The sequence below is a fragment of the Dendropsophus ebraccatus genome, chromosome 15 (assembly GCF_027789765.1).
Source record: "Dendropsophus ebraccatus isolate aDenEbr1 chromosome 15, aDenEbr1.pat, whole genome shotgun sequence".
In the NCBI taxonomy this organism is placed as follows: Eukaryota; Metazoa; Chordata; class Amphibia; order Anura; family Hylidae; genus Dendropsophus; species Dendropsophus ebraccatus.
In genome coordinates, this window is record NC_091468.1 from 17,343,598 (window position 1) to 18,497,030 (window position 1,153,433).

A 1,153,433-nucleotide genomic window follows, 5' to 3' on the forward strand; every position below is an offset into this window, starting at 1 on the left:
TATTAATGGGAAACTAACAGCAGTCTGTAAGTTATTCAGTTTGGTGCACAGGAGGCAGTACTACAGCCCTCAGTGCACCAATCCACCCACTCTAATTATTAATATTTATCTAGTGCTTTACAGTGATGAGCATTGGAGGGACTTCACTGCTGAGCGCTGCCTCAGTGTTCATAAGGAGGTAGCAGGAGAGCAGGGGGAATTGTTGCTATAGTAAGAGCTATAGTACAGACACAAGTGCACCAAACCATAGCCTCAAGTGCACATAAAAAAATTTCACCCAAAAAAATCTCAAGTCTTCCAGTACTTATCATATGCTATATGTCCTGAAGGAAGTGATGTATTCTCTTCAGTCTAAAACAGTGTGAACTACTGCTTTAATAAAATTATGGATTTAATGAAAACTGAGGTGCTGAGGATGAAGATAAGAATTTCACCTTTCTCAGCGTCTCTAGCCCTATAGGGATAAAACAGTAGGTTAGAGTCTTTTAACCTGCTGTTAGTAAGGATAAAGCCAGTCAGTCTCCCCAAGTGGAGAGCAGCTACAAAGAGTGTTTCTCACTCCTGAGGACTTGCCCTGTCTTGCACTACATGGACAATTCATTTATGTGAATGGGAACTGCGCAATGCTTCATTTCCCCAGCGGTGGCGCTGCATCAAAATTAAACACTTGCTGTAATCCAGCAGTAATAGTCATAGATTAGGATTGTGCATGTTATATTTCAACTACACAATCCATTTGTTCCCAGTGCAATAACCTTCCATACCAAATAAAAGAATGCTCAGTCTATTAGAGTGTTCATAAGTATGGGAATATAGCTAAATGAGTGTATGGCTACCTTAAAGGGACACTCTATCCTGGGAGATTTATAAAATAACAATAAGGCATGCTGTATATGTTCCATTAATGTAGGTTTCACCACTGGGATCTGCACCTATCTCTAGAACAAGCGGTCCCTCCAGTTCTCACCAGTCTCCACCAAATCTCCTATTGACATTAAAGGAAGTAGTGTAAACAGAGTAGCTTCTGGTAGACAAGGCCGAGGCACCAAGGAGAACTTGTCCTAGAGATAAGTGTGGGCCCCATAGGTGGGGACATTTATGGCATCCTGTGGTCATGCCATATATGTCTCAGATGAAAATACCCCCTTAAAGGGGTTATCCAGCTCTACAAAAACATGACCACTTTTCCCCCTCCCTTGTCTCCAGATTGGGTGGGGTTTCAAACCCGTGCCCTACGGGCGTGGCCTAGATTGTGTATGCATTAGGCTGGCACAACCTCTCCGTCCCTCCTCATCATTAGAAATGCTCGAGGCATATTGACTACTATTCGTCAGCTGTGTCAGCCCGGCACATGGGCTGGATGGTTAAGGCACCTGTGCAATGTTCAGCATGCAGAAAATGTTCCAATGGCATTCCTAATGATTAAGAGGATGGGGAGGAGGTACGGTGGTGCAAGGTTAGGGCACAGATATTCTAAGCCACACCCGTAGGGCACAGGGCTGCAAGTTTAAAATTAGTTTTTTAGGACAATAGCTGCATCACCTGCCAAAAGGACCCCAGGAGAGATTTTGGATTAAAAGCAGCTATCCGAAGGCACAAGTGGTTTGGGAGGGAAGATTGTGGGTAAAGAGTCACTTTAATTGAAAACCCCACCTGAACTGGAGACAAGTGTCAGGATCGGGCGATACAGACACGACAAGACAGTGGGCCCTAGGTCTGAACCCACCCACTGTCACCTCCCTACTTGCCTCAATCGGCCCTAGGCGGCTGTGGACAACCACAAAGACGTTCCCTACGCTGATAAAGTGCACACAGAATATCCCAGGTACAGAAAGGCAGAGAAACCCGTCAATCACAGCAACAAAACAGGTGTAAAATCAAGTCTAGAAGCTTCTCCGCTTAAATCCTGCATAGCCAGAAGCTGAGAAGCAATCGGGTGTGGCACACAAAAGCAAAACACCCGGTCCAGTTCACACAGGCTACTGCAGATTCCTGACAACAAGAGAGGGGGAAAAGTGGCCATGTTTTTGTAGCGCTGGATAACCCCTTTAACCCTTTTCCGCACAAGGACGTAACTGTACGTCCTCGCGCGGGTGGGGGCGTTCGGAGCGGGGCCGCGTGGCGACCCCATTCTGAACCGCCGCGGTCCCGGGTGCCACATGTAGCCCGGGGCCGCGGCTATTAGCGGGCATGGTCCGATCACCGTGCCCGCTAATTAAGTCTTCAGATGCAGCTGTCAAAGTTGACAGCTGCATCTGAAGACTTCAGAACAACTCTTCCCTGGTGTCTAGTGGGGAGACCGCTCCCCCGTGACATTGTCACGGAGGAGCGATCTCTGTGACTGGTGCAGGCCGGGGTCTGCGCCATAATGGCGCTGATCCCGGCTCGGCACTCGATTACTTCTGGCTGCAGCATAGATCTGAATGAGAGATCAGTGCACTTATACTAGAAGTCCCCCAGGGGGGCTTATAGTATAGGTGTAAAAGTTAAAAATAAAGTGTCCTTATTAATAAAAATCCCCCTCCCCTAATAAAAGTCAGAATCACCCCCCTTTTCCCATTTTATAAATAAAAATAAATAAATAAACATGTTTGGTATCGCCGCATGTGTAATCGCCCAAAATATTAATTTATCACATTCTTGATCTCGTACGGTAAACGGCGTCAGCGCAAAAAAATCCCAAAGTGCAAAATTGCGCAATTTTTGGTTGCATCAAATCCAGAAAAATTGTAATAAAAAGCGATCAAAAAGTCGCACATGTGCAATCAAGGTACCGATAGAAAGAACACATCATGGCGCAAAAAATGACACCTCACACAGCCCCATAGACCAAAGGATAAAAGCGCTATAAGCCTGGGAATAGAGCGATTTTAAGGAACATATATTTGTTAACAATGGTTTGAATTTTATACAGGCCATCAGATACAATAAAAGTTATACATGTTACATATCGTTGTAAATGTAACGACTTGAGGAACATATATAACATGTCAGTTTTTCCATAGGACACACGGCGTAAAAACGAAGCCCCCCCCCCCCCAAAGAAAAAGAATTGTGGGGTTTTTTTTTCACTTTCACTGCGCATATAATTTTTTTCTGATTTCGCAGCATATTTTATGCAAAAATTCAGCCTGTCATTGCAAAGTACAATTAGTGACGCAAAAAATAAGGGCTCATGTGGGTCTGTAGGTGTAAAAATGCAACTGCTATGGCCTTTTAAGCACAAGGAGGAAAAAACGAAAACGCAAAAACGAAAATTAGCCTGGTCCTGAAGGGGTTAAGTAAGGTGAGTTAGGTTTTCATAAAATTCATTGGTGCTGTATTACAAATCGATATCATACAGATCTATAATATAAACAAGTATCTAAGTTATTAGGCATTTTCTGGTTATTAGACATTCACCGTGTTCTGCACTCATCTATAACTTCTCAGCCCTGGTCCTTTTCCAAAAATGTCTTCAGAGCTCGTAAAGTAGGGAGACGTGGCTTTACTTCCCAGTATTTTTAATAACATATGTTGACTCTATGTGTGATAATATCTGAGCATCCCACGTGATGGTTTTGCAAACAAAAATTATATTCCCTTAGACTCAGTCTTGGTCCAACAATGACTTGAATCCCGGTAAGGTTGAGGTTACTGAGAACATGTTAATGTTGACTATGATCACATACCATACCTTGCAAACAGTTTAGGCAAATAGATAGCGTCACCTCATATGAGCTCATTGGCATGGGATCGCTATTGTCAACACATATCATATGGTGACATTTCTGCAACTTTATTTAACCTCTCATATACACATTGTGCCATCAGCTGGAGTCATATTTAAAAGGAGTTGAACAAGATTTGAGAATGATGGCTGCTTACTTCCAGAAACACTACCATATCTGTCCATAAGTCCTGCCTGGTATTCCATCGCAACACTATGGAAGAGAATACCTGGAACACCATTGGCCAATCTCTTCTCTTCTCTACTTTCTGGTGCCAGTTTCTTGTTCCTTTTCATCTCCATGCTGCTTCCCATTCTACTGCTGGTCCCTCTATGACTCTTAGGGTCTACTTGCGAACGCTCTTGAAGCCACTTAAATGGTCTGTACTGTATGTGCACTCAAAATCTGTTCTCTAGCAAAGATGTTCTGTGAATCTATTCTAGTTCTGACAATCTGTGTTTGGCCCAAGACTGACCTTTTGTCTCTGCCTCTGCCTGATCCTCCTGTATTGTATCAATTCTCCTTTGTATAACCCAGAGCACTGACCATATACCTCTGCCATAGGCTGCTCTTTCAGTACCTTGTTTTCTGGTTGACTGGCAGCCTTAACACCTAAAGGCCCTATTACGCAAATTGATAATCGCTTTGTGTAATAGAAGACAATGATCAGCCGACATGCACGATGTCTGCTGATTGTCGTCTTTCAACAGGCTGAAGTGCCAACGATCAGTCTAGCAGGGATCTGCTGCCGTTGCTCCGTGTAATAGGAGCAGCAGCAGACCGCTGCTACCTCCTATGCGCTGCCCAGCTCCGTGCACCCCAAACACACACATACACACTTACCTGCTTGTTGTTGGCGCTCGCCTTAAAGAAACTCTTTACCCACAATCTGCCCCCTCCCCAAAAAAACAAACAAAAAAAAACACTTGTACCTTCGGATAGCTGCTTTTAATCCAATATCTGTCCTGGGGTCCATTCGACAGGTGATGCAGTTAATGTCCTAAAAAACAACTTTTAAACTTGCAGCCCTTTGCCAAATTGCCGTGGCCTAGAGTATCTGTGCCCTAACCTTGCACCATCCCTCTGTCCCTCCTCCCCACCCTCTTCATCATTAGGAATGCCACTGGCTGGATTTTTCCTATTCCTCTGCAGTAAACACTGCACAGGTGCCTGTATTCACACAGCTGATGAATTGGAAAATACCTGCTTGGGGCATTCCTAAAGATGAAGAGGGCGGGGAGGAGGGACAGAGAGGGTGTGCCAGCCTAATGCATACACAATCTTGGCCACGCCAGTTTGACAAAGGGCTTCAACAGACCCCGAACAGACCCCAGGACAGATCTTGGATTAAAAGCAGCTATCCGAAGGTACAAGTGGTTTGGGGGGTCAGATTGTGGGTACAAAATCGCTTTATCCCTTAGGGGACACAGCCAGTTTTCATTTTTGCGCTTTCGTTTTTCCCTCCTCGTGTATAAGGCCATAGCGCCTGCATTTTTCCACCTAGAGACCCAAATCAGCCCTTATTTTTTGCGCAACTAATTGTACTTTGCTATGGCAGATGTAATTTTTGCCTAAAATGTTCCGGGAAACCAGAAAAAAATTTATATGTGTGGTGAAATTGGGGGGGTTGTTTTTACTTCGTTCGCCCTAGGGTAAAACTGACTTGTTATATATGTTCCTTAAGTTGTTACGATTACAACGATATGTAACATGTATAACTTTTATTTGATTTGATGGCATGTAAAAAATTAAAACCTTAAAAATATATGTTCCTTAAAATCGCTCCCTTCCCAGGCTTATAGCGCTTTTATCCTTTGGTCTATGGGGCTGTGTAAGGTGTCATTTTTTGCGCCATGATGTGTTCTTTCTATCGGTACCTTGATTGCGCATATGCGACTTTTTGATCACTTTTTTTTACAATTATTCTGGATTTGATGTGACCAAAAATGCACAATTTTGCACTTTGGGATTTTTTTGCGCTGACGCCGTTTACCGTGTGAGATCAGGAATGTGATTAATTAATAGTTCGGGCAATTACGCAAGAGGCGATAGCAAAGATGTTTGTTTATTTATTTATTTATTTTTATTTATAAAATGGGGAAAGGGGGGTGATTCACACTTTTATTAGGGGAGGGGATTTTGTGTTATTAAAAATACATTTTTCTTTTACTTTACACATATACTAGAAGCCCCCCTGGGGTTAGGGTTATTTCCCCTGGGGTTAGGGTTATTCCCCCTGGGGGACTTCTAGTATATGCACTCTGATCTCTCATAGAGATTCATGCAGTATAGTTATACTGCATGAATCCATGAGATTGGTGTTCTATTGCTTTCGGTTGCTGCAGCCGAAAGCAATAGAATGCCGAGCCGGGATCAGCGCCATTACGGAGCAGACCCCGGCCCGGGGTGGATGCGGGGATCGCCCCCCCCCCCCGCAATCGCGCCACAGGGGGGCGATCCCCCCACTAGACCACCAGGGATAGAGATGAGCAAGTATTTAGAAGCAGCTGTCAACTTTGACAGCTGCTTCTAAGTACTTAATTAGTGGGCACAGCGATCGGACCGTGCCCGCTAATAGCCACGATCCCGGGCTACATGCGGCACCCGGGAGCGCGGCAGTTCAGAGGGGGGTTGCCGCGCAACCCCCCTCTGAACTCCCATAGCAGCACGAGGACGTTCAGTAACGTCCTGGTGTAGCTATGGAGCATCCTCACAGTTGAGAGGAATAAAGGGTGAAACCCTAGGGGCTGCTTACATTTCACTCTCTAATTTGGCCAAAAACAAACTGGGTGGCACAGTGAGTCCACGTCCACTGCCCTGGACAGATGGAGCACTGCTTTGTAACCTAAAACCTAAAACCACCAAAGGCTGATTTAAAAACATGTTAAAAGTATCTCAATGTGCTGTTTATAACAACTGGTTGGTTTCGAATGCAATCATTTATTCGGCCGTCCAAGAGTCCTAGAGGCATGGCCCAACTGATGTACTCCCTCTACTTTCCTAGCAGCATCACTGTCCAACCCCGCCCTTTTTATCATAATTGATAGCTCTGCCATTGGTTACATCACATCGCCGGATCTGTCAGCCATAATAAAAGAGGAGAAGCTAAGTCTGATCTAGGTTCCTGGACAGCAATCTGGCACTCTATGAATCAGGAGGCCAAAATGTCATGACAGACTCACTTTAATGAAAGAAAACTCATTGGAAATCTTTTTGAACGTCTTCTCAAATGAATAAGTGAAGACTTCCACATAAAATATGCCAAATGCTTCTACTAGTTTTCCAAAACACATAATTAGCCATTCAGAGTAGAACATATCTGAGATAATAAATATAAAGGAGGAAAAATTATCAACCAAAAAAATATGAGAGAAAAACATAGTTGAGATAAGGCAATGCTTTGTTTGGACTCATTTCATCGAGGCACAATATATTTCCTGTGCTGTAGAGAAATCCATAAAAAATAAAATCACAAGATCAAGCACGAAGAATGACCACGGGGCGACAAAGTCCATGACTTCATTCAGTAGATATTATCCTTACAGATGTCAGACAGTGCAAGATGAAATATGGGTTCCTAAGAATCAGATCCCAAACTCAACAACATACTTACCAATGTAATCGGGACATCAAAGTCTCAATGCAAAAAAAGACCCCCCCAAATTTTTTTAAGCGCAGTTCATGGGATTGTCCTACATAACTATGAATGGGTATAGATGTTTATTTTTTGGGAAAATTAAAGGGGTACACTTCAAGCCCACTCAGCTATTCAGCGGCTGAATAGTTGAGTGGCCCTAAAACGTCAAGTCTCAAGCCCTGTCTCAGAACACAAAGTGGCCGGGGACCTGGAGACCAGGGCAGCGTGATGCTGGCCCTAGAGCTGAGGAGGTATATGGACATTGTTGCTTTCATCCACCCCCCTCCCTGGCCATAGTGAAAAAAGCCACCCGTCCAGAGTACCCCTTTAAGGTTGACTAAGTGACGCAACATTCAAACATGGGCCATGGGATTTTTCCATATCAAACATGTCTCATAGGTGGAGGTCCAACCTGTAGAATCCCAATATGTTTGGCACACCCATGCCCCATGTAACGCTTGGCCGGCTGTTCCGACCTAGGACACCCGGCAGCTGTTCTTGTACTCACTGTCACTGGGATGCTGTAGCAACGGACGGCGGTCCCGGTCGACATCTGCTCACCCTCTTAGACCATTCTTTCTTTAGTCTATTGGATGGAAATTTCTAAGACAACCAATTTCAGTCGGCTTCCATTGGTCAGCTAAATGATTTTCTAATAAATCAAATTAAATTTCAACCAATGAATGTTCCTTGGTGGAAATGGTGGAAATGAAGTGAAATTTAGTGGGCACCTCATGTGCAAAGTACCCCTATATATTAGGCACCCAGTCAATATCTTTCCATTGTTTGTGACTGATATAGAGGATTTGGACCATTTGGAGTATTATAGTCATAAAGCAGTTCTATATTTAAGACCAATATATTATTATAGAGACTATTACAATATTAACTGAAACCGAAAAATAAAAAATTTCCTCCATCGATGGACTTCTTCAGTCAATTTTCACTACTAATGCTATTCATATTTGTAGATCTGAAGACCCTTAGTGACAACTTGGTTAATCGCTGAGAGCATGAGTGATGTTGGTTGTCACAAAGCTTCAGATATAGAACTTGAAATAAAGGAGTCATCTATCCACATAATGGTTCATGATAGGTCAACTGGAGAGGACAGTGAACATGATAGGTCAATCAAAGTGACGAGGATAGTGAACAGAACTATTAAGAAGAGTATCGGCCTTCGTGTTGACTTCATAGGTTTAGATCCTCGCATTGATATAGTCATCTGTTCTAATGAATACAAACACATTACAGTAATTGAAACAACTATTGATCTATAAAATCTTCTCACAGGAAATTGAGGTCACAGATCCTGTCTGCTCAGATGTGAACTCTACAAGGAAAGTCTGTGAAGAGTACAGTACATACAGTAAATAGGAAACGCTGTGTTCTACCCCAGAGAACTACTCCACTGGTCTAGTTAGTGGTAGGAGGATGAACTTTATAGTTACTGGAAACACATTATGCAATGAGTCAAAATATAATGTCTATTGTGGTGAGACGAACTACTGTAAGTGACGCGAGGAGGAAAGAACAATGCCTCCAGCATAGAGCCGTTGGGTGTTTGATAAGTTTTCCCATACAACCAGTCTCACTGATAGAGATTCTGGGTTGCTGGGTTCATCTCCCACCAAGTTGACATCTACAAAGAGTTTATACTGTATATTCCCTCTGTTTTTGTGTTGAGTTCTTTTGGTTTCCTCCCACACCATGAAAAATTCCGATAGGTTAAAGGTGTTGTCCAGTTGTAGAAAAAACACTGCTACTTTCTTGCAAAAACAGCCCCACCTCTGTTCTCAGGTTGTGTGTGGTATTACAATTCACTTTAATGGAATTGAGCCACAAAACCGACACCCAAACTTAGGACAGGGGTGGCACTGTTTCTGGAAGAAGGCGGGCATTTTTTTCACTTATGGCAATGTGAAATATATTGGCACTACACAAATAAAGCAACTATCATTAGTCTACATTTCCCCAACAGGGGAAAAAGAGCAACCCTTTAGCCTCTGTTAGAACAATCACTAAAGATGCCCCGACACCTTCAATAACCGATGGCCGAATGATTGGCAGTCAGTTATCTCCCCTAACCAGCCCCTGTCCTCGCCATACACAGGAACGTTCGGCATAGCTGAGTGTTCCTGCATTCTCCATAGGGAGAGGCAGGGTAAGCCGCAGCCAGAGATCTCTGGTGGTTGCTTATCTCTGCCAGAATAAAGGGACTGAGCAGTGATTTTCATCACCGACATCATCCTTCAGTAAATGGTTCAGAGAGCCCCATACACCTTATATCAGCATCCAAACTCACCATGAGTGGCCGGTGTGGCCAACAAAAGTATATGGTGTATAGACAAGCATATGCAAAGGAAGTACAAACATATTCATTGAATGCAATGTGTAGATAGCCTTACAAAGTCTGTTAACCCTTATAGACATGGGGGATTGACCAATACAGAGGACGGGGATGGTTGCCTAGAGGGAAGCTAAAGTTGGAAGTGTTGCGGGGGGGGGGGGGGTTATCAGGATTCTCATTAAATTGTTACAAAAAAAATTGGAAGATTGCACAACTTATTATCATACAAATAATATTCTCCATTTGCTAAAACTGAAACCCTCCTTCGAGATCAGCTTAAAGACTGGCCCATAGCAACTACATCAGCCGAAGCTGTGATCTATCGTGCTAGAAAAATTAAAGGAGCCATCTGAGAGCTTGCTAAGTACGGCACAATTGGTTTCCTCTGCCCTAGTTTTATACAAGTGTCTCATTGTCATTCCATATTCTATTTACTTGCCAAAACTGCAGCTAAAATGTATTCTGCAGGGTTTCCATTTGTGGAAACAGTAATCCTCCCCACTTCCCCTATGACACAACATTTACTCTGGTCTTAAAAGCTAAACCTTGTTTCCACTCCGATGCCAAAGAAACCATTGCCGGAATGAATTTCAAATAATTATATTAATTGTAATAAAGCAACCATATGAACCGAATGTGGAACAAATATTCCTACAATGGGAAACACATTGGTTGTATTACAGTACTGCAATATATTTCAAGGCGTTCTCCATTTAAAGGGGACCCCAATTCTAGTGGGGAGTGGCTACAAAGAGTGTTTTTGGAGGACCTAGAAGGTCTATATGCTACAGCCCTGTTTTAGAGAAAATGTAATTTTGAGGGTAAACGGCCGTTAGTTCGTAAATAAATAACACTATAAAAGAACAGATGTTATTTGGGCTCTAAGTGTCAAACGGCCAAAATAAAGAGTGCGGGAACAAAGATTAAGGATGGAGTATTTCTAACCCAATTAATAGATCATTGAATAGTTAGCATTGCCATCCATTACTATATCAAACCTTATTTGATGATTTGGTGGTTTAGTGGTTTAGCTGTCAATTGGGAAGCCTCCCACCAGTAGACTTCCAGTACTCCCACCAATCAACTTCCAGTACCCCCACCAATAAAACTCCAGTACACCCACCAATACATTTCCAGTAACCTCACCAATACACTTCCAGTGCTCCCACCAATATACTACCAGTATTCATTCTAATATACTTTCAGTACCCTCACCAATACACTTCCAATACCCCCACCAATATACTACCACTACTCCTTCCTATACACTTTCAGTACCCCCACCAATAGACTTCCATACACTTCCAGTACCCCCACCAGTAGACTTCCAGTCCCCCCAATACACTTCCAGTACCCCCACCAATATACTTCCAGTGCTCCCACAATACAGTTCCAGTGTTCCCGCCATTACACTTCCAGTGCTTCCACCAATACACTTCCAGTACACCTACCAATACACTTCCAGTACTCCTAATAATACACTTCCAGTATTCCTACCAATACACTTCCAGTGCTCCCACCAATGCACTTCCAGTGCACCCACCAATACACCAATACACTTCCAGTACTCCTAATAATACACTTCCAGTATTCCTTCCAACACATTTCCAGTACCCCCACCAATACACTTCCATACACTTCCAGTAACCCCACCAGTAGACTTGCAGTCCCCCCAACACACTTCCAGTACCCCCACCAATACACTTCCAGTGCTCCTGCCAATACACTTCCAGTACTCCTAATAATACACTCCAATAGACTGACATACACTTCCAGTACCCCCACCAATAGACTTTCAGTACCCCCACCAATACATTTCCAGTCCCCACATCGATAGACTTCCATACACTTCTATTACCCCCATCGATAGACTTCCAGTACCCCCACCAATTATCTGTTTAGAGTGGCAGCTTCTTTAAGCTTGTACAGATGCTTTTGCTCATGCTTGCATTGCCATACTGTGGTGAAACACACACTCCTTATCCGCACTAGATTTCAATTCATGGGTTTCAGTCTCCCAAATATAGCCATTTTCTTTGAGAAGACCATCCCCATCAAAAGACTATATTATTTTGGACAGTCTTTTCAAATAAGCACTATACTAGTTGCAGAGCTACGCGGTATTGCAGCAATGTTCACTTGAATGGCACAACGCTGCTATACTGTGCACCTCTACTAAATACTAAAAGTACACCAATACAGGTACGAACAATGAAGAGGCTGTGTAAGCACTGCAAAACCTTTGAAACAGCTGACTAGTAGGTGTCCCAGGACTCAGACCGCTGCTGTTCTAATATTCCTGAGAGTAGGCTCGGTTATCTTACCATGTATTCACTGGGATATCATACATCATGTGTTTTAGAGTGTAATGTAATTTTTTTTTGTATACCAGGAGTGTATTAAAATAGGGCTGTGGATTTATACTACAGTATTGGTATCTGAAGAAGAGGTCAGAACAACCTGGAAACATGTTGTGCTGAATAAGTTTTATTGTTTTAATACATTCATGTCACGTCCCATCTTCGACCTGGCATGGCTTAAAGCAAATGTACCATCAGGTACATTCGCTTTCACACGACCCACGGATAGAATGGCGCTGGTGCAGGTAAGCGCCGGGCAGCGGTTCAAAAAAGACACTGCGGCACCGGCTTGCCTGCACCAGCGCCGTTCTATCTGTGGGTCATGTTAAAGCGGATTTACCTGATGGTACATTCGCTTTAACGCCCAGTGAACACATCATAATGACAGACCACGCCACTGCTATGGGGCCCGTGCACTAAAGGGGCCCTCTGGTCCATGGCCCTTTAACGCTTACAGGTAAATGCTACAGTGCTCTGACTGAGAGAGCAAGAAGCCATTGCTAGTCTCTCTTGTGGCCAGAAGCGGCTTTGCACCTCCAGCCACAAGAGGATACCCCCCCATACAGAAACTCACGTGGCCTTGCGCAGTTCCCCGGCATTCAAACACTGTTTCATGGCACACGAAAGACGTCACTCATGTGCCAGGGTTTTAGGAGAACGAAAGAGAACAAAGGAGCACCAGGGGAGTACGCCAGGCAAGGTGAGTATGGGGGGAGGAGGGGGCCATACAGGATTTATGGAGCTACCTACGCCCCTGAGTGACCTTATCAATTCCTATAAATTTTATGAGGCTGGATAACCAATTAAGTAGAATATAGAATGGCTCATATTGTAAAAAACAAAAAAAAAACTATTTGTAATTTATTCAAAATGAAAGCTTAAGCCAAAAAAATTAAATCAAAAAAATTAAGCCTCCGCCATTATTCCTCTTGGATGATGATAGTGGAGCGAATATCAGCGCGGGGACGTTAAGACCGAAGCACAGAGCTTCACATATTGTTACAATATCAGCCTTAAGTAAGAAGACTCAACGCCAAATTATGAGCCGAACTGTCATATGCCCTGCCAGATCCTCCATGATTAATCTCTCATATGTTCCTTCTCTTCCTCTCAGCTGTAACGGATGGGTTTCTTTTTCTCACAAATCTGCTAAATATGTCTTTTTTTTCGACTCTCCTGTGGTCTACATCGCCTCCTTTCCCAAATCCTCAGTCTCATATGGTTTCATAAAGAAGGCTAGAGGATACAATTACTTGATTACAACCCTGAGAGAAGAAGACTCAGGCCAAGTGTCTCTAACAAAAGCCAAATCTCTTTTTTGGCCTATAGCAAAGACCTCGTATACAGTGGAGGGTTTCTTTTTTTTTTTTTTTTTTGCTATGTTCCTGAACGCTGTTTGGAACATTTTTATTCAGTTCATTTATCAATCTGATTGCCTAAAATAAAATCAAAAACTGCATGCCTCGACAATCCAATCAGTTACCGGCCAATGTGTCTCTTATTATGACTAATAAAAAGATCTCGGCTTCCTGGAAGGATTATGTAACAGCCGCAAGACCTCTGGGCAATACATTGGGCCCTTATGAAAAGCTTTTAAGACTCTTCTTTATGTTCTCTTTATGGGTTCGGTAAGATTGAAAAGTTCTGTTTGAGGTGGTCTGAAATTTATTGTAGGATTTATTTCCACCAGAGGTCATGTAGGCCTCATTCACACATAGATGATAGACTCAACTTCTGACCAGAAACTACCCCACAGTAACATTAGATATTGGCAGATTTGTTTTTGGTTTTTGTTTTTTGCTGAAATCATAGACAGGGTTTACTTCTTTTTTTTTTACTATACTTTTTTTTTTTACAGTAATTGTTAAGTAATTGTTCTAGAACAAAACTTTTTGTGACTTTTTCCCCTATTGACAGTTTATGTATAAACTGCATATGTTTCGATACTGAAAAGCTAACATGTCAAGCTTAAAGGGATTGTCTATTTCAGTAAACATATTTGCATATACCTTCCAGTGAAGATCCTCCTCTCTTTGGGAGCAGTTAAGGCCCTATTATGTAAAGCGATTATCGTCCATGATTGTTGTTTTTGAGCATGTTCAAAAAGAACGACCATAGCGGGTCTGTGGGCCATCGCTTTGTGTAAAAGGAACAGCGGCAGCAGACTGGCGCTATCTTCTATGGGTCACCCAGATAATCAAAAGATCGTCCAGACATCCTCTCCTGTAGCTCCCCGCGGCCCCCCTGCATGCTCATGGTGCATGCAATAGCACCGACAGCAAGAAAGGAATGAGGAGCAAGCGAGCACTGACCTGACAAGTTGGCGCTCACTTGCTCCTTAATATCGGGCCACGTAATAGGGCCCTTACAAAAAGTGTCTCTTACTCTGGAGGACCAGTCCTGTCCTGCATTACATAGAAAACTCATTGATTTAAATGGGCACCATGTAATGCTTGATTTCTCCTGTGGTGGCGCTGCAGGGAAATAAAACACTTTAGTCTTAGCACAGACATAGAGCAAGGAGGAGCAGGGGGCTGCAAGGAGCTGCCGGAGGGGCTGCCCGAACAATCTTTTCATCGTCTGGTTGGCTGTTGCTCCTATTGCATAGAGAGATGGCCGGCAGACGTTGTTACTATCGTTGTCTTTTTAATAGAATATTTTTTATGACAATGATCAGCCAACATATTACACCTATTACACCAAACAATTATCATCCGGCCAAGTACTTCTGATTGTTTGGTGTTATAGGGCCCTTACTGCCAGGTTTCCACAAAAATGAAACTTAGGGTGCCTTCACACCTACCGACTCGCAGCGTTAATAACGCTGCACGTCGGCTAGGTCCTGGCAGATCACTGTCAGTACATACACGCAGCGGTCTGAACGACCGCTGCGTGTATGTAAATCTGCCGGCTGCTTAACCTCTTCTGATGCCGGCCGCCTCCCGCCTCCCGCTCAGCTCTGTATACATTACCTCCTCGCTCCACGGGGTCCCGGCGTCCTGCTCTCCAGCCCGGCCAATCAGTGTTTTGCCCTGCCGCAGCCACTGATTGGCCGGGTGGGAGAGCAGGATGCCGGGACCCCGTGGAGCGAGGAGATAATGTATACAGAGGTGAGCGGGAGGCGGCCGGCCGGCATCAGAAGGGGTTAAGCAGCCGGCAGATTTACATACACGCAGCGGTCGTTCAGACCGCTGCGTGTATGTACTGACAGTGATCTGCCAGGACCTAGCCGACTTGCAGCGTTATTAACGCTGCGAGTCGGTAGGTGTGAAGGCACCCTTAAAGGAGTTGCCTGGGATAAATAAATTGAAATTTAACTGTGCTTCAGGGGCTGCAGGGGACATGTCAGTGATATATACTTACCTGTCCTGCTCTGCTAGGTTCCAGGCCAGCAAAGGAACCTGGCAGTGGAGGCGGAGCAGGACAGGTAAGTAAATGTCACTAACTGACATAGGGTCCTATTACACTGAGCGTTTTTTAACGATTAATGACTACCGATTAAGGATTGCAAACGAGATTGTTTATCGTTAACCTGAAATCGTTCACCATATTACACAGAACAATAATCGTTAGTTACGATCGTTATTGCGATCGTTACTATGATCGTTTACTCCTTCTGATCCCAGAAAAACAATGAACAATGTGCAATTACACTGAACAATTAGTGAAAAAATGCGCAACTTGAGCAAACGAACGTGGAATTACAGCGAACGATTAACGATAATTTTAGGTTTATATCTAAATCGACGATCAACAACATACGAACGATTTTTTGATTGTTGCCTGCAATTACACAGAACGATCGTCCCGTGTAATAGGGCCCATACTATGTCATCCCCTTATTGCCAAGAGGACCCATATACCACGATCATGTGTAGCAGACCCTAGAAAACACAGTCATTGTTTCCCATTGCTGACATACGGTATATTTCACAGGACTGTACACATTATCACACATCAGCCCCCGTCTCCAGTAGGGTTTAAAACCTGGTCTCTGTATCTCATAAACACATGTTAGGGCTGGTTTTATAAGAAGCCAATAATTCTGTCACTAAGTTTTTTGAGAAACTTGAGGAACCTGGAGGAAAACCACATACAACCCTCAGAAAGAACATACAACCCCTACACATACACTGTACAAAGGTTTTAGGCAGGTGTGGGAACAAACACTGCCCAGTCAGATGACTCCGATCAGGATAGCATCTCGTTTCCTATATAATTTGTACTCTGCAGAAGAACAACAACCCCAAACATCCGGTCAATGGGGGAGATTAATCAAACATGGTGTAAAGTGAAACTGGCTCAGTTGCCCCTAGCAACCAATCAGATTCCACCTTTCATTTTCCAAAGAGTCTGTGAGGAATGAAAGGTGGAATCTGATTGGTTGCTAGGGGCAACTGAGCCAGTTTCACTTTACACCATGTTTGATAAATCTCCCCCAACGTCTTTAAGAACCATCTTGAGTGTGAAGGAGAAGAAGGAGTCCTAAAAGTGATGGGGTGGCCTCCACAAAGCCCTGATCTCACATCATCCAGTCTGTCTGGGGTTACTACTAGTAAGCTTTCTGAAGGGGCCCCCCTTTATCAAAGGGGGACAAACGGAATTGCGCCCCCTATCCCCTGATGGTAGGGTCAGGTATTGTTATAAGTGTCAGGTTTGTGCTTTCTTTCCCCCCCCCCCCCCTTTCTTTATCTTTCAGGTGTCTGTGGAAGCTCCTGGTTTCTGGCCAGCAACAGACCCCGCTGTGATTGGCTGGATGAAATGTGCGGGAAAAGGGAGCGCTAAAAATAACTGCGTGTCCGCGCTTTTGATTGGCTCTCTGATTTGTGCGGGAGAATTCAAGCAGTACTTATATGGGAGCCTGCGCTGCGCTGCTCAGTCGGCGTGGATTGAGAGAAGAAGATTGCTGCTCTTGCCCTCCCTCCCTTATTTATTAAAGTCAAGTTTGTCGTGGCACTTTGCTAGTGGGGGTATTGTCACCCTGCCTTATTTACTACTTATTTATTTATTTATTGGGCTTAACATTGTTATTGTGTTAACCCATAATAAAGTGCCACGGCCTTTTTATTCCAAGTGTTGTCCATCATTATTTTGGGGGGGTGGGGGCTGCATTTCCGTGTCTCTTTCTTTCTAGTAACTTACTAGAAAGAAAGAGACGGAAAGATCTGAGCAGCCACAGTCATTGAAGATCTGGGCTTAGTTCTCCAAAATGATGGAACAGCCTCCCTGCCAAGTTCCTTCATACCCTGGGTGTAAGTATCAGGAAGAACTGATGCAGAAGGGATAAGGAGGTCACGCATAGTACTGATCTTATTCAACTGAGAAAAATTTGTTTTCAGTGGAAGACTTGACATTTTTAATAGAAGAAAATTATTATAAGTTGATTTGAAAAAAAAATAAAATGCTGGAATACCCCTTTAAAGGAACACTAAAAGTAGAAGAAGAAAAGTAACCAGCAAATAATCTTTGCCACCATTATTTAACATTCTGCAAAACTTTCTGCACATTCCTGAAACAGTCCAAAGGGCTGGGCTTAAAGGGGTTTCACCACAAAGTTAAAGGGACTCTGTACCCACAATCTGACACCCCCCCCCCCCCCCCCCCTTAAACCACTTGTACCTTCGGATAGCGGCTTTTAATCCAAGATCTGTCCTGGGGTCCGTTTGGCAGGTGATGCAGTTATTGTCCTAAAAAAAACAACTTTTAAACTTGCAGCCCCGTGCCCAACGGCCGTGGCCTAGGTTGTGCATGCATTAGGCTGGCACAACCTCTCTGTCCCTCCTCCCCGCCCTCCTCATCATTGTGAATGCTCCAGGCAGATTGTCTACTATTCCTTAGCTGTGTAAGCACAGCACATAAGCTGAATCGTTAAAGCAACTCTGTACCCACAATCTGACCCCCACAAACCACTTTTACCTTCGGATAGCTGCTTTTAATCCAAGATCTGTTCTGCAGTCCGTTTGGCAGGTGATGCAGTTATTGTCCTAAAAAACAACTTTTAAACCTACAGCCCCGTGCCCTACGGGCGTGGCTTAGAATTTTTGTGCCCTAACTTTGCACCACCCCTCTGTCCTTCCCCCCCACCCTCTTCATCATTAGGAATGCCACTGGAACATTTTCTCCATGCTGAACATTTGCACAGGTGTCTTAACGATCCAGCCCATGTGCCGGGCTGACACAGCTGACGAATAGGAGGCAATCTGCCTGTAGCATTCCTAATGATGAGGAGGGTGGGGAGGAGGGACAGAGAGGTTGTGCCAGCCTAATGCATACACAATCTAAGCCACTACCATAGGGCACGGGGCTGCAAGTTTAAAAGGTGTTTTTTTATAACAATAACTGCATTACCTGCCAAACGGACCCCAGGACAGATCTTGGATTAAAAGCAGCTATCTGAAGGTACAAGCGGTTTGGGGGGGGGGGTCAGATTGTGGGTACAAAGTCACTATAAGGCACCTGTGTAATGTTAAGACAGGAAAAAAGGCCTAGGGGCATTCCTAATGATGAACGGGGTGGGGAGGAGGGACGGAGGGGTGTGCCAGCTTAATGCATCCCAATCTAGGCCACGGCTGTTGGGCACGGGGCTGCCAGTTTAAAAGTTTTTTTTTAAGGACATTAACTGCATCACCTGCCGAATGGACCCCAGGACAGATCTTGGATTAAAAGCAGCTATCCAAAGGTACAAGTGGTTGGGGGGGGGGCAGATTGTGGGTACAGAGTGACTTTAAATAGGTCTGTGTGTCAGATGTGTCAGACTGGAAAGAATACATCCTGCAGGACATACAGTAGCTGATAAATACTGGAAGACTTTAATTTTTTTCAGTAGAAGTAATTTACAAATCTGTATAACTTTCTGACACCAATTCAATGGCAGAGGTTCAGTGCAAGTCTTCCCCAATATCTCCTGAGCTTGATGGTCATGTTCATAGGGCCATAAAGGGAGATTTAACAATTCACCTGAGCTTGATGGTCATGTCCATAGGGCCATAAAGGGAGATTTATCAAACATGGTGTAATGTGAAACTGGCTCAGTTGCCCCTAGCAACCAATCAGATTCCACTTTTCATTCCTCACAGACTCTTTGGAAAATGAAAGGTGGAATCTGATTGGTTGCTAGGGGCAACTGGGCCAGTTTCACTTTACACCATGTTTGATAAATTTCCCCCACCACTACTTAGTGCACCATTACTTAGATGGTACCTAAAAATGCTTATAGGGCCACCATAAATACACGCTACACTATACACAGTCTAGTTGTAATAAATCAAGTTGCTTGCCCGTAATGACACTAACATCTGCTATCCATTGCTCGGCACCTCGGCCGTTGTTTTAGAACAATAGTAATCAAATAGTGTGAAATAATGGATGAAGTTCAGCTCGTATCCACTTTACCGAATTTCACTCCGAAAATGAAAAACACAGATTAATGACTCATGAGATCCCGGCGCAGAAGAGCATGCAATCCTTCAGACCCCGGCCACCATTTGCACCTTCTCTCTCTATTATATATATTATAGGGGGAGGGAAAAAATAAAGCGGGGAATCCCGGCCGTTCAGAATAGCCACATGTGATTCATGGCTGGGATTTGACAGCAATGTGCACGCTGTTCTTTAGACATAGATTACAAATGACTCCCTTGTATCAGGTTTTTAAATACAGCAGCTGGGTGGATATATTTCCAGCTTCTATTTAGCTTCAGCATTTTTTTCCCCCCCTTGATGTTTCCCATGCAGCGGCTATGAAATACATCCCGGGATGTGGTGCGCAGCTATGACTCACGTCCTTCAGAGTTGAGAAAATCAACACTGTTTGCCCGGTCCGTTAAGGTGTCGGCCACTTAACACTATTTTATTACTTTTCAAGTAGCGTCGGCCATCTTGTTTGTTACTAGGATTACAAAAAATAAGCCAGGCCACTGAGTCCATTATTAGACAAAGCTAGAAGAAAAGATGGAGAAGATCCAAGAAAAAGACGGATTCTGTGACGTATAAGGAGGATAATAATTGCTGTTATATAGGGGGCCCCAGCTGTCTATTAGCATCTGCCCTGGGCATGATGCCATTCCATATATATATTTGGTAATTTCCCTTTAAAGAAATCAGTCAAAGTGTCAAGGAGGTGTTGCTAAGCTGAATCAGCAAGCCTCCTCCCTCCCCCACCCTTCTTTGCATTGACTGATTGATGTACAGAGCTCAGTGATGGAAGCCAAGCACTGTACAGGTAGTGTCCCGGAACCCACGTGCCACTGGTGTTTTAGTATGTATATGTAGGTTGGCACTTAAAGTCTATATTGTTGGGTATTCTGTGGATGGAGTCTTGTAGCCCAGCTATTTGTAGGACCGGGTGAGCCGGATGACCCCTCGGATCATAGATAGCTAGGGGGAAGCCGGCCCAACTGCTACCCCCAAACCTCACTCAACAGCGGTAAGGGTGGGGGAGGGAGTGAGGAGGCATGCATGCTGTCCTCAGCACTACCTCTTTGACACTTGACAGACTCACTTTCTTGGGAATCTGTCAGCCATTTTGAAGACAGGAAGAATAGTTGAAAATAAAGTTTTGGTCCTGGAAAAAGCAGTATAGTGGCCAGAAAAAGTCTTTACTTCCACAGAACCTCCTCTTGGTTCTAAATGACAGCTCTAATGTCCAATCAGGAGACCACTAGAGCTTTACTCAGAGCTGAGAGGAGGGGCCAGGTCAGTATTATGAAGCGTTGGCCTTCTGGGTACCGGCAATTCTGGTACTTGGGATGCTACAGGACCCTACAGGACAACATGCATGACTAGAACTTTAAGTATGTTTTAGCTCCTCTATATGGATCTTTTAGTAGTTTTGAGGGCTTTTAGAGCTTTCTACTTTGGGGCATCAGTCCCAGGGCAACCCAGGCCACAAAAGGCTAAAAACAGATAAAACACTGTAATCATTTGGATACAACTTTTATAGTATAATTTTGAAAAAAGAAATGCAGAAGATGAATCCATCACTGTATGATATTAATAAAGCAAAAAGTTCTAATATAGCAAAAAAAAAAAAAAAAAAAAAAAAATTGGTCAGTTTGGAAGTTCGGTATGTCATTTCCTGGTGGTGAAAAAAAAAGTCTGCACAACCATATAAACATTTTGGGCTGGTTCCTGTCTAATGGTTTTTCAGTATCTTTCCATCCATTTTCTCTAGTAGATAATTGGCACCAGATGTTTTGGCAGCCATTCATCCCCAATGCTTACTGGATAGAGCCAAGATAGTTATGTCTATTCTATGGTTGGCTTTTAGGCGCCATTTACAATAGTTTAACGGCTAAAGCTGGCCATAAACATAGGATGGCTCCTCTATGAACATGTTCAGAGCAGCCAAGGTTACATCTTTATTTCAATAGGAAAAGAGGAAAAAGCTGCTGCCAGACACCTCAGGGTTGCTTCTCCCGAGAAGCAAAGGATTATTGTTTCCAATGGAAATACCAAGATCTGACGTCTTACATAATAAACTGCCTCCAGATTCCACCAAAATTGACAATATAAGTAAAAATGTATTGAAATTTTATGGATAGCTTAAAGAGGTATTCCGAGAAAGCAACTTTTTCCCTATCCACAGGATAGGGGAAAAGTAGGAGATTGCAGGGGGTCTGACCCCCCTGCACTTCCGATCTTTATATCAGGCTCCCGGCTTCTGTATTATGAATAGAGCCACGGGTACAGCATGCGACCCGCGGCTCTGTCTGTTTCTATGGAGCGATAGAAAGAGACAAGTATGCGGGAAGAGCTCGGTTCCACAGGAATGGGTAGAGCCGCAGGTCACGTGATGCACCCATGGCTCTATTCATAATACAGAAGCCGGTCGGACCCCCCACAATCTCCTACACAATAGTAAAAACGCTATTACAGGGAGCGATTATCTGCCAAATCAGGGCGAATCGGGCTGGTATTGTTCTGTGTAATAAAGACAATGATTAGCTGAGGAATAAGTTATTATTCACTCGTCGGCTAATCGATGTCTTTCAGCAAGTTTAAAAATCATCAGCCATTTCTCCATGTAATAGGTGATGTGCGGCCAATGGCTGATTAAATGGGTTCTCGGCATCAGTATATAAAAAATGTAGCCAATTAGAAGAGAACAATCCCGGCACCACCACCATAGGTCTGCAGACAGAGCTATAATTACAACAGCCGACAGGAGACTCCTTAACGTTAGCAAAAGGTGTTGCTCAATAATAAAAGTCCAGTATATAGAAAATAATGAAGAAGCTATACTTACCTCTCCACATTTTCCCGATGTCCTCCTGTCGTGTCTTTGGGATCCCCTACTGATCGCAGCCACCGACATCACTTATGAACCAACCTCTGCAGTGACAGCCCACTCAGCCAATTACTGACTGAGACATGGCCAGTGATTGGCTGAGCAGGCTGTCACTGCAAATATGGATCCGAAAGTGTTGTGGTAGCTGAAGTCAGTGGTGGGGGGTTCCCAGAGATACAGCAGAGGTAAGCATAGCTTCTTTAATATTTTCTATATATTGACACCGAGTACCCCTTTAAAGCAAGGGCTGCACAGACATTGCTAACAATGCAGCCCTTGCCGCACAATCATCAAGCCGTCAAATAGGCTCCAAAAGCAGAACGGTACTTGCTAACCCCGCACATCAGGACGTGCAATACGGCCCTTAGATTTAGAGCTGTGCAACTGTGGATGAACGATCATCTAATGAAAGCTCATTTTGCATACACAGACATACACACTTTAGCCCATATTGGCAATTACATTTATTCAGACTGGCCATATGTGATTCGGGACACTGAGTAGAGGATAAACGATCTTAGAATGAAAATATTCTGATAACATTCGGAATGGAAGATCTTTCATACTACTATAAGGGTATGTCCACACTACGGAATCCAGGCAGATCGCCCGCCACGGATTCCACTGCTCGCCCCTGCTCGCAGCCACACGCATCTCTGCTGGTCCAACAGGCTTTATTCTATGGCTCATTCTTCAGGCGGACGGCGGAATCTGCCGAACCATAGAATGAAGCCTGTGGGACCAGCGGAGATGAACGTGGTCGTGAGTGTGGCGAGCTGTGGAATCCGCAGAGGGTGATCCTTAGCCAGAAATTTCATACATGCGTAAGTCCTATCTATATGATTATGATCTGACATCTGTCAGCTAAAGATATTGAGGAATGGTCATTTTGTTATGTATCTGCCTTTTGCCTCTAACTGGGCTTGGTTCCTGGCTAGTATTTTACATTTTTGGGCAACAAACAGATGAAAAAATCACTGAACCCTTCAAACTTGGGAATAGTCATTCCTGTTCAACAACTAGCATCTGAAACCAAATAGACACCCATACCCCTATCCACCGATATCTGGAGAACTCACCCTGATAAGATGGGACAATAACCCAATAGGGAAGAAGAATGGCTCACTAGTCCGTCAATACTACCTGGAGAGTAAGGGCCGGATGATTATCGTTCGCATAATCGTTAACGATTAATTATCTCAAACGACCGCTATTGCGAAAGACCTGAAAACGTTCACTCATATCCATGGAACGATAATCGTTACTTATGATCGTATTTGCGATCGTTTTTTCTTCGCTAATTCTTCGCTATTGTGTTCGTATCTACTGCGAACAACGTCTTATTCAATGCGAACAATTTGCGAACGTTTTGCGAACGAGCAACGATAAAAATAGGTCCAGGTCTTATAATGCGATCAACGATTTCTCGTTCGGTCGTTAATCGTTAACTGCATTTCAACCGAACGATTATCGTCTAGATTCAAACGATTTAACGATAATCTGAACGATAATCGTCCGGTGGAATAGGGCCCTAAGCAGTAGCAGAATCATCAGATTAGGTTACAGAGCAAGGGTTCAACACCAGAAGGTCACGTAGTGGCCAGGCAAGGGTTATCAGAGTACAGTCCAAAGGTCCAGATGCCAGGAGGTGATGCCAGGGTCCAAAAGGTAGAGAGGTAAACAAGGTACCAAGAAGAGGGTCAGGTTAACAGCAGATCCACAGGAACATTAGTAATGACAGAAACTAAAGTTCACAGGCACCTGCAGTATGGTACGCAAGGACTGAATTTGATTGACCTGGCATCCCTGCTTACTGATTGGCAGTGAGGCTTGATGTTCTCAGTGGAGACTTGAGGGTCATACTAAAGACCTTGGGCGTCTCACATTCTGAAACCTCATGCCCTATCCTGAAGAAAGGAAATAACTTGTTTTTGTGGGAAAACCATGAATGATATAGATATAGGATGGGGAACATTCATTATGCCTGGACAGCCTTTGGCCAAAGGTTCCCCATCTCTGATATCGAAAAACAATAAAAAAAAAATTGATGGAAGGAAAATCAACATGGAGATCCTCCAATATCTATTAGTTTAGATGAAAATAATAAGTAAAAAAAAAAGTGCTGAACCTGAAAAAAATTGCAAGCTAAAATTATGGGTTGGATCTTATAGAATTGAATAAAAATGTAGTCCTTCTGATGTTGGACTCAAAAAGTGAGAATGTTACATCACGGCCCCTAACTAAAGGACAAACAAGTAAAGTACTGTGGTTAGGGTGGGCGGTTATGGGACCCTCAAGTGTTTGCCTGTTACCCACCAACACCTCAGATCTTCACTAGAACCAATTAAGAACTCTGAAGATGAGAGATGATGTCATGATGGAAGGATTGAGTAATGTCATACCTTCAGCAGTCCTGTTCTACCCTGTTCGGCTGAGGCTGGATCTTATTTCGACATTATTTTTTAATATTTCTCCTTTGAGGTATCTGGCAAGGAAGTGGATGTTCTTTGTAGTAATTTACCATACAGCTTTGCAACATGGGTTTACTGCAACACACAGACACTTTAACACTCCCCTCCTAGAGGTTAGGAACACCGTGTACTCCAACAAACATATCATCTATTGGCTCCCGCCCAGTGGACAGAATCTTTTACTTGAACCCAGGTCAAAGGGATCGCTTACTTGTATAGACATCAATTATATCAAACATCAGGTTTTCACATCAACACAAATGGTTTTATGTTTGTTTGTTTTCCCCTGTTTACATTTCTCTTCATATTTTTTCCTTGAAGTTCCTAAATTATGTTATGACACCCCTCTAATGAAATACAGATATATAATTTATTAAAGCACAGGATTGCAAGGTAGTAGTCTGAGGGATTGTTCAGTTTGCAGCTGTTTATTATTTTATTAGCTGTGCCGTTCACTTTATACCCACAAGGGACATGGTTTATGCTTTTTAGCTGCTTTTGTCTCCCACCAATATCTAATAGGCTACAATAAGATGAGTGGTCCCTAGAGATGAGTGACTCCCGAGCGCGCTCGGTGGCTGAACAAGTGGGTTGCAGTCCTAAGGCTGCCTAAAAAACATGGATACAGCCATAGGCCTCTTTCTCATTCCCCGCTCGCTACCTGTGCTCTTACACGCACAGACAGCGAGCATGGGAGCTGCCGGAGGGGCTGCCCGGACAATGCTTCAATAGTCCAGGCTGACCATTAAAGTTGGCGGTCTGCTGCTGCTGCCCCTATTGCACAGAGCGACATTCAGCAGATCGCTGTCGTTATCGTAATTTTTTTAAATGCCGGCTGATTGTGGTCTTTTAACATGTGCTATTACACCAAACGATTATTGTCCAGAACGGCCGGTAATCGGACAAGTACATCCGATAATCATTTAGTGTAATAGGGCCCTTACCATATAGTGGGCTGCACATTCCCTCTATGTAGAAAAAGCTACAGGTATAAAATGTTATGCCTTACGACAAGGATGGGAAACCTTCGACCCTCCAGCTGTTAAAAAACTACGATTCCCATCATGCCTGGAAAGTCAAAGCCGAAGCTGTAGCTGTAAGGCCAAAGGCTCGCCATCCCAACCTTACGACAACTACTCTATGAGCACAGGATCATTGTAACCTTGTATATTATAACCCTAGACACATAATAACCCAACAATAAAAAACTAAGCACACTGAATGGACATGACGTACAGGACACAGGTAGCGATCTACGTGTACGGTTATGGACCAGTTTTTCTCACTTCTGCTTGCCGGTGTCTAAAATGTGCTTAGCTGGAAAGTAGGATAAGCCGCTCTTTAGTCTTTGGGGGTTAGAGATTATCAAAACAGAGCAGAACCATTGTACTTGTCTTACCGAAGCCCAGTGGCTATGAGCAAGGTGCTTTGTAGGAAGTGGCTAAGAATGATCAGATTGAGCCATGCAGAGCTGTTTATTCCAGATCGGTTTATCAAAAGTAGCCTTGGACTAAAAGAGGGAAAAGATCTATTTATGGAAAAGGTGTTATAACAATAGTGGTTACAACTGTACTGCAATTCACGGTTAACTGTGAATGTCACCTTTGTATCTTACAGATGTTCCTGCTTTGCATATAGGTGGATGATGTGCAAAGTTACATTTTATAATTTATAAGCACCTCACCTTATCCGGGGGATATGCCAGGGGATAGGCTTCTATTACAAAGCCCTTCTAAACTGACAACCATGGTCTCTACTTTATGCAAGCACACCCTATAAAATCTACAAAAGGTCAAATAAAGTAAAGAAATTAGTTGACATGACTCCCTTAGACTGACCATACACTTCAGATTCTTGCACATTTATCAGAGAAGAGTATGCATTTGTTCTGAATGGGGAAAAGGTTACTGCCAGATACCTCTAGCAAAAATGTATCTTCCCTGAGAACAAAAAGATTGCACATGTTGATATGTAGTTTTCAACTACTTCTTCTCCCAGGCATCTGCCATTGAACGAGACTTGGAAGCAGGGGTGTTACTACCACTGTAGCAGCCATAGCAGCTGCTATGGGGCCCACCGCATCAGGGGGCCCTGTCTCCTATACCTGCAATGCACTGGTCCCCCTGAGCTGTCATCATTTTCAGCATCAGGTGGCCAAGTGGGCCTCCCAGGTTCTGCAAGTGTCCCTTTTAACTGCAAGCACCCCTGACAAGCCCTTGCAGTTATGACTAAAATGGCCGGTTGAGTTGGGAAGGGGGCCCCAATCAAAAGTTTGCTATGGGGCCCACCCATTTCTAGTTACGCCCCTGGTTGGAAGCCACCATGTATATTAGGTGGTCTGCTGGTCCTTCAGTAATTGGTTGGTTTGTCTGACAGTAATCTAATGTGTGTGAGCAGTTTTAGATTAAATAGGATACCTTCTTGGTTATAAGCAGTTAAAGGAGAAGTCCGTCCAGGAGGTTTAATATCTTTAGAGGAAGGTGGTGGGGGGAAATTTTAAAAAAATTATAGTCACCTTTCTCTACTCCTTGACCCCTCTGGCTGTTTTTCGAGCTCCCAGCCGGCTACATCACAACCCGGCTGACGGATGTTCCGCTCAGCCAGCCAGGGACTGGGGCGGGACATCGATGTAGTCACTGATTGGCTGAGTGGGATAAATCCCGCTCTTCAGTGATCTCCTGGGTCATGACGTATCCAGAACCAGAGAGAAGATGACAGATCCAGGAGCTCTGTGATGTGGCCGCAGCACGGGCTCGGGGAGCAGTAACCTTTTAAATTCTCGCCCCTGGTGGTTTTTTTCATCAAGCAGTAGCAGGTTTAGCCGATATGAGTAAAAAGTGGTTGGCTTCTTTCGGTAGGCATAACTTTCACCTGTCTTTCCCGATCCCTTCATACATATGGATATATCCTTCTTATCTTCTAGACAACAAAAGATCATGTTGAAATTTAGCTGCCCCATCCTTCTCTCCACTCCTACATCTGACATCAACTGCAAGGTGGAGCTACCATAGGGGTTAGGTGGTCAGCAGGTATTCTAAAAAAATACCAAAATGTCAACCTTCCCATTGGCACCAAAAACGGAATCTTTGTAGTCATGCACCACCCCACCTGGCCCTACAATGGTCATAGTACAGGACATCAATGTTGCCTGGACTGGTCCAAATAAGCGTGAGTGTCTATCATTTATCATACTATAATGTTGTATACTGAAGCAAAGTAAAGGTAAATCTGGCTATAGTTGTAACTATCATTTAGCAGACAGCTGTCTTAACCAATCGCCCCATATACATGTTTATGTTATAATAGGCAAACGAGGAGAAAACTGTTGCAAAACACCTCTTGTGGCGGCTTATTTACTAAAGGACAAAAGGATTGGGAGCTGAAATACAAAATGTCTGACCATTCTTCCCCCCAACTGGGGAGGATCGGGAGGGCACCATACACATTAGAAGGTGGGCGAGTCCCACTGAAATTGGCGGATTTGGCCAATACGTAGTTAGGGGCAGTACTGTATATTTTCTTGACAGATTCTTGAGACGGGGTGGGTTTTCTTGAGTGCAGTAGAAATAGATATTCGAGCGTAAGCGTATCCAATACTTCTTGCCAACAAGTAAAAGTAAAACAATGTTTAGCAATCACAAGAAAAGGAAACCTGATCAACGATCTTTCTGCATTAACTGTGGTCGCAAATGGAAAATGGATCAGTGCGTCCAGACAATGTTTTTTTTTTTCCGCGCTGACAGAGTTCTCTGAAGGCTTCTGCACCAGAATGAATTTAATGGGTACAGCGAAAGTGAACATAACTCCTTCTAACGTCTCCCACAGAGTTGTTCTGACAGTCTCATACCACCACCATAACCACAAGCATGAAAATAAACAGTCTTCCATTCTAGCGTAATCACGGTCAGGAACTCGAAGGCTTTCAGATTCAGACTTCAGATAATTGTCTGAAGAAACGACTTTAGTGTTAACATTACATGTCTACAATGGAGCCCTCTACCCCTCTCGAATCATCCTGCGTCTGCCGGGTAATGGAACGACACCCTGGCACTGATTGCCCCATCACCTTGACATTGTACCATCAGCGCTCGTGGATAGAAGTAATGTTCTATACTGCAAACGACGGAGTTAAAAACAGCTTGCCTGGCAAATTGTAATGTACAGCAAAATAAACGGCACCATCAGTAAGGAATTCAGTCACAGCTGGAAAAATAACTCCTCGGCCAAGTATACCCATATGTGAGAGCGTTGGGACTCGAAAGTGAAATACTAGAGGAAAACATTCCGAATTAATGCTACAGTAACATTTAATTATCGGAGGGAGAACTTTTCTCCTGTCTGAAGGAACAAATCCTTCTTCTAAGTTTTTCGAGTGGAGGGCAAGACTATGTAGTTTATGACCATGCCCCCTACTGGATACTCAAATATGAGTATGGTGCAGTTGTATATGTATAATGTGCATTGATTTAGCTGTCAGGTTCTTTTTAAGTATAGTATACATAATCCTTTGGAAAGGATGCAAGGGATCCAGCAATCATCTCTAGGATAATAGACTTGATTAAATGCTTTATCCTGTTTTCACAACAACACAACTCAGGAGACACTAAACCTGTCAGCAGAAGTCTAAGGGCCCTATCACATGGAGCAATAATCAGCCAAATCGAGCCGACTCAGCTGATTATCATTCCGTGTAATAGAGACAGCGATCAGCCCATGACAACGATCATCCCAAACATCTCACACCTTCCCCGCTCCCGGTTTTCTCTCCTGTGCTCCACAGCTTCCCGGTCCTGGCGGCTGCAGCGGCTGAGTGGCCTGTCAGCTGACAGCTCTCAGACGATGCTGACGCTAGGACCAGGAAGCTGCGAAGCACAGGAGAGAAGACTGGGAGCGGGGAGAGGTAAGGTAGCAGGTGTTTGGGCAAGGGCTGCATGGACATCGGTAATGATGTCCATGCAGCCCTTACTGCCCAATTGTTGGGCCGTCTAATAGGTCCAGTAAACGAGTGATGACCTAGCAGATCAGTGCTCGTTTACTAAAATTATTGGGCTGTAGTCGGTCCGTGTATTAGGACCCTAAAACATATAACAGTACCAGCAAAGTGTACTGTACACCTCTATATAATAGTCTCAGTCAGGGCTCCATTACATCCCACAAAGGTTTCCAGGTCATGTGGTCTATGGAACCAACAGTAGAGAATGGGAGTATATAAGAGGTTAGACAGTATAATTTATGGTCACTACATGGTCACTACATGGAACAACCCCCAGAAACTCTGCAATCTGCCGCGTGAGGCAAGATACTCATATCACCTCATAGAAGATACAGCCCTGACCACTGTAGACATACATCCTAAATCGGGGTATCTTATGGGAAGAAAATTAATGCCTATACACCCACATGCAAGAGCAAAGACTAGGGAAAAAAATACATGATGTTCCCCCAACCCCATTGTGGTTTATGGTAACTGAGTAGCCTGCTTTTATTGTAGTGCTTTCATGGGCATGCTCCTGGCAGATAGCCACTATGCTTTGTAGGTCTTTGATTCTGTATAGTAACGCAGCTTTCTATGGTACGTGTGATAAGAAGGTCGCTTTCTCATTGGTGTTGTGGTTTCTTTTCTTAATATTCGCAGAATTCATACTCTAACTGTACATCAAGTAACAGAATGCATTGTCAAAACCACATGTGTTGGCTGAGGATCTACAGATCTCCCACAAACTGGTTTACAGAATTGTGATATTGGAACAATATTTCTTTAGATATGGTTCAGATTTGCAAATCTTTTGTTTGTATTTCAGAAAAAAAAAGTTTGGAGAGACAAGGATAAATGTATTCTGTATGAATGGTAGGGTAGAGATGATAGGTGAACCACCTAGAGTACCCCTTGTTAATGGGGGCACTTCTTAATGTCTTCTCATGCACAACCCTGCGACTGACATCATTAGGTGGGAATTTATTGGTAGTAATGTGGTCCATGAGAAGGACCTTTATAGGGACTAATAGGTGTCATTTTTGACTATGGCTTGTTAGAAGTTGGCTTCCTTGACTGGAGACCCCCTTGGCTTGGTTGTTCCTTCCCGATACAAGTTACTAGCTCACTGTTGTTGAGAAACATGTGATGGTGTCTCCACAGTATTTTGGTTAATCTCCCTGAGTTCAACCATCATTCTCTTGAATGCACTTACTATGCTTTGCTCCCATTAGCCAGAATTCTACTCCACACTGATGAGGGGCAAATACCCCAAAACAGCTGTCTGTGAATGGATACCTTGCTTGGGTATTCCCCAAGTCCTGTCATTTTTCACTGTGGCTTGTTGGAAGGTGGTTTCCTTGACTGGAGATATTCCTTGGTTTGGTTGTTCCTTCCCAGTAGAAGGTCTAGCTAGCTCATGGACGTTAAGAAACACCTGATGGTGTCTTGGCAGTATTTTTACATATTTAATTTCTCAGGGGGCAATGTTCCTAGATTCACTGACATTGAAAAACACATGATGGTGTCTCTGCAGTGTTTTGGTTGATCACCCTGAGGTCAACCATCATTCTCTTGATAACATCTATTAGGGGCACAATGGCCAGCAATGATTTGGGGCATCATGACAGGTACTGTTATGGGGAAATAGGATTAATATTCCTAAGCATATACTGAAGTGGATTTACTGATCAGCCTATCTTGTATTTTCTGGCTCCACTGAGAATTTTAAACTGTTTGTAGGCACGGTATGTTTGAGTAGCATCAACCATCCATCTGATACCCACCTCAAATCTTACGTCTACGGGCAGTTTACGGATCCTCGCATCAACATACTCCAATTGATCTAAACAAGGATGAAGTAAGAACGTGTTAAAGTAACATTCTCACTTCCCATTTTTGGACTGGCCTGGAATGTGCTGGATGTTTACAGAACACCGATGAGCGCTAAACTACTTTTAGTACACTGTGATCCCTGCAAGATGTGCTTCTTAGAAACAAATCTCTCCCTCTGCATAAAGTATATACATGATAGGTTTGGGCTAAATTTTACAAGATATGGCATTCTCAAACTGACAAATTTTTGCAATGGTTGCAGACCTCATGTAGTTTTACTAACCTTGGAAGATCCCATTGACCATCCACTTGATAACTGTTGGATGAAAGTTTATTTGGCCAATAGTTATTTTTTTCCATCCTCCCGATACTCAAATGAAGACATTTTTTCTCATTTTCCATTTTTCTATCTAATATAAAATAATCCTCATATCTTGCAGTTTTTATTCTCATCATTGGAGCTAAACCTAAGCTGAGACTTCCTGTTTTGTCTGTGGTGATAAGAGGAGGCTGCTGTAAAGTGATCTGTACTGCAGTGCAGCATCATGTGACACCAGAAGGTAGATATCATCAATGGAAGGCAATAACAGCTCCCTGTGGTCACAGAGTACGCTCAATGATGTTTTACAGTACATACTTCTCAAGGGGACAGAGTCTGGCTATTGTTGTCTTTGTCTATGAGGCTTGCTGTAAATCATGTCACTAAATGCTGTTAAAACAGCCCAGGCAATATGGCTGCCCCCATAACAATGTACAAATAGAGAATTTTTAAAACATGAAAGTCAGAAAATTAAAACCGATTAGAATAAAAGAACAAGTTTTAGTATGTGATTCTAATCAGTAAAAGAAAATTTAGGTGACACATTCCCTTCAAAGTCATATTACACGGCATGATTTCCTGTCAGGTCAGTGCTCGCTTTCCCCTCATTCCTCAGTCGCTACCTGTGGTATTACATGCACAGACAGCGAGCGGGGAGGAGTGGGAGGGGCCGCCTTAGATCGTTCGGGCTGCCCATTGAAGTCAACGGTGCTCTGCTGCTGTTGCTTCTTTTACACGGACCTACGCACAGCAGATCATCAATGACATAATCATGATCTTTCAGCATGTTTAAAGAGGATGTACCATCAGGTACATCCTCTTTAATATGACCTACGGATAGAACGGTGCCGTCACAGGGAAGCCGGTGCCGCTGTCCGTTAGTTGAACCGCGGCCCGGTTCCCGTGTACGGTGCTGTTCTATCCATGGGTACCGGGCCGGGGCTGAAGCACAGGAGGCAAGCCGGCCTACCCCTAGTGGGAGGGAATTCCCTCCCATCTATCAGGTGGCTCCATTAGAATCAATGGAGCCGCGTCATGGAGGGGCGAGGGATTCCGTCCACTGAGGGCAGGCCAGCCCGCCTCCTGTGCTTCAGCCCCGGCCCGGTATCCGGGCATAGAACAGCGCAGTACATGGGAATGCGGCTGCGGTTCAAAAACGGACTGCGGCACCAGCTTCTCCGTAATGGGGCTGTTCTATCCGTGGGTCATATTAAAGAGGATGTACCTGGTGGTACATCCTCTTTAAAGACCACAATCACATTGTGCATTGCAGCTGATCGCTGCCTTTCAACTATTACTAAACGACTAGCTGCCTGAATGGTTGGTAATCGGCCAAGTAAGGCCAATAATCGATCAGTGTAAGAGGGCCTTTAGAGAGTACACCTTTATGATGCAGTAAGAGGAGATAGCTGCGGAAGTGTATGTAATAAGTATGGCAACCCAATACTTTATTGTGCGCCCCATGAAGTCATTAAAGGGCAAACACCATCTGCGATGAGCTCAGATATTAAGTACTCAGTTTTCTAATATCGTTTGAAGTAAAGTGCTTTGATATATAGAATCATTTGTTCACTGGATGGTTGATCCCTTTAGAAAGGAAAAGTGTTATTTCCACCGCCAACTCTATCACCATAGACCTGGGTATGTTGTACCGGCCAAAAAAACAGGCCGACACCCACTGCCTGTTGCTGGCTGAGTTAAATAAATCTATAACTTCTTCCAGAGGTTAAAAAAAAAACAAAAAAAAAAACAAGAAAGAAAAATAATATAAAGTTCCTAGTAATATGTTTTTGGCCGTAAACATCAAAGCTTTCATTAAAGCAATATGAAGGATGAATGAAGCAAATGTAAGGTTCTGTGAGCTGGTATTAATAGTCGTACAAGTGTCGGCCAAAAGCAAAAGAAATCCTCCCCAGACCTTCCCCATGAATAATAACCCCCGGACTTTAAGGTTCCGACCTAATTACCGCTGTTAATCTCCTAGGTAAAGAGACACCAAATGGTCAAAGTAGCAAATAAAACCCAATACAACGAAGATGTTCTTCAACTTGTTCTAATCAGAGAGAATATTATTTTTATTACATATAGGAGGAAATATGCCTCCAGAGACAGCTAAACCACTAAATCATGGACATCCGAGCGCGGGCAGACGGAACAGCTGCACAGTCACAGACGCACAAAGTGTACAGTAATTTACAGCTGAACACATCCTGTTGGCCTGACAGCCGAGACTCGACGTTTTACTATAATATATGTCCACGTCTATGTTCCATTCATTTGATGTCGGAAAGGTTGAAAAATTCTGTTTTGTCTTCTACCCCCCGAAATCTTACTAGGGGAAAGGTGGAAACCATAAAATGGACTTACAGGTAACTTTTCATGACTGTTTTTAGTGCACATAAAGAGTAACACAATCTCTACGTATTATATAACTTGTGTATCTTGGTTTTCCCTTCGGAAGGCTTCCATGAGCTAATGGGTGTAGACTAGTGATGAGCGAATACTGTTCAATCGAATAAATATTCGATTGAATAGTAAGGTATTTGATCTATCAAATATTATCGAATAGTTCGCCGAATATTCAATAAATATTCGATAAGCGTTCAAATCCCCCAACTTCCGTTTTTTACCGGTCGAATAGATGTTTTTCAAAAATTGAATGCTTGTTCCCATAGACTTTAATGGGATCGAATATTCAATTGAATATTCGAATATTCGGGAGATATTCGTACAAATATCGAATATTCGAATATTTCACTATTCGCTCATCACTAGTGTAGACTTAGGGCCCTATCACACGGGACGATTATCATGCGAAAAATCGTTATATCATTCGAATTTAATTGATATTAGTTCTGTGTAATTTCAGCCAACGATCGAAAAATCGTTCAAATGTTGTTGATTTAAGGCCCTATTCCACTGAACTTTTTCGAACGATTATCGTTCATAAAATCGTTCAAACGACCGTTCGTTAACGATATTCGTTCTGTGGAATAGCTGTAAATGAGCGAACGATAACAGCGAAATCGTCGTTGAGTCGTTCACTATTTTTTTTCAACATGTCGAAAAAAAATCGTTGGTCTTTCAACAATAATTCGCTAATCTTTTCGTTTAATAAAAAATCTTTCAATGGTTCTTGAAATGTCTACCTACATTTCCCCACGTTTTAAACGACCATGTAACGATGTAACGACCGCCAAAAAATTGTTACACTACAGATATCGTTCACATTCCCACACGTATTATGTGTTATCGTTCGCTTAAAAAAATCGTTAAGTGCTCGTTAACGAGCAGTCGTTGGAGCGAGTCTATGAATGATAATCGTTCCGTGAAATAGGGCTATAACTGTTATGAGGTTTCCCTCAAATTGTTCGCATACAGAGGAGGGGATCATGCTCCCTTGTATCTCTACAGCACACCCTTTAGAAGCAGCATAGACAACATTATAGAACAGTACTGAGAAATTTAAGACATAAATTCATCACTGGGATAAAATATATTACTACAGGCTGTAGCTTCAACTCCTCCCCCTTCTATAGACTTCTATGGGCAGCTAAAACCTGATCTCTTAGCGATGTGATCATCTCTAGATGAATTTTAACAGTTTTTTTTTTTAAGTAAATGATGAGCTTCAGAAGAAGAGCAGGAAAGTAGCCTAGGTGGAGAAGGAAGCATTTTTGTCTGATAAGATATATTACAAAGTTTCTTATATCCACTTGTGATGGATATGTTTATTTCTTATATCCACTTGTGATGGATATGTTTATTAAAGCGTTGCTGAGACCCCCTGTGATACTGAGACACAGTTGGGGGTCTGCTTGGTGTGCTGGCCCCAGCCAGCTGAAGATCAAACTTTTTCAAGAATTTGAATCCTATAATACAATCACTAAACTTTATTTACATCAAATGACCAAAAAACTCCTTTGCCAAAAAACTCATCTGCCGTTCTCTTAGTGCACCAATCACTTTGCATAACGCTGCACCATAGTGATCACTGCAGCCGGGCAGCAGGTGGATTGATAGAAATAGATAAGGGACGCTACGCTGTCATGGTTATTTATGTGCGGGATTTCCCATTGCGCAATAAGAACATTTACAACATGAGTACAATGAACAAAGCTTCATCTACTACTGTATATATAATTATCGCTTATATTACTGTAATACAAAAAAGCCCGGGGGTGCGGGGTGGAGTCCTCTACGACCTCTCCACTACTACCCCCATCATCTGTATGACTGCCTAAAACAGATACCAAGGAACTCACAGTTGCTCAGTAGTAGAGCTTAGATCTATCCTAAGATAATAAGGAAGAAAATACTAAAAGGGCGGACTAGATGGACCCAGTGGTCTTTTTCTGCCGACAATCTTCTATGTTTCTATGTTTCTATGAAAGTGTCTTAACAGAAGCCTGGAGATCCACTATTGGCATCTGCTGGATTTGGCTTTGGTTGCTAAGCAACAGCCGGACAGATTTTGGTGTTGGTTATGGTGGTTATGGTGGTCCATATGGAATTAATGCTTTTATGTTGTATTACACTTCCGGGTCAAGCGTCGGGGGGAGGAAACATGAAGAAGGGGGCCATTCACATAAATAACACACATTACAATGTATTATAATTTTGTAATGTGTGTTATTTAGTGAAAAAAAAATTCACCGCACTGCCCCTTATCGGATCAGCATGAGGAAGCCGTTTGGGTGGTCCTTTTTTTGAACCGTCGCCCAGTTCCCGTTCTATTCCCAAGCACCCACCCGGCATTAAGCACTGAGGGTGGCCCCCACCAGCTCCCAGTGTGACGATCTCCCCTCTGTGACGCTGCTATATCTGAATTATTGGAGCCGTGTCACAGAGAGTAGGGATTTCCATCACACTGGGGCCGGCGGACCTGCCCCCAAAGCCCTGTGTCCGTGTTTGGAAATAGACTGGCACCGTGCTTGGAACCGGGTGGTGGTTCAAAGAAAGGACCAGGCCACTGGCATCCCTGCACCGATCCGTTAATGTAAAAAAAAACAAAGGAATGTACCTGATAGTACATTCGCTTTAAAGTGATACTGTCACCCCTCTTACTCTATGTGCAGTTCTCTGTACCATCCACAAGCTTAGATGTTGCACATTTGACATATACTGTACTTGTATAAAACTTGTCTGTGTCTTTCTGCTCTATACTCCCTTCATTTAATCTGTGGACAGTGTCAACTAGGCGGGGCTTCATGACAGTTGGGCCCTCTCCCCAGCCAAGAGATAGGGACAAACTGCCATGAAGCCCCACCTAGTTGACACTGTTAACCGCTGAATCAAGGAAAAGAGGGTGACAGTATTACTTCGAAGAGTGTACAGTACAGCCCATGAATTTCATATTACGGATCTATACAATGGCAGTGTGCATAAGGCTATAGCAAGGCTGTTTCAATTCAGAAAAAAAATTGTATGCATGATATTAGAGCCCTATTAACTCCATATGAATAAGTTCATGGATATTATCTCGTCCTCTGAAATTCATTTCTCTATAGCCATGAAAGCAATAAAACCTCTTTTGTTACATTATATCATAGCAGGTTTAGACCAGACCTAGGCGCTAGATCAATATTTGCGTTGAGTTTTTTGTGCCGAGCCCTTATCAACAACAAACAAAGACCAGTCCTAGTAATCAAAAAGAGCAAAAAGTTAACAATTCACCAATTCAGCCTTTTCCAGTGGGAAAAGCCGAGGGTTTTTCCTTAATTACAGATGTGCATGGAAGTTTAGTTTTTCAAGTAAATAAAGGGAAAACTTGATTTTGACCGAAACAAAGTTAGGCAAACAAATAAAAGTTTTTGTCTATTTTCCCATATTAGTTTTATAGGTGACTGCCATACATAGTATAATCATGTATCCTGGATGAAGATGGCCGAATCGTCCTATAACAAGAGATCCGTGAGGCCAGACTCCTTACTGGAGCCTGAAGGAAAATTGTTTCATGATGTCTACAATTAGATTGGACAGAAGACTAAACATAGTGAAGCGCTCATACGTCCACATGTCATCTATTTACTACCAGGGGCATTCATTTATTTTAGTGCCACAAACAGTGATGTCAATAGTTTTTGCTAATAATCTACTAGGCACAGGGCCGGCCTTAGGGGTGTGCGACCTGTGCAACCGCACAGGGCGCATCCCTCCAGCAAACAGAAGGGGGGCGCCAGCCGGCTGTTGTGCCGACCCTGTGATCAGTGTTTCAAAGCTGTCAGCTCCTCTCACAGGGAGCCGACAGTGCAGAGTGTGGTGATGTAATGGGCTCTGTGAGGAAACACTGCAGCTGCACATCACACTGTCTGCTAAACTTTCAGTAGTACCTCCTGGGCTCTTCCTCCCTGCTGTTTCCTGTTCCGGCCCCCACCTGAAGCAGAGCAGGATACTTTCATTTTGTGCCTCCTGTGCAGCTTCATTTAGCTTCCTCCTCCTCCTGCTGTCGGGACTTGGTGGAGGAGGGAGGATGATGACAGCACCACAGCCTGCACAGCACAGACAGCACATGGGGGCCTGGAAGCTGTCTGCAGGGATGCCTGTGCTCTGCCTGCCATCCTGATGACCATTATTCCTGAGGCAAGAAGTCCTGACCCTCTTCTAAGGATAGAGAAGGTGAGGGGACTGCACCATACAAGATTAGACAAGTGTGTCTGAAGTCAGTGTATATCAGTGCATGGGTGTCTGTAGTCAGTGTATATCAGTGCATGGGTGTCTGTAGTCAGTGTATATCAGTGCATGGGTGTCTGTAGTCAGTGTATATCAGTGCATGGGTGTCTGTAGTCAGTGCATGGGTGCATAGTCAGTGCATGGGTGCCTAGTCAGTGCATGGGTGTCTGTAGTCAGTGCATGGCAGTGAAAGAGTGTCTGTAGTCAGTTGGCAGTGAAAGGGTGTCTGTAGTAAATGCATGGCAGTGAAAGGGTGTCTGTAATCAGTGCATGGCATTGAGAGTGTGTCTGTAGTCAGGTGACAGTTAGAGGGTGTCTGTAGACAGTGTATGGCAGTGAGAGGGTGTCTGTAGTCAGTGTATGGCAGTGAGAGGGTGTCTGTAGTCAGTGTATGGCAGTGAGAGGGTGTCTGTAGTCAGTGTATGGCGAGTAAAAGGGATAGAATTCTGTGCGAAGCCCCTGCTATGGACTCTGCTCAGAATCCTGCCTGCCTTAGTGTGTCAGTGCGATGCCTCGAGTGCCTCCACTCTCTGCTCTAAGGGCGGGTTCACACTACGGAATTCTCGCGGACAATGTCCGCGGAATTCCGCTGTCTGTCCGCCCGCACGGGCACGCGCTTTTCCGCCGGCTCCATAGACACCATTCTATGAGCTGGCGTATTCCGTGATCCGCTGAAAGAAGTGACATGACACTTCTTTCGGCGGATAGCGGAATACGCCGGCCCATAGAATGGTGTCTATGGAACCGGCGGAAAAGCGCCCAGATGTGCGGGGGCGGACAGCTGACGGAATTCCGCGGACATTGTCTGCGAGAATTCCGTAGTGTGAACCCACCCTAAAAATGTAAATTATAAGGATGTCTGACATGCTTATAATTAAATTGTGCGCCCTGACTGACAGCGGGACAAGCCATTGGCTCGTCACACTGTCAATCACTCTTGATATAGCAGACACGCCTGCACGCATCACGTCTGTTATATCACCTGTCCGGAGGAAGGAAGACCCTGATGCTTGGCGGGGGGGGGGGGTTTGGGGGGGGCGCCGAAAACAAATTTCGCACAGGGCGCCATCTGCCCTAAGGCCGGCCCTGACTAGGCACACGATTCTACGATTTATATTGATAATAGATGATGGGCAGATCACTAGGTCTAGAGATGAGCTTATCACTCATCTCATTGGCAAAATTTGAGAATACTTATGCGAATTTGCGAATATTCGCAAATTGTATACAAACAATTTTTTTAATAAAACAGGCAACCTATAGTAGCATCAGTAGAGGGACTATTACAGAGTAGTGTTTTTCTCAACAGTTGTTATTGTGACAGTGTCAAAATTGGAAAATGTAATTTAAAAAAAATTTCCGCCATGGACAGTAGTGGTCGTTGGTGGATCAGTGGCGTAATATCATTGTTCTCCCAGGACAGCAGTGGACATTGGTAAATGAGCAGCCAGTGAGGTATTAAAATGGTCACCATGGTCACTGCCTGTAATGCACACCCAGCACCCAGTGACTTCCTATAATGCACACCCAGCACCCAGTGACTTCCTATAATGCACACCCAGCACCCAGTGACTTCCTATAATGCACATCCAGCACCCAGTGACTTCCTATAATACACACCCAGCACCCAGTGACTTCCTATAATACACACCCAGCACCCAGTGACTTCCTATAATGCACACCCAGCACCCAGTGACTTCCTATAATACACACCCAGCACCCAGTGACTTCCTATAATGCACATCCAACACCCAGTGACTTCCTATAATGCACACCCAGCACCCAGTGACTTCTTATAATGCACACCCAGCACCCAGTGACTTCTTATAATGCACACCCGGCACCCAGTGACTTCCTATAATGCACACCCAGCACCCAGTGACTTCCTATAATGCACACCCAGCACCCAGTGACTTCCTATAATGCACACCCAGCACCCAGTGACTTCCTATAATGCACACCCAGCACCCAGTGACTTCCTATAATGCACACCCGGCACCCAGTGACTTGGTATAATACACACCCAGCACCCAGTGACTTGGTATAATGAACAGCAGTCACCCAGTTACTTGGTATACTGGACGATGGCTTCCCTGCTCCTACAGAAAACCACCCACATTTTCCCCTCCTCTCCTCTCTGCCCCTATCTCTCTGTATTTCTCTCCCTCCTCTCCTCTCTGTCCCTATCTCTCTGTATTTCTCTCCCTCCTCTCCTCTCTGTCTATATCTCTCTGTATTTCTCCCTCCTCTCCTCTCTGTCCCTATCTCTCTGTATTTCTCTCCCTCCTCTCCTCTCTGTCTATATCTCTCTGTATTTCTCTCTCCTCTCCTCTCTGTCCCTATCTCTCTGTATTTCTCTCCCTCCTCTCCTCTCTGTCCCTATCTCTCTGTATTTCTCTCCCTCCTCTCCTCTCTGTCCCCATCTCTCTGTATTTCTCTCCCTCCTCTCCTCTCTGTCTATATCTCTCTGTATTTCTCTCTCTCCTCTCCTCTCCTCTCTGTCCCTATCTCTCTGTATTTCTCTCCCTCCTCTCCTCTCTGTCCCTATCTCTCTGTATTTCTCTCCCTCCTCTCCTCTCTGTCTATATCTCTGTATTTCTCTCTCTCCTCTCCTCTCTGTCCCTATCTCTCTGTATTTCTCTCCCTCCTCTCCTCTCTGTCCCTATCTCTCTGTATTTCTCTCCCTCCTCTCCTCTCTGTCCCCATCTCTCTGTATTTCTCTCCCTCCTCTCCTCTCTGTCTATATCTCTCTGTATTTCTCTCTCTCCTCTCCTCTCTGTCCCTATCTCTCTGTATTTCTCTCTCTCCTCTCCTCTCTGTCCCTATCTCTCTGTATTTCTCTCCCTCCTCTCCTCTCTTTCCGTATCTCTCTGTATATCTCTCACTGCTCTAACTTCCTGCTGCAACCCGCTATACACAGCCGACTGGCCGCCTCCAGGAAGCCAATAACCTTATATAGAGGGGTAGGAGCTGACATCACAGTGAGGTTTGCAGTTGATTGGATGGGAGCAAGGCATTATGGATAATCCTTTGCTCCTGCCAAAAGACAGTTCTGTAAGCTAACATGTGCGGCTGCCATGTTTTGCAAATTTGCAAAGCGAATCTGTCGAATTTGCGAATCGCTACAAAGCGACCCGATCCGCTGCAAATCGGAATTGGTCAGATTCGCTTCGCTCATCTCTAACTAGGACCATAGCAGAAAATTCTGCTCGAGATGAGCTACGATGCTGATTCCCACTAAGAACCAACTGGTAGCAGATCTCACATCTTACCAATTCTATCCAGTCTCTTATACTTGGTGGTGCCCAAATGGTGTTCATACTAGAACTTAGAACAACTGTGTAAGGGAAAGCACGTACGTGTGACCTTGCAACCTCATTTCTGACATCCATAAAGCTATTCTATACATATGACGTCCCTGGCTTTGGGATGGGGCTTTACACCGTGCCTCTGGTGAAGTGCTGCGAATGCTTCTGCTCAGATCTATCCGTCTTCCGGAGTTCTGGAACTTAAGCATCGATCATCGAGAGGAACAGAAACCATTAATCATTGAGCCTGTGTATTACAGCCTGAATAAACAAGCCTGTTTGTAGTCTTAGGATCTGTATAACAAGACTTAGTTCCAAACGCTCTTCCAGGCCCAGATCGTGACATGTGAAACTGAGTTTGTGTTGTTTACTCAATACCCCATCACTTATTGGGTTGTTTTACTAGTAACCTCTAGGCCCAAGGGTCGGTGTGTGCTACATTTACAGGAACAAAGAAGCTCGTATATAGCAGGGGGTGAGATCTAAGAGAAGCTCCTTTGGCAGGTACGATATGTATGGGGCATAGAAAGCAATGGCTCCTGTGGTGGATACAACCAATGGCAGCCAAGATTTCCAGGAGCCCTCATCTACTCATTCTCATTTCATTGTGGGCCGAGATTAAAGGAATAGAAGGAAATCACAAATACGTATACATAGTTGTTTTCTTCAGGACATATTTCCGTTCTTGTCCATGAGCTTTGGCTGGTATCACACACAGTATAAGGCCATGTTCACATGGCGTAAGAGGCCGGCTGTTGCGTGACCCGGCCGGGTCACGGAATGGCCGGTCTCTGAAAAGATCATCCCAGCCAGTACTGCTGTACCAGCCGGATGATCTTTCGAACTGCAGTGTTTTGATCAGGGCGCATCCGTGCGTGCCCGCATCAGAACACTCCACTGCACGCTATCGAGCATGCGGCCGTATCCGCTCGCTCCATAGTGTGCACTGACAGGGTTCTGCGGCCGCTATTCACTGAAAACTGACATGTCAGTTGTTTGCGGCGCTGCGAGAGATCCTGGCCGGAGCGTATACTATGTGTATACGCTCCGGCCGGGATCCCATAGAGGAATAGGCAACGTATGTTTTCGTGAAAAGTACGGCTGTTGTTGCCAATTAGCGCTACAATTTTAGATGCATGAAAAATTTAAGTCCACAATAAGGGTATGTTCACATATGGGGATAAGCTGCAGATTTGTTGCAATCTTTTTTTTTTTTGGTCCAAAACTGCAGCATATCCACAACAAATCAGCAATTCTGGCTTTTAAATCCATTAAAGGGGTACTCCGTAGGAAAAACATTTTTTAATTAAACTGGTGTCAGGATAGTTCCTGACATGGACAGAGGTGGCAGCAGAGAACACTTTTGTCAGACTGGAAAGAATACATCTTTTCCCGCAGAACATACAACAGTACTGAAAGGAGTGTTTTTTTAAAATAAAAGTAACTTACAAATCTATATAACTTTTGAAATAATCCACACCAAATCTACATGGTGTATTTTTTTTTTAATGCGAAAAATGCATCTTGCATTGTGTGAACACACCTCAAACATGATCTTTTTAGATCCACTCCCTTGTGGACAGATATCCCTGTGTTGCTTTTGATACAGTCACAGATGAGACGACCTCTTGTATGAGCACACGTAAAAAAGAGTTAACCTCGTACAATATTTCATTGGAATTTCCTGAACACACAGCTTCCCTCCCTTGTTTTACTTCTTCATAACATGAATGGAATTTCATCTTTCCTCTCCTGGACGTAAAGGCGGATTTACTTTAACCCAGTAAAAATTTCAACCAAACTACAGTAGGAGAATTACAAGTGTCACTATATATATGGATTAATTTTGGGATGAATTCCCTGAATATAAGAGCACATGGGGAGCATTGCAGGCACCATGTTATACAGCAGGATTTGCTGAGTAGATTCAGAAGAAAATCCCGGGCACTCACCACTTTCTTCATCATGCAATTTTATTCGGTTTCATAAACCACATCAGTGTGAACAGCAGAACGCGTTTCGGCCATTTGCCTTCGTCAACTTCAAATCGGCAAATGGCAGAAACGCGTTCTGCTGCTCACACTGATGTGGTTTATTGAACCAAATAAAATTGCATGATGAAGAAAGTGGTGAGTGCCAGGATTTTCTTCTGAATTACTGTACTGGGACTATGTTCTGTTCCTCGGGCACCACCTGCATACACGGAGTGCCGCTCTAATCCTTTTCCTTGCTGAGTAGATTGACATATATCTTTATGGTAGGGACATCACCAGAATCTTGGATTTTTAGAATTGTTACTACACAGGGGGGCAATATTAAAATATAAGGGGCACAAGGGGAATTGTTATTGTATGGGGACATTATTACTACATTGGGAGTATAGATGAGCGAATTTACAGTACTACCGAAGCAAAGGGCTTTGCTAGGCTCGGCGGTCGGCCTGTCATCCTGCTGCCTATGAACTCTGCGCATTGCCCCCTGGGAAATATAAATGTGCAAAAAGAGTCCGTGGAGACTCGTTCAAGAGTCTTGAAAAACGGGACTAGCCATAGATCTCTCCAGGGAAGGACCTAGTAAAGAAATGGCTCCTGTAATGAGACCACCAAAACCACCATATTAAGTGGCCCTTGATATGTATGTCTATGGGGCTGTCTCACTGCAAGTCTATGGGGCTGTCCCACTGCATTCCGTGCTCCCAGGACTGAATCCAGCAATTTCTAGGCATGGCATAGAGTTCAAAGGAAGACGATTGACAGGCATGACCCTGAAACAGCTGTCTGTGGATGGATACCTGGCTTTGGTATTTCCCTTGTCATTTGCTTAGACTTGTAAATTGAGTTGGATATTGACTATAGTGGTTTTGGTGGTCTCCTTACAGGTCTAGGTCCTTCCCTGGGGGGGTTATCTGACTAGTCCGTGCTCTTTTTGCATATAGATTTACATTATGTGGCGGTCACATGACACAGAACTGGGAGAGAATGCATTACGGACAGACTTCACCCTGCTCCTTCTCTTCATCAGTCAGATCTGAACACTCGGATTCTAATACATATCAAAAGGCTTCTTTGATTAGCAAACCTCAAGCACACTCGGGTTCGTCCAAACATTTGAGTACCGATGATTGAAGAAGTTGGATGGAACTCTAGTGGGTCATGGAAAACAAAGATCCAGCCATAGGCTTATAAATGTATCCATGTTTTTTAGGCAGCCTTGGGGCCCTATTACACCGAGCGATAATCAGCCAAATCGGCCTATTATTGTTCAGTGTAATAGAGACAACGATTAGCCGATGAAACGATCATCAGCTGATCGTTTCTTTAGGCCCAAACCTAAAATCATTGGGCGCCGACCGTGCATTGTTACATGTAATAGCGATGCATGGCCAGCGGCTGATGATTCTACAAACAGTATACATTATCCATCCATGCTCAAGGGCTCTTTCTGTGCTCTGCATGCCTCCTCCCTGGTCCTGCACTCTGCAGCTTCAGAGTGGCCCACCTGAGCTGACAGGCCGATCTCAATCTGCAGCGCGCGGGACTGGGGAGGAGGCATGCAAAGCACAGGAGGAGCCCTGGAGTGTTGATGGGTAATGTATGCTGTTTGGGCAAGGGCTGCAAGGACATCGGTAACGATGTCCATGCAGCCCTTGCTAAACTAGTATCAGGCTGTGTAACAGGCCCAGTAAACAAGCACCGATCTAGCAGATCGGCGCTCATTTACATTATTGATTGGGCCCCCATCGGCCCGTGTACAAGGTCCTTTAGGGCTGCATACAACTCTTCAGCCACCGTTACTCATATGCCACACACTTGGGTTTGAATGAACCTGAGCTTAAGGTTTGCACATTTGCAGAAATTAAAAAATTACATCACCAAAAATTCTTAAAAATATGTATAACATAAAAACTTGATTTAAAGAATAAGTCATTATCTAATGACACATTCCCTTTAAGGTGGCCCATAGACCCATGTTCATTTAGAGCAGGGGGAAAAAAGGAGACGGCATCCTGAAATCCTAGTTGTCAGAATTTTCTTTTCCTGAACATCTGCCATTGAGGGATTGTCAGGAGAACTCTATAATAGAGATGCGTGATATTACAATAAGTTTAGGTTCGCGAAACTCTAAAGGATTGCCATTTGACTCCCAATGGCTGAGAGGATAGATGCAATCCTAGTGTCTTTGTGTGTATCCATGTTTTCCTGGCAGCTCTAGTACTGCATCCATCTTCTCCAACCACCAGGAGTCAAGTGTTCAAGTGCATTCGAGGGTTTTGCATACCCAAACCTACTGTAGTTTCACTCAACTCTACTCTATACACTCTAGATATTCTGTCAATCCCACTGATCTCTTACGGGTTGCGAAATGTACACGTTTCCAAGAACAGACGCCCAGCCTCCTGGTGACTATGGTCCTGGCGTAGCAAAGATACTTTTGTGCCATGTTTAACGCTGACACTAATGGTCCCACCTTAGGTCCCCTATACAGATATATGGAGTCCTTTGCCCCTGGAAATGTTGCAAGATTTTTTCTAAGTTTAAAGAGTCTTGACAAGCCTCACAGTTCCCAATACGACTGTAAGAGCTTCCAGTCAATGGGCGCATGTTAAAGCTATCATCGTTTTTAGAAGAGTCCAAAGAATTTTTGGGAAAGTGGTTTTTCAGCTGAAACCTGATGATGGTGAGAGAATGAACTTGCGAGAACTGAGAGGAAACACTTGGACTGAGACTTTCTTATTAAATGCAAAATATTTTCCTCTGGTGAATATAACCCAGGGGTGAACTTCTTATTTTTACCGTATTGTTAAAGTTATAGGATTATTGGAATAAGGTTTAATGTGAATGTGCAATTATGTACTTATGTAGCCGACATTATCCAATCTCATCTACGGCTAGATTCTGGTTACATTACATTGTTTTTTAGGTTTTTTCTATTTGCAATAGTTATACTTGCTAAAGTGTAAAATATGATATTTTGTTAAAATAACCACAGTTTTATAAATTTAACAGTAAATTTCAATAAAATTCCCAGAATTACAAGTCCCTGGGTTGTGTTCTTGGGTTAAGTCATTTAATACTTTCTTCAGAGGTTTCTGAGTTAGCTTGGTATGATGGGAACAGAGGTCGTCTCACAACAACAACAACCAATACAACTAAAACAACTACAACTTAAATATTCATTAACTCTACAGTGTGTACAGACGTCTATATGAGAATCTTTCTGTACATTTACCCACTGAGCACTAGTAAGTCTTCTAGTCTTCTGATCAGTGTAAATTTGGAGCTGACTTTACCCTTTTTGTTGGCTGACGACACCAATGCTGGTGACGAGTGACTATTGACTATTGCCAGTAGGGCTCTTGCTTGTGGCCATACACATTTAATATTTCTGTCTGACTCCTCTTGTGGCCTTTCCATACACTTTACCATTTGGCACTGTCCATGTTTCCTCTATAGGAAGAGAAGGGGTTGGCCAGAACCAGACTGCTTTGGCAGTGGCTTGATTTTCCTGCAGCAATAAGGTCAACCCACCCGAACTTTCTCTCCACCAATACCATTTGTAAGTGGAGTTTCAGGAGGCCCCTATATACCTTAGCTAGCTAGCCAAACCCACAGAAGTTAGTGAGTTGAGAGAGTTGAGAGGACTTTAAGATGTATGGTTGAGCGCAACTGGAGCATCCTTGAGTCTAATTGTTCGGCATATGAATACCGGTGGATAAAGAAGTTGGATGCGGCCCTAGGGAGTCCATAGGTCATAGGCTGTATCCATGTTTTCCAGGACTCCCAAGGGCTACATCCAACTTCTTCAGTCACCGTTACTTAAATGCCAAATGATCAGACTTGAACATGCTCCTGTTGCGCTCATCTTTAATGGACACCTCATGAGTCAACCAAAATGATTTTTTATTGCAAAAATTGATAGTGGACATTTCAGTTAGCTGAAGTTGACCGTTTCTGAAATATTCATGCAAATAGCTGCTAGTCTGTGAACGATTTGTTCAATGTCAATGTTCCTAGAATTTTTTGTAGAAAATTTCCAAAATATAGTTAATCCTTAGATGTCATTGATCATGTATAACCCATTGGATAACTGGCCACCATTCACATTAGAAAGTCAGCCTAACCTGCCAATTGTGGCAGAACTGGCTGACTGTTTACCATAGATGAGGCCTCCCAACTCTGGAAACATCCACATTATCAGGTATGTTGAATTTGTCTCAGATAGAGATGAGTGCAACTCGAGCATGCTTGAGTCCGATCATTGGAATACCGGTGGCTTAAGAGGTTGAATGCAACCCTAGAGAGTACTGGAAACCATGGATATAGCCTATGGCCTATGGCTGCATCCATGTTTTCGTAGACATCCTAGTTCTGCATCCACCTTCTTCAGCCACCGGTATTCAAATGCCAAATGATTGGACTCAAGCATGCTCAAATTGCGCTCATCTCTAGTCTCAGAGAGATAAGCCACCACCAAAGAAATCTTACAGTGGCTTACTCCTCCTGTCCCTATTCCGACCATATGATGGCTCAGCTGAACCAAATATTTTTGTGTATAGAGATTCTCCCTTTAACAACCAATCTAAAGTAAAATGTATACAGCTATGTCTATGAATCAATCTGTCACCAGGCGATTAATAATTTTATGTAATATGGAAGGCCACCTTCAATGCTTTAATCAAATCAGTCAAAGTTAGGATGGCTATATTAGTTACCTGTAGCCCTAATATTTGTTCAGATGACAGCTATCCCTCCCAATTCTGCAATTCACACGCTTAATGGGTTCAGTTGAATATACATGTGTTTTCAATGAGGAAAGGGGCACAAGCTGCTGTCAGACACCCTTGGCAGTGGCTTACCTTCTTTAAGAACCAAAGAATTTGGCTTGTTGAAGTCCAATATGTCCAACTCTTCAGGCATCATTGAGGAAGAGTCAGGAAGTCCAATCCCTTACTGGTTACATTCGGTCAGCTATTCCTGTTGATAGGTTCAGCTAACATAAATATAATGTGTATGGCTGCACTAATAAGTGATTCTGGTAAGAACATGGCCCCCTTTAGACTCTTGTCAAGTGCGTGCTGGGAGTTGTAGGTTCACAACAGCTTTAGAGCTACAATAAGAGTCAGATAATTTGGCCCGAGCCGCGCTGTAGACAAGCACCGATCGCCTACACTGACACTTGTTTACACAGTAAATTACATGGCTCCATCATCATAATAGGGCTTTAAAGTGAATGTATAATCAGGTACATCGCTTTGAGTTTTTTACATGAATAGATCGGCGCCGGTATATAGGGATACCAATGCCAGGGTCCTTTTTTTCAACAACCACCCAGTTCCCACACATTGCGCCGGTCTATTCCTGAGCACCGGCCTGTCATGAAGCATGAAGCCCGCCGACCTCCAGTGTGACAATCTCCTCTCCCCTCAGTGATGCGGCTCCATTAGAATCAATGTCACAAAGGAGAGGGGATTACAACACACTGGGGGCCGGTGGGTTTCATGCTTCATGACAGGCCGGTGCTCAGGAATAGACTGGCGCAATGTGTGGGAACTGGGTGGTTGTTGAAAAAAAACACCATGGCATCGGAATCCCTATACCAGTGCCAATCCATTCATATTAAAAAGTGATGTACCTGATGGTATATTGACTTTAAGGAGATGTACATGATATCTATCTCTATAGATTCTATGGAAGATGACCATCTCCTATATGAATTATCATGTATTATTCAGTATGAGGCCAATTACCAGCCATCAGATGACAGCTCTGTCAGAAACCTATTGTTTCCTATTTTTAAGGAAATTGCATTCCTATCTGGTAGATTTTCTGACGTCTGTCCTACTTCAAAGAGCGCAGCAAGTGGACAGCAAGCAGGGCCAGGCCTTGTCTAAATGATCCCAGATGTCACCCAATTTGGTGCAGACAAGCTCCTCAGCTTTAGTATTAAAACTGCTGGCTCAACAATTGTCACCAAGGCAAGGCCTCCCCGCTCCCCCATGGAACCGGCTTTGCACATGTCTTGAGTCAATTACATCACCAGATCTCGAGAGATCAAACACTCTGGAAGGAAGTTTAGCTGTTCCAAGAGGTTTTTGATTAGGTGTAACTTAGACTGCTCAGATCTTTCAGCAGCAGGAACCCGGTGTGAAGGAGACAGCCTTATCAGGGCTGAAGTGTGACCGTGGACATAGGTAGTTACAGACAGGCTTTCTTCTTTATCTATACTGCAGAGACATGACTATTCTTGGTTTACTTAGGATTTTCAGTATATCTTTATCGTAGTACTGTATCTATCATTTATACGCCAACCCAAGACACTGGGAAGTTGCTAATTAAACATAGCTGTTCCTTAAGGAAGTAGAACGATCTTTTATTCTTCTACATTTTTACAACGGGTTTCGGGAACAATTAGCAACAACATACAGTATGCAAGTGAGCGATTTACTGCTTCATACAACAAGTTGTTTTGAGCCAGTCCAGGACACCCATAGAAATTTATAGAACTCTACTGGGACCCAGTATAACTATGACTTTATATGTATATAAGAATATGGGACCCTGTTGTATATAATGTTGTTTGGCAGTGCTAGATCGGAGCAGGGGATGGGGCTTAGTTAGCCCTGCAGTTCCCAACAGGCTGGTGGCAGCAGAAGGGGCTGTGTTACCCCTTACTACGTTAACAAACCTGAAGTATATATGATCGTTGATATAGGTTTGAACCTATAATTGTCAGCCGCCGACCGTGCATCGCTACATGTAATAGCAGTGCGCGGGCAGCGGCTGACGATATAGATTACCTATCCTTCTGCAGGGCTCCTATTGCGGTCTTCTCCCCGGGTCTCGCATGCTCCAGCTTCAGAGTGGCCTGTCTGAGCTGACAGGCCGCTCAGCCAATCACAGGGCGGGACCACCGCGGCCAGTGATTGGCTAAGCGGCCTGTCAGCTGAGACAGGCCATTCTGAAGCTGGAGCGCGCAGACCTGGGGAGAAGCGGACCGCAAGAGGAGCCCTGGACCATGGATAGGTAATGTATACAATTAAAGGATAATCAGGCCATGTAATAGCATCTAGCAGATTGGCGCTCATTTACAGTTATTATCGGGCCCCCATTGGCCCATGTAATGGTACCCTTACTTGTAGTGCGGCTGGGACATGTAAGACATTGCAAGCATGCACCTACAGCCTCCGAAACCTCATAGCGATAACACCTGTTATATGACAGGTGCCAGTTGAGATCATAACTTTTTGGCAAAATCACAAAATGTCAAAAGTAACTCGATGTCGTGGCAACATCATGCAGCTATTTGGTCATCACATTCAGGCACTCGCTCCTTCACATCTCAGAAGGTATCAACCAAGATGTGCCAGGAGCAGAACAGGTAAGGCTTTTTCTGCTCCCCAAACAACCCCTTTAAAGTATTGATCCAGTATGAACAACCCTGGTTTTATTTTTACCATGGAACCATACTGAACTCATCTTTCAGGTTCAAAAATATGCACCCATTAAGACATGTAATGGTGGGTTGTTTCAAGAAGACTTTCCTAAGGGATTGCCTGAGAATAATGGAAGAATTTCCTCTTCTCCCCCAAAAAAGCATCCCTCCTGTCCTTGGGTTTCCGATGGTATTGTGGTTAAGGGCCCTATTCCACGAAGCGATAATCGGCTCAATCGGCCCGATTCGGCTGATTATTGCTCCGTGGAATAGAGACAACGATCAGCCGATGATCGTTGTCATCGGCTGATCGTTGATATAGGTTAAGACCTATATTTATCGGGCACCAACCCGGCGACTGACGATATACATTACCTATGCAGGGTGCAGGGCTCCTCTTCTTCTGCTCCTCCCAGGTCCAGCGCGCACATCCAGCGTCAGGGTGGCCTGTCTCAGCTCAGGCCGCTCAGCCAATCACTCAGGACGCTCAGCCAATCACTGTCCGCGGAGGTCCCGGCCATTGATTGGCTGAGTGGCCTGTCAGCTGAGACAGTCCGCCCTGATGCTGGAGGAGCGTGCGGGACCCGGGAGAAGCAGGAGAAGAGGAGCCCTGCACCATGCATAGGTAATGTATACTAGTTAAGCTAGGGCTGCAAGGGCATCGGTAACGATGTCCCTGCAGCCCTTGTTTAACGATAATCGGGCCGTGAAATAGGCCCAGTAAACGAGCGCCGATCTAGCAGATCGGCGCTCGTTTATCGGGCCCCATCGGCCCATGGAATACCACCCTTAGCCTCATTTACTTGTGACTAAATGCCCTATTACACTCAATAAATCGTTAGGAAAATTGTTAATGGGCAATCGTCAGTCGTCGGCTGCGCATTGCTATAACACGAAGCGATTGTGTGGTTGGCACACAACAATTTTAGGTCCAAACCTAAACTAACAATCAGCCAATGATAGTTTCATCAGCTGATCGTTGTCTCTATTACACGGAGCAATAATTGGCCCGATTCTGCCGATTATCGCTCCGTGTAATAGGGCCCTTAGATTCTCAGGTGAGAGCAGGGGCGTAACTACCACTATAGCAGCCATAGCGGCTGCTATGGGGCCCGCTGCATCAGGGGGCCCCATGGCCTGCTCCCACTGGGCCCCCTGAGCCGTCATCATTTGCTGCACCAGGTGGCCCTGCTGGTCTCCTGGGTTTTGCAAATGTCCCTTTAACTGCAAGCACTCCTGACCAGAGCTAGCAGTTATGTAGTTATGACTTCACTTGACCGTTTAGTGGTCAGTCGGGGGGGGGGGGGGGGCAAAAAAAAGTTTGCTATGGGGCCCAGCCATTTCTAGTTACGCCCCTGGGTGAGAGATATCTAGTAGAAGTTTACTCTATTAGAGGAAGCTTAGAGGATACCGACAAACACATGGACAGAATCACAAAATTTCATAAAGATGTTCGGCTGGGTGGGAAAGGGACTAGAGATGAGCACAATGCGAACATGCTGGAGTCTGATCATTCAGCATTTGAATACCGGTGGCTAAAGAGGTTGGATGCAGCCCTAGGGAGTCATGGAAAACATGGATACAGCCTATGGCCTGTGACTGTATCCATGTTTTCCAGGACTCCCTAGGGCTGCATCCAACTTCTTCAGCAACCGGTATATAAATTGCTGAATGATCAGACTTGAGCATGCTCGAGTTGCGGTCATCTCTAAAAGGGACCAATTGCTCCAGTGGTGCAACCCAAGAGTACTAGCCAGTACAGTACAGTGGATATGTTGAGAGTGAACCTATAGTTTAACAAATTTTTTGAGTCAGAGACAAAGGTTTTGGTCAATGGGGGCCTAATCTTAATTTTAAATTAAAATTACTTTTAAATTACTTTGTAGTATAATACGCTAGTCACTCGCCTCATTGTGTCTGGTCCATCTGCTTTGGCTCATGAGGATATTTACCATTTACCATTATATCAACTTTTTTACTACTTTTAAAGCCCCTTTCTAGATAACATGAAAAGGTCTTGCTGACAAGGACATGACAGGGACACTGGAATGGATATTGATAACAGTTAAGTGCAGCACTTGGCGACTAGAATAGCTCACAATGACGTCTATCAGTTCTGCAGAAATGAGGTCCACCCTACCGGGAGCCGTCAGGGATGATCAAACACTTCTTACAACCTGGTTTCTGATGGGGTTGGCGTTGTCTGGTATGACCCATATTTTGTACAATAAACTCTTTTGCAGAGTCCATAGCATGATGGGAAGTATAATGAGACAAAGTGCATCAGAGGGATGGTCAATTCCCTAGCACTGATTCTGGTGGCAGCCCATACAAAGTGCATTACTAAACAGAGAGAAACAAAGAGCAGAGGAGCTCTATTGCTTCAAGGTAAGAAAACTGGTTAAAAGTGGATACCAACCTGTCTTGGTCATTAGAGATGAGCGAACCGATACTCACCAACTGAAATTCGTAACAATCTTCGCATAAAGTTTGGTTTGGTACTGCGAGGGCAGCAGGGACATTGTTACCAATGTCATTGCAGCCCTTGTTTCATACATTACCTGTCCGGGCTGCCGCAACGCAGCAGCTTCGGAGCGGCCTGTCTGAACTGACAGACCGCTCAGCCAATCACTGGCCGCAGCTGTTCCGGCCAGTGATTGGCTGATCGGTCTGTCAGTTCAGACAGCCCCGCTCCGAAGCTGCTGCGGCACGGGACTGGGAGGAAGAAGGAGAAGACCTGCAGCCCGGACAGGTAATGTATGATGCTGCTGAAATCGTTGGTCGCCGCTGCGCACAGCTATTCCACCGTAGCTGGTGGGGAACGATGATTTTAGGTCTGAACCTAAATGAACGATCAGCCGATGACTCAATCATCGGCTGATCGTTCTCTCTATTCCACGGAGCTAGAATCGGCCGAATCGGCCCCTAAGTCAGGAAGTGGAGGTGACAATCAGTGGGGGTCACTGGGGGAGCACAGACAGGTAAGTATTAATGAGCGAAATTGCTATACCGCACATTAAACAGTTGAACACCTGCAATTGTTTACTGTTTTAGTGTGGTTCATTTAAGATTTGGTTGGATGAAACTTTTCTTCAAAGTTTGTCGAAACCTGCCGAACCAAACTTTTAAAAGTTTGATCACCTCTCCTGGTCAAGTGATGGAAAAACAAAGCATGGGCTCTCTAAGGCTACGTTCACATCAGCGTTTGACCATCTGGCACCATTCCGTCTACCTTTTCCATTTTGGAGTAAGCAAAACGGAAACTGTTAAAATCCCCATAGATTCCCATGATATATTAGTGTGCTCCGTTTGCCCTAATTGTGCTCCGCTTGCATGCAATCCGTTCAAGATCCGTTTTTTTGAACGGAGAAAAAAATAGTGTTTGCAGTATTTTTCTTTCCGTTTAAAAAAACAGATCACGAATGGAAAGTGCACTTCCGTTTTTTTTTTTACATTGTAGTCAATGAGGACGGATCTAAACGGAAGGTATTTCCGTTCACATCCGTTTGTTGTCATCCGTTTTTGCACTGAGCATGCGCAAAAGCAGCAAGAAACCAAAGAAGAAAAATAAACGGATAGAAAAACGGATGCTGACTGATGCAAACGGATGTACAAAAGTCAGTTTTTTTAAGCCAAAATACAAACGGACCATTAAAAAAAGATGAACATTTTGCAATCAGTTTTCAGCAGTCTGCTCATGAGTTTATGCTCATCCATTAAATTAATATGGACGGATCCGTTAGAAAAAAAGAAAAACGCTAGTGTGGCCGAGCCCTTAGACACAGGTTTGCTGGCTGTATTTTAACATCTGTGTGACTATCATTTAATCAGGAATTTTATCTTGCAGATAAAGGGAACCTGTTACACTAAATAAACAGCCCAATATACTATCCTCATGTTATAGAGCAGGAGGAGTTGAGCAGATAGATATATAGTTTTTTAAGAAAAGATTCAAAATTAATGATTCATATTAATCTGAGCCTCTTCTTATTCTGGGTTTAGGAGTCCAGTGGGTGTTTCTGAACACACTCATATAGGGAATAATTAGGACGGCCCAGTGGACTCCTCAGCATTAAATACGCTGTAATACACCTTGGCCAAATGTTCATTCCACCAACAAGTATCTCTCCTGATCTCCCCATACGCAAGTGTTTGGCATTGCCAAATGTTTATGGGTCCCCAATGAAGAAATTAGGATTAAGCCGCTGCCAGAAAGCTCTGATGGTAGCTTATGCCTCTGAGACCAAATAATTGTTGAACTCCAACCCGCCCAAACCCTTCTGCCACCCAACATAATTGAGAACCCCCCCCCCCCCCCTAACCTTTACACCCAGTCCCACCAAAGTTAGAGAGTTTGGCTGACTTTTGTCTACAGTATATAGGCACCTTTAGTCTCCAGTCTTTCTATACACCTGACTATAACATGGTTCCATAACTAAGGGCCGAAGTTTATCTTTAGTATTTTTTGTTTCTTTTATATGTTGTTGAAACACAGACCTGCTGAATATTCCCCTTGAGAATTTTACATTCTTAATTTCCTTAAGATTGTACACACCCAAAAGACAGAGGGCCATCCGTGCTAAGATCAATTTGCATTCAGCTGCAGCACAATAGGAAAATGTAGGTTGATATATAATAGTTATGCACGGGAAAACGAATGACTTTTCCCTACCGAACAAACGATCCCTTTAACCTGGTACAGCATATATGAAATCGGATAAATGGTATGCTTCCATTGGGAAATGAAATGTAATACGTTGCCCTAAGTGTAGGTGCACACAATGAGGCTCCATTCCCCCTTGTATACGCTAGTGCATATCGCTTTGCATGTTGTTTTTAGACGGGAGCAGAAGAGTCAGTGTTGCGGTGGGTTTGTTACAGCATTTGAGTTTTAGATATATATGACAAAGAGTCCATGATGGGGGGGATCAAATTCTCTTTATTTGTTGTATTTTCTCGCATGAAAAGTGAGCAACTGTGCCCCAGTGTCATGTAACTATAAACCAACCATTTGCATGAGTGACATAAGGGATGGTCTACTAGGATGGCCGTCAAAAGGTCTTGAGATCTTATCTCCATCTGGGCAACAAGACTCCACACAACTGATTCTCTTCTAGACATATGTCATGAAATTCTGTATAAAACATAGTTTCAACTAAAGGTCAGAGTATAATCCACCAAAGTATACATCGTCATTGGCATACTGTTTTAACCGAAGGAAAATGGGAATAACGCTTGGGTTTTAAACCAACAATGACGAATAGGTCGACAGCTCAAACTCTTTGTCCTCTGGTCTTATCTAAACTAATTTTGATATTTCTCTGGGGTGGAACCTGCACACCAGGATACATGGGGATCCTCTGCCTGGTCCAGGCTCTGGAACAGTAACAGGTCTCGAAGGTCCAGCTGTGGACAACTCCATTTAAATTCTTATTGTTATAGGGTTATTCACACATAGGGCCCTATTACATTGGGCGATTATCAGACATACAGTAATAGGGTTGTGATCAGATGACAAACAAGCAAAGTGGAATCATAGGGTCACTCTGACCTGCCGAAAAATTAACGCCCATTGGGGCCACATCTCCCCATATAATAGGAGATATGGGGAAAATGGCTGATAGAATGGGAGGGCCACATGAATATTCCAGCGATAACAGAGCTGGGGGTCATTTAGAGATGGGTCAGCCAACTAATAGAGCCCCTAATCCCTCTTATGCTTACAAAGATTACAATAAAGTTAAAAGTAAAAGTGTACATGGTCTGTATAGCGGGATAGGAGACAGATTTCATAGATAGATAGATAGATAGATAGATAGATAGATAGATAGATAGATAGATAGAGCTATATATTAATTTTACTGGCTTAAAGATTAAATAGAAATAACACTTCAGCACCTATATAATTATAACTTGTGTTGGAGGACGAGGAGGAGGATGTGAGAGAGAACAAAAAAATACCACACCACCACACTGTGAATTTATGACTTTTGTAAGTTTCCTGCCCGATTCTGTGGGTGGTGTTATTAATATAAGAATCACATAAAGTGGAATGGAACATTCAAAAATAATTCTGCTAATAAACATTTCTGTCATCCTCTCAAAATAAAAAAAAAAGCATACGCACAAAAAATGGTAGCACATCACGAAAATCTTTATTATAACACTGAAATAGATACAAAAATACCACATAAATATATGAATAAACAGGAGTAGTACTACTTCTGTACAATTATATATTTATGTGGTATTTTTGTATCTATTTCAGTGTTATAATAAAGATTTTCGTGATGTGCTACCATTTTTTGTGCGTATGCTTTTTTTCTTTGAGAGGATGATGTACTACTTATATGCATTGGTTTAGCACTCCATGATTATTAGTGGTGCCCACTAGCTTTATATATATAACAATAAACATTTCTGGTCTCTTCTTCTACTATACAAATAGAGACATTTCTCTCAAACCATTGACTCTCCCACACATGCCTATCACGTATCCTCAGTTTTCTTCTGTAAGGCTATGTTCACACTACAGAAAAGTACGGCCGTTGTTGCCATCAGTCAGTGTTTCTGCAGGTTCTAAAGCTGGGGGCCCACCGAAGGATCCTCCTGTCCTCCAGTGGGCCAGTCCTATGACCTATGGCTGTATCTATGTTCTGCAGGACTCCCTCCCTAGGGCTGCATGCAACTTTTTCAGCCACCGGTAATCAAATGCCGAGAGTTCGAGTTTGGATGAACCTGAACACACTCAACTCTAACGACCACAACTAGTCTACAGAAGTGGCTTAGATGTCTACAACTGGTCTACAGGTCTGGCTTAGATGTCTACAACTGGTCTACAGGTCTGGCTTAGATGTCTACTTCCCACCATGTCCAGTGCAAGGATACAGTGAAGTCCTGGTGCCTGGACTGCCACCATAGACACATTAGCAACTAGAAGCTAATAGAGCAATAACCACCATTTCAGTACATGTAGTTACATATATAGAAGCCATCACAGGAAATCCTACACAGTACACTGTCGTGACAACCCGTACACACTTGTTAGGTGCCTAAGGGTTTTATTACAAGTAGCAATAATCTGCCAAATCAGGTCTTATCGGTAAATGACCGTTTAAGGGGTTGGCCAATTTATAGTAATATTGTTCAGTGTACAGTATTAGTAAGTGTACTCACTGTATATACTGACAGCAGCTCCCTGTGTACCTCATAGACCTAAAATCAGACTCCCCTCCTCCAGGCTGTGCTGTCCTACTCTGTGGTGATTCTGTCTATAAGATGGCTGACATGCAGGAACATGTGACCATGCCTCGCCCCCAGTGTCCTCCATAGACAGGCTCAGTGGTGGACACTGGGGGCGGGTTACATGCTCCTCCATGTCAGCCATCTTATGGACAGATTCACCACAGAGCAGGACATCACATTCTGAAGGAAAGGAGTCTGATTTTAGTTCTATGAGGTACACAGGGAGCTGCAGTGAGTACACTGAACAATTTTAGGCTATGTTCACACTACGTAAAACTACGGCCGTTGTTCTCGTCGCAGAACTACGGCTGTAGTTTTGCGGGGTGGAACACAACCTTACTTTCAATGGGATCCTGGACAGAGCGTACACACATCGTATATGCTCAGGTGAATTCAGTGAATTCCGGTCGCAGAAAGACCTGTCAGTTCACACAGTGAATCGAGCGGCTCCGGCCGCTCGCTTCACTGTGGGCTATGTAAGCTCTGATGCGGGCGCGAGCTGATGCGCCCGCATCAGAGCTCTGTGGCCGGAAAGATCATCCAGCCGGTACTTAAGTATCGGCCGAGATGACAAAACGGCCGATCTCATACGTAGTGTGAACATAGCCTTACTATAAAATTGTTAACATTATACAAAGAAATTTGTCAATCATTGATAGCACCACCCACTGGACTCCTAAACTGAGAAACAGCAAGACTTATAATAAAAATAAATAAATTTTTCCTCATCAATCTTTTCAGCTTCCCCAGCTCCATCACACGCTGCCAACAGATTGGACTGCGTTTTTAAAGTGACAGGCTCCCTTTAACAAATATATATCAGAATATCAGATGCTTTTGGAGGATCTGCGTTTTTGTGGTGAATCTGATCAATTTACATTGTAAATGAAGTCATCGCCTGCCAGCCGACCCACTACTTAAGAAATAACAACTAACACCGTGTATCTGACTCATAGAAAAGTGAATGGTTTGTTATCTATACCAGAGGAAGGGAGTCACGTGATCAGGCCCCATTACTCATGCAGACTAGAATTGAAGCAAGTACACAGCTATTAAGTATATTTCCCTTTCCTGTTTGGCTCAATCAATAGCATAGTGTCTTATGCTGCTTCTCCTGCTGTGTTTATAACACCAGACGGAGCGGTAATTTGGCCCCAGGTTACCTGAACAGGTCCAGTCTGTCCATGTTCTACATTACAGCCTAAAAGGTTAAGGCCGACAGATGTTTTCATTTAAAATAAATTACTATTCCCAGTATGGTCCCGGCCAATGCGGACTTTAACATCTTCAAATTTCAATAAATGCTCGGCCCTGTGTACATATTTCTGGAGGCCCCCGCAGAGTTTACACCAAATAATTGGCCAAAATGTATTCTGATTCCGACGAGATAACTAGACGGGAAATGCTTCAATGTGATATCTGTTTTCATACGGACAAAATCAATGATGGAAAGCGGCAAGAAAACAACAAAAACAGTCTAAACAGAAACCACATACATCACAACATTGTGGCATTGAAGGATTAGCCTGAAAGAGGTCAAATATGTGTGTATGTGTGTGTGTGTGTGTGTGTGTGTATAGATAGATAGATAGATATAGAATAGATAGATAGATATAGAATAGATAGATAGATATAGAATAGATATATAGATGTGTGTGTGTGTGTATATATAGATAGATAGATATAGAATAGATGAATAGATATATAGGTGTGTGTGTGTGTGTGTGTGTGTGTGTGTGTGTGTGTGTGTGTAGATTAGTGATGAGCGAACAGTAAGATATTCGAATATTCGATATTCGTACGACTATCCCGTGAATATTCGAATATTCGATCGAATATTCGATCCCATTAAAGTCTATGGGAACAAGTATTCGATTAGTGAAAAACATCTATTTGACCATTTGGAGGGTAAAGCCGGAAGCTGGGGGATTTGAACGCTTTTCGAATATTTATTGAATATTCGCTGGATATCCGTACGAATATCCAAATATCTCACTATTCGATCGAATATCTATTTGATCAAACAGTATTCGCTCATCACTAGTGTAGATAGATAGATAGATAGATAGATAGATAGATAGATAGATAGATAGATAGATAGATAGATAATGTGTGTGTGTGTGTGTGTGTTACTACTGCAGTATATATATATATATATATATATATATATATATATATATACACCCGTACTCACAAGCATATTATGGATATATTTTTGCTTTTTTGGCCATATATTTTTGTTTTATGGCCATAAGTCTTTGCCTGACCACATATCTAATAACCCAAACTGAAAACATTATAGAACACTGGATCTGTAATCTTTTTTCTTTTTCCTCATCCAACAACTTAAAGGGGTACTCCGGCTAAAGTTTTTTTTTCTTTCAAATTAAATGGTGGCAGAAAGTTATAAATTCGTAAATTACTTCTATTTTAAAATCTCAAGTCTTGCAGTACTTATTAGCTGCTGCATGTCCTGCAGGAAGAGGTGTATTCAGTCTATTCCAGTCTGACACAGACTCTCTGTTGCCACTTCTGTCTGTGATAGGAATTGTCCAGAGCAGGAGAGATATTCTATTGGGAATTACTACTGCTGGACAGTTCCTGACATGGGCAGAGGTGGCAGCAGAGAGCACTGTGTCAGACTGGAAAGAATACACCACTTCTTGCAGGACATACAGCAGCTGATAAGCACTGGAAGACTTAATATGTTTAAATAATAGTAAATTACAAATCTATATAATTTTCTGATATCAGTTGATTTGAAAGAAAGGAGAGTTCCCCTTTAAATCTCAACTATTTAAGGTGTTTATCCCAAAATTAAAAGTTACTCCCTATTTGAAGCATATGGGGTTACTAATTAATAAGTGAGGTGGTCCTATTTATAATTTAAACCATGGGATTTTTAGACTTGATTCATAAGTTTAACCCAATGCCAAATCCCCATCAATGCAGAGAATTGACTAGTAGATATACAATATGTCATGTGTTATTCTGTGATATCATAATGCACTGGCTACAGCTTTGTAGTATGGATCCATAAGTGACTATGAAAGTTCTATGAGGCCAATGTACAGAACAATTCCTTTAATCGGGACCTGCTCGTACAATCCTATAATTGTATATTATTATTATTATTATTATTATTATTATTATTATTATTTATTTATTAATTTGTTTATAAAGTGCCCTTAATTCCAGAGCGCTAATAGTACTATATTTGATTCTTGAAAAACTTTTTTTTGACAGAAGACATATCTTTTATTTATTTATTTTTTATCTGGAAATTTGCTTATGGCTGAGTAGTTACCATTGAGCTTGGTGGTTAACAATAAGCCCCATCCCCATATGTGAAATGCCAGTGTAGGTTACAGCTCAGCACTATTGTGCAGACACACAAGTTAAAGCCCTGGGTCTGCAGTCATGCAAATGAAAGGAACTGCCCTTAGACGTCTGCAATAAATGGGATGAGACAGTCTAGACAGAAGAGCCACACAGCTGTGCAGATGGGTCGGCGAAGCTATAGATAACATTCAGGGACACTATCAGCAGTGACTTGTGAACTCACTCATGCAGGGCACCATAAGTCACGTCTATTGACACTACAATATGTTCTTCAGGGTGCCAGTTAAACAGAAGGTTCTCCGCACAACCATTTGGTCATGACCCTGCAGACTTTCCTCTAAGGTCCATGGCTGACCATACACTTGTGAGTAATTTGGGGTCGACGAAGTTTGTTGTTCTGGACAAAACAATAATTCATAATAAAATTGATTGAAAAGTAGAGATGAGCAAACTGACCCCCCCCCCCCCCCCCCAACCCAGGTTTGTTATGAATTTTGCAAAAATTTTGGTTCATACCAGAACCAAACTTTTTGCAAAGTGAATTAGATGGCGGACGCACATTCTATCTGGCCAATTGGCTGCAAGCCACCCTCCTGCAACATCACACCCTCTTCTCCAATATACATTAAAGCGTGCCAGCTCTTGTTCAGGGAACTGAACATATACAATTACACTAGCTAGAGAGAGATAGGTAGAGGCAGGGTTAGAGAGAGTTATAGAAGGTTCATTAAGTATCAGGGACAGTTAGATGGAGGCATAGTAAGAGAAGGTTATAGAAGGTTGATATCAGGGAGAGATAGAAGAATAATGTAAAGGTAGTAGTGTAAGCTGTGTAGCTGTAAAATCGCTCCTGTCCTGTCACTTTGTGTCATGTAGCCCACAGCTCTCCTGGGTGAAGTTAAAGGGGTTATCCAGTGCTACAAAAACATGGCCACTTTCTTTTAGAGACAACACGACTCTTGTCTCTAGTTCAGTTGTAGTTTGCAATTAAGCTCCATTCACTTCAATGGAACTGAGTAGCAAAACCCCACCCAAGCTGGAGACAAGAGTGGGGCTGTCTCTGGAAGAAAGTGGCCATGTTTTTGTTTTTGAAGCTCTGGAAAACCCCTTTAATACTGTGAGACACCTGTCCAGTTACCTATCAGGTGGCCTGTCCTAAAACCGTGTCTGACAGCAGAAAAACTGTTATTGTAAATGGCACCTATTCTGCTGCCAGACACGATTCCGGGTTTTCCAATTCTCTGATGTCTGCCTCCTGCTCCCTTTGTTTTGAGATGGCAACTGCTCTTCTCAGAGGCATTTCTCATCTCCAAACAGCCAGACCAGAATGATAGGCTGATCCGGGCCTGGCAGCCTTACTATCATGGTGCGCAGCCTCTCTGAGGGGGATATATTTCACTCCGTTTTGGTCTATTTCCCCCTCAGTTGTCTCTTGATAGGTGGGTAGTGCCTCAGGCGTATGCATTATGTTACCCTAACGCATTAAACAAGCAGCAGCATGATCGGAAGAAGCAAATGGTTACAGTAACTACTGAGGGGCCTATAGTAATGATGGAGAGATTACACTGTAACACAGTGGACATGCAGCTGCTCTGAGCTTTATGGGTGGTCAGAGATGAGAGAGAAGCCTTGGTTTACCTTTGAGGGCTGACGATTTCACAAGCTCCACGATGTCAGCTGAGACAGGCCACACCAGAGCTGCTGCGCGCGGGAATGGGAGAAAGAAGGAGCGCAGGAGAAGACCTGCAACATGTGTAGGTAATGTATGGTGTTTAAACAAGGGCTGCACGGACATCGGTAACTATGTCCCTGCAGCCCTCGCTAAACGATTATCGGGCCGTGTAATAGGCCCAGTAAACAAGCCCTGATCTAGCAAATCGGCGTTAGTTTACATTATTGATCGGGCCCCAATCGGCCTGTGGAATAGGACCCTTAGGCTATAAGCTTATTTGGCTTCACACTATACTGTACATGTTTTAGATTGTAAGCTTACTTGGTTAAGGCTCTATTCTTCATGTGTGTTTAGCTCCTGCCTATATTCGTACCCCTCTATCATGTATATACTTTTATTAAAATCCCTAATTCTAAATGTCTATGAACCACCCGGTAACATTTCCATGAGATTTGTGCAGCATTTGTGCATCAGTAAAGGGGGAAACCTGGAAAGGGCCCAGCTATTCAAGTGAGATAAAAACCGACGTCCACTCACAACTCATCCGATTACAGAGATGAAAGACTGCGTCTTTAACACTTGGTTCTGATTACATTCCGTTTTGCAGAGAGAAGAGGACAAGCACACCCCTTGCTTACAATGCAACATTTTGTTTTAAAGCAGAAAGCGGTTGGGGGGGATATCAGTTTCGGTATCATGTCACTGTTCCTTTCCTGTTGTACTGGGTGGATTCCACTTGGCCTGCCAGAATGTAAAGCCAAGTCCATGTATTATCACGGCTATGTTCTATAAACAGTCCCGTCTCACACGCCACACAAAAATTAAACACAGGGGAAACAAATTACTGACTATTTCAGCAGATTGTTTAAAGAGGAATGACCCGCAATGGCGCTGCAGCCAAGATGTACTATATAAGAGGAGAGAGAGAGAAAGAAAAGAGAGAAAGGAAGAAAGAAAGAAAAGAGAAAAAGAAAGAAAGAAAGAAAGAAAAAGAAAGAAAGAAAGAAAGAAAGAAAGAAAGAAAGAAAGAAAGAAAGAAAGGAAGGAAGGAAGAGAAAGAAAGGAAGAAATAAAGAAAGGAGAAAGAGAAAAGAAAGAGAAAGAAAGAACAAAAAGAAAGAAAGAAAAGAGAGAAAGGAAGAGAGAGAGAGAAAGATAAAGAAAGAAAGAAAGAAAAAGAAAGGAGAGAAAGAGAGAAAGAAAGAAAGAAAGAAAGAAAGAAAGAAAGAAAGAAAGAAAGAAAGAAAGAAAGAAAGAAAGAAAGAAAGAAAGAAAGAAAGATGGCTGCAGGCTTGGATTGGCCCACAGGGGAGCAGGGGAATCCCCCGGTGGGCCCTACCCCTTAGTGGGCCCCTGAGCAAGAGGTGGGCCTCCCTGTTTAGTAGCTCCAAGATGACATATAATTTCCCAGCACTGCTGCACATGCCTGTGAGTTATGTGCACTCATTTGTAACTCCCCCTCTTATACGTTAAACTATTGGCAAGTTACTAGCGGTGAGCTAGCATCGCTGGTCACATACAAAGTTCTGTGCAAAGTCGCTATAGTAATTTGAAAGATTTGGTGCTGGTTGTAACTGGTGTATGTAGGGTGGGCCCTGGTGGGCCCAAGGTACCCCAGTCCAACACTGCATGGCTCCATTATAGGAGGCATTTCATGGCCGGAGACCCTTCGCAGGTAGATGAACATTAACTGTATAAACAAATATATGAACCTGAAACATGGCAGCTCTTCTGCATTGGGCCACCAGGGGTATATAAAGTAGACAGAGACATCATGGCCATGTGTTATTGTTGCTCCACAATTTTCAGGAATGGATATACAGGTACCTGTAAAATGGAAAAGATTGTATTCTGAATGAAGGAAGGCTAAGCCGTTTCTAGACTCCTCTGGTAAAGGCTTATCTCTCCAAGTGCAAAAGGATCTGGTAGTTAAAATTCAACATGACTTATGAATCTCTCTCCGGACATCATCTGTTCGGGTACAGTTGGGAGACCCCTATAAACATAGCAGACCGACACTCCACCTCTTCAGCTGAATTATTATTTTGCACCAGGACACAGGAAGCCCAGGGTGAAATTATTTCTCACTCAAACACATACAAAGTGTTTCTGGGCCAGTCTCGCCCCTTTGTCAGGTACAAGTCAAGGACTTCCTGTTTGGAGGAGGGATTCAGGGTATTGGATGTGGCTATGGATTCAGCATTGTGATTTTCATACCTGATGAAGGGGTCAGACTGTTAATCTATCTACATCCATTTGTGGGTGTGATCAGGGGAGATCAAAGCTGATGCGCACTATGTGGCAAGGACCATGACTCCTACATCAATATCATGGAAGGCCCCTCTAAGGTTGGGTTCATACATAGGGCCAGATCTATCTGATTTGCCCATAGCAGCCAATCACAGCTTAGCTTTTATTTTACCAGAGCAGTTTGAGAAGCGAGCTCTGATTGGTTGATATATGTTTTTGTCTCTGACGTTTTTCATATATCTGGGCTGTAGTGTTTTGGTCAGTATTTTCACCCCAAATCAGAAATGGGTCAAAAACACAGAAAAAGGTGCAAATCTTTCCAGTCTAGTTTTTCTCTTTGTTCTTTGGCTAAAATTACCTAACAAAATACTATGGCCCATAATTGTGTAAAATAGAAACTGGTATAAATTGCCCACAGCAACCAATTACAGCTACAGGTATTCCTTATTTGTCCCTCTTAACTCTTCTCTATAGCACCGAGGGAATAGTATATATAGTAAGGTATTAAAAATGATCGCTGGTTTTCTTATCCTGCAACACCCTGTAGATAAAGGCCTACTTTAAGACTTCATAGAGGACAAACTCTCAGAAAGGATCACAAGGACTCTGGGTACATTTATGATAAAATCGCCAGATGGTGTGATCCAAATTTACAGCCTGACATGTTAAAACAAGTACCTGTGTTCAGCAAAGGCTGTAAAAATAAGTTTTCCAGGGAAAGGTTGAAGGTCACGTCGGAGATGGTGAATAGATCTTTGAGGATTGTGCCGTGTTCTTAAGCTTTTATATTAACAAAAATGTTTAGACTTTAAAAATAAAAAAAAGTCAAAAAAGCAAAAAGTTTATATTAGCACAGACTTCGATACAGTCACATGACAGAGATAATCCGGCCTAGACTGGTTCTACATACATTAAAGGAATAGCAGGCCAGTTAAAACAGGCGAGTGTGTTTTTAATTATATTCTGTGTCTGGAACTGCATCAAAACAAGGCCTGATGGAAAAGTTGTGTTCAAGAAGCCAAAAGTCAGTGATGTTATCCATCAGCCTCTTCATGGGGTCAGAGAGCATTTCTGGAAGAAGAAAATCAAAAACAGATTTACTGTAGGCTGTTTCCTTACAAAACTTGTATCTCACTTTAGCTTTGGCTCTCTAAGCACCTTTAAAGCGGTTTGAAAAAAAAAAATCTGCATTTCAATTTGAACACATTTGAAAAGAAGGAAAAAAAAAGAAAGAAAATTTACTATCGTTCAGACCACCTACAGGAAAAAGATAAAATGAGTAGAAAATGTATTAACGTTGCAGCCCCACTTTAGAGAAGGATTGAGGATTTACACTATGAAATATAGTCCCGCAATGACGTCCATCATGGTTTCCGTTCCTTGGCTAGACTGAGATGGTTGCATTGATACGGAAGAAATGTCACCATAATATTTGGCCATGTATTAGTGAAATTTATGGAGAATGGGTTGGTTTTACTTTTTTTTTAAAGAAAATTTGATAACTTACAGTTTGGGTGGTAAAATACTTATTTTAGTCAAACGTAAATTTTAGCTAAAATTAAGAATTTTGTAAAATAAAAAGGATCTATGAATAATTGTGAGCTCAAATTATAAAAAGGGGTAAGGTCTCAGAGGGTCCAAAGACAAAAAGACATCTTGGTAAAAATTTTGACTTTTGTTAACATGAAACTAATATTAAAGGGGTTATTTAGCTTTAGAAAAATATGGCTACTTTCTTCTAGAGACGGCACCACTCTTGTCTTCGGTTTGGGTGGGGTTTGCAACTCAGTTCCATCAAATTGAATGGAGATTAATTGAAAAACACACCTAAACTAGAGACAAGAGTGGTGCTGTCTCTGAAAGAAAGTGGCCATGTTTATCTAACACTGGATAATTCCTTTAAAAGGTCCCAGGCTGGCTTTAGCACAAGGCAAACCTGGGCACATCAGGCATCCGGACTTGATGGGTCCATAATGGTCTGGATAATCATTCTGTAAATTTGTCTCTAGGATATTCACACACCTTTAGATCACAGCTGAAAAAAGTGCAATTTCAACCAAATTTAATCAATTATTTTAGAAGACTGAAGATAGACTGTTACAGTCTGAAAAGAAGTCGGCCATGTTGGAACTAAAGATATTTAATTAAAGAATATTCTTTGAATATTCCAAAAAAAGATTGATCATCTATCACCTAATATTATTCTTCAAGTTTAACAACCAATATGGATTCAAATATTTATGGCTATGTCTGCAAAATGATTGCTCAGGAGATAATCATTTATTCAATGGTTGTTCAACTGTCAACCTTCTTCTAGCTAATGTGTATGGACACCTTTCAATAGATTGACACTGTGACGGGAGAACTTATGCTGCTACCTGAGTACCTTATACTTATGAAATGGCTCAAATGGAAAGACTATTATAAGACTATGTGACATTTTGGTGGAATTCAATGGAACCCAAATCTATGAGGTTCATTCTTCGTGGCTGTGTCTATCGTGAAACAGATCCAACAATCAGCCTTTTGTAACAACATAGAGATGAACAGAGCCTTAAGGAGGTATTCCAGGAAAAATTTACTTTTACCCTATCCACAGGAAAGGGGAAAAGTAGGAGATTGTGAGGGTCCAACCTCTGTACCCCCCGCTAATCTCCATATCAGGCCCCGTCTTCTGTATTATGAATAGAGCCACAGGTACGGCACATGACCCGCGGCTCTATTCATTCCTATGGAGCCGACGCAAAGAGACAAGTACATTGTTTTTCCAGGACACTGGGCTCTTTCTGTCGATCCATAGCGGGCCCAATACGGAGATCGGGGGGGAATACAGAGGTCAGACCCCCACAATATCTACTTTTTCCCATTCCTGTGGACAGAAAAAAAAGTTCATTTTTCCTGGAATAAACCTTTAATTATTATCAATATGGATATCTTGCTTAAAAAAATGCTTAAAAATTGCTCAAAGCCTTTTCTGAATTTCGTTTAATATGAAAGAAATTTCCACTCAGTCGCTGAGCAAAATGTTTGGTTTCTCTCCGGGTGACAATGAAACGTTAACTCGGTGACCGATCCGGTTCAGATGTGAGTCATAGTAAGATTATATCATCAATCAATGAGTCATGTTAATATGACGCAGTTTTATTATGAAATACAGATGTATGTAATATGCAGTGATGGAATTTTTTTGTTGATTCAGCAAATATCATCAACTTAAAGTTTTTTTGCATTTATTGTTTGTCATTTAAAGGTTGTGATTTACAGATAATTGCAGACCGGACGTGAACTTTTAAAACCGGCAAGTCCAGGTCCCTCCTGCAACTTGTACAACTTTTTGCCCAAATTAGACTTGTACAAAAATTGTACAAAAACTTGGTGCACCAGCTTTCCCGTATGTCTATATTTAAAAAACAACAACACTATAACATTAAGAAATCAATGGGTGCAGAATTTGGACCTGACCAACATAAAAAAGTGGATCTGTTTCTTTCTTTGCGATTCCCATGACAGCCAGACAACAACAAAAAAAATCAGCTTCATAGAAATGAACAATGATTAAATTGTTTCCATAACAATCTTACAATACTCTCTCAAAAGTTATAGGGAAGGGGGAGGGGTGGGGAGTCTGGCCTGGCCATAATAATGCTTGAAACCAGGTCTATTTTTCATTGTGACTCTGATAAACATACGTAAACACACACATCTGACCCTCCTTATCCACACCACGACCTATGACCTCGCCCAGGGTCTGCTGGACAGTATCACTGACTTTTGACTTCTCAGAAAACAGCTTTCCCGTCAAAGCCGGCTCTGATGCTGCTCCAGGCACCGTCAATAATCAAAGCCATACTTTGATGCTATTTTCAGACCTCTGCAGAGCTGTGCGTAGGGGGTGGGGTGGGGGGGGGCGATGGGGGGGTTGCCTCCCTAACTTCCACTTATTAGTATCAGCTGGGTTCTCGCTACTTACCAATTGGATTTTAAATACCTATAAAATAGAAGATTTTGACATGTCATTTATAAAGAAAATAGTTGTTAAAGCCGCGCAATAAACAACGCCTGGTTTCTTCTTTCCTTCTGTGAAGTTTGGGATTTGTGGCAGTATTTGGAAGGAGATTAATAGAAAAGAGCTGAAGGCATTCACTTGGCTTCCTTCAATAACATGACTCATGAAGAACTAGCTGCTCGGATCCTTTATTACTCCACATTTTGGGATTTTTCTTTTTTCCAAAAAGATTTTTCATTTCTTGGACTTTAGATTGGTTTTTGCTGCTCCTCATTATTCTGATTGCCTGAGGGGGGTGTTGGGTTGTCACAATATAAGGGTTAACATAGGACACAATGGTATATGGAGGTATAAAGATGTCTTTATTGGTTAACGTTATGGACTTCACTGTCTTGCACTGTCTGGATCAAGAAAATATGGAAACCAGGAGTGGAAAATCTTGCGGGAGGGGAGGAGTTGGCAGAGTGTATTGTTTCAGCCTCATAGAAATTTATTCAAATGGCGTTGTGTGAACAAAAGGACCAAAATCTACGACGACCAATGAAATGTCAGCTTATTCAAGGCTGCAAAACAAAAATTTGTTATATTCACAGTATTGGCCGATAAATACCACCCCTGCTTCAGAGACCCCAGTCAGCAGCAGCTGTCGCTGGGGAAGCTGTGGTCAGCCAAAGTCTAGAATGAATGGAGAACATGGGAATACATGGACAGGTTTTCCAAAGCAAAAGTCACATGGACAGGTCCCCCAAAGCAAGAGTCACATGGACAGGTCCCCCAAAGCAAGAGTCACATGGACAGGTCCCCCAAAGCAAGAGTCACATGGACAGGTTCCCCAAAGCAAGAGTCACATGGACAGGTTCCCCAAAGCAAGAGTCACCTGGACTGTATCCTCTGTGACATTCATATCTTCTAACAGGTCATATGGAGAGGCTCTGTCTTCCAGATACAGATTTGCAATATAAGGCCCTTTTACATGGGCAGATTATCGTCCTAGGAAGGCTCATTCAGCTGGCTGATAATTGGCCGTGTAAAAGCGCCAGAAATCAGGCTATTTGGATCTTTTGTGTGGCTGTAAAATTCCGCCATTATCGGCCACACATCTCTCTATGGAAGGAGGAGACGTGCGGCCGATAGCAATGAATGTTACTGGCCACATAAGCTATGCTGCGATTGCTTATGCAACCCAGCCGTCCAATTTGCAGCCGTGGATGCCCGAACATGGTTTCATGTAAAAGAACCTTTACTTCTATTTAAAATCTCCAGTCTTCCAGTATTTATCAGCGGCTGTATGTCCTGCAGGAAGGGGAGTATTCTTTCCTGGACATTGATTGGCTGAGCGACCTCTCAACTCAGATAGGCTGCTCTTAAAGGGGTTATTCAGTGCTTCAAAAACTCTTGTCTCCAGTTCAGGTGCGGTTTGCAATTAGGCTCCATTCACTTCAATGGAATTGAGCAGCAAAAACCCGCTCAAGCTGGAGACAAGAGTGGAGCTGTCTCTGGAAGAAAGTATCCATGTTTTTGTAACGCTGGATAACCCCTTTAAAGTGACACTGTCACCCCCTTTTGTGCATTCTGACATCTCTAATCAGGTGTTAAGGGTAAATTTAGCGTTTTTCATACCTTATTTTACATCATACGTCATGGTGCTTGTTCAAGCAGATTGTGTTAAGTGGGTGGGGCCTCGCGGCATTAGCACCACTTAGCCCCCCCATAACGGCACTGATGGCCCCGCCCCCTTGGCAGCCATTGGTGGGCCGACCTAGAGGGGGTGGGACCTAGACCTTTAATGGCTGGTGAGGGGCGGGGCCAACAGTGGCGTTGTAGGCGGTGCTAAGTGGCGCTAATGCAGCGCGGCTCCGCCCACTTATCACAATCTGCAGTTCATAAAAGATCACTTTTTACTTGAACAAGCACCATGACGTATGATACAAAATAAGGTATGAAAACCGCTAAATTTACCCTTTACACCTGTGTAGAGATGTCAGAATGCACAAAAGGGGGTGACAGTGTCACTTTAAGCTACAGCCACAGCGCCAGGGAGGAAGCAGAGAACGGGAGAAGACCTGGAGCGTAGAGAGATATGTATAACAGTTTAGGGCAAGGGCTGCACGGACATCGCTAACGATGTCTGTGCAGTCCTTGCTAAATGATAATGGAGCCGTGAATAAGCTCAGTAAACTAGCGCCGATTTGGAAGATCAGTGCTCATTTACATTATTAATCGGGCCACCATCAGCCCATCTAATAGAACCCTAAGCCAGCACCAGGATTGAGCTTGGTCCTGGTGGGAAGCCATGTCTCCAAAAGAGAAATCCTATAAACAAAGCCACATACAACATATAACAAAAAATTAGCAGCAAAGGGAATACAAATATGATACAATATTAGGTTTCAGAGTAGTAAGATGTGTGTAAGGCATGGCAAACATCTGCCAGCTTCTACAGTCTTCACTTTCTACGTCCTGATCTCCCTGAACAGCTAATCTGCATGAAAACACAATCTACTTACTTTCAGTTAGTGAAACCAATTTCTTGTCATGTTGTATCATCAACATATTCTGTTGCTCCACACACAGCATGTAGAGGTTATCATCTATCATTATCAGGTATCCAAGCCTGGACAGGTTTCCATGAACGATCAGCGCGTTTTTGAAATGGAGGAATGGAGGTATGGAGGAAACCCACACGTCCAAACCAAGAATGTACAAACTTCAAGAACTTTTTGGAATAGATCCCATTCAACTGTAAAATTTTACTATGCAAAAGTCAAGTGGAGATTCTACAGGGGTCAATCTACAGTTATAGTTGCAGGGGGAATATGTATGCCGGGGGGGGGGGGGGGCATGTCCTGGTGCAGCTGTTTTCTATGAGATGAAAGTTATGAGAGTAGGTAAGAATACTTTCCTAAGGCAAGAATCAGGTGGGCAGCTTAGCCAGACAAGAAACCCAAGACACTCGAAAATGTGGTGGAGACTACTTTTTTAAAATAATGTTAAAGTTCAAAAACATCTAGTAATTGGGTATCCCAACACCTCACGTGGTCTCCCATGGTTTCCCAACCACTAGATGTTTTTGAACTTCAACGTTATTTAAAAAAATAGTCTCCACCACATTTTCAAGTGTCTTGGGTTTCTTGTTATTTCATAGTAAGGCCTCATTCACACATACGCAAGATTTCTCCAAATATGAACAAATTTAGATCCCATAGTTTTCTCTATGCCTATTCACACGTCAGCAATTTTTGCCAATCCGCAAAAAAGTGACATGGACCGTAATTGCGCCACAGAACAACAATAGAGGCCTATTGGATTTTTTTGTGGACATTACGAACATTACTTCAGTAAGGCTACATTTACATGTTAGTTTATTTTCAAGGATGAAATTTGTGATCAGCATTTTTTTCTCCGCAATCCGCAAAATAACATTTGTTGTGCTCCTTAGTTTGAGGATCCGTAAAGAGAAAAAAATTGTTGTCACTAGCTGTCCCAACCAGCCAGGAGGAGCTTAAATAGTGATGTCACAGAATTGCAGGATGCAAATGCGAATGGTTTTGCTTAGTGCTTAGGTTTTCTCTGCAAAATGCATTACAGCATTACAAAATGCGAACCGCATTACAACCAGTCCTCGCCTTATATATTGCGGACTGCAGATCCTCAAAAATAGAGACTGTGTGAATTGTACCATAGAAATTAACGAAGTTACAAAGTACTCGGCCAAAAAAAAATAAGGATCCGCAAAAATATACTGATGTGTGAATGAAGCCTACAGCCCTGTGGTTGGGCCTTTATAAATATCCCAAATAAAAAAATTTCCAGTGTATAAATCAGTGACGCTCCGAGGATAAGACACATGGGAGCTTTAAATACATCTCTCTAGTCTCCTATCATAGTTTCACTAATCTGATTGGCATATTGTGCCAGCAGCTGCCCTGGATCTGGGTAATGTCCGGTCTTGAAATAGACAATTCTTCTGAAGTATATTTCTCTTCTTCTTCTGGTTCTTTCATCATTACCACAATCGGCCCAAAGGTTTTATTACAGATTCTATTTCTATTTTTACCGTTGCTTTTGTAAAATAAACCATTCACTACTAGCTAAATACTGACCAGGGGGTTCAACCTCTGCCGAGAACATACAGTACAGAACATAGATTTATTGCTATGCGTACTTTGGAGGTATGAGTGGCTGTAAAACCAATGGGCCCTTTAAGGTGAGGGTCCCACAGTGAAACAGCTTTGCCCACAAGGTGCTTTAGAAACTTGGAATTATCAGGATTGGAACGTCAATGTATCCCCATGTGGAACTAAGTAACCATGCAGCCGTAATCTATTCATTTGGGTAGGTCAACAAGGACTTTGTCACATATTTGTGGTAATCCTAGAATCCACTAATCGGCTGTAACCACAATGACAGACTGCCAAACTATAGAACCAGACTTCATCTTTGACAGTTGCCTTTCCTGGGCCCTAACAATGGTTTTTAGTATTCAGATACTCCCAGGACTTATGGTAGAGCAAAACAGTGGGACTGATTATTAAACCACCCAACCTTGAACCAAATGTCAGAAGCAAAAACAAATCCCCATTAGGATCCAGGATTCCATCCGAACCCGAACGTTCGGCATTTGATTAGCGGGGGCTGCTGAACTTGGATAAAGCTCTAAGGTTGTCTGGAAAACATGGATACAGCCAATGACTATATCCATGTTTTCCACATAGCCTTAGGGCTTTATTCAAGGTCAGCAGCCCCCGCTAATCAAATGCCGATAGTTTGGGTTCGGATGGCCTCGAACCCGAACCCTGTTTGCTCATTTCTACCTAATAGCTCTACCCATAAATGAGGCATCACTGTACACTACAAAAATCCGTCTGCTGGCCGTCACTCCTATGGCAAAAAGATATATCCCCTATAGCTTCCCGGATGATCTAAAGATCGTCCTGGAAGCTCCTCCTACAGCTCCTTACGCCACCTCACCCCCACCCCCCGGCTGTCGGCACCGGCAGCTAGTGGCAACGAGGAGCAAGAGATTGCTGACCTGACGGGTCAGCGCTCGCATGCTTCTTCAGATTGGGCCGTGTAATAGGGCCCAAAGACAATATTGAAAGTCTGTTGGGTCAGATTCAGATTAGAAAAAACCTAGACATCAATCTCTCACTAGAAAGATCAGTCACAAAAACAAATAATTCAGACCTAAGATGTGACCATAGATGTGAAAGTTGGGCTAGTTGGGTTTTCGAACCTTTATCTGCTTGTTCCAAAGGGCAGATTCTAATATTCTTATTTGTGGAGTCACCTGGACAAAGTTGGCCAAACATGCCCACTTTCTTCCAGAACAGTCACATCTGTCCATGGATCCTGTGTAGGTAAAGTGACACTGTCACCCTCTTTGTGCATTCTGACATCTCTACACAGGTGTAAAGGGTAAATTTAGCAGTTTTCACACCTTATTTTATATCATACGTCATGGTGCTTGTTCAAGTAAAAAGTCATCTTTTATCAACTGCAGATTATGTTAAGTGGGCGGGGCCTCGTGGCAGAAGTGTCACTTAGCCCCACCCACAATGCCACCGTTGGTCCCGCCCCCTCACCAGCCATTGGAACAGGCTGGTCTAAAGGTCTAGGCCCCATCCCCTCTATGTCGGTCCACCAATGGCCGCCAAGGGGGTGGGGCCAACGGTGGTGGTGTGGACGGGGCTAAGTGGCGTTAATGCCGCAAGGCCCCGCCCACTTAACATAATCTGAAGTTGATAAAAGATGACTTTATACTTGAACAAGCACCATGACGTATGATATAAAATAAGGTGTGAAAACTGTTAAATTTACCCTTTACACCTGTGTAGAGATGTCAGAATGCACAAAGGTTTATTCCCCTTTTACAAACTGGGGGCAAGGGTGGCCCTATTTCTTGAAGAAAGCAGACATAAATATAACAAATATTAATCAAGGCAATGTCCAAGCTTGAAACCAAAATTTAAGAAAAATTAAGGAAGTAAACTGATTTTAAAAAATCTATGGATTTGTATCTACAGCTCCTATGTGTATCCATGGTTACAGACTACACACAAGCCTCATGTAGTCTGATCCTGCCATTGTACTTCCCTCCGCTGTTCTAACCTATAAAATGTTTTCTAGGATAAAGTATACACATATGAATGGTCACAATATAGTCTATGGAAATGAATAAAGTGGAGCACAGTGGCAATAATGGGAAATAAAAAAAAAGAGAGAGATGACATCACTCTGGACTATATTTAAACATGTGCTAACCATTCAGTTTAATGTTAGTGGAAATTATGACTCTACAGCATAACTACATTTTGGCCAGGATGGCGACGACTAATGCCCTGTCATGACACACTGTCAACAAACCAACAATTTATTCCAGAAGACCAACTCTGTCTTAATGTTTCAACAATGATGCATCATTCTGGTCAACTCAGCATACCACTCTTAAGTAATAAAACATGATGTAATCTGCTGCCACATATACATTTAGCTGGTGAAGAAAAGAAAACATTCACATCATCCCGATCAGAGGCCATGTGCAGTATGGAGTAAGAAATTCCATAAAAACAGCCGTTTAATGTACAGAATGTTATAATAAAATCTTACAAAAATTTTTAATATTTAAAAAATATATATCTATTGTGTCACCAACATCTAAATTCTTGAATTGTCCTTCTATGTTCTTGAACTTTAAATATGGCAGCAATATCTAAAGTAATGTCTCTTCCCTTGTTCCGTTGAAGGAATTCCTTAAAGGGGATATTTTTTACTAATAAGATAATATTTTTTTCCTAACCTGTTTCTATTTCTTGGTTGTACTTTGTTTAATTTTATTCTTTTGTACATTGCTATTGGGGCAGCCATCTTGCCTGGGCTGATTATAACAGCTTTACAACAAGCCCCATAGATATAGACAACTACAGATATAAGCTAGCCCATTGACACGAATGGTAAACAATACTGGGCATACTCTTTGACCTTTGTCCTCTTTATTTATTGGTGTCACCTAAATAAACATATAAAACAGGTTCATGACAAAGAGCAAATGTCAAATAAGAAAAATAGGGAAAAGGGATAAGGTATGCATTGGGGTCCAAGGAGTTGTATCACATAAATCTGTACCAACCACTTGCGAATTTCCAACTTATTTTTATATTTAGGAAATTAACCTCACACCCTGCCTCACACTTTTTATCTCTAATTGGATTACATTAATAATTCAGGCTGTTTTTTGTGTTTTAAGAGTTGGCCATGTGACACAGTGACGTCACTTGTACAGAGGTTAAAAAAAAAAGCCCTGTACACAGAACATCATACTGAAGAGAGAAGCCCTGTATATGGAACTAAATGATCCTGTTCAGGGTTTCTCTGAAGTTAAAAAGGACAGGGCAGGCCGCAGCCAAGGATGGTGACAGCACGTACGTACCTGCTGTTATCCGATGCCGACCAGCCGTCCCTGTACTTACTTTGTTATCAAGGTGATTGAGGAGCCTGGAAGGTGGTTGAAGCTCGGTAAGAGGGAAGGGTGAGGTATCGGGCTGTATATGTATTGCTGATGTTGCTCTCTATGGTGAGACGTACATATGTGAACAGCTGGGCGGCATTAGATAACAGCAGGTACATATAGTCAGCCGGCTGTCATCTTACTTCACATAGCAGCATCCACAGGATAGGGGACAAGTAAGAGATCACTGAGGGTCCAACCTCCGTGTATCCCGGCGATCTCTAGATTAGCCTCCAGCTCCTTTGTTTAGAATACAGCCAAGGGTTGCACATGACCTGCCACTGTATTTACTTCCTATGAAGCCGGTGGAAAAAGCAGAATGCTGTACTCGCCCCAATAATAATATTTATTTGTATAGCACCAACAGATTTTGAAGCATTTTGTCTCCAGGTCCACTTGACCCCACCATCCTCCCAGGACCATTCCCAGTGGTAGTGACCTACCAGTCTTTTGCAGATAAGTCTAGCTTCTTCATCTGGAGATGGATAAAGGGTGAATTCCAAGGGGCTACTTAGCCAATGCCATCAGGAGTGACCCGAAGAAGAACCAATTGGGACACCAGGACACCAACACCCCACGGTCTCATAGCTTGCCGTGTACATCAAAATGTCATACAGAATAAATTGACACCTGCACACAGAAATACCAGCAGACGTGTCAACACAATGGCAGTCAGGCAGCTACAATGTAGAATTTCTGATGACATCAACTAAACTAATATTTACCCATTCGAGATATAGTTAGAATCTCGTGTTTCCTATTATTTCCCAGGAATGCACATGTTCCACTATTTGCCATAGTACAGGCACCTAGTAGCCCCAACACCGCCATGTGAATTATTTATAGACCTCACGGAGGCAAACGATGTTCAAACAAATGGCGCGTCACAGATTTCTTAGCTACATAAGGCATGGGCCCATGTATGACTACTAAATTATCACAGGGTGACTACTACATTATCACAGGGCGACTACTACATTATCACAGGGCGACTACTACATTATCACAGGGCAACTACTACATTATCACAGGGTGACTACTACATTATCACAGGGCGACTACTACATTATCACAGGGTGACTAGGCTTTAGTAACTAAGCATTATTTCTTATCAAATAAAGCATAAGGGATCAAGAACACGGGAAAGCTAGGAGTACTGTACTTGTGTTGTATAGCATTAAAAATAGCCCCTGTGGGTCCAAAACATGCACCCATAGGCACACTATGTCTCACTGTATGGTTCCCCTATAGTGTTTTTTTATATTATTTTTTTATTTCAGTCCTTTAAGAAGCTGCATTATAAAGCCAAAGTATTTCAAGTATTATTCCGCTATACGTACATGTCTGCTGTTTAAATGAATAGATGAGCAAGTAGCACATGGACCAGTCCGGTCTGGTGAGTATCGGCCAAGTTTCTACACAGTTTTTTCCCACTCGAAATCAGTCTCTTTAAAAAAAAAATTGTCATTGAGGCCGGGCTGAGCTGCAGTATGCACACTTCCTCCTCCCACCACCTCTTCCTGCCCTGCATAACTGATGTACAGGGTTTAGCTTCCAGCTCTGAGCCTTGTACGAAGACCATACAGAGCAGGGAGGGTGGGGGAGAAAGGAGGCATGCATGCTGCAGCTCAGTCCAGCCTCTCTGACTTAAGCTTGGGAAAAAAATTTGATTTTATTACTTTGGGAAAAGCTTTCAGCTAAGAGACCAGTATCATTTGTTTTATCTACCTATCGGCTACCTGCCTGTGGTTGCTTCTCTGAACAACATATAGGGGGAGATTTATCAAACATGGTGTAAAGTAGAATTGGCTCAGTTGCCCCTAGCAACCAATCAGATCCCACCTTTTATTCCTCACAGATTGTTTGGAAAATGAAAGGTGGAATCTGATTGGTTGCTAGGAGCAACTGAGCCAATTCTACTTTACACCATGTTTGATAAATCTTCCCCATAGAGTTGACATCCATTTGCAAAACAAAACTGAGTTTTGTTCATTTCAAGAAACCCCCTTTTCAACACCCATATATCCTAATATAGAATACGGACAGGGGTTCTCTGGATGAAACGGGTTCTCTTGATGAAGGCTGGCAATGGTCCACCCAATATCAAATCTTTATTGATACAAAATAATTAATCATATCAAAATACACATATATGATCCCAAATCCCCCTAAAAACAATCAAAACATCTCACACACAGGGCCTGTCGGAGGTATAGGCAAAGTCCAACCCTGTCATAACACAATGGATAATACCCTGCACAATAAAAAGTCAATGCATGGATGAATGTAGAGTCTGGTATAATACTCCTCCTATGTGGTCAAATGTGAGTAAAATGTTAGGCCATGTTCACATGGCGTATGAGACTGGCCGTTCCGTGACCCAGCCGGGATCCCATAAAAGAACATGCAAGGTGTTTTTGCGTACAAAGTACGGCCGTTGTTGCCAACTTTTACGTTGTGTGAACATTGCCTTAGGGTACAAACCCACACACCGTATACACAGCAGATACGCAACAAATACGCAGCAGATTTGTTGGTACAGATTTGATGCTGTGTTCAGTTATTTAGATCTAATCTGCTGCGTTTTTGCTGCGTGTTTGCTGCGTATTTGCTGCGTATCGCAGCAGTAAATACGCTGCATATACGGTGTGTGGGTTTATACCCTTAAGGAGAAAACATTAACAAAGTCAACAGAAAAACAACACTGTGCTGTGGTAACAAAAGAAAAAAACACAAAGGGACACAAATGATGATAGACCAAAGAGGGAAAGGCAATAAGTAAACATAAATATCACCCAGACATGTAGCAGACCATATAATAGGATAGGGTATATGTAACGGAGCCCGACGAGTTTCTTCCACCTCCTGGACTTCCTCAGGGGTCCCCTGAACGCTTCACTTTTGATTAAAAAATATATAAATATATAACTTGCACCGAACTGCCCTTATGAAGTCCTGGTGGCTTTAGCCTATGGCCTATGGCTGTCTTCATGCAGTGGAGGAACTACCACCATAGCATGTTTTCCAGGACTCCATAGGGCTACAACCAACTTCTTCAGCCATTGGTATTCAAATGCCAAACCATCAGATTCGAGCATGCTCCAGCAGTACTGATATAGTAGTATAAAAATATATGGACTTGGTGAACCCCAATTCAAAAATGTCCTTTCGAAGGGTGGCAGGGGATATGGTAGTTCGTTATTAGTATTATTATTGTTATTATTTCGACTAATAATAATGATTAAAATAGTGTCAAAGGAAAAGCCACATAGGAAAATGAGTCATCGTGTGTCCATTGGCTGCTGGGTGAATCACTGGCATGTTGTGTTTGGAGAGGAGCGTGGTTATTACCAGCTATATGTCTCTAAGCTCAGATTAATCAGAATGCGGGTAAGAAATACATCTACGTTTCTAAGGCTTTTATTTCCTATAACAAATAAAGAAAGTTGCATCAAATGGCATCATGTGGTCCCGTAATTCCCTTTGTGGGTGACTTATTATGCAGAATTTGCAGCGCCCTCCCATGGAAATATATGGGAAATGGCTAAACGCCTCTGTATAGCACCAGAGTTTTTTTGCCTCACTATATTTCAACTTATTTTGTTTTTGTACAAGCTTCAAGAATGGGGAACCTTCGGTCGTCCAGCTGTTGCAAAACTGCAACTCCCATCAGGCATTATGGAAGTTGTAGTTTTGCAACAGCTGGACGGCCAAAGGTTCCCCATCCCTGTGTTAGGTGTTTCAGGGCTTGTCTAAGATCCTTGGGGATTAACGGCAAGAATCCACCCCTGAAGCTTCTGAGACCATCTCCAAAGTGACAGGCCGCTCAGCCAATCACTGGCCACAGCGCTGTCCAATATCAGCCAGTGATTGGCTAAGAGGCCTGTCACTGCAGAGATTTGTCAGCACAGCAAAGGGCTGCACGGACATCGCTAACGATTAATAGAAGATGGAGAGTCAACAGCACACCAGCTCTGATAGTACAAAGGTGTATTTTATTACAAAAGATGGTGAACAAACAGATGCAACGTTTCGACAACCTCTCGTTGTCTTTCTCAAAATATACATATATATATATATATCGTGTTATACATATACAGTATATAGCCCTTTGCTGCACAATCATCCAGCCATGTAATAGGCTTAGTAAGCGAGTGCCAAGCTAGTTGATCTAGCAGCTAATGTCAGGCAATACTTAACTACAATGGTCCTCTGCCAGTCTTGCTGCCGATCCTGTTCAGCTCTTTCGTGCTCCTGTCTTCTTCTTGCATTCAAGACATGAGATTAGAGCAGGACCTGTCACTGGCCCCGAGACAGGACACCACAGAGGCCAATGATTGGTTTAACAGGCAGTTCCCGCTCCAAGCACCCATCGCAGAGGCATGCAGAAGACAGGATCGATAACATGGCAATTTACTTGAAAAAGTCAACCCTAAAGGGTTCACTAACTTTCTCTTGCAACCATAAGCTAAGTTCACTTTAAGCCCATTACCCTTTTAAATTTCCCACTGCTGTAAGTAACTAAATCAGTTTCCACTCACATTTGGATGAATAACTGAAGATTTCCTGGTCAGCTGGAAAATCTATATGGGACATGAACTCCAGGAATCTAAAGCCTAAAGGACCCGAAAAGTCTTATTCAATTATGGCCCATGCCGAAAAAAAATTCCTTAATTTCCTGCTGTTTTCCATCTCTATGGATCAAACCATTTGTGATTATAATGTCTCTCTCAATATCAGGTCAGCTGGAAGGGGACCTTCTCTCTACAATACAGCGATGTCCTGATTTATAGGAATGTAGAACGTGACCTTGGCGAAAATCCTTATTCATTTTCTTTCTTTTGACTCCTTTGGGAACGCCTTCCTTTCAGCCATTTGGTTGTGTCAGGGATTTGTTACATGGTATTAATATGCAGAAGTTGCCAATACACTATACATGTCTTATTACAAAGAAATGGCATAATTTGGGGGCCTCTCAGTAGCCGGACAACACACATGAGGGGGCTTTACCTATAACATGGCCTAAATATTGCCGACTCATTGTACACATTCATTGGCATACCTGCCATAGTGATTTGCCATGCCATGCCAGTAAAAGTTGAGGTTCCATTACTGTAATGCACCTGCCTCATTTTCATTAAAAAAAAATGGTGATTTTTGGCATCATTCCCTTCTTCCTCCCCTTACGAATGTCAATGGTATCTTAGACATATCTATGGGATAGCTGTTGGCCATTTAGTTACATTAGAGAGTAGCTTGTAGATGTTTATGCAGTGTATCAATGGTCTACCTCAGTAGAGCGCAAGAGACTACATAGAAGTGAGCAGACCCCTCAGCCAAGTATAAAATGGCCCCCTTTCTAGTGCGGGGTAAAGGTGTTCATGCACCTTCAATAGATGTTTGCCAAATGTTCTATCTCTCCTTATACCACAAGAACATTAGACTAATGGCCGTATTACACAGGACCATTATCGTGCGGAAGATCTTTAGATTGTTCAGAATTAAGTGATTATTCCTTTGCGTAATAGCAGGCAATGATTTAACGACCAACGAGAAATCGTTAATCGTTTGACAGAATCTGGACCTATTTTGATCGTTAATCGTTCACAAATTGTTTGAACACTGGTCGGTGTAATAACGCATCGTTCGGTTGTTCCCTGGTCTATCAGAAAGGATGAGCGCAAGAACGACCATAAGTAACGATCATCGTCCTGTGTAATAGGGTGACCAATTAAGATCATTCCTCATAGCGGTCGTTTGAGATTGTTTATCGTAAATCGCTGAGTAATACCACCAAGTGTTCTGAAAGGAGAGAGAGGAGGCGAGTCACTGCTTTGGCTTATTTGCCCAAAAGGAATCCAACATGCCTGAACCTGCTCTTCTCTGACATCAACTGTCGGGGGAGAAAACCAGGAGGCCGCCATACACACTACAAAGTTGGCCACTCCAATCCCGATAAAATTGGAAGGGTTAGGAAAATTTTCACTAAAATGTATTGAGTCCATTGCAACATTGCACCATACCCCTAATTTTTTCCTCCTATTTTCAGTCCAAATTTTGGTTGATTCCCCGTTTGCTTGTTTGCACATAGGACTTTGGTGAGGATCTCACCTGGCCTAGGCTCCCACTCCCTAGCTGCCTTATTGAAGACCAATGGGTTTTTCTCTTCCAAGCATACAACATTGGAGAGAAGTAATTATAAGAATGCTTGAAGCAAATAGCATTCCTAAAATGGAATTTCTAAGGTTTTCTCAATGGGGTAATATTGTGCATTTTTCAATAACTTATTAAAAATCTTTCGCCAAATTTCACAACTATTTGATATGTCAATAAGCCATAGCATCACACTAAATGGTCTATGTGGTCTCCCCAGAGGGATAAGTATGTATTCTCCATCCAGGAGAAGTTTCCCATTGGCAGGACAATGCAGTGTTCTTGGAAATGTCATTTCCCAATAAACTTGCTGAGCATCTGCACAAATGAAAAGGGCGTGATGGGAATCCTTATTGATAAACATTTCCTGCTAACACATGAAGTCATTACACTAGGATAGAAGGTTATTACGGATCACTTCTCCTCTCTACTGCCACAAACTGATTTTAGGCAAAATAGGAAAATACAGGATGGGCTAATGAGTGAGTTTCCAAAAAAACTTTGCTAAAATATATGACAATGTCTTTTCATAGGTTGTTTCCTTGTGTCTTTTGTCATTAGAAAATATCTAGTGCAGAGTCCGAGCATGCCACAGGATTCAGAAAATTCGTGGATTCGTGCTCCACCCCCTTAGGCCTTGAACTTGCTAGAGTGTCCCCTTAAAGGGAATGTGTCATCGGAAATTGACTTATTGTTTAAATAATCTTTTTATGTTAAACATATTTTTTAAGAATTTTTGGTGACATTTTCCTAATTTTCCATTTTTCTAATCAGTGTCTGCGGCGGGACAACACACTTATTGGCTGAGCGGGACATCAAAGAGCCAGGAGCCACAGAGGCAGGCTGGAGGGCGGGAGGGTAAAGTATTCACCGGGCTGAGGTAGGTTAAGGGGGACAGGGCATACTTGCAGCAGAATGAAAATTCTGCTGTGAATATGTAAACCTATACAAAATTAAAGTACCGGTAACCGCAGCAGATTTCACTGCGAACTCGCAGCGCCAAATCTGCTACGATCTGGTACATGTGAACCCAACCCTTAAAGTAAATCTGTCAGCTGCAATTCACATTCCATAACACAGACAAATGCTTTTATTCTTTATTGCAAAGAGTCAAAGATTTAAATGAGAGCAACTGGAGCGTACTTAAGAGCAATTGTTTGAAATCTGGATGCCGGTGGCTGAAGAAGCTGAATGCAGCTTCTGGGAATAAAATTCAGCCCTGGCATTGGAGAGCGTAGAGGCCCACTTGCTGTCTGGTTTATGTTAAATATGTTTAAAGGGGTTTTTAGACTTAACCTTACTTGTCCCCTATCCACAGGATCTCTAGATCTGTGCCCTGTTCTCTATGGAGCCGCCAGAAAGAGTTGACTGCTGAGCTTGGCTCTCTCCGGCTACTCCACAAAGAATGAGCCGACCTGCAGCTCCATTCATAACAAAGAAATCAGGGCACCAATCTAGAGATCCCCGGAGAGCACAGACCTCGGAATCTCATACTTGCTCCCTATACTGTGGATAGAGGAAAAGTGGGTTTAAACCGGAAAACCCCTTCAGGCTATGTTCACACTACGTAAATCTACGGCCATAGTTCTCACCGCAGAGCTACAGCCGTAGATTTGCGGGGTAGAACATAGCATTATTTGCTATGGGATCCCGGCCGGAGCGTACACACATCGTATACGCTCCAGCCGGTTCCCATACGGCGCCGCAAACAACTGACAGATTCATTATTTGCGGAGGGAATTTGATGAATTCAGCCCGCAGAAGGACCTGTCAGTTCACACAGTGAAGCGAGCGGCTCTGGCTCTGGGAAGCTCTGATGCGGGCGCGCGCTGATGCGCCCGCATCAGAGCTCCACGGAGGAAAGATCATCCGGCCGGTACTTAAGTGATGATCCGGGCTGAGACCGGCCGTTCCGTGACACGGCAACAACAATGTTTATGCTAAACATACGTTGTGTGAACATGGCCTATGGCTGTGTGATATGATAAGCTATGACATTTAGTAATAGATTTGCTGGGTCCATGGTGTTTTTTTTCAAAATGCAGCATGCTGTAGGTATATGGTGTATTGTGGGTGTTTATTAGCTATTTATAAGCCTATGGGGGGAAATGCATGCTCAGTATGTAAGTGGCACAGGCATGCTGCATTGAAATACCATCAGGTACTTTTTTTTTTTTTTACATTAGTCCTTTTTTTTTTGTCGTTCTTTTGTCGTCCTTGTTCTTTTGCCGTGCATCAGCACAGCTCTATGCACTGGAGACGTTCCTGTGTTTAGGCAGCGACTAAAGATGAGCGTGACTGGAGCGTGCTGGAGTGCCTCCTTTACCTGATGTTACTAGGCCGCTGCTGATTGTTTTTTTTACCTGGCCGGTTATGTAAAAGTTGGGGGACCCCTCACGGAGACCTAGCTCTCTTACATACAATAAATCACACCCCTCATTGTCAAAGCGATAAAAAAAATAAATCTTGGTAACTATATGACATTGTATAACAGTGTAGCAGCACCTGTGTTATATGGGATCTATGGGATATGTATGGTAATTTATTGTGTGCTGCTTCTTAACTGGAGCTGCTGCACAGTACATTGTATGTGTGATAAAGATAACTGGTTGCTAATAAAGCTACTTCAGTAACGAAAAAAAAAGTCATTGTCCAATCATGCAATGTATGATTTGAATTGGCTGGAGATGTAAACAAGTCTGGTGGCGGCTTGTGGTTGCTGAGGGGCCATTTTCTGCCCATTTTTCCTGTCACAGACGCCTGATAGATGGCACAGCATCCCAGTACAGAACATCTACTGGTAAGTGTTACTGGTAGACACGGCACACAGGACAGTGGGGAGGGGCACTGGGGGGGAGACTGGTCATGTTATGGGGCCATGTATCAGACTAATCTGTACAGGACATAGAGGTCATTAGTAATGGCAGCCATGGGGATCGATAAGAAAAAAAACTGTCATCTCCAGGACAGGGCCATAAAACACTACAGGTTACAGGCTGCTGCCATTCACATCATACATATGGTCCGAATTAGGATGCTGGGAAGGGCACTGGGAGGGTCTGAATTAGGGGGCTGGGGCGGGCCTGGGCTGGGAAGAAGAGGAGAAGAAGAAGAGGAGGAGAAAAAGAGGAGGAAGAGGAAGACTGGGACGGGTCTGGGCTGGGAAGGGCGCCAGGAGGCTCCGCGTTAGTGGGCTGGGATGGGCCTGGCCTGGGAAGGGCGTTGGGAGGGTCCATGTTAGAGGGCTGGGGCGGGCCTGGGCTGGGAGGGGTGCTGAGAGAGTCCACATTAGGGGGCTGAGGAGGGCCTGGGCTGGGAAGGGCGCCGGAGGGGTCCGCATTAAGGCTGGGGCAGGCCTGGGCTGGGAAGGGCGCTAGGAGGGTCCGTGTTAGGAGGTCGGGCAGGCTTTGGCTGGGAAGGGTGCGTGTTAGGGGGCTGGGGCGAGCTTGGGCTGAAAGGAGAGGAGAAGAAGAAGAAGAGAAGTAGAAGAAGAGGAGGAAGAAAAAGACTGGGGCTGACCTGGGCTGGGAAGGGCACCGGGAGGGTCTGCTTTAGAGGGCTGAGGCAGGCCTGGGCTGGAAAGGGCGCCAGGAGGGTCTGCGTTAGGGGGCTGGGGTGGGCCTGAGCTGGGAAGGGCGCTGGGAGGGTCCGCGTTAGGGGGCTGGGGTGGGCCTGGGCTAGGAAGAAGAACAGAAGAAGTAGAAGAGGAGGAAGAGGAAGAAGAAGACTGGGACGGGCCTGGGCTTGGAAGGGCGTGGAAAAACTTGGAAGGGTGTTAGGGGGCTGGGGCGGGCCTGGGCTGGGAAAAGTGCCGTGAGGGTCCGCGTTAGCAAAGGACAGGTAAATTAAGGGTTGGGATGGTAATCGGGCTAGGGTGGAGGAGCTCCCTCATGGTGCCTTCACCTTAACGTGGTGAGGGAGCTTGTGTGCTTTGGTGATCCATTGAGCTAAGTGGGAGTAATACTCCTGGTGGGGTCACCCGTGCCAGACAGGTCAATGGGGAGAGGCCAGACTAAGTAAGGCACCTGAAAGAAAGGCCTGGTATTAAAAATTGTAAAACATTTTAACCTCTTAAGGACATAGGACGTACCGGTACGTCCTATGTCCTCACTTGCACTTCAAAGCGGGGCCGCGCAGCGGCCCTGCTTTGAAGTGCCGCGATCCCGGGTGCCGCGTGTAGCCCGGGACCGCCGCTATTAGCGGGCACGGTCTGATCGCCGTGCCCGCTAATTAGCTAATCGGAGGCAGCTGTCAAAGTTGACAGCTGCCTCCGATTACCGGAGGCAACGTTTCCCTGGTGTCTAGTGGGGGAGATCGCTCCTCCGGGACCTTGTCCCGGAGGAGCGATCTCCGTTACTGATGCCGGACGGGGACGCGTCCAAGATGGCGCCGTCCTCGGCTCGGCACTCGTTTACTTCCGGCTGCAGCAGCCGAAAGCAAACGAGTGCCGATCTCATGGATCTCTGCAGCATATCTATGCTGCAGAGATCTCAATGAGAGATCACAGTGTATATACTAGAAGTCCCCTAGGGGGGCTTCTAGTATATGTGTAAAAAAAAAAAATAAAGTGTTGTTTATAGTAAAAAGCCCCCTCCCCTAATAAAAGTCTGAATCACCCCCCTTTTCCCAGGTTTTAAATAAAAGTAAACAAATAAATAAATAAATAAACATGTTTGGTATCGCCGCGTGCGTAATCGCCCGAACTATTAATTAATCACATTCCTGATCTCGTACGGTAAACGGCGTCAGCGCAAAAAAATCCCAAAGTGCAAAATTGCGCATTTTTGGTCGCATCAAATCCAGAAAAAATGTAATAAAAAGCGATCAAAAAGACGTATATGGGCAATCAAGGTACCGATAGAAAGATCACATCATGGCGCAAAAAATGACACCTCGCACAGCCCCATAGACCAAAGGATAAAAGCGCTATAAGCCTGGGAATGGAGCGATTTTAAGGAACGTATATTGGTTAACAACGGTTTGAATTTTTTACAGGCCATCAGATACAATATAAGTTATACATGTTATATATCGTTTTAATCGTAACAACTTGAGGAACGTGCATAACAAGTCAGTTTTACCCCAGGGCGAATGGCGTAAAAACACATTTCCCCCAAATAAAAGAAATGCGTTTTTTTTTTCAATTTCACCACACTTTGAATTTTTTTCTGGTTTCGCAGTGTACTTTATGCAAAAATTCAGCCTGTAATTGCAAAGTACAATTAGTGACGCAAAAAATAAGGGCTCATGTGGGTTTCTAGGTGGAAAAATGCAAGTGCTATGACCTTTTATGCACAAGGAGGAAAAACCGAAAACGTAAAAACGAAAATGGGCCATGTCCTTAAAGGGTTAAATACAATGCACATATACTATTGACAATACATCTAGTACTCTCACTACACATAGGCAATCTTCTAGTTTTTTTTACATGTGCCGCAGATCCTGACTGTCTGTATGTTTAGTCAAATCTCAAGTTACCATGGTCCAAAAAAAACATTGTACGTTGAATTTATCAAACATGGTGTAAAGTGAAACTAGCTCAGTTGCCCCTAGCAACCAATCAGATTCCATCTTTCATTCCTCACAGACTCTTTGGAAAATGAAAGGTGGAATCTGATTGGTTGCTAGGGGCAGACCACGGGCTGGCAATCATGGCAGCCCAATGGGCATGAGCCCCTAAAGAGTCCAGGAAAACATGGATACAGCCATACATTCCTGATTGATTGATTAATTGACAGTCAGCTAGAAGCTGAACTCAAGCAGGATCAGGTATGGGAGGAGGAGTGAGGAGACGTTACAGACATTAGAAGTTTGGGAATTTGGGAATACTGCAAAACAGAAGCTTTTTTCTATGTTCTGGAAGCACGGACAGAAATATGAAAGGTACCATGTGTCTCCTTGTTCTAACACCTGCCTAACAGTGCCAGAAGCTCATTCTGGCTCATAGAGGGGACCCATGCCTTCCATAACACAACACATAGACACTGAATACTGAAGTGATGACCCCTTTAAACAGGTAGTTTAGCAAAACATTTTTTTTCTTTCAAATCAACTGGTGTCAGAAAGTGCCAGAGATTTGTAATTTACTTCTATTAAAAAATCTAAAGTCTTCATGTCCTGCAAGGAGTGGTGTATTCTCTCCAGTCTGACACAGCACTCTCTGCTGCCACCTCTGTCTATGTCAGGAACTGTCCAGAGCAGGAGTAAATCCACATAAAAAAACCCTCTCCTGCTTTCCACACTGGAAAGAATACACCACTTCTGCAGGACATACAGCAACTGATAAGTACTGGTAGACTTGAGATTTTTTAATAGAAGTAAATTATAAATCTCAGGCACTTTTTGGCACCAGTTGATTTGAAAGAAAAAAAAGTTAGGTTCCACTGCAGAGTAATTGCAATGGGGGAGAACTGCAATTATTCCTGCCTACATCTAGACTTCTCAGCTGCACTTGGCCTCTATATACCCAGTTGCACAAAATCTTCATTGATAATAAAAGTGGAAGCTATTGTTGTGAATACAGCGGCATGCTGAAAACAATAGGCAAAAATTGTCCGAAGAATTTCTGGAAATATTCTGACTCCAGGACAGATGAATGGTGTCTGGTATTTTTAGGAGTAAAGTCCTTTATAACAAGTACAGTACAGTGACTTTTCCCCTCTCTTTCTCGGTGTCAGCGTGTCAGTCATTTGACCTCTATGACTGCGAGTGCTTTTGATGTGAGGCCTAATTGTCACTTAATGCTGTGTCACGCCATTTAGTGCCATGGCTTTCCAGCCTCCTCAAGAGCACCCTCCTCAGCCAGATAGATTACACCCTCTAAGAGGATCTGCTAACATCTCTGGTCTCAGTGCAAATAACATGAAGGGCGATCGGCTTCAGACAGGAAGGTATATATAAGAAGGACCGCATTCACACCGACTAATCATTAACAATACTTGCAGATTTTTTAGCTCTGAATGGCGATATACAAGCTCAGGTTTATGGTGAGCCTGGACAGTAGCGTATACCTGCACCTCCATGTTTCTCTGCACAAAAACCACCCAAATAAAGAGATGATCACATCACCTTTGCCTTTTTTAAAGGGATCAAAAAATTTTTTATCAACTTCTTTTAGAAAGTTATATAGATTCGTACATGACTTCTCTTAAAAAAAAAAAAAAGTGTACCAGTACATATCAGCTGCTTTATGCTCTGCGGGAAGTGGTGTATTCTTTCCGGTCTGACACAGTGCTCTCTGCTGCCACCTTTGTCCATGTCAGGAACTGTCCAGAGCAGTAGCAAATGCCCATAGAAAACTTCTCCTGCTCTGGGCAGTTCCAGTTCCGTTCCTGGACAGAGGTGGCAGCAGAGAGCACTGTGTCAGAGTAGAAAGAATACACCACTTTCTGCAGGACATGCAGCAGCTGATAAGTACCGATACCAGTTGATCTGAAAAATCAACATTTTCTTCAGAGTACCCTTTTAAGGAATCCAAAGGGCGTATCTTAGAAAAAAAAATACTTTTTTGGACATCATAAGGAGGTCTACTGCTAGAGTAAGATGAGCTCTTGTGGACCCAGAACCATTCATGTATGAAACGATCCAATTATATCAAACATGGAAACCAGTGGTGGGGAACCTGCGGCCCTCCACCAGTTTCAAAACTACAATTTCCATCATGCCTGGACAGCCAAAGCTAAAGCTTCATGTAGCAAAACATACTGTATGGGTGGATTGACTGCAGAACTTCCTTTAGCAGTCACCTTTCCTGGGTCCAAACAATGGTTCCCAGTACTCAAATATCTCCACAAGTTATGGTCGGACGTAAAAGTGGGCTAAATCAGCAGTAGAGCAGGAAAATCCTACAAGCTTGTAACAGTGTGATAAGCAACAGCAAATGGCATTTTACTATTAGATGTACATGTCCGATATGGCTAACCAGCACCACACATGGTGTCTGGAGCGTCACTAGGCGGGAGAAAGGGATTAACCTTGATTCCTAGCACCCATCCAATCAGCTGCAGGCCCCTCTGTGATGTCAGCACCTCCCCCTCTATATAAGGCGGTGCTGTAACGGAGGTGGCCAGTTAGCTGTGTGTGGAGAGGAGAGCAGGATGGCAGCAGGCAGTTAGAGCAGAGCAGGGAGAGACTAACAGCGATATAAGGACAGAGAGGAGAGGAATGGCGAAAATTGGCTGACTGACTGACATTTTTTTAAATTGTGATTTTCTGATTTTTGACACTTTTACAACAACGTGCTTTAACTATTTCGCCTTCTGTAATAGTCCCAGTACTGTAGCTACTATAGTATTTATGTTTTAATAAAAAATTTTAAGATTCAATTCCCTAATATTAACAAATTTGACCCAAAATGTGTGAAGCTCGCAAAACGAATTTTGGCCTGATTCGCTCATGTCTACCTAAAACCAGGCGCAACAAAAACTCGGCATGGAAGCTAATCCTTCTGCAGTCTTGTAATACTACCTTCCATATACAGCACCTATTGCGGGAAAATGTATGGTTGGCGCAATGTCCCACAGCTGTCATCTGGGAGTTTCACAAGATGGTCCCATGATAGATTCCCAACAAGACGGTTACGGATACCCTGCATGTGGAATGTGGTGGAAAGAGCCAAAAACTGGGCTCCCCATTTAAATTTTTACTATGTTTTTATATATGTGCCCACTCCTCCCTCCAGATATAGACATGTACCACTAGTATTATACAAATAGCAAATTATGCAGTCTAGTCGTATACCCCTGTTCAATGTAACATTGTATCACAATTATAGACATACTTGAGCATTTTTCCCCTTCAAGGAGACCCTGCATAACACAAATTCTGTTATTCTTTGTTTGCGGAGACCACAATGTATGCCTTGTGTGTGGGGAGATGGTGCTATATGGCCAGTGGCTGCCCAGTCCATCTGTCAGAGTTCATAGGGACAATTTTGGGTTTGCAAATGAACCGGAGAATACTGGACTGGAAATGATCCCAGAGAGGAGACATTCGTTTCTGAAAGAAATATTCATCTTCAATGCAAATAGGCTAGACGAGGATGAATTGTAATAAACTCACAAGCGTAAGGTGTCCTTTGGTCGGAAAGACCAATGTTCTGCTGGTTTTGGAAGGATGGACATATTGCAATGACGAAGCAACAGAGTTGGCAAATACAGGAATAACCAAAGTTCATTCCAACCATGGGCTGTAAATAGGAACTATTCCAATCCTGATTCTGGTGTCGCAACAGTATATCCCTATACAGTGGCCCATGATGAACAAAAAGCACATGTACAATGCAGTATACATTAGTTGTAAATGGAACCCTGCACACACTGGCAACCTGACAAATTGAGGTACTAACTAGAGCATGAGGCATTTGATTAATGGTAGCTGAAGAAGTTGGATGCAGCCCTAAGACCGTGAAAAAATAGGACATGTCCTAGAGCGGAGGAGGATCACGGCATGGATCCCCCAATAAAAGTGCAGCAAACACACCCCACCTCCCGGCAGAGGAGATGACAGGAGTAAATAATCTGACAACTACTTCCCCTGTACTGGCCAGCTACACATATTCACCAAAAGTGGCGTGGTCCCTTATTGCCTTCTTCTCCTGGTGCCAGCACGAACCAGCGTAGCTCACCTGACTTCCGGTTAACGTGTGTAAGCCGGTTGGCACAGGAGAAGTAGTCGAGTTTTTAGATTATGTGCTCCTGTCATCTATGCTGCCGGACGGGGGCTGCACTTCTATTGGGGGATCCATGCCGTGATCCTCCTACGGGCATGACCTATTTTTTGGAGGCGCGGTTTGTGGAGGGGGTTATGGCACGGATTGTGTGAATGAGGCCTAAGGCTGCCTGGAAAACGTAGATACAACCATCAATAATCAATTATCAAATGCCACATGCTCAGGTTGAGTCATCTCTACTGCTAACGTGAATATGTCTGAGAGCAGTCATGAACTCCTTTGACTTTAATTACCAAAACACAGTTGACTAGTGACTGCATTCAGGCCATTAAATTCAATGGAACCCATGCCATTATGCACAAAAATAAGTCAGCATCTCAATTTTACAGAACATATATTGCAGAATTGTAACCAACCAACCCAATATATGCACAGAAACAATAACTATTTGTTTTAGTCAATCTATTCTATACTGAGGTGGAAGGCATTGTATCTAAATTAAAGGGGGTTGGGGGTTCTCACAATCTCTCTATATTAACCACAGTGTAGATTCTCCTCTAAACAGTATTTCTTGCTCTTGAAGTGTTCCATCCTAAGTATAACATGGAAAGTCGCTGTGAATAGGATGTGAATATCCTGTAATACAACATTTCCCCAATTGGCCATGGAAAATTTGACTTGGGGTCTCGGGAGTCAGATTGGCAGTGATCACAGGGTTCAGACCATGGAAGTGACATAATAAGTTTATAAGTACCATATTGGTCGTAAGGAAATGGCTGACTTAGCTGTTTTTGGCTTCAATCTGCCATTGACTCTTCTCTTCCAAACTCTGAAATATTAGCAAGTAAGAAAAAAGGAAGGGTCTCTCCATTTGTGACAGAGACGGGGTAAACCAGCATCATACCATTGCGTCCTTCTTTCTATGTACATGCTGACTGGCTCCTACAAACTACTATATGATGCAAGGTTTTTCATTCACAAAGCCAAAATGTCCTAATATCCATTGCCTTTTCTTTCATTGCTACTCCATAACCTTTTCCATAACATTACCGGGCTCATTTCCTTAATGTGGTCCCATTGTGAACACAGAGAGGTCACTGGGTCACCAAATGACCTCCATGATTCTCAACACAACTCATTGACCTCTATATTTAACTGTGGACATGCTCTCAATCATGAAATCTCACCCCCAGAAGTATTAGCGGACTGAGCAGAAGGAGAAAGGGGAGGGGGGTGACAGGAAACAGAGACATGACCTTTGTCAAAATAGTACAAGAGCCACTGTGTTGGGCAACCTCGCCACATATAAGGCTACTTGTGTGTGCTCAAAACAGACATATCGAACAATGGGCGCAATAGAAAAATCTTATTATGCGGAAAAATCTAAATTTTCAACACCTCGGTGGCCAGAGTGTGTTGGTGGGTAATGTAAAGAGAATCCCTGGTCCTAAATTGTGTCGAGGACAAAAGGACCTTAAAGTTTTAAACTAAGAAGACATTTTGAAAATTACATAAGTTTTGATGACGTCCATTCTATGTAAAGTCTTACAAAACAATGTCTGGCATTGATAATATGTTCTCTGTACGGGGTAAGAAAGAGGTCCTTTCATTCCTAAATATCATCAACACAAAGGAAACCGATACAGTACAGTAAACCGACCCAGATATGGTATAATAGACACTATTTATGGTAATTATGCTACAAAGAGTAGGCTCTAGAATCGTAGAGAAAGCTACTTCATATAGGAGAAATTAAGATAGATAGATTTCCACTACCTATGAGATACAATAAGAAACCCGATCAGCTCATCCGGCTCTTCTTCTGACACGGAAAACCACATGGAAGACAAGCACTTAACGTACCCACGCCTAATAAAAATTATGGAAATCAATGTTTTTACCAAAAGCCACAGCAACTATTGTTTTAAACCAACCAATGGCAGACCATCATCATCAGCCGTGTTTAACACTTTTGTCCAATAGTCCCTATTTCTCAAACGTTATTCAGTAAAAAAAATGTTCTCAAGATGTTCTCAGTAAGCTCATTTATCCATTGCCTTAAGTAATTGATCACACTGTATATGGCCATTTGCAAGAGCCAGTATGGATGTGTCGGAGAAATCATTGTTCACTCCATAGTAGTCATCCATCCACCAGCCTCCACCTAATGTATATGGCCAATTTGAGGACCTCTGGTCTACTGAACTTGTTGTTGAGTCCTAAAAGGAGTTTTTCCACCAGAGACACATATCTGCTGTCTATATAATAGGAGATAGATGTCTGATCGCGTGGGATCTGACTGATGGGACCTTCTCAGTCTCGAGAAAGGGCCTCCCAAACAGAACTCTGAATAGAGCAGCAGTGCCTGTGCTTGACTGTCTATGGTGCTACCTTAGACAATGAATTGTGCTTTGATCAAGTCTATAAACTCTGGTCCCTTTTGAGATGCCCATTCTTCATATGATGGATAGGAGTCCCCAGCAGTCAGGCCTTCTCATTATCTGACAACTATCCCTTATCCAGTACATAGGGAATAAGTAAGATAGGGGATAAGACTCAAAAATAGGTCCATCTCTAGCAAGGGAACTGATCTATTACAATTACTAGATCAGGTTATGTACAGTATGTAAAGTATAAAGGTCTTGGGTCCCAAGGTATTTTGAATATTCCTTCACTTATTTAACAACTGGAAAGGGGAACAAGAACATCTAGGGATCTAGAGGAGAGTTTTCCATTGAAGTCATGTTACCTAGTGGAGATGGTCAGATGTTTCATCCACAACTAGTGTTGAGTAGACTTGAGGAAACTGTCCGGGTTCAGCAACGTCTCTGAACCCGAAAACTCAGCATTTGACCTCTGAGGTCTCGAGAAGTTGGATGCCGCCTATGGGCTGCCAGTAAAAACATGGATACAGCCAAAAAACTATACACTGCAAATCTCCTAATCCACTATATGGCCATTATTGGTATAAGGCTGTCTGTGTGGCTAAATGATTATCGGGCCTGTAATAGGCCCAGTAAACGAGCACTGATCTGCCCGTTTGTTTACAGTACTGATCGGAACACCATCGGCCCGTGTAATAGCCTCCTTGGTGGAATATCCAAGTAAAAATTAGCCGTTCTCAATGTTGGACAGAGAACAAGCTGCCTTTATTGCCTTTATATAACACATCTCATAATCTACATCTAGAATATATGCAATAAATGTAACGATTCTCATGACTTTAAAAGATAAACTTACTTCTTACCATCTATTGTTTCCATCCTTTCTTCGGCTGATGAAATACATCAGATATCCTCACAATTGATGCTTTGTTGGTTCCCCGTAAAACCCTGTAATCCAGTATATTTCAATGTGAACTTTCACTGGATCCTTTAGTAAACAAGACCCTGACTGTTTGCAAAGAGATCACAAGACGACTACACGCTTACAGTAAAGGGCATGATTTTACTTCTTCAAAATCAGTAAGAAGAGAGTTGGATGGAGACAGACTAGACCTTGCATGGCCTTAAAGGGATTATCCAGCGCAATAAAAAACATGGCCACTTTTTTCCAGAGACAGCACCACTCTTGTCTCCAGTTTGGGTCGGTTTTTGTAACTCAGTTCCATTGAAGTGAATGGAGTTTAATTGCAAACCAGACCTGAACTGGAGACAAGAGTGGCGCTGTCTTTGGAAGTGGCCATGTTTTTGTAGCACTGGATAATCCCTTTAACCTCTTAACGACGCATGACGGGTATACCCGTCATGCGGCCGTTAAGAGTAAACAGAGAGGGCTCTCGGCGTGAGCCCTCTCTGCAGCGCGCGGTCCCCGTTTGCTAAGTGCAGCCAGGGACCGCGTTTATTAGCCGGCGCGGCCGATCGCCGCGGCCGGCTAATTAACCATTCAAATGCCGCTGTCAAAGCTGACAGCTGCATTTGAATAGTGAATGTGGCCCCTCTCCCTGGTGTCTATTGGGGGATCTCCCCCCCGCGATGCGATCGCGGCAGGGAGATCCGTTGTACTGAGCCGGCCGGGGCTCAGCGTCGCTCCGACGCTGTTCCCTGCTCGGCAATCTATTTAGATGGTCTGCAGCAGACCATTATAATAGAGCCATGATCTGATGGATCATTGCTCTATTATATACACAGGATTGATCTCAATGGGAGATCAGTTCTGTGTATATAGAAGTCCCCCAGGGGGCTTCATATTACTGTAAGTGAAAGTAAAAAAAAGTGTTTTTATTAATAAAAAATCCCCTCCCCTAATAAAAGTCTGAATCACCCCCCTTTTCCCATTTTACAAATAAAAATAAATAAATAAATAAATAAATAAACATGTTTGGTATCGCCGCGTGCGTAATCGCCCGAACTATTAATTAATCACATTACTGATCTCGCACGGTAAATGGCGTAAGCGCAAAAAAATACCAAAGTGCAAAATTGCGCATTTTCGGTCGCATCAAATCCAGAAAAATTGTAATACAAAGCGATCAAAAAGTCGCATATGCGCAATCAAGGTACCGATAGAAAGAACACATCATGGCGCAAAAAATGACACCTCACTCAGCCCCATAGGCCAAAGGATAAAAGCGTTATAAGCCTGGGAATAGAGCGATTTTAAGGAACGTATATTTGTTAACAATGGTTTTAATTTTTTACAGGCCATCAGATACAATAAAAGTTTCACATGTTATATATTGTTTTAATCGTAATGACTTGAGGAACATATATAACAACTAAGTTTTTCCATAGGACACACGGCGTAAAAATGAAGCCCCCCCCAAAGAAAAATAATTGCGTTTTTTTTCAATTTCACTGCGCATATAATTTTTTTCTGGTTTCGCAGCATATTTTATAGAAAAATTCAGCCTGTCATTGCGAAGTACAATTAGTGATGCAAAAAATAAGGGCTCATGTGGGTCTGTAGGTGTAAAATGCAACTGCTATGGCCTTTTAAGCACATGGAGGAAAAAACGAAAACGCAAAAACGAAAGTTAGCACGGTCCTTAAAGGGTTAATGGCTTAAAGGGGTAGTGCGGCGCTAAAAAATTATTCACAGAATAACACACATTACAAAGTTATACAACTTTCTATGTCCCCCCTCCGCCACGTCACAACTGTGCTCAGCCGCGATTGGCTGAGCACAGTTATGTTCAGCCAATTGCGGCTGAGCAGCAATTGATCCCATCAATTTCAGAAACAGAACCACTCTTGTTGTTTTACAACAGGGATTGGGAACCTTCGGCCCTCCAGCTGTTGCAAAACTACAATTGTTATCATGCCTGGGCAGCCGAAGCATTAGCTTTGGCTGCCCAGGCATAATGGGATTTGTAGTTTTGCAACAGCTGGAGGGCCAAAGGTTCCCCACCCCTGTTTTACAGCTTCATTCCATTGAAATAAATGAGCTGAACTGTAATACCATACACAACCTGAGCATAGAGGTAACGCTGTTTTTGCAAGAAAGTAGCTGTGCTTTTTTCAAATTCCTGGCTAGCCCCTTTATTACAGCTCTGGCAAGACTTGCAAGGACAACTACATTACAGACGAACATATGGAAAGTTTAAATCCATGTGCACTCATTTCTGTACAGCAATGCTGGTATATGAAAATGTGATAGAATCCCATAACCTTGGAGCAATCGCTCAATGTGCTTACGTGCACGAATCTGATTGTGAAATCCCCATGACCGGCCGAGATAAGTCATTGCTCTACTTTGCATCATAAATACAAAGGGGATTGCTCAATATTCTGACTTTCTATAGTCAGCACAAATGTTACTCTGCAAGACATGTAAGTTAAAAAAAGTAGTTTTTCAATATTATTATTATTATTATTATTATTATTATTATTATTAAAAAGTGATCTGCATAGATAGGCAACAAAAAATGCAACCTTTAATTTTTTCTACAGAACATCCAACCCATATATCACAAGGTTTCATTACCGAGAAATCTCTGATACAACGTAATAAATTGGCCGAACGTATCAGATTGATATCAACTATTTCCACCAGGATGAACATGCATGTTTACCTAGATTGGTCAAGGATGCATGTCTATCTTATAGGGCATAGGGGAATACACTACTGCCTAATAGCTAGAGGGCCGATTATCGTGCGAAAAATCTTTATATTGTTCGAATTTAAACGACAATCGTTCTGTGTAATTGCAGGCAACAATCGAAAAATCCTTCATATGCCGTTGATCATTGATTTAGATCTAAACCTAAAATCAAAATGAAACTACTCAACCAGTAGCACATGGTGGGGGGGGGGCGGGGGGGAATAGCATACCCACAAAACAAATAGATTTTGGGTTCACAACTAGGGCAGAGAGGTAAGCAATGCTATCGGCTTCTGTAGCATGATTATTTATTTATTTTTACCTGATATCAGCGTATCCCTTTAAAATCAAAAAGATGACCAATGCAATTTTTTTTGCACACAACCAAACATCAATTTCTTATTGGAACAAAAGACTAAGATCAATAATGTAAACAAACACTGATCTGCCAGATCAACACTTACTGAGCCTATTACACAGCTCAATAATCTTTCAGCAATATATATATATATATATATATATATATATATATATATATATATATATATATCTATGCAGCCCATGCTGTATAAGGTAAATAATAAAGTATATACATTACTTGTGTACGCTCCTGGTGTTCTTCTCGCCTCTGTCCTCTGACCGCAGCAGGAACTTCAGAGACAGTCTCTGAATTGACAGGTGCTCAGCCAATCACTGCCTGATACGGGGCAGTGCTGCAGCCATTGATTGGCTGAGCAACCTGTCACTTCAAATACCAGTATAGCCGGTATAGCTTCAGCAGTGGCGACCGGGAGCGGGCAAAAGCGAGGACACCAGGGAGCGTGCAGAGGTATCTATAAAGTTCATTAGATTTTTTACACAGTCGTCACCTGTGCATCGCTACGGCCCGACAGCCAATGATTTTAGATCAGGGCCAAAAGACACGATCAGCTGATGATTGCTATTATTGGCTTTATTAGTCCGATCGATAATTTGCTGAATGGGCCCGATTCCCACATGATCTCTCTGTGTAAGGCTATGTTCACACTGCGTTTTTGCAATCCCTTTAACGTATACGTTTTATGGAAAAAAACGGGTGCAAAAAAGGATGCAATTGTGTGTCTTCTGTTTGGATCCGTTTTTTTAAAAGAGGGATCAAAACGGATGCTTTTTTAATGGACACAAAAGTAGTGTTGACTAAGTTTTTCTGTCTGTTAAAAGTAACCAATTAAAAACGGATACATTGAACGGACTGCAAAAAATGTGTGAACCAAGCCTAAAAGGTGCCCCCCACCACTCTTTTTTCAGCATAGACTACCCCTCAAAAGACTATGGGGGAGATTTATCACACATTGTGTAAAGTGAGACTGGCTCAGTTGCCCCTAGCAACCAATCAGATTCCACCTTTCATTTTCCAAAGAGTCTGTGAGGAATGAAAGGTGGAATCTGATTGGTTGCTAGGGGCAACTGAGCCAGTTTCACTTTACACCATGTTTGATAAATATCCCCCTATAATCTTACTTAAAGCAATAGTCACATGATATATTCTGTAATGTTTGAGTAAGCAATCATATAAGTAGTAATTGAAAGTGACTGAAGCTGTAGTCAGTGCTAGGCAAGGGAGGAGCGCTAGCAGAAAAAATACCAGGATAAAAATAAGTCGAAACCATACAAGTATGTAAAGGTCTTAGATTCCTATCGAAACAACCGAATCTACTTGTGATAAAGTTGTGATTGCAGGGAGAGATGTTATCGTGCTCACACAGAGCAGACTTCCTGTTATATAAACCCACTGAAATGGCTGATAATGTGATGCTAGAATATTCTTTCAGCTACACAGCAAATGCTCATTCTCCAGTCAGGGCCGTATTTACCACTAGGCACCCGTGGTCCGGTGCCTAGGGCAGCACCTTGCAGGGGGCAGCACCAGGGAGCAGGGGGACAGAAAAAACTAATTTTTTTGTTTTTATTTTTTTCGTTTCCCTCCTCCCGTTCAGACTTGCCAGTAAATCTGGTGTCTTTTCCAGGGGGTGGGGGGTATGGGGGTATTGGTCAGGTCTGGTTTCGCCAATAGGTGTGTGTAGATGGGGCGTCTTCAGGTTTAGTGCCTAGGGCAGCAGCAGCTGTTAATACAGCCCTGCCTCTAGTGCAAAAATACAGAGGAAGCCGAACTGCACTAATCACACTGCAATATGATAAAATTGAAGGGGTGCGGATGATGTGGGGAGGATCCCCATTGACCAGACTAAAGAAAAGTCTTTCCATCTCTCCATTACAGAGATAGGCCATGGATTTGAATAGAAACTATGTAATACTTAAATTCCCCTGCGGAGGTGCTGCAGTGGAACTGACATCCCTTTGCGTCCCTATATAAATTACAGCCAACTTTTAAAGGTATAAAGGCTACGCACTGCTCTACTGTAATTCTGTCTCACTCATAGGATTCTGCTATTTAATGGGACAGAGTATGCACCCAAAACGTGTCCCCTTCCTATCACACAATAATCACGGAACTCAAGGAGATAAGAGAAAAAATTACAATGAAGTATTCAATCAAGAGTCTCCACTGATGTCCCCCAAAATTTAAATATGCAAAACAAGAGTCCGTGGAGCCTCAGTTGCGAGTCTCAAAACACGGGAATAGCCAAATATCTCTAGCCTGTTGCCACAGGGTGCCTCCATGATGGGAAGAGCATCACACCACCCTTATAGGTAGTTGATATGTCATTGCCCCAACTAGCCAGAATCCTGCTCCACACTGACGAGGGGCAAATACCCCAAAACAGCTGTCTGTGGATGGATGCCTGTCTGGCAAGCCCTTGTCGTGTCCCAATACTCGCATCTTGAGTTAGACTTTGACAAAAAGGGGCCACCCTGTTGTTTCCCTATTTATGTTCCAATACTCGCAACTGAGTGGGACTTAAGGGGCTACCTATCTAGGTGTTGTGGTGCTCTCCCCATCATGGAGGCACCCCGTGGCAACAGGCTAGAGATATCTGGCTATTCCCGTGTTTTGAGACTTGCAACCGAGGCTCCACGGACTCTTGTTTTGCACCCTTCCTATCACAGTAACACCTATTTAAAGAGGTTATCCACATTTAGAGAAAGTACAGCTACTTTCTTGAAAAACAGTACCACCCTGTCCTAAAGTTGTTTGCGATACTCCAATTCAACAGAAATGAGCTGCAAAACCCCAGCTAAACTGAGGACAAGAGAGGTGCTATTTCTGGAAGTAGGCAACCATTTTCTAAGCCTGAACAATCCCTTTAAAGAAGCCCCACCTGCTCCTTGGCGCCTGAGGAATATTGTGATTCACTAGTGTCTGTGGAGAAGGTAGTCTCCTCCAGATCCTGATATGTATGTGTGACCTGTACCTACTACTCGTGACTCTCATGACTTCTCAGGACCTGCCACAAATGTTCTACCAGTACCTGACTACACTGTCTTGCCACCTACCCACGACCTTGCCTTCTCTGATCCCTTGGTGCCTTCTTTCTTCTTTTCTTCTGATCTTCTAACCCAGCCTATACCCACACTAGAACCATATTTAGGAAGCAACGTGGTCCCCTCTAACTTCTGCATCCTGGAATGGGATAAATGCAATTTAGATTGCACTCCTTAGTGTGGCCCAAAGTCAACTGGTTGGCTAGCCCAGAAGGTCCGCACCAGTCGCTTTGTCCCTCCTTGTGCCACTTGCTGCACGATTATCAAGCCATGTAATGGGTTCAGTAAGTGCTCCAGCAGATTGGTGCTTGCTTGCACTGCTCATCCGGTCGTGTAACACAGCCTTAAGTGTATCAATATCAAGACTATATAAGAGGTAGTGAGACCAGACAGCAATGGGGTTGCCAGACTACCACTGCCCCATGGATGCTAGACCGGAGTCGTATCGGTGTGGGTTGCCATTCAGTGGTGGTTGCCACTAGGTTTATTAGGTCAGGGACGGACTTGAAAGAAGTTGCCATGAAGTTAGCTGTGGTCCTTTGCTGAACCCATTTGAGGTTGGGCTTTCCTTTACCTGATAAGAAATCTTGATTTACCGTTTTAGCCCAGCAAAGCGGCTTGTTGGCACTACAATAGGGCAGACAATTGTTCTTGGTTGGATGCCACCAATAATGAATCCAGATTATCATAACCGGTCCACCATCTGACAGCAAGATATACACCAAAGAGCCATGGCTTGACAATCACAGAACTACGTGTATCTCCTATGTACCATACATTCAGTTGTACCATACATCCGAGTTGTACCATCCAGTCATGATTTTGTTTAAGGAATTATTTACTTCTTGTAAACGGTCTTGTGAAGTTGTGAAGCAAGTAGAGCATATAAAACACAGTGACTTCAGCCAGGTTCTTAAGTACAGTACTGCATGGTACGGCGAGCAGAGACGGCACGTGACCCAGGGCGTAGCAAGCCGCATCATGAGACTCTCTTTATTCATGTCATTTACATTATGGGTCATCTGTTTGGGAAATTGTTGCAGGCTCCGTGAGAATGATTGTGCTTCTCTTAATTAGACAGGGAGTGCTGCTCTATTTTCCAGGTCGGCCCTGCCCAGCTAACATGTCTGCCAAACTATTGCCATCAATTCAGAAAAGAGAAAGGGAAATTGTGTCAAACTCCAGGGCTGCAAATGCATTGCAAATCTAACACTTAAAAGTTACAGGGAACACTGGAAAAGGTGCTTAGAAATAGTATTGGTTCACGGGAATCCTTAGTCAATAAAAGAGTGCCAGCAGGAGGCTAAAGTAGCCAACCTGTAGCTTAGATTTGTCAGCACAGGCAACCTAATATAAGTCTACTTGCGGTTTTCCCACCGTAGTAAGTTGTGGAACATAAATCTGACCCCTGGGACCCCCATTGTTCATTGAAATAAAGGAGTCAACGAGGTACTATGCAGAGAACTGCAATGGGTGAATGTGGTGGGATGGAACTTCCTACACAAAATCTAAAGGGGCCGCCATGCTTTATTAGGTCTTCGTTATAGTGAATTGTAGGGATCACAGAGGATGGATGTAGCCATACACCATTTTATGATGAGATAACCCTTTTAAATCTGACTAGTTGCTATGGCAATATTTAGTCAGCGATCACAATGAGACCACATATGTTATTTTTCATAAAAATTTTATTCAACATTAAAATGTGGTCAAAATGGCCATTCGGGATCATATTTGGCCTGAGATCTAGGAGCCTATTACACAGGCCGATTATTGGCCAAACAGCTCGTAAACACTCTGTCTTATTGGGACAGTGTTAAGCCAACGAAGAAGCAAATGCTTGGTTGTTGCTTGATTTTTATACGCTCAAAAATAATTGATCGTTGATCAGCAATCTTTCCAATTTTTTATCCAGCCCTGGCAACATGATTACCAAGACAGGTAACAGGCTTAGTAGACCAGCGCTGATCAATGATATTGGATCCCGGTTTCTAGGCTGCTCAGCCCACGTAAACAGCTTGAGCTTACCCTTCCATCCTCTCCTCATTGGTATTCTGTAGCAACTACACTTAAAGAGAATGTACCAGAATGTACCATGAGGTACACTCTCTTTAAAATCGCACCTGAGTCAAAAGGCGCCGGCACGAGGAAGAATTCATGGTTACCGGGACGGGGGTGAAGCACTAGAGGTGGGCCGGCCCGCCCCCAGTGGGAGGAAACTCCTGCCCCTCCATGACACGGCTCTATTGATTCTAAAGGAGCGGCGTCATGGAGGGGCGGGGGTTTCCTCCCACTTGGGGCGAGCCAGCCCGCCTCCAGTGCTTCACCTCCGTCCCGGTAACCATGAATTATGGCGTGTGCCGTATGGGGGAACCGGGACACGATTCAAAAAAAGGACCGTGGCAACGGCTTCCCCGATTTTAAAGAGGGTGTACCTGATGGTACATTCTCTTTAATCTGAGAAATGGGAGGATTCTGGTTTGGAAAAATTATGCATTTTAAAGTTGGAGTCTTCAGTTAGGATTTGATTTCCTGTTTTTGGATGGAAATTGACTTTAAAAGGTATCCAGCGCTACAAAAATATGGCCACTTTCTTCCAGGCACCACGAACGATACAGAATGATTATTGTATCATTTGTGTGGCCTGGCAGCTAGATTAGTTGTGCTATCTAAAGGCCCAGCAAACGTATTACTCAGCCCAATGTTTCAGGAAGTAAGCACCGACTTGTCAGGTCAGTGCTCGCTTCCCCCTCATTCCCCGCTCTAGGCCTGTGCTGTTACACACAGACGGCGAGCAGGCAGCAGCAGGAAGGGCTGCCCGAAGGATTCTTGTCCGATAATCGTCCAGTGTAATAGGGCCTTTAGTCTTGGTCACATGATACTGAGTCAGAATATACAGGATATAATGAGCTTAGTGTGGACCTCTGTTAGCTCATACAAGTAACACGTCAAAGGTTTTGATCAGTCAGGGTCTGAATGTTCACACCCCAACTGATCACTAGAGCAAATAGGGAGAGAGGGGTATTCTGAGGTTGTCCTGAAACTTGTCCAACTTTACATAATTCAAGAGCATTCCAGTAAGAAAATAGATAGATAGATAGATAGATAGATAGATAGATAGATAGATAGATAGATAGATAATGGTTGTTTTATTCCCACAACAGCTCTGCCCATGAGTTTTCAGCCACATTTACTTGACTGGAACTGAGCTGCAATATCAGACAAGACCTGCAGACAAGTGTGGCACTGTTTATGGAAAAAAAAAGTAACCATTTTTATCTTTACAGAAACACAGGCTTATATGACTTAGAATCCACAGCAATACTATATTTTTATTTTATTTTTTTCGTTTTGTGTTTCATTACTTTGATGTAGCAAAAGCAAAAACTTGCTCAATACCCAAAAACCATTAGCTTAAAAAAAAGTGACAAAAACATATGGAACAAATACAAGAAACAAACCGCTATAGTAACACCTATGCACCTATGTAGTTGGCCAGTCCCACCGCTTACTGCAGATTCGGCCGTCAATCTAAGGTATATAGGGGGCTCTCCCAACTGTTCAGGGCAGATGGTGTCGATGGATATAGGGATCAAGAGTGATGGAAAATCACTGCTCGTCCCCTTTGTTTTGCGACAGATAAGCCACAGCCAGGGCTTTCTGGGTGCGTCTTACCTCTCCCCATAGAGAACACAGGAACAATCATTGTTTCTATGTATGGGGAGGACAGGTGGCGGGCAGAAGACATAACTGATGCCTGGACAATCAGTTACTGAAAGTATATGAAGATCATTACAGTAACATACAGACTACAGCTACTAAATAAGAAAAACACACACATATATTCAGTATATTGGGCCGGCAGCCAGATGGTAAATATATAAATATATAATAACTAGACATATAATTACAGTAATCAAAACTTAGAGGCCATAAAAAAAACTGTGCATACGATTTCCCAACTATTATAACCTCTAAGCACTAAAAACCCCAGTATGTCTCCTCCTTACAGATAGAAATGTCCAGCTATCCTTTAGCTGACGCCGAGTTTGGGCCTTTTATGCCTTGTTTCTTTATGTGTCATGGCAGCAATATGAGATTTTATGCTTATTGATACTCCCTCGACTGGACAAAATTTAGATATAGATAACATTGAGGCTTTATCACATGTGGAGGCCTCATTGCTTCAAGCTAATATATGGAGGAGGGTTTTGAAGGTTTCGCTTTAAATCAGATGTTCTTGTCAGCTGATTAGATATTGTTGGATCTCTGCCTTTACTTCAGCCATCCGCCACAGTCCCAGCCTTTCAATTAATAGCCAGACCAAGCTCCACAAACCATTACCATGGCTATTGACCACCTCTCTGCTTTCCTACTTTTTACTTATTTTAGTGATTGGCTGAGTGGTTTATGAGTGTGAGACGGTCCTGCAGCGGCTTTAGGAAACATAGAAAGAAGCTGGAAGGACACCGGGGAGCGTGGAGAGGTAAGCTATAGATTTTTTATTTTCTATATACACATATATAAGTGATCGGTGCTTGCTTATACTGTGCATCTGCCCATGTAATTTGGCCCTAAAAAGTCCACTCAAACACTCAAAACTTTACCAATCACAAGTAATTTACTCAACCTATGAAAAATGTCACCAAACCCACATGAAACCACTCAGCGTCTTGAATTCCACCAATCCAAAATGAAGCCACTGAGCTATTGAAACTACACCAAACCCAAATCAGTTTACTCGACCTCTGGGACCACACAAATCCCAAGTAAGGGCCCTATTACACAGACCGATAATCGGTCAAATTGGCCCGATTCGTCTGATTATCGATCCATGTAATAGAGACAACGATCAGCCGTTGAAACAATCATCGTCTGATCGTTTTTTTAGGGCCAGACCTAAAATCATCAGCTGCCAACCACGCATCGCTACGTGTAATAGTGATGCATGGCCGACGGCTGACGATTGCCCAAACAGTTAATACTTTACCTGTCCACGCTCTCCTCCTGCTCTCTGTATGCATCCCGACACCGCATACTACAGCTTCAGAGCGGCCAGTGATTGGCTGAACCTCCTGTCAGCTCAGGTCACAGTGATGGGACGCAGAGAACATGAGAAGACCACGAACGTGGACAGGTAAAGTATTAACTGTTTGGGCAAGGGCTACAGGTACATTGCTAACAACGTCCGTGTAGTCCTTGCTAAATAATTATCCAGCCTTGTAATAGACTCAGTAAACGAGCGCCGTTTACAATACTGATTGGGCCTTGTGATAGAACCCTAAAGGTCCTAATCCACCGAGCGATAATCGGCCGAATTGGCCGATTATCGCTCCATGGAATAGAGACAACGATCAGCCGATGATCATCTCATCGACTGATCGTTAACTTAGGTTCAAACCTAAAATCATTGGGCACCGACCACGCATCGCTACATGGAATAGCGAAGCGCGGCAGGCCACCGACAATTTCACAAGCACCATGCTTTACCTAAGCATGTTTCAGGTCTTCTCCTGCGCTCCTTCTTCCTCCTGGTCTTGCGTGCAGCAGCAGGTTCGGTGCGGCCAGTCTTAGCTGACAGACCACTCAGCCAATCACTGGCCAGGACCGCCACGGCCAGTGATTGGCTGAGTGGTCTGTCAGCTCAGACAGGCCGCACCGAAGCTGCTGCTGCACGTGGGACCGGGAGGAAGAAGGAGTGCAGGAGAAGACCTGCAACATGCTTAGGTAATGTATGGTGTTTAAACAAGGGCTGTAAGGACATCAGTAACGATGTCCCTGCAGCCCTCTCTAAACAATTATCGGGCCATGTATAAGGCCCAATACATTATTGATCGGGCCCCCATCAGCCCCTGGAATGGGACCCTAAGTCCACTCGACCTTTGGGACCACACAAATCGCAAGTAACTCCAGTCAACCTCTTGGCCCTCATCAGTCACAATGAAGCCTACGACTAGAAGTCCAAGTGAGTCTCCTTCTCTCTTCCTATAAATATCCTATTACTTTGGGAATGGGCACTGGTATTTCTCTTTTTTTTTTATATTGATGGAGTTTCCCAGAAGCTGGACACATCGCCAATCCGGACCTTTTAGGAGTAAAGCACAAATCCTAGAATGACAAGAGGATTCACGGCCCGGCTTGTTCTGAAATCATCTTAGCTATGCTAAGTGAGGTTATGCTCAGCACCTGCTCTATTATACTGACGCCATCTCCGGATTAATACACATACTGTACCATTTACTATAAATACTGTAGATTATAATGTAATCTCTGGTCATGGCAATGACATACACAATGCTTGTTAAAAAAGCCTAACATTACCTAAACCCCACAGAGAGTTCTACACCAAACTCTCTAGGCATGACATCATCGAATTACATCACCGCACATGTTGACATAGAAACAGATTTATTCTGTAAACATTCGATATAGTTAACAAACCATGAAATGTTCCTCTCTGTCCTAATTTGTGATCAAACGACGAAACGCTCAATTGGAAACAATAAAGTGGACGTATCTGTGAATAAAGTAATTATTGTAATGAAACCCAGGGGAGCAGGCGACCCGGCAGGATTCGTAATGGAGAAATCACTGCAGTATTACACGTTCTCTTAATGAAATGATTCATGTCGAGTAGCCACCCAACAACGTAACCTCCTGATCATCCTGACACTCCCAGAATGCACTGGAGAAATGACAGCACATTTATCTGTCTGGCCGCTCACATAATGATGTGCAATGTATCACATGTATATTAATCCTCATTGGCAGAAATCAGTGATAGGAAAACACAGGATGTGATTAAGGCCGGGAAGAGAAGACAGTGGCCTCGAAAGCGTAGGAGGTCAGGCTTATGGACGTTCCAGATCTCCTTCTGCAAAGACAACAAGTGTAAGCTAATGCAACTCAGACCTCGAATATTATAACCGGGGACGGTGTGTAAAGTGGAAATACAAGCACAATGCAATGTTTTATTCACAATAACAAAACATAGAATAGAACAGACACATCACGGGGGATGAAAGTGAGACATTTACCGTGTCGTGAAAATATGTGTTTAGAACTAAGGATGGTCCGAAACTGCCGAGGTTCGGGTTTGTATGAACCCGAACGCTCAGCATCAGATTCACGCTGTCTGGCCGCTCCGTGCAGCGGGCGGATACAGCGGGAGGACCGCCTGGAAAACTGGGATACAGCCTATGGCTATGGAGCGGGCAGACAGCGGGAATCATTGCCGAGAGTTTGGGTTCGTACGAACCCGAACCTCGGCAGGTTCGAACCATCCCTATTTAGAACCTGATGGCAGCAACGTATCTAAAAAAAAAAAAAATGTTGTGACAGAGGCAGCAAAAGTCCAGAAGAGTAAAGGCCCTATTATACTGAATGACTGATTATACAGCTGACTTTAATGGACTGCCTGTACAATATAAGGATCATTCAGGTGGCCCCTCCCGCTGCTCCCCGCTTGCTGTCTGTGTGTGTAATAGCACAGACAGTGAGTGGGGAATGAGGGGGAAGCGAGTGCTGGGATTTTGGCACTTGCTTCCCTTGAACATCAGGCCATGTAAAGGACAACTCTGGGCAGGGCAATTTTTTGTAAAAGTGGTGGGAAGGGGGAGCACTGATGCCGCGTACTGCCGCTCTGGTCCTCCGGGTCCCCAGCTACTTACTGGTCAGAGAGGGACCTGGTCCTGACCTGTCAGGGCCACTCAGCCAGTCAGCGGCAGTAATGGGGTCCCGCCTCGGTGGCTGACTGGCTGAGCAGGCCTGACATGTCACGGTCCCCTCTCTAACCAGGAATTGGCCAGGGGTCTGAGGGACCAGAGTGGTGGTATGCAGCATCAGCATTGGAGCCGGGGAGGTGACAGCATGTTATTTCTTTCAGCCTTCCCCTCTCCACCACTTTTACAAAAAAATAGCAGTGCAATGTCCAACTAAGTCACATTGCTGGGTGTAAATAGTGTTTGTTAGAGAGTCTCTCAGAAACAAAGATGGTCAATTTGTGAAATGCTACTTCTAAAAATTGAGGAACATTTAAGAAAAATGTTCCCCAACGTAAAACTGAGTATCCTAACAGCGAAAAAAACATAGTATCATCAAAAGATTCAAGAAATCTGAGGAAATCCATGTACACGAGGGACAAGGCCTTTGGTCAATATGGAATTGCATGGTCATGATCTGTAGTCAGTAGAGATGAGCATGACTCAAGCATGTTTGAGTCCAAGTGTTCTGCATTTGAATACCGGTGGCTGAAGAAGTTGGATGCAGCCCTAGGGAGTCTTGGAAAACATGGATACAGCCTGAAACCAATTCCTTTAGCCACCAGTAATCAAATGCCGAACAATCAGACTGCAGCAGGCTCGAGTTGCGCTCATCTTTAGTCTTTACCAGGTCCTTTTTATACAGTATATAACATTATGATCTGTAATTATATATATATATATATATATATATATATATATATATATATACACACACAGTATATATGATTTTTTTTTTTTTTTTTACAAATCACACAGCTGTCTTAGCTGGAGAGGATGAGTACAGGTTTTTGGACTCTGACTGACTGTAGAAGATAAAAGAATTGAACCACAAAGTATAACAGAAAGTAAATGACTATACCATTTCTTTGAAATCAGAAAACCCCTTAAATGTCTAGGTCAGATTAAGTCGCCACTTTTGCTAGCACTGCGAAATAAGGTTGAAAGATTAGGAAGTCAGCAGTAATGATAGATGGGTAGAGAGATACAACAGATCAGGAACAGGGCAGAATTAGAGAAGAGTTCGGGACACTGGGTAGGGAAAGGCCATTATTAACCGACGCATTTCATCTCAGGAGTCTCAGCCGACATAGCTGCTGTTCTGACACCGAAAGAAACACTTAGCCTCAGGTCCTTCACACCTTGACTGCCTGAACAATTGGATAATTAGGGAGATAATTAAAGTGCCTGTTCAGGTGCAGATCTGGCCTCTTGACCCAAGAACCCAGTGGCCGGATCCTTGACCAATTTGGTCAGAGGCTTATGAGGCCAAATTACACAGATCCAGCTGTTCAGGCCCCAAAAATATGAGTCTAGAGGACACTATTAGTGCAGATTAAGATAGTGACACCAATAGTACAAAAACTTTGACAGCTCTTGCACACCTGCCGAGTGCAATGTATAATATTGGGGTTTTCTAATGTGCAGGGCCCCATTATGTAATATGCAATCCAATACAGTGTTTCCTTTTGCATATTTAACATTGATGATTGATTAGGATGGATGATCCCTTAGGTCTAATGCCCCTATTACACGGGACGATGCTGCCGGAGCTATTACAAGCGTCTTCACTGAGGCTGGGTTCACACTACGTATATTTGAGGCTGTATGTTTGAGGCTGTATAGCAACCAAAACCAGGAGTGGATTAAAAACACAGAAAGGCTATGTTCACATAATGTTGTAATTGAGTGGATGGCCGTCATTTAATGGCAAATATTTGCTGTTATTTTAAAACAACGGCTGTTATATTGAAATAATGGAAGTTATTTACCGTTATATGGCGGCCATCCACTCAATTTCAACATTGTGTGAACAGATCCTTTCTGGGTTTTCAATCCACTCCTGGTTTTGGTTGCTATGAGGACCTGACATGAGGACCAAATACAGCCTGAAATATACATAGTGTGAACCCAGCCCCCGTGAGCGGGTGAGAGCAGGAAGCGGGGTAGGCGCGGAGAGGAGCGGGGGCTGTGGGGAGCTGTGGGGGAGCTGCCAGGGTGATCGCTAGATGGCATGATGGGAATTGTAGTCTTGCAACACATGGAGGGACAAACTTTGCCCATCCATGGTCTAAGGTAACATAGTAGAGTGAATGAATTCCAGAATATAAAGGAAATGTGTTTGCTGTGGGCATTGCATACTATAGTCCCACTATGTCTACTGGCCTGATCACCCAGCCTATATCAACATATAGGACAGGTTCTGTGGTGACCTCCTGCGGTGGTATGGAGGAGGTACGGCCGGTCACTTGCCAGATGGTAAAGCGTCATGCCACTTCTGTGGTGGTTGGCCGCGATACAGCCGGGCCCAGTGATGTTATGTTGTGACACCAGTGCCTGTTGGGCACACAGGTATGGTCGCAAAGGGCCGTTTGTACCTTGTTCCCCTGTGGACAGTGTTCTTGCGGCTAATTTCACGGTGGTCCAGAGTGGAATAGTGACCCACCTGGACTATTGGCACTGCCACCCACAGAAAGGGGAGATGATCCAAGGAATGTAGGTGTACTGTGTTGGTGCCTGAATTACAGATTCTCTTTATCATAAATAAAATCTGCTTTACTCCAAGAATACTTTTGTGCAGCAGGTCATACAGCTTTATATTGACAAAAGACGTTTCACTCGATAAAACACTTGATCAGGATCCAGATCTGTAGTGAGAGTATAGAGGGTGGTACAGTCGTGGTGACTGGGCTGAGTGCTGAGAGGTATAGAGAAGAATCAGAAGAGTAGAAAGGAGGCTGTTGTGAGAGTCCCAACCCAGGTAGTATTGTGCTCTGCAGAATAGGTTGGAGGTAGAAATAGAAGAACCGGGTCCAATATCAGGCTTAGCCTTTATTCGTCCAATCGGACATACACGCTGGGAAGGCGATGGTGCAGGGTGCAGGACGCGTCTCCTTTGCTACGGCCGTTACGGGGCTCCGCTCCTTCTTCCGGCTGAGGAGTCTACGTCCTGCAGAGAGGAGGTGTCTAAAATACATTGTGATTAGGTGCACATGATCAGTGAAGTGTAACAATAAAAACAATAAACAAAGCACATTAGATAAATACATTGATAGATAAATAGAAGAATACTTGAGAAGAGAGAGAGAATACTTGTGCCCGTGTTTTGACTCCTTTGGTCTTCGCACCACCTATTGCCCTACCAGTGTCGGGGGATCCATCCTAGTGGGTGACACAGGCCCCAGACCTTGTTACCTGGGATGAGCAGAATGCTGAGGGTTCCCTGCTTACACCCGCGCTGCGAGATAGAGTTCATAGGCTTTTAGCAACTTTGCTCTATCCAGATCAGTTCCTAGCCTTCTGCTTTGTGGATATTGTCCTGCACTGTTACTCTCCTTGTCCATAGCGTGGGTTGAGATGATCTCTGACTTGTCCTCTCTAGTGAAGAGCTTAACACTGCATAGTGTTGGGTTGAGTTACTTGAGAGGAAAAGGTTAGCTTCATGTGCCTAGGTCTGCTTTTAGGCTGCACAATGAGACTGGGGACCTGGCAGAGGGCCAGGGCCCAACTGGACTGCTGTAGAGAGCGTTCTGGCTTGTGTCCTTCCTCAACAGAGTCTAGCGACAAAAGACCTCTACACTTCCTCTACCCATGTGACTTCCTATCTACAGCCCCTGTAAGGTGTGCTGTGAATGGATGAAGAGTGCATATAGAAGAAGTAAAGAGAGAAATGATAGGTTAGAAGAAGAGTGTACTCTCATTGGTCTACAGATCCATGTGCCAAACAAACAACAATTTTCACTACTACAGCTGTGCAATAACAAAGTACATATACTTACAACAGTGACATATTGTGGTGAAACTTTAACACTACTATATCACCACTTACACACAAAAAGTACAGGCTTTTGCGAAGGGTGTAATTACTAGCAACACCCTTGGTGGTACACCACAGATATATTCTGGATAAAACCCCTCATTATCTCATTGGATGGGTCAATTATCGCCCTTTGTAAAAGACCCAATGATCAGCCAGTGAACGGGTAATCTGCTTATATCTGGCCGTGTAAAGAAATTTTGTCTGTGAGGTCCTATATACATATCAACAATTAAAGGCGTAGTGCGTCAATTTACTTTTTCTGCTAAATTAACACACTTTACAAAGTTATATATCTTTGTAATGTTTGTTAATAAGCTGTTTGCCCCCCTGATTGTGTAACGCCTGGAGTAGTGGATCCACTGGGCCGTCACCAGCGATGGCACTAACCTCACCAGGGAGCGGAGTCTAAGGGGCCGCTGGTTTTCACCAGAGCCCGCCGCAAGGCGGGACGGACTTGCTGCGGCAGGCGACCCCCAGGTCGCTACCCCTGGCTTGGTTGCTAGTGACGGCAGGCGAGGCAGGAGCAGTAGGCAGGAGATAGTGCAGGCAGAGGATAGTAGACGTGCTTGCAGGTGGCGGACAGGACTCAGGAACAATGGGAAGGCAGCGGGCAAGGACTAGGGACAAGGACTGAAGACAGGAACAACAGGGAGCTGGGCCAAACGCTATGGGAAGCATATAGAGGCTTCAACACCTGTAGTGGGACAGGGTAGGAATTTATAGGGAGTGGGAGTGCAACACCAATTAGGGGCGGACTGGCCCTTTAAATCTGAGACAGCCGGCGCGCGCGCGCCCTGGGAGGCGGGGACGCGCGCGCCGGCCGGCACAGACGGAGACAGGAGCGGAGACAGGTAAGGCGCCCCCCGGGGCCGAACATGTAGCAGCGCCGGGTCCCTGCACAAGGACCCCGGCAGCTGCATGGGACAGAGGGAGGTCGCGGCGGCGGCCCGGAGCACGGGACGCCGCCGCGGCCGTGACAGATTGGCTGAGCAAGTTGGAAGCCATGTGATGCACTCCAGCCAATGAAATGGCTGCTGGTGCTAGCAGCCTTTTCCTCTCTCATTCACTGGTCCACAATCCCATTGTCATGCAAGTTGTTTACTTTTAAAGTTGTATCATAAAGAGATGAGTGAACATCGATCAAGCTTGGGGTTCATCTGAACTTCAGTGTGCAGCATTTGAGTCTGGGAAAATATGGATACAGTCAGGGCCGCCGATAGGGCAGTACAACTGGTACTGCCGTGTGGGGCCCGGACCCTAAGAGACATGGGGGGGGGCCCCGCCGGCCACCGCCCCCCGTCCGCTACGCTAGGGGGGCCCGCACAGCCCCCCTTGCCACCTGTTTTTGAGCATCCCGAGAAGCTGCGGCTACGCAGCTTCTCGGGATGCACTGATCGCTTTGATGTTCCGCCCGCACATTGAGCGGGCGGAACATTAAAGCGATCAGAATACAGGAGAAGGACCTGTCAGCGTCCTCCTCCTGTATTCTCTCCCATAGGCTGCCAGCACTTCATTCCAGCAGCCTATGGGAGGCCGGGCCGTGACCTCTCCGGCAGGCGTGATCATGTGACGTCATCACGTCTGCCGGAAGTCCCGTCCCTGCGGCTCGCAAGATGGAGCCCGAAGAGGAGGAAGAGCTGCTGCCTGCAGCCACACAGTGTGGATTAGGTGAGTAGGATGTTTGTTTTTTTAGGGGCACCTCTGGGGGCATTATTAGCTCATGGGGGGGCACCTCTGGGGGCATTATTAGTATATGGGGGCACCTCTGGGGGCATTATTAGTTAATGGGGGCACCTCTGGGGGCATTATTAGCTCATGGAGGGCACCTCTGGGGGCATTATTAGTATATGGGGCACCTCTAGGGGCATTATTAGTGTATGGGGGCACCATTAGTGTATGGGGGCACCTCTGGGGGCATTATTAGTGTATGGGGGCACCTCTGGGGGCATTATTAGTATATGGGGGCACCTCTGGGGGCATTATTAGTATATGGGGGCACCTCTGGGGGCATTATTAGTTCATGGGGGCACCTCTGGGGGCATTATTAGTTCATGGGGGCACCTCTGGGGGCATTATTAGTTCATGGGGGGGCACCTCTGGGGGCATTATTAGTATATGGGGGCACCTCTGGGGGCATTATTAGCTCATGGGGGCACCTTTGGGGGCATTATTAGCTCATGGAGGGCACCTCTGGGGGCATTATTAACTCATGGGGGCATCTCTGGGGGCATTATTAGTGTATGGGGGTACCTCTAGGGGCATTATTAGTTCATGGGGGCCACCTCTAGGGGCATTATTAGCTCATGGGGGCACAGCAGGGAATCCTACATACAGGGGGCACAGCAGGGAATCCTACATACAGGGGGCACAGCAGGGGATCCTACATACAGGGGGCACAGCAGGGGATCCTACATACAGGGGGCATCCCACATTCCTACTCGCTTTACTGCACATAACACCACACAGTGCAGTTACTATGGGAGCCGACAGGGGGGAGAAAGGGAAGAAAGCTGATAGAAATGTGCGGAGCTTAAATTGTTTGTCTCGCAGGTTCTGAAAAGATGAAACATATCTGGAAGGAATCATCATGGAGGTCTGGGCCGGATGGAGAGGAAAAGGGAAAGTGACGCCTCAGATCAAAGAAGACGTCACCTGTGAGTCCCTGTACGACACTTTTCTTTTTTTTAGTAGGGGCGCCCCGAGGTGACAGCTACTACATTATCTGTACTCAGAGATATCACTGCTTTATCTGTGCTGTTACATAGGACTGCAGGTGACATCTACATTATCTGTACTCAGAGATATCACTGTGTTATCTGTTGTGTTACATAGGACTGCAGGTGACTACTACATTATCTGTACTCAGAGATATCGCTGTGTTATCTGTGGTGTTACATAGGACTGCAGGTGACAGCTACTACATTATCTGTACTCAGAGATATCACTGTGTTATCTGTGGTGTTACATAGGACTGCAGTTGAAATCTACATTATCTGTACTCAGAGATATCACTGTGTTATCTGTGCTGTTACATAGGACTGCAGGTGAAATCTACTACATTATCTGTACTCAGAGGGATATTACTGTGTTATCTGTGCTGTTACATAGGACTGCAGGTGACATCCACTACATGATCTATACTCAGAGATATCACTGTGTTATCTGTGCTGTTACATAGGACTGCAGATGAAATCTACTACATTATCTGTACTCAGAGATACCACTGTGTTATGTGGTGTTACATAGGACTGCAGGTGATATCAGGTGATTTCTCCAGGTTGCAGAAGTTCAAACTTCATCGTGCCCTGGTGTGCTGGTGTCTGTATACATGTGTTCTGGTGTCTGTATGTGTGTATACATGTGCGCTGGTGTCTGTATACATGTGTGCTGGTGTCTGTATACATGTGTGCTGGTGTCTGTGTGTGAGATCAATTCTAGGGAACTGGCTCATATATCCCATTTTCCCCAGTGGCTTAAAATGTAACCTCTGTTATACAGTTATAAAATTGTAGAACCTAAATGTGAACAAGGTGCAATTCAAATAGACACTTACTTGTATAGCTGCCTCTTGTGCTCTGTATGCAGTGCATTATATTCACCCTTGCAACGTACAATTTATAGCGTGTCTACAAGCCCAGCGGGGCTCATTATGATGGAGACTAAAACTTATTCAAGAGTGGGGTAGGGGTTCCCCTGTATTCAGAATGCTGTTGAGTGCTAGGCAATGCCCCGTCTGGGATTATTGAATTTCGAGGATCTCCTAGATATTGAATTTCGAGGATCTCAAGCGCTTGAGAATGATGGCGGAGGCCATCGAAACGTTACGTCTTGCCATATGTCATTTTGTATTTTTGCACTAATGATGGAATAAACGTTCAAGATTTTTTCACTTCAACAAGTGTGCTGCGGAGTATTTTTCAGTGGACTAGATAGATAGATAGTAGCCAGAATCCTGCTCCACACTGACGAGGGGCAAATACCCCGAAACTGCAGTCTGTGGATGGATGCCTGCCTTGGTAACCCTTGTCTTATGTCGTTATACTCGCCACAGAGTTATACTTTGACTCACAGGGGCCACCCTGGTGTTTCCCTATTAAGGTCCTAAAGCTCGTAACAGAGTGAGGACCTGAGGGACTACGTATCAGGGTGGTTTGGTGCTCTCCCCACTAGGAGGCACCCCTTGGCAATGGGCTTCCTTCTCTGGAGAGAGGGATATCTGGCTATTCCCCTGTTTTGAGACTCGTAACTGAGGCTCCACGGACCCCTTTTTTGCATAGATAGATAGATAGATAGATAGATAGATAATAGATAGATATGAGACAGATAGATAGATAGATAGATAGATAGATAGATAGATAGATAGATAGATAGATATGAGAGATAGATAGATAGATAATAGATACATAATAGATAGATAGATAGATAGATAGATAGATAGATAGATAGATAGATAATAGATAGATATGAGACAGATAGATAGATAGATAGATAGATAGATAGATAGATAGATAGATAGATAGATAGATAGATAGATATGAGAGATAGATAGATACATAATAGATAGATACATAATAGATAGATAGATAATAGATAGATATGAGACAGATAGATAGATAGATAGATAGATAGGAGATAGATAGATAGATAATAGATAGATAGATAGATAGATAGATAGATAGATAGATAATAGATAGATAGGAGATAGATAGATAGATAGATAGATAGATAGATAGATAGATAGATAGGAGATAGATAGATAGATAGATAGATAGATGTAACAGGGAGTCTAGATAGAAGTCTACACATAGATAATGTTCTGCTCATGAACATTCAGGTCTCTATCCTCTATTTCTGGCATAGACTTAAAGGCTCTTTTGTTCGGGATATGAGAGGCTTTATACAATAATGTCCATCATTGATGTGAAGGCCGCTCTGAGGACACTGGGTGAAGAAGCCACTTGTGAGGGAGCTGTAGACGTCCTCATTCATTTATGACATTAATATAACATTTTATATACTAAACCGGACTTTGTTTCCTTATCAATGGACTTCCTGAGCAGTGAAGAGCGCTCTCGGGGAGACAGAAGGGCGCTCTATTGGTGCCAGTCTTGAACCGCTTCAGGGTAAAGTATGGAGTTACGCTTCAATATTCAGGGCAAATTATCTAAAACATTTTCGTCTAACTTTACGGGCATTAAATGAATTTTATATGCAGGAATTGAGATTTTCTAAATTCACAGTTGTTCTTCTCCATATGTCATAACCTAAAAAGCCAGCGGCGTCCCCATTAGTTCTGGTAACGCATTGCAGGCATATTTGTACACTGATCGCATTACTCCCAATGCCGCTATGTCTGAAAGGCGGAACCCCCATGGAAAGTATGACATCATACTGGAGTGCAAGCTCTGCGGTGGCTTTCTTATATGATTTAAAAGGTTTGCCTTACGTAAGATCAGACTGTCACAGAGAGGAGGATGTCTCTTTCTTGCAAGGATTGCTGCCTCTTCATAAACAGGACCAGAAAGGAAAAGCTTGTTCTAATATTGTGATAGATGCCAAATGTGGTCCCCCCAGTCTGGTCCTTTCCAAATCAATGAGATCAGAGACAGCTATGTGTTGGATCTCTTCTGTCCTACCCCATATGGTGTAAGGTCATATTATACTATACACAGCCAGGCAAGCACCATAATGTACTGTGCCCATATACCACTGCCATAGATTGCTCAAATAAAACTTCTATACAGTCAACAAAATAAAAATGCTATACAATACCACCACGCATAAAGACAACAAAATTAGTTTGTTGTACAATCCCTGAATAATGGTGCTATACCGTGCCCAAGTCTATGATACCATACTGTGCTTTAAGGGGAACTATCTGTAGGTGAGATGAATCTGACCTGCTGAGACATCCCTTTTGTGCATGGATTGCTAAGGATGAAGGTATGTCTCTTACCTTCTTTATTGGCACCTTTGCACAAAGTTAGTAGTTAGCTCCTTATGCTAATTGTGTGGTTTAACGCACTGGGTCAGAGCTCTGAGGGTGGAAGCCCCACCCCCAGTGCTCCAATCCGCCTGATTAGCCGAAGGATCTAACTACTAACTGGGCTGAAAGGTGCCGATATGTTTCTTATATACAATCGTATGGGCTCCTTATATACAACTGTATAGGCTCCTTATATACAACTTGTGCGTAAGGCCTTAAAAGGGTTTTGCCACCAGATACATCTATTCCCTATCCATGGATAAGTGTCTGATATTGGGGGGCCTGAGCAGTGAGATCTCCGAAGGGACTCCTGATGCTTTTGACCAATAGAGGGGCTTCACACATAATCGACCACCACTCTATTCCCTGTCTACATTAGTGTCAAAAATAGTAGAGCTCTTTAGGCCCAATGTACAGGGGCCACTTATCAATAGATAAGGACCGACACTGCTGATGTAAAAAGGCCAACGATCAGCCGAGAAACGAGAAATCCCTAATTTGTAGGCTGATCACACCTTTCATGCAGGCATTCTCTTGCTTTGTCTTTTAAGGCCCAGGTATCCCCTTGGTCTGTCTCTTGGGGCCTAGGCATCCCATTGGTCTGTTTCTTGAGGTCCAGGTATCCCCTTGCTCTTTCTCTTGAGGCCAGGCATCCCCTTGGTCTGTGTTTTAAGGCCTAGACATCCCATAGGTCTGTCTCTTGAGGCCCTGGCTTCCCATTGGTCTGTCTTCTGAGGCCCAGACATCCCATTGGTCTGTCTCTTGAGACCCAGGCATCACTTTGGTCTGCCTCTTGAGGCCTAGGTGTCCATTTGGTCTGGTATCTTTTTGGTCTGTCTCCTGAGGCCCAGACATCCGATTGGTCTGTCTCTTGAGGTCCAGGTATCCCCTTGGTCTGTCTCTTGAGGCCCAGGTATCCTTTTGGTCTGGTATCCTTTTGGTCTTTCTCTTGAGGTCCAGGTATCCCCTTGGTCTGTCTCTTGAGGTCCAGGTATCCCCTTGGTCTGTCTCTTGAGGCCCAGGTATCCCCTTGGTCTGTCTCTTGAGGCCTATACATCCCATAGGTCTGTCTCTTGAGGCCCAGGCTTCCCATTGTTCCTTCTCTTGAGGCCCAGACATCCCATTGGTCTGTCTCTGGAGGCCCAGGCACCCGCTTGGTCTGTCTCTTGAGGCCCAGGCATCCCATTGGTCTGTCTCGTGAAGCCTAGGCATCCCATTGATCAGTCTCTTGAGGCCCGAGCATCCCATTGGTCCCTTGAAGCCCAAGATCTTGAGGCCCTGATCTAGACCTATATTTGCAACTCAAATCTTCAGTATCCCCCAACAAGCCATAGATGGAGGCTATCCCATAGAGGGCAAAAGAGTTGTTATGTTCTCTCCGTGTTTGCATGGGTTTTCTTCGGGTACTCCGGTTTCCTCCCACACCCAAAACTGGCAGAAGCTAGAAGAACACCAGGGAGCATGGCCAGGTATCTATAAAGTTTTCTAGGCAAGTGCTGCACAGCAGTTGCAGTCCTTGCCGCACAATAATCAAGCCATGTAATGGGCTCTGTAAGTAAGTGCTCATCTGGCTTTTTCGGCAAGTCGAGCCATGCAATAGGGCCCTTAGGAAACAAGTTTGTAACTTCTAGCAGAAAAGGCCTGGCTTTAGCATTTGAAGCGAAACATAGGATGAAAACCTAAATAGTACTTAGACTACATTTATGGTTTGGAAGCAAACCTTGGTCTAGAGCCAGTGTCAGACTGGGGTATCTGGGGCCCACCAGAGGAAATGATCCTGGGATCCCACCAATGAAGAACCAGTGAGAAACAACATGTCAGTCAGTGTTAGTGAAGTTTCAAAAGCTGGGGGCCTACTGGAGGATATTCCGGTCCTCTTGTGGTCCAGTCTGACACTCTCTAGAACCATTGGCCCTCCAGCTGTTGTAAAACTTTGCTTTGGCTGTCCAGGCATGATGGAAAATGTAGTTTTGCAACAGCTGGAGGGCCAAAGATTCCCCATGCCTGGTCTAGACAAAGTTCACTTCTTATATTGAATGCAATAAATCACTGAAAAATAAACTGGTTCGTCAAGTCTACACACCCTTTATCCTCTATCCAGGCTATCCATTTTTCGCTAGTAGGTGGAAAAAGAAACAGAAACCAGTATGGAGATGGATGACACAACATGGACACATTTACCATCCTAATGAATCTCCCATGTCGTCCTCTACTTCATACCAATGATCTCAATGCAGGAATCTGTCTCCCGTCCATTGCTCTGTCAAACACATAATGGAGGGGTGATGGATCTGAAGATGTCCGTGCGCTCATAACCTATCAGTGATGAATCATTACCACTTGAAACATCCAACAAATCTTTCCTTGGTTGTAATTTGGAGACGAGACAGCTGGATACAATCTGTATGGATTGCTTCGGCCCCTATAACCTACAGGGATGGAGACATAAATACTCGCTTTGCTCCATTTACTGTCAGCAGACTTGTTGCAGCAACTTAGTCGCTGGTGTAGCCTTGGAATTACTCCTCAGACAGTTTTTCTTGGCATTTCTCCATTTTTGCACTTACAAGATAGGGCACTATCATATCCCAATGATGTGAAAATATTTGCTTACTTTAAAAAGTTCAAGTAGAGGGAGAATTTTTTTTTTCTTTTTCGGTTGAAGAAGCATAAAATCACGAACGTGTCCATGAAACGAAGCCTTTTTTGGGGAGTAATTTGTGTTTTATTGGAATTGGCCTTAACAGACATTTTTTATCCATGTAGTAGACATTTAAGCCATTAAAACCAGTCTATAATAAATCAATGGTGGCAGCTCAAGCTAACATAACGCGGCATAATAAATAGAAAAGAGGCCTTTCTGTCCAACGTGCCTGCGAGGGCATGTCAGCGTATGTCAGTGAGCTGGACATTCTGAGCATTGGATCTCTAGGTTCTTCATAGAAAATGTTCCTTCCCCCTTTTGCTTGTTAAAAGTCTTTTGAAAAAGATCTTTTATATGGCTTTTAAATGGCTGACGGGAGAATAATAATTGTGGACGTTTATTGCTGTGCCAGACACACAGTGACATTCAGCGCAAAGACATTGCAAATTTAATGTGAACCTCGAGCCGAGCTTTAGAATCGGTGGCTATTCCACTATCGCAATAATGAACATGCAAATGGACTCCGAAGTCTATTGTCCTTACCATTATTTAGGCAGTTTTTTTTGTGATTTTCCCCAAAATCCATGTGAAAGGATCAGTTTCTGATTTGGACAGACACATGTATAGTCCGGTCTGGACAGATCCAAAGGTTGGATGTGAATTTTTTTAGGTGGGAAATCGCGCAAGTAATTGCTAGTGGAGATAGCTACACTAATGTAAGTCAATACCAGTCATTGAGGTCCCATGGCATGCTATCCCGTACCAGTGTATATTGATAGACAAAGAAAGTAACATATTACAACACATTTCTCATGCTTTTAGCCCATCTTATCTATATAATATGTATGTTCGGTTTTATTTTCATTGTATCCTTTGTAGTTATCATTGTAAACATAGGACAGGTCATCAATAACTAACAGTGTTCTGTAATCATTTCACAAGACATCGTCCCTGGTCACTGTTTCCAAAGTTAAATCCAAATGGACTTCTCCTCTCCTGGACGTTTGGGGCCTATTATAGTGTCAAAGCTTAGAAGACCCTTTGGTATTCTGATGGGACAGTATGGCTGATGTTACTGGAACTAAATGCCATGTAGATGCTTTCTCAGGGCACCAATAACATTGACAGTGCAAGATCTGACCTACATATTGCCTCATCTGATCATCATACTACTACAGGCCTCCTTGCACAATGTTCTCCCTGCCACCAGGGTCCTCTTGCTTTCATCTCTGTTGTCACCTCTTGTCCACAATCACTGACTCCAGACCTCTTATGGGTCAACTCATACCAAAGTTCTTCCTTCTAAGCCAATGTCAAGGCACTCCAGGATCCAACTCCCATTGCTCCTTGCCTGATCAAAAAGGTTCTGGGATCTCCGGAGCTGACACGTCACGACCCAGCTGATGGACTGGCCGCCAAATCGGTGACTGGAGAGGGACGTTGCTCCAGTCACTGATTGGCTCAGCGGCTAGTCCACAGGCCTTTTCCCCCCAAGTTGTGACATTACCACAACTTGGCGAAAATTACTTCCAGCAGGGGTCCCGCGGCTGGTCCCGCCGATCACTGTGGACACGCGATAATCTCTCCTCTTATACTGCGCATATGGATTCATACCATCTTCATTACGCAAAATAATTTACCATTCCAGCAAAAAATTATTGAATCCTATGAACAAGGTACTAGTACTTTTAGGGCAATGCTCATCTACTCTGTAGCATCTGCCCACGAAACAACATGGAAGATAAAGTCCTAATATGTAATGCGTTACAGTGTCAACATTGTTAAGTCAACGCTCAAAGGAAAAGTGTCAATGCACCGGAGTATATTAAATAATAATGATGTGTTGGTTCATTAAAATTTCACAATCGACAAAGTAACAAGCTTTGACTGTGAGCAATATGCCTACAAACATTGTGTAACACGCCATTTAGATTAAATATGTATTTCTCACTCCTCACGTCAGCCGGCCTTGTAGAAGGCAGTATAAATGTCTCAGGCTCCGAGCAGATGATTCAATTAGATGTAACAAAAAGCAGATCCCAATTAAAACAAAAAGAAGAAAAGCTAGGGGGGGGAGCCCTTCATTACACAGTTAATAAATTAGAGGAGCAAATCTAGTGGATTATGAGCTAGGCAACCATCTCCTGGTGGGTCTACTGCAGGTCAAAGGCCTCCAGAAGAGTGTTTAATAGGAGATGCCTTCAGCTAAGCAATGCCTAATACACAACAGATCCCAGGCCTGGATGTGCACACTATTGTATTTACTCGAGACTGGACACAATATGTGTGCACAGATGCGTACCGAAATGCGTGGACTGTACTAAGGAACCCTAGTGTAGACTGTGCGGTGCCTCCAACAGCTCATATTGTTCCCTAGGAGGAATTCATCAAGCTTTTGATTGGAGAGATTTATATTCAAGGTAATGGGTGGGAATAAATAAACTTTTTAAGGACTTTGTACACAATGTGGTCCTTAAGCAGCTTTAAGGTAACCATACACTTTTAATAAATGTTGGACAACATGTATGTCTCCCCCGCCTTCCCATTCAGATGAACGTTAAACGCGTCTGTTCTCTATGAGGGGGGGTAAGCAGCCTCCAGACAGCTCTGCCAGTGGTTTATCCCTCCAAAATCAAGAGGGTCAGATGGCAAAAACTCAGCACGTATTCAGTATTTCTCTACACTTCTCTACCAATACTAATATTATCTGTCAGTGATGAGTCTGGAGGCCTCTATATATCCTATACTGTTTGCCAAAGCCACCAGTGGCAGCAGGCTTTACTGACTTTAGCAAGAGGTGTAAGACGCCTTTAGTTCATCCTCCCAATGAAAGCCTAAGGTTCCATGACCCTTGCATCTATAAAGAACATGTGAAAATCCAATTTTAATTTCATAATTTTTAGAGATAAGCAAACCTCGTGAAATTTGCCTAAAGAGAATTTGCTACATATCAGTTGTTGACAGTGGCGTAGCTACCATGTAGGAAGACCATGCGGCTGCTACGGGGCCTGGGCGGTAAGAGGGCCTGTGCCCTGCCACTCCCCCCCCCCCCCTGCGAAGCATAGCCTGCCTAAATCATACGCTACTGACAGCAACCCGAACCCCCAACCTCCGCAAACCCTCACCTGGTCTGGCACAGCATTTCTTCATTCTCCCAGCTCCCCGACGCACGAGTGATGTCAGGTAGTTGGGTACAGGATTCATGGGGCCCTGAACAGTTTTTTTTCTGTGGGGTCCTATAAATCCTAGCTACGCCCCTGGTTGTCGATTTTATTCAAAATCAATCCTACACTTTCTAGTACAGGGAGCAATTCGCAGCTAGTGTAAGAAGTGCACGTGGTAATGCATAGCATTACTGATTGTTTCCTTTTGATTAGCGACAGTGGACCAATTGTGGGCCAACTTTAAGCTGTTATGCTGTTGGTTGTGTCGGGTTTTTGTGCGAAGGAGACTGCACTTCCAGGGATATTTCCCTTTTTAATCACACCAATGCAACATTTTGGCTCTATGTGTAGCCTTTCTCAAGCACAAGGCTACACATAGAGCCGAAATGTTGCACTGGTGTGATTAATAAGTGAAATTTCCTTGGAAGTGTGGTCTCCTTAGTTTATTCTGGTATTCCATACGACCCTGGGTCCAGTTTGTTGAGGTGTGCACCCACATACTACTGTTTTCTTGTGCCACTATGACTTTGTGGATTAATTCATTAATGTGGACATTCCCTGGAACGTTTTTGACAAGGACAAGGCTAAAACCTAACTATCCTGCACACTAGAAATGGCTGTTTTTTTAGGTTAGAAAACTGACAATTTTCTTAGTAAATCTGTCAGTTTCGGCGGGGTTTAAAGGACACACCCATGACACACCCACTTGGTGGGTTTTGGACAAAAATGACAGGTTTGTCAGCTTTTTGGAAAAATTGTGTCTTCCTTTTAGTAAATATATCGGAAAACTTAACCAACAGTGAAAATGGACAAAAACCTGATAATTTTTTTGTCGGGAACACATTGGTAAATCGGCTCCAGTAAGTGGCAATGCACAGAGTTACTGCTTACTGTACAGGAGCAGGGACTCTTGTCTTAGACAGGGATCCCAGCTCCTCTGTAATAAGGTGGCAGGGAAACTAGGTACTGACCAGCAAGGAGTACATGTATACCTTGCTGCTTTGTGAACATTCATTGGGCATAAAACCTAGTCAGTAAATGCATACAGCATTGCCATTTGACCCACTGGATCAATATCATCATAAAGGCCTGCAGTGTATGGCTATTTGCTTAGTAAGTAAACAAGCAGGGACTTCTGCCTTTGACATCAGGCCCTGTTTCTGTTCTTATTCTCCAAAAGCGTATCGCTAAAAGATAACAAAAAAATATTTGTAACATGTAAAACAAATTTATTTCCAGTAATAGTAGATTGCCATAATTATAGATAGATAGATAGATAGATAGATAGATAGATAGATAGATAGATAGATAATAGATAGATAGATAGATAGATAGATAGATAGATAGATAGGAGATAGATAGATAGATAGATAGATAGATAGATAGATAGATAGATAGATAGGAGATAGATAGATAGATAGATAGGAGATAGATAGATAGATAGGAGATAGATAGATAGGAGATAGATAGATAGATAGATAGATAGATAGATAGATAGATAGATAGATGGATAGATAGATAGATAGATAGATAGATAGATAGATAGATAGATAGATAGATAGATAATAGATAGATAGATAGATAGATAGATAGATAGATAGATAGATAGATAGATAGATAGGAGATAGATAGATAGATAGATAGATAGATAGATAGATAGTATTGCAGTATACTTTTTTATCTGGCATGGTAAGTCAAATTGTCAGATATGCCGCTTGCTCTATTGAAGTCAGTGGAGAAATTTTTGTCTACTCTTGGTCAATCTGGAATATGTGTTGCACATAGAGATGAGCTAACCGGGTTCGGGTTCGAGTCGATCCGAACCCAAACGTTCGGTATTTGATTAGCGGGGGCTGCTGAACTTGGATAAAGCTCTAAGGTTGTCTGGAAAACATGGATACAGCCAATGACTATATCCATGATTTCCACATAGCCTTATGGCTTTATCCAAGTTCAGCAGCCACCGCTAATCAAATGCCGAACGTTCGGGTTCGGATCGACTCGAGCATGCACCAGGTTCGCTCATCTCTAGTTACACACCATATCACACTCTGACTCATAATAATACAGATCTAGGTCACTATCATTAAGTATACGCTGCTTATTAATGACAAGCCCCTTTTCGGGGAATACGTTTAGTGAGGCAATATAAAACATGGCTATAATGAATGGCTTCCAAGTTATGACTAGGCCGTAATTACTGATATGGTGCAAAGGCTTTCGATGAAGTACTAGGCCCCATGCCGGAATGAGCTGTGTCAGCAATATGGCAGCTGAACAGTTTTCATCTTTCACAAGGGACTGCTTGAAGGCAAAGCCAGGACGGAATGGTACTATTTTAATAATTATATACTGGAACAATCGCATTCTGATATGTCACATGTAATTATGAGGAGAGAGATTCCTCCACATGATGGGACATACGCTGGCACTGACGGTGATTTGTGGATAGATGAAAGATTGTTCAATCTGGGGATGAGAGGAGGCAAGTTACCAAATAGCTGAGCGTGTAACACCTGAACATCCTAGCACTTCCCCTGTGGCCTGGATATTAAAAGTTTTGATTTTAGCTGCCCTGGCATGATGGGAATTGTAGTTTTGCAACAGCCAGAGTTTAAAGGGGTTGTTCACCATTTTTTTTTTTAAATCAACTGGTTCCAGAAAGTGCCAGAGATTTGTAATTTACTTCTATTAAAAAATCTAAAGTCTTCCAGTACTTATCAGCTTCTGTATGTCCTGCAGGAAGTGGTGTATTCTTTCCAGGCTGACACAATGCTCTCTGCTGCCACCTCTGTCCATGTCAGGAACTGTCCAGAGCATAAGAAAATCCCAATAGAAAATCTCTCCTGCTCTCCAGACTGGAAACAATACACCACTTCCTACAGGACACACATCAGCTGATATGTACTGTAAGACTTGAGATTATTTAATAGAAGTAAATTACAAATCTCTGGCACTTCCTGATACCAGTTGATTTGAAAGAAAAAGAATCTTGGTGAACAACCCCTTTAATAGCTGTGGTTCAGAGAAAGGAATCGGGCAAGATGGCTGCCCAATGTCAGTCCTTTTGTAACCCTGTGGTGTAGCAGGGGCTGTAAGAACAAAATCATTCGGTCGTTATAGCGACTTTTTAAACGTTAATTGCTCTATGTAATAGGGCCTTAAGAGTTATGGAAATGTCTGTCAATTCAGGGTAACTAAAAATGGTGAATTATATTCTTGGTAGAGAACACGGCAAATCGACACGCGTGCTTTACTTTTATAACCATCTAGTTTAGATGTTGTTTACCTGGAGATACCAATATTCATGCCAATTACACATCCTGTTTTTAGAGATGTTGTTGCCTTTACGTATAAGCACATCCCGCAGTGACCTCCTAGAGATGGGGAACAGGAAGCCAAAGGCCATCACCTGTGATACACTGACAGCACTTCCTTCCTGCATGAGCTCTATGTGTGATGGATACGTCACCATTACAGTATCTCAATATCACTATCTGCAGTACAAATCTCAGAAATGTCATTTTTTAACTATGTTTTCTAGCACTTTTTTAGTCGCTTATCACTTTTGTGCCTCGGCACTGCTGCATTGCAAACATAAGACTATAGTAATGTTGCATACATTGATTTAGCCATGAACGCCCCCCATCCACCATAATGCTTTGGACCCCTGAGTATTGTGAGTCCATGATCTGTTACTATATGTCATAACCCATCAGAAGCCTCAGTGCACTACTAAATACCCCATAGGAAACATACTGAACCCATATGGCCTTATCACTAATCATGTGGTTTTCAGGGGGGGCAGCTGCCTCGGGCGCAGAGACCAGGGGGGGCACCATCACGGAGCAGAGAGAGAAGGATCACAGTGGATGAGGCAGCCTGGAAGCGTCCTGCCCTCTGTCAGTGTGGGGAGACAGGAGACGATTTTAACTTGATCAGCAGAGGTATTTCTCATACTGTACTGTGTCCTGGCTGCTGTTTAGCTATAATTTGCACAAAATCGCAGCGTTTTTACCGAGATTTTGCGCAAACAGCAGCCAGGAGACAGTACAGCAAAGTTACTGTGTAGATGGTGAAGGGCCTTGACTATGATGTCACCGCAGGTCCTGTATGTACACTGCAATATGGAGGAGGAAGAAAGAAAATACAGGTGTGTGGAAAGGGGAGGACAATCAGGGGTGCACAGTCTGGGGAGGGGGGTGAAGGGTGCCCAGTGTGGGGAGGGGGGTGAAGGGTGCCCAGTCTGGAGTGGGGAGGGGGGCATGGGTATACAGGGTCACACCAGTCTGGGATGGGGAAAACACACAAGAGAGTTGGGGTCCAGTGTTTATTTAGGGGTCTGGTCTGGTTATACATTATTCTATACTTAACCCCTTATTAACTGCCCTCTCCAAATATATATCACATTTATATAAACCTCAGCTACTATCTGCAAGGGTAGGGAACCTTGACTCTCCAGTTATTGCAGAACTACAACTCCCATCATGTCTGGACAGCTAAAGTTTTAGATTTGACTATCCATGTATGATGGGAGTTGTAGTTTTGCAACAGCTGGAGAGCCAAAGTTCCCTAAGCCAATCTATAAAGCACCTGTATTTGTATATACAGCAACCATGATACAAGAGTCATTTTTCTAAATTATTTCTATTTTGAATTAGGTGATTGAAAACCTTACTGGAGGTGTTACTGCTGTTGTATCCGCTGCTGAGTGGAGTTGATCGAACCTCTGGAAATCCTAGGTAATAGGCTGAATCCCGGATTTCCAGGAGGTATTTGGGCACTCTCCTCCTTCCCCATGGACCAGGCAGGCATCAGCAATCAAATGCGGAAGGTTTGTGAATGTTCGAGTTCGATCAAACCTAGGATTTCCCGAGGTTCGATCAAATCTACTGCTGAGCATACCTGTGCATTAGGAGACGGCACCATAAAATCACATTACACTGGGTGTCACACTGGAGATAGGTCAGGAAGCTTCGCCTCCTAATTCACAGGTACAGAAAGCAGGGAGCAGAGACAATGGCGCCACCTCAGGTACAGAAAGCAGGGAGCGGAGACAACGGCACCTCCTCAGGTACAGACAGCAGGGAGCGGAGACAGCGGCGCCTCCTCAGGTACAGACAGCAGGGAGCGGAGACAACGGAGCCTCCTCAGGTACAGACAGCAGGGAGCAGAGACAGCGGCGCCTCCTCAGGTACAGACAGCGGGGAGCAGAGACAACGGCGCCTCCTCAGGTACAGACAGCAGGGAGCGAAGACAGCTGCGCCTCCATTAAGGTACTTAGGGACCAAATTTTGAATGGGAAAAATGGAAGTACTTTAAAAAATGCTGATTGAGCCCAGAGCTGCCTGATAATCATTCTTCATAGAAACATTCCAGGTACACAGTAAATATGACATTATGTATGCCATATTGTGAACACCACACTAGTGCTGCCAGTAGAGATGAGCAAATCGCTCATCTGAACAAGCGCTTATCTAAACTTCATTTGAAAAAAAAAATAAATATATATATATATATATATATATATATATATATATATATATATATATATATATGTTATATACCAGCAGTGAAGGGACAACATGGCCCCCTGTGCTTACTGCTCACACAAGGGGGGCGCCAAATTTAATCCTTGCCCCAGGTGCAGGAGAGCCTAGCTACACCTCTGTGATAACCGGTTTTAAGGATTCAGGTACAGCTGAAACATCTGCAAAAGATCAACTCCTTATCCAGACCTGATTTTGTGTAGCAAATTTTCAGTCTACCACACTCGGTGGCCATTTTCCTTGAGATGAGCACCCCCACAGGAGAGCAATTTCCAATGTAAATTTGGTTAGTCTTTTTAAGTGTTTTTTCCTGTATATGAGAAATTCGCACATGTGAGCATGTGAGAACCCCCCCGAGATCCCAGGGCAACACCTCAAACACTAGATGACGGAAGAATCCCCAAAACCATATATAACATTTCCAAAGCGGTATTTCATATCTTCTTAAAAAGTCATAACCAACGCATTTCGGACATTTCTTTAGTGCTTATTCATGGGTATATTATTTCATCTATTTACAAAGAATAATTTAGCATAGAATTAGTGGGCTCATGCACTGTCTATACATGGAAACCCCTCCATGTATATGTAGATCCTGCAAAGATGCATTGAACACTATAATTGAATATATTCAAGGACTCCAGGACCTGGTTTCAATATATGTCTCTAAGCTAAGAAATAAGCATAACATAGTACATCAAGTTCTTTTCTGAGTATAAGTTTCCTATTGGGTCTGTGACTAATGGCACATAATACTAAGGAAAACAGCGTGCTGCAATCCATCAACAACTAAGACGCATTGTGCTCTCCACCAAGAACTCTTCACCAAAATTATTTTTGCAACTTAAAAGTTTTGGTTGCAATTTGTGACCCGATTCCCACACCGGTCATTCGAGGTAATGCAAATTTCCTGTGAATATTTTAATGAGTTAGAATGCCAAATTACAGCTGATGCAGAATCTACTGTACGTCCAGGACATCAAAAGGCGCAGACAGCAAGTGTATCCTCATTACCGAGCCGGGAACACTGACATCACAGATGCATAGAGTCCGACAAAGACTGCGGGTACATCTGCACAATGTCCGAGTACTGTATACTTGACAGTAACTATATACACTAGAGCCGGAGAAGTGTCAGGAAACTGCAGCGACAATGTAAACCTATAATGTAAACCTGAGAATTAATATTACGTTTTGTCGGTCCAGACATAGTGCTTTAAGGACCAGAGCGAATTTTTGAAATCTGACCTGTCTCACTTTATGCAGTTATAGCGCAGTGATGCTATAACTTATCCATGCAACTGAGACTGTTTTCTCGTGACATGTTGTACTTTAGGTTAGTGGTAAATTTTAGCAGATCTGCATTGCATTGTAATCAGCCTGTCATTGGCAAAGGCTGAGCCTGATCAGCCACCGTAGCTATGAAACAGGAGGCCTCAGGGAGGCCTCCAGTTGTCATAGCAACCATGGGGCTGTGCGATTGCTTTGCATAGCCATGATGTGAACAGAGGCAGAATTCTCCCTCTGATCTGCAGCGATCACAGTGATTGCAGCACATATATATAGTGTTAACTTCGGCAATCCGGGCTCGGCCCGGGTCTCAGCTGGTGCGGCAGGTGCCCAGCAGGTACCGATCGTGATTTAATCCTAGGACGTAAGTGTACATCCCGGGGCAGCAACGCACTGCAAAAAAGGGGTGTACAGTTACGTCCATGGTCCTGAACGGAACTTTATGAAATATGCATGGGAAAGGTGTGCAGATGAGTATACGCTATAGGCAATTACAAATAGTAATTGATCCAGCACTTGGGTAATAGTCCAATATTTATTCAAGTTGCTAGTAAAATCCAGACATGACACTTCAGTGCAAACACCACAATGGTTCAAGTGACGCTATTCGAGTTCATGCATGCTCTTGATCACAGTCCATTTTTATGATCTCCCTGCTGACATGGCTTGTCTACAGAAAATCTGGTCATTGCCGATCATGATGTCTATATGGCCTATTAAACTATAGGGTAAGTACCCAGAAACTGATAATCTACTAATATCCAGACACTTGGTATAAAACATCTTGGGTTTAAGGTATAGGTCTTGATGTATTTACAATCTTTTACATACCTGGGACAATTTAAAGTTCTCGAAGGACTTTCTTGCCTGTGGTCTCCATTATATGATACTATAATATTTTGGATGCTGAATAATGCAGATGGAGAATATATTTAGTGTCCCAATTACAAGCTTTGCCTAACTTTGTAATTTAGCCAGTGTTCTTTCCATGTGATATTGCAAAGAGCCATAAATAAGAGGCAATGCTGACACTCAATGAGTATGTTAAGGTTGTATGGAGGTACATATATTTCCTGTAGCTCCATACTACAAAGCTGCATTCACTTCATGCGCCACCATGCATTGCTTGCTATAGCCCCATAGAAGTTTATGGGTGCCATGTACTGTATATGTACATGCATGAACATACTCAAAAGTCAGCCAAGTGTACTGACTTCAGTGGGACCAGTTGCCTGACTAATGTGTATAGAGGCCTTGTGTTTCTCCCTCAACATTGTGTCTCTTCCTCGGCCTCTGCTTGCATTCAACAACGTATATGCATATTGGAGCCGCACAGCGCCAACAATCTCCAAGGATTGCATCAGTTAACACTATATATAGGTGCTGTGATCGCTGCAATCGCACAGCCCCCATGGTTGCTATGACAACTGGAGGCCTCCCTGTTTCATAGCTACAGTGGCTGATCAGGCTCAGCCCTAAGGCAGAGCCTGATCAGCTTTTTTGGTCAAGGATTCTTCTCCTTCTCCTGGACACCTCTACAGCACTGAACAAACCTTCGGCCTACAAGTATTGAAAGTGTATGGGCAACTTTAGTCTACTGCAGTGTTATACACATGTGGATGGCCATTGGTGCAGTGGTGGCTTAGGGAACATAAAGGACGAATCAATACATCTCTCGCACAGACAAGCCGGCATGGCAATGACTTTCAACCTGTGTGCTGCCATGAAGGTTTAATCACCTGTCCAGATCCATAGCCCGAGAATGTTCTCACCTCTATACATACAGTACAAGATCTGATAGAGAGGCCCCATGTAGCTTTTCGGCTACCTTACCATACAAGTTATAGTCATAAAACTACAGTGGGCATGAACCGAGGGGTTTATCCAAAGGGGAAGCAGAGGTAGCAGTTGAACCCAGGCCATAGTTTATGGTGCTGTTGGTTCGGGCCCTATCATAGATATATTGCATTGTGGCCCAGGAGATTTAAGTCCCACCTCTGCATAGACTTACATAGTTGCAATTATTATGGGCACACTATTATAAAAAAAATACAAGTAAAATTTTATTTACATGCAGTCATTTCTATAGGGAAGATTTCCATAGAAAAATTCTGCAACGATCATGTAAAACTACATAACACATCCTCTCCTACAGGGTACAGGGTCAAGTTCACAACATTTCAGAGACTAGAGATACTACTAGTATTCTTGGTTTAAATGCATAGCATGCACCAGAGTTCACGAGAGCAGTGAGTGGAACATATAACGTGAACCGTCTCACGTCAGTCTTTTTATCAGTGTTGACCACAGTGCGCAGCCCTCTGAGGCCGGCCGGGAGATATATTTACACTCAGGAGTCTCTTATCTTAGACGGTTTGCTGTTAAAGGAGCTCGCTAAGGCTTTACACCAACAAAATGTGTACGAGGCAGCAAAATGCTAAATGTACCATAGCCGGCTATTCCTATGCAATACATTTTAAACTTAAATATCACTATATCTTCCTTCTTCTTCTTCCGCTTTCTAAAGGTCAACATGGACAAACCAGAACTAATCAGCTTTCCCCCATCTCGCTCCACCTCTCCATCTAATCTCTCAATCACAATCAGCCGCTGCATTTTGCATTTACCGCTCCTCGTGCCCGAGCTACACCGCATCCCGCTCCAGGGCACCCGTCGGCATTCCCCAGCTCTCAGCTCTTCAACGTCATGACACAGTTGATGGATGCCCCACTTTACCAGTCAGTTACAGGGGCAGGACACCACTGCAGTCACTGATTGGCTGATGGGGCCTCCATCAGCTGGGTCAGGCATTTTTTTTCCTGATTCGTGACATCATCAGGGGAAAATGGCTTCTGGCAGTGGTCCCAGACCTTATGGCACAGCAATTCATGGCTACGGAACTTCTCCTTTAAAGACATTTTAAAGTGAAACACAGTTTGGAGGTACTTTAAGTGGTGAATAATTTTCCCTTTTATCTATCTCCCACAAACACAGATATGATTCAGCGTTTTCTCAAGCAATGCCTCAAATTACACCACCACCTCCAGGCAGATTTACTGTACGTCCATATAACATAGAGCTTAGAGATAAGAGGAGCCAGAGATAAAATATATATATGATAGATAAGCAAAAGTTTAACAGACTGTCTACCCGAGACCAAGACCCGTATTACTCATTCCTATAGCCTACTTGCAGGAAGTTGAAGAAGATCATGACTGAATAATGTGCAGATGATAGATGGTGAAAGAACATTGTGGTTGAGGCAAAATCCTGTTGAATGTGTGATTTGGCAATGAAGTTCTCCGATGCACAGTGGACCCAAGATCCAGCATAGGCATGTAAAGCTATCCAAGCAATATAGGTGTTGCTGAAAAGATATAAACTATTTTAGGTACAATACACAGTATATGCTATGGTAACAAAGTTTAAGAATGCTTTTTACCCAGATACCTTCTATAGCTGTTGTCCAAAATCTCATGCCACCATGTTTTCCTCCTGTAAATGTGTTTTCAATGATAAGAGGTAAGTAAGCCGCAGACATCTCTGGTGGCGGATAATCCCCAGGAAGAACAAAGGGATTGAACATTGACATTCAACATGTCTGACCCTCTTTCCTTCTCAGTAGGGTGGAGGATTTAGGGGAAGTCCCATGATTTAAAAGGGGCAGGGGAGGAACATAATAACCAAGCACTACTTACGTCTCCCCATGCCCGTGAAGCGCCACTGGAAGGCATTTTTCCCCCGGTTGTTATGATGTCATAACTCGGGAGAAAATGCCTGACCCGGCTGATGGACTGGCCGCTCAGCCAATCAGTGACTGGGGTGGCATCCCACTCCAGTAACTGAATGGCTAAGCAGGCAGTCAATCAGTCAGGTTGTGACGTCAACTGAGAAGAAGATCCCAGAGTGGCGATCTGGTGCTGGACAGGCATGGGGATAAGTGAATAGTGGTTATTATGTCCCCCCTCCCGCCCCATCTCACATGCAAGATGTAGGTGGCGATCGCAGTGGTATCATTTTCAGGATATTATTTTACAGGATTGAAAATGTTGAGGAAGACATACTAGGCCACACAGAAACCCCATTTACTAAATACCTCAGGGTCAATCTGGTCTGAAACCTGGCTGCCTGGCTTTGGTGTTTCCCTCGTCATCTAGCTATACTTGCAATAGAGTTAGACTTTGATGCAAAAGGGGCCACGCTGGTATTTCCCTATTTGTCTCCTAATACTCACAACCGAGTGGGACCTAAGGGGCTGCGTATCAGAATGGTTTGGTGATCTCCTCACTAAGAGGCTGCCCTCAGCAATGGCTGTCCTTCCCAGGAGGGGTATCTAGCTATTCCTGTGTTTTATGACTTGTGACCGAGGCTCCACAGACCCTTTTATTACATATTCAATTTTTTTAGGGGGCAATGTATCAATGAAGACTCTTGAATGAGTACACCATTATTTTTTTTGCTTTTCTCCCGGAGTTCAGTGTATTGCTGGTCAACCAGGTCAAGGTTTTTATTTTTTTTCTAAAAACTTCAAATTCAGGACAGAACTAATTATTTTTTGTGAAATATATTTTTTACATTTTAGGTCCCAGCTCCTATGAAAAGCTTTGTCCTTGCTGACTAGAAAGCCATGAACTCAGTAATTACTATGTGAAATGGCAGCCGGCCACTTATAATTACTGCTTGTTACCTCGAGTGCTGTGCCCGACAAAGTCTCAAGTATCACATCACTGGAAAGAAAACCCAAAGTGAAATAAAAACTGAGAAAATGTAAACAAAAAATTATATCAATCCATTTTAACTATATGTAGCGTCTTGATCTATTTAGTTGACAACGGGGAAGGGGGGAAGGAGACCTGCACAGAGTCTTCTGAATAGAGACATGCCATTTTAACAACTGTTATGGACATTTTTGCTAAACATGCCCAGAGACTTTTTACTACAGTATAAAGACGAGACGATAAAGACGTTGGTCAGCTGACTGCACAATAAAATCGTGTTAAAGGGTTTGTAAACAAACACTGATCACAGGGTCAATCACATGGGCCAATCTGGAGCCCATTGGGCCATGTAAAAGCAAGATGGGCTCCAGCTAATGAGCATTGATTTGTGTAATTGGGGCACTTGTTTAAGAGCCTTTAGGTGACTTAACCAATAAAGTGGCCGGGCCACACGTACAATAACTTGATCATTCATACAGCCTTTTCAATGAATCATTAGCATGTACACAGAGCAATGTGTGACTAACAACAATGGGTCGCCGGTCCTTTTACATGGGCCGATTGTTGGGAGCGAATTTTCAATAAAAACCATTGTGGAATCTTTTTCTAAAAATGATAAGCGTGAAAACACCCTCTTTCTACCATGTTTCTCTGAAAATAAGACATCCCTCTAAAATACCCCCACCCTAAACTAAGGCACCCGCCGAAAGTAAGGTACCCCCAAAAGTAAGGCCGCTTACCACCCCTACCCCCCCTTGACCCAGTCCCCCTTACCCCTGCTCACCTAATCCCCACGTGGACCTTGACTGGCGCTGCAGGCACACTGTTCCATGGCCCCCACGTCCGTCCGCACATCCAGACGTCCCGCCGCATGTCCCAGCACCCCGCCACACGTCCTGATGTCCCATCACAAGTCCCGATGTCCTACAGTATGTTGGGGAGTATGCTGGGGGGGTGCTGGGGAGAGAGAGCCGAGGGGGGAGGCTGGGGGGAGAGAGCCAAAGGAGGGAAGCTGGGGGAAGAGAGCCGAGTGGGGAGGTCGGGGGGAGAGAGCCGAAGGCGGAGGGCGGGGGGACAGAAATAGGCCATCCCCCGAAAATAAGACATAGCGCCTCTTTGGGAGTTAAAAATTTATTTATATAAAGCACTGTCTTATTTTCAGAGAAACTCAAAAAAATTGTTGTATTTTTGAGATCGTCTTTGCTAGTAAATACTGTTACAAAGATGCAACATAGTTGCAAAAAAAGACAATATGAATGCACCCTAGTAACCCTAGTTACATAAAAAATATACATTAGTAGCAATATGACAAAAAATGATTACCCTGATTTTACAACTACTGTGTTGCTCCAAAAATTAGACGTACCTTGGAAATGGAGTAGGCTTGAAATATAAGCCCTACTTCCAAAATAAGCCCTAGTTACAGTCAGCTGACTAGATCCCTGACACATATATATATATTATTATACTATATATAAAAATATTTTAAATATCCAGGTCCTCCAGGGAAAAAGGGGGGGCAGTTACTTTTCAGGATATAAATAAGAAATAATGCAGATTGTGAGAGATTGTGCCATAGGATTATTCTAGTTCCCTTTGTCTGATAATATATTTTGTTGTCAGAATAGAATTATTCATTATTCATTGTAATTTTCAGAAGTAAAGGATATTAGTTAAGGGGCGGTTGTCTTCCAGGCCCGGCACTCGCTCGGCACTTCTTCTCTTATTGAGACCAGACACAATGCAGCCTTTTTTTATGAAATGGAGTCAGCAGTCAAGGTGCCTATAGATACAATGAGTCTGTAGTGCACTTAAAGACAGGAGAGGCTGGGGTCACGGCGGGGTCACACTAAAAAATGGAAGGAACAGACGGACCCAGGAACTAGACATAGGGTAACATACAGACCTTTTTATCGTCATTTAGTCCCTCAGTTCATATGGAGAATAGGGAATTGTCATTCGGTTTCAATGGCTTCAGTTTCTGAATTCCAGATGCCTTTTGTCTGATATTACTAATAGGGTAGAATTTCTGTGATAGATCAGTGGTGATATACATGGTGGATACTGACCATGTTATACAGCCTACACTAAGTGCTAGCGAGCCCCCAAACCTCTGCTTATCACACACAGATGACTCTACGTCCTGAATGGTACTCATGATGGCTACTTTCAGGCCTGTCATGCGGTGACAAAATCAGGGAGGCGGCTGGTGGCCTAATTTACCGGGGCCTTCCTGCTTGCTCCTTTGTGAGGCTAAGGGTCCTTTTACATGACCCCAGATTGTCGTTTTTGTGCAAAACTTTTACACAGCACAATAAATTGAGGCCGCACCAATGATCCTTGTAATGTTGGTGCGGCCATTGAAACTGACAGCATAGATATGCATATATCCGTACTGTCAGTTTGCAGATCACGCAAGCAATGCATACTTACCTTCAGGACTAGTGTGTGATTCAGCACCCTTCTCTCCGGCTCTCCCGTCCTGATCTCTCTGTCCCCCCCTGCTAAAAATACAGGGGCAGCCGGAGAGCTGGAGAGAAGAGTCAGAGAGCCAGACAGGAGAGCTGGATGCCATCAGCACAGAAGGTAAGTATGCATTGCCTGTGTGATCTGAAAACTAACAGCACAGATATATGCATATCCTTGCTGTTAGTTTCCCTTTACTATTGGCCGCACATACCCTGTTTACACAGTGAGATGTGCCGCCAATAGCTATAACTTTTGCCGGAGTCCAAAAGATGGGATCAGTTGAGAATCAGGTATTTCCCTTGTACTCAGCCGATTGCTGACACCTTTACATGGGCCGATTACAGGCCAAAGGAGCGTTTCTAGCAACCCTCCTGGACGATTATCGTCCCGTATAAAAGGCACTTAAGAGGAATAGGTGAATATTTAGACAAATATTATATAGATTCAGACTTCTTACTGGATTTCAAAAAGTGCAGGAACATGTCAAAAGTTTTGGTCAGTCAGGGTCCACTACTGAGACACCCACTGACCAGGAGAACAAACTGAGAGACGCGTGCGGTAGAGCATTTCTCTTCCCAGCTCGTAGCGTCCTACGTCCAGGCAGTTCCATTATATGTCTATGGGGCAACCAAATGGAGATGACTGACAGCAGGCAAGTGAATGGCATTTCTTGATTGGTCAGACCCCACCAGTAGCCAGAGCCAAATGGTCCTTTTCCTGCTTTCTGTGTCTGTGATTACATCTCGGTCCTGTGGTACAGGGAAGAGAACACACTTAGCATGCACTTTTTTTTAACATTGTAGAGATCAGTCGGGATCAGAACACAAACCCCAACCGATCCAAACTATTAAATGGCAAAAGTTTTTTTTAAGTGACAGATGAAAAAATAGATTGCTCATACACTTTCCAGCTCATATTTTGGCATGGTGGTTACCACCCAAAAGTTACATAAGCAGCTATTTACAAAAAAAAAAAAAAAAAAAAATCCAAAAATAGAACTTGATTTAAGTTGATTTAAAATTTTCATTATAAGGGGAAAATGTTTCCTTTTTTTTTCACTGTAATAAGTAACTGAAGTAACAATGATTTTGCAGCATAGGCAATTCTGGCTTATGTATATACATTACTCGTATTGCTTAACATGAATTTATCCACTTTTTCGCAATCATACAGCATAATTGTAGGGTGCGGCTCAACTTGAAATAGTAATTGGGAACATCCAGGGCCTGCGAGCTTCTCCCTACACTGACTCCATACATTTAATACTCCATTCGCAAATCATACGAACGCGGAGACATCTGTTTTAAGCATCAGAACGGCCACATTATGGCTGCACAAGAAACTCAAGAGCTACAAGAAGGTGGTTTTTGTGTCTGGAAAGTGAAGATCTGTACAAGACATTAATATCGCTCATGTGAATACCATCAGCTCGGCAGGTTAATGGGGGCTGCCGGGCGCTTTGTTTCAGGTTTTCTCTCGGTAAATGTAACTATCGTTTATTTTTTTTTGTTTGCTCCTGTTGAGGTTTGTAAACAGATGGTTATGTACTTAACCTCCAAAACAATGGCGGGCGGGGTGTTGTTCATTTTGCTCTTTTTACTGGAGCTTGTCAATAGCTTTAGTGGGCTTCTAGAATGGCAAAATAATCTGTTTAAGAGCAGAGCGACGCTAGTAAGGGGATTTATTCCTAGACCACCATTATTGTTTGACCACTTACAACATGTCTACACTTGGGGAAGAGACAGTGGAGATGTCATTCAGTGAGAATTATGGTCTTAGGTAGAGCACGGAGCACTCTATGGGTAGATCCAGCCTTGGTCATAGGGAGTGCTCACACTCTACCTAAGACCATAAGACCATCTTAGAAGAGATCTGACTGTGCCAGGTTTTGTCCCCCTTATTAGGAACTTTATGCTTTTACCTCCATCATCTTAAAGCGAATGGACCATCAGGTAGATTAAAAAAAAAATTCACTGACCAGCACTGGTGCAGGGATCCTAGTGGCACAGTCCTTTTTCAAAATGGCGCCTGGTTCCTGCGCTTTGCCCCATTTCTGCCCTGTGCACCAGCCCTGCTCTAAGCTCTGGGCCCGGCACCCCCCAGTTGGATGATATCCCCTCCCCTTTAATGGAGCCGCATTATAGAGGGGAGGGGAAATTGTCACACTGGGGGGCGCTGGGCCCACCTACAGTGCATAGAGCAGGGCTGGTAAACAGGGCAGAAATGGCGCCAAGCATGGGAACCAGATGCTAATTTAAAAAAACAGAAGTGCACCACTGGGATCCCAGTGTCTGCGCCATCTGCCTGATGGTACATTGGCTGGGTGACTTTGACCACAATATGGATCATGTAGCCTAATGTTTGTAAATGCGGTCACATTGGGACCCGACCATTGCAAGAAATCCATCTCATATTTGCAACATGTCCCTGTCAAAATTGCCATTTAGTCCTAGCCTAGGTAATAGGCTGAAACACGGAATTCCAGGCGGTACCCGGGCAGTCTCCTCCTTCCCCACAGACCGGGAAGGCATCAGCAATCAAATGCAGAAGGTTCGTGAATGTTCGAGTTCGATCGAACCTAGGATTTTCCGAAGTTCGATCAACTCTAGTGGTGACCTGTAGCCACACAATGTGGCCAATGTTTGGTTACAACCATCTTAGGTCATCAACTGAGATGGTTGAGCATGCTCAGTTTAATTGCATATTGCTTGTTAGTCTCTAATGTGTACACCACTAGAGGTGGATTGTGGGAAAGTGTGTGTTCAGGAGCATAGCAGCAGCATGGTCACAGATTAGAAAGGAAACCAGGAAGTGATTAGATCCATGGGATCCATGTATAGTGATGTAAGTCATTTTACAAAAAAATAAAATAAAATCGGATTTTAACAACTTTGTTTTTCCTATAACTATGTAACTTTCATGTCAATGATCCCTAACCTGTGGCTCTCCAGATGTTACAAAACTACAACTCCCAGCATGCACCGACAGCCTTCCTTGCCTCAAAGAGTTCAAAAAGTCACTAGTACAAACCCTAAAAATACACAGGTCAGGAACAGTTTGTGTGCACAGTATAATGGCGCCCATGTGTATTTGTTTTCAGAGACATTAAATGATTGGGTGCTATCACCATTCGGACTGTTTAGAAGGGTCCATGGCTCAACTTGTAAACCCCAAATCATTCATCAGCCGGGTGGAGCTTGTCACATGGATTAATGAGGTGTAAATTAAAATCCAGAGCGATCTACGCTTGGACTGAGCCAAGGACCTGGACGTCATGTATTGACCTTCTCCTGGAGACCCACAAGGGTTAACACCTGTGTAAGCACCCGTCCAATCGTAGCTCTATCAGCAAAGTTGAAAAAAAAAAAAATTTCTTGAGATAAGAAAGGTGATTTGTCCTGCCTAAAAAATGGAGCAAGGGCCTTCACTGCAGACCTTTGTTTAAGGGCTTGCCCTTCTCTTTCAACACTCTATTTACCAGACTGATGTTTGGATAATGGTCGGTGGGGGAGAGGGTCATTTGCAGAGGTCTCCTATGTAATAAGCAGGTCACATTCAGCCTTTAAAAGAGACTTTCTGTCTATTGTTCTGGGGCCGGTCGCATACATTAGCATGCTACTTTTAGAATAATATGGACAAATTTATGTAATTTTTCAACTTTGCGAGTTGACGTTCCACCTTCGGGGCCACTTTAAGGTCACGTTCACACAGCAATAGATTGGTCCTGATTTTGTAGCTGTATTTATAAGCCAAAAGTAGTAGCAGAAACCTACAAGAAGAAAAACTAATATAGAAAGATTTACATCAGACCAGAACCCCCTCGTAATATGGATGGTTAATGCATCAGCATCCTGTGAAATTGGCTAAATACTGATGCAAAATACTTGGTCTAGGCATGATAATAAAAATTGTGTTCTGATTAATAAGGTACGATTACACAGCATGAAAAAGAGGTGGGAAAATGCATTTGTGTATTTTTTTTATTTTTTAGAGTTTTTACATTTTTTTTATATTTTACTATGTATTTGAAGTGTATTTAATTTTGTATATTTATTCATTTTTGTTGCATTTTTAGAATTTCCTTTTATAATGCAACTCAATACAATAGGCCCAGGACACACATGGAAGGACTGACAGGTCACTTCTTTTTATGCCGGTAAAAATTACACCATCGTGGGCGCGAAATTTAAATTACATGGAACTCAATGGAGGTGAACAAAGCGTGATTTGGTTAGCCGAACAATCGTCATTTGAATCCCACTGTTTGCCCACTCCATGGAAAAGGTGGAAACAGCTGGAGGATTGGCTGGAAAACATGGATACAACCCTGGAAAACATGGATACAGCCTATGGCTTATGGGTGGGTTCATACTGAGGAATTCTCACGGATAATGTCTGTAGAATTCCGCTGTCTGTCCGCAAATGTCACTTTTTTCGGTGGATAGCAGAATACGCCGGCGCATAGGTGTCTATGAAGCCGGCGGAAAGGCGCGCAGCCGTGCACGCGGACAGGCAGCGGAATTCCGCTGACATTATCCGCGAGAATTCCTCAGTATGAACCCACCCTATGGCTATATCCATGTCTCCTAGCCAGTCCTTAGGCTGTTTCCACCTTCTCTACAGAGCGGGCAGACAGCAGGATTCAAATGACGATTCTTCGGCTTTATAAGAAGCTAAACGAATCACGCTTCGCTCATCTCTAACTGTAACTTCTGTAATTGGCAGAAGCCAATTTGCAATGATGGATCTTTAGCCCACTGGACTTATAAATAGATCCTTTGGGTTCTGTCCATTTGACGGGAAGAATATCGTTATTGCATGTTATTCTAGACAGCTCGAATAAGAACATAGCCTAACATATTCCAACATATTACTCACCCTCTCCCCTGTTGGACTCACAATCTAAAACTGGCCATACTCATCACATAGCTATTTGCCCATCATATCCCCATCCCCGTATACACATGCATGCTCAGCTTGGCCAACCATGCAGGCAATTTCTATGGGGAAAGGAGGGTTGTGGCCGGGTATCTATTCAAGAACGGAAGGATTAGGCGTCCTGAAATCCAACCTGCTCAATCCTTATCAGGGAGGCTCATACAAGTAAGATGGCCGGTGTGACCCCTAAAATTGTCCCTGTATCAGAAACAAACACTAAAGTCAATATCAAAGGACACCAGGGAGTATCTGACTGCAGCCCATTTAGTCATAGGGAGAACATACAAATTTCATGCAGATATTGCACCAGGTTACCTTCATAATCAGGACCCCAGTGCTACAAGGAAACAATGCTGACTAGAGATAAGCGCAACTGGAGCATGCTCAAGACCGATCGTTCTGCATTTCAATATCGGTGGCTGAAGAAGTTGGATGCAGCCCTAGGGAGACCTGGAAAACATGTATCCAGCCTATGGCCTATGGCTGTATTTACGTTTTCCCAGACTCCTTAGAGGCTGCATCCGACTTCTTCAGCCACTGGTAATAATGTTGGACTGGCCATAAACCATATAAATGAAAATGGGTCTCATGCATGGGCCTCATTTTACATGCAAAAACTTGGGAAATTTTTTGTCTGTAGCAGCAGCTGCACAGTATATTGTACATAACACTATAGCAGCAGCTGTACAGTATATTGTACATAACACTACAGCAGCTGCACAGTATATTGTACATAACACTATAGAAGCAGCTGCACAGTATATTGTACATAACACTACAGCAGCTGCACAGTATATTGTACATAACACTATAGAAGCAGCTGCACAGTATATGGTGCACAACTCTATAGCAGTGGCTGCACAGTATATGATGCACAACACTATAGCAGCAGCTGCACAGGATATTGTACATAACACTATAGCAGCAGCTGCACAGTATATTGTACATAACACTACAGCAGCAGCTGCACAGTTTATGGTGCACAACACTATAGCAGCGGCTGCACAGTATATAGTGCACAACACTATAACAGCAGCTGCACAGTATATGGTTCACAACACTATAGCAGCGGTTGCACAGTATATGGTGCACAACACTGGCAGCGGCTGCACAGTATATGGTGCACAACAGTATAGCAGCAGCTGCACAGTATATTGTACATAACACTACAGCAGCTGCACAGTATATGGTGCACAACACTATAGCAGCTGCACAGTATATTGTACATAACACAATAGAAGCAGCTGCACAGTATATGGTGCACAACACTATAGCAGCAGCTGCACAGTATATTGTACATAACATTATAGCAGCAGATGCACAGTATATGGTGCATAACACTATAGCAGCAGCTGCACAGTATACTGTACATAACACTATAGCAGCAGCTGCACAGTATATTGTGCATAACACTATAGCAGCAGCTGCACAGTATATGATGCAAACACTATAGCAGCGGCTGCACAGTATATGGTGCATAACACTATAGCAGCGGCTGCACAGTATATGGTTCATAACACTATAGCCTGCATTTCAGTCAATGTCATGTTGCACACTGTGACTCAAAGTGTTCTTTCTCACAGATCATGTCTGTACGTGCTTGTGTGAAATACGCATACCAAGCAATATAATGACATGTAGCTCACCTATCGCTTAGCAACATAACCCTTTATTTATATTACAGCAAACTTACACATTTTTAAGACGCCTATACATGTATCCTGGGCCTCCATAGTGGGCGCTAGCCATATGGGACGAAAATTAGATCCTGGTATGCTGGGAATACAGTGGAGCCTGTAGTGACAGCCAGTGTACTGCCAACCCCCATAATATATATACCCCTCTTATATATATGGTCTGGGTGTTGATGCTGTTAAGCTGCTACCTGCCAGTGCCAGAGAATGGTCATAGGCGTAGTTAGTTCCATGAAGGCAGGCAGCGCTTTGCCGGGGGGGGCTCTGGACCCATAGCAGTTGCGTGGTCTGCCTCCATGATAGTTACACCACTGGCCGAGCAGTTGTCGTAAACTCCTGTGAACATTTAAACACTTTCAGCTTTATGTGGAGGAAGGACCCATACAGTTTTTTGCTATGGGTCTCCATAATTCCTAGCTATGCCCCTGACAGTCAGCTCACGCTTCAGCTGCGGTCTAGCACTGGACACCAGAACTTCACATGAACTTCGCCATACAGATAAATGAAATTCTGGAGACAAGAAGAGCTCTGTGGTTTTATGGTTAATTTAGAGATTTTGATTGAAGTTTATCTCTACAGCACAAGCCCCACGCCATAGGAACAATTCATAAGTGCAGGAGTTTTTTCCTCGCATACGCCAAACTTGTGAGCATCGCCTAAGGTCTCATTTTTATAGCAGCTATGAGAGATGAAAGAAAACACTAAACATAGAAAATGCACTAAAAAAAAAGAAAGAAAATCTCATGCTCTTGATCTCTTAAAGGGGTATTCCGGTATCAGAAAAATGTATTTAAAGGAGAAGTCCAGGCTCCAGCACAGGGGTCCATTGTCCTCCACGCTGGTTCCCGGTTCCCTGGCCACTATTTTGGTCTGATCAGGGACCTGGCCTGCTCAGTCAGTCAGCGACCGTGGCGGGGTCCCATTCAGCCACCTCCTCCCTGGCTGTTGTCTAAAAAGAGTCTGATCCCGGCTTCTCCTTTAAAGAAAAACTCCATTAAGTAAAACTTTTGACATGTCACAGAGTGAGAGAGAGGAAGGGCTCAGAGCTCACTCCTCCAATCTCTAGAAAGCTCCCTGTATAAGTGTATGGGGATACAGCGCATAGGTAATCTCAGCCAAAACTTAGTACAGCACATCAAAAATGTAAAAAGGCAATATAAAAGCATAAAACTGTTGTAAACCAAGGTACAACTAACCAACACGCAAACAACAGGGTCTGCAGAGATCCCAGTGGGCCACTGCATTACTATAGACACACATACGTCTGTAGCTAGGATCAAGACTACTAGCAAAATTGTTTTACTTTATATTTTAAATATTTATAATGCTCTCTGCTGCCACCTCTGTCTGTGTCAGGAACAGTCCAGAGCAGGAGAAGTTTTCTTTGGACATTTGCTCCTGTTCGGACAGTTCCTGACATGGACAGAGGTGGCAGCAGTGGGCACTGTGTTAGACTGGAAAGAATATACCACTTCCTGCAGGACATACAGCAGCTGGAAGACTTCAGTAATTATATAGAAGTAATTTACAAATCTTTATAGCTTTCAGGTACAGTAATTTTTTGCCTTTTAATGTTATCCTGCCTCGTATTGCAGGCCTAGCTGTGTGAAATTTATATGTCCTAGTTCAGACAAGGCTGAAAAAACTCATTCTGATGTATTACTTCAACTTTATATATCATGCAAGGAAACATCTGCCCCAGGAAAATATCTGTATAAAATTGCAGGGAGGCACAGTATGGGCTGATAGCAATCTATAGGTTCACCGTGATAGGAGCGTGAGGCCTCATACTTCACCATGATAGAAGAGTTAGGCCTTATACTTCACCATGATAGGAGCGTGAGACCTTATACTTCACCATGATAGGAGTGTGAGGCCTTATACTTCACCATGATAGGAGTGTGAGGCCTCATACTTCATCATGATAGAAGAGTTAGGCCTTATACTTCACCATGATAGGAGTGTGAGGCCTTATACTTCACCATCATAAAGGCGTGAGGCCTTATACTTCACCATGATAGGAGCATGATGCCTTATACTTCATCATAATAAAGGCGTAAGGCATTATACTTCACCATGATAGGAGCGTGAGGCCTTATACTTCACCATGTAGGAGCATGAGGCCTTATACTTCACCATGATAGGAGCGTGAGGCCTTATACTTCATCATGATAAAGGCGTGAGGCCTTATACTTCATCATGATAAAGGCGTGAGGCCTTATACTTCACCATGATAAAGGCGTGAGGCCTTATACTTCACCATGATAGGAGCGTGAGGCCTTATACTTCATAATGATTAAGGCGTGAGGCCTTATACTTCACCATGATAGGGGCTTAAGTCCTTATACTTCATAATGATAGGAGCGTGAGGCATTATACTTCACCATGATAGGAGCGTGAGGCAGGGCCGGACTGGGACTAAAAATCAGCCCTGGCATTTCCGAGCACACAGGCCCACTCACCGTGCGGTGATAAGTTATGAGACGATGTTGTGAGTGCAGCACGGCTACATGTATCATCACGGCCATGACTGGAATTACAGATAATAACACAGTAAATGGGGTCAGAAGCTTCTGTCTCTGTACTATGTAGCTGAGCTGCAGTTACAGGTCATCACCACTACACAGTGTACAGAGACAGACTGCTTCTGGCCCGGTCACTGTGCTCAGTTTAACACCACCACCACATACTGACTAATACCACCACACACTGACTAATACCACCACATACTGATTAATACCACCGCATACTGACTAATGCAACCGCATACTGACTAATACAACCACATACTAACTAATACCACCACATACTGACTAATACCACTGCATACTGACTAATACCACCGCATACTGACTAATGTCACCGCATACTAACTAATACCACCACATACTAACTAATATCACAGCATACTGACTGACACCTCCACATACTAATACCACCACACACTGACTAATACCACCGCATACTGACTAATACCACCGCATACTGACTAATCCCACCGCATACTGACTAATGTCACCGCAGACAGACATATTAGGCTCCTCACTCTGACACCATCCTCATCTCTATACTAACTGCACATCTGTACTGTCCCCTTTACACCCTCATTTAGTGGGTAGGCTGACTTTATGTGACCCCCTTATTGTATATGCATCCCTCTATGTAGCCCCCTTATAGATGGCCCCCTCTCTTATAGATGGCCCCCTCTGTTATAGATGCCCCCTCTCTCTTCTCCCCCCTCCTTTATAGATGGCCCCCTCTCTCTTCTCCCCCCTCCTTTATAGATGGCCCCCTCTCTCTTCTCCCCCCTCCTTTATAGATGGCCCCCTCTCTCTTCTCCCCCTCCCTTATAGATGCCCCCCTCTGTTATAGATGCCCCCCTCTCTCTTCTCCCCCCTCCTTTATAGATGGCCCCCTCTCTCTTCTCCCCCCTCCTTTATAGATGGCCCCCTCTCTCTTCTCCCCCCTACTTTATAGATGGCCCCCTCTCTCTTCTCCCCCCTACTTTATAGATGGCCCCCTCTCTTTTCTCCCCCCTCCTTTATAGATGGCCCCCCCTCTCTCTTCTCCCCCCTACTTTATAGATGGCCCCCTCTCTCTTCTCCCCCCTCCTTTATAGATGGCCCCCTCTCTCTTCTCCCCCTCCCTTATAGATGCCCCCCTCTGTTATAGATGCCCCCCTCTCTCTTCTCCCCCCTCCTTTATAGATGGCCCCCTCTCTCTTCTCCCCCCTCCTTTATAGATAGCCCCCTCTCTTCTCCCCCCTCCTTTATAGATGGCCCCCTCTCTCTTCTCCCCCCTACTTTATAGACGGCCCCCTCTCTCTTCTCCCCCTCCTTTATAGATGGCCCCCCTCTCTCTTCTCCCCCCTACTTTATAGATGGCCCCCTCTCTCTTCTCCCCCCTCCTTTATAGATGGCCCCCCTCTCTCTTCTCCCCCCTACTTTATAGATGGCCCCCTCTCTCTTCTCCCCCCTCCTTTATAGATGGCCCCCCTCTCTCTTCTCCCCCCTACTTTATAGATGGCCCCCTCTCTCTTCTCCCCCCTCCTTTATAGATGGCCCCCCTCTCTCTTCTCCCCCCTACTTTATAGATGGCCCCCTCTCTCTTCTCCCCCCTCCTTTATAGATGGCCCCCTCTCTCTTCTCCCCACTACTTTATAGATGGCCCCCTCTCTTCTCCCCCCTCCTTTATAGATGGCCCCCTCTCTCTTCTCCCCCCTCCTTTATAGATGGCCCCCCTCTCTCTTCTCCCCCTACTTTATAGATGGCCCCCTCTCTCTTCTCCCCCCTCCTTTATAGATGGCCCCCTCTCTCTTCTCCCCACTACTTTATAGATGGCCCCCTCTCTTCTCCCCCCTCCTTTATAGATGGCCCCCTCTCTCTTCTCCCCACTACTTTATAGATGGCCCCCTCTCTTCTCCCCCCTCCTTTATAGATGGCCCCCCTCTATCTTCTCCCCCCTACTTTATAGATGGCCCCCTCTCTCTTCTCCCCCCTCCTTTATAGATGGCCCCCCTCTCTCTTCTCCCCCCTACTTTATAGATGGCCCCCTCTCTCTTCTCCCCCCTCCTTTATAGATGGCCCCCCTCTCTCTTCTCCCCCCTACTTTATAGATGGCCCCCTCTCTCTTCTCCCCCCTCCTTTATAGATGGCCCCCTCTCTCTTCTCCCCACTACTTTATAGATGGCCCCCTCTCTTCTCCCCCCTCCTTTATAGATGGCCCCCTCTCTCTTCTCCCCCCTCCTTTATAGATGGCCCCCCTCTCTCTTCTCCCCCTACTTTATAGATGGCCCCCTCTCTCTTCTCCCCCCTCCTTTATAGATGGCCCCCTCTCTCTTCTCCCCCCTCCTTTATAGATGGCCCCCTCTCTCTTCTCCCCACTACTTTATAGATGGCCCCCTCTCTTCTCCCCCCTCCTTTATAGATGGCCCCCCTCTCTCTTCTCCCCCCTACTTTATAGATGGCCCCCTCTCTCTTCTCCCCCCTCCTTTATAGATGGCCCCCCTCTCTCTTCTCCCCCCTACTTTATAGATGGCCCCCTCTCTCTTCTCCCCCCTCCTTTATAGATGGCCCCCCTCTCTCTTCTCCCCCCTACTTTATAGATGGCCCCCTCTCTCTTCTCCCCCCTCCTTTATAGATGGCCCCCTCTCTCTTCTCCCCACTACTTTATAGATGGCCCCCTCTCTTCTCCCCCCTCCTTTATAGATGGCCCCCTCTCTCTTCTCCCCCCTCCTTTATAGATGGCCCCCCTCTCTCTTCTCCCCCTACTTTATAGATGGCCCCCTCTCTCTTCTCCCCCCTCCTTTATAGATGGCCCCCTCTCTCTTCTCCCCCCTCCTTTATAGATGGCCCCCTCTCTCTTCTCCCCACTACTTTATAGATGGCCCCCTCTCTTCTCCCCCCTCCTTTATAGATGGCCCCCTCTCTCTCCCCTCCCTTATAGATGGCCCCCTCTCTTCTCCCCCCTCCTTTATAGATGGCCCCCTCTCTCTTCTCCCCCCTCCTTTATAGATGGCCCCCTCTCTCTTCTCCCCCCTCCTTTATAGATGGCCCCCTCTCTCTTCTCCCCCCTCCTTTATAGATGGCCCCCTCTCTCTTCTCCCCCCTCCTTTATAGATGACCCCCTCTCTTCTCCCCCCTCCTTTATAGATGACCCCCTCTCTTCTCCCCACTCCCTTATAGATGACCCCCTCTCTTCTCCCCCCTCCTTTATAGATGGCCCCCGGTCTCTGCAGCCCGCTCCTGTTACCTCCTATCACCACAGCCCGCTCGGTCCGCCTCCTGTCACCGGAGCCCGCCTCGGTCACCGCAGCCCGCTCGGCCCGCCTCCTGTCACCGGATCACAGCCTCTGCCCGCTACAGTCACCGCAGCCCGCTCGGCCCGCCCCTGACGTGCCCCGCTAATCCAATCAACGTAGAGCAGCGTGGGCGCGCTGCGGTGCACGTAACACGCGTTCCACGGCCGGCCGCAGCGGCCCCACGTTGATTGGATTAGCGGCGCACGTCAGGGGCGGGCCGAGCGGGCTGCAGTGACCGGAGGGGGCAGAGGCTGTGATCCGGTGACAGGAGGCGGACCGTGCGGACTGCGGTGACCGGAGCGGACAGAAGCGGACGGGGAAGAGAAACGGGCCGCGGCGGTGATTTTTTTTTTTTGATGTAGCCCGGGCGGCCCACAGACTGGTAATCTGGCCAGCCCAGCGGGCATTTGCCCGGCTTGCCAGATTACCAGTCCGGGCCTGGCATGAGGCCTTATACTTCACCATGATAGGAGCGTGAGGCCTTATACTTCACCATGATAGGAGCGTGAGGCCTTATACTTCACCATGATAGGAGTGTCAGGCCTTATACTTCATCATGATAAGGCCTGAGGCAAACCTCAGGCTGCCGCCCCCCTCACTGGCACTCGAACCACCCCCATTCCGCCTCATGGCAGAAGCGGGCCTGGCGTGAGGCCTTACACTTCACCATGATAGGAGCGTGAGGCCTTATACTTCATCATGATAAAGGCGTGAGGCCTTATACTTCATAATGATAGGAGCGTGAGGCCCTATACTTCACCATGATAGGAGCGTGAGGCCTTATACTTCATCATGATAGGGGCTTAAGTCCTTATACTTCATAATGATAGGAGCGTGAGGCCCTATACTTCACCATGATAGGAGCGTCAGGCCTTATACTTCACCATGATAGGAGCATGAGGCCTTATACTTCACTATGATAGGACCATGAGGCCTTATACTGCACTATGATAGGAGCATGAGGCCTTATACTGCACTATGATAGGAGCATGAGGCATTATACTTCACTATGATAGGAGCATGAGGCCTTATACTTCACCATGATAGGAGCGTGAGGCATTATACTTCACCATGATAGGAGCGTGAGGCATTATACTTCAACATGATAGGAGTGTGAGGCCCTATACTTCATCATGATAAAGGAGTGAGGCCTTATACTTCACCATGATAGGAGCGAGAGGCCTTATACTTCACCATGATAGGAGCGTGAGGCCCTATACTTCAACATGATAGGAGCGTGAGGCCTTATACTTCACCATGATAGGAGCGTGAGGCCTTATACTTCACCATGATAGGAGCGTGAGGCCTTATACGTCACCATGATAGGAGCGTGAGGCCTTATACTTCACCATGATAGGAGCGTGAGGCCTTATACTTCATCATGATAGGAGCGTGAGGCCCTATACTTCAACATGATAGGAGCGTGAGGCCTTATACTTCACCATGATAGGAGCGTGAGGCCTTATACTTCACCATGATAGGAGCGTGAGGCCTTATACTTCATCATGATAGGAGCGTGAGGCCCTATACTTCAACATGATAGGAGCGTGAGGCCTTATACTTCACCATGATAGGAGCGTGAGGCCTTATACTTCACCATGATAGGAGTGTGAGGCCCTATACTTCATCATGATAAAGGAGTGAGGCCTTATACTTCACCATGATAGGAGCGAGAGGCCTTATACTTCTCCATGATAGGAGCGTGAGGCCCTATACTTCAACATGATAGGAGCGTGAGGCCTTATACTTCACCATGATAGGAGCGTGAGGCCTTATACTTCACCATGATAGGAGCGTGAGGCCTTATACGTCACCATGATAGGAGCGTGAGGCCTTATACTTCACCATGATAGGAGCGTGAGGCCTTATACGTCACCATGATAGGAGCGTGAGGCCCTATACTTCACCATGATAGGAGCCTTATAGCTGCAGCTGAGCCGGCCTGGAAAGAAAACATAAAAGCCATATAAAAGCACGGTGACTCTTTGAGGAAATGTCAATGGATGATAAAGGCTTTCCTGCTGCTTGTGCATTGTAACGTCACTATATCCTCAGAGGAAACATGATTTATGCCCACGTTCCCAGTTATAAGCGAAACACTTATCACGCGTTAACACCTTTTCACGGCGAGGTCAGCGAGTGGTTGTCACTGCCACCCGGTGAACTTTCCCAGTAGTCCGGCTCGCTCATTGTTACATGAACATTGTATGTGAATGTGCTGTGACTCACATCTGAATTCTTTTGTCAGAATGAAACATCATCACTCAAAAGCCTCTGGGGTAAAAATCATTTAGGAGGAGCAATGGCCCATCCCATGGCCTGGAGTTATTTGTCTGTAGCATACTTATGCGTATGATGGCATGTCCCAGCATGAGCCAGACTTCATACAGAATGGCTCACATGTGCGTACGGCTGCAGGAGATATCAACCCCGGTGCTTGTGAAGCCATGCACACTATTATGGGATACCTACATTGTCATTTATAATCCATGCATTGTCCCGTCCTGTCAGGCTGTTATAGAGGCTGTAAAATCTTTTTATATGGTTTATATTTCTGAGAAAGCTGGATGGGAAACAATATGGCTGCGGTTACAGCTCCTTGGAGTTCTGCGCTTTGCTCTGATAGTAGGAAGGCCTCGCACTGATATATACCATATATCTGTATATATAACCCATAGGCTGTCACTGCACAAAAATATGAGTAGACTTTATCAGACACCAGGATAAAGCTTTCTATACAGAACAAAAAGTTCTATAGACTTTCTAGAAGGAATCGAGTAAGGCTTTGTATGTGATGTAATGATGGCATATGTAAGTGATTGTAATAATGGAGTGAAAGGATGAGTACAACTGAAAGGAGTCTTTAGTACAAGATGAGATGCGGTTAAGCATGGAGAATGCAGATTCTATATGGCATCCTTCAGCACATTTGGCCATAGCTCAGCCTGTAGATCCTGCACACTTGTAGGTTGATGAATTGGCGATTAATCTGGTGTCCGGGCAGCCAAGGAAATGTTACAATCTAGTGGAGACGTTCCTGTCGGGGCCCACAGCACCTTTGGGGGCCCAGGGAAGCAGAGGGGCCTGATTCTCTAACGATCAGCCTGCTCAATGTAGTGCAGGGTGAACGGGCTGAACAGAGGAAAAGACAGAGGAGACGGAGTAGGACCTGCACAGAGAAAGAGGTGACGGACCTGATCACATGACCCGCGGGTACTCAACCTTATGGTGTGGAGATCAGCCTCACAGAGAGGAAGAGGGAGACAACTGAGCTGTAAGTGCTGTGTGTGTATGTGTGTGTGTGTTTCACTGTCTGTGTCAGTCACTTGTGTGTATGTGTGTCAGTCAGTCAGTGTCAGTAATGTGTGTTTGTGTATGTTAGTGGTGTCTCAAGTGATTGTGCCTAGTGGATGGATGAGGGGCCAGCTGAGGCTCTGTCGCCCAAGGGCCCGCAAAAACCTGGAGCCGGCCCCGATTCCTGCTGTGTGTGGGCGATTATTATCCTGCAGCTGGAAACCATGGCAGGCAACATGTGGCTGCAGGATGTCCTGTACATATGACTGAGCTGTTACTGAAGCTCATATCACTACTAGGAGTGACCGACTGTCATTTGTGATAGCCCCCTGATCACCACACCAGCAGGGAACAGTGTGTCCTTCCCACATCATCACACCAGCAGGGGGCAGTGTGTCTCTCCCACTTCATCACACCAGTAGGGGGCAGTGTGTCCTCCCCACATCATAACACCAGCAAGGGGCAGTACCTCCTCCCCACATCATCACACCAGCAGGGGGCAGTGTGTGCTCCACATCATCACACCAGCAGGGGGCAGTGTGTCCTCCACATCATCACACCAGCAGGGGGCAGTGTGTCCTTCCCACATCATCACACCAGCAGGGGGCAGTGTGTTGCTCCACAGCTAAGGCAGTATTGAAGCGCTCATCATGTGGTACTCATGTGTCCCAACAAAACCTGGATCCATCACTAAAGACTATCAGACTCCAGTCTATAGCAGTTCAGGTTTCTTGTTATGACACCACTGCAAAGCAAGGCTAAGGTGGCTGATGTCAATGGCAGCCAGGTCAGGAAATGGTGCCGTATTACCAAATTTCCTTTTGCTAAGCCTCTGAAAATGTTCCGGGCAGAGACAGAGGGGTGTAAAAAGGTGCCGCCTGTGTCTGGATGGTGGACAAGGACACTATGGTTGCTGCTCGGATTGTTGATGGATAAAGCAATCTTACCTACTGGTGATCTGTCTGGGCCACCTGGCTCCCGCTCATCATGTGTGTCCTCACTTCTTCACTGTTCCCATCACTTCCTAACAGCCTGGTCAGAACGGCCTAGATGTCAGACAATTTATTGGAAAAACCATCCTTCTCACAGGAAGTCTGACAACTGAGCAGAATGCAATAACGTGTGTTGTAGAGTAATGTCTAGCAGTCAACGACCATCCACCAGGAGCTACACCACCTGGATTTTTGGAAGTCCGCTCCGAATTATTTTTTTTCTTTTTGCTTTCTAAAATGGCAGCCGCCATTTTAGAAAGCAGGAAGTGTTCCGGGCAGGAAAAGCGCTTTCCCATGATGCCCGGAATACATCCAATCAGCAGGGATGTTGCACTAGCCCACCCCCTGTGTCACGTCGGTATAGCTTTAAGAGGAGCGGCCTCCATGTTCACTACTGCTGCTCCTGTACTAGCCTCCAATGACTATTGCTGGTCCTCCACTGGCCTCCAATGACTACTGCTGCTCCTTCACTGCATTTGTGACCTTTTTCCTGCATAGACCCTGTAATGGTGAATATTGAAGTCTAAAAAAAATTGACTTTGAGATATTGAAAAGATAATGATATTACTGACATCTAGGGCATTAAATTCAACCAAATACACTACCCCCGTATCATATAGATGAATCCGAACCGAAGTCGAACCGGAATCCGGAATCCGGAAGTCCGGTTCAGAACGAAGTTTGCTCATTTCTAGACATCAGGCCCCAAAAGTGGTAAAGGACTTGCTAAGTTTATGATATTGGCACATAAGCTGTACACACCCAACGCAATGTGAACACGACCCTTCAGCTTGCCATACACATTAAATACATGGAGGCCAACCATCTGATGTGTGTGGGGTCTCCCCAAAGACACATGACTGTCCATGCATGATGGAAACAATATATAGCAGTGCACAGATCGTGTATTCACAGCAATCCACAGTCTGCAGAGAGCCTGTATATATAGCAGTGCACAGGGTGTGTATGTACAGCTATGCAGAGTCTGCAGAAAGCCTGTATATACAGTGGTGCACAGAGTGGATATACAGCAATGCACATACCCTGTATATACAGTGGTGCACAGAGTGGATATACAGCAGTACAGAATGTTTATGTGCAGCAACGCATAGAGACTAGGTTCACACTATGTAAAAATGATGTCCATCTTTCTTAATAATGGCCATTATCGTGCAAATAACGTCCGATATTTGTACAATGATAGCCTTTATTATGCAAGATGGACGTCATTTTTACATAGTGTGAACCTATCCAGAGCCCTGTATATACTGTATGTATATATATGTATATATATACTATATATGTATGTATAGTGCATGTATATACAGAGGTGCAAAGAGCCTGTACATACAGGATGGAGCTTGTATGGCTTCTCAGTATGGAACTATACAGCCCCTGTACCCTGCTGTACACACTCCACTGCGCTCTCTGTGTACAGATATATATATTTCTTAGAATATTTATACAGGAGATCACCTTGCTACATGATCATGCTTGTGTTACCTTTATACATACAATGGATAGACGTACTATACCGCGGCAATGCATCTTACTGCAGCCCATGAACCTTAAAGAAAAGACTGGATCCATACAACTACAGAACTATGATATAGCAATATTTCCTGTATATACTTTATGTGAATAAAACTTTTAACTCTTTGTAAATTTTTAACTAAAAAGTCAATGCAAAAACAATCCCTAAAATGTACCGTTGAACATGAGAATTATCTTTACTACATAAAATAAGAATTTCACCCCCCCCCCCCTTCCCATTCACCAAAGATGCAGCCACTTGTTTAGTGCATTGAAAATGAATTAAACTTTCCTCCTTTTCACGCGGATGGATGTACATGTGCCCTTTTTTTAAATCCCGCAGAATAATTCTTTTTAATCTCTCACTGTATCGGCCCTTTTGAAATGCGTTGTGACACCCCAGCCCAGTGGAAGAGGTTGTGAAAGCCGAGCATTCAGATTTGCTGTTCTCATCCAAGTCCCTGCATTGCCGCTACAGAAATGCTCTTTCTTGGCTTCTTTCATTCCGCTTTTTTTAATGGTCCATGTTGTACAGAACAGGGGGAGAGAAAAAAAAAGTGTTTGGAACAAAAGAGAAATGAGAACTTTGAGTTAGAGTGGGTCACACAGTAGAACGGCATCTCATCTCCACTCTCTTCCAGTAAGCGCGCTCTCCCACGCCTCCCTGTCACACAATTGTTATTGTCCCCTTCTGTCTATCAAAAGAAAAAGCCTTGAGTGGAAAAGACTGGGAAGAGGTCACAAAACAGTGGAAGGATTTCTTTAGAGCATTCACCCATCGTCATGGAAACGGCTGAAGCAGGAACGGAGCCGACATTCTAAAGCATTAACTACGCAATTAACTAACCCCCCAAAAAGTGCGTGTTATAAAATGTCACCGTATAGTTATACGCCGCCGGTGCCGAGCAGAAATGAGCTTCTCTGGTGTTCAAGGCAAAGTAATTGATTAGATAGCAGGATAATACAGCCATTCTGGGTTTTGTTATCGACACAATACCTTCTGGTTGTGTAATCATCCGCAGGAGAAAAAACTACAATAAAAGGACATAATTGATGTTGATCGACGGCATAATTGTTGTAATTTGGCTCGAGCTTCGTTTTTGTTTTTTACTTACATTTTTAGTATATTTAGTTTGTTGTGTGAGATCGGGATACCAGTTGCATCTAGGCATCTACTGTCATTGGCAGCAACTTTTGATATGATCAGACATGTGAAACGTTACCGATCACATGAGGTCTTACTGCTGGTCCACTGCGATCCCGAGATACAGCTGGGGGGAGTGCGGTCCATTTCCTGGCCAGTAAACACATCCAACCTGTTCACTCCATAGACCAGGGATGGGGAACCTTCGGTCCTCCAGATGTTACTAAACTACAATTCCTATCATGCCTGGACAGTCAAAGCTTTAACTTTGGCCGTCCAGTCATGATCGGAATTGTAGTTTCGCAACAGCTGGAGGGCCAAAGGTTCCCCATCCTTGCCACAGACTCTACTGAAGCAAACAAGTTTGATATGAGAGCCAAGGAGGTGTGCACCACCCCCCAGGATCAGTGAGACCCACTGTGATCAGTAAGTTTAGACATGTCTAATGAAACGCCAAAAGTTACTGCACATGACGGTAACACGTAAAGGGAACCTTTCATCAGTTTCATGCCGAGTCACCCTGTATTCCTTGGTGGTTTCTCTTTGTCCCACCAGCCCCATTTGGTTATAGGAAGAAATCTATCAAACAAGGCTGGCAGAGCAAGTCATTGGAATGATTTGTGGTTCAGGCACCCTGAATAGGTTCCTTTAAAGCACCTTGGCTTCCCAGCTGTTGCAAAACTACTCCTTTAGCTTTGGCTGTCCTGTCCATGCATGAGAGCCAAGGTTCCCTATTTTAAAGAAATATATGGTGGCCCTATACAGATTTTTTTCACTGATCTCCCCGAGCTCAGTGATTGTTGTGTTTTGTTGGTCTAGTTTTCATTGCCCCTGATAGCCAGAATCCTGCTCCAAACTGATGAGGGGCAAATATCCCGAAACAGCTGTCTGTGGATGGATGCCTAGCCTTGGTAACCCTTGTGTTATGTTGTTACACTCGCAACAGAGTTAGACTTTGACTCACAGGGGCCACCCTGGTGTTTCCCTATTTAGGTCCTAATGCTCGCAACAGAGTGAGGACCTTAGGGGCTATTTATCAGGGGGGTTTGGTGTTCTCCCCACTGGGAGGCACCCCTTGGCAACAGACTTCCTTCTCTGGAGAGAGGGATATCTGGCCCACAACTGAGGCTCCACGGACCCCTTCTTTGCATATATAAGTACCTGCACTGAATGGACCAGCATGCAGTTTTGGATCATCTTTGGCCTTCAGAACTACCGAAATTTGTCAAAAGTTCCTCTAGGTGATAAAATACTTTTAAATGAATATTGCCCCATGGAAACAGGATTGCTTTTTTCTAGGGCTACTGTCCAAACATTCACCCACTAATATCAAGAGGGTGCAGGGTCTGCCAAGAAAACATTCCCCTCTCCATTAAATCTCCTTCACCAGCCTGAGTTATTACATCCGACAGTAACTGTGTCTTGATTCCTGTGTCTGAATCCCGTTTACACAGAGCAATAAGCGATCATCGATCCGTGTAACAAAGGCAACGATCAGCTGATGACAAGGATCATCGGCTGATCGTGTCTTTTGGTCCTGACCTAATATCATTGGCCGCCAACTGTGCATCGCTATGTGTAATAGCAATGTGTGTCCCACAGCTTATGAATGTGCAAAAAAAATAATAATAATAAACTTATACATACTTGTGCACGCTCCCTGATGTCCTGCTAGCTTCGGCTCGCTCCCCGCAGTGTCTGAAGTGACAGGCTGCTTAGACAATCACTGGCCGCGGCATTGTCCTGGTGATTGGCTGAGCAGCCTGTGGCAGCAGACACTGCGGGGAGTGGGCAAAGTGCGGAGAAATATGAAAACGTTTTTTATTTTACAAGGGTCGCACAGACATCGCTAACGATGTCCGTGCAGCCCTCACTGCAAGATTATCGGGCCTTACATAGACTCAGTAAGCGAACACCGATCGTCACTCCCTTACATCATGTCATTGGGCTGTGTGATACTACCCTAAGTTTACACCAACTATAAGTTGGCTTTAAATATGCCGCAGTATTTGACTCTCTTTTTGGCACCTAACGCAGCGGCCCTTTTTACCGTGGTCATGTGCCTTTTTGTACATGTAGGAAAAGTATTAACAAAACTGTCAAAAAAGACCAAATTTTGGTGCTTTTGCTATAGTAAATCTGGGCCAGTGCGTTGTGGGTTTGGACACATTAGTTAGACATAAATATTGTATATGGCTGCAGTTTCCTGACTGTGCTCCACCCGTTCATTAGATGGATTCCTGTCGGTCAAGAAGCCTCAAGTAGATTGTGGCGGTGTGCGGTTACCTGCCTGTCTAGTATTATGTAACATACATCTGTCATCAGGTGTTTTCGATAGTGTATTGCAAAAGGTGAGTGGTTTATGTTTTTATTACTTTACAATCTCTTTGACACTCTTCTGTGGTTATAGTGCGATTGTGTGAAGTCTTATACTTCCTGTTTATGTTCTAGGCTTTGTCATTGAACAGGACATCGCATGTCGTCATGTATGGACTTTGATCAGGAACTGGTTAATGTTTTTGGCCATCTAAGGAGTTCTCCGATTTGGACAATCCCTTCTTGTTAAAAGTGGCAGTGATTGTAAAACAAGGCCGAATGTTCATGTGTTCTATGGAGAGGGGAAGGGTAAGTTGCAGCCAGACAGCACTGATGCCAACACCCGTCCTTTCTCTCCACCAACATTATTGGTTGATGGACAGTCATGAGGCCCCCATACACCTTTTAAGAATTGGCTGAACCAGCTGATGGCAATGGGTTAATGTCAATACAAGCCATGTTGATGTATGTTAACTCTTCCTAAGCATTAGATAAGTTATATCCTTTGGCTGAGCCAAGCTTGCCTCTTTTCATGGGTCTTATTGCGGCCGATGGAGCTAACTCTATAGTATGTATACCCCTGCGAATGAAAGGAGATGTAAATGTCATGGAGTCACCATAACTGAGCCAACCCTACAAACATCGGAAACATGAAGCCAGTGACATCATCCAACTCCAACAATGGCAGAAAGCGAATGAATTTATTTAAATCCCATCTCAGATAGATCATTTTGGGAAGGGGGCATTTATTGGGTGCAAATGGACCCACCAGTGTTGCATTGATCTGTTGATAAATTCTCTTCAATTTGCCACAATTTTTATGACGCTCCCTGATGTGATCAACACAATCAGTGCAGCAGTCTGAATACACAATCACCATAATCTGAACACACAATCACTGCAACAGTCTGAACACACAATCACCGCAGTAGTCTGAACACACAATCACCTTAGGGTAGTATTACACGGGCCTATGGGGGTTTGATAATAACTGTAAACGAGCGCCGATCTGCTAGATCGGCGCTCATTTACTGGGCTTATTACACAGCCCGATAATCATTTAACAAGGGCTGCATGGACATCGTTACCGATGTCCTTGCAGCCCTTGCTTAAACTCTATACATTACCTATCCATGCTGCAGGGCTCCTCTTGCACTCCGCTTCTCACCAGGTCCCGTGCGCTGCAGCTCCAGAGCGGCCTGTCTGAGCTGACAGGCCGCTTAGCCAATCACTGGCCGCGGAGGTCCCAGCCAGTGATTGACTGAGCGGCCTGTCAGCTTAGACAGGCCGCTCTGGAGCTGCAGCGCGCAGGACCCAGGGAGAAGCAGAGCGCAAGAGGAGCCCTGCAGCATGGATAGGTAATGTATAGAGTTTGGAAATTGTCAACCACCGGCCGCACACCACTATTACATGTAGCGATGCGCGGTCGGCGCCCAACAATCATAGGTCCAAACCTATATCAACGATCAGCCGATGATCCTTGTCATTGGCTGATCGCTGTGTTTATTACACAGAGCGATAATCGGACGGATAGGGCTGATTCAGCCAATTATCGTTCTGTGTAATAGGGCCCATAGTCTGAACACACAATCACCACCGCAGTTTGAACACACAATCACCATAGCAGTCTGAACACACAATCACCGCAGCAGTCTGACCACACAATCACTGCAGCAGTCTGACCACACAATCACTGCAGCAGTCTGAACACACAATCAACGCAGCAGTCTGAACACACAATCACCATAGCAGTCTGAACACACAATCACCGCAGCAGTCTGACCACACAATCACTGCAGCAGTCTGAACACACAATCACCGCAGCAGTCTGAACACACAATCACCACCGCAGTCTGAACACACAATCACCATAGCAGTCTGAACACACAATCACCACCGCAGTCTGAACACACAATCACCATAGCAGTCTGAACACACAATCACCGCAGCAGTCTGACCACACAATCAATGCAGCAGTCTGACCACACAATCACTGCAGCAGTCTGAACACACAATCACCGCAGCAGTCTGAACACACAATCACCGCAGCAGTCTGAACACACAATTACCATAGTCTGAACACACAATTACCATAGTCTGAACACACAATCCACCATAGTGTGAACGCACAATCACCATAGTCTGAACACACATGCAATGATTCCAGTTCATCCCAATCTATAATAAGAAGAAGCTTTTGAGTGTCCTGTTTACATGAAGGTATTTACATGACTTCCAGCAGATGGATGCATTCTGAGATGATGCATTTATCACGACGTCATGGAATTACACTGTTTAACCCAAAACAGATGTTTTGTAACTTTCCTGCCTTCAGTGGTATTAGTATAGATCATTTTAATCTTTGCCATATTATCCGCACAGCAAATATTCATATGACATACATTCTTACTATGCACCATCCGCCCCAGACCAATTTGTAGGGATTTCACTTTATGTAAGACCTCATGCACGCGACAAAACCGGCATGAAACATACAGAGAAGCTATGGGTCCATATTGCGGTGACGTGTGACACTGTCTGGTGTCTCCATCCATGTGGGTCTGTAATCTTTCAAGAAAAAAAAAATTTATACAGCGTTCAATGAAATCCTCCATATGGCGTATGTGGGTATAGTATGGGCCCATACAGTTGTATGTGTGCGGTATATTAGATCTGGCCATGTATATAGGACCTATAGGGCAATTGGTTTTCTTCAGTGTTTCTTCCTCTGCCCATGGTACAGTATTGTTATTAAACACCGTTGTGTTTTCGACATGGGGGTCAATGCATGAAGGAAGCCATTAGACGTGTAACAGGAAGCCAGTATAAAAGCTGTCAGCTACAGTATAATGCTTCATTTAAAGTACTGGCCTCCTCAGGTGGGAAAGAGAGACCGGGTGCAACTGCACCCTCTGCATCCCCTATAGCCATTGACTTCTAATAGATTTCGGTAATAAGGGACATTATTTAAAAAAAAAATGGCCCCCTTTTCTGACTTTCTTACACAGTGTCAACATAGCCTACTAATGGTGTTTGTACTAGATAGTATTTGTGAAGTAATAGCACCAGGATACCATAGCATTGGTAATATCATATCAACTTGTGTGGGAGCTACAGTTGCCATCACGGGTGAAACTGTCTGAATAGAAGACATAGGGGGAGATTTATCAAACATGGTGTAAAGTAAAACTGGCCCAGTTGCCCCTAGCAACCAATCAGATTCCATTTTTCATTCCTGATAGACTCTTTGGAAAATGAAAGGTGGAATCTGATTGGTTGCTAGGGGCAACTAAGCCAGTTTCACTTTACACCATGTTTGATAAATCTCCCCCATAGCGACTGCTGTGGGGTCAACAACTGTTAGGGCCCATCTTTACTCAAATATATGGTTCAGTTAGAGATTAGAGATGAGCGAACCTCAAGCACGCTTGGGTTCAGAACCTGCGCGTGCAACATTCAATAAACAGTGGCTGAAGAAGTTGGATGCAGCCCTAGGGAGTCCTAACATACATGGATACAGCCGATGGCCTATGTCTGTATCCATGTTTTCCAGACAGCCTTAGAGCTGCTTCTATCTTCTGGAGCCACAACATAAAGGGGAGGGAATATGGTCCCACCGGGGAGGCGGCGGGCCCACCGCCAGTGCAAAAAAAGTGATGTACCTAACTGTCCATTGGCTTTAAGGTTATGACATCTGCGTTGCGGTTTCCATGTATAATGGCAGCCGCAGAGCTCTTCCAGATCTGTCATACAATGGACACCAACAGCACCTTAAGGATTCCTTTGACCTACAATAGCGCGCCTTGAGTTCTGCTGAAATATCAGGTGTTTCAATGGGAACAATGCTGTAAAATCTGCATCGGTGGCACCAATAAAGATGTTACCAAAACCCGACAAAGGAGACAGGTCAACACTTCAGGCTGAAGTTCATAGTCCAGGTCAACAAAACTGAGGTTTCCGCTCACAATGTAATGTATACTGAAATAAATATCCTATACGCACAGTGCACCGAGGAAACCTCAGCCATGACACCACAGGAGGTTCTATTGATGATAATCTAGAGCCACAGAGTAAGTGATATATAATAGTACAAGCAATGTGTATATTTAATACACGATTTATACTAGTTACTATATACTGGAAATAAAATATAACATCCCAGTATAGTACAGGGCCCAATGGAGATATAGGCCCTTATGCTCCATAAAACTTAAGGGCTCATGATACTTGGTGCATATAGTTTACTGTGCCTCTGTGTGTTATCCAGAAGGACAAGGAGTCTCAGTCTCTGTGACATATTTGCCATATGAATATTGTACAGGTGACAGGCAGTTACTAGAGGTCACTACTTTTCTTCTCCATCCAGCCCAGACTGCCATGATAGTTCCTATGAGCCACAATTCATCACTGCCTAGTTTATTGGCCCTTTGAGTGCACAACATGACATTAGCGCCCCCTTAGTGCCCCTAACGAAAACAGTGGTTAAGTTATATTCCAGTATAACTTATAGTAGTAGTGCTTTCCTTTGTGTCCTATATGGTACAAGTGCCCCCTTTGTACCCCACAGTAGTAGTGCACCCCCACACAAAGAAAAATCACCTCTCTATTAGGTCCATCAGGTGCATTTGCTTTAAAGAGGACCTGTCAACCCCCCCCCCCATGCCGGGGTGACAGGCTCCCGACCCCCCGCTAGAGCCCCCTATACTTACCTGATTGCGCGGGGTCCCGCTTCTTGATCCGGTCCGGTGAAGGAGACTTCAGCGCCCGAAGCCCAGCACGCGCGCCACTGAGATGAGTCCGATGCCCATAGAGAATGAATGGTAAGTCCGACGCTCCATTCATTCTCTATGAGCGTCGGACCATCTCAGGGGCGCGCACGCCGGGCTTCGGGCGCTGAAATCTGCATCTCCGGACCGGATCAAGAAGCGGGACCCGGCGAGATCAGGTAAGTATAGGGGACTTTAGCGGGGGGTCGGGAGCCTGTGAAAGTTTCGCTTTAGGTTTTGCACATGAATAGAACGGCGCAAGAAAGCCGGTGCAGCGGTCCTTTTTTTGAACCACAGCCCAGTTCCCGTACACGGTGCCGGTCTATTACTGAGCATCGGTCCACACTGAACCACTGGTACTTACAGTACTTACAGTACTCACTTCCGATATAAAGAAGGAAAATCGGTGCTCCGATTTTCCTTCTTTATATCGGAAGTGTATGCTGTTACTGTTCTCCATTGTTGTCGAGCACCTTGAGCAGCGTGGATCCTAAGTGGCAGCGCAAGGGTGAACTAACAGTAGGCGGAGAGAGTGCGGTGCGGGGGCCTCTATCTTGATTGTACTTACAGTACTTCTTAATCAAAAATGGTGCCTTTGTTGTTTCCCCACTTAGTAATAGTGCCAAGTTAGTATCTCTACTCAGTAATGATACAGCTTAGTTTCCCAGCTCAGTAATAGTTCCCCCACTTAATATTAGTAACTCCTTAATGATTTCCCCTCTGTATTGGTGTTCCCCTTGTTATATTCTTAAAATTTAAGTCATTGGCAATCGTTTGCTGATCGTTTGCAAATCTTTCGGTGTATGTACACATCATTCATTCATAATTACAATCATTCGTATACTAGAGAACGATCATTATCAACGCCTATCATTCCGTGTATTATAGTGAATGATTTCAAGTCGTTTGCAAAAAGTGATCGTTTATCGGTAATCAGAGAAAGCAAAAAGTCGCTTTGTCTAATAGGACCCTTAGTAATCATTCTCCTTAGTGCCTCCCACTCCGTATTAGTGCCATTTAAAACCTCCCACCTACTTTTGGTGCCTCCCTTAGCGGCCCCACTTAGTACAGATGTGGCCACAGTGCCTATCACTCAGTACTGGTGCTTTCCTGGAGTCCCCACCTAGTAGTGATGCCCCTTAGTGACCCCAATCTAAGTATTAATGTCCCCACAGTGCCGACCTCTCAGCATTGGTGTGTCCACTAGTATTTGCCCACACTATATCGATTCCTCCACAGGGCACCCAAAATGAATACTTAGGCATGAACAGAGCTGTTGTGTCTTCAGGCCTATTGGGCTAGGATCCCATGCAGGGAGACACAATGATGTCACTCGAAGCGGCTTGTAGTCTGAGTGTGAGTGCAGGGAGCTGTGAGTATCCTGCCCTGCCATAGTATTCAACTGTGTCTGTATTCAGAGGATGCAGATGTATGTAAAAGTCATGGTTGCCCAGAGATTCAAATTACTGAGCCAAAAATCCCAGAGCCAGCAACACCCATGGACTGTAGTGCGTTATATAACTGCAGGTTACAGGTTCATGTCCCCTAATGGGTCTAAAAAGATGTTTACTGAAAGAAGAATAAAAAAAAGCCTCTTATCAAAGTAAAAATAAATAAATAAAAGGGAAACTCTAAAAAATTTTTTTCAATTTTAAGTCTACCAGTACTTACCAGCTGCTGTATATCCTACATATCTATGTCTATGTCATCACATACAGCAGCTGATAAGTACTGGAATATTTTTTAATAGAAGTAAATAACAAATCCATATAACTTTCTGAAACCAGTTGATTTGAAAGTTAAAGATTTTTGCCAGAGTACCCTTTAATATTAAAGTCTCAGAAAGTTAATGGGTGTATACCCTAGCCAGAAGAAAAACATATAGTATCCCCTTTTTTCCTGCCACTGACACTTTCTAGCACCAGTTGATCTAAAAGAAAACATTTTTTGCTGGAGTTGCCCTTTAATTAAACCTATATTGGAAGGCAACATAGCCTTAGGGGTTTACAAATACATAGATTATAACCCATAGACACGTAATAGAGACACAGTAGCTGGGGAGATTCCAGCTACTGGTTATAACACTGATAGTTTCAATACTCTTTGGGGGAGATTTATCAAACATGATGTAAAGTGAAACTGGCTCAGTTGCCCCTAGCAACCAATCAGATTCCACCTTTCATTTTCCAAAGAGTCTGTGAGGAATGAAAGGTGGAATCTGATTGGTTGCTAGGGGCAACTGAGCCAGTTTCACTTTACACCATGCTTGATAAATCTCCCCCTTTGTGTGTTTTTTTTTTTTTTATTCTATGGAAAATCCTAAAAATGGTTTCATTAGTAACAAACTTCTTATAGACCTCAAGCAAATCCGTATTCTGCAGGACACTCTCATTTCCGTAGACCCCATGGCAATAAGCCATTCAGCTCTCCTCTGTAACAAGGCCTTTTGTCATGTGACAGGTCAATGCCATACGAACCGCAGGACAGGCATTATTTTCAATTACCTCTGAGAAACTCACAGGGGTGGCTCCAAATGAATGAAAAACAGGTTTTCGAGCTCCTGTTCCACATGCATGCATCATAAAAGAAATCCAGTGTAAGCAACGTGTTGCATTTAGAAAACCAGTATGTACTGGATGGAATTCAAACAAGATGTGCTGCTTTCTTCAAGGCGGTAATGGAAAGATTCACTATTGGCTGGAAAGAAAACATGCAATCCTGACGGCAGAGTCAATGCATGAAGCGGCGCCCCCCACAGGCTATGCGAGGCATGAGGAACTGATGGAAAATCAGCAGTAAAGTCTTTGCGTCACTAAAATACACAAATCATATTTGGTCATTTCTTACTTTATGTGACAACCCAAGGCATAGCATTACAGATGCCACCTACAGTGGTTGTCACCACATTCTCCCATTGATTAAAACAGCATGGAAGCTATAATAACACCCAGACTGGTTGTCACCCAGTTTTACCTAGAAAATTTGAACCTAACAACGTATGTTAGAATCTGCTATGGGTGCCCGTAGGGTTTGCACTTCCTTCCCCCATGCATAATGGAATGACCCTATATATGTGCTTGAAAATGGCCGCGAGAGGTGGTTGAAATGTTGCACTTTTTGCATGGAATAAACTCACTTTTTTGGATTTTCACTATATTAGAATGCTTCGCGATTATCCTTATATAGCTGTGGGCTAATGATCATCGGTCTTACCTGATGGCACCAGACAACTATGCAAGCATGCTGCCCTTGTCCGTTCGTATATATATATATATATATATATATATATATATATATATATATATTTTTATATATATATATATATATATATATATATATATACTTTATCTATTACTTTAATAATTTTATAGATAGATAAATAGATAGATATACTTTATCTATTACTTTAATAATATTATATATTTATTTATTTATGAATTATTAATATTGCTACTTTATTAGTGGTTACCTGTAGTGACACACATAGAAATAAAGGGGCCACATGGCAAGGAATACAATGGCCAAGATTATTGTGCCTTGGTTGTTCAACCTTTAAGGCCTTGAAGTAGATTTCTTCATCTTTTCAAGACATTTGGACTCTTTGCAAAAAAATAATTCTGCTCTTTATGTAAATGTCATTGGCTTGTAGGGGTCCCTCCTGGCACCCATGCCTTGCCCGCACTCCCGTTTCCTACTTTGCCCTTAGGTTATCTGTCTCTACTAGAAATATATGGAATACTCTCGCACCAGTCTTAAGGGTCCACGGGCTGATGGGGGCCCGATCAATTATGTAAATGAGCGCCGATCTGCTAGATCGGCGCTCGTTTACTGTGCCTATTCCACGGCCCTGATGATCGTTAAGCAAGGGCTGCAGAGACATCGTTACCGATAAGCCTCTCCACCCTGCTGCACCTTCTTAATCTCAGCTCTGATCTGCTACCCCCTTGTGCTCTCCCCTCTAATGTCCTAAGGTTATCATGCTCCCTCATTACCATCTCTCCCCTCCCTCCCCAGGATCCTCCCTTGCTGCTGCACCCATTCTCTGGAATACTACTCCCCAGGCCATGACATTCATTTCTAACCTTCACACGGTGAAAACGTATTTTTTTAAGGTGGCGTATGACTTTTAGCAGCTATCACAGCCTGATCTGGTCACTTATCCCTCTTCATTCCTGTCTGCTGTCCTTACACTTTATTGTCCTTTATGTTGCTTTTTATACTCTATTTTATTGATTTGTTTTATTCAATTAGAACTTGGCAATTAACAACATCATGTTTTTATGTTTTACTGCTACCCTGAGCACTTCTATATGTAGAAAACTTTCTCCAGACCTTTCTACCATCAGTTCTAAGAAGTCCAGATCATCTGCCTGGCCTTAAAAGGGATATTCCCATCTGAGATTGCTATCCTTATCAATAACGAGCCTACTACTGGGGGTCTAACTGCTGGGACCCCCACTGATCCCTAGAATGAAATCGTCCTGCAATTAACAGAGAACTCGACACGTTTTCACCAACACCATTGTCTGCACTCCAATCATTCTCTATAGGGCCACCGAACGCTTCAGTGGGGGTCCCATCAGTAAGACCCCCAGCAATCAGCTTGCTATCCCCTATCCTATGAATAGTATATATCAGGTAGAATCTAGCATGGCTACAATGGGTTCTTTATAAATATGTCAATCCTGCTGTAATACCTTTAATTCAAATCCTTTAAGAGACTGGTTGATCTCGCGATTTTTACATCTATTTTTTTTTTCTGGAAATGACCGGAGAATCGTCTGATCGAACGCTGTTAATTAATAAATAGATGGTGTCTTTAGGATAAATATAAGACGTGTAGAGAGACAAGACAAGGCCAATATGTGGAATAGGCATGATAGGCCTGGGCTGAAGGGCCACAGAGGTGTAACATGTCTTTATTCAGTAAGCTTGTCTTTTATACGTAAACTTTGTAAGGAGGGAACAAGGAAATTTGCTTATCTTGCTGTTGAGACCCCCAGTGTCTGTGGAGCATCTTGCGGCAGCAGGCTCTCAACTGCCCTGCAACACCCCTAGTGGGGAAATAAAGCAGCGCATGCTACCCATTTTATTTAATGGGTTGACAGTGTTGTGTGTGGACGTGCTGGGTCCTGAAAAACATGGATACAGCCTATGGTTTCCAACTTCTCCGGATGCAAGGGGTCAAATGTCAGGCGTTTGGGTTCAGAGAAGATGCCAAAACCTAGACAGTTTCCCCAATCCGCTCAACACTAGTAAGCAGTGATGCACACAGTACTGTATATACCAGCAGAGGTGAGCATTGACGGACACAGTATATACCAGCAGTGATGCATACAGTACTGTATATACCAGCAGTGATGCAAACAGTACTGTATATACCAGCAGTGATGCATACAGTACTGTATATACCAGCAGTGATGCATACAGTACTGTATATACCAGCAGTGATGCATACAGTACTGTATATACCAGCAGTGATGCACACAGTACTGTATATACCAGCAGTGATGCATACAGTACTGTATACCACCAGCAGTGATGGACACAGTACTGTATATACCAGCAGTGATGCACAAAGTACTGTGTATACCAGCAGTGATGCACAAAGTACTGTATATACCAGCAGAGGTGAGCAGTGATGCACACAGTACTGAATATACCAGCAGTGATGCATACAGTACTGTATATACCAGCAGTGATGCACACAGTACTGTATATACCAGCAGAGAAGAGTAGTGATGCACACAGTACTGTATATACCAGCAGTGATGCACACAGTACTGTATATACCAGCAGTGATGCACAAAGTACTGTATATACCAGCAGAGGTGAGCAGTCATACACACACTATTGTATACTAAAGATCCTGAAACAAACAGATAGCCAAGAGAGATGACATTTGTTAATTTCCTCCTGATTCTTTCAGTTTTTGGCTGCTGAGTGTGGATGAAAGAAGAGGAGGATGATGGGAGGATTTGTTAGGATGTTTTTCTCTTTAGTTGTAACTATGGTTGGTGTTCCTTTAACACGTCCTTCGGTGGTTATCAGTGATAATTTCTTCCCAGTCATTGAATTAAATAGAGAGTAATTCAGTTTTTGTTATAATTACTTTAATGATGAGTAATCAGATAATTACCGTTATTATTCTTTATTTATATGTGCTGGAATATAATGCAGGTCTGTACAAAGAACCTTCTCCTTGGTCACCGGCCCATCAGAACATACAGCCTAATCTCACTAGCACAGTTAAAGGGGTATTCCCTTCTTGTAATCCTTCCTTCAAGACCAACCATGTTTGCCACAGGTGGTCAGGAAGATGAAGGCAGCCAAAGCGGGGCAGTTACCCAATTTGTAAAGATCCCATTGACTTCAGTATAGCCCGGCAAGCTACATTGTTTACGTAGATCTCCAAGACTAAAGGTGCCATTACATGTTGGTGGATCCTGTTAATTTTGTCCGACTGTCTGAAGTGTATGGCGGCCTACTGACAGATGATGTCAAAGCAGAAGAGAGTTGGACGTGCTGGATTTCAGCTGCCCAACCCCATTGTCCTGGGTGAAATAAGCCACTGCCATAACTTAGAGATGAGCATGCTGGAGTCCGATCGTTCAGCATTTGAATAACGGTGACTGAAGAAGTTGGATTCAGACCTAGGGAGTCCTGGAAAACATGGATACAGCCATAGGCCTATGGCTGTATCCATGTTTTCCAGGACTCCCTAGGGCTGAATCCAACTTCTTCAGTCACTGGTATTCAAATGCTGAACAATCGGACAGTAACATGCTTGAGTTACGCTCATCTCTGGTCTGACTGCAGCTTATTCCTCCCCTCTTTGAAGAGGAAACTTGAACGTTCAACCACATGGTGGGGCAGAGTATATGTCCTGAATGGGGAGAGGTATAGCTGGGGACGGCTTATGTTCACGAGTGAAAAAGGATCAGGCACCCACCTGATTCAGAACATTTCCTTACACAATAGAAAATGGCCTGATTTTATAAAGTCATCATTACTCACCTGCTAATAACTTCCACAAGTGTCTGCGGCTATCTCCAGACAATCTGTATTCATGCGTTAAAGGTACTCAATCATTATACTTGTGTCTCAGGTAGAGCCTGATGACAGAACAGGTCGCTCAAGATGTGAGAAGACGTTCCCATGGTGCTGGAGTAACGGGGGTATTTCCAAGATTGCACTGATATCTCTGCAGATTGTATTGTTTTTATGGTTTTCTATGAGGTTCTGTTCTACAGTGATGTCACCTGCGCCCAAAACTTGCCTGCAGCGTGGCCCTTATTTTCCTGTTTTGTATAATGCAGCCCAAGGCAGAGAAGCTTTGTAGGGTGTATTGTCCTCCTCTGGGTAATCTGTGGAGTACTTGGTTTTTGCAACATAAAACATAGAAAACAGAGACCTTAAAGGAGAAGTCAGACAATTTTTCAAATCTGTCAGCCGGCTGGGACAAGTGGAATTTGATTAGGAGTATGAACTTACCTCTCCCTGTGCCTGCGGTGAGTGGCGGGACTGGCCTCAGGTCCCCCGCTAAAAAAGGCTTCATGGTGCAGGGGAAAATGCCTGTCCCAGCTGGTGGATGACGATGATCAGTGACTGGAAGGGCGTTAGTGCCAGAGATCCCAGCAGGGGTCCCGAGACCAGTCCCACCGCTCACCACGGGCACGGGGAGAGGTGAGTTCCTACTCCTGATCAAATTCCCCCATGCCCCAGCCGGCTGCAGGATTTTAAAAATGGCCGGACTTCACCTTTAACCCCTTAAGGACGGGGCCCATTTTCGTTTTTGCGTTTTCGGTTTTTCCTCCTTGTGTTTAAAAGGCCATAGCACTTGCATTTTTCCACCTAGAAACCCATATGAGCCCTTATTTTTTGCGTCACTAATTGTACTTTGCAACTGCAGACTGAATTTTTGCATAAAGTACACTACGAAACCAGAAAAAAATTCAAAGTGTGGTGAAATTGAAAAAAAAACGCATTTCTTTTATTTGGGGGAACTGTGTTTTTACGCCATTCGCCCTGGGGTAAAACTGACTTGTTATGCAAGTTCCTCAAGTCGTTACGATTAAAACGATATGTAACATGTATAACTTTTCTTGTATCTGATGGCCTATAAAAAATTCAAACCATTGTTAACAAATATACATTCCTTAAAATCGCACCATTCCCAGGCTTATAGCGCTTTTATCCTTTGGTCTATGGGGCTGTGTCAGGTGTCATTTTTTGCGCCATGATGTGTTCTTTCTATCGGTACCTTGATTGCGCATATACGACTTTTTGATCGCTTTTTATTACATTTTTTCTGGATTTGATGCGACCAAAAATGCGCAATTTTGCTCTTTGGGATTTTTTTGCGCTGACGCCGTTTACCGTGCGGGATCAGGAATGTGATTAATTAATAGTTCGGGCGATTACGCACGCGGCGATACCAAACATGTTTGTTTATTTATTTATTTGTTTACTTTTATTTAAAACCTGGGAAAAGGGGGGTGATTCAGACTTTTATTGGGGGAGGGGGCTTTTTACTATAAACAACACTTTTTTTTTTTTTTTACACATATACTAGAAGCCCCCCTGGGGTTAGGGTTATTCCCCCTGGGGTTAGAGTTATTCCCCCTGGGGGACTTCTAGTATATACACTTTGATCTCTCATTGAGATCTCTGCAGCATAGATATGCTGCAGAGATCAATGAGATAGGCACTCGTTTACTTCCGGCTGCTGCAGCCGGAAGTAAACAAGTGCCGAGCCGGGGACGGCGCCATCTTGGACGAGTCCCTGGCCGGCATCAGTAACAGAGATCGCTCCTCCGGGACAACGTCCCGGAGGAGCGATCTCCCCCACTAGACACCAGGGAAAGGTTGCCTCCGGTAATCTGAGGCAGCTGTCAACTTTGACAGCTGCCTCCGATTAGCTAATTAGCGGGCACGGCGATCAGACCGTGCCCGCTAATAGCGGCGGTCCCGGGCTACACGCGGCGCTTCAAAGCGGGGCCGCCGCGCGGCCTCGCTTTGAAGTGCTAATGAGGACATATGACGTACCGGTACTCCTACAGGACTCCTACAGGGCAGCAATTCTATTCTGATTAAAGGAATATAGCATAGATGTAAAACTGTGGCCCTCCAGCTGGTTCAAAACTACAGTTCCCATCATATCTAAACAGCCAAAGCTTCGTCGGTCCAGGTATTAATGGGAATTTTGTGTAACAGCTGGAGGGCCGTGAGCTTGACACCAGTGGAATAGATCAAAAATATCTGCCACACATCATCGGAATCTAGAAGAGACCCGTTGGCATGGAAAAAATCTTTAAAAAAAAAAAGAAAAGGAGTTACACTCACCTAACTATTTCCCTGCTTTCCTGTGTCAAGGCTTCTCTCGCCCCCACCCCGCTCCAGTGATGTGTGACTATGGCAGTCAACCATGAAGCACAGTGGTGACCTCGGTGGAGTCAATCATGAAACACTAGAACCGGGTGAGCAGAGATTGGTCCAGTATCGAGGAAGAGACAGCACAGCAGTGGAAGGTGATTGGTAAGGTGAGTGTAAGGCCACATTCACACACCCGTAGTACAGTCCGAGGCCGCGCTTCACGGAGCACTACGTTCACACATCATTACCCCAGCGATCCGTGCCGAAAAAAAACGGTCTGCATTACAACATGTCCGTTTTTTTTGCGGCACGGATCGTGGCCCCATATACAAGTACGGACGTGTGAACAGGGCCATAGGATAACATTGGTTTGCCTGCAATTGCAGACAGAACAACGTATATGTGAATTAGGCCTTACTCTAAAAGAATTAGACATAAAAATTGCAGAAACACATGAATAATGTACTGTCTAAACTCAGCCTCAGAGGTTTTTACTTATACATAGTCCAAGTCCTCTAAGACTATAACATGTCCCTCAATCTAGATGACACCTTCAATGTGGATGAATTTCTGAATTTTAACTAGAAGAATTTTGCCAATTTTTTAATTCTTGCAGACGTTTGCTCATGACCAACAGATGCGGTTAAATCTTTCATATTTTACACGGTATCAATTGTTTTCAGAACTGAAACGGGAAGTATTGTGTTCTAACTTCTAGGGTTACTATGGTGATCACCATCTGATGAATTACTAACGTCTATGATTTTTCCTCCTGATGACTCATATTTTGACTAATAAATGCACAGAGGATGCAAAACCATCAGACGGTTTACTATTAACGACAATTAAACAAAACCTATAATCCACTGGTCATAAACGGGATCTATAAATGCTCCCTACCTCCTCTGTGTATGTCTACAGTAAGATGGGTTGTCTCATGACATGTTTCCTCCATATAGGAGTCTAGAAAATGAACCCGGTCCTGTTCCAGAGTGGAGTAGCCCAGAGGCCTCTTTACTTTTATTAAACAGCACCACTACGGTGCACAGGCAGAGTCTGGTATTACAGCTCAGTGTAGTTAAGGTGAATGTGGGCAAGCTGCAATACCAAACATAGCCTCTTGATGAAAGTGGCACTGTTTCTGAAAAAAGGGGAAATTTTGGCAGCAGATCTATGACTCTGTTCACACTGCAGGTTGCTTGCTGCTTGTGGCTTAAGTACAGACAAAAAAACAAAAGGTGCAACAGCAACCCACAGGGGAGTATATGCGGTAAGCCCTTGCACCTGTGGGTTGCTGTTGCACCTTTTGTTTTTTGACTGTTTCTGAAAAATCTCACACAACCTGACGCAATCTCACGCAAGTGACCTAAACCCACTTGCAAAATCTTTACAGAGTTTTATAATCACAGATATATCAATAATGACAAACTAATGGGTATCTACAGGGGCATATTTAATTTACCCTGGGCCCTGGGCTGTCCATCTATCCACCCTGCCCCCCCCCAATGTATAGGCACCAAACACTAGAGTGACATGCTTGCTCGCATCAGTGTGCCCCCCTATAGTAGATGACTCCCTGTGTAATTCCCCTATAGTAGCAGACCCCTATGTAGTTCCCCTTTAGTAGAGGTCCTTTGTGTAGTCCCCCTATAGTAAATGGCCCCTGTAAAGTCTCACCTTTGGTACATGGCCCTCTGTGCAGTCCCCTATTTAGTGGATAGCCCCCTGTGTAGTCACCCCCTTAGTCCATGTGCAGCTCCTCCACAGTAGATAAATAGAAGATAAATAGAAAGACACACTCACTTTACAGGCACTGCCAGTGCCCGAAGTCCTGGCCTGTCACCTGTTGGCGTCCCATCAATTAAGCATGCGCCTGTGCATGCACATCTGAATAGAGCACTCACCCAGGAAATCGGGGGGGGGGGGTGGCCCAGCAGCTGCACATCCCTTGAGGGCCCACCAGAGGATGCTCCGGGGGATCCCAGAGTGATCTGCAGTTGTAGTGAGATGGATCAGATGTGGACGGTTCAGATAGCCATGGGCCCCCAGGAGCCTCAACCCCCGAGCAGCCGCCCAAACCGCCCACATTATAATCCGCGACTGGGCATCTAAAAAACCTCCATAATCCTTAGGGTGGGTTCATACTGAGGAATTCTCGCGGATAATGTCCGCGGAATTCCGCAGTATGTCCGAGCGCACAGCCGGGTGCCTTTCCGCCGGCTCCATAGACACCATTTTATGGGCCGGCGTATTCCACTATCCACCGAAAGAAGTGACATGTCACTTCTTTCGGCGGATAGCGGAATACGCCGGCCCATAGAATGGTGTCTATGGAGTCGGCGGAAAGGCGCGCGGCCGTGCGCGTGGACATACTGCGGAATTCCGCGGACATTATCCGCGAGAATTCCTCAGTATGAACCCACCCTTAGAGTGTTTGATCCTATAGGAAAGATAGCCTGCTCCCTTGGCTGTTTTATCTCCTAATGATGTAGAGCACAGGGATAACATTTTTAGCCTTCCAACTTTTGCAAAACTACAATTCTCATCATGCATGGATAACTAAAGTTTTGGTTGCCAAAGCATGATGGGAATTGTAGTTTTGCAACAGTGGAGGGTGACGAGTTTGACACCCCTGATGGAAGGTGACCATGCGTTCATGCTGGCTCTCTGTTGGATATTTGGCATTTTGACAGACTTTGGTGAGTGTAGCAGTCAGAGTGCCACCAGTCCCACATTGTGTCATAGAAAATGGATGGAAAACTGTTCTTAAAGGGCCGGTACACAGGCTGTCAGTCAATCGGCAATCCACATTCATTTGGCTGTCAACTATTGAAAGTGTATGGCTGTCTTTACAGCAAGTGTATGCATGCTTGGTTAAAGGAGAAGTCCTGGCACTGACTTTTTTCAAAACTGCTGGAGAGGAGGTGGCTGCACATAACAACATGCACCCACGTCACAGGCTCCAGCACTGGGGTCCACTGTCCTCCGCTCCTTTTACCGGTCCTCCTGGCCACTTCTTCGAGTAGGGACCCGGGACTCCGCTACGGCCTCTGACTGGCTGAGTGAGCCTGACATGTCACAACCCATGTTTCCGCTTAGACCTGGAAGCCGCCTGAGGACTGGGAAGTACAGTGGCCCTAGCTTGAGCCAGCGAGGTAGATGCATGTTGTTATGTTTAGCCACCTCCTCCTCGGCATTTTTTTTTTTAAGTCTGAGCCTAGAATTCTCCTTTAGGGTCTGTTCACACGTACAGACTCGCTGCGTATTTATCGCTGCTAGTTTCTCACACATAAATCCACAGTGATACTGATTGCTATCAAGTCAATGTATGTGTATTCTCGCTGCGTGTTTGGTGCGATTTTTACATGCGAGTTTTGATTTTCACATGATTTTCACAGGCAAGTTCAACACCACAAAAAACACAGCTACTTTCGTGCGAGTTTGATGCGAGTTCTGTGCGAGTTTTACGCAGCGAGTCTGTGCGTGTGAACAGACCCTAAAGCTGACTGTGCATGTGTAAGGCCAAAGGGCCACATTACACAGGCCGACATTTAATTTAAGCATGCGCCGATCTGCTAAATCGCTTACCGAGCCTATTAGATGGTTCTATGATTGTGAAGCAAGATATATATATATATATATATATATTGTTAGCGATGTCCATTCAGCCCTTGCTGTATATGATATATAATAAAGTATATACTTACCTTTCCAGGCTACCCGGTGTCCTTTTAGCTTCTCCCCACTTACCGCAGCTGCCACTGGCACTGCTGAAGCCATTTCTGAAGTGACAGGCTGAGATGGGACAGCACCACGACCAGTGATTGGCTAAGTAACCTGTTACTGCGCAGACGGCTTCAGACATGTCAGCGATGGCTGTGGTGAGCGGGAAAAAGCGAGAAGAACATTTGGGAGCCTGGACAGGTAAGTATAAAATGTATTATTTTGTTTCACACATTCCTTAGCCGTCGGCCGCGTATCAGTATTACATGTAGCAATGTGTGGTCAGCAGCCAATGATTTTTAAAGATGTTAAAAGACAATGATCAGCCGGTGATTGTTTCTTCGGCTGATCGTTGTCTTTATTACACGGAGCAACAGTCTGCTGAATCGGCCTGATTGTGCAGATTATCGCTCCATGTTATAGGGCCCAAGCAGAGACACAGCCAAATGAGCATTCAGCACACAGCTATGTAATGCGTATGGCCAGCTTAATAGATTGTCCTGACTCCTCTCAGGACTTCCATAATCCCTACTACTTTGTGTCTGTGGATAGATAACGCCACTAGTATGGATCATGTACCTTCTGCTTACAACAGGATTTTTATTTTAATGCTCTGAAATCCTTATTTGCTGACAAGAAAGATCACTGGGAAACATTTATATGTAAAAATGTCCTCGCCTTGTCAGAAAATTAGCTGTTCTGCTGGCTTTTTAATATGGTAATGTCTGGATGTCCCGAGGGAGGTCTTTTGTGTTGCGAGCCCATTAGCCAGGAGGTGACATGTCTTAGAGGGAGTGTCAGCCCTTTGAATGATAATCCCTATGGTTGGAGGCACTTTCCTTAAATTGGCAACAACTATATGTTAGAGCAGTGTTCCCCATCCCGACACTCTCTGGCTTTTGCACAAGTACAACTCCTATCATGCCCTGACAGCGAATACTTGTAGCAAAACTAAAAACCCCATCATGCCCCAACTCAAAAAACTGTGGCCCTGCAGCTGTTGCAAAATGACAAGTCCGATTATACTCGGACACAACAATCGGTGGCACTCTGGCTTTAGCAAAACTACAACTCCCATCATGGCCTAACACCAAAAACCTCTGACTCTTGCAAGCGCCTTGACAGAAACCAAAAGTGTGTCTCTGACTGTTGCAGCACTACAACTCCCATCAGGTCCTAACACCAAAACCTGTAGCTCCCCATTTGTTGCAAAGTGACAACCCCCATCATACCCTGACCCAAATACCTTTCACTTCTTTGGCTATTTCAAAACTACAACTCCCATCATGCACTGACACTGTAAACCAGTGGCTCTCTGGCTGATGCAACACTATAACTCCCATCGGGTACTGACACCAAAACCTGTTGTTCCCCATCTATTGCAAAGTGACAACTCCCATCATGCCCTGTGACTTTCTGGCTATTCCAAAACTACAGCTCTCATCATGGCCCAACACCTAAGACCTGTGGGTCTCTTGGCTGTTTCAGGACTACAATCCCCATCATACTTGTCATCAGGGCCGGCTGTGTTTGCTGCACTGGGGGGGGGGGGGGCGGGGCTGAGAACGGGAGAGGATGCAGGTGGATGAAGGACCTGTGATCATTGTCATGTGACATGAGGGGGCTCACTTATACCTTCCCTCTGTATGCTGTGAGTTTTAGTCCTTCTCTTATATCTCCTATTTTAATGTCCTCTGATCTCCCATAATAACAAGCTGTCCATGCTGGGAGTTGAAGTTCTCTTATATCTCCTCCTGTAATGTCCTCTGATCTCCAATAATAACAGGCTAGATATGCTGGGGGTTGTAGTACTCCTCTTAAATCTCCTCCTGTAATGTCCTTTGATCTCCCATAATAACAGGCTGGACATGCTGGGAGTTGTAGTCCTATTATATCTCCTCCTGTAATGTCCTCTGATCTCCTATAATAACAGACTGGACACGCTGGGAGTTGTAGTCCTATTATATCTCCTCCTGTAATGTCCTCTGATCTCCCATAATAACAGGCTGGACATGCTGGGAGTTGTAGTCCTAATATATCTCCTCCTGTAATGTCCTCTGATCTCCCATAATAACAGGCTGGACACGCTGGGAGTTGTAGTCCCCCCTGGTATACCTCATGTAATGCCTCCTGATTGTAACTCCATTCTAGCCTGCTCTATGGTGAAGGAGCTAGAATACAGACTCCAGGGGGACGACCTCCTTCTAGCACCTCCATTCTAGTCCATTCTAGCATGGATGCGCTCTCACCAACAGGCGCAGAGCGATGACGTCATCACGCCTGCTGGTGGATCCACAAGGCGCACACAAGGGAGAAGAGGACCCGTCCCCCTCCCGGATTAGTGAGTATGATTTTATTTTTTTATTTTCTTGTGCTGAGGGAGATCAGGGGGCATTTCTATGGGGGCAGGGGACATTACTATGGGGCAGAGCAGGGGGCATTACTATGGGGCAGAGCAGGGGGCATTACTATGGGGACAGAGGGCATTAGTACTATATGGAGGGCACAGCATGGGGACATTATTACTATATGGGGGGCACAGCACGGGACCTACAAACCTCCTTACTTTACTGCACATGACACCAAACAGTGGAGTTACTACTGTATAGGAGTCTATGGGTGGGAAAAAGGGAAGGAAGTGGCTGGAAATATGCGGAGCCTCAGATGTTTGTCTGACAGGTCCTGAAGAGATGAATTGTAGCTGGAAGAAATCATCATGGTGGTCTGGGCCAGATGGAGAGGAAACGGAGAGTGGTCGCCTCAGATCAAAGAAGACGTCACCTGTGAGTTACTGAATTACGTTTTTTTTTCATTATTTTGTCAAACTTTATTTGGTAGGTGTGCCGCGAGGTGTGCTAGCTGTGCCCCGAGGTGGGCTATACAAAGGGGCAAGCTGAGGCTCTCTCGCCCAAGGGCCCACAAAAACCTGGAGCCGGCCCTGCTTGTCATGATGGGTGTTGTCCTTGTGCAGCAGATTGAGAGCTTTGTGGTAGAAGTATGCACCTTAATGTAAATCCAGCAAGTCTGAAAAACATTAGTGTTGAGTGAGCACTAAAATGCTGGAGTATTTTTCAATGCTCAAGTGTTCACATGAACCCCAATGAAATCATTAGGAGTGCCCCCTGCTCGTCAGATCGGAGGGTGTCTGGTTAACCTATTACAATTTTTTATTAAAATTTTTGTATATTTTGTTCCATGAAGGGATGTGTAAACGAAATACATAAAAAATTAGAATTATTATTTAAAGGGAAAAGACTAATCTAACCTGCTGATGTGTCCCTATAAAGCACAGGGCGCTGAGGATATGTCTCTTACCTTCATCCTCAGCTCCGTTCCTGTGCTCTGTCCGGTAAGGTCGTTTGGAGCACTGCCAGCCACCAGAGGCTTATTAGAAGGGACGGCCCGCCAGGGGGCAGATCAGAGCTCTGGGGCGGGGCAATGCTCCAAACTACTTTACTGGACAGAGCACGGAAATGGAGCCGAGGATGAAGGTAAGAGGCATACCTTTATCATCAGCGCCCCTGCACTATAGAGACATGTCATAAGGTTAGATTTGTCTAAACTGTGGATAGTTCCCCTTTAAACAGTTGTTATAATAATATACAGGGTGGTCCAAAAGTAGGTGGACAGTATGTGTAATAAGGTTATGAAGGGGGAGATTTTTCAAACATGGTGTAAAGTGAAACTGGCTCAGTCGCCCCTAGCAGCCAATCAGATTCCACCTTTCATTCCTCACAGACTCTTTGGAAAATGAAAGGTGGAATCTGATTGGTTGCTAGGGGCAACTGAGCCAGTTTCACTTTACACCATGTTTGATAAATCTCCCCCATGGTGTAAAGTGAAACTGGCTCAGTTGCCCCTAGCAACCAATCAGATTCCACCTTTCATTCCTCACAGACTCTTTGGAAAATGAAAGGTGGAATCTGATTGGTTGCTAGGGGCAACTGAGCCAGTTTCACTTTACACCATGTTTGATAAATCTCCCCCATGGTGTAAAGTGAAAATGGCTCAGTTGCCCCTAGCAACCAATCAGATTCCACCTTTCATTCCTCACAAGAAAATGAAAGGTGGAATCTGACTGGTTACTAGGGGCAACTGAGCCAGTGTTATTTCATTACACATATTGTCCACCTACTTTTGGACCACCCTGTATATTTGTATAGTGCCAACAGATTTCGCAACGCTTGATGATGATGCTGGGAGCTCTGAAACTGTTTAAGTATTTGCACTACTGTACTGATATACTGACACAGCATGTCAGTATAGTAGCGCAAATACCTAAACAGTTTCAGAGTTCCCAACATCATCATCAAGTGTTGCGGAATCTGTTGGCGCTATACAAATATACAGGGTGGTAGCGCGAATATTTAAACTGCACCACGAGCACCCCGATGCTGGATCGAGTACTATGGTGGACTAAGCATACTCACTCAACACTAACAAGCATCCATGATCATATATCAGTCAGATGACGCTCAGTCCCACCTCCTGGATCCACTGGAGCTTCCCGGTACTGTATATGGGTGCGCTCGCCGCTTCTTCTCGCCGCCATCACTTCTGTGATCTGCCGGTTTATAACGTTCTCTCTCTTATCTTCATTTTGATGCACAAGAAGGAACAAGATATATTTTTATTAGTAGAAACAAATATGTAACTAAGCAACTATAATAGAGACTGGGCCAGATTTATTGCTGCAATTACTATCGGATTATTTATGTAGAAATAATAATATTCCTTTTTATTCGCATGTATCAAAGTCAGATAAAACCGTTTTAAAGGGGATGACCTTCCCGTCAGACATGCCCAGACCGATTTATTTAAGTTTTCCACTACTTATTAGAGGAGCATGTATTTACTTTATTTATTTTTTTATGGGACTATGGGGTAATGTTTCTCCTTGAGGAGAGCATCAAACAGACATGTGATGACTTACAGGCCATTCATGCTCCACTGGGAATTCTGGGAAGAAGGATATGCAAAGCAGCTCTTTAATACTTCTTAACGGAGGTGGCTCTCTCTTCAAGTCAGTGTTTGACTCTGGTAAGCAGAATTCTCAGGCAATACTCTGCAGAAGGAGAGGTTACCCACCTGAAGACAGCTGTTTCATGGTTATTGTACTTTGCCTGTACAAGGCAATTTGCTTACTGGAGTACTAATGAGAAACAATATTCCTTATTGGCTTAAAGGGGTAGTTTGGAAAAAAAAATAATTTTAAATCAAATGGTGCCAGAAAGTACCAGAGATTTCTATTTTACTTCTATTAAAAAATCTCAAGTTTTTCAGTCACAATAATGACCCGCCTCCATCAGTGACTGGCTGAGCAGGTATTTCCTATGTATAGGGATGGACAACAGGTGTCACTACAGGGAGTTAGACAAAGACACAGTTCCATCTGCAGTTAAGCCAGAGCCTGGTACTGACCCCAGCAGGACAAAGCTGCCACTTGCCTACGTATCCTGCTGTAACACATGGCTCTTCTGAAAGGTTTTAAGTCTGCTTCATCTAGAGCAGGGACCTGGGGCCTCGTACTACCCTTACAGGACGGGTATCCCGACACTGTAGGACTTTAGGCGGTCAGATAGTTTTCTTCTTCTCTCAACTACGCTATCCCGGCAAAGTACAGCCGCTAGCCACTTAACATGTACAATATGGAGATAGGCCAGAGTTACATGGTGACCCCCCTATCTCCATAATGTCTGACAGATTCTTCATTCCCTCCCCTGCAGACATGGGGGACACATGGGTACCCCGACACATAGTAGGTAACCAATCCTTCTGAAATAGTCCTTATCAGGTTCCATTGCATTGATACTGCATTACATAACCGCTGATTGAAGTCACGGAAGCCAGGAGTATACCTTTAAGAGAGGTGGAAAGTTCAGCCAGTTGATTTGTTCATTGTATTGGAAACACATAAGACCTCTTTGTATTTACTGGAATTTTTCTCCTTTTACTATGACCAGTGCATTAAAAGCCTGCGGTTTTACACTCAGAAGAAGCTGTATTTTATTGCAAGAAGCCGAATGACTCAACAGTGAAAGAATACTCTGTGCTCCCTTCTACCTCGTGTTTGTCAGACAACCCCGTAGCGTTCGAACAAGCCCCCGCATTACGTAACAATGGCCTCCTTTGCTTGGGGTGTTGTGTCTCTTGGCAGGTAATACTGGGGTAACACGGAATTCCGACTAATAGCAGGAAACTTTTAGCTTCCGGGCCTGAAATGTATGTTTAATATGTAATCCACCAACAAAAATGAGCTTGGATTCTACCCAGAGAGACACAGGTTATGTAAGGTTTATGGCAGCTGTAGGTTGGGAGGATGGTTTAACAAACATAGGAGGAGTAAAGATGTCAGGAAGACAAGTGTTACGACGTAAGGTGCCGCCTCCACACATTGGCTCACAAAAGCTGATTGGAGTCAAGATACTAAAAATTGTTCTTTTGTTACATTGTTACATTGTTATGGGGGCGGCCATCTTGCTGGAGCTGTTTTTAACAGCATTTGGTGACATGCTCTACAGGAAAACTCATGGACATAGACAACAATAGACAGACTGACTCTGTCCACTTGAGATGAATGTGAAACATTACTAAGCGCTCTCTGTGACCTGTGAAGAGGTCATTCCAAAGGGAGCTGTTACTGTCTCCTCTATCTACTGGTGGCAATGCTGTACAGATCTGACTTTACAGCAGCCTCTTCTTATCACCACAGACACAACAGGAAGTCTCAGCTTAGTTTTAGCCGCAGTGGTGAGAATGAAAACTTCAAGATTTCTGGATTATATTATAATATAGATAGAAAAATGGAAAATTAGAAACAATGGGGGAAATTTATCAAACATGGTGTAAAGTGAAACTGGCTCAGTTGCCCCTAGCAACCAATCAGATTCCATTTTTCATTCCTCTCAGACTCTTTGGAAAATGAAAGGGGGAATCTGATTGGTTGCTAGGGGCAACTGAGCCAGTTTCACTTTACACCATGTTTGATGAATCTCCCCAGGGCCGCTTTAACCAGAGGGCACATGGTGCACGTGCATCGGGCCCACTGGTTAAAGGGCCCCCCGAGCAGGCCGGTCGTTGCTATGTGCGACCAGTGCGGTCGCACAGGGCTCCGGCCACCAGCCTGTCAGGGGGGAGCGCAATGGATGGGTAATCTACTTACCCATCCATGGCGCCCCCTGCAGGCCCCCCCCACCCCCCCGCCCGCCGCTGCGCTTTAGCAGCAGCAGCGGTACGGACAGAGAGAGAGCTCCATTGGCTCCCTCCCTGTCAGTCACAAGCATTCTCCCTCTGGCGCCCGACGTCACTAGACTGTCGGCGCAGGGGTAAGGGGAGTGCAGCCTCTTGTGACCGCTGCAGTGCGGCCACAAGAGGGAAGAGAAGAGGAACACGTGGACCCAGGTGAGTATAATTGTTTTTTTTTAATGTTATATGGGAGGGGGAGCGCACAGGGGAGGGTGGAGTCTACGGGGGAGGGGGAGCACACCAGGGAGGGCGGGAGTGCACAGCAAGGGGGCTATATACTATTGGGGAGAGCACAGGGGGTCTATATACTATGGGGGAGCACACGGGGGGCTATATACTATTGGGGAGAGCACAGGGGGTCTATATACAATGGGGGAGAGCACGAGGGGCTATATCCTATTGGGGGAGAGCACAGGGGGTATATGTACTATTGGGGACAGCACAGGGGGTCTATATCCTATTGGAGCAATAAGAGAAACAGATTGCTGAACTCAGGGAGAACAGCCAAATGACAACACTGCCGGCTGCTAATGAAAGCGCTTAATGCAGTGAAGTCCTAGGTGCATTGCCCCCTGGGAAACATGAGTATGCAAAAGAGGAGTCCGTGGAGCCTCATTGAAGAGTCTCAAAACACAGGACTAGCCAGATATCCCTCCGGGAAGGACCCAGCCAAGTGGCAGCTCCTATTAGGAAACCACCAAATCCACCATATTAAGTGGCCCTATAAGTCAGTGTAATGACAAGGGATAAACCAAGGCTAGGTAACCATCCACAGACAGCTGTTTCGGGGTGTTGCCCCTCATCAGTGTGGAGCAGGATTCTGGCTAGGTGGGAGCAATGCCTAGTAGAGCAATAAGAGAAACAGATTGCTGAACTCAGGGAGAACAGCCAAATGACAACACTGCCGGCTGCTAATGAAAGCGCTCAATGCAGTGAAGTCCTAGGTGCATTGCCCCCTGGGAAACATGAGTATGCAAAAGAGGAGTCCGTGGAGCCTCATTGAAGAGTCTCAAAACACAGGACTAGCCAGATATCCCTCCGGGAAGGACCCAGCCAAGTGGCAGCTCCTATTAGGAAACCACCAAATCCACCATATTAAGTGGCCCTATAAGTCAGTGTAATGACAAGGGATAAACCAAGGCTAGGTAACCATCCACAGACAGCTGTTTCAGGGTGTTGCCCCTCATCAGTGTGGAGCAGGATTCTGGCTAGGTGGGAGCAATGCCTAGTAGAGCAATAAGAGAAACAGATTGCTGAACTCAGGGAGAACAGCCAAATGACAACACTGCCGGCTGCTAATGAAAGCGCTCAATGCAGTGAAGTCCTAAGTGCATTGCCCCCTGGGAAACATGAGTATGCAAAAGAGGAGTCCGTGGAGCCTCATTGAAGAGTCTCAAAACACAGGACTAGCCAGATATCCCTCCGGGAAGGACCCACGGGGGGCTATATACTATTGGGGAGAGCACACGGGGTCTATATACTATTGGGGGGAGCACAGGGGGTCTATATACTATTGGGGGAGAGCACAGGGGCACTATATACTATTGGGGGAGAACACAGGGGGGCTATATACTATTGGGGGAGAACACAGGGGATATATATACTATTGGGGTGAGCACAGGGGGTGTATATACTATTGGGGGAGAGCACAGCAAGGGGGCTATATACTATTGGGGAGATCACAGGGGGTCTATATACTATTGGGGAGATCAGAGGGGGGCTATATACTATTGGGGAGATCACAGGGGGGGCTATATACTTGTAAGGAGAGCACAGGGGGGCTATATACTATTGGGGGAGAGCACAGGGGGTATATATACTATTGGGGGAGATCACAGGGGGTCTATATACTATTGGGGAGATCACAGGGGGCTATATACTATTGGGGAGATCACAGGGGGGCTATATACTATTGGGGATATCACAGGGGGGGCTATATACTATTGGGGAGATCACAGGGGTATATGTACTATTGGGGAGAGTACAGGGGTCTATATCTTATTGGGGGAGAGCACAGGGGGTATATGTACTATTGGGGAGAGCACAGGGGGTCTATATCCTATTGGGGAAGAGCACACAGGGGGTCTATATACTATTGGGGGGAGCACAGGGGGTCTATATACTATTGGGGGAGAGCACAGGGGCACTATATACTATTGGGGGAGAACACAGGGGGGCTATATACTATTGGGGGAGAGCACAGGGGGTATATATACTATTGGGGAGAGCACAGGGGGTCTATATACTATTGGGGGAGAGCACAGCAAGGGGGCTATATACTATTGGGGAGATCACAGGGGGTCTATATACTATTGGGGAGATCACAGGGGGGCTATATACTATTGGGGAGATCACAGGGGGGGCTATATACTTGTAAGGAGAGCACAGGGGGGCTATATACTATTGGGGGAGAGCACAGGGGGTATATATACTATTGGGGGAGATCACAGGGGGTCTATATACTATTGGGGAGATCACAGGGGGCTATATACTATTGGGGAGATCACAGGGGGGCTATATACTATTAGGGAGATCACAGGGGGGGCTATATACTATTGGGGAGATCACAGGGGTATATGTACTATTGGGGAGAGTACAGGGGTCTATATCTTATTGGGGGAGAGCACAGGGGGTATATGTACTATTGGGGAGAGCACAGGGGGTCTATATCCTATTGGGGAAGAGCACACAGGGGGTCTATATACTATTGGGGGGAGCACAGGGGGTCTATATACTATTGGGGGAGAGCACAGAGGGGGGCTATATACTATTGGGGGAGAACACAGGGGGGGCTATATACTATTGGGGGAGAGCACAGGGGGTATATATACTATTGGGGAGAGCACAGGGGGTCTATATACTATTGGGGGAGAGCACAGCAAGGGGGCTATATACTATTGGGCAGATCACAGGGGGTCTATATACTATTGGGGAGATCACAGGGGGGCTATATACTATTGGGGAGATTACAGGGGGCTATATACTTGTAAGGAGAGCACAGGGGGGCTATATACTATTGGGGGAGAGCACCGGGGGTATATATACTATTGGGGGGGATCACAGGGGGTCTATATACTATTGGGGAGATCACAGGGGGCTATATACTATTGGGGAGATCACAGGGGGGCTATATACTATTGGGGGAGAGCACCGGGGGTATATATACTATTGGGGGGGATCACAGGGGGTCTATATACTATTGGGGAGATCACAGGGGGCTATATACTATTGGGGAGATCACAGGGGGGCTATATACTATTGGGGTGATTACAGGGGGTCTATATATTATTGGGGAAGACTACAGCAAGGGGGCTATATACTATTGGGGGAGACCACAGCAAGGGGGCTATATACTATTGGGGAGAGCACAATGGGGCTATATACTATTGGGGGAGAGCACAGGGGGGCTATATACTAATGGGGGAGGGCACGAGGGGCTATATACTATTGGGGGAGTGCACAGCAAGGGGGCTATATACGATTGGGGAGATCACAGGGGGGCCTATATACTATTGGGGGAGAGCACAGGGGGCTATATACTATTGGGGGAGTGCACAGCAAGGGGGCTATATATTATTGGGGGAGCGCACAGGGGGGCTATATACTACTGGGGATAGCGCACAGGGGGGCTATATACTACTGGGGAGAGCGCACAGGGGGGCTATATACTTCTGGGGGAGGACACGGGGGGTCTATATACTAATGGAGGAGTGCACAGGAGGGCTGTATATAACTGGAGGACCACACGAGGGTCTATATACTACAGGGACACCTTAAAACTATGGAGGTTATAGGGGCTGTAGGGAAGGGGTCATGATGTGGCAGTATTATGTAATGGTATCATCGGTAATAGCTTTGTTTTGTTTACTGCAGTTTTCATGTAATATGTAATCACTGTATGGTGGAAATAGTGTTATAAGGTAACTACTGTATGTATTGGGGCTCTTAATACAGTGTGGGGGCAAATTCAGTACATTATACCATGTGCCAAAAGAGAAGGGGGGGCCCACTCTTGAGGGCTGTGCACAGGGCCCAGCAATGTATTAAAACTTCCCTGAATCTCCCCCATAGTCACCAATAGTTCTTTAAAATATGTTTAATATAAAAACATTATTTAAACAATAAGTCATTTTCTGATTAAACATTCCCTTTAGGGACTTCATACACAAAAAAGATTAGCCAGATGACTGTATCATGTTTATTGGACCTACCAATAAAAGGAGAATGAGGCATGTTAAATTGCGCTGTCCAATTTTGTTGTCCTCCCACCAGCGGTGTCTGGCTGTGGCTAAGGGTCCTATTTGACGGGCCGATGGGGGCCCGATCAACAATGTAAATGAGCTCCGATCTGCTAGATCGGCGCTCATTTACTGTGCCTATTCCACGGCCCGATGATCGTTAAGCGAGGGCTGCAGGGACATCGTTACCCATGTCCTTGCAGCCCTTGCAGCATACATTACCTGGCAGGACTTCTCATCTGCTCCGTCTTCCTCCCCGGGTCCCGCGGCGCAGCATCAACTCCGGAGCGGCCTGACTGAGCTGTCAGACCGCTCAGCCAATCACTGGCTGCGGCGGTCCTGGCCTGTGATTGGCTGAGCGGTCTGACTGCTCAGTCAGGCCGCTCCGGAGCTGCTGATGCTGTGCTGCGGGACCGGGAGGAAGACGGAGCCGTGGAGAAGTCCTGCCAGGTATGCTGCTGCTTTTCAAATCGTTGGTCGCCCTCTGCAAACCGCTTTTCCACCGTAGCGATGCGCGGTGGGGGACCGATAATTTTAGGTCTGGCCCTAAATAAACGATCAGCCGATGACACGATCACGTTTTCTCTATTCCACCGAGCGATAATCGGCCGACACGGGCCGAATGGGGCCGATTATCTCTCCCGTGGAATAGGCCCCTTACTCCCAGTCTGCCTCTCTGTTTTGCCTAAACAGCTATTGAGGGTCTATGGGTGATTCGGCATTGCTACCACAAGGCAACTTCAATGTTGTTTAAGAAAGAACATGGGCAACCTTACAAACCCTGACCTCTTGTAATAGGGATTATTTAGGCTGGCAATAGTCTGTTTCCTTTAGGAAAACACTCATTCTCGTGCATGTTTTCTTCTGCATGACCAAATGTCTCTATATAGATTTTGCCCTAGAGTACAAGGATTATTTATTTAAAAACATGTCGTTGTCGCAGGCTGCACGGCAGCTTTATACAGTGATGCACGGAACCAAATTAGCCCAATTGGGTTAAAATCAGAGGCCCAAGGTATATGGCATCTTCTTACTCTCCCCTAACATATAATGTCAGGGAAGGATCATGCATGTTGGATTTTAATTGCCCAATCCTATTGGTACCAGAGAAATAAGGTGGCACTATAGCTGCCTTTGACTTAAAGAGGTTGTCTGGGAAAAAATTTTTCCCTATCCACAAGATAGTAAGAGATAGTGGGGGGTCCGACCTATTCATAACAAAGTCAGGGGGTGGCCCAATACGGGGATCGGTGGGGGTTACAGAGGTTGGACTCCCCCATGATCTCTTACTTTTCCGATAGGGAAAAAGTTAATTTTCCCCAGGCAACCTCTTTATGCCTCTTTCACCCGTCAATATTGTTTTTTTTTTCTCCCTGAGTCTGCATCCATGTTCTGTAAAAAGTAATCCGCAATGCCTTCATATTGTATCCGTACTTCATGGAATTCAGTTACCCGACAAATGGGGAAAGGCAGGCAATGGACACCAATCCGTAAGCCATCATGGCTGCCATCTACCATCACGGCTCCGTATTTGCAGGCAGTATTATACCGATACGTGAAAGGGTCTTCATCCCGTCGCTGCAACAGTTAATATTCTCGGCTGGCAGCCGGCAGGTCATATGCATATCCAGCGCACCAGGAAATCACAGAGATATTTGTTCTTCCATACCATTTTATAGTCTGACAATATTTCATATTTCCAGCCATTTGGCACAGCTGTCAGCTCCAGCAAGCATAGACTGGCAGCCCAGAAACTGGAACACATTCTTTTGCTTTTCCAAGAGATTAGCAGCTGTCTACATCCCACTACCTGGGACGTGCCTATCAGCGATGAAGAAGAAAGTTTAGCACCGTCTTACGAGGAGCTCGGAGCCGGCCCTCTCCAGTCTTCAGTAAAGGAAGTTATGCAATATCTCGGCCTGATAAAAATAACAAATTCAGTTCATATGAGTCACTGGAAGGAGTGGAGATGCTGAGACTAGCAGGAAGGGAGAGGAATGTTTCAGCTGTCCCATCTGATTTTAGAGCTTTATATTTTTCTTGGCGTGGAAAAAAGACTTGAGCATTATCTCCAGTTAAAAAAGAAAAACTAACAACAGCCCGTATCTTCTTGAATAACGTCTTTTCCTCACATGTTTTCCTCTGTGACCGGGCCAGAAAAAATAATCCGCTGCAACCTCCAGTTTCCAGCGGTTAAAGAAAGAGATCTCATTAAAACACAAGCGCCGGAGGATTTCGTGTAATATTCATAGATGGAAATGGGACGCCATTGGACATGACTTAAGTATCCGCAAAGGAAGTTTTCTTTTTTTTCTTTTGCCCTCTCAAATTCCTTAGTTTCCTGTAAAGATTGTTGTTTAAAACAATGTTCTCCGGCGCATATTTCCCCTATGGGACTGGGTATAGCGTAGACAATCTGAGATATCTCAGCGGAAGTCTATAGCCACATGCAAAAATGTATACCGTGAGCTAAAGGAGTAAGATGAAAAAAAAACAAAACATACAGGCTAAAATATATTGTCTGTAAAAAGAGACTATTGACCATCGAAAAGTGGGAGAGTGAACATACAACTATCCAATATTGGACCTTATATAACTAAAGTTGGATATATACATATAATAGTCATTGGCCAAGCATGGATCTGACTGCTTTCTCTCCCAATGGTTCCATACAACACTTGGCTCGGCCAACAGCTATCTTTCCCAATCCCGATGGAGGGATCGACCACTTCTGAAGATGTATGACCACTAGAGATGAGCAAAACTTAAAGGGGTTATCAAGCGCTACAAAAACATGGCCACTTTTCCCCCTCTCTTGTCTCCAGTTCAGGTGTGGTTTGCAATTAAGCTCCATTTACTTCAATGAAACTGAGTTCCAAACCCCACCCAATCTGGAGACAAGAGAGGGGGAAAAGTTGTCATGTTTTCGTGGCGCTGGACAACCCTTTTAAGTATGATTGAGTCCGATCGTTCAGCATTTGATTACCGGTGGCTAAAGAAGTTGGAGGCAGCCCTATAGAGGCCTGGAAAACCTAGATACATTCTATGGCCTATGTCTGTATCCATGTTTTCCAGGACTCTCTAGGGCTGCCTCCAACTTCTTTAACCACCAGACTCTTCCAGTGGTACTCTGGACAAAAGGATGGGGCATGCTGAAATCCGACATCCCAAATCCTTCTCATCATCATCATTAGGGTAAAGTCAAGATGGCCAAACAATCCCACTGACATTAAAGGCTTTAGTTTACATAAGTATAACGCGCATGAGCTTCTTAAAGGGAATCTGTCAGCTGCAATTCACAATATAAACTGTTGACACTGTTAGATAGATGTTAGGACAAGGAGACACATGATACCTTATATATATCTGTCTGTGCTTCCAGAATGTAGAAAAATACTTTTTATTATATAGTATGAAGAGTCAAAGAGGCTTTCCTGAGCTCCTGAAGTGCACCAAGCTGTAACACCTCCAGGAGGCATTCTAGCTTAGAGGAGATCGGGAATTTGGAAAAGCCTCTTTATACCACAAAAGAAAAGCATGTCTCCACATCCGGGAAGCACAGCTGTATATATTAAAAGTACCATGTGTCTCCTTGTCCTAACAGCATCTAACAGAGTCAGCAGCTTAGAAAATGAATTACAGCTGACAGATTTCCTTTAATGTGTGCTAGAATTCTCTTTCAGAGCACATGCTGCTCATCCAGAGCCGAACAGGCGAGACAGCAACCGGCCTATAGCTATTGAGGGTCTATGGCCACCTTGAGGTCCAAGGTTCTATGTTGGAGCTCCATTTTTTTCTTGCACAGAGCCCATAATTCATAGTCAGGGGATCGAGACCAACCAGACAGTTGCCTTTAGCTGTTCACTGTGACTCCAGAGACTCCTCATAGAGGTAGCGCTTAAAGTGCTTGTGACTAGAGAGAAGCGCAACACAAGCATGCTCCAGTCTGATTGTTTGACATTTGAATACCTGTGGCTGAAGAAGTTGGATGCAGCCCTAGGGAGTCCTGGAAAACATGGATACGGCCATACGTTGTATCCATATTTCCCAGTCCCAGGACTCCCTAGGGCTGCATCCAACTTCTTCAGACACCAAACAAGCGGACTTGCACATGCTCACATTGCGCTCATCTCTACTAATGACCACTATGTGTAGGATAAAGGTCTACTTTAGAAGATTCACTGTAAAGTTTTTTTTTTATTATTCCAAGATATTTTATGTGAATAATAGTAATATAACATTAAAATGAGAACAAAGGTAACATGGAAGACACCTTGGTATCTTATCTCAGCTTATATGTCTAACCAATGTCAACTAGCTATAAAGTCTTCTCATGACCCTATACTGACCCCTTGATGATTGTTTTTTTTTTTGTCCGTTAAAAGGAGATGAGGTTCCATAGATGTGTCGAAAACTGAAGGATCAGCTGACCATCTACAGGCCAGTGATCAGCCAACGAATATTTGGCCATGTATAACTGTATACGGTGGGTACCTTTCTTCCAGAAACAGCGCCACTCTTCCCCTCAGGTTGTCTGTGGTATTGCAGCTAATCTTCAATTAAAGGACAACTCCCACGAAAAAATTTTTTAGCTTATTTAACACACATAACTTTGTAATGTGGTTAAATACCCGGTCTGGCCCCCCTCCCCCACTTTCGGACCCCCGACCCCCCCCGGAAGTTAAAGAATGCATACATTACCTATTACGATCGTCACGGTCCTCTTCTCCCGGGCGGCATCTGGTGACGACGACGTCAGAGCCGGGGGGCGGTCCAGGTCTTCTTCCTCCTCGGCGTCTTCATAGAGAGTGAATGGGACGGAAAAGGCTGCTGGTGTACATGCGCACCAGCAGCCTTTTCATTGGCTGGAGCACATCACATGGCTTCCAGCTTGCTCAGCCCTGATTGGCTGAGGTTGCTGGAAGCCATGTGATGCGCTCCAGCCAATGAAAAGGCTGCCGGTGCGCAAGCGCACTGGCAGCCTTTTCCATCCCCAGGACCCGGAAGTAAGAGACATCGCTGGACGGCAGACGGTGGTGACGGTGAGGCGGACGGCGGGCGAATGGAGTGGCGATCGTCACCGGAGGGATGGTGAGTATGGTGTCTGTGTGTATGTGTTTTTCTTTTTTGGGGGGGTCCCGACGGAGTTGTCCTTTAAGTGAATAGAGCCAAGTTGTAATACCATACACAACCAGAGGACAAGAGTGGCGCTGTTTTTAAAATAAAGTAGCTCTAATTTTTTAGGCTTTTTTTGCATCCTGGATGCTTCCTTTAATATCCTGCTCTTTCTCTGTTATTCCATGCAATTTAATGTACTGAAAGGGCATTTTATGGATTAATTATACTTTCTGCCCGATGGCATAGATATAGGGTATGTAAATGTAGTTGTTTCAGCTTGGCCTTGGAGCTTGATGGGGACACATCTTTGGCACTGAAGAAGATGGCAGTATTATTATTGGCACATGGTAGGTGGGGGCCCTTTTACAGAATACTTATTGGGACCTTTTCTTAAAAAAAAAAAAAAAAAAAAAAAAAAGATCCACTATGCAAACAGTATATATAGTGTAGTATAAGTTCAGAGAGACAACGACTCCACCGATACATCCAGGTCATGTGACCACGCACAGATATAATCCCATACAAACAAATGCCGAAATCTAGGAACGATTCCTGAATAGTCGCAATACAAACATCCACTTCATAAATATTCAATAAAAAAGAATAGAACGGGGAGGTATAGGAGACCATTCCCACGTGAACATCCCGCTCCGAGCGCATGGGATTCACATTTGCATAGAATTCATTAGAAATTCTAAACCCGACACGTAGAGGATGAATACGTCCCTGTTATTCCTATCATAATGATGTCCCGCATAAATGCATAAAATGTACATTAAATTAATACCAACAGAATATATTACACCGTAACTTGATAATAATCCGATAGTCCCCATAGTCACAGTTAGTTGATAAATGGCTCGGCATTGGGATGGACATCCTGCCATTGTCCGACACTTCCCAGGGTTACGGCTCCTCTCACCCAAACCGTCATCTTAAGAGACTCGGATCAACACAATTGTTATTATTCTTCTCCTGGATGACGTAGATTCAGAGGAAAACTTGCTCCCACCATGAGGTCTCCTCATCCTTAAGAAGTGCAGAGATCAGCCTTAATCGGCCAGTAGTGTTAGTGCACTCCAAGAATCTGCCAGCGGGATTTGTTCCCGGACAGATAAATAATGGACGTCCAGGAGAACTGCGGACCCAGACAATAAATGATCGAGGGGGAGCAATTGCAATGCTAAGATTTCCCTTGTGTTTCGGAGTTTCGGGTAGCCAGTATGTGGGATGACCATGAATGGGTGATTAATAGTCCTAAAAGTCTCTTCTGTCCCATTAAAAGGCCACAGTGTTACAGTAGCGGTAGGGGGGCTCGCTGGGACGTCAGTGATGAATTTGTGGACCCAGCCCACCAACCCCCAGCTAACTTTCACTCTTCGTAGAATGACCTGGGATCACCGATCAGAGATGGTACTTACATTTTATAGCTACAAGTGATTGCTCTATTTGTTTAAAGTCATTGGTTGTGATAAGGATACTGTTATATGACAGCTCTAAACGGCGTCCTTAGACGTTATTTTTTAAGGTATATGGAAAGGACATGACAGACATTGATGTACAGAATCCAGTCCCTAAAAATCATTCAGTAGGGTAACACTAATCAAAATGTACCAGATTCTTGCATTTCCCTTACATTGCCCCTGTGTATTTATTGATGTATTATTAGAGGGATGGCAACCATTTTTGAATAGGTAGTATTTAATGCCATGTTTCCCTTATAGTAGTACATTAAGAAAACTTTACTGTAACGTTTGTCCACAAGGCTTAAAATAGCCGTGGACCCCCCCCCCAAAAAAAACAAACAAACAAACGTGGGCTTATGTTGTAGATGGGGCAAAACTGACAGCAGGCAGGGCCAATGCACGTAGGTGAGGTCAGTAAACAGCCATTACTTTTCATAGCTGCCACTGATGCCATCATGCCAACCAATATACACTCGTTGCTTGCTGATCACCCACTCATAAGCCTCCAGGGGTTTGCCATCTTCCTATGGGCATACTGGTGGTGTCAGAGCACTATTGCTGTATGTATTTAGCGAAAAAAAGGTACAGTGTTGGTTAGGTGGCATGCCATGTAAACACAGGAGAGATGTGGCAGCACCACAACCAATCTCATTAATACAGTACCAGAACTAAGATCATAACATACAGTACCAGAACTAAGCTCATTATATATACAGAACTAAGATCATAACATACAGTACTAGAATTAAGCTCATTATATATACAGTACCAGAACTAAGCTCATTATATATACAGTACCAGAACTAAGATCATAACATACAGTACCAAAACTAAGCTCGTTAAATAAATAAAGCATCTGAACCAGGCTCATAACCTACATACAGTACCAGAACTAAGATCACAATCTAAATACAATACCAAAACTAAGATCACTACATAGACAACCATACCAGAAGCAATTTCATTAAATAAATACAGCACTGGAACCAAACTAAATACAGTACCAGAACTAAGAGCATAAGATAAACACAGTACCAGAACTAAGAGCACCATAACTAAGTTCATCACATAAACACATTATCAGAACTGTGAGCAGAATGTAAATACAGTACCAAAACTAAACAAATAACAAATAAAACACCAGACATAGGCTCATTACATAAATACAAAACCAGAACTAAGTACATAACATAGATACAGTGCCAGAACTAAACTTATAACAAATACAACACCAGAAGCAAGCTCATAAAAAAAACATAGAAGAACCAAGCTTATGCATAAATACAGAATCAGAACTAACCTCATACAAAAAGCAGTATCGGAACCAACCTCATAACATACAGTATCAGAACCAACCTCATACATAAATAGGGATCAAACTCGGTACACATAATAATTGCAAAGTTAGGGCCCTATTCCACCGGACGATTATCGTTTGCATAATCGTTAATAATTAACGATCTCAAACGACCGCTATTGTGAAAGACCTTGAAAACGTTCACTCATTTCCATGGAACAACAATCGTTACTTATGATCGTAATTGCGATCGTTTTTCTTCGCTATTTATTCGCTATTGCGTTCGTATCTATTGCGAACGACCGAAAGATTTCTTATTCAATGCGAACGTTTTGCGAACGAGCAACGATAAAAATAGGTCCTGGTCTTATAAAGCGATCAACGATTTCTCGTTCGGTCGTTAATCGTTAACTGCATTTCAACTGAACGATTATCGTTTAGATTCGAACAATTTAATCTGTTCCACGGGTCGTTTAAAGGAGCAATATCGTTCGTATTCGGCCGATATCGGCCGCTACGAACGATATTCGTCCCGTGGAATAGAGTGCAACGATCAGCCGACATCGTTCATGTCGGCTGATCGTTGCAGTCGCTTGTTTTTCAACATGTTGAAAAACAAGCGACTGATATAGCAGCGATCTGCTGCCGTCGCTCCGTTGAATAGGAGCATCGGCAGCAGATGCTGCTATATCCTGTGGGCTGCCCGGACGATCAGCGATCCTCCGAGCAGCCCCTCCCGCACTCACCCGCTCGCTGCAGCCGCGGGGAACGAGGAGCAAACGAGCGCTAATAGCGCTCGTTTTGCTCCTCCAAACGACTCGTGGTATAGGGGCATTAGGTTAGCTCATTGTTAAGTTTGTAGCGTGAGAACCTACACCTCCCATTCCGACCTTAACAATGGTAAGGGTAGGCTGGGAGTTGATTCACAAACAAGAATGTTACCACCATCATCACTTTGTAGAAAATACATGTGACTCCAGGACTGATCAGACGCAGGATAAACATTTACATCCAGTGACTCACAGGCTTCTCTGATTGAAATCATTCACTTTCCCTTTTCTTCTCCATCTGCTCCAGACCTTCACCATATCTTCTCTGCAGGGTTTGCTGCCCAGATGTTTTCTGCTTCTTGTTTTTGCAGTATTTCTTTCCCTAAAAATAACCCTGTCCCCATATATCTCTCCCTGAACTACAATGCTCCATAATGTTCTCATCTGAACCACAGAGCAGCAGTGCAATCACAGTAATAATGCCGCCAACACTCTAACAGTGCCCCATTGAGCCTCCAACATTAATAGTGCCCTACACAGTGATAGTAATACTGCCCCACTAGTGCCCCTAAAACAGTAATGATATTCCTACCCCCACAGCACTGATACCTTCCCAGTACTCCTACACAATATTAATGTTCCCTCATGACATTAGTGCCTCCTTAGTTTTGATTGCTACTTAGTTTTCCTCCCCTCCCCCCCCCCCCCAACCATGTATCCTAAAACGTAGAAATTACGATAATTTGGCATTTGAAATTTGAATACCGTTGGCTGATGAAGTTGGATGCAGCTCTAGGGAGTCCTGGAAAATAGATTCACACGTCGTCTTTTTTTGGCCGTTCGACGGACGTCTTTTTGGATGTCCGTCATTTTGAGGTCAAGCAAAGTCGGTTATTTCGAAATCAGACATAATTCCAAAATAACAGACGTTATTTGACATTAAAATGAGGGACGTTCAAAACGACGGTTGTTGAAGGGCCAAAAACAGACGTTGTGCATATATATTTATATCGTGTTTTGATTCTACATTTTTTATTTTCTTTTTGTCCAGGATTTTTTGATCAGTGAACAGCGGCTGTAGAAAATAGGTTGTTTTCTGTTCTCACAGTGCAAAGTATGGCTCCCGGCCATACTTTCCACTGTGGTCAATGGTAAATTGGAGTGAGGGTACACCCGAATGTGCCTACATTCCCATTAAAACCAAGTGATGTTCATCTGGCCGATACTGCATAAGATGTTGGTTGCTGTTTCACACATGTCAAACAACGGCCGATGTTCTCACATTGTGTGAACATGGCCTATGAGGGTATTATTCTGACAAGATAGGGGATATATAGTGGATTGGTGGAGGTCCAAACAATGGAACCTCCACTGATGCAGAGAAAGGCAAAAAAATTTGGGCCCCACAATGCACATCACCAGATTCCCTGTGAGTTAGAAGTCCCATAAAGACTAAATGGAGGGTTGGGGCCACACATATATTCATTTGGGAACCAAAGAGGATTCTAGCAGGGTGACCCCCAGCCATGTGCTTATCATTGGACAGGGAATACCTTTTTGAAATTAGAATAACACCTGAGGAAAAGGTTCCGCACCATGACTGAAATCCAATGGACCCTATTATAGTCAGTGGGGTTTGTTGGGGGCCATTGGTGGCTGCGATATGCAGGTTTTTGCCACTGCCATTATGTTTGTTTTCCTCTTTCTATAACACAAGTGCAGATGTGAACAGAGCCGTACACAAGCGCCGTCCTGTTTCTGTGCCTCGCAGCTACAGCCGTGTCCTCATATGTGATGCAGCTTTCAAAACAAGCGGAGATGTATTATCTGTCACTTGTGAATAAATAAATGATGCCGCCCTATTCCCAGCCGTCTAAAGAGATCAATAAGGTTACCCTACAAAACAAGGACCCGCCCTGCTCGGATACAAAGTGCATTAGATACAGACTTACAAGAAAACGTATCGAAGACGTTATGTACACCACCGACATAATATTTTTTTAACATTTGGAAAGTTGGAACAACGGATGAGAGTTTTAATGTCGCCAGTATTTACCCAATGGCACAAGCGCCTCCTGAATTCACTTCAAACATTCTAAAAATGGACATCTGCTAAATAGGTCGGGATGTTTTTGCGACTCTGCTGTGTGCTACTACTACACGGGAGCCAGTCCCCAGCCATCAGTCTTGGTTTATAGAAATTTTGTTTGCTTTTACAGAACTAAGAAATATCTGTGGTGGCAAATGTTTATTCTAAAAATTAATAAGCAAAAAAAAAAAAAAAAGACAAAAAAAAGACTATATATATATATATATATATATATATATATATATATATATATATATATAGCAGAATAGGTTAAACAGACAGATTGATGATAGATACATAGGTTTGGATGAGAGCAGCACTACTCAAATCTTCCAGTGGTGCAAGGAGATAGGACCGATGATCATGGGTCCACAGTAGGGATGGTCCGAACCTGCCGAGGTTCGGGTTCGTACGAACCCGAAAGCTCGGCAGCAGATTCCCACTGTCTGCCCGCTCCGTGGAGCGGGCGGATACAGCGGGAGTAACGCCTGGAAAACTGGGATACAGCCTATGGCTATGGCTGTATCCCAGTTTTCCAGGCGGTCCTCCCGCTGGATCCGCCTACTCCACGGAGCGGGCAGACAGCGGGAATCATTACCGAGGGTTCGGGTTCGTACGAACCTGAACCGAACTCGGTTCGGACCATCCCTAGTCCATAGCTATGTAAGGATAAATTTCGCAGCACTCCAATATAGGTGAATAGAAAAGTGAATTTATTTAATCAAACTCATGCTACGTTTCGGTCGCCTCACGCGGCCATTTTCAAGCTTAAAAAAGGCCACTTGAGGCAACCGAAACGTTGCATGAGTCTGATGGAATAAATTCACTTTTCTATTTTTCACTTATTTGGAGTGCTGCGGATTTATCCTTACATAGATGGATGAATAGTTAGATAGATAGATAGATAGATAGATAGAAGATAGATAGATAGATAGATAGATAGATAGATAATAGATAGATAAATAATAGATAGATAGATAGATAGATAGATAGGAGATAGATAGATAGATAGATAGATAGATAATAGATAGATAAATAATAGATAGATAGATAGATAGGAGATAGATAGATAGATAGATAGATAGATAGATAGATAGATAGATAGATAGCACTTACCAGTATTCCAAAATCAGAACACTGAGTATTTTTTGCCCTACGAATTAAAAAAAAGTTTAACCCTTGGATCCTTTAGGAATATGACATATGAGAATAAGTGGCCACACAATGTGTAATAAGCAGCTCAGGCTTGGTGAGACAGGCGCTGAACTCATCCGCACACACCCATTAGGAGCCGTGTCCTCGGTCACCCAAGGGAAACCATTGCTGTGAAATAATCTCATGATTGTTCTGCTGTGACTCAAACATCATCATCATCTAGATAAGTGTTCTTCTCATAGGCCTGAAGTGAACCACCCATCACTGTTTACAGCCAGCACATCCCAATATTGTCTTCACTGAGCTGTGACCTATAAAACTTTATGGCCTTATGGTTGTCCAGCAGGAGTGTAACAATAACAACCTGACATCAAAGGCCTAGGAGGAGAGGACGGTGGAGGAGAAAGTGATCTACAATGCTGGATGGGGAAGGATAGATAGATAGATAGATAGATAGATAGATAGATAGATAGATAGATAGATAGATAGATAGATAGATAGGAGATAGATAGGAGATAGATAGATAGATAGATAGATAGATAGATAGATAGAGAGATAGATAGATAGGAGATAGATAGATAGATGGATGGATAGATAGATAGATAGATAGGAGATAGATAGATAGATAGATAGATAGATAGATAGATAGGAGATAGATAGATAGATAGATAGGAGATAGATAGATAGATAGATAGATAGATAGATAGGAGATAGATAATAGATAGATAGATAGATAGATAGATAGATAGATAGGAGATAGATAGATAGATAGATAGATAGATAGATAGATAGATAGATAGATAGATAGGAGATAAATAATAGATAGATAGATAACAGATAGATAGATAGGAGATAGATAGATAATAGATAGATAGATAATAGATAGGAGATAGATAGATAGATAGATAGATAGATAGATAGATAGATAGATAGGAGATAGATAGATAGATAATAGATAGATAATAGATAGATAAATAATAGATAGATAGATAGATAGATAGATAGATAACAGATAGATAGATAGATAGATAGATAGATAGATAGATAGATAGGAGATAGATAGATAGATAGATAGATAGATAGATAAATAGATAGATAGATACATCACTTAGATTTTCTTTTACTGATTAGAGTCAGATACTAAAAATTGCACATTTATTTTAATCTGTTTGTATTTTCTGACTATTTTTTATTTCACTTTTTGTCTCCTCTATCTACTGGTGTCACATGTCGCTGCAATGCTGTACAGATCACTTTACAGCAGCCTCCTCCTTATCATCATAGACACAACAGGAAGTCTCAGCTTAGTTTTAGCCCTAGTGGTGAGAATGGAAACTGCAAGATTTTAATATTTTATAATATAGATAGAAATATAGACTGACATTACGTGCATTGCTCACATGAGAGTGCGGCCAATCATTATCTTAAGCAGTAACAGCAGAGAGTGCGGAGGCCTGTGATTGGCTGCAGTGTCTTGTGATCAATGTACGCGACATCACCTCAGCAGGTCCGACGGGAAATCCCGGCAGTTTTTCTTTCTTTTTTTAGCTGTGTGACATCATCATCAGGGTCTGCCTCCCCCCCCCCCCCCCCCACCCCCCACACACACACTTGTGTATTCAGGTGGTACTGTCCTTTAACTTCGCATTGCTAATTCCCACAGTGGGTGTGTCGATGCTAATATACAGGTGATAAGCGAAGATTAACCTTTCGTTATCCTCCTAACACGTTCATTCACTATAAATCCCGTTGTGCCCTTGTTGCCGGAGGGAGAATGTGACAGTGTGACTCAGCTGACTGTAACCCTTTCACTAAGAGCATTGTTGGATTTAGAGCACAATAGGTCTATCATTACAGCAGTGTCACATCAGAACAAACAGGCTTCTTAGGATAAATCACAGTATACAGCCGCGGCTCCTGACAATGGACGGACTTGTTTGGTTTTCAGCACTCAATGCATTTGATCCTGGGCAAGTGCCCATATGTGTATACCTGATGGATTTGCTGAGAAAATAGAGCGGGTGATGACTGTACCGCCGCTCACATTTCAACAATATTCACGCTGATCCCGTAAGACATGTTTAACCATTAAAAATGCATTAAGAGCAGACAGGGCACAATGTGATTTCTTTTCTTTTCTTTTTTTCTTCCCGGACTTAAATACATACACTGTTTATTTTCAGCCATTTTACCCAGAGAGCTGTCCACCATGGAACAACCGGCCCCTTTATGGTGCGGGGAATCAACACTTGGACACGTTTCGTATGTGACCCTTGTGACTTAATACTACATAAGTTGTTTTATTGTTTCGGTCTGTTTAGTTTTAAAGGAAGGTCTTTATTTCATTATTTGGCTGTTGGGTATGACATAGACTGTGTCCAAGGCAGAAAGCGTGATATGTATCGCTTACAGGGGGATAGGGAACAGAACGGTTTTGCTCAGACCAGGCCTCATGGGAAAATAAAAGTAAGTCTGACTTTAGTCCCCAATGCGTCATCACTCTGTATAAATCTTGTTGGGTACTGTTTCTCGTTGAGGAGACTACTAGCTAGTGTAGTGTGCAATGTTCCCTGGGAAAAAATGGTATGCAAATTAGCTTAAAGGGAAATTATCAGCAGTTTTTTTGTAAACAGCCCTCTGCAGCCGCTTACCTCATCTTTCCGGTGCCGGTCTTCTTTCCTTAGTTGGTCCTGCAGCTTTTGAGTACTTTAGTGAAACAGAAATATGTAAATTAGCATGTTAGGAGTACTGGAGGCGTTCCTCGGCCCCCCAGAGCAACGTTCAGCCTGCCCGTCTCCTTCCTTGGTCATGCCTAACTAGAGGTTTGCTTATGCATAATTGAATATGCATAGGTAGGTGTGATTGAAGGAGGAGGTGGGGGGGCCAAACTGTGCTCTGGGGGGCAGAGGAACACCCCCAGTGCTCCTGTTTGCTGCTAAGGGTCCTTGTACATGAATCAATCTTCGCCCGTCTGCAGCCACAAACAAGTGCATCAGTGAGATCAGTTCTCATTTGCAGTGCCTTTAGACAGCATGACTAATCAAGTGGCCGGGCTGCATGAACAATCACTATCGTTCGTGCGGCCATCGAAATATACTACTATCGGTTTACACAGGGAGATGTGCGGCCGATAGCAATAGATTTTTAAAGCCCACAAAAAAAGATGCGATCGGCCAAAGATCAGGTGTTTTCCCACTTCTCAGCTGATCACTGTCACTTTTACATGGGCCAATTATCAGCCACAGGAGAGTTTCTAGCAACCCGGCCTGTGTAAAAGGGGCTTCAGAGTTGCAGACACTATTGTAAAGCTGTTACGGTAATAGCAAACTGTAGCTTTCCTGGAAATGATGGTGGTAGCCAAACTTACAAAATCACCTTCTTGTTTTCCAGCCAAGTGTCAAGAAGGCAGGGTCAAGATGCTCAAGTGCCACACCCTGGATTAGCCAATTGCTCGCCCTCCACTCCCAACAACATGTCAGAGAAAAATATAAAAGCCAAGCTGTGGCACCTGTAAAGTGTCTGGGAGGCGGTATACCCAGTTCCTGCACACCTAGTTAGGCTTGATTGACAGCCAGAATGGGGAGAAGCATGGGGACCGCCTCCCAGACACTTCCCCCAATGCCATGACACCATACAGTGTTTCATGGTACAACAAAGATGCTAGTAACATGGGAGCCTGTTGGCATTTTATGCTCCATACAGTTCAGGTAGCATAAATCTCCTGCCCATTTCTCTTTAATGTAGTTGGGGAGAGGTGACAGGTCTTTACTGAAACAAACACCAGGAAAACAAGACACACAGACCATGCCATACACACAGGCTGGAGCCAGAGCCTCCCCCGCTGTCCATGGACATGCATTACCATGGAGGTCACATCACCACTGGCACATGGCGTATACTTGAGAATGCCCATTGCACAATATACTTGAAGACCACGGCCAGGTGTTCTCCACTCTGCTGGATAGTGAACATCTCCTGAAAACCCATAAAGAATGGCAGGCATTTGCCTCAGTCCGTCAGAGCTGATGTTTTCCTCACGGATTCAAGGACTTCCAGCATTTGCTGAGCTCCGGCCTTCGGCTGAATCTCAATGAAAATAGCCGATTTCGGTCCTGAACTTTGAAACCTGAACTTCTGTACTTGGGGGATTAAAGCTGTTTGTGTAACCTTGGGCCTGTACTGTAACAGCACATCTATGTACCAAGCGGATTGTAAATCGCATTTTAGCATTTCACCTTGTACGCCTTATTTTTATACTTTCTCAAAAACATCTTGGTTGTGTTAGTTTGAGGCTGTGATCAGACATAGTGGAAAAACCTGGGGTGAAAAAGGGTGAAATATACAGTAACATTCTGCATACCCCCACCCCAAAACACATTGGATAAAACTTGGTCAAACCTGACGATTCCTCTATGTATATGGAGGCCTCGCCACAGATGATGTAGGGAAAGAGAAGCATCAGGCATGATGGATTTTAACTGCCTTTTGTCCTTAAAGAGATAAGCGTTACCAAAAGAGTCTGGCAGCGGCTTACCCCTCCTTTCTCCACAAATGAACACATTCAAGTGTGTGGAGGGATCTGGACAGACAGCTGTTGGCAGAATGATCCATCTTTGCCAGGTGTATAGATACCTCTAAGCCCTATCTATGATTGGCTGTAGTACAGGAGATTTTGGTGGGGTGGTATAGCCTAGACTAAAATGCCTATACTGTACATATACCTAGCCTACTAATTTAGGTCGGTCTAACCAATATCTGAGTATTGGGGGTGGAGGTGGGGAATTCTTAAAACATCACTTAAGGGCTGGAGGAGGCCACACCTCCTGCCCATCTTGCAACCCCACCTGCCCATCGGGTGAGCAGGGCTTACCCTTGGCTTACGCTACTAAAAAGGCAAAAATCTGGTTTGTAGTTTGCAATAGAGGGAAATTGCCAAAAGTTCAGGTTCAGCAACGTTTGCCCAAACCCAAACATTCAGCATTTGACTCCTGGCATCTGGAAAAGTTGGTTGCCACCTTAGGGAGTCCTGGAAAACATGGATACAGCCAGAGTGATTGGCTGAGCAGTCTGGCAGCTCAGACAGGCCGCACCGAAGCTGCTGCTGTGCGCCGGACCGGGAGGAAGGAGCGCAGGGGAAGCCCTGCAACATGTGTAGGTAATGTATGGTGTTTAAACAAGGGCTGCAAGGACATCGGTAACGATGTCCCTGCACCCCCGCTAAACGATTATCGGGCCGTGTAATAGGCCCAGTAAACAAGCGCCGATCTAGCAGATCGGCACTTGTTTACATTATTGATCGGGACCTAATCGGCCCGTGTAATACTACCCTAAGAGAGTACAGCTGAGAGCTGTGCAGGAAAGCAAGGGGGCAGGTTCTGGTGTGTCATGTGTATTTTCTCCATTTGTTCATGGCAGTTAGCCCGACCAGAGGGGAGGTTAATGTGATAAGATTGGGGGGCGGGGGGCACTTGCAAAAGTATAGGAGCAGGATGGCTTCGGATTTGGCTGGGAAGACGGGAGCGGTCACAAATTTATGAAAGTTGGTTCCCGGGTTGGGGTGTGTTTGTGTGTGTGTGTGGGGGTGGTGCTGGCCCAGTTCACAGCCCTGCCCAGGGGCCCATTATGCTGTTAAGATGGTCCTGGCTGTATCCATGTCCCCCTGGCAGCCCTAGGGCTTCACCAAACTTCTCCAGAACTCTGGAAACAGGGAGTCAAATGCAAAGTGTTCCGGTTTTTAACGTATGTTGCCGAACCGGAACACTTAGCAAAGTCGCTCATTACTAGTCTGTTACAAGAGAAACTTCTAGATCCTCACGGAAGCTGTATACAGAAAATGGGAGGATGTTCCTTATCATTTACAAAGTTTCCTCTCTGTCTCATAAATAAGTTATTATAGCACTGACAACAAATCTGGTGGCAGAGTGTAACTACCCTTTCATTTACTATTTGCCCCAGGTATACATTTATACTTCTTTATCTGTTTAATAGGTTTATTCTTCTTTATATAGATTCTAGCCTCTTTCTATATAGTTTGTATCTGTTTACCGTTCTGTTTACATGAGATCCTAACTACAAGATTGCTAAAGTGGTCAAAAAAACCTCCACGGGGGCTGGAGGGCTATCACATGTCCTGTCCGGTCTGATTAAGCCTTTAGTAAATAGGGCTTGGAGTAAATACTCTCAGAAGTCCATCTGATACAGGACTGTGCAATCTCCCCATCTCCTATCATCAGTCCTGTAAGTCCATTAGATAGGAGGCAAGCCGCCCCCCTCCTGCCTGCTATATAAACACCATTCAATGATGCATTAGCCAAAACATTCCACGTGACGGGGCCGTATGTTTACATGATCCTGACAGCGGCCATCTATAATCCTTCACTTCTCTTATTTACTCACTTAAAACAATGACATGGCCAGTGGCCATTTCTACTTCTGTCTTACTGTTACCAGTGTAGAGTGTAAATACAATGTAACACCAGAAATGTTGCATGTAACCCCCCCCCCACCCCCCTTGCCATGTTACCCCCATCTGTAAGTGGCAGCCATAGTGCCAGTGTAATGGCCACCACTGTAGTAGTCCAATACTGCAGACAGCAGTCCATCTCAATGGGCTTCCCAGTTTTGTAGACTGGTCGATACCATAGGATCAAGGATGAAATGTTTTGCCACTTTGGAACAGCATGGCTGCCATTGCTATAAGGCCACCATGACTGGATCCATAGATTTTTTTACTTCTTTCTTGTAAATGCATTTTTGCAGATCCTGGATGGTTCAATGCTGTCACTGTCTCGACTGTATCTTTAGGTCCATGCCCTGGCAATAATGGTGCACTGTGTTGTATTCCATGGGCACTGCATGTCTATAGGCACATTGTATGGTGCAATGGGGTATATGTGGTTTCAATAGGTTTGGGCATGTTTGGCCCTTTTTATCTGGTTGCTGTACGACACCAGTACAAGTAGCATATTACACACATGTTGATTTTAGCCACTGACAAACATGATGTCTGTATAAGACCTGAGCTGGCACCCATAAGGACTGTGACCGGACACCCACTGTAGGTTTTGGGGACTGCACAGATTACAGGATCTTACATAATTGGTCATTGTGCGCTATTCCTTGCACAGAAGATGATAATTCCTTGAGTCACATAGGAGGAAGCCTACCTGTAAGAGCTCACATGAAGTAATGACGGAGCGCTGAGAGCTGACCCCTATTGACACCTATGATGACAGAATGGTAGATAGCAAAACCAGCAGAACATGGGTAACCCATTATTTCTATCCCCTGGGATGCTGGGTCAAATGGTCAGGCGGCATAGTAATAAAAACACATAAGCATACATACACACACACAAGGCCTAGGTCATTCTCTTCCATAAAGTAAAGTAATTTTGCAAACATCATTGTCTGAATAGAATTTAAATAGGATTTAAAGTTTTTTCAGATAAACTCTTAAGGACGGATTTTAACATACATAATACAGCCTTATATTTGCATCCATATTACAATCGCAAGTCCTGGCCTGAGCGTGGGTCCGATGGCCTAACAGCTATCAGTTTGGGATATCAAACTCACAGTCTTTTTGGGACTTGCAATTGTAACATGGGTACAAACATGTCTGTATTACTTGATTAGGGGTATGGCATACCTGGGGTCATTATAACCTTTTACCCACCACTCTCCCTTTTCCCATTACCCCAATAATGACACGACACCTGCTTGATGTTGGAAAAATAACGGCCACAGCAGCCTTTTATTGAACAATAATAAACATACAAATATAATAACATTACTTCTCCATAAATAACTCCCCCAAAACCTAACCAGCATATAAACCATTGCACATAATCAGAGGAGGTCATGGATGGCCCATCAGCAGTATGAGAAACCTTATATCCCCAGTCGCACCGCGCCAACTCGGAGCTGGCAAATATGCCCACACTGCTTTCCCGGTTCTTAAAGCGTAATTATAATTTCAGTAGCCAAAAAATGAAATTCCTCAAATAAAAAGCCCATATGTTACCCTTTAAAAAGAGCCCTAAACTGCGTTGATAGCGTGTACGCTCGCTGAGATATCCCCAGTTGTTTGGCTCAGAAGAATAAATTAATTTTTCTCCTGACTGAGAGAAAGTGGGCGTGGCCTATTCCTCATCTCCCTGGCTGCGTCCCTCCATTCACTGAGCAGCACCTTAGCAGATGCATCACACATAGCAGGATCAGATAGAGCCCCAGCATACAGTATCACAATGTAAGATTAGATACAGAGCCCCAGCAGATGGTATCACACACAGTGGGATTAGATACAGTCATCTGCTCTCATTACACTGTAGGATAATGTCAGCCATGGAGGTGGGGGCACCTGCTACAGACATCTGATAGTGAATTCTATATGTACTATGGAAGGACTACAGCTGTGTTGTGCTGGGACTTGTAGTCCTCCCCTCAGTGACTCACCCACTCTCCCTCATGCAGTACATTGGAGTGATGGTAGCACTGGATACACTTGTCTCTCCATCCATCTTCTCCCCTGCGCTGCTCCCCACACACAACACCCTCAGCTCTATGTGATCTCTGTGAGGGGAGGGGGGAGAACGTGCTGCTAGGAGGGGGGGATGAGGTTTTGTTTATGTGTGTGTCAGGGCTGTTATTTGATCCTCCTGTCAGAGTCTGTACACTAAGTACGGATCTCCAGGGAGGGGGCGTGTCCAGCAGGAATGCAGAAATAACTCAAAGGCAAAGAGAGCTCAGAGGGGACTTTCCGCTTTATGTATTTAAAAAACTGTTCATTTTAGGTTATTAATGTATATTGCAAAAAGTCTTATCATGACCTAAGCTAACTAAAACTGAATGGTCAAAATATTTTATAGTTGCGCTTTAAGGAACCTCACAACACACCGTTTAAACGGTAAACCACCAACCATAGCCCCGACCTCCTTGTGATATCAAGGAGAGGGGGTTGCCATCTTTCACTAAACCTCCTCAAACGGTGCCATCCACGACTACCCCTCCGCCAGCTGCCCCGACGCATTGTAAAGACGTATTGCTAACCACCCACCGGCCAACACAAGTAGGGCAGGCGCTTCCCTGTCCAGGCACGGAGCAAGTGAGTAAACCCCTCCCCCCTTCCTATATATCTGGCCCCTCCAAACACACCCCCTATGCCTCAGCCGAACCCCTCATTGGCCCATCCTGGCTTCCCCAGTCCCCAGCTAACTGTCCCGTGTTCACCACATGCATCTGCCCTGCTCCAGTTAACCCCTTGCTGCCCACCCCTTCATGTACGGGCTGCTGCTATGCTGCGCCCGCTTTCGCCCTCCCTCATGTGAAAAAAGACACCCAGCATCCCCATCGAAAAGCTATCTGCCTGAACTGCAGTGTACAGAGAGAACAGAGTTGGATACAGACAGCTCCTTACATTGTGTAGTGGCCATGCCCGGTTACTGCAGCTCAGCGTCCACTCATCCTGATCTGATATTGATGAGCTATCCTGGTCTTCAATAAATTTAGTCTAGACAACTCCTTTACTGATTTTGACAGGTGTGGTAGGCTACTAAAAGTGGCTGCTGAATTCATTGTCCAGGCCACAGGGACTGAGTTGTCAGATGACAATATGGGCGGCCTATGGGGAATCTGCCTTGTCTTGAACATTGTCAGTCTGGTCCTGTCAGATGCCCATAACATGGGTGCAGCACAGTTGCCGCTAGTTTTCTGCCGAATTCACATATATCCAGGAACCTAAAGATAAATTAATTTTTAACAGAAGAAAAAAGAAAAAAAAACCAGTGTGTATATGAATGAATGATATGTGCTTTCCACTGTGGGTTGTACAATGAGTGGGATTAGGGCATGAATAGAGATATGTAACCTATACCTGCTGTAAAAAAACACACAACCAATTCACTGGAACATTTTACAGTAATTAAGAAAAGTGTGTGTGGGAAATGTATACGTAGGAACAATCATAGAGATGTGCGAGCACAAGGAAGTGCATGGAAGGCAAATATAGACGATTATACAACAATGGAGATCAGCTGCTGGGAGACCGACTGCAATCCAGCATAGCCTACCTACAGTCTTATTGCAACACCGATTTTTTAAGATGAAGCCACAGGTGGTTTCACAAAAACATTGTACAGATTCATTTTTGCATTGGTATTATGGCCACAAGTCCCGGCCTGAGTATGGATCTCATGACCTAAACTGACTGCCACCAATTCAGATCACTAAATCAATGGGATGCCATTGTTGAGACCTCTATCGATCAGGAGATTGAGCAGGAAGAAACTTCGTTCAGAGGCCCCCATAGACTTATAATGGAGCCACCTGGATGGAAAAAGCTTGGAGCCAATGAGTGAAATGCTCTACTGTGCTCTTCTTCTGGCTCATTCTCCTGATCGGTGGGGGTCTCAGCAGTGATACCCCTAACAATCAAAACTTTTAGCAAGTTAAAATAGTTTTTTCAATGACAGCACCCCTTTAATCTGTCCTGATAAGGGGAAGGTGCGGGGCAAATGTTCTTCTTGATAAGTGTACAGAGCTCACCTATTTTAACCAATGATTGACAGCTCTAGCGCCCAATCAGAAGATCACTAGAGATGTCAACCATAATGGAGAAGGAGGTTCAGAAAAGAGAGTTTAGGATACTTAGGCAGAAAGCTTCCCTCCTTTTTCTTGGATATTTGAGATGTCAACTATCATCGTGGTTTTATTTTCCTTCAAATATCAAAATAATGAAGCTGTTCTAAAATCTGAATAATAATAGAAAATCATCCAGGAGAAATTCCAAGGCGGCAGAAGAACGAACCAGTCCAGTACTGCCCTTAAAAGAATACAAACGTCAAATGGACATATACCTACATATTAAACTTTACAGAGAGGACGTGTTTTGAAGATGAACAGATGTCTTCATCAGGTCAGATATGATGCAGGGGAAGACATCATTATTATAATGTTACCAATTCATTTATGAAGGGATAAATTATTCATCCCCAGCCTTGAAGGCTGATTCATTTTAGATGCTAGCTTTACTCAGTATTTAACTTTTAATAAGCTGATCTAACTATATCCACATTTCCTAATTGTCTTTAGGTCGGAAAAACCCAATGAGAGTCATAAGACAATGTGAACGACCCAGTCGCGTCGAGCAGATAGAACTCGTGCTCACTTCTAATGCCGGATTCATACTGCTCTATCCTTTGTATGAAAAAAAAATTCTCCTTCTATATTCAAAGAAAGTACTTATTTATATAGAGGGGAGGTGGATATTTTCCTGATGTGAAGGAGGCAGGCCAATAAAGGCATCCATATTAGATTTATGTTGGTTGAATCTGTAGATTTTGGTGGGTCCAGTCAACCATCTAAGTATGGAGGTTCCATGACGTTCTACCAATGGCAGATCTCAGAGACAAAAATGATGGAGCATGGTGGACTTCAACATGTTTGATCTTAACAGGAAGTAGGCCAGGGACAGAGGTGTCTCCTCTTCCCCATTGAGAACAAATACTCATGGCTGAGCTGAGTGCACATGTTTATGGGAGTACCATGAGGATTAGCTGTCAACTAGGACCTCACATTTCTGGAATCACTTGTTCCCGATAATTGTCCCATGTAGAAGTGCGAGCGATCGGCTGAGGACTGAGCATATTACTGAGATCGACACTGGTTATCTGAAACCAATTGGCCCATTTACAGGGGCCTTAAGGCTACAATGTTTGTGGTATACATCGACATACCAACAGAAAGGTACCCGGGCCAGGTCTTTTGATGGACTAAACGTACTCTAGAAGTATTTTTTACACATGAATATAGCTAAAGCTTTTGGGATGGGGAATTTAACCCTTACAGTAAGATGACATGACATAATGGTAGTACCGGTTTCGATAGATGCTCAACAACATTTCGGTAAAGTATTCTGAAACGGCTGCTCATTCCATGGCATCATTTAGTCAATCAGTAAGACAGGTTTCAGTCACGATTAGCTGTCGTGTGTCACCTTTTTGAACCAAGTGTCACTTTATAGCGTCACCCGAGACAGCAACAAACCTTGAGTCACCACCATATCTAAGATCTTTTGAGATTTTCCAAAGCATAATTCTGTAGATACCAATACTTGTTACAGTTAAGAGAAAAACATGACTTGTTTTGAAGCTTTGTTTCATATTACAGTACCACACATGGGCGGCCCCAAAATTCCCAATCAAGCTCTATGCATTGACGTATCATCAAGGTTTCATGGCTCAGATAACTAAGTAATAAGAACGTCCAGAGCCAACATTGTTTACATGGAGGTTGACCCCCTTTGGACGGATCCTTTATGTTAGAAGTAGAGATGATCAAGTTTACAGTATGAACATAGTGTGAACCTAGCCTAAATGTAGTGAAACGCTTTGTTAGCTCAGTAGTCGGCTTATCCGCTTTCTTATCTGCTTTTGAACTCCAAGCCGCTCCACTCCGAGTGTCTGGAAAAGCTGGATACAGTCCTGGGAAACTTCTCCCATTTTTCCAGAACTGGATCCAGCTTTTCCCAACACTCAAAGCGGATCGGCACGGAGTTCAAAGGCAGCCGGCTGATAAGCCAAGTACCGAGCTAACAAAGCATTTAGCTTCATTTAGGCTAGGTTCACACTATGTTTTTGCAAACTTTTTTCATCTGTTTTATGAAAAAACAAATGAATATAAAAATGAAAGCATTTGTGTGCATCTGTTTTTCAATTGACTTCCATTTAAAAAAAAAAAAAAAAACGGATCAAAAATGGATTAAAACGCATCCTTTTTTTAGCGTACTCAAAAATGTGCTTTTTTTTTTTACCCCTTTTTGATGCATTTTTCTTATAATGGAAGTTAACTAAAAAATGGATGCACACAAATGCATCCTTTTTTTCATCTGTTTCGTGCATAAAACGGATGAGAAAAAAATGGGGAATATGTGCTTTTGATGGGACAAATAGCCCTGCACATTTTTTACCATCCAATGTAAGGAAACCTCTGAAGGTAATGTGAACACACCCTTAGTTGGTTATACAGCAGCTTCCCCCTTTCCATCAAAACTTCTGAAACATTGCAAATACTTTGCATTACTTAATGTATACCAAATGGACTGGATACAGGAATTTGGGACCTTTCCTATAAGACTTTTACAACAAAGGGAGATCGTACACCTTATCTCAAAGCCAACTCCTGCCAGTGGGTTTGGTCAACTGTACAAAGTGCATGGTAGATCCCGACTCTTGGTAGAACCCGATAGACGATGTTCCCATAGAGAACATGTGGACGTTCATCCATGCAGAATGTTTATGTGTATATGGAGCATGGTAGAGATAATTGTTGGCTGAAGAAATGTTCAGCCTCAAGTTATTAAAGCCTTATGTTCACAGGGCCCTATTCCACAGGAAGATTATTATTCGCATAATCGTTAACGATAAACAATTTCAAACAACCGCTATTGCGAACGGCCTGAAATTGTTCAACCATTTACATGGAACGATAATCGTTACTTATGATCGTTCTTGCGGTCGTCTTGTCGTCGCTATTGCGTTCGTTGCTACTGTGAATGACCGAACGACGTCTTATTCAATGCAAACGATTTGCGAACGAGCCACGATAAAAAGTTGGTCGAGGTCTTATTAAGTGATCAACGATTTCTCGTTTGTTGTTCAATCGTTAACTGCTATTCAACCGAACGATTATCGTTTAGATCCAAACGATGTAACGATAATTCGAACGATAATCGGCCCGTGGAATAGCGCCCTTAGGGTGGTATTACACGGGCCGATGGGGGGCCGATGATACCTGTAAACGAGCAGCGATCTGCTAGATCGTCGCTCGTTTACTGGGCCTATTACATGGCCCGATAATCGTTTAACAAGGGCTGCAAGGACATCGGTAACGATGTCCTTGCAGCCCTTGTTTAAACTACATTCATTACCTATCCACGCTCCAGGGCTGCTTCTGCGTTCCCCTTCTCCCTGGGTCCCGCGCGTTCTAGCTTCAGAGGGGCCTGTCAGCTGACAGGCCGCTTAGCCAATCACAGGCCAGGGCCACCGCGGCCTGTGATTGGCCGGGCAGCCTGTCAGCTGACAGCCCGTTCTGAAGCTAGAGCGAGCGGGACCCGGAAAGAAGACCGCAGGAGCAGCCCTGGAACGTGGATAGGTAATGTATATCGTCAGTCGCCGGCCGTGCACCGCTATTACACATAGAGGTGCGCGGTCCGCGCCCGACGAAAATAGGTCAGAACCTATATCAACGATCAGCTGATGATCGTTGTCATCACCTGATCGTTGTATTTATTACATGGAGCAATAATCGGCCGAATTGGGCCGCCTCAGCCGATTATCGTTTCGTGTAATAGTACCCTTGGACTGCATTCACACAATCTGTGCTTGCTCCGTGAAGCACGGACGATACAGATGTGGAATCCCTGTCCTGGAGTGTTTCCCTGCCTAGCATGATGTATCAATATCAAGCCGGGATATATCATGTCGGGTGGGGAAACACTCCAGGACAGGGATTCCACGTCCGTGCTTCATGGAGTGAACATGGAACGTGTGAATCAGCTTTATGATAGAGGTGATCAAGTTGATGTTGAGGTTCTGACCATTGTACACAATGTCAGAGGTGAGAAGAACCCCAACAAAAGTTTTGGAGGTTTGTACTCCACTGTAGTATAAAATTAGGTAATGGAAAATCCCCTTTAACTGCCTTTAGTTTATATCACTCAAACCACAGCTACTGTATTATTGCATTTAATATTAGAGCTCAGTCAGTCCTTACCATGGGAAAGTCGCTGAACAGCTTGGCCAATGTAACTCCAGTGTTGCAAAGAGATGCAAATAGGGGAGTTTTGCATGCGATTTCCCTTCCTTTTATCCTGAGTAATGTAACAGTTTCACAACCACTAGTTTTTACAAGGTTGTATTCATTAGGATCAACTACCAAGAAAGGTTCCTAAATCTGTGCAAATGAAACAAACAAGCTCTGTCTAATGTGCCGCTCCATCACCTTCAGGTAATATTAATAGAAAGCCAAGACAATGGTTCCTCAGCTCGCTGTGCCTGGCTCTGGATATACAGGTTCCCATAACAGGTCAAACAACAACAATGTCACTCAGCACACCGAGGTGTCATCTTACTGATCTGGAGTCAGTGTCACTGATAGAACACAATCCTCCGTGTACCTACTAATCTGCTTCTTCTTCCATGCACTCACTTTAAAGTGGATGTTCACCTTTCATGGAAAATGCAAATACAAAAAATTTCCAATATAGAATTTTGTTATTGGCATTCTTTCAGTATACGGTAATATATAATTCTGTATGCAGTGTCCTAATAATGCTACACATTTCAGTGTTGAAGGGGTTGTTCACACAAAAAAAGTTTTCTTTCAAATCAACTGGTCCCAGCAAGTGCCAGAGATTTGTAATTTACTTCTATTTAAAAATCTCAAGTCTTTCAGTACTTCTCAGCTGCTATATGTCCTGCAGGAAGTGATGTATTCTTTCCAATATGGAACAGTGCTCTCTGCTGCCACCTCTGTCCATGTCAGGAACTGTCCAGAGCAGCAGCAAAATCCCCATAGAAAATCTCTCCTGCTCTCCAGACTGGAAAGAATACACCATTGGCTTATTGCCGCATATTGGCCATTTGAGGAGATCAGTATCCACAAAGTTATGGTCCTTTCACACGGAGTGATTATTGTACAAATTTCCGCGATAACGATTGCATTTCAGCAATAATCGGATTGTGTAAACACAGTGAACGATCGAGCAACGAGCGAGAAATCATTCATTTTGGTCTTTCAACATGTTTTCAAATCATTGTTGGTCGTTCGCTGATAATTTGCAGATCGCTTTGTCTAAACAGTCTTTCGCAGATTCATCCTAGTGTGTGAGATGGCCTTTAGCAATTGTAAAACAAACGTAATAACGGATTTACCTCTCCATCTACACGCTGATCGGCATAAAAAAGGAAAATCGTTAGGTTGAAATTGTTAAACGATCGATTGTGCGAATTATCGCTCCATGTAAAAGGACCATTACACCGAAGACAAGGGGAAGGTAGCTGCCACTCAATTCAGTAAAGGAGAAGTCTGGAAGATTACAAAATCTGTCAGCCGGCAGGAGGGGGAATTGATTACAAGTACCAACTTACCTCTCCCCGTGCCCACAGTGATCGACAGGACGGGCCTCGGGACCCTCGCTGGAAGACACTTTTCCCAGAATTCTTATGACTGAGGGGAAAAGGCCTGTCCCGGCTGATGGACTGGCCACTCAGCCAATCAGTGACTGGAGTGGCGTCCTGCCTAAGGGCCCTATTCCACCGGACGATTATCGTTCGCATAATCGTTAACGATTAACGATCTCAAGCGATCGCTATTGCGAAAGACCTGAAAACGTTCACTCATTTCCATGGAACGATAATCGTTACTTATGATTGTATTTGCGGTCGTTTTTTCTTTGCTATTTCTTCGCAATTGCGTTCGTATCTACTGCGAACAACCGAACGACGTCTTATTCAATGCGAACGTTTTGCGAACGAGCAATGATAAAAATAGGTCCAGGTCTTATAAAGTGATCAACGATTTCTCGTTTGGTCGTTAATCGTTAACTGCATTTTAACCGAACGATTATCGTTTGGATTCGGACGATTTAACGATAATCTGAACGATAATCGTCCGGTGGAATAGCGCCCTTAGTCACTGACTGGCTAAGTGGTCAGTCCATCAGCCGGGTTGTGACGTGTTAGCTTCAGAGATCCAGGAGCCCGGCGGGGGTCCTGCGGCCGGTCCTGCCACTCACTACTGGCACGGGGAGAGGTAAGTTAGTACTTGTAATCATTTTCCCCCCTGCCAGCTACTGAATTTTATGATTTTAAGGCGACCTGCATGGACTTGTTACCTAGTTCTTGCATGACCAGCTAAATTGAGTAACTGCCTTATCCATCCATATTCACAACTAACAGCACAGTACGAGGAACTCCGGCTTGTGTCTACCCCCCTTGCCTCATTCTTTTTGGAGTTACTTGTTGGTGAAGACTTACAGATCCATGTCCAATGTGGTGACAACAGCACTATGGGTGGGTCAAAGAAAAGCTCCGCACACTATAGACCTCCCCCCCATGTATGTTTAGCTATATTGACACAAAGAAAACCAATTACCTTATCAGTCTGTTTTGAGAGCACACAAAGATGAAGGAGGACATCTTTACTCCACGGTGGTGACGCACAGTCCTGGACACATTTCACCAATCATCATGAACAATGAACACTCAACCCTCAGTACGAAAGTGGTCAAACTGGACTCCGACCCTTTTGCTCATCCCCGGCAGGATTAGAGTCCAGCCATCTTAAAACAAACACAGGTGACTTGGTTCTCCGGTGTGGAGAAGGTTAATGGTCTTTGCATTAGTGACCAATTCAATTAGTTACCAGGAGACGTCTACCCCCGATGAATATTCTGCTCTGTGCCATATTGCAGATATGCGGAGCTTGCATTAGTCGGCCTCAGAATTTACGGCAAAAGCAAGATTCAATTACCCAAACATACATGTATGGATGATGAAATCTCCGTCCCCGTTCATTAGCTATTGCTATGGAAATGAATGAAGATGAAACAACATTTGTACATTCATTGTTTATCGGGAGTAGGATGAGAGATATATCATCCTCCATTGGAGCAGCCTGTGGAGCATATGCTGAATGTGGCAAGCTACTTAGTGGATTAAATAGCCCACCCATGGCGTATAAGCTTTTATGTTTTTCAATTTAAAGATTTTATCCCTTGCCATGTTCAAGTGCATGTCTGAAGGATCCACCGGTTCTGCTGCCCTCCCGGACTTAATCCCGCTTCAAACCCCTTAACCTATTCACTGCTTCTATTCCTGTCCCTTGTTTCATGTGTCGGCAAACAGAAGAGCCCCTCACAATGGAAACTTCTGCCATTCTACATGGGCAAAAAAAAGTCTGTGAGAGTCGGGTTAAATAATACAAGCGAGCGGTGTATTCTGCCGTGCAGGAATGGCATCCGTTGTAAATGGTTGCCTGTCGCTTTAAATGTAAACTTTTACTCATATATTTATTCTGCTTTTGCACCTATGTCTATGTGACTGTATACAGATAGATCGGGCTGACAACGTGATGGGTGATGTGCTACTGTTTCTGTTGTATGCTATGCTATCCGTGTAGCATGCCACCCAATGTGCATATGGGAGAAAAGACTCTGTATACGGCACTGCTCACTTGACGTTTGCCATGCCGGGTGAGATAATATATAATACAGTCACTTAGTAGTGTCAATGCACATAGTACTGTATATAGCAGAGCTCCCCGTACATTCACAGGCCTGGGGCTGAGAGACGTTGGCCTAGCAAATGAGTGAGCAGCAATGAATACAGAATCTCACAGCTGACCACCAGAAGGTGTGCAGGGTGGGCATGCTCAACATCTCCATGGAGTATGCACTGTACGTAGCTGCAAGCAACCTCATGGAGGCCCAACGATGCCAATATGTTGGATTGATGTGGCATTGGCTTTTTAAAGGTGTCTGGGGCAGTGGTTCCCAAAGGTGGTTTACAGGGGAAGGCTGTAGTCTGCTCCTATCTAGGAGCTATGGAGGATCCCTTGCTTTGGGGGACTCGTAGATTTGATTACCTTGCAGGCCTGGAGAGTGACCTGATATATAAGGCCTATTTAGTATGGGAGGAAGGAGAACTGAGATTACCCCTCTGTCCATACTGAGAAGAGATCTAAAGACAGGCCTTAAAGGAGAAGTCCAGTGACATTTTTTTTAAAGGGGTTGTCCGGCGAAAAAAAATTATCCACAGAATAACACACATTACAAAGTTATACAACTTTGTAATGTATGTTATGTCTGTGAATGGCCCCCTTCCCCGTGTCCCACCACCCCCACCCGTGTACCCGGAAGTGTGGTGCGCTATACATTACCTGTCGCGTGCCGACCACGGTCTCCGATCGTCAGCAGTGACGTCTTCTTCGGGAGCCCAGCGGATCTTCCCGAGTGCCGGCCGCCCTCTGCAGCGTCATCCGAAGCTCAGCCGCGATTGGCTGAGCATAACTGTGCTCAGCCAATCGCGGCTGAGCAGCTGATGACGTGGCCGCGTCATCAGCCGCTCAGCCGCGATTGGCTGAGCACAGTTATGCTCAGCCAATCGCGGCTGAGCTTCGGATGACGCTGCAGAGGGTGGCCGGCACTCGGGAAGATCCGCCAAGCTCCCGAAGAAGACGTCACTGCTGACGATCGGAGACCGTGGACGACACGACATGCGGTGAGTATAATGCACCACACTTCCGGGTCTAGCGTGGGTGGGGGGAAACACGGGGAAGGGGGCCATTCACAGACATAACATACATTACAAAGTTGTATAACTTTGTAATGTGTGTTATTCTGTGAATAATTTTTTTTCGCCGGACAACCCCTTTAAGTATTGTATTGCCCCCCAAAAGTTATACAAATCACCAATATACACTTACCCATTTACCCATACACATAATGGGGGAGATTTATCAAACATGGTGTATAGTGAAACTGGCTCAGTTGCCGCTAGCAACCAATCAGATTCCACCTTTCATTCCTCACAGACTCTTTGGAAAATGAGAGGTGGAATCTGATTGGTTGCTAGGGGCAACTGGGCCAGTTTCACTTTACAACATGTTTGATAAATCTTTCCCAAAGTGCTTTTTTCCCCTGCACTAACTACTGTATGAAGGCCTCACTTTCTGTGCCCCCCTGCCATCATCCTCTCCAGCAGCCACAGCCCGCACAGCTCTAGGAGTCAGATCGTGACATCACCATGTTATCCAGGAAGTGACATCACCATGTTATCCAGGAAGTGACATCACCGTCTTATCCAGGAAGTGACATCACCATGTTATCCAGGAAGTTACATCACCGTGTTATCCAGGAAGTGATATCACCATGTTATCCAGGAAGTGAAACCTTGATGCAGTAGTAAGTGCAGGGAAAAAGCTCTTTATAAGCATTTCCCGTAATAACTGTGTATTGGTGATTTGTATAACTTTTGGGGGGGCTACAATACTTTAATAAAAATTGTTGCCGGACTTTAAGGGTTATCCATGGCCGCCAACAAGTGCCAATCAGCGAACCCAAACATCCTCGAGTAATAGCTTAAAGGATCTATAGGCTTGGTTGATAGGAGGCAGGGGTGGAGACCACAGCCAGATTTTAAGGGCCTCTAGGCTTTGTCTCAGCTGATAAAACCAGATGGTGACACTACACTATAAGCGTGGTACAGTGTGGGACCATGATGAGTTATAGGCTCATATAGGGGAGATTTATCAAACATGGTGTAAAGTGAAACTGGCTCAGTTGCCCCTAGCAACCAATCAGATTCCACCTTTCATTTTCCACAGACTCTTTGGAAAATGAAAGGTGAAATCTGATTGGTTGCTAGGGGCAACTGAGCCAGTTTCACTTTACACCATGTTTGATAAATCTCCCCCATAGGACACAATCCACAAAGACACAAAGGCAGGTTGGAGGGCTGACATCCCCGACACAAGGTTGGAACCTGGGATAAGTTAGGTTCCCCATACTGATTCCTTAAAAATGTTAAATAAAGCATATCACAACCAAAAGCTTTTAAAGGTGTTTACCTGGATTAGAAAGAAAACACAGCTACTTCCTTGCAAAAACAGCGCCACCCCTGTCCTCAGGTTGTGTGAAGTAAGACAATTCAGCTCCATTAACTTGAATGGAACTGAGCTGCAAAACCCCACACCCAAACTAAGGAGCAGAGTAGTGCTGTTTCTGTAGCTGTGCTCTAGTTGTACAATAAATATCCAGATTGGAAAACCCTGTTAGGTGGTGTTGGATGGGGAAGGCTGGGCAGTTCCTAGGCCCATGGCATGTTCACGTCCACGTCCTCACTATAAAGGAGAAAGCACTTTCCAATCCAAGCTCAGGACCAATGCTCAAACCTGACAAATCAAACAAATGTGCTATATACTTTATAACGGGTAGGGTGCAATAATAGTGTGACTAAGGCCGGGTACAATATATAATGTGGTACTATCATGCTGTTACTCCTGAATGTGGGAATCATAGTAAGAAAGAAACTAACTTTTGAAACTGGGACTTCCCCACAAACCGAAGCTCTTGTTTGAGTCACCGCACCACAGATGTGCCTGCCGAGTATTCACAAGCCTGTAGTTTATGGTTTGGGCTTTTAATTTACATTTTATGTCTATTTTAAAGTCTAGCAGATTCTATAATTGAAAAAGGAAAGAGAAAATTATTCTAGGGGAATCAACAAGAGTCAAAACAGTACAAAACCTCAGAATTACTGGACTATACATAACCTAATCTCATTGCCTCACCTGCCATAGCATTCTACAGTGGTTTAGGAGGAGACTTAAAGGGGTAGTTCACCAAAAAAAGTTTTTTCTTTCAAATTAACTGGTGCCAGAAAGTGCCAGAGATTTGTAATTTACTTCTATCAAAAAATCTCCAGTCTTCCAGTACTTATCAGCTGCTGTAGGTCTGGAGAGCTGGAGAGATTTTCTTTGGGGATTTGATATTACTCTGGACAGTTCCTGAGTGGCAGCAGAGAGCACTGTGTCAGACTGGAAATCATACAAAACTTCCTACAGGACATACAGCAGCTGATAAGTACTGGAAGACAGGATTTTTTTTTTAATAGAAGTAAATTACACATCTTTGGTACCTTCTGGTATCAGTTGATCTGAAAGAATCCCTCCTTACCGCCTGCATGTTTTACTGACCAGAATTCCATCTCCTAGTTCACGCACGTGTTCCTCTAACCTAGACTGGAATCTTCCATACCTGCTGCTGGCCTTATAGGCCCCCCTGCCCTGTTCTCTCTCAGGCCCCTATGTGAATGAATGATTGTCTGTGACCACAAGGTTATGTTAGGAGACTGAGACTCCATGGTCACGTACACAAGTGATGTCATCTGATTGACAGATGTAGATAGGATGACATCATTTGAAGCTGTTACATGGCATATTGTATCTGGTATTTAAGGCACAAATTGAACAGAACAAAATACCAGTATCCACTATAGTACCCCCACACACAGCAGTATGCCCCTATAGTATACCCCACAAACAGCAGTATGCCCCTATAGTACCCCCCACAAACAGCAGTATGCCCCTATAGTATACCCCACAAACAGCAGTATGCCCCTATAGTACCCCCACACACAGCAGTATGCCCCTATAGTACCCCCACACACAGCAGTATGCCCCTATAGTACCCCCACACACAGCAGTATGCCCCTATAGTACCCCCACACACAGCAGTATGCCACTATAGTACCCACACAATAGTATGCCCCTATAGGGCCCCACATACAGCAGTATGCCCCTATAGTACCCCCACACACAGCAGTATGCCCCTATAGTACCCCCACACACAGCAGTATGCCACTATAGTACCCCCACACACAGCAGTATGCCACTATAGTACCCCCACACACAGCAGTATGCCCCTATAGTACCCCCCACACACAGCAGTATGCCCCTATAGTACCCCCCACAAACAGCAGTATGCCCCTATTCCTATAGTACCCCCACACACAGCAGTATGCCCCTATAGTACCCACACAATAGTATGCCCCTATAGGGCCCCACATACAGCAGTATGCCCCTATAGTACCCCCACACACAGCAGTATGCCCCTATAGTACCCACACAATAGTATGCCCCTATAGGGCCCCACACACAGCAGTATGCCACTATAGTACCCCCACACACAGCAGTATGCCCCTATAGTACCCCCCACACACAGCAGTATGCCCCTATAGTACCCCCCACAAACAGCAGTATGCCCCTATTCCTATAGTACCCCCACACACAGCAGTATGCCCCTATAGTACCCCCACACACAGCAGTATGCCCCTATAGTACCCCCCACACACAGCAGTACCCCCCACACACAGCAGTATGCCCCTATAGTACCCCCACACAGAGCAGTATGTCCCTATAGTACCCCCACACACAGCAGTATGCCCCTATAGTACCCTCCCCACACAGCAGTATGCCCCTATAGTACCCCCACACAATAGTATAACCCTATAGTACCCACACACACAGCAGTATGCCCCTAAAGTACCCACACACACAGCAGTATGCCCCTATAGTACCCCCACATAAAGCAGTATGCCCCTATAGTACCCCCACATAAAGCAGTATGCCTCTTGTGTGCTCCACACAGTATAATGACCATCTAAGAATTTGTGCCATGTAAATAAAAATAATAGTACTCCCATAGTCCTGTCCCTATGAAGCTCTCCCACTTCTCTCACTGGACACAGCAGGCAGGATGATGTTATAGTGTCTGCCTGCACGGCCTGAATGGTAAGCATTAGACATGAGCGCAACTTCAGCGCCCGATTGTTTGCCATTTGATTACCGGTAGATGTCTGGAAAGCATGGATACAGCATTAGGCCTATGGGTATATCCATATTTTCCTGCACTCTCTAGGGCAGCATCCAACTTCTTCAGCCACTGGTAATCAAATGTCAAACGATCGGATCTTCAAGTTGCTTTCATCTCTAGTAGGAAGCTGCTGCCAGACATCTGTAGTGGTGGCTTATCTCCCTGAGAACTGCTGGGTATACCTCTGTTGTTTTGGAAGCGTACCTTTAACTTAATATTGATGGGATGGATGGATGGATGGATAGATAGATAGATAGATAGATAGATAGATAGATAGATAGATAGATAGATAGATAGATAGATAGATAGATAGGAGATAGATAGATAGATAGATAGATAGAAGATGGATAGATAGATAGATAGATAGATAATAGATAGGAGATAGATAGATAGATAGATAGATAGATAGATAGATAGATAGATAGATAGATAGATAGATAGATAGGAGATAGATAGATAGATAAATAGATGGATGGATTGATAGATAGATAGATAGATGATAGATTTATCCATCTATCTTTACTTAGTATATGAGCTTCCTCCAAGCACCCAGCTTCTCGCTGTAAAGCAACAAAACACATGCAAATCATCTACCTATGCAAAGTATCCTTGGCCTGTATTTTTCGGCACATTTGACTGTAATCTCCACTGTGGGACAGACCAATGTGAATTATACCATTCTACGCACACAACTCCACTATGGGCTCCATACAGCATTATCTAATTTTCCTTAATTAAAAGGCGACTGATTCCAATACACTGAGAAGCAGCGTGACTCATGAAGAAGACAGTATGGAGGACTGTGCAGAGTGTCTGGCATGACTGCAGCTTAACTCCTTCCACGCCTACACAACCTGGACAGCTGCCAGACAAACTCTGACACCCAGCACAGTTCTGCTCATACCAAGACCCCATCTGAAAATCTAACATTCCAGCAGCCCTATGTAATTAACTAGGCCCGAGGCTTCAACTTCCAACACTTAACCGATTGTGCGCCGGCCACAACATACGCCACGGCCTCTTTTGTTTCAGGGCTCAGGCATCATTGTTTCATTACTGTCTGTATCTTAATCAGTTGGTCTCAGCTATTAGCTAAGATTTACCTTGCCCTCTGGCTACATTTTGTAAAGCAACCCCTTCCTGTAAGAAGAAGCACAAAAAAACACAAAAAAACAACAACATGCTGCTGCAAACGCCAATACACCCTGAAGTGCATCAACTAATAGGAAGCAGATTTACACTATGAGGTAGCCCATTAAAGAAATATTAAATAGAGCTATATAAATGCTAATTTAAAGCTATGCCATACAAACCCTGAATGTGGACAGCTGCATAGGTCCGATATATATATATATATATATATATATATATATATATATTTTATTTTTTTTATTTTTTTTATGGGGTTGTTTAAAGGGGTTCTCAGTTGTAAAATATTTTTCTTTCAAATCAACTGGTTTCAGAAAGTTATACAGATTTGTGATTTACTTCTATTTAAAAAATCTCAAGTTTTCCCATACTTATCAAGTGCTGTATGCGCTACAGGAAGTGGTGTATTCTTTCCAGTCTAATACAATGCTCTCTGCTGCCACCTCTGTCCATGTCAGGAAATGTCCACTGAAGGAGAGGTTTTTTTATGGGAATCTGCTACTGCTCTGGACAGTTCCTGACATGGACAGAAGTGGCAGCAAAGAGCACTATGTCCTGCTGGAGAGAATACACCACTTTCTGTAGGACATACAGCAGCTGATAAGTATGGGAAAACTTGAGATCTTTAAATAGAAGTAAATTACAAATCAATATAACTTTCTGAAACCAGTTGATTTGAAAGAAAGAAAATGCCCCTTTAAGGAAAATAATTTTATCGCTAAAATCAGTGTATCAGTAGTGTTACATGTTCACACACCGGCAATGGTGTGGGCTGGTCAGAAATATTTAAAGGATGTTTTCAGGCAAAAGTTATTAAAGACTGATCCTCAAGCTAGGTCATCGATATCAGATTGGTGGGGTTCCAACAGTCCGAATATACAAAAAAAGAGGAGTCATTTCGCTTTGAAGTGGATAGGAACTGAGCTGCAGTAACCTATCATGGCCACTACACTACATGTATGGCGCTGTCTGCTTCCTGCTGTGCCAGGTACCAATCTGATACTGATAACTTATACTAAGGATAGGTCATCATAACTTTTGCCTGGAAAGCCCCTTTCAAAGATCTAAAAACTTTGCATCAAAAAGAGTCCAGGACCTTCAGAGTAATAAGCAGATGGGTTTTTATAAGCCATCAATGGGTCATCTATCTTTTTAGGTACATTTTGTTTTTGATTTATTGATGGCCAATTCTCAGGACACCTGATCAGTATTAACAGCGCCATTCATTATATAGTGGCCACACTGGGTTACTGCAGCTCAGCTCCCACTGACGATAAAAGAAGCTGAGGTGCAGTAACCCAGCATAGACACTACAGATTGTATGGCGCTGTCTTTCTCTGGGTCGCAGTGTACGCAGTCTCAGCTGCTGTGTCTCAGATATTGATGGCCTATCCAGAAGTACGAGAAAACCCCTTCAAATCAGATGTAAGGTTATTACCATATGCATCTGGGTGGAAACGACAGGACTTCATAAAGGGGTGGAGCTTAGAATGGGGGAAGGGTTCCTGCTGCACCTAGTTGCCTTACAGGAAGAAAGAGGTTTGCTCTGGGCCGGAGTATAAAAATGCTCCCCTGGGATGTATATTACAGATTTTATTTTAGCTATAGCTCACGTGTGTGTATGACATGTAATACAGGATAGTCCCAAAGGAAGAGACAACAATAAGGCAGGAAACTGGCCATTTAAGTAAAGGGTATGTTAATATAAACTGATAGGAAACCGACTAATTCCTCTTATATAGCTCAAGCTCTTCTATTTCCTCTTTCAGTCTGACTAAACCTAAGAGTGAAAAGCTAATTGTGGGCCCCTGTCTATTTTAAGCACAGAAGGTAGATCACATACGCGGTACTTTAAGGCATGAGAGGTTCACGGCCATTGGTGACATTTGATGGTTACATTCTGAATTACAGTCTTAAAGAGTCCCCAGGTGTCTCCAATGTTATTATCTTTTTGTAGCAGCAACTTATTCCATGGTGCTGTACAAAAAGTGCAGGGGCACGAACAACTGAGCTCTCCTCCTGAAGTCTCTAGTGCCAGCTATTAAAGAGATTTAAAGGGGTTATCCAGCACTACATTGCCACTTTCTTTCAGAGACAGCACTGCTCTTATCTCCAACTCAGGTGTGGTTTGCAATTAAAGGGATTGTTCACCAAAAATGTTTTCCTTTCAAATCAACTGGTGCCAGAAAGTGCCAGAGATTTGTGATGTACTACTATAAAAAAAAAAAAAAAAAAAAAAATCAAGTCTTCCAGTACTTATCAGCTGCTGTATATCCTACAGGAAGTGCTGTATTCTCTCCATTCTGACACAGTGCCACCTCTGTCAAGAACTGTCCAGAGCAGTAGCAAATCCCCATAGAAAACTCCTGCTCTCCAGAATGGAGAGAATACACCACTTCCTACAGTACATACAGGAGCTACTAAGTACTGGAAGACTTGAGATTTTTTTTAATAGAAGTAAATTACAAATCTCACTTTCTGGCGTCAGTTGATTTGAAAGAACTACCCCTTTCATTTGAATGTATTACCTACATCCAGAATCATGTTTTTTGCTAGTCTCTTTCTTTCTTACGATTTGTACATTATTATGAGAGCTGCCATCTTGCCTGAGCTGTTTCAACAGCATTTAGAGATATGCTTTACAGCAAGCCCTATAAACATAGACACAATAGTCACTAGAATGGGGTCACCATGCGCTGTCACCACATAGTACAATGCGGAATGCTATGGAGCATACGGCCATGTTTGATGCATGCGGGGTTGGTATGGGTCATGCAGTAATACAGGTCCTGTGTATAATATAGTATCACAGCTGGTGGAAGGTGACTTTTAAACATGTTGAAAGACAACGATCAGCTGGCGAGCAAATGATAGCATGCTCCTTGGCTGATCGCTGTCTTTATTACATGGGTGATATCAGCCTAATTCGGCAGATAATCATTCTGTGTAATAGAGCCTTAAAGGGGTTATCTAGAGTTAGAAAAACATGGCCACTTTCTTCCAGTGAAAGCACCACTCTTGTCTCCAGTTTGGGTGCAAGTTTTTCAACTCATTTCCATTGAAGTAAAAAGAGCTTAATTGCGAACCACACCTGAACTGGAGACAAGAGTAGTGCTGTCTCTGGAAGAAAGTGGCCATGTTTTTTTCTAACGCTGGATAACCCCTTTAAGGGAGTCCTCAAAACAGGGACTGTTGTTGGTCCTTGTGGATTGGAGTTGGGGGACACTGAACTGGAGCACAAACACGTCCATTTCCAGTAACAAGGCTGTTAACAGGTAAGAAAAAACAACAAAAACAACCTAAAATCTAATGTGTGAACATATCCCTATACTGGAATAAGCTCATAAATCGTCAAACTTAAAGGAGCTGCCAAGTAACTTTAAATTGAAGGGAATGAGCAACGGGTAGTATGGAGCCAGTGATAAAAAAAAAATAAAAAAGGAAGGAATCCTGTTGTTTTCAGGAGCGGCAAGGTTTTAAATTACTGGTCTGAGGACCACTCAACAATAAATCACACGGAAATTAAGGTGTTCTTGACAGCTTGAACACAATATGGAAGCATCAGGTAACATCAGTAGTTAGTCCTCCCAGATCTGACAACTAAATTACTAGGAAGGTCCATCAGTATTTGTGCAGGGAAGGCCTCGGGCACATGGTAGAGCCATGTGTAGCTTGGAAGACGGCGCCTGTCGTCACTTGATGGGCCTCCATGTCATCAGGTACAGCTATGGGTGCCATATTACAGGGTCCTAAAGGGTCTAAAATGGCCTTAAATTCATAACCTTAGGACTAAGAGTGGGGCTGGTACTGTAAAAAGGCAACTCTATTATCCTCACCATTGACAGCACCTTATCACTATGGTTTCCTCAGTCATTCAAACCCTTGTATTTCATGACATAAATCGAAGACTTTGCAATAAAAAAAATCCAGCCTTTTTTCTAGGCCTCGGTCACGTGGGTGACATCCTGCTGCCTGAAGCCTTTCCTTAGGCCGCAGTTTCACATCGGTTTTGCAGCTGCTGTATAGTAACACAGCAGCCAGATGTGAAATGTAACTGAATGGGAATGCAGCTGTGGCTTTATTCTACAGTTTACTTTAATTTATATATATATATACATATATATGTATTTCTTGTCGTACATAGACACTGCATTATACATAATGCAGTTTACCAGAGTCTGCAATATAGGCTGCTATAGCAGCGATAGGAAACTTTGGCTCTTCAGCTGTTGCAAAACTACAACCCCCATCATGCCTGGACAGCCAAAGCAGCTTTGGCTGTCCAGGCATGATGGGGGTTGTAGTTTTGCAACAGCTGAAGAGCCAAGGTTCCCTACCCCTGGTATGGGATTGTTCCTAAAAAGTATCCCCACTAATAAATCCGAGTAAATGAAACTGAAAGAATAGTCAGCTCCTTCCTATGTGGTAGTCTAGGAATAACCCATCTACCACGAAAACCTTAAACATTTCACTACCTTAAAATGTATACCAAAAAATCCCCAGGCCTGAAAAACAGGATACTTGAGCCCTGGCCATTGTTCCCAGCTATCGGCTTAGAGAGGAAAGCTTACTGCGGCGGCCTTGTGTTTACATACAGGAAGTCTGGTATGTATAGAAAAACACTGCCGCTCTTATCTCACATATCTGTCCTCCTTACTGGACGTATGCTAGGAATCTACACAAAAAAAACCTATAGATCAGAATTAATTCAATGCATAAACTTTTTTTTTTTTTTTTTTTTTTTTATTAACTATACTTAAAAGTGCTTGGTAAAAACGGTGTACCATAGAAACTTTTCCAACACAGATACACAGGAGCTATGTTAAATATAATGGAACACTGCCCCCTGTGGCGACATGGCTACATGCATCAAGGGATCAGGAAATTGCAGCCCTGACCACACTCTGCACTACCTGAAGGCAAAATCAGAAACCCTAGTGTTTTGCTGTACTTAATAGTTTTGTTTTTACCCAAGTGTGTGTGTATATGTATTTTTATATCTATCTATCTATCTATATATTTTATTATGCAATATATATATTTTTTTTATTCACATGTTGAACTTTTCCCCACAACCAGGAGTCAGAACACAACACAGAAAAGGTGCAAATCTTCCCATTATAGTTTTAAGTTAATAATACTGCCATATACCCATGGCCTGACCCTTGCAATAATTGTTCATCTAAACAGTACTGTAGCTTATGAGTGCTAAACTATCTAAAAACTTATGTATACCGAGTTGCTAGAGACTGGCCTATAGATTTCTATAGTCTTCCTGTATTGAGTAATGTAGGTAAAAAGCCAGCAAACCTTGTTTGATAAAGCAATAACAGTGAAAGGGCAACATGAACTTGTGTGGTTTTCCCCTTTTAATATAAAAAGTGCAGGAAGTTCAGATGGTGAATGATCAGCCCCGACCATGTGATAAGCAGCCTATTGTGTAAGCAGTAGGGTTTAAGAATACTGCAAATACCTCCTGAACTAGCACTTTGGAACAGTCTACAATACTTAGTATTTGTTTTGGCCAAAAGCCATATTTAAAAAAAAAAAAAAAAAAGTTTTGCAAGAGCAGCCACCCCCCCCCCAACTCCATAACTTAAGTCTGTAGCCAAATAGACCCCCCAAACCCCAACACCTTAGAGACAAAAAGAAAAGCCATTCATGGTATGTGCTTTTTTTTTTCTTTTTATTTCCAAAAATTTATTGGGAGAACTACAAAACATTTACAGTACAAATTTTACAGTCTCACAATTCTTAGTGAACCGACTAATTATATATACATATAATTATAGTCAACTCATCCTTTTCGTTACATTCAGGAACAAAAAAAAATAAAAATATTGGTTAAAGTAGTTCAGAAATAAAGAAAAAAAAAAAAAGTACATAGTGCTCAGTCGGTACCTACTATGTACAAATGGGGAGAGAAGGGGAAGGGGGGAAAAAAAATTACAAAAAAAAAAAAAAGGAGGGGGAAACAAAAAACAAATAAATAAAAGCTACGTTTCTGCCATTTACCATCTAGGCAAACAAATGTAAAAACGTTTGGCTTTAGGATTTAGAAAAATTTAAGACACTTGCATGTACTGCATGAAGTTTCAGATGCAAAAAAATATATATATGTGGCCTTTCACTTTAAATTAAAGAGTGGTAAGAAACAAAATCCCATCCCTACATTCAATTCATCATCGTCATCATCATCATCACACCTTTACACAATACTTTTTTGGTTGAGAAACATTTAAGGCAAGTGTGAACTCTTCAAAAGGCACTGTGAAATATAATACTGGGACCCAAATTATTGCTACATACCATCACAGTGATAGCGGTGGAAATGGAAAAATAGGAGGAACCAAAAAAAAAAAAAAAAATTTAATTAAAAAAAATAAAATGGAAATTCTGAGTGAGTCACTCAAGTCAAATTATAATGCTTTTTCTTAGCTCTTTTGGACGGGCTAACAAGATTATATGAAAATGGGGGGGAAGGGGGGGGGTAAAAATAATAAAGTGGGGAGCAGAAAAAAAAATCCATACAAAAATTCCTCAAACTTCTTCCACAGCACTTGAGATTTCTTTAACAGAAACCATTCAAATCTTTTTTTTTTTTTTTAGAAATTTTTTCCGTTTTTTTTTTTTTTTATTAACGTAAACAAGGAAAAAAAAAAAAGGAATTAATGAAATAAATATTACATACAATCTCTTAAATTAAGATTTTACTCATTTACAATAAAATAAAACAAGGTGAAGTTACAAAAAAAAGGCATATATTACTGTGAAAAGAACATACACTCAACATTTTTTTGCAGATTAATAATGGCAATCATAATTTAAACGTAATAAAAGAATATATATCTATTGCTTTTCATCATACCCGATAAATACAGTATGAACAAATTATTCCATGTATATTTTTCACAAGATAATAAATAAGTTAAATAGTTTCATATTGAGTTGTGTGCAGTGACAGGCAAGCAACTCAGACAGCTAATATAATAATAATAAAAAAAAAAAAATCAAAAAAAAAAAATCAGCAGTTATTCAACAATTATAAACTAACTGAGTGCTTCCAAATAAGAGGAACAAAACTTGTTCTAAGCTAACAGCCCACTAAGCGATGGAAATGGAACTGATGTTAAACTTTGGAATGAAAAGTTTTTTTTTGTTTTTTTTTAGTACATGTTAAGCTAAAGAAATAGACATCTTAGAGGGTTGCTTGTTGTTAAGGCATATTCTCGGCAGGATGGTGAATTCTTAAAAAAGCTTATTAAGTTTTTAAATTTTTTTTTTAATTTTCCAACTGGACTGTTGTGTTTTATTATTAAACCCTTGGGATAGAAAAAAAAAAAAAAAAGGTAAAAAGTGTCCTTTTCCCCAAGTTTGCTGTGCTAATGCTTCAAGAGATGGAATGCCTGCTGGTGCATAAAACTATCCCCCGCCCCCCTGGGAAAAAAAAAAAAAAAAAAAAAAAAAAAGACACATCCCACCCGCTAACCCCCACAGTTCTATAAAAATAGTTTTGTTCTATTTGTTAAGTTTGCCCTTTTGCGAGTAAGGTTTTCTTTTCTTTTTTTTCTCTTTTTTTTGTTCAGCTTTCAGGATTTTTTTTTTCCACAAGTCTTTTTTTTCCGACTCTGCTTTTCATTAAATAAAAATTGGCAGAGGCACAAAAGGCAAAAAAACAAAAATTAACAATAATAATAATAATAACAATAATAATAATAATACAGGGAACATCATGAGTGCCAGCTTCGAATAGTTCAAGTGTTTAGTCCTTGCTGTAATTACAATGTTGTAGAGTTGGGTCATCCTCCTCCTCCTCCTTTCACCCTCCTGAGTCTCTATAGCACATACTGAAGGGAGGTGTGGGGACAGACTGGCAGCTTTCGTGACAAAATACGGAGGGGCAAAACCGGCCCGACACTTCCGCTGTACTTAAAGGCAGGGTGGGCAATAAACCCCTCTATAGTCCATTCGCCAGGGCAGTTTGTGGAGCCCAAAGACCCCCAGCTGCCACATAACCTCTAGTGCAGCAGAGACTTTACACCGCTCTGCCATTTTAAGAAACGTGACAATCAACGTGACCAAGAGCCGGGCAGCACTTGCCCTTTAATTCTTTCTTTAAAACAAGAGGTTCTGCAGCAGCTGTGGGCTTTACAGCACCGCCCTCTGTTATTAGATAGGTGGCTATGAAGCCCACATCAATAAAACAAAGGAAAAAAGAAATAACTCATACCAGCCGGGGGGTTGGGGGGGTAGCGTTTGCCTCCCCAGTCCAGAGTTCCCCCTACAGACAGGGGGCGGTGGTGGCTCAGTCATCGGAGATGGACAGCCTGCTGAAGATTGGCAGGCGCCGGTTCGAGTCCAGGGTGGGGGAATCGGATCCACTCAGGCTGCCAGAGCTCAGGGAGCCGCTCAAGTAGCTCTCCCGGTCGGAGAGAGAGTCGGGTGGGCTTGGGGGGGCGTCAAACACCGGAGACTCGGAAAGACGCCTCAAGGGTTGGAAGTTGAGGCTCGGTGGGGGAGAGTTGGAGGAGGCTGGTGGCTGCTGACGGCAGTAGGCTGCGGGGTTGTTGTAGCTGGAAAGGTTGTGGGTCTGGATGGCCAGTGGGGTGATGAGGCTCAGCTCCTGGCCAGAGAAGGTGAAGGCATTGTTGGCACAGGGCACAGCCTCCTCACAGTACAGGGAGTTGGAGGGCTGTGGCGGAGGGGTGCGGGAGGTCGGGCTCTCCAGCAGAGGGGAGTCCAGGCTGTGGTTGGGGAAGCCAGAGAAGCTAAGGCTATGATGCAGCTTGGGGCGCTGGCCATTGAAGCAATCAGTAGGAGAGCCCCCTCCACCAGGTGCTTGCCTCCTTTCTTCTGCATTGTGTATGAAGTGGCAGCGGGGACCATAAGGACAGAAACCAATGGTGTGGAAGGTACGGCACAGCTCAGTCTTGTACTTGGGGTGCCGGGTCAGGCTGCGCAGCTCATGGAAGCCGTGGGCAAACTGGCACTTCTCTCCATACTTGCAGGTGCCACTCTCCTCAAAGGGCCGGCACAGCTCAGTCTTGTAGCGGGTGGAGTTGATTTGCGCCCCGGACTTCTGCTGCTGTTGCTGCTGCTGGAGGTGCATGAGATGCTGGCTCCGCTCCCCATTCTCACTGAATGAACGGTCCCGAAACTTGTTCTCTTTGTTCAGCAGGGCGGTGGTGCTCACGACCGACGACTCCTTGAGGTTGTTGTTGCAGAACTTGGGGGACGAATTATTGTTGTTGGCCAGGGACTGTAAGTTGCTGGCCGAGTGTCTGCGGAGGAAGCCTGGGATCAGGCTGGAGTTCGGCGAAGTCACAGGGCTGCCCACCGCCTTCTTGTCCAGCATGCTGCTCAAGTTCAGATTGTTCAGGACTTTCTCGTTCTAAACAAGAGAGAGAGAAACAAGAGGGACTGTCAGACTTCACCAGTTCAAGTTGCTGCTCTTACTCGCCCACTCCCTTACACCACTAGCGCTGCCTCCATACCAGCTAAACTAGTTCCTGAAAGTAACACTTACACAGTAGTCACACAACTTTACAAAAGAAAATGCACAAGTCTACAGGATCACAAGCGGCTGCTGCTGCAAACAGTATATTAGTGCAAGGAAATCGCACTAGAGTGCGAGCCATCTGGCACACTACACTCAGAACTTGCCTGAGAACACACAAACTTCTCAGGATCTTGCAGGCACACAGTATGCACACTCACAATGCTCACCAACACTTTGCACACTTCCCTGACACTACCATGAATGCATGCAACTGCTGAAGCTGAAAAATCACATAGGCTTGGTGCAAATTGCAAATCACGTGATCACCCCAGCCCTGCTCAGTCACAAAGTGAGTGTGCACTCACACACACACAGTACCACGTTTGCACACTCAATCCAAGCAATGCACGCTCCCCTGCCCCCCCTGCACCCAGGGCTCCGGCCATACACACCTTACAGAACAAGTCAATGTCGTAGAAGGCGGATAAAAGGGTTGCAGACATTTCGAGATCCAGTTTGTAGCGAGTCCGAGAGGACCGAGAAGATCCTGCGTTACTAAAGGGGGTTTGGAATAGCCACGACTAAGGCTCCGAGGGGGGAGGGGAAGGGCTGCCAGGTCCGAATTCACTTGGGTTGATTGGAGTTGAAATAAGTGCAACGAGCTGACTCCCCAGCCCGCGTCCAGGCTCCACTATATAAATGCTAGTAAGGGCGCGCGGTGGGAGGGATAGAACGCTGACCCAGCCGGGGTCTCCGGGCAACGCCTCCCGGCCGCGTGACGTCAGCCTGCTCGCTTCCCATTGGTCGCCGCCAATTTCCTCGGGTAGAAGCTTGTAGACTTTCACCCGGGGAGAACAGTCCCAGCTCGGGCAGCGGCACGTCGTCACTGAGCCGGGGGGACAGCACACGTCCTCACAGCTCTGTCACGGCTGCCTCACACAATGGAGTGGGACTACAAGTCTCAGCCCTCCACACAGAGTTGGGGACACAGCACACGTCCTCACAGAGCCCTGTCACGGCTCCCTCCAACAATAAAGTGGTCTGTGAGGGGGGACTACAAGTCTCAGCCCTCCACACAGAGCTGGGGACACAGCACACGTCCTCACAGAGCCCTGTCATGGTTCCCTCCAACAATGGAGGGGGACTACAAGTCTCAGCCTGCCACATTATATCCTGCACTAATCCACGTGCCTCATCCCTCCAAACATGCACTACAAGTCCCACAATGTTCTCAGCCTATAGATTTTCACATGAAATCCTGAATGATTCCTAAAAGACACCACAACTCCATGTGCCTCGTCCTTTCACACAAGGACTACAAGTCCCACAATGCCCTGAGGGGACTACAAGTCTCAGACTAGAGTTCGCAATAAATCCTGAACTATTCTTTGGGAAAAAAAATAAAAAATCACCACAGCTCCCTCCAAACATGGACTACAAGTCCCACAATGTTATATGAGGGGGAATACAAGTCTCTGCCTATAGATTATATAAGAATTTTGCTTCCTAGAAGTCTACACCACAGCTCCATGTGCCTTGTCCTTCCACACAGGGACTACAAGTCTCAGCCAACCCATGCACAAATAGATTTAATAAGTTCACAATTCCCGAAAGAACGTGCCATGTCCCTCCAAACGTGCACTACAAGTCCTCTAATGTTATGAGGGGGGACTACAAGTCCTCCAATGTTATGAGGGGGGACTACAAGTCCTCCAATGTTATGAGGGGGGACTACAAGTCCTCCAATGTTATGAGGGGGGACTACAAGTCCTCCAATGTTATGAGGGGGGACTACAAGTCCTCCAATGTTATGAGGGGGGACTACAAGTCCTCCAATGTGGGGGGACTACAAGTCCTCCAATGTTATGAGGGGGGACTACAAGTCCTCCAATGTTATGAGGGGGGACTACAAGTCCTCCAATGTTATGAGGGGGGACTACAAGTCCCAGTCAACCGATGCAAAACTAGAATGTATACGGTTCGCATCAAATCCTAGACAATTCCTAAAGAAAAAAAATATATATATAAAATGCATAAAAGGGCGACTTGTTTACAACCTGTGCAGTACATAGAAGTGTGCATCTATACACGGGCAGGGTATGGGACAGGCATTTTAAAGGTTTTTTAACGTTGTCACCTGACGGAGCTGCATGCAGCCTTTGTACCACGCCACGGCATATGCTTAGTATGTGAGCCCATCCAGGACTGGTGGGGTGCTTCTCATAGATCACTGGGTACTGGGCCCCTGACAGCAGGGTGTCTCAATGAATCAAGGAGTATGAGGGGAAACCCGAGCAGCCCCCTCCCCTTCTCCGCTCTCTCACATTTCCTTGTTTATTTCCTTCACCCTCCTCCCCTGTCTGCCTCACAAATGGTCGCTGGAAACTTTTTTTTTTTCTTCTCTTCTTCTCCCCTTTTGCCTTCTGCAATCTGAGCCTTTTACATTCAGCCCTGATAAAGTTATGGAGAACGGCCGCTGCAACAAATAGGTGCAAGACTGCAAAGTCCAGAGGGGGGGGGGGGGGTAAATAAAAAAGAAGCGGGCCGAGCACCACCACTGGTAAATAGGGTTGTGTGCTGGGCTTAGGGCTCCTGTGTCAAAGGACAAGTAGTTGGCTAGTTAGTCCTATCACAAGACCTTGAATGTCTGCCAACTCCCTGGGAACGAATGAGCGCGCCGGCATTGTGATAAAACCAAGACAAGAGAGGGCCGTGCACAGTCTGTCAGGGGCGGTGGCAAAGGCTCGTACCTACAAGTCGCAGCTAGGCCCTAAAGCCTTTTTCTCAATAGGGAAAGAAAAAAAAACTCTGCTACTTGATTCTTGTTTTAACCACAAAGTAGCTGGCAGCCCTGGCACAGGTCTATTGGTGGCGCAGCATCCCGCCAGGGATAGGCCGGGGCAGGCAGGTGTGCTTCCCTTCATCCGCCATAGGAAACGTGTGCATTGCACTTACTAACCAGCTGCATTAGTGCTGGTGTTCAAGTAAAAAGTTCAGTCGGCCATTGTTGTTTTTGCACTATGGACTTGACCTCTCCGGGGAGGGGGGGCAGTCACGTTAGAGAAAACACTGGAGAAGATTTGCTTGAGCGCCCCTGATTGTTTCCATCCATGACTCTAGTGCAAGGGATCCTACGTTATGCAAAGACTGTCTAGAACAGGGGTGGGGAACCTTCAGCCCTCCAGCTGTTGCAAAACTACAATTCCCATCATGCCTGGGCAGCTGAAGCTAAAGCTTCGGCTGCCCAGGCATGATGGGAATTGTAGTTTTGCAGCAACAGCTGGAGGGCCGAAGGTTCCCCATCCCTGCTTTAGATCCCTAACCCCTGGAAAACCAGCTATAGACTACAACTCCCATCATGCCTTAATAGTCACAGTGTTCTTAGATTATGCAGAAGCTGCATAGAATCATCTAGACTAGAGCAGGGGTAGGGAACCTTGGCTCTCCAGCTGTTGCAAAACTACAACTCCCATCGTGCCTGGACAGGCATGGTGGGAGTTGTAGTTCTGCAACAGCTGGAGAGCCAAGGTTCCCTACCCTGATCTAGAACACTCTATACATCCTGTCCTATAGCTTATAGCAGCGATCCCTAACACCTGGCAACCCAGCACTTGCAAGACTACAACTCCCATCATAGTCCCAGTGCTTTTATATTAGGCAGAAACTGGTTGACATCATGTATTATGTACTTCTTGCACTGTTTCCTATTCACCAACGCTTACAACTACAACTCCCATCATGCCCTGAGTCTCCTAGATTACATCTTATTTATTCTGTGCTCCTTGTACTGATTCCTCTCTCATATACCAGTGTCTACGACTCAGCAAGCTTAGCAAAACTACAACTCCTATTCTCCCTAATACTCCTACTACATGTATAACAAACCAAATTATTTTCACCCTTGAATTATTCATCTCATCTATGAGCCATCTATTTTCCAGCTGATATTAGCCAACCATTTTAATGACGACCTATAACGGGAGGATGGTCGGTCTCTATCGATAACTGTACCAGTAAAATACTAAAATCTATATATAACTATGAAAAATCTACAGCGAGTTTGATCGGTAGTATAACTCTCATCATCCTGGGATCAATTCTTTGCTAAATGCAAAGGGGTCAGGTATTGGGGTATGGATAGGGCATTAGATGCAGCCAATGGCGCTGTGCACACTGGGGGATATTCAGATTTGCTGCAGTCACCAATGCAATGACTTCCTTTCCTCTTACTGGGGGCTCATGGATTTCGGTAACCCCCATTCACAACAGGGACAACTACAAGAAACCATAATGGTACAAGGATAGCTATTACTGTCAGACTATGCTGCAAAACTACAACTCCCATTGTGCTGTCAGACCATGCTGGAAATTTAACATTGCAAAACTACAACTCCCATCGTGCTGTGAGACTATGCCAGAAGTTTAATATTGAAAACTACAACTCCCATTGTGCTGTTAGAAAATTTAACATTGCAAAACTACAACTCCCATCGTGCTGTGAGACTATGCCAGAAGTTTAATATTGAAAACTACAACTCCCATTGTGCTGTTAGAAAATTTAACATTGCAAAACTACAACTCCCATCGTGCCCGGACAGCCTTCGGCTGTCCGGGCACGATGGGAATTGTAGTTTTACAAGAGCCGGCTGCACGACCGTTCCAGCAAGCGACAGGTTAACGTCAGCCAACTGCTCCAAAGAGTAACATCTGCAGGGATAGGTTATAGCTGTGCATCTGGCTGCCTGCACAGAGCTCTATGTGTGGAGGACACAGCATGTGCAGGCTGACCACGTAGCAGGAAGTAGGAGCCTGAGCATTAACCCTATGCAGTGCCGGAGAGGCCGGGCGCCCACTGATAACACTGCTCTATGTGTCACTTACACATCCCACTTCCTCAGCACTAAAAAAATTAAAAATATTAGGAAGTGAATTTGTAGTTATGTTGTTTTTTTTTTTTTTTTTTTTTAATTTTTTCACATCCCTCAAACTTCTTATAACACCACCTTTAAGGGGGTAGGTGCCCCCCAATTTCTTAGAATTCTTGCATTGGCACCCAGCGTGCGCTCTCTCCCCGAGGCTTCGCTGCACTTCTGTCCTGGTAGAAGAGGAAAAAGCTGTTTGCAAAAAAAAAAAAAAAACTTGCAAGCTTCTTTTCTCTCCCCTCCCCAACACCGCACCCAGTTCAGCATGTCCCATCCTCCACCCCGGCAGTGGCTGGTTAATGAGTGACAAGCCAGATCCCCTCCCCCCAAAACTTCCTATCTCTCCCTCCCTGGAGCTTGTGCAGCTGGTTTGCAGGCTAAATAAACCTAGTCTGTGCTATCTGGACTCAGGGAGCAGATCATTAACTCCTTCAGTAACACAAGGCCCTATGTTGTCTGTGTGAACTGGTGCAATGTTCTCAGCCAGCAGAAACTTTTTTTTTTTTCTATTTACACACTGTAGATTAAAGTTTTACAGACTTTGCCTTGCACATTTATCTCAAGTTTTATTGCAAAAGTCTTTTTTTTTTTTTAAGTTCGCCAAGTCTGCTTTCCATGTGATAGCTCGCGCTGTATGTACGACCTATATCTCGGCAGATAAGAGCTTGAACGTATTGTGGGCTCTTATCGCCCCTTGTTTGCCTAAGCTGCTTTTTGTTTCACAATATACAGTTATGCAAAGTAGAAGTATCATATACTTAACTGCATCCTATGGAATTATGGGGGGGTGGATTTGCCTCTCTGGTTAATCCTTCTTGGAAGAGCCCCCTATTATTAGCTGTGATCACCTGTGATCGCTGAAAGGATCTGAAAAACAACTGTGGATTTTTCCTACAGCACCGCCACTGGACAGATTAGGTATTACACTGCGATCATTAAAGCCAATGGCCTGTTATTGTACATGTACTCTGTGGTAGGGGATCTTGGCTCTCCAGCTGTTTCAAAACTACAACTCCCATCATGCCTGGACAGCCAAAGCTAAAGCTTTGGCTGTCCAGACATGACGGGAGTTGTAGTTTTGAAACAGCTGGAGAGCCAAGATTCCCTACCCCTGCTCTATGGTGTTTTCCTACTACCACTACCCCCGACAGCCAGGGCATGCTGGGAGTAGTAGTTTTGCTCTACTGCTGTAAAGTTACAATTATTGCACAGATTTCCTTAGATGAGCCGTGATCACTGGAAAGATCTAGAAACAAGTGTTCAGTTTCCCTACAGCACCACCCACTATGAAGTATGACACTGGCCTGTCATTGTAATACATAGACATGCCAAGTCCTCCAGAGCAAGATATACTCAGTGTTCCCCAACCTGCAGCTCTCTAGGCATTGCAAAACTACAACCCCCAGCATGCTGGGACTTGTAGTTTTGGAGAGCCACAGGTTGTGAAGCAATGCTGTCAGTACAGTTAGGATTATTCAGGAGGCACTGATAGGAGTTGTAGAGACAGGTTGGGGGAACACCGCTGTATGTACGCCAGAGGGGGCGCTCTTTATTCCATTCATGGGTTATTTAAGGCAGATCTAGACATAAAATCAGCCCCCTCTCCAGTCACACTCATGAGAAAATCTGGAAAAAATAAACTTTTCTTCCATTGTCTGCGTCTGAACGCTTTACAGTTGTCTATTCCTTAATTCCAGCCCCAAATGCAGATCTCCCCATAAAACAAACAACCCTTTCAGCCCTGACAGATTTCACTCCTCACCACAGTCCTTGTGTCTTCAAAGCCCTGGACAAATGGCTCTCACTAAACAGGCACTTCCCCTTTAAGTCTCCCAAATGTGCAATAGGGCCCAGACCCCTGAGACTTTATGGCTGCCAGTGACTAGCACCAGCACAGGACTTATCCTGACTTCATAGTCCTGCTCTGATGGCATGCACAAGTACAGCTGGCCTGAAAACCCCTGGGGTAGAAACCTATACCGGAGCGCAGGCACTTCCCGCAATACAAATTTAATTTTAAATAAAAATCCTGTAAATTCTGGTTAAAATATTAAAATAACGAGAACTTTCCTAATTCCCAGAGCTCTTCCTTGGGGTTAATACTTTTTTTTTTTTTTTTTTGCAAAAAGATTCCATTACACAAAAGCAGGGTTACCTCGTCAAGTAGTGCTGCAGCGAGCGCTTACCACAGAGGCACATCTCCACCAAGTGGCCAAAACTGGTAGTGCATGCTGCAAAACAAAAAAACAGGGCCTGGCTGCCACATGCTGAGATAAGACTCCCTCTAGCTAAAATGACATTCAATACAGCTGGAATAATGGAGGTGGTCACTGGACAGTCATTACCTCCCCTAAGCAAAAGTGCATATGGAACAAAGCAAGAGAGGGGGCGGTTCAGAAGTTTTAAGCACTGACTGCACAATCTGCACTCCTCCATACTCACAGTTCATTGTAGATGTATAGTCGTCACTTTGTCTCCCAGTTTTGCAAAGAAAATGATGTTATAATACAATATTATTACCAGTGATCACATTTTTTTTTATCACCTTGTCTGGTCTGCTGGAGTAGTTAGAGGCCTGTTACGGAGTGCATATGTTATATACTGTGGATTAGGAGTCTGTGTAGTTAAAGGGGTTATCCAGCGCTACAAAAACATGACCACTTTCTTGCAGAGACAGCACTGCTCTTGTCTCCATTTCAGGTGTGGTTTGTTAAGTTCCATTCACTTCAATGGAACTGAATAACAAACCCTGCACCCAAACTGTAGACAAAAGTGGTGCTGTCTCTGGAAAAAAGCGGCCATTTTTTTTTGTAGCGCTGGATAACCCCTTTAGGGTAGCTTCACATGTACCGTATCGCTGTGTATTTAACGCTGTGTTTTTATCGCTGCGTGTTTGGTGCAATTTTTACATGCGAGTTTTGATTTTCACATGATTTTCATGTGAAAATCAAAACTCACATACAAAAATCGCACCAAACACGCAGCGATACGGTACGTGTGAAGCTACCCTTAATGGTTAGAAAAATTTGGGCGCTTTATTTCAGAAACAATTCTCATGTTCAGTTTGGGGGTTTTGCAGCCCATTGAAGTGAATGGAGCTGAATTGTAATACCACATACGACCTGAGGACAAAGGTGGCACTTTTTTTGCATACAAATAACTGTGTTTTTTTTGTTAGTCCTTTAAGTTAGGCAAACATTACTTACAGCTGTCTCTTCCAAACCTGTATACACCTGCATTCGTGAAAGCCGCTGCCAGACACCTCTAGTGATGGCTTATTTCCCCAAGAACAAAAGGATTGGTGTGTTGAAATCCAGCATGGCCGACCCTTCGAGAAGACCTGATGAACGTAAGATCCGGTTCATCGGGTTTGGCCACCATTATTCTCTCGTGTATGGCCAGCTTGCGTATTATGGACCTGTCTAGGCACTCCATGTGGTGTCTCCACTCTTAAAGCTTTGGCTGTCCAGGCATGATGGGAGTTGTAGTTCTGAAACAGCTCGAGTTTGACACCAGTGTAGACTATCCCCATATTACCGCATCCAATGGAATTGTTGCTAATATAAGGGCGGGTTCACACTACGGAAATCTCGCGGACAATGTCCGCGGAATTCCGTCAGCTGTCCGCCCGCATGGGCACGCGCTTTTCTGCCGGCTCCATAGACACCATTCTATGGGCCGGCGTATTCCGCGATCCGCTAAAAGAAGTGACATGACACCTCTTTCAGCGTATAGCGGAATACGCCGGCCCATAGAATGGTGTCTATGGGGCCGGCGGAAATGCGCCCAGATGTGCGGGCGGACAGCTGACGGAATTCCGCGGACATTGTCCGCGAGAATTCCGTAGTGTGAACCCACCCTTAGGGTGCAGTGATAATGCAGGATATAGCTATAACTATTCTTTATTCTTTTTGAACCCACTTCTTGTTTTGGCTTCAAAAACTGCACCGTGTGACTCCAGCCTTAAAGGAGCTATCAAGTATTAAGAAAAACATAGCTGCTTTCTTCCAGAAACAGCGCCCCCTTCTGTCCTCAGGTTGCGTGCGGTATTGCAGATCACTTTCATTGTAGGAAATGGAGCAGAGTTGTAATACCGCACCCAACCTGAGTACAGGGGTGGCGCCATGTTTGCCGATAAAGCAATTCTGACGCCAGGCAGACCTGTGGGACACCTATGATGGCATAAACAAAGAATATATCTTATATTAGCTGTTGTGTGAACATACTTTACTATTACAGACAGATTTTCTGTCATTTTCTATCAAAGTCCAGTAGCCCAGCAGGTCAGACTGGCAATCTTATATAGTGTATATATTGTTGTTATATAGGTTGTTTCCCCATATTACCCACTAATCTACACCCCGCACCCCATATAGACACTGACAGCTTCACGACACAAGGTGTTATTTCCCATATTGACATAAACATTAGAAAGTTCGTATAGTTTTTATAGTTTGAGCAAAGTTCTCCCTTCTGTGTGTTGGTGTAGTATCCCACATTGACCAGCGTGTGGCACTGTTGTTGCCACCTGGAAAGAAGCCTATATGGTAAGTATGTATATAGCTGGGACTCTTGTATATGTGAAGTTACTGCAGGAAATACAATGCTGACAGACTGGTGACCATCTTATGTCGCTCTTAGAGGAATTGTCCTAAAATAATAAGTACAATTCACTAAGTATTAAAGAGGTAGTTCAGCAAATGTTTTTGTCTTTCAAATCAGCTGAACTAGTGCCAGAGATTTGTAATTTACTTATATATAAAAAAAATCTGTAGTCTTCCAGTACGTATCAGCTGCTGTATGTCCTGCATAAAGTGGTGTTTTCTTTTCAGTCTGACACAGTGCTCTCTGCTGCCACCTCTGTCCATGTCAGGAACTTTCCAGAGCAGCAGCAAATCCCCATATAAACCCTCTTCTGCTCTGGACAGTTCCTGACATGGACAGAGGTGGCAGCAGAGAGCACTGTGTCAGACTGGAAAGAATACAGCACTTCCTGCAGGACATACAGCAGCTGATAAGTACTCGAAGACTGGAGATTTTTTAATAGAAGTAAATTACAAATCTTTGGCACTTTGTGGCACCAGTTGATTTGAAATTTTTTTTTTTTAGCTTAACTACCCCTGCTAAAGGGGTTGTCCAGGATCAGTAAAACATAGCAACTTTCTTGTGAAAATAGCGCCACACCTGTTCACAGGTTGTGTGCGATATTGCAGTTCAGTTCTATTGAAGTGAATAGAAAATAGTTGTAGTACCGCACACGACACAGTGCAAGGGCAGTGCTGTTTGTTAGAAGAAAGTTTGTTTTCCTAATCCCTTATGAATTATATAACTTTCTCATATAATTTGTGATTCAATTACTGTTTTTAAAGTCTTTGTTTGCTGTCAGTGAATGAAAACACTCTAATATACATTCTGACCCCGAAAACCTGTCCTGTACACTAATAGCGGTAGAAGCAAGACAAATCCACAGCAGCCTGCACTATGAGACTATAGAAAGCTGCAGAGGGGCATCTGACTTTACTAGACCAACGGTGCGTTTACACAGACAGATTTATCTGACAAATTTGAAGCCAAAGCCAGGAACAGACTATAAGCAGAGAACAGGTCATAAAGGAAAGACTGAGATTTCTCCTCTTTTCCTCTTTCCATTCCTGGCTTGGGATGCCTTCACACACAACATATCCACAGTGGATTTCTTGCTGCGAATTCACAGCGAAATCCGCTGCGGAAACTTGCCCATGCATTGTCATCCCGCTGCGAGTATGTTAAACTTACCGCCATTAACCCCTGCAGCCCCAGAGCATACATTACCACTCCACGCTCCTGCTTGCTTCGGGGCCTCACGGCGTCTCCTGGCGGTCAGCCAATCAGTGCGCTGCCCTGCAGATTTGCAATTTTTTTTAGTTTTTCAAATCAACTGAACTAGTGCCAGAGATTTGTAATTTACTTACTAGTAAAAAATCTCCAGTCTTCCCATACTTATAAGCTGATGGATGTTCTGCCTGAAATGGTGTATTCTTTCCAGTCTGACACAGTGCTCTCTGCTGCTTCCTCTGTCCATGTCAGGAGCTGTCCAGAGCAGCAGCAAATCCCCATAGAAACCCTCTTCTGCTCTGGACAGTTCCTGACATGGACAGAGGTGGCAGCAGAGAGCGCTGTGTCTGAATGTAAATAAAACAACACTTCCTGTCTCAAGTCCTCACATACTATGTCCTATACAGCAGCTTACATGTATGGGAAGACTTGAGATTTTTGAATAGAAGTAAATTACAAATCTATATAACTTTCTGACACCTGTTGATTTGAAAGAATTTTTTTTTTCTTGCTGGACAACCCCTTTAAGCATTGGGTACATGGCAACTTTGACCACTGCAAGGACTATGTGGCCTAAGATTGCAGGGATCGTGCTAATGTATGAGAATAGGGTTGTTGTTAATATTTTTTTTTTAAAAGCACCCTTGGTTCCGGAGCCCTATACAAGTGATAGGGACAGAAAATTACAAAGTTAAAGCACATAACATGAAAGTCAAGGGCAGACTGGTACATAGGGATAGAGGACCCTGTCCACGAGGGCTTACACTCTATGAGGTAAGGCGGCAGATAGTGAAAGTATAATGCAGAATTATTATAGGTTGTAGCCTAGTTTAAAGCGACTCTGTACCCACAATCTGACCCCCCAAACCTCTTGTACCTTCGGATAGCTGCTTATAATCTAAGATCTGTCCTGGGGTCTGTTCGGCAGGTGATGCAGTTAGTGTCCTGAAAAACAACTTTTAAACTTGCAGCCCCGTGCCCAACATTTATAATAATCTGAGGAAGAGGGCCACCCTCCAAACGTATGGTTTTTAGGTCATATTAATAAAGGTGTCTAACAATCTAACACCACGACTCCCATCATCTATCGGACTTTTATCTGTGGCTGATTCGCTCTGCGCCAAGCTTCCAGGGACTCCACGCATCGTACCTCAGATGATTGAAACTTTCTTGGATCTTCTCACCGAATTTACGGACCCCTGGATGGGCAGCGGGCGTTAAGTTGGTTCAGCTAAAGCTTCAGGCGGTGTCGGGTAGCGCGACAAAGCGCAAAGGTGAGCAACACAATATCTGAATTAATTGGACACAATAAGCTATGGTAATACACTATGTGCGCCGGGCGCTGTTTTCTTCTATTTCCAGTTTTAGGTGAAGGTTGCATGCATGCGTTATGTATGTTTTTTTTTCTCCCTCCGGAGTACCTGTTTTAAAGGGAACCTGTCACCCCCCATGCCGGGGCAGAGCCCGGCCGACCCCCCCGGTGGAGACACTTACGCCGTGCACGAATTCCTGCGCCTGAAGCCGCTCCCGCCACCGAGATATCACCGCCTGAAGCCAAGCGCGCGTGCATCAGAGATGAGTCCGACGCTCATAGAGAATGAAAGAAGGCGTCATTCTCTATGAGCGTCGGACTCATCTCTGATGCGCGCGCCGGGCTTTAGACGGTGATATCTCGGTGGCGGGAGCGGCTCCAGGCGTGGGAATTCGTGCACAGCGTAAGTGTCTCCACTGGGGGCTGGCCAGGCTCTGACCCGGCACGGGGGGTGACAGGTTCCCTTTAAGATTTGTAAGTTTTGTCTCTTACCATTTTCCTGGTCCCTGCTTGCTGTCAGTGAATGGACATATACCGTATTTTCCAGCATATAAGGCGACTGGGTGTATAAGACGACCCCTGACTTTTAGGAAGATTGTCAGGGGATCACCTTATACGCCGGAAAATGTTAACCCCTGCCTGACCGGAGACTTGCTGTGTTCAGGCAGGGGTTAACTGCAGCCAAATAATTTAAAAGAAAAAAAAAGTTACCTCACCTGTGACCCGTTCTGGCAGCTGTGCGTCTTCTGTCCCGTTTCTGGAGCAGGCAGTGTGACGTACACTGCCTGTGCAGGAGATCCCCGAAGCAGCCGAGCGCCTCAATGGAGAAGCTCGGCTGCCAGAGAGAGTTGTGAGGATCTCCATGCAGGCAGTGTACGTCACACTGCCTGCGCCAGAAACGGGACAGAAGACACGGAACTGTCGGAACGGGTCACAGGTAAGCTGTTTTTTTTTCTTTTTATAGTGGTTGCCCCACTGTATAGGGCGACCACACACGGCATATAAGACGCACCCGACTTCTAAAAAGATTTTTCGGGGTTACAAAGTCGTCTTATACGCCGGAAAATATGGTACATCCAGAGGCTAAAACCAAGAGCGGATACTGAGCTCAGGTGCATCAGCCGCTCTCCTGTCCATTATACTTTTATATCTCTATGGGCCTATTGGTTCACAGTGGACTGTCCTGACTGGATCTCACTGTAACAAACCCTCAGCTTTGACAAGTATTTCCAGACGCTGGATGTAGGAAACATTGTTCACATTCACAGCTAGCAGAGATTCTGAAACTGAGAAAGCACAAAGTCAATGAAAAAGTTCTGAAACTTTTCATCATGCAAAGACCTGGGCTAAGTTATATATATATATATATATATATATATATATATATATATATATATATATATATATATATGGGGCTGATGCTTTTCTATATACTGTCTATTCTATCTATCTATCTATCTATTAATATATATATATATATATATATATATATATATATATATATATATATATACACTGTCCTCATAGATGTTCCTGTAAGAACTCGGAAAGATCTTATTTGTTTCCAGCTGCTCCATTCTGTATCCAGGATGGGCTCTCCGCCTGTATCCGCGCTGCACGCACCGATGACCGCTGGGGACTGTAGCTTTAATGTGACTTGATTGTTCTGACATATGGAGCCCCCCCGCTGCTTAATCCCCCTCAATATCCCATTTCTTGACTTTTGAAGAGGGGAGGACGGCCACATGTTCTGCTTCATTCCACAACAAACAGATAACATTCACCGGCCGCCATGTCCACCTGGACCTGCAGCTCCACTATAGTCTATGGCCATGGCTTCTTACAGGCACAGTTTTCTGCAGAAATCTATGTGTATGAGTTTACGTTATTTAGCTTAAAAAAGTGAAGAAAACGTCTTTCCCAGATGTTCTCTGCTGGGATGTGCTCCTGTCTGTAGGAATAAGCACTAACATCCAGAGTCTGGTACTTTGGGTGACTGCAGAGAGTTCATTCACATCATCAGGAATGAGAAACCAGAGAACCATCTCCTGGCCGCTCTCATAATACCGCCATATAACGTATAACGCAGGGGTAGGGAACCTTGGCTCTCCAGCTGTTGCAAAACTACAACTCCCATCGTGCATGAAGCTAAAGCTTTGGCTGTCCAGGTATGATGGGAGTTGTAGTATTGCAACAGCTGGAGAGCCAAGGTTCCCTACCCCTGGTTTATCAGTTGCAAATTTATGTCTGTGTGAACTGACCGTGGATCCTTAGGGTGCCCACACACATCCTTTTTGTGTGATGGTTTTTCAGCCCCCCCCCCCCCCCAAAAAAAAAAAAAAAAGTAGTGCTTTTGACTTTGTGTGAATGATCTTTTTTGTGGCCATGGCGTTTTCGTGTACTGAACTTTTTTTCTCTGCCATCATACGACCTAGCTGCGTGATCACAAAAGGTAACAATGACGGCATGCGCACAGCAATGGTGGTTTTGAGAGTACCAGAAAAATCCCATTTAAGTTGATGGGCGAGAAAAATACAACACAGTTTGGCAAAAAAAAACAACAAAAAACACACACACCACACCGTCAGCATGCTGTGTTTTGGAAAAACTGCCACAGAGCCTCAATAACGCCAGAAAGGAGAAAAAAAACTGCATGTATGTAAGGCAGATCATAAACTTCCATTTACCTCCAGCTAACACCTGGCTGAAGGCGTTTTTTCTGAGATTATAATACAGTGTGACGCCGGCCTTATGATGCTTTCAGATTAAAACCACCATTGAGGTGGGACTTATCTAATACTGGCCCCAGGGTATGTTCACATGGGACAGATGTAAGAGACAAATCCAAAACCGAGCGTGCAGCATTTGATTACCGGTGGCTGAAAAAGTTGGATGCAACCCTAGGGAATCCTGGAAAATATGAATACAGCCTATGGCCATGTTCACATGGCGTAAGACACCGGCCGTTCTGTGACCCAGCCAGTGTCATAGAAGATCATCTCTGCCGGTACTGCAGTACCGGCCGGATGACCTTCATTTCTGATTAATTGAGATGCAGACGCACCGGTGTGTGCCCGCATCCCCATTTACCGCTGTACACAATGGAGCGTGTGGTTGGAGTGTGTGTGAACTGACGTGTGTACGCTGCGGCCGGTATTCCATTAATTCAAATAGAACGTATGTTTTGTATAAATCACGGCCGTTGTTGCAAATTGCAACAATGGCTATAATTTATGCAAAACATTCATTGTGTGAACATGACCTATGGCTGTATCCATGGTTTCCAGGCAGCCTTAGGGTTGCATCTAACTTCTTCAGTCACCGGTAATCACATGCTGCACACTCAGGTTCGGACAGACCCGGGCGTGCTTGAGGTTTGCTCATCTCTAATAGATATGATTCAGACTTTTCTTCCAGATTTTAAAGGCTAAAAATTCTGCACTACAGCCGCGGCAAAGGTTATAAGTAGAGATGAGCGAACCTGGAGCATGCTCGAGTCGACCCGAACCCGAACATTCGGCATTTGATTAGCGGTGGCTGCTGAACTTGGATAAAGCCCTTAGGTTGTCTGGAAAACATGGATACAGCCAATGACTATATCCATGTTTTCCACATAGCCTTAGGGCTTTATCCAAGTTCAGCAGCCACCGCTAATCAGATGCCGAATGTTCGGGTTCGGATCGACTCGAGCATGCTCCAGGTTCGCTCATCTCTACTTATAAGGTTTTAGCAAACCTAATTCATACACTCTGGCATCTGCAGCTTATCAATTTGTGTTGCTGCAGACACAGGCAGATAGCTGTCTCTAAGCTGATGGCTGTTTGCAAAGTTATAAAATCATGTTTTCCTTCTAAGCTCAATAGTCGTAGAGGAGGTGCTGAGCTGCAGCATGCAGGCTTCCTCCCTCCCCCACCTCTCCATGTTTGGTTTGGTTATGAGCTCAGAAACATAGTAGAAGTTACATTATGTAACTTACATCCTTAGAAAGAAATGATTGGTTAAAGGGGTAGTTCACCCAAAAATGTTATCTTTTAAACTGATTCCAGCAAGTGCCAGATATTTGTAATTTACTTCTATTAAAAAGTTTTAAATCTTCCATTACTTATCAGCTGCTGTATGTCCTGAAAGAAGTGGTGTATTCTCTCTAGGGATGAGTGAACCGGCTGAGGTTCGAGTTCGTATGAACCTGAACTATTGGCTTCTGATTCCCGCTGTCTGCTCTCTCCGTGGATTGGGTGGATACAGCTTGAGGACTGCCTACAAAACTGGGATACAGCCTATGGCTATGGCTGTATCCCAGTTTTCCAGGCGGAGGTGGGGGAGGGAGGAAGCCTGCATTCTGCAGCTCAGCACCTCCTCTACGACTATTGAGCTTAGAAGGAAAACATGATTTTATAACTTTGCAAACAGCCATCAGCTTAGAGACAGGTGTCATTTGTTTTCTCTTTCTATCAGCCATCTGCCTGTGTCTGCAGCAACATAAATTGAAAAGCTGCAGATGCCAGAGTGTATGAATTAGGTTTACTAATCCCTCTCTAGTCTGGAGAACAGGAAAGGTTTTCTATAGGGATTTGCTACTACTGTGGACAGTTCCTGACATGAACAGAGGTGGCAGCAGAGAGCACTGTGTCAGACTGGAAAGAATACACCACTTCCTGCAGGACATACAGCTGCTGATAAGTACTGGAAGACTTACATTTTTTTAAAAATAGAAGTACATTACAAATATCTGGCAATATCTGGAAATTGTTTTTGTGAACTACCCCTCTAATTTGAATTTATCACCTACATCCAGATACTAAATCATGTTTTTTCCCCCCTAATCTGTTACTTTCTTTTGATTTTGTATTTTTTTGTACATTATTATGAGGGCTGCCATCTTGCCTGAGCTGTTTTAACAGCATTTACAGATATACTTTACAGCAAGCCCTATAGACACAAAGGGGGAGATTTATCAAACATGCTGTAGAGTGAAACTGGCTCAGTTGCCCCTAGCAACCAATCAGATTCCACCTTTCATTCCTCACAGACTCTTTGGAAAATGAAAGGTTGATTGGTTGGTTCGAAAAATCTCCCCCAATAGTCACTAGAATGGGGTCATGCGCTGTCACCACATAGTACAATGCGGAATGCTATGGAGCATACGGCCATGTTTGATGCATGTGGGGTTGGTATGGGTCATGCAGTAATACAGGTCCTGTGTATGATATAGTACACGGGGCCCTAGAATATGAGGAGCCCTGGTGTAAGTACATTACTCTGTTTAGCAATGCAGAACATATTGGTCTTCATAAAAAGATAATAATGTTGATATATAAACAGCTCAGATAGGAGAGCGCCGGCCTCAGCGCCTGCACAGGGACGTTACCTCCTAATACCCTCTAAGAAGAATGTCAGTGACACCAGGAATCCAATAAAACGTGCGCTGTGATCAAGAAACACGTTTGTAAAGATAAATGGGCTCCATAATGTGAACCACCCTTGTTTTCTACCTTCTTCAATGATTCACAGTGACAGGTAGCCTTCAGGACAGCCTCCCAGCAGCAGCGGCAGCAGCCAGGCGCCTGTGTCTGCAGCACAAGACTATGGCTGACGGCAGGTAATGAAGGGATTCAGAGGCTTATGGCTGCCGGGGGATTACACACCGGGCAGCAGGGAGAGGGCAACCCTGTCCACAGCAGCAGCAGATAGCCTATGTGTGGGAAAGACATATATGCTGCGTTTACACGGAAGGATAACTCGCCCAATCGATCGTTTAACGATTGTGAAGCAACGATTTGGTTTTTATAACGATCAGCTGAAGAGGAGCACTGATTGGCTGAAGAGGAGCCGTTTGAAATTCCCGGCTCACCTCTTCAACCAATCAATGCACTAAAGAGGGGAGCCGGGGATTTCGAAGATCTGCTACGCGGAGCAGGTAAGGTATGCTCGCGGCGGGGGCGATTGGATCGGCGGCGGAGGGGGTGGCGATCGAGCCAGCGAAGGGGGCTGCGGATGAGCGGGGGGCCGGGCTGCGAGTGGCGGGTGGACGGACTTTCGCGCGACGACTGCTTACACGGATTGATGGGCGAATTTTTTGCGAACAACGATTTAAAAACAAGATAAAAGATCAAAATGAACGATTTCTCGCTCGCCGTTCGATCGTTCGCTGCGTTTACACGTACGATTATCGTTCGAATTTGATCGTTATTGTGCAAATTCGAACGATAATCGTTCCGTGTAAACCCAGCATTAGACGAATAAATTGTTCAAAAATCTTTTGAAAAATCGTTATTGTGATCGTTTTTAAGATCACTTAAGCCCATCTTTCACATAGGGGGAATCTTTGAAAGGCTGTTTACACTAAGCGATCTGCAAATTTTTAGCGAATGATGACTATTTCAAGATCAAAATGAACGATTTCTCGCTCATCGCTGGATCGTTTGCTGTGTTTTTACACGGAACGATTGTCGTTTGAATTTTCGCAATAACGATCGCATTTGAGCGAAAATCGTCCCGTGTAAAAACACAGCAAACGATCAAGCGACGGGAGAGAAATCGTTCATTTTTTAACATGTTCTCAAATAGTCGTTCGCTAAGTATTCGCGGATCGCTTCGTGTAAACAGTCTTTCAAAGATTCACCCTATGTGAAAGATGGATCTTAAAGACGATCGCAATAACGATTTTTCTTAAGAATTTCGTAACGATCGTTATAAAAACCAAATAGTTGCTTCAAAATTGTTAAACGATCGATTGGGCGAATTATCGCTCTGTGTAAACGCAGCAATAGATGGTGTAATAATAGAATATAAATATCCGGTACTCTGCAGAACTAATAAAGGACTTGTGATGGGGGGTAATGAATGTGAAGTCTAGGTGGGCATTTATGGAGGCTGCACCACTGGTGTACGCCAGCCGTATCCCCTGCTCGCCTGATGGACAGGCAGGTGTGTGTGGCAAGGTGGGGAGGGGGAGTGACCTCCTCCTGCGCCTGATTTACCATGTGTGGTGTAAATCATGGCAGAAATCTACACCTGCTCAGGAGGTCAGGGGTGCGCCTCTTAGTGAATCCAGCGGGGCGATAAGAGGCTGGGCCTAATTTAAGACTGGCGTACATACTAGTGCGACGGTCTTCATAAATGCCCCACTAGGCACATAATCTAGGCCAATTCATTTTCAGTCCTCATTGCCCAACAACTGGTCATGTTTTAAGGATTTCATTAGTATTTCACAGGTGTTCTTTGTATGGGATTTCCTCAAGTCATGACCTGTTGGTGGCCTCCTCTGAAGCTCTGAACCATCCTCCTCATTGTCACATCCTCCTCTGAAGCTCTGAACCATCCTCCTCATTGTCACATCCTCCTCTGAAGCTCTGAACCATCCTCCTCATTGTCACATCCTCCTCATAAGAAACATACCCTTCTCCTCAGTGTCCCGGGCGCTATAGGGGGTTATCAACAGGTTAGATTTGCCTTTAAAAACCCATGTTTCTGTAACATGTAAAATGTAATGTATATTTTCTTCACAATTAGTGCAGACATTTACTTCCTCCCTGCTAGGAAAGGTAGCTTAAAGGGGTTATCCAGCGCTACAAAAACATGGCCACTTTCCCCCTACTGTTGTCTCCAGATTGGGTGGGGTTTTGTAACTCATTTCCATTGAAGTGAATGGAGCTTATTTACAAACCGCACCTGAACTGGAGACAAGAGTCATGCTGTGTCTGGAAGAAAGTGGCCATGTTTTTGTAGCACTGGATAACCCCTTTAAATACCTTGAATATCTTATGCAAACCTGCTGTCTAGGTAAAGGGTTTTTCAGTGACCTTATATTAGTCTCCTATGGGCCGCCACAATACATATACAGATTCCAGCTCCCCTTGACCTCCTATGCCGTGCAGGGATACACATCCAGCCACATGCGATCAACGTGTGAACAATAAAGGAGGAACTGTACATTGTGTAGCGGCAGCCCTGGTTTACCGCTGCTTAGCTCTCATTCATTCCTATGTACTGTCTCCAATCAGCATTTATTTTGGATGCAAACAACTAATGATGGCTGGGCTGGAGGATAGGCCATAAAATAGAAAACCCCTTTAAGAAATTTTAAGCAGACAGTCTCTGATAGGTGACGGGATGTGAGCAAACTGAAAAGTGAGTTAGGAGGCTAATAAGTAGTGACCTGGAAGTGTACGAGGGCAAACAAGGATGACAACTTCCTGTGAAAGAAGATGGCAGCTCACACAGCTGTTCCTACCGATTCCCCGACCCATGCACACTCAGCTCGATAAGATCTTGACATGTAAGCCCTGACACCTTTTTATCCACTGGCAGTAAACGTTGAAGATTTCAACCGAATAATAGCTAGTGAAGATACTGAAGGCCGCCAGGGACTGATACAGCAAGTAAATTGGAGAGTTGTATAACTTTTCATTATACAAAGCATAACCTTTGCTGAACACTAAGAAAGTAACATAAACTGTTTGGTAAGAGTTGTCAGGCGTTCTTGTAAATGTCTCCCCAGGCTGCAAGAGTTATATCTCCGTTATTCACACATAATGTTCAAGCTTATACAGTAATAAAAAGGCAAAAGAGGAAATTGGTTAAAAAAAAAAGAAGTAAGAGTGAGGATCAGCTGAAGACTGTAGGTATTGCCACATCACCGTGGTATTTGTAGACATGGCACAAGTATAGCAACTTCTAAGAAAAGACTGGCCCTTGGATTTATGTGTATATGTGTACAGTGCTGCCAAATGTACTGTTATATAAAAACAGGAAATAAGTAAGCAGGACAGCAATGACAGTAATGGTAAGCCTGTGTTCACATAGTTGCAGTTTATTTGGGTTTCTGTGTTTACATAATTAGAGACTGTTTGATTATGTGGGTTCTGCAGTTTGGTCTAAATTGACTGGACTTTGCCATGTGATCAGCATTACCAGGCTTCATTATGTGATCGCTATTACCAGGCTTCATCGTGTGATCGGCATTATCAGGCTTCATTATGTGATCGGCATTACCAGGCTTCATTATGTGATCGGCATTACCAGGCTTCATCGTGTGATCGGCATTACCAGGCTTCATTATGTGATCGGCATTACCAGGCTTCATCAGATGATCGGCATTACCAGGCTTCATCAGGTGATCAGCATTACCAGGCTTCATCAGGTGATTAGTATTACAAGGCTTCATTATGTGATCGGCATTACCAGGCTTCATCAGGTGATTAGTATTACAAGGCTTCATTATGTGATCGGCATTACCAGGCTTCATCAGGTGATTAGTATTACAAGGCTTCATTATGCGATCGGCATTACCAGGCTTCATCAGGTGATTAGTATTACAAGGCTTCATCATGTGATCGGCATTACCAGGCTTCATCATGTGATCGGCATTACCAGGCTTCATCAGGTGATTAGTATTACAAGGCTTCATTATGTGATCGGCATTACCAGGCTTCATCATGTGATCAGCATTATTACCAGGCTTCATCAGGTGATCAGCATTATTACCAGGCTTCATCAGGTGATCAGCATTATTACCAGGCTTTATCAGATTTATGACAAGAAATACATGCGAGATGAAGCCTGGTCACATGATGAAATTTGGCTTCTATGTACTGTATATTGGGTGTTGCAGAGATCCTAACCTGGATACTGAACTCATCCGCTGGTGTTCTCTTACAAGAAATGAGCGTATTCACAGTAATAATGAAGAGAATGGCTTAGTTATCTCCGCAGTCCACTCATCAGCCAGCGGCCTTTTAACTCTTTTTGCATAAAAAGGAGGAAAAAAATTGACTGTTAAAACGCAGTGTGAACCCATCTTCACTGTGTGTCCATTTTTGTGATGAGTTACCGGAAATGGATGTAGGGTAACACTCGCTGAGCCGCACTTGGATACCTCTAGTTAACCCTTCAGATGCTGCAGTCAGTGTGATTGCAGCATCTATAGTCAGAATAAACAGAGAAATCTCTTACTGTTCACCACTGGGACTGCAAAGCGATTGCACTAAGGCCTCCAGTTTCATAGCTACGGAAGCCGATCAGATTCTGCCCTAAGACCTGAAACAGACATCATACACTGCAATGAAGATCAGCACTGCCATGTGTTATTCTATGTCATCAGACAATCAGGTAGTGAAGTCCCCTAGTGGGACAGTAAAATCAAGTGTAACCCCCCCCCCCCAAAAAAAAATAAATAAATAAATAAATAAAAAATAAATAAAAATAAATAAATAAATAGACACATACTATGGGGGAGATTTATCAAACATGGTGTAAAGTGAAACTGGCTCAGTTGCCCCTAGCAACCAATCAGATTCCTCCTTTTATTCCTCACAGAATCTTTGGAAAATGAAAGGTGGAATCTGATTGGTTGCTAGGGGCAACTGAGCCAGCTTCACTTTACACCATGTTTGAAAAAATCTCCCCCGAAATCCCCATCCCCCCCTATTGCAAATAATAAATGTAGAGGGGGAGTGCACATATTTGTTATCGCCGTGTGCAAGTTCACAACTTTCATTGGGGTTCTCTGAGTGTGTTTAATCCGCAATGACAAATCCCTTTAGCTGTGTAGCAGTCCTTGCTCTATTCTTGTACCACTACATAGGTTAGTATATTCAGAAGTCACACAGGAAGGGTATCAGCAGAGCTAATTCCTCTTAAGAGGGGCATGCTTCCCCCCATGTGGTCAGCTATTGCAGAATTAAGAGGACATAGCTAATCTCCTTAAAGGGATTCTACCCCCACTAATGAAGCTGAGGTGGGTCACCACTGTGGTAAGCTCTACTGAAGTTAAAATTCCCTTTTAAAGTGGTACCCCGGCAAAAAAAACTTCTTTCAATACAGCTGGTGTCAGAAAGTTATATAGATTTGTAAATTACTTCTATTTACAAATCTCCAGTTTTCCCATACATATCAGTTGCTGTATGTCCTGCAGGAAGTGGTGTATTCTTTCCAGTTGAACACAGTGCTCTCTGCTGCCACCTCTGTCCATGGCAGGAACTGTCCAAAGCAGGAGAGGTTTTCTATGGGGATTGGCTACTGCTGCTCTGGACAGTTCCTGACATGGACAGTGGTGGCAGCAGAGAGCGCTGTGCCAAACTGGAAAGAATACACCACTTCATGCAGGACATACAGCAGCTAATAAGTACTAGAAGACTTGAGGTTTTTAAACAGAAATAAATTACCAATCTATATAACTTTCTGAAACCAGTTGATCTAAAAGAAAAATGTTTTTGGCCAGAGTACCCCTTAAGGCCATGTTCACACACTGAGAACAATGGCTGCTGGCTGACATGTTCACACGGCCGATACTGCAGTATCAGGGCTGGATGAACATCACTTGATTTTAATTGGAATGTGGGCACATTCGGGTGTGCCTGCACTCCAATTTACCATGGACCACAGTGTAAAGTACAACCGGGGGCCATACTTTACACTATAAGCACAGCCCATTTTGTTCGGTGAACAGCGGTTTCACATCATAGCCCTGTCAATTACTTTGTGCTGCCGCAGAGAACAACTTTCTCTTTTATTTTCCATGGTTCCATCTAAAACTGATTTCTGAAAAAGTGATGTAAAAATATAAAACGATAAAAAAAAAGACTAAAATCAAAGGTTCTCTGCAAGATGTAACGTTACTCACCGTCATATTTTCACCCTCAGTCCATTGCCCCCACTTAGTTATGTATTTCACAATTTTCCATTGACTCTTTTTTTCTGGTTCTGCTTTAATGCTGCTTCCTCAGAGCTGCGCTCCTGACATGTAAACAATGGTTAAAAGTGAAAAAAAAAAAAAAAGTTAAACTCTCTTCCAAAAGTCTTTGGTTTTTATTAAAACAACGTATGAAAAATGTCAAGTAGACTCGCAGCGGATAAAATGCATGATTCATTCCAGTCATTTAAAACCCATTCCAGTCGGTGAATGTGGATTTGATCCTCAGACTGGTTCCCACCTCATCATTGTGCGGCTTTTTTTTTTTTTTTTTTTTGTATATTTTACTTTGTTGAAATAAAAAGTTGGAGAGAGATTTCATCCCACGCACTGCAATATGTGAGAAGTATAAAGAGGGGGATGTAGCGGCATTTACATTCTGTTTGCTTATTCTTGCCATGTAATCTTTGTCTATGATGCCGCGAAGAACGGTATCAATAGGTGAATGAGATGGAACAGTGCGGACCTGACGGATTTGACTCATAGAACGTTTCAGATACGACCTTGAGAAAAAGAAAATATCAAATACAAAAAAGAGGAAAGTTATCTGGTATCTGCATGTATATCACAGTCTAACTACTGTGTAAGCGAATGACTACAGGCTGATTTAAAGGGGAACTCCGGAGAAGAAAAACTTGTTTTCTATTAAAAGTTGAATATATGTGTCTATACAATGTATTACTGCATCTGTACGGTTCTGCCACACTGGTAGCTAATAGAAATCCAGGAAGTGAAAAAAAAATGGCCCCTGTGCAAATCCACATTGTCTCCTGCTCCCACTGCTCTTCCCCCTTAGGAGACAAATCTTCCATGCCTCTGTCTCACATTGTGTGTGTTTGCTGAGATCAGGCTGATGATGCAGACGGGGCATGCATAATGTCCCAGGAGGCTTGGCTGCATCCCCCAATCCCCTGAGTGATTCACCATCTCTAACCAGCCAAAGCAGGTGTTGCACTGATTTCTCTGAGTGTGCAGGGAAATTAGGGCTGTATCATTGCAGTACTGCAGCGTATTCACAAAAATGATGCAGTAACACAAGTATATGATGCTAAACGGCAGAGAGGATTAGAGCCTTATTGTGGGGCTCAACTTCAAATATAAAAGATGCTTGATCATAATATGTGCATGGAAATGAAAAGAAAAAAAAAATCAAAAAGTTGTTTACTTTATTCCAATATCAGCGTTACAGGTAGAGAATACAGCATGCTGTGTGGTGTTACAGGTAGAGAATACAGCGTGCTGTGTGGTGTTACAGGTAGAGAATACAGAGTGCTGTGTGGTGTTACAGGTAGAGAATACAGAGTGCTGTGTGGTGTTACAGGTAGAGAATACAGCGCTGTGTGGTGTTACAGGTAGAGAATACAGTGTGCTGTGTGGTGTTACAGGTAGAGAATACAGTGTGCTGTGTGGTGTTACAGGTAGAGAATACAGCGTGCTGTGTGGTGTTGCAGGTAGAGAATACAGTGTGCTGTGTGGTGTTACAGGTAGAAAATACAGTGCGCTGTGTGGTGTTACAGGTAGACAATACAGTGTGCTGTGTGGTGTTACAGGTAGAGAATACAGCATGCTGTGTGGTGTTACAGGTAGAGAATACAGCGTGCTGTGTGGTGTTACATGTAGAAAATACAGCGCGCTGTGTGGTGTTACAGGTAGAGAATACAGTGTGCTGTGTGGTGTTACAGGTAGAGAATACAGTGTGCTGTGTGGTGTTACAGGTAGAAAATACAGTGCGCCGTGTGGTGTTACAGGTAGAGAATACAGTGTGCTGTGTGGTGTTACAGGTAGAGAATACAGCATGCTGGGTGGTGTTACATGTAGAAAATACAGCGCGCTGTGTGGTGTTACAGGTAGAGAATACAGTGTGCTGTGTGGTGTTACAGGTAGAGAATACAGTGTGCTGTGTGGTGTTACAGGTAGAAAATACAGTGCGCCGTGTGGTGTTACAGGTAGAGAATACAGTGTGCTGTGTGGTGTTACAGGTAGAGAATACAGCATGCTGGGTGGTGTTACATGTAGAAAATACAGCGCGCTGTGTGGTGTTACAGGTAGAGAATACAGTGTGCTGTGTGTTGCTACAGGTAGAGAATACAGCGTGCTGTGTGGTGTTACAGGTAGAGAATACAGTGTGCTGTGTGGTGTTACAGGTAGAGAATACAGTGTGCTGTGTGGTGTTACAGGTAGAGAATACAGTGTGCTGTGTGGTGTTACAGGTAGAGAATACATCGTGCTGGGTGGTGTTACAGGTAGAGAATACAGTGTGCTGTGTGGTGTTACAGGTAGAGAATACAGCGTGCTGTGTGGTGTTACAGGTAGAGAATACAGAGTGCTGTGTGGTGTTACAGGTAGAGAATACAGCATGCTGTGTGGTGTTACAGGTAGAGAATACAGTGCTGTGTGGTGTTACAGGTAGAGAATACAGCGTGCTGTGTGGTCGTACAGGTAGAGAATACAGTGTGCTGTGTGGTGTTACAGGTAGAGAATACAGCGTGCTGTGTGGTGTTACAGGTAGAGAATACAGTGTGCTGTGTGGTGTTACAGGTAGAGAATACAGCGTGCTGTGTGGTGTTACAGGAAGAGAATACAGCGTGCTGTGTGGTGTTACAGGTAGAGAATACAGCGTGCTGTGTGGTGTTACAGGTAGAGAATACAGTGTGCTGTGTGGTGTTACAGGTAGTGAATACAGCGTGCTGTGTGGTGTTACAGGTAGAGAATACAGTGTGCTGTGTGGTGTTACAGGTAGAGAGTACAGTGTGCTGTGTGGTATTACAGGTAGAGAGTACAGTGTGCTGTGTAGTGTTACAGGTAGAGAATACAGCGTGCTGTGTGGTATTACAGGTAGAGAGTACAGCGTGCTGTGTGGTGTTACAGATCCAGTAGTCCAGAAATGTTACTGATTCAACATCAAGCAAATACAATCTGATTATAGAGCAAACAGTATCATCATAGAACGAAGAGCTTGCTCTCTGGTAGTTTCCCACTCTTGACTCCTGTAAGAGCCTTGAAATGTTACTGAGGATTAAAAGCTGAGCCAGAATCTTCTCCTGGAGGAATAGTTACCCATCTCTAGACAGCTGTTTCAGGGCTTTTGCCCGTCATCAGTACAGAGCAAGGTGATGACTGGCTAAGAGAAGCCTTTGTTGGACTGAGGAGGCAATGTTTCTCCTTGAAGTGTGCAATGCTCCACTGGGGAAAATATGCAAATTAGCTCTCCAAAAAGAAGAGAGCTTACTCCATAGCACCATCTATTGGAAGTACAGTGGTACCTTGGTTTAAGAATAACTTGGTTTAAGAGCGTTTTGGTTTAAGAGCTCACAGTTTTTTTAAAATTGTGACTTGGTTTAAAGGGGTAGTGCGGCGGTAAAGAACTATTCTCAGAATAACACACATTACAAAGTTATACAACTTAGGGCTGGGTTCACACTACGTATATTTCAGTCAGTATTGCAACCAAAACCAGGAGTGGATTGAAAACACAGAAAGGATCTGTTCACACAATGTTGAAATTGAGTGGATGGCCGCCATTTAATGGCAAATATTTGCTTTTATTTTAAACAACGGCTGTTATATTGAAATAATGGCCGTTATTTACTGTTATATGACGGCCATCCACTCAATTTCACCATTGTGTGATCAGAGCCTTTCTGTGTTTTTAATCCACTCCTGGTTTTGGTTGCAATATGAGGACCACAATACTGACTGAAATATATGTAGTGTGAACCCAGCCTTGTAATGTATGTTATGTCTGTGAATGGCCCCCTTCCCCGTGTCTCACCACCCCCACCTGTGTATCCGGAAGTGTGGTGCGCTATACATACCTGTCACGGGCCGACTCGTCTCTGATCTTCAGTCAGTGAAGTCATCTTCGGACGGCCGGGCCGAATCCCTCCGACCATCCTGAGTGCCGGCCGCCCTCTGCTGCGTCATCGGCTGCTCAGCCGTGATTGGCTGAGCATAACTGTGCTCATCCAATCGTAGCTGAGCGGCTGATGATGTCCGAAGATGACGTTGTGGCACAAGATGGCGGACGGGCGCGACACGGATCAGGTAATGTATAATGCACCACACTTCCGGGTACACGTGCGGGGGTGGGGGTACACAGGGAAGGGGACATAACATACATTACAAAGTTGTATAACTTTGTAATGTGTGTTATTTTGTGAATAATTCTTTACCGCCGCACTACCCCTTTAATAGCATTGATTTGGTTTAAGAGCTTCCTGTACTGGGAGGGAGCGCGAGTAGAGGAGGAGCATGGTCTGCATAGCGGGGTCTACAGCACTGTACTCTGACCCAGGAAGTCTCCCTCACCTTCCAAATCATAGCAGATCCACTTCAGGCTGGGGCTTACATCAGGGGACAGGACTGTGGGGGTAATCTCTCCATAGCTGTAACCCCTCTCTCCCCGGACAGAGAGCGCTGCATTATGTGCCCACACCTGTCCTGCTCATTCCTTCCTGCTCCCTGCAGTCTCTGTCAGCCCTTGTGTTTCACATCCTCTCCATTACTGTACAGTAACTTATATTATCACATATTCTGCTGTTTCTGAATGTTTGTTTCATCTGTTTTACATGTTATTCAGAATAATAAATCATTATTTTTGGGGTGTGGAACCAATTGTCTGAATTTCTATGATTTCTTATGGGAAAATTTGCTTTGGTTTAGGACTGGATTTGGATTACAAGTGCCGTCCCAGAACGGATTATACTGGTAATCCAAGGCATCACTGTATAGTATTTGGTACTCTCTTTAAGAAAAAACAGATGAACCAGGAAAATTTTTATTAGCTAGAGGAGGTGCAAGAACATCTACAATCTAGAGATGGTTAACTCTCCTTTTGGCTTGGATATTAATCCTTAGTTACATTTGTAGGTTCTTAAAGGAGTCAGACACTGATTTGAAGGGATTTTACTTCCAATAGGTGGCACCAGAGAGCAAGTTTTTATCCTTCGGAGGAGCAGTGCCTCCTCAGTGGAGTGCCGCATAGCCTATTAAGACTACCCATATCCGTTTGTCATTTTTGTCAATGAGAACAATCACACCCTCAATCGAAAGGTGGAAAGTAAAAGTTTACAAGCAACAGACATCAGATGAGAATTTGAAAAAGCTAAAACCTTCTGACTGCCTGTGACCTGAGTAAAGTTCAGGAATTTCATGGTGAACCATTGGACGATAGTGGTCAAAGGATGATGGACATTTATTGGTTCTGCGTAAAGCCGCTCACATAGCTGGATGACATACTCCTGTGGTGATCAGCAATAATCCTGATTATGCCTCATGGCACAAACACAGTAGTGTGAACAGTGACTTTAGTACCTTTTCAGACATGTGTCCATCAGGTACTATATCATAAAAAGAGCATTAATTTTTAATAGGTGGCGGTCCACAGTGAGAATTATATCTGAGATTTCCGAGCCTAGGAATGATCGAGTTTCCATGTTCTCTGGCCACTGTAGCTGGGTTGTCCAGACAGTGCACCATGCCATAATAGACCAATTGTAAATATAGAAGAACACAGCTGCCACAGTTATTCATAGCACACACTCCATATAATACCAATATACGTAATGTTATTAGCAGAAGACTCAACACCTTCTTCTATCCAAACACACCAAAAACCATTGGGTGCCACCTGCTCCTAGTAAGATCTACGAGATACATAACTAAGCCTCGAAGGATGACCTTGCAACTGTCTTCCAAACATAAGACGAGAGCCTTCACTTACATTGTCTACTCTTCTTTCCTAAACACTACGCTTTCTTGGTATGTTAACCTTCACTTCACTGTTTGATAGACCCCATCCCATCCCCCTCATCCCCGGTATATTTTAGAACATCAGATTGACCACAGGTGTCTGACACCTGGCAGTGCAGAATATACAAAACTATTTCCTCCCTCGTGTAACTCTAGTAGGGCGAACTCACCAATAAGTATGTCTTCATCACGTTTACATTATATGGGCTGAGACAGTGAGAGATGTATGGCCATTAAAGAGTATTTCTGGCGTAGACTTAAGTCTAATTTGAGACCCTGTTAAGACGGTCAATGCGAGACTGGCCAAGACTGCCGAGGCGTTTGCTGGAACTGAACAGAGAGGCTGAATTCCAAATTGTAGTTTGTTCTGTTTGCGTAAATATCCTCCTACAATGTACAATCATTCTATTAGATGGGAAGGTAAATCTTTTGCATCTGCTTCTCGACATCCTGTTTTTCACTACTATGATCATTTCTTTTTTTTTCTTCCAAGGAACAAACTATGTTGCAACTCATATTTCTTGTTCTGGCTCATGGCTCCTCCACAGTGGTCGGTAACACATGTAGCTCCAATTAACTGCATATCACATATACAGGGTCTCTACAAAGTTTGTGGCTATGTTCACACTACGTAAAAGTACGGCCATTGTTGCCGATGGCAACAACGGCCGTACTTTTGGCGCAGTGGAACAATGCCTTACTTTCAATGGGATCCCAGCCGGAGCATATACACATCGTATATGCTCCGGCCGGGATGCCATACACATCGTATATGCTCCGGCCGGGATGCCATACGGCGCCGCAAACAACTGACATGTCTTGCTTCACTGTGTGCTATGGGAAGCTCTGATGCGGCCGAGATGATCCGGCTAGAGACCAGCCGTTACACGACCCGGACGGGTCTCTTACATAGTGTGAACATAGCCTATCACTGCAAATAGAAAGACCTTAAAGTGAATGCACCAGCAGGTATATCGATTTAAGATTTTTACATCAGTAGACTGTTTTTTTGACCCGCACAGTGCTGGTCTATTCCCAGTCACTGGTACAGCCTGAAGCACTGGAGGTGGGGCGGCTTGACCCTAGTGGGAGGAAACCCCTTCCCTTTTATGACCCAGCTCCATTAGAATCAATGAAGCCGCGTCACAGAGGGGAGCACAGAACGTCACACTGGGGGCCTCACACTTCAATGCTTCAGGCTGGGCCCTTGACCGGGAATAGACCAGCGCCATGCACAATTGATGTAAAAATCTTGACCTTGGTTTTGGCTAAAGGGTATAATGAATTGGTTCTTGCGGTTTTATGCTCTGTGCACATGGAGCAAAACTGGCGGAATTCCGCCAGCCTCCGTGTCATAATGACAGTCTATGGGAGGCTCGCGCGCCTCCACTCTCCGGGCTAAAGAATGAACATATCCAGAGAGGAGGCGCGCGAGCCTCCTATCGACTGTCATTATGACATGGAGGCTGGCGGGATTCCACAGCAGAGAATTCCACCAGTTTTGCTCTGTGTGCACAGAGCCTTAATATTGAAAAAATTTAAAGTAGATTTTAAGGTCTTTTTTTTTTTTTTTTTGAAGTGGTAACACGTGTAGCGCCGCAGCAGTAAAGGGGTCACAATAGAAATATCAAACACTTTGAGAATGACAGATAATGAAAAACGAACTGTTTTATTTGCATCGATTGGGTAAAATAAGTTGTGTTGCCGAGATATTAAAAGAACAAATATAAAAAATCTAGGCCGTACTGGACTCCAGTCTGGAAGGCCACTGGTTGTCTATCTCATGATCAAGTCTACTTTTTATTAATAAGTTCCAGCACTTGAAGACAATGTTCAGTCCTTTCTTTATGGATCAGTAATCTGGTGTATTCGCTGGTCTTCAGGAACTCTGGAGCGAGTGGTAAACCATGTAGGGTGCTCTGTACTTTCTCCAATCGTCCATATGCTTTCTGTGAAATGTGGCAGAGCTTTGCGTCATGGGGTTGAAGACAAAGAGGAGTTGAGGCTATCAGGTCCTTGAGATGTTTAGAAAGTAGCCGAACATACACAAGCTTCTCCGCCCAAAAGTTGGCTTCACCTTTCTCAAAGAGATCGTCTTCTACCTGTGAAGACATTTGGTTAGTGGAAGGTCTAGGCTTAACTTCCCAATCTAGAACTTTCCAATTTATGGACTAGATTTTACAGCTATCTATAAAAAACAGATGGACTTAGCCCTGTGACCTCACAGGCCTTCGATAGCAATGTGTAGACAAGCCTGGAGGACAGGATCCCACCTGAAGACATTCCTGGAAGAGCGAGCTGTCATTAGAGTATGCTTCCTATTACAGCTTTATTTATCCAGCCTTGATATACTGTACCTAAGGACAGGTCCAGACTAAACTTTTTTATATTTGCACAAGCAGATCTGTATAAACCGCACAGGCAGACTATTTTCGCTCTGAGGTAACTTTATTTAGACAGCAGCATGGAAATAGGTTTTCAGTTTGTGCACTTATTATCGTTTTCAGGTTTCTGACACCGATACTTCAATTTGCCATCGGCAATAAGGTTTTCATAAAACTTTGAAACTCAAAAGGGTAAATTGAGGTCACAACTGTCAAAAGCATAAAAAATTTATGTACGATAGGGGGTATTCAACAATTACAGCAATATATAATCCAGGGTCTACCTGACAACAATTCTATGATAGAGATGAGCGAATTTATATTACATTACATTTGCTGAGCAGTCGGCTTATACATTGGCTGCCTTTGTGCCAATCCTTACCGCTCCACCCCAAGTGCCTGGAAAAGCGGGATCCAGTCCTCATCTCTATGGATAAACTCTATAATTTTGAAGTTCATGTTACTGTCAGCGAAAGCAGAAACTACACTAAACAAGCCGTCTTTGCATTATGGCATTCCAGTAAGGAAGTGTATTAGGGATGAGAAAAACGAGCCAAGGTTCGGATTCGTACCAACTAGCGGCATTTGAATCCCGATGTTTTCTCGTTCCATGGGGAATATGGAGACAGCCAGAGTCTTGCCTGAAAAACAGGAATATAGCCTAGGTCATAGGCTGTATCCCTGTTTTCCAGAAAACAGCAGGAGTCAAATGCCGATGGTTCGGGTTGGTACGAGCCCGAACTTCGGCCCGGTTCGCTGATCTCTAATGTGTTTGTATGCAAAGAGGAGAGTGGGAAAGTTTGTGCACTGTTGCATGTTCAAAGTTCAGAAATTAAACCAGGGACTAATCAGCTCCATGGGGGAGAAAAACAGTACAGAGCTGTAAGTCATTATTCCTACTAGATGGAGCCTAACTGGACAGTGGCCAATCAGGAGAACAAGCAGAGAGAAGTCTGTCCTTAAAGAGGACCTTTCACCCTGGCTGCTGGGGCAGAGCCCACCCGACCCATATACTTACCCCTTCCACAAAGTCCCGCTCCTGGACCTGGTCCTGCCGCTGAGGAATCGCCGTCAGAAGCCCTGTGCGCGTGTTATGCTAATTACCAGAGATGAGTCAGACATCCATAGAAAATGACTACTCATAACGTGCGCTCAGGGCTTCTGACGGCGATTTCTTAGCGGCGGGACAGGGTCCAGGAGCGGGACTTTGTAGAAGGGGTAAATTTATGGGGTTTCACCGGGGTGGTCTGGCGGGCTCTGCCCCAGCAGCCAGAGTGAAAGGTTCCCTTTAAGAAAATTCTCTTCCAGCCCTGTGTCACATGAGAGCACTGCATAACGCAGGTTTAACTCACTTAGATACAAAGTGGGAAGAAAGCCGTCCTCCTTATCGGTCCTGATCTGAACATTCAGCCCCAAACCGATAAAACCTTTAAAGTTTTTTTGTTCCTTGACAGATACTTAATTGCTTACTGCATACTGGTAATACACTGAACTCAATAATAAAACTGTATACAGTAGGCTCCCCCTAGTGGTGGCTAAAGAAAAATAGAATGTTATTTTTATCCACTATGTGCCAGGGATTTGAAGCTATGTATCTAGGGTGTCTTGACTGAGAAGTAATGGAGTCATATAGTACACCGATTAGATATACAGATCTGGCCTGAGCTATGTGTAAGGCTCGTATTCCATATATCAGAAGACAGGTCTTTGCATATGACTATTATTATTACTATTGTTATTAATCAAACGTCACTTAGAGCCGTGTCGTAAAGAAGTGATACTTTCCTCGGCAGCCTCCCCGCTCTACCAGTAAATTTTTGCAGAATAATAAACTATAAAGCTTTTCCTGTTTTAGCAGACATTGGAGATATTCACTATAATCATTACGGCTCTTAAAACACCTATACTGTTTATGTTCCTTTTTTGCTCATTTGCTTTTATTTTGTCATAGTAAAAAGTCCCGGTGTGGAAGCAGCGCACAGTGTAATTATTGTGTGCCCGCATTCATGGCTGCCATATCCTCTTGTAAAATGACTGCATTGGTATGCACAACACCTGCGCCTCTAATTGGTAATATGAAGAACACAGCATCTCGGGCTTGTGGGTTACGTCAGGCTCGGCACACAACGTCCGGGATAATTGTTCTGTCCCGGCTTTTCACACCTCCAGCCCTGGTCTTTTATGTAATTCTGTGGGCATCGGCCGTCGTAATTACCATTTTTGTGGTTTCTGGAGTGCTGACATCATCCTCGCCCAGCAGCCATTCCAGGAGGACAGTGACACCGTGGGCGACGTGGTTCCACTGCTGAAGAAGATCACACAGGATTCCGAAGGTCAGGTCCAAAGCCATGGGAGGGTTGACTGTACAATACGGGAACCCTGAATAGAGGGAGAACAAGAATAGCAAACAGTTAGATGATCAATTCTGCTTATTGGATAAACTACTTAAAATGCTTCCTTTTATAATGCAGGTATAACACATTGTCCACCAGGGGCGCTATTTCATGCCAATGACACTCCCAATGGTACTATGCAAAACCCACAAACACAGCTACTTTCTTTAAAAAACAGCACCACCCCCATCCTCAGGTTGTGTGTGGCATTACAACCGTTCTAAATTAACTTCAGTGCACGCAATACAAGCATGTTTTTTTATTCTGGAAGAAATTGTCATTTTTTTTAAGCCTGAATTATCCCTTTAAATTCTGCCAGAAAAAAAAAAAAACTTGATTGACACACACATAAAAAACTAATCTAGACCTACACACAGAAAGTCAAAGCTGCCTCTGCTACAGACAGACCCGGTGGGGGTGAAGAGTTATGCAATCCAGTATTTTATGTTTTATCACTGTAACATAGTGCATCAAAAAATCTAAAGGTGCCTGTATACACCTGGATGGGGAGAGGGGAGGTAAGCCGCTGCCAGAAACCAGTGGATACTAGTTACAGTTGAAATCCAACATGTCTGACTCTTCTCCGACATCATCAGGGAAATATTTTTTAGATCAGTAAATACAGAGAAAGATTTATAACAAAGTACTCTGTTGTTCTTTTGGGCAATCGGCTTTTGTTGAAAGGATTCCCATAGATAAACGGACGTGTCCTGCTGCAAGGATCCCCTGTGATCGTCTATCATCTGTGGAGGAAGCTAGCTGCAAGTGTTCAGTGTTCCTGCAGCGCCTCTTCAGGGGAAATATAGTATTACATGGTGAGCACTGAACTCTATGGGCTGTCTGGGTAATGCACAGGTGTGATGAGTCCTCCAAGCACATAACCAGTAGTATTATTCTGCTTGCTGGATGTCATCCATGGGGTGTGGCGGCTATTCACTGAAGTGTGACTAACGTTTAGTGACAGGTTTATAGTGTGGTGATGTTTTTGTTGTGTATGAGTGACATATGAACTGTTTGTGAGCAGCAAATGCCTAATGTGTGTACCATATGTTTTTTGTGCAGTATGTGTAGTGTATCTGCTGTATGTTTTTTACCTGTCTGATGTGTGTAGAATGTGGTTATATCCAATGTGTGTGCTGCACCTCTCTCATGTATAATATGTGTGTATATACAATGTATGTGCTGCACCTCTCTCATGTATGATATGTGTGTATATACAATGTGTGTGCTGCACCTCTCTCATGTATGATATGTGTGTATATACAATGTGTGTGCTGCACCTCTCTCATGTATGATATGTGTGTATATCCAATGTGTGTGCTGCACCTCTCTCATGTATATGTGTGTATATCCAATGTGTGTGCTGCACCTCTCTCATGTATGATATCTGTGTATATACAATGTGTGTGCTGCACCTCTCTCATGTATGATATGTGTGTATATACAATGTGTGTGCTGCACCTGGCTGATGTATATATCCAATGTGTGTGCTGCACCTGCCTGATGTATGATGTGTGTATATACAATGTGTGTGCTGCACCTGTCTGATGTATGATGTGTGTATATACAATGTGTGTGCTGCACCTCTCTCATGTATGATATGTGTGTATATACAATGTGTGTGCTGCACCTCTCTCATGTATGATATGTGTGTATATACAATGTGTGTGCTGCACCTGGCTGATGTATATATCCAATGTGTGTGCTGCACCTGTCTGATGTATGATGTGTGTATATACAATGTGTGTGCTGCACCTCTCTCATGTATGATGTGTGTATATACAATGTGTGTGCTGCACCTCTCTCATGTATGATATGTGTGTATATACAATGTGTGTGCTGCACCTCTCTCATGTATATGTGTGTATATACAATGTGTGTGCTGCACCTCTCTCATGTATGATATGTGTGTATATACAATGTGTGTGCTGCACTTGTCTCATGTATGATATGTGTGTATATACAATGTGTGTGCTGCACCTCTCTCATGTATGATGTGTGTATATACAATGTGTGTGCTGCACCTCTCTCATGTATGATATGTGTGTATATACAATGTGTGTGCTGCACCTCTCTCATGTATGATATGTGTGTATATACAATGTGTGTGCTGCACCTCTCTCATGTATATGTGTGTATATACAATGTGTGTGCTGCACCTCTCTCATGTATATGTGTGTATATACAATGTGTGTGCTGCACCTGTCTGATGTATATATCCAATGTGTGTGCTGCACCTGTCTGATGTATGATATGTGTGTATATACAATGTGTGTGCTGCACCTCTGATGTATGATGTGTGTATATACAATGTGTGTGCTGCACCTGTCTGATGTATATTTATGTATAAACAATGTATGTGCTGCACCTCTTTCATGTTTTATATATATGTATTTACAATGTGTGTGCTGCACCTCTCTCATGTATGATATGTATGTATTGCACAGCTCTCATGTATGATGTGTGTGTATACGTGTGTGTGTGTGCTGCATTTGTCTCATGTATGATATGTGTGTATATACAATGTGTGTGCTGCACCTCTCTCATGTATGATATGTGTGTATATACAATGTGTGTGCTGCACCTCTCTTATGTATGATATGTGTGTATATACAATGTGTGTGCTGCACCTCTCTCATGTATGATATGTGTGTACTGTATATATAATGTGTGTGCTGCACTTGTCTCATGTATGATATGTGTGTATATACAATGTGTGTGCTGCACTTGTCTGATGTGTGATATGTGTGTCTATATAATGTGTGTGCTGCACTTCTCATGTATGATATGTGTGTATATATAACACGTGTGTGCACTTCTCTGACATTTGCAGTGTATATCCATTTGTTATACAGTGCTTCCCATTGGGGGCCCATATACAATCCTTTGTTGTCAGTGTATACCCCGGTGGGAGATGCTCCTTGTTATTCTCCGCTCAGGCCCATGGTAGATTCTGCATTCACAACCTTGTATATTAGCTGAACATTCCCTAAGATATCTGAGAATAAGTTCTCTACTCTGGGAAAACCGGCTCAATGTGACGACTGATGAAAAGTCCCGAAATCCGTCTCCCCCATTATCACCTTTACCTCCAGATCTGATAATCTTCACAAGCGTTTAATTACATAGGTGTGAATGACATTACAAGTGCACCCGATCCCTCCTGTATCCCTCCTCCCTGTGGGGATGTCACATGGCCCTATCAATGCTCTCACTATGAACTCTAGATGGGGGAATCCATTTCCTGTAAAATGTGGCCTCCTCATTGGGCCGGTTTTCTATATTGGTATTGGACTATGAGGACGACTCAGTATTTATGCCTCTTGGGGGGATGAAGCATCACAGGGAGGCAGGAAGTAGCAGTGAGGGGCGGGGTCAGCAGCATCAGCGGAGCATCTGTGGGGGATCAGGGTAGAGGAGTACAGCTTTTATTTTTATACCATTCTATGCTATATACAGTATATGTAAATAAACCAAACCCAAACCTAAACTCTGTATGACCGCCGACTGTCTAATGTGTATCTGGGGCTTTCGCCATGAACAGATGAATTTGGGAAAGGACTTAACAAGATCAATTTCATTGCTTGTTCCTTTAGTTTTTCCTTAAAGGGGTAGTTCGCCCCCACCCCAACCCCCCCCCCCAAAAAAAAAAAAAAAAAAAATTCTTTCAAATCAACTGGTGCCAGAGATTCTATTAAAAAAATCTCCAGTTTTTCAGTACTTATCAGCTGCTGTATGTCCTGCAGGAAGTAGTGTATTCTTTCCAGTCTGACACAGTGCTCTCTGCTGCCACCGCTGTCCATGTCAGGAACTGTCCAGAGCAGTAGCAAATTCCCATAAAACCTCTCCTGCTCTCCAGACTGGAAAGAATGCCACTTCCTGCAGGACATACAGCAGCTGATAAGTACTGGCAGACTGGAGATGGGGATGACTTAACTAGACTTAAGCCCCTATTACATGGACTGGAGATTTTTTTTAATAAAAGTAAATTACAAATCTTTGGCACAAGTTGATTTGAAAGAATATTTTTTGTAAACTACCCCTTTAAGATAAGCCAAAAATAGCCACCAAGTGAGGCAGCTTTCTCTCCTCTTCCAATGCACATTCATCTGACCAGAGTACGCACGTATATGTGGGGATTGGGGGATTCGTATATTTTGTCTCACAACTAGAGATGAGTGAATCTTGAGCATTCTCAGGGTCATCTGAACCCAAGCACATGGCATTTGAATACTGGTGGCTACAGAAGTTGGATGCAGCCCTAGGCCCCGTTCATGCTGAGATTCCATGTGGAAACCACAACGCCGAATCCCGCATTTAATCTGTTTGAATGGGAGGGCTTGGCACGCTTCCACTCTCCACTTAAAGAATTGGCATGTCAGCCCCAATTCTGTAGTGTGAACGGGGCCTAAGGCTGCCTGGAAAACATGGATACAGCCTATCGCTGTATCGGGTGAACCCAAGTGTGCTCTAAGTGCGCTGATCTCTACTCCCAACTACTGAAGGTATACGGCCACCTTTAAAAAAAAATTACTGGCCCATCACCAAGACCAAATCACACACAAGGAGTTAGTCAGCTCACCCTCCAGTATGGCACATATAAACATCATCCACGGAGCACGGATTATATTATCCCACATGCTCATTATTTGTATATATAAATCCAGTCTCTCTCAGTACTGACTTATGACATAACTAAAGGCCCTATTCCACGGAATGATTATCAGCCGATAATTGTCCCGTGGAATAGAAGGCAACGATCAGCCGACATCATTCATGTCAGCTGATCGTTGCGTCGCTTGTTTTTCAAACATGTTGAAAAACAAGCGACTGTAATAGCAGCGATCTTCTGCCGTCGCTCCGTGGAATGGTGGCAGCAGACCGCCACTATCCTCTATAGCATATTATGTTTTTGGAGGGTAAGGGTTAACCCTTGTTTGATCCTCCCCATGATGATGTAAGCAGTGGTGGTTCCACCCTTAATTTTTTTTTTTTTTATATATATATGTGCCTTTGTATTATTATGGTATTAGACACTTGATAAAGAGACCGGACCGGTCTCGAAACGCGTAGTGTCGCTGGTATAATTCTTTTAATAAATTTTATGATATTTTATATCACTATTACCTCTCGGACCTGCGTCTGTTTTACCCGCCTTGGAGTGGAGGAGGATACTGACTATCCTCTATGGGCTGCCCGAGCAATCTAGCGATCACCAGGGCAGCGCCCCCAGTACTCACCCGCTCGCTGCCGACACATGGAATAGCTGCGGCAGCAAGTGGGGAGCAAGAAGCAAACAGCACTCGTTTGACAGCTGACAGCACTCGTTTGCTCCTCTGCATCGCCCCGTGAAATAGGGGCGTTAAGGAGCTATGCTCCGAAACGTGTTGGCGTTTCATATAGATATGCATGTTTTTGTTAACTTTTTGATTTTTTTGTAATAATTTTTGGATATTATCACTGCTGCTGGAGCTGGAAGATACTTTTGTTTTTTTATGGCCCATCACCAAACCAATAGATCCTGGTTAGGATAGATTGACATTTTATTACGGTATCACCCACCACCATATACCTGTCACGGCCGCGGCGGCGTCCCGTGCTCCGGGCCGCCGCCGCGACCTCTCTCTGCCCCATGCAGCCGCCGGGGTCCTTGTGCAGGGACCCGGCGCTGCTACCTGTTCGGCCCCGGGGGGCACCTTACCTCGCCCCGCTCCTGTCTCCGTCTGTGCCGGCCGGCGCGCGCGTCCCCGCCTCTTAGGGCGCACGCGCGCCGGCTGTCTCAGATTTAAAGGGCCAGTCCGCCCCTAATTGGAAGTTGCACTAATCACTCCCTATAAATTCCAGCCCTGCCCCACTACAGGTGTTGGAGCCTCTGCATGCTTCCCATAGCGTTTGGCCCAGCTCCCTGTTGTTCCTGACCTTAGTCCTTGTTCCTGTCCGCAGTCCTTGTCGCTAGTCCCTGCCCGCTGCCTTCCCATTGTTCCTGAGTCCTGTCCGCCACCTGCGATCACGCCTACAGACCTCTGCCTGCACTATCTCCTTCCTACTGCTCCTGCCACGCCTCGCCTGCCGTCACTAGCAACCAAGCCAGGGGTAGCGACCTGGGGGACGCCTGCCGCAGCAAGTCCATCCCGCCTTGCGGCGGGCTCTGGTGAATACCAGCGGCCCCTTAGACTCCGCTCCCTGGTGAGGTTAGTGCCATCGCTAGTGACAGTTCAGTGGATCCACTACTCCAGGCGTTACAGTAGGCTCCAACCATGGATCCCGGCGAGGTGCCTGATCTCCGTGACGTAGCCAGAGTGGTCGCTCAACAAATCCAGCAACAGTCGCAGCAGATCCAGCAACTGACTGCCGCCTTAGAGCAGCATACTACAGCTCAGCGCTCACCACCTCCTGTAGCCTCTTCGAGACTTCGACTGGCTCTACCGAGTAAATATGGAGGCGATCCCAAGTTGTGCAGGGGATTACTGACTCAATGCACCATGCATATTGAACTCTTAAATAGTCAATTTCCCACCGAGCGCTCTAAAGTGGCTTTCATCATCATCAGCCTATTGGAGGGTAGAGCTTTGGCCTGGGCCACGCCGCTGTGGGACCGAGATGATCCTGTTGCTGCCAATCTCCGAACCTTCCTGGCCGAGTTTCGCTCCGTCTTTGAGGAACCTGCCCGTGCTTCTTCAGCTGAGACTGCTCTCCTCAACCCCTCTCAAGGGAGCTCCTCTGTTGGTGACTACGCCATCCAGTTCCGCACCCTGGCAGCTGAATTAGGCTGGAATGAGGCCGCTCTAATAGCCACCTTCAAGAAGGGCCTATCCAGTCGGGTGAAAGACGTGCTCTCCGCCCGCGACCTCCCTACATCTCTGAACGATCTAATCCTACTGGCTACCAGAGTCGACAACCGATTTTCCGAGAGAGAGGAGGAGGTCCGGCAAGAACGGCGACTAAGCCTGCCCCGTCGCCATCACCGGTTTTCCAGAATCCTGTTGCTCCTGTACCCCAGTCGACTCCTGAGGTTCCAATGCAAGTAGAACGAGTTCGCCTGACTCCTCATGAGAGGGCTTGCCGACTAGAGCTGAATCTCTGTCTCTATTGCGGTGGCTCTGATCACTTCCGGCAGAGATGTCCCCAACGTCCTCAGTGTCCGGGAAACGCTCGCACCTAGGTCCGGTAGGAGAGGCCTCCCTAGGTGTGAATGCCACCTCTCCAAGATTGTCTATGCCAGTTTCCATCCAGACACCCTCAGGACAAATTCACCAGACTACTGCCTTCATCGACTCCGGGTCTGCGGGCAGTTTCATTGCAGCTACCTTGGTCCAAAGATGGCGGCTACCCGTCATCCAGCTAGCCCGATCCCTGTCTATCTCCTCGGTCACGGGCGAGACTCTTGATGAAGCTGTGCTCTACCAGACTGCACCCCTAGTCCTCCAGGTGGGCGCTTTACATCAGGAGAAGATCTCCTTCTACGTCTTGCGCCATTCCTCTTCCGACATCCTGCTGGGTCTACCTTGGCTGCAATTACATACCCCTAAGCTAGACTGGAGAACCGGGGAGATTCTCAGTTGGGGTCTGGACTGTCCTAACCGGTGTCTGAAGCTTCCTCAGCCCAAGAGCTCTGTGACGTCACCTGACTCCGTCAAGCCTCTACCCGGCCTACCGGCAGAATACCAAGACTTGGCTGACGTCTTTTCTGCCAAAGAGGCGGACTCTCTACCCCCTCACCGGACATATGATTGTCCCAAAGACCTCCTTCCTGGAACTTCTCCTCCACGAGGTCGGGTGTACCCTCTCTCCGTGCCCGAGACTGAGGCCATGTCCTCCTACATCCGGGAGAACCTGCAGAAGGGTTTCATTCGCAAAACCACGTCCCCTGCTGGCGCAGGATTCTTCTTTGTGCAGAAGAAGGACGGTTCTCTTCGCCCATGCATAGACTACAGGGGCCTAAATAAGGTGACAGTCAAGAACCGTTATCCTCTTCCACTTATTCCTGAACTATTCGACCGTCTCCGTGGAGCCAAGATCTTCTCTAAGCTGGACCTCAGGGGAGCGTACAATTTAATCCGTATTCGTGAAGGAGACGAATGGAAGACCGCTTTTAACACCAGAGATGGGCACTACGAATACCAGGTCATGCCATTCGGCCTATGCAATGCCCCAGCGGTTTTCCAGGAATTCGTTTACGACATCTTCTGAGACCTCCTCTATGTCTGCTTCATTGTCTATCTTGGCGACATTTTGGTATTCTCCCCTGACCAGCAGACTCACGTGACACAAGTACGTCAGGTCCTATGAAGACTACGGGCCAATCATCTGTACGCCAAGCTACAGAAGTGCGTTTTCCATCAGCACAGTCTTCCGTTTCTTGGGTATATCGTCTCCGACCAGGGTCTACAAATGGATCCGGACAAGCTCTCAGCTGTTCTCCAGTGGCCACGTCCTGTGGGACTCAGAGCTATCCAACGCCTCCTAGGATTTGCCAACTACTATCGGCAGTTCATCCCACACTTCTCTACCCTGGTCGCACCCATCGTGGCTCTCACTAAGAAGAAGGCGGATCCCAGGCATTGGCCACCTGAGGCCGAGCAAGCCTTCACTAGCCTAAAGACAGTCTCTGCTTCTGCTCCTGCGCTTGTTCGCCCGGATTCCACCAAGCCGTTTTCACTTGAGGTCGACGCATCTTCAGTAGGCACTGGAGCCATCCTCTCGCAAAGGGACGCATCAGGCAAAACCCGAACCTGTGGGTTCTTCTCAAAGACTTTCTCCCCTGCCGAGAGGAACTATACTATTGGCGACCGAGAACTCTTGGCGATTAAGTTGGCACTGGAGGAGTGGCGTCATCTCCTAGAGGGGGCTAGGCATCCGGTAAATATCTACACGGACCACAAGAATCCAATCGGCCCAACGTCTCAATCCCCGGCAGGCCAGGTGGTCGCTTTTCTTTTCACGTTTCAACTTCGTTATCCATTTCCGTCCGGCTAAGAAGAACGTGAAAGCCGATGCTCTCTCCCGAGCATCTGACGTCATGGGACAAGAGGGCTCTCCTCGCCACATTATACCTCCCGATCGCCTAGTGCCAGTCGCCACATCCACTCTTCAAAGATTGCCTCCCGGTAAGACCTATGTGCGCCCTGCTCTTCGAAGACGGATCTTGAAATGGGGTCATTCCTCTATGGTGGCCGGGCATCCGGGAGTTCTAAAGACCGGGCAACTGATTTCCCGCTACTACTGGTGGCCTAGCCTACTCCAAGATGTCAAGGACTTTGTGGCTTCCTGTACCATCTGTGCCAGAAACAAGTCCTCCCGTCAAAAACCTGCCGGCCTACTTCAGCCCTTGCCAGTTCCAGACCGCCCCTGGTGCCATATAGGCATGGACTTTATCACAGACTTGCCTCCATCTGCGGGTAACACTGTCATTTGGGTTGTCACTGACCGCTTCTCCAAGATGTCCCACTTCGTGGCTCTTCCTGGACTACCATCAGCTCCTCGCCTGGCCCAGCTGTTCTTTCAGCATATCTTCCACCTACATGGTCTTCCTCTTCATATAGTGTCTGACAGAGGCTCACAATTCGTCTCCAGATTCTGGCGTGCTCTCTGCTCTCAACTCCAAGTGAAGTTGGACTTCTCATCGGCCTATCATCCCCAGACCAATGGGCAAGTGGAAAGGGTCAATCAGGTCCTTGGCAATTATCTTCGACACTTCGTCTCCGCTCGCCAGGACAACTGGTCCAGTCTGCTTCCATGGGCGGAGTTCTCCTACAACCATCTGGACTCGAGTTCCACAGGCAAGTCACCCTTCTATGTGGTCTATGGGCATCACCCTCGTCCTACTCTGCCTCTCTCTCCATCCTCTGAGGTACCAGTCGTGGAGGAATTGTTAACTGACCTGCAGTCGATCTGGGAACAGACTCGACAATCTTTGCTCAAGGCATCTGACCGCATGAAGGACCAGGCGGATAAGAGAAGAAGACCTGCCACGAATTTTCTCCCAGGTGACAAAGTCTGGCTCTCGACCAAATATGTCCGACTCAAGATTCCCAGCTACAAGTTGGGTCCTCGATTCCTCGGTCCTAAAACGCATCAACCCTGTCACCTACAAACTCCGCCTACCCCCTACTATGCGGATTCCGAACGCCTTCCATGTTTCCCTCTTAAAGCCAGTGGTCCTCAACCGATTCTCCAATAAGTCTTCGTTCACTGCTCCACAAGTCGTCTCTGACGACATCTACATTGTTAAAGACATTCTGGCCATGAAAACTGTCAGAGGGAGACGGTTCTTCCTAGTGGACTGGAGAGGATTTGGTCCTGAGGAGAGGTCCTGGAGACCCGAGGCTAACATCCTGGACCAAGATCTCATCAAGAGGTTCCTGCAGGCAAGAAAGAGGGGGAGGCCAAAGGGGGGGGGGGGGGTACTGTCACGGCCGCGTCCCGTGCTCTCTCTGCCCCATGCAGCCGCCGGGGTCCTTGTGCAGGGTCCCGGCGCTGCTACCTGTTCGGCCCCGGGGGGCGCCTTACCTCGCCCCGCTCCTGTCTCCGTCTGTGCTGGCCGGCGCGCGCGTCCCCGCCTCCTAGGGCGCGCGCGCTGGCTGTCTCAGATTTAAAGGGCCAGTCCGTCCCTAATTGGAAGTTGCACTAATCACTCCCTATAAATTCCAGCCCTGCCCCACTACAGGTGTTGGAGCCTCTGCATGCTTCCCATAGCGTTTGGCCCAGCTCCCTGTTGTTCCTGACCTTAGCCCTTGTTCCTGTCCGCAGTCCTTGTCCCTAGTCCCTGCCCGCTGCCTTCCCATTGTTCCTGAGTCCTGTCCGCCACCTGCGATCACGCCTACAGACCTCTGCCTGCACTATCTCCTCCCTACTGCTCCTGCCACGCCTCGCCTGCAGTCACTAGCAACCAAGCCAGGGGTAATGACCTGGGGGTCGCCTGCCACAGCAAGTCCATCCCGCCTTGCGGCGGGCTCTGGTGAAAACCAGCGGCCCCTTAGACTCCGCTCCCTGGTGAGGTTAGTGCCACCGCTAGTGACAGTTCAGTGGATCCACTACTCCAGGTGTTACAATACCGCTAACTACAGCTGTATCCAGCATGTTACGTCACTGCCGTCCTCACAACCTCACCTATAGCTTCACTAATACCCTCAGCTAGAGAGAACGAAAGGACAATTATCGCTCCGTGTAATAGAGACAACGATCAGCTGATGACAATGATCATTGGCTGATCGTTGTTTTAGGTTTGGACCTAAAAACGTTGGTTGCCGACCATGCATCGATGTGCGACCGACGGCTGACGATTCTCCAAACACCTGACATCTTACCTCTCCTCGTTCCCAGTCTTCTGTCCTGTGCTCCGCAACTTCCCGGTCCCAGCGGCAGCAGCCTCTGCGACAGGCCACTCAGATGCCTCTGCCACCGCCGGGACCAGGAGGCTATGGAGCACAGGAGAGAAGACCAGGAGCAAGGAGAGGTACGATGTCAGGTGTTTGGGCAAGGGCTGCATGGACATCGCTAACGATGTCCATGCGACCCTTAATGCCCGATTATCAGGCCGTCTAATAGGTCCAGTAAACAAGCGTCGATCTAGCAGAAATTATCAGGCCATAGTCGGCCCATGTAATAGAACCCTTAATCAGGGATGGGGAACCTTCGGCGCTCCAGCTGTTGCAAAACTACCATCCCCATCATGCCTGGACAGCCGGAGGCTGTCCAGGCATGATGGGAATGGTAGTTTTGCAACAGCTGAAGGGCAAGGTCCCCCATCTCTGACCTAAATCACCACTAAAACAGATAAATGAATAGTAGATAAATAAGTCCGGCTGAGCGATATATTCATTGATCAATATCATTACTAGCTGGTTTGCATAGGGCAACCTATACTTTTAATGGAGCCCCAACCAGGATGTTTTTAATTTGCCCCTGGCTAGCTGCTCTGGAAGTGTGCAGGATCCCGGACTACAATAAATCAGACCACACTTTATTAATCTGTCACTTAACATCAACCGCTCATGAACCCCCCCCCCCCTCCCCAATTTGTGGCCGGATACTATTATAGGTCTTACGTTTATTCCGCTCCTGCTTAATGTAGCGATGATTCATATTGTTGGCTCTTTGTTTACCTCCCCGGGCCTGTTTACCCCGTATCTTTCATGCCTACATTCCTGGCTTATGGGAAACTGATTAGCTTTTGACTGGAAGCCAGTATAGGAAGTAAGAGAGTGATGCTTACTTAAGCAAGACTACTACATTAACTCTAATGAGAAGGAAGGAAAACACAAGCATCTCGGAGCAGATGGCGGGGAAAGGCCAAAACCGGCGGCTCCAAAATGACTTTACACTAAATTTCGAAATGTAAATCAAAAGTGAATTGGACATTGTTGCTCCGTCGCGTCATCGCAATTCCTAAGCCGAGTCTTTTGCTAAATATGGACCCGAGCGAGTACGGCCACATGCGGAGACTGGATCATTTCACAATCCCGGCTCTCGCTGCGTCCCGCTATTACAAACAAACCAGTCAGGCAGTCATTAGGGATGTGCTTTCTTATTCCTCCTGTAAACAGTCCTGGCGGCAAACAGAACACACAAACATCGGGGCTCATAGATGATCCCTCCGCCTGACATTGCGGGAATAGATGGTGATGGAAGGCAGGACGTGACTCGGGGCAAGAACAGCATCGGTCACTGCTCCCCAAGTTATCCAGACCAAGTGTAGGCAATGCATGGACGTGTGGGCTACCAGCTGGGCAGGAAAAAGGGGATACTATATGTTTTTCTTCTGGTCAGGGTATACACCCATTAACTTTCTGAGACTTTAATATTAAAGGGGTACTCCGGCAAAAATCTTTAACTTTCAAATCAACTGGTTTCAGAAAGTTATATGGATTTGTAATTTACTTCTATTTAAAAATCTCCAGTCTTCCAGTACTTATCAGCTGCTGTACGTCCTGCAGGAAGTGGTGTATTCTTTCCAGTATGACACAGAGCTCTCTGCTGCCACCTCTGTCCATGTCAGGAACAGTCCAGAGCAGCAACAAATCCCCAAAATTAAGAATGCAATAGGCTACAGGGGGACAACAGGTGTAAACTCTGTGACCCTCCCTCCAAAGCGCTGGTAATGTTACATTCATCCCATGTACAGTCCCAGGGTCTAAACAGGTCCTGGTACCATCAATTTCTTAAAAAACATTGAGGTGGAGCGTCTGTGCCCTAGGCATGCAGCGCCTGTTTCGTCTTCTTGCCAGGGGTATAGCTAATAAGGAGGGCAGGCAGCATGAAGAAAGAGGTGCTGCAGGCCTAGGGCACAGACACACTAGGCCCCGCCTTAATGACACTGCTCCCCCAAATTAAAAGATAATTTTAATGAAATGGATGGCACCAGGAGCTATTTGGTCCCCAGGATTGTACATGGAATGATTGTGGCAATGCAACAGTACCAATGGCTTGGAGGGGAGGAGCCTACAGATTTAAGGATTGTCTGCGACTTCCACATCACATTTCCTAAAGCCAAAGAGGAAGGTAGCTAAGCCTCTATTCCACAGGCCGACGGAGAGGAGCTATCAGCGCTTGTTTGCTCCTTGCTCCCCGCTCGCTGACGTCATTATTCCACATGTCGGCAGCAAGCGGGGGGTCACTGGGAGCTTCTCGGGTGATCGCTAGATCGTCCGGGCAGCCCATAGAGGATAGTGGCGGTCTGCTGCCGCTGTACCTGTTCCACGGAGCGACGGCAGAAGATCGCTGCTATCACAGACGCTTGTTTTTCAACATGTTTGAAAAACGAGCGACGCAACGATCAGCCGACAAAAACGATGTCAGCTGATTGTTGCCGTTTATTCCACGTGACGATTACGAATACGGCTGATAATCCTTCCATGGAATAGGGCCTTTAGTTTATCCTATGAGTGGAAGGCCAAGAAAATTATGAGAGTTTGGAAATTATGGGTTCTGCCTGAAATACTCGTTACCTTTTTCTGCAACTAAAACTTTCTGTACTTGAAGAAAAAGTTATCAGATCTATAGTTGGTTGAAACTAGATTAAAAAAACAATCCACCCCCACAATTCCACAGGGGGGGGGGGGGGGAGACAGAACATAAAATTCCTAAGACATGAAGTTCTGTCAATACATTAAACCTCGTCCACATGTGCAGCGTCTGTCAGTAATATATAGTGGATGGAATTTAGCAATCCTTCTCTTCCTGCGCAATCTCCCTCATGTGTGATATTTATTTTCTTCAGGAACATTGTGTTGTCTTACCCAGTGACTCCGATACGGAACACGGGCAGCGCTGGCCGCTTTGCTTGCTTCTACATGCTAAAATTCTATCTCTGTCTTTTATAGATTTCTAAGAAAAAAAGGAGTGATGCAACATGACTTCCAGGAATGCAGAGATAAGTCGCTTTCATGGCTTCACAAGAATCTCTTGTCCTCTATGAAAACTTGGATTGATTGTTTTTAGAACCAACATTTATTCCTTAGTTACAATAAACCTGCAGGGAAAGTGGCATCCGGCTGTGCGGCGTCCAGTGCGCCATAGATCTAGTTCTATCTGCTTCCAGTTCATCTCATAAATTTCCATTATGACAAATCTAGAATTCCTAAGTTTATTCTAGATGTTCTAGGTCTATTATAAACACAGCTCGACCCAGAAGGCCGTCTCTACAGAAAGCCGCCAAAAAATGGAATCTTTGCTTTAATAAAAAGTAAACCAACAAAACTTAATCACTGAGCTCAGGGAGATCAGCAAAAAAAAAAAAAAAATACAATGGAGTACTCATTCAAGAGTCTCCATTGATACATTGCCCCCCTATAAAATTTGAATATGCAAGAAAGGGGTCGTGGAGCCTCGGTTGTGAGTCTCAAAACAAGGGAATAGCCAGATATTCCTCCAGGGAAGGGGCGCCTCCCAGTAGGGTGATCACCAAACCACCTTGATACATAGCCCCTTAAAGGGGAACTATCAGCAGGTTAGGCAAACCTAACCTGCCGATAGCCCCCTTTAGTGCTGGGGGTTCTAAGGAGAAAGGTACGTGTTTAACCTCCCTGCTCTGTGCCGATCCCACGCTGTTAGTCAGGTAAACTCCACTCCGAAGTACCGATAGGAGCACTGCCACGTCATCCGGCCCGCCCCTTCTAATCATAATCAATGGAAGGGCAGGCAGAATGATGTGGCAGTGCTCTTAGGGTTGTCCAGAGCGGAGTTTAACCTGAGTAACAGAGCGGGACCAGCGCCGAGAAGGAAGGTAACACACGTACCTTCCTCCTCAGTGTTCCGATAACCTGCCGATAACCCGGAAGTTCCCCTTTAAGGGGCAAAACCCCGAAACAGCTGTCTGTGGATGGATGGCTGGCTTTGGCAATTCCTTTATTAAAAAGTAATTGTTAGAGCAGATATTCCCTTTAAAAAATTCCAAGCAGGCAATGGAAAAATTCTACAATCCTGGATTCGATGATGGGAGAGTTTACCTTTTCAAGGCCTAGTAAATGAAGAAAAAACTTCTAAAGTTACCAAGCCTCTCTGTTGGTCCCTGGCTGGGACTAATGCTCATGGCTGGTGCATCACATCTCCATATAGACCTGCATCCTGCGACAGGAAACTGTAGCTCAACCAACTTATTATTATATCCTCACCCATTGGGAGGCAACCAGTGACAGGACCTATAGTACAGTATGCCAGGACTGTTACCCTACTAAAGGCTAGAGGCTTTGGTTCCTAATATCCCCCACACTTCTTCTGCATTACAGCTAGTAAGGGGCACCTCCTCACAAACATTATTGCTGTACAGTGAAAAATCATTTTTTTGCTATGTTTATTCAAGTAAACGACTCTTCCATTGTTTTGCTGAATCTGTTATTGGTTACTGCACATTGAATACCATTGGCATTACATTTAACATCCACTAGACACCTGGGATCACACACTTCAGTGCATTAGTATGGTCATCAGGTAAGTGCCTGAGAGCCTGGGATCCCGATCCCACTTACTACTGCTGTGGCGCTAAACTGGGGGGACACAAATACCACACAAAGTCCTAGCTCACCCCAGTGTTATGATCAGACAGCTGTGCTCCCATAACTAAACTCCATATATAAAGTGGCTGCATAACCTGGATGTAGATTTCATCTTATGGGGCTTTAATAATCTGCCCAGTGCTAAATTGAAAGCAGCAATGTTAAAGGTTTTATCCAGCATTAAAAAAACATGGTCACTTTCTTTCACAGACAGCACCACTCTTGTCTTCAGTTCAGGTGTGGTTTGCCATTAAAGGGGTAGTGCGGCGCTATACAATTATTCACAAAATAACACACATTACAAAGTTATCCAACTCTGTAATGTATGTTATGTACGTGAATAGCCCCCTTCCCCGTGTTTCCCCCACCCACGCCAGACCCAGAAGTGTGATGCACTATACTCACCTGATTAAAACCGTTCAATCCGACCCTCGTGCCGGCCCCCCTCTGCCGCGTCATCAGCTGCTCAGCCGCGATTGGCTGAGCATAACTGCCAAAAAAAGGACAGAAGCTTCGAGTATCCAAAGTCGAGAGAGGACAAGCAGAACACTCAGTGCTTGATGCCCATTAATGACTAGAAACATCATGTGCGTAGATACGTGGATTCACTTTGATGAGGTGTGCTGTGGGCTATGACCAGGGCCGGCCTTAGGGTAAATGACGCCCTGTGCAAAACCTTTTTTCGGCGCCCCCCCCTTAATGTAACATAAAGCTCCTTCAGCCTCCTCCCCCCCCCCGCCATTTACACATCTACCACCCCCAGCCCCCCCAAACAACTAACATAACGGTAACAATAATTATGACACGCCCCTTTTAACAAGCCACACCCTTTTTTGCAAGCCACATCCACTTAGCCATGCCAAAAAGGAACTTACTGTGCATCAACACAAGGCCGTGCTATTTAGTCTATAGCCATTATTATTATTTGTTATTATTAGGGGGTCTCAGCAGAAACCTGGATGAATAAATACACAGGTATACAGGTATACATCCACTACAGGACATGTATACAGGTATACAGCCACTACAGGACATGTATATACAGGTATACAGCCACTACAGGACGTGATACAGTTATGCAGTACATAGCTGTATACCTCTACATACAAGTCCTGTAGTGTGTACATAGCTGTATACGTATATGTACACATCCTGTATTGTACACACTACAAGACGAGTATTTACATGTATACACCCATGTACACACTACAGCTGTAGGAGCAGTGCAGACTAGGAAAGCTGGGTGACTACCTCTGTAGGAGCAGTGCAGCCTAGGAAAGCTGGGTGACTACCTCTGTAAGAGCAGTGCAGACTAGGAAAGCTGAGTGACTACCCCTGTAAGAGCAGTGCAGACTAGGAAAGCTGGGTGACTACCTCTGTAGGAGCAGTGCAGACTAGGAAAGCTGCGTGACAACCCCTGTAAGAGCAGTGCAGACTAGGAAAGCTGTGTGGCTACCTCTGTAAGAGCAGTGCAGACTAGGAAAGCTGGGTGACAACCTCTGTAGGAGCAGTGCAGACTATGAAAGCTGGGTGACTACCCCTGTAGGAGCAGTGCAGACTAGGAAAGCTGAGTGACAACTCCTGTAAGAGCAGTGCAGACTAGAAAAGCTGCGTGACTACCTCTGTAGGAGCAGTGCAGACTACGAAAGCTGGGTGACTACCTCTGTAGGAGCAGTGCAGACTAGGAAAGCTGGGTGACTACCTCTGTAGGAGCAGTGCAGACTAGGAAAGCTGGGTGACTACCTCTGTAGGAGCGGTGCAGACTAGGAAAGCTGGGTGACTACCTCTGTAGGAGCAGTGCAGACTAGGAAAGCTGTGTGACTACCCCTGTAAGAGCAGTGCAGACTAGGAAAGCTGGGTGACTACCATTGTAAGAGCAGTGCAGACTAGGAAAGCTGGGTGACTACCATTGTAAGAGCAGTGCAGACTAGGAAAGCTGAGTGACTACCCCTGTAAGAGCAGTGCAGACTAGGAAAGCTGGGTGACTACCCCTGTAAGAGCAGTGCAGTGCAGCTGGTACAGCGGTTTCATTTAATATATCAGCTCATCTATCCCAGTGTGTGTGTGTGTGTGTGTGTGTGTATATATATATATATATATATATATATATATATATATATATATATAGAGAGAGAGAGAGAGAGAGAGAGAGAGAGAGAGAGAGAGAGAGAGAGAGAGAGAAAGACGCTCATCTCAACAAAGCTAAGTACTTTGCTAGCTCAGCACTCTGCTCATCAAGCCGTTTGCCTGTCAGCGCTGCTCTGCTCCCGGCCACTCCACCCAGGAAAAGCTGGATCCAATCCTGGGAAAATTCTCTTAGTTTTTCAGGATTGGATCCAGCTTTTCCCTGGCACCCAGCGTGAAGCAACAGGGAGTGGAGCAGCGCTGAAAGGCAATTGGCTTGATGAACAGAGCGCTGCGCCAGCGATTCGCTCATCTCTAATAAATATATACACACAGTATATACACATACATACAGTATATACACATACACACAGTATACACACAGTATATACACATACACACAGTATATACACATACACACAGTATATATATGATGTGTGTAGAGGCCAGGCTTGTATATAAGGCCCCAGGCCTCCCCATCCCCCTGTTGCTGGGCCTCTCCCCTCCATCCAGCCAGGCACAGCTCTGCTCCTTTATGAGAGGAAGCTCACATCACACACATCACACACATCATGGCTGCCCTCCATCCCAGTGATGTCCACACACACATCATACATAACACTGTCCCCAGCATCCTCATCAGGGGGTAAGGGGAAAGCACTGCTGCATCACATTCAGGAGGCTGGGAAAGCTGGGTGACAGGTAATGATCAGCCAATATCCTCCTATATACACTCTGTCTGGTTGTTAAGTAAGAAAGGAACAACAGAATCGCCGTACAGAACACTAGGAAAGCTGGGTGACCGTCAGGAGTGGTCAGCAGACCCAAGAGAAAACATAGTATAGTAATTACTAGATGGATTTCATATTTCCTACTCATATCTCAGCATTCCTGCAGCAGCCTGTATCTCCGCTTCCTCAGGCCTGCAGCAGCCTGTATCTCAGCTTCCTCATGCCTGCAGCAGCCTGTATCTCAGCCTCCTCATTCCTGCAGCAGCCTGTATCTCAGCCTCCTCATGCCTGCAGCAGCCTGTATCTCAGCTTCCTCAGGCCTGCAGCAGCCTGTATCTCAGCTTCCTCATGCCTGCAGCAGCCTGTATCTCAGCTTTCCTGCAGCAGCCTGTATCTCAGCATTCCTGCAGCAGCCTGTATCTCAGCTTCCTCATGCCTGCAGCAGCCTGTATCTCAGCTTCCTCATGCCTGCAGCAGCCTGTATCTCAGCCTCCTCATGCCTGCAGCAGCCTGTATCTCAGCTTCCTCAGGCCTGCAGCAGCCTGTATCTCAGCTTCCTCATGCCTGCAGCAGCCTGTATCTCAGCCTCCTCATGCCTGCAGCAGCCTGTATCTCAGCTTCCTCAGGCCTGCAGCAGCCTGTATCTCAGCTTCCTCATGCCTGCAGCAGCCTGTATCTCAGCTTTCCTGCAGCAGCCTGTATCTCAGCATTCCTGCAGCAGCCTGTATCTCAGCTTCCTCATGCCTGCAGCAGCCTGTATCTCAGCTTCCTCATGCCTGCAGCAGCCTGTATCTCAGCTTCCTCATGCCTGCAGCAGCCTGTATCTCAGCTTCCTCATGCCTGCAGCAGCCTGTATCTCAGCCTCCTCATGCCTGCAGCAGCCTGTATCTCAGCTTCCTCATGCCTGCAGCAGCCTGTATCTCAGCTTCCTCAGGCCTGCAGCAGCCTGTATCTCAGCTTCCTCATGCCTGCAGCAGCCTGTATCTCAGCTTCCTCATGCCTGCAGCAGCCTGTATCTCAGCCTCCTCATGCCTGCAGCAGCCTGTATCTCAGCTTCCTCAGGCCTGCAGCAGCCTGTATCTCAGCTTCCTCATGCCTGCAGCAGCCTGTATCTCAGCCTCCTCATGCCTGCAGCAGCCTGTATCTCAGCTTCCTCAGGCCTGCAGCAGCCTGTATCTCAGCTTCCTCATGCCTGCAGCAGCCTGTATCTCAGCTTTCCTGCAGCAGCCTGTATCTCAGCATTCCTGCAGCAGCCTGTATCTCAGCTTCCTCATGCCTGCAGCAGCCTGTATCTCAGCTTCCTCATGCCTGCAGCAGCCTGTATCTCAGCTTCCTCATGCCTGCAGCAGCCTGTATCTCAGCTTCCTCATGCCTGCAGCAGCCTGTATCTCAGCCTCCTCATGCCTGCAGCAGCCTGTATCTCAGCTTCCTCATGCCTGCAGCAGCCTGTATCTCAGCTTCCTCAGGCCTGCAGCAGCCTGTATCTCAGCTTCCTCATGCCTGCAGCAGCCTGTATCTCAGCTTCCTCAGGCCTGCAGCAGCCTGTATCTCAGCTTCCTCATGCCTGCAGCAGCCTGTATCTCAGCTTTCCTGCAGCAGCCTGTATCTCAGCATTCCTGCAGCAGCCTGTATCTCAGCTTCCTCATGCCTGCAGCAGCCTGTATCTCAGCTTCCTCATGCCTGCAGAAGCCTGTATCCAGGGCCGTTTCTGGGCTCTCCGCCGCCTGAGGCAAACCGCAGGCGGCCGCCCCCTCACTAGCCGTCCCCCCCCCCCCAAGAGCACAATGCGTACCCGGCACGCCCCTCCCCCCCCCCCGCGCTCCAGCTCTTCATCCGCTCACCTGTCCTGCCGCAGCACTCCCACCGCCAAAGCTCACCGCTGTCCCCTGCCGTGCTCCCGCGCGGTCAGTCAGCGGCTGTCATCGCCGCCATCCCGCCGCCAACGATAACCGCTGTCCCAGCTCATCGCGGCCCCCGGGCACTCACGACTTGCTGGAGGACCATGAAAGCTGCTGACTTGACAGCGCGGGAGCGCGGCGGGGGACATCGGTGAGCGTTGGTGGCGGGACCGGACGGCTGCCGCAGGACAAGTGAGCGGCTGCAGGGCGGCTATCTGCCGCCCCCTGCATGGCCGCGGAATCTGCCGCCTGAGGCGGAATACTCATTCCGCCTCATGGCAGAAGCGGCCCTGCCTGTATCTCAGCTTCCTCATGCCTGCAGCAGCCTGTATCTCAGCTTCCTCATGCCTGCAGCAGCCTGTATCTCAGCCTCCTCATGCCTGCAGCAGCCTGTATCTCAGCTTCCTCAGGCCTGCAGCAGCCTGTATCTCAGCTTCCTCATGCCGGCAGCAGCCTGTATCTCAGCTTCCTCAGGCCTGCAGCAGCCTGTATCTCAGCTTCCTCATGCCTGCAGCAGCCTGTATCTCAGCTTCCTCAGGCCTGCAGCAGCCTGTATCTCAGCTTCCTCAGGCCTGCAGCAGCCTGTATCTCAGCTTGCTCATGCCTGCAGCAGCCTGTATCTCAGCTTCCTCAGGCCTGCAGCAGCCTGTATCTTAGCTTCCTCATGCCTGCAGCAGCCTGTATCTCAGCTTCCTCATGCCTGCAGCAGCCTGTATCTCAGCTTCCTCAGGCCTGCAGCAGCCTGTATCTCAGCTTCCTCAGGCCTGCAGCAGCCTGTATCTCAGCTTCCTCAGGCCTGCAGCAGCCTGTATCTCAGCTTCCTCAGGCCTGCAGCAGCCTGTATCTCAGCATTCCTGCAACAGCCTGTATCTCAGCTTCCTCATGCCTGCAGCAGCCTGTATCTCAGCTTCCTCATGCTGCAGCCTGTATCTCAGCTTCCTCATGCCTGCAGCAGCCTGTATCTCAGCTTCCTCATGCTGCAGCCCTACCAGGGTGAGCTCCATCTCCTCCCTCCAGAACATGACTGTAAGAGCGCCCCCTGCTGGCCTGAGGCTCCTCCCCCACTGCGGATGGTGTACCTGGTGCTGAGCTGTGCAGTGCTGGGCACAGTGGTCCGTTGTTAGGAGCCCAGGCTGTGAGTATGAAGCGCTGATCCCCTTCTCCTGCCTCCTCACAGGAGGATGAGAGAGACATGGTGCCGCCCCCGGCCTGCTGCCACACACTGCCCCCCTGTGGTGGAGGACACTCACTGCAGCTTCTGACACAGAGACCCGAGGCTGGGAGCTGTGCAGTGCAGCTATCTGCCGGAGCGCCCCCTAGCTGGCCGGGAGTGAGGCGCCCTGTGCAAGCGCACAGGTCGCACACCCCAAAGGCCGGCCCTGGCTATGACTAGGTGTGAGCAGACTGTACACTACAGATATACCATGCTGGGGTGTATACCATGATGCAACCCTAGTTGTCGCACAGTCTACTACATTTCAAACACTGGATGATACAGTACCTAGACATATGTCTGGCAGGCAGTCAGGCTATGTGCACTTCATGTGCTCCCCGTATGTTCTGCGTATATGTTGGCAACCTGTTAAGTTGCTGACGTATAATACGGCATACTGGGTTTAATGGGCTGAACACGGTCAACTAGCGTCAACATTCAGTCCATTCCCTGAACGTATACATTCATTTTGAATATATGCATATTGGACCAATGGGATAATGTTTGTCCTTGAAGAGAACATCGTAAAGACCAGTGTAGATTTACAGGCCGTTCATGCTCCACTGGGAATTCTGGGAAGAAGGATATACAAATAGAGGCAGCTTTCCATTCACGTCAGGGTTTCCATTCACCTAGGGGTCTTAGAACATCCCTGGGATTATATGCGGAGAGATTACCCATCTGTAGACATCTGTCTCAGGGTTATTGCCCCATGTCAGTATAAAGGCCCTATTCCACTGAACTTTTTCGAACGATTATCTTCATAAAATCGTTCAAACGACCGCTCGTTAATGATATTCGTTCTGTGAAATAGGGCTATAAGTTAGGATGCTGGCTGACTGCAGAAGAGAGTTATCCTCATTGCCAGTGGAGCATGTATGGCCTGTTAGGGAGGACTATCTCGTGAATTATCGTTATATTGTTCGAATTTAAACAGTAACTGTTTCGTGTAAATGCAGGCAATGAACGAATAACCAACGAGAAATCCATTGTTCGTTTGGTGCTGACACCAAAATCATCGGTGATGGTTTGCTGTAATTTTGCATTTGTTTACTAATCGTTCGGTGTAATTCCACTTTGCTGGGAGTAAACCATGGTAGTAACGATTCTAACCAATATGGTGAACGACTTCATGTTAACGATAGATGATCTCCTTTGCGATCATTTATTGTTAAAAATCGATTGGTCTAATAGGAGGTTGGACAGTACCCTGAAGATACATCGGCAGCCAGTGAGACAGGATGGGAGAGCCAGGGAGCGGGATGCCGGATCACACAGCAGCAAAGTAGGTCCCTTTGCCATCGGTCACACGTTTAAAGATGCGATTAGCCGAGGATCAGGCGTTTCCCACACCTCGGCTAATCACTGTCACTTTTACCCCTTGCAGATAATCATCCCCTGTAAAAGGCCCTTAAGTCATGTTAGACTTGCCACATCTGCAATTCTTATTATATATATATATATATATATATATATATATACACACACACAAACACATACAGTGGTGCCTTGGATTACGAGCACAATTCGTTCCGGGACCGTGCTTGTAATCCAAATCCACTCTTAAACCAAAGCAAATTTTTCCATAAGAAATCTTAGAAATGCAGACAAATGGTTTCACACCTCAAAAATAATGATTTTTTTTATTCTGAATAAAATGTAAAACAAATGAAACAAACATTCAGAAACAGCAGAATATGTTATATTAGTTACTGTACAGTATAGTATCAGCATGTGGAGTATAATGTATAGTAACTGCATAAATCTGAAAACACAGCAGCAGTTTGTAGATACAGGATGGAACTGCAGATCCCCATAATGCAGTAGTGTAGTACAATAGGCTAGAATAGAGAAGCAGGGCTGCGGGCACATTATATAAGCAGTGTGTATAGCTGAGTGTAAGTGCAGGCACATTATAGCAGCAGTGTGAATGGCTGAGTGTAAGTGAAGGCACATTATAGAAGCAGTGTGTATAGCTGAGTGTAAGTGCAGGCACATTATAGCAGCAGTGTGTATAGCTGAGTAAGTGAAGGCACATTATAGCAGCAGTGTGTATAGCTGAGTGTAAGTGCAGGCACATTATAGCAGCAGCAGTGTGTATAGCTGAGTGTAAGTGCAGGCATATTATAGCAGCAGTGTGTATAGCTGAGTAAGTGAAGGCACATTATAGCAGCAGTGTGTATAGCTGAGTGTAAGTGCAGGCACATTATAGCAGCAGCAGAGTGTATAGCTGAGTGTAAGTGCAGGCACATTATATCAGGAATGGAGAGGATGAGAAACAAAAGGGCTGACAGAGACTGCAGGGAGGAATGAGCAGGGCAGATGTGTGCACATACATGCAGCACTCTCTGTCTGGGGAGAGAAGGGTTACAGCTATGGAGAGATTACCTCCACAGTCCTGTCCCCTGATGTAAGCCCCTGCATGAAGTGGATCGGCCATGATTTGGAAGGTGAGGGAGACTTCCTGGGTCAGAGCACAGAGCTGTAGACCCCGCTATGCAGACCATGCCCCTCCCCCTCCCCCTCCCACCCAGTACAGGAAACTCAAACCAAAGCAATGCTCTTACACCAAGTTACAATTTTGAAAAACTGAGCTCTTCTTGCAAAACACTCTTAATCCAAGTTACTCTTAAACCAAGGTATCACTGTATATATATATATATATATATATATATATATATATATATATGCTCATATTTATACACACACAAATTATATACACAAAAACATATATATATATATATATATATATATATATATATATATATATATATATATATACACACACTCATATACAGTACACACAGACACATACACACTGAGAATAGGAATCATCTTGTTAAGACAGTCACATCTAGCTTCTCCGATGATATAGCGTTGGATACACATCTACGTCTTTTTTATTCGCCCACTACGTCCATATGAGATTTTCGCCAGCCCAGCACGGTATAATGTCTCCATCCCGCCATGTATTTATATGCCTGAACTTTAGACTGCTCCACATTGCTGATCCGGAGGCGATCTCTAATTGAGTTTTAATATATAGGGAACAACAACGTCCTCTGATTATTATGCAACTTTATATCGCAGATCAAGTTTCAGCCTTGAAGAATTGCTGGATGGAAGTGCATTTGCAGGCGTCCACGGGGGGATATAGATCATCTTTATTGGCCTTCGGAGAAAGCTCGTGCAGTGGAGATGAACGCAGCGTAAAGTGTGGGATGACAGATTTAATATATAGAACCATACGCAGCCTATTTAGATGTGACACCATGTAATAATGGTGAGGGATTCGCAGGAGTTCGCTCCATTTATGAAACAGAGAAGACAGGCGAAAGAACAATACGGTAACAAAGTCCAGACAATGTATCCCGGCCCCTGGGGGCCACACATAAGAGGTGATAGACTACAGGGGCATCCACATACATAACACAGGGCTATAAGGGATCAGCATTATCCCCCCCTGGAGAGACCTTAATGGGGGTGGGATCCAGGGCACAGAGAGGGGGAGACAGTGATTGATGGCGATCGATCTACAATAATATCTGACCGCCTCTTAGCTGATTTGCTTAATAGAAGTAAAATGTCATCTGGACACACACACACAGCCCATTGTTATACGGGGCTATCACATACATGTATCCCCATCATATCAGCTTTATATACTGTATATAACAATAGGAGATTGTATGTGGGCCGTCATGTGGACCCATTACTGACTCCTCTACTGTAGGAGTAACATACACAAGACTGTGTACCTCCATGTATGCAGGGGGGATTAGCAGCAATGGCCACAGCTTCCTGTCTTATTATGCAGGAGGAAGCGCAGCTCTGGAGAACACACTGCTGCTCTAACAAGTGAATTACTATGCAGATTTATAGCAGAGCATTAAGCTGTAGGTACTATAAAGTAATGAAAAAGCGACTCCTATAAAAGGGCATTAAAGGGGCCCTCCAGCAGCATTTTTCATTCTTTCAAATCAACTGGTGTCAGAGATTTGTAATTTACTTCTATATATTTATATAAAAAAAAAATCTCAGGTCTTCCAGTACTTCCAGCTGCTGTATGTCCTGCAGGAAGTGGTGTATTCTGTCCAGTCTGACACAGTGTTCTCTGCTGCCACCTCTGTCCATGTCAGGAACTGTCCAGAGAAGCAGCAAATCCCTTTAGAAAACCTCTCCTTCTCTACAGGCTGGAAATACACAACTTCCTGCAGGACATACAGCAGCTGATAAGTACTGGAATACATTTTTTAATAGAAGTAAAATACAAATGTCTGTCACTTTCTGGCACCAGATTTTTTTTTTTATACTGGGGTAAGTTGCTGCTGTCTGGATAGGGCCCTAGTCAGGACACTAACCAAAAGGTTAGCTAACTCTATTAGGTGGCACTAAAAAGCAAGCTTGATCTGTCGGCAAAATAGATAATTTACACTTTTTTCCCCCCAGGGAGCCCAGCCTGAGCGGTCTCACTACACCAGCTGGTGGTCTCCTCAAAGAGAAACAGTGCCTCTCAGAGCTACATTTAAAGGGGTTATCCAGGATTAGAATAACAGCACCACACATGTACTTAGGTTGTGTGTGGTATTACAACTTGGTTCCATTCACTTTTGTGGCGCTGAACTGCAACACACCATATAAACAGAGAACAATAGTGGCGCTGATTCTGGACGTAAGCAGCTATGTTTTTAAACTCCTGAATATTCCCTTTAACACACATACTAAAATAGATAGATAGGAGATAGATAGATAGATAGATAGATAGATAGGAGATAGAGAGTAGCTAGATAGAAAGATAGATAGACAGATAGATAGATAGATAGATAGATAGATAGATAGATAGATAGGGGATAGATAGATAGGAGATAGATAGATAGATAGATAGATAGATAGATAGATAGATAGATAGGAGATAGATAGATAGGAGATAGATAGAAAGATAGATAGATAGATAGATAGATAGATAGATAGATAGATAGATAGGAGATAATAGAAATGAGATAGATAATAGAAAGGAGATAGATAATAGATAGGAGATAGATAGATCGATAGATAGATAGAGATAGATAGATAGATAGGAGATAGACAGATAGATAGACAGATAGATAGGAGATAGATAGATAGGAGATAGATAGATAGATAGATAGATAGATAATAGATAGATAGATAAATAGAAAGGAGATAGATAGATAGATAGATAGATAAATAGATAGATAGAGAGTAGATAGATAGAAAGATAGATAGATAGATAGATAGAGAGTAGATAGATAGAAAGATAGATAGATAGGAGATAGATAATAGATAGATAGATAGATAGATAGATAGACAGAGAGTAGATAGATAAATAGAAAGGAGATAGATAGATAGATAGAGAGTAGATAGATAGAAAGATAGATAGAAAGATAGATAGATAGATAGATAGATAGATAGATAGGAGATAGATAGATAGATAGGAGATAGATAGATAGATAGAGAGTAGATAGATAGAAAGATAGATAGATAGATAGATAGATAGATAGAGTAGATAGATAGATAGATAGATAGATAGATAGATAGATAGATAGATAGATAGATAGATAGATAGAGAGTAGATAGATAGATAGATAGATAGGAGATAGATAGATAGATAGATAGGAGATAGATAATAGATAGATAGATAGTAGATAGATAGATAGATAGAGAGCACAGCTAGAGTTGCCATATAAGCATTGCAGTTAAAATGTTTGTCTGATTGTTCTTCTCACCCATACACAGCGCCACTCTTGTTTATAGGTTGTGTCTGGTACTACAGCTCAGATTCAGTCAAGTGTCTGCAAGAGGCCCAAGTCCACAAGTAGCATTGTATCTGAGGAAGGAACACTCCCCCCCCTTACTTTATAACCCATTCCATCTATAACATTCTCTCTTATCAGAGTATTTGTCATAGGTACAGTATCTCCTACAGGATTCCAGTGGATCCATCTCATATGACGCTATCCCAAATGATATATGTATTGGGGGGAGGTCGCGGCCTTTATATCCAGTACTTATACTTCATGCATCCTGCACTATTTGTACTGGGGGGATTACAGAGCATTAGGTTATTATTGTTGGTTAGAAGTACAATTGTTCCTGTACGGTTATCTCCACACTGTACATTATGTGTATAGCGGAAAAACAGGTCACATATATTTAGGTCAAAGGAAAAGGTAAATGAATGTTGACCTATATGGAACCCATGGTGGTCAAACTTAGAGTCACTGGCGTGGTTCCCCCCCCCCCCCCCCCACGGAAATTGGGTTTATTAGGCAAATCTGCCATTATCTGCATTTAAAAAGACTTTCCCCAGGTCCCTCCCCCTCCTCTCTTATTCACTGCTCATTATCAGGAAATCAGGTCTTGTTTACATCAGTTGAGCCTTGTCTGTTTTATGGAGAGGGGAGGGGGCAGCAGTGAGCAGAGAACAAAGGATTACACAGCGGGACCTGTGTGAAAGCCGGTATTCAGAGATTAGAGAGGTCAGTGCTAATGTCAGAGGAGAGAGCCCGCTGTAAATTAACTCTTTGTTGTCCTGTTTTGGTGCCTCATCTCCCTCCACCCCTCCCCTCTCCATAGAGAACCATGAAGACGGGGAGAGCTTCAAACTGCTTTTTCATGATCAAAAATGCATTTTTCGGCTAATAAACCCAATAACAAAGTTTCTTAAAATCGCCTGTACTATTGATTTCTGGGAAAAAAAAAAAAAAGTGACACTTTAACCTTTCTGGAAAGTAAAGAGGTGACTAGTGGAATAGGTGGTTGCTTGGCAAATTTAGATTTGAATCTTTGCAATGATAAAAAAAAAAGAATAATTGGAAAAAAAAATATCTAGGAAAAAAAAGCAGAAGTCCCTGTAATCTAAAGTGCTGCATTTCCTTGAGGTGACCCAGTATAAAGGTGTCACTATGGCGCCTGATATCCAGAGCAGGACTGTTATGATGTAGCAGAGCCGACCATTATGTAAGAGACAGCGAGCAGAGTACAGCTCCAATAAAACCTGTAATCACTGGGAGGAGGGGGTCTTGGGTTACATGAAGTGGCTGGGAGGTATGCACTTATCTCAGCTGTCAAATAAGAAAAAAGTGCTGCCAATCTGGCGGGTGAAGCTGTCCGTGCCTACTCCTCCCTAACACAGACCCTGATCCAGGCACGGTTCCTGATATTTAGGATATGACCGAAGCCACGAGGGGGAGCAGCGGGGAAATATAAAAGAAATTGGTTTTGGTTTTCATATACGACATCAACCAACCTGAGATTTCCAAGGTGGCAGCGTGGGCACCCGGGAGGGGATGGCACCGGAGAAGATCACATAGCCCTCCCTGCACCTGGAAAGGATAAATCCTAATCTGAAACCTTTCTGATGAGCTCATTTTACCATAAAGCGAGTACACAGGGTAAGGTAATACTCCTGAAGCAATCTGCTTAATCCCCACCCGGAATTTACCAGGCCTTGGTGTCATTTTCCACCCCACACACAGCCAAGACCCCCGGATTTCTGGGAAAAGGTCTTTGCCGTAGAGCGGGTGTACAGTAAGCGTTTGGTGCCTGTGATATCTCATGTGTGTGTAGGTGTGTAGTAGTGCACGGCGGGGGTGGACGCCACATACCTATGTCTACAAGAATGAATATTACACTCTTTAATGTGCATACATCTGTCCCGGCCTGGCTGCTGTGCGTACGAGAACGATATTAATCATCTCCAAGAGAAAGGCTTCTAGCCATGTCATTGTGGTGAGAACGGGGGAGAACAAAGAGAAATGCAAAGAAACAGGTTAGAATTATAACATAGTGAGACCCGGTGCCCCCCATACAGCACACCCCTCTATGAGCTACAGCAAAGAGCTGAATCTGCCCTGTCCAACCTCCCAGTTATCTGAATATCTCTTGTATCTGTCCCCACCTCACCCCTGAAGGTCCCCATACACTTTCAGTAACAATCGTTCGGCTATCAGTTATCTCTTCTGCCTGCCCACCCCATACATACACCCCGAGTGCTCCTGTATTTTCTGTAAGGAGGGGTAAGCTGCTGCCAGAGAGCTCAGTCTGCGGTTTATCTCTCCCAGAACAAAGTGGTCGGCTGTGATTTTCCATCACGCCCCCAACGTCTATCACCACCACCATCATCATCCTCCTCCTCCTCCTCATCATCATCATCAGTCGGTGGAAGGTCAGGAGAGCCTCATACACCTTACATTGACAATACAATCCACCACAAGTGGTGGGTCCAGACTACTTAAAGGAAAAGTCTGGCCAAAATGAAAACTCTGCTGAAGGCAGGGGGGTGCGGGAATATAATATGGAATTTATACTTAACCAACCCCATACCCCCCTGCAGGGCTGCATCACAACTCCAAGACTCCTGCAGCGCCACGTCACCAGCTCCATGACCCAGGGGATAAACCCAGGGGAAAGTAGCCACTCAGCCAATGAGTGACTGCAGCAGTGTCCCGCCTCAGTCACTGACTGGCTGAGCGGGTATTCCTGAGCCTGGGTCATGACGTGGCAGGAGAGCGAGCTGCAGGAGCCCATCTGGGGCCGGAGAGCATTGATACAGCATTATAGGGGAACAGGGATAGGTAAGTATAATCCTATATCATGTTCCCGCACTCCCCTGCCTTTAGCAGATTTTTCATTTTGGCCAGAGTTCTCCTTTAAATCTAAGTTGTATGAGGATCTTAACACGGCTAAAACCTAGCCCAGGCCCTGATAATTCCTCCCCTCTAATACTGTAACTCCCCTGAAAACCTCTCCCTAATGCTGCACCATCACGTCTTTACTCTCCAGCTACCACTTACCAATGACCTACAACTTTCCCTATTATATTCCCTCATGTTACTGTCTACAGGACTTCTCTTGTGCTTCACCCATTCTAACTTCTAGACTTAGTCGTAATACTAGTACCACAATGCTCCTGCCGAAGGCACAGTTACATTGACACCCCATCAGAATAGCATTTGTGCACAGACTAGCACAGACCCCATGCACTCCTATGGCCTGAACATAGTAAGCTAGGGACTAAGCTTGGGTCATTTCCTCCACTCATATGAGATTTTACTCAGGCTCAGAAGTGCGGCATGCTGAGCTTTTCAGTCTGGGTGAAAACTGGTAGACGTGCAGGAAATTATCCTAACATACTTACTTGCTGGACCAAAAGAGTGAATAGGGTCTGTGCCAGTCCAGGCAGAGATAGGTTGGCACCCAATTTTGACAGGGTGCCAATGTATCCGCACATCAGCCGGGAGAATCTTAATGTCTCCTGTAGAGTGTAAGCTCTTATGGGCAAGGACCTCTCTCCTGTAGAGTATAAGCTCTTACTTGCAGGGACCTCTCTCCTGTAGAGTGTAAGCTCTTATGGGCAGGGCCCTCTCTCCTGTAGAGTGTAAGCTCTTATGGGCAGAAACCTCTCTCCGGTAGAGTGTAAGCTCTTATGGGCAGGGACTTCTCTCCTGTAGAGTGTAAGCTCTAATGGGCAGGGACCTCTCTCTCCGGTAGAGTGTAAGCTCTTATGGGCAGGGGCCTCTCTCCTGTAGAGTGTAAGCTCTTATGGGCAGGGGCCTCTCTCCTGTAGAGTGTAAGCTCTTATGGGCAGGGTCCTCTCTCCTGTAGAGTGTAAGCTCTTATGGGCAGGGTTCTCTCACCTGTAGAGTATAAGCTCTTACTTGCAGGGACCTCTCTCTCCTGTAGAGTGTAAGCTCTAATGGGAAGGGACCTCTCTCTCCTGTAGAGTGTAAGCTCTTATGGGCAGGGTCCTCTCTCCTGTAGAGTATAAGCTCTTACTTGCAGGGACCTCTCTCTCCTGTAGAGTGTAAGCTCTTATGGGCAGGGTCCTCTCTCCTGTAGAGTATAAGCTCTTACTTGCAGGGACCTCTCTCTCCTGTAGAGTGTAAGCTCTTATGGGCAGGGTCCTCTCTCCTGTAGAGTGTAAGCTATTATGGGCAGGGACTTCTCTCCTGTAGAGTGTAAGCTCTTATGGGCAGGGTCCTCTCTCCTGTAGAGTGTAAGCTATTATGGGCAGGGACTTCTCTCCTGTAGAGTATAAGCTCTTACTTGCAGGGACCTCTCTCCTGTAGAGTGTAAGCTCTTATGGGCAGGGTCCTCTCTCCTGTAGAGTGTAAGCTCTTATGGGCAGGGTTCTCTCTACTGTAGAGTGTAAGCTCTTATGGGCAGGACCCTCTCTCCTGTAGAGTGTAAGCTGTCATGGGCAGAGACCTCTCTCCGGTAGAGTGTAAGCTCCTATGGGCAAGGAGTTTTTTCTTCTTTTGATTTTCCTGTCTGTTACTTCTCCCTCTGTAAAGGGCTGCAGGATATATCAGTGCTATATAAGAGTTATTAAACGAACAGGAAATGCACGGTTGGCTGTAGTTTATCCCATCACAAAAGCTCCCCAGGGGGTTTCAGAAAATCAGCTGATCACTGGGCTAGATGATAGGAAAATCTGCCTGATCTTGTAATATTCTAGGGTTGGGAAACTCACATGAAACCAGGATGATCTGCCATCAAGCAGCGGAGTCAGCAGATTCTTATTATAGAGCGGCCTTAATAGCATCCAGAGCCTAGAAAAGAGTATTCGAGACTCCGTAAAGGAACTCTTTCATTGTTTAATGAGAAATCTATAATACTTTCAGGACATCACTGCTTACATTTACCGTCATGTTACTATTACTTCTCAGGGATGACCGGGTCATGTGATGATCAAACTAATCCGCTGCTTCAAATTCATGACTGTTTAGTCTGTACAGAAACTGTATCCACGCATCTGCACTATCCGGGGTCTCGATATGGCCCTAGTCAAGATCCAGGTTCATCACTAATATTTCCCAGTAAGGACTACAATAAGATGATGGTGCATGTTTACTGCCATATCCGGGCTGCACAGAAATGTTTGTCAGCAAACCACTGTGTTAAAAGTCCAAAGTGCAGGAACAACAGCTCGGGCCGAGGGTTAAAAGTAGCAGGCATTACATGGGTTAAATACGAGCTGGACATGTGGACTGTTTTACGACTCCATAGGAGCACAAGGAGCTGGATCCTACCCTGGGATGCTAGAATATTTCCTTACACTGAGGCTTGGATGGGAAGAATAGAGAATGGTAGTGGAAAATTCCCTATGACTTTTTTTAAAAATTAAAGGAGTTTTCTGGGACTTTCTTGGAATATTGATGGCTTACCCTTGAGATTGGTAAGATCCAACTCTGGATTCTCCCACTGAGCAGCCGATTGAAGGGCTATCATTGTTTACACAGCTCCATACATTTTGTAGTGGCCGTGCCTGGTACTGCAGAATACTTATCTAAACAAAGCTATGCAAAGTCAGTGCCTGAAGTCTAAGGACTAGAGATGCGCAAACCGGGCTGTATTCCTGTTTTCCAGGCGGGACTTGCGCCAGGCGGGAGTCAAATGCCGATGGTTTGAGCTCGGCCCAGTTCACTCATGTCTACTAAGGACATAACTGGGAATTTAAGCCATGCCAGGCATCTCTCCAGAGGGTAGGTTTACCCACCTGTAGACAGCTGTATCAGGGTTATGGCATATACTGCTTCCCTGAATTTCCAGCAAAACATGAATTGTCTCCACGTGTCTTTGCGACTATCTGTTGAAATGCTTAATCTTGAAGAAAGAGATTTAAGAGAGCAATGTAGTTTGGGGAACCCCTTTATACATTGTTGGCCCCTGGAAAGAAGCTAATGGTGTTTAGGAGGTGGGGTGTATAACTTCTCAGACTCTTGGGTGGAGATTTATCAAACATGGTGTAAAGTGAAACTGGCCCAGTTGCCCCTAGCAACCAATCAGATTCCATTTTTTATTTCTCACAGACTCTGTGGACAATGAAAGGTGGAATCTGATTGGTTTCTAGGGGCAACTGAGCCAGTTTCACTTTACACCATGTTTGATAAATCTCCCCCTTGGAGTTTAAATGATGCCACTAAGAAAAACAAATTCTTAATTTTAGTACTGCAGGGTATCCAATAATTTCCACAGTAAGGGCAGCCATACACATTAAATAAATGGAACGACATTGGCAGGACCAGTCAACCATCTAATATGTATGGGCGGGATCATGACCTGGCCCCAAAGGCAAATGTTTAGTTGCACATACACCTAAGGGTCCTATTAGACAAAGCGATTTTTAACGATTACCATAACGTTCACCATATTACACAGAACGATAGTAGTTAGTTCCGTTCCGTTAGTGATCCCAGCAAAAGGAGGAACGACGTGGAATTACACAAAAAATTACATTGGACGATAAAAATTACAGTGAACGATTAACAATGATTTTAGGGTCAGATCTAAATCAACAATTGACACACGAACGATATTTTGATCATTGCCTGCAATTACACAGGACGATTATCCTTTAAATTTGAATAATATAAAGATTTTCCGCAAGAAATTCGTCCCATGTAATAGGGTCCTTAGACTAATGTCACCTAAACCCAGCCAACTCTCTCTCTCTGTATAAGGGGGTCTCCTGACTCCAGCACATAATGCTGGGAAGAAGTATTGGGTGTACAGGATTTTCACCCTCATCCCCATTAATTTAGGAAATATAGTAAGTTCTCTAGTTGAAGCTAACCTCTACCCATAGAGGAAATGTGAATGCTCTGCCATGCTAAACGTTAATGTGTATGGGCAGGTTGGACTAATAAACGTTCAGCCGACAATTATTGGAAGTGTATGGCCAACTTGAGGATACAGAAGGATAGGGCAGCCGGAATTCAACTTGCCTGATCCTTACGATCTTATGGAAGATCATCCACCACCAGAGGTATGTGGCAGCCATGCCTCTTGTACATGTGCATGGGGATTTCTGCCATGTATTTTACTCTCTATTGCCATGGATTCTGGAAAGCAGATTGTGTTGAACTGGTGAGTTCACAGGCCAAAAAAAGCACGCTGAAATCCACAGAATTGGATGGGAGTCTAAACGGGAGCCAGTCTACTCTATATCACAATAGATGAAGGCGTCTGTTGGCTCAGCATAGACACCTTGACATGAACTATGAGTATAACATAGAGCTTACAGACTCTATATAAAAGGGTTGTCCTCCATGGCTAAGACCCCCAGTGGTCTCCGGTAATTCCCATCGACCGGACATGCCAAACTGTTCGGGTTCGGCAACGTTTTCCGAACCCGAACGCTCTGCATTTGACTCCTGGTGTCTGGAGACGTTGGATGCCATAGGCTCAACACTACCTGTAATCTTTGGTAGAATCCAGAATCAAATGTTCAATTTCCCTGCAGCACCACCACAGGTGAAATAAGGTATTACACAGCCCTCATTGAAATTAATGACCTATATAATGGACATGTTGGGTCCTCCAGAGCAAGAGACGCTCTTTGTATTAGCTTTGTTTGATTATACGTCCTGAAATATTTACTAGTCTAGTTTTAGTGGGCTTCCTATGGTATTCTTATAGTAATTGATGAAACCCTAAAGGATTTGATAACTTTTTAGCACTTACATATTATATTTATATTTAATAGGTGAGAAGGTAAATGCTTACATTACAGCTGGGTTTTATTACCTTCTGGCACTTCAAACTAGTATGGTACTGGCTGAAAGGAATTGGACAAATTTCTTTCTGAGAACAAGCCACTGTTGAGTTTCTGAGCTGGGCGGAAATTAATCCAGACAAGCTTTCTTTCTAATGTCCCTGTTCATGCTAGAAGAAACATATTTTCACAGCATGTGTACATACGCATACACGCACGGCTCCTAAAGTCTCATCTATCACTGGGTGGGAAGCGGTGGATGTTAGAAGGTGTGAAATATTATATTTCACCATTGAAGAGCCCTCCTCATCTTGAGTGCTATAGTTTTCTTAGCGAGAATGATAAAAGAGGTATTCATGTAGGGCCCCGTGCACGACCACACTGATGCCGAAGCGACAACACACCATAGAGTAACACAGCCCGCAGGATATCCATACACCGAGAAATAATATATGGAAGCAATGCAGAGGTTATGTATACTTTGTACACTGCCTCGTATTGGGTTATTGGAGGGGGGGGGGGGTATCACAATGAAGTTAATAACTTTAGACTTTGTCCATAGGAGTCTGTGTCAGGTGTCTTTATAGATAGCTGTCTCTTTATGGGTACGGATTGCCTTTCAAGTGTATCTTGCCATGAATGTATAAGTGAACGCCATATGGTGCTGTAAGCGGAAGCATTCCTTCTAGGAGAGAAGAGCTCTGTTAAAAAAAAAAAAAATCTACTGTATTTTCCTGCGTATAAAACTACTTTTAAATCCAGGAACATCTTCTCAAAAGTCAGGGGTCGTCTTTTATGCCGTGTTTCGTCTTATAGGGTTGGTGCTGAAAAACTTCGGAACCGGACTGGAGAATCTGTGGTCGCCATGTACGTTGGTGGGAGCTCAAAAATGTCCGCATCCCCGCCAAATGTAGTGACCATATAAAGGGCAAAGCAAGCTTCTGTCTGGGGTATGGAAAAAAGAGATACGGTAGAGTGGTGCTGTGCCCAGAAAAACACACCTCAAGGCCGCCCTTGTATCCTACCGGTATTACTGTACCTTCTTCTCTGCCTCTCAGATCTTCCTGTTGTTGATGTTTTTTTTTATAAATTTTTATTTGTGTGCATGGAAGAGGGGTAGTCTTATACCGCGAGTATATCCCAAACTCTATAGTTTAACTCTATAGTTGTGTTATATGGTGGAAAATACAGTATGTCTATATATTGACTCCGCAATATACAGAAGTACGATAGGCAGCAACTAGAAGTCTTATGCCATTCTATTATAGTTCCATTTAACACACAAGTTGTATACAGCCACAGTATAAGTCAAGGTGCATTAGGCTTAAAGTTGGGACTAGATACGATCTTGGACAAAGTATATAGTATTTCTAACACTACAGTTTTAATCCTGCTGCTATATGGTCTGACTGTTAAGACTCTTCTGCACCCTCATCTAAGAACACCACATGACAACAAAGAGCGTCTCCTGCTCTGGAGGACCTGGCATGACCATGCATTACATTGAAAACTCATGGGCTTCAATGAGAACTGTGTAATGCATCATTTCACTTGTAGTGGCAGAGTAGAAGAACTTGTTGGGTTTGTCTAGAGAATACAGACGATCACTGGGATTTCCTTGTGATCAGTGTATCATTGGGAGCCAAGGGCATGGTACATTAATATGGAAAACAAAATGGAAATAACCACTAAGTATGCATATAAAGCCCATTACGGGACTTTGCACCTATAATGTGACCAAATGCTCCCCCATTCCTGTATAATTGCCCTCTGCCATGCTCTTATACTGTAAGTGATTCATTGACTGATCAAAACAGATTCCTACCAAAATTTGTTTCCAATGTGTTCCTGCAGCCTGTATCCATATGGTACTCTCTGTACTGACAGTCTATATAGAAAACAATCCATTCCCATGGAGGCTTGAACTAGAAATAAACTGCACAATCACTCTTTATAGGGATACAGACGGCAGATACCAATCACCACATGTGGTTTCTTCATTATCGTCATCTTGGCCCAGGCTCCCCAATTACATAGTGGACTCCGGCCAAAGACATTCTCCGATGGTAAGAAATGGGGCGACCTCTTCATATAAAAAATATCACAGAAGACAAAGACTGGATAGTTTCGCTATATGACATCCTCTTCATATATTTGCTCTTTGTTTGTTTCCACTTGGGATGTCATGGAAAATTACACAAGACGAGGTTCCTCCTGGGTTTACGGGCCTCTGTTCTATGATACTGCAGTGTCTAAGATTTGTCTGGCCCCCGTCCCGACCCCCTCGCTGTGACCTCCGCTTCTTTCTCAGAGATTTGCAATTTCCTGTAGGATCTTCAGATTTATTTTCGGACACTTCTTCACTGTCCACAATGGCTCCTTCATGTGCGGTGTTCCCTGGGGGGATGATCTGGCTTAATCTATCAGTAGAACTTAATCTGAAGTTTCCATTAATCTTGATAACTGTTGCAGTGGTCATACGTCTAATAATGCCAGCACTACAGACGGATAATCGTTTGACTATGTGAAAATGATGGAGAACAGAGGAGTTTTGGACAAGTTGCTGATAACTGTTTATAGACAGTAGCATATGCTTAGCCTTAGACAATCCATGTTCTTATACCCTCTGAACACCCTTAGTTTATTGTCCCACAATGTGAATGACAGCGCCTAGATGTGGTGGCCAGTGGCTACATGTCATTAATTTGCTGGTAATAAAGTTCAATCTCGGCACTCACGATATATGACCCAATGGGGTCCATTGGGCTTAATTTGCATCTATCATGTGACAGATCCAGCATTACCACTATTAGACACTGATTTTAGCATATTTCCTTAAAGGGCTACTCTGGCCAGAAGGTAGGTGAAAACAATAACATCCACTTACCTCCCTGGTTCCAGCACTATTGCCCACATCCTGCCACTCTCAACCCCCTGGTGTCCAGCCTCTCCTGGGGTTGAGGCACAGGCGAGAGGCCCCTACTGAATAGCTGAGTGGGCCTGCCACATTACGTCCAAAGGTACGTCTCAAGCGAGGAAGTATCCGGGGGAGCGGCAGAATATGTCGGCAGAGCTGGTGTCGGGGAGGTAAGTGGATGTTATTGTTTTCACCCCCCCCCCCCCTCCTCCCAGGTCATTGCAAAGAATGGGGATCCTGCCAGGAGTGCTCATTTATATCTGCCCATATATATTATACTAAAGCTGTCCAAACAAGAAGGGTTGGGTGTGATGGATTTTATTGCCCAAACCTTTTTTTTTTTTTTTGTCAAGAGAGCGGCTGTGGCTTACCTCTCCCCTCCACATAGAGAACAATGGCGCGTTCGTCAAGGCACTTGTATGGGGAGGACAGGAGACATAACTGTTTGCACAATAATTATTTAAAGGGAATCTTTCAGGTCCGTACCAGGTACAGAGCTGCAGACGCAGGCAGATAGGCGATAGGGTGAGAAAGCAGATAAACAGATGATGCCTTTGTCGTTGCTAAAGGCTAATTGCAAAGTCATAAAATTGCATTTTTCCTTCCAAGCTGAAATGCCACAGCTACCTGTCTGTATATGCAGCTCTGTACCTGGTAGGGACCTGACAGATTCCCTTTAAGGTGTATTGGTTGTATGCAATAAACATTGCATACACAATCTAAGATATATCAGGGCAACTTGTCTGTGACGTACAGTGTTGAGGGAAAGAAGAATTGGTCAAGTATGATGTCAGCCGATACAAGTATGGACGTTTATGGGACACAGATCGACCAAAAGGGTTTTCAGCTAACAGCTATTTCATCTTAAAGTGTTAGTTCACCAAAAATGGTTTTCTTTCAGATCAACTGGTGCCAGAGATTTACTTCTATAAAAAAAAATCTCAAGTCTTCCAGTCTTGCCCATTAAAATATCTCCAGTCTTCCAGTACTAATCAGCTGCTTTATGTACTGTAGGAAGTGGTGTACTCTTTCTAGTCTGGAGAGCAGGAGAGGTTTTCTATGGGGATTTGCTACTGCTCTGGACAGTTCCTGACATGGACAGAGGTGGCAGCAGAGAGCATGTCAGGGCCCTATTCCACCGGACGATTATCGTTTGCATAATCGTTAGCGATTACAGTCTCAAACAAACGCTATTGCGAAAGACCTGAAAACGTTCACTCATTTCCATGGAACGATAATCGTTACATATGATCGTAATTGCGATTTTTTTCTTCGCTATTTATTCGCTATTCGTATCTATTGCGAACGACCGAACGATGTCTTATTCAATGCGAACGTTTTGCAAACGAGCAACGATAAAAATAGGTCCAGGTCTTATAAAGCGATCAACGATTTCTCGTTCGGTCATTAACAGTTAACTGCATTTCAACCGAACAATTATCGTTTAGTTTTGAACGATTTAACGATAATCTGAATGATAATCGTCCGGTGGAATAGGGCCCTCAGACTGGAAAGAATACAACACTTCCAGCAGGACATACAGCAGCTGATTAGTACTGGAAGACTGGAGATTTTTTAATAGAAGTAAATTACTAATATCTGGCATCACAGCCAACATACCTACTCATTGAGAACAATTTTGACGAGAAGGTCCATTTAAATAGTCAACTGTGTTCTTCCCAAACCCATGCTTTAGTGCTGTCCTATTGATCTCCCAGCTGGCCTGACTCTTGTATAAGGCGTCTTGCCCATCAGATAATCATAGGTTGCAAGGCAAGACACCAATACACATGAACGCAAGAAAATAAATTGCTGGCAGACATCAAGGAGCGCAATTAATTTTGCTCATTAGAATAAATCTGGCCGTACATGCTGTTTGATCCGCCGCTTGTTGCCGCTTATCTCAGGCTGGCAGCAGAACAAAAAGCAGGTCCAGGCATTATGGATGAGACCTCTGGCGCTGTAAACGCTGACCTCTCCTACTGGCCTTGGTACAATCAGTTACTCAGTGTGTTTTCAATGCTTAATCGGGGACGGAGCTGGCAAGAAATGGCCTGTTGCTGCTTTGCAAGGGGGCGAAGTTTAAAAAAAAAAAAAAAAGTTGGTAAAATATTTACATACCAGACCTTTTATTTATTGGAAGGCCGGGGCTTTGTTCGGAGGATCTGCTCCCCGCACCCTGATGTATGATTATTTACAGCATAATAAACCGCTCATTGTTTAGATAAATACGACTTATAATTTTGCCTGGTTGGCAGAGACCCAACATGCAATTAGGAAACCGGAGCCGCTCGGAGAATTCTTCAGTTTCAGCATTCTTTGATACTGCTCTTTTGCAGAACACTCATCTACATTGTTCTGTCCTGTTTCCCCATGACTCACCCCTGAAGTGTGGTATAATGGGAGTTTCAGATCCTCTGCAAGCTTGTTTAAATTGAGCATATCGGGGTTAAGGAGGAAAAAAAAGGCCATGGTTAAATTAGAGTACAATATCTGGATCACAAATTGCTGCACCAAGGTCGGGTGTAAAATGACCCTTCCACGTTTGTGATTTTGGTGGATAATATACAGTGGTTCAAATGATCGATATGTAAGAGCGTTTAGGGAGTTGCAGGAGATCAGAGATAAAAAAGAAAGGAAATACTACAATAGTGCTACCCTTGTCCACATCGGGTACTGCAGCACAGTGGAGTTAGTCCTTGGTCCATACATTACTATAATATTTGATAGATCATCATTATCCTTAAATTGTAAAGTGCATGTTTGCAGTTAACATTTTTTTTCAATTCTCCTGCTTTATAACAAAGCTATACTTACTTGTATCCAGGTCCAGTCTCATGAAGGCTGCTATATAACAGCTATACTTATTGTATCCAGGTCCAGTCTCCTGAAGGCAGCTATATAACAGCTGTACTTACTGTATCCAGGACCAGTCTCCTGAAGGCAGCTATATAACAGCTATACTTACTTGTATCCAGGTCCAGTCTCCTGAATTCAGCTATATAACAGCTATACTTACTTGTATCCAGGTCCAGTCTCCTAAAGCTTTTTAGTCTTGTGCTGGTTAAAAAAAAAGACCGAACGCAGAAAGTCCTAGTGATCTGCACTCACAGAGAAAGCATGGACGCATTAAGCTGTGACTCTCTGTGCTGGCTGGGACTTTCTGTGTGCACAAAAGTGCAGGAACTGAGTGGCGTTTTGAAAAATGTATGTGCCACTTTATGCTTTAAATATAAGGATGTAAAAAAAGATTGTTTTCGTGTTTATTCTTCATTGAATACAGGAATTGAGCCACTATTGATGTCTATTACTGCATCAGTACAGTTTACACGTTTCTCCATACAGTACAGACACTGAGGCTGTATTCTAGATTGTCACCGTGTGAAACACGTAATGCTTGATGCCTACAGTCACAACATATAAGGGGAAAACCCCAGCCGGCAGCCAGCCGTCACACTGCCATCGTCTTTGATGCTATCTCTTGGGAATGTACAGGCTGAAAGTAAAAAAGCATTTTACTCATTGCTTTATATATCTAGATATCTGTTAATTGACGTTTAACTCCTTCATGTCCAGATATACAATTACTGTGAATTCTACACACCTTTAGGAAGTCCCTGTTTGTTTCTAGCAGGTGGGAACTATGTAAGAAAACAAAATATCCCAGATGATGGGCTCACTATGTGTTGTGGTCATCCAGATGCTATTTATGGGTGGTCAGAGATGAGAGAGAAGCCTTGATTTACCTTTTTGGAACTGTTTTGATCATCTTCAGGCAGACTGGCTAAGCTTGCAGATACAGAGCTCAGTCTCTCTCTTTACAATGCACATGCTAAGCTCCGCCCCCACTTCCAGTCATTTGTCCTAATCAAGCTGGTACAAGAGACAATTTTTCCCTGACGACCAGCAGTACGCGGCAGATTTCAGAAAAAAGAGACAAGTGGCCACAACTTTACAGCTGTTTTTCTGGGATAAAGCAATTTACAAATAAGTTAACAATTGCCTTGGGTCAAATAGTGATGTCTGATGGACGGTGTTAAAGCATTTCCAAAATGGCGGCTCAGTATGTAGTGCACCTATCAAAAATGACCAAAGGAAGAACAATGGGCAAACCACCAATAAGGTCATAGGTGCACAAGGCTCACTGACAAACATGGGTATTTGCCAATGGCAGTTGGCACATATGTTGACTACATAATATGACAATAAAAAAAACAAAAAAAAAGCAAATATAAAAAACTTGCATTTAGGCCCATGTTATATGACAACTTTACACACGTGTGGACCCCAGGAGGTTGTAAAACTGTATTTGCCAGTTGTTTGAATGAGTGCTCGTTCGGCTGATCACATCTTTTGTGCAGCCCATAAAATCATCCGAAGCCGTCCGACATCTTCCCTCGTAAACCAAATTCTATGTCTGACTGATGAAACCGAAGGGCTGCATGAATGATCTGGTGATTGTTGGTGTGAAACGGCTCATGAAGAAAGGACTCTCACTGATCAATGCTGGTTTGTGGCTTCCAGTGAGGTAAAGTGGCTTTCCAATCAAATTAAACTTCCAATATGCTGCTGCCCTTGGGGAGAACATAACCAGCTTATTCTTAGCATTCTGTGCTCCCCTCTGGTGCCCTTTTACATAATCTTCGGTTCCCACCCCTAGACAGACTCATCTTTGGGGTGACCATCCACTCAGCCAATCACTTGCCGCGGCGCTTTCCTGTCTCAGTAAGTGATTGGCTGAGGTGGCTGTCACCAATGAGATGAGTCTGTCTTGGAGGTGGAGGCGGGACCATTTAGGTGGCGGGACCTGAAGATGATGTAGGACGACACTGGGGGAGTGCAGAAAGGTAAGAATAGGCTGTTTGTTATGATCTCCCCAAGGTCAGCAGCATATTGAAAGTTTAATTGAACGGAATACCCCTTTAAGAGGAAAAGTTATACATCTCCCTACTGTAACCCTAAATTGAGAAGGAGATAGATGGACCATGCAGGATATAAAACCTGGGCTCCAATACAAGATCTACAGTACCAGGGCCCAAACCAAATGCAATGTATAATACTGGGGTCTTATTATGTGCAAACCAAAGTTACATACGCTATATGGTAAAAGCTGCACAACAAGCAGCTCCGATACCAAGAACATCATCTACCAGTTCAATGCAGCAGAAACCGTATAAATATACAAAGTATAATCAAATATTTCCTGAATTCTCTTCTCAAAAACAAAGTTACGAGAGAAAAACCTAAGAGTTTGATGTCAGCTCTTTCAGAACTTCACACAAAGTTCCTTGTCTTAAAACGAAAAAATACATTTCTCAATCGCCGTTATTTTTGATGATCTTGTCATTGCGGCAAATGTTGCGTTAAGAAGCTGTGGTTTGTGATTCACCATAGATCAGGATTCAGCCTTTGGTTACAACACAAGACTTTCATCCACTCTAAAAATATTCTGCTCGTTTTCATATGAGCAATACAAGTGAATAATGCCAACATGAGAGAGATCTACTGAGGAGCAACATTTCTGACTCTAAGATCATTCACCAAGGCCGAGTTTGGTTAAAGCCTTAAAGGGGTTGTTCACCAAAAATGGTTCCAGAAAGTGCCAGAGATTTGTAATTTTCTTCTATTAAAAATATCAAGTCTTCCAGTACTTATATGCTGCTGTATGTCCTGCAGGAAGTGGTATTCTTTCCAGTCTGCAGAGCAGGAGAGGTTTTGGACAGTTCCTGACATGGACAGAGGGGGCAGCAGAGAGCACTCTGTTAGATTGGAGAGAATACACCACTTTGTGTAGGACATACAGCAGCTGATAAGTATTGGAAAACTTCTGATTTTTTCATATAGAAAGCCCAAGGGCGATCCCTGGCCTACCTTGAAAAAAAGAAAATGTACTGATCCGAAACTGATTTAAAAAAAAATGTTTTTATATGGATCACTTAAGCACTGCTGTACCATTGTTGCCTGACGAAAGTCCCCTGATGACTCCATACTAGAGATGAGCAAATCTACGCTTTCCACGACTCCCAAGCGCTGCATTCAACTTCCTCAGCCACCGGTAATCAAATGCCACACTCTCGGGTTCGGAAGAACCCAAGTGTGCTGGAGCTTCACTTATGCCAGTCATAGGTACGTGAAGTCACTGCCGGTGGGGGAACAATGGTGATTACATTTTTTTTTTTCCTATGCTGATGCCAGCCAGTAGGGAAGTTTTGTTACCTATTGGGAATCCCCTTTAAGAGACTTCATTGATGCCTTGAATGTTTTGAATGTTAAGCAGAATGGCATAAAGGGCTTTTTGGACAACCTTCAAGATGTGCATTCCTACAGACAAGTTCCCTATGGAGCCCCCCTTACAATATGAGGGTATGTTCACACTACGTAAGTTTTGTAATAATCACGGCCGTTGTTGCTGATTCGCAACTTCGGAACTTACGTAGTGCTGCCATCTATGGAATCCTGTCCGGAGTATTTACACATACAGTAGTATACGCATATGTCAGTTTTCTGTGGCCGCAGAGTACCTGTCAGTTCACACAATGGAGTGTGCAGCTCCGGCCGCACACTCCATTGTGTGCAACGGGGAATAAGGATGTGAGCGCGCACTGATGGGCCCCCATCCGAATTCAGCAACAATGAAGATCATCGGGATGTGATCTTCTCTGACACCGGCCGTGTCACGGAATGGCCGGTGTCTTACGCCTTGTGAACTTGGCCTTAGGGTGCGGGTGGGAAGCACAGAGGCTCATGTAGATGGTAATTGTGTGTTGCCACCCTTTTTTTTCAAAGACTTAGCTGATTCTTTCTTTGACCCCAAAGATTCCCCAGCTGCCGTATTTAAAGGAGTATTGCAGTGTAAAAGTTTTTATCACTAAATAACACAAATGTCAAAGTTATACAACATTATAATGTGTGTTATTTATGCATGAAAGCATAAAGAGGGAACTAGTGCGTATAATCTGAACTTGTCCATAAAGGGCTAAAGGTTCCCATACATTATATACTCCTAACAACTCGTAGCAGGATCAGCCATGAGTATACAGTGTATGTGGCTCTCCCGATGTTCCCCTGACAGACGATGTTGGTGGAGATAGTGGTCGGGGATGATGGAAAATCACTGCCCTAACCCTTTCTTTCCAAAGAGATAAGCCTCCAGCTGTACAGTGTCCCTAATATGGACACTGTACAGCTGGCTACGACTTACTCCTCCCCTTCCCATAAAGAACTTAGGATGATTGGCCGTGACGAACGTTCCTGTGTTTAGTGAAGATGGGAGCAAAAACTGTAATTCAGTGGACAGTTATTGAGGGTGTATGCCCGCCTTTAAAGCCAAGGTACATCTTTTTAAGTTTTTTTATATGAATAGACTGGACCGGCGCGAGAATGCAGGTGCCGCAGTCCTCTTTTTGTACCGCGGTCCTGTTCCTGCGCACAGAGCCATCTATTCCTGGGCACCGGGCCTGAAGCACTGGAGACGGGCCCGTCCCCAGTGTGATGGAACCCCCTTCCCTCTGTGACGCAGCTCCATTACAATCAATGGAATCAATGTCATACTTGAGCGGGCCTGTCTCCAGTGCTTTAGGCCCGGTCCCCGGGAATAGGCCGGCACGGGAACCAGGCTGTGGTTCAAAAAAAGACTTTGGCACCGGCATCCCCGCACAGGCAACAGTCTATTCATATAAAAAAAAAAATCTTAAAGTGTCACTGTCATTGCCCCCCGAAATTAATAGTCCAGGCGATTTTAAGAAACTTTGTAATTGGGTTTATTAGGCAAATATGCCATTATCTGCATTCAAAAAGACTTTCCCCAGGTCCCCCTCCTCTCTCTGATTCACTGCTAATTAGCAGGAAATCTCGACTTTTACATCAGTCGAGCCTGAGAACAAAGGATTACACAGTGGGATCTGTGTGAAAGCCAGTATTCAGAGGTCAGAGAGGTCGGTGCTGACTTCAGAGAAGATAGCCGGGTGATGTAGCTGTAAATTAAGTCTTTGTTGTCCTGTTTTGGTGCCTCATCTCCCTCCACCCTCCCCTCTCCATAGAAAAAAATGAACACAGGGGGGAGAGCTTCAAGCTGCTTTTTCATGATAAAAATGCATTTTTCGGCTTATAAACCCAATTATAAAGTTTCTTAAAATCGCCTGGACTATTGATTTCTGCAAAACAAAATTTAAACGACAGTGACACTTTAAAGCGATATACGTGATGGTGCATTTGCATTAAGAGTCAGCCCATTCTGGCCATGTTAAAATTGTTTCACCTCTTATGTCTATATGTTATGTGAGACTACCCTCTGTACTAATGACCATGCCAAAGGGTAAGGGGTCAAAGGTTACTTATCTGGCTTTTTAACCACTAGCCCTCACATAGCATAAGCCAGATTTTTTGAAGGACCACATCTTGCTGGATTTCCCTGTGGTAAACAATCCTCTCGCAGGCTTTCAGCTGCTTCTACCTATAAACCACATCCTCGGTAATGCACTGCTCTGTTTTTCTTACATCTTGTGTATAAAATGTACAATGTTTTCGGCTGTTTACTCTTCTGCTATCTAAAGTGTTCTTCCAGGACCGTCATTTATGGCGGCTGTAAACCACAATAGCGGTCTTTGATAAATCCCCACACGACAGATGTATGGCACCAGAAGCCTACCACCGCCGCTGCTTGGGGAACTCCGAGCAAGCAGGAAAAAGTCAGAGCACGGCCCACCCTGACCACAGTTTTCACTTTTTCACTATCACTCAGAGATGCAAATATAAAAAGTCTGTTTTCCATGATGGAAACGCTACGGTCTAATGTAGTCTGGTGTACTTAGCCAATGTGGCACCACTGTATTGACTAGTTACAGTGGATACATGACTGGCGTGGGGCCCAATAAGGCCAAATTACAGAGTGGACATGTATAGATTCTTTGAGGTTGGGGCCTGCAGAGATAAGGACAGGGATGGGGGAACCTTCGGCCCTCTAGCTGTTGCAAAACTACAGTTCCCAGCATGCCTGGACAGCCGTAGGCTGTCCAGGCATGCTGGGAACTGTAGTTTTGCAATAGCTGGAGGGCCAAAGGGTCTCCATTCCTGGCCCAAGATCATCACTTATTGTATGAGCGTTGCAGACCAGGGTGGTAGAAGTTAGACCAACACTGATCTAATACTGAAAGCCTATCCTTTTATATGGCTGGTTACCCTCTATTTCAGAAACTGTACTGTGAAAGGTAGCTTTTCTATTGAAACGGGTATTCCACTCAAACATAACTCAAGCAGAAAGCAGCAGCTAAGAACTGGGGGAAGGAGAAGTATTGTTAGTCTCACCATGGGCAGCAACATATGAAAAAGAACATATTTTCTTGTAACTTTGTACTGCATCACTCCCTCCTAGAATAGATAACTTGATGCTACCATTCCCCTCGCCAATGACGTGTATCCTTACAGTCTGTTATCATGGACACGGACACGCTTCATTGACGGGGGGGGACACAACCAATGTATTCATGCATTTCCAGGAGAAATAACAAAGAAGCAGCACAGTGCAGTGTTCTAAGAAAAGATGCTCATGTGTACTGTAAGTATATATAGTAAAGCAAACAGCCAAGAAATGAAATTACTGCCATATAGGCCACTTTATTAAAGAAAAAAAAAAAAAGTAACCCCTTCCCCCCCATGGGTGTTTTTGCAGGTAATGCATGGGGTACATTAGGCTACAATGGCGGCCTAGCACCCGATCAGCACCCAGATATGGAGGCTACATTAGAAGGTGTGTATAATGGTGTCTTGTCCCAATTGAGGATAAACCTCCTTACTGGGACACTGCAGCATCTAGTAAATGGTTTGAGGGAACTATCTGGTCAGGTGTTCCAAAATGATACATACTGTAAGGTTTGTACCTACAGGGGATAGTATACCACCGCCATTTTGCTGCCTTTTTAATTCGGCTCCATTAGGGCAGAGCTGTGATCTGTGACTAAGTACAGTACCGAGGTAGCCAGAGACACGCCTCCTGCCTCAGGATTGGTTCAGGCTGCTCCTCCCCCCTCCCCTGCTGCCCCGCCTTCTCTGATTGACAAGCCCAGCACCAGCTCACCAGGAAGTCAGGGCATGGAGGGCTGATTTATAGTATGCCAAAAATAAAAAGAATCTAAACAGATTACTGAAGTAAGTCAGAAAGTAAGACCTACCCGGAAAATATGACCTAGCTTCATTTTGCAGGCTTTTTGCATTAGGCTTGAAATATAAGCCCCACTCTAACCATAAGCCCTAGCTTAAAGGGGACCTGTCACCCCGGCTGCCTGGGTGAAGCCCTCCCGACCTCCCGGTAGAGCCCCTTATACTTACCCCTTCCTCGAAGTCCCGATCGCGGGCCCTGTCCCGCTGCCGAGAAATCCCAGTCGGAAGCCGTGTGTGCTCACCAGAGATGAATTCCATGGCCATAGAGAATGACTGGGCATCACAGGGGGATAAGTATAAGGGGCTCCACCGGGGGGTCGGGAGGGCTTCACCCCGGCAGCCAAGGTGACAGGTCCCCTTTAAGTCAGCTGAGCAGATCCCAATCAGGGCCAAATTTGTTATGCTCCACCCCCCCCCCCCCCAACTACAGAGGGGGGAGGGACATATACAGTATGGTGACTACCTGCAGAGGGGGGAGGGTGGTATATAGTATTGTAGAACAAATAGAGAGGGGGAGGGAGGTATACAGTATGGGGACTGCCTGCTAGGGGGTGGGAGTGTATACAGTATAGGAGAACAACTACAGAGGGGGAGAGGGAGGTATACAGTATGGGGACTGCCTGCTAGGGGGTGGGAGTGTATACAGTATAGGAGAACAACTACAGAGGGGGAGAGGGAGGTATACAGTATGGGGACTGCCTGCTAGGGGGTGGGAGTGTATACAGTATAGAACAACTACAGAGGGGGAGAGGGAGGTATACAGTATGGGGACTACCTGCTAGGGGGTGGGAGTGTATACAGTACAGGAGAACAACTACAGAGGGGGAGAGGGAGGTATACAGTATGGGGACTGCCTGCTAGGGGGTGGGAGTGTATACAGTATAGGAGAACAACTACAGAGGGGGAGAGGAAGGTATACAGTATGGGGGAACAAATAAAGAGGGGGGTGGTGGGTGAAATAAACAATAAGGAGGGGCTTACTGCAGAGAAATGTATATAGTATAGGGAGAGGGATGTATACAGTATGGGAGAAGAACTACAGGGGGGATGTATACAGTATGGGGACCTAACTATAGGCGAATTTACAGTATATCAGCCTAACAACATACAGTATGGGGGCTAACTACCTTATATAGTGGGGCTATAGTGTGGGGCCATACTGTGTTTCACCGAAAAAAGACCTACCCCCAAAATAAGCCCTTTTTCAGAAAAAAAAAATGATATAACACTTGGCCTTATTTTCTGAGACACACAGTAGCATCAAGGGAAAAAATTACAATTAGATCCCTGAAAGGAGACTGTACATTAGGGTAAGTGAGCTTTTTTAACCACTGATTTACAAACATAAAAAGGTCATTTGTGACTACGGATAAACCTAGACTGGCTGGTAAAGTCTATCAGAGTTTATTCGTATCCCATGTCTACCAGCCATCGGCATTGTCTCTACGATAAGAGCAGCTATTATACAGTTTTATCATGGTCAGACCTCCTCCTGTATATCGTACACTGGTAATACTGTGGAACATTTGGTTTGGGTTAATGCCGTCACCGTTCCAGCACGCTGTTTACTTTATCAGCCAGATTTTATTGACTGGCAGAGCAGTATGGGTTTGTGGAGCGGAGCAGAGAGGTCATCCATTCACTGTGATGGAGAGTGAGGGCTGTGACAGCGGAAGGAATATTACTGGCATGTTGGTTGCTTCCTAATCTCTCTGGGTTTGTTCTGGAATACTTGTAGGATATTGTTGGATTATGGAAGTTATAGGAGGCTCCATAGATGGTTTGCAATTCTCTCTGTTATGCAGTGTCCTGCTATATGACTGCATTGTCCCCATTCGGATACAAGGGCTGGGTTCCACCTCATACATAACCAGTGCAGACGTCTAGCCCCACTAGTATGGCACGATCTGTAGACTGGTACAATTATAGAAGCATGCCATTACCTACACTGCCACACCTTTGGTGCAATATAGTGTAAAAAAGATCGCCTCATATGGCGGATTATTGTAAAAACAAGAAAACAGTAGTTCATCTTTTATGTAGGGCCAAGTCATTGTTATTAGCTTCACATCTCCCGAAGTAAATAAACAATATATAGGTAGAAGAGATGAAAATGATCCAGCCATGTTGCCTGCTGGGGTCCCCTGTCATCTCGAGATCGGGGGCCCTGAAATCGCCATCTCTTCTTTCCATTATATACATGGCGCACAAGGTAGTACGAACATTTCCAGCCGTTTACCATCTGGGTATGTGTTTTCCAACCAGCAGCTGTAGAGGAACGGTGCGATACTGTACTTGTACTATCTGGGCGCATGCGCTATTGTTCTGGAAGCCGAGTGACACCATTTTGGATGTTACCATAAAAAAAGGCCCTTATAGTGTACAAAGAGACAAATCGGCCTGATTCGGCAGATTATCGCTCGGTGTAATAAAGCTCTTACACTTTCATACGGCTTAAGCAAATCGCAAAAAAGGGACGTTGTTGGTTGCCTATGCATGTTAACATGGATTATTAGTGTTGAGTATTATGTCACACCACCCCCACTGCCTGCTCACTCAATAGTGGTACTGTATTATTGTATTTGCACACACGAGAACATTGGTACTGATTGTTTTTGCACACCCAGCTTATAGCCTGGTTTGTGTAGTAATGCTGTAGTTCACTTACTATATGCGTGAAGTTTAATAATATTTGAATAAAATTTAAATATTTTATATGATTTTGGTCCTTTCTATGTGGAACTGCCGAAGATAGATGAATCCAGCTTTCGGCCATCTTCACTGGCTCTGTAGAGAAGGAAAGGAGCACCAGAGCAAATGTGTGGCCCGCTGCTTGGATTTCAGGGTTTGCGGTTGTTGAGGTTGTAGGGGGTCTCAGCGGTTAGACCTCCTACAATCTTTTAGTTATGTCTTAGTAGATAGGGCATAACTTGTTGTGATAGGAATACCCTTTTAAAGGGGGTTGTCCAGGACTACATAGCTTTGGTGCTTTCTTTCACAAATAGCACGACACTGGCCCATGGGATGTGTGTGATATAGATGAGCGCAACTACAGCATGCTAGAGTCCCATCATTTGGCATCTGATTACCGGTGGCTGAAGAATTTGGATTCAGCCCTAGGGAATCCGGGAAAACATGGATACAGACTATAGCCCAGTGCTTCTCAACGTTTAGCATGGCAGAGCATTCACATTTCCTCTATAGCAGTGCTTCTCAATTCCAGTCTTCAGCAACAGTCCTCACCAACAGCTCATGTCATGATTATATGCATCAGGTATTAGCACAGGTGTCCTTTGTATGGGATAGCCTCAAAACATGACCTGTTGGTGAGGCCTGAGGACTGGAATTGAGAAGCACTGCTATAGGCTATACTTATGTTTTCCTGGACTTCCTAGACCTTCTTCCAACTTCTTCCGCCACCGATAGTAGTCAAATGGCAAATGATCGGACTCGAGTTGCACTCATCTCTTAAGTCTGGTATTGCAGCTAAGTTCTTTTGAAGTAAATGAGGCCGAGCTATAATACCTCACACAACCTGTGGACATGAGTGTGGGGTATTATAGGTTTACTATTTATTTATAGGTTTACTATTCCTAATGCCCCTATTCCACGAGTCGTTTGAAGGAGCAAACGAGCGCTATTAGGGGCGGCGGGGAGCTGCGGGGGGGCTGCCCGGGGGATCGCTGATCGTCCGGGCAGCCCATAGGATACAGCAGCACCTGCTGCCGATGCTCCTATTCAACGGAGCGACGGCAGCAGATCGCTGCTATATCAGTCGCTTGTTTTTCAACATGTTGAAAAACAAGCGACTGCAACGATCAGCCGACATGAACGATGTCGGCTGATCGTTGCACTCTATTCCACGGGACGAATATCGTTCGTAGCGGTCGATATCGGCCGAATACGAACAATATTGCTCCTCTAAACGACCCGTGGAATACGGCCTTAATCGTTTAACAAGGGCTGCATGGACATTGTTACAGATGTCTTTGCAGCCCTTGCTTAAACTGCATACATTACCTATCCATGCTGCAGGGCTCCTCTTGCGCTCTGCTTCTCCCCGGGTCCTGAGCGCTGCAGCTTCAGAGCAGCCTGTCAGCAGAGCCCTGGACCATGGATAGGTAATGTATGCACTTTCAAAATCGTCAGCCATGAACCTCTTTTACACATAACAGTGCGCGGTCGGTGCCCGACAATTATAGGTCCGAACCTATATCGATGATCAGCGGATGATCATTGTCATTGGCTGATCGTTTTGTTTATTACACGTAACAATATAATCAGACAGATAGGGACGATTATCGTTCCGTGTAATAGTACCCTAAATGTGCCCACCTAAGTTTTACCCATTAGAATGACCGAAGGGGGCATCTTCTTCCCTCGGTGCTTTGCCCCCTTAGATCCTGCACCTGGCATAGGAGTATTCATTTTTCCTGGTATATTCCTTTAAACATTGTAAAAGATCATAAAAAACTACAAAATCCCAATAAGACTGGACGTCGACGCTCCACTGCACTTCACCCCAGGCTGCTCTTTTTTTTCACATTTCCATTCTGTGGTATTTAGTAGACTCTATATTATACACTCTGCTTTATATAAAGGTCACTTTTCAGTCATTATTTATCTACGGGATTTTTCTAAACAAACCATAAACAAAATGACATTACGTTTGGTGGGTCGAGGAACCTTAAAAGCACAAACAAGGAAGGAAAATAAAACAATATGAAATTATATACTATTACTATTTGCCTCAAACATGGCACTTATTCTGCAACCTCAAGAATCTCTCAAGTTGATTTGGAAACCAGAAAAATATTATTGTTAAAGCCCAAGGCAGACGTGCTTAACGTGGAGATGGTGGGAAAATTATTTCTTGGGATGCGGCTCACAGATCGGAGGTGGCGTGGCACCATCCTGGGCCGAGGATGTAGCCGACTATAATTTAAAGCAGCTTCTCATACTGGGAACCAACCACCTAGGGGATTTCTTATACATGGCTGCATAATGGTTAAAGGTTTTTCTGGTTTAGAAAATCAGCACGTTAATACTTCCAACTGCAATCAGCTGAATTACGGATGCAGCTCTGGAGAATAAAAGAGGCCTTACTACTGGTGCTTTCTGATCATTTACAGCAGACACATTGCAGGCCTTAAAGGGGTTATCCAGTGCTACAAACACATGGCCACTTTTGTCCCACTCTTGTCTCCAGATCAGGTGCAGTTTGCAATTAAGCTCCATTTACTTCAACGGAACGGAGTCTCAAAACTCCACCCAATCTAGATACAAGAGTAGTGCAAAAGTGGCCATGTTTTTGTAGCACTGGATAACCCTTTTAATTGGGCTTATTTGGTTCCCTGCTCTGAGTCCGATTGTTTGCATTTGGGAAAACATGGATACAGCCTATGGCCTATATCCCATCTCTAATGAGAACGCATGACTCCTCTCTCCCCCACCCCCTGCCTTGATTGATTGACATACAGAGCTCGTATTCCAGCACTGAACCATGCACTTCAATCAGTCAAAGCAGGAAGGGGTGGAGGAGGGAGAATGCATGCATGCTGCTCCTCAGCAATATTTCAGACTAAAGTACATAGCGGGGAGGGAGAGCTGGACTGCTGCGTCACAGCGACGTACTGCAACACTGTCACAATGATGCAATGACGCAGCCAGATGAAGTGACGCACCACATTAAAACAGTCCGTCAATAAACACTACTTCGCGTAACAGATACTGGTGAGTGCCACATTTTTTTTCTATTTTATTGGAAGCTATGGTTGGACTGATGATAGTTCTGACACCCTAGTTGTTGCATTTTGCTGTCTGAGAGAGCAGTGCCCTCCCCGATAAGGAGTGTGTTATAGGTGTTAGTGCCAGACCACTCTTTCTATTGGACTAATATCTGTCTATAAACAAGGAAGGTCAGGATGAACACTTTCACAAACCCAACACGAACACCCCCTCCCCCCCAAAGTATATATTCTAAATACGATGGTACTGTAAATGGTAGGAGAGTAAAATCCTCTAAATTCTGACCCGTCCTCTCCGGACATCTCTTCAGTTTGTTCCATCAGTTTGTTCTTAGGAGCTTAAAAAGTGAGAATGTATTCAGGAAGGAACACCGGTGCAAATGAGGCCAGGAATAGTTGTATGTCCAGCCCATAAAAGATTTATTTTGTTGACTTAGTACAAAGCGGAGACCCCGTCAACAAGCTAATAAGGAAATGCAACATCAAAACAAGCGCAGGATCCGCGATATACGGGGGACGCGGCACGGCCTGCAGTCAGATGGAGATAAAGAGCCAATATCATTACCCAATGTACTGCAAACACAAGAGCCAAGGAAAACAGGATGCTTAGAAGTGAAGCCATTGGAATCACAACAAAAGAAGACAAAGTAAAGTCAGGGCTTCCATGAATAAGAATGCAGGCACAGATTGTCTAGACCCAACCTGAGGTGCAGAAAAGCATTTCCTTTACCACTCCTCCATACTCTACCCCCTCAGTATAGGAAAAAAAAAGCGAAGGAGTTTCAAGGCCCTAGTAAAACTACCCTGTTTCCCGCAAAATAAGACATCCCTTGAAAATAAGACCTAGCAAAGTTACAAAACAAAGAACAAAACACTAGGGCATGCATCTGTGATTCTTTTTAGCCCACCAACGTTGTCCCCTATCTTCACAGTCCCTTGCAAAATAGCTGCATGTAGGACACGAAGACAGTCACCTGCCGCCAACTCCGTTGTTCCCTTCTGTGGCCATCACTTGTAAATGTGCAGGCAAGGTATCAAGTGGCCCGTTACCTGCCGCCAGATGTAGAGCTGCACACAGTCTGCCGTTATCCCATTGCCTGCTGCCATACTGCACGCTGTCCCTGCTGTGCTGTGGTGAGCTCCCCCTGGTGACCAGAAGCCGCCATACAGTACGCTGTCCCTGCTGTGCTGCACGCATATGCTGTGACGAGCTCCCCTGGTGGCCAGAAGCCACCATACCGTACACTTTGTCCCTGCTGTGCATATGACATGTGAGTTATTCTTCATGTTATCGGCCGCACATCTCTCTGTGCAAACAATGAATATTAATGAATGTTAATGGCTGCAGGAACAAGACTGATCTCGTCTGTACACAGCCCCATATTGGCCCATGTAAAAAGACCCTTATACCCTGTAGAAATTCAATATATTGCTGGCTGGTAAGTTTATTTATGCAAATCCAGCTATGAATTTATCCTAAAGGTCAGCTGCTGTTCACATTGCAAACTGCTTATATTGTTAGATGCTGTTAACTTTCTAAGTGCAAAATGTCAAAGAGGTGTTCCCATACCTCTCAATTGCTGAGGGCTGTAAACCCTCCTCACACCCCCTTCCATGCCTGTCAGCTGGAAACTATGCTCTGCTTCCATGTCTCCATATAACTATTTTGTACATACAAACTGAACTATAGCCAGATCAGTGCACTCTAACCAGTACTATATCATAGTATAGCAGAGAGGAGTAGATGATATCCCGGCTTGATATGTGAGGGAAAGGAAGTGCCTGTGTGAGTACTGCTGGCAAACAGCCCAGCTCCCAGGTCTGCGTTAACATTTCCTACATGTCATACTGTCTTGTAATAATCTTTTCATTCAATAAATAATAGTCCATAAACTAGTTCTAGCTGCAAGAAAATGCAAAAACAAATATATAAAAACAAATATATAAAGCTATAAGGCATATAGTAGAGAAAAGCGCCAAATTCAAGCATGCTCGAGTCTGTCCAAACCTGGAAGTCATGGCATTCGATTACTGAGGGCTGCATCCAACTTCTTCAGCCACTGGTAATCAAGTGCTGAGACTTCTGGGATTGGAATCTCTGATATATAGTATCACATTCAAGTTTGGCAGCCATTTAGTATAGTGGAGGGGCAATATAAATCTTGCATTGTGGTCTCTCCCCAGTAAGAAACAATTCCGGGAATCCATCTAGTTAAACAATAGTGTGTCTAACTGATAAAGACTAGAGATGAGCCAACCGGGTTCAGGTTAGAGTCGATCCGAACCCGAACTTTCGGCATTTGATTAGCTGGGGCTGCTGAACTTGGATAAAGCTCTGAGATTGTCTGGAAAACATGGATACAGCCAATGACTATATCCATGATTTCCACATAGCCTTAGGGCTTTATCCAAGTTCAGCAGCCACCGCTAATCAAATGCCGAAAGTTCGGGTTCGGATGGACTCTAGCATGCTCGAGGTTCGCTCATCTCTAATAAAGACTTAAAGCGACTCTGCACCCACAATCTGACCCCCCCCAAACCACTTTTACCTTCAGATAGCTGCTTTTAATTCAAGATCTGTCCTGGGGTCCGTTTGGCAGATGATGCAGTTATTGTCCTAAAAAACAACTTTTAAACTGGCAGCCCCGTGCCCTACGGGAGTGGCCTAGATTGTGTATGCATTAGGCTGGCACACCCTCTCTGTCCCTCCTCCCGGCCCTCCTCCTCATCAGGAATTCCTAATGATGAAGAGGGTGGGGAGGAGGGACGGAGGGGTGGTGCAAGGTTAGGGCACAGATACTCCCATTGGGCACGGGGCTGCCAGTTTAAAAGTTGTTTTTTTAGCACAATAACTGCATCACCTGCCGAACGGACATCAGGACACATCTTAGATTAAAAGCAGCTATCCGAAGGTACAAGTGGTTTGGAGGGGGTAAGATTGTGGGTACAGAGTCGCTTTAAGCCCCTATTACACGGGGCGACCGTGAGGAGCAAACGAGCGCCGTCAGCGCTCCTCTTTCCTGTCTCGCTGCCGCCGCTATAACGTGCTGCGGCAGTGAGCAGGTAAGTGCAGGGGAGGGGCGGCGGAGGCAGCCCGGTTGATCGCTAGATCGTCCGGGCAGCCCATGGCACAGGTCTGCTGCTGACGCTTCTATTCTATGTGGTGACAGCAGCAGATCGCTGCTATCATTGTTGTTTGTCTTTCAACATGTTGAATGTTTTCCAGATAACCTTATAGCTTTATCCAAGTTCAGCAGCCCTAGCTAATCAAATGCCGAACGTTCGGGTTCGGATGGACTTGAACCTGATTTGCTCATCTCTATTGCCTTCTATTACACGGGACGATTATCATATAGCCGATAATCGTTCCGTGTAATAGAAGGCCATGGTCAGCCGACATGAACAATGTCGGCTGATCGCTGCTGTCGTTTGTCTTTCAACATGTTAAAAGACAAACGACAATGATAGCAGCGATCTGCTGCTGTCACTCTGTGGACCAGGAGCGGCGGCAGCAGACGGCTGCTACCCACTATAGGCTGCCCGGATGATCTAGCGATCACCCGGGCAGCCTCCTTGCGGCCCCCCCCCTGTACTTACCTGCTGACAGCGCTCATTTGCTCCTCTATGTCGCCCCGTGTAATAGCGGCTTTAGTTACTCTTACACCCAGGTGGATTAGTCTGACTTTGGACAGTAACGTAGCACCAGATGCTATTGATACCACCGACCATGAAATCTGATCTTTTTTAGGGAAAAAATGTTTTTTTTCCTTTTTGGCCCTCAGCTTACATGTTCTGCATACTCTCACAATGGCTAAAGCGTTAGTTCCTGGAATAATATAAATCAGAGATGATGTTTAAATCAAAAACATGACCTCCTCTATCTGGAAGAAGCTTTTAGTGAACATTGGCCAAGTTTTTTTTTTTCTCTTTAGACTGTTTTACATTTACTAGCGTATGTAAATGTAGCGTATGATTTATATTAGGTATTGCTTCACTATAAAATATTCTACACGCCATTGCACTCTAGTGTTGCTTTGGTAGAATGAATGGACAGATGACTTACTGTAGACCCGAGTATTTTACAGACTTCCTGCCACAAGCATCACAAGCTACGAGGCTTGAGAGACTCTATATTAATCCTAACATTACAAGAAGTCAGTATATGCAATATATCCGCTTGATAGATACAGAGATAGATCTATCCTTTGTTCTCATGGAAGATAAACTGCTGACAGAGAAACCTGGCATCTGCCTCTTCTTCTTTACCCATTGAAACGACCCTCATACTACTCCTAGTGTGGTGTGTGTTCACTCAGATACCTTCAGCCACCCATTGCAGTTGAATAGAGAGTAACAGCTAAACATGCATATTGCAGCTCCATTCACTCGGGGAACAAGGCACAAAAATTCTTGTGACCCATGGAAGCCCCAGTGCTGGGACCTCCACCCATCAAATTCTTGTCATCTAGTCTGTGGATATTTGGTAAGTTTTAATGTCAGGATAACCATTTTAAGAGTATGGCCACCTTAAAAGATAGGAAGGACCTTCAGAAGGTCCATATACTGCAGGTAACGTGACCTTAGAAGTCAAATATGGTAAGAAGACCAACAGTATAGAGACTCAGAGGAGGAAAGACACTGAGCGGGTTGTCTGTCAGTAAAGGCAGGACAATGGAGAAAAGAAATGATCCTACATATACAGGAACATTAGTAATATCACTCAAGACATGATGCATGAGTACTGGATACCCGTATAGGCCGCACAGTCTACATTGGCTTTTCTTGTTTATTACTAACTTTCCAGTGTCTTCATCTTACCCAACATTTCGAGTCAGACACCAGAAAACAATTGAGGACCTTTGACTTTTCTCGCTTGGCCGCTGCTCGGGACCCGGAGCTCACGTTACAGCCTGTGTGGTCATGGATGTGGATAAAAGTTCATAGAAACAGTAAGAATTATGTAATTAATGTTTACCAGTTACGGTGGAGCCTGCATTTCTTCACGAGATCAGAGACGTGATTGTTTAACGCAGACAAGTACTGGTTGGTCTCAGAAGATGAAGAAGAATGAATGTCCCTCGAGTCGAAGGAGGAGTAATGAAAGCCATTGACTGAGCTCATCTGGACCTACGTCCTTCATTATAATCTTTTATATTACACTCCACTCACAATGTCAATGGTTGGAAATTAAAAAAAAAATGAAAAAAATCCTCAGCACTGAACTTTTGCATGGGAGGTCTACACAATAGACACAATCAGCCTCGAAGGAGGTTTTCCGGGTTTATAGCTGTAATGGTCTATCTGCAGGTTAGGACATAAATGGCTGGTTAGTGGGATGCTCACACACCTGTACACAGTGAATACCGGTGATTAAAGAAGTTGGATGCAGCCCTAGGGAGTCTGGGAAAACATGGATACAGCCATAGACCATAGGTTGTATCCATGTTTCCCCAGGCTCCCTCAGACTGCATCTAACTTCTTCTGCCACCGATATTCAAATGCCGAATGACCAGACTTGAGCATGCTCCAATTGCACTCATCTTTAGCTAGCATGTACAGGCTGTACCAAGGCAGCGGGAATTACAGTTGAACAACGCACAGGTCAAGGCAGGACACTGTGATGCTAAAGAAGAGTGTCAGCCAGAAGAATGATGCCAAGCTGGCATGCTGTAAGACGTGGGTTCTCTCAAGAAGACAATACATGTCCTGGCTCTTCTATTGTGGGGCATTCACTCAACTGGCCAACATGGAATACTAGATTTCTCCTGAAGCAGCCACAAAGTTAAACTTGGCTTCCCTAAGAGAGAAAAGCTTATTGCAGATGGTTAGCAAAGCCTAAAAAAATTAATCTTCAAAAGTCATCTTCATGAGACCCCCAAACTGGACATTAAGAATAGAAAAGCTAGTCCATCTAGGACAGGAAACACTGGCCATATTCATTAGCATCAGATTTTCCGTAATGAGAGATATAACCAATAACAGACGTTTCTTCCAGCAGAGGTGCCCATAAAGGTAATATATAATCCATATTAGAATATCCTATAATATACAGGTACCTTAGAAACCGTTCATGGTCCCGGAGCAGTCTTGGGTAGAAGTGAATACATTTTGGGCCCTTTCCCCATAAGTTTGGATTGTTATCTCAGTAACCATGTTTGCCAGAAGAAACTTCTATCCTGAATCTGAATCCATCTCCAATGTTCTGTGCACCGTAGAAGAGACAAACCAGGAAAGGTAATAAGGTCCCCTTTAAGGTCTGCATGTACAGAACTCCGCACAGCAGGAGGATAAGTACAAGATAAGTAATGTGTAAGGGCCTACAGATGTGGGCCATTGTACCTAAGCAGTTTGCCTTGGGGCCACTCCTGAGATCATTGTCCCCTAGTTTTCATCTATTATCCTCTCTATGGGGTTTCAGACTTCACTGTTGGAGAAGGTCCTGGTATAGGTGGCAGAGGATGAAGGTAAGGTGGCATGGAAAGGCAGGGTCAGGAAACATACTGTGGTCAAACACAGTGAAAGAACTGCATACAACACCACACCATTACAGGACACGAGCAAGCTAGAACCTTATTGATCAGGCAGAATGTGGTTAATAAAGCCGCTAATATATCAGTCGATTTACTAGGATTGGCTAGGGAAGGATGTGGGTATGTGTGCGGACCCTGATGACCCTGGTCGGATGAACTCAGCAGCACAAGCATGACAGTGGGATAGATCATGGGTCCAGCTTCTTCTGTAAATTCTATCTGTACACATAATAGGCTCCAGTGCTTGCAGAAGCACTTTAAATTGATCATAGGCGGGCATGTTATAGGCCACAGCCTCAATGGGCTTGCACTGATGACCTACCCTAATAGGCTGGATATCCCTTTAAAGGTGTTATCCAGAATTAGGGGGGAAAAAAAAAAGAAAAAAAACTTGTGCCACCCCTGTCCTTAGGTTGTGTGGGCTATTACAATTCAGCTCCATTCTTGTCAATGGAACAGAGCCACAAAACCCACCCCCACCCCGAGGACAGGTATGTTGTTTTTTCTAGAAAAAGCGGCCATGTTTTTGTAAGCCTGGACAACCTAGTTAAAGGGATACTTAGGCAACCCTAAAACTTGGCTGCCACCCTCGCCCTTCTTTGGGCCAATTTCACCTATTTTAATTACATTTTTATTCTGATAGATGAGAAAAGTGGAACTACCACAGATTCATAGAAAAATAAAGGAACTTTCTTGGTAAAATTTCTGGTTGGGAAAAAAAAAGGGGGTAAAAATTCCATGGTACAAATTACAGATGGTGTTCTGCCTGGAACAAGACTTAATTCTCACTCTAGTGCTCATGTAGCGCCCCGCAGGATCCACAAGAAAGTGCCTCATTGCCTTTGATCTCATATTTAGACAGATTGTTGACATACATGGAACAAACTGTTTACAGGAATATTCTAATTACATTGTTAGGAACCATTATGGCTTTTCATTACCTTGTCCCTGTGTGGTCTGTCCATGGTGCACGCCACCATCCCGTGATTCCACCCTGTATGGCCTTATTATAGGGCTCAATGTTTAACGTGTTGTGTCGTTATAGTGTAATTATGGAAAATCATTAAGTTATTACATTGTGTTACATTCTTCCCGGCTTACTGTACCGCCAGGGAGAAAGAACAGCGAGATTCCCATCTACAAGACCATGTCAAGTCTTTCTCCTCAAATCTCAAGTTTGTGTTATATAAAGTTTTTATAACTGTCTGTAAGGTTAAAGGGAATTTGTCACCTAAATTTTCAGAGTCAGATACTAAAAGTTATTCTTTTATTCTAATCTGTTTCTATTTTCTGACTTTAATATTTTATTTCAATATTTGTACATTGTTACGGGGGCTGCCATCTTGTCTGAGCTGTTTGAACAGCATTTAGTGACCTGCTTTACAGCAAGACTCATGGACAGAGATGACAATAAAAATATCGTTAGAGGAATGTGGAACATTACTGAGCGCGCTCTGTGACCTGTGAAAAGGTCATTCCACAGGGAGCTGCTATTGTCTCTTCTATCTACTGGTGTCACATGTCGCTGCAATGCTGCATAGATCACTTTACAGCAGCCTCCTCTTATCACCACAGACACAACAGGAAGTCTCAGCTTAGTTTTTGCCCCAGGGGTGAGAATGAAAACTGCAAGATTTAGAGAGAATAAGAGTTACTCTGGTGATTTTTTTTTTAACTTGTGTCAGAAAGTAATAAAGATTTGTTAATTACTTCTCTTTGAAAATCTCAAGAAATCATCTGCTGTATGTCCTGCAGGAAGTGGTGTATTCTTTCCAGTCTGACACAGTGCTCTCTGCTGCCACCTCTGTCCATGTCAGGAACTGTCCAGAGCAGCAGCAAATCCCCATAGAAAACCTCTCCTGCTCTGGACAGTTCCCGTCAAGGACAGAGGTGGCAGCAGAGAGCACTGTGTCAGACTTGGAAGGAACACACCACATCCTGCAGGACATACAGCAGCACATACAGATCGCAAGCAGTTTTGCAATATATTTTTTTAAAGTTTTTTTTTAAATCAACCCTATAAATATGGCCGCTAGGTGTCTCCCTGTCAAACTGTGGTACGTTCTCCCTCCGTTGCCAATATTTGGTCTTTTCTCTGGTGTCGTCCTCTGTGTCTCCGGTGTCTTCGAGCCGCCATCAGCCCGTTCAGCCAATTACTGGCTGAGATAGGCAGTGCTACAGCCAGTGATTGGCTGAGAGGGCTGTCACTCTCCAGACAAGAGTGGTGTAATTTTTTTTAATTCCACCACTAAGCCAAAAACTAAGCTGAGATTTCCTGTTCTGATGATGAGGAGACACCGGGAAAGTGATCCGCACAGCATGAGGCTATGTTCACACAATGTATGAGACCGGCCGTTCCGTAACACGGCTGGTCTCTGTAAAGACCATCCCAGCCGGTACTGCAGTACCAGCTGGATGATCTTTGCAGCCGCAGAGTTCTGATGCGGGCGCATCCGTGTGCGCCCGCATCAGAACTCTCCATTGCACACAAGGGAGCATGCGGCTGGAGCTGCTCGCTTCATAGTGTGCACTGACAGGGTTTTCTGTAGCCGATATTCAGTGAATAGCGGCAACTGAAAACTGACATGTCAGTTGTTTGTTGCGCCGCTAGGGATCCTGGCCGGAGTGTATACACTCCGGCCGGGATCCCATAGACAGCAAGGTAACGAATATTTTCGTAATAATCATGGTTATACGAAAATATATGTTGTGTGAACATAACCTTACGGTGAAAGGGGACACCAGAAGATAGGGAAAACAATAAGGTCACAGAGCATCCCTAATAACCTTTCTCATTCTGGTCAGTAGGACAGCTTTTGTCTATTGTCATCTATGTCCATGAGGCTTGCTGTAAAGCATGTCACTAACTACTGTTAAAAACAGTTCAGGCAAGATGGCAGCCCAACCATAATAATGCACAAAAACTAAGCTGAGACAATCTAAAATAGAAAATATTCCACTACCTGGCTTTACCCAGTAAGAAAAAAAAAATATCAAGGCAATACATTTCCTTTAAAAGAATATTGCAGTCTCAATAGAATACGCCATAGCACCTATTATTTGGAAAAACCTCTATCATGTCATAGTGATCTGTTTGAAGTATGTACCGGATGGGGTCTGGGTGCGGAGACCCCCTGCTGACTGCTGGAATTAAGGATTTGAAGTGCACGGCTGCCCACGCTGAGCCTCTTAATCTCTGCTCTAAACAGCTTCAGCAAGTGATGTATGGAATCATAATGGGAATCTAGGAGACTTCTGCCATCTCTATATACAGAAAGTCCCATAGACTTCCTTTATAAGTGTATGCTGCTCACTATAGCAGTTTAGAATGGAGATGCGATCTGTGGACTCTCATCCGATACAAGCTTTAGACATATCACTGCGACATGTCAGAGGTTTGTCCAAATGATCTGGGACCATACAGTAAATAGTTTTATATACTGCTGTGGATGCTTTAAAAACAAAAGTATAAGACACTCCCTACTCTGATCCCCCTGTAGCTGTCACTTTGATGATCACAATCCTTACTCATCACCGCCACATCCGGTGACAAGTCACCTCGGCAAGAATTGCCTGTTTAACCAATAACTGGATGAGTTCTAGGCTACACCGGTAGCAATTCTTGCTGTGTTGTCTCATCATGGAAACCAGGAAGTGATGGTGACAAGCATGGACTTGGAGCATCAAAATGACAGCTACAGGGGAGGGGGTTCAGGGAAGGGAGTATGACTTTTTATTATTTAATGTGGAAAATGTCCCTGCACAATTCCTCTATTAAACTAGTAGGAATCTAGATATTAAAGTAGATGGCGATATGCAATACTTGACTTAGGGTGTAATTCCATGGCCCGATAATAACAGTAAACTAGCGCTGATCTGCTAGATTGGTGCTCGTTTACCTGGCCTATTACACGGCCTAATAATCGTTTAACAAGGGCTGCATGGACATCGTTACCAATGTCCTTGCAGCCCTTGCTAAACTGGCATGCATTACCTATCCATGGTCCATGGCTCCTTTTGCGGTCCGCTTCTCCCCGAGTCCCGCGCGCTGCAGTTTCAGAGCGGCCTGTCTTAACTGACAGGCCGATCAGCCAATAACTAGCCGTGGCAGTCCCGGCCTGAGATTGGCTGAGCGGCCTGTGAGCTAAGACAGGCCGCTCTAAAGCTGCAGCGCGCGGGACCCGGGGAGAAGCGGACCGCATAAGGAGCCCTAGACCATGGATAGGTAGTGTATTCACTTTGCAAATAGTCAGCCGCGCACCGCTATTACACATGGCCGACAATTATAGGTCCAAACCTATGACAACGATCATCGGCTGATCGTTGTATTTTTTACACGGAACGATAATCGGCTGGATAGGGCCGATTATCGTTCCGTGTAATAGTACTCTTAGACATAAGGCGTCGCTCATCATAATCAGTCAGTAGTGAAGCCTCAGGTCTGTTACATCAATCACACATCTATCCTAAAGCAGATGCAAAGAAAGACACAAAACTCTAAAAAACACAAAATTAAAAGAGGAAATATAGTTTAAAGTTTATTACGGGTGGAGGTTCCTTACTGGTTTAAGGATCTCCTGCACACCAAACCCTTTGGCGCCAGAACCCTAAGCCGCAATAAATTAGAAAAACAAAGCTCCGATATAGTCTTCTCTTTGTGTGCCCGGATTCCTATATTCACTTGTATGCACATGGACCATCTCCGGGGACTGGGCTAGATCTTCCCCCAGATGTGGACTTCTGGAATTAGGATCATCTATACTACTAAACACTTAGCACATTATATTATGACTCATTACACACAATCTATCTCCACCTTATATAGGAAATTAGAATTGGGGTCTACATGGAAGAGTAAAATTATGCGGTGGAGCCACTTAAAGAGTCACACAGTATAATATTACCGCAAGCGTAACAAAGCACAAAAAAACGAGCCATAAAAAGTGGTTACGCTGCATAGGAACAGTGGATGGGTTTTAAGATCAGATTGCTCTCAGCTCACTTGGGCATCCCATGCGAATACAGTTCTGCTCTCAACTCACCTCCCACTTAGAATATTTTGGTTTGACGGGACCCAGACTGTATTTCAGCCATAGCACATGGTATAAATTATCGCCACAACAATGTACAGCACTGTATCACATGACCAGGGGGACAGATGGTCCCCTTCTCTAGATCCTACCCATGCTCTTCACTTACTTGGAATAACGCAACTCCAATCCAAAAACCTTGCAAAGACTTTTATTAGTATGAATCGGTCTAGACTTTGCACAGCCATGGATCAGTAATTCAATTAGATTTCAAAGGGAAGAATCTAGATTTACTGAAAGCGAATACAATACCTTCCTGTGTCCTCACCTCCCAATAGCAGCAATAAAACAAACCTCCAGAGGTTTACACCTCAATGCATGGGAGAGCAACAACAAAGTAAGGCCCTCCTTCAATAAACCGCAGAGTGGTTACAATGCCAGAGGTCAGCGGGGAAAGAAAACAACAAAAAACTGTATCACTCGGCAGATTTCATCCACCGCAAAACAAAAACAGTTCAAGTGATATTTAATGTTTTCTGCAAAATAAGTGTCAGCCGGTGGTATCTCAATATCGATGACAGCTCTGGCACCGGGCCACGATTAGACAAGGAAGTTACAATGGTGTACGCGAGGTGGTGGATCATTAGGGAGCACGTGGCAACACTTTATAAGGTGCTGGAGGCCAAAGTCCTTGAGAACCAGATACGCGCCAATGAGAGTTACAAATGTCTGAAGCGCATAAAGTCAATGTCATGGCTTACTGGATCATTGGTCGTCGGATGGAAGTATCAATCATCGGCTCAACTGAACGTATAACTGGTTACTCACTGAGGGGGACTAGAGAACCATCTACTTTGTGTACTGACTGTCGCTCATTGACATTGGGGGACAGAAGAGTATCTGGGTTTCAATGGACCAATTCTTTTATACTCGGAGCCCAAAAGTCACCACTAGGGGGTTTTGCCAGGTATCTTTCTCCACTTTTCTTTTTAAAAACATATGCACACTTGGCCAAGCCGACACTAGACATCCTCCCGTCAATCAGCTAATCAGAACCTGCACTACATACACAGTGAATGGGGCCAGAAACAGTTGTCCTCATTCATGGTGTAGTGGAGCTGCTGTTCTCTTGAATGGGAGCTGACCTACAGTTATACATTGCTACCACCACACAATAAACAAAGACAACTGTTTCCAATTCCGTTCACTGTGTAGTGTTAGAGTATGTTCACGTTGAGGAATTGGCGAGAAACTGAAAAGGAAATTTTCCTGAGAAAAATTTCCTCTTCTCGAGCTGGTGCAGAATTTGTGCAGAATTGGTTTGGAAATCGAGAATTGACAAGCCAATTCTTAGGGTAGAAAGCAGATGTGGAACATTCCGTGCGTAAATTCTGCTGTGTGAACAACAGAGCAGAAGTCCCATTGAACCCACTTAGACATTTCTCTGTCCATATTTACAGGCTGAATTTCAAGCAGAATACACATAAAATTAAATGTGGATTCAGCTTGAAATTCCTTGCCTATTCCTCAGTGTGAACATACCCTTAAGCCTCTAATTCACTGGGCGATGTGGAGAGCAAGGAAGCGCCGACCTGTCAGGTCAGCCCTCGCTTGCTCCGCGCTCCCCCACCCGTTGCCGGCACTATTACATGCACCGACAGCGAGCGAGGAGAAGTGGGTAAGAGCTGGGCGTCCACGGGGAGCTGTGTTGTTAGCGTTTTAGTCTGTTGAAAGACACCGATTAGCTGACGTCGGCCATAACGCTTCGTGTAATAGGGCCTTTAGAGTCGTTCAATGACTGATGAGCTTTGCTGTGGATAGGTAATCTATCTGTTGTGCTCAGAAAACCCCTTTAAGAAAGTTGGTTGAAACCAAAGCGGAAAAGAGGGAACCGGTCATTACTTTCATATCGTCATTGGGACAGTCCCTGCCTGTTTGAGTATAGGTCATACATTGATATATACAATTTCAATCACTTAAGTCAGCTTTGATGAAGAAGAAAAGCCCCAATCTGAACAGTGACATTAATTGGGACATGGTTCTTGTTTTCAGGCATCTTTAGTTATATATATATATATATATATATATATATATATATATATATATATATATATATATATATAGTGCTTTTACAAGTTACAATCTTCATCCATCTGTGGCTGCAAACAAGCTCTGATCAGCCTTTACACGGCACAACTAATGGCGCAGCTGGGCCACACAAACTAACTCTTTATTGTTTGTGTGGCCATCTAAATACATTGCTATCAGACGCACATCCCCTGTATACACAGAGAGATGTTAGCCGATAAACAATGATTTATAGGGTTGCACAAAAGGTGTGATCGGTTGTCGCTGTCACTTTTACACAGCTGATTTTTGGCTGAATGAGCGTTTCTAGCAATGCTCCTTGACGGTAATCTACCCTCCTTATAATGAGGAAAGACAATGTATGGACAGTGCTCAAACTGCATAACATGAAATAAATGCTATAAGATTCATTGAAGTACTGAAGAATTTTCTGTATTTAAGGCACCAGATGAGAAGATTACCTGCCCCCCCCCCACACACACACACACACACCTGCTGCTACTCCTCCCCTCTCACAGCATGAGTCTAATGGTGCGTTTACACAGAGAGATTTATCCAACAGATTTTTTAAGCCAAAGCCAGGAACAGACTATAAACAGAGAACAGAGGTCATAGAGGAAAGACTGAGATATCTCCTCTTTCCAAATCCATTCCTGGCTTTGGCTTCCAAAATCTGTCAGATAAATCTCTCTGTGTAAACGCACCATTGGGGCCCTATTACACCAGCAGATTATCTGACAGAATTTTTGAGCCAAAGCCAGGAACGGACTATAAACAGATAAAAGATAACGGAAAGACAGATTTCTCCTCTTTTCAAATCCGTTTCTGGCTTTGGCTTAAAAAAATCTGTCAGATAATCTGCTGGTGTAATAGGGCCCTAAGGGCCCCATTCCACGGGACAATTATCGTTTGGATAATTGTTAACGATAAACGATCTCAAACAACCGCCATTGCGAACAACCTGAAATCATTTACCCAATTACAACGAACAATGATCGTTAATTATGATTGTTCTTGTGGTCCTCTTGTTGTCGCTATTGCGTTCGTCGCCACTGTGAACGACTGAACGACGTCTTATTCCATGCGAACGATTTGCGAATGAGCAACAATAAAAATAGGTCCAAGTCTTATTAAGCGATCAACGATTTCTCGTTCATCGTTTAATCATTAACTGCTATTCAACCGAATGATTATCGCTTAGTTCCGAACGATTTAACGATTATCTGAACAATAATCGTCTCGTGGAATAGGGCCCTAAGAGTCCTATTACACGGAGAGATTTTTAACGACTAACGATAAACGATTGCAAACGAGATTGTTTATAGTTAACCTGAAATCGTTCACCATATTACACAATGCTGGTCGTTAGTTACGATTGTTACTACAATCGTTTATTCCTTCTGATCCCAGCAAAACAATGAACAATGTGCAATTAAACATTAATGAGGTTCAACGGCAATGGCGAAATAAGTATCAAACAGAGCCACCGACACGTTTAACCATCCGTCGCATTCGAAACTAATTTGAAGCCAAAGGCTGTGTTAAAGATGTACACGAATAACGATCTAGACGACCTTTAACGGTAACAAGTCCAGCTAACTCCCGTTGTGTGTTACAACAATTCACTCGCTCACCACAGAAGTCTTTGAGACAGTGTGTCCGTAAAACTGGAGTGTTCGGCGTATTTTGAAGACAGCAAAGTGGAAGTGCTACATCCAACAATTGCTACACGCAATGAACAAGGATGACCCAGATCGTAGAATGGAGTACTGCGAGTGGTTTAACAACATGGTGCGCAATGATGAGGAGTTTGCAGAGATGATTGTGTGGTCTGATGAGGCACAGTTCAAACTCAATGGTACAGTAAATCGCCACAATTGCATCTACTGGGCCGCCGAAAATCCAAACGTCCATGTCGACAAAGCCGTGAATTTGCCAGGAGTAAATGTGTGGTGTGGGTTGTCGTACCGGGGCTTGATTGGGCCATTCTTCTTTGACGGCACAGTTACCGGTGAGGTGTACCTTCATAAGCTTCAGACATCCATTTTACCTACCATCCCAGACCTGTATGGAGACTGAAGATTTTATTTTCAACAAGATGGTGCCCCAGCCCACTACCAACATCGTGTTAGGGCGTATCTCGACGAAAATCTACCAGGAAGATGGATAGGCCGTAGAGGTGCTGTGGAGTATCCACAATGTTCCCCAGACTTAACTCCTCTGGACTTTTACCTGTCGGGAACACTAAAGGACGCCGTATATTGACAAAAGCCACGCACATTGGATGAACTTTGAGAATCCATCGTACATTCATGTGCAAATATCGAACTGAACACGTTGCAGTCAGTAGTTCGTGCTGCAGTTCGGCGGCATTGTTTTTGTGTGGTTATGAATGGTGAACATTTCGAACACCTACAGTGATATCTTGTTGGACTTTAAGTTACACTTTCACCAAATATGAGAAAACTCCGTCAATTAGTTTGCAAGTTATGGACTTTTAAACAGTGGATACATTTTTTTGGACCACTCGGTATACTATCTCTATCTATCTAAAAATGCAGGATGACTACAGCACTCCATAATGCAATCATTCAGCGTTTTCGTATCATGTAGACCCTTGTGACATATGGGTGTCTCCCAGAGCCAGGTGGGTGTCACATAAGGTTGCAGGTCTTCTGCCAGGTTGTATGAGGATTGGAGAGGTATGGATAGCAGCCTCTGTACCGGGGCCGCTTACTCCTTTAGAACTCCAGGCGTATGCAGATTTCCATATGAAAGACTGGGGGGGGGGGGAACTCTGGGTAAACAACTGGAATTAGGAAGGGGGCTTGCTCTTCGAGGTTAGATCCTACAGCCGGATATTAAAGAATGAAAAAGCTGCTTGGGGTGAGCAGTGTGAACTTTCTTGCTGCCATAGAACTGTCACTTTTATTTCCAGCAACTTATTAATTGAGAACGTTGGATTTTTTTTTCAGAGGAGAAACTCTATAAAATCAGCCTGGAATTATAACCTTCCCGTACAGATGTAATGCGTTACTGCGTCCAGGCAACAGGGATCGGCCATACTGTTTGACTAATCACCTCATCGCTCTCACCTCATCACCTAATCACCTCATCGCTCTCAGCGCTCGTTTGCTCCTCATTCCCCGCTCGTTGCCGCCGCTATTCAGTGCGAGAGGGAGGGGCGGCGGGAGGGGCGGTGGAGAGCTGCGTGGGGGGGGGGGGCTGCTCGGAGGATCGCTGATCGTCCGGGCAGCCCATAGGATACAGCAGCGGCTGCTGCCGACGCTCCTGTTCAACGGAGCGACAGCAGCAGATTGTTGCTGTATCAGTCGCTTGTTTTCCAACATGTTGAAAAACAAGCGACTGCAAAGATCAGCCGACATGAACGATGTCGGCTGATCGTTGCACTCTATTCCACGGGACGATTATCGTTCGTAGCGGCCGATATCGTCCGAATACGAACGACATTCGTTCCGTGGAATAGGGCCTTAACTCCCACCGATCACGAGGAGAGTGACAGGTGGATGCTCAGCTCTATTTCCACTCACATTTTACGGGGAGTCTGAAGGTTGATCGCCATGAACAGCCGTGACTCCATTCACCTTGGGCCCTATCTGCCTTGTGAACAAAGACCCCCATTCTCACGGTCGGTTAGGGTCCCACTGGTCGTAGCCCCACAATCCCTTATCCTCTGTTTCGTGTTTTCCAATTCTTCCTTACATCCATTTTTTCCTAGAATCCTACTCTTATTTACTTAAAAGGGTATCCAGACTTAAAACTACATATCCCCTATCCAGGTTAGGCAATAGATGTCAGATAACGGGTGTTCTGATGGCTGGGTCCTCCAAGATCTATGGACCCAACTCTTTTGAAAGGGGTGGACACTCACACATGCATGCCGCCACTCCATCTATTGAGCTGCAGGAGACAGAAGCATGCATATTTGGCTATCTCCGTGGCTCCCATAGAGATGTGGCAGGCATGCTCTAGTCGTCGTTCCATTCAAAACAAAGTTGGGCTCCCATTCTAAAGACTACAGGGGTCCCTGCTGAACTTGGAATACCACTTCAATATGGCTATTTACATGGCCTCCTGAATGCAGTTCTTTTTGTATCCAGGTAACTACTCCTTCAGTCCTGTGTGCCTGCCTTCACATCCATGTTCTTCATCCATTATGTGTAGGGAGCTCTGAAAAGTATATCCCCCTGATGTATCATCAGTCACATGTTATTACTGGCCTGGACCCCTTGAAAAGCTAGGCCCACCGCCCTCACTACACTGCATCTAAAATTAAATAATTGAACAGCTGAAAATACTCTTTGTATCGCTATGGTAACAGACTACAAACAAGCCCTGTGCAGTCAGATCCTGCAGTCATCTGTTACTGCTATAAATCTTTCCTCCACTTCTTGCTAATATAAGATCAGCCACAAAACAGAGGGGGGAATTTTGAAGACCGGTGTACCGGTGTCTTTTATTAGGCCCCCCCCTCCCCTCCCTTCTCCCCGGCAGGATTTGCCTCTTAGTGAATCCGGTCGGCCGTCCATACCTGCGCCCGGCGTACTAAATCTACACCTGCTTCCAGCAGGTGTAGATTTGAAACATGAAAAGCGTAAATAATGATAATTGAGGCACGGGAGGAGGCCCCGCCTTGTCACGCCCCCCCCCCAAGCTCCCCCAGCCCGCCTATCGGACGAGCGGGCCATACGGCAGGCAAACGCCAGGAAGTAGGGGCGAATCTGCACCTTGTCCAGAGTGTCTATTGTCTAATAATGAATAGACTAGAAGATAATTTTTTACTTAAATACATACAAGTCTCTAGAAAAAAAAAATCTATCATCTCTTAAAGCGTTTTTTCAGGACTTATTTTTTGTATCGATGACCTAATATCTTATCGGAGGGGGTCTGGCAAACAACAAGCTCCACTGAGCAGCTGTGTGCCATAGGCATTGCACTCCCATACACAGAAAAAAGTGCAGGAAAAAAAAACAGCTCCATACGTTGTGCAGTGGTCATGCTGGGTTACTGCAACTCAGCTATCAATCACTTCAATGTGAGCTGTAATAACCCAACACGGCCACTACACACAGTGCTAAGCTGTCTACTTCCTTGAGGTTCTGTTACACAAAGTGATTATCGGCCGTATTTGAATGCGAGCACTGATCTGACAGGTCGGCGCTTGCTTGCTCCCTTAGATCACCCCATGTAATTGGGGTTTTACTCTTCTTTGTGTATGCAGAAGCCACAGCTCTAACATACAGCTGATCAGATGGCAGACCCCCACCAATCAGATATTAATAGCCTGTCCCGAGTCCTGGTAAACACTTTTCAACAGAACTAAATGAAACAATTGGAAATCCATTGGAAAACATATTTGAAAGGATCGGGTATACAATGTAACAAACAGGTGGAAAGCAAAACTACTCATCGTAAAAACGAGGAGACTCTTAAAACGTTATATCTCACACACACAATAAGTGAGAAGTTGGAAGAAAATGGCGACAGGAGTATCCGAGTCCAAAACAGGAAGAGCTGGGAGAATTGTCATAACTTGAAATTACATTATGGTCAAAGCCAAGACTGTACAAATAAGTGAAACTCCGAAAGGAAAACAAATAGTGCGGCCGAAAGCCGATACTTCCCCGGCCAAGGCGATCTGCAGCAGTTATTATGCAGAGTGTTATGTATTCATTTGGGTTCAGTAACTTGAACTTGCAAGTGAAAGCTTTGAAGAAGAAAAACACTTAATCAAACACAAGCCAGCCGTCTTAAGATTCCTTGGCTATGCTAGTTTGGCACTTGCCGACACATTATACCGAGCTATGGAGAAGAAAATAGTGGCGCCTCATATCTATAACATTTAGTGATGACAAAGAACAATCACTGATCTACAAAGAACTCATCCATCTACAACTCGATGTAGAAACTATGAAGTCTCTTAAAAAAGAGTGAATGGTAGGGACCCCTATCAGTAGCCTTTCCTCTAATTACAATGGGAATGGCACCTTTGGAAATCACCTTGGGCAACAAAAAGGCTTAAATACAGAAGGGTACTGACACTCTTAGATCAAAAGCTAATGAGGGTGGTCAAACACCAGTATCCCCGCCACATACACAATCAACGGCTACCAGGGTTCGGCAGCCAGCTCCTTTTTTCAATGGAAGCTGCACTGTAGTAACTCAGTGCCACCCCTACACAATGACTGGAGCCATCTGCTTTTCGGCCATCCATTGTTTACTGTATGTGCAGAGTGCGGCTTTGCCTAACAGCAGCCAATGAGACACTAAAGGCCTAAAATTTACTTTAACCATAGAGACTCTCTGAAGCTCTGTAATGTGAAACCATATACTGAATTATATACACCTTCTTCCCTAGAAGCAATGAACTAGGTAGTACTGCAAACCTCAGTTGTTACACAGATCAGCCTTTTCGATCCCTACTTTCAAATCCCTACTTAAGGCAACAATCAGCCAACATCGTTCATGTTGGCTGATCGTTGCGTCGCTTGTCTTTCAAACATGTTGAAAGACAAACGACCAGGATAGCAGAGATCTGCTGTCGTCAATCCGTGGAACAGGAGCAGCGGCAGCAGACCGCCACTATCCCCGATGGGCTGCCCGGACACTCTAGAGATCACCTGGGCAGCCCCCCGCAGCTCTCCAGTATTTACCTGCTCGCTGCTGCTGCGTGTAGTAGCGCCGGCAGCAAGTGCGGAGCGAGGAGCAAACAAGCGCTAATAGCGCTTGTTTGCTCCTCACCGTCGGCCCGTGGAATAGGGCTTTTAGGCCACATGTCTAAAGGCTGTTTCCATTATTGCCGATAACAATCAGATGAACCGTTATCTTTTATTTGTTATATCATCACTGGGTGTTTTGTCTGAGGCTTGTAGGGCCTTCCATCTCTTCACTTGTACCAAGTGGCACCATGCCTTCACTGTATAACATTGGACCTGTGAGAAACCGATAGGAAACCAATGCTTTGTTGTCCCCGGAGTCTCCCATATCCAACATTACATACTTCTTCATTTGAGATGACAATATCCTTCCCGCAAGTGGCACGTAACAAACTGTGTATTCTATAGGTTCTTTGTGGTGTTGATCTTATAGTACGACACATTCAGGTGAGAGCAAATGTCAAACCAAATAAAAGAATATTCTATGTTGAAGAATAATAAAACCATTGTCCCGTTTGCTTTTTTCTTTGGCATCTACTGAACCATGCCGACATTGGACACGTGCTAGCTCAAGGCATAAACCACTATGTGGTGGTAGTGGTGGTGGCTGTAACCTATGATCTCTCAGTCAATAATCAGAAAAGAGTCATCATCTATTCTAATTCGTGATCAACAATTCTTGGACAAATAGAGTGGATGCATGTGACCGAGCAACCAAAACATCCCAACCCCCATAATACTTTTATAGGCTTTCCTAGTCTATGTCGTAATCGAAAGTAGAGATAAGCGAACATCGAGCATGGTCAGGTTCTTATGAACCTGAACGTTCTGCATTTGAATACCAGTGGCTGAAGAAGTTGGATGCAGCACTAAGGCTGTCTGGAAAACCATAGGCTGTATCCATGTTTTCCATAGGCTGTATCCATGTCGGGACTTACTAGGGCTGGATCCAACTTTTTCAGCCACCAGTAATCAAATGCAGAGTGTTGAACTTCTTCTGAACTGGAGCATACTTGAGATCCGCTCATTTCTAATCGGAAGGGTTCTGTATCATAAAGTCGTGTGTACAACCTCCAGGCTAAATGCTTATACTATACCTCCAATTTCATACAGTAATTTTCTCGTAAGAAAATCGTCTGGGTGTCCTTATTCTTACCTGGAAGCATTGCAGGAAAGGTGGGCAACCTCAGTAACATGATGCACCATACAACAGTACATAGTATGAGGCCACCGAGACTCTATGTCCGGCTGCACGGCCTACTGCACATGGCTGTGGAGGGAAGCACAGCCTGTAACCCGTGGCAGCTGTTTCCAGACAATGGCCAAGTGAGCGATTTACAAGGCTATTTTTGCTATGCTTGGATCTGTAGGCATGAAGAGAACAAAACACCGAGACACACCTTCACAAATACTGCCGCTTATTATGAGTGTCACCACGCACACAATGCTCCACAATGCAATGTAGGAATACAAAGAACAATTGCCGAACTCGCTACAAAGCCTCGTTTCATCACCCCGGCCATAGCCAAATAGGAAGATAATGCTCTTAAGTTTAATTTGTGATGTTCATCTCATCGGTGATATATGATGGGAGTGTTGGCATGGGACCCTTACCATCATGAATCACAGTAATTGCTTGGAAAACAATGAGGCATTAATCTGATAATATGGATACGTTCGGTAAATTACGATCCTGGTCGGAATTAAGAGATCTTAAGACTTTGTGTGGGTGCATGGCGAGGACAGGAAGCAGGAATATTAATCAAGTGTAGAGTCTATAACATTGTGTAATGATCACTGCTGCCTTACGTGATATCATGATATCACCCATGTGGTTTACCCTTTAACTTCGGGATGAAACTCTTGTATCTGTAGTCCAGTGACCTAGTCCTGCATCACGTAGACCAAGGCCAGATATGGTGCATTTAGAGGATGTTCTTATAATAATAACCTACCACTTGGTAAGTGTCTGATCGATGGGGGATCAACTACTGTAATCCCGACTGATCCCCGGGGGTCCCACTACTTCTTTTTAAATCGGGTGTATTATACACCCCAATATTTGGGAGCAGGTGAGCGCCAACCTGTCAGGTCAGTGCTCGCTTGCTCCTTGTCTGTGCTATAACATGCACAGACATTTGGCAGGGAACTGCAGGAGGGGCTACACGGAGGATAGAGTGGCAGACTGCTGAGGCTGCTCCTATTATGCAATGTGACGGCCAGCAGACCGTCGCTATCGTTATCTGGATTTTAGGTCATGTTTTAATCAGCCGACATTATGCATGTCAACTGATTGCTAATGTAAAACATAACCTATGACAGAAAACGATTATCTGACAGAATGGATGGTAATTGGTCAAGTATGGCCGATAATCGTTTTGTACCCTAACAGGACTGCCAATCCAATCAAGCAATACAGGACAGCTCCAACACTGGTTTAACCATCCCAGAACAATACGTCCAGGCAGGGACCTCTCCCCTGTAGAGTGTAAGCTCTAATGGACATGATCCTCTCTCCTGTAGAGTGTAAGCTCTAATGGGCAGGGACCTCTCTCCTGTAGAGTGTAAGCTCTTATGGGCAGGGTCCTCTCTCCTGTAGAGTGTAAGCTCTTATGGGCAGGGACCTCTCTCCTGTAGAGTGTAAGCTCTTATGGGCAGGGACCTCTCTCTCCTGTAGAGTGTAAGCTCTTATGGGCAGAGACCTCTCTCCTGTAGAGTGTAAGCTCTTATGGGCAGGGTTCTCTGTCCTGTAGAGTGTAAGCTCTTATGGGCAGGGTCCTCTCTCCTGTAGAGTGTAAGCTCTTATGGGCAGGGATCACTCTCCTGTAGAGTATAAGCTCTTATGGGCAGGGACCTCTCTCCTATAGAGTGTAAGCTCTTATGTGCAGGGTCCTCTCTCCTGTAGAGTGTAAGCTCTTATGGGCAGGGCCTTCTCTCCTGTAGAGTGTAAGCTCTTATGTTCAGGGACCGCTCTCCTGTAGAGTGTAAGCTCTTATGGACAGGGTCCTCTCTCCTGTAGAGTGTAAGCTCTTATGGGCAGGGCCTTCTCTCCTGTAGAGTGTAAGTTCTTATGGGCAGGGCCTTCTCTCCTGTAGAGTGTAAGTTCTTATGGGCAGGGACCTCTCTCCTGTAGAGTGTAAGCTCTTATAAGCAGAGTTCTCTCTCCTGTAGAGTGTAAGCTCTTATGGACAGGGTCCTCTCTCCTGTAGAGTGTAAGCTCTTATGGACAGGGTCCTCTCTCCTGTAGAGTGTAAGGCTCTTACGGGCAGGGACCACTCTCCTGTAGAGTGTAAGCTCTTATGGGCAGGGTTCTCTGTCCTGTAGAGTGTGAGCGCTTATGGGCAGGGACCTCTCTCCTGTAGAGTGTAAGCTCTTATGGGCAGGGTTCTCTGTCCTGTAGAGTGTAAGCTCTTATCGGCAGGGACACCTCTCCTCTAGAGTGACCCAGGGAGAAGCAGATCGCAGGAGGAGCCCTGGACCATGGCTAGGTAATGTATGTTATTACACGTAGTGGTGCGCAGTCGGTGCCCAACAATTATAGGTCCGAACATATATCAACGATCAGGCGATGAACGATGTAATTGGCTAATCGTTGTGTTATTACACGGAACAGTAATCATTCGGATAGGGCTGATTCGGACAATAATCGTTCCGTGTAATAGTACCCTAAGTTCTTAGGAGCAGGGATTGCTCTCTTGTAGATCGACGATCCTTTTTTTGTCTCTTTGTTTGTTTTATTGTTTTGATCGATTTGATTTTATTTATTTGTGACATCCCAATAGTAAAGCTCTGAAGAACCCATTGTCCCTATCTAAGCCAAATTACAACTGATCCTTATACAGTGACTTCCAATAACCAGCACCTTCCCTTGTCTCATGGGTCACATCTGTATTACAAGGTGGCACATTTCGCACAGAGAGTCACAGCAGTTAAGCTGCTATATTTTAATATCATACAATAGGTCACACAACCTCTTTATTATGTCTACTCGATTACACTATTTACACTGATCATCATAAAGAGGGCCGCATGTGCGCTCCACGGTCTGTAGATACCAGCACTGGGATTCTCGGGGATTTCCAGCCTTGTAATACGTTGCACATCTGATCTGGTTAATAAGTGAGAGATTACTTTGGACGTTTTCCTACAATATATGTACAGATCTATACCGGCCAAGTCTAATAGGTTATAATTCCCCATCTGGAGTTGCCACCATTGATGGAAACCTTCCAGCTTCTCCACAATCCCCTCCACTCATTGGATTTCCATATATACGGGAGAGATGCCAGCCTAAAGATACTTGTAAAATACTCGACCAGAACAAAGCAGAAATTCCCGTCTTGGTCCAGTCTTCTCGAGTCTTCGGCTCGCTCATTTTCCCATTCTCTCTGCCACGTCTGGATGGTTTACGACGCCTTAATGAATTTTGGATGTGTAGATGCTTTTCTGAAATGAGTGCACTATTATTCTGGGACAAATGTGACAGGGAATTGAGCTAAAACATCTGGAAAAATAACTGGTTTTATTACTGTTTTAACGTCCACCCACTGCCTCCATGTTCCAGAGGCAGCCAATATGTGAGCCCGTTCCTAGGAACTATTTGCAGCTTTTTTTCCCCTTTTTTTTGGTGAAAATCTCTGGGCATCAAGGATTATAAAGAAAATGGCCGTGTTGTGTAACTTCGAGGCTGCTCATTTGTGTTTCTCACCGGTTTTCTCCTCCTCATGTTGTATACCAGCTGGAAGGTGTTACATCCTTCATGCTGATGGGTTTCACTCACGGAATCCAAAACTGGACGGTGAGAAATGGAAAATGTAGCAATTCCTGTGTTAGTCAAAACTAAGCGAAGCTCCGGCTGTCTGTTTTATGACATGGAATACATGTTATAGCAGTTTAGACTATTCCCTAATTGTTAGATTTTGATAAAGGGATGTTCCCTTCTCATACCAATTTACAATCAGTGGCGGTCCAACCTTTGAAAGTGGACGCAGTGGAAGGTAATTCAGTGCTAAAGCCTATTACAATGTTTACCTGGATGGTGGCCCCTGCCCCTATCCAGCTACATTCATATTGTTCCCTGCACAAGTGATGGCATAACCTAGCAATAATATTGGAATACACCCAGGTGTACATAAATTTACAGAGTTACTGATACAGGCATCATGCACAATATTAAAACCATGTACTGGGCTTCTACCGGCATCATGTTACAGAGAAATACTCCAATATATGAAATATCATACTATGAAACATGCCATGTATGAATCCAAAGAAATATGGCTGCAAACATGCATGCAAGACACATAATAAGGCCCCATACTACCCAGAACACATACACAGAACGTTAATATGTCATGTGCATGGGCCTAAAAGTATCTATACACATAGAATGGATGCCAGCCAAATGTATGGCCAATGGCTCTCTCCAAACCCCGCCCCCCCCCAATACACAAGAAGGTTGGGTGCGTCGAAATCCACCATACGCCTTTCTTCTTTTCATCCACAAAATCAGATATTTGGAGGAAATCGAGAGGCCCTCAATATACAACAGACAACATACAACAGACAGCTGGATGGTCTGTCCAAAATTGGGACAGTTTAGGCAACATTTTTTTTGCCAATGTAATTTGTTGGCTTTGAGAAATTGAAATGAATAGGCAATCCCCTGTTTATTCTCCCCCGCCCAGCTTTGTGATTGACAGGTTGTTCCCTCTACATAGGGTTGTTGTGGACTGTATTACTTTGATGTATCATGTAAGAGAAGGCTCATCCGTGACAATCTCATCCTTGTAGGACTTCACTTCCCTAAATGCCATACCACAGAGCCATGGCCCCTACAAGGACGACCATATCTCCTCACATCTGTCATCAGTATTAATAATGAAACATCTAAACCAGGCGAGGAGAACCTTCAGCCCACCAGCTACTCCAAAACTACAATACCCATCATGCAGTTTTTGCTTTGTCTGTACAGGCATGATGGGAATTGAAGTCTTTCAACAGCTGGAGGATCCATAATCTAAACTATGATTTGCTCCTATTGGACATACCTGTGCCAGTAGGGTCATTCTTCTGAGTGTGATAAACATGGATGATTTCTGCAGCCGTGTCTCTGACCTCTGGATCTTCACACTGAAGGAGCCATAGTACACACATCCATAGCTGTAATGTATCTGACAGACCTAGAAAGACATATGGGAAAATTAATAATAATAACTCCTTTATATATTTGGCGTCAACATATCTTTAGCGCTGTACACAGCATGTCATCACTCATCAGTCCCTGTCTCCATTGGGGCTCACAAGCGGAATTCCATATTAATCTGTAAGTTTGGTTTTGGAGTGTGGATGGAAACCGGAGTACGTGGAGGAACCCAGGCAAACATGGGGAGAACATACAAACTCCATGTAGATGTTTTATGGTAATCTGCAAGGCAACAGTGCTAACTACTGAGCCCCCATGTTGCTTGGATAACCACTGATCCATCATGTATTCAGAACAAGATATCAACAGAAGATAGAAAACCCTGGTGGACATAAGAAGTTGGATGCAGCGCTTGGCAGTCCTGGAAAACATGGGTACAGCCTATGCCATAGGCCATCTCCATGTTTTCCAGGCAGCCTTAGGGCTGCTTACGACTTCTTCAGCCGCCTGAAATCAAATGCTGAGTTTTTGGGTTCGGGTGAAACCGAAAGTGCTCAGAGTTTGCTCATCTCTAGTTCTCACCCAACTATTTGGGTCCTGAACAACAAGGCAACCTACAGTATTAGGCTGGGTTCACACTACGTATATTTCAGTCAGTATTGTGGTCCTCATATTGCAACCAAAACCAGGAGTGGATTAAAAACACAGAAAGGATCTGTTCACATAATGTTGTAATTGAGTGGATGGCCGCCATTTAATGGCAAATATTTGCTGTTATTTTAGAACAACGGCTGTTATATTGAAAAAATGGCAGTTATTTACTGTTATATGGCGGCCATCCACTTAATTTCAACATTGTGTGAACAGATCCTTTCTGTGTTTTTAATCCACACCTGGTTTTGGTTGCAATATGAGGACCACAATACTGACTGAAATATACGTAGTGTGAACCCAGCCTTAAGCAACTTAAATTCAATTCCTGATTTTTGGTTGACAGAAAAAGAAGGAACAAAAGAAAAAAATCTGAAGAATAGAAGAGAAAGTTTGATGTACACCGAATACATCACATCTAAGTTCTTCACGGATTGCACAGATGTCAGATCTGTGCAATCCTTGGTAAAACACAGATCTTCTATGGGGAAATCCATCATCCATCAATCCATCATCTCGTCCGAGTTATGGCATGTCCTATTTTTTTTACGGAACGGATTGTGGGTCCGTGAGAAAAACGGAACATGTGAATAGCTCAATAGAAAAATAGAAAGCAATGGGTTATAATATTGTCCGAGATCATCTCGTCCGAGTTATGACATTTCCTATTTTTTTCACAGAATGGACTGTGGATCTGGGAAAAAACGGACCATGTGAAGAGACCAATAGAAAGCAACGGTCTATAAAAGTGTCCGTGATCAGGGATCCGTGATAACAGACAACTTCAAAGAACGTGTGAATAAGGCCTTAAGCCCCTATTCCACGGCACGCTATAACACGCGGCAGCAGCGAGTGGGTGAGTCCGGGGGGTGAAGGCGGGGAGGCTGCCCGGGTGATCGCTAGATCGTCCGGGCAGCCCATAGAATATAGCGGCGGTCTGCTGCCGCTGCTCCTGTTCCACGGCACGCTATCACACACGGCAGCAGTGAGTGGGTGAGTCCAAGGGGTGAAGGCGGGGAGGCTGTCCGGGTAATCGCTAGATCGTCCGGGCAGTCCATAGCATATAGCGGCGGTCTGCTGCCGCTGCTCCTATTCCACGGGGTGACGGCAGCAGATCACTGCTGTATGAGTCGTTTGACTTTCAACAATGTTGAAAGACAAATAACTACAATGATCAGCCGACATAGTTCATGTCAGCTGATCGTTGCCTTCTATTACACTGAACGATTATCGGCTGAATACAGCCGATAATCATTCCGTGTAATAGGGCTTTACTCTACGTGCATTTCTTCACATATAGTGTCCATCTAGGCCACGTGTCTTGGGTTACAGAGATGTTTATAAGCAGGAATGTTTCTGAGTATTTACTGAAAACCCTAACCCTTGTAGCTGGCGGCCGGTTTAGTGTTGCTCCGAGATGGTAGCCCTGGGAATCAGATGGAGGAGAATGCTTTGATGTCTGGGTTGCCCAGGGGATTCGGAGCTCATGGTGGAGCAATGTCGATCTTTTTGGAAAAAAATCAAGTTTTAAAATAAACTTTGTTTGTGTTTGTTGAGCTCCTTCATCTTTCATCCCTGAAGTGTAATGTTCTCCCCATCCTCCACTAATGCGGCAGGGGTTGTTTCAGAAAAAGAAAGGAATTGTCTAAAAATGTAAATCTCTACAAATACAAAGATCCGAAAAAATTCAAGAGATCAGTACAAACCAATGTAAATACAGGAGCGGTGGCGGCAGGAAGCAGAGCCTACAGCTATCTGTACCATCTGTTTACCCAGGGTCGTCATAGAGGACTCTTCTCACATTGAGGCCCCATGGAAAATTCCTGAATATTTTATATGGATCTATCTAGATTCAGTTTTAGTCTTTCCTCCAGAAATCTGCATAGAGTTTTTAGCTAGAAAATAACATTTTGAAGTAGGAAAAAAACATTTGCATTTGAGTACAATGTATCTTACTAAGTAGGGGAGACCACAGACGCAAGATGCACGTGCTCGGCCTATGTGTCTGACAATGGTTTGTGCTAGACTAAAGATCCGATAACAATGGAAGCCACTGCACCTGACCTCCACAGTGACTATACTATTATTATAGGGGTCTGGGACTGGGGGCCCGAAACTAATTTAGGTATCTTATATGGTATCTGGTCTGGAGTCTGATACTAGTATAGGGGCCTGATCTAGGTCCAATATTAATATAGGGGTCTGAGTTAGAATCTGATATTAACACGGGTCTGATCTGGAGTCTGTATATTTTTAGGGGACTGATGTGAGGTCGGGTATTAAAGGGGTACTCTTTAAAAATCAACTAGTGTCAGAAAGTTCTATAGTAATTTGTAATTTATGTCTATTTAAAAATCTCATCTGCTGTATGTCCTGCAGGAAGTGGTGTATTCTTTCCAGTCTGACACAATGCTCTCTGCTACCACCTCTGTCTGTGTCAGACTGGAAAGAATACACCACTTCTTGCATGACATACAGCAGCTGATGAGTACTGACATGAGATTTTTAAAGAGACTCTGTACCCTCAGTCTGCCCTCCCAAACCACTTGTACCTTCAGACAGCTGCTTTTAATCCAAGATCTGTCCTGGGGTCCGTTCAGCAGGTGATGTAGTTATTGTCCTAAAAACAACTTTTAAACTTGCAGCCCTGTGCCAAACTGGCGTGGCCTAGAGTACCCATGCCCTAGGCCTCCATCCCTCCTCCCCACCCTCTTTACCATTAGCAATGGCCCTGGCAGAATTTCTTCTATTCCTCACTTGTCTGAACACTGCACAGGTGCCTTAACGATCCAGCACATGTGCAGTGTTCTCACAGCTGATGAATAGGAGAATACCTGCCTGGGGCATTCCTAATGATGAGGAGGGTGGGGAGAAGGGACAGAGAGGTTGTGCCAGCCTAATGCATACACAATCTAGGCCACACCAATTTGACACAGGGCTGCAAGTTTAAAAGTTGTTTTTTAGGACAAAAACTGCATCACCTGCCGAACGGACCCCAGGACAGATCTTGGATTAAAAGCAGCTATCTGACGGTACAAGCTTTTTTGGGGGGTCAGATTGTGGGTACAGGGTCACTTTAAATAGAATTTATAAATCTGTATAAATTTCATCAGTTGATTTGAAAAAATTAAAAACTAAATTTTGCCCCAAAAAAACTTTAACAAAGGGGTGTGAAATAAATTTAGAGGTTGCATTTGCGTTCTGTTATGGGGTTGGATTTTGTCTGGTATTACTGTATGGGTAGGATAGTAATATAGGGGTCTGATCTGCATTCTGATGTGGGGTCAAATATAAATATAGGGGTCTGATGTAGGGTCAGGCATTAATAAAGTGATCTAATAACAAAATAGTTTGTCTGACATGCTGGATATATGGTGGGAGATGGTCTAATCTGGAGTCTGAAACTAATACAGGGTCTGACTTTATTTGGCCATGCCCTTTAAACAAGCCACGCCCTTTGAAGAGACCACTCCCATATTTAGGTACATGGAGATGGACTTACCCCAGGCTGTCATCTCTGCAGATATCATGTGGAATAGGACACATGCATGATGTCTGCCGGGTGTCAGATGGTTCTCCCACAGTGCAGCATCTCTCTACCCCGATCAGGCAGTAAAGCGAGGTGCTGTACAATGTCGGACTGGGGTATCTGGGGCCCACTAGAGGAAATGATTCTGGGGGCCCACCAATGAAGAACCAGTGAGAAAAGACATTTCAGTCTGTGTTAGTGCAGGCTCTAAAGGTGGGGGCCCACCGGAGGATCCTCTGGAAGCCAGTCCGACACTGGTGCAGAGATTGCAGTTGTACCCAGCCATTAACCCCTGCTGTCACATAGGACTACACCAGTGAGTGCTATACAGGTGACACTGCAATTTGGGGAACCCTGTTACAGGTTTAGTTTCTGAGCTCTTCTCTTGAGCTTCGGCCTATACCTAAGAGTAGATTTGCAGCACACTGTGTAAACCTCTTAACGGCGACCGGAGGGGGTTATCCTGTATATAGTGAAATGAGGGATAGGATGCTGGGCCGATGCTGACAGACGTTTTACAGCTAAGTGCTGCTGGAGTTAATGCTTTGTGCATTACTGTGATCCGTACAAGGCCGGGATGCAGGAGAGCGGCACATAAACCAGCTGGAACACGGTGTGATGAATTTTCCAGGGCTCTGCACACCACCTCGGGTCACCCGGTTGAAAGCCGATGAGAATTTGCTTAGGTACACAAGGATGATGTTGAGAGAGATTACCTGCTGCATGTGGAGCGCTGCGCTTTCAAGAAATGGCAAATAGAAACAGAGAAGGCACCTGGCAAATTGTGTCAATAAAGTCGACTTCTGCAGCGAACCGAAAAATACAGCTCATCAGGAAACCGATGGCACCTTCTTATAGATGGAAGGACACATACATGTAAGGATCTGCTGATATAGATGATGTAGGGGGCGCTCTGGAGCTATGGAGTCACTGCAGGTTGTTCTAGAATTCCCATAGGGTCTATATAACAGTCCACAGGTAAAAAGTTGCAAAAGTTGCAGTCTTGTGTGCAAAAAGGTGCAAAAAAATATGCATCCTTTCTTTTTGCTAAAGTTCTGGTGTGATGGACTAATCCCTCCCTTAGTAAACGTCTGTTTTCTGTCTCTCTGAGAAAATCCTTGACTCTAATCTCAATGTTGGCCAATGATTCTTCAGCAAATGATGTGACCCAATGATCTAAAAAGAGTCTTTAGTTTAAAGGGGCTCTATTGGATTTGAAAAAATATGGTTGCTTCTTCTGAAAACAGCGCCATACCTGCCCATAGGTTATGTGCGGTATTGCAGGACAACTCTACTCCCATGGGGCTCAGCTGCAATACCACATACAACCTATGGGTAAGTATGGCGCTGTTTTTGGAAGAAAGCAGTTAGGTTCCTGTAATCCTGGACATCTCCTCCTCTCACGAAATGGTTAACGCATTTTTTTCTAATTTTCCATTTTACTATCTATATTTTAAAATAATCCAGCAGTTTTAATTGTCAACTCTAGGTCTAAAACTTTCAGTTGTGTCTGTGATGATAAGGAGGAGGCTGCTTGAAACTGATCTGTGCAGAATTACCACGATAGGTCACCCCAGTAGATGGAGGAGACAAAAGGTAATACAGCTGTTTCCAGCCATCCGTGACTAGGTAGCAGGCTAAGGATCGGCCCCATGCCTACATAGGTAGGATTTACATACAGTGCAGGACATTTACAGTGTGTTTTCTGGCCATATAAGCAACACCCATAGTGATTACTTATATGGCTTGAAACAGTGCTGGGGCTATATACAAACACATTTATAGATGCAGTCAACTTTTTTTTTCTAGTGATTGGTTCACTTTAAAAGGGTAATCCAGGGTTAGAAAAACATGGCCACTTTCTTCCAGAGACAGCACCACTCTTGTCTCCAGTTTGGGTGGGGTTTTGCAACTCAGTTCCATTGATGTGAACGGAGCTTAACTGCAAACCAAAGCTGAACTGGAGACAAAAGTGGTGCTGTCTCTGGAAGAAAGTGGCCATGTTTTTCTAACCCTGGATAACCCCTTTAAGGCTATATTCACACTACGTATATTTGAGGCTGTATAGCAACCAAAACCAGGAGTGGATTGAAAACACAGAAAGGCTCTGTTCACACAATGTTGAAATTGAGTGGATGGCCGTCATTTAATGGCAAATATTTGCTGTTATTTTAAAACAACGGCTGTTATATTGAAATAATGGCCGTTATTTACCGTTATATGACGGCCATCCACTCAATTTCAACATTGTGTGAACAGAGCCTTTCTGTGTTTTCAATCCACTCCTGGTTTTGGTTGCTATGAGGACCTGACTTGCGGACCAAATACTGCCTGAAATGTACGTAGTGTGAACATAGCCTAAAGGTCAGGATTCAGGTGTGGAAATCTGTCAGATTCTGCTGATATTCCAGCATTAATGCAAGTTAAGGGGGTGGTTTATGTACTACATTCTCTAGAGAAAAAAAACTGAGCTGCAAAACCCCACATCCAAACCAAGGACAGCGGTGGCACTGTTTCTGGAAGAAAGCAACCATGTTTTTCTAACCCTGAATAACTACTTGAAGGGGAACAAGCAATTGTTGGCCATATTTGGCCGATTATCGTCCGTTACGGCTGATATTCACTTGGTGTAATAGGTAGGGCCCTATTCCACCGGACGATTATCGTTCAGAATATCGTTAAATGGTTCGAATCTAAACCATAATCGTTCGGTTGAAATGCAGTTAACGATTAACGACCGAACGAGAAATCGTTGATCGCTTTAAAAAGACCTGGACCTATTTTTATCGTTGCTTGTTCGCAAAACGTTCGCAAATCGTTCGCATTGAATAAGACGTCGTTCGGTCGTTCGCAATAGATACGAACGCAATAGCGAATAAATTGTGAAGAAAAAACTATCGCAATTACGATCATAAGTAACGATTATCGTTCCATGGAAATGACTGAATGTTTTCAGGTCTTTCGCAATAGCGGTCGTTTGAGATCGTTAATTATTAACGATTATGCAAACAATAATCGTCCGGTGGAATAGGGCCCTTAAAGGAGAAGTCCAGCGAAAATTTTTATTGAAGTATTGTATCGCCCCCCCAAAAGTTATACAAATCCCCAATATACACTTATTATGGGAAATGCTTATAAAGAGCTTTTTTCCCTGCACTTACTACTGCATCAAGGCTTCACTTCCTGGATAACATGGTGATGTCACTTCCTGGATAACATGGTGATGTCACTTCCTGGATAACATGGTGATGTCACTTCCTGGAAGTTATCCAGGAAGTGAAGCTTTGGTGCAGTAGTAAGTGCAGGGGAAAAAGCACTTTATAAGCATCTCCTGTAATAAATGTATAATGGGGATTTGTATAACTTTTGGGGGTCAATACAATACTTTAATAATACTTCTCCTTTAAAAGGCAACGATCAGCTGACATGCACAATGTCGGCTGATCGTTGTCTTTCAAGCGGCTGAATTAAAACGATAATGATGACCACTCTCTGCTGGCCATACTTTGAGTATGTTCAACCCCAACACTCTGCATTCGATTACTGAAGAAGTTGGATGCAGCACTAAGGCCTGGTGGATACAGCCATAGGCCATATGTTTTTCAGGACTTCCTAGGCTGCATGCAACTTCTTCACACACCGGTAATCAAATGCAGAGCGTTCTGGTTCGGACGAACCTGAATGTACTCTAATTTCACTCATCTATAATCTTTAATCCTCCGTCTTGGCACGCGGTAACTAGGCATTGGGGCGGAGCGGCAGCGCCATGTAGTCACTCTGCCTTTGTTCTCTTACCAGCCACATATTTTGCAACCTGAATGCTGGGAACTTAATGCAAAATCCAGCACTCCAGCTGCCAATCAAGGGTGAGTGGCTGGGATAAGAGCAGAGGCAGCGTGACTACATGCTGCTGCGGCTCCGCACCAATGCCTAGTTACCGCATGCCAAGACGGAGGATTAAAGATGAAGATTTTGAAATTGCCCCCCACCCTGCTGGAGAGTGTCACAGAGCTGTGCCCAGCAGCTGTATGGTAGTGGGGCAAACCCGCAAAACCCCACACCCACACTGAGGACAAGTGTGGCGCTGTTTCTGAAAGTGGCCATGTTTTTCTAATCCTTGACAACCCCTTTAAGTTAGCAATTTATCAGCCACATTGAAATATACTAAAGATTTGGGGATAAATGGATGATGTTTTTTTGTTTTTTTTTGCTTCCTATTAAGTGGAGTATTTTTGGTTATTTTGCTCCCTCTTCTTATCTATTCTATACCTTACAACTATTCCAAACAGAAATTCTGCTGACCCCACGCCGATCTGCCTGAGGATACTGTAACCTGGCAAGAAGCCTGCACTGTTCCATAAACATCTAATCCAAAGTCAAGAACAGGGTGGTCTCCTAGTAATGGGTTTACAGCACCTCTGCCTGCAGACCTGGCTACAGATATCAGAGGTGAAAATGCGGGCAGCCATAACTACTGCCTGTATGACACCATTGTGCAGTGTGTATCTAGAGAGAATCTTCATCAAACAGCTCAGTACAGGGGATTTCTCATCTTTTATTAGCGCTGAGTTACAGCCTGTACCAGAGCTGCATCCTGCTGGAAACAGTCAACAAGTAGCTCCTAAAATGTGGTGGTTTTCCTACATTAGTTTGGTATGTCTTAGTATGCAAAGCACCTCGCATTTTTGCAAATATTTGATGACACCTTTTCATGGGATAACACTGAGGATATGACCCTTTAATACAGGGATGGGGAACCTTCGGCCCTCCAGCTGTTGCAAAACTACAATTCCCATCATGCCTGGGCAGCCAAAGCTTTAGCTTGTAGTTTTGCAATAGCTGGAGGGCCGAAGGTTCCCCATCCCTGCTTTAATACAATGTAGTCAGTGTACAGCTTGTATAGCAGTGTATATCTGGTATGCCCTCAAAATAACTCAACACACAACCATTAAATGGAAACTCATGTTTCCGGGGCCGCTGTTCTTTTGTTGCTCACTCTCCCCGTTCTCAAGTACTTTAATCGGAAAGAATTATTTATATGAGCCTGTTAGGAGCACTGGGGGTGTTCCTTACCCCCCCCCCCCCCCCCCCCCCCCCCCCCGTGCACCGTTTGGCCCGTCTGCCGCCTCCTTCAGTCACCCCTACCCATGCATGTTCAATTACACATAAGCAGGCTGGTCTTTACCCCTGGTAAGGGTCCGTTCACACTATGGAAAACTGGCAGAAATTCTGAGCAGAACCCCCGCCCGCAGACATGTCAGTTCTTTGATTTCGAGGTTCCTTTTGGAATTTCTGCCTGTTTTCTGTAGTGTGAACGGGCCCTAACAAGTGCGTGTACCCCAAGTGGAAATGGTCAAATTGTGCAAATGAGCCCTTTTCTCTTCCCTGACACTTTACTTAAAAAGCGCCAAAATCTGCAGCTGCGCAAGAATGAAAAACACAAGACAATAGCTTTCATGTCCCCAGCTGTAACCGGCAGGACTTCATGCGACGCTGGGATGAAGCGAACACAATTTATTTTATTCCAGGATGAACATTTTGATCCTGACAACAGGAGGCGTCAGGCGGCTCCATCTTCTCTGGTGTCTGACGGGCGGCACCAGTGCTAACAGCCGCTATACGCTGTATATACCGCCATATAAATAAACTGATCATCCGATTAGATCGATGCAATGTTTTCTCCTACAACTTTGTTTCTGTATGTATTAGAAAAAGATGTATGTGTGAGTATACAAACATACATAAAGATCTAGATCTTTCTAAGCAAATAAAGAATATGCTGGTGCCATACGTTCTTATATATGGGGGATGGGGAGGGAAAACATCCAGCAAACAACTATGTGAATGGACGGCTTATCCCGCTTGGTTTAGTTACACAAACCCTTCAAAATTTTGATATGGTGATTCCTTCCTGTTATTATGATGCTGGGTCCCTTTCATGGTGCATAGCTATGTCTGTATGCCAGCACTACACACACAGGAACTTCCTCCCTTACTTCTCCAACCAATCACAGCACTGTTATACCATGACACAGTACTAATAACACTGCACGTTGATGGGGGAGAAGGGGTTAGGCCCCCTTCACACGTCCGGAAAATCTGTCCGGATTTCCTATCAGGAAATCCGGACGGATTTCCGGACTCATAGACTAACATTAGACACGGACACCCTTCCGGATTTTTCCGGAAGGGTGTCCGTTCCGGAAAATAGGACCGGATTTTTTAGATCCTGTCCTATTTTCGTCCGGAAATCCGGCACGGACGCCCCCATAGAAGTCTATGGGAGCGCCGGAATCACGGGCATTTTCCTGATGTATATCAGGAAAGTGCCCGCGATTCCGGACTGGTAGAGAGCCAGTCCCGGCCGCCGTCCGATCACCCGCACACCCCCATCCCCCCCGCACCGCACCGCACACGCTGCCCGGCACTACAGATCCCCCCCCCCCCGCCGCCGCCGCCGCCGCCGCCGCCGCCGCATCTGACCCTCTCAACCCCCCCCCCACCCCCCGGGAACTCACCACCGGGCCGGCCGCCGGATGCTCCAGTACCTCCGCCGCGACCCCGCCGCCGCCCCCGCCGCCGCATCTGACCCTCTCCCCCCCCCCCCCGGGAACTCACCACCAGGCCGCCCGCCGGATGCTCCGCACCTCCGACCGCCGCCGCTGCCCGGACCTCAGCACTGCACTCTGACCCGGGCCCCGACAGAGCAGGATCCGGGACAGGTGAGATTAGGGCTACTACTCCCACCATGCTCTGCTGACAGGCCATGATGGGAGTTGTAGTTCTGCAGCCTGTGGCCATCCAGGTTGCAGAAGTACAACTCCCATCATGGCTCTGCTGGCAGGCCATGATGGGAGTTGTAGTTCTGCAGCCTGTGGACATCCAGGTTGCAGAAGTACAACTCCCATCATGGCTCTGCTGGCAGGCCATGATGGGAGTTGTAGTTCTGCAGCCTGTGGCCATCCAGGTTGCAGAAGTACAACTCCCATCATGGCTCTGCTGGTAGGCCATGATGGGAGTTGTAGTTCTGCAGCCTGTGGCCATCCAGGTACACGGGTACCTGTGATTTATGTTGGCATACTAGACAATATTATCTCATCAGGAAATCCTGAAGGTTTTTCCTGATGGTTTCCTGATGGTAAAAACGGATTACTGTCAGGAAATCCTGATACTATCCTGATGACATTTAAGGTCTCCTGATCAGGATTTCCTGACAGTAAAAACTGACACGGACGTGTGAAGGGGGCCTTAGTGATACATTGGGTTAGCAGGTTGTATTGTCCCTCATGTTAGGGGAGAAGGGGTTACTGATACACTGGATTTGCAGGAGGCTGTGTGAATAGGAACACAAGAAACAGCAGCAGCACTTTTGCAGCAATCTGACATAGTTGCCTTTTTCCTTAGGGTACTCCAAACCTTAACAAGCGATTTTACTGTTCTTATATGGAGAAATAAAGCAGCTACTACTGTTTAAATCAAAATGATGAAATCAAAGTGGTTGAAATGAAATTTTCAACCTACACTAAGCACTCATTTGGTCATACACGTGTATGATAGACTCAACTACGCATCCGTGGATTTATAATTAGAAGAGGGTAATAGGCCGATGCCAGACACCCATAGCAATAGTATATTACCTATGATAAGAAAGGATTGGATGCGAAATCCAACATTTGTGGAAGAGTTGGACACCTTATACACATTACTAGCTCAGTCCTGCCAAACTAACTGGGTTCTTCTTACTTTCCGCAATTTTCAGAATGGCAACAAAAAAAAAGGCCCAGCGCACCATCACAGGTTGAGGAGTTGTAATTGTGCAGCAGGTGGAGGATGCTATAAGGAGTATGGGGGGGGGCTGTCTCTAGCCTCTGTGTGGCAGGACATATACTGAACAATAAGAGGGATTGAACTATAGAAGGAAAGCAGAAAGGTTCTCCAGACGAGCCCTGGCTGCGGCTGAGAGCGAGCGAGACATCCGCATTACACAGCAGCTAATGCCAAGACCAGGAGGTCCAATTCCTGAGTCAGTCGGAGGGCTTACCGTCACTTCTAGGAATCTCACGGGTGACACACTGGAATCAGACAGGATCAATTAGAAGTAATAACTTTGGGGAAAGCGGCACTGGCAGCGTCCCAGCGCTGCAGAAATGACAAGTCAGGACATAATTTGCTGCTCGCTATTTACCTAACACAGTCGGTGACTTAATGAAATATTGGAGCCACCTGCTATACAGTACGTCCCCCCATATGCAGAATTCTATCAGTCCCACTTTTCATGCCTGAACAGAATCCAAGGGAAGGGCTGGCGTTCCCCATGACAACTCTGCCTGGTCATAGAGAAATAACATAGTATGCATCAGTCCACTGCAGTGTAGAAAGCTCTGACAAGTCCTTTTCTTTTAAATCAACTGCTGCCATAAAGTGCCAGATATTTGTAAATTACTTCCATTAAAAAAATCTCAAGTCTTCCAGTACTTATCAGCTGCTGTATGTCCTGCAGGAAGTGGTGTATTCTTTCCAGTCTGACGCAGTACTCTCTGCTGCCACCTCTGTCCATGACAGGAACTGTCCACAGCAGCAGCAAATGCCTATAGAAAACCTCTCCTGCTTTCCAGACTGGAAAGAATACACCACTTCCCGTAGGACATACAGCAGCTGATAAGTACTGTCTTGTGATCCTTGTCTTAAACAAAACAAGACATGCTCCATAGATCAGTGGGGTCTAACACCCCGACCAATCCCACCGGTCAGGAAAGTGACAACTTTTTCCTATGTCATGGAAGTTTTCCAAACCCTCCATGTTGTAGAGTAGATGAGGATGTAGTTTTAGCACAGAATAAAATGAATTTTATTTGCCTACAATACAATGTATGGGGGTCTCCAACCTCTAGGGGCATTAGAGTCTAAACCTGACATGAGAAGACAGTAGGGGGCATTGGAAATAGCTATAACTACCTCACTGCAGAAGACAGGGCTCCTCTTTTTTGGTGATGGGGGCCCAAAGTTTAGGTACATACTACGTGCGGAATACTGAATTCAGTTGTAAGTGATATACTCAATCTCTGTATACCTGCCGACAGCTTCTCTGATAACTAAAATGTGGCAGATAATGTAGACAATGATGGATGGTTCATTCCTCTACCAGCTGTGTATTGGGATTGATGGAGGAGAGGACTGTCATCACTATGGGGAGTCTTACCCAGCACAGGCCGCCCGCCGCTCAGGATATAGGGAGCAGTATCAGTAAGGATCTCAGCTGCAGCCAACTTCACTTCAGTCTGGAGCTCATCTCCGCAGCAATGAACCACAAGTGCAACCCACTCCTTCAACTCTGACTCAATGGCCTGCCAGGGGAAAAAAAAAAAAAAAAAACAGAAATGAGCCTGAAATCCTCCAGATGTTTCTCGCTACAATTCATCACCCCCCTCAAGTGTCCTGTGAATTATCCATGGCAGAAGATAGGGTTTTACTGGGTGATGACAAGAAGATGTCACTTTTAAGATTCCCCGTGATGAATGGCCATAGGGTTTCATTATGTTTATCTTCCCAAAATAATAACATATGGCCGTGTCCCACAGATCTCAGTCTAGCAGGAGGCGGTGTCAGGTCTGTGCAGACACAGGTCATCCTCCATGTAATCAAACGAAGCGATTTATGGGAATGGCCGCCCATAACACCATAGTATTATTTTAGTCTAAGTGGCTTCAAGATTCATTGCGGAATTACAATAATGGGCCTTATGGGGAATCTACAGAAATCTAACCTGCTGATTCTAACAGGGCAGGGGACGGGGAGTGCGGACATTCTTGTGTTTAGAAGGTCTGGTAAAGAGAAATTAAATTTGTCTTAATATGTAAATGAGGCGGTTTGGTGCCCTGGGGGCGGTCCTGTGGCACATGCACGCTGCTAGCTGCTTATATATAAGGAGGCGCGCTGTCGGAGTTGGTGGAGGGCTACAGGACCGCCCCCCAGGTTACCAAACCGTCTAGGGGTTATCCAGCGTTTAGCAACAGGCCAGCAACATATAAAATATTTTTGAACATAAAAATTTATACTTACCTCTCCTCGCTCCCCCGATGCAGCCTGTCCAGTGTCCTCTCATCTCAGGATTGACAGCCAATCACTGGTCACAGGCTGTCACTCCCGAGACAAGTTCATCTCCAAAGTAGCGGAGCTGCAGCAGCGGGGGACACAGGAGAGGCCACATGGGAATATCAGAGGAACCCAGAGAGGTAAGTATAACAAGTATATAAAAAAAAATGATCTGCTGACGAACCCCTTTAATGGAGTAGTAGAGCTTCTAAATAAAGCTTTACCTGCACTCCCAACCCCCTGTGTTATTAGAATCCATCAGCAGGTTGGGTCCATCTAGTCTATGGATAGATTTCCTTTCAAGGGGCTGAATGGTGTTTATTTCTTATTTATTTTTTTATGTGAGTTTTTTTTTTAAAGTTTTTGTATTTATGTTTTTTTATATGAAAAAAAGAAAAGCAAAAAAAAGCAATTGCTTTGTTCTCATTGGAAAATAAGCAACCTGAGATTTTTACAATTCTGGTATATAGTGATCTCTATTATGTGTAGCATTTTTATTTTTTACCTATAAAAATACATTTTATAAGGGAAGAATGGGAGTGGGATTCTCTTAAAAAACTTTATTAAACTTTTTTTTTATTTTTACACAGGCTTTGTTCACCCTATTTTCTGTATGATCGCAGTATATATGTTAACACTACTTAAATATGTTTGGTCCATTGAAGAGGTTTTCTGGGCTATTGTGATAATGGCAAATCCTATGACCCGGCCCATCAGCTGTCCAGCACTTGCACTACACAGCAAACAAGGCCTCAAGCAGATGACACTGTACAGTGGTAGTGCCATACTACTGCATCTCAGCTCCAATTAAAGTGAACGGAATATGATATGCAAGAACCACTATGTAATAAATGGAGCTATCCGCTTCTGGCCTGATCGGTGGAGGTGCCGTGTGTCAGAGATCAGTGACTCAGGCTGAGGGTATTGTAGAATATTATACCTGTTGAGCACAACTCTAGCATGCTTGAGACCTATTCTTCGGTATTGGATTAACGGTGCCTGCAGAAGTTGGATGCAACCCTATGGAGTCCAGAGAGTTTTTCAGGACTCTATAGGGCTGCATTCTACTACTTTAGCCAATGGTAATTAGCCAATGGTAATGCAGAACAATCGGACTTGAGAATGCTCCAGCTGCGTACACCTCTAATTAATATAAGGAAAATGAGCGCACACTGTCATATGGAGATGCTCCGTCACCACCTTACCTCTTGGGCCTCGCTCGCCAGGCGGATGACCAACTTAGATGAGAGCTTTAAGGCTGAGCTCTGGATTTCCACACTGGAAAAGTAAAAAAAAGGAAGTTACAGTATAGTTAAAGGGGGAAAAATGCAAATGTTCCAATGGCGGTAAATAGTGAAGGAGCCTCCTGACTTGTTGAACACATTCGTACATTGTTAATTTCAGCCGACGTGAAACTCTCCCCCAGTGTAATCCACAATGTATGTGCTGCACCTGAATACACACACTTACAGGACAACAGTTGCTTTCCTGTGTCTGGACAGTCCCCATAATATGGTGTCCAGCTCGCTCTCTGCCCGTGATCCGTAGTACGCATTAAGTAAAGATCCCGTTCAACAACAGGATGGAAGGGAAAGCGGCCAAAGTAAAGAATACTGTCATAGTCAATGAACAGCCGTCATCTGACCAGGGCAATGTTCCCTGCAGTAACACACCATTGAACATGGCAGGCTGCAGTCTGCTTCACATGTGTCCTGTTCAGGCTTATACTATGTGTAAGAGATTCCAGTGAGGTCAGAGCAAATAAGAAGGAAAAACATGAACGCCATTGTCATGCCGAGCTACGGCTTTAGATTTCAACAAGGCGGCATTAGGGAAAGCTGGACGTGAAATCCAGGGAGCTGCAGTGTACAAGCCAATTGTCTATATGTATAAAATGCTAGGCAAACAAGGAAAAGAATATGTATCCTTGGTGCTTTGTTTGGGCACATATCCAGTCATTGATATAAACCAGTGATTCCCAATCTGTAACGTCCACATGATGCATGCTGGGAGTTGTAGTTTGGCAAGATCTGGAGAGGCACAGAATGGGGAACACTGATGCAGAGCCTGGATTGTTAGGACTAGGTAGGGGCTGTCAAAATGTTTAAAGTGACTCTGTACCCACAATCTGACCCCCCCCAAACCACTGACCCTCGGATAGCTGCTTTTAATCCAAGATCTGTCCTGGGGTCCGTTCGGCAGGTGATGCAGTTATTGTCCTAAAAAACAACTTTTAAACTTGCAGCCCTGTGTCAAATTGGCTTGGCCTAGTGTGTATGCACCGCCTCTGTGTCCCTCCTCCCCGCCCTCCACATCATTAGTAATGCCCCTGGCAGGATTTTTCCTATTCATCAGCTGTGTGAACACTGCACATGTGTTGGATCGTTACAAGCCTGGGCACACACACTCTAGGCCACGGCCATTTGACACAGGGCTGCAAGTTTAAAAGTAGTTTTTTAGTACAATAACTGCATCACCTGCCAAACGGACCCCAGGACAGATCTTGGGTTAAAAACAGCTATACGAAAGTACAAGTGGTTTGGGGGGCAGGGGTGTCAGATTGTGGGTACAGAGTCGCTTTAAGATCTACCTACAGGCTGATGTCTATAGGGCCCAGAAGATCAAGGGTAGGACAGGATGGATTTTTCCTATATGTGTCCTCAGAAATAAGTGGCATTCTGCATATTGCAGCCTCTTATCACTTCCTCTTCTGTAACATGCATGCTACTAGGGGCATCAGACCATCCCTTGGGTACACAAAGGGACCCATATGCCAAAGATAACCACCAGTGCTGTAATGATGGGAGTATTCCTTTAGACGCTGTGATACATTTTCACACACTGCTTCTTTATCGGTCACAACGGCCAACACTGAAACCTAAAAGCCTCAAACCAAGCTCCTTGGGCACAGGAGTTTACTAACCAGGGGTATCAGGTCTGATACGAACACAATGTGCATCATGAATGTGGCTAATAGTACATAACTTTCTTAAAGGGATTGTACAAGAATAGAAAACATGGCTGCTCTTCATTTGAAAATAGTGCCACCCCTGTCCATGAGTTATATCTGGTATTGTAGCTCAGCTTCATTGAAGAGAATAGGGCTGCAATACCAGTCACACTCTTAGTACCAGTTTGTGGCAGTACAGGGATGTCACCCTGACTTGGATTGGACTGAATCAGGGTTAAGGGGTCTAAGGCTCCGCTGACACGGAGTAAAACTGGCAGAATTCTCTGCCGCGGAATCCCGCTAGCCTCTGTGTCATAATGACAGTCCATGGGAGGCTCGCACGCCTCCGTTCTCCGTGCTGAAGAATGAACATGGCCATTTTCCAGCGTGGAGAGAGGAGGCGCTCAAGCCTCCCATGGACTGTCATTATGACACGGAGGCTGGCAGAGAATTCTGCCATTTTTACTCCGTGTGAACGGAGCCTTAATATGTTTATAGGAGAACTCTGAGCAAAAGTAAAAAATCATGGGAGGGTCGGATATAACAATCAAGGGATACTTACCCATTCTTGTGCCCCCGCAGCACAGCGTTACCGCTCACGGTCCCCCATCTATCTCCTGTAGCTCCTGTGACATCACAACTCAAAAGTGCCTACTCAGTCAGTTACTGAGGTGGGACATAACTGGAATCACCGACCGGCTGAGCAGGTAGTTCTTGCCGGGTCGTGACGACACCGGAACCAGGAGATAGACTGTAGTGCTGCAGGGGGCACAGGGACAGGTAAGTATCCCTTGATTGCTATGTTCCCACCACCCGATGCCCTCTTTGATTTTTTACATTTTCCCAAAGCAAAAAATTCCACATAATGTATCAGTTTAGACCTATCTATCTCCATGGTAAAACTCCTTTAAGGATCTGGTCTGAATCCGGGATCACTCTTATGTTATATTGCCCTTATTCCTGCCTTTATGTTGGGGTTTCCCAGTCTGTCCGGCAGTGCACATATGTCAGCATACATCTGACCAATAATTCCTCATTGACAGACTGTACAATTCACCTTTTTCCCCTAAAAAGTCTTTAAAATGTCATTGAAAGAGGAAGTTCTACAAAACAGAGCGGTCATTGCCCACTGGTACCGTCCCTGCGACAGATGGTTGCCATGACAGGAGGTGCCTACACCGGCAGCAATAAAGAGGATACAGCCTCATAAACCCATCTATAGCCTATACAGTCCACAGACACAGTGTTAGGTGCACGCTCCATGTTGCAGCACGGTTCCTCAATGAGCCAGGGAACATTCCAGCCAATCTTTCATGCCTAAGAAATTGCAATGTGTACTCAGTATGAGCGAGTGTATATGATAATCCGGTCGGGACATGCCAGGCCAGGGAAAAAAGTTTCCTCACCAATTTACACAAATATACATCGATCAGCCATAACATTAAAACCCAAAGAAGTGAATAACATGACTTGACATATGGATGAGATCAGTCTGGCGGCAGCTTAACCCTCCCCATAAAGAATACAGGGAGGTTCGGTTGTGCCAATTGTTCAGTAGCATGGGCCGGGCAGGAGAGAGAACTGACAGTAAGTGAAGGTGTATTCTCCATGCCCCCTGGCTTGTCTCTCTGTTCTCCGCTCACTGCAGCCCCTGCTGACAGTTTTGAGCCAGTCTCTGCAGTGACAGTCCACTCAGCAGGGCCGCAGTGCTGTCCTGTCTAAGTCACTGATTGGCTGAGCAGGCTGTTGCTGCAGAGACGGGTTTGGAAGTATCGGAGGCGGCTGCGGTGAGCGGGGAAGCAGAGAGAAGCCAGAAGGACACCAGCTGCAATGATTTTAAAACATGTTAAAGACAACATGATCGGCACCACAACTGTTGTCTTTTTTACACAAAACAATATCTGCCCCAATCGGCCTGATTCGGCAAATAATATTTTAATATAATAAATAAATACATTTTTAATAACAACTATTAACAAAGTTGCTTAAAGGGAACCAATCTGCTTAATCGGGCTGATATGGTTCCCTGAACCACTGTATACAGCTTCTGCAGCAGCCGCGGCACATACCGGCCACGGCTGCAGCAGTAGCTGTATACCCGAAATAAAGCAGTTTAATCCCCCAGGCACATGACAGGCAGCGGTGGGGAAGCAGTCATCTGGGAGGCTCCATGCTCATATCTAGTCACTGCTCTCTACCTGTCAGTGCGCTCGGAGGGGATGATTGACAGGCAGAGAGGTCAGTAAGGAACCTCTCTGCCAGTTAATCATCCCCTTATAGCACGCTGACAGGCAGAGCGTGGTGACTAGATAAGGGTGGGGAGCCGCCCAGATGACTTCTTCCCTGCCGCTGCCTGTCACACGCCCGGGGAATTAAACTGCTTTTTCTTCCGGGTATACAGCTACTGCTGCAGCAGCGGTCGGTATGTGCCGCGGCTGCTGCAGAAGCTGTATACGGCGGTTCAGGGAACCATATCAGCCCAATTGGGCAGATTGGTTCCCTTTAAAGGGAACCTGTTACCTAGATAATGCTAATTTATCGCCATCATGTTATAAAACATGAAGGACGGAGCAGATTGATATATATATATATATCTCAGATTTAGCATAACTTGTAACCTGTTGAAATTCCTGCTGATTCTGTGATAAGGAGTCCAGTGGGCGGTGTCACTCAATGGATTGGACTCTCTAGTCTGGAAACATCAGAGATGTCAATCAATAAATTATAAGTTATACTGAATCTTTTCCCATAAAGATATATATCAATCTGCTCAGCTCCTCCTGCTCTATAACATGATATCGATAGCTTAGGTAGCATTTTCATGGTGATGGGTTACCTCTAATTTTGTATTCACTAAAAATAAAAAATCTACAATAAAACAATCAGTGCAAAGGTGTCCAAAGTTCAGGGAGCTAAAGATGCACCAATTTTGCATTAGGCATATATGAAAACAAAGTTATTATAACACATCTCTGAGACCTTAGAAGGAAACCACAGTCTGTGCTGTCTAAGGGGTGTACAACCCTCTCCCAATCCTCTGGTCAGGCCTCCTAGCAAAGCTGTCCAGCTCCATTCTCTATTTTCCAAGGCAATTATCTATTATAATCAGAGGAGCAGCGAGGAGGCAGCAACGCCTGTAGAGGATATTTACAGCTCCGGCCCGTCTGGTGTTTCTCTTCCTGCACCAGGGTTGTCTAATAAATTGAATTGTGAGGAGATAAGAGCGGGTTTGTTTAAATTGCAATAGGCTCCAGCAACAGGGAATTAAAATGCAGAGAGGGCATCTGACTTGCCAGGGCTCAGGTCCTGCCAACGTGTCACTGGGCCAGCAAGCGGAGATGCCTGCGTCTGGGTAGGTTCACACTCACATCATTTAACCAGTTGACAGCCGTGTAGCTGGGGGAGTCGGGGGACTTTATTATTACTGTATCTTTGATAGCCACCAGAAGAAATAACATAGGAGGTGCTAACCCTCATTCCCGTTCCTTGTCCAACGGATTTACACTACAATAACAATGCAACCATGCCAAGTGCACACGCCAAGGCACATAAGGTCCCCGGCAACAACTGCTGTGAGCATTGTGCAATTACATCCCCGGCAAGTGATTTACATTTAAAGGGAATGTGTCACCTAAATTTTATTTTACTAATTAGAGTCAGATACTAAAACTTTTATTCTAATTTGTTTCTATTTTCTGACTTTTTTTTAATTTTATTTCCCTTTTTGTACATTGTTATGGGGGCGGCCATTTTGCCTGAGTTGTTTTTAACAACAGTTCGTGACATGCTTTACAGCAAGCCTCATGGACTTGTCCCCTTGAGATGAATGTAAAACATCACTGAGCATGCTCTGTGACCTGTGAAGAGGTCATTCCACAGGAAGCTGCTATTATCTCCTCTATCTATTGGTGTCACATGATGCTGCAATGCTGTACAGATCACTTTACAGCAACCTCCTCTTATCACCACAGACACAACAGGAAGTCTAAGCTTACTTTTGCCCCAGTGGTGAGAATGAAAACTGCAAGATATCAGGTATTGATATTAGATGGTTTGGCCGATAGTGACAGGGCCCTAGAAAAACGTAAATGGTGCTTTTATGACTAGGTTAAAAACTAACATACACATGGGCAATAGTGGTGCATAGGCCATAATGCTGTTTATTAGTAATACAAATATAACACTATAAACCTTCAATAAGTGCAGGCCGAATGATCACCTGGCCGTCAGTTATATCTCCTACCCGCTGCCTGCCCTTACATACACAGGGATGTTCGACACAGCCGAGCGTTCCTGCGTTCTATATGGGGAGGAGTAAGCCGCAGTGAGAGCGCTCTTGTGGCGGCTTATCTTTCTCTTAACAAAAGGGTCAGTGGTTGTTCCCCATACACCTTAGGGCCCTATTCCACCTGACGATTATCGTTTGCATAATCGTGAATGATTAACAATCTTAAACGACCGCTATTGCGAAAGACCTGAAAACGTTCACTCATTTCCATGGAACGTTAATCGTTACTTATGATCGTAATTGCGATAGTTTCATCTTCGCTATTTCTTCGCTATTGCATTCGTATCTATTGCAAACGACGGAACGATGTCTTATTCAATGCGAACGTTTTGCGAACGAGCAACGATAAAAATAGGTCCAGGTCTTATAAAGCGATCAACGATTTCTCGTTCGGACGTTAATCGTTAACTGCATTTCAACCGAACGATTATCGCTTTGATTCGAACGATTTAACGATAATTTGAACGATAATCGTCCGATGGAATAGGGCCCTTACACTAGTGGCCAAAACCACCGCGAGCAGCGATTTGGCCAACATAATTCTAAGGTGTTTGGAGACCTTAACATTCACCTGTAGCTGGATGTAGACACAAGATTTAAAATTCTTCTCAACAAATCCTTCGGCTCCATTTGGAAATGATCTTTCGCAGTGAAAAGTATCCTCTCAATGTTCATATCATACAAGATTCTTAGCACCTGTCCAGAGAGGGAGACAAAATAATAACAAGAGTAAAAAAAATTATATAAAAAAAATACATAAGATATACAAATACACATATACATACAAAGGAAGAGGTCTTGCTCCCTGATGCTACCTATTGGAGGTTGCATCCCAGCAAAAGCAGGTCTCAGCTCTGTAATGGGGTACCCTGGAGTCTAAAAATACATTTTTAATGAATTGCTTTAATAAAGTTATAATACAGTGGTCCCTCTTTAATTGGTTCCAGGACAACCATTGTAGGATGAGAACAAAACGCACATAATATCAACCCCAAGTGGGGAGAAAAATAGAGATTTAAAGAAAAATAAGGCGATAAGTATAGATAAAGCAAGTCCTTAAACTCTAGAGGAGATACTAGACTCACACAGCAGTACAGGACATGTAGTATCACACTATACTGTAGGGAGGAGATACTAGACACACACAGCAGTACAGGACATGTAGTATCACACTATACTTTAGGGAGGAGATACTAGACTCACACAGCAGTACAGGACATGTAGTATCACACTATACTGTAGGGAGGAGATACTAGACACACACAGCAGTACAGGACATGTAGTATCACACTGTACTGTAGAGAGGAAATATAAGACACACACACATAGCAGTACAGGACATGTAGTATCACACTATACTGTAGAGAGGAGATACTAGACATACACAGCAGTACATAACATGTAGTATCACACTGTACTCTACAGAGAAGATACTTGACACACACAGCAATACAGGGCATGTAGTATCACACTGTGCTGTAGAGAGGAGATACTAGACACACAGCAGTACAGGACATGTAGTATCACACTGTACTGTAGAGAGGAGATACTAGACACACAGCAGTACAGGACATGTAGTATCACAAAGCACCGTACAGAAGAGATACTAGATACACACAACATTACATGTACTATCACACTATATTGTAGAGAGGAGATACCAGACACACACAGCAGTACAGGACATGTAGTATCACACTGTACTGTAGAGAGGAGATACTAGACACACAGCAGTACAGGACATGTAGTATCACACTGTACTGTAGAGAGGAGATACTAGACACACAGCAGTACAGGACATGTAGTATCACACTCTATTGTAGAGAGGACATACCAGACACACACAGCAGTACAGGACATGTGCTATCACACTATACTGTAGAGAGGAGATACTAGACACACTGCAGTACAGGACATGTAGTATCACACTGTACTGTAGGGAGGCGCTACTAGACAGCCAATCACTGCATAAAATTTACTAATAATGGGGTACTACCAGTAAGACGAACACTCTTATTGGTCAATATTGTGTTATTTACAGCCGCAGATCCTGACTGTCTGAAGCATTGTAATTGAGTGTGGTCTCAACATCTGATGGTTTGGGAAGGAACACTGTATGTGGAAAATATTGTAACCTCAGGCAATTTCAAGTCGAGGGATAGTTGTACTTTGTAATATAACTTTTACTTAAAAAAAAATGGACATAGATCTACATATTTACTTGACTGGCAGAGGTAAGGGGTGACTTCAACATACTCTCCTCTGATGCCACCAATGTGCAATATGCAGAGCTTAAACCTGCCCCCCGTACTGTATATTCATACTACACTTTCCTACAATGGACAAATTACTTAAAAAAACTGTGCAGCAAAACGGCAGCAGATCTGATATGGGGGATGTAGGTACTGCTCTAGTTACCTGGCACAGGCATTCTATATTATTTTCTTTCATTATCATCTCAAAGAGCGTCTTCTGAACCTCATGAGACACGTAGGCATCCCGGCGGCCTTGCTTCAACCATTGCAACAGAGATTGGAGAGTCAGCAGACGCACTTCATGGAATTCTGACCCCAGCATCCTCTGCACCAAGCGGGATGGGTCCATTTTCATAGCAGAACCACTGACCCCACCAACATTTAGCAAGGATAGAATGAGACTGGTAACGCTTTGCAGATACAGGATAAATCCAGGGACTGCGGCAGTGTGCTCTGCATCCTCTATCAGTTCACAGTCTTCAATGACGCGGTGCAGGTCATCCCAGAAGTCAGAGGTCACAGCTGTACGAGAGGCAAAAACCAAGCAGGATTAAGGCTTTGTTCACACTCGAGTGAAAGGCTTAAAGGGAATATGTCATGAGAAAAAGATTATTGTTTAAATAATAATTTTATGTTAAACATATTTTTTAAGAATTTTTGGTGATTTTCTACCCCCTAAATCTATTTTTTTTTCCAAATTTTCCATTTTTTTTATCTATTCTATTATAATACTGAGATCTTCCAGTTTCCATTCTCACCACTGGGGCTAAAACTAAGCTGAGACTTCCTGTTGTGTCTGTGGTGATAAGAGGAGGTTGCTGTAAAGTGATCTGTACAGCATTGCAGCGTCATGTGACACCAACAGATAGAGGAGACAATAGCAGCTCCCTGTGGAATGACCTCTTCACAGGTCACAGAGCGCGCTCATTAATGTTTCACATTCATCTCAAGGGGACAGAGTCTGTCTATTGTCATCTATGTCCATGAGTCTTGCTTTAACGCATGTCACTAAATGCTGTTAGGAACAGCCCATTCTAGATGGCCACTACCATAACAATGTACTAAAAGTGAAATAAATAAAATTACAGTCAGAAAATAGAAACAGATTAGAGTAAAACAACTTTCAGCATCTGACTCTAATCTGTAAAAGAAAATTTAGGTGACACATTCCCTTTAAACATATATTCCTTTATTTTTCATGGGAAAAACAGCACTATTTTTCATGTTACAACAATGGAAGCTGACAGAGTGAAGAGTGCAAGTCAGCGAAGGCTGTCAGTGCTGCTGGAGTGCATTGTGCAATGTAAAATTATACAAAAGTCAACAAATATAAATAAAACAATAAGGGACCTCACTTTGCTGAACGAAATCAAAATAAATAATCTCCCGGCCAGGATTAGTCTCCCATTGTGAGCTAAAAAAAAAATCTCTCAACTCCTCTTAAAGGGGTGGTCCAGGCTTAGAAGAACATGGCCACTTTCTTTCAGAAACAGCACCATCTTTGTTCTCAGGTTGGATGTGGGTTTTGCAGCTCAGTTCCATTGAAGTAAATGGAGCCAAATTGTAATACCTTACACAACCTGACGGCGGGTATGGTGTTATTTTTACAAGAAAGTAGCTGCATTTTTTCTAATCCTGGATAACCCCTTTAAATTCAGTGTAAGGCATAAAAAAAAAAAAGTACCAACTTTTTTTTTTTACTGCAACTCTTCTTTTACGTTTCTTCTTCTTCTGGTTCTCTTTTCTTTTGTTCATCCCCCAGCTATCAATGGTAATTAGAGCGCAACTTGAGTCCAATCGTTCGGCATTCGAATACGGATGGCTGAAGATATTGGATGTAGCCCTAGAGAGTCCTGAAAAACATGGATACAACCATAGGCCATATCAATGTTTTTAAAGACTCCTTAGGGCTGCATCCATCTTCTTCAGCCACCAGTATTCAAACGCTGAACGATCAGACTTGGGCATCTTCAGTCGCACTCATCTCTAGTGGTAATCTGTGAATGAACTCAACAACAAGTGTATAATTTGCCTACAGCACCACCACAGGAGAAATAGGGTATTACATTCTTTTTTTGTTAAATTAGTCCTCCAGAGAGAAAGAGAGCAAAGTTTTATATCGCTAGTTAATATATAGGGATTCTGAATGGAAGATATGCAAAACAGGAGTCCGTGGAGCCTCGGTTGCGAGTCTCAAAACACGGGATAGCCAGATATCTCTAGCCTGTTGCCACGGGGTGCCTCCATGATAGGGAGAGCACCACACCACCCTGATAAATAACCCCTTAAGTCCCACTCGGATGGAATGGAATGGATGGAAGCCTGCCTTTGTAAGCCATTGTCATGATCGCAATACTCGCACCTTGAGTTAGACATTGACAAAAAGGGGCCACCCTGGTGTTTCCCTGTCTATGTTCCAATACTCGCAACCGAGTGGGACTTAAGGGGCTATTTATCAGGGTGGTGTGGTGCTCTCCCTATCATGGAGGCACCCCGTGGCAACAGGCTAGAGATATCTGGCTATCCCGTGTTTTGAGACTCGCAACTGAGGCTCCACGGACTCCTGTTTTGCATATTTAAATTTTTGGGGGCATCAGTGGAGACTCTTGATTGAGTACTTCATTGGAATTTTTTTCACTGTTCTCCTTGAGTTCAGTGATAACTGTGTTTTGTTGGTCGATTTGCTATTGCCCCAACTAGCCAGAATCCTACTCCACACTGACGAGGGGCAAAAACCCCGAAACGGCTGTCTGTGGATGAAAGCCTGCCCTGGCAAGCCCTTGTCATGATCGCAATATTCGCACCTTGAGTTAGACATTGACAAAAAGGGGCCACCCTGGTGTTTCCCTATTTATGTTCCAATACTCGCAACCGAGTGGGACTTAAGGGGCTATTTATCAGGGTGGTGTGGTGCTCTCCCTATCATGGAGGCACCCCGTGGCAACAGGCTAGAGATATCTGGCTATCCCGTGTTTTGAGACTCGCAACCGAGGCTCCACGGATTCCTGTTTTGCATATTTAAATTTTTGGGGGCATCAGTGGAGACTCTTGATTGAGTACTTCATTGGAATTTTTTTTCACTGTTCTCCTTGAGTTCAGTGATAACTGTGTTTTGTTGGTCGATTCTGAATGGAAGACCCTATTCTAGTAAAAGGTATTAAAGTGTCACTGTTGTTTAAATATTTTTTGCAGAAATCAATAGTGCAGGTGAATTTAAGGGAGATGAGGCACCAAAACAGGACAACAAAGAGTTAATTTACAGCTACATCACCGGGCTATCTCCTCTGAAGTCAGCACCGACCTCTCTGACCTCTGAAAACCAGCTTTCACACAGGTCCCGCTGTGTAATCCTTTGTTCTCTGCTGCCGACTAATCCTCCTCCCACCTCCCCCTCCCCTCTCCGTAGGTTAGACAGGGCTCAACTGGTGTAAAAGAGTCGAGATTTCCTGATAATGAGCAGTGAATGAGAGGGGGGGGGGGCTGAGGAAAGTCTTTCTGAATGCAGCTAACGGCATATTTGCCTAATAAACCTAATTACAAAGTTTCTTAAAAATCGCCTGTACTATTGGTTTCTGCAATTAAAAAAAAACAAAAAAAAAACCCGACAGTGACACTTTAAACATATATACAGTACTTATTTTATTTAGTAGATCTATAATTTATAACTGAACCACACTATCTTGCTGGGGATTAATAGAGACCGTATTGGTCAATAACTACAAGTGCATGCAATGAGAGCAGTCTCGGCACTACCGGCTGTGGCTTTCAGGCAACAGTAATAGTGTAACTAGCTGGGGAAGGCTTTTCTAATGCAATACCTTGGTGGTGCTCAACTCCAATACACAGTCTTTGATGAATTATTCACATAGAAGAATCAGTGGCACTCACCAGGTTAAATTGCAAGTAAAACAGACTTTATTCCATTATTCCAGAGCTGGCAACTGGGATGTGGATCAACAGTCGACGATCGTTTCACGTGCTCACGTGATGCACGCTTCCTCTCGGCCGAGAGCACGCGAAACGATCGGCGCCCGTTGATCCACATCCCAGTTGCCAGCTCTGGAATAATCCCCTGAAGAAATCTCACAATAAGCTAGCATAATTGTTTGGATACCCATTGTACTGATGCCAATACCTGGCATGCAAGCAGACACTCGGAGTAAACAACATACAACCCAATGGTGTGATCAATAAGCAGGTAAATTATTACTGACCCCTATACAGTGCATCGCAACCTAATGGTTCCCGGTTATGGATCTGGGACATTCTATCCTGAAACAAATTCATTATAGCAAGGAGTGACAGGTATAGTATATGCCAGGGGTCCTCACACTGGCGGACCTCAAACTGGAGGCCAGCTGTCCGGACCACTGGTCAGACCTCCCAACCGCCCCGGCTCCCATGTGTCCCTCTCCCCACCGCACTGCCTCCCGCCCCATAGGCGTACTGACATCTACGCAGTGTCGGTCCGGCCCCAGGCTGATTCGCGCTCTATGGGGATGTCCTGGGGATTCCCCAGCAGAGTGCGCACCTGTGAGCTCTGTGTATGCCACCGGCCTGAACTTCCCGGAAGTACAGGCCGGTGGCATTCACTGAGGTCTCTGGTGCGCGCTCTGCTGGGGAATCCCAGGGACATCCCCAGAGAGCACGAATAAGCCGGAGGCCGGACTGACATGAGAAAAGAAGAAGACAGGTGCGGCGGGAGAGCGAGGTGCTAGGTGAGTTGTGATTTGTTTGTTTTTTTGTCTCGGGGCTATATACTACTGGGGGGGTCTATATACTACAGGGGGGAGCTCAAGGGGGTCTATATACTACAGGGGGAGAGCGCACAGGGGGGGGCTATATACTACAGGGGGGAGAGGTCACAGGGGGGCTATATACTACAGGTGGGAGAGGTCACAGGGGGGCTATTTACTACAGGGGGGAGAGGTCACAGGGGGGCTATATACTACAGGGGGGAGAGGTCACAGGGGGGGCTATATACTACAGGGGGGAGGTCACAGGGGGGCTATATACCACAGGGGGAGAGAACACAGGGGGGCTATATACTACTGGGGAGAGCACACAGGTGGGCTATATACTACTGGGGGGAGCTCACAGGGGGCTATATACTACAGGGGAAGAGGTCACAGGGGGGCTATATACTACTGGGGGGAGCTCAGAGGGGGCTATATACTACAGGAGGAGAGGTCACAGGGGGGCTATATACTACTAGGGGGGAGCTCACAGGGGGCTATATACTACAGGGGGAGAGTGCAAGGGGGCTATATATAACTATGGGGAGCTCACAGGGGGCTATATACTACAGGGGGAGAGGTCACAGGGGGGCTATATACTACAGGGGGAGAGGTCACAGGGGGGCTATATACTACAGGGGTGAGCACAGGGGGCTATATACACTACAGGGGGAGAGGTCACAGGGGGCTATATACTACAGGGGTGAGCACAGGGGGCTATATACACTACAGGGGGAGAGGTCACAGGGGGCTATATACCACAGGGGTGAGCACAGGGGGCTATATACTACAGGGGGAGAGGTCACAGGGGGCTATATACCACAGGGGTGAGCACAGGGGGCTATATACTACAGGGGGAGAGGTCACAGGGGGGCTATATACACTACAGGGGGACTATATAACTACAGGGGGATAGCGCACGGGGGCTATATACTACAGGGGGAGAGCTCACAGGGAGACTATATACTACTGGGGGAGCAACAGGGGGGTCGGTTTTCGCAGTAATAAGCATCAATTCTGTATGTAAATAGTTGAACGTTTGTGAAAAGTAACAAAACACGTTTCCTACTGATGTTCAGCTCGGACCTTCACCTGACAATAGACCCCGGTAAGTGGACCTTCACTAAAAGTTGTTGAGTACCCCTGGTATATGCTCTTAGAACCTCCATAAGCCCAATGAAAAAAACATGTTGGATAAATGCAGTTGTGTATTGTACGAGGTTCCTCTCTACGGACCCTGATTTGCATGAGATGTCCATGATCCGGGCACACACCTGCAATGTCCTTTTTAAAATTCATGTAAACATCCTAAAATAGAAGGCAGTAAACTAGCGTAACCTCTGCGGCCCTGGTTACATGCTGATAACCCTCAATGAGGCCGATCAATTCTTAGAAAACACAATCTATTCCGAGCATTGTCATCAGGCCTGTACCATTTGTTTCGGCAGTGTACCAAAAAAACAGAGCAAAGCGGGGCGAATAAGTATTACAGAACAGTCACAAAGCAGATTATAAGAACACATGATGAAGGAACTTGATGCTTATACATTGTCCTTAACCATTTGCAGGTAAAAGTCCAAGACTTAGGGTCTATTCCCTTCATCCTTCATAGTACTGAGGTTTTCAGATGCAATTCGATGACACATGGGAATAGGCTCTTATGGTTGCAGATTACACGCAATAAAAGAGTCTTCATGTTGTGAAGCCAATAGTGATTACAACCGTTAGGCCAGAATCGATGTGATAATGGGAGAATCCTGCAATGTATCAGCCAACCAGCTTAGGCTGGGTTCACACTATGCTTTTGCCATCCGTTTAAAAAAAAAAACAATGATCCGTTTTGATACTTTTTTTTTTTTTTTATAAAACTGATCAAAACAGATGCACACACATGCATCTGTTTTTTTCATCCTTTTTAAAAAAAAAAAAAAACGAATGAAAAAGAAAAATGATTGCAAAAACGTAGTGTGAACTCAGCCTTAATGAATCCAAATTCCCAACATCCCACCAGTCCTGTGGATGCTCAATAGCTAGCATATTACATATCACAAAGCAATTATTTGGCTTGAGGTTACCATCTGGAGTTTCCAGTCTTCTTCCACAACTCTCCTTAGTAGGTGTTAAAGGGGTTATTCAGGTTTAGAAAAACATGGCCACATTTTATTTTTTTTCTTTTTCAAGAAAAAGCACCACTCAGTTGCATTGAAGTGTATGGAGCTGAACTGTAATACCACAAACAACCTGAGGTGGTGCTGTTTTATGTAAGAAAGTAGCTGTGTTAATTACTAATCGTCCACATAGAGCCACTGCTCCATGGATTCAGGTCCCATTCAAAACAATTGATTTCAAATTCAAAGATGCTGCTAAGGATCTAGACTGTTAACTATGTGATCACCACCACTTCGTTCTCAGTACAAAGAATTCTCAGGTTCATGACCCATTGAAAGCAACGGTGACCAGCCACAAAAAAACCACATATGTTAGGGAAATGTCAATTTCAATGAGACCAACCAACGGCCTACTGTGTATGGGGGCCTCCCGACTCTCCTCTGACAGATGTTGTCAAGGGAAAGAAGGATTGGACAGATTGGATTACAACTGCCTGATACTTTTGATCTCAAGGAGGTAAGCGATTGCCAGAAGAGTGTGGCAGTGGCGTACCCCTCCTTTTCCCAATCATATCTTAGTACATGAAAGCTGAGGTGAATGGACATCTGGATGACTGCTACTAAAAATCGAGGATCGTCAAAGGTGTTCGCTGAGATTACAGGCACAGGTAAATGGCTTCTAAATAATATTCTGCAATACGAAGATGCCATACACAGGAATAGATGATGAGAATGGCTGGCCATGTATATGCTCAGCTATCTCCACCGAGGTCAATGGAAGATACAAAAACAGTAAAAAAAAAAAATATCTCCCATAAACTGAACACATCTGCTGGCCAAAAGGGTGATAGAAGACCATAGTTCTCTCAATAAGTAAGAGACCAAGACGTAGAACACCCATCTATAAGGTCAAATATGTATGGCTTTTACCCAGTAACTTTTTGCCAGGGGAATCGACTGGCATGGATCACAAATGGCATACATGGGAATCGGGCTGAAAAGGTAAAAGTTCCAAAAAACACTACAGAACACATTCACCTAGTAGGGATGACTGGTGGAGCAGATTATGGAAGCCCATAGTGGAATATCTATCTCATCGATGAACTTTTGAATCTGCCGAAGACGTCTTGAGATGGCGGACAGGCGGTGGCCCTTATGGTTACACTTACTGCATCATTACTGGATTTAGAAACAAAATGACTATTTTTATAACAGCCAAGCTACAAAAATAACCAAAAACACAGCAATCATCATATCAAAAGAAAGGATGATATATCCATTATTATGGGACACTCCTCTGACCTGGCCACTAATGGAGTATTCTTCAGGTACTTAACAGCCCATCGTCTTAGCTTTCAAAAATGGAGTCTTGTATAAAGAAACAGAAAGCAGAGGAATTTATTGGTGTCCTGTTGTCTTTACCCAAACACCATAAAGCCATAAATGTGTCCAGGCCCTGAGACACCAGCCAGTGCCACATGGTGAACATCAGCTAGGGATACATCAATCTACAAAGACAACATGGCTGATAGGGAAGGTCATCATGTCAGGGCACAAGTCTCACCATTGATCTTCTTGATAAGAGTATTGGGGAGGTTTCTTGGAATTTACAATTTTATGCTTGTTTGTTTTTGCTAGTTGGAGAAGTCAGTGGTATGGAAATTTATTTTCTGGCAATGCTTTTTGGGAGAAAAGCATACAGACCCACTCTCCTAATAAAACTACCTCATACTAATCGCTCCAAAGTCTCCTCTAAAAAGAAGAGTCGCCCATTTGTAGACCGCTGTTTCAGGTTTGTCGTCCCGCCACAGTGCACAATAGGGGGCTACTGGCTACAGAGATGCCTCAGTTACACCTGAGGCCAACTCTCCGGACGTCTACTAAAGAAGGCCAAAAACCCGATGGGCGACTCTTCTTTTTGGAGATTGCTTTGAGAGTATGATATAATTTTCTTTCTTCTGGAGGACAGCAAATTGGTTTTCCTAATTTTTACCAGAAAAGCATCTGACAGGATGTAAAGTGTAAATGTATATGAGATCACATGACATATATTACATTATATACCATCTTGCACTTGTTTAGCTGGATCTGTGACCCTGGTTTGTTAATGAAAGACTGCAGGGTGAGAGTTGGGACCCACTGTCTTCTCTTCTTGGTCAGCTCCCAAAGTTTCCTTGTCCACCATCCAGACATAGACAATCCCTTCAATACACCTCCTGTCTCAGCTTGGTCCATTTCCAGGCAATTAGCGCCCATCAAATGTCCTGCCATGGACAGCGGCCACCATCGCCTATATCTGCAGCGGTATTGTGCTTAAGAAACCTGGAGTGCTTTGGTATTAAACCTTATAGTGTTTAGCAACAAATCCACATTCTTTTTGGGTTTCGGAGAAGGTAAGCTTCCAGTATGAAGGCCTTGTAGTGACTACTTCAATCCTGCATTTGCAGTGGAGCGACACACTTCCCTCTGCTGGTGTCATGATGTAGAGAGGACACACTGTCCCCTGTTGGTGTGATGATGTGGGGACACTGGGGAGGACACACTGCCCCTTGCTGGTACGATGTGGGAGGACACATTTCCCCCTGCTGGTGTGATGAGGTGGAGAAGATACATTGCACCCCGCTGGAGTGATGATATGAAGTGACACACTGCTCCTGCTGGTGTGATTATTAGAGATGAGCGGACCATCAGACTTTTGGTCCGACGGCATCGGCGCTCTCTAGTCATGCCTGTAATCCCGACTGAATAGTTGCGATCTCGCAAATATGCGGTCAGGATATTCCAGGGATCTCAACATTGATTCCCTGGAATATCCTGGCCGCATATTCCCGGGAGCGCAACTATGTGGCCGGGATCACAAGTCCGAACAGTTCGGTCATCTCTAGTGATGATATGGAGTGACACACTGCTCCTGCTGGTGTAATGATATTGAGTGACACACTGCTCCTGCTGGTGTGATGATGCCGGGAGGACACACTGCCCTCTGCTGGTGTGATGATGTGGAGAGGACACATTGCACCCTGCTGGTGTGATGATGGGGAGAGGACACATTTCACCCTGCTGGAGCGATGATATGGAGTGACACACTGCTCCTGCTGGTGTGATGATGTCGGGAGGACACACTGCCCTCTGCTGGTGTGATGATGTGGAGAGGACACATTGCACCCTGCTGGTGTGATGATGTGGAGAGGACACATTGCACCCTGCTGGTGTGATGATGTGGAGAGGACACATTGCACCCTGCTGGTGTGATGATGTGGAGAGGACACATTTCACCCTGCTGGAGCGATGATATGGAGTGACACACTGCTCCTGCTGGTGTGATGATATAGTATAGAGTGACACACTGCTCCTGCTGGTGTGATGATGTGGGCAGGACTCCCTGTTCCTGCTGGTGTGATGATGTGGGGAGGACACACTTTCCCCTGCTGGTGTGATGATATGGAGTGACACACTGCTCCTGCTGGTGTAATCATATTGAGTGACACACTGCTCTTGCTGGTGTGATGATGTGGGGAGGACACACTTTCCCCTGCTGGTGTGATGATATGGAGTGACACACTGCTCCTGCTGGTGTAATCATATTGAGTGACACACTGCTCTTGCTGGTGTGATGATGTGGGGAGGACACACTGCCCCCTGCTGGTGTGATGATGTGAAGAGGACACATTACCCCCTATTAGTGTGATGACGTAGAGGACCCACTGCCCCCTGCTGGTGTAATGATGTGAGGACCATCACATACGACAGTGGTCTCCCCTCGTGATACCAGGGCACTAACAGTTCAGTGATATGTACAGGACATCCTACAGCCATATGTGTTTCCTCCCATGGCTTCCGACTGCAGGATAATGCTCCGAACACACAGCAAGGGTTTCTTAGGTATGTCTCCACCAGACTTTAACATTTCCTTGGCTACACGATTACCAGATTTACCAAACATTTATGGACTTCAGCTTTGACTACCTACAAGTGTGCAGGATCTACACCCCCATCTGTGGGCAATTATGCTTTAGGATGCTATACGGAACCTATATCCTTCATGCCCAACAGTATCTCATCTTGTATCCAGACTAGAGGTGCCAACAAGGTCCTAGAACTTCCACTGTACCGTTTCCCCCAATAAACTTCTCCATTCTCTCATAAATTGTGATCACATATTATTATAACATCACTCAAAGTGTAGTTCATTGTCCCCTCTTCTACAAGACAACCCCATTATAATAAATGGCACATAGTGGGGGGGCCCTATTACAGATCATTCATTAGGGCCCAGGAACCTCTGACACATACTTCTCCTGTGAACCAGACATGAACCGGCATGTCTAGTCCAAACACAATCCAATCTAAAGTTTCGACCATCACTCCCCCGTTCCCCGGCTCACCTGGATTCGCTGCCTCCCATAATTTTGCTTTTAATCATGGAAGGAGAGTTGTGTTCGTCACATGTTTGACATAAATCCCGGCATTACACCCATTGTTCACATGTCAACTTATATTAGTCGATTATTAATACAGATTAGGCCAGTGACTTTGATATATATTTCAGGACCCTTGTCAGGTGGAACAATGAATAAAAGAGACTTGAAAAACAAAATGCCGAGCCGGGTCATTGTTGTCCTGTCAACATGTTTAGGCTTCATCTATTATTGTATGCAAGAGAAAAATGACCGCTGCTCGCTCGCTTCAGTAATTGCGCAGTCAACACTGTGATTTATCACCGCCGGGGAACCTGATAAGTTATTCCTCTGTAACCCTACACAAAACTGTGGAATCATCCATGCAAGTAAAAATAAAGTTGATAGTCCCATTGGATATATTTGTCTTCCTTTTTACAACTTTTTTTAAGAAAAAAAAATATATCACATTTTCTCTTCTCCTTTCAAACGTTCATAAATGTTACCGTCCTCTCGATGCTACACTTGTTGGAGAAGCAGTTTGTTCTTCCTCTTACTGGAAGTTGTAACCATTGACAGACCTTTTGGGTGGTCAAGAACCAATGTTTGTGACTACCTGATCATTTGCATCTGCATTTTGCTGTAAATACGCCCTCTCTTGATTAGAGATGATGGAACAGCGCTGATGTTCAGGTTCGTATGAACTTGAACCATCGGTATTTGACTCCCGCAGTCTTCCCGTTTCATGGGGAAGGTGGAGACAGCCCGAGTCCCACCTGGAAAACAGGAATACAACCTATGGCCCAGGCTGTATTTGGGCTGACTCCCGCTTCCCCACGGGACGGGAAGACTGTGGGAGTCGAATACCGATGGTTCGAGTTCCTATAAAACGGAACATCAGCGCTGTTCCATCATCTCTACTCTTGATGTCTCTTCATGTTGCTTGAGCACTAACCAACCATACTGTACAATATAGCTCTCTAAAATGCGTTTTCCGGGCAAAACATACTGATGAGCTGTACACAGTGAACAGGGTCGGAAGCAGTTGGCTCTGTTGGCTATGGCTAGTGTTGAGCGGAGAGGCCGGACTATTCAAGTTCAGCAACATTCTCCAAGCCTGAACGTTTGGCACTTGTTTGGGTTTGGAGAACGTTCCAAACCCGAACAGTCCAGCCTTTCTGCTCAACACTAGTGGTAATATCCGCTCAGCTCCAATTCAAGATGGCAGTAACCAGGTCTACTATTACACAGTGAACGCAGCCAACTGCCTCCAGTCTTGTTAAATGTTAAGTGCGGGAACCGAACAGCTGATCATCTGGGGTGCCAGGTGTCAGCACCCCACCGATCAGTGACGGATGGGCTATCCTGTGGATAACTCATCAGTATGTTTTGCCTGGAAAACCCACTTAAAGGGATTACATGGTGTTGACACCTTTTTGCTGTTGCAAATTTTGTAGAAACATGAGGAGGTCACGTTCCGGGAAACATGTAAATGCCAAGCGGCATACCAGTCTGTAGACTCTCTCCTGCCAAAAGAAGTGATTGATTGTCAAAGAAAACTTCTGTGCTTATACAGCACCACCATATTCTACTGCGCTGTACAGATACAGGTCTCCATATATCAGCAAGGCTTGCAATCCAAGCTCCTTTTCTCAAACACAAGGGTCAATTAATGTATCATCTTGTTTTCTGGATTGTGAGAGGAAATTTGAGAACCCAGAGTAATTTTAACTCCAGAGCGTAAAAGAAACAGTGCTTAATACTGAGACACAGGATATTGTATGACTTTGCATTGTAGTCTGAGACAGAGACAGCAGAGACATCTCATTATAAGGTAGGGAGAGAATTGAAAACTTCAAAAGGTAAAAGTCATGAAGTGCTCCTTAAAGGGGTAGTGCACAAAAAAAAATCTTTCAAATCAACTGCTGCCATGAAGTACCAGAGATTTCTAATTTACTTCTATTAAAAAATCTCACGCCTTCCAGTACTTATCAGCTGCTGTATGCCCAGCAGGAAGTGGTATTATTTCCAGTCTGGAGAGCAGGAGAGGTTTTCTATGGGGATATGCTCCTTCTCTGGACAGTTCCTGACATGGACAGAGGAGGCAACAGAGAGCACTGTGTCAGACAGGAAAGAAAACACCACTTCCTGCTGGACACACAGCAGCTGATAAGTACTGGAAGGCTCGAGATTTTTCAATAGAAGTAAATTACAAATCTCTGGCACTTCATGGCAGCAGTTGATTTGAAAGAAATTTCTTTTTGGTGCACTACCCCTTTAAGTTCCTATACCAGTGACATAATGAGGAGCCCTGTGTCACACAGCGCCCCCTCAGGCAAACACTATGAATTGCATCATTTATACTTTCCCCTGGAGAAACGTTGTTTTTGTATTCATCATTCAATCCTTTAAGGAAAAAAAAAAGTCCAGATTTTTTTTTTGTTACAGTGCAGCTTGTTGTGTCTGACTTACCTTTCTTACTAATAAACTCCCTGGCGTTATTCTGAAATTTATTGAGTACACTGTATCCCCTACCACAACCTCTAAACCTGCAATGTACTGTACTAGCCTGGAGAATGACATAATGATGGGTCACAATTCTTTGGCCACAGTACAGATACAAAGACAAAATCCGAACACACAATACGTCTGGATAAGGAGGACAGAGGGAGGGGAGAAAAAGAAGGCAGAAAGGAAATTAACTCGAAATAGAAACAACAAGAAATTTAGCCAAGAAAAACTCAAAATGATCTATATTGGAAAATCTCAAGTTCTGCTGCCTGAACACGCTAATAAAGCATTCATGACAGTGGAACACTAAGGAAAAGGAATGAGGCAGAAAACCGCACAAGGGGAAAATCAAATAAACACAATAAATATACGTGAAAGGACTGTGGGAAGGACAAATAGATTTATACATGGAGCCTGGAGAAACGTACAGAATATATGTGCTTACAGGAGCACGGATCACTGCAATGCTATTCAGAATATGGAGAATTCTTGGCACCTTCTTCGCGGCTCCTGGCTTATTTTATGATTGTGGATGCTGATAAATGTCACATCCTATACCAGTAACGTCAGATGTTAGTGTGCGGCTGGCATCCGAACTTACTTCTGCTGCTAGACATGATACTGGTACTCATTGAAGAGACTTCTTTTCAAACAATGCCTCATGGGAAAAAAGTATGCAAATTAGAGGAGACTCTTGTAAGAGATAGATTTCTTCATACTGGTAGTGATGAACCTCATGTTCATATTTGTATGGTGGTCACATGAGGTTCAGTCCCTAAAGTTGTCAAATGAAAAATCTAAAAGTCCACCTCCCTGAGAAGACCACCCCCTTATACCCCCTTAGACCATATTTTGTGTGATGGTCTATCAGTCGAACATACATGTCCATTTTCTGTGAGAAGAACACCCCCACAGAACCACTTTTTAATGCAATTTCAGCTGGTCTTCTCTTAGTTAATAATAATAATGTTTTTATTTGTATAGCGCACACAGATTCCGCAGCGCTTCACCTATCTGTATGTTTTGAGTGTGGGAGGAAACCCAGAGAAAACCCACGCAAACACGGAGAGAACATACAAACTCTTTGCAGATGTTGCCCTTGGTGGGATTTGAACCCAGGACTTTAGCGCTGCAAGGCTGAGCCACCGTGCTGGGTACCATTTGGGTATGTGCACACTACGGAATGCCACCGAATTACCCGCCGGGGATTCTGCAGCTCGCCCCCTCTCGTGGCCGCATGCATCTCTGATGGTCCCATAGGCTTCATTCTATGGTTTGCCAGATTCATTCTTTGGGCGGATGGAGGAAACCATACAATGAAGCCTATTGAAGCAGCAGAGATGCGCACGGTCTCCAGCTCCGGAATCTGTGACAGGTGATCCGCCGGCATTTCATAGGGTGCACATACCCTTACACTATATATTTGGCTGTAAAACTAAAGTTACAAGTCTTAACCATCTCTACCAAGCGCCACCGGACAGAGAAACACATAGTAGCCATGAAGACAGTGGACACCAGTTGTATCTCTCTCTGTGCGGGTATATACAAGGACTGTAATGAGTAATAGCTTGTATATACCTGAACATAGACAAACAGAAAACACTTACGGATGTTACGGACAACACAACTGTCCCCCATTGCTCACATCTAAATACCCTGGCCATGGCAAAATAGCTTGTTGGCACCAGCCTTGAAACATGGCACTTGGGGCACATAGCTTTTCTGTGTTATGATGATGCAAGGCTTGAAGGGGCAGAACATACCCAACACCACCAAACCGAGCAGTCCTGCAGTGCCCTGTATTAGGTATTACATAGTATATCAGGTTTTTCTGAAGTTTTCCTTCAAAGCGACTCTGTACCCACATTCTGACCCCTCCAAACCACTTGTACCTTCGGATAGCTGTTTTTAATCCAAGATCTGTTCCGGGGTCCATTCGGCAGGGGATGCAGTTATTGTCCTAAAAAACAACTTTTAAACTTCAACCCCATGCCCAACATCCAGGGCTTAGATTGTGTATGGATTAGGCTGGCACAATCTTTCTGTCCTTCCTCCCCGCCCTCCTCATCATTAGGAATGCTCCAGGCAGATTGTCTCCTATTCATAAGCTGTGTAAATACTGAACATGGGTTGGATCGTTAAGGCACCTGTGCAATGTTCAGACAGGAGAAAATGTTTCAGTGGCATTCCTAATGATGAAGAGGGTGGTGAGGAGGGACAAAGGGGTGGTGCAAAGTTAGGGCACAGATATTCTAAGCCACGCCTGTTGGGTACGGAGCTGCAAGTTTAAAAAATGTTTTTTAGGACAATAACTGCATCACCTGCCGAACGGACCCCAGGACAGATCTTGGATTAAAAGAAGCTATCTGGAGGTACAAGCGGTTTAAGGGGGTCAAATTGTGGGTACAGAGTCACTTTAATGAGGACCTGAACATGATGTTACATATAACAAAAAGCAAATATTTACTTTCCTATGGCTAAAAAATGTGTCTTTGCTATATCTGTATCTGTCTTGCATGTCATCTAAAAGTCACCCAAACTTGCACAAACATGGGTGTAATATCAACATAACCGCACTCAGGACGTCAGTACCCTCACCTGGGTGCAATGCTCGCACAACAGCCCCACCCATGATTTCCTGTTACCATGTCACTGGAGTGTCATATAATCACAGCATCTGCACACAAACACCAAGTTTGCATGTGTTATTTTACACTTATGTTATCGGCTAAATCATATGTCAAGACAGACTCTAAAATCTGGAAGCTGAGCAAAATAATGGAACCCAAGCAGATCCGGGGATGAAATGGCTCTGGTGGATGCAGAATCTGTGACTGGTAGCAAACACCTATTTTGTGTAAAAAAAAGTTTCTAGTCCACCAATAGTTAATTGTCAATCAACAGAAAGTGCCAGACATTTGTAATTTACTTCTATTAAAAAATCTCAAATCTTCTGGTGCTTATCAGCTGCTGTATGTCCTACAGGAAGTGGAATCCTTTCCAGTCTGGAAAGCAGTAGGAAATCCACATGGAAAACTTATCCTGACATGGACAGAGGTGGCAGCAGAGAGCACTGTGTCAGAGTAGAAAGAATACACCACTTCCTGCAGGACATACAGCAGTTGATAAGCACTGGAAGACTTGAGATTTATTAATAGAAGTTAATTACAAATCTCTGGAACCAGTTGATTTGAGGTTTTTTTTTTTTGTGAACTTCCCCTTTAATGCACTATCCTCTTCTGCTAGTTGAAGTATCTGAATTCTAGAATCCTACTGGTCAATGCCCTAATATCACAGGGTACTTGATAAAAGACTTTCTATTCCAGACATCCCTTTGCATGTGTTACTGTATTACATACATTATTTTGGTGACTGCAACCATTAAGGGAAAATGGCGAGAAGGGAAGTCAACTGGTTGCAAAAACTTACTCAGTAAACCGCATGTCCATTAGATATTGGTGAATCCAACTAAATAAGCCATAATTCACTACTATTCACTATCATTCATCATCATATAGTTACATAGTATGGCTGAGAATCAACTAAAGTCCATCAACCAGGGCAGTGGGGAGAAGTGACTGAAGGGAAAGGGTATGGGTGACTAGTTTCCCCTCTAGTTGTCCCCACCTTGGGCCCTATTACACAGAAAGATTATTGTGCGAAAAAATCGTTATATTGTTTGAATTTAAGTGATAATCTTTCTGTGTGTATGCAGACAACGATCAAACCAAGTCATTGATCGCATCTTTTGAGTTGACCATACATCATTGGTATTCATTTGCTAAGGCTGGGTGCAAACTACGTTTTTGCAATCCGTTTTTTTTTCAGCTGTTTTTGCAAAAAAACACGGATTTGTGTGCATCCGTTTTGATCCCTTTTTCCATTGACTTCCATTATAAAAAAGGATCAAAACGCATCCACTTTTTTTTAAAGTACACAAAAACGTAGCTGACCTTACTTTTATGTACGTTAAAAAAACAGATGCGTTTTGATACTTTTTTTTTTTTTATAACGAAAGTTAATGTAAAACGGATCAAAACGGATGTACACAAATGCATCCGTTTTTTTTTTTTTTTTTCACAAAAACGTATTGCAAAAACGTAGTGTAAACCCAACCTAATGGTTCAAAAATCTTTCGGTAAATGTACACATTGTTTGTTCATAATTGCGATTGTAGCTAACGACTACCGTTGAGTGTATTATGGTGAATGATTTCAAGTCATTCGCAAAAGCTCGTTTGCGAACATTCATCGTTATGCGAAGAAAACGGGAAAAAAAACAATACTAATAGGACCCTTACATGGCCTGACATCGACCCCAATAAATTGCGATCAGCAAAATTAGCGCTCGTTGGCAAGGACTTTAAAAGGCTCTAAGAATTGTGTGAGCAGGCCGCACAGGCAATGACTGGATCATAGGTGCACTCTATTAGCCTTATAATACTTCATTATACTACTGAACGTTTTGTTTACATGTGAAGTTGCGCCGGTTACTACCGAGGATAGTAATGCCTGCACAAAAGATGCGATCAGATGATGAGCAAGAAATGTCTTGTTCCGAGGCCGATTGCTGGCCTTTTACCATGGGCCCATTTATGACAGTAAGGGCCCTAGTAAACAGGACAATTATCGTGCAAAAAATTGGTATATTGTTCGAATTTAAACGATAATCGTTCTATGTAATTGCAGGCAACGATCGAAAAATCGTTCGTATGTTGTTGATCATTGATTTAGATCTGAACCTAAAATTATCGCTTATAGTTCGCTGTAATTCCACATTTGTTCGCTCAAGTTCCACATTTTTTCACTAATCGTTCAGTGTAATTGCACATTGTTGATTGTTTTGCTGGGATCAGAAGGAATAAACAATCATAGTAACAATCGCAATAACCATCGTAGTAACGATCGTAACTGACGACCATCGTTCTGTGTAATATGGTGAATGATTTCAGGTTAACGATAAATAATCTTGTTTGTGATCGTTTATCGTTAGTCGTTAAAAATCGCTCCGTGTAATAGCACCCTAAGCAGTTCTGCCCATGTAAAAGGACACTGGCATAAGTAGCTCTGATCTGAAACTGATTTGCACTGAAAAAAACATTCCTTCCAGATTTCAAGTTGTGATTAAACTAGATCAATGTTCAAAAAGATTAGCTATCATTTGTAAAGAAAAAATTAAAAAAAAATTGATCTGTGGGATGAGCTCCGCCCCTGCCCCTTATTTTCTGACCAGCTACTCCTCAAGGAGACGAGCAGGAAGCACATGAGATCTGATCCATACACTCCATGCCTAGGTAGCCGAGTAAAGCTGTTCAGTAATAATGGGCCCCTACGTTTCTGGCTGACTCTGCTCTGTTATATTTGAATGTAGTATACAGATCTATAGAATGTCTATAAGAGTGTAAATTGCAGGGTCAACAAGAAACGAAGAAGCTCATCTGGGTGTTTTTGTAATCCTGGACAAGACCTTTAAAAAGCCTTATAACATGACTAGAGATTTAATATGTCAAGTAAAACCCCAGTCATGTTTTAAGGCTTAAAAGAGAAGTCTGGCGAAAATTTTTATTAAAGTATTCTATTGCCCCCCAAAAGTTATACAAACCCCCAATATACACTTATTATGGGAAATGCTTATAAAGAGCTTTTTTCCCTGCACTTACTACTGCATCAAGGCTTCACTTCCCGAATAACATGGTGATGTCACTTCCTGGATAACGTGGTGATGTCACTTCCTGGATAACATGGTGATGTCACAACCCAACTCCCAGAGCTGTGCGGGCTGTTGCTGCTGGAGAGGATAATGGCAGGGGGACACTGAGGGACACAGGGCACTGGAGGGACACTGAGCATCCCTCAGCCATCATCCTCTCTGTTAGTAAACAATGGCCGGGGTTGCATCCTCCAACAATGGCCGTTGTTTTACGAAAAAATACAAATATGTGAACATGGTCTAAAAAGTATTTGGCCTGAAAACGAAAGCTACCTTCAAATGATGGTGTCATGGAACTGACGATTTACATATGCTTTGTCCCAGAATTCTCAGCAAAGCATGAGCGGCCTATAGGTCTCCACAAGTGTGTTCCACAAGGAGAAGCATAACCCCTCCGGTCCCTGGACAGCTTTAGAAATATATATTTATATATGCTTTGTTCTCAAAACCGCTACACTCTTACGCACAGAGCAAAAAGAGAAGAGTAGTGCCGTTTCAGGGAGTGAAAAAAAAAATGTCCTGCCACAAGTGGAAATTTCATGTCTTATCCCGACCATCCTAACCATGAAAGGGAAACAAACAAACCGTCTGCTTGCACGACCCCTACTCATACCTTGGTCTCTGTCCTCTCCAAGAGAAGTGACGATTATGCTAAGGATGTCCGTAAATGTCGCTCTGGTTACCAGACAAGGATTCTGCCTAAAACATAACAATTAGGAGAAGAGTTAAACACTAAAGTCCCTCCATTTGCGGCGGCAGAGCCTGTAGGTGCCCGACAACAATTACATCAATTGCGCGTTTTATAGAACAATGGCAGAACCTAATGTAAGACTAAACTGGTTCTCCTTCCCCTGTGGCCATGAGATAAATACATAAATATGCATTGATTGCTTCTCTGCTTTTAGTGACCTAATGTATTATTCAATGTAATTCAATCTAAGCCCAGTGCATACGATTCTGATCAGGACATAAGCCGCAAAACTAAACCAGCAACGGGAAATCATATTATACCCCTAATGAGGAGTGTAGAACGGGCACAAGGCAGCAATATAACACAGACAATGGACCAGGGAAAAAACATAAGCTTTTTCTTATTTCCACATTAAAGGTAATCTGTCAGTTCCTGGGCCCTACCTGAGGTGCTGACAGTGTGCTGTAGCTGGCAGTCCCCTAGTGAGCATGGTGCTTTTGGTAATTTTCCGTGCAGTGGATTATGTACATTATCACGTCTCCTACTGTAATGAAGAGGCAAAGAGGAGTTGTTTGTGCAACACTCTTGCACACCTCTCCACTCCTTCCCCTCCTTCATGAATAATCAATACTGCCTGGTCTCCTGTTCACTCCAGCCAGTGTCTCTGATTGCAGATCAGTCCTCTGTAAGTGGTTTATGTCTGAAAGAAACACTGATATAGTTGAATATGTCAGACCAGATGTGTTGGAGCTGTGGTCTAGGGGTAACTCACCTGTCTAGAGACCTGCCAGCAGTTTATTTTCTGGTTTAAATCCCCTTATGGAAATGAAGTAGAGGTCTTTATTTTCTCTTATTATCCATTATTGTATCATTTTAAAGGCGATGTTCCCACACAGTATTTTGCAACCAAAACCAGGAGTGGATTGAAAACACAGAAAGGCTATGTTCACAGACTGTTGAAATTAAGTGGATGACTGCCATTTAATGGCAAATAATTACTGTTATTTTTAAATAGCAGCCCTTATTTGCAATTAAATGAAGGCCATCCGCTCAATTTCAACAGTGTGAGAACATCACCTTTCTGTGTTCTCAATCCACTCCTGGTTTTGGTTGAAAAATACTAACCAAAATACTGAGCAAAAATACTTTGTGGGAAGGCTATGCCTAAAAAAAAAGACATTTCAATTCCATGAGGGGAATCAAACCAGAGAATGAACTGTTGGCAGGTCTCTAGACAGGTGAGTTACCCCTAGACCACAGCTCCAACACATTTGGGAGAAGAGATTCAATTATATATGACTGTTTCTTTCAAAGATAACCTGCCTACAGAGGACTGATCCGCAATCAGAGACACTGGCTGACAGCTGAGCAAGGAGGAGGCCGGGCAGCATTGATTATTCATAAAAAAGAGGGAGGAGGAAACAGTGGTGAGGTGTGCCAGAGTGTGACACAAACAACTGCTCTTTGCCTTTCCAGTACAGTAGGAGATGTACATAATCCACTGCACAGAAAGTTACCATGCTCAATAGGGGACTGCCAGCTACAGCACACTGTCAGCACCTCAGGTAGGACCCATGAGTTGACAGATTCCCTTTAAGAATGAAGTTTATCCAAGACTTTAAGGGATCCTCCTATCTCAAAAGCTGATGGCTCATCAGTTTATGGTTATAGAGAGGATTCTAACCTCTAAGACCCCCACTGATTATGAGAATAAAGGGGCTGCAGTCTTTCCCTGCTTCATTCAAGTGAATGGGACTGGCTGTAATTTTGTGTGGAAGGGAGAGTGCGAGTGCAGGAAAACCAAAGAAGGGGAGCACAATATCTGCTCACTGGTCAAACATGCATGGAGGTTCATCACTAAGGGTATGTCCACACTGAGTAAATATGGCGGACTTCCATGGCGGAGCTCTCCGTCGCGAAATCCCTCCATGCTCACTGTCCTGTAGTGAGTGAAGGGTGTGCACGCATCTGCTTCCTCCACTCTCCGTTCAAAGAATTGACATGTCACTTCTTTGAGCAGAGAGCCACGGCAGCGGAGGAGTGCACGCTCTCCCATAGACTGGCAATGACACACTGAGACAGGCGGGATTCCGCATCGGGAAGTTCCGCCGCGGAATTCCGTCTGTTTTACTCAGTGTAAACATACCCAACACTTAAAGCGGAACTCCAGCGAAAGCAAAATTCTTTCAAACCAACTGCTGTCAGAAAGTTATATAGATTTGTTATTTAGGTCTATTTAAAGATCTCTGTCTTCCAGTACTTATCAGCTACTGCATGTCCTGCAGCAAGCGGTGTATTCTTTACAGTATGACACAGTGCTCTCTGCTGCCACCTCTGTCCATTTCACGAACTGTCCAGAGCAGGAGAGGTTTTTATGGGGATTTGCTCCTGCTTTGGACAGTTCATGTCTAAGACAGGTGGCAGCAGAGAGCACTGTCACATACAGGAAAGAATACACCACTTCCTGCAGGACATACAGCAGCTGATAAGTACTGGGAGACTGGAGATTTTTAAACAGAAGAAAATTACAAATGTATCTAACTTTCTGACACCAGTTTATATAAAAGAAAAACATATTCGCTAGAGTACCCCTTTAAGGGTGACTCACCCATTGGACTAGTAAGAATAAAATGAGAAAATTGCAAAATTTCTACTAAAACTTCTCCCAGAAAAAAAAACCAACAACCCAAAAACTATATATATATAAATTTGCTTGGCTCCTCCAGCGCGGTAACATGCTGCCTGCAGATTGGATGACATTTTTATGGGGACAGGTTCACTTTAAGGGAATTGAACATAAAGTACAAGGATAATGTTGTTTCTGGAAAAACCTCAGATCTTTTTCAGCAGTAACTCTGGACTGGCAGAAACATGATAGATGAGGATAAGTGAAGGAGTTCTGTTTACAGGTGAACTTTTATTTATTTTACGGTCCATTTACCTCGCTGAGGAATGGGAAGCATTGCTGTGTCCTCCTCTCACTGGGATCCAATCATGTATACAGATATTTACCTCTAAGTGACTGAATAAACACGTATAAGGACTAATCCTTCTCTGTTCTCGGGAACGCTGCTGGAACGTATGACGCTGCGCCCCGACATGGACATAAAGTCTGCTATGTATGGTCACAGTCATAAGGGCAAAGACTACAATCTGCACGTTGTAGGAAGTTAGAGGAAAACCAATGAAAAAACACACCGATCCGCCATAACATTAAAACCAGACAAGTGACGTGAAGAGTATTATATCCTATTATAATGGCTCCCGTATATTAGGAACCAGGTGAACAATCAGTTCTTGACAAGGGATGCAGAAATGACTGGGTGAGAGCATCTCCAAAATGACTGGTTTTGTGGGCTGTCCCAGGTATGTAGTGGTAAGAACCTTCCAGAAGTGGACAACTGGTGAGCCAACAATGGTGTCGTGGTTGACTATATGGCCAATGTATATGGGGAACAAAGGCTAGCCTCTCTGGTCTGTTCCCTCCACCAGTTAAGAGAAAAGTTACTATTGGGCACCTTCAAAGGTCTTATGGGGACAGACCACTGTTATGGCAGCTACCTGCACAATCGTTGGCTTGCAGTTTTAATATTATGGCTAATCAGTGTAAATTTCATTGCTAGTGTCTAGTGTTGAGCGAGCACTAAAATGCCCAAGTGATCAACTTGAATAACATCGATCAACTGGAGACTCGAGCATTTAACCAGGTGCCCCCTGCTCGGCAGAGAGGAGGGTGCTTGGTTCACCTTCAAGTAACCTATTGAATAGTTTCACTCAATTTTTTGTATATTTCGTCCTTTGAAGGGATGTGTAAATGAGATATGAAAAAATTAGAATAAAAAATGCAATACGTTACTGCAATACACATTAGGGCCGGGTTCACACTACGTATGACACTGCCCGCTCTGTGACCCAGCCATGTCACAGAACGGCCGGAGTCAGTGAAGATCATCCTGGCCGGTACTGCAGTACCGGCCGGATGACCTTCATTTCTGTTGAATTGGGATGCGGGCACATCCCTGTGTGCTAACATCTCAATTCACCTTTGCAAACAATGGAGAGTGCAGCTGGAGCTGCGCTCTCCATTGTGTGACCTGTCAGGCATGTGTGGCCGCTATTCAAGGAATAGCGGCCGCACAAAACTGACATGTCAGGTTGGAACCCCGTCCGGAGCATATTCTATATGTATACACTCCGGACGGGATCCCATTCAACTGCAACAGCGACTGTGATTTGCAAAAGATACTTTGCGTGAACATAGCCTAGAACTCTGGCGGTATGCCTGTAAATGCATTTTTTTCCTTCTAATTTTTGTATACATCATTTACACATCCCTTCAAGGGACAAAATATACAAAAAAATGCAATATTCTACTGTGGCGGGCAGAAATATAACTGATGGCCAAAAGATCATTCGACCATCAGTTATTGATGGTGCATGACCCCCTTTCTCCGCGAGCACCATAGGCTATATCCATGGTTTCCCGGACTCACATTCAAAGGCCGAAGGATCGGACCTGAGCATGCTTGAATTGCGCTTATCTCTAATTATAAGTTAACCTTCATCCGCAGCATTGGGGTAAGTAGCTGATCAGTGGGGATAAGACCGTTGGGATCCCAATAGTCATAAAAAATAAGGGTCAAATGTCCTTAAAAGGAAATAAGAGAGACAGCGCACGTCCTTGGATGGAGCTGTGGCCAGCCATGCATGCTGCATCTCCATTTGGGAAATGTGGCCTCCATTCTCAAGAGCAGTGGTGGTCCCAGCAGTCAGACCTCACAATCGGCTAGCCAGCCCATATATTACAAACAATTCCCTGTTTCACCTCTGGAGGCGCTGCTGGGAAACACAGCATTTGTTTCTGGTTCTCTCATGTACTGAAGACGATCACTGGGGATTACGGCATCTGGGAGACCGGGAAACCTACAACCATTTTACTGTCAGGACCCCCTTCTAACAAAACAAAATCTATGTATTTTATAGCTCCTAATCTTCGTTTTTCAGTTTTCTATACCAGGATGTGCTTAGGTTTTTTTTTTATTGTTAATAAATTCCATTTCAGGATCAGCCGAGAAGAAATCTTTTTCTTGCACCTCATCAGTGAACATACCTTTTGGCGAGCCACAGCCTGGCTTTTAAGCTGTCGGTGATGTCACAGATCTCCTGCTGAAGCCGCTGTGAATTAGTTATGTGTTTCGTCTCAAAGTAGGACTGAAGCATGTATAAAACCTAAGTGAAGCAGAAGAAGGAAAAAAAAAATGAGAAAAAAATGCCAGCACTATGAAAACATGTTCTAATCCCGGCTCCTGTGAACCTACCGCTCATCAGAATCCATCCTTTGATGAGTGAATGGACACCTGTAAAGTGAGGGGTGGAAGCCAGGCTTTCAGCTGGAAAGACTGCTCCCACCGGACAGGCTGCATATGGACTAGGCCCGAATCCTTTCCTTGTTTATAAATCACCGCCTGTGAGCTTCTTTCATGGAGAATGAAAAAAGCCAAGTTACCTCACCATGCCATCATGGTTTCCTAATGAAATCACATCCTTCTAATAAAAAACAACCGATGAGGCGTTAGCATGCCAGAATCCAACTACAACAACTACCCCGCACGCTCCGGCCAAAAGTTATATAGGCCCCATATGATGGGCACTTCCTATGAACTAACTTTCCTCTACTGCACTCTACTGTCACCCAACGTGCGGCAAAACTACAACTCCCATCATGCCCTGGTAGCCTTTGTACACTTCCTCACCCTACAGAGAGCTGCTCCATATATGCTTTCCTGCAGTGGCTCTTATATAAATTAGATGGTAGGTGGAGACCAAAATTGTTATTATTTCTGTCTGCATGTAGGCGTTATGATTCCCCTGTTAAATTCACCATGTCCCTACACGGTCGCTGTCAGTACAGACTGGCCAGCGCCAATGTGTGTAGGCACGTATCTTATATACAAGGAGAATGGTAGGACCTGGAAGCATGGAAATACTTCAGACAAAACAAGGCCTGTAGTCTGTTACCATGGAGACGCATTGGCCTGTATGGCAGCTGTGCAATTCAGGTTGCAAATCCTTTGATTTTTAATTAATGTGGTTATTGGTCAAACGACTGTTCACAATGCTACGTTTACACGGAGCGATAATTCGCCCAATCGATCGTTTAGCGATTTTGAAGCAACAATTTGGTTTTTATAATGATTAGCTTTTAGACAGAACGATATATTGTGCGGAAAAATCGTTATTGCGATCGTTTTAAGATCGCTTAAGCCTATCTCACACATAGGGGGAGTCTCTGAAAGACACGAACACCAAGCAATCTGCGAATTTTCAGTGAACGACCAACGATGATTTGAGAACAGGTTGAAAGATCACAATGAACTATTTATCGTTTGTCGCTGTGTTTACACAAGCAGATTATGGTTTAAATGCTATCGTTATCGCGCAATTTCGAGCAGAAATCGTTCTGTGTAAACGCAGCATTAGAATATTTATTTCGGATAAGTGGCCTAGTAATATGATCAGCGATCAGCCACCAAATCAGAAAAATCTTGTTTGTTGGTCCATCTTTGTGCAGCCCTCAAAATCATTGTTATCAGCCACACGTTGTCCCGTGTAAATGGGGGACGTGCAGACGACCATGATAAAAGTAAAGGGCCAGCAACGGTTTGTGTATCCCGGCCTTTATTTCATTGGTTGATCTAATTTACAGATCTCTTGCTATATGCAAGCAGTGAGAGATCTGTCCACTGGGGTCGGAGGACCTCCCGCATGATTTGGAGTCCTGTTCCCAGATGAAGATACGACTATAATTACTACAAAACAGTTCGGCCATTCAGAGTGAATCATGGACAGCTGTGATAAGTGAGTCTGTCAGTGAGGCCTATAGTTCGGGCAGTGTGAATCTAGTGATGCAGAAATGTTGCAGTATACGCTCCTTATAGACTCCTTGTCAGGGAACAATGGTTCTTATGCCATGGACCATAGTTTTAGGTTTTATACAAGTCACAGGGCAGGTGGAGGTCGAGGCTGGAATGCAGCAAACCCACATGAAGCCGCTACTAAAACACATCCCCGCTACCTGCTCCTGACCTCAGCCGAAAATAGCAAACCAGGGCACAAACACGACCTGCCGTAACATCTCTACAGTTACAGCAACAACATATCAGTGTGTGTGTGTGTGTGTGTGTGTGTGTAAAATATGTGTGTGTATATATATATATACACACACACACACACACACACACTACTGTTCAAAAGTTTGGGGTCACATTGAAATGTCCTTATTTTTGAAGGAAAAGCACTGTGTTTTGAAGATAACTTTAAACTAGTCCTAACTTTAAACAAATACACTCTATACATTGCTAATGTGGTAAGTGACTATTCTAGCTGCAAATGTCTGGGTTTTGGTGCAATATCTACATAGGTGTATAGAGGCCCATTTCCAGCAACTATCACTCCAGTGTTCTAATGGTACAATGTGTTTGCTCATTGGCTCAGAAGGCTAATTGATGATTAGTAAACCCTTGTGCAATCATGTTTACACATCTCAAAACAGTCTAGCTCATTACAGAAGCTACAAAACTGACCTTCCTTTGAGCAGATTGTGTTTCTGGAGCATCACATTTGTGGGGTCAATTAAACGCTCAAAATGGCCAGAAAAAGAGAACTTTCATCTGAAACTCGACAGTCTATTCTTGTTCTTAGAAATGAAGGCTATTCCATGCGAGAAATTGCTAAGAAATTGAAGATTTCCTACAACGGTGTGTACTACTCCCTTCAGAGGACAGCATAAACAGGCTCTAACCAGAGTAGAAAAATAAGTGGGAGGCGGCGTTGCACAACTAAGCAAGAAGATAAGCACATTAGAGTCTCTAGTTTGAGAAACAGACGCCTCACAGGTCCCCAACTGGCATCTTCATTAAATAGTACCCGAAAAACACCAGTGTCAACATCTACAGTGAAGAGGCGGCTGCGGGATTTTGGGCTTCAAGGCAGAGTGGCAAAGAAAAAGCCATATCTGAGACTGGCCAATAAAAGAAAAAGATTAAGATGGGCAAAAGAACACAGACATTGGACAGGGGAAGACTGAAAAAAAGTGTTGTGGACGGATGAATCCAAGTTTGAGGCGTTTGGATCACAAAGAAGAACGTTTGTGAGACGCAGAACAAATGAAAAGATGCTGGAAGAATGCCTGACGCCATCTGTTAAGCATGGTGGAGGTCATGTGATGGTCTGGGGTTGCTTTGGTCCTGGTAAGGTGGGAGATTTGTACAGGGTAAAAGGGATTCTGAATAAGGAAGGCTATCACTCTGCACCGCCATGCCATACCCAGTGGGCAGCGCTTAATTGGAGCCAATTTCATCCTACAACAGGACAATGACCCTAAACACCTCCAAATTGTGCAAGAACTATTTCCAGCAGAAGCAGCAGCTGGTATTCTATCATAGGTAATGGAGTGGCCAGCGCAGTCACCAGATCTGAACCCCATTGAGCTGTTGTGGGAGCAGCTGGACCGTATGGTACGCCAGAAGTGCCCATCCAACCAATCCAACTTGTGGGAGCTGCTTCTAGAAGCGTGGGGGGCAATTTCTCCAGCTTACCTCAACAGATTAATAGCTAGAATGCCAAAGGTGTGCAATGCTGGAATTGCTGCAAAAGGAGGATTCTTTGACGAATGCAAAGTGTGATGTAAAAATAATGTTATTTCAAATACAAATCATTATTTCTAACCTTGTCAATGTCTTGACTCTATTTTCTATTCATTTCACAATGTATGGTGGTGAATAAGTGTGACTTTTCATGGAAAACACAAAATTGGGTGACCCCAAACTTTTGAACGTTTCAGATGAAACTTCTCTTTTTCTGGCCATTTTGAGCGTTTAATTGACCCCACAAATGTGATGCTCCAGAAACACAATCTGCTCAAAGGAAGGTCAGTTTTGTCGCTTCTGTAACGAGCTAGACTGTTTTCAGATGTGTGAACATGATTGCACAAGGGTTTTCTAATCATCAATTAGCCTTCTGAGCCAATGAGCAAACACATTGTACCATTAGAACACTGGAGTGATAGTTGCTGGAAATGGGCCTCTATACACCTATGTAGATATTGCACCAAAAACCAGACATTTGCAGCTAGAATAGTCATTTACCACATTAGCAATGTATAGAGTGTATTTGTTTAAAGTTAGGACTAGTTTGAAGTTATCTTCATTGAAAAGTACAGTGCTTTTCCTTCAAAAATAAGGACATTTCAATGGGACCCCAAACTTTTGAACGGTAGTGTGTATACATTATATATATATATATATATATATATATATATATATATATATATATACATATACATATATATATAGTGGTCTTTTGACTGATAGTTTTCTTGTTGCTGCAGTGTAAGGATAATGCAGGGCCTAGGACTGGACACAAATAGTGCAGCGGTTCACCGACTTTCCTGAAAATTTGTGAGGTTTAGGAAATTCTATATTTAACATTAGTACAAGTATAGTCACACATCTTGGCAAAGATAAATCTTTCCTTACAATATCAGAGTAGATCAGTCAGCAGGAAAACAGGGGTGTAAATAAGCCCATGGGTAGATAGTGCTAGTCATCTTAGTCATCAGGGCTCTGGGTGACCTTTCTTTCATCTCCATAGTCCTTTACAATACTGAAAGGTGTCTTTCTTGTAATATGTAAATTAGGCTGTAAAGCCCAGGAGTCGTTCTCCAGCATGACAAGAGCCCAGGTAGGTCCAGCCCATGTTCTTTTTTTTCATCCCCTTTAAACCCACTTGTTCAACTTATCTGGGCTTTTACCATGCTGGAAAACACTCTCTTGACACTTGATCCTCATATACATATTATCAAAAAGGCTTATATATCAGGGGTATTGGGTTTCTATGACCACCTGTGGCATACAAGAAAAAGTATACAGAGAGGAACCAGAGCATGCATGCACCTCTCTTTCCAGTGTTACCATTATTCCCATAAACTACAACAGAGGAATGAAAACTGAACTTCTCATATGCCAGCCAATACGATCATATACAGCAGTGCCAACATGCTGCAAATATCTCAGATGAGAATACGCCTTTATGGTGCGTTCACACCTACAGGATCTGCAGCTGATTTTCTGCAGCAGATTTCAGTTAAATAACTGAACACAGCATCAGATCTGCTGCAGATCCTGTAGGTGTGAACGCACCCTAAGGCTATGTTTACACAACGTATTAGACCGGCCAGGTCACGGAACAGTCGGTCTTTGCACGGATCATCCCAGCCGGTACTGCAGTATTCAGTGAAGTGCGGCCGCAGAAAGACCTGTCAGTTCACACAATGAAGCGAGCGACTCCGGCCGCTTGCTTCATTGTGTGCTGTGTGAAGTTCTGATGCGGGCGCGCGCTGATGCGCCCGCATCAGAACCCTGCGGTACTTAAGTACCGGCCGGGATGATCAGGGCAGAGACCGGCCGTTCCGTGACCTGGCCGGGTCAGGGAACGGCCGGTCTCACACGTTTTGTTAACATAGCCTTAGGTTTTATTGTAGCCCCTGAGAATGGTACAATCTGACTGTGGGGCCCTTTGACCCTTTGAAAAGATTACACAGTCCTAGTTTAAAGAAAGAAATTAGATAAAACTTTTACACTGTGTCTAGTCCAACACAGAGGCGGAGCATAACCTAGCTTGGTGTCCATTAAAGGTCCCTGGAGGACCTTCTCTAAGCCTAACAGAGTATCTGGAGCATGGTCTATCCTTGTTGTTCAGGTACCATGCTCTGCCCCTGCATTACCTATATTACGTGGTACACAATGTAGTCTGAGCACGGTTTATCTTTGCAATTCTATGAATCCATAAATCATGCTTCACTGCTAAGGACCTGCACTAGGCATAACAGAATGGGGCCAATTTATTTAGGTGCTCCCTGCTGTACACCATGGAAAAGGCACAGATTTTTGTGCAATCCACGCCTATTCTGTTGCGTATGGCCCGCTCACCTGATGGGCAGAAGGGGGGTGTCTTGGCAAGGCGGGGAGGAGTCATTGCCTCCTCCCACACCTGATCTATGTACACCGATGCAGGTAAAGATTTCTCTCCAAGCTTTTCGATAGGTGGAGGTGCCGCTTAGTAAATCCAGAAGGGTGAATTCCCCCGGCCCCACAATATATCTAGACATATTGGGGAACATTTATTTACTTGTATGCCGATATAAAATTAGACCCCGCCGCCACTACCTCACCAAATTTACTAATAGGTGCACGCCTCCTAGTGAAATGGGCAAGACCTGTGATTGGTGTAGGAATTGTGCAAAAATTTACACCTGTTTCCAGATGTAAACCTTGATAAATGAGGCTCAGGAAGAGGCCATACATCCTTCCCACGCCACCACTACTGTCCATCAGGCGAGCGAGGGATACAGCTGACGTATGCCAAGGAAAAGGGGTGAATGTCCCCCAGTCTGTTCAACATGGGTCATCTCAGTGGCAATTCCAGGTGACCCCACTCAGTACTTGGACAGCTAGAAGGGCAGGCGCATACTTTTTTCCTGGGATGGGTTCACACAACGTTTTTGCAATCCATTTTTTTGGACACAAAAATTAGATTGACTACGTTTTTGTGTACGATAAAAGAACTGATTCATTTTGATCCTTTTTTTAATAAGGAAGTCAATGGAAAAATGGATCAAAATGGATGCACAGAAATGCATGTTTTTTTCATCCTTTTTTTTTTGTAAAAAAACGGATGAAAAAAACGCATTGCACAAAAGTAGTGTTAACCCAGCGTAACAGTGTATCCAGAGTATAACATATCTTGGTGGTCTTTAACTCAATGTGCCATGCCCCAAGGATCTGAACTATAAATTACATAGTGTGTCCAGAGTGTCATGCTCCACCCTGAGGACAAGCATCAGGCGTAACACTGTATATCTGGAGTATGACCTCTCTGTTCTCCTCTTTGAGTCCTTGTGTAACGCACCACCCCCGAGGACCTTGCCCTAGGCATAACACAGTATATCTGTTTTCCTGTAAGTATTCCTTTAAAGGGACACACCTCATCCAACCCATGCCTTGCATCTTCTAACCCTTATTATTAGCTGACAAATGTAGACATCAGACATGAGCCTAAATACACTTCTTAAACTGGAAATCTGGAGTCAGCCTGAGCTAACATTCCACCTACTCGTGTGTGTGTGTACCGTACCTGCACTAAACCTACGGGAAAAACCACATGAACGGTAAATTATTGGCCTCTGATAACACCATTTTTTAATCTGCTTTCTTGGTTCTGTTACTTCACCCTGGGCAGCTTTTCTTTTTTTTTTTTGTGCCACATTTTTCCAAAGTTCTGTTTGCATAGTGTTTTATTTCGTCGGCCGACACAGCTGTATTTTTTTAAGGACGTTGCCGGGAAAAGTATAGTCCACGGTGATGTCAAGTTGCTTCTCTGCGGAGAAGTCAGAACAGTACAGTCATTGTTTAAAAAAAACGGTCCCTCAGAAACGTGAATATTTATAGTGTACACATAATTTATACAAACAGGACCAAGGGCAAGCAAGCAAACTTTTTATGACTTTGGGTCAGTGTGACAGGAGGTGGTGGAGAGGAGGGAGCTTACTGAACGGAGGAAAAAAAATATGCAATTATGTAAGTGCGACGGAAAGCGGCTCAATCACTGGACGCCTGTGTGTTTTACGCTTTAGGAGAAATCTCAGGTCCCTTTTCTTTTTTTTTTTTCTAAGTAAGTGACAAACATGTCGTAATTATTTTCCGTGCCAGCATTTCCACAACAGCTTCTTTTGTAGACTTCTCAGAAGTGTGAAATTAATCTGACATGAGCTGCAAAACCTGAATGGGTAAAAAAAAAAATTCTGCGTAAAAGTCACTTTTCTTTCTTTTTTTTTTATTCCTACTGCTTGCCATATGGATGTGAGGGATACAGTTCCTAAATGTGCATTATTGGCAGAATTTAATACAGTAACGGTAACGGGTATGTATAGGTTTACCAAAATATAATAACATTTGCTGAACGCTCATGTTTTTTTAATTTGCTGTTATAGACGGTATTGAATTTGCCTTTTAGATGTTAAAAAGATTTTCCCATCATTTTCTTAACGTGGGAGGGTCCTGTCCACTTGAAGTATCAAGCACATTGAGGCATATTTACCTAAAGGGGGTTTCTGTTTTATATAAAATAAGGCTTAAAGTGGAACTATCAGCAGGTTAGACAAATCTAACCTGCCGATAGCGCCCCATTCGCAGTAGAGAGCCGAGGATGAAGGTAAGTCTGTTACCTTAATCCTCTGTGCCATTCCCATGCTGATTGTTGTGAAATCCTCTGCCCAATAAGACTGCTAGGAGCTCTGGGAGCCCGCCATTATCCATCCCCTCTTAAGGTTATCAATGGAGAAGGCCAGCTGGGGGCATACTCAGGGGGATGGTAGCCCCATTTCCAGTGCTTCTAATGGCCTTACTGGGCAGGGGATTTTTACAACAAATAGCACGGGAACAGCGCCGACGTTGAAGGTAGGAGACATACCTTCATCCTCAGCGCCCTGTGCGCACTAGGGAGCTTTTAGCAGGTTATTTCCGTCTAACCTGCTGATAGTTCCCCTTTAAACATTGAGTAAACCAGGGACAGGGAACCTGTGACCCTCCAGCTGTTGCATAACTACAATTCCCATTATGCCTGGACAGTCAAAGCTTTGGGCCAGTGATCGATCAGCTGTTAAACAAGCAAATCCTTGTTCAACTGCCAAATAGGTGCAATAGGGGATGGGTGGCCGACAAATGATGGAAGTGTTGGGCCTCATGAAAAATTCAGTGATCGTATGAGCAGCCATGCACACATAATACACAAGTTGTGTAATAGCCCTCTATAAGTAAACATTGTCTGCACCCAACTATTTCAGTGGGAATGATCTTGCATGGGGCCTTCCCAATGCATGAAGCCTGAAAAAAAAAAAAGGATCAGACACGTTGAATTACAATGTCAAATCCTTTTGTACACCTTGGAGATAAGCCGCTGCCAGAAGTGTCCAAAAGTGGTTCATTCCTCTGCCCCACTGAAGATATATGCATGATCATGCATGTGCATTGGTAGTTCAGAAGGAATAGCTGTCGGCTGACAATTATTGTAGGTATCAGGAAACTTTAGGCTCTGTTCACATGTATGTTGTAGCTTCTGTGTAAAATGGACAATGCAGCTGTTCTGATAGACCATACCTCCCCACAATGGCTCAGCAGGGTTCAGTCAAGACGTTTTCTGTTTTGACTGAAAAAATGGCTTTGTACCAGAATTCTGGCTCACTTACAATAATAGGTCTGCCCCAATGTATCTATCTGGGGTCAAGCTGTTTATCTCAAAGAGCATTGTACAGACTGAATACAATGGTATAGCCCCTTGTTCCACAGTAATTGGTGCTCCTAGTTTTTGGCAATGGAGTAATAGACCATCAACTAGGTCTCCAAAGCTTAGTACACAAAGCTAATGCTGCGTTTACACAGACAGATTTATCTGGCAGATTTTTGAAGCCAAAACCAGGGACAGACTATAAAAAGAGAACAGGCCATGAAACAAAGATTGAGATTTCTCCTCTTTTCAAATCCATTCCTGGCTTTGGCTTCCAAAATTGGTCAGATAAATCTCTCCCTATGCACTGGGCCCATTGACTACTCAATGGTAACTTATTCTCAATGAGAGCTCTCCCCACTACAAATCGTCAAGTTCAGCTGTCTCTCTGGTGGGCTGCAGTATTTTGGACAGGTCACTCGTATGCTCTAAGAACCCTAGAAATCTGAACGGCAGCTCATCCATTTTCTTAGATGAAGCTGAGCTGCAATACTGGGCACAACCATGGAAAAAAAATTTTTATTATATCAGATACACCCGCTTTAAGGACGACCTGTTGCCATCTCCTGTACACTTACTCCAGGTTCTACAGCAATGCAAGTGGTTACTTCTTCTTAAATTAATCTATTGGCGATCTACAAATATTCCCTACTACCAATGCAAAACGATACAGGCAGGAATCAGGGGGAGAGAAGAGTCCATTCTACTTGTCATAGGATTTTTTTCAGCCAAGACTAAAAAAAAAAAATTGCAATGGCTGCATAAAAGATTTTGGGACACAAATAATAACACAAGTTTAGATACGTTTCCTTGTCTCCATGTTATGTTGGACGTTCAGTTGAAAGCAATGGGACTGTAATGCACAGGAAACTCTACAACAGTTGGAAAAATCTAACTATGTCTCTCTTGAAGGGTATGAGCACCACTAAACACCATTTAAAGTGTCACTGTCGTTATAAATGTAAATCAACAGTAGATGTGATATAAAGCAAGTTTGCAATATACACTCAGGGGGAGATTTATCAAACATGGTGAAAAGTGAAACTGGCTGAGTTGCCCCTAGTAACCAATCAGATTCCACCTTTCATTTTCTAAAGAGTCTGTGAGGAATGAAAGGTGGAATCTGATTGGTTGCTAGGGGCAACTGAGCCAGTTTCACTTTACACCAGCGTGTTGGTATCACGCTGTAAAACAAAGCCGAACTTACCAGAAATCCAGGTCCAGTCTCCTGAAGGCAGATTTTCTGACTTGTGCTTATTATAAAAAACAGACTAAACACAGGAATTCCGGGCCAGTACAGAGAGTCATGGCTCAATGTGTCCATCAATCACATGACTGCCTTCTCTCTGTGAGCGCTCAGATGGCCTGGGATACACAAGACTTCCTGTTTTTTGACTCTTTGAGGAAAAAAAAAAAAAAGTCAGAAAACAGGAAGTGCCGTGTTTTCCATGATAACTTAAAAAAAAACAAAAAAAACTATGAACTTATATTGCAAACTTGCTTTATATCACATATACTGTTGATTTAGATTTTCAAAAGTTATAACGACAGGTACACTTTAGCAGTTTACATTTAGAAAGAATCTCAATGAAAATTTGAGTAGCTTCATGAATATATTGTACAACTTCAACTCCCACTGTGCAGTGCCATTTAGTTTTCTGTAGCACACAAATAGGAGGGTCTTCCTAAAGTGAGGAAAAGATGTAGCAGAAGTAGGAAGTCCATTGCCAATCACATACTTATGAGGCTAAGACATAAGTGAATGTTACATCTGTCAAATGCTGGTGTCAAGAAATCATTGTTCTGCATTCATCTCTCCCCCTGCTGCAAGCACGCCTCCTGTCTGATGAATGACAGCTGATGTCATAGTAGGGAGGACTGTCTATCATCAGACACAAGGCATGCTTGCAGCAGGGAGGGAGATAGTTCAATTCAGATACTTCATTTACAGACAACACAGATGGCAAACAAAGTTTAACATCTAAAAACATATCATGGATATTAAATTAGCTGCAGGACACTGCCAGCAGCTTTACAAAAAAACACCATACTGCCCAAAATTAAAATGATGACCCAATGACATTTCTCCCATACATGTTTAGCAGAAGAACAGATAAAAAATATCTCTGGATAATCTGAAAGCAAAGTCCGATAATATTTGCTGACGTCAGTAAGTTCTTCACTTTATAATGGGACAAAGTGGTCAATGGAAAAAAGTGCAGACTTTTTATGTGGCCTAGGAACCTTTAAAGGTTCTCTAAACCCAAGAGTAACCGATATCTCTGCACCTTCTACAGACACGCCTGAAGACATGAAGAGAACCGAATATGCCCCATCTTTCTTTCCGTTTCCTTGCGACATCTTGACCCCATAAACATCAGAAAGATGATAAAATCAGATGCTCTTGTGGGTTTTTCTGACATTAAAGAGGTTGTTAACATGTATCCCTGTCTAAAGTATAGAGTGTAAGTGTATGATCAAGGAGATAGTGGAGTATAGAACTCTATCACCAGCAGCTCCCATAGATAATGAATGGAGCAGCATTGCACATGTGCGACCACCACTCTTATGTAGAGAAATAAAGCATCAGGACATCATTATCAAAAATAGGGGACAAGTAAAAGATCACAGGGGAAGGGGTCCAACCTCTGTACCCCCCGGCGATCTCCTTACCGGCCCGTGGCTCCTTTGTGTTCAATAGGGCCGCAGGCACGGCACATTCATTCCTATGGGGTCCTCGAGGGGTATGGAGGTCAGAACACTCCCCGCCATCGTTCACTTGCCACCTATACGGGATACGTTATTTTATCTTGGAATACCCCCATAAAGGCCTTGTTGCTCAACCTGAAATGTATATGAGATTACAAAAAAAGGGGGTCAACTGTTTTAGAGAACAGCACCACTCCTGGCCATGTCTGGTATTGCAGTTTTTTTACTGCTGTAATATCAAACAGAATCCACGGACAAGAGTGGCTACATACATAATACATTCATCCAACCCTTCTAAGTTGTGTCAAATCTGAATATTCCCCATTATCAGGCCTAGCAGATGGCGGATTTACAAATGTGACAACCACAGAAAGATAGTAGGAGGAAAACAATCTTTTCTTTCACATATAAAAACCTATATAACGAATCGCTGACGTTCTGCATATGGCAGAATGACCAAAAATTTCAAATATTTTAAAACTGACATAAAACTGAAACATAGTTACTCTAAATATTTACTTGCTTGCCTCTACTGAGTTTATTGTACTTTCTTTTTTAAGGACGGACATCTGGTGTTCTTGCGGGGATTTTATGTAATATTTGTCATTTTTGTCTTCGCGTCAGATTTATTTATTTATTTTACGTATATGTTCTCATATTTACTCAGAATAAGTTACTGATTCTTGACCCGCTTCTGCTATGCAAAATATAGAACTAGCAGTTCCCTTTACTGCAGCACAATTTTTACATTTACTAGTGAGGCTCACAAATTTAAAGGGATACTCTGGAGGAAAAAGTCTCTCAGTACTTATCAGCTGCTGTATGTACTGCAGGAAGTTGTATATTCTTTCCAGTCTGGCACTATGCTCTCTGCTGCCACCAATGTCTCTAAAAGGAACTGTTTACGAATCTATGTAACTTTCTGATACTAGTTGATTTATTTCTTTTTCTCCAGAGTGCTCATTTAAAGAGTACCTGGCATTAGACAGCTTTACTTGATCAGTGTGCGGCTGCTCCGGACGTCGGCAAGATTAGGCAACTATGGATCCGACTATGTCAGGTAAGGTCCATGCACTATTCTGATTCAATGGGGCTTGCAAATAGAAAGTCATAGTAATATCCACAGCTTCGATGGAAGTACAAAAAAAAAAAAAAAACTTTCTGTCTTTATTGAAACATCTTCAAAACATGGCACAGGTTAAAAACAAGCTGACGAGTTTCAGGAAGGAACCCTTTAATCATGGCACTTGGAAATGGAACTCATAGGGTGTGGATATATCCTTAAGGCCCTATTACACGAAACGATTATCGGCCATATTTGGAAGATATCGGTCATTGCGGCCGATAATCGTCTTGTGTAATAGAAGGCAACGATCAGCCGACATGAACGATGTCGGCTGATCGTTGCAGTCGTTTGTTTTTCAACATCTTTCAACTAATAAAGCAGCAATCTGCTGCAGTCACTCTGTTGAACAGGAGTGGCGGCTGCAGACCGCTGCTATCTTCATTGGGCAATCTAGCGATCACCCGGGCGGCCCCCCTCCCCTGCACCTCCCCGCGTCCCCCCTGTACTCACCCCCTCGCTGCCGAAGCGTGAAATTGTAGCGGCAGTGAGAGGGGGACAAGGAGCAAACGGGCACTGACCGCGCTCTCCGCCGCCCGTGTAATAGGGGTTTTAGTTACCCAATCTTCTGGGGCAGAAGCGAATGCACGCTGATCGGGTAAAGTTGTCTAATAATAGGTGTTCCATAATTTAATAATGGAGTGACTAAATTATAAAGATGCTGAGTAAGGGAGTCCCATCTATGGACTTAAAATATTAAGAACCACTGGAAAGTATTCAAAAATTAATTGAATTGGTCCTATTATTTTGTGAGTGCTCAATGTGTGTTGCCAAATCTGTCATGTGGTTCCATTTATAATTCACCTAGACAAGCTGGCAGGAATAGGATGACTGTCATACAGTAACCAGTGACACCGGACGCTTTTACGACAAGCATTAAGAAGGTTACTAAGAGCAGTCGGGTCTTATCGCATAGATCACAAAGATCACAAGAGTCCAGGAGTTTTCTTAGTTTGAAAGGGTGGGCAAAGCCACTTTACACCGATAAACCAAGGTCTTACCATATAAACAGTCCAGACAACTTCTCCTTACAACAGTGTTTATTGTTCTAACTTGCACTATTTTTGACCCCTAATAATTTACAATCAGTTCCAGCTTTAAAAAGGGGGTTACCGTCTTTGAACATTCCCTTTCTGTCCCCTGAGGATACATTAAATCTGCAATGATCAGCTGTATACTACAAGCATTGTACACTTTCCCTGCAGCGCCCCTGGAGGAGAAATTAAGTATTACACAGGGCAGGATTTAAATTCAGTGTGATGTTTGTGTGTTGTTACATGTGTTTATTCACAGGTAGACGTTTTGTAGCATTCCTATGCAGCAATAATAGAATAATCAAAACTGCATTTTTCTCCTGCAATTTTGGGGTAAATACCAATAAAATGCAAATAAGCAAAACAACAACAAAAATGATTGAACAACAGTTCACAGTAGTGTTGAGCAAACCTCATGATAGTGTCCGTGTTTGCACCTTCTCCAAACATGAACGCTGGTCATTTAACTCCCTGTGTCTGGAGAAGGTGGAGGCAGCCCGAGTACTGCCTGGAAAGCATGGATACAGCCTATGGTCTATGGCTGTATTCAGCATTTTCAGGACTCTCTAGGGCTGCATCCAACTTCTTTAGACACAGTGAGTTAAATGACCAGCGTTCAGGTTTGGAGAAGTTGCAAACATGGATGCTATCATGAAGTTAGCTCAATACTAGTTGACAGTAATACATGAGCCTGCAACATAACTACTGTAGGTGACTGCTACTCAACACTGTATATATTAAATGGTTCCATTACGGCCATTGCAGGCTGAATATATTGTATCTTGAGAACAAAAATCTATAAAAAGCTGAACACCCAAAATGTTACCCCAAAATAAGAAAAAATGAAGGATTTAAAGAAAAATAAGCAGATAACTAATATGGATAAAGCAAATCCTTAAAAACAGCAGTCAGAAAGAGACACACACAGCAGTACAGGACATGTAGTATCACATTATACTGTAGAGGAGATACTAGACACACAGCAGTACAGGACATGTAGTATCACACAATACTGTAGAGGAGATACTAGACACACAGCAGTACAGGACATGTAGTATCACACAATACTGTAGAGGAGATACTAGACACACAGCAGTACAGGACATGTAGTATTACACTATACAGTAGAGAGGAGATACTAGACCAGTGGCGGGGAACCTCAAGCCTGCGGGCCGCATCCGGCCCCTGAGACCTCCCTATGTGGCCCACGGCTCCCCTGTGATGTGCGCCGCTCTGGTGGGGCAGGAGCCGGCATACACAGCATCTTCCTGTCTCTGTGACAGCTGCCAGACACAGGAGGATGCTGCAAGTGCTGCCCCCTTCCCCACTAGAGCGGCGCACATCTTCCTTCTCCTGCGGGCTGTGCGCGATGACGTCATTTTATCGCGCACCGCCTGCAGGAGAAGTTGGGCACAGGCTAGAGGGGAGAGAAGAGGACCTGGGCAGTGTGGGAGCGGAGGAAAGGTGAGTGGGATGTTTTATTTATTTTTTTTTATCTCGGACAGGTACTGGGGGGGTAACTAGGCTACCAGGGACATGACTGGGGGTGAACTAGGCCTACCAGAGGTTATCACTTGGGGATGACTACAATAGCAGGGGTACTAGGGGAACAATACTTTGCGTTGGCTTCGGTGCTGCAAACCCACGCTACCCGGCCACGCGGCCCTCAAATGATTTTATTAATGCCCGACTGGCCCTCGACATGAAAAAGGTTCCCCACCCCTGTACTAGACACACAGAGCAGTACATGACATGTAGTACCACACTATACTGTAGAGAGGAGATACTAGACACACACAGCAGTACAGGACATGTAGTATCACACTGTACTGTAGAGAGGAAATATAAGACACACACACATAGCAGTACAGGACATGTAGTATCACACTGTACTGTAGAGAGGAGATACTAGACACACAGCAGTACAGGACATGTAGTATCACACTATATACTATAGAGAAGAGATCCTAGACACACACAGCAGTACAGGACATGTAGTATCACACTATATACTGTAGAGAGGAGATACTAGACATCCAGACAATGTAGGCATATCAGTAATATTAGAGTATTACAAGTAAAATGGCCACTTTTATTGGTCGATCATCTAGTTATTTATATGCCTCGTGGATCCTGACTGTCTGTAGGATTGTGTGTTGAGTCTGGTCTCATGTTACAATAGTCCAGAAAGGACAACTGTATGTTAAAAATATTGCAACCTACGACCAAGAAATCAACCACCCATCAACAGGACCTGGTAGTGTTCCCACTATCACATTCTGGACTATAGAAAAGAGAATAAAACTCGCTTTAGTGGAAAAGCCCAAAATCTACCAACCCCCCCCCCCCCCCCCCCCCCAAAAAAAAAAAAAAAACATTACATCTCCCATGTAAATAGGCTCATTCACATGGGAGGAGATGTCTGTTGTCAATGCTTTTCTCTTTTGTTTCCTGTACAGTTGTGCCAGATCCCCACTGGCTTTACTAGGTACATATGACTAGGAAATGGCAGCCATTAGACCAGTGTTCACATTAAGGTTGGTGAATATGGCTTGATGACTATGGCTTTTTGACTCCTGTGAAGAAACAGACAACAAACAAAATGCCTGATATGGACTAACAAAGTAGAATGGATACAATGTAACGGCATACTGGGACTACACCTGGGACAAGATCTACACAGGCAGATGAGAGTATATTTTGGGTACAGCAGCATGGACCATGTTACTATCATACAGAATATAATGCTAGAGGTCCACATTAGCATCATGGGCTCCATTTGGCATCTCCATAGCAAAATCCTTTTAAAGAACTGGACAAAAAAAACCAGTCAACACTGATGTTTTCGTTCAGTTAAAATCCAATAAATAATCACCTGCCAGAAACCCAACAGACCCCCATAAAGTCAATGGGATCCATGGGGCTTTTTTGGTGTTTGTCTTGCTGGCCAACTCTATTTAACACAGCTGAACGGAACTTTGATGGAGGAATTGTGAAGCAGATGTGAATGCAGACTTAGGGCCCTATTCCACCGGACGATTATCGTTCAGATTATCGTTAAATCGTTTGAATCTAAACGATAATCGTTAGGTTGAAATGCAGTTAACGATTAACGACCGAACGAGAAATCGTTGATCGCTTTATAAGACCTGGACCTATTTTTATCGTTGCACGTTTGCAAATCGTTTGCATTGAATAAGACATCGTTCGGACGTTCGCAGTAGATACGAACGCACTAGCGAAGAAATAGCGAAGAATAAACGATCGCAAATACGATCATAAGTAACGATTATCGTTCCATGGAAATAAGTGAACATTTTCAGGTCTTTCGCATTAGCGGTCGTTTGAGATCGTTAATCGTTAACGAGTATCCGAACAATAACCGTCCGGTGGAATAGGGCCCTTATGCCTCTATTCCACAGGTCGTTTAGAGGAGCAAACGAGCGCTCTCAGCGCTCGTTTGCTCCTCGTTCCCCGCTCGCTGCCGCCGCTATTCAATGCGGCTGCAGCGAGCGGGTGAGTGCGGGAGGGGGCGGCGGGGATCTGCGGGGGGGCTGCCCGGAGGATCGCTGATCGTCCGGGCAACCCATAGGATATAGCAGCGTCTGCTGCCGATGCTCCTATTCAACGGAGCGACGGCAGCAGATCGCTGCTATATCAGTCGCTTGGTCAACATGTTGAAAAACAAGCGACTGCAACGATCAGCCGACATGAACGATGTCGGCTGATCGTTGCACTCTATTCCACGGGACGAATATCGTTCGTAGCGGCCGATATCGGCCGAATACGAACGATATTGCTCCTTTAAACGACCCGTGGAATAGGGGATTTAGGCTAGGTTCACACTATGTATATAAGAGAAGAGTCCTATATAATGTTTCCTACCAGAAGTAAAAGGAACTAGACATAAGCGAAATTTTGGGGGGCAGTGGCTCCTGGGCCCACACTGGCAGGGGCCCACTGAGGTCTCAGAGGCTTAATGCTGTCTGCAAAAGCTGTTTCTTTTGCAGACATCCTGCAGAGCGATGAGGAAGGACCTGTGGTGACGCCATAAGGGGGCGGGGCTGAGAAGATGCTGGTGCATGAAGGACATGTGATCATTGTCCTCTTATATCTCCTACTGTAATGTGATAGAGAGATAGATAGATAGATAGGAGATAGATAGATAGATAGATAGGAGATAGATAGATAGATAGATAGATAGATAGAGATGATAGGAGATAGATAGATAGATAGATAGATAGATAGATAGAGATGATAGGAGATAGATAGATAGATAGATAGATAGATAGATAGATAGATAGATAGATAGATAGATAGATGTAGAAACAGGAGGAAGCCGCACATCCAAAGGTTCATGGATCAGGTGCTGTACGGAGTCAGTCCCCTGGCTCGGGGATCCCCAAAAGTATGTAAAGATGTTCCGCAGCACACCAGCATACGTGTAAAAGGTGATTTATTCCAAAATATACAGAGAAGTACAAAAGATGCGACGTTTCAACCTCCTCACGAGATCATTATCAAGCATTGATGCTTGATAATGATCTCGTGAGAAGGTCGAAACGTTGCATCTTTTGTACTTCTCTGTATTTTTTGGAATAAATCACCTTTTACACGTATGCTGGTGTGCTGCGGAACATCTTTACATAGATATAGATAGATAGATAGATAGATAGATAGATAGATAGATAGATAGATATGCAAAAAAGGGGTCCGTGGAGCCTCAGTTACGAGTCTCAAAACACGGGAATAGCCAGATATCCCTCTCTCCAGAGAAGGAAGCCCATTGCCAGGGGTGCCTCCTAGTGGGGAGAGCACCAAACCACCCTGACACGTAGTCCCTCAGGTCCTCACTCTGTTGCGAGCTTAGATTAGATAGAATAGATAGATAGATAGATAGATAGATAGATAGATAGATAGATAGATAGGAGATAGATAGATAGATAGGAGATAGATAGGAAATGGATATCTAGCAGCTCATCACATATCTTGGATTGTACATGTATGATCACAACCAGCTCACCCCTTTGAGGCTATGTTCACACTGCGTATGTTTCTGCACGTAGTTTTGAGGTTGATGCGTTCGCTTGGAAGTATACGATATACGCCCGCACAGTGCACACTACGTATGAGCTTACGGCCGGATCGTATACGGCGCCGTGAAAAATGAACAAGACCATTGTTTGAGGACGGAAATGTTCCAACTCATGGCCGTGGATCTCCATGCGGTCCCGTACAAAGTACTTATTTCAGCCAAATTGAACTTGATTTTTCGATCCAAAAGGTTCTGTGAGGCAGCTATATTTTTCTAATCTTAAGCACTTTAAATTTTTTTGTGGTTCTATATGTAAAATGTACAGAAGCCTCTTACACTGCTCTTTATCCTTATCCACTATGAGTAATGTAGAAGAATATTCCCTTTATTATTCAGAAAGCCTTGTCACCTGCTGAGGTTCCCTATGGGTAACAATGGTTGGGGGCCCACTCAGACTCACTCACCCCCCCCCCCCCTAGGCTGAACCCCTAGCTACGCCCCTGGAACTAGACCAACCAGGGCTGGACCCACACTTTCCAAGTTACCATAGCAGGGTCCCTTTCTATACTATATACGCCCTTAGAACAGACCTAGACACGGTAACAAGACTTAGGAAGTCATTTCGTCCTTCTAGATGACGGTTACTTTGCAAACTTGTTTCCCACGGAACACTGCCTGACAGTAGGGGTGGTATTACATGGGACGATTTTTCGGCGATTAACGATAAACGACTGCTATGACAATCAATCTTAAATCGTTCACCTTATTACACAGGACGATAATTGTTACTTAGGGTCGTTCTTTTGCTCGTCCTTTCCTGGCTGATAGACCAAACCATGTGTTATTACACCGAACGATGTTCGAACGATAAGTGAACCATCAAAACAATTACCATTTAAATCTGAACAATCTATAGATTTTTCGAACAATAACCGTTCGCGAAAGATGGCCCTAAGTCTCCACACACCAACGCAATCTCTTCAGTGAGAAACGATATGGAGAACTCTTTGGACACCAAGTCAACCAACTTGAACTTTATTCTCCCTTCTATGATAGCCCACATGCAAGTCATAGGGGTAGAAATGCTAATTCCTTTTAGGCTTTCTCAAGTAAGCTCAACCATCACATATATATATTTTTTTCTTTTTTTGGGGGGCGATGTTAAGTGAAGAAGAATTATATATATATTTTTTCTTTTTTTAATGGAAATACACATTATGCATTGAATATATGGAAAAGTGCAATCCTATATGAAATTCAATTTGAAAGTCTGAATATGTTTCTTACATCTGGCATCCAACACATCATTCTGTTGAAACCCCAGTACTCTAAACCTCCCAGTAACCGTATACTGGGAGCGTATATTATGACTGTCCAGCCAGACCCAGTTAGACGGGGATATGAGAGGAGCAGAAGTTTTATATTGCATTAAATCATGTATTCACTCTGTATGGTCTATGTCGGGGTAACGGGAGAGGGGGGCCCTGTCTCATTGGCTGTGTACATTGCAAGTTCTTCTCTCCTGATCCTCTACATCTGTTTTTGTAATGTCTGTTTTTAAGTTTTTTTTTTTTTTTGCAGACTGTTAATATAAGCACTTGCTTATGTGTCACACGCATTTCAGTATCTTGGAGCCACTTAGGCCGACCACAATATTTTCTGATTCGGAATAATAGGTATATTAGGTTACAGAAGATGTGGAGGCGTTATCCCTTCTTTCTGAATGGTTACACGCCTCACCCCACGGTCAGTGCATATTGCTTAGGTAAGATGGATTAATTGTGATGACTTAGAATGATAGTAGTTATGTCTAATGCGTTAATGTAACCCGGCAACCTCCAAGCATCTGCTTCTCAGAAGACGAGCGTAATTGGCCATACCATCTCTGCCGAATTGAGAAATATAATACACTTTGAATATACTGAATATTCTTTTTCCTGGTCATGGTAGGTTAAGGGAGTTAACTTTCAACGATAAAGCCTCTCCATATGCTCCATTACGGCCTATGAATGTTATTCGAGGTGACCTTCAAGGAGCTAGATTGAAGAGCCACTATGTAGGAGGTTACAAGGTTAGTCAAGATGAATGGTCACTATGTAATGCAACAATGACTGAGACACAGCTTCTCCAGGGTGATAACATAGCTTAAAGGGAACCTGTCATTACAACCCCCAGCCCACTAGAAAATGTTGGATCTAGTTATAAAAAGACTTTTTCTAGAGTCAATCGGGCTTGACTGATGTACGTCCAGTCATCCTCCCAAGCCAGTTGGAAATCCCATTTTTACTTCTACTACTCTTCTTTTACTGGTGGCTTCCAGCTTAATTTCACCCATAATCAATTCTTGTGAATAGCATCCTTATTAGAGATGATCGCAACTCTAGCATTCAGTTACCAGTGGCTGCAGAAGTTGGTTGCAGCCCTAAGGCTACCTGGAAAACATGGATACAGCCACAGGAGATAGGCTGTATCCATGTTCTGCAGGACTCCCTAGAGCTGCATCCAACTTTTGCAGCCACCGCAAATCAAATGGTGCACACTCGTGTTCATGTGGACCCAAGTATGCACGAGTTGTGCTCATACTAGATTCTGGGCCATTCACTTCTTCTCAGACCACGGAATTTTGGATTCTCAAGGCTATCTTATATGTGACACAACCCCTCCCACACACACACACACTTTACACAAAATACATCTTACGGCCGTATTACATGGCGCTATATGCTCACTGTTTGTGCTATCACACACACAGACAGTGAGTGAGGAGGAGTGCGAGGGGACACGGGGGGCTGGGGGAGGGGCTGCCCGGATGATCCTAAGATTGCCCCGGTGGCCCATTGAAGTTATCGGTGGTCTGCTGCTATCAGACCACTGCTATCATGATCGGGCCATCTCAACACATGATCAGTCAACATTGTGCATGTGGGCTGATCACTATCCTTTAACATACGCTATCACACCAATAATTATCGAACTGAGCAGCCGGTAATTGGCCGAGTATGGCCAATAATTGTTTGGTAGGAAAAAAAAAAAACAGAAATTGGCAGCACCCCATGCCTCAGTTCACACTGCAGGTTGCACACCACATGTGGCTAAAATACAGACAAAAAACAAAAATGTGCAACAGCAACCTACAGGTGCAAGGGCTTACCGTACCATACTCGCTCCCGAGTACATATCGCTGCCTGAGTACATATCCCAGTGCTATGACAAGGGTTATACTATTGACCTGTAGGTTTGGCTTGCTAATGTCCATGAAATTATGCTCAGTAGGGGTCTCACAGATAACCTGTATAATACAGCCGACATTTAAAGGGGTACTCCAGCGGGGGGGGGGGGTGTCACTTTTTTGCTGGGACCCGCAATGTGGGACCTGCCGCTGGAACCGGGGAGGTGAGTGGATGTCTTTTCCCTCAGCCACCTCCTCCCCGGTCCCAGCAAAAAAGTGCCCCTTTAAGAAAACACAGTTCTATTAGACCCAGTTTCTGGCAATGGATGGACAATCCATTGTCTCCTCATGATAGGTTCTCTTTGCTGGCCTGTACTTTATTGGCACTAAAGAATCAGTAGTCCATAAGGTCACCCTGTACATCAGTACAGTCCTCATAACTTTGTGCATGTCAGGATCAGTAGTAAACAAGGTCTCTTGCTGTGTTCAGCTCATAAGATCTGTGCGAAATGTTAAGCAGAACTGATGATGAGAGGGTGAATTAAACAAGTCAAGCGTCATTCACATGTGACCGAATTATGTATTTAATGTCACTGCACAGTGAACTTGTGTTAACCCATAGTAGCACAGCAGCCTATAGCTTCAATAGTAATGGAGTAGGCCACTCAATTAGCCGTAATCTGTGAAGGAATCCAGAATAAGGTGTTTAATTCAATACAGTGCCCCTAAAGGGGAAATAAGGCACTGCACAGTGACCATTAAATGAATGTAATTTAGTGAATTTAAAAGGGGTTACCAGGACTTTTTAACTAATCCATAGGGGGGAAGTTGAAAGGAAGTTATAGGGAGGCGACTCACAGTAACCCAACACTAGACGGTCACTAAACATTACATAAAGTCAAGGCTTTTGGCTCTGTTCACACTGAATATCCAGGTGCAGTGGCACTGCTGAGAAGTTGGCAGGCAAAGATGGTGGGTGTCCTCGGCCACTGTTTAAAAGGTCCTGGGGTTTCTTATGATTACAAGTTATATCTACTTTATCACTGGGTGTCCAACTGCTGGGACCTCCTGCAACCTTGAGAACGAGGATCCGAGTCTCCCATCAGAAGGAATAATGATAAAAATATTATTATTTATTTGTATAACGCCAACAGATTCCGCAGCACTTTTTTTTTTTTTTAATTATACGCAGTAAAAAATTTACACAGTTACAATTACACATGATAAAATTAAAATTAGAATAAATAAAAATACATCATAAATACAAGACCTGCTCGCAAGAGCATACAGGCTACGAACTGGGGGTGACACGAGGCACAAGTGAAATGGTGAAACGCACATGAGTGTTGCCACTCCATTTATTGTCTGTGGGAGCCTTGAAGACAGTACTCTTCTATCTCTTCTAGTTTCTATACAGAATGAATGGAGCAGCAACATGCATGTGTGTCCCACTGCTCCATTCGGACAGGAAACTTGAGCCTCCATTCTTAAAGGGATACTCCAGCCAGAATCTTTTTCTTTCAAATCAACTGGTTTCAGAAAGTTATATAGATTTGTAATTTACTTCTATTTAAAAACATCAAACTTATCAGCTGCTGTATGTCCTGCAGGAAGTAGTGTTTTCATTTCAATCTGACACGGTGCTCTCTGCTGCCACCTCTGTCCGAGGCAGGAACTGTCCAGAGCAGGAAAGGTTTTCTATGGGAATTTACTGCTGCTATGGACAGTTCCTTTCTTGGACAGAGGTGGCAGCAGAGAGCACCGTGTCAGTAGAGGGACAACTTCTATTACTTGAGCGCATAAAAGCAAAATGATTAGCACAGAGCTTAACACGGCACTAAATCACATTCTGATTTATATCAGTTTATGACTTGAAAAGTATTTTACCCCGGGTATCATATAAACATCACGTTGAAAAAACAGAAAAATTACAGAGAGTCCGCCATGTTAGCTGGCACGATCACCTGCGAATGTTGAGGTACGAGCAAAAATAAACAGCCCGGTGTAATAGAGGAAATGATTGAGCTGTGCTATTGGGGCCGGCGTAGCTGAGAGGCTCTGCAGGTCCTCACACTCTGCATATAGATGAGGCTTTTTATAAACTCCGTGTCCCACCACGCTCAGCATGATGTCAGCTTAACACAACAACATTGATGTTTTCCATTAATTTTCAGTGTGCCATTTCACTGCTGGTGCACAGTCCAAGGTAAACGCCAGGGCAAGTTCAGCAGTGACAGCCGATCAACATAACCCAATGCCTCTTGGATTTTTTTCTGCTTCTTTTAAGGAAACCATTTTTTAAACTTCCAGTAAAGCGGATTAAATGCACAAACCATTATGAGAACAGCCTGTGTGCGACTCCCATCATCATAATGAATGGCCGGCTTATAATTACTTCCTGCCTTTTATTGGAAAACTATCAGTCACCATTAACACGGCTCTAATAAGTTAATAACTTCATCCATAGAACGCGGGTTAGTGTTGGATTTTTGCGGATGAAGATGACGATAGACATTTCCTTTGCAGATGTTTTCCATAAAAAAAATAAAAAAAAATGTATTTGCTTGTATGGTCATCGGGCAGCCTCCAAGTGTCGGAACATGATGGAAAGTGTCGTTTTGCAAGAGTTGGAAAGCTATAGGTTAGGAAGCCCTGATAAGGGAGATGCAGGTCGGAGTTGTAACTCTGTTATGGTGCCTGGTGATCCTTCTCAAACAAATTTTAAATGGCACAAGACAGAAAGAAAACCCTGATATTCACCCTGCATTGGGCCCAGGAGATTCTGAGTTATGAATGTGGTGCAAAGCATGTGGTCTCTCATACTGTTAAAGCAAATGTACCACTAGGCTTTGGGCTTTTCATGTGAAAAGACTGGCGCCGGCACAGTTTTTTTTTAACCCTCGTGCGCAGGAACTGGAAGGCGGTTAAAAAACCAAAAAAAAACCCAGTGCTACCAGCATCTCCGTGCCGGCGCCGGTCTTTTCATGTGAAAAGCCCAAAGTGATGTCCCTAGTAGAGATGAGCGAACCTGCTGAGGTTCGGGTTCGTATGAACCTGAACTCTCAGCGTCTGATTCCGGCTGTCTGCCCGCTCCATGAAGAGGGTGGATACAGCCGGAGGACCGCCTGGAAAACTGGGACACAGCCATAGCCATAAGCTGTATCCCAGTTTTCTAGGCGGTCCTCCGGCTGTATCCACCCTCTTCACGGAGGCTGCAGACAGCGGGAATCAGACGCCAAGAGTTCAGGTTCATACGAACCCGAACCTCGGCAGGTTCGCTCATCTCTAGTCCCTAGTAGTACATTTGCTTAAAAAAAAAACATTCCACGCCTTATAAAAATTCTAGGCCCCTACAAATATTATAAAGTGGAGACTGCATATTTTTCAACCTTTTAGAGAACTTTGGTAAGAATTTTAGACAGGATCACATTGATGTAGCTTGCTCTGCAGGACAGCCTTTTAAGCTATTCAGTGGTTCACCAATGACCGTCTAGAACTCAGCTTCTGGAACAGCAAGATAGGTCTCATTGCTGAGGTTCCCATGGGTTCTTGATACAGCAACCATTTTTCCAAAGCTTCCAAGATCAGGGCAGCCTTCATTTCCCAAAGCAGGACTGTCCCAGAAGAAATGATCAGTCATGGATCACTGCATCATCCAGAAGATATCCTCTTAGAACCAAAAACAAAAAGCTACAAGTTAAAGAAGCAGTTCACAAAAAAAATTATTATTGCCCCCTTCCCCTCCCCCCGTAGGTGCTGGCACGTGTACTCATCATAGCTGATCGGTGTCCCACGGCGCAGCTTTGTTCCGGTCCCACTCATTTCCGCTTCTGCTGTGACTCCTCTTCTGTCTCCTGTGATTAAACGCCGGAAGTCAAACGCTTACATAGAGAATGCATGTACAATCACAGGAGACAGAAGAGGAGTCACAGCAGAGGCGGAAGTGAGCGTGTGCCAGATTTGAATGGCGCCGCAGGACAGAAGCGAAGCTGCGCCACAGGACACCGATCAGCTGTGGTGAGTATACGTGCCAGCGCCTACCAGGGGGCCAATAATCATTTTTTGTGAGCTTCTTCTTTAAGTCGCAGAAGAGGCAGGAATGTGCGGCAGCTATAGACTCTGTAGCTGTTATCCAGGGGGGCACAATGATCACTGCTGGGCGCACTTTACATATCCGTTTTTGGCAAGGAAGACGACCAGTAAAGAGAGCCAGATGTATTTAGATTTGGCTGGTGGCTGAGATGCCCTAGGCTACAAAAGTGCTTTCCAGAAAGCATTAGGAATCAAAAGATGTACACTGAAGTTATGTGAAGATCCTTGGCTTTGTTGCAAATTGTATAACAGAGCTCCCCCCCCCCTCAAAAACACCCCCTAAAAAAGATTGCCCCCCCTAAAATGGTCACTTTTCAGCAGAGTTTGCATTAACCTTGCTGAGTTCTTAGGATTGTTGGCACATATAAGTACTATTGGGTTGAGTTACTCCCTCATGAGAGCACAAAAGGTATGTGGTGACATTCACCATTCATGCTCCACTGGGAACTTCAGAGACAAAAAGAGACAAAAATAAAGTACTGGGTATACAAGCAGGAAGGTAGAACCCCATTATTAATGTTACATAAAGTAAAACCATAAAGTAGTCCATCAAAATATAGGCATCTCTATTGTCTATCCAATGTATATCTGTGCACGTTCCATGTGAGAATAAAGTTTGTGGTAGAGTAATGGCAGATCCTGATCATTTTATTACTTTAGGGGTACCTATCATTTAAACAAATTTCTGACATGTCATAGCGGCACGTCAGAGGTTTGTATTGGCCAGGCTCTGGGTGCTGAGACCCCTGATGATTGGTAAAATGAAAGGGCAGATGTGCACAGCAGATAGTACTCTGCCTCTTCGTCTCCGTCTGACAGCTAAAGTAGCAGTGGACGGAATTATAATGGAGCCCTATGGAACTTCCGGTAGTCGATGTGCCGAAAGTTCCATGGGGCTCCATTATAATTCCGTCAACTGCTACTTTAGAAATGAAACAGAAATGAAGAGCTGCTGTGCGTGTCTGCCCCTCCATTCTAACATTCGGTGGGGGTCTCAGCATCCGGACCCCGGCCGATACAAACCTCTGAAATGTCGCTATGACACGTCAGAAGTTTGTTTAAATGATAGGTACCCTTTAACTTCAGTAACACGTCAGTGTAGCTGACCAGCTAAATAGTGCAAAGCATAATAACAAACTAAAATTGTCTAGCGCAGTAAGGGCCATTTAAAAGGGGTAATTATGGTGCGATAAATTGTTATATCATTCAAATTTAAGCGATAATCCTTCCGTGTGTACGCAGGCAATGACCGAATAATCGTTTGTCTGGTGTCTGTCGTTTGTCTGTTGTTGATCGCATCTTTTGAGTTGACCAAAAAATTGCCATTAATCGCTCGCTAATCTTCCAGTGTATGTAGACATCATTATCTCATTTGCTAGGAAGAGAAGGAGTAAATGATTGAACAATGATAATTACAATAGTAACTAACGACTTTCGTTCCGTGTATTATGGAGAACAATTTCAAGTTGTTCCCAAATGCGCTCGTTTATCGTTAATTGGCAAAAATGAAAAATCGCTTCATCTAATGGGACCATTTTAGGAAGCTAACAACCTTTATAGATATAAAGACTCAAAGAGAAGGATGCCCCTGAGTACTCCTTTCACTGCAACACAACTGCATCCCTGTTCTCAGGATCTGCGAGGGTTCCAGACAGTCAGACCCCCATCGATCAGCTTTTTACATAGTGGCCAACCAGCCCAGATGAGAATATGAGAATACCCCTTTAAACCTCTAAGTTTTGACCAACTACAATAATACTCGTTCAACTTTGTCAAATTTACGGCAAACATTCAAACTCTCCGACAAGACCGAACTTTGAGTATTTCTTATCTCAAACATATCAGCCGTATAGAAAAATGAAGCCCTAAAGACGAATTGTTAAAGAAAAATACTGCAGGCCTACAAAGCTAACAGACGTTTAACATGTTAAGTCAACACAAATGTGTATTTTAAAATCAAATAGGAACACTGCAGCCTAGAACGAAAACAAGGCTTGGAAACGTTAGCGGCGGTGAAGGCCCCTCTCTGAACTGTGGCAAGATTTTTGATGATGTGCTTGGCCCGAGTTCAAATGATTTCTTTCCTTTTTAATAGTAAGTCATACATACACTGTTTTTCCAAATGGTCTGTATTAAAACTCACTCTATCCCAGGAGGGCAATAGAACCAAAAGCTGAGCACAAATCAATTCTCGTAATTAGAGCCTGTCAGGACATTTACTAGCGGGGAGAGGGTGCTGTGCTAATATGGGTTTTGCAGATTCCTTGAGAGCATTCGACTAGAAGCAATTGGTAGGATAGACACCTACTGGGTCACCACACCCCAATTATCTACTTCAGTCGCTGGGCACACAGGAATGTATTCTTGCAGCTGTCAATGTTTCACACCGTGTCACAATTTGTGATAATCCCGGGCATATGGGGATCACATTTTTTTTTTTCTTGCTTCAGTTTTTTTTTCCTTTTTTGGTTTTAATGCGAAAACATTTCCCAGAACTGTTCCCACAGAAAATGGTACCACAGGTATTTTTTTTTTATTTTACATACATTTTATTTCAATTTGTGTTTTTCCTCCCACTGGAATTAGTGGAGGAGGTTGAGGAAGGCCATAAAAACATTGAGGGGGAGCTCGATCAAAACCAATGTAAAAGGAAAGTAAATTGGTAAAAAAAAAAATGGCATGAAAAGGGGATGGGGAATAACCATCACCAAGCTACAGATGGATGGTTAGATGGTTTTAAAGTCTATGGGGACACTGATGTATATGCCAACTGTACAGGGGAGTGATGAGTGAACGTAAGGTATAGGTCTCTAAATGTCAAGTATCAACTCTTCTCTTGTCTAGAAAAAGTAGTTTGGCTCTGATTTCCTAAAGGGATCTAGTATAACATCAAGAGGTCTCCTATAGATGTATCCAATTAATTTAGTCCTAAGAGACCTTCATGTGTTATCCAGAACTCCCTGTACCCAATGTATGTAATCCTAGAAGAGCTCCAAGTGTCATACCAGTCCCCCCCATCCCCCCCCCCGGAAAAATGTATACAATCCTAACGGACCTCAGAGTCTTTCAACAGACCTATCTAAATCCAATGTATACAGTCCTAGAAGGCCTCTAAGTGTCAAACCAGACCTTCCCATACCCAATGCATGCAATCCTAGAAGACCTCAGAGTGTTATACTAGACCTTTTTGTACCCAATGAGTACAGTTCTAGAAGACTTCCATGTGTCATACGAGACCTTACTATATTCAATATATACGATCCTAGAAGACCTCCAAGTGTCATACCAAGACTCCCTGTCCCCAATGTATGCAATCCTAGAAGACCGCAAAGTGTTATACTAGACCTACCTGTACCCAATGAGTACAGCTCTAGAAGACCTCCATGTGTCAATACCAGACCTCTTTGTAACTAAAGGATATAGTCCTAGAAGATACATGTCCTGACAAGTTCTGTTGTACCTGAGGGACTTCCACTCTCAAGATGAATCGCATGCTGGAGATGATTTTTGTTGAAAAAAGCCAAAGAGAGGCAAAAACCTTGAAGCGTTTTGGATGACTTTTCTTCCCTTCTCAAGAGTATTTGTCTCTCTTTCAGATTGTCCTTTTATAGGTTACTCAAACCCATGCAAAGCAGTATCTAACGTTCCCATAAGCATTAAAGGCCATATGTAAGCCGTATGACTGCATTATTTGCATACATTTGGTTTCTCTTACTAGCTTAGTCAACTTAGGCCTGTATACATGTTTTACAGTCGGAGACCATGGTAGATGCATGCAGCCCTTGAAATGTAAATGCCACGTGTAGGAGCCACATATTTGTTGGAACAGAATCTTCCAAGATCACTAACTGCAGCACATGGTCCACCGGATGAGCAAGTAGCTGGGATTGGTTAGAACCATGCAATAAAGTAAAACACAAAAGGGTGCCTACAGCCCATGAGCTATTACAACTAGAGATGAGCGAACCTGCCGAGGTTCGGGTTCGTATGTACCTGAACTCTCGGCTTCTGAGTGCCGCTGTATCCCACCTGGAAAACTGGGATACAGCCATAGCCATAGGCTGTATCCCAGTTTTCCAGGCGGTCCTCCGGCTGTATCCACCCTCTCCACGGAGCCGGCAGACAGCGGCAGTCAGAAGCAGAGAGTTCAGGTTCATACGAACCCGAAGCTCGGCAGGTTCGCTCATCTCTAATTACAACCAACCTAATGACGCTAGTTTCCAAAGAATTGTCACCCAAACGCAGCTGCTTGTACACAACTGAGTCATAATTTTATCTTCCAGAGAACGTAGAGAAACAGTACTCCATTACATGGTATATTACTTAATAGATAAATCGAGGCTTTGGTGTCCCAAACTGTGATCTGATACAGGATGAGAAATAGCAATTTGTCCCACAAAGCCCTTTTCACATTGGAAATGTAAACCTAGCCTTGATATCGATACGCCTTGTACCGTAATGCGTGTAGATTTTACACAATGTGTGGTCTCTGTCATAACATGAACAAAACTATTTTTCCATGCAATCCTAATCCATTGATATTGATAACGCATGGAAAATATCCATAACTCTCTATAACTGTTCTTTGCTGTACTGTACAGAAGGAGAGAGAGACCAGGAAGCCCCCGGGGACCGGAGTGGTGGTACACAGCCACCAGCACTGGAGCAGGGGAGGTTAGAACACGTTATTTCTTTTATTCTCCCCCTCCCCAGCACCTGTTAAAAAAATCGACTTGCCCAGACTTTTAAATGATTCAATTGCTGGATGGTGGAAGCTTTATGGCAGGGATTGGACAGCAGTGGCCCTCCAGCTGTTGCAAAACTACAATTCCATCATGCCTGGATGGCCAACACAAGGCTTTAGCTGTGGAGGGCCACAGGTTCTTCTATGGTATTTTTTGGTAAGATTATTTGAATACTTTTTTTTTTTTTACCCTAGAATTGTTTCCAGCTAACCCTGTAGATCAGAGATCCTAAGACATTTCTGACTTTCCCATAATATGTTTAGCCATACTAAGGATAGTAAAGGTAAAGAGGTGTGGATCAAGAGAACTACACAACCCCCTATGAGGTGGAGTCAATTGCCACCATTTAGGCTGAAAAAGTACTTCCCGCCTATAAATATGACAGGGGCAAGAAATAACAGTATCACTGTCTGATCTACTGAAGTACTGACCCTTTAAAGAGCAAATTTAATATTGGACCTTTATGAGCGAATTTGATACTGGCCCTTTAACAGTGACATCCATAGTAGTAAAGAAAATTGCTCAGTTACTGTACCATGACAATCCTGTGGAAATCTGTATTTATGTCAGTAAGGCCAAATCATAAGAACCTGCCATCTTCTATTGTCTATTGGACATTTAACTGGGAGGATTTTGAATAAAGGACCTGCAAGTTTCTATTGGCTGCTACACTTTAGCTACTAGCATATGTGCGGTGATTGGCTGGTTAGTGCTGTACTGTGTCACACCCAGCTAATCAGTGCACTGTTCCACCGCAGCCACTGATTGGCCTTGGAGCCGAAGCAGCAGGCAGGAGCGTGGGTAGGTAAAGTATTAGCCCAGCAGCTGATGGGTTAAGTGGGCAGGCCATGACCGTACAGAGTATTGCAGCGGATTTCACTGCAAAACTGTACACGTGAAGGCTCCCTAAACGTAAATTCCTTAAAAAAGGCAAGTCCAATTGAATTCAAAAATACATAGCACACCTGTCACCATCGAAGGCTTTGAATCGCAGTTTAAACAAAGTCTGTACGCAAAGTGGTTCGGGCTGTATAAATTGCAGAAAATCAGGAGAAGAGAAAAATGAAGAAGAAAGGAAAGGAAAGAAAAGGAAAGAGAAAGAAAGAAAGAAAGAAAGAAAGAAAGAAAGAGAAAGAAAGAAAGAAAGAAAAAGAAAGAAAGAAAGAAAGAAAGAAAGAAAGAGAAAGAAAGAAAAAGAAAGAAAGAAAGAAAGAAAGAAAGAAAGAAAGAAAGAAAGAAAGAAAGAAAGAAAGAAAGAAAGAAAGAAAGAAAGAAAGAAAGAAAGAAAGAAAAAGAAAGAAAAAGAAAGAAAGAAAAAAAGAAAGAAAAGGAAAGGAAAAGAAAATAAAGTAAGAGAAGAAAAAAAAAGAAAGAAAGAAAGAAAAAAAGAAAGAAAAGGAAAGGAAAAGAAAAGAAAGTAAGAGAAGAAAAAAAAAGAAAGAAAGAAAGAAAGAGAAAGAAGGAAGGGAAGAAAGAAATATTACAATCTAGGACTTAGCTATATAGTTAAGTATATCTTACGAAAGCCATCCCTTAAACATACTCAATAGATAAACAATCACAGCACTGTGTGGCACAGAATCCAACAGTCTTACTGCTCTTACAGTAAAGAATTCCTGCCAGTAATGATGGTGAAACTTTCTTTTCTCTAAACATAATGGTTGTGTCTTTTCATCATTCCAGACTGTTAATGGAAGTGAATGGTCAGCTTTAGTTCTACAATTCACCCATTTCCTATAATTTCCTTGGTTGCCTCCTTTGCGCTCTCTCTCCACTTCCATGTCCTTATACACAGGTGCCTAAAATTCTACACAATATTCCATTTGTGGTGTGACTAGTGATTTGTATATTGGCAAAACTATGTTTTTGTCACGTGAATCTATGCCCCTTTTGATGCATCTTAAGATTTTATTTGCCTTGGCAGCAGCTGCCTGGCACTGGTTGCTAAGGTTAAGTTTAGTGTAGTGTAGAATTTGTGTTCTCTGCCCAAGCCCATAACCTTGCATTTATTTATATTGAACTTCATTTGCCATTTCTCCGCCCAAGCCTCCAGCTTCTCCAGATCCCTCTGTAATATTATATTATCCTCCTGTGTTGATTACTTATAGAGCTCAGGATCATCTAAGGAATTAGTGGGGGGACCTGATATTGACCCCTAGGATTTTCAACTGCTAACAGGGACACAATCTGAGGGTGTTATATTAATAACCAAACTGTTAACCAAATTACACAGATTACGGAGCACAAAAAGGGGTCAGTATTACTGTATGGGACCTAAAAGTAATACTTTTATTGTGTTGGTATTATTACTTAATGGCACACAAAGATTACTACACTTGAAGGGGGGGGCATTACGTTAGGGATGGAAGTCACTTTAGTAGTCTGGGCCAGAGAAGATGTCAACTATGAGGGTCTAAGTTAGACTGTACTGTATTTACTGACAAACTCTTTATAGTGCCTGTGTAGATCTGGGTTTTTCCACTATATACTGTAGTCACTGTACATTGTTAATACTAATCTTTGTAATGCTTTTTATTAGGTATCATTAGGGTGCTCTAATTAAACCTTTTGTGGTGGTTTTATATGATTATGGTGTGGCGGTATGAACTGTCCCTTGTAATGTGACAGTTATCCCTCCCGGCCTCCCCATACACGTGAGCAATTGGTTCAGCCAAAAGATGTTGTGTTCACTACAGGAAAGGCACAAACAACTCTGGAACCAGCTTATTGGGCCTTTTACACAGGCCTATGATAGGCAAGAAGCGTTTCTATCATGCCTTCTGAAGGCATTGCAAACAAGCACCGATCTTGCCAATTGGCACCGATTTGCTTCCAAAGGCGGACCCACATCGGGCCGTCTAAAAGGACCTTAAGTGGCCTACACACCTTCAATAACTGTCAGCCAAAGGATCATCCTGACAAATTTCTCTCCCGTCAAACCATACACATAAAAGTTTGCCATGGCCAAACATTCATATGTTTTGATGCAGCTATATCCCTCTGAGTAGTGAAAATCCATTACACGCGACCCTTTTCTCCACTGACATCGTCAGTTGGTAGAACGTCAAGAGGCCCCCATACATCTTACACTGTGGTATGTTTCTGGAGAAAGTTGGCCAAACCCATCTTAGAAAGTTGGCCAAACCCATCAAAGTTGACAAGTTCGGTCAACTTTAGTCTAAGGTGTATGGATAACAAGTCTGAAGAAGGTGACTCAGGTGCCCTGAAATGGGTTAACATAATATTCTTCCCTACAAGTTGCTCTTTAGTGTTTTCCACTGGAGACAACACTTTGGAAGTATCATGGTTTTTTATGGGTCTATATATCTCACATGTAGTCCACTATAAGGATTATGGTTGCCAAGGCTCCAAATCGTGTGTGCCTACAAAACGATGTAAGATAAACCCCACTGACAGTCCCTCACAAGGTAATTTTTTTTCTACTATATGTAGCTTCTTTTATCCACTAATACTATCCTAACAATATGGCACTTCTAATAAGTTGAGGACCCTCGTAAACCTGCGCACACCCAGCAATACGATCTCCGTGTGCACTGTACTCAGAACCTGACAGCTAGGCAATTTTTATTTCTTCTCCAGAGAGAGAAGAAAAATTTGCAGTTGTAGCAAACTTTGTCAAGTCATATCCAATTTACGGCACAGAAATCGTTTCCAGACGCCGATCCTGATGAGGCAGGGTCGGTAACAAGTCTATAACGCACAGCAATTCAGCCAGTTCTTACCGTCCAGTGAAAACAAGATTAATAAGAAATTCCATAACATCGGAGTTAAAAGGACCCAGTCCCCGTGTCTTATATGTCAAGAGGAGGAATTTGCTGGATGGAGGTATTGTATTACAGGAAGCATGGGAGTGCCAAGTTGATCTGTCCCATCGGCCATTAGGACAAGCTCTGCAGATGAAGACTTGTTTTTGCAGTTTGGAGGTTATTCTTCTGTAACGGTAAACTGAGCGGTTACATGTGGAGGCTCCAGCGCTGTGCATTTTAACACTCCCCTATTGTGTGCAGGGGAAAAAAAAAAAGTTTTCTTGCTTGACTTGGATCAGTGCCTCGAAGGTGAAAAATGAACCTTCCAATGTACTAATCTTGTATCCAATCTGGCCATTCAGGAAAATTAGCATTCAATAACCCCAGAATGTCGCAACCTATTCTTGTAAGCTGCAAGAACATCTTTACCCCCCCCCCCCCCATAGTAAAGTGATGCAGCTTGTCTATAGTATAACAATATGGTAATACGGTAACAATGGCAGCGTGCACTTATTGTAAGGCTGAAGGCAATGGTGGGTAGCCCTCAGCTCACATATTGGGACAGATTAAAACTGTTTAACTCCTAATGAGCTTGCATACTTTTCATTTTATTATCTGCAATTCTGGATTGTGAAGGACCCATCGTATTCTATGGGCCAATAAGCGACTGTGGATTCAAAGTTTGTGCATTTGCACAGAGCTCAGGCTCCTAGGCTGCCTTTGGACCCATGAATGGCTATGGGGGCCGTCTGTGCATTATGGAGTTGTGATTTTATGGGTCACGTGCAGGAGGCCTCGGACAGTGCAAACAGAGTCTTTAAAATGTGCTGGATGTATCACGGTGTATCAGGGTGACTGTTTGGTCTAATGGCCTTATTAACCAAACAAGTGAAGACCGAACATTTGTAATAGTGTCAGTGATCATAACTGGTCTTCCGCCTGGTACCTATAGTGCTACTCCCAGTTACAGTTACACCTGACTGTAAGGGCCCTATTCCACCGGACGATTATCGTTCAGATTATCGTTAAATCGTTCGAATCTCAACAATAATCGTTTGTTTGAATAGCAGTTAACGATTAACGACCAAACGAGAAATCGTTGATCGCTTTATAAGACCTGGACCTATTTTTATTGTTGCTCGTTCGCAAAACGTTTGCATTGAATAAGACATCGTTCGGTCGTTTGCAGTAGATACGAACGCAATAGCGAAGAAATAGCAAAGAAAAAACTATCGCAAATTCGATCATAAGTTACGATTATCGTTCCATGGAAACGAGTGAACGTTTTCAGGTATTTCGCAATAGCGGTCGTTTGAGATAGTTAATCGTTAACGATTGTGCGAACGATAATCGTCCAGTGGAATAGGGCCCTAATTTTAGGTGATGATCTTTGGTTCTATTCCTAACCATGCTCTACATGCTGATAATCCCCAACTACTCAAGACCTACAACTACAACCTAGGAATCCTCCTGTGCAAACCTGTTTAAGGGAATTCATTAGACTTCCCACATTGAATAAGCCTATACCAAATGGATTGGGATTTACAGTTTCTACTAAATGGCATGTGACTGTAAGAGCCGTATTACAGAGAGCGATTATCAGCTGAATCAGGCCGATTGGGGCAGATACCATTCAGTGTAATAAAGACAACTATCAGCCGCAAAGCTTGTCTTTCAGCAAATTTAAAAATCAATGGCTGGTGGCTGCAGATCACTACGTGTAATGGTGATGAGAGGCTGACGGTTGATGACAATTTTTTTACACTAAGTTTAGACCTACATGTTTCCCTGGTGTCCTGCAGCATTTTCCCCAGGTTTCCCACTCACCACAGCCACCCCTAACACCTTTGGACTTATCTCTACTGTCACCGGCTGCTCAGTCAATCACTGGCCACGGGGTTGTTCTAACTCGGTCAGCGATTGGCTGAATGGCCTGTCAACAATGAGACAGGGTAAGAAGTGTCAGCGGCGGTTGCAGACAGCAGGGAACATGGGGAAAAGGCTTTGAGACACCACGGGAACATGGTTATGTGTAAACTTTATTATCTATATAAAAAGCAAGGTCTACATGGACATCCCTTAAGATGTCTGTGCACTTCTCGTGTACTATTATCGAGCCATGTATAGGTGCCGTGTTACAGTACAACATTGGGCCGTCTTTTTGGCAAGAGGAACCCTACGCAATTTTGAATTTGGCTTTAGACCGGATTGGATAGACCATTACTTAGAGATCGAATCCCTACATATCGTAGAGACTGTAGCCCCCTGTTCTCTTCATTGTTTAGGAAACACATCCAGTAGAACATTTATGAGTTGTCTTTTAACTTCAGGTAAAGGGCGATTAATTTTAAAATAACCAGTCTACGCATAACAAGTCTGACTCCCCCAGGCTCAGCATCTCCTCTGCATCAATTTATCAACTATTATGCTGTATACCAGAAAGAATGCAGTAATACACCCCCCCTCGCTGCAGACCAAGACCAAAGCGAAGAAGTAAAAAATGAAAAAGACTCCTCCGCACTTGTATAAACCAAAAATAACTGGCAGTTGAAGGTGAAATCAGTGCTCTCATCCGTGCACACGTAGACCCTTTTATTTAAGACAAATAAATACGGCCCCTTCCAGGAAATGGCACATCATATCTTAAGGCTGCTTATTTTTAATAGACAAGACAGAAGACGGGGCTTTTAATTTAAAGATTAGGCGGACTTCATTTGCTTGTTAACATTTTTTTTTTTCTCAAAGAGTGCCAAGTGGGAAATGCTAAATCAGTGCAGAAGAAAGGTCTCTATGGTCATAGCGAGGAGCCTCCAAGACGTTCGCATCCACAAGTGAAGCACATCTGGTTCCTGTTATGCTGAGATCCTTATTAAGCCCTCCGAGGCGCCCGATCCTGCCATACCTGGCATCCCTTGACAAGGTTTCATTTTATTTTAAATTGCATGCTATCACTTGGTATAACCCTGCCCAGATACTCCACATTTTTTCATGGATTATTACAGCTTGTGTTAAACACAGAGTGAAACTATACGGCTTTTTTTTCCCTAATGGACTGAGCTTTTATACAACAGAATCCCAGATGTGCAAAACAACAAGCTGTTTTTTTTAAAGGGGTTGTTCAAGAATAATTAAAAAAAAAAAGAAAAAAAGAAAGAAGATCTGCTTTTTCCCAGGAACCGCACCAATCCGCACCATGAGATGTGCTTGGCAGCTCAGTCCCATTCGCTGGAACTATAGACACGATCTTACAAGATACTGTATACTACGGCCAGGCTGGGTGATAAGTGTATAATGACAGGGGGGGGCAGGGGGTTTGCATAATCTTAAAGGGGTACTCTGGTGCTGATTAAAAAAAAAAAAAAATGAATCAATCAAACCTAGTTTTTACATTTACCATACCTCCAGAGTCCGTCTCCGTTTGAATTTCCCGCTGTTTGCAGGTCCCTGAAGCTCCAGTTGGTGGCTTTATTCTTTCTTTACTTCCTGGTTTGGGCTTTCCCATGATGCACTTTGTCTCCTGCGATGTCTAACTGATGTAAAACTGTTAGATGGCTTACATCTTGCTCAGCCAATCAGAGCTGAGCAACCTGAGTCATCTGACAAAGAGAGGCTGGCCTAACAGGGCTTAGACCTGCCTCCCTCTTGATGATGTCATTGTCACAAAATGGCGTCCACAGAGCAGCCTGGGGTCAACAGTCATTTGGTAAGAATGAGTTTACTTCATTTCCTGGTGGGGGATTAAGGGGTGAAAAGATAGGGAAGGGGGGGAGATAGGTGATTGAAGCATATTACAAAGTTATATAACTTTAGAATGTGTTTCAATTACTGGGAAAAAGCTTTTCGCTGGAGTACCCCTTTTGAGTCTTCTGAAGTTCCTATCTAATTGGATCGACACAAAAGTATGTGAACTTCTGCACTATCCACTGTCTATGGGACTGCTGAAGATAGAGTACAGCGCTGATCCCTTCAGACTTGAGCTTTGGGAGTCCCTTTCTTGAGTCCTTGTATATAAGGGATAAGTCACTAGGCAGACTATGACAGGTGCAGTTTTAAAGAGAATGTACTATCAACAGGTACATCTTTTGTTTTTTTTAAGCTGCTCGGTGCGATCCCCCCCCATGATGTAACTCCGTTAGAATCAATGGAGCCACATGACAGAGGGGATGCAATATGGTCACACTGGGGGGTGGCGGGCATGCCCCCCGTGCTCCAAGCCAGGTCGGTGCTTGGGAAAAGGCTGTTGCCTGTCTGGTGGTCAGTCTTTTTTAATATAATGCTGCTCCATATACAACAATAAACATGTTATCCTTACCTGTCCACCCTCCCTCGGTGTCCCCCACTGACTGCAGAGCCTCCACTTCCAAGACAAACTCATCTCGGGAGTGACAGCCCGCTCAGCCAATCAGTGGCACCAGAGCTGTCCTGTCTCTGGCACTGATTGGCTGAGCGGACTGTCACTCCCGAGACAAGTTCTTCTTAGAAGTAGAGGTTCTGCAGTCAGTGGGGGTCACGGAGGGAGTGTGGACCGGTAAGGATAACATGTTTATTGTTGTATATGGACGGGCAGCAATATATTAAGTATATTAAAGGCACATCATATTATTTTTAGGAATGTAAACCTATGAGCAACAGATATCAGTGTAATCCTTAAGCGTCAGCGATACAGTATACATTGGGAAATAGAGTATACCTATGTCATTTTTATTTTTTTTTAAAGCGTAGATAGGTGAATTTGGAATTAATACTGTGAGCCCCAGTGGGAACAGGGACCAATCTGAGGGATAACAAGTTATGTACAGCGCTTCATAATAAGTTGGAACTGTATAAATAAAGCAATGGTTAATATTATATATCACGTTTTGTACATTTAGAAAATGTCTGATTTTCTGTTGTACCACTGGACAGCTAGAATTACGACAGCTCGCCAATGCTGACTACACTGAAGGGCACGGCTCCTGTATTCATATCCAGCTATTCTGGTCTAAAATAAACACAGGATGTTTTATTGCACTTAATATAAACACCAGATAGTGACAGCTATACCCGCCATGTGTGCAGGACTGCCAGCCGGCTAGAAAAGACTGCAAATCTTTATGGGGTCGCTAAGCAGAACAGTGGTCTGCAACCACAGGCTGGCCTTGCATGAGGTTTACTGAATATACATACCCCCACTAAAAATGTTGCTTCTTACAAGTGGGCAAGACACTGAGTGGGGCTAAGCAAGTCTGGTGTTTTAAATTCCAATTTTGGTAAGTACTTGTGAATAGGCCATCTATTGCTACAGTCCAGAAAACCCCTGTAAAGGGCATATCCAAGATCAGAAAAACAGAGAGCTATGGATAGCTAAGATCTCATTAGGAGTGGAATACTGGTTTAGGCTATGTTCACACACCGGCAAAATGGCGGCCTTTTTTATCGGATGGCCGTCATTTATTGGCCATTATTTTTATTTTTTTTAGTTTCAATATATTTATTGGATTTTTAATAGGGATGGTCCGAACCGAGTTCGGATCGGGTTCGTACGAACCCGAACCCTCGGTAATGATTCCCGCTGTCTGCCCGCTCCGTGCAGCGGGCGGATCCAGCGGGAGGACCGCCTGGAAAAATGGGATACAGCCATAGCCATAGGCTGTATCCCATTTTTCCAGGCGGTCTTCCCGCTGGATCCGCCCGCTGCACGGAGCGGGCAGACAGCGGGAATCCGATGCCGAGCGTTCGGGTTCTTCCGAACCCGAACCCCGGCGGGTTCGGACCATCCCTAATTTTTAACATATTTTTAGAGACAGTTGAACACCATTAAGCAGTACAACATAGATATCCAACAAAGAACAGGAAAATGTTACAATAAACAATAGACACAGTAAAGCAGAGAATATCGCAGGTACACACTACAGAGACTATACAGAGCTATATGTATATAATTGCAAGGTATAAATAGCAGGTTTCAGTAGGAATTATGCTATATAGGTAGCTAATAATAAGCAGGTAGATAACTGACCCTTTATCATAGAAATAACCGTCATTTCCCATTAAATAACGTCCATCCAATACAAACAGCCCTCGTTTTTACCTAGTTAGAACATTACCACCTAGGTTAGAATCAGATACAGAATTTTTTTTATAATCTGGTCATAATATTTGATTGTATTTTTTCTTTAAATTAAATAATTAAATGAATTATTAGTATATTATTATGAGGGCAGACATGTTGCCCGAGCTGTTTTTGACAGCATTTAGAGATCTGCGTTACAGCAAGTATTTTCTAATGACACATCCCCTTTAAGCTTCCGATGAAACTTCCCTTTAGGACCGATTGACATGTTGCTGTCACGATAAGATTTTGGACCCCCTTCTTCATTGTCATGCCTGGGACTGGTTTAGCTATATTCACACTGGGCACAATAGTTACATAACTTTTTAGGGTTTGCCTAAGGGATCTTTCAGTGGTAAGGACACAGGGTTCTGCAGGCCCCATCCGGATGAATAGGAAAGTTGTGGATATTTGTGAATTCCCCCTTGCCATTAGCTGGGAGACTGATGCCATCCAGTGGAGGATCACTTATGATATAACATATCCTCCCGTCTCTGATGAGGCGATGGGAGGGGGTCGGGGAATATTAATGAAGCCGACTGCAGAGATAAATATAGCAACTTACAAATGATTGAGAAACTGATCCCAAATATAACGCAGTCAACAGACAAGCAGATTTCTGCAGACTGGCACCCACATGAAAGAGCATGCCTGTGGTTAATAAGTGTGGAGCTTGTATGAACAAAGTTAAAGGGAGGGGGAAATGTTTCCAGCTTACTCTTCAGGTCATGTCACCTCCACCACAGAATAGAAATGAATTGGAACAAAAACTGAGAATTGCTTTTGCAGCGCCGATGCTTGGAGGCAATATATATATCCATAATTCTTACACTACTTATGACTGTACTACATGACCGGATATGTTGGTGCTATAGGAATAAAGCATATTGCTGTTATATATTGTATTCAATCAGAATTTGTTAAAATCCAATCAGTCATAAAGGGACCGTCTACCGATGCCATTTCATACTCTTGAACCTAAGACTGGCAGTGCAGCGGGTGTTGTGTTATACAAGTCGTGTTCAGATATAGCGGATATATTCTGGATACCAATTTCAGTATTCAGCATTTTATGCTTAAAGGAATTATCTACAGGATAAGGGACAACTAGCTGATTGGTGGTGGTCCAACTGCTGAAACCCCCATTAATCACAAGTGAAACAGCAACAAGCATGATTGGGCGCTGCTCCATTCATTTGCCCCGCCCCTCCCCCGAGTGGGCCCTGTGACCGGAGCCAAACCAATTAGCCAGTTGTCCTCTATGCAGTGAATAAAGGATAACCCCCTTAAGACTTGGCTTGTGCGGCTGCTCTTACACACCACGACAAAACCATCTGCAGTTTTCAATGACACAGTATACACTGCATTTGGCCGATCGTCGCTCCATCTAATAGAGACAATGATCGGCTGATGACAGCGATCATTGGCTGATCGTATCTTAAGGTCCAGATCGAATATCATCGGCCCCTGACCCCGCATCGCTACGTGTAATAGCTAACAATTGATACATAACGTCTCCATGCTCCTGGTCTTCTCCTGCCCTCTGCTTTTACTCCTGGCACTGCGGCTGTGTCACCACCGCCACACCAGCTTCCTCCACACTCTGGTGTTAGCGGTTGTCAGAGCCCACGTGCAGCCTGGCGCCACCATTACGTCGGTCCTGCAGGGCACCTTACATGTCTGCGCTCCTGCCCGGTCTCACTGTGCACGCAGGCAACACCTAACAGTGATTTAAAGGGGCAGTATGTCCCTAATTGTTAGTTGCACCTAAGCACTCCACTATAAATCTGTGCACCTCTCTAACCCATCTGATGGCTGCACAATGGATTATGACTTCCATATTTAGAACACCATTTATTACAGGGGCAATTTTATCCCAGTTCTCGGAATGGGTGGTGGGCCCGTCAGTCGGCTATGAATAGGGAATAACTTGAGTTGCCCCCCCCCCCCCTTTAAATGTCCCTATTTTATTAAATCAAGCTTTGGAACGGCACAGCCATGCCCAGAACCATTGTAGAACCCTTATCAAGTCCATGAATCTGTGACTTCCGCTGGTGGTCAGTGGGCGTATGAATTTGTTGGTGAAACTGCGGCTAATTAAAGCGATGAAACATCCAGATGACTGGTGTCACAGGTGGTCACATCACAGTTGTATTACGGTAAAATAGAAATGGTGGAATCTTCCTGAATTCCAAACAGATGAAATCTTGGTGCTGATTTGTGGGGGACCGGAGACGTAACTTTTCTATTTGCTGTTGCACATTATCTCCGATAAACGCCTGTTTGTGAAGTGATAGGGCCAGAGGTCGGCACCTTGTTTTGACAGAAAGCAGCTTAGTGCTTTGGAGCCTACGCAAGACATTCACTTCTTCTATCTGCGTACACGGCATAGAATGCAGAACGCTGAAGGCAATGTTATCTGCCGCTATGAACTCCTAATCCGTCCCATCTGGCACATCTTTACATTGTTACCAGAATACATATATACATATAAATAGTAGGGTTATAGCCAATTACATAAAAAAAAAAAAAAAACTTTTTAAAATTAAAAGAAAAAAAAAAGAAAGAAAGAAGACACCCATTAGCATTTAGTACCCCCTCCAGTCCTAGAACTTATGAAACAATAGGAGTGCAGTGGGGAAGAGCGTCTTTGCCCCCCTTTCTCTGCCAGTCAAAATGAAGAAGAGGTTAACCAGGCTTGGAAAAACATGGCCACTTTCTTCCAGAAACCGCACCTCTCTCTTGTCCTCCGTTGTGGACGTGATTTTGCAGCTCAGTGAATGGAGATGAATTGTAATACCACACACAACCCCAAGGACAGAGGTGAAGCTCTCTTTGCAAGAAAGTAGCTGTGTTTTTTCTAAGCCTGGATAACAACTTTAAGGCATCGTACCTTTAAAGAAAACTCCATCCCATGATAAAATGGCAGGAACCAGGAGGAGACACTCTCATTTCCACATTTAAAAAAAGAAAAAAAAAAGTTGCTTTTAAATACTGATAAAAAAAAATTCATATAAAAGCATGAGATGATCACTTGGCATCTCACTACTGCAAACCCCAGCAATCAGCTGAAATCTGTAAGAGAACCCAGCAGCAAGTGCTTGATTTCACTGCAGCGCCCCCACAGGGGAAAAAAGGGATTACACAGTTCTCATTGACTTGCATGTTTTAATGGTAAGTAACTAAGGGTGGTATTACACGAAGCGATTATCATTCGAATAATCATTCAATCGGTCGTATTTGAACGATTATCTTTAAGTGTAATAGTAGACAACGATTAAACGACGAACGATTGGTCGTTGGTCGTTTAATAGGTTTTGGATCTATTTTTATGGTTTGTCTTTTACACATCGTTCGCACATCGTTCGTTTGAATAAGATGTCGTTAGCCGTTCCCTGTTCATTCGCAAATTGAAAGGGGAGTGTTCTTGAACTTTGTTGCTCCAATTCAACCGATAATCTTTCCGTGTAGTAAAACGAACGATTATTAGGCAACCGCTATTGCGATCGTTGGAGATCGTTTATCGTTAATTGTTAATTGAAAAAAATCGCTTCGTGTAATACCACCCTAAGTGTTCAGAGACCCCAAGCAACTTCTGGAACGAGCCAGGAGATCTCCATGCTAAGCACATTCTTGTCTGGCCCTGTGACACATGACTGAGACAGCCTCATAATGTAAGGGCCCTATTCTACAGTAACGATAATCGGCCAGATCGGCCCCATTTGGCCCGATTCGGACGATTATCGTTCGGTGAAATAGAGAGAACGATCAGCCGATGATCGTGTCATCGGCTGATCGTTCATTTAAGGCCAGACCTAAAATCATCGTTCCCCCACCGCGCATCGCTACGGTTGAATAGCGGTGCGCGGCGGGCGACCGACGATTTGAGAAGAAGCAGCAGCGGCATCATACATTACCTGGCTGCAGGGCTTCTTCTCCGCGCTGTCTTCATCCCCGGGTCCCGCGCCCTCTATCTTCTGAATGGCCGGTCAGCTGACGGAGCGCTCAGCCAATCACAGGCCGGGACCGCCGCGGCCTGTGATTGGCTGAGTGTGGCCTGTCAGCTGACCGGCCATTCAGAAGATAGAGCGCGGGGGACCCGGGGAGGAGACGGAGCGGAGAAGAAGCCCTGCAGCCAGGTAATGTATGATGCTGCAAGGGCTGCAAGGACATCGGTAACGATGTCCCTGCAGCCCTTGCTCAACGATCATCGGGCCGTGGAATAGGCCCAGTAAACGAGCGGTGATCTAGCAGATCGCCGCTCGTTTACATCGTTGATCGGGCCCTCCTCGGCCCGTGGAATAGGACCCTATGGGTCTATGGGTCCATCTTTTCCCTGCCACTCTAAATTTGAGTGATAGCTCTCCCTTTTCATGTATAGAGCCTCCTTGATTTTATATTTGGATATATTTGGTATTTCCGAATTGTATCGAACCGTAAAATACAGGCATCAAATTATTTATACAAAATGATAAATAAAAATAAACAAAAAAAAAACAAAACGATTTTTGTCTGCATTTAACCTAAAAGTTACGACTATATGACTCTCTCATGTTTCACGTGTTGTGGAATTTTTTGCTTTATTTAGTAGAAAAAAAAAAAAAAAAATATATATATATATATATATATTTTTTTTTTTAAATCTTTTTTTTTTTTAAGACAAAAATACAGCAAAGACTGTTACAAAAAATAATTTATGGTTTATAGGACAGAAGGAAGAATAAGGGGTCCAATATTGAGTAAACCTAGAGGCATAACTCCCAGGCCACAATACAAAATCAGTATTAGGACCCCCGAAACCATCATTTGCGTACAAGGAGTACTAAAGAAGAGCACAACTGGAGCCATAGGCTGTATCTATAATTTCTGGAACTCCCTAGAGTTCTTCAGCAGCCTGTATTTAAATGCTGAACGATCAGACTCGAGCATAATACTACACATAGTGACTACACATAATACATTATTGCACAACAATGAGCCCCAGCACACTTCCATATTGTCCCGTCACAGATCTCTGGTTGTTATACCATAAATAGACCCCTCTGCACCCCTGGTTGCTGCACCATTGCCAATGGACTCGGCATATTAAACATGAATCACTCATGTGAGTACAGTGCTGCCTAATGCCAAAGAAATTTTGTGAGATTCAAAAGTTTATTTATCATGTTTTAGAAATGTCTGAATGTAATCTTATCACTTCTGTTGGTGACTACACTGTGAGTATGCTTAGTGTGTGATTCATAGGACTGCCATATAAATATATTCTCCTGAATGGGAGCAGCTAAGAGACCGAATGACTCACTAGAATGAGAAACAGAAAGGCAACACTACATATTATAGATGCAAAACCTCCAGGAGAACATCAAATACAGCTGAAAGTACGCTTGACTTCTAGACAATTTCCTGATCATAATGTCCACAGTGACCATGGGCATCTTTGTATTCTTATTTTTCATCCTTGCACATAGGCCAGTATATGCACTCTAATACTGCCACCCCACAGTTTGTATCAGTGACTAGAAACTTAAATGCAATGCAAACTATATAAAAAAAAATAATTCAAATATAATACTAATATATGTGGTAAGCACCCAGTCTGTATGTGAGTGCTTCTTGTACAATGAGTGTTGAGCATGAAGGCAGGGGTATTTGCAAGATTTCTTCAACTCTCTTTAAAATTCATACATTTTATTGTAGCAAATCTTTAAAATGACCGACGCGTTTCGAACCAAACTGGTTCTTATTCATGGTATCTGGCATTCATCGTGGAGTCACCATAAAGTAAGTGAACTCTTATGGAACATCTCTGTGGAAGAAGTGTGCAGGTGATGCGGCTGTAGCGGTCAGCTACAGATACCATGAATAAGAACCAGTTTGGTTCAAAACGCGTCAGTTATTTTAAAGATTTGCTACAATAAAATTTATGAATTTTAAAAAGAGCTGAAGGAATCTGGTCTTTTCTCTAATACTAAAATATGTGAGTTACTCCTTTAACAGCCTCCATTCTCTATGTGTATTAGAGAGCTGTAATTAAAAAGGTTATCCAGGATTAGAAAAACACCGCAAGTTTCTTGCAAAAATAGTACCACCCCTGTGTGTGGCATTGTAATTCAGCTTCATTCACTTAATTGAAACTGAGCTACAAGACTACACCTAAACTAAGGACACAAATGGTGCTGTTTCTGGAAGAAAGTAGACAAGTTAGCAGAGACGTAGACATGTAAAAAGAATTAAAAAACAACAACTGTGTAATACCTCATCTGTCCTGCTGGGGCACTGTAGGAAAATTAAACACTTGCTTAAAGTCATAAAATTTCATATTATCTCAGAGGGGCACCTGTTATTTTTTTTAGCAACCCTTCTAACAAAATTGAATTTCCCAAAGTTGAAAATAACTTTCTAAAACAGAATAGAATATCACATCTGCAGACTCCTCAATAAAAAGAGGCACTAAGAAACTTAACGGTTAAATGCAGGACCAAGATTCCGTACCAAAAAGCTAACAATTAAAATGTCAACATTTTGTAGAGTTCCACCTTGCAGAGAGATAAGGGAAGAGTGAAAACCTTTATGGGCACTGAAGTGGCCCCACCCAAGGGCACCAAAGAGGCACTACCCATGGGCAACGAAGAGGCACCACCCATGGGCAACGAAGAGGCACCACCCATGGGCAACGAAGAGGCCCCACCCATGGGCAACGAAGAGACATTACCCATGGGCAACGAAGAGGCCCCATTCATGGGCAAATGAGAGGCCCCATTCATGGGCAACGAAGAGGCCCCACCTATGGTCAACGAAGAGGCATTACCCACGGGCAACAAAGAGGCACCACCCATGGGCAACAAAGAGGCCCCAGCCTTGGGCAACAAAGAGGCATTAACCATGGGCAACGAAGAGGCCCCATTCATGGGCAACGAAGAGGCCCCACCCATGGTAAACGAAGAGGCATTACCCATGGTCAACAAAGAGGCATTACCCATGGTCAACGAAGAGGCATTACCCATGGTCAACGAAGAGGCATTACCCATGGGCAACGAAGAGGCACCACCCATGGGCAATGAAGAGGCACCACCCATGGGCAACGAAGAGGCCCCATCCATTGCTGCCAAAACTTTAGTGAACAACGGGGACATAGGTAAGAACTGGCTTGTAGTTCGACCTAAAATATTAAGCAGTTCTAGAAGCAAACTGAACCAACATTTTGTTCTTAGGCAGAGCACACCTACACAAGAGAACCGCATAAACATCTGTTTATTTTAAAGTTTTATAGCCGTCATTGATTCTCACACGAAGAAAATCTACGAGCGTCGCCAGCTGGATACAAGACGCGCCAATTACAACACAGCAGCTTCTTTTTATCATCAAAACAACCAAATATATTTCTCACAAATTAATTGTGGAAAAGCATGGAAAAGCATGTTTATAGTTATTTGGGAACTGCAGCGGCCGTCATGGAGAGAAGCGCCAAGTCACACAACATCCTGGGTAGGAACACGCACGGAACGCTGACTCATTCCGGACACAACAGTGACCAAGACCGAAATTCCTCTGAAAGACGTGCACCAATGTTTGTATTTTACTTTAATTGGTTTATATTTAACAAAGTAATAAACCGGTCCGTCTTTTTAAAGTGACAGTTTGGGTATTTGGGTATGGCTGGTCCAGCAAAAGCAATAATACAGTACATTGTGGCAGTTAAGACCCTATTAGTCTGAACGATTATCGGCCTTACTTGGATGATTACCGACCATTCAGGCCGATAACTGTTTAGTGTAATAAAACATGGTAAAAGATCACAATGTGTGCAGTGATAATTTGCTGTGTGTCGCTCTGTATAATAGTTGTGGCGGCTGGAGACTGCCACTGACCTCAATGGGCCGCCCGAACAATCTAAGGTTTGTTTGGATGGCCCCTCCCTCCGCTCCTCTTGTGAGTAGCGCTGGCAGTGACCAGGGAAAGGGGGGGTCGAGGGAGCGAGTGTTGGCAGCACACCAAGGAAGGGGTTATATTATACTAAGCTGATGATTATGATGATTAAAAGCCTGGCAGAAAAAAGAGGGGCCGATTACATTCAAGAGGCAGCACTGTGTACATACAGTAGTACCAACACTTGTATTTACACAAGGGACAGGCTTAATGGTGGTCAGAGATAAGAGGGAAGCCATGTTGCCTGTTTCCCACCCAGGCCAAGAAATTGGGACCCTAAAGTGTGGTTCCTTTTGTAGTAATCCTGAATTTGCTTACGACTATAAAAGTTTCTCTCTTACACTGCCCCGACTGCCCCCCCCCCCATCAGACATTAGACCCACTCTGCTGTGACTGCCTTCATATACAGAGCAGGTAATGCTGCAAAAACCATTATTTTCTAGGCTAAGGAAGAGGCAAAGAAGAAATACTACACTATACTCCATATATGCAGCGAGGAAGATTTTTACAATCCTTTCCATGGAAAGCCGGCCTGCTGTTTACACTTATCAACATCTGTAAAAGATCCAAGACGGTTCTGGTCTAGAAAACAAAAGTATCTGTAAACCATAGGGGTATTTAAGGATCAATAGCAGATACACATGGCATGTGTGGGCTGGGATCAGGACGTAATGATAAACAGCACGCTGGCGTCTCATGGAAAACCAATCTGGAAATTTATACTGTTTGGAAGGAACGCTGAATTCTGGAGTAGTCAGGACTTGGAGGGGAGAATTATTTCCCGGGCTGGGAAACTCTGGTATGCCGAGCTGCAATAACGCCACAGCAGTCACGCAACTCCCAGCCTGTCTCAGGCCTCTACAGCGGGTCTCATGCATTAGAGAACACAGGAGAATGTTATCCAAGATTCCTGTACGGATCACTGATAATATGACTGCCGGGAGGGGAAAGTATTAGGCAAGATATTGAAACTAGATATTTCGGTCTATATCTATACTATGTCTAATGAAGAGATCGAAGGTATATCTCAAAGGTTTATTCATCACCAAAGTTATAAGCAGCTATTAAAATATATCAACTACAGAGGACTTTCACTGCTTATCTATCTATCTCCTATCTATTATCTATCTATCTATCTATCTATCTATCTATCTATCTATCTATCTATCTATCTATCTATCTATCTATCTCCTATCTATCTATCTCCTATCTATCTATCTATCTTCTATCTATCTATCTATCTCCTATCTATCTATCTCCTATCTATCTATCTATCTATCTATCTATCTATCACAACGGAGTGCACTCTGCAAGGGTTAAGTTTGGGTGCCAGCGGCTGGAGACCGAATCCACGTCTCCCCACTACATAAACCAAGAAATCCGCAGCACAACCTTCTTGTGAAAAAACTTCCAAGTGTTTTATTCCATATGAAGCAGAAAATACATGCAACGTTTCAATCTCATCGCGAGATGCTTGAGAAAGATCTTGCGATGAGATTGAAACGTTGCATGTATTTTCTGCTTGATATGGAATAAAACACTTGGAAGTTTTTTCACAAGAAGGTTGTGCTGCGGATTTCTTGGTTTATCTATCTAGCTATCTATCTATCCCTCTCTTATCGAAATATCTATCTCCTATCTATCTATAGTATATATCACATATCAATATCATATCTATCCCAGTGCTTATACCCACTATGCATCACAGGGCGCTCTGCATGTGCAGTACTGGACCCAAGCTAATATTGGGCCCCACAAAAGCTGCCTCTATTATAAATACAGTACACCTCATACAAACCTCGCTATTCTTGCTAGACTACACTATGCTTCCAGATAAGTTTTGGATTGTGCACATAACCATTGTATCTGGCAATAAGCTCAATCCAAAAGCTGACCCTTGTTTAAGACTGGCAGTGTCAGTTTTCCCTAGCACAGCTATACGTTCGGTTGTCTGATAAAGAAACTATTTTCAGTTGTTTAATAAATGGACATATATTGGTACAAAACTTAATTTACTGCCTTTTTGTGGTCTTTCATGCTTTTCTTCTGCTTCTGATGCAAACTGCCTCCTCTGTTGTCTTCATTGCCCCATTTCCTTATATACATCCTGCAATGGACTTCCTGTTCCTGCTGTGCACTCTAGCTGGGAATACAGACAGGTCTCCCTCCCCCAGTCATCATCCAATAATATAAAAATGCCAAAAGTCTGCAAACTTCAAACAATTCCATCATAATGAATGCTGCTGTCCTTTTTATTTGAAGACTCTTCAAATGGAATCTATTATGTTTGATCATAATGGATCCAGGATGATAAATGTTTGACCGATTTGACCAAACTTATATATTGTTTAATACCGAATGAAGAGTAAGGGGCCTATTCCATGGAGCAATAATCGCCCGATTCGGCCGATTATCGCTTGATGGAATAGAGAAAACGATCAGCCGATGATATTTAGGCCCAAACCTAAAAGGTTATTTAGACCCAAACCTAAAATCATCAGTGACAGACCGTGAATCGCTGCATGTAATAGCGGTGCGCGGCGGGCAACCGACGATTCAAGCAGCATACAGGCCGGGACCGCCGCGGCCAGTGATTGGCTGAGCTGTCTGACAGCTACTCCGGAGTTGATGCTGCGAGCGGGATCGGGATGAAGACGGAGCAGAGGAGAAGTCCTGCTAGATAATATATGCTGCAAGGACTGCAAGGACATCGGTAACGATGTCCCTGCAGCCCTCGCTAAACGATCATCGGGCCGTGGAATAGGCCCAGTAAACGAGCACCGATCTAGCAGATCGGCGCTCGTTTACATTATTGATCGGCCCGTGGAATAGGGCCCTAAAAGGGGAAAGAACGATTGGCCCCGTACCTGTAGAAGCACGCCATGGATGTGGTTCTGCTGTACTGTACAACTACTGGAATCTGGAAGGCTCCTTAGCAGGTTTGCTGCAGTTTGTGGGATGTCTTGTACCATAAGAAAAGGAACAAGAGCCCGTGCTGCCATCTCCCGTGAGCGGTAGACTGGTGAGTGCCCGCATCTGCAAAATAAAAATAAAAAAATTGTAGAACCGCAATTTTATAAAACACTGAGCAGAAAAGGGAACCTGTCACCGAGACATTGCTATCTAATCTGCTGCCATCATGTTATAGAGCAAGAAGAACTGAGCAGATTGATATATATCTTGGTGGGAAACTATTCAGAATAACTTGTAAAATGTTCATTCTATGTTAAGGAGTCCAGTGGGCGGTGTCACTCAATGGACTGGACTCTTTAGCCTGGAAACATCAGAGATTTCAACCAATAAATTACAAGTTATACTCAATATTTTTCCATAAAGATATATATCAATCTGCTCAGCTCCTTCTGCTCTATAACATGATGCCAATAGCTGAGGTAGCATTTTGATAGTGATGGGTTTCCTTTTAAGATCCCACATGATCTTTAACTGTTTTCCATAAAATAATATAATTTGCCCATGGTCCCTGTGGTTCTCTATCTGCTGCAAAACTACATCTCCAGTAGGCTGTCAGGGCATGATGGGAGTTGTGGCTTTGCAACAGCTTTGAAATATCAACATAGAACATCCATTTATCATATCAATCTATTGATCAGATACCTAGTCATGTAGTATATAAGCCGCATCTGATTTTGACAGAATAATTATAAGCACTACAAGTACCATAGCTACAGCAATGAGAAATATTCAGGATAATTACAAAAAAATCTAAAGAAATGAAAATTATATTGTATTTGCTACCACAAAATAATAACAAAAAAGAAAATAAGAAAAAAAAATGGTCATACATCATTTAGATTGAAGAATCTAAGAACTATTATGGAATGTAATACTTGACTGGCTGTCATCAGGAGTCCAAAGTGTATAACTATAATATGGATAATAACTCACACTGAAAGCTTGAGGAAAACTTATACTCTAACAGTAAAAAAAAAATCATGAGGAGGCAACTTTCCAGTTCTCCCATTATTTCTAAAAATGTACAGTAAATTTACAGTAAAGACCAGTATGGCCAATATCCAATATGGCTGCTGTGACAGTCCACAACGGCAGTGTCACTCAGATTTCTTTCTGGATGTTATAAAGGATTACTCCAACCCTTCTATGGGTTATGTCTGGCATTGCAGTTCGGGTCCTTTGCAGTGAATTGAGCTCAGTTGTAATACCACATGAATCCTTTGGACATTTGTGGCGCTGTTTCTGGAAGAAAGCAATTTTTTTTTTTTTAATGCTGGAACCCCATTGTAACCTGTGTAGCTATAATTCACACAAAGCATCTCTTCTTAAGAAGGAAATGGCTCCGTCCTTTTTAGTGCAACCTGTCTAGGATGAATAAAAACATTTCTTTCAAAAACAGCTTCACTCGTCCTCAGGTTGTGTATGGCATTAAATCTCTGCTCCATTCACTTTAATGGAACGGAGATGAAATACCACACAGAAACTGAAGACAAGAGGGGTGCTGTTTTTTCTAATCCTGAATTAGGAGTCATATACAGTATAGCCTAAGTAATACTACAACCAAAAGGTGTCAGTAATGAGCAAACGCTCTTCCTTCTGGAGGAGGGTTACTCAGCATACTTCTTTCTCATGGGACATTGTATAGTTTAAGAAACGCAATATATTCATTTTACTTTTTTTTTTTTTACTTTCAGGACTCCAAAATGACAATATATTGTTACCTAATATTGGAATTTTTTCCATAAATCACTGCCACTTTTGTGCATGAATTTTATCTGGGTCAAAGGGAAACTAGTTCTTCTTAAGGAGAGTCCGTCATAAAGAGGTATGGAAACTGTTCCATTGGGAATAAAGGATATGCAAATAGCTCTCACACCACTTAGGCAAAGTGGTGTCCCTTCACTCCATTTAAGAACATTGACTGGGGATATATGTCAAGCTTAGGGGTCATTCACATGGCCGTAGAATTCCGCCCGTACACAGACCAGACATGAAAGCTTCCAGCACCGTGATTAATTATGATGTCTGGAGCTCCCAAGCTGTTTAAAAGTTTGCACTAGTGTACTGACTAAAGATGAGCGAACCGGGTTCGGGTTCGAGTCCATCCGAACCCGAACGATCGGCATTTGATTAGTGGCGGCTGCTGAACTTGGATAAAGCTCTAAGGTTGTCTGGAAAACATGGATACAGCCAATGACTATATCCATGATTTCCACATAGCCTTAGGGCTTTATCCAGCGTCAGCAGCCACCGCTATCAGATGCCGAAAGTTCGGGTTCGGATGGACTCGAGCATGCTCCAGGTTCGCTCATCTCTAGTACTGACACATCGACGTGGCTGTGTCAGTACAGTAGTGCAAACTTTTAAACTGCTTAGAAGTTCTCGACCGACATCGGAAATAATCAAGATGTTGGGAACTCCCAGGACCAGTCCATGTACGGACAGAATTCTACGGACGTGTGAATGACCCCTTATACTCCCAGTCAAGTCTTCTTATGGGAGTTAGACACTGACTTGAAGGGAAAGCTGCCTCTAAAAAGTTCTATCAGAGAGCTGCTTTGTATATTCTTCTACCCAGAATTCTATCCCCAAGAAAAAAATAACGCAGCTGCCTCTTATCTGACTTTTTTTTATCATCATGGAAATATCAGCCCCTTCAAGCGTTTTTAGTGGACAATGCCCTTCAGAGAGTATTATCAGAAGGTCTGTAATAAGTGTATAAGGTAATAACACATCAGGTACAGTAGGAGCGGTTCTAATCCCAGCGATTGTGAGATGCAGCTGAGGACACATCCTGAGGTTTATGAGCACCAGCATCTTATATGGCCCGGGCTCCGCTCTGGTGAGTCACCTATTCTGGCCCTTCTTGCCAATGTCAGTGTTGTCTTATTTATAAATTATCAGCTGGAGAGCCATGTGCATTCCTCCAGTGCTGACTCTCGCTGGTTTGCTTCTGATTGCTAATGGTTTAAGCATCCACAGGAAAGAGACATCATTGTGGCAGAGCCGTGACTCATCACCGTAATACTCGGAATTCTCATGGTAACCCAGACACACAACAGCTGTGGAAATAAGAGAATGGAGAGTGGACATGGAAAGCACATACTGTACTGTACTATGAGCGCCACTGACACAGACTCTACATCACAATGTCTATAGAAAGCAAGACATTACAAAATATACAGTGATGCTGGTCTGCATGGTGCCTGCCTTATGGGAATAAACGAGGCATTGTGTGTTAAGTGAGCAGCAGTGCATATAGTCTGTGTATCGCCACTTACTACTGCACCCTGTATGTATGTGCTACAGAGTGTACTATATGTACAGGAACAGGGACTCCTGTCTATCAGCAGACTCCCTGCACATGTACTGAACTGAGCAGTGATGCATACTGGTGAATATACAGTCACTGTAGTGATGCATACTGGTGAATATACAGTCACTGTAGTGATGCATACAGGTGAATGTACAGTTACTGTAGTGATGCATACAGGTGAATGTACAGTTACTGTAGTGAGCAGTGATGCATACAGGTGAATGTACAGTTACTGTAGTGATCCATACAGGTGAATGTACAGTTACTGTAGTGATCCATACAGGTGAACGCACAGTTACTGTAGTGATGCATACAGGTGAATGTACAGTTACTGTAGTGAGCAGTGATGCATACAGGTGAATGTACAGTTACTGTAGTGAGCAGTGATGCATACAGGTGAATGTACAGTTACTGTAGTGAGCAGTGATGCATACAGGTGAATGTACAGGTACTGTAGTGAGCAGTGATGCATACAGGTGAATGTACAGTTACTGTAGTGAGCAGTGATGCATACAGGTGAATGTACAGGTACTGTAGTGAGCAGTGATGCACACAGGTGAATGTACACTTTAGTGATCAGTGATGCATACAGGTAAATGTATTTACTGTAGTAAGCGGCAATGCCTACAGGTGAATGGAAATTTACTGTAGTAAGCGGCAATGCATACAGGTGAATGGACAGTTACTGTAGTGAGCAGTGATGCATACAGGTGAATGGACAGTTACTGTAGTGAGCATTGATGCATACAGGTGTATGTACAGTTACTCTAGTGAGTGGTGATGCATACAGGTGATTGTGCCGTTACTCTAGTGAGCAGTGATGCATACAGGTGAATGTACACCAATTGCAGTGAGCAGCAATGCATACAGGCGATTGTGCCGTTACTGTAGTCAGTGTTGACGCATACACTGTATGCATTGCAGGTTACTTTACTGTTGTCAAAACAGGTTAAGGGGCACAAAATGTGTCAGGTTTTGCCCCTGAGCCACTTGCCCCCTGTGAACTATGGTGTATTTACACAGAGATTTATCTGGCAGATATTTGAAGCCAAAACCAGGAATGGATTTGAGAAGAGAAATCCCATTCTTTCCTTTATGATCTGTTCTCAGTTTATAGTCTTTTCCTGTATGTTTTGTCTTATATTAAAAAACCCTTTGATCCTATTTGGTAACATAAAAAAAAGTTACAAAAAAAAAAAAAATCATCAGTGAACACCTTGCTTTCCCACGTTCAGGCAGCTAAGCTATGACTTGCGTTTTATTATCCCTGCAAACATCCCTGTTTATCTCAGTTTCCTGGACTTCAGTGATTATTTTTAGGTTACATGGACTGTCTAGTTTAGAAAACCCCTTGTCACATACAATTACTATTCATTTTAGGGAATAAGCAAAGCGGCTTTATTCCAGAAGGCAAAGAGCTTGCTCTCTGCTGCCATCTAATGGAAGTTACATTACTATACGTCAATGCTCAACTGGGGATTGTTAGCCACTTTAAAATTATAAGCAGATAGGGGGCAGCAGAGAGCAGGCTCACTTACTTCTACAGGAAATCTACTTATATTTTTATCATAATAGAGCATTGCATGGCCTATAAGACCCAATACACAAATTAGGCCGTCTGCTCAAGGTGTCACATATTAGGGAATATATAATTAACAAAAGGAGCTCCCATGCTCAGAATCCTATCCTTCCTCTGGTGGTGGTCTCCTGTATTACACATACATCCTATTCATTATAATGGCCACTGTATAATGCTCATCTTTCCCTGTAGTGCTGCTGCACCACAACTGTACCCTTGCTGACATACCTTCAAACGGCTAACAGGCGATCACTTGGAACCCGGCAAAAAGACACTTTGTGATCAGCTGACTGACAAGATTGTCTAAGGGTCAGTTCACACTGAGGAATCATTGACGAAATTCAGAGCAGAATACCAGTCGCGGACGTCTGCGCCTCAATGTAAGATACAGGGTGCCTCCACTCTCATGTCAATGTCAAATCTTTAAGTGGAGAGCCGCGGAGAGCGGTGCGCTGCACTGAGGCACTAAAGCAGGCGGAATTCTGAGCGGAGTCCGCGACAGGGATTCCGCTTGGAATTTCGGCATTCCTCAGTTTGAAATGACCCCTTCAATTTCAGTAACATCTCACCGTTCCTATTAGTTTGGGTAGATTTAGGGTGCTATTGGACGGAGCCATTTTTGACGATTAATGATAAATGATCGCAAACGAGATTGTTTATTGTTAACCTGAAACCGTTCAACATATTATACAGAACAATGGTCGTCAGTTACGATCGTTACTGTGATTGTTATTACGATCGTTACTATGATTGTTATTGCGATCGTTACTATGATTGTTATTGCGATCGTTACTATGATTGTTATTGCGATCGTTACTATGATTGTTATTGCGATCGTTACTATGATTGTTATTGCGATCGTTACTATGATCGTTTATTCCTTCTGATCGCAGAAAAACAATGCACAATGTGCTATTTCACTGACTGATTAGTGAACAAATGCGGAACTTGAGCGAACGAATGTGGAATTACAGCGAACGATTAACGATAATTTTAGGTTTAGATCTAAATCAACGATATACAAACGATTTTTCGATTGTTGCCTGGAATTACACAAATCTATTATTGTTTAAATTTGAACGATATAACGATTTTTCGCACCATAATCGCCCCGTGTAATAGGGCCCTTAGGCTTTAAACTTATAGCTCTATATAACCCTTAAAGTTTCAGAAAAACTACCTGTTCGGGTTGGTTCTCCAAAAAGGAAATGACTAGTTGTAACCTACTTAGACACAGAAACTCTGTTGTTGTTCATTGACTGAGAAAAAAAAAAAAAAGAATGTGGCCGGGCTTGATCCAGATTCTTTCCACAAGGGCTGATTATGGCCGTTCTGCAATATATTAAGCCCGGGGACGTGTATGCACATTTTCCTCCTTTGCACATATAAACAACACGTATTGTTGCAGATGTTTAGATTTCTATATTAACAGAACCGGCCCTGCTGAAGAATGTCCTCCTTTCTATTCTGACCTTCGGGGAAATGATTTCCCAAAGGAATTTGGCTCTGGCTCAGTGGGAAGTCTGGAAAATGGGAGCGGAGCCAAGCCGTTCTACTGGCAGCGGCTGCGAGCACAGGGGACTTCTCAAAAAGCCTATGAAATGCAGCTCTTTTATTACCCGCCTGTGCATCTGGTTACATAAGGTGCGGCCCTCGGCGAGTAAACACATAATTACATTTCAGTTTATTATAGAAAAAAAATTATCAGTTGTGTATCATTTCCAATCATTGCGTAAAAAAAGAGGAAATGTAGAAGAAAAAAAAGTATTGGAAAATATAATATAAGTGAGTGACAGCCCGTCATGTATAGGAGCAGGTCGCTCCCTATATACACAGATCAATCATACCATTAAAACCACTGACATGGGAAGTGAATAACAATGATCATATGGGGACAATGGTGGATGTCAAGCGGTGGGATAGGTTATGCTGGATGGATCTAAGTGACAAATTGTGGCGTCTAGAAGACTGGGCCGTAGCATCTCCAGATCTTGCTGAACATTCCTGGCATGCAGTGGTTGGCATGAATCAAAATGCTTTAAAAATTATACAGTTAAAAAGATTTGTAAATTTGAAAAATCTCAAGTCTTCCAGTACTTTTCAGCTACTGTATGTCCTGTAGGAAGTGTAGTATCCTTTCCAGTGCTCTCTGCTGCCACCTCTGTCCATGTCAGGAACTGTCCAGAGCAGTAGAGGTTTTCTATGAGGATTTGCTACGACTCCTGACATGGACAGAGGTGGGAGAGAGCACTCTGGAGAAAACACCATTTCCTACTGGACATACAGCAGCTGGTGAGTACTGGAATATTTGAGGCTTTTAAATAGAAGTAAATTACAAATCTATATAACTTTCTGATATCAGTTGATTTGAAAGAAGATTTTCACCCAAGTACCTCTTAAACCCCAGTTCGTAGTCTGTACGCTTTTGCGAGCTGGTCTCATTATTTATGATGTATTTTTATTTATTCTAATTTAATTTTATAATATGCTATTATAACCTTTTCACTGGGAAAAAAAAGCGATGCGAAATCTGTTACTGCTATACAAATAATTATTATTATTATTATTATCATCATCTATTTAACATTTAGGACATTTGTACGTTTGTTCTTCCGAGGGGTTTATGTGCTTCTTTCATAGACATGCGCTTCTGAGATTGTACAGTGACACGGTGTGATTTATCATGGGACTTTTCTTACTCTGCTATAATTCTAATTACAAGACAAACGGAAAGTAGAACAAAGCAGAGATGGGGAAATCTTATTCCCTGGAGCTTCGCTGTAGTTAGTCAGCTGATACATGGAGACTCGGGTTAAAAAAGGGTCGACAAAAGTTCAAGAAGTTCAGGGAGTACAACAAGTAACTAAGAATTAAAAACTAAAAATAAATAGAAAAAAAAGATATCTGCAACCTCTTAAGGGGTCTTCAGTAACTGCAAATATGGCTGGGTCCTCCGATATGGCCAATACAGCAATACAGCCGGCCTTTTATCCCATATAAATCAATGCAAGTTAGGGTTTGTAAAAGAGAAGTGCCTGCGGTTTTGTGACATACTCCAAAAATGGGACTTTCTGCAAGGGGAACTCTGGAGAAATTATTTATCCTCAGATGAACTGGTGTCAGAAAGTTATATAGATGTGTAAATTACTTCTATTTAAAAATCTCTAGTCTTCCAGTACTTATCAGCTGCTATATGTCCTGCAGAAAGTGATGTATTCTTTGCAGTCAGTCACAGTGCTCTCTGCCCATGTCAGGAACAGTCCAAAGCAGTAGCAAATCCTCATAGAAAACCTCTCCTTCTCTGGACAGTGCCTGACATGGACAGAGGTGGCAGCAGAGAGCACTGTGTCAGACTGGAAATAATACATCACTTCCTGTAGGACATACAGCAGCTGATAAGTACTGGAAGACTGGAGATTTTAAATAGAAGTAATTTACACATCTATATAACCTTCTGACACTAGTTCATCTGAGGATAAATAATTTCTCCAGAGTTCCCCTGGTAGAAAGTCCCAAAACTTTTTTCTCTATTTAATATTTACAATCTATGTATGTTTTCTACATAATAATGTTATATAAAACTTTAGTAAAGAAAATGTATTTTATTTACTTTTTTTTTTTTTTCATTTTTCTCTTTCAATTTTTACATTGACCATAAGCAGTAAGGGACAACATGGCTTCTCTATTGTCACTAAAAGCTGTGTTGTGCAGGCAGTTATATATCAGCAACACTAAGCATCATCTGATGTCTAGTCTAAGGCATGTTAACATTAGAGGACACACTACACTTATGGTGCGTGTACACAAAGAGATTTATCTGACAGATCTTTGAAGCCAAAGCCAGGAACAGACTATAAACAGAGAACAGGTCATAAAAGAAAGACTTTTCAAATCCATTCCTGGTTTTGGCTTAAAAAATCTGTCAGATAAATCTCTGTGTAAATGCACCATTAGGGAAGCTGTCTGTGTCAGGAGCGCTACAACCACAGCACTGGGCAGCAGAGTCAGTTAATGTCGGCTACACTGCACTAGTGACACAGACAGCTTCCCCAAGTGTTATATTTATTGTAATGCTAACATGTATTAGGGCCCTATTACACCAACAGATTATCTGACAGATTTTTTTAAGCCAAAGCCAGGAATGGACTTGAAAAGAGAAGAAATCTCAGTCTTTCCTTTGTTACTAGTTTTCTGTTTATAGTCCAGTCCTGGCTTTGGCTCAAAAAAATCTGTCAGATAATCTGTTGGTGTAATAGGGCCCTTAGAATACACCAGAGGAGGTTTAGTATTGCAAGTACTGCCTGTAATGCCTAGGGATTTGTAACAGCGTTGGGACCAGGGCTTGTGCAAAATGCTATATTTTTATTCATGAAAGATTAAAAAAATATTTGCCACAATAACCCTTTAACAAAGGTTACTCACATACTACAGAAAAATATCTAGTGGCTGTCAGTGAAATTGTGTAGACTGATGCAAGTGGGCAGTGGTGATAAAAGAGGACATGGACTGGGCCTAGTGGGGCTCTAGCGGTGATAGGGAACGCCTTGGGCTTTGTGTGTGTAGATAGATAGATAGATAGGAGATAGATAGATAGATAAATAGATAGATAGGAGATAGATAGATAATGAGATAGATAGATAGATAGATAGATAGATAGGAGATAGATAGAAGATAGATAGATAGATAGATAGATAGATAGATAGATAGATAGATAGGAGATAGATAGATAATGAGATAGATAGATAGATAGGAGATAGATAGATAGATAGAAGATAGATAGATAGGAGATAGATAGATAGATAGATAGATAGATAGGAGATAGATAGATAATGAGATAGATAGATAGATAGATAGATAGATAGATAGGAGATAGATAGATAGATAGATAGATTGATAGATAGGAGATAGATAGATAGATAGATAGATAGATAGATAGATAGATAGATTGATAGATAGATAGATAGATAGATAGATAGGAGATAGATAGATAGGAGATAGATAGATAGATAGATAGATAGATAGATAGATAGATAGACTTAAGTAGATTAAGCAGCACAACAATTAGACATAGTGGGTGCCAGTCGCAGCTTCAACCACAAGCTTCCTTAAATAGCAAAGTAAAGATTATTGGCTGTATTCAGCCGTTACGGACGATAATCGTCCCATGTAATAGAAGGCAACGATCAGCCGACATCGTTCATGACGGCTAATCGTTGCAGTCGTTTTTCTTTTAACCATGTTAAAAAAACGACTGTGATAGCAGTGATCTGCTGCCGTCGCCCTGCGGAATAGGAGTGGCGGCAGCAGACCGCCACTATCCTCTATGGGCCGCCCAGACGATCTAGCGAGCACCCAGGCGCGGCCCCCCTATACTCACCCGAGCGCTGCCGCCGCTGCATGTGATGGCAGCAGCAGCGAGCTGGGAACGAGGAGAAAACGAGCCCTGACAGCGCTTGTTTGCTCCTCACAGTCGCCCCGTGTAATAGGGCCTTAAATCCAACGGCACTCCAGGATAAGATGCAAAAATATTACGTTTTTTTATTCCATGTCTATAATACAGCACAGCAACCAAAGGTTTAGCCTTTGATTGATGTGCTGCATTATGGACACGTAATAAACACATAATATTTTTGCATCTTTTCCTGGAGTGCTGGTGGACTTACTTTGCTAGATAGATAGATAGGAGATAGATAGATAGATAGATAGATAGATAGATAGATAGATAAGAGATAGATAGATAAGAGATAGGATATAGATAGATAGATAGATAGATAGATAGATAGATAGATAGATAGATAGGAGATAGATAGATAGGAGATAGATAGATAGATAGATAGATAGATAGGAGATAGATAGATAGATAGATAGATAGATAGATAGATAGATAGGAGATAGATAGATAGATAGATAGATAGATAGGAGATAGATAGGAGATAGATAGATATAAACACTTATTTTTTCACTATATTTTCGAGTGCCACGGCTTTTTCTGTTTATATATACCTAGCACATGTGGTCGCAAGGGTGCATGCTGGAAGGCACCGAACCTATTTATCCTAAGGAGTGCTGCACTAAAGATTTCATTTGTAGATAGATAGATAGATAGAAGATAGATAGATAGGAGATAGATAGATAGGAGATAGATAGATAGATAGATAGATAGATAGATAGATAGATAGAAGATAGATAGATAGATAGATAGATAGATAGATAGATAGAAGATAGATAGATAGATAGATAGATAGATAGAAGATAGGAGATAGATAGACCGACCTGAAACAATGATATTCGAGATGAGAAGCGATATTTGGCCATGGGCTTATATACAACCGTTTTCCTGCTGTCAGGTCCTAAACGACTGATTTGCATAAATTATAGCCGAGGTCTGGAGCTGCACCATGGCAATGACGTCCGTACAAATTAAAAACACAGTGCATGACAAATACAAAGGACATAATGGCTCTGACTTGGAACAAACACCCCATAGTGTCACCTATTACTGAATTCCCATGAACATTATTGAGTATTGATATTACTTGAAAGTCTCAGCTACATTTTTCTTTTTACCGATATGATTCTTTCTAATCTGCTCCTATTTTCCAATTGTAACTTTTTTTGTGAATTATTTTAGGGATATTCATTTTGCCTAAGCTGCTTTTAACAGCATTTAGAGACATGCTTTACAGCAAGCACAACAGATATAGGAAACAACAGACATACATAGTGGGCCCTAATGCCATCTATAAGGGAGTTTTCTAGGCATGCTCTGTGACCTGTGAGGTCAATGTACACTGAGAAAGGAGGAGGCTAAGCAGTGACCATTAGCTATTGTGAATGACCGGATTCCATTTTATCTACATACTGCTGTGATCTATGACTGCAACCCTGTCTCTAAATAATAGTTAGGACACTAATTAAGTTGGTGTACCCACCTGGAGAATGTGGATAGGTCATAACCAAAGACCCTATTACACAACGCAATTATCTTGTAAAAATTCGCTATAACAACCGAAAACAAGCAATTATTTGCTTGAGTAACAACACCCAACGAAGGAAAAAAACGTTAAGGCTGGGTTCACACTGTGTTTTTGCAATCCGTTTTTTTTTGCAAAAACGGATGCATTTGTGTGCATCCGCTTTGATCCGTTTTTCCTTTGACTTCCATTATAAAAAAAAAAAAACGGACACAAACGTTGCTGACACTTTTTTTTTTTGTCCGTTAAAAAAATGGATTTGGTAAACGTATGCTAAAAACTCAGTGTGAACCCAGCCTAATCGTCTTGTAACGTGTCAAAAAATTATCGCTGGTAGTTCACCGATTGTTCGTCTAATAAGTCGTATCCTAGTTCGGACCAGGATTTTTTTTTACTGATCCTCTCATAGAAATCAATAGGATCCGCAGGACTTTTACAGATTGTAACCTGTTTGGCATCCGTATTTCTGTAATAAAATGCGGATGAGTTATAACTGACATGTTGGGGGGGGTTACAAAAATACGGATGCACTACGGATGGACTATATATGCCCAATCCGTAACTTTTAGCGGATTGTACGGGGGGATAGCAGGAGGAATCTACAGACTTGGAAAAAATACTGAACGAGTGCATAAGAACTTAATTAGGCCCTATCCTGTGACTCCTGAGGATAAAGGCCCTATTCCACGGCCGACTGACAGGAGCAAACGAGCGCTATTAGCGCTCGTTTGCTCCTTGTTCCCAGCTCGCTGCCGCCACTGTTCCACGCGGCAGCAGCGAGCAGGTGAATCCGGGGGGTGCCAAGGGGCTGCCCGGGTTATCGCTAGATCGTCCGGGCAGCCCATAGTATACAACAGCGGTCTGCTGCCGTTGCTCCTATTCCACAGAGCGACGTCAGCAGATCATTGCTGTAGGAGTAATTTGTCTTTCAACATGTTTGAAAGACAAGCGACCCAACGATCAGCCGACATGAACAATGTTGGCTGATCGTTGCCTTCTATTCCACGGGACGATTATCAGCCGAATACACCACTTCCTGCAGGACATAGAGCAGTTGATAAGTACTGGAAGACTTACAGAAGTAATTTACAAATCTATATAACTTTCTGCCACCAGTTGATTAGATTTTTTTTTTCTTTTACCATATTATAGTAATGACTCCCTATCCGCTTACACTACCTGCCAATGAACACCAGATCTGACACAACCTATGGCGCCACCCGCTCCCAGCTACGAGCCGCCCCCTCAGGAAGAGAGGCGCGTTACAATGCAAATAACAGGCGATCGATGTGGCTGTGTAACCTGTATTTCATTTCTATTTTCAGAGGGTTTTTGTGTTTGTACAGATAATATTGGCAGAGGCAGACATTACAAAATAGTGTTTGACAATGACTAACCAAGGACATCTGCAATGGAAAAAAAAGAGGAGCTAATACGCGATAAAGAGACGCAACGGTTTACACATCACACACTTTGTTATGATCCTCGCTTTTCTAGGGCACGGTCATCACTCGCTCTAGAGGACAAGGACGGCTCATAATTGCTATTTTCTGATTAGTCAAAATTTGATAAGATGACAAAATAGATGGAGAATTCAAGGTAATTTTTTTTTTTTTTTTTTTTTTTTTTTTTATTATTATTTGTTCTGGGAATTCTATAAAAGTCCTAAGACATTGCAAAATACGGAGGAGATTTATCACGGCAAAATATTACCGAGTATTCCATTATTTCATGTCTAAACAATTATACCTATAAAACACTAAAAGCAAAAAGAATATTCTGTGATAGCCTGCCCTTCAAGGAACGGTAACGTCTTATAAATACACACATGCATACTGGCTAGGTTCTGCGAGCTGCAATGCCTAAGCATAGAGGAAGCTGACAAGATTGTTTAGATCTCGTAGGGTTTCCAGGGAATCTGTCATCACTTTCATGCTGCCCAAACCATTAGTCATGGAGGCGGTGCCAAGACTTTTGCCCATCCCATATGCCCATCTACCTCTGTTTGGGTATAAGGAGAGATCAAGGACAGAGGGAAAGGCACATGCCATTGGGGCTGCCCGACAATGTGAGGTTCAGGCAGCATGAAAGTTATGGCAGGTTCCGACAGTAAATCTGCCAGCTGTAATCCACCTTCCAAACTGATGACACTGTTAGATTTAAAGAGACACATGGTGTTTTTTATATATTGGTCCGTGTTTTCATGACCCAGAAAACACTTAGGGGGAGATTTATAAAACATGGTGTAAAGTGAAGCTGGCTCAGTTGCCCCTAGCAACCAATCAGATTCCACCTTTCATTCCTCATAGACTCTTTGGAAGAGAAAAGGTGGAATCTGGTTGCTAGGGGCGACTGAGCCAGTTTCACTTTACACCATGTTTGATAAATCTCCCTCATAGTCTCTTTTTCAAGCTCCTGATTAGAGATGAGCGAACTTACCGGATTTCTGGTTCGTATGAACCAGAAATCTCGGCGTCTGACTCCCGCTGTCTGCCAGCTCCGTGCAGTGGGTGGATACATCGTAAGGAACGCCTGGAAAACTGGGATACAGCGATTGGCATTGGCTGTACCCCAGTTTTCCAGGCGTTCCTTACGCTGTATCCACCCGCTGCATGGAGCAGACAGACAGCGGGAACCAGAAATCCGACAAGTTGGCTTATCTCTACTCCTGATCTGCTGTAAGTTGGATTGGTTGGATGGGCACTTCTGGCGTACCATACGGTCAAGCTGCTCCCACAACAGCTCAATGGGGTTCAGATCTGGTGACTGCGCTGGCCACTCCATTACCTATGATAGAATACCAGCTGCTGCTTCTGCTGTAAATAGTTCTTGCACAATTTGGAGGTGTGTTTAGGGTCATTGTCCTGTTGTAGGATGAAATTGGCTCCAATCAAGCGCTGTCCACTGGGTATGGCATGGCGTTGCAGAGTGATAGCCTTCCTTATTCAGAATCCCTTTTACCCTGTACAAATCTCCCACCTTACAAGCACCAAAGCAACCCCAGACCATCACGTTACCTCCACCATGCTTAACAGATGGCGTCAGGCATTCTTCCAGCATCTTTTCATTTGTTCTGCGTCTCACAAACGTTCTTCTTTGTGATCCAAACACCTCAAACTTGGATTCATCCATCCACAACACTTTTTTCCAGTCTTCCTCTGTCCAATGTCTGTGTTCTTTTGCCCATCTTAATCTTTTTCTTTTATTGGCCAGTCTCAGATATGGCTTTTTCTTTGCCACTCTACCCTGAAGCCCAAAATCCCGCAGCCGCCTCTTCACTGTAGATGTTGACACTGGTGTTTTGCGGGTACTATTTAATGAAGATGCCAGTTGGGGACCTGTGAGGAGTCTGTTTCTCAAACTAGAGACTCTAATGTGCTTATCTTCTTGCTTAGTTGTGCAACGTGGCCTCCCACTTCTTTCTACTCTGGTTAGAGCCTGCTTGTGCTGTCCTCTGAAGGCAGTAGTACACACCGTTGTAGGAAATCTTCAATTTCTTAGCAATTTCTCGCATGGAATAGCCTTCATTTCTAAGAACAAGAATAGACTGTCGAGTTTCAGATGAAAGTTCTCTTTTTCTGGCCATTTTGAGCGTTTAATTGACCCCACAAATGTGATGCTCCAGAAACACAATCTGCTCAAAGGAAGGTCAGTTTTGTAGCTTCTGTAACGAGCTAGACTGTTTTGAGATGTGTGAACATGATTGCACAAGGGTTTTCTAATCATCAATTAGCCTTCTGAGCCAATGAGCAAACACATTGTACCATCAGAACACTGGAGTGATAGTTGCTGGAAATGGGCCTCTATACACCTATGTAGATATTGCACCAAAAACCAGACATTAGCAGCTAGAATAGTCATTTACCACATTAGCAATGTATAGAGTGTATTTGTTTAAAGTTAGGACTAGTTTAAAGTTATCTTCATTGAAAAGTACAGTGCTTTTCCTTCAAAGATAAGGACATTTCAATGTGACCCCAAACTTTTGAAAAGTAGTGTATGTGTGTGTGTATATTTATTTTTTATTTTTGTTTACTACCCCTTTATACCAACTTTTGACATGTAATAGCGACATGTCAATGGTTTGTATCATTCGGGGTCTGGGTGCTCAGAATCCCGCCGAGCATTAGAATGAAGGGGCAGATGAGCATGCTACTCCTTCATCTCCGTCTCACTGCTAAAGTAGCAGTGGACGGATTTATAATGGAGCCCCATAAAACTTCCGGTACAGCGATTACCGAGCATGCTTGAGTTCGTTCGGACCCGATCGTTCGGCATTTGATTAGCGGTGGCTGCTGAAGTTGGATAAAGCTCTAAGGCTATGTGGAAAACATGGACATAGTCGTTGGCTGTATCCATGTTTTCTAGACAACCTTAGAGCTTTATCCAACTTCAGCAGCCCCAGCTAATCAAATGCCGAACACTCGGGTTCGAACGAACTCAAGCATGCTTCCATCTCTACTGGAAATTCCATAGGGCTCTATTATATTTCCATCCACCGCTACTTTAGCAGTGAGAGCGAAGATAAAGGGGCAGAGCACGTGCTGCTGTGCGCGTCTGCCCCTTCATTCTAGCAATTTTTGGAGGTCTCAGCACCCGGACCCCAACCAATAAAAACCTCTGAAATGTCGCTATGACATGTCAGAAGTTTGTTTAAATGATAGGTACCCTTTAACCCTTCACAGTGTATACTTAATTGCCACTTTGTATCTCTTATAATAACTTCCTTTGGTCTTTAGAATTGCGGCAATTCAAAGAGGCCCAATTTATGAGAAAGTAATGGCCTTACTTCACAATATATCAGAGATTTCTTAGATGGTAAACCCCTTTAAATATATTGGGTAATACTGGCTCATTAACTTAATGAATCAGATGACTCAACCCAATGATAGAGCAATGAACAGAACAATGTATTCAAATTGATATCAATTGGGAATCATCAGGGCCTGTCTCTACCACCGAATGAGAAAGGAGACCACCCAGGGTGATGGCATTTTTCTTGGTGTTTTTCGTGGCAATTTTTGTCTTTGTTTTTCAGTAACCAGACACAACGCAGCCAGATGTTACATTATAGCCTATAGTGAAATATAAAACATAACATACAATTCAGGTTGGTTTGTGGCATTGGGTCAGAGGCTTTTTTTCAAAACACAGAATTCTCTAGGTTCGGCATTTTTTTATTTTTTAACTAAAGGCTTTTATTAGAACCTGAGAAAGCCACAGCAGAGAGAGTCCGACAAAGACCCTTGAGCAGTGAAGATTAGAGACGAGCGAATGTTGAGCATGCTTGGGTTTGTCCAAACTCGAATGCTCAGCATTAGATGACCGGTGGCTGAAGAAGTTGGAGCCCTAGGGATTCCTAGAAAACATGGATACAGTCTATGGCTGCATGCTACTTCTGCTCCCGGTAATCTAATACCGAGCATTCAGGTAGGCACAAAACCAGTGTGCCTGAGATTCGCTCATCTTTAGTGGCAATACATGTGGGGGTGGCCGTTCATTTTCCATTTATTGGTGATATCACATGAATTGCTGGATTAGCGAATACTGTTATTACTTTTATTGTATGGTACCTTCCACTATTCTTTATGCTTCTTTCAGGATTGCACAGTGTATGGGGAGGTTCTGCACCCAGCACCAGACCTGAGGGTTTGTTGAGCCTTGTTGGAGTATTTTGTTAGGGTATTACACAGGCCGATGGGGGACGGATATTAACTGTAAACGAGCGCCGATCTGCTAGATTGGCACTCGTTTACTGGGCCTATTACACGGCCCGATAATCGTTTAACGGCTGCATGGACATCGTTACCGATGCCCTTGCTAAACGGGCATACATTACCTATCCATGGTCCAGGGCTCCTCTTATTGTCCGCTTCTCTCCGGGTCCCGTGCGCTGCAGCTTCAGAGCATCCTGTCTTAACTGACAGGCCGGTCAGCCAATCACTGGCCGCAGCGGTCCCGGACTGTGATTGGCTGAGCGGCCTTTTAGCTAAAACAGGATGCTCTGAAGCTGCAGCGCGAAGAACACAAGGAGAAGCACAGCGCAGGAGGAGCACTGGACCATGTATAGGTAATGTATTTACTTTTTAAATAGTCAGTCGTCGGTCGGTGCGCGGTCGGTGGCCGACAATTCTAGGTCAAAACCGATGACAATGATCATCGGCTGATCGTTGTGTTTATTACACGGAACAATAACCGGCCAGATAGGGCCAATTTGGCGATTATCGTTCCGTGTAATAGTACGCTTAGTGTTTCTAACCGTTTTTTTGCACATGCTCCTCAATGCTATTTTTCTACGGTATTATCTGTTGGGCTTAGCTTGAATAGTAGATTTTATATATATATATATATATATATATATATATATATATTTTTTTTTATTTTTATTTTTATTTTTTTTTTTACCTTGTTCACATCATATGTTGCACAATGATGTGTCAAAAATGTGTCCATAGTGGTACATACTCATACAGACATCATAACAACTGTTCTTTTGGTCACCCATGATTAGGTGTTTTGGAAAAAAAGAAGCATGAAATAGCATGGTAGACTACACTATTACATATTTTGGGATAGGAATATTACTAAAACCGCAAACTACATTGACCAGATGGTCTCCTTCTGCCTAATTTTTTTAAATGTTTCTATGTTTTTAAAAAATCTTTTTAATGGATACCTTGGTAAGCGTTACTGGTGTTGCTGTCCATTCACAGACAGTATCAATGGTGCTTTCCAAGTCAGAAATTCAGGAACTCCTTTCTTCTTCAAAGCTACCAAAAATGTGTATTGGGTGGCTGTCATCAGTACCACCACTCTGGAGGGAGCTCAGGAGGAAAAAAAAAACAAAGAAAGAAAAAAAAAAAAAAAACGACTGGCTTCCCCAGGGAATCCCTGATGATGTAACATGAATGGAAACCTATCATATATAGACTGTTCCTACATGGTAACTGTCCATATTTGGACAGTTACATCATAACAAAGGTTCCGCAGGGCTCCCTTCTAAAAAAGGACAAGTTATTCCACTGTAATAAGCCTTTAAAGAGTTCACATGCTGCAAAGTGCAATTAAAGTTAGATTTTGGGGGCCTTGCACCATGGGAATAAAATATGTGAATTAGATCTATTAAAAAACAAAGTAATAGTGCCACCTAGCTCTTTAATCAACCTTTCTAAAACATAACTTCTCGTATTGATTCCTTCTAACCAACACAATCCCGACATCTCCCTCTCAGTCTGTGGTACGAGCATCACTCCTGTGAATCAAGCTCGATGTCTGGGGGTTATGCTAGACTCGGATCTATCTTTTACTCCCTATATCTAAGCCCTTACACGCTCCTGTCATCTGCATCTAAAAAACATCTCAAGAATCCGCCCATTCCTCCCCACTGACACCGCTCAGAATCTGACTGTCGCCCTGATCCATTCTCGTCTTGACTACTGTAACTCCCTGTTAATTGGTCTTCCTTTCTCTAAGCTTTCCCCTCTCCAGTCTATCCTAAACGCAGCAGCCAGACTCTTCCTCTCCAGCCATTACATTGATCTCTCTCCTCTGTACCAGTCACTGCACTGGATACCCATTAAGTCCAGAATTCACTTCAAACTCCTCACCCTCACCCATAAAGCTCTCCACAACTCTGCCCCTCCATACATCTCCTCCCTCATCTCCACCCACCATCCTACCCGTGCTCTGCGTTCTAATAATGATCTAACCCTAACATCTTCCATAATCATAATCTCACACTCCTGCCAAAAACTTCTCTCGTGCTGCACCAGTTCTCTGGAACGCCCTACCCAAAGACCTCACATTCATACCAAATACTCACAATTTCAAGCGTGCCCTAAAGACTCATCTCTTCAGGCTTGCTTCTAACATTCCCTTTTATACGTTTTACCTGCAATCAGACATTAGCGTGTGACTGGCTCATCCTGTTCTCTCTGACTTTGAGCTGGACATGGGCGAATAAAGCACTTGTGCAGTTCTAGTCTGCAAACTCCAACAAGAAGGTCTCTTCTACACTTTGTATTTTTATTTATTCTAATTAATACATTTTGTATTATGCAAACGCTATACTGTATGTATTTAAAAAAAAAAAAAAAAAAAAAAGCGCCACAGAATCTGTTGGCGCTATACAAATAAACATTATTATTATTTAAGTGAAAATGTCAGAAAAGACTACTGTGTGCAAGAAAAGTTGTAATAGCTTGTACAGGATGTTCTCTCTTGTTGAAACATTTGTTCTTGTAATGTCTATGCTTACGATCACTTTATAGCGCCATAGAAGATCATGACCTTGTATACAAACCACCCTAAAATCACTGAGCATTTTAATAAACTGTTTGAAAGTGTACCTTCCATAGCCTAAACTATGGGAAAGGGTCTACTATAGATAGTACTTATACAAAATGTTACCATGCATGCACTAAAAAGGTGTTTCATAACCCCTTTATAATAAAAATATAGCATGTAAAATATAGTCAGTTAAGTGTTTTTTGTTTTTTTTTAAAACATTCTTGGCCAGAGTCCATAAGGGTTTGTTTTATTAATAATTCATGAAAGATCAGCCGGTGCGGGGGTAAGGTGGACGCCGCTGTGTGCGCTGCAGCTGTTAGAAGTTACTCAATGACGGCTGTCAGCACGTTTATTTTCATTAGAGTTCTCCCATCTTACCCAGTCAATGAGAACGTTAACTCAAGTAACACACAAGAGCCTAAACATTTATAACACATTCATGATGATGATGGGTGTATATTCCCCCAGGTGAACGCGTGCTAAGATCACATGTGACGCCTGACTCATACATTCCAATAGGAGGTAAGTTCCCAGATGTATTCCAAGAGGAACTCTCAATTCCAAAGAAATTGGCAAAATCATTTGAAAGTGTCAATCACAGAGATCAAGCTAAAACACACAATGTTCGGTTGGAGGCAAAGTCTGGAGCTGGCCCCTCTACTGTCTTGGTAGGAGTCGTAACACAACCAAGGAACCACATTGACTTCCGTCCACATGTTTCCTTCAAGTACTTTTGCAGTCTTCCAAATGAAAAGGGGCTGAGTTGTGACTCCTTGTACATTGGGTGGCCATTACATTCTCAAGATACGTGGCCATCTAAGCAATCAGACTCCAATGATCAGAAAGCGATGGCACAATAAAAATTTACTGCCAATTTGTAAGATGTGAAAACTCTTTTGAATGCACTAAGCTAAATTTATATTTCAGCTATTTTCTTGTAACCAATAATCAAGATCCATCGGTGGATTGTATTTGTATCTATAAGTCTCAAGTTGATGTAAAACCCATCAGAGAGGCAACCTCAACAATTGAAATGACATGTGAAGGGTCACCGATACTATGCACTACCAGGTCTTTGCGGTAGACAGAGCTCACATGAGGGATTGGGTAGCCGAGGGATCCATCCTTTGCCTATGGGTGGGTGTTGGATGGCTATCTTAAAGAATTATTCAATACGATTTCAATTGGTAAGCAGCAAAAGAGTGTCTAACATTGTGTGGGGACGGTGATCTACCTGTGTATTTATTATTTTGGTGAGGGGGGGCGGCACAAAAATGCTCCTAGAACTTGTCACCGCAGTTTAGCTGTCTATTCTTGAGTAGAAACAAATGAATATGAAACTGGACAGCAATTAAAGGTTTAACGGCAACCACAAACTTAGCGGCCAGTCCATCAGCCGGGACGTCATCACAACTTGGGTGAAAATGCCTTCAGGCGGGGGTCCCATAGCTGGTCAGGCTGCTCACCACGGGCACGAGGAGAGGTAAGTGCGTACTTGTAATCAATTTCCCCCGTCAGCTGCAGGATTTTATAATCAACCGGACTTCTCCTTTAAATATGTGTGCAACCTCATGGAACAAACCCTTGCTTAACCTCCTCAAGTCATATTTTTATGGATCTACGCAGTACAATAAAAAGTTTTCCATTAAACAACTACAGTATGTCGGGGGATTAGGCCCCTCAGTTGCAGATTCCAATAACACAGGACAATTATGCTGCATTTACTGTTATTTTGTAGAGTAAAATATCAAATACCATCACATAAATAAAACCAAGCACATTAGTGTCAATGGAGTCCACTGGGCACCATTGGGTGGTCGGCTTGTAAAGGATCCAGCTTGGACGTTATGTATCATTTGTCTGACAAAGAACAATGCAAACAAGGATGCAGGTGTGAACATGGCCTTACATAGCCCTCCCAGTTTCATATCTCATCTAAAATGTAGGCTTTGTCTATTGTTTGTACACATTATACTTTGAGCCAATGTTTAATGTATATGCCGGGAAAAGCTCCAGACGCTAAACCAGGCATTAAAAGCAGACAAGTCTGATTCTGTAAAGAAATATCATGAATTATAACCATTAGCTTTGGCTCCATATTCAGCGAAGTGTTGATGCAAGCCTTATGATGACATAGACCAAGGGCAGAAATATTGGTCCACATACAGATGAGTATGGACCTGTCCCGGTAGATGCAAGTTATGAGTGATCAGAACAAATAAACATATAAACCCCAATACTTGAAGAACCATACTGATTAAGTGTATAATATACATAAAAATCAGGGGGGGGGGGGAACAAAAAACCTAAAAACATACATATATCAGTATAAAATTTCTAGAACATTCTGCCATTTCTGCTTCTTTCCAGCCTGATGCACAAATGTGACATTGTGATATTTTACGCATCGTGACATCTTCAACAAATAGGTTGAATCAAAAATAACATGAGGAACTGAAAATAGGGAACAGGCAAGAATTTTGAAACATATTAGAATTTTAGTAAAGTTTCACATTCCAAATGTGTTAAAGTGTACCCTGATGGGTGCGAAGATTTAAAGGGGCCTTAACATGTTCATCGGATGTGTTTGTCATATGCGGAATTAAAATCGGAAATGTATGTCCTGCTAGTTTCTGCCTTGCTCCCTCTAGTGGCAGCTATAGGCAGCCAAAAAGTTACTGTTTTACTTTATGCAAAGTATATGGGTTGCGGAGCAAAAGTTCTGGAGATTATTTGTCCATGCCTCAAATGTTGTGATGGTGTCTGCTCCTATCCAGTTTGGCTTCTGGTTTCCACTCGGCCCCATCTTTACAGACAGGTATTATCATAGTAACTATTATGGGCCACTACCCATTTGTTTTTTAAATAAAATTTTATTGAATTCTTAATAAATATAGCATTTTTTTAGGGGCTCAATTAGGGCAACTCCCTCTTTGCTAAAGGGGTACTCCAAGCTATTTTTTTTTTTACTTTTTGTACATTGTACAAGGCTATATTACTTTGTAATATATAACTTTATTAATATAAATGTACATTTTTTATATATTTTTTATTATTAACACAACATTATTGTGTGTATGCCCATCAGCCCTGGCACAACTGGGGAGGCAAAGTTGATCTGAAGAAATCTGTTGACTCCCCCCAAAAAATCCTTATTAATATTGTAGAATGAAAGTTTACAAATGGTAATAATTAATAACAAAACTAACAGAACAACAAGCGGTTCCTGAATGTCCATCATCCCAGACATTGCCTATGTAGTTACTACTTTGCCACCAACCCCAGTTCGTGCAGATTGTTCTCGACACTCAGAGTAGTGAGCTTAGATGAGGGCCTCTATGATGAACAATCTGACTGGGGCAATGCTTTTTCTGAGGACAAATTCATAGATTTGGCTTATTTACTTACACATTTATAAAGGGGTTGTCCAGGCTTACAAATACCTGTCCCTTCCAGAAACAGCACCACTCTTGAAGCTCAGTTCCATTAAAGGGGTAGTGCGTCAGTAAGCAATTATTCACTAAATAACACACATTACAAAGTTATACAACTTTGTAATGTATGTTATGTTAGTGAATGGCCCCCTTCCCCGTGTTTCCCCCCACCCACGCCGCTCCCGGAAGTGTAGTGCTCTATACTCACCTGATTCGTGTCGACCCCCGCCCGCCATCTTGTGACAATGATGTCATCTTTGGGCGGCTAAGCATAACTGTGCTCAGCCAATCGTGGCTGAGCAGCTGATGACACTGCAGAGGGCGGCCGGCACTAGGGATGGTAGGAGCAGTTCGGCCGGCCGCCCGAAGATTAAATCATTGTCTCAAGATGGCGGACGGGGGTCGACACGAATCAGGTGAGTATAGAGCACTACACTTCCGGGTCTAGCGTGGGTGGGGGGAAACACGGGGAAGGGGGCCATTCACTAACATAACATACATTACAAAGTTGTATAACTTTGTAATGTGTGGTATTTTGTGAATGATTGCAAATAATTGCTTACCGCCGCACTACCCCTTTAAAGCCAATGGAGCTGAGGATAGGGGTGCTGTTTTTTGTTTTTTTGCAAGAAAGTACCTTACTTCTTTCTAATTCTGGATAACTCCTAAAAGTTGTCCCGGATTATAAAAATGATAGGCCATCAAGGTCTTATTGGCAGGGTGCGGCAGGGCTGGTGTCAGCACAAGGCTTACCCGGCAAGTGTCGGGACCCAGAGAGGGAGTGGGACCCAGTGTTCAGCCCACTCACTGTAGTGCAGGGTGAGCACTGATCATCAGGGGACACAGGAGACAGAGCAGGACCTTTAGAGAGCGAAAAGTGAAGGACCTGATCACATGACCCGCAGGTCCTCAACCTTACAATGTGGAGAGCAGCCCGACAGAGAGGAAGAAGAAGACTGAGCTTTAAGTGGTGTGTGTCAGTGTCATTGTCAGTTAGTCAGTGTCAATGTGTGTTTGTGTATGTTAGTGGTATCTCAAGTGATTGTGCATAGTGTGTGGATGATGGGTACGTAGCGGATGAATGAGGGAGGTAGCCCTAAGGTGCTGCCACCCATCAACCCTACTGATCCGCCTTTTGACGAAGCCACTTCACCAGCTCCGATACACAGAAGTCCTGCGCCATCTACTGTCTAGTGGTGTGTGTGACCTCAGCTCCCAATAAATTTAATGGAAATTGAGCTGCAGTAACCGGCAATGACACTACACAGTAGACGGCGCAAAGCTTCTGGCACCATATACTATAGGTGATGATGAAGCAGCTCCACCTAACAGATGATCTTTGCACAGGTATAAACTAGTAAACTAAGAAAAACCCCTTTAAATTCTTCATCCAGATTTTTTTTTTAATATATATATTCTATTAAATGTCCCTGATTCCTTGTTTAATGGTGAGAAAAAGCCCAATGTTTAAATACAGTAAACTGGAGTCAAAGTTGGAACTTTGTCTGACCGACTCCACCGCAAGGGGATTTTCATAGGTGTGAGGACGTATCAGCATTTTCTTCTTGCTCATCATTAGTCATGCCCATGCTCCATTTTTTTGGTTGCATATGGCTCTGGTCCATCACAGGGTACAAGGACATGTCTGATCTAGGGCAGCCTTATCGTGCTAGTCTGCTAGAACCTGTCAACATCACCCACATTTTATACAATACTGTTGTCACCCCTCCAAATAGCGGGCACTGTACAGCAGCTAAAATTCCCCAGCAGCTCCAGCCCGTTACCATGATGTGTAACAACTTTATCCATCTCATGATTATTCCTAATCTGGTAAATTGACACGTTTATGCTCAATGAAGCAGAGAACAATGTTCTTTCCTCGCCCCCTGCTGCGGCCTATTGTGGGGTAAGCGGTCAGAAATGGTCTGCAGCTGCAATCCCATGCTGCGTAACAATGCCAAGTCCCTGGAGTTCTGCAGACCGGGGCAAACATAACTGTACTGACCACGGCCGGCCGGCTCGCCAAGTGCCGGGTGATGAAATTACTGACCGAGGTCATTACTATCAATATATCACTGCATAGAAAACAACTTGTAAATGTCATCTCAGGAGCAGTAAAAGCCAAGGAGATTTCAAAGGCCAGAAGAAAGGCTTGTGGCAGTCAGAGGCATGAGAGCCGGGGGCATCTAGATAACTGGATCCCACCCTCATCAAAGGCTCATCATATTACACAGACAGCCAGAGACTCCAATTGTCTCCAGTCATTGCCTCTTCCATATGCTTTGTATGAGTTTTTACTTTTGGGACTACTGCCCTAAATATTTTGAAGATCTTCATATTTTATTTATTTTACTTATTTTTTTCCCCCAAAACTTTTGCCAAATGTTGCAAGATTTGATACAGCAGTTTACACTACTCACAAAAAGTTAGGGATTTTTGGAAACTAATAAATGTCCAACTGTTCAATGTTTCAGTACTTTTTTTTTTTTTTAACAACTTGTTGTTCTCTAACAATGAGCTTGATAGGTGGTGCTTGAATTTTGGACAGGTGTGTCTAGTCCATACAGAACCGTCTAGTCCAGGTATAGGGAATAGAGATGAGTGAATCGCATTCGGGTTCGAGTCCACCCGAACGTTCGGTATTTGATTAGCTGGGGCTGCTGAACTTGGATAAAGCTGTAGGGTTGTCTGGAAAACATAGATACAGCCAATGACTATATCTATGATTTCCACATAGCCTTAGGGCTTTATCCAAGTTCAGCAGTCACCGCTAATCAAATGTTGAACGTTAGGGTTCAGATGGACTCGAACCCGAACCTGGTTCACTTAGTAGGGAACCTTGGCTCTCCAGCTGTTGCAAAACTACAACTCCCATTATGCTGGCAGCTTTGGCTGTCCAGGCATGATGTGAGTTGCAGTTTTGCAACAACTGGAGAGCCAAGGTTCCCTACCCCTGGACTAGTCCATACATAGTGTGAATGCTACAGTGGCAAGCCCATATTACCTCCATCCATCTTTATGGACAGGAATGGTGAAATTTATTGAGGTTGCATCATTAGGGATCGGCTGCTGCAGACTGGGGGACCTCACATCTAGTGGCCTGCACTTTCTCCAATCCTGAATCCTTGTGGGATGTGGTAGCGTAACATAGTGTGACCAGGAGCCACTGAAGTTTAAAACGGGTGGTACAATGTGGCAGCTTTTAAAAGAAGGAAGCCATGTTTTTCTATTCATGGAAAACTCCATATAAACCAGCAAAACACAGTAATCACTGAACTCAAGGAGAACAGTGAAAAAAACTTCAATGAAGTACTCAATCAAGAGTCTTCACTGATGCCCCCAAAAATGTAAATATGCAAAACAAGAGTCCGTGGAGCCTAAGTTTGCGAGTCTCCACAGACTCTTGTTTTGCATATTTAAATTTTTGGGGACATCAGTGGAGACTCTTGATTGAGTACTTCATTGAAGTTTTTTTCACTGTTCTCCTTGAGTTCAGTGATTACTGTGTTTTGTTGGTTGATTTGTTATTGAACCAACTAGCCAGAATCCTACTCCACACTGACGAGGGGCAAATACCCTGAAACGGCTGTCTGTGGATGGAGGCCTGCCTTGGCAAGCCCTTGTCATGATCGTAATACTGGTAACTTGAGTTAGACATTGACAAAAAGGGGCCACCCTGGTATTTCCCTATTTATGTTCCAATACTCGCAACCGAGTGAGACTTAAGGGGCTATTTATCAGGGTGGTGTGGTGCTCTCCCCATCATGGAGGCACCCCGTGGCAACAGGATAGAGATATCTGGCTATCCCGTGTTGTGAGACTCGTAACTGAGGCTCCACGGACTCTTGTTTTGCATAAAACTCCATATAAAGCATTGCAGTATAGATGTTTTTATCCGCAACCTCCCCCCATAGAATCCTGTAGTGAAGGGGTTACACTTTGCATTATTGACCGGAGTAAACACACAGCATTGATTGTGCATTTACCTCTCCACCCCATTAATCATTTGGGATTTTCCTCCCTGAGATTAAATAAACAAGTGTGCGGCTGCACAAGCTGATTCATGCCGCGTTGAGAAATAGTTTTGGCATGATGCTGGAATTTTATTTGTCAGATAAGCACTTTTTACATATCAGGCTCAATTCTTCAGCCTTGTACATGTCTCCACGGGAGTCAGCACCATACCAGGCCGACCACCGCAAGGCAACAAATGTCCAGCTCCAAGGGCGATTCTGAGTCAGAACTTTACAGGTTGCAGTACGAGGATGTACTGACCACTAAATAGTGGCAGCAGGTGCGACTCAGCCTTATCAATCCCTATGAAACCACCTACTTGAGCCCTGTGTTCCACAAGACAATAAGAATTTCTTACATTGTAAAAAGAAGATTAGCACTGTCTGCTACTCCTTATACATAGTCAAATCTCCTTAAAGAGGATATACCATCAGGTACACTCTCTCTTTAACCCTTAGAGGACCGGGCCAATTTCAATTTTTACGTTTTCGTTTTTTCCTCCTTGTGCTTAAAAGGCCATAGCACTTGCATTTTTTCACCTAGAGACCCACATGAGCCCTTATTTTTTGCGGCACTAATTGTACTTTTCAATGATAGGCTGAATTTTTACATAAAGTATACTGCGAAACCAGAAAAAAATTCAATGTGTGGTGAAATTGAAAAAACAAACAAACAAAAAAAAATTTCTTTTATTTCTTTTATTTTGAGGGTTTTTGTTTTTACTGTAAAACTGTCTTGTTATATATGTTCCTCAAGGTGTTACGATTACAACGATATGTAACATGTATAACTTTTATTGTATCTGATGGCCGGTAAAAAATTGTTAACAAATATATGTCACTTAAAGTGTCACTGTCGTGAATTTTTTTTTTTGCAGAAATCAATAGTCCAGGCGATTTTAAGAAACTTTGTAATTGGGTTTATTATCCGAAAAATGCATTTTTATCATGAAAAAGCAGTTTGAAGCTCTCCCCCTGTCTTCATTGTTCTCCTATGGAGAGAGCTAAAGAAAAGACCAAAACAGGACAACAAAGAGTTAATCTACAAATCCCTCACGGGATATCTCCTGTGACAGTCACCAGTGACCTCCCTGACCTCGGATTACAGCTGTCACCCAGCTCCGTGCCTGTAATCCTCTTGTTATCTGCTTTCTGCTGCCGGCTAACTCCCTCCTTCCTCCTCCCCCCTCCCCTCTCTATAGGAATAGACAGAGTGTGACTCATGCAACAAGTCACAAATTTTAGATTTTTTGGAGTGGATGAAAAAGAGGAAGGAGGGGGGGACCTGGGAAAAGGCTTTTTACATGCAGATAATGGCAGATTTGGCTAATAAACCCAATTACACAGTTTCTTAAAATCGCCTGGACTATTGATTTCTGCAAAAAAAAAAAAATATGACAGTGACTCTTTAAAATCGCTCCATTCCCAGGCTTATAGCGCTTTTATCCTTTGGTCTATGGGGCTGTGTGAGGTGTAATTTTTTGCGCCATGATGTTTACTTTCTATTGGTACCTTGATTGCGCATATGCGATTTTTTTGATCGTTTTTTATTACAATTTTTCTGGATTTGATGCGACCAAAAATGCGCAATTTTGCAGCTTGGGATTTTTTGCGCTTATGCAGTTTACCGTGCGAGATCAGGAATGTGATTATTTAATATTTTGGGCGATTACGCACGCGGTGATACCAAACATGTTTTATTTATTTTTATTTATAACCTGGGGAAAGGGGGGTGAAGCAATCGAGTGCCGAGCCAGGATCAGCGCCATTACGGTGCAGACCCCGTCCCGAGCCGGATGTGTGGATCGCTCCTCCGGGACAACGTCCTGGGGGGGCGATCCACCCCACTAGACACCAGGGATCAGCTGCAGTAAGTAATCGGATGCAGCTGTCAATTTTGACAGCTGCATCCGATTACTTAATTAGCGGGCACGGTGACCGGTGTCAGAAAGTTATACAAAACTGTAATTCACCTCTATTTAAATCTCCAGCTTTCCAGTACTTATAAGCTGCTGTATGTCCTGCAGGAAGTGGTGTATTCTTTCCAGTCTGACACAGTGCTCTCTGCTGCCACCTCTGTCCATGTCAGGAACTAGAAAAGAAAAAAACTTCGATACTTGCAAATAGCGCTGTCCCAAAAATGTCCAAGGCTACACCAATGTAGTAGGAAAAGAATATTTATTGTGTGTGCTTTCACAATAAATATTAATTCTTTTCCTACTACATTGGTGTAGCCTTGGACATTTTTGGGACAGCGCTATTTGCAAGTATCAAAGTTTTTTTCTTTTTTGTTTACCAATTTACGGGCCCCGGTTCTGGGAGTATCCCGTTTGCGATACACCTGGCTGCAGTCCCTATCTTCCATTGCCACCTTCTCCTCACGGATTTCCAGCTACTCCGGTGGGGTGATATGCATACAGCCCAAGGGGCTCATAGGTGAGTGCAATCATTCACTCTCTTTTCACTGTTTCTGCCACAGTAAGACACGAGGCGCCGGTGCCCTTGTTTTTTCTGTTTTACTTTTTAGCATGTCAGGAACTGTCCAGAGCAGGAGAGGTTCTCTATGGGGATTTGCTACTGCTCTGGACAGTTCCTGACATGGAATAGTGGAGTGTCCTTGGTTCAGGAATCTCTGAAGAGAGTCCTTACTGTAATAAGGATAAGTGGTATAAAGACATAACAAACCACAACTGTCTACAATATATTACAATTATTTTTCCCCCTCACCAGGAACTCCCGAAACACGTGCCAACATTGTGAATAAAAAACATAAACCAGCAGAAGGATAAAAACCCCGGGGTGGCATAGATTAAAATGAATACATTTTCAGTGTTGTGAAAAGCGCTGACGGTAGGTAAAGTAAAGGCATTCTGAAGGCAGCGTTATAAAGAGGTGCTGTATAATTTTACATGTCATTTGTCAATACGCTGTGGTTTTAATGGCATGCGTTCCGCATTTCATGTTTATCATAATAGAGAAAGACAGATTTTTGGATCCTAAAACAAGAGAAAAAAAATAGTCAACTTTATCAAAGATTAAAACATTTAGAGCGGAAAAAAGTTGACTGTTTGACTTGTATTTTTATTATGCATTATCCAAAGTCACATACAAGGATGAATTGTGTCACCCCGACCTGAACTGTGTGAGCACTTATAAAAGTTTAGAGAAAAACACAATTTTTTCTTCTTTTAAAAAATGACATATTTAGTAATTTCACATCATTTTGGCAAAACTGCCAAAACAAAATCAGCCAATCAGCTTCCAGGGTCTAATCTCCTATAAATTTCATGCTGTACCAGGCAAAGGAAGGTTTATGGGCCCAGTATTATAGATAATACAAGAAGGATCCAGTTGGCAGTAGGATATTACTATGTAATCACAGCATTTTATCACAGATTATCTGGGCACTCCCTTATAAAGAACTGGCTTATAAAGTCAACAATTCTGGACAGGTTTTTTTTTATTATTATTACGAAATTCCTAAAATTTTACCATTTTTCCTTTGATGGGATGTGAAGCGCATGGTTGGACTAAATCTAGTATCTAAAGATTTGCAGGAATGATAAATCTAATTCATGGCAGTGCAAGGCTAACCCTGTATAGGCAAAGCCTGCTATGATGGATACAGACCCGCTGAGTTAATGATCAGGCAGAGCGGTCCTGAAGTGCTCTGTTCAATGATATAGAGAACTATGCAGCCATACAGTTCACAAGGATAAATATGCAAAACAAGAGTCCGTGGAGCCTCAGTTACGAGTCTCAAAACACGGGATAGCCAGATATCTCTAGCCTGTTGCCAAAGGGGGGCCTCCATGGTGGGGAGAGTACTTCATTGGAATTTTTTTCGCTGTTCTCCTTGAGTTCAGTGATTACTGTGTTTTGTTGATTGATTTGTCATTGCCCCAACTAGCCAGAATCCTACCCCACACTGACGAGGGGCAAATACCCCGAAACGGCTGTCTGTGGGTGGAAGCCTGCCTTTGTAAGCCCTTGTCATGATCGCAATACTCGCACCTTGAGTTAGACATTGACAAAAGGGGCCACCCTGTTGTTTCCCTGTCTATGTTCCAATACTCGCAACCGAGTGGGACTTAAGGGGCTATTTATCAGGGTGGTGTGGTGCTCTCCCCATCATGGAGGCACCCCGTTGGCAACAGGCTAGAGATATCTGGCTATCCCATGTTTTGAGACTCGTAACTGAGGCTCCACGGACTCTTGTTTTGCATATTTAAATTTTTGGGGGCATCAGTGGAGACTCTTGATTGAGTACTTTATTGGAATTTTTTTCACTGTTCTCCTTGAGTTCAGTGATTACTGTGTTTTGTTGTATGTTTACAAGGAGTAATTTAAGATTCTAGATTCATATTGATTTCAGTGGAAATTCATCGACCATGATATCATAACACGGGATTTTTTTAAACAAAGAATTTCCTAGGTAGATTCCACTTTCCAATAGGTAAGATTAGTGATGAGCACAACCAAGGTATGATTTGCCCTTTAAATACTGGTGGCTGAAAAACATGGATGCAGCCCTAGGGAGTCCAGGAAAACATGGGCCCTGTTCCACGGGAGCGATAATCTGCCCCATTCGGCCCATTATCGCTCGATGGAATAGAGAGAACGATCAGCCGATGATCGTGTCATTGGCTGATCGTTCATTTAGGGCCAGACCTAAAATCATCGGTCCCCCACCGCGCATCAACGCAGTGGAATAGCGGTGCGCGGCGGGCGACCGATGATTTGAGAAGCAGCACCATACTTTACCTGTCCGGGCTTCTCTTGCGCTCCGTCTTCCTCCCCGGGTCCTGCTCGCAGCATCAGCAGCTCCGGAGCGGCCTGACTGAGCAGTCAGACGCTCAGCCAATCACAGGCCGGGACCACTGCGGCCAGTGATTGGCTGAGAGGTCTGACAGCTCAGTAAGGCCGCTCTGGAGCTGCTGATGCGCCGTGGGAGCTGGGGAGGAAGTCGGAGCGCAAGAGAAGCCCGGAAAGGTAAAGTATTGCTGCAAGGACATTGGAAACGATGTCCCTGCAGCCCTCGCTTAACGATCATTGGGCCGTGGAATAGGCCCAGTAAACGAGCGGCGATATAGCAGATTGCAACTCGTTTACATCGTTGCTTGGCCCGTCGAATAGGGCCCTAAGGCTGTAGGCAATGTCTTCAACCTCCGGCATTCAAATGCCGAATGACTGGACTCAAATATGATCAAGGACTCCACGTGGAATCATCCAATTGAACCTGACAAGAATTTTTGATGAGAATATCTTGTCAAACCTGAATAAAGTTAATTTACAATGTGCAAACTTTTCTTTACATCTCCACAGTCCTATTGCCTGCCAGGGATCCCTACATTAACATATTCGCCAACACAGACCACAATAGATACTAGAAATTACCCTATTACTGTACTTCTATTAAAAATTGTCAAGTCTTCCCATAATTATCAGCTGCTGTATGTCATGCCAGAAATGTTTTATTTTCAGTCTGACACAGTGCTCTCTGCTGACATCTCTGGCCAAGACAGGAACTCTGTCTCGGTTTTCTATGAATCCCCATAGAAAACCTCTCCTGCTTTGGGCAGTTCCTGTCTCGGCCAGAGATGTCAGCAGAGAGCACTGTGTCAGAGTGAAAATAAAACATTTCCTGCAGGACATACAGCAGCTAATAAGTATGGGAAGACTTGAGGTTTTTTAATAAAAGTAAATTACAAATCTATATAACTTTCTGACACCTGTTGATTTGAAAGAAAACGTTTTTCGCTGGACAACCCCTTTAAGCTATTCACTGTCCTAGACCACCATGGGTGGTCACAGAAACACTTATTGCTTGAGAACACTCGGCGCACCCACATTTTGAATTGCATACACATTAGGCCCATAGTGCGCATTAGGCCTCACAATCTAAGTTCACCTATCTGTATGTTTTGGGTGTGGGGGAAACAAGAGTACCCACTGAGAGAACATGCAAACCCTTTTGCAGATGTTGCCCTTGGTGCTAACCATTGAGTCACCGAGCTGCCCATGCCCAGGAACTGTCAAGAGCAGGAGAAGTTTTCTATGGGGATTTGCTACTGCTCTGGACAGTTCCTGACATGGACAGAGGTGGCAGCAGAAAGCACTGTGTCGGACTAGAAGTCATTCACCACTTCCTGCAGGACATACACCAGCTGATAAGTACTGGAAGCCTTAAACAGAAATAATTTTAAAATTTGTATAACTTTCTGTCACCAATAAATAAAAAAAATAAAAAAAATTGGGTACCCCTTTTAAAGCATTACTGTCACAGAATCATGAAGACTTGTGAAAAGTTTTGATTGGTCAGAGCCTAGGGGTTCCCCCCCCCCCACTGACCACTGGAATCAGCCAGGAGAGGCACCGAGTTGAGCATTTCACCCACTGGCGTGCCTCTCTATCTCACCAGGGAGAGAAGTGCACAGCCGCACGCTTCCCCAGATTGTTCTAGCAATCAGTCGGAGTCTGAACACCCAGATCCCGAATTATTTAAGCTTTTGCCCTTATTGTAGAACATGTCAAAAGTTCTTTTTTTCTTCAAATAATTGTATTGCTATAAATGTGTGTTGCTTTTTTTCTTTTTTAAAGCACAACCTAGGGCTGGGCGATATAAACGATATGCCAAAATATCGTCATCAATTCGGTTGACAATATAGATTTTTGGCATATCGTCATATCACGATATACCACGGAGCGGTAGTGAATAAGCTTCTCACTTACCGCTCCGTGGTACCGCGCTGCAGGGCCTTCCGTTCACGCATCGTCAGCGCGCTAGCGCGCTGATGCGTCAGGTCTCCCAGTGCATGCTGGGAAGAAGACGCGGCCCGTCTCGCCTCGCGGACTCCATCAGCCAGCCCTGCAGGAAAGGTAAGTAGCAGAGGGGTCGGGGGCGGCAGATGGCTTGGCATGGGGCTGATGATGGCCCTGGCTGGGGGGACATGATGGCTGGCACATGAAATGGCTGGAAAACTGAGAGGGGAGATGACTGGCACTGGGGGGGGGGGGGGGCTGATGACTGGCAACGGGGGGCTGATGACTGGCGCAAGGGGGGCTGATGGCACAGGGGAGGGCTGATCACTGGCACAGGGTGGGCTGATGGCACAGGGGAAGGCTGATGACTGGCAAGGGGGGTGATAACTGGCACAAAGGGGGCTGAAGGCATAGGGGAGGGCTGATCACTGGCACAGGGGAAGGCTGATGACTGGCAAGGGGGGGGGGGTGAGTATACACACAAAAAAAAATTTATATATCATGATATATCGTTATATCGTGCATGCATCAAATTATATCGTGATATAAATTTTAGGCCATATCGCCCAGCCCTAGCACAACCTATAAATAATTTTGATGTAAAAAAAAGTTTTTAAACAAAAATACTGTATATTACATTACTAATCCTCATAATAATAAAAAGAGAACATGTCAGTCATATTTTAGGAAAAATGTCAAGCGCACTGACCGGCTATAAACAGTGACATTTCCGTTCTCAATCAGCTTCAAGGATACGTCCACTCAGACTTGCGGACATAAGTTCACGTCCTGCAATTGTCTTGAACTTAATTTGAAGGGATTTAATGGGTTCTCTGTTCCCTTAAAAATAAGATTGTTCTCCTGATACTCTGATGACTGGGATTAGTTCCTGCATTACGGCAGTACATACACGTCGTTCCTTTTAGCCGCCGTTACCCTCGGTTGACATTGGTCAGATCTTATTTTGATTCCTTTAATATAATGCATCAGAATTGATCTAGTTTTCTTCAGGACCCCGCTCTATAAGGGACTCTCCTACCTTGGGGGTTTATTCTGAGATGGCATGTTTATTATTATGCCAAAAGTGCCCTAAAAAAAGCATTCAAGGAGCTCCCCAACATATAGGGTAAGACCCCAGACACTAATATTGGGAACTCTCCATATGTTTGGATTACTTATATGAAGATTCTAGTTTTTAACCCCTTCAAGACCGAGCCCTTTGATGCCCGGGTGTCCGGGTCAAATTAATGCAATGTTCCTCCCCGCCTTCTAAGAGCCATAGCACTTTTATTTTTCCACCTACAGGGCTGGTCGGGGTGTCATTTTTTGGGCCATTATCTCTAGTTTTTATTACTATCATATTGGTGTAACAGAAAAAATTTAATCGCTTGTCATTAATTTTTTCTGATATATAATTTAATAAAATCATTAATAGTGGTGTTTTTTTTTGTTTACGCCATTCACCGTGCAGAAACAACAATGTTATATTTTAATAGATCGGACAAATCCGCACGCTACAATATGTAATATGTTTATTTTTATTTTTATAATGGGCAAGGGAGTAATTTAAACTTTTATTGGGAGAAGGGTTTAATACTTTTTAAAACTTTTGTTTGTTGCACTTTTTTTTTTTAACACCTGGTTTCACTGTAAAAGATGCAATTATTAGATTGCATGTACTGATCTATGCTATGCCATAGCACACCATAAATCAGTGTTCTCTGCGATCTATGCATAGAGCCTGCCTGAGAGTAGACTCTATACATGGATTGCTGATCCGACAGGACGGAGGTAAGAAGCTTACCTTCCGCCTGTAAGCATAAGCGATCAGGACTCCCGCAGCGGAGTCCCGATGACTCAGTGACAGATGCTTAATCTGTCACTAAGTATCGCAGCGTTAAAGGGGTTAATGAGAACTCCGTCAAGAAAAAATTCAGGCCTTTTCGGGGGGCAGGGACATTGCAGCAGTCACTGATTGGCTGAACAGATATGTTCCCCTTGGTTGGGACGTACCAGGAATCCGGAAGAAAATGATATCCAGTGGGGGTCTGGGAGCCTGTTGACCCCGGCGTTTTGGTGGCACAGGGACTGTTAGGTATAAATCCCCATCGGAATTTTTTGGGGTTTTTTGCCGGAGTTTTCCTTTAATTAACTTTCCAGAAATCAGTCCAACGATACTGGAGATCCATGGAGGTCTCTTTATACAGGCGTCTCTCCTTCACCAAAGTTACAAAGTCAGTTCCTGAGCATTTGTTACTTCTTTACAAGAAATTATTCTATGTGCCCGGTGCTTTCCGCTTTTCCAAATACCAGGCACAACCCACTGACAAGGGTGGTGCTGTTTATGGTAGGAAATAGGCATATTTGTTTTATTCCTGGACAACCCCTTTAAATATCTTTAGAAAGCTCAAAGCCATGTGTTCGTCATCAGAAAGCTCAACCCTTGGCAAAACCAACGACAAGAATTCAGCCAATGTTAAAGTATGCCTACATGAATATTCACATTGGGCGGTAATGCTTCTCACTCAGTAATAATGCTTCAAATGATATGCGCAAGGTTTTATTCTACTGAATTCCATATGACTCCAAAAAAACTTCTGTATAAGCGTAGAAGATCGCAAAGGTATCAGAGGTATAGTACTGGAAGTGGTTAGCATTCTGTTGCCTTACCGCACTGGGGTTCTGGGTTAAAGTCCCAAGGAATCTGCTGTGTGTGTGTGTAATATTATATATATATATATATATATACACACACACACATTTATTTTACAGTGGTGCCTTGGATTACGAGCATAATTCGTTACGGGACAATACATACAGACAATAGTTTTTTTTCATTCTGAACAACATGTAAAAAACAGCTGAATATGTGATATAAGTTACTGTACAGTATAGCAATCAGCATGTGGAGTAATGTATAGTATGGGCATAAATCTGAAAAAACAGCAGCAGTTTGTAGACACAAGAATGGATGGAGCTACAGATCCCCATAATGCAGTAGCGTAGTACAACAGGCTAGAATAGAGAAGCAGGGCTGCTGTCAGAGGTCTGTGTGGTTACATGACAGCAATGGGGAAGGGGTGTGTTCAGCCTGGACCAATCAGGAAGTGAGAATCACAGAGCTGTGCAGGAATACAGTGACAGAAACTTCTCTATACAGCAGTGTGTATAGCTGAGTGTAAGTGCAGGCACATTATAGCAGGAATGGAGAGGATAGGAAACACAAGGGCCTACAGAGACTGCAGGGAGCATGAAGGAATGAGCAGGACATATGTGGGCACAGTATAGCAGCACTCTCTGTCTGGGGAGAGAGGGGTTACAGCTATAAAGAGATTACCTCCACTGACCTGTCCCATAATGTAATCCCCAGCCTGAAGTGGATCTGAAGTGGAAGGTGAGGGAGACTTCCTGGGTCAGACTACAGTACTGTAGACCACACTATGCAGACCATGCCCCTCCCCCACCCCCTCCCACCCAGTACATGGAGCTCTTAAACCAAGTTACAATTTTGAAAAACTGTGAGCTCTTCTTGCAAAGAGCTTTCAATCCAAGTTACTCCTAAACCAAGGTACCACTGTGTATATACAGTATATCCACCCATTGGGACGGGGAGGCTGAACGGTGAGCTTAATCTATTGTCCATATCTACTGGTGTCACCTTTTGCTGTAATTTTGTATTTATCACTTTTAGCAGTCTCCTCCTTATCAACACAGACAAAACAGGAAGCCTCAGCTTATTATTAAAGGGATTATCCAGCATTGGCCACTTTCACCCAGAGAGAGCATTATTAAAGGGATTATCCGGGGGGGCGGAGCGAGCTACCAATGTGAGCAGACGCACATGAGGTGAGCTCCGTCCACACAGCCAGCTAACAGGCCTATAATCTACACACCTGCCAAACAATTATATGGGGAAGACGTCCAGGAGGTGCCCACAACAGCCTGACCCTGCTGCCCACCTGAAATCAGGGAAACGGACGCTGGACTGGTACCTGCTGCCGAGCCCTGCTCTGCCCCGGCGCTCTCCGCCGCATCTCAGGAGGCCGCGTCGTTATCCGGCCTCGGAACATCACCGAACTCCCAGTTCCCTCCGGGTTGCGGCTTGCCCGAGCGCTCCGGACGCTGCCGGTCTCTCCCCGCGGACCTGGACTGCCGCTACTCAAAAATCTGCAGCGGAGCGGGGTGAGGGGACTGTAGGCCGCAAACGACAGGCGCCATCTTGCCCCTGCAGCGCGGCGCCACCTGAAGCCCGGGAGGGAGAGGATCGGCCGCTGCAAGCCTCCAGCCCGACCTCCAGTCTCCGGCTACCTGCACCCAGCTCCGGTATCCCGAGCTCCGCCGGCCTTTCATCACCGGCCCGAACCTTCCTGGGACCGGAGACGGCAGCAGTGAGTACTGTGGGGACCACGTGTGGAGGGGGACAGGCGCCATCTTGCTCCGGCTCCATCACCCCCCTAATCTCTCTGGGGAACAGCGGCTGGCTGCAGCACAAGCCTACTGAGGTGCTTGACGCCTCTATACCCCCCCTGAGCGCCCCCACTCCTCCCCTCACTGCCTTCCCTGAGGGGGACAATTTCATCCCCTGCTCCCATCCTCTGACTGACCCACAGTTGGGGTCTCAAGATCTTTTCAGTGACTCTTACCCGGCCTCATCACCACCTGCAGGCCCTGCACTGTGCATCACCTCCCGTACTCCCACTATGTCCGCTGCTCCCAAGCCACCTAGAGGGGATAAAACCAGGGCCCAGAAACTGTTGCAGACCCCCCATAAACAAAAGGACAGGCATGTACAGGGAGGGACTGAGGCCTTATCATCTGATTCCTGGATACAGCAAAGAGGCTCTGACTCTGACTCCTCTCACCCTGATACTCAGTCCAACAGAGATATGCAGCGTTTGTTGTCCCAATTGCCCACAAAAAATGACTTTAATGCTCTTATTACCAAAGTACAAGATGCCTGCAGGGCTGAAATCTCTGAGCTGCGGAAAGATATCCAGCATATTACTTCCAGAGTTGAGACTTTAGAAGATCAACATGATCACTCTTGCTCCTATGTAGCCCAGCTCCGAGATACAGTTGACCTCCAAACCAACGCTCTAAATGACATGCACCGCCATCTTGAAGACCTAGACAACAGGGGCAGGCGCAACAACATACGTGTGAGAGGCCTTCCTGAAGCCACCCGGGAAGAGGACTTGCAGGAAACGTTGGAGGCTATTTTTAATAGTATACTGGGGGAGCCGTCCTCCCACAAAGTCAAACTGGATAGGGCCCATCGGGCACTGAGACCCAAATCTACTACGGGCTTCCCAAGAGATGTCATCTGCTGTGTCCACGACTACGCTTTGAAAGAACGTATCATGCAAAAATCTCGCCAACTAAAAGACTTTGACTTTGATGGAGCACCCGTCCAACTTTATCCAGACCTCTCCTGGCTCACTCTCCAAAAAAGAAGATGCCTGCGCCCCCTGCTGGCGGTCCTACGAGATCATCAGGCTACCTACAGATGGAATTTCCCCTTCGCCCTGGTGGCACGCAGAGATGGAAGATCAGCGACCCTTCGAGATCTGGGGGATCTTACAGCCTTTTGTACATCTCTGGAGATCCCGATACCGAAATTGATAGATTGGACTCTCTCCCCTCCTCCACCACCCCCTGCAGCTGTTTGGCAGCCAGTTGCACAGAAACGACGCAGATCGAGCTCTCGCACGACTCCTCCTCCCGCTCAGGGTGCCAATGACCATCCCCCATAACTGAATTGAGCTACGAAAAACTGTGTGCTCTGTTGCAGGTTTTCATATGTTTTCCTATCATAGTTGCTACAGGCCTTATCCTTATTCTTGTTTATAGCTATATTGCTGTGTGGACGAGATCCACGACCTCACTGTTACAATATACGTTCTGTTTTTGCTTTTTGCTGGTTTCCTCCTTCCCCCCTTGGGGCTTATTTTTTGTCTTCTCTTAGCCACTATGGATATGAGTAGAGCTATTTGTCTAACATCCCACCGGGGGTGTAGCCCCTACCTATGTGTTTCCGGCATAGGTTTTTGGTCTAGTGCCATCAGTCCATTTGCTGTATTATGTATGCATTTGTCAATTGTCTTATGGTGTCTTTGTTACCCCCTTTCCCTTTTGTTTCCTACCCTTCCCTTACAGGTGCTCTTCGCTGTCTGGCCTGCTTGTTTGTTTCTGGTGTCGGGCGTTGGACATCTGCTGTCCCAAATCGGGTTGTTTTCCTTATCAGACATGCTGGGTGAGTTGGTTCAACAGACACTGATCATCTACCTGCCTCCCAATGATTAAGTTAATATCCTTGAACGTTAAGGGACTTAATTCCAATCCAGAGGCGCTTGCTCCTACAGGAATTGCGCTCCCTTCACGCTGACATAGCGTTCGTCCAAGAAACGCACTTTGATTCCTCTGCCAACTTCAATTTTGCTAGACATCAATATCCTGTGGTATACTCCGCTTCCAAAGGCTGTAAGAGGGCTGGGGTGGCGATCCTTGTTTCACGCACCTGTCCTCTCCAAGTTTCTACCGCATTCTCCGACCCGGGTGGGCGATATATTATCCTAGAGGGTACCATACAGGGAAAACCGGTGATACTATGTAATCTCTATGCCCCTAATAAGTTACAAATTCCCTTCCTCAGGGGGGTGCTCAAGCGCCTGGCTAAATTCCCCCCCACGCCATTGGTAGTTGGGGGCGACTTTAACTTGCCTTTTTCTGAAAAAGCTGATAGGCATTCAGTGCCTGGCCACCCTCCGTCTCCTGATCAGTGCCGCCTCTCCATTGAGTTTCGGAAACTGATCCGCCTTCATGGCCTCTATGATCTCTGGCGCATTGAGCACCCTACTGAGGCTACCTTTTCCTTTTTTTCACACCCTCATAATACTCATACCAGGATTGATTATTTCTTTGGTAATACCCCTGTAGTGCGGCTCCTTAAGGAGGCGGATATAGGCCCTATATCATGGTCGGACCATGGCCCAGTGACCATTACTCTGACATCCCTTCTCACACCTACACGCCAATGTCATTGGCGTCTCAATGAGTCCCTCCTGAAACATCAAATCTCTAGAGATTCCATTAAGAACTGCCTAACGACATACTTCCTAGAAAATGAAGGCTCTGTCTCATCCCAAACTGTCCTGTGGGAGGCCCATAAGGCTGTGATCCGCGGTCATTGTATAGCACTCAGCGCCAAGTATAAAAAGGACCGGCAGGCTCAAATGGTAGACACCAGAAATAAAATTAAGAACTTGGAGTCAGCTTTGGTGGCCTGTCCCTCAGTAACTACCCTGCGCAAATTGGTGGCAGCACGAGCCCTCCTCCGAGACCTAGCTATACGTAAAGTGGAGCGTATGCTACTCTACTCAAAGCAATGGTTCTATGAAAAGGGAAATAGGGCGCACACATTGTTAGCTCGTAAACTCTCTGAGCGTTCTGCTGCCCAATTTCCGCAAGCCCTAAAAGACCGTACTGGTACACTTAAATTCCACCCCGCGGACATCGCCTCCATTTGTACTGATTATTTCTCACAGCTGTACTCTCTCCCATCTTCTCTGCCCATAAACTCTGAGGAATGGGCCCAAAGGATTGGAGACTTTTTAGCTCAGTGTAACTTACCCAGACTCCCCACGGAAGCCTTGACTGACCTCAATACCCCAATTACTTCAGAGGAGTTGGAAGAGGTCCTGAAATCTCTTCCAACGGGCAAATCGCCAGGTCCAGACGGTTTTACCTATCTCTATTACAAGGTCTATGCTGTGGAATTAGTCCCGCGCCTGGTCCATCTCTTTAATTCCTTCCTTGGGGGCGCTGAAATACCATCTAATATGCTTCATTCCCTTATTACTTTGCTCCCTAAGCCAGACAAAGACCCACATGATTGTGCTAGTTATAGGCCTATAGCATTACTAAACGCCGACTTGAAGCTATTTACCAAAATCTTGGCTAATCGCCTCAGCTATTGGCTACCCTCCCTAGTAGATGCAGATCAGGTGGGCTTTGTCTCTGGACGGCAGGGGGCAGATAATACCCGAAGGGCAGCAGACATAGTGGATGCGGTTAATCTGCAGTCGGATCAAGCCTTGATGCTCAGCCTTGATGCTGAAAAGGCATTTGATCGTCTGGGTTGGCCTTTTCTTTTTGAAACCCTTCAACACTTTGGCTTTTCTGGCCCTTTTCTAAAAGCCATCATGGGCCTCTACTCTAGGCCGACTGCATCTATTAAGTCTGCCCACCACCACTCTGGGACGTTCTCTCTCTCCAATGGCACCCGCCAGGGTTGTCCCCTATCCCCGTTGTTATTTGCTCTTTGTATAGAGCCCCTGGCGGCGGCCATTAGGAATAATAGAGATATTGCGGGGGTGAACATTCGGGGTAAGGAATTCAAGATAATGTTATTTGCAGATGACGTACTCCTCACACTGACGAATTTGCATGTCACCCTCCCCGTTCTGAGGAATCTACTGGATGCATTTGGTCTGGTGTCTGGCTATAAAGTGAACACGTCTAAAACTGAAGCAATGCCCCTAAATATACCTGACCCGGTTCTTAAAACTTTGAGCGCTAACTTTAAATACAGGTGGTCTTCCACTTCTATACGATACTTAGGAATTCGGCTGGCGCCATCATATGGCTCGCTATACTCAGTTAACTATCCTAGTTTGTTCAAAGATATTAGAACTTTGCTCACTAAGTGGAAAGATCATTATATCTCCTTCCTGGGTCGAGTTGCGGCAATTAAAATGACTATTTTACCTAAGATACTATATTACTTTGAAACATTACCTGTAAAAGTACCGTTGCGTGAACTTAAGTCTCTCCAAACCGCCATATTTCAGTTTATCTGGGGTGGCAAACGTCACAGAATACCTAAATCGGTTATGATGTCTAGCAAATTACAGGGAGGTTTGGCCGTCCCTAATCTCATTCACTACTACTGGGCTGCTCACCTGAGACATGTGGTCTCTTGGGCCAGATACCACGCCTACAATAAATGGACGGAGATTGAGAAACGGTGGCTGGCACCAACGCACCCTAACACCCTGCTTTGGCATCGGACCCCTCCTATTTCCCCTACGACTCGCCTACTAGGCCCCATCGCCTTTACTAAATCGGTGTGGGCTACTTGCATATCTAAATTTAGTCTTGTATCCTCTGCCCCTCCATTAACCTCTTTTTTGCTTCACCCGGCATTTGCCCCAGGCCTTGAATTTGGGGTTGTTCGGACTTGGGGAGGGAGAAAACTTTTCCAATTTGCTGACGTGGTTAATCCGCTTACCCGCACGCTGTTACCCTTTGAAGAATTGGCTGATAAGTATAACCTACCCTCCTCTGAGCGGTATACTTACTTACAGCTGCAGCACTACATGAGAACGTGCATAGGCACCACTACGGTCTCAAGGCCAACAGCGTTCGAGCAGCGGGTTAGAACGGGCCCATCTGCCAAAGGCTTAATCTCAGATATCTATAAAATACTAGGATCCCCGGGAGATGATAGTCCTGTTCGTCATAAGTACATGGATAGGTGGGAAACAGCTCTAGGGAAGGAGATATCTCCGGAATGCTGGAAAATTATCTGGGATAGAGCAGCCACCTCCTCCATATGTGTAACATATAAAGAGACCCAATACAAGTTGCTTATGACATGGTATCACACCCCAGAGCTTTTGCACAAACTGAATGCGAGCATATCCCCGGTTTGTTGGAGGTGTTTCCAGGCCGTGGGCTCTCTTTACCACCTATTTTGGACATGCCCAGTTGTCAAAGAATATTGGATGGCTTTCTGTAATAACTTTTCGGCGATATTCCCACAGCCTATTCCCTATGACCCAGTAGTATGTCTGTTGAGCCTAACTCCCAAAAACTTTGGAAAAAAACCTACCAAACTTCTGCTGAACTTATTAACCGCGGCTAAGACCCTGATCGCCCGACAATGGAAGCAAAGGACCCTTCCCCCCTTTGTGGACCTAGTATCCCGAATTAAGGAGATACGTTCATTAGAGTATCTTACGGCCTCGATAAATGAAAAGATAGACCTGTTCGAACAGATCTGGTCCCCGTGGGATACCTACTCCTCTACGCAAGGTTTCGTGTGATGGCGATTCACCTGTATCCTATTCTGATCCCCCTTTCCCCCCCCCCCCCCCCCCCCCCCCCCCCCCCCCCCGTTGAATGTCTTTTAGTCTTGTCTGTCTGTCACTGGCATCTGTATTACGAGAACTGGAACCCTCCAGATATCTGCTTTCCTACTGGAACTACCTTGTGACCAGTAGCATAGACCTCCGCATTGGGGGCTTTGAATGCCTTATTTGTGTTTGTACATTACTACAATGTTGATGTAATTTGTGTTGTATAAAAATTTTCAAAAACTTTAATAAAGATACAATTATAAAAAAGGGATTATCCAGCATTGGCCACTTTCACCCAGAGAAAACATTATTAAAGGGATTATCCAGCATTGGCCATTTTCACCCAGAGAGAGCAAGGCTGTTGTCTCCAGTTCAGGTGTGGTTTGCAATTAAGCTCCGTCCACATCAATTGAACAGAGTTGCAAAATCTATACCCAATCTGGAGAAAAGAGTGGTGCTGTCTCTGGAAGAAAGTGGCCATGGTTTTCTAATGCTGGATAACTTCTTTAAGCCTAGTCATGACAATAAAAACCGCAAGATTTATTTTACATTTTATAGTAAAACTGAAAATAAGGGGGGGGGGGGTACATCAAAAATTCATAAAAAGATACATTTAACATAAAAAACGGATTTAAACAATAGAATTTTCTAATGACAGAGTCCCTTTAAGCTGGTGCTGGGCCTTACTGCCGGGAAGGAGCTGCATCTTACTCATCCTGGACACAGTTGTTATATGGCTGTTGTATAGTTCATTTTTCATAGGGCAGAGAATATGGGGGAGCGCTTTTATGGGTGAATTTCTCTGCATAATGTGATTACTCTCTATCAGTCACCACCATTTATGACTTACATTTACATGTTACTTCTTATCCATTCAGCATAATTTTGGCGCCTATATGTGATCATTGCTGGCGAGTAAATAATCTGCTTGGAGCTGATTTTACAGCGTTAATCATACAAGTACGTGGACCGCACCTACGATAACGTGTCCCTTTATTGCACTGCACTTTACATTACGGTAAATACACAGTCTGCAGCTGCCACTCCGTCTAACCTCTAACCCTGTACCATGAATAAATCAGTGTTATGGAGTTACAAGGGTACAAAGTCCTCAGATCTATGAGTAATTCGGACTTTGCAGGATACAATGAACGTGTGGGAATGGAAAGTCTATTTCCAGTTAGAGTTAACCTGTCCCATAGCTTTTCCAGGAAGCAGGGGAGGAATTGAGGGAAAAGCGATTTGCAGATTTAATTGATACATCAAGAAGAAGGGAGAAGAGAATGAGTTCATTCTGCTTATAGAGAATGCCTATGGCGATACCAAGTGCAAGAAAGGAAGAAATTTCTGTTTTGATCTGTTTTCCATTGACTTCCATTATAAAAGAAAAAAAAACGGGTGTTCTTTTTTTGATGGACACAAAAATGAGGTCGACCATGTTATTGTGTCAGTCAAAAAAACAACAACAGATCCCTTTTGAGATTTTTTTTTTTTTTTTTATAATACAAGTCAATGGAAAACGGATCAAAACGGATGCAAACACTTCCGTTCGTTCTTCCTATCAGTTTTTCATCCTTTTATTTTTTTGGGCAAAAAACGGATTGCGAAAACTTAAGTGTGAATCCAGCCTTATTTAAAAAAGAAAAAGAAAATGATGCAATTGTGTGTAATCCGGGTCAGTTTTCGCATTAACTTCAATTTAAAAAAAAAAAAGGATCAAAACGGATGCGGTTTCTTTTTGTTAGCGTACACAAAGACATGGTTGTACAAATTTTTGTGTACATTAAAAGTAACCATTTAAAAACTGATCCATTAAATGGACTGCAAGAACGCAGCAGTGTGACCCCAGTCTTAATTGATGTGTGCACTCACAACATATGTGCAAAGTCTAGCAAAAAATATTATAGCCGCAAGGTTATCTGTGCATTTATTATCTAATATTTATCTAGCAATGACAAATTCTCCGCTGATTCACTGACAGCTGCGACGTAGCTCTGTACTGAGATCATCAGGTCTCCGATGGGTCAACAGTACAGAAAGCTAGTACGCCTATACTGTACATATAACATTTGAAGAGCTGCAGGAAGGACACAAGCTGCATTCACACATTCTGCATGGCCCAGAACTAGGGAAGAACCTTAGTGTAGCTGGCATAAGTCACTAGGCCAATGGCTAATGTTGCCAATATGCCAATTTAAATGTTTTTCAGCACCGTACTGTACTATTATGTCATAGAGTTGCCATGGGTTTAGAAAGTGACACCTGCTGTTATAGCTGGGAACAGAGAACCTAGATTCTGGACGTTTACGCGCTTAGGCCATGTTCAGATGGTGTATGAGACCGGCCATTCCGTGACCAGACTGGGTCACGAAACGACCGGTCTCAGAAAAGATCATCCCGGCCAGTACTGCAGTACCAGCCAGATGATCTTTAGCGCCGCTGAGTCCTGATGCAGGCGCATCTGTGCGCGGCCTCATCAGAACTCTCCATTGCACACAATGGAGAGCGCGACTCCATTGTGTTTTCTGCGGCTGCTGCTAATTGAATAGCAGCCGCAGAAAACTGACATGTAAGTTTCTCGCGGCGCCACTAGGGATCCCGGACGGAGTGTATTCCCTAAGGGCCCTATTACACGGGACGATTATCGTGTGAAAAATTGTTAAATAGTTCGAATTTAAACGATAATCGTTCTGTGTAATTACAGGCAATGATCGAAAAATCGTTCGTATGTCGTTGATCGTTTATTTAGATCTGAACCTAAAGTTATTGTTAATCATTCGCTGTAATTCCACATTCGTTCGCTCAATTTCCGCATTTTTTCACTGATCGTTCAGTGTAATTGCGCATTGTTCATTGTTTTTCTGGGATCAGAAGGAATAAACGATCATAGTAACGATCACAATAACGATCATAGTAACGATCGTAACTAACGATTATCGTTCTGTGTAATGTGGTAAACGATTTCGGGTTAACGATAAACAATCTTGTTTGCGATCGTTTATAGTTAGTCGTTAATCGTTAAAAATCGCTCAGTGTAATAGGACCTTAAGCCTACAGCACAACGTAAGTACTGCAGAAATCACAGCCGATAGTTCCCCCTTAATGATGCCCAATTGCCCATTATAGTATAATCAGGGATCATTTCATTTATATAATTCAGATGCAAAGGAAAAAGAACTCCATATTTCCCGCACCACAATCACCAGAGTGGCCTGTAGGTAATTTCCGCTGTATGCATCTTCGGTTCTTTTATGGTTTGTGATTAATATATATGTAAAGGTCTATGAAAAACAGCAGACATTTATACATTGTTCATGGCACATAACATCAAACAAACCGGTCACAAATCACGGAGGTATTTTATTTATTTGACGGGCCTCTTTGTTGTGGGCCGAGTTTTATAAGAAGGAATGTAGTTCTAGGGTACAAGTCGAGATAAACAAGAATCCACACACTTATATTAAACTACTTCACCCGTTCAGCAAACATTGTACAGTAAATTATTAACTTCCAGTAAGAGAACAGCTCCGCTCACAAACAATGGGCGGCAATTATGGAAGGTAAGATAAATGTAAATAACTGAACTTCAAACCATTGGCACAGAAACTGAAAAAAAGGGACTTTTCTCCTGGGTGTTGACTGTTCTCGACTCGGTATAATACATAATCCTTATAACCGCCAGACCTGATTGAGTTGACATAGCAAAAAAACAAGCTACAGTAGAATCATAAAGGGTGATGTAAAACCCAGGAGTCGTAGAAGTAAATTCCCATTCACTGGTGTGACTCAGATACTGCCATTCAAAAAAGTGCCTGGAAGCAAACCGCAAGGAACGATTTCAGGGGAGCAGATATAGTGGTCATACGGGGACCCAAAGGTTCCTACACTATTATTATTATTATTTATTTAAAGAGCGCCTTTAATTCCAGAGTTCTACACTACTTTTGCACTGGGCCCTAGAAGTTTAACGCAAAGATGATGCGGCACTCATCCAGTACTGCGAAAAGCTGTTTATTTTCCTTACATGCTCGTGGATACAAACAAATCACAGTAGGCTCCGAACGTTTCACCGCGCTTCCTCGGTTGGAGTAAGAGGAAGCGCGTTGAGAGCGCGAAACGATCGTAGCCTACTGTGATTTAATTGTATCCATGAGCATGTAAGGAAAATAAACGCCTTTTCGCAGTACTGGATGAGTGCCGCATCATCTTTGCACTATATGTGTTGTTATCAAGAGACTGCTTACGAAGGCTGAGTGCCATCCAGAAGTGTCTGGTGATAAGGTATAATATCCTCCGTGGTGTGAAAAATCCAGTGACCCCAGCAAAGACTGAGCTGTTCACGGGCAGGTGCAGAGGTACGTCTGATTGGATTGTCCCTAGAAGTTCAAGCTTACACCATACGACTACGTGCTCACAACGCTGATTTTGGACGGTCTACAGACGCCTGTGATACCATAGCCTAATACAATAAATCCTGGTACCTGTTACATAGGTCATATAGCTGGACTGATTTTCATAATATATACAGGTTAAAGACAGCAAAGCAGAAGATGAAATTGAAGTCCTTATGTGTTATTTGTATGGTGCCAAACATTTGTGTCACAGTACTATGAGTAACAATACTAACTAGCTGCCAATTTCCATCTGTAAGTAAGGCTGTGCTCACCCTGTTCATTCAGCACACAGTATGCACAGGAAAAGTTCCAGGCATATATATCTATGTCTATTGACATGATAGACACTATAAAAGAGTATCTTTCTCCTTTAGATGACTCCTGCATCACTTTTTCTTTATGGAGTAGTGTTATTGACTGCATTATTTAGTACAGAATAATCCAGTAAAATGTGTATTGTGTTATATACAAAGCAGCCAATGAGTATACAAAAATAAGAATAACTACTTGCAGCTTTAAAATTGTTGTCCGATGCTGGGGAAACAAAGTTACGGGCCTGGGTTGCCTTAAAAATAAAAAATAATCCCTCGCTGACGCTGTTCCCACAGTGCCTGGTTGCACTGATCGCCACTTCAGGGTGTCCATCTAAACACTCAGGAAATGAAGATCAACCGATCACTGGGTTAGGCAGATCACTGCTGTGGGCAATGATTGTTTATCAGACATTTCTTGTGTGACAACATTGGGCTTAGCAATCGCTGATTACTGGGGACTGGACACTGTCAGAACAGCACCAGCAGGGAACTGGGCAGGGGAGTCTGGCTATTTTTTTTTTTTTTTTTTGTAAGGAGCCTTTAAATGTTTTCCCATTGCCAACAACCACTTTGATTTTGCACAGCATCAAAAACATCATAAAGTGGAAATAATGCTGCTCCTATGTCACCTACAGGCTTGCACCCCATTATTTATTATATAGTCTTCTCTAAAAGATGGAACTACCCTTGGAAATGACTGCAATATTATAGTCACTATAACAGAATGACCTGTCAACCTGAAGTAGCAAACTGCAGAACACACTATCCTGGGGGTAGGGCCATAATGCAAACAGCGAAATAAAGAATCTGCAAAAGTATGTAAAACTATTCATACCTTTTGTATGTGTACTGTACATGAGTATTTAGAGGTTTTACACCTCACCTATTTTTTTTAATGTTTTTTTTTTCTCTATAAGTTTAGGTTCCTTTATTTTTCTTAACCTAAACCTATCCGTCTAAAATCAATCATTGCACAGTTTAAAAGCAACACCTTGTCAATCACTACCCCGCTCCTCCCTGACTTAAAAGAGAAAAGAAAAGAAAAAAGTGGATTTTACAGGAGACACACTAGTAAAACGCAAAACATACAGCAGAGGAATAACAAAGAGAATTTAGTGGATTATAAAAGGACCTTGACAGTACGTATTACATATGAAATAATATCGAGGCTTGTTTGTAATCCTAGCACAAGCATTTTAATCGCAATGCTATTATCTACTGAGTTCTTCCACTGCATGACAATGGCATCTACAATGTAAAGAACACAAGGTCAGTAGTAAATTATCTTTACAATAATATAGTAGTTGCCATGACATTAAAGTACACTGAGCAGGGCTGGTTAAAAGGAATGGCAACTGGAACACTGCCCAAGGACACTAAGTTCGAGACCCCAGGAGTCATCTATGAGTGTGTAATATAAATATTCACTTCTCCGGACCACCAAAGACTTTACCATCTTCACAGCAGACCACTTTGATAGCTTATGTGATCTGTAACACATCTATAACACACCTAATTTATAAAATAAAACACCTTCCCGTACTCCAGAAAAACAGCTATATAGTCTTGCCCACTAGGTGTTTAACTTCTCTGCAATGTGCTGTCCACAGCTCGTTGTTAGGGAAATTCTGTCTCTATTATCAGAGACAGTTACATGGTGGTAAAGGTTAGCATATGCTATGTGCAGCAGAAAGAGAAAGAGGGGGTAGAGAAAGAAAGAGAGCAACCCTGCGCTGAGGATCCACAGAGTCCATGAAAGGTAAATGAATTCCTCCTCCTCAACTGAGCACCATAAGGTCAGTGCTTAGTGTACCCCCTTTCTTGCTTTGCTGCTGCCTATGAAAAATATATTAATGCTACCTTCTCATTTCAGCAGTAGCCCTTCAGTGTACTGCTGTGCTATTGCTGTTTTTGTTCTGTTCTGCTCACACAGCTTCATGCAGAATCATTGTATCAGAAACCCCTTCTCCCTCTATAATACAGTACTGTATAAATAATCCCCCAACCACAGTAACATCTTGTTAAGGCCGTTGCACGTTCACTAGTACTATGTCATGGATTAAGAGAGGAGTAAAAGATATGCTTCGACTGTTCAGAGAAGTAAGAGAGGAAGTAACTGTGTGCGCACTACTGGCTAACAGCCCAGCTCTGGCTCCACCTAACGAAATGGAAACAATGAGAAATAGCAGTGCACCATAGAGTGGACTCTTGGGGGCTCAATAACAGTAGTGAAAGCACAATGATAATTCTAAAGGGGTTAATGTCACAAAACCATGCAAGGTTTTAAAAAAATATAAAATGGCAAGGGTTTGGGGGGAGTGGTAGGCCGGCTTATATTCCTGCCTAACCATAATCCCTTTCAAAATTATTATAATAAAAAAAAATAAAAAAAAAACATTCTGACACTTGTAATAATGGATAGCTGTAATCCACATAACCAGAGTTAAAGGCACTAGCTGCCAAGAATGTTCAGTCTCTGTATATTTGCACTCATTCAAGTGTATACATTGGTAGGAAAGATCCATGATATCAAATCTTGGGTGTGACTACTCTCAAGCAAAAAAAAAAAAAAAAAAAAAAGTTTTATACTTGTTTGGAAGGTTTTGCTCTTATACCAGGGTATGTTTGATCAGTAAGATATTGCTTAAAAGGTAAGTTGTGCCATACTGGTTATGTCCAAAACCAACATTTAGTATACAACCTCCAGATAACGCAAAAGAACACAAAAAACCTTACATCATACTAAAGTCTTGCATCACCAAAATATGGACCCTGAAGGCGTGGACGATTGGGTGGTTCATAGATAAGTCAGCCTAGAAATATTTACCATGTTGAAAATATATGTATACTAAAATGCCTTTGTTCTTCTAAGTCAGCGATAAGGAACCTTTGGCCCTCCAATTGTTGCAAAACTACAATTCCCATCATGCCTTTGGCATTGGCTGTCCAGGCATGATGGGAATTGTAATTTTGCAACAGCTGGAGGGCCAAAGGTTTCTCATCCCTGTTCTACGTCATGTTGGACAAGAAAACCGATGGGTCAATCAGCCAGGATCAAATAATTTTAAAGCCTTTGCAAAAAGAAGAGAGGAGATTAGAGATGAGCGTAACTCGAGCATGCTTAAAGTGACACAAGTCACCCCCCCTTTTTGCATTCTGACTTCTCTAAACAGGTGTAATGGGTAAATTTAGCAGTCTTCATACCTTATTTTATATCATACGTCATGCTGCTTGTTCAAGTTAAAAGTGATCTTTTATCAACTGCAGATTGTGTTAAGTGGGCAGGGCTTCGCAGCATTAGCGCCACTTAGCCCCGCCCACAGCACCACTGTTGGCCCCACCCCTCCATGACGTCAAAGGCACATGCAACCCGCCCCCTCGCTGGCCATTAGAACAGGCTGGCCTGAAGGTCTAGGCCCCACCACCTCTAGGTTGGCCCACCAATGGGCATCGAGGGGGCAGGGCTGGGCAAACGGTGGTGCTGTGGGCAGGGCTAAGTGGTGATAATGCAGTGAGGCCCCACCCACTTAGCACAATCTGCAGTTGATAAAAGATCACTTTTTACTTGAACAAGCACCATGACGTATGATATAAAATGAGGTATGAAAACTGCTAAATTTAGTCATTACACCTGTGTAGAGATGTCAGAATGCAAAAAGGGGGTGACAGTGTGACTTTAAGTCCGATTATTCAGCATCTGAATATCGGGGGTTTAATGCAGCCCTAAGGAGTCCAGAAAAACATGGATACAGCCAAAGGCAGTATCTATGTTTTCCTGGACTCCCTAGGGCTGCATCCAACTTTTTCAGCCACTGGTAATCAACTTTTGCACGCTCTAGTTCAGAAAATTTAAGAGTGCTCCAGGTTCGCTCATACATATCTCCATATAGAACAGGGGTGTCAAACTCAAATACACAGAGGGCCAAAATTAAAAAATTTGACAAAGTTGTGGGCCAACCTAGATAATTATTGAAGTGCGAATGCCGCAGTCCTGGCACTGTCAGTGGTGTGTGTCTCCCAGCGCTGTGTACTATGATAAATGACACGATAAATTGCTATGCCATGATTAAACTTCAAACCATGTAATAGCCAACCCCCCAATATTACACCATGTAGTGGCCAACACAACCAAAATTGCCCCACATATTAGCCAGCCCTCCCAATAGTGCCTAAATAGTAGCCAGCCCCCCCCCCAAGTGTCCCATATAGTAGCCAGCCCTCCCCAATAGTCTCATATAGTAGCCAGTCCTCCCCAATAGTCTCATATAGTAGCCAGTCCTCCCCAATAGCCTCATAGTAGCCAGTCCTCCCCAATAGCCTCATATAGCAGCCAGCCCTCCCCAATAGTCTTTTATAGTAGCCAGCCCTCCCCAATAGTCTCATATAGTAGCCAGCCCTCCCCTTTATAGTCTCTTATATAGTAGCCATCCCTTCCCCATAGCTTCTTATATACTAGTCCGCCCTCCCAAATAGTCTCATATAGTAACCAGCCCTCCCCAGTAATCTCATATAGTAGTCATCCCTCCCCTATAGTCTCTTATAGTAGTCAGCCCTCCCCATAGTCTCTTATATAGTAGTCAGCCCTCCCCATAGTCTTATATAGTAGTCAGCCCTCCCCATAGTCTTATATAGTAGTCAGCCCTTCCCTATATTCTCTTATAGTAGCCAGCCCTCCCCCCATAGTCTCATTTAGTAGCCAGCTCTCCCCCATAGTCTCTTATATAGTACCCAGCCCACCCCCATAGTCTTATATAGTAGCCAGCCCTCCCCAGTAGTCAGTAGTATCATACAGTAGCCAGCCCCCCCCCCATAGTCTCTTATATAGTAGCCAGCCCTCCCATAGCCTCATATAGTAGCCAGCCCTCCCCAGTAGTCTCATATAGTAGCCAGCCCTCCACCATAGTCTCTTACATGGTAGCCATAATGGGCCAGATGTAATTCAAACCCTGAATTGCCTGGCGGGCCAAAAATATTGGCACCATATGCCAGAGTTTGACATGCCTGATATAGAACATATTTTACAACCACAGGGTTTCATCTGTTTAGTGCCACATCTTCGTGGAGCCTATATAACTCTCACTTTTGGCTTCTTTTAGCTATTCTAGTTCCATCCAACATCCTGAAAGACATACTGTTTTTGCAAAAATTTCTGTAATCTGCATGCATTACACTGTGAGCCATACAGTTAATACAATACGCATATTGAAGCTTTATTTTGATTGCAGAGTTCTTAGCATCCTTCCCAGGGATTTAGTGGTTAATGCCTGTACTTTGTTACATCACTTTGGATATGTCAGGACTCTATAAAGCCTGGGGAGCTCGCAGTTTGCCTGGGGCACTTTATAAGGACATAACATTTCCTCTTTAATCATTATGAAACCGTTCTGGGAAACGTGAATGTGGGTAGTCACGATTGGCTCGGTGACATATTTTTATCGGCTTTACTCTACAGCGATTAAACGCGGGGCACTGCGGAGAGAAATACTGTTTTTACAGCCTCCTCTGGCTTCCCTTTGACACAGTCATCTTTGCAGGAGAGATTGCCTTTTGTAAACCATTAGCTTTCAGCTTTTGTTGTGTTGCGGAGAGTAGCCGAGCACTGGGTTTGTTTAGAGTGGGAAGGAAAGTGTTTTGCTTTATCGTTCTCCTAATGTACCCTGGCCGGGAATGTTGATTGGGTTAAGACCATTACACTCCGGCCTGAGTGGAATTTTCCACCGAGTGGGAGCCGTGCTGAGGTTACTCTGACCATGATGCAATCAGGCTAATGATACAAGTAGGATTTAACGCTGCAAGGACACACGTCCATCTGTTCCTCCTACTTTAACCGGGACGTTTGACTTTCTAACAACTTTAACTCAATGATGTAACCTTAGCTAATTTAATTGTTGATTTCTCTGCCCACTCGGCTTCGGCCTACGAGAGTGGTTATAATCATAGAGGAATTTTAAAGAGGCAAAGATGGAGAAAGTTATCTTCGTAAAAACCCACGGTCTCAACCACCTATTGTGCCGGTGCCAAGAATACGTCACTCTCCCGATAGTGTTCTCTTTCCCCCTCTGACGGCAGCTATACATTAAAGTTATAAGCAAGGGTTTACAATTACACAAAAAAATGTAAGCAACAACTTTTCTCAGTTTACATTTACATAAGATGTAGATTATTTTGGACTGACTATAGACATAGGTGCCTTTTCACTATTCATATACATGTACGTTACTTCTTTGAAAATTTTGTTGGTCACCCCTCGGAAAAAGGAAAAAAAAAATCACCTATTTTTTTAGGATGCGTGCTAGTGGTTAATATATATTTTTTTTATTATTATTATTGGTTTATATAGTAAGAAATAAAAGTTTTTTTATATACCTGTCTGTAAACTACTGCTCATTGAGGTCAGTCCTTTAGTGTAATGGAGCTTCTCATGTGTCTAGCCATTGACAGCAGCCACTGTTGTGTATGTTTGCAGGGGTGTCGTAAAGAAGAAGATGCGCTTCTGGCATACGCCATGGGAAAGAGTGCAAATGCTTGCCTTTTCAGTGGTGTACGCCAGCTGTAGGTTTAGTTCACCTGATGGGCGGGCAGTGGAGGGCACAGCAAGGTGCATAACTCCTTTCGTGCATAATTAATATTTTTTTAGGCCTGGAAACAGGCATAATCAATAGCAGAAATCTACACCTGCAACAGGCTCAGGTCAAGCCGGATTTAATACGGCATGAGCCTTTGTAAATCCGGGAGAATAATTGGAAGTGGGACTTTATTTGAGAGCTGCATTCGAGTCTTTATAAATGTCACCTATAGTCTTCAGCACCAAGTATAGGATCTAATGCTCAAATTTCATGGAGGACTTGGTGAGCCATTCAATCCTGCATTGGCTATGATGCAACACACTGGCCCAGCTGCTAAGTGATGGTCTGGTGAGCCATCATATACAACACTCGGTCTACCCTAATGGTGATGCGAGGGTGCTGTTACCTATATATTGAGATTAATGGAAAAATTTTCTAGGTGTGGTCTGTGACCTGAGCAAAAAGGTTACAGTATAGAGAGAGGGAAAAGGGGAGGCTGTGACCATTACCTATTGCGAATGACCTGATCCAACCTTATCTATATACCGATGTTAACTCTTATTGTCACCCTGAAATGCTATTGGAATAGGGATGTCGAGTACACGTCATAAGGGCAAAAAAAAAAAAAAAAAGAAATAGAAATCTGATACAACAGTAATAAATCCTGTAATAGGTAATAGTCATCAAACTATCAATGTACAATTGTATAACATAAAACAATTTAAAATATTAGGATCAAATATCTAACACAGCCTTCCTAACTCTGATTCTAACAGGGGGGTTTCCTTAGCTTCATTATAATCCTTCCGCAAGTCGATAACACTTGGCAGATGGATTGACCACACAAAAGCATCTGGATTTGCCTATCTTCACATATTAAGAAGGCTCTAGAGAGCTGTAGTGCTTATCTCTGTGGTCCCAGCATACACAATTTCCCAAATACTGATCTTTACCATGCTCACACAAAAAGTTCCCTGAAGTTTTGGCACCCTGAAATGTTTCACCCTGTTTCTGTCTCGACTATTGCCAAATGTGTAACCTAAGTCGACTATGACCAAAACACAGCAACACATGTGAGTTTAATTATCCAAAGTTCCTATCGGAGGACAGCTGTCTGTACTCACATCTTTCATCATCCTTTGCTTCCTACTCAATTTACCAAAACTTGATCCAATTTGGCTTGAATTTCTGTAGTCCGCTGCTGGTGATTCCAATTGGTAAGAACAATCTCCTCAAATGGTGACTGTAATTTCAAACAACTTCCCTCCACATGATGTTCCTAGGCGATTCATTTTAATTCATTTACCAAAAAGGACTCCTATTCCCAGAAAAGAACAGCTCCAAAGTCTTGACTAATAGGTGTCTCATTTCTCTACAATCTGCTTTCCTCTACCTGTTGTAAGGGGAAATCTGTCTTGGGTAACAGATGGAGTGGGACAAAGTGTGGATGGGGATTAGCATGTACTATGTGCTGAAGAGGGATAGCGCATGACAAAGCCTGGGTTGTATACCTGCAAGCTGAGCCAGTCTGCCTGCTGAAGATGATCAAGGCTGTTGGTAAAAGGTAAATCAAGGTTTCCTTCTCATCTCTCATCACCTAAAAAAGGTCAAGACAGCTGCCCCTTATATAAAAACAGGGAATGTACTGCTGTATGTGCACAGTGCTGCTGTACCTACTTTTATCACAACAGTAGGTGCTCAATAATAAGGGCAGCCCTTTCCTTGTTTTGATGCTGTGGTCTCCTTCCTTTCTGCTTACACAGTACCTTGCAAACCCTACCCTACCTGCCACCTAGCACTGTATATCATCTCCCAGCACAGTGCCAACCTGTTCAGTTCAGTGCACTACATCATGAAATAGAAGAAAAGAGTGTGTGCTGTGTAGAGATGAGCAAGTACTAAAATGCTTGAATGCTCGTTTCTCAAGTCGAGTATTTTCTGATTGCTCAATTTGAGTAACAAACCCCAAAGTCAATGGGAAACACTAGCATATTTTCAGGGGCCACCTATTCAGCAGAGTCGAGGGTGTCTAGTGCACCTGAAAAACTCCAAAAGTAATGGACACACCACGAAAATGGAACAGAAACAGCAGGGGGTGCATGCATGGATGTATTAAGCAGTAAAAATAACACCTAACTAACTAGCCAATCTAAGCCCGGAACCTGTTCTGTCCCTGCTCCAGCTCTACCCATCAAGTCAGCTAGACCTGAGTCTATATACACCCAGGTCACCTGATGCAGCCGGCCAATCACTGCTATGACAGCAGCCAACATAGCTGCTGAACCTCCCAGTCCCTTGTACAGTATGTTTATTGGCTGGGGGAGGAGACATGCGGGGAGGAGACACTCAATTTCATTCAAGCACCACACGGTATTCATTCAAGTATCAAGTACTTTTGAGTACCAGGTTACTCAAGAGAATAGTGAGTTCGAATGAACATGTTCGCTCATCTTTTGTTGCTGTGCTATTATTGGCCAGGCAATTAACTGAGGAAGAAACTGTATATCTACTACTGGCAAACAGCCCGGCATTGCAAAAGGTCATTAAACTAACAAAAACATGCAAAAATTTAAATAACAGGTTCTCTTTAAGTGACCATTTCTGGGGAAAAAGGGACCAAGAAACTCCCTCCCCTCGATGTTAATGCTTCAGAAAGGGAACTTGTATATTAGAAAGGGGATATCTGTTTTGGACAATCCCTACTTGTTAGATAGGTTTAATTAAACCAATGTTGAACTGTTTAGCAGCAATTCTGAATGTTATTGTCTGAAGAAAAAAAACAAAAACTGCCCATCACCTGCCCACTATGTCCCTACAGTGAAGCCTGGTGGTGGATGCATCATGCTGTAGGGAGGGGTAGACTGGTCATGGTCAGGATATGATGCCGAAAAATGCCTGGGATAAACATATATGCCCACTTAGCCAATCAGTGACGGAGACGGGGCAGCACTGCGGCCAGTGGGCTGGGTGGGTTGTCAATCCCGGATGAGCTTGTCTCGGAAGTAACGGCAGCTACAGACAGCAGGGGACACTGGAGAAACCACATTGGGACACCAGGGAAGTGCATAGAGGTCAGCGTGACATTTATTAAGGCCGTCTTAAATTGAAGCCTGCCCCCTTTCCCCGTCCGAATTCACTAAGACACACAAAGAGCCACGCCTCCTCCCTGCCTTGCTGCCCCCCCCCCCCCTTCCTGCCTATTGGGTGAGAGGGGGATACGGCAGGCGTACCTCAGGGAGAAAAAAGCGAGTCTGCGCCTTCTCCTTGGCGTATGCCCAGGCTGTAACTTTCATAAATGACCCTCATAATTTTTATGTTTTCTTATATGGCAGCAAGATGTAAAAAGTGTGCTAGCACCGGATAATCCCTTTAAGTTCCCTTTAGTGATGAACAATGTAGTGGGTTTGGCCTGTACCTCCACTGTGCATTTTAAGGTCTCCACTGATCATGAGGTGGTGACATACTAAAGCAAAAAAAAAAAAAAAAAACCTTGGGATTCCCCTTTAAAAACATAACATATACTAATCTACCTATATGTTGGATATTACAACATCAATTACTATCTATGTAGGATATTTTAAAGCTCATTTGTAGTTTTCCTTTAACTGAGTGAATTGCTGATCATTACAGTCACTGTAGCTATATGATACAGCCGTATAGGGGAAAGTGTAGTGCAGGGATAACCTTGCCATGATGAGTCATCTGTAGATACTGATTTGCTTGTACAAATTGGTCAATTATTCATAGACGTGATGACTGAAGAGGTGGATGTGTCATGTGATAGCCGATTGCAGACCTAGAGAAGAACAACTCTCTTTATGCTTAAGCTACAATGTGACTTTTTGATCGATCGATTTATTCATTTGATGAGTGACGGCAGCAGTCCACAAGGTTGGATGCAACTCAGCATATGATTTTAGATTGCAGCTAAAAAAAATCAGTAGCACTAAGAAAAGTCTAAGCATTCCCTTAGAGGCAATCCGTCACATTAAAGAAATTCTGTCAGCAGCATATGTACCTTTTATGTACCAGGGAAACCAATACAGGTGCATACATGCTGAGAGTCTGCACTGAGCAGGGGATTTCACTGTATGTGTGGGGCTATGGGGCTCCAGTGCACATGGGCACAAGTATCAGACACGGCTCAGAGCCAAAGCCTGTACATGCAGGGTCGGGACAAGGAGTTTTGGTGCCCTAGGCAGAGAAGGCAAATATCGCCCCCCATGTATAGCCCCAACATACAGTATAGCCTCCTGGTTGTCCCCACATAGTGTATAGCAGGGGTCCCCAAACTTTTACACAGGGGTCAGTTCACTGTCCCTCAGACCTGTGGAGGGCCAGACTATATGCTGCTGTTATATCTGGTCCGCGGGGAGCAGTTGCCGCTGGAGGATGACACTGTGTCTGCCCATGAGGAGGAGGTTCAGTGGCGCATCATACTGCTCATCTGTCTCTGATCCAGGGGAGGAGCATTGGGGGGGCTTAGGATGATGGAGTTGTAGTTCTACCACAGCCACACAGGAGCATGCTGAGAGCTGCAGTTCTACCATAGCCACACAGGAGCATGCTGAGAGCTGTAGTTCTACCACAGCCACACAGGGGCATGCTGGGAGCTGCAGTTCTACCAGAACCACACAGGAGCATGCTGGGAGTTGTAGTTCTACCACAGCCACACAGGAGCATGCTAGGAGCTGTAGTTCTACCACATCCACGCAAGAGCATGTTGGGAGCTGTAGTTCTACCTCAGCCACACAGGAGGATGCTGGGAGCTGTAGTTCTACCTCTGCCACACAGAAGCATGCTGGGAGCTGTAGTTCTACCTCTGTCACACAGGATCAAGCAGGGAGTTGTTGTCCTACCTCAGCCACACATGAGCACTAATACCCCCCCCCATTAGCACACACATTCCACTAACAAACACACACACTTCATGAGCGCACACAAAGATACATACATATACTCACTCACACAGCAGTAGCAGTGGAGGATAACACAATCTCTTAACAGAGGATCACACTCCTTATCTCGCTCTGTCTGGAGGGGGTGGGGGCGGTTGTTGTCTCTGCACTTCTCCCCTCGCCTAATTGGCTCCAGAGGTCATGTGACATTAATCAGCAGCATTTCTTCAGCTCCGGAGCCAAGCAGAAGAGAGGAGGAGGAGAGTAGGGCCTGCCACTGCGGGGCTGAAGCCTTCAGCAGCTGAAAGGCCGAGTGGGGAAGGGATGCTGAGCGGATGAGGTTGGGTGGGGGGATTTTTACTTGAGGCTACATTGCGCCCCCTGTTATCCAGCAGAAGATCACGCCCTAGGCCATCGCCTATCCTGGCCTACCCTTTGCCCCAACCCTGTGTACATGAATCAATCAGAAACAGGGAAGGGAGGGGGAGCGAGGAGGTGTGCCAAGTTTCAGCACTTGGGCAGCTTGGCACCATCTCTTTGACACTTGAATGGGGATGAAAAATACACCTATTAAAGTTTTAGACCCACAAAAAGTTACATCACGGGTCCCCAACAAGGTAGAGCAGAAATAGTAGTGATATGTAGTGTTGTTGGAAACGATTTTGTATAACTTAGGAGTCCAGTGTCCGTCTAACTTAAAGCGAACTATACGGGTCACCAACCACCGGTACCGTTCTGTGTTTTTTACCATGCCATGTCCAGTCCCGGAGTCAGCCTTCCTCCTGAGGCTGGTATTATGGTTAAAAACAAGTTCCAGCATTCTGGAGGGGTGTGGAAGCGATAGGGAGGGGCCTATAACATCCGTGACCTAGGCCTGCAGGGCCTCTCTCCCTGCCTCCATCCAGCCCAGGAGCAAGCCAAAAAGGAGAAATGGGCACATATGCTCTAAGCCTCGTTCAGTTGACTCCCCGCTCAGATGCATAGTCAGAATAAAACTCGTCTTTAGCTATAATATTGGCGCCAGGAGGAAGGCCAACCCCGGGACCAGACATGTCAATCACTGAGTAGGACCGCCTAGTGGACACCTGAGCCCAGAACAAGCTAAATTTCAAACTGGAAATATTCTAACAAAAAATAAATAAAAATGTATATATATATATATATATATATATATTTTTTTTTTATTCCCCCCCCACCCATCTGTTCAACTCCTCCTGCCTTACAACATGATGCTGGCAGATATGGCTGCATTTTAATGTAGGTTTCCTTTAAGGATTTTTACTTATGATATAGTTAAACTTGACATATAACTTTGATAAACTATTTTCTTACTATTATCCCTGGTGCACCATATGGCCAGTACACAGTACCCCCCCCCCCCCCCCCCCCCTCCATTCATACAGGTTGAAAGTGCTCCACATTGCTACTACTTGTATGTGGGTTAAACAGTCATGGTCTAAAGTAACTGATGTAAAGAAAAGCAGCACAAACAAGTTCAAGTACGAGACTAAAACCAAGCAATTACCGTCTACTCAGTGAATGAGACCTTCATGTCAGAGAATCCGTCCAGCCTGGTAAATCCCATTCTAATTCAAAATTAGCATTTGTAAAATAAAAATTCCTCCCTTTGATGTGGCCTAATGGACACCATAGTGATCCCCCGCAGGAGCTTCCTGACAGCACTTTTATTATTTGCCTATACTTTCCTTAGCATCCCCAGCTGGGCATCAGGCTTCCATAGCAGCTGTGTTTCCCTTTCCAAAATGCTGACCAAGTGTCGGCTTCACATAGACGCTGCTAAAGGGTTTAGATAAATAACAGAGCATTTTAGCTTAGAAAAAAAAGGTGGAACTGAAGAAACTATTAATAGTTTATATATAAGGACATCGGCATGTTGGGTTTTTTATAAACTCTCAGTCTGACTTTCATGAATGTAAAGTGAAGCTAAATTCATATAATACAGGTCCTTAAAGGAGCAGTGAGTAATAAAAGTGAGAGTGAAAGGATTTTTGCTTCTGTTGTCACTTTCCCTGGGGGACAAAACTATTGCCCTCTACAGGTGCAAACTAAGGTGTTAAAGGGCACCTGTCACCAAGACAATGCTATGTAATCTATCACCATTATGTTATAGAGCAGGAAGAAGCAGATTGATATATAACTTTGTGGGAAAACATTCAGTATAACTTTTAACATATTGATTGAAATCCCTGCTCATTATGTGATAAGGAGTCCAGTGGGCGGTGTCACTCAATGGACAGGACTCTTTAGCCTGGAAACATCAGATATTTCAATAAATAAATTACAATTTATACTGTATCTTTTCTCATGAAGATAAACCAACAAAACACAGTAATCACTGAACTCAAGGAGAACAGTGAAAAAACTACAATAAAGTACTCAATCAAGAGTCTCCACTGATGCCCCCCAAAAATTTAAATATGCAAGACAAGAGTCCGAGGAGTCTTGGTTGCGAGTCTCAAAACACGGGATAGCCAGATATCTCTAGCCTGTTGCCACGGGGTGCCTCCATGATAGGGAGAGCACCACACCACCCTGATAAATAGCCCCTTAAGTCCCACTCAGTTGCGAGTATTGGGAGGCACCCCGTGGCGACAGGCTAGAGATATCTGGCTATCCTGTGTTTTGAGGCTCCACGGACTCTTGTTTTGCATATTAAAAATTTCTGGGGGCATCAGTGGAGACTCTTGATTGAGTACTTCATTGGAGTTTTTTTCACTGTTCTCCTTGAGTTCACTGATTACTGTGTTTGGTTGGTTGATTTGCTATTGCCCCAACTAGCCAGAATCCTACTCCACACTGACGAGGAGCAAATACCCCGAAACGGCTGTCTGTGGATGGATGCCTGCCCTGGCAAGCCCTTGTCATGATCGCAATACTCGTACCTTGAGTTAGACGTTGACAAAAAGAGGCCACCCTGGTGTTTCCCTATTTATGTTCCAATACTCGCAACCGAGTGGGACTTAAGGGGTTATTTATCAGGGTGGTGTGGTGCTCTCCCCATCATGTAGGCACCCCGTGGCAACAGGCTAGAGATATCTGGCTATCCCGTGTTTTGAGACTCGCAATCTCCACAGACTCTTGTTTTGCATATCTAATGAAGATATATAGCATTTTCATAGAGAACGGCTCCCTTTAATTAAGAAGCTGAAGTCATTTTGTTGAACCTATAGCATGCCAGCACTTCACCTGATACAGACTACAACTATGTGCACAGTTTTGGTTTTTTTGGTTTTTTTGTTTTTTTTTTTGGGGGGGGGGGGGAGGGGGGGGTTGCCTTCTAAAGCTTAAAGCTTGTCCATATATACAGTGCCTCCAGTATACAGTGCCATTAGAAAACATTGACTGGGGCCCCAATAAAGAATAATGCCACTACCCTACCCCAAATAAAAAAAAGCACCAGAAAGGTACCTCATCAAATATAATGAAAGAAACACAGTTTTATATAAATTATAAAAGCTCTCTCGCTATAATATATATATATATATATATATATATATATATATATATATATATATATATATATTGCAGTTTTCATACCTATATTACATCATACCTCATGGTGCTTGTTCCAGTAAAAAGTGATCTTTTATCATCTGCAAATTGTGCTACCTGGGCAGAGCTTCACGGGCGCAGCGCTACTTAGCCCTGCCCACATCGCCACCATAGGCCCTGTCCCTCCGTGACATCATCGGCGCATAGAGCCAACCTAAAGGGGGTGGGGCCTATACTTTTAGGCAGGCCAATTCCAATGGCCATCAAGGGGGCATGCCTAGACGGCTATGACGTCAAAGAAGGGTGGGGTCTATGTCACTATTGTAGGCGGGGCTAAGGGGTGCTTTGGTTAAGAAGCCCTGCCCAGGTGGTACAATCCGCAGATGATAAAAAAATCACTTTTTACTGTAATAAGCACCATGACGTATGATATAAAATAAGGCATGAAAACTGCAAAGTTTTACCTTTACACCTGTGTAGAGACGTCATAATGCAAAAAGTGGGCAACAGTGTCAAAAGGGTTTGTGTCATGAAGCAAAGTTGGTTAAATCAGATGTATACATATATGTAAAGGAGAAAAAATATGCTAGTACAGTATTTTACATCACTGTAATGTTTTTCTTCTCCATTTATATTGATCCCTGGTTTTCTCTCTGAACTGTGACCCTATTGTTGGCATGCAAAAGAGCACACACTTTCCCACAATCCCCCTTGCTTGCTGGCCCAGTGGAGACCAACAGCCAGTACTCTGTGGAGACTGCAGCTCAACTGAGAATGCCTGGCCACCTTGAGTGGGTCATAAACAAGGGCAACAGGTCATCAAAACAAACAGGCACATGGGGGATTATTAAGCCCATCTATCATACAAGACATCAGAAATAAGTGTACATTTAAAATATGTTTATTTTTACCTAATGCATTAGTTTTGGCTTAGTTTTCTTCATTATACAACCCCTTTAAGTTAAGAGGCTCCATAGAGGAGCGGAATGTTTATGCTACTATGTAAGGATCTTTAGTTGCTCTTGGGGTCCGTACTCTGGGCAATTTAAGTTTCCTTCTGGACTGAAAAAGCAATCTCCCAGCCTCGCCCCTCACTTCGGATAAAGCAGGATTTCTGTCTCCATTATGTGGCTATGGAGTGACTGAGCACGGAGGATTTCTGCACAGCACAACACCCTGCAATCTTCTCTCAGTAAGTTCATAGATAAGCACTGACCTTTCTGACACCTGAATTTAGCGTTTTAGGTGCCCAGAGAGTCTACAAACAGCTGACCTTCATGTCACCTCTTCCTGCTCCCTCATCTCCCCCAGCCCCTCCCCCCTTCATAGGCTTACAATGGAGAGAGCAGAACCCGTCTTCACTGGCTTCTCTGTAATGAAGACGTGTTTGCCTGATAATGCACAGATAAGAAGTCAGGGGGGGAGGCTGGGAGATTGCTTCTTGAGTACAGAAGGAGGCTTTTTTGGCTGATGAAACCTATTACAGAGTTTCTTAAAGAGAACCAATCACCAAAAAATCACTGTCCCTATTATCAAAGGTAATCTCTCCCTATGTCTATCTATGAAGATACAGACTGCCTTTGCAGTCTGTATCTTATCCCTTTACCCAATTCTCTTGTTTGATGCACGAAGGCCGGGCGCCGCCATCTTGATTACGTCACTTTGCGTTTCACCGCTGGAACGCAAGTGACGTATTAAAGATGGCGGCGCCCGGCCTTCGTGCACCGAACAAGAGAGGTAAAGTATAAGATACAGACTGCAAAGGCAGTCTGTATCTTCATTTTGTGTATTTATGAAGATACAGACTGCCTTTGCAGTCTGTATCTTATACTTTACCTGATCCTCTTGATCCCTGCAGCAAGGCCGGCGCCGCCATCTTGAATACGTTGCTTGCGTTCCACCGCTGGAACGCAAGTGACGTATTCAAGATGGTGGCGCCCGGCCTTCCAGCACTGAACAAGAGGATCAGGTAAAGTATAAGATACAGACTGCAAAGGCAGTCTGTATCTTCATAAATAGAGTGCTTTTGCAGTATGTTTCTTATACTTTACCTAATCCTCTTGTTTGGTGCAGCAAGTCCGGCGCCGCCATCTTGATTACAGTACTTGCGTTCCAGCGGTGGAACGCAAGTGACGTAATCAAGATGGCGGCGCCCAGCCCTGCTGCCTCTATGCATGACGGGAGCTTCCTGTCTCGAGCCGGCTCTTTTGAAAAGAGCCGGCGCGAGGCAGGAAAGTAAAACGTCTGTAATTAGAAAACGCGGCAATAAAAATGATTGATTATATTTACAAATATTCTTAAAGTTACAATATACATCCAATAAGGAAAAAAAAAAATTTTGATTTTCGGCCGTGATTGGTTCTCTTTAAAATCGCTTATACTACTGATTTCTGCAATAAAAAAAACCATGACAGTTACGCTTTAAGGCGTCTTGGCTTAATGCCCTTTTACACAGAGCGATTATCGTTTAAAAATTCTATATAACAATCGAAAATGAGCAATTATCTGTCCGTGTAATAACAATCAAACGATGAATGAAAAATTGTTCATTTTTGTTTTTCAACATGTTGAAAAATTATCGTTGGTAGTTCACTAATTGTTCGCATATCTGTTCGAGTAATAGGACATTCACCGATAAAACGTGATGTGTGGGCTGTCCTGAGTAACAATTAGCGACTGCTAAAAGACGTAAAAAACGATCATTCATAACAGTAATCTGTGAATGTAATAACCTCGGAATCGTTCTCTACAAAATCGATAGTTTTCACAAGAGATCAATCGTTATAGAGAATTTTTAAACGATAATCGCTATGTGTAATACACACTTAAAGTTACACTGTCCCCCCTTTTTGCATTATGACTTCTTCACACAGGTGTACCTTATTTTATCATATCATATGTCGTGGTGCTTGTTCCAGTAAAAAGTGATCTTTTATCATCTGCGGTTTGTGCTATCTGGGCGGGGATTCACAGGCGACGCACCACTTAGCCCCGCCCACACTACCACTGTGACGTTATCGACGCATAGACCTTTAGGCTGGCCTGTTCCAATGGTCATGGAGGGGCAGGGCCTATGCGCAGATGACTGGGCCAACTGTGGTGTTGTGGGCGGGGCTAAGTGACGCTTTAGGGGTGAAGCCCCACCCAGATAGCACTATCTGCAGATGATAAAAGATCACTTTTCCTGAAACAAGCACCATAGCGTATGATATAAAATAAGGTATGAAAACTGCTAAATTTACCCTTTACACCTGAGTAGAGAAGTCATAATGCAAAAAGGGGGAGACAGTCACTTAAAGGCTGTATTCATTCTGAGATGTGGTCTGGGACCTGCCCTTACCCTAGGGACCTGATCTGAGGTCTGCATTTATTTCGGTTTGGCCCTAGTACAGTCTGGTGATATTCTTGTGTCCGTATATATATATATATATATATATATATATATATATATATATATATATAGTGGCTCTATTTATATTGAGGTCTAGAACTTTACCTAATTTGAGATCTGTGTATATTTTCAGGATTTGTTTTACCATGTTTCTGCAACATTTTTATATAAATTTTTTCAAACATTCAAACCAATTGTTTTCTCTATACAAGACATGTGGGGGGAAAATGATGATAATCACATGAAAATGTGATAATTTGTAGGTTTTGCAGCAGTTTTGCTGTATGGTCACTTGCAGGAACAATAAACTACAGTACTCCTCCTGCCATGTTCTCGCTGTCATGCCGCTGCCACTCCACCACAAACTCTTGATGACCTGGACACTAGAAATAGCGTTGATTTTTCACATTTGTGAACTTTTCTTTTATAATTCATTTTAAGTTTTGAATCTTTTTGGTTTATTTCCAGAACATATTAAACATATTAAAAAAAAAACAACTAAATGTCAATGGTCTCCAACTTTTGTAGATAGGCAGGTAGAGACAGATGGACATATACCATACATACACAGATAGAAAGCAACATACATAGAAGTGATGTGGGTATCTAATGTGTTCAGTGAAAGGTTCTTCCAGGTGACGGGGCCTGTTAGCACTTTCCAGACCTGGTGCTTATTTCCATCACAACAAAATAATTCTTCCTGCAGGCAATGCTTACATTTTCCATCAGGACCGATCACTTACAGTATACATTAACCCCTCCAGCACAGAAAAAGCACTGACAATAGTGGACATATGCGAAGTGACTTAAAGAACGCAAATTCATGAGATAGATAGACACACAGATATGAGAGAGATAGATAGATAGATTCATAGATAATAGTGGATAGATAGATAGATAGATAGATAGATAGATAGATAGATAGATAGATAGATAATTCATACATGATAGATAGATAGATAGATAGATAGATAGATAGATAGATACGTCAAAAATGTAGTGCAGCACACCACAAATGCATTGTCTCACATGGGCAAATAAACCACTTTTTTTCATCGCATTTGTGGTGTGCTGCGGTACATTTTTGACGTATATTGGAGACACCTTGGAATCGGGTGTTTACTGCTGGCACCCCTGCACCCTGTATAGTCTGAGTGCTGCTGAAAATTTTTTTTCTCTAGATAGATAGATAGATAAATAAATAGATAATTCATAGATGATAGACAGACAGATAGATAAATAATAAATGATAGATAGATAGATAGATAGATAGATAGATAGATAGATAGATAGATAGATAGATAGATAGGAGATAGATAGATAGATAATTCATAGATGATAGATAGATAGATAGATAGATAGATAGATAGATAGATAGATAGATAATTCATAGATGATAGATAGATAATAAATGATAGATAGATAGATAATTTATAGATGATAGATAGATAGATAGATAGATAGATAGATAGATAGATAGATAGATAGATAGATAGATAGATAGATAACTGATAGATAGGTGTGCTTGAGAAAGGCTCCATTATGGAGTGGAACACATTTTGATTCACTTTACCTTAGAGTGCTGCAAGAGTTCCTGATAATAGATAGATGACTAGATATTAACTATTTTTGGCTTTATTGTGATTTAGACGTCTTCAAAGACAAATCTGTAAGTATAACAAAGCCCACCTCCATTACTCTTATTTATGAGGGCATTGGTTATAAAGAGGAGTGATCCGGTGTCAACTCCAGATCAAAGGAAATAAAAGGAAAACAAAGAATTTATGCATCCCACTCTTGGTGCTGGGCGGCCAGCAGTCAGGAGGTTAATCCTTTGCTGCCTGCCCTTCAGCTGGAACCCATCACATCTGCATCTTGCCATGTTTATTGGGCTGTGTGTGTGTGTGGGTGTGCTGGGATCTCATTACATCTAAACCTCGCTTCTCCTAATTGCACCCTAAACTGCCCCGAGGCAACAAAGCACAACTGACTCCTGCCTGTTATTGTAAGTTCATGTACTGCACCTGCCCATAGAGGAGAGACAGGAGAGCCGGAAAGAGAGACATAGAGAGAGATAGAAGGAGAAAGAGAAAATTAAATAGAGAGGGAGAAAGAAAGAACGAAAGAAAGAACCAAAGAAAAAACAAAAGAATTTATTGGTTGTGTTTTATTAAATTTAATATGTAAGATCTCTTTTTTTCTTATTGAAAAAATAAATAAATAAAAATAAGGGTTAAATCCTTAAAGCGGTTGGACACTTTATTGTAAAATTGCTCAGTGAACAGTATTAGGCTGGGTTCACACTACGTATATTTCAGTCAGTATTGTGGTCCTCATATTGCAACTAAAACCAGGAGTGGATTGAAAACACAGAAAGGCTCTGTTCACACAATGGTGAAATTGAATGGATGGCCGTCATTTAATGGCAAATATTTGCTGTTATTTTAAAACAACGGCTGTTATATTGAAATAATGGCCGTTATTTACTGTTATATGGCAGCCATCCACTCAATTTCAACAGTGTGTGAACAGAGCCTTTCTGTGTTTTCAATCCACTCCTGGTTTTGGTTGCAATATGAGGACCACAATACTGACTGAAATATACGTAGTGTGAACCCAGCCTTAGTAAGCGTACTCACTGTATATGCTGATAGCAGCTCCCTGTGTACCTCATAGAGCTAACATCAGACTCCCCTCCTCCAGGCTGTGCTGCCCTGCGGTGAGTCTGTACATAAGATGGCTGACATGGAGGAGCATGTGACTATGCCCCGCCCCCAGTGTCCAACACTGAGCTTGTATAAGCCTATGGAGGACGCTGGGGGCGGGGCATAGTCACATGCTCCTCCATGTTGGCCATCTTATGGACAGCCTTGCCCCAGAGCAGGGCAGAACAGCCTTGAAGAGGGGAGTCTATGAGGTACACAGGAAGCTGCTGTCATCAAGTAATCTAAATATACTTACTTATACTATACAAAAAATTATTTTACTATAAAGTGGCAATCCCCTTTAAGGACCATGGGGGAAATTATCATCCCTGTGGCTGGCATACATTGGCAAAAAAGACCACCCCTCACACCACTTTTTCAGCGCTGCACCACAGCTTTACAACACCTGCGGCAAACTGATATAGTCACAGGGATAATCGCTATTGTTTTCCAAACACCACCAACAATTTGACATCTGATAATCTGGAAACTCTCACAATCCAGAACAGAAATGTAGAAGCTGGAGAGTGATCAGTTAATGAATTGGGATTTTTGGAGGCCCACATACTTTAGGCTTAGGGCCCTATTACATGGAGCGTTAACCGGCCAAATCGTCCCAATTCAGCCGCTCCGTGTAATAGAGACAACAATCATCGGTTGATCTTTTTCTAAGGTCCGGACCTTAAATCATCGGCCGCCGACAGCGCATCTCTACGTGTAATAGCGATGCGAGGCCTACGATTGAACAAACCGTTAATACATTACCTGTCCACATTTCCGGTCTTTTCCTGTGCCCCGGACAGAGATCGGCTAACAGCCTGTCAGCTCAGCGTCAGGACGCATGCAGAACGCAGGAAAAGACCGGGAGCGTGGACAGGTAATGCATTAACTGGGCAAGGGCTGCATGGACATCCCTAACGATGTTTGTGCAGCCCTTGCTATTCGATTATCGGGCCATGTAATAAGTTCAGTAAACGAGCCCTGATCGACCAGATCGGTGCTCGTTTACAATATGGATCAGGCCTTCGTCAGCCCGTTTTATAGTACCCTTACTCAATCATGATTAATGTGAAGGAATTACCTCATGATAAAGGGGATGAAGGGAGCCATGCTGAGTGCCGAATAGGTGCCATCCATGGGAGATGGGTAGAGCTTACTCAGGATGAGGAGCAGAAGGTACAGGCTGGGATGGAGCTTCAATTCCCCCGTATGACTGTAAGAAAAAGAAAGAAATGTAATAACTAGATGTATTCTGGGTAAAAAAAAATGTTATGTAGGTCATTTAGTACTTGCTATACAATTAACTCCTGAACCATTGATTTTTTTTTTTTTCTACCTGTCTAATAGCGCCACCACAGGGCAGCCCATGTAATGGAAGGATGTGCCACTGTCCAGTCTGACATATGGGTTCTAAACCCCCTCACTTTATTCAGAATATCCTATTGTCCTGCACCAGAGAGCCCTTTTAACTCTCAGCATTACATAACTCTGACATCAAGAACCACCAGCTGCATTATTATAAAGGCTAAAATAGGTCATTGTTTGAAGGCAAAGAAAAAAAACCCTCTTCATACTGTGTGTCGACCTTGGCTATTGTTAGAGCTCCCATGTATATGCTCTTCAAGTCTACCCTATGATTTAATGCCATTTACCAACTAGGATGTGGACACTTTCCAAATGTCTCAAGGGTTTGCCAAGTGGTGAGTAATCATTTGGAATAACAAGGCCGTGGTATGACTGGAAGGAAGTGTAAAGCGTTAGAGCTAGTTCACACAGAGCTGACTTGTTACAGAAATTTCCACAACTGGAAATGAGTTCCGTTCATCTGAATGGGGATCTTTTAGATAAACAGGACGATGGCAAGAATTTCACCCTTAAAAGGGGTTGTCCAACGGGTAAAATATTTCCTCTGTAAGATCACCCAAAACAGAACATTTTTTTTTAATTGGAATTATTTAAAAAAAATATTTGTGTGTGTGTATGTGTAATATGTATTTTTATTATAAGTAACCATCAATTTTGACATATAAGGTGGACATTCATAGAGGAAATCAGTGGAACACCTGGGGGTGCCATAATACGCACACAATTTTTCTTCAAAGAAATGTTCCAATTAATTTTCTTTGTATGATAATTAATATAGAAACCTCACATTTATTCGTAGGTGAATCCCTTCAAATAAAACAGAAAAAGAAGACTGTCATCAGTGAAACACAGAAAATGTATACTATAGTTCTTCATATGTAAACTCTGAAATTCTAGGCCATGAACTTACTCACCAGTGGCTCCAAATCCTTACAATGCCGTGATCACTTGAGCTGAGTAGGCACGGCAGTCTCTGCTTAAAGTACCGTCTGTCCCATAGACTCAATGATATTCTGAAGCGCATCCCACTGTCCGATCAAAGAATTGACATAGGACATTTGGGCGGACAGCATAATGAGCTTTAGTATATCATTGAGTCTATGGGACAGGCAGAACTTCAAGCAGAGAGCGCCGTGTCGACTCAACTTCCGCCCAATTTCTGTAGTATGCACATACCCTTAGTGAGAAAAAGGGAACAAAGATAGAAGGAAGTGCAACTGAAGGAGCAGACTACACAGGGTTTGTTTGTAGTCTGTAGTCATGGAAATAAACTAGTCTGAGGAATATCTATATACACTAAAAGGTAATTAAAAAAAAAACTTTATTTTAAATACATTGTGCAAAGGTGCATATAGCCTTTGAATGTGAGACTTTTTAAAGGCTATAGGCTTTACAAATTATAGGTTTCCTACCCCCAGTCAGCAAACCATTGGCATATTTGTCCATTTACCAAATCGCATTTACAAAACATATCACAGGACCTTACAACGAATAGAGTAGTTGGTTATGCTGTAAGATTGAACTCTTTGGGCCTAATGCAAAGGTTGAGCCCATTCTGTTGCAGAGAGGGCATGAGCGTCGTGAGAAAATACCCTCAAGAACAACTCTTATTTAAAATTGTAAATTCAATTTCTAAACTAATAAAGTTTTTAATACTTTTGATTCCTTAATTCATAGCTACTGGGGCCAACAGTTGCCTGGACTGTTATTCAAGATTCCTAGTTCTTCCATAGCTGAAATCATAATTACTTGTAGAGACAAGAATCAGGACTAAAGAGGAGTGAAACTACAGTAAGTTCGGATTCGTAAACCCCCAAGAATTAGGCATGGATGCAGATGCAGATGCAGAAGATGGATGTAGCTCTATAGCTGCTTGGAAAACATGGCTGCATCCATCTTCTCAAGCCACCAGGGCGTCAAATGCTGAACGTTGTGGGTTTCGCGAACCTAACCTTACTGTAGTTTTGCTCATCTATAATCTGGATCATGGCACAGACATTTCCAGAAGATGGAAGGAGTCTTAAAGATGTAGTTGGGTGGTGTACCCAAAAATAAGTAAGAGTCGGGTGGATGATATCCAAAAACTGGAAATTTCAGGTTAAAATCCAATGCTGAGCTATTGAAAAATGTCTGAGGAAATTTATATCCGATAAGTTGCTGTGGTCTACCACACATATGTGTCATTTCACCGCACAATTAAAGCTTTTGTATACGTTTTCATCATCCATCCTTGTCGAAAGCCTTGAATGTAAACCAGATGTATCGGGATGGAAGCGGCACAAAGTCATCACAGTCTTGGTTGTGTGCTTGGGTTGTGCTCATTAAAATAACCTTTTTATCCCAAACCAGCCTTGTAGTAACATTTTCCGCACATAAATCCCTAGATTAAAGCTACACTTTGGCATTAACCAAGACTAACTTATTAATACGATATTAGTAATGTAGAGGAAAACAAAATGGCAGATGCTCCGGTTTTCCTGACATTTGCTTAAGAAACCTAAGAGCAGGATATTTGCTTTGCATTGAAGTCGGCTGTTTGCTTTGCCCAGTCCCACATCCAACACTTTTCACACTCAAGAAACTATTTTTACTCTCTGAACTTAAAGACATAAATCAGAGCCTTGCTCCTAGGTTACAAAGGAGCCTGCAAGATTGTTGACCTTCCCGACAGCCCCTGGCTTAATAAAACTGCCCCCCAACCGTCAGGAGGATTGCCTGGCACATAAAATACAGAATGCATGGAAGAGAGCCTGTCTTCTTACAAAGTCCAGAGACCCTGAAAGACATTTGTCATCACAGGACACCATCTGAAACATAAAAACAAAAAAAAAAAAAAGAAAAGCGTCCTGTCAATTTGTGTTGCTTAGAAATTCCTCTATACAGGCGGGCACAACGATGCGGAAAATAAGCATGTTATGACAGGGTGGCCGGCCAGTGCTGCACTCCTTAAAGTGATGGCTTCTTTTACTGCCTGACATGGTTGTTATATGTACACAACAGAGTAAGAGTATCAAATGCCTCCCGTAATGGTGACTGGGAAGTGTGACACCAACGAAGAAGGATGAAAAACAAAGATGGAGACCAATCTGTAGACGTGAATCAAGGATGTCTACCATGGGTAACTCAGCCATATGCTCTACTAGGACAAGTGTCTAGTAAGACACTGGGGTTTAGCTTTTTTAATGTTTTGTTTTTTGTTTTTTTTATTTGTATAGCGTACGTTTTTGGGTGTGGGAGGAAACCGGAGTACCTGGAGGAAACCCACGCAAACACGGAGAGAACATAGAAACTCTTTGCAGATGTTGCTTCCTTAAAGAGTTTCTCAAAATCTCAGTTTTATCACCCAAAGCTTTAGTCATGTTATTGAGTCTGTGAGGTCATTCTGCTAACGATAGTACCAGGAATATGATGATGGCATTACTTAAGGGGCAAATTTTGTATAGACCCATTGAGTGCCATAGATTGTAAGCCCTCGCGGGCAGGGTCCTCTTCCCCCATGTACCAGTCTGCCATTTGCCTTCATGTAATGTGTTTTTATCTTGTATTGTTCCTGTTTGTTACCCCTATTTATTGTATAGCGCTCTGGAATAAAGGGCACTTTATAAACAAATAATATTAATAATTAAGTTTGTTGTAAATAGCTTACAGTGGTTTGAAATGACGAAAAAGGAATACTCACCCTAACAATCCTATGCTGATCGCCAACCTTTCCTGGTCCTCAGCTGATGTGGTGTGTTGATATTCATTTAGGGGAAACCCGACAAAAATCTTTTTCTTTCATATCAACCGGTTTCAGAAGATTATATAGATTTGCAATTTACTTTTAATCCTTTTTTTGCAATTTAAAATAGAAGTATTTCCATACTTATCAGCTGCTGTATGTCTTGCAGAAAGTGGTTTTTATTTTCAGTCTGACACTTTGCTCTCGTCTGACACCTCTGTCTTAGACATGAACTGTCAAGAGCTGTAGCAAATCCCCATAGAAAAACTCTCCTTTTCTGGAAAGTTCCTGACATGGACAGAGGTGGCAGCAGAGAGCACTGTGTCAGACTGGAAAGAATATGCCACTTTCTGCAGGACATACAGCAGCTGAAAAATATGGGAAGATTTTAGATTTTTAAATAGAAGTAAATTAGTTGATTTGAAAGAAAAACAAACATTTTCAATGGAGTATCCCTTTAAAATTTTGCAAGCAGTTATGGGGTTTGATGGCACTAAATGGGCATCTTTTGGGCACTACATATATTATAAACCCCATTCCCAAAAGGAAAAGGATGCAGAATATGTGGCTTTCAATTAGACTTGTACTGTATTCACTGTAGATTTGCCATCGGTCCATAAAAACGTATTCGCTTTAAATCTTTGACCATGACGTACAAGGCCATCCACAACCTGTCCCCTCTAATCTCTGACCTGATATCCCGCTACCATCCCTCACGCAACGCAATCCTCCAGTGACCTCAATCTGCGCTCCCCCCTTGTTCGTACCTCGCCCAACCGCCTCCAAGACTTTGCCCTCGCCTCCCATATACTCTGTAACTCACTACCCCGACACATCCGGCTCTCATCCACCTTAAGACCTGAAAACCCATCTCTTCTAACTAGGCTACAACCTATAATTCTGCATCACACTTGACTGGCTGCACTTTACCTCCTGTTTCTTTCCCCCATGTACCAGCCTGTCTTTTGCCTTCATGTAATGTGTTCTGATCTTGTATTGCTCTGCTTGTTACCCCTATCTTTTGTATAGCGCTCTGGAATTAAGGGCGCTTTATAAATAAATAATAATTATAATAAAAATAACAATAACAACAGGTATATGAACTTAGCCTATCAACCTTTTTTGCAATGATTGGCCTAGCTGGATCAGCTTTTTGGGAATGCCATTCATTTCTTGGCACAATTGTTTTTTTAAACCATTATAGGAATTTGTCAGCTCTATATCAAGCTCAAAGCTCAAGTGCCAGGGAGGTGTTGCCAAGCTGCAGCATGCATGCATCCTTCCTACCCTGCATGAATATACAGCATTGAGCTCTCCACATCAGCAAGAGGAATATCTGGCTAGTCCTGTGTTTTGAGACTCTTAAATGAGGCTCCACAGGCCCTTTTTTTGCACAGTAGGGAGTGGTCGGGGGAAGGAGGAAGCATGCATGCTGTGGCTTGGCAATGCCTAGCTGGCACTTGAGCTCACGAGATTAATTTTTATAGGACACCAATAGATTTTCCACCTCTGCAACACTCACCCAAAGGCAAAGGACTGATTAGACTACATCTGGCCAGTCAGTTTGGCTAGATTATCATCTATAGCTTTTACTGATAACTCTGAATTAATGGCATTATCTTCAGGGTCCATCAGCAGAATAATCACACTATATGAAGACGCTACAATAAAAATGAAGGCAACAACCTAGTAAAGTTTTAGTTTTTTCCGTTTCTGGTCATAGACGCTACAGCAGTTCCAGTAATGTACACAGCATTGCCATGTGAGTTACTGGATGCATTTGGTTAGTCATTCAATAAAAAAAAAAAAAGAAAGAAAAAGAAAACACCATAAGGAAAGACACGTGGGCAGCAAACACAGCGCATAATGTTGAATACGGCAATGTGTAATCTGTTTCTTTTAATAGTACACCAACCGCCTGTCAAAGAACACAAAACTTGCTGCAGCACAGAATCCATTTAGCGAGCTTATTAACATGGACCTTAATGAAAAGCATCTTGTATAAACATAACACATGACCAATTCCAGTCCTGCCAGCCGTCTCCTTACACGGTCAGCGCATTACAAGGTACACAGGAGACGGTTAGAATTGGAACACTGGAAGAGTCAACCTTTTAGCTAAATAAGTATGTTAGCAGATTTCTATTTGTAATAAAAAATAAAAAAACAAATGTACAAAAAATAGTGGTAAAAAACTAATAAAAAAAATGGATATACAAAAAGGTTAAAAAAAAGCAGGGACTGGGTAAATGCAAGAGACTATGTAGTGTCTAGCAGTGTCTGAACCTATGAGTTACTGTTGTTAATTATATGTGTATTGGGCGGCAGGGTTTAATCTGTGGATAAAGGGTGTATTTCTGCATCTGGTCAGTAGGTGTCATTGTATAACCATTCTGTTCAAGCAAGCACATGCTGAAGCATGTAAGGGTTAATTGTGTACGTGATTCCGCACATGTTCTTGTGTCTGCCACCTGCTGAGAATTGGTTTGTCAGGCTGACCAATCCCTGCAAATATTGCCTAGGAAAATATACTTTTCTCTATTGCCCAGCCTATCAGGGCTCAGTCCTTCTGTCTCTCTGTCTTCTCTCCACCAATAGCAAACAGCCCCAAAGTCTATAAATAGGGGTGGAGAGGGCCATGTGCTTAGATCTAGTTTAGCTCAGTGTCAAGTTTTTTCCAGTTCCTACTAGGATCCAGCCAAAAGCTTTAGGGCCAGAGAATTTTGTACATGGCACCTGGCCATCTGGAAAGTGCCTGAGGATCCAGTCTATAAGCTCCTTTTCAGTCTACCCAGCCAGTGGCGTAGCGACCGTGGTCGCAGCAGTCGCCTCTGCGACCGGGCCGCTACCAAGGAGGGGCCCGCGAGGCCCCCCCTTGCCACTGCACTGCCCCCCTCCCACTCCCTCTTGTGACCGCAAGCAATGTTTTGCTTGCAAACACAAGAGGCAGGCTGGGACGGGCCCCCGGCTGACTTGCGGCTCCCCAGGGAGCTCTGTGTGCGCCGGGGGGAAGTACTTCCGGCGCAGGGAGCATCGCGTCGACAAAAACCTGGTCCCGGGAAGCCCCGCCAGTGCGTGTGACTAGGACTAGAGAAATCATTCAGGTGAGTATAGATTTTGTTGTTTTAAAGGGGATGATGAGGGGTGTAGTGGTATGATGATGGAACAAGAGGATGATGAAGGGTGTAATGGTATGATGATGGAACAAGAGGATGATGAAGGGTGTAATGGTATGATGATGGAACAAGAGGATGTTGAAGGGTGTAATGGTATGATGATGAGGGAACAAGATGATGATGAGGGGTGTAGTGGTGTGATGATGGAAGGGCAGGAGGATGATGAGGGGTGTAGTGGTATGATGATGAAGGAACAAGAGGATGATGAGGGGTGTAGTGGTATGATGATGAAGGAACAAGAGGATGATGAGGGGTGTAGTGGTATGATGAAGGAACAAGAGGATGATGAGGGGTGTAGTGGTATGATGATGAAGGAACAAGAGGATGATGAGAGGTGTAGTGGTATGATGATGAAGGAACAAGAGGATGATGAGGGGTGCAGTGGTATGATGATATAGGAACAAGAGGATGATGAGGGATGTAGTGGTATGATGATGAAGGAACAAGAGGATGATGAGGAAAGTAGTGGTATAATGATGAAGGAACAAGAGGATGATGAGGGGTGTAGTGGTATAATGATGAAGGAACAAGAGGATGATGAGGGGTGTAGTGGTATAATGATGAAGGAACAAGAGGATGATGAGGGGTGTAATGGTATGATGATGAAGGAACAGGAGGATGATGAAGGGTGCAGTGGTATGATGATGAAGGAACAAGAGGATGATGAAGGGTGTAGTGGTATGATGATGAAGGAACAAGAGGATGATGGGGGATGTAGTGGTATGATGATGGATGAACAAGAGGATGAAAGGATGTAGTGGTATGATGATGAAAGGGCAGGAGGATGAAGGGGTAGTAGTATTATGATAGAGGTGGTTGTAGTATGATGATGTAGGGGCAGGAGGATGAAAGGGGTAGTAGTATGATAATGGAGGGGCAAGAGGAGGGGACAACATGGGGGGCATCTGTAAGGGGGATAAAATGGGGGGCCATCTATATGGGGGATAACATGGGGGGCCATCTATAATAGGGACAACACAGGGGGCCATCTTAAGGGGGAAACATTGGGGGGCCATTTATAAGGTGGAAACATTGGGGGCCATCTATAAGGTGGACTCCACGGGGTGTGTATACAATAGGGGGATATGTACTATATGGGGGATCACATAGTGTTAGGGCTACCTACTAAATGAGGGTGTAAAGGGGCCAATACACATGTGCAGTTAGACATATTAGGCTCCTCACTCCTCACCATCCTCATCTCTATACTGTCTGGCAGATTCTGTGGATTTGTGGTTTTGAGAAGTTCTCATAACGGCCCAGGGCAGATGGAGAAGATGAAAAGGGAAGAACTCTGATGAGAGAAGACATCCTCTGTGAGTCACTTGATATAACTGCACTGTAATGTATATGGTGTATAGAGCCTGTGTACAGTGCGTCCACCTCTATATGACTGTATGAAGTGATATTGGTCTATGTACAGAGGATTTTATTCAGTAGCAGCAGTGGTGTTAGTCAGTATGTGGTGGTTTTAATCAGTAGCAGCGGTGGTGTTAGTCAGTATGTGGTGTTATTAGTCAGTATGTGGTAAGGGGGGGCCCAAGTTGACCTCTTGCACCAGGGCCCAAGAGACATTAGCTACGCCTCTGTACCCAGCTATGGCTGGCTAAAACAAGGGGTGCGGCTACCCCTCATGAGCGACTAAAACCTGTCCATGCTGAAGGGATTATCCAAGTTCTCAGAGCCCTGCAATCCGCAGTGGGTTTTAATCCCCAGACAGCGGCTAGAGAAAAGATTTCGCCCACTGCAGATCACCAGGACCTAAGGCTAAAAACCAACAGTTGGCTTTTCCCATGCTCCTGCTGAGGCCTGTGCACTCCGTGTCCTCACCCAGCATAGATGGATCACTCACAGTCGTGAGTAAGGGTTAATCATATCATATTGACAGTTCTGTGTCGGCCAAAAACTTCAGAAGAGAAGGATCTATGGGTACTGATTTCTGCCTTGGTTCTACTCATAACAAAGAAGCCGGGGGCCCAATATGGAGATCAGCGGTGGGTAGGGAGGTTGGACCCCGTGATCTCTTACTTTTACCCTATGTTGTAGATAGGGGAAAAGTAAATATTTCTAGGAAAACCTCTTTAAGGATTTAAATCTGTATACTTTAAAGGGAAGACATTAAAGAGGTTAAATGATCAACTGGATCGTATTATGGCCTAAGGCTGTAAAACACACCATAGGCTATAAGGGGTATTCATGTTTTCCAGGCAGTCCTTGGGTTGCATCCACCTTCTCCAGACAGTGGGATTCGATTGCCAATTGTTTGGGTTCTTGCGAACCCTAAAGTTCTGCGAATTCGCTCCTCACTAGACATTAACCATGCAAAAGAAAAAGATGTGAACAAGTAAAAAGAAAGGTATATCAACAATGCATAAGAGGAAACAGAAGCAAGATCATGGTAAGAGAAGGAACAGTAGGAAGAGGTAAAAAACTATGTAAAAACTAAGGAAAAATAAAAAAAACACAGAGACAGGCCTTAGCATGGCCCTGCTACATTTGATAATATAGTTTAACACTTTTTCATTTAGAGAGTGTCTTTTTTCGGTTACCACTTTTGGCAGTATTACATTACCTGGCTGGTGCTGAAGTACAGGGCTAGCTTCTCTTCGCTTGATAAAGCCCTAAAGAATACTTATTTTCCTTACGTCTATTTAGTTTAAGTTGCAGATTTACAGAATTTAGCATTTTAGCAGCACGTATGATTTCACACGTTTTAGACATTACAGTTTGTGCAGTTTAACCAGGACTGGGCTTACGGGATCAATCCGCAATGTCACGACCACAGGGACACCCGGATCCGACACTTTTCACCACCAGATAAGAATAAGTCACATGAGAAAAAAAATTCTCTGCTCTCAATCAACACTGTTAGTTTCTGGTAGACTGCTGGCTCGGTATAAAACCCACCATTCACCACAAAATAGTCATCTTTCTAACCCTCACCACTCCTTCTCACCAATCCCAAGGCAGAGTCTCTAGTTACTAGATTCCTGCTTAGTCTGAAAAGACAGAACCCTAAACTTCTAGATGACTTTTTTATATGATCTCACTTCTCCACCTTTCTAGAACCTTCCTTTAGGAGCTCCTACAATTTCCACGATTGCATCTTGCAGAGTGATACTAGGATGGAACTCATACAGGTCAATGGTATTTGCAAGTTCATTAGAAGCACACTCATTGTTAATGTATAAGTTTAGCTAAAGAGAAACCTTGGAAGGTGGAGAACTTCATAAACTAGATTTACAGAGAATGTCTGGTTATGCCTTGACTGTTCACCCTTTCATATGACCTGAATATAGATAATGCTCAGGAATAAGAAGCCTAGAAGTATGAATAGAGATGAATGACTGTTAACAAATTGGTTTCAGGCGTAGTTAGCATCTCTGGTAATGTTGCATGGCTCTCTAAAGGTAAGACAAGGACTTAAAAAGGCAGTGCGATTAAGAAAACTCAGTCTAAACTGATGCATGATGAGAAATTAACATATTTCAAATGTAAAAGCATTTCTCATAATGTTCTGTATAAGAGATATAGTTTATAATTGCCTAGGTGCCTGTTTTGTTTTGATAACCTGTTGCCTTTGGTTATGACCCACTAAGGTGGCCAGGCATGTTCAGTTCAACTGCAATCTCAAGGAAGTGCTTGCACTTGATTTCCACTCAGCCTACAAGCAAAGGGGATTGTGGGAAAGTTATAGAGATGAGTGCAATTTGAGCATGCTCAAGTCCAATTGTTTGGCACTTAAAGCGACCCTGTACCCACAATCTGCCCTCCCCAAACTGCTTGTACCTTTGGATAGCTGCTTTTAATCCAAGATCTGACCTGGGGTCCGTTCATCAGGTGATGCAGTTATTGTCCTAAAAAATAACTTTTGAACTTGCAGCCCTGTGTCAAATTGGCGTGGACTCGAGTGTCTGTGCCCTAACCTTGCACCGCCTCTCCGTCCCTCCTCCCCACCCTCTTTACCATTAGGAATGGCCCTGGCAGAATTTCTTCTATTCCTCACTTGTCTGAACACTGCACAGGTGCCTTAACGATCCAACACATGTGCCGTGATGAATAGTAGACCAGCCTGGATCATTCCTAATGAAGAGGGTGGGAAGGAGGGATGGAGCTGTGCAAGCCTAATGCACAGACACTCTAGGCCACGGCAATTTGACACAGGGCTGCAAGTTTAAAAGTTGCTTTTTAGGACAATAACTGCATCATCTGTTGAATAGACCACAGGACAGATCTTTGATTAAAAGCAGCTATCCGAAGGTACAAGCAATTTGGGGAGGGCAGATTGTGGGTGCAGAGTCGCTTTAAATACCGGTTTCTTGAAAATTGAATGCAGCAATAGGGAAACATGTTTTCTCAGACTCCCTAGGGCTGCATCCAATTTCTTCAGCCACCAGTAATCAAATGCAAAACCACTGGACTTGAGTGCTAGAGTGGAACTCATCTCTAGTAAGTCACTTTACAAATAGTACGCATCTTATTTCACTGAAATGAGCCATGTAAAGGGAGGAGCAACCTCCTTGCAAACTAACTTGTCTGAATATGTGGTGCAGCCAATCAAGTCATTGTTATAATGGGCCACTTGATTGGCTGAGTCTTGCAAAGGCTCTGCAGATGACCCCTGATCCTGCAGATCAGCACTTAGTTGCTGTCTCTGGTCTGGTCGTCCGTAGACCCCTCCAACACCAACTAGAGAGATAGTTTTCCTCCTTTTAGAGGGCAGCTAATTTGCAAACTCTTTTCTAGAGTACTAAAAAAACAGTAGCCACTCTCTAGAGATAGATGAGAATACATATGTACTAGCACCCCGCTTAGCTACAGGGTAGCACATGATTACCCTGGACAGCTGACTGACCTAAGAACTAATGCAACTATCCCGAAGAAGATCTACTTGGCTTCTTGTCAAATAAAGAGACAGAAGAATTTCCCAAATAAACAACTAAAAAGCAGATAAGATGGCATAACAATAAGAGTGGGAAACCTCTAAAGTTCCTAATGAAGGATGTCTTAACCCAAGTTGTTGGTGGACACTAATAACATGTAGGATGAGGAGTAGAAATACATGGTTTGATTAAACCTTAGAGATTGGTTCAAGGAAATCACTCAAAATAGTGAATGTCATTTTAGTGATCAAAAAATTTGGGGTTATGGTCAGATTAGAGACCCTAACCCTAAATTAGTATTAGTATAGGTGGGTAACCCTAAAAATCCTAATCTAGGGTTAGGGCCTTAACCCTTTAAGGACATGGCCCATTTTCGTTTTTACGTTTTCGGTTTTTCCTCCTTGTGCATAAAAGATCATAGCACTTGCATTTTTCCACCTAGAAACCCACATGAGCCCTTATTTTTTGCGTCACTAATTGTACTTTGCAATTACAGGCTGAATTTTTGCATAAAGTACACTGCGAAACCAGAAAAAAATTCAGTGTGGTGAAATTGAAAAAAAAAACGCATTTCTTTTATTTGGGGGAAATGTGTTTTTACGCCATTCGCCCTGGGGTAAAACTGACTTGTTATGCATGTTCCTCAAGTTGTTACGATTAAAACGATATGTAACATGTATAACTTATATTGTATCTGGTGGCCTGTAAAAAATTCAAACCGTTGTTAACCAATATACGTTCCTTAAAATCGCTCCATTCCCAGGCTTATAGCGCTTTTATCCTTTGGTCTATGGGGCTGTGCGAGGTGTCATTTTTTGCGCCATGATGTGATCTTTCTATCGGTACCTTGATTGCCCATATACGTCTTTTTGATCGCTTTTTATTACATTTTTTCTGGATTTGATGCGACCAAAAATGCACAATTTTGCACTTTGGGATTTTTTTGCGCTGACGCCGTTTACCGTACGAGATCAGGAATGTGATTAATTAATAGTTTGGGCGATTACGCACGCGGCGATACCAAACATGTTTATTTATTTATTTATTTGTTTACTTTTATTTAAAACCTGGGAAAAGGGGGGTGATTCAGACTTTTATTAGGGGAGGGGGCTTTTTACTATAAACAACACTATTTTTTTTTTTTACACATATACTAGAAGCCCCCCTAGGGGACTTCTAGTATATACACTGTGATCTCTCATTGAGATCTCTGCAGCATAGATATGCTGCAGAGATCCATGAGATCGGCACTCGTTTGCTTTCGGCTGCTGCAGCCGAAAACGAACGAGTGCCGAGCAGAGGACGGCGCCATCTTGGACGCGTCCCCGGCCGGCATCAGTAACGGAGATCGCTCCTCCGGGACAAGGTCCCGGAGGAGCGATCTCCCCCACTAGACACCAGGGAAACGTTGCCTCCGGTAATCGGAGGCAGCTGTCAACTTTGACAGCTGCCTCAGATTAGCTAATTAGCGGGCACGGCGATCCGACCGTGCCCGCTAATAGCAGCGGTCCCGGGCTACTCGCGGCACCCGGGATCGCGGCACTTCAAAGCGGGGCCGCCGCGCGGCCCCGCTTTGAAGTGCAAGTGAGGACATATGACGTACCGGTACGTCATATGTCCTTAAGAGGTTAAAGAAGCACTCCACCCAAATTGTTTGACTTGCTCCCTGACTGCAGGCTGGAGCGTACAGTATACTTACCTAAGCTGTTTGGATTCCACTGGCACCAACGATGCATCTCTTCTGACCCCTCTTTGGCCTTTTGAAGACAGAAAATCAAAGCATCTCTATGAGAGTGCTCTCATAGAGCTGCATAGACAACTTTGGCTTCCCGCCTCAAAAGATGTGAGACCGCAAGAAAAGAGGCCACGGGGGGCGCCAGAGGGAGTTGAAACGCATCATAACGTTGTGCCGCGTGAAAGCGCTCACCACAAGGGAAGTGCTGTAACCTAACCTGTAAAGTTTGGTTAAGGTTAGACAGGGTCTAAGCACTACTAAACCCCAGTATGGGTCCCACTCCCTAACTAAACATTAAAGGGGTTATCCAGCGCTACAAAAACATGGGCACTTTCTTCCAGAAACAGCCCCACTCTAGTCTCCAGCTTGGGCGAGGTTTTACTGCTCAGTTCCATTGAAATGAATAAAGCTTAAATTGTAACTGTCATTTCAGGGTCATTTTTCTGAAAATATTAAATATCAACAGTACAAGCGATTTTCAGAAACTCTGTAATAGGTTTTATGTACTAAAAGAGTTTCCTTCTGGACTGAAAAAGCAATCTCCCAGCCTCCCCCCTCACATCAGATGAAGCAGGATTTCTCTGTCCATTATGTGGCTATGGAGAGGGGAGGGGCTGTTAGGAGTGACTGAGCACGGAGCAGTCTTGCAAAGCACAACACCCTGCAATCTTCTCTCAGTAAGTTCATAGATAAGCACTGACCTTTCTGACCCCAGAATCCTGCGGTTTAGCTGCCCAGAGAGTCTACAAACAGCTGACCTTCATGTCACCTCTTCCTGCTCCCTCATCTCCTCCAGCCCCTCCCCCCCTTCATAGGCTTACAATGGAGAGAGCAGAGCCCGTCTTCACTGGCTTCTCTGTAATGAAGACGTGTTTGCCTGATAATGCACAGATAAGAAGTCAGGGGGGGGGGGGAGGCTGGGAGATTGCTTCTTGAGTACAGAAGGAGGCTTTTTTGGCTGATGAAACCTATTAAAGAGTTTCTTAAAATCGCTTATACTACTGATTTCTGCAATAAAAAAAAAAACATGACAGTTACGCTTTAATTGCAAACTGCACCTGACCTGGAGACAAGAGTCGTGTTGTCTCTGAAAAACGGTGACTATGTTTTTGTAGCACTGGATAACCCATTTAAATGGTTAGGATTAGGATTACATTTAGTAGGGTTAAGCTGTCTTGGCCAAAAAAAAAAGAGGTACAGATTGATTTAGTCCTAGGAGATCTCTGTGTGTCAAACATTATTTTTCTAGAATCCAGCGTCCAAACGTATAGAATAGAAGTCAAAACTAACTGTAAGAAAACTGCTCATCTCTAAACTAGTATAAACTTAGGGCCCCACAGCTTCCTGAAGGGTTTCTATCCCAATGATACTCTGGAGGGTTCTTTATGCAATAGAAATGCCTCCTCACTACGCTATAAAACCCATAAGACCATTTGGAATCCAGGACCTACCTTAAAAAAAGAAAAAGGAAAAAAAAAACAAAAAAACAACAGTAGTAAAGTAACAAACAGAGAACAAATATTCCTTCTCTATTACAAAGAATGCAAAAATGTATCCAGTGTAGTATTTCAATTCAATAAAAATACATAAATCCTGCCCGAGACTATGCTAAGGGTAACCAAAGAAAGTGACGCCAAACCCAGTTTTCTGCTCAATTTTAAATAAATAGATATAAAACCCAAGAACGCCTGTTTTTGTGGTTTCCACTGTTGCTCCAAGTTATTCTAACCCTTAGCTTGTTTACTTAAGATAAAAGGAAAATGAAGGCAGAAAAATGAGACACAGAACTTAAACCGACTATTATTTGGTCTCTGAATCCACACACAAAGTGACCTCTCACTCCGCTCAGGGTGTGTGGGTGAACATGGAAGTGACTTTTTACTCTGTCAGCTTTTCACTATTGTGCTCTATATTTATCCTGTGCTTTTATTTGCATTTTAGACATTTGAACACTCCTGGTTAACCTCATCTCAGCTAAAGTCATGAGCAAGCCTCAGGTGTCAATCACAGTTCAAGAGGAAGGTCCCTTAAAGGGGAACTATTTCAAATTAACTGGTGTCAGAAAGTTATATAGATTTGTAATTTACTTTATTTAAAAATCCCAAGTCTTCCAGTTTTTATAAGCTGCTGTATGTCCTGCATAAAGTAGTATATTCTTTCCAGTCTAACACAGTGCTCTCTGCTGCCACCTCTGTCCATGCAAGGAACTGTCCAGAGAAAGAGGGGTTTTCTAAGGGGATTTGACAACAGTTGATTTGAAAGAAAACATTTTTTGCTGGAGCTCCCCTTTAAAATGGGACAAATCAGTAATATGCTCTCAGTTGTAATAAGGCAACAAATGAAAAAAATCTGGTTATGACAAGGAATTATCTTACAGCTATACAGATAACAAAAAAATTGGATGTGGCACTAACCATTTCAAGCGACTCTGTACCCATAATCTGACTCCCCCAAACCACTTCGGATAGTTGCTTTTAATCCAAGATCTGTCCTGGGGTCGGTTCGGCAGGTGATGCAGTTATTGTCCTAAAAAACAACTTTTTAACTGGCAGCCCTGTGCCCAATGGCCGAGGCCTAGACTATGTATGCATTAGGCAGGCACAACCTCTCTGTCCCTCCTCCCCGCCCTCCTCATCATTAGGAATGTTCCAGGCAGATTGTCTCCTATTCATCAGCTGTGTGAACACTAAATATGGGATGGATCATTAAAGCACCTGTGCAATTTTCAGACAGGAGAAAATGTTCCAGTGGCATTCCTAACGATGAAGAGGGTGGGGAGGAGGGACGGATGGTGGTGCAAAGTTAGGGCACAGATACTCTAAGCCCTGGCCGTTGGGCAAGGGGACAATAACTGCATCACCTGCCGAACGAACCCCAGGACAGATCTTGGATTAAAAGCAGCTATCCGAAGGTACAAGTGGTTTGGGGGGGTCAGATTGTGGGTACAGAGTCACTTTCAGTGACTCTTTCAGAAACATTTAATAGAAGTACTTTTCGGATACTGATACATTGCAAGAGAGAGAGTTAGGAAGGCGCGTTGCAGCGATGGACTATTTTGTGTCTTTCCTCCATTGTGGAGCACGCCGCTATAGGAAATGCCATGAATGGTCCGTCACTGTAACGTGTCTGTCTAGCTCTCTCTTCCTTGCAATGCACCTGCAACCGAAAAGGACTTCTAATAAGCATTTCTGCTCGCAACTTGCATAGTGAGCGCCGCATCCTACATTTTTTCCTTATCTGCATAGACTGCTGAATTCTGAATTGGCTTTTTGGATAGTGAGCACCCCTTGGTAGCTGTAAGGGCCATGTTTAGGTGACTACTCGCGCTGCGAGTGCAATTTCTGACAATGGTGCCGAACCGGACTTTCTACATATCGTTGAACTACCCTTAGGTTCTGTTCACATAGGACTCATCTGCTGTATATCTCATGTATGTATAATGCCTGACAATATTTATTCACCTTCATGGTGTCTGACATTTAAAGGAGTTATCCCAGGATTAAAAAGTATCACCTATCCAGAAGAAAGGTGGATAATGTCTGACTGATGGGTCCTCCACCATTCTGGATAGGTGGCCATGGGGGTTGCTGGTCCCAACACCCCATGTGAAAGGAGTGGTAGCGGAGAACTGCACTTCGCTATCTACGGTTATTTCATAGCGAATAAATGGAGATGTAGCAGGAGAGCCTCAAATCTCAGATCCGTTATTGTCCCAGTGATCACATTATTATTCAAGGTGTAATCTTGAAATAACCTCTTTCAATTAACGTCCACTATTAAACACAAAGATCAACATTCTGTGCTCAAATAAAAAGTATTATATATTGTTAAAGCGGATCAGACTACCATTTCTCTGTTACACTGCTCCAAATCACTTGCACTGAAAGAGGTAAAGGATAATATTGAGGCTGCTTGCGGCCACCAGTAGGCTAGTAGTATAGGCTTCTCTATAGGCCTTTATTTAAAAAAAAAAAAAAAAAAACTTGCTTAATCTCTTCAGTTTACTGTGTGTGCTCTATACTCTCTCTGCACCACTGGTGTAAAACGGTGGCCCTCCTCTTGTTTCACAACTACAGTTCCCATCATGCTTTAGCTGTCCAGGCATGATGGGAATTGTAGTTTTGCAATAGCTGGAGGGCCACAGTTTGAGACAACTTCTCCACCCTATCTGCTGCCTAAGTGAGCTGCCCTCCATGTATGCTCTCCCTTCTGTCCACAATCTAGGCTGGAAGACATTAATCTTATCTTTCTGGCAAACAAATGGCAATTTCTTAATGACGACTGTTTAGAACGTTGCTCACTTTGTTCAATAAAAATGTAAAATTCAGTGCAAAGGAATATACAGGACCCTGACTGGACCATACTACTTCTGCCTCTTAGGATGCGTTCACACGTCAGGGATCCGCTGCACATTTGATGATTCAAATCTGCACCATCAAATCTGCCTCGGATCCTGTATGTGTCAATGCACCCTTAAGATGAATATTCCAACAAAAACCATTTAAACAAATTATTGTCTATGTTATAAGTATAAGCAATGTCTAGTACACACTGGACAATGCGTTTGATGCTAAGCGCAGGGAGCTTAGCATATACAGTGGTGCTTTGGATTACGAGTATAATTCATTCCGGGACCATGCTCTTAAACCAAAGCAAATTTTCCCATAAGAAATAATTGAAATGAAGCCAATTGGTTCCACAACCCCCAAAATAATGATTTTATATTCTGAATCACATGTAAAACAAATGAAACAAACATTTTAAAACAGCTGGAAATGTTATATTATAAGTTACTGTACAGTATAGTATCAGCATGTGGTCTATAATGTATAGTAAAGGGATAAACCTGAAGAAACAGCAGCAGTTTGTAGATACAGGATGGAGCTGCAGATCCCCATAATGCAGTAATGTAGTACAACAGGCTAGAACAGAGATGCAGGGCGGTTGTCAGAGGTCTGTGTGGTCACATGACAGCAATGGGGAAGGGGGTGGGTTCGGCATGGACCAATCAAGACTGACAGAGACTGCAGGGAGTATGAAGGAATGAGCAGGACAGATGTGGGCACATACATGCAGCACTCTCTGTCCGGGGAGAGAGAGAGGTTACAGCTATGGAGAGATTACCTCCCAGTCCTGTCCCCCGATGTAAGCCCCAGCCTGAAGTGGATCTGCCATGATTTGGAAGGTGAGGGAGACTTCCTGAGTACAGTGCTGTAGACCACACTATGCAGACCATGCCCCTCCTCCACTCCCGCACCCACCCAGTACAGGAAGCTCTTAAACCAAATCAATGCTCTGAAACCAAGGCACAATTTTGAAAAACTGTGAGCTCTTCTTAATCCAAGTTACTTATAAACCAAGGTACCACTATATATATTGTAAGTACATAGTTAAGTACATAGTGTGCCTGAGAAAATATGATACACATCCCACCTCTGCTCCTGTACACTACACTACATACACTATATCCAGATTCTGTGCCATAAGTAGCTGGACAGTTTTTTACACCACATACCGTAAATATTACCGGGGGAGGAATTTGGCTTGCATACTACTACCAGGACCATGCACGACTTCTGTGCATAATCAATGGATTTTTCTTTAATAAATAATTTATTTTTTATTTTTTTATTTTCCCTGGACACATGGTGTAAGACATTTCCGTAAATACAGCACTATAACATTTCCTGGAGGGATGCACAGGGCTTATAAATCTCCTTACTGTGCCACCCCCTCAACCGCCAAAACACGGAAAAATACCTGTGGACAGCTGGAGTTTTCATAACAAGCGTTTACTACTTCAGTGGCTGCCGGACTGAAAACTCGCTCACCACAGGTGTAAATATACTCGGCAATGGGTTACAGCGTCATTTCCAGCTCTCGCTGCTTACTACAGCAACCCGTCCGTCACACTGCTTCCATCTCCAAACTGTGTATGGGCCTGTGAAAACCCTCATTGTATACTGTCTCTCCGAAGAGAAATGCTATGGTGTACTATTTGCAGGACTCTATGCACCAGTACAATATATGCATGCTACTCAGCATCATATCTCGCAATATACATCTCTACTATATAGCAGCACACCCATTTACTTTGATAGGCCAAACAGTCTTCTAGCAACTATAGGAGATTCGAGACATTTTCATAGGAGTTGACCTTAGCCACATAGCCAGACACCTCCCAGCACGTCATTGGCACTGGCGATGGGAAAAGTGCTCTCCTTGTGTCAATGCCAACCAGGAACCTCTTCAATACTCATTTTCACTTGATGCTGTGTGCCGCACATGTGTATGGACAAGTATGTGGTCAGACGGTTCAATGTTGGGATCTGATTATATATACAGTGAAGTCTCTTTGTGCCGATCACCCAAATTTATACAAAAATAAATTAGCCCAAATAATAAAGAAAAAAAACAAAAAAAATCATTTCTTCCATAATTGTTTATTTATTGGTCCTCAATAGAGATGAGCGACCATTCTCAATCTTTGCCCTCTGAATGGCTTCCCATCTCATTTCTGGTCCCATGCATGGCTTCCCATCTCATTCCTGGTCCCATGCATGGCTTCCCGTCTCATTCCTGGTCCCATGCATGGCTTCCCGTCTCATTCCTGGTCCCATGCATGGCTTCCCGTCTCATTCCTGGTCCCATGCATGGCTTCCCGTCTCATTCCTGGTCCCATGCATGGCTTCCCGTCTCATTCCTGGTCCCATGCATGGCTTCCCGTCTCATTCCTGGTCCCATGCATGGCTTCCCGTCTCATTTCTGGTCCCATGCATGGCTTCCCGTCTCATTCCTGGTCCCATGCATGGCTTCCCATCTCATTCCTGGTCCCATGCATGGCTTCCCATCTCATTCCTGGTCCCATGCATGGCTTCCCATATCATTCCTGGTTCCATGCATGGCTTCCCATCTCATTCCTGGTCCCATGCATGGCTTCCCATCTCATTCATGGTCCCAAGCATAGCTTCCCATCTCGTTCCTGGTCCCATGCATGGCTTCCCATTTCATTCCTGGTCCCATGCATGGCTTCCCATCTCATTCCTGGTCCCATGCATGGCTTTCCATCTCATTCATGGTCCCATGCCTGGCTTTCCATCTCATTCCTAGTCCCAAGCATAGCTTCCCATCTCATTCCTGGTCCCATGCATGGCTTCCCATCTCATTCATGGTCCCATGCCTGGCTTCCCATCTCATTCCTGGTCCCATGCATGGCTTCCCATTTCATTCCTGGACCCATGCATGGCTTCCCATCTCCTGGACCCATGCATGGCTCTTGACCCCCTATTACGATTATCCCACTTCTTTATAGTTTCCAGCATGGATTCCTATCACATTGATAATAGGCTTATATAATACAGTATACAAAACTAAGCAGGATATATAGGAAACATCCTAAGAAACAATATAAAGAGACAAAATAAAGATACTGTATATCCCAGAATACCAGAATCTATTTTTAGTTTTAGATGTAAAACATGACTATATTAAAGGCATATTTCTGCTTTGACTTTTTAACTGATGTTAAAGGTGTTCAAAGAAAAAAAATATATATATATATATACACCCTAGAGGCTAGTTAGTAGCAGGGTCCCATACCAGAATTCCTATCTACTCATTCAAAGAAAATCCCCAAGCAGAAAAATGATTTTACAGCTAATCACTGAGGGTCCCAGGACAAGGACACTATGTAACCTACTTAGGGTACAGGACCCTTCTAATAAATAGGGATCGTCCAACATAAAGAATTCTCATACGTTAGAGATTTAAACCAGCACCTTTTTGTGACATACAGTAAATGGCCAATATAATTGCTGCCGGGAAAACGATATCTGCAGGAAAAAAATAATCTATACAGCTGGATTTTTCCCAGTTATTGTCTAATAGAGTCAATAGAAACGTGCACAAAGTTCTTTCTACAATATCTGTTGTACCTGTCAACCGTGTTGGCAACAATTTCCAATTGTTCCAGAAGAAAAGGATAAAGAGTCGGGAATCTTGAGAAGAATTCTCTCCCGGTCATCCTGTGGATAGATAAGAACAAGAAAACAGATCAGATACGGAAACAATTCTAATATAGCTATTGAAGAATGTTGGTGACTGGCTCCACCCATGCAGAGCCCACAGAGAGTACAAGAGTAGGCAGCTGACTGCTCCATCCTTTTTATTCATGTTAAAATTAATAACATTTAACATTGAGACAATAAGAACCTGTTGGGGATATTTTTAGCTGCCAGAAGTTGAAGACGACTAAACTAGGAATTTACTGGGGATAATATTTTCACCAGTAGGAAGTAGAATGAATATAGTGGATGATATTTGAGGCTGTCAGAAGGAGGAGGAGACTGACTAGGTAAAAAGGAGATTGAACTTTTTGGGGACTGTATTTGCAACTATAAAAAAGGAGACTGATTGGTCATGATGATAGGCAGGGGTAGCGAACGATAAAGAGTGTACGTAGGCGCCATATTACATGGCCCGATCACTATTGTAAATGAGTGCTGATCTGCTAGATTGGTGCTTGTTTACTGAGCCTATTACACTGCTTGATTATTCTGCAGCAATGACATTGTTAAAAGTGTAATAATGAAGTATATGCATTACCCCTACATTCTCCCTTGTGTCTTCCTGTCCTCTCCATACTCCCCATTGTCTTCCTGTCCTCTCCATACCCCCCATTGTCTTCCTGTCCTCTCCACGCTCCCCAGTGTCTTCCTGTCCTCTGCATACTCCCCAGTGTCTTCCTGTCCTCTGCATACTCCCCGGTGTCTTCCTGTCCTCTCCACTCTCCCCAGTGTCTTCCTGTCCTCTCCACTCTCCCCAGTGTCTTCCTGTCCTCTCCACACTCCCCGGTGTCTTCCTGTCCTCTCCACACTCCCCGGTGTCTTCCTGTCCTCTCCATACTCCCCAGTGTCTTCCTGTCCTCTCCATACTCCCCAGTGTCTTCCTGTCCTCTCCACTCTCCCCAGTGTCTTCCTGTCCTCTCCATACTCCCCAGTGTCTTCCTGTCCTCTCCATACTCCCCAGTGTCTTCCTGTCCTCTCCATACTCCCCAGTGTCTTCCTGTCCTCTCCACTCTCCCCAGTGTCTTCCTGTCCTCTCCATACTCCCCAGTGTGTTCCTGTCCTCTCCATACTCCCCAGTGTTTTCCTGTCCTCTCCACTCTCCCCAGTGTCTTCCTGTCCTCTCCACTCTCCCCAGTGTCTTCCTGTCCTCTCCATACTCCCCAGTGTCTTCCTGTCCTCTCCATACTCCCCAGTGTCTTCCTGTCCTCTCCATACTCCCCAGTGTCTTCCTGTCCTCTCCATACTCCCCAGTGTCTTCCTGTCCTCTCCATACTCCCCAGTGTTTTCCTGTCCTCTCCACTCTCCCCAGTGTCTTCCTGTCCTCTCCACTCTCCCCAGTGTCTTCCTGTCCTCTCCATACTCCCCAGTGTCTTCCTGTCCTCTCCATACCCCTCAGTGTCTTCCTGTCCTCTCCATACTCCCCAGTGTCTTCCTGTCCTCTCCATACTCCCCAGTGTCTTCCTGTCCTCTCCACTCTCCCCAGTGTCTTCCTGTCCTCTCCATACTCCCCAGTGTTTTCCTGTCCTCTCCACTCTCCCCAGTGTCTTCCTGTCCTCTCCACTCTCCCCAGTGTCTTCCTGTCCTCTCCATACTCCCCAGTGTCTTCCTGTCCTCTCCATACCCCCCAGTGTCTTCCTGTCCTCTCCATACTCCCCAGTGTCTTCCTGTCCTCTCCATACTCCCGTGTTTTCCTGTCCTCTCCACTCTCCCCAGTGTCTTCCTGTCCTCTCCACTCTCCCCAGTGTCTTCCTGTCCTCTCCACTCTCCCCAGTGTCTTCCTGTCCTCTCCATACTCCCCAGTGTCTTCCTGTCCTCTCCACTCTCCCCAGTGTCTTTCTGTCCTCTCCATACTCCCCAGTGTTTTCCTGTCCTCTCCACTCTCCCCAGTGTCTTCCTGTCCTCTCCACTCTCCCCAGTGTCTTCCTGTCCTCTCCACGCTCCCCAGTGTCTTCCTGTCTTTTCCTCTTTCCCCACAGCCACCGATGCAACTTCAGAGCCTGAAGTCACTAAGGCAATCACTGACTACGCCAGTCCCATCCCGACCAGTCATTGCCTGAGCGGTCTGTCACTTCAGACACTGCGGAGAGTGAGCCAAAGCTAGGAGGACATCAGGGAGCAAGGTATGAAAGTTTATTATTTCCTTTACAGATTTAACAGCCCTCATCGACCGCCAGGCGCGTATTGCTATGTGTAATAGCAAAGCATGCTCGGCAGCCGATGATTTTAGGTTAGGACCTAAAGACACGATCAGTCAATGATCATTGTCAGTGATGATCTGCCAAATCGGCCTGATTCAGCAGATTACCGCTCCATGTAGTAGTGCCCTAAGGGTATCTGGGAGTTGCAGGTAAACATGGGTCATGAGAACCCATGAGTAGTGATGGTGAAAAGGAAAGGCTAAAAAGTGTATAAATTTCTTAGGTGAAAACAGTGCAAAGTAGTTTAAAATTGCAGATAATAGCACTTTCGGACTGTTTATATGAACTTGACCCCTTTTTTGAATGAAGGGTCTTGAACTAAGGACCAGTAAGAGTTAAAATGAGTAGGTCTTTAACTAGTAAGATGGCTGCTCGGTTCATGCACACAGCTTATACAGCTCAGTCTTAACCACTAATATTTGAGTGTGGTGCCTGACCAAACACTCCACCGTATGCAAAAAGTGACTTGTCAGCAGCAGCGGTTCAGGTTCATCCTCTTTACATTGGACGCATGCTGGATACGTCTATGTGAAGTATTCATTCTCCACATGGGATCATCCCAATGGAAAATGGCTCTTATAATCATTAAAAGTACCACTCTGTACATATTTTAATGATAGTGTGAAAGGGTAATTTTTCCCACGATGATCCCATGTGAGCCGCGAATAACACATGTATTTTATGCCGAAGCAATTTAGTATAATTTAGAAACACTTACGCAGACGTATCATTTCTTTTTTAGTTACAGTCTTTAAAGCTTGACCCCTTCCCTGCTCGAGACTTTCATTTGATGAATAAGTGGGGAAAAGAAAATACAGTCCTCCAAAGGCAATGTCAATGTTGGCTACCAGGCAGTAATACAAAGATATCTTTCTGAGACGTGACTTTATGGTTCTCTCCAGTGGGACAGGTGGTTAAAGTGAGGAATAAACAGACTTCGGCCAATAACAGGATCTGTATAACACTTCTTGTTTAATAAACTGAAATTACGGAAAAGTCTCAGGGGTCTACGCCTCAAAAGTCAATGTTTGTTAACCCTCAAAGATGTCCACGTGAAGAAGTGGATAACAGCACAAGGTCATTCTCAGATCAAAGTAATAGGTCACATTTTGACGTCAGTCTTGTGGATGCAAAACCTAGATCCCCCCCCCCCCATGTTTCTATTGAATGGAATGAAGATTAATATAGATTTATACGACCATTTAAGTAGGTTGAGTAGAACATGGGAGGAAGCATATACTGCAGCCATAATTTTAGTGCCCACATGCGGGACAACACTGCATTCACCATTCGTGTTAGGTACAATTTACTACCAATCTACGGGACTGCCAAGCCCCTAATGACCTCAAGAGCAGAGGTTCCCATATGCCTTCTATGAATGGAGTGGTGGTACGTCTGCGTGGTCACCTCTATTTACCTATTTAGTGTTAAAGGACAGATGGTGATGGCCAAGTGTGATCTAAGGGTAGTGATGCACGATGCACCGAAATATCGATACTACTATCGATATTTCGGGCAGAAAAACGGTTCGATACCAGGATTTCCTGGTATCGATACTTCATGTTAATCTGCATAATAGTGCAGATTAACATGAAGTATGGTGCAGAGAACACGGCCGGCAGCTACCTGAGCGCCGCCCCCTGTCGTCCCCTCCTCCGCCCGCGCGCTCTCCGCTCCTGGCGGCGCCAAATTTAAATAGCCGGCACATAGCGATCGCTATTGCCGGCTATTTTAAAGGGTAGATGCCGCTGTCATAACCGACAGCGGCATTTAACCCCCGCAGAGTCGATCCATATGCAGCACGAGTCTGCTGCATATGGATCGGCCCCTCACTGCTAATGACTGCGGCCCGCAATCCCGCGGGCGGCAGTCATTCAACCATTCCAAATACGGGACCCGCCGGTGCTACGGCAGCGGTCCCTTACACCAGCCAGTTCCCCAACCTCCGGGTCCACAATCCTGTCGCCGCCCCCCCCCCCTTCCCGCGGGGCCCACCGATACAGTGGCACAACAACTCCCAGAATACCTTCTTGTGGGGAGTTGTTGTTCACAAGGAGGCATGCTGGGAGTTGTTGTGCCAGGAGGCTGCTAATGCATTACAACTCCCAGCAGCATACCTCCTTGTGCACTACATCCCCCAGCATACCTCTTTGTGCACGAGGAGGCATGCTGGGAGTTGTAGTGCACAAGAATGTATGCTGCACGGAGTTGTTGTGTCAGGAGCTGCACAACTGCAATTCCCTGCATACCTCCTTGTGCACTACAACTCCCAGCATACCTTCTTGTGGGGAGTTGCAAAGCACAAGGAATTATGCTGGAAGTTGTTGTTCACCAGGAGGTATGCTGGGAGTTGTAGTGCACCAGGAGGTATGCTGAGAGGTGTAGTGCACAAGAAGGTATGCTGGGAGTTGTAGTGCACAAGGAGGTATGCTGGGAGTTGCAGTTGCGCGGCAGCAGCCTTTCAAAACATCCCAGCATACCTTCTTATGCACTACAACTCCTAGCATACCTCACTGTGCACTACAACGCCCCACAAGAAGGTATTCTGGGAGTTGTTGTGCACAGGGAGGTATGTTTGAGGTTAGAGGGGAATTAAAAAATGTAAAAAAAGTGTTTTTAAAATAAAACAAAAAAAAATAAAGGTTCTAATAATCCCCCCTTTTCCCTTTTTAAAAAAAAAAAACTACAAAAAAAAAAAACATACATGTATTTGGCATCCATTACATGTGAATTGTCCGAACTATAAAATGTAACAAAGTGATCAAGAAGTCACATAAATAAAAATGTTGTGCATGGGGGGAACATATATGTAGTCAGGGAGGAGGAAAATTATATTTGTATTTTTACGTGTTTTTTTTTTCTCAAACTTTTTATTTAGTATCGAATTGGTATTGAGTATCGAAATCCGAAAGCTGGTATCGGTATCGAACTCAAAATTTTGGTATCGTGACATCCCTATCTAAGGGTCCATTTACACGGAAAGAATATCTGACAGATTATCTGCCAAAGATTTGAAGCCAAAGCCAGGAATGGATTTGAAAAGAAGAGAAATCGCAGGCTTTCCTTTATGACCTGATCTCCGTTTATAGTCTGTTTCTTGCTTTGGCTTCAAATCTTTGGCAGATAATCTGTCAGATAATCTTTCTGCGTAAATGGACCCTAATGGTGCGTTTACACAGAGAGATTTATTTGACAGATTTTGGAAGCCAAAGCCAGGAATGGATTTGGAAAGAGGAGAAAACTCAATCTTTCCTTTATGACCTGATCCCTGTTTATAGTCTGTTCCTGGCTTTGGCTTCCAAAATCTGTCAGATAAATCTCTCTGTGTAAACACACCATGAGGCTGAGTTCACACACAGTATATTTCAGGCAGTATTTGGTCCTCATGTCAGGTCCTCATGGCAACCAAAACCAGGAGTGGATTGAAAACACAGAAAGGCTATATTCACACAATGTTGAAATTGAGCGGATGGCAGCCATATAATGGTAAATAACTGCCATTATTTTAATACAACGGCTGTTGTTTTAAAATAACAGCAAATATTTGCTATTAAATGACGGCCATCCACTTAATTACAACATTATGTGGACATAGCCTTTCTGTGTTTTCAATCCACTTCTGGTTTTGGTTGCCATGAGGACCTGAGATGAGGACCAAATACTGCCTGAAATATACTGTGTGTGAAACCAGCCTAATGGTGCATTTACACATGCAGATTTATCTGACAGATCTTTGAAGCCAAAACCAGGAACAGACTATAAACAGGGAACAAGTCATAAAGGAAAGACTGAGATTTCTCCTCTTTTCAAATCCATTCCTGGCTTTGGCTTCCAGAATCTGTGTAAACGCACCATTAGTCAGTCCCACAGCACTGGACTGGAGCAGTGGTTGGGGATCTGATCTAAAGCGGTGGTCAGACTTCTCTGGTGAAAAAATCGGGCAGTTAGGATCCTATTAGAAAAAGCGTTTTTTAATGACCAGCGATAATCGGTCACAAACAAGAGCGTTTATTGTTAACTTGAATTCGTTCACCATATTACACAGAACAATAATCATTAGGTATGATCGTTACAAAGATTATTTACGTCATCTGATCCCAGCAAATGAAGGAACAAATGCAAAATTACAGCGAACAAATGCGGAATTACAGCAAACGAATGTGGAATTACAGCGAACGAATGTGGAATTACAGCGAACGAATGTGGAATTACATCAAATGATTAACAATGATCTTGGTGTCAGCACCAAATGAATGATGAAAATTTTCTCTTTCGCCGTTTGACAGTTGCTTGCATTTACAGGAAACGAGTTGTTTAAACTCAAACAATATATTGATAATTCACACAATAAATAGTCTCATGTAATAGGGCGGTTAGAATTCAACCTGGCCCATCCCAAATCTCCACCATCATCATTTGTCAGGGGGCAGTCAAACGGTCCCTTGCCTAAAAAGCCCTATTACACATAGCGATAATCATTTAAGGATTCGCTATAGTGAAAACTAGCTATTTTGTAGCGAATGATTCTGAGGTTAATACATTCATCAATTACTGTTATGAACAATCATTTTTACATCGTTATATATGGTTGCTAATCGTTTCTCCGGGCAACTCACACAACATGTTTTATCGGGGAACAACTTATTACACAAACAGATATGCAAACGATGGGCGAACTACCAACCATAATTTTTCAACATGTGTAAAGACAAAAATGAACGATTTTTCATTCGCCGTTTGATTGCTGGGTGTTATTACACAGACAGATAATCACTCATTATAGCGAATTTTTAAACAATAATTGCTACGTGTAATAGGGCCTTAAGTCAAATACTGTAATGTCATGTGAGCATGTCAAAGTAAAACAGTTTATCGTTAACCTGAAATCGTTCACCATATTACACAGAATAATAGTTATTAGTTACGATCATTACAACGATCGTTATTACGGTCATTTACTTCATCTGATCCCAGCAAAAGAATGAACACTGTGGAATCACACTGAACCATTAATGATGATTTTAGGGTCAGATCTAAATCACCGATCAACGACACATGAACAATTTTTCGATCGTTGCCTGCAATTACACGGAAAGATTATTGTTTTAATTCTAACAAAATAACAATTTTCTGTATAATAATCGCCCCGTGTAAAAGGGCCCTAAAGGTGCCCATGCACTTTATAATAAAGTGACGGGTTTGGTCAACAGTATAGTGGTCAGACGGGATGGATTCTCAGGGTATGTCCACACTACAGAATCCCGGCGGACCAACCGCCGCAGATTCTGCAGCTCGCCCCCACTCACATCTCTGCTGGTTCTATAGGCTTCACTCTATGGTTTGGCAGATTCCTCCAGCAGACGGTGGAATATGACAAACCATATAATAAAGCCTATGGGACCAGCGGTGATGCGAGTAGCTGCGAGGCGAGCTGTGAAATCCACCAGGGTTCTGTAATGTGGACATACCCTCTGGACAACAAGGGACGGGCATGGAGAAATCTTGGTTAAACTGTTCTAACTAATTTTACGGTAAACTCCAGGAACAGATAACTTGACACAATTCACATATGAATCAGACAACAAAACCAATATACATGTGGAGTGTTCTGTCTAACATCAAGTGGTGTGGCACAGTGCCACAAAGGTTCAACTCCCCGGCCCACACAAAACAGAAAAAGTAAGGAAAACACAAGCCCTCTCCACTCATTTAGACTTGAAATGCAATCTTTATCGTCTCAAGTATCAGAAAAAGCATGAAAGCAGATCACTTGGAATGATTAACTTACAGCAAGTTATGAGAAGGCAACAAGAACTACAAAAAAACTCGTAAGAGATAACAATCAAAGTGACTCAAACAGGAAGAAACAGAAGACGATAATTTTCAGACGCAAACATTGGCACGTACCCTGCGTTTTTATAAGCCACAGCTCTTTGGTCAGCAGATTATAGGACTGCTCTCCAGAAAACCTGTCAGTAAAGCGGTTTAATAGGAATATAAGGAGATAGTGCAGCTTTACAACAATCTCTAGATAAGGTTTTATACAGAAAATTATTTTATCATTTCGACTAAATGGACGAATGTTGCGTCAGGCTTGATTTACAAGCTAAAAGGCTGAACGTTGCATCATTGCATACAGAAAGTTTATTAAGGACTGGGTCCCTGTAGGACAGAATGGCCTAAGCCATATAACATACATTTAATAACCTGCTGTAAAATAATAGGTATTACAAACAACATACATGCTCAGACATGGGTCAGTAATATGAAACATTTGTACTCAATACACTTATGTAAAACCAGGCTTAAAGGGGTTCTTTGTTTTTAGGGAACCCTACTTGTTATAGGGGCTCAGTAATATTAAAGCAAATATACCAGTGGTATATTTATTTTCTATATTTTTACCATGCCGGTAATGCAGTCCTTTTCTCTTGAAGTGCGGCCTAGTTTCCACGCACGGTGCCGGTCTATTACTAAGCACCGACCCAGTAAAAGACCGGCGCTGTGCGCAGTCTATTCATGGTAAAAGCAAAGTGAAACAATAAACTGGTACATTCACTTTAAGCAGATCATAAAGTGCCCTCCTGCAGGTCCAGTAGCTCCAGAGATCTACTGTAATCTGTGTTCAGTTTACCTACAGCATTCCCGCAGGTGAAATTAGGTATTACACAGTCCATTCAAATTCAAAGACTAAAAAAAGCACAGCTACTTTCTTTACAAAAAAACAAAAACAAACAAACCCTATCTGATCCTATATGTGTTAATCCCCTCCACCTGTCCCTTCCTTTAGTCTCTTATGTAAGTATTTCAAACATGAAGGCAGGATCAGATAATACACTATTTTTTTTTTATTAGTCAGGATCAGAGCACTAAAGACCTTCACAGATCACTAAAATTATTTAGGGAAAAGTGTGTGGTAATCACGTTGTCTCCCTGGGCCATGTGAACAAGACATACTCATTGTAAGGCTATCGGACCATCTCGGCCTCGTGCACAGAGAGCGGGGATAGAAATGCTTAGATGCACTCTTCTCTCCCCACTGGTTTCAGCGATCAGTCGCGATCTGAGCACTCAGACCCTGACTGATGAAAAACTTTTGATATGTCAAAAGTTTTTCAAAGTCACGGGTAAACTTTACAGCATTAAAAATGATTGTAAATGAGAACATATCCAATCAATAAAGATTTACCAGCTATAAACTAGACCTCATATTATGGGAAACCATGGGCCTTGTAAACCCACATTAAAATAGCCAGTAGCGCTTTCATAAATCACACTGCTGGAACGGGGCACGTATTTACCTGGGTCTGACTGACAGTTCCCTTATTAAGCTCATAAAAATGAAGGCAACGTGATCTTTCAAGAATGTTTGTTCTAGCTGTACTATTTGAAGAAACCGAAAAAAAAAAGAAAAAAGTAGCGGACAATGAACAGGCCTAGACTTCTCCAACAATTTATTTTTCAGCCTTTACGAGCGCCAAGTGTGTTTTTGCAATTCACTGAACTTGAGAAATATTTTGCTTACTGGGCCCAGAATTTGGTAACATCGTCTTTAGCTTCTCAGAAGACAAATGATATTAATATTTTTAGCAGAAAAAAAAAAGTTTCTTTTGGCCACCAAGTGTTTCCCTTTCACGACTTGGATCCTTACGTTTCTTTCCCTATTAAGACCCAATTACTATGGATAGAAAACTGACTCTAGCTATAAAATATGTGACCGGCACACACAACGGGAAGGCCTACACATAGGCTGTGTCGGTCGTCTCTCCGGGACTCCATAGGTCGTACCAAGGCTGTCACTACATATATTTTTCAGATGACAGTACAGCTACTGTTTGTTCTGATACTAATAATTCTCTATAAGTACAATGCTATTAGAATGTTTTTTTCTCCTCAGGTAAGAACAGAACATTCTCCTCTGTAACCACCATTAATATCCGGACACACATTACTAATTCCTATTCTGTTTCATGTCTACCCAGAACATTACAGGTAAAATGAATTCATTAAAATGCTAATATATAATGAACATAAAAAAAAAGATTCTTTTACAATTCAACTTAAAGGGGAAATCCAGGAAAATATAAAAATTCAATGCGCGTGGGAGGGAGGAATGAGCGGAGATAACAAAGAAGTCACACTTACCCATCGACATGACCTTGCTCTCTGACTGGTCTCCTATGTCTCCAGGCTTTCTGCATCGTTGCATCCAGGCGGGAAGTACTTGCTAAGGGTATGTGCACCCTAGAGAATCCTGACGGAACACCCGTTGCGGATTCCGCAGCTCGCACATCTCCACTGCTCCCATAGACTCCATTCTATGGTTTGCCAGATTCCGCCGTCCGTCCAAAGACTGAACCCACTCATTCTTCGGGTGGACGGTGGAATCTGGCAAACCATTAAATGAAGTCTATGTTAGAAAATGCCATAGTCCGCAAGCCGGTGCCAGCTGCAGAATCAGCGAAGGGTGTTCCGTTTGGGATTATGTAGTGTGCACATACCCCCTCAGTCAGTGACTGCAGCTGTAATCCCCTTAGTGATTGCCTGGCTGACCAGGCATTTTTGAGCCGGGATGTGACATAGCAGGAGTGGCAGTGTCAGGAGGCCGGAGGCTGTTAGAGCGCTAATGATGATGTACTGTGGTAGCAAAGGGACAGGTAAGTATGACATCTTTATTATGCCCCCCCCCCCCCACCCCCTGTCTGCATCATTTTTTTTTTCTTCAGAAAATTATATAGATCTATAATTTACATTTAAAAATCTCAAGTCTTCCCATTCTTATCAGCTGCTGTATGTCCTGCAGGGAATGGTGTTTACTTTCCAGTGTGACACAGTGCTCTCTGCTGCCACCTCCGTCCCTGTCAGGAACTGTCCAGAGCAGTAGCAAATCCTCATAAAACCTCTCCTGCTCTGGACAGTTCCTGAAAGGGACAGAGGTGGCAGCAGAGTATTGTATCAGCTGAAAAATAAACACCACTTCCTGCAGGACATACAGCAGTTGATAAGTATGGAAAGACTTGAAATTTTTAAATAAAAGTAAATTACTAATCTACAAAACTTTCTGAAACCAGTTGATTTGAAAGCAAAAGATTTTCTCCAGCGTACCCCTTTAAAGTTTGTTACCAGCATTTCGACTACTGAATTTATTGATGTGCTGGCAATCACTAAAGTTATATCCCGGCTTGTATGTCACAGCTGTGAAAGAGAGACATGCATTTAAAGGGCATCCTGGTAACATAGGAGAACCTTCAAAGCTGAAATTGAATCAGGATTTAGAAGGGTTTAGACTTGGCACACCATCGTATTCACTAACAATTTTTTTTTTTCTTGGTCCAGATTCCCTATAAAATATTAAGTCTTCGGTTCATTGTGGGAGGGTTATAGAGCGGCTTATATGTTATCAGAGTGATTTAACCAAAGTAAATAATTGTCTCTAAAGGCGGTAGAGAAAGCCGCTGACTCCCCCTGACAGGGTCCCTAATATGAATGTTAAGTGATGAGTCAGTTGAGCAGCGTCTATTTCTGGTCACAAGCCAAAATAGATAGGACAATTGCTTTGTGAGGCAGTCAGATAAAGAAACTGCAGCTCATCAGTGTTCCTATGATAACAGTCCATTCATGGCTGCAAAAATAGACTCACACACACAGCATGGTCCCTGGAGACAGTCCGGGGCACGAGAATTTGTCTTTTCTACCCAGTTGTTATATCGGGAGCCGAGCAACTGAACTGGCTGGTGACAGCAATGCCGCGCATTTGACAAGTTTCTGGGGTTACGCTAAACTATGTCACTTCTATGTTTGCATTGCACATTAGAGTTGTTTGCGTGAAGAGTGGGAGGGGATATGGTATCTTTGCCAGAGGTAAATGAGTATACATAGGGGGACAGACTGGGGCTCATTTATTAAAAAAAAATAAAAAACAGTCAACTAAGAAACAAATAAGTGGGGGGGGGGGGGGATTCTCAATGAAAAAAAAAACAAAACATAAAGATCAAGTCAACAATCCTAATTTGGCAAACTTAAATTAATATCACAAATACTGATATGTTGTAGTGTTTAGACCTCTAGTGATTGCTTCAAATAGTCCGGAGAACTGAGGGGCTTAAAGTCCCCATATACACCTTGTACTTTTGTTGGCCGTACCCGCCGATTGAGGCAGGTCCAGCTGTAGGTATAAAATGTATGGGGCTCCACCAACCGACCGCTAAGGACCCTATTCTACGGGACTATTATCGTTTGGAATGAAGCGATAATCGTTCGGTTGACTGGCGGTTAACGATTAAACGAGGAACGAGATGTGGAGAAGCGGAACGCAGAAGCAGCCCTAGAGCGTGGATAGGTAATGTATGTAGTTTAAACAAGGGCTGCAAGGACATCGGTAACGGTGTCCTTGCAGCCCTTGTTAAACAATTATTGGGCCGTGTAATAGGCCCAGTAAACAAGCGACGATCTAGCAGATCGCTGCTCGTTTACAGGTATTGTCGGGCCCCCATCGGCCCGTGTAATACCACCCTTAATGCTTCTCCTGTGCTCTGTATGCGTCCCAGCACTGCACGCTGTGGCTTCAAATCGGCCACAGTGCGTGGTGCTGTGTTACATACAGAGAGTAGGAGAAGACTGGTAGGGCGGACAGGTGAAGCATTTACTAATTGGGAAATTGTAAGTCGTGCATCGCTATTACACATAGCGGCGCAGTCGGTGGCCAATGAGTTTAGTCTCTATTACACAAAGCAATAATCAGCCGAATCGACCCGGGTTGTCGTTCCATGTAATAGGGCCCTAAGGGTCTTAGCACCGAGACATTGATTATTCATATCTTTTTTTCAATGGTAGTAATGCTTTTAAGAGAACACACGCTCCTGTCGTGCCTGTGTTAATACATACTTGTGTTCCCCATAAAATTATATTTCTGGAACATGTTTTCTTTATTGTAGCATGACTCTGTTCTGTTACTCATCCTGGCAATCTGACAACTGGGCATCACCAGGGAGTGTTACTGTGCACTCTGACCCTGTCCAATCAGTTCTAACAGCATCAACCTGTTTAAGAACACAAGGGGAATGGTAATGCGCAGTTGTTGATTTATTTCTATACATATATATATATATATATATATATATATATATATATATAGAGCAATAGCTTCAGATTGTTGCAATCGTTCGTTCTTCAAAGACTGAAAGTTGTTGAAAGAGTTGCGCATGTCGACTGATTGTTGACTTTTATTCCACGAAGTGTTTATCAGCCGTAATGGACGATAACTGGCCAAATACGGACGGTAATCGTTTTGTGCGATAGGGCCTTAATACAGGAATTTGAGCAAATACCCATCTAACCTTACGTTACTGTGTTTATAGAAGGAACAAAGTGAAGCACCTCGTTCCCATTGGGATTCTTCTGCTCATCAGGTTGCGGACTTTGAAGTCACTGCCTGCTGCTCGTCTCCAGGTGCTGGGAAAAGCTGGATCCAGTCCGGGGAAACTGGAAGAAGTTTCTCAGGTCTGGATCAATCTTTTCCCCAGCACCTGGGGAGGAGCGACACGGAGCGGAGCGAACTTCAAAGTCCGCAACCTGATGAGTGGAATACAAATAGAAACAAAGGGGGACATTTATCAAACATGGTGTAACGTGAAACTGGCTCAGTTGCCCCGAGCAACCAATCAGATTCCACCTTTCAGTTTCTAAAGCGTCTGTGAGGAATAAAAAAGGTGGAATCTGATTGGTTTGCTAGGGGCAACTGAGCCAGTTTCACTTTACACCAGGTTTGATAAATCTCCCCCAAAGTGTTTCACTTTATTTCTACTGTAGATTTGCTTATCTCCAATTATTTCAGCAAAAGAATCTTGGACATATGTATAGTTCAATGTCTGTAGCATAGAGTATTACATATGAATAAAGAAAAAAGATGGCTCCATGTTGATGTTTTCCAGCAGAGCTTTGTTTTGGTGCCTGGGGCATGGAAAGATAAGTGACAGTGACTCAAGGTCAGAAGACGTGATCAGGAAGTGACCCAGTCTCTCCCATTTGACTCACTCTTTAAAGAGTCCCTGTGTTTACATTCCAGAAGAAACAACCTGAGAGAGCATGGACCGAAAGCATGACTGTAAACTACTGTCACAGAACAGGGCCAACCCTGGTCTGCAGCAATGCACCGGTTACATGACTTAACCAGTAACACTTGTCCAGAACGCAATATACTTTCTTTACTAAAATTTAAACAAAAAGGTAAAAAATGTTCCACTGGGATAGTTATCACTTTATCAAAAAGGAGAATGCCTTCAAGATTTCAATATCCTAATGTCAAGTTGGAAATATGAAAAGAGCCTCACCCTAAATGAAGATCAAATGCTTTATAAAGTTCACTGTGAACACATACAAAGAGGGTCAGGTTCAGTGCGATAATCTTCAGAAATTTAGATGTTCATCTTAAGAGCCTTAACCTCTCACTTCTCCCGTGCTGCACCCACAATAATTTATCTCAAAAGGAGAAGTATGGGGATTTATAAAATCCAGCAGTCAGCAGGGGGGAATGTGATAACAAGTACGAACTTACCTCTCTCTGTGCCCATCGTGAGTGGTGGGACCGGCCTCAGGACCCTCGCCAGAAGGGATTTTACCCCCCGAGTTGTGATGAGGTCACGCCCCAGTCAATAACTGGCTGAGCAGCCAGTCTATCAGTTGAGTCGGGATATGTCAGAACCCAGAGACCGGCAGGGGGTCCCGATGCCGATCCCAACGCTCAACACGGGAACGGGGAGAGGTAAGTTAGTACTTGTAATCAATTTCCCCCCTGACGGATTTTATAAAACGCCAGACATCTCCTTTACGGCAACAGGTCAACGTCTCACCGCAACAGTGACTTTTCTTACCAAACGTCTTGCAATTTAAGAAGGAGGATATGAAAACAATCTCTTAACATCACCTTTTGAAAGTAGTTTTTGTTTCAAGCCAATGTTTGACTCTGATAAAAAAGCCTTAAAGGGAACCTGTCACCCCCCGTGCCGGGGTGACAGGCTCCCGACCCCCCGCTACAGCCCCCTATACTCACCTGATCCCGCTTCTGGATCCGGTTGGGTCACGGACGCACGTGCTGAGATTCCAACGCTCATAGAGAATGACGGGAGAGTCCAGCACTCCGTCACTCTCTATGAGCGTTGAACTCATCTCTCAGCGCGCGCCGGGCTGCAGCGGCTGAGAACTCCGTGACCCAATCGGATCCAGAAGCGGGACCCCGCGGGATCAGGTGAGTATAGGGGCTGTAGCGGGGGGGTCGGGAGCCTGTCACCCCGGCACGGGGGGTGACAGGTTCCCTTTAAAGAAAGGACTGGGGATTTAAGCCAGGCAAGAAAACTCTCCAGAAGGAAAGGTAACCCACCTGTAGATTGCTGTTCCTCATCTGGATAAAGTTGGGCTGGCTGCAGAGAGGCCTATTTCTGTGGGACCAAAGGGATAATGTTTTTCCTTGGCGAGGGGGCCTTAAGTACGTTTGGAGACTTATAGGCCATTTATACTTCACTGGGAATTTTGGGACGAGGGATTTGCAAACCAGCTCTCTGCCACCATCAATTCAGTGTTTTAATCACATGAGGGAGAGAGATGATGGAAATGTAGCAGCCTCAACTCTGGCTTTCAAAAAAAAAATAATAAATTGTACCTGACAGCAAGGTTTATTGTCCGAGGCAGTGGCGAAGTGGACTCTCTATCTGGAAGTTCAGGTATTCAAGGTTACAATGCATTGTGTGACGGAAATGTGCACAACCTCCATTCTGATCCAATTTCTGGATTAAGAGTCAACTTTGCCATTGCTTTGGCTGCAGCCATGCTGGCAGGTACGCTTTAAAGATGATCTCTCATTACTAATGTAGAACTGCTACCATAAATGACGCAAAGCCTGATGTTTACTAACTATTATATCTTAGCCATTTAGGACATAGTCGGGGTCAGAGCTGGAATCAAAGTTGTCAAAATGTGAAAAAACAGCTTAGACAGCAGTTTGGCTTTCACCAGCGCTGGTTATTTGGCCAAGACACAGAATAACACCAATAATTAAGCAAATTAGGAGGAGTTTATGATGCCATCTGGGCCATTTTTGTGACATAAAAAAATGCAGCCGAAAACACATCCCTGCACGTTCATCAATGGTTGGCAATGTTGCCCAGATTTTCTCCATTAACACATCAATTGGTGGACGCAGCGAGGCATGACAGGTGTGTGATTAAGTGAACTTAGTGCACTTCACTTGATGGACTTCAGACTGGACACTGTCATCAGACGTCAGTGCACGGTACAAATTAAAGGGATTTTCATGGCCTCAAATATTGATGGACTATAGAGATAGGGACAATAGGACTATATTGGGACTATATAGGGACTATAGGGAACAAATAGCTTCAAATATCGCTGTCAAATTACATCCCTAAGTAATAAACACTCCTCCACTGAGGATTTAAAGTCAAAGTAATAACATGTTTCAGGTGTAGCTTCACTCTTCATCAAATTGGCATCACTTGGAAACAATTTTGGGCAAGCCCAAATGCATGGGTTTAGTCTCTGCACCTCGACTCCTCTTGCGGGTTCTAGAAGGTCTCTTTATCCATTCAGCAGAGTACATGGAATTGCAGCTCGTCCCTTGAAATGAACAAGACGCTGCCCGATGGCTCCAAGTACAATAAAGATGCTCAAAATCTGCTGATGGACTGGGAGTTGCAGACCCTCTCAATCGGGTATAGATAGTTTACCCTACAGATAAGTCACCACTATTTTAGTGCCAGAAAAAAAACGTTAAGGGTGGGTTCACGCTGCGAGATTGTCATCCTACTGCGTGTATGTAAACCCCGCCCCCCCTTAACCCGCAAAGGCCCCCTTGTATACATTACCAGCCCACGCTCCAGCTGGGGATCCCAGCATCCTGACGCCCCGCTCAGTCAATCAGTGGATGCGGTGGGAGCAGCTCACTGATTGGCTGAGCGGGACGTCAGGATGCCAGGAGACCCTGGAGCGTGGACCCGGTAATGTATACACTGGGCCGCTGCAGGGTTAAGGGGACCGGTGTTTACATTCTCTCAGCAGGATGAAAATTCTGCTGCGAGTATATAGTCCTATTCAAACTAACAGTACGTGTGAACCCACATTAAGAAGCATTCCCATCTGATGACGTTAACTCCAACCACAGTATAGGGGGGTAACTAACTAATAACAGGGGGCTCCCTGTGAACTTGAGAATAGGGACCCTAGTTTAAATTCAGCGGCAATTTACGCTCCACCACTATAATGATTCACTATTGGAGGCGCAGAAACATTCCAGCATTCGTATGTTTTTGGTGTCTCCCATTGAGAATGAACACAATAGCTGGTACTAAATGTAGAAAGCAGGGACATATCTGAGTCCTATATAAATATGTATCCCATATGAAATGGACATAGAGTAATAAGAGAGTATAATAAGTAATGAGTGGTTTCTCTTCTCCTGGTCTCCTATGAGAGGAGCATAGACTAATGACTGGACTTACAATTCTCATAGGATGGGGGGATGGGGGTAACGATGTTGGGGCTTGATGGATAATACGCTTGACAGTGTCCAATAACATTTGCATAAACTCAAACGGCCATAGCTGACAATAGGTGACAACGTGCACTGGGGTTGAGGGTTGAGAAGGTTTTTTTTTTGCCCTTTGATCTTTTCAAGGCCAAGTACTGCATTGTTGATGGAGCTGAGGCTCTAGATGGGCTAATATAATCTATGGAATAATCTATTTACGTCCGATGTATTATTTTTCCTTTCTGAATGCACATGGGGACCATTGTTGCTGCAATTTTACCATGACTGGCAGTTTATCAGTGTCGCACTATGAACCCCTGCAAAGTGCATTTTACGCATCAGGACTCCATATATAAAATCTATCTAAAAGAAAAATCCTACATGAACAAGACCTCACAGACGTGGGATTTTATAACAGTATAAAGACTCTTAAAAATACAATCCAAAATAACATAAAAGCATGAACAATGTCAGCTACTAAAAGATTTTAAAAAGTTTCATGAAAAAGTTTCCTTTAAATCTGGTGACAGAGATTTGTCATTTACTTCTATTAAAAAAATCTAAAGTCTTCCAGTACTTATCAGCTGCTGTATGTCCTGTGGTGTATTCTTTCCAGTCTGACACGGTACTCCGGAGAGGAAAGAATACATAACTTCCTGCAGGATATACAGCAGCTGATGAGTACTGAAAGACTTGAGATTTTTTAAAAGACAAGTTACAAATCTGTTAAACTTTCTGGCACCAGTTGATTTGAAAGAATTTTTTTGTGAACTACCTCTTTAACGGGGTATTACACCAGCTCATTTCTTATTGCTCTGACCTCACATTGTAATAGGTTAGGGTAAGACCTTTAAAGCCCTATTACACTAAGCGATTATCGGCCGTATTTGGCCGATACCAACCTTTACTGCCGATAATCGTTTTGTGTAACAGAAGACAAAAATCAGCCGACATGCATGTTGTCTTTAAACATGTTGAAAAATAAATGATCTAGATAGCAGCGATATACTGTCGTCACTCCATGTGATAGGAGTGGCGGCAGCAGACCGCCGCTATCTTCTATGGGCTGCCCGGACGATCTAGCGATCACCTTGGCTGCCCCCCGGCAGCCCCTCCTGGCTCTTACCCGCTTGCTGACGACAGATGTAATAGCACCGGCAGTGAGCGGGGAATGAGGATCAAGCTTATGCTCTCCCTCTCGTCGCCCCTTAATTATTTTAAGAATACAGGTCTCGGTGTTATGTCCTCTTCCGGATTTTATACCTGCACAGCCAGGTGGCTGGGACAAGAGTTATGTAGGGGGAAAACTACAGTGGGGGTGTAGCGCTCCATTGAAGTGAATGGAATGGAGTTATAATACTACAAAAAGGACAGAAGTGGCGCTGTTTTTGGAAGAATCTATGTTCTTATTATTCTTGAATTGAAGGTACCCTCTCATTACCTTCACAGCTAGCATTTAACAGTGACAGGCTTCCTTACCACAATGAGGTATGATTCACACTGCAGCATTTCAGAGGAATCATAAGGAAACCTGCTGGGTATCGGGGTTCCAAGTCGTTGGGGTGGTCCCTGGTAGCTTCTACCCGCCCTGTTAGTCTTGACTGATGAGCCTGGTATAGGATGAGATCTATCAATCAAGGCCAACAGGAGAGGCTGAAGACACCTGGGAATATCCTAATGAATCAGAGCTCTGATCCCGACAGGTTTTATGACTATGATGAAGCTCAAAGTAAAATCATATACCTCTGTAAAACCGAAAGTCAGTACCCGTTTATACCGCCTGTGAAAGTGATAACAACCTACCTTCAAGAGGAAAAGTTTAGCATGACTGCAATGTTGAGGATCATGGGGTATGTGAAAGTCACTTTTCATGGTGCATAAAAAAAATTAAACACTGCCGGAAAAACAAACGTTCAAGATACCACTCCATGACCATTGAGCCAGGCATCAGTGAACCTTTACATACACTAGCACCGGCCTGTACGCTTTATCAACCTGCTGCACAATTGCACTTGGTATCAGGACTGTCAGGCTTAACAACCGCTTTATGGCTTCAGAATGAGATGCAGACACTGCCCTATTGTTCCTGCCTCTCTCCAACTTAATCAAGCGATTATGGCCTCAATAAAACTTGAGAAGGGGCCGCACCAGGCAGAGACAGAGCAGTGACAAAGCAATTATTCATGCTCCCTTTGAAGTACCCACCGGCTTTATCATGGTATTGAAGGATAATAACGGTCAGTAGGAAATCCAAGGGTATTGATATGCATTTGTAAAGCCGGGGAAAAAAAAGCAATAAAAACTACTACAAATAAAAAGCCATTTAAGACGTTATTGTTTATGGAGTTTATTGATGAATTTCAAGGTACTTTGTAAGAAGCACATTAAAAGAGGTCATAAAACAATGATGGGCCCCTCCACTACATCCCCCGTCCCAAGTAAACCTAGTATGTGGTATAATCCGCCCCCCTCTGATACATGCCGAGCCACAATCTCGGGTTTCTAAAAGTAACAACCTGCACAGTCCTGACCTTTAATCTACAGATCTACGGGTATTACATCCGCAAGTCATATGAGGAGCTGCACTGTAAACAATGGATCCGGAATAAAGGGTTAGGATCAGCAAATTCCCAATATTCAGCTGGAATAGAAGAGATCTAAGACTTTGGGGCTGGGGTAAAATAGAACGTCCTCGGAACTCTAGTCAGGGGAAGGTGAATGCCGTTTATGACAACCTGTATTTGGCATATGGAGGTGGTCAAATGTAAAGGGGTACTCCAGCCACAATTTTTTTGTTCCAAAGAATAGGGAATAAGTGCCTGATCGTGGGTGATCCTACCTCCAGGACCCCCCCCCCCCCATCATAAGAATGGGGACTCAGAGACAAGTACATGCTTGCCTCTATTGAAACCACAAGATCCAGCACTTAACCTCCACTCTGTGGACGGCAGATACCTTTTTAGTGGGCAGTATACCCACCTGGGACATTATCATCGATGGCCAATCCCAGAGAAAGGTAATCAATATTTGATTTCTGGGAGTCTGACCCCTTCACTGACCAGCTGTTTGCCACAGCCGCATATAAAGAGAATGGCACTTGAAGAAGGCAGCGCCATACATGTGAAGTGGCCATACTGGGTTACTGCAGCTAAATTTATATTGACTTGTATTGAAAAGTTGCAGTAACTTAGCACAGCCACTACACAATGTACAGAGCTGTCGTTTTCCGGCTCTTCATACTGTATATGTACAGGAATAGTGACTTCTGGCTTTGGTTACTGCATATGCAGCTCAGACGAATAGCTTATTGTCAGGCCCCCCAACAACCAGATATTGATAAAATATCCTAAAGGATAGGCTATCAACAATAAAGTCGCAATAGAATTTGAATAAGGGTTCGTTCACATCTACAGTAAACCGATCCATCATGCTCTACGTCATAGGAGTAGAACAATAAAACTGAGGGACTGCCAGATACATTGTACGACAGACACCAGTGGCACTTGGCAAGGGTTCAACAAAAATGGAGGTTCATGTGGTGTTATGTATGTCAGTCAACTACAAAAGAATATGATAAAAGCTGTGACAGGCTTTGCTCTAGACATAGCACATGTGCTGCGGAATCTGTTGGCACTATATAAATAAAAATTATTATTATTACATGTCAGTTTTACAAAAGCTTTCATAAAACCACTTAATGTGGACTGACGAAGATAAATGCATCATCCTTGAAACACGTCTGCTGTACAATAAGTTATCAGCTTCAGGAGTGGGCCAGATGCAGACAACCATCAGCCAGTTGAGGACTGCCATATTCCCTTTACCTCTCTATAAAATCAATTGTTTTGCTGCATTTGTATAGCAGCGGTGTTTGCATAAGCGTATAGACAATATTATGGGGGAGATTTATCAAACATGGAGTAAAGTGAAACTGGCTCAGTTGCCCCTAGCAACCAATCAGAGTCCACCTTTCATTCCTCACAGACTCTTTGGAAAATGAAAGGTGGAATCTGATTGGTTGCTAGGGGCAACTGAGCCGGTTTCACTTTACACCATGTTTGATAAATCTCCCCCTATGTGTTTCCCTCCACGGCTGAGTCTTTGAATCCAGTGCACAGAATATAAAGGCATATAGTTTTCTGTAGCTATTATAGCATTGGCCAGTTAGGGAGACAGCCACTGGACGCCCCTGCTTTCACTTCCCCTCCCCACGCTTGTCTATCAAGACGAAATTAAACAGACTTATACCGCAGCGGTTTTGGTGATTGCAAGCTTCTTTGTCTCCCTTACTGGATTATCTATACACTTTGTTATAGCTTTGCACCCCTATGCTGCATACCGTAAGCCTACTATCCTCACCGTACATGTCCTAGCTCATGGGCACACATAACACGATATTGGACTTTGGTGCAAACTCAGATTTTCTCCCCTAGCTCTATTATAGCATTGGGCTGTAGGTAGATCACACCAGGTCCAGTGTCACCGGAAATCTAGTGAAAGAAACCAGAAAATCCAAAATGGACACAGTAGAGATGAGCACAACTTGAGCATGCTTGAGTTTCGGTATTTAATTACAGGTAAAACCAAAGTTGGATGCAACCCTTGGGAATCTGGGAAAACATGGATGCAACCATAGGCAATATCCATGTTTTCCAGGATAATAATAATAATTCCCTAAGGGCCCTATTCCACAGGAACGATAATCGGCCGAATCGGCCCCATTCTGCCCGATTCGTCCGATTATCGCTCGGTGGAATAGAGAGAACGATCAGCCGATGATCGTGTCATCGGCTGATCATTCATTTAGGGCCAGACCTAAAATCATCGTTCCCCCACGGCACATCGCTACGGTGGAATAGTAGTGTGCGGCGGGCGACCAACGATTTGAGAAGCGCAGCATACATTACCTGCAGGGCTTCTCCTCCGCTCCGTCTTCCTCCCAGTCCCGCGCGCTCTGGCTTCAGAATGGCCTGTCAGCTGATGGAGCGCTCAGCCAATCGGCTGACAGGCCATTCTGAAGCCAGAGCACGCGGGACCCGGGGAGGAAGACAGAGCGGAGAAGAAGACCTGACAGGTAATGTATGCTGCAAGGACATCGGTAACAATGTCCCTGCAGCCCTTGCTCAACGATCATCGGGCCGTGGAATAGGCCTAGTAAACGAGCGGCGATCTAGCAGATCGGCGCTCGTTTACATCGTTGATCGGGCCCTGCTCGGCCCGTGGAATAGGACCCTAAGGCTGCATCCAATTTCTTCAGCCACTGGTATTTAAATGCAAAATGAATGGGCTCAAACATGCTTGAGTTGCGCTCATCAATAGAACTCACCCAAACATGGAAAGAACATACATGCTCCATAAGGATGGCGTCGTTTATGGATTTAGAGGAGAAGTCCGGACATTTTTAAAATCTGGCGGTTGGCTAGGGAGAATTTGATCAGGAGTAAGAATTTACCTCTCCCCGTGCCCCCGGTGAGCAACAGGACTGATCTCAGGACCCCGGCTGGAAGGTATTTCTGCCAGAGCTGTGATGGCGTCATGATTCGGCCTGTCCCGGTTAATGGACTGACCGCTCAGTCAATCAGTGATTGAAGTGGAGTCCCACCCCAGTCACTGACTGGCTAAGCGGCCAGTCCATGAGCCAGGTCGTGACGAGTTAGTGCTGGAGATCCCAGAGCCAGGCGCGAGTCCTGAGGCCGGTCCTATCGCTTACCACGGGCATGGGGAGAGGTAAGTTTCTACTCATGATCAAATACCCCCCTGCCCCTGCCAAATTTTTTAAATGGCCAGACTTCTCCTTTAAACCCATAGGCCATTATTTGAAAGTTATGGTACTACCCACTGAGCTGCCCTTATACCAGAGTCTACAGTACTATATATGAATTCTCTACAATCATAAAGTTTCCAATATGCAGAATTAAAGGGACTCTCACACTTTCCACACTTGTCCTGTTGCGTTTCTTTCCTGTTATAGAAGAAGAGATCCTGAACAAGTCAAGTCAACAATCTCTGCTCGAAAAACCATGCAAGACGACTGCTTTATTTCCAACAATTCTCCATAGGTAGAACAAATAGCAGCCTTCTGGGCCTGTTCTCTCCAGATCTTATAGGACTCGTTGTACTTCTGAGTGTGGCTCTTACTGACTTGTTTACTTTGTAAATTATACTGCACCAAAAGTCAGAGAAAGTTAACTGAAAGATCTACATAGGTGTGTTATATTGTCCTGTTATGACTCTGAGGTGTTCAAGGAAATAAACATTAGGAACCTAACTACTTTGAGTGTGAGTACTGAGACTGCAGCAATTTGTAGCTTGTACATGATCTACAGGAATGTACTTCCCTGCACGGATTACCCATCCTGAAGTGATTGAATATTTTAGGGTTTTATATACATTTTATTTTATTTATATAGCACCATCTAGAGATAAGCCAACTTGCCGAAAGTTCAGGTTTGCACAAACCCAAAAAATAGGGATTTCAATCCTGCTGCCTTGGAGAAGGCTGTATCCATGTTGTCCAGGAAGTCCTCGGGCTGCATCCACCTTCTCCAAGGCCTATAGTTCGGGATTGTGCAAACCTTAACTTTCAGCAAATTCGCTCTTCTCGAGCACAGACTGCCAGCGCTCATCCTTGGACTCTAACGGGGCAGTCACACAACCGCAAATCTGCGAACCTTACAGACTGAAAAGGAATGTAATAGATTTGTTTCCCGACTCGGCTCTGTCACTACAGTGCCATGGCGATTCAAATAGTTTCCTCGCTGTCGGCACGATATTGACACATCATGCCTGATGGGGAACAAATCCATTACATTCCTTCCCTGTCTGTAAGGTCCACAAATTTGCAGCTGTGTGAATGTAGCATTAACAGTCTCTACATTCTGGTCTCTCGACACGAGACGTGTTAAAATTGCACAGCAAGGGACTGCTGAAGTATTCTGCTGAAGCGTTCCTAACATTTTGGAAAGAATTTAACGTACAACCCCTATAGGAAATGAATTGGCACAGAATGTTGGACCAAACATGGCGTTAAACTTGGACATTCACTTTTCAGGAAAAAGGTCACCAGGACGGGTTTTATACCTTATCTAACTTTATATATGGTCAATATTGTGCTTGTAAAAACAGACCCTAAAGTCCAATAAATAAGGCTGCCAAAAAGTGGCGTAGCTACCTCGAAGGTAGCCCCCGCGAGGCCCTCCCGATCAATCACTCTTGTGACCGCCAGCATTGTTATGCTTGCGGTCATAAGAGTCCAGCTCAGTCTTGTCGCGTCTTATCCCTGGCAGCGCGCGCATCCCAGAGCTCCCTGGGCGCCTTAGGCCCTGACTTCCGGTTCCGCCGCCCAGGGAGCTCGGGGAAGCGCGCGCTGCCGGGGAAAAGACGCGACACCCCCGGCAGCCGCGCAGCCAGGGACAGACCAGGAGGACAGAGGATCAACGTGGGAGCGCGTTGTCAGGTGAGTTAACTTTTTTTTTTTTTTTTTATCAGCCTGCACGGGGGGGGGGGGTTGGGGGAGGGGGAGCATCTATGAGGGCGGGGGGAAAGAGGGGGCCATCTATGAGGGCGGGGGGGAAAGAGGGGGCCATCTATAAGGGAGGGGGGTAGGAGCCATCTACAAGGGAGGGACCATCCATAAGGGAGGGGGGGGGAGGGGACCATCCATAAGGGGGGGGGGGGAGGGGACCATCCATAAGGGGGGGGGGGAGGGGACCATCCATAAGGGAGGGGGGGGAGGGGACCATCCATAAGGGAGGGGGGGGGAGGGGACCATCCATAAGGGAGGGGGGGGGGGAGGGGACCATCCATAAGGGAGGGGGGGGAGGGGACCATCCATAAGGGAGGGGGGGGAGGGGACCATCCATAAGGGAGGGGGGGGGAGGGGACCATCCATAAGGGAGGGGGGTAGGAGCCATCTACAAGGGAGGGACCATCCATAAGGGAGGGGGGGGGGGGGGACCATCCATAAGGGAGCCAGGGACAGACCAGGAGGACAGAGGATCAACGTGGGAGCGCGTTGTCAGGTGAGTTAACTTTTTTTTTTTTTTTTTATCAGCCTGCACGGGGGGGGGGGGGGGGGGGGGAGGGGGAGCATCTATGAGGGCGGGGGGAAAGAGGGGGCCATCTATGAGGGCGGGGGGGAAAGAGGGGGCCATCTATAAGGGAGGGGGGTAGGAGCCATCTACAAGGGAGGGACCATCCATAAGGGAGGGGGGGGAGGGGACCATCCATAAGGGGGGGGGGGGGAGGGGACCATCCATAAGGGAGGGGGGGGAGGGGACCATCCATAAGGGAGGGGGGGGGAGGGGACCATCCATAAGGGAGGGGGGGGAGGGGACCATCCATAAGGGAGGGGGGGGGAGGGGACCATCCATAAGGGAGGGGGGGGGAGGGGACCATCCATAAGGGAGGGGGGTAGGAGCCATCTACAAGGGAGGGACCATCCATAAGGGAGGGGGGGGAGGGGACCATCCATAAGGGAGGGGGGGGAGGGGACCATCCATAAGGGAGTCAGGGACAGACCAGGAGGACAGAGGATCAACGTGGGAGCGCGTTGTCAGGTGAGTTAACTTTTTTTTTTTTTTTTATCAGCCTGCACGGGGGGGGGGGGGGGGGGGGGGGGGGTTGGGGGAGGGGGAGCATTTATGAGGGCGGGGGGAAAGAGGGGGCCATCTATGAGGGCGGGGGGGAAAGAGGGGGCCATCTATAGGGAGGGGGGTAGGAGCCATCTACAAGGGAGGGACCATCCATAAGGGAGGGGGGGGGAGGGGACCATCCATAAGGGGGGGGGGGAGGGGACCATCCATAAGGGGGGGGGGAGGGGACCATCCATAAGGGAGGGGGGGGAGGGGACCATCCATAAGGGAGGGGGGGGGGGACCATCCATAAGGGAGGGGGGGGAGGGGACCATCCATAAGGGAGGGGGGGGGAGGGGACCATCCATAAGGGAGGGGGGTAGGAGCCATCTACAAGGGAGGGACCATCCATAAGGGAGGGGGGGGGGGGGACCATCCATAAGGGAGGGGGGGGGGGAGGGGACCATCCATAAGGGAGGGGGGGGAGGGGACCATCCATAAGGGAGGGGGGGGAGGGGACCATCCATAAGGGAGGGGGGGGACCATCCATAAGGGAGGGGGGGGGGGGGGACCATCCATAAGGGAGGGGGGGGGAGGGGACCATCCATAAGGGAGGGGGGGGGGAGGGGACCATCCATAAGGGAGGGGGGGGGAGGGGACCATCCATAAGGGAGGGGGGGGAGGGGACCATCCATAAGGGAGGGGGGGGAGGGGACCATCCATAAGGGAGGGGGGGGAGGGGACCATCCATAAGGGAGGGGGGTAGGAGCCATCTACAAGGGAGGGACCATCCCATAAGGGAGGGGGGGGAGGGGACCATGCATAAGGGAGGGGGGGGGGGGGGGGACCATCCATAAGGGAGGGGGGGGGGAGGGGACCATCCATAAGGGAGGGGGGGGGAGGGGACCATCCATAAGGGAGGGGGGGGGGGAGGGGACCATCCATAAGGGAGGGGGGGGGGAGGGGACCATCCATAAGGGAGGGGGGGGGAGGGGACCATCCATAAGGGAGGGGGGGGGAGGGGACCATCCATAAGGGAGGGGGGGGGAGGGGACCATCCATAAGGGAGGGGGGGGGGAGGGGACCATCCATAAGGGAGGGGGGGGAGGGGACCATCCATAAGGGAGGGGGGGGAGGGGACCATCCATAAGGGAGGGGGGGAGGGGACCATCCATAAGGGAGGGGGGGAGGGGACCATCCAAAAGGGAGGGGGGGAGGGGACCATCCATAAGGGAGGGGGGGAGGGGACCATCCATAAGGGAGGGGGGGAGGGGACCATCCATAAGGGAGGGGGGGAGGGGACCATCCATAAGGGAGGGGGGGAGGGGACCATCCATAAGGGAGGGGGGGAGGGGACCATCCATAAGGGAGGGGGGGAGGGGACCATCCATAAGGGAGGGGGGGAGGGGACCATCCATAAGGGAGGGGGGGAGGTGACCATCTATAAGGGAGGGAGGGGGGGAGGTGACCATCTATAAGGGAGGGGGGGGGGGAGGTGACCATCTATAAGGTTGGGGGGAGGGGACCATCTATAAGGGAGGGGGGAGGGGACCATCTATAAGGGGGGGAGAGGGGGCCATCTATAAGGGAGGGGGAGAGGGGGCCATCTATAAGGGAGGGGGGGAGAGGGGGCCATCTATAAGGGAGGGGGGGAGAGGGGGCCATCTATAAGGGAGGGGGGAGAGGGGGCCATCTATAAGGGAGGGAGGGGAGAGGGGGCCATCTATAAGGGAGGGAGGGGAGAGGGGGCCATCTATAAGGGAGGGGGGCCATCTATAAGGGAGGGGGGAGAGGGGCCATCTATAAGGGGGGGGAGAGGGGCCATCTATAAGGGAGGGGGGGGAGGGGACCATCTATAAGGGAGGGGGAGGGGAGAGAGGGGGCCATCTATAAGGAGGGTAGGGGGAGAGGGGGCCATCTATAAGGAGGAGGGAGAGGAGGCCATCTATAAGGGAGGGGGGAGAGGGGGCCATCTATATGGAGGGGGAGAGGAGGCCATCTATAAGGGAGGGTGGGGGGAGAAGGGGCCATCTACCCACTAAATCAGGGTGTAAAGGGGCCAATACAGATGTGCAGTGTGTATAGAGATGAGGATGGTGCCAGAGTGAGGAGACTAATATGTATACAGGATTTGGTCGGTAACAGTATGGCAGTAATATTTACAGTGATAATACTTTCTCTTACAATATGCTGGTGTTATTGGTAATATCTGTCTTGGTGTGTGTGTATATATATATATATATATATATATATATATATATATATATATATACACACACACACACCAATAGCATCACTTGGCCGTGAAAGGAGGGGGGGGGGGGCCCAAGTTGGCCTCTTGCACCAGGGCCCAGGAGACATTAGCTACGCCCCTGCTGCCAAATAACTTGCCACATATGGCCCAAACATCTGCACAACACAAAAAAAAAACAGAGCCAAGAGGGTCCCATGACACATTTTTCTTCAGCTGTGACTACTAAGAAGTAGAAGTACACAGGAATCAAGGAGTGCTGACTTCTTATGGTTCCTAGCTTTGTGGAAGCAGCTTACAGCAAGATGGCACTCAGTATTCCTGATGTAAGAAGCCTCTATCCGTCTTCTTGGGTCTGAGGATGACCTCTGGAGGACACTTGGTTACACTAAAAAGTCAGAAAACACAATGTGGGAAGCTTTGAAACCACTTACCCATATTTTGGCTTGAGGGTGCATGCCATAGTTGCAGCATAATTTGTACATTTTTCCAGGGTTTAGCAGGAGAGTTGTCCATTTCACGTTGGTTGATCTCCCGAAAGTCTATCAATGGGTGTTATTAAAGGGATTATCCAGTGATACAAAAACATGGCCACTTTCTGTCAGAGACAACACAACTCTTGTCTCCAGGTAAGGTGCGGTTTGCAATTAAGCTCCATTCACTTCAATGGAACTGAGCAGCAAAAACCCACCCAAGCTGGAGACAAGAGTGGGGCTGTCTCTGCAAGAAAGTGGCCATGTTTTTGTAGCGCTGGATAACCCCTTTAAGACAGCTGAGCAGGCAGTGGGAGTAAAAGCAGCATTTTGCTTTAGGTTATTTATATTTTGCTGTCCCTTTACAAAATAGAAAGAAAAATGATACTTACATAGCCTTGACCCCTCACCGCTACCGTTTCTGTTCAGTCGGGTCCCCACAAGCTTCCAAGATGGCCGCTGAGTAGTACTTGTACTGTTTTGGACAGAAATTGGCAAAAACCAGTAGGCCCTGTTCCCAAGGGTTTGTTTCAGAAGAAAGAAAAGATTTTTTTTTTGGCAAGGGGCCTGACACAATATTGATTTTTAGCCTACGGCTGGAATACCCCTTTAGGCTGATCATCCCTTTAAGGCTGGGTTCACACTATGTATATTTGAGGCTGTATAGCAACCAAAACCAGGAGTGGATTGAAAACACAGAAAGGATCTGTTCACATAATGTTGAAATTGAGTGGATGGCCGTCATTTAATGGCAAATATTTGCTGTTATTTTAAAACAACGGCTGTGGTATTGAAATAATGGCCGTTATTTACTGTTATATGGCGGCCATCCACTCAATTTCAACATTGTGTGAACAGATCCTTTCTGTGTTTTCAATCCACTCCTGGTTTTGGTTGCTATGAGGACCTGACATGAGGACCAAATACAGCCTCAAATATACATAGTGTGAACCCAGCCTAAAGGTGGAAATAGCCAACCATGTAATTCTCATGGGGGTCTCCTAGGGCATGTAGGCTGTCACCCAAAGTCTGACAGCAGCTTAGCCCCTTTCCCCATTCAGAGACATGCACACTCTAACAAGTCAAGCATGCAAACATATGGAGAGATTTTAGGACTTTTTTTTTTGCATATCCTGTATTTATGATTGGAGTGACCCTTTAAATTGCATGTCCAGTAGCCCATACGCACCCTGCTGTATCACTGAAACCTATTTTATTTAATATACATCTACTGTCTTCTCCCTCTTCCCAATAAATGTAACTCTGTATGGAGCACATCTGGTTAACAGCATGTTATGTAACAGTCATAGCATGGGATTTTTTTTTTCTCTTTAAACATAACCGAGTTCCTTTATTTGCATCCAAACCGCCTTTATATTCTCCTGTGTGCTATAATCCTCGCTCATGTTGCCTTTTGCTTGCACTTGCACATATTTGGAGTTCTAGAATTCCAGTAAGTCAGGGAAGAGACTCCAGAAAATAACTTTCCGCAGGTTGGGCATGTGATGCCGCTATATGTATGCTAAGCTCTATGGGAACGGACTTCACAAATCGTTCTCGTGTATTTTAGATTCTAATTGTTCTGGCAAGTGACCTCTGCTTCTCTGTACTAGTAAAAAAGCTGGGTTTTCGAGGGCCAAAGCATGCACGGCCGAAAGTGTTATATTCCAAAACAATAGCAAAAGAAGAGAGGCCAGAAGAAAATGTGACTCCAATTACATATTAATTTAATGCAGCAACGAGATCCAGACAGATTTTTTATACAGGCTGAATGTGCCAATCCTGAATATACTGTCTGTAGTTTTCTATAGGTTCCTGCTGGACCTGGATGTGCCGACCCTGAATACACTGTTTAGAGTATTCTATAGGTTCCAGCTGGAGCTAAATGTGTCAATCCTGAATGCACTATGTTTAGTATTCTATAGGTTCCTGCTGGACCAGGAGGTGCCAATCCTGAATGCACTCTCTCTATATTGTTCTATAGGTTCCTGCTGGACCATGATGTGCCAATACAAAATACACCATCTTTAGTATTCTATAGGCTCCTGCTGAACCTAGATGTGCTGATCCTGAACACACTATCTATAGTATTCTATAGGTTCCTGCTGGACCTGGATGTGTAAATTCTAAATACACCATCTATAATATTATATAGGTTCCTGTTGGACCTGGATGTGCCAATCCAAAATACACCATCTATAGTATTCTATAGGTTCCTGCTGGACCTAGATGTGCCAATTCTAAATACACCATCTATAGTATTCTATAGTTCCCTACTGGACCAGGATGTGCCGATCCTGAATGCACTCTCTCTACATTGTTCTATAGGTTCTATGTAATCTATGAGAGGTATCAAGTGTTCTATTTCCCTGCAGCACTCCCACAGGTGAACTGAAGCATTACAGATTTCTTTTGCGTGTTGGACCTGTAGGAAAGGAAGCTATAAGAAGAAATAAAAAATAATTTACCTTCAAAAGTTACACCACTATAGGATGTCCATTGAAACTGAGTTTTTTTCTCACAGGTGCAGCTCTAAATAGTGTCATTTTCTACTATTTAAAGAACTACTTTGAAGAGAAACAAAACATGCCCAGTGGGATCCTATCATCATAAAGAATGTTAATATTGAGATTATATATTGAGAACATAATGATACTTACCACCAGTACACACACGATGGCACCCATGGCAGCCGGACCCATTCCGGATCATTAAGGAAGGAAGGAAAATTGCTCCACTTTAAAGAAAGGCCCTAAACAGCAGTGTTTAACATTTTGTGTCTCTCCAGTTGTTGTAAAACTACAACTCCCAGCATGTCCTCACAGGTGAATTCTTGGTGAGAGTTGTAGTTTCACAGGTGGGGGATTTGTGCACTATAGCGACTTTACAAAAGGCCCTATGACTATATTGTGTAGAGTTCTCCAGGTTGGTGGTAATACAATTTCCTCTGGGTGTCAGATGGAGATAATACTAAGTTGTTGGATATAAATACCAATATTTGTTTGTTTTATTTTAATGCAATGTAGCACTTGCTAAATCCATATCGTCCAGATCCAACAAAGTGTTAATTTCCTCATCCCCTTCTTTAACATACATACATATTCCTCTATAGACAGCAAAATCTATACCGTGACACAGAAAAGGACACAATTGGCAGGCAAAGCGGGAGAGAACCAAAATAGCAAGGGGAAAATGTATGTGGCTGTGTTTATAAGTGCTCCTGTCCTTTAAAACAACCCACCCGCCCCCTCCCACAACTATAAACAAAAAAAGTGAATTTCTCAAGATGAATGGAATTACAGCAGAGCCTTGGGTCAACAATCTATGGATCAATACTGCCACCAGGTGGCCAGACTCTCAACTGCAACAAAGAATCAACCTGTTGATCTTATAAACCTAGAGAAGAAGCAGAACTAATTGTGTCATTGTCATGGCAGAAAACTCCTTAAATGAATAAGCTAACAGAGATCTAAAGCATAAAATGACAAACTCAGCACTGCTATGTCTGCATGGCAAATATACAGAGGAGTTAAATGATAGAACTACCAGAGACAAACAAACAAAAGTTTGCAACTAAATGAGTTGTAGAGATCATCCGATAAAGAACAAAGGGAGCGGATGTGACAGGAGACTATATAGATACACAACGTGTTCTAGAATTTTTTGAATCATGGAAATATTTTAAAGGGGGTTTCCAGCCTCATAAAATGAGGGAGATTTATCAAACATGGTGTAAAGTGAAACTGGCTCAGTTGCAAAATAAAAGGTGGAATCTGATTGGTTGCTAGAGGCCACTGAGCCAGTTTCACTTTACACCATGTTTGATAAATCTCCCCCACAGTGTCCATTTAAAATTTGATGGCTATGCTCGATAATAGATTAATGGGGGGGTCCCGCTTTCAGCACTTGGGCAATCCCACCAGCCTCTTCTGTGTTTATGCATGCTCTGCACCTGAACTTTACATTCTTTTGGTTATTTTTACGTGTGGTGGCTCTGCAGCAGATTAGGTGCAAATTTTTCAATGAGTTTCAATAGCAGTAAAAATTTTGCAACAAATCTACAAATGTGTGAGCCTTTAGGGTATCTGCCACGTGCAGACATACCCTTCGTGGTGTAGGTGCAATGTTCTGCAGCACTGTGTCATGCAAGTGACCTAATACACAATATTTGAGCACTGTGGCCTTTGCTAATTGGTAGGAAGAGTGAAAGTCAGACGCCCACTAATCTAATATTGAGGAGAGACCGTCAATTTTTAAACGCAGGTAGAGATGTAAAAGGAAGTTGCAAATGACAACAAAAATTGTTGTTGGGGAGGACCCCTTTAACTTATTCTCCATGATCATTTACTTATAAAGGGGCTACTTTCTTGCAAAAACAGCACCGCCCCCATCCTCAGGTTGTGCGGGGTATTATAATTTAGCTCTATTCTATGGAACTGAGCTGCAAAACCTCCACACCCAAACTGAGGACAAGAGTGGCGCTGTTTCTTGGAGAAAGTGGCCATGTTTTTCTAAGCCTGTGCAACCCCCTTCAGAAGGGAACAAAAACTTGAAAAATGTATTTTCTAAATGTCTATGATCTATAAGGTGCAGGTACCCGAGGTTTTCCATGAGACTGACAAGTGTCCACAAAATAAGCGTTCTCTGACGGATTTAGCTCTGCTCCATCTGTGAGTGTTTGTCAGTCAGCACATGGATATTTCTGTGTGCACAGGAGAGGGAATTCTAATGGCTCTTCTACTATCTGATGAGCTACGTGCAGATACGAACATGTTATATCTGTAAATATGCAGAGTAATCTGGTATCAACGCTCATAAATAATATATTAGCTCTCCGCTGAAGGCTTCACACACGACCTGCCCAGGATAGAAGAGCGAGCAGCACTGACAGCCCAAGATAGAAGAGCGAGCAGTACCGACAGCCCAGGATAGAAGAGCGAGCAGTACCGACAGCCCAGGATAGAAGAGCGAGCAGCACCGACAGCCCAAGATAGAAGAGCGAGCAGCACCGACAGCCCAGGATAGAAGAGCGAGCAGCACTGACAGCCCAAGATAGAAGAGCGAGCAGTACCGACAGCCCAGGATAGAAGAGCGAGCAGTACCGACAGCCCAGGATAGAAGAGTGAGCAGCACCGACAGCCCAGGAAAGAAGAGCGAGCAGCACCGACAGCCCAAGATAGAAGAGCGAGCAGCACCGACAGCCCAAGATAGAAGAGCGAGCAGCACCGACAGCCCAGGATAGAAGAGCGAGCAGCACCGACAGCCAAGGATCGAAGAGCGAGCAGCACCGACAGCCCAGGATAGAAGAGCGAGCAGCACCGACAGCCCAGGATAGAAGAGCGAGCAGTACCGACAGCCCAGGATAGAAGAGCGAGCAGCACTGACAGACCAAGATAGAAGAGCGAGCAGCAGCGACAGCCCAGGATAGAAGAGCGAGAAGCACCGACAGCCCAGGATAGAAGAGCGAGCAGCACCGACAGCCCAGGATAGAAGAGCGAGCAGCACCGACAGCCAAGCCTCACGGTCCTGGATGTCTGCTCTGCAGCTATGTATGCTGTATAGGCTATGTGGAAATGCTCTACAGGGACCAAGAGACCAAGCTGTGCATGTCTTTGCAGATTTGTGGTATGGAATATGTATTGCAGGGAAAATAAGAGAGCAATACCAGTATACATTACTATAGAACCAGTACCCATTACTATAGAAGAGTGTATTTACGTTCCAGTCACTCATCGCCAGCCAATACCTGAACATTAGCGCAGATCATCAAGACTGGTCATTTATATCTAGCTCAGAACCGATACACATCACACACACAAACATACATACATATACATATATATATAGATCACAGCCGTAATACATTATGGCGATGTCCACAAAAACAGCACTGACCCATTGAGGACTGGGCTAAAACATTAGCAGTAGTTCCTTTGAGGGTGCGTTCACACGTACAGGATCCGCAGCGGATTTCATCTAAATAACTGAACACAGCATCAAATCTGCACCACCAAGTCTGCTGCAGATCTGCTGTGGATACTGTACGTGTGAACCCACTCTAAGGGTATATTCACACGGGCGGGCTCGCAGCGAGATTCTCGCTGCGAGCCCGGCAGGTCCTGGCAGTTCCCATAAACTACATACTTGCTGCGGTCTAAACGACCGCAGCGAGTATGTAATTATACCGCGCTTAACCCCTTCTACTCCCGCCGGCTCCCCCGCTGTAAGCAGCATACATTACCTGTCCTTGCTGCACGGGTCCGGCGTCCTGCTCTCCCGTCCGGCCAATTAGTGTGTTGCCCAGCCGCAGCCACTGATTGGCTGGGCGGGAGAGCAGGACGCCGGACCCGTGCAGCAAGGACAGGTAATGTATGCTGCTTACAGCGGGGGAGCCGGCGGGAGTAGAAGGGGTTAAGCGCGGTATAATTACATACTCGCTGCGGTCGTTTAGACCGCAGCAAGTATGTAGTTTATGGGAACTGCCAGGACCTGCCGGGCTCGCAGCGAGAATCTCGCTGCGAGCCCGCCTGTGTGAATATACCCTAAGCGTCCTATTACACGGAGCGATTTTTAATGATTAACGACTAACGATAAACTATCGCAAACTGATTGTTTATCGTTAACCTGAAATCGTTCACCATATTACACCGAACGATAATCGTTGGTTACAATCGTTTACTCCTTCTGATCCCAGCAAAACAATGAACAATGTGCAATTACACTGAATGATTAATGACGAATGCGGAACTTGAGCGAATGAATGTGGAATTACAGCGAACGATTTACGATAATTTTAGGTTCAGATCTAAATCAACGATCAATGACATTTGAACAATTTTTCGACCGTTGCCTGCAATTACACAGAACAATTACCGTTTAAATTTAACGATTTTTCACACGATTATCTTCCCGTTTAATAGGGCCCTACCCTCCTGTGAGGTCTCCATAGATGGGACTTGTTTCTCCAGCACATCCCACAGATGATCAATCAGATTAAGATCTGGGGAATCTGGAGGTCGAAGCACTGCAATGCGGCCCCTGGTGCATTATCACGCTGACCCCTGCCATTAGGGGGTCCCGCTGCCATTAACGGGAGGACTTGGTGTGTAAAATGGTTAAGTAGGTGGTCGTTGTCACAGAAACATCTACATGATGCCAGGACACAAAGATTCCAGCAGAACATTGCCCAGAGATCACACTGCTTCCGCCATCTTGTCTTCTTCCCATATGTCATCCTGGTGTGACCTCTTCTCCAGGTCAGTGATGCACTCAGCTGCCCACATGATGGAAAAGGAACTGTGATTTATCGGGCCTAGTTGTCTTCTTCCACTGCTCCATGTCTTAGTGCTGGTTCTTACTGTAGATCTTGGTGGTGGACAGTGGTCAGCATTGACACTATCCCTAGATGACAGCTACACAGCCCTATAACTCAACAAGCTGAGATGCCAACATATCCATTAGGAACTTTTTCATTCCTTCATAGCTTCTCTGTGGGATTGGACCAGACCGGCTAACCTTCACCTTCACAAATCAGCAATTGATTCCTGGTGGCTGGAAAAGTTGGATGCAGCTCTACGGCTGCCTGGAAAACATGGATACAGCAATAGGCCACTGGCTGCATTCATATTTTCCAGGCAACCCTAGGGCTGCATCTATCTTCTCCAGACTGTGGGTTTGGGTTCACCTCTACTGCATTTTCACTTCCACAGCATGTGGATACGATCGGGTTATAATCTCATCCACCTGCCCGCAACTTTATATTGTTTCCAGTGAAAGTCAATTGCAGCATTTCCATCCCACGTTGCAGGAAAGACATCTACTCCAGAATGGACTCCTATTGCTTAGTACAGGGGTAGGGAACCTACGACCCTCCAGTTGTTGCAAAACTACAACTCCCATCATGCATGGATAGCCAAAGCTTTGGCTTAGTGGAAACATCAAAAAAGTGAATCCACCATTACTACAAGTGAATATAAAAATTATTTCATAGGACGCAGTATGAAAAATAGGCGTAAATCTTCACTTCTCTACAAACTACACGTCCATTACTAAAACCAAGGCAAACAATAGACAACATCCAGACTGAACTGGGAGTATCCCGGAGCACCTTCCCTGAACTCATCCTGAACCACATCAAACTCCAGACATTATGGTTGACTCCACTCTCCCGCATCTTATTGCATTTCATGAAATACCCAGCAAAAAAAAAAAAAAAAAAAATCAACTCTTTCACAGTTCAAGAGGATCGTGCTATTTATTGTGATAAAAATCAATGCGATATGAGACGTTCCGAGCCAGGAGTGAAACAAATGTGGCCCTTTCAGACCCTGAACACTAAATTCTTTCATGTATGGTCAGCGGACTATAAGGCAGAAGGGCTCGTCTTTCATAAAGCAGTGTATTCTTTTTTATCACTATAATACTTCATTCAAGAATCGGCGCATAGGATTTGTCTCAAGTTCCCCCTGTGACTATTGGTGGGCGTCCTCGGGACTGTTTAAACTGGCAACCCAAAACATTGTGAAATAAGTCAGAGGACATATTCTTCCTGGCCTACGTACCACGGGCCTTCCAAATATTGCTCTAAACTTGCGACCCAAGCTCGTTCTCTTTACTAATATCTTAGAATTACAATCAAATTAGGAAAAAACCCTCAAGATCCTGCGAGACTAAAGATCCCTCAGTTGGTTCTAGAAGACTTTACGATGCTTGAATTTCAAAGGATGTTCTATAAAAACAATGTATCCCCTCCAGGGCTGGCTCTTTGCAGATATTGAAGTGGCTGGTCTTGACCTGAAAGGTCGACGTAATGCATACCCTGCAGTGACCGATGCCTGGCTTTTCAGCGATGCCGAATATCGTGCAAAAGAGTTGGGTAAATAATGGAAAGAGTAAGACCACGATTCTACTTGCAATGCAGCCACAGTATTAGTATTCGTTAATGTTCACATTAACATGTTATAGGCTGTACAGTCTTATCGGCTGGGACTTCTCTCCTGTAGAGTGTAAGCTTTTATGGGCAGAGACCTCTCTCCTGTAGAGTGTAAGCTCTTATGTGCAGGGTCCTCTCTCCTGTAGAGTGTAAGCTCTTATGGACAGGGACCTCTCTCCTGTAGAGTGTAAGCTCTTATGGACAGGGACCTCTCTCCGGTAGAGTGTAAGCTCTTATGGACAGGGACCTCTCTCCGGTAGAGTGTAAGCTCTTATGGGCAGAGACCTCTCTCCTGTAGAGTGTAAGCTCTTATGGGCAGGGCCTTCTCTCCTGTAGAGTGTAAGCTATTATGGGCAGTGTCCTCTCTCCTGTAGAGTGTAAGCTCTTATGGGCAGGGTCCTCTCTCTCCTGTAGAGTGTAAGCTCTTATGGGCAGGGTCCTCTCTCTCCTGTAGAGTGTAAGCTCTTATGGGCAGGGTCCTCTCTCCTGTAGAATGTAAGCTCTTATGGGCAGAGACCTCTCTCCTGTAGAGTGTAAGCTCTTATGGACAGGATCCTCTCTCCTGTAGAGTGTAAGCTCTAATGGGCAGGGATCTCTCTCCTGTAGAGTGTAAGCTCCTATGGGCAGGGACCTCTCTCCTGTAGAGTGTAAGCTCTTATGGGCAGGATCCTCTCTCCTGTAGAGAGAAGAGCCCCTATTACACGGGGCAACTGTGATGAGCAAACGAGTTCTGTGAGTGCTTGTTTGCTCATCGTTCCCTGCTGCCACCACTTCACTTGCGTCAGCGAGTGGGTGAGAGCTGGGAGGCGCATAGAGGTGTGTGTGTGCGGGCAGCCCTTAGCATATAGCAGCAGTCTGCTGCCGCCACTCCTATTCCACAGAGCGACGGCAGCAGATCAACGTTATATGAGACGTTTGTCTTTCAACATGTTGAAAGACGGCAGGGTCCGCTCTCCTGTAGGGTATAAGCTGTTATGGACAGGGACTTCTGTCATTTTGTTGCCTTGTCTTAATTTTTGTATTTTCTTCCCAGTTGTAAAGCACTGTGGTTTTGCGCTATAAAATTATTACATTTCATTGAAGGTTTGGGGATAGCTGCATGATAAATGTTTTGTGATGTACCAGACTCTACCAGAAACAGTTGTTATCTTTGGAGAATCAAAATCTCTTACAACAATAGTTTGAAATGGTTCACCGGGAATCGGAACAACAATTATTTAACAGTCATTACTGATTATTCCTTATAACTGAGTATTCACTAGTATTGATTAAACCCCTTTTTTGCTAACTAGTTATATACAGTACATACATACATACATACATACTTACATTTCAGTTTCCAGGACTCACCCATTGCAGTGTTAAGGTGGACAAAATTTGAGGGCATTTCTCTACTGAAAACAAACATCAGGTCTGATCTAACATAAATAGTGCTACCATCTCTCTGATCCCAACTGATGTGACCTCCTGGCATATCTGGTTGACTTTTCTCAAGATCCTTGAAATACTCCTTTTAGATTAAAGTATTTTTCGAAACATAAGTTTTGTGCGGCCGCTATTCAATGAATAGCGGCTGCACAAGACTGACAGAAGAGACAATGTACGGACGCACTTTACATGTCGATTTAGAATGCGGACACACCCGAACGTGCCCACATTACGAAACAAAAGAAATTAAGTTCACCTGGCCGGTACTGCAGGATGAACTTCACTGACACCGGCCATACTAAGACATGGCCAGTGTCATACAATGTGTGAACGCAGCCTTACAGTACAATGTCGGGTCATCTAATACAGCCCTCAGTCAGCTGCTGGCCAAGTGTACCTACATTCTTAATGGGAACAAGTAAACAAAATAGGGATAAATAAGAGGATGCTGGCAAGTGTCTTGGGAAAACAAGACATCAGGCATGTTGGAACTGTTTATCATGCTCGATCCCTTTCTATCTGATTATTTTCAGGGGAAGAGTATGGAAGATACCTTACACTGAACAGTTGACTGATCTGGTCGACGTTTCTAACGTGTATGAGGCCTAAAGAACAGGCTTGTCAAAAATCACACTGAAACCCTTTGGCCAAATGCCTAAAACACATTAGACAGTCCTCTTGTTCCGCCAACATTGACGGGTTCAGCCAACATTACTCTAATATGTATGGCCTCCAGGGAGTGTGGTCATGGCGTGCCATCAGAAAGTGTTCTTAAAGTATAAGAAAAGATTTAATCGAAACAGACTGGACATTCTGGGATTGCAATGAACCTTCTTCAGGCCTATTACGTGATGTAAACCAAATCCTGTAGTACAGCCTTGACGTAAGGAGTCCAAAAACTGGTGCACTCATTTAGCTGTAATCCTACTGTGTGGTCTTAAACATTTTATTTACAACATATAACAAAAACCGAACATAACAAAAGCAGACACTGTTCCAGCACATTGTCACCCGTGATTAGTTACAACTCGATGGCCTGGTAATTCTATACTGTATGTACTAAACAGCATTAAAAAAAAACACGGCAGTCTGCACTTCGAGGCGACGCCAGCGACCATGACTTTGTAGCCGCGTTGTAGAATCTGATTTACTTATATCCTATGCGGTGCTAATGAACTGCAGACGGGTGACATCGAGAGTGATTCACTTCATGTGTTTGGCATGTTCCATATTTTTTTATTACATTTCGTAAACTCGCGATTTAAGGGGCAGATTATACTTGGAGACTGGGTTTTTAGGCTTGGCATACATAAGAAACAAGGAACAAGTAGAAAGGTTTTTCTGTGTAACGTTAGTCGGCAGATAAATCCCTGAAAACCGGCAAAACTTCTCAAATTGGTGTTGGCCAAAATATTGTTTTTCACAAGTGATGCTCGTTTCAAGTGGTGCTTACCTGTTTTTTTTGGAGCGTTCATCTTTTCCTCTTTTGACTCCAAATATTCTTGTAATCAGCGTGCTGAAGAGAAGTGTGGAGGAATTTCTCACCTAAAATCAACACAAAACGGTTATAACAAAATATCACAGAGGAAAAAGACTTGCAGATGCCTACAGTAATTTCTTAGTGAAAACACACAACCCAGAACCAAAGGCGAGTTTTTGAGCGTGACGTCTAGTCACAATATGCTGAAGCCCTTACAGACCACCACACCTCAGAACCCGCTTGTATTTTAATGTTCATGGAGGAATTTTTAAACAAATTTACTGGGCCCTCCAATAACAAAAAACACACTCAACGCAAACGTTTTGGTTTTCATTATTTTCAACTTGCATCTCAGAAATGTGTTTAGTAAGGCAAATCGTCGACATGGTCAAAGGATCCAGGATGCAAAAACACGAGCTGATCCAATATGTAATGGTTTAAAACAGTTCAACCCCACCACCGAAGGAACTTAGGACCCTAGGCAAAAATAAAAAATTGCCAATTGCAGAATTTGTAGGTAAGACACAAAACCGTCCATGGACTTTCATTAGCTATTGGCTTAAAACTGGTGTGATAAACAGCTAAGGAAGACGTATCATTGCATTTTGGCTTAATTTGAGTTTAACAGTTAAAGAGATGCCATTGTATTTTTAATGGGTGACAGGTGTCTTTGTTAAAGTGACTCTGTACCCCCAATCTGTCCCCCCCAAACCACTAGTACCTTTAGATAGCTGCTTTTAATCGAAGATCTGTCCTAGGCTCCCTTCGGCAGGTGATGCAGTTATTGTCCTAAAAAACAACTTTAAAACTTGCAGCCCTGTTCTAGGGGCATTGCTAATGAGGAGGAGGGCAGGGAGGAGGGTCGGAGGGGTGTCGCAATCCTATTACACTCACACTCTAGGCCACACCAATTTGACACAGGGCTGCAAGATTAAAAGTTTTTTTTTAGGACAATAACTGCATCATCTGCCGAACGGACCCCAGGACAGATCTTGGATTAAAAGCAGCTATCCGAGGGTACAAGCGGTTTTTGGGGATCAGATTGTGGGCACAGAGTCGCTTTAATGTTGCCGATTGGTATTGAAAAGCTATCAAAAGCTCATCACGCTATAGGTGAGGGTCCACCAATTTTTTTGAGATGGCCTGAAAAAATTGTGCGGGATCTCATTGATTCCTTTTATTTGAGGATTCTTAATATTTGCCTCGTTCCATCACAAAGTCTACACTCATCCTACATGAAAAGTTCTCAAAGGCATAAAATAAACACAAGGCTACAATGAGCCGTCTTGCCAAGACCAACAAGCCAAGTTTCAGGCCTTCTTGTCCTTGTCCACACCATGCCCTTGAGTGGGTGCTGCTTACAGGAGGTTTAGCATAGAAACTCTCTTACCCAAGTATTTGTGATTCTAATCGGCACAAGGACGGAACCAAAGTGACAGTGTGTGTAGAAAGCAAAGGGGTTTTTTTATGTTGGAGGACAAAGGCATATTCTACCTTTCGGTGCTCGTAATCAATTTATGATGCTTATCTTTCTCCGTTCTGCTGAGGCAGCGTGTTTGCAACTTTTAATTCCCACAGATAGCCGTATTGGCGTCTCGTTTACTTGCCGGGTTCACTGCTGTCATATTCATAAAACTTTGATGGAGGCTGCCAAGTTTGACAGCTTTGTTAATTGTTACCGTGCCTACAAGAATATTTGTGTTCTATCAAAACATGTGTTTGTATGTATTGCATATGCTGGGTTTGCGGAGAGAGGACAAAGCATTTTTTGAGAAAGAAGTAAAGCCTTTTGAGTTATAACTTTAGGAAAGCCGCCAAAAAGAAATAAAAATTATTGTGTTCTCTACAAACCCATGTTTTACATAGGGGACGTGTTACGTACGGGTCATATGATTTAAAATAAGTGGACACCGTACAAACATAATATTGCTATTTTGCTTGACATCCCATTATTTGGCTTAGAGAGTAGGGATTGGAAGAGATATACATAGACTTATACTAAACTGCAAAACCAGTTCAGTTTTTGGGAAGAATTGTTTGTCTTTAAAAAAAAAAATACACTACAGTGCCATCCTAGGAGATTCAATGGCCGCAATATGAGCTTTCGCAAGTTCAATACAGCGCCAACTTAAGGGCCCCATTACAATTAATGTGTACAATTAATTATATCGTTCGTCTTTAATGCAATACTGTATTCACCCCCCCCCCCCCAAACTGCTGATACCGACATTTTGATAAGTCCTTCCTGGTTGGTCTTTTAAAATGCGCCTGGTGCCTTGGTTAGAGTAGAAAATAATCTTTTAATCTGCAGCAGCCGAGTCAATATGGCATGGCCTAGAGTGTCTGTGCCCTAGGCCTGCGACGCCTGTCCTTTCCTCCTTCCCTCCCTCACTATTAGGAATGCCCCTGGGAAGGATTTCTCCTATTTATCATTTATCTAAACACATCCAAACGATCCAAAGCGGCACATGCGCACTGTTAAGACAAGCATTGAAAAGGAGAAATCTTGCAAGGCACTGATCGAAAAATTGTAGGTGTGTTGCCAATTGCATTTTTTAAGCTAACTATGAAATCATTCGCTAAATGTAGACATTGTTCATTCTTTTGCTGGGATCAGAAGGAGTAAACGACCGTAGTTATGATAACTAACAACTATAGTTCTGTGTGTTGGTGAACAATTTCAGGTCGTTCCCAAAAGCTTTTTTTCAATCGTTTATTGGTAACCATTAAAAAAACGCTTTTTCAAATAGTACTCTTTGATGCCACTATCTACTTCTCCTTTCTCCTAATTTACTCATATCAGGACAATGTAACTACCACCTGCCATGGTCAAAAAGAAAGAAAAAAAAAAGAAACCTGAAGTATTGTTGAGGCTGCTGTAATCCCAGGCCTTTACTAACTAACAAATAAAAACTAACAAGTCCACTTGTAATTCACTCATCATGAAAAATATTGTAGGTAGTGTATCTTACAAAAAAGACATCTTTTTTGAAACACGTTTTTAAACATTTTTTTCCGTAATTTTATCTAAATCCAAATTCTAATTGCAATTCTACCTCCAATCTTACCATTTATATTTTAAAATAATCCTTAAATCATGCAGTATTCATTTTGATTGCTAACCCTAAAACTAAGCTGAGACTTCCTGTTCTGTTTGTGATGATAAGGAGGCTGCCAGAAAGTGATCTCTACAGAGATCCAGTAAAAAAAAAAAAAAAAAAGCTTATTCACTTTAACTATACTGCTCCGGGGTCTCTGTGCCACCACCAGTCTATTCATGGTAAAAACAGAAAAGTGATATACCGCTTGTACATTCGTTTTAAGGGGATAATCATCTGCCTGTTCTTGATGATAACTTTCATGAGAGAGGGGCAAAAGAATTCTGCAACATATTGATCACTGCCTGCAACATGCTCCCGCTCCGCATCTCATCTGCGTATTTGTCATCACGGACAGGCGGATGGAGGAAGTCTGGATAACCCCTTTAAAGGGGTATTTCCAGGTCAAATATTCGTATATATTTAATAGGAAAATAGCCCCATAACTTCTTAATTCAAGGAACTACTTTTTACGTTTCTAGGAGAAAAAAAAACACTCAGTGTTTACATATACGCCACCGATACGTCATACAAATCCCCTGTGTATATTTCTCCATGCACAACTTTCCATGATAAACCTGTAGCAATTGTTCTGCCAAACGGACTCAGTGGTTGATGTACACAGTAGATCACTAAAGCCGGTCAGATTAATGTATAGTACAAGTCAGCCAAATGGTTCCCATCCACGTTGACATATATGTATCCTAAAGAGCCTTTAACATTAGATGCCGTAAAACATCTCTTATCTTCCAAACACCCTAATATATAACCGACCAATAAATCTGTCAGCAGGGGGGATGCCAAATCTAAATTTTCCCTTCTATTCCTGCTACCTGAAGACCCCGTAAATCTTGGTACAAATGTATGAAGAATGTATTTAGTCAGAAGAGAAGAATTTCATTTGTCGTCTGTTTTGGCTATATAAAAGACGGGGGCACAATGGATACAAAAGAAAAAGAACAGGGCGGAAGCGAAGGGGCCGAAGTGACAACGGAATCCCTGTCCCCTTGCACCAAAGTAGTTGGTACAGTCATCTTGTACTTGATATATGGGGCAGTCCCCTGTCACTTACCGAACAGTGTGATAACATTAGAAAATCTGTGTAAACCTGCACATGGTTGTGTTCGGGCTGTCCTATAAAATAATGGTATCATGTCGCTGTTACCATATAGTGCATTACGTAGACACAGGAACCTCCCAAAAGTTACCATATTGCATTCTTTTTTACAATTTCACCAATTTATATCTTAATAAATAATAATTTTGGGCTTCCATCATACATGTTATGGTAGAATGAAAGACGCCAATACATAGTACAATTACTCCTGTAAAAAACAAGCACTTACATGGCCCTGTAGATAGAAAACTGAAAGTGCTAGAGCTCTTAGGGGGAGGGGGAGGAGGAGGAGGAAAATATGAAACCACAAAAATAAAAATTTGCAAGGTCCACTGGGTTATTTTGGGCTTGGTCCTCAAAGGGTTAAAGGGGTTGTCCTGAATTTTTTTTTTAAATTGTGCAGCCTATGTGACTACTGGACTGTAAGCTCTCCATTAACATAACATCCAGACTGTGACGCCACAATCAAACAACAGACTGGCGTGCTGCAAAGCAATTTCACAAGGTGGTCCATGTGTCCTCACACAATCCAATGACATGCCAAATGTGTCACTAACTAGTGTACTTGACTGTGCCGCACTCCCCCATCATCCACACAGCAACATACAACACAGACCAGGAGGACGGTGCGTGCTCAGCCTGTGTAATCGCTGTGAAATCAGTAAAAAGTTGTGACTGTAAAGTCTACCACAGTCTATAAGTGAAATCACCATTACGAAACACCAACAGCAATTGCGTAAATGAACTCTGCTCACCCCGTATTATGTATGCATGGTACAATGGGATTTGCAAGTTTACAGATTTAGGGGAATCTTAATATTAGTCAGAAGGGATTCTTGTAACTAAAGTCAATGACTGTCCAAGCACTGGTTGAAAGTCCTCAAATGCAGAGCATCCACTCTGAGCCAAAACTAAACACCGCTATGTAAGATTAGATGGGAAACCTTTAGTTGACCACAACTTCTCTTAGCTATGTCAGCTGTAGGGAAGGAAAATTAAACAAACAAACTTTGACTTTTTTAATATTAGCAAATGGGAAAACAGCTGTCAGTTCCATAAAATGTGACATTACGAGACAATGCTTTTGCTATGACAATAAAAAGATGGGGGGTGGGGGGCACTGATCAGTCACCAAACCACAGAATATAGTTCCATACAGAAATTGTTTTCCAATTAACATGAAATCACAAAAGTGCAAAACTTCTAAGTGCTAAAAAAAAATAATAAATGGAACACTTAAACAACACAATATAGCTCCAAATAAATCAAACTTCTGTGAAATCAAACTGTCCACTTAGGAAACAACACTGACTGACAATTTCACATGCATTGACAAACTCAATAAAGGAGGGTTCTGCAGGTGAGGACCACAGACCACTTCTCCATACCTATGCTTTCTAGCTGATGTTTTGGTCACTTTTAAATGTTGGTGGGGCTTTCACATTTGTGGTAGCATGAGATGGACTCTACAACCCACACAAGTGGCTCAGGTAGTGCAGCTCTTCCAGGATGGCAAATCAATGCGAGCTGTGGCACAGAGGTTTGCTGTGTCTGTGTCGTCAGCGTAGTGTCCAGAGGCTGGAGGTGCTACATGAAGAGTCCAGTACACCAGGAGAAGTGGAGGAGGCCAACAACCCAGCAGCAGGACCGCTACCTCCACCTTTGTGCAAGAAGGAAGAGGAGGAGCACTGCCAGAGCCCTGCAAAATAACCTCCAGCAGGCCATAAATGTGCATGTGTCTGCACAAAGAGTTAGAAAACAACTCCATGAGGATGGTATGAGGGCCCCGATGTCCACAGATGGAGGATGTGCTCACAGCCCAACACCGTGCAGGACATTTGGCATTTGAAAGAGAACACTAGGATTGGCAAATTTGCCAATGGCGCCCCGTGCTCTTCACAGATGAAAGCAGGTTCACACTGAGCACATATGACAGACGTAACAGAGTCTGGAGATTCAGTGGAGAGCGATCTGCTGCCTGCAACATCCTTCAGCATGAGCGGTTTGGCAGTGGGTCAGTAATAGTGGGGGTGGCATTCTTTGAGGGGCCGTACAGCCCTCCATGTGGTCACCAGAGGTAACCTGGCTGCCATTAGGTACTGAGGTGAGATTCTTGGACCCCTTGTGAGACCATATGCAGGTGCGGTTGGCCTAGGTTCCTCCTAATGCAGGACAATGCTAGAGCTCATGTGGCTGGAGTGTGTCAGAAGTTCCTGCAAGATGAAGGCATTGAAGCTATGGACTGGCTGCCCGTTCCCCAGACCTGAAACCGATTGAGCACATCTGGGACATCATGTCTCGCTCCATCCACCAATGTCACGTTGCACCACAGACTGTCCAGGAGTTGGCAGATGCTTTAGGGCCCTATTACACTGGAAATCATGCGAAAAATCGCTATATAGTTCGAATTTAAACGATAATCATTCTCTGTAATTGCAGGCAACGATCGAAAAACCGTTCATCTGTTGTTGATTTAGATCTGAATCTAAAATTATCATTAATCGTTCGCTGAAATTCCACATTCATTCGCTCAAGTTCCGCATTTTTTTTACTAATCGTTCAGTGTAATTGCACATTGTTCATTGTTTTGCTGGGATCAGAAGGAATACACGACCATAGTAACAATCGCAATAACTATTATAGTAACGATCGTATCTAATGATTATCGTTCTGTGTAATATGGTGAACAATTTCAGGTTAACTATAAACAATCTTGTTTGCGATTGTTTATTGTTAATCGTTCAAAATCGCTCTGTGTAATAGGATCCTTAGTCCAGGTCTGGAAGGAGATCCCTTAGGACAGTGATTTTCAACCTTTTTTGAGCCGAGGCACACTTTTTATACTTAAAAAATCCCGGGGCACACCACCAACCAAAATGGCACAAAATGACACTAAAACAGTACATATTATACATATAGTTAATAATATAGATTCTAAATGTATTTATACTCACTCAGTGTGAAACCTGGGCCTGTTTTCTTCTCCCCTCTGTGCTTCTCTCCACCATACTTCTCCCCCCTACTTCTCTCTTGTGCTTCTCTCCACCATACTTCTCCCCCCTGCTTCTCTCCTGTGCTTCTCTCCACCATACTTCTCCCCCATGCTTCTCTCCTGTGCTTCTCTTCACCATACTTCTCCCCCCTGCTTCTCTCCTGTGCTTCTTTCCCCCATGCTTCTCTCCTGTGCTTCTCTCCACCATACTTCTCTCCTGTGCTTCTATCCGCTGTTTCTCTCCCCCATCCCCATGTTTCTCTCCCCCCTGCTTCTCTCCCCTGTTTCTCCCCCATCCCCATGTTTCTCTCCCCCATTGTTTTCTCCTGTTTCACAGGGGCACCATAGTTTGGGAAACTTTCCCCGCGGCACACCCGACCATGTGTCGCGGCACACTGGTTGAAAATCACTGCCTTAGGAGACCATCCGCCACCTCATCAGGAGCATCAGTAACTTCACCGTTTCCTCAGATATCATAGCTGACAGTGAAAAACCCCTTGAAGCAATCGTGTAAGAATGTCTAGGGAATTTCTACAAGTTTTTTGTAATTTTACTCAAATCAAAGCTGAATCACAACATGATAAAAAGACAATACAAAACTTCCTGATAGACTGTGTAATAAGCTAAATAATATATAGTAGAAAGTTGTGGACTTTTGCCTTATACAATGAATATGCTAAATATCAAAGCCATTTAAGCAACATTTACCGAGCTAAGAAAATTTTTGGCTTAAAGTAACAATAACAATGGATTCTAGATCAGTGTATGATACAGGGCGCAGTCTGGTCAGCTCCAAGAAGCACCCTCCCACTCCACACAGGATGTCTTGGCACATATAATCTACCAGGTAATTGGTCCTTTATACTTCAGGAAATTGGGCAAACACATTAAGTAGTAAATTGTTTAAGCAAATAGTTCAAACGTCTCGCTGGTAATACAGCCGGGATCTGTCATTCGGTATTAATTATGGGTTTATAATCTCCTTAAACGTCTCTGCCGGATCCATAAGCCTCACGGTTATTCTAAGATTCTCAACACCAGATCAACACTCATACGTTAACAGGACTTTCTGTCGGCCTTGGTCACACTACTGTTAAAAAGGAAACTATCAGCAGGTTTGTAGATTTGAAGCAACTGATCTGCACATTCCGGCACCGGTCTTATTTGTCCCCACGGCACCATATTCCTGTAGCTCAACCAAAGCCAATGGGTAAAAAACTCTGTTAGGTGCACAGGTGGCGTTCTTTGCCATCGCTGTGCCTGCCCGCTCTTACCTATGCATAGGAGATGGACATGGCTAATTACGAAGGGGCCGAGAAACGCCCCCATAGCACCAAACAGAATAAGTTACATATTGGTTTTGGATCGTCCACAATTTTTTGCAAAATGAATCATCAGGCAGTCCTCTATCCACAAAATTACATCTGCGATGCACCCGTATTCATCCGTAAAAGATGAACGTAAAGTTGACTTCTCCCATTGACTTCTATTGTTTAATCCGTGCTGCAACTACAGCCTGTACTAGGGCACATTGGTATCACGGATCCATAAAACTACAGACACGTGAACAGGCCCTATAAAAAAAAAAATCTATGGGATCGTAATTTGTCAGTTATTGTCTCGATGACATACCTCAGTTAAATTGAAGCCGCCATAGAGATTAGTTGACGGGTCTGTCTCCAGAAATCTCTGCCGATCATCTGTTTTTCTTTGGGAAAGCAGGGAGCACCCCAGCATTTCTTCCATAGTGGCCACTGCAGGGGATGTGTAGAATTATATGCGGACCATTCAAATAAATGGCCAACTTCTTAATGCACAGGTGCGGGGACCCACTCTACAACAGCTATATATCCTATACAGCATACAGAAAAGGATTGTTGTCCAGAAGAGAAACTCGGTAACCCCAATGGTCATTATAATTCAAAAATGGCTAGTAATCAAGAGTACGCAATGTAAAATCTGCAATAGGGTCCCCCCCCTCCCTGTCAACCATCATGTGGACTTAAAGAGGTTGTTCACGTTTTATGGTTCTATTAAAAAAAAGGACCCCAAATGCTATAAAATACCAGCAGTTACTCACGATCCTGAAATGATCTGATCCCCTATTGGGGCTTCCATTGGCATCCCAGTCGTCTTTCTGAAGCGCATATCATGTGACCACCTCAGCTCAGCCAGTCAGGGGCTTCAGTGGTCACATACCAAACTCAAGGCATCAAGGCCTCCATCACTGGGGGGCGATGCCCAGAGTATGGACATGTGACTGGTGAGGCTGATGATTGGCTGAGGTCATCATGTGGCACCTGCTTCAAAAAGTAGGCTGGGGTGCCAATAGGACAATGAATGGGGGGATCGGTGTGGGCTTGGATGACATTCCCTTAAAGGGGTTGGCCACTTTATAGCAAAATTGTAGCAAGTGTAGTCACTGCACTTACTGACAACAACTCCCTGTGTACCTCACAGAGCTAAAATCAGACTCCCCTTCTCCAGGCTGTGCTGTCCTGCTTTGTAGTGATTCTGTCCATGAGATGGCCGAGCATAGAGGAGCATGCCCCGCCCCCAGTGTCCTCCATAGGCATATACAGAATCACCACAGAGCAAGACAGCACAGCCTGGGAAAGGGCCTGATTTTAGCTCTACTTTAGCAGCTAGTACACTTACTAATACTGTACTATACACCCCATAAAATGGCAGGTGTCAGATCATCACTGGTCAGACATTGATTAAAAAAAAAAAGTACAGGAATGCCCTTTAATTCTAATGAAATGTAACCAATACCCTGTACCAGCAGATCTGGGTCCATTTACCAATACTGAATACAATGTCATACCCTAGTGACATGTCTCAACATTATACGATAGTCAGTAAGAACAGAGCTATAGAGGTCCTGGTCAGACAGAAAAGTATTTGATATAATTCAGAAAAACACATTTAGAAAAAAAAAAAGTTACCCTTTGTCTAATAGCAAACAAAAAATAGGCCAAACGGATTTAAAAAAAATCTACAAAAACAGTGAGTACATAAAATGCAGCACATCTGTAATGTCAGCGCAGAGTGGCAGCTTTCTCGTCCACCCTCCCGCTCCCTTAACAACCATACTAAACCTCTTTTGCAAGGATATTATCCAAGGCAGTGCACTTTGAGGAATGGCTTTAGCAGATGTCATATTTTAATAAACTTTCTATTCATGCGCATATAGGAAAAGCTGGAGTATAATAAAAGAAATATAGGCTATGAAATCTCTTCCAAAGTGCTGCTTATGTGTCACATAAAACGAGGCGCATAGTAAGTGCCTGTATATATTATACGTGCATTTACTTATACACACACAGAGCACTGGAAGGGAAAACGGTGACAGAATACGGCATGACTGGAACAAAAAGAAAAATATAAAAACATATGCTGCAAAGAGCAGGAAAATATATATGATGGCTGTTAATACACAGTGAGGATCCAAGATGACGTATCCTGGAGCATGAGGTGGGTGTCACGTGTGGCAGATTTAGTTTTTTGCTAGGAAATTTAGAAATTGGGTTAATAGTGCACATTACTATTTTATTTTGAGCTGTGATTTTGTTTTCATCTTTTCTTAAAAAACAAACAAAAACAAACTCTAAACAACCTGAACAAGTTGCGGACGTCACTATTGTGCCACAAGGCATGTTTGTGACCACAATTCTGGAAGTGGAAGGTAGACACACCATCAACAGCTGCATGTTTGTGACCACAATTCTGGAAGGGAAAGGTAGAAACACTACCAACAGCTGCATGTTTGTGACCACAATTCTGGAAGTGGAAGGTAGAAACACACCATCAACAGCTGCATGTTTGTGACCACAATTCTGGAAGTGGAAGGTAGAAACACTACCAACAGCTGCATGTTTGTGACCACAATTCTGGAAGTGGAAGGTAGAAACACTACCAACAGCTGCATGTTTGTGACCACAATTCTGGAAGTGGAAGGTAGACACCATCAACAGCTGCATGTTTGTGACCACAATTTTGGAAGTGGAAGGTAGAAAAACTACCAACAGCTGCATGCTTGTGACCACAATTCTGGAAAGAGAAGGTAGAAACACTACCAACAGCTGCATGAAGGGGAAGGTAGAAACACTACGAACAGCTGCATGCTTGTGACCACAATTCTGGAAGGAGAAGGTAGAAACACTACTAACAGCTGCATGCTTGTGACCACAATTCTGGAAGGAGAAGGTAGAAACATTACCAACAGCTGCATGCTTGTGACCACAATTCTGGAAGGAGAAGGTAGAAACACTACCAACAGCTGCGTGCTTGTGACCATACCCTGCCATATAGGATTTGCAGGGGGGGACCTCCATAACCCAGAATGGGACTTCCAAAGCTTTCATCTGAATGAAGCAGTGATCAATTCTGTGCTTTGCTGCACTATTTATGGTCTATGAGATAACTGAAGATAGTCAATCAGCAGCTAACTGGATGATTAAATTAAACTTTCTTTCTTGAATGAGTTTATGGAGGGAATTTACTAAAACTATTTTAAACAGTGTAAATGCTCCAGATTTATCACAGTGAGTTAGTGTTAGCATTTGTAGACTGTTTAGTCTAAATTTCACCTGTATCGTTTAAAGGGGCTTTCTAATGTTCCACAGGATAGGCCATTAAAGGGGTTATCCAGTGCTACAAAAACATGGCCACTTTCTTCCAGTGACAGCCCCACTCTTGTCTGCAGCTTGGGCGGGGTTTTGCTGCTCAGTTTCATTGAAGTTAATGGAGCTTAATTGCAAACCGCACCTGAACTGCAGGCAAGAGTTGTGTTGTCTCTGAAAGAAGTGACCATGTTTTTGTAGCACTGGATAAGCCCTTTAATGTCTGATCTGTGAGGTGCCATCACCAAATGCCCCCTAATGATCAGCTGTGGCTCCGGGACATACGTGATGAATGGTCAAATGCCTAAGGCCTAATTCACACGTCCATTGTTCTGTCCGCAACTGCGGGCACGCAATTGCAGTCAGAACATGAAACCAATGTTATTCTATGGCCCCGTTCACACGTCCGTATGTGTATACGGGGCCGCGATCCATGGCGCCAAAAAAAACGACATGTTGTAATGCGGACCGTTTTTTTGCGGCACGGATCGCTTGGGTAATGATGTGTGAACGTAGTGCTCCGTGAAGCACTGAGCACTACGGATACACATACGGGTCCGCGGCCACAGACTGCACTACGGGTGTGTGAATGTGGCCTTAGTCCTTTACATTGTGTATTTACTTCAATTATAGTGGCACTATAGTAACCCGATGGCACATGGTGCTGCCATGTGTTCCTACTCTGTGTCTGTCCGTCCTGGACGGCTCCATAGAGTTACATTATGCAGCCATCCAGGTCACATAATATAGTGTCCGGAGAGAAAATGCTGCATGCACACTTCTCCTGGCTCGTTCTCCTGAACAGTCACGGTCTGATCGATTGGACCCAGAACGATCATAACTTGTGACTGTTCTCAGGTACGCATTGGGGGTTATGTGAGGGGAACTCCAGCTATTTTATTTTTTCTTTTAAATCATCTGGTGTCAAAGTTATACAGATTTGTAATTTACTTCTATTTAAAATGTCATCTGGTCGGACCCCATTTAAAGGGAAACTATCAGCAGGTTAGACTAATTTAACCTGCTGATATGTCCCTATAGTGCACAGGATGCCGAGGATAAAGGTAAGTTTCATTCTGTGTAGTTACTAGTTATATCCTTAGGGCCCTATTCCACCGGACGATTATCGTTTGCATAATCGTTAACGATCTCAAACGACCGCTATTGCGAAAGACCTGAAAACATTCACTCATTTCCATGGAACGATAATCGTTACTTATGATCGTAATTGCTATAGTTTTTTCTTCACTATTTATTCGCTATTGCGTTCGTATCTATTGCGAATGACATAATGTCTTATTCAATGTGAATGATTTGCGAACGTTTTGCTAACGAGCAACGATAAAAATAGGTCCAGGTCTTATAAAGCGATCAACGATTTCTCGTTCGGTCGTTAATCGTTAACTGCATTTCAACCGAACGATTATCGTTTAGATTCGAACAATTTAATGATAATCTGAACGATAATTGTCCGGTGGAATAGGGCCCTTAGGCTAATGGGGTGGTTTGGAGAACTGGGGTAGGACTACCACCCCTAGAGCACCGATCCGCCCTAGCTGGCCAATTCCGTTCATATTCATAAGGAGTAACGGGCAGGACGGGGGTGGATCGGTGCTCTGGAGGTGGCTGACCTGCCCCCCAGTGCTCCAAACCACCCCAATATAAAACTACTTACTACACAGTCTAGTCTAGTCTAGTCTAGTCCTACAGAGCAGTCTATGAAGTTTGTGTTATCTACGTTCACTCCAGTAAGTACTCTGCGCCCTAGATCGGTCCATAATTTGTATTATTCAGAAGATGACAACTCGAGGACATGGACTAATTCCATGACGTGTAACCCATATTAACACCAACACGTTTCATTGTTAGTGATTTGTATTCAGGCTTCGCTTTCCTCTTCCTGCCATCATTCAAGTTGAGACATAACCGGTATCTAGGGGAAAGTGCTTAATGTTTCCACAAGAACAGCCCGTATCATGGGAGCGCACAGGAGCAGCACAGATTTCCAGCTAATAATTCAGAAGAGTTTGTCAGAGCTTCTCCTTGGCACTTGGCATATTTTTCTAGAGAATTCGGAGGGTACCATGGCACCAGGTCTAATCTGTCCAAAGACGTGACAGTGGAAAAAGCAATAACTCACGGCTTAAGGTCTTGGGAGCATAAAGATTTTATGTGCAACAGATGTTACGAGTGTATGAAGGTGAGTATTACTGCTAGTCAAACATGCACCGTTCCGCTCCCTATACACTCCCAGAGCCAGATTATTTGCTGAACTATGGTGCATAACAACTAGCAAACCATGCTGAGATTTAACCTCAGGACGGGTGAGGCCTCCTTCCCATGCATTAACCCCTTACCTTCTAAGTGCTGAAGACTGTCTAAATCACCGATTGACACTTTCACTACAACTTTATTTTACTGCCCCCAGTAAAGTTTGTTTTCTGAGTTTGCAAAAAAAAAAAAAAAAAAATCAACATGATAGGGGAGAACAAAGAATTACTACAAGAGCAAAAAATATAACGGAATAAGATCCACACTGCAATAGATGAAGTAGTTGTACGGTATTCTAACAAAAATCCGTCGCAGGCTTGGTCCACAAATCTGGAGGAGCCAGGGCTCCATAGGCTTAAATGGGATTCACATGAAGCCAGTTATTAGTTGTAGGACAAGTCTTGTAACATAAACTAGGGAATGTATTAGAAACAAGAGGTAGACTGCATCACACTTGGGAACCAAACATAGAAAAAGTCCACTGCCCCTCGTTTGGACTTTCTTCCCTTGGTAGTGATTCTCCATTGGATCACAGCAGAATAAGATAAAATGAAGATCAATTATCTTCTTAGAACATAATATATTGCATGGCAAGTAACAGTGACATAGGAATGGCCTAAATTGGTTTGAAAAGGGCTCGAAAAAACACAAACTGGTAATCACAAGTGGATGGTGATGTGCATTAGAACACTTAAAACAAGTTGACATTGGATTCTGTGAACAACTTTAGCACACACATTTCCAGCAGATGTCCTAACTAATTCTAACTTATGTGAATGTCGCATAACATGAAGCTAATGTCGTTTAAAAAGTATCAATGAAAAACTTTTGACACATCAAAAGTTTTCAATGGTCTGGGTCTGAGTGGTCAGACCTGTACCGATCATAAACTGGGAGAGGAACAAGTTGCTGGACTTCCTCTACCTGCTCTGTGTCACGTGATATCTGTCGGGCTCTATAGACTTACATAGGCAAGACAGAGCGGAAACAGAAGCACGTGACACAGAGCGATCAAAAGTTTTAACATGTCTCGATGGTGTCAATAGGATTAAAAATAAAGTAAACTTACAGCCCAGACTGGAGATGTAAATCCAAGAATTGCAGCTTGGGTTCCTTCTCCTACATAAGGAATGACATTTTCACCCAGACGTGTGTCCCGGAAAACTGCTCTCAAAATATTCAACGCATGAACCTATGGGTGGAAGGAGACAAAAGAGAGGTGAAGAATTAAGTGCAAAGTTGCAGCTGAGCTGAAGGTTTGTTACAATGTATCATATTCTGGCAATGTTCTCTCATCTAAAACTCTAAACTCTCTTTTCTTTTTTGGCTAAAATTGTGGCAAACCATCACTACCGAGCATTAGACCTGGAGGGGTTAGTGTTTGCCTTTTTCAATTACACAAGATTGATTTGTTTTTATATAAAACATGAATAAAAATCAAATATTAAAAAAAGGTTTACATAAATATGTCACCACCACTCTGCTTTAAAGTGTCACTGTCGTGATTTTTTTTTTGCAGAAATCAATAGTCCAGGCGATTTTAAGAAACTTTGTAATTGGGTTTATTATATTTTTATCATGAAAAAGCAGTTTGAAGCTCTCCCCCCTGTCTTCATTGTTCTCCTATGGAGAGAGCTAAAGAAAAGACCAAAACAGGACAACAAAGAGTTAATCTACAAATCCCTCACGGGATATCTCCTGTGACAGTCACCAGTGACCTGTCTGAGCTCGGATTACAGCTGTCACCCAGCTCCGTGCCTGTAATCCTCTGTTATCTGCTTTCTGCTGCCGGCTAACTCCCTCCTTCCTCCTCCCCCCTCCCCTCTCCCTAGAGCAGACAGGGGACGTCTCCTGCAACAAGTCACAATTTTCAGATTTTTCAGAGTGGATGAAAAAGAGGAAGGAAGGGGGGGTCCTGGGAAAAGGCTTTTTACATGCAGATAATGGCAGATTTGGCTAATAAACCCAATTACAAAGTTTCTTAAAATCGCCTGGACTATTGATTTCTGCAAAAAAAAAAAAAAAATACGACAGTGACTCTTTAAAAGCAGTGGTCTGGTTGGTGTATATACAGTAATACTATACACATTTATACATTATATTTACGTTCCCTTTATAAATCTACACTATCGATAAATATGTAAGTCTGACTACAGCTTTTAGAGCAGAGCAGTGGCCGGTAACCTAGACAACGAGTTGTCAACAAAGGGAGGAAAAGTGCAACATATTAGGAGTTGATTATGTTTTAACCTGAGGAAACCTACAAGTTGGGATGGGAACACCCCTTTAAGAACAAGGGATCCCTTGCTCCATCTGGCCTGCGTGCATTAGCCAGAGATAGCGGAGAAGTTGAACATGCTGTTTTACACAATTTCCATTAACCTCTGTGGGAGGAATGTATACAGCCTGTGCCACGTGCACTCTTTACTCAGTTCTCATCAAAGAAGTTGTCTGCACTAATACTCGGGGGCCTGGGGATGGGGGTTACATAAAAATATTAAATTATACCCAAATTCTACGGTCCCCTGCAGCTGCAAAACCAACTAACCCAGTCTTCCATTGGTCTCCCCTTCCTCCGGGTTGTGTGTCCTTCTAATCTCAGAGGATCTACCTACTTAGAGGATGGAGCACACAACTCAGAAGAAGCGGAGAAACTGGTGCAGAAGCTGCGAGGGATCTGAGGAGGTGAGTATAGTATGCAGTACATAGTATTTCTATCAGTCTTTTTTCAACCAAAACCAGGAGTGGAACGGGCAGGGCAAAATTATAATGGAACGATTTGCACAGCTTCTGTGTTTTCAACCCACTCCTGGTTTTGGTTGAGAAAACACTGACCAAAATACTGATGGAAAAACTATATTTTAACATAGCCTATGGCTGAACCCATGTTTTCCAGGCAGCCCTTGGGCAGCATTCACATTGTTTAGCCACTGGCATTTAAATGCCAAAACATCCGGGTTTGAGCATGCTCAAGATGTGTTCATCTTTAATTTGCAACTCTTCTATGTTCAGGGCCCGATCTAAAATTACCAAAATGCTGCAGTCACAATGGAAAAGTCAGAAATGCATGTGACCAGGACTTTAGTCCTTCTAAAGTATAAAGTGCACAAAAAAGAAACTTTTACTAAAAACAGTTACCGTATTTTCTGGCATATAAGACAACCTAGAACTTTTTCAGTTTAGAGTTTGGGATATACTCACCGTATAAGACTACTTAACTTCCAACGCAGACCAAATAAAAATTAATAAATAACATCAGACAGCAGCGAGATCTGAGAGTCAGAGAAGGAGGTACAGTAATACGAGTAGGATACAAGGGCAGTAGAGTGATAGGGGTGTGTTTTTTTTGGGCACAGCACAACCGTATCATTTCCTTTTTCCATACCCCGGGTGCCTGCAGCTTACTCTGCCCTCCATACGGGCGCCACATACGGCGGGGATGCGGACGTTTTTTAGCTCCCCCCACCGTATGTGGTGACCGCAGATTCTCCAGTCAAGTACCAATGTTTTTCAGCACTCACCCTATGAGACGACACCCGGCATATAACTCGACTAGAGATGAGCGAACCGGGTTCGGGTTCGAGTCCATCCGAACCTGAACGTTGGATAAAGCTCTAAGGTTGTCTGGAAAACATGGATACAGCCAATGACTATATCCATGTTTTCCACATAGCCTTAGGGCTTTATCCAACATCAGCAGCCACCGCTAATCAAATGCCGAACGATCGGGTTCGGATGGACTCGTGCATGCCCGAGGTTCGCTCATCTCTAAAGACGACCTCTGGCTTTTGAGAAGATTTTACTGAGTTAAAAAGTAGTCTTATATGCAGGAAAATACAGTATATAAAATTCCCTCAACATATATAAAAAAAATAAATCACCTGGAGTGATTATAGGATAACATTTTTGCAATTGCAACACACTCAGACTAGTGCCATAACGCCCGGATTAGAACTCACTTGTATGGGGAATTTTTCATATAAAATTTGTTAAAAGTTATTACACCAGGCAGTTCTTGCACAAGACGACGTATATATTTTTGCTTTTTCGTGTCTAGACATCCAATGAAAAAGCAGAATTTTATTGATGGCGTTCTGTGCAAATAAATGTAACGCTATTATGCAAGGTTTTCTAATTGATTAACAACTGTTTTTGCTTAAACCCCATATGCACATCCCTTCTCGCTGAAATCACTGCTTGGATCTGGGCCACGTATCTTGTTAATAAATAATTGCAGGCTTCAAAGTCATAATATATTATTACCGTCTTCCAGGACCCTGATCATCATTACCTAATTCTCTACCTTACCTGCGAGCGTAAAATATACATTAATTTAATTAACATAAATCAATCAGTCGTACATCCCAAATGTGCTGTCAGGCCGCTTAAAATGCAAACTAAAGTGCCTCAGGTGCTTCTGGGAAATAGCCCAGACTCTCGTGTAAGTTAAAGGAGTTAAAAAAAAAAATCTCAAACATGTGACGAGGATATTCATCTGACTTTAAACAAGTCTCAATAGGGAATTGTGTAGTTTCCAAAAAAAAAAAAAAAAAAAAAAAAGGCAAAAAAAAAAATGAAAGGCTGCAAAGACTGTAACAGATGTAGACATAACTGATCAAACATGCTTAAAGCATAAATATGCACGAGTAAACACATCAGAAGACAGCAGAGACTTCACGATAAAACTCAGAAATACGGTTTAGATTTCACTGTGGTTTGCAGAAAGTGAGATCTTGCTTCAAGATGGTCGTATAGATTAACATGCTAATGACATATGTCTTCTACTCGGAGCATTAACCCACTAGAGTACCGGTCGCACAGCGCTCTGTGTCCAACAGGTATTCAGAATACAAAGGAGTATGAACCATGGCTGTTTTCCCTAGATGTAAGCCCAATGTCTACAGGCAGCCAGGTCAGGTGGTGCACAATAACGTATAAGTGCACACATACCGGTGAACATCATTAAGAGGAAATAAACACAAGTTGTTAAATCAGGAAAGCCGGCATAAAGGACAATACAAGAATACAATAGCGGCAGTCATAGAGTCCTTACCTCTCCCCTAGGACCGTCTAAGGGCCAAGGCCGAGTGGGTCATTTCCAAGCAGCTGTTCTTGAATAGAACTCTCCGCTAGGCCAAAGTTTTCAAGAAACTCATTTACATCTAAGCAACAGCTGCTGCTGCTGACGTAAACGATTAAAGAGGAAAAACATAACAGTATAGGTGAAAGTATTCTTAAAAGAGAGAATTTACACCCTATAGAAGGACACTTAGGATTGCTATTAAAGAGACGGTATACCTACTGCGGTGTGGATATATAGCTGCCTATGAGGTGTGTGTGTGGGGGGGGATGCTCATCTCATGAATACAGCCAGTTTGGCTACTGGGATTACAGTAATAAGGAGACTGATCCACTTCCAGACTACTACAACATGTGTACAGGTAGTCTACATGCTACATTTATGTAGCGCTTTAACATATTTAAAGGTTTCGATCATGTACCAGCTTTCTCTTGTTTTCCCCAGACTATACAGTTTTAGATCTGTATTTAGATACCATCTTTGTAGCCATCTTTGTACCAGTTCTATTTTATCAATATCTTTCTGTAGGTGAGGTCTCCAGAAGTGGACACAGTATTCCAGATGTGATGTCACTAGAGCTCTATACAGCGGGATCACAATCTTCCTCTTCCTACTGGTTTTGCCACTAGCTATCTCAGACTTTCTTCTGAGAGGTTACCTAACATTATCTTTATTATGTGAGGACAGGGCAAACAAGGGGTCAAAGTCTGTGCTAAGGCCAAGACTCGCATATCCCAGGCAGGACTGCTGTTCCCTTTCAGTTGTGTACAGACCTCTCCGCCAGTGCTCCTCGCTGCTGTGCTGGAGTACCTGTCCGCTGAGATCATGGAGATCAGGGACAACAAGAAGCTCCAAATCATCTCTCATCACACAACGATGAGGAGCTCAACAAGCTGGGGTGGGCTGACCATCACCCAGAGAGGCCTCCTGCCAAACATCCACGCAGTGCGTGTGCAACCTTGGGACCCCCCACAATCTCCAAAACATGGCTCGACTCTCCGCACTGCATGGGGCAGTGGCTTGGTACACAATCTATGCAAGCTCTATTGGAGTACCAGAGATACCCAAGTACTCTTTAAATTAAAAGAGTGGCCCACTCTAGACCTGCTTACTCACTCACTTTCACAATACTTACTGGACACTGCCCTACCCAGTCTGCTGCCTGGTTCCATGATCGATGATGCTTTTACCCGTATGGAGACTGAAGCAGCTACTTCTGCCCACCCTCCTAGAAACAGACAAGAAACAGATACTAGAGATGAGCGAACCTGGAGCATGCTCAAGTCGATCCGAACCCGAACTTTCGGCATTTGATTAGCCGTGGCTGCTGAAAATTTTGGATATAGTCATTGGCTGTATCCATGTTTTCCAGACCACCTTAGAGCTTTATCCAACTTCAGCAGCCCCAGCTAATCCACTACGGAACGTTCGGGTTCGGATCGACTCGAACCCGGCTTGCTCATCTCTAATACCTACACTACCAAATTGTACAAAGCAATGAAAAAGCTGACCCACCCAAAATGGTGCCTTTTAAATGGAGCATCTTCCGCTGGCTATCCATGGCAGTATTGATGTAGGTAAACTTCAGCTTTCGGAACTACACTTAAAATGTTCAATTTTTGCAGATGATTTACTGCTCTCCATCACCTAACCACATACCTCTGTTCCTGCCCCCATGGTGATCATCTGTGAGTTTAGATTTTTCCGCAACTACAATCTCAACCTCTCTAAACATGTTGCCCCTTATAATATCCAGGAACCATCTGTCATTAATCTTTTACGCTCTAATTTTTTCTGTATTTGCCCAACTAAATCTTCCGAATATCTGGGAGTCCATGTCCCCTCTGACCCACTGCATGCCTAGGAACTAAATTTTGTCTCCTTAAAACTAGCCGGTTGAAACTGACTTATTCAAATGGGAATGTAAAGAATTCTCGTGGCAGGATCAATGTATTTTAACCTTTTCTCTCGCTCTTAGTATCTGGTTCAAACTATTTCACTGTTAAGGGCCTTTTACATGAGCCGATTATCGTGCAAAAAAATTTAAGCAATAATCTTATGGTATAAATGCGGCAACAATCAAACAATAAACGTTTGTTCAATGTCGTTGATCACATCTTTTGCATAGATACAAACAAAATAGTGCATATGTCTTCTCATGTAAACACCTATCATTTAAAAGAAAAAATTATCGCTTGTCACTTAAAGGGGTATTCCACTTAACTTTTGATATGTTGCTGGCCATGGTGAGACTAACAATTCCTTCCATACATATTATATATTCAGTCTCCTTCCCCCAGTTCTCAGCTGCTGCTTTCTGTTGAAAACACAAAAACCTGTGTGAGAGCCTCTCTCTGTCTTCTCTTCCTCCCCCCTCCCTTCTGAGACGAGTGATATAAACAAGTCTCTGGCTGGCTTCATCTACAACACTGTAGCTTCTCTGTAATGCTGGGAGAATTAATCAAAGTGAGTTCATTAGCAACTTAACCTCAGAATATCCCTCCCAGCCTTACAAAGAAGTTACCATGTTGTAGATAAAGCCTGCCAGGAGCTTGTTCACATAATATGTTTTAGAAGAGAGGGGGAGGAGGGGGAGACAGAGAGAACACTCAAACACAGATTTTTGGGTCTTCAGCAGAAAGCAGGAGCTCAGAACATGGCTCATTGGGAAGGAGATAAAAGGAAGTCAAGGAGGATGGAAGACACAAAAGACTGGTGTGTATTTAAAGGAAAAGTCTGGCAAAATTTTTTATTGACGTATTGTATTGCCCCCCAAAAGTTATACAAATTACCAATATACACTTATTATGGGAAATGCACATAAAGTGCCCTTTTCCCTGCACTTACTACTGCATCGAGGCTTCACTTCCTGGATAACATGGTGATGTCACGACCCGATTCCCAGAGCTGTGTGGGCTGTGGCTGCTGGAGAGGAAGATGGCAGAGGGCCACTGAGCATCCCCCTGCCATCATCCTCTCCAGCAGCCACAGCCCGCACAGCTCTGTGAGTCGGGTTGTGACATCATCATTTTATCCAGGAAGTGACATCACCATGTTATCCAGGAAGTGACATCACCATTTTATCCAGGAAGTGAAGCCCTGATGCAGTAGTAAGTGCAGGGAAAAAAGCAGTTTATAAGTTTTTCCTGTAATAAGTGTATATTAGTGATTTGTATAACTTTTGGGGGGCAATACAATACTTTAATAAAAATTTTCACCAGACTTCTCCTTTAACAGTTCAGAGTGTGGTAACTATTATTCAAATTCATATCGTGGGTTGTAATAATTTAGTTGTGGCTAGTGTAATGTTTATTGTTGATTATTTACATTGTATTGTATTTTTGTTGATATTATTTGCCTATTTCATACCTTCTTATAACAATTATAAATTATAAAGGCAATTTCTCACACTGACAATATATGATTTATTTTACACTAACTATTGTATTTTATTTACTGGCCTAACCTTGAATCTAGACCCAGTAAGAGGATGGAGTATATATATGTATTATCTATATTCTAGGTAAAATGACATATACATAATAATTCTCACACCATGACACTCACACTTTCTTCTGAGACCTTATTCTTTAAATTAGCGTGAGAGAGGCCACTCATATGGTATCATATGATATACTGCCTAATTTTACGATCTTTTGGAGATGTCAAATCTTCTTTCACAAACTAGTTAAGAAAGAGAACTAAACAATTCTTCACTCTTATTTTACAAATCCCCCATGTCATGCACAGCACAATAAACCAATGATTAAATGCTAACCACAGAGTATAAGGTACCAACCCAAACATTATTGGACAGTACTGCATCTGAGCTGGAACAATGGTCAGGGAACAATGAAATGCCCATCTGTCAAATTGTGGATGAAAGTAATGGGCCCAGTACTCACTATGACAGGTATTTATCTAATGAATCAAAAACCCTACTACTCTCTTCTACGCCTTCCAGGTTCACTCACTGGGCTTCTTACTGCTGTGACAACACTAATTTACACACTATACAAAACCACCCGTTTAAGCCCCCTATACTCACCTGATCCCGCTTTTGGATCCGGTCGGGTCCCGGAGATATCAGCTCCCGAAGCCCGGCGCGCGCGCTCACAGGAGAGTCCGACGCTCATAGAGAATGAATGGGGAGTCCGATGCTCCGTCATCCTTTATAGGCATCGGACTCTCCTGTCAGCGCGCGCGCCGGGCTTCGGGAGCTGATATCTCCGGTACCCGACCGGATCAGGAAGCGGGACACGCGCGGGATCAGGTGAGTATAGGGGGCTGTAACGGGGGGTCGGGAGCATGTCACCCCGTCACGGGGGGGGAGGGGGGTGAAGAGGTCTCCTTTAAGGACTTTCTCTTTGCTTCTCCATTTTTATATGCTGAATTACCTTCATGGCCAATTCTTCATCACCATTACCTAAAGGTTATTACCATAAGCTTTACCTATTTATTCCCTACATATTTTCCACTTATATATGTTGCAGAGAAATTAAAGAACCAGGGATTTGATAAAATCCAGAGAAATGAATAAATGATCGCACCGTTCCATCATTTTCCTAGGGAATTAATCAAATCACTGACCCCTTTTAGGGAAATGATGGAATGAACTCTATCATTTCCCCTTGCGACATAGAATTTGCTTACCATATCGTCTCTCTGCTCCCCCCAGCCTGTCCGCTCTGTTCCCCGTCTGCCTCCATCACCTCTCTGCTCCCCGTTCTGCTCATTTCCCCTGCTACACGCCTCCTGCACCCCAAGCCTGTCCACTCCACTCCCCATCCATCCTGCTTCCACATGCCTGCCGTGAGGTGTACCTCTCTGCTTCCCGTCTGCCTCCGGTCCCTTCCACCCCGCCCTGCAACATGCCTCCTGCTCCCCGTCCACCCCAATGCCGTATGCCTGCCGGGAGGTGTTACGCTGGGCTCCCCTTCCGCCTTCAGTCCTGTCCGCCCCTCCGCCTTATGCCTGCCAGGAAGTTTGCCTCCCTGCTCCCTGTCCACCCGACATATGCCTGTCGGGGAGGTGTGCGGTTCTGCTCCCCCATCCACCCCGACGCCATATGCCTGCCGGGGAGGTGTGCCACTCTGCTCTCCCGTCCACACCCGCGCCTGCCGGGAGTTCCCGTCCGCCCCGCCGCCATATGCCGCCTGCTTCTCTCACTGTTCTTGCAGTAGTTCTACATCAGGGGTGTCAAACTAAAAAAGACAGTGAGCCAAAATTAAAAACTTGGACAAACTCGAGTGCCAATCCTGATATTCATTGAAGCACACAAGCAGCTTATCTGGAACTTTCAGAGTGGTGTGCAGCGTTCCTGGCACTGTCAGAGCGGTGTGCGTCAACAAGCACTTTGTACTACAATAAATGATATGATAAATCCCCCAAATGGTTTTCCATATAGTGCCTTACATAGTTATAGTGTTCCATATAGTAGCCATCCCCCCCACTATAGTGTCCCATATAGTAGCCAACCCCCACAATAGTGTGTGTCCCATATAGTAGCCAGCCCCCACAATAGTGTCCCATATAGTAGCCAGCCTCCCACTATAGTCCCCATGCAGTAGCCAGCCTCCCACAATAGTGCCCGATGCAGTAGCTAGCCAGCCGGCAGGATGGCATATATATAGGAACCGTATCAAGGGGTTGGGTGGGTTCGGGAGCCGTCTAGGGGTGACAGGTTCCCGGTGCACATCGCAACAGATTATAGTATGGGTGGCTCAGAACACTGCCCATATTATAATCTGTTGTGGTGTCCTATCAGCGGGCCAGCTCTAGGAAGTCAATTAATTTCCTAGGCGGGCCAAAAATAATGTCGTCAGAGTCTGACATGACTGTTCTACATGTTGAATGCTTACAGGTCCATCCCTGCATCATTGGCCCATGTGTGTACAGCTAAAGGATCTGAAACTTGAGTGCTCAACTCCAACAGGAATTGGTTCTAACAGTAGCGGTCAACCTTTACTTGTTTTCATGTATTCAGTAAAGAGAGCACAGCTGCAATAAAAATATTGTTCTAAGTTACTATGAGTCAGTCGGTGTTAATTTCGATCTAGGAACATTAGGATATTTTGGGAAGGGGTCCTGAGTCTGGTAGGTTCTGAAGCCTCCATGTCTCGCACAAATTAAACTGTTGCAACCAAGCATTTCGAGGATGGACAGCATCATTCCCCTCTACATATTAGAATACAGTGTTTCCAGATCTGTACAGCTGCACTCTGTGAGGTCCTCACCTAAATAGATTACATTGGATAACTTCCTAACTTTAGGTTTGGAAAATACATCTAATGTAATGTAAGTGGTGATCAGTCAAATAAAACAGAACATTCCCAAAAGCCTCAATGTTGCTCAATAGAAAAAAAAAAAACTTCTGTCACCACCATCAGATGTAAGTATATACCAGGTCGTGGCTATCAATTGGGCTGGAATAACATACATGAGAATTTAAATTCATTAGGAGAATCAAAAGAATGGCACTTATTTAACCCAATGAAAACCCTTCCAGACTTCTAAGAGCCATAACTCTTTTTCCTTCCACAAAGCCATATGCTGGCTTGTTTTTTGCAGGTCCAAACGTTCTTTTTCATTGCACCCTTCATTTCACGATATTAGGCTCACTTTGTGGTACTGTAGTGACACAGCCGCACAATGGTAAAATTTGAAGGAAAATGCAATTACGACAATTTGGGTACCATTTCTACTCTACATAGGCGCGCCGGTGTCTGTTAAAATTGTAGTGCTAAGACTGAGCATAGTCTCGATTAGCTTACATTATCATTCATGTCGTAAGACTTCTTACTGGTTTGCCTGTTTGTTGAAAATTGTGCAATAGGGTTGATATTCCTGGAGGTGGAATATGGAAAATGATTTATCTCTGCTAGATATGTGGTTCAAACAAAGGGAACTGCAGTTCAGTGTTTCCAAATATAAAATAATGCACTTGGGGAGGAGGAATCCTCTATCCAAGTATCATATCAGCAGTACTGTGTTGACAAAGACTGCAGAGGATAAGGAATTAGGGGCAGTGATTTTTGACAGCCTTAAAATGAGTCACCAGTGCAACCAGGCAGTAGGGAAACCAAATCGTATGATGGGCTGTATCGCTCCATAGGAATTAATAGAGCAGCAGGTTGTGTGCCGGATTTACATTGAGAGGGGTTTTCCCGGAATACCCCTTTAAGGATTTGAATCTGTATAGTCTGGAGGAAAGAAGGGAACATGATCAAAACCTTTAAGTATGTAAAAGGACTAAATAAGATTCAAGAGGGGAGTGTTTTTAGAAAAAAACCTGAACTCAAGAACTAGAGGACACAGTGAGAGGTTGTTGGGGGAAAGATCAGAAGCAATGTGAGAAAATATTACTTTACTGAAAGAGTAGTAGATGCTTGGAACAAAATGTGGTAGGTAAATCTACAATAACTGAATGTAAACCTGCCTGCAATAAACACATATCTATCCTAAGATAATAAGAAGGAAAATACTAAAAGGGCAGACTAGATGGACCCAGTGGTCTTTTTCTGCCGACAATCTTCTATGTTTCTACTAGGTAAAGAAAAAGCTACCTCTGAATGGTGATATCAATGAGCTGCTTTGTATATCCTTCATCCCAGCACTACAACACTCTTAGGATTCTCTGTTTGCTATCGGTACTTGAGGACAACCTTAATTACAACCTTTCAAGTCCATACTAGTGATGTAAGGTAAGATGTAAGATGCTACTTTATCATGATTTGGCAAGACACCATATTCTCCCCTATGCCTTTACTCCATATCGGGTTTTCTTGAGCAAAATTTAAGCCACATGGAGGCTGATTATATGCCTAGAGCATTTTATAACCATTGGATTGAGGATCTATGCTAGAACTGTAATATTAAGTGCATTACCACAAGGCTGCTCAAGGATGATCAAGTTTGACTAACACCACCTAAATATCAGCGGCTGAAGAATTTGCATGTAGCCGTAGGGAGTCCAGGAAAACATGGACACAACCTATAGCCGCATCCATGTTCTCCAGGACTCCCTAGGGCTGAATCAAACTTCTTCAACAACCGTGTCGAACGATCGGATTTGAGCAAGTTGCGCTCTAATACTGACCTAATCTAAATCAATGGGAAAGTCAAGTCAAAATGTGCCACAAATACGCATCATTTCTACAATCCATAATATAGAATTTTGCCTTTTTTATACTATAGTCTGAACAATACTGCAGAGATCTAGAGCTTGTAAATTGCTTTTGTATTCCTATGCAGCGCTCATGTGACATATCCTAGTATGATAAGTATTAAAAGCGTGGGGGTTAAAAAACACATCATAAATATAAAACAGCTTTGGGCAGATCATCAAAGTTACCGTATTAAGATATTCCTAAAAACATTCCCTATTTAACAAGAGATGGCAGATAAATCAAAAAGCCCTAGCGTTTTGTGAAGATATAAGGGTAGACGAGATCCTATTTATAAGAAAAAGTGATGTCATTGAGTAAAGCTACGCAGCTCGCACCCCAGCCAGAAGTGATTGAAAAGCCCCCGTAGGCCGTATCCGGACACAGAGCTGCCAGTTGGATGGCGCGGGTGTAAAAATGAATTTTTCTGTCATTCTTGGACCTGAAACACTGAGTTCTGGGATCAACCTTTTCATCTGCTCAGTGATTTTGCAATGGATTGTCAGTAACCACAGTAACAGTTGTAAAGTTATATATTATGCCCTTTGTTGAGAGAGGCCCGCTGTGACTCCCGAGACTGTGTAATATCACCATCACCTGTGGAATTGTGCTGTTATTTCCACTCAAGTCACTCGAAGGCATGGCCAAGCTTATTAATTCCTTCATAGTCATCTTCAAGAGGCCTGCCTTGCTGTTCTTAGGCTCAGATGCCAGCAGGGCCTGTAGAGAAGAAAGAAAAGAAAAGACGTTACCAGAAGGGCTCAATTGGCACAATTTTACTTTAATTGCTAAACGCTCAAAGTGACGGTCTCACTAGATAATAAGAGAGACTATGGGAAAATCTTTTGTAGTTAAGATGTAAAAGCTGTTTTGTTCTTTATCATCTGTTCAAAAAATTTTGCATCATTCTAAAGGGAAACTGTTTTCATGAATTTCTTTAACAGGAATAGAAAGCAGCAACAAAGACCGTCTCTCTCTCTCTCTCTGGAGGACCCACCTTGTGAGTACTTGTGAGTACTGAGAGTACTGTGTTATACTTGAATTCACCAGTGGTGGCACTGCAGGGAATTCGAACATCCGTTGCCAGTTTCCCCCTTGTAGACTACTCCTTCATTTATATAATGCCAACATATTGTGCATATTTCTTCACAAACATCGCCATCTAGGCTTACAATCTTTATTTCAAATGTTTTGGTTTTTTTGAGCGTTTGGAGAAAACCCATGCAAACACAGGAAGAACATACAATCTCCCTGAAGATGTTGGTATAGGTGGGATTTGAACCTGGAACCCCAGCGATGTGGGCTTGGGGGGGGTCACGCTTACCCTGCTATGTGTATGAAACCAAGGTGGCCCCATGTGAGAGAGCAGGGAGAGAACACACTTGCACTTTTGTCTACAACATATCAAAAGTTTTATTTATCCTGACAGTACTTTAATGGGGATCTATCAACAGGTTAGTCGCATCTAACCTGCTGGTAGCCCCCAATATCGTCAGGGACACTGAGGAGGAAGGTATGTGTCTTACCTTCCTCCTCTGCACCGGTAACGCGCTGTTAATCGGGGTAAAGTCTGCTCTGAAGCACCCTCAGGAGCACTGCTGCTTCATCCGGCCCACCCCCTACAGTATTCCTAACGGTGCGGACAGGAGCGGACTTTACCCCGACTAACAGCACAGGACTGGCGCCAAGGAGGAAGGTAACACACATACCTTCCTCCTAAGTGTCCCTGGCGCTATAGGGAGCTACCAGCAGGTTAGATCCAATTAACCTGCCGATACACAAAAACACAAAAAATGCAACAGTTCACCGCAATGGCAAGATACAGACCCACTACAGACATGAAAATAGTTAAAAGCAGCCCCCCAACTTCCAAAAAAAACTTCCACAAAAATAATGAGGCTCTTGGTTACCATTTGAAAATGGTGTAAAGTACCCCACCACGTTACGGTGGCCTCATACACGGGACAGTCCTACACTGTACTATGGCCTCTCCATGGCATGAAATAAGCCTATGCTCTGGCATGCAAGATCCGTCTTATACCAGCAAGAGTAATTACACCACCTGTGTGGGACAGATGGAGTGCGCGACCAAGTAGAGGAAGCCACTCCCCCATCTGGAACACAGGAAAAAAAAAAAAAGGACAAATTTGTCCTTTTTTTTTCTGTAACCTGCTAATAGTTTCCCTTTAAGAAGGGGCTGCATGGTAAATGCTAGTGAAATCACGCTTACACACAATCAGATACGGGTTATGCTACGTTTACATGGAGCGATAATTCGCCCAACCAATCGTTTAACGATTTTGAAGCAACGATTTGGTTTTTATAACGATCAGCGTTTAGACGAATAAATCGTTAGAAAAAGCATAAGAAAATTCATAAGAAAAATCTTTATTGTGATCGTTTTTAAGATCGCTTAAGCTCATCTTTTACATAGGGTAAATCGGTGAAAGACTATTTACACTAAGTGATCTGCGAATTTTCAGCGGATGACAAACGATGATTAAAGAACATGTTGAAAGATCAAAATGAAAGATTTCTCGCTTGTCGTTTGTTTGCTTTGTTTACACGGTACGATTATCGCTCAAATGCGATCGTTTATGCGAAAATTCGAACGATAATCGTTCCGTGTAAACGCAGCATTACTCTCTTGCGTCTTTATACTTAGTCTACCAATTTTACTTATAATTTAGGTTGTCTAGTTTAGGAAATTCTGCTTTATTGACAGGGGTCCTCTGCTCTGTCCAGGGCCCTCATCTTTATGCTTACCCTTGGCTAACCTTTGGAGAACACAGACAGTACTACAATTTCAATGGAAAATATTAAATGTATTCTTTCTCAATGTATTCCAAAAGCAGTATATTTCTTTTGGAGACTGAGAGAACATACAAACCCTTTGCAGATGTTGTCCTGGGTGGGATTTGAGCCTGGAATCTAAGACACTAAGCCACCGTGCTGCCCATAGATTACAGAAGAATCCTGGGGATACCAGCAGTACGACATTCTGTAACAAAGTTCTTCACTTTTTTTTTTTTTTCGTTAGTGCACAAAAATAGGTTTGGCCAAAGTGGACAAGTCTCTTACACATAATAAAAACATTTGGGCACAATTACTCTGTATTTATTAGCATCGGACCTGCCCGTTTCTCTAACCATACATTTGCTTTGTTTTTTTTCAGCTCATCAAAAAACTAAATTTACGCTTATGGAGAAGTACATACGAAGAGTACAGTACTAAAATACTTTATCCTACAAAAAGCAACTGCCCCTATACAAGAATACCAAAAAAAGGACTCAAATGCAGGAGCTTGGTCAAATGAAGAAGCTCCATTTCACAAAGGACACAACTTGGTTCTATTGTCTTACACTACCCAGGTTTCCACCAGACTTCATTTTCTATGCCACGACCCTGGGAAAAGTACCCGCTCAACTAATCAGTGACTGCAGATGTGTTCCGCCCCAGTGACTGACTGGCTAAGCAGGCATTCCGTCAAACTGGTTGTGACATTGCAGGAATGATAGCTTTAGGAGGCCAATGGGGATCAGTGATTGGTGATGCAGCGCTACAGGGTTGGTTATGTATACATTCTTAATTATGTTCCTACACCCCCCTGACTGCACTGTATTTTTTGTGTTTGCTGTAATTCCCCTTTAAAGCCTCCATGAACATCAGATTACATTCAATAGACCCCTACGTTTAAGATGGGTTCTGTTGTCAAAGTATTCTTTGGTTGGAATATTTACACACCGATGAACATCCAGGCTCATGGTTAAAATTTCAAATGATCATTTTTATTTTCCAAGCGGATACCATGGTTCCATGATTCCTTGTCTCCTGCATATTACAGAAAAAAATAGACAAAAAAACCTTTTGGCAAACATCTAAGACCAGCAAAAATCAGAGTAAACCTAAACTTGACTTAGAAAACAACCTGGATTTTTATTCTGAACACTGAGTACGTGACACTCTACATGTTCAATCACTTTTCTAGATCAAATGCCCTTTGATTTTGTGATTTCTAGATAGTCAACATATATACGTACAATGGCGGCTTTGTTTGAAAGTCAATTAACTCATGAATAAGCTCAATGTAGAAATTGCATGAGAACCGAAAATCCGAGCTGACCTCTTTCTAGGCATGGGGACAGACTGAACGGAGCTCTGTGCTCTTAGGATCAGAACCGTGCCGCTCATGGTGACACATGCTATGCGGATGAGGATTCAAGCTAGGCTGCAGGCTTCAACATGCACATTTGCATGCAGAATATGTGAAATGAATTATTAAAAAAAAAGTTATGTAAATTTATTTTACACATACTTTTTAATAAAATGTTCCCCCATCTATTCTGCTGCTGGAATCCTGTACGATCAGCAGTGATCTGTGGAAAATAAGACAGAGTTCTCCACTTCCTTACAATGCCACCACAGATAAAATATACTATTACACAGAGCTCATATCATGTAGAAGCAACTAAACACTTTGTGTACTACGTTAGGGCTACACATTGGTTCTTGGTATTATCACAGTACATACTTTATTTTAAGGGGGCAGAGCACTAGGATATGCCATCATTTTAAGTCTGGTAAGAAGAGATGAGCGAAGCATCCGTCTAAACGGAGCGATTTGTTTAATTGGCAAGCGGCTTACCAGATGCCGCCTTTCAACTTCCTGTCCTTCTCACAATTAGGGGAGACTACAGAGACTGGACCCAACCATTAAAAATATGATAGCAAATGCTAGTGATCAGAGATATGGAACCCCCTAGACTCTCTCGCTACTCCACGCCTACCCTAATTTACTCATAATTTCAGCATTAAGGTGTTTCGGCATTTGTCCAATATACAAAATAGTACTTTATCGACAGGGGTCCCCTCCTCTGTCCAGGACAATCATCTGATAACCTTTGGCTAACAAAGAGGATGCTTCAATTTGAAAGAAACTATAAAACCTATGCTCTCTACAGTGGTGGGGCTGTAGAAAAATTGAAAAAGTACAGCCCGGTTCCCCACAGATTACTTCTACTCAATGATGAACTTAGAAGCAGAAAACACTGATAAAATTGGTGGAAGACACCTGCAGTAACCATAACCTAAGCTTTTCCTCATGAGCCTCTGGACACTTTACCAACATTAAATTTTCTACTAAATATATCAGTCTTTCGTTCCCAACCATGGTGAGATGCGCTGTGTGCTTGCACATTTGTCTGCATAGAAAATTCAATGCTTCTTCTCAAAGCACTGGGACTCCATAATAAATATGTAGAAACAACGTACAGCAACGCTCCAGAAACCAAGTCCTGGTTGACAAAAGCCATGGTTTACAGTCTAAGTCCGTCTTTCACTCTTTCTCAATGTACGGCTAAGTAATAACCTCAAGGCTATAGACGACGAGCCTTGAAGAGGAAATCTTTCATAACAGGAAACGGGACATGCCAGATACCATTTTGTGCCGTTATATAATAGAAAGTGTTAACTAAGCAAATAAGAATCTTATAAGTACTGTATGAACAAATACCTGTTCTTCCACTAAACATTATCACCCTGTTGGTTTAGGATATCATGCCATGAAACACAGACAAGCGCCAGCGCAAGTCACAGCACGGCAAATAAATGAAGTCACTTTTGGCCCTGCAAACAATGGAGGAATCAATCCCAGGCTTTGGCTTATAGGGGGTAGGTTGGGTGTTTGCCACAAAAAAAAAAAAAAAAAAAAAAGTCCCTGTATGATGGAAACATACTGTAGGTTGCAACTCAATTAGCATTTCCACATATTAACTTCTAGAAATATCAATGTTAGATCGAATACTAGAATAAAAGGATGTGCGTCTATCAAGATCATTGTGGGAAAAATAAACAAAAAATATACAAAAATAAATTAACACATCCAAGGCACAAATCAAAAAATTTTAATGTTCGCGACCTGACTGTCCACTACATCACTAAAGACTTGCATTATGACACTGTCTGGGGCATGTAACACAGAGCCAGAGGGAGAACATGCTCAGGGCGCACTTCTCCCTATCTGTTCCAGTGATCAGTTGAGATCTAAAAACTCAGACCCAAACTGATCAACTGATCCCCGCAGTGAGCGGGGAAAACGCCTGTCCCAGCTGATGGACTGGCCGCTCAACCAATCAGTGACTAGATCGGCATCCTGCCCTAGTCACTGACTGGCAGAGCAGACCAGCCCATCAGCCAGGTTGTGACGTGTCAGCTCCGGAGATCCCGGAGCCCAGCGGGGGTCCCGTGGCCGGTCCTGCTGCTCACCACGTGCACGGAGAGAGGTAGGGTAAAACTTGTAAACAATTTCCCTCCCCTGCTGGATTTTAGAATACAGGATGTTTTTGATTCATCCTGGAAGGGGGAAACATTCTTCTTCTAACCCACAAAGGTGATCGGAGTGGATCAGCTACATCTACTGTGTTGTTGAAAATGTCCAAAATCCCTTGATGGAACTTTCCATCTGCTAAATTCAAGTTCTTAGTGGAGTTCAGCCCTTTGTACATATTTTTATATTGCATAGATAATTTATACATTATTTATATAGGCTGATCGGGTCTTGAGTATAAAGATACAACCTACTGTTTTTAAAAGCTGAATGTTTTCAGCATGCTTTATTCAGCAGCAAATATAACTTTGCTGAGCTATGACACCACCTTCTGTCAACGTGATGATCCTGCGTTATCCACCTACTGCTTTATGATTTTCAGGGCTCAGTAATCGGATATCAATATTTATTAATGCAATAATCAGGATCTGACCATTGGGCTTCCAATAATTCAAGGAGGAACAGGCTGCTACTGCAACTTATATGCAGTGCTGGGTTAAGATAGTGACAGTGCAAACGCTGCATAGTGCATTTCCTTTGCTATCATCTATCCAGGCTGCGTGAGCGGAGATTGCTAAAAAATAGGGAGTGAAATGCGCTACTCTACACTTCCCCCACTTTGTGTGATTGGTGAAACCCTGGCCGAGCAAACTTGTTCTTGTAACTTGTCAAATGTTTTTAGTTTAACGACAGTGCCCATTTTAGGTGACTATAGATAATAGAGAGAAGTAGGTTGATGTTGATGGTTGAACAACTGCTAAACAAGCTAAGTAGCCATACACATTTCAGTTTATATTGGCTTCACCCCGGCAGTATATAAAGGTAAACATACACCTAAAATATCTGTCAGCAGCGATCACTCCTGATCCATCCAGATTTTTGAACTTTCCACTCTGCTGTTCATTAGTTCACAGTGAAAAGATGAGGGGTAAACGTCCCCAAATTTTTGCTAATGAGCACTGGCAGCTTAAAACAAAAATTTTTAACATGAAATGAAACTTACGCCAGAGAGACATGTCAAATATTTTGATAGGTCAGGGTCTGAGTGTTTAGACCACAACCAATTAGGAAAATGAGACAAAGCAAGTCCACATGCCGCTTCCCACTCGTGTTCTTTCCCAACCGGGTTGGCCCCATAGACTTACGTTATGTGGCTGTCCAAGTCAAATAAAACAGATTCGGAAGAGAATGTGACTTTTTCCAGCTCATTCTCCTGCTCGGTCACAGTCTAAACACTCAGACCCTGACCGAAAAGAACTTTTTACATGCCTTTGTTTTTTTTTTTTTTTAATGACAGATACCCTTCAAGTAAATCACTGCAAGCAAAGAATTGCACCAAGTTTATCACAAGGCGCACATACCATAAGGATGCTAAAACCTGCCATAGATTATACCTTGAATTTATAGTAAATTTATAGTAAATTTGGCCTGCAGGGACAGCCGGGACCTCTATGCCAAGCACTGCTCATTTGGTCAGTATTGCAAAATTTTTGTACAAGCGAAAGATGTGCAACTTATCCCAGGTGAAGACTTAACATTTTTTTCCCCAAGTAACAACTTCTCCTTCTACAGAAGATGACGATGTAGGATTGGTTAGCTAAAATAATCATTTGTTCTACAGTTATACCCGACGATTGAGCCTATAGTCCACGTTAATACACTTGCGTGTAACTAGCTTCATGTAACTTGGCGAACACTGTAAATAGTTTGCTTTTTCCTATTATTTCCGATCACACTTCAAAAATCCAAAAGTCCTGTTGCTGCTGTAAAAAGAAAAAAGAAACCTGAAATATAACACTTAAAATCTACCATCCTATCAAATTCTATATGGAGCCTGCAGAATAATGGACCCAACTGGTACTCAGCAGCTATGAAGGTGAAAAAAAAAAGCTAATTTGATAATTCTGAAAAATGCAGCTCGACAGGCGAACTTAAAAACCATTGTCACATACGGTTACAGCAGGAGTATTGATGGTGAGAAAAGTTCCCGACCTTGGCAGATTCCAGTTTTACGATGCCTATCCCTTACAGAGATAGGATTTTGTTTGGCAGCCAGAAAATTATGTTTTAATTGAAACAATAAATCCTTGTTTAATGCAACCAAACGTCTTTGTTGCACCTTATCTCGGGGCAGAAGGATTGGGTAAGCTGAACAATGTCGCACAAAAGGAGACATAATGTTCTAGAATTACTTATCAGGACCCCACTGTAGGGTCGAAGAAGGGAGAATGTATCATTTTAACAGCAGATGTCCATTACACTTCACTACTACGATGGCAAAACGACTGGAAAACCTTTAGGACTGAAGTCAATGTAACATTATAATGATTATTGTGTATCCTACTGAAAATACAGAGCAATAAGACTTTTTTTCATCTTGGCGTCAAGGTTTTTTTTCTAATGGATCGAAATGGAAGCCTAATGAATATCTGTGGCTTAAATATAATCTATAATACATTTGTGTGTCTATTCAGGGGATTGGGAGCTATATCTGGCATCAAACTAGCAATGAATAGAGCCATGAGTCACATGCCGTACCCACTGTATTCAAAACAGAGGAGCACAATCTCTTTTCTATCCTGTGCATAGGGGACAAGTTAGTTTGATGTTGGAAAACCTCTTTCACTATACGGTCCACCTTTACTAAGCAGTAGTGCTGAGCGGAAGTATCAAACTGTTTGGCTTTGGACAATGTAGCTGCCTACGGCTGTATCCATGTGTCTCAGCACTCCACAGGGTGGCATTCAACTGCTGCAGCTGGGGGGAAATCAAACGCTGAGGGTTCGATTAGAAGAACGTAGCCAAACCAGAACGGTTTGAGGGATCTGCTCAATGCTACTAAGCAGTTTATGCAAAGAGGGGATGGTACAAATTTGCGGTTAAATGTTTGATTCTTCTCACCACACAGATATAAAGGTGAATTGAAAAGTGGGCGTGATTTACTGCAAGTCACATGTGAAGTCACACCTTCTTTGTTTTTAGCCCATTTTAAAGAGGTATTACTTGTTATTATGTATCCAGTCTCCATCCCCTAGTTCAGAGTTGCTGCTTTCCACTGAAGACACAAAAATCTGTGTGTGAGCTTCTCTCTCTCTCCCCCTCCCTCCCTTCTAAGACGGCTGATGTAAACAAGTGCTTGGCTGGCTTTAGCTGTAACTTTGTAGCTTTCTTAATGATACTGGAGGGATAAGCACAGTGAGTTCATCAGCAACTTGACCTCAGATAACCCTCCTGGCATTACAAATGAGCTATAATGTTGCAAATAAAGCCAGTCAGTAACTTGTTTACATCAGCCGTCTCAGAAGGGAAGGGGAAGGAGAGGGAGATGGAGATAAAAGCTCACACACAGATTTTTGTATCTTCAGCAGAAAGCAGAAGCTCCGGACTGGGGGAAGGAGACTGAATAGATAACAACAAGTATATAATGAATTGTTAGTATCACCATGGGCAGCAACATATCAAAAGTTATGTTTGAGTGGAATACTACTTTACTTTAAAATGTTTGGTGCAACTCGAGGTTCAGTTCTTTAAGTTTGGGAGTCAGAAACTTCCGAACCCAAGCAATCAATGTTATGTCGTACCCTAGAAATATCCCACATTATATAAATGGAATACCACTTTAAAAAACAGACTCTCATTGGTCTGGAGAAAGTTGTCCGGCCTTGTGTACTCAGAAATAACACAGACAGCAAACATCATCATGAAACTTTTATGAGAAAGCCATGGGGGAGCAGATGCAGATCCTCTTGCATACTCGATTAAAGAGCTCAGCCCTTTCAATCCCATAAAATAAACCGAGCACAGCTTGCTAAGTACCTGTATGTAGAATGGAATTCCAGCACTGCGTCTGGTCGCACAGAGCCTAGAAGAGGGATCGCTACATTTAATTTCCTCTAAGACGTTGCATAACCATTGGCGAGGTAGGCAGCGCAGGCTCTCCTCCTTGCATCTGAAAGAATCAAACAAGTAAAGGAGGTCACAGAGGGCAGGGGGTTTTATTAAAACCAGGCTACACCACTTCAAACACAGAACGAGAGCTGTTCCTGAAACAATCAAACCATTCACGGCCAGACCTGTTTTTAGATATAGGGACATCCAGGCTTTTTTTTCCAGGAACACTGGATGCAATTAGAGACCATACAGGCCACAATGCAACGTGGCTTTATCTATAAACCAGACACTAAGAGCATTGCTAAATACTATATTAGTGTATCAGGTATAAGCCAGGAGCAGGTCGGGGCTGAAGAGGTTGTAGATGAAGAAAATACTTTATTGTATACTTTTTTTTTTTTTTTTTTTTTTTACATATTATATAATAGAATTATTATTATCCCTCCCGTGCATTCTGAGATTTTCTGTTCTTGAGAAGTTCTTCAATTTGACAGCAACTATTACAGTTAGGCTGGGTTTATACTACGTTTTTGCAATCAGTTTTTTTCAACCGTTTTTTGCAAAACGGATGCACACACATGCAACCGTTTTGATCTGTTTTTCAATTGACTTCCATTATTAAAAAAAGGATCAAAACAGATCTGTTTTTTTTAGCTGACACAAAAATGAGGTCCACCACGTTTTTTGTGTATGCTAAAAAGACGGATCCATTTTGATCCGTTTTCTTTTTTTTATAATGGAAGTCTATGGAAAAACTGACCAAAACGGATGCACACAGTTGCCTCTGTTTTTTTCATAAGTTTTTCATCTGTTTTCTGCAAAAAACGGATTGCAGAAATGTAGTGTGAACCCAGCCCGTTTTTTGCAAAAAAAAAAAAAAAAAAAAAAGATAGAAAAAACGGATGCATGTGCGTGCATCCGTTTTGATCCGTTTTTTCCATTGACTTCCATTCTACGCTAAAAAACTGATCCGTTTTGATCCTTTTTTTATAATGGAAGTCAATGGAAAAACGGATCAAAACAGATGCACACAGTTTTTTTCATCAGTTTTTCATCCTTTTTTGCCAAAAAAAAAAAAAAAAACTGATTGCAAAAACATAGAAACAATAACATATATAAAAAAAATAACACAACAGACACATATACTACAGAACATTTATGACGAGGTGTATGTTCTGCATGTCCTAAACCCAGGGCTGGGACAAGGGAAAGACATACTGTAGTAGGCACCCAGCCTGGAGGGGGTGGTGGTGAGATGTACAACTGCCGACAATGTGGTGGCACCAGGTATCCATCTGCCTATGGCACAGTAATACATTGTTCAGGTGTTGTCAGTAGCAGCGGGAAGGATATCTCTGCAATATGTTCTACCCTCCATTTGAAAATCTGCAAGAATAGCATATGACAGACCTTTACAGTATGTATTCCATATCTAAAGATCAATAAGCTGATGAATGGACACTTGCTCTTTTTCCACTGGTCTTTTTACAAAGGACGATTGTCGGCAACAAGGTTTCCTAGGAACCCTCACATACCCAATAATCAGCCCGTGTACAACGGCCTTCAGATGGCATCTGTTTAGTGATCTGCTGCACCTTTACACTACTTTGCTATTTCATCCTTTACTTTTTGTGATGTAACTATATGTACAGGGGGGAAAAGGACAAAAGGACACTCTTTGGCCTTGGATAGGGACAATGGGTCCCTATTTCGATGCCCATCAAGCATGTTGGGGCCTTTTTTGACATACTACACACAAAAGACAGATAAGGGTGGCACTGTTCCTTGAAGGAAACAGTTGTCTTTCTAACCTTTTTAAAACAAATGGTACCTGTCTCTTAGCTAATGGCTATTAGCAAAGTTATAAAATCATGTTTTCCTTCCAAGTTTAAGTGTCACAGAGCATGTGCTAAGCTGCAGCATGCACGCCTTCTCCCTCCCCCACCTCTTCCTGCTTTGCATGATTGATGCATAAGGCTTGGTGTTGACGCCAACCCCTGCAGATCAAGGGTGTCAAACTCCGAGCCCTCCAGCTGTTGCAAAACTACAATTTCCATCAAAGCTTTAGGTTTGACATCCCTGTTGTCGCTTAATCATGCAGAGCAGACAGGGGTGGAGGAGGGAGGCGGCATGCATGCTGCAGCTCAGCACGACCTCTATGAATCCTATCTCCCTATAGGCTCAATGCCTATGTCTTCAGCTCTTGACCTGATACATAGAGCCGACAGGTTCCCTTTGGTAACAGAAACAGTGCGACCCCTAGGTCTAGATATAGGTTACTTGGTCAAATGCTGATTATTGTTGAACAGGACGTATATGCAAGTCCAAAATTGTAAAAGTCAAAAAAACAATTATATATTTAGAAGTATAAAATACAATATGATATACAAGCTTAATACATAATGTGATATCAAAACAAACACCCGCTGCCACGAAGCAGGAATCAGGCTCCATCTCGTTTTCTTTTAACTGAAATTTATTTAAATTCAATTTCAAATCTGCTAATTGAATTTCCTCCGGGTAATATTGACTCAGAATCCATTTTCAATGTACACCTAATTGAAACCAAATTCCCCACACCCCCCCTCAACAATAGGAAATCTGCGTGATCAGACATGGAGCCCTCCGACAGGGGGCTGACATGATACTTGATCTTCATTGGAATTGCCTGTTCAGCCATTGAAAACCTATCCACCGTCTACCGTGAACCGTTCTATCTGTAGTCACATCTTCCATTAGGCAGCTGGAGTTACGAGCGTTTTGCCCCAAATCCACATTTCACGGTGACTGCTTTCCATATATACATATTTAATCCAGAACGAGGTAACAGGATACAATGTAACAAAGATCAGAGAATTTGGGGCCGAACAAACATATATTTAGGACAAATTCACGCGAGACAAATTCGTTGCAGATTTTCCTCTTGTGGAATGAACATGGATTCTGTTGAGGACTGAGTTAAAGTTTCCTGAGAAAGTATTGTTGCAGATTTAGGTGCAATGCTTCCATGCATCATTTTATAAACGAAACCTACCCTTATTATACGTCTACTTTACATGTATTCAAATATTACATAAAAATTTATACTATATTTTTGAATACAAGTAAAGTAGACATATAATAAGGGTAGGGTTCATGTATAAAGCCTAAGTGCCCCTGGGACCCACACCTACAGTGTATCGAGATTAAAGGCACCCCAACCACCCTGGTGCTCAAGAAGCCAAAAACAACCATGTATAAAGGAGCACTCCAGCTATAATATAGTTTACCCTCCCAGCATAGGGATGGTGAGGGTATATGGCTGCCCTGCTTCCTTCGCTGATTGTCTGCTCCTCTCCTGGGTTCTTCTGCCAGCTCTGGTCCCCACTGCAGTGCCGGTTCTTACTGCATTGGCTGAGTAAACCAGAAGTAACTTTAACTATGAAATGCTCATAGACCTAAAAGGAAAGTGACGTCCGATCTATCCACACACTCTGCCAATAAAACTGGGCTGCAGCGGGGACCGAATTAATGGCAAGACGGACAAATGGAGTCACCGGTAAGCATTTTACCCTTCTAGGCCTAAGGTGTCATTCACGTTTTTCACAGAGTGGACAAAAACATTGAACGTCTGTTGGAGGCGCTGGTGTTGTCCGCGGGCAAAGTGAGAGGCTAACAGGAGCAGAGAGAGGGGAGCGGGGGAGATGGGAGCGGTGAGAGACGGGAGCCAGTGTCAGAAGCGGGGGAAGATAGGAGCGGTGAGAGACAGAAGCAGGGGAGATGGGAGCCGATGTCAGGAGCGGGGGAAGGCATCTGTGCCACCATCCGCACTATAATAAGGTAAACACTTGAGAAAGAAGTCGGCACGACTTCGAAACGCGTTGTGTTTTAACAAATAAAAACTATATATCATCACTTTTAATGCCTATCTTGGACCTGCGCCTGATACTATCCTAGGTTTGGAGAGGAGGATCGGATGTGTTGAAGTAACCAGTGTGGTTCCTGGGAGTGGCTGCGGTTCATTTACTTACACGCTACTACTGAGAGTTGTGCTTTACATTTGCACAACTCCTTCAGGTGAGAATCTCCAATGTCTCTGACAATATTTTTTAACGTGGATATCACACTATGGAGCGCTGTTCACATTTGTATCTACCATCCGCACTATAACCTGTCCTGTTTTTTTCGTGGCAAGGATCAAGGCACAAATGGTGTAAATGCACACATAGGATTTAATGGGCCCTAAAATTGTCCGTAATCACGGTTCTGCGACTACAGACGATTTTACGGAACGTGTATAAGGTCTTATGCTGAGAGGATAAAATTATATTATTGCTGGAGTGCTTCTTTAACAGCTCCCATAGAGGTTAATGGCACTAAAACAAAGTTAATTATATAAGAATTCAGAGATACCAAATAGTCACAAATGCATTAATCTTTTCTAACAGGAAAAATGGCACTGAAGACTTCATAGTTTTCATCTAGTTTTCAAAAGCTAAAAATTTCTGGAGAAGCCAATAAAGAGAAACCTGACCAATCCATTAATAAAGAATTCGGATCCATTGCAAAACCATCATGGCTCCATAATGGCAGTATGCTCCGCAGCCTCGTAGAAAATGAATGAAGAACAGGCCATGGCGGTCGCACAGGTGTGCTCAGAGCTTCCTTCATTGTGAAGTGATTGCATCTCGGGATCATTGGATGTCCTGGATAGAGGACCACAAATCGAGATGAGAATGCCCCATTAAGGATATGTTCATGTTAGGCTTTCGTATATACTGAAGGCATCCATTACTTATAAAGGGCCAATATATGCCAAGAGTGTCCTAGAACAGCCTCTTCTTGACTACCGAAATGCTTATCCGGTGGTTAAAAAACAACAGCCACTTCCTTTCAAAATAAAAACAGCGCCACCCCTGGTTGTGTGTGGTATTACAAATCAGCTCTATTCACTTCAGTAGAACTAAGCTCCGATACCGCACACCCAAACTAAGGACAAGAGTGGCGCTTTGTATGGAAGAAAGCGACAATGGTTTTGAAGATGTAGGGAACTCCATAGCATACAAATTTTAGCATTAGGTGTATAAGGTGCTTTTTTTTTTTTATGCTGAACATGCACCACAAGTACTCTTACCTATTTCTCCTAATGAATTCTGTAGCTAAAAAACTTGACCCAGAAACATTTACGGGAACGTCCAGTGACTAATTACTATCTAATCATTTGCAGGAGGACAATGGGAGCCGAGCTTCATACGGAGCCATCATTAGCACCAGTTCAGCACGTTAGGCATTTCCTTTTTTTTCTGCGGTTCCCAATGGCGCTGATGTTGAGGACTTGTGACAACAAGTTCGTCTGGTGCACGCCAAATGGAAACAGACAAAGGAGAAAGTTTGTCAGAGCCGGCAGATTCCTCTGGAGTTTGCTGCAGGCTGAAATGTTACTATGAACTTGCCTTTTGTAAAAACCACAATATAGAAAAAACTAAATCTGTGATTACATAAGAGGCCGATGAAAGAATCCCCCTTCTGTGTCAGATGAGACAGCAACTTTTCTGCACAAAGCCGGTGGCTTAACTGTTTCAGGTCTAGGAAGAGCCCAGGACAGATACATAGGGATGAATGGGAAGAGTCTACGCTACACGGTTAAACCGCAGAACCATAGTCGGTGTACTTAGACAGCTTTAGGCTTAAGCCCTTCCCTGCCAGTGCAAGCCAGTGCTTGAAAGTCTCAGTCCAACATAAATTGGTTTTCTTTCCCGGTTCTAGTTTTAATTCTTGGAGTCGTCTTCCCAGAACGTGCTTAAATATCTAAGCTTACATATTTCAGCCTAATGCAACAAGCTGGTGAATGGCTGGAGCGGTATGGAGGGATGGAGCAGACACAACATTTCAGGGTCTAATAGAGAATTATAAAGTGATGCCAGACACACCTGAATAATATAAAACGTGATAATCTTGTAAACATTCGAGTGGGCCTACGATGATACAACATAATAGGATCACGTTAAGCTCTCTAAGCAGATTCCAATGAAAGAGTGGCCCCATTCCCAGTGTTCTGCTACCCAGGAAGACTAGAATTAGGTCAAAGAATTGAAAGGATGGCAGGAGGGATCATCAGATCTGTGGGGTGTTGACACCTCCTTGGATGACAGCCTTAAAACTGTGTAGTGGCTTTACTGGGTTACTACAGCTCAGTTCCTAAAGAAATTAATGGGTGCTGAGCTGCAGTTCCCCCGACTAGGCCAACACACAATGAATGGAGCTGTTTGTTTCAGTTGACTCTAGGCATGCCACCACCACAGCTGATCAATGGGGGCGCTAATTGTCAACGCCCCCCAATCTGATATTAATGACCAATTCTAAGTAGAGGTTGTCAATGATTTAACCAGAATAGTTGCTGGAGCTCGGAAATGTATTATTGCCACTGTTAAAAGGTGTGTAAGATGTACTATCTTCCAATCTTCCAGCTACAGTGTCCTCCGATGACTGAAGCTTGTGAGACAACCTTGTGTTTGGAGTGACAGCCCGCTGAGACTCCCTAAAAGAGTGTATCTCAGAAGCAGCGGAGCAGCAGTCAGCGGTGGACCCCAAGGGAGCGCAGAGAGGTAGGCATAACATAATTATTAAGGCTACATTCACACACCCATAGTGTGCGCGACTGTGGACCGCACTAAAAATGTGCATCTGTAGTGCTCAGTGCTTCACGGAGCACTACATTGCCGCTTCATTAGTACAGCCATCCACCCCACAAAATGCGGTCCGCATTACAGTAGGTCCTATTTTTTTGCATTACGGATCATGGTCCCGTACACACGTACAGGGCCTCCCTTTAAGACTCCTGGATATCCCCTTTAAGCACCCAGATTGAATTCCAACTGGTCACAGGTTGTACAGGGTCGTATCCTGACCCACTGGTCAAAAATGAGATAAGGATGAACCAGTGATTAGACAGCGACAAATCCAAGGCAGAAGCAGAATCCAGAACAAAAGCTATGGTTATAATCTGGGTAAGGAATAAAGCTCAGAAACAATAGCCAAACAAAATAAATATGAAATCGTAGGCAAAGTAATGAGGGTGGCATCACCTTTAATATAGGCCACCATACTGCCATGGTGACTTAACATGACCAGCGGCAGGGAGAAGAGGAGCTGTAGCTGGCTGGCAGCAAAAGGCATCACTATAGTAGGGGGAGGTGAGTAAGACTGTCTAAGGGTACTATTACATGGGCCGATGAAGGCCCAATAATAAATTTAAACGAGCGCCGATCTGCTAGATCGGAGCTCGTTTACTGAGGCTATTACACGGCCCGATAATGGTTTAGCAATGGCTGCAGAGACATCATTAGCGATGTCCTTGCAGCCCTTGTTTAAACTTTATACATTACCTGTCCAGGCTGCAGGGCTCCTCTTGTTCTGTGCTTCTCCCTGGCTCCACGCGCTCCAGCTTCAGAGCGGCCTGTCTCAGCTAACAGGCCACTCAGCCAATCACTGGCCGCGGAGATCCTGGTCAGTGATTGGCTGAGCAGCCTGTCAGCTGAGACAAGCCGCTCTGAACCTAGGGAGAAGCACAGAACAAGAGGAGCCCTGCAGCCTGGATAGGTAATGTATTTTTCTTTGCATATCGTCAGCAACGGCCACGCACTGCTATTATAGGTCAGAACGTACAGTATATCAACGATCAGACGATGACAACGATCACCGGCCAATTGTTGTCTTTATTACACGGAACAATAATCGGCCGGATAGGGCCGATTCGGCCGATTATCGTTCCAAGTAATAGTACCCTAACAGATATAGGCACCTGCCACAGGAATGAGGAGATTTGAGTAACACAGCCTCTATAGGAAACATTTTCTCTGTAGTCAAGAACCTCATTAACAAAGGAGACAATAACCAAATGTCCACGGTTATCGGTATGTTTTAATTTTTCCTAGTTTCATTTCAGGAACAAGCTATGACTCATAAATCACTAGTTATGCTTAGAGAGTAAAAATGGTACCACTGTGGAGTTTCTTATGGGACTCCAAGGCAAAGTCAAGACAAGGCAGATTTATGGTGTTTATTCTACATTACAGATTTGTAGCAATTTACCAAACAATACAAGAGGATGGAGTTTCAAGACCCCATCCAGATGTGGTGAAAAATTCCACAAAATTCCAAGAAGATTATGTTGTAAATATAATTTCGAACATGTCCGTTCTTGTATGAAACAAAAATAGAGGACTTTCACAGCAGATTTCAACTTCGATTCATCATGTAAAAACCAAAAGCTAAATATGAAAGAAAATCCACCTATACTAGTAGATGCAGATTTGGCTGCGGATTTGGCAGTGGATCTGCAGTGAAAATTATCCACCAAATCCAGGACCTTATAATAATCTGACTTGTGTTACCAGGGCTAAAATTTAGGTGTAGAGAAAAAGCAATATTATATGGCCCTATGCTACATGTATACCAGCGCCAATTACGTAGATCAGCACTCGTTTACAATAGTCTATTGCACGGCCAGAGCATCGGGCAGGGTGGACTATACAGGCACTCTCTGGATCTAATGGGCCATTTACATAAAGAGATAATTCGCCCAATTGATCATTTAACGATTTTGAAGCAACAATTTGGTTTTTATAACGATCAGCATATAGACGAATAAATCGTTAGAAAAATCGTTAGAGAAATTGTTCTTGCAATCGGTTTTAAGATCGCTTAAGCCCATCTCACACATAGGTTGAATCTGTGAAAGACCGTTTACACAAAGCAATCTGCGAATTTTTAGGGAACGCCCAACGACGATTTGAGAAACTGTTGAAAGATCACAATGGACGATTTGTTGCTCGTTGCTTGGTCGTTCGCCGATTATTGCTCAAATGCGATCGATATTGCTAAAATTCAAATGATAGTTGTTCCTTGTAAACTCACCAGTAAGGGTAAGCTGTACACATGATAACAGGTTGAAATACAGAATATAACAAAATCAAGAAATCAAAATGGACAAAGTAAATGACTGACTGCTACATAGGGAGAGGGCTTACAATCTCTGCTGCTTTCCACTGCCAGGCAAACCCATCGTGACCAGCTAAACCCATCGTGACCAGCTCATCACTGTAAGCCTTTGTGAGACCATTAGGCAGATATTCATCTAAGTTTTACAGTATATGGCTATGTTCACACTACGTAAATCTACGGCCGTAGTTCTCGCCGCAGAACTACAGCAGTAGATTTGCGGGGTGGAACATAGCATTATTTGCTATGGGATCCCGGCCGGAGCGTACACACATCGTATACGCTCCGGCCGGTTCCCATACGGCACCGCAAACAACTGACAGGTCCATTATTTGCGGACGGAATTCAATGAATTCCGCCCGCAGAAGGACCTGTCAGTTCACACAGTGAAGCGAGCGGCTCCGGCCGCTTGCTTCACTGTGTGCTATGGGAAGCTCTGATGCGGGGGCGCGCTGATGCGCCCGCATCAGAGCTCCACGGAGGAAAGATCATCCGGCCGATACTTAAGTACTGGCCGTGATGATCCGGGCTAAAACAGGCCGTTCCGCGACCCAGCTTGAGTCACGGAACGGCCGGTCTCATACGTAGTGTGAACATAGCCTATCAGTGTTTCCAACTAGGGATGAGCAAATTTACAGTAAAAGCAAAGTGAAAGACTTTGCTAGCCTCGACGGTTGGCTTGAACTCCATGCCAATCCTCTCCGGGTGCCTAAAAAAGCTGGATGAAGTCCTGGGAAACTACTTTCATTTTCACAGGATTGTATTTAGCTTTTACCGTCACCTGAAATGGAGCAGCACTGAGCTCAAAGACGGCTACCAAAGACGGCTACCAAACTGACCGCCGAGCCTAGCGAAGCACATCGCTATTACTGTAAGGGGCCTATTCCACAGAGCGATAATCGGCCCGATTCGGCCGATTATCGCTCCGTGTAATAGAGACAATGATCAGCCGATGATCGTGTCATAAGCTGATCGTTTATTTAGGCTCAAACCTAAAGTCATTGGGTACCAACCACGCATCGCTGCGTGGAATAGCGGTGCACGGCCGGCGACCGGCGATTTCACCAACACTATACATTACCAAAACATGTTGCAGGGCTTCCCCTGCCCTCTGATTCCTCCCGATCCCGGGCGCAGAAGCTTTGGTGCGGCCTGTCTTAGCTAACAGACCGCTCAGCCAATCACTGGCCAGGACCACCGCTGCCAGTGATTGGCTGAGCAGTCTGTCAGCTCAGACAGGCCGCACCGAAGCTGCTACTGCGAGCGGGACCGGGAGAGAGGAGGAGTGCAGGAGAAGACCTACAACATGCTTAGGTAATGTATGGTGTTTGAACAAAGGCTGCAAGGACATTGGTAATGATGTCCCTGCAGCCCTCGCTAAACGATTATCAGGTCGTGGAATAGGCCCAGTAAAAGAGCGCTCATCTAGCAGATCGGCGCTCCTTTTCAATTATTGATCGGGCCCCCATCTGCCCGTGGAATAGGACCCTGAGTTTTCTCATCCCCATTTTCAACCTTTGTCTACCAGAGTATGGTGAGAATTGTCATTCTGCAAAAGGTGCAACCTGCCTGATAGTAATGCACAATCATATAGATCTATAGGTAAAGCTTATTTCTTTCCTTATGGTCGGACTATTTTAGAATCTGATCTCTTGCCATAATGTATTTTGCTCAGCACTCATAGAAAAAATAAATTCAATGGTGCAGGCCTGTTATAGCATGGCACAACGCCATGAAAAGAAGGGGGGAAAAAAGAAAAAAGAAATGCATGAAAAATACAGCATGGGAACGCCAATAAAGAAGGATTTTTGAGAGAACTTGTTTTATATTCTGTTTTGTAATGATATAAACATGAGGTGGTTTGGACAGTTTCCCGCTGTACGCAACAATGGCATACACTGGATGCGTCGGTCTCCGAGGTCTAAACTCTGACTAAACAACACAATCTGATTGCATAGAACAAAAGCTGATTTATTGAGAAGTATATCAGATCCGCAGACAGTCATATACCCAGAGCAATGAAAATTCTAATGCTTGAAATTGAGCAAAAAAAGAAACAAATGCAAACTAAAATGTTTCGCATGATAAAAGTTTGTTTCTTTTTTTCTATTACTATATTTCTTATTTCTAAAAACATATAAAAATAGAAAAAGGAACAACAAAATGCACAACATTCCTGCCCTAAAGGCAAAAAATAAATAAGGAAACCCCATATAAACCCTTCATTTCACACTCCAAAAAGGTTGTACGCGTACCATATAGTTGATACATAATACACTATATATTATTTAACCCATAACAACACTTTCTTTTCTGTTGGGCTGTCCCGGGTCCACATATACCCGCTGTGCCAGCAACACTTTAAAATATCTACTAACCCTTTCATTCCACCCATTTTCTAGTTATCCTTTCTATATCATTCAACTACTACCCCTTATCCTGCCAGCCCCGGCCTTACCTCAGACACCGGGCCTTTCTTAGAGCCCTTGCCAAATCCACATGATTCGCCCAATCAATCATTTAACTATTTTGCAGCAACAATTTGGTTTTTATAACGATCAGTGTTTAGACGAATAAATCGGTCAAAAAAAATCGTTTAAAAAATTTCGTTTTTAAGATCGCTTAAGCCCATCTTTCACATAGGGTGAATCTTTGAAAGACTGTTTACACGAAGCGACACTGGTAGCATGCAATTTTTTCACACATAGAGTAGCTTATGGGTGACAAGTAGTGAAGCTACCTACTTTTGCACTGAATGCCCATTAGATGCCTCCATCGCAGGGCCCAGTAATTTTAATGGCAAAACAACACTTTTTGAATTACTAACTTTCTCGGCAAGGCAACAAACACCCCCTGGAATCCAACAGACCTCATGATAGGTCCACCATTGCTGTTTACTGAGCAATGGATAAGTCACGGGGATGTTGCTTCCATTAAGCCCACCATGCATTTGTGAAATGAGCTTTACCGCATTTTTTTTTGTACAATAAAAGGGGTCGGCTCAGAAACAATCCTGCCTTAAAAGTCGCAGCTGCTTGAATCAAAGGGCTGCACGAAAGATCTCGCCGACAGCGAGCGAGAAGGAGCGGGTAAGTGCAGGGGGGGCTGCCAGGCCAATCGTGAGATTGTTCGGGCAGCCCATAATGGAGGGCAGCGGTTTGTTGCCGCCGCTTCTATTGCACAGAATGACGGCAGCATATTGTTGCCAGGCTGATCGTTGGCGTTTCAACTTGTTGAAAGACAACATTCAGCCAACATCACACATGTTGGCTGATAGTTGTCTTCTATTACACAAAGCGATTATCCGCCATAGCAGCCGAATACGTCCAATAACTCCCTTACTAGGTGACTTGGGCCTCTTAATACGGTCTTGATTTTTAAGCTTAAGCCAGACTTGAGCAATGCTTTGACCGATAACCGACCTTTGTAATAGGGCTGTAAGTTTTGAGCCAGACTAAGGGCCCTATTCCCCTGGACGATTATCGTTTGCATAATCGTTAACAATTAACGATCTCAAACGACCGCTATTGCGAAAGACCTGAAAACGTTCACTCATTTCCATGGAACGATAATCGTTACTTATGATCGTAATTGCAGTTGTTTTTTCAACGCTATTTATTCGCTATTGCGTTCGTATCTATTGCGAACAACCAAACAATGTCTTATTCAATGCGAACGATTTGTGAACGTTTTGCGAACGAGCAACGATAAAAATAGGTCCAGGTCTTAGGGCCCTATTCCACCGGACGATTATCGTTCAGATTATCGTTAAATCGCTCGAATCTAAACGATAATCGTTCGGTTGAAATGCAGTTAACGATTAACGACCGAACAAGAAATCGTTGAAAGCTTTATAACACCTGGACCTATTTTTATCGTTGCTCGTTCGCAAAACGTTCGCATTGAAGAAGACATTGTTTGGTCGTTCGCAATAGATACGAACGCAATAGCAAATAAATAGCGAAGAAAAATCTATCGCAATTACGATCATAAGTAACGATTATCGTTCCATGGAAATGAGTGAACGTTTTCAGGTCTTTCGCAATAGCGGTTGTTTGAGATCGTTAATTGTTAACGATTATGCAAACGATAATCGTCCGGTGGAATAGGGCCCTTATAAAGCGATCAACGATTTCTCGTTCGGTCGTTAATCGTTAAATGCATTTCAACCGAACGAATATTGTTTAGATTTGAACGATTTAACGATAATCTGAACGATAATTGTCCGGTGGAATAGGGCCCTAATACCATCAGAACAGCACTAGGGGGAAGGGGGGGGTGACATAGACCTCTTGTCATCAGATGAGCACGTCTTTTTCTTTCACTCCTGACACCCTTAGTTGCTAGCAGGTCAGGCATATAAACTATTGCATGCCAGCATGTATAGACATACTGGGTCAACCGCCCCTCATTCTGGCTGTCGGGTCATGAGCATGGACTTCCATACACAATGAAAACCATACAGGAGACTATCATGGAATTAAACATTACATTTTTATTAAAATTTTATCTAAAATTATACGTTGGCACAGATGTTTACCTCTGGGTGCAAAAGTTCACCTAGGCTTTAGGTTCACTCTAAGTGTCTGCCCGTTGTTTGATGAATGCTTATTAAACTGATTAAAGCAAGATAAGTGATATACATCAGAGTACAGTGTGTTCTCTATGTGGGCTGCTTTATAATGTGCCTCCCCGGAGTGATTGAACCTCAAATGGAAATCTGTTTGTAATGAGCATTCACCTACGATTCTTAAAACAGCATCATCATCGGGGAAGTGCTGGCAGCTACATAACCAGACCTCCCAGCACAGATAAACACCGATTACCGTTGGTTAACACTGAATGTTTTTATTAGACAACAATGTACCCTTCGACAAAACAACACACACTTGAGATGAACAGCGGAAGAATCCCTGTTTAGATGGCACATTTGCCAATTCAGAGTGCTATGGCCCATTCATTGCCAGGATTAACAGCAGTCCTACAAATTAAAATTCCTTCTAAAAACCCAGAGAACCCTTTTAACTTAAAGGGGAACTTCAGATAAAGAAAACTTGTTTTCTATTAAAAGTACATGAAAAGTTATATAGATGAATCTATTCAATGTATTACCATATCTGTGCTGTTCTGTCACACTGGTAGCTGATAGAAATCATTGTCTCCTGCTCCCTCTGCTCTCCCACCTTAGGTGACAAATATTCCATGCTTCTGTCTCGCATTGTGTGTGTTTGCTGAGCACAGGCTGATGATGCAGACAGGGGGCAGAGCGTGAAGTCACAGGAGGCTTGGCTGGATCCCCCAATCCCCTGAGTGTTTCCCCCTCTCTAACCAGCCCCTCACTACACCTGAGCAGGCAAAGAGTGACAGAAACAGCTGCTGCAACTTCACTGATTGTGCAAAAGTCTGCAGAGAAATTAGGGCTGTGTTCACACATGTTGGAGTTTCATTGCAGTACTGCAGAGTCTTCAGAAAAAATGATGCAGTAACACAATTAAATGATGGTAAACGGCAGAGAGGATCAGAGCCGGCACTGCCAATCCCACCTGGAGAAAAAACAAAAGGCATAAACAGTATATCCCATGTAAGATAATATCTGATAAAGTCTTTATTGTGAGGTTCAACCTCAAAGATAAAAGATGCTTGATCATATTATGTGCTGTGAGATGAAAAGAAAAAAAAAATAATTCAAAAAGTTCTTTACTTTATTCCAATATCAGCGTTACAGGTAGAGAATACAGTGTGCTGTGTGGTGTTACAGTTAGAGAATACAGCATGCTGTGTGATGTTACAGGTAGAGAATACAGCGTGCTGTGTGGTGTTACAGTTAGAGAATACAGCGTGCTGTGTGGTGGTACACACAGAGAATACAGCGTGCTGCGTGGTGTTACAGGTAGAGAATACAGCGCTGTGTGATGTTACAGGTAGAGAATACAGTGTGCTGTGTGGTGTTACAGGTAGAGAATACAGTGTGCTGTGTGGTGTTACAGGTAGAGAATACAGCGCTGTGTGGTGTTACAGGTAGAGAATACAGCGTGCTGTGTGGTGTTACAGGTAGAGAATACAGTGTGCTGTGTGGTGTTACAGATAGAGAATACAGTGTGCTGTGTGGTGTTACAGGTAGAGAATACAGTGTGCTGTGTGGTGTTACAGGTAGAGAATATACTGTGCTGTGTGGTGTTACAGGTAGAGAATACAGCGTGCTGTGTGGTGTTGCAGATAGAGAATACAGCGTGCTGTGTGGTGTTACAGGTAGAGAATACAGCGTGCTGTGTGGTGTTACAGGTAGAGAATACAGCGTGCTGTGTGGTGTTACAGGTAGAGAATACAGCGTGCTGTGTGGTGTTACAGGTAGAGAATACAGCGTGCTGTGTGGTGTTACAGGTAGAGAATACAGCGTGCTGTGTGGCGTTACAGGTAGAGAATACAGCGTGCTGTGTGGCGTTACAGGTAGAGAATACAGCGTGCTGTGTGGTGTTACAGGTAGAGAATACAGTGTGCTGTGTGCTGTTACAGGTAGAGAATACAATGTGCTGTGTATGTGGGACCACAATGACATGATAAAGTACTGCAAATAATTCAGTAAAACAATGAAACTGCAATGTGTGAACACAGTCTAGAAGTTCTGGACTGTGATGAACAGCTGAGGGAAAGCAATGCACTCTGGAACCTGTAGCACTGTGTACAACTGCTCAACCAGGAAGTACAGCCACAAAATACAGAACGAAGAACCCCAAAACAAATGGATTTTTGATAGCTTCAAAACTGGGATAGATAGGTAAGCAGGTTTGATTTTTTTTTTTTTTTTTACCTCTACCTGGAGTATCCCTTTAACTACCAGCGGAAAAAATAAGTGTTAACATACTGCGGCAATGAAGTCCAATACAAGGGTTTGCAGTTCTGTGTCTCATCTTCTCTTAAGTTGTTTAAAACTCCATTCAACCATTTCTTAGTAACATCTGTTTCTGTTAAAGCTGGGGGACAAACAACAGGGCTGCCATTACAGCTCCCACAGGGATTATCACCTGTTCAGCCTGGGCCCCTCACTGACAAGTATTTATCCATAATACCGCATAACTATCATTACTGCAGATTTTTCAGAAAGGAAAAGAAGTGTTAACACCAGACCAAACCTCCGAATTTTCCACACTGCAACTCCTCCATAAATAGTTATAAAAATTTAAAAAAAAAAACATTTTTTTTTTATACTTTCCTTCAATGATGGTCCGAACCTGCCGAGGTTCGGGTTCGTATGAACCCGAACGCTCGGCAGCAGATTCCCGCTGTCTGCCCGCTCCGGATACAGCGGGAGGAACGCCTGGAAAACTGGGATACAGCCTATGGCTATGGCTGTATCCCAGTTTTCCAGGCGGTCCTCCCGCGGAGCGGGCAAACAGCGGGAATCATTACCGAGGGTTCGGGTTCGGACCATCCCTACTTTCCTTAACTCCAATAAAGGTGAATATGCAACAAAACATGCATATAAAGTGTTTGGCTGGACTATTACTCTTTTTTTTTCGGGGGGGGGGGGGGCTTCAAGGCTGTCTAAACAAAACTAAATAATACTCACCTCTCTCAATCCAAAAGCCCTGGAATCAGTGCCAATTACTGCTTGTTAAACTAAAAAGTAGGAAGTGCTGATAAGTGGGGACAGAAGCAGTCCAGAAAGAAGCAGCAGAGAATCAGGGAATGTGAGGGGAAGTGCTTAATTTATTCTAGTCCATAAAAAATTGTTTGCGATGCCAAAAAACCCTTTGAAATAGCATCTTTCATGTTGAAAATGCAGTCCCTGCCACAGTCCTCCTCTTTACTTGTTCCGTTTACCTATCCTGTGAACAGGAAATTCCTGCCCAGGAGCTAATGAAAGGAGATTAACTGCTGAGTGGCCATTTCCTGTCTGTATGGAACATAATTGAAGAGGACTGCCACAGAGACCAGGCAGCACACCGGAAACCAGCAGGGGGAGGACAAGGTAAGTGTACTGTGGGAGCAAATAATAATAATAATAATAATTAAAAAAAAAAAAAAAACAACTATCTGCCCCCTTTAATTTAGTCATGGAAATCTTTGCTTATTTGGGCCTAAGTAGTCAATTGGGCAGTCCTAATTAGTAACAGACAAGTCTTACAGAAATCGCTGTCAATCACTGTGCAGGACTGCCCACGTGACTATTTAGCGCAAGATAAGCAAAGGTTTATACAGATTGATTTTCAAAGTTACAGGCTCCCTTTAATAAGTGTACAATGTTAAAAGCGAATGTACCATTACACTAACGGATCACCACCAAAGCAGGAAGACCCGCCACCGCCCAGTCATATAAAACCTCATCCCCTCTGTGACGCGGCTCCATTTATTCTAATGGAGCCGTGTCACAGAGGGGTGGGGAGATCGTAACACTAGAAGGTGGTGGGCCCGCCTCCAGTGCGCCATGCCAGGCTGGTGCTCAGGATTAGACTGGTGCCACCAGCATCCCTGCATCGGCGCTGATCCGTTAATGTAAAAAACCCAAAGCGATGTACCTGAGGGTACATCCGTTTTAATACTTAAATTTCAGAGTGTGAGTGCGCAAGTTTCTTCTGACTCCCAATCCACAACCTTAACATACAATTTTATTTTAAAGCCCAGCTGTCCTATAATACTTTAGTATTTATAGCATCGAAGAAATTAAAAAGTCACTGTCGTGTTTTTTTTTTGCAGAAATCAATAGTGCAGACAATTTTAAGAAACTTTGTAATTGGGTATATTAGGCAAATATGCCATTATCTGCATTCAAAAAGACTTTCCCCAGCTCCCCCCCCCCTCTCTTATTCACTGCTCATTATCAGGAAATCTCGACTAGCTTACATTAGTCGAGCCCTGTGTAACCTATAGAGAGGGGAAGGGGCTAAAAAACTTAATTACAAAGTTTCTTAAAATCGCCTGTACTATTGATATCTGCAAAAAAAAAAAAAAAAAGAAATGACAGTAAAACTTTAATTTCTTATATTGCTACCTTCATATCAGTTGCACAATTACGTGCAGAAATTAATGAATTAACAGTATCCAGAAAAATCTTAAAGGGGTTATCCAGCGCTACAAAAACATGGCCACTTTCTTCCAGAGACAAGATGACTGTTGTCTCCAGTTTAGGTGTGGTTTGCAATTAAGCTCCATTCACTTCAATGGAACTGAGTTACAAAGCACCATCCAAACTGGAGACAAGAGCAGTGCTGTTTCTGGAGGAAAGTGGCTATGTTTTTGTAGCGCTGGATAACCCCTTTAAGCTCCCTCTAGTAATGGGTATTAAAAAAAAAAAAAAAAAAAGAGGCTGTGCTGACCTTCCCAATACCCTGCTACTGATATCCTGAAGGTGCCGTTTCCTGCTTCTCACCACTTACTGGTCCTGATTTCGACACAGAAAATAAGATTCTGCTTAACCCATCACTTTCTTACAGGGAACCGGCAAGGAAAAATAAATAAATTTTGAAGTAATGAAGGACAATATATAAGACTTACAAAAAAACTATTGAAATCTCCTTCATACAAAAGCACAAGTAGGACCGGCATATGCAGAGATTGTAACAGCGCTTTATGCTCTCATCCCTTCCTTCCACACATTGAACTGTGAATCCCTCAGGGAAGGAGAAGGATCATTTCCGGAGCTGCTATTCTGTCTCCTCTGTGTAGGCAGCGCTGGCAGCGAGAAATATCTAAGGGTTATTTGAAAATAAAGCATGGCTGGGGGCCCTTTTGTTCCATAGTTATAGCAAACAACTATCAGTCTTATTTCCCATATTTTTTCTTCTTCTCTTTCTTTAGAACGCGCTTCAGAAGTCAGCGCTCGCTAAGATAGTCTTGAAACTAAAGGAAAACATTCCTGCTTTGGGACGCTCCAAATTTAACCAAATAAAAACAAGGCTTAAAAGAAAAATATTTTGAAACAGTCTACGGGCTAAGTACATAAAAGGCCATTTACAATAATTTTATTGGCCAATAAACTTGTTGCAGTTGAGTTCACACTTGCATATGAAACAGTCCAAACTGGCTGTATCCAATTAATAAAGTTGGATTCCGAAAAGGTGTTTTGGCGCTGGAGGAAATTATCCTAGCAGGCAGATACTATAAAATCAAATTCACACAATGCGGTTAGAAGGGGTATGCAAAATAGATCTCACACCTCTTCGGCAAAGAGGTGTCCCTTCAAGTCAAGTCTCACTCAATCTAGGTGTCTTAGGACATTGACTGGGGATTTTATCCCAAGCCAAAAAATCTCTCCAAAAGGAAAGATTTCCCATCTACAGACAGCTGTTTCGGGATTGTTTCCCCTCTTCAGTGCAAAGCAGGGTATTGGCTGGCTAGTGAAAGGTTTATCGACATGGGTCAAAGGGGTACTCTCTCATTAAGGAGAGTTAGTACCCCTTTGACCCACACAATGCGGTTAAAACGGAAACTTTTACAATATGTGGCACCACCTATAGGAGGTGGTTCAGTGGTGATTTTGCTGTGGCAATGAAATCTGTAATGGTTTGCAGTTTTTCCTCAAAGTGGGCCAAGGAACATTTACCTAGAACTATTACTTTGAAAAAAACTGCTGCTGAATTATATAAATTAAACATGAAAATGGTTGCTGACAGTGCCCGCTCTCTGGCGCTAAGAAATCACAACCCAGCTGACAAACTGGCTGCTCAGCCAGTCAGTTACTGGGGCCAGTGTCCAGTCCATCAGCGAGAAAGGCATTTTCCCACGAGTTGTGAGGACGTCAAAGCTCGTAGGAACATGTCTGTTCTATTCTGTACAGACCAATTTTCAGCAATGTCTTCTTTATCATCACCAGAGATGAGCAAGCTTACAGTAAGTTGCGGTTCATCTGATGCCGAACTCTTGGCATTTGATTACCAGAAGCTGGAGTTTCACTATAATCAATAATATGAAAATCTAGCATTGTCTTATTTAAGGGTTTCTGAGTACATTGAGGAGTGCACACCATTCAGGACCCTTAAAAGGAGAAGTCCCACCAACTTTGAAATTTGCAGGCAGGTGGGGGAGGGTGTAAATATACCTAAAAATTTAACTCACCCATCCCCTGTAGAACCACCGCCGGGTCACATTCACCGCAGTCCGGGTGATGCAGCTCTGTTAGGTGCAACATTACAAACTCAGCTGAGTGATTGCCCGCTCAGCCAATCAATGACTGGGGTGGGAGGAGCTGAGTAGGTGGCATATCCGGTTTCCTGCAGAAGATGACTAGAGATGAGCGAACTGTTCAGATTTTTGGTCCGAAAGCAGTTTGCTCTCTCGTCATGCCTGTGATCCCGGCCGCATAGTTGCGCTCCCGGGAATATGCGGCCAGGTCATTCCAGGGAATCGATGTTGAAATCCCTGGAATATCCTGGCCGCATATTAGCGGGATTGCAACTATGCGGCCGGGATCACAGACAAGACAAGAGAGCGCCGATGCCGTCGGACCAAAAGTCCAACGGTCCGCTCATCTCTAAAGATGACATCCGGTGGTGGCAACAGCTTTACGAAGGCTAGGAGGACATGTGAGTTAACTTGTTATTTATTTTCACACTCACTCCCTGCAGATTTCATAGTTTGTGGAACTTTTCCTTTAAGAGTCCTGAATGGGATGCACTCCCCAATGTACTCAGAATTCCTTAAAATTAGACAATCCCTCCAAAAAGACAATATTACAATATTTTATTTACTGTGGCACTCCAAGCAAGTTTTAAAAATGTATCAGAAGGAGAATGATTTGCATAGTGTAAACAAATACTATATAATATATATATATATATATATATATATATATATATATATATATATATATATATATATATATATGAGGACTGTGCAGATTTCCAAATTTGAATTTCGCTTCTGTCTATAAATCAACCCTATAGGAAATTAAGCAGATGTTGAGAAATCAGGGTACTTCTAGTTCCACAGCTGCAGGAAGGGCACGCATTGCCTTGCTAGACGCGAAGGATCTCTACTCTTACAGTCTAATACTACAGCCAAAACTTTTCAGAGCAAAGGCAACGCAGGGTGTTGCCTTTGACACGGAGTAAGACAACTCCCATGAGTTTGGCACAGGCATTCATCTTGTGGTCTGGCAATGAGAAGACTGCTTTAAGCAGGTGCTCCTCCCCATACGTATTACAGAGCATGGAAAATGTATAAATGTTACGAGCTTCCACACAACTGTAATATCCATCCTAGCTCTGACCAGATCGTTCTATTTTAAAGGAGGTCACGGAGGATGGCAATTATTTATACTGGCAGAATCCAGCCTTGTTGAAACAGAAAAGGACGTAGAAAGAGAAAAAAAATCTGAACAAAGAACTAATAAAAACAAACAGGTTAATAAAAAACATGAATGTGACGAAGACTTAAAGGAACACTAAATATAAAGTCTAACTGACCATAGTGTTTTTCTATGGAACTATGGACAGGAAGTCCAGAAAAAGATCTGACCTACATGAACACAATTTCTTGCATCTCACATATCTCCAGTTCTAAGAACGACTGGAATCATTTACATACATATGGAGCATATTTGTTTTCCCTAACTTGTTTCTTTTAATTCCTATCAACCAAAAGGTTAAAGGAGAACCCCGGGCTGGGGTGATTTTTGGTTGCTGGGGAGGCAGAGGATGAAAGCAGTAATATTTTCTCACCTCTACCACATTCCCAGACTCTTCGGTCTGAGTGGGGACATGACGTGTCAGGCCTGGTCAGCCAGTTAGTGTCCAAGGCGGAACCCCACTATGGCCAAAAGTCACCACAGCCCGGAGTTCTCCTTTAAAGGGTCACCAATTTTAAAACCTGAAATGATAAAGGTTCTTTAACCCTCCATAGAGGTGACAAGGTGATTTTTGCATTTTGCATTGATCTCTGCAGTTATGGAGCCCCCAAGAACCCCCTCCATGGTGCACAGCTATTTCTTATCCTCTACATTTCAGGGAGGGAGACCAGAGCAGACCTGTTTTTTGTAGTAAAGGGTTTTGCTTCCCTGACCAGACATAGCACAACTCTTGTCTGCTATGCTATAGTGTTTAAGAACTGGACAGTGGACTGGGCTGAACAGAATGGCACAATATCAGGCTGATAATCTACACCAGGGGTACTCAACAACTTTTACTGAAAGTCCACTTACCGGGGTCTATTGTCAGGTAAAGGTTCGAGCTGAACATTAGTAGTAAACGTGTTTTGTTAACTTCTCACAAACGTTGGTGAACTATTTGCATACAGAATTGATGGTTATTAGTGGGAAAACTGGTGTTTTTTCTCTCTCACCAGCTCTTTAAAATTAGGTACAAAGGGGGTGCCTGTCCCCAGTAGTACAGTAGTATATAGCCCCCCTGTTGCTGCCCCAGTAATATATAGCCCCCTATGCTTTCCCCGAGTAGTATAAAGCCCCCTGTGCGCTTCCCCAGTAGTATGTAGTCCCCCTGTGCGCTCGCCCAGTAGTATATAGCCCCCCTGTGTGCTCCCCCAGTAGTATATGGACCCCCGCTTTGTGCTTCCCAGTAGTATAAAGACCCCCTGTGTGCTCCTCCTATATAGCCCCCCTTTGCGCTCCCCCAGTAGTATATAGATGCTGCTGTGTGCTCCCCAGTAGTTTATAGCCCCCCTGTGATTCCCCTCCCACATAACATAAAAACAAACACATACTCACTTGGGTCCGGGCGCCTCCTCTTCTCTTCCCCTCTTGTGGCTGCACTGCAGCAATCACAAGAGGCCCCTCTCCCCTTGTCCTAGCACCATCACTCGAGCGCCGGCACCAGAGACAGAGAGAGTGGCCTCTTGTGACCACTGCGGACACAAGAGTGAATGACAGGGAGGGAGCCAATGGCTTGTTACGAGCGCTCATAGTTACTGTGCAGAGCGCAGCTCAGTATACAGGTATACTGAGCTGCAGCCAGTTGAGGACCCCTAATCTACACAGTATTGTAATAAATTGAATGTGAGGGGAGAAGGTGTAACTGATGCACTGGGTTTGCAAGGTGTTGTGTGAGCAAAAAAGAAAGAAAAAAGGGAAGAGCAACAGCACAGCCAGAAAATGGTTACACTTTGGGCTTATTCCCACATTCCATAAATCCCAAAACCTACAGACAGGGGAAAGCCCTGTAGTGGACTCTTTCCTCACTTGGCATCATGTATTAATATGATGCGGGGAGTGTTTGAATCCTTGCAGCACTGTAATGACACTGTATGAAGATTCTAACACTTTTCCCACTCCCAGCATCATATCGATACATGATGCCAAGTGGGGAAAGCGCCCACTACAGGGCTTCCTTGTCTGTAGGTTCTGTGGTATAATGAACGCGAAAATAAGCCCTAAGCTGCTACAGTTGCAGCTTACAAGTTAAAGGGGTTATCCAGCAAAAATCTTTTTCTTTCAAATCAACCGATATCAGAAAGTTATATAGATTTGTAATTAACTTCTATTAAAAAATTTCAAGTCTTCCCAAACTTATCAGCTGCTGTATGTCCTGCAGGAAATGTTGTTTTATATTCAGTCTGACACAGTGCTCTCTGCTGACATCTCTGGCCGAGACAGGAACTCTGTCTCGGTTTTCTATGAATCCCCATAGAACACCACTTCTTCTGGTCAGAGACAAGATGAATGCCTTTATTTACCCCTGAAAAGCAGTGAGGATTCTCTTCAACAGGTACACTGGCTCGGCTTTCAGGTACACAGCTAGGCTTCTCTCCCACCCTCCTTTACATAGCACATGCTAAACCCCCACCTTCACGTCTTATAATTTATCCTGCCCTATCTGTTACTAGAGACAGATTTTCACTGACAACAGACAGAAGGTTGCAGAGAAGTGAGACACCTAGTGGCCAAGACTTAAGGAATATTTTTCTAGAGAAAGGACTTGTTGGTAAATAAACTGATATACACATATATTAGCAATCATATTGGAGGAATGACAGTGACCATGACCCTTTTTAGAACATTTAGGGCCCTTGTGTGAACAAGAGTATTTCAGGTTGCATTTTGCACCAATGTTCGTCAGTACTCCTCTAAAATAAAGATTCTTCTTTTTTCAAACAGAATCTATGAATTTTTTTTAAATAATTTTTTTATTTAGACATGAAGGATCAGTACCTCGCTAGCACAGCAGGGGTTGACAGGTACCCACATAATGCATTTTTGGTGTTGATTCTCTTCCAGAAGTCTGGCTATGATCTCCAGGAAAACGTCCTTGCATTAAATTGGTTATCCAGGTAACAAAAACAATTTTCTAAATGACCCCCGCCCCTTGCGTCTAATACACATGTTTAACTTATCTTGCCCCCTTTCCCCGTTTTTTTCTCATACTTACCCACTCTGGATGTCTAAAATTATCTTCTCTGTGTCCTCTCTGACAATGTGCTGCTCCCTCTTCCCCCCCTTCCTTTGTAGACACAGGACATGTGACCTCCTCTCTGGGGGCTGGTCTAGCTGTCTATTGACTAGGTAACCTGGTGAAACTGCTAGTGAAAGTGTTGCTTCCATAGACTTATATATGTCCCTTAACCTAGGTTTCTGTAATATGAGATGTTATAGTTCTCTCTCTGTTTGCTGTCAGTGAGTGAAAGCATTTGTACCTGTCTTTATGTCACAGCTCTCTGTATATTGTAATTGTTATAGATGTTCTTAGAGTCTAGATGGAAGTAGAATGTCAGCAAGCAGAGATCTAAACCTCCCACAACGTTTACTGTGCAATAGTAATGACAGCAGTGGGCAGGAAAGAAAGCTAAGAGGGCGAGTATGCAAACAGACCAATCAGGGAGATGCATGATGGGAAATGTAGTTTCCTGGCTGACGCCATCTTGGATATAGAACGGCTTTTAGAAAAACTTGTAACTCAAGAATAGCAGCAGCTAGAAAGACAGGAGATGACTCAAAATAATCAGGTGGACTTGGCGAGAAAGACCAGCTAGGATTGGGAGCATTTACTTTTTTAGTTCTTAGGTGGATAACCCCTTTAACTTTCCTACTGCGCACCTAAAGGCTTCCAACCAGATGAATCTCCGCAAGGAGGAAGACAAATAGCAAGTACACAAATCTGCATGGGCCATAATCCTCCTGTAAACATACAGCTACATCACACAGTCTTTCATTTTGTTTTTCTTTTACTAAGCTTGCAGAATGGCATTTGCAGCGGTGTGTAGGCGGCGGGTCCAAATGAAAGTGCATCTCTGTCACATGTCAAGGGTAGTTCAAGAAAAATATGCGAAAACATCCTCTCATGTGTTGATGACTTGTTTGCTGTATTACAAGCGGTTATTACAGTGCAAGGATACCGTCCATCAAAACCTAAGTACACTCCGCTGTATTAAGCTTTACAGGACAAGGTGTACGGATACCTAGAGTTGTCATGAACAAAACAGATGTGTACATAGAACCTTGTGCTGACATTGTCAGCTACAGAACGTTATAACCAGATATTTACTATCCTTGCAATATGGGGAAACTCATTTATATTGTTTGAGGACCTTTTTTTCAGTCTCTAATAAAGGCTCCATGACAACATTCAGTTAAATTAACATTTAAATAAATTATTTGCAAGGATATTTATAGATTACAGTAATAGGAGAGAGAAAAAACTGCTTTTACACACATTTTCATTAGGCCTCAATTAAACACCATCCAGCCGTTACGATTTTTTATTTTTTTTTGTGAAGGTTTTTTTTCCCCTCTTTGTTATAGGGTGCCGTATATCGTGCCGTTAAACCTACTTAATAGGAGAACATGTCTAGATGTGTAATTCTCCACTGGGGAACATCACTTGGCCCAGGAAGACAGAAATGTAGATGAGTATAAAATAAACATTTAGGAGGCCCGCGTCCCAGCATGTCTGGCACTCCCTTTCATTGTTGACCTATTTTATTTTATTTTTTAAATAAATCTTTTTTTTGCCATTGGTGTGAATAGGCAATGCATGCAGGAGCATGTCTAAGCCCTTAACTCTGCCTTCTATACATGTCACTTATTCTACAACAACAAGAGAGACTTAGTGCATAAAATAAAAGATGAATATGGTATTTAGGGGATAGTTTCTGTATACAGTCCAAGCACAGTTGACTGCCATATACTGTGTAGCAACAGCTGCTTCTTATCGCCTTATAATGAAAGATAAAGTACAGTAAATTACAGTAAAGTAAGATACAGTAAATTACAGTAAAGTAAGATACAGTAAATATAAGAGATATGACTATATCATCACTGGCTCACACATACTGTAATATAGCTATACACTAAATAATAGGTCAGGAAATAAAAATATAATATACAGTATATAAAATAATAAAAATATGGCCATAGGAAATGTAATCTACATAAAGTTGTACAAGGCAAGATGACGCATATTCAAAAAAATTGAATTTTCTTCTCTATTATCAATGACAAAACAGAAACAATGGCCGTTGTAGACTGGATAGCTTCTCATAGTTGACACTTGATCTAGCTGTAGGATCAAGGTCTCAGTACTATGAAGGTCAGGGAAGAGGGGAAAAGGCGCAGTCATGTTCTAGGAACAACCCATGTCAATGCGACTATTGTGACTAGAGATGAGCGAATCTACAGTAGGAACAAAGCGAATCGCTTCACTCTTATCGGGATTCTGCTCATCAGGCTGAGGGCCGCTTCTTCCTGGGTGCTGGGAAAAGATGGATCCAGTCCTGGGAAACTTCTCCCAGTTTCCCAGGACTGGATCTATCTTTTTCCAGCACCCGGGGAGGAGCAGCCAGCAGCCTGATGAGCAGAATGCCGTGGCGGCTGTAGACTCACTCATCTCTAATTGTGACCAAAACGGTATTGTTCCTTGGGGAGAATGTCATCTGCGAGAGTTCTATGCCATTAGTGCTTGATTAGAAATTCTAAGAATATGCAAAGCAGCTCTTTTAGAGGTAGCCTTTCCTTTAAGTCTGTGTTTCACTGCAGTTAGAAGCCTTAGGTTCAAGCCAAGCCAGAAAGTTCTCCAGAAGGAACCATTTCTATCTGTCCATAGCGGTTTCAGGTTATTGTCCCATCTCAGAACAGAACAGGGTGCTGGGTTGCATATCCTTGTAGCAACTGGGAGACCTGGAAGAAGACCATGCTAAGCACAATCCTCTCCTGACCCTGTCACATGACCAGTCAGGCTCCGACTGATGTTCAAGTCAATGGAGCCCAAATAATTATGCTGATACCGAGCGTGGAGCGGACCACGCTATAGCACAGTCCTCTCCTTGCTCATTCTTACGATTGATATTGGTCTGAACACTCAGAACCAGACCGATAAAAACTTTTGACATGTCAAAACTTTTCTATAATGGCAGATACCTGTTGTGCAATGCTGCATCTGCAAGCTACTTCAAGAAACACTTGCATAACCGTTTATCTTGTTTCTAGATTTCCTAATAAGAAAATGGAAGCTAAAAGCATACTTGTCACTAACAACACTGACAACAACAACAAAAAAAACTAAAGGGTTTCAGACCCCGACTCATCAGTACAATGAGCAGGAATAGCAGCACACGCTGGGTCTATGAGAGACCCAAAGACTTCCATTGGGAGTCCATCCAGGTCATGTAACCCAGAGCTGGGATGTGCCAAGTGTGCACTACTCCCAGCTCCTCCTTCAGATTGGTTGCGATTTGAACACTAAGGGCCCTATTACCAACAGATTATCTGACAGATTTTTTTTTTAAACCAAAGCCAGGAATGGATTTGAAAAGAGGAGAAATTTCAGTCTTTCCTTTATGAACTTTTCTCTGTTTATAGTCCATTCCTGGCTTTGGCTCAAAAAAACTGTCAAATAATCTGTTGGTGTAATAGGACCCTAAGGCGCAGACGGATGACTGTATCTATGGAACATCAAAGGTTTTTATTAATGATAGGTACACTTCAAAATAGAGAATATAACACATCAAAATAGAGAATATAACACAGAGTAGATGCTACTCACTCCCCTCTCACAGCATTAGATCCAGTCAGCCACAAGTCCCCACCCATCTCCCCTCAGCTAAGTGAATCAGATACTCCCTGCACTATGTGTAATACAGAGTAAGGGGGCGGAATGTGACACAGGGACTCTCTTTGACGTTTTTAGGATACATGATCCACTGGGGATTTTGCAACTTATTGATTTCAATGGGTCTACAGAAAACCTGCAAGTCCTCTATTATCCCCTACTACTATTACAGATTTGCTTCAAATAAAACTCCTGCTTATCACCTGCAACATACTGTATGTCTGTGTGAACATAAGTATTTAAAATACTTACTTCAAGCCCTGCACCAGGCATAGCACAGTATGCACTATGCCTGAAACATTCCTTTAAAATCCATCATTCGATTTATTAGTTTCATACAATTTTTATATGTTTGCTAACACAGAGGCATTCAATGGTACGACCTGATGCAGAACACAATGTAAACACCCAAGGCAATAAATACGGCCTTTTCATACGAGTTACATGCTGCCCAATAAAGTATTAGGGTTGGCATGGGCCTATTTTAGGCTTAGACTAGGTTTGATTATATTTAGGATTTATCTGAGAAACAGAGCATTTTATGTGCTATTAAGTCTATTTTAGAGCATATAAACATTGAATCCAACGCGGTGTGTTTTCATGTTCTCTTTAAGCAGACACAATATTTTTGTGGGCTCTTTTGGGATAAGCGTGCCTGGAGAAAGAATAAACACATTATCCTCCCAGCACCGCTAAGGTTCCCCTATGGCCTGGCCTTTCAAAAAGTAACCGGTCACAGGGTTCAACTCTTCATTTTATTTGCTTAGGACATTTTTTGTGCACCAGTAAGCAGAAGGCAAAGAACTAAAAGGAGTTTTCTTCCTAGATACCATCTGCTTTGGCAAGAGAGGTAAGGGCAGGGTTATTGAAGGCCATGGGTACCTTTGCACATTTTTATTAGTGGATAGAATCTATTACACAGAATAAAACTTTACAGAATAAAAAATTACATTTTGTTTTCATTTCTCTACTGCAACTTGTATGTTACAATGCATTGCACACTGCTCAATTCCATTGAGGAATCAAGCAGCTTGCAGCCATATAAGAAAACACAAACATGTTATGCTTACCTCTCTGCGCTCCACTGATGTCCTCAGCTGTCTATAGCCACTGTTACTGCCAAGACAAGCCCGACTCTGAAGCGACTGCCCACTCAACCAATCACTGACTGAGACAGGACTGCACCCTGACCAGTGATTGGCTGAGTGGGCTGTTACCCCATACCCAGTGCCATAGAATTACATTATTCTGGATCTTGAACTGCCTGTGGGCACTATGGAGATGGAGCAGAAGGCTCTGCCTCCCAATACACTGTTACAAGCAGAGGGGAGACAACACAGACACAGACAACAGGCTGTCTATAAAAGGTATATTGAAAAAGTATTATTGAGCACAGTGCTGCACTATAGTCATGTATTATTAAAACTTTAGTGGTACATAGTAACCCTTTAGATAGTGCGGTCAATAAAAACAAGACATCTAAGTGGTTTTAGAAGGATTCTGGGCATCTAAACGAATTGGAATAGTAAAAGTAAAATAAATTCTCCCCCCCACCCCCCACCCAAAAAAAACAAATCATCTATGTATTAATGCTACCATCTGAAAGAATAGCAGCTATAAAAAAAAAAATCTGGGCATTATACACAAAAAATACGCCAGTTGATTTTGTTCATTCACCTGCTAAACAGTCATAAAAAAATGACAAAAAAAGTCAACTGCACCCCAAAATGGTACTAATAAAAAGGTAATATCACTCAGAACTTGTTCTGGACAAATCAAGGGGTTGCAGTGGAATATACTTTATACTTTAATAAAACTTTATCATTAAGTTACGTACCGGAAAATGGTGCCATTAAAAAATACAACTTGCCCTGCAAAAAAACAAGCCTTCATATATATATATATATATATATATATATATATATATATATATATATATATATGTATATATGTTGATGGGGAAAAATGTAAGGTTCTTGGAATGTAATGATGGAACAAATAGAAAAATTGGTCATTAGAGCCTTAAAGGGGTTCTCCGGATGGGACATGAATTTTAACTATGGCCGGGGAGAGGGTGGATAAATACAATGACATCCACTTAGCTCTCTGGCTCCAGCGCTAAGGGCGACATCCAGCTTTCTCAGCTGGTTTGAGATTGGTCCTGAATCATCAAGTTTCAAGCCCAGTCTCAGACATGGAAGCAGCCAGGGGACTGGGGACCTGAGCAGCTGTAAGTCGGACTCTGACCTGGAGCCAGAGAGGTAAGTGGACATCATTGTTTTTATCCACCCCCTCCCTGGCCACAGTTAAAAAATGTCTCCTGCCCAGAGTACCCCTTTAAATAGGCCAAACACTAGGGAGGTAAGGGGATGACATAAGATGTAGGGAGTAAATATCAGAACCTTTTTCCAAAAATACCTGATTTGAAAAAATATTATAATACAAACTTAATACACTCAGAGGAACACTGTCCAAGCCCTCCCAGTAGGTGGTCTATGTACCTTTAATAGAACTGTAAGCATTTGCAATACACTTGACCACTCCATAATACCAATCTGGCCATCATTGGTCAGATTGATGGGGTGAGATAGAAAACTGGGATCCCCCATTGTAAGAATCAAGAATTTGGATATGCCTTTAATTAAAATAGAAGTCCGGCCAGACCCATTTTTAGCGAGTTCTGGGGAAGGTGAGCATAAAAGAAATAACATGTGCTTACCTCATTCGCTCCAGCGCTGGTGGCCGCATACTGCTTTCTGGTCTCAGCAGGGAAGCAAGTTGTGACGTGTGAGGTCCGCTCAGCCAGTCAGCGGCCGAAGCGGGACCTCACTACGGAGGCTGACTGGCCCTCACACATCACGAACCGAGCTCCCACAGACCAGGAAGCGCCGGGAACCAGAGTGGCGGTATGCAGCCACCAGCGCTGGTGCAAGGGAGGTAAGAGCATGTTATTTCTTTTATCCTACCCAGCAACATGGGTCTGGCCGGACTTCTCCTTTAACTGCTAAATATTTAGAATATTTATATATATATATATATATATATATATATATATATATAAATTTGTTGCACATTTGTTGTCATGACTTGCAGTTTCCAGAATAAATGATGGTTTGCGGTCAGCCCATCATCACATGCCAGTAAATTTACGGGTAATAGTCATTAACAACTCCAACGCTTTCCATGATATTCAAAAGGTCACGATCTATAGTGGAAGTTTGTACCACTTTACCTTTTAAACTCTCACACCAAACATTAGGAACTGAACATATAGTTGTGAATCAAAGTGATAAACATCGGGAAAGGTGCTCCAGATCAGCGTGAGCACTGCATTCCCCTCACAATGCCCCTCTTTCCAGGTCTGGACAGCCACTCTTGTGCAATTTATAGCAGTGTTGGTTCAGGCTTGCCTAATGGATTGCACATTGGAATTCTGCCACACAACTCATCAGGAAATGTGAGTCTCTTCCCGGCATGAAGAGCACACGTGAACCTGAGAGGGGAACTCGTTTCCTTCCCTCTTCACAGAAACACCATTCTTAAGGAATACGTGCAGATTTATATGACTTTAAGGGCAAGTTAGTCCAATGTCTGAAAAGTTTTTTTATATACATATAGTGGTTAGGGGACAAGAGGAAAATTCAAGCATGTGATTTCCTAGAATTCTAACACAGATTGATGAAGCTCTGGGGAGGACTCTTGTACAAAAACATGACGGGTAAAAATAGTGCGGTCAATAAGAGTATGCAGCTGGAAGAAAGGAGGGATTTCATATTTGTCACTTAATATGTGCATGATACAAAACAGACAAATATCCTCCTGGCGATCAGAAAGGAGTGTATTGGACACAGCGCCCCATTCCTCTTGCAAATGCGTGAGCATTCTGCCACAAAACAGGTGTACATGACTGCATATGTGGAGTGTTGAGTGGACTTGCCAAAACGTTTGGTATCAGCAAATTTCTTTGAACCCGAACGCTTGTCATTTGAATACCAACAGCATGAGAGGTTGGATGCCACCCTAGGGGGCAGCATAGAACTTCTCCAGCTGCCAGCAAAGCAATCGGGTGTGAAGAACATTTTGGCAAGTCCACTAAACACTACAAGTGTTACATAATAACATAGTTAAAGGGGTTAGCCAGCGTGCAGGCACTTTTTTGGGGGGACCGGGGAGGAGGTGGCTGAAATAAAAGACGTCGACTCACCTCCCCGTTCCAGCGGCGGGTCCCGCATCACGGCGCTCCGGTGAGTGGACGCCTTTTATTTCAGCCACCTCCTCCCCGGTCCCCCAAAAAAACGCTGGATAACCCCTTTAATAAAAGGTTGAAAGACGACAAGAGTCCATCAACTTTAACCTTTGGAAACTCTACTGTGTTGATCCTGAGGAAGGCAAAAACTCCTATGAAACAGATGCCAATTACTCCATCACAGGGAAAAAAAATCCTTCCTGACTCCAAAATGGCAATGAGAATTATCCCTGGATCAGCTTCTTATCACATGTAATCTAGTGCCCATAACTTGTAATATTATATCTATCAAGAAAAGCATCCAGGTTTTTGTGTCAAAAGTTTTGATCGGTCCGGGTCTGGGTGTTCAGACCTGTACCAATCGGCAGAATTAGCTTCCTGTCACGTGAGGAGTCTGGTTAAAATAATGTAAATCAATGGAGTCAGACTTTTTCTTTTCCCCCACACAGAGCGGTGATGTGCAGATGTGCAGCAGCACAGTCCTCTCCCCGCTCATTCTCCCCATCGCTACGGGTCAGAACACCCAGACCCGGAAAGATGAAAATGTTTGACAGGCCTCCATGACATGTCAAACCTGTTTCATGATGCCTGTGGTTTAGGCTGCTCATTGTATAATGGTAGCACAAGGTAACTGCGATTGAGCTCCCACTGAAGTGAATGGGAGCTGAGCTGCAGTAACATGGTGCCACCAGTACACAATGAATGGTGTATGGCTTTAATCAATCATTTAACCCCCGAAAAACCTTCGCAGGGGTATAAGTTGGAATTTTTAATTCCTGGTTTTTCTTTCAATTGCATTTCTGTATTTGAGGAATCCCATATGAGAAACTCTTAAAGCTTTAGAGTTAGTTATAACATGATGAATTTGGCACCGGACACAATAACAGCGGCTACAATTATTTTACATCACAGAAAGTGTTCTCATTTCCAGACAAGGGATTATCTTGTGAATTCAATGCACATTTGTACAGTGGGGAAAAGTATTTGATACACTGCAGATTTTGCAGATTTTCCTACCTACAAAGAATGGAGAGATGTGTTTTTACTGTAGGTACACTTCACCTGTGAGAGACACAATCTATAAAATAATTCTCCCTTAAAATCATATTGTATGATTTGTACATAATTATTTAACAAAAAATAGTAAAGGTCTGCTACACCTAACCCCTACGAATGGAGTCCACCCCCTTCGAGTGCACCACTATTCCCAGCGCTCACAGGATATAAATGAATAAATGAGTGTGTACCAATGTAGAGGGCTCTCTAGAAGCGGGTGATGTGTTGCAAACACTGTGAAGACATATGATTTGTACACCTATATAAATTGTACGTCAACATTTATTGCTTAAATTCATATATCATAATTGATAGTTGGTCATCGCTATAAAAAAACCTTGTAAAGGTAAAACTAATAGTAGAAAGCAGTCTAAATGCATAGGAAATACATAAAAATTACATATAAATGCCTAACTAGTATAAAGATAAAAAATAGGTAAAATCTATGTGATAAAATAGAAATTTATGTGTATGTGGAGCCTAGTGAGGTTGCCTGCGCCGGGCCCAGCGCAGGCAGCTCACCTAGATGTATTTAGCAGTAGTCCCGAATCAAGAGGTCTGGCATGAGCTCATATCGCTGGATGGCCGTTGGAATAATTATATTAGTGTCCTAGTGAGACAGCTTACTTTTCAGGTCATGCACTTTGGGTGAAATAAGGTGATGTTTAAATGACAAATGGTGGAATGTCCACCTCTCACCCTGCCGGCGGTAGCTCCCACGGTCCAATATAGTATTGTAGCGGCAGTCCGTGTCTCAGTCAGTTCGGCTTCTTTGCAATCCGTGCAGTTAAGATCTAATTCAGCACAGTGAGCTATCTCATGCTGTTTGCGGCGTCCGCATGCATGTGAGCGCGCTGTCTTGCTAACTGCCGCTTGGTTTGAATGTCCAGGCAGATACGGCTTGAGTTCGGGATATACTTCAAAATCGGTAAATGATAAAAAGGCTCTGTTATCCTTGGTTCTTGAACGCGTTTCAGGAGATCTACTTGCTCCTTTCCTCAGCAGAGAACTTGGATAACTCTGTATGTATGACCTGAAAAGTAAGCTGTCTCACTAGGACACTAATATAATTATTCCAACGGCCATCCAGCGATATGAGCTCATGCCAGACCTCTTGATTCGGGACTACTGCTAAATACATCTAGGTGAGCTGCCTGCGCTGGGCCCGGCGCAGGCAACCTCACTAGGCTCCACATACACATAAATTTCTATTTTATCACATAGATTTTACCTATTTTTTATCTTTATACTAGTTAGGCATTTATATGTAATTTTTATGTATTTCCTATGCATTTAGACTGCTTTCTACTATTAGTTTTACCTTTACAAGGTTTTTTATAGCGATGACCAACTATCAATTATGATATATGAATTTAAGCAATAAATGTTGACGTACAATTTATATAGGTGTACAAATCATATGTCTTCACAGTGTTTGCAACACATCACCCGCTTCTAGAGAGCCCTCTACATAATTATTTAGCATTTGAAAGTATGAAATCAAAATGTGATACAATAGAAACACAGAACCCAAAGAGGTATTCCACTCAGATAAAATACATGTTAAATCCTCCCCCTCCATTCCATACTTATTTTCTTTACAGGCTCCTTCCCCTAGTTCTGAGCTGCTACTTTCTACCGAAAACACAGAAAACTGTGTGTGAGCTGTTCTCCCCATCTCCCCTCTGCCTTCCAAAATGGCTGATGTACACAGTGTCCCTAGACGGCTGTTTTTTTGCAACCTGTAATGCTTGGAGGGTTAATCAGTCAAGTAGATTATGACCTCACTGTGAATAACCTTCCCAACATTACAAAGTGCAGATACAGCTGGACAGGGACCCTAAAGGGGTTATCCAGCGCTACAAAAACATGGCCACTTTTTCCCCTACTGTCGTCTCCAGTTCAGGTGCGGTTTGCAATTAAGCTCCATTTACTTCAATGGAACGGAGTTTCAAAACCCCACCCAAACTGGAGACAACAGTAGGGGGAAAAGTGGCCATGTTTTTGTAGCGCTGGATAACCCCTTTAATTACATGTGTTTACAAGAGCCATCTCGGAAGGAAGGGGGGAGGAGAGGGAAACTGAGAAAACAACTTACACACAGTTTCCTGTGTCTTCAACAGAAAGCAGCAGGCTCACAACTGGGGGAAGGAGACAGAAAATGTAATAAGTAAGGAACAAGTTGTTCGCCTCCAGGAGAGGGATGATTCAGAATGTATTTTTACCTAAGCAGGATACCCCTTTAATATTTGGTTCAGAAACCTTTGTCTGCAGGTACAGAGTTTAGACGTCTCCTGTAGTTCTTGACCAGGATTGCAGACAATGCAGCAGGGATTTTGCCCCACTCCTCCATACACATCTTCTCTTTTAGGTTTTGGAGCTGTCGATGGGCAACATTGAGTTTCAGCTCCCTTCAGATATTTTCTATTGGGTTCAGCTGTGGAGACTGGCTAAGCCACTCCAGGGCCTGGAAATGCTTCTTCTGGAGCTGCTCATTAGTTGCCCTGGCTGAGTGTTTCAGGTCATTGTCATGCTGGAAGACCCAGCCATGACCCATCTTCAATGTTGTTACTAAGAGAAGTAGATTGTTGGCTAAAATCTTGCGATACATGGCTCCATCCATCCTTGCTTCAACACAGTGCAGTCGCCCTGTCCACTTTGCAGAAAAGTACCCCAAAATTATGATTACATCCCTATGTTTCACGGTTGGGGCTGTGTTCTTAGTGTTGTACTCATCCTTCTTCCTCCAAATATGGTGAAAAGAGTTGATACCAAAAAGTTCCATTTTGGTCTCATCAGACCACATGACCTTCTTCCATGCCTCATATGGATAATCCAGGTGGTCACTGGTGAACTTTAAACAGCTGGTTTCAGCTATTTCATGCAATAACATACAAATGAAATATTAATAATCATATAATGTGATTTTCTGGAATTCTTTTTATAGATTCAGTCTTGTACAGTTGGAGTCTATCAACCAAACGCTACACAGCTCTCCATTCTTTGTAGGTGGAAAATTTGCAAAATCGGGAGCATATCAGCTACTTATTCTCCCCACTGCATAAATACACATTTTTATTTATAACAAGCCCACAATAGCTATACATGTGACTGTTTATGGCAGTCACAGACATCCACAGCCCTCAGCATCGCTTTCACAATACGGATTGTTTGCTTAGATTCAAGACTAGACATACTTTTGTGTCTGGCAGTGACTGACGGTCAGGAAATGAGGTATTAACCAATGTTAATATAATATAAGTAAAATGATTCAGACTGAATGATGGGATCAGGTGTTAACTGAAGCAACCCACCAGAAAGCAAACTAAATACAGAGAATTTTTGCCCCAAAAATAATCTGCTGTCTTATATACTCTTTGCAATTCAAAACATTCAGTATATTACGGCATTTAGCTATACCTTTCCATATATATATATATATATATATATATATATATATATATATATATATATATATACACATACATACACACACATATATATATACATACATATATATGCAATGTGCGGCTGACGGCTGATGACTGTAGTATGAAATAATAAAGTATTTACTTACCTTACTACGTTTTCTGGTGTCCTCGGGTCTTTCTTGGTCTCTGCAGCTCTTCCTTTTGTTCCGGTCTCTGCACTGACAGGCCGCTCAGCCAATCACTGATCGAGAAAGGACCACGGCCAGTGAGTGCAGAGACCAGAACAGAAGGCAGAGCTGCAGCTGCAGAGACCAGGGAAGACCTGTGGACACCCGGGAACGGTAAGTAAATACTTTATTCTACACTAGGCGAGGGCTGCAAGGACATTGCTACAATGTCCTTCCTGCCCGATAGTCGGCCAGTGTAATTGCTCAGTAAAGGAGCTCCAATCTTGCAGATCAGCGCTCACTTACACTTTATTAGGACCCTAACTTTGGGCCGCTGAACCACAAGATGGCCATCTTCTCTCTCTTGCAATTTAGTGTAATCTGGCTGTCACCTTAATGGGAAAAAAAAAAAAAAAAAAAAAAGAAATTTATCAAATTGCCAACAAAGGCCATATGCCAGAAAGGTAATATCTTTCACCTGTACTCACTGTAAATGATATAGGGACAGATATCACTGTCTTCCTGTCTCTCCCTGAACATAACACAGGCACAGATATCACTGTCTTCCTGTATAAGATATAGGCACAGACAGCACTGTTGTCTGGTTTCACCCATACACCTTCAATAACTGACAACCATCAGTTACCTCTTGCTGTCCTCACTATACACATGAAGGCTCAACATGGCCATGCGTTTCTGTGTTCTCTATGGAGAGGAGAGGAGTAAACTGCAGCAAGAGAGCTCTGGTGGTGGCTTCTTTCTCCCAGAGTAAAGGGGTCGGGTAGTGATTTTCTATCACGTCTGACTCCTGCCTCCACCGACATCATGTGTTGGTGGTCAGTCGGTCGAGCCCCATAGACCTACTATACTATACATACCCCATACTATACTACTAAAGACCAAACTCAAAATGAGCGGCAGGTACCGTCAACAAAAGTATAAAGTTTATGGGGACCTTAAAGCTGTCCATATTCCGGAGCATGCATGTGTTCTGAGCAGGGGGAGTGTAGAAATCTGCTCTGATCACTGGATCTCTGACTGCCGACCCCCACTAATTCCGGGAGCAGGTGAATGTTTAGAAATGCATTATATGGCTTATTATGCAGAACAAATTTATATGTGTGTTTGTGTGTAATAAATATACATACATATATATATATATATATATATATATATATATATATATATATATATATATATACACATACACACATACATATATATATACACACACACACACACAAAGTTTTGCTCAAAATACTGACTAACCCCCGCCATAATATATTTGGTTTTCCATCCCACCATAATCCTATATTACTTAGGACAAACGTTTCACAAGCTGTGGAGACGACGTGGTCCCGATGTCTCTTGGCCTTTATTATATGTGATTATCAGACTGTAAACTGATAGAGTTGTGCTCTTAATCTGTCATTACATTATTATATGAATAGGTTTGTCTGGGAGACATCAGTAAAGCCATTGAATGCTCTCTTTCATTACCATTTCCTTGGTGTCATGTTCTGCCCTCATACCACAAATAATTCAGGCTTTGAAATATTATGAACCCAGTTCACATTGTCGCTGCCCATCTCCGACCTCCATTAATGGTGAAGAACGGCTTCTGTGGTCGAAGAGGCAGATTTCACTCCATAACACTGACTCCTCACATTATCCAAGTAATGGTGCAGTATGTAACCACAGGATGAGATCGGACAATCCCTCTTTAGTAGGAAGCTGCAGATTTCCGGCATCACAGTCAGGCAGGGGAGAGACATATTTGTGTCTTTCCTAGTTATTTCTTTGTATATATTTATTATATACAGATAACAATATATTTTTTTTTATATATTTTCCTCAGAAGAAAATGCTAGGGCTTATTTTTTGGGCAGGTCTGCTATTTTTGGAGACAGATGCCCCTAGCCTGTACACCATACCGTATGTTCCACTGTTGTTAGGCTCCTATACTGTAAGTTCCCCTGTAGTTAAGCCCTCATACTGTATACCTCACCCCTCTGTAGTTCTTCCCCCATACTTTATACCTCCCCACTCTGTAGTTGTTCCCCCATACTGTATACACTACCACTCTGCAGGTACTCCTCATTCGTTATACCTACTTCTGTAGCTGCCCACGTACCCACCATCCCCCCATATTCAATGTCCCTTACTATGCATCTTCTTACTCCTCCTGCAGCTTGTGTTAAGCAGGTGGGGGTGGAGCATAAGAAGTCTGGCTGATTAGATTGGCTGAGCAGGCGGGGGTGGAGCATAAGAAGTCTGGCTGATTAGATTGGCTGAGCAGGCGGGGGTGGAGCATAAGAAGTCTGGCCCTGATTGGCTGATGCTTAGCGCCCAGTGTCAGGGATCTGATCAGCTTACTGTAACTAGGGCTTATATATGGAGTAGGGCTTATATTTCAAGACTACTCTAAAAAGCCTGCAAAAAGAAGCTAGGTCTTCTTTTCGGGGTAGGTTTGTATTTTCAGGGAAACACAATATACCATTGTAATTTCTTACATAATAATATAATACGGGAATAAAATCTTATTTGTGGAAAGAAAAACATTAATAGCAATATATTATTACAAATAACCCACTGTTTAAAAAAGTTTTTACATTTTTTTAAGAATTGTGGGTGATTTTATTCTAATTTCAATTTACAATCTATATATTATAAAATAATCCTCATATCTTGCAGTTTTTATTCTGGCCACTAAGCCTAATGATAGGCCGAGACTTCCTGCAGATTTAGCAATGGTTTCCAGAACCTGAACTCTGATCTCCCACAGCTGCAAATGTTGGATGCAACTATAGGGAGTCCTGGATAACATGTATACCGCCATAGACATGTTTTCCAGGAATCATACAAAAGGCGAGCATTCGGTTTGGGAGAACATAGCTGAACACCACTTTCCACCAGTTTACTAACTTGTAGGGAAGCAGAGTGGATCTGATCAGAAATAAGGGGGCACAACGCTCAGCTTCAACCCCTTCAATTTGGAAATAGGGAAAGAAGAGAGGTCAAAGCATAACTTTTTCTATTGTCACTATGAAACATAAAAAGTTTTTAGAAATAGGTTTTCTTTAACATTACCTTTACATGATCAGGATTCTTATCACAAATCCCTCCAATATTTGCAGTGTATACTATGCCTTCGTACCATCTATACACGTCCTGTATACATTTACCGCATGGTGTAAGAGGTTAGCGTTATTGTTCTACGTCGTACAAGTTATGGATGTACTTATCTGGGTTATAAATCAGCCGCTCTCTACATTACACAGACACAAGGAATAATTTTCCCATCTCTATCAACCTATTTTTCTTTAAAAACGTCAATTTTATTTTATAGCGCACATATACCTCAAAGCTACGGCTATAACATATTCACAATAAGGAAGGAATTAGGGAGGAGGGCGTCTCTTTTGTGAACCTCAAAGACGCCAAATTGGTCCATTTCAGACATAATATACCTCCTACAGACCCGGGATAGTTATAGATACCTTTTAAGTATAACCTGACACAGTCACACAATATATTCGGGTAAGACACCGGCTCTGTGGTTATATATTATCCGACGGCCTCTCTAGTGACTTTCTCGCCGTATGTTACAACAGAAGATTGTTTCTTACCCAATCAGCATTTCCGTGAGCTTTACAAAGCCGACATAAGCCAACTCGAATGCTCCTCTGTGTCTGGACTGTAGAAGGTGATGCTTGAAGTAGTCCCCCATCTCATTGACCTGTAATAAACAACAAAAGCTAAATAAAAGCACAACAATGAAACTAAAAGATTAATACAAGATTGATAGATACTGATAAATAGTGGGGCTGATATACTACAATTGTCTAAGAGCATGTTAACCACACAATTCCCACGCTAAGGCCATGTTCACATGGCGTAAGACACCGGCCGAATTCCCCACTGCTCACAATGTGTATGGGGAATACACAAACCTGGAATGACGGAATCTTATTTTCAGGGTAGGTTTGTATTTTCAAAAAAACACTGGGGGAGATTTATCAAACATGGTGTAAAGTGAAACTGGCTCAGTTGCCCCTAGAAACCAATCAGATTCCACCTTTCATTTTCCAAAGAGTCTGAGGTATGAAAGGTGGAATCTGATTGGTTTCTAGGGGCAACTGAGCCAGTTTCACTTTACACCATGTTTGATAAATCTCCCCCTGTATATATACCATTGCAATATCTTACACAATCATATAATATGTCAATTCTTTAGGCAGACAGTGGAATCCGCCTGAGCCTAGAATAGAGTCTATAGGATCGGCGGAGAATCAAGCAGAAACGCGCGGGGGGGGGGGGGGGAGCGATGGAATCCACGGGATGATCTCCATGCGAATTCCATTAGTCTGAACGCACCCTAAACCTACCCAGTGTCACCTTTAAAACCGCCACTCCATGTGGTTACATGCTGAAACTTCCATTGGAGTAAATGGGAACGTTAGGCGTTGACTTACCATGGCATAGAACCGTGGCGTAGTGTTGAACACAGGTGCGGAACATGTTTGTATGCACATGCTCTAGAGGTCCATATCCATATACACCTTAGGCTCTGGACCGTCATACCTGCTGTTCGCGGCAGATTGAGCTGTAAGTCAAAAGTGTATGAGGCGCTCCTGACTGTGGTGGTAATAGAGTAACAGAAAATTCCACCCGAACCTTTTGTTTTGGGAGAGATAAGCCACAGCGAGATTGTTCTTACAGCAGCTTACCCCACCCCAAAAAAGAGCGCAGGAACGTTTGCCCGCAACCAACGTTTCTGTGTATGAGGTGAACAGGGCCGGATGGAGAGATAAGCGACAGCTAAATGAACACAGCTTTGGCTGTCCAGGCATGATGCAACAACTGGAGGGCCAAGGGTTCCCCATCTTACTATAAACTTTTTTTTACAGTGGCTTATAATGTATGAAAAATGTGGCACATATTTAGATATAGTTGTCTACCACTATACCACCTATTATTCTTTGGCTTTGCACCCCATATTTTGGCACTATGTCATATCTTTAGACACACCCATCATTTATCAGTTGCTGTATGTCCTGCAAGAAGCGGTTCCAGTCTGGAGAGCAGGAGAGATTTTCTATGGGGTTGTACTACAGCTCTGGACAGTTCCTTACACGGACAGAAGTGGCAGCAGAGAGCACTGTGACAGACTGGAAAGAATACATCACTTCCTGCAGGACATACAGCAGCTGATAAATATCTCCACTCTTCCATTACTTAACAGAAGTAAAAACAAATCTCTGGTACCAGCTGATTTGAAAGACAAATGTTTTTGGTGAACAACCCCTTTAACCCGACACCCTTTATTTCTGAAGCAAATAAAACTATACAAGGAAGACTACGACATCAGAAGTCCCCTTGTGAGCCACATTCTAGAATGAGCACTGCTGAGCGCTTCTCTCCTTGGTCTCTGTCCTCTTGACTGAGATGGTGTCTAAGCGCTCAGACTCTCAGGCTGTGACTGATCAAAACTAGTCTTGAGCGAGCACTTTTTTAGTGCTCAACTGCTTGACTTGAGTAATGAACCCCATTGAAATAAATTGGAGGCTCAAGCATTAAATCAGGTGCCCCCTGCTTAGAAGGGAGAGTGTCTGGTTAAGCCATAAAATTTTTTCACTCTAATTTTTTTATATTTCTTCCCTTGAAGGGATGTCTAAGAAAAGGTATAGAAAAAAAATTTGAATGAAAAAAAAAATGCAATAGGTTACTGCAAGACACATTAGAACTATAGCAAGTAATACCGCTTGTTACAGGCTGCTTCCTGCACATGCTCGGTAACAAGCAGCAATATTATGCATATGCATAGTGGGCGGGACAGGAGGGGCAGGCCAAGGGGGGTGCTCCGGGCCGACGGGCAACGCCCAGAACGCTCATAAACGGAGGATTAGCATATCTGAAATTATCAAAAAGGGCCACTATACCGAAGACAGAGAAATAAGATTAAAGGAGAAGTGTGGCAAAAAATTTTATTGACGTATTGTATTGCCCCCCAAAAGTTATACAAATCACCAATATACACTTATTACGGTAAATGCTTATAAAGTGCTTTTTTCCCTGCACTTACTACTGCATCAAGGCTTCATTTCCTGGATAACATGGTGATGTCACTTCCTGGATAACATGAATGTAGACAAACAAAAAAATGAACAAAGAGGGGCGCTTATGGTGTAGTAAGTTGAGTAGATTGGTGTCTATTCACAATAGGCAAGGCAACTCACCTTCTGGTGTTGTGCGAACAATAGGCACAACACTAGTAGAGCTTGTAGTTGTTGTGGAATCCGCAGCCTGGCACCCGGCGTATGGAGGACAGATCCGTCACGATACCGTCACTCCCAAAACATAGAGAAGAAGACTGAAAGCAAAACTGGGATAGCCTTGGCGCTGGACATGGACAATACTCTCCGATTCTTGTAAAATACTTTATTTTGAGCAACGCGTTTCGGCGGCGTGCTGCCGCCTTTATCAAGCTCCTATCATATTGATAACCATGATCCTTTTTTATACAGGTAGTTTCCCCTAAACACCGCCCCAAACGGGGGCGGGGAAAAAGTCCGGTTTCCCTTGCAACAAAATGATCATTACAAAGGCTTAAACGTATAGAATTCATAGCTTCTCAGACCTACAGACAGATATAAACAAATTTACAGTGTCTACTTTCAGTGTCTACTCGGAGCTGTCTTGCGGGTCCGACTTTGTGATCTATCTCCTCGAGTGTCGGTGTGGACTCCAGTATGTTGGGAGGACTTCACAGACACTGAGGAAGAGACTCACTGGTCACCGGTTCAATACGAACTCACGCTTCTTGAAACATAGTGTTTCTAGACATCTGTGTGAAGCACACCAAGGTGATTTTAGGAATGTCACGATAATGCCTATAGAACAGATTCAAATTAGTGACAAAAACAGATATAAGTCCCTCAATAGGAGAGAAGCCTACTGGATTTTTAAATTTAAAACTTTAGTACCAGATGGCCTAAATGAAGCAATAGAATTGGGTATCTGAGCCATTGTTTTTATTACATTTTTCATGATTATTATATTTTTTATGATTATTTCTTTTATGAGATTTACTTTTTAGGATTGTAACGTTTTAATGCTGTAATGTTATAATATTTTATAGTATTTATTGCACTTATGATGTTTATTATCCACAGTATTTATTGTACTTATGATGTTTGTTACCTATCATTGAGGTATTGGTCGGATTTATACATTGTCTATTTCTGTAGACTTACCTTTGGTAGGTGTAGATATGCTCCTCTTCCTCTTTCTTCTTTTTTCTTTTCTCCTTTTTCTTCTTTTCTCTCTTTCCTCCTTTCTGCTGTTTCTGATGTTGTCCCGTTCGGGTGCCTGTCGGGTTCGATCCTGTGGGCGGCTGGCTCTGGACGCTGTCGGGCGGCGCCTATCGACGCAGTCCACGGGTGAGTCGACTCAGAGTGCGATTTGGCCGGAGAATGGTGAGTAGACGAGCAGACGAGCCTAGCGCACGATGGGTTAACAACCCGGTGACGCGTCCTCTGACGTCGGCGGACGTGACGTCGCGGCATGTAGCGGCTCACATTGATCACTGGCGTCCGGTTACCCAGGGCTACCTTTGGAGTTTGTAAGTCCACTAAATTTGTTTATATCTGTCTGTAGGTCTGAGAAGCTATGAATTCTATACGTTTAAGCCTTTGTAATGATCATTTTGTTGCAAGGGAAACCGGACTTTTTCCCCGCCCCCGTTTGGGGCGGTGTTTAGGGGAAACTACCTGTATAAAAAAGGATCATGGTTATCAATATGATAGGAGCTTGATAAAGGCGGCAGCACGCCGCCGAAACGCGTTGCTCAAAATAAAGTATTTTACAAGAATCGGAGAGTATTGTCCATGTCCAGCGCCAAGGCTATCCCAGTTTTGCTTTCAGTCTTCTTCCTGGATAACATGGTGATGTCACTTCCTGGATAACATTGTGATGTCACAACCCGACTCCCAGAGCTGTGCGGGCTGTGGCTGCTGGAGAGTATGATGGCAGAGGGATGCTCAGTGTCCCTCCAGTGCCCTGTGTCCCTCAGTGTCCCCTTGCCATCATCCTCTCCAGCAGCCCGCACAGCTCTGGGAGTCGGGTCGTGACATCACCATTTTATCCAGGAAGTGACATCACCATGTTATCCAGGAAGTGAAGCCTTGATGCAGTAGTAAGTGCAGGGAAAAAAACACTTTATGGGTGCCTTCACACCTACCGTATCGCAGGAGAAAATCATCTGCGGATCCGCGGCAGATTTAACTAAATGAATGAACACAGCATTAAAAACGCACTGTCAAATCCGCTGCGGATTTTCTGCTGCGATACGTTAGGTGTGAAGGCACCCTATAAGCATTTCCCATAATAAGTATATATTGGTGATTTGTATAACTTTTGGGGGCAATAAAATACTTTAATAAAAATTTAGCCGGACTTCTCCTTTAACAGCAGTGTGATCCTAAGGTAAACAGCGGCTGGGAGATACCAGGTTCATTGGCCCAAATCTGCTCATAGTGCCGCTTTAAACAGTACCCCCGGCATGCTCAATCAACACTAAGCAAAACTTTTTATGTCTCAAAAACTCACGTCAGACCACTATATCCCCGGCAAGACAGGATGCATCCAAATGAACATTTTACTAAGGATCAATTCTTCTTCACTTTACTTTGTGGACTTAAAGGGGTCCTCTTGACCTGTAAAACAATGATTTTGATATGATGCTACCCTAGCGGAGAACATAAACATCCTATTCTTACCTTCCGGTGCTCCCCCGCGATGTCCTCCTACGGCATCTCTGGGTCCCCTGAATGATCCCACCTCCACTTCAGAGATGGACTGGTCTTGGTAGTGACATTGTGCAGGAAAGAACGCAGCCGGTGTCAGGCTTAGCGGGCTGTCCCTGCTGAGACGAGTCTGTGTCAGAAGTGGAGGTGAGCAATAGGTGTGTGTTCAGTGGGGGGGGACCTGGAGGAAAAGCAGGTGGTCACCAGGGAAGCGTGGTATGGTAGGAATAGGATGTTGGTTAGGTTCTTTACCAGGGAAAAAACATATCAATTTTATTTATTTTTTTACAGGGCCAGAGAATCCCTTCATTACATAACATAACGTTACAAAAAGCCAGAGATCATTTAGTTTCCTGTCATTATTCAACCAGTACCATAAATCCTCACAACGCCTTACACGCTGTACGTATACATACAGTAAAAAAAAACACGAAACAAAAAGAGAATGTAAATCATCTGAGAAAGAGAACGCAAAGGAGAAGTGGCTGTAAAGGTAAGAAGAGGTCACCTTATGAAATCTCGATAAAATGTGAGGGCAGAACTGGTACTCCCATGTACCTGGAGGTAGAACCTAGCAAACAGTTCTGGCTGAAGACGCAAGACGCTGTATAGACCATAGCTGCCAATTAGGAATTTTTTCAAAACTGCTGGGGAGGGGGTGGGTGAAAAAAAAACAAAAAACCTGCACTTACCTCCCCGATCCCAGCGTTGGTGTCCGCTGTGCTCTGCTCCGGTCCACCAGCCCCCAGGCACTTCCTGGTCTGAGTGGTGACCTGATGTATCAGGCCCACTCAGCGGCAGAGGCGAGACACCGCTACAGCAGCTGAGTAGCAGAGCGGGCCTGGAACTTCACGTACTAAGCCCCATCTTAAGACAAGGAAGCGACTGGGGACCAGGGGATCGAAGCAGAGTACAGTGGACAGCCAACAAGAAAAATCGACTTTATGCGGGATGGGGGGGGGCCTACTTACCTGTCCCCATTCCCTCTCTGTGCTGCATTACCACTCACAGACCCACTTTCACCTGAATCTCCTGCTCCTGCAATGTTGTGATCCAGGAGATGGATTGTCTGTTCAGGCAGTCAGTGACAGGGGCAGAACACTGCTGCAATCACTGACTGGCTGAGCAGGTAATCCATCAGCCGGGTAAGGTTTCTCCGGGGTTGCGACGACAAGGGAACCCAGGAGAAAATGAGTTCTTTCAATGGTCAACGAGTCTGTGATGAGGTGCTAAGAGGGAGCAGGACAGGTAAGTAGAGCTTCCTTAAAATGGTCCCCCCTCTGCCCCTGCCTGCAGCCAATTTATCCTTTTGGACAGAGTTCCTCTTTAAAAAAAACAAAAAAAAACTAAATGTAAACAGATTTTTCACTCAAAATGAAGCAGAAATTGTATCTCCATATCATAGATGTCGGCAATCTGAAATAAACATGTAACACAAGTGAAAGGATAGTTTGGGGACAAGGCCAAAAAATCATGTCATGTTTTTGTGTTTCTTTTGTTCCGTCTAAGCAGCAGGATCGATTGCACAATGAACACTCAAATGGACCACAACGGCTTATAGCATGGTCCAACAATGACAAAATCTGTAACAGAGGCTCCACTAGTAAACACTTGGTTTAGCTTGTTATCACCTATCCATAGTTCAGCAGTCCAAAGAATGTGGCTGCCTCACAAAGAATGAATAAAGCATAGGCCATCAAGGCAATTTAGATGGCTAAGTGGGCTTGAAACGTCACGTTAGACCAGGAAGCAACTGGGGACCAGATTCTGGAGAAGCCCAATGCAGGAACAAGCGCTAGAACCGGGTAAGTAAGTGGATGTCGTTTGTTTTTTTTTGTTTTTTTTTCATCCACCCCATCCAGCCTTTAAAGGATTTTCTGTCCAAAACAGATAAATTTGCTATCCACAGGATAAGTCATCAGTCAACGATCAGCGGGATGCCTACACCCAGTACCTTGCCGATCAGGTGTTCAGTGTTCGCACTATACAGAGAACAGGGCCAGAAGCAGTTGGCTCACAGTTCATCAGTCTGTTTTGCCTGAAAAAAAAAAAAACCTTAAAAGGATTGTCCAGCGAAAAAAAAAATTCTTTCAAATAAACTGGTTTCAGAAAGTTATATAGATTTGTAATTTACTTCTACTTAAAAATCTCAAGTCTTCCCATACTTATGAGCTGCTGTATGTCCTGCAGGAAATGTTGTTCTCTTTTCAGTATGACACAGTGCTCTCTGCTGTCCGAGAGAGGAACTGTCCAGAGCAGTATCAAATCCACATAGAAAACCTCTCCTGCTCTGGACAGTTCCTGTTGCGGACAGAGATGTTAGTAGAGAGCAGTTTGTCAGACTGAAAAGAATACAACACTTCCTGCAGGACATACAGCAGCTGATAAGTACTGAAAGACTTGAGATTTTTAAATAGAAGTAAAAATTACAAATCTATATAAATTTCTGAAAACCAGTTGATTTGAAAGAAAAAGATTTTCGCTGGAGTCCCCCTTTAATGAACAATACTTGACAATTCCTATGGCATGTATATTGAGCCAGGAAGCACATGTTAGCTCCTCAAAGCTGTGTTATGTCCTGCTGCATCAGTCCACTCGGAGGTCATTCACAGACCCAGTCACAAAAACTTTTAAGCGTCTAGAATCTTTTTTTTTTTTTTAAACAATATTGCGAAACCTACGGGGTATCAGACGCTGCTCAGATTACAATGAAGAACATTATACAAATATTTCTGGAAATCGGTGACTGTCAGCGCTACTATGGATCCAAGACAAACTGCAAAAACAGGATTTATAAAGGGAAAAATATATTTTTCAGACATAATAAACTATGCGACAGGGATGTGTGGGAAAGTAAACTTGTGTTTATAAGTCCTAATAAGCAGTACAGGATGACCTTAACAGCAAAAAAACACAAATTATAAGCAAAGAAACCCAGCTGCGTTCTCACATTGGCTCCAGCTTTAGGCCTCATACATATGGACGTATTGTACCTATATTTAACTGTTTATAATACCCGAACCTCAAGGTTGTACTATACAAAACTTCTTGGTAATATCTCCTGGGCTGATAAAGATGTGTCACTATGCCCACAGTGCATATTACATTCATACCACCCGGACACATACCATTTTACTGAAAAGAACTTGCCTTGGTGATTCACTTGGGCTGTTTATATCAATGGAGTGCTCATAGGACTGGCCACCAATATCACATCACTGGGGGTCTGATCCCCGGCAGCCCTGCCGATCAGCTGATTGAAGGGGCCTGCGGTGCTCATGCAGACAATTCTGAAACAATGCTTGTATATGAGCTCCAATAACAGGTAAATCTATCATATCATATATAGGAAACTAAAACCTATTAAATTGACGGTCATTAAAAAAAATTGATGTTAGGGTATAATGTCAATTCTTTGGGCGGATGGCATAGAATGGAGTCTATGAGACAGACAAAGAGTCAGTCAGGACTATAGATGAGCGCAACTGAAGGAGTCGGATCTTTAAGCGTTTGATTACTAGTGGTTGAAGAAGTTGGATGCAGCCATAGGGATCCTGGTAAAACATAAATACAAAGGATACAAACTGTATCCATGTTTTCCAGGACCTAGGGCTACATCCAACTTCTTCAACCACCAATATTTAAATGCCGAACGAACAGACACTAGTTGTGTCTTCATCTCTAGTCAGGATCAGTCCCTAGATAGAACCAGGAGACGTGCACGCTAGGTGAAGTTTCTTTCAGTTTCTAAACCACATGACCAAGATAGAGTCATAATGGAAACCTATGGACCATCTCAGCTGTGTACAAGGATAGCAGGAAGAGATTCGCATAGCAGTGTACTTTTCTCCTAACTCTTTACAGTGATCAGACGGGATCAGATTATATTCAAAACTTTTGACCTATCTCTAGGAGACAGCTAAACGGTGAAACTCCCGAGAATCACCCACCTCCCACCAATATGAGAATGCTGGCATAACCTAAAGACAGGACAACGATATTAAAAGTCCCAGAAAAACTTTTTATCATGAAGCCATATCGCGTCCATATAAAAACCAGCCAGTCTTGGATGACTGTTCATATATGGGTCTTGGACAAGTTCCTTTTAGTGCTGAATATCTTTAAGGGATCTTGCCAGCAGATTTCCCCCTAGTTTTTTTTTTCCTGTTAGCTGAATTGACAAGTCTCTACCTAGAAGCAAACAGAGAGAGACCTGTCAATCAAATCAAGCTGAATGAAAGTCAAACAAAATCCATCTGGCTGATACTTTGCTGAGACAAATCATTGTAAGGGTGGGTTCACGCTGAGGAATTCTCGCGGATTTTCAGGTGGATCACGCGTCAAAATGCGCGCGGAATCCGCACAGAATTCCGCCTGTAAAGAATGAACATTGTGAATGTACATTGGCTTTAATGGGCTCAAATTCCGCTCCTATTCTGTCAGAGCTGAATAGGTGAGGAATTTCAAGCAGAAAACTTTCCTCTACAATTCCCCGAGAATTCCTCAGTGTGAACCCACCCTAAGGAAGGAACCTATTGGTACATCAGACTGTCCATGGCTACAGCAGCATCTAAAGGTGGGCATACTCCTTTAATAACTTCTCACCCACCTTCTACATACACATTTGGCATGGCCAAATGTTTCCGTATTCTCTATAGGGAGGGGTAGGTAACACACAGCCAAACAGCTCTGGTGGTGGCTTATCTCTCAGGAGAGCCCCATGCACTTTATACTGACACCCAAAACCACTGTGACTGATGGGTTCAGACGACGAAAGTGTATGGTGACCACAACTCTTCTAAAAAGTTTAATTCCAATCAACCCGTCCTTCCGGATCTCCCTTCTACTTTGACAATACTGGTTTAGGGTCTACTGTGTGTCTACAGTGGGCAAAAAGACCGGTTTACAGTCAAGTTCTGAATTAGCGAAGCCACTGTATTTCATCACCCCGATCCCCCCCAACGTTCAATGGAGACCCCTCACAACTTACACCCATAAAAAATTTTTACAGATGTCTTGGCTACCAGACTGGGATTTGCCAATCCCAAAAGAGCATTACTAAAAATGGAGTGCTTATATATACACACGCCAAGACAAACATCTACATATGTATTCCATATACACACACACTTGAATTTCCTGAAGCGATATAAAATATTATAACTTTTAGTTCTGGTGCTTGTAGGCGGTCAAACGCTGTGATAATACTGGCACAATGGGTCAATCCATTTAATATTATAGTCTACTATAACGTTTTCAGAGAATCGTACAGTCGGCGTGTCAAAAATCAGCTTGGTTTGAGCCAGGCGCATACTTAAGCTTCCATTTTAGAATAAATATTTTTATTAAAATAAAGGCTGAATGAAGGCATTACTTCACGGCGCAACCAAACCATCAAAGACCACTATCCAGCTCTGCCCCCTGGGAAAATTCCTTTATTTTATCCTGGATTTCAGCCTTTGTATTTCAAACATTGCAAAGTATATTACCTCACAGGCCTGCGCCGGGGCCAAAGACGTTCTTTATTTCCAATGGGCTGCAGAGACTCGCCTCTTTTATGTGAGATTTATGTGAGCATTAGGTAATCTTACCGTTTCGCTCTGAGCAAATATTTGCATTTGTCAAGTTTAAAGAACGGCTAAAGGTGCAGTGCGCTTTCATAGACTGAGTAAATGTTGCTCTTAATTTAAGGTGCAGTTCCACTTCTGACAATTGGTTCGTACAAATTCAACTTTGTTTCCTCACGTTCTACTCGAGAGATGTGCTACATAGAGGTCAACGCTGAGGTGCCAATCACTGACTTGAATTAACATGTAGGGAACATTGTGTCTTGATAAACCAATGGCCGGGGGGTGGAGAAAATAGAGAATAATCCTTACCTGGTCTGACAGATAAAGAGTCAAGAGGTAAAGTAGAATTTTCTTCACATTGGACAATCCCAACTGGTTAGAAAAAACCCTTGATGATAAAATGATCGCAATGATCAGCTGTAATCTGTGGAGAGAGCCTGGTAGAATGTGTTCATATTTCCAGCAGTGCCACCTCAGGAGAAATGGAGAATTACACTGTGTCCTTTCAAATCAATAGGTTGTCTATAGAGATGAGCGCAACTGGAGTAAGCTCGAGTCTGAATGTTTGGCATTTGATTACCGGTGACTAAAGAAGTTGGAGCAGCCCTAGGGAGTCCTGGAACACAAGGATACAACCATAAGCGTGTTAAAGGTTCACTCAGCTCTACTCCCTAACTACTGGACAGAGGACCCCCCTATCTATTAAAGAGGGTCTGTGGTCTTTCCTGACCTGACTTTTTTTTATTCCCAATGAAATAACTTTCCCTTCTAGCTCTATGTTGTGTTGTTCCTCTATTATTGCCAGAAATCTTTGACTTAATGGTCAATTGGGTATTACCAGCTGGGGGTGTGGTCTCCACGCTGATTGGATGGTGTCAGGGTATGGAAAAGCTCACCAATTGATACTACCCAGTTGGCTGATAATTCATACATGTCTCGTAAGAATAAAAGATGAATGGTACAACACAGAGCAATAAGATGTTCTAGAATTATCTCATGGGTATAAAATATTTACTAATGTCAGAGGAGGCCAAAGGCAATCTTTATTAGGGAACAAGAATACATTTTTAAACTGGACAACCCCTTGAATAAGTAAAAAAAAAAAAAACTTCCCTAAAAGTTGACCTTTGATGTCTAACCATGTGGTGGGAAGAGTCCACAGCAAGCTACTTCTTTAAAAGGCATGTACTACCTAGATTTACCTACATTTTCTTTTACTGAAGCATGTTATTTTGTGCAGTCTGTTTCTATTTTCTGACTGTAATTTTTTTTTATTATTTCACTTTTTGTACATTGTTATGGGGGCCGCCATACTGCCTGTGCTGATTTTAACAGCATTTAGTGACAAGATTTACAGCAAGCCTCATGGACACGTACGACAATAGACAGAGTCTGTTCCCTTGAGATAAATGTGAAACATAACTGAGCGCGCTCTGTGACCTGTTAAGAGGTCATTCCACAAGGAGCTACTATTATCTCCTCTATCTACTGGTGCCACGTTGCTGTACATATCACTTTACAGCAGCCTCCTCTTATCACAACAGAAAGAACAGGAATTTTCCTCTTAGCCCCAGTGGTGAGAATAGAAACTGCAGGATCTCTGGATTATTTTATAATATAGATAGAAAAATGAAAAAAAATACACCAAAAAACTTAAAAAATGTGGTTTTTTTTTTAAATTTAAATAGGTAATTTTCTCATGACATTCGCTTTAAGGACACACTTCAGTCGAAGTTTCACTTTTCACAAGTTATTATGGACTGTTGAACTATATTTAGATCTGACATTTTATCTAGTAGATGGAAAATGAAGTTGATGATGTCATGGCTAATAAAAAGGAGAAGACAAAGCCATCTCTACGAGCTGTGCCGATGCCTATTATCTAGTGGAGGGGGGGGGGGGGGAGAGTCATGTGACATCAGTCATCTCTGTCTCTTTATACTATAGAGACCATAAAGACCAGGCAAAAGTATCATCTGACACAATTTGCAGCTTTGGATCCATATATTTTTAACATGTAGTTTTATGTGATTGACAATGAAAAACTTTTTTTTTTTTTTTTTAAATGTTTACAGCAATGCAGGACACATGTATTCATGTTTTCCAGGACTCCCTCCCTAGGGCCGCATCCAACTTCTCCAGCCACCGGTATTTAATTATTTGAATAAAAATTTACTAATTTTGTAGATTTTTTTTGTTGTCCTGCATATTTTGGTGTTTGGTGGAGATATTTATATGAGGGTGCACATGGACACTATATTGAGAGGCATTTTATTGGTAACAGTCTGGAAATAGAACTTAGTAACTAGTAGACTAAATAGGTCTATAACGTGAATGGGCCTGCTGCACTATGCAATGGTATATCATTTTGCTGATATATTGGCAACTTACAACCCGAAAGTGGCCTCAACCCAACCAAAAGAAGCCAAAGCAGGTGCCTGAAATGTCATACGCCTGAGATGGAACTAATACTTTAAAGTGTCACTGTCAGTACAAGAAACTTTGCCATGTCATAAAGACATGTCAAAAGTTTTGATCGGTCCGGGTCTGATTGCTCAGACCCGTACCAATCGGGAGAATGAGAAGGGAGAAGACCACGCTGCAGCATGTCCACTCTTCGCCCTGAGTTAGAAAAAAAAAAAAGAGTTGGAAATATAATGGAGCTCTAAGGAGCCGGACTGTGTTGTTGTTTTTTTCAAGAGAAAACGCTCAATAATTTTTGGCCCCATTAGACCTCCTGCGAATGAGACCCATGCTCACAAAATACAATGATCTCTCTGTGCCGATATTTGATCTTTTCTTTGTTCAAAAAAAGAGACCAAACACTTATGCGTTCTCACAGACATGGCTTCGTACTGACTGACAGCCATTCCTGAGCGTGCACAGAGAAGGACAAGCCTTCACTACGCATGTGTACAGCTGCTGTGTGTCCACATTTAGTAGCAAAGAATTCAGGAGGTGCTTGTATTGTGTGGTCAGCTCTCCTTTTACACAGCACCAAAACCTCTGCAACCAAACAAGGGCATACCTGATAATATAATTAGTAAAAGTTAATAATATAAGTAGCGTAAGTAAAATGCCCTCAGTTGATAAACAACCTGCATGATGAACCGGTGTCTTTCCTTGCGTGAGTGCCTCTTTAAATCCGATGATAAAAAAAACAAAAAACTTTTTTTATTGACCAACAAACAATATCAGCAGAAATGAGTAGGATGTTGCTTATTTTGTACAGAAATAGTGAACATTACAATAGGGACAATCCCATTGCAATCTGCAGAACATCCAGACTAAAATTCCAATGTCAGTTTTCGATTTGCCATCACACCCGACCACTATGTTCGCCAATATCATCAGTCAGTGAAGTCTCGGAAGTGTGTCATACACTTTATACTGATTCAACTGGTAGGTTAGGCCGACATAAGTATAAAGCTTATGGAGGAGACCTTCTCTGTTCTCTGAGATGCCGCTATCTGGCTGAGGTTTACACCTTACCATAGAGAACACAAACTTTTGGTCAAACTTTCAGGTGTATGAAGACGACGGGAAAGATAACTATCGGCCGAACCATTATTGAAGATGTATGTCCACCTTTGGGATTAATGTATTGGGCTCTAACCACTGACTATAACACTTTTACAACCCAAATGTTACTTAGAACTTGGTTGGTAATTACCGATCTATAGTGGGGAAAAAGTTAGTAAAAGACATGAGATAAACCTCCTAGGACTTGTAATGGCAGCCATATTAGCTGTAAACCAGAAACCATAAAAAACCAGAAAAAAAGATCTCACCATGAAATAAAAACTAAAAAGAAGACGTCAATGCATAAAATGCCAATCATTGGTCAATAAAAAAAATTAGGCAAAGATTGTGTATTCCTCAAAAATAGCTTGTTTGGAGAATATTATTTTGCTTTTTTTTCGTAGTAAGACATCCTCGGCGACTTCATAATACGGGGGCGGAGGGGGTGGAGAGCTGGATGCAAACCTCCAAATGTGTGTGATTTCAAAATAGTGCAATAAATCAGCGTGACCGAGACTAATGAACAATAAACAAAGCCATACTCAGTCCTCCAAGCCCTATGAAGCAGACACAGCTCAGTGCAAACACACAGCTGGCGAACACATGAAGAACATGCAACAGTTACCAATGCACAAAGACACCAGCATGAATCTGCTTTTGCAGCACACGTTCTCCCGACACCTTGAATAGAACATATTCTCATTTTCAGCTCTAACGATGGTTTTAAACCATTTTCCCCATCGACATTCCCCAGTTTCCCCCCTCTCTTAGAAAATGTTGGTTGGTTAAAACCAGATGGAAGGGGAAGGTCAAGAATTGAAAACAGAAAGCTAATAAATCCTTGATATTTCCAAATGAAATGCTTGTGGTAAGCTAATTTCTTGTAAACACTGCACTTATGTCGGCTGAACAGTCCCAGATGGCGTTTCTAGCTTTCATAGTTCACAGATCTGAAATGTTGCTTCGAGAAAAATAGAAGAAAGAACTCGAGAGAAACAAAAAGATATTCGGTCATTAAAGCATAGCAATAAAACAAAAGAAAGACAAAAGGGGGAGAATTATGAACACGGCGCCCCTGGCGTACACCAACAATATGCCCTGCTCTCCAGATGGGCAGGCGGGCGGGCAGGAAGAGGGAAGCAATGCGGGAAGGAGGCGTGGCCTCCTCCTGTGCCCGATTTAATAAGTCTTACGTCTAGAAAGAGGCGTAAAGCAGACAATGATCTACACCTGTTCTGAACAGGTGTAGATTTTTGTGCAATGCCAGTTCCAGGCAAATGGTCGACCGGCTGTACTAAGAGGCGTGCACCTCTTAATAAATCCAGCTGGGAAAAAAGTGGCAAGCTTTATTTAAGAACGGCATAGGAAGTACACTAGTCTTGACAAATGTCCCCAATCAGTGAAAAGCGGATAGTACCATTATAGACACCTATTGCACATACATAGGATATGGCATGAAATTTTCATTGGCGCTGGGGTCCACAACAATCTCCAGAAGACCCACCTACCCGTTGGTAAAATGGGCATTCTATGGACGGAAGCGAATAGATGGTGGGCAAAATGGCTATACTTTTCTATAGGGGATACAGAAACATCTGTTTCCTATAAGGGCTTATTCCCCCTTCCAATATTCTACGGATGCTACAGACAGGGAAGCCATGTATTAGAGTCTTTACCCACCAGGCATGATGTATCAATATCATGCCAGGAGAGGCAGAAGTATTTGAATCTTCGCGGCACAGGGTTTCCCCATCTATGTGACGTGGAAATAAGCCCTAACAGCTATGAAAAAGGAGCGAGAACATTCAAGCAAGGAATGAATAGAGAATACTTGCCATATGCCGGTGTACTTAGCTGTATCCATCAGGGGGCTCCACTGCCCATAGGACGCCACGTTTAGGAAAGAAAATGCTACTGCACAGTGAATATGCTTTACCGGAATGGACTGTTCCATCTAGCAAAGAAAGGGGACCTCACTGTGAAGACAGGTACTAATCCCTGTAGATATACATAAATGTCTATGATGGCATAACCCCTTTTAAAGGAGTTATCTCCTGTCCCTCTAGAACTAGCTGATCAGTGGGGATCTAACCGATGGAACCCCCCATTCTGATCACAACAATGGAACAATTGTTACTAGAGTGAATAAAGCAGCAGCATGTGTTGATCACTGCTGCATGCTGGACTTTGTTATGTTCAGAAGTCCCATAGACAGTGACTGGAACAGTGGCTGAGCATGCACGCAGCAACTCCATTCACTCGGGGGGCAAAGGACCTCCTCAGGATAAATGGGATCCCAGCAGTCGGACTCTCACCAATAAGTTCATTAATACGGTGGCAAAATTATATATATGTCTAGGAGTGAGGGAGGAAACCCACACAAACATGGGTAGAACATAGAGACCCCTTGCAGATTTTTTCCTTGGTGGGATGTGAACCCTGGACCTCAGTACTGCAAGGGACTCTTCCCCAACAGTTGAATGTTGGATTTAAAGAGGATAGTCCCCACTTCCCTGCTCTCCAGTTAGAATGCCTCGTTAAAATGGGCACATGACCAAGATGGACTCCCAATGTAAGTCTATGGTCCTTAGCCATGCTTTTTCCCAACTTATTCTAACGGGTTGGGGTCTGGCATATTTTGAGTTATCTCTAAGGAGATCACCTCAAATTAAGGTAAGTCCAGCAGTACTAATAGATGTAAATTCAATATGGTCCAATGGTAGAGGGGTAGATGGTGGATGAACGCTGGGGAAGCCCACAATGCCATCAAAACATAAAGTAGAGAAAGTCCAACAGCAGCCGTAGAGCATATTTACAAGCGTTATTGGCATAATCCAGTACAATAAATGCAACATTTTGACCCTTCATGGGTCTTTGTTTAGCATGTGGGGTCGAAACGTTGCATTTATTGTACTGGATTATGCTATTAACACCTGTGAATATGCTCTATGGATGTTATTAGACTTTCTCCACTTTATATATCTCGAAGAGATGTCAAAAGTTTTTTTGTTTTTTCTTCTTTTAAGTGAAAGCTACACTTTAAGCCTTTCTGCAGACGTACATGCTATCTAGTTACTTTCTTGTAAGATTGGCAACGTACTAGTTATTGGTAGAGGTGACACAGCCGTCCATTTATTGGGACTGTTAAAGGAGCATAGATATTTATTGGTTTTGATGGAAGAATAACGGTTCATCAGTGAAAGTCATCGGTTACAAGGCTCAAACTCATCATTTATTGTCTGTGACTGACGGCACAAGACATTGGGTTATTACAGTAATTGGAACCACACTACCCATCACTACTTGTTAAGACAGCCTTGTGGAGTTGTTAAGCAGATCTGGCCCTTCTGGGGTGTAGGCACGGCGCTCATGTGTTTCAAACTTACAAAATTTGCTGTCTCCTAACTTTTGGGCACGGCCCCAGACGTTTCTGTAAATGGATCCAAGCCTGCGTTTAAGCTATAATCTTCATTAAAGTCAAATTCCACATTCCAAACATAAAAGTTTGACGATGGAGAATATGTATATATACATTTATATGCATAAAATGACTTTGTACTGTATATGCAATGTCGAAAATATGCAGTCAGTGAAAGTTAATAGCACCAATAATTATGCAAAAGACTTGCAAACTAAATACTTCAAAAGGAAATAAAAAAAAAATGTAAGAAAAGTCCGGGTCCGGTTACAAATGCTACAGCTTTCCAGTGATTGCAAATTGGCTTATTAGATTTTTTTTTTTACCCTCCGCCCTGTTATGAGGGTTAGGTTCCCACAAAGCGAGCGGCTTCACTTTGCAGCAGGAATTGCCATCCTGGTAAAGAGGTCTAATAAACCAAGTACACAATTAACCATATGAAGATGGGAAATTGCCAGTTTGCAACAGTATAAAGTGCAGACTACATCAAAACGAAGGTTCAAACTTGAATTTTCTTGTTTCTTAAAGGGAAACCAACGTAAGCTCTGTGCTGTCCAAATCACGAGCAGCAATAAATTTTATTACAGGTATCAATGATCTGTTCTGGTGTTCAAAATAAATTATAATAGGAAGAAAACCCGTCAGCATATTTTTCAAAGTGAAGCTGCTAGTAGGTCATTTGAAGGAGAAGTCCGTCGATTTCTAAAGGCCGGCAGCCAGTAGGGGTAGGGGGGAAATTGATTATAAGTAGCAATTTACCTCTCCCCGTGCCCGCGGTAAGCATTGGGAGTGGAAGCAGGACTCACGTCGGGCTCCAGGATCTCCAGGGTGTCCATGCCACAACCCGGCTTGCTGTCTGTATGTAAATGAATTATCTGGAGTCACTAAGGCGTTACACAGCAGCTCCGAGTTAGGGCCCTATTCCACCGGATGATTATCATTCGCATAATCGTTAACGATTAACGATCTCAAACGACCGCTATTGCGAGAGACCTGAAAACATTCACTCATTTCCATGGAACGATAATCGTTACTTATGATCGTATTTGCGATAGTTTTTTCTTGCTATTTCTTTGCTATTGCGTTCGTATCTCCTGCAAACGACCGAACGAAGTCTTATTCAATGCGAACGATTTGCGAACGTTTTGCGAACGAGCAACGATAAAAATAGGTCCAGGTCTTATAAAGCGATCAATGATTTCTTGTTCGGTCGTTAATCGTTAACTGCATTTCAACCGAACGATTATCGTTTAGATTCGAACGATTTGACGATAATCTGAACGATAATCATTCGGTGGAATAGGGCCCTTCGGTAGTCATCTTTCTGCATTTATTTCTTCTCCTGCTGCAAGCACACCTCCTGCCTGATAATTGACAGCTGATGTCATAGCAGGGATGACTGTCCATCATCAGTCTGGAGGCGTGCTTGCAGCAGGGAAAGAGATGAATGCAGAGAGATGACTCTTAGACTCTAACGTCCCAATAATTTTTGGTACTTCATTTACATACAGCACAGATGGCAAACAAAGTTCAATATCTAAAAATAATCTAATAATTAAAAAAAAAGTATTTTTGCATATGAACAGAATGGGGATTAAATAATACCTGCCACAAAAAAATAACTTGACTAGAGATGAGCGAACCGGGTTCGGGTTCGAGTCCATCCAAACCCGAACGATCGGCATTTGATTAGCGGCGGCTGCTGAACTTAGATAAAGCTTTAACGATGTCTGGAAAACATGGATACAGCCAATGACTATATCCATGTTTTCCACATAGCCTTAGGGCTTTACCCAACTTCAGCAGCCACCGCTAATCAAATGCCGAAAGTTCGGGTTCGGATGGACTCAAGCATGCTCCAGGTTCGCTCATTTCTACTTTTGACACGTTATCATGCTGGGATCAGGATATATAGCTGGGAAGAGGACGTGGCCGCTGGATCCTATCTCCGTCCACTAGACCCATAGACTTCCATTGACAGAATTAGCCCTAATGGAGGTACAGCTGCGGAGTGAATAGCACGGCTGCTGTTGTCTCTACCCAGCTATATCTCCTGATCACAGTGGGTGTGAGAAGTAAGACGCAATGTGCAAAATAACTACTGAAATGTCTCATCTCATCTCATCACCTGTCAATTGTTATTTTTCTTGACAGGTATTCTTTAAATTACCTAAATCTCATCAGCAGTTTGCAGTTGCAAGGTCAGAGTGGACAAGTTGTCAATTGATTTACATACTGCCAAAAAAAAAAAAAAAAAAAAAAACTAAAATATGCCCCAGAATCACCAAAAAAATGACACGTCAGAAGTGTTTACAAGCTTTTTACCCACATGACAATTTATCACCTCTTCACCGGATCGATCGTGTCTGACCCTGTTAAATGGTGATAAGTAGAGATGAGTACAACTCAAGTTTGAATACTGGTGACTGAAATTTAATACAGGGGGAAAACATGGATACAGCCTATGGCCTATGGCTGTAACCATGTTTTCCCGGCAGCATTCAACTTCAGCCACCAGTATTCAAATGTCGAACGATTGGATCGTGCAAACTTGCATTGCACTCATCTCTAGTGGTAAGTTATTATGGTAACATTTCTTTAATGACATACTTAGAAAAAATATTTATTATTTAGGATTACACAAATTAAAAAGTAGGAAAAAAAAAAGTTCAACAAAACTAAAAAAAAAGAACCTATTATAACGTCTAATAAACCTCAGTATAACTACAGCATCAATATATAATATCCCTGGTGATCTGATTCCTTTAATAGTCCTTTAGATGCCCATTTACTCTCACAATAAAGTTCCAGAAAGTTTACGAGCTCCCAACATAAATTCTGCCATAAAATGTAAAACAAATAACCAACGAATGGAGAAGATTATAGCTCTAAATGTATTCCACAAAAAATATTAAATCACGCGAGTAATTCACCGGGGACTATCCGAGCATCGGAGTCGGATTTATATCGGACCTGCTGAATGCGAGACGTTCTCAGTAAGTGCGAGATTTCTGACTGTGCCGAGAAGCCAAATGGAATGGACACAAGTTTAAATAGACCCGGAGAGTAGCCAAAAGACTTAAAGGGGAAGGGAAGGAGTCACAAGACACTGGATACATATATCTTTATATTTGCCAAGAAAAGTTTTTAATATTTTTCAAAACTTTTTGCAATGTTACCTGTTCAACTGTGATGAGACCCTCGGGGGAGGTCAGATCGGTCTGCAGGGGAAGACTTTGGCACAATAGACCCAACAATAAGGAGACTTCCTTCATGCTCCTCCAGCAGCAAACGAGGACCATCTGTGCTGTCACATTACATGATGCGCTATCGTCCCCTTTAAGACAAGAGGGGAAAAAATCACTTATAAATAGACCATATAGATGATGGCAAAATAAAACATAGGGTTAAATAACTAAATTACACACCAAGATTTGTTTGTATATTGGAAATGAGATTTTAACAAACTCTCTTGCTCGTTATAAATATACTTTAGTAACCTATATGTGAACCATAGGTTAAGGTCAATGGTTAGCACTGGTTTGCAGCAGTAAGATCCAACCTAACGCTTCAATGATCTCCGTGTCCTTGCATGTACATATGGTTTACAGCCCTCATTGCAGTATTATGGCTCTATCCGTTCTATAAAATGTACCAATGCGATAGATAGATAGATAGATAGATAGATAGATAGATAGATAGATAGATAGATAGATAGATAGACAATGTGCAATTAGGGAATCCATGTGAGACATTAAATTGTATCTGTAATGACAAAAAAAACAGAAAATATATAGTTAAAAGAGAAGTCCTGGCAGGCAGAGGAGTGCAGGACAGTAACAAACAAAGTATACTTACCCTACCCCGTACCTCCCTATCGCCACTCCCGGGACTCGCTGCTGGCTGCCATTTAGGGTTGGAATCCGGTTGTGTCACTTACCCCCGACTCTTCCAGCTGCAACAGCACGGCTAAGCGATTGCCTGCTCAGCTGGGTACGTGACATTGCAGCAGCTGGAGCTGCAGGAGGCAGGTGGCTGTCGGCTGGACCCGGGAGTGGAGCTATGGGGCATAAGGATGGGCAAGTATACTTTGTTATTTCTTGCTACAACTCCCCCAGCCCCTTTCTGCTTTTTTTTTTCTCATTTCCCAGGACTTCTCCGTTAATGATTTCCTATTTTAATTTTGCTGCTTCAGCTGTCTGTTTATTGCCCCATTGTGCTGCTCATGATTCTGCATTTTATTCTGAGATGGTGGGTGGTCCCTAAAATAAGCTGGTTCACTCAGCTGCTGCAGTGCACAGGGGTGGGTATGGACACTGACCAATCAGCACTCATCTTCACTGGGCCAGTCTGTGCAGAGCGACAACTGACACCAATTCCTGCATTTGGTCTTTTTTTGCTGTTACCACATGGCCTTAGTGATGAAGCCTCGACTGCAGTTTTCCAGTAAGTGAGACACCTAGTAGCTGAATGTATAGTATTGTATTTCATATAGAAAACAGACAAAAACACAATTGAAGTACATTACAAAGATGGAGAATATGATTTAAAAATTATTAGTAATGACAATGCCCATTTAAAGTGCACCTGCCCTTGCAGATACATCATATTTTATGTAATATTTGTAAGATTTGCTGATATCTGATTTATGTCAGAGTCGCTGGAGATTTTTCTGCGAGGATTTCCATAAAGAAAGTCCCTATTAAACAGGTTATCAAGGATTAAAAAAAATGTACGAAAAACAGCACCGCCACCCCTGGCCTAAGGTTTTGTGCAAAATTAGAATTAAAGAGTCAGTGTCTTTTTTTTTTTTGCAGAAATCAATAGTCCAGGCGATTTTAAGAAAAGTTGTAACTGGGTTTATTAGCCAAATATGCCATTATCTGCATTTAAAAAGCCTTTTCCCTTTCCTCTTTTCCATCCACTGCAAAAAATCTGAAAATTGTGACTTGTTGCATGAGTCGCACTCTGTTCCTCTAGAGAGGGGAGGGGAGAGGGGGAAGGAGGGAGTTAGCTGACATTAGAAAGCAGATAACAGAGGATTACAGGCACAGAGCTGGGTGACAGCTGTAATCAGAGCTCAGAGAGGTCAGTGCTAACTGTCAGAGGAGATAAAGGGCGAGGGATTTGTAGATTAATAGCCCTATTCCACGGAATGATTATCGTTCATAAACTTGCTCCAACGACCGCTCTTTAACGATAATCGCTTCGTGGAATTGGTGTAAACGAGCGAACGACAAAGGCAAAATCGTTATACTGTCGTTCAAAATAGTTTTTCAGCATGTCGAAAAAAAGTCGTTAATCTTTGAAAGATAATTCGCTAATCGGTTTGTAAAATTAGAAATCTTTCAGTCGTTTGTAAAAAGGTTTAAAAAAAATTAGGTGTGTTGTATGGTCATGATCACCCCGGCGAACGTTTTAATTGACCATGTAACGACCGCAAAATAATCGTTACACTACATATATCGTTCACTTTATGTGTTATCGTTCGCTAAAAAAAAAAAAAAAAAAAAAACTGTTTAGTGATCGTTAACGAGCGGTCGTTGGAGCGAGTTTATGAACGATAATCGTTCCGTGGAATAGGGCTAAACCTCTTTGTTGCCCTGTTTTGGTCTTTTATTTAGCTCTCTCCATAGGGGAACAATGAAGACAGGGGGGGAGAGCTTCAAACTGCTTTTTCATGATAAAAATGCATTTTTCGGCAAATAAACCCAATGACAAAGTTTCTTAAAATCGCCTGTACTATTGATTTCTGCAAAAAAAAAAATTTCACGACAGTGACATTTTAAGCACTATTTAGTTTAATGGAACTAAACTGAAATATCACACACAACCTGAGGACAGGAGAGGTGCCGTTTTTTTATCTTTTCGTAAGTTTTTTTGGAAGAATGCATTTATGTTTTTTTGCAATCCTAAAAACCCCTTTAACAGAAGCAGAAAAATGGATGAGATCTCGAAAACCTCAACCACACATAAAAAATCTCTGCAAAGTTGATCGGCAGTGTGGATTTTCCCAAGTGATGTCAACTGTGACGTTGAAATCGACAATAAACCCACTGGTGCTGCAGATTTTTCTATAGATATCTGTAACTACAGAACTGACGTATCTGGTTATGTGTGATATACCCTTACATAGATGTTTCCCAATGCCTAATGAGTTATCTGATTTCACGACCATCGCAATATTTACTGATGGAATTTGAATCGATCAGATGTTATTGCCAGGGAGGCTGAATGTAACTGTACATGACTCCTAAAGGCCAAATGTGGTATTACATGTTGTCCTGGCAAATAAATAGGGAGGCCATATAACTCACATCTGATACATGTAAGACTAATATAATGTAAGTTGATGTTAATTTACATCTAGTGTCAACCAATACACATACAAGTATAGCATATTTTAGCTCAGCTACTGTAATACAGATCTAATCTGCCAGGGGAGGAAATCCAACTAAGTTAAGTCTTAAAGGGGTTATCCAGCGTTCGAAAAACATGGTCACTTTCTTCCAGAGACAGCACCACTCTTGTTTCCAGTTCAGATGTGGTTTGCAATTGAAGGGGTACTCCAGTAAAATCCTTGTTTTTTTTTGTTTTTTTTAATCCGGTGTTAAAAAGTTAAACTGATTTGTAAATTACCAGTCTTCCAGTACTTATTAGCTGTTGTATGTCCTGCAGGAAGTGGTGTTTTCTTTCCAGTCTGACACAGTGCTCTCTGCTGCCACCTCTGTCCATGTCAGGAACTGTCCAGAGCAGTAGCAAATCCCAATAGAAAACTTCTACTCTGGACAGTTCCTGACATGGGCAGAGGTGGCAGCAGAGAGCATTGTGTCATACTGGAGAGAATACACCATTTCGTGCAGGACATACAACAGCTGATGGGAATACTTGAGCCTTTTAGAGTCTCAGCACTGGCATCTCTATAGCCAGCAGCACGCTGCTCTGTAATGAACCCTGAAACCACTGTCTACATATGGGTCTCTGTGTTGCCTAGTCATATCGGGAACTTACAGCTGCCTATGGGTGGCACTAGAGAAATTGCAAACTTTTACATTGCCTTCTTGCCATGTCTGCTCTAACAGCAGACATGAAAAGGGGAGCCCCTCCATGAAAGCCCACGTGTCCTTACAGGTATATGGACAAGGGTTGTCTAAGTGGGATCAGAAAATATTGCAAAAAATATACATAAAATACACAGATGTAGCAGAGTTGAATTTATCACCTGGCAAAACTCCTTGCAAAACTTTGCTACCTGCCTGCGTTTCACTTTATAAATCCTATTTATTAAACCTCTATATATGAACTTATGATGAAAAAAATCTTTTTCTTTCCTATTAACTGGTTTGAGAAAGTTAAATAGATTTGTACTTTAATTCTATTTAAAAATCTAAAGTCCTCTAGTACTTATCAGCTGCTGTATGTCCTACAGGAAGTGTGTCCTGCCCTTACACAATGCTCTCTGCTGCCACCTGTCATGGACAGAGGTGGCAGCAGAGAGCACTGTGCCAGACTGGAAAGAATAAACCATTTCCTGAAGGACATACAGCAGCTAGTAAGTACTGGAGGACTAGAGATTTTTAAATAGAATTAAATTACAAATCTATTTAACTTTCTGAAACCAGATGATTTGAAAGAAAAAGATTTTTGCTGGAGTACCCCTTTAAACCTCCATATAGACAATCACTAAGAATGGAGAATTAGACAATGAAACAATGTGTATTGTTCAGGAGAACTTATGTTTTACTGGTACCCAAAAAGCACAGCCGTGCGTTTCCACCATCCAGCCTGTACCGGTGAACTTCTGACAACTAGAAAACAGAACAGAGGCAAGGACGCCGTTCACAAAGGAGGCAGGCGAACGCTCACTTCACTTCCAGGCAATTACTCTTTATTAAACTAAAAGATCCCATTTTACATTGAACATTGAGCTTCTTTTCCATAATACAGAAATTAAAGCATAAGCTACACAGCTGCCCCCTGACCTTGAGCACAGTATCTGGCGGTGAGGAGTCAACATGTGTGCAGCGCGGCACCACAGCGCCACCAAGTGCTCCTTCACGGAATGACAAAAATTAAACTTGCATTATTTAAAAGAGAGAATTATGGAAAGTGCAAGGACACATTCATGTGGCGGGGCTGGGATTTACAATGCCTGTACATAGAGGTGTGCAATTATTTACATTTATGCAATAGTCTCGTGATTACAGCGAACCATCAGAGCATGGGAAGTGTTATTACAGGGATGTGTAATATCGGGAGCTGCAGGCTTACTGAAAAAGAAAAGGCTATACTGATCTACAGCAAATCTGCAGGTGTGAACATACCCCAATTCTTACATGATTTAGAGAAGCATGCTACCAAATGTTTCTCTTCCCAATCTCCGCAGCAGTTATTCCTATAGACTAAGGGTCCTATTACAATTTTTAACGACTAACGATAGACGATTGCAAACGAGATTGTTTATGGTTAACCTGAAATCGTTCACCATATTACAAAGAACGATAGTCGTTAGTTAAGATTGTTACTATGATCGTTTATGCTGCGTTTATACGGAGCGATCATTCGAATTTTCGCAATAACGATGGCAGTTTACCGATAATCGGCTCGTGTAAACACAGTGAACGATCAAGCGACAAATCGTTCATTTTGATCTTTCAACATGTTTTCATCGTCGTCGGTCGTTCGCTAAAAATTCGCAGATTGCTTCGTGTAAACAGTCTTTCACAAATTTTCCTGATCGGCATAAAAAAACACATTGTTACTTTGAAATCGTTTGAAATCTATTGGGCGAATAATCGCTCCATGTAAACGCAGTATAACTCTTGATACCAGCAAAACAATCGTCAATGTGCAATTACACTGTAGTAAACAAATGCGGTACTTGAGCGAACAAATGTGGAATTACAGCGAACAATTAACAATAATTTTAGGTTTAGATCTAAATCAATGACATACGAACGATTTTTTGATCGTTGCCTGCAATTACAGAGAACGATTGTCATTTAAATTCAAACAATATAACGATTTTTTGCATGATAATCGACCCGTGTAATAGGGCTCTTACACTGAGTGGATGTAATGGTCACCTGGCACACAGCTGGGAGAAGGTGCCTAGAGAGAACTTCAACTGCCCCTTCTACCAATCGGTCATGGTCTGAACACTTTACCTTATCTACAACATCAAAAGTTTTTTTTTTTTTTTTTTTTTTTTAAGTGAGTGAACATTTTTAAAAGGCTGTGTCTACAACATGTCAAAAGTTTTTTTTAAGTGACAGTGCCCATTTAAAGGGATATTCTGACATTTACTGCATTTCCTTAGGACTCCCTATAGGCAGAGTGGGAGGAAACTAAACAGAGTGTTACGGAAACAGCAAGTTCATCCCAACCAGTGCCCTTGGCCTAAATTTTACGAAATACAAAAAGATGAGCATTCAAGTACGTATCAGCAAGAGTATGTTCACACGTTTTTGGTCTTAAAGGGGTTGTCCGGCGATAAAAAATTATTCACAGAATAACACACATTACAAAGTTATACAACTTTGTAATGTATGTTATGTCTGTGAATGGCCCCCTTCCCCGTGTCCCACCACCCCCACCCGTGTACCCCGAAGTGTGGTGCGCTATACATTACCTGTCACGTGCCGACCACGGTCTCCGATCCTCAGCAGTGACGTCTTCTTCGGGAGGCCGGCGGTATCTTCCCGAGTGCCGGCCTCCCTCTGCAGCATCATCCGAAGCTCAGCCGCGATTGGCTGAGCATAACTGTGCTCAGCCAATCGCGGCTGAGCGGCTGATGACGCGGCCACGTCATCAGCTGCTCAGCCGCGATTGGCTGAGCACAGTTATGCTCAGCCAATCGCGGTTGAGCTTCGGATGACGCTGCAGAGGGCGGCCGGCACTCGGGAAGATCCGCCGGTCTCCCGAAGAAGACGTCACTGCTGAGGATCGGAGACCGTGGACGACACGAGATGCGGTGAGTATAATGCACCACACTTCCGGGTCTAGCGTGGGTGGGGGGAAACACGGGGAAGGGGGCCATTCACAGACATAACATACATTACAAAGTTGTATAACTTTGTAATGTGTGTTATTCTGTGAATAATTTTTTATCGCCGGACAACCCCTTTAAAATAATGAACTGTATCGAGCTATATGGCAATAGCGGCCGTTGCTTACACACTGTATAGAGCAACGTCCGTGGAATTCATTGACATGTCAATTATTTCCGGCCACTAGAGTGTGAACAACAGCAGTTGTTTACACAACGTATGGCCATTCTGAGGGCCGTATATAGTTCAAATGTGCCCGCAATCCAAATGAAATTAAATTATGTCCCTGCAGCCGATATTGCAGTATAGTCCGCAGGAACATATCAAACAACGGCTGCTGTTTTTACTAAATGTGAATATAGCCTGGGTCTGTAAATGCCCATCTCTCCCTGTCTGTTGCTCAGTTTACCGTATGTCTTTCTGTCTGTCTCACTATATATCCCACAGTGCATGTCCGTTTATCTCACTTAGTACGTCTCCCAGTCTGTATCTCAGTATATGTCACTCTCATATGTCCGTCTGTGCCTCTATATATCACTCTCACTTAGTATGTGTCTCTCTTAGTATATGTCCGTCTGTCTCTCAATATATGTCCATCTGTGCCTCTGTATCACTCTCTCACTTGGTATATGTCCGTCTGTGCCTCTGAATGTCTCTCTCTCTCACTTGGTATATGTCCCTCTTAGCATATGTCCGTATGTTTCTCTGTATCTCTCTCTCAGTATACAGTGGTACCTTGGTTTAAGAGTAACTTGGTTTAAGAGCGTTTTGGTTTAAGAGCTCACAGTTTTTCAAAATTGTGACTTTGTTTAAGAGTATTGCTTTGGTTTAAGAGCTCCCTGTACTGGGTGGGAGCGCGAGTTGTTGAGGGGCATGGTCTGCATAGCGGGGTCTACAGCACTGTACTCTGACCCAAGAAGTCTCCCTCACCTTCCAAATCATAGCAGATTCACTTCAGGCTGGGGCTTACATCAGGGGACAGGACTGTGGAGGTAATCTCTCCATAGCTGTAACCCCTCTCTCCCTGGACAGAGAGTGCTGCTATACTGTGCCCATCTGTCCTGCTCATTCCTTCCTGCGCCTTGCAGTCTCTGTCAGTTCTGATTGGTCCATGCTGAACACACACCCCTTCCCCATTGCTGTCATGTGACCACACAGACCTCTGACAGCAGCCCTGCTTCTCTATTCTAGCCTGCTGTACTACGCTCCTGCATTATGGGGATCTGCAGCTCCATCCTGTATCTACAAACTGCTGCTGTGTTATCAGGTTTATGCACTTATTATACATTATACACCACATGCTGATACTATACTGCACAGTAACTTATAATATCACATATTCTGCTGTTTCTGAATGTTTGTTTCATTAGTTTTACATGTTGTTCAGAATATAAAATCATTATTTTTGGGGTGTGGAACCAATTGTCTGCATATCAGTGATTTCTTATGGGAAAATTTGCTTTGGTTTAAGAGTGGATTTGGATTACAAGCACAGTCCCGGAACGAATTATGCTCGTAATCGAAGGCACCACTCTATGTCCGTCTGTCTCTCAGTATCTCTCCCTCTCTCACTTGGTATATGTCTCTCTTATTATACGTTTGTCTCTCTCAGTATACGTCCGTCTGTCTCTCAGTATATCTCTCTCTCACATTTGGTATAGGTCTCTCTAAGCATCTGTCCATCTGTCCTTCAGTATTTCTCTCTCTCACTTGGTACATGTCTCTCTGAGTATATGTCCGTCTGTCTTTCAGTATCTCTCTCTCTCACTTGGTATATGTCTCTCTGAGTATACATTCGTCTGTCTCTCAGTATATATTCCTCCATGTAAGTCTCATATCATGTATATACCATTCTTATAATATTTCTGGAGCCCTACCTCCCCCCCGGGCTCTATGCAGGTGTATGGAGTCGGCCTCCATTATCCCTCTTATGCTCCGGGCCGGCTCTGCTTATACTTTCCTACAGCCTGAGACGGCGGCCCCGGCACAATGGGATCCATGCTGCTAAATCTCCAGTGGCAAAAAAATAGAATTCCTTAACTTGTCTGCTCTCCTTATGGCCGACGGCGTTGATCAAAGGCGAGTGAGACCAGAAGGAAAATGTAAAATGACAAGGGCAAAAATGAGGAATAACTAAAGTTTGTTTACTGGCCGTCAGACAGAGACGCCGCCACACGTGACCCACCGACCAGTGTCCTGGATCCTGCGCCACTTGTCTTCCTCCAGCAACAAACAAACTATAAGGGAATAATGAATATTGAAGCGCATCAATGGACTCTGTCAGACGGGTTTTTTCGGCAGCTCATTGACTTAGATGACTAATAAGGTTTATAATTGCTTTAATTACATGTCATTACCTTTCATTGCCGCACACAGGCTCTGGGACGGTACACGGTCTTCTGGAAGGGCCTGGGAATGTAGGTCATATTCTTTCTGTAATATTCTTGGCTGGGCGAAGTAATCATTTGTGTCCCGTGGTTTGATCTCACTCATTATCATGTGCAACTGAGACGCGGCTTCTGCGGGAGACAATGGGTATAGTCAGAGAGGGACAGTGAACCGAGGATGGCTTTGTCTCTGGGATTTCACCTCTGTGCCCCTACTGTTTTAGGTAACAGGACTCAGAACGACGGCTAAAAGGCACAGCGGTTATATTAAACATTGGGAGAGAACGCAAAAGATGGTTCTAAAATAATATCTCACCCAGTCTCCAAAATAGATCTGTTCTAGGGCCGTAATACATAGCTGGATCGGCGTTCACTTACTGAGCCTATTACACAGCTCGATAATCATGCAACAAGGGCTGTATATATATTGTTAGTGATGTCCGTGCAGCCCCCTTGCCCTAGTGTTGAAGGGGTTGTTCACAAAAAAAAAGCAAAAAAAGAAAGCCTTTCCTGCTCTCCAGCCTGGAGAGAATACACCACTTCCTTAAGGATATACAGCAGCTGATAAGTACTGGAAGACTGGAGATTTTTTAACAGCAGTAAATTATACATCTCGGGCACCAGTTGATTTGAAAGAAAAACATTTTTGGTGATCTACCCCTTTAAATAATAAACCTTAAAGTGACACTGTCCCCACTTTTTGAATTATGACTTCTCTACACAGGTGTAAAGGGTAAATGTAGCGGTTTTTATACCTTATTTTAGATCTTAAGTTATGGTGCTTGTTCCTGTAAAAAGTGATCTCTTATCATCTGCGGATTGTGCTATCTGGGCACGGCTTCATGGAAGAAACACCACTTCGCAATGCCCACAACTACATGGTTGGCCCCGCCCCCGTGACATCATCAGCGCATAGGCCCTGTCCCTCAGCGGCCATTGGTATGAGTCGACATAAAGGGGGTGAGGCCTAGACCTTTAGGCTGGCCTGTTCCAATGGCTGCTGGAGAGGATGATGGCAGAGGGATGCTCAGTGTCCCTCCAATGCCCTGTGTCCCTCAGTGTCCCCCTGCCATCATCCTCTCCAGCAGCCACAGCCCGCACAGCTCTGGGAGTCGGGTCGTGACATCACCATGCTATCCAGGAAGTGACATCACCATGCTATCCAGGAAGTGACATCACCATGCTATCCAGGAAGTGACATCACCATGCTATCCAGGAAGTGACATCACCATGCTATCCAGGAAGTGACATCACCATGCTATCCAGGAAGTGACATTACCATGCTATCCAGGAAGTGACATCACCATGCTATCCAGGAAGTGAAGCCTTGATGCAGTAGTAAGTGTGGGGGAGGGGGGGGAAGCACTTTATAAGCATTTCCCGTAATAAGTGTATATTGGGGATTTGTATAACTTTTGGGGGGAAATACAATACTTTAGCAATTTAAAGGAGAAGTCCGGTGAAAACTTTTATTAAAGGACTTACATAGCAGAGTTTATTACTTGTCCTATAGAGAGTGAATGGAGCAGAAGCAGAGCATGGGAGGGGACAGTTGACCCCCTTCTTGTGTCTGGAAGTCAATATTCGGACAGGCACATCATTTTTTTTTTTTTTTATCTATCATGGGACATGGGCTATTCTGCAATTTATAAATACTGCAACATCTACATGGCTTGACTGGATTGGTGAAAACAAGTAAAACAATAGTACTGAAGGGCAATTACCTGACTCTGTGTCCATAGGCATGAGGCCTTCTGGTGATGAACTATGGACAACCGGAGAGACGATAGCAGAAAGCTGGTAGGACATTGAGATCAGCCGTGATACCAGCTTTCTCCACTGCACCACATCTGAGACGTCCCTGTGTATGGCAAAAAGTTACATCAATTGTTCAGTTCCAGTAGAGGATTGTATATTTTATTTTTTTCTTCTTATTTTGTTTAGTCATCCGAGGGGAGTTTAATAAAAGTATTTTTTTGTGTAAATTATATATATACATATACACACATCATATATCTTAATAACTTACCACATAGAGAGCTGCTGCAGGGCTCCAATGATACAGTGCACCCGACCATACAACGGGAAGGATGCTGCAGCTTCTAGCAATGAACTCTCTGCCCGGACGATCTCATACTCCAGTCTGTCCATCAGTATCCCAATAACTAAAAACACATAAGTCCAGGAAAAACTATTATAAATATATGACATAAATACACGATGACCACACAAGAATCAGAAGAACCAGCTAAATAAACTTCTCTCTCTTTAGTGTATTTTACTAGATTTTCTCTCTTATATAAAATGCAGAACTCAAAACGCTAAAACCCCCGTGTGTAAAAGTGACAGGGATCAGGTGAGGAGTGGGGAAAATATCTGATCCTCGGCTGAACACATCTTTTCTGCGGGCAGCAAAATTTATAGATATCGGCTGCCCATCTCTCTGTGTAAAAAAAGAGATGTACAGCCTAAAGCTATATATTCTGATGGCTGCAGGAATGATACAGTGATCGTTCATACGGCCCGGCCACTGAAATTAATCGTGCCTTCGGGTTGCAGCTAAGGTGACTAATGTGTACATTAAAGGGGCAGTCTAGAGAAAAGTTTTTTAAAATCAACCGGTGTTAAAAAAAAAAAAAAAAAAATTATATTATATTTATATATATATATATATATATATATATATATATATATATATATATATACACACACACACACACACACACACACGTATACACACAGATTTGTATTAAACTGTATGTCCTGCAAGAAGTGGTGTAGTCTTTCTAGTCTGACACAGTGCTCTCTGCTGCCACCTCTGTCCATGTCAGGAACTGTCCGGAGTAGGAGAGGTTTTCTATAGGGATTTGCTCCTGCTATGGACAGTTCCTGACATGGACAGAGGTGGCAGCAGAGAGCACTGTATCAGACTGAAAAGAATACACCATATCCAGCAGCTGCTAAGTACTGGAAAACTGGAGATTTTTTCAATAGAAGAAAATTACAGATCCCTGGCACTTTCTGACATCAATTAATTAGAAAACAATTTTCCCCTCCAGAGTACCCCATTAAATCTCTAAGAAACTGGACTAGGACCTAGGACTCTTAAGAGTCCTAGGTGTTTCTAGGTGTTCAGACTGCTACTGTTGATTAGATAGGGCTGGAAGAAGAGCTTATCTTAGTGCTTCACTCCTTGTCTTGCTGCAGGAAGCAGCTCCATAGACTTATGGTGCGTTTACACAGAGATTTATCTGACAGATCTTTAAAGCCAAAGCCTGGAACAGACTATAAAACAGGGAACAGGTCATAAAAGAAAGACTGCGATCTGTCCTCTTTTGAAATCCATTCCTGGCTTTGGCTTCAAAAATCTGTTAGATAAATCTCTGTGTAAACGCAGCATTAAACAAAGATTGTCTCCTGTAGCAAGATGAGGGGAAAAACAAACAAACAAACAAGAGCAGGAAGCACTTAACAGAGCTCTTCTCCTGGCTCTAACAAATTGGTGGGGGTTGGAACACCCAGACCCTGACTAATCAAAACTTTTGAGAATGACGGGAAGTGAAGGTTTGCAACAACTGGATAACACAGTAAGGCTGGGTTCACACTACGTTTTTGCAGTTCGCTTTTTGCAAAGACGGACGGATAAATGGATGCATGTGTGTGCATCCGTTTTGATCAGTTTTTCAATTGAATTCCATTATAAAAAAAAAAAAAAACACGGATCAAAACAGATCTTTTTTTAAAGGGAACCAGTCACCCCCCGTGCCGGGGCGAAGGCCGCCCGACCCCCCCCCGCTGGAGCCCCAGATACTTACCCCATCTCGCCAAGTCCTGTTCCTGGAGCCGGTCCCAGGACGGAGATATCCCCGTCTGAAGCCCGGCATACGCGTTGCTGAGATGAGTCCGATGCCCATAGAGAATGAATGGAGCCGTCATTCTCTATGGGCGTCGGACTCATCTCAGCAGCGCGCATGCCAGGCTTCAGATGGGGATATCTCCGTCCTGGGACCGGCTCCAGGGGCGGGACTTGGCGAGATGGGGTAAGTATCTGGGGCTCCAGGGGGGGGGGGGGGGGGGTCGAGCGACCTTCACCCTGGCGGGGCGTGGGGGGGGGGGGGGGCTGACAGGTTCCCTTTAACAGACAAAAATGAGGTCAACTTTATTTTTTTGTGTACGTTAGAAAAAACTAATCCGTTTTGATCCCTTTTTTAATAATGGTATTTAATGGAAAAACAGAACAAAATGGATGCACACACATGCATCCGTTATTTCCATCCGTTTTTCGCAAAAAAATAGCCTTACACAGCTCTAAAGTGTACATTAACTTTGGCCATGATGGGAGGGAGCAACATTTGAGGAGGGAACATTGCTTTATGGCAGGGATGGGAAATATTCAGCCCTCCAGCGTTTGCAAAACTACAATTCCCATCATGCCTGGAAGCCAAAGCTAAGCTTTATGGGAATAAGCAGCTCTCCCTGTTGAGGCCTATTTATCAGAATGAAAAGCCTCTATAGAGGGCTCGATGGGACAACCAGTCCTCGGTGCTGTTGCATAAATTTCTGTAAGCATTTATTCCATTTTCCTTCTCTTTTATGAGGCTATAAAGAGGTCTAAGGTGGAAACTGGAAGAAGGATTTGTTTCCAAAGAAGGTTCAAGTTCTAGGAATCTGCATCCAGCTCACGCTTCCCCCTGTGTGCAAAAACCTGACCGGCAATGTAAATCAGAGAAAATGTAAAGGAAAGCAGCTATAACGAACCATGAAAAGCGTTCCTCTCCACAAACCCGCTGCCGTCAATGGAAAATGACTGAGAACGATCCGCTCTGTGCCCATCCTGCGCCAGCTGATCCAGAGCGGCCTTTAAACCCTCCTGGTGGATCAGAAAATTCAGCAAATAGGAAGCGGTGACACAATCGAAGTGCTTGGTGCTGGTGCTCAGGTTCATGGCTGCTTGAAGAAGACCCAGAAGTCTCCCCGGCTCCTGAAAATTTAAAAGAGGAAGAATCAGTGTCTAACATTGATTCAGGACCAGAAAAAAAATGGCAGCTTTGCCCAAGAAATAGCGACACTCTTGCCCTCAGTCTGGGTTTTGCAGCTTTGTTGCATTAAAGTGAAGGGAGCAGAGTTGTAATACCACACACGAGCTGAGAATATGGGTGGCGCTGTTTTTGGAAAGGGGTAGCTTTGTGTTTTTCTTATCCTGGAAACCCCTTTAAGATGAATGGCCACCTTTAGGCTAAGGCTACAGTGTCATTTAATGTTAGCTATTGAATGACCGCTGCAGTCCGCAAGATTACATACAACTCAATGAATTGCTGTGAACTGATGGAATCAATCTTGTAGAGCTACAAAAAGTGGTGGTGTAGCCCTGGCCTCAGTGTCATGCACCACTAACAATAGGAAGCCGAGATATACGCTACGCTGCCTTTTGCAGGATAGAAATACAGATAGGGTGCGTTCACATGTACAGAATCTGCAGCAGATTTGAAGTTGCAGATTCCAAGCAAATCAAAGCTGGGCCATCAAATCTGCTGCAGACCCTGTATGTGTGAACGTACCCTAAAACAACTGGTGTCAGAAAGTTATATAGATTTGTAATTTACTTCCATTTAAAAATCTGGAGTCTTCCCATACTTATCAGCTGCTTTATGTCCTGCAGGAAGCGGTGTATTCTTTCCAGTCTGACACAGTGCTCTCTGCTGCCACCTCTGTCCATGTCAGGAACTGTCCAGAGCAGTAGCAAATCTCAAAAAAAAAAAAGCCTCTCCTGCTCTGGGGTTGTCTAAGTGGGATCAGAAAATATTGCAAAAAATATACATAAAATACACAGATGTAGCAGAGTTGAATTTATCACCTGGCAAAACTCCTTGCAAAATCTTTGCTACCTGCCTGCGTTTCACTTTATAAATCCTATTTATTAAACCTCTATATATGAACTTATGATGAAAAAAATCTTTTTCTTTCCTATTAACTGGTTTGAGAAAGTTAAATAGATTTGTACTTTAATTCTATTTAAAAATCTAAAGTCCTCTAGTACTTATCAGCTGCTGTATGTCCTACAGGAAGTGTGTCCTGCCCTTACACAATGCTCTCTGCTGCCACCTCTGTCCATGTCAGAAGCTCTCCAAAGTAGGAGAGGTTTTCTAAGGGGATTTGTTACTGTCTTAATAGTTCCTGACATAGACAGAGGTGGCAGCAGAGAGCACTGTGTCAGACCGGAAAGAATACACCACTTTCTGCAGGACATACAGCAGCGGCTAAGTACTGGAAGACTTGAGATTTTACAATTAAAAATGTACAAATTTACAAATCTACATACTGAAACCAGTTGATCTGATAGAAAGTTTTTTTTTCCACCCCCTTTAACACATGTACAAAATTGCAGCAAAAAAAAAAAAAAAAAAACGTTGTGCATGGCAGGTAATAGATCCATAGTTTAAAAAAATTCCCATAGAGATTTAACTCCTAAGGCCTCTAGTGAAACTAATAGAAATTAATGTAGGCAGAAGTATTAATAGTAGCAGGGGAGAGAACTGGACCCTGGTTACCGCACCATAAGGAAATGATATACAGTTTATGTCTGTGAACTGTGGAAACCCAGACTCAGTACTAAGTAAGGGAAATACTGGGAACGTGTCTGTGGCAAGGACTTGTGTCTGCGGATGCTATAAAGAGGTTCCAGGAATAATAGAAAGAAGCATTAAAATGCAGCCTAGGAATACAGCGGGGAGAATAAGGATTGGATACGCTGCCGATTATACACCTATGAAGAATGGAGAGGTCTGTCATTTTTATTGTAGATACACTTCACCTGAATCTATAAAAAAAAAAATCCAGAAATCACATTGTATGACTTTTAAATAATTAATTTCCATTTAAATGCATGAAATAAGGATTTGATCACCGACCAACCAGCAAGAATTCTGCCTCACAGACCTGTTAGTTTCTCTATGGGAAGCTCCTCCTACTCTGCCCTCATTACCTGTATTAATTGCATCAGTTTGAGCTCGTTAACTGTATAATAAACACCTGTTCACCCACTCAATCACACTCCAACCTGTCCACCATAGCTAAGACCAAAGGACACCAGGGACAAAATTGTAGACCTGCAAAAGGCTGGGATGGGCTACTGCACAATAGGGAAGCAGCTTGGTGAGAAGGTGACAACTGTTGGTGCAATTATTAGAAAATGGAAGACAATTATTAGAAAATGGAAGAAACACAAGATGACTGTCAGTCTTCCTCGGTCTGGGGCTCTATGTAAGATCTCACCTTTGGGGTAAGGATGATTCTGAAAAAGGTCAGGAATCAACACAGAACTACACGGGAGGACCTGGTCAATGACCTGAAGCAAGCTAGGACCACAGTCTCACAGATTACTGTTAAAGGGGTTATCCAGCGCTACAAAAACATGGCCATCTTTCCCCCTCTCTTGTCTCCAGATTGGGTGGGGTTTCAATCTCAGTTCCATTGAAGTAAATGGAGCTTAATTACAAACCGCACCTGAACTGGAGATCAGAGGGGGGAAAAGTGGCCATGTTTTTGTAGCGCTGGATAATCCCTTTAACTGTAAGGACCCGGCTGCGTCCTTACTCTCTGTGAATCGAGTTCAGCTCATTACGCTGTGCCAGGACATCATAATGTGAAAACTCACTGCTTTTCATGATATCCCGGTTTGTCCTTTTGCATCAAGGGGTTAAATTAAGGGGGTACACCGGAGAATTTTATTTATTTTTTTCATTTAAAAACCTCAAGCCTTCCAGTACTTATCAGCTGCTGTATGTCCTACAGGAAGTGGTGTATTTGCTACACTTGCTAACAGCAAAGGAACGGCATTGAGGAGGAAGATAAGAGACATACTGTCCTCCTCAGCACCCCTTGCACAGGGGGGGCTATCAGTAGGATATATTAGTCTCCTTTAAAAGGGTTATCCAGCCCTAGTAAAACATGGCCGCTTTTCTATAAAAAAAAAAAAAAATAATCACTTCTGCCCACAGTTTGGGTGCGGGGTTTTGCAGCTCTGTTCAATTGAATTGAATGGAGCTGAACTGTAATACTACACACAACCTGAGGACAGGGGTTGCGCTTTTTATGGCAAGAAAGTAGCTGTGTTTTTTCTAATCCTAAATAACCCCTTTAAATGGGCATTTCTTTCATTGGCACCCGTTAAAAGCATTAAAAAAACTGTCCTGTCTATTAGAGGTGCAATGCAAAGTATCCAGAACCCCCTGGCCGCTAAAGGGTTAAACCGGATTTATTTTGCTGCCGAGATTCCAGCTCCTCCGACGCGGGGGCCAGCGGAGCTTATCACACGCAGCAGAACAATATTGTGAGGAATCTGTGAGCGAAATTGCTGGGAATAATAAAAGCAACATCTGATAAAGTGAGACAACAGGAAAGCCAGAAGGTTTTTTTTTTCTTCTTCTTCACGGGATGATTAAGCCGCTTTAGTCAGAGTTTGGCCTATAGAGCGGAGAACTCCTTAAAATCATTCCTGAAACGCGTCTGACTCAAAAGCCAATGAGCACTTTACAATCCAATTTTCCATGGCGTAGTACTGTGATCCGTATTCCACATGGCAGCGTGAGTTACTGTACTGTGGATTACTGCACACACAGGCCTGGTCTAATAACAGGATATTCTCTAATAAAGAAGAGCGGGGCCCAGTGCAGACTAATGGCCTGAGATGGGAAAACACAGATCTATGGGGGAGCTGAGGATCTGCCACAATTGTATCCAGTTCTGGGCTGATACATTATAGATCAAAGAGTTACAGGATTATGTTCCCCATACACCGTTCTGATAAGGCTGGGTTCACACTACGTTTTTGCAATCTGTTTTTTTCATCCATTTTTTGCAAAAACAAATGAAAAATGGATGGAAAAACGGATTCATGTTTTGATCAGTTTTCCTTGAATTCCATTATAAAAAAAAAAAAAAACTGATGTTTTTTTTAACGGACACAAAAAAAAAAGGTTGACTACCTTTTTGTGTACGTTACAAAAAAAGGGTTCCTTTTTTATAATGGAATTCAATGGAAAAACGGATGCACACACATGCATTCGTTTTTACAATCCGTTTTCTTTGCAAAAAAACGGATTGCAAAAACGTAGTGTGGACCCAGCCTTACCATGCGACTTACGCTGACGAGACAATACACCAACACAGACAAATGAGCTGACCTCAAAAACATTGTTCATCGCTCTCAAGTCTTTCAGTGTAAACTCTCATTGAACACGATTGCAATCATTGATAGACTGTAATTATGATCGCCTTAATGACTTAATTTACCTTCCCCTTCGATCTATCGTTTGTTGTGCGCTATACCTAATCAATTTATCTGTACGTGTGAAAGGATCCTATTTGTACTTTTGTAATAATCTCCTTCGAGTAAAAAGAAAAAAATTGTGGGGCGACAACAAAATGATTAACAAAGCAAAGAATGCAATAAGGAAAATTTTGTAGGGTTTTGTTTTTACACTGTTCCCCCATACAGTAAAACTAGCACTTGTATTCTTTAGTTTATAATGATTATAACAATACTCCAGTTTTAGATTATTTTTGGTTTTAGGTTTTAAAAAAAAAAATTAAAATCCCTTAAATTGAGACCCCTATAGTTTTTTATTTTTATCATCTACAGAGCTGTTAGGGTTCTTTTTTTTATGTTATTTTTTTTATTATTTGTACCGTTTTGGCATAACATGTCTGTGTAGGTGTATACAGTATGGGGTAAGAACTACAGGGGGTATGTAGTATGGGAACTGCCTGCAGAGGGGGGGGGGATGTATAGAATATGGGGAAGAACTGGTGAGGGATGTATACAGTATTGGGGGAGTATAGATGAAGGTATAGAGTATAGATGAAGAACTACAGAGAGGGAGGGGGTATACAGTATGGGGGCCTAAAAACAGTGGCACATACAGTATGGTGACTAACTACTGTATAGAGTGGGGTTACAGTGTAGGGGAATACTGTGTTTCTCCAAAAATTAAAGACAAAAAAATATAAGACCCTGTCTTATTTTTGTAGATTGTGTAGTATTTGGTGTATATATATATATATATATATATATATATCTTTTTTTTTTGTCCCTTAGACTGTTCATCATGTGGGATCAGTAACATTATGTTTTACTACTACTTACTTTTATGAACAAAGCATGATTCATTAGATGTGAAATATGTAAGTTCTGCCTACCAGCTGCCCTGAACAATCTATAGATACAGTCCAGGGACACCTCGGAGGGAAATACAAGAACCTTCCTGTCTCGGAGAAACCCATCAGAAGTTTTGTTGGTCGAAGTCTGAGTGCTAAGACCCCCACAAGCTATAAAACTACCAAGGAAAAGTGCACAGCTACGTGCTTCACTGCCCAGCTTGCTGCACAAGTCTCCATAGACTTTTAGTGGTGAGATAGAGAACAGCAAGCCGATGAGTGAAGCGCCCAACCACAGGCTTCTCGAGGCTCGTACTAAACATCACTGGGGTTCTAAACACTCAGATCCCAACTGATCAAAATTGTTGTCAAGTTTTTTTCGAATACCAGGGACACCACACTTTAAGACTAAGTTCACACCTAGTCTGGTCGCTACTGTATATGTCGGCATCCCATCTTACTGGTTTCCAAATGTATACAGCAAAATTTAACGTGAGGTACGTGTGAGCCTACACGTAACAAATTAATCTGCAGTGCATGTTGGCCTTGCATGGTGACACAGTCCATTTTTCAAATTGCCATCCTGTTCCCACCATCTGCGCCAGTTTATCACAAGCAAATAGGACTGCTCTATGCACTGGAGGTGCCCACCCACAATTCACCAATATCCCCTCCCCTGGGTGGCGCAGCCAGACTTGATTGTGAAGGAGGCGCAGAGACATCAGTGTACTAGGGGCGCTGGGCCAATCTCCAGTGCATAGAGCGGCCCTAGTAGTACTCCAGACCGAGGATTACACTGCCAACAGCACGGGAACGCTACAAACAAGGAAGGTAAGAGACATATCTTCCTCCTCTGTGCCTCCTGCGCAATAGGGGGCTATCAACCAGTTAGATCCCTTTAACCTGCTGATAGTTCCTCTTTAAGTGGCCGTAGTAAAGTTTTTTTTATTTGTGCTCAGGTCCCCCGCCAATATTTATCAAAACTGCTTAGAAATGGCCGCCACAGGTGTGCAGCTGAGACTAACTATTTTTTTGTCTTTTTACATCTATGCTCCCATCTACATGTTGGAACACTTCCAGGTCAGTCACCTGCATCATGCGTACGTGAAAATTTCAAGTAAAACTGCCCTTTAAATTTGGAGAATGTCTGTGAATAATTGACACCTCTGCACTGTACATTGTTACCCATTACCTCCTTACGCTCCTATAATGAATGGCTTTCTTGCTTACTTCCAATCTTTCTTTCCTAAAGAGAGATGTTAATCTTCCACCATAATAACACGGTCCAATAATTTTCATGAAGAGCGTCCGTCATCTATTGTACAACTTTTTTTTTTGTTGTTTTTTTGTTCGCTCGCGGCCATAATTACCTGGAGGCCTAAGACAGACGGGGGCAGCTTTCTCAGAAGTTCAAAGGCAAGGAGTTTCACTTCCTCAAAGGTGTTACTGAAGCACTCTAGGAGAGCACGGACATTGTTAGCGCTGACCGACTGAGCGAGCTGAAATACGGTGTGACAGGAGCCTGTGAACAGAGATCATTAGTCAGGAAGAAATCGCACTAATAACTTTCTGCTCCACAAAACAAAGCTTGTTAAGCTTTACTGCTCCCCATAAAGGAGCGCCGGGACCTGCACATGTGGAAGACCAAATACACAGGCACTTATCATAAAAGACTCTATTAAATGCAGATGTTTTTCGTTTCCTTTATACAAATCGTGTGTTGTTGGCTTTTCGGCTGTCATAGAGGGGAACCGGCCTCTTCTTATGCCCCAAAACGGGGAACAGGCCTGGGTCGGCCATTTATATGAAGAATGGGAATTGTTGCTCAGTGTTATGTGCCTGGGAGACGCTGGTATATGGATAACCAAGCACTTTTTTAGCACACATTATGGGGGAGATTTATCAAACATGGTGTAAAGTGAAACTGGCTCAGTTGCCCCTAGCAACCAATCAGATTCCACCTTTCATTTTCCAAAGAGTCTGTGAGGAATAAAAAGTGGAATCTGATTGGTTGCTAGGGGCAACTGAGCCAGTCTCACTTTACACCATGTTTGATAAATCTCCCCCATTATTTGTATTGGCCATGTCAGAAGAGAGCGACTTTCCAGTCTATTGACGTTTATGGGACCCTCTTCTTTCCATTAACATTGTGGGGGTTTAGCTTTATGTGTTTCTGGAAAAGCTTTGTGAGACGCTACAAGCGGGATAGGGATCATTCACTGGTTTATAAAGTAGCCTGAAAACGTGTTAGCATTATACAATAATAATACATTAAAGGGGTTATCCAGCGCTAAACAAAACATGGCCGCTTTCTTCCACAGACAGCACCCACTCTTGTCTCCAGTTTGGATGTAGGTTTTGCAATTCCGTTCCATTGAAGTGAATGGAGCTTAGATGCAAACTACACCGGAACCGGAGACAAGAGTGGGTGCTGTCTCTGGAAGAAAGCGGCCATGTTTTTGTAGCACTGGATAAACCCTTTAATAGATAACAGAAAAAAAAGTAGGTAAAGCCAAGTGATAATCCTTGTGGAGCTGTAATAGTAGCCATACAAGTGGTCAACTGGCTAAGGAGATACAGGATATGATGAAAAGAATTGGGATGGCTCCATATTCCTCCTCCACATCCCATTCTAGATCCATAGATATTATTATGGAGCTGCTCCCCCCTAAACAGTTATAACAGTGCCTGCTCTTCCTCTCTTTCCCTTTAAGAGGGACCTGTGGGAGTTTCTGACAATTCATCCAGAATATACTAATAAAATAGAACGGGTTAAAAAACGAGCTACAAAAATTGTGCAAGGTGTGAGGCATAAATCAGAAAAGACTGGAGGATGTGAATCATTATAGTATGGAGGAAAGAGGAGAAAGGGGGGACATGATGGAAACCTTTATATATGTTACACAGAGGGAAGAAGGGGAAAGAAGGACATGAAGGAAACCTTTATATATGTTACACAGAGGGAAGAAGGGGAAGGAGGACATGATGGAAACCTTTACATATGTTACATAGAGGGAAGAAGGACATGATGGAAACCTTTATATATGTTACAAAGAGGGAAGAAGGGGGAAGGAGGACATGATGGAAACCTTTATATATGTTACAGGACTAAAGGTTCAGGAGGGAAGTGTTTTTAGTAAAAAAAAAAACAAAAAAAAACAAAACAAAACACGGAACTCAAGAACAAGAGGACACAGTGAGAGATCATTGGGTGGAAGAACAGAAGCAACGTGATAAAATATTACTGATACTTGGAGAGTAGTAGATACTTGGAACAAACTTCCAGCAGATGTGGTTGGTAAATCCACAATAACAAAATGTAAACCTACCTGGGATAAACATATATCTATCCTAATCCTAATAAGAAATTAAATAATATAAGGGCAGAATAGATGGAGCAGGGGGCTTTTTCTGCCCACAATCTTCTATGTTTCAATGAGTATTTGTGAGGTCAGATACTGATGTTGGGGAGAGGACCTGGATCACTAACACTTCCCCTCATAGGAACTAAGAACCCTAGGCCGACCCCTGAAAACACCCCACAGCATTATCCCTACTCCACCAAACTGTACAGCTGGCACAATGCAGTCAGGTAGGCAGCGTTCTCTTGGCATTCACCAAAGCCAGGACAGCTTCACACTACTGCATCTGTGCTTAGTGATGTAAGGCTTGCATGCAGCTGCTCAGCCATGGAAACCCACACCATGAAACTTCCAGCGGGCACAGCTTTTGGGCCGATATTAATTCTAGATGTGGTTTGGTCAATGCAGTTACGGAATTAGCAGAGCGGTGGTGACTCCTGTGCACTATGCTCCTCACCACCTGCTGACGCTGCTCGACTTAAGTTCCTAAACGCTTCCACTTCTCAGTAATATCGCTCACAGCTGATGATGGAAGATTTAGGCGGGAAGAAATTTTAGGGCCTCACTCCCATAATAGTACCAAGCTGAACTAAGTTTTGCTTAGTGAACTTCAATGAGTTTGCACTGCACAATATGAACACAGGTCGAGTATTCTGCTCGATGAACAATTTTGAACATTATTTGTAGTTTCTCAAGACCTTCGTAACGTTTTCTCAAAGTGCTGCTCACCTGGTACGACAGGGAATATCTCAGCGATAGATCCTAAAATAGTCAAGGCTGAAAACCTCGTTGGATGTGACGAACCAGGAAAAAGTGACTCGAACAGATAATCTGTGATAGATGACATGAATTCCTGGAACACGAGAGAGACACAAAACAGCACAATGTAACATCTGGGAACGCGTCTGAGTGTGGGAAAGAACACACAGGACTGATAGGCAGCGAGTTAACATGTTCTAAAGAGATGTCAGGACCCCAAAACAACCTGCACAAACAGTCCCCAGGATGGCACCCTGTCCTTTACGTCTGTCAATAATTTGTGCAGCCTCTCCGGGTTAAAGGGGTTGTCCACCAAAATATTTTTTCTTTCACATTAATTGGTGTAAGAAAGTGCCAGAGATTTGTAATTGAATTATGTCGAGGAAATTTCACATAGTGGAACTCTTTTCATAGCGTTTCCTGTTGCAGGTTTGGACGCTGGTTAGCTCTGTGAACCTGTTATACTGATATCGGGCTATAAATGCAGATTGTAATGGTACCTTTAGTGTAATTTTTCAGTAAAAGTAATAAAGTTTTAAGCAAATTAGATGCTTTAGAGCATTGGGGGGTGTTCCACAGCCCCCAAGTACCCCGGTCCACCTGTCCTTCTGCCTAGTAAGCCACGCCTCATAATGAATATTTGTTTCGTTCCCCTGCTGTGACATAAAGAATCCAGTATGCGCAGTAATATGAGCTGTATGGCGGCCGGGCAGTGTTACAGAACATGCACCAGTTTGTACCTACGATAATTGTAGGCACTTACAATGTAAGAGCTACCAGTGGTCCAGATGCTGCTCCTGCCTCTCTGCCATTGACAGAATGGTGCCTGTGCCGCAAAACTGCCCGGCGGCCAAACAGCTGATATTACTGCGCATACACAGGAGCTTAGAACAGGACCCCTTACAGCACAGCAGGGGAACAAAACAAATATATATTACGAGGTGTGGCTTCCTAGGCTGAAGGGTTGGTGGACCAGGACACTTAGGGGCCGAGGAACACCCCCAGTGCTCCAAAGCATCTAATTTGCATAAAACGCAGTGCATCAAAAGACGCAGTGCATCAGCAACCTAAAGGTTTCCTTTACAATCTGCCTTAACAGCCCTATACCAACATAAAAGCAGGTTCAAACGTGTGAACCTGCTGAGAGTTTGCCTTTAAATCACCCTCCTTTACCACTATGCAAATAAAATATGTAAAAAAAAAAAAAAAAAAAAAAAAAAAGTAAGTAAACACATATCGCATTATATCGTAGTGTGCGGAATTGTCCGGTTTAAAGCGTAACTGTCATTTCAGGGTCATTTTTCTGAAAACATTAAATATCAACAGTACAAGCGATTTTAAGAAACTTTGTAATAGGTTTTATGTACTAAAAGAGTTTCCTTCTGGACTGAAAAAGCAATCTCCCAGCTTCCCCCCTCACATCAGATGAAGCAGGATTTCTGTCTCCATTATGTGGCTATGGAGAGGTGAGGGGCTGTTAGGAGTGACTGAGCACGGAGCAGTCCAGCACAGCACAACACCCTGCAATCTTCTCTCAGTAAGTTCATAGATAAGCACTGACCTTTCTGACACCTGAATCCTGCGTTTTAGCTGCCCAGAGAGTCTACAAACAGCTGACCTTCATGTCACCTCTTCCTGCTCCCTCATCTCCCTCAGCCCCTCCCCCCTTCATAGGCTTACAATGGAGAGAGCAGAGCCCGTCTTCACTGGCTTCTCTGTAATGAAGACGTGTTTGCCTGATAATGCACAGATAAGAAGTCGGGGGGGGAGGCTGGGAGATTGCTTCTTGAGTACAGAATGAGGCTTTTTTGGCTGATGAAACCTATTACAGAGTTTCTTAAAATCGCTTATACTACTGATTTCTGCAATTAAAAAAAACATGACAGTTACCCTTTAATTAAATATAACTTTATTCCCACACGACAAATGGCGTAAACGAAAGAGGGAAAACAAGCACTAGGATTGCTGTTTGTTTTTGTTTTTTTTTGTTACATTAAACATAAAAAAAATTAAATTACAAAAAGTTATTAAAATGTCCCATCTACAGAAAATTGATAGCACAAAATTGACTTCCTACTGACTTTCATGGTAGATTGAAAGGAACCATTACAAAGTAGTACACTTTGTAATGGTCCTTACATGAAAAAAATAAAAGCACAATGGCTCTTAGAAGGCGAAGAGAAAAAAACGTAAGGGCAAAAAAGGGAACTGTCCCAGTCCTTAAGGCCAAAACCCACTGGTTCCCTAAGGGGTTAAGGAATGTTCTGGATAGTTGTCTTATATTATATGGTGCTGGGTCCGTTACAAGCGTAAAAAACAATCCATACTCACCCCACAGGGATCCAACTGTATCCTGTTCCATTCCCTCGCTCGTTGCTCTTCTTTTATTTCCAAGATGAACTCATCTTGGCAGTGACGGCCGCTCAGCCAATCACTTACTGCAGCGTTGTCCCGCCTTGTAGCCAACCAGTAATTGGCTGAACAGGCTGTCACTGCCGACACAAGTCCATCTCCAAAGCAAGAAGAGTACTGAGCAAGGGACTGAAAGACTTCACAGGTGGATCTGCGAGGGAGCAGGGTGAGTGAGTATTATTTTGTTTTAAAGAGCCCATGACAATATAAAATAAAGCAAGTGTCCACAATACGCCTTCCTTTAACTCATGTCCCCCTGAGGGCAAGGCAATAAAGAATCTAAAACTAATAATACATGTGGCATAAATCATGTAATAAAAAATTCTGGTGCATCTGCAATAGTAAATAGGCCCCATTGGGACAAATTTATAAAACTGCTGAAAAGAAATGGAATTTGCCGCCCAAAGCAACGAATCAGAGGAGTTCTTATTTCTCAAAAGCTGAATATGAAATGAAAAGTTTTCTTTTAGGTTTCCTTAGGGATCCAGAGCAGGCCAGGGAATAATTCCCTTTTAAGAGATGCAACAGCATCTGTAACTCTCTCCAAAGTAACCTCATCTAGTAAGGACCGCTGGGAATCCTGCAGGGTGCGGAATTGGAGCGAGTGTATGAAGCGTTTCATCTCTAGATCTGCTGTGATCACTCTAGTAAAATCTTTAGGGGAGAGAAGATGCGGTATGGGAAGGAATGGAAATGTTGGCATTAGGAGTAGTTATACGTGCCAGTCCATTTAAGATAACCTAGTCTATTAGTGTTCCCTTTAAAGGGGAAGTGTCACCTAAATTTAATTTTACTGATTAGAGTCAGATATAAAAACGTTCTTTTATTCTAATCTAAAAATTTCTATTTTCTAATATTTTTTTTAATTTCACTTTTTGTACATTGTTATGGGGGCTGCCATCTTGCCTGGCTATTCTTAACAGCATTTAGTGACATGCTTTACAGCAGAACTCATGGACATAGACAACAATAGACAGACTCTCTCTCCTTGAGATGAATGAGTGTACTCTGTAACCGGTCAAGAAGTCATTACACAGAAAGTCGCTATTGTCTCCTCTATCTATTGGTGTCACATGCTGCTGCAATGCTGTACAGATCCCTTTACAGCAGCCTCCTCTTATCACCACAGAAACGACAGGAAGTCTTTGCTTAGTTTTAGCCCCAGTGGTGAGAATGAAAATTGCAAGATATCAGGATTACTTTATAATATAGATAGGAAAATCAAAGGCACCATAAAATCCTTAAAAAATATGTTTAACATAAAAACAATATTTAAGCAATAAGTCAGATGTAGGTACAGATGGCCAGTCCCAAGCCTTGCCTCTTTATTAGCATCTCCTCCACAGAGGAACAAAGGGATGCCACAGAAAGTATACAGAAAAACAGTATCACTTTTATTCGTGAGGTCAGGGCTGGGGTCTTCCACACCAGACTTTCCCTCTGTGACTCTATAGACCTTATTGTGTGCTCTAGGGAGCGGTCATGGTAGAACGAAACCAAACTGTTCTCACAGCATCTGAACCCGAGCATGAGGCATCTGATAATTGGTCGCGGAAGAAGTTGGATGCAGCCCTAAGGTTGCCTGGAAAACATGGATACAGCCATAGACCATAGGCTATATCCATGTTTTCCAGGACTCCCTAGGGCTGCATCCAACTTCTTCAGTCACCGATAATCAAATGGCTCATGCTCGGGTTCAGACAAACTTGAGCGTACTTGATTGGCTGACTTTAACTAATGTGTATCAACAGCTTAAAAGACAGGACAAACTTACTGTGTAATGCTTTAGGGCTGTGCTGGGATCTTCTGTACTGTCCTTATGCTCCGATTCTCTCCGGGTCTTGCTTTGCTGATGTTTATATAGAACCTGGGAACTTTCTTGCACACGACAAAAAAGCTATAAATAAAAGACAACATTTCAGAACATAGGGACCGCTAATACTTTATTAAAGTATTGTATGGCCTCCAAAAGTTATACAAATTACCAATATACATGTATTACGGGAGATGCTTATAAAGTGCTTTTTTCCCTGCACTTACTACTGCATCAAGGCTTCACTTCCTGGATAACATGGTGATGTCACTTCCTGGATAACATGGTCACGTCACTTCCTGGATAACATGGTGATGTCACTTCCTGACTACCAGAGCTGTGCGAGCTGTGGCTGCTGTAATGCAGTAGTAAGTGCAGGGAAAAAAGCACTTTATAAGCATTTCCCGTAATATGTGTATATTGGTAAGTTGTATAACTTTTGGGGGGCAATACAAGACTAATAAAAAAATTTTAAGCACCATACCTGTTTTCAGGCTTTGTGTGGAATTAAGCTGTAATACCACACAGAAACTTAGAGCAAGAGTGGCGCTGTCTACTAAAAGAAGCAGGTGTGCATTTTTTTTTTTTTTTTTTTACTCAGACAATTTTTATTGAAGAAGTTTTTTGTACATAAACCCAAATTAAACAATGAGAAGTTAACACCTCACAGGGTGTAATGTCTTGTTTGTAATCCTAGATCACCCCTTTAAATTTAAATAAATTTGTGGTCATGGTTGTTTACCTTCTTGAGCAGGTAACACAGCTGCTGTCTGATGGAAGGAGACTGACAGTTCAGGTTGTACTTGAGAAAGAACTTTATCAAACTCATTTCCTCCTGTGACACCACTTCAGTGCTCCAGTGACTCTCACAGAGGAGGCCCAAGGCATCAATACGGACCTTAAGAGAAATTACAAAAAAAAAAATTGCTTTTACTTCAACTTAAATTGTCACGGTCACTAAAAAATAACTTTTGACATCAAAAGATCGAGCCGGGGAAAGATGGCGGCAGCGCAAATCCCTCCCCAGCCAGTAGCGTAGAACGTCTATAAATTTTGACGTCCTGAGCCATTGGCCGGGAAGTGGATTGCACTGCTGCAATGTTTTTCCGGCTATATCGTCTGATCAGCACTTGGGTCCAATTAAGCATTGAGCACAATGTAAAGTACAGCCGGCAGCCGAACTCTACATTGTGTGCGCAACTATTTTCTGCGGCCGCAGTTCAATAACGGCCGTAGTGGTACAGTAAAATCAATGCAAACGTATTAACTTCATTACCAACGGACGCTCTTTTCACTGAAAAGAATGGCCATTGTTAATTAAATTAAATACGATATGTGATCATAGCCTTAAAGCGTTATTACGGACTTCTCACTCCTGATTAAATGTCAAAAGTTACTATAAATGACAGAAGACCTGGCAGTCACAGCAGCCCTTGTACTGTAAAGTACTGCAGAATATATTGGTCCTATATGACAATTATTAATAGAGATGAGCACTATAGCGTGCTGGAGTCCAAACGTGCGATATTTGAATACCGGTGGATGAAGAAGTTGGATGCAGCCCTAGGGACTCCTGGAAAATATGGATACAACCTATGGCCTATGACTGTATTCATGTTTTCCAGGACTCCCTAAGGCTGCATCCAACTTCTTCAACTCCCAGTATTCAAATGCCAAACAATCAGACTTGATTATGCTCATGTTATGCTCATCTCCAATGAATATGATTAATATTACAATAAGGGCAGATTATTTCCATCGCATATAGACATTTGCTGTTGCATCAACAGTATTTATATGCATAAAACAAAAAGGAAAACCTCATGGCTCAGGAAGGTTCCCTAGTCGCCAATGACATCCCTGACCCAAATCATAAGAATTAAAAATGACATCTACCATTATAGAGGTATTCCCAACATATATGGCATATCACGAAAAGAAAACGCAAGAGTTCATGGAAAATAAGGGCCACTGGCGAGGCGGAAGCCAATGACCTAATGGATAAAATTCTGCGTCATTGTGGAAAGAGCGTGACTAGGTGACTTTCCAGACGTCTGTCTGCCACGTGGCACATGGAGGAGCTGACGTGTCTTCCCAGTATTCCTCACTAATGGTGATCACTATGGTACGTAATCTGTATACAGAGATACATAGACTGTGTATTTACCAGCTCTGCTATTATCTCCCGCACAGTATTCCATCTTTGGTCCGGAAACGTCACTGGTTTAAAATTTATTTTATCACAATTTTTTCTTCCTTTTTAGACGTATAGTCATGGGCTGATAATGGGGAATCTGGAAAATATCCCACTTACGGAGTGAACCATAAAAACGGTTCTATTATCAGCTACCGTCCCGTCACCTCTTATTCCAGTGCTGGTAGGAGCTTCCATGACACACAAAAACCAGCTCTGGAGATAACCGCAGGACGGAGGGGGGGGGGGGGGGGGAGAACGACTGGATGAAAGGGAATATTTGTGCTCATGTGTTTTCCATGTGATGTGAAGATAATGGAGATGTAATGGAAGGAGAGAAGAATAATACATGCAGTACAGAGTGGAGTGGGACAGCATTGCTTCTGCAACTCAGCAAGAAAATGACAAAAAGGACACGGATGTTAACTGATTGCATCGATTCCAAATTTCTAATCTGTATATTGACCTTCCTAGTCATGCCATATGCCAGGCAGGATGGTACTGCCGTAGTATTACATCACCTGTAGAAGGAAGAAGCATGACTGCTGGTGCAGCAATAGTCTGTGACATATGACTGACTATCTCTGTGTAATATGACGGCGGATGTAGCAATAGTTATGCCATACAAAAAGCAGGGTGGTACTGCTGTGGCATGAATATATCATCTGTGGAGGGGAGTTATGGGACTGCTGATGTAGTGATAATCAATGTTATGTGACAAGTAGTATGGTACCGTTGTGTCAGTGACATATAAAGGGTAGGAGGGTACCACTGTAGCAAAAGTGCCGTGTCGAGTCTGCTGTTTAATTATAGTCGGTACTATAGGAGGGTCAGGCAGAGTGTCTGAGGTCCTAGGATATGGCAGAGGAACGAAACCTTCAGAGAAAAACTGATAGCTATCCAGAAAGTGAAGATGAAAAGGGTGAAAAGAACCCTCACTTTCCTAGCAAGCTCCAGTGTAATATAGCTACAGGTATGAGAACCGCAGTAAGATTTTTGAACCACTAGAGGGTGCATGAGTATCACATAATTACTATACTGCTTGTCTATGTATGCCACCTAAAGGGAGAGAACAAAACAAAACCAAAAAAAACTGCATGAGTGTCTACCTCCTACAGAAACTATGCTAAAACGGATTAGCTCAGTTACTGCAGGTGGGGTATAGCCTGACCGGGAGAAGCTAACACTTTTCTTTCCTAAGTGTCGACACCAAGTGACACCGGCCTATATACACAGTCTGTGTCCCTCAATGACACGAGTGAAGAAAGCACAAATATACGGCAAGTGACTGTCGGGTCTCTTTCATCATTAATAAGGTATAAGCATCAGCTTCCTCACCTGATCATGTCTGTGCACAAGGCCTTGCTGTATTAAGCTTGTGGAGACTCTTCCGCTCCAGGCATAGTTTTCTGTAAATCGGAGGTGTCCATGAGTGCGGGCAGTTCTCAGACAAGCCATAAGGGCACCGAGAGCTCCACGGTTATCACTGGACCCTGAGGAATATAGACACATAAAGGAAAAAACAATCAGAATTGAATGAATCCTGACTACAATAGGAGAAATCGACAACTGAACCCCCAACCTGTAATGCAATTGTGTCATCTACCCCAAAATGATAGCAAAAAAACCCCAATTTATTGCACAATACATATGTACTGCATTGTCTGCATATACAGTGGTACCTTGGTTCTCAAACTGCTTGGAACTCAAACTGTATTTTCAAGGACAGTTTGCTTTGGTTCTAAAACTCTTTTCAGGCGCCCAGTCTTGAAGTACTCGGTATCTGAACGTTTTTGCGAGCGTGGATGGTGGGTTGTAAGTGGTAAGTTTAGCACTGGTGAGGCTTCACATACAGTGCTGTACTGTATAAGACTGCTGGAATGCATATACAGCACAGTAGTAGTACGGACAGTGCACCACTATCTCCCATCTGTTACAGTGCTGGGGTAGGGGTGCACTATACAGTACAGGATGAGTGAGTTAGTGACTACTGTACTATAATTGCTGGTTTTGTTGAATGTTTCTTGTGTATAATGTACTGTACAGTATATAGTGCTGTTCTGTAATGTCCTGTAGTGGTTATACTGGGCACTATACAATGTAATATATGGGTACTGCAGGTAATTATTGGTGGGTGCTGGAACCAATTAAACACATTTACATTATTTCCTATGGGAAAACACTGCTCAGTTCTCAAACTGCCTTCTGGAACCAATAAAGTTCGAGAACCGAGGTACCACTATACATGGAAACCACCCACCAAATCTGAAAAAAAATACGTGCAGGGTGGGCATCATAAATTAAAAAAAAAAAAGCAAGAATTGCTGAATTTTGGTCACCAAAAACATGGAATAAAAAGTCCCACCTAACCCTAATGTGATCAATAAAAACTACAGCTCACTGTCTGCTCAACCAATCAGCACTGAGGCGGGACACAGAGGCGGCCAGTGATTGGCTGAGCAGTCCTTTCCTTCTATATGCAGTGTGGCCAAACAGGACCAGGAAGTGAAGAACAGCGAGGGCACGGAGGCAGGAAAATCACAGGATCGGTAAAGTAAACTTTGTTTTAAACGTAACGATCATTTAAACAACTTTCTGACATATTTATGGCGACATGACAGTAGTTTGTATTGGTGGTGCTGAGACCCCCGCTGATCGCTAGGACTTAGAAACAGAGGCACTCAGCAGCGCATGCTCAGCCCCTTCAGCTCTGCTATAAACAGCTAAAGTGAGCTGTGTATGGTTATAGTGGAAGCCTCCTGGTATATGGAATTGCCAGAAGTTCCATAGACTTCCATTATAATTCTGTAGACTGTTTTTTATAGAAAACTTCTGACATATCACTAGGACATATCAGAGATTTGTCTAAATCAGGGGTAAGGAACCTTGGCTCTCCAAGCTGTTGCAAAACTACAACTCCCATCATGCCTGGACAGCCAAAGGCTGTCAAGGCATGATTGGAGTTGTAGTTTTGCAACAGCTGGAGAGCCAAGGTTCCCTACCCCTGGTCTAAATGATGGTTACACTTCAAATAAAAAACCCCTTCAAGGAATCCTGGAATTGCAGTTTATTTTTATTCCAAGATATTGTATAGGCAAATCCAACTCACCGATGTTTAAAGCGGCCGACGTCTTCAGATTTTCAATCATGTAATGTAAACTATGGGGATTACACTTAAGCAGCTTTGGCAAATAATAATCGATGATGTAGGTGGTCTGTGTCACGTGTTCTTCGCAGAGGCGTAAGACGAGGGGGGTGACCCAGATATCCTGCCATCGCTCAGTCCAGCCGCTTTCCCTCGTTCCCTGGAGTTGTTTCTTGTGGTTGATAAACATGGCTTCCAATAGGTTACTAGCATAAGGAGCAAAGGACTGATCGGACATGACATCTAGAATCTGCGAAGGGATCCTTCCATCCACTGACAATAGCCGTTCAGTTCCCACACATTCTACTAGGCAGGCCAGCGATGCGTACTTCCCCTTCGAGTGCCACTCCAAACTCAGCAACTTCTGTGTAAGTTCTGACAGAAACGGGTCCTCGGCCCCAGAGCGTCCGGCCACGGCCGAGTGATGGATTGCCAGGATGTTTTTGAAGACGAGCTTTGCCTGATGTCGGACGGCATCCAGAGGGTGCTCCCAATGTACGTACACGTACTCCAGGAGATTGCAAAGGGTGCTTGAGTGGCCATTAAGATTGTCTCTCAAGTCTCCTGTACACGAGGAGCTCAGGAGATCTATAGCTGAAGAAGTCCAGAGGGCTAAAATACGGGACAGATACAAAGCCGTGCTCGATTCTCTCAGGCTGAAAAAGAACAAAACGTTTTCAAATAATAGGTTATGTTAGAAGATATACAGTATATTAAAGGGGTACTCCAGAGAAAACCTTTTCCTTTAAATCAACTGGTTTCAGAAAAGGACAGATTTGTAATTTGCTTCTATTTAAAAATCTCCAGTCTTCCGGTACTTCTCAACTGCTGTATGTCCTGCAGGAAGTTGTGGATTCTTTCTAGTCTGACACAGTGCTCTCTGCTGCCACCTCTGTCCATGTCAGGAACTGTCCAGAGCAGGAGAGGTTTTCTATGGGGATTTGCTACTGCTTTGGACAGTTCCTGACATGGACAGAGGTGGCAGCAGAGAGCACTGTATCAGACTGGAAAGAATACACCACTTCCTGTAGGACATACAGCAGCTGATAAGTACTGGAAGACTTGAGATTTTTTAATAGAAGTAAATTACAAATCTCTGGCACGAGCTGATTTGAAAGAAATTATTTTTTTTGTGAACTACCTCTTTAATACATTAAAGCCTTGCAAAGTACTCTAAAGAGCTATGTGGGCTTATAGATCAGTGGTTAGGCAAAGCTGAACAAGATTCATGGGTCAATAAGCAGCCGCATAAGAAAATAAGATACATAGGCTAAAAAGATATGATAGGTGCCATAGGTTGATAACAACATAACATGAAAAGAACAAAGGGGGCACAAATTGGTATGCTCACCTTTGTAGGTTGTGCAAAGAGTACAACACCACAACAGTGAAGATAGGCACATAGCCACAGCAGCAAGTCCAGACTCGTCCGAGATCCTGAGCCACAAAATCAGGGACTTGTAGTGAGAAAATAGGTGTCAAACCCCACAAAGCTAACCGGGGTTAAATCGGACGTATTGTGGCGCTAAATGGCATAAGTCATAGATAATAAAATTAGCAGTGTTTTATTTGTCTCATAACGGCGCGTTTCAGGGTCTGTAACCCTTTTTTTTTTTAAGTTAGAAGAGACAACTCTTCTAACTTTAATGGTGCGTTCACACCTACAGGATCTGCAGCTGATTTTCTGCAGCAGATTTCATTTAAATAACTGAACACAGCACCAAATGTGCTGCAGATCCTGTAGGTGTGAACGCACCCTAAAAAGGGTTACAGACCCTGAAACGCGTTATGAGAAAATTAAAAAACTGCTAATTTTATTACCTGTGACTTATGCCATTCAGCGCCACAATACGTCCAATTTAACCCCGTTAGCACCGTGGGGTTTGACACAGAAAATAAACCCATGTCTCTACCGGGAAAACTCACCCCCCGAACGTGCTTGAGATGGTGATTCCAGTCACACAACTCCACCTATTCCTCTGTATTACTGTGCAAGACTATGGGATCTTATTCCTTACCGTGCAATGAGGGACAGCAGGATTGTTAGGAGATTAACAAGTAGCTTCTCCCCACCAAGGCCCAGATTCCCATCTTTCCATTCTAGCATAGCCAAGGCTCCTTGGCATAAAAACAGGAGTGCAGTATCTGGCAGATCCTTACAGAGGGAGCCGCAGCAGGCCGTAAACCAGTCCGGCACTTCAGCAGGATCCCAAGACTGCAAAATGAGGCTATTCACCTGTAACGTAGGAACGCCATGTTAGAATAGTGCAAAGCTCTGGCAATGACATGACTATAGCAAAAGCATTAAACACTTAAAGTGCTATTGTCATTTTGAAAATTTATGGCCTACTTCTAGGAAAAACCTAGCGATTGGTGGAGGCCATCAATGGTTTACTTGACTGGGGCTCAGATTCAAAACCCAGCACAATGCATGGATAAGGGCAGCAATCTATCTGGTATAAACTCCAAAGCGGCCATAGACCACTACCAAGTACCACTATACCCCTTTATTATTAAGACCATGTGGCTCCTACAAGTTAGACCTTTAACACTCACTTATTGGTGATATATCTTAAAAGAGTATTCCGCTGAAACATAACTTTTCATATGTTGCTGCCCATGGTGAGACTAACAATTAATTTCATACTTATTATCTATTCAGTCTCCTTCCCCCAGTTCTGAGCTGCTGCTTTCTGCTGAAGACACATAAATCTGTGTGTGAGCTTTTCACTTCTTTTCCCCCTCCTGCGACGGCTCAAGTAAACAAGTCCCTGGCCGGCTGCATCTGCAACTTTGTTGCTGTGAGGGTCAATCACAGTGAGTTCATCAGCAAATTGACCTCAGATTAACCATTCTAGCATTGCAAAGGTGGTACAAAGTTGCAGATACAGTCAGCCAGGGACTTGCTTACATCAGCTGTCACAGAAGGCAGGGGAGTTAGAGCAGAGACAGAGAGAAAAGCTCACACAGATTTGTCTACATCACAAAGCAGCAGGATCAGAACTCGGGGGAAGGAGACTGAATGCATAACAAGTATGGAAGGAATTGTTAGTCTCACCATGGGCAGCAACATATGAAAAGTTATGTCTGAGCAGAATACCCCTTGAAGTACAATGTATCAATGCCTAAAGCAGGGGTGTCAAACTTCTGGCCCTCCAGCTGTTGCAAAACTACAATTCCCATCATGCCTGGACAGCCAAAGCTTTAGGTATCCAGGCATGATGTAAACTGTAGTTTTGCAACAGCTGGAGGGCTACAAGTTTGTCACCTGTGGCCTAAAGGATTAACACTATCTTTTTGATGGTCTTGATGGTATAACACTAGGATACACTATCAGTTCATGGGAGACTGATCGCTGTGCCCCCCTCCTTGTAAGTTGGCTGGGAAGCAGCAATATACAGAACAGCAGCTGGCACCATTCCACTGATTAGAGCCATGTTGTATTCAGTGCCATGCTGCATCTGGGGGCTATTGTGCAAGGAAATAGAAAAGGGGATCCCCTTCAAAATCATGATCAATGGTTGCCAGAGGATGGACCTCTACCAATCATAAAGTGAAGGCCTATGCTAAGGGTCCTATTAGACAAAGCGATTTTTAATGATTAATGATGGCAAACAAGATTGTTTATCGTTAACATGAAATCGTTCACCATATTACACGGAATAGTCATTAGTTCCGATCGTTAAAACGATCGTTTATTTCATCTGATCCCAGCAAAAGAATAAACAATGTGGAATTACACTGAACAATTAGTGAACCAATGTGGAATTACAGCGGACGATTAACAATGATTTTAGGGTCAGATCTAAATGAACAACCAATGACACATGAACAATGTTTCGATCGTTGCCTGCAATTACACAAGACTATTACTGTTTAAATTTTAAGGATATAACGATTTTCCACACGATAATCGTCCAGTGTAATAGGGTCCCAAGAATACCCATTAAAAAGTACTGACTAAAGAGACCAGGGTAGCAATACGCCACATTACACAAACAGGATCACTACTGGTGATGGATGAAAGACATACTTACTAAAAGTGTCAGTTTTTCACAGTCTTTAAGCATAGTCTTAAGATACAGAACGATCGCCATGCCGGCAGTACTCTGAATGTTTTGTAAAAGATCATCTGGAAGACAAAAATTGTATAGATGTCATAAATAAAATGACACTTGAAAACTTTTATCTTCAGTATTTCATGCTGCCCGTGGAGTGACATGTTTTCTATAATGATTCTAAAAAACTTCTGACGTCTCTTTTGAATGTGTCTGGTGTTTTAATTGTTTGAGACCTGATTATTCAGATGAACTGATCACTTGGTAGTCCACCAAAAGCGTATTCTTTCCTAATTCTTGACAGAGACCATCCCATAATGAAAATCTATGGCAGGGTGGGGAACCCTGGCTTCCCAGCTATAGCAAAACTACAATTCCCATCATGCCTGGACATGTCTGTCCAGGGATGATGGGAGTTGTAGTTTTGCAACAGCTGGAGAGCCAAGGTTCCCCAACCCTAGTCTATGGGATCATCTGAAACCACCTGCGCTGTGCTTTTCCCTGCTAATTTCACTGATCTATCAGACTCTGAACATCCAGGTGCAGACGGATCAAAATTTTTAAAACTTACCCTAGGACATGGCAAAAGTGTTCTGTTTGTACACTATCTTTTAACTCCTTATTGACCTAAGAGACCAGTGAAATGGTTTGTCCCTCTAAGTGTCTGTCCTTAATGTAAAACACATTTCTTATCATAATACTTTCCTTACCATCCAATAAGATGCCACAGAAGGAGCAGAGCAGATCACACATAGTCTTCCCCAGAGGACCCCCAATATCAGGCAGCATAGTCTCCTGCACAGCGCCTGGACTCTTCTGAACCAGCACCATGGACAATTTCACAGCTGTGAGGAGGTCATGCATGAGTTGCGTCTGGGCAAGGCCATCACCTAGGATTCTCCTAATGTAAGAAATAGCAGAAAAGGGTGAGTGAATAAGATAGATAGATGCTAATGAGCAGAGATGAGTCTGATGTTGATAGAAAATCACAGCGCACTGATTTCCTATAGACATCGGACTCATCCCAACTCATTAGCATAAGCAGTGATCAAGACAGGCTTTCCCCACCACACCAGCCTTGACTGATAGTTTTCGCCTTATATCCCAACGGATCAAAGATCAATCAATCAAGGCTATTGGGGTGAGAAGTGGAGTGGTCGGGGACTACCCTGACCACTCATGTTCCTGGCAGCATGACAATGATGACCTCTTCCCTTCAATTCAATTTATAAAACAGTGTGACTATCTAATCATTGTGGTCCAACCAACTTATAATCCCTTGTACCCCCCCCCCCTCCCCAAATATAAAATGAGAGGCAATATGCAAGTCAAACTGATGCTCTATTCAAATGGATCTCAGGGGAGGGGGGTCCCAGCAGTCTGAACCCCACTTACTAGAGACTCATAGGAGAGGTGATAAGTGCCTTTCATGGGAAAACACCTCTAAGGCAAAGCCTATGCAGGTCATAGGGAGTGCTCTCATATGCAGAAGAACGGATAGCATTAGAAATCCAGAATGGGCCACTATTGCTTCATACTAGAGTCAGGGTACCAGCATATTTAGTTTTTCCTGGCTAAATTGTGGAAAAATTAATATAAAGCATCCCCATCCTTACAAATGTTGTATATACTTACTCTATGGAACATTATCTGAAAAAATGTCCCAAGTGTGACGAGCCGCAGGCGGACCTCTTCCATTGTTTGTGGCTTTGTAAATCAGTACAATCCTATTGGCTCCTGGTGAAATCTTTTATACGTGACACGTGGTCGCTTACAATTCCTCAAGATCCAATTATTTATATATTTTATTGTGATACTGGACCTGTAGATGATCCCACGTCGCACCATCCTATCCCCCCTGGGGTACATCTCACCTTATTACTAGCCCTTCAGTGTTTATTAAACCATTGGCTACAGCCTAGCCTACCGACCATATCGGAATTGACCTCTATTCTAAAGGAAACCTTACACTGGGAGATGCTGGACACTATACGCAATAAGGAGGCCTTTACAGCTTCCTTCTTTAAGAAATGGTAACTATTCCTAGTACATGGCTACTCACAGGTAGAAAGACACCCTATCATGTCTCACTTTTCCTCAACTACCTGGTATTATAAGATGTGGGCTACCGGCACCCTAGAACCATTCTTGTAGACTTTGAATTGTACTCTATATTCTTAAGATAAATAGCCCCATATATCTACTATCTACATTTTATGTATAAGTGGAGTAAGATTTAGTTATTGTTGTCGGCTTTGTTTTATTAGCTATGTATATTCGTGAATTTATACTGCTACTGATACTTTTCTTCTATACCAATGTTATATTATATAAAAACTCAATAAAATGTTTCAACAACAAATGTATAAAACTTTACACAGTAAGGACTGGGGGGCTATGACCCCTATTTTGCACACAGACATGTACCACAATAGGTATAGAATGTGCTACACTTTATAAAAGTGAAGATTGTGGGATAAGAGAACGCAGATGGTTACTTTGTGTTCCTTTATCACAGATAATAGCAGGCTGGAATAATATGGAAAAAATATTATGTTCTGTACTCACTTGTTGTGACTCTGGAATGTATGTAGAACCTTTACCAGGAACTGAAGGGCTGTGAAAACACAAAGAAAGGTTCACAGAGGAGTCCTTGAAGCTGGAGACAGATAACAAGCGTTCAGGGAATCAGATGCAGCACATATACAGTGGGACCTCCGTTCTCTAACTTAATTGGTTCAGGAAGGCAGTCTGAGAACCGAGCAGTGTTTTCCCATAGGAAATAATGTAAATGTGTTTAATTGGTTCCAGCACCAACCAATAATTACCAGCAGTATCATTTAATACATTGATAAGTGCCCAGAATAACCACTACAGAAAACGGCAGCCCTATACTGTACAGTACATTTTTAATTTTAAAGTGACACTGTCACCACCTTTTTGCATTCTGACTTCTCTACAATGTAATGTAATGGGTACATTTAGCAGTTTTCGTACCTTATTTTTTATTATACGTCATGCTGCTTGTTCAAGTAAATAGTGATCTTTTATCATCCGCAGATTGTGCTAAGTGGGTGGGGCTTCACGGTAACAGGACCACCGTTGGCCCCGTCCCTCCATGATGTCGTAGGAACATAGGCCTGCCCCCTCGTTGACCATTGGAACAGGCTGGCTTAAAGGTCTTGGCCCAACCCCTCTAGGTCAGCCCATACCAATGGCCAATGGTACCAATGATACCAATGGTATGAAAACCACTAAATTTACCCTTTACACCTGTGTAGAGTCAGAATGCAAAAAGGGGGTGACCGTGTCACTTTAAACAAGAAACAAACATTCAACAAAACCAGTAATAATAGTACAGCAGTCACTAACTCCTCACTCATCCTTTACTCTTTAGAGTCCCCCCCCCCCCCCCCCCCCCCCACACCAGCAATGTAAAGTATGGGAAATCGTGGTGCACTGACTGTACTACTACTGTACTGTATATGCACTCCAGCAGTCTTATACAGTACTGTATAGGATGGCAGATGGCGGTGCACTGACTGTACTACTACTTTACTGTATATGCACTCCAGCAATCTTATACAGTACTGTACTGTATGTGAAGTCTCACCAGTAATAAACTCGCCAGATACAACCCACCATCCACGTTTGCAAAAACATTCAGATACAGAGAAAAGTTTGAATTCCACCTCCTGCAGGTGTCCTACACAGAGTTATGTTACCCCTATATGCCCAGATATGTAGACTAAGGGCCCTATTCCACCAGACGATTATCGTTCAGATTATCGTTAAATCGTTCGAATCTAAACGATAATCGTTCGGTTGAAATGCAGTTAACGATTAACGACCGAACAAGAAATTGTTGATCACTTTATAAGACCTGGACCTATTTTTATCGTTGCTCGTTCGCAAAACGTTCGCAAATCATTCGCATTGAATTAGAAGTCGTTCGGTCATTCGCAATAGATACGAACGCAATAGCGAATAAATAGCGAAGAAAAACAATCGCAATTACGATCTAACGATTATCGTTCCATGGAAATGACTGAACGTTTTCAGGTCTTTCGCAATATCGGTCGTTTGAGATCGTTAATCGTTAACGAGTATGCAAACCATAATCGTCCGGTGGAATAGGGCCCTTATAGTCCGAGAGAGGCCATTGTTAGTGTAGGTCCAACTGTCTGAGGGCACCTTAACGTGGTGAGTTGGTACATTTAGTTTGATCAAACCGTCTGCTAAGAACCTCATTTTTTTCAATAGACTTTAAAAAAAATTTTTTCGAAAAAAAACAAATGTTATATGGCACTTGCTCTTTGCTACAGCATTTTCTGTTTTGTAACCACTGTACTTCTCATCCTTGTCTCTGAAAATTGTGATTACAAATATGTCACTGCAAAGGCACCACCTGTCTGTAATGCAAATATTAATGTGGCCACAAGGGGGTGCACTAGAGAAGAAAATACAAGAATTCTACAGACTAATCACTGCTGTGCAAAATGAAGAATACTGAGAAACTATAGAAGTAATGAGCACGAAGTCATACAGCCGCTCTAATAGCTTAGGAGACTCCGCAAGTGCCATAACCATGGGATATCGGGGTTACAATGCTATCACCATCCCTCACATAAACCATGGGATAGCGGGGAGATGGGCAGCATGAACATTCTTTGTTTAGCTCACGCAGTCCTAGAAACTTACAGCACAGAAACGTATATACAGTGGTGCCTTGGATTACGAGCATAATTCGTTCCGGGACCGTGCCTGTAATCTAAATCCGCTCTTACACCAAAGCAAATTTTCCTATAAGAAATCACTGATATGCAGATAATTTGTTCCACACCCCAAAAATAATGATTTATTATTCTGAATAACATGTAAAATAGATGAAACAAACATTCAGAAACAGCAGAATATGTGATATTATAAGTTACTGTACAGTAATGGAGAGGATGGGAAACACAAGGGCTGACAGAGACTGCAGGGAGCATGAAGGAATGAGCAGGGCAGATGTGGGCACATACAGGTAGCACTCTCTGTCCGGGGAGAGAGGGGTTACAGCTATGATGAGATTACCTCCACAGTCCTGTCCTCTGATGTGAGCCCCAGCCTGAAGTGGATCTGCTATGATTTGGAAGGTGAGGCAGACTTCCTGGGTCAGAGTACAGGGCTGTAGACCCCCGCTATGCAGACCATGCCCCTCCCCCACTCTGCCTCCCACCCAGTACAGGGAGCTCTTAAACCAAAACAATGCTGTTAAACCAAGTCACAATTTTGAGCAGCCACACTGTCACTTTTTTAAACGGCTGTAGGAGAGTTTCTAGCGATAATAGGCCTGTGTAAAAGGACCATTAGCCTACAATACTAGGCACGCAAGATCTATCTAGTCTCTGTTTAAAACACCCACAGGAGACAGGTGGAGTGCAGGCCATATGGAGGCAGCCTCTTCTCCACATGTAGCATAGAAAAACAAAAATGGCCAGCACATCCAATACCACTATTCACACTATGCAAGTGTATTCTGCCTTGGCTCAGATATCTGTATGTTTAGCCAGGGGAGCGCACACCTGCATAGTGTGAATACTGGTTTGGGTTGTGCGGACCATTTTTTTTCCTCCTATGTCATAGAAACATGTCAAAAGTGTTGATAGGTCCGGGTCTGAGTGTTCAGATAGTGGCTGATCGTGAAAACGAGTGGGGAGAGGTCTGGCAGCACGGTCTTCTCCTGGCTCGTTCTCACAATCGGTACAGGTCTGAACACTCAGACCAATCAAAACTTTTGACATGTCTCTCTAAGGCTGGGTTCACACTGCGTTTTTTTAAACCATTTCTTTTCATCCGTTTTTTGCAAAAAACGGCTGAAAAAACGGATGCATTTGTGTGCATCCGTTTTTCCATTGACTTCCATTGTAAAAAAAAAAAAAAAACACGGATCAAAACGGATCCATTTTTTTTACGGACACAAAAACGTAGCTGACAATATTTTTGTGTCCGTTAAAAAAAAAAAAAACAGATCCGTTTTGATCCTTTTTTTACAATGGAAGTCAATGGAAAAACGGATCAAAACGGATGCACACAAATGTATCAGTTTTTTTCATCAGTTTTTCATCCGTTTTTTTGCAAAAAACGGATGAAAAAAACGGATTGCAAAAATGCAGTGTGAACCTCGCCTTACATGTCAAAAGTTGTTTTTTTTTTTTAAATAGCATTGGGCCTTTGACTTAAAAGACATATTTTGAGCATTGAAACACATTGTATTTTACCAACAGGTGTCCAGGACCTTGGAAAACAAACAACCACTCCCAGCAGATACTGTGGATCCAGGGCCATGGAAGACAGTTCCTTTGATCCAGGAAATCGTTTAGACACAGTATAAGCCCCAATAATAGACTCCATAAATCTAATAGTTACTGACCTTCTGTAATAAGACTGGTGACACAGCAGCTACCTGTACGGAGAACAGTTATAAAGTAAATATACTTGCACTGTCATGGAAAAAAAAAAAAGACTTTTGACATGTCAGAGACGTGTCAAAAGTTTCAATCGAGTAGTATGTATAGAAGGAATCCAGCACTCACCAGATGAATATGACCTTATTTAAACAGTACAATATGAATCACATTACATCAAGAACACGTTTTGGCCAGGCACAGCCTTTATCCAGCACATGTGCAGTGTTCACACAGGTGATGAATAGTAAAAAACCTGTCATGGAAATTCCTAATGATGAGGAGTGCAGGGAGGAGGGGCGGAGAGGCGGTGCAAGCCTAGGGCATGGGCACTCTAGGCCAGTGATTTTCAACCTTTTTTGAGCCGCGGCACACTTTTTATACTTAAAAAATCCCGGGGCACACCACCAACCAAAATGGTACAAAATGACACTAAAACAGTACATATTATACATATAGTTAATAATCTAGATTCTAAATGTATTTATAATCACTCAGTGTGAAACCTGGGCCTGTTTTCTTCTCCCCCCCCCTGCTTCTCTCCTGTGCTTCTCTCCACCATACTTCTCTCCCCTGCTTCTCTCCACCATGCTTCTCTCCCCCATGCTTCTCTCCCCCATGCTTCTCTCCCCCATGCTTCTCTCCCCCATCCCCATGTTTCTCCCCCCCCGCTGCTTCTCTCCCATCCCCATGTTTCTCTCCCTCATCCCCAGGTTTCTCTTCCCCCCTGCTTCTCTCCCCTGTTTCTCCCCCATCCCCATGTTTCTCTCCCCCCTGCTTCTCTCCCCCAACCCCATGTTTCTCTCCCCCCTGCTTCTCTCCCTGTCTCCCCCCCCCCGTTTCTCGCCCATGCTTCTCTCCCCCATCCCCATGTTTCTCTCCCCCATCCCCAGGTTTCTCTCCCCCATTGTTTTCTCTTGTTTCTCTCCCCCATCCCCAGGTTTCTCTCCCGGACAGCAGCAGCGGGGCGATCTGCAGGGGCAAGTTTAAAAGTTGTTTTTTTAGAAAAATAACTGCATCACCTGCCGAATGGACCCCAGGACAGATCGTGGATTAAAAGCAGCTATCTGAAGGTACAAGTGGTTTGGGGGAGTCAGATTGTGGGTACAGAGTCGCTTTAAAGGGGTTGTTCATCCAAAATCAACCGGTCCCAACAATCTTTTAAATTAATTGGTCCCAACAAGTGCCAGAGATTTGTAATTTACTTCCATTAAAAAAAAATCTCATGTCTTCCAGTACCTATCAGCTGCTGTATGTCCCGCAGGGAGTGGTGTATTCTTTCCAGTCTGACAAAGGGTCAGGAACTGTCCAGAACAGTAGCAAATTCCCATAGAAAATCTATGAATACACCACTTCCTGCAGGACATACAGTAGCTGATAAGTACTAGAAAACTTGAGATTTTTTTACTAGAACTAAATTAGAAATCTCTGGCACCAGTTGATTTGAAAGAATTTTTTTGGGTGAACTACCCGTTTAACAATGAGCCAACTGCATGTGAAAAAAAAATGGCAACCTACATTGTAAGGCCTCATTTACACATTCAGTAATTTTTTTGTACCGCAAAACTTCCCACTATTTTTACTCCGTGGTCCGTATAAATTCATCCAAATTTGCATCCGTTACCGTTTCCGTAAAATGTGAATAGTACTAGTTTGCATATATTTGATGCATGTTTTTTATGGACGGCACGGATGTGTCTTCCGTGACGTCCGTAAAAAACACGGATACCTTAGACTTCTATTGGTAATCCGTACCGCAATCACAATCCGCACTAGGCCTTACGGATTACGGATCAAAAGTAACACTGACTGTGGGAATAGCCCAATAGAAATCAATGTGCTCTAACGGACAACTTTACTGAACGTGTGAATAAGGTACATTCACACGTACAGGATCCGCAGCAGATTTGATGGTGTGTTCAGTTATTTAGATCAAATCTGCTGTGGATCTGCTGCAGAAAATCCACTGTGATACGGTGTGTGTGAAGCTCCCCTTATACTCAAATTGGAGTTACAGAAGAAGCATAAGAGACTTCACGGTATCAGCCCTTTTAGATGATCCCAGCAGGTCCTGATAGCGATGTCTGATTGGCGTTTGTGTATCAGACCTTTGAATTCATCATTGTTGTACATCATGTTTACAAAATAAAATCCTCAAAAAGATGCGAACAGCTGACGATCAAGAGTTTTCTCATTAGTCTCATTTTAGGGCCACTTATTGGGAATGAAAGTTTCTACAAACACCTGCCTGATAAATGGCCTAAGGCCGCGTTCCCACAGCGCAATCACCGCATACAAAGCCACGCCCCCAAGTATTCACCAATAGCCGAGAGTAATCTGCAACATTAATGGGCACGGCCACTGGGGACTGCATGAGGGCGTAGTTCCGGCTGCACATGGTGACCGCAACTTAAAGGTATAGTCCCTCCCATCCCAATATAATTATACTTGTAGGACTAATCATGTTATATATTTTTGCACCTAGGATCATTTAGCAAACTTGTCTCCTTCTCCTAATATGCTGCCATTTCCCTTCCGTTGCTGTCAGCTCGTTGTCTAGGTTATTGACCACCACTCTGCTCTAAAAGCAGTGGTCTGGCTGGTGTGTATATATATATATAATAACCTAGATAGCGAGCTGACAGCAATGGGGAGGGAAATAGCAGCATATCAGGAGAGTGAGACAAGTTTGCTAAATGATTGTAGGGGCAAAAATATAAAGTACAAGTATATAAAGTACAAATATAACTATGTATGATAGGAATCATGTATCATGGTACACACACAGGCGTAAAGGTGGATTCCTAACAGCTTATGTAACTCCAGATGCACACACATGGGGGGACTTTATCAAAAGTCTTTGTGTAGGTTTTGGTTAAAAAAAAAAAAATTGTCTAAGAATTTTGAGCAATCAATCACACATGCAAAAATATGCAACTTTTTCAGTGTTCTGTGCAAACCACTAGTACAGGGGGTCTTAAAGGAGTTATCCAGTGCTACAAAAACATGGCCACTTTCTTTCAGAGACAACACGACTCAATTAAGCTCCATTCACTTTAATGGAACTGAGCAGCAAAACCCCACCAAAGCTGAAGCCAAGAGTGGTGCTGTCTCTGGAAGAAAGAGGCCAGGTTTTTTTTAGCGTTGGATAACCCCTTTAAATACCCACCTTCCCACTTAAACTCTATGGAACTGACATGAACAGTGTTTGTAGTGCTCATACAATGTGAAAGGAGGGGCAAGAGTGTGTATGCATGTGATACCCCTAGTGATCACACATTTATTGCTGTTGATACATAAACAATATACTTGGTGGAGAAACCACTTGAGAAGCTATTGGATAATATTATATATTACCAACATACAGTGTATAATATGGGTCTGTTATACTAACCCAGGGTAAAGCCATCCATACATGAAGCCAGATTGTCCACCACTTTCCTATAGCTTCCTGCCTCTTCTGCTGCTAAGTCTTTCCTCAGGCAGGACGTGAAAGCAGAGACTGCGTCCGTGTTACAGGAATCCGGAACGCTGCTTAGTGAGCTGCAAATCATCACAAACAGCCACAATTACAATGACATCAACCGTTTTATAGATCAGATTATTATTCTTTTTTTCAGATGCAAAAGCAACAATTTAAGATAACCCAAAGCCCTCAACGTCGAGAAGCAGCACAAAGAGTCAAAAAGATTTTTTTCCACACAACTTTTATACTTTTCAACTTTAAATTTTCATCTTTCACTGGAATGTTTTTAAAAACTGATGTATCCCAGTGCATTAGGAGCCCTAAGCCCATATCACAGGAAGGCCTAACATGGGACATCCTTAGCGGCCTTTGTCAGATACAGGACTGTCCCTTAAAGGGTTTTTATGGCAATGAAACCTATATTTAATTGTGTAATAAATGGACATATATTGGTAACTAAAGTTATTTTACTACTTTTCTCTGGTCTTTCATGTCTTCTCTCTGCATTTGACACAAACTACTTTGTTGACGCTTTGCATTAGCCCAACTCCCTGTCTTGCGTACATCCTGTAAGTGACTTCCTGTTCCTGCTGTACACTGTAGACAGCAAGTCATCAAACCATCTGTCCTACCACACCTTAGACTTATGGTGCGTTTACACAGACAGATTTATCTGACAATTTTTTTTAAAGCCAAAGCCAGGAAAAGATTATAAACAGAGAACAGTTCACAAAGGAAAGACTGGGATTTCTCCTCTTTTTAAATCCATTCCTGGCTTTGGCTTAAAAAAAAATCTGTCAGAATCTGTCTGTGTAAACTAACCATTAGACTATAACAACTCCCTCGCAGTGCAGTAGAGTAGGCTGAATTCCCAGCTAGAGTGTACAACAGCAGCAGCAAGTATGTTACAGGGTGTCCACCAGACAGAATGTAGGGCTAATAAAGACAAAAGAGCAGACCCCAGAAAAGTAATACAATTAATTTTTCAATAGATGATAATTTATAAGACAAAAGAATATAGTTTTCATTGTTAGAAGAAAACTTTAAAGCTGTCATCGTTATTTTCATCAGATATTTGACTTATTGTTTAAATAATGTTTTTATGTTAAACATATTTTTAAAGAAATTTTGGTGACATTTCTTCTAATTTTCAATTTTTCTATCTATATGATAAAATAATCTTGATATCTTGCAGTTTTCATTCTCACCACTGGGATTAAAACTAAGCTGAGACTTCCTGTTGTGTTTGTGGTGATAAGAGGAGGCTGCTGTAAAGTGATCTGTACAGCATTGCAGCAACATGTGACACCAATAGATAGAATGACCTCTTCACAGGTCACAGAGCGCACTCAGTAATGTTTCATATTCATCTAGAAGGGAAAGAGTCTGTCTATTGTCGTCTATGTCCATCAAGCTTGCTGTAAAGCATGTCACTAAATCAGCTCAAGCAAGATGGCTGCCCCCATAACAATGTACAAAAAGTGAAATGAAAAAAAAACATTCCTTTTAAAAAGGTGTGTTTTGCAGCTTAGTTCCATCGAAGTGAATGTAGCAGAGTTGTAATACCACACACAACCTGCGGACAGGGGTGGCACTGTTACACGTAAGTAGCTGTGGTTTTTCTACATAGTAAATTGGGGGCCCTGTTACAGACAATCATTACACAGGGCGCATGCTCCAGTATTTTACCTGGCCAACACCTTCTTCAGGGGGTTCTTGACGCCAACTGTGAAGTACATTTCAGCTAAGACATCCAAGCAGCAACGGAGAGAATCTGTACCACAGGAACTGCTGGGAAGGCTTTCCAATAGCCCCACAATCTGTAAAGGAAAATGGTTGTTACCCAGACTAATATATATATATATATATATATATATATATATATATATATATATATATATATATAATACTGTACTTATATGAGTTTCATGACATATCTATGGTGAAAATTCCCGTACAAAAATAAAGATGATGTTTAAGAGGGGTCTAAGGAACGTTAAAGGGAATCTGTCACTAGGTTTATGCAGCCTTAAATAAGTACAGCATAAACTAGGGACAGAATTGCTGAACAGATCGGTGTATTACTTACATCATTCTGTTCAGCCAGTTCTCCTAATATGCACGAGAATAGGATTCTTGCCACACTCCTCCCCCCCCCCCCTCCAGCTGCTGATTGACAGTTGGCTGCCTATACACAGCATGGATAGATAACTGCCAATAAGCAGCTGGTGGGCGGAGTTTTCTGCTTCTCATGAATATCCAGGACTACTGAGCTCATGCCCATAAAGGAGAAGACTAATTATTGTCCATGTTATTCAGGAGGGGATCTCTGTAGCAGCTGCACAGAACAAGGTAAGTGATATATCATTCTGTTCAGCTTCTCTGTCACTAGTTTATGCTACCCTGAGAGTCTCTTAAATGTTGATGGTCTATCCTACCTTTATTACAGACGCAGGTACTGCAGCTGAACAGAACAATAATTCTTTACGTTTTTTTACTACACAGAAATGGAAACAACCCTAGAAAATATGCAGGCAACATATAAAGTTTCTTTTTTTTTTCATCTTTTTTTTTAAATCACTTATTTCTATTATAGCACGTCTTACCTTCTTGACACAGTGGATCTGCTGAACTCCATCTTGTAGTCGTAAACATTGCAAGATCAGAGAAGGCAAATTATCTCCTGTCTCGTCTGCAAAATCTACAAAGTGCAAAAAGGTACAAAAACGTCAAAAACAACAATCAAGGACTGTAACAATTACGCATTCAGCCCCCACAGAGGGCCCATAGAGTCTTCTAAGTGACACCCGTCCTCTAGCAGGTGATCTAATGAGCTTGTTTTTTTTCACTGGACAGCGTTTTTTGCAGTGTGTGTTAAAGACCACCAGAAGATCCGGCTACCTGTCAGTGTTTTGCACATTGGGAGAGCCGCAGCAATGGGGGAGTGTGTGTGTGTAAGGGGATTCCTTTTCCCCATTTATTGTCATCATGGGGACAATCTAACTTAGGGGATCTGCACAGGAGGCCATCTCATACAGAGGGAACTAGACAGGGGGTCCTCTACTATAGGGGGACATCTACTATAGGGGAGCTGCAATGTAGGGCATCTGCTAAATGGGGGACTACACAGGGGAACCTACACAAGGGGCCATATACTATAGGGGAGCTGCACAGTTCTCCATCTGCAAAAGGGGGGACTACACAGGGGGCCATCTACTATAGGGGAGCTGCAGCAAAGGCTATCTGCTAAAGGGGAGACTACACAACAGGTCCTCTACTAAAGGGAGATCTACAATAGGGGGACTTACATAAGGGGTCATCTACTGTAGGGAAGATGCACAGTAGGCCATCTATAAAAGGGGGGACTTCACAGAGGGCTATCTACTATAGGGGGACCAACACAAGGGGCCATCTACTACAGGGGAGCCGCACAGTAGGTCATCTGAAAAAAGGGGGGACTACACAACTGGCCATCTACTATAGGAGACTACACAGAGGGACATTTACTTTAGGGGGACTACACAGAGGGTGCCCTCTACTATTTAGGGGGACTACACGGGGGGTGGCATTAGTTGAAGAAAAAGGATAATTATTTGGTGGCAGCGGGGTGAAAGAGGCGGGGCCTAGGCCTGTAATGCCTCTTTGTGCCTCCTTCCCACCGCTCTGCATTTCAGTAACACCCTGGGGATGGTTTATGATCTCTTTTACTATACGAATCTTGCGCATGCACCACTGCTGCCCACGTCACACGGCGAGGCTCCCGATGACTGAACAAGGGTACCTTTAATCAATCACCACTATATATTTTCTATGCGTGGTGGTAATGAGGTTAGTTTTTGCATGGTTGGGGTGTTAGACTTGGACTGATGACAATAGGCTGGGAGAGTAGCATCAGGACACATGTACCTAATCTTCCAGAAACGTACTCACTCTGTATACTTACTTTTAAGACGTTTAACATTTACACTATCGAGAGATAACACGTCCACGCTGATCTCTTTTTTCTTCTTTACAACCATTGTGAAATGTAACTTTCCTTAAAGAAAAAAAAACATAAGACGCACAATGACCCAGAATTACTAATAATGTCCACACCAGGGAATACAGGGACGGTGGCACCAGGATGACAGGGTGCACGGGGACTGTAGCACCAGGATGACAGGGTGCACGGGGACTGTAGCACCAGGATGACAGGGTGCACGGGGACTGTAGCACCAGGATGACAGGGTGCACGGGGACTGTAGCACCAGGATGACAGGGTGCACGGGGACTGTAGCCCCAGGATGACAGGGTGCACGGGGACTGTAGCACCAGGATGATAAGGTGCACGGGGACTGTAGCACCAGGATGACAGGGTGCACGGGGACTGTAGCACCAGGATGACAGGGTGCACGGGGACTGTAGCACCAAGCTGACAGGGTATACAGGGACTATAGCACCAGGATGACAGGGTATACAGGGACTATAGCACCAGGATGACAGGGTATACGGGGACTATAGCACCAGGATGACAGGGTATACGGGGACTATAGCACCAGGATGACAGGGTATACGGGGACTGTAGCACCAGGATGACAGGGTATACAGGGACTGTGGCACCGGGATGACAGGGGATACGGGGACTGTAGCACCAGGATGACAGGGTGCACGGGGACTGTGGCACCGGGCTGGCAGGGGATACGGGGACTGTGGCACCGGGATGACAGGGGATACGGGGACTGTGGCACCGGGATGACAGGGTATACAGGGACTCTAGCACCAGGCTGACAGGGTATACAGGGACTATAGCCCCAGGCTGACAGGGTATACGGGGACTCTAGCACCAGGCTGACAGGGTATACAGGGACTATAGCCCCAGGCTGACAGGGTATACAGGGACTCTAGCACCAGGCTGACAGGGTATACAGGGACTCTAGCACCAGGCTGACAGTGTATACGGGGACTATAGCACCAGGATGACAGGGTATACGGGGACTCTAGCACCAGGCTGACAGGGTATACGGGGACTCTAGCACCAGGCTGACAGGGTATACAGGGACTGTGGCACCAGGCTGACAGGGTATACGGGGACTGTGGCACCAGGCTGACAGGGTATACAGGGACTATAGCACCAGGCTGACAGGGTATACAGGGACTATAGCCCCAGGCTGACAGGGTATACAGGGACTATAGCCCCAGGCTGACAGGGTATACAGGGACTATAGCACCGGGATGACAGGGTATACAGGGACTCTAGCACCAGGCTGACAGGGTATACGGGGACTCTAGCACCAGGATGACAGGGTATACAGGGACTCTAGCACCAGGCTGACAGGGTATACGGGGACTCTAGCACCAGGCTGACAGGGTATACAGGGACTCTAGCACCAGGCTGACAGGGTATACGGGGACTCTAGCACCAGGATGACAGGGTATACAGGGACTCTAGCACCAGGCTGACAGGGTATACAGGGACTCTAGCACCGGGCTGACAGGGTATACAGGGACTCTAGCACCAGGCTGACATGGCATGCTGGTAGTTTTAGTACATTGCAGACAAGTGCATAATAAGCTCCTACTACATGACATAGTGATAATACAGCCTACGTGTAAAGCATCACACACACATTGCCGCATGCTTTCACAGCACAGCAGTGTACACAGCTGCGTTACCTCAGTATCAGCAGCTCCTCTACCATGTGCAGGAAGTGACTGCCGGCCTCCTGCTATCTACGGCTTCCCAGCTACAGGCACCGCCGCACAGTCACAGCTAGAGGACAAAGCGCTCCTCAGCACCCTGCGCCGCCATATTGTTGTAGTCCAAATCATTTTCAGTGTGAATAGGCGGACGACAGTAATTGAGCTCCGGTGATGAGGACAAATAGACGTGGCAAAGAGTGTTATCGAGGACTGCTGGTCCAGGTGATAGATGGGTATAGTTATAACGATAGATAGATAGATAGATAGATAGATAGATAGATAGATAGATAGATAGATAGATAGATAGATAGATAGATAGATAGATAGATAGGAGATAGATAGATAGATAGATAGGAGATCGATAGATAGATAGATAGATAGATAGATAGATAGATAGATAGATAGATAGATAGATAGATAGATAGATAGGAGATAGATAGATAGGAGATAGGAGATAGATAGATAGATAGATAGATAGATAGATAGATAGATAGATAGATAGATAGGAGATAGATAGATAGATAGATAGATAGATAGATAGATAGATAGATAGGAGATCGATAGATAGATAGATAGATAGATAGATAGATAGGAGATAGATAGATAGATAGATAGATAGATAGATAGATAGATAATAGACAGATAGATAGATAGATAGATAGGAGATAGATAGATAGATAATAGATAGGAGATAGATAGATAGATAGATAGGAGATAGATAGATAGATAGATAGATAGATAGATAGATAGATAAGAGATAGATAGATGATAGATAGATAGGAGATAGATAGATAGATAGATAGATAGATAGATAGATAGATAGATAGGAGATAGATAGATAGATAGATAGATAGATAGGAGATAGATAGATAAGATAGATAGATAGATAGATAGATAGATAGATAGGAGATAGATAGATAGATAGATAGATAGATAGATAGATAGATAGATAGGAGATAGATAGATAGATAGGAGATAGATAGATAGATAGATAGATAGATAGATAGATAGGAGATAGATAGATAGATAGATAGATAGATAGATAGATGATAGATAATAGATAGGAGATAGATAGATAGATAGATAGATAGATAGATAGATAGATAGATAGATAGATAGATAGGAGATAGATAGATAGATAGATAGATAGATAGATAGATGATAGATAATAGATAGGAGATAGATAGATAGATAGATAGATAGGAGATAGATAATAGATAGATAGATAGATAGATAGGAGATAGATAGATAGATAGATAGATAGATAGATAGATAGATAGATAGATAGGAGATAGATAGATAGATAGATAGATAGATAGATAGGAGATAGATAGATAGATAGATAGATAGATAGATAGGAGATAGATAGATAGATAGATAGATAGATAGATAGGAGATAGATAGATAGATAGATAGATAGATACATAGATAGATACATAGATAGATAGGAGATAGATAGATAGATATGTGATAGATAGATTGATAGATAGATAGGAGATAGATAGATAGATAGATAGATAGATAGATAGATAGATAGATAGATAGATGATAGATAATAGATAGGAGATAGATAGATAGATAGATAGATAGATAGATAGATAGGAGATAGATAATAGGTAGATAGATAGATAGATAGATAGATAGATAGATAGGAGATAGATAGATAGATAGATAGGAGATAGATAGATAGATACATAGATAGATACATAGATAGATAGGAGATAGATAGATAGATATGTGATAGATAGATAGATAGATAGATAGATAGATAGATAGATAGATAGGAGATAGATAGATAGATAGATAGATAGATAGATAGATAGATAGATAGATAATGCTGAAGTTGGTTTCTTAGTCACATATTTTCTTTTTTAAATTTTTAGTCACATATTTTCTTTTTTAAATTTTTAGCCATTTTTCATACAGAAAATATGTAATAACCAGAAGTTACCTGTAAGAGAAGCGCCCTGAGGTGAAAAGAGTTAAAAATGACCAAAAGTAAAAACATGAAATTATGATTATCTGGGCCACAGATGTCACACTACCAGCACACATATACGGTTGCCCTGCATCACACACAGTTCAGTTTAGGCTGGCCCAAAGTGGTTCTGGGTGTAGAAACTGGCACCAAAGTGGGCAGATGGGCATTTTTTTCTGATATGAATAAGTAACTGGTGTATTCAAAGGGTTAAATGAGTTTGTGCCACTGATCTCACACTGATCATACACAGAGAGGGATGCTCCACACCAAACACAGTTGACTCCAGCCTGGCCCAAAGTGGTTCTGGGTCTTGAAACTGACATCAGTGTGGGAGGATGGTCATTTTTTCCTGATTTGACTAGCTGGTGTTTTCAAAGGGTTAAATGAGTTACATTTTTTTTCTTTCAAATCAACTGGTGCCAGAGATTTGTAATTTAATTCTATTAAAAAATCCAAAGTCTTCCGGTACTTATCAGCTGCTGTATGTTCCACAGGAAGTGGTACTTATTCCAGTCTAGGGAGCTGGAGAGGTTTTCTATAGGGATTTGCTACTGCTCTGGACAGTTCCTGACATGGACAGAGGTGGCAGCAGAGAGAACTCTGCCAGATCGCAGAAAATACACCCCTTCCTGCAGGACATACAGCAGCTGATAAGTAGCGGAAGACTCGAGATTTTTTAACTGAGGTAAATTACAAATATCTTGCACTTTCTGACACCAGTTGATTTGAAAGAAAAAAATAATTGCTGAACTACCCCTTTAAGCTCAGGCTGCCAACACACAGAGAGGTATGCCCCAAATCTGTGCAAGATTTTACTGATACAGCTGCAATAGACTTTCGGCTCTCCAAGCATCATATTGATACATGATGCTGGAAGGGCTGCAAGTCCACATAGCATGAGATGAGAATAAGGTCTTAGACTATTGACCATGTATAAATTAACTCTTGGATTACTGGATTTTGTGGGCTGTGGGGATTCGTTTGCCAGGGCTGTTTTTGGTCCCAGTCCGGCCCTGCTATGGCCCTTTATGATGTTGTAATTTCTGCACTTAATGACACTACAGCACTGCCCATCTGGCAAGTCAGGCAAATGCCAGATGAGTCTGTGTGCTAAGTGGGCCAGTCCATGAACAGATTGATGTCTGTTTTCCCCAGCACTGTCTTACAACATAGTAAGACATCCGTGAGATTGAAGTCCTGTATCCAGCTTATTGATGGACAGGAATCTTAGGTGCAGGGGTCCTGACATCTTCTTCTTGCCTATTACAAGGTTCATCAGTCAACAACAATTAAAGCAGATGAGAATAATGTGTGTGGTGTATCCTGCTGACTGGTATGTGTAGTGAGAGTACTAGATGTATTGTCAATAGTATATGTCCATTGTATTTAAAATTTTTACAATTTCTAAAATTCCAGCCCTTACTTCCGGGTGCCTTGCTTAGTCTGGCCTCTCCCCATTGACCTGTCTGGCACGGGTGACCCCACCAGGAGTATTACTCCCACCAGCTTAGCTCAATGGATCACCAAAGCACACAAGCTCCCTCACCACGTCAAGGTGAAGGCACCATGAGGCAGCCCCTCCACCCTAGCCGATTACCATCCCAACCCTTAATTTATCTGTCCTTTGCTAACACGTGCCCTCCCGGCGCCCTTCCCAGCCCAGGAACGCCCCAGCACCTTAACACAGACCCTCCCGGCGCCCTTCCCAGCCCAGGAACGCCCCAGCCCCCTAACGCGGACCCTCCCAGCGCCCTTCCCAGCCCAGGTCCGCCCCAGTCTTCTTCTTTCTCTTACTCCTCTTCTACTTCTCATCTTCTTCTTCTTCTCCTCTTCTTCCCAGCCCAGGTCCGCCCCAGCCCCCTAACACGGCCCCTCCTGGCGCCCTTCCCAGGCCCGCCCCAGTCTTCTTCTTCCTCTTCCTCCTCTTCTTTTACTTCTTCTCTTCTTCTTCTCAGCCCAGGCACAGTTATGCTCAGCCAATCACGGCTGAGCAGCTTATGACGCGGCAGAGGGCGGCCGGCACGAGGGACAGTCGGAGCGGTTCGGCCAGCCACCCGAAGATTACATCATTGTCACAAGAGTATACAAGAGTATAGAGCACTACACTTCCAAGTCTAGCGTGGGTGGGAGGGAACACGGGGAAGGGGGCCATTCACTAACATAACATACTAGAGATGAGCGAACCTAGAGCATGCTCGAGTCGATCAGAACCCGAACTTTCGGCATTTGATTAGCGGTGGCTGCTGAAGTTGGATAAAGCCCTAAGGCTATGTGGAAATCATGGATATAGTCATTGGCTGTATCCATGTTTCCCAGACAACCTTAGAGCTTTATTCAAGTTCAGCAGCCCCGGCTAATCAAATGCCGAACGTTCGGGTTCGGATGGACTCAAACCCGAACCCGGTTCTCTCATCTCTATAACATACATTACAAAGTTTTATAACTTTGTAATGTGTGTTATTTAGTGAATAACTGTTTAGCGCCGCACTACCCCTTTAAATTACCCTTTTTCTTTTTCTTTTTTTTTTTACTAATTTACGCTAAGGTTACACAGTAATATTTTGTTGCATGATGTCGCACCTAATGTTAGTGAATCTTGCTGCATTGCCACTGACATGAAAGTAGTTGAATCCATGATAGATCTTTGGTCGCAAGTATTTGCCACCATTGACCTCAATGCAAGCCGTGTGACTGCGACATGCTTGCAGATGTTTGTTGACAGCCACATCACAAATTTAATAAAGTTGCGTGACAACAAATCGCAGAGAGATCACACCAAATCTTTTCATCTTGTGACTGTAGCCCCAGCATGATTCGGTAGTCAGGAGGCTCCATTACAGGGGGTTGTTCACCAAACATTTCTTTCTTTAAAATTAACTGGTTCCAAAGATTTATCATTTACTTCTACTAAAAAAATCTCCAGTCTTCCAGTACTTATCAGCTGTTGTATGCCCTGCAGGAAGTGGTGTATTCTTTCCAGTCTGACACAGTGCTCTCTGCTGACACCTCTGTCCATGTCAGGAACTTCCAGAGCAGCAACAAATCCCCATAGAAAACCTCTCCTGCTCTCCACACTGGAAAGAATACACCATTTCCTGCAGGACATACAGCAGCTGATAAGTACTGGAAGACTGCAGATTTTTTAATAGAAGTAAATTACAAATCTCCAACTTTTTCTGGCACCAGTTGATTTGAAAGAAAACGTTTTTTGCTCTTTTGTTTTGCTGAACTACCCCTTTAAACTCAATGACCTTAGGAGTTAATAATTCATTCCCTTTGTATATATACCAGGTTGGCACTGAATCCTGTGATAGCTGGTTTTATATTACTTCTAATAATAATGACGGGTTCACTGGGTTCCCTAAATGTCACTCACATGATGATCTTGGCAGCAAGAAGGACTCAACGTAGCGGCGTCAGTGGAAAAAGTCACAATGGCTTACATATTGTGAAAACTTTGTTGCTTTTTGGGAGCGGAATAAGGCTGGGTTCACACTTCATCCGTTTTGATCCGTTTTTCTGCTGACTTTTATTATAAAAAAAAAAAAAGACGGTTCAAAATGTATCCTTTTTTTTAACGACCACAAAAACATGGTTGATCACATTTTTGAGCATGTTAAAAAAAGGATGTTTTTTTTAATAATGGAAATCAATGGAAAACAGATCAAAACGGATGCACACAAACATATCCGTTTTTCCATCCATTTTCGTAAAGACAATTAAAAAAAAAAAAAAGAAATTGTAAAAACACTGTGTGAACCCAGCCTAAAAGTGACGGCACGCTCCCTGTTTAGATAGGGGGTTAGAAAATCTTGGTCACTTCCTTTCAGAAACAGCACCTCTCTTAGGGTGGTATTACACGGGCCGATGAAGGCCCAATTATAACCGCTCGTTTACTGGGCCTATTACACGGACCGATTATCGTTTAACAAGGGCTGCAAGGACATCGTTACCTATACATTACTTGTCCAGGCTGCAGGGCTCCTCTTGCAGTCTTCTCCCCGGGTCCCGTGCGCTCCAGTTGACAGGCCGCTCAGCCAATCACTGGCCACGCCAGTCAGCTGGACAGCTGAGACAGGCCGCTCTGAAGCGGGAGCGCATGAGACTCGGTGAGAAGACCGTAAGAGGAGCCCTGCAGCCTGGATAGGTAATGTAAATCGTCAGTTGCCGGCCGTGCACTGCTATTACACGTAGCGATGCGTGGTCAGCGCCCGACAATTATAGGTTCAAACCTATATCAATGATCAGCCGATGATCGTTGTCATTGGCCGATCGTTGTATTTATTACACGGAGCGATAGTCGGCCGAGTCAGGCCAATTTGGCCGATTATTGTTCCGTGTAATAGTACCCTTATTCTCACTTTGTTGGTAGATCTGCAACTCTGTTGCATTGAAGTGAATGGAGCTAAATTGTAATACCACACACAACCTGAGGACAAAGATGGTGCTGTTTTTTTCAGAAATGTAGCTGTATTGTTTTCTAATCTTGGATAATCTCTTGTAAACCCTTTAAGTCCAATTCAGTCCTCCCTAACTATAAAAGACGCCTGTCATAATAGTAGAGAGGTGAGTAAACCCACATGTTTAGTAAGTATTCATCATATCACATCAGAAATGCATAGGCCTGAATATCATCAAAAGATTGTGAGTACCATACATTAGTGTTAGGTGAAAAGAGAAAAGCCATATGCTGGCCCAAAGGCTCTAGATCTTTAAGTAAAATATTCTCTTTTTATGTAAAAATGTTGTTTGACAAGTTCTCTCCCTGGCGCCAGCTTGGAGTGAGAAACACTAAACGGTTATTCAGGCTTAGAAAAACATGGACGCCTTCTTTAAGAAACAGCACTACCTCAGGTCATGTGTGTTTTCGCAGTTCAGTTCCATTAAAGTGAATGGAGGTGAACTGTAATACCACACACAACCTGAGGACAGGGGTGGCGCTGTTTTTGCAAGAAAGGAGCTATTTTTCTTTTAATTCTGGGTAACCCCATTAATAAAGGCAAAACAACAGTGGTCCCTGCTGATCTCCGCTTCCTGGTCCCTATCATCTTGTGGTGGTGATAGGAAAATGGTGAGTTAAGCAGCGAGGACAGGAGCAGCAGTACTCGAGGTAGTGAGTTATTTATTTGAGTAAAAAATATTTTTTATTTTTATTATTTTAACACAGTACCAGGTGGTGGTGAAATTAAAAAAAAAATGTGAAAACCCCCTTAATGGTGCGTTCACACCTACAGGATCTGCAGCTGATTTTCTGCAGCAGATTTCATTTAAATAACTGAACACAGCATCAAATCTGCTGCAGATCCTGTAGGTGTGAACGCACCCTAAGGGTACAAACACACACACCGTATACGCAGCAGATCTGCAGCAGATTCGATGGTGCAGAATTGATGCTGTGTTCAGTTATTTAGATCTAATCTGCCTGGTATTTGTTGCGTATATGGTGTGTGTGTGTTTATACCCTTAAAAGGGTTATCCAGCGCTACAAAAACATGGCCACTTTTCCCCCTCTCTTGTCTCCAGATTGGGTGGGGTTTCAAACTCAGTTCCATTGAAGTAAATGGAGCTTAATTGCAAACCGCACCTGAACTGGAGACAAGAGAGTGGAAAAGTGGCCATGTTTTTCTAGCGCTGGATAACCCTTTAAGGCTACCCCTTGTAGTGCATTGCAAAAGCTGTATATGTTATAATACTGATGGGATGATGATAGCCCTTCTCAATGCACTTTCCATCCTTGGCTCTAAGTATATATGGCTCCTGCTCAAAGCTGTATACATCCCTGCACATGAGCTCTATCTACAGTCCCCAACTTCTGAATCTTAATACATGCAGTATCTGAATCCAGCACCAGGTGGCGTCATTGACAACAAAACGTTCTCCTTCCCCAGGATAAACCTTCCAACACTTTCTCCTGTTACACTGGGAAAAGTTGAATGTACTTTACTGTTATACTTTCTACCTCTTCGCCGTCTCTCCCGTACAGAAAGCGATATTCTATTTTATAAGTGGGAAATGTTTCCAGTGACAACACCTCTTTTCCATACTTAATATTCCACTTTGACCAATTTTTTCCTCTTCTGCTGACGTCCCCCTCCAAGCTGCTGTGATGCTCCCCCCCCCCCCCCATGCTGGTGTGTGTCAGGGGCAGGGCTTTCCATTAAAATGTGAATCACTGGGCTCCTTCTGGTTCCCCTGCCTCCTCCTTGCTGTGCTGCCTGATCTCACTGGACACTTTCTTTAGTGCCGGATTCTCAGGATACGGATTTATTTCTGGACACTGGAGTTTGGTCGCTGCGTCCCGTGTGAAGCTCGCTCCCAGGTAGACGACTTTTAAATATTACTTGGCGTTTGCTAAGTGGGACCAGGTTCACGTGGGGAAAATGACACTTGTGTGACGTATCCCACATGTACTGCTTAGTAGTATATCGTCTTCCATAGAGCAGCCAGTACCTGCATAACCCTCAGGGATTCTGCGCAGGTAGCGATGGACGTGATCTCTGCTTTGAGGGTATAAACACACACACCGTATACGCAGCGTATTTACTGCTGCGATACGCAACAAATACGCAGCACGTGATTGGCTGCACCTTGTGTATAGTCAATGCAGCACTTACAGCAGGTGAGACTGGCAGCAGTGGAATTTTGAAATTTATTATACCTTCAAATCTTATATAATAATTATAATAAAAAAGAATAATAATGAAAATAGTAATAATACAAATTTTTCTTCTTATAATGTTATTATAACTGTTATTAAATGTATGTTTTATGTAATATCATTTTGTAAATATTATTTTAGTACTATTATTATTTTCATTTTATTCATTTTGTATTATTATTATTTAAATAATAATGAGCAAATAAACAGTATTTTGACCTGAATTTCAAATGAATCTGACCTCAGATTATAATTAATATTGATCTATAATTATTGTAATTATAGGGAAATTGTCAGGGTTATTTTCTGCCGGATATTCTTAAAGGGATACTCCAATTTTTCTTTCAAATCAACTGGTGTTAGAAAGTGCCAGAGATTTGTAATTTACTTCTAATAAAAAATCTCAAGTCTTCCAGTACTTATCAACTGCTGTATGTACTGCAGGAAGTAATGTTTTCTTTCCAGTCTGCAGAGCAGGAGAGGTTTTCTATGGAGATTTGTTACTGCTTTGGACAGTTCCTGACATGGACAGAGGTGGCAGCAGAGAGCACTGTGTCAGACTGGAAAGAACACACCACTTCCTGCAGGACATACAGCAGCTGATAAGTACTGGAAGATTAGACTAGAGATTTTTTTTCATGTGAAAGGAAAAAAAAAAATCACTGGGCTACTAGGTCTAAACTGAAGCATTATGTGAAATAAAATTTCTGATGGGGGAAAATATTTTCTAGTAAAAAGTGAATAGATTAAAAGTTATATAGTTATATATAGAGCTATATAATGTCTTACCGTGTCTGCATACTTCTGCGCTAGTAATTTACAGGTGGTGGGATATAGGCAGGAGGGGTGGAGAGGGGAACATACTCATTTTAACTTCAATCTCCAGGAAGTACTGGCAGTTGGTCTCCATTGAGCCTTCATGCACGGTGATTGTGGAAAAGTTTGTGCACTGTTGTATGGCAGTTCAGAGAGGAAACCAGGAACTGATCAGATCTATGGGGGAGTGGAACAGTACAGTGATGTAAGTTACTTTACTAAAAACAGCACGTTGTCACATGATCAGTACTACCAGACTTCATCAGATTGTTTATGACAAGATCACATGATATCACATGATCAGCTGTCACGATCGGCAGGTGAAGACAAGACACTCGACAGTGGGCCCTAAATCTGACCCCACCCACTGTCACCTGCCTACTTGCCTCAGTCGACCCTAGGCGGTCGCGGACAACCACGAAGACAATCCCTATGCTGTATACGTGCAGAACATAAAACGCAGACAGACAGACAAACAAAATGCGGAGAGTCAACTAGCCGAGTCAGGAACCAAACGAGCAACGCAGTACAAAATCAGAACCGAGCGGAGAGTCAGGGGACAGGCAAAAGGTCAGAATCCAGGCAAGACAAAATGGAAAAGGATAGGACAGAATACAAGGGACTGGGGAGCTGGGATCAGAAACAACTAATAGCCAGCGATTAGAGGCTGACACTGAAAACACTTTATACTGGATCAGGAGCCCGGACCAAAGACTGATTGGTCCGGCCTCCTGAATCCAGACACATAGCAGCTGGTGCGCTGCAGGCTGAGTGGCAGAGAGATCCGTCACTCAGCCTGAGCTCAACAGCACTCAGCTGCTTGGCCGGGTGACGTACACTAACGCGAGACCCGCGGCTTCCCTGGTTACTAGGGACGCCGTCGGGTCTCCGTGACGTCACCCGGCTCGGCCGAGGAGGGCGGCGCTGCGCTCCAGCCGGACCAGACGACGCTGGAGCGCGGTCAGGTAAGTTACTGACATCAGCACTACCAGGCTTCATCATTTCATCAGCATTACCTTCATCAAATTGTTTATGACAAGATCACATGATATCACACGATGAAGCCCTGTAATGCCGATCACATGATGAAGCCCGGTAATGCCGATCACACGATGAAGCCCGGTAATGCCGATCACACGATGAAGCCTGGTAATGCCGATCACACGATGAAGCCTGGAAATGCCGATCACACGATGAAGCCTGGTAATGCCGATCACACGATGAAGCCTGGAAATGCCGAGCACACGATGAAGCCTGGTAATGCCGATCACACGATGAAGCCTGGTAATGCCGATCACGCGATGAAGCCCGGTAATGCCGATCACGCGATGAAGCCCGGTAATGCCGAGCACACGATGAAGCCTGGTAATGCCGAGCACACGATGAAGCCTGGTAATGCCGAGCACACGATGAAGCCTGGTAATGCCGAGCACACGATGAAGCCTGGTAATGCCGAGCACACGATGAAGCCTGGTAATGCTGATGGCAAAGCAAAACTGCAAATGTGTAAACATGACTTTACAGCAACATTTTACCAGTGCAGCCAACTGCAATGTAACAGCAATTCTACGTGTGTGGTTTCACCCTAAAGACCCTGGAGAGGTTTGCATGATATGTTGACTAGATGCAATTGTTTCTAACTATCCACTATAAGCAGGACTACTGTACATGTGTGTTAGGGTTTTCTGCACTTATAATTCACTTAGAGCAAGCAGAGATCTTGAAAATGTTAAGGAATTAAAACTGGTTCAGAGGTTTTCACCAGTAGTTCACTTAGTGTTGTGCCAGTCTGACCTAGGTTACTGTACTGTCTACACTCACACAGAATCAGTAACCAAATACATTAATATGTAACATAGGGCTATAATGACGACTTGTTACACCTTTGTTGTAGACATGCTTGGCTGACGCTGCTGCATTCATGTTCCCCCAATGGTGGCAACACCTCTCCGAGACCTTATTGTAACCAACTAAAGAGAGGTCACATAACATTAAAAACTAGCATGACTGTATCTTGTACATTATGAACAGATTGATGTGTTACATGACTGGTAACTAGTGCTGAGCTGAGAGGCCCAACTGTTCGGGTTCGGCAATGGTCTCCAAACTGAACTCTCGGCATTTGCCTCTCCGCCGCTGCAGAAGTTGGATGCAGCTCTAGATGTGGTGCGCGTCTGTTTGTTGTACAGTACTCTACCAGTGATGGTATTGTCGTGATGCCAGTGCTCGTCCAGCACACAGGTGGAAAGTTGGTACCTGTTTTGTGTATGGCCGGTTTGTACTGTTCCCCAATGGTCGGTGACCTGCCGGGCTGTGATGAGTCCTGAGTGGAAAATGACCCACCCGGACTATTGGTACCACCACCCACAGGAAGGGGAAAATGACCCAAGCTGTGTGGCAGATGTGTGTAGGTGCCTGGTGTAATTATGACTGAGTCTCTTGGAATACAGAATACTTTGACAGTAAATCTTGATACAGACTTGGGTTCACTGCATCTGGGCTGTGAAGAATGCATGCAAGGAGAGAAAGAAAGTGATATGTTAGACAGAGCATCTCCATTGAACATATAGTATAGAAGGAGCAGTAACCCTTTGGTAACTACAGCTGTGCAACAAATAAGAGCTTACATATGAAATACTGACATCTTGTGGTGAAATTATAAAATGCTGCCTTCATCACCACTTAATTTTGAGCCTTTTGCGACACCCGTGGTGGGACACCTCATAAAGGGTCCTGAAAAACATGGATAAACCCTATGACTTATGGCTGTATCCATGTTTTCCAGGATACAGGGATTATTCGTGTGGGGTAAATTAATTGTGCTATGTAAAGAAATAAGGATGGTCCGAACCTGCCGAGGTTCAGGTTCGTATGAACCCAAACGCTCGGCATCAAATTCCCGCTTTCTGGCCGCTCCGTGCAGCGGGTGGATACAGCGGGAGGACCGCCTGGAAATCTAGGATACAGCCTATGGCTATGGCTGTATCCCAGTTTTCCAGGCGGTCCTCCGCATGTATCCACCCTCTCCACGGAGCGGGCAGACAGCGGGAATCATTGCCAAGAGTTCGGGTTCGTACGAACCCGAACCTCGGCAGGTTCGGACCATCCCTATAAAGAAACATAGAAGATTGTCAGCAGAAAAAGCCCTTTCTTATTATCTTAGGATAGATATATGTTTATCCCAGAAAGGTTTCATTCAGTTATTGTAGAATTGCCTACCACGTCTGCTGGAAGCTTGTTCTAAGCATCTACTACTAATATTTTCTCACATTGCTTCTGATGTTTACCCCAACTACCTTCTGACTGTGTCCCTTGTTTTTTAGTTCAGTTTTTTTCTTTTAAATAAATACACTTCTTGAACCTTATTTAGCCCTTTAATTTAAAGGATCATGTCCTCCTTTTCCAGACTAAACAGATTCAAATGGCACTGCAAGCGTTTGTTTACTTCTGTAGAAGGCCGCAAATTGGGCCATCTAAAATGATCTTTAAGGGAATCTGTCAGTACCCTGGCCCTACCCGAGGTGCTGACAATGTGACAATGTGCTGTAGTTGGTAGTCCCCAAGTAAGCATGTTGCCTTTTGGTAATTTGCCCGAGGAGTGGGTTATGAACAATTCTGGTTCTCCAACTGTAACAAAGAGTCAAAGAGGAGTTGTGCCTCAGCATTTGTGCCGCACTCTAGCACACCTCACCACTCCTCCTCCCTCCTTTTTATGAATAATCAATGCTCAGCATTTTGCTTGCTCAGCTGTCAGTCAGTATCAGTACCGACACTGATCTTCAATCAGATATAGATGAATCTCTTAGCCTGTGTTGAAACTGTGGTCTAGGGGTAAAACACCTGCCAAGAGACTAACTAACAATTCTTTCTTTGGTTCAAATCCTCTGATGGAAATGAAGCATAGTATTTTCATTTTATTTTAATAATCAGATTTTTTTTTTTTTTTTAAACTAAACTAATTTAGAATTGATAGGGAATTCTTTGCACTTTTAAAAATAATACAATAATGAGAAAAAAAGAAAATAATAAATAACTATATTTTATTTCCATCATTGGAATCAAACCAAAGAAAGAACTGTTGCTGATCGCTAGACAGGTGATTTACCCCCTAGACCACAGCTCCAACACAGGCTCAGAGGTTCAACTATATCTGATTGCAGATCGGTCCTCTGTTGGCAGATACTGACTGAGGCTGGGTTCACACTACGTATATTTCAGTCAGTATTGTGGTCCTCATATTGCAACCAAAACCAGGAGTGGATTGAAAACACAGAAAGGATCTGTTCACACAATGTTGAAATTGAGTGGATGTCCGCCATTTAATGGCAAATATTTGCTGTTATTTTAAAACAACGGCTGTTATATTGAAATAATGGCAGTTATTTACTGTTATATGGCGGCCATCCACTCAATTTCAACATTGTGTGAACAGATCCTTTCTGTGTTTTTAATCCACTCCTGGTTTTGGTTGCAATATGAGGACCACAATACTGACTGAAATATACGTAGTATGAACCCAGCCTGAAAGCTAAGCAAGCAGGAGGGCAGGCAGCATCTATTATATATGAGGAAGAGAGAGAAGGAAGCAGTGGTAAGGTGTGCCAGAGTGTGGCACAAATGCTGGGCCACAACTCCTCTTTGACTCTTCATTACAGTGGGAGATTGTGTATAATCCCCTGCACGGACAAATTGTCTTATGGCTGCATCCAACTTCTTCAGCCACTGGTAATCAAATGCCACATGCTCGAATTTGAACAAACCCGAGCATGCTCGAGGTTCACTACATGATACAGATAGTATATACTATACAGCCCTAAAGTCCTTCTTTCATAACAGCAAAATTACTAAGTGTTCTGCCTTGAAACAAAGTTCATACGTCCTTGAATTGAAAAACAACTGAATAAAATAGCAGCAGTGAACAACGGCCACCAAATACTTAATGGGACAAGGGGAATTACGTTTTTCTTAGTGGATCTGTGACTAATCTGCCGGCAGCTGTTCTCTCACTCCAGGTTCATTTTCTCATCTCCTCTAATTCACCATAAATCTGCAGCAGAATCCTATGTTGTAACAACACCTGGCAGCGGCGAGGATCTCCCAGACCGTCGTCTAATGGAAAATAATGAGCAGCAGCTCTCCCTTTTACAAGCCTTGACCGCAATGAAACAGCAGATTAAACAAGCTGTATACATTTTTCCCCTAACTCTACGACCAGATCCAGCGCCTTTGTTTATTATGAAGAATGTGACCCGTGGTGGCTGTTCTGGACTCTTGGCTTTTATACATATGGACATGTTGTTGTTGGATTGCACATATGTTTGCCTGAAGGGTAATGTAGGCATCTTATATTCAGAAAGTTGTCATTAAAGGGAAACTCCAGCCATCCCATTAAAAAAGAAAATGCACAAAAAGCATATAGGTGCACTCGTCGACCTCCCCATTGATTGTTTGACACCTTTCTCACTAGTCTATGCTGCTCCTAGCCCTGTACTCAAATTTTTACAAATAATACCAGATTTACATCAAGGCACCCAGACGGGAAACTACATCTCCCAGCATGCATTGCTTCTTACATCCAACTGGAGGGTTCCCAACCCTGTCTTGTAGACTGCTTCAGTCTGCTTCTGCTTTGCACAATAAACATAGTATCTATCTATCTATCTATCTACATTGATAAATTAGAGAGAGATAAACCATCAGTGTCTCCTTTCCCCTATACTACTCGGGAGAGGCTGTCATTTCCCCGCCCTTAGCCCGGTGATCACTGTGTGATGTCAGTGGTGGGTGGGGTTACAGATCAGGTGTTACAGCTTGCCTGGCAACAGGAGAGACAGAGATCATGTGACCACTGTCTCAGAGGAAGGGGGAGGACAGAGGAGTGGAGACAGAGTGGACCAGTGAGGACTTTCAGCAGCTTTAGGATGTGCTGAAGACAAACAGCTTAATTCATATAATAGAAACCTATTAGACACAAGCTTACAAAAAAGGTGGGGCTTTGAAGAGGGTTAAATCTTTCTTAGGGTATAAACACACACACCGTATACACAGCATATTTACTGCTGCGATACGCAGCAAATACTCAGCAGATTAGATGTAAATAACTGAACATAGCATCAAATCTTCACCATCACATCTGCTGCGTATTTGCTGCGTATACGGTGTGTGGGTTTATACCCTTAACCAGAGTTCCCCCTTAAGACTGCATTCATGTAAATGTTAATGTGAGAGTCATAAACATTTAAAAGGAATCTGTCACCTTGAAAAAGATGTCCAGTCTATAGGCATCATGTTATAGAGCAGGAGGAACTGACTGATATATAACTTTATAGGAAAAGATTCAGTAACTTTATCATTTTATGATTGACTTCACTGCTCATATTGGGCTTAAGAGTCCAGGGGGCGGTCTCATTTAGTGATTGGCAGCCTTCCCTGTAAAAGCATACATACAGAGATGGCTGTCAGACCACCCACTAAACTTTTAAGACTACAGTAAGCCGATATTTACATAAATGGATGACATGTTATACATATTAGACTGAATTAATGTGTATGAAGAGGTCCTGACTCCACCAGTGATTTTCAACATGCCTGATCTTTTAATCCTTTTGTCCTCATGGGAGATAAGCCACTACCTGAGGTGTTTGGAAGCAGTATATAGTATACTAAATAAGTAGGCCCTCTCAAAATAGAGGAGAGGGTAGTTGAATTCTAACTCTTGATTAAAGGGATTCTCCAGCGCTACAAAACATAACCACTTTCTTCCAGAGACAGCACCGCTCTTGTCTCCAGTTTGGGTGCAGGTTTTGTAACTCAGTTCCAATGAAGTGAATGAGGCTTAATTGCAAACCACACCTGAAGTGGAGACTAGAGTGGTGCTGTCTCTGGAAGAAAGTGGTTATGTTTTGTAGCGCTGGATAACCCCTATAACGTCTACCATTGGAGGAGAGTCAGGAGGCCCCCATACACATTACGTAGTCAGCTGTTCACACCAAAATTGGCATATATCTAATATTGGAGCGTATACCTGTATGGATGAGGCGTTGTATGGCGCTATTATTTGGGCACTGAGTGGCATTGTTATCTGGGTATTGTAGAAGTGTTACTTGTTTGTGAGTAATAAAAATAGCCAAAAAATCCTAGAAGTTAGAGTTACTAAATAGCATAGCGACCCAACACTACATGGCAAACCATATCAAGTGCATTTGTGTGATGTGTTACAGAGCCCCTATTCATAAGGAAATACTCTGACAATACACAAATAGGGATCCACAGCCTTAGGTTCCATATTTCAAAGGGAAAGAATCCATAAATGTCGTTTCGGCTAACATCTGAGGCCGGCTAATGTTCTGTTACTTGGTCACACTTCTCTCATGTCAAATCTCATTAGTTCCAAGTGGGTAGCGCAGATTTCTTCACATTTCGTTATTTCATGGGACGAGGGCAGCAGATCGTTGCTGTATCAGTCGTTTGTCTTTCAACATGTTTGAAAGACAAACGACGCAACGATCAGCTGACTTGAACTATGTCGGCTGATCGTTGCTGTCAATTCCAGGGGACGATTATCTTCCGAATACAGCCGATAATCGTTCCGTGGAATAGGGCCTTCAGGGTCATTTTACATTGCTCCATATGGTGCTGTACAAGGATGTGAGTGGGTTTACCCTAAAAAGGGCTTAAAAGGGGAGTTAAGCAAAAAAAAAAAAAATCTTTCAAATCAACTGGTGGCAGAAATATGTAATTGTAATTTACTCCTATAAAAAAAAAAAAAAAAATCTCAAGTCTTCCAGTACTTATCAGCTGCTGTATGTCCTACAGTCCAGTCTGGAGTGCAGGAGAGGTTTTCTATGGGGTTTTGCTACAGTTCAGGACAGTTCCTGACATTGACAGATGTGGCAGCAGAGAGCGCTGTGTCAGACTGGAAAGAACACCACTTCCTGTAGGACATACAGCAGCTGATAAGTACTGGCATACATTGATTACATACATAGAAAGTACAGTTTACTTGAAGGCAATTGTGTGTGTGTGTGGGGGGGGGGGGGGTTAATGGGACGAACTATCAATTGTGCAATCACTCACTCCTATGATGGTTGGCAGCACATCATGGTCATTTGGGCCAACAACCATGTATAGAAGATTCTTCAGAGTAGCCATCCACATTTATTAGACTCTGTCGGAGCTCCTTTATTACCCACGTTACGGTGTGGTCCTCATAGACACCTTGTTAGCAGCTGTTCACACCACTGATTTAGTATATTGTTTGCTTTCTTAAGAAGACATTGTTTTCTTGCCATATTCTTACGTTTTCCTTCCAGCTGTCTTAGACTAATCCTCATGATAGCATCGGTAATAAGTAACAGGATCGGACTGGGTCTCACAGATGGCTTATTGTAGCGGATCCACTGCAGGAAGTAGTGGAGGGAGCGCAGACTATGTCACAGAGTGACCACTCATGCTGTTTATGTGTTCTACTCTTTTTTTAGAGCAAGCATGGCAGAGCAACTGGAATGTGATGGAGCCATAGACTGGGAAGAGCGCTGTATAGCCCTGGAATCGCAACTGATGAAGTTCCGTACTCAGGCGAACAGAATCCGGGAATTACTGGCAGAGAAGGTAACCTGACATCATTTACCTTCTGCACCATTTAAAGGAACAGGAGCGTGAAACTAACGCTGAGTGATGGACTGTCCCCGTGATGCCAACTGATAGCTCACGGGGAGCAACACTCTTCATGGAATTTTAGCTATTTGGAAAGAAAAAAATAATAGGAATTGACATTTCCGAGGCATCTGTCCGCAAGAATAAATGTTATCAATGGGACCCTGATCCATTAAAGGGGTACTCCGGAGAAGAAAGTTGGTTTTAAAGCAATTAGTGTCAGAAAGTTACACAGATTTTAAAAATCTCAAGGCTTCCAGTACTTATCAGCTGCTGTATGTCCGGCAGAAAGTGGTGTATTCTTTCCAGTGCTCTCTGCCGCCACCTCTGTCCATGTCAGGAACTGTCCAGAGCAGGAGAGGATTTTTATTATGAGGATTTGCTACTGCTGTGGACAGTTCCTGATATGGACAGAGGTGGCAGCAGAGAGCACTGTGTCAGAAGTCGTTTATAAATCTATAATTTTCAGCAGTTGTTTTAAAAACATATTTTTTTTCCCCTCCGGAGTCCTCCTTCATAATGATTGGGCTTGATGGATTTCAGCTGCCCAATCCTTTCGTATTTAGGGAGATAAGTGTTGCCAGAACCTTCTAGAGGTGGTTTACATCCCCTCTTGCCATTCAAAAAATGCTGAACCAAGCATTAAAGGGGTTGTTCACCAAAAAATTTTTTCTTTCAAATCAACTGGTGTCAGAAAGTGCCAGAGATTTGTAATTTACCCAGTCTTCCAGTACTTATCAGCTGCTGCGTGTTCAGCAGAAGGTGGTGTTCTTTCCAAAGTGACACAGTGCTCTCTGCTGCCACCTCTGTCCATGTCAGGAACTGTCCAGAGCAGCAGCAAATCCCCATTAAAAACCTCTCCTGCTCTCCAGACTGGAAAGTACACACAACTTCCTACAGGACATACAGCAGCTGATAAGTACTGGAAGGCTTGAGATATTTTAATAGAAGTAAATTTCAAATCTCTCTCACTTTCTGTCAACAGTTAAAAAATTTAAAGATTTTTTATTTTTTTGTGAACTACCCCTTTAGGCCATGTTCACACATTGTGAAACACCGTCCGTTCTGTGATCCGGCTAGGTCACAAAATGGCCGGTGTTACGGAAGATCATGCCGGCCAGTACTGCAGTTCTGACTGGATGATCTTCATTTCTGATTAATTGGGATGCGGGCACATCAGTGTGGTCAACAACTATTAAAGGTGTATGGGCAACTTTTGATGACCACAATGGCACCAGGGTAACACAATCATTGGGATGCAGATGGGTTTTAAAGGTAGAAGTGGACCTAAGAAAGGCTACACTAGGGGCCACATACTCATAGGGGGACTACACTAGGGGCCACATACTCATAGGGGGACTACACTAGGGGCCATATACTCATAGGGGGACTACACTAGGGGCCATATACTCATAGGCGGACTACACTAGGGGCCATATACTCATAGGGGGACTACACTAGGGGCCATATACTCATAGGGGAACTACACTAGGGGCCATATACTCATAGGGGGACTACACTAGGGGCCATATACTCATAGGGGGACTACACTAGGGGCCATATACTCATAGGGGGACTACACTAGGGGCCATATACTCATAGGGGGACTACACTAGGGGCCATATACTCATAGGGGAACTACACTAGGGGCCATATACTCATAGGGGGACTACACTAGAGGCCATATACTCATAGGGGGACTACACTAGAGGCCATATACTCATAGGGGGACTACACTAGAGGCCATATACTCATAGGGGAGCTACACTAGTGGCCATATACTCATAGGGGAGCTACACTAGGGGCCATATACTCATAGGGGAGCTACACTAGTGGCCATATACTCATAGGGGAGCTACACTAGAGGCCATATACTCATAGGGGGACTACACTGGGGGCCGTATACTGACAGGGGGACTACACTGGGGGCCATATACTCACTGGCAGAAATCTACTAAGAGGAGACTATACTGGGGGCCATCTAAAGGGTGGAGTGTGGCTGTTGGTTTTACTGTCGCCACATGAAGGCAGACCACGTGACTGCTGTGGGGCCCATGTGGCAGTGTGTGCATCGGTGGTGGGGCCCACACAGGATTTATGGGACCCAATACAGTTTCTTGCTATGAGGCCCCTGAGGGTGATAGCTATAATTAAGAATAATTAACCACCGGGTCACACCCATCAATTGTGGGTTGACAGATCCAATTATCATTTCTTGTTTGTGTTTAGTTTTTATGAGGCCCCTGAATCTAAGCCATGTAAATCTAAACCTTGTTTCACAACTACAATTCCCATCATACCTGGAAAGCAAAATCTAAAGCTTAAGCTGTTCAGGCATGATGGGAATTGTAGTTCTGCAACAGCTGGAGGACCGCCAGTTTGACCACTCGAGCTCTAAACTGTGTTATAAACTTTCAGTACTTGTATCCACGTGGGTGTGAATTTTGCAGCTATGGAGTCACAAGGGATCATCTCCTGCAGAGGGTGGATCAAAAACAGTCACTGATCCTGGATTTCATGTGGGTTAATAGAATGTAAATGAGGGGTTTCCAGATGTCAAAGAATTGGATTCCAGCACTAACCCAATCTATTCCTGAAAAAGAAAGTAACATTTCTAGGAACAGATGGAGTGTTTTATGTTCTCACTGCATCCACATTAATAGTAATGTTTAGTAGTATAGGGGGAGATTTATCACACATGGTGTAAAGTGAAACTGGCTCAGTTGCCCCTAGCAACCAATCAGATTCCACCTTTTATTTTCCAATGAGTGTGAGGAATGAAAGGTGGAATCTGATTGGTTGCTAGGGGCACCTGAGCCAGTCTGACTTTACACCATGTTTGATAAATCTCCCCATAGTATATATTCAATCATTTTTTGTAATTCTGTCCCCTTTTGGGGGTATTTGGTCTCTGGTTTGCACCTCACTTTTTAAGCTGGTAAGATACCCATCAGAAATTTTTTGAGGGGGCAACAAATTCTTTATATCCTATTGTTAAAAATATATTTCACTGTAGGAAACTGCTGGGATGAATTCTTAGGCTGTGTTTTTTTGGTCACCACATATGGCCGAAACCACGCAGTCACCAATGTTATGTTATTTTGCTGGGACTTATCAACAACGTGTTTTGGGGACCAATGGGGGGGCTGATGAAGAAACACCTTGCACTTTTTAATAAACAATGCTCTGGCTGCACTCTACTTCCTGGGTCCTGTAGTCCAATCCCGTACATTAGTGGATGAACTTTACTGTAGAAATGAGCTCTAGAAAGATCACTGAGCATGCGCAGGGTTTGCAGGGAGCTGCGGGAGGGGCTCCTGGGCAACCTTTAGATTGTCTGGGTGGCCCATAGGAGGTAGCGGTGGACTGCTGCTGCCAACCCTATTACACGGAGTGACGGCCAGCAGACCATCACTATTGTTCTATTTTTTTTCAACATGTTGAAAGACAAGGATCAGCTGACATTGTGCATTACAAAATACGGCCGACAACCACTTTGTGTAATAGGGCCTTAAGGGCGCTGTCTACGTGTGCCCTCCATTCCTCACAAGATACTCCTGATGGTGGAGATAGGCTTTCCCAGAGAACACGCCAAGTTGTTACCTCTTGAGACAAAAGGGACACGTCCTTCCAAAATTGGAAGGAGACACTGTTATAGGTTAGCGATGGTGTTAGCCATGTGAGGGGGTAACTATGGGACCTGATGGAAGAAGCCAGTAGGATGGACTCCATCTTGTAAATATTTATCATGAAACCCATCAGGGTGTCTACTTTTTCTCATTTTGTAGAAACTTTTCTGGAAGTTTCTCCGGGTTATAGTCAGTAAACAATGCCGTGTCTATGACTGCACTATACGGGGGCTCTTTATGCATCAACCTTTTTCAAGCATTTTGCCTGTTTATGGAAATGTTTTTGCTTTACATCAGACAAAGCTTACATTTTATACTGAAATTACCCAGCGTGATACTGTCATACTTCATGCTGTGTTTCCATATAGTTATTTTGAACATTTGGATGAATCAACCTCTTTCAGGGCCCGTATTATATAAACTCGAAACAAGATCCATAGCTATATGCATGATATTATGCACGGTAAAAATAGCTATTTATGGATTTTTATGGCAAAAGAAAAAAAGTTGTACTTAACATACTTTAAACACTCCAGAAGGAGTGAAGTGCCCAGCAACAAAACAATCTATAATTATACTGGGTATACAGTGGGGGACATCTACTAAAGGGGGACTATACTGGGGGCCATATACTAATAGGGGGACTTCACTGGGGGGGGGGGCATCTACTGACTGGGGCCATCTACTAAAGGGAGCCTATACTGGGTGCTATATACTGATGGGAGGACTACACTGGGGTTCATATACTGGTAGGGGGACTTCACTGGGGGGGGGGGCGCATCTACTGACTGGGGCCATCTACTAAAGGGAGACAATACTGGGAGCCATATACTGATGGGAGGACTACACTGGGGGCCATATACTGATAGGGGGACTTCACGGGAGGGGGGGGCATCTACTTACTGGGGCCGTCTACTAAAGGGAGACTATACTGGGAGCCATATACTGATGGGCGGACTACACTGAGGGCCATATACTGATAGGGGGACTTCACTGGGGGGCCATTTACTGACTGGGGGATATCTACTGACTGGGGGCCATGTAAAAAAAGGGAGACTATACTGGGGGCCATTTGCTAAAGGGGACTACACTGGGGGCTATATACTGAGTGGGCATCCTCTACTAAAGGGGATCTACACAGGGGGCCATCTTCTAAAGTATAAAAGATAAGGGGAGGTTTCTATCTATCTCTAAATGGGCCAGTAAATGGGGGAATACTGATATTTGTACAGTGGATGTTGGTTTAATATAGGGTTATTAGGTGTCATAGGTGTAGACACCGAGATGCCATCCTTTGTTAAAACTTTAAGCCATAGTTGCATATCGGACCAACGTGTTTCGCACAAGTGCACTTCATCGTGGTCTAAAGAGTGGTAACAGGCAAGAAGTTCAAAAGCAAACAACATCGAATAAAATCAGGACACATAATAGGCATGATAGTCATAATACAAATATTAGTCACACGATAGTCTTTTGGTAACAACTGAGAATGTGCGCCTTTAACCCTTTAGATGCTAAAGAAAGTTTTATTATAGGACAGCATCCCGGAGTGCAGGATTTCTCATGTTTTTGCTTTGTACTTCTCATATACCAGGCGGCTAGTCCCCGCCATAGTCCATGCATTCTCCTAAGAAGTTGTTTGCTATCAACAATTCTTAAGGTGAGCGCACAACTTAATTTTCCATTTATTACCGATCCTATGAAGAGGTGTTAAAGGGGTTATCACAGGACTAAGGGGGAGATGTATCAATAGCCGGCTTTTTTTGAAAATTTACCAAGGATAAAGGGTTCTTCCACTCAAATATATATAATAATATAATATGTTGCTGCCCATGGTGAGACTATTAATTTCTTCCATACTTGTTATTATCTATTCAGTCTCCTTCCCCCAGGTTCCGATCTGCTGCTTTCTGTTGTGTGTGAGCCTTTCTCTCTGTCTCCGCCTCCTCCCCCTCCCTTCTGAGACAGCTGATGTAAACAAGTCCCTGGCAGGCTGTATCTGCAACTCTGTGGCTTCTTTGTAACGTTTACTGCTTAAGGTTCCGTTCACACGGAGCAAAACTGGCGGAATTCGGCGACGGAGAATCCTGACTGCCTCCCTGTCATATTGACAGTCTATGGGAGGATCGCGGGATTCTGCCAGTTTTGATCCATGTGAACGGAGCCTAATGTTTAGTAAAGCTGATCCTAAACATTAACGGCATATCGTATTAACTCCATAATTTCCATGCTCTTCCACGGTTCACACTTCTGAATATTCTTATGTATTTTGTTAACCCTTGCCTGCCTATTCTTGACATGCTGTGGATTAGCTATATCCAAATCCTTGCACTCTAATGATATTACATGTAGATGAGGTCTTCTTCCTCTGTTACGGGAAGCCAGTTGGTTCCTCCATACAATGAAGGTCATACTTGGGTGGACATAATAACTTCCTTACAGAGAAACTATAACATGATGTCATTGGTATTCCAGTTGTGTAGAGGGGATAAAAATATAATATGGCAGGTCAAATGTTAATCTCATACACAATCCATTGCTTCCGGCCTCTAGCAGACAGCAGCCTTTCTCTCCTTAAAGAGTCCTGCGTATTGTGTCACAGTACATGTAATATATACTTTCTTTCATGAGCTGTATGGACCTGTATGTCTTGGTCCCAATTCTTTGTCCAGCCGCAGGTCTGAGGACTCAAACTGATTGCTGTCCATGTGGGCCAGGATTTGTATATGTAATCTGTATTATGGGAGTGTGAACGCATCTATGTGGAAGTTGAGGAGTCGGAGAAGACCACTCCACAATGGGGTTGTGGCACAGCAAGGAAGAGACAGACTCAGGCAAAGTTTGTTTTCTTCAACTTTAAAGGAAACCTGTCACCGGGGACACGGGCACAGAGCCTGCCCGCCCCCCCCCCGGTGCATCCCCCCCCCCGGTGCAGCCCCCGGATACTTACCCTTTCCGGCGAGTCCCGCTCCTGAAGCCGGTCCCTGAACGAAGATATCAGCGCCCGAAGCCGTGCGCGCACTGTATGCAAATTACCTAAGATGAGTCTGATGCCCATAGAGAATGAATGGAGCCGTCATTCTCTATGGGCATCGGACTCATCTCTGCAGCGCACGCACGCCTTCGGGCACTGATATCTTCTTCCTGGGACCCACTCCAGGAGCGGGACTCTCCAGAAAGGGTAAGTATCCGGGGGCTGCAACAGGGGGGTCTGCGGGCTCTGTGCCTGCGTCGGCGGTGACAGGTTCCGTTTAATTTCACTGGAAGCAGTAACGTGTCAGACAGTTATAGATTTGTAATTTATTTTGATTTCCCAGTACTTATCAGCTGCTGTACGTCCTGCAGGAAGTGGTATATTCTTTCCAGTCTTACACAGTGTTCTCTGCTGCCACCTCTGTCCATGTCAGGAACTGTCCAGAGCAGGAGAGGTTTTCTATGGGGATTTGCTACTGCTCTGGACAGTTCCTGACATGGACAGAGGTGGCAACAAAGAGCACTGTGTCAGACTGGAAAGACTGCAGGACACGCAGCAGATGATAAGTAGTGGAAGACTTGAGATTTTTAAGTAGAAGTAAATTACAAATCTATATAACTTTCTGACACCGGTTGATTTGAAAGAGCTTCTTCTTCCCTTCAAATCTAATGGAATGCATGACGGAGAGTCCAAGTGGAGCCTCTGACTGTAGTATGAATGGAACAATATGCAGCATAGCTTGGCGGAAGTAAAGGGATGGATAGTATTGCTACATATATATATATATATATATATATATATATATATATATATATATGAATATATATGAAGAACCTGTGTTTTGTAGTTTTGTAGAAGAAATTTTGTCAAATTTTCCAGTTTTTGGCCCAAATTCTTTTTGTTTTTGCATTGGCCATTGTTATATCTGTAGTGTCCTGTTATCATAGTGACTGTAAGTATTTCTTTGCCGCCCATGATAGAATATTTATCTTCCAAAAATTGCTAAAAATATTTCCAGAAATGTCCTTCTTTTTCTAGTTTGCGTTGCAGTTGGTTCCCCTCCAAGGTCTCGCCCGCGCACACTGCGGAGAGTAAATAGGGTTTTGCACTCTGTGAATGGAAAATAAAGCCATTTTCGCTGTTATTTTTAGCCTGATGTATATTTTTCCACCACCGGTGGCGAATATCAGCTGACCGGGGACATGTTTGTGTTAGGATCCATCGGAGGCGTACCTTTTGTTACTATCTTGTCATAACAGCTGATCTGTCAGCGGGCAGACCATCTATATTTATTGGTGCTGGGTTTGTTTTGGAGTGGCGGGGGAGTCGGCACATGACTTCCAATGAAAGATACTTTGTTACAGGGGGAGTTTGGACACGTACTGTCTGAGAGCGGAATTTCAAGACTCATAGGGGGAAATTGGCCAAGTTTGCCACATGGATCAGTTTTCTAAAGGAATATTATTCCAGATCTGCAGTTTTTTCTCGTCATCCTTCATAGCGGCAGCAGAAAAAAATGTGGTTTTATTGACTCTACTGTTCTCATGATATTTTCTTGGTTTGATTGCAAATTGAACGTCTTTGTTTCCAAACTTGTATCCAGTGGTTAGAGGAAAAACAAAAATTAAAGGGGTTATCCAGCGAAAATCTTTTTCTTTCAAATCAACTGGTTTCAGTGAGTTGTATAGATATTTATATTTGTTGGATAGAAATTTATTTTTTATTTACTTTTATTTACTTTATTTTGTGTTTATTTACTTTATTTTTTTATTTATTTACTTTATTTAAAAATCGCAAGTCTTCCAGTACTTATCAACTGATGTATGTGTTGCAGGAAGCGGTGTATTCTTTCTAGTCTAACACAGCGCTCTCTGCTGCCACCTCTGTCCGAGACAGGAACTGTCCAGAGCAGGAGAGGTTTTCTATGGGGGTTGCTGCTGCTCTGGACAGTTCCTGACATGGACAGAGGTGGCAGCAGAGAGCACTGTGTCAGACCGAAAAGAATACACAGCTTCCTGCAGGGCATACATCAGCTGATAAGTACTGGAAGACTTGAGATTTTTAAATAGAAGTAAATTTATAAATCTATATAACTTTCTGAAACAAGTTGATTTGAAAGAAAAAGATTATCATTCGGTAGACTGTTATCTCTTCGTCCTCCCAATACATGTAAATATTGGCTGAACATTCGTGTGTTCCTTATGGGGAGGGGTAAGCCATTGTCAGACTGCTATGGTGTCATCTCTCTTAAAAAACTAAAGGATCAGCCAATTGAAACCTAACATGCCTGATCCTTTACTCCCCTGACAAGATTTAGGAGACGACCATGCACATTGGATGCTTGGCTGCTCCTGTCAATATTGACCAGCACTTATCTATAGTGTATGGCCAGCTGAAGGGAATCTCGCACAAAGCTCTGTGCAAGTACCTGAGCGACTTCTGGGAAAGCGTTAAGGAATGTAGGGATTATACAAGGTGGATTAGTTGGATTTTATTCTTTCTGTCTGTCTCTTCATTTCCTGATGAACAGGAGATGTAACCCAGGAATAATTCATTAACAGTGGGGGCCAGTACCCGAAAAGAGAGTTCCTGAAAAATTCTCATTGGAGGTTTCCATCAGGGTGATGTCTATGGGGGGGAGATTTATCAATGATGCACCCATGGCGTATGCCAGCTGTAACTTCCACTCGCCTGATGGGCGAGGAGGAGGCGTGGTGTGAAATTGAGTGGATGGCCGTCATTTAAGGGCAAACAATGTCCGTTGTTTTAAAATAACAGCAATTATTTGCCATTAAATGACGGCCATCCGCTCAATTTCAACAGTGTGTGAACAGATCCAAAAAGAACAAAAACACATCTGTTTTGATTCCATTTTTTTTTTTTTTTTATAAAGGAAGTCCATGGAATAACGGATCCAAACGTATGCACATTCTTTTTTTGCACCTATTTTTTTTTATCCGTTTTTTTTTATTTTTTTTAATAGAACATATAAGTTAGACTGCAAAAAATGCAGTTTTATGCCGGGTTCATACTGTGTTATCGCAATCCCTTTTTGCCAAAAAACAAATGCATTTGTGTGCAACCGTTTTAATCCATTTTTCCATTGACTTCCATTATAACATTATAATTTAAAAAAAAAACAGATTTTTTTTTTTTTTTTTTTACGGACACAAAAGTGAGGTAGGTGACGTTTTGTTTATTTAAAAAAAAAATCGATGAAAAAGTGGATGGAAAAACGGATTAAAACGGATGCACATGAATGCATCTGTTTTTTTTTAAAACTAATGAAAAAGACAGTGTGAACCAAGCCGTAACCAGCTAACTATTAATTAGCCAAGTCAAAAAGTCAATTATTGCCATCTACTACAGAGATTATTTTGGCAAAGTTTCTGACCGGAACTGATTCTGTATACCGTATAATGCGCTGTAGAATAAATTGGCGCTATATATATGCATATGTAAGTCATTCTCTATAATGTGTTATTGCACAGACTGAATACTGTGAGCTCCAGGACATCAAAAATAATGACAATGCCCGGTTATCATAACAGTGTGTTCCGTGTGCCCAGAACAATGGATGCTGCGGGTGCAGGAACGCGGCTCCACTCACTTTAAGGCACTGACCCTTTTACTACTTATGAGGAATGGGGGGAATTCCAGGCATGTTTAGAACAAATACTGCCCAGATCTTTTTGTTCACTCTGCTGTGACCTGAATGATGTCATGTAAAGCATTCCCTCTCATCCCAGCCACCGCCACTGTGTGCTGTGTATCTGATGGCAATGGGAAAGGACAAGTTAGCAAATACTCAATCTCTTTGTAAGGCTGTGTGCACATTACAAGGCTGCGTCCACACTATAAGGCGAAGTCTACATTATATGCTGGGCTCTGTTTATATATTATATGGCTGCGTTCACACTATACAGTTATTTTCACTCTCATATAACAGATAGTAAAAGATGATTCAAAATAATTTTTCCAATGACATCAATGGCAAAACTGAGTCAATCTGATGTGAAGGCTAGAGCTACATGGAGGGTTTGACTGTGATGTGTCACGCAGCCAAAGACCACCATGTTGCACAGCAGGTTAGAGAACGAAGTCGCTTGGAGTGGTTTCTTCGTCGGCAACCTTTGGGTTGTAGTAATTTTTTTTTTTTTTTTTAGTGCAGAATTTGAAGAATATGATCAGCTTCAAGGATGTGCAACCTGTGGAGTCACAAAGGGCTCAGCTATGTTTATGCAATAACTGTATTTGTCCATTTCGCAGACGCTTTTTTTAGATGAGCAAAACGTGGGCTTTTATGCAAAAAATTTTTCACCAAAACGTGGGCTTTTATGCAAATGACGACCGTAATTGTTTTGGCTACAAAATTTTCTACAAATTGTCTACAGTTCTAAAATTTTTCTTTTGCATGCTTGGCTAATTTTCATCCTAAATACCTCCACAGGGTGTAAATTAAATAATACAATTTAAAGGAGAAGTCCGGCAAAAACTTTTATTAAAGTATTGTATTGCCACCCAAAAGTTATACAAATTACCAATATACACTTATTACGGGAAATGCACATAAAGTGCTTTTTTCCCTGCACTTACTACTGCATCAAGGCTTCACTTCCTGGATAAAATGGTGATGTCACGACCCGACTCCCAGAGCTGTGCGGGCTGTGGCTGCTGGAGAGGATGGTGGCAGGGGGACACAGGACACTGGAGGGACACTGACCATCCCCCTGCCATCATCCTCTCCAGCAGCCACAGCCCGCACAGCTCTGGGAGTCGGGTCGTGACATCACCATTTTATCCAGGAAATGACATCACCATTTTATCCAGGAAGTGAAGCCTTGATGCAGTAGTAAGTGCAGGGAAAAAAGCACTTTATAAGCATTTCCCGTAATAAGTGAATATTGGTGATTTGTATAACTTTAAGGGGGCAATACAATACTTTAATAACATTTTTGCCATATTTCTCCTTTAAGGCCATTTTCTCACGTAGTAAGACACCGGCTGTTCCGTGACCCAGCCGGGTCACGGAACGGCCGGTGTAAGAGAAGATACTGCAGTGCTGACCGGATGATCTTCACTGCCGCTGAATTTGGATGTGGGCATTGTGTGCACTGACAGGTTTTCTGCGGCCGCTATTCACTACATAGTGGCTACAGAAAACTGATATGTCAGTTTCTTGAGGTGCCGCTAGGGATCCCGGCCAGAATGTATACTATGGGGGACATTTATGAAATGTCCGCCTGAGATGTACGCCAGGCAGAAGGTGCAAATTTGCCCCTTTTCCCTGGCGTAAACTTACGTAGTGTGAACATAGCCTATGATAGCAAAAAAATCAAATAAGCAAAGTATGTCTAATAAAATTAGAGTCTAGCTGTCATTTGGTCACTATTTTGTCAACTATAATCAGGAGTGGAACTGACAGGGCAAAATTATAATGGAAAGATTTGCACAGTTTTTGTGTTTTCAACTAACTTCTGGTTTGGGTTGGAAAAAGACTGATGGAAATACTGTGTGTGAACATAGCCTATCAATCTTCGCTGGTGGCAGGATACGCTGTCAGAATCATGCTGCCGCACTCCCTGTCCAGGCATGTGCCGGAATCGGAATTCTTCTGCCAGTGCTGTTGACTACATTGTATACAATGGCGTTGCCAAAAGAATTCTACCTGAATAGGGAGCACAGCGGCACGATTATGACTCTGAAATAGATTGGTGTCATGTGTAGGAACTGGATGGCGTTTTAAAAAAAGGACAGCGCCAGCGCCGATCTGTTCCTGTAAAGAACCCAAAGCGATGGACCTTGGTGGTACATTCGCTTAACAGTAAAATTACAGACTGAGGCTGTGTTCACACAACGTTTGTATTCGGCTGTATTTTTGGATGGCCCTGATTGTGAAGTGAAAATATGTCACGGACATATTTATCTATATACGGTTGTTTTTTTAGATGTTATGTAAACATAGCCTAGAAGTGAGTGTTCACATAGCCGTACACCCGGTTTCCTAATCAGGCAAAAAGAAGGCTACTGCTTGTCAGGGTTATTAAAATATCCTATGGCCACGTTTCTTGGACACCCAGGGGGAGATTTATCAAACATGGTGTAAAGTGAAACTGGCTCAGTTGCCCCTAGCAACCAATCAGATTCCACCTTTAATTTTCTAAAGAGTCTGTAAGGAATGAAAGGTGGAATCTGATTGGTTGCTAGGGGCAACTGAGCCAGCTTCACTTTACACCATGTTTGCTAAATCCCCCCCCCCCCCCAGTTACTATTATTTGGGCACTGTATGAAGTACAACACCGGAGACAGATGAGCTTAGTGTCTTCTTTATCTCCCCCACCTCCTGCATATACAGATTTTTGACCCCAAATCCCCCCCAGCTGGACCTCTCCTTTAATAGAAGCTTCGTTTCTGCACAAGGTGCCCCTGGACACATTTGTAGAATACAGAAGACAGTAACATCTACCATTGTTTTTTTTTACAGTAGTTACCCAGCGCTTCTTCCAGATAGCACACCACAACAAGGGCAATGTCCGCTGTGGTTAGAAAAGTAGAAAATGATATATAATTCTACCGAGACACATAAAAATACCTAAATGCCAAAGCTGAAAGGGTTAACCGGCCTGATCTCCGGCCGGTGAAATGCAATCTGTAAACACAGGCACCATATAAATCAATAGGAACGTGTAATTATAGGGAGGAACAATCCTCCTGGTATTGAAACCACATAAACAAAAATAGATAGATTAAAATAGCTCCACGTAACACCCCAGAGATAGATGCAGAAAGACTGCGAGGCCATCCATGTGGGCATAGGTGACACTGACAGTGGGTGAGAACGCCATAGACGCAGGTCATATGGGGACACTGATCCTGCACGGATTTGTTTCTTTTCCTTCGGCAATGGAAATGTTTGTCTCAAACAAGAATATTCTTCCATTTCCCAGAAACTTTGGTCATTAAAGGGGCTTGATTAACAGGTCTTTGCTTATGCACAAATAAAGGCCAGTGAATCAAAAGAGCCCGCCCCCTTGACTTTATAGAGCCCGCCCCTTTGACTTTATAGAGCCCGCCCCCTTGACTTTATACTCCATTCCTGAATCGTCTTGAGACTATGATTTCTCTGTAATGTAATGGTGTTGCAATCGGTTCATAGCTCATTGTAGTAAGGGCAGCATAGGGCACCTGGTGGATATTCCTTTAAAGGGGTATTCCCACACGGGCATAACTAGATGACTGAGGGGGGTCCAACCATTTGGACCCCTGCTGATCACCAGAATGGAGATGAAATGCCCCCTGCAATGAAAATGAATAAAGGCGGAATGAGCAGAAAGCCAGAACTCCATTCAGCTTCCGAACGTTGGCAAGCTCCATAGGCAATCAATAGAGCACTGGACAGGTGTATGAGGTCCACTCCTTTCATTGCGGGGGACATTTCCCTTTCATTCTAATGATAAGCCGGTATCTCAACAGAACCCCCACCGGTTACCTAGTTACCTCTTATCCAATGAATAGGGGTAGCTTTAATTTCTAGTAATACCCCTTTAAGATAGCTTATCAATATGAGATTAGTGGGAGTCTGACTCCTGTAACCCCCTCTGTTTATTTAAATGGGCATTGCTTTTATCAGTCAGGGTCTTAATGTTAAGACTGCAACAGATCAGGAATAGGAGGTAAGAGAAGTCTGTGCTTAGTGCGTTCTCTCCCAGCTCTGTGTCATGTGATCAACACATAGGTGTATAGGGCCATCTTGATTAAAGGGGTACTTCAAAAGAAAATATTTAGCTGGTGTCAGAAAGTGCCAGAGATTTGAAATGTACTTCTATTAAAAAAAAATCACCAGTCTTCCAGTACTTATCAGCTGCTGTATGTCATGCAGGAAGTGGTGTATTCTTTCCAGTCTGGAGAGCATGAGAGATTTCCTATGGGGTTTTGCTACTGCTCTGGACAGTTCCTGACATGGACAGAGGTGGCAGCAGAGAGCACTGTGTCAGACTGGAAAGAATACATCACTTCACGCATGGCATACAGCAGCTGATAAGTACGGGAAGACTGGAGGTCTCTCCTTTATTCCTTTAAGGCAGAATTCATAACCAAGAATATCATAAAGGTTCAAGTCAATAAATGACGGCGGTGAACCCATAGAATAACATGTCCGCCTGCGATGTGTGTGTCTTTGACATTGCCTTCAAGAAGCAGCAAATCTGGCTTTGTTTTATTAAGCGTGTCTTCAGAAGACAGGAAACAAGACGTGCTTCATTTACAATGTCACTCTGCCCTGATTCTTAGAATTACTCACAATTGCAGCGGGATTTCTTGTCAGGGCTTGTGGGATTCCTGAAAGGAAAACAGAATGCCATCCTGGAGATGTTCTTTGAAGGGAAAATGGAGAGAAACTTAGCTTCATCCCGATGTATCATGCGTATATTAGAATTTCTATGGCCGCCGCGCAGCCCCTAACAATATACAGCAGTGTGCTACCATATACCGACCGCATAGATCCACTGCAATGCATACAGGAAATGAGGGATGGGAATGGAGAGGTCAGCGGGAAATAAGATTACACATAAGCCTGATGGATGCCATACACTGTCATTATTCCTATGTGGTAGACAAGAGGAGTCAGTCACTTCTTATATAATTCTAACAAACGTAAAAAAAAATTCTGCTTTTCAATTAACAGCTAATTTGCTTGGGAAACTTTATACTTTCTGTCCAAATTTATATAAAATTAAAGGGAAAAAAATAAAGAGGTATACTAATGGCTAAAATGGCCCAGATAGACCTTGAGGAATTGGATGTTGTATTGGCTGCCCTATTACTATTAAAATGGCTTTATATTGGAAAACTATAAACATAACTTTTGATATGTTGTTGCCCATGGTGAGACTAACAGTTCATTCCATACTTGATATTATCTATTCAGTCTGCTTCCCCCAGTTCTGAGCTGCTGCTTTCTCCTGAAAACACAAAAATCTGTGTGTGTGCCTTTCTCTCTGTCTCCCCCTCCTCCCCCCTCCCTTCTGAGACAGTCCCTGACTGGCTTTATCTGCAACATTGTAGCTTCTTCGTAATGCTGGGAGGGTTAAAGGGGTTATCCAATGCTGCAAAAACATGGGCACTTTCTTCCAGAGAAAGCCCCACTGTTTGTCTCCAGCTTGGGAGGGGTTTTGCTGTCGGTTCCATTAAAGTGAATGGAGGTTAATTGCAAACCGCACCTGAACTGGAGACAAGAGTCGTGTTGTCTCTGAAAGAAAGTGGACATGTTTTCGTAGCACTGAATAACCCCTTTAATCACTGTGAGTTCATTAGGGTGGTATTACAGGAAGCGATTATCGTTCGAATAATCGTTCAATCGGTCGTATTTGAACGATTATCTTTAAGTGTAATAGTAGACAACGATTAAACGACGAACGATTGGTCGTTGGTCGTTTAATAGGTTTTGGATCTATTTTTATCGTTTGTCTTTTACACATCGTTCGCACATCGTTCGTTTGAATAAGATGTCGTTAGCCATTCCCTGTTCATTCGCAAATTGAAAGGGGAGTGTTCTTGAACTTTGTTGCTCCAATTCAACCGATAATCTTTCCGTGTAGTAAAAGGAACGATTATTAGGCAACCGCTATTGCGATCGTTGGAGATCGTTAATCGTTAATTGAAAAAAATCGCTTCGTGTAATACCACCCTTAGACACTTAACCTCAGAATAACCCTCACAGCCTTACAGAGAAGCTACAATGTTGCAGATAAAGACAGTCAGGGACTTGTTTAGATCATCTGTCTCAGAAGGGAGGGGGGAGGAGAGGGAGACAGAGAGAAAGACTCACACACAGATTTTTGTGTTTTCAGCACAAAGCAGCAGCTCAGAACTGAGGGAAGGAGACCATATAAATAATAACAAGTATGAATGGAATTGTTAGTCTCACCATGGAGAGCACCATATGAAAAGTTAAGTTTGAGTGGAATACCCCTTTAAGTGCTAAGTTCAAGGTGACATTTATGAGCACTCGGAAAGGCGGACAAGGGCTTTAGTTTGGATAACGCTAAAATGAACAGAGATAACAGTCGACCACACAAATTATCCAACAAGGGATCCAATGTTTCACAGCTGCTCAGACCTAATGTGAACAGATTTTATCGAGGATCAAATCTGCCCATAATGACTACAACTAGAATTCCAATGGAAGTTAATTATTCCAGGAGAAGTTCAGTACTTATGACCTTCTACACGTTCTACAGTTCCTGAGCAAAGCCAGCACCCTGCGTAAATGCCAACTTTGTATGCCTCCCCGTACTTGGCTGGATTCCCAAACCTGCTGTTTCAGCCCCCACTGCAGAAAAAACACTAAAAACAAAGTGTAGTTATGGTTACTCATTAATTTCAAGGCGCTGAAATCATTCTATATATAGATGATGTGCAGAAAAAATGAAAACAGTTTAGATAAAAGACCTGAGAATGTCCAAGGAGCGAGCACCAAGGTTCTTGGGAGGCTCGGAGTTTAGAATTCCGTAAAATGTTGATACAGTGTCGAAAAAGGGAAATACATTGGCGGCATCTACCCCTTGTAGAGATCACAGGGTCTCCCGGGTGCCAAAGTGGTTGAACCAGGTTGCTAGACCAGGACCAGTAAGTAACCGGTGTAAATTTATTGGCTATCAAAAGGAAGGTGGTCATACATGTTCAATAGCTGTCGGCCAAATAGACAGTTGCTTCTCCCCATTTTCTCATAAACGTTTGGCACAGCTGAACATAGATGGAGGAAGCTCCTACCAAAAAGCTCTGGTGGCAGATTATTTCTAGGAGAACAAGAGGGTTGGTCAGTCTTAAGGGTCCTATTAGACGAAGCAATTTTTAACAATAAACGATCGCAAACGAGATTGTTTACCTGAAATTGTTCACCATATTATGTGTTGTCCCACTGTTGGTGTTGCTACTCTTTACACCCCTCGTAAAAGTCTGTACTTGTTTGTGGTCTTATTATAGCTGTAGCATTACTAGAGAAGACCACTAGATGTCACTGTAGTGTGTAACTGAAGTCTAGAAGCTGCGCGGCTGAAGTAACTCAAGGATTATTTGTATGTGTGTATACCAGATTCTGTTAGCCAGTAGGATCACTCCTTTCTTCTATTCTATCCTATCTTTCTTTCCCCCTTCTCTATTGCACTCTTTCCACCCAACACATTTGGAATTACAGTGATTTTAGGGTCAAATCTAAATCAGCGATCAACAACACGCCAATGATTTTTCGATAGTTGCCTGCAATTACACAGGACGATTACCGATATAACGATTTTCCACGCGATAATCATCCCGTGTAATAGGGCCCTAAATCCAACATGTCCAACCCTTATCTTACCCAGTGTCATCTGTCAGGTTTAGTCGGGATGACCCATAAGTATAGAGTTGTCTGACCCTGCTGAAGTTGGTGGATTTGGCCAATTTTTGTATGGGGGGGATCTTTAAGTTGGCCATTCATCTAAAGGGCCGTACAACTTCAAACAGCCATTTGTTCAGCACTTGTTCAGCCAAGAGCCATTTCTCCCTATCCTCCCATACACAAGAACACTTGGCTGAGTGGAGAGAGGCATATCTCCTTGAGAACACCCTTGAGAAAGTTGAAATTCAAGTGAACCCCCAAATCTTTCTTAAACATCATGTGTTGGAGGGAAAGATTACGGTGGCTAGTGATTTGCTGAGTGGGCATATACTATGTGTTGAGTTGGAGAACAGGAAGTTGTGGCATAAGGGGACCCACTGTACCAGGGACGTAGCCAGGATTCAGGGGGCCCCATAGCAAAAAATTTTAAGTGGCCCACCTCCCCTACGCACAACACAAAGCACTGTGTGTTTGTGTGTGTGTGTATATATATATATATATATATATATATATATATATATATATACACACACAGTGTATGCTTTCTGATGTTCCTGTCTGCAGCCACAAGAGTGGCTGGCAGAGCAGAGAGCCAATGGCTGCTTGCTATGACAGTCCACTGTTTGCCTATAAATACATAGGTGCAGGAACGGACTGCCTGCTGCTTAACCCCTTATGTACTGCAGTGTGTAAGTGACCTAAAGTTCAGAAGACAAAGGGATATCTGCTTTACTGCTGGTGCACTGATAATCCCTGACTTCTTCACGGAAAATACACTTCTGCATTTTCCTTTCCTACTTTGCAGCTGGAGAACAGAGGTCAGAAGTTATCAGAGCAGTGAAGCAGAGATCTCGGTCTTCTGCTTGTTAACCCTTTTTTTGTGTTGCAGCATGTAAATAAACATTGGGTCACTTACACACTGCAGTACATAAGGGGTTAGGCAGAAGGGCACATGCTCTTACCTTCTCCCCGGGCCCCCCTCCTGCACGGGCCCCGAAGCAACTGCCTACCCTGCCTTTATGGTAGCTACGCCACTGCACTGTACTCTACCTGGGGCCCACATAAGTCTGGAGCCATCCCTGGATGAAGTACATAATCAATGGTTCCTTTTGCTTCTAGAGGAAATCTGATCCATGAATGAGACCCTTTTAAGCAATTTGCAGCATGAGGATAATAATGCAAAGCTTCATTTGCAGAATAAAGAGAACCCAGAGCAGAACTCTTCTTCTTCCCGTAGCTCCAAACTTTTCTGAAGGCCTCCTAAATATAATTGTATGGTAATGTTGTGCGAATAGTGCTCAGTTCATGACCACATAATATTCCTAGCTTTCAAGGAAATCATTAGAAAGCATAGACTTAAGCTGATTATGATTAGCAAGGTCACCAAAGAGCTAAATAAGCATAAAAAAAAAAAACATCAAAAGAAGTTTGTGCTGCCGACCAGGACAGGGCCACCTTCCAATTCCGCTCTTGGAATTTTGGGGGTTGTCACCACTGGTCATAGGGATTCCCTTTAATCTGTAGAGAAAGCTACCTGGCAACAGCGTGGCGAGCTTCTTGGGATAATAGAGCATTGGAATGTACACGAAAGCCCCGACTAATCAAACAGTCCAGTCACACCACCGTCTCCGCGGCGGAATTAACAAAGGACGGCTGTGAGAGAGTGCACGGAGAGCAGAGCTGCTACTTCTGAGGTCACTTGTCAGAGGGAAATACCTCTGTAATTAGCATCAAGTGACAGAGCACAAAAATCACAAGATTTCCATTCTTTATAACCAATAAAAAATTTTTTTTATTTTTACAGCCGACCTATAAACAACAAAAATATACGGCGATTGCTTTTATGTTGACATAGAGGGCTTTTTATGCAGTTATGAGTTATTTTTGGTGTTTTTATTGGAATCATTTCTAGAAAAACATCATATCTGAAGGGGTATGATTACTTGGGTGGTGTTTACACCGCTCTTTAGTGCCCACCTAATCATCTGAGAGATACATAGATATTTAAAAAAAAAAAAATGTTTGGAATTGAAATTTAAAATTTTACTTACAAAAATGAGGAACTTTTTTCAAAAAGTTTAAATAAACTGTAGTAAAAAAAAATTTCAAAGGAAAAAAAATTATTTTTTTTTGTTGCCACTTTACTTATCAAACAAAAGAACGCAGTAAGGCTGGGTTCACACTCAGTACTTCAGTATTTTTAACCATAACAAGGAGTGGAACCAACAAAACTCTTCCTGGTTTTGGCTAAAAATACCGACCAAAGTACTATGGCGGGCATTTACTATGGAGTCTAATGTGTGCGACTATTCTAATGTGGTTGGTGTTTATTTTGCTCTATTATATTGTGTGTGATTTACGGAAATGTTGCACTGTCGTAGTATATGCGTCTAAGTAAAATGTCGCACACAAATTCACCTGGTACTGACCAGACCAGTTTTTGCGACTTTTTAAAAAGCGCAAATGATAAATTGAGCACACATCCCGGATTGTGTGAATTTTTGGGTGAATACTCAAAACAGGCAGATCAAAAAAAAAGTTGCCTGTCGAACACAGGTTGATACATAGAACTTAGACCAAAAGTGGGTGAAAAATCCAATTATTTAGCTAAAAATAGGCGGAAAGACCTTGATAAATTACCCCAATAGGAGTAATTGAGAAGGCCCCCAATTGGAGGATAAATAGGTGTCAGTAGTATGTGGGTCTCTCTCTTTTCTCTAAGGGCCCTATTCCACCTGACAATTGTCGTTCGCATAATCGTTAACAATCTCAAACAACCGCTATTGCGAAAGACCTTAATACGTTCACTCATTTCCATGGAACGATAATCGTTACTTATGATCGTATTTGCGATCGTTTTTTTTTCTTCCCTATTGCTTTCGTATCTACTGCGAACGACCGATGCCTTATTCACTGCGAACGATTTGCGAACGTTTTGCAAACGAGCAACGATAAAAATAGGTTCAGGTCTTATAAAGCGATCAACGATTTCTCGTTCGGTTGTTAATCGTTAACTGCATTTCAACCGGCGATTATCGTTTAGATTTGAACGATTTAACGATAATCTACGATAATCGTCTGGTGGAATAGGGCCCTAAGGGCCCTATTACACGGGAGGATTATCATGCGAAAAATCGTTATATCGTTCGAATCTAAACGATAATCGTTCTGAGTAATTGCAGGCAACGATCGAAAAATTGTTCATGTGTTGTTGATCGTTGATTTAGATCTGAACCTAAAATCATTGTTAATCGTTCGCTGTAATTACAAATTCCACGTATGTTCACTAATCGTTCAGTGTAATTGCACATTGTTCATTGTTTTGCTGGGATCAGAAGGACTAAACGATCATAATAACCATCGCAATAACGATCATAGTAACAATCGTAACTAACGACCATCGTTCTGTGTAATATGGTGAACGATTTCAGGTTAACGATAAACAATCTCATTCGCCATCGTTTATCGATAGTCGTGAATCGTTAAAAATCGCTCTGTGTAATAGGACCCTATGGGAGTTACCATAACATCTGATGAAATTTGCTTTGTCAACTCAACCAAGTGTACATGAAGTTAACGCAGTCCAAATAAATCAATGTTGGGGAACCTTCGGCTCTCCAGCTGTTGCAGAACAACAATTTCCATCATTCCTGGACAGCTAAAGCTGTGGCTGTCCAGTCATGATGGGAGTCATAGTTTTGCAACAGTTAGAGGCCTGAAGGTTCCCCACCATTGAGATAAATGGATCTCTGCCTGGCATGATCTTCCATGGTCCTTTGGTTTATGTAGTGGTCAGTGCTACTTTCTCCTATAACTGTGGCAAATGTCCAAAAACCATAGAGTTGTCAGATCAAAGGAGAATAAGAAAGTAAATTGAAAATATCATTTTATTTTATTATGTTCTGGGCCATTTAAGAGATTACCTATCTGGAAAACCCCTATGGGTGATGTAACTGCAGTCATAGAGAGGCGGCATCTGACGTCTCTGTCTGCCGCTGCCCGAACACCGAAAAGAAAGCAGAATTTACTAACTGCCTAAAATAGACATTGCTGATAAGTGGCAGATACGGCGGTTGCTGGGTGATATTATCCCTCCGCATACACAGGCTCTTTCTAGGTCCCGTCAGTCCCTGTTTTTGTTGCTTCTTTTGGAATTCTTGTCTGTCTTTTGTCAGGTCTTTCTCCTTCTTCTGTCTTTTGGTGTTTCAGGGTTGTTGTTTTTTCCCCACTTGTGACAAGAGACAGGAGAGATAATGAAAGAGCGGTGAGATAGGACTCCCATGCTATATTCCTTTATTGTCCTATTATTGGAACATGATACCCTGGAAAAAAAGAGAAATAAGATATGGGAACCTGAAAGGCTTTTCACATATTCATGGCCATGACATTGTATTTTGCTGTATACTTTGGGGATCCCTAGCCAAGGAATTTTATCTGTTAGCACCTACATCTGTATCATCTGGAGGGGCGGCTTTTCTCTGCACTACATATAATATATATTTATATACATACATTGTATACAGTATATTATAGCTTATAAATCAGCCAGGCCGCTGCTTTAAAAAGACTGTCAGTAGATCTATGGTGTCCTAGCTCAGGGTAGCATAAACTAGTGACAGAGAAGCTGAACAGAATGATGCATCACTTAAATTGTTCTGTGCAGCTGATACAGAGATATCCTCCTGAATAACATGGACAATAAGTAGTCGTCACCATTATGTACATGAGCCCAGTAGTCCTGGATATTCACGAGAAGCAAAAACTCCGCACACTAGCTGCTGATTGGCAGTTATCTATCCATGCTGTGTATAGGCAGTCACCTGTCAATCAGCAGCTGGAGGGCGGGGGGAGGGGTGTGACAAGAATCCTATTCTCCTGCATATTAGGAGAACAGCTGAACAGAATGATATAAGTAGTAAACCGATCTGTTCAGCCTTTATATTTCTAGTTTATGCTGCCCTCATTTAAGGCACCAAAAACCTAGGGACAGATTCCCTTTAAGAGAAGAAGAGCAGAACAGTGGTTGTTAACCTAGACAACGAGCTGTCAATGGAAGAAAGGAGCAGCATATCAGAAGAAGGAGACAAGTTTGCTAAATTAATATATTTGCAAAAGTATTTACTTTAACTAGCCCGACAAGTATAACTAAATTAGCTGATATGGGAATATCCCTTTAACAACACTCTGCATTACCATATTGGGGTACATGCACACTACGAAATGGCGACGGAAAACCCGTCATGCATTCCGCAGCTCGCAATTGCTTGCGGACTGTGGTGGGCGCGCGCGTCTCCGCCCGTGTCATAGACTCTATTCTATGCACGGGCGGTTACCGTCCGATAACGGAATCTGCCCGTGCATAGAATGAAGTCTGTGACACGGGCAGAGACGCGCGTGCCTGCCACAGTCCGCGAGCGGTTGCGAGCTGTGGAATGCACAGTGGATTTTCCGTTGTCATTCCGTAATCTGCATGTACCCTTACAAGGCACTGTCTTTTTCCTATAGCTTCTATACATCCCAAACAGTGACCTCCCCCATGGTCCAATACTGCCGCCACTCCAGTTTGTTCCCATTCAGGGATTTAATGTAGACAAATAGCTATAGTAAGAATAGCTGTCTCTTCTGCGGCCAACAACAGGAGGAAAAGGACACCATATCAGGAGAAGGAGACAAGTTTACTAAATGAATGGACCCTGGGATGACTGATGCCACCTTGACCTGCCACAGTCCACCAAGTGGCTTTACACTCCTTGCCTCCTTATCAGTCCTTGCCTGATAAGTTTTTGGTAGTCAGACTACTAGCATTGCTCTTGCAGATTTAGATTGAGGAAATTTTACAGATATCGGCTATGTTCACACAACGTTTTTTTCAGCTCCGTTTAAAATCACGTCTGTCATTTTAAGTCTAAAATACCGGACGTCATTTAACTGTCTGGCCTCCGCTGTTTGCAAAAGATGTCCAAAAAATTATCATGTTCATTATTTTGACGTCCGTGGTAAAAACGTCCCTTATTCAATGCATTGTGTGCATTGGACGTCCGTCTTCCCATTGACTTCAATATATTGCCATTTCAGTCAGTTAAAGGGGTAGTGCGGCGCTAAGAAATTATTCACAGAATAACACATTACAAAGTTATACAACTTTGTAATGTATGTTATGTCTGTAAATCACCCCCTTCCCTGTGTCCCCCCACCCCCGCACGTGTACCCGGAAGTGTGGTGCATTATACATACCTGTCACGTGCCGACCCCCGTCCCCGATCTTCTGTGCCACGACGTCATCTTCGGACGGCCGATCCCGAGTGCCGGCCGCCCTCTGCCGCGTCATCAGATGCTCAGCCGCGATTGGCTGAGCATAACTGTGCTCAGCCAATCGCGGCTGAGCGGCTGATGACGTCTGAAAATGACGTTGTGGCACAAGATGGTGGACGGGCGCGACACGGATCTGGTAATGTATAATGCACCACACTTCCGGGTACACGTGCGGGGGTGGGGGTACACAGGGAAGGGGGCGATTCACAGACATAACATACATTACAAAGTTGTATAACTTTGTAATGTGTGTTATTCTGTGAATAATTTCTTAGCGCCGCACTACCCCTTTAATTTTTTAAATATCAAAATCGTCCGCCTTTTTCTTTATTTTTGACGTTGTTTGAACATAGCCATACTAAGAATATCTGTTGTATATGATATATATTGGATGGAATCACTTTCCAATACCTAAGCCAGATTTTATGTGCAATATCACTTTTTTTTTTGCAATTCAGCCTTTATAGTAATTAAGCTTCCCTCCAGGGACCTGAAATATTCACAGGATTCAGTTTTCCATGAGTCACACTTGAAAATGTCCAGCGATCAGTGACTGCAAGTATAATAAAGTGTTTTCGAATGCAGCCATAGTGACTTGTGATAGTAAAGACGGGGCTGCCATCCTGTTATTCACCCTCTAACCGCCCGAAACACATTGAGAAAGCATGTGGGTTACTATCACGTTACCGAGAGCAAACCAAAGGAAGTCATTGAGGCATCGGAAGATCAGGAATCTACTTGCCAGGGCTCCCTGACAAAGGATGTGTCACAAAGGGGCCGTGTTATTTCTCTTCCCTATCATCAAAGGCTGGCGGAGAAGAAAACCCACTGACATTTACACATTACACCATTTGTCAGAATTCCCAGAAAAGTAGCAGAGCCGATATAGAAGTTCAAACAACCCTAAATGTTTTCGGCATTAGATGACAACAATTTGGATCCAGCGTTAGAAAATTATGTATTATTTTCACTTCCTCTCCAGAAAAGATTAATGGACTATTGGCAGAAGATTTAACAAGACCACCCATGATGGGATGAAGTCAACCGGGCTGATCACCAAACAGACTTGGGGGGGTAATGTGGGGTCATACACATTGGTGGCTTCTCTGCCTGAGCAAGTTGTGGAGATACTCAAACATTCCATTGATTGTGTTCATGTGAGGCTGTTCCGTCACTGGGAATCTGGATGTCTATGGGTGGAGATGAGCGTGACTCAAGCATGCTCCAGTCAGATTGCTCAGCATTTGAATACCGGTGGCTGAAGAGGTTGCATGCAGCCCTAGGGAGTCAAGGAATACATGCATACAGTCATAGGCCATAGGCTGTATCCATGTTTTCCTGGGCTGCATCCAACTTTGTCAGCCACCGGTATTCAAATGCTGAGCAATCAGACTGGAGCATACTTCAGTCACGCTCATCATTACCCATAGACAATGAATGAAGATGCATTAGGCTATATTCTACCCAGTGTGACATCTCTGTCTGTGGCAGGAACTGTCCAGGCTCAGTTGGCTGATCGTTGTGTCCATGAGATGCAGCAATATTTGGGCGAATCGGCCTGATTTGGCTGATTATTGCTCCATGTAATAGGGCCCGTGGACTTCCTCTTGTTATTTCTAGATCTACTCCTGGCTTTCATTAAAATAAATTAATTAATTTAAAAAACTCTAATGGTATGTTCACATGGGCAAAAAAATAAATAAATAACCAATATTTCATCTCCCATTGACTTTGATAGGAAAAGCTGCAAAAAACTGGGTTCCAAATAAAAGGCAGTGATTTTCTTTTTCAGAGCCATGCCGCTTGGAATGTCACATTAAAATCAATGAGAGCTTGAAAAAAAAGAAAGAAAGCCTGAAAAGCCGCATTAAAAAACACAGCTGAGAGTTTTTCCGCAGTGTTTTTTCACTACCTTCAAGATCAGACTACACAGTGTAGTTTTGTTGTCTGTTACCATGGAGACTCATGAGTCTGAATAAAAAATCAGAGAAGATATTTTTTTATTTACAAATTTTTTGAGTTTTTTTTTTTCCAGTGCACCATAAAAATGGTTGCAGCATTGACCTTAAACACTGTAATATCGTTGCTCTCAGATGTTTCTCTCACCGTTTCCTACAAGAAGATTTCCAAAATGTTTCCATTTTTTAAACAAAATACTAAAGTGTTTGTGTGTCTTGGCAATTTTCAGCTAGGATAATAAACCCTTGAGGTGTGTGTATTCTTGAGTCAGTGTTTTGGCCAGAACAGATTGGCAAACGCTACAATACAGATGTGATGAATGTGTGAGTAGGAAGAAAAGTACACTCAGCGCAGTTTCCCAAAAACCAAGCTAGTTCTATCGTAGGCGCTGAGGAATACCGCCTCCTACACAGCACAGCCTTATGGATATGGGATAGGAGCTTTACAACATGTATCCAAAATTCTCTGTAACATAAAAAACAACAGGAGATCTGCATCTTGGGACTCTCCTTTGTAGCTACTTGAGATATCTTGGTCTTAAAAATGCTGGATGATGTATGTTCTTAGGATTGCTCATTCATGATCAGCCTATGTACCAGGACCAGCACTCGGTCATTAGTTAGAGATGAGGGCAGCTGGAGCACGCTTGAGTCCGATCATTCAGCATTTTAATACCGGTGGCTGAAGAAGCTGTATGCAGCCCTAGAGAATATGGGAAAACATGGATATGACCTATGGCTGTATCCATGTTTTCCAAGCAACCAACTTCTTCAGCCATCAGTAATCGAATGCCGCACACTTGAATTCGGAGGATTAAGGTTGGTTCATCTCTATTTATTACCTAACCAGTCTTCCTCTTCTTCCTCCTCTTCCTCTTCTTCCTCCTTCTCTACTTCTTCCTCCTTCTCTACTTTCTTCCTCTTCTTCCTCCTCTTCTTCTTCCTTGATTTTTTTTGTACATTATTACAGGGACTGATATAATGCCTGAGTTTCTACTCTGCTCTGTTGACAGAATTTAGAGATATGCTTTACAGCAGCCCCATGGACATGGGAAACAATGATCTGGAGTTGACTTATTGACTTCTATGGAGATGTTTTCTAGGCTTGCTCTGTGGCCTGTGCTCAGGGAAGGGGAGCTGTGTTTGCCACCTATTGTGAATGGCCTGAACTTGTGTTGTCTAAGTGCTGGTACCATTTTTTATTTTAATACTTCCTGTAATGGTAGTGAGGAGACAGGAAGCCTTGGTTTATTATTAGGCTTAGTGGTCGGAGTAGAAACTGCAGAAATTTAGGATTATTTTTAAATTATAGTATTATTTTTGGAGTAGGGCTTACATTTCAAGGCTACTCCGTAAAAAACAGCGAAATCAAGCTAGGGCTTATTTTTGGGAAATGTTTTTATATATATATATATATATATATATATATATATATATATATATAAATATATATATATATATATATATATATATATATACACTACCGTTCAAAAGTTTGGGGTCACATTGAAATGTCCTTATTTTTGAAGGAAAAGCACTGTACTTTTCAATGAAGATAACTTTTTAAACTAGTCCTAACTTTAAAGAAATACACTCTATACATTGCTAATGTGGTAAATGACTATTCTAGCTGCAAATGTCTGATTTTTAGTGCAATATCTGCATAGGTGTATAGAGGCCCATTTCCAGCACCAGTGTTCTAATGGTACAATGTGTTTGCTCATTGGCTCAGAAGGCTAATTGATGATTAGAAAACCCTTGTGCAATCATGTTCACACATCTGGAAACAGTCTAGCTCATTACAGAAGCTACAAAACTGACCTTCCTTTGGTCTGGGGTTGCTTTGGTGCTGGTAAGGTGGGAGATTTGTACAAGGTAAAAAGGATTCTGAATAAGGAAGGCTATCACTCAATTTTGCACCGCCATGCCATACCCAGTGGACAGCGCTTGATTGGAGCCAATTTCATCCTACAACAGGACAATGACCCTAAACACCTCCAAATTGTGCAAGAACTATTTACAGCAGAAGCAGCAGCTGGTATTCTATCATAGGTAATGGAGTGGCCAGCGCAGTCACCAGATCTGAACCCCATTGACCTGTTGTGGGAGCAGCTTGACCGTATGGTACGCCAGAAGTGCCCATCCAACCAATCCAACTTGTGGCAGCTGCTTCTAGAAGCGTGGGGGGCAATTTCTCCAGCTTACCTCAACAGATTAATAGCTAGAATGCCAAAGGTGTGCAATGCTGGAATTGCTGCAAAAGGAGGATTCTCTGACGAAAGCAAAGTGTGATGTAAAAATAATGTTATTTCAAATACAAATCATTATTTCTAACCTTGTCAATGTTCCCCCAATGTGACCCCAAACTTTTGAACGGTAGTGTATATATATAAACTTGATTGAATTAATAGGTAATTTTCTGATGACACATTCCCTTTAAGACCCTTCTGTAGGCCAAGTGTTTATGCTCACGCACTGAACAGTATAACTGTGGGGAATGTATGTGAGTAGACATTGATACCGCCTGACCCTGCTGTTCTCAGTTTCAGTCACGCAGAACCATTCTTAGGGAAAAATCCATTACAGACTGATGAAACAGAAAAATGTCAATGTGAGTCTAAGGAAATAATATTACATAGCTGTTAATGAAAGTATTTTTACTGCTCCCCATCCCTGGAGTCCTGCCATATAAATACATGGATTGTGTATAATAAATGTTAAGATCTGTGCGAGGTTCTAAGCTAAAGAGGGAATGTGATCTGACTGGGAAGTAAACTCTCTGCAAACAGGGGAGCAGCCGACCTGTTTCACACTGCCTGCCCCAGTACAAGGGGCTTCTTTCAGCGCCTCTCTGGTATTCACTGCCGTATAAGTGAGACATTCATTCTGCAGGACGGAGACCGATGTTATTATCCCCAGCGATGGGCGTCTGACATCTCATCTGAAATGTATATGTATTCATGTATGCGATATGCTACCAGTTTTACCTAACTTATTCTGTTGATCTTCAGGGGATTTATATATTTATTCATTGTGGGGTGGTGGGGGGTGGGCAGGTAAGGTGCTAGATGGCAGGATTGATTTATAATGTATAAATAGTTTAATCCATTAATATATTTGCATAAATAAAAGAAACATTCCCTTCTGTGGAACAAAAAAAATAAAAAAAAATTAAATAATAATAATAATAATAAAAAAATAATAATAATAAAATAATACAATATATAATAATACAAATTCAGTGGGCAAAAAAAGATATAATAACAATAACAACAATAATAAAAATAAATCAGTTTGCAAAAAAATAACAATAAGGAAATAATAATAATCCTAATAAAAAATGAGTGTGCAAATAATAATAATAATAATAATAATAATAAAATCAGTGTGTAAAAAATATAATAATAAAAAATCTGTGTGCAAAAGATAAATAAATATAATAGTAAGTCAATATGCAAAAAATAAAAATCACACAGTGGCAAAAATTGAAAACAATTCTGTGCCCTGAAGTCCAAAATCCAAGTATTCTGTTGAATAGAGATGTTAGGGCTGCAGCGACATGCCGTGCTCCGGGACACCGCCGCACCCGCTCTCTCTGCTGTCTTCTTCCCGTGGATGCCGGAGCCCACGTGCCTGAGCTTGGTGCCACTTCCTCTTTGGCGCCCTGGGGCATCTAACCACTCCACGGTCCTGCTCACTGTCTTCCCGGCCGGCGCACTTGTCCCCGCCTCCTAGAGTCACAGATTTAAAGGGATAATATGCCCCTTAAGTGCACTATAATTTCCAGCCCTGCCCAGACCCTAGTGTTGCAGCTTCTGCATGCTTCCTAGCATGTGGTCCCAGCTCTCCCATGGTTCCTGCCCCTGTATCTGCTGTTCATGGTTCAGCCCATGAGTGCTGTCCTGGTTCCAGCCATGAGTGCTGTTGTGTTCCTGCCTTCCTATGTGTCCCCAGCTGCACCTCACCTGCCACTGCTAACCTGCCAAGCCTGGAAGTCGCCTGCCGCAGCAAGTTTGACCCACCTTGCAGTGAGCGCTGGTGAAGACCAGCGGCCCCTTAGACTCTGCTCCCTGGGCCTCTGTCATCGCTAGCGGTGGTACAGCGGATCCACAACTCCAGTCCTTACAAGAGATTAATTGCAATACCACACACAGTAAAGTGAACAGAGGGGCGCTGTCTTTAGACAAAAACTGACCTTTTTTCCCAAAATTTGGATTAGTATTGTTTAAACTGTATTTTGAATCTTCATTAGAAAACGTGTCCACTTCTGAACTTGTCTATCGTGCTGAGAGGCCCTGATAATAGTTAAAGTCCATGCGTCATCAGAACAGGCCAGCTGAAATGCAATGTAATAATAATAATAATAATAATAATACCACCGCACAATTGCAATGGTGTTGTTCCACAAACAGACTATGTTCTGTACAATTTAGGGATTGGGTTACATATTTAGGTCATCCCATGACTGTTCCCGCCAACCACATAAGAGAGACCAAGCTTCTGGCACGTCTTGCCAAATACTAATGTTCCTAATATTTACTTCACTGTGTTCCCGAGAGTAGGAAACTTCTCTGCTAATAAATTACCATGATGATGAAGACATAAACATCTCCACCTCCGTTGCTTACAGTAACCCTGTGCTATTACCCTATAGGAGCTTAGATGGTAGACGACATAAAACAGGCCTATACCCCAGAACATTCTATTAACAATTCCATAATGAAAGCCCTTAAAGGGATATTCCCATCTCAACTAATATAAATATTCTGGTAGGACTTGTCAAATTACATATTTTTGCAAATACAATCATTTCCCAAACATGTGTCCTTTTCCTGATATGCTGCTCTTTTCCTGCCACTGTTAACAGTTCATTGTCTCGGATACAGACCACCACTCTGCTCTAAAAGCAGTGGTCCGGCTGGTGTGTATATATAGCTATAATGTAGATGTAAAGAGCTATAGTAAATATATACTATATAATGTATAAATATGTATACTATAGCTATATATACACCAGGCAGACCACTGCTTTTAGAGCAGAGCGGTGGCTGGTAACCTAGACAATGAGCTATCAACAATGGAAGGGCCGATGAGCTTGTGTTCAGATTTTGGAGCCAATCTACACATATTGAGCTGTAATGAAAAGAAGCAGCAATAAGACAGGAGGAGTGCAGGGGCGTAACTACCACTGCGGGGCCCACCACATCAGGGGGCCCATCCCTGCAATACACTGGGCCTCCTGAGCTGTCATCATAATGCCGAAGTAGAGGCCTATGTATTGTGTACTGGGGGGGGGGTAGGATAATAAGGAGATGTCTAATCTGGGAGACACCATGTATGGGGGGATATGAGGTGAGATGCCTACCATGGGAGACACTAGGGGGGATGTCTACCATGGGGGGGGGCACTATCTACTGGGGTGGATACCAGGGGAGATGCCTAACATATGCTATCTACTGGGCAGAGGGGTAACAAACAGGGGTATTACCTACAGTGGGATGGGGGAGAGGAGGGGCGTCCAATCAAAAGTTTGCCCTTTCTAGTTACGTCCCTGGAGGAGTGTTTTAGACTAACTCACATCTGTAGCTAAACTTACTCCGGCACGGATTAGCTAAAGACCAGTGTGCCCCTTTATTTTTAGTTGAAAAGTTAAAAACCAAATATACTTTTTGAATTTGAATTAAAGTTAGTTGCAACATTGTAAATAAACTTGATAATAAAACCATTTTGGTAAGGAATGCGGAGGCTGTGGCCCCAGGTGGGCCATGGATCATTGGGATTTAATATGTGTTGGCCGTCTTCTCCTCCTCCTCCTTGTTTTTTCTTATTGTCCAGTCTGCTTTCTTGGCGTGCGATCTGATTACGTAAACATTTCTAAGTATAGATAATAAAAGTTCCTGCATTGTCTCATTGAAAAGCTATTACAATTTCATTAGTGTTTGACTGAAGATATCTTTGTAGGATTAGATGCGAGAGGCATGTGATCAGCTTAAGAGGTCACCAAACTTCTAGTTGGCAGATTCTCAAGGTTCAGGCTGTGAGATTCACTAATATAAAGGATATATATATAATATATATATATATATATATATATATATATATATATATATATATATATATATGGTTGGGGACTTTCACTATTTCTTTAGCAAACGTGAGAACCACTACAACACACAGCCAGCCAGTACACTGTACTGATGAAAAGCTCCAACTCTGATACAGTACTCTCCAGAGTTACCTGTTACTTCTTTGGCTGTTGCCCCAGGTCCTGTGCCTCTGTCATTTTAAAAAGCTTTTTGGGCACAGCATAAAAGTTTTGATTGATTTGGTTCTGAGTGCTGGGACTCCCACCAATTAGCTAGAATGAGCTTAGAGAAGTGCTCAGCTATGCGCTTCTCTCCCTGATTCTATTGCAAATCTATTGGGACCATCTTCTGCAACAAGATGGGGAGAGCAGAGAGCCATTGGGAGATGGACCCAGATGAGCTCTTCTCCTGGCTTTCTCTAGCTATTGGTGGGGTCTAAACACCCAGACCCGTATCAGTCAAAATTTTTGACATGTCTCTGTAATATAGCCAAAATAAGGGTTCACCAGCACCTTAAGGGTGGGTTTACACGTACAGGATCTACATCAGATTTGATGGCCCAGATTTGAAACTGCAGATCCTGTACGTGTGAACGCACCCTTAGAGTAAAGTACTTTTGGCAAATAGGTTGGGGATGCACACTGGAATGCCAACGATCCTGTTAGAAAGCTTCTGTACATACATTAAAGGGGAACCCCAGCAATTTTTTTTTTAAATGAGCTGGTTTCAGAAAGTTATATAACTTTGTAATATAGTTATACAGTACTTTGTAATATAGTTATACAGTACTTATATAACTTTGTAATATAGTTATACAGTACTTATCAGCTGCTGTATATCTTGCACAGTGCTCTCTGCTGCCACCTCTGTCCATGTCAGGAACTGTCCAGAGCAGGAGAAGTTTTTTATAGGGATTTGCTCCTGCTCTGAACAGTTCCTGACATGCACAGAGGTGGCAGCAGAGAGCACTGTGTGTCAGACAGGAAAGAAAACACCATTTCCTGCAGGACATACAGAAGCTGATAAGTACCGGAAGATTTTTTTAATAGAAGTTTACTACAAATTACTGGCACCAATTCATTTGAAATAATTTTTTTTGTGAACTACCCCTTTAAGTATTAGCCCATAAGAAAAGAAATGCTCCGTTTGGAGCCATAAAAGCTATATAGGCAACATATGATGAATTTGAACAAGACAGATCTGTAATATGAGCATGTGCATTGGCTCATAGTCAGGAAGCTTTGTCTCTCCCTCATCTTTGTGAATCATCATCCTGTTAGTTTGGACGTTTGCTGAAATATTTTGATCTTATATTCAGGTCATTTGGCTTCCAATTCCTGGCAAGTGTATGAACAGCAAATTGCAGTCCTTCATAACCCTTCATGCATAGCAAGTGTCAGACGGAGGCTTTCATCTCCATTAAAAGGCTATTGATAATGTCACCATCCATTAGCCGGACTTCAAAGCAACTTTATAGAAATGATCATTAAATAATCAACACTCGCTTGTTTGTTTTTGTGCAGATGCAGCAGCTGGAAAGACAAGTTATTGATGCAAACCGACGAGCGGAGCAAGCGTATGAGCAGGTAATGAGTAACGCATGGGGGGCTGCCATTGTGCTGAACTGGAGAAACCTATGGGCTAGGAGCTGTAGACCTATGTCAATAATGTTGTTGAAGTAATTGTGCACATATCACTTTGAGTTAGTTATTACCACTGGATATTTAAAGTGTACCTGTCGTTATAAAAAAAAATTTTGACAAAAGTTTTCATCAGTCCGGGTCTGAGTGTTCAGACCTGTACTGTTCAGGAGATAGAAGACCGCAGCTGCAGCACGCTATGGCCGCTCAGCCAGTCAGTGATTGGAGAGGTGTCCCGTCCCAGTCACTGACTGGCTGAGTGGACGATCCTTTAGCCGGAACAGGCCTTTTCCCCCAAGCAGTGGCTATACACAGTGGGGAACACCAGCGACTGCATTGGGACACCAGGGGAGTGCAGAGAGGTTAACATATAATGTTTGTTATGTTTTTTAATATGACAGATGTAAAAATTGGGTGAGAGTGCTGGATAACTCCTTTAACATCAAGGGCAACCCACAACCAGACACTGTTTAGAGGTGCATTAGGGGAAATCACATGACCTATATCTACTTTCTTACTCTCAGGCCGTCAGTCAAGCCAGTGTACGAAAGGAGTACAGAAGAGTGAATCTTAAATACTGTCTGAACCCGAGCGTGTAGTATTTGATTACTGGTGACTGAAGAAGTTGGATGCAGCCCTAAGGCTGCCTGGAAACCATGGATACCGCCATAGGCCATATCCATGTTTTCCACGACCCCCTAGGGCTGCATCCAGCATCATCAGCCACCGGTAATCAAATGCAGAGTGTTTGAGTTTAGACAAACCAAATTTTCATACCACTAATAAATCTAAAATGAAAAAGGAAAAAGATTTTCAATAGGTCCTAATGAAAAAAAATACCTAGTTTTGTTTCTACAGCTCCTATACACACTCTGTATCGCCATGGTAACAGCAAACAAATTATGTGTAGTTTAATCATTTCCCATTCATTTCCTATTCCAGGCTAACATACATCTGGTAGATAATTCTGAAGACTGTAGTATCTGACTACACAGAGTTAGCTTGTTGTCTGTTACCATGGAGACCGGCATAGAAGCTGTAAGAAACAAAACTGTAGGAAACTCCTTAATGCGTCATTCTTTAGAAACAGTTTTTTTTACTATATGCAGCATTATATAAAGCGGAAGAGCCAGAGTATGAGACACCAGGAACTGGACAGGTTCTCTATAACATATCTAGTGCATTGCACCAAATATATTAGGCATTTTAATACCTATACAACACTTTCATGCTTCATTTTCAGCAAAAGCAGGTTGGATTCCAGTTCGAGTATAGGAGAAACCTCCTCCTTTATTGGCTTTTACAGCCTATTTTACACTTGAAAACATTTTTTTTACTAGGTGACACCAGAGAGATGGTATTCTTCATGTCTATGTAATATTCTATATATACTCTATGGGGGGAGATTTATCAAACTGGTGTAAAGTAGAAATGTCTTAGTTGCCCTAGCAACCAATCAGATTCCACCTTTCATTTTCTAAAGAGTCTGTGAGGAATGAAAGGTGGAATCTGATTGGTTGCTAGGGGCAACTGAGCCAGTTTTACTTTACACCATGTTTGATAATGTAGCATTCAGTATATAATTGAATTATATAACTTATGTCCCTGTTACAACAACACAGTGATACATAACTGGAACAAGTGCAAAAGGTTCTTGTTCTGGAAAACTCCGGCCCAATTTAATGTCTGGGTAAAAGTTCTGCCAAACGGACAAGTCACCAGCTTGTAAAATTACCAAGGAAATACACGCCCTTACACATTGAAGCCATTGCAGTTGCCACGGGATTTACAGCAAACATTTTCTAGTACGGTTGAGGTGCTATGGTGATGGGCTACTTTGGTGGAGTTATGGTTTTATACAGCCGTTTTTTATGATTTGTTATACATTTGTATGGGAGCGGCAATAGGAAGATGTGTCTAATACATGATTCATACCCTACAGTGAATAGCGGAAAGGTTAACGGAAGGAAGACTGACACATCTTGAATTTGGGAAGGAGATCTCCACTTTAAAGAGACTCTGTCAGTAGGTTTTTGGTGTCCTATCTCAGGCTCGCATATAATAGTGACAGAGAAGCTGAACAGAATGATGTATCACTTACATTGTTCTGTGCAGCTGATCCAGAGATATCGTTCAGAATAACATGGATAATAAGTAGTCCTCTCCATTATGTGCATGAGCCCAGTAGTCCTGGATATTCATGAGAAACAGAAAACTCCACCCCCAGCTGCTGATTGGCAGTTATCTATCTATGCTGTGTATTGGCAGTAACTGTCAATCAGCAGCTGGAGGGCGGGGGAGGGTGTGGCAAGAATCCTATTCTCCTGCATATTAGGAGAACGGCTGAACAAAATAATATAAGTAATACACCAATCTTTTCAGCATTTCTGTCACTAGTTTATCCTGACTCATTTAAGGCCACATAAACCTAGTGACAGATTACCTTTAAGGTTATGTTCATACAAGTAGTTACATTGCAATAACTATATGTACATGACAAAACTGGGAGCAGATACCCTAAACTCCTCCTCTCTGGGATATTTTTTCTTACATACTGAATAAATGAATGTGTAACCATTCTGTGTGAACCTGAGAGTAAACACTGCTGGTGTAGTTAGTTTTAGAATAGTATTTCTATAACTGCCCTAGCCAATTACTATATAAAATACAATAATAAAGCAACTGCACTCACAAATGGAAATTCTTCTACCATATAACATAGTTTATGAAAGGAAGTTGCTCAAGATCACCTGATCGTCACAAATCTCTGATCATCAGAGGTTTCCTCTGCAGTGGCCACTACTGGCGGTATGTAATATTGCACCTCCGTTATTAAGATGAGGCTTTTTGCTGTGGCTAACAGGGAGAGGTCTTGACTACTGGTCCACCTTATAGGGGATATAGACAGGGTTAGTTGTGTTGATAACCAGGCATTGTCTGGTTTAAAATACTACATAGCGGTTTAGCACACCTTGTTAAGAGAGTTATCTGCTTTGTCCTGAACTCCTGAAAAATTTTTAAAAAACAATCGCAGTCAGATATGGAAATTCTTCATCCAGTTACCACCCAAATACCTGAATGTTTTACTCTCCTTTTTAAAGGGAACTTATTTATCCTTCTCATCAGCTGATTGTGACTTGACAGTGATCAGCTGATATTGCCAGCTATTCAGTTGCCCTGCAGTGGCCACTACTGGTGGTATGTAGTATTGCACATAGGCCATTAGGAGCTCCTTCTTACAGGCACTTTGCTGTGGCTAATAGAGAGAAATCCTAATAGGGCATAAGGACAGGATTTATTTTGTTGAGACAACCTGCATTATCAGATGTAGACAGTCTGTTTTTGTTACAGGGCTTCCCTGATGATAGGTTGAGGAAGAGTTTTCTGGCACTTTCATATAGTGTCTGTACCATTGAATGTATTACTCATTACTATAACACTGTGACTAGAAATGCCCTTAAAGGGGCACTCCCGCAAAAAATAAAATAAAAAATAATATATATTATAAATCAACTGGTTTCAGAAAGTTGTATAGACTTGTGAATTACTTCTATTTGAAAATCTCCAGTCTTCCAGTACTTATCAGCTGTTGTATGTCCTGCAGGAAGTGGTGTATTGTTTCCAGTCTGACACAGTGCTCTCTGCTGCCACCTCTGTTCATTTCAGGAACTGTTCAGAGCTGTAGCAAATCCCCATAGAAAACCTCTCCTGCTGTGGACAGTTCCTGACATGGACAGAGGTGGCAGCAGAGAGTACTGTGTCAGACTAGAAAGAATGCACCACTTCCTGCAGGACATACAGTAGATGATAAGTACTGGAAGACTTGAGATTTTTCAATAGAAGTAAATTACAAATCTATATAACTTTATGACACCAGTTGATTTGAAAGACCCCCTTTACATTACTTGTGATTGGCAATTTATGGCATAGAGGTGGGACAGATTCTGAGAGAATGCACGAACAATGAATAATCCTCTCCGCATGGCTATATTATCTCCACAACTTTCCTGCTGCACGGATTCTTTGCAATTTATTAAGTAATAGTTTTCCCTCAATTTATTGTAAACATTTACTTGCCGCTATGGGAACCATATAATTTAAAGGACAAATGTATAGCAAGACTAAGTTTTCCAAGAATGCAATCTTCAAGGTTAACCTTATTTTCCACTTCTGAACTTTCGAAAAACAATAGCTTCACAGTACCCTATGAAAAATTGAAGAATCTTAGAAATCTAAAGTGTCACATCTAATCTGCAAGCTTTGAGGATACACAGTCCTGCTCGCCTGGGCTGACATTGGGCATTGAGTGACACAACTGCATGCTGGGCAGTTGCTTATGTAATTGTCTGACGCCCCATAAGTTTCATGCCTGCTGCTACAATACTAAATGGGTTTTGAATGGTTGTGTTGGTTGCCCAAATGCCCACCATCACTAAATACCCAATGTACATTACACTTGGGGAAGCTGTCTGTTTTAGTAGTGCTGCAGACATGGCACAGTAAATAAGAGTGAGTGGATATAACCGGAGATTTCCTCTGGCTCTGCTACACTGTGCCATGGCTACAAAGCTATTGACACAGTTGGCTTTCCCAAGTGTAATGTCTATTCTATTGCTACCAAGTGTTATGCAGACATCAGGGAATGCTGCAGCACTAGAGACACAGACAGCTCCCCCTAGTGTAATGTCTACTCTAATAGTAACATGTATTATATAGACATCAGGGGAGGCTGCAGCACTAGAGACACAGACAGCTCCCCCTAGTGTAATGTCTACTCTAATAGTAACATGTATTATATAGACATCAGGGGAGGCTGCAGCACTAGAGACACAGACAGCTCCCCCTAGTGTAATGTCTACTCTAATAGTAACATGTATTATATAGACATCAGGGGAGGCTGCAGCACTAGAGACACAGACAGCTCCCCCTAGTGTAATGTCTACTCTAATAGTAACATGTATTATATAGACATCAGGGGAGGCTGCAGCACTAGAGACACAGACAGCTCCCCCTAGTGTAATGTCTATTCTAATAGTAACATGTATTATATAGACATCGGGGGAGGCTGCAGCACTAGTGACATAGACAGCTTCCGCCAGTGTAATGTCTTTTCTATTCTAACATACATTAGAATAGACATGAGGGAAGGCTCAATATTGTTAGTGCATATATATACTTTTGCAGAGACCAGGGCTTAAGCAACCCTGCAGTCCCTTGACAGAGCTATTGATGCTGGCAATGTAAAAATGTAAAACAAAATTTTATACGTACATTTTCTTTAATAAAGTTATATTATAAAGGTATATAATTTTATTAAAGAAATGTTAAAAAAATATATATATTTGCTGTATTACCCCTTTACCCTTTAAAGGGGTACTCCAGCAGGGGGGCAGTTTTTTGCTGGGACCGGGGAGGAGGTGGGCGAGGTAAAAGACGTCCACTCACCTCCCTGGTCCCAACGGCGGGTCCCGCATCATGGCGCTCCGGTGCGGCCGCTTCCGGGTGTCTGACGCGGGCCCGAGACGTGACAGATCCCGCCTCTGTCACTGAGTGGCTGAGCGGACTTGAAATGGATCCCACCTCCTTCACTGAGTGGCTGAGCGGACCTGAGACATCACGTCTCGGGCCCGCGTCAGACACCCGGAAGCAGCCGGGAATCGGGTATCAGAGCGCCGCAATGCAGGACCCGCCGCTGGAACCGGGGAGGTGAGTGGACGTCTTTTCCCTCGGCCACCTCCTCCCCGGTCCCAGCAAAAAACTGCCCCCCCCCCCCCCCCCCGCTGGAGTACCTCTTTAAGTAAAATCTGTAAATGATGCCCCTATGCTTATGCAGAGCTTCTTCTAGTTTGTAACCAGGAAAGATGAGTGTGACACTAGGAAGGTCAGATAGATTTAGTGTCAAACAGTGACTCTGTTGCTCAGAGTTCCTGGTCGTTATTGGATGCAGATGGCGGTATTTCCTCTGGTTATATTGCGGCAGAGTAAATTAAAGGTCTGGGGCTAAACACTCATTAGTAATGTAAAGTATAGTAATTAGACCTAAGAAACTACTGGCTAAGAACTTGTGTTCTCCTTGTGTTTATCTTTCAGCACGGAGGATAAGTCTGTAAATGTTTTAGGGTATTGCAGTAAAACTAATAGAAACTAAACACCGCTCCTGTATTGGGAAGACGTTCATTACACTAAGGGACATACTGTATGTGGCTGCTTCTTTACAGAATTGCACAATTTATAAACAGTTATTTGGAGTCCCTGACGTCAGCAGTAGAGATGAGCGAACCTCAAGGACCCATAGATTGTTCCGTACCTAAGTGTGCGGCATTTGATTACCGGTGGCTGAAGAAGTTGGATGCAGCCCTAGAAAGTCCTGGAAAACATGGATACAGCCTATGGCTATGTTCACACTACGTAAAATAACGTCCGTTGAGGTCCGCAACGTCCGCAAAACTACTGCTGTTGAGGTTCCCCATTATGACTGCAATGTAATGTAACTGAATGCACACTACGTATCAGATAAAGGCCGTTGTTTATACGTCCCCGTGAGAAACATGTCAATTATTTCCGGCCGGTAATACTGCAACAACGGCCGTGTATTTCAATGCGGCCGCAAACTTAAAACTTATATCTGCCGAATTAAACTTGATTTTGATGTAAAAAAATTTCTGAGTGGTTTCTCGGGCTGGGCGCCTGTTTCATCCCACTTATAAACATGCTAGGAATCAAAATTAAACAACGGCCGTAGTTTCACGACTAGCCCGTACGATCGTAATTCTACGGACGTAGTTTTGGTTGCAAAAGTCGGGCCGGTGAAAACAATGGCCGTTATTTTACGTAGTGTGAACATAGCCTATGACTGTATTCATGTTTTCCAGGTAGCCTTAGGGCTGCATCCAACTTCTTCAGCTACCGGTAATAAAATGCTGCACACTTGGGTTTGGAAGAACCTAAGTGTGCTCGAGGTTCACGCATCTCTGTTCAGCAGCACACACTTATACCAACTGGATAGACCCTTTCTACCTGACCTTTATATGAACATTATAGAGGGTTGTTTATTCAGCCAGAGCAGCGAGCCCCTTAGAGCATCTCCCTCTCAGATGGACTGGATGTAACCATGTATTACGGGGTGTCACGCAGAGGTTTGATGAGAGATGCTCTCTGTATGGCAGTAATGATGGCGGTATAATGCACAACCTGCCGTATTATGTAGGCTTTGTATGTTGCACTGAATGGCAGTATGTGCACAGTGGTATTATGTAAGGTATTTATGGCTAATATGTGGGCTCTACATGTTATTAGTACCAGGGCCGGCCTTAGGGTAAATAGCGCCCTGTGCGAAACCTTTTTTCGGCGCCCCCCCCCCCCCCCCCCCTTTTAAGGTAACATAAAGCTCCTTCATCCTCGTATGAACCCGAACTCTCTGCAATGATTCCCGCTGTCTGCCCGCTCCGTGGAGAGGGTGGATACAGCCGGAGGACCGCCTGGAAAACTGGGATACAGCCATAGCCATAGGCTGTATCCCAGTTTTCCAGGCGGTCCTCCGGCTGTATCCACCCTCTCCATGGAGCGGGCAGACAGCGGGAATCTGATGCCGAGCATTCAGATTCATACGAACCCGAACCTCTGAAGATTCGGACCATCCCTACTGCAGACAACATGGAACACCCATCACTCAACCCCCTCCTCCACCATACACACAACTAACCCCCCAGCTATTCACACAACTACCCTACCCCTCCCTCCATGCACAAAACTGTCCCCCAACCATACAGACTACTACCCCGCCAGCCATACACAGAACTACCCCCCCCTCCCCCATGCACAAAACTATCCCCCAGCCATACACACTACTACCCCCCCAGCCTTACACACAACTACCCCCCCCCCATCCTTACACACAACTACTCTACCCCCCCCCCCAGCCATTCACACATCTACCCGACTAACCCCCAGCCATACAAACAAGTACCCCCCCCCCAGCCTCCACACAATTACAAACTTTAAAGCCAAAGCCTGGAATGGATTTGAGATGAGGAGAAATCTCAGTCTTTCCTTAATGACCTGTTCTCTGTTTATAGTCTGTTTCTGACTTTGGCTTCAATAATCTGTTATATAAATCTGTCTGTGTAAAGTCACCCTTACAGATATCCTCCTGAGCAAGTACAATGTACATCTAATGCTGTGTTTCCATATTTGCATTCAGAATGCATTTATAAACACATGGAAAACAAAGTCCCTATTGCAAGAGCTGTGGAATATTGCCAATAATCCCCACAACATTGCACGGCTATTGGAGAGGAAAGCGCAATTTCATCCATGTTCGGACACCAATGTGGAAACAGCCTAACACCCCCTGCTGGCCACAAAAGGGGAAAAAACACTAAAAACAAATGGGTAGTTTTTCTGAAAAATGCTCTGTGACATGTAAGGGCTATTTTATATTACACACATATATTAGATTGCTGCAGCATGTATGCAGTGTATCTTAGCTATCAGCCTCCCACCATAATTGGGCCGCGTTTAGGTCACCTCAGCTGGTGACTATGGTCAGGCCGCGTCCTGCTGGTATACGCACATGTAACAGGACACAATAGTGCAGCATATCCCACTATTCAGTCGTTACATTTGTGTATATCAATAGGAAGTGGCCTGACCAGTCACTGGCTGACTACAATTAAAGTGAATGGGATCTGTCTTGGGGTGGGCTGCTGCTGCTGATGTATGGCCCTGGCTGCACTCATCATGTCCTGTGTATTAGGGACCCCCCATAGTGTACACACATCTGGCCTCTCCTGCCTCCTTAGCTGTGACTTTTATTTATTACAGCAAGTCAGGTTTAACTCTTTCACTGCTTTTCCCCATATATTTCTGTGTCATTAGCTGCAGTGTAAGGGTTAAACCTCTCCTGCCCCAATAAATCAAAGTTACAGATAAGGAGACACAGCAGGACAATGGTCTCATCCCCCTCTCCTCCTCCATCCCGGCTGTGACAGGACTGCTGCCCCCACCTCAGTGCTGTGCTGCCCCCACCTCAGTGCTGTGCTGCCCCCACCTCAGTGCTGTGCTGTCCCTGTCACAGCCCACTCCCAGCTACCTGACAGGATCACGGCATGAGCAGAGATGGAGGTAAAGCAGGGATATTACTCACACTGTCTGCCGCTGTTCTGTCAGGACGGGTCAGCCGGGGGAGGGGCGCTTCCTCTCTCTCTCTCTCTCTGCTCTGGCCGCCTGTCTCTCTTCACAGAGCAGCTAAGCTGATTGGTGGAACAGCAGGGGAGCTCGTACAGTTCCACCAATCAGCAACAAAGATGCCCTGCAGCAAGCACGGAGAGTGGAGAGGAGGGTTATACCACTGCAGGAGGCAGGAGGGGGGCGCTCTAGCAGACAGCTGCACAGAAGTTAGATGTGCTTTCTGTCTGTCTGCCAGAGCGCCCCAAACGAACTACTATGTGAGGAGGAGGCCAGGCGCTCTGGCAGATAGACAGAAATCACATCTAACTTCTGTTTCTAAGTTAGATGTGCAGCTGTCTGCCAGAGCGCCCCCTGCTGGCCGGGAGTGAGGCGCCCTGTGCAATCGCACAGCTCGCACACCCCAAAGGCCGGCCCTGATTAGTACAGTATATGAGGCCTTCTTCTCTATCTAGTCTTGGCATGCAGGGTACATGGCAAGCAGTTGGATGCAGCCGTAAGGCTGCCTGGAAAACATGGATACAGCCATAGGCCATAGGCTGTATCCATGTTTTCCAGGACTCCCAAGGGCTGCATCAAGCATCACCAGCCACCGGTAATCAAATGCAGAGTGTTCGAATTCATACAAACCCAATTTTCATACCCCTAATAAATCTAAAAGGAAAAAGATTTTCAATAGGTCCTAATAAAAAAAAAAAATCTTACAGTTTTGTTTCTACAGCTCCTATACATACAGTATATCTCCACAGTAACAGAATGTCGTTTGTTTTATGTCTCATTCATTTCCCACTCCAGGCTAACCTACATTTGGCAGATAATTCTAAATACTCTAGTATCTGACTACACAGAGTTAGTTTGTTGTCTGTTACCATGGAGACCTGCATAGAGGCTGTAAGAAACAAAACTGTCGGAAACTCTTTAATGCTTTGTTCTTTAGAATAAAAAAAGTTTGCAATGGTTTACATGGTCTTTGAGTTTTAAGCAGCGGATTTTAACAAAGTCCGTATGAAACCCAAAGTGAGGATGTAGTTTTCATACATGTTGTACATTAATGGAGAAGCTCTGTCACCTTATTCTAACCCCGGAATGTTATTGAATGTAAAGTCCTTTGAGCAAAGTACTCATGGACAGCAGATGTTGTGCTTCCATGACTAATTGTAATGGGACTCAGTGGCCTCTGATGAACATTTAAAGGGCGCCAATCTTCCCTGATGTAGCCAGGTGACTTCACACGTAATGTAAAGCAGTCATTTGGAAGCTTTTAAAATCACAATGTATTCTCCGTTGAATATTCAGTGAATTATTTCACATGACTGAAATCAGACAATGGATCGAAACTTCTTAAGGATTAGACAGGGTTAAAGAAGAACTCCATCTGGGAGATACAACCTGTCACCCCTCATAGAGGGACATACCGATACCCAGAATATTTAAAGTTTTAAAACTTTTGATATGTTACAGAGATGCTTGAACTCCACTCAGCTCCTGTGGGTGTTTTAAACAGTTTAGTTAGATCCTTTTAGCCCAGTTTGTAGACTTGTAGTCCGAGAGAGGCCAGTGTTAGGAACCATCTCTCTGAGGATACCTTAACATGGTGAGATGGTACACTCTTTTTGATCAAATAGTTTGGTAATATCCTCATTTAAAAATTTTTTTAGAACAGTTATTCATCGTGTGTACGACGGATGGCGTGTATGCGATGAGTGGTTGCTGCTGCATTTTTCAGTTTTTGGCTGTGCGTGCAACCTACCCAGTGTGAACAGTGACATTGGATTGCTCACCATTTTTTTGCCTTTTATGTTACAGAGATGTGTCAAAAGTTTTTATCGGGAGTAGGAGGGGTTCCAACAGCACCAATAGACCCAATGCTAACATAATGGAAGAATGCACACTGTACAGGCCACAATCCGGCCAATTTGCAAACGTGTAAGGAAGGGGATCCAACAGCATCCACAAGGCCATATTCTTCCACCTTTATTGGAGCATCCAAGTAAAAATACAACATTTCAACTCCTGCGCAAGTCGAAATGTCATATTTTGACTTGGGTGTTCCAATAAAGTTGGAAGAATATAGCCTTGTGGCTGCTGTTGGATCCCCTTCCTTATAAGCTTTGATCTGTGCGGGTTTGGGATTGACATGTCACTTCTTTGGGCGGATGGCTAAGTGCACTTAAGATATCCTATTGAATTAATGGGACAGGTAAAACTTCAAGTACAGTCCGGGCGTAATTCCGCTTGAAATTGTGTGCTGATTCCGTAGTGTAAACTCCGACTATAGACTATAAAATCCAAGCCTGCAACATAGAGAGAAAAGCCATTAAGTGAGTGTTTCTTCGTAGGAATTGGTAGGGGTCTTAGCACCCAGACTGTGGGTCAGCAGGTGGTGCACCCAACGCAAGGTTCGAAAAGACACAATCAGCTAAGGATCCCTCAAAAATGTTGTTTCCCCTCAGACTTGAAAATGAAATTGGTAGAACAATATCCCAGAAGTCAGAGCAAATCATTATTGCCAGTCTTGCTGGGCGAGAGAGAGGCCTCTTTTGACTGGAGGCAAAGAGGCCACAAGATTGGCAGAGTGTGGAGCCAATGGTTCTTCGCTCTGCCAGTCCATTATGAGCGCTTACATTTAGAAACCCCCCCCCCCCCATACACATTAGGTAGTCGGTCCCAAATTGGCAGGTTTGACTGACACCTGTCTAATGTTTATAAGGGCATTAAATGAGCACTAACATAAAAAAAAAAAAAATTACCATGTCACAGGGATGGGGTTGGGGTCACTGCTGAGACCCTTACCAATCATGAGAATGATCTGGGAGAAAAGTGCGGTCACTCCCCGACCTGCAGCAACCTCTCCAGGTAGCTCCATTATAATTCTTTTGGGCCACATGCTACCTCCTCCCATCTTGTTCTCCTGATCGGTCAGAGTCTCAGCCGTGGACAAAACCTTTCACATCCCTGTGACATGTCAGTAGTTTTTTTTTTTTTTTTTTTTGACAGATACAAGTTTAAAAATAGAAAGCTTGGACCTATGTGATAGTTATAGCATTTGTGTAAATAAGTGCATGGAAGCGGGATGTGAGGAGAAAAAAGAAATAACCAAGCAGACAACTTAGGTCTTTGCGTTCTCTATTTGGCACTGTTTCTCTAGGTCATATTAAGAAGCGGGGTCACTATGTCAATACATCTCAGTAGGGATTATCATTGCTGCTTAAGGCTGAGATGTGATCTCAGAGGCATCAGAAACATAAGCCTTAAAGAGGTAGTTCACAGAAAAAAAATCCTTCAAATCAACTGGTCCCAACAAGTGCCAGAGATTTGTAATTTATTTCTATTAAAAAATCTCAAGACTTCCAGTACTTATCAGCTGCTGTATGTCCTACAGGAAGTGGTGTATTCTTTCCAGTCTGACACAGTGCTCTCTGCTGCCACCTCTGTCCATGTCAGGAACTGTCTAGAGCAGTAGCAAATCCCCATAGAAAACCTCTCCTGCTCTCCAAACTGCAGGGCATACAGCAGCTGTTAAGACTTGAGATTTTTTAATAGAAGTAAATTACAAATCTCTGGCACTTTGTGGCACCAGTTGATTTGTGAGAATATATTTTTTGGTGAACAACCCCTTTAACCCCTAGCTGCACCAGAACGTTACTGAACGTCCTGGTGCCACGAGGGGGGTTCAGAGGAGGGTCGCGTGGCAACCCCGCTTTGAACTGCCACAAACTCGGGCTCTGTATGTAGCCCGGGGCCGCGGCTATTAACGGGCACGGTCCGATCACCATGCCCGCTAATTAAGTATTTAGATGCAGCTGTCAAAGTTGACAGCTGCATCTAAATACTTGCTTCCCCTCATACCTGGTGATCTAGTGGTGGGATAACCCCCCCTCCTCCCCCGCGTGACGCAATTGCGTAGAGGACGATCCCCGCATCTGCTTTGGGCCGGGGTCTGTGCCATAATGGCACTGACCCCGACTCGGCACTCTATGATCTGCATAGATCTCAATGACAGTTTAGAGCAGTCATATTAGAAGTCCCCCAGGGGGAATAAGCCTAACCCCAGGGGGAATAACCCTAACCCCAGGGGGGCTTCTAGTATGTGTGTAAAAAAAAAATGTTTTTTTTTTATTAATACAAAATCCCCTTCCCCTAATAAAAGTTTGAATCACCCCCCTTTCCCCATTTTATAAATAAAAATAAATAAATAAACATGCTTTATATCGGCGCGTGAGTAATCGCCTATTAAATTAAAATCGAACTATTAAATTATCATATTCCCACTCGCACAGTAAACGGCGTAAGCGTAAAAAAAATTCCAAAGTGCAAAACTGCACATTTTTGGTTGCATCAAATCTAGAAAAATTGTACTAAAAAGCGATCAAAAAGTCGTATATGCGCAATCAAGGTACCGATAGAAAATACAGATCATGGCACAAAAAATTACAGCTCACACAGCCCCATAGACCAAAGGATAAAAAAGTTATAAGCCTGGGAATGGAACGATTTTAAGGGACATATATTTTTTTTAAAAGGTTTTTATTTTTTAAAAGCCATCAGATAATATAAAAGTTATACATGTTACATATCGTTGTAATCATAACAACTTGTTGAACATATATAACAAGTCAGTTTTATCCTAGGGCGAATGGCGTAAAAACAAACCCCCTCAAATAAAAAAAAAAATTCTGGTTTCCTGGCATATTTTAGGCAATCTGCCATTGCAAAGTACAATTAGTGGCGTAAAAAATAAGGACTCATGTGGGTCTCTAGGTGGAAAAATGCAAGTACGATGGCCTTAAATACACAAGGAGAAAAAAACAAAAGCGCAAAAATCAAAACTGTCTGTGTCCCCTAAGGGTTAAACAAACATGTAAATAAGGTGGACACACTGTCATTTACTTTGTTTACAGGGCAGTCACACAGTAGCAGTGATCTATCCTTTCTCCTGCCACCGCCGACAGCTCCCCGGACAGCTCATGCCTTCCCTTCGTTATGAGCTCTGTAAACGTCTCCCCTCCACAGATAAACAATTAAAGGCATGTATGAGGAATGTTACACGACACAGACAACACGTGCAATGGACGATCGCTATGACTTTAAAAGGACATATTTGGTTTTACTACTATGAGAGTCCACTAAATAAACACACAGCTTTCAGGGGTGTTTATTGACACCCTGGCAGAAATCCAGGGGAACATTGGAATTTTACTGTCATACTTCTGGACTCTAATAAATCTTGGTGAGCTTCGCTGCGGCCCGTGGTACTGAACATCTTTCATGGAGACAACAATGGAAAAATGTGTAACCCACAATGTAAATGTTTTAGTATAGGCGTTAATATTGATGTGAATACGCAAGTCTTGTTAACCATTCTGAAGGCAGGAATAGAAGACTCCTTCTGGAATAAGATAAGGAATTTGGAGAAATATGTCCGCCTACCAACCAATTTTTTTATTTCTCCAGTGCATCTAAAATACTTTGGCAAATTGTCCTATCGTGTGTATACAGCTTCTAAGTAGACTTATGGTCTCCTTGGTTACAGACTACAAACAAAGCTTGTGTAGTCTGATCCTACAGTCTTAGGGCCCTGACGTGAACAATGTCGGCTGATTGTTGCAGTCATTTCTCTTGTCCATTAGGTTAATTGTAACCCCTCTTTTCCGCATATGGATGTACCGGCACATCCCCGAATAAAACGGGTGCAGAAGCTGTGTCTGTGCCAGCTGCGCTCGGATCCCAGCAATTAATCCTATACAAAAAGTGAAATAAAAAAAATTACATTAAGAAAAAAACCAGATCAGCATAAAAGAACAATTTTTAATCTATAGCGTCTCTATGAAATGAAAAAGACTACAATAGAAGGGCAAAGAAATGTTGAAGCAGCTCTGGAAATCTACATCTGTGGATTAAATCTCTGGTTCTTCAACCATCTTACTATGGACTACTATGAATATCATTACTGTTTCTCCCTGTGGCTCACCCTGTGATGAATCTGCTTACATCCCAAAACATCCATGTTTTTTTTTTAGGTACAGTATACACAATTCTTATTCAGGGACTTTCTTTCGTGCAGGTTCAGATCATGGAAGAAAAGCTGAAGGCTGCTGATGTGCACACCAGCGAATCAGAGATGAGATGGTACAAAAAGAGTCAAGAATTGGAAGTATTAGTACAAGAAAAAGATGAAATTATCCAGTGCTTGGAGCAAGAAGTAGAAGAACAGGTGAGAACCCCCCCCCCCCACACACACACACCTTTTTTTAATTAAAGGGGTTTTCTGGCAAAAATAAAAATAAAAAATGACATATCTGTAATTTTTACATTGCATGAAAGCAGAAATGGGCAGCACAACCACTCTGCTTCCACCAAAGGCTGTGTCGGGAACTGCAGGACTGCTCAAGCCCTGGTTTTGGGACAGATACATATTGCCAGCGCTGTGATACTAAGTCTCCTCTGATGTCTATATGATTTGTGTTAGCATTATACCTTGGGTCGTATTACACGGCACGATCAATAATGTAAACAAGTGTTGATCTGCTACATCAGCGCTCATTTACAGAACCTATTACATGGGTCAACCATTGTGCAGCAAAGGCTGTGTGTGTGTATATGTATATGTGTATATATATATGCTTCTGCCCGGTTCCCGGTACATTCCAGTCTTCTGCCCGCAGCCGTTGCAAGTACTGCAGAGCCAGCCTCTGAAGTGCTGAAGTGACAGGTCAGTGATTGGCTGACCGGCCTATCACTTCAGAGGCTGGCTCTGCAGTACTTCTAGTGGCTGCGGGCAGAAGACTTAAAGGTACCGGGGACCCGGCAGAAGCACCAAGGTGCGTGGTCATGTATGTATGGACTTATTTTTTAACACAATCATCAGCTGTCGGCCGCGCGTCACTATTACACATAGAGGTTCGCCCGGCAGCCAATGATATTAGGTCATAACCTAAAGACAATATCAGCCAATGAACGTTGTCCTCTTCTGATTGTTGTCTTTATTACATAGAGCAATGATCTGCTAAATTGGCCTGATTTGGCACATTATTGCTCCGCGTATTAGGGCCCTTAGGGAAGCTGGATGTGTCAGTATTGCGTCAGCCACCGCAACCTGTAGCAGAGTGAATTGTGATTGACAATTTCCCCTGTTCGTTCTGCTAGACTGTGCTGCAGTAGAATAGACATCAGGGAATGCTCAGTGTCACTAATGCTGCCTGTAATCATACCAGCTGTGTAGGGAGAATATGGAGCTTACGGTGTATAGCAAACTGTAAAGACTGCGAAAGAGAAACTCAGCAAAATTATTTATAAAGACCTATGGATAAATTTTTAATTATTTGTTTTGCATAGTAAAGTTATCCATAGACTTTAAATCATATGTGATGTTTTACTTTATATATGATACAGGTGAAGGTTATACTCATGTAATTTAATTGTCCTTTTTGCACATCGCCACAGAAACAAATACGGATACAAGAAGCAAAGATCATAGAAGACAAAGCTGCAAAAATTAAAGACTGGGTGACGGGAAAGCTCAGAGAGGTGTGTAGCAGAATTATGCCATCATTTTACAGATGATTTTGGCTATTTTTTAAGAGGATTTGTGAGCATGTGGGGCACATGAGCAGCACCATTTTGTTCTTTTTGTGCAGATTTCATCAAGTCTCAGCAGCTGCACCAAAAATCTATGGGGGAGATTTCTCAAACTGGTGTAAAGTAGAATTGTCTTAGTTGCCCCTAGCAACCAATCAGATTCCTCCTTTCATTCCTCACAGACTCTTTGGAAAGTGAAAATGGAATCTGATTGGTTGCTAGGGGCAACTAAAACAATTCTACTTTACACCAGTTTGAGAAATCTCCCCCCATGTGATCATCTTTTCCTTTTTTATTCAGTTGGAAATTGAGAATCAAAATCTCCGCTTCATCAACAAAAGTTACAGCGAGGAGATTGTCTCCCTGCGTTCCCGATCACAAGGTATTTGCCATTTCTCAGTCGGTGCTGATTTTATCTAATACGTAGAAGAAATGTAGTTTTTAAAGGAGAAGTTCGTCCAAAAGTATTTTTTTATATATTTTTACATAAGGAAAGTTACACAAATTCCTAATATACACTTATTATGGGAAATGCACATATACTGCTATTTTCCTCTATTTAGTAGATCAGGCAGACTTCAATTTCTCTAAAAAACCTTGACGTCACTAATCAGAGCAGGGCTGGGTGTAATTCCTATGAAGCGTCCAGCAGGGTGCACAGAATATAAAGAAATAACATTGGAATATCGGCACGGGTTGCAAGCAGTACATGTGAATTTTTTTATAATAAGTGTATATTAGGAATGTGTCTAATTTTTCTTGTAATAACATATTAAAAAAATACATTTTGGACGAAGTTGTCCTTTAATGGTTCCTCGCGTGACATAGAAAATGCGTTCTGTTCACAGTGGTCTATGGGGGAACAATAAAAGGTTAGAATATAAGCAAATTTTCTAATGATAAGGACTAGTGCACACAGCAGAATGATAGGCATGGTGCCTGGTGAATCACGGCATATGGTCCGTTGAAGTAAAAAATATGGGTAGGGTGAATTCAAAGCCCGACAGCATCAATAGTGTGAAATAATCCAGTTTTATGCAGCCAAGTGTCATACAACGTCTCGACCAATCACTGCTCTTTGTCAAGTAGACCAGTTATTGGTTAAAATGTTGTATAGCACTTGACTGAATAACACAATGGATGCTGTCGGTCTTTGAATTGCCTTAATGCTACGGTTCACTAATACAGGATGGTGAACCCCTGACCGCATCCAACAGATTTATTGGATGGTCAAACGATCTATACGAACTTCAGTTGTATAGTAGATAGATGTCCATGTGGGTGGAGAAGGGGCATAGTAGATCCCCATATGGGTGGGGTAGAGTAAAACAGTAGAGCCATATATAGGTTGTGTATAGTAGAGAGGAGTATAGTAGTTCCTCATATGTGTGAGTTAGTGTAAGAGAAGAGTACAGTAGAGCACCATATGAATGGGATAGAGAGGGGTACAATAGAGCACCATATGAATGAGATGGACAAGGGTACAGTAGAGCATCATATCAATGGGGAAAGAGAGGGGTAAAGTAGAGCCTCATATGGGAGGGGTACAGATGGGTACAGTAAAGCCCCATATGAGGCGGTGGAGTAGAGATTCGTAAAATAGAGCTAAATATAAATGGGATATAAAGGGGTGAAGAAGATAAAAGAGGGGTACAGTAGAGCCTCATATGAAAGTGATAGAGAGAGGTACAGTGGAGTTCCATATTAGTTGGGCTAGACAGGGCCCCATATGAATAGAGTGGAGTAAAGAAGTGTAATCTAGAACTTCATATGAGTCTGATAGAGAGTAGAGTAATAAGGGTACAGTAGAGCTGGTGAAGTAGATAAGAGGGGTACAGTAGAGACTCATATGAGAGTAATAGAGTGGAGTGGAGTCCCATATTATGGCCCTATTCCACGGAACGATTATCGTTCGTTTTCGGACGATATCGACCACTACGGACGATAATCGTTCCGTGGAATAGAGTGCAACGATCAGCCGACATCGTTCATGTCGGCTGATCGTTGCAGTCGCTTGTTTTTCAACATGTTGAAAAACAAGCGACTGATATAGCAGCGATCTGCTGCCGTCGCTCCGTTGAATAGGAGCATCGGCAGCAGACGCTGCTATTTCCTATGGGCTGCCCGGACGATCAGCGATCCTCCGAGCAGCCCCCCCGCAGCTCCCCGCCGCCCCTCCCGCACTCACCCGCTCGCTGCAGCCGCGTTGAATAGCGGCGGCAGCGAGCGGGGAACGAGGAGCAAACGAGCGCTAATAGCGCTCGTTTGCTCCTCTAAAACGACCCGTGGAATAGGGCCATTAGTTGGGCTAGACAGGGCTCCATATGAATAGGGTGGAGTAGAGAAGTGTTGTCTAGAACTTCATATGAGTCTGATAGAGAGTAGAGTAGAGAGGATACAGTAGAGCGGGTTAAGTAGATAAAAGAGGGGTACAGTAGAGACTCATATGGGTGGACTAGAGAAGAGAGAAGTACAGTAGAGCCCCATATGGGTGGGATAGAAAGGAATACAGTAGAACCCCATATGGGAGAAGTAGATAGGAGTACAGTAGAACCCCATATGGGTGGGGTAGATATCAGTAGAGTAGAGTCGCATATAGGTCACTTATTACAGCTCTGTACAGATGAGAGTTAACACAGAGATGTTATACAGCCATGAGCCTGAGGTCTAATAGAAACAAGCAAAACACAACAATCACAGAGCTCAAGAAGATAAGCAAATAAAATTCAACTGAGTGGTTAATCAAGAGTCTCCATTGAGCTATTGCCCCCTAAAAAATTTGAATATGCAAAAAAAAAAGGGTCAGTGAATAGCCAGATATCCCTCCTGGGAAGGAAACGCGGGTATCCTTTGTTGGAGGGATATCTGGATATTCCCGTGTTTTGAGACTCGTGACTGAGGCTCCACGGACCCTTTTTGTCTAATAGAAACAACCATTCTAATGATCATATCGTTCCTAGATGCTTTTATTTTATATCTGGAACTCATGCCAACAATATTATATGGAATGATAAATAGCTTTACTTTCTCTATAAACTCTTGGTTGTCAGATTTCTGTCTTTTTATGTGTATGAAATTATATGTTCACACGCAATATCATTTTTAATCCTAAATTGTCAAGTGCCCTTACAGTCCATAAAGATAGATTATTTTTTCCAATGTTCAAAACTAATCTCTGTTCTATTTTGAACTTGATGTTTGGGAAGGATCCTTAGATTTGTAACCATCATCAAACGGTTAATAGTCATTGCTGGTAATGTGCTGGTTTTCCAATCTGCAAATCTGTACATAAACGTTTTTGCCTGAACTTGGCTGAGACGGGAAATGTTGCCCATGATTTAGGCTATGTTCACACTACGTAAAACTACGTCCATAGTTTTTGTGCAGTGGAACACAACCTATTAAGCAATGGGATCCCGGCCGGAGCGTACACACATCGTATACGCTCCGGCCGGGATCTGTGAGGCCCCGCAAATAACTGACAGGTCAGTTTTCTGCGGCCGGAATTCAGTGAATTCCGCCCGCAGAAAGACCTGTCAGTTCACACAGTGAAGCGAGCGGCTCTGCGGCCGGAAAGATCATCTGGCCAGTACTTAAGTACTGTCTGAGATGATCCGGCCAGAGACCGGCCGTTCCGTGACCCGGCCGGGGTCACGGAACGGCCGGTCTCATACGTAGTGTGAACATGGCCTAATACTGTACTTGTTATAACATTCACTGTATGATACATTATCTTGTATTTAACACACTTTACATTATATTTTTTAGATACAAAAAGTAAGAAATCTCCGGTCTGCTCCACGCCAAAGCAAGCAGAAGGACAGCGTCTGAGCAGCCTGACCTTTGGTTGCTTTCAAAACCGAGCAAAAAGTCCACAGCTGGACTCAAAAAAGGATGAAAACGGCAAGTTGCCCAATGACATAAATGACCATAGCGAGGGTAAGACCACCGAACCCCTGGTTACACTTTGTTTAGGATAGTGTTACCGAGGTCCTGTCCATACAAAGAGCTTAGACATTTACCTTTATGAAGGTATAAAGTTGCTATGAGTGTTACATAAAGTGGCTAAAACAACATGTATCGCTATTTTCAGCTTTTAGACTACATCTAGCCACTATAAGCAGGCTGGACAGAGCCAAAGGGGCCCCCCTTCTCAAATTAGATGTGGGTCCCAGAGGTGGTATCTCCATGTATGATACTTTTTGTGTATAAGCTATTAATGTTAAGATGGAAATATCCCTTTAAAGAACAGGTCATCTTTTTTTTTTTAGGATTTCCATTCCAAATGTTATTGCTTTCGGGATACACCACATGACATGTCCTGGTCTAATTTGGCCATCCCTAATGTAGCAAGTCAGCCAATATATGTATAGTATAATTTAATGGTTTTTTTTCGGTTTTGTCTGAAAATTCTTTAAAGGGGTAGTGTGGCGCTAATCATTTATTAACCAAATAACACACATTACAAAGTTATACAACTTTGTAATGTGTGTTATGTATGTGAATGGCCCCCTTCCCCATGTCCCCCCCCCCCCCCCCCACGCTAGACTCGGAAGTGTTGGTGCATTATACTTATCGCATTTGTGTCTACCCCCGTCCGCTATCTTGGGACAATGACGTCGTCTTAACCACTTCATCCATCCCTCATGCCGGCCCCCCTATGCCGCGTCACCAGCTGCTCAGTTATGCTCAGCCAATTGGCTGAGCAGTTGATGACGCGGCATATGGGGGCCGGCATGAGGGATGGATGGAGCGGTTTGGACGGCCTCCCGAAGACTACGTCATTGTCCCAAGATGGCGGACGGGGGTCGACACGGATGCGATAAGTATAATGCACCAACACTTCCGGGTCTAGCGTGGGTGGGGGGAAACATGGGGAAGAGGACCAATACATAACATACATTACAAAGTTGTATAACTTTGTAATGTGTGTTATTTTGTGAATAAATGATTAGCGCCGCACTACCCCTTTAAATCCCTTCCTGTGGTCATCTGATCTAATGGTGATCCCCTGGAAATTACAAGTGTTTCTGTGCTCTCAATGGAGTCACCATCTCTGGGGGGATGACAGAAACTCCCATTCAAGTTACAGATGATGATGATGATACAGCTCCTGTCACACAGTTATAATGGGTTTGATGACAGTTCAGCCTACCTGACTCTATACATATAGGGGGTAATTTATCAAAGGGTGTAAAATTTAGACTGGTGCAAACTCCCCACAGCAACCAATCACAGCTCCTCTTTCATTTTACCACAGCTCAAAGCTGAGCTGTGATTGGTTGCTGTGGGCAGTTTGCACCAGTCTAAATTTTACACCCTTTGATAAATCTGGGCCACAGTCATTTAGCTTATTTACAGATATAGCTGCGGATTATTACACTGTCCTCCTAGAAGGCAAATATGGTACTGGCTCTAGCTGCCCACATGATGCTGTGCTGATGCATCATGGGATTGAGGGCAGATTTAAAAGGGAGAGAAATCCATAATGCATTTCTACAGCCTTAAACCCATTGGGGAAGAGGGGGAATTATACTTCCTATTCCGTCTTCTATCTATCTTCACTATCGTCCTGCTTTAGCTGCTGATTGGCTAAGCGGCAATTGAGAAGACAAAAGACCTGGAGAGGTAAGTATAATTGCCCTCCCCTAACAGAGCACAGTCTGGCCCCCTAGCTAAACCCACTGAGGGCCAGGCTGTCATTTAGGTTAACCAGACACCCTCCACTCTATCCAGCAGGGGGCACCTGGTTAAATGTACTCCCCCATTGTTTATAATGGGGTTTGTTACTTGAATTATAGTGCTCGCTCAACACTAGTAGTGCAATGTATGGATACAGCAGAGCTTCAATGAAACAGATGACAGCGGGAATAGTGGTGGTGAGTGTGCATTATACGGCCAATAGAAAATGTTGGAGTTTTAGTACGAGTAAGGCTGGGTTTACACTACGTTTTTGCAATCCTCTTTTTCATCCGTTGTGCATCCATTTTGATCCGTTTTTTGATTGACTTCCATTATAAAAAAAAAAAAAACAGATTAAAACGCATCTTTTTTTTTAATGAACACAAAAATAAGGTCAAGTACGTTTTCATGTACGTTAAAAAAAAACGGATGCGCTTTGATCCATTTCTTTATAATAGAAGTCAATGGAAAATGGATCACAACGGATGCACAAAAGTGCATCCATTTTTCCATCCGTTTTCCTTGCAAAAACGTTGTGTTAACCCAGCCTAATTTAGTAATGTCTCCCTTGACCACATCATATTGTTATTTTCGTATTTAATGTATAGATGATACAAATACATTTGTATTCTACCAATAGATAACAAGACACCCACAAGTCCCAACTGGCAAGAACCCATGGCGGCACAAACATCACTGGTACAAAATATTAGTTCACTGGAAAGACCATGCAAGGGCAGGGTGGGATCAAATGTTCCCAGTATCACCGTAAGTGACTGGAGCTCTGAAGAAGACATAAAAAAATCTCATGACACCAGATGTGCCTCCAGACTGTCCAGCCAGACGTCAGATGAAGGAAACCAAAGCAAGCGACGAGGCAGTGACACGTATCTTACAGCTTCAGAAGAAAGCAACTCCACCTGCGAAGATGACCATTTGGGATCTCCAACCAGTGACCACACTCAGTTCTATTCCTTACACAAAGGGCTACAAAAATGTAATAATTTTGGAGGCAAAAAATATTTCACGTTCTCAAGTCAACGGGCGAAACAGAACAGCTCTGCCGATGACCTAAGCGCCAAATCCCAACCTCATGACTCTAACTACCCCTTCTCCTCCAATGATACCACCACAAGCCAAGCATTTACCTCATCCATTTCATCCAAGGTGGCCAACTCCACTCCATCTGGACCTCATTGTAGTAGCCCTAAAGATCTGGCAACCAACCTACCCTCGCCCAAACAACGAACTCCTAATATTTTAAATGTGAACGCGTCTATGGCAAAGAAGCACCTAAGTCAACCTCAGATGAGTTCGGACAGGATGTTCGGTAAGGACAGAAATGCTATCAGCATGGTTAAGCCGTACAGACCCCAGGAGACTGACATTGACTTGGTTGAGGAGCAAGCTGCTAACATTCTGCAGAAGATGGATACTGGCTATGGTGAAGGCTTATTTTCATATGATGTACCACACAATCATACGGCGGATCACAACACTTTATCTTCACCAGAAAGGATCACCTGCTCGAAACCTCCAACTCCTCCCTTACATCGATTTCCTTCCTGGGTAATTATTACAATCTCTTCTGAATTCCTTAGAACTCTTAATGGTAGTTTTTTTTGTACCTGTCTTTATATACTCAATTTTAAATTAAAGGGGTATTCCAAGAAAAATTTTACAAGTAAGAGATCACGGGAGGTTCGACCTCCAAACCCCCCGGCAATCTCAGGAATCGTCCCCCAGTTTTTGTGTTATGAATAGAGCTGTGGGTGCGGCACGAGACCTGCAGCGCTATTCATTCCTATGGAGGTGCCACAGAGAGCCAAGTCAGCGCACTTCTGATTTACAGGGGTCTTTACGGCACCTCCAAAGGAATAAATAGAGATGCAGGTTTCTTGGAATACTCTTTAAAAGAGTCCCCTGTTGGCTAGAGTGGGCAGGTTCTACAAAGACACCTCTTATGTAGGAGGACCTGACTTGTCCTACATTACACAAACTATTGATTTGAATGGCCATTTTCAATGCCTAATTTCTCCTGTGGTGGTGCTGTTGGGAAATTGAACACTTTCTGCCAGGTGTCTGCCACTTACTGCATAGGTTATAGCTGGTTGGTTAGAGTTCCAGCAGAGCATGTCATCAGCCTATTATCAAGGGACCCTTCTAACAAATAGGGATAGTCCATAGTGGAGATCCCCTTTAAAGTGGTACTCCTGAGGGGGAAAAAATGTTTTCAAATCAATTGGCGTCAGAAAGTTATATACCTTTGTAAATTACATTTATGTGAAGATCTCCAGTCCAGTACTGCTTCATGTCCTGCAGGAAGTGTTGTATTCTCTCCAGTCTGACACAGTGTTCTCTGCTGCCACCTCTGTCCATGTCAGGAACTGTCCATAGTAGTAGCAAATCCCCATAGAAAATCTCTCCTGCTCTAGACAGTTCCTGATATGGACAGAGGTGGCAGCAGAGAGCACTGTGTCAGACTGGAAAAATATTGTTCCTAGTCTTTTTCTTTTATGCAAAATTTGCATTTGTACATACAGTACCTCTTATCACTAGTATTAAAGGGTTATTCCCATCTCAAACATTTATGGCATATCCACAAAGTAGTATAAAGAAATAATACAAAAAATGCAATGTTTTAACCCCCATAAGGGTCTGTGTCAAGCAAAGATCTGCCATAAATGTTTGATATATGTGGATCCTACCTTTGGGAGCCATATCTGTCCCGAAACTCCACATGCATGCTTGGGATGCCAAGAACAAAGGAGAGGACCATTTTATATAGGCCTATACCTTTCATAAAGGTTACTAAGAGTTACATGAACAATAGCACTGTGCTAACATAATGGTGGTATTACACGGGACGATTAACGTTCGAAAAATCGTTAGATCGTTTGGATTAGAACTATAATTGTTTAGTGTAATAGCAGACAACAATTAAACGACCAACGAAAAATAGTTGGTCGTTCGATAGAATTTGGACCTATTTTTATCGCTGATGGTTTGCAAATCGTTTGCATGTAATAAGACGTTGTTTGAACGTTCTCAGTAGCAACGACAAGATGACCACAAGAACGATTATAAGTAACAATCATCACTCCAATTAATTGGGTGAACTATTTCAGGTCATTTGCCATAGCGGTCATTTAAAATTGTTTATCGTTAATTGTTGATCGTCGAAAAGTCCTAAGTAGGGCCCTCAGTAGGGGTCTCAGATGTCTCAGATGGTATGTTGATTTCCTGAGAGGAGGGTTGGGACCCTTTTGTTCTTAGAAACTTAGAAGATTGTCAGCAGAAAAAGACCACTGGGTCCATCTAGTCTGCCCTTTTTAGTATTTTCCTTCTTATTATCTTAGGATAGATATATGTATACACCAGGCAGGTTTACATTCAGTTATTGTACGTTTACCAACCACATCTGCTGGAAGTTTGTTCCAAGCATCTACTACTCTTTCAGTAAAGTAATATTTTCTCACGTTGCGTCTGATCTTTCCCCCAACTAACCTCTCACTGTGTTCTCTTGTTCTTGAGTTCAGTTCCCCCCTGAAACTTATTTAGTCCTTTAACAGATTTAAAGGTTTCGATCATGTCCCTCCTTTCCCTTCTTTCCTCCAGACTATATAGATACAAATCCTCAAAGTGTACCTGTCGTTATGACTTTCAAAATCTAAATCAACAGTAGATGTGAAATAAAGCAAGTTTGCAAAATATATTCATTATTTTTTGTTGTTGTTGTTGTCTTGTAAATCAAAGCTGTACTTACCAGAAATCCAGGTCCAGCCTCCTGAAGGCAGATTTTCTGACTTGTGCTGGTTGAAAAAAACAGACTAAACACAGGAATTCCGGCCAGTACAGAGAGTCACGGGTCAATATGTCCAGCATTCACATGACTGCCTCCTCTCTGTGAGCGCTCAGATGGCATGGGAAACACAGGACTTCCTGTTTCTTGTTCTTTGAGAAAAAGAGTCAGAAAACAGGAAGTGCTGTGTTTTCCATGATAACTAAAATAAAAAAAATCTATGTAAATTGCAAACTTGATTTATATCACATCTACTTTTGGTTTAGATTTTGAAAGTTATAGCGACAGTGACACTTTGAGCCTTTCCTGATATGTTTTATCAATCCCACCCTTCACCAGTGTAACGTGGCACTTTAGATAACTCCCATTCCCTGAGATGGCGACGGACGCACAAGGCCTGCTGTCCTCCAGCTCTAAGGACCCTATTACACTGAGCGATAATCGGCCAAATCACACCGATTTGGACAATTATCGCTCTGTGTAATAGAGACAGTGATCAGACAATGAAAATAATCATTAGCCGATCATGTCTTTGTGTCCGGAGCTAAAATAATTGGCCACCGACTGCACATCACTGCGTGTAATAGTGATGCATGACCAACGGCTGAGGACTGTTTAAAAAAGAAAAAGTTAACTGTGCACATTACCTCTCTACAGTCCCGGTGCTCTTCTGGTCTCTGCTTGTGTCCCGGAGCCGCCGCTGTAGCTTCAGAGCCGGTCTCTGAACTGACAATCCGCTCAGCCAATCACTGTGGTCCCATCCAGTGATTGGTTCAGTGGCCTGTCAGTTAAAAGACCGGCTCTAAACCTACAGTGGTGGCTCTGGGACACAAGCATAGAGCAGAGGAACACCGGAACCATGGACAGGTAATGTGTACAGTTGAAGGGCAAAGGCTGCACAGACATTGCTAATGATGTCCATGCAGCCCTTGCTAAATGATTATTGAGTTGCTTAATAGGCTTGGTAAGCAAGCGCCAATCTAGCAGATCCATAAGAGAAACAGATTGCTGAACTCAGGGAGACCAGCCAAACGACAACACTGCCGGCCGCTAGTGAAAGCGCCCAATGCAGTGAAGTCCTAGGTGAATTGCCCCCTGGGAAACATGAACATGCAAAAGAGGAGCCCGTGGAGCCTCACCGAAGAGTCTCAAAACACAGGACTAGCCAGATATCCCTCCGGAAAGGACCCAGCCAAGGGGCAGCTCCTGTTAGGAAACCACCAAAGCCACCATATCAAGTGGCCCTATAAGTCAATGTAATGACAAGGGATAAACCAAGGCTAGGTAACCATCCACAGACAGCTGTTTCGGGGTGTTGCCCCTCATCAATGTGGAGCAGGATTCTGGCTAGGCGGGAGCAATGCTTAGTAGAGCCATAAGAGAAATAGATTGCTGAACTCAGGGAGACCAGCCAAACGACAACACTGCCGGACGCTAGGCGAGGTGAGGCTCCACGGGCTCCTCTTTTGCATGTTCATGTTTCCCAGGGGGCAATGCACCTAGGACTTCACTGCATTGAGCGCTTTCACTAGCGTCCGGCAGTGTTGTTGTTTGGCTGGTCTCCCTGAGTTCAGCAATCTGTTTCTCTTATGGCTCTACTAGGCATTGCTCCCACCTAGCCAGAATCCTGCTCCACACTGATGAGGGGCAACACCCCGAAACAGCTGTATGTGGATGGTTACCTAGCCTTGGTTTATCCCTTGTCATTACATTGACTTATAGGGCCACTTGATATGGTGGTTTTGGTGGTTTCCTAACAGGAGCTTCCCCTTGGCTGGGTCCTTCCCGGAGGGATATCTGGCTAGTCCTGTGTTTTGAGACTCTTTGGTGAGGCTCCACGGGCTCCTCTTTTGCACAATCTAGCAGATCGTCTCTCGCTTACAGGAGGCATCTGGCCGTGTAACTCCAAGTATTATATTTGCTTTTCACTTCTAAGATTTTTCTTGCGACATCATATAAATACATGTGCATGGAATTAGTTGTAACAATAAAATATTTCACAAGAACATAAATTATAAATGGAGATGATTCACTGCATGTTCATGCCAATAGTTTGTTTTATCGGCAGGAAAATCGGATATATGCCATTGCTAAATCTGGGATGAGAATGTCAGAAGTTTCTGTGGATCCTAACATCAAGGGTAAGTGTTACAATTTCTGGGATATCTCCGGTTATGTGTCTTGTCTAGTCTCTTATAAAATTCAAGTACAAGCACAACAAGCTCTAAGTCAACCTTTTGTCCTCCAGTTGTTGCAAAACTACAATTCCCATCGGCCTTCGGCTGTCCAGGCATGATGAGAATTGTAATTTTGCCACCCCTGCTCTTAAAGGGAATGTGTCATCAGAAATTGACTTAATTCTTAAATAATGTTTTTTGTTAAACATATTTTTTAAGAATTTTTAAAAATTTTCCATTTTTCAATCTATATTATAAAATCATCCTAAAATCTTTCAGTTTTCATTCTCACCACTGGGGGTAAAGCTAAGCTGACACTTCCTGTTCTGTCTGTGGTGATAAGAAGAGGCTGCTGTAAAGTGATCTATACAGCATTGCAGCATCATGTTACACCTGTAAATATAGAAGACAATAGCAGCTCCCTGTGGAATGACCTCTTCACGGGTCACAGAGCGCGCTCAGTAATGTTTCACATTCATCTCAAGGGGGCAAAGTCTGTCTAGTGTTGTCTACATCCATGAGTTTTGCATTAAAGCATGTCACTAAATGCTGTTAAGAACAATTCAGGCAACATGGCAGCCCCCATAACCATGTACAAAAAGTGAAATAAAACAAATTACAGTCAGAAAATAAAAACAGATCAGAATAATAGAACAATTTTTAGTATCTGACTAATCAGTAAAAGAAAATGTAGGTGACACATTCCCTTCAATGTGCACAGATGTGACGTCAATTGGACATCAATATCATGAACACCTTGCGCCAACTCATTGGCATAAAATAAAGTCAACACTTTATGATTTTACTTTTGTTTTTTAGGTATCTCAACAGCATCATGTCCCACATCTGGTGTCTACACATCCCTTATATACAAGAACCTCAGCTCGCCTGTGTACACCACATTGAAAGGGGTATGAGCAGTAGGAGCCATGCATTTTCTCTTAGGGTGCGTTCACACCTACAGGAACCGCAGCAGATCCGCAGCAGATTTGATGATGCAAATTTGATGCTGTGTTCAGTTATTTAAATGAAATCTGCGGATCCGCTGCAGATCCACAGCAGAAAATCAGCTGCGGATCCGGTAAGTGTGAACGTACCCTTAAAGGAGAAGTCCGGGGCTACAATTATTTTAGGAAGGGTAGGGGCGGACACATAATAACCACCCCTACTCATCCGTCATGCCTGTCCAGCACCGGATCACTGCTCCGGGACCCCAGCCGGCCCCCAGGATCATCTTCTCAGCCAAAGTCACGACCCGGCTGATTGACAGCCCGCTCAGCCAGTTAGTGATCGGAGAGGGATGCCACTCCAGTCACTGATTGGCTCAGTGGCATGTCCATCAGTCAGGTAGGGCATTTTCCTGAGTCATGACATCTGGTGGGGGTCCCGGACCTTCTGGCATGGCGATTTGTGGGCACGGGGAGAGGTAAGTAGTTATACCTTATGATGTTCTTCCTGCCCCTGCCAGATTAAAGAAAGAAAAAAAAAGCCGGACTTCTCCTTTAACAAAATCACACATTATTGATTGTCCTTTAGATAAATTAGGTGGTTTGTCCAGGATATAAAATTCATTTAAAGTGAATCTGTCAGCTGCAATTTATTTTCCAAGCTGCTGATACTGCTAGATAGCTGTTAGGACAATGAGACACATGGTACCTTTCATATATCTGTCTGCGCTTCCAGAACGTGGAAAACTGCTTTTATTCTACATATATCAAACAAAGTAAAAAAAGGCTTTCCTAAGCCTCTGAAGTGCACTAAGCTGCAACACCTTGCCTCTTATACCTGATCCTGCTTTGGACTCGGCTTCCAGGTGTCAATCAAGCAGGGAGGGTGGAAAGAGAGGAGATATTCCACCTTACAGCTATTCGGGAGCTTGGAAAAGCCTTTCTTACTCCTTGTACCAGAGAATAATAAAAGCATTTCTCTACATTCTGGAAGCACAGACAGATATATAAAAAGGTACCACGTGTCTCCTTGACCTAACAATGAATTACAGATTTACATTAATATCAGAAACTATATCCATAGTTGTTTTAACAAATATATTTAAATTATTCTAATAAATATTTAGAAGGCCACTCAGATAAGCACCAGTCCCCTGGAAGACACATCGGGATCTGAGGAGGAGTTGAGCTCACGATCAAGTTCTCGCACCTCTGAGTCAGATTGTCGGAATCAGAGCGAAGCAGGAAGTCCGCGGGCTCTGAAAAGAGGCAAGTGCATGCCACAGAGACTGTTTACAGCATTAATGTTATCTATCTCATATCTATCTATCTATCTATTATCTATCTATCTATCTATCATCTATCTATCTATTTATCTATTATCTATCTATTATCTATCTATCTCTATCTATCTATCATCTATCTATCTATCTATTATCTATCTATTATCTATCTATCTCTATCTATCTATCTATCTATCTATCTATCTATCTATCTATCTCCTATCTATCTATCATCTATCTATCTATTATCTATCTATCTATTATCTATCTATTATCTATCTATTATCTATCTATCTATCTATCTATCTATTATCTATCTATCTATCTATCTATCTCCTATCTATCTATCTATCTATATCCTATCTATCTATCTATCTATCTATCTCCTATCTATCTATCTATCTATCTATCTATCTATCTATCTATCTATCTCCTATCTATCTATCTATCTATCTATCTCCTATCTATCTATCTATCTATCTATCTGTTCCAGCACTCTGGAATAGCTGAAAATCAGTACATACTTATTCCATAAACTTCCAAAGTAACATACAATATATTTCTGCTCCACAATGGAGCCTTTCTCCAGCTGCTGTAGGAAGTGATGTATTCTTTCCAGTCTTCCCCAGTAATTATCAGCTGCTGTATGCCCTGCTGGAGATGGTGTATTCTTTCCAGTCTGACACAGTGTTCTCTACTGCCACCTCTGTCCATGTCAGGAACTGTCCAGAGCAGTAGCAAATCCTCATAGAAATCCTCTCCTGCTCTGGACAGTTCCTGGCATGGACAGAGGTGGCAGCAGAGAGCACTGTGTAAGACTGGAAAGAATACACCACTTCCTGCAGGACATACAGCAGCTTTAAAAATCTTCCTGACACCAGTTGATTAAAAGAAATTCTCCTGAGTACCCCTTTAAGAGTTTTTTATTCCATGTCCATTATGACTCTTGTTATGAATTTGAAAGACACTGAATATAAGGAATTTGCATATTCTTACTAGAAAACCAAGGTGCTGGCTTTCTGTTTCTATTCCACAATCTTGGCCTTTGTACCATTTGTCATTACCTTTCCGTCTTTAATAATTAGAATAAATAAACTTTAAGCGGTGCAGACATCTTGGGTAGCTCAGGTTCGGGTACTTGGTAGTTGAGTTACATAACATTGTAAGTATTAATAACATAAGGAGACTTATTAGCCAACAGCCCCGTCAGTGTCACATGTGGCTCTAATAACGGGCACAGTCTTGGATCCGAGTCATAGAACTTATTTGCTCCGATTCAGTATTCGGAACAGATGTTTTATTCCTGGGTCGGAGACGTAAATGGACAACAGCTGGAAAAACGTTACTGATAAAGTGAAAAAAAAAATGGCTTGATATATTTTCAATCCCCTAATGTGCCTATGAAGCTATTTTGCAGTTTTCTAGTATATTGGAATATGGTATTATATCGGTATATTGAGTATGCAATGGTTGCACAATATTAGAAAAACATGGTTGCTTTCTTGCAGAAACGGCACCACACCTGCCCTGTGGTTGTATCTGGTGTTAACAATAAAGGGATTATCCAGCGAAAATCTTTTTCTTTCAAATCAACTGGTGCCAGAAAGTTATACAGATTTGTAATGTACTTCTATTTAAAAATCTACAGTCTTCCAGTACTTATCAGCTGCTGTATGTCCTGCAGGAAATGTTTCATTTTCAGTCTGACACAGTGCTCTCTTGTTGGCATTTCTGCCCGAGACAGGAACTTTGTCTTGGTTTTCTATGAATCCCCATAGAAAACCTCTCCTGCTCTGGACAGTTCCTGTCTCTACCAGAGATGTCAGCAGAGAGCGCTGTGTCAGACTGAAAATAAAACAACATTTCCTGCAGGACATACAGCAGCTTATAAGTGTGGAAAGACTTGAGATTTTTAAATAGAAGTAAATTACCAATCTTTATAATTTTCTGACACCAGTTGATTTGAAAGAAAAAGATTTTCGCTGGACAACCCCTTTAATAAGTGTTTTTTTTCCCCCTTGCGATTGTCTGCTTGTCATACTATATGGTTTTACTGTAAGTCCTGAGTAAGGACCCTATTATACGGGACAATTATCATACAAAAAAATCGTTAAACCGTTCGTATTTAAACGATAATTGTTCTGTTTAATTGCAGGCAACGATTGAAAAATCGTTCGTATGTCGTTGATCGTTGAATTCGATCTGAACCTAAAATTATCGTTAATCAATCGCTCGTTAATCATTCGCTGTAATACCACATTCTTTCGCTCAAGTTTCGCGATACTAATCGTTCAGTGTAATTGCACATTGTCCATTGTTTTTCTGGGATCAGAAGGAGTAAACGATCATAGTAACGATCGCAATAACGATCGTAACTAACGCCCATCGTTCTGTGTAATATGGTGAACGATTTAAGGTTAACAATAAACAATCTTGTTTGTGATCATTTATCGTTAGTCGTTAATCGTTAAAAATCGCTCAGTGTAATAGGACCCTAAATCTGAGCACTGGGAGTGACAGTTAGGACCCAGGAAAGGCATCTATTGCAGGTGAAGCCCTGCTCTGCCATCTAGTGACCAGCCAACGTTGTTACAGTGCAGGGGTAGACATCACAACTGGAGATCTGCCAGACTACACAGAGAAGTTGGCAGTAATGTATAGTGATGCTATATTGGATAGCGCTTTGCATCCCTGGAAGAGAGTCAAGAGTAATGTTTGACATCTTGAAGGTATTTTCCAATTCTAGCCATATCATTTAATGTATAGCACAACTAAGTTTATGGTCTAATGTATAATGGAAATGGAAAATTTAGACCTAATGCTTGTAGGTGATGTGTAGCAATTCTCAGCCTTTCCCCCTCTTTAGCAATTAAAAGGGTACTCCAGCAAAAAAAAAAAAAAAAATTCTTTCAAATCAACTGGTGTCAGAAAGTATATCTCCTATAAAGACTACCAGACCTGACCCAGGTCCCTACAACAAATCCTACAACAAAAGGGGTCACAACCAATCTTTCAACAATATAAATCACTTTATTGATGTAACATATAAAATCACCTAATGGAGTAAAATTATGCGCACTAGAGGTACTGTAAAAATCACAACAGAATAATAAAACAAGTTGGTAATATTGGCTGGAATGTTCCTGCAAAGAAATCACTATATACCCAATATTGCACAAGTCCCGGATGAACAAAGTGCCGTAGTAAATAGACAGTTCTAAATTACATGGAAAAGTTCAATCCCAAAGACTGCAAACAGTACCTGTTGTAAGCTGTGCGCTGCCACCTCTAACGCACGTTTCGCGTTCAAAGATCGTGATCAAAGATTCAAAGATCGCGTTCGTGATCAAAGAGGAGTATCAGTCCCTGTAGTCCTGCTCCTTATATACCTAGACTGAGGATCGCCGGTGTATAGACGCCTCCCATGTTGGTCACATGATCGTACGCTACAGCGCGGCGTCCCGACGTCAGACGTACACCCACGTGAGCAGGGTCCGCTGACGTCACTGGTCGCGTTGCCATAGCGGCGAACATGTTTACAAACAATGGTTGGCGTCTACCGCATATTTCCATGTATCTAGAAGCGCCCTATCTGTATAGCACAGAGCATCCCAGCCAATATAAGCCAATGTGTACAAGGTGATAAATGCCACTACTGCGCTGCCGATTCAATTGTATTGATTATATGATTTTATATGTTACATCAATAAAGTGATTTATATTGTTGAAATATTGGTTGTGACCCCTTTTGTTGTAGGATTTGGTGTCAGAAAGTACCATATATTTGTAATTTACTTTTATGTAAAAATCTCCAGTTTTCAGTACTTAGCAGCTGCTGTATGTCCTGCAGGAAGTGGTGTATCCTTTCCAGTCTGACACAGTGCTCTCTGCTGCCACCTCTGTCCATGTCAGGAACTGTTCACAGCAGTAGCGAATCCCCATAGAAAACATCTCCTGCTCTGGACAGTTCCTGACATGGACAGAGGTGGCAGCAGAGAGCACTGTGTCAGACTGGAGATAATACACCACTTCCTGCAGGACATACAGCAGCTGATAAGTAGTGAAAGACCAAAGATTCTGTAATCGAAGTAAATTACAAATCTCTGCCACTTTCTGGCACCAGTTGTTGTTACTTAAAAAAATAATTCCCCTCTGTACTCCTTTAATAGAAGTCCCATCCAATGACACCTACTAGATTTATAACATAGCTTTCTCTAGTGGTCAGATCTCGTTAATGTGTAATTTATTAACTGGTTTCCGAAGAGCAATAACAGGACAACCTATATGACATCCTCTCTTTGCAGGCATCTCCTTTTCCTCCATGACATCGGACAGTGACTACGCCATCCCTCCTGATGCTTACTCTATCGACAGTGAATTCTCAGAACCAGAACAGAAGCTTCCAAAAACCTGTTCGGCATCAAGTGACAGCGGCAAAAATGTAAGACATATGGACCCCAATCCCGATCCACTGCTTCTAATCTGCAGACTTTCCAACAGATGTACAGAATTATTAAGGTCGTTGAAGTCATATTGGGATAATACAAACTTATTATTATTATACTCTTCCATGTGGAATTGCAATTTCTATCATTTTCTAGAGTAGTGGTTGGGTTGGGTTGAGTGGAGTGACAACCAATATGGTCACCTTTACTGCACCAAGAGGAGTTGCCCCCAACCATAAAGAATACATAGCATAGGGCTGGTTTAATAAAAAAAAAAATTGTGAGAATGAAACCTTTATTAGCTAACCAGAAAAACTATGTTTGCAACTCTGTGCTCTTAAAAGAGTGAATTACAGCTGACAGATCCCCTTCAAATAATACACCTTATAGTGCTTGCTTAGCATTACTGTATAGTGCCCAAAATACTACCTTACAGTGCTTAAATATTATTACCATACAGCGCATAAAAATATTTCCATACAGGGCTTTAATGATATGACTATACATTGCTGAAAAAATACCACCATACAGTGCCTAAATAAAACCACCATACAGTGCCTAAATAATACTACCATACAGTGCCTAAATAATACTACCATACAGTGCCTAAATAATACTACCATACAGTGCCTAAATAATACTACCATACAGTGCCTGAATAAAACCACCATACAGTGCCTAAATAATACTACCATACAGTGCCTAAATAAAACCACCATACAGTGCCTAAATAAAACCACCATACAGTGCCTAAATAAAACCACCATACAGTGCCTGAATAAAACCACCATACAGTGCCTAATTAAAACCACCACACAGTGCCTAAATAAAACCACCATACAGTGCCTAATTAAAACTACCATATAGTGCCTTAATATTATTTTTATACAGTGTCTAAAAAAACACACCATACAGGGCCTAAATAAACAACTGTACATTGCTTAAAGCATGAAATACGTGGATCCGCAGCAGATTTGTAAGTGCGGATTTGATGCTGATGCTGTGTTCATTCATTTAGTTAAATCTGCTGCGGATCCGCAGCGTATTTTCTGCTGCGATACGGTAGGTGTGAAGGCACCCTTAAACTTGCAGCCCGTGCCAAATGGGAGTATCTGTGCCCTAACGCTGCACCACCCCTCCGTCCCTCCTCCCCACCCTCTTCATCATTAGGAATGCCACTGGATCATTTTCTCCATGCTGAACATTGCACAGGTGGCCTAACGATCCAATAGCAGACAATCTGCCTGGAGCATTCCTAATGATGAGGAGGGTGGAGAGGAGGAACAGAGAGGGTGTGCCAGCCTAATGCATACACAATCTAAGCCATGCCCATTAGGCATGTGGCTGCAAGTTTAAAAGTTATTTTTTAGGACAATGACTGCATCACCTGCCGAACGGACCGCACTACAGATCTTGGATTAAAAGCAGCTATCCGAAGGTACAAACTGTTTGGGGGGGTCAGATTGTGGGTACAGAGTCGCTTTAAATAATAGGACCATACAATGCTTAAATAATATTGCCATACATTGCTAAAAATAATGCCATCATGCAGTGCCTAAATTATACAATTATACCATACAGTGCCTATAAAATACTATCATACAATGCTTAAATTATTATTAAATTATTATTAAATTATTCAGTCTCTAAAAAATACCAGCATAAGGTGCCTAAATAATACTACCATACAGTGTTTTTATAATGATACCACCATACAGTGCCTAAATAATACTACCCTTTAGTGCTTAAATAATATCACCATCCAGTGCTTAAAAGGTTTATGTGGACAGGACACTTTTTAACTATAAGTGGGTGTCACAAAAAAGGTGTCCTGCCTAGGCAACCCATTTAAATAATACCACAATATAGTGCTCACATATTACTACCATACAGTGCTTAAAGTGTCACTGTCGTGAATTTTTTTTTTGCAGAAATCAATAGTCCAGGCGATTTTAAGAAACTTTGTAATTGGGTTTATTATCCGAAAAATGCATTTTTATCATGAAAAAGCAGTTTGAAGCTCTCCCCCCTGTCTTCATTGTTCTCCTATGGAGAGAGCTAAAGAAAAGACCAAAACAGGACAACAAAGAGTTAATCTACAAATCCCTCACCCGTTATCTGTTCTGACCATCACCAGTGACCTGTCTGAGCTCGTATTACAGCTGTCACCCAGCTCCGTGCCTGTAATCCTCTGTTATCTGCTTTCTGCTGCCGGCTAACTCCCTCCTTCCTCCTCCCCCCTCCCCTCTCCCTAGAACAGACAGGGTTGTGTCTGATGCAACAAGTCACAATTTTATGATTTTTCAGAGTGGATGAAAAAGAGGAAGGAGGGGGGGGGGGGGCACCTGGGAAAAGGCTTTTTACATGCAGATAATGGCAGATTTGGCTAATAAACCCAATTACAAAGTTTCTTAAAATCGCCTGGACTATTGATTTCTGCAAAAAAAAAAAAAAATACGACAGTGACTCTTTAAGTAACACCACCATTCAGTGCTTAAAAAATACTAATATACTGTGACCAAATGACAAGTCCATATATAACAATTATATAATAACGTATACATAATTGGATATTGTGGATTTTCTGTTCACAAGGTAAATTATCTATAAAAGTACAATAACTAACAACTCACTAAACTAACAATAACAGAAGCATTGTCCCCTGTGTAGGGATAGGTGGCGTTACCTTTTTTTTTCCGATAAGCAGACACATAAAACATAACACATGTGGCCGGGATCTAATACTAGACATTCGTATCTAGCACATACCATATGGTCCCCCGGAGATGGAATGAACTGGAATGGCCTGCGGAGTCATCTGGTTGTCGTTATCAGATTATCTTGTCTGCATTTACGCCCTCTATGGTTTGCAGAGCAACACGATATCACAGCATGGGGCTAGGAATATGAAGGGTTAACTGGAGAGTGGCCAAGCTTCTGTTCCCGTATTTGCCGTCTCTTATATAGAGGCAAACCCCAAAAGTTTTCTGGTATGTGCTGAATAAAATGAGCTAAAGTTTTATGGGGTGTTAGAGAATGTTCAAAAACTTCAATGATATAACATAGTGATAGCGTAGTGTATAGGAGATTTTTCTCACTTTTAGGTACAGTTTGGTTTTCATTGTTTTCGCCCCAAAATCTGTCCATGGTCATGTGGCGCAGGACTAGAATATCATCCTTATCCCACGTGTATGCATAGTCCCGATGATTGTCCATGGTGGACGGAATAGTCCAAAAACACTATCCATATATCTACAGATATCCGCACTGTAATTGTAGAGAACCGTGTACAAAGCCGTGCATTGTAGGGAGTCCTTCTCATGACCATGGCTTATGGAGTCTTATAGGCCAGGTACCAAGGTGGCTTATGGAGTCTTATAGGCCAAGCACCAAGGTGGCTTATGGAGTCTTATAGGCCAGGCACCCAGGTGGCTTAGGGAGTCTTATATGCCAGGCACCCAGGTGGCTTATGGAGTCTTATAGGCCAACATCCAGGGACCATTGCTTGGTCATCTGGTGGTCTCCATAAAGAGAAACACTACAACCATGAGACCGACACCAAAGGTCTCTTATACATCCAACCAGCATCCTGAACGCAAAAAATCCTGATACAAGTGGATACAGGTAGATGGATTCTCTTCCCTTTGGAGGAGATTCTGGCTGGGCTTATATTTCCAATACTTCTTATGTGTTGGACATTGGTTTACAGGGTAGTTGTCTCCAATATGAAGCACTGGAAAGACCTGTAGGTTCAAAAATGGTCAGCACTACGGTTATGGCATAACATTAAGAATGGCATAGAAAGGCCCTTAACGTTTTAGGAGAATGGGTGTTCCTATTTGTTTCCTGGCCAAGCTATTGTAGAAGATGATATTTCCTATGGTTACATTATAATTCTATAATTTACTGTATACACATTTTAGGAGCTCCTGGAAAAATCGGGATACTTGTTAAAAATGGGAGGAAAATTAAAAACCTGGAAAAGAAGATGGTTTGTCCTTAAAGGCGGTGAACTGCTGTACTACAAATCTCCAGTAAGTGACAAGCTGTTACACTATTTCATCAAATTTTATATATTTCATTTAAAAATGTATTTAACACAAAAAGAGGGATACCGTAAATATGTAAATGCAGTAAATATGTGCATATGTGTCTAGAGTTTGCTTTAAGTGCGCTCTCTACACTTGTGCGTAGCCTGCATCTTCTTTTCAGGCTGCCTTCTGTGTGCTTTTCTCTCTATCTACAGCCTGTGTGAGCTGTACTCTGTGTATGCTCTCCCAACTCTCCACACTCTGAGCTGTTTTACATACACTCTCCTTCTAATCCCTGCTTATATTACTACGGGAGCACAGAAAGGCTTAGCTGTCTGATTTTCTTCTCTCCCTCACTCTAAGCAAGGTGAGAGAACAGTAGAAAAAAATGGTAGAAATTTTTTAATGAAGCTGCTTACAACCTAAATTAGCAAAATTAAACAAAAAGTGGCATACATGTATGATTTCTGGGGTCCAACTGTTGCCCCATGCCCAATCTCCAGAACAGCGCCCCAATTTGCTGCTCCTCTATTCATTGTTTATGGAATCACTGGAGGTAGCGGAGGACAGTGCTCAGCTGTGGATAGGTGCTAAGTTATTTTTAGTGGGAATACCATTTCAAGGTTGCATTCCCACACTGCCATAAAATTCAGTTTGTTGGGAAGAATCATATGGGCTGCATACAGGTGTAGAGAGGAAGCTCAGCTCACACAGATAACTGTAGAAGAGAAAATAAGCAGAATTATTAATAAAGACATATGAAGAAATAATTTTTCGTCATAATAAGTACAAAGAAAGATTTTAACACTGTACAATGTTGTATTTACATATGCCATACTGTAGTTTTTACATTGCGTTATGGAAAAATGAAACTGAAAGACTCAACAACCGGTGACTGACCCCTTTCGTATACCTGTGGATAACTTGGGATATTCTGTCAGTAATCTATGAATCATGAGTGTGTGTCCAAAGTTCTTAACTTTTCATGAACAGGTTTATATTAGAAGATTTTCATCTGGTAATTCTGGATCCACCATAATTGTACTTTTTTCCCCCCACAGAGTGATGTAATACGAAAGCCTCAGGGTCAGATTGAATTAAATTCCTCCAGTCATATAGTGAGAGGTGACGGGAAGCAGACCGTGCAGGTAATGTAACAATGACGGATCAGGAATTCATTTGGATAGTCCTATAATCTCCCTGTTGATGAAATTCCTATCAGGCAGGGTATATTATGTGATAGCTGTCACACACACAAATATAGCTGCGTACCAGACTTTCTACCATATTCTAACGATTTTCTTTATATAAGGAAACAATACACCTGACCATATGCCCTATGATATATCATAGAGGGTGGTCTTCCCTTCCCAGAAAGTCTCCATATAAGCAAGTTCCAGTATGATGGACTTAAAGGAGAAGTCCAGCCATTTTCAATAATGGGCAGCCGGCAGGGGGAATGTAATAATGGTCATAATTTACCTCTCCCTGTGCCCATGGAGAGCGGCGGGACCGGCCTCTGGACCCCTGCTGGAAGGCATTCACCCTGAGTTGGGATGATGTCACAACTCGGGTGAAAATGCCTGTCCTGGCTTATAGACATCCTGCTCAGCCAATCAGTTACTGGAGCTGCCCCCCCCCCCCCCAGTCACTGACTGGCTGAGCGGCCAGTCCATCAGCCGGGTTGTTAAATGTTAAATAATCCCGGATCCGGGGTTAAAGAGGCATGGGAAGGAAGAGTTAATACTCTTTGTTACTTTCCCCATGCCCCTGCTATTTTTAATAAAAAAAAAAAAAAAAAAAGGGAGTCTGGACTTCCCCTTTAAGGCTGGGGCTAAATGCAAGACCCATAATCAACATGTAGCCCCACCCTAAGCCAATCTTGCATTACTGAAATGGCCATTCATCTGAATGCCCTGCATATGTCCTTACATTGGAGCCCCATTGATTAGTATTAATAACTTTTAATGTGGGGGTGCCCCCTTAAGCAAGGGTTATTTTGTATAACATCACATTTCATCCTTAAGGAACAATGTATATACAGTATATACTTTACCGATATCTTGCACCAATTATGTTTATAATCGATTTCTGTTCTATAACTGGTGCACTTATTACCCTATTGCTTCAAACCTTTCTTTTTGTTTGTCCAATAGTTTTAGCGTTTTAATAATAATTTTGCTAGGAAAAGTAAAAAAAAAAAGAAATATTGTATTTATTGGACCTTCCTTGTTTAGTTGGTGACGGAGAAGCGGACGTACTACCTGACCGCAGATTCTCCTAACATCCTGGATGAGTGGGTCAGAGTCTTACAGAACGTCCTTCGAGTCCAAGCGGCCAGCGTGCTCTTCACACAGCCTGATGTAAAGCCAACAGTGAAGGGGCTTCTAACAAAGGTGAGGACCACAATGGGGCACATTTACCAGTCAGCACAAAGCACCAGAATTTAGGGTCACACTCAACTGGAATTCTGGCATATAAAACATGTGTTAAAGGGGTACTCCAGAGAGAGTAACTTTTTTTTTTCAATTTATTTTTTACATTGTTTTAATTACTTTGTAATATGTAATAATAATAATAAAAATAATTCTTTTATTTGTATAGCACTTTACATATGTCCCTATATGTCCCTATAGTGCACAGGGCGGTGGGGCTAAAGATAGTTAAATTTATAGTTTATTCCCTAAGAAAATGAGGAGGTTTGGTGTACTAGGGGCGGGGCTACCACTCTCTGTGCACCGATCCGCCCTGGCCAGCCCACCCTTCTAATGAACATTGGATTGCCGCACTGCAGTGATGTTACTGATGTCTGCAGAGATGAGCGTCGGGTGAATATTCATTAGACGGGGCCAGGGGGTATTGGAGGGTAATGGCCCCACCCCTAGTGCACCAAGCCACCTCATTTGCACATAGAATAAATTACAAATTTAAGAAAAACTGCACCAAGCATCAAGGTAAGGAAATTACCTCCATGCTCAGCGCCCCGTGCGCTATCGGGACATCAGGTTAGATGCATCTAGCCTGTTGTTAGTTTCCCTTTAAATGCATCACATTGCTCCAAAATCATCCAGGGGTTATCTGTGATGACATAAGATTTGGAAAAGATGCAACAATTTTGACAGGAAGCTTTATTAATTTTTCAGGTTAAACATGGCTATTCCAAAAGAGTTTGGTGTACACTGGTGGGAAAAACACTTTATTACTTCCGCAGCCAGGAGGAGAAGGTAAGTCTGTCTCTGACTATGTGGATAGTCCGTGCACTTGTCTACAGTATATCCAAAGTATAGCTCTGCAGGTATAACCCAATAGTTATAATAGGAAATTGGCCCCACATAGAGTCACCCAGCATGCTCACAACACTCCCATAGAACTCAATGAGTTATTCTTCTTATATCTGTCTGCCATAAACCTTATCCATTCTTTTTGATCTTGCCAGATGAGCTTTACTTTTACATCTTGATGCACCAAGTAGATACCATTGTTTTTTTATGTTGGCACACTATTTTAATATATAGGGCTTTAAAAATCCTCACACTTTTTAACATTCATTAAAACAAGCTGGGAGAACTGCACAGTTGTGCCAGATGGGCCGGTGTGCTAAGTGGGCCAGTCGATGACTGCTGATTTTCCCCAGTACAGCACCCTCCCTGCACTTCACCACATAGTAACACATTGGTTATAGAGACTGTATAGTTCAGACACCACAGTGCAGGAGAGGAGCCAGCTGTCAGATTAAAGTCCTGTATCCTGCCAGTCCATAACCTTCATCTACTAGTTCTCAGTAAGCTCAACCCCCTCCTGGTTATTGCAGGTCTGACCTCCAAGGAAAAGGAGACTTCTTATCGCTACTGGTAAAGACAGACAATCAGAAAAGTTATTTAGTTCAAAGCCCAAAGTTGTAAAGGTTTTTTTTTTTTTTGGGGGGGGGGGCTTAAAGCGAAAGCAGATGAGAATACCAATGTGTGCGGTGTGTCCTGCTGACTGATATGTGTAGTGAGAGTGCTAGATGTATTGTCGATAGTATATGTGCATTGTATTTTAAACTTTTAAAAAATTCCTAGGATACCAGCCCTTTCTTCCGGGTGCCTTGCTTAGTCTGGCCTCTCACCATTGACCTGTCTGGCACGGGTGACCCCTCCAGGAGTATTATTTCCGCCAGCTAAGCTCTTTGGATCATCAAGGCACGCAAGCTCCCTCACCACTTCAAGGTGAAGGCACCATGAGGGAGCCCCTCCACCCTAACCCGATTACCCATCCCAACCCTTAATTTACCTGTCCTTTGCAATAATGTGAACCTAATACAGATCCTCCTGGCCCACTTCCCGGCCCAGACCCGCCCCAGCCCCCTAACGAGGACCCTTCCGGCGCCATTCCCATCCCAGGCCCACCCCAGCCCCCAACGCGGACCTTCCCGGACCAGGCCCGCCCCATCCCCCTGACGGGGACCCTCTCTATGCCCTTCCCAGCCAAGGCCCGCCTTAGCCCCCTAACGCGGACCCTCCCAGTGCCCTTAACAGCCCAGGCCCGCCCCAGCCCACTAATCCGGACCCTCCTTGTGCCCTTCCCAACACAGGCCCGCCCCAGCCCACTAATGTGGACCCTCCCGGTGCCCTTCCCAGCCTAGGCCTGCCCCACTCCCTAACGCGGACCCTCCTGAAGCCCTTGCCAGCCCAGGCCCTTCTCAGCCCCCTAAAGTGTACCCTCCCTGTGCTCTTCCCAGCTCCCTAACGCGGACCCTCCCTGCAACCTTTCCAGCCCCCTAAAGCAGACCCTCCCAGTGCCCTTTCCAGCCCAGCCCCGCCCCAGCGCCCTAACGCGGAGCCTTTTGACATCCTTCCAAGCCCAGAACTGCCCAGTAGGGTACATCTGTAGAGTGACAAGATCAACGATAAATGATACAAATCACGGCCACTATTATCTGTATAGAGTGAATCCCCTGCAGTGCCCTTCCAAGCCCCCTAATGCAGACCCTCCTGGCGCTCTCCCCAGCCAAGACAAGCCCCAGCCCCCTAACACATACCCCCCCCAGCACCCTTTCCAGGCCAGCCACGCCCCAGCACCCTAACACAGACCCTCCTGGTGCCATTCCCAGCCCAGGCCTGCTCAGGCCCCCTAACGTGGACCCTCTCTGCGCCCTTCTTAGCCCAGGCCCGTCCCAGCCCCCTAACACAGACTCTCCTGGCGCCCTTTCAAGCCCAGACTCGCCCCACCCCCCTAACACGGATCCTCCCGGCGCTGTTCCCAGGCCTACCCCAGCCCCCAAATGTGGACTCTCTTGGTGACCCCTTCTCAGCCCAGGCCCACCCCAGCCCCCTAACATAAACTCTCCCGGCGCCCTTCCCAGCCCAGGCCCATCCCAGCCCCCTAACGCGGTCCCTCCCTGCGCTCTTCCCAGCCCAGGCCCGCCCCAGCCCTCTAACCCAGGCCCTCCCTGCACTGTTCCCAGCCCAGGCCCGCCCCAGCCCCCTAATGCAGACCCTCCCAGCGCCCTTCCCAGCCCAGGCCCTCCCAGCGCCCATCCCAGCCCCCTAAAGTGTACCCTCCCTGTGCCCTTCCCAGCTCCCTAATGTGGACCCTCCCTGCACCCTTCCCAGCCCAGGTCCTTCACAGCCCAGAACTGCCCAGTAGGGTACATCTGTACAGTGACAGGATCAACGATAAACGATACAAATTACAGCCACTATTGTCTGTATAGAGTGGCACAATCTGTAATTGAAGAGGCTGCAGACACCCCATATTACTCTATGGGCCAGATTAGAGAGCTATGTATGATCCGAATGGTGACAATATACAGGTACAGGTTACTGACTGCTGTTTCTTTTAGATGACAGTTTTACCCACAGATGTCCATGGCAGACATCAGTAATGTCATCAATTGTCATCTATAGTCTTATGTCAGCCAGTTACATGGCCCCCTAACATGACCAGTCTTCCCCAGTGATCGGTGTCCCTCAACCAGTACCAGTAACCAGTACCAGTAACACTTACCAGTAGACGCACTGGGATGATGCACCGCGGAGCTGGGCCGTCCATCAGGCGTCTGTGACACAGAAAATGGCCCCTCAGCAACCACAGCCGCCACCAGACTTGTTTACATCTCCAGTGATGGTGGCAGCTGGTCGCCAACCTCACCAGCCAGCTCAAATCACAACTGAAGAAGCTTTATTAACAACCGTTGTTTTTAACACACATACAATGTACTGTGCAGCGGCCTAGTAACACCAGGGTAGGCAGGGCCCTTGCCCTGTATAAAGGCACATATATTTCTCAGTGACATGCTTTTGCATTTTGTAATAGATTTGTTGGTTCCATGGTGCTTGTTCACAATGCAGCATGCAGGAGTGCGCTTGGAGGGGTGGGGGTGGAGAGTGGACGCAGGTAGGTAAGCATTGGCTGTTTATTATTTTTGCTGTTACGGCAGCTAAATAGTTAAACATAGCTGTTACTACATTCTCACGGCAGAATGAAAATCCACAGCAAAATGGAGTAAAATCCGCTGCAAACTCGCTAAGTGTGAACACACCCTAAAGAGATGTCCCAATTTAAACTTGCTTGTCCTCTATCCACAGGATATGGGAAAAATATGAAAATGGGGGGGGGGGGGGGTCTGGCCTCTGTCCCCTCTGGGATCTTTAGATCGGTCCCCCGGCTCCTTTGTTATGAATCTCTAGATCTGTGCCCCGGCTTTGTTATGATTGGAGCTGCGGGTCTGTTTGTGACTTGCAGCTCCATTCATTCTCTATAGAGCTGCCGTAGAGAGCTAAGCGCACCACTTAACTCTTTCTGGCGGCTCCATAGAGAATGAATAGAGCTGCAGGTCACGGAACAATCCGCAGCTATATTGATAGCAAAGGAGCTGTGGCAACGATTTAGAGACTGTGTGGATAAGGGACAAGTTAGTTTATGCATTCACACGTTTGGTGTTCCTCGCGGAACACTGAGGTGGAATGACTGTAACGGACACTCCCCCGCCCGGGCAGCATCTTTGATAAGATGCTGGGAGCGGGGGAACTATACAGATATGCACCCCGCTGTAATGACAGAGCCGCGCGGCTGATTTATTACAGCGCAGCGCATATCTGTACAGTTCCCCCCGCTCTCAGCATCTAATTACAGATGCTGCCCGGGCGGGGGAGAGTCTGTTACAGGCATTCCACGTCCGTGTTCCGTGAGGAACACAGAATGTGGGAATGCAGCCTTAGTGCTCAGCTGTTTAGTGCAACTGGAAAGAGACTGGGCCATCTGTGACACATACACAGGTCTACAAGGAATAGCATTGAGAAGAGCCGTCTGCCCCTTTCTTCTAGTGATTAGTGGGGTTCTCAGCACCGATTCCCATTGTTTATATGCCTCTGTATCTCAATTGTTTTAAACTGACAGTGATTCCACATTGGAAGCAAATACTCTGACTCTCTTGTCTCATACATATAAACCAGTAAGGAGATGGGTTTTTGTTTTTGTCATTTTCCCTGTAGTTTCCCCTGGGACAAATTAAGCTCTGGGAAGCAAAAGTAGAGGAAGTAGACCGGTCCTGTGACTCCGATGAGGACTATGAAACCAGTGGACGCAGCCTCTTATCCACACATTATACCATCGTCATCCACCCCAAAGAACAGGATCCCACATACCTCCTTATTGGGTCAAAACACGAGAAAGTAAGTATGACCCTGAGAATCTGAGCTGCCATCCGGTGATCGTGGGGTAATCAATGTAGTGGACTATCAAACGGAAAAATTTGTCCAGTGGGATACAGATAGATAGATAGTCTCAGACCACTGAAACGTCGCACAATACCATTGTTTGCTGTGCTGCACTGTTCTGTTGTTATCTTTGAGATGGAATAAATCACTACTATTATACTGCAATTCCTGGGAAATTCCTTGTCTTAGCTAATCGGTTCCTGGTAAAGACCGTTCACACAGGCACTCGGACTTCTGCACTGATATAGTGCTGCCTATATGCTTTGTATAGATAGATAGATAGATAGATAGATAGATAGATAGATAGGCGATAGATAGCCAATGTTAAAAACAGAGCACAGACAAGTAACATGGGTGTTTTGCAGGATACGTGGCACTACCATTTAACCATGGCGGCCGGAGTGACAGGAGCAACCGTGGGTACAGAGTTTGAACAGCTGGTTTGCAAACTGTTGAGCCTGGATGGTGATTCATGTAAGTAATGTGCTTCAGGAAGAATAATAGGGGTGTGGGGGTCATCAGCTTATGTTATTCTACAGAATCATGCACTAGGGCCATAGAGCGTGAACAGCAGAACACGGAGGCAGCATGGCCCATAAGAGTCTATCAGAGAAATTATTGTGTATGTACCATCAGAACCCCAATGAACTTAGCAACCAGCCCAGCCACCAAGTGATATACCTAATCATGGAGACCCCCTTTAATGTGTAGTTTGGCTTTGCTATTAAACATATGTCATACAGTCTAGTTAATGATTTCATTATTTAGGTGCACAAGTGTGGAGACATCCGGCGCTGTGTCACAGCAAGGAAGCCATACCGTCCCCGCTTACTACCTTACCATCAGAGGCGCTACAGACAGAAGCCATCAAATTATTTAAGGTAAAGAAAATTAGATTGTAAAGAATAATATGTGATGTGTCTGCATTACCTCAGCGTTCCATAATGTCCTGTTATTAATATGGCAGCAAAAAGTCCAGTGTTTAAACCCAACCAAGAGCGACATCTACATGGAATTTGTAGATTCTCGTTGTGGGTTCATCTGGGGTTTTTTGGTTTCCTACCAGGCTCCAATAACATATGGATAGGTGAATTTATTTCTATGCTAAACAGGGATGGGGAACCTTCGACCCTCCAGCTGTTGCAAAACTACAATCCCCTTCATGCCCGGACAGCTAAAGCTTTGGCTGTCCAGGCATGATGGGAATTGTAGTTTTGCTACAGCTGGAGGGCCAAAGGCTCCTTATCTCTCCACTACAGCTATCACAGTACAGACAACTCTTGCAGAGAGTTTTGCTTTGTCTTGGAGAATGGTCTGGAGCCCACATGGACAATTTCATAACGTGATCTTAAAGGGAACCTGTCACCCCCCGTGCCGGGGTGACAGGCTCCCGACCCCCCTATACTCACCTGATCCCGCCGGGTCCCGCTTCTCGATCCGGTCGGGTCACTGAGATCTCAGCCGCTGCAGCCCGGCGCGCGTGCTGAGAGATGAGTCCAACGCTCATAGAGAATGACGAAGCGCTGGACTCTCCGTCATTCTCTATGAGCGTTGGACTCATCTCTCAGCGTGCGCGCCGGGCTGCAGCGGCTGAGATCTCAGTGACCCGACCAGATCCGGAAGCGGGACCCGGCGGGATCAGGTGAGTATAGGGGGCTGTAGCGTGGGGTCGGGAGCCTGTCACCCCGGCACGGGGGGTGACGGGTTCCCTTTAAAAATCTCAGTTCTTCCGTTACATATCAGCTGCTGTATGTCCCGCAGGAAGTGGTGTATTCTTTCTAGTTTGACACAGTGCTCTCTGCTGCCTCCTCTGTCCATGTCAGGAACTATCCAAAGCACAAGAGGTTTTCTATAGGGATTTGCTACTGCTCTGGACAGTTCCGGACATGGACAGAGGTGGCAGCAGAGAGCACTGTGTCGGACAGGAAAGAATGCACCACTTCCTACAGGACATACAGCAGTTGATAGGTACTGGAATCCCTCCTGCGATTTCCATAATTCTAAGACTTTTCCTTCTTGGTGTTGCAGTTTTAACGTTGAGCAGTATATATTATTTTTCCCAGCATACTGGCGTCTACAGATGGGTTGCTGTAATTACTTATACTTTATAATTGTGAAATTTTTTTAATATCTTTTTTGCCTCCAGTTCCAGCAGGAAATTTGATGAAAATATCTTGCTGTTATTTCTGGATACTTTTACCAAATATGTAATTAAAATAAATAAGAACTTTTTAATATTTTCATCACTTTCACCGCATGTCGGTCCGGGCCCTTTGTGAGAGGCGTGGGCCGCCCGGGTAACATGAGCCCCACAGACACTTATGTCATCGGTTCTGCACACCTACAGAGGAACAGGCTGCAAAGCAAACTAATCCAGCTGCAGCAAATCAACCACATATGTGGAAGAACCATTCCTATATAGGATTTGTAGGGCTTGGCATGCTGGGAGGTCAAGGCAATGTGCGGGATAAGAAATACCTGCTTTTCGCTCTGTAATCTGTGCCTGGTGGAGACTGACACCGGGAAGGGATAAGTGGGTTCACTTCTCATTGACCCACAGTGTTTGGAATCCAGATAATAAGTAGAGTACGCTCCAGCCCCAAGCTGATAGCTGGAAATGACGACTTATAAGACTCCCAGGATTATTTATTATGACGGGAACATGATCTACTCTTCTGACCTTGGCAAACCTATAATCATACATTATCTTCTTTCTGTGCGGAATTTGGAAAACTCTGAATTCCATATTTGTAGTGGAAAGAGGAAACATTTCTAATAAAAATGTTATTAATAGTGCTATATAGATGGTTAGGTAACACATGTATACCCAAATAAACATAAACTACTGGAGCAGGGGGTATGTAATATCATACAGCAACCTGTTCCATTCAGGAGCTTTCTGCATGTGGTTTTATCATTGTGTCATATCAACACTCAATGTTCAAAATCAACACTAAAACTGAATGTAAGAAACATTGTAATATATCTTATCTGAAAAAAATGCCTTTCAATATTTGTCATGTTATTTTCTTGCCTCTCGATCCTAAACTTATGAATTATTCAGAAAAACTGCTGAAATCTGCCCGCAGATGGATCACCTCACTGAGAGATCAAATTACAGCTGCCTCGAGAAGTGTATAAAGGGGGAAGAGGGAAGTGGCGGCTGGGTTTACAGCTTATACTGCTCAGTACTGCTCTGTAATGTATTTCATGCAGCAGCAGCAGCTTGTGAAAACTTTTAACATGTCATAGTGACATGTGAAAAGTTTTTATTGGTCCGGGTCTGATTGTCAGAACGAGCTGGGAGAGGACTGAGCTGCAGCGCGTCCACTCCCCAATCTGTGTCAGCATAATCAGTCAGGCTTCATAGACTTACATTAAGAGCCTGACTGATCATGTGACACAGAGCCGGGAGAGAGCTGTGCTCAGCATGTACAGTATTAGGCTGGGTTCACACTATGTATATTTGAGGCTGTATTTGTGAGGCTGTATAGCAACCAAAACCAGGAGTGGATTGAAAACACAGAAAGGCTCTGTTCACATAATGTTGTAATTGAGTGGATGGCCGCCATTTAATGGCAAATATTTGCTGTTATTTTAAAACAACGGCTGTGGTATTGAAATAATGGCCGTTATTTACTGTTATATGGCGGCCATCCACTCAATTTCAACATTGTGTGAACAGATCCTTTCTGTGTTTTCAATCCACTCCTGGTTTTGGTTGCTATGAGGACCTGACATGAGGACCAAATACAGCCTCAAATATACATAGTGTGAACCCAGCCTTAATGTAGCAAAGTGCTTCCTTATGATCAACTGCTGGCCTTGAACTCTATGCTGCTCCTCCCTCCTTGAAAAGGCTGGATCCAGTCCTGGGAAACTTCTCCCAGTCCCAGATTGGAGCTACAATGAGTTCAAAGCCAGCAGCCTGACAAGCCGACAGCTGATCATTTAATACTGTATATTCTCTTATCTCTACTCAAGTATTTTAAAGTGTAGTTTGCAAAAGTAGCCACTAGAGGGAGCTAAGGTCATGCATTTCATTTAGAGTCTGCAGTCAAAGATTTACATTATTCTCGAAACATTGGTAAAGTGTCCATTCATTTACTCTCTCTATCATTTCTCTCTCTCATATCTACTATCTCTATCTATCTATCTATCTATCTATCTATCTATCTATCTATCTATCTGTCACCTATCTATCTATTTATTTATTTCCTGTTCTCTCTTTGATCCAATCTCAGCAGGGCTGGACTGGAACTTAAACTTAGCTCTGGCATTTCAGAGCTCACAGGCCTATTTGCTGTGGGGCTCTTGCCCGGAAATCTGGGACAGGAGTCCTGGATTTCTATGAGGCCCTTGAGCACTCAACAGTCCAACACAGGACTTCTGAGGACCGATCTCATGTTCCTCCTGGCCTAACGACTCCTTACAGTGGGGGGAGGGAGTCACTGGGCCAAGAGGAAGATGGGACTGACCCACATAGGTTACTGGCCCATCTGGCATTTGCCCAACATGCCAGATGGCCAGTCCGGCCCTGAATCTCTGTATTCGTACATTTATGCTTGTAAATTGTTAGCAGTATATTCTAATAATACAATTCTTTGTAATATTTCCAGACCTGCCAGCTCTTCCTCAATGCCGCAGTGGATTCACCCGCCATTGACTATCACGTCTCCCTGGCACAGAGCGCCCTGCAGGTCTGTCTAACTCACCCTGAGCTTCAGAATGAGATCTACTGCCAGCTTATCAAACAGACCAGACACAGGCAGCCTCAGAACCAGCCGAGTCCTATCCAGGTAACTCACCATAAGAAGCCGAATGTAATGTTTAAAAAAGACTGTGCAACCGGGATCCCTGAGCCGGCACCAATTGGCTAGTGTAAAAAAAATGATATGGTACATTCGCCAAATACTAATGAAATGTATGTAAACTTTTGACTTTGCAGAAAGTACAAAAAATGCCCTAAAAAGATTTTCTCTCTCATTATTCTGGTATTTGGCAAATATAAATAATTTTGCTAATCCTAATCGGGGAAAGGTTTATTTTGATTTTATGTTAGAAAACATGAATATGGGTCTTTTTATATAGTGTATGTAAACTTCTGGTTTCAGCTGTGTGTGTGTGTGTGTGTATATATATATATATATATATATATATATATATTATATATAATTTATTTTTTTCTTTTTTTTACAGGGGTGGCAGCTCCTGGCTTTGTGTGTCGGCCTCTTCCTCCCTCAGCATCCGTACATCTGGCTCCTGAAACTTTTCCTGAAGAAGAACGCGGATATCAGGTAGCGTATAGACCTCCATTATTTTGTCCGTTCTTTCTCTGGATACACTGAATTGTACGATCAGCTAAAATAATTCAAAGCTTTTTACATTTTTATCGTAAAATCCTCCTAATGTCACCATGCTTTTAAAATGGGACTTAAAGGGGTACTCCGGCCTGGGGTATTTTAAGCTATGGCCGGGGAGGGGTTGGTTATGAACGGCGGAGGTCACTTACCTCCCTGGTTCCAGCGCCAGGTCCCGGATTGCGCCGCCCGGTACACCCATCCCGCGACCACTTTCTGGTGTGAGCTGCCTTGAGACGTCACATCTCATGACGCAGCTCACACCAGGAAGCGGCCGCGGGACGGATGTACCGGGCGGCGCAATTCGAGACCCGGCGCTGGAACCAGGGAGGTAAGTGACCTCCGCCGTCCATAACCAAACCCTCCCCGGCCATAGTTTAAAAATACCCCCAGGCGGAGTCCCCCTTTAATCCCCCATAGATGCATGTTCAGCTAAGGATGCATGTGTTTTCAATAGAGAAAGGGGTGAGGATAAGGGTGCCAGACTTCTCTGCTTGTGGTTTACTTCCCCAAGAACAGAAGGATCAGGCATGTTGAAATCCAACTGCCTGATCCGTATCTCTTAGAGATCTTTGAGAGGGTAGCGACTGGAGGGACACAGAGACAAGGCTGCATCAGCTTTAGTGGGTACTGGATTTACAGCTTATACTGCTCATTACTGCTCTCTAATGTAAACTGTGCTGCTCCTGTTTCTGAGGGTGTCCAATGGTGATACAGGAGAGCAGGATCTCCTCTATTATATGCAGTGTATGAGAGACACCATAGCTGTTAATCTTCACCCACTAATTAAGAAATAGAGTCTGCAGAGTATCTGAGACTTTAGAGATGTAATTCCAGTACTTGTTTTGTAGTATACTATCTAATGTGATGTAACATATGACAGGACCGAGGCTGGAAAATACGCCATTTACTGCCAGCGCTGTGTAGAAAGAACGCAACAAAATGGGGATCGTGAAGCAAGACCGTCCCGGATGGAAATTCTCTCTATTCTGTTACGCAACCCCTATCACCATTCCTTACCTTTCAGTATACCTGTGCACTTCATGAATGGTACATATCAGGTAAGAGCAGGCCCATATGTATACCTAGCTACCTAGTGTCCAGTACGAATGTACTTCTATAAAAAAAAAAATCCAGTACTTATCAGCTGCTGTAAGTCCTGCAGGAAGTGGTGCATTATTTCCAGTCTGGAGAGGAGAGGTTTTCTATAGGGATTTGCTACTGCTCTGGACAGTTCCTGACATGGACAGAGGTGGCAGCAGAGAGCACTGTATCAGATTGAAAAGAATACACCACTTCCTGTACAGCATACAGCAGCTGATACGTACTGGAAGAGTTGATATTTTTTAATAGAAGTAAATTACAAATCTATATATCTGATTTGAAAGAAAAACATTTTTGCTGAAGTACCCCTTTAACTGATACGTTCTTCCATGTCAATTACCCTCATCGATCCAGGTGGTGGGATTTGATGCATCTACAACAGTAGAAGAATTTCTTTGCACACTGAACCAAGACATCGGTATGAGGAACCCGGCCCAGTCTGGATTTGCCTTGTTTACAGATGATCCATCAGGAAAGGACATTGAACATTGTCTACAGGGCAACATTAAGGTAAAGGCTGAATTCTGCACCTGTGGGGGGGACGGATTGTGGACTTTAAGGCGACAACGGAATTCCAAGGTGGTTTTCATGGAACGATAATCGTTACTTATGATCATATTTGGGATAGTTTTTTCTTCGCTATTTCTTCGCTAATGCATTTGTATCTACTGAGAACGGACAAACGATGTCTTATTCAATGCGAACGATTTACGAACGTTTTGCGAACGAGCAACGCTAAAAATAGGTCCAGGTCTCATAAAGCGATCAACGATTTCTCGTTCGGTCGTTAATCGTTAACTGCATTTCAACCGAACGATTATCGTTTAGATTCGAACAATTTTACGATAATCTGAACGATAATCGTCCGGTGGAAAAGGCCCTAACTTTGGGCAGGAATGGGGGTCTGAGACATGAGGGTGGTCCTAGCTGCCTCTAAACATATGGGGATAGATCTGTCAATCGGGGCCGGTAGACCACTCCGATGTCTTGGAGTTCCATTCCGGGCCAAAGTTACCACTATGATTACTCTGGAATGGTTCAGCCATTGAGAGTTTATTAGATATCATTATGATAAGGGAGGCAGTCAGTGTTTCATTCTGCCTGTGGTTCAAGGAGCATGAAAATAGTGATAGGTTCCCTTTAGATTTTCATGAGTGTATTATACATGCCCTTGTTTTATAAAGTGGACTTACTTTGCCTGGTGTATTACATATGCATATGGCATGTAAGGGAGTTTTCTAGTCCTATTTGGATATAAACCTTTTTATTATAGCATAAAAATATAAGTACTGCCCTCTATTAGATAATCCAAAAGCCACATAAAGTAGGGCATGACTGCTGACATCCATGGAAATCAAATGTATCCAACTTATCTCCTATCCACTAGACACTTATCTCCTATCCACTAGACTAGATCACTGGGGGCCCCATCAATCACAAGGACAGGGGTCCGCTGTCCCTGTTCACACTGCAGAATTATTCAGTGGCGCATTTGACTCAACAACTGCACTCAAACAAGCCCCCTATTTTTGTGATCCTGTGATTGGTGGGGGGCCCTTATGATCAGACACATATCCTGTGTGTAGGTGACAAGGGTATATCTTGGGGTAACTCCTTAAACCAGTAAGACCCCAGAGATCGACTTGGGGACTTAGAGTGTGTAGTACTGGGGTTTCTAATCCGCTTTATTGACCTGGTCTTTTGCAAGGCCGACCAGTATAGAGGCTGACCGTGACATTGTTATGGGACTTATGGATCTTTTAATTGCGTGAAAGAAAGTAGAAAACTGTAGAGGTTGTTCCAACTCTTTTTAAAATATATATTATGAACTCAATCTGTGCACAATATTTAATTAAAAATCTAATTTCAAGGGGTACTCCGGAGGAAAAAAAAGGATTTTTTTCAATCATCTGGTGCCAAAAAGTTATACAAATTTTTTAATTACTTCTATTAAAAAAACTCAGGAGTACTTATCAGCTGCTGTATGTCCTGCAGGAAGTGGTGTATTCTTTCCAGTTTGAGACAGTGCTCTCTGCTGCCACCTCTGTCCATGTCACCTTAAAGTAAAGTACTTTTGGCAAATAGGTTGGGGATGCACACTGGAATGCCAACGATCCTGTTAGAAAGCTTCTGTACATCCATTAAAGGGGAACCCCATCAAAATCTTTTTCTTTTAAATGAGCTGGTTTCAGAAACGTATATAACTTTTTGTAATTTACTTCTGTTTAAAAATCTCCAGTCTTCCAGTACTTATCAGCTGCTGTATGTCTTGCAGGAAGTGGCGCGTGCTTTCCAGTCTGGCACAGTGCTCTCTGCTGCCACCTCTGTCCATGTCAGGAACTGTACAGAGCAGAAGAGGTTTTCTATGGGGATTTGCTACTGCTCTGGACAGTTCCTGACATGGACAGAGGTGGCAGCAGAGAGCACTGTGTCAGACTGGAAAGAATACACCACTTCCTGCTGGAAGACGTTTTTTTTTTTTTTAATTGAAGTAATTTATAAATCTGTATACGTACTGTACCAGGTAAACCCCTTCAATTCAAAAAGCACATTTGGCAGTCTATGGCTTATAATTTCTATGTAGACTTCACAGCACTTTTACCTCTTTACCAGATCTGTGACATCATTTCAAAGTGGGAACAGGCATCCAAGGAACAGCTGCCAGGGAAGTGTGATGGTACCCGGACTGTACGGCTCACATATAAGAACAGGTGCCGGACCCCACAGCCTCTCTCCTCCTTCTCCTTCTTCTTCTTCTTCTTCTTCTTCTTTTACACATCACACTCTGGCTATGTTCCCACGACCTTTGTTTTGAAAATAACGTCCGTTGTATTTTACAATGAAGGACATCGATAATAATGATTATTTATGGCGCCATTATCAAACAATGGCCGTTATAGTGCTTAAAGTGATCCGGTGACAGTATCACTTTAAGGCTATGTTCACACTTTGTAAGAGATGGGGAACGACCGGTCTCTGCCCAGATAATCCGGATGATCTTTATGGCTATAGTGTTCTGATGCGGGCGCTGGAGCCGCTCGCTTCATTGTGTGAACTGACAGGGTTTCCTACGCCCGCAATTGACTGAATTGCGGCCACAGAAAACTGACATGTCAGTTATTTGCGGCTCCACATGGGATCACGGCCGGAGCGCATACGATGTGTATACGCTCCGGCCGGGATCCCATAGCAGATAAGGCTATGTTCACAGGCGCATAAAGTACGGCCGTTGTTGCCGATGGCAACAACGCCCATGCTTTTACGCAGTGTGAACATAGCCTAAAGGGGTACGCCGATGAAAATCTTTTTCTTTCAAATCAACTGATTTCAGAAAGTTTTGTAGATTTGTTATTTACTTCTATTTAAAAATCTTCAGTCTTCCAGTACTTATGAGCTGCTGTATGTCCTGCAGGAAGTGGTGTATTCTCTCCAGTCTGACACAGTGCTCTCTACTGCCACCTCTGTGTTTTGTTTTGTTTTTGCCCGCTTTGCAGATTTTTTTTTTTTTGCATAGGATTTATGCATAAAACATTTGCATGAAACATATATGCATAAAACCGCCATGTTTTGGCGCCAAAATGACCGCCATCCCCCCCCCCAAAAAAAAAAAAAAAAAAAAAACAGTGGCCTTACTACCAAAAAAAAAAGGACATTTTGTGAACATAGCCATTAGAAGACATTGTGGGAACATAGCCTTTTTCTGTATTATATAGAACGTGTTTGTACTTAACTCTAACTTTGTTTTGCCCTGTATTACAGACTTAGTTTCACCGTGCAGGTGCGAGGGGAGACGGAGAGAGAAAAACTGCTGTTAATGTACCAGACGAATGATAAAATTGTTAATGGCGTCTTTCCAGTAAATAAGGAGCTGGCACTAGAACTGGCTGCCCTGCTGGCCCAGGTAACCTCTGAGAAATCAACCACGTATACCTTTTAATGCAATTTCCAAAGCAATTAGGTTTAATGAAGCCGTCCGCTAATGTGCGGTACACTATTAACCAATAATTATACAATTTGAGGTCCCTATGTAAAGATGGCTTCCCAAGGTGGTTTAACCGTCCCTCCATCTCTTAGTCTTTTGCTCTTTCAGTCTATAGCAGGTGGATAACAGATGTGAAAGCCAAGGTATTATTAGCGTATTGTTTTAATGGGCCTACGTGTGCGGTAATGTGCCTAATGTATGGAATAATGGAGGGAAAGTGGCTTTAAAAGTAATAGACTCAAATCGCTATGGGTTCTTACATAAGCTCCTTCTTCCTGACGAAAGTGGCATTTTTTTTTTTTTTCTCCTTCAAGGACCTGTTAAAAAGTAATGTTAGGCATTAAGAAGAGAAATGAAGGAACGCACGTTTCTGAAGAAATCTCCGGGGCAAGTTGTTAGAATAGAACATCATTACTGGATGGGGATTTAAAAAAAAAAAAAAAAGAAAAAAAAAGTCCAGTGCCAGGAAAAACAAACAGAGTCTCAGTCTGAAAGCTAAAGCTTCCGTTGTCCAGGCATGATGGGAATTGTAGTTTTGATTTAAAGCGACTTATTACTCACAATTTCAACTCCTCCCCGCCCTCCTCATCATTAGGAATACTCCAGGCAGATTGTCTCCTATTCCTCACCTGTGTCAGCACGGCACATGGGCTGGATCGTTAAGGCACTTGTGCAATGTTCAGACAGGAGAAAATGTTCCAGTGGCATTCCTAACGATAATGAGGGTGGGGAGGAGAGACGGAGGGGTTGTGCAACGTTAAGGCGCAGATACTACAAGTCCCAGCCGTTGGACACGGGGCTGCAAGTTTGAAAGTTGTTTTTTAGGACAATAACTGCATCACCTGCCGAACGGACCCCAGGACAGATCTTGGATTAAAAGCAGCTATCTGACGGTACTAGCGGTTTGGGGGAGGGTCAGATTGTGGGTACAGAGTCACTTTAAGCTCTAGATAGGTGATCACTAGTTTATCGTTGGGGGTCCGACCACTGGGACCAATGATGATCGTGTCCCACGGCGCAGCTTCATTACAGTCCTGTGGTCCTGTTCAAATTTTCACAGGCAAACATATGACCTGTTTGCCGAATGTCCCGAAGCAAAGAAGGCCAGAAGTCAGGGTCTCCAATGCACCTCTATGCGAGCATTTTCATAGAGATGCATTGGAGACCCTTACCTCCGGTCTTCAATAGACCTGGAGACAGAAGAATGGTCACAAGAGCGGTGACATCGCCGTCCGCAGATTTGAATGGCGCTGTAGGATCGAAATGAAGCCGTTCTGAGGACATCGATCATTATTGTATATGCACCAGCCTGCTGCCTAGGGACAAATAAAATAAAAAAGTTGGAATGCTTTCTTAATGGAGTGAATGTGATACACTAATATTTTCAAGACAGTCCTTAAAAATATTAAAGCGAATGTACCATCAGGTACATCGCTTTGGTTTTTTTACATGAATCGATCGGCGCCGGCATGCCGGTGGCGCAGTCCCTTTGTTGAACCGGTTCCTGTGCACGTGTAACCCGTGCCCCTAGCCTCTTAGAAAGACATTGTCACACCCTCCATCCGTACAAGTTTTGTTATAAAGTGTCATTTATAAGCTTTTAAGAGTTATTTTTTTAAGAAAGAGGCAAGTAATGATGTAGACCATTATCTCCAGGGCTGAAATGGCCAACTAGATGGATTACCAGTTATAGGGATTTGCCACAACTAGAACCATGATGTCCATCTCTAACCTCAAGCATAAAATAACGTTCTCAGAATCCATCCTCCACTGCATGGGATCAGAAGCCGCCTTTGTCCTCTGAAGTGTGAACCTATTATAGATCATGGTGTCATGAATTGGTATGACTCAAACCAATAGGTTGACAATGGATTCATTTACTATTACTATACTATAGTTTACTATTAGTAATTAGATAAATCCTTTTAAGGGTGTGTTCACACCTACAGGATCCGCAGCAGATCTGCAGCATATCCGCAGCAGATTTGATGGTGCAGATTTGATGCTGCGTTCAGTTATTTAAATGAAATCTGCTGCGGATCTGCCGCAGATCCTCCGGTAAGTGTGAACGTACCCTAAAAGGACCTAAAAAGAATGTATCACCTAGATTAGATTTTACACATTAGATCCAGATATTCTTTTTTTCTAATCTATTTTTATTTATTTATTTTAGGAGTTATGTTATCTATATACTGGTGTCACCTGTCACTGTACTCTTGTCTGTGTAATGTATATACCTGTGTCACCTGTAGCTGTACTCCTGTCTGTGTTATCTACAGTATATACTGGTGTCACCTGTCACTGTGCTCCTGTCTGTGTTATCTATATACTGGTGTCACCTGTCACTGTGCTCCTGTCTGTGTTATCTATATACTGGTGTCACCTGTCACTGTACTCCTGTCTGTGTTATCTATATACTGGTGTCACCTGTAGCTGTGCTCCTGTCTGTGTTATCTATATACTGCTGTCAGCTGTTACTGTGCTCCTGTCTGTGTTATCTATATACTGGTGTCACTGTGCTCCTGTCTGTGTTATCTATATACTGGTGTCACCTGTCACTGTGCTCTTGTCTGTGTTATCTATATACTGGTGTCACCTGTCACTGTGCTCCTGTCTGTTATCTATATACTGGTGTCACCTGTCACTGTACTTCTGTCTGTGTTATCTATATACTGGTGTCACCTGTCACTGTACTCTTGTCTGTGTAATGTATATACTGGTGTCACCTGTCACTGTGCTCCTGTCTGTGTTATCTATATACTGGTGTCATCTGTCACTCTACTCCTGTCTGTGATTATAAGGAGGACACTGCTGGGGACTTATCTGTACAGAACAGGAAGTCTCAGCTTAGTTTAAATCAAGATTTCAGGATTATTTTAGAATATCAAAAGTAAAATGGAAAATGGAAAAAAACAAATCACCAAAAACTCTTTAAAAATATATTTAATTTAAAAACCTGATTTAAACAGTAGTCAAACATCTTACATGCTCATATTGATTTTCTGCAGGTGGAAAGTGGAGATTTTGAGCGCCCCCTCCAAGCCGCCGCCAGTCAGCTAAAGTCAAACCAGACCCTGAGGCAAACATTGGAAAAATTTTATCCAAAGAGATATAGAGAGGACTGTACAGAGGAGCAGCTACGGTAGGTTCTACACCTCATCACCGTCAAAGGAACATGATCCGGACCAACAATGCTGCAAAACTGCCCATTCAGCATTGATTGGGAATTATTTGGGATGGTCTTTCCCATTATGGTGGTCCAAAAGTAGGTGGACAGAAAATAATATTTAGGGTAGCTTCACACGTAACGTATCCGCAGCGGATTTTATGCTGTGAATTTGCACCGAAATCCACTGCGGATCCCTTGTCATTAACTTTGAATGAGAAGATATAGTCGCAGTGGGATTGTCATCCCGCTGCGAGTTTGTAAGTCCCGGCCCCATTAATCCCCTGCCGCCGGGATGATACATTACCTTCTCCATGATTCAGCCACATCTGAGGCTCCCGGCTTCCGGAGGTCCCGCACAGCCAATCAGTGCACGCCCCGACTCCTGGAGGTCCCACACAGCCGATCAGTGCACGGCCCTGTCGCAGTTACTGATTGGCTGCGCCGGACCTCCGGGAGCCTCACATGCGGCCGGACCATGGAACAGGTAATGTATCATCCCGGCGGCAGGGGGTTAATGACAATCTGACTGCGGGTATATCTTCTCATTCAAAATGAATGGCAAGGGATCTGCAGCGGATTTCGCTGCAAATTCGCAGCATAATATCTGCTGCGGATCCGTTACGTGTGAAGCTACCCTTACACACATTTAACTAAATCTGTGAAACTGGTTCAGTTGCCCCTAGCAACCAATCAGATTCCACGTTTCATTTTCATTTTCCAGTCTGTGAGGAATGAAAGGTGGAATCTGATTGGTTGTTAGGGGCAACTGAGCCAGTTTCACTTTACACCATGTTTGATAAATCTCCCCCTTCATAACCCTATTACACATACTGTCCACCTTTTGGACCACCCTTTAAACACATATATATTTTTTAATCTATGTATGTGTATAGATTATTTTATACCAAGCTAAACAGTTTCTTAATATTTGGCTACAGGCAGCTTCACCAAAGGCTGGCAACAAGATGGATGGCTCTCCGGGGTCACAGCACTTCAGATTGCGTGCGAATATATCTTACTGTTGCGAGAAAGTGGAATTTCTTTGGTGCTACTCTTTTTCCAGCAAAAGTAAGAACCTGGGGGAATATGGGTCGTGCAATGTTTGTTAGCGGTAATATTGTACATTCCAAAGAAGACCAACACATTACTTAAAGGGGTATTCCCATAATTTAAAGTTACCCCCATCCGTAAAATAGAGGCTAACTTGATGAACAGTGGGCAGTGGACCTTTGTCGAATGAAAAAAAAAAAGGTTGCCCACCATGGTAGGAGTGGACTGCAAAGGCCCATTCATTCTCTATGGAGCAATGGTCAAGTTCTTAATGTTGAATTTAAGGGTCTTCCACCAGCTTTTTGTTAATTATTAGACGCTGATAGATAATGCAGAGCTTTCTACCTACAGCCCATATCACCAACAGCCTTTGATGGTCCACTGGTCTGGCTGGCTGTACATGAAGATGGGATAAGTATTCTTGAATATGCCACTATGGTAAGTGCTTGTCTAATAATAGTCAGCGACACCAGATGATAAACACTACTTAAAGGAAGTGTCCACATTTTACAGCACCTATGCAGACAATAGAGAGGGTGGCCCAGATCGCCTTTTTTTCTTGCTATGAGGGCTGCTTTTGCCCATGCCGTTCCTCTATTATTAGAAGTATCTTTGATTCCTGATGTTTGACTACTGTAGTGCCTGTGGCATCTAGGCAGTAAGAGGGTCACACACCATCAAATCTGCGCCATCAAATCTGCTGCGGATCCTGTAGGTGTGAACGCACCCTAAAGGTGCCAAAGTTACATCACCTGTATTAGGAGGCACATGGATCTTAAAGGGGTTGTCTAGCGGTCAGCCTTTTTTTAAAATACTGCTACCTGTCCATATAAAACAATAAATATGTTATCCTTACCTTTCCACCCACCCTCTGTACAATCCTCTGGTGTCGCTGGTGTCCCCCGCTGACTGAAGAGCCTCCACTTCCAAGACGAACTCATCTTGTCGGGAGTGACAGCCCGCTCAGGAAATTATTGGCCACGGGGCTGTCCTGTGTCAGTCAGTGGAGGTTCTGCAGTCAGTGGGGGACACCAGCAACACCAGAGGATTGCACAGAGGGAGCGTGGACAGGTAAGGATAACATGTTTATTGTTTTATATGGATGGGCAGCATTATATTATAAAAAAGGCCGACTGCCAGACATCTCCTTTTATCTAATCTGTTGATATGTTCCTTTTTCGCACGGAGCTCTGAGGATGAGACTTAATTTCTTACCTTCATCCTCTGTGCCATTTCTGTGTAGTTAGTAGTTTTATCCTCAGGCTAATCTGGCACTTTGGAGCACTGAGGGCAAGACCACCTCCCCTACAGCACCGATCTGGCCCGCTACACTGATATTCATTAGGAGGAGCGGGCTGGCCGGTTGCGGATCGGTGCTCTGGAGGTGGTAGTCCTGCCCCCAGTGCTTCAAACCACCCGATGAGCCTATAACTTCACTCTACGCGGAAACGTAAGGTAAGACGTTTATCTTCATCCTCAGCGCTCCGTGCACAAAAGGGACATAATAGCAGGTTAGAGTCGCTCAACCTGCTGTCAGTTCCCCTTTAACACATATGGTACATTTTACTCCAACAAACTCCAATTCAAGACTGGAGTTATAATAATATTGTGTCAAACGCCAGTCATATTAATACATCTCCTCAATATTTTCATCTTGGTGCCAGATATCATACGACATCTTCAGAGATCTTGGGAAGTCCAGGCCTTAGTTGGTCAAGCACAAGTGGGGCCTACACAATATGTTTTGGCTGATGGGTGTATGATGGTGGCCCTTTTAGTATTGGCAGTGGTTGTTCTTTTTTACTTAATTCCATTAGTCCACCACTTCTGATGATGGCAGATTATCAGAATTACAACTCATTCTATAACCGGCCTGAAACCTGACATAAAGCGTTGGCTTCAGGCGACTTACCCGGCCATATTAAAGAAAATGGCATTTTCAGGTCACAAAAGCAGTCTCCGTTCTCTTTTCCTGTAGGTGTATTACCGAAATGCTAAATTGCTTATTTATAGATTTATTACAAACCTGTCAGATTTTCTGCAAACAAATGCGCTCCAGACGTGATGCTTATATGTCCCTTTTGGTGGTAGGGGGCAACCCCCTAATGGCAGCTGTAGAGTCTTTTATTAAGTAAATGCATGGCTTTTGTCTGCGTCTTTCATCACAGTTGTTGTTTGAATTGGAAATACAAATAATGTTTTGCCATCTTTTTTTTTTTTTTTTCCACCCACTCTTGTGTTCCTTAAGAGGTTGCTGTTCACGTACGTACACAGGAGTCTAATGACCTTCGGAGGTTACCGTGATGACTTTATGCTGGTAGTTAACACGCAGACAAAGGACAAGTCAACTGAAAAACTTCTGTTTGCTATGGCAAAAGTAAAGGTGGGTACATTAGCTGAAATACACGCCAGCCGCTCGGAGGTAGGCTTTTAGGAATAAAGTACTCTTATATGCTAAGATATAAAAAGCATGAATTAAGCACCTGCGGTTTAAACAAAGCCATGTTTATTATCTTAGCTGGAAGCTTGGAGAGGAAAAAAGCAATTATAAACTCGAAGACCGGGCGATGTAATTACCGAATGCTTGCTCTTTTGTTCGTCTAGTGGTCTTCTCACCGGGTTCCAAATTCCGCTCACACAAATAAAATGTGGCGAGGTAAACGAGAGACGCTTTGCTGCCGAAAAAGCCTCGATTGCTGCTATTAAAGCTAACAGGGGTAACAGCACCTGAACAATATTTGCCGTTTCCAGGACTAAGCCTGGCGGCGCAACAGATGGGAGTGTGGAGATGGCACTTAGATAATTTTTTTATATTAGCTAGGCTACGTAAAGTTGATCGGCCCGGACCGGCCACCTGTGTTAAAATTATTGTTTCGCTTGCGCGTTATAGTGAGTGTCCGAAGGTTTTTCATTACTTATTATACCTTTTACAAGTTACGTTAAATTATAGCGGATGGAGCGCTATTTTTCCGTGCACCACATTTAGGTGGAAAATTTATTATGGTGTGGTTTTCTGCCATATAAAAATGGCTAGTTTTTGCAAAAAAAAAAAAAAAAAGAAAAGGTGGGTGGGTGGGTGCAGTACAATTGGGCACATGATGGTACTGCACATATACTTTTTGCACATCATTTTCGGCTTGAAATTTTTATTGTTTTTTAGTGGACTTCAACAATTGGCAATGTTTTAAAGTCCCTTAGTGAATGAACAGGTTGGTGGCCCAGCAGGGTGCTTCCCCTCCACTCATACAGGGGACAATTACTCTCTTAAATAGTGGGATCCCACCAGCCATGCCCTCACCGATCATCTAGGGCAGGGGTAGGGAACCTTGGCTCCCCAGCTGTTGCAAAACTACAACCCCCATCATGACTGAACAGACAAAGCGGGAAAGCGGTGTACATGGGGGTGCTAGGACCGCCTCCAAGACACCAGAGAAGTTTATTTTGATAAGTGGCACATAATATGGGACTCTGTCCCCTCCAAACCACCCCCTCCACCACTAAACTAAACTAAAGTCATCTGTAAGTAGGATAAGAAATGCTGATTCCAAATCTGTAATTTACAGCTTTCTACTCCTTTTCCCCGCTGTAAGTCTACAAACTGGGCATGCTGATGCATAGAGAGGACTACATACAGTAGCTCAAGAATATAATGGAGAGGACCACTTAGACTGATTCATTTTCAGCTTATAGCAAAGGAATGCAAGAACATAGAAAGATAACAATTGCAGATATAGAATCAGGGTTGTATACTCTACTGATGTATAATCTGCTGATAACTTTTTATTTTTTTTTGCAAAAATAATAGTCCAGGCGATTTTAAGAAACTTTGTAATTAGGTTTATTTGCCGAAAAATGCATTTTTATCATGAAACAGCAGTTTGAAGCTCTCCCCCTGTCTTCATTGTTCTCTATGGAGAGGGGAGGGGTGGAGGGAGATGAGGCACCAAAACCGGACAACAAAGAGTTAATTTACAGCTACATCACCGGGCTATCTCCTCTGATGTCAGCACTGACCTCTCTGACCTCTGAATAGGGGCTTTCAGCAGCTCCTTGCTGTGTAATCCTTTGTTCTCTGCTCTCTGCTGCCGACTAATCTCCCTTCTCTCCCTCCCCCCTCCCCTCTCCATAGGTTACACAGGGCCCGACTGATGTAAAGGAGAGGAGGGGGGACCTAGGGAAAGGCTTTCTGAATGCAGATAATGGCATATTTACCTAATAAACCCAATTACAAAGTTTCTTAAAATCACCTGGACTATTGATTTCTGCTAAAAGAATTTTAACGACAGTGACACTTTAAGTTTAGTAGGTGTTTTGGAGGTGACAGAGTCCCTTTTAGGCTATGTGCACACTAAGGAATAGGCGAAGAATTGAAGAGGAATCCGCTCTTAATTTCTTCTTGAAATTCCCGTAAAATATGAACAGAGCAATGTCCCATTGTGTTCAATGGAATTTCCGCTCTGTTGTTCACACTGCAGAATTTCTGAGCAGAAATTTCTGCCGCAGATCCGCTTACCGCCCAAAGAATTGACATGTCAATTTTTGGGGCGGATTCTGCTAGAGGAATCCTATAGAAGTCAATGGGGGCTTCAATTCTGATTTAATTCTGCTCAAATTCTGCTCCTATTCTGCCAGAGCTGAATAGTGAGGAATTTTTTAAGCAGAAAACGTTCCTCTTCAAATCTTAGCCTGTTCCTCAGTGTGCTTACAAAAACCCTAAATCACTTTCTTCTGTGTTTCTTTTTAAGGCTGGGTTCACACTACGTATATTTCAGTCAGTATTGTGGTCCTCATATTGCAACCAAAACCAGGAGTGGATTGAAAACACAGAAAGGCTCTGTTCACACAATGTTGAAATAGAGTGGATGGCCGCCATTTAATGGCAAATATTTGCTGTTATTTTAAAACAACGGCTGTTATATTGAAATAATGGCCGTTATTTACTGTTATATGGCGGCCATCCACTCAATTTCATCATTGTGCGACCATAGCCTTTCTGTGTTTTTAATCCACTCCTGGTTTTGGTTGCAATTAGGGATGTCACGATACCAAAATTTTGAGTTTGATACCGATTCCAGCTTTCGGATTTCGATACTCAATACCAATTCGATACTAAATAAAAAGTTTGAGAAAAAAAAAACATGTAAAAATACAAATATAATTTCCCTCCTCCCTGACTACAGATATGTTCCCCCCCATGCACAACATTTTTATTTATGTGACTTCTTGATCACTTTGTTACATTTTATAGTTCGGACAATTCACATGTAATGGATGCCAAATACATGTATGTTTTTTTTTTTGTTGTTGTTTTTTTTAAAAAAGGGAAAAGGGGGGATTATTAGAACCGTTATTATTTTTTTTGTTTGTTTTATTTTAAAAACACTTTTTTTTACATTTTTTAATTCCCCTCTAACCTCAAACATACCTCCCTGTGCACAACAACTCCCAGAATACCTTCTTGTGGGGAGTTGTAGTGCACAGGGAGGTATGCTAGGAGTTGTAGTGCATAAGAAGGTATGCTGGGATGTTTTGAAAGGCTGCTGCCGCGCAACTGCACCTCTCAGCATACCTCCTGGTGCACTACAACTCCCAGCATACCTCCTGGTGAACAACAACTTCCAGCATAATTCCTTGTGCTTTGCAACTCCCCACAAGAAGGTATGCTGGGAGTTGTAGTGCACAAGGAGGTATGCAGGGAATTGCAGTTGTGCAGCTGCTGACACAACAACTCCGTGCAGCATACATTCTTGTGCACTACAACTCCCAGCATGCCTCCTCGTGCACAAAGAGGTATGCTGGGGGATGTAGTGCACAAGGAGGTATGCTGCTGGGAGTTGTGATGCATTAGCAGCCTCCTGGCACAACAACTCCCAGCATGCCTCCTTGTGAACAACAACTCCCCACAAGAAGGTATTCTGGGAGTTGTTGTGCCACTGTATCGGTGGGCCGCGCGGGAAGGCGGGGGGGGGGGGGGGGGGCGACAGGATTGTGGACCCGGAGGTTGGGGAACTGGCTGGTGTAAGGGACCGCTGCCGCAGTACCGGCGGGTCCCGTATTTGGAATGGTTGAATGACTGCCGCCCGCGGGATTGCGGGCCGCAGTCATTAGCAGTGAGGGGCCGATCCATATGCAGCAGACTCGTGCTGCATATGGATCGGCTCTGCGGGGGCTAAATGCCGCTGTCAGTTATGACAGCGGCATCTACCCTTTAAAATAGCCGGCACTAGCGATCGCTATGTGCCGGCTATTTAAATTTGGCGCCGCCGGGAGCGGAGAGCGCGCGGGCGGAGGAGGGGACGACGGGGCGGCACACAGAGCACACGGCCGTCGCTCAGGTAGCTGCCGGCCGTGTTCTCTGCACCATACTTCATGTTAATCTGCACTATTATGCAGATTAACATGAAGTATTGATACCAGAAAATCCTGGTATCGAACCGTTTTTCTGCCCGAAATATCGATAGTAGTATCGATATTTCGGTGCATCGTGCATCACTAGTTGCAATATGAGGACCACAATACTGACTGAAATATACGTAGTGTGAACCCAGCCTCAACCTGTAAAGGTCTATGGGAGAAAAAACACCACAAAGTTGGTGAAAAAAAACAACTTATAACTGCAGTATAGCTCCCACTCAAGGGAGGAAAAACATTAGAAACATATGGGAAACCACCCTGAGGCCATGTTCACACACTGTCTTTTTTAGTAAAATAACGGCCGTTATTTTCAGTCTTCAATGACTAGAATAACGGGAGTTGTTCGAATCGACCATCAAATTAATGTTCAGGGCATTTATAGGCAGCCGGTATTTAGCAAACAATGGCCGTTATTTTAAGTTGTGACAGGTACTGTCCACAAGAAACCTAGTGCATTGCTGTGGACTGCAGCTTTAGCTCAGTAGTTAAAATCAATCGGTAACACAACAAAAAATTTAAAGCGGTATTCTGGGGCACAGATATATAGTTTAATGTTGTTTTTGTTTTGTCTTTTTTTTAGATTTTGGAGATAACTTTGCTGATCGCCAGCTACATAAACACAGCCCAACAGCAAAAAGTGGTCGCCCACCACCTCTCCGCGCCAGCTCTCCTCTCTGCCCAAGAAGAAACGAAAAACAAACAAATGGGAAGCTATCTGCTGTCAAACAACCGACCGACTAAGGGGCCGACTCTGTTATAGTGAACATAAGACATATCTATCCTTAATATTATTTATCTAAGAGCCAAGTTATGTATATAGGCACATACTAAATAAGAGAAGACGACTCGGGTCCTATGGAGGGTGCCACACAGCTCTTAATAGTAGTTGTGTTTTTCTGGTGCCATCACAGGACTGGCAGAGACAGTTCACACAATGCCTTTCTGCCCTCTATGTGTTCTTGTCCTGCCTGCCCCAGGACGGCTGGTGGTCACAATCGTTGTGTAGTAGGATGTCAATGATCAGTCGATAGCTTTGGCCCCGACTGGTTGGAGTAAATGAAGGGGAGAATATCTCCTGATACAACCAATAATACTAATAAAACGGTTTTGTCACCAGCTGAGGGCTTGGCAGGTGATAGGAGTAATACGGTCTACAGTACATTCCGAGAGGCACCTACAAAGGTGACATCAGTTCTCTGAGGCTTTCTATATACTTTTGTGCTCCATTGGTACTTGCTGGTTTCCCTACCAATAGGTAAATCTCAGTATTTGATTAGACCCCGATCCTCTGGTGCATTAGACTCCACCCATCATGTAGACCTCTCCCTAGGAGTTGTCCCATCAACGACACTTCCTTTCTATCCAGAGGTTTCGGGGGGGTTAGTGATCACTAGAGGTCCACTCTAAGGATCCTAATAATTTTGAGGTCTCGGAATATAATGGCACTGTTGCACCAATTACTTTATATGAGACTGTGGAGGATAGTCTAGTACAATGCTTGGTTATATCCAAGAGTCCCATAGATGATGAATGGAACAACAGTGACTGTTGCTTCATTCTGCTGGAAGACTCAGGACCTCAAGATCAATGAGGGTCTATCCATGAGGATACGTGCTGCTGGTGGGACTACCCCTTTAAGTGCTTTGGGTGTCCCGGCATGATGGGAATTGTAGTTTTGCAACAGCTGGAGGGTCGAAGGTTCCCCATCCCTGCTCTAGGGTGAAGAGAGCGTGCTGTATCCTCCCTACAAGTCAATACAATGTCCTGAAGCACAAGAGAATTATTAGCCAAGCCAGAATCTCCTCCAGAAGGAAGAGTCATCCATTTATAGACAGCTGTGTCACGCTTCTTGCAGGAAAAAGTGCTGGGAAAGAAGCCTATATTGTGGACTTTAAGGAGAGTGTATAGGAGGGGTGGGAGTTTTATAGTGAAGTGGGGATAAGACATAAGAACGCACAGCTACAGGGGTTGTATTGTAAGACATGCCGAGGGATATACAAGAGATAATCCAGCTACTTACTGAATGAATTAAGTGATTATTTCCATGAAAATACGACAATATTACTTCTGTAATAACACATAAGAAGCACGGTGTAAGCTTTTCTTCGTACATTATATTCCATAATTGCTTTGCGCAATTACAGCTACATTACTGCTGTGTATGTTTGTGAAGTATTACTGGTGGTGAGGCTTACATCCATACTTACCAATGTACTAATATTATATAATTATAGGAACGTACAGTCACGGCCATCAGATTGTATATGGGAATGTGTATTAACAAGAGGTATATATTCTGGTTATACAAGAAGAGGAGGGTAGATATCATGGGTAGGATGTAATTTCATGTAGGTAACATGCATATGGTAAGATCTGTGCTAACACTCTGACTGTATAGAGTTCATCGGGTGCGCAATTTCTTTAGTACAAGTCACAACCATTGAACAAACAATCGTCTGTTGAACGATCTTTCTATAGACACAGCCATAACACATTTTACTCCGATTGAAGTTATTCAATCTTTTATCCGACTATTGTCCAAACATTTTTTAACATGTCTAAATTCTTTTCAGACGATAAAAGGTACAATACATTTTTCACTAATTTTGCTCAAACCACTACTGGCAGCAGGTTTCACCCATCAGTATAAAGTATAAGGTGGGCTCCTGATTCCCTACCGGTAATGATGGCATGGTGGAAATTAACTGCCTTACCCCTTTGTTCTCAGAGAGATAAGCCTCCAGAACAATCTGGTAGCTGCTTACCTCTCCCCATAGAGAGCACATGATTGCCCATCCTGAATGTTCCTGTGTATGGGGAGGAAGAGGGTGATTTAACTATTGACCAACAATCATTCAGCCTACAGTTATTAAAGGGGAACTATCAGCAGGTTGGATTAATGTAACCTGCTGATAGCTCCCTATTGCGCACGGGGCGCCAAGGAGGACGGTATCTCTCTAACCATCCTCCTCTGTACTGTTCCTGTGCTGTTAGCAGTTTAATCCACAGTCTGGAGCACTGCTCCGCCCCCATATCGCCAATCTGGCCCACCCACTTCACTGATTATCATTGGAAGGCAGGCAGTGCTTTTAATGGTGCTCCGGACCGAGGATTACACACTGCTAACAGCACAGGAACGGCGCCAAGGAGAAAGGTAAGCAACATAGAATATCAGCTAAGGCTGCCAATTTCATTGGGACTGGCTGACTATCTAATGACTCTCCCCTGACAAATAAAGTTGGAGGAGAGAAGGATCAGGCATGTTGGATTTCAACATAACTCAATCTTTTGTCCTCATGGGAAGAAGCCACTGCCAGAGCCGCTTCCCTCCTCTCTCAAAACAGACAAGCCAAGTGTTCATATGTATGGAGGAATCAGAGGAGATGGTTTTCTGCCGAAGCTTCATTTGGCTGACAGCTACCCATCCCTGATAGATCATCTGTGTGGTACAGGTTCGGAATATGCATTGTAGGGGCCAATGTACCTCTTTGTGCTTCCTATTATACATGTATTCTGTAAGAATCTACATGATACAGAAATATTCTTTCTTGGTGCGTTCACACCTACAGGATCTGCAGCAGATTTTCTGCAGAAGATTTCATTTAAATAACTGAACACAGCATCAAATCTGCTGCAGATCTGCTGCAGATCCTGTAGGTGTGAACGCACCCTCTGGGTACAATACAGGCACAGTAAAAAAAAGACAAAACAACCAGTGTTGTAAAAAAAATTGTAAAAAATGCACATTTTTTGGGGGGAAAAATTGGAGTAAACTTTATAGTCCACAAAATTTCTATACTGTAAGATTTTTTTTTTATAGCAAGAGTCACATGTAGAGATGAAGCAGAAAGGAGACCTAGTTGTATCTGTAATGTAGTAGAATAGGGTCGCTGTCCTGCTAGAGAGAACAATTACACAGCGGTTAAGTGACACCTGGAGGTAATTGTTAGTTATTATCTACGAGTACGCTTTTAATTTATGAGGAATATTCCTATTTATTCATTAGCTAAGTCACTAACGTGTCCCAAGTGTGTGCGAAAAATGATTACCTATTCATGTAATTTTTTTTTTTTTTTTTTTTTAAATGTCATGATAATTATAATTCTACACCCGTAGATTAAGGTTATTATAATATTCCATAAAAATGTATATTTTAGCAAAGACGAAGCTATCATAAATTTTAATTAAATATTTAATATAAAAAAATTGTCAATTTGCCATAGAAATAATATTCCAGATAGTTAGAATGTTTCTTGTTCCTGGAGAACAGTTTTTGGTTTTCAAATATTTTATGATTTTTATATTATTTATATTTAAAGGGGTACTTTAAATCTTTTTCAAATCAATTGGTTTCAGAAAGTTATATAGATTGGTAATTTACTTCTATTTTAAAGTCTCAAATCTTCCAGTACTTATCAGCTGCTTTATGTCCTGCAGGAAGTGGTGTATTCTTTCCAGTCTGACACAGTGTTCTCTGCTGCCATGTCTGTCCATGTCCAGAGCAGGAGAAGTTTTATATAGGGATCTGCTCCAGCTCTTGACAGCTGGACAGAGGTAGCAGTAGAGAGCACTGTGTCAGACAAAAAAAAACAAAAAACACTACTTCCTGCAGGACATACAGCAGCTAATAAGTACTGGAAAACTGGAGATTTTTAAAATAGGAGTAAATTACAATTCTACAGTTAGGGCCAGAAATATTTGGACAGTGACACAAGTTTTGTTATTTTAGCTGTTTACAAAAACATGTTCAGAAATACAATTATATATATAATATGGGCTGAAAGTGCACACTCCCAGCTGCAATATGAGAGTTTCCACATCCAAATCGGAGAAAGGGTTTAGGAATCATAGCTCTGTAATGCATAGCCTCCTCTTTTTCAAGGGACCAAAAGTAATTGGACAATGGACTCCAAGGGCTGCAATTAACTCTGAAGGCGTCTCCCTCGTTAACCTGTAATCAATGAAGTAGGTAAAAGGTCTGGGGTTGATTCCAGGTGTGTGGTTTTGCATTTGGAAGCTGTTGCTGTGACCAGACAACATGCTGTCAAAGGAACTCTCAATTGAGGTGAAGCAGAACATCCTGAGGCTGAAAAAAAAAAGAAAAAATCCATCAGAGAGATAGCAGACATGCTTGGAGGAGCAAAATCAACAGTCTGGTACATTCTGAGAAAAAAGGAATAGACTGGTGAGCTTGGGAACTCAAAAAGGCCTGGGCGTCCACGGAAGACAACAGTGGTGGGTGATCGCCGCATACTTTCTTTGGTGAAGAAGAACCCGTTCACAACATCAACTGAAGTCCAGAACACTCTCAGGGAAGTAAGTGTATCTGTCTCTAAGTCAACAGTAAAGAGAAGACTCCATGAAAGTAAATACAAAGGGTTCACATCTAGATGCAAACCATTCATCAATTCCAAAAATAGACAGGCCAGAGTTAAATTTGCCGAAAAACACCTCAAGAAGCCAGCTCAGTTCTGAAAAAGTATTCTATGGACAGATGAGACAAAGATCAACCTGTACCAGAATGATGGGAAGAAAAGAGTTTGGAGAAGAAAGGGAACGGCACATGATCCAAGGCACACCACATCCTCTGTAAAACATGGTGGAGGCAACGTGATGGCATGGGCATGCATGGCTTTCAATGGCACTGGGTCACTTGTGTGTATTGATGACATAACAGCAGACAAGAGTAGCCGGATGAATTCTGAAGTGTACCGGGATATACTTTCAGCCCAGATTCAGCCAAATGCTGCAAAGTTGATCGGACGGCGCTTCATAGTACAGATGGACAATGACCCCAAGCATACAGCCAAAGCTACTCAGGAGTTCATGAGTGCAAAAAAGTGGAATATTCTGCAATGGCCAAGTCAATCACCAGATCTTAACCCAATTGATCATGCATTTCACTTCCTCAAATCCAGACTTAAGACGGAAAGACCCACAAACAAGCAAGACCTGAAGGCTGCGGCTGTAAAGGCCTGGCAAAGCATTTAGAAGGAGGAAACCCAGCGTTAGGTGATGTCTATGGGTTCCAGACTTAAGGCAGTGATTGCCTCCAAAGGATTCGCAACAAAATATTGGAAAAAAAAATATTTTGTTTGGGTTATGTTTATTTGTCCAATTACTTTTGAGCTCCTAAAATGTGGAGTGTTTGTAAAGAAATGTGCACAATTCCTACATTTTCTATCAGATATTTTTGTTCAACCCTTCAAATTAAACGTTACAATCTGCACTTGAATTCTGTTGTAGAGGTTTCATTTCAAATCCAATGCGGTGGCCTGCAGAGCCCAACTCGCGAAAATTGTGTCACTGTCCAAATATTTCTGGCCCTAACTGTATATAACTTTCTGAAACCAGTTGATTTGAAAGAAAAAGATTTTGCGTCGGAGTACCCCTTTAGGAAATAGTGATAAATCTTCAATAAATACAGAAGTACATCAGTCAATATCAGGTAAAGTGACTGAAATATAGAGGGGATATTCCAGGAATAAAGGTTATCTCCCCATCCACAGGGTAAGTGGCTGAATGATGGGGGTACCCCTAACTGATCATGAGAATGGGGGTCACTTGTCTACCCAATAGTTATCTACCTATTTACACTATTTAGGGATTCTGAACATCTCAACAGTTCAAGTATCATAGAGAAGGTGAGGAGCACTGGCCACATACTGTATGTATCAGCAACACAGTCTGACCCCTACTCGCTCATCTCTAGTAGGGAATCTTGGCTCTCCAGCTGTTGCAAAACTACAACTCCCATCATGCTTGAACAGCCAAAGCTGGACAGCCAAAGTTTTGGCTGTCCAGGCATGATGGGAGTTGTAGTCCTGCAACAGCTGGAGAGCCAAGGTTCCCTACTAGAGATGAGCGAACCTGGAGCATGCTCGAGTCGATCCGAACCCGAACGTTCGGCATTTGATTAGCGGTGGCTGCTGAAGTTGGATAAAGCCCTAAGGCTATGTGGAAATCATGTATATAGTCATTGGCTGTATCCATGTTTTCCAGACAACCTTAGAGCTTTATCCAAGTTCAGCAGCCCCAGCTAATCAAATACCGAACGTTCGGGTTCGGATCGACTCGAACCCCAACCCAGTTCACTCATCTCTATTCCCTACCCCTGCTCTATTGTGTAGATAGGCATATAGGGGGAGATTTATCAAACATGGTGTAAAGTGAAACTGGCTCAGTTGCCCCTAGCAACCAATCAGATTCCACCTTTCATTCCTCACAGACTCTTTGGAAAATGAAAGGTGGAATCTGATTGGTTGCTAGGGGCAACTGAGCCAGTTTCACTTTACACCTTATTTGATAAATCTCCCCCTTGTTGTCAGGTACCATTGCATATTATGTTATATATAGAGATGAGCGAATCGCTCATATGAACGAAGCAAAGCGTTTCGTTTAGTCAGCGCTCCGCTCATCGAGCTGCCAGCCTTTCAGCCCTGCTCAGCTTCCTCATGCTCCACCACGGGTGTCGTGGAAAAGCTGAATCCAATCCTGGGAGAAGTTTCCCAGGATTGGATCCAGCTTTTTCCCAGCACCGGTGGTGGAGTGGCAGGGAGTGGAGCAGCGCTGAATGGCCCGCGGATTGATGAGCGGAGCGCAGATCAAACGAAACTTCGCTCATCTCTAGTTATACATATATGTTTTTTTACCTTTTACAATAGTAATACAGGAGATCACTTGTGAAATAAAATACACAAAAAAAATGTCATAATTACAGTAGATTTCTAATTATTAAAGGGGGTTATCCCAAAAGTTATTATGAGGGAGATTTATCAAACATGGTGTAAAGTGAGACTGGCTCAGTTGCCCCTAGCAACCAATCAGATTCCACCTTTCATTTTCCAAAGAGTCTGTGAGGAATGAAAGGTGGAATCTGATTGGTTGCTAGGGGCAACTGAGCCAGAGTCAATTTACACCATGTTTGATAAATCTCCCATCAAGTGTTCAGTTCTCCTGCAGCACCTCCACAGGGGGAATGAAGTATTACACATTATTGCTCTGCTTGTCCTACACAGATGTGCTTAGTCCTCCAGTGCCTCAGATATTCTTTGAAGGGACATAAACATTATTTCCCTATATTACTAGCAGGATATTCCTGAAGGATCATATGAAATTACAAAGAGGTCTTCTTTCTTTTCCCCAGAAGCAGCATCGCTCTATGGGCTGTGTTTAGTTACATCTCAGCCCTACTGAGGCTATGCTGCAATACCCAGCCGTTTTGATCTTATATAGTGGTAAAGGGGTTGTTCACCAATTTTTTTTTCTGCTGCAATAAAGTGCCGAAGATTTGTAATTTGTAAAAATCTCAAGTCTTCCAGTACTTACCAGCTGCTGTATGTCCTGCAGAAAGTGGTGTATCCTCTTCAGCCTGATACAGTGCTTTCTGCTGACACCTCTGTCTATGTCAGAAACTGTCCAGAGCAGGAGAGAATTCCCATAGAAAACCTCTTCTGCTCTCCAGACTGGAAACAATACACCCCTTCCTGCAGGACATGCAGCAGCTGATAAGTACCAGAAGTCTGGAGATTTTTTTTTTTAATAGAAGTAAATTACAAATCTCTGGCACTTTCTTGCACCAGTTGATTTTAAAGAATTTTTTTTTTGTGAAATATAACTTTAATTCTTATCATGTCCAGTTCCAGGAGGCATTAATAACGTTTGGTCACGTCAGACACTACTTACTTCTTCTCTCTAAGCGTGCGGGCATACGAAGGAATTCCCACGTATGACTCGCGGCGGATTCCGTCGCTCTTACCCGCACGCGGCAGCGCGCATCTCCACCCGTGCCATAGACACTATTCTATGCATGGGCGGATTAAGCATTCCGCCGAAAGAATTGACATGTCACTTCTTTTGGCGGAATGCGGAATCCACCCGTGCATAGAAAAGTGTCTATGGCACGGGCGCAGAGATGCGCGCCGCCGCGCGCGGGTAAGAGTGACGGAATCCGCCGCGAGTTATACGTGGGAATTCCGTAGTGTGCACGCACCCTGACATATTATTGACTACACTTTGAGAGTCTCAGGGCGAATTTTAGAATATATTTGTTCTCTTTGACTAGCGTGTAATATACATATAAATATTAGCCATGAAGGATATTGCTACCACCTAGAATTGTAAACATTATAAAAACAATTATGTTGTTTTCTATGGCAATTGGAATAAAATATATATTTTACACCTGCGAGTTTGTGTCTTAATTAAAAAGAGAAAAAAATCTTTGTAATTTTTGTACATTTGAAAATCTCAAGTCTTCCAGTACTTATCAGCTGCTGTATGTCCTGCAGGAAATGGTGTATTCTTTTCAGTCTGACACAGTGCTCTCTGCTGCCACCTCTGTCCGTGTCAGGAACTGTCCATAGCAGCAGCAAATCCCCATAGAAATTCTCTCCTGCTCTGGACAGTTCCTGACATGGACAGAGGTGGCAGCAGAGAGCACTGTCAGACTGAAAGGAAAACACCACTTCCTGTAGAACATACAGCAGCTGAGAAGTATGGGAAGACTTGAGATTTTTAAATAGAAGTAAATTGCAAATCTATATAACTTTCTGAAACCAGTACATTTGAAAGAAGAAGAAGAAAGATTTTCGCTGGATAACCCCTTTAAGGTCCTATTAAAACACACATGGATTATCTGACAGATTTTTGAAGCCAAAGCCAAAAACAGACTAAGAACAGATCATAAAGAAAAGACTGAGATTTATCCTCTTTACAAATCCATTCCTGGCTTTGGCTGCAAAAATCTGTCGGATATCTGTGTGTGTAATAGGGCCCTTAGTTCCATTGAAGTGAATGGAGCTTAATTGCAAACCACACCCAAACTGCAGACAAGAGCGAAAGCGGCCATGTTTTTATAGCCCTGAATAACCCCTTTAATATATTCTTATAACATTATTGCCACTTGTGATGAGCAAAGGATTTTCAGCAAATTTAGCAAAAATTCGATATGTTGATGAAGCAAATTTTTGTTAAATTTGTTTTAAAAATTTGCAAAAAAAAAAACAAAAACTAGCCACCTGTTCATGCTCTCCTAGTGTTCTCTTCCATGGACGTGTGTGTCACTCACCTGGGAAGGAGATGGCACCAGGATGCACTATGGGAAGAAGACAAGATGGCGGGGGCAGTGTTAGTATTATACATTTACATAACCACAGCGTTATCTCAATGAGTTTATAGAGCAAAACGTAGTTTAATGATTGATTGCTAAGGGCAACAATAAGTGTTTGGCGCAACAAGATGTTTGGCGCAAGAACCGAATATTCGATAATAAAGTTTATGAATAAAGTCTAATAAACTCAATGGGCCGATCAGGAGAAGACCCTGGTGTACAATGTTATACTATTCTAACAGGTTGCCAATGTATAATGGTAATCTGTGGGCGAAATGGGGCCCTATGAGCACTGTCCTAACTTTTTTTTAACCCTTTAAGAACCAGTGACTATTTGTGGCAAGTTTATAACAGGTTAAAAATGTAGTCTATAGGCTTTTCTCTTTACTTATGCGTAATAGCAGCAGCACGTATTGTCCAAGGCAGAACGTAAAGCGTGATAGAGCCGGTTACAGCTGCTGAATTTTACAGAGACTTGTGTGACAGAGTGCCAGTAAACTACAATACCCGGCAGGCAGTGCGAGCGTGACGTCATCAAGCGGCGCCGCGGCCGATCGTTACTATAGCGACGGAAGAGTGTTTTCGAGCTGTCGCATCCCGGGATCTATGTGAATGTGAAGCTATGCCCCGCTCCAGGTATGAGGGTGCACAGGGTGGCCGTCATATAGAAACTAGCTGCTTCTTCTCGTCAAAGTTACCACGAAGAGGGATTTCTCCCTTGGGCTGTAAACTCTGTACATTCTTCCATTGAACCTTTTGTTTTCATGCAATGACCAGCCAGGGCTCAGGACAGGGCTCCCCACTGTGTGGCAATGCAGCTATTACAGAACTACAACTCCCAGCATGCACTGACTGCAGAAACTCCCCAGCATGTGCAAACTACCACTCCTATCATGCCCTGACAGTAGAAACCCTCTAGCATATGCAAAACTGCAACTCTCATCATGTCCTGACAGCAAAAACAACTCCCACCATGTCCTTACAGTAGAAACTCCCCATCATGTGCAAAACTACAACTCCCACCATGCACTGACCTTAGAAACTCAACAGCCTGTGCAAAACTACAACTCCCACCATGCCCTGACCTTAGAAACTCCCCATCATGTGCAAAACTACAACTCCCACCATGTCCTGACCTTAGAAACTCAACAGCCTGTGCAAAACTACAACTCCCATCATGCCCTGACAGCTGTCAGTTTGTACGTAAGAATGTGACCGTATTACACCCAGGGAAAACAGTCTTAAAGGGTTTTTCCCACTAACAACTTTAATTGCCTACTTTCAGGATAGGTTCTGAGGGTCTGACAGGTGGGGTTCCAGGCTCTAGACCCCCAGCGATCACAAGGTTGTCCAATGTCCCCTTTTGAATAGAGCGGTCAGACATTTCTTCTGCTTGTCCTTCCATCACACTGCTCCAGGCAGGGGTCCCGGGGACTGTCACATGGCGCATTGCAGGGACGGGGAGAGGTCAGCAACACTTGTTTGTTTTTTTTTTGTTTTTTTCCTTCTGCCTGTCAAAAGTTTGTCAGGGCCGGACTTCTTCTTTGATACAAATAAAGTTACTGGACGTTTTGGGGAGATTATACCTACACTTAAACCTTACATTGGTATTCATTGATGAGGGATACAGCAAATGTTAGAACTGCCCGGAGTGTGATTTTAGGAGGCTGATTTGTTGCTGTGTTAATCTTTCGGGGTGTTTTTCTTGTTTCAGCGATAGTCTGTGGGACCTGGCAGTCGCCGAGGTGCAGGCAAAAGAAGATGCCGAGGATGACTCTACAGAGACCGAAAGATCTGTTTTCTTCATGGGCAACAAAAACGGGGTAAGTGCAACAGTCCCTATTGTTTATATTTTTCCCTTTTGTTTTTTGTAGGCTTCCTACTTTTTTTAACTTTAGTTATAGTTGTAATACAATGTTAGGCTATGTTCACACAATGTAAGTTCCGCAGTAATCACGGCCGTTGTTGCAACGGCCGCGATTAGTGCGGAACTTACAATGTGCTGCAGGCTGAGGGAATCCCAGATGGAGTGTATTCACATTCAGTGTATAGCAGCCCCAGAAAACCCTGTCAGTGCACACTGTGGAGCGAGCGGCTTCGGCCCCAAGCTTCATAGTGTGCTGTGCGGAGTTCGGATGCACCCACATCAGAACTCAGCAGTGCTAAAGATCATCCTGCTGGGATGATCTTTTCTGAGACTGGCCATTCCGTTACTCGACAAATAGTGGAAAAAAGCGTCAAACTCCTAGATGCCAGCGCTGCCTCAGAGGAATCACAGAAACGATGATAGTAATATTTTAAAGGTTTATCTGGAATACGCACAGAGTATTGCGCGTTTCAAAAGCATAAGCTTTCTTCCTCAGATAGTTGTGCATGCAACAGAGGAAACAAAAAGGCACATTTTACATAATTTCACACAAAACTCCAAAAATGGGCTAGACAGAATTATTGGCACCCTCAATTTAATATTTGGGTGCACACCCTTTGGAAAAAATAACTGAAATCAATGGCTTCCTATAACCATCAGCAGCTTGTTACACCTCTCAGCTGGAATTTTGGGCCACTCTTCTTTTGCAGCTCCAAGTCTCTCATATTTGAAGGGCGCCTTCTTCCAACAGCAATTTTAAGATCTCTCCACAGATGTTCAATGGGATTTAGATCTGGACTCATTGCTGTCACGTTAGAACTCTCCAGCACTTTATTTCCATCCATTTCTGGGGGCTTTTTTAAGTATGTTTGGGGTCATTGTCCGGCTGGAAGACCCATGACCTAGGACGCAAACCCAGCTTTTCTGGGCTCTACATTGCCACCCCTTTTTTGATTTTATGATGCCTTGCACACAGTCAAGGCACCCAGTTCCAGAGGCAGCAAAACAACCCCAAAACATCTTTGAACCTCCACCATATGTGACTGTAGGCACTGTGTTCTTTTCTTTGTAGGTCTTACTCCGTTTTCAGTAAACAGTAGAATGATGTGCTCTACCAAAAAGCTCTGTCCACAAGATGTTTTCCCAGAAGGATTTTGGCTTACTTACATACATTTTGGCAAACTGCAGTCTAGCTTTGTTATGTCTCTGTGTCAGCAGTGGGGTCCTCCTGGGTCTCCTGCCATAGCTTTTCATTTCATTCAAATGTTGACGGATAGTTTGAGCTGACACTGGTTCACCCTGCGCCTGCAGGACAGCTTTAATTTCTTTGGAACTTGATTAAGGCTGCTTATCCACCATCTGGACAATCCTGCGTTGCAACTTTTTATCAATTTTTCTCCTCCGTCCATGTCCAGGGAGATTAGCTACAGTGCCATGGGTTGTAAACGTTGTGATTATGTTGCGCACCATGGACAAAGGAACATCAAGAATTTTGGTTCTCAAGTCCTCAGGCAGTTCTGTTCTCCATGCTTAGGGTCCATTTACACAGAAAGATTATCTGACAGATTATCTGCCAAAGATTTGAAGCCAAAGCCAGGAATGGATTTGAAAAGAGGAGAAACATCAGGCTTTCCTTTATGACCTGATCTCTGTTTATAGTCTGTTTCTGGCTTTGGCTTCAAATCTTTGGCACATAATCTGTCAGATAATCTTTCTGTGTAAATGGACCCTATGTGTGGCACACACAGACACACAATGCAAAGATTGTGTCAACTTCTCTCCTTTTTATCTGGTTTCAGGTGTGATTTTTATATTGCCCACACCTGTTACTTATCACAGGGGAGTTTGAATGGGCATCACAACGCTTGAGAAAGGCTAAAGTACCAGCCGAAACGTTGCGTTTGATGGGAATAAAAATCACGATTTTTTCACTAAGAAGTGCTGTCTCCTACAAATTTTTCTTGGATTCTATCTGGACGGACGGGTCACGTGCGGTGAGACGTGCACTCCATTCTACCATTTTCTGTTTTTGGCTATTTTTTCCAGTGCTGCCCTATTTTGCACCGAATGAACATCACATCACAAAGTAATGCTGCGTTTACATGGAGCGATAATTCGCCCAATCGAACGATTAACGATTTCGAAGTACGATGTGTTTTTTAATAACGATCAGCGTTTAGACGGAACGATATATCGTTTAGAAAATTCTTAGCGGACGACCAACAACGATTTGAGAACATGTTGAAAGATCAAAATGAATGATTTCTCGCTCATCACTTGATCGTTCGCTGTGTTTACACGAGCCGATTATCGCTCAAATGCGATCGTTATTGTGAAAATTCAAATGATAATCGCTCTGTGTAAACGCACCATTATTTACCCTAATCTTTGAAAACGTGCTAAAATTTTTGTCCAGCCTATTTTTGGAGTTTTGTGTGAAATTATGTAAAATTTGCCTTTTTTTCCCTTTGTTTTTGTGTTGTTCCAATCCACACAAAGGAAATAAACATGTGTAAAACAAAACGTGTAATTGCAGTAATTTTCTGGGAGGAATGCTTCATTTTCTGGAAATAATTCAGGGGTGCCAACACTTTCGCCCATGACTGTATATATTATACCTATCGTAACAATATTACTATTGATATTCTGTAGTATTGATAGAATTTTATATTGACCATGTATTTATTTGTTTTTGTTGTAGGGAAAAACCAGCATTATCCTGCGCTGTATTGACAGGTATTACTGAGCTGGCTTCTTCTTAGACTAATATGACAGTTATGGTACTTTTACACAGAGCGATAATTCGCCCGATCAATGTGTTTTTCACAAGTGTTTAGACGGAACGATATATCCTACGGAAAAATTGTTTTGCGATCGTTTAAGCCCATCTCACACATAGGTTACATCGGGGAAAGGCTGTTTACACGGAACGATCTGCGAATTTTGTGCGAACGACCAACGACGATTTGAGAGGATCAAAATGAACGTTTTGTCGCTCGTCGCTTGATCGTTCGCTGTGTTTACAGGGAACGATTATCGTTCAAATGCGATCGTTATCATGCACATTCAAAAGATAATCGTTCAGTGTAAAAGGACCATAAGAGATGGGCTTCCCAGCTTTTATTTTCAGCATAGCCCCCCACTATAGTAGTATGTACAGCCACATTCTGTGCTTCCTACTGCAGCTCAGTTTTACTCCAGTGAGGCCGAGAGGCAATACCGTACATATGGGAAGCCCTAGTCTGCTGATTGTCGAGGGTCCAGGGGTTTGACCACTCAGTAAAAAGGAGTAAAATCGCTCTCTTTTTAATGACAAATGCAAGTTATTTTTTCAGTTACGGTAAAATGTTACGGGGTATAACTTAGGGTGGCATTGAAATAATAATAATTAAAAAAAAGATAGAACTTGCTAATAGACTACTTGAAGGGAATTTGTCAGCAGAAAATGACTTATTGTTGAAATAATATTTTTATTGTAAATATATTTTTTTAAGAATTATGGTGACATTTTTCTATCTGTATTATAAAATAATCCTGAGATCTTGTAGTTTTCATTCTCACCACTGGGGCTACACCTAAGCTGAGACTTCCTGTTGTGTCTGTGGTGATAAGAGGAGGCTGCAGTAAAGTGATCTGTACAGCATCGCAGTGACATGTGACACCAGTAGATAGAGGAGACCTCTTTACAAGTCACAGTAATGTTTAACATTCATCTCAAGGGGACCGAATCCGTCTACTGTTGTCTACGTCCATGAGTCTTTTTTGTAAAGCATGGCACTAAATTCTATTAAAACAGCCCAGGCAATATGGCCGCTCCCATAACAATGTAGAAAAAGTGAAATATATAATAATAATAATAATTATGCAAGTGCCAGCCAAAAAATGGGTGTGTGATACTTCAGATCATCCCAGTGGGATGATACTGCATTTAGGAGCCATGAAACATGGTTGATAACTCTTGTATTGAAGCTGTATTGGTTGTCAGGAAGTAACACTAAACAGAATTAGCTCAGGCCTGACATAGACTGAATCCATGCACAGATGGTCAGTGTTTTTGCACATTGCTCAGGAAAGCTGATGGAAATGTAAGTTGATGATGATGACAGTATTTCTTTTAAATCATAGGGATGAAGCTCCTAAACCTACGTTGGCATTAGAGTACACCTTTGGTCGCAAGGCAAAGGGACATAATACAGTAAGTATATTTATATGTAAGTAAAAAAAATATATATGTGTATGTGTGTATATTTAATAAAATATGTATCCATGATTTCTTTACATGGCTTTACATGTCTGCTATTGCAGTTCAATTCCAGTGAATAGGTCAGAGCTGCAATACCACACATAACCTGTGGTCAGATGTGGTGCTATTTTCGGAAGACAGCTGCCATGCGGATGTAAGAAATTATTTTCACATAGAATTATACGTCTATTTGGTAGATTCCATTTGCATCAGTTGATTGCAGAGGGTGTCTGGCCACAGGGGCTTCATTTAAAGGGGTTATTCCAACAGTAAAAGTTAGTCCCTATCAATGGGATAGGGAAAACATGCTGATTGGGTTGGGTCCCAAGGTCACATGTCCCCCAAGTGAAAAGAGCCTCAGTGTGCCCGCTCAGCCACCACTCTATTCACTCTCTATGGCACATTGCCATTGTATTGCTCAGTAGTGGTAGAAAATGCCGCTCCATTGACTTCTGTTCTTGTGATCAGCTGGGGAGCCACCATCATTGCTATAATCTGTATCCCTAGCATTCTGAGACATAGATTGTAGATAAAGGACTGGATGTCACAGAGTTTACACAAGGTAAGAAACAACTATCTGATCTTGCTCTGCCGGAGTTCAGGGACGTTCTTAGCGTGATAACATTATCTAGGGAGAGATAAGAATAGAACCTCTTCTGTTGTAATCACTATAGGACCTTGTGTTCTGCTCAGATTATGACATTTTACCTCGCTGAATATTGTTATGATAATATTGTCAGGACTTGATCTTGCAAAGATTTAAACCCTTTTGGCGATCCCGGCATCATAATGATACATGATACCAGGAGGTCTGTCATTCCACTGCACACTGCGATCTGTTATTCCACTCTGGCCACAGGAATGATTGTTCAAAAAAAAAAAAAATAAGCAAAATACAACAGTAAAATAGATCCAAAAAGTGGCTGTATTTTGAATAAAATAATGTGCCACTGAAAAGTCTATGGAAAAATAGTAGTTTGTGTATATATACTGTATATATGTGTGTGTATTTATGTATGTGTGTGTATATACATATATATAAAATATATATATATATTTTTTTATTATTTTATTTTCTTTACAATGTTTGCACAGACTGACATTTTTCTTTAGACTTTACTGTAGCATATTTCTAGATTTATAATACGGCTGTTTTTTATATCTAGTTTGCTTATACATTACTGTGCTTAAACATCACTGTCATCTGTCAGTCAGTAGAAACTCTGGTGTCCACAGCCAGAACTTCTCCACCTGAATAACCTATGGTCAAATCTTACTCTCTTGTCTCCTTATGTTGAGCATGATCATATTATTATTGTTGTTTATTTTAAAGCTTATTTACATATTACTTCTTTTATTTTTCAGCCAAAGGACATTGCTCATTTTTGGGAGCTTGGCGGAGGGACATCACTGCTGGATTTAATTCAGATCCCAATAACTGGCGAAAACATCAGGTAAGTGAAATACATGCCATATCGTTAATATCAAAACTGAAATGCAGACTCCCTTAATATATATATATATTTTTTTTTTTGTGGGGTACTGATAATGTATGTAGCATCAAACACCCATAAAAAAAAAAATGTTGCGAGACCAGCCAGGTGATATCTCTATTGAGGCACTGAGTACTTAAAGGGGTTTTCCTGGACTTTCTTTTATTAATAGCATATCATTTAATCCTTCAATTAAAAAAGTCTTGGAAAAACCCTTCAAAGTGTACTTTCCACTTACATGTTGTAGAGACATATCGAAAGATTCAACTGGCCAAGGTCTTAGTGTTCTGACTGTGAAGATTGCTAGAACGGGCAGGGGAAAGTTTATGGCTGAGCACTTCTCTCCCCTCTCTCTGTGCACATGACACAGGTTCTAACAATCATATCCTTTGACTTGTCTTTAAGACATATGAAAGGTTTTTTAAAGTGACAGTACCCATTTAAGGTTGATTGCAGTGTTGCAGGTTGTCTATTTGGTTTTGTTCAGTTGGAACAAGATCAACATAGAAAAGAGCAGAAGATTCAGTATTGTTATTTTCATGATGGTTACCAGGCTCAATCAGGTGGCGCTGCTCAGGGGTAAAGTAATACCAGCTGTAATAGAATCAATAAGAACATTTTCTAACTTGTTAATTTGAAATATTGTGCTTTTTTGTTAGCTCAATAAATGTTTTCCCTATTGTTTTATTATTGTCATTTCTATTATATTATAAATTTGTATGTATTTTCTAAATATATACATATTTACTATATTTTTTCTTATGTTAAAGGACTTTTTCTATAGCACTTGTTCTCGATCTGTCAAAGCCTAATGATCTTTGGCACACGATGGATAACCTGTTACAAGCCACCAAGAGGCGCGTGGATAAAATTCTCGCCGATATTGGAAAGTCCAATTCCAAGGCAGCAAATCAAATAATGCAGAATGTTTGGAGGAATATTCCGAACAACCATCCTGTAGGTATCCAAAATGTGTCCACAATAAAGCAATATTCCGTTACCTAACAAAATAGCATCCTAGTCATAGTGTACTATATATACATGATTTAAAGCTAGTACTTTGTTTAATATGGCTTATACTGACCAAACATTCAGATTATACACTCTGGCTTATTATCCATGCCTTTAGGAGGGTGAAATATAAGTGCAAGAGAAATCTCACTGATCGGCGCTCCTTACTGTGTCTGTGACGGACCGTGTAAATGGGCCCTCTGTAGTTTGTACTGATAAATTGGTATCTGCTGGTGCAGACTTGAATAACTCCACAATATGCTGTAGAAGTAGTGAAACTTACAACACAACGCAAGCTTAAAGTGACACTGTCGCCCCCTTTTTGCATTATGACTTCTCTACACAGGTGTAAAAGGTAAATTTAGCAGTTTTCATATCTTATTTTATATCATATGTCATTATGCTTGTTCCAGTAAAAAGTGATCTTTTATCAACTGCAGATTGTGCTAAGTGGGCGGAGCTTCCCGGACAACATTGCCACTTAGCCCCGCCCACAGCACAACCATTGGTCCCGCCCCCTCCATGACATCAATACATAGGCCCCACTACCTCGACGCCCATTGGTATGGGTCGACCTAGGGGAGGTGGGTCCTAGACCTTTAGGCCAGCCTTTTCCAGTGGTCGACGAGGGGGTGGGGCCTATGTGCCATGGTGGCGCTGTGGGCAGGGCTAAGTGGCACTGTTGCCCCGCCCACTTAGCACAATCTGCAGTTGATAAAAGATTGCTTTTTACTGGAACAAGCAGCATGATTTATTATATAAAATAAGGTATGAAAACTGCAAAATTTACCCTTTACACCTGTGTAGAGAAGTCAGAATGCAAAAAGGGGGTGACAGTGTCACTTTAAGATTTTGCAGTCTGGTATTATTGCTTACCCAATAATCTTGTAATATTACAATAATATTGTAATAAGGATTGTCATTATTCCGCCCAAACAGGACAGAGAATTAATTGATCCCTTTCCATTGCCTTTGCTAATTATTGGAAGCAAGTATGATATTTTCCAGGTAAGGAATTGTATTTTTACCATAAAGCAAAACTAGTAATCCCAATCCAAGACAGTCTGGCATCGTAAAACAACCCCATCCAGTTAGTGGGAGAGGCTGATCATGAAATTAATTTCTTTTTTCTTCTTTGATTAAATATTTTAAATTGCATTAATTTACGTAGGAAGGGTTAATCCAGGGCCTCAGCGTGGATACTTGAATACAGACCCCCATCTTTCTTATGATCAGTAGATGTTCTATTGGTTAGACTCCCACTGATCAGAGAATAGTCACATGGGGGGACACTTATGAGCGGTCCGCCTGAGGTGTATGCCAGGGAGAAGGTGCATCCTTCTCCCTGGCGTACGTTTGCCCTATGCCCTGCTCGCCCGATGGGTGGGCTGGGGGAGCTTGGTGGGGCATGACAAGGCAGGGAGGAGGCGTAACCTCTTTCTGTACCTGTCAACGGGACCCGAGAGAAGCGCTACAATGCACAGGGACGGGTAACAATATTTTGTTTGCACAAGCCTGGAGGACAGAAATCGCTGCACATCGCACCCATGGTTGATACAAAAGCTTGTTTAGCTACATTAAAAACCAACATCAGAAGTTAGTATATAATTTGATCAAACCATTGCCTCATATCATGTACAGGTCTTCTGTTACACATCAGTCCCTACGCTAAACAACACTGTGCCGGTCAGCGAGCGCCAACCCCACAAAGCAAGTGCAAGCAGGGGAGGGGGGCCACAGAATGGCCCTGCAACCCCACTGTCACAGGACCAAACCCCAAGGGCCCCCCATACCCCGCAGGCACCGCCGGCGGAGAAGGCGGCCGCCAAGCAACACAAGTGTGAACAAGCTGTTACTACTCACCATTGCACCAGCAGGTAGAATGGGAGAAAGAGGAGGTACTTACCATATGTACACAGGTGCTTCCTGCTTATTTGGTTTGCGTGGGTCTTACAATACTTTGTCTATTATTTTCCCACACCTCCTCCTTCCACCTGTAAACATCTGAGTTTTGCTTTTTTTTCAGTTAAAAAAACAATATTTAAAGTCTGCCAATACATGCAAGTACTGTGTGACCTCAGAGGTCGCACTTATTTTGTTTCATAAGAATATCAATGTTCTGATAATCTGTAGCTCTCCTGCTATCTACTAGCTATATGGAGGCTGCTAGTTACAGGCTGGAGTTCATGTAACACACATACAATATAAAAGATCAGTATGAGCTGGAATATACAACATGTGAAGAGACAAATGAACATTACAGTATCCCAGCAAAGCAACCTTTGCTGAAAAAAATCCTAAAAAACTGGCCAATGACCTGTTTCCTGATGCTTTTGTTTGGGATTTTATTTTATTTTAATACTAACCTTATGTTTTATTCATTTCAGGATTTTGAGTCTGAAAAAAGGAAAATAATTTGCAAAACTCTCCGATTTGTATCGCATTACTTTGGAGCATCACTTCTGGTTCGTACATCAGCTAAGGTTTTATCATTATGTAGAACCTTTGATATGTAAGTTTTGTATAAAATGATAGAAGTAAAATATTTCCAGTACATTTTTAGCATTACAGGGGCTTATAGTGGGTATCTGTTTGTACCTCAATGCTTTTATTCACAGCTTATACTGCTTAGGTCCTGCTCCATAATGTCCTCTATGCTGCTGCCTCTGTGTCAGTTCCACTCCTGGTGTTGGCTAATAAAAAAAAGACCACAGTACTGTGTGAGAACATAGCCTAGGGCAGGGCTGGGTACAAAAGCTTTAAAAAGTCTTCATATAATTGCTACTGCATCTGTGAAAGTCTGTTTTCTATATCCTTCATAAGTGTTATCTACTTTTCATGTTATCCCTGTTGTGCTTCTGCATGAATGTCCTACCACTATTGGGTTTATTGTACATGTTCCTTTATAGGTGTTATTTTTTGCTTATTAAAATCCTCACTGTGTAATATATATGAACTACACAAAGAGTTTTCTTGATATTTGTTCAAGTGTCTTGTTTCTTTCTTACAGTTTACTAGCAAGGCTGAATCCCATAAAAATGTGTTACGTTCCTTTGTAAATCATTTGGCATTTGGACAAGACAGGAGGTAAGGCACAGACTAATATTAGGTCATGTTCACATGGGACTAAAATGCCGTAGATTTTACCAATTAACTGTCCCACCAAATTAAAAAAAAAAAAATCAGCAAGCCAGGGGGGTGTGGGGAAATAATAAACAAGCTATACTTACCTATCTCCCTGCCCTGCAGTGCCGCTCCTGGGTCCTGTTGACAGCTGCCAATGACCTGCAGCTCTTCCAGCTGCAACGTCATGTACCCGGTAGAGTGATTGGCCGCTCAGCCAATCAGTGAGGGGACACCAACCCAGTCACTGACTGGCTAAGCAGGCAGTTGCACAGTCAGTCCCTGACGTTGTAGCTGTAAGAGCTGGGTACGTGCCGTACCCGGTTTTCAGCGGAAAAGGAACTCCCGCGGCGGCCAGCGTTACACGGGAGCGGGACAACAGAGGCTTTCTGCGTTTTTTAAATATGGTGGGACTTCTCCTTTAAGTAGAAAAGTCTAAACCTGCAGAAAACTGTATTACTACCTATTACACGGGACAATTATCGTGCGAAAAATCGTTATATTGTTCAAATTTAAACGATAATTGTTCTGTGTAATTGCAGGTAAGCATTGAAAAATCATTTGTGTGTCGTTGATCGTTGATTTAGGTCTTAACCTAAAATCATTGTTAATCACTCGCTAATCGTTCGCTGTAATTCCACATTTGTTCGCTGTAGTTCCGCATTTTTTCACTAATCGTTCAGTGTAATTGCACATTGTTCATTGTTTTGTTTTGCTGGGATCAGATGAAGTAAACGATCATAGTAACAATCGCAACTAACAACTATCACTCTGTGTAATATGGGGAACGATTTCAGGTTAACGATAAACAATCTCGTTTGCGATCATTTATCGTTAGTCGTTAATTGTTAAAAATCACTTTGTGTAATAGGACCCTTAGGGTACTATTACATGGCCCAATGGGGGTCTATTAATAACTGCTAGATCACGCTCGTTTACTGGGCCTATTACACGGCTTGATAATCGTTTAACAAGGGCTGCATGGACACTGTTACCGATGCCCTTGCAGCCCATGCTTAAACTGCATATATTACCTATCCATGGTCCAGGGCTCCTCTTGCGGTCCGCTTCTCCCCGGGTCCCGCGCGCTGCAGCCGCGGCGGTCCTGGCCAGTGATTGGCTGATTCGGCCTGACAGGCCACTCTGAAGCTGCAATGTACGGGACCCGGGGAGAAGCAGAGCGCAGGAGGAGCCCTGGACCGTGGATAGGTAATGTATGCACTTTGCAAATTATCAGCCGCCGGCCGCGCACCGCTATTACACGTAGCGATGCGCAGTCTGTGCCCGACAATTATAGGTCCAAACCTATATCAACGATCAGCCGATGATTGATGTCATCGGCTGATCGTTGTGTTTATTACACGGAACGATAATCGGCCGGATAGGGCTAATTCGGGCAATTATCATTCCAATGTAATAGGACCCTTAGGCTGCTCTTACGCTGTGCAGTTTTCCAGCAGCTTTAAAGCCAGACCTCGATGTGGATCATAAAGAACTGGATAAGAAGCATCTGTTCTTTATAATATCTAACTCAATATGATCCGCAACCAAAGCTGCTGCAAAAACTGCAACAAAACTGCACAGCGAAAGAGCAGCCATAAAGGCTTTATTATCTGGATATTTTGAGGGAGGTTTATCAAGTCTTGTGTACTCGTGTACTGGTGTAGTCTTTGATAAAGCCCTGCCTCCTTATCTCACCCAGATTTACTAAGAGGCGCCCACTACTTAGTAAAGCTGGCTGGCCCTTTGACTGGCATAGGCATCGTCAGGTGTAGATTTTTGCCTGGTTTACACCTATTTCCAGGCATAAACCTTGATAAGTTAGCTGCGGAAGGAGACCCCACCTCTTTCCTGCCTATCAGGTGAGCAGGTGTTACAGCAGGCATACGTCAAGGAGAAGGCCAAGAATCTGCGCCATGTGCCAGGATCAGCTTTTCATCCCCTCAGCAGAAGGGAGACTCAGAGATGTAAAATATATTGCAGATACAACATTAACACGTATTTGTTTTTTGACTTGATCCGCAGCAAGCTCGTGTCCATGGATCACAACAAGCCACTTGTCATTCCAGCCGGATCGGATTCCTTAAGTCAGATCGGTAGGATTTTTTTTTTTTTTTTTATTTCCTTTCAATCATTATTTTCATAGAAACATCTGTAATTAAAGGGTTACAATGTCTTTGTGTTTAGGAACCCCTCCCGCCTCTGATAGTGACCTGAGGCAGGTTAACGCCAGAACACCAATGGAGTTATGGAAGAAGACGTATGAGAGAGTTTTCCCTCCAGAGGTAAAATACAGCTGAGGCGCAGTGACTTGCAGGGAACTATAACTATGAGGCCAAATGTGAGAAATGTAAAATACATCCATTTGTTCTGTTAGTTAAGTGAGGTTCCTGGCAAAACTAATACAGTGGGGCCTTATGGTCCTTTTACACAGAACGATTTATCGTCCGAATTTGCACGATAACGATCAAATTCGAACGATAATCGTACGTGTAAACGCAGCGAATGATCAAACGACAAGCGAAAAATCGTTCATTTTGATCTTTCAACATGTTCACAAATCATCGTTGATCGTTCGCAAAAAATTCGCAGATCGTTCAGTGTAAACAGTCATTCAACGATTTCACCTATGTGTGAGATAGGCTTAAACGATCGCATAGCGAATTTTCCGTACGATGTATCGTTCCGTCTAAACGCTGATCGTTATAAAAAAAAACATTGTTCATTCAAAATCGTTAATCGTGCGATCGTGCGAATTATCGCTCCGTGTAAAAGTACCATTACTTACTAATACAGCCTTACTCACAAAGGGGTGTGGCTTAAGTGGAAAGGGGTGTGGCTTGTATATAAGCCAACTAATTGTTGGTCTAAACTTAGGGCCCTATTACACGGGACGATTATCGTGCGAAAAATCGTTAAATCGTTCGAATTTAAACGCTTATCGTTCTGTGTAATTGCAGGCAATGATTGAAAAATCGTTCGTATGTCGTTGATTGTTTAGATCTGAACCTAAAATTATCGTTAATCGTTCACTGTAATTCCACGTTCGTTCGCTCAAGTTCCGCGTTTTTTCACTAATCGTTCAGTGTAATAGCACACTGCCCATTGTCTTTCTGGGATCAGAAGGAATAAACGATCATAGTAACGATTGCAATAACGATCATAGTGACGATCGTAACTAACGATTATCATTCTGTGTAATATGGTGAACAATTTCAGATTAAAGATAAACAATCTCGTTTGCGATCGATTGTCGTTAGTCGTTAATCGGTAAAAATCGCTCAGTGTAATAGGACCCTTAGACTAGACTGGCTAAATATGTGACAGATTTATGAAACACATAAATGTGATGAATTCCTAGACTGTCACAGAATTTGATAATAATAGTAAATCTGCCCCACTGTATTATGTCTGGTGTTATGCTTGAGGGAGTGGAGCAAAACACTTATTAAGGGAAAAGCAAAGTGAGGATCCCGGTGTCATGCTTCACCCCTTAGGCCCTGCATGGGGCATAGCAGTCCGGGGTCATCTGTAAATATGGCTATAAACTAGTTTGGTGGGACAAGAAAGAAAGATTTTTTTTTTTTTAAATATTTTATAAACATAAAATGGATTTTTTTTTTTGTTTTACATCTCAATATTAGTTCAAAAATTCTGTGTGAACATAGCCTTAGGATAATTTCCTAGATTGCTGAGACTCGGGAATCAGCTACAGTAACATCTATGTTGAGGTCCTGCACGCTTCTTTATGATTATATAAAAAAGGTGGCCAGTCCTGTATACGATGTGAAGCTTTAGATAATTACCACTTTATTCCACCAAGTCCATAGTTTTATATTATTATTGTATATTTTGATTATTTCCTTATAGTAATACCAGATCTTTGGAATCTGTCTATCCACATGAACCATCCAGGGCTGCGGATCATAAAAACCTCATAATATAGCAGCAGAGCTCCAATGTCTCTCGCCAAATCACCGATATGATTGTAGATTTATAGCTTAATGAAAGCGATTAGATTTATGGCGGGCTTGTCTGCCGCACTGAATGTCAGGTCATCGTATCTCTTTTGAGATGAACTTAGAGTACAGGACTGTGATATCTCAACAAAACAAGTGCTACAATTAGTTAACGCATGCCAATAAATATAATATGGTTTATTATTTAGAATTTTCAGGAATAAATTCTGATAAGTATGGGGCAACAGACCAACTGTACTTAAAGGGGTAGTTCAGCAAAAAAAAAAAATTCAAATCAAAAGTGCCAGATATTTGTTAAAAATCTCAAATCTTCCAGTACATATCAGCTGCTGTATGTGCTGTATATTATTACCAGTCTGACACAGTGCTCTCTGCTGCCACCTTTGTCCATTTCAGGAACTGTCCAGAGCAGTAGCAAATCCCCATAGAAAACCTCTCCTGCTCTCCAGACTGGAAAGAATACAGCAGGACATACAGCAGCTGATATGTTTTAACAGAAGTAAATTACAAATCTCTGGCACCAGTTGATTTGAAAGAAAATATTTTCTGCTTAATGGCCACTATTGTATCAACAAAGTTTGCATAAATCAATAGTACAAGCGAATATACCAAACTTTGTAATATATCTTAATTGGAGAAAAAAGTGTCACTCTTTCATATCAGACTCTTTTCCTTCCCCCTTCCCTTGGGGGTTGACTTGAGGGAGGATTCAACAATCTACAGTTTAACCGCAATGTTATCCTCAGCACTTTTCTGTTGCAAGTTAATTCAGAGTGTTCTTAGTATGCAACGTTTGCGTCCTATTCTGGACCTTTATCAATCCATATCCAATGCAGAGTGGCTGAAGCATGTTGGCAGGTTTGCTGGATGAAGATGCCGCCACCCTCCTAAACCCTTCATTCACTAAGATAAACAGATCAAGACTGTCTTGAGAAAGGCGAAAGAATATCAAGATCACTGAGGGATCTAGTTACATGCTGCCTATAGAAGTCTATGAGAAGTTGTAAGGAAGAAAGAAGGGAGGGAGCAGGGGTTGGAGAGAGACGGAGGCATACAGTTCAGAGAGAGATTAGTGGAGTTTATAGTGAGTATTAGTATTTTTAGTGTGTTACAGTTTACTGCTCTATAATGTCCTACATGCTGCTGATGCTTCTGATGGTGTTCTATTGAAATATAAGGGAGCAGTGTGTGTGTGTGCAGTGTTTGCACCAAAGCGCCAAACCTCATGTGCACCCATATAACAGCTTATCCTGAAATGACAGGCAGGCATTAAATGGCAGCTGAAATGATCAGATATTTGACATTAAGAGCGCTAAATGCAGAGCACAATTTAAGCAACGTGCCCTGTGATAGGCCACCCGCTTTACAGCGTCAGGAGGGGATGCTGGATACAGATTGCCTTATACACAGGGCACAGATAATAGTGGTCATCTCACCATTATAAAAGCCATCCAAGGGCACAACAATAAAAGTAACATTTCCAGCAGTAAATAAATGTTTATAGGACTAACATAAATGGTTTCAACTACCTGACCACTCCAAAAGTGCAGCGTAATAGAAGCAGTAACTTATCTGTAACATCTCAGCACACAATAAAAACCATATACTACGGTCAATGACCCAGAGTTACCTCTACTATGTGGGGGTTATATAACAGGAAATTAAAGGGGGTTATCACATTAACACATATACTACCTATTCACAACCTCACCCCTCCTCTGGGCCTCCAACAATTTCTAGTATGGATCAAGAGTTCCCTGTTCCGAAAACACTCAAATACTAGACAACTGCCTCAGGTTCCCATGCTAGTGGTTGTTGGAGCCTCCTTGCATTACTTTTCCCATTGATAGGTAATGAATGTTTTCTGTGGAATAAACCCTTTAATGTATTAATATAAGCACTTATGGCCAATGATAAAAAAAAAATAATACTAGTAATAAGAATACTCCCAATCTCAGTATTAAGGGCTTCTCTGCCTTGGACAATCCCCAAACAATAGGCTGATCACAAGTGCGCTCTGTTGGGAGCCCCAGAAATCAGCTGTAATATTTGGTCAATACTGGTGTTAAAGGGTACTGTGATGAAAATCTTTTTCTTTCAAATCAAGTGGTTTCAGATAGTTCTATAGATTTGTAATTTACTTTTATTTAAAAATCTCAAATCTTTCAATACTCATCAGCTGCTGTATGTCCTGCAGGAAGCGCTCTCTTCTGACATTCCTGTCCGAGACATATCCAGAGCAGCAGCAAATCCCCACAGAAAACCTCTCCAGCTCTGTACAGTTCCACAGCATGTGCACTGTGTCAGACTGAAAAGAAAACACAATTTCCTGCAGAACATACGCCAGCTTATAAGTACTGGAAGACTTAAGATTTTTTAAATAAAAGTAAATTGCACACCTATATAACTATCTGAACCCAATTGATTCCAGGGTAACAGACACTATTCATTAATAATTCACTCTAAGGGTATGTTCACTCTACAGAATCCCAGCAGTTCACCTACCACAGATTCCGTAGCTCCACCGTGGCCCCGCACATCTCTGCTGGTCCCATAAGCTTCATTCAATAGTTTGGCAGATTCCGCTGTCTGCCTGAAGAATGAGCAGGTTCATTCTTCGGGCGGATGGCGGAATCTGCCAAACCATAGAATGAAGCCTATGGGACCAGCAGAGAAGCGCATGCGCAGGAGCGGGGGTGAGCTGCAGGATCCACGGCGGGTAATACGCTGGGATTCCATAGTGAGGACATACCCTTAGGGTCTATGATGATGGGGTTTATATACCAGACAGCATCTTTATCGATATCTTTTCCTTTGTGGATTGCATTGAAACTTTTTCAAGCTGTAAAATATGATTATTACTTTTTCTCTTTTAATAGAATAAAAAAGATTCCAAAGATTCAAAAGACCCTGCGAAAGACTTGCAGTATGCAGAAAGGGACATTGATGCTATGCGGGCTGTGAAGGACCAGGTATGTATCTTATATACTGATCGTCCCTCCTGTAAAGGTTACTGCAGTGCATTTACTCTTAGTTACCCAGCAGTGTAGAGGTTTTCTGAGTTGCTGCTGGTTTATCAGCAATAGATTTGCTGTGTAATACAAAAGCAAAGATCATTTCTGGAATGCCGTGTCATGTTAACCTCAGGACGTTCTCTGGCCTCTGTCCTTACCCCAGTGCTAAAATGCTAATCCTGGCCCTACTTGTTTCTCATCCTTTGTAGAAAGGTATAGCCACTGGCATAATCTCCTTATTATACGGAGCGATCACCGGGAGCTTGCTCCTCGTTCCCAGCTCACTGCCAGCACCATTACACGAGCCGACACTGAGCGGGTAAGATCGTCCAAGGAGCCCATAGGAGATAGTGGCGGTCTTCCACCACTGCTCCTATTATATGGTGCGACAACACCAGATCGTTGCTATCCAAGTCGTTTGTCTTTCAACATGGTGAAAGACAACGATCAGCCAACATCGTGCATGTCAGCTGATCGTTGCCTTTTATTACACGAATGGGATTATCGTCCATAATGGCCGATAATCGGCCAAATGCGGCCAATAATCACTTTGTGTAATAGGGCCTTTAGATTGCTGCCTATTCTGGGTAGAGTCCTCTCTCCTCTTGTCTCATTGGGTTTTTTTTTAACATATTGTTCATGTTTTATCACTTTTTATGTTGATTGCTATCCCTTTGTGCAGTATAAATATACAGTCATTAGAGATGAGCGAACCTGGAGCATGCTCGAGTCAATCCGAACCCGAACTTTTGGCATTTGATTAGCGGTGGCTGCTGAACTTGGATAAAGCCCTAAGGCTATGTGGAAAACATGGATATAGTCATTGGCTGTATCCATGTTTTCCAGACAACCTTAGAGCTTTATCCAAGTTCAGCAGCCACCGCTGATCAAATGCCGAATGCCGAACCCGGTTCGCTCATCTCTAACAGTCATTTATGATGTGAACCTATAGTGTTTTCTTATTCCATTTCATCAACCCGTCAATCTTTTTTTTTTTTTTATATTACCAGCCAAGAGGTATATTACTGATGGGGGTTTAAAAAAAAAAAATCTCCCCCTATGACAACTACTTTCTCTCATATATCTAGTTCCATCTGTTGTACTTTTATAAGACTTTACATTACTTGTAAAATTCTCTTTACAACCTGGTAAACTTAAAAATGTTACTTTTGTTAACATGTTAAAAAATAAATCTTGTCCAGTTCTTAAATGTGCACTGTCATTACCAATAAATAATGGTAAATCAGCAGGGGAGGGGGATATACTCCATCTTTGCAAATTACTTCATTTATTTTTTGCCTGTTTTGTACATGAAATAAAGTGCTATACATTCGGCCACTAGGTGTCTCACGTACTGGAAACTGCACTCGAGGCTCTGTCATTAAGGACAATTGGTCTTTAGTAAAAGGCAAAAAAGACCAAATGCAGGAAGTGATGTCAGGTGTCCCTCTGCTCTGCACAGGCTGGCTCAGTGAAGATGAATGCAGATTGGCCCGTGTCCATACACGCCCCTGTACACACCCCTTTGCACTGCTGACCTAAAGCCCACCCAGCTCAGAGTGACATGCAGAAGCGTAATGGGGCACTAAGCAGACTGCTGGAGAAGCAAAATCAAAACCTATAGCTTAAAGACTGATAAACTTTAATCATACGTCTATGCAGTAGCTTTATAACAACCAGTATGGCCGCCATTGCAGGTTTACCATGGCTATGATCCCAAATTTCTAGGACTGTGAACCTTAAACCTTCATCATTATGGAAAGGAGTGAATTCCCAGGTTCTTGAACATTTGCGCCAGATATGTTCAAGGCTGTATGAAAACGTAATCACCCGGAATCGGTGATAATTGTCATATTGACTTTCACCCAACTTTTTTTTTTAGATAAAGATATAACTAAGAGATGGCAACTTTTGAATTTTACTGCTTTACTGGAGATTATTTATAATCCCTGACCTGGCGTATGTCGGCAAAAAGTTTTCTGTCACTTCTTGCCAACATGCTTCCTACTTGCTAAGTCGTGGAGTGGGAGTGGACTTTTTTCATATGTGGTTTATCATGGTTTTTAACTCATGCCTTAGTCACGGGATGACGTGTATGATTGCAGGAATACAGCGGTCGGCAATCTTTGGTAGTCCCATAGACAATATGTGAAGCAGCAGAGAGCATACTTGACCGTTGCTCTTTTCAAATGAGATATTAGGGAATTCCATTTTCAAGGGCAAGGAGGAATAAATGTTAAGGTTGGCACAACCTCTTAATGATTGGGCACAGATGCACAGGTCTCTCTATCCCCTCCCTGCATTCATTTCTATGATCTGTGCAGCGGACGGGAAACTGAACCATAAGTCTTCAGCTTCCTTGTTACAGCCAGGACATCGCTGGAGGTAGGTAGCTAAGTAACCCAAAGTACCCCTGGGTATGCTGCATAAATCCCTCCACTGCCCCCATAAGAAAACCTACAATTAGCCATGTGAATGCTGTAATCCACTACAAATCCTTAGATGAACCTTGACCATCATGTATACTGATAGTAACCCCCCTCAGTGCCCTATACCACCAGGGATACTAAACTGTATCCCTTTTATTGCAGCACTGGACGCTCTCTAGTATCTAGCTATAAATGCTATACTTAATGTCATATATAAACTATCTGGGATACTTTACTGTGTGTAAAAAGTTGTATTCTTCTCCTGTAACTTTTTTGAGCATTTGACCGAGAGTAACCCTGAGACGTGTACAGTCCCACTTATCAATGAGTCGGACACTTTACCATAACTACAGCGTAATAGAAGCAATAACTTACAGAATCTGTAACATTGGCGAAGCGTTTATCAGCTTAGCACACGATAACACTAAACATCAAGGTCAATGGCCGAGAGTTACCTGTACTGTGTAGTGGAATATAGTCAAATGTGACTTCGGGACTTTTTGGAAACTTAGTCAATAAGAAGAGAAGAGCATTCAATGTCTGATCAACATTTAACGTCCCTTCACATCATAATTATGTCATTGAATATAATGGAGCTACGTCATAGAGGGGCGGGGTTTTGTCCCACTGGGGGCGGGCCTGCTCCAGTGCTTCAGCTCCGGCCAGTTCCCGAGAATAGACCGGCGACTCCAGTGCTTCTGCTCCAGCCGGTGCCCGGAGACAGCTGACGCCGTACGCGGGAAGTGGGCCAGAGTTTATCAAAAGGACCACAGCACTGGCTTCCCTGCTTCCGGCGCCGTTCTATCCATGTGCAAAACTTAAAGCGAATGTACTGTTGTTTTTAAAGTGATGAGTGCCACTGTTTTTCTAATTCTGGAAACCCCTGTTGGGCAGGATATGACCCATTCCAAAACTTTTTTTTTTGCTTTTTAGGTCTCTATAAAACATTTTGTTCATTTTCTCTTCCATAGCCTTTTGCCATGTCCCATCTGAGCAAAGTCCGGCAGAGAAGCCTTACTGATAGATTTTATCTCCTCATTCCTGAAGGAACATTCTAAAACTTTAACTTCATTCTTTCTAAACAATCCATTCTGGAACGACTTATGTGCTCGGGGTTGTCGATGAGATCTTAAGATTTACCTCAAATTGCCATTTTCTTGTAGAATCTAGTAGAGTTTCTCAGAAGTTACCTTGGGTTCCTGGGTCATTATTAGGGTATGTTCACACTGAGAAATCGAAGAGCAAAGTTTTCTGCTTGAAATTTCCTCTTCTTCAGCTCTGGCGGAATGGGCGTGGCATTCAAGCAGAAGCGCAAGCGGAAATTTAAAGCCTTAATGAGTTGTGTGGGATTTCTCTGTTGAAATCCACCCAAGAAAGGGCGATAAGCAGATCCCCAGCGGAACATTCCACGCGTAAATTCATGTGAACAACAGTTGAAAATGCCATTGAACACAATAGGACATTGCTTTGTACATATTTTACAGGTTGAATTTTAAGTGGAATGTGCATAAAATTAGGCACGGATTCCACTTGAAATTCCTCACCTATTCCGCAGTGTGAACATACCCTTATACAACTCACTCTTGGTGTGATTTTTGTTGATCGATCACGCCTGGTGACGGTAATAATGGTCTTGGATTTCCTCCATTTTGACTGTGGATTGGTATAGTCCTGCCTGCAACCGTGGACTGCACTACGATTGTGCATCAGTAGTGCTCCATGCCTCACAGAGCACTACATTGAAGATAAGGGATCGCGGCCCTGTACGCACATCATACGGACATGAGAACGGGGCCAATAAAATCTATTGGTCCTATGTTCTGTCCACAATTGCTGACAGAATTACAGTTGTGTGAATAGGACCTTAGGGGCAGGTGTCCCCCTAAACTACAGCTAATTGCTGGGATTCCCAGCAGGGGGAACATGTTGTGACACTTAGTGTCAAAACAACAAGTAGTGAACCCCTTCAAGACGTATAAAGCAAATCACGTAAGAGAAAGTTGTGTAAGATAAAGAGCACTAATAGTTTATGCATAGTACAATAAGGATGTTACTGTGTTAGTATCCAGTGTTGATGCCCTTTGGTCTGACAAGTCTGCTTCTCCTGACATCTCCAAGAATTTGGCACTCCTCATTGCCTTTTCTTAGGTGACTTGCTGATGTGTCATGCTAGGCGTGAATATTGTAAGATTATTTTATCACAGTAAGATATGAATTTATCTTCAGCCGTGTACTTTTTTTTTTTTTTTAACCAAGATTCCCTCTAAGACAAGATGGATATTCACAGAGTCTTAAAGGGACCATATCCTAAAATTGGCAACTAAAGTGACAGGCCACGTACCATTTGTGTTTTCTTTGTGGTCCTGGGGAAATCTTACAAAGAACTTGTGCATTACCTTCCATGGCTGAGACAGTGGGGTTTGGTCAAGGAAGTAGGGCTTAAAGAGAATTTCTCACCTAAATTTTCTTTTACTGATTAGAGTCATATACAGAAGATTTGTTCTTTTATTCTAATCTGTTTCTACTTTGTCTGTAATTTTTTTTTTCATTTCCCTTTTTGTACATTGTTATTGGGGCTGCCATATTGCCTGAGCTGTTTTTAACAGCATTTAGTGACATGCTTTACGGCAAGCCTCATGGACATAGATGACAGTAGACAGATTCTGTCCCCTTGAGATGAATGTGAAACATTACTGAGAGTGCTCTGTCATTCCACAGAGAGCTGCTATTGTCTTGTATTCTCTCTTCTATCTACTGGTGTCACATGATGCTGCAATGCTGTACAGATGACTTCACAGCAGCCTCCTCTTATCACCACAGACACAACAGGAAGTCTCAGCTTAGTTTTAGCCCCAGTGGTGAGAATGAAAACTGCAAGATATCAGGATTATTTTATAATATAGATAGAAAATTGGAAAATTATTCTCCCCCCCCCCCCCTCCTCAATTAGATAATTTTTATTGAAGACAAACATTTTCCATTAACATAAAAGACATAAACTAGAAAAGATAGAAAGCACCAGGGGCACACGTAGTGTAAAACTGCAAAACACAGTAATTAAAGGCTCAAAAGCCGCTCACCTCGTGCAGTCGTGCTTCGAGCGTGACACCGTCCCTGGGAATCCAGGAAAGATATCTCAATGAGAGATCAGAGCAGTCATACTAGAAGTCCCCCAGGGGGAATAACCCTAACCCCAGGGGGACATCTAGTATGTGAGTAAATAAAAAAAAAGTTATAAATAAATAATCCCCTCCCCTAATAAAAGTTTGAATCACCCCCCTTTCCCTATTTTATAAATAAATAAACATGTTGTGTATCGCCACATGCGTAATCGCCCAAACTATTAATTTATCACATTCCTGATCTCTAACGGTAATCGGCGTATGCGCCCAAAAATTCCAAAGTGCAAAATTGCACATTTTTTGTCGCATCAAATCACAAAAATTGTACTAAAAAGTGATTAAAAAGTCGCATATACGCAGTCAAGGTACCGATAGAAAGTACACATCATAGCGCAAAAATCGACACCTCACACAGCCCCATAGACCAAAGGATAAAAGCGCTATAAGCCTGGGAATAGAGCGATTTTAAGGAACATTTATTTTTTAAGAAAGGTTTTAATTTTTAAAAGCCATGAAATAAAATGAAAGTTACACAAGTTACATATCGTTGTAATCGTAACAACTTGAGGAACTTGCCTAACAGGTGAGTTTTACCCTAGGACAAACGCGTAAACACAAAACCTCCCCAAATTTAAAAAATGTGGGTTTTTTTCAATTTCACCACACATTTAATTTTTTTCTGCTTTTGCAGTGTACTTTATGCAGAAATTAAGCCTGCAATTGCAAAGTACAATTAGTGGTGCATAAATAAGGGCTCATGTGAGTCTGTAGGTGAAAAAAATGCAAGCACTATGGCTGTGATGGCTAACCTTGACACTCCAGCTGTTGCAAAACTACAATTCCCATCATACCTGAACAACCAAAGATATGGCTTTGGCTGCCCAGGCATGATGGGAGTTGTAGTTTTGCAACAGCTGGAGTGTCAAGGTTAGCCATCACTGCTCTATAGCCTTTTAAATACGAGGAGGAAAAAACGAAAGCGCAAAAACAAAAATTAGCCCGGTCCTGAAGGGATTAAAGGGGTATTCCGCACAAACATAACTTCTCATATGTTGCTGCCCTTGGTGAGACTAACAATTCCTTTCATGCTTATTATCTATTCAGAATTCTGCCCCCAGTTCGGAGCTGCTGCTTTCTGCTGAAGACACAAAAAACTGCATGTGAGCTTTTCTCTGCCCCCCCCCCCCCTTTCCAAGACGGCTGATGTAAACAGGTCCCTATCTGCAACTTTGTAATGCTGGGAGGATTAATCACAGTGAGTTCATTAGCGACTTGACCTCAGATTAACCCTCCCAGCATTACAAAGAAGTTACAAAGTTGCAGATAGGGACTTGTTTACATCAGCTGTCTTGGAAGGGAGAGGAGGGAGAGACAGAGAACAGCTCACGCACAGTTTTTTGTGTTTTTAGCAGAAAACAGCAGCTGAGAACTTGGGAAGGAGACTGAATAGATAATAACAAGTATGGAATGAGTAAAACTGTAGTGGATAATTCCGGCATTTGAATCCATTTTCCCCCTATGGGCCCTTGCACACTATGGAAGTCATGCGGATAACTTGCTGCACATTCCGTGCGCTCTCGCTTTACTCTCCAGATTCCTTGTCTCAGATTTGTGACATCAGCTAAATTTGCTATAAAACTATTATTAGCAGTGTTTATGTCCATACTATATGTAAGTATTTTTTAGGTGTAATGAACTTTGTATGTAATGATTTTGTAATATTTTGTAGGAGCTGGAGCAGTACAAAAGGAACGCTGACAAGTCTTGGAAATCGATGACTCTTGGTCTTCATTCCCGATAGATGTAGTGATATTTATTACTGACACGTTACATTTTTTTTAATCAATTTTTGAATAACTAAAAAATGAAAAATATAGAAATATAAAAAAGTTTGTATGTTTTACATGTAAATACATTAAAACTACCATATACCGTTTTTCAATTGTTGCTCTGGAGTAGTTGTTTGGTGTAAGGCTGGGTTCACACTACATTTTTGCAGTCCGTTCCTCCATTGAATTCTATTATTTAAAAAACAAACAAACAAAGGATTCCATTTTTTTTAACGTACACAAAAACGTAGTCGACCTTATTTTTGATTCCGTTAAAAAAATGGATCCGTTTTGATCCATTTTTTTTATAATGGAATTCAATAGAAAAACAGATCAAAACGGATGCATCCGTTTTTTTCCATCCGTTTTTTATCCGTCTTTTCCAAAAAAAAAAAAAAACAGATTGCAAAAACGTAGTGTGAACCCAGCCTAATGTGTTTTTTATTCTACTTATTTATTGAAAATACATAGTGACAACAGTATTTTGCCGTCGGTGTTTATTATCTCATTGTATACTTGTTTGTTCATTTTTGTCACAAGATCATGGGGCAGCCATCTTGCCCCGAGCCGTTGCAATAGCATTTTCAAAGATTTGCTTTATATATAAACATAAACTAAACTATACACTATATGTGTCTGTAATATGGATGCAAAAATCTGAATGACTTACTATTCCCTCAAAGGCTTAAAACGCCAAAATCACTAGTGGAATGTTGACAATAAAATAGTCTGTTACTATGTCAAAATTCTAAGCTATTTAAAGGAACACAATGTAGAAAATAGTCTAAAAGTCACAGAAGACATCTTCATTTTGCTCTTAAAGGGGTAATCCAGCGTTAGAAAAACATGGCCACTTTCTTCCAGAGACAGCACTACTCTTGTCTCCCAATTAGGGTGCAGGTTTTGCAACTCAGTTCCATTGAAGTGAATAGAGCTTAGGGTAGCTACACACGTACCGTATCTCAGCGGATTTACTTCTGCGGATCCGCAGCAGAATTGACTAAATGAATGAACGCAGCATCAAATCTGCTGCGGATCCGCAGCAAATCTGCTGCGATACGGTGTATGTGAAGCTACCCTAAAGGGGTCACCAGCGCTACAAAAACATGGCCACTTACTTCCAGAGACAGCACCACTCTTGTCTCCAGCTTGGGCAGGGTTTTTACTGCTCAGTTACATTGAAGATAATGAAGCTTAAAGGGGTACTCCAGTGGGGGGGGGCACTTTTTTACTGGGACTGGGGAGGAGGTGGCCAAGGGAAAAGACGTCCACTTCTCTCCCCGGTTTCAGCGGCGGGTCCCGCATCGCAGCGCTCCGGTGCCCAGTATCCGGCCGCTTCCGGGTGTATGACGCGGGCCCGAGATGTGACGTCTCAGGTCCGCTCAGCCACTCAGTGAAGGAGGCGGGATCCGTTTCAAGTCTGCTCATATCCTGCCTCCTTCACTGAGTGGCTGAGCGGACCTGAGACGTCACGTCTCTGGCCCGTGTCAGACACCCGGAAGCGGCCGGAAACCAGGCATCGGAGCGCCGCGATGCGGGACCCGCTGCTGGAACCGGGAAGGTGAGTGGACATCTTTTCCCTCGGCCACCTCCTCCCCGGTCCCAGCAAAAAATTTACCCCCACTGGAGTACCCCTTTAATTGCAAACCGCACCTGAACTGGAGACAAGAGTTGTGTTGTTTCTGGAAGAAAGTGGCCATGTTTTTGGTTTTGTCTTGCGCAGCAGTACTTCACTGCTACCCTTTTTTAGGCAAAAAGTGCGTAAACATTGGCCAAGATTATCAATGCATGTGTGCCTCATAGTAAATTTTGCTCAAGGAAAGGAAAAAATATGCATAGTATGTAATACCTGACACCTGTACAGATGAGAAATTCCCCCCTAAGTGCTTTGCAAGATTTACACAAGTGCAGCAAGTCTTGCAGATTGACCAACAGTGGGGATGAATGTATCTTCCGCTCACTTTTATCATTCATTTCTAGCTTTAGGGCGGGCTCAGACTACGGAATTCTCGTGGATAAATTCCGCCGAATTCAGTCGCTAGAACAAGCTCACGGCCGCGCGCCTTTGCGCCGGCTCCATAGACACTATTCTATGGGCCGGCTGATTCCGCATTCCGCCGAAAGAATTGTCACGTCAATTCTTTCGGCGGAATCAGCCGGCCCATAGAATGGTGTCTATGGAGCCGGCGGAAAGGCGCTCGTACAGGCGACGGAATTCCGCGGGAATTCTGCAGTCTGAACCCACCCTTACTGTTCCTTTAATAAAAATCATTCTTGCAGCAGAGGGGTCTATCTACGAATCAAGATGTCTCTTATTTTAAAACTGATTATGCAGCCAATGATCATCGCAGGAACAAAGGCGTAGAGCAAGAGAAAGTCAAATGTGATTCTGGATATGGCTCCTGGGTATGTGGTCTCAAGGAAATCGTTGCCATTGGTGAACGGACATTGTGCATTGGCTACTGTAATGTTTGAACCCCCTGTGGATTAAGAAAAAAAAGTTATTATTAGATGCACAATAGACATAAAGAATAAAATGTAACACATTTACATTACAAATGAAGAAGTGCTTTGTTTGTTTGGCAGACGTCTTATATGCCGGCTGCCTTTGATCTCTGTGCCGCTCCCTGCCACTTTACCCAGAGTCTCTGAAAAGGCTGGATCCAGTCCTGGGAAACTTGGAGAAATTTCCCAAGACTGGATCCAGCTTTTCCAGGCACTTGGGGTGGAGCGGCTTGGAGATCAAAGTCAGCCGGCTGATAAGACAACTGCCAAACAAACAAAGCACTTCTTCATTTGTTATGTAAAGTCCCTCATCTCTAATTGTGATAAATATATAGCACTTAAAGTGGAACTCCGGCAAAAAAATTTTTTTAAATCAACTGGCACCAGAAAGTTATATAGATTTGTAATTTACATCTATTTAAAAATGTGATGTCTTCCAGTACTTATTAGCTGCTGTATGTCCTTCAGGAAGTGGTGTATTCTTTCCAGTCTGACACAGTGCTCTCTGCTGCCACCTATGTCCATGTCAGGAACTGTCCAGAACAGGAGAGGTTTTCTATGGGGATTTGCTGCTGCTCTGGACAGTTCCTGACATGGACAGAGGTGGCAGCAGAGAGCACTTTGTCACATTGCAAAGAAAAAGCTTATAAATACTGGAAGGCTTTAAAGGATTTAAAGGGCTTGTCCAGTTTTTAAAAAGAATGACCTATTTGGGAATTCTGACAGTTGCCATGACATTTATATCATGGAGCGGGGAGTGGTTACCAATAATTGTCAATATAAATATTAATTTTATAACCCTATAATGTTTATATTGTCTTTTATTGTGATATAGAGGTTTGGTTTTTCATATGTATTATGACCAGAGAAATATAATCCATCATTTACTTCATTTGCTTCATACACCAATAACTAACTATACGCATGTAACTTACCGCAAGTGAACTGCAGGTCATAGAACTCATTGACCACTAGTAGTTCACATGAATATCTCTGATATGTAATATAGCTTAAAAGCTGGAACACCTGAGGCATTTCTTGTAAGCTCCTGAGAAAAAATAACACATGTATTAAAGAATATATATATATAGAGAGAGAGAGAGAGAAAGAGAGAGAGAGACTCTTATTAAAAATAACTTGACAAGTCATCAGATATATCAAAAGTTATTGATCTCAGCAGGTCTCACTGCAGAGACCCACTGTGATCAGGTGATGTAGCCAGGGAGAGAGCGCTCAGCCCTGCCATTCACTCCCCAGCTGTATCTCATGGTCACTCAATTCGGAAAAAGGCTAAACTAGTCAGAATTAGGGCTCATGCACACTGAGCAAAAGAGGTGGATTTTCAAGCGGATTCAGCGCGAAATTCTACTCGAAAATCCGCCAGTTTATATTGAGCAAAGCACTTTTCTATTGTCTTCAAGGGGCTTTGCACTGTGCTTTTCACTCAGTGGAATTTCCGTCCATAAATTTCCATCGCAGATCCGCTTTGTTGGGCGGATTCCACTAGAGGAATCCTATAGAAATCAATGGGGCTTGAATTCCGCTCAAATTCAGCTCCTATTTTGCCAGAGCAGAATGAGGGTATGAGGAAAAGGTGAGGAATTAAAGAGGCATCCCTAAGGAATTTCAAGCAGAAAACTTTCCTCTACAATTCCTCATCTTTTGGGGTTATGTGCACACTGAAGAAAAGGTGAGGAATTCGGTGAGAAATTGAAGAGGAATTTCAGCTTGAAATTCCTCCCGTAAAATATGTATAGAGCAAAGTCCCATTGTGTTCAATGGGTTTTCTGCTCTGTTGTTCACACTGCAGAATTTCCGAGCAGAATTTTCTGTTGCAGATCTGCTAGAGGAATCCTATAGAAGTCAATGGGAGGGCTTAAATTCTGCTTGAATTCTGCCTGAAAACTTTCTGCTTCAATTCCTCGAGAATTGCTCAGTGTGCACATACCCTTGCTCAGTGTGCATGAGCCCCTAGTGAGCGTCCAGGAGCAGATGGCATGGCTGCTGTGCTCCCTCCCCGGCTATATCTCCTGATCGCAGGATGTGTGAAAAGCTATTTTTAATGACAGGTACTCTGTCATACAGGTCATATAATGAGAATACCCCATACAAAGAACACCTATAATAATACCTGATTCACTGTAATTATATCACCTGTGAAATCCTCAAAACATGACCTGTGTGTGGCCATGAGGACTGGGATTGAGAAACACTACTTCAAAAAACAAACAAGTATAGAGGTTTTAGCAATTAATCAATTGCATTAATCAATAGTACAAGCAGAAAAAAAAAAAATTTTTTGTTTGATATATCTAGAGAAAACTTTTTTTTACCATGTATTGGGCTCCTTTAGGCCCCATTCACATTGAGCAAATGCAGCGGAATTCGCTGCCAAATCCCACCGTGCTCAGTGTCCCGCTGTGAGTGAATGAGAAGGCGGGCGCTCCTCCGCTGCCGCAGCTCTCCGCTCAGAGTAGTGACATGTCTTTTCTTTGAGCGGAGAGGGGAGGAAGTGGACGCGCTCGCTCTCTCTGATTTACTCACAGCAGGACACTTAGCATGGCGGGATTCCGCGACAGAACTCCGCTGCAGTGTGTGAACGGGTCCTTACTACTCATTCTCCCTTCTAAACTCATTATTTACTCTGAAAAACTACTCAAGTCTACTAGCTCAAGACAGATCAGCTGACTGAGGGATCAGATTACAAATGCCCATAGAAGTCTATGGTAAAGGGAATTAGATGACTTAAAGAGTCACTGTCGTATGTTTTATTTTTTTTGCAGAAATCAATAGTCCAGGCGATTTTAAGAAACTTTGTAATTGGGTTTATTAGCCAAATCTGCCATTATCTGCATGTAAAAAGCCTTTTCCCAGGTCCCCCCCTCCTTCCTCTTTTTCATCCACTCCAAAAAATCAGAAAATTGTGACTTGTTGCAGGAGACGTCCCCTGTCTGCTCTAGGGAGAGGGGAGGGGGGAGGAGGAAGGAGGGAGTTAGCCGGCAGCAGAAAGCAGATAACAGAGGATTACAGGCACGGAGCTGGGTGACAGCTGTAATCTGAGCTCAGACAGGTCACTGGTGATGGTCAGAAGAGATAGCGGGTGAGGGATTTGTAGATTAACTCTTTGTTGTCCTGTTTTGGTCTTTTCTTTAGCTCTCTCCATAGGAGAACAATGAAGACAGGAGGGAGAGCTTCAAACTGCTTTTTCATGATAAAAATGCATTTTTCGGATAATAAACCCAATTACAAAGTTTCTTAAAATCGCCTGGACTATTGATTTCTGCAAAAAAAAAATTCACGACAGTGACACTTTAAGCCACCCAAGAGCAGAGAGATCCCAGAGAGAGTTTAGCAGCTTGCAGTGAGTATTATATTACACTCTAGTACCAGGTTGAGGCTGGGTTCACACTGCCTTAAAATATTGGAAAAACACCAATAAAACTGTCATGGCTTTTTTTTTGTTGTTGCAAAAACGCCAGCAGCCAGATAGCTAGTTAGCTGGAGGTCAATGAAAGTTTATGATCTCCCTGGCGTTTTTGAGGCTTTGCAGCAGTTTTTCCAAAACGCAGCATGCTGAGGGTCTGGCTTTTTTTGCAAACTGTGGTGTTTTTTCTGCCGTAGATTTCAATGGGATTGTTCTGGTTGTCTCAAAAACAGTTTTTCTGGCTATTTTTTTTTTTAGCCTTAAAAACACCAGACGAAAAGGATGTTTGAGGGCACTTTTACAGCTTGCATTGTTCAGTAATGCTCAATAATGTCCTCCATCCTGCCGCAGCTTCTGAGGGTATACTATAGAGATATAAGGGACATTAGCCTTTCCTCTGTGTGTGTGCAGTGTACAAGAGACATCATAGCAGCTAGTCTGCACCCACTAGTTGAGGGACAACAGAAAGAGGGAAAAATTGGTAAACTGGAGTGCCAGCTCTGGCAAGGTGTTTATAGTATTTTATGTTGGAAAAACACTTAAATTGTAAGTAACACTGACCTTAACACTCCTGATCCTACAAGTATCCCAGCAATGTTCAGCAAGGCCACCCCAGCATTTACAATATTAGGATTGTTCACCACTCCAAGGACTGCAAGAGTCAACAATTCACCCATCAGATGTGGAACCAAAGTTGCGGCAAGAAAACATCCAAATCTTGTGACCTCTGGATTTAGTCCTACTGTCCTGCAATACAGGTGAACAGTCAGACATGTATATATGAACTAGAGACCTTGGGGGAGATTTATCAAACATGGTGTAAAGTGAAACTGGCTCAGTTGCCCCTAGCAACCAATCAGATTCCACCTTTCATTTTCCAAAGAGTCTGTGAGGAATGAAAGGTGGAATCTGATTGGTTGCTAGGGGCAACAGAGCCAGTTTCACTTTACACCATGTCTGATAAATCTCCCCCCTTGAATTTTGCTAAATGTGTGGATAAAAACAACAACAACAACATACCAATAAATGAAAGCTCCAAATATGACAATACCGAGGATGCTGAACGGGAGGATGTGCATAATGTAAGCCAGGAGCATTTGCCACTTCTGGTATAAACCATCTTTGCTCTCCTGATCGCTGATCGCACGCAGAGCTGGAACTGTACAAGAGATGGAGACACATTTCTTAAAGGGGTTATCCAGTGCTACAAAAACATGGCCACTTTCTTCCAAAGACAGCGCTGCTCTTGTCTCCAGCTTGGGCGGGGTTTTTCTGCTTAGTTCCATTGAAGTGAATGGAGCTTAATTGCAAAACGCACCTGAACTGGAGACAAGAGTCGTGTTGTCTCTGAAAGAAAGTGGCCATGTTTTTGTAGCACTGGATAACCCCTTTAAAGGGATATTCCACTCAAATTAAACTTTCAACATGCTGCTGTCATTGGGGAGAACATAACAAACAGCCTTTAGGTATGTCTTCAGGTCCTGGCTGAACGGTCCCACCTCCACTTCCGAGACAGATGGCCTTTAAAGGGACACTCCAGTTAGGAAACAGTTAACCCTGTTCAAGCTAAACCCATAATGTAAGCTTGTTTGTTGTGGGCTTCTATTTCATGAATTAGCTCATCTGTCTTTATTACATGTTGACTCCAAGAAGCTGCTAATAATCCTCACTACCTGGTCCACTCTGTCTCCACTCCTCTATCCTCACCCTCCCTTCTGAGACAGAGGCCATGTGATCTCTGTCTCGTCTGTGGGCCAGGCAAGCTGTAGCAGACTCACATTCTCAGTGATCATCCAAACGGCACCTGTGAACAATGGCAGTAGTGTAGCTATAGGAGTCACAGTGGTCTCAGTTGCTGAACTGAAATATATGGAGGTCTGTGCAGCAGCACTGACAGGAGCAGAGGTGTCATACAGGTTACAAGTGAGAAGAGTACAATAACTGAAGTCTTAAGGGGCCTGCTCCTCACAGATTCTCCCTGTGCCAATTGGACTGGGGTGCTAGGTATCAGCCGACAGTTTTTGTGTTTGGAAAGAGAGTCAAGGGGGAGAAGCTGCTGCCGGACACCTCAGTCAGCAACTTATCTCCCCATGAACAAAAGGATATATATACCAGGGCCTATGACACTTTAGCTACCCCCTGGAAACATCATAGACATGTTACCGCCATTATGCTATACATGCTATAACTCTTCTCCGACCTTATACCTATATCAGTTGCTGACATGATCTCTATTAAAACTAAAATGGTAATGCTTAATAGTTACTACTCACATAAGGCAACTGCATTGAGCAGCCCTGTATATGACGTTCCGCCGAGACACTGATAGATGACTCCTACACGATCTTGCACTGCTCCTTTCAAAACATCATTATTTAATCGAATGAGAAAAAATGCAATGAAAAGGCCAAAAATTAAGTTTTGTGAAAGCCGCATAATAATTCCGATCTTATTCCGAGATAGATTTTTGACAGTTCTCCTAAAAACAGAACAAAAAAAGAGGACAAAGTGTTATTTTTTTTTTATTAAAGGGGTAGTTCAGCAAAAGAAAAGTCTGACCCGGTGCTCTTGGCTGCCACCTCTGTCCGTGACAGGAACTATCCAGAGAATTAGCAAATCCCCATAGAAAACCTCTCCTGCTCTCCAGACTGGAAAGACTACCACTACCTGCAGGGCATACAGCAGCTGATAAGTACTGGAAGATTTGAGATTTTTTTTTTTTTAATAGAAGTAAATTACAAATCTCTGACACCAAATGATTTGAAAGAATTTTATTTTCTGAACTATCCCTTTAAGACTTGTCCAGTATACAAAAACAAAAAACAGATGTGGACTAGTGGAAGATGATAAAGGGGTGAGTTGTACTGCATTGTACTTTTTATTTCACCTCTGCTTCTTTCCTTTTCATACAGAAAAAATTTGCAACCAAATTGCGAAGTATTTTAAAGGGGTTGTCTAGTTAGGAAACCCACCATATTCTGAGTAGTCCAGGATTTGGAGTAGAGAGCCTTTACAAAGGGCATCTGTTCCTTTCTGTATTACACAAGTGAAGGGGGTTTCCAGGGAAAAATAAATGTGTCATATGTCTCACTGTGCACTCAAAAATAAAGCCTGCATACTCACCACCCCTGCTCCCCGGGCGCTATCAAGTTTTCTCTTCCTCGCTGCCATCTTCTTCTTCCTTCTCCTCCCACTGATGTTTCATGCTCACCGACTTAGCGGGCAGTTCCTGCTGGCACAAAATACCATCAGAAGGAGGAAGAAGAGGACAGCAGTGAGGACTGTAAAACCTCAAAGCAGCAACAGCAGCAGAGGCGTGGGGAGGTGAGTATTCAATTTCTTTTTTATTTTAGTACACAATGAGCCATATAACAAATGCATTTTTTCCTTGAAAACCACTTTAACCTATTTATTTAAAGCAAATGTACCAGTTTGCTACCTAAAATTTTTTTTTTACATCACCTGGTCAGCACCAGCACGCCACTAAGACCTATGAGCCAGCGCCGACCAGGTGATGTAAAGAAATTTTTTGGAGTAGCGAACTAGTACATTCGCTTTAAATGCATACTGAAACAGAGCCACTTCCAGTCCACTGCCGCCCAGTGCGACTAGCCGATAGGGGGTACGGCTAGTCTCACTGGGGCTCATGGATGAACCAAAAGTCATATTTGACTCCTAATGCCTGGAGAAGTTGGACGCTACCCTAGGGAGTTCTGGGAAACATGGATACAGCCATAGGCTCTAGACGCCAGTAGTCAAATGCAGAGCGTTCGGGTTCAGAGAATGTTTTTGAACCCGAACAATCCACTCAACACTAGGCACAACCATTTTAACTTGACACCCTGCAATAAGGAATTGTAAACACGTCCAAACCCCATACACTGAATCTCGAAGAATATATGAGAATCTTAATAAATATGTTTCAGGGAAGAAAAAGAGCGCTGCACCTCACACCTATGGCTGACACTAGTGCCTCTCGGCTGCATAAAAAACATCAGAATTTTGTGTATGAATTGATCAAGCCATACTGCCCCATGTACCATCGTGCAGGTATCTGATACACATGGGTCCCTACACTAAGTCCACACTGTGTTGGTCAGTGGCCACCACCCCCGCAGACGTGCATAAGCAGAGAAGGGGGGCCATGGAACGGCCCTGCAACCCCCATGCCACAGGACCAGACCCAAAAATGCCCCCCACACAAAATTCAGATGTTTTTTATGCAGCCGAGAGGCACTAGTGTCAGCCATAGGTGTGAGGTGCAGCGCTCTTTTTCTTCCCTAAACCGTATTTTGTTTCTCTCTTTTCTCAGTGTTTTTGCACTCCTCCTGGAAGACCCACATGACCGCAAATAGCAGGAGACACCTGAGTGCATGTGCTTTTATCCCTCCTGTTTGTCCCATTCTATCTGCAGTAGCAATGGTGAGCGCAATACCTTATCCAGACTTGTGCTGTTTGGGGGCTGCTTCCTCCGCCGGCAGTGCTGACTGGGAGTTTTTTGGGGGGGGCATTTTTAGGTCTGGTCCTGTGGCATGGGGGTTGCAGGGCTGTTCCATGGCCCCCCTTCCTTGCTCAAGCACGCCTGCGGGGGTGGTGGCCACTGACCGACACAGTGTGGACTTATTGTAGGGACCCATGTGTATCAGATACCTGCACGATGGTATATGGGGCAGTGTGGCTTGATCAATTCATACACAAAATTCTGATGTTTTTTATGCAGCCGAGAGGCACTAGTGTCAGCCATAGGTGTGAGGTGCAGCGCTCTTTTTCTTCCCTGAACCTTAATAAATATGTTTTTCTTGCACTGATAAATCTATTAAAATATCATAAAAAAATAATTTCTGCACCTGAACAGGACCACAAGTTTGCAAATTTCACTTGGTGCCTCTTTCCGCTTGAATGGGATGAGTTGACGCTCTTTGGATTTTTTGGATGAGTCTATGTATTCCAGAGCAGCCTGAAATTGTTCCGAGTCTCTGAAGGCTCCACCAATGGCATGAACCCTACTGTATGTCTCCATTTCCCGCTCTTTGCTCCTTGTGTCCACAGATGTAAGATCCACTATGAGGAAGCATTTCATATATTAAGTATTTTCCTGAATATACTTAGACTTGATAAATAGATAGATAGATAGATAGAGCAAGGAATTCCCCACAGCACAGCTTAAAATTCAAATGTTGTGATTTATTTCATATCCAAAGTGTTAAAAAACAGTGCAACACAGCAAGGTGAGTCTAGGTCAGACTCACCTTGCTGTGTTGCACTGTTTTTTGCCACTTTGGATATGAAATAAATCACAACGTTTGAATTCTAAGCTGTGCTGTGGGGAATTCCTTGCTCTATTCAACGGGCTCCTGGTCAAAGCCGTCCCTGCTGGCACTCGGATCCACTACTGGTATAGTGCTACCTATATACTGTGATAGATAGATAGATAGATAGATAGATAGATAGATGTTATGCTGCGTTTACACGTAACGATTATCGTGTGAATTTGCGCGATAACGGTCGAATTCGAACGATAATCGTACGTGTAAATGCAGTGAACGATCGAACGACGCACGATAAATCGTACATTTTGATCTTTCATCAGGTCATCAAATCGTCGTTCATCATACGCAAAAAATTTGCAAATCGTTCCGTGTGAACAGTCGTTCGCCGATTTAACCAATGTGTGAGATAGGCTTAAACGATCGCAAAGCGATCGCAGTGCGAATTTTCGTATGATATATCGTACCATCTAAAAGCTGATCGTTATAAAAAAAAAAATCGTAAATCCGACATCGCTAATCGTACGATCGGGCCAATAATCGTTACGTGTAAACGCAGCATTAGATAGATAGATAGATAGATAGATAGATAGATAGATAGATAGATAGATAGATGTTAGATAGATAGATAGATAGATAGATAGGAGATAGATAGATAGATAGATAGATAGATAGATAGATAGATAGATAGATAGATAGATGAAAATAGATAGGAGATAGATAGATAGATAGATAGATAGATAGATAGATAGATAGATAGATAGATAGATAGATAGATAGATAGATAGATAATAGGAAAATAGATAGATAGATGAAAATAGATAGATAGATAATAGGAAAATAAATAAATAGATAGATAGATAGATAGATAGAAAGATAGATAGATAATAGATAGATAGATAGATAGATAGATAGATAGATAGATAGAGGAAAATAGATAGATAGATAGATAGATAGATAGATAGATAGATAGATAGATAGATTTTTTTTCTTACCAAAAAAGTCAAATGGGTTGGAGTGTTCAGGACATTCATATCCACAGTCATCAAAAAATGATATCATCTCTTGGGGGTTGCCACAGAATATAAGTTCTCCACAACTCATTATAGCAATCCTATCGAAAAGCTTGGATGAGCAGTAAAAAAAAAATCTTAATATATAATATTGAAATAATTTGGACATTTACCCTATATTTACACATACCTTTTTTTATTAGAATTCAGACTTTTTTAATTAGCAAAATGGGAAAAAGGGGATAATTAATATAGTTTGAGGGAGGCATTATTGTAAAAAAAAATGTTATATTTTAATTTAATTGACTTATACATCTTAAAGTGATACTGTCACCCCCCTTACTTTCACTTCATTTTATTGGTTAACAGTGTCACCTAGGCGGGGCTTCACGGCAGTCAGGCCCCACCTCCCTGCTGGTAAGAGGACCCGACTGCCATGAAGCCCCGCCTATCTGACTCTGTCTATTGATGAAGTTAAGTGATTTTGGAGCAGAAAGAAGACACAGATAAGTGTTATACAGGTATATATATATAAAATGTGCAGCATCTAAGCTTGTGGATGGGGAACAGACATAGAGTAAGGGGGGAGGAGTGACATTATCACTTTAACTACCCCTTAGGGGACTTTTATATACAATGATTTGATAACTTATACAGCTGAATCCTACTGCATTGCTCTGTAAAATCTGCACTCTACTAGTAGAGTCTGCCCGAGGCTGGAATGTTGGTTATGATCGTTTACGCTGTGTAAATATTCAGTACATCGATGACTGTTGTAAAATCAGATAATTATTATTATTTCAATAAAGATAGAGCCCGGAGCAAATTAAGCGGACCGTATCCCTAGCATTATTTACCTGTCTGCAATAACCAGAACAATTTGGAGTCAAATATAGGATCTGAGCTGAAAACATACAATTTTGGGCCACTTACTTTGAATAGTTCTGAGCGTGGCTGGTGAATGGATATAATCACTATTCTGTCCTTACGAGCCAGCTGAGAAAGAAGTAAAACGATATGATTTGCCGTCATTGAATCCAAACCGGTAGTTGGTTCATCAAGTAAAATGATTTCTGTGGAAGACAGGAGAGTAACCAGGTGAAATCTTCAGAGAGATAGAGCGTCCTCTATGGCAGGACCACAGAAATACATCTCCCACACAGTGAATGAGCCACTGAGTCTTCCTGTTCTGTTGGTCCTTGCTGTTTCTAGCAAACCTAGAGGATCTCTATTGCAATATATATATATATATATATATATATATATATATATATATATATATATGCAGTATTATGTATTATATGTATATGAAAATAATCTTATGACGCAGCACCAGCATGGATTTATGAGGGATCGGTCCTGTCAGACTAATCTGATCGGCTTCTATGAAGAGGTAAGTTATAGACTGGACCTGGGGGAGGCTGTGGATGTTGTGTATCTGGACTTTTCAAAGGCATTTGATACTGTGCCGCATGAAAGGTTGGTCTACAAAATGAGGATGCTGGGACTCGGGGAAAACGTATGCAAATGGGTAAGTAACTGGTTGTGTGATAGAAAACAGAGGGTGGTCATTGATGGAAAATATTCAGATTGGGTTTTAGTTACTAGTGGGGTACCTCAGGGGTCAGTGTTGGGTCCACTTCTTTTTAATATTTTTATTAATGATCTTGTAGAGGGGCTACAGAGTAGAATCTCCATTTTTGCAGATGATACTAAACTGGGTAAAGTAATCAGTACAGAGGAGGATAATATCATATTACAGAGGGATTTGGAGAAGCTAGAGGCTTGGGCGGAGAAATGGCAAATGAAGTTTAATGTGGATAAATGTAAGGTTATGCATTTGGGCCATAGAAATAATAAGTACAGTTATGTGCTAAATAATAAAACACTGGGTAAAAGTACTTCCGAAAAGGACCTGGGGGTATTGGTGGACAGTAAACTCAACTTTAGTGATCAGTGCCAGGCAGCAGCTGCCAAGGCTAATAAAATAATGGGGTGCATCAAAAGAGGTATAGATGCTAAAGATGAGAACATAGTTTTGCCTCTTTATAAATCACTGGTCAGACCACATATGGAATACTGTGTACAGTTTTGGGCACCGGTATATAAGAAGGACATAGGTGAACTGGAGCGGGTGCAGAGGAGGGCAACAAAGGTCATTAAGGGAATGGGTGGGTTACAGTACCAAGACAGGTTATCAAGCTTGGGGTTATTTACGCTAGAAAAAAGACGTCTTAGGGGCGATCTGATCACAATGTACAAATATATGAATGGACAGTACAGAGATCTTTGTAGTGGTCTTTTTACTCCTAGGTCTGTAACAATGACAAGGGGGCATCCTCTACGTCTAGAGGAAAGAAGATTTCATCATCAGCATCGACGCGGGTTCTTCACTGTGCGAGTGGTAAGACTGTGGAACTCTCTGCCACATGAGGTTGTCATGGCCGATTCATTAAATAAGTTCAAGGGAGGACTTGATACTTTTCTTGAACAATATAATATAACAAGTTATGGGCATTAGATTTCTGGTGATACGTTGATCCGGGGATTGTTCTGGTTGCCATTGCAGTCGGGTGGGGGGGGGGAGGGGGGGGAGTTTCTCCATGTGGTGGGGCGGTTGTCTTCTGCCCCGTGGGGGTTTTTCGCCTTCCTGGATCGACACAGTGGGATTCTCCTAGGTTGAACCTGATGGACTCTTGTCTTCTTTCAACCTTGTTTACTATGTTACTATATATATAGGGCTCCGACTCTTGTTCAATGAATACAGGTGTTTCATTCAGTCCCTTTGTCATGGCTATATAAAATCCAGCACCTACCAATGCAGTCTGCCCTTACAAACATCAGTGATATACTGGATTCTCCTGTTTAGCTCATTGATACCAGCACGTAGTGTAATAGGAGTCATCGGTGCAACAAGTCAGATTCTGAAATTCGTCATTGCTTTTGCTGCCTAATTACAAAGTGCCTGGTATTAATTTCAGCACAAAAATTGTGCCCCGCTTGGAGCCTCATGGTATGGGTTTCCATGGCTGAGCAGCTGCATGCAATCCTTACACCACTAAGCACAATGCCAAGTGTCAGATGAAGTGGTGTAAAGCTGCCATTGGGCTCTAGAGCAGTGAAAGTATGATCCGTGGAAGAGGGACTGCACAGAGCCCTTACACCACCCCTTCTGATGAACAAGAGCAGAGATTGTGAGCCCGCCCTCTCCCCAACCCAGCACCGCAAGGCTACAGTGCTAAACACTGAGCCACCAGTGGCTGCAGCATGGACATCAGTTTGAGAAAAAGAGAGATACCTGGTGTTCACATGTTTAAGTTTGATTTTAACATAGAAAAAGTAAGAAATAAAAATGTATATTACAGTTACTTGCAATCTGAATTCCAATTGATGTAATTAAAAAACATTTTGTGACAGTGCCTCTTTAATGTTCGCATATTCAGTGTAAGGATGAGTGAAGCCTTGGTCACATGACTTGCCTACGCACTCTTTCACAGAAACCTGTACTGGGCACTGTCAGGTAAGTCTGTCCCTGGTTTAATCCACTATTAAACTAATAGTTTAACTAGAACTAATCACAGTAACCATAGTCCAATTCTCTGGCTCCTAGGGGGTTGGATTGAGTTCAATGTAGTCGGAATGTGGCTCTTGGCAGAACCACATCTTCCAGCTTCTACTGGGTCCACCAGTTATTAGAAAGAAACTGTTCTTTCTCAAATGTGTTCCTCTTAGGATAAGGTTCAGACCAAGAGAGAAAGAGAAGTTCTATCCTCCTCTGTGCCTCTGAACCCAATCCAGTCTAAGTTAAGCCTGCCACAAGAAATCCTAGTGTGCAGAAGTCTCATTCCTGCACTATGCATCACTGGAACTAATACATTGAGTAAGAGTAGTTGGAGTCACGGGGGGACATCAGGTTAGCTATACCACCTTGCTACGTGATATATCTACAGGACTACTATCCCCAGCTAGCCTGCACTATACCTGCCCCTGTGCATTACATTAGAGCACCAGGCCTGGTAATATGCATATTATGCTTTTCCATCTCCTACTGACTACTACTGACTACAGATAACCATGTTACTTACTTGGGTCCTGAATTAACTGGGCTGCGATCGAGACCCTTCGCCTTTCACCACTGGATATGCCATTGAAAACGCGGCCTCCTATTACCTTATCAGCAACATGAGTCAGACTCAGCTCAGCCATGACAGAATCTACCTGAAAGGTAGAGAGGGAGTCAATGAGAATAGAGCTGTCGCTATACGATCATACTTAAAAGAGTTATCGCACAGGGCACAGAGGAGGAAGGTATGTGTCTTACCTTCCTCCTCAGCACCGTTCCCATGCAGTTAGTAGTTAAATCCATGGCCTGGACCCCTTTAGGAGCACTGACCCATCCCCATCGTGCAGAGCCGGCCCACTCCAACCCACCCCAGTGTGATGGGGGTGGGGCAGTGCAGGTTTGCTGATAGTTGCCCTTTAAGGAGTCAAGTGGGTGGTCCTACTCTATGCTTAATGTGTACAGTAGAGAACTGTCAATAACTTAGCAGGGCCTCCCGCTTGACATACAGTAGCCAAATATAAGCAGAAGTTTACATAGATAAGTGAGTAGTTACCCTGGAACATTCCCTAAAAATTATATATATATATAATTTTATATAGCAGAGAATATATATATATATATATATATGTATATATATATATATATATATATATATATATATATATATATATATATGAAAAAAGTCTACTAGTGCAGCACTCCTTTTATATGAACGTGGTTTGGTGCCTTCCAGCATGCACCCTTGCGACCACAGGTGCTGGAGTATACAAGTAGAAAAAGCCGTGGCACTCGAGATTCAGTGAAAATATAAGTGTTTTTTATTCGCCCGAAACCGCGGTTTTGGGCGAATAAAAAACACTTATTTTTTCACTGAATCTCGAGTGCCACGGCTTTTTCTACTTGTATATATATATATATATATATATATATATATATATATATATATATATTCTCTGCCTTTTCTGCTCTATATGATGTCCGCAGGTCGAAGTACATTTTTAACATGATAGGTTCCCTTTAAGGAGATACTCTGGTTATTTTTTTCTTCATACCACATTCTACCTCCACATGTTGAGTGCTACCTTTTTTTAATAATGATATAAACTTGCAATGGCTACATAAATGGCTGCTAAGTCTGTGCTTAGGTTAAAGTATAGAGTAGAAGTCAACTTTATGGGATAGTAAAGAATGGAGCCCATCAATGTAACCCACCATGAAGAGCACGCCAGGGAAGAAGGGGACAGCACATGCATGAATTTGCAACTGACACAAGTAGATGCTGCCATGTCAACCTTCGGAGGAGACAGGGGCAGCAGAATGATGGAGGGCTGGTCTTAGAGTTTTGAGAGTGCAGACAGTGTCACAGACCCGCCTCTATGACACTGTCCCCACAATTGAACATTATTTTTTTGCTAACATGCTACATCGATTCTACAATATAACGATACTTACGTAAAGCTTGTAAAATTGGCTACTAGAAAATGACAGCACTAATATATGCATATCCATACTGTCAGTGTACCTTTAAAGGGACTCTGTCAGCACCTGGGCCCTACCTGAGGTGCTGACTGTGTGCTGTAGTTGGCAGGCCCCTAGTAAGCATGATGCCTTTCAGTAATTTGTCTGTGGAGTGGATTCTGGATCTCGCACCTCCTACTGTAATGAAGAGTCAATGAGGAGTTGTGCCTCTGTGTTTGTGCCGCACTCTAGTACTCCTCACTACACCTTCCTCCTCCTTCTTCTTCAATAATAATCAATGTTGCCCGACCTTCTGTTCACTATTCTATCAGTCAGTATCTACCAACAGAGGACTGATCTGCAATCAGATATAGTTGAAATTCCCAGCCTGTGTAGGAGCTGTGGTCTAGAGGTAAATTCGAATCCCCTGATGGAAATGAAATATTTTTATTATTTATTTTTTTCTTATCATTGTAATAAAAAGCTAAACAAATTTAGACATGATTGGGAATTCTTTGCACTTTTAAAAATGATACAATAATGAGAAAAAAATAAGTAAAGAAAGAAAAAATAAACACAAGGAACACTGAGGAACAACTCCTCGCTGACTCTTCATCACAGTAGGAAATGCAAGATTGTGCATAATCCACTGTACAGACAAATAAACCGAAAGGCACAATGCTCACCAGGGGACTGCCGGGCTCCTCAGGTAGGGCCCGGGTGCTATCAGATTCCCTTTAAGCTCTGTTGGTGTCCAAGGAGGTGACTGCAGAAGGTGTTCATGATTCCTGAACTTCAACATATGATTGCAGCAGATATATATATATATATATATATATATATATATATATTCCTTTTTTTATACGTTTTTCCTACATTATATACAGTGCATCCAAGATGTACCAGTCAACCCCTTTCTCTGCCTACAACCTGTCTGTTGCTACAATCTTTGATAAGCTTACAAATTACAATGGACGTTGCATTTTTTCAACTTCAAACTTGCAAAAACTTTTTACAAATCATATCTGTGTTTTTAAAGGGAACCTGTCACCCCCCGTGCCGGGGTGACAGGCTCCCGACCCCCCGTTAGAGCCCCCTATACTCACCTAATCCCGCCGGGTCCCGCTTCTGGAGGTGGTCGGGTGATGAAGATCTCAGCCGCTGCAGCCCGGCGCAACGCTCATAGAGAATGACAGGAGAGTCCAGCGCTCCGTCATTCTCTATGAGCGTTGGACTCATCTCTCAGCGCGCGCGCCGGGCTGCAGCGGCTGAGATCTTCATCACCCGACCACCTCCAGAAGCGGGACCCGGCGGGATTAAGTAAGTATAGGGGGCTCTAACGGGGGGTCGGGAGCCTGTCACCCCGGCACAGGGGGTGACAGGTTCCCTTTAAGTATAGAATAAGCTATTTGCATAGATAAAACCTTCCCATCAGCTCCGATTCGTTCAGAAGCCGTACACCATCTGTTCTACTACAGTAACCTTTGGTTTATGAGGTTAGATAGTGACGGAACGGACATGTGCCGCAGAAAACTTTCCATACGTTTATCAAAGCCATATAGCTATATTATGGGAGTCAGGTGCTATGTTATATATAGATATATTGATATATGGATGTGGGTCTGATGGCTCTCTATGATATGGATATGATATCAAGAGTTTCATGCTGCCTGAACTCCAGTACAGTATCATAGTAACTTAGATTGTATGGCTTAAGAAAGACATATGGCCATCTAGTTTGTTGATCCAGAGGAATCAGAGGAGACAATCTCTTATTTGTAGGAGAGCAAACGAGGACGAGGATCGGAGTCCCTGAGTTTGTCCCTGGCAGCGCATTTTGTTTATTTGGGGGGTATTTGTTTTTACGCCATTCGCCCTGGGGTAAAACTGACTTGTTATGCATGTTCCTCAAGTCGTTACGATTACTATGATATATAACATGTATAACTTATATTGTATCTGATGGCCTGTAAAAAATTCAAACCATTGTTAACAAATATACGTTCCTTAAAATCGCTCCATTCCCAGGCTTATAGCGCTTTTATCCTTTGGTCTATGGGGCTGTGTCAGGTGTCATTTTTTGCGCCATGATGTGTTCTTTCTATCGTTACCTTGATTATATATCATTATATTATATATGACTTTTTGATCGCTTTTTATTACAATTTTTCTGGATTTGATGCGACCAAAAATGCACAATTTTGCACTTTGGGATTTTTTTGCGCTGACGCCGTTTACCGTGCGAGATCAGGAATGGGATTAATTAATAGTTCGGGCGATTTCGCACGCGGTGATAGCAAACATGTTTATTTATTTATTTGTTTACTTTTATTTATAACCTGGGAAAAGGGGGGTGATTCAGACTTTTATTAGGGGAGGGGGCTTTTTATTGACAACAACACTTTATTTTTTTTACACTTATACTAGAAGCCCCCCTGGGGATAGGGTTATTCCCCCCTGGGGTTAGGGTTATTCCCCCTGAAGTTAGGGTTATTCCCCCTGAAGTTAGGGTTATTCCCCCTGGGGTTAGGGTTATTCCCCCTGGGGTTAGGGTTATTCCCCCCTGGGGTTAGGGTTATTCCCCCTGGGGTTAGAGTTATTCCCCCTGGGGTTAGGGTTATTCCCCCTGGGGGACTTCTAGTATAAGTATACTGATCTCTCATTGAGATCTTTGCTGTATACTTATACAGCAAAGATCAATGAGATCGGCACTTGTTTGCTTTCGGCTGCTGCAGCCGAAAACAAATGAGTGCCGAGCCGGGGTCAGCGCCATCTTGGGGCAGTCCCCGGCCGGCTGAAGATACGGAAATCGCTCCTCCGGGACAGCGTCCAGGGGGAGCGGTCTCCGCCACTAGACACCAGGGAAGTGCTGCATCCGGTAATTGGATGCAGCTGTCAACTTTGACAGCTGCATTCGATTACCTGATTAGCGGGCATGGCGATCGGACCGTGCCCGCTAATAGCCGCGGTCCCGGGCTACACGCGTCACCCGGGATTGCAGCGGTTCAGAGCGGGGTCATATATGCCCTTTGCCGTTAAGGGGTTAATATTAAATTTTCCCCCTTTAAATTATCATTTTTGTTTGGGGGGGGGGGGGGAGTGCTCCAATGGAATCAGTTTTTGCATTATATCCTCTTTATCCCTTTCCTCTCTACCCGCAGTAAACTGAGAAATAAATACGATAATAACCTTCTTTCTAATGGCTTCCTTGGAGTGTTTCTGTAGCGCCAGCATTGCAGTGTAGGTCAGAGTTTCTCGAACGGTCAGGTAGGGCAGTAAACTGTCGTGCTGCAAAATGGAGAGAAGAAAATAAATATATAAAGCAATACACAGATATTGTCTGCGCATACAGTCTTCTTATCAATGATACCTGTAAGACATAGGAGAAGCAGTCCTGGAATTGTTCCTTCTTTAACTGGGACCCATTCACATAAACGTCACCAAGCAATGTTCCTTTATGTCCTATTCTTCCAGAAACTGCATCCAGAAGAGTCGTCTTTCCAGATCCTAAAGGGAAAATTACCTGGGTTTATTCATTATTGTTCAGGAGATCAAAATGGTGACCTCTAAATACCCCAGATCACTACAATGGTGGACGTTCGTTGTCTTAAAAACTACAATAGTAACACTCTCTTCTATGGGCCACCCGGATGATCCAAGGATCCCCCGCTGCTCCCCGCAGCCCTCCAGTTCCTCCCCACTCCTGACAGGTCTGCGCACACTTGCTCCTTAATATCAGGTTCTTAGAGTGAAAGGTGACACAAGTAGATTCTGAGATTTAAAGTGATACTGTGACCCCCTGACTGTATGTAGAGTTCTGTGCGATGGGCAGTGTCACCTAGGCGGGGCTTTGTAGCAGTTTGATCCCCTCTCCTAAGGCAGATGGGGCAAAACTGAAAATGAAATGAAATTTCAATGAAATGAAGCGATTTTAGAGCAGAAAGTAGACACAGACAAGTGTTATACAGGTATATAATGTGCAGCAGCTAAGCTTGTGGATGGTGCAGAGAACCGCACACAGAGTAAGGGGGGGGGGGGGGGGGGGGGATGGGACAGTATCCCTTCAAATACTAAAAAGTTTTTTTTTTCTACTCACCAGAATTTCCCAGTATTGCCATAATCTGACCACTTTCCATGTAAAAAGAAACATCCCTTAAAATCTGCCTTGTCCATTTTTTGTAATAGGATTGTATATCCCACCATGGTCCGACCCGTTCACTGAGAAGAGAAAAAAAAATCTTCATTTGTACAAAGTAAATTCTTTATATTATAGTTGAAGCGTTTACATTCAGTCCAGCGAACTCCACGTCACAGTGGACATACAGAATGAATGTATGTTAAGCTACTGAATTAGATGGGGTCATAGGAACCTCTTTGCTTCTGTTTTATGGCTTCAAATACAGGTTCAGTTGTGGGTCTGATGACCTGAAGTGGCTGCTCTCAGTTTGGGCCATGATACAAAATGCATTCGTTGTACAGAGATCGTGGAGCAGCATGGCCATAACAATGCCATTTACTGTACAGGACTTCCATCATAATGACCAGAGTCCCTGCTCTGCAAGGGCCCTTTCACACTACGGAATCGGCACGGGCACCGCCAAATCCTGCCTGCTATCCGTTTGAATGGGGGGCCTCGCGCAGAATGGCATAATGTATGTTTATGGTCCTGACAATGTGCGTGTATAATCCTGACAATGTGCGTGTATAATCCTGACAATGTATGTGTATGGTCCTGACAATGTATGTGTATGATCCTGACAATGTATGTGTATGGTCCTGACAATGTATGCGTATGGTCCTGACACTGTATGTGTATGGTCCTGACACTGTATGTGTATGATCCTGACAATGTATGTGTATGATCCTGACAATGTATGTGCATGGTCCTGACAATGTATGTGTATGATCCTGACAATGTATGTGTATGATCCTGACAATGTATGTGTATGATCCTGACAATGTATGTGTATGGTCCTGACAATGTATGTGTATGATCCTGACAATGTATGTGTATGATCCTAACAATGTATGTGTATGGTCCTGACACTGTATGTGTATGATCCTGACAATGTATGTGTATGATCCTGACAATGTATGTGTATGATCCTAACAATGTATGTGTATGGTCCTGACACTGTATGTGTATGGTCCTGACAATTTATGTGTATGGTCCTGACAATGGGGGTGTACGGTCCTGACAATATATGCCACCTGCACAGACCATATTTGGACCTGCGGCTGTATTTTCATTGGCCCAGCTCAGGGGGCGTGCCAAGACTCCTGTGATTATGATGGGAGTCCAGTAGAAAGCAGCAGCTCAGAACTGGGGGAAGGAGACCGGCTAGATAATAACAAGTATGGAATGAATTGTTAGTCTCACCATGGGCAGCAACATAAGAAAAGCATACAACCTCTGCCTAACCATGATTGTGAATATGTAAGTAAATACACCAATATACTTTCTCCTTGGCCTAATTCCTATGTACATCATATATTATTGCTCATTTTAATGTTCTATTGTTAGGACCTTGCATCCTTACTCTATAGTCTACTACTTTATCTACTTTGCCTTTACCATATATTTAGCAAACAGATTATAAATAGCGGACAGAGAGAACAGGTAAAGTCCAACACCAAGACAAACTGGGTTCTATGTCTGGAACTACTTTACAATATAAACATGCAGAAGGGTCGATGCTCACGGCTGGTGGTAAGTATGCACATGTAGACTTTACCTGGACATAATACCAGGAATAATACTGGATGTCAGGGTCACATCCATATAAACAAAGCGGAGACCAAAGTCTAGTTTATACAGAGGTTTACTGCAGTTGAGAGATAGAGAAAGAACTCCGACCCCAGATGACACAGGAGTACGAAGCGCTGGATGAAGGAGAAACTATTTATTCCGAAACATAAAATTTTCATATTATTTTGATGTTTTTAAATATAATTTCATAGCTTAAAGTGTCACTATAATTATTATAGTGACACTTTGAAAGTCATTATAACTTTCAAAATGTAAAATCAGCAGGAGATGTAATTATTTCTATTTAAAAATCTCAAGTCTTCCAGTACTTATCAGCTGCTGTATGTCCTGCATGATGTGGCGTATTTCCAGTGCTGCCACCTCTGTCCATGTCAGAAACTGGCCAGAGCAGGAGCAAATCCCCATAGATAATCTCCCCTGCTCTGGACAGTTCCTGACATGGACAGAGGAGGCAGCAGAGAACAGTGTGTCAGACCGGAAAGGATAAACAATTTCCTGCAGGATATGTAGCAGCTGATAAGTACTGGAAGACTGCAGATTTTTAAAATAAAAGTAATTTACAAATCTTTATAACTTTCTGACACTAGTTGATTTGAAAACGGAGTACCCCTTTAACAGATGCATAGGCATTAAATTAGGTTTCGATCATAGTAAAAATTGTATGGCAAAATTCCATCAAGACCTGTTTGTTTTTCGCTGGACTGAGGAAGTAATCTCATCATAGCTGTAACCCCTCTCTCCCCGGACAGAATGCTGCATGTTTGTGTCCACATCTGCCCTGCTTATTCCATCATGCTCCCTGCAGTCTCTGTCAGTCCTTGTGTTTCCCATCCTCTCCATTCCTGCTATAATGTGCCTGCACTTACACCCAGCTATACACACTGCTGTATAGAAAAGGTTCTCTCACAGTCCTCCTGCACAGCTCTGTGATTCTAACTTCTTGATTGGTCTATGCTGAACACACCCCCTTCCCCATTGCTGTCATGTGACCACACAGACCTTTGTTGTACTACACTACTGCATTATGGAGATCTGCAGCTCCATCCTGTATCTACAAACTGCTGCTGTATAATCAGGTTTATGCACATACTAGACATTATAGGTCACATGCTGATTGCTGTACTGTACAGTAACTTATAATATCACATATTCAGCTGCTTCTAAATGTTTGTTTCCTTTGTTATTATTATTAGGGTGCGGAACCAATTGTCTGCATTTCAATGATTTCTTATGGGAAAATTTGCTTTGGTTTAAGAGTGGATTTGGATTACAAGCACGATCCTGGAACAAATTATGCTCATAATCCAAGGCACCACTGTATGTATGTATATATATATATATATATATATATATATATATATATATATATATAGTTATATGTACCTCAAAATGGCAACTTTGAGGACTACAGCTCAACCCAAAGCAACAAGCCCTGATACAGCTATGCAGAAAACAAATTACTAAAAAAAAAAGAATAAAAAATAAAAGCTATGGCCTTCGAAATACAGTGGTATAAAAAAAAAATTATTTCAATAAAATGCACAAAAGTAGTAACATATTTAAAAAAAAAAAAACTATATATATATATATATACGATTGGTATGGCCACAATCATCCTAATATAAAGAAAAACATTAAAAATAAATCTTATGGTGGAATTTTCTTTTCTTCTTTCTTTTTTTTATATTCCGTCACTTCAAATGAATAAAAGTTAACCAAATGGTAGTAACCTTGGTAACCTTAAATATCCAATGAATACACATGAGTAATGACATTGCTGCATTATATGAGGCCATGTACATGCTCATCCCATATAGTAGCTACTACCTGCTGACCCTCTTACCTGACTGTATAGCAGATGTTGTGTACACTTATACTGCAGCTGGATCCTTGTTCTGCATTTATTGCACTTGGGTCTTCGCCGCCATCCATTGTTCTTTAGCGTTGTGTTTAGTTTTTTTAGATACGTCTAGATGGTAATATTCATCTGTAACATTCAGAGCGTTATATATTATTATATATATAATTTATACACATAATGGATGTTATTCCATATATACCACCCCATAGAAGGCAATGGCGATGCCACCTATCCACTAACCTGGACCTATAGAGAGAATTCCTGCAATAACCTGGGTATGGCCGGTCCCGGTAAGCCTCGTCCTGCATGTGCCGGTGTCCTCCCCTGCTGGCGGCTTTATCTTCCATGGACTGAGCCGGCTGAGAAGTGATACATCTTATCTGATAATACTTTAGACTTTCACACTGGATCTCCGTAAGCCGGGCCGTTTATTAGGCGACCTTACGTTGCTGAGGGTGTGTGTCACTATAATACAGCTGGGGAGAACTGCTGGTGTCTGTCTGTGCCGCCGTCAGAGCTAAGAGGTTCTGCAGAGGTTAGGTCTGGATATAGCTGGATATAGGGGACTGTATGTCACATTACGGGGCCCAGGATGGACGACAGCAGCGGCATTGAATTAACGAAAAGACCGAGGAGATTTCCTTCTGTAAGAGTAAGTGCAGAGCTATGGAGGATTATAATACACCTGAGATACAGCAGAACATTATAATACACCTGAGATACAGCAGAGCATTATAATACACACCTGACAAACATGAGATACAGCAGAGCATTATAATACACCTGAGATACAGCAGAGCATTATAATACACACCTGACAAACATGAGATACAGCAGAGCATTATAATACACCTGAGATACAGCAGAGCATTATAATACACACCTGACAAACATGAGATACAGCAGAGCATTATAATACACCTGAGATACAGCAAAGCATTATAATACACACCTGACAAACATGAGATACAGCAGAGCATTATAATACACCTGAGATACAGCAGAGCATTATAATACACCTGAGATACAGCAGAGCATTATAATACACACCTGACAAACATGAGATACAGTAGAACATTATAATACACACCAGAGATACAGCAGAACACTATAATACACCTGAGATACAGCAGAACATTATATAATATACACTTTAGATACAACAGAATATTATATCATATACACCTTAGATACAGCAGAACATTATATAATATACACCTGAGATACAGCAGAACATTATAATACACCTAGGATACAGCAGAGCATTATAATACACCTGAGATACAGCAGAACATGATATAATATACACTTGAGATACAACAGAACATTATATCATATACACCTTAGATACAGCAGAATATTATATAATATAAACCTGAGATACAGGAGAACATTATATAATATACACCTGAGATACAGCAGAGCATTATAATACACACATGACATACATGAGATACAGTCGAACATTATAATACACACCAGAGATACAGCAGAACACTATAATACACCTGAGATACAGCAGAACATTATATACACCTGAGATACAACAGAACATTATATAATATACACTTGAGATACAACAGAACATTATATAATATACACTTGAGAAACAGCAGAACATTATTATACACACCTGAGATACAGCAGAACATTATATACACCTGAGAAACAGCAGAACATTATAATATACACCTGAAATACGACAACATTATACACACCTGAGATACAGCAGAACATTATAATACACACCTGAGATACGGCAAAACATTATAATACACCTGAGATACAGCAGAACATTATATACACATGAGATACAGCAGAACATTATAATATACACCTGAGATACAGCAGAACATTATCAACACCTGAGATACGGCAGAACATTATAATACACACCTGAGATACGGCAAAACATTATAATACACCTGAGATACAGCAGAACATTATATACACCTGAGATACAGAAGAACATTATAATATACACCATAAATACGACAGAACATTATACACACCTGAGATACTGCAGCAGTCAGCAGATACATTTGGTTACGGCAGGACTGGCTGACTATTTACTGTTTGCGTGGGGTTATTATTATTATGTGGTAATCTTTGTTTTGCTGATAATATATACTACAATAGAATATAATAGCCTGTAAGACATTGTACTATAGCACTATAGGACATAGTGTAGTGTGAGCAGGGGAGACCTCAGGTGATTCTCTGTATCCGGCATATCATATCTTACACAGGAGATGTAACTGCAGCCAAAGTTTAGTGTACTGGGATAGGAGACTAAGCAGGTTATGGACATAGTCATTTTAAAGGGAAACTGTCAGCCCCCAGGCCCTAACTGAGGTGCTGACGTTTGCAGTCCCCTAGTGAGCATGTTGCCTTTTAATAATTTGTCCGTGGATTGTATTGATTGATTGGATCAGTCAGTATCTGCCAACAGAGGAATGATCTGCAATCAGATATAGTTAAGACTCCCAGTGTATGAGCTGTGGTCTAGGGGTAAAATTCACTTGTCTAGAGATCAGCAACAGTTTGTTTTCGTTGGTTCGAATCCCCTGATAAAAAGAAAATATACGTATTTCATTTTATTTTTCTCATCATTGTATTAAAAATGATACAATAATGAGAATAAATAAAAAAATAAACAGCTACATTTCCATCAGGGGAATCGCACCAAAGATAGGTAATTTACCAATAGACCACAGCTCAAACACAGGTTAGGAGGTTTAACTATATCTGATTGCAGATCAGTCCTCAATGGCCGGTCCGCATTGATTATTCATGAGGAAGAGGAAGTGTTGAGGTGTGCCAGAGTGAGGCATAAATGCTGAGGCACAACTCCTTATTGACTCTTCATTACAATAGGAGGCCCGAGATCAGCACCCAGGCTATATTTACATGTGTTGAGAAAAAAAAGAGAGAGAGAAAAGGCGTCTGCTTTTTAAAATTAGCCGGATTACTAAGAGGCACACACCGCTTTGTATCGATGGCCGAACCGCTCCGAAATCTATACCTGCTCTAAAGCAAGTGTAGATTTTTGCCTGGTTTATGCTTTTTCCCGAAGTAAACTTTAATAAATCAGGTGCGGGAGAAGGACACGCCTCCTCCCCACCTTGCCACGCCCCACCCTCCGACCGCCTAGCTAAGGATGTGGCTGACGTACGCCCTCCTAGTGTCTTAAAAAACAGGCATTCCACGGACATCAAATTAATGTTCATGACAATTACACTCCCCTATAACTACATGCAGGCATCATAGAGAAGATGCTGGAAATTATAATATGTTTGCTGTAAGAAGATCTTCCTTCAGTTTGTTACGTTAATTTTAAATTAATGGAAGCACAATGTGGAGTGTTTACAAAGCTGTTATTCATTAAAAGGGTACTCCAGCAAAAAAAAAAATCTTTTAAATCAACCGGTGTTATTTCCTTCTTTAAGGGTACGTTCACACTTACCGGATCCGCAGCTGATTTTCTGCTGCGGATCTGCAGCCGATTTTCTGCTGCAGATCTGCAGCAGATTTCATTTAAATAACTAAACACAGCATCAAATCTGCACCATCAGATCTGCTGTGGATCCTGTAGGATCGCACACTTAAAAAACACTTCCAGTAGTTATCAGCTACCGTATGTGCTGCAGGAACAGGTGTATTCTTTCCAGTCTGGAGAGCAAGAGAGGTTCCCTATGGGGATTTGCTGCTGCTCTGGACAGTTCCTGACATGGACAGAGGTGGCAGCAGAGAGCACTGTGTCAGACTGGAAATGATAGACCACTTCCTGCAGGACATACAGCAGCTGATAAGTACTGGAAGACTGGAGATTTTTTTATTGAAGTAAATTACAAATCTCTGGCACGTTCTGACACCAGTTGATTTGAAAAAATTTTTTTTGCTGGAGTACCCCTTTAACTGACTAACCCCTTCTTTGCTGATACAGTGTCCTTCAGTGATACAGAACCTACCTTATTTTGGATTATGGAATGAATCGTCTGTGTTTCAATTATTTCTTCATAGAAAATTTGCTTTGCTATACGAATGATTTGGATTACAAGCATGTTCCCGGAACGAATTATGCTCGTAATCCAAGGCACAACTGTATTCTCATGTATCAGGTTCCCCAATAAACCGCGTACATCCCTCTTTTTCAGTCTGACGTGAAAGATGATTTATTCGTTCCTGAAGAAGACAATAGCTTGTATTTCACATACTCAGGGGCCGCAAATGTCCTGGAGGTTAAAGATCTATGTTACCAGGTAACCCTATAGTAATATCTATAATGTACAGTGACTGGGGCATGGGGCTTTACCATGGGTTTTATTTGTGGGCAGAACAGAGTATTGTAAGACCATAAGGATAGTGATGCACACTTTACTGTCATTGCTGTAAAATGTGACGGAATTGTGTAAAACCTACTAGAAAATTATTGTTAAATTGAATTTTTTTATGATTTTTATGATTTCGTCTCCAAGGTCAATTTAGACGCTCAGATTCCATGGTACGAGAAGTTGGCAGAGTTTAAAATGCCCTGGGAATGGAATAAGGGGGCCCAAATGTCAGCAATGACCAACCTAAATCTGAAAGTCACCAGTGGACAAATGTTGGCCATCATTGGAAACTCAGGTAGGAGGTCTGATTGTCTGGGGGGGTCTGGGGGGGGATTATCAAACATGGTGTAAAGTGAAACTGACTCAGTTGCCCCTAGCAACCAATCAGATTTCACTTTTTATTCCTCACAGACTCTTTGGAAAAAGAAAGGTGGAATCTGATTGGTTGCTAGGGGCAACTGAGCCAGTTTCACTTTACACCATGTTTTATATATCTTCCCCTTGTGTTCATGACAGATGGGTCAGAAATGCGTTGGTATCAAACATCTTGTATAAATGTGTGTTATTCTGATGTGATAATCACATTGAGGAGGCATTCATATGTAGCTGACTATCAATTCCTTCCATACTTGTTATTATCTATTCAGTCTCCTTTCCCCAGTTCGGAGCTGCTGCTTTCAGCTGAAGAAAAAAAATCTGTGTGTGAGCTCTTCTCTCCGTCTCTCCCTCCTCCCCCCTCCCTTCTGAGAGGACTGATGTAAACAAGTCCCTTTCTGCAACTTTGTAATGCCAGCAGGGATAATCACAGTGAGTTCAACAGCAACTTGACCTCAGATTAACTCTCTCAGCATTACAAAGAAGTAACAAAGTTGCAGATAAAGCTTACCATGGACTTTTTGACATCAGCCATATCGGAAGGGAGGGGGGAGGAGGGGGAGATAAGAGAAAAGCTCACGCACAGATTTTTGTGTCTTCAGCAGAAAGCAGCAGCTCAGAAATAGGGAAAGGGGACTGGATAGATAATGACTAGTATGGAATGAATTGTTAGTCTCACCATGGGCAGCAACATTTGAAAAGTTCTGTTTGAGCAGAATTCCCCTTTAGCTCTATATATAAAGTAGCTCTGTAATATGACATGAAAAATGGCATCATTTGAATTTATTGAGTCCATACAGAATCATTATTAGATATGACCTGGAATATCCTCCAATTTATTGTCTGTCCTTGTAGGTTGTGGGAGGACGACATTGCTGGACATTATCACATGTAAAGATGAAGGAGGGAAGATTAAGTCAGGTCAGATCCTTATTAACGGGAAGCTGAGCACCAAGCAGCTGGTAAAGAAAATGGTGGCTCATGTGCGGCAAGATGACCAGCTCTTACCACATCTGACTGTCCGGGAAACATTGTCCTTCATCGCCAAACTTCGACTTCCAAGATCGTATTCGGAACAGCAGAGGCAAAAACGGGTGAATAAAACGTTTATAATAATGGTTATAAGTCTGTATAGATAGAATAGTTTGCCTGACTAGTGTGTCGGAATTAACTGGCAAACCGCTATAACTAATTGTTTTGAATTTAATTATTTAATTTCAATTTTTTTTTTTTTTTTTTTTAAAGGTGGAAGACGTGATAGCAGAACTTCGGTTGCGACAATGTGCAAACACCAAAGTGGGGAATGAGTACACAAGAGGGGTATCTGGTGGAGAAAGGAGAAGAGTGAGCATTGCGGTACAACTACTGTGGAATCCTGGTAAGTATTACATTCTTTATATAATACTGTACTGGAAGTGTGGTGTCCCATCATGGGTGTTTCTACTGTGAACACCCCTCACAAAAGCCTGATATCTCAAAGTGAAGTGGTAATGAAGTCATATAAAAGTTTTGCCACTAGATGTAAGTAGTTTGTATATTTGTGTATATATGTGTTACAGCTGGGGTAAGCTAAGGGTTATTGTTGTGTATATAGTTTTGTACACCAATGAGAGTTGCTGTTCTTCTCTACCTATCTCTATCATTCTTTCTTCTCGCACTCTCTTCTCCACCACTCACAGGAGCTGTTACACACACCCTGTAGGAAGTTGTCACATGGGGGAAGGAAGTGTAGAACCACACATAGTCAGTTCCTTTCTGTTTCTCTGAGGAGCAAGACACACAGATCAGGCATCCCTGCTGAGCTCTGCCAGGTTCCCTGTCCAGGACAGACTAGCTGTAGTTTACACCTATGGAGAACACAGAGGGGGAGATTTATCAAAGGGTGTAAAATTTAGACTGGTACAAACTGCCCACAGCAACCAATTACAGCTCAGCTTCCAGCTCTGGTGAAAGGAAAGAGGAGTTGTGATTGGTTGATGTGGCCAGTTTGCACCAGTCTAAATTTTACACCCTTTGATAAATCTCCCCCAGAGACTTTCTTTTCTAAAGCAACACTTCTACCTATGATGCAGTGCTAAACACCTACAAAGAGGACAAGTCAGAGATCACCCCAGCCCACACTGTGAACATCTCTAAAAGTGCAGGACAGTATCCTAAAGCAGAGGAACTGATCCGGATAGAGCAAAGCAGCCAAGAGCCTATGTACTCTATCTCACAGAGCTGGTGACACCGGAAAACTTCAGACACTGAGCTAACTAGGAATTGGGCTTGTGAAACCATGATAGGATGGGTAACTCGACACTGCAGGGCAAAAGGTGGTATAGCAACAAAGGTTGAAACACGGGCACAAGTATTCTTCTTCTTTCAAGTATTCTCCACTACAGACCACTGTGATAAGCGCCCAATGACCCATCACAACCCGGCAGGTCACCGACCATTGGGGAAGGGTATAGCCAGCCACATACAACATGCAGGTATACCATCACACCTGTGTGCTGAACCAGCACTGGCGTCATGACAGAACTATAACCGGCTGAGCTACATTAACAGGTGACCGGTCACAGAGCTACCACACAAGAACAATACATTCCCAGAATGCTCAGCTGCATACTGCAAAGTTTTGTATTTTATTCATATAACATCCAATTTTTCTTTCTTTCTCTTAGTGTTAGTAAGAAATTAGATATTAAATTGATTTTAGGGTGTTCTTCTGCTAAGTCCCCTAATGATTAGCTGTAGTCTGTGGTGAAAGACAGATGTTAAATCTCCCTGCAGCACCCCCACAGGGGAAATGATGTATTACACATTGAAATCAATGCACTGTTCATTAAATGTAGAAGACTTCAAGAAATACTCTTTGTAGCCTCTCAATACTCTGGTAATAGATGAGGACTCTGAACGGGAGACTACCTTTTATTACTCTGAATTTTCTACATTAGACAATCCCTTAATGCAGGAGCCCCCAAACCTTTTACACAGGGGGCCAGTCCACTATCCCTCAGACTGTTGGGGGGCAGGACTATAAAACAAAAACTAAGATCTAATCCCTTTACACAGTGCAATATTTTGAGGAGTCCTCTCATTGACAACCAATGAAAGAGGTGCCCTTTTTGGAAGTGCAGCGGGGGAGGATAAATGGCCTTGGGAGGGGGGCACATGCGGGCCATTGTTTTGGGACCCCTGCCTTAAAGTGTCACAGTCCTAATAACTTTCAAAATCTTAATCACCAGTAGATGTGAAATATTTGCAATTTACATTTTTTTATTATTATTATAAAAAAAAGCTATACTTACTTGTATCCAGGTCCAGTCTCCTGAAGACTGCTATATAACAGCTATACTTACAGTATCTACGTCCAGTCTCCTGAAGGCAGCTATATAACAGCTATACTAACTGTATCCAGGCCCAGTCTCCTGAAGGCAGCTATATAACAGCTATACTTACTGTATCCAGGTCCAGTTTTCTGAAGGCAGCTATATAACAGCTATACTTACTGTATCCAGGTCCAGTCTCCTGAAGGCAGCTATATAACAGCTATACTTACTGTATCCAAGTCCAGTCTCCTTAAGGCAGCTATATAACAGCTATACTTACTGTATTCAGGTCCAGTCTCCTGAAGGCTGCTATATAACAGCTATACTTACTGTATCCAGGTCCAGTCTCCTGAAGGCAGCTATATAACAGCTATACTAACTTGTATCCAGGTCCAGTCTCCTGAAGGCAGCTATATAACAGCTATACTTACTGTGTCCAGGTCCAGTCTCCTGAAGTCAGCTATATAACAGCTATACTTACTGTATCCAGGTCCAGTCTCCTGAAGGCAGCTATATAACAGCTATACTAACTTGTATCCAGGTCCAGTCTCCTGAAGGCAGCTATATAACAGCTATACTTACTGTGTCCAGGTCCAGTCTCCTGAAGTCAGCTATATAACAGCTATACTTACTGTATCCAGGTCCAGTCTCCTGAAGGCAGCTATATAACAGCTATACTAACTTGTATCCAGGTCCAGTCTCCTGAAGGCAGCTATATAACAGCTATACTTACTGTGTCCAGGTCCAGTCTCCTGAAGGCAGCTATATAACAGCTATACTAACTTGTATCCAGGTCCAGTCTCCTGAAGGCAGCTATATAACAGCTATACTTACTGTATCCAGGTCCAGTCTCCTGAAGGCAGCTATATCACAGCTATACTTACTGTATCCAGGTCCAGTCTCCTGAAGGCAGCTATATAACAGCTATACTTACTGTATCCAGGTCCAGTCTCCTGAAGGCAGCTATATCACAGCTTTCTTTTTAAAAATGGAACTACTTTTATCCTTAAGTTGTGTGTGGTTTTGCAGCTCAGTGTCATTGAAGTGAATTGAGCTGAAATGCAATACAACACACAACCTGAGGACAGGGATGGCATTGTTTTGGAAAAAAAAAGTAGCTTTTTTCCCTAATCCTAGGTAACCCCTCTAAAGTGGTTAGTATATCCTCTGTAATGTATGGGTGATATAAACAGCCTGGTCTTTCTTATACTTCTGTATATTGCATGATATTTGTATATACACAAAACATGCACCATTACAACGTAACACCAGGGAGGACCATGTTCTTTACATCATCCAAGAGGAAAGAACGGGTTAAGTTTTCCCTTTCTCAAGTTATTCTTTATATCAATGGGGAAATGTATAGTGTAGTTCCCTCTAGCTCCTCTAATATTTCACCTCTTCTTCTTTGCAGGCATTCTGATATTGGATGAGCCCACCTCCGGCCTGGATAGTTTTACGGCACATAACCTTGTAATAACCTTGTCCAGACTGGCCCGGGGAAACCGATTGGTTCTTTTGTCTATCCACCAACCCAGATCTGACATATTCCAGCTCTTCAATTTAGTTCTTCTCTTGTCATCAGGAGCCACTATCTACTCTGGAACAGCAAAGGACATGGTCCAGTACTTCTCATCTATAGGCTACCCATGTCCTCGATATAGCAACCCTGCAGATTTCTATGGTAAGTTGGTTATTACAAATGGTCCACAAGCAAAGTGGCTTTTGTTGTAATGATAGCACCCTTATACAGATTGTGTTGTATTAGGACATACGGTATGCCGAACCATGGTTGAATCCAGGTTATCCAGGTATTCATTATATAGAAAGCCTAAAGCTCCCCGGAGCACCCAAACTATTGAGACCTTTTAGAAAACTTAAAGTGTCACTGTCGTTTAAATGTTTTGCAGAAATCAATAGTACAGGTGATTTTAAGAAACTTTGTAATTGGGTTTATTAGCCAAAAAATATGCATTTTTATAATGAAAAAGCAGTTTGAAGCTCTTCCCCCTGTCTTCATGATTGTCTGTGAAGAGGGGAGGGGTTGAGGGACATAAGGCACCAAAACAGGACAACAAAGAGTTAATTTTCCCCAGACTCTCTCCTCTGAAGTCAGCACTGACCTCTCTGACCTCTGAATACCGGCTTTCACACAGCTCTCACTATGTAATCCTTTGTTCTCTGCTCTCTGCTGGCGACTAATCTCTCTCCTCCCCCCTCCCCTCTTTATAGAACAGACAGGGGCGTGTCCGATGCAACAAGACATAATTTCATGAACATTTGCAGTGAATGAGAGAGAGGAGGGAGGGGGGGACCTGGGGAAAGTCTTTTTGAATGCAGATAATGGCAGATGTGCCTAATAAACCCAATTACAAAGTTTCTTAAAATTGCCTGTACTATTGTATTCTGCAACAAAAGAAACAAAAACCAAACGACAGTGACACTTTAATATACAGTTTAGATAAATTAACCATTTACTCTCTTCCTTACCAGTTGATCTGACCAGTGTCAACTACCGAAGCAAAGAGGAAGAATCAGAAACACTGGAGAGGACCAGGTCCCTGGCAGAGATTTTCATGGAAAAAGTCAGAGACTTTGATGATTTTCTTTGGAAAGTCAATGATGGGAGTAGGGAGCTTCCATCAAGTGAGACGTGGTATGTGTCTAAATAGTATACTAAATAGTAATTAGTAAATAGTAATTAGTATTTAGTAATAGTAATTATGATGCTTTTTTTTTATCCTTAGGATAGGCTTTCAATATCACATTGGTTAGCTGTAACCAGGGGCACCCCCACTGATCAGCTGATTGACGTAGTACTTGCACTTGGCCCAGTGCTTCAGCCTCTCAATAATTTATCAGACACAGCTCCATACTTTTTGCAGTGGCTGTATCTGGTAATGCAGCTTACCGCCACAGTCGAGCACGGAGAAAACGGCCATTGCACGACTGATCGTTCAGAAACTCTCAGCATTGGCCACACAAAAGAGATGACCGTGCGGTCAGTTTGCAGATCACACAGCAGTTGCATATTAACCATCAGCACTGGTTGTGGTCCGGCATACTTATCGCGACTCTCCTGTACATCCGCTGTCTGCAGACGCCGCCGAGTCGATCCGAACCCAAACTCTCGGTATTTGATTAGCGGTGGCTGCTGAACTTGGATAAAGCCCTAAGGCTATGTGGAAATCATGGATATAGTCATTGGCTGTATTCATGTTTTCCAGACAACCTTAGAGCTTTATCCAAGTTCAGCAGCCCCAGCTAATCAAATACCGAATTTTCGGGTTCAGATCGACTCAAACCCGAACCCGGTTGGCTCATCTCTAATGGGGACCCGCGTAGGAGGCTATAGAGTAGTAATGGTGTGAATTAACCTGATATTCTTCTCTGTTTCTTTATTGTCAGTGTTAATCTGCCCGCTACTCCTATGGAAAAAGTGATCAAGATAGATGCAAGCGAAGTGGATGAGCTGCCTAAAGGTCTTCATCAATTTGCAGTATTACTTAGGTACGTTCCACTATTTTAAGATGTAAAAACAATATGAAGCCTTCTCTCCCTAAAGTATGTGGGGCAATATATTGTGTCAGAATTATAGGCCAACCAAGAATTCCCTGGTACTACGGTAGGCCAGTTCGGCTCCAGTCATAGTAACCACCATTCTCTCACCATTGACGTTGTACAGGGGCCAGAGTATTAAAGGGGTACTCCAGCGAAAAGCTTTTCTCCAGTAATTGAAACACATTAAAAAGTTATATAACTTTGTAATATGCTTCAATCACCTATCTGCCCCCCTTCCCTATCTTTTCCCCCCTTAATCCCCCACCAGTAAGTGAAGTAAACTCATTCTTACCTAATGACTGTTGACCCCAGGCTGTTCTGTGGCAGCCATTTTGTGACAATGACATCATCAAGAGGGAGGTGGGTCTAAGCCCTGTTATGCTAGCCTCTCATTGTCAGATGTCTCAGGTTGCTCAGCTCTGATTGGCTGAACAAGATGTAAGCCATCCAACAGTTTTACAGATTCAGTTAGACATCACAGGAGACAAAGTGCATCATGGGAAAGCCCAAACCAGGAAGTGAAGAAAAATGAAGCCACCAACTGGAGCTTCAGGGACCTGCAAACAGCGGGAAATTCAAACAGAGACAAACTAAGGAGGGATGGTAAATGTAAAACCTATTTTTATGATTAATTTTTTTTTTTTTTATCAGCGCCAGAGTACCCCTTTATTTTTCAGTCAGTCAAGTTTTTTATTATTCTTCCTAGAGATTTGTAATGCTGCGTTTACACAGAGCGATAATTTGCCCGATCGTACGATTAACGATTTCGAAGTAATAATTTATTTTTTTATAACGATCAGCGTTTAGATGGAACGATTTATCGTACGGAAAAATCGTTTTGCGATCGTTTTGCGATCTCTTAAGCCTGTCTCGCACATTGGTTAAATCGGTGAACGACTGTTTACACGGAACGATCTGCGAATTTTTTGCGAACGACAATTTGAGAACATGTTCAAAGATCAAAATGAACGATTTCTCGCTCGTCGTTTGATCGTTCGCTGCGTTTACACGTACGATTATCGTTCGAATTCGATCGTTATCGTGCAAATTCGTACGATAATCTTTCCGTGTAAACGCAGCATAAGACATAATATTCCAATATTCTTATTAATTTTTGTGATTGTTTTGGATGATAATAAATTTTTTTGGGACTCTCTTCCCTCCGTAGCCGCCATGTTTCCAACGACTTCCGTGATCTCACCACATTACTCATCCATAGTTTTGAGGCCGTGTTAATGGCGCTGTTAATAGGATTTTTATATTATGGACGAGGAGGAAACCAGCTCTCTATACAGGACACCATTGCCTTACTTTTCATGAAAGGGTCGCTCACACCCTTCGCCGTTGTCCTTGATGTCGTTGCCAAATGTGAGTATTTTAATTTTATGTTATTTTATGTTCTATTTTTCCCATTTTAATATAACTCATTACAGCTTTCCAATTGTATTGTTCTTGTAACATTTTGTGTAACCAACATTGAATAGGTACATACACCCAATGTCCTACACATAAAGATTTATACTTAATATCGGCTACATGTACTTTATTATAATGCATGTAGAGATGGCTGTTGGACAAATTCTTGTATTCCTCTTGATTACAAGCATGGCTTGATCCAATGTGCCTGTGTCTTTATATTCCACATACAGCCAAAAAGTCAGCCATCTTTAGGGGGGACCATAAGAGCTCCAATGGCCATATGTTCATTCAGCCAACAGTTATCACTCCCATCCTCTCCATACACGTGAATATTTGGCAGGGCTAAATGTTCTATGGGAAAGGAAGCAGAAAGCCACAGCCAGACAGTTTCGAAGCTGGCTTATGCCTCCCAGAACGATAGGGGTGTAAAGTTGAAAGCCAACATGCCAGATCCTTTTTTCCACCAACATCTCCCCGTGGCCTCCATACACTTTAGATAGTTGGACAAACACAGTGAAATCCGTAGATTTGGAGGACTTTTGTCTAAAGTGTATGGGTGCCTCTACTACTACTTTACTTATATTGAATTTACTGCATAAGTTGCATGCAGTTAGCTCTTTAGCTCCCTCTAGTGGTGGCTGCAGGCAGTCATAGTTTTATATTAGTTCTTTAGATTCAGAGCTGTGTAATGGAGTTGCCACCATCGATAATGTGATATCAAGCATCACCAATTTTGTGAGCCAATGAAGTAAATTAAAATGTTGGAAGGTGGAAATTTACTTTATGGCTGTATAAAAAAATGCACTTGCCGGTAATTTAAAAAAAAAAAAAAAAAAACACATTATTTCAATACAAATAATTTTCTTTCAGGCCATTCAGAGAGAGCGATGCTTTTCCATGAACTGGAAGATGGACTGTTTTCTGTTACTCCATATTTTTTTGCTAAGGTAACTATAATTATTACATATTTTGTGTTTGTTTTTTTTTACTTTTGGTGACTACATGAATAAAGCTTGTTCAGAACTTTAATTAAAGTAAAATTAAAGGGGGAGTTCACAAAAAAAAATTCTTTCAAATCAACTGGTGCCAGAAAGATTTGTAATTTACATTGATTAAAAAATCTCAAGTATTATGGTACTTATCAGCCAGGGCCGTCTTACCCATTGGGCATGGTAGGCGGCTGCCCGGGGGCCCTTGCATCCTAGGGGGCCCCTGCCCGCAGCGTCGGACTGGGCCACCGGAGGACAGGTAGGCCCCAGCCCCCTGATGCGGCACACTGACTGTCAGGGGAAGGGCCCCCCGACAGTTATACAGTGCTGCCGCGTGCCCCCCTTGCCGCACTGCTCCCCAAACACTCAGCGGAGGATCAGCTGGGGGCCTCCTGTGACCGCAAGCAAAACACTGCTTGGGGTCACAAGAGGCCCTGAGCTGATCTTCCGCTCCCTGGGGGTGTCTCACTGTCACAGCCGCGGCGCACACAGCAGGAAGCGGGGACTTCCGGATCAGGGGGCGCGAGTTGGTGACGCTCCCCGCCGTACCGGAAGTACCGTCCTAGGTGCACACTGAGTTTCCTGCTGTGTGCGCCGCGGCTGTGACTGTGAGACACCCCCAGGGAACGGAGAAGCAGCGGGAAGGAGAGGAGAAGAAGACAACCGACGGGGGAACGATTTGTTTGGTGAGGGTTTTTTTTTGTTTTTTTCTTAAATCTGCTGTGCACAGACGGGGGGATAGAGGGGGCCATCTATAAGGGGGGTATAGCAGGGGGCATCTATAAGGGGGGGGATAACGGATGAGCCATCTATAAGGAGGGGGGACAACAGGGGGCCAGCTATAAGGGGGTGATAGCAGGGGCCATCTGTAAGGGGGGATATAACAGGGAGCATCTATAAGGGGGGACAACAGGGGGCCATCTATAAGGGAGGGAAAACAGGGGGGCATCTATAAAAGATGGGGGGGGGGGGGTTGATGGCGGCGGCCGGGGGGGGGGGGGGGGTCCAATTCGCACCTCTGCCCAGGGGCCTATGATGCTGTTAAGACGGCCCTGTTATCAGCTGCTGTATGTCCTGCAGGAAGTGGTGTATTTATTCCAGTCTGGAGAGCAAGAGAGTTTTTCTGTCGGGATTTGCTTCTGCTCTGGACAGTTCCTGACATGGACAGAGGTGGCAGCAGAGAGCACTGTGTCATAATGAAGAGAATACACCACTTCCTGTAGCAGCTGATAAGTACGGCTTGACTTGAGATTTTTTTAATTGAAGTACATTACAAATATCTGGCACTTCTTGCACCAGTTGATTTAATTTTTTTTTTTTTTTTTGGTGAACAACCCCTTTAACTTTCCCAATGAACTGGATTTTGAGGGTTAATTAAAAGCTGAGTGGGCAGTCCATTAGCCAGCATGGGCATTTTCTCCCAAACTGTGGCATCATCACAACTCAGGGGGGAAATGCCTTCCGTCGAGGTTTCCGGAGCCAGTCCGGCAGTAAACAGTCTCTGATCGTTGTTTTCTCCCCTTCCCCTTCCGACTGTTAGCAGTTGGCTATGGCCGGATTTCTCCTTTAATAGTCTCTTCATAGGGGAGAGGGCTGACCACTGACATCAGCGCACATCACTACCACAATGGGCCTGTGATCTTTGATGGCGCTGCCTTTTTGAATTTAAATAATTTCCAACCTTGAAAGACAATTTTTTTATTGCAATTTTTTTTCTATTTTTGTCTATCTCTCTATCAGGTCATCGGAGAGCTCCCAGAACACATCGCCTTTGTTATTTTCTACAGCGTCCCGATATATTGGCTGGCAAATCTAAACCCAGGTGTAGATCATTTTTTCTTAAACTTTTTGCTGATGTGGCTGGTGGTGTATTGTAGTCGTACCATGGCCTTATGGATGTCAGCGCTGCTCCCCACGTTACAGATCTCTTCCTTCATGAGTAATGCCATCTTTACAGCTTCCTATCTGACTGGGGGATTTATAATCAGACTGGACACACTTTGGTCCGGTAGGTTCTTTACTTTTATTCTCTAATATTACAATTGTCTTCCCTTTTCCTTGATATTAAGCTCTCCGTATCCCTATCCTTGTCCTTGTTATTTGCAGTGCCATATTGGATCTCCTTTGTCTCTTTTCTCCGGTGGGGTTTCGCAGGACTCATGCAAGTTCAGTTTACAGATCTGACATATCAAATCGAAGTCCGAAATATCACTATCACAATTCCTGGGAAACTGGTGAGAGTGGACATATTAAACCCTGGTTTTACCAAGGTTGTTAGGAAATTTGTAGTTTTTTAATTATATAACATGCATTCAAAATTAAAGGGAACCTGTCACTAGTTATATGCTTCCTGAATCATGCAAATAGGGAGAGATCTGTCATTAAGTGCCGGTAGACCGCCCCAATTTAAATTGATTTAAAGTGCTGTTCCTGAACAAAGTTACAGCTGGCTGGAACAGTGTAAGTGTTAAGATATGAGAGGTAAGCATTGATTTACCTTTCAGGGACTGTGTACATCCTTTGGAGATGGCTCACAGTGTGCAGGTACACAGCTCAGGCTCTCTATCTCTCCTGTGCATAGCACTAGCTAAGCCCCGCCCTCACTTCTTGTCATACATCCTGGTCTCTGTCAGTAAAAGCGGAACTGCAAAGCAATAGCCTGACCATGTTTTGATCACTAGCCAACACATTTTCTCTCTCTCTCTTCAGCAGATGGAGATGCCATCCATGGTATGTGGCCCTGTGTGGGATCATGGGACCATTATGACACTCGGCCTTCTGAATTGTGCTGCACTATTTTCAGTGGAGGAGGCTCCTCCACAGGGCACCATGTCATGGATGGTACCTTTGTCGGTTGGGGAGAGAGAGGAAGGGAGATTAAAGAGGCAGTTCACAAAAAAAAAAAAAAAATTCTTTCAAATCAACTAGAGCCATAAATCACCAGAGATTTGTAAGTTACTTCTCTTTAAAAAAAAAAATCTCAAGTCTTCCAGTACTTATCAGCTGCTGTATGTCCTGCAGGAAGTGGTGTATTCTCTCCAGTATGACACAGTGCTCTCTGCTGCCACCTCTGTCCATGTCAGGAACTGTCCAGAGCAGTAGCAAATCCCCATAGAAAACCTCCCCTGCTCCCCAGATTGGAAAGAATACATCACTTCCTGTGGACATACAGCAGTTGATAAGTACTGGAAGATTTTTAAACAGAATTAAATTACAAATCTCTGGCACCAGTTGATTTAAAAGAAAAAATAAATGGCGTGAATAACCCCTTTAAGGGCAGAGCTTTTCATTAAGCATATAGGGGGGCCGAGGCAAAAACGTGTGACAATAGTAAGTGACTCTATGTGCCATATTGCCCAGTTTAGAAAAAAGTTTAGAATAGGTCAACCCCTTTAAGACCTCTCAATCAATAAACTCAATTTTTGGTCTTTTTTGTGTAATGAATACTGACAATCCCTTTCCTACTATTTGCACAGATTATCCAGAACCTGGAGTCGGATGCCTTCCCCCTGTATGTCTCCTTTCTTATACTCATCGGTATCAGCGCTGGCTTTCTTGTATTATATTACATATCCCTTAGGTTCGTAAAGCAGAAATCAAGCCAAGACTGGTAATGCTGGGATGGACACAACTGCATCCTATGACCAGGGTGGCATCATTGTGCGGCGATCCTGCGACAAGCTAGTAATGGCTGCTCCCATCATCCATCCTCTCTGGCGTTCACCATAGTAAAAAGTGGAAATGAGTCAAAGACAGTTTTGCTGTTTCTATTGTTATAGAAATGAGGAAAGCAAAGTGGATCCTAATTATGTTATGATGTTAGGCAGTAAAGGCATGGAGACCGTTCCAGCTTCTGCCTGACTGAACTATATAGGTTCGGCATTCAGTTTTTGCTAATATTTCCCTAATATTAAGATTTAAGGACTTGTAGCCCCCTTAAAGGGATTTTCCATGGATGAACTTTTTGAATGTTTCTATTAAAATGCAATTTTTTTTTAATGTTTCCGTTCCAAAACAGTTAGTATTATGTTAAACTGTTGACTGCATTACAGTTGTATAATGAAAAAGAATTGCCTATGTAACTAAATAATTTAAATTTGCAGGTGTGTTATGTGCCCCCGGAGGGCTGTGAAATTTTTTTGTTGCGGGTCAACAGTCCTTAATAAAAGTCTTGTTTTTCAAAAGCATTTTGTGAGTTAACTTTTAGTCACTTTACTCTTTAAAAGGGTAGTTCACAAAAAAATATAATAATAATAATAATATTATATATATATATATATATATATATATATATTTTTTTTTTTTTTTTTTTTTTTTTTCTTTCAAATCAACTGGGCCCAGCAAGTGCCAGAGATTTGTAATTTACTTCTATTACAAAAATCTCCAGTCTTCCAGTACTTATCAGCTGCTGTAAGTCTGACAGGAAGTGGTGTATTATTTCCTGTCTGGAAGGCAGGAGAGGTTTTCTATGGGGATTTGCTACTGCTCTGGACAGTTCCAGACATAGACAGAGGTGGCAGCAGAGAGCACTGTGTCTGGAGAGAATACTCCACTTCCTGCAGGACATACAGAAGCTGATAAATACTAGAAGACTTGAGATTTTTTGATAAAAGTAGAATATACAGTACAAAGTTTCTTAAATACATTTGTACTTTTGATTTATGCAGTTTGTTGGCAGTGACCATTTAATATGAACAACCAAGAATTGATACCCAGTTTACTATTATAGTAACACATTACTAGACTACTGGAGCAGTGAATATGTTGGCAATTCTGTGAGGTGATAATACCTCCGACCTTTGTGCCCTACAATAACTTCTCAGATGAAACCTTTCACCTACTTATTACTTACAGTACACAGTCTTCAGGGCACACCGATTATTACTGACCTTGGGGGTTATCTCTACAATCAGAACACAATATGATACAAATATATTGGTTAGCAATTAAAGCTAGTGCACTGAACTGAATTCCATTTCTTGCCCATCATACATATAAAAAAATAATTTATGCATGTAATTTAATTAAAAAAAAAAAAAAAAATATATATATATATATATATATATATATATATACAGCGAGGCGCCCCCCCTGCAGACTCAGACTGGCCCACAGCTGAACAGATAAATCCCACGGTGGGTCTCTAAGCTAGAGTGGCCTCCTAATATCTAGTTTTAACACTCACTATGTCCCTGTGGCTGACTGTTTGTGCAAGTGCCGAGATGACAAGATGTCAAGTCATATTGCCACTAGCATGAGCATAGAGATAGGTCCATCTACTTGTTCCCCAGAAGCCCCTCCTGAGTTCATTGTGATGGCAGATATTCCCTCCTTACCCTATCAGCCTGCAGATTCTTGCCATGGGTGTTTCTTTTACCTAAGTGTGCCACAATACATTATAAGGTAAAAAGAAAGATGCAATTCAAAAGTACAATTGGTCCCGCAAAAAACAAGCCACCAAATAGCTCGGTTGACACATACATAGAAAAGTAGAAGGAAGGAGTTAAAAGGACAAAGAAACTAAAATTTGGAGGTTGACCTCTTACGACACCTTGAAATACCCCTACTACAAGGACTTAAACAGAAAGTGCACCATCACGTTATGGTGACCCCCATGGTCATTGCCACTGTGCCCATTTGATCGACTATCAGTGATGACAGACCTTCAGCCCTACAGATGTTGCAAAACTAGAATTTCCTTTATGCCTGGACAACCAAAAATAGGGCTTTAGCTGCCGAGGTATGATGGGAATTGTAGTTTTGCAACAGCTGAGGGGCTGAAGGTTCCCAATCCTTGACCTAGGTCATCAAACTCCGCAAAGTAGTTATCAAACTACTGTGTACAATAGGAACACATGACGTACAATAACTGCAACAACCCTCATAACCATAAATTGCATTCAATAACATTTATCTTCTCCGAATTTACAGGTAGCATTTTATGGACGTGTCATTCCATCATAAAATATATAAAGGCCGGGACTTTTGCAGTTCGTTTGAGTTCATTGAGATTGAGTTTAAAGTGAAATCAAAGAATATTTTAATCCTCTAGCAGAAAACTGCTTACATAACAATATTAAACTCAAAAGGTTTGACTAGACGGGGATGGGTATAAGGAACCCCAGCTTGCTGAGCCTATTACACAGCTAAACTATCGTGCAGCAAGGGCTGTATATATATATATCATTAGTGATGCCCTTTAGTGGAAAATAACATACATACGTACATACTTACCTGTTCATACCCCCCAGTGCTTCTGCCGACTTCGCTGACGGTCTCTGAAATGGCATGCCGCTCAGCCAATCACTGTCCATGGTGCTGTCCCCTCTCGGCCAGTGATTGGTTGGGCGGCCTGTCACTTCAGAGACCAGCTGTGCAGTTCTTGCAGCAACTGTGGGTAGCGGGCAGAAGCCTGGAAGATACCATGGAGCGGGCAGAAGCATCGGGGAGCATGGAAAAGGATGCATTGATTTTATTATTTTCTTTACAGATTCATCAGCCATCGGCTGCACATCGCTATATGTAACATGGGGATGCAATTCAGCAGTTACATTCTAGTAACTATTAGAATGTGTAAAACCTGACGGTCATCCAAGTACAGTGGTACCTTGGTTTAAGAGTAACTTGGTTTAAGAGCGTTTTGGTTTAAGAGCTCACAGTTTTTCAAAATTGTGACTTGGTTTAAGAGCATTGCTTTGGTTTAAGAGCTCCCTGTACTGGGTGCGAGCGCAAGTGGGGGAGGGACATGGTCTGCATAGCAGGGTCTACAGCACTGTACTCTGACCCAGGAAGTCTCCTCACCTTCCAAATCATAGCAGATCCACTTCAGGCTGGGGCTTGCATCAGGGGACAGGACTGTGGGGGTAATCTCTTCATAGCTGTAACCCCTCTCTCCCCAGACAGAGAGTGCTGCTATACTGTGCCCACATCTGCCCTGCTCATTCCGTCATGCTCCCTGCAGTCTCTGTCAGTCCTTGTGTGCCCCATCCTCTCCATTACTGTACAATAATTTATAATATCACATATTCTGCTGTTTCTGGATGTTTGTTTCATTTGTTTTACATGATATTCAGAATAATAAATCATTATTTTTGGGGTGTGGAACCAATTGTTTGCATTTGAATGATTTCTTATGGGAAAATTTGCTTTGGTTTAAGAGTGGATTTGGATTACAAGCACGGTCCCGGAACGAATTATGCTCGTAATCCAAGGCACCACTGTACTAGGCTGAAGATATAACTGATAAACTTATCATACTGTATAGTATCTTCAGTTTATTCAAAGTTCATCTAAAGTAAGTAAAGGTTACTAGTAGAGATGAGAGAACCGGGTTCGGGTTCGAGTCCATCCAAACCCGAACGTTCGGTATTTGATTAGCTGGGCTGCTGAACTTGGATAAAGCTCTAAGGTTGTCTGGAAAACATGGATACAGCCAATGACTATATCCATGTTTTCCACATAGCCTTAGGGCTTTATCCAAGTTCAGCAGCCACCGCTAATCAAATGCCAAAAGTTCGGGTTCGGATGGACTCGAGCATGCTCCAGGTTCGCTCATCTCTAGTTATTAGAGGTTACAGCTATCTATATCCTCAGCGCAGTTTCCATGTACTTTGCAGTATGATATGGCATGTAGTCAGGGGCGGGCTGGGCCGGGGGGCAGGGTGGCATCTGCCCCCCGGGCCGGCCTTCCCCAGTACATTACAGGGCCGCACTGAGGCTGCTTACCGCCCCAGCGCTCTCCTCTCTGCCTGTGCTGCAGGGCCGGTCTGTGATGCCAGTTGCAGCTGAAGCTGCTCCCCGCCCCCGTTAAGCCCCGCCCCCGTTAAGCCCCGCCCCCTGTGTACCGTCCCATGTTCCTCCTGGCCCGGGACTTCCTGTATTACACAGTGTGGAGATGAGGAGGCTGCTGCTAACCTCCAGCTACACAGCGTCCTCCAGCTACGGGCTCCTGCTCCCTGACCATCCCCCTCGTGTCCTGCTCTCTGCTCAGCAGCTATAATGCAGGTACTTCGGGTTGTAGATAGGAGGGAGGTCGGGACAGAGAGGAGAGGGCTGTCTGCTGAGCTAGGCTGACAGGGGCAAACACACACACTAGCATCTGTTCCCCCAACCCCCTGTAGCTGCTGCCCTTTACCCCCTATAGCTGCACCCTCTTCCACAGGCTGCATTGCCCCTCTGCACCTGTAGTTGATATGTACCTCCTAAGGCTGCTGTGTGAGCCTTCCCCCCAGACTGCTGTGTTCTCCCCTTCAGGCTGCTGTGCCCCCCCCTTTCAGGCTGCTGTGTGAGCCTTCCCCCCCAGACTGCTGTGTTCTCCCCTTCAGGCTGCTGTGCCCCCCCCTTTCAGGCTGCTGTGTGAGCCTTCCCCCCAGACTGCTGGGTTCTCCCCTTCAGGCTGCTTTGCCTCAACCCCCCCCCCCTTTCAGGCTGCTGTGCCCCCCCCCACACACACACACTTCAGGCTGCTGTGCCCCCCCCCTTTCAGGCTGCTTTGCCCCCCCCCCCCCCCCCCCCCACACACACACACATTTTACACTCATACAGAACCATACAGAACCATATACACCCATACAGAACATACAGTACAATATACACCCATACAGAACAATATACACCTGTACAGAACAAAACTCACCCATACAGAACAAAACGCACCCATACAGAACAATATACACCCATACAGAACAATATACACCCATACAGAACAATATACACCCATACAGAACAATACGAACTCATACAGAACAATATACACCCATACAGAACAATATACACCTGTACAGAACAAAACGCACCCATACAGAACAAAACGCACCCATACAGAACAATATACACCCATACAGAACAATATACACCCATACAGAACAATATACACCTATACAGAACAATATACACCTGTACAGAACCATACAGAACAATATACACCTATAAAGAACAATATACACCCATACAGAACAATTTACACTCATACAGAACCATACAGAACCATATACACCCATACAGAACATACAGTACAATATACACCCATACAGAACAATATACACCTGTACAGAACAAAACGCACCCATACAGAACAATATACACCCATACAGAACAATACGCACTCATACAGAACAATATACACCCATACAGAACAATATACACCCATACAGAACAATACGCACTCATACAGAACAATATACACCCATACAGAACAATATACACCTGTACAGAACAAAACGCACCCATACAGAACAAAACGCACCCATACAGAACAATATACACCCATACAGAACAATATACACCCATACAGAACAATATACACCCATACAGAACAATATACACCCATACAGAACAATATGCACTCATACATAACAATATACACCCATACAGAACAATACGCACTCATACAGAACCATACAGAACAATATACACCCATACAGAACAATATACACCTATACAGAACAATATACACCTATACAGAACAATATACACCCATACAGAACAATATACACCTATACAGAACAATATACAACTGTACAGAACCATACAGAACAATATACACCCATACAGAACCATACAGTACAATATACACCCATACAGAACAATATACACCTATACAGAACATTATACACCCATACAGAACAATATACACCCATACAGAACAATTTACACTCATACAGAACCATACAGAACAATATACACCCATACAGAACATTATACACCTGTACAGAACCATACAGAACAATATACACCCATACAGAACAATATACATCTATACAGAACAATATACACCTGTACAGAACCATACAGAACAATATACACCTATACAGAACAATATACACCCATACAGAACAATATACACCCATACAGAACAATATACACCTGTACAGAACCATACAGAACAATATACACCCATACAGAACATTATACACCTGTACAGAACCATACAGAACAATATACACCCATACAGAACAATATACACCCATACAGAACAATATACACCCATACAGAACAATATACACCTATACAGAACAATATACACCCATACAGAACAATTTACACTCATACAGAACAATATACACCCATACAGAACAATACGCACCCATACAGAACAATATACACCCATACAGAATATACACCCATAAAGAACCATGCAGAACAATTTACACCCATGCAGAACAATATACACCCATACAGAACCATACAGTACAATATACACCCATACAGAACCATACAGTACAATACACACCCATACAGAACCATACAGTACAATATACACCCATACAGAGCAATATACACCCATACAGAACAATACGCACTCATACAGAACAATACGCACTCATACAGAACAATATACACCCATACAGAACAATATACACCAATACAGAACCATACAGTACCATATACACCCATACAGAACCATACAGTACAATATACACTCATACAGAACAATATACACCCATACAGAACAATTTTTTACTCAAACAGAACCATACAGAACAATATAGACCCATATACACCCATACAGTGCAATATACACCCATACAGTACAATATACACACATACAGAACAATACTCACCCATACAGAACAATATACACCCATACAGAACCATACAGAACAATATACACTCATACAGAACAATATACACTCATACAGAACAATATACACCAATACAGAACAATATACACTCATACAGAACCATACAGAACAATATACACTCATACAGAACAATTTACACTCATACAGAACCATACAGCACAATATACACCCATACAGAACAATATACACCTATACAGAACATTATACACCCATACAGAACAATATACACCCATACAGAACAATTTACACTCATACAGAACCATACAGAACTATATACACCCATACAGAACATACAGTACAATATACACCCATACAGAACAATATACACCTATACAGAACAATATACACCTGTACAGAACCATACAGAACAATATACACCCATACAGAACAATATACACCTATACAGAACAATATACACCCATACAGAACAATATACACCTATACAGAACAATATACACCCATACAGAACAATTTACACTCATACAGAACCATACACACCCATACAGAACAATACGCACCCATACAGAACAATATACACCCATACAGAATATACACCCATAAAGAACCATGCAGAACAATTTACACCCATGCAGAACAATATACACCCATACAGAACCATACAGTACAATATACACCCATACAGAACCATACAGTACAATACACACCCATACAGAACCATACAGTACAATACACACCCATACAGAACCATACAGTACAATATACACCCATACAGAACCATACAGTACAATACACACCCATACAGAACAATACGCACTCATACAGAACCATACAGTACAATATACACCCATACAGAGCAATATACACCCATACAGAGCAATATACACCCATACAGAGCAATATACACCCATACAGAACAATACGCACTCATACAGAACAATACGCACTCATACAGAACAATACGCACTCATACAGAACAATATACACCCATACAGAACAATATACACCCATACAGAACAATATACACCAATACAGAACCATACAGTACAATATACACTCATACAGAACAATATACACCCATACAGAACAATTTTTTACTCAAACAGAACCATACAGAACAATATAGACCCATACAGAACAATATACACCAATACAGAACAATATACACCCATACAGAACCATACAGTGCAATATACACCCATACAGTACAATATACACACATACAGAACAATACTCACCCATACAGAACAATATACACCCATACAGAACCATACAGAACAATATACACTCATACAGAACAATATACACCGATACAGAACAATATACACCCATACAGAACAATTTACACTCATACAGAACCATACAGAACAATATACACCCATACAGCACAATATACACCCATACAGAACAATATACACCTATACAGAACATTATACACCCATACAGAACAATACGCACTCATACAGAACCATACAGTACAATATACACCCATACAGAGCAATATACACCCATACAGAGCAATATACACCCATACAGAGCAATATACACCCATACAGAACAATACGCACTCATACAGAACAATACGCACTCATACAGAACAATACGCACTCATACAGAACAATATACACCCATACAGAACAATATACACCCATACAGAACAATATACACCAATACAGAACCATACAGTACAATATACACTCATACAGAACAATATACACCCATACAGAACAATTTTTTACTCAAACAGAACCATACAGAACAATATAGACCCATACAGAACAATATACACCAATACAGAACAATATACACCCATACAGAACCATACAGTGCAATATACACCCATACAGTACAATATACACACATACAGAACAATACTCACCCATACAGAACAATATACACCCATACAGAACCATACAGAACAATATACACTCATACAGAACAATATACACCGATACAGAACAATATACACCCATACAGAACAATTTACACTCATACAGAACCATACAGAACAATATACACCCATACAGCACAATATACACCCATACAGAACAATATACACCTATACAGAACATTATACACCCATACAGAACAATATACACCCATACAGAACAATATACACCTGTACAGAACCATACAGAACAATATACACCCATACAGAACAATATACACCTATACAGAACATTATACACCCATACAGAACTATATACACCCATACAGAACATACAGTACAATATACACCCATACAGAACAATATACACCTGTACAGAACCATACAGAACAATATACACCCATACAGAACAATATACACCTATACAGAACAATATCCACCTGTACAGAACCATAGAGAACAATATACACCCATACAGAACAATATACACCTATACAGAACAAAATACACCCATACAGAACAATTTACACTCATACAGAACAATATACACCCATACAGAACAATATACACCCATAAAGAACCATACAGTACAATACACACCCATACAGAACCATACAGTACAATATACACCCATACAGAACCATACAGTACAATACACACCCATACAGAACCATACAGTACAATATACACCCATACAGAACCATACAGTACAATACACACCCATACAGAACAATACGCACTCATACACACCATACAGTACAATATACACCCATACAGAACCATACAGAGCAATATACACCCATACAGTACAATATACACACATACAGAACAATACTCACCCATACAGAACCATACAGAACAATATACACCCATACAGAACAATATACACCCATACAGAACAATATACACCCATACAGAACAATATACACCCATACAGAACAATATACACCAATACAGAACAATATACACCCATACAGAACAATATACACCCATACAGAACAATATACACCTATACAGAACAATATACACTCATACAGAACCATACAGTACTATATACACCCATACAGAACATACAGTACAATATACACCCATACAGAACCATACAGTGCAATATACACCCATACAGAACCATATACACCCATACAGAACCATACAGAACAATATACCCCTATACAGAACAATATACACCCATACAGAACCATACAGTACAATATACACCCATACAGAACATACAGTACAATATACACCCATACAGAACATACAGTACAATATACACCCATACAGAACCATACAGTGCAATATACACCCATACAGAACAATACGCACTCATACAGAACCATACAGTACAATATACACCCATACAGAACCATACAGTACAATATACACCCATACAGAACCATACAGAGCAATATACACCCATACAGTACAATATACACACATACAGAACAATACTCACCCATACAGAACCATACAGAACAATATACACCCATACAGAACAATATACACCAATACAGAACAATATACACCCATACAGAACAATATACACCCATACAGAACAATATACACCTATACAGAACAATATACACTCATACAGAACCATACAGTACTATATACACCCATACAGAACATACAGTACAATATACACCCATACAGAACCATACAGTGCAATATACACCCATACAGAACCATATACACCCATACAGAACAATATACACCCATACAGAACCATACAGTGCAATATACACCCATACAGAACCATATACACCCATACAGAACCATACAGAACAATATACACCTATACAGAACAATATACACCCATACAGAACCATACAGTACAATATACACCCATACAGAACATACAGTACAATATACACCCATACAGAACATACAGTACAATATACACCCATACAGAACCATACAGTGCAATATACACCCATACAGAACAATACGCACTCATACAGAACCATACAGTGCAATATACACCCATACAGAACCATACAGTACAATATACACCCATACAGAACCATACAGAGCAATATACACCCATACAGAACCATACAGAACAATATACACCCATACAGAACCATACAGAACAATATACACCCATACAGAACCATACAGTACAATATACACCCATACAGAACCGTACAGTACAATATACACCCATACAGAACAATATACACACATACAGAACAATACTCACCCATAAAGAACCATACAGAACAATATACACTCATACAGAACAATATACACCAATACAGAACAATATACACCCATACAGAACAATTTACACTCATACAGAACCATACAGTACAATATACACCCATACAGAACAATACGCACCCATACAGAACCATACAGAACAATATACACCCATACAGAACAATATACACCAATACAGAACAATATACACCTATACAAAACCATACAGAACAATATACAGTACACCTATACAGAACCATACAGTACAATATACACCCATACAGAACAATATACACCTATACAGAACAATATACACCCTTACAGAACCATACAGTACAATATACACCCATACAGAACCATACAGTACAATACACACCCATACAGAACCATACAGTACAATATACACCCATACAGAACAATACGCACTCATACAGAACAATATGCACCCATACAGAACAATATACACCCATACAGAACAATATGCACCCATACAGAACCATACAGTGCAATATACACCCATACAAAACTATACGCACTCATACAGAACAATATGCACCCATACAGAACAATATATACCCATACAGAACAATATACACCCATACAGAACCATACAGTACAATATACACCCATACAGAACCATACAGTGCAATATACACCCATACAGAACCATATACACCCATACAGAACAATATACACCCATACAGAACCATACAGAACAATATACACCCATACAGAACAATATACACATTTTGTTGGGTATTTTGGAGCATATTGTATAGTAGTCAGTATGTTGGAGGTCACCCAGCTTTCCCAGCATCTTGTAGTCAGTAAAATGGAGGTCACCCAGCTTCCCCAATATCTTTCACTCAGTATAATATGGTCATCCAGCTTTCCCACCATTTTATACTCAGTATATTATGGTCACCCAGCTTTCCCACAATCTTATACTCAGTAAGATGGAGGTCACCCAGCTTTCCCACCATCTTATACTTAGTGGCTGGTAGCTTCGGGGAGCTGCATAGTATATCTATACTGTGCAGCTGAAAACCATATCACCACAATTGTGCTAATTGGTTCCTTTTAAGGAGCACTCCAGCCCTTACCTATTATTACCCTCCCCACATCAGTGCAGGGACGGTAGATGGCACCCCGGGCCTGTACTTCTGCCAGCGGCGATGTTCCAACAATTCGGGTAACGTCTCCTTCCCTTCTGGTCATTTGTGACAGGGAATTCCTACTGCTCTGTGTGAAGGGGCCAGAAGTCACCTTGTCAATGTAAGTCTATGGGATGGTTCCGTGTCAGCGCTGAGCCGTCCCATATACTTATACAGTAAAGAGATCCCCGACCCCGTCACAGCGAGCAGTAGGAATTCCCTGTTTACAAATGACTGGAAGGGCTGAATGTTATCCGAAGTGTGAGAACATTGCCGCTGGAGGAAGTATTGGAGTGGGTGGCATCTACCTTCCCTGCACTGATGTGGGGAGTGTAATAAGTGAGGGCCTAGAGTGGTCCTTGAAAGATGGGCCGCTAGCCGGCTACTCATGGGCCAGTGCTGTGTGCTTGCCCCCCAGGCTAAAATTTGCCAGCCAGCCCCTGCATGTAGTAAGGCTGTATGGAACACTGGAGGTGGGTCTGTGGCTCCCAGAGCAACATTCTGGTGGACCCCTGGCCGTCCAGCTCAATTATAAGGGATAGGTTGGCCGGGGGCAGATTGGTGCCCTGGCAGCAATTGCCCCACCCCCAATGCTCCATACAGCCTTATTACATTGCGTCTAGTTTCCCTTTAAAGCCAGTCTCTTTTAGGCTGCGTTCACACTACGTATATTTCAGTCAGTATATTTCAGTCAGTATTGCAACCAAAACCAGGAGTGGGTTAAAAACACAGAAAGCTAAAATTATTATGTTAATTTGTTTTCCCTAAGACCCATTGGCATCACAACATATGGGGTAAATTCGCCCCTGCGAGCCCCTGGGACGAAGGAATATTTAATGAAAAAATATCAATTAAATTTTAATCCCCTCCTCCATGAGGTATAAATAGGCTCCACCTCCCCCTAGACCTCAGTCTAATTATAAAGAAACATAAAACACAGGGAGGGAGTCTTGTGATGCCAATGGGTCTTAGGGAAAACAAATTAACATAATAATTTTAGCTTCCCTTACGTCCCATTGGCATCACAACATATGGGGAATTAGCAAGCATTATCCCCAATGGGCGGGTTATTTATTATGTCCGCATTAAGAACAGATCTTGCAAAGGTTGTTCTTGACAAGAAAGAAGTATCCAGCCTGAAATATCTCACAAAGGTAGTCAAAGACGACCAGGTAGCTGCCTGGCATATGTCCTCAAGTGGCACAGCGGCACGCTCTGCCCAAGTGGAGGCCACAGCTCTAGTAGAGTGAGCCCTGGTAAATTCTGGTGGATCCAGATCAGCAAAGGAGTAACATAAGGCAATGGAGTCACAGATCCATCTGAATATTGAAGGTTTTGAAGCCTTTCTCCCCTTGTTCTTTCCTGCGAAAGGGATAAAGAAATTCTTGTCTTTACGAAAATCACCTACTTTATGTAGATAGATCTTGATAGCTCTGGATATGTCCAATAAAGAAAGATCCAAGTCTTCTTTAGATGATCCAGTAGGAGAAAATACAGGCAATACTATTGGCTGGTTGATGTTGGCAAATGAAGCCACCATAGGCAGGAATCCTGGAAGGAACCTAAGGATAACTTTGTCTTGGGAAAAAAAATCACGTATGGAGGTGCGGAGCCAAGGGCTTGAAGTTCTCCAACTCTCTTAGCAGAGGTAATGGCTAGTAAAAGAGAAACTTTCAATGTTAACTTGAAGTTTACTTCCTCCCAAGGCTTAAAGGGAGGAAGACACAGGCGTCTCAACACAAAGGATAAGTCCCATGGGTCTACCTGCTTTACCAGGTTAGGCCTAGTCTAGCCTTAACAAAATTCTTTACCTCCAAGATCTGAAAGAAACGAGAGTTTAGGTGTGCAGAGAGGGCTGCTATCTGCACCTTGATGGAACTAGGTTTTAATCCTTTATAGAAGCCTTCCTGTAAAAACTCCAATGACTGTGGAGTAGAAGGTTTAAGTCCATCAATACTCCTGCTTGCACACCAATCTTGAAAATCTTCCAAATCCGTGCATAAGATTTATTTGTAGTGCTACTACGAGCGTGAGAAAGGGTATACTATACCTTCTCAGAAAAACTAGAGTCCAATACGGTCCTCTCAGTCTCCAAGCTGTCAAGCTGAGGCTGGAAAGATTCCTGCACAGATGTTGACCCTGGAATATTAGATCCGGATGCAGAGGTAATCTCCAAAATTCCCCTCTGCTCATATTCATGGGCAGGGTGAACCATGACCCCTTCGGCCAGAAGGGAGTTATTATTATTACTGACGACTGATCTAGACTGATCTTAGTCAAACTCTGGGAATCATGGCTATGGGAGGAAAGATATACGCCAGCTGGTATGTCCATGGTATTGTCATTGAGTCCAATACCGTGGGATTGTCTGCCCTGTAAAAGGAACAGAAATTCCTCAGTTTGGCATTGCTTGCTGATGCCATGAGGTCTCTCTGAGGAAGCCCCCACCTCTGGGTTAACTGAATGAACACTCTCCTTGAGAGAGACCATTCCCCCGGTAATGTCAGGCCTCGACTCAATCCGCCAATATATTGTCGACACCCCTGATATGAATCGCAGAGAGTCTGGTTATTCTGGTTTCTGCCCAACAGAAAAATCTTTACTTCCCTGAGGAGAGAAGGGGATCTGGTACCTCCCTGTTTAGGTACGCCACACAGGTCATGTCGTTCATCCGGATTCTGACTGCTCTCTGTAAAATAGGAGGAGAAAAATGAAGAAGAGCTAGGTAAATCGCTCTAAGCTCCCTCACGTTGGAGGGCAGAGCGGATTCCTGTTGACTCCAAGATCCTGCAGTCGTGATGACTGTCAGATGAGCTCCCCAACCTGTTCCTGAAGCATCTGTCGTGATGGTTATCCAGTGTGGTTCTGAAAATAAAACTCCATGTTTGACTTGTCTCCACCACATTAGAGAATGTCTTGTTTGAGTCGATAGAACATCATCGCATCCAAGTCCTTCAGTCCTCGGTTCCATACTGTTGGTGCTTCTCTCTGAAGAAATCTCATGTGCCATAACGCCCATGGCACCGCGTCCGCAGCTGAGGCAAGGAGCCCAAGAAAGCGCATTTATGTTCTTATGAATACCTGACGAGGAGGAATTAGGAATTAAGTCTGATTTCTCTATGTTGATGAGCCAACCTAATTGTTGAAGTATGTCCTGGACATAGTTCAACTAAACTTTCAGAAGATCCTGAGTCTGAGTCATAATCAACCAATCGTCCAGGTAAGGGATAACTTTATCCCCTGTAAACGGAAGCGAACCATCATGGTGACACTACCTTTGTGAAAACAAAGGGTGCGGAGGTATTCCGGGTGGAAGGACTTTGAATTGTAAGTGTCTTACCTTCCCCTGGATTTGGATGGCGAAGGCTCTCCTGTGAGCCTTCAGAATCGGTACATGAAGATATGCATCCGGTAGATATATGGTGACCATAAAATCTCCCTCCTGGAGGATAGATTTTACCGATCTTATGTTCTCCATGTGGAACGTCTTCTTTACGATGCACCTGTTTAGATATCGCAAATCTATAATAAGCCTCCACTTTCCGGATGGCTTCAGCACTAGTAACACTGGGGAGTAAACTCCCTGACCGATCTCAGATAGAGGAACATCCTCTAGAGCCTCAATGGAAAGGAGGTAAAGAATTTCTGTCTCTAGGACTAAGTGTCTTTCTGGCTTAAGATTTCTTGACAGAAGAAATCTTGGAGGAGGAAGAGATGATAAATGAAGGACATAACCATTTTGAATAATATTTAACACCCAGTGATCTTTTCTTAATTCTTCCCAGGCAGGGAGAAAAACTCAGACGTGTTCCCACTGGACAGCTTCTGCGTCAGAAGTCTGGTTTCTTGTTGGTGTCCTTATTCTGCTGCTTCCCGGAACCTCTTCTGGAATAGTTTCTTCCTCAACCTCTTTACTGGTATCTCCCTTTGCCTCGCTGAGGAGATTTTGCTCTGCAAAAGGAATCACCGCTCTTATAGGACAATGGTAGGGACTTCCCCTCCTTGTCAGACAATTCCTCCATTAATTTATCCAGCTTAGAGCCAAACAGCCTACCTGGTTGGAACTCCATATTACAGAGCTGAATTTTGGAGTTAGCATCTCCAACCCAGGGTTTTAACCATAGCGCCCTTCGGCAGCGGTTGAGAGCGTACTAGTTTTTTTACGCTAACCTGGTTCCCTGAGATGCATCATCGCAGAGGAAGTCAATGGCCATAATGACCTTTTTTAAGGAGCGAAGGACCTTGTCCCTGCTAGCTCTACCTTCCAAATTTTCCTGGACCTTGGTCAGCCATCTTCTTAGGCTTCTAGAAACCTCAAAGAAGAAATGGAGACTGCCCCTTGGGCTGCCGCTGCCGTATATGATCTCTTGAGGGCTACCTCCACCCTTCTATCCATCGGATCCTTAAGATTGGATCCGTCCTCCGCAGGCAGCACAGTACATTTTGACAGTTTGGCTATGGCCGGGTCCACCTTTGGAGGCTCAATCCAGTCCTTACATTGTTCTTCCTTGAGAACATATAAGGTCTTAAACCTCTTGCTCAAACCCAGAGCCTTTTCCGGTTCCTTCCATTCCGCCTGTAACATAGACAATGAAGTCTTACCCACAGAAAAAGCCCTAGGCTTTTTTTGAGGAGGACCAATCCTATCCTCTTCTATTTCCTCAGGGTGTATTTCAGCTTGCACAGCTTAGCAGAGCTTGTGAATTCTATCAGCTGTAAAATAAGCCCTGAATAATTCTTTCTCATCTTCAGAAGTAGAAGAGGTTTAGAAGAAGATGATGAGTTAACTTCATCAATCACAGTAAAACTGAAAATGACCATAATCCTACAGCCATAAAGTAATATACTCAAAGGCTGGGAGTAGAGAGAGAAATGTTCCATTTGGTCTTTAACTTAGGACACGGGCGGCGAATCTCATTAGCCGCTAAAGTCTTTTGCACATAGTCCTTGACCCATACAACTACCTCCTGAACATCAGGCTCCTCATAGGTTTAGGTCTGCATGAAGGACAGCGTATTTAGGCATTATGGCATTATAAATATTTTTAGGCATTATAAATATTTTTAGGCATTCATAAATATTTTTATGAAAGAAAGGATAAATCTTATCTGGAAAAAATGATCCTCCTACGGTATCCATAGCAGTCAGGTAGTGGAGTCTCACACTCGGCACATGAAGTGCTTCCTTAGAAGGTCTTTTGCCAGCAGCAGGACTGGTCTCCATTCAGACATTTTTAAGTATATAGAAGAGAGATCACAGCACTTTGCACTCAGATGTTTTCTATTAGATCCAAATGAGCCACAGAAAATCCTTCCAGAGGAAGACAGCCAGACCTAGAGGTAGCAACAGCTTACCTTCTGCCTTGAACACACAGCTAATCCGGCATGCAGAGAGGGCGCGCCGCTGCCGGCCCCCGGAAGTGACATGACGCTGATGCCGCAGTGCTGAGACGCACGCAGCGCCGATGCGTTCCACAGTCGAACGCAAATGGAAGAAAAGCCAGCCGCTCGGGTGACACGCAGAGTGCGTTCCAAGACGCACTAGGTAAGAAAAACTTAAAAGCTAAGACCTGCAGAAGAAAATATCAGGATACTACCTGGACACCGGCTCCAGCGGCATCCCAGCAATCATTACCTGGAGAGAAAACCTGAATGCAACAGGTTAACAAAGCATAAAAACGGAGGAGGGACAAAGTCCCCTAGGGCTAACAGCAACGAAGTAAAAAAAGACTGAGGTCTAGGGGGAGGTGGAGCCTATTTATACCTCATGGAGGAGGGGATTAAAATTTAATTGATATTTTTTCATTAAATATTCCTTCGTCCCAGGGGCTCGCAGGGGCGAATTTACCCCATATGTTGTGATGCCAATGGGACGTAAGGGAAGGATCTGTTCACACAATGTTGAAATTGAGTGGATGGCCGCCATTTAATGGCAAATATTTGCTGTAATTTTAGAACAACGGCTGTTATATTAAAATAATGGCCGTTATTTACTGTTATATGGCGGCCATCCACTCAATTTCAACATTGTGTGAACAGATCCTTTCTGTGTTTTTAATCCACTCCTGGTTTTGGTTGCAATACTGACTGGAATATACTGACTGAAATATACTTAGTGTGAACACAGCCAGTGTATAGTTTTTTATAATGAATAAATATGGACATAAATCTCCATAAAATGAACGTTATTCATAATTCAATAAAACCATAATGCAACAAATCGAATAATGAATAAAAGTCAAGGTATAAATTTAATGTAGAGGGAGCATGAAAAAACTTTCAATCTCACCAGTAAACTTTGCCATATAGACTGTGACAAGATAAGCAGAGTCATTTCATAATCATATGAGGTTGAGAGAGTAAACAGCTTTATTATACTGCCTGAGGCTTAAAGAGGTTGTCTAGAAAAAATTAATACTTGGCCAGCCTGCCAGGGCAACAGGAAGCATGTCGGTAATGTATACTTACCTCTCCACTTCCTATGCACTACTTCCTGTGTTTTCAGAACATCCAATGACGTTGCGCTCCATAGGAAACCGCCTCTTAGTATAGACTCTATGCTAAGCAGCCGTTTCTGGTGTGAGTGCAAAATAATGTATAAAAATACAGGAATTTGTGCAAATCAGGTGGTAAGGGATCCAATGCATTAAGAATAGGGAATTCTAAAACTTAACTTTTAATATAAATATTTCCGCTAAAAAATCACAAAACAAAACAAACATTGATGTTCTCCAACCAAAACTGTGTTCACATTGGTTGCAAAAAATGGATATGCCACAGTAATACAATACACTAGGGGGACCCTGATGTGTGTACCCCTGTAGTATGTGGATCCGGGTATCGGGGGGGGGGGCTCAGGTAAATGTTGAGGGGCAGGACCTATTTTCCCCCTATACTCCCTTCTCCCTATATATCCTGCCCTAGGCGGAGTTAACGCCCTGATAAGGGCGGCCCCGCTCTGGAACCTAACCCTAGTTCCTATATAACCCTACACATGCACAGTGAGCTAAGCTATCTCACTTGTTATTAACTGCCTAGGCTCGCATGTACTAGTGAGTAGACTAAAATACTAGCCTCCAGAGGTAAATAGGTATGGTATTACCAGACGCAGGGCGGAGTCAGGGATAAAGAAAAAGGGAGACAGAGAGAGGTAAAGGAGGGGAGACACACACATACACAAGCTGGTAAAATTATATGTGATAGAACGTCACCAGTATTATGTGGGGCGATGATAAACACCTAAACGTTTTACCCTATCCCAAGGATGTCCAATGGGTACAAGTGTGTGTGTCTCTATCCAGTGAGGTGTCAAACTCTGGCCATCAATATGTCAAAAATTATAAAAAAATTATATAGTATATGTCCGTAGTTCTAAGCCAACCAAGTACCTATTTGTTGCTGTGACCGGATCCCTGGTTACAGTCTCTATAGGTGGAGCGGGCTGCCACACCGCTCTGTCGCAACCTCCAGCTGTTCAGTAGTGGTGCTGGTTAGCTGGTTAAATGGACACACATATTGGCCCCGTAACCACAGAAGACACCTCAAGAGTACGTTTGATAAGTACCTAATAATAATACACAGCGATGCTCGATAATATGTATCCCAATGTCCCTCAATCATTTAGAAAGCATCGTTGTAACAACACTAATCCAACACATGGGCATAACCAGAACACAACAAAAACAGATATTTAAAATTACTGATACGTGAGGGGAGAATCGGGTGAACAAATAAGTTCATATACTCATCGATCCTCCCAAATACCGGTCTCAACGCGTTTCATATCCTAAATCGTCAGGAGACCCGATGATAGGAAATAGATGATCGTCCGCAGTCATACATCACCGCATGGACATGATAGACGCTAGTCGATGGATGCTCGTCTACGTTTCTAAACGCTTCCCGCACAGTATTTAAAGCAGAGGTCCCGCCCTCCCGCCGACGTCAGTGGGCGGCGTCTCCTCTCGCGAGATCTCCAGAGGCCTGATGTATGGGTGACTTGTTACAGACACGTCAACCACCAGACCACGTCATCCAGAGGGAGTGACCTTGCAAACAGGATTCCTGTCAAGAGGCCGTTACGCCTCCCAGGTGACGTGGACAAGCGTCAAAAGACGCTGTGGCCCCCTGGATAACCAAAAAGATGGCGTCCCGGTTACAGGGCGACACATATTGCACATATTGCTAGTACCGCGATATCCTCCACAAATCCCGAGTACGTGACTATGCACCCTTTGCGTCTCAAGAGGATACAATGTATCAAGGGATGTTTGGCAATATACTGATAAGAAACCACTAAAAACTGTGCCTCAATCATAAGGGAAAATATGTACTCAAAGGAGGGAGTGCGTCGGCGGTACACAAGATCTGTTGCTGGGAAGAAAGAAAAAATATATATAGAAGAAATATATTGATGCATGAAAAAAAACGGACAATGTGAAAAAGTGCTAAAGCGGTAAATTTCAAAAGGGGTGGCGTTGCTTAGAGCACCACCTAGATACACAAACTGATAATTTCAGCCTATCCAATTACGGAGTATAGACTCAAAAAATGATAAATAAACGTGGCACAATCTCGTGCTGATCGCTGACAGAACCTCAGTCTATATTGAAAGCCAACACTGAACAAACACATTAGGGACCAGATTCTGGTCCTGATACAGATAGGCAGGTGAGTCTAGATGAAGCATGCATATGATAATGCCTCATTCAGTCCATTAGGGGACATGGATCTACATCTAAAGATCCATTGACTCTCCTTCTGGAGAAGTCTCCTATCAAAATCCCCTTTTCTAATTGACGGTCGAACGACCTCCAGTACCGCAAAGCTAATTTGGGAAACGTCACCCCCATGTGCCTCCCTCATGTGGCGGGCAATGGGGGTATTCTTGGCATTTTTAACTTCATTCACATGTTCACAGATGCGTCTCCTGAATTCACGGAGAGTTTTCCCAATGTAATCCTTGGGGCAAGTGCACTGTGCCAAGTACACCAGCCCCTTTGATCGACAGTTGGCAAAGTCACGTATTTGGAATATTTGGCCAGTCGTTGACGCCACATTGACCTTTGTGCGTCTCATGTAAACACATGCCTTACAACCACTGCATCCAAAACTGCCGGTAATTTGTCTGTTAAGCCAGCTATTCTCTGGCCTAGGTCGTGTGTAGTGGCTGTGGACCAAACGGTCCCCCAGACTACGACCCTTACGGTATGTGACTAAAGGGCGTTCGGATACCACTTTTACGAGGCTGGGGTCGGCCCTCAAAATAGGCCAAAATTCCTGTAGGATGTTATATACATCCGGTGATCTATCGTCGTATGTGCCGATGATCCTCGCCCTTATCCAACTGTCGTGGAACAAGGAGGTCATTACGATTAGACTGCCTTGCTTCCCTGAATGCTTTATTCAAAACCCATCGGGGATATCCCCGGGACAAAAATCTCTCTTGGAGTTTTTTGGCCTCACTGAAGAACTGCTCATTGGAAGAGCAGTTCCGCTTGATCCTTAGATATTGTCCCTTAGGGATTCCTTTTTTAAGAGGTTGGGGGTGATAACTCCTCCAGTGGAGGAGGCTGTTAGTCACAGTCTCCTTCCTATGGAGGGTAGTGGAGAGCCCCCCATGTCCGTTTTTGAACATTTTAACATCCAGGAAGGCTAATGCATCCTCACTGATTTCATAAGTGAACCGTAATCCCAAATTGTTGACGTTCAGCCAATCCACAAAGGAGACAAACTCCTCCCTAGTACCTGCCCAAAGAACAAAAACATCATCAATATAACGATTCCACATAATAATCTTAGATGTCCATTCGGTATCCTCCGATGGGAAGACCACGGTATCTTCCCACCAGCCCAGGAGGAGATTAGCGTATGTGGGGGCACAAGGGCTCCCCATTGCTGTCCCCCTGAGCTGGTGGTACGTCTTCCCATCAAACAGAAAGAAATTATGTGTAAGGATGAATTCCAACAGAATAAGGATAAATTTATTGTGTCTGTGGAAGAAGGTACCTCTTGTTTGGAGAAAATGATTCACTCCTCTCAAGCCCTTATCATGTGGGATGGAGCTATAGAGTGCCTCTACGTCGATACTCGCCAAGAGAAAAGGTTCTTCCAATGAAACCCCCTCGATTTTGTTCAGGAGGTCCATGGTGTCTCGTGTATATGAGGGGAGTGACAACACAAATTGGCGTAGGACTTGATCGACGTAGAGGCTAGCTCCCTGGCAGATAGAATTAATGCCAGACACAATCGGTCTCCCTTTAAGGGGGGAGAGACCCTTATGAATTTTAGGGAGGCAGTAAAAAGTGGCTGTTTGGGGAGTAGTGGGACACATAAACCTATATTCTTTAAGTGTAATAATGCCCTCCTCTTTTGCCTGTTCCAAGATCTCTTTTAGTTGACTGGAAAACTGGGGCGTCGGATCGGATTCCAAAACTCTGTAATTGTCAGTGGATGTCAAAATGGAGAAACACATATTGCGGTAGGTCTCGTGGTCCATAACCACTAAATTGCCCCCCTTGTCTGCTGATTTAAGGATAATAGATTCATCCTTTTCCAGATTCACCAGAGCCCTTTGTTCCTCAGCAGTCAAGTTGTGATTATATCTAAGGGGGGTATTAGACAATTCCTCCAACTTGTGCAAAACTACCTCTAAAAATATGTCTACACTGGTGGTGTCCCCAACTGGCGGGAAGGCAGTACTTTTGGGTTTCAGGTCCGTAAAGGGTCCCAAGCCTGGTTCCCTTTCTCCTGATTCAAGGAGTTCTGTGAGTATTTGGACCCCAGGGAGATCCTCTTCCAAGATACCTAATTCCATACATTGTCGTTGGGTATGAAAATGGAAAAAACGATGCCATTTCAATTTCCTACAAAACAGTTGTAGGTCCCTAGTCCAGTCAAATAGATTAAACTTTGTTACAGGGACAAATGACAAGCCTTTCTGGAGTAACTGTATTTCCTCAGTTGTGAGAACACGTGAGGACAAATTTATGACCTCGAGTTCATTGTTCTTCCCTTTCAGTTGTTGCCAGTCCGATTGCGGAGAGGGTACATGGGCATCCCTTTGTCTAAAAAAGGGGGAGGTTGTGAGGAAGGTGAGGAGGAGCCAGATTGTGCATGTCGTGTTGACCATCTCGTTTGAATTTTTTTTCGTGTTTTTGAATTATGGCAGGATTCTTGGACTCGACGGCCAACACAGAGTCTTGGTTATCCAAGGCAGGTGAAGTGTTTTCAGAGGAGAGTTTGGTTCAGGAAACCATTATTACACCCACCCTCAAGAACACTTTTAAAGAACTTACCCAGTGTTACAAACAGAAAACAAAGTCGTGGTGGGAAAACCAGGCTCTTGAAAACTACATCAGGAACAGGATTGTTCCAAAAGGCTTGAGGATCCCCTTTAAACCAGCGGAAAGAGTGAGTTCACCAGCTCTCATTGAGAAGTGGGAAAAAGAGGCTACTGATAGCTCTATCAGGTTCATGAGACTCCTTTTGGAAGGAGAGAAAGAAATATTGGAACGGACCTCTAAGCGGCTAAGTGAGGTAGCCACAACCGCCCAGAGTTTCAAGGAGGATCCTGAATTTAACAAACAAGAGACATTCCTACAAAATACAGTCGAGAGGTATCAGAACATCATTCGAGAAAGGAAACACAAACAGTTTGTCCGGGATTTGGCTGAGTTCAGAGACAAGAAGGCATATTGCTTCACTGAAGAACCAGCCCAGGAGACAGTGACTACTGATTATTCATCGTCCGAACAGGAAGTCTCGGATAACGAGAGATCGGAACGTGGGAGAGGTAACTTGAGAGGTAGAGGTAGGGGAAGAGGTAGAGGGAGAGGAAGCACCTATAGACGAGGCACGAGATGGTCAACACGACATGCACAATCTGGCTCCTCCTCACCTTCCTCACAACCTCCCCCTTTTTTAGACAAAGGGATGCCCATGTACCCTCTCCGCAATCGGACTGGCAACAACTGAAAGGGAAGAACAATGAACTCGAGGTCATAAATTTGTCCTCACGTGTTCTCACAACTGAGGAAATACAGTTACTCCAGAAAGGCTTGTCATTTGTCCCTGTAACAAAGTTTAATCTATTTGACTGGACTAGGGACCTACACCTGTTTTGTAGGAAATTGAATTGACATCCACTGACAATTACAGAGTTTTGGAATCCGATCCGACGCCCCAGTTTTCCAATCAACTAAAAGAGATCTTGGAACAGGCAAAAGAGGAGGGCATTATTACACTTAAAGAATATAGGTTTATGTGTCCCACTACTCCCCAAACAGCCACTTTTTACTGCCTCCCTAAAATTCATAAGGGTCTCTCCCCCCTTAAAGGGAGACCGATTGTGTCTGGCATTAATTCTATCTGCCAGGGAGCTAGCCTCTACGTCGATCAAGTCCTACGCCAATTTGTGTTGTCACTCCCCTCATATACACGAGACGCCTCCTGAACAAAACCTCCTGAACAAAATCGAGGGGGTTTCATTGGAAGAACCTTTTCTCTTGGCGAGTATCGACGTAGAGACACTCTATAGCTCCATCCCACATGATAAGGGCTTGAGAGGAGTGAATCATTTTCTCCAAACAAGAGGTACCTTCTTCCACAGACACAATAAATTTATCCTTATTCTGTTGGAATTCATCCTTACACATAATTTCTTTCTGTTTGATGGGAAGACGTACCACCAGCTCAGGGGGACAGCAATGGGGAGCCCTTGTGCCCCCACATACGCTAATCTCCTCCTGGGCTGGTGGGAAGATACCGTGGTCTTCCCATCAGAGGATACCGAATGGACATCTAAGATTATTATGTGGAATCGTTATATTGATGATGTTTTTGTTCTTTGGGCAGGTACTAGGGAGGAGTTTGTCTCCTTTGTGGATTGGCTGAACGTCAACGATTTGGGATTACGGTTCACTTATGAAATCAGTGAGGATGCATTAGCCTTCCTGGATGTTAAAATGTTCAAAAACGGACATGGGGGGCTCTCCACTACCCTCCATAGGAAGGAGACTGTGACTAACAGCCTCCTCCACTGGAGGAGTTATCACCCCCAACCTCTTAAAAAAGGAATCCCTAAGGGACAATATCTAAGGATCAAGCGGAACTGCTCTTCCAATGAGCAGTTCTTCAGTGAGGCCAAAAAACTCCAAGAGAGATTTTTGTCCCGGGGATATCCCCGATGGGTTTTGAATAAAGCATTCAGGGAAGCAAGGCAGTCTAATCGTAATGACCTCCTTGTTCCACGACAGTTGGATAAGGGCGAGGATCATCGGCACATACGACGATAGATCACCGGATGTATATAACATCCTACAGGAATTTTGGCCTATTTTGAGGGCCGACCCCAGCCTCGTAAAAGTGGTATCCGAACGCCCTTTAGTCACATACCGTAAGGGTCGTAGTCTGGGGGACCGTTTGGTCCACAGCCACTACACACGACCTAGGCCAGAGAATAGCTGGCTTAACAGACAAATTACCGGCAGTTTTGGATGCAGTGGTTGTAAGGCATGTGTTTACATGAGACGCACAAAGGTCAATGTGGCGTCAACGACTGGCCAAATATTCCAAATACGTGACTTTGCCAACTGTCGATCAAAGGGGCTGGTGTACTTGGCACAGTGCACTTGCCCCAAGGATTACATTGGGAAAACTCTCCGTGAATTCAGGAGACGCATCTGTGAACATGTGAATGAAGTTAAAAATGCCAAGAATACCCCCATTGCCCGCCACATGAGGGAGGCACATGGGGGTGACGTTTCCCAAATTAGCTTTGCGGTACTGGAGGTCGTTCGACCGTCAATTAGAAAAGGGGATTTTGATAGGAGACTTCTCCAGAAGGAGAGTCAATGGATCTTTAGATGTAGATCCATGTCCCCTAATGGACTGAATGAGGCATTATCATATGCATGCTTCATCTAGACTCACCTGCCTATCTGTATCAGGACCAGAATCTGGTCCCTAATGTGTTTGTTCAGTGTTGGCTTTCAATATAGACTGAGGTTCTGTCAGCGATCAGCACGAGATTGTGCCACGTTTATTTATCATTTTTTGAGTCTATACTCCGTAATTGGATAGGCTGAAATTATCAGTTTGTGTATCTAGGTGGTGCTCTAAGCAACGCCACCCCTTTTGAAATTTACCGCTTTAGCACTTTTTCACATTGTCCGTTTTTTTTCATGCATCAATATATTTCTTCTATATATATTTTTTCTTTCTTCCCAGCAACAGATCTTGTGTACCGCCGACGCACTCCCTCCTTTGAGTACATATTTTCCCTTATGATTGAGGCACAGTTTTTAGTGGTTTCTTATCAGTATATTGCCAAACATCCCTTGATACATTGTATCCTCTTGAGACGCAAAGGGTGCATAGTCACGTACTCGGGATTTGTGGAGGATATCGCGGTACTAGCAATATGTGCAATATGTGTCGCCCTGTAACCGGGACGCCATCTTTTTGGTTATCCAGGGGGCCACAGCGTCTTTTGACGCTTGTCCACGTCACCTGGGAGGCGTAACGGCCTCTTGACAGGAATCCTGTTTGCAAGGTCACTCCCTCTGGATGACGTGGTCTGGTGGTTGACGTGTCTGTAACAAGTCACCCATACATCAGGCCTCTGGAGATCTCGCGAGAGGAGACGCCGCCCACTGACGTCGGCGGGAGGGCGGGACCTCTGCTTTAAATACTGTGCGGGAAGCGTTTAGAAACGTAGACGAGCATCCATCGACTAGCGTCTATCATGTCCATGCGGTGATGTATGACTGCGGACGATCATCTATTTCCTATCATCGGGTCTCCTGACGATTTAGGATATGAAACGCGTTGAGACCGGTATTTGGGAGGATCGATGAGTATATGAACTTATTTGTTCACCCGATTCTCCCCTCACGTATCAGTAATTTTAAATATCTGTTTTTGTTGTGTTCTGGTTATGCCCATGTGTTGGATTAGTGTTGTTACAACGATGCTTTCTAAATGATTGAGGGACATTGGGATACATATTATCGAGCATCGCTGTGTATTATTATTAGGTACTTATCAAACGTACTCTTGAGGTGTCTTCTGTGGTTACGGGGCCAATATGTGTGTCCATTTAACCAGCTAACCAGCACCACTACTGAACAGCTGGAGGTTGCGACAGAGCGGTGTGGCAGCCCGCTCCACCTATAGAGACTGTAACCAGGGATCCGGTCACAGCAACAAATAGGTACTTGGTTGGCTTAGAACTACGGACATATACTATATAATTTTTTTGACATATTGATGGCCAGAGTTTGACACCTCACTGGATAGAGACACACACACTTGTACCCATTGGACATCCTTGGGATAGGGTAAAACGTTTAGGTGTTTATCATCGCCCCACATAATACTGGTGACGTTCTATCACATATAATTTTACCAGCTTGTGTATGTGTGTGTCTCCCCTCCTTTATCTCTCTCTGTCTCCCTTTTTCTTTATCCCTGACTCCGCCCTGCGTCTGGTAATACCATACCTATTTACCTCTGGAGGCTAGTATTTTAGTCTACTCACTAGTACATGCGAGCCTAGGCAGTTAATAACAAGTGAGATAGCTTAGCTCACTGTGCGTGTGTAGGGTTATATAGGAACTAGGGTTAGGTTCCAGAGCGGGGCCGCCCTTATCAGGGCGTTAACTCCGCCTAGGGCAGGATATATAGGGAGAAGGGAGTATAGGGGGAAAATAGGTCCTGCCCCTCAACATTTACCTGAGCCCCCCCCCGATACCCGGATCCACATACTACAGGGGTACACACATCAGGGTCCCCCTAGTGTATTGTATTACTGTGGCATATCCATTTTTTGCAACCAATGTGAACACAGTTTTGGTTGGAGAACATCAATGTTTGTTTTGTTTTGTGATTTTTTAGCGGAAATATTTATATTAAAAGTTAAGTTTTAGAATTCCCTATTCTTTGTGCATTTTTTCAGTTGGGGGAATACTTATACCTATGCTGGTAAGGGATCCAGCAGCGGTGGGGAAATGGGACAGGTAAGTATACATTTCCTACAGGCGCCTTGATAAGAATTAATTTTTCCTGGACAACCCCTTTATATTAGGCAGGATAGAAATGCCATACACTATACACACAGAATAGGCTTTCTAAGGATCACTATCTTCCCTGGCCACTAGATGCAGGGTCTGTGCTCCATCACTTCATAGAGACTATAATAATCAAATTTGTATATCAATTGACTGCCATAAAGCACATGCCCCCTCTCTACAGACAATACAGTAATAGCCTCCACTATGTTCGCCTTCTGGAAAGTATTTTAATTTTTATTAAAAAGAAAAAAAATGACATAATTTAAAAACCAAAAATCAACACATTATATCCATTCTACAGACTTGCGTTTAATTGCTGAAAGTGAAATTAGACATGCAAGACATTCCCTTTAAGACCCATTGGAGTCATATCAGTGTCGATTTCGAGTATAATCACTGTACTTATTTAATTTGGAAACAAAAATAAATCAGTCGCCTATTTAATTTCGGAGCTTAATACAATGTCACAGAAGGTTAAAAAAAACATAATAATCTAGATCTTAAGAAATTAATTTTCGATTTAATCACAATGAATTCGGAAAGAAAATATTATTTCAACATTTTTTGCCTTTTTTTTTTTTTTTTTTTTTTTTTTACTGTTACAAAAACTACTTAGAGGCACTTGACCCAGCAAGTTCTTCCCCTGTTGTATATAATGGGGAAAATAAAGGTGCATGACTCACTTGAGATGTTTTCATAGCTTAACCCTCTCTAGCGTTGTTACTGCTTTCTCTTCAGACTTTACGTTGAATGAAATATCACTTTTGCAATCTCAGAATAGGCGACCAGCGGGGGTCCAGGTAATTCACTGACTACACATGTCATTTTAAAAATCTTAAAATAAAAGGCCAATAGAAGGGTATTATAATTAGATGGGAAATTATAGGCCACTCTTTGTTTGTTGCACGCATCGCTCGGTGAAATTAACAATGGATGTAATTCGGGAAATTACAATTTTATCTGAAGTATATTACAGATTTTGAATTGTTACCATCATTTGCAATTACCAGCTGAATGCGCCGACTCTGCGAGAGAAGGTATTTTGCAAGACGAGCTATCTAATAGACCTTTTATAAACATATGATTGAGACAGTATTTTTTTTTTTATGAGGCTTATAATAATCGCCTGCTTTTAACTATATGTACGTCTCTGTTTTGATCATCTAATTGAAGCGTAATGTATGCATTCATTCAAATGGGAAATTGTCGGGCTCTGTGAAAGTAGGTTAAAACTTTCCTGAAGTGCAAAAGTCAAAGCAATTTGTCTAATTTCTCATTCTGTAAACATGACAACAATTTATGTTTTTTTTTTTCTATTTGTGATTGGGACTGATGTCCCGGCAGACTTAAAGGGATAGGTCAGCGGGTAAATTGCAAAACATACAGGCTGTATATGAACTGAAAGAGAGAGAGAGAAAAAAAAGGGAACAAAGTAAAATAAGCAGGGTATTGAAATTGGTGGTTGTGAAACCTTGGATCCTGCCGTAATGCTCTGAGGCTTTTGAATTGATAATGCAATTTTTTTTTTTGACGGCTATATCGCCCACCAAGATAATTATTATGTTTTACAATTCACTTATGACATGTAAAAATCTTGCACGCAAGACAATTGATAGGTAACACAAAAAAAGTTCATTTTAAGAGTGGGAACAGGGGTGACGTAATAGGTGTGATTGGGAACAGCAGACGCTTTACCGGCACAATACGGACTAAATGGGTAGTGGATGTGTGCATGGTGTTGCATTGTCCTAGTACCCTGGGAAGCATATAGGTCTGTAGTGTGGTTTAGTCAGTCCTGGCTAGACCAGGAAAGAAGAGGAAGGTCTAGACTAGTCTATGTGTTGCGGTCTAGTCTTGGCCTTTGCCCGTGAAGGTGCCTGCAAGCTGTCTAGATAACTCTGTCTCTACAAGAGAATCCAGTTCCAGATTTACCACTATGTATACAGGGTCACTCATTATGAAGTTAAAGAGGTTGTCCAGGAAAAGTTCACTAGATAGAGGAAAAGTAGGAGGTTGCAGGGAGGGGGGTCTGACCTCTGTGCCCCCCAACCTCTGTATCGGGCCCCAACGACTCCACGATCCACCAATCCACCGCTCTATTCATTCCTTTGAGGCTGATGAAAAAAAAAAGCTGATTACATCGCTATTACGGAGTACTCTGCTCTTTCCTTTGCCCCATAGGAATTCATAACTTATGATCGAACATCGGAAAATCTTAGGTTCTATAGAACTCGAACCTTGTTGAACCTTCCGCATTTGATTCCCGATGCCTTCCTAGTCCGTGGGGAAGGAGGAGAGAGCCCGGGTACCGCCTGGAATTCTAGGTAATTGGCTGAATCCCAGAATTCCAGGCGGTACCCGGGCTGTCTCGGACCGGGAAGGCATAGGGAATCAAATGCGGAAGGTTCAACAAGGTTCGAGTTCTATAGAACCTAAGATATTCCGCTATTTGTTCATCTCTATTCATAACAGCTGTCGGGGCCCGATACAGAGATCGGCGGGGGGACTTTTCCCCTATCCACAGGAGTGAATTTTTCCTAGACAACCTCTTTCATGTAAACCCACAAGAATGTTGACATAGAATGTAGGCTTAAAATTTTGACATAGAATGTAGGTTCAGAATGTTGACATGGAATGGTGACATAGAATGTAGGTTTAGAATGTTATGCCACGCTTCCATGTCAACATTCTAATCCATCATTCTATGCGACAATTATATGTAACCATTCTAAACCTATATTCTGTGTCACCATTCTGAGCCTAAATTCTAAGTCAACATTCTGTTATGCCGACATAATGTTGACATATAATGTAGGTTTAGAATGTTGACAAAGACTGTTGACATAGAATAGACATTTCATGTCAACAGTCTATGACATTCTGACATAAAATGTTGTCATAGAATGTTGACTTAGAATGTAGGCTTACAATGTTAATAAAGAATGTAGGTTTAGAGTGTTGACATAGAATGTAGGTTTAGAATGGTGACATAGAATGTAGGTTTAGAATGGTGACATAGAATGGTGTCATAGAATCTAGGTTTAGAATGTTGACATAGAATGTAGGTTTAGAATATTGACATAGAATGTCAAGAACAATACTTGATTCAGTGGTTGGGTGGAGAAGACACAGGCCCATCTGGCATTTACCAAAACTGCCAGATGGAACTCCCCACCAGTCAGGAGGAAGAGCCGGGAGTGCATTTTTGAGTTGTGCTTAACTCTACATAGGACCCCTAATCGCATGATCATTGGAGTCCCATAGCAGGGCCCCCAGTGATCAAACCCTTATCACTTCTCTAATGCTTCCTTTCTTTCCTTTTTTTCTCTCCACATAAAGAAAAAATTGTTTTCTATAAAAAAGTACATTACAAGTTACATAGATGTGTCTATACAATGTATTACCATATCTGTAAGATTCTGCTACACTGGTAGCTGATAAAAATCCAGGAAGTGAAGAAAACTGGCCTCTGTGCCAATCCCCATTGGCACTGCCAGTCCCACCTGGAGAAAAAACAAGCCATAAACAGTATATCCCATGTAAGATAATATTGGATAAAGTCCTTATTGTGGGGCTCAACCTCAAAGATAATAGATGCTTGATCATTATAGAGAATACAGTGTGCTGTGTGGTGTTACAGGTAGAAAATACAGTGTGTTGTGTGATGTTACAGGTATAGAATACAGTGTGTTGTGTGGTGTTACAGGTAAAGAATACAGCGTGCTGTGTGGTGTTACAGGTAGAGAATACAGCGTGCTGTGTGGTGTTACAGGTACAGAATAAAGTGTGCTGTGTGGTGTTACAGGTAGAGAATACAGCATGCTGTGTGGTGTTACAGGTAGAGAATACAGTGCTGTGTGGTGTTACAGGTAGAGAATACAGTGTGCTGTGTGGTATTACAGGTAGAGAATACAGCGCGCTGTGTGGTGTTACAGGTAGAGAATACAGTGTGCTGTGTGGTGTTACAGGTAGAGAATACAGCGTGCTGTGTGGTGTTACAGATAGAGAATACAGTGTGCTGTGTGGTGTTACAGGTAGAGAATACAGTGCTGTGTGGTGTTACAGGTAGAGAATACAGTGTGCTGTGTGGTATTACAGGTAGAAAATACAGTGTGTTGTGTGATGTTACAGGTAGAGAATACAGTGTGCTGTGTGGTGTTACAGGTAGAAAATACAGTGTGTTGTGTGATGTTACAGGTAGAGAATACAGTGTGCTGTGTGGTATTACAGGTAGAGAATATAGCGCTGTGTGGTATTACAGGTAAAGAATATAGCGCTCTGTGGTATTACAGGTAGAGAATATAGTGTGCTGTGTGGTGTTACAGGTAGAGAATATAGCGTGCTGTGTGGTGTTACAGGTAGAGAATACAGTGTGCTGTGTGGTGTTACAGGTAGAGAATACAGCGTGCTGTGTGGTGTTACATGTAGAGAATACAGTGCGCTGTGTGGCTTTACAGGTAGAGAATACAGCGTGCTGTGTGGTGTTACAGGTAGAGAATACAGTGTGCTGTGTGGTGTTACAGGTAGAGAATACAGTGCTGTGTGGTGTTACAGGTAGAGAATACAGTGCGCTGTGTGGTGTTACAGGTAAAGAATACAGCATGCTGTGTGGTGTTACAGGTAAAGAATACAGCGTGCTGTGTGGTGTTACAGGTAGAGAATACAGCGTGCTGTGTGGTGTAACAGGTAGAGAATACAGCGTGCTGTGTGGTGTTAGAGGTAAGAATACAGTGTGCTGTGTGGTGTTACAGGTAGATAATACAGCGTGCTGTGTGGTGTTACAGGTAGAGAATACAGTGTGCTGTTTGGTGTTACAGGTAGAGAATACAGTGTGGTGTGTGGTGTTACAGGTAGAGAATACAGCGTGCTGTGTGGTGTTACAGGTAGAGAATATAGCGTGCTGTGTGGTGTTACAGGTAGAGAATACAGTGTGCTGTGTGGTGTTACAGGTAGAGAATACAGTGTGCTGTGTGGTGTTACAGGTAGAGAATACAGTGTGCTGTGTGGTGTTTCAGGTAGAGAACACATCATGCTGTGTGGTGTTACTGGTAGAGAATACAGTGTGCTGTGTGGTGTTACAGATACAGAATACAGTGTGCTGTGTGGTGTTACAGGTAGAGAATACAGCGTGCTGTGTGGTGTTACAGGTAGAGAATACAGCGTGCTGTGTGGTGTTACAGGTAGAGAATACAGTGTGCTGTGTGGTGTTACAGGTAGAGAATACAGTGTGCTGTGTGGTGTTACAGGTAGAGAATACAGCACTGTGTGGTGTTACAGGTAGAGAATACAGTGTGCTGTGTGGTGTTACAGGTAGAGAATACAGTGTGCTGTGTGGTGTTACAGATAGAGAATACAGCGTGCTGTGTGGTGCTACTGGTAGAGAATACAGCATGCTGTGTGGTGTTACAGGTAGATAATACAGCGTGCTGTGTGGTGTTACAGGTAGAGAATACAGTGTGCTGTGTGGTGTTACAGGGAGAGAATCCAGTGTGCTGTGTGGTGTTACAGGTAGAGAATACAGCGTGCTGTGTGGTATTACAGGTAGAGAATATAGCGCTGTGTGGTATTACAGGTAAAGAATATAGCGCTCTGTGGTATTACAGGTAGAGAATATAGCGTGCTGTGTGGTGTTACAGGTAGAGAATATAGCGTGCTGTGTGGTGTTACAGGTAGAGAATACAGCGTGCTGTGTGGTGTTACAGGTAGAGAATACAGCGTGCTGTGTGGTGTTACATGTAGAGAATACAGTGCGCTGTGTGGCTTTACAGGTAGAGAATACAGTGCTGTGTGGTGTTACAGGTAGAGAATACAGTGCTGTGTGGTGTTACAGGTAGAGAATACAGTGCGCTGTGTGGTGTTACAGGTAAAGAATACAGCATGCTGTGTGGTGTTACAGGTAAAGAATACAGCGTGCTGTGTGGTGTTACAGGTAGAGAATACAGCGTGCTGTGTGGTGTAACAGGTAGAGAATACAGCGTGCTGTGTGGTGTTAGAGGTAAGAATACAGTGTGCTGTGTGGTGTTACAGGTAGAGAATATAGTATGCTGTGTAGTGTTACTGGTAGAGAATACAGTGTGCTGTGTGGTGTTACAGATACAGAATACAGTGTGCTGTGTGGTGTTACAGGTAGAGAATACAGCGTGCTGTGTGGTGTTACAGGTAGATAATACAGCGTGCTGTGTGGTGTTACAGGTAGAGAATACAGTGTGCTGTGTGGTGTTACAGGTAGAGAATATAGTGTGCTGTGTGGTGTTACAGGTAAGAATACAGTGTGCTGTGTGGTGTTACAGGTAGAGAATACAGTGTGGTGTGTGGTGTTACAGGTAGAGAATACAGCGTGCTGTGTGGTGTTACAGGTAGAGAATTCAGCGTGCTGTGTGGTGTTACAGGTAGAGAATACAGTGTGCTGTGTGGTGTTACAGGTAGAGAATACAGTGTGGTGTGTGGTGTTACAGGTAGAGAATTCAGCGTGCTGTGTGGTGTTACAGGTAGAGAATACAGTGTGCTGTGTGGTGTTACAGATAGAGAATACAGTGTGCTGTGTGGTGCTACTGGTAGAGAATACAGCATGCTGTGTGGTGTTACAGGTAGATAATACAGCGTGCTGTGTGGTGTTACAGGTAGAGAATACAGTGTGCTGTGTGGTGTTACAGGGAGAGAATCCAGTGTGCTGTGTGGTGTTACAGGTAGAGAATACAGCGTGCTGTGTGGTATTACAGATACAGAATACAGCGTGCTGTGTGGTGTTACAGGTAGAGAATACAACGTGCTGTGTGGTGTTACATGTAGAGAATACAGCGTGCTGTGTGGTGTTACAGGTAGAGAATACAGCGTGCTGTGTGGTGTTACAGGTAGAGAATACAGTGTGCTGTGTGGGTGGGACCACATTAAAATGATAAAGTACTGCAAATCATTAACACAATGAAACTGCAATGTGTGAACACAGCCTAGATGTTCTGCAACAGCTTTGGGCGGGGAATGGGCAGGGTGGGGTCTGTGATGAACAGCTGAGGGAAAGCAATGCTTTCTGGAACCTGTAGTACTGTGTACAACTGCTCAACCAGGAAGTACAGCCACAAAATACAGAACCCCCAAAGCAAATGGATTTTTTTGTAGTTTCAAAACTGGGATAGATAAGTAAGCAATGCTATTTGCTTCTGTAGAAGGTGCATAGCAGGGGGCATTATTACTGTATGTGGGTGCACAGCAGGAGCATTATCAGTATGTTGAGGTGCACAGTAGGAGGCATTATTACTATGTAGGTGGGGGACACAGCAGGAAGAAGGAACAACTTAAGGTTGATAGCAAAAACGTATGTTTGCAATCGTTTATCGGCGAAAATGAAAAATCGATTCGTCTAATAGGTGTGACATCATGCAATGTAACCCCAGTTTGAAGTGCTGGACCCTGGAAAACTAAGTAATCCACTGGACACCGGTTATGAGGCTTTAAGGCTGTATGCACACGTTCAGTATTTTTTTCTGGTCCTTAACCCCTTAAGGTCAAAGCCAATTTTCGTTTTTGCACTTTTTCTTTTTCCACTTTATGTTTAAAAAGCCATAGCGCTTGCATTTTTTCACCTAGAGACGTATATGAGCACTTATTTTTTGCGAAACCAATTGTACTTTGCAATGACAGGCATTATTTTTCCATAACATATGCTGCGAAAAAAATCATTTGCGCTGTCAAATTGAAAAAAAAAGGAATTTGTTTTGATTTCGGGGAGTTTTGCATTCACACCGTTCACCCTATGGTAAAACTGACTTGTTATTCATGTTCCTCAAGTTATTACGATTACAACGATATGTAACATGTATAACTTTTATATTATCTGATGGCCTGTAAAAAATTCAAACCATTGTTAACAGATATATGTTCCTTAGAATCGCTCTATTCCCAGGTTTACAGCGCTTTTATCCTTTGGTCTATGAAGAACAGATCTCCCCCCTGCAATCGCATCGCGGGGGGGAAATCCGACCCACTAGACACCAGGGATGCACCGAGGTAAGCCTCTAAGTGCAGCTGTCAGGTTTGACAGCTGCACTTAGAGGCTTAATTAGCCGGTACGGCAACGGGACCCGCGCCGGCTAATAGAGGCGCTCCCCGGCTGCACATGTCAGCCGGGATCAGCGCCGTATCAGATACGTCATGGGTCGCTAAGGGGTTAAACAACCCCTGAGAAATTGCGGATTGGACATCCGTATTCCATCCGTATTCCATCCGTATTTCCGTAATTCCATTTTTTTACTACTCATGGCTTTTCAATGCACTTCATCCGTATTTTTTTGCGGAAATACGGATGCCAACATGTTACAATCCGTAAACAATCTGTAACCAATTCATTTCAATGAGAGGATCCGCAAAAAAAAAATGGATCCGCACCGGGTCCGCACTAGGACATGTCCTTTTTTTTTTCAGGATAGATTTTCATCCATTTCTGCTACTGATAGTGTGAATAGCCCAATAGACATCAATGTGCACTAACTCGGATCCATAAATACAGATCCGTAAATTACGGGACGTGTGCATAGGGCCTTTCCCTTACGTCCCATTGGCATCACAACATATGGGGTAAATTCGCCCCTGCGAGCCCCTGGGACGAAGGAATATTTAATGAAAAAATAACAATTAAATTTTAATCCCCTCCTCCATGAGGTATAAATAGGCTCCACCTCCCCCTAGACCTCAGTCTTTTTTTACTTCGTTGCTGTTAGCCCTAGGGGACTTTGTCCCTCCTCCGTTTTTATGCTTTGTTAACCTGTTGCATTCAGGTTTTCTCTCCAGGTAATGATTGCTGGGATGCCGCTGGAGCCGGTGTCCAGGTAGTATCCTGATATTTGCTTCTGCAGGTCTTAGCTTTTAAGTTTTTCTTACCTAGTGCGTCTTGGAACGCACTCTGCGTGTCACCCGAGCCGCTGGCTTTTCTTCCAGTCGCGTTCGACTGTGGAACGCATCGGCGCTGCGTGCGTCTCAGCACTGCGGCATCAGCGGCATGTCACTTCCGGGGGCCGGCAGCGGCGCGCGCTCTCTGCATGCCGGATTAGCTGTGTGTTCAAGGCAGAAGGTAAGCTGTTGCTACCTCTAGGTCTGGCTGTCTTCCTCTGGAAGGATTTTCTGTGGCTCATTTGGATCTAATAGAAAACATCTGAGTGCAAAGTGCTGTGATCTCTCTTCTATATACTTAAAAGTAAGTGTTGCTGCCACCTAGTGTCTCTTTCCGGTATCACTCTAGCCAGGCTAGTGGTTTATATGTATTGTAATACATTGATTATTTTCAGATGTCTGAAATGGAGACCAGTCCTGCTGCTGGCAAAAGACCTTCTAAGGAAGAACTTCATGTGCCGAGTGTGAGACTCCTCTACCTGACGGCTATGGATACCGTAGGAGGATCATTTTTTCCAGATAAGATTCATCCTTTCTTTCATAAAAATATTTATGAATGCCTAAAAATATTTATAATGCCTAAGTACGCTGTCCTTCATGCAGACCTAAACCTATGAGGAGCCTGATGTTCAGGATGTAGTTGTGTGGGTCAAGGACTATGTGCAAAAGACTTTAGCGGCTAATGAGAATCGCCGCCCGTGTCCTAAGTTAAAGACCAAATGGAGTATTTCTCTCTCTACTCCCACCCTTTGAGTATATTACTTTATGGCTGTAGGATTATGGTCATTTTCAGTTTACTGTGATTGATGAAGTTAAGTCATCATCTTCTTCTGAAACCTCTTCTACTTCTGAAGATGAGAAAGAATTATTCAGGGGGTATTTCACAGCTGATAGAATTCACAAGCTCTGCTAAGCTGTGCAAGCTGAAATACACCCTGAGGAAATAGAAGAGGATAGGATTGGTCCTCCTCAAAAAAGCCTAGGGCTTTTTCTGTGGGTAAGACTTCATTGTCTATGTTACAGGCGGAATGGAAGGAACCGGAAAAGACTCCGGGGTTGAGCAAGAGGTTTAAGACCTTATATGTTCTCAAGGAAGAACAATGTAAGGACTGGAATGAGCCTCCAAAGGTGGACCCGGCCATAGCCAAACTGTCGAAATGTACTGTGCTGCCTGCGGAGGACGGATCCAATCTTAAGGATCCGATGGATAGAAGGGTGGAGGTAGCCCTCAAGAGATCATATACGGCAGCGGCAGCCCAAGGGGCAGTCTCCATTTCTTCTTTGAGGTTTCTAGAAGCCTAAGAAGCTAGCAGGGACAAGGTCCTTCGCTCCTTAAAAAAGGTCATTATGGCCATTGACTTCCTCTGCGATGATGCATCTCAGGGAACCAGGTTAGCGTAAAAAACTAGTACGCTCTCAACCGCTGCCGAAGGGCGCTATGGTTAAAACCCTGGGTTGGAGATGCTAACTCCAAAATTCAGCTCTGTAATATGGAGTTCCAGCCAGGTAGGCTGTTTGGCTCTGAGCTGGATAAATTAATGGAGGAATTGTCTGACAAGGAGGGGAAGTCCCTACCATTGTCCTATAAGAGTCGTGATTCCTTTCGCAGAGCAAAATCTCCTCAGCGAGGCAAAGGGAGATACCAGTACAGAGGTTGAGGAAGAAACTATTCCAGAAGAGGTTCCAGGAAGCAGCAGAATAAGGACACCAACAAGAAACCAGACTTCTGACGCAGAAGCTGTCCAGTGGGAACACGTCTGAGTTTGTTTCTCCCTGCTGGGAAGAATTAAGAAAAGATCACTGGGTGTTAAATATTATTCAAAATGGTTATGTCCTTCATTTATCATCTCTTCCTCCTCCAAGATTTCTTCTGTCAAGAAATCTTAAGCCAGAAAGACACTTAGTCCTAGAGACAGAAATTCTTTACCTCCTTTCCATTGAGGCTCTAGAGGATGTTCCTCTATCCGAGATATCTCAACAGGTGCATCGTAAAGAAGACGTTCCACATGGAGAACATAAGATCGGTAGAATCTATCCTCCAGGAGGGAGATTTTTATGATCACCATAGATCTACAGGATGCATATCTTCATGTACCGATTCTGAAGGCTCACAGGAGAGCCTTCGCCATCCAAATCCAGGGGAAGGTAAGACACTTACAATTCAAAGTCCTTCCATCCGGAATACCTCCGCACCCTTTGTTTTCATAAAGGTAGTGTCACCATGATGGTTCGCTTCCGTTTACAGGGGATAAAGTTATCCCTTACCTGGACGATTGGTTGATTATGACTCAGGATCTTCTGAGAGTTCCGTTGAACTATGTCCAGGACATACTTCAACAATTAGGTTGGCTCATCAACATAGAGAAATCAGACTTAATTCCTAATTCCTCCTCGTCAGGTATCCATAAGAACATAAATGCGCTTTGTAGGGCTCCTTGCCTCAGCTGCGGACACGGTGCCATGGGCGTTATGGCACATGAGATTTCTTCAGAGAGAAGCACTAACAGTATGGAACCGAGGACTGAAGGACTTGGATAACCATCACGACAGATGCTTCAGGAACAGGTTGGGGAGCTCATCTGACAGTCATCACGACTGCAGGATCTTGGAGTCAACAGGAATCCGCTCTGCCCTCCAACGTGAGGGAGCTCAGAGCGATTTACCTAGCTCTTCTTCATTTTTCTCCTCCTATTTTACAGAGAGCAGTCAGAATCCGGATGAACGACATGACCTGTGTGGCGTACCTAAACAGGGAGGTACCAGATCCCCTTCTCTCCTCAGGGAAGTAGAGAAGATTTTTCTGTTGGGCATAAACCAGAATAACCAGACTCTCTGCGATTCATATCAGGGGTGTCGACAATATATTGGCGGATTGACGAAGTCGAAGCCTGACATTACCGGGGGAATGGTCTCTCTCAAGGAGAGTGTTCATTCAGTTAACCCAGAGGTGGGGGCCTCCTCAGAGAGACCTCATGGCATCAGCAAGCAATGCCAAACTGAGGAATTTCTGTTCCCTTTACAGGGCAGACAATCCCACGGTAGTGGACTCAATGACAATACCATGGACATACCAGCTGGCGTATATCTTTCCTCCCATAGCCATGATTCCCAGAGTTTGACGAAGATCAGTCTAGATCAGTCGTCAGTAATAATAATAACTCCCTTCTGGCCGAAGGAGTCATGGTTCACCCTGCCCATGAATATGAGCAGAGGGGAATTTTGGAGATTACCTCTGCATCCGGATCTAATATTCCAGGGAGGAATCTTTCCAGCCTCAGCTTGACAGCTTGGAGACTGAGAGGACCGTATTGGACTCTAGTTTTTCTGAGAAGGTATAGTATACCCTTTCTCACGCTCGTAGTAGCACTACAAATAAATCTTATGCACGTATTTGGAAGATTTTCAAGATTGGTGTGCAAGCAGGAGTATTGATGGACTTAAACCTTCTACTCCACAGTCATTGGAGTTTTTACAGGAAAGCTTCTATAAAGGATTAAAACCTAGTTCCATCAAGGTGCAGATAGCAGCCCTCTCTGCACACCTAAACTCACGTTTCTTTCAGATCTTGGAGGTAAAGAATTTTGTTAAGGCTAGACTAGGCCTTACCTGGTAAAGCAGGTAGACCCATGGGACTTATCCTTTGTGTTGAGACGCCTGTGTCTTCCTCCCTTTAAGCCTTGGGAGGAAGTAGACTTCAAGTTAACATTAAAAGTTTCTCTTTTACTAGCCATTACCTCTGCTAAGAGAGTTGGAGAACTTCAAGCCCTTGACTCTGCACCTCCATACGTGATTTTTTTCCCAAGACAAGGTTATCCTTGGGTTCCTTCCAGGATTCCTGCCTATGGTGGCTTCATTTGCCAACATCAACCAGCCAATAGTATTGCCTGTATTTTCTCCTACTGGATCATCTAAAGAAGACTTGGATCTTTCTTTATTGGACGTATCCAGAGCTATCAAGATCTATCTACATAGAGTAGGTGATTTTCGTAAAGACGAGAATTTCTTTATCCCTTTCACAGGAAAGAACAAGGGGAGAAAGGCTTCAAAACCTTCAATATTCAGATGGATCTGTGACTCCATTGCCTTATGTTACTCCTCTGCTGATCTGGATCCACCAGAATTTAATAGGGCTCACTCTACTAGAGCTGTGGCCTCCACTTGGGCAGAGCGTGCCGCTATGCCACTTGAGGACATATGCCAGGCAGCTACCTGGTCGTCTTTGACTACCTTTGTGAGATATTTCAGGCTGAATACTTCTTTCTTGTCAAGAACAACCTTTGCAAGATCTGTTCTTAATGCGGACGTAATAAATAACCCACCCATTGGGGATAATGCTTGCTAATTCCCCATATGTTGTGATGCCAATGGGACGTAAGGGAAGCTAAAATTATTATGTTAATTTGTTTTCCCTAAGACCCATTGGCATCACAAGACTCCCTCCCTGTGTTTTATGTTTCTTTATAATTAGACTGAGGTCTAGGGGGAGGTGGAGCCTATTTATACCTCATGGAGGAGGGGATTAAAATTTAATTGTTATTTTTTCATTAAATATTCCTTCGTCCCAGGGGCTCGCAGGGGCGAATTTATCCCATATGTTGTGATGCCAATGGGTCTTAGGGAAAACAAATTAACATAATAATTTTAGCATCTCTTTGACTGTCATATGCTACTATGGTATATAGGAGACCAATGTTTGTCCCTATATCACCAGGGACACTGATACTAACCATGTCATTTCTTTACTCCTCATAACAGCATGAACGGAAAAGACTCTATGCAGGGGACTCTCTGAAACATGACAGTTCAAGTGTCGACATAAAAACTACACTTGACTCCATGTGTGTTGGAAAACAGCCAAAATAAAAGGACTACTGCTTTTCTTTTTCTTTCTATTTTGTATATAGGTATATTACTAGCAGGGGTGTAGCTACAATTCATAGGGCCCCCTAGCAAAAAACTGTATGGGGCCCCATGAATTTTGACTTCACTTGTGTGTCGGGGAGATGGGAGAATGAACGCCAAGGGATGTGCTGGGCCAGGCGAGTATAAGTATGCTTGTCGGGGTATGGGGGGAGGGGGAGTGGTGCTTGTGTGAGCCGCTGTTCGGGGGTGTGGATTGGTTCCTGTCAGTGCTTTAGCTAGTACAATGGGGACAGACCAATTGAAAAACGTACCCAATCAAACTGGGAAATGCAGAAAATTAGGAGAAAATTATGGTTTTTTTTTTTTTAAATATAAAAAAAAATCCCTGCCATTATAAAAATTAAAATCACTCCCCTTTTCCAGTTTACAAATAAAAAAATGTCTAAATGGCGGAGAAAACCCCCAAAGCATTATTTGGTATTGCCACATGTGACCACTGATGGAGCACTCTGTACACAGTCAAAGATGTAACTATATTAATATGCACTAATAATAATAATAATAATAATAATAACAATAATAATAATCATCATCATCATCATAATCATCATCTACTTTTTTGCTGTTATATGTTATTGTACTGGAGTGGTCTAATTCTCAGTTCGCCACCAGGTGGCAGCAGAGTCTCACAAGTTAAAAACTTGATTTTTCTATCACTCACAACAAATGTTTATTTCTCTTCTGTCACAATTTGGAAATGACTTTAGGAATTTTATATGAACTGAATACATTTCTAATTGCATCCATTACTCAATGATTTATTGATTTATACTTATTTCATCCTCTTTTGTTTCATAGTTACAATGACAGCGACATGAATGATATTAGATCTACCACAGTGGTAATGTATTGTAGAGAGCTAATTCATTGCTGCAACCATTCATGTTGTAGTTGGGGTCCCAGAAATTACACTGTCTCTGACCCTGAAGTGGTCGCATATTCTATCTGTTCAACTCCAGTGAAGTATATGGAACGGAGTTACATAATTACACAACCTAAAGAAAGGAGCGGCACTGTTATGTTTTTCTACTACTGGATAACTCCTTTACTTCAGCCAAAAAAAAAATAAAATAAAAAATAATCTCAAATTAATTGGTTCCATAAAGTGCAAGAGATTTGTAATTTACTTCCTTTAAAAAAAATAAAAATAAATCTCAATTCTTCCAGTACTTATTAGCTGCTGTATGTACTGCAGGAAGTGGTGCATTCTCTCCAGTCTGGAGAGTAGGAGAGTTTTTCAATGGGGATTTGCTACTGCTCTGGACAGTTCCTGACATGGACAGAGGTGGCAGCAGAGAGTACTGTGTCAGACTGGAAATAATACACCACTTCCTGCAGGACATACAGCAGCTGATAAGTACCGGATATTGTCATATATTGCACTATACTATTACAGTATATTGTTACATATTGCACTTTATTATTACACTATATTGTTATATATTGCACTATACTATTACACTACATTGTTATATATTGCACTATACTATTACACTACATTGTTATATATTGCACTATACTATTACACTATATTGTTATATATTGCACTTTATTATTACACTATATTGTTATATATTGCACTATACTATTACACTACATTGTTATATATTGCACTATACTATTACACTACATTGTTATATATTGCACTATACTATTACACTATATTGTTATATATTGCACTATACTATTACACTATATTGTTATATATTGCACTTTATTATTACACTATATTGTTATATATTGCACTATACTATTACACTACATTGTTATATATTGCACTATACTATTACACTACATTGTTATATATTGCACTATACTATTACACTATATTGTTATATATTGCACTTTATTATTACACTATATTGTTATATATTGCACTATACTATTACACTACATTGTTATATATTGCACTATACTATTACACTACATTGTTATATATTGCACTATACTATTACACTATATTGTTATATATTGCACTATACTATTACACTATATTGTTATATATTGCACTATACTATTACAGTACAGTGATGCCATCAGCAGCAAGTTTCATCTGTAACATACTGATCCTGGTGTTTAACCCTATAATAGACATCCCGTCCTCTTCCAGTTGATTATAGCTAGAGCTGGGCAAACTGCGAGTACGATCAGGTTCATCCAAACCAAGCAGCATGTGATTACCAGTGGCTGATGAAGCTGGATGCAGCCATAAGACATGGAACAGCCATAGGCCAAAGACTGTATCCATGTTTTCTAGGGCTGCATCCAACTTCAGTTACCGGTAATCAAATCCAGGACGATCAGGTTCCCGAATCATGGTCATACTCTAGTAGGAAGTAATGATCTGTTTGTAATTCCATGTCTCTCCTCTAGGTGGTGCTATTTCACTACACAAATAATTTCCAGAGAATACAAGGATTCTGTGTCGTGTGACCAGTGGCGGATTAAATGTACCCTGGGCCCCGGGCTGTCCACCCAACCTGCCGCCCCCCCCCCCCCCCCGATTAATCCGCCCACATTATAATCCCCTACTGAGCCCCCCCCCAATGCTGTCCCCAAGAAACACTGCCTGCCTCCCCTCCCTGCTGGCCCCAATAAACATAATGTTTGGTCCCTTGCTGCACAGAGGATGTCCGGAGAGGAGGGTGCTGATCTTATAGGGGAGGTCACAGCAGCACAGAGGACGTCAGGAGAGGAGGGGGCTGATCTTATAGGGGAGGTCACAGCAGCACAGAGGACGTCAGGAGAGGAGGGGGCTGATCTTATAGGAGAGGTCACAGCAGCACAGAGGACGTCAGGAGAGGAGGGGGCTGATCTTATAGGGGAGGTCACAGCAGCACAGAGGACGTCAGGAGAGGAGGGGGCTGATCTTATAGGGGAGGTCACAGCAGCACAGAGGATGTCAGGAGAGGAGGGGCTGATCTTATAGGGGAGGTAACAGCAGCACAGAGGATGTCAGGAGAGGAGGGGGCTGATCTTATAGGGGAGGTTGCAGCGTCCCAGCAGCACAGAGGATGTCAGGAGAGCAGGGCGCTGATCTTATAGGAGAGGTCACAGCAGCGCAGAGGATGTCAGGAGAGGAGGGTGCTAATCCTATAGGAGATGGTCCCCCCTCTTCCCCCCTTATAGATGGTCCCCCTCTCCCCCCCCCCTTATAGATGGTCCCCCTCTTTCCCACCTTATAGAAGGTCCCCCTCTTCCCCCCTTATAGATGGTCCCCCTCTTCCTCCCCCCTTATAGATGGTCCCCCTCTTCCTCCCCCCTTATAGATGGTCCCCCTCTTTCCCCCCTTTATAGATGGTCCCCCTTATAGATGGTCCCTTTTCCCCCCCCTTATAGCTGGTCCCCCTCTGCCTCCCCTTATCGATGGTCCCCCTCTTGTCCTATGTACCGGGCCCACGTGCTGCGGAACCTTAAGGTGGTGTAGATTGATGGCTACTATGGCTGGCTACATCCCAACATAAATTACTTGGACAACTTATTTTGCATTGTATAGGTTTATAATTTGAGCCTTGTAACACGTGGGTATTGTATAGCGGTATTATTCATATGTATGCTGAGGCATCTAGGTAATATGTGGGTATTGTATAGTACTATTATTCAGATGTATGGTGAGGCATCTAGGTAATATGTGGGTAGTGTACAGCGGTATTATTCAGATGTATGCTGAGGCATCTAGGTAATATGTACTTACTGTATATTATGTATTAGGAAACTGTTGTGAATGTAGGAACATAATATGGTGGCTTATAGGACCTATACAATGATGTACAGTATATTCAGCAATCATCTCCATTTAGAAATACAAGTGCAATGGGGAGAATCTAAAAACAGCTGAGCCAAAAAAGTTATGTTACACATTTTCAAGTTGTTTTAGATAAGGGACATGGGGCGTGACCTATCTGAAAGTGGGTGTGGCTTCTATGTAAGGGTGTGGCTTAAATGTATCCAAATGCACCTTATTTTTATATATATTATAAATTTATATATATATATATATATATATTTATATATATGACTAAGCTAACTAACCAAAAGCGCAAACTTAGACTAGACAGTCTGAAGATGTGATAACGTTGGGGTTTTGTACATTGTGTAAGTATCAGACTGTTTTTATTGTACCTGCTTTTATCTATAGTAACTTGTTTGAATTACCTGCAGTTTGTCTTTACAGCCATTAGGTGTCACTGTTGCCCACGGTATTGCAGAGTAAACAGGTTCTAGAGCCGCATATGGCTCTTAGGCGGCTACATGTGTCCCCCAGCTGTTACCACTGTGTGCTTGTGTCTCTACATAGCAGTATTAGGACATGACACAAAGCACAAAGACTATAAGGATAGAACTTCACTTCAGGACAACGATTATATCCTTTTGTCTTTTTTGTTGACTTCTTCTCTTTTTATATCCAGTGACTTAAACCTCATTATATTTTATAATTTGCATTTTATATGAGCCCCATGAACTAGATGAAGAATCTCTGCCGTTTGCAATGTGACCGTATTCACTGGCATTAGCTGCGGAGCAGCACTCTTTGGCTGAGCCTTAAAGGCCATGGAGCTGTAGCATAGACATTATGGTTAACTAACCCTAACCAAACACAACCCCTAACGGCAAGAAACTCTCCCCCGCTCCCGCCTTATTCCAGTTTCCATAGCACCCCCAACCTAAAATGTTATCCGAGTCAGACAATAAGAGAAATTCCTTTTAAATTGTCATTTCTATCACTAAAATCGCATATATTCCAGAGATTTATGTCCTATATATTTTCTGGGTAACTAGCTAAGTATTATGAAGTGTACAGAAAAATCTGCTTAAAGGGAATCTGTCACTAGGTTTATTCCACCTTAAGGGTAAGTTCACACTACGGAATCCGTGTGGATAAGTTCAGGCGGATTCCGTGGCTCGTTCCTGTTCACGATGGTGTGCATACCCGCCGGCTCCATAGACACCATTCTATGGCCAGGCCGATTACGCTTTCCTCGAAAGAACTGACATGTCTATTCCTTCGACGGAATCGGCCCAGCCGTAGAATGGTGGCTATGGAGCCGGCGGATAAGCACGCTGTGGATGGGTACGAGCCACGGAATCCACGCAGATAAGTTCAGTGGATTCCGTGGCTCGTGGGTAGTGTGAACCTACCCAAAATGAGAACAGCATAAACTAGAGACAGAAATCCTAAACAGATCGGTGTATTACTTACATCATTCTGTTCAGCCGTTCTCCTAATATGCAGGAGAATAGGATTGTTGTTTCATCCCTCCCTCCAGCTGCTGATTGACAGTTGACTGCCTATACACAGCATGGATAGATAACTGCCAATCAGCAGCTGGTGGGCGGAGTTTTCTGCTTCTAAAGAATATCCAGGACTACTGAGCTCATGCACATAATGGAGAGGACTACTTATTGTCCATATTATTCAGGAGGATATCTATGCATCAGCTACACAGAACAATGTAAGTGATATATCATTCTGTTCAGCTTCTCTGTCACTAGTTTATGTTACCCTGAGATAGGACATCATAAACCTTACTGACAGAGTCTTTTTAACCCCTTGCCGCAATATGACGTTTGGGAAACGTCATGTAGTGCAGGTAGTTCCTCCATAATGACTTTCCAAAATGTCATTCTTTCCCTGCCTCCCCCTGCTGTCCCTACTGACGATCGGGCAGCGGGTGGAGGTTTTCTCACACAGCCTCCTCCCGCTGCCACTGTCCAGAGGGGAGCCACGCTCCCCCCGGACAGTTAACCCCATAGGCGCCGCGGTCTATGGGACCGCAGCATCTATGGGGAATCCGGAGGGAGATCTGCTCCCTCTGATCCCCCATTCACTCCCCCCCCCCTGAAGCCGTGCGAGCGGTTTACCATAGCAACCCAGATGCTGCTTAATGCATCTGGGCTGCTATGGTTAGAACGATCAGGCCATTGCAGGGGTCTGATCGTTTGAATGAGCTGTCAGTGTTCTGACAGCTCATTCACTCTATAATACATTACAGCACTGATCATGTGCAGTAATGTATTATAGATGTACCTGCAAAAGTTAAAACACACACACACACACAAATACATAAATAAATAAATACACAAATAAATAATTAAATAAAATAAATAAATATAAATAAATATGCACATTCCCCATCCCTCCTTTATAAATGATCCCCTATATATGAGATGCATATATTTAACCTGTTACATTAATTATCCCGCCCGATTAACGCCGCAAAAAAAAAAAAAAAAAAAAAAGAATCAAAATGACAATTGTTTGTTAATCCCGCCTACTAAAAATATAGATACAAGCTATCAAAACACCACGTGTACCCAAAAGGTGTACCACTAAAAGCGTCAGCTTATGCCGCAAATAAAAAGCCCTCACATAACTCCATTAAAATATTGCTGCCCTTACAATAAGCAAGACACAAACAGTTTTTTATAGTATAAATGCCATAAACTATAACAAAAGCTACTGTATATAAACTGGATAGCACTGTAATCGTACCAACCTGACGAATAACAGTAATATGTCATATGTGACGTATAGTAAACGGCATACAAAAAAATGGTGAAAAACAGCTGCTAAATTGTGTTTTTTATTCATGCCACCTCATAAAAAATGTAATAAAAAATGATTAGGGTGTCACATGTCCTCCAGAATGGTAGATCAACTTGTCTTACACAAATATTTTGTCACCACAAGCCCTCTGGGACATGGTATAATGGCTAAATGTCACGTCTGCGGCCTGTGATTGAGTCAGGTGACGCACTGCGGCCACATATGGGGGATGTCTAGAAACATTGGAATAAGGAGAATAAATAGTGAGTGGTATTTCTCACTTAGTACTTGATGTGTTAGAAGAAAATTTTGATTAAAATAGAATACCTGCCAAAAAAAAGGAAATTTTTACATTTCCCCTCCAACTTGCTTAAAGCGTAACTGTCATTTCAGGGTCATTTTTCTGAAAACATTAAATATCAACAGTACAAGCGATTTTAAGAAACTCTGTAATAGGTTTTATGTACTAAAAGAGTTTCCTTCTGTAGTGAAAAAGCAATCTCCCAGCCTCCCCCCTCACTTCAGAAGAAGCAGGATTTCTGTCTCCATTATGTGGCTATGGAGAGGGGAGGGGCTGTTAGGAGTGACTGAGCACGGAGGATTTCTGCACAGCACAACACCCTGCAATCTTCTCTCAGTAAGTTCATAGATAAGCACTGACCTTTCTGACCCCAGAATCCTGCGGTTTAGGTGCCCAGAGAGTCTACAAACAGCTGACCTTCATGTCACCTCTTCCTGCTCCCTCATCTCCCTCAGCCCCTCCCCCCTTCATAGGCTTACAATGGAGAGAGCAGAACCCGTCTTCACTGGCTTCTCTGTAATGAAGACGTGTTTGCCTGATAATGCACAGATAAGAAGTCAGGGGGGGAGGCTGGGAGATTGCTTCTTGAGTACAGAAGGAGGCTTTTTTGGCTGATGAAACCTATTACAGAGTTTCTTAAAATCGCTTATACTACTGATTTCTGCAATAAAAAAAACATGACAGTTACGCTTTAAATTTCTGCGAAACAGAACTTATGAAATGTTACTTTTAATACTTTGAGGGGTGCAGTTTTTACAATGGAGGGATTTATGGGGGTAACTAACATATAGGCCCCACAAATAAAATCAGAATTTAAAATTTTGCAGCGATTTTTGAAATTTTGAAAATTTCAAAGTCCTCCAACATCCTAAAAAGTAAAAGGACGTTCACCAAATGACGTCACCATAAAGTAGACATGTTGTAGATGTCGCAGTAATAATTAGTTCATGTGGCATGACTATCTTTCTTAAGAAAAGAGAATTTTGAATATAAAGAAATTTTTCTAATTTTCGCCCAAATGTGTTTTTTTTTTTTACAAAAAACTACTGGGTGTGTCAACGAAAGTATACCACAAACATAAAGAGGAATATGTCCCGAAAAAACAATCACAGAATAACCGCGATAGTTAAAAGTATCGCAGAATTATAACTACATAAAGAGACACAGGTCAGATTTGAAAAATAGGCCCCGGACATTAAGGCCAAAACAGGCTGCGGAGGTAAGGGGTTAACATAAGCAGCTGGATAGGTACCAGTCCATATGACTGGCAGATCTAACCCCCCCCCCCCCCCCCACACACACACACACACACACCTACCTTTTAATATACTTAATGGAGGCCAAGAGTGGGACATTTTGGTTTCCATTCTTGGTGTACACAGCTGGGTCTACTAAGTATATTTACCACCACCCTATTTCATTGTGTTACGTAGAGGAAATATACATATACTACATTGCAGTTCTATGGTACCCAATGTATGACAGATGCCACTAGGTGGTATACAGACATTCGCTTCCCTTGACATGTAAATCTATGGAGACTGCATAACACAGTGTGAAATCAGCCTTACTGTGCAGGGTAGGGTCCTTGGGCTCTGTTCACATCTACAGATGGATCAATGCAGCGCCTGCTGGTCTCCATTGACTTATAATGGAATCTGACGCATTGTGATGCTATGGATATAATGCCGCACGCTCTGCTAGTCTTGCTGTTGAAGGTCAGAGCCCCAGTCTGCAGTTTCCCTAATGTTTTTGCCGCATGTTTCGGGGACCATAAGCAGTCCTAGTTTCCAGGTGTTTGTAATTAAACTTCTCATTTCGTTCCATTTTTCATCGGATATTGTGCGGTAATTGTAAAAGCGCTCTGCTTGGATTTCCCTCGGGAAACAAACAGCCCCGTTCCCTAATCTTGTTGTCATTCATTTGGCTGTCGAGCGGGATCTCCGCACTGGAACGTATTTTCTTATGGTCTCAGCAGGAGATCTCCGACTTGCGTGTTTAGATTACGGCTCATTTGTCACTTTCCTCTGCTCCTTGCTGCAAGAAAGAGATTTCCAGCTGAGTTAAAAACGGGTTTATATGCATATAAATGTCATTTTACTTACCCATTGTCATTAATGGAACGGCTCCGTACTACCAATTGTATTGTTCACGCATGATACTTGGAGCAGGACTCTCCCCAAAGACCACCGCTATTTTGTCTGTGTCACCTAATGTGACAAGTCTGGACATCTAAATAATAATTTTCCGTAATCGGTTTGCGTTATTAAAAAACAAATGGTATCTGCTGTAACCGCGGCTTTATTTTTATTTTTTAATTTTTTTTCTCTCTCTTTGATGTCAGGTAAATGTCAGAAAAATGTTGATGGGATGAGATGGGGCCCCATGACACGGGGCCATTATCTACCTGATCAGGCAGAAACGGGCAGATGTCGCCCTGTGTAATGAAGACAACGATCAGCCGATCATCAGCCGTCGATTCCAGCATGTTCGGTGGCTGATGAAAGTATATGGAAAATAATGCCCAGTGTCCTCCTGGCTTTTCCCCGCTTACCACAGCCGACACCGCACAGATGGGTTAAGAAGCTGTGGTAAGTAGGGAAAAGCTAGAAGGACACCAGGCAGCATAGAGAGGGTGCAAATTTCTTTATTATTTTCTATATACGCAACAAGGGCTGCACGGACATCACTAACAATATACATACCCTTGCTGCACGATCGGCGAACTGTGTAATAGGCTCTGAACGTGAGAGATGGCGCTGGCTTACAGCCCTTAGTACACACAGGTGTAGCTACCATAAAGGCAGACCACGCAACTGTTACCGGGCCCGTACAGCTATTGTGCCTGGGTCCCCCTCGGCAAAACAAGGCTTGTCTCCATGCAGAGGTCGGGGGTTACCAGTGAACGAGCAGTGAAGCAGAAACCTCCTTGTTTTCTGCTCTTTAACCCTTTTTTGTGTTTGCAGCATGTATGTTAAGTTTGTGCCACTCACACAAAGGGGTTAAAGCGAATGTACCATTAGGTACATTGCTTCTTTTTATCTTCACATTAGCCGATCAGCATGGCGCAATCTTTTTTTTTTTTAAATGTCGCCTGGTTCCTGTGCTCAGGGGCGGATGAACCTTACCATAGGCCCCGGGCTGTTCACCAATCCTGGGCCCCCCTACTCCACTGTAACTATGGCCGCACTAGCCTGGTGCTCATACTATTGGATAGATAATGCTATGATGCCCTGATTTGTAAAAAAAACAGTGGCAGAAATGTAGCCAGGAGACAATACACTACTGAAAGTATCAGTCTTTTTGGGTGGCCATGGGCCCCCCAGGAGCTCAGAGCACCGGGCTACCGCCCAAAACGGACCTATTATAATCCACTACTGCCTGTGCTCAGCGCCATTCTTTTCCCATGCAGCAACCCAGCTCTATGCACTGGTTGCTGGCCCCCCTCCCCTCTGTGTTGCAACTTCATTATAATCAATGGAGCCATGTAACTGCAGAAGTGCACAGGGGCGTGTACAGGGGTGTCCATGGCTGCTGGCCAATCAGCATTCATCTTCACTGGGCCAGCCCATGCAGAGCAGAGGGAGAACTGACATCACTTCCTGCATTTGGTCTCTTTTGTGGCTGTTACTAAGGATCAATTGTCCTTAGTGTCGGAGCCTCGGCTGCAGTAAGTGAGACACCTAGTGGCCGAATTTATAGCATTGTATTTCATATAGAAAACAGGCAAAACATTAATAAAGTATATTGCTAAGATTTATATCTCCTCCCCTGCTGATTTACTATTATTTATTGGCAATGACTATTATAACCATTTGGAGTGCCCATTTAACCCCTTAATGCAAAATGACTTACTGGCCCGTCATGAGAAAGAGTGAGTTCCCACATCATGAGGGTCCAGTACGCCATAAAATGCAGGGGCTCTATGAAGCTTAGGTATAAAGGAGCTGAGCTCGCTTCATAGAGAGGACCAGCAGCTATCAGCAGCCAGATCCTAACAGTTAATGACGGACAGCAGTGATGGAGCTGTTGCCAGCCATTAACCCTTTAAACGTTCAACTGGATCTCAACTGTGGGGGTCCTGGTCGTTTTTCCTGACTCCTTGAGTTAAAATACTTACTTCCATGCAGTCCGCTTGGTGATCTTCTAATAGAGTCTGCCTCAGGCAGATAACACTGATCAATGCTATGCAATGGAATATTACTGACCAGTGTATGCATTCTAAGGCTGAGTTCACACAATGTATGAAAGCAGCCATTCTGCTTTTATTATAGAGCCCATTGGATAGCGGGACATCACCCCAAAATCGTCAATGTATTGCCGGTCGGACGGTTGGGAGCTATGCTGTGTGGTGGGAATCTCACTGGGCACCCCTGGAGGCCAAGGCCTGGGAGGTCGCCCAGATTGCCCTTATTATAATCCACCTGTGTGTAGGAGGTTATATTTAATGTAGTGATGTTTTATGTTGTTCTAAATGGCTTTATCTTTCCGGTTTAATATGCCATAAATTTAAAATATATATTTCTATTAGCACATTTACATATGTGGTGTGTAAGAGATCACTAATTTACTTATATTCAAAAATCTCAAGTCTTCCAGTACTTATCAGCTGCTGTATGTCCTGCAGGAAGTGGTGTATTCTTTCCAGTCTGACAAAATGTGCTCGGATGCCACCTCTGTCTATGTCAGGAACTGTCCAGAGCAGTAGCAAATCCCCATAGAAAACCTCTCCTGCTCTCCAGACTGGAAACAATATACCACTTTCTGCATGGCATACAGCAGCTGATAAGTACTGAAAGACTTTAGATTTTTTAATTAAAGTAAATTACAAATCTCTGGCACTTTTTGGCACCAGTTCATTTGAAAGAATTCTTTTTTTTTTTGCTGAACTATTCCTAAGAGGATAGGAATACTGTTTACCACCTGTACACCCTCCAGAGTTCTATGAAAAGTCTATGAAAGGGACATAGTAAAGGGAAGGTTTTAAAGTGAAGCTGTTAGCAGCATAATACAGGTAATTTACTCCCCATTCTATACGTGTGAATGATATGATTTATTTCCCTGTGCTATATGTAAAATGAAGTATCTGAAGTCATTGGGACATTACATAGCAGCTGGAGTCAAGGAGTGGTCTCTGTATTCCTCTCTCACCTGCTGCAAGCACGCCTCCTGCTGGATGATTGACATGAGAACAAGATCAGATGAAATCTAGCAGGGACCAGTGCCAATCATCAAGCAGGAGGCATGCTTGCAGGAGGGTGAGAGAAAGGGTTACATATTACAGAAATAAAACGCACATATATAGTGATTACCTACATCATTCTGCCGGTAGCTGCAGACTGATTTATTTGATGTGTTCCATGTTGCAAGTAGGTGGTTTATAAAAAGACGGTAACCTTGTCTATTTGGTCTTGAATTGTGTTGACCATATTTGTGGGCCCATACTTTGGCTGAGTGTCGTTTGAGATAAAGGCTTAATAACAGGTCACAAGGACACACACAGATGCCGGATCATTCATACATGTGACTGATGCAGTATAGCCTGTGCATGCGTATGGGAAGAGCATGAAAGATAGCTGTGTCCACTGACGGCTATAGGTGTATGGCCAGCTTGTATCTTTCATTCTCTATAACATGAGGTTATCATGCATGTGCAGAGAACTCTCTGATGCAAGATGACCAAACCCATAGGGATTGGATGGGGGACAAGATGTTGAATACCTATGGATCCAAGTGATTCATTGACGGCTGACTACTACATTATCCTCGTTTCCTTTTTGCCCTCTTTTTTGTATTTGTCATTAGTTCTCTACATAGGGCAAACTCTTATGTTTTCTGTATTGAAGTCATTGGGAAAAAGTGCACAATTACGACCACAGACAGGACGTGCTGAGCTATTAAATAATGCACCAGGGGTTCAGTAGCTAATGCATTGTGTGAATAAATATGTATAATGTCACATAAAATCACATGTAATATCTAGGCATTGTGTTATATTAGATGCAACATAATGCACCAGACAAAAGGCGCTCTCAGCCCCCGTCTGGGTGTAGCCTAAGGCCATGGGGTATTTTGGTGTGTTATACTTTGCCTGGAAAATGCAATGGAATACTTGCCCTATTGCTTTTCAAGCTGCCGCCTGTATTCCTCTGGATTTCAGATATACATTATGTGGATGGGTACAGAAAACATGATGGGAAGACAGGAAATAGAATAGCGCCAATGAATGAAGTCCAATTCATGTTCACCTCTGCAACAAAAAAAATATAGAAATACATTTCCGCTGCTTGTAATATAGAGATTATCAGCACTGCAGTCTATGAGAGGGTAATAAATGTCTGTATGCAGTCAGAAAGCTGAAGTATCTTACTGAATATGCACAGCTCCTCTGGGAAACCTCGGAAAGTCTGCTACGCCCAGTTGTAAAGGGCTGGGGCTTGTACAACCTCTAAGGACGGTCACCAAGACTGTGTAGGCAGAAGGCGGTCAGATAGCAACATATCTAAATGTGAGTACGAGTATTCTCCACACTCTTCTACACTACTATGAAACTATCCCGGCAGAGTACACTACTACTTGGACAAGGCCCCCAAGATGGTCCCTATACTGACTCTATGCTACCTCAACTATTTCTCCACTTATTCTTCACCACTGTCACCTGCACCTGCTCTTGAAGTTGTTACTGCTTTTGTACTGTATTGCACTGAAGTCCTTTCAAGTGAAAAGGTTACTCTGGTTAAGTGCTACTCTTTTTAAACACAGTGCCCGTATGTCCGAAGGAGTCCCAACAGTCATCGTGACTAGTGCCTAAGTGTACCCAAGCCCACCTTGCTGTACCACCACCACACAGGCCCTGGTGCATGGCATATATATGTATGGCTGCTCACTGCAGTACAGGGGCATGGGCACTGTCTGTGTCCTTAGAAGGAGACATTATTACTATATAGGAGCACAGAAGGAGCATTATTACTACTTGGGGGATCAGCAGGTTCACAACCATTAGTATTTGGGGCACAGAAAGAGGAACTCTTACTACTTGGGGGCTCAGAAGTGGGTATTATACCACTTGAGGGCAAGAAAAGGAGTATTATATTACTTGGGACACAGAGAGGTAAAGAAATATAATTTGAGGGCATTTTAGTTCTAGTTATGATCTTAGGAGCAGTGTGCTTAAAGGGAATGTACCATCAGGCCTGAGCTAAAGCACTGCAGGCGGGCTGACCATAGCCCAGTGGGAGGAACCCCCACCCCTCCATGATGTGGCTCCATTGATTCTAATGGAGCCGTGTCATAGAGGGGTGGGGGATTCCTCCCACTGGGGGCAGGTCGGCCCGCCTGCAATGCTTTAGCCCAGGCCTGATGGTACATTCACTTTAATAGAGAGTCCGCTGTTAGCCAACACCTACCAGTTATCCTAGCTAGGACTGAATTTAGCTTCTCTGCTGCCTGAGGCAACGACTGAAATTGTTACCGTGCTGATTCTCTCATTGACTGTTAGGTTTCCTGACTACGCTTATTCAGTCTGTCCTCCTGGGACTGTCTGGATATTGGGGCCAGTATAAAGGAAGCAAAGCGCTTCATTAGCTCAGCACTCGGCTTATCAGCCTGTGGCTTTAAACTCCATGCTGCTCTGCTCCAGGCATTGGGAAAAGCTGGATCCAGTCCTGGGAAACCGAAAGAAGTGAGCTTTTCTAGGCACCCGGAGTTCAAAGGCAGCAGGATGATAAGCCGACTGCCGAGCTAACAAATCGCTTCACTTATTTATACTGAAAATTCGCTAATCTCTATTGATAACACACGAGCAAGGCAGAAGTAAGGAGGCTCCACCCGCACACACTCAGTCTGGCAATGTTGAGGAATAGGCTCGTAGTAGTAATAGTTATACAACAATCTCAGCATTTACACAAGCAAGAGCCATATGGCAATATACATAAGAAATTGTGATGATATTACAACCAGACTACAACCAATACAGTTTGGTAGCAGGAGCTGTGCTTGCACAAATACTTCAGAGTAAGTGTAGGACCTGGATAGGCTTGTGGCCAGGCCTAGAGACGTTGGGGGAGATTTATCAAACTGGTGTAAAGTAGAATTGCCTTAGTTGCCCCTAGCAACCAATCAGATTCCACCTTTCATTTCTTACAGATTCTTTGAAATGTGAAATCTGATTGGTTGCTAGGGGCAACTGAGACGCTTCTACTTTACACCATGTTTGATAAATCTCCCCCATTGTTTCACATTTCGACGCCCGGACCAAATCTATACCTGGTTCTAGAAGGTGTAAATTTGGATCATTGTCCAATCATCGTAAATCATGATAAATGAGGCCTTCGCAGGTTACATGTTTCCCCACTAGGAGACCATAGTTGTTTTTTTTACCATTGGTTACTGGGGTGCCATATTGTTTGTTCTCCAGACAGTAATAATGGAGGCACAGCAGGGGGCATTATTACTATAAGGGTGGTACAGCAGGGAACAATATTACTATATGGAGGGCACAGAAGGAGGGATTATTACTCCAGACTTAAAAGTGAAAAAATGAATGCTTGTACACTTTGAGTAGACATAGGAGCTGAAAACACTTTCCAGGGCTGGTGTATTATTTTATGGGCAGAGGCCTTCATAGTCCTGTCCTCCTGGTGACAATCTCAATGGAAACAGGAATGGTGGCCAAACTGGTTGTCACCCAGTGGTCCCAGGAACAGATGGTGATGGCTTTTTTATTTATGCATTCTCCCTGACCATTGAGGGTTAATAGTGTAAGAAGGTTAGAGGTGTGTACTGTGCATTGTATGAGGAGTGCTATGACCTTACCATAGCACCGGGGTGCACTTACTTTTCTACAGCAGATCAGCTGCTGGAAACAGTTATAAAAATCTCTTTCCGGCTTGTGATCTTGCAGCTGCTCAGATTCCTGCTGACACAAAAGCTACATAACTATTTTGGATGCATCACCGGGGAACCGAGCAATTTTACAACTATGCAAGTGACCAAAAGAATTACTGTGCTGGTGGCTTGAGAAGTGACTGGTGTGAGCGCTCAAAGAGCGGAGCTGTGCTGATGCCTCCTTTATGCCTCACAAACTCCAGCTTCTATCCACATGTAACTGCGATTACTAGTGATGGTTACTTCCCATTGGTTTACAGTCAGCGCGGCCTAAATGCTGCATGACGTGATTGCAGGTGAAATCTAAATACATGGGGCAGCAATGCAAGATCAGCAGCCCCCACAAGGCTGTGAGGAGCAGTAGCATAGAAGAATGGCTTTATTAACATTATTAGATAGAAGGCTTTAGTATACAGGACGATGAGAATTTATTCGAAAACATTATTATGCACAATAGAGGGAGGGCTCCATGGCGGAGATCAGTGTAGGTGCCCATTACTGTGCCAGGTTCTACTACCCAGAAGAGGATGCGATGTTGGTTTTCCCATGCAGTGTTGATACTTTGGCCAGCTTCCCGCACCTTTGCTAACAATGCAGTTTCTCTTAGGAGAAACGTAGGAGAGTATTACATAATTCTATGCTCTAAAAGCCGTTTTTCTCAACTCCAGTCTTCGATATTCCATACAGAGAATACCTATGATGATACCTGATGCACAGACTATATCACCTGTGAAATACTAAGGAGATCCTCAGGTCCTGACCTAGAGATGAGACACACTCCATTAGAGAGGGGACCCTGCTATACAGGGCCTGAGACCCCTCTTACTAAGAGCTTTAAAGCAGCTCATTCTATGATTTGTGTATCCTTAGCTGCTTATGGCAATGTTTCTCAACCCAGGACCCTGGTGATCATTGTAACCTGGTAGGGGGTCTACACATGCCATGCTAAAGGAAGCCCCCAAATGGTAACTCTCTTGGTTTAATTGAGCCCTGCATAGATGTTTAAAGAGGATGTGTCATCAGAAAATGACCTATTGTTTCAAGTTTTTCATGACCATGGGTCATTGATTTCTCAATGCCCAGGTAGTTTTGGACTTCGGTTATGGGATCATAATGATCCCATAAGCTTAAGTCCCTATCTCTGCCCCCTCTCCTCTCTCCCGTCACGCTATATGGGGGCATAGCAGGAGGCATTATTACTATATGGAGGCACAGCAGGGAGCATTATTACTATAAGGGTTGTACAGCAGGGGACATTATTACTATATGGAGGGCACAGCAGGAGGGATTATTACTATGGAGGGCACAGCAGGGGATATTACTACTATATGGGGGCACAGCAGGGGGGATTATTACTATGTGGGGGGGGTACAGCAGGGGGGATTATTATTATGTGGGGGGGGTACAGCAGGGGGGATTACTACTATATGGGGGAACAGCAGGAGACATTACATTATTGGGGTACAGCAGGTGACATTATTACACTATGGGGGGGGCACAATGACCTATTGTTTTAATAAAGTTTAATGTTAACCCTTTCACGACCACGGGTCATTGATTTCTCAATGCCCAGGTAGTTTTGGATGTCAGCTATGGGATCTTAAGTCCCTATCTCTGCCCCCTCTACTCTCCCCCCTGTCACGCTATATGGGGGCATAGCAGGAGGCATTATTAATATATGGAGGCACAGCAGGGGCATTATTACTATAAGGGTGGTACAGCAGGTGACATTATTACTATATGGAGGGCACAGAAGGAGGGATTATTACTATGGAGGGCACAGCAGGGGATATTACTATATGGGGGCACAGAAAGTTCATTATAACTATATGGGGGCACAGCAGGGGGGATTATTACTATGTGGGGGGTTACAGCAGGGGGGATTATTACTATATGGGGGAACAGCAGGAGACATTATTACATTATTGGGGCACAGCAGGGGACATTAAAACAATAGGTCATTGTGCCCCCCATAATGTAATGTTTTGTTAACCCTTAACAAGTTTTATGTTTCAAGTTAACTCTTTCACGACCATGGGTCATTAATTCATCAATGTCCAGGTCATTTTGGACTTCAGCTATGGGATCATATTTGGTAGAGGTGCCCCGAGGTGGAAAAGGTTGTGAAACATTCCCACCTCACCGCTGTTCTCACCAGAACTAAAGCCCCTATTACACCGAACGATAGTCATTCATTTCGATCGTTTTAGCAAATTTTTAAACAATAATCGGTCCGTGTAATAACAACGATGAAACGATGAATGAAAAATCATTTGTTTTTGTCTTTCGACATGTTAAAAAATGATCATTGATAGTTCGCCGATCGTTCACATATTTGTATTTGTTCGTATGTTTGCAAGAAGTCGTTCGCCGATAAAACTTGTTGCGTGGGCTCTCCTGAGGAACGATTAGGGACCATATAATGACGTAAAAACGATAGTTCATAACAGTAATCAATGAATGTAATAACCTCAGAATCATTTGCTACAAAATCGCTAGTTATCGCTAGCCAACGATCATTATAGGGAATCTTTGAACGATAATCGCTACATGTAATACGGCCTTAAGGGTGCCTTTACACAGAGATTTATCTCACAGATTTTTGAAGCCAAAGCCAGAAATGGATTTGAAAAGAAAAGAAATCTCAGTCTTTCCTTTATGACCTGTTCTCTGCTTATAGTCTGTTCCTGACTTTGGTTTCAAAAATCTGTCAGATAAATCTCTCTGTGTAAAGGCACCCTTAGTGAAGTATATTGGTCCTGCCCTCGAAAACCATTTTAATTCTGTGTCCGTGTCATCCAGCAACTTGACGTTGCTGGAGCAACATTAAAGGGGTTATCCAGTGTGGGGGCACTTTTTGGGGGGGACCGGGGAGGAGGTGGCTGAAATAAAAGACGTCCACTCACCTCCCCGATTCCAGCGGTGGGTCACTCATCGCGTCGCTCTGCTCCCCGGCCTCTTCCTGGTGTCTGACGCCACCCGAGACGCTACGTCTCAGGGCCGCTCAGCCAGTCAGTGAAGGAGACGGGATTTGTTTGAAGTCCGCTCGGATCCCGCCTCCTTCAGGGAGTGGCTGACCGGCCCTGAGACGTAGCGTCTCTGGCGGCGACAGACATCAGGAAGCGGCCGGGAAACGGAGCACCGCAATGAGTGACCCGCCGCTGGAATCGGGGAGGTGAGTGGACGTCTTTTATTTCAGCCACCTCCTCCCCGGTCCCCCCCAGAAAGTGCCCCCATGCTGGAGCACCCCTTTAATTCACAAAGCAGCGACGGAAGAGAGATAAACATATTTTGAAAGACTTTAATATTTTTTAAATAAAATAATCCTGAAATATTTGCAGTTATCACCAGGTCTTAAACAAAGCTAAGACTTCCTTTTGTGTCTGTGATGATAAGGAGGAGGTGGCTGTAAAGTGATCTGTACAGAATTGCAGCGACATGTGATACCAGTAGAAAGAGGAAACAATAGCTGCTCCATGTGGACTCTTCACAGGTCACAGAGCATGCTCAGTAAAGCCTTATTCTCACGTCTGTAGTTCTATCCGCAATTTCGGACTGTACATAGATTCAATGTATTTCATTGGCCCTGTTCACATGTCTCTGTGTGTGTACAGAGCCATAAGCCGTGACACAAAAAATAAAAAGCAAACAGGTCGTAGTGCAGAAGGTATCTTACATGGTCACCGGTAGCGCCCCCTGCTGATTTCTTCTCCAAGTTCCCAGTGAAGGACACACAAGTTTTGTTGCTGTCCTCAGCAGGAGCGTTGATACCTTTATACATTTCTATATCATATACTTCATGCACATAAGCCTCTATATAGAAATAGTACTACACAGAAATTCAAAGAAATGTATCTTTCAGAGTTTGGGAAAAGGGAGGAGGCACGGGAGAAGGTCACATGGTCAGATGAGACCAAAGCCAAGGCAAATAAGTGTCTCTGTAAGAAGCATTCCAAGGTCCTGAAGTGTCCTAGCCAGTCTCCAGACCTGAGCCCAATAGAAAATCGTTGGAGGGAGCTTAAACTCAATGAAACAGAAAGATCTGGAGATGTGTATGGAGGAGTGGGACACAATCCCTGCTGCAGTGTCTGCAAGCTGGTCAGGAACTCCAGGAAACGTCTGTAACTGCAAACAAAAGGTTTCTGGACCAAATATTAACGTCTGTTTTTCTATTGTATTAAATACGTATTTCATGCAATAAAATGCTAAATAATTACATAAAAATCATACAATGTGATTTTTCTAATTTTTTTTCTTATAGATTCTGTCTCTCCCAGGTGAAGTGTACCTACACCTTGGTGCCTTGGATTATAAGCATAATTCGTTCTGGGACCGCGCTTGTAATCCAAATCCACTCTTAAACAGAGATGAGCGAACCGGGTTCGGTTTCGAGTCGATCGAAACCCGAACTTTCGGCATTTGATTAGCGGCGGCTGCTAAAGTTGGATAAAGCCCTAAGGCTAGGTGGAAATCATGGATATAGTCATTGGCTGTATCCATGTTTTCCAGACAACCTTAGAGCTTTATCCAAGTTCAGCAGCCCCAGCTAACCAAATGCCAAATGTTCGGGTTCGGATGGACTCGAACCCGAGCCCGGTTCGCTCATCTCTACTCTTAAACCACAGCAAATTTTCCCATAAGAAATCACTGATATGCAGACAATTGGTTCCACACCCCAAAAATGATTTTTTTTAATCTGAAGAACATGTAGAACAGATGAAACAAACAGCAGAATATGTATTATTATAAGTTACTGTACAGTATAACAATCAGCATATCGAGTAAAATCTATACTATGTGCTATATATGTATTACGAAAGCAGGTACAGCACTCTTTTAGCGGTGCCAGCTATGTACACTGTAGTGGCCAATGGTGCAGATATCCAGGTAAAGTCACCACAGGACACCAGTTACGTTCTCAAAAAGACGTGTTTATTTTCCCATACGCAGCATTACAGTCCCACATTAGGACCTTATGTAGAACTGAAACGTTGTGTATGTGGGAGACCGAATAGGGAAGGTAGTTAATGAATGTCAGACAGTTAACACATTTTCAGAAAACAGCAAATACTTGAGTTGTGCAAGGAACGGCTGTATAGGCTGTGTTTTCCTATCATTACTTAAAGTGTCACTGTCGTATTTTTTTTTTTTTTTTTTTTTTTTGCAGAAATCAATAGTCCAGGCGATTTTAACAAACTTTGTAATTGGGTTTATTAGGCAAACATGCCATTATCTGCATTCAAAAAGGTCCCCCTTCCTCCTCTCTTGAGATTTCCTGATAATGAGCAGTGAATGAGACTCCTTTACATCAGTCGGGCCCTGTGTAACCTATGGAGAGGGGAGATAAGTCGCCAGCAGAGAACAAAGGATTACACCGCGGGACCTGTGTGAAAGCCGGTATTCTGTGGTCTTTCCTTCTTCGTTTAATGCAAACCATCTTTCTTCATCAGCCCAACTTCCTTTCCGGTGGACTTTCTGTACTGGACCTTCTGTCCCTCCTGTACGCTGTGTTACTGTGTTATTCTTAGGCTATGTTCACACAACGTCAAAAATAAGAAAAAAGGCGGCCGATTTTGATATTTTAAAGAATGTCCGTTATTGCCGCGTTTTTACTGACTGCACTGGCAATGCATTGAAGTCAATGGAAGGACGGACATCCAATGCACACAATGTATTGAATAACGGATGTTTTTACCGCAGACGTCATGATCATCATTTTCGGACGTCTTTTGCAAACAGCGGACGTTTTTTTATTAGTTGTTCACACACAGATTTACTTTTGTCACCAATCTTTCTCCGTTTTTACTATTGAATTCAATGGACTTTTCAATTAAGCCGCATCCTAAGGGCAATTAGTAACCTAAACTAGAATAATGTAGCAACAGCCGTCAGTGCACTAAGGGGAGGCCAGGCTGCTAAAAAACGTCCATTAATTTAGATTCAAAATGACGGACGTCATTTTAAACGGAGCTAAATAAAAAAACGTTGTGGGAACATAGCCTTAGGCTGCATTCACATATCCGCAATTTTGAAGCCCGTACAGAAATAATGGGTTGGTTTCCCCGCCTGGCATGATGCCAGAAATGGGGGAACTCGTTGAATCGCCGCGGCTCTGTCACCACACAGATTCAAACAGTTTTACAGCTGCCGGCATGATATTTATACATCATGCCGGGCGGGGAACCAATCCAATACTTGCCTTCCTCATCCGTAAGGGCCGCCAAATTGCAGAAGTGTGAATGCAGACTTACTCCCATCATACCTTCTTGACTATAATAACTGAAAAAATTGGCTGAATTCCCAGCTAGGGTACACAGCAACAGGAAGTCTTTTACAAGATGTACACCAGACATGAAGATTGACTAATGAAAATAAAGCAGATAGACACAAAAGGGAAGCATGAAACACCACATACAGGTAGTACAATGACTTCACTAATAAATTAACACATATTTGTAAGTAAATTAAATATTGGTTTGATCATCTACAAAACCCTTTAAGTTCCAGCATCTTATCTCCGTTTCAAGAAGACCTGATGTCACAGCCATGTATAATAGCAAGAAACAGCTATGCATAAAAACATGAGGATCAGAGAATCATCAGTCTATAGATTTCAGAGGTAAAACACTCAAGTATCCAGACTTTTAGTTTATGGGTATTTTAATGAATGGTCACAGATCTATTACATTACAATGGGAAAACAATGGACAAATAAAAATAAAAAATTGTAAAAATGTAAAAGAAAAAAAAAATCATTCTTCCTTCTGCTGCTCTTCTTGGAACCGTTCGCTCTTCATTTTTTCTTTATAATATTCTACACTTTCCTAAAAATAAATAAAAAAAAAAAGGTTAGTGACAGGAAAGAGAATCTTACTTTCAAATCAACTGATATCAGAAAGTTATATAGATTTGTAATTTACTTTTATTAAAAAATCTCAAGTCTTTCCATACTTATTAGCTGCTGTATGTACTGCAGGAATTGTTTTATTTTCAGTCTGACACAGTGCTCTCTGCTGACATCTCTGGCCAAGACAGGAACTTTGTCTCCGTTTTATATGAATCCCCATAGAAAACCTCTCCTGCTCTGGACAGTACCTGTCTCGGCCAGAGATGTCAGCAGAGAGCACTGTGTCAGACTGAAAATAAAACAACATTTCCTGCAGGACATACAGCAGCTAATAAGTATGGAAAGACTTGAGATTTTTTTAATAGAAGTAAATTACAAATCTATATAACTTTCTGACACCAGTTGATTTGAAAGAAAAAGATTTTCGCTGGACAACCCCTTTAAGGAAAACTTTGTTCTCCAGCTAAAAGCCTCATACCACCTGTGATACACGGTGGTGATAGTATGATATTTTGGGACTTTTTTGTTTTGTTTTGCTGCATTGGGGCCAGGACCAGCTTGCCACCACTGATGAAATGTATTATATGAATTATACTGGGTAATTTTAAAGGTAAGCAATCACAACTATAATGCTGCTGCTATAGAGTTCTTTTACCAAACTTTGTGTGCCTTCCTCCTAGGGGGTATTTAGGAGAAAACATTGCTTCCTTACTGCATGCCGGCTTCATAGAATGTCACGAAGGAGTTGGATTTGATTGACAGCTGGGGAGAGATGTCCACTGCTGGGTACAAGTGTACTTCAGGATGGCCACAGGTTTCAGGAGTGAGACCCTGCGTGATCAGTAACTTTTCACGTTTCATGATACATCAAAAGGTACTCCAAATGACTGTAACACTTTGAGTGTGAAAATCTGATGTAGTTTAAGGCCAAATTAATGCAGAAATACAGAAAACTCTGAAGGGTTTACAGACTTTCAAGCAGCACTGTACGTTTGTGTTATTTAGTGTTTTTTCCTCTTATTTTTCCCCAATTCCGGTTCTCTTGCTCTTCACACACTGATAATAGTCAGAAGGCGACTGGCATTTTACCTATGTAAAGTTTTCTTCTGCTTAACATTTGGCAAAAAGCAACAAAAACAAAAAACAAAAAGAATTCTTATTCGGGTATTTAAAAACAAAAAAACAGAACACCTGTTGCAAAATGTCGCACAAAAACCTGGGATCCATTATCTAAATTTCTATAGACGTGGTTGTCAGGGCTTTTGAATGTCACGGTTAATCTACATCTCCACATCTTAGGAACTTGTGATTGATGGGGCCGACTAAGAGCGGAAAGCTGCAAACAACCTCTGACAAAACCAGATTTGTTGTTCCCTTAAACCTCTCGCTTTAAAATGAAACGGCACAAAACAAAAGCAATTAATGGTCAATAAATATGAGGGATTAAAATCACCTTTCAAGCTCCAAAAGAGTGAGAAAGCTTCCTCCTCGGAGGACGGCGGGCCGGGCTCTACCTTCAATATGACCTGCAGATGTGCCTGGCTGATTCTATCTGATGCTTTTAACACAATAATCCACAGAAGGTTATCGTCTCCCAAAAGTATAACTAAATTAATCCTGGAGCTCGGAGCTGCAAGCACTTCACATGCACACGGCCCATAGAGGATACTCACACAAGATTTAATCCCCGTGTAATTAAGCAGAACCCCCCCCCCCTCTCAAGACTAGAGCCTTCAGTTTAGCACCAACTCATAGGACGTAGAGGTACGTATAATTATATAGTACTCACTGGGGGCTCGGAGAACGGGACAGGCTTCCCTGCGCCTCTTAGAAGGACTGCCAGTCGTTTTAGGAACAGCTCATCTGGATCAATGTGCTCGGCTTTGGTTTTCTCGTACAAAGCGACCGCTGCATCAACCTCCCTGTTGGATTCTATAGGGAAATTTAAGAAAAAGATTAAAAGGCAGTTCGATAAAAGTCAAGTACATTTTTTTTTACATAAAAAGTAGGATATTATTTTATTTATATAAAGCTGGGGATGGTGTGAAAATAATAATAATAATAATAATAATAATAATAATAATAATAATAATAATAATAATAATAATAATAATAATAATAATGTTATACTCATCAACCCCAATCCTCTCATCATTGATTATCATTGTTTCCTCCCCACAAGAACTGGGCACTCAGCTAATCATGGAATGGGCACGACACCACCATGCCTAGAAATTGACTGAACAGGTCAATGGGGAGAACGTGCCACAGGAACCAGAAAGAAATAGTGACCAGGAGGAACAGAAGTTACAATGGCAGCCGTAGGGGAACAGGGTAGGTGCTCCTCCAACTCTGCACTCACTGCACCTGTTTGAACTTGTTGCCGGTATAAAAAACACCTATCCATACACTCAACCTATCACATTTTAACCTCTCCACCATGGCTAAGACCAAAGAACTGCCCAAGAACACCAGGGACAAAACTGACTTAGTTTTGTCCCAAACTAGACTTGCACAAGGCTGGGATGGGCTACAGGACAATAGGCAAGCAGCTTGGTGAGAGGACAACTACTGGCGCAATTATTAGCTAATGGAAGAAACCCAAGATGAATGTCAATCTTCCTCACCAATGACCATCTGGATGAGCCATGGCAGAAGGTCATGTGGTCAGATGAGACCAAAATAGAACTTTTTGGTATCAACTCCACTCGCCACATGAAGAAGACGAAGACGAGGGAAGAAGAAGAAGAGGGGAGAAGAAGAAGAAGAAGAAGAAGAAAGAAAAAGACTGAGTACAACCCCAAGAACACAGTCCTGACCATGAAGCATGGGGGTGGAAATAACATACTTTGGGGGTGCTTTTCTGAAAAGGGGCCAGGACGACCGTATTGAAGGGAGGATGGATGGGGCCGCAAGATCACAAGATTTTGGCCAACAACCTTCTTTCCAAGTAAGAGCATTGAAGACCCAGCCACATTGAAGCTGTGGCTGGGTCTTCTAGCATGACAATGACCCGAAACACGCATGTGTTCTTCTGGATTTTTAACACAATAGGAGTCAATGGCAATACATAGCCATGTACAAACCTTGGATGAGCCTGAACAATGAAGTGTGACACCAGCCTTTTCCCCTCTTTACATTATCTGTGTTACATCTCTTCTATAAAACACAGTAATAAATAATTGACTAACAATGTAACCTCAGGATAGAGCAATGTGTCTGGAATACCGGCGGCAGCGACATTTGTTGGGTGTTTTATGAATGCATAATACATACGCGACTATAATATTAATCAGGAGCCTTCTCCAAGAGAAGAAACAGCTAAATCTAATGTTGGGAGGCACTGTGCCGCTGCGGATTATGTTGGTGCCATATAAATAAAATGCATAAATAACAGTGTATAATAATTACTCTTTTCTTTGTATCATTTGTATAAAAAAAGTCAAACTATAAAGAAGGAAAGGCGGGAAAAAAGGCAAAGTGCCCGAGGAGCCACAGGCCACTTACCAAGAGATTTCATCTTGTAACTGTACATTATTTGCTTGTAATATGGATCGGAGAGTAATTCCACCAAACGACTCACTTTTTCCTCCTGTGGATGAACATTGAAGAGAAGGTTCTGGTTAAGGTGTGAAGAAGAAGACTGAAAGGCCATGGTATGTTCTGGAATCATGCTGACTGCATCCCACAGCTACTGGAGGGTGAGGGTGGAGGGATCCATAGACAGAATGTGACTATTGAGGTGGTCCCACAGATGCTCAACATTGATTATCCTTGCCCCGCTAGATCATATCGCACCATCCTGACCACTCTGAAACTCTGTAATAAACATCTTTCCCCAGGTTTCCTAGCCCTTCATCCCTTCCCACTGTTCCCGGTCTTTACCCAGCCCTCCCCCGGGGACTAAATTCTTTTTTCAACATTTTAAGTGGGCAATTTTAGGGTAAGCATCTTTCTCCGAGCTTCCTTCTGGCCATCCCTCTCCGATCTTAAAGATGTTCAGACTCCCTGTCCCCTGAGGAGTTTGGAAAGCTACACAGCTCCATTACTTTCTCATTTCCTTGCCCTCTCCCTCCCACTCCCACACTACCTTTGAGTCCCTCCATCATTCTTTAACTCTCCTCTATGCATATGCCATGTTGGGCCTCCCACCGGGACAGCCAATCCCCCCCATACTTGTCTGCCTGGGAAAGTAATTTTGGTTTCTCCCTCAGCTGCGCAGGTAGCAAGAGAGTTATCACACTAAGGCCCTATTCACACTTCCCATAAAATTCTGTGGTTGCAGATCTACGACCAAGAACAATTTTAGTGTGAATGAGGCCTTACTCATTCCTCATCTATTTCCTCTCACTTGCAAGAAGTGGGTTACAAGGTGCTCTCCAGATGGTACTGTGTTCCCAACCGTATTCACGGATTCTTTCCAGAGGTGTTGCTGCGTGGAGGTTCTGTGTGTTGCTGTGTGGAGGTTCATGACTCCATACTTTCTGGAGTTGCCCAGACATTCCAATTAAATCTTCCCGTCACTCTGAGCTCCCTCATTTGGTCAACAACGCTAGAGCTAGTATCCCGGCCATGTGGCGCTGTCCAGACTTTCTCCGGTGTCTATGTAGCTATGTAGGTCGAGGACATTTGGTGCATGGAAGACTTCATTTGGAAATCCTTATTGATTAAAATGTCCTTCCAAAAAGGTGAGCCATTGTGAGGTGAGCCAGCGGTGCATCACCACTCGCTGTCACCCGCTGGTTTCCTGTATCCCCTGTTCCTGTGATGTCACAGCCTCGCTCAGCCAATCAGTGACTGAGGCGGGACAACTCTGCAGTCACTGGCTGAGTGGCTAGTTCCTGTGCTATCTTGACAGGAGATTAAGGAGACTGGAAAGTAACAGTGAGTGGAGACTTTGCAGGGGCACTGGGATGGGTAAGTATTACTTCATTTTTAGTTTTTTTTTCACCTTGGCATGGAGTTCTCCTTTAAAGAGAGCATTCCCATCTTATGAAGTGTAGTGCGACCCCCAAAATTCACAAGAACAAAAAGGTGGCTAGAGTATTTTACTAGAAAATGGCGGCTTATTTCTCAGGCAAAGGAAAAAACCCATTTGTGTTCAAACATCCCACATGGATTAGTGAATAAAAACTAATTTTCAACCGTACATTGGAATGCTGAAGCTCCTGTGTTTTTGCTGCTACTGCAAATATGGCACTGCTCCTAGGGGGTGGAGCAAAGCCACTTGTTATATCTCATATAACTCCTTGAAATAAAAAGTATAGTAAAAGCAATAGTATTAGTGCTATGTGCCCTATCAGTACATGATACACTACAAATGCAAGACAAGAAAAGTCTGAAAACGCAACACTATTCCAAAAACCCATTACTTCGTAAATTCAAGATTTACCTCCTCTCGCCCTAACTGCCTGATAATGTGGCGAGACAGCATTCCCCTCTGCTCCGCAATAGCTCCGCATCTCTGTAAGAAAGAAGAAAAAAAAATGGATCAGGAGTCGCAGGTTTAGGAAACGACTACATAAAATGAACAAAAAGAAGAATAAACACTAAAGAATAAAAGATGGCAGCACAACACAACATCGCTGGTGGTTAATAACGGCGACGGATGAGTAAATGCACTGAGCAGAACTGAGTCAATCTGTCATAACCATGTCTGTCCTTGGCACCGCATGTTGCAGGTTTGTTTAAAAGACAAAAAAATAATAATAATAATAATGAACCAATGCTTCAGTAGAACCAAGGAATGAGGTTTAGGGACTGGCATGGCAAGATGGGAGGGGGAAGGAGTTCTATTCATCTCCAATTATACTGCCAAGCATTCATAAGTGAGCTCGGGATCATAAGGTTAATTATACATTTAATAAGGTGTCAGGGAGATAACTGTGCGTTTCTTTAAAAAAATTAAAATGTACAAAGCAAGTTCTCTTTAAAGTATAATTACCTACACTTATGCATACAAAAGGACTGATTTCAATCTGCTTTATAAAAGCCTTTCAATGCAACAGACAGTCGGTTCTTGAGAGAGAGACAAAAGTTAAAGTTGCTGGGGGAAAAAAAAAAGTTTACGCGACAAGCTTGAAAAATCAAGAGTATGCGGCCCACTGCAAAGTGATGTACAGTCAGCCAAGGTGAGAGGATATTGTGCGGTATAGCCGCGAGGGTGTCACGCAGGAAGAGCATCTAGAAGATAACGCATATCAGGACACTAAATATTTCTTGTATTAACACCTGTTGTAACCAAGCATTTAAAAGGAGAAGTCCAAAATTTTTTATTAAAGTATTGTATTGCCCCCGCCAAAGTTATACAAACCACCAATAAACATTTATTACAGGAAATGCTTATAAAGTGCTTTTTTCCCTGCACTTACTACTGCATCAAGGCGTCACTTCCTGGATAACATGGTGATGTCTTTTCCTGGATAACATGGTGATGTCACTTCCTGGATAACCTGGTGATGTCACTTCCTGGATAACATGGTGATGTCACTTCCTGGATAACATGGTGAGGTCACTTCCTGGATAACATGGTGATGTCACGCCCCGACTCCCAGAGCTGTGCAGGTTGTGTCTGCTGAAGAGGATGATGGCAGATGGATTCTCAGTGTCCCTCCAGTGCCCTGTGACCCTCAGTGTCCCCCTGCCGTCATCCTCTCCAACAGCCACAGCCCGCACAGCTCTCGGAGTTGGGTCATGACATCACCATGTTATCCAGGAAGTGACATCCCCATGTTATCCAGGAAGTGACATCACCATGTTATCCAGGAAGTGACATCACCATGTTATCCAGGAAGTGACATCCCCATGTTATCCAGGAAGTGACATCCCCATGTTATCCAGGAAGTGAAGCCTTGACGCAGTAGTAAGTGCAGGGGAAAAAAAGCACTTTATAAGTATTTCCCGTAATAAGTGTATATTGGTAATTTGTATAACTTTTGGGGGGCAATACAATAGTTTAAGTTGGTGACGGTTGCAGCTTGAGGATAGTGTACCTATCATGCAAGGTGATGTTAGTGCTGTCACTATCACCCCCCCCCCCTCCTCCCATGGTGTACGGCTATTCCTCATTCTCTATATTCAGGGATCAGCACTAGAGCTGGGCTGTTTATCATGGTCTGGCCAACCATAGCACAGCGTCTACTACTCACTACTATGCCACAACAGAGTTAGTCAAAGTGTAATGGATTGAACAGGCTGGCACTAAGCCAGGAGATGACTTCCTGTACATTGCTATACTGTAGATGCTGTAGATGTGACGGGAGAAGGAGTTGCTGATGTACTGACTTTGCCAGGTGCTATGTGAGCAGAAAGGATAAAAGCTGCAGCCGTAAAGTAAGAAAACAGTTACACTATGCGATGAACTGCCACTGCCCAGATAAGAGGGAAGCTTTGATTTACCTTTCAGGCACAGACTGCACCCTTTGGAGGTGGCAGACTGTCTCAGCTTGCAGGTACATAGCCCAGGCGTCCTCAGTCTCTCTCTTCTGCACATAACACTAAGCCCCATTCCACTTTTGTGTCTAATACTAGAGACAGAGTCTAACAACAAGAAGTAGTGAAGTGCAGATTGAAGGCAAGTGAGACACCTAGTGGGCAGGACTTCAGGGCTGTTTTCCTAGGCTAAGGAATCATTTGTGGTAAACAAGGATTCAGGCTATTAATACTTTCAAGAAACCCTATTTCTGCACAAAAATCTGACCAAGTTACAACACAATGACAGTCTCCCGTATATTCTGGAGGGGTAACCCATGGTCCATTAGTAACAAGACTAATCACCATTCCTTTGTTACGTAAAGGTCCCTACTATCAATAGAGCAGGCCTAACTATCAGACATTGGAGATACGTTTTGCTCTAGAGAAAAGTCCAGTTCTTATAATCATGTTACTCATAATCACACAGCAGAGTTGTACTATAGCACACAGAGTTCTTCTCACCATATCATGTTGTAAATGTTTAATATGTTGGGGGCTGCTATATAAAATAAAAGATACTCATCTAACCCAGTACGGTGCCACTTCTGAGGACCTGCCCATTCAGCCGATCACCAGCTGCAGCAGTGTCCGGTCTCTAAACTCTAGCTACGGAACCGGGAAGATGACAGGATATAGGGGAACAGGAAAGAGCCAAACGGCAGATCAGATGCAGGGGGACCAGGGGTAGGCAAGTATAGCTTTTTAACATTTTTTTTTCTTCAACAGCATTTTACAGTTAATGGGAATTATCACATATCAAGAAATCTGACAGCATCATGTTGTAGAGCAAGACTGACTAAATGATGTAACTTATTGACTGAAATCTCTACTTATTCTGACTTTAGGAGTCCAGGGGGCAGTCCTACTAGGAGACTGACAGCTCTCTACATGCATGCTCACTAATGTTGAGCGGAGAGTCTGAAGAGATTAGATGCAGCCCTAGGGTGTCTTGGAAAGCATGGATACAGCCAATGGCCTAGGTATTCCTGTTTTCTAGGACTCTAAGGCTGCATCCAACTTCTGCAGCCACGAAAAGTCAAATGCCGAGCGTTCAGGTAACATTGCTGAACCTCAACAACTCGGTCGAACCTCTCCACTCAACACGCCAATAATTGAGTTACTCCACCTACTGGACTCCCAAGTCCAGAATAATTAGAGATTTTATTCAATAGGTTATATTAATAAGAATCTTTGCCCATAAAACTATACATGAAGCTGATTAGTTCCAAGGGAACACTGTATGGTGGGAATGTAAATGTCAGTAAGGCAGCAGAACTTTGTGAGAATAGAGGAGAAGTCACGTCATTCAGAATCACTAACGCATAAGCTTTTTATGTTGATGTATGCGAGGACCCCTTAGTGACATCGCTCTGTCTAAGCATTAGGACCTCTCCTGGCTGTCAGCCCTAGCTGCGTCTGTCACTCCTCTACATTTACATAATTTCCTATTCTTCATGCAGGAGATCCTGGTTACATGGTCCCATCTTCCAGAGAAATCCTTCAGGTTTGGCTGCTTTTTAACATGCAAATTGATGTCTACCGTGAGGACTAAAGCAGCATTTTTTTATGGCTTCCAGTTTTACCAGCTGCTAAGCATTTTAAGTGAATATAGTGCTGTTTACTATCGGAAATTGGTAACAGGCCTTAATTTGACACAGGGAGTCTATACAAACCCGGCAATCTGCAGGATCACTGTGATTGTTTGACTGCCACCTGCAGGGAAGAGACTCCCCATCTGCGTCTGTTTGTGTACACTAGCAGTGGCAGTTCTCATCACCAGCCGCTCCTTCCGCGTCGGCTTCGTTTTATATTTAGCACAAGTAAAATAGCATGAAAGCGCTCGGCCTCCCTGACGATTGCTAATTTTTACAGAGAATGTCGGCTACTGGGAAGAGCCGGCGACACGCGTGAGAATGAAAGGGAAAAATTAGATTGTAATAAGCAATCGACACGTGAAAGACGGCGACGCTAATACCGAACGAGACGTTATGGTAGTCGCGTTTCCCCTTTTACTATCAGTGTTAATGGAACGGTAGGGTTTGTCCCTGTGAGTTACTACTACTCGCCACTGCTTGTGAGGTTTGCATAATTTATTTCAATGTGATAGAAAAAAAGAAAGTCATGTTTATTGAGTGATCCCTCCCTAAGGGAGATCAGAACCACATTGAAAATGCAATTCCTTAGCTCCTGAGATGTTAATCCCCTATATAGGAGATCCCGAGAACCACTGCGTGGTGCTTTACATGGGACTGTATTACCAAGTTACTCTCTAATGTCGCTGTAATGTGGTGTCCGATGGAGCATGCCACGATTCATATGGAAGCATTAAATAAATAGTATATGGAGGTACAATTCTATGAGCCCTGTATTATAGCACTATGGAGCTTCATTTCTATGCACTAATATAGATACAGAACAGCTTCCCAGAGCATTCGTGCGCACTTCTCCTTGCTTATTACAGGCATCGAAGTTTGTTTGTTTTTTTAAGTGACAGTGCCATTTTATTGACAAGTGTGAAATCAGCCTACAGTTAACCAATGGATCTCCTAGCAGTAGTACACCAAGCGATCGGGAAAATACTAAAAGCGCTGTCCGACAAACAAGTTTGTCCAAAAAGGATAGCCAGTTGATTTGCCACCAGAGAAACAACATTCGTGCAAGTGGGCTACCATGCTGGACTGTCTATGTTTGCAGGTGGGCTAGTTGACTACTAGAGTACAATACCGTATTTTCCGGCGTATAAGACGACTTTTTAGCCCCGAAAATTCTTCTTAAAAGTCGGGGTCATCTTATACGCCGGGTATGGTCGCCCCATATGGTGGGGGGGCTCAAAAAAGGCAGCAACCCTACCGTATGGGGCGACCACTTTAAAAAACAAACAAACATTTAACTCACCTGGGGCCTGTTACCAGCCTCCGCGTGTCTTCTGTCCCTTTCCCATTGCAGGCAGTGTGACGTACACTGACTGCGCCGGGGATCCCCAAAGCTCTCCCAAGCAGCCGAGCCTCTCATCAACGAAGCTCGGAGATGCTCGGCTGCCGGAAGGGCTTCGGAAGAATGACAGAGGCTTTAGGGATCCCCGTCGCAGTCTGTGTACGTCACACTGCCTGCGCTGGGAACGGGACAGAAGACGCGCGGAGTTAAATAATAAAAAAAAAAAAAAAACCCACAGTTAACTCCGCGCGTCTTCTGTCCCATTCCCGGCGCAGGCAGTGTGACGTACACAGACTGCGACGGGGATCCCTGAAGACTCTGGTATTCTTCCGAAGCTCTCCCGGCAGCCGAGCGTCTCAGAGCTTAGTCGATGAGAGGCTCGGCTGCTTGGGAGAGCTTTGGGGATCCCCGTCGCAGTTTTTTTTTTTATTTAGCTGCAGTTAACCCCTGCCTGACTGCAGCAGGGCTGCGGTCAGACAGGGATTAACATTTTCCGGCGTATAAGGGAACCCCTGACAATCGTCTTAAAAGTCATGGGTCGTCTTATAGGCTAGAAAATACGGTAAATATCAGAGCAGTTCCTGTATACCATAGTGACCTTAGCAAGGCAGACGACAGGCAATAGGGTCATTGTGCTGGTCTTACTTCCAAAAACGTCCACTCACCTGTAATAGATGACTGGCTGCTTCTTCTTTTCCACCTTTGACATAATTCACAAAGAGATCAGTTGCAGGTCCGTAGTTTGCAAACTGATTGGCCATTCTTTCTGCCAAAACGCTAACTGCGGACGCAAAAGAGTTAAAGCATTAATGAGTAACCGAAAAAAGAAAATTTCTAAAAGCAAAAATGCTCAACTTGTGGTAGTATTCATCAGAATACCGCTAGAGAAAAAACATGGTACAACATGAATGTGCTCAATGGTAAGAGGACTGGAAAAAGATTACTGTTTGGTTTGCTAAATAAATCCTTTCATAGATCTAGCACTAGGTTTGAGAAACTAGCTGTATATCGACTTATCTACTCCTCCCTAGTGAGATCAATGGTAATAGGTTGGGTATTGCTGGTCTACACTATACATTATGGGGGAGATTTATCAAACATGGTGTAAAGTGAAACTAGCTCAGTTGCCCCTAGCAACCAATCAGATTCCACTTGTCATTCCTCACAGAGTCTTTGGAAAATGAGAGGTGGAATCTGATTGGTTGCTAGGGGCAACTGAGCTAGTTTCACTTTACACCATGTTAGATAAATCTCCCTGTAGAAAATCTACTAATCACTGATAACTAGTTCGGCCAAACTGTTTGGTTGCGGCAATGTTCTCTGTACCTGAACGCTTGGCATCTGACTACCCGCGGCAGCAGAGGTTCAATGCAGCCCCAGCGAGTTTTCCAGGACTCCCTAGAGTGGCATCCAACCTCTTCAGCTGCGAATAGTCTAGTTTGGAGAACCTTGCCACCCTGTGCCATCCATCGGCCATACTCAAAAGGTCAGACGTACATTTCTCCAGTGCCTCCTCCATGTTGTTCTTTAACAACTGATTGACCAAGAAGGACGTGTAGGTTTTTTTGGGTTCATTTATGCATTGCGACTCCATTAGAGAGATTCCTTCTTCTAAGTTCCCACTGAAAAAAAGAAGACAAAGAGTTAGCAAAAAGTTGTACAAATCCGTTTTACTTTCCTGTCATGACGGCATTTGTAGGCCATGTTTTCACACAACGTAAGTTGTGTATTAATCATGGCTGTTGTTGCCGATCAACAACAGTTGTGATTAACCGCTTCACGTCAGCAATCTGTATATTTACGTTCCTACTGCACATACCCCGTGCAGTAGGAATGTATTTATACGTTCCTGCTGTGACGGGGTTAATGATGTGAGCGGGAGCATAGCGATCCCGCTCACATCAAAGTCCGGGGCAGGTAATGAGAGTCAGCTGCAATCCCGACTCATTAACCCCTTAAACGACGTGATCTACAGCGATCACAGCGTTTAAGGTGCTCCGTGACAGATCAAGCATCTGTCACTGAGTGACCGGGACTCCTGCAGCCGTGCTGCGGGGGTCCTCATCGCATGTGCCGACGGGCGGGGGTAAGCTCCTTACCTCTGTCCTGTCGGATCCGCGATCTATGTGTAGAGTCTGCACTCAGGCAGGCTCTATACATAGATCGCCGATAACACTGATCTATGCTATGCTAATGATTGCATCTTTTACAGTGATAAAAGTGAAAAAAAACCTGCGGGTGCACGCGGATATGCCCACATCCCAATACAGCCAGGTTACAAAACGGCCCGTGTCCTACGCCGTGTGAACATGGCCTTAATCTGCAAATTCATTTTCATAGAAAATGTGCATAAGTGCAAATGAACCTCCTCTTTACTCTTCTAGTCTCCTTCAGAGATGAGTAAACCTTGACCATACTCAGGTTTGTCCCAACCAGAGCGTGCAGCATTTGATTACTGGTGGCTGAAGTTGGATAAAACATGGATACAGCCATTGGTTGTATCCATGTTTTCCAGGACTCCCTAGGGCTGCATCCAATTTCTTCGGACATCGGTTATCAGATGCTAAGTGTTTGGGTTCGGAAGAACCCAAGTATGCTGGAGGTTTAGTAAGTGCTGATTAGCAGGGATAGGACACTGCAGGCATAGCAATGGCAGGGGATGGGCTAGGCAAGTACCCCTCAAAGCACCCACTTTTTTAAAACAGTTGAAAACCTTCATGGTTATATCAGATCAGATCAAAAGAGGCCGAGATTCTAAAGATGAGAACATAGTTTTACCTCTATATAAAACACTAGTCAGACAACATATGGAATACTGTGTACAGCACCTGGCACTGGTATATAAGGAGGACACAGCTGAACTGGAGCGGGTGCAGAGGAGGTCGACAAAGGTCATTAAGGGAATGGTGGGTTACAGTACCAGGACAGGTTCAAACTCAAGCTTGGGGTTATTTAGTTTAGAACAAAGACATCTTAGGGGCGATCTGATCACAATGTACAAATATATGAATTGACAGTACAGAGATCTTTGTAGTGATCTTTTTACTCTTAGGTCTGTAACCATAACAAGGGGGCATCCTCTACGTCTAGGTTTCACCATCAGCACAGGCGTGGATTCTTTACTGTACAAGCGGTAAGACTGTGGAACTCTCTACCACATGATGTTGTCATGGCCGATTCATTATATAAGTACAAGGGAGGCCTGATGGACTCTTGATGAATATAATATTACAAGTTATGGGCATTAGATTACATGTGATAGGGCGCTGATCCAGGGATTATTCTGAATGCCATTGGAGTCGGGAAGTATTTCTTTCTCTGTGATGGGGCAATTGGTATCTGCCTCATAAGGGTTTTTGCCTTCCTCTGAATTACCTCTGAATTAAAGGGGTTATCAAACGCTAAAAAACATGGCCACTTTCCCCCTACTGTTGTCTCCAGTTTGGGTGAGGTTTTGAAACTCAGTTCTATTGAAGTAAATGGAGCTTAATTGCAAACTGCACCTGAACTGGAGACGACAGTAGGGGGAAAAGTGGCCAGTTTTTGTAGCGCCGGATAACCCCTTTAACACAATGTGTTAACAATGTGGCACTATCCTTCGCCCCCATTTACACAAATATGGCTCAACTGCAATACCTGACACAATTTATTATTATTTTTTTTTTTTTTAACATATCCAGGACAACTTTACCAACAACAGCCAAGCACAATGATGTTTAATGCACCAAAACCCTAACATTGCCACCCACCCCTTTCCCTCTGAGTAAAACTAACTAGTTGAGAATGTTAAATTTAAAAAAATCCCCATTAATGTTCAATATTCAATAATTTATGTAGGAAAACTATGACTGTATTTGTGGTAATCGTGAATTAAATATTTACCTGCAGCACTTTCCTCCACGACTGTCCGGCTTCATTCGACAACTGATAATAAATATAATTTGTCCGCGCCACTTCAGCGCTTTAGGTTTTATCCTGCGAGGGACTGTGCTAATAATTTAATATGTTTACAACGGGGGCGTACATGTATGCGCACAGCAAGCGCGCCGTCTGCATAACGTGGGATGACAACTCCATTTGGCAAGGGCTCGGCTCTGCTCTCAGCCGCTCTACCTGCTCATATGATGAGGCCATGCAAGAATGGTTTGAGAAAAATCAGTGATTCTGCATCCAGCGAATGTAGCAAGCGCTTTAACACGTCGTGGCGTTCCCGGACTTTTTTTTTATGGAGGAACTTTTAGATTACCTTGTGGCTTTTAAGATAATGGTATATATTATTCCTACTCAAGTAAAGTTAGGAGGCAATGAGCCAGCAAGCGATTCAATTCAATGAACAAATCCCTGCTAAGCATCAGTAACCCTTTCCTTGCAGAGCTTAGGCTGCAATATAATCTACACACAATGACCAGCTTGTAAAAAATTGGCCTTAAAGGAGAAGTCCAGGCAGACATCATTTTTTTTTTTTTTTTTACAAGTGCCGTGGAGGGGGAAAATAAAAGAAATAACATGCTCTCACCTCCCCAGCGCTGGTGGCCGCATACTGCCAATCCGGGCCCTGGCTGCTTCCTGGTCTGAGTGGGGACTCGGGTCGTGACATATCAGGTTGTCTGAGGCGGGACCCTGCTATGGCTGCTGACTGGCTGAGCGGACCTGACACCTCACAACCCGGTTCTCCATAACCTGGGGTCCGGATAGCAGGAAGTGGCCACCAGCGCTATTTCTTTTACCCTCCCCGCCACTTGTCGGGGTAAAAAAAAAAAAAAAAGAGGTCAGCCCGGACTTTAAACAAATGTACCACTCAGATTAGTACATTTTTTCTTTTCATACTACCTTGTCGGTGCCAAAGCTTACATTCCATTGGCGTGATTAATTTTTTAAAAGAGTCATATGATTTATGAAATGCAAATAGGGCCGCTCTACGAGTTTGAGGCAGGCTTGGTGCCGCAAGGGAAAATCGGTACATTGGGGATGCGGGGCCTGCATCCAGCGCATAGAGGGGCCCGATTGGCATTTCAGAAACTGGCGCAGGTGGCAGGAATCTGGCAGCAGTTTTAAAAAAAATTTATTACTAAAATAAGTGGTACTTTTGCTTTAAAGGGAAACTATCAGAAAGTTAGAAGAATCTAACCTGCTGATATTTCCCTACAGTGCATGGAGCGCTGAAGATGAAGGAAAGTCGCTTACCTTCATCCTCATCATCATTTCTATGGTATTTAGGCATTTTGATGCAATGAGGGCGGGACTACAGCCCCCAGCACTCTAATCCCCCCCTGGCATGCCAGAGCAGTGCACTGGGGATGGTAGTCTTGTCCCCATGTTACCAAAATGCCTAATTAGCATAGAGATGTGCCAAGGATGAAGGTAAGAAACTCATCAGCAGGTTAGGTTCTTCTTTCCCTTTTTAAGGTCATGAGAAAACAACCTAGCGTTTAAATCAAGTTTTGTTTTTATGTTTAACATATTTCAAAGTGTTTATGTGATTGTGGGTGTTTGACCTCTGGCCTCTTGGAGATCTGTAGAAACCCCTCCCCCCCCCCAAACACAATTTTTTTTATGGAACTTGTCTATGGGTCTGCCGGACAAGTCTTGAGGATAGAGGACAAGTAAAATTTACTAGAAGAACCCCTTTAAAAATTTTTGTTGGGGTTTTTTTAATTTTCCATTTTACTATTTCCATTATAAAATAATCCTGGGGAATCTTACAGTTTTCATTCTGGCCAATAAGCTTGAAGCTAAGCTGTAAGATCCTGGTGTCTGTGATAAGGAGAAGGCTACTGGAAAGTCATTTGTACAGAATTAGCGACAGATGACATCAGTAAACAGGGAAGCCAATGTGAACAGCTCAGCCTCCTGCTCCCTATAAAACTGACTGTTGAACAGGTCACAGAGCATGCCTACAAATGTTTCCCATAAAAAAAAAATAGGGTCTGGAGATGTTCATCGTGCCTACACTTATGGGGCTTGCTGTAAACTATTTCGCTAAATGCTTTTTTTTTTTTTTTTTTTTTTTTTTTTAAAGGGGTTGCCTGAAAAATTGGCCTTGAAGCTGTTTACATGGGTTACCTTTCTGACCATGATGTTTTGAAGCCCCTATCACACTGTATGAAAGAGCTGCCCTTAGGCAGCATGGCACGCATCGACCACTACGAATCCCGCTCTTCTATGACTGATTGAAAGCTGCCAGGTGACGCTCCCTCCTCCCCTTTTGTACCTCCCACTGGAGGCATATGGGGGGATGAGAGCTAGAATAAGGAAAGAAAAGCAAGCAAAGCCCTCTCAGATGGCAAAATCTAGACCCTATTAGAAAGTTATATAACACTGTAATAGACTTTTATTAAAGGGGTTATCCAGCACTACAAAAAATGGCCACGTATGCACCACTCTTGTCTCCAGTTTAGGTGCAGGTTTCGAAACTTAGTTCCTTTGAAATAAATGGAGCTTAATTGCAAACCACATCTAAGATGGAGAGAGGTGCAAAAGTGGCAATGTTTTTGTAGTTATGGATAACCCCTTTAACAAACATTTAGAAAAAAGCTAAAGCAAAATGGCAGCCCCTATAATAATATACTTAAAAAAAATAATTACAAATTGGGAAATAGAAATAGATATATATTAGGTGTTTTTTTTTTTCAGGACAAGATATTATTAAAGCAAAATCATCAGATACTTCTACTGTGTGATCTATTTTATGCTTTCTATCAGCTTGTGAAAACCTCGTATCCAAAAGCTTCCCTTAGGCCTCATGTATACCCGGCTTTCTCCACTTGACCTTAGTTACTGTCACTTCTGTGAAAAACAGATGGTAGCAGAAGGAATTCACCATATAGAAACGAGGGAAAGCTTTCAATTACTGCAATCTCTCCGCTAAAGGACTCCATTTAGTATTGTCACAGCAATTTGTAGACAATGATCCCTGTCTGTCAACATTGTATTCAGTCTATAGTGCCAGGGAATTGTCAGATAAAATTAAGAGATCAGTATCCATTAAAGGCAACCATGAAAGTAAATCGTGTTTTTAGTTTAAAAAAACCCAAAAACCCACATACTCAAAGCAACTATAAAATAGTGGATTTTTGTTCCTGGTTGAATATATTCCCTAATTTGTACAGTTTCAAAAGTCACTTTATATAATCAAAATTGAGGAACTGCATAATAAATTTTTTCATGAAAGGTACCAACACTCCTTATGGAGATCTAATACAGCAAAGCCTTCTGGGAAATACTATGCAAATTAGCTTTGCTCTAGATGAAAGAAAACTGCCTGCCTATTGCCACCTGGTGAGCAAGGGCCTGATACAGACTTACAAGCTAGTCACATTCTACTTAATAAACTAAACCTTAATATGTTATCAAGTTCATTCACTGTGGTAGGAAGAGATACAGTAATAACCAGGTACTAGAGCAATGGGGAAGATAATATGCAAAATAGATCTCAGGCTCATTTGAGAAAACTGTCTCACTAGCACTGTATAAGAAAGGGTCTGACATTGACTTCTAGGGTAACCATGTTCACATGGCACTAGAGAGAATATTTACTCTAAATGGTAAAAAATATGTTACCCAGTTAGTAAATAAGGTTCTGGAATTGTCTTAAAGTAGAACTATTAGCTGGTTAGACAAATCTATTGTGCACAGGGCAGTGAGGATGGAGGTATTTCTCTTACCTTCCTCCACCGTGCTGTTCCCGTGCTGTTAACAGTGTAATCCTTGGTCTGGAGCACCTTTAGGAGCATTGCCCCGCCCCTATTGCGTGAGCCGTCCCATCTGCTCCATTGATTATCATTAGAAGGATCGGGGCAGTGCTCCTAACGGAGCTCCGGACCAAGGATTGCACTGCTAACAGCAAGGGAATGGCACCGAGGAGGAGGTTAAGAGACATCCCTTCTACCTCGACATCGCGTTTGCAATAGGGAGCTATCAGCAGGTTAGATTCGTCAAACCTGCTGATAGTTCCCCTTTAAAGGATTAGTCAACTTTAGACGGCACTAGAGAGACAATTTTCCTGCTACTAGAAGGGAGCTACCTTATATGTTATCGGTTGTATTCTCTATGGCTGGGACAGGGATACAGTAATGACTTGGACATATGGGAAAATTGAATTATGTCCTATGCACAGATCATCGTTCCCCAGTTTGTCGCTCTCTGGCTGCTGCAAAATTACACTCCCACCACAGCTAGACTGTTGAATGCTTAACCTGTATAGGGGTATGCTGGGAGATTTTGTTTTGCAACAGCTGGAGAGCCGCAAGTTGAGGTTCAATGTCATAAATGGTAATCTGCATTTAGCTCTGTACTTTCTGGTTAAGCAGTTGCTCAATACCACAATTCCCAGAATGCATTGATATCTGTTTATCACAGTCCTCACACTCTGCCTACTCCTCTCCCCCAACACTCCTGCCAGTTCCCTACCCAAAGCTGTTGCAGAACATCTAATTTCATTGCAGACTATTGAGTCTGCTGCATTTATTCCCATTCTGCTCTTTCTGTGGCAGCACAAAGCCGCATGTTGTATCACACCTGACTCTTCCTAAATGTCCCAATAAAGATATCTACGTATCTGTGTATAATCACAAGATGATAGTGATGTAGGCTCAGGGGGTGGGGGAATGGTCAGAGGTGGTGACATCACTAGGGGAGGGGCAATATCTCAGAGACAAGATCCAGCTATGCCGCCTTCTGTGACATCATAGGATAATGTGTTGTCTATGGGGAGAGGGAGGAGCCAGGGAGTTGGAGACAACACATATTTTGTAGTTCTTCTATTTTCAACTTCCTATGAGGGGTAAGTCACGCAAAAACAAGCTAAAGCCAGGACTATTGCCGATAGCACTTTATTAGTATGTTATATATCATCTCGGGGTGATCATTTAATTTAAACACAATTTCCTGACCACAAGAGTTCCCACTTTAAAGGGCTATTCCACTCAAACATAACTTTTGATACGTTGCTGCCTGTGGTGCAACTAACAATTCATTCCATCCTTGTTATTATCTATTCAGTCACCTTCCGCCAGTTCTGAGCTGTTGCTTTCTGCTGAAAACACAAAAATCTGTGTGTAAGCCTTTTTCTCTGTCTTCCCCTCCTCCCGTCTGAGACAGCTGATGTAGACAAGTCCCTGGCAGGCATTTTTCGTAATGCCGATGAGCCATTCCGAGGTCAAGTTGCTAATGAACTCACTGTTATTAACCCTTCTGGCATTACAAAAAAGGCTACAATGTTGCAGACAGGGACTTGTTTACATCAGCAGTCTCAGAAGCGGGCAGATAGAGACAGAGAGAAAAGCTAAAACACAGATTTTTGTGTCTTCAGCAGAAATCAGCAGCTGAGAACTAGGGGGAGAAGACTCAATAGATAATAAGAAGTATTGAAGGAATTGTTAGTCTCACCATGGGTAGCAACATACTAAAAATTTTGTTTGACTGGAATACCCCCTTTAAGGACTTTTACAGTGTGGTCCATAAAACGCACTTGAAACAATGCAATGCACTTACTTTTTCAGGTGGGCCAAAGCTACGCAGGTGTTCAGATTCTCTGGCAGCACTTGGGCGGCTAATTCATAGCGCTGACTCAACTCCTTTATCTTTCCAAGGCCTGGCACGTCTCCATTCAAAGCGAGAGCATTGACGAGCCTGTTCATTGAGGAACGCATGGGCTTGCTGCCATTTTCCAGTATTGTCTGCAGAGTGACTAGTGCGTCTATTGAAGAGGAAAGAACAGCACAAGATAAAAACGCTGGAGTAATCACAGATCACAAGGGCCGCAAAACAGAAGAGACAAGCGGACAAGTGATTAGAATTTACCCTGTTGTTTGTCATATTAGCAACTTGCAGAAAAATGTCGTGCGCGCTGGAGATTAGAAGGTAATGATGGAACTGGCAGAGCATGGGGCGAGATGCTGAGGAAGCAATATGGAATTTCTATGTTCCCCCTACACCGAGCCTCTGATAGCATTTGACAAAGTCACAGCAACAAAAGCAGCGATGCACTCCATGTCAATGAAAAGATGCTTTTTTCGCCCGTAATAATGTATTCCTGGCAGATGCCGGAGGTGCACTCTCAAATCGAAAAGCGCAAATGGCAAAGCGTGTGCCAGATAAATTGTATTAATGGCCGGCTCGTATTTATGTGAAAAACAGAAATAATGGATGTGCGTTATGATAAACAGCTATCACTTTCTAGAAATGATCACAAATGATATAGTGGAGCACGGCGATGGCGGAGGTGGCTATCAGAGGAGAACACTTCATTATCCACCGGCGTTTGCATCAAAGCGGATACATTAACCGGGCCATGGCGGGGGTAAACGCTGCCCAGGACACGGCTGACTCCTGTGTCATTTCGTCGATGGGCTTACATAATCTGTAATGGATTACGCAATGCAAACACAGTGCAGCTGCTCCAAGGCAATAAGGTTCGGGGATCATGTAAGCGGTGGCACGCCATAATCATAGGCAGCGTGCAGAGATTACTATAATGGTCCCAATGAATATGACCCTTAAACAGGTCATTGGGCTCCATTACTTATAAAGCGATCCTACCGATCCTGGTTAACTTATCTGCAGTGCCCCCACATGGTAAACTGAGTATTACACATTGCCCCATTCAAATCAATGGGATGCCTGTACAATCCCCGGGTAAAAGATGCTCTTTGCCGTCACACTCAACACCACCTCCATGACACTTGAGCTTAGAAGGAAAACATTATTTCATAACTGTGCAAACAGCGATCAGCTAATAGACAGGTACCATGTTGTTTACCTTCCTGGTTGTCTGTGCCTATGAGCACGATATAGAGGGGTCTCTTAAAGGGATATTTGCATTTTTCTATTTGGGACATTTTGTAAGGATTGACTTTTATTAAAGGGGGTTTCCCATAAAAATGGATAATAGTCTGTAATTCCAGCAAGCTTTCTGTGATATTCACCAAATCAGTGACCTCAGTGGTCATGTGCAGTACATTCAGGGAGAGACTACTGAGGCCAGTGACTGCTGGAGACGTCCTATGAGACACTAGATTGGCCACACAACAAATGAGAAGACTAATAGTCAAAAGTTTTGATGGGTCAGGTCTGAGGGTTCAGATCCCCAATAATCTCTAAATTCTGTATCTACTTAAGGGTGTAACCTTTTGCTGTAATTCTCACTTTACAGCAGCCTCCTCTTCCTTATCATCTCTGGCAGAACAAGTCTCTGCTTAGTGGTCAGGATGGAAACAACAACTTACACGTCATGAACAAATTTCTATTGCACAATTGTATGCCCTATTTAAGTGTGTGTTTTTAGGGGGACTTCCTTGTAAGGGTGGAAGTGCATGCCCTCAATTGTCTTTTTTTTTTACAATAAAAAATTCAAACAGAAAAATTTCAGGATCATTTAAAAAAAAAAAACAGACATTAAAAATTAGAAAAATCCCCATTCTTGAAAAATATGCATAAAAAAAGGAAAAGTATAGATCATTTTCTGATGACACATTCCCTTTAATGCGATCGCTGTTTATACCGCCTCCTGCTGCACCATGAAACAAGCCCGGACCTCCCCGACATCTCATCTCCTTCAACCCGCTCTGCGGTTTTATGTTACTTTTATACACATATATGAAAAGCACAACGCAGCACGCAGCCGAGGCGCTTTTATTCAGCTCGCAGCTGTCACGCAGTCACACAAGACAAGCTTTTCTAAAGATCCTTCATAAGGATATTAACATGAAAACAAGCCAAGGGAAAAAAAATAAATAAAAAAATGACTGTATCAAGACGCGGCTGGCATTGCAAAGCATAAAAAAAAGTATTAGTTTAAGCTTTTTCTTTAAATCAATATCGTAATCATTTAGCGCACAATCGTACACATTTACCACTCCATTTAACTTCTTTGAAAGAAGAAAAAAAAATGCATAAAAAAAAAAAATCAACCGCTGAGAAATTGTTCTTAAGCATTAATGTATCTTAATTTGCAAAAAAATCAGACTGACTTGTGCGGTGAATTTTAACACTGCTGAAAGCGTGTATTGGGCTCCTATTTTTTTTTTCCCCCCCATCTCGTTCACTCCCCTTCTAGAACACAAATTTTGCATGTCTGAAGAGCAATGCTTCATCTTAAGAAAAAAAAAAAAACACCCATCTTGTGTTAAATGGAATGGAAACCGGACTAAGTGGTCAGATGACAAGTACATTCATATTCAAGATGTATTATAAATGCATGTACAGTAATTTACGTCTCTCCGCCGCCACAAAAGGCTCTTGATAAGCAGGTAATTTGCTAAATGGACTCCTTTATCCAAGTATTCGAAGGGCGTTTCAAGAAAAATCTACAGAGGCATTAATGTGACGTAAAGGTCAAGCATTGTGACATACCTTTCAAACAGTCCCGCCTAACTTGCTCTTCGATGAGGAGATTACCGGCTGTACCCCTCAGGCTGTAGTTCCTGACGCGGTTCTTGGCGCTAAAAAAGAAGGCAGACGTTGTAGGGGGAAAGGAAAAAAAAAATTACTGACATGCTTCTGATACGATAATAAATGGTTGAGCTTCGAGGTGAAATTACAAAAACTACTGTTCATATGTTAAAAATATTGCTGGAAAATATCGACCTGGAGACAGCTTTTGTGCGATCCTGTCAATGGGGGGACGGAAGAATACATTTTCTCTCCCTTTTTTTCTTCTTTATATTTCCCCCCCCCCCCCCCCCCTTCTCTAATCTGACAGATGACAAAAGTTGGATATGAGCGACAAAAGGGAAACAAATTGGAGATATTTCTTTCTCTTTTTTTATTTAAACAATCGGTTTCAGATTAGAGAACGCTGACATATTAGACGATTAAAATAACCGCGCCTGTTATGTCTTTTTTCGGCGGAGATGGTGTCAGATACCCCTTTTTTTTCTCTCTTCATTTACATCATCCTTTGGGTTAATTATAAAATGAACAATATTTTTTTGAAGGTTGGCATTAAGCGCTGCAGATAAGCAAAAGGCATCTTAGTCTTAACACGGTCATGTTTTTTTACTGTGTTTTTCTGGGGGGGGGGGGGGGGGGGGGTTACTGTTTAACTGAAGTCTGATGACACAGCTGTATCTGGATCAATAAGTTATACCCAGAATTTAGAGGCATCTGGGATATTCGTTATGAGGGGAAGAAAGCTTTAAATCGTTTAGAGTTTGGAATCCTCCATCACTGATTTTTTTCAGGTCTTGTAATAGAGGTATAATACAGACTGACGCCTATTATATCAGCAGTAGCGGCATCCTCTGGGGATCAGCAAGCGGTGATCTCACAATTATATTGTCTTTTTGATGTAACATTTAACAATCTCCCTTGTTTCCTCAGAACTCATTGGGACGGCAGACATAGGATCTATAAAAGATACCTTCTTGAAGCTATTCCACAATCATAGCTATAAAAGCCTATGGGATTCTCCCACATCTCAGGATCTCATATTCACAGGATCTCTTGTTCAGGGACGCCCAACCTGCGGCAATCTCTTCATGCCTGGACACCCTTTGGATAGTCTGGTATGATGAGAATTGTAGTTTTCAACCACTTAGAAGGCCACGGACTGTGCTCACTTTATTTTGTTGGAGATGGGGCTTTTTGGGAGCGGATCTTCATTTTACGTGGAACTATCTGAGACCCTGTAAGTACGGAAGGGATGTAGTAACTGTTCTCAACTCTTCTTGTTACAGTAGACTGGAACCAGACCTACTTTCATGTGTGCTAGGGTACAGAAATAATCCATCTGTAAGGACACCCCCTACACAGGATAAGTATTAGCCTAATAGGCCAAAATCGCCCCCTGTAATAAGGCTAGCAAATAGACGAAAAACAGACAAAAACTCGTGTTAGTCGATCGGACAGTCCTGATCTCCAGAAAACTCATTGTCTGTTGGACGCACATCTCAATGTATCATAGGGGACATATGGATGAAGGCCAATTGCTGCAAGGCAGTTTTGTGAAGCTTCTGTAAACAAGTGACAATAACCAAGGTACTTGATTACAGGTGGCCTCAATCCATCTAATAAGGCCCTTCCTCATGTTGCTCTACCAGGCTTGTATATTGATAGCCACCATTGGAAAGACTTTCCTGCTCCCTTTTTAGTAGTTAAATTATTTGAAATTTTTTTATAAAACTTTTATTTTTCTTTAGGAAAGAGGCGCAGAACATACATCTAAAACTCCTGGTCTATTGACCTGGAGTAGATATATGTCTGTGACCTGAGCTTGGAGCAGCCGTAGGAGCAGCCGTAGGGGTCATCAAACGATTCACTGAGAAAAGCTCTTGTCCCACATCCCACGTACAGTACACGTCACGTCACTCTGCATATTGCTTTTCCCCACTTTTCGAATGTATGCTGTTTGTTTTCATTGACCACGTGCTCTGGGTTTTATTCCATCTCGACCTTTAGCTTTGTGTACTTAGATGACTAAAACTGATGCCTCCCTTGATACCTTAACTATGGAGGGTGAAGTGCTTTTATTTATTCATTTATTTTCTTTTGTGTGGTTGTTCATTAAAAAAAAAAAAAAAAAAAAAGGAGAGAAAGGGGTCTAGCTTGCAATGGCATCTGTTTTCGAGCATCTGCCAAATGCACCCGGCACTAATGAAATCCGGGCATAACTTTGCAAAAGTTCATTTCTAGATTAACAAAAGGCAAAACAATCTCCTCTGGCAGGGAAAGCAGTGAGAGTAGCGAGGGATTAAGAGGTCATTGTCATTTAGAATATCAACAATCAAGATAAATCGCTCTGATCGTCTTGAGGCTAACCAACTGAGCAGTCTATTCTACCTACTCAAACTTATGGCGCTGAGCAGATTGGGAAGTAAGCATGGTCACTGCTAAATTATTCTCATCAATCCCTGCAAAATCCTTTGTGGAGGACAGAATAGGACTATCCCCCCTCTCTCAGTCACTTTCAGCCTCTGGGGGGTCATTGGACGCGGGATTTTCTTACTGTACAGAGCAATCCTCTTAATCCCTGCCTAAGCACTCATTGCTCAGTTCCACTTCTTACTTGGTCCCATCTGTCAAAGGCCTTAAATCAACATTTCGCGCAGGAGTCTGTAAATTACATGTAACGCGGGATTTACTTTCCCCCAATCTTTCAATCTTCGGTGTGATTAAATAGATGTTAGCCACTATTACAGACCTAAGCTTTCATTCCAGTACTACTACATCTAATTTCATGGCCCTCGGACGACACGAACGTCATTAGCCGGGCAGCGAGTCTGCTATCATGCCCCAAACCGAGGATCTTGTGCACATGCAGCCTGCAAAAATTAGACTGCGGGGAATACACCAATGTTCGGTGAGCAATAAGGTTATTAATACACAAGCTACTGTGATATATACTTATAAAATAGCCCTGGTCATTCTTGAAGGGGTATTCCCATCTCAAACCATCATGCCATATCACTAGAATACGCTGTCGGTAGGGGGGTCCGTGATAATGATTGAGTGCTAGAATAATTCTGCACTCCCTTTCCGTGCAGAGAGGCGCTCCTGGTCTCCCAGCTATACAGGGAAACTACAGCACAACCCTATTCACCAGATTGAGGCCATGAGGGTGTCTAAGGGCCCTATTACACAGAGCGATTTGTCCGATTATCACTCCGTGTAATAGAGTCAATGATCAGGGGATGAAATGATCATCGGCTGATTGTTGGTTTAGGTTTGCACCTAAAATCGCTTGGCACCGACTGCGCATCACTACATGTAATAGTCATGTGCTGCTGACGATTGCACAAAAAACTAATACCTTACCTCTCCCTGCTCCCGATCTTCTCTCCAGTGCTCCGCAGCTTCCCGATCCCAGCGGCAGCAGCGTCTGAGTGACGGTCCCGGCCTGTGATTGGCTGAGCAGCCTGTGAGTTGACAGGCTGCTGACACTGGTACCGGAAAGCGGCGGAGCACAGGAGAGAAGACTGGGAGCGGGGAGAGGTAAGGAATCAGGTGTTTTGACAAGGGCTGCATGGTCATTGCTAATGATGTCCATGCAGCCCTTACTGCCCGATTATTGGGCCATCTAAGAGGTCCAGTAAACAAACGCCAATCTAGCAGATCGGCGCTCGTTCACTAAAATGATCAAGCCGTAGTCAGCCAGTGTAATGTGTGTGTGTGTGTGGGGGGGGGATATCTGTGCTGTTCTCTTCCTGGATGCAGGATGACTGTATATGAGCAGCAGTGTAATATGAAGATATCCTGTGTAATATAGAGGAGGAGGAGGAGGAGAAGACATAAGTAGTGCAGCAGTAACCTGTGGTGTTTTTCTTAAGTGTTCTATGGCTGCAGCTGTGTGTGTGTGCTATGGCTGCAGCAGGCTGTGTGTGTGTGTGTGTGTGTGTGTGTGCATGCTATGGCTGCAGCAGGCTGTGTGTGTGTGTGTGTGTGTGTGTTATGGCTGCAGCAGGCTGTGTGTGTGTGCTATGGCTGCAGCAGGCTGTGTGTGTGTGCGCTATGGCTGCAGCAGGCTGTGTGTGTGTGTGTGTGTGTGTGTGTGTGTGCGCTATGGCTGCAGCAGGCTGTGTGTGTGTGTGTGCTATGGCTGCAGCAGGCTGTGTGTGTGTGCTATGGCTGCAGCAGGCTGTGTGTGTGTGCGCTATGGCTGCAGCAGGCTGTGTGTGTGTGTGTGTGTGTGCGCTATGGCTGCAGCAGGCTGTGTGTGTGTGTGCTATGGCTGCAGCAGGCTGTGTGTGTGTGTGTGTGTGTGCTATGGCTGCAGCAGGCTGTGTGTGTGTGTGTGTGTGCTATGGCTGCAGCAGGCTGTGTGTGTGTGTGTGCTATGGCTGCAGCAGGCTGTGTGTGTGCGTGTGTTATGGCTGCAGCAGGCTGTGTGTGTGCGTGTGTTTTATGGGTGCAGCAGGCTGTGTGTGTGTGTGTTATGGGTGCAGCAGGCTGTGTGTGTGTGTGTTATGGGTGCAGCAGGCTGTGTGTGTGTGTGTTATGGGTGCAGCAGGCTGTGTGTGTGTGTGTGTGTGTGTGTGTGTGTGTGTGTGTGTGTGTGTGTGTGTGTGTGTGTGTGTGTGTGTGTGTGTGCGCGCGCGCGCGCGCTATGGCTGCAGCAGGCTGCGTGTGTGTGTGTGCGCTATGGCATTCCCACACACCCACAGTGATCCCTCTATATCACTATGTGTGGCTTCTCTATATCACTATGTGTGACCCCCTCTATATCAATTTATGTGACCCCCTGTATATCACTATGGCTGACCTCTATATTACAGGTATCTGGCATTGTTAGCAGTGTGTATGGTGAATATTTAGTTTGAAACATAGAGGATTGTCAGCAGGAAAAGACCACCTGCTCCATCTAGTCTAGTTGTGAGTAGTTCAGGACATGGAGGCTGGAGACTGGCTGCATCCACTGCACACACAGGAGAGGCTGCTTTGTATCTTTCCTTATTCCCTCAGAAGTCGCCCCAGGATCATGTAGGACATTAGGGAGAAGCTGCTGAGCCAGTGTGATAAATAACTCCCCTGGTATATGACAGGCCATTTATGAAGGAGCAGGGGTCTGAGTCGGTCCTGATAAAATTCAGGAGTCGGAGCTGTGGCTTACTGACTTCACAGCCCTGGTGATGGCACATCCTAGCGATATACTACCACTGTACAAGGTGTACATAAGTCCTTGAGTTGTGCTATCAAAGATAGGTTGCAACTCGAGATGAGCTTGACTTCAGCATGTTCAAATCCGATCGTTCAGCATTTCAATACTTAAGGCTAAAGAAGTTGGATGCAGTCCTAGAGAGTCCTGGAAAACATGGATACAGCTATAGGCCATAGGCTGTATCCATGTTTTTCAGGACCTCCCTAGGGCTGCATCCAACTTTTTCAGCCACCAGTATTCAAATGCCGAAAGACAGGACTTGAGCATGCTTGCATTGTGCTCATCTGTAGTTCCAATCAATATGGCCACCAGGACGACTCTTGAACATCTTCTAGTACAGTGGTAGGGAACCCTGGCTCTCCAGCTGTTGCAAAACTACAACTCCCATCATCCCATCTATAAGCTTCCCCTTCCCTCCAAGAATTAAAGAGGTAGCACCTGCACGTATCTAACATTTATGGCATACCCTGTACATCTCTGCTGTATTAGCAACTGCCCATCCGATCCCTTTAAATAACGTTTCCAAATTTTTCTTCAACCATGCAGGTGTCCACAATACCCATCCCCATCACAGACCCCCAGGCACTTACACAGCCTCCACTTCCGCAACCTCCTTCAGTAAGCCGTCTTTCACCAGCGCTTTGATGAGACCAGTGTACGTCCTGTTCGTTAATGGCATGTTATTTTTCGTGGCTTCCTGAAACACAGCAAATGCCTCTAAAAGGAAAGAATGAATAAAATATTATTAGTCTGAGATCGCGGGAACAGGTATAGGTCCCCAGTATAGAGAGAAATCATCAGCTGCTAACACAATAATGGCCACAAACACTGCTGTTCCGCCTTTCATTCCTCACAGACTCTTTGGAAAATGAAAGGTGGACTTATCAGCTGCAGTATGTGCTGTGGGAAGTGGTATTCTTTCCAGTCTGGAGAGCAGGGGAGGTTTTCTATGAGGATTTGAAACTGCTCTGGACAGTTCCTGACATGGACAGAGGTGGCAGCAGAGAGCACTGTGTCAGACTGGAAAGAATACACCACTTTCTGCAGGACATACAGCAGCTGATAAGTACTACAAGTTGCACAAGTACTAGTTGATTTGAAAGAATTTTTTTTTTGTGAACTACCGCTTTAAGGGGTCACTAAGTAATGGACAATCCCTTTTTGTTAGAAGCACCAGTGAAAGATCACCAATGTTGGGACCTCCACCCATCACCTGCAATCTGTGGAAAAACCAGACAGCAAGTCTTTAGTTCCCCTGCAGCACTCCCACAGGTGAAACCAAGCATTACACATTGTCCACATAAATCAGTGCAGTGCCTGTGTAATGCATTGACATGTTCATCTACTTCAATAGGGAACCTACTGTATTAATACTGAATTGAACAATAGTGCTTTCTAACACCTCTTTAGGAACTTCACATTGATGTCCCACAACTGAAATTTTCAGAACAGTTTTTGCCCCCCAGCGAGTTCAATGGAGTGAAAATACACTTGTAGGAAACCAAGTAGATATGGAGTGCTGCTATACATGCCATACAACAATGGTATTCTTTAATAGAAGCAGATCTAAGAACATTTCTTTGCAATCTTCCTTTAAGGTGGAAGAAAAAAAAAAAAAAAAAAAAAAAGCGTTCCGCTCGTCTCTGACTGATTAACAGTTTTATTTCACATATTCACAAAAACTGTCAGTTTATGAAAAGAAAATCTGAAATCGTAAAAAACGGTAGCCACACATCTCGCGGATAACCCACCAGAACGAGACGGAGCGGCAATAAACAGTTCATTGAAACCGTAATCCAGACTGAAGCGCGTGGAAGCATCTTATAACAGCGATCGCGATGAGGAGACGGGATCGCACGAATAGTCGAGCTTCTGTTGCACATGGGAGATAGGATAAGTATGGAACAGACTCCATATTATCAGCCATTTAAGGCTGGAGGGTGGAACGCCTATTCAATGGGAATACTCCATGATCACATTCATTTACATTAGTCGCTCCATTTAGCAGCTATTTCTATAATATTCAGCCCAAAAAAATGCAGACATAGTGGATTGTCCAAGATTAAACAAGCTTCTATGTACTCCTCATAAATAGCGCCCAACTTGTCTATGGGTTGTGTCTGGTATTGCAATTCAGGCCCATTCACTAAATAGCATTGTTGTGACTGGTATCCATATGAGGTCCAACGTCACTTAGGGGTTATCCAGGCTTTCTTCCAGTAACAGCACCTCTCCTGTCCTCAGTTTGGGTGTGGGGTTTTGCAGCTCAGTTTCATTGAAGTGAATGGAGCTGAATTGTAATACCACACACAGCCTGAGGACTGGGGTGGTGGTGATTTTTTTTTCTTTTCAAGAAAGCTGTGCTTTATCTAATCCTGGAAAAGCCCTTTAAGAATCAAATTCCCACCACCGTAACTAAGGGGCCTATACCACGGAGCGATAATCGGCTGAATCAGCCCGATTTGGTCGATTATCACTTTGTGGAATATAGACAACAATCAGCCGATTATCGTGTCATCGGCTGATCGTCTATTTACACCTAAAATCATTGGGCACCAACCGCGCATCGCTACGTGGAATAGCAATGCGCGGTGGGCGACCAACGATTTCAAAAGCACCATACATTACCTACACATGTTGCAGGGCTTCTCCTGCGCTCCTTCTTCCTCCCGTTTCCCGCGCGCAGCAGCAGCTTCGGTGTGGCCTGTCAGAGCTGACAGACCGCTCAGCCAATCACTGGCCAGGACCACCGCGGCCAGTGATTGGCTGAGCGGTCTGTCAGCTCTGACAGGCCGCACCGAAGCCGCTGCTGTGCGCGGGAGGAAGAAGGAGCGCAGGAGAAGACCTGGAACATGTGTAGGTAATCTATGGTGTTTAAAAAAGGGCTGTAAGGACATCGGTAACTATTTCCATGCAGCCTTTGCTAAACGACTATAGGCCCAGTAAACGAGCGGCGATCTAGCAGATCGGCGCTCGTTTACATTACTGATCGGGCCCCCATCGACCCGTGGAATAGGACCCTTAACTAAGCTCAGCTTTGTAAGGCTGACTATCCACACTAAGGTGGCCATATACATAAGATGAATGTTGGTCAAACTTAATGATTTTGGTGGGGTCGGCCAACCGTTTAAAGTGTTTATGCGTTGCACTCTTCCTTGAGGTCAGATAGAAAGAAGTGCCGGCATGCAACATTCCTAATCCTCTCGTACTTACAGAAGATAAGCTGCCGTGTTTTACAGCAGTTAAAGGGGTACTCCAGTGAAAGGTCTGTTTCTTTTAAATCAACTAGTGTCAGAAGTAAATTACAAATCTCTGGCACTTTCTATTAAAAAAATATCCAGTCTTCCAGTACTTATCAGCTGCTGTATGTCCTGCAGGAAGTGGTGTATTATTTCCAGTCTGATACGGTGCTCTCTGGTGGTGTCAGGAACTGTCCAAAGCAGTGGCAAATCCCCATAGAAAATCTCTCCTGCTCTCCAGACTGGAGAGTACAGAACTTCCTGCAGGACATACAGCAGCTGGTAAGTACTGGAAGACTTAAAATAGAGATAAAAATACAAATCTCTATAACTTCTTTGCACTGGTTGAATTGAAAGATTTTTTTTTATACCTGTACTAGTATGGGGACCACAGGATCCTACAACATGATTTTAGCTGTAGAGACAATACATACATTGCAATAAAGATACAGCCCATAGAATCTTTTTCCAATACAGGTGAACACCCTTAAATGCGTAAATGTGTTTAGGTAAAAATGTGTAGCACATACCTGTAGTCTTTCCTTCCCGTAATAAGTCTACGACTCTTCTACCAGATCCGCTGAAAGATTTTGCAGTAGTCTCAATCTGAAAAGGGAGGAAAAAGGAATGACAGGTGACCTGTGCTGTAAGTAGCATCAGACATGTACTAAAGCACAGCAAATGTGTGTGATATAGACAGAAAGGAACATTTATACCTCAAATAAGAAAATCACATACAAACACCAAGTCACAGAGCTTCTTTATAGGGTTAAGTCTTTAAAGGGGTACAGACAGATGCCTCTGGACTGGCGTATTCATCGTAATCACCTGGCCACACAGTCCATGACTACTGATGTCACCAAGACATCATGGGGAAAATGCTAGCACTGGGCATCTAACAGCACAAGGAAGGTGAGTGTATATGTGTAAAATATATATATATATATATATATATATATATATATATATATATATATATATATATATATAGATATATACACACACACACACATACATATATATATATATATATATATATATAATGCTAAACGGTAGGTGCACAGGGGGACAAGTGACCAGACATTTATTGAATTGCTGGCTGTTCAATACCAATAGGAGCAGGGACTCCTGTCAAAGAAACATGTACCTGCTCCTTTACTTGATTTTTGTTCAAAGAAGAGCACAACAACTTGGTATTCAAAACAAATCCAAATTTGGATTTATTTTTTAAATTGCAAATTTTGGAAAATTATAAACAAATTTTTTTTCATTCCAAAGCAATCTGCTCATCACCACTGTCCTACAAATAAAACATTCTACTTGTATATATGAAAAAAGAATGGATGAAGAAAATCACTGGACAGGATGATTCATTTTACAACTTGTATCTGGATTTAGCGCAGAACCCTGTGTGTATAACCCTGAACTTCCAAGCAAAGTTACCTCTGGGATGTGAAGACTAACTTCTTGCCCACTCTTTTTGAATAGGTTCTTTATGAGGCTCAGCGTAGTCTCCTGGGGCAGGATGTTTTCTTCCCTCATTTTGTACCAAGCGTCCTTCGCCTTTTCCCAATCATTATTTTTATCTGTAACACAAAAGGCAAAGAATTAAACTAAAGGAAAATAAAAACTTAAGCATTAAAGTAAAAACTGCAGAATATGAAATATATAAAGAGATTTTTGTCTGGTTCAAAAGTTGAAGTTTCCTGGCAATCCAAATCTTGACTGCCCTTAGAGCCCTATTACACGGAGGCAGATTCGGCCAATAATAGTTCCGTGTAATGCTGCGCTTACACGGAATAATCATCATTTGAATTTTCGCAATAACGATTGCATTTGAGCGATAATCATTCCGTGTAAACACAGCAAACGATCAAGCGTCGAGTGAGAAATCGTTCATTTTGATCTTTCAACGTTTTTAAATCATCGTTTGTCGTTCGCTAAAAAATCTTAAAAACAATCGCAGTAACGACTCTTCTTACAAATTTTCTAACGATTTATTCGTCTAAACGCTGATCGTTTTAAAAACCAGATCTTTGCTTCAAAATCGTTAAAAGATTGATTGGGCGAATTATCGCTTTGTATAAACGCAGCATAATAGATAAAACGATCATCAGCTGATTGTTTCTTTAGGACCAGACCTAAACTTATTGGGGGAGATTTATCAAACACGGTGTAAAGTGAAACTGGCTCAGCTGCCCCTAGCAACCAATCAGATTCCACCTTTCATTCCTCACAGACTTTGGAAAATGAAGGTGGAATCTGATTGGTTGCTAGGGGCAACTGGGCCAGTTTCACTTTACACCATGTTTGATAAATCTCCCCCATTGGGTTTGCATCTCTCTATCTATCTATATAGCCCTTGCTGCCGGATAGTCGGCCAGTGTAAATGTTAGCAGATCAGCGCTCATGTACAGTTTATGATCGGGCCGTGTAATAAGACCCTAAATGTACAAAGAACCCTTCCCTAATCTAGTGAAGAAACCGCATTCTCTATACTCCCTTGATAGCATGAACATTTCATTAGCAAATTAGCGGAATACCCCTCTAAATTAAAAACAAACAAAAAAAAACCATGGCTGCTTTTTCTAAAAACAATGGCACTCTGTTGGCAGACTGTGTGTGGGGCAGCAGCTCAGGCTTATTCACTTCTACCAAACTTAGAAAAAGGTGGCCTCAAATGTCTCTCCCTCTCATCAAAGTCGATGAGAGTTGAAAAGACACGGCCAACTCAATGGACGGTCCATATATAATACCCACCATATATTTTGAATAGCTGGAAGTACATGTCTTCTCTATCACAGTCAAAGAGTTTCTGGGAGATTTCTACACATTTCTCCAACAAATCCACCTGCACATAGAAGAAAGAAGAAGAAATTCAATGGGGTCTCTGAAAGTAATGCCAAAATGGATCTCACATAGATTACAAGTATAATGGAAAAAATGGCTATCCAAACATTAAAGGGGTTGGTCACTTTATAGTAAAAAAGTTCAGTGTACAGTAAGTGTATTCACTGTATATAATGACAGCAGCTCCCTGTGTACCTCATAGAGCTAACATTAGACTCCCCTCATCCAGGCTATGCTGCCCTGCTCTGTGGTGTGGGGTTGATGGGAAAAAAAAGTTGGGATTCAGCGATACATTACCTGGTTCGTTCTCAGGCAGCGATCAACAAACCAGCTCATCTTAACTGGGTAGGCTCTCAAGCCCGGGGTCTAAAGCAAAAAACAAAACAAAATTATGCCATCATAGGATATAACAAACACAGAAGATTGTCGGAAGAAAAAGACCACCAGGTCCATCTAGTCTGCCCTATTAGTAATTCATTTCTTATTATCTTAGGATATATGTTTATCCCAGGCAGGTTCACTTAAAGGAGAAGTCCGGCCAAAATTAATTTTTGATATGTTGTTACTTATGAAAAGTTATACAAATTTCTAATGTACATTAATTATGGGAAATGCACATATACTGCTATTTCCCTTAATTTAGTAGATCAGGAAGTGTTAGAAATATCTCTGAAGAAGTGACGTCACGACCCAGGGTGTAATTCCTATGGAGTGTCCAGCAGGGGGCGCTCTCTATATAGAAGTCTATGGGACTTTATTGTTTCTATGGGTTTCTATGTAATGTAATGTAATGTAGTGTACAGTGCTTTATTGAATGAATACATCTATGGAATACTTTGGGGAGCAAGTGTCCTTGCTCCCCAAAGTATTGCATAAATGTATTCATTCAATACATTCAATACACAGTAAGCCCACCGATCCGCCGCATTTCCGCCGCATTCCCGCCGATCCGCCACACGCTGATCCGCCGCATTCCCGCCGATCCGGACCATATACATTGAACTACAGCTCCCATCATCTGCTTCTAGTATGAACAGGTGATGGGAGCTGTAGCTGGGTAATGGATATGACATGCCGCCGGGCGCAGGGGGGAGCCGCTCAGTACACAGCAGCGCTCCCCCCTCCTCCTCCTCCTCCTCCCGTGATAACTTCCGCCTATACCAATGCTGAGTCCCTGCCTGGCCGCCGCTCTCCGCTCTCCCCCCCATACATACCGGCTCCCGATGCATCCTGGTGTCCGCGCTGATGCCGGGAGCCGGTATATGAGAGCGGAGAGCGGCGGCCAGGCAGGGACTCAGCATTGGTATAGGCGGAAGTTATCACGGAAGGAGGAGGAGGAGGGGGGAGCGCTCCTGTGTACTGAGCGGCTCCCCCCTGCGCCCGGCGGCATGTGATATCCCTTACCCAGCTACAGCTCCCATCACCTGTTCATACTAGAAGCAGATGATGGGAGCTGTAGTTCAATGTATATGGTCCGGATCGGCGGGAATGCGGCGGATCAGCGTGTGGCGGATCGGCGGGAATGCGGCGGAAATGCGGCGGATCGGTGGGCTTACTGTGTATTGAATGAATACATTTATGCAATACTTTGGGGAGCAAGGACACTTGCTCCCCAAAGTATTCCATAGATGTATTCATTCAATAAAGCACTGTACACTACATTACATTACATTACATAGAAACCCATAGAAACAATAAAGTCCCATAGACTTCTATATAGAGAGCGCCCCCTGCTGGACACTCCATAGGAATTACACCCTGGGTCGTGACGTCACTTCTTCAGAGATATTTCTAACACTTCCTGATCTACTAAATTAAGGGAAATAGCTCTATATGTGCATTTCCCATAATTAATGTACATTAGAAATTTGTATAACTTTTCATAAGTAACAACATATCAAAAATTAATTTTGGCCGGACTTCTCCTTTAAAGCACATGTACCATCAGGTACAGCAATTTCTATAACATTTTTTTTTTTTTTTACATTATCCTGTAGGCACTGCCGTGGTGATCCAGAGCCTTTTATTTTTAATTTTTTTTTTTCAAAACGCCATGTGGTTCCTGCGCTCGGCGTCATTTTTTATGTTGTGCTCCGCTCTATGCACTGGCAGTGAGCAGGGAGGAGCAGGAGGGTTCGTACAGGCAAAAAAAACCTCAGTCAACATCCCGCATGCCGGCTGATCGTGGTCTTTCAACATGTCCTATTACACCAAATGGTTACCGGACGTAACGACCAGTAATCGGCCAGGTATGGCTGACCATCGTTTGGTTAATAGGGCCTTTACGGTAGATTTACCAACCACATCTTCTCGAATTTTATTTCAAGCATCTACTACTCTTGTGTCCACTGCAGGGAAGCTACAACCTTATTATGGCAGTGGCCAGCTTTTGCTTTTTTAAAAGCCCTTTTTACTGCGGGTCTGCACATAAAATATAGTGTAATATACTATAGTGACTTAAAGGGATTATCCAGCTAAAATCTTTTTCTTTAAATCAACTGGGGTCACAAAGTTATATAGATTTGTAATTTACTTCTATTAGAAAATCTCAAGTCTTCCTATATTTATTAGCTACTGTATGTCATGCAGGAAATTTTCTTTTATTTTCAGTCTGACACTGCTCTCTGCTGACACCTCTGGCCGAGACAGGAACAACATTTCCTGCATGACATCTATATAACTTTCTGACACCAGTTGATTTGAAAGAAAAAGATTTTCGCTAGATAACCCCTTTAAGTGTAATACAGCGCTCAGTCCATATGCTGCACTATGGTTAGGCACTGGGTTTGTCCAGGATATCATCTTTTCTGCCCCAGAAATGAACCACTCTTGATCCATGTCTCATATGGCACCAACAGGTTATTCCCAATCTATCCATAGGCCCAATATCTGGACGTGTACAGCAGCAAATCAGCACTGACCAGCAAGATGGGCGCTTATTTGCGGGGCCCTTACAAGGCACAATCAATCGCGGAGCTGGGCCGCACAAACGATCACTGCATCATTTGTGTGTCCATTCAAATACATTGTTTTTGACTGCACACTTTCTGTTTACACAAATATATGTGTGGCCATTAATGATCTTAAGGCCCTTTTACATTAGATGGTTTTGTGCAGATGTAAAGCAGGAGATGTGAGGCCGATCACTATGAATGTTAATGGCTGCCTGAACGATAGATTGATTTTTCATGTGGCCCGGCTGCTAGAATGTACAAGCCTCTTTCACTGATTGCCGTTCGTCCGTCTGTAAGCAGCCATGTTGCTCTAATTCTGGATGAAACAATTTCTTTTGAAAGGTCTAGATTAGCAACACTCCTATCATATCCTGGCTGATATTGATGGCCTACTCAGATTTGCATAGTCTCCTCTACTTACTGCACTTCTATCATTTCATACATGAACCAGGAAACTTAGGATGAACATTGATAGACAAAGGGGGAGATTTATCAAACATGGTGTAAAGTGAAACAGGCTCAGTTGCCCCTAGCAACCAATCAGATTCCACCTTTCATTCCTCACAGACTCTGGAAAATTAAAGGTGGGATCTGATTGGTTGCTAGGGGCAACTGAGACAGTTTCACTTTACAACATGTTGGATAAATCTCCCCCAAAGTGTAATAGGATTCCATTTGTGGTCTCCTAGGCGGATATACAGCTAAGAGCAGAATATCCTATATGGCCGACAATATCAATTCAAAGACGACGGAGAGTTCAGCCTTGGTGGAGGTCGCCTATCGCAGGTAAATACAATTCCACTGTAAAAGTTGGTCTCACTTCATGCTAATCCTCCTCCCGACCAGACAGGAGTTACATTCACTGACAACTTTCAATATCATCGCAGATTCAAATGCCAATGATCTAAAGAGCCGCAAAGCCGCACAACTTAATATAGTAAATCTCCCTCTTGTTCCCGGCTGATTGAAAAAGGCTGTCATTGCAAGGACAAACGGCTCCAACACCAGATATCCTTGCATTTCATTTTGATATTGAGAACTGTTGCGCTTGGACAGGGTCTCAATCATCAAAAGAACATCTAGGTCAGATTAACTAAATCTCCTTGGCTTGCACAGCAGTCCATATTTGTAGCTTATCTCTTACATCTGAGTGAATTACAAACATCCGAGCCCGGCTGGCAGGCTGCATGAGAAGCAATCTCTCCCGTTCTGCGCTAGACTTATCTAACTTAGGAGTCAAGTTCACCTCTACAAAAATCAATCCGGGAAAAGTGCGGAGCTATTGGAAACGTATAGTATGCACACGGCTGGCTGGATATTTACATATGGCAGGGACAAAAGAAGAAGGAGGAAAAAATATATAAATATAAAATATATCGTTATGCTAATGGTTTGGGTTGCCATCCATTATGGCGGATAAACACGATAAGCTCAATGACTCCTGCTTTGCATTAAAGGGGATGTATAGCGAAAATCTTTTTCTTTCAAATCAACAGATATCAGAAAGTTATATAGATTTGTAATTTACTTCTATTGAAAAATCTCAAGTCTTTCCATACTTATTAGCTGCTGTATGTCCTGCAGGAAATGTTCTTTTATTTTCTGTCTGACACACTGCTCTCTGCTGACATCTCTGGCCGAGACAGGAATTTTGTCTCAGTTTTATATGAATCCCCATAGAAAACCTCTCCTGCTCTGGACAGTTCCTGTCTCGGCCAGAGATTTCAGCAGAGAGCAGTGTGTTAGACTGAAAATGAAACAACATTTCCTGCATGACAACTATATAACTTTCTGACACCAGTTGATTTGAAAGAAAAAGATTTTCGCTAGATAACCCCTTTAAGTGTAATACAGCGCTCAGTCCATATGCTGCACTATGGTTAGGCACTGGGTTTGTCCAGGATATCATCTTTTCTGGTTTTCTATGGGGATTCATAGAAAACAGAGATAGAGTTCCTGTCTCGGCCAGAGATGTCAGCAGAGAGCACTGTCAGACTGAAAATAAAACATTTCCTGCAGAACATACAGCAGCTAATAAGTATGGAAAGACTTAAGATTTTTTTCTGATATCAGTTGATTTGAAAGAAAAAGATTTTCGCTGGACAACCCCTTTAATTATCACTACTTGGCTGTGACAGGTTTCTATACACGAGGAAGACCAAAAAAAGTGCCCCCTATAAGTGATTGAGAACCTGCTACTGCAAAACTATAATGTCCATAATGTCTGGACAGCCATAGCTTTGGCTATCCAGGCATGATGGGAATTGTAGTTTTTAAGTCCCTAATTCTTTGTTCAGCTGCCAGCAGTGGGAAGATGGGTGTTCGGATAAAAAAGTCGGCCCGAATGATTGCAAAGGGACGGTAAGGAGGTGATCCAATGAAAATCTTTTTCTTCCAAATTAACTGGTTTCAGAAAGCTATACAGATTTGTAATTTACTTATTTAAAAATCTCAAGTCTTCCAGTATTTATCAGCTGCTGTATGTCCTACAGGAAGCGGTGTATTCTTTCCAGTCTGACACGGTGCTCTCTGCTGCCACCTCTGTCCATGTCAGGAACTGTCCAGAGCAGAAGCAAATTCCCATAGAAAATCTCTCCTGCTCTGCACAGTTCCTGACATGGACAGAGGTGGCAGCAGAGAGTACTGTGTCAGACTGGAAAGAATACACCACTTTCTTCAGTACATAAAGCAGCTAATAAGTGTGAGAAGACTTAAGATTTTGAAACAGAAGTAAATCTATATAGCTTTCTGAAACCAGTGGATTTGAAAGAAAAGATTTTCGCTTGATAATCACTTTAAAGAGGTTGTTAAAGAGGACCTGTCACCCCCCGTGCCGGGCTGACCGGCTCCCGACCCCCTGTTAGATCCCCCTATACATACCTCATTGCGCCGGGTCCCGCTTCCTGAGCCGGTCGGATGACTGCGATTTCAGCACCCGAAGCCTGGCGCGCGCTCACAGGAGAGTCAGATGCTCATAGAGAATGAATGGGGAGTCTGATGCTCCGTCATTCTCTATGGGCATCGGACACTCATTGTGAGCATGTGCGCCGGGCGCTGAAATCTCAGTCACCCGACCGGCTCAGGAAGCGGGACCCGGCGCAATGAGGTAAGTATAGGGGGTCTAACAGGGGGTTGGGAGCCTGTCACCCCGGCACGGGGGGTGACATGTTTCCTTTAAGGCTTAGAAAAACATGGATGCTTTCTTCCAGAAACTGTGCCACTCTTGACCTCAGTTTGGGTATGAGTATTGTAGCTCAGTTCCACAAGTAAATAGAGCTGAATTGTAATATCACACACAACCTGAGGACAGGGGTGGTGCTGTTATTGCAAGAAAGTAGGTTCGCTTTTTTTCTTTTAAATCCTGGATAACGCCTCATGGGAACTTTATGGCAATTTAGGAAAAGTTAAGTTGGCCATAGTCTTTCAACTACTGTTGGAGGAACTCTTCGTCAAGCCATCAACTACTCCTAAAACATGCACACTCTGTTTGGCTAAGTGTGCATGTATTTTCAATGGAGAAAGAGGGGAAAGTGCCTTGTCTATAGGGAAAAGTTCCTCTCTCCTGACTGATACACATTGGAAAAAGTTTGACCAATTGAAGTGGAATCAGCTGACTATGTAATGCATAAACTCGGCACAAGGATATGGTTAGTAAGTAAATAATGGACACTGGTGACCCCCACATTTATTGTGATAAGTAGGTATCAACACCTGACACAGTTATACTTAAGAGCAGTCCCATTATTAAGCTGAGACAGCTGCAGTCTGCCTAATATCACAAAGGACATATGAGACAAGCTTCTGTTTAATTGAGAGGTAAGTGTCTTGTTATAAGCAAAGATAAGGAAAGAGAAACAATGATAAAACCCACGCCTTCTCTAGCAGCAGTTACATAGCCTGTCTCTAGTACTTCAAATTTTGTCACATATACTGGATGAGAAACCGATGTTCTTGGCGTTACACCCAGACTTAGGGCCCTATTCCACGGGATGATTATCGTTTAAAAAATAGTTCGATCGTTTGTAATTGAAGGATTGAAGGTTTTGTGTAATAGACAGCGATTAAGCGACCAAGGAGAAATCGTTGGTTGCTTGATAGAATTTGTACCTATTTTTTATTGTTGATCGTTTGCAATCGTTCGTTGTCATAAGATGTTGTTCAGTCGCTCACAGCAGCGAGGAACGCAGTAGCGATGACAGGACGACCGCAAGAACAGTCATCGTTCCGTGTAATTGGGTAAACAATTTCAGGTCGTTCGCCATAGCGGCCGTTTGTGATCGTTTATCGTTGAAAAATCGCTTCATGGAATAGGACCCTTAGGGTAGCCTTGAGAAAGTTATGAGAAGGCAGCAGCTAAGAGGGAGACTGAGGGGGCTCCCTCTCTGTAGCTTCTGCTGCAGACTATCATCCCTACAGAGCATTGCATCTACTTGCTGAATATATGTTTTTCCTTTAACAGAATTACCTTCAACATCACATTTGTAATCTGCTGTGTCCATTATTTACTTACTAACCATATCCTTGGGCTGAGTTTATGCATTAGATAGTCAGCTGGTAGCAACTCAATCGGTCAAGTTTTTCTCCAATGTATCACTATTCACACCACCCGGTGGGATATCTGGCTAGTCCTGTGTTTCGAGACTTTTAAATGAGGCTCCATGGGCTCTTCTTTTGGATATTCATGTTTCCCAGGGAGAAATGCACCTAGGATTTCACTGCATTGAGCACTTTAACCAGCAGTGTTATCGTTTGGCTGGTGTCCCTGAGTGTCCACACTGATGAGGGGCAACACCCTGAAACAGTTGTCTGTGGATGGATACCTAGCCTTGGTTTTTCCCTGGTCATTACATTGACTTATAGGGCCACTTAATATGGTGGTTTTCCTACAGGAGCCACCCCTTGGCTGGGTTCTTCCCGGAGGGATATCTGGCTAGTCCTGTGTTTCGAGACTCTTAAATGATGCTCCACGGGCTCTTCTTTTGACTATTCACACCACGGTAGCTTTAGAGCAGGGGTGGGGAACCTTCGGCCCTCCAGCTTTTGCAAAACTACAATTCCCATCATGCCTGGACAGCCGAAGCTATAGCTTCGGCTGTCCAGGCATGATAGGAATTGTAGTTTTGCAACAGCTGGAGAGCCGAAGGTTCCCCACCCCTGCTTTAGAGGATAAGATTCAATATTTCACTTGAAAAACAAGCATTAGAGGGCTACCCCCTTTAAACAACTTTAATCTTTGAAATGCTTTAGAATCACTCAGCTTCCTTCCTGCCATCATAAAGACCTGACTGTATATAACAAAAAAAATAAAAAAAATCATTCCAGTAAATATAACTGCTCAGAACAATGGCAAAGAAACAAAATACGCTCAATACCATTAGCATAAGAACAAAAGGGATAACAAAGCGTACAAAGCCTCCATTCTTACTTGACACTTTTCTCCAAACAACTGTTTTTTAAACATGTCACCTTATCAATCACGTGGATTATTAGCGATTGTGAACGCCGGGTGCAGTCAGTCAATCACCTGCCAGTGGTAACACCAGCAATTCATCCTCTCTCCCACTTATATCATCATATGCAACTCCCTGCCGAATCCAGAACCCATACAAATAGCATTGTAGGGAAAGCAGAGGCATAATCTCAGGACGCCAAACACTGGAATTTTACTCTAGGAAACCAAGATTGAAACTCCTACTTTGATACCAACAAAAAAAACACTTTAAGGGTATAAACCCACACACCGTATAAGCAGCGTATTTACTGCTGCGATACGCAGCAAATACGCAGCAAACATGCAGCAAATACGCAGCAAAAACGCAGCAGATTATATCTAAATAACTGAACACAGCATCAAATCTGTACCAACAAATCTGCTGCGTATTTGCTGCGTATTTGTTGCGTATCTGCTGTGTATACGGTGTGTGGGTTTGTACCCTAATAAATCTCTTACAATAGTACTACAGATCCCAGCACTAGGCATGTGAATAAAGATGTAAAGTGGAATATCCCAATGGGTATCCCCATTATGGAATATCCACATCTCCGATAGAGGATTCTCAGTTGCAAAATCCATCGACTAACCCTGTAAAGTGACTGATGGATGGAAAACCGGATAGTCATGCAAAGGATCAGCTGGCTCTGTTACCCTCTTATGAAGGAGTCGGAGGCTGTGTTTGGGCCTAGCCAAGGTGCTCACCTGTTAGATATTCCTCATATCATTTCTCTCAATTTGCCTGACGGTGCATGCGTTCTGCTTCTAGTTTGGCAAGCTGACTAGAGATGAGCGAACCTGGAGCATGCTCGAGTCCATCCGAACCCGAACTTTCGGCATTTGATTGGCGGTGGCTGCTGAACTTGGATAAAGCCCTAAGGTTATGTGGAAATCATGGATATAGTCATTGGCTGTATCCATGTTTTCCAGACAACCTTAGAGCTTTATCCAAGTTCAGCAGCCCCAGCTAATCAAATAGCGAACGTTCGGGTTCAATTATTTTTTCCCCCAGATACATGACCAATGGTGGACAAACACTGAATACCCATTAGATGGTCATCTGATTCCAACAAAATTGCTGGTTAACTACATATGGTCACCTTTTAGGTGCGAAATGTAAAGGCACTGTAAACAAAGAAATCGGCGCTTGTCATCTGGAAAGCGTCAGTCAGTATGGAAAACAAAGAACAATTTGGCTTGGGGTCTATTTCGGAGGCCTGGTGTGATGTCTGAAAACAGTCTAGAGTGGGCATCTGTCACTAGGTTTACGCCGCTTTAAATGAGAGGAACATAAACCAGTGACACAAATGCTGAACAGATCGGTGTATTACTTACATCATTCTGTTCAGCCGTTCTCCTATTATGCAGGAGAATAAGATTCTTGCCACACCCCTCCCCCCACCCTCCAGCTGCTGATTGACAGTTGACTGCCTATACACAGCATGGATAGATAACTGCCAATCAGCAGCTGGTGAGTTTTCTGGTGCTCATGAATATCCAGGACTACTAAGCTCATGCACATAATGGAGACGACTACTTATTGTCCACGTTATACAGGAAGATATCTCAGAATCAGCTGCACAGAACAATGTAAGTGATACATCATTCTGTTCAGCTTCTCAGTCACTAATTTATGTTACCCTTAAATAGGGCAGCATATAGGGCCGAAGGAAAAAGCAGAGTACAGCGCTCTTCCGGCGTACTCCATAGTAATGAATAGAGCCGCGGGTTGCGTGCCGTCTATTCATAACAGAGCTTGCTGGCCGAAACAGATTGGTGGGGGGTACAGAGATCGAACCGTCTTCGATCTCCTACTTTTTCCCCATTCTGTGAATAGGAAAAAGGTAAATTTTTCTGGAGAACCTGTTAAAAAAAAAAAAAAAAAAAAAAACCTTGCCCCCGTCCTATTAAGAAAAATAAATAAATAAATTAGATATATATCTCTATCTCAATCTAATCTGATTGATCATATTTTCACCCATAATTTAAAAAAAACATGGTCAACTTCTATCTCCTGAGTGTGGCAGCTTACAAGTATTTGGTGGATTCCTAACTTTGATGGCCTCTCTATATGTCCCCTCTCCCTAAGCTTCTAGCACAGGCAACAGAATGGCTCATAATTTACAAATCATATTAAACCAATTATCAGAAGTCTGTAATAAAAGAAATCCTCCATTGTCCTGTAATTAAACGTCCCCTTCCTCTAAATGCCTAGGGAAGATCAGGAGAAAAAAAAAATAAAATAAAAAGAATGACAAATCCTCGTATTGTGCCAATAATACACAATTTCCCCCTTAGAAAGAATAACCCAGGAGAGCAAAAAGGGAAAGGGGGAAAGAGGAAAAAAAAAAAAAGTTTCGCGGAACATAATTACTCTCTGGGCGCGCTCTCTCCGGCTTCTCTTTTGACTTATCAGTTTCAGGAAGGAAATTTCAATCAACTCCCAGATAAAATATACTAAGCCCTAGCAGACCAAATTTGTCACCTACCCCTTCCTATAAGCTGCTTACCACAGCGGGAGGGGACAATGAAATAAAAGACAAACAGGAGAAGAAAAAAAAAAAAAAAAAAAAAAAAAATCCCGGTAAATGAAAATGCCAAACGTTAGCCGACAGCACTTGGCTGATTAACTCCAAGACAAGCGCAACGGCTAAATCTTAGCAAGGACGGACGCAAATTAAATTCCGGAGCTTTAAAAGTACAACAAAGAATTCCTGAGCTCGGAGGATTAGACAACTTTACACCCAGGAATGCTGCAGTAATTTAATTGTTCCACAATTCCAGATTTATAATGCAAATATTGGCGTTTTGCCTCCCCCCTCCATCTGACCGTGTTGAGCCAAAGAGACAGATTCCAGTCGCAGATGAGACCGCGCTTCCCATCTATAATTACACTGATGAAGACGTACCGGTGTCGCCGACCGACCAAGCCCGTCCCCCTTTTTCTATTGCCTTTGCGTTATTAAAGTTATTCTATTCTATTAATAGGAAGAGGAGGTCGTGTAATGAAAGGTTACAGTAGTAAATGTCTTCCAATTAAGCACAGACATTGTGATTAGAGGAGGGCACTCGTGACTCTCACCTCTACGATTTTCTCGGCCTCGCTGTATTTCCCTGCTCTGATGAAGGCGAAGAAAAGTTCGTGGAGCATCGACTGCTCACCCATGAAGTTGCTTAAGCGGTCCACAGCTGTTGGAGAAAAAAGGTTTTATAGTTATGGGTGGTTGCTGTTTTTTCATCACATAATTTCATCACACATCAAAGGTTTTGAGTGGTTGGGGGTCTGGGTGCAGAGACCCCACACTGATCGCTAGAACGAATGGGAAGAAGTCCTAAGCTATGGGCTTCTCTCAGTGCTGTATAAGGGCCCTATTACAGGGGACAATTATCGTGCGAAAAATTGTTAAATCGCTCAAACTTAAACAATAACCGTTCTGAGTAATTGCAGGCAACGATCGAAAAATCGTTCATATGTCGTTGATCGTTTATTTAGATCTGAACCTAAAATTATCGTTAATTGTTCGTTGTAATTCCACGTTCTTTCGCTCAAGTTCTGCGTTTTTTTACTAATCGTTCAGTGTAATTGCACATTGTTCATTGGTTTTTCTGGGATCAGAAGGAATAAACGATCATAGTAACGATTGCAATAACGATCATAGTAACGATCGTAACTAACGACCATCGTTCTGTGTAATATGGTGAACGATTTCAGGTTAACGATAAACAATCTCGTTTGCGATCGTTTATTGTTAAAAATCGCTCAGTGTAATAGAACCCTAAGCAATTGACTGCCTATAGAATTCTTCTCAATGGGAGAGCAGTGTCAAACCAAACTTCACCTTAGGGTCCTAATACACGGAGTGTTTTTTAACGACCGCAAACGAGATCGGTTTCGGATTAACGATAAACATTCACCATATTACACAGAACAATAATCGTTAGTCACAAACGTTACTGCGATCGTTACTACGATTGTTTACTCCTTCTGATCCCAGCAAAACCATGAACAATGTGCAATTACACTGAATGATTAGTGAAGAAATGCGGAACTTGAGTGAATGAACGTGGAATTACAGCGAACGATTAACAATGATTTTAGGTTCAGATCCAAATCAACGATCGACATAGGAACGATTTTTCGATCGTTTCCTGCAATTACACAGAACGATCATCATTTAAATTAGAACAATATAACGATTTGTGGCACGATAATCTTCCCGTGTAATAAGACCCTTACTCGTTTTAGTGATCATAGGCCTCCCAGAAGCCACACCCTTAGCGTTCAAAACTTTTGACATCTTTCTAGGGTATGCATAAGAAAGTTCTCAAATGACTGGGACTGCAACATCACTCCCCTCTATGCCATTGCCATGCAGGACTCTGAGAACATTCTTTCCAAAAAAGATCATTCATCCATCCACTGTCTGCAAATAAAAAGGGAAACCACCAGCAGGTTTGTGCATACAAGGCTGCTGTTATGGACCTGTAGCGGCAGAGCTGACCTTTCTGGAGCAGGTCTTCTTATTTTCCTCTGTGGTGCCGGTTTTGAGTTGTAAAACCAAAAGCCAATAAGTGAATTAGCCCCATTGGTGCATGTGCTCCAGCGTACCATCCTGCCTGCCCGTACATCTCCTCCTAGTTATACCCAAGTAGCCAGGTCTCTCTCCTTACAGAGTCTTGTATTCGTGCACTAACAGTGTCTGTAGGGGTCTGATGCAAGGAGGGAGACATGGCTCCTTAGGGCCCTACTACATGAAACCATTATCGGACTTATTCGGATGATAATCGCCTTGTGTAATAGAAGGCAACGATCGGCCAACATGAACGATTGTTGCAGTCGTTTGTCTTTCAAGATGTTGAAAGACAAACGACTAATATAGCAACGATCTGCTGCCGTCAATCCGTGGAATAAAAACGACGGCAGCAGACTGCTGCTATGTGCTATTACACTTGAGGCTCTGTTATTTCTACTACATCCACTAAAGGATATGGTACGATATGGTGTTTATCAAAATCGGTTCTTTTTTCTTTAAAAAAAAAACTTCAATATATATATATTTTTTTTATCCAACAAACGATCATTTTGCAATTGTCAGTTTTAGTCAAATTTAAAACCAACGTTCTCGGGTGTTTTATCCAAAAGCGGACTGCACCTTGAGACTTCATGACATCTGTCTACCGGCACAATCTCCCAGTCAGTCAGTCAGTCTCGATTATCAGTATTAGCCGGACGGCTTTGCTTTCACTTGTAGAATAAGTGAATGATTTGGTTAAGAAAAAAAATAAAATAAAAGAGGAAAAACTCAAGTGCTCACCTTTTTTTCCCCTCCCTAATCACATATAAAGTTTTTAAAAGGGTAAAAAAAAAAAAAAAAAAGTCTATTCATGTAGTCATAGGGAGGAATGAGAAAATCGCTGTGCCCGCAGCAGTAAATGTTCCCAATGAAAAGGTGATTCTCAATTACAGATCAATTACAAAATGTACGACTATTATCCACAAAAGCCGCGGAGAATGTTCGTCTAAAGGGTCCGGGAGTTAGAATGAAGTATGGTCGCTGATGTTTTAATTCATTATCCATGAAAACATGGGAGGGCACCGGGATAATATTGTGAGCATAATACCTGTCATTCATTAGGCTTTGTTGAAATGTCTGGACTGACTGTGGACTCTTTGGATAAAAAAAAAAGGCTTCTCAATGGGAAGGCTTGTAATTAAATGCTTAGGTTAGCGAAATGTTCTAAGTGCTACAAAAAGCCTTTTATCTTTGGCTGCTCGTATAAACATTTCTTTAAAAAAATGGCTTCAGAGCCCACAGATTAGATATGTCCAAGCAGCAATGAGATGACATGAATTAGGCATTGTTAGCCAATACAATGCAAATTACACTTGGGCTCCAGGCAGTGTCTAGGAATAACTACTTATATTGTACAAAAAGAGGAAGGGGGGGGGGGGGGCCAATGCAACGCTCAGCCGATTCTGAGAGGGGATACAATATATCAAGCATACAAATTGAGGGTGAAATATTAGAAAGAACTCAAGGAGTTTAATAGCAAACACGGTAATGCATGTTTAGAGAAGTGGATATAACCTGGACATCATGCAGTACCACAATTGGCAAACAATGACATATAATGGTTGGGCTCCTATTAGATATAAATGAGCGTTGATCTCTGTGATCAGTGCTCGTCTGCAAAGCCTTTACAGGGTTGGATCAGTTGTGAGACCAGGTCGCCCAAATGATTGCTGGGTAGTGTTGAGCAGACTTGCCAAACTGTTTGGGTTTAGCAACGTTCTTGGAACCAGAGTGGTTGGCATTTGACTCTTGGCGGCTAAAGAAGTTGGATGCCGCCCTAGGGAGTCCTGAAAAACACGTAGCCATTGGCAGCATATCCTCTATTTAATGATTTTCTGGTGGGTCAGGACTACAGAGTTTGCTTATCAATCGACTTACCCCGACTACTAGCCTATTCACAATGGGGGCTGGCGCACATGTGCCAGTGCTCGGGAATAGACCGGCACCATGCGTGGAAACTGTGCTATCGGCATCCCTGCACCGGTGCTGAGCTGATCCACTAATATAAAAACCCAAAGCAAAATATCTGATGGTACATTCGCTTTAAAGCAAATGTACCATCACGACTATGGAAAAAAAGAACTAATTTATCGGTGCTGGCACTGTTTATGGGTGCTGTTCTCATATCTCGGCCAATGAAATGCTGACACGAGGCTTAGTAGAAAAATACAAGCCAACTGGATATATAAACTGGCTGCCATCTTTGAATAAAAAAGATCCACCTTAACCATCAGTGTGTCAGGGTGTTTGATTATCAGTGCGCCCTATAAACTTTATTTATACCTTATTATTATTATTATATAGCCTTAATTATTTATAAAGAGTCTTATGCAACAAGGAATTTTTTTTTTGTAGGTTAAAAACATGAGATCAGCCAAAAAGAGTATTGGGTCATTCAGACTTTCATTGAACCTATTACACAGGGCAATTATTGGCCGATAACTACCCCATGTAATAGGGCTCTTAAGACCCAATTCCACGGAACCATTATTGCCTGCATTCAGACGATATCGACCATTACAGACGATAATCGTCCCGTGGAATAGAAGGCAACAATGTCGGCTGATCGTTGCAGTCGTTTGTTTTTCAACATGTTTAAAAACAAACAACTCATATAGCAGCGATATGCTGCCGTCACTCCGAGGAATAGGAGCGGCGGTCTGCTATGCTATGGGCTGCCCGGGCAATCTAGGGACAGCGAGCTCTATATCCTCTGCATAGGCGGACATAAATACACCACCACTACCAACCCACTGCTACAACTAGAGGGAAACTGAAAGTTTACTGCATACAGAGTCCTTACTGGTTTTGGTTTACAATCTGTATGCTCTTAGCTTCAAGGCTTTACCTAGTGACAGCTGGTGGCTTCTACAAATATGTAATTTGGTTACACAAGGGATTTTAGAGCTCCCATCCACAAGAAAAGGTGGCCGAAACATTCGTCAGCATAGAATTTTACATATAAAACAACATAGCATTACAAATGTGGAAAACGTATTGTAAGGTGGGCAATAACGCAAAGATTTGTCCACAATCAGATACACCTACATGGAAACATACTGGGTTTTAATCCAAACTATTCTGCCTTGCTCCGGTATTAGTACCTGTCAGTCTGGTTTAACATATGCATTTGCCTAAATGGGAAATTTGTGGCTGATTAAACATTCCAATTGAAATATTACCCAGAAATTACCTTTCACGCTTACCTTTTTTAAGCAAATCTGTCTCTCCTTTCTCCACCAGCATGCTTAGCAAGTCATGTAACAGAGGGGCGCACTTGTACTTTTCAATGCATTCGGTCATAGCATTCAGGGAGGCGGGCAGATCGTTCCTACAGCACAAAAGCAAGAAAAATTAAGATTAAACATAAAAGTACATAAACCTTTGCTTCTCGGCAGGTTAGTAGGCCTGGTTGTCAATGGCGGAAGTAACAGCCGCTGGGTCTGACTTAAACCTTTACATCAAAGCATTCAGAGGCATCTGTAATATTCCGTCCTGTCAACAGAGGTATCAGGTATTCACTGCAAAATACTTTATAAGCAAAACTGCAACAGGTCTACTCTTTGGGGTTCAGGATCTCAGACAATTGTACCAGATGGATAACTTTTCCTAGGGAAAAATCTATGTTCTGTTTCAAAAGTATGGATCCATTCAGGATCCAGTAGTCCATGCTCTTCAGACATTGCAAATCTGATTATAACTTTCAGATAGATGTTGGCCAAATACTTCCTCTCCTGAATCCTACACATACATGCAACAGGGTAAGGAGGCAGCTAACGGACCAGTGGTGGTGGCCGATTTCTCTAAGAACTAAGAATTATGCATGTTAAAAGCCAAATGCCTGATCCTGTTCTTCCCCAATATTAGTTATTGGGGGAACAGAAGGGAGCCCACCATACACTTTTGATGATCAGCTGCTGTGTGTGTTTGGCCAAATTTAATATAACGAGTATGGCCAGGTTATGGGTCATCTTTAGTAGCCACAAGGCTGCCCCCTCTCCTACTCACTGTTCTGTCAGAGTATAGTCTTGCCCTTAAGCAGCGGCAGGATCTCCCATGCCTATCTAGTCCTAGAAGTGGTAGAAATAGGGTCTACCACAAGCCCCCTAGTAATTGTACAGTGAAACCTCTCCAGAAGACCACCCCCTTTATCCTGACCAGATTTTGTGTTAAAGATTCAGACCACCATGCACCATGCCATTATTTTGGCCGCTATATAGAAAACCACTATTCAAAGCAATTTTAGGTGGTCTTCTCAAAGAGGTTTCGATGGAAGAAAGGAACTCTCCCTTTTCCGAAGTAGTAGTAACAATGCCTGCCTATGGCGCCACGTTACAGATGCACAAAAAGACCTCATAACCTATTCTTGTGGCGGATTATGGCTCTGTACCATTCAGGAAATAAGCAAACCGTATTGTGTAGGGCAGAACCCTAAGAGCACGTTCACATGAAGGATTTTCAAGCAAAACATACCTGGTAACACTAGTGGCATTTGGCTTATGTGAAAGAAACCTAAACCAGTAGGGCCTTACAAGACAAGACACTAGTTACCATACGTGTTGTAGTCTAAGAGCCGTATTAGATGGAGCAAGTGAGCTCCAATCTGTCATTGTCAGTGCTCGCTTGCACCTCATTGCCACGATACTATTACACACACTGACAGCGAGCGGGGTAAAGTGGGGGGCAGCCCAAGCGACTCTTAAATCGACTGGGTAGATACCGGGGGTCTGCTGCCACCGCCGCTCCTACGGCACGTAGTGATGGCCAGCAGACTGTTGCCATCATTATCAGGATTTTGGTTCATGGAGAAAGCCAACGATTAGCCGGCTATTACACAAAACCATTATCGGACAGTACTCGGCTAAGTATGGCCGGTAATCAGCCAAGTATGGTCGATAATCGCTTCATGTAATAGTCCCCTTAGTCCATCACATATTACTTCCCTCTAAAATTGTTGCATTTTTACACCTTGCCATCGAGCTGCCTTTCTGCCCGTTGCGAGCAGTATGTGTTGCCACGCAACTGAATTACTATATCACAACCAGACACAAGGGTTACGCTGAAGGATAAAACATATGTGCAATTGAAACGTTCATATGACTGCACTAACACCGACAAAAGGTTGTAAATGAGCCCTACCTGACGGCCTCCCGTGCAATTTCCCTTTATAGCAGCCCCTGCTTCCAAGAGCGACGGCCGGCGCCCCGCCGAGACGTTTACTGTTTTTTGTCATTTGGGGTGAAAACTAAATTACAGGTTCATTTCTAGGCTGCAAAGTGACACTGCCGTACAGATAGAGGCGCTCGGAGAGTATTGCTTTAGAGAAGCGACGCTGCGTTGACCAATTTTACGTGGTCAGATTTGACCATTTTATCTAGTTTTTTTTTTTTTTTTTTAGTGTAAGCCCGGACCGACGCGGCCACTAAAGTTCGGAGCGGCTTTGAACAATGGCGAACAGGACTGTCTATTGAGAAGTAAGATCGACAGCGCAGAACGTGAGATAGATAGATCTATAAATACGGGGGGGGGGAAGGCAAGTCTATGATTGCCATTTCATTCAGCGAGAAAATTCAGCTTTTCAAAATGATGGCAAAACAATTATCCTATAGTAAGTACTGACTATACCCAATTCCCACAGCATGAATAGAACTGTTTTAGGTCAAAACGATTAATTAATGAACGATTATGGTGCCAGTCAAATGGACAAGCTAATTGACTTCAGTCTCAGAATGCGCGATGTGAAAAGATATTCTCCGCGTACATAACAGTGATGGAAAGGAAATTAAAAGAAAGACACTAGGGAAAATGGGAAGGGAGGAAAAAAGAGCTCTTAGATGTAATAATAAAAAAAATTGGTTTCAAAGCCAAAGCAGGAGACATTTTACATTCTTATTGTAGTCCGGAATAATTCATACAAACCCGACACTAAACCAAATCGGAGAGACTGAAGAAAATGGTGTTACATGTCGCCGCAATGCTGTACAGCTCACTTTACAGCAGCGTCCTCTTATCACCACAGATACAACAGGAAGTCTCGGCTTTGTTTTAGAATAAAGATATTTTATTGCCTTTGAGAGGAACTGGATCCTGATGGATAATGCTTTTTGTACTAAATAGGCATCTGGATTGTATCCAGTTTTAAAAGAGTCTGGCGAAAATGAATTTTCCATCAGGCAGGGGCAAGGTGGAACATAATAAAAAAGTTCTACTTACCCGACCCTGTGCCTCTGCAGCGCTGTGTCACAGGCTCCCAGACTCCTGCTCGAACTTATTGACCTCCGCCCCCAAATTCTGAAGATGTAACAACTCGGGCCAAATGCCCAACCCATCTGATAGATTGCCCGCTCAGCCAATCAGTGACTGCAGTGTTGTCCCACCCAAGTCACAGACTGGCTGAACGGAGGTGACAGATACAGGAGTCCAGCGGGACACCTGGAGCGGTAAAGCGGTGCTGCAGAGGCACAGGCAGATGAGGTAAGTAGAGCTTTTTATGTCCCTCCCTGCGGGAAAATTATCATTTTTGGTGGTCTTCTCCTTTAAACAGTACATTAATCAGGGCCTTAAAGTGGACATAAAGGATAACAAAAAAACATCACCAATCTTGTCCTTTGTTGGTATCAATGTGTGGTATTACAGCTCAGTACTATTGAAGTTAAAAGAGACATAGGAGGCTATAATTCAACACACCACCTGAGGACAGGGGTGGGGCTGTTTCTGGAAAACAGGGATTTCTAATCCTGGACAATCCCTTTAAAGCAAAGCAAACACACTGCTCTCTGCTGCCACCTCTGTCCATGTCAGGAACTGTCCAAAGCAGGAGAGGTTTTCTATAGGGATTTGCTGCTGCTCTGGACAATTCCTTCTTACAGACAGAGGTGGCAACAGAAAACACTGTCAGACTGAAAAGAATACACCCCTTCCTGCAGGACATACAGCAGCTGATAAGTAGTGGAAGACTGGAGGTTTTTAAATAGAAGTAAATTACAAATCTATATAACTTTCTGAAACCAATTGATTTGAAAGAAAAAAGATTTTCGCCAGAGTACCCCTTTAAGGGACCTCCTAACAAAGTATTTAGCAGTGGGGAACCCTTTAAACCAGGAATGTCTCGTATATCTATACTGTTTAAATATTAATTTGATCACTTGTTAAAGCTTTTAAGATTCTCCCCTCCAACAGAGGGAACTGGCAGTTAAAACTGAAAAGTTAAATGAAAATTTTTTACCGGCGTACACCTTTAAAGGGGGACCCATCAGCAGAAAAACAGAGGTGTAAATAAGTCCATGGCTAGATAGGAAAGACACTCTCTAGAACAGCTCTCCATTCTAGCCAAAAGATAAGGAGAACCCCTTTAACTCATCCTTGTACATACGTGCATGCACAGACTTACACTTCCACGTGTCCGAGTTGTTTTCCAATCACAATGTACGTGTATACATGAACATGCACTGTATAACTTTAATGGAGGGGGGGGGGTGTAAAGTGGCAAATGCATAATATTGATTGATATTACGGTGAAGTGCTGCGGTATTACGCACAAAGCTTAAAGCTAAGTGGCAATTTACCTAAGGGCTTTGCTGATTGAAAAGCTCTCAAACCTGAAAAAATATATAGATATCCAGGAGGAGGAGAAATACAGGAATTACAAGGGAGGACTGCAATATTAAAACTGTAAAAAAAAAATTTATAAAAAAAAAATAAAATGTAAAATCCTAAAAAAAAAAAAAAAAAAAAATCAGCATCAGGGCCATTGTAAAAAAAAACGTGGATAGTTCTTTTGGAACAGGTAACCATCGCCTCCAGGCAGGAGGAGGTTAACGCAGAGTGGCCGTCCTTACATCCCTTTCAACAATTAGGAATCTTCAAGGAGACTAGTGATGAAATCCTCACCACAACTAATCCTCGCCTTAAAAAAAAAAAAAAAAATTAAGTGTGTTGAAGGCTTTGTAATTTCCCTAGGTACAATTTAGCTGTCACTTATTTTAGAATTTACTCAAACACGCATTTCGAGCAGCTCTAACTTCACATGTCAAGTGCTTTCCAGCCAATTAAGTCTACACCGGGAGTCTGTGTTAAACAACTGAATGATTAGACAAGATAGCTCATTTCCTTGCTCTTTTGTTCGGCATTAAAAATGCCACATTTACATTATCAGGCTCAACAGGATTTTCTGACAGAGGAGAAAGAGAGAAAAATTCTTTAAAAAAATTTAAAAAAAAAAATCCACCCTATCGAACACTATCCGTACAAAGCGCATCAAGCCAGTCATTTACCAATCATCCTTCAAAAACCAATAGCCGTGAATGTAACTTAATTACGACTCAGCGATCCTTGACGAGGAACCATCTTATCGCTGTCTTATCCCGTTGGGGTGAGCGAGTACGGGCGCCTTTGTCCTCCGTCTCCAGTTCTAAATACTTAATTGTAACAATAGAGTTGCCTTTGATAGTGTGGCAGGACGGCCGTATTTACTTACGTCCTGACAGTGTAGGTGAGGCGGGAGCAGTGACTATCATAGGCATGCAATTCAACGCAATGCTATGAGTAGTGTACACAGAAAAACAGATATGTATGTATACACACCCATCAGCCGTCGCATTAAAACTATATAGTCATCCTCACGGCACCACAACAGTTCTGACACACTTAGGTGTAGACTCCACAAGACCTGTAAAGGTGCCCTCTGGCATCAAGGTAATTAAAGTGGGTGTGCCACCATTAACACTTAACCCCCTATCCACAGAACTGGGGGTAAGACTGCTAGCACCAGTCTAGCTAGCTAGTTTTTTTAGTTGTGGCTGGAGTTCTCCTTTAAGTCCTGTGAAGTCTCCATGGATGGGAATGGTTTCTACAGCACATCCAACAGATGATCGATCTGGGGAATCTGGAGGCCGCCACCACCTTGATCTCTTTGTCATGTTCCACATTCCATGTCAGTAGTGTGGTCCCTGGGAATTATCCTGCTAACCGCTGCCATTAGGGGGGATCCTAAGGGGGGGGGACGGCTTGGTGTGTACAATGGTAAGGTAGGGGGTACATGTCACAGTACCATTTACATGATGCCAGGACACACAGATTCCAGCAATGCCCATCACACTGCCCCTGCCAACTTGTCTTCTTTCCATAGTGCATCCTGGTGCCAACACACACAGGGCCGTCCACATGATTCTTCAGACAGGCCTCCTCCTTCCATGCTTCATGGTCCGGCTCTGATGCTCTTATGCCCGTTGTAGATGCTTTTTGGCCGTGGACAAGGATCAGAACCAGTAGCTACACATCAAGCTGTGATGTCCTGTGTGATCTAACACCTTCCTATCACGGTCAGCAGGAAATATTTTTCGGCAATCTGTGCTACAGCACTTTAGACATGGTAGGTCAGCCTTCATGGACCAATCTGTATCTATGTACCCTGAGCACCCATGACTGTTCCTGGTCTCCGTTAATACTCCTTAGACCACATTTAGCAGGTTCCAACCACTATGTACAGAGAACAACTCACAAGACCTGAGGTTCTGGAGATGCTCTGACCTCACCATCACAATATGGCATTGTCACGGTCGCTCAGATCCCTACACTTGCCTGTTTTTACAGATCTAACCCATGATGGCTACTGGTATATTTTCTGCTACATTAGTTTTTCGTGTCTACCATGTTTCTCCAAAAAGAAGACAGGGTCTCCGATTATTTTTTTCTCCGGAAAAAAAAAAAAAAAAAAGTTAGGGCTTATCTTTGTGGTAGGTTTTATTTTTGGAGAAACACAGATGCCATTATCACTCTATACGGTCGCCAGCCGCAATACTGTATGTCGCACTGTTAGGCTCCGTCCCCCTCTGTAGTTTCCCATACTGTATAACTGGCCCCTCTGTATGAAGGCTACCCATAATGTATATCTCCCTTCCCCCACTGTAGTTCTTCCCGTGTACTGTATATACCAGCCAGACCACTGGTTTTACAGCAGAGCAGTGTTCGGTAACTAAAAATATTACTTGATGAATAACTTGATGAGTCCTGTAAGTATAACTATAGTAGCTGATATAAGAAAACCACTTTAAATGGAATTTTGAGGATTTAAACGGCTAACAGGTATACAGGAGTCAGGGAGAGAAGCGGAGCAGGACCTGGCGTCTCATTCATGCAGCCCGCATGGCGTAGAAAGACATAGTTTTATCTCCTGGCCGCCAATGCTAGATCAGGAGCGACCTCTAAGCTATGACAAGCTTGATAAAGGCCCATGTTAGACAATATAGGGCCGAAACGCGCTGCAGTAAAGAGTATATGTTTACTATGCCATCTACTTCTGAATGATCCCTGGTTGCACCGCTGTGTGCAAATCTGAATACTCCTGCGCTTATTTTACCTGGTGTGGATTCGACTCTTGGTCCTGTAATCGGCTGATTACACATCTGCATTTGCTTCTCCCACCGTCGGTGGTGACGTCCCCCAGTACAGCTGCGGAGTACACCCATTTATGCTGCATATAGAGTTGTGCCTAAATTTTGCACAACCTATCCAGGTGAGTGGATCCCTGTAAAACCCTGCTACCACTTACCTGGTCATCTTTTATCAAATGAGGAAGCGCCCCCTGTCTTTCTCTCTCTCTCTAAGCTATGAATGACAGTTGTAATGTCCAATCAGAGCTGTCAGTTATAGCTGAGAGGAGTTCAGGACAAGTAAGAAAAAGAGCCCGCCTCCTGGACACTTTACGTCACTAGTTCATAGCCAGGAGACTTAAATTTCAACTGTGACATCATGTATTGGTTCACTCTCCTATCGGACCTCTGCATAGGGTCAACGACCCAAAAATATAATTACTAAAGCTACAAGTAAGGATATGAGACATTTCCCCTACTTTTGATTTAGGGCACATGCACACAGAACAAGAGAGCTGGAAATTCCAAGCGGAGTCCGCACCGTGGGTTCCGCTTGAAATTCTGCCTGCCCCATTGCTTCAATGGGATTTCTTATGCGCCTCTGCTCAAAAAATTGACATGTCAACTCTTTGAGGCAATGGGGCAGGAAGAATTTCAAGTGAAATCCACGGCACGGACTCTGCTTGGAATTTCCGCCTCTTTGCATAGCACTGTGAGCACTGGCCCTTATAAAGAAACACCCAGCAAAAATGTTATCCTCTTAGGACCTGTTTACACTCTGGAATCGGCACCCAAAATCCGTGTGGTCTCGGCACCGAATCCTACCTTCTATCTTTTTGAATGGGAGGGGTCAAGGACTTGAGACGCGAAGGGCGGAGGCACGCGAGCCCTCCCATTCAAAAGGATAGAAGGCAGGATTCAGCACTGTCTGTGCCGGCGCCGATCCCATAGTGTGAACGGGCCCTTAATAACCAAGATAATTTTTTTTTTCAAAGAAAAAAAGAACAAGCTGGCCTCAGTAGGTCACAGGAACCCCTCGAAAGACCACTACTTACTTTCTCAAATGCACCATCACCAACGGGGAGCACATCCTGCCATTAGGGTTGATCAGCCCCATCATCACGCTGTACTCGTGGATGAGGTTCACGGTCTGGACGTCCCCTTTCAAGGCCAGGTTGTTGAGGATGTGGAAGTAGTAATCGGTGGTGGACTCGTCCATAGGAACATCTTTCTCCTGCATCTCCTTCAGAATGTTAATGGCATCTACAATAGAGCGACACAAAAGGACCCTTAGGTAATTTCATGGAGCGAAAACAAACTGTTATTAAAACAGCATTTCCAACCCAGCAGGAATGTAAATTCTGGTGTATAATGCCGATTCCGAGTTAATTACTGCTTGCATTTCTAAACGAGACTACAATTATAAATCCACAATAGCATGGTTTTATCATTTCCCCGCAACTGTGACTACAAATTACAGATAGGAGCTGCGTGCCCACTTTCACCGTGTAACCCTGTACTGTCTGCCCTATAGCGGCACGATCTTACTAAATGGATGCTTTTATCGTTCAATGCCAACATCTGCTAAATCGCGGCATTGTTTCTCCAGCAGATGGCTTGTCAGGAGGCCAGATAATAAAGATGTATTTACAGTGTATATACAGCCAGACTAATGGCCTGATACCGATAGGGTCTGTTTGCTGTGTCGATACTAATTAGACAAGCCGAGCCAATGAAAGCTTTCCAGCAGACCGCATGTTAAAACATTAGGCTCATTAAGCCTCATTACGGAGGCAGAAATAAACATTTTGGTGTGTGGGATAAGTAAAGGGGATTTACGTCGCCTTGTTTCTTAATTATCGCACAAGCAAATGTTTTGACCAATTTACATTAGAGATGCGAGGGGGTGGACGCAGCACAAACAGCCGCGTTTCTTCCTCTCTAGGTCATAGTTTTTGTGGGTTTTTTTTTTCTTGGTTTGATCTAACGTCAAAGCACTCATGAAACCGGGAAGGTTAAGAGGGGTGTAGAATAAGCATATAGCTGCCATCCCTTTTATTGAGCATTCAAATACTGGCGAAGGAGGGAAGGGTAAGCGCCTATTCGGGTGCACTCGCGCCAACATTTTGTTCTTTTCTGTCTAAACTTAAGGGTAGCAACCTCACATGCTAAAGAAATGCAACGGACCTGGTACGACAACACGTGTTACGCAGCATCTAAGTGGCACAGTCGTATTATTACAGTTGCGATTTTGTGGCAAAATTGAATAAAAATAAATTAAAATAAAAATCAATAAAAAATAAATTACCAAATCACAAAGGAGTCACAAGCAGATTGTGGATCAACACGACTCGCATGGTTACAACCCCAAATATGTAAAGAGTTAGACTTTGGGCTGTGTTGTGTCAAATTGCATCGCCACCACAATACCAATCATTTGATGCAATTTTGCAACAATATATTAAGCCTAGTGTCCTATTACATGGAGCGATTTTTAACGATTAACGATCACAAACGAGATTGTTTATCATTTACCTGAAATCGTTCACCATATAACACAGAACGATGGTCGTTCGTTCCGTTACTACAGTCATTGCGAAAGTTACTATGACCGTTTATTCCTTCTGATCCCAGCAAAACAATGAACAATGTGCAATTACACTGAACGATTAGTGAACAAATGCGGAACTTGAGTGAACGATTAACGATAATTTTAGGTTCAGATCTAAATCAACGACATACGAATGATTTTTTAATCGTTGCCTGCAATTACTCGGAACGATTATAGTTTACATTTGAACGATATAACGATTTTTCACATGATAATCGTCCTGTGTAATAGGACCCTTAGTTAACATTACAAAAGACCTCTAACGTGTATGGGAACCTCCGGTCTCAATTTGAATTGCCTAATACTTTTGTTTTTGGAGAGAGAAGTCGCAGCCAGAGAAGTTTGGCAGAGGCTTTTTTCGCTCTCCTACTTAAGTAGCAAACGCAAAGTGATAGTTTTTGCCTAAAAGAGGGTTCTGCAGTGGTAGACCCATTTAGAAACACTAAGTGGTACCTAGAGGCAGATATTGCTGACACCTTAGAACGACTTTGTTTGCCTGACAACAGCTCTGGGACAAGACGGGAGTACAATTTCATAGACCTTAGACCTTAATGGGGCCTGGGCAGCCCTGGTGCTGTGAGCGGGGGAGGGGAGGGCTGTTAGGTTAAAATACGCATTACTGCTTGATGACCGCATGGTTGTTATACTCCTCTTGATGTAAGAGTTACTATGTAATGTGTTCAAAACTTAAAGGGGTATTCCAGGGAAAATTGATAAATTGGTAATGGAAAGGGTTAACCAAGGTTAACCCTTTCCTAATATACTTACCTGTCCTTTATTGCCCCCCCAAGGAGATCTCCGGTCCGGCCACGTGATCTTCCAGCTTGCCACTCGTGGATCCTCTTCTTCCGGTTCGGTGACGTCACCATACCCGGCCGGCGTGTGGCGTGTCTTATTAGCGGCAGTGCACTGAACCCTGACTGGCTTGGTAGCGTGTAGCCAATCAGGGTTTAGTGTTCTGCGTCTCCACCACACACCAGTTACATCTGCAGGGCCGGCGTCAGCACGTCATTGTGAGGGGTCCCTGCGGGGTGCCATCCGACATCACTCTGCAGGACACCCCCCCCCCCACCCCCCGTGTCAGCGATGCCGACCTGAGTCCCGGGAGGGGAAGGGATACGGCGGACGGCATCGTTGACACCCGGGGGAGGGGGGGGGGAGGTCCTGCAGAGTGATGTCGGATGTCACACAACAGCACCCTGCAGGGACCCTCACAGTGACCTGCTGTACAGTTAGCTGATTCCCCCCGGCCCCCTCCCTGAGTAATCATTGTGATCCCCCCGGCCCCCCTCCCTGAGTAATCATTGTGATCCCCTCGGCCCCCCTCCCTGAGTAATCATTGTGATCCCCCCGGCCCCCCTCCCTGTGTAATCAGTCAGATACACAGATCACTCTCTCCTGCCTCACACACAGCGCCTGTCAGCTGGGGATAGCTGTTTGCAAAAGGCGCCGAAATCGGGTCCAGCGTCGCTGCAGCATGATTACACCGGGGGTGAGTGATCTGTGTATCTGACTGATTACACAGGGAGGGGGGCCGGGGGGATCACAATGATTACACAGGGAGGGGGGCCGGGGGGAATCACAATGATTACTCAGGGAGGGGGGCCGGGGGGAATCAGCTAACTGTACAGCAGGTCACTGTGAGGGGTCCCTGCAGGGTGCTGTTGTGTGACATCCGACATCACACTGCAGGACCTCCCCCGGGTGTCAACGATGCCGTCCGCCGTATCCCTTCCCCTCCCGGGACTCAGGTCGGCATCGCTGACACGGGGGGGGGGGGGGGGGGGGGGGGGGGGTTGGCGGGGGGGGTGTCCTGCAGAGTGATGTCGGATGGCACCCCGCAGGGACCCCTCACAATGACGTGCTGACGCCGGCCCTGCAGATGTAACTGGTGTGTGGTGGAGACGCAGAACACTAAACCCTGATTGGCTACACGCTACCAAGCCAGTCAGGGTTCAGTGCTCTGCCGCTAATAAGACAGAGCCACACGCCGGCCGGGTATGGTGACGTCACCGAACCGGAAGAAGAAGAGGATCCACGAGTCGCAAGCTGGAAGATCACGTGGCCGGACCGGAGATCTCCGTGGGGGGGCAATAAAGGACAGGTAAGTATATTAGGAAAGGGTTAACCTTCGTTAACCCTTTCCATTACCAATTTATCAATTTTCCCTGGAATACCCCTTTGAATAAAAATATGCTTGAAGGAAAAAAAAAAAGGGTTCTGGGTAGAGAACTGCAGCTAAGCTCCACCTGTCTAAGCATTTATATGTGTGAAAGGTCTGGGAAAGATAGCTGTGATTTATACAGTAAATAAATAGTGAGTATGGGGGGGGGGGGGGTTACTAATATTGTGGAGCTTAGGCCCCTCCCCTCAGTGACATAACAACTGTCTAGGCCCCCTCCGATGCCATTAGACTGGGCCAACCTAGAGGGGGCAGGGCCTAGGCCTCTAGGTCGGCCAATTCCAGCAGCTGCAGAGGGCAGATATTGGTTTCCATGGCTGTTAAGTCCCGCCCCTACGGCACTGTCCATCAACAATAACATGGATTTTTGAGGGGAGAGACCACAAAGAAATTCTTTATACGGTAAGATACGAAATGTCCACAATTTAAGCTTAAGAATGGTGCTAAGAAGTCCTGATATGGAAAGGCTGTGACAATATCACTTAGATGGTCCAGTATATATTTTTTCCAATATTATTATCTATTATAGAATTGTAAGTTAAAAGCAATCCTGTGATCAGGATCCTCATCTCTTGGTCAGAGTGGAAAGCAATTACAAAGAGCGTCTTTCACTCTGGAGGACCTGTCCTGCACAGAGAACCTACAGAGCTGAATGAGCAGTGTAATTCTTCATTTCTCCTGTGGAGGCACTGCAGGAAAATCAAACGCTTCCTGCTGGGTTTTCTGAAAGATTACAGTCAATCAACGGGGGTCTCAGCAAGGGGGACTTTTTTTTTTTTTTTTGGCAAACTGTCAAAGGACCTTTGTAAGGGTGGGTTCACACTACGGAATTCTCGCGGATAATATCCGCGGAATTCCGTCGGCTGTCCGTGCGCCTTCCCGTTGGCTCCATAGACACTATTCTATGGGCCGGCGTATACCGCTATCCGTCGTAAGTGACATGTCACTTCTTTCAGCGGATAGCGGAATACACCAGACCATAGAATGGTGTCTATGGAGCTGGCGGAAAGGCGCGTGGACAGACAGCGGAATTTCGCAGAGTTTATCCGCGAGAATTCCGTAGTGTGAACCCACCCTAACAAATTGGGATTGTCCGAATTAGAGGAGAATCTCTAAGATTTTTCCAAAGTGAGTTTCTGTTTAGCCTATACTGGTTTCTGCTTAGAATGACTAATAGTGATGCGATGTTCATTATCACACTGATGTGCCATGAATAACTTCCAATGTCATGTGGCACCATGTCAGCCATGCAATAGACACAGTGGAACATAGGCAGGTTAAGTTGCAAGGGTGAGAAAACGGCCATCTTGCAGTAATGGCTGACCAATGTTAAAAAAAATAAATAAATAATAAGAGACCTGATTCTTGGCACAAAAAAGTGATGTACATCTCCCCAGAGGATGCCAGAAAGACAATTATATACGCCAAATATGTGTGTGCCAAGAGACATTATACTATACTAACACACACATTTACGTTTTCGTATACAACCGAGAGGGGAGAGAGTGTGTGAACTTGGCCTCAATTTTCCCGATAGCTCCAGTAAGTAGGACAGCGCTATATGCTCGATTACACAGCCAATGTATTGACACCACGGGTATTTACATATCTATGCTATTCCCATACGTTTCCGAAAGAGGAGGAATGGTGGAGATCTTGCTGATCCTAATTACCATTGACGTTCTATAGAATGCACTCTATATACATTAACACTGCCGCCTGGATGTGTCCTGCGGTCTCCATGCATTCAATGTGCCAGTAAGCGAGCAGTATGGCTGAGCCAGGAGGCCATGCCCATTATAGAAGAGAGAGAAGAGGACGGGTTTTGTTACACAAGCATCTTTTATAAGCAGAAATCTAACAATTTGCCCATGGTGTGACCTCATTCTACCATAGCAGCAGTGCTGGGAATGCCTCTATAGGAGGGAGATGGAGGGGGGGATGGTAAATTTATGGAAACATTTACTGGATGTTGCACAGTGGATGGAACACACCCTTATACTCTCTGGTATATGTATCATCCTCCCAGTGAGGACTGGGCACCACATGGAAAACCACAGGCTAAAATGTCCGTCAGAGAAGGTCACAGAGCAGGAAACACTTCTCTCATATTCTGGGGAAATTGGTTGACGACTAAAAGGGCTGCAAGGCTTCTCATCCAGAGTTATTAGAATAGTGAAGGGTCAATCTATTTAGTTTTGCAGGATTTTATCTGATACTATATTACAGGAAAGTTGCTCAGTAAATGCAAGAATCCCACCAGTCATTACCAGAGATGTGCAAATCTTCTCTTCTGTGAACACCAACAATCTGCTGACTGACTACCTATACATCTCCCATCTCATACTCGTATCCATCCATCCCATATCTCACCCCCATATCTCTCTCTATCCCCCATATATATCTCTCCCCCATTTCTCTCTGTCCCCCCCCCATATCTCTCGCTCCCCCCCCATATCTCTCTCTATCCCTCCCATATCTTTCTCTATCCCTCCCATACCTATCTATCCGCCACATATCTACCTATTCATCTCTTATCTATTGCTTATAAATCAATCATTTATCTATGATCAATTTATTATTACCTATTTATCCATCTTCTATGACTTAAAGTGACACTGTCACCTCCTTTTTGCATTCTGACATCACTACACAGGTGTAAAGGGTAAATTTAGCGGTTTTCATACCTTATTTTATAGCATACGTCATGGTGCTTGTTCAAGTAAAAAGTCATCTTTTATCAACTGCAGATTGTATTAAGTGGGCGTGGCCTCGTGGCATTAGCGCCACTTAGCCCCTCCCACAACGCCACAGTTGGCCTCGCCCCCTCGTCGGCCATTGGAACAGGCTGGCCAAAAGGTCTAGACCCCACCCCCTTTACGTCGGCCAACCAATGGGTGTCAAGGGGGTGGGACAAACGGTGCAGTTGTGGGCGGGGTTAAGTGGTGCTAATGTCGCGAGGCCACGCCCACTTAATACAATCTGCAGTTGATAAAAGGACACTTTTTACTTGAACAAACACCATGACGTATGATATGAAATAAGGTATGAAAAACACTAAATTTACCCTTTACACCTGTGTAGAGATGTCAGAATGCACAAAGGGGGTGACAGTGTCACTTTACTCTGTACAATTCATCTACCTATAAATAAATCAATCGATCCTCTATTGTTCTAATATATGAATTATCTATCATCAATCCATCTCCATCATTATCACCCTCTTTTCTCCATCTAACAATCATCTTTCTATCCACCATTAATATTTCAACTAATCTATCAGTTATCGGTCTCTCATATCTACCAATTTTCTATCAGTGTATAAATTATCTATAGCTATCTCAATCCCATCATCCTCATTTCTCAGTCCAGCAACCAATCATCTAATAATACATAAATGGATCATAACTTTAAACGATAATAAATAAATTTCTGTAAAGACCTGAAAAAAAACCCTCTGTGCTGCTGTGAACATTCAGACGTCAACGATTGCAAACACTAAACTTGTCCGAACCAAAGACTACAGCTGTAGGTGACAAACCAGTGACAATGACACAAAGCTGAGATCTCCAAGTCTCCCGGAACACGTCCTAATAAACTTCAGGGAAGAAGCGCTGAGGGGGAGGAGGAACAAGTCAAGGTTAGGAAATGTCATCTCTCATTATTAGAAAAAAAAAAAAAAAAAAAAGTGACAGTGTTAACCCCAGATAACATGACACCTATGGGGTTAAAGCAGTTTAATGTTGTCGTCTCACAGGTTGCGAGGGGAAAAGCGACAGTCTAGAAAATAATTACGCTCTGCAAATAAAGCGGAGAAAATGTGGCTCCTCACCAGTGGCCGTCCTGCACGGGGCTGGAGGCGAACGCGTTACTTCTGCTTTATTTATATTCAATGCATTGGCTCATTGAGTCTGCACATTTCCCTACGCTGGTACATATTTTAAACAATAAAGGAAAGCTTAAAGCTAAATTTCCTTCCAGCAGCCTGGCCAAGCACATAATGCCTCCACCGAGGGCCATATTGCGCAGCGGCTGATGAGATGCGTGATGAGTGAGCGCCGCGTCTTTGCGATGCCTCTCCGAAAATTGGAATGTGCCTGAAAATCTTCACCGATTTAAACGCCATCGACCTTATGTAAATAAAGGAGCTCGGCAATATGGGAAGCGAAGGACGCCCCGCTGGCTTCTTAATTCAAAATATTAACATGGTCACCAACTGAATCGGGGGCAGCGGGCAAATATCCAGGAGTAAATTCTCATCAGGGAGCAAAGAAAAAAAAAACATTTCTAAAAAGTAACACAAAACAAGGGTTATAAGAAAAATATAGACTCCCCCCCCCCCCCTTCCCAAAAAAAAACCAGCGCCACTCCTGTCTTCAGGTTGTGTGTGGTACTGCAGCTCAAGTGAAGTAAATGGAGCAGAGTTGTAATATTACACACAGACATAGGGTACAATCACACCAGACCCGCTGAGGATCCCTGCCCAGTATACTCTATGGGCAGACAAACTCACAGCAGGATGCACATCCCACTGCAAATTCCTCCACAGCCCGCCCAGTTAACCCCCCCCCCCCCCGGCCGCCGGAGCGTATACTTCACCTGGTCCCCGCTCCGGCGGTTCACCGGCACATCCCGCTCGACCAATCAGTGCACTGCCCTGCCGCAGCGCACTGATAGGCTGAGCGGGACGTAAAGCCCCGAGGCAAGCTGGAGAGTGGAGAAGGTGATCTATACACTCCAGCCGGCGGGGGGTTAACGGGGAGAACTGCTGACATACTCATAGCGGGATGTGCATCCTGCTGCGAGTTTGTCTGCCTATAGAGTTTACTGGGCAGGGATCCACAGCGAGTCCGTAATCCGCTGCGGATCCGGTACGTGTGAACGTACCCATAGGGGGAGATATATCAAACATGGTGTAAAGTGAAACTGGCTCAGTTGCCCCTAGAAACCAATCAGATTCCACCTTTCATTTTCCAAAGAGTCTGTGAGGTGAAATCTGATTGGTTGCTAGGGGCAACTGAGCCAGTTTCACTTTACACCATGTTTGATAATTCTCCCACTATATTTTTCTGGTTCTAGATAACCCCTTAAAGAGTAGTTTACTTTCTTTCAATAAACAGCGGCAACTCCTGTCAGCGGGTTGTATCACGTATTGAACGGCGGCCTCACTAATACGAATAGTTCTACTTTACAGAAAGAGACACTGCTTTCTGTTCTCATAGAAAATCCTCTCTGTAAGGCTATGTTCACATGGATCTATGCTGCCTATGATGTGATCCATCACATGAATCAGTCAGTATCCCACTTAAAACGGGGATGCCGACATACTGTGGTGTAGTGCAGCAGCGACTGTGCTCGGGCCGCATTCAGCCGCTAATTTAACAGGAATCTATAGCATGGGCCACTGCCTTTTAAAGTCCCTTTAAATTAGCCTGATTCGCCAGGTAGTCACTAGGTCACTGAAATTAATTTTCAGCATTCACCTAACAATGCATTTGCAATCCAGATATTTGTAAAGTGTCATAGGGGTAGTAAATGGAAAATCTATGGAGTTTTGCAGAAATGCACGAGATACAGATTTGACATTCAGGATTCTGGGAAAGCTGGGTGAACCTTTGTGTCGGAGCCGAGGTTACACATGGATACTGTGGCCCAAATCTAACTATTAATATTGTAGTTCTGAGCCAATGATGTGCCTATTCTTGTTGTACAAACACATGCCACACTACTCATAAGAAAAGGAACATAAGTGGGTGTGGTTTACTGGCAGTGGGTGTGTCCTACATAAAGGGGTAATTTAAAGCATTATCCAGGCTTAGAAAAACATGGCACCCCTCACATCCTCAGTTTGGGTGTGGGTTGTGCAGCTCAGTTTTATTAAAATTGTAATACCACACACAACCTGAGGAAAGGAGTGGCGCTGTTATTGCAAGAAAATAGCTGTGCTTTTTCTAAATGTTAATAACCCCTTCAAGGGAGTTATTGATATATATATAAAATTTCCTTCTATACAGGGTGCCACACTTATGCTGAGCTCGTACATGGTACTGCAGCTCAGCTACAAAACCACACACAAAATGAGGGTAATAGTGACACTGTTTCTGTAAGAAAGCATCTAATTATGGATAACTCCTTTAACTTGTTTATTTGAGAATTCAAAAGTTTTAAAAGAAAAAAAAAAGGAAAAGTTGAATTAAAAAAAAAACAAAAACATTCAGTTAAATGAAGTAAATAATATTGCTGAGTAAACAAAAACATGAAAATAAAAATCCACAGGGAAAAAAAAAAAAAAAAAAAAACACTGAAAATTTCCAATTAACACAGGATAGGTGATGACTTCTAATAGACGGGGGCTGCTGGGACCCCCACCAAGCAAGAGAGCAGAGTCCCATGCCCCGAGTGAATGGATGGCAGTCAAGCATGCACACTGACTCATTATTCAACCTCATCGAGACTGACAAAGATAACCAACTATCTCTGGCAATCCCAGAGCTGGAAAGTGCATGATCAACCACCTGCATTTATGTGATCGGTGGAGGTCCCAGGGTATCACCTATATAGCATAACCCTTTAAATAGCCAAGTGCAAATTGTGGAACAAAATCGATTCTTAAAGGGGTTGTACAGGCTCAAAAAATCATGACTGCTTTCTTCCAGAAAAAGCGCCATTCACATCCTCAGTTTGTGTGCAGCTTTGCAGTTCATTTCAATTGAAGGGAATGGATCTGAACTGTAATACCACACACAACCTGAGGACAGGGTTGGCGCTGTATTTGCAAAAAAAAAAAAAAAAAAAAAAGTAGCTGTGCTATTTTTCAAATCCTGGATAACCCCTTTAAATTTCTCAACACCAAATGCATTAAAAGGTTCACTCCAAAAAGTAATGTAACCTATTTTTAACCCCCCCCCCCCCCCCCCCCAATGTTAAAACCTGGAAAGTTTCTATGATACTATGGAGAAAAAAAAACACAGAAAATAATAAATCTGCATTTCACATGTATATATATCTCGAAGCACACGTGCAGGCGCCCGCACTTCAGGGGCCATGAGTGTCCCTTTCTAAGGAGGTTAGAGTTTTCGGTTTCTGTTCAGCCATCAGACCTCCTTAAGCACAAACAAAGCCATTAGTCTGGGCACATACGCAATTTATGCCATAAGTCATGATCTTCAAACTCAATCCAAACAGCAATGCTAATAAAAAAAAAAGCGCTACAGAAATGCAGAAGGCACTGAGCTGTGCAAATGTAAATGACAAGCCTGCCAAGCCATTAAAACTAATGGCCTGCACTGGCCAAGCGGCTCTGGGTGAATTCACATGCAAATTTGTATGCAAAATGTTCAAGCACTTTCCGGGGCATAATATACCATTAATTGTAAGTCGGAGGGTTTTTATGTATTTTTTTTTTCTTCTTTTTCTATATTTTGTGCCAAGATACTTTTACCACCCAGAATAAAGAATGTAAAGAAGTAGTGTACCTTCTATTAAATTGTTCTCAGTAAGAATCCTTAGGAGGGCCACATACTTCCGAGTGCTGGGAACAGAAGTCATTGCTTTCTGGTCTCTGCAAAAAAAAAAAAAAAAATTAGCACTGACACACTGTGATAAGATTTTCTATTTTTTTCCACAGAAAAAAAGCAACTTTCCCTGTGGATTCTCGTGTTGTGAGGATATATAGGCAGTAAGAAGCAGGACTGCGAAGAGCTAACAAATATCAGCTTCCTCCATACACATTTATAAGTGCAGAATGTAAGACCCTATCCCTATCCATGGGGCTATGGTAAGGGATGAAAGGCGTCCTGCCTGCAGCCACCACTAGGGGGAGCTCGCTGCATACTATTTTATTAGTCAGCTCAATGTATACATTTTATGGTAGTAAAGTCATATGTGCCCCCTAGAGGAACCTGTAAGCATCACAAAATTTAAAAGGAAATCTCCAGGCTTAGATAAACATGGCCACTTTCTTCATTAACCCTTTCACGACCTGGTGTCATTGATGCATCAATGCCCAGGTCGTTTTTGGATATCAGCTTATGAGATAATAATGATATGTACCCTGCCCCCCCCCCCCACCGGCCTCCATAGCCAGGAAACCGGAAGCCTGATGTTTCCATGGCTACCATCGTGAATCTGCGATCACTTTGCAGAGCCCCGATGGACACGAGAAAGAGAATTCTCCCTCTGAAGAGGGAGAATTCTCTGTCTGGAGCCCTAAAGATGCTGCAGTCGTGCTGACCACAGTAAGTATAGAGTTAGGTTATGGCAGGTCGTTAACTATCACTGATAGCCGGGACCCGCTGTGGATGACACAGGCGCAGCTCGAACGTAAATTAACGTCGCTGCAGCCTCAGGCATTGGCTACAGTGACCTTAATTTACTATGCAGCGATGGGAGGGGGTTAAAAAGCACCACTCTTCTCATCAGTTTGGGTGTGGGATTTTGCAGCTCAGCTCCACTCAAGTGAACAAAGCTGAATTGTAATTCCACACACATCCTGAGGACAGGGGTGGCGCTGTGTAGCTGTGTTTTTTTCTAATCCTGGATAACCCCTTCAATTATTTATTTTTTACATAATTATTACCCACATTTCATTATTTTAAAGTCTCCTGGTTGGGAACAGGTGAGTGGTTGTCCAGGCAGCTGTTTCCCACAATCCCATGACTGCAATGTTCCTTCCTTATTACTGACTGCAGGGTTATCCAGCACTACAAAAACATGGCCACTTTTCCCCCTCTTGTCTCCAGATTGGGTGCGGTTTCAAACTCAGTTCCATTGAAGTAAATGGAGCTTAATTGCAAACTGCACCTGAACTGGAGACAACACTAGGGGGAAAAGTGGCCACGTTTTTGTAGCACTGGATAACCCCTTTAAAGGGGGTGTAGCACCAGGGGTTTCTAGGAAGCAGGATGAAAAGTTTTCTATCATAATGGAGCAGTGGTAAGGCGAGAACACTGGTGCTTCATTCACTATATGGAACTGCTGAAGGAGGCTGAATACTACACGTCGCTGTCTTTAGCAGTCCCATAGACATGGAAAGACGCAGTAGTGCTCATGAGTGACTTGCAGTGGGAGACTAAAGAACCCCATTCATGACATCATAAGGAACAAGCCCTTTAGGGTGCGTTCACACCTACAGGATCTGCAGCTGATTTTCTGCAGCAGATTTCAGTTAAATAACTGAACACAGCATCAAATCTGATGCTGTGTTCAGTTATTTAACTGAAATCTGCTGCAGAAAATCAGCTGCAGATCCTGTAGGTGTGAACGCACCATTAAAGGGGTTATCCAACGCTACTAAAACATTGCCACTTTCTTGCTCTTATCTCCAGTTTGGGTGCACGTTTAGCCTAATTGCAAACCACACCCAAACTGGAGACAAGAGAGGTGCTGTCTCTGGAAGAAAGTGGCCATGTTTTTGTAGCGCTGGATAACCCCTTTAAATTTTAAATGGGTGTCTGGGCAGTGGCTATTTTATTTTTACTGTGTGGTCTGGGCCAAAAGTGGCGTACTTAACAAGGACCTGGTCCTCTTTACCAGTAAAGAAGGGGACCTTGGGTGGTGACTGGGCACTGAGGCAACCAGCAATAGGAGGAGGTGACCCAATGAGATACCATTTTTCAATGCGGACATATTAAAAAAAAAAAACACCCTCTGCCAAAACAAGCAATTTACAGGGGTTATTCAAAATTTTAAAAAAGCACAGCTACTTTCTTGCAAAAACAGCGCCAACCCTGTTCTCAGGTTGTGTGTGGTATTACAATTCAGCTCCATTCACCACAAAGGAATTGAGCTGCAAAACCCCCACACCTAAACTGAGGATAGGAGAGAAGCTGTTTCAGGAAGAAAGCGGTTATGTTTATATTCAGATTGGAAACATAAGGCAAGCAGACTACCGTTATAAGGCCTTATTCACACATTCTGTAAAATGTATGCAAAAACACAATTACGGACAAATTTAGGGAGCATCAATTTCAATTGGGCTATTCACACTGTTAGTATTTTTTTAGATCGTGCTTTAAAAAAAATAATTCCAGCATCCTAGCACGGGACAGATTCACCAATAGAAGTCTATGGGGAGACTTTCGTACATCCACAAAATTTATTTTTTATTTTATTTTTTTAAATTTAGCTATCCCCTTCCCAATTTTTGAAGATCCAGGACAAATACGGACCTGAAGAACCACTGTACGAGGCCTAAAGTAATATAAGAAACCGGGGAAGCTGTTTTTCCAATTTGGCTAATTCCTGAAGACTTGCCGCCATTGTCTCCGCAGCCATTGTGTGCAGTGAGGCGACACTGAAGCCATCAGCTCACTAGGAACTGATTCCACAAGACACTCAGCGCCTCGCACCCCAGACATGTCAATAGTTCTTTGTAAACTCACAGGTCTTGACCTTGTGAATATTGGTTGAGCTGTCAGAACAGCTGGCTGCACGGAGCTCAGGCGCGCCATCATTAGACCTGGGGAGCGATTACCCCGGATCAATGTCTGCTATATAGCATGAGCGCACCTCCCCCACCCCCTTCCCTACACCTCATCTCCCACCCCACCCCCACCCCGCGTACTTACAGCTCTCTCTTCACCTTCAGGGCCTCCTGGGCGTTGTTTTCTTCGCAGCACATACCCAGCAGCCTCATGTACATCCCAAATGTAAAGAGGGCTTCATATTTGGATTTTAGCTGCAGGGCTTTTGGCAAATCCTAGGAAAGGCATAAAAGTGATGAAAAGCTAAAAACTAAAACGTGTTACACGTTATAATCATCACAGAAGCATAAATAAGGGGTAGTTAAAAAAAAAAATTCTTTCAACTCAAAAAATTATTATTCACTTATTTCTGCATCAAGGCTTCACTTCCTGGATAACATGGTGATGTCATTTCCTGGATAAAATTGTGATGTCACAACCCGACTCCCAGAGCTGTGCGGGCTTTGGCTGCTGGAGAGGATGATGGCAGGGGGATGCTCAAGTGTCCCTCCAGTGCCCTGTGTCCCTCAGTGTCCCCCTGCCATTATCCTCTCCAGCAGCCACAGCCCGCACAGCTCTGGGAGTCGGGTCGTGACATCACCATGTTATCCAGGAAGTGACATCACCATGTTATCCAGGAAGTGACATCACCATGTTATCCAGGAAGGGAAGCCTTGATGCAGTAGTAAGTGCAGGGAAAAAGCAATTAATGTGCATTTCCCATAATAAGTGTATTTTGGTGATTTGTATAACCTTTGGGGGACAATACAATACTTTAATAAAAATTTTTGCTGGACTCATCCTTTAAGTACTCCAGTATTTATTATCTGCTTTATGTCCTGCAGAAGTGTGAACTCACACTTAACAAATTTTCTCTTGGTATAGGTTTAATATTCCAATTTTTGTGACATGTTGAAGTGAACCAGGTAATTTTTTTTTTTCCTGAGAGCAGCCAGACTGGAAGTTCAACAGCTAGAGAGTAGCAGATGAAGACTGAAGATTTCTGAACTAACAGATGAAGGATTATAAGGAAGTTTGTATTTAAACTACTCTGACACAGTGCGCTCTGCTGCCACCTCTGTCCATGTCAGGAACTGTCCAGAGCAGGAGAGGTTTTCTCTGGGGATTTGCTACTGACATGGACAGAGGTGGCAGCAGAGAGCACTGTGTCAGAGTGGAAAGAATACACCCCTTCCCGCAGGACATACAGCAGCTGATAAGTATGGGAAGACTATAAATTTGTAAGCAAAAGCATTTTTTTTAATCTTTATAACTTTTTTAAACCAGATGATTAAAAAAACATTTTTTAGACAGAAGTAATTTACGAAACTTGAAAACATTCTAACACCACTTGATTTAAAAGAAGAATTTTTCTCTGGAGTGCCCCTTTAAATATAGTCATTACTAGCATTTATTATTGATGCTCTGGAGATGAAAGTACAATGAAACTATAGTATAATCTACACAGTTCCATAAAATATATAGGGGTGGGGGTAATAAAAACTAAAAACAAGAGGAAAATCATGTTGCCCACCCCCCAAACCCCCGGACCGCTACACCTACAAGGTGTTTAAACACAGAACACAATTATGACTCCCGCCTGCGATAAGCGCGCATAAAAAGGTTAGTTAAAATGTCGCTGGCACAAAACTAAACGTTCCTCTAAACACAGCCTGTCGAGGACTAAACCTTTAAATTATCTCAGGCTTCAAATACTATGTTATCTGTAATGTTGTCACAACCAAGTAATCTTAAAGTGGATTTCCACAGATACAAAACACAACGCCGCAATCATTTTCTTGGCAGGGAGAAAAAAAAAAAAAAAAAAAACACTGGTAAGGCATGAAAATCGCTCAGAAGAAGAAATTGCCCCCAAAAGTCTGATGATATCCCGTAAATTGTAGACGCTCTCGAGAAATGAATATGAAGTGCGGCTGGACGTCTGCGGCAGGATAGTGTGAATGCCTTTATCTCGGAAAACGCTTTGCCTCCACGGGAAAATGGAATTTCAATCCTAGCATTAAAAATGCCGATATTTGACTTGCAAATCGGAGGAAACACATATTTGTTGCTTGTCAATATAGATAGAAATGAAGAGCGGCGCGGCTCAAGCGGACGACAAGTCCCTATCAGACCTGTTGCTCGCAGCCAGGGCACAGAGTGTTCTGCATAGGATCAGGTCAGGCTTAACCCCTTCACTCCTGAACACACACCGCTGATGCAATTTGAACAGTGACTTGGTTGGATTTGAACCTGGAACCCCATTCAAGAAGGACTACATGTGAATAGAGGCTTAGAGGTGTATTTCCCTGTGTCTGGGTGTTTTCTTTGGGTGCTCCCAGAACATACTGATAGTTTATTGAATTCTCGCTCATTTCAGTAGCCCAGTGTTTAGGGTAAGGGTCCTATTCCACGGGCCGACCAGGGCCCGATCAACGATGTAAATGAGCGCCGATTTGCTAGATTACTGGGCCTATTCCACGGCCCCGATGATCATTAAGCGAGGGATGCAGGCAGTGGCGTAGCTACTGTGGTCGCAGCAGTCGCCACTGCGACCGGGCCGCTACCAAGGGGGGGCCCCCCCTTGCCACTGTACTGCCCCCCTCCCACTCCCTCTTGTGACCACAAGCAATGTTTTGCTTGCAATCACAAGAGGCTGGCTGGGACGGGCCCCCAGCTGACTTGCGGCTCCCCGGCTCTGTCCGGTACCGTCCCCGGCAGCACACACACCAGGGAGCTCTGTGTGCGCCGGGGAACTACTTCCAGGGCTGGGAGCATCTCGTTGGCAAAAACCAAGTACCGGGAAGCCCCGCCCTCCGCCGCGGGAAGCCCCGCCAGTGCGCGTGACTAGAAGACTAGAGAAACCATACAGGCGAGTATAGATTTATTTTGTTTTAAAGGGCATGATGAGGGGTGTAGTGGTATGATGATGGAACAAGAGGATGATGAGGGGAGTTGTGGTATGATGAAGGAACAAGAAGATGAGGGGTGTAGTGGTATGATGATAAAGGAACAAGAAGATGATGAAAGGTGCAGTGGTATGATAAGGGGTGGTGTAGTGGTATGATGATGGAACAAGAGGATGATGAGGGGTGTAGTGGTATGATAATAAAGGAACAAGAGGATGATGAAAGGTGCAGTGGTATGATAAGGGGTGGTGTAGTGGTATGATGATGGAACAAGAGGATGATGAGGGGTGTAGTGGTATGATGATGAAAGGGCAGGAGGATGAAGGGGTAGTAGTATTATGATGGAGGTGGTTGTAATAGGATGATGGAGGGGCAGGAGGATGAAAGGGGTAAGTAGTATGGTGATGGAGGAGCAGGAGGAGGGGACAACATGGGGGGTATCTGTAAGGGGTATAAAATGGGGGGCCATCTATATGGGGGATAACATGGGAGGGCATCTATAAGAGGGACAACACAGGGGGCCATCTATAAGGGGGAAACATTGGGGGACCATCTATAAGGTGGACTACATGGGGGGGTGTATACAATAGGGCATGCACAGAGGGGGGCATGTACTATAAGAGGGGTCACATAGTGTCAGGGCTACCTAATAAATGAGGGTGTAAAGGGGACAGTACAGATGCGCAGTGTGTATAGAGATGAGGATTGTGTCAGTGTGGGGAGTCTAATATCTCTGTCTGGCAGATTCTGTGGATTCGTGGCTCGGAGAAGTTCTCATTATGGCCCAGGACAGATGGAGAAGATGAAAAGGGAAGAACTCCAATCAGAGAAGACGTTCCCTGTGAGTCACATGATATAACTGCACTGTAATGTATATGGTGTATAGAGCCTGTGTACAGTGCATCCACCTCTATATGACTGTATGAAGTCATATTGGTCTATGTACAGAGGATTTTATTTAGTAGCAGCGGTGGTGTTAGTCAGTATGTGGTGGTATTAGTCAGTAGCAGCGATGGTGTTAGTCAGTATGTGGTGTTATTTGTCAGTATGTGGTGGTGTTAGTCAGTATGTGGTGGTTTTAGTCAGAAGCAGCGGGGTGTTAGTCAGTATGTGGTGGTATTATTCAGTATGTGGTGGAATTATTTGTTACTTGTTATCTGGTACTGTGTTTTATTGGATTTAGTATACTGGATTTGGTCAGTAACAATATGGTGATGGTTGTGGTGTGGCGGTAATATTGGCAATATTGGTCTCAGTATACAGGATTTGGTTAGTAACAGTAAGGCGGTAATATGTATGGTGATAATATTTCCTATACACTGGCATTATTGGTAATATCAGTCTTGAGATATATATCTACCAATAGCATCGAGAAAGGGGGGGCCCAAGTTGACCTCTTGCACCAGGGCCCAAGAGACATTAGCTACGCCCCTGGCTGCAGGGACATTGTTGCCGATGTCCTTGCAGTCCTTGTTTCATACATTACCGATCCCGCGCCGCAGCAGCTTCGGAGCGGCCTGTCTGAACTAACAGACCGCTCAGCCAATCACTGGCCGCAGCGGTTCGGGCCAGTGATTGGCTAAACGGTCTGTAAGTTCAGACAGCACCGCTCCAAAGCTGCTGCGGCGTGGGACTGAGAGAAGACCTGCAGCCCGGACAGGTAATGTATGATGCTGCTGAAATCATCAGTTGCCCGCTGCGCACCGCTATTCCACTGTAGCGATGCGCTGGTGGCGAACAATGATTTTAGGACTGAATCTAAATGAACGATCAGCCGATGACACCATCATTGGCTGATCGTTCTCTCTATTCCACGGAGCAATAATCGGCCCGATTCGGCCGATCATCCCTCCATGGAATAGGCCCCTAACCTATTCCTTGCTGTACTGCTGTTGTTTACGTCCTTTCTGCTAACATAGCACTTTGCAAACTCAGTGCATCAGTAACCCCTTCTCCCTCCGCCTGCAATCTATAGTAGTATATGGCATAAATAACACCACAAAAAAGTGCCAGCCAGTGCATATTGGTTATGGTGCCCACTGGTGTTCCTTTGACCACACAATGTGTCCAAAGCTGGTGGTCACACATGCTTAGTCACTCAGTCCCACCACCCAGATCCTCATGGTCAGTGTAATGATTCCTGCAGCTAAAAGGAATCGGTGCACTAGAAGAGGCTTCACCAGCTGCAGAACACATGGGTGGAAGTCATGGAAGGGAATCCAAAGTAAGAGAAAGTTTTATAAATGAAAACATTTCAAAAAAATTTCTGAGTAATCTAACAAAATTGGGATCATTAAAGGGGTATACTCATCTGGGCTCATCTATGTCATAGGATAAGAGGCGAAGCTTCATAGTCTGATGTTATATCCAACTGACATGCCAAAAGATAGAAATAACTCTTCAATCTGGTCTCTGGTCATTACCCTGTTACATTTGGATGCCTCAGATTCATGAACATAAACTACGAGTTTGTAGCTATGGGGTGAATGAATCCTTACCTTAGCGGCACGTAGGGCAGCAAGAAGTTTCATTAAAGTATCTTGGATAGGCTGATTTTCTTTTTCCAAGTTGGCCAGCTCTTCTTCCAGGGCAGCAACGCTTTCGACCGGTTTGTCCTTGAAGAGGTTAAGAAACCAGGAGGACAATTACTTACAATCTCGTTTACGATCATTTATTGCTAGTCAAAAATCGCTTCGTGTAATAGGACCCTAACACACAGACAACAGACACTGCAATTTGCCTGTAACAAGTGTACACTGCAGTTCCCCCTCTGACCACTAGGCGTGCTGTGTAAGGAAATAAAGTACACAATCAGTGTAAGATGTAAACAAAGCTATATCATGGGAGGAGAAGCTGATAGAGGAGATAAAAAGTATCCAGGCTTTGGCAATGCATTTGTATGCTTATTTAGACTCTGTTAATCTTGGAAAATCTCTTTAATATAAATAGCAAATTTCACATTAAACATTTCAATAGCTACATTTCAAATCTCCTGACGATTTAGAAAGTTACGACACAGACACCTTAAAAGGGTGTTCCGGGAAGAAAAAAAACTTCTAAAAACAGCTCCCCCCATCTTGGAACAAAGCTACGAGAAACAAAGCGAAGACAATGGTGCTGCCGTTTCTGGAACAAATTTCCCGTCACAGCAATTTTGTTAATAGTCATTTCAATTTTTTAAGCTTCACATTCAGAAGTTAACTAAAGTCTACTGACCCTTTACTTGAGACATTCTATTGATGTAGGATTCCTACACTCAGGCAGTTATGTTAGGTCCACAGGTAAGTTTCCCTCACTAGGTAGTCATCAAAAGAATTTTGCTTTTTGGTGTATTAAACGGACCGCGGCACCGGCTTCCCCGTGCCGGCGCCGTTAGATCAGTGGGTTTAGGTTAAAGAGGATGTACCAGGTGGTACATCCTCTTTAAAATTGCTCTATTACCATGCTTATAAAGCTTTTATCCTTTGGTCTATGGGGCTGTCATTTTTTGCGCCATGATGTGTTCTTTCTATCGGTACCTTTCTTGTGTATATGCGACTTTTTTATCGCTTTTTATCACAATTTTTCTGGATCTGATGCAAATACAAAATCCATAATTTTGCACTTTGGAATTTTTTTGCACTTACGCCATTTACCAGCAATGTGATAATTTAATAGTTTGGGCAAAAACGCACGCGGCAATACCAAATATGTACTTTTTTTTTTTTAATTAAAAAAAAAGGGGGGGAAAAGGGGGGTGATTCAAACTTATAAGGGAAGGGGATTTTTTTTATTTTTAAAAACACTTTTTTTTCTTTTTTCCCCCCATTACTTTTTTCATTAATTAGAAGCCCACTGGGGGACTCCCATTGAGATCAATGCTGTGTATATAATAGAGGCCCGATCCATCAGATCAGTGCTCTATTATACTGGTCTGCTGCAGACAGGTCTCATTCAGACGCTGAGCCTCGGCCTGGCCAGTGTAACGGATCCCCCACGCCGGCAATCGCATAGCGCGGGGGGGGCGGTGGGGGTGGGGAGATCTGCCACTAGACACCAGAGGACATTTAAATGCAGCTGTCATGTTTGACAGCTGCATTTAAGTGTCCTAATTAGCGGGTGCAGAGATCGTCTGCACCTGCTAATAGCCACGGTCCCAGGCTGCACAAAGCAGCCAGGATTGCGGCGGTTCACAGCGGGGCCGGAAATCCATGCAGAACGCAACCCACCCCTGACACGGACTCTATGCCGAATCCTACCTTCCGTTAGAATGGGAGGGCTTGTGCGCCACCGCACGGAATTGTGATGGAGAACCGCGGAAGCTGAGGCATGCGAGCCCTCCTATAGACACACTGTTTAATACTGAGACAGGCGGGATTCCGTAGTTGAACTCTGTCGATTTTACTCTGTGTCAACAGACCCTAACATAATAACATGCAGTAAAACAGGAGTGGTTTACACCTACTATGACAGGTACGTTGGATTTCAGCAATTTCTTAAGATCCTATAAAGAAAAAGAGGTTAAAAACTAAGTAATAATAATAAAGATAAACAACAAGTAATAATACAGATCATTTACTGACATTCATAATTGCACAGGATGTATACTACTACTACTACTTATAGGTCTGACTCTTAGCGGACTGCAGGGGGTGCACTCTATTTACCCTCATTCATCCATTATATTTCCCATAAACCAAAAAAAATCCCACATAAAACCTAACTTTTAGATTATATAAGATAATGATATCCCAAGTGCACCACACACTTCTTCTATAATCAATAGTTAAAGTGACTCACAATCTGTACCCACAATCTGCCCTCTCCTGAACACTTGTACCTGAACAAGAATCAAACAAGAATCAAAGACATCAGAGAGCGCGGCCAATTACAATCCGTGAGTAATAGTGCGATAAGTACGAAGGCGAGCATAAGTCCCGCTGAGCGGAGCGGTCGAGGGCAGCCCATAAGGCTGCTGTTGGTATCAGCTGATGTACACAGCTCTCTGAACACATACCCAAATTTAGGAATCATGGCAATGCTAAATAGCAATCATCAATAAACTGCACTGAACAATAAACCAGGGGAAAAGAAAAAGGGGGGGGGGGGGAGAAGGAAGAAGGAAAGAACCAGCACAGTCCCACAGAAAGGAGAGAGAGCAGTAGCCTTCGGGCTAGTGGCAAACGGTTAGTAGAGAGTATTGGCAGTCAGCTGGCAGGGATTCGACCCTCGTGTGGCATACATAGGAGGGGGCGCAATAGATTAGGATGTTGTATAGGAGCGGTACACTGAGGTATCCATAAACGCTACCCATTGCGACCACATAGCCGTAGCCGCTGAGGGGGCACCTATATGTTCCGCTCTAAGTTCTTCCATGCGGTGAAGGAATTGAATCTCCGAGAACCAATCTGATACAGAGGGGGGGGATCTCCGACTTCCATTTACGAGGAATCACTGTTCTTGCTGCCACTAAGAGGAACCGCACTAAACTTTTCTTACATTGTGATAGTGTGCCTGGTATCATAGATAATAACAAGGTAGAGGGTTGATCGGCTAACGTCACCCCTGTGATCTGCTGGATTAAGTCCACCACCGCTACCCAGAAGTTTCTCAGTTTCGTGCATTCCCACCAGATGTGACTCATGGTCCCTCGACTAACCCCGCATCTCCAACAGAGCTCCGACACTGATGGGTCTTATAGCTGCTTTTAATCCAAGATCTGTCCTGGGTCCATTCAGCAGATGATGCGCTTATTGTCCTAAAAAATACTTTTAAACTTGTAGTCCTGTGTCAAATTGGCGTGGCCTAGAGTGTCTGTGCCCTAGGCTTGCACCGCCTCTCTGTCCCTCCTCCCCACCCTTTTCACCATTAGGAATGCCCCTGGGCAGGTTTTTTTCTGTTCACCACTTGTCTGAACACTGCACAGGTGCCTTAACGATCCAACACATGTGCCGTGTTCTTACAGGTGATGAATAGGAGAATACCTGCCTGGGCCATTCCTAATGATGAAGAGGGCGGGGAGGAGGGATGGAGGGCTGGTGCAAGTCTAATGCATAGACATTCTAGGCCACACCAATTTGACACAGGGCTGCAAGTTTAAAAGTTGTTTTTTAGGACAATAATTGCATCACCAGCCGAACGGACCACAGGACAGATCTTGGCTTAAAAGCAGCTATCCGAAGGTACAAGTGGTTTGGGGGGGACAGATTGTGGGTACAGAGTCGCTTTGAGGTTTTACACAGGATTTTTCTTCGATTTTTGTCTTCATTAAAATACACACACATTTATATACATAATTTTTTATTATTATTTTTTATGTTACACACACACACACATGTATTATGACTTTATAAAATTATATCCTAAATTCTAAAACTCCTTGAAATTTACAGCTCAATAACCTCTCACCTCATTTAGCTGTGTAACTGCATTTCTTTCCAGCAACTTCTGGATACCTCTGTATTGTTTTGTGTCAATTGTTAAGCCCTGAACCAGTAAAAAAAAAAAAAAAAAAAAAATTAAATTAAAAATTCAGGGCGGTAGAAGGTACCAGGGATGAGGATGGGGGGGGAGAATTTATTAAAATAAAAAAAATCTTAGTTTTAAAACACAGTCTAAATGAAATCTGTCTAACAGAAATTATCTCCGACATAATTTAAGTCTCCAACTTCTAGCATGACATTGAGAAGTGGTCTGGTTTTACTTAAAAGCAGCAATTTAAAAAACCTAATAGATACATGTCAGACGGAGCAGGCATTATGTAGGAGAGAAAGAGAAAGAGAGAGAGAGGAGGAAAAAAAAAAGGAAAATGGTACCATCTCCTTAAGCTGATGGAAGTATTGTCTCAGATGCTCTTCCATGGCCTGTGCCTCTGAGTCACTCATTCTGTCAATCACGTAATACAGAAAATAGCCAACAAATTCTGCCGCCAAGGAATGAGAAGAGAGGGGGGGGAAAAAGGAGAGAAAGCATTCTGGTGAAATTACTGGGACTGTCATGTTATCAAGATTAATTTATAAGAAATCATTTTGGTGTGAGATGTCACCCTGATGAGAGGCTGCAACGGCAACAATGATCACTCAGGCATAGAGATTATGTGGTTTGGGAGCACATATCTAACTGGTGACTGAAAAGAATATTAATTATTTTCAGACCCACTGACAGCTTTTCACCACTAAATCTTCCTTTCACTCGCATTTTTTATTTTTTTTAACGTTCAGGAACTGTAAGGCGGGACGGCAAACGGCAGGAAGGATATCATGCCGTATACATTTTACTGTCGCCCCCAAAGTAGGTGAGATGTAAGTAGTTATATTTATAGTGTGCCCAGTTTACTGCGCTAGCACAACAGGTCTTGCTTTACAGCAACGCTGCGCTATTTACATAACGGTTGCATATGCCATCCAAAGGGATATGCTTTCAGCCATGGAACCCTTTTTAAGTGTTAAATGTAAAAATTTAAATGTTAAAAGTGTCTGGAGAACGTTCTCTGAACCTGAACACTCAACATTTGATTCCCAATGTTTGGGGAAGTTGGATGCAACTTGGCAAAAACGGCAGTGATTAATACTTAAAGGGGTTAACCGGCGCTACAAAAATATGGCCACTTTCTTCCAGAGACCCCCCGCTCTTGTCTCCAGCTTGGGCGGGTTTTTGCTGCTCAGTTCCGTTGAAGTGAATGGAGCTTAATTGCAAACCGCACCTGAACTGGAGACAATAGTCGTGTTGTCTCTGAAAGAAAGTGGCCATGTTTTTGTAGCACTGGATAACCCCTTTAACTTACATTGTGCTGCAGCTAGAGGGAATCCCGGCCGGAGTGTATACACATAGTATACACTCCAGCCGGGATCGCTAGCGGCCACGCAAAAAACTGGCATGTCAGTTTTATGCAGCCACTATCCATTGAATAGCGGACGCAGAGAACCTGTCAGTGCACACAATGGCCTCACGCTCAATTGTGTGCAGAGCATCCGCTCAGCAGAAGTTAAGATCATCCGGCCGGTACTACAGTACCGGCCAGGATGATCTTCTCTGACACCGGCCATTCTGTGACACAGCCCGGTCACAGAATGGCCGGTGTCTTACGCCATGTAGGCCTGCATCTAACCTCTTCAGCCACCAGTAATCAAATGCTGAGCTCTCAGGTTTGGAGAACAGTTCAGCAAGTTCGCTCAATACTATTCTTTTCTATCATGGGCAGATAGCTGCTAGTTATATACAGTAAGTGCCGAATGACTATGGAATTGTGACCTGCGCTAGCTGAATGTAGTCTTAACACGAGACAATTATTGGAAGTAAATGGCCACTTAAAAAGGGTTATTCAGGCTATAGACACTTTCTTCCAGAGACAGCACCACTCTTGTGGTTTGGGTTTTTCAAAGCGGCCATTTTTTATCTAATCCCGGTATGACATGTGTCGCCAACAGGTGATGATCTTTTTAGGGCCAGACGATCCCAGTGAATTAGTGTCAGCTTATTTTTGGTCTGATCACTGGGCCTTTTGCTTGGGGCAATAATAAGCCCATAATTGTCCCATGTAAAAGTCAAATTTTTAGTGGTTTGGTGGGCCTCATATCTTGATATAATGGGAGTGCTAATGAAAACTAGTCGCACATGCATAGTCCTCTCTACTAAAATGTCAGAATGGGGTATTACATATGATCACAAAGAGTACAGACTATGTTACACTTTTTAAAGCAGTCAGCTAAAGAGGGGTAAAAATAAGCCCATGGTTAGACAGGGCATCATATAAGTATTACGGGCATACTTTTTTTTTTTTTTTACATTAGGCTCAGTTTAGGGGTGTTCCCCAGCATAGTAAAATCCAATGGTTACCCCATTTATCTCCTGTTATTCAACACTTCTGTGCCCACTTGAATATGCCTACCCTACGCTAAGGTAGTAGTAAAAGGGGATGCACTACCCGGGCTTTTATCATGCTGGGGAACGCCCCCTGGACACTTCAGCCTGGACAACATGTTAACATCTTAATAGAATTATATATAATTTATAAATAATAATAATAAATATAATAATAATAATATTATATACACACACTATATATACATACACAATATATTATACATACATACACACACAAATACACACACTTAGGGGGAGATTTATCAAAGGGTGCAAAATTTGGGCTAGTGCAAACTGCCCGCAGCAACCAATCACAGCTTCTCTTTCCTTTCACCAGAGCTGGAAGCTGAGCTGTGATTGGTTGTTGTGGATAGTTTGCACCAGTCAAAATTTTACACCCTTTTATAAATCTCCCCCTGAGTGTTCTTCTTGCATTAGGCCCCTATGGGCAATGTATCCCACTATATATGCAAACAGTAGGAGGACCCATTTGAAATATATATCACAGGTGTATTTGCAAAATGGGGATCACAGCCTTACAGAGATATCCTAACCTACAAGCCATGCTTCTAGGGTAGAGTATCTGCCACAATTAAGATTAAAAGATCAAAAAATATTTTAAAAAGAAAAAAAAAACGCATTTAAAAAATACAATAACTAAAAAAAGCTTAAGAAATATTTTCCTTAGTTTTTTTCCCCCAAATAAAATATAATAATAATAATAATAACAATAATAATAATAATAATAATAATAAGTCTGCTGTTATTGTATTAAACTGGAAATACATGCAGCATAAAATATAGTAGCAAATAAATGAGACGGCAGACGTATACGTATCATGAAGCACTAATCATCTCATGCATGACCTGAGAATCTGCATACAGATGTGACGCCGCTGCTGCGGACACTAAGCTTACACTTTTTTTTTCTAAGCGTTTCTTAAAAGCAGCAATCAGTATTTGCGGCTGTAATCCCCGGCGCCGGTCATTACACACGAGAACAGATTTATGGATAAGTTACAATCATAGAAATTGAAACGCTACCAGTCGGTCTTGAAGAATCTCTGCTGTCGGAGCCGTCCTTGTACAAGAGCCCTGTTATCTGTTAAGACAGAATAATCATCTATTGCAGCCAAGTGAGAGAAGGAGAGAAAAATACACAGACACCAGGACGGCCGGGGAGCGAAATTGAATTCTCCAAATAATAAAGCGTCTCTCCACTGACATATTATTCCACGCCGCATCATAGTAATTTACTACAGGGGGAAAATAAAAACAGATACAGGGACAAAAAGCCATACAAAAGGACTGTATTTTCCAGGCAGACTAAACCTTTTAACCCTTTCACGTCCCAGAGTGACGGGAACGGACAAAGGTGGTTAGGATCACAGAGATAAGAGGGGGCTTTGCACCCACATAATACACGTGTCCGTTTCAGAGAAGCAATAGGGTTAAATACTGCCGGACATGAAGGAAATATAACCTGCCCCCTGATAACACGGCTGTAATTTAGCATCCGTACTACACCTGGACCTGCAGCGTTCCTTAAAACAACATAAGCTTCTATGGGATCTATACAGAGTTCAGTAGAACCACAAGTGGTCAAAATGGCATCAATCAGATGGTTAAAAGGGGTTGTCCAGCACAGAAAAAAAACATGGCTTTTTTTTTTTTTAAGAACAGCGCCACACCTGTCCACAGGTTGTGATTAGTATTGCAGCTCACGCCAATGCACTTAAAAGGGGGAACTATCTGCAGGTTAGACTAATCTAACCGCTGATAGCCTCCTAATGCGCACAGGGCACCAAGGAGGAAGCTATGTCTCTTACCTTCCTTCTCGGCACCCTTCCTGTGCAGTTAGTAGTTGAATCTACAGCCCGGAGCACTACCCTTCCCATCACGCCAAGCCAGTCCGCTCCTTCCAATGATAATCAATGGAGAGGGTGGGGCAGTGCTCCTGATTGGGCTCCAGGACGTGGATTCAACTACTAACTGTACAGGAATGGCGCTGAGGAGGAAGGAAAGAGACATACCTTCTTCCTCTGTGCCCCATGTGTATTAGGGGGCTATCAGCAGGTTAGATTAGAACCTGCTGATAGTTCGCCTTTAAGAGGAGGTAAACTACAATATCACACACAACCCATGGACAGAGGCTGTTTTGGAAGAAAGCTGAATTTTTTTTTCTACTACTGGATATGCCCCTTTAAATTCTGTCATTTACAACCAAGGGGCCGACCAGTATAGAGAAAGTGGGTGAGGATAAACGACACTTTAATGTCTGGCAGTGATGCAGTCTTATTATTGACATCTATGAGTAGGGGAATCCTATGTACAATTTTCTATAAGATTACATGTTATGGCCTATCCCCGGCCTGTACCAGTGAGCCGCAATCATTCTCAATGAGACTTCCTAACAGAGGAGATTAGGGCTCGGTAAGGTTTGTAAGTCCCATAGAAAATTAATTTAGTAGTGGTTGACCATGTGTGCTATTGTGCTCCATGACTGGTGAGGGTCTCAGTGGTCAGACCACCACAGATCAACCAGGTATGACCTATTCTTTGCTTTAAATTATGAGATTTCCTATTTAATTGGTAAAAGAATCATCATATAATACAGACCCCGGCCTGTAACAGTCAATATACTTTTATGTAAGTTATGCCAGGGAGCATCACAGTTCTGTGGCCTAATATCCAGTAATAGGTTGCAATCTGTTCTACAGGAAGGCAGTCCCCTTAAAGGCAATAGAAAGCAGTGCAAACTGGCATGCAGGTGACTCCGGAACATCACGTCCCAATGACACAAGGTTCCATGCACAAGCCCTACTCTAATACGGATGTACAAAATGCGGCTGTCATGGGATGTAATACGGGGAAATGCCATCTTCCGGCATTTTGCACTGCTTTCTATTGTGACAGGTAACCTTTAAACAGACTTCACAGCTTTTCACCTAGAAAAGCTGTATTTTAAAGGGGGTGTTTTATGGTCTTAAAACCATACCCCCATTGACGGCAATCGGTACCAGCAACTTTCTAAAAAAAAAAAAAAAATTTTTAAAGTTCTCGCTTATTGCACCACTGGCATTAGTTTAAATCTCAAGTTATAAACAAAGATTTTAAAAAGTGTAAATGTTAAAAAAAAAAAAAAAATTCAATAAATCAGATTTACCAAGAATGAATTATAAATGTATGTAGTGGAAAAAATAAGTCCTTACCTTTGCCAACATTTCTACATCTTCACACCTGTAGGTGGCAGCAGAGGACAAGAAATGTAAATGATACAAATCCAGCAGACTAAAGTCTCTCCGGCGAGCCGGCTGCGCTGACTTTACTACACATTTACTCTGTCATTTGGTTTGTTTTAAGTGCACATAAATATGTATAATGTATTAATAGGAGTGATACAAGTAAGTGCAGTCGTCATCTGTCACACATACAAACAAATTTGCTGCCCGGACAGCGTCTCATTCAGAACGCACGGTGGTGCTCGCTTTTACCGTTCCCAAAGTAAGAGTTATAAAATTGTATTTGACTCTACAAATATACTACACAAAGTTTATATAGACATGCATCCAGATATAGCAGAGCCGGTTCTGCCCACACACAATAGTATATTTAGCACATTGCACTGTACTAAGATGCAAAAAAAATACTAAATACTAAAGATTTGCCATCAGATCCAGGACTAGAAAAAAGCATGTAAAGTAATAATGTAATCAAATATGTAATCTGCTGGAAAACTGCTTTTAGAGCAGAGTGGTGGTCTGTTAACAGTGGGAGGGAAAGAGCCGCATATCAAAAGTATTTAACTTGACGTGTCCAACAAGTATAACTACGTTAGTTGAGATGTCAGAGAGTTCATGTGTATGTGGGGGAAAGGAAGACGTTGGCCTAAATGAGCGTATATGTGTATGGGGGACTGGAAGGTATAGCCATCCTTGAGCCAAGCAGTCAAGTGTATGGGGGGGTGGAAAGAGAATCAGGAGAGAGATGTGGGCAGGGCCAAGCATTCATGTGTATGGCGGGAAAATCGGGTTATATAGCTGTCAGCAGTGTATGGGAGGCGTGGGGGGGGGGGGAATCGGTAGAAATAGAAATTGAGCCAAGCATTCATGTGTATGGAAGGTTCAGGAGAGACGGCTGTCAGCAGAGCCAAGCATTCATGTGTATGGAGGAATCGGGAGAGATGGCTGTCAGCAGAGCCAAGCATTCATGTGTATGGAGGAATCGGGAGAGATGGCTGTCAGCAGAGCCAAGCATTCATGTGTATGGCGGGGGATCGGGAAGAGATAGCCGTCAGCAGAGCAGAACATTCATGTGTATGGCGGGGGATCGGGAAGAGATAGCCGACAGCAGAGCAGAGCATTCATGTGTATGGCGGGGGATCGGGAGAGATGGCTGTCAGCAGAGCCCAGTGTCAGCCCAGTGTTTAGCCAACAGCTGTCCTAAGGCTGCCATTACACACACAGATTCATTTGAACGATTTTGCAGCCAAAGCCAGGTATGGATTTGAAAATAGGAGAAATCTCAGTCTTTCCTTTTTGACCCGTTGTTCTCGGTTTGCAGTCTGTTCCTGGCTTTGGCTTCAATAATCTGTCAGATAAATCTGTGTGTGTGTAATAGGCCTTTGCACGTATGTCCAGCTAAAAAAGTAGGAGAGTTTTCTATTGGTCACCTTGTGGCTTTACATAGACGGCAAATAACACGATGACAAACAGCTGAGCAGACATATCAGACAGGGTGGCGTCGGGGTGCCTTGATATGACAGGCGTTCACTAACGTAAAATCAAAGGTATAAATGGCCGTGATTAAAAGTTGCGGTTTCAGCTCATTTCTAAGACTCGTCCTAGTTAAAAAGAATGATAATTGTTCTCTCCCCCCTGATGAAGAGCGCGGCGTGATGTGATGTGAAGACGGCAGCATGAGAATTTACTGTAGCGGTTACAAAACTGATGGCAATCTGTCAGCGAGCGGTGAAAACGTCTCGACGGAGCCCACCCACTTTATGATAGATGTTGGCAGTTTGTCAGGGTCCTAATCACATACATCCATTCAACATCATCAGGAGCCTACTCCGGGATTAACATACAAATGAGCGCGTGCCACCGCCACAGTGTTATCTCGCCTGGAGCACTAGTTAAGTGGAGAAATAATTACAGATCAACTGGCTTGCTCTTGTGCATGTAGCAGAGCCGAGTTGGTCGTGCTAGAGCAGAGCAGAGTTTGCATGGTGGAAGTCCCTGATAACTTATCTTGGAGTTGCTTTACACAGAACTGCAGGCAAATCCTATCATGTAGCAAAAATGATTAATCCAGTGTTTTTCAATTAAGCATTCGGCCTGTTATAGCTATATATATGATATGATGTTATGGCTGCTAGCACAAGACGCAGCATGGATGGTATATCAAAGTATGGAGCCCATTACATGGGGTAAATATTAGGCTGTATAATATGGCCGTCAATCTGTTTTTTTTCCTATTCCTGGATAATTCCTTTAAATCTTTGTTCACACTATGTCATTACTTCCGCTAGTTTACATGAAAGGAATAGTGCAGAGATATTTTTCCCATCATAAACCTCAAACCTTATTATAGGTCAGTGGGGTCAGTCCAGTGCTATTGGTGTGTGATGTTATCACAAGTCTCTGTCTTATTACACATAGGGGGAGATTTATCAAACATGGGGTAAAGTGAAACTGGCTCAGTTGCCCCTAGCAACCAATCAGATTCCACCTTTCATTTTCCAAAGTGTCTGTGATGAATGAAAGGTGGAATCTGATTGGTTGCTAGGGGCAACTGAGCCAGTTTCACTTTACACCATGTTTGATAAATCTCCCCCATTGTTTCTATTGTAATGTGATGTGAAAAGAGACAATCAATCAATATGCATTTAAAGGGGTAGTCCACCAAAAAAAATTTTCTTTCATATCAACTGCTACCATGAAGTGCCAGAGATTTGTAATTTACTTCTATTAAAAAATCTCAAGCCTTCCAGTACTTATCAGCTGCTGTATGCCCAACAGGAAGTTGTATTATTTCCAGTCTGGAGAGCAGGAGAGGTTTTCTATGGGGATTTGCTCCTGCTTTGGACAGTTCCTGACATGGACAGAGGAGGCAACAGAGAGCACGGGGTCAGACAGGAAAGAAAACACCACTTCCTGCTGGACACACAGCAGCTAATAAGTACTGGAAGACTTAAGATTTTTTTAATAGAAGTGAATTACAAATCTCTGGCACTTTATGGCACCAGTTGATTTGAAAGAAATTTTTTTTTTGGTGGACTACCCCTTTAAGTATATGTTCCGATTTTTTACTCTCTCTCTAAAGCAGTTGATCATTGTGTTCAGGGTTTTTCACTTACTTTAAAAACGCAGTACCGAGAGCAACCACTAGGCTTCTGTCCACTGTAATTGGGGATGTTGAGGATGATACTGAAATGGAAAATTCCTGTTACATTTGTGACAACGGATGCATGGACGGATGGACAGACGGATAATAGATGATAGATCAGATATGAGATACAGTGATATTACTGATATTAAATAGACAGAAAAGTAGATAAATAACAACGTTTTCCATCGTATAAGACGACTTTTTAACCCTGAAAAATCTTCTTAGGAGTCGGGGTTCGTCTTATACACCAGGTATGGTCGCCCCATACGGTGGGGGAGTTCAAAAATGGCTCCATCCCCATCGTATGGGGCGACCACTACAAAAAAAAAAAAGTTAACTCACCTGGGGCCTGTTCCTGGCCTCTGCGCATCACATGATCCCCGAAGCTCAGCCGAGCGTCTCATCTGAGAAGCTCAGCTGCCGGGAGAGCTTCGGAAGAATGACAGAAGCTAAAGAAGTACCTAAAGCCTCTGTCATTCTTCTGAAGCTCACTGGCAGCCGAGCGTCTCCGAGCTTCTCCAATGAGACGCTCGGCTGCTCGGAAGAGCTTCGGGGATCCCCGGTGCAGTCAGTGTACGTCACACTGCCTGCGCTGGGAATGGGACAGGAGGCCATGAACGGGCCCCACATGAGTTAACGTTTTTTTTTTTTTACATTTTTTGCTGCAGTTAGCCCCTGCCTGACCATAGCAGGGCTGTGGTCAGGCAGGGGTTAACATTTTCCAGCATATAAAGTAAACCCCTGACAATCTTCTTGAAAGTCATGGGTTGTCTTATACTCCCAGTCGCCTTTTACAACGGAAAATACAGTAGTCAAGAAATATAAGTTCTGCAATAAGAATACACATTCTCCATTAAATCTATGCTATATATGTATGTATGTGAATATGACTCCGCATAACCCTCTCTTCTTTCAAATATCTAAAAGCATTCAGAGTAGAGGATACACATATCCGATTCCTTCTGTGGCCATATATTTTTTATTCCTCCACTGACGTATAGCCCATCCGATGGAGTTATATACTTCCTCAGCATCACAGGGCATAGATACAGATTGTCATAAAAGGGTTTGTCTGGTTTAGATAACTGGTTGGGGTATAGTCAGCTAAAGAAAGTCAATAAGCCAGAGCAGAGAGTAGCTACAAAGAGTGTCTCTCATTCTGGAGGACTCATTATGTCCATGCATTACATGACCAGACCACTTATTTCAACAGAGACCGTGCAATGCTTCACTTGTCCTCTGGAGGTGCTACAAGAAAAGTTTCTCTACTACAAAAATTGTACATAGAAATGTCCTATATATTTTTTTTAAACCTAAAAATAAACTTTTTTGTGCAGCACCATTACTGCTACAAGTGCACCTAACCCAAACTGTCCTGATGACGATAACACAATAAATTATGACCAATGCCATCCCATGCATACTACTTACAGAAGGAGTGCACACTTGTGAGGTTCCCACGAAGGAGACAATGTCTGACCGATGAGACACACACATTCTGGAGGTCCTCCATACATTCCTTATCCTGGAAGATAAAAAGGTTCCATTTTACTGTAGGGGTTAGTTACCTAATTTTCACCAACCTCGAAAAAGGAAAACCTATCAATGCAGTAGCTTATTGGCATCATGTTCTTACTATGTTCAACATAATATTTTTTATAATAGTCGCGGCACTGTTTATCTAATACAGAGCTCCAAAGCTGTTTTATGATGTTGTACAGTGTCCAGTATGCATTAAATTCCACAGCTCCCCCTAGTGGTAACCACAGGTAGTCAGCATGTGCATGTAATAAAATTAGATTTCTATGAAGATGAAGGTTAGATGAACACTGTCAGAGTTCTTTACTACCTGCAAGTAAAAGCAAGGGGTTTTAAAAAACATTAATAAGCATTAATTTGCAGGTTGCCCCCCATTTACTTAATTAAAGGGGGATCCCTATGAAGCTCATTGACTTCTCTACTTGTCAGAGCAGAAAAGCAGAAGATACAGTGGAATCCTCTGCTGCTCTGACAATCTGCGAAGAACTGGTATCTGGACATTGCTATCTTTTCTGCGTGTCATCAATCCCTTGGACTGTCCCATATGCCTTTTCCTGACTTCTACCAGCTACCCTGAGAGCTTGGCTGTACTTCTGCTTCCCATGTGGTATTGCTATCTGACATCAAAGTATTTAGACTGTTCTTTATAAAACATATGCAGGTTTTCCATGTATTTTCTATAGATGTCACAAGATCTGGGACCTCAGAGGTCACCACTTTAAAAGTAATTCCACGCAAACATACTTTTACTCTAAATGGAATAGAATGCAGAGTTTCTCACTTTATTACTTGCAAAACAACCTTCGCAACCTTCGCATTACAAAGAAGCTACAACGTTGCAGATAAAGTCTGCCGGGGACTTGTGTACATCAGCCGTCTCAGAAGGGAGGAGGGGGAAACAGAGAAAAAAGCTCAGTTTTTTGTGTCTTGAGCAGAAAGCAGCAGCTCAGAGCTGGGAGAAGGAGACTCAATAGATAACAACAAGTATGGAAGGAACTCTTAGTCTCACCATGGGCAGTGACATATGAAAAGTTATGTTTAAGTGGAATACCCCTTTAAGAAGTCCAAAATATCACGCCTTGGAGAAACACACTACCTGTAGAATGGCTTGGCCAGAGTTCGCCTCAGAGAAAATCCTTGACATACACCTAGACAAGGGATCCAGCTCAACATCAACCCCCATAGACTTCATATTTCTCATGAGCTGAATAAGACCTTGAAAAGAGTAGAAAACAGGGTTAAAGTGATTGTTCTGAAGATAGTCATAACACAATAAGTAACATTTATAACTCTCGTTTAAAAAAAATACATAAAAAAAACCTCATAACCTATCCTGAATGGGGGGGGGGGAAAACTTATACAAGATCATACTAAGATTATACTAAGACTGGCACATTTAAAGGGGAACTCTCATCAGACTATGCCACCACCCACCAGTCTTTAACTTCTGACCTGTCTGACAACAGGTCAAATTATATTTGACAAGAACGCTTTAAATATAAAAAAAAAATGACCCTAATAAAACCCTTTAATCTCCTAATTTTCCCTGACTTTAGTTTCAGGTTTTAAAAGTGTATATGTATATATAATATATATATATATATATATATATATATATATATATATATATATATACACACACACACACACACACACACATATACATACATATATATATATATATATGTATGTATATGTGTGTGTGTGTGTGTGTGTGTGTATATGTGTGTGTGTGTGTGTGTGTGTGTGTGTATATATGTGTGTGTGTGTGTGTGTATATATATATATATATATATATATATGTGTGTGTGTGTGTGTGTGTGTGTGTGTGTGTGTGTGTGTGTGTGTATGTGTGTATATATATTATATATATATGTATGTGTATGTGTATATATATAAAATTTCCTCATGTCCTCTGGGTCCGAGGAGATCAGCCAGCTATTTCTACTTTCCTCTCAACCCTCTTGACTGTAAAGGTCCTATAAGACAAAGCAATTTTTACATACTATAAATGATCGCAAACGAGATTGTTTAGCGTTAACCTGAAATCGTTCACCATATTACTCATCGTTCGTTACAATCGTTACTTACAACAATCATTTACTCCAATTGACCCCAGCAAACAATGTGGAATGAGAGTCCATTTACACAGAAAGATTATCTGACAGATTATCTGACAAAGATTTGAAGCCAAAGCCAGAAACAGACATACAGGGAACAGGTCATAAAGGAAATAGAGTATTCTGCTCTTTTCCAATCCATTCCTGGCTTTGGCTACAGATCTTTGGCAGATAATCTGTCAGATAATCTTTCTGTGTAAATGGACCCTTAAACTGAACGATTAGTGAAGGATTGCGAAATTACCGCAAACGATTAACAATGATTTTGGTGTCAGCACCAAATTAACGATGAACGATTTCTCGTAGGACGTTTGATTCTTTCCTGCATTTACAAAAAACGATCGTTTAAATTAGAATATACAGATAATTTGCCCAATAATTGTCCCGTGTAATAGGCCTTAAGACAACTGTATGCATTAAGAGTCCAGGAACACCAATCTCCAGCCATAGCTACCTAGGCTATGTTGGAGGCTCCATTTTGGTGCATCTTTTGCAGGTTCCATCAAAAAGCCAGAAAAAGTCTTTAGACGGCACTACTTTGTCTATGAGTGGTGCACGTAGCAGGAAAAGAGTTCCAGAAATACTGTAAAAGTTCAATCTCGGCACTCACCATCACTGCATTTTTCATATACATATTACAAATACAACAGGACGTTTTGGCGTAAGCCTTTTTCAGCTGAAAAAGACTAACGCCGAAACGTCCTGTTGTATTTGTGATAAATATGAAAACTTCTACAATAAAATTATGAAGCAGTGATGGTGAGTGCCGAGACTGAACTTTCACACCATCAAGAAGCCAAGCACTTTTTTTGTTCCCACACTTATTTCTGGAGTAAAATACCAGCCACTGTAAAGGAAACCCCAATGGACCCATTTACAATCAATGGAGTCCAATAGGCACCGACAGTGTCCAGTACGTAAGGGTTAGTGCTAGGAATTGTGATTAAACTATTGAGTATAGCTTCTTATGTACCTCCAGCCCACCCAAACGGGCTTGATTTCCTTAATTGTGGTAATGATCTGCCAGTATACCCATGTGACTATAGCAACCAATCACTCACCGCCTCCGCAGTCTTGTGCCGTGTACATTGGTATAGTATCACTGCAGCTAAAGTATTTAAGACAGACAAGATGCGCTAAAAATGGCACCATTGGAAGAAAATCTTAACTTTAAAAAAAAAAAAAAAAAATTTATTCAGATGGTGTCAGAAAGTTACAGACTTGAAAATTACTTCTATTTAAAAATCTGTAGTCTTCCATTACTTATCAACTGCTGCATGTCCTGCATGAAGTATTCTTTCCAGTCTGACACAGTGCTCTCTGCTGCCACCTCTGTTCAGAGCAGGAAAGGTTTTCTGTAGAAATTTGCTCCTGCTCTGGACAGTTCCTGACACAGACAGAGGTGGCAGCAGAGAGCACTAGATAGACATGGAGTCTTGCTCTCCAGTACTCAGGTAGAACTCATATTTCAATCCCATAAGGTATGTAAGTTTAATAAAAGGAGAATTATTACTCAAGTGTTTCGTAAACTGGCAACTAGAAGAGCCCAATAGACCTGATGTTTATAGAGAGGTCCTATGGCTGTATAGCGCTTAAAGGGTTTGTATGATTCCAATGTATGCCGAAAAGTAAAAAAAAATAAATGAGTGATTTCCCAGCAGCGCCACCACAGGTGAAGCAAAGTATTACACAGTGTCCTCAGAAAATCAGACTGTCCCTGTAATTTTATACACCGTTACAAAACTAGCTTCGGCTGTCCAGGCATGATGGGAATTGTAGTTTTGCAACAGCTGGAGGGCCGAAGGTTCCCCATCCCTGCTATATACATACTAGAGATACTCCTTATAGCCACTCGTTGCAATAGTAGAGCTGTCCTCTATTAGAAAGCTTCGATGGGATACACAACAAAGGCGACAACCTTTAAAACTATCATAAAAAAAAAAAAAAGGAATGATTTTTGGTGTTTGCAAACTATAAAGACTCTCAAAGGTATTAGAAAAAGTCTAGTAAAGCCTCGACAGCCCATCTCCTCAATCAGAGTTGTAAATAGACAGGTCACGTCAGGCAGCTAAAGCATTAAGTGTGCGGAGCTGGAGGGCTGGCCCGCCCGATCTATAAGATTTACAAGATTTTGCTTTCATTCCATTACGCACAGTTATCTTCCTTATGTCAAAAGTTCTACAGGTATTGACATCTCGCTAGGACAAAAGGCCTGTGCAGAAAGCTGCGGGGCTGTGCTCCCGTCATAGCATATGCTCCCGACCCCCCTCCTCCTCCTCCTTCTCCCCCCACAATCACTCGCCTTGCGGATTTGTTACTTTTTCTAAATGCAAAGTTTGAAAAGTCCCCCTGCTCTGCCCTGGAGTGCCACCTATGGAAAAGTGACACTTCCATGAATATTTTATGCAGTGCACTATGGTGCAAGTAATATGATGTGAATTCCCTTTGAGCACTTAAAAATACATGCAGGCAAGTCACACTAAATTAAAGTCGCATCAGCTGCTCAACTTTGCCTTAAACAAAACGCCTTATTTAAGTCCGAGACGTGAAAAAAAAAAAAAAAAAAAAAAAAAAAAAAAGAGAAGAGAGCTTTAATTATGGGCACTTTGGCGTCTCGCTCCGGGCACACACAATACTCGCAGTCACTTAGTTTGCGCCAAGGTGTTGAATTTTTTTTTTTCTCCAGCGTTTCTCAGAAGCGACAAATACACAGAGTCTATGGAGGATGGAAGTGTCGCGGCCTGAGAATGACAATGTATAATGATACATAGACATAGGGGTAGGGACCAAAACAGGGAGCAGATTTTTGTTTTGCATAGAGCAAATAGTTGAGCACATTTATAAGGCTATACTTTATTGTTATAACAAAACAAAAAATTGGTAACCCACATACTGTGAAAACACTGGATCTAATGGGATTAAGTAATTTTTCAATACACGTGTTTCAATAAATATAAAGTATTATATTATTATTATTGTATAAAGTATTAGTACAGATGAATGGAATGTTACAAGGCATGTTTTAGTTTTTTTGTTTTGTTGCAGATACAAACTGGTTCAGGTTTTTGTGTATGTATTTAAAAAAAAATGTTAAGCATAAAATACAGATACAATACTGAATATACTGTCTAATATGCATAGTTTGAATGTAAATGAGGCCATATTGTTATCGACTTATTTATTTTAGGCTGGGTTCACACTTGGTTTTTGGAACCCTTTTTTTATGCGTTTAATGCAAAAAACAGATGCATTTCTGTGCATCTGTTTTTCTATTGACATTTCAATTATAAAAAAAAAAACTGATCCAAGCGCATCCGTTTTTTGTAATATACACAAAAACCTGGACAAACATGTTTTTAAATACCCTAAAAAAAAACCCCACAAAAACACAAAGATGTGTTTTGATGTTTTTTTTTTTTATAATGGAAGTCAATGGAAAAACGGATCGAAATGGATGCCCAGAAATGCATTCTTTTTTTCATCCTTTTCTTGCATAAAACAGATATAGAACAAATTGAAAAAAAAAAAAAAAAAGTGTGAACACAGCCTCATTAAGGATTAAGATGACAGTTACTTGTGATTACACAGCAGCTGCTGCACATTGTAGATTTACACCTGCTCGGGGTGTCCTGGGCTCCTTTTTCCAGAAAACAAGTTTTAATCCATGGTACCAACGGAATGACAGTGTTGCCTCTCCCGGCCTCAGTCCGGCACTCATTTTATATGGATGAGCGCCACCCCTCGCACAATGTCACAAGGTGGATTACAGCGCCAGACTGAGGCAGGGAGAAGGGACTCCCTTAGTCGCAGGCACTGTCCTCCCGGTTGCACCAAGGCCTTTGTAAAATGTGCAAAAACGTGATGAAAAACACCCCCAAAAATGTTCTATAACACTAAAAAGTTCCATAAAAAGTTACAAAAAGCAAATCACGTTGCCCAATTCCTATATGAAATACAATGCTATACATTCGCCTACTAGGTGACTCGATAAAAGGGAGAGGCCGAAACGAATGCCAAGCCAGGGGCCACGTCTGGACTATATGCTCAGTGTTTGCTACAGGTATATGCTACTACTGCTGCACCAGATATATGTACTGTAGTTATGTCACTTATAAATGACCTATAAACCAATAGCCAGCTATTGATTTCATGCTCCAGTCTGGGTGCCCCCCACCCACCACCTCCTTATATCAGTTGTGGTTTGTCCACTTTTCCATGTACTGTTTCATTCACTTTTATAACTATTTTTTATCAATAAAGTAACATTACGAGTTCATAACTTAAGTGGTGCTATAGTGGTATTCTATATGTGGGTGCTTGTTATATATTTGATTTTTTTAAGTTAAGATGCATTTGTTGGCCTGTGGAGGCCACACCCATCCCGCTAAGCCCTGCCCACTTTGTGTGAAAGTATTCCATACTTTATTTCATTTTTAAATACAGAAATACAGGTCTTTCCCACTATGCAGCAACTCTTGACAAAGTACTATGGCTTTCTAGATACAGGAGAACTATGACTGTACAAGAAATACACAGCAAAATTTTTAAAACATTTTATAAAATTCACAGGGATATGTCAAAAGTTTTGATCAGAAGAAAAAGCCAAGAGAAAAACCATTTTACTCCCTGTCTGACTTGGATCTCCATTTAGAAAGCTCCATTATAAGTCTATGGGGCTGTCTGGATGGGGACGAATGACAGTGGGGAAGAGCGCTGCTCTCTACTGGTTTTCCCAATGTGTAAGTAGCAGATTTTTTTTTCTTGTTTCTTTATTTTTTCTCTTAAAATTTTTGCATTTAAAATAATTACATCTCAAAAGCAAAGTGTACAAGAGTTTTTAGATTTCCTAGATATTTAAGAAATATAATATTTAAGGTAAACCAACAGATAAACTATGCAACAAAGGAGGAAGAGAAAAAACAAAGCTCCGCCCACACTGCTCCAAAGAGTCTTAACAGACGCAGGATTACACTACAAAAGGCACAGGGACGGCACGGAGGATGAAGGTAAGAGACACACCTTCACCCTCAGCGCCCTGTGCGCAATAACATATCTAATCTGATGATAGTTCCCCTTTAAAGTTTCTAACATAATAAAAACATCCAATATGTAATGTAGATCCTTAACACGAGAACATTCAGTAGCAATTACAAAAACAGACTGAGATGCAACATAAAGTATAGACAGTACAATAGTTACACACGCTACATAAACTTTAGGCGAATTCCACTATACTTCTTTTGATATTTTCCAGAGAACAATTGAAACTAAGTAGTGATCCCCCCCCAAGTACTAAGGGGTAGTGCGGCGGTAAACAACTATTCACATCCATTACAAAGTTGTATAACTTTGTAATGTGTGTTATTCTGTGAATAATTTCTTAGCGTATAAGACGATCCGTGACCGCTGTGATCCATTCCCGGCAGCCACGAATCTCCTGTCCTGTTCCCGGCGCAGGCAGTGTGACGTATTATGCCTGTGCTTGAGGTCCCCGAACTTCTCCCGAGCAGCCAAGCGTCTGATCGGAGAAGCTCCGCTGCCGGGAGAGCATCTCTGATGAGACGCTCAGCTGCCCGAAAGAGCTTCGGGTCACAGGTGAGTAGAATTTTTTTTTTTTGTTATAGTGGTCGACCCATACGGTGGGGATGCAGCCATTTTTTAGCTCCCCCACCGTATGGGGTAACCATACCTGGCGTATAAGACGACCCCCGACTTCTAAGAAAATTTTTCAGGATTAAAAAGCAGTCTTATACGCTGGAAAGTATGGTATATAATTGTAGCTTCCTGCAGCCAGAACTAGAAAAGAAGTTAATCGCATACAGTTTTAATACATGATTCAATGTATACACAGTCTGCAGTAAGTTCTCAAGCTCCCCCTAGTGGCGGCTTCAGGCAGAGAGAATTTTATTGTATCAGAAAAAAAGACAGGAAATTCTGTGCTAATCAATTATCATCAATAGGTTTTGAAACTCTACTTAGAACAAAAGAACAAAACCAAGTTCAAGGGTGGACATTCTTCTTTAAGACCTGTTAACTTTCAAGGGATAACTTTCTAGCAAGTAGCTTTCAGAACACATTGCGCGATTTACAGCCGTGGACAATTAGGGAATATTTGCTTCCAACTTCCAATGTATATTTTAGCTTAAATTGCACCAAGACTAAATAGGCTAAAAGCATTTCTTTTTATTCCTTTTTTTGTGCATTTTGTTTGTCACCTGGTGTCACGCGAACGATTCCGCATTTCAATCTGCGGTACATTATACAGCGTGATAAGATGGAAAAATACTTTTTTTTTGTTTCCCCAAGGGTAAACTACTTCTGTTAAAAGCATCTTTTTTTATGAGATTACACTTCGTGAAATAACCGCTAATACAAGTCTAAGAATTAATATACCGTACTCTGGATCGGGGAAGAAGGGGGGGGGGCATATTTGTTTTAATTTGGCCCCGTTTTAATGGTGTCCCATGTGTAACAAAAGGAAAGTGTTGTAAACGCTTAGGACCACTTAAGGTTCCATAAAAGATTTTTTTTCTTCTTTTTATATATTTCAAGTCACGCAGGTCAGTCGCACATTTGGTAGAAAACGTCTGCCAGATGTCTAGATTGCTACACTCAACACTTCTATCGTACTTTTATAATAGGTAAATTGACAATTTAGCAGAATTCTTTCTTTTAGGGTTTGGACTTGTCTGAAACTAAGATTTGCTTGCCTGTCTGCAAGTAATGAATAAATCTACCTCCTTTTATGGTGGATATAACCTAGACCCGGCAGACCCACATTGAACAGAACTTTAAATTCTAAGTCCCCATAACATTTAGAAAATAAGCCATTAAATTCTTTACAAACTTTGTTATCTCCGACAAGTTGCTATGTGCACTATCCACTATCTATTAAAAGAGATGTGTAGTTCTTCAACTTTCTATTTTTCACTTTTCCAAAGCTGTTTATATTGGGTTTTTGAGTTTATAGCTCCTAAGCAGGCCTGAGTTTCCATGGTTACAGACTACAAAGACACCTTGCGTAGTCTGATCCCACAGTCATGCACTACTTTAAAGGGGTTGGCAACTTTATTGGTTAAATTGTTCAGCATACAGTATTAGTAATTACTCAATACTTACAGACAGCAGCTCCCCGTGTACCTCATGGAGCTAAAATAAGACTCCCCTCCTCCAGGCTGCAATGAAACACCTCCTCTCCTGGTAGGGGAGTTGTAGGGCGCAGGTCCAAGGAAGATCAGTGTCAGGAGATAAAAATATTTATTAAAATTCCCATAAAAATAGCTAAAAAGCGACACGGAATTTTAATAAATATTTTTACCTCCTGACACTGATCTTCCTTGGACCTGCGCCCTACAACTCCCCTACCAGGAGAGGAGGTGTTTTATTGCAATTTGTATGGTCCTGTTTGTGGATCCACTGGGGGAGAGGCTGCGGTTCTATTACAAGCCATTCTGAGTGTTGTGCCTCCCTTCGCACAACCTCTACAGGTGAGAGCTTCTATATTGTGCTCCCACCTATTTTGCCGTCTGATCTGTGCTATGGAGCGCTGTTCTATTTCTTTGTTTTCTCCTCCAGGCTGGGCTGTCATGGAGAAGCATGTGACCATGCCCCGCCCACCCAGTGTCCACCACTGAGCCTGTATATGCCTATGAAGGACACTGGGGGCGGAGCATGGTCACATGCTTCTCCATGTCAGCCATGTTATGGACAGACTCACCACAAAGCAGGACAGTACAGCCTGGAGGAGAGTCTGATTTTAGATCTATGTGGTACACAGGGAGCTGCTGTCAGTACAGCGAATACACTTACTAATACTGTACACTGAACAATTTATAATCCCTTTAACGGATTATCCACTGTAAGAATAACATTCCTGCTTTCTTCCAGAAATAGCACCTCTCCTGTCATCAGTTGGAGTGCGGGTTTTGCAGCTCCAATACAATGACATGAGTGGAACTGAATTGTAATACCACACACAACCCGAGGACAGGGGTGGCGCTGTTTTTGCAAGAGAGAGTAGCTGTATTTGTCCTTCCATGCCATTTGTTCCCCGGTCATTGTATGGCAGAAGTCACAGTGTAGCCAGATTGTAATGGATCCAGCTTACTTCGTGCCATATTATTGCTGGTCATAACAAACACTTAGTAACTGTATTGCAAGTATATAACAAATAAGGCGTAAGAATAGTAATATACAATAAAGTAAATGGGACAAGTGCAAACCTTGTATGTCATTCCTGCCGCACATCTGATTAAGTGCAGGACGGAAGTAGCGAGGTCGAAGGAGTATCCCTTCATCTTTCACAGTCTTCATGAGCTCCATGGACAAGTCTAAAACAAAGGAGACCCAGGGGAAAAAGGTTAGGACTCCTATATCACCATCATAATATAAGATATTCAAAGGAAGCACGAAACGCAAAGCGCAAAAAATAGTCATTACAACACAAGCTACTTTCTAGTGTCTTAGTTCTAAAAAAAAAAAAAAATTATGTAACATTCATATTTTTTAATTAGACTTCATATGGTGCTTTATCTGTATAAATGATGGAGAAGCAGCCATAAGGCCATAGGAAGTACCTGAGTTAGGATTTCTCAGCGCACACTGTAACAAGAACTCCTTGGGCTGGTTGTGCATTTGTGCTGCCTGTAACTGGTCGGCACACTTCATCAGAGCACTGACAGGCTATAGGGAGCAAGAAGGAAAATCCCAAAGTGAAACATAAAAAAAGATTTAGAGCAAAAGGATGCAAGAGAGAAAAGAGGTGCAAGAATTAAAGAAGAGGGCACAGAAAAGAGAAAGAGCTGAAAAAAGATCCATATAGTCAGAGCTATAGGACACAAAGGCGTGTGCAGGAGAGAGAAAGCAAAGACAAGAGAAAAAAAAAAAGGTCATGGATGAAAAAGAGCACAGAAGATAGATAATATAGTCAGAGCGAAAGAATGAAAAGAAACATGAATCGGAGACAAAAAAAGGGCAAAAAAGAGAAAGAGCAGAAGAGAAAAAGTGAAGTCACAGACCGAAAGGACGAGGTGGAGCGTGGACAAGAGAAAGAAAAATGGCACACAAGATAGAGGGAAAGGGCGTGGGAGAGCAGAAAGAAAAGAAATACAGACACAACACAAAAAAATTAAATTAAAAAAAAGGAAAAGAAAGAGCAAAGGAGCAAAAGTGCAAAAACTCATAAGAGTGTAAAAGTGTGCAAGACAGCTGGTGCATATGAGCAACAAAGAGCACTAAGAAAGAAATGGTAAAAAAAGTGAAAGCAAAAAATGGAAAAGGTGTTAGAAAAAGGAGAGGGGTCATGCAAAATATAGAGAGAGCAAAAGAAAGTGCAAGTGTAAAATAAATCAAGAGCAGAAAAAACGAATAATCACGGAGGAAAAGGACAATAAAGAGCACAAACAAAAGACAAAGCAAAATGATGCGAGAGGAGGTAGGGGAGAAAAGTGCAGAAGAAAAAAGTGCAAAAAAAAAGGCACAAAAGAGCAAGACTGCAAAGTGAAAGAGTGCAGGTAAGTGTATGCGAGAGCACAGAACAACAAAAAGCGCACTAGCAAAAAAGAGTGACAGGCAGCATGTGAGTAAAAGAGATGGAAAAAGGGTAAGAGCAAGAGAAGAGACATGCAAGGAAGAAAGAGGAAAAGAGACAGCACAACAGAGATTCTGTCATTTACTTCATTCATGCTTATTTCTTTTGTGCTATGTTTTATTAACCCCTTAACTCATGTACTGTGCAAAGAAAAATATGACATACTACCAAACAATAATAATACTAAAAAATAATAATGATAAAAAGTAAAGTGTGAAAAAAAGAGGCACAGATGTAAGATCTTAGCAACACAGATAATTTATTAAAAAAAATTTTTTTACATTATTCAGGAAAGGCAGGCCCCATCCTGTTACTTTGGGAGAGGTAAAGTTTTATCCCATCACTAATGCCCTGCCTGTAAACCAGAGATGGGGAGTCTTCTGCTTTAGCTGCCCAGGCATGATGAGAACTATAGCTTTGCAACAGTTGGAGGGCCGAAGACTCCCCAACCCTGCTGTAAACACACAACCTACCATCTTTAAATTAACACAGTGGCGGAGGAAGAAATCTCCAGGTTGAATTTCCGTACTCCCATCTGCGGGTTTCCATGCATTCAGCTGTTTTGCAACCTCTAGCGCTGCGTCCTCATAGCCTTGTGTCAGTAACGCCAAGCAGAGATTTATGATATCTACACAGAAACAGATACATGCACCAGTGTATAGATTACACAGGATCAGACCATATACAATAGGTGATGCTCAAGGCTCAGCCTCCCCCTCCCACCTGGCACAATGACCTCTGCACAGGTCACAGAACATGCCTAGAAAACTCCCCCATAGAGGTCAATGAGTCAACTCCAAACCACTGCATCCTATAATTATTGTTGTAAGGAATATCTGTAAATGCTGGTATAAGAAGCTCAGACAGTGAGGCTCCCTTATAGTGTACAAAAGAATAAACTCAAAAAATTTAGAGACCGATTAAAGCAAAAAAACAAACAAAAAAAACCCAACATGTATCCTTATTAGTGTCTACTAAAAGAAAATTAAAAAAAGGAGGCAAGAAATTCACAATGAGTATTGTGACAATTACCTTGTGAAAACGTTGCGCAGTTCGGCATGTGTTCAAGCACGTCATGAACATACTGAGAGTACCCGGACTTCGCCAGTGACAATACAACCGAAGTCAAGTGTTTCTGGGGAATATTTATTTGACTGTCGTTCAAAATCTGCCAAAAGAAGAGCAGAAAGTATGTAGTAAATTCCAAGATAGGATACAGTTTAAAATCAGAAAGGCAAGATGGCAGCTGATCAGAGGTCACATGACCCTGCTACATTAATGAAATGCACTAATACAGCAGAGCTGGGATGAAACAGATGACATAGCAGGAATAGCTCTGGTGAGAGTGCACATTATATGTAAAAAAATAAAGATCCGGTACATTCGCTTTAAGTCTTGCCCATGGATAAAATGGCGCCGGCGTGGGGAAGCCGGTGCCACAGTCTTTTTTTTTTTTTTTTTTTAACTGCAGCGCGGTTCCCATGTACGGCGCCTTTCTATTCACGGCCACCGGGCCGGGGTGAAGCACTGGAGGCAGGCCGGCCCGTCCCTCTATTACACGTCTCCATTAGAATGGGTTTCCTCCCACTGAGGATGGGCCGACCAGAGCTCAACCCCGGGGCCGATGCCTGTGAATAGAACAGAGCCGTACACGGAAACCGGAACGTGGTTCAAAAAACGGACCGCGGCACCATTCTATCTATAGGCAATACTTAAAGCGAATGTACCTGTACTCTAATTATCCATGGAGGTGAGATCACTGGGACCCTATTTCTTTGCAGCTGTCCCATCATATCAACAGTGTACTTAGAAACAAAAAGTATAAAGAAAGTCAGTACCTGTCTGATATTTTCAACATCTCCCCTCTCAGCATACGCGTTTAGCAGTGCAACATGTGTGCTCCACCGTGGCTCTATCCCGGCACTCTGCATAATAGACAGGACGTTCTTGGCACTATCCATGTCACTGCAATGGAACAGATTGTTATACGGACCATTACATTATGCCTTTTTACAAAAATCTACTTTGAACTGCATTTAAGACTATCACAGTCAACAGTTGCGTTCACGATTCTTAAATCATCCGGGATTCCAGTTTGATGGGTGATGATAAATTTGTTGACTGTTTGTAACAATGACCAGCAGAAGTGTGATTGCAGCTCTTGGTATAGCAGACTGAAAATCAGAATTACTACAAGATAAATACTGCACTGTCTATGCAAAGGTATCCAACCTTTTAGGGAGAACACGGTTATATTAAAGGAGTTGTCCCACTATTAGAAGTTATCCCCTATATCAGTGTTTCTCAACTCAAGTCCTCCAGACCCACCCAACAGGTCATGTCACTTTCTGGATAACATGGTGATGTCACTTCCTGGATAACATGGTGATGTCACGACTAGACTCCCAGAGCTGTGCGGGCTGTGGCTGCTGGAGAGGATGATGGCAGAGGGATGCTCAGTGTCCCTCCAGTGCCCTGTGTCCCCTTGCCATCATCCTCTTCAGCAGCCACAGCCCGCTGAATCTGGAAGGTGACAAGTGAGCGAATGAAAATCTGCAGCAAGAATGCAGGGCCATAGACTGTAATGGTACTTGCAGCATGAAATCCGTTGCAGAATTGCTATGTGTGAATGCACCCTGAGGCAAAAATTATAATTCAACCTGGTGATTTGCGGTTATTTGTACTGTTCCAATTTATTCTGCAGACCTTTACACAAGGTGTCCTTCATCTATGACGCCAGACCACAGTTTCCTATCCTAAACACGCACACAAGGAGACCACAATTTTTTTTTCCCCAGACAGTAAGGCCTCGTGCACCTACTGCAGATCTATAACATTGGGACCACAAGCATCTGATTTATACCAAGGTGTGATCATGTTTGTATGGAATCTGTGAGGAAAAGACATGGTGGTGTAATTTACCACTAATCTATTAGACTAAGGGTAGTATTACACAAGCCGATGGGGCCCGATAACTGTAAACGAGCGCCGATCATTTACAGTTACCGATGTCCTTGCAGCCCTTGTTTAAACTGTATACATCACCTGTCCAGGCTGCAGGGCTCCTCTTGCGCTCTGCTTCTCACCGGGTCCCACGCGCTCCAGCTTCAGAGCAGCCTGTGATTAGCTGAGCTGAGACAGGCCGCTCTTAAGCTGGAGCGCGCAGGACCCGGTGAGAAGCAGAGTGCAGGAGGAGCCCTGCAGGATGGATAGGTAATGTATTCTTCCTTGCATACCGACATTTGCCGGCCATGTACAGCTATTACACGTAGCGATGCGTGGTCGGAGCCCCGACAATTATATGCCCAAACCTATATCAACGATCAGCCGATGACAACGATCATCGGCTGATCGTTGTGTTTATTACACGGAACGATAAGCAGCCAGATTATAGTACCCTAAGGGCCCTCACACCACACACATTATGGCCACAGATAGCAGTCACAGTGAGAAATGTTGGTTTTGAATAGATATCTATAAGTCACAAGTAATTTATACAACTCACCCGGCTCTGGCGTGTCCTTTGATGAGTGAATTGAACACATCTTCTGTGATGGGAAAATTTTTACTCTTCATAAATCCCAAAATTTTGCTTTTAAAAGGAAAAAAAAAAAAGAAGAAAAGAATGAAACAGGATGAAAACCCTATTGGAATTGTGATTAAATGAGAAGGCACAGCTAATTCCCCAAACTCTGGTTTGAAGTAAAATAAATGAATTAAACAAAAAAAATCTTTAAAAGTAAAACCAAGACATTCCAGGCTTATTTATAGGATGCTATGTGTATGTCTACTAAATGTGGTTCCAATCTGTATCTCAAACATACTGCTCCAATCTGGCCTGTTTGTGGTGGCCAGGATCACATAATCGGACGTAGTGGTGGTTAGTATACCTGTTTGATATGTTCCCTGCAGCCCCAGCAACCAGTGGCGCCGCAATGATGAGGCGACCTGAGTCGTCTGCCTCAGGCGGCGCCACCAGCTGTTAACATGGGGGCGGCATTCAGTGGCGTAGCCGCGACCGGGCCGCTACTGTACTGCCACTGTACTGCTCCCATCCCGCTCCTTCTTGTGACCGCAAGCAATGTTTTGCCTGCGATCACAAGAGGAGGCTGGGACGGCCCCCGGCTGACTTGCGGGGCTGGGAGCATCTTGAGGGCAAAAAAACAGGTCCCGCGAAGCTCCGCCCCTCCGCTGGAAGCCCCACCCCCAGCCGCGGTAAGCCCGCCAGCGCGCGTGACAAGAAGACTAGAGGAACCATTCAGGTGAGTAAAGATTTTTTTGTTTTAAAGGGCATGATGAGGGGTATGGTGGTGGAACAAGAGGATGATGGGGGGTATAGTGGTATGATGAAGGAACAAGAGGAGGATGGGGGGTGTAGTGGTATGATGAAGGAACAAGAGGATGATGAGGGGTGTAGTGGTATAATGATGATGGAACAAGAGGATGATGGGGATGTAGTGGTATGATGATGATGATGATGATGATGGAACAAGAGGATGATGGGGGGTGTAGTGGTATGGTGGTGGAACAAGAGGATGATGGGGGTGTAGTGGTATGGTGGTGGGACAAGAGGATGATGGGGGGGTGTAGTGGTATGATGATGATGATGATGGAACAAGAGGATGATGGGGGGTGTAGTGGTATGGTGGTGGAACAAGAGGATGATGGGGGTGTAGTGGTATGGTGGTGGGACAAGAGGATGATGGGGGGTGGAGTGGTATGATGATGATGATGGAACAAGAGGATGATGGGGGGTGTAGTGGTATGGTGGTGGAACAAGAGGATGATGGGGGTGTAGTGGTATGGTGGTGGGACAAGAGGATGATGGGGGTGTAGTGGTATGGTGGTGGAACAAGAGGATGATGGGGGTGTAGTGGTATGGTGGTGGAACAAGAGGATGATGGGGGGTGTAGTGGTATGGTGGTGGAACAAGAGGATGATGGGGGGTGTAGTGGTATGATGATGGAACAAGATGATGATGGGGGTGTAGTGGTATGATGATGGAACAAGAGGATGATGGGGGGTGTAGTGGTATGGTGGTGGAACAAGAGGATGATGGGGGGTGTAGTGGTATGATGATGGAACAAGAGGATGATGAGGGGTGTAGTGGTATGGTGGTGGAACAAGAGGATGATGGGGGCGTAGTGGTATGGTGGTGGAACAAGAGGATGATGGGGGTGTAGTGGTATGGTGGTGGAACAAGAGGATAATGGGGGGTGTAGTGGTATGGTGGTGGAACAAGAGGATGATGGGGGGTGTAGTGGTATGATGATGGAACAAGATGATGATGGGGGTGTAGTGGTATGATGATGGAACAAGATGATGATGGGGGTGTAGTGGTATGATGATGGAACAAGAGGATGATGGGGGGTGTAGTGGTATGGTGGTGGAACAAGAGGATGATGGGGGGTGTAGTGGTATGGTGGTGGAACAAGAGGATGATGGGGGGTGTAGTGGTATGATGATGGAACAAGAGGATGATGGGGGTGTAGTGGTATGGTGGTGGAACAAGAGGATGATGGGGGGTGTAGTGGTATGATGATGGAACAAGAGGATGATGGGGGTGTAGTGGTATGATGATGGAACAAGAGGATGATGGGGGTGTAGTGGTATGATGGTGGAACAAGAGGATGATGGGGGGTGTAGTGGTATGATGATGATGGAACAAGAGGATGATGGGGGGTGTAGTGGTATGATGATGAGGGGTGTAGTGGTATGATGGTGGAACAAGAGGATGATGGGGGGTGTAGTGGTATGATGATGATGGAACAAGAGGATGATGGGGGGTGTAGTGGTATGATGATGATGGAACAAGAGGATGATGGGGGTGTAGTGGTATGATGATAATGGAACAAGAGGATGATGGGGGGCTGTAGTGGTATGATGATGAGGGGTGTAGTGGTATGATGATGATGGAACAAGAGGATGATGAGGGGTGTAGTGGTATGATGATGATGGAACAAGAGGATGATGGGGGGTGTAGTGGTATGATGATGATGGAACAAGAGGATGATGGGGGGTGTAGTGGTATGATGATGAGGGGTGTAGTGGTATGATGGTGGAACAAGAGGATGATGGGGGGTGTAGTGGTATGATGATGATGGAACAAGAGGATGATGGGGGGTGTAGTGGTATGATGATGATGGAACAAGAGGATGATGGGGGTGTAGTGGTATGATGATAATGGAACAAGAGGATGATGGGGGGCTGTAGTGGTATGATGATGAGGGGTGTAGTGGTATGATGATGATGGAACAAGAGGATGATGAGGGGTGTAGTGGTATGATGATGATGGAACAAGAGGATGATGGGGGTGTAGTGGTATGATGATGATGGAACAAGAGGATGATGGGGTGTAGTGGTATGATGATGATGGAACAAGAGTATGATGGGGGGGTGTAGTGGTATGATGATGATGGAACAAGAGTATGATGGGGGGGTGTAGTGGTATGATGATGATGGAACAAGAGGATGATGGGGGTGTAGTGGTATGATGATGGAACATGAGGATGATGAGGGGTGTAGTGGTATGATGATGATGGAACAAGAGTATGATGGGGGGGTGTAGTGGTATGATGATGATGGAACAAGAGGATGATGGGGGTGTAGTGGTATGATGATGGAACATGAGGATGATGGGGGGGTGTAGTGGTATGATGATGATGATGGAACAAGAGGATGATGGGGGGTGTAGTGGTATGATGATGATGGAACAAGAGGATGATGGGGGGTGTAGTGGTATGATGATGGAACAAGAGGATGATGGGGGGTGTAGTGGTATGATGATGGAACAAGAGGATGATGGGGGGTGTAGTGGTATGATGATGAGGGGTGTAGTGGTATGATGATGGAACAAGAGGATGATGGGGGGTGTAGTGGTATGATGGAACAAGAGGATGATGGGGGTGTAGTGGTATGATGATGATGATGATGGAACAAGAGGATGATGGGGGTGTAGTGGTATGATGATGAGGGTGTAGTGGTATGATGATTAAGGAACAAGAGGATGATGGGGGGTGTAGTGGTATGATGATGAGGGTGTAGTGGTATGATGATTAAGGAACAAGAGGATGATGAAGGGTGTAGTGGTATGATTATGAAAGGACAGGAGGATGAAGGGGTAGTAGTATGATGATGGAGGGGCAGGAGGATGAAAGGGGTAGTAGTATGGTGATAAAGGGGCAGGAGGAGGGGACAACATGGGGGGCATCTGTAAGGGGGATAAAATGGGGGGCCATCTATATGGAGGATAACATGGGGGGCATCTATAAGAGGGACAACACAGGGGGCCATCTATAAGGGGGAAACATTGGGGGCCATCTATAAAGTGGACTACATGGGGGGTGTATACAATAGGGCATGCACAGAGGGGGGCATGTACTTTAAGGGGGGTCACATAGTGTCAGGGCTACCTACTAAATGAGGGTGTAAAGGGGACAGTACAGATGTGCAGTTTTTAGAGAGATGATGGTGTCAGTGTGAGGAGCCTAATATGTCTGTCTGGCAGATTCTGTGGATTCGTGGCCCAGAGAAGTTCTCAAAATCGCCAACAGATGGAGAAGATGAAAAGGGAAGAACTCCGATCAGAGAAGCTGTCCCCTGTGAGTCACTTGATATAACTGCACTGTAATGTATATGGTGTATAGATCCTGTGTACAGTGCGTCCACCTCTATATGACTGTATGAAGTGATATTGGTCTATGTACAGAGGATTATATTCAGTAGCAGCGGTGGTGTTAGTCACTATGAGGTGGTATTATTTGTTACTTGTTATCTGGTACTGTGTTTTATTGGATTTAGTATACTGGATTTGGTCAGTAACAATATGGTGGTGATGGTTGTGGTGTGGCGGTAATATTTCCCCTTGTGTACTGGTAATATTGGCAATATTGGTCTCAGTAAACAGGATTTGTTTAGTAACAGTATGGCGGTGATAATATTTCCTGTATACTGGTATTATTGGTAATATCAGTCTTGAGAGAGATATATATATATATATATATATATATATATATATATATTATACCAATAGCATCGAGAAAGGGGGGGCCCAAGTTGACCTCTTGCACCAGGGCCCAAGAGACATTAGCTACGCCCCTAGGGGCGGCATTCAGTGGCAGATTATAATATGAGCGGTTCGGGCGGCCGCCCACATTATAATTCGCCACTGATTGTACCATGTACCAGAGACCCCCGCGCCCGGACAGCATCTGTAATTAGATGCTGGGAGCGGGGGAGACTGTATTCATAAGCGCCGCGGTGTAATGAATCAGCCACGCGGTGCTGTTACTACAGCGCGGCGCTTATGAATACAGTCTCCCCCGCTCCCAGCATCTAATTACAGATGCTGTCCGGGCTCGGGGGTCTCCGGTACCGGCATTCCACGGAACGTGGGAATGCAGCCTTTAGTCCCCCGGCTGATGTGTGGCTGCCGGAGGTGTCCCATCCTGTCTCCGGCAGCGCGCGCATCAGAGAGCTCCCTGTGCACTGGAAGTCACAGCCACAGGCGCACGGGGAGCTCTCTGATGCGCGCGCTGCCGGGGACAGGACGGGACACCGCGGGCAGCCGCACATCAGCCGGGACCAGACCAGAGAGGCTCGACGGGGGAACGGATGGCAGGTGAGTTGTGTGCTGTTTTTTGTTTTTGTTTTATCTGCTGTGCAGGGGGGGGGGGACCATATATAAGGGAGAGGGGCACTATCTATAAGGGAGAGGGAAGAGGGGGACCATATATAAGGGAGAGGGAAGAGGGGGACCATCTATAAGGGAGAGGGAAGAGGGGGACCATCTATAAGGGAGAGGGAAGAGGGGGACCATCTATAAGGGGGGGGGAGAGGGGGACCATCTATAAGGGAGGGGGGGGGGAAGAGGGGGACCATCTATAAGGGAGGGGAAAGAGGGAGACCATCTATAAGGGAGGGGGAGAGGGGGGACCATCTATAAGGGGGGAAGAGGGGGACCATCTATAAGGGGGGGGGGGAGAGGGGAGGGGGACCATCTATTTTCGGGAGGGGGGGAAGAGGGGGACCATCTATAAGGGAGGGGAAAGAGGGGGACCATCTATAAGGGAGGGGGAGAGGGGGACCATCTATAAGGGAGAGGGGACCATCTATAAGGGGGGGAAGAGGGGGTCCATCTATAAGGGGGGAAGAGGGGGACCATCTCCTAAAAGATCAGCACCCTCCTCTCCTGACATCCTCTGTGCTGCTGGGACTTCTCCTATAGGATTAGCACCCTCCTCTCCTGACATCCTCTGTGCTGTTGGGACCTCTCCTATAGGATTAGCACCCTCCTCTCCTGACCTCCTCTGTGCTGCTGTGACCTCCCCTATAAGATCAGCCCCCTCCTCTCCTGACCTCCTCTGTGCTACTGTGACCTCCCCTATAAGATCAGCCCCCTCCTCTCCTGACATCCTCTGTGCTGCTGGGACTTCTCCTATAGGATTAGCACCCTCCTCTCCTGACATCCTCTGTGCTGCTGGGACCTCTCCTATAGGATTAGCACCCTCCTCTCCTGACATCCTCTGTGCTGCTGGGACCTCTCCTATAGGATTAGCACCCTCCTCTCCTGACCTCCTCTGTGCTGCTGTGACCTCCCCTATAAGATCAGCCCCCTCCTCTCCTGACATCCTCTGTGCAGCAAGGGACCAAACATTATGTTTATTGGGGACAGCAGTTGGGGGGGGGGGGCAGTAGTGTATTATAATGTGGGCGGATTGACCGGGGGGGGGGGGGGGGGGGCGTCATCCTATAGTTCGCCTCGGGCAGCAGAGAGGCTAGAATCACCCCTGCCAGCAACATACTGAAAAAGGCGCTCCTCATGTCATCAGAATTTAGATACAAAAGAAAGTATGTGCATATGGCTAGGGCTACACACCCAAAGTATAGGCTACGTATTCAAAGATCACGTTCCCTGCATCGTCCTAATAAAAAGTGAATGTTGTTGTGTTGCAACCTGCAAGTTGCTTGACAATAAACAGAAATCGATCCAGGATGGATTTCATTAAATCAGAGGTAGGGAACCTTGGCCCTCCAGCTGTTGCAGAACTCCAATTCCCATCATGCCTGGACAGCCAATGCTTTACTTGTCAGGCATGATGGGAGTTGTAGTTTTGCAACAGATAAAGATCCACGGTTCCCTACCCCAGCATTAAACCTTTGGGTCACGGTAATTTGCAAGTTACAATGTGACCCTATTTACTTTCATTAGCCACCATGTTGTAGCCCTAGCCTGAACGGTGCAATGCCACAGTCACTACAAACCTTGCGCCATCAATGTCTCCTTCACTGCAATAAGCTGCAATGAGCCCCTGGTAAGTGCCCTGGGGGGAAAACAGGAAATCATCACAATGGTTTAGTGGAGAAAGATTTTTATTTATTTATTTTATTTTATTTTTTTTAACATAGACAAATCTATCCTACTATCTACATCTTCAGCTATCAGTTTATTGGGCATACATCTATCTTACTGTATTCACACACACAGGGAGAGATTTATCAAACATGGTGTAAAGTGAGACTGGCTCAGTTGCCCCTAGCAACCAATCAGACTCCACCTTTCATTTCCAAGAGTCTGTGAGGAATGAAAGGTGGAATCTGATTGGTTGCTAGGGGCAACTGAGCCAGTTTCACTTTACACCATGTTTGATAAATGTCCCCCACAATCTGTGAAACCTAAGAACACCCCTCATCCCAGTGTAACAATAAGACCCCCCCCCACACACACACACACACACCTGATCGGGCTGCACATTGGCCGCTTCCATGTTGGCAAGGAATTCGGTAGGAGAAAACACGTGTTCATTCTGTATGTAGACGTCCAGCAATGTGTTGTAATGGGCGACGTTAAGCTCCACACCTAAGAAACAAGAATAGGTCTATCACTTACCACTTATTGTTATGTGCTTTCATATATTGCTGGAGGAGAATGAGCATCGGGCCCCATTTTATTTGCACCCACTAGTTACCTGAAAAAGGGGTATTCTGGCTGGTAACATTTATCCTCTATCCACAGGATATGGGAAATGTGGCTGATAACAAGGGGACTGAATGGGGTCCAAAGTCTCTGGTTAGAATGAAGCAGCTGTCAAGCATGCGCACCACTGTTCCATTAAAAAAGTATTATATTGTCCCCCCAAAAGTTATACGAATCACCAGTATACATTTATTACGGGAAATGCACATAAAGTGCTTTTCTCCCCTGCACTTACTACTGCATCAAGGCTTCACTTCCTGGCTAACATGGTGATGTCACTTCCTGGCTAACATGGTGATGTCACTTCCTGGCTAACATGGTGATGTCACGACCCGACTCCCAGAGCTGTGCGGGCTGTGGCTGCTGGAGAGGATGATGGCAGGGGGACACTGAGGGACACAGTGCACTGGAGGGACACTGAACATCCCTCTGCCATCATCCTCTCCAGCAGCCACAGTCCGCACAGCTCTGGGAGTCGGGGCGTGACATCACCATTTTATCCCATAAGTGTATATTGGTGATTTGCAGAACTTTTGGGGGGGGCAACACAATACTCTAATAAAAATTTTCGCTGGACTTCTCCTTTAAAGGACAAGTCTGGCATATTTTTTTTAGGTCATAAGGAAAAACATACCTCTTCCCCTTTGGGACCCCCACTGGAAAGCATTTTTCCCAGAGTTGTTATGACCTCTGGCTAATGGACAGCCTGCTCACCTAATTAGTGACTGGAGTGGCAGCCCCCCCCCCCCTACCCCAGTCACTGACTGGTTGAGTTGGCAGTCGGGTCGTGACGATAATCCCTGAAGCAGCGATCTGGACAGGCAAAGGAACGGGTGAGTAGTGGTGGTTTATTGTGTTACCCCACCCCCGCCCTCTTCCAAAAAAAAAAAAAAACACAGCCCCAGACTTCCCCTTTAGTTTTTCTCAACATTGACTATGGTACAATCCATAGGACCATATGGACATCATAAAGGGGGGCCACCAGGTTGGGATACCCTGCAGTGAAGACTGCCAATTCAGCTACTACCTACACAATGATAAATTACAAAGCAGTAAAAACTACTTCATACCCATTTCCTTCAACTTATTCCAGATGCTGTTCACCAACTCTGTTCTCTCCACCAGGGGCACCTCCGGCATAAATGATCCACAGGCACGCAGGAAGAACCAGGCCTGGTTGCTGTTGGGTGTACCTTTAAAAAACAGGGGGGGGGGGGGGGGGGGCATAATGAAATTAAACGTACTGGTCATGGATATAAATAGGCTTTCTTGTTTGACACACTGAATATTATTCTAAACAGCTTATAGAGACCCAAAATCCACAATTTGCTACGAATGTGTTCCTCCTTCTGCTGCCCTATACAATGTATCAGCGGTAAAATACTTCAGCCCCAGCTATAAATTTATGTTCACACATATTAAAGCGTCGCTAACATTTCAAACATCTTTGCAAAAAAGCGAGGATAAGAAACTCTGTAATACGTTTTATTAGGCAAAAGAGCTTCCTTCTGTACTGACAAGGCTGCTTTCCCACCTCTCCCTCCCATTTCTTATCAAGAAAAAGCGGTCAAAAGGTTTACTCTTCCTATTTTAGTCTATGAAGGGGGAGGGGCCGAGGGGATGAGCAAGCAGGAAGAGGAAACAAAACCTGTGTGGCAAAAGAAAATGTTAGACTATTCAGTGCTGGTTGCTAAAGTGAGGTAGGATTGCCAGATGCTATTTTTTTTTCTTTCAAATGAACTGGTGTCAAAGTTATACAGATTTGTAATTTACTTCAATTTAAAAATCCAGTACTTATCAGCTGATGTATGTCCTGCATGAAGTGGTTATTCTTTACAGTCTCTGACACAGTGCTCTCTGCTGCTACCTCTGTCCATGTCAGGAACTGTCCAGAGCAGCAGCAAATCCACAAATAAAACCTCTCCTGCTCTGGACAGTTTGTCATGTACAGGATGCGCCGAAGCAGATAGGAGAGAGGATTACAGAACATAAAACCTACCATGTCCTCCTGCTACTTACTGGTTCAGTAGTCACTCAGTATTACAAGTCCCATAATGTACTGTTGTTCCTCAGCTCTCCATCACAGTCCTGCCATGCTCCCTACTTCCCTCCTACAGCATTCCTGCCACATCCTCACCCAGAGCTCCTGCAGAACATTGCACCTGCTATATTGATTTCAAGTCTGCCCCTCTGCCTGTGACATTGTTCAGCACACTCCTCATTTGGGACCCAACCTAAATACTGCAAAACATCTTCCATGAAACTTGATAAGAGTTAAATGGAAACAATCAGCCCAATCGGGCTGATATGGTTCCCTGAACCACTGTATACAGTTTCTGCAGCAGGAGCTGTATAACCGAATAAAGGCACTTTAATCCCCCGGGCGCGTGACAGACAGAGACAGGGAGGTAGTCATCTGGGTGGCCCGCGCTGCGAGGGGATGAATGACAGGCAGAGAGGTCGGTTACTGGCCTCTCTGCCTGTCAATCAACCCTCGGAGTGCGCAGACACGGATGGGAAGCCGCCCAGATGACTACCTCCCCATCTCTGCCTGTCACGCTCCTGGGGGATTAAACTGCTTTTTTCCGGTTATACAGCTCCTGCTGCAGCCGCGGCTGTGGCAGGAGCTGTAAACAGCGTTTCCTGGAACCATATCAGCCCGATTAGGCTGATTGGTTCCCTTTAAGCCAATGATCATTGTGCATGTTCCCATGCATCATCACAGTCACTGCCTTTCCTTTATCATCCTGTGACAAAAATTTTAATAAAAAGCTGCTCTTCTTACTGAAGTAAATGTTAGTGATATGTCGGCACCTATTTTACTAAAACACCTTTAAGAATTGTATGGGACGTTGGCGCTTGCATAATAAATTACATGTGATTTCACAAAGGTGTGCAACCTGGACGGACAACACTGTCCAAAGATCAGCGAAAATGGCCAGACTCCAATTACTGCAATAATAATCCCCAGGCAATGATGTATGGAGAGTTCTCTAATGTATGACTGTAAGGGTATGTTCACACTGAGGAATCTGGGAGGATCACCTGCAGCGGATTCCCACGCTCACACCTGCTTGCATCTCTGTCCGTTGCCATAGACTCCATTCTATGGTCAGGGGGACTACGCTGACCGTCCGAAGGACGAATAGGTTCATTCTGTGGACGGACAGCAGAATCCACCCGACCATACAATATAGTCTATGGCATGGACAGAGATGTGCGCGGCCGTGAGCGGGGAAAAACGGCAGAATCTGCAGTGGGTGATCCGCCCTGATTGCTCAGTGTGAACATACCCGAAGACCACACTACGTACAAGGTTTACTTGTAATTTATAACCGTGAAGCAGCTTCATAAACCTTGTGCACACACAAAAAATGTTTTTTAAAAAGTCACTAATGTCACTTTAAAAAAAATCCTTTTTACACGTAATAGATGTTGGAATGAGTGTACCATGGCGGCCAAATGCTACAACTGCTACTTGTGTAGTTGTAGTTGTAATAGCGATGCAGAGCCAACAGCTAACAAGTGCCCTGTGCTCTGTATCCGTCCCGGCACCACATGGCAGCTTCAGAGCAGCCTGTCTGAGATGACAGGGTGCTCAGCCAATCACTGGCCGGGACCACTCCAGCCAGTGATTGGCTGAGCGGCCTGTCATCTCAGACAGGCTGCTCTGAAGCTGCAGCGTGCAGTGCCGTGACAGATACAGAGCACAGGAAAAGACTGGGAGCGCGGACGGGTAAAGGAGAAGTCCAGCGAAATTTTGTATTTAGTATTGTATTGTATTGGCCCTCAAAAGTTATACAAATCCCCAATATACACTTATTCAGGGAAATGCTTATAAAGTGCTTTTTTCCCTGCACTTACTACTGCATCAAGGCTTCACTTCCTGGATAACATGCGGATGTCACTTCCTGGATAACATGCGGATGTCACTTCCTGGATAACATGCGGATGTCACTTCCTGGATAACATGCGGATGTCACTTCCTGGATAACATGCGGATGTCACTTCCTGGATAACATGCGGATGTCACTTCCTGGATAACATGCGGATGTCACTTCCTGGATAACATGCGGATGTCACTTCCTGGATAACATGCGGATGTCACTTCCTGGATAACATGCGGATGTCACTTCCTGGATAACATGCGGATGTCACTTCCTGGATAACATGCGGATGTCACTTCCTGGATAACATGCGGATGTCACTTCCTGGATAACATGCGGATGTCACTTCCTGGATAACATGCGGATGTCACTTCCTGGATAACATGCGGATGTCACTTCCTGGATAACATGCGGATGTCACTTCCTGGATAAAATTGTGATGTCACGACCCAACTCCCAGAGCTGTGGCTGATGGAGAGGATGATGGCAGGGGGACACAGGGCACTGGAGGGACACTGAGTATCCATCTGCCATCATCCTCTCCAGCAGTCACAGCCCGCACAGCTCTGGGAGTCGGATCGTGACATCACCATGTTGTCCAGGAAGTGACATCACCATGTTGTCCAGGAAGTGACATCACCATGTTGTCCAGGAAGTGACATCACCATGTTGTCCAGGAAGTGACATCACCATGTTGTCCCATAAGTGTAGATTGGTGATTAGTATAACTTTTGGGGGGGGGCAATACAATACATTAATGAAAATTTTCGCCAGACTTCTCATTTAACTGTTTGGGCAAGGGCTGCACGGACAACGCTAACGATGTTCATGCAGCCCTTGCTGAACGATTATCGGGCCATGCAATAGGCCCAGTAAATGATGAAGGCCTGATCAATATTGTAAACGCTCGTTTACAATATTGATCGGGTCATCATCGGCTTGTGTAATAAGACTCTGTGGGACAGTTTCAGTTGCATACAGAGGGAGTGGGGAAAGAAGTACTTCGCTGCACTCTTCTTGCCCAGTTGATCTAGTTATTGGTCAGGGTCTGAACCCCAAACAATCAAAACTTTTGTATTGTCTCTATGAGGGAGATTTATCAAACATGGTGTAAAGTGAAACTGTCCCAGTTGCCCCTAGCAACCAATCAGATTCCACTTTTCATTCCAGACAGACTGGAAAATGAAAGGTGGAATCTGATTGGTTGCTGCCAGTTTCACTTTACACCATGTTTCATAAATCTCCCCCTATGTATGTGTGTGTGTGTATATATATATATATATTTTTTTTTTTTTTTTTTAAGTGACAGGTACACTAAAGAGAACCTTCCTTTTACCTGTTTTACATAATTCTTCAAAAGTCCTAAGCAGCTTTATTTTGCCAACACGTCCACTTCTCTTTAGCTTGGACCCCACCAGATGAATAGACCAACCTTCCTGCCATGGTTTAACCCTGGCTAGCGGAGCAGACTCAGATTCTGCGCTTCCCTTCTCTTGTGCGACTACTGTAAAGAATCTGGTGGAGCTGCTCAGGCATCTGAAATAGGATGGAAAAAGAACAATCATGAGCTCACACTCCAGCAATTACTGGGATACTCCTAGACTGAAATATTACGACCCCCCAGCACCCCCACCCATCAGCTGATTGATGTGACTGCTGTCTCTAGTGTCATGTACAGGCACTATACTACATAGCTGATGTGCCTGGTATTGAGTCCTATCCACTTAAAGAGAACCAATCATGGCCGAAATAAAAAAAAAAAAAATTTTTTATAATTAGCTGTAAATTAATATTTTATTAATATTTGTAATTGGAATTATTTAATTTTACGGCCGCGTTTTTAAAATATACACATTCTCTTTTCCTGTCTCGCGCCAGCTCTTTTGAAAAGGAGACAGGAAGACAGGAAGCTCCCGGCATGCCGAGCGGCGGGAAGGGCTCCCATGAGCCTTTGCCGCCGCTCTGTAAATACACAGTGATCCCGCGCTATACAGCGCAAGATCACTGTGTATGTCTATTCTAACTGGGCCTTATAGTCTGTCCCTGAAGATACAGACTGCCTGTGCAGTCTGCATCTTATGCGTTTACCTAATCCTGTATAGCGGAGCAGTAAGGGCGGGGGCGGCCATCGTGATGAGGTCACTGGTGCGTTCTAGCGCTGGAACGCAAGGGACGTAATCAAGATGGCGCCCGGCTTTACTGCACCGCTACAGAGGACTGGGTAAAGTATAAGATACAGACTGCACAGGCAGTCTGTATCTTCAGAAATAAACTTCATGAAGATACAGACTGCCTTTGCAGTCTGTATCTTATACTTTACCCAGTCCTCTGTAGCGGTGCAGTAAAGCCGGGCGCCATCTTGATTACGTCCCTTGCGTTCCAGCGCTGGAACGCACCACTGTGACCTCATCAAGATGGCCACCCCCGCCCTTACTGCTCCGCTATACAGGATTAGGTAAAAGCATAAGATACAGACTGCACAGGCAGTCTGTATCTTCAGGAATAGATTTAGGGAGAGATAATCTTTTATTATAGGGACAGTTAATTTGAGGTGATTGGTTCTCTTTAAAGAGGTAAACCAGAGAATCAACAGGTGACAGAGGGTTATAGAAATTGATAAGTTACTTCTATAAAAAAAATCTTAAGTTCTCCGGTACTTATCAGCTGCTGTATGTCCTACAGGAAGTGATGTATTCTTTCCAGTCTGACACAGTGCTCTCTGCTGCCACCTCTGTCCATGTCAGGAACTGTCCAGAACAATTGAGGTTTTCTATGGGGATTTGCTACTGTTCTTGACAAGTTCCTGACATGGACAAAGGTGGCAGCAGAGAGCACTGTGTCAGACTGGGAAGAATACACCACTTCCTGCAGGACATACAGCAGCTGATAAGATTGGAAGCTGGAAAATTGGAGATTTTTAATTAGAAGTCATTTACAAATCTGTATAACTTTCTGACACCACCTGATTTGGAAAACATTTTTTTCTCCTTCTCCAGAGTGCCCCTTTAATGAGCTGAGACACAGAGAGCTGCAGTACCAGGTGTGGTCACTATAACATGTACGGCGCTGTTCCTGGTAAGCAATGAGGACACTGGAGCACTGCAGCTGCACTGATCAGCTGATCAATGGGGGTGCTGGGAGACAGACTCTCATTCATGTTATATCCTAAGGATCAGTGCTCTCACTGTTTAGGCAGAGTGCCCTTTACCCCCCTCATAAAGCGCCATGAGATCAGGTCCCTTACCTTATAACCAATGTGAGATTATTACATTCATTTCACCCCAGACCATTTTCACAACTTTGTTGCAGTCCTGATCCCACAAACCAGAGTCCCCCCCCCCCCATCACAGCTCAGGAAGCAGGACCAGCAAGGGTAGGATGCACTATGACCTTCCTGAAGTCAAAGGTCACAGAGCTGCTCATGAAGGGCACTTCATATGCATAGGCCTCCTCTATTTAGGAGGAGCCACTAAAAGAACAGAAGACCATGGTCAGTCACCTTATTGCCAATGGCCCCCCTCCTGTAGTCCAGTGATGGCTAACCTTGACACTCCAGCTACTGCAAAACTACAATTCCCATCATGCCTGAACAACCAAAGCCATAACTTTGGCTGCCCAGGTATGATGGAAATTGTAGTCTTGCAAGAGCTGGAGCATCAAGGTTAGCCATCACTGCTGTAGTCAAAACCCGGGGCTGGCCACAGAGCTGGGCCGTGTAGTATATACACAGCATAACCTCTGGGTGCAAAAGGTGCAAGAATACCACGGTACCAAGGCAAGGCATGACTAGCATACAGGCACCAAAGCCCTGCACCCTCATTCCTTGCTCCATATCCAGGTATGAACCACGCAAAATGGGAGCAAAATGTGAGAGGAACCCGGCACCAGAGCCAGGCAGGGACCCCTGTGACCCCGGCACCAGAGCCAGGCAGGGACCCCTGTGACCCCGGCACCAGAGCCAGGCAGGGACCCCTGTGACCCCGGCACCAGAGCCAGACATGGACCCCTGACCCCGGCACCAGAGCCAGACAGGGACCCCTGACCCCAGCACCAGAGGCAGGGACCCCGCACCCCAGCACCACAACCAGGCATGGACCCCGCGCTCCAGTATCAGAACCAGGTATGGACCCCCCACACCCCAGTATCAGAGGCAGTCATGTAGCCTGCACTACAGGATCAGAACCAGACATGGACCCTGCACACCCCAGTATCAGAACCAGGCAGGGACCCCGCACCCCAGTATCAGAACCAGGCAGGGACCCCGCACCCCAGTATCAGAGCCAGGCAGGGACCCCGCACCCCAGTATCAGAGCCAGGCAGGGACCCCGCACCCCAGTATCAGAACCAGGCAGGGACTCCACACCCCAGTATCAGAACCAGGCAGGGACCCCACACCCCAGTATCAGAACCAGGCAGGGACCCCGCACCCCAGTATCAGAGCCAGGCAGGGACCCCGCACCCCAGTATCAGAGCCAGGCAGGGACCCCACACCCCAGTATCAGAGCCAGGCAGGGACCCCGCACCCCAGTATCAGAGCCAGGCAGGGACCCCGCACCCCAGTATCAGAGCCAGGCAGGGACCCTGCACCCCAGTATCAGAGGCAGGCAGGGACCCCGCACCCCAGTATCAGAGGCAGGCAGGGACCCCGCACCCCAGTATCAGAGGCAGGCAGGGACCCTGCACCCCAGTATCAGAACCAGGTATGGACCCCGCACCCCAGTATCAGAGCCAGGCAGGGACCCCACACCCCAGTATCAGAGCCAGGCAGGGACCCCGCACCCCAGTATCAGAGCCAGGCAGGGACCCCGCACCCCAGTATCAGAGCCAGGCAGGGACCCTGCACCCCAGTATCAGAGGCAGGCAGGGACCCCGCACCCCAGTATCAGAGGCAGGCAGGGACCCCGCACCCCAGTATCAGAACCAGGTATGGACCCTGCACCCCAGTATCAGAACCAGGTATGGACCCCGCACCCCAGTATCAGAGCCAGGCAGGGACCCTGCACCAGAGGACATTGGCCCCTGAGCAGAATGACCTTGCACAGTGTCTGGCTGCCACCACATAGACCTGCACAGCCCACACGCTTCTCAGGCACTGTGCACACACAGCAGGTTTCTCATATATTTTAAAGGACAAACAGACAAGAGACAATAAGTATAGAGAATAAGAGAAGAGCCGCCACCTGACTGGCACAGCGCTGGGGCGCCGGGTGTAGACGGGCAGCAGCCGCGCTCCTTGACGCAGAATAAGCCGGGCACCAGCCAGGAGAGCTGCCATGTTGATCAGAACGCACGCCGGCCAAGGACAGTGGGAACACGTGATAGCGCGATACTGTCACTGCACGGGAAGGGGCGGCGTGACGTCACGGAGACGCAATCCCGGGCGCGACAGCTCGATTAGACCGTGAAACATGAGCAGGTTAGGAGCGATGATGTAATATATTGTACTAAGCGGCATCCTGCATTTGTGTGCACAGTTCTAACAGCCCGTATTGCTGAGTTAAAAGTGAATCACCCCCACTATACCGTTGGTACAGGCGAGCCGGAAAAGGCCAACCATGAGCTTTTCCTGCGTTGCAGAAATACGTGCTAACCAGCTATCGACAATTTCTTATCACAGGGCCGGATCTCAGGGATATTTTCATGAGAATTTGTGTCAAGAGGAACTAGCACACGGTTAATAGGATAAAGTACAGCAACAAACTTTATTAACAACGTCTCAAATGTAACATCTACAATAAATTGTTTATACTATTGTTGGCCCTCTTGTAAATTCTTGCCATAACTCTTCTATTTTCCCATAGGCAGAGCCAAAGGAGGGCTTGTTTTTTGCCGGACCAGTTGTATTTTTGAAAGACTCTTCATTTTAAGTTGAAATTGTGTACTGCAAAATAAAAATAAATTAATTAAAGATCCAGATAGCAACGATCTGCTGCTGTCACTCCGTGTAGGAGGAGCAATGGCAGCAGACCTCTGCTATCTTCTATGGGCTGCCCAGGCAATTTAGCATTCGCCCAGGCAGACCCCCCCCCCCCCCCCCCCCCCCCCACACACACACACCAGCCCCCTCTTACTTGCTTGCAGTCTGTGCGTGTAATAGCGCCAGCAGCGAGCGGGAAATGAGGAACAAACAATCGCTGCCCTGAGAAGTCCGTGTGATAGGGACCTGAGGCTATGTTCCCATGTCATACTGATAAGCTCAGATAAGCTCATATGTTCATGATCAATAATTCAGGTTGATCCTTGACAACAACGGCCGTTATCTGAGCTTATCAGTATGTAGTAGTAACAGTAGTGGATTATAATAGGGGCGTTTTGGGCGGCAGCCCGGGGCCCTGAGCTCCTGGGGGGCCCATGACCACCCAAACAGACTTATACTTTCAATGGTGTACTATCTCCTGGCTACACTTCCGCCATAATTTGCAAAAAATCACTGTTTTTTTCAATGGCAATTTTGCACAAATCAGGACATCATGACATTATCTGTCCTGTACTATGAACACCAGGCTAGTGCTTCCATAGTTACAGTGGGGTGAGGGGGGCCAGGCTTGGTGAACAGCCCGGGGCCTATGGTAAAGTTAATCCGCCCCTGCGTGGTAACATATTTACTACGGACTATGATGTCTTTTATGTTCTTTGTCTGTCTAAACGTCATCATGGGTTTGTTGTTATAGGACTTTTCAAATATGGGATCATGATGTATTATATACCAATTATCCATTATCGCTTTACGTATAACATCTGCTATGGGGCTATATTTAAAAGAAAATACAAAACGTGTTTTTCCATCTACTGATTTTTCTTTACTTTTTTGGCGATTTTTGGGTTCTGAGTAAGTCTTGTTATTTTTTACTGTATGCTTTTTCATTAGCTTTTTGTAGGACTTCAAGTGGGTATCCCCTTTGTGAAAGACGCATAGTCAGTTCTTGGGCTTGTTCAATATATGTGATGTCAGAACTATTTATCCTTCGCAAACAAACTAATTATATGGAGGGTTAAACTGCTCTACCACTAAACTAGGTAGTTGCAGAGCTGTAATGACACAGTCGCGCGGCTGTGTTATTAATTACAGTGCTGCAAAAATGTAAACACTTTCCCCACTCCCATAGGATTCGTGGAATATGAGATGTGGGAATAAGCCCTAAGCTGCAGTCAAAGTGTAACAGTAGAATTAAAATCAGAATTGAACCAGAAGGAAACTTCAGCCCATATAGCCCCTCTTCTCTCCCCCCCTCACGCAATGCCGGACTGGGGTATTTGGGGCCCACCAGAGGAAATGATCCTGGGGGCCCACCAATGAAGAACCAGTGAGAAACAACATGTCAGTCAGTGTTAGTACAGGTTATAAGACTGGGGGCCCACTGGAGGATCCTCCGTTCCTCTGGTAGGCCAGTCTGACACTGGTGTCAGGTACTGAGGCTCCTCTGGTGGCTGTGCAGTGTCCCAGAACATGCAGACTACTACTCCTATTATGGCCATTTCTATTGCTGTGTCAATGCCTGTTCTGGTAAGTGTTTGCACTGCAACTGCTGCTTGTTTTCCCCTAGTATTCTCTGGTAATGTGCATTCTCATGTGTGTTCTCATGTATTCCTGTGTATTATTACAGTGTACAGTGGTATGCAAGGCTGTTGATCACGTGACCTGTAACCATGGTTCCTCCAATGGCTGACTAGCTCTGGCCAGGAGCAACCATGTGACCTCCCACTTCCTGCTGACAAGTCTTCCCCCTGCTTCCAAGCAAGGAGGTTGTGTGGTTCTATCCTCTCCCACAGAAGAGTGACTAAGTCTGCTGCTATATACCAGTCTTCGGCTGTATCTGCCTGCTCAAGTGTCCGGAGTCTTCTCTCTCATCTCGGTGTCATTCCGATATCTCTCCTCATCGCTGCAAGGATTCACAGCAAGTATTATTCTCAAGCTAATCCACCCAGCAACGCTATTCCTCTCATACTCCTACTCCCATCATCCGGCACGTATTCTCACAGCCTATGCAGCACCACTCCTGCTTTATTTGTCAGAGCCTGCTATATACCCGGTTGCATCCGGACAGAACTGTTGCTACTAGTTACTTCATCTATAATAAAACCGCTGTTACTGAACCCTGGCATTGGTGTCCACTAACTGGTGCCCTGACTAAGTGCAGCGAAGAATCGCATGCCCATCATCACCCGCAGATTCCTCAGACCGGCCCTACAGCTGTGCTGCCCTCAGGCCTATACCGTGACAAGTATACACCCTGCAGCTGCCCCGGTCATTGCCGCTCATAACACCAGCACTGCGGAAGTGGCCCCCAGGGGCCAGGGCATCGCATTTTTGGCGTCACGAACAGGATCTACCCGCCACGCGGTGTACCAGATCAACAGTTTAATATCGTCTCCAGAGACTGTGCTAAAATTGCCATGGGAGTTCTGATAACTGAGTCGCTGCACGGCTGGGACTGTACACAAAATGGCCGCTTCTTGCTGTTATTTCTACCTGCGCCATCCCCCGGTGACGAGGGGGTTAACTGCCATGCGGCCGAGAAGCGGGAATTGCTTGGCGCCATTGATAATGACTGTGTCTCTCCTGATTGGCCGGCCGCTTCCACTGACGTCATTGTTGCTGGGCAGACTTTGGAGCCTGATCCTCCAGCCTGGCGCTCCTCCCCTTCCTGCTACAAGTTCCGGCCAGTGGAACGCAAGATGGCGGCCTATGAAGAGCACCTGCCTGCAGCCCCGGCGCTTGTGATGCCTACACTGCCTGAGAGTCTGCCTCTGCTCAATCCTGCGTGCCTGCTAATGCCGCTACCCTCCGACAGCGATATCAGTTGGGGCTCTACACCAGTCTCCAACGGTCCGGAGGAAGAGCCTGTCTCCATCGCCAGCGTCTCACCGGGATCTCGTTGCTCCAGCACTCCCGAGGTTGCCTTCTCCACAGGAGGATCGACCTCGCCAGAAAACGATGGATCCGTGAGTACCGGGGTTCCGGGCGCCCCTCTTCCTGCCTCTAGCCAGGGGGATAACTCTAAGGCCACCTGCTACGCCAGTCCCTGGGGGCTCCCCGGGCCCGAGACACCATCCCTGCCTCAGTGGGTGTTTGGGGACGACCCGGTTATCAAGAAGTTGGCGGATGAGATCAAGCAGGCCCTAACCTTGCTACCTCCGGTGGCTAAAGCCCCCCTCACCATGGCTACTACGGTGACTCCCCCTACCACTGCCGTGGCTAAAGTTGCGACCACCACCACTACCTACCATGTGGCCCCTACTGTCTCTCCTGTGACCACCGTGACCCCTAGCCTCGTGGTCACCACCGCAGCAGATGAGGCTCCTGCTCCGGCTTCCTCCCGGTATTACCCCTGGAAGAAGAAGAGGGGTGCCACTTGGGGTCTTCCAGGACACCTCTATTAGGTGTTCTCTTCAAAGGCTGAGTTCTATGACTGTGTTTTTTTTGTGTGCTGTTTCACCATTTAGTTCCTGCAACGTTCAAGGTTCGTGCCTGGTCCTCCTGACCAAGTTCCCTGTACTAACCAGCCATGAGCTGATGGACACTTACAGTAACAAAAGGTTCTCTAGTGCCTGTCCCAGAGCCTTTTACATGGACGATGTCTAATTGACTAAAAGAGACTCTACCTAACAGAGACACTTAACCCATTCCTTCCTAATGCACTTTCCTGTGATTGTGTGTTCCACACAGGGTATTATTGCACTTATTTCATTATTGCACTTATTGTACTATTGCATTCCAGTGTTATCAAAGTCTTTGTATTTCCTCCTCTGAGTAAGCAAGAGGTTACATAGATTGCCTCAGAGTAGAGCGCCTCTTTTGTAAAACAGTATATTTTCCAGTGTCTAAGTCAGATAGCTCCTCCTCTGAGTAAGAGAAGTCAGTATATATATATACCTCAGAGAAAGTCCAGTTTATGTAGGAGTGTATTTTCTCATCCAGTCTCAGTATTGTGTATTATTATCATATCTATAGCTGGAAAGATTTAGTTGAGCCAGTTCGTATGCAGATTTTTCTCAGATTTTCATTCAGATTTTTCTCAGATTTCATTCAGATTTCTCTCAGGTTTCATTCAGATTCATGTGAGCCAGTTCTCCTCAAGACCTCGCAGTATTTGTTGTCTGTTGTGTTTCCCTTCCTTTTTGTTTCCAGTATTTGTTCGCCATTGTCTTGTCCCAACACAGTAGTTATCACACATAGTCATACCTAACCTTCACACTTGTCCATACATATCGCACCTTGGATACCTTTTCGTGTGTTTGGCCTGTGGAGTGCTTGTGTGTGTGATTGAGTGGTATGAAAGGGAGCTCCCCATGTATGTTTGCTTTTATTATTTTGTTCTTTTCTCTTCCAGGTATCCAAGACACTACTCAGACACGCCAAGGTAGTACACAGGTCTTCACAGTTCTCTTTTCCAGTAGGGTAACACATTTAACAGAAAACCTACTGTCTAACTGGCTGGAATATTGAGGGTCCCCCGCCAGCAGTTAAGTTGTCCTGGCTTACACGTCAGATGGTTCACGCACTAGCTACCTGGTCGCCAGAGTACGTTAGGCACCCCTAGGTGAAGTCCTGCCACTAGGGTTTCTCATCCTCTCTCTCTTCTCACCTGTGCCTTGGGCGTGGGAAACACACACCTCATCACACTCACTCTCATCATTCATTCCTGTTGTTTGATTGTCCAGTCTATTCATGTTTGCTGCCTTCTAGATTCGCCGAGGTCGGCTCAAATTTGCTAGGGAGGTATGCAGTGTCCCAGAACATGCAGACTACTACTCCTATTATGGCCATTTCTATTGCTGTGTCAATGCCTGTTCTGGTAAGTGTTTGCACTGCAACTGCTGCTTGTTTTCCCCTAGTATTCTCTGGTAATGTGCATTCTCATGTGTGTTCTCATGTATTCCTGTGTATTATTACAGTGTACAGTGGTATGCAAGGCTGTTGATCACGTGACCTGTAACCATGGTTCCTCCAATGGCTGACTAGCTCTGGCCAGGAGCAACCATGTGACCTCCCACTTCCTGCTGACAAGTCTTCCCCCTGCTTCCAAGCAAGGAGGTTGTGTGGTTCTATCCTCTCCCACAGAAGAGTGACTAAGTCTGCTGCTATATACCAGTCTTCGGCTGTATCTGCCTGCTCAAGTGTCCGGAGTCTTCTCTCTCATCTCGGTGTCATTCCGATATCTCTCCTCATCGCTGCAAGGATTCACAGCAAGTATTATTCTCAAGCTAATCCACCCAGCAACGCTATTCCTCTCATACTCCTACTCCCATCATCCGGCACGTATTCTCACAGCCTATGCAGCACCACTCCTGCTTTATTTGTCAGAGCCTGCTATATACCCGGTTGCATCCGGACAGAACTGTTGCTACTAGTTACTTCATCTATAATAAAACCGCTGTTACTGAACCCTGGCATTGGTGTCCACTAACTGGTGCCCTGACTAAGTGCAGCGAAGAATCGCATGCCCATCATCACCCGCAGATTCCTCAGACCGGCCCTACAGCTGTGCTGCCCTCAGGCCTATACCGTGACAAGTATACACCCTGCAGCTGCCCCGGTCATTGCCGCTCATAACACCAGCACTGCGGAAGTGGCCCCCAGGGGCCAGGGCATCGCAGCTGTGTCAGGCAGTGTCGCACTAGGGTTTTTGGGGCCCACCAGAGAAAATAATCTGAGAGCCCACCAATGAAAAACCAGTAAGAAAAGACATGTCAGTCAATGTTAAAGCTGGCGGCCCACTGGAGGATCCTCCGTTCCTCTGGTGGGCCAGTCCGATACTGCCCTCACGTAGCCTATAATGTTATTTTAGCTATCACTGTTGCTTCCCTAGTCCTCAAACTCTGTTCCTACCCCCCCCAGCCAAGCAATAAACTTTTTATCTCTCGCTTCCTTCTACCCATTGATATTACTCCCCCTGCTGTCCTCTTCCTAAATGATCCCAACATCCTCTTTTCCTCTCCTACTCACACCTACTATCTCTAGCTCTGTGCCTTCTTACTTCTGGAGACATCTCTCGTAACCCTGGTCCTCCCTCCTCACTAACAGCTTCTTCTCATCTCCCTGTTATAAAAACCCTCATAACCTGATTAGGATTCCCTGCACGACGGATCCTGTCTCCATCAAAAGGGGTGCTTTGGCAAAAAAAATAAAAATCTTTCAATTCAACTGATGCCAGAAAGTTATATAGATTTGTAATTTATTTCTATTTAAAAACCCAGTACTTCCAGTACTTATCAGCTGCTGTATGTCCTGCAGGAAGTGGTGTATTCTTTTCAGTCTCCTAAACTGTTCTCTACTCCCACCTCTTTCCAAGTACTCTGCTCCTTCCTGCTGGTTCCATTGCAGGCAAGCCGTCCGGCAGCAATCTTGTGGGTGCAGGGCAAACGGCGATCACGTGTGTGCGGGCATCTTGAGGTTTTTTGGGGGGGGAGGGCGGCTAGTGGTGGCGATCATATGGGTGCAGCCACCTTGTGGCTGCGGCCGGCCACGATCATGTGGGTGGGTTGTGAGGTCCCGCTCTGACCTGCAGGAGGAGCAGCTCACCCGGAGCACCATTTTTTTTTATTATTATTTGAATTTACGATTTTCAAAAAAATGTTTTAATTGATTCACAGATTCTAGGCACATTATTTAAATTTATTTGAATAATCAACCAGCCCTAACCTATACTTTCCCCACTGGACAAATTATTAACAAGTTTGGCTCTCAGTACCATCTCTACACGCTATACGCTATATACCTCCTCTCGTGATATCACCCCTGCACTCCTACAAAACTCCAGTGACTGTCTGTCTGCCGTCTTTAACATTATTGGTGCGTTTAGACAGAGAGATTTATATGGCAGATTTTTTAAAGGAGACCTGTCATCCCGGCTGCCAGGGTGAAGGCTGCCCAACCCCCACTGGAGACCCTTATACTTACCCCTTTACGAAGTCCCGGGTCCCCTACCCCATGCCGCCGCCGAGAAATCCCTGTCATTCCCAGTCATTCTCTTTGGGCGTCGGACTCATCTCTGGGGTTACAGGTCTCCACAGACTAAAAAGAGAATAGGTCATAAATGAAAAGACTGAGATTTTTCCTCTTTTGAAATCTAGACCCTTTGCTCAGGCTGGATTCACACTGCGTTTTTGCAATCCATTTATGTAAAAAACGGATGCAAAAAACAGATGCAAAAGCAGATGCAATTGTGTGTCATCCGTTTGGATCCAATTTCCATTGACTTTCATTATAAAAAAAAAAAACAGATGCTTTTTTTAACGTACAGAAAAGTAATGTTAACACTTAAAAAAATCGCATCCATTTCGATCTGTTTTTTTTTTTTTCATGGAAGTCAATGGAAAACGGATCCAAACGGATGACACATTTGCATCCGTTTTTTGCATCTGTTTTTTACATAAAACGTACGTTATATACGTTATATAAAACGTACGTACATACGTTAAACGGATTGCAAAAACGCAGTGTGAACCTAGCCTCAATATTGACTAGAAGCCCCAGGGCCGGCGTCAGCACAGGACTTACCTGGGCAAATGCCGGGGCCCACAGCATCTCTAGGGGCCCAGAGAGGGAGAGGGGCCCGGTTTTCTGATGTTCAGCCTGCTCACTGTAATGCAGGGTGAGAACTGAACATTAGAAGACACAGGGGACAGAGCAGGACCTGCACAGAGAGAGAAAAGGCATAAGGACCTGATCACATGACCTAAAGGTCCTCAACCTTAAAGTGTGGAGAGCACCCGACAGAAAGGAAGAGGGAGAAGACTGAGCTTAACTGCTGTGTGTCAGTGTCTATGTCAATAATGTATGTTTGTACATGATGGTGGTGTCACATTATTGTGCATAGTGTGTAAATGAGGGGACCGCTGAGGCTCTGTCGCCCGAGGGCCCGCAAGAACCTGGAGCCAGCCCTGAGAAGCCCCCTCCCTTTTGAGCAAGTAAATCCAGGAGGCTTCTTGGGAGTGATGCAATAAGTTTTTTACCCCTGGATTTGGGAATCCTCTTTAAAGGGGTAATCCAGCGTGGGGGCACTTTTGCGCTGGGACCAGGGATGAGGTGGCCGAGGGAAAAGACGTCCACTCACCTCCCCGGTTCCCAGCCGCTTCCAGGTGTCTGAGGCGGGCCCGAGATGTGACGTCTCAGGTCCGCTCAGCCACTCAGTGAAGGAGGCGGGACATCTTTTCCCTCGGCCACCTCGTCCCCGGTCCCAGCGCAAAAGTGCCCCCACGCTGGAGTACCCCTTTAATTCTTCCTAGCAGATCCTCTCCAGTTCTCTCAGGTTGGATGGTGGAGATGCTCAGTTGGGTTGAAGTTGGGGCTCTGGCTGGGTCGGTCAGCAATAGTCACAGAGCCGCTGCTTTGTTATTTTAGCTGTGTGCTTAGGGTCATTGTCTTGTGGGAAGATGAACCTTCGGCCCAGGCTGAGGTCCAGAGCAGTCTGGAAGAGGTTTTCATCCAGGATATCTCTGTACTCGGCCACATTCATCTTTACCTTGGTGACAGAGGTAAAAAAGAACCCCAAGGGGAGGATTTATCAGACATGGTGGGAGATTTATCAAACTGGTGAAAAGTAGAACTGGCTTAGTTGCCCTAGCAACCAATCAGGTTCCACCTTTCATTCCTTACAGACTCTTTAAAAAATGAAAGGTGGAATCTGATTGGTTGCTAGGGGCAACTAAGACAATTCTACTTTACGCCAGTTTGATAAATCTCCCCCATGGTGTAAAGTGAAACGGGCTCAGTTGCCCCTAGCAACCAATCAGATTCCACTTTTCATTTCCCACAGACTCTTTAGAAAATGAAAGGTGGAATCTGATTGGTTGCTAGGGGCAACTGAGCCCGTTTCACTTTACACCATTTTTGAAGAATCTCCCCTCATGATCACTGTGGCTGAGCTCCAGAGATGCTGTAGGGGGAAGGGAGAAAGTTCCACAAAGTCAACTGTCACTGCAGCCTTCCACCAGTCAGGGTCAGTCATGGCGTCCACCAACTAGGGATGGTCCGAACCGAGTTCGGTTCGGGTTCGTACGAACCCGAACCCTCGGTAATGATTCCCGCTGTCTGCCCGCTCCGTTCAGCGGGCGGATCCAGTGGGAGGACCGCCTGGAAAACTGAGATACAGCCATAGTATCCCAGTTTTCAGGGCGTTACTCCCGATGGATCCGCCCGCTCCTCGGAGCGGGCAGACAGCGGGAATCTGCTGCCGAGCGTTCAGGTTCAAACGAACCGGAACCTCGGCAGGTTCGGACCATCCCTACCACCAACGTCCACCATCCAACCTGAGAAAACTGGAGAGGATCTGCAAAGAGGATCCCCAAATCCAGGTGTGAAAAACGTGTATCATTCCCAAGAAGACTCCTGGCTGTACTGTCTCACAAGGGAGGGGGCTTATACGCAATACTAAGCAAAGGCTCTGAATACTTAGGACCATGTGATATTTCAGTTTTTCTTGTTTAACCCCTTCCCGCACCAGAATGCACCAGTACGTCCTGCTAAGTGGTGGGGGTGGGGTGTGTTTCAGAGAGGGGTCGCATCAAATCCAGAAAAATAAAAAGTGATCAAAAAGTTGCATGTACGCAAACAAGGTACCGATAGAAAGAACAGATCATGGCGCAATAAATGACACCTCACACAGCCCCATAGACCAAAAGATAAAAGCGTTATAAAATTATAAGCATGGGAATAGAGCAATTTAAATTTTTTTTAAAAGCAGTCAGATAAAATAAAAGTTATATAAATAACATATTATTGTAATCGGAACATATATAATATGTCAGCTTTACTATAAGACGAATGATGTAAACACAAAACCCTCCAAAAAGAAATCAGATAGCTTTTTTTTCCAATTTCACTGTGCAATTGTTTGGAGCTATGGCCTTTTAAACAAGAGGAGGGAAAAAATGAAAGCGCAAAAATGAAAATTAGCTCGGTCCAGAAGGGTTTAATAAATGTACATGTCTGTTTTTTTGGGGTGCTGAATGTACCTTAATGTGCCTCCAAGCAGCCCATAGATTCTAGGCTTCACTGTGTTGTTCTCTGGTAGTGGGAAGCTGGATGCACATCACATCCAGCTTCCTCCCCTGCCCTGCCTCAATCACAAATTTATTTTTTTTTTGCTAAAAAGTGTGTTTTATAGTTGAAAACATATGGAAGTCATTACCTCCTAATAACTATTTTCTTATTTCCGCCCTTTTATTTCTTCTCAATGCTCCCCTGAATTCTCCCAAGGCTACAATTGGATCTTTCCAGCACCCACCAGGGGGGTCATTGGCCACTTTGAGAAATACTGCTCTACTGCTACAAAAGCTTGGAGAGTACATTGCTGCTTTGTTCCCCAGTTATTTAACAGTTGTGCATCACTACTATCTCATTGCGTTTATTTCTTTAGTTGTGGGTATCAATCTGAATTGTATTGTGTGGTTTTTTTTATGCATAGGACTTTCCTTTGTTAATATTTTCAGAAGAAAGGTTATGGAGGATTGAAATGAACATCTATGAACGTGGCATATGGGATCTATTGTTAAAATGACAATTATAATTTCAGCAAAAGAAGGCAAACCACTTGAATCACTGAAGAACACAGGTACACTGACTAGTGTTATCCTTTATGTCACTATTGGGTCAATGTGTCTCGCTGTTCAGAAGAAAACAGAATGTCATCGTGTATATTCCGCACTGCAGGATGTACTAGAAGCATAGCAAAAACTCCATTCATTCCAATCCAATTAATAGTAGTATTCACCTGGTGAATTACATTAACCCCTTGCCTCCGCAGCCTGTTTTGGCCTTAATGCCCGGGGCCTATTTTTCATATCTGACCTGTGTCTCTTTATGTAGTGATAACTCTGCGGTGCTTTTAACTATCGCGGTTATTGTGAGATTGTTTTTTCGTGACACTTTATGTTTGTAATATACTTTGGTTGATACACTCAGTAGTTTTTTGTAAAAATCACAACATATCTTGGGCAAATATTTGAAAAATTGACATTTCTTTATATTCAAAACTCTCTTTTTCTAAGAAAGATAGTCATGCCACATGAACTAATTTATGAATGCAACATCTACAACATGTCTACTTTATGGTGACTTCATTTGGTGAACGTCCTTTTACTCGTTAGGATGTTAGAGGGCTTCGAAAATTTGCAGCGATTTTTCAAATTTTCATGAAAAGTTCAGCTCTGATTTTATTAGGGACCAGTTAGTTCTGAAGTGGATTTGTGGGGCCTGTATGGTAGTTATCCCCATAAATCTCTCCACTGTAACAACTGCACTACTCAAAGTATTCAAAGTAACATTTCATAAGTTTATTAACCCTTTAGGTGTTTCAAAGAAATTTAAGCAAGTTGGGGAAATTTAAAATTTTCATTATTTTGGCAGATATTCTATTTTAATAAATTTTTTCCTCTTACACATAATATACTAAGTGAGAAATACCACTCACTATTTATTCCCCTTATTCCAGTGTTTCTAGAAATCCCCCGTATGTGGCCGCAGTGCGTCACCTGACTGGTGAATTTTGGGGCCTATTTTTATTTCAGTTTTTTTTTTAGCCATTATACCATGTCACAGAGGCCTTGCAGTGCCAAAATATTTGTGTAAGACGGGTTGACATTTCCATCGGTACCATTCTGGGGGACAAGTGACACCCTGATCATTTTTTATAAAAAATTTTATGAGGTGGTATGAATAAAAAACACAATTTAGCAGCAATTTTTCACCATTTTTTTGTACGCTGTTTACTATACGTTATATATGACATGTTATCGTTATTTGTCAGGTTAGTACGATTACAGTGATATCCATTTTATATACAGTAGCTTTTGTTATAGCTATTATAAATACTGTTTGTGTCATGCTTATTGTAAGGATTGTAATCCCTATTGTAGGGGGTTTTTTTTGCGGCATAAATTGACGCTTTAAGTGGTACACCTTTTGGGTACATGTAATGTTTTGATAGCTTTTATCTATACTTTTTAGGGGGTGGGATTAACAAAAAATTGTAATTTTGATTAGTTTTTTATAATTTTTTGCAGCGTTAATCGGGTGGGATAGTTAATGTAACGGGTTAATATACGGGGTCATTACGGACGTGGCGATACTAAATATATGCATCTTATTTATAGGGGATCATTTATAAAGGGGGATGTGAAATGTGTATATTTATTTATTTATATTTATTTATTTATTTTATTTATTAACTAATTTATTTTATTTATTTGTGTAATTATTTATTTATTTGTGTATGTATGTATGTGTTTGTGTTTTACTTTCACTTTGCAGGTACATCTATAATACATTACAGCACATGATCAGTGCTGAAATGTATTATAGAGAATAAATGAGCTGTCAGAATCTGACAGCTCATTCATTGATCAGACCCCTGCCTCAGTGCAGGGGTCTGATCTGTCTCATCCATAGCAGCCCAGACGCAGGTGGGACCGCGGTGTCTATGGGGTTAACTGCCTGGGGGGGGGGGGAGTGCGGCTCCCCTCCTGGCAGAGGCAGCCTCTCCCACTGCTCGATCGCCGCTAGGGACAGAGGGGGGGGGGGAGGCAGGGAGAGCATGACGTTCCAGGAACATCATTTTGCGGGAAGGGGTTAAAGGGGTTATCCAGCAAAAATCTTTTTTTCTTTCAAATAAACTTGTTTCAGAAAGTTATATAGATTTGAAATTTACTTCTATTTAAAAATCTCAAGTCTTTCCATACTTATCAGCTGCTGAATGTCCTGCAGGAAATGTATTTTTTTTAATCTGACACAATGCTCTCTGCTGCCACCTCTGTCCATGCCAGGAACTGCCCAGAGCAGTAGCAATTCTCCATAGAAAACCTCTCCAGCTCTGGAAAGTTCCTGTCACGGCCAGAGGTGGCAGCAGAGAGCACTGTGTTTGTATGGAAAATAAAACAGCATTTCCTGCAGGACATACAGCAGCTGATAAGTACGGGAAGACTTGAGATTTTTAAATAGAAGTAAATTAGAAATCTATATAACTTTCTGACACCGGTTGATTTGAAAGAAAAAGATTTTAGCTGGAAACCCCATTAAAGACAGGTTGTAACGTAACAAAATAGGTAAAACGCCAAATGCGTGTGTGTGTGTGGGGGGGGGGTAAATACTTATGCAAGCCACTGTATAAATTGTTAAATGACTCCATATAGGAATATATTGTTATTCATTTACTAAAGCGAATGTACCATTTCGGAATTAAAATGTGGGCACCGATGTTGTAATCCTGGTAGCACGGTCCATAAATGCTGCCTGGTTCCTGCGATTGGTGCTGTTATCTTCTTGTGCACTGGCCCGGGCGACATTTTAAAAAAAATGGACAATGCCGGGTATTACAGGGTAATAAAAAAATTTAAAAATTGGGGGGGAGAATTAATTCTAAGATGGTACATGTGCTTTAAGTCAACACCACCGCTTCCTCCTCCTCTTCTTCTTCTTCTAAACTTTTACACTTCTTTTCGTTCGCCAGACAATTCGACATTCTCTCTTTTCAGTTCACGTTTCCATCAAACAGCGGCGAGTGTGGAATAGTTAAGTTTCCTGTTAACCAACATTATAATTATTACCGGAGTACGACAAAGACAGACATATTTGGTCATGAGAAGCTTTTTATCTGCTGCACACTGACACGTAACATTACATGTTGTCTTATACTTGATTATTATTATTTTAAATGCATTATTTAAATCATCCCAGTGAAGGGAAGGTAGTCTGCGCTATGCAATTATCTGTCTAAAGCTGACATTTTACAGAGCTTTCAGAAAAAAAGACTTTTATTGTTCTCCAAACAACTTTGCTTTAAAAGTTTTTTTTTTTTTCCCATTCCTAATTATGTGGGCTTTTAATAGCATGCTATTATATATCGGCATTAAGCTTTTATCCATTTTGTGCAGGCTAAATATGGGTATGGGTCCCATAGAGAAATGACTTTGATTTCGATGATTGCAGAACCACCGGTAGAAGGGATCCTGGTGTCAGGTTAATTGAATTGTAGAATCTTATTGCATCCTTTTTTTTTTTTTTTTTTTTTGCAATTGTTGACTATGTGGAACGACTAAATGTATAGAACCAGTTTAGTAGTGGTAAGTGCATTCATTCAGCCATGATATATCTATAGATGCATGGGATCTGCATGCCTATTGATATCCACCAGTGGAAAGGAGCCACTCAATCCTAATGTTTCCCTTTGATTTTCTGACAGTCAATAGAAATGTAATGAGGTTTCTGATTGGAGTATTCCTTTACTTGTACAATGTGCCAGCATGTTGTGAAGCCACAACTACTAAAAGGTTAAAGGGGTTATTCAGTGCTACAAAAACATGGCCACAGCGGCAATCTTGTCTCCAGCTTGGGTGGGGGTTTTCTGCTCAGTTCCATTGAAGTGAATGGAGCTTAATTGCAAACCGCACCTGAACTGGAGACAAGAGTCGTGCTGTCTCTGAAAGAAAGTGGCCATGTTTTTGTAGCGCTGGATAACCCCTTTAAAGGGGTTATCCAGCGCTACGAAAACATAGCCACTTTCCCCCTACTGTTGTCTCTAGTTTGGGTGGGGTTTTGAAGCTCAGTTCCATTGAAGTAAATGGAGCTTAATTGCAAACTGCACCTGAACTGGAGACAACAGTAGGGGGAAAAGTGGCCATGTTTTTGTAGCGCTGGATAACCCCTTTAAAGATGTCCTCCAGGGTTAGACAAACTCTGTTAATATATCTTACAACTATCTCCCTGACCTGCATAAACATGCACCACTCTGCTCAGTGAGTATACATGTGTTTTCAATAGGGGCAATAGAAAACGCTATGTGCCTTATAATGCTTTTGGTCACAAGCATGTTCGGCATACATATATTTCTTCTATTTGACCCCCACATACATAGGGCTAAGCATTCATGTGTTCTGAATGGGAAGACAATAACAGACACGTTTGGCAGTGGCATATATCCCGTCAGGACAAAAAGGATCAGGCTTCAGGCATGCTTGATCCTTTTCTCTCCTCCCCCACTGATTAGGACAGCTGTTGGATCAATATTCTTTTAATGCATATGGTCATCTTTATAATTATCAATGTGCTCCCCAGGCATAAACCATAGAAAAGGGGCAGGTGAGGAGGAGGCATGGTCTGCCCCACTTCCTATAATCTGTCCTGGTCTTTCCATTACTAGAGACAGATTTCCTCTAACAACAGGCAATGAACAGCAGATTTAGCAGTGAAACGACTTTTTTAAGTATTAAGTTATATTTGGTAAATTAAGTGTTTTACAAATATGTTACAGATCACATATAGATGAAAATGGACAAAAGTTGTTTAAAAAAGACATGAATAAAGTAAGAACATATGGTGGTGTTACGTCTAGTATATGCACACCAATGGCATTTAGGGTGGTGCCATCTAAGAAAGAGATAAAAGTCCAGATTCTCAAAAATGGTGGCCTGTAGAAGTGCTCTGTGGTGCAAAACAGCCTCTCTATATAGTGATTGAATAACATTGGGCAGTACCCAGATAATTAAGAGAGTAACTATCCTCAGGTTAGGGCATCCCAACTAGCTTATATATACCAACAGGAGATGTTACAAGGAGGTAAAGGGTACCTCTACTGTGGTCTCAGTATTCATTGGGTGGGCGGCCATTTTAGTGTAGTGCTGGGAGACGGACCAACCCCAGTGCACAAGCGGGCTACTTAGCTTATGTAATGGGTGTAACAGCAATGTGGCCCCTTCGTTGTCAGTTTCATTGCCGGTCATAGAGGTTTGTCCCCATGATCTAAAAGTGATGTCATCTCTTCAAAGGACTGAAAACCCCGTTAGTCTATTTGAAAATGATAAAGTCACGGTTCTTATTACAATTCACTAGGGATGTACTTTTAAGACTTTCTTGATAGTCCTATTACTTTGAGCTGATTTCTTCCCAAGTCAACAATTAGAGGCACCAATATGTCAATTATCCTCCTCCTGTATCGTTCTGACATTTGATAGCAGGCCATTATCTAAAATAGTATCTTCCTTTAAATCTCCAAAGGTATAATCATCACCAGGAGGTCTGCATTTCCGAAGAACGTTTTTCCACCGTATATATTCATCTATTTTCCAATTACCTTGAGTAGGTTACATCTTTGTAGGTGTAATCCTGGAATCCTGGGGGGGGAAAAAAACAAAAGAATTGTTAAATGTCACAGTCGAAGATATAAAGGTAAATTTTACCACTGCCTTGTTAGAGTGATCATTACTGCTATGAATATTATTGTTTGATAATTTCTTTGAAGATACTTTTGCTTCAAGACTTATACTGTATCATTCGTTCATAATTTATTCTACAAGGATGGATCAATAAATAAATATATAAGAGCTGAGCTGCAGTAACCTAGTACAACCACTACAGAATGTATGGCGCTGTTTGCTTCCGATGTATGCAGGCACCACAGCTCGGGCAAACAGCTGATTAGCGTTAAGTGCAGTGCATATGCTTGGGTGTGTCTCCATTTAAATGGTGGACATGGGACCCCTTTTCTCATGATTATTAGGGGGTCACTGATGGTAGGACCACCTAGTGATCATATACTTAGTACTTATCCTGTGGATAGGTTGGGATTACCCCTTTAAATATACTAACAATAGGGGCGGAGCCTAGCCGCGCATGGAGCAGGTCGCAGTTCCTTGAGCTCCCGGCCAGCCGACTCTCCACAAGCTCTCCACAGGCAGTATTCAACTGACCATGGGCAAGACTGACGCAGAAACACCCCGCCAACCTACGGTGACCCCTAAGAAAAAGAAAAACCCGCCGGACATGGACAAATTCTTCGGTAAAAAGACTCTGTCCGGAGCAGCCGTCCCAAACAAGATGGCGCCCGCAGGGAAGCATGGCGTGGCGGCCTTCACTGAGTCCGACAATGACAGCGTGGCTGATTCCTGTGAAGCAGGTGAGGACACCAGACCCATATCCCGGTCCTTTCTTAAACACCTAGTGGCCCCAATAATGAAAGACCTGGCCGATATTAAAGCGGACATACAGCATGTGGGACATAGAGTGGAGGCCCTAGAAGCTACGCAGACAGAATTACTGGGACACAGCGAAGCAGTCTCACAGGCCTTGCAGACCCACAGCACACATATAAACAATGCTCTGCTGGCTATCGAGGACCAGGAGAACCGTAGCAGACGGAAAAATGTGCGTATTAGAGGGATCCCTGAGAACTATGCAGTGGAATCTTTGCAAAAAGTGACACGCGATATCTTTGGGGAGCTTGTGGGACTTGAAAGAGCTGAGACTTTACACATAGAACGAGTGCATAGAGCGCTAAGGGCTAAGCCATCCCCGGGTGAACCACCCAGAGATATAATCTGTGGTTTGCTACATTACCCCGATGCCGCAGATATCTTGCAGGCAGCAAGGCGAAAGGACACACTAGAATATGAAGGAGTGGTATACCAAATGTACCAGGATATTGCGCCCAGCACTTTGGCGAAACGCCGTGTTCTCAAGCCACTATTGGATCAACTGCGGCAAGAGGGAATCCCGTTCCGATGGCTATACCCTTTTGGCATTTCTATTATGAAAGGGGGGAGAAACATAGTGATTCGGACCCCTGAAGACCTGGAATCCACCTGGGATATTTTGGGCCTGACACCTCTCAACATTCCTTCCTGGATGCCGCTAGCTAACATGGACGCTCTCCCGAGACTACCAACGCCCGAACTGTGGGTGACCAAGCGCACGGCCAAGTCACCGAGACGCGCGAAGACTAAAGTCAGACTCTCAGAGGACGGCTGAATACACACGATTGGTACCTCTACTACAACTGTGTCGTGGTAGTGAGTATGATTCACCTAATTGGCTGCGGGACTTAACGCCAACCACCTTTGCTATATGTTCCCCTAGCGCCTGTGGAACTTTTTTATTTTGAACCAGTTTCCTAATTGTGGAGTATGGCTGCCTTGCTGTATGGGCACTTATTTTCCACCACAACCCCCCCCCCCCTCCCCCTGTTGCATGCCTCTGATTTACAGGTTTTCTGTGCACATTAGCATGCACCAGGTTGGAGAGTACACTTGTTTAGTTGTATATATGTATATAGTTATTTCTTTGTTTGCACGGCACTTTAGTCATTTGTATTATCTGATTGCATCGAACCGATTCAGGAATACCTCCTTAGCTGATCAGCCTGCTCTTCCTACATTCGCATATGGCTATTAACAAAAGTACACATTTTAAAATAACCTCCCTCAATACTAAGGGTATGAACTCTCCGAAAAAACGCTCACGTGTTTTCTCTGCGTTAAAAAAGACGCAGGCAGATATAGTGTTTTGCCAGGAAACTCACTTTCGCGAACAACACATACCGCAGCTTGGTCGTGGCGTTTATACCACATGGTTTCATAGTTCACATCCCTCCAAGGCGGTGTGTGGTGTGAGCATCGGATTTACTAAACACATTGTTTTTAAAAAATTGGCAGAGATCAGTGACCCCAATGGCCGCTTCCTATTCCTAAAAATACAGGTGGCAGGAGAGGTTTTAACATTAGCAAATCTCTACGCCCCCAACTCTCAACAGGTTAACTGGCTCTGTGAGAAAATAGACCTCCTCGCCACCTTTATGGAAGGTATATGTATAATAGGAGGAGATTGGAACTTAGCAATAGACCCGATTCTAGACTCCTCTAAGTCCTCACACCCCATCTCCTATAAAGCACTAGCGAGGCTGAAAAGGAAACTTGCTGACTTGCTTTTAGTAGATGCTTGGAGACTTCTCCACCCCACCACCAAGGACTACTCCTTCTTTTCCACTCCTCACTCAACATACCACAGAATCGATTACCTTATGGTATCTAAAACCCACTTAGACCTGGTGGTTAATACAGAAATTGGTACCATCTCAGTATCAGACCATGCTCCTGTTTCACTGGCATTATTGATGAAGACTCTGCCTAAAGGTGACTGGTCATGGAAATTAAATACTACCTTATTGGGCAGACCTTCTTATGTGGCGCAGATAGAGACCAAACTGTCCCAATACTTTGCTGTAAATTCCACCCCCGATGTCTCCGCACCCATTATATGGGAGGCACACAAATCAGTCATGAGGGGGGAATTTATAGCATTAGGCACAGCACATAAGAAACAAATGAGCAAAAAGATAGACGATCTCTATACTGCCATCTCCAAATTGGAAAGGGTGCATAAGATGACCCTGGCGGTACAGCTACAGCAACAATTAACTGACCTCCGCTCCCAATTGTCTACCTTGCTCAATGAGAGGTCCGCTAGAGCTTACACTTATTCCAAATTCAAGAATTATCTACATGGGGACAAAGGATCTAAGATCACGTCCTCACTAGTAAAATCCCAAGCAGCTAAATCACATATCAGTGCAATCAAAACGGCCTCGGGCACAGTCGTCACGTCCACTGAAGACATCGCACGGGAATTTAGTAAATTCTATCACGATCTATACAATCTTAGAGGTACCAAAGGGGACTCTCAAGATACTGACACACATATGGCCGCGATAAACTCCTTCTTAGAGGGAGTAGATCTACCACAGATCAGCCCCCAACAAGCCTTAAATTTGACAGCCCCTATAACTGAAAAAGAAGCTAATGACATCCTCTCATCTATTCCAAATGGGAAAGCGCCTGGGCCAGATGGCCTACCAATCTTATATTATAAAAAATTCAAACCTATTCTTCTTCCCTACTTCACTGCCCTATGTAACTCTTTACTCGCTGGCCAGCAGCTCCCCCAACAATCATTAGAGGCCTATATCACGATCTTACCAAAGGAGGGCAAACCCCCTGACCTCTGTGGCAGCTACAGGCCAATCTCTCTGCTCAATGCAGATATAAAATGGTGGGCGAAGCTGCTGGCACACCGAGTAAATGACCTACTACCCACTCTCATTGGACCAGAACAGGTAGGTTTCGTCCCTATGAGAGAGGGTAAACACAACACGTCTCGTGTTATTAATGCTATCGGGCATGCTAGATCTACAGGCACCTCGTTAGTCCTTCTCGGCACAGATGCCGAGAAGGCTTTCGACCGTGTAAACTGGGCCTTCATGTCAGCCACTCTACATAAATTCCGATTCCCACCAGCCTTTGTTTCAGCTATCTTGTCATTATATACCTGTCCCCATGCTCGCATCAGAGTTAATGGGTTCCTATCCCCTACCTTCCACATAAGCAATGGGACCAGGCAGGGTTGCCCCTTATCCCCATCCCTGTTCGTCCTAACTCTAGAGACTTTGATACAGCATATACGACAGGATGACCAGCTGACTGGACTAAGGGTGGGGGGCTTCGAACATAAAACAGCAGCATTCGCTGATAATTTACTTCTGTTTATAACGAACCCCTCTAGGACCATGCCTCGTCTGATCGCCCTATTTGACTCATTTGGCTCAGTTTCAGATTTTAAAATTAATTTTACAAAATCTGAGGCGCTGAACATCAACACCCCCACTAATGTAATCAACAAACTGCGGACATCCCTCCCCTTCACCTGGACTTCCTCCTCTATCCGCTATCTAGGCATACAAATGACCCCAAACCCAAACCTTCTCTATGCATCAAACTATATCCCACTTCTTTCTAAAATTAAATCCGGCCTACAAAAACTCAATATCCCTTTCATGTCTTGGATGGGTAGAAAAAATTACATTAAAACATATATTCTTCCCCAATTCCTATATCTTTTTCAAGCCCTCCCGATCCCAATCCCTGCTTCTTTTTTCGTACAAACGCGTAAACTGATATCACAATTTATTTGGGCAAAAAAGTCCCCTAGGTTAGCACATAGACACCTTATCCTTAAAAAGGTCGATGGTGGTTTCGGGTTACCAGATCTGCGTCTGTATTACACAGCAGCTTTGCTGAGCAGATGGTGTTGGCTTGCCAGCCCTATTGGCGACCAGTTCCCCCCATGGCTCCATCTGGAGAGGTCTCTCATATCAAAGGCGGACAAGATAGGTCTGTGGACTCACCAAATTACTTTAAGTCATAACATATCCAAATACCCCATATTAAAGGCGACTATTTCGGCGGCCCGTACTTTATATAAATCTCAACGATCTTTCTTTCCACCTTCCCCGCAGATGCCGATATCATTAGTCCCAGCATTCTTACTCGGAAAGCCAATCGCACCACCACCACTTTGGGAACAATTACCCAAACTGACTGTAACTGACTTCACGCCCCAGATGCTTTCAAACTTACAGACTTCCTTACCTCCAACTAGCTCATCAGGCCCACAGAATAGTGTGGCTCTGGCTGACCTCTCCATACTGAGTAATAAATTCATAAATCTCCATTTGCCGTTACGTCCCGCAAATTGGCTAGATAAACTGATTACTGACCCCACACCACCAAAAAAGCTGTTGTCAAAAATTTATTCGGCCTTGACGGAGACCCCACCAAGTTATAAACCAGCTTACATTATAGCATGGGAGAAGGAGCTTAACAGGGCCTTCACCCCGCAGGAGATAGCCACTATCACCAATAATTCTCACGGTTTTTCCTGCTGCGTGAAGATCCAAGAGAGCTCCTATAAATTGCTTTCGAGGTGGTACAAAACTCCTTCATTCCTATTTAAAGCAGGCCTCACACCAACAGATGATTGCTGGAGATGCCACCAGTCAGCAGGCACCTATAGACATCTGTGGTGGGACTGCCCTATCATAAAACCCTTCTGGGCCACTATTAAAGCCACCTTGGAGAGGTTACTCACCAAGCCCCTAGAAATCACCGATACTCTGATCCTTCTTTGGCTACCAACTGGATCACTTCACCCCAAAAGGCAGGATCTTGCCACCAATCTTCTTATGGCAGCTAAATCACTAATCCCCCTATATTGGCGCTCTTCCACAGCTCCACCTATTCAAGAATGGGAACTCAAATGTGACCAGTTGGCTAGACTAGAAGAATTAGTGAGTTGGGAGAGGGGTACAAGAGAAAGATATCTACAAGTGTGGGAACCCTGGCTAAAATACAGACATCTCGCTTAAAAGGATATGAGTCGCTCTACACACCCTTAGTATGAGGAAATCTACATGCCTTCTCTCATTAGGCTGTTACTACCCTAGGTCCCTGGACCAAGGGACCTTACTCTCCCCCCCCCATGACATCACTGTAATTACCGGCCCGGTGCCATCGTCCTCACCCCTGATACCATTTTGTGCCGTGCTAATGGTTTTGTTCTGTTTATGAAGTTGATACTGTTCACTAATCCCCTGTACCCCCCCCCTATTACCCCCCCCTAATTTCTCCCTTTTTATTTTCTTACCTTTTACCCATACTTCCCCCGCCCATCTGCCCTATACCGACTCCCCCCCCCACCCTTTTTATTCTTTTACAGGACTGCATCTGTTATATGGTTTATTTTATGTATTAGAATTTGCAATTTCAGAATGATGCATTCTCTGTATATGCCTTTTGTTAACCTTGTTCATATGACAAATTTGTTTCAACTGTTTTCCATTCCTTCAATGCATGTCCAATTTGTATACTATGCAAAAAACAATAAAACATAAAACGTGTTTTCAAAAAAAAAAAAAAAAAATACTAACAATAATAATCATCACAAGGTCTTACCAGGACATATGATATGGGGAATAATGTGACCCACCTCTAGCTAAGCATGGCTTTCAGTTCTAAAGGGCTATCGGCATGCATGTTAAATGATTGCCGTCACTTCAAACAACTTCCATCCATGTCATTGCCTGTGTGATTTCTAACTTTTTTCAAAAATTACTTCTGTTACCAAATATGATTCCACGAGCAGCAGAGAGACCAAGATAGAATACAGGAGGTGGGGGCAGGGCTTAGCTAGTTCTATGTGCAGGAAAGAGAAAGCTTGACTTTGTATTTGCAATCTTTCTTCCTCCACCTGCCAGAGGATCTACACTGTTCTGAAAGGTAAACCTATTACACTGAGCGACAGGCAGTAGACCGTCGCTATCGTCATTGTGATTTTAGAACATTAATATTACCGCTCCAGAGCAAATCTCGGCCTCTGAAAGCCCATAACTGTAAACTTGCCCGATAGTGTTTAAGTAAATTCAAGTAAATCACTGGTGAATATTCACACCCTAGGGATAAAATATAACTTTTATTAAAGACTCTTAAAAATCCATACAAACAAGAATAAACAAACAAACAAAGTGTATAGTGACCTTGCCTCAGATCTGATGTCACAACGGGGGGGGGGGGGGGGGGACACCCAGACACTGGGAGTAGGGAGGGGGAGGGTACACGTGCTCTCTCACAGCTGTGCTGATATAGATGCTCTCCCTGCCTTTTGGGGAACCCACCTCCTTAACAGGGTGGCCCCAACCACGGTGTCGGTCCCTCCCTAATCACTAAGTGCAAGGGAAAAAACAAAAAAGTGTGACAAAATGTAACACAACCACCTTATATACAACTATCTATATACAGTTCCGACGTGTTTCTCCTGTCTAGTTATACAGTTTCATCAGGGAAACCGGTGTAAACAAATGTCTGTAGGATAGATAAATCAAACGGTAGAAACGGAACTGCCACTATGACCACTGTGCCTACTTCGCAAAAAACTAATGAATAATGCACATGATTAACCTAATAAAGTATAGCATAAATAACATGATTAAGGAGAAACTTCGTAGAAAAATATTTAACAGAAATAGAGGAATAGTTAATTGCACATGCCCATATGCCATAAATCAAAAATAGATAGTTATCACTTGCCAATAGCGGTATAGATAGTTGCGATTATCCACACATTATTATAACTGCCACTATAATAATTTTATATGATAATGGCAGACCAACCAGGTATGAAATCAATAAGAATCCATTAACAAGACCAGACTACATGTGTAATGCTGCATGTGAAATAGTCACCGCAACAGCAACAGGCAAGAAAAAAAAGACACATAAAACACATTATATATAGTAAGATTCCTGTCACTCCAGATACCAGAGCAAACAGGGCAGACTTATCTCATGTGGAAGACGGTAATGATGACCGTTGCACTTCCAATCTGTTGGTCGTCCATCCAGGCAGATATGGCAGGTTATCAAATTAGGTTAGTCATGTGCATTATTCATTAATTTTTTGCGAAGTAGGCCCAGTGGTCATAGTGGCAGTTCCGTTTCTGGCTATCAGTATATTTTTTGATTTATCTATCCTACAGACATTTGTTTACACCGGTTTCCTTGATGAACCTGTATAACTAGACAGGAGAAACGCGTTGGAACTGTATATAGATAGTTGTATATAAGGTGGTTGTGTTACATTTTGTCACACTTTTTTGTTTTTTCCCTTGCACTTAGTGATTAGGGAGGGACCGACACCGTGGTTGGGGCCACCCTGTTAAGGAGGTGGGTTCCCCAAAAGGCAGGGAGAGCATCTATATCGGTACAGCTGTGAGAGAGCACGTGTACCCTCCCCCTCCCTACTCCCAGTGTCTGGGTGTCCCCCCCCCCCCCGTTGTGACATCAGATCTGAGGCAAGGTCACTATCCACTTTGTTTCACTAATAAGGGTGTAATTTGATAAAAGTCTTTAACAAAAGTTATATTTTGGCCCTAGGGTGTGAATATTCGTCAGTGATTTACTTGATTTCAGAACATGCTAAAAGACAACGTTCAGTTGCCGGCTGATGGTTTCCTTTAAACATTACATTTAAGCCATTTAAGCTATTACACTAAGCGATTATCGTCAAGAACGGCCGGTAATCAGATAAGTATAATCGTCCGATAATCATTTTGTGTTAAAGGACCCTTAGGGTAGTCCCTTCCTTGTTTTTCTGCCACTCTTTCTTTCATATCTGTTCACATAGCACCTTGCAAGTCCAGTGCATCAGTAACACCCACCCCCCACAGGCCATTTTTAACGCTGTACTGTAAAACATCCTTCAGCACACAACCAACATGTTCAGTCCAGTGTACTTTCACCATCACTATGATGACAGTAGTAGGGAGTAAGTGTTATGATCTGAGTGGTAAGGTTAAAGAAGTCCATGCTTGTGTAACACTGACTTCCCCCTTCTCTCTGCAAAGCCAAAGGATTCCTGGGAAATGTAGACAGCATTAGAAAATCATTTTTGTGTTGAAACTGAAATCAGTATGGCTGAAAAACAAAGTCTGTCACATCAGCTTAAGCTGTTGCATGGGGTACAGAAGCTCCTACTGAATTGGAGCAGGAGCTGAGCTGCAGAAACCAGTGCCACCACTACAAAGTAGATGCCACAAGGCTTCTGGCACTGCCCATATGGGTGACGGTACAGCAGTTCCCCATAACAGCTGATTGGCGGGGGGTGTTTGGTGCCGTCACCCCACTGATCCCCCAGCTCCTGAGATGTGTGGGCGATTGCCGTATTATCAAAGCTTGTAAAGGAACCCTTAGGCTATGTTCACACATAGTATTTCTGCCAGTCTTTTGGTCAATCTTTTTTGAACAAAAGCCAGGAGTGGGTTGGAAACACAGAAGATCTGCAGATCTTTCCATTATAATTGTTTAGCCCTGTCAGTTCCACTCTGACCAAAAGACTGACAGGAATACTATGGGGGAGATTTATCAAACATGGTGTAAAGTGAAACTGGCTCAGTTGCCCCTAGCAACCAATCAGATTCCACCTTTCATTTCTCACAGACTCTTTGGAAAATGAAAGGCGGAATCTGATTGGTTGCTAGGAGCAACTGAGCCAGTTTCACTTTACACCATGTTTGATAAATCTTCCACCACGTTTCATAAATCTCCCCCTATGTGTGTACATAGCCCTAGGAATACATTGTGTGACTTCACTGTGTCACATTTAAAGGGAATAACCAGGATTTGTTTAAAAAAAAAAAAAAAAA

The 1,153,433-nt window shown here is 43.4% G+C and overlaps 7 protein-coding genes and 1 long non-coding RNA gene across 15 annotated transcripts; 3 read left to right on the forward strand and 5 right to left on the reverse strand.

Moving 5' to 3' along the window:
• Window positions 1-233,270: 233,270 nt before the first annotated feature.
• ZFP36L2 (ZFP36 ring finger protein like 2) lies at window positions 233,271-237,817 on the reverse strand. Its single transcript, XM_069954772.1, has 2 exons — window positions 237,553-237,817; window positions 233,271-236,992 (listed from the first exon to the last, which is right to left on the reverse strand). The coding sequence occupies exons 1-2, from the start codon at window positions 237,601-237,603 to the stop codon at window positions 235,907-235,909; spliced, it is 1,137 nt and encodes a 378-aa protein (XP_069810873.1). The 5' UTR covers window positions 237,604-237,817; the 3' UTR covers window positions 233,271-235,906.
• Window positions 237,818-268,258: 30,441 nt separating this feature from the next.
• THADA (THADA armadillo repeat containing) lies at window positions 268,259-748,326 on the reverse strand. 7 transcript variants are annotated; one of them, XM_069954790.1, is made up of 38 exons: window positions 748,264-748,326; window positions 737,100-737,192; window positions 735,763-735,857; window positions 734,846-734,976; window positions 733,085-733,233; window positions 729,657-729,689; window positions 725,810-725,858; window positions 723,952-724,142; window positions 723,221-723,315; window positions 721,202-721,419; window positions 719,148-719,839; window positions 717,377-717,531; window positions 714,587-714,742; window positions 713,806-713,928; window positions 709,590-709,713; window positions 706,869-707,020; window positions 700,102-700,324; window positions 697,373-697,508; window positions 697,068-697,204; window positions 695,314-695,475; window positions 686,087-686,244; window positions 665,220-665,329; window positions 624,648-624,780; window positions 615,104-615,226; window positions 602,331-602,453; window positions 587,132-587,223; window positions 546,154-546,243; window positions 524,421-524,552; window positions 452,947-453,115; window positions 401,159-401,277; window positions 395,971-396,056; window positions 376,060-376,418; window positions 374,213-374,337; window positions 367,609-367,681; window positions 365,511-365,655; window positions 352,037-352,168; window positions 271,191-271,354; window positions 268,259-268,693 (listed from the first exon to the last, which is right to left on the reverse strand). In XM_069954790.1, exons 2-38 carry the CDS (start codon window positions 737,173-737,175, stop codon window positions 268,385-268,387), a joined length of 5,739 nt encoding a protein of 1,912 aa, XP_069810891.1. In that variant the 5' UTR covers window positions 737,176-737,192; window positions 748,264-748,326; the 3' UTR covers window positions 268,259-268,384. The 7 variants fall into 7 exon arrangements, with proteins under 7 accessions (XP_069810891.1, XP_069810889.1, XP_069810892.1 ...); XM_069954788.1 differs by lacking the exon at window positions 748,264-748,326 and adding an exon at window positions 738,809-738,873; XM_069954791.1 differs by lacking the exons at window positions 268,259-268,693; window positions 271,191-271,354; window positions 352,037-352,168; window positions 748,264-748,326 and adding exons at window positions 361,776-362,007; window positions 738,809-738,873.
• Window positions 747,024-863,050, forward strand: PLEKHH2 (pleckstrin homology, MyTH4 and FERM domain containing H2). The gene is made up of 30 exons (XM_069954796.1): window positions 747,024-747,135; window positions 756,771-756,900; window positions 790,805-790,867; window positions 806,172-806,321; window positions 807,551-807,634; window positions 807,986-808,067; window positions 811,454-811,624; window positions 814,008-814,936; window positions 819,238-819,310; window positions 820,166-820,257; window positions 821,421-821,562; window positions 825,881-826,017; window positions 829,945-830,055; window positions 831,114-831,200; window positions 832,290-832,448; window positions 833,196-833,276; window positions 837,528-837,707; window positions 838,118-838,226; window positions 838,521-838,633; window positions 842,372-842,551; window positions 842,952-843,049; window positions 843,996-844,173; window positions 844,571-844,726; window positions 846,830-846,927; window positions 847,976-848,117; window positions 851,207-851,340; window positions 852,306-852,435; window positions 852,769-852,855; window positions 854,666-854,800; window positions 859,412-863,050. The coding sequence occupies exons 2-30, from the start codon at window positions 756,778-756,780 to the stop codon at window positions 859,589-859,591; spliced, it is 4,404 nt and encodes a 1,467-aa protein (XP_069810897.1). The 5' UTR covers window positions 747,024-747,135; window positions 756,771-756,777; the 3' UTR covers window positions 859,592-863,050.
• Window positions 804,728-836,193, reverse strand: LOC138774164 (uncharacterized). 2 transcript variants are annotated; one of them, XR_011360254.1, is made up of 3 exons: window positions 836,041-836,193; window positions 830,667-830,770; window positions 804,728-805,847 (listed from the first exon to the last, which is right to left on the reverse strand). It is a non-coding gene; the product is annotated as an uncharacterized lncRNA (long non-coding RNA). The 2 variants fall into 2 exon arrangements; XR_011360253.1 differs by having other exon boundaries at window positions 830,509-830,770.
• Window positions 863,051-869,494: 6,444 nt separating the features above from the next.
• DYNC2LI1 (dynein cytoplasmic 2 light intermediate chain 1) lies at window positions 869,495-895,160 on the forward strand. Its single transcript, XM_069954207.1, has 13 exons — window positions 869,495-869,578; window positions 870,657-870,765; window positions 873,511-873,545; window positions 874,935-875,004; window positions 876,418-876,506; window positions 877,316-877,502; window positions 878,496-878,564; window positions 879,944-880,021; window positions 880,567-880,643; window positions 882,705-882,775; window positions 882,867-882,964; window positions 887,539-887,631; window positions 894,954-895,160. Exons 1-13 carry the CDS (start codon window positions 869,565-869,567, stop codon window positions 895,023-895,025), a joined length of 1,062 nt encoding a protein of 353 aa, XP_069810308.1. The 5' UTR covers window positions 869,495-869,564; the 3' UTR covers window positions 895,026-895,160.
• A 1,515-nt stretch (window positions 895,161-896,675) lies between these two features.
• ABCG5 (ATP binding cassette subfamily G member 5) lies at window positions 896,676-921,013 on the reverse strand. Its single transcript, XM_069954408.1, has 14 exons — window positions 920,655-921,013; window positions 920,397-920,540; window positions 916,880-917,001; window positions 916,154-916,290; window positions 915,973-916,071; window positions 911,348-911,480; window positions 908,196-908,335; window positions 907,245-907,374; window positions 905,830-906,043; window positions 903,256-903,461; window positions 902,003-902,141; window positions 901,544-901,729; window positions 898,494-898,606; window positions 896,676-897,533 (listed from the first exon to the last, which is right to left on the reverse strand). The coding sequence occupies exons 2-14, from the start codon at window positions 920,483-920,485 to the stop codon at window positions 897,343-897,345; spliced, it is 1,899 nt and encodes a 632-aa protein (XP_069810509.1). The 5' UTR covers window positions 920,486-920,540; window positions 920,655-921,013; the 3' UTR covers window positions 896,676-897,342.
• On the forward strand, window positions 920,857-938,593 carry ABCG8 (ATP binding cassette subfamily G member 8). Its single transcript, XM_069954407.1, has 13 exons — window positions 920,857-921,066; window positions 924,572-924,676; window positions 924,893-925,043; window positions 925,979-926,217; window positions 926,369-926,501; window positions 929,852-930,121; window positions 930,931-931,093; window positions 931,846-931,947; window positions 933,167-933,366; window positions 934,288-934,364; window positions 936,147-936,414; window positions 936,513-936,640; window positions 937,883-938,593. The coding sequence occupies exons 1-13, from the start codon at window positions 921,007-921,009 to the stop codon at window positions 938,018-938,020; spliced, it is 2,034 nt and encodes a 677-aa protein (XP_069810508.1). The 5' UTR covers window positions 920,857-921,006; the 3' UTR covers window positions 938,021-938,593.
• A 63,852-nt stretch (window positions 938,594-1,002,445) lies between these two features.
• Window positions 1,002,446-1,126,952, reverse strand: LRPPRC (leucine rich pentatricopeptide repeat containing). Its single transcript, XM_069954370.1, has 38 exons — window positions 1,126,815-1,126,952; window positions 1,122,971-1,123,170; window positions 1,118,818-1,118,940; window positions 1,117,509-1,117,630; window positions 1,117,036-1,117,094; window positions 1,110,278-1,110,364; window positions 1,108,611-1,108,737; window positions 1,107,805-1,107,940; window positions 1,107,246-1,107,400; window positions 1,105,760-1,105,865; window positions 1,105,406-1,105,513; window positions 1,096,160-1,096,278; window positions 1,094,956-1,095,049; window positions 1,093,493-1,093,562; window positions 1,090,347-1,090,374; window positions 1,088,179-1,088,236; window positions 1,085,088-1,085,194; window positions 1,084,681-1,084,758; window positions 1,082,738-1,082,776; window positions 1,080,792-1,080,908; window positions 1,075,490-1,075,620; window positions 1,072,397-1,072,482; window positions 1,061,184-1,061,391; window positions 1,052,965-1,053,089; window positions 1,048,267-1,048,373; window positions 1,037,037-1,037,105; window positions 1,036,650-1,036,740; window positions 1,035,333-1,035,475; window positions 1,034,420-1,034,495; window positions 1,031,241-1,031,367; window positions 1,025,409-1,025,497; window positions 1,022,550-1,022,754; window positions 1,014,555-1,014,679; window positions 1,013,723-1,013,838; window positions 1,008,043-1,008,114; window positions 1,006,158-1,006,242; window positions 1,004,440-1,004,582; window positions 1,002,446-1,002,627 (listed from the first exon to the last, which is right to left on the reverse strand). The coding sequence occupies exons 1-38, from the start codon at window positions 1,126,907-1,126,909 to the stop codon at window positions 1,002,556-1,002,558; spliced, it is 4,098 nt and encodes a 1,365-aa protein (XP_069810471.1). The 5' UTR covers window positions 1,126,910-1,126,952; the 3' UTR covers window positions 1,002,446-1,002,555.
• Between the last annotated feature and the right edge of the window lie 26,481 nt (window positions 1,126,953-1,153,433).

What these genes read in the sequence shown, in the direction of transcription:
- ZFP36L2 (XM_069954772.1), bottom strand. Translation starts at nt 237,603, where the DNA reads ATGTCTGCAACCCTTTTATCCGCCTTCTACGACATTGACTTGTTCTGT. An exon ending in ACATTGACTTGTTCTGTAAG is followed by an intron (nt 236,993 to 237,552) that starts GTGTGTATGGCC and finishes TCTCTTGTTTAG; the next exon opens with AACGAGAAAGTCCTGAACAA.
- THADA (XM_069954790.1), bottom strand. Translation starts at nt 737,175, where the DNA reads ATGGTTGTAAAGAAGAAAAAAGAGATCAGCGTGGACGTGTTATCTCTC. An exon ending in CCTGTGTGCGGCAATGAAAG is followed by an intron (nt 686,245 to 695,313) that starts GTAATGACATGT and finishes CTTGTCTTAAAG; the next exon opens with GGGACGATAGCGCATCATGT. An exon ending in TTACATCTCCAGTCTGGGCT is followed by an intron (nt 587,224 to 602,330) that starts GTAAGTTTACTT and finishes TGTTGATTTTAG; the next exon opens with GTGAGAAATTCCTCCACACT.
- PLEKHH2 (XM_069954796.1), top strand. Translation starts at nt 756,778, where the DNA reads ATGGCAGAGCAACTGGAATGTGATGGAGCCATAGACTGGGAAGAGCGC. An exon ending in AGCAAGAAGTAGAAGAACAG is followed by an intron (nt 806,322 to 807,550) that starts GTGAGAACCCCC and finishes ACATCGCCACAG; the next exon opens with AAACAAATACGGATACAAGA. An exon ending in TGTACACCACATTGAAAGGG is followed by an intron (nt 820,258 to 821,420) that starts GTATGAGCAGTA and finishes ATAAATATTTAG; the next exon opens with AAGGCCACTCAGATAAGCAC.
- DYNC2LI1 (XM_069954207.1), top strand. An exon ending in ACTTTGGAGCATCACTTCTG is followed by an intron (nt 880,022 to 880,566) that starts GTTCGTACATCA and finishes TCTTTCTTACAG; the next exon opens with TTTACTAGCAAGGCTGAATC. An exon ending in TGCGGGCTGTGAAGGACCAG is followed by an intron (nt 887,632 to 894,953) that starts GTATGTATCTTA and finishes AATATTTTGTAG; the next exon opens with GAGCTGGAGCAGTACAAAAG.
- ABCG5 (XM_069954408.1), bottom strand. Translation starts at nt 920,485, where the DNA reads ATGGATGGCGGCGAAGACCCAAGTGCAATAAATGCAGAACAAGGATCC. An exon ending in GCTTCTCCTATGTCTTACAG is followed by an intron (nt 916,072 to 916,153) that starts GTATCATTGATA and finishes TCCATTTTGCAG; the next exon opens with CACGACAGTTTACTGCCCTA. An exon ending in CAACCCATTTGACTTTTTTG is followed by an intron (nt 906,044 to 907,244) that starts GTAAGAAAAAAA and finishes GCTTCCTCATAG; the next exon opens with TGGATCTTACATCTGTGGAC.
- ABCG8 (XM_069954407.1), top strand. Translation starts at nt 921,007, where the DNA reads ATGGACGACAGCAGCGGCATTGAATTAACGAAAAGACCGAGGAGATTT. An exon ending in GGCCATCATTGGAAACTCAG is followed by an intron (nt 925,044 to 925,978) that starts GTAGGAGGTCTG and finishes CTGTCCTTGTAG; the next exon opens with GTTGTGGGAGGACGACATTG. An exon ending in CTCCATATTTTTTTGCTAAG is followed by an intron (nt 934,365 to 936,146) that starts GTAACTATAATT and finishes TCTCTCTATCAG; the next exon opens with GTCATCGGAGAGCTCCCAGA.
- LRPPRC (XM_069954370.1), bottom strand. Translation starts at nt 1,126,909, where the DNA reads ATGGCAGCTCTCCTGGCTGGTGCCCGGCTTATTCTGCGTCAAGGAGCG. An exon ending in TGAAGAATTATGTAAAACAG is followed by an intron (nt 1,118,941 to 1,122,970) that starts GTAAAAGGAAGG and finishes TGTTTTTTAAAG; the next exon opens with GTACACCCAACAGCAACCAG. An exon ending in GACAGATTTGCTTAAAAAAG is followed by an intron (nt 1,048,374 to 1,052,964) that starts GTAAGCGTGAAA and finishes TTTCTCCAACAG; the next exon opens with CTGTGGACCGCTTAAGCAAC.